The sequence below is a fragment of the Ambystoma mexicanum genome, chromosome 4q (genome assembly GCF_040938575.1).
Source record: "Ambystoma mexicanum isolate Mex_15411 chromosome 4q, UKY_AmexF1_1, whole genome shotgun sequence".
NCBI classification, from domain to species: domain Eukaryota; kingdom Metazoa; phylum Chordata; class Amphibia; order Caudata; family Ambystomatidae; genus Ambystoma; species Ambystoma mexicanum.
Genome location: NC_090928.1, coordinates 844437598 through 845591030, shown reverse-complemented (window position 1 = coordinate 845591030; position 1153433 = coordinate 844437598). Strand labels below are relative to the sequence as shown.

Below are 1153433 nucleotides of genomic sequence, written 5' to 3'. Positions count from 1 at the left end.
AATAACGGGTTCCAAGAGGTAGAACAATATGGCCATCCCCACCCGGGAAGCCCATATGGCCTCCCAATGGGACAACAACAACTAAGAAACCCAGGCCAAGGTAATGTCGGCCAGCAACAGGGACCTCAGTATAGAACACAGAACCACCCACAAAACAGCGACAGTATGCAATATACGCCAGGTAACCCTTTCGCGACAACAGCAAACGGGGCTCCCGCACCAGCACCTTACAACGGCATGTCAGTGGTCTCAGGAAACGTATTTAATGAGGGGGGGGGGCGATGAGACACCCCGCATAGGACAGCCCACAGAGAACACTTGCGTGTCCAGTTCTATCTACCACCTACAGTGCAGCAGAGGAACCATTGGTAGGGGCGCAGATAGGAGACAAGCAGTTTATATTCATGGTTGATTCGGGAGCGGAGAAATCATGTGTCAGAGAGGGCCGGTTCCCGTTATCTAACAGGAAGTTAGAGACGCAGGGGTTCTCTGGGGCTTTAATTGAAGTTCCTTACACAGAAGTTTTGGATGTAACAGTGGGGGGAAAGACTGTAAAGGCACCCTTACTGTATTACGAACAGTCCCCGATAAATTTGTTGGGGAGGGATCTTATGAGTAAACTTAACATGACCATATCATTTACTGAAGGAGGAATAGTGTGTTCTACACCCGGGATATGCCCCTTGCGTGCAATGTTGGTAGTACAAGCCTACACAACCACACAGGAAATACGAGGGCTGCCACAAAATGAGGAAATGTTTATTGAAGGGCTAAAGACTTTGGCCCTCATAATTCCAGAGCTAAGAAGCATGGATTGGAGGATTCCAGCAGAGTTCCTCTTCCGCCCCATAGTGTGTCCAAACAAAGCACCAGGATCAGTGGTATCGTTGGATTTGCACGCTGTGCAGGTATCAACGAAAAGGATCGCTGTGATTGGAGTGGACAGGGAAGGATGTGAGTGGCGCACAGTGCTGTGTACAAACGCCAACCTCGCCCTACGCGAGGTAACAGATGAGGATCTCTTTTCAGACACAGAAGCAGATGGTGAGATAGTAATGGAAATAGCGATGCCCTGTGACATTTTGATCCAAGCCAGGGAAATCCCCGTCCAATTGATGGCAGTGGTAGGAACACCACCGTCATTTTTTGATGACGACATGAGGCTCGTACCAAACAATTTATGGACAACAGGCCCCCATGATGTAGGGCTGTTGCACGGAGTACAACCTGTGATAATAAAACTAAAACAAGGAGCTATCTTACCCAGAGTCAAACAGTATCCATTGTCCCGTGAAGCTGAAGAAGGGATAAAAGAAACAATAAATGCACTACTAGCACAAGGGATAATAGTGCCTTCAAACTCCCCATGTAACACATGTATTTATCCAATCAAAAAAGCGAAAGGGGGATCTTGGAGGATGATACAGGACTTACGCCCCCTCAATGACGTAATTCAGAAAGAGTTCCCTCTAGTCCCGAACCCTGCATCAATACTATGCAGCATCCCAAAAGCGGCATCACATTTCACAGTAGTGGACTTGAAAAATGCATTTTTTTCAATACCCCTGGCTGAAGAAAGTAGATACCTTACAGCGTTTACACTGGGGGGTAAGAGATATGAACACTGCAGACTACCACAGGGATACTGTGAGAGCCCGAGCATATTCAAACCGCATATTGCATGAAGACTTGGGAAACCTATCAGTTGAGAGTACGATTATTCAGTACGTAGATGATTTATTAGTGTGTGCACAAGACGAAGCAACATGTAGAAAAGATTCAACAACGCTCCTGACTTTACTAGCCAACAAAGGATACAAGGTAGACAAGGAGAAGCTACAGTACTGCCTGACTGAGGTCCTATACCTGGGACAGCTCATATCAAAAGATGGAAAAAGAATAATTCCCGACAGGGTAGAGGCAATAAGATCAGTAGGAGAACCCACAACAGTGAAAGATATGCAGAAATTTTTGGGGATGTGCAACTATTGCCGAGCATGGATACTAGACTATGCAGCATACACGAGACCCCTACTACAAGCACTCAAAGAAGCACAACAGGAGAATGAAAAAATAAAATGGTCAGAAGAAATGAGCATATCATTTCAATCACTGAAAGAGCTAATTTCAAGCGCTCCAGTACTAGCAAACCCTGATTATGGACGTGAATTTTACCTATTTTCACATTGCAAAGGAACACTTATGACAGCGGTACTGACACAAAAAACATCCTTAGGACACAAGCCATTGGCTTACTATAGTGGTACTTTGGATGCCGTGATGCAGGGTCATTTCGCGTGCGAACAATCACTCGCAGCAGCCGCATTCGCGATTGAGAAAAGTGCCACAATAGTAATGGGTTGCCCTGTGACATTGTTTGTGGAACACTCATTATTTGCAATACTTGAGAGATCAAAAAGCACACTGACCACACAGCGGGCAACAGCCTACGAGATTATATTGTCCAGCGCCAACATCCATATAGTGAGATGTAAAACAGTGAACCCCGCCACATTCATTACAGAAGCATGCACATTAGAGGATATGCAGAACCACGATTGCGCAACCTACACAGGAGAAGGAGGGGAGGACACAGTGGTGTGTGAGAACGCTCTAAGCGAGGGGGAAGTGTACTTTGTGGATGGGTCTGCATCAATTAATGTGGACACGGGAGAAAAACACGTTGGCATGGCAGTAGTGAGACTAGAAGACGGTGAGTATGAAACACTAGTACAGTACCGCCTCCCGTCACATTACTCTGCACAGGCAGCAGAACTGATTGCGCTCATAGAAGCACTACATGCAGCAAAGGGTTGTGCAGTGACAATATACACAGACTCAGCTTACATGACGACGACAGTACACGGAGGTCTAGCAAGATGGGGGCGTAGGGGATTCAGACGGGCAGACGGAACACCAGTACAGCATGCAGAATTGTTAAAAGAGTTAATTGAGGCCCTACAAAACCCTACTGCAGTAGCAATAGTGAAGTGCCAGGCCCATACATCCAACACAGACGTTGTGTCTTTAGGGAACGCGGCAGCGGACGCTGCCGCCAAGGAGGCTTCCTATTTTCAGAAATACGACACAGGTGAGTTCATGATTAAGAACAAAACCACCGAAGAACTCCCAGAAGGGTACAACATGATGTCCGTATCACAAATACTAGAATTGCAGGAAGGAGCTAGTGCAGAAGAAAAATTGACGTGGACAAAACGGGGATGCAGTCAATCAGGAACAGACCTACTATGGCGGCAAAATAACTCAGGGAAAGTGGTAATGCCACTACAGTTACTAGAAGTTGCATTTCAACAGCTACACTTCCCTGCACATAATACTAAACAGCACATCGCAGCAGAAATACAGGAAGAATGGTTCATGCCCTGTCTCCAGGAGCATGTGTCTCGATTAGCAATGGAATGTACAACATGCCAAATATACAACTCAGGAATGACATTACGCACACTCCGGGGAACAATTCCCAAACCCATTGGCCCATTCAGAGAACTACATATAGATTACGCAGACATGGGGGAAAGGTGCAATGGCGCACGGAACATGATCGTGGTTGTGTGCCCATTTTCAAGGTGGGTGGAAGCAGGACCCTGTGCGCGACCTGATGCCAAAAGCGTCGCCAAGTTCCTAGTAAGGGAACTGTTCCCACGCTGGGGAATTTGTGACGTGATTCGCTCAGACAACGAGTCTCACTTTGTGAATGAACTTTTCAAGGAAGTTACCACATTATTGGTTATAAAACATAAATTGTGTTCGATTTATCATCCCCAAAGTAATGGCGTAGTGGAAAAGATGAACGGACTGTTAAAGGGCAGGTTGTCAAAATTATGCTTCTCATTAAAGAAAAATTGGATTTACTGTCTACCCCTGGCGCTATTTGAATTGAGAAATCAGCCAAGCAAAGACCACCATTTGTCCCCGCACGAAATAGTGACCGGGAGACGAATGAATACAGCACACTCTCCACTGCGCGAACACTCAGATGCTCACAGAAGTGCCGCAATATTGGGAGATGAGTTTACAGACTATTTACGAAAATTGACAAGAGCAGCGCGCGCCATTTCAAATCAACTCTCCCCACCCTTCACTAGAGAAGAGGGAAACGTAACAGGATCTGTCACGGAGCCAGAGCAACAGCTACAGCTGATGCCAGGCGACTTAATTTATGTCAGAAGCTTTGTGCGTCGGTGGAATGCACCACGATTCCATGGCCCATACGAGGTAATATTTTGCACGCCAACAGCAGTGAAGGTGAAGGGCTTGAGGTACTGGGTGCACTTGACCGACGTACGGAAAGCATACAGCAATGTACAAGAGGAGATAGATGAGGAGGCTCAGACAACAGCAAACGATGCAAATGAGTAGGATGTCTAAATATGAACTTGTGTGTGTGTGTGTGTCAGCACTGGACTAGAGTGGGATAATGACTGATAAGGATATTTAAAAAAAAAAAAAAATGTCTTTTCTTTTTATCTTGAGTGGTATGTAATTAATGAAATAACCAAATTATAGCCTGTATACACCCTTGTCTGTGAATACCCCTCCCCGCATCCCCACCCGCTTCCATTCCCCGTCAAATATATATTGGCACCGATGGTGCTAGCAAAATGTTTACATCCATGCACTTAATGCACTTTTATATCTCAAACAGGAGCTTCCATGGCATCTAACGGGCAGCCTGCAACGGATAGAATTAGTAGAATGAGAGATATAGTAGAATGAGAGATATAGTACATGAGAGATGCAGATATTCGTATGAGTGTGGATTATCTGTATGCATCACATTGTTTTTTATGCTAATGTTTGGCCTGGTTACATATTGGTTTATAGCGTTCATCTCTATCGAGATGAACGAGGGGGGAGGGAGTAACAGCACTACTGGGCGGATTAACAGCACTACCGGGCCCAATGCAACTACAGGTGTCAATACCAGGGAAGGTGATTTTTTGATATGGGACGGAAATAAACTTGTATGGGGGTATCATACCACACCGTCCAGTGTTGTCACCTTACAAAGAAAAAAGCAACAAGGTGAAATGCAGAACACCACAGTGTCCCCACCAGGGGTATCTAATTACAATGCCCACAGTCTAAATGACCGAAATCCGTCTGCCATATCATGGTTGTAGAACACCCTCACCAGCCAGCCTGCCCCCATACTAAAAAACAACCTGCCTGCTAACGTCAGGAAAGAAGACGAAAAGCTACTAGAAATGCACAAAATATTATATGATGAATGGGCTAAGGGGGGCGGGAATGAGAAAGGGGGGGTCCAGCTTATCCATTGCCCAGGGAGTTGGGAAGTACATGAGGAACAAAAACAACAGACGGAAGAGGGAAGCAGGGAGGAGGAAGTATGATGAGTACTATGGGTTAGGTCTAGATAAGATGGAAGACCCACGACACCCCCATCAAACAAATAAGTGGTATGCAGACATGAGCGCCACAGCTAAACAGACAACAAACGAGAGCTGCTATGTCTGTTCCCTCATCCCTCACGCATCAGGTACACCCAAAGTATTATTACCCAAAGAGTTGCCAATTATAGCTGCCCAGTGTCTCCTTCATCTCACGTTATGCAGGATTAAGAACACCTTCCAGGCACACGAAGTGACTTTTCAAATGCTGCAGAACGAGAAAACGTGTTACCCAAAAACGGCAGGGGTGGTATGTTTGAAAGAACCATTTTTTGTAATAGAAGGGACACTTTTTTCTGACAACAAGCGGAAGGATGAAGAAGTACTGTGCAAAGCAGAAGCACTAAGAGGTGTGGCACCGGATAAATTGCAGTGGATAGAAGAAACATGTACACCAGTATGGAGAGAACACATTTCAAAACTAACTTGGGTAACTGCCATTGAAAAACCGTTCAAACTACAGAGTGAAATGGACTATGGACTGTGTTTTAAAGGAGAAGGGAGAACCCCCATGGGAACAAACAAGAACTGTAACAAGACCCTCACCATCCCAGATCTGAGAAAAGGGACAGCGGCCCTGATGGACACGTACTGGGTATGCAGCAACCAGGCATACCTACACCTCCCCCAGTCATGGAGTGGCAGCTGCTCAATGGCCACTCTGCACTCAGCCCTAATGGTGATACCAGAAAGCCACATCGATGGGAACAAAAGGACACAGGAACGCGTGCAACAGAGTGTGGCTCAACCAACTGCAGAGTCACAAATATATGTCCTGTCTTCCGGAAGCAAGGGAGAAGTGCTGACCCGCAACAGACGAGCATCAAATTACATATCAAAGGCATCATCAGAACTATTGGCTCAGATCCCAGACAAATATCGATTATTCAGCTCAGCAGAAACATTTTTTGCCTCGCTCGTCTCAAGTGTCCAAGTAAGGGCAAACGCAAAATGGCTCCAGATAACCCGCTGGGAATTGATTCAGCTGGCAAACGACACTGAAGAAGGATTCAATATAATAAAGGTGGAACTAAGAGCTTTACGACTAATGACCATGCAAAACAGGTATGTCCTGGACCTGTTGACGGCGATGGACGGCGGTGTTTGCCGAAAGATAGGAAGTGCCTGCTGCACTTTCGTACCTTCTGAAGACGCAGAGAACGGCTCCCTGTCCCATGTGATCGAAGCAGTCCACAACCTAGGAGAAAAAATGAAAATGGAAGGTGGAGCAGAAGACAGTACATGGTTCGACAACATCTTCTCCTGGGTTCCCTCATGGCTTGGAATGACTGTGAAATTTTTGATACCAGCTGTTGTGTTCCTCCTTTTACTTTTTTGCCTGTGCCAGGTGGGTCTTCGAGTTTGTGCTAACGCAGTACCAAATGGTGCAATGATGATGGTGACAATGGGCAACTCGCACGGTACAATAAAAACGATGCAAGAAGCACAAGTGCAAACAGGAATAGACAACACACCCAGGTACCAACTGGTGCCTATGTACCACGATAAGGATATTGTAGATAAGTTATGGCACACCACCATCAAAGAGCCCCGTATACTAGAATGGTATGAGGAAGTCTGGGTAGATTTGGAAGGAGATGGTGGATGTATATATCTAATGTGTACCCCAGATGAATACGCCCGGAGAGGTGAAAGCTTAAGGGGGGTGTGCAGAGCATGGATGCCCATTAAAGGAACTCCTGCATGGGATGAGGCGGTGATGGACGAGGCAGAATGTAGGAGGATAGAAGATTTAAAGAATTTGTTACTTTAGTAACGAAAGGGGGGAAATGTAGGGGAGGACTGGTCTAGGAGACCCCCTTCGCCTGCGCTTTCTCCCCAGGTGAGGGCTATGGCTCTTTTGGGCGTCCCCTCATGCCACCCGGGCCCAGGTGGTGGAGGGTTCACCCACTGGAGACATTGCCCGCACGTATTAATTGCCCACCTGTAGTAAATTTAGCTAGGCCCAGAAACCATTTTGTCTGGTAAAAATGGTGTGAGCTCAGCGCACTGTAGCGCGGCCCCCACCCTTGGAGGGTTTCAGTCATCCTTGTTGCCGCAGCACCCTGGCAGATCCGCTGCGAGCACGTTCCCACGAACAAGACGGACATGAGCTAGCGTAATACACTAACATTGTAACAGTTCACCTCCCGCAGTGTATCACCGCTCCCAGCATGACCCGGCCAGCAGGCCTGGGCAATGAAAAGAACAGTAAAATGATCATCAGATGGCAGACAGTCTTTATATGCTAATGTCAAGACTACTCGCAAAGTATGCTTTCTTCCACCAAATCCCTTACATTACAAAAACCTGTAAAATGTATAAATTTAAGAAAGCATGCTTCCTTGATATAAGCAATGGCGAGCCCACACCATTGCAGTTGGGTGCTAATAATAAAGGAACGCACCAGGAATCTATTTGTTACGTGTATCACTGGGAAACTTACACCCCATGGGCTCACGCCTTAACTGAACTAATGCTGCTAGAGGACACAAGAAAGACGAATGTAACCATACAGAGGGCCCATGTGAAGGATGCACGAGAAGGCGCATGTCATATGTGCATGTCTAGGCCCCATATGTGCCACCACCGCCACGAATAGTGGCGGGTTACTTTCTATGTTCTCCACCAATCCTAATTCTACCTCACTTATTGCAAATATATATATATATATGCATATAACTAAAATACTGTACTTGCTAAAACATAATGTATGAATAAGGTGCTCAGACTAGGTATAATCGAGACACATCCAGCAAAGCTTAAATGCATGTTTTGTATTGCTTACAATAAGTATTATAGAGTGTTCAAATGGTTGTGATGTTTTTACCTAAATCGGCAACACACGAGGGAGATACCTTTGTGAAATATGTGCAAGGCCATTCCCCCTCCCACCATGCGAAGGCTGCCAAGGCATGAGAGCAGAGGCCGCGCCGCGCTGCTTTACCTCCCCCAACCAGACTGGAGCCGCTTCAAAGACTTGTAACCCCCTCTGTAGCACCCAAGGTCGCCACCCGCCACCTGCATTATTTACAGCACAGCAGTAAACCTCTGCCTGAACACACGCGCCCCCTCGTAAACCTCGCAACCCACCGGACCATCTCAGACTTATGGCCCTGTACAATCAGGACACCCAACACTTTGACAACACACAGCGGAACATCCATAACAACTTCTTACAAAGCAGACAGACCTGTACCACCCTTCCCAGGCCCTGAAGCTTAGCCCTTCGACCTATGGCCCCGGTCAACAGGACACTGGTAACCATGTCCTGACGTATTACCTCCAGACCCCTCACAAGGTGCATTCCTCCTGTGTTGCATTAACCTGTGGTATAACCTATTGAAAGATTTACTAAAGAAGATAATATCGAAATGCCTGAATGACTGCGGTGTGCATGGCCTAGGGCTAATAAGTCAGGAAAAGACATTCATCTCTGCCACTGGCCGCGATGGCACCACAACACCGCCCGGATGAACTCTGCCACCCTGCCAGGCCCAGCCCAACCCACGAGGCTGACCAGTGACGTCTTCCAGCCAAAGCCAACCGCATCGCAGCAGCACCTATAGTTAGTCGTCGATACCCAATCCCATTGAACTTGTGCCCCCTATAGTGTGTAGGTTCTTATGACGTTTTTTGTAAATATATACGCCTGTCTTTGCTATTGTCAGACAGAGCGCTCTCGGAGTTTGCAGAGTTCTTTGCATGCCCTATTCTGATTGATAAACTCCCATTTACGCTCACCCGCACTCTGTCTTGGCCTTATTCCCATTTTGGGAGAGTCCTTCATTGTGTCTCATTGCGGGGAGGATCGTGCTGTTTGGGGACGCTTGCTTTCAGTATAAGTCCCAAAACACTTAACTATTATTATTGGCTAGATGGAGAGATGAGTTAGGAGGGGTTACTTCTGTAGCTAGATTTGTTGGGCTGGAATGTTGTTCTAGAGGTAGATTACCTTCTTTATCGCAGGGACCCAGTAAGGGCTACATTGATCGGTCTAGTTGCATTTACATGCCGCCCTCTACGATTGTGAGGATTCTCAGAAATGTCTCAATCTTTACCCACTACTGTAAGGTTTGCATGCATGCATGCTGCGGTGCGACTTCTCACATTCCGAGTTTGTGTTTTACATTTCCAACTAATATATAAGAAATATGGTCTGGGAATCTGCAGTTTAATGCAGTGATGGGGCATGAAAAAATGATTTTGTCAATTAAATATAAAGATCAGATTTGGCTGGGTGCTTGCACTACTCAACCAGCATTTTATTCAACAAACAGATGCCCCACAGTGAGTGTGTATTGCTTGGCCTCCTTCAATTCCGTTAGGAGCAGTAACCTTGCTTTTTTTCGTTTGGGTTGTTTCCAGGGTTTGGGTTGTGTCTAGGGGACGAGGAATATGAAGCTTCCAATGACAAATGCAAAAGGCACAGTTTTACTATTTCCCATTACTATTTTTCATCACAACATAAGGGCCCACGGAAGTCTATGTCTAGAACTCTTTTGACCTATAATTCTTCATTCAAGGTATCATTACTAAAGATTCAAGGTCCAAACCACACTCAAACACATGTCTGCTTTGCCTAGAGAGAGCAGCAAATTCAAGTGACTTGTATTAATGGGACACATGAGAGGGGACACCTAGGAACTAGCCTCAAGACATTTTCTGCAATATTTTTCTCTTAAAAGAAAGAATGGGGAGTTGGAATTTTACTGGCTGGCAACTTTTCATGCGCTCTCAAGAGTGCCACTAGCAGATAAAGAGGAGTGGTAAGCGATACCGAGGTGGGGCGTTGGAAGGGGAGGACTTTGGCCAGAAGTCTGTGGGCCGAATTAGGGTCAGAATGTCCTTTTTGGGAGCTTCCTGCTCAGCTGCCAAGCCACTTCCTCTGGCCATTTGATTGTAGCAGATTTCAATACGGTACTGGACAACAAACTTGATAAATCATCTAATCATAGATGGGGTGCAATGAAGCAGCACAGGTGTTATTCAAGTGCTTGGAGATATGGACCTTTGAAGTTTGTTGGCATATTGAAAATAAACAGCCAAAGTATTTTTTTTTATCCTCAACTTATTCCCACATAGATGTTATAATGGTTGATGGAGGCTGTACAGGGAAGTAGTTCAATGGGGCCTATATCAGATCATGCCCCGGTCTACTGTGAAATTAGTAAGTGTGGACTGGGGAACGACGGCCAAGGACGTGGAAGAGGAATTCTTCACTAAAATGACCCGATATTACTTAACCATAGTTCCTTCCAGAAGAATACCACCTCTGGTAAAAAAACAGAGGAAGTTCGTTTGAAGGCTTAAAAAAAAAAAAAAAAAAAAAAACAACACGGGACGGGGAGAGGGAACATACATATTTGACCTCGAGTTTGGAAAAAACAGGAAAATAAAGTAGAGCATTCTTTTAGATTCTATCAAAATTCTTGAACAAGAGCATAGGCTAGAGGGCTCCAATAAAGTTTACAGACAGCTTCAGCTGGCCAGAAACAAATGATCAGCTCTTCAGAAGAAAACAACTGAATACTTACACCATACAACAAATCAGAGCTCACAAGTACGGCAATAAGCCTTCTAGAACTTTAGCACACCAACTTAAAGTGATAATTAAAGCCAATAGAGTTCTTGCAGTGCTCTAGGGTATCTTGAATTAGTCAGGGTCTCTTATGAGAAAATGTACTTTTCAGACCAGTGCCATTGCCGAATCGTCCACATTTTTGGAAAGGGTCACACTGCCCAGGCTTTCTGAGAAGTGAGTGTTGAGATTCCACATAAATCCCAAAGAGATAATTAAGGCAGTTTCATCACTAAAAACGAACATGGATGTGTTATACAGTTCTATTGGAAACAGTTGCAACCCCTACACAGAATATTCACTCCCCTCTTTAATTTTGCAAAGCAACAGGGCATGGTGTCACTCATTGGGGGAGGCCCAGATTTCAGCGTCAGAGACACACATATCCCTATTGAACTTAAATGTCAAAACCCATGCCAAGGTACATGCAAACAGTTTGGAACAACTTCTGCCAAGGCTAATCAGGAAAGAACATGTGAGTTTACCATGGACAACAGCTTGTAGATAACGTTAATAAAGTGATCAATCTATTTAGCGCCTAAAACTATGTCAATGTCCCCTCCAATTTAATCACATGCCGAGAAGGCTTTAAATAAGGAGGAGTGGAACTTTCAACCAAAATCGCAACTGACCAAGGTAGGTTCTGTTTAGGGCTTTTATTGATACAGTTATGGCAATTCAGGCTAAACATAGATTGAGGGAGAATTAATATGAACCGATTTGTCTTTGATCGTCCAACTGTGAGAGCTATTAGCCATTTCCTTTGCCCCACCATTTGCCCTTGAGGTGGAACCCTTGGCAGGTACCATCAGAGGAGACTGTGGTATATATGGTATTGATCATCATGGAGATAAATGTCTCCATGTTTGCGGATGATATGATGTTGACTTTGTCGAAGCATGACTTTTCCATACCCGCAGCACAGTCGCTTCCCGAGGGAAAAGTGGAATACATCAGGCTTCATGATAATTGTTAATAAATCAGAAATGCTAAATGTTATGTGAGGAGCCAGGAATGAGACGCGGCCACAGAGGACTTATGGTTTTTGGTTATGAACTTTTAACCAAATCAAGAAGGGTTTGGAAAATGCCCCACTATCCCCAACCTCGGAGGTATTTCCCTACCTAAACCAAAATTAAGGGTTCTGTCCTTTTCCAAGATGTCCAAAGCAAAGTATGCCCCATGTCCGTAATCCTATTCTGGCCCTCACACTCTAAACTAAGTCCAAGTTAGAAAGTGTTATAAATATTGTACAACATTTCTTATTGCTTTGTGGATGGAACCCTGCCAGCAGCCAGTGAGATCTTAGTATGTCATCGCAGTGGAATGTTATAATACAAGCTGGGGCAGTTCGAGGCTGGCAAAGGATGGAGGAAGACTGCATCCATTTATGCTTGTAACCAAATAATGTACTCACATGCAGCTTGTAGTGACATCATTATAATGGCGACGAGGTACGAACAATAGCATATGCCTCCAAGTCCCTTAAGTATAAAGCTGCTACTCGGTTATAGAGCAAGAAGCCATGGAGGTTTTGTGGCCAAGAATTAAATTCAAGGTGCTTTGTAAGGAAGAACGTTTGTTGTGTGGACTGACCACAAACCATTAGTGGCAATTTTCAATAGAAACAGGTAAGATGGAACATAAAGGAGAATTTTAAGAGGATTACAAGGTGTAGAATTTGTGGTGGAACATATCCATGGTAAGGATAACGTGGTAGCTGATGCACTTTGCAGAGGACCACTGGTGGAGGATGAGGAAACGGACACATTTACAGATGGAGTGAAAGATATATTTTTGGTTGAGGAATGTCTCCAGGAGGGTGAGTGGCTAGCGACCCGTCAGGATGATGATGGGTATCAGCAGGTAAAAGGACTGGTGCAAAGGAGATGGATGGGTAATAATGATCACATGTTAGGTGAACGACTCAGAGTACAAGGAAGATCAAGGAGGAAATGAGTGTGGTAGATCTTGGTGCGCAGGGGACAGAGGTTAGTGGCTCCTTTAGGCATGTGAGAGGCTGTGGTAGAACTAGGACACACAAGGCACACATGGGTATTTGCAGGACCATCCGGATGGATTTTTGGTGGCCACGAATGGATGAGTTTATTGAGATGAGAATCAAGGAGTGTGTAGAGTGCAAAAATAGTAAAGTGCTGGAGTTTGGAGCTGAGGATGCCGCCCATGGTAGTACCACATGCTCCCACGGGACCTTGGGAGACTATTGCCGTAGATTTGTTAGGTACGTTGAACTTTCGAGGTGCTAGAGAGTCATGCCATTGTGGTCATGGACCTACTTAATAAGTGGCCGAAGGTTGGTGAGATCAAAGATCCAACAGCCAGAAATGTTATCAAGTTTCTTGGAGGTATAATTTGGAGGGAAGGTTGGCCTTCGATACTGGTCAGTGACAATGGCCCGCAGTTTGTCTCAAGGGAACTTCAATCTTGGATGGTGGAGAATGGAATTAAACACAAGAGAACATCTCTATCATCCCCAGAGAAACGTATGTGTGGAGCGGTTCAATAGAATGGTCAGGGATGGCATTTGCTCGTCAATAAATAGTGGGGTTAATGGCAGAGGGATTTGATGTGGAGAGTTTTCCAATATAGGAGCATACCTCATCCTGTCAATGGAGTCTGGCTTTCAAGCTTATGAGAAGACGCAAACCTAATACATTGTTAACTCCAGGATAAATGGGTCACTCCAAGCTGGTGGGGTGAGATGTCAAAGCAGTTTGGGAGAGGATGAGGGTTAGTCGAGAAGTATCCACGAGGTGGCACGATAATAAACATGGGTCTAAGCTACAAGAGATGGTGAGAGGTGATGTGAAGGTCAAACTTCCCAGATGGAGCATGAAAGTGTATTCTAAATATACAGAATTAAAGTCTGTGGTGGAGGACCATGGTAATGCAGTGCGTGTGAATGGAGGAGAAGTGTGAAACAAGGAGCATGCTGCCAAAATCAATTGAGGTCGACCCATTGTTATAAATCTTTGTTTCTTGCTCCGGTTATGATCTAATATTCATTGCACACCCTCAACCCCACCTCCCTTCCTTTTTGATGTTGTTTGGTTTAAAGGGAAGGAGGTGCATTATATATATTGTACATAGTTTCTCATTGCTTTGTGGATGCAACCATGCCAGCAGCCACCGAGCTCTTAGAATGTTATGACAGTGGAATATTATGATACGAGCTGGGGGCAGGTAGAGGCTGGCAAAGGATGGCGGAAGACTGCAGGCCTTTATGCTTGCAACAAAATAAAACTCTTCACTCACATGCAGCTTGCAGTGACTTCATTATACAAAATGATATGGTCTCCGATTATCAAAAGTATTAAAAAGTTAAAATCTAACAAAGTAATAATTCAAACCAAAAGGTTCCAAATGGACATGGTTTACAGCTCCCTGGAATGGCTCCTTTCGCCAAGATGTCTTTCTAGCAATATGCAAAAAGTTCAAACAAACAAAAAACAACCAAGTTCCTTGTAATTTAAGAGGACAACTCCCTTCTTTTGGTATATCCATGTTATGGTGTTGCTTGCTGGATGGAATGCAATAATGGGCTAGGAGTGTGTGTGATGCATAAGAATCTTCGGTGAGCGTTCATGTTCTGAGAATGTTATTCTACGTTTACTTTTGTTGGGGTTCTATGGTGCAGCAGTTGGAGAGCAGCAGCCTGAGCTTTGGCTGTGCTTGGGGTCCTTTTGGTATAAAGCTAGTCAATAAAGCTTTCACAGAAGTTACAGCGTGTCCTGCTTTATGTGACTTAACATTGGCGACGAGGATATTTAGTTTGGACCCCCAGTGTCTATGCAGACAAGAATGTTCCTTGGAACCAAAGAAGGTAAACTTCCTCCTCTCGGTGTGCTCAGTTTCAGGGAATGTCTCCCCTCCCCAGATTCCTCCTTATATTCAAAACAACTCAAAATCCCAAAGGAATGAAACCCGCATGGGTTTCTCTTCCCAATCTTTGCAATTTGGGTGTGGGTCCCAAACATGCAGGTCACCTGGTATACTTCCCCTTGAAAACAACTCACAAATTTCAAGGGCATGTGTATTCCTTGAGATTCTTGCACTGTAGTGTATACACCTTTTTAACTTTTTGCCCACAAAGCGATGTTTGCCCACTGTTGGCTTATCACCTGTGGTTTCACAAAGTTTGTTTCAACATTAATACTTGTATTTACACATTTTCAGGTGTGGGTGCAGCGACCCATTCGTGGTGTGTCTGGTATGGTTTAAGACCACGCTAAACCCTCCACATGTTCCAGTCAGCGTTTCTCTCGTACCATTCATGCAGAGGCATGTATTCCTAGGCACCCCAGTAACTCGTCCATCTTCCCTGGGCTTACAGGGCGCTTTGAATGATTCTCGCGCCTGTGTTTCCGTGCAGCTTGTTGGTTCAGCGTGCGTCTATCAGGCGATGTAGCTCCGCCGCATTCGGTTACCCTCTGCGCGGCTCTGACACAGGCTGAGCCGTCATCATTAGGTTTCCTCAAGTTGTTGGGGGTAGGCCTCGGCTCTGCTTCCCACGGCATGCTTTCCCATAGCGTGTTGCCAAGTCTCTGCGCCGCATGCAGCATTTCCTAGCTTCTGTACTTGTTCCTCACAGTGTCTGTCAGCTGCCCTGAATAGAAAGTTCCCAGCAGAATGGAGCAACGTTTTAAGACTAGACCGCTGAGTTTGTTCATCGGTCCCAGTCATCTTTATTATTCTGTTCCTTTCTCATCTCAGTTGCTGTCACAGTGCCTTTAGTAAAGTGTTGAGGAAGCCGACAATGGATCTCACTGGGAGTAACCTCTACTGCTCCCTGCAGTTATTAACATATCACTCCCTGTCTGATGTTGGGCACTGTATGAAGTAGACCTGGCAAGAGTTTGAGGGAGAGGGTAGCAATATGCCATTAAGGCATGAGGAAGAGGAGGAACATCCCTAAAAGGGAAGGAGGTATGTATCTTTAACAATGTCTCAGCCCCCTCAGGGTAGGGTCGCCTCCCCCCACCCCTAATCTTGTCCTCCCTCATATAGGCCCCCTCCCAACATGGTCACAATCAGATAGCGGCAGCCCTGCTCTGGCCACGAGAAGAAGCTACCCCTGGGGAAAGAGTGATGACAGTCAGATTCATCACCCTTCCCCTAAAGCTTTGGCTTCCTGGTTGCTCCTTCAAAAGTAGATTCCCAGTCCCAGATAGGGCTCTCACCCTGTACCTGGAAGGTTAGTGGGGTCTCATGATACACTTATTTATTTGTTGTTTGTATTCATCACTGTGTACACAGGTTATCTTCACCTGGTTTCCTTTTCCTAACTCCCCACTCAAAATCAAATCAGCTCTTAGTGCTGTTTGAGTATTGCCGGAATCAATGCCTTGACTGATACGCCACTTACACTTGCATCTCATAAGTTGTGTGACTCCACAGTGATAGTTTCTTCAACCTTAAGCAATTTTTCTTCAGAGAAATGTACTTCCTCCCATTCTATGACGGTCATATAGCCAATTACCCATGGGCTCTTCCTTTTTATTTAATGGACATTGTCTCGCCAAATGATCAAACTGTCCACAGGAAAAGCACACGGTTGGGGCTGGTCTAAAGAATCGCCCTTCTTCTGATTTTCTCTCTCCCCTTTCTTTGCCAATTACACATTTTTATCTCCCTTCCCAGAGTCTAATCACTGGCTTGGAAAAGATATCCCGACTTCTCTCTTGGTGATTTTCTTTTTCGTATAGGGCATGGGAGAAACGTTTTTGGGACTCTGTCTCTTCACACGGCGGATCAATCTTAATTGTCTATTGGCCTCAGCAGAATTTTGCCTGTTCACACAGATAGCGCCAAACTGTGTTTACTTAATTGAAGAATGGCTGGCTTTCTTTCGGGAAGGTGGTAAGGAATTAATATATTGTTCCAATGTCAAAGCTTCTATTATTTCCGGTCGAGTTTTCTTCCCGAGCCATAGTGAGATGGTATTTTGCACTCGGGCGCTCAATTCTATAGGGGTGTCCCCGGGATTTAACTTGATTGCCTGTAACTTTTGCTTGTAAACGTTATCTGTTTGACCAACCCTTTCTAACAACCCTTGTTTGATTTCATTACATGTTGCGGTCCCCAGGGGATTTAGGAGTTTGAATGAATTTTGCAATTCTCCTCTTAATAGGTTTTTAAGTCACCCCAGCAGAACTGCTCTGCCAACCTTTCAAAATTTCGAAAGAAATTTCCTAAATCCTCCCCAACTCTAAGGCTGTAGCACTCAGTGGGGCAGAATAACTAGATTACTCACCGTAGTGACTACCTTACTCCGAGTCCATAATCCCCTTTCCTCCATACTCTTGGGATATACCGTCCTTCGGGACGGGCCGGACCCCTTTGAAGCATCAAAAAATTAAATTTTGTCCATTTATTTTTACAGGGGGCAACCACACGTGGCCATAACCCCGCCTTCCTGAGCACTGCTCCGCGCATCGCCCTTCAGTCCTTTCATATCTCCAAAGTCGAAGGACCATTAGCAAAATAGACAAAACATTTTAGAGGGGACAGCAGGCGGGCGTATGGAGGAAGGGGGACTATGAAATAGGAGTAAGGTAGTCACTACGGTAACTGTTATACTCCTACGTCCCATCCCCTTTCCTCCATACTTTTGGGAGATTCCCAAGCACTGACCAAAGAAATGGGAGGATGGCCATTTCCCATACTGGAACATGTATTTAATAACTGCCTGGCCAAACTGGGCATCAGACCAGGAGCTGAGGTCAAGACAATAGTGTCTACAAAAAAAGCCGAGGTAGCCGCCTTGGCTATGGACTCCCAAGGGACATACTTCTGGAAGGCAACAGCAGCCGCTTTGCCTTGGACCAAATGTGCATGAAAGCCCTTTGGGTCCTGAAGGCCTTGTACTGTATAAGCCTCTGAGATATAGGAAGCAATCCATCGCAAAATGAAAGCTTTTGAGGCCAGTTTCCCATTTGGGTCCCCGAAAGTAAACTAGTTGTGGGGAGCTTCTGAAATGGCTTGTTCTTTGAAGATAAGCTCTTCTGACATTTAGGTTATGGAGCACCCTCTCAGCATCCGAGACCAGGCCCGAAAAGAACACTGGGTGGGAGATTGACTGGTTTATGTGGAATTCCGCAACACTTTTTGTAAAGAAAGTGGGATGAGTGTGAAAAACAACCTTATCCTTGTGAAAGGTCAAGAAAGGATGTTCGACAGAGAGCTTGAAGCGCACTTATTCTTCTTGCAGATCTAACTGCAATTAAGAAGGCTACTTTCCAGGAAAGAAACCAAGTTCTGCAGTGGCGAGTGGTTCGACTGGCTTGCGACACAGAGCGGTAAGGACCACATTTAGATCCCATTTTGGGTGAAGAAGCCTGACTGGTGGAAAGAGGTTGATGAGACCTGCAAAATGCCGCCTGATGACTGTTTGTTAGAGAAAAAGAGCAACTATCTGTAGAAAGATAAGCTGCAATGGCTGACACATGTTCTGCATTCCACGTCTTTTCGTGCAGAGGTGCAAGGTATGATACAAAGGACAAGACACAGTCAATAGTAGCATATCGAGGATCAAGCTGTTCAGCAAGACACCAATGACAAAAACAAAGCCATTTACTTTTGTACTGCGCTCTTGTAGAATGCTTATGTGCCGCCTGGATTGTGCACATATTTTCCTCCGAACGTTTAAACTGCACTAAAGCCCTGAACTCAGGCCCCAGACTGTCAAGTTGAAGGAATATGGGGAGGGGTGCCACCACACCTGGCAATTGCTCTGGTGCAGGAGACTGGGGGATCTGAAGTAACCCAATTGGGTCGCATATTGATAGGAGCTGAAGTTCTGAGAACCAGAACCTGGCTGGCCACCAAGGAGATATGAATAGGAGAGTGCAGTTGGAGGCACTCCTGAGCTTCCAGAGCGAACACTGAATCAACCGCACAAGGGGGAGGGGTGAGGCATAAGCCTTCATGTTGTCCCACGGAATCTCGAGCACATCCCCCAAGTAAGATGCTCCGAGGCAGTCACTGGAGGCATAGAGCGGCAGTTTCCTGTTGGTTGCAGTCACAAAGAGGTCCACCGTTTGAGAACCCCATTGCTGGAAAGGTTTGGCAAGAACATTGCTGTTCATTTCCCCACACGTAATTCACTATAGACTGGCGGCTCAGGAAATCCGCCGCAATATTGATCCGTCCCAGAATGTGCACAGCCTGTGGCCAGACATCGAGTTGGACTGCCCAATTCCAAATCTGGACGGCTAGATCCACCAGAGGAGCTGTTCTGGTGTCCCCCACCAACCCCAGTTTGTTGACACAGAACATAACCACAGAATTGTCTGTGCAAATTCGTACTACCCAAAAGGTTGGAAAGCTTTCAATGCCAGGAAAACCACCAAGAGTTCAAAGCAGTTGATATGAGACATCCTATTTTGAGATTACCCAACGTAGCTCCCCGCCCCAGAAGGGAGGTGTCCGTTGTAACCGTGACCAGTGGTAAAGGCTCCTGGAAGGAGGTTCCCACTGAGAGGTTGTCGACCATTGAAGATTCGACTTAATGAAAGATGGGATTGGTGTAATTTGGAGTCTGGGTCCTAAGGATGGATCCAGCAGCTACGCAGCGCTAGCCGTGTCCGCCTCATTTTCAGTCACATGCAGCCATCAGGCCAAGGAATCTCTGCAACCACCAGTCTGACCTGTGGGAGGAGTTCAGAAAAAGATGGCATGTGGTTGACAAATCCACATTTCTGTCCTCCATTAGGGAAACTCTGGCAGTGACAGTATCCCAATGGAAACCTAGACATAGCCACCTTCAAAGATGATTTCTGCCAGTTCAGCGACAGCCCTCAGGAGCTGGAGGAGGGACTGAAGATTGGCTACTGCAGCCTGGGGGCAAAGACTCTGCAGAAGCCACTCATCTAAATATGGATAGACATGAACTCCCTGCAGTCTGAGGAACGCTGCGATGATCACCATCATCTTCGTAAAGACATGCAGTGTCGTGGCGAGACCAAACTGCATCATCGATATTGGAAATGTTCAGTTCCCAAAGAAAACCAAAGGTATTTCCGAAGTGGGGGCCAAATCAGGATGTGTATATAAGCGTCCTGTAGATCTACCACACTGAGCCAATCTCCCTTCCGGAGAGAAGACCGTATATGGCTGGGCGTGATCATCTTAAATTTCTCTTGGGGAAGGAGAAAGTTGTAGCTGAAGAGGTCGAGGATAGTGTGCAGGCCAGCCTGGTTGAGTTTGGGAACTGTAAACAGGCAGGAGTAATAGCCCTTAACTTGCTCCCACAAGCGAATAGGCTCCACTACTCTGAGGGAGGGAGACCCAGTTTACTGTAGAGGAGGATGAGAAGGAGTGGAAGGCGGAAGCCCGCTCGCGCGAAAGACCAAACCCATTGATCTTCCGTTTAATCTTCCACTCAAATTAAAATCTAATCCTTTGAACGACAGGCTCACATAACGACATTGATGTTGATAATGAAAATAAAAAAAGGATTCAGGAAGTTAAACAAAGAATTTGCTGCATAGTCAAAACAACCAAAATAAACTTAAAATCTTTAAAAAAATAAACATTCTAAGTTGGACAGTGCATTATAGTATAAAAACCCAAGTCATATAAAACTAGTATCAGTGAATAAAATACCAGTGAATGACAAATGAGGATTTAAAAACCACCTACATGTAAGCAAAGTTATAATACTTGCAATCTCCTTTCTCTTTTCTTAGAGGAGGTTGAACATAAGATAGGTCTGTGTACATTGTATTCGACACATCAAGAATCACAGATAGAAAAATGTGAACTCCAGTTCTATTGACTAGTACCATTATTTGCTAGAATGGTTTTGCATACATCAGATATTGTTAAGCCAGTGTTTACCTCTTGAGAGTATACAGCTCCTCATGTGATCAACTGCACAAATCACATAGGAAACCAATCGCATCGATTCTTACTGGAGGTTGATTTTGCAATGAAAATGGTTTGCCATATCAGATCCGAGGATATTTCTCGTGATTGTGAATGTTTTTCTCGAAATGCATTGATTGCTTGTGTTTCAGCACTGGGCATTCTGGCAACACATGGTATAAGGTCACTTTTTGTGAAGATGAGTTTTTCCTTTTAATTATTTATTTATTTTTGTTACACACACACACACACACACACACACAGATTAGGCCACATCTTGCCTAAATACATTGTTGGCCGCAAATTTTATCTCAGATGCAAAAAGGCTGCTCTACGCGCAGCAGAAGGGCATTTAACCAAGTAGGGATCCGCAGGAATATTTCTGAAATCTTGATATGTTTGGCACTTGACTCGTGTGCGCATCCAGTCATATTGGAACAGTTTTATTTTTGCTCCAACAGGATTCTATTAACAGAGATATTGAGATGTCAGCTTCTGCAAGAATATTTATCACTGTGGTCTTCCACTGGTTTACAAAATCGGTGTTCAGAGGAGAATATTTATTTAGATAAAATGCCCAATAGCATATTAGACCATGGTGACGACAGACATTTTCTAAATAATGCAATGAAATTCCATTGATATCTTTCATGGAGTGAGATTACACCCAACTCATACCCGATTAAGGCCATAGGAACACATCAGCAATTTTAGACTAATTCGCCAAAATTTCCCCTCAAGTTTGGTGCAGAGGCTCTCAGACAAAATCTGTGGCGTCTCTGCAGCATACAGCAATATGGGCGTTGTTTTTTGTTGATAATAGCCAAGAGCAGATCAAATGGAAAATGTACCATATTTTGCTAGCACCCATCTTTGGTCAGCTGGATTATTTTTACATTTTTGCTCGGGCAAGCATTGCAAGTTTCAATCTCCCACCATCATGGTATTTGTGATATGGGGATTCTAGTAACTGTGCCCAGCAATCTCTCTAGATCTTCAAAGAATTTGGTTTCTGTAATAGCCAATGGATTTCTGTATACATTAATGAAAGCAACTACTCCCTTGGGATGTGTTATTTTCACTAATTGTAAAAATTGATTCGGCGTTGCCCACAGACTTAACGCGAGACTAGAATTACATTTAACTGCAACCATTAGACCTGAGGTGGGACAGCTTTTTAATGGGACTTTAGCTGGGTGTAAAGCAATGCAGTGGCCATTCCAAACTGGGGTTTGTGTACGCCAAATCTCTTGAAAAGAAATGAAATCGCAAGTATTAAATTATTGATGAACTAATGTTTAAAATATGAGTATGGCCACGCCGTGTTCCAGTTAAGTAAAGAAAGTGTCTTTTGCTGTTAATCGTAGGATTGTTTTAAAGTGATTCTTTGGACGTTTCTTTGGACGCTTCGATAGTTTGTACAATTAGTACTGGTAGCTGGCAGGTTTTGTGATCCAAGATTATCATGTGTATTGGATGAAGTAATAGTTATCCGTCTATTTAAGTCAGTGTTTACTGCTCGGTTATTTAGGTGATTAAGCACTGTAAGAACTTGAGCGATGGAAAAGCCTAATGCGAAGAGTTCCATTTTTGCTCGCCATATGAAGTTTAATATGACGCCAGACAGGATCCAGAGTCTCACAATTGAGAGGTCTGAATCATTCAGAAATTCAACCTGATCAGTGTCAGTTGTTATATCTTCCAAAGAGGGTACGTCTCCAAAGATTTCAAAAACACTCTACAGAGATCATATGAAAGAAATTGTGCAGGACGGCACTACATGATCAACCGATGACGACATTTCACTGGCTTCTTCGGTATTCATATCCAATAGTGTTTTTCTCCCCTCACATAGGGTACAGCATAAAGACAATGAGATTTTTTAATCCAGAAGCATTCGCCAGTTCAATAGGGGGTGGGGGGAGGGACGAATCTCAGGGCCGGTAAAAAACTCCTCAATCTTTCGATTGTATATGTGTGCTTAAGAGCGGGTTACCCCCGAGAGATTTTATAAGTAGGTAAAGTATCTGTTGAGGACACACCAGGCAGTTTTTCCAAGGTAGTTACAACTCGTGCAGTAGCTGACAGTAGTACTGAAAGAAATTAGTCAGTATATGTACTGACTTTACCAATTTTTGGGCTTCACTACAATTATGGCAGCTGAACGTGCAAAGAGTTACAACAAATATGTTTTAGAACTTCTGGCACAGACCACCCTCTTCTCAGATGAGGGGGGGGAAGGTTCGCTGGTAACCAATCTGAGTAACTGGGATGAGTTATTGCAACTTTAAAAAAGGTTGATACGCATGGAACTGCATGGCTCGATTATGGAGTATTTACGATCAGGCACCCATCAGGCATCAGGTCTAGTGGTCCGCAACGAGCCACGCTTGTTCCTGGATAATAAACAATTATCCAGTGGAGTTACATCGCTAACAAGTGCGGCCATGATTGGACGATCCTTATCATAGATACAGCTCGCGGAATGACAATCAAGATATCCGGTGACCTAGATAAGATGGAGGAAGAGATTAAAAAATTGGTACCACTAGAAACATAAGAAACGTCTGGAAGAGATTGTTAAAGAGATCACAGAGTTTAAGGGCTTTTGTACCCAAGACCGGATAGGAAGAATGAAGGAAGATTTACTTCAATTTTCGCATGAAAATGCTTTCCGGTATACAAAAGAAGGTTATAACCCGCTTGCAGGCCGTCAACAAGGAGGTCAAAATCAAGCCAGACAAGTGAGCTTTGGGAATACCTCGTTCAGTTCAGGGAGTTCAAATAGTGGTAATTCTTCAAACCAGAGAGGCTACAGAGGTTCTCGCCATCGGGGGTAGGAATCAATGCCGTGCAGGGAGGAGGACATGCAATAAGAGGAATTTTCATGCTGGAAATCAGGGCAATATGAGTGGTGGTCCGCAAAGGCAACCACAATCTTTTTTAGACCAATGCCAGATTCCTGACAATTGGGACGAACCAAGACTGCTACGCAGCAGCAGACTTTACTAGTCAATCTTTCGTTATACCTTCCTAGTGTAGAAGAAGAGGTGTTGATCAATAGGGAGTTTGGTTTTGTACCTACTGTCAGTTATGACAAATTTTGAACTCCTGTTGAAATTGAACAATTATTGCGCAAAATCCAACTACGTCAGTTCTTTTCCCATCAGACCTATGATGTTGAGAAAAATGAAAGCGGGTTTAAATCTTCCTTTAATCCTCCAGTTGGAAGTTCTACTCCAGAAGCAGTGGTTTTCACCAAGAGAGTTTGGCATGATATACACCGGCTAGAAACCCAAGGACTGAAACATCCCTTTCAAAATATTTCTAGATCTGAGAAAGCAGCCTTAGAAAGTTTGGCCACTAATCCAGAAATGATCTTGCGAAAAGCAGATAAGGGTGGCGCCATCGTCGTTGTTAACCGCAAGGCGGATATAGCAGAATGCCACCGCCAATTGGAAGACAGACAGTTTTATCAACCCATTAAGGAAGACCCCACCGTAAGACTTGCAATATTGATCAACCATAAAGTTGAAAAAGCCTGTGCTAGGGGTTAGATTTGCCACAAGAAAGCGAGTACCTAGTAGTCAAGAATCCCACAATACCAACATTTTATATTCTTCCTAAAATTCATAAAACATTGGTGAACCCCCCGGGACGCCAGATTGTCTCAGGAACTGGTGCTTTACTCGAACCATTGTCTAAATTTGCAGATCGGTATCCCAAACCTTTTGTCCATACTATGTACTCTTTTGTACAGGATACCACCGAAATTATCAACATAGTGGAAGAGATGCAATTTGATCCAACTGAACAATTGCTCGTAAGCTTCGATATAGTGTCACTCTATACCTGTATCCCACAACAGGAAACTTTACAAGTGTTGGAGGAGATACTCCTCACTAAAAGAACGGATGGTAACACACCAAATAGTTTTATTCTTTGGTGTGCAGAAATGGCGCTTACGGAGAATTATTTTGACTTTAATGGACAGCAATACCACCAGACCCAAGGGACAGCAATGGGCTCTTCAGTAGCCCTTTCGCCAGCTAATTTATTTGTCGAACGTTTCGAACGCTAGATCATCTATAGCCCCACTAACACTTACTTTTCTAAGTTGGGTTTGTGGTGCCGCTACACATAAGACATGTTGATTGTGTGGGATGGTTCTGTTGAGCTGTTCAAAGAATTCATGACATGGATTAATTGTCAAAGTCTGTATTTGAAGTTTACTTCCACACAAACCAAGTTAGAAATCAATTTCCTGGACATTACAATCTGGGTCTGTGTCAGTCGTAACATTCTCCAGGTTAAACCATGCCATAAACCAACTGACCGTAATTCCCTTTTAGAGTTTGATGGTTGCCACCCATGCCACACAAGGGAGAATCTCTCGTTTGGCCAGTTCTTGCGTCTCAAACGTAATGGCTCTACAAAATAATTTTTTTTGACAGAAGCTAACACCTTGAGTTCTAAATTGGTCGCAAGAAAGTATCCAACTAAAGATCAAAGAATAACAATCGAGAGGGACTGTTAGAATATAATGACAGAACAAAAGACATAGAAGGTATAGTATTTGTGAATACGTACACCCCCCAAACGAATCAAGTTATTAAGATCATTAAGAAAAACTGGCATGTTCGGATGGGTGGTGAATGTCCCCTTGATATCCTGTTATGTGCTTTCAAGAGAGGTCCAAACCTAAAAGATCTGCTCACTGGAAATGATATCGCTAAAGGGACCAACAAACAGAGTAGTGTTACAAAAATATGGGGACTACCAAAAGCAGCAGGACATGCCCCTTGCGGACACTGTGTCAATTGTCACTTAACTAGCCGGACTTCACAAGTTGACCTCGGTTTAGTTAAACCTTGGTCACAAGTGACTCATGAATTGTAACACCAGTAATGTTATTTACGCTATATGGTGCCCGGGTAGGAAACTCTATATAAGTATGACTAAACGGAAAATTAAGAGTTAGAATTACTGAACACAGGAGCTGTATTAAGAACAAGGTCTCCACAGCCCCGATGGTCAATCATTTTTTAATGATGGACCATGGGATGGATGATCGGAAATAGACGGTACTACTACATATTTCACCCAGAAACGGTGCAGAAACAACCAAAATGCTACAGGCGAAAGAGTAATGGCTGATTTTTTTATGTAAATCAGCGGTAATTAGGCTTAATGAGGCTGTTGATTGGAATTGCTTGGGATAAAGGGAATCCATTGTCATGGTGGCTTCCTTCAAAACAAGATGTAGTAGCAGTTAATAAATCATACCCCCCCTTTTTTTGAAAGGCGCTGATGTTACAGTGCATGTCCTTCCACAGTCATATTTTTTCACTTTCCATACACGTAGAGGTAGACTATGTATAGGTGCGTACTTAACTGGTAGCAGAGGTAAGAACTACGAGTCATTATTACACTGTTTGTGTGGTGTAATTTGAGTCATCCACCTTAAATGCAGCGGACAAAAGTATACTGATAATAGGGGATTCTGAGTACGCACATGTGTGTCACCTTCACCACACACAACACCGAACGTTTGTATTCGGTTGTTATCCCTTCGGAACCAATCAGGGTAACCCACTGCAGCTGCGTCATTCCATTACCTTTAAAAGGAGAGTATGGAGACGTAACTGGTAGAATCAGGTGACCGACGGTACGTGCATATGCCGATGGCGGAAGGGACGCCAGACGCAGCACTCGTTTGAAGTGGTTTAGGTGACTTAGAACTTCCTCCAGACCTACCAGAATAGCCAACGCAAACTGCCTCCAAGTTCTGCATTTCAAACTTGCCACTATAGGAGGAAATAGCTTCCCGGTCAAGGCTGCGCAGTTATGGAACTCCCTCCCCCATGACGTCAGAGAACCTCAGCCTTTCGCAAAATTTAGACAAAACCTCACTAGGTGGCTGAGAGCCAATGACAGCTAACTACTCCACTTGCCACATTGTACATATCTGTATAACGGTCCATAACTGTATATAATTTACTGTAATATTGCTGATGTCTATGTCTACACTTCCTGCCTTTTCCTTGCACTTGCAATTAGCCGAGCATATCTGTAACCAAGCTCAGCGTATCTCTGTACCTTCATCTGATTTTATGTACCTGTAACTAAGTTGAGCATATCCTTGTCTGCTTGCGCCCTGATACTCCAGGGTATGGCGCACCATACAAATAATAAACTAAACTAAACTTATGGGAGAAATGACAGGGACACTAGCCGCTCGTACACATTTCTTTGGGGCGAATTAGAAAGTACCGTCTGAGAAGGTAGAGAGGGGACTGCAGTTTGCGTTTTCACTCCCCACTTAATACGTTCCTACAAAGACTTTTCCCCCTCTTTTTGAAATCCAAAGATAGGGTTCAGCTGCTTATGGTTAAAGAAGAAATCTAGCAACTGGGAGTAACGTGCGTTTCGACTGAAGCCAGTAAAACGGTCACGAACGGGTCAGCATTATGGATACAAGTGCGTAGCCACTGTATTCAAGTACTTCAATGTTGGTAAAAGTTGTGCACTAAAGGTGCGCTGTGTGTGTGTATATGTGTATTTTTTGTGCATTGCACTAGTAATTAGAAGGTTAGCATCTGAAGGAGTTATACATCTTTATAAAATTAGGAGGGGTGCTGTTGAAAACTATGGATATTTATTCATTTATATATCCACACACGCTTTCTCCAAATGTCAGGAATTGCTCTAGTCACATATGGACTCTAGTGCAGCGTGACAGTCAGCTACGCTTGTGCGTGGGACTTGTTTAACATAGAGAGACCATAAAATCAGAGTAGCGATTTAATGGGTAATCTAGTGCATATGTTTACTGGTACACATACATATATAAAGTAATTTGTTCTTGCAGAGTTGTAACTTGTTGGTCGAAAATTGTAAGGGTGTTCACTACAACAGAGGGCTGTTTATTTGGAAGACGCGCCTAGTACGCTGTGGACAGCATTATTTATTAAAGCTACCATGGTAAGCTTACCACAGGAGACTATTTGCTCCACTGTTGGTTAGATGTCTAATTCAGTAACAGCAATACTTATGGCTGTATTTTATGCTTTTCCCTATAGGGTCACAGATGAACATTATCACACGGAGTGTGAAAGAGAAAGAAAACCTGCATGTCGAATTTCCCCTGAAGAATTTCTATCATTGTTCTAACATAATGTTGTAAAGAGAACGAAACATGTTGGGCGTGGTTGATGTTGCATTCTTAGGCAACATTTATTAAGCAATTATTAAGTTAACTAGAACCTTGTCTAGCAAGGATTCGCCTAATCAGGACACTAAGGGTCTGGAGGGAGCAACTCGCAGTTTGAGAGCTTTCTGTTTTTTGTATTTGACATTAGTATGGGTAACTGTGTGTGGTGAACAGAGTGTGAGTCAGTTAGTGAATCCATGGTTTAGTGTTTGAAAGGAGGCACTATTGCACTGTGTGTGTTTAAAGAACAGAAGTATGAATTATAGGAAGCATTCAGTCTGCATAGAAACCTTTTATCGATGACTGTTTAATACATTTTTTAACTTTGTCTTAATAAAATAATGTTTGTATTATAAAATCTTTCTAGTGGTTGAGTGAAATTTTAGAAATGGTTGTGGGAATACATATCAGATAGTGTTTTTCTCCCCTCACATAGGGGACAGCATAAAGGCGAGTTTTTAGTCCAGAAGCATTCGCCAGTTCAATAGGGGAGACGAATCTCGGGGCCGGTAAAAAACTCCCCTCAACCTTTCGATTGTATATGTGTTCTTGGTTATATAATCATGGCTCTGTCTCAGATGAATCTCGCCATGTGTGCTTGACGGTATAGGGACGGGGTCCTGCTGTTTTGCTAAACAAGTAGCATGCAAAGATTGTTGGAAGAGTCCAACTTGTTTTCTATGACTAATGCCATGTGGTCTCAATTCTGATTGCATCTCATTTAGCGAGTTTCCTCGTGTAAAGTAAATCTGTTCTAAAAAGGTAGCATGCAGCGATTCTTGGCACTGTCCAATTTGTTGTCTAGGAGTACTCTCCTGCTCTCTCAATCCTAATTGCAACTAATTTTGCACGAATCCTTGTGCAAAATTTGATTGTTGGGATGCTAAAAGGTAATTCTATTGATTTCTGTATTTCGGCCCAGATCTGTGCCAAAATTAATTCGCCCTGTATCGGTGGGTCCTTTGTTTTAGATTCAACACTTGCGTCACGACAATGGGAGCAGTGGGGCTGCTCAGATTAACAGGTTTAGGCGCAACCTGCAAGTTTGCAGATTGGCATTAATGGCTGTAATCAGTTCATCTAAGGGAGGATGCACCCGAGAAGGAATGATTTTTTATTGGATAGTTCTCCATTGGTGCATGCCAGTTCTTTATATTTGTTGGTGACAGACGTACTGGATTTTAGATTTTGTTTTTTTGGGATTTTAATAGCATGTATAAATTGCCTAATACCAGATTTATGAGATGTCCGCGTATTTTTTGTTCTTGTTTTATTTTTTTGCATTGCAAGTGTTTTTATAGCGGTGTTTGCGGTTGCGTTTTTATTTTTCGCAAACATATTGTTCATTGGATGAGTCGCTTCATTGTGCGCCATTAAAGGGTCATTGGTGTTCACAGCGCCTTGAGGAATCTCTGTCTGAGAGAGCACAGGCAGAGGACGGACAGTAACTGCTTCTGCAACAGCGTGCTCAATAGGAAAAATTATCTGTTTAAAGGTGGATAGCGCTGTGCGCTCCAACAACCGATTACTAGATTAGCCTAGAGAAGCATTGTTGGACCTTCTCATCGTGTAGTGCAGTCAGGGCTTTTGATGTAAAATGATCTTTACTAAGCATTGACTGCTTGTGAAAGTGAGACATCCATTTCAATAGTTCATTCATTTGTACCGATTGTGTGGGGATCTTAGCAGCAAGCGACTCAAACAGTTTTGAGAGAGAAGATTGCCATGTTCATTGCAGCAAGGGTAATTTCTAATAAAGGGGAAGAGTCAGAGGATGTGTGTCATGGTTTGGGAGGTAAAAAAGTTGTTACTGATAGCCCTTTGTCCTGAGCTGTATTTGGGCTTTCCCTCCCGTACACTATGGTTTGGGAGGTGACATGGTAGGTTGAGAAAGCGGGTGAACCGGGGCTAACTTGCGAGGAGTCGGCCGGCAAAGGATAAGGACGGGACTGGAGCACTTTAAGGCATCAGAAAATTAACTTTTTTGACCTTTTATTTTTACGCAGAGCCACTGCACGTGACTGTAGCCCCGCCTTCCTGAGCCCCGCCCCGCGCATCGCCCTTTAGTCCTTTTCATTTGCCAAGTCCAGGACAATTTAGCAATAATAGAGGATACTTATTAGAGGAGACGGTGGGCATATGGAGGAAAGGAGACTATGCACTAGAAGTAAGGTAGTCACTACAGTGAGTAACTTTACCATACTCCTACGTCCCGTCCCCTTTCCTCCATACTTGTGGGAGATTCCCAAGCACTGACCATAGGTATTACGGGTGGATGGAAATTTCCCTTATTCGAACAAATTCTTAAGAACTTCCTGGCCAAATTGGCCATCAGCCTGGGAGCTCAGGTCAAGACAGTAATGTTTGCAAAAGGCCGATGGGGAGGCCCATGTATGCGCCTTGGCAAATGACTCCCAAGGGACATTTTTGGAAGGCAACAGTAGCGCTTTGCCACAGACCAGATGTGCATGAATGCTCTTTGGTGGTTGAAGGCCTTGAATCTTATAGGCCTCGGAAATACATGAAGCTATCCAACGGGAGATGGATGCTTTTGAGGCTGGTTCCCGAGCTTCGGAGTTCGCTTGTTCTGTCGAGGTAAAACTTCAGAGCTCGCCCGACGTCTAGGTAGTATGGCTCTTTGCTGAGCGGCAACAATATGATCCAGTCCAGCTGAAAACCTCAACTCGGCTTGGATCTGGTTGGCCGTCAATTGAGTGAATAGATTTTTTTATAGTGGCCATTTGGGGGTCCAAGGAAGGCTCAGTCAAATAGTTCTAAGTTATTGTTGGGGGTCTTAGAATACTCTGTGTTGCAGAAATCAATCTCTTTGTCAAAGGCAAGATGCTCAGGGTTTGCAATGGGATCTTTTGTCTGAACAAGTAAGGAAAAAAAAGAAATCCTGGTTCCCGAATGATCTCTATTCCTGCCTGGGCTACCTGTTCATGTGTAATACTTGGTTTTAGGAGCTCTTCAAAAAGGTTTTCTTTTCCTATATGAGTTTTAAGAGATTTTCAAAGGCTTGGTTTAATCCCCAAAGAAGTTACTGGTGGAAGGTCTACACTAATCTTGCCAACCATTTATTTTGCTATTGGTTTTTTATGTTGTAATCGGATAACCTCAAAAGCATCTGACATGAGGCGTCCTTGGAAAAGAAGCCGGTGACACCCAATAGGGAGCTGAAAATTATTTACTATTTGTTTGATTCTAGAGCTGGTCTTGTCAGCGGCTGCTTCAACTAAAAAGTCTTCTCCTTTCAAATGCTTAATGATTAGGATCATAGAAGATACCAGTTGGGAAAGCGAATATGGGATTCTAATGGGTTCCCAGTTTGTCTCAGCTGAGGCAGGATTCCATCACCCACACATATATATGAGGAGCCAGGAGTGAGACGCAGGGACAGCTAACTCATGGTTTTTTGTTATAAGCTTTTATTCAAATCAAGAAGGGGTTAGAAAATGCCTCACTATCCCTAACTTGGGAGGTATTTCTCTATCTCAACCAAAACTAAGGGGGCCTGTCCTTTGTCAAGATCCCCAAAGTAAAGTAAAAGGCGTCCAAAGCTAGGGGCATACTGAATAGTAGATTTAAGTATTCAGCTAAATACCGAATAGTTAAAACAAGTATTTGGCCAGAGCGGAATAGTAGCCTTATTAATAAATAAATTATGTAGACAAGAATAACACTTTGTGAACTAAAAAAACACTTTAAAATATGTATATGCATTCTTTATTTAATTTCTTGGTTGTCAACTAAATATGTTTGTGTAAACCAAGCAAGGAATACATTTTCTGAAAATAAACTGTTCAATAACAGCACAATTTGTATTTTTGTGCATTCATAGGTGTCGCTTGCTGGGTAGGGCCCAAGTAACTAACACTATCCCTAAAGTATAGTGTGCATTTACGCAATCACTGTGAGGGGAGACTGGGATGGGTCTACTCCCGCTTTCAAATGTTCCTTTTGGACCTACCAATCTTTAGCCATCTGGTTCCAGCTTTGCAGTGAAACACAAAAAGAGTGATTACATTCATTAGCGCCCTGCTGACTGCTGAAGGGCTACCAAATACAAGTCTTTGGCATGCTAAAGCCATGCTTTCTACCATTGGTACTGAGTGGGGATGAGGCATTTTAAACATATCTTTGCATTAATAAATAGTATTTCTTTTGGGTGGGGTATGTTGTGGTGTTTTCGGACATGGCAAAAGAAACTAGACAAATATATAAGGAATGCAGAGTCCTCCACGGCCGATTTTCAGATCATTAACCCTTGGGTTTTTCCCCCCAGTGCCAAGGCCTTTTTGGTGATGTCGGCATGTCGTCATTCAATGCCTTGTAACTTTGTTACATAAGATATCTCGGCCAAATTTGGCCCCTTTATTCCCCCCACATGAAGGCGGTCTTAACGCCATCCAGGAATCCTAGGTTGCTGTAGGGGGATGAGAGAAAATAACCAAAAAGGGGGAAACTTTGGGGGTTTTTCCAAAAAAATGGCAATAAAATGATCTACAAAGAAGCCTGTGTTTTTTTCCTTGTAGGAGCTAGGAACAAATGGTTTGCTGTGCTGAATTCCCCAATTTCCTGGCTTTCAAGAACAGATTGAGTGGAAACGAAAAAACAATTAGATGTGGTTATCAACCGTTTTGTGAGAGGTAGGCGATTTTGGCCAGAAGTAGTCACAAAGGCAACAAGAGGAGGTAATCATTCTAAAAAACTTGATCAACATGAACTATACTGGATTGACAAACTGGACAGTATGACTCCTTATGGAACGAATGAAGAGTTTCAGTTGGGTGCCTTTCTATAAACCAGCCACATGGACACAACATATACACACAAAGCGGTTGAATCATCAGGATATTAGTGAGCTAGTTTAAAGATCTTAGATGACATCATCCCATTGGCCAAGTATTGTTGAGCAGAATTTGCAGAGAATAACATACATTACCAACTTGTAGGTATACCCATATATGCACCAAATCAGCATGAGTTATTGTCGTAAAAAAGGATTGATGTTAAAATGACTACTGCACAAACTTGCTGCCATTAGATTGTGAGCAGAGGTGCTCCACGGTTGACCTCGGTCTCTAAACACATGTCAATCCCTGTACAATCTAGCTACTCCCTAGATTTAGACATCCTCCACCTATCTGATGTTCACCCTGTCTAGTCATGCCCTAGGGATATTGTACCCTGCTGGCATTTATGAGCTTGATTTGTTGAGCTTCACTATTTTTTCCTTTGAACATAACATGCTAATTATTCTAATTTCTTATAATCTTAGGAATTACCTTCTTCAATTTTTATCCCTCCTTAGAGGCCAGCTTGGACGGCATTCCCAACATATCCACAGGCTCTCTTAATTCAACTCTAGTTAATGTGTCCCTACTGGAACACACGCACAAGCACTTTTTTACCTACTCGCATTGTGACTATTACTTACTGCAATGTGATTCGTGCTCGCGCCACGATACGTGATGAGGTCACGCGCTTACGCGTAACGTCATCACGCTCGTGACGCGCATGACGCGAACATTGCAGGAAGCCATTTCCTGCTTGCTAAATAAACAAGCCAGTCTCGTTCCCTAACACACTGTGAATGGCAGTCAGTTTTCGTTGGGCAGATGAGCAGGATCCTCACTTTCAGCACGCCAGAGAACAACAATAGGTAAGCCATCTGAGTGAGACCATAGATTGGGCCTCATTACAACTCAGGCGTTAAGGGTTAACGCCGTTGTTAACCCTTAACGCCCGATTCCGATTTTAACGGCTGCTTTTAGCAGCCGTTAAAATCCATGGCGCTAAACCGCCTTGGTGCCAATTACGCCACCGTAATTTACGGTGGCGTAATTAGCGCCTTCCCCACTCCCATTATGCCCTATGGGGCAAAAATGGGAATGGGGAAGGGTGAAATGGGGATTTACCGCCCCACTCACCTTGGAATGGGGCGGTAAATCCGCCATGGTGTAAACGTAGTTTACACCATGGTGGTAAAGTTGGCGTACTTACCGCCTGGGTCGTAATGACCCCCATTGTGTGGATTCGCCCACTTTCTACTTCCCACCTAATACCTAAATATATTATTCTTGATGTCCAACTAAGCCCTGATATTGATTTAATTTTTGTCTTTCCTCATTAGGATTTTGGACCCACAGTGGGGTATCCAAAGGGAGGACTCAATACACTACTCCCTCTTTCTTTGAAACTTCAGCCACTCCTAATAAGGCAGGGCTCGGACCAGAGATTTTGAACTACAGGCAATTAAAAGAATGTAGCGAGGAAATCCCAAGCTCCATGCATTTTCATACACAAGGTACATCTCCTTTTTATTCTCTTGTAATCTCTTTTATGAACAATTACTGTGATTCAGTCTAGTCACGTTTTGGATTCTTTACTTATTAGACCTACCCTTGTCTGTAGGCTACATACTTACCAGTGTTGACATATGAAGACTGATAGAAGTTAATCTCAACCACTTAGACCCAGGGACTCAACCTCGGGGCACCAATGTGAGGTAGGAAGCACTGTGTTAGTCTGCTTATAATAATCAGTAAGAAAGTCCTGATTTTGATTGAGTAAAAATTCCCCAACTAAGAATAATGTTTTCTCTTGTAGATATCCAGACACAACGTCTCGGAAGTTTAGAATATTGAGGATTAATCATTGGACAGAAATTTATCTTGATAATCTTTAACATCCACTTCAGAAGAAGGGACATTTCCCGAAACGCGTAGAGTTTTTATGTTTGAATTTTGATGCCTTATCACGTGTGAAGAAATTACAGAGACTTCAAAAAGTTCCACACAATTCTATTGTTTGTAAACTATATGTATGGTAATGAGAGAAGTCCACTAATAATATCTGTGAATAAATCTTCTTGGTAATCCCGATTATTGAATTATATATAAAGTTTTCTACACAGCGGTAGATTTATACGATGGTTAACATATATCTAGAGAATTACATATATTGACTGTCTAGTGACAGTACTCAGAGTGTGCCAGGGGACGGGAGGGGCCCACACTTTGTGGTTACCCTCCCTCTTCCGGTTTTTCCAAACCCACAACCTCGTGTCAAGGTTATGTTACACTCCTCAGCGCCTCACAACCAATCTTTAAACCAACAAATAGGTTTCTCGAGGACAATATTAGGAGTGCATACGTGTTCATTTTTTCTCATTTTTGCCAATTGGACATGGGTGGACGGAATGGAAGAAAAGGGTAGGAAAGCCGAATTTGAGGACAGAAAGGCATACATTTCTGAAAACTAGACAAAATTCCAAGTTTAGGAAAGGGTGATTCACGCAGATCCGGCAACAACTAAGTAGGGGAAAATTCCATAGTTTGGGCAATAAGCGGGAAAATTACTGAAAAAAGGGTATGTGGGCTTGGTACGGCAATGGCTTCTATGAATTTTGAGAAAAACAATGCTCCTCTACATTCCCTAGACTCTTGCACCAGGAAATCACACATTTTTTGTAGTGTTTCACAAAACAAGCAATACCACAAGCCAAACACTGAGCCATGGAACACAGGAGTTTTATGCTTACGGCCTGAACGGATGTACTTAGCATGTGTAAATCAGGAAAACCAATGTGGTGAGGAACGGCAAGCATCAATTTTTTGAAAGAGCACAGGCAGACCTTTTCAAGGGTAGGTGACTTGTGCGGGTTACAAAAGTGTATGGTGCCTAAAGCAGCGACTAAATTTAGGGCACATTTGGGAAATTAAAGGGTTGTGTGATAAAGGGCACCAGCAAATGGGTCGAAACGTTATGAAAACTACACAAACATAACAAATGTCATATCTTCCCACGTTCCCACACGTGTCCCGATGAGAATGGTACCTCACATGTGTGGGTGCACCAACCTGGGTGCCAAGCGGAAAGCCTAAAACACGGCTAACCCCAAGTCTTTTACGACAGCTGAATTTCATGATTTTTTCAGAAAGGCACATCATACAAATATGGGCCCAGGGTGTCCATGCCACCAAGGAAAACAGGGAACCCCATGCATTTACGAAAAGAGGCCACCCGTGGGAATCCGCAGAGGTCCGACTTGCGCAAATTGGGCAAGAATTTATTTCCCAGAGACCCCGACAAAGTGAACATTGTGTTTCCCTTCCCCCCACCAAATATCACACTGTCAGGATGTGGGTAATAGATTCTGGGCCGCTTTGCACAAGTCAGACCTCTGTGCATTCCCACGGGGGTCCTCTGTTCAGAAATGAATGGTGTTCCCAGTTTCCCTTGGTGGTGAACACCCTAGGCCCAAATCTGTATGGTGTGCACACGAGGCAAAATCCTGCAATCCTGCTGTGTGGAAAGAGTTGGGGTTACCCGTGTTTTTGGCTTTGCCCTTTGCGTCCTGGAAGGTGCACCCACACACGTGCGGTACCTTTTTCGTAGGAGATCTGTGGGAACGTGGGAAAATATGACATCTGTTGTTGGCGATGTGTTTTGGTGAGTGGACGGAGGGAAATGTCACTGAAATTGGCTGTAAATAAAGACAATTCTCAGACATTTAGCTCTGGCCACCCACCTAAACACACCGCTAACAAAACATGGGGTTGGCTGCATGAGGTGCACCCTCCACACTCCATTTGGGGTGGGGAGAGAAGCCCACCCCAAAACGTCAGACAGGCCCCCCAATGAATGGGGCAGTAGGGATTGGGCACCCTGGGGACAGATTGGCACACCAATGTGCCCATCTGCGCAAGGCAAGTTTGGTAAACAAAGAAAGACATTGAAAATGGCAGGCTGCACTTAAGGGGGGGGCTGAGGGGCTCCCTAAATCGCAGGGGAATTTTGTAATGTGAAGGGGGGGGTGCACCTCTCCCAAATGGAGGGGCAGCGCATCTCATGTAGCCCTCCATGGTGGCTGATAAGGGTGGGGGGGGCTGTCATGCACTCCTCCCTGGGATCGTGTCCCTTCCTAGGAGCAGATATCTGCCCCCAGGGAGGGCTGCATAACATGGCCCCCACTCCATTGTAGGTGGTTGGGGAGGGGGCCACCACCAATTCACATTAGAAAATTCCCCCCTAAAATGCCGTCTACCATTTTCACTTTTTTCCTTTTGGTTACCCAACTCCCCTTGGGGCAGATGGGCCCAATAGTGTGCCATTCTGCCTCCAGGGTGCCCAAAACCTACTGCCCCACCCATTGGGGGGCCTGTCCGCCATTTTGTGGTGGCCCTCTCCCCCCTCACCCCAAATGGGTTGCGGGGGCACCTCATGCAGGCCTCCATGGGCCTCCTACAAACAGCTGCCTGAGGTACACCCCGCCCCTCCATTTGGGGGGGCACCAAAAATGTGGGACAGGCACCCCAGTGGGTGGGGCAGTAGGGTTTGGGCACCCTGGGGCCAGACTGGCACACCAATGTGCCCCTCTGCACTAAGGCAAGTGTGGTAAACAAAAACAAAAAAATGAAAATGGCAGGCTGCACTTAAGGGGGGGCTGAGGGGCACCCTACACCACCGGGGAATTCTGTAATGTGAAGGGGGCGCACCTCTCCACCCCCACCCCAATTGGAGGGGTGGCGCATCTCATGTAGCCCTCCCAGGGGGCAGATATGGTGGGGGGGCTGTCCTGCACTCCTCCCTGGGGTCAGGTGTCCCTTCCTAGGAGCAGATATCTTCCCCCAGGTAGGGCTGCATGACATGGCCCCCACTCCATTGAGGGGGAGGGGGGGGGGTTCCACCACCCCTTCCCATTAGAAAATTTGCCGTTGGTTTGGGGTGCCCCACAGCCGCCCCCCCTAAAATGCTGTCTACCATTTTCACTTTTTTCCTTTGGTTACCCAACTCCCCCTGGCACAGATGGGCTCAATAGTGTGCCATTCTGCCCCCAGGGTGCTCATCTGCGCCAAGGAAAGTTTGGTAAACAAAGAAAAAAAATGAAAATGGTACACTACACTTGAGGGCGGGCTGAGGGGCACCCTAAACCTTCAGGAATTTTCCAATGTAAAGGGGGGTGGCCCTCTCCCCCCACACCAAATGAAAGAGGGGGCCATCTCAATCAGCCCTCCCTGGGGGCGGATAAGAGGGGGACATCTCATGCAGCCCTCCCTGAGGTCAGATGCCCCTTCCTAGGAACAGATATCCGCCCCCAGGGAGGGGTGCAAGGGGTGCCCCCATTTCCCCTTGCGGTGAAGAGGGGTTGGGGGGAGAGGGCCACCCCCCTTTTCTGTAAAATAAATCCCTGGTGGCTAGCGGCCAACCCACTCAAATCGCCCTTTTTTCATTTTGCCCCCTTCCCTGGGGGCAGATGATCAGCCATCTGCCCCCAGGTGGAGCCTAACCTGCAGGCCCCATCCTTTGGGGGGGCTGCACAATTATTCCTGGTGCCCCCCCTCCAAATAGATGGTGAGGCCACCTCATGTACTCCTGCCTGGGGGCAGATCCAAGGGGTGCCCCCCCCCTTTTCCACTTGGTGTGGTTAGGGGGAGGGCCACCACCCTTTTGTGTGCCAGAAATATCCCTGGTGCCTAGTGCCCACCCCAAAGATCCCCGTTGCATTTTTTTTATTTTACTTGCCCCACCTTCCCTGGGGACAAATCAGCCATCTGCCCCCAGGGTTACCCATATGTGCCCCCATGCTTTGGGGGCAGGGGGGGGGGGGTTGAAAGCCCCCGCATTCAAAAGACATCCCTGGTGTCTAGTGGCATTGCTAGCCACGGACCGAGTGCTCTGCTCCCGATCCGTGACCAGCAATGCTGTCACACAAGGTGTCATTGGAAAGGGGAGATTCTCTCCTTTCCAACGACACCTCCCTCGATCGCCGGCTTGAAATACAGCCGCAGATCGAGGGAGAGGGAGAAGGGAGCTTACCTTTTCTTTTCACTGCGGCAGCCCGAAATGGCTGCCAGGGTAAAATTATTTTCACTTTCAGCCCCCTCACATAGCATGGGGGGTTGGATTACAGTTTTGAGTGATCCCTGCTTTGGGCAATCTCGTCCTTGGCACCCTGGAGGTAATACCAAGGACGAGAGGGTTAATTGGCATGTGTATGTTTATTTGACTTGTTTCACTTGTACATCCATTTGGTGCAATAGTTCTAAATTCTAAACGTGTATCTCCTTGTCTTTTTTTGTTTAATAAAGACAGGTTCCAGATAGCGTTTTTGCTCCAAAATTCAAGCAACAGAAGGGGAGCCAGAGCTGCGCGCATGGAGAGAACGGCAGAATGCAGGTTGACCCAGGAATGGAGAAAATGTTCTTGACAATCTCCTGCCGATCCCGCGCCCGAGGACACCCAAAATGGCCACCATGGGACCAGCCGTTACGGGGCCTGTGCCCCGCTACAGGATTCATGCCGGAGTAAAGGGAACGGCATTGAGCACAGTGCCGAAAGCGGAACTCTGGGTGATTGAGGCCAGAGCCTCGAAAGAGGAATTTGGGGGACATGGAGCCCCTGTCATAGCCACTGAAACCAAGACCCGAAGTGTGTGCCGGATCCACGGGGCTGGGGAACGAGCACCCTCACACGGAAGGACCACAGTGGAGCTGCCCTGCAAGAGCGGGCAGCGCAGCGACACCGGGGAGAGGGCGACGGAGACTCGTCCCTCAGAGGAGAAGCAGCGGGAGACTTGGTGCCCCGGCGGCGTTGGAGCGCGGGCCCGGTGACTCCCAGTAAGCCCCTTCCTACCAAACTAGCAGCATGCATGCGGAGGCTCGGAGCCCCAGGGCCCTACCAAGAGCTCCCTCACTAGTTGGGGTGCCCTCAGGAGAGGGTGGGGGGGTGGAGGGGGAACAGCGCTCCTCGGGGAGCCAACTACTTCAGAGATTCCACCCATTCAGCCAGGCAAAAGAGATCACAGTGTGACACCGAGGTACCCCACCAAGCACAGACACCCCCTGCCACCTACAACCCTCACTCCTGCCCCGCAAGGTGAGCTGCCGTCTATCTCGGCCCGAGAGTGGTGGGGGGAGAGGGGGTGGTGGAGTGGTGGTTGGTGCTACCAAGAGACAGCCTTGCGCCAGGGGAAAGTGGCAGCCAGGAGGGGGAAAACTACTCTTCTGAGCCTCCAGCCTCACCTCCCACAACAGTAACATTGCCTGGGATCCAGTCCGACCACGCTTGCAGCAGGGCTGCTCCATCAGCACTGGTTGCCCTGTGGGGGGGCCTCAGACTCATTTCCACTGATGGCTAAATCCCAAAAAGCCCATAAAAAAAACAGACATTGTAGCTTTTCTCCAGCCTCCTGATAAAGATGGAGAGCCCCCCCCCCAGCCCCCGTGCAGGAACCCACTATGGGGCAATTAGCCACAAAAGGGGATCTACAGGCTTTTATGACTGAAATTAAAGCAGAATTCAGACATTTTGTTGCGAGGATCTCGGCAAGGGTGGACCATCTCGGCCAACAGGTACTAGAAGCAGAACAAAGACTCAGAGGTAGGACCATGTAACGGACCAATCTGTGGTAGTAGCGGCTCTCCAGATAGAAATCCAGGCACTAGAGGGGAAGAGTGACGAATTGGCAGGGAAACAGGAGGACCTGGAAAACAGGACCCGTAGGAACAACCTCTGGATCAAAAGGAGTGCCCACCTCAATCTCAGACCAGGCCCTTCCAACCTACATTGGGGAGCTCTTTCCAACCCTCCTCCCACATTTGGACAAATCGATGTTACTCCTGGGCCGCACCAATAGGATACGCACCCGAGGAGCACGACCACAAGGCAGGCCCCCAGAGATTACCCGGGTCCACTTCTTTACTACAAAGCAAGAGATCCTTGCAGCCGGCCGGACACAGGGAGACCTCACATTCCAAGGAACGTTACTCCAAATCTTCTAAGACCTCGGAGTGGCAACCATGCAACAAATGGCGATGCTGGCCTTAGAAGCGTGCAAAGCCATTGATAAAGTGGATTGGTCCTTCCTACAGCTCACTCTAGAGGCCTTTGAGTTCGGCCCAAGCTTTCGTAAAATGGTCCTGGCCAACGACTGTTACCCGAAAACCTCCCTCCGAGTCAACCAAAACCTAACAGCACCTACACCCCTAACTTGTGGAACTAGGCACGGGTGCCCGATATCTCCTCTCCTGTTCGCCCCGATAATGGAGCCATTAGCTCAGTGGGTTCGCATGGACCCCAATATCAAAGGAATGCCAAGTGCCACCTCTCACCATAAGACTGCGCTTTACGCCGACAATGTAATGCTGTCCATAACAGCCATACAACCCTCACTAACTTACTCCCTCCAAGAACTACACAAATTTGGAGAAGTCGCGGGGTTCGCTTTCAATTATGAGAAATCCTCAGCCCTGGGGGTGGGTCTGACATCCTAAGAGTTGGAGGCCCTCAAACCACTTTGCCCCATCTAATGGAATGGGAATATCAAACTATCTGGGGGTCCAGATCCCGGCCCGCCTGAGAGACTTGTACGATTTTCCACAATCCAGCCAATCCAGCCTTCACCTCCAGAACCCACCCCACAAACTAAGAACTGGGCAAAAGGAGGGCTAGAATCCCTGGCGCAGCTATTTGAGAACAGCCAGCCCTGTACATTTGAAAACTGTAAACCAACCTTCCAGTTAGCCGAAACAGATATACTCCGCCATTGGTGCACTCACCCGCTGGTCTGACATGAGGCCACCCGAAATCTTAGCCCCATTGAACTTACCTTGCACAATGGGAAATGGACCTGGGACACCTGATTGAGGAGCATACCTCGGTGGATATATGGCTAAGACGACATTCTTCCGGTTTGTGATGTAGAACGAGTAAGTGCGCCCTTAAACTGCTCTTCCGCTGGTACTACCCCCAGTACGCCTTGACCAGTTCCAGAAATCCCTTGACCCACACTGCTGGCATAAACGCGGACAGCTCGCTTGTGCTTACATATGTGGTGGGATTGCCCCGGCGCCCAATCCTTCTGGGACCAGTGCATCTCTGCCAGTGCATCCATCACTCAGGTTGCGGTTCCCAAAGACCCGGAGGTGGTCTTTTTGGTGCCCCAGCGCCAGGATCATAACCAAGAACAGGGAGGTTAGGCAAACTCACACAATTACTATCGATGACCTGGTGAAGCAAAATCTGGGACATCTTGGTGGCAGAGAAGGTCACAACAGCCAAAGCAGGCCTACTACATAGGTTCACAGACATGTGGGCCCAGATACTAGAGTATGACTGAATCTTTCCAGCACAAACCCCACCCCGTACAGCTGGCCCTGCAGGGCAATGCCTAACTGTAGACTCTCAACATCTCGTCACCAGGTCAGAGAGAAACTTTAACCTATGGGAAGGGAGAGTACCGGGGGTGGGGAGGTAAGACCAACAGTGGCTGAACTCGCCAAAAGCATTTACTGTAACCCATATGAAATTGTATTGTTTTCCATATGTGTAACCAACCAGAATGAAACAATTATAATATATATACATTACTGCCCGTAAGCGCATTTCTGATGCTTGCATCTGCTTAGATTCACATACTATGTATAGGCCAACATCTAGTGGAAGCTGCAGAGTATTACAGTTTGTTTTCGAAAATCGAAAAGGGACGCAGTATTCTAGAATGTCATTCAAAACAGATTCTCACATTATCTCAGGTGAGTGGATCTGCCTTGTGAAGCCCCCATTTTGCGACTAAACTAGCGCTTTCAAAAAGTTGTTTTAGTGCTCCTGCACATCATTCGTGCTTTCCTGATCCCTGCAATCCCACTTCCCTGCCCCTCACACCTGCTAGCCCGCCCCCTCACCCCTCCCGATTGGTCACAGAAGCCCTATTAACACACACTCCCAAGGACTGCCTCCTGCCTGGGCAGGTCTGCAGCGAAAGGACCCTGGGGCAAAGGGCAGCTCCTGCAGAAGCAGCTCCAGACTGCAATGGCCTGTGGAGCCTGCCGCTGTCAACCAGCAGCTACTTAAGTGCGGTACGGGCAAGGGGTGCATACGTTACTGCTCCCCTCTACCAACCCAAACCCATCTTATTCTATATTAGCTGGTTGTCTGATGCGTCTAGCCCACATTTTATATAGTAATATTATCTCGCATTTAGCATGACTGCGTCAGCCAGATCAACCATTACTGTACTCCATTAACTAACCCACCTGTCTCATTACCCAATACGCTGCTTGTTCCTCATTGGCCATAGTCAGCATTTACCCCACTTGTAGAAGGTAGCCTTTTTGATACTAGCCTCAACGTGTAAGGTTACCATGTGTTGCATCAAGCCAATTAGGTTAGTTAGCCACAGTTTACATTTTGGGCAGTCATGGATGGGGTATAATTGTGAAGATTAGCTTTGCGCCACATCTAGACAGAATTGTGAATATTAGCTTGCGTCCCATCTAGATATCCATGCCACTAACCAAACCTACTAAAAAAAAAAATGTTAAGAAAAAATAAATTAAAACCCCACCTGCTACTTACACCTCTCACAATCTGAGCTAAACACAACCATACCTCTAAAGCACAACAAATCGCATGCACTTCACTACAACAACAAAAACAAACACATAGCCTCGCACAATAGCACATGAAGGCTCCCAACCGAAAAACACACCTAAACTCAGCGAATGCTGTAACCCGAACAGAAGCTGCCAACAGCACCTCACAGCTCTCTTGCTCCTTCTCCCGCTCAGTTCTACTAACTTACCCTACCCTCTTGCTTTTCAGATGCGCCATGGTGCCACTCCGGTGGCGACAGTGCGCGATATAAATACCCTTAATATAACACAGCTTCATGTCCTGAATTCCCTTGGTGCTTGCTTTGGTACCATACAGTTGTTTCCACCATCCATTGCCCGTTTCCCCAAATCTTCTAGGCAGTTATCTATACTTTGGCCTTCTTTCCCCCCCCCCCTTGCTCTTCTGCGTTTATCCAACACTCGGTCCCAATCCATAAATGACATCACATTTTTTTTCCTTCCCAACGTATAAACCCAACAAGCATGTTTCAGGCTTCATACTATAAGTAGATATCCCATCATTCAGTGTAAATAAGACAGATCCCCAGACTATTTGGCAATTCCAGGAGACATGTGACAGAACCACTTCACTTTGAGTGCATTTATAACAGAGTTTTTTAAAAGAAAATCACGGAAATCCGAAATGATGTTCAGTAAGTTCTGTTTACTAAATTAAAATTGTATTAGTCAACACTGCAGGTTACTCTCTGTGGATAGATTAACGTCAGCTATCACACTATATTGTAATTTCCATAGCCCAGGTCCCGTTGTTTGTTTGTTTGTTTGTTTGTTTGTTTATTTGTTATAGCGCGGAACCAAACCCGCAAGGGTAGCTGGGCGCAAAGCAGTACAAGGTTACTTGAGGACTTAGTTACAGGAAGCATATAATTTATACAGTACACAATTAGAGCAAAGGTAAGTATACAAAGAGCAGAAAAAAAATGCATAGTCAGATATAACCTTCAGCTTGGTCGGGTGTTCCAACGTAAGCAGTGTGCAATATATTGGTGACAGTAATCTTGGTGCTTCAGCTATTTCATGCAATTTAATCAATAGTGTATCGCTTTAAAGGTTCCCTCAGAAGGGAAGGCCAAATTGTCCTTGCCTTGTACCCATTAGGGTGTCAAATGGTAAGGAACTGTCCCACCAAAAGTTCATATCGATTTATTATTTCAGCAAATGGCAATAGAACACTTGATCGAAAATATCTCCCCAAACTGATCGCCTTTGGGTTCCCACTGTTCACACTTGATTTTTGTACCAAATATTGCTTAAGTAAATTCAGGACCAGCGGTACATTGAGAGAGTTTGAATGGTCCAAGAATAGTTTATTCAGCGACCTTATGCAATAACATTGGGCTTCCTGAACTTCTATCTGGCCACAATATTGCCTTCAAATCATATTGAGAAATGATCCGTACTAATATTTGGGTGCAAGTTCGCCTCTGTGAGAACAGCAACCACAAACTGCAATTGCGCTGTTAAGCAGTATAGTTCAGATTCCAGAACTTGTAACCCTCCTTTTTCATATGGTCTGTAATTTCTCTCAAGCGCAACTTTCCTTCTGCTGGCCACCGATAAGAACTCTCTCTGATCTAGATATTCAATTCCCTAAAATACTTGAAAGTGTAAATTAGTTAAGAAGTTGAGCAGTCTGCAGAGTATTACCCTCTGAGTCCAGGTCATCCTTCCCAACAGTGAAAGCGGCAGTTTTTCTGCATGCTTGTAAAAATACTGCAGGCAGTCTGTCACTGCCTGGGGCCTTCTGTCAAGAAGTTGAGATATTATCATAGATGTCTCCTGCTCGTTAATTGGGGTCTCAATGTCTCATCTTCTCAGTGGTTAGTTTAGACAGATCTATGTTTTGAAGCACATGGTCAACATCACCAGTCTTAGTTAATCATTCTTTACCAAACAAGGCCTCAGAGTTACTGGCAAACATAATTTAGCACTTAACTGGCTCTCCAGGTCTCCCCACACTCCTCCGTTATGAACAGGTTAACAGTTCTACACAGGTTTCCTTTTAAGTAGGAACACGAGCAACCCTGGCTCACCCCCCACGCTCATGCAATTTCTCTGTATACTTAGTAAAAACTATACCTGCCCAGTCTATAAAAGGCTTCGATACATCACTAAATTAGTTTGTGTATCTTTACAACTAGTGGAGGGGTTTCTGCCTTTTCTACATCCATAGTTCTTAGCGACTTTATCAAGGAACTCTTAACTTGCACCATACTCATTGTGCATTCCACTCTTAATAACCACTTAAACATTTCATATATTACTCTACTTTCCCTGGCTCTGAGGCTCGGACATATGTTCGTCGACATCTTTGTTCCATTAATATTCCTCCATTTGTTTCCTCTTGCATGTCAAATCGCTCTATGCATCCTTTGTTTGCTGTCCTCTCAGCTGATGATTCGGCTACTACATGGTCTTCTCTTTCTTCTTCCCTGGACTCTTTACCTCACTACTTCCATTTACCCTTCTCTGAAACCATCTCAACCATGGCTTACACCCCGCCCCCATCTTCGCTCTATGCAACGAGTACTTTGTCACCTCAAGCAAGGCTGGCGTAGCTTCTTTTCAAAGTCAGATCAGTTGTCTTTCTCTTCCTATCACACACTATAGGAGGACGTCCTTCTTTTAGCTAAACGCTCATACTAATCTGAAATTCTGCAATACTCATCCTGGGTGCCTGTTTCAATCGGTGTGTCTTCTTTCTCTCCCGATTATTCACTTAACTCAGTTCTAACTGCCTCTGATTTTTATTCCTATTTGGCTTCAATAGTGGCCACTCTTCGAACAGCCATTGTCTCTTCCTCCACGGTCTGCTTTTCTTCCACAATCTCCTCGTCCACCTCAGCTATCTCATCTTTCTCCCAGATCTGCAATTCTGAGACTTCTTCCTTACTTGCTCACCCTACTTCCTCTCCCTCTGATCCGATTCCTCTCTTTATTGTACTACTCTTCTTCACTTAGAAGGACAACCATGAATACCTTTTTGTAGTTTTTAACCCTGCATTTGATTGTACTGTTAAGGGTCTCTGTTCAGCGCAAAGCGCTATATAAATCAACAACAATTGTTGACACTGAATAGGTTGTCTTCCAAAGAATTTAGTAATAATTCCTCTCTGTGTGGTCTCTGAATGCTAAATTGGTCAAAGTCGCTGGCCAAAGACATCAAGTTGATATAAGGGGGCCTTACCACAGAGCACAATATTGTCATTAATGGCCAAGTAACATCTATGTAATTTTGAATATGCTTTTTCCCAGTAAACAAAGTCAATTCACATATGTAGATCATGTGGTGGAGAATAGAATGAGAACACTCGTGCATCTAGGTTATTATGTTCCGATCTCTTTCAGATGTAAGATTTTGATAACTGATCAATGCCTGTGAAGCTGAAAATGGTTTCAAGTCAAGTCGTTTAAGTCAGATCTGTCCCGGCTTGGCTCCATCGTATAGTTAAATTCCATTCCTTCGCAAAGACACCTCAAACAAATTTACAGCAATTGGGTTACGGCTCATAAAGCCATGATATTTCAGAAGGAAGCAGAAAACACCTTACGCAGTTTAGGTGTCAACTGTGATCATAGTTTATGGCCCTCAATTATTAATGTAGACTCCTTACAAGCCATTACACAAACCAACCCCATTTCGAAAGCATTGCATTAAAAATATTAAAGGAATAGTGTGCTCAAAAATGTTACTGTCCCGATCGATCGGGCAAGTCATTATAAGCATACGTTGATCAACTGTAAAACAAATTCCTATGCACGTTACCTTACTTTTCCTCACTTTCACACATGCAAAATCAGGCCGCGGGGAGCGGCCATTTTGTGCTAATCTTATCCGTTGCCGCAACGCCCTAAGGTGACCTGCCCTCGCGGCACTAAATCATATCCCCCCCCCCCAACCCCTGAAGCAGACATCACTAGATGCGTACGGCCATTTCACAATGTGAATGCACGCCTCGTGTCAACATTCTCTGTGCGCCAGCTAATGACGCGTCTCCATGGAAATGGCAGGACGCCTCATTCCACAATAAGTATAAACAGACCGCTTCTCATCAGTCACATCAGAGCTGCTTTTTCAATCGTTTCACTGTCTTTGTGTGTCCTGTGACTCGTTTCTGCTCTCTTCAGCTATCTTCGTTGCTCGTAGCCCATGCGAACAGATAGATACTAGCATTACTATCCATTTACATTTTGTCGTATAATGCCAACAATATAGCCCTACCAGTACGAGCCGGAGTATTCCGAGGCAGAATTAGTTGAAAGAGAAAGATGCGTAAACGATGGGGCATCGGACAACAGTTGGGAGGACTAATCACCGGATCATGAGCCTGAGCCTAGTCGCATGGAAGACGTTTTCGCCTGGTGCACCTGCAAATCGGTGCAAGGTCATGCCAACCGAGGAGGAGAACTACTGCTGCAGAGAAAACTCTGGATGCTTGTCCTACATAATGGAAGAAGAGACACTGCCGGTATGAGTTACCGGGCTGCATGACTTCAGGGCAGCCTGCCTCACAAGGTCCGCCTTGAGGATTATGATGGTGCTTATGCACGAACTTCGCACAAAAGTTTGCCCTCGCAATCCGAGTAAGTGTACTCTAAATGTAATGTAATGTAGGCCACTAACATTTCATGTTTGTCTCCTATATTGTCGTAACTTTGATCCATGAATGTATCTAAATGAATGTAGTCTGGCAATTCAATACATCTCTGGCGATTTGGGGAAATCTCAGTGGTAATCTTATGTGTCTTTCACATACAACCAAGAAACAATATTTCTCTGTGCCCCAAACGTTCTGGATTGCATGGGTGTTCACTTTTGTAATGTGAACACACTTTAAAGCCCATGTTGATTGATCCATGAAGTAACATTTGTACTGGAAAATATGCCATATGATACAAGATTGCATTTTCAACTAAGGTTTGTACACTGATCATGTTAATTTAAATACAGTTTGTATGTTTCTCTTCCACAGGTGGTACAAGCTGGTGCCCCATCGTGTGTTTACATGGTGGCTTCATGGGAGGCTTGGATACCACGTTCGACGAGTAATACCTGCATGGGTCGTTGGTGCCATTTGAGCCAAATTCCCCAGTGACAGCGGTTAGTACAGGGGATTTTCCCACACTTTGCTGCAACCCGAAGTATAAAATGTGTAGTACATGTGTGCCATCAACATTAGCAACAAAATACAAAACTTTTATGAATAGTTGTTTCAACATTTACAGTGAATCAAGGACATGCTCAATTGTTCTGGCAGGGTGGGAACGGCCAAGGTGCCAAACACCATCTACACTTAATAATAATAATAATTTGGCATTTATATAGCACTACGACCTCTCAGGTATCTGAGCGCTGCTTATTACCCACGGGGTGTGGTGCTCATTTAATTGACCTCGGAAGGATGAAAGGCTGAGTTTGGCCCTGCCAGGATTCGAACCTGCATTAGCAGGCTCTGCATGGATGTCAAAGCGAGCGCTCTACTCGTTGTGCCACTTGACCAATTTCAAAGGCATTTTACATGCAGGGGCCATTGTTCACATGGCCTCCCCAGACCCTGTGTCTCCTGGTTCCCTTGATTCAGACCGCGCCCCTGCAATCCACATAAGTGTCTCCATTCAGCAGTGTTCCAGGCCTTTTCTGCACACCACTTGCCCATCCACCCCCCCCTACAGTATCAATGGCAGTTAATACCTGTGGCCGTGCGCTCCCAAGGGGGATGGCAGGGTGGAGCGGCCAAGGTGTCAAACACCATGTACACTTCAAAGGGTATCTTCCACACAGGGGCGTGGCCCATTGTTCACATGGCCTATCCAGACCCAGTGTCTCCAGGCAGGCTCGCCTGAAGAAGACCAGGCGAAAAACATGTCACTCATTCACATACACACCCACTTTTCTAATTCTTTATAAAAGGCATTTATATTTATCCTGAGAACATCTGTGAGCACTGGAAGTCAACTCTTGATCTTGCTACCTGTACTCCTGCTACTAACTACCCTGCTTGCTGAATCTAATTGGTTGTTAATCAAGGTAAGGGCAGGTCACCTAATCATCTCTTTCTGATGTCAAGATGTCTATCTATTTCGAACGAATGTACCCAGTAGTGTAATGTTCATTCATCTCATTGACTTTACCATTGTCTACTGTTCAAAGTGTTCTGATGTCAATATGTAGCAAATTTCAGCAGTGTCAATTGTGATAGAATTGCATCTTTCTCGGACCGTGTCTATAAGCACGTTTCCTTTTGATGCATGAAAGTACATTCAACGGACGTGTAACACGTTACGATTTCCGCCTCATCAATCAATTCTGATTTCCGCCTCATCAATCAATTCTGTATGAAAGTTATCCCAGCGGATATTCGACTACACTACACAGGTTTTGCTTCTTTTACCAAAACAAACATTGCATACAAAACCTTTGATATATATATATATATATATATATATATTTTTATTTAAAGCATTCAACGTACAAAAAATAACCTTTTATATAATTCCATCAATCTCATGCATTCAGTAGAATTTTTTTGTAATTATGTGAAGTTTTTTTTATACCGATTTTTCAAGAATGCCTGCTTGTATGGTTTTCGGTTGCCGTTCTAAGAGCCATGACAAAAATAAGGGCAAAATAATGCATACATTCCTGAGGAACATTGATTTAATAAGAGAATGGGTTCGACAACAAGCTTGAAAGTAGAGCCCGGGTTGTCTTGGGAGTCTTGAGGGCCAATCTATTCCACACCTGCAGACTGCACTTTACCCCGGATATGTATGACCAATCGCAGTACACAAAAAAGCATCGACTCAGAACGTCGCGGAAATTGCTTCCAAATGCAATTCCAACTCTATTCATGCACACGCTGCCTCAGGCGAGTCCCGGATGATGAATTAGCTGTAGGCGGTGGGGTACCGAACAGGTAACTACATGAACGGATTGGTGTAAATGTGTCTTACTACAGTTTGCACGTTTACCAGATTGTATTACTTTTTAACTATACCACAATTTACTACACATCTGTCCCTGGTTTATGGAGCACCATTGAAAACAATGCCATAGTGCCCTTCAAAACTCGCAAACTTTTTGTAATAGGATGCTTGACATGTCAGTTTTTTTTTTTTTAAAAGAGTATACCGACGGAAGCACAGACCCTCGCAGTTGACACCACTGACACAGCCAGTATACCAATAGGGAGCCCTACAGACTTGCAGAAGTTCATATTATCGAGAGTTGAGTCTTCCCACATATCTAATGCAAATTTAAATTTTCCCCTTTTAACACTTCGTGACAATGCACTGAAAATGATGGCGCAAGATTCTGCATCCATTTCTTTTCCTGAGTCAACAACAACTTTGAGCGCTGATCAGGTAATTTTATTTCACTTTTCAATTACGAAAATGTATTATGCTTGGAATTTAAAATAATATGAAATTGTTTATGTATCCTGTCGGTTGTTTACACTAAGTCATTCATGTCTGCATCCTATTGTCTCTGTTCCATTTTGCTGTTTTCATCCATACTAAAACAAGTACTGTGTTACAGGGGGATGCTGGTACTTCGACTACAATTACATCATCCTTTGGAGCTGGTCCAGAGTATGAAGTATGCGTACTGACAATTCCCTTGAATGAAAGAAAGTAAATCCTACATAGGATACTATTAGACAGTGGCATTCATATAAACGTGGCATTCATATAAACGTGTAGTGTTTCAAACTTTTATCACTCAGTTCTAACGTTACTATTTCTACTCTAATGCAGAATACATTGCAAAATGTTTGAGCGCAACATTACAATCAGTATATTTTGCATGGTGATCTCTGATAGAGTACACTTGCCATCAATCAGGTGAAATTCGAAATGTATATTTTGACTAAATGACACACTTTTTACGAGGGTATGTATGTAAGTGATGTGTGCGATGCAAGATTTTGATCTTCAAATACATTTGACTTGTCTTGAATTACTATTCGAGTCAAAGAATGTATACAAGGTCAGGAATTAGAAGAGGAAGCACATGGATCAGAGGTGGTGGACAAACTTGCTGGTGCGGTCGTTATAGAGAAGACAGCGGTTTCACAGAAAATCAAGAAAACAAGGTTAACAAACAATTTCATTTACTAAAAGTGTTTTGGGCTGGTGTTTTCTTCATAATATGTTTTTTTTATCTAACATGCTATCTAATGTATTTTTGATTTACATTGAACATGTTTTTACAACCCATCTCCTAGAGGCCCAGAAGGAAAAGAAGTATAAAGACACAGACAACAAATGAAACCAAAGATGCTACTTGTCAAACAGATTTCACCATGGAGCAACTATTTGAGGTGCAGCGCAGTCAATAAGCAAACTCGAGATGCTTATGCCCAATTGCCAGAAAATGAATTGAATGTGACCGGTGAAGCAAGCATAATTTTGGTGGACCATTGCTACAATGCGAGAACTCAGCAAGATGAAACTGAATATAATGAAGGTACTTTTGAATTACTCGCTGACCACTTGACACAATCTACACCCGCAAAAAAGGTCTACCCAGTAAACAATCGACTTAGGTTTCTACAATTCGTGTGCAAATAACACAAGTTGAACTAACAGAGACTGAAGCCTCAACGCAATTGACCAAGGAACTTGCCAAAGATCTCGACTACAGTTCTAGCGATTTGTCCACCACAGTTCAGTCACAAACCACAATCATGCAGGACGATCGGCTAATAAAGGAGCACAAATACATTGTATTCGACAGCTGCCTCGAAGAGATTATACTGCTGCTGAAATGTGCCCATCCAGTGAGAGGGGAAAACATGCAGGGAGCCATTGGTGAATGCGACTCGTGTATTACAAGGCACTAACCTGAAAATCAAAGCCACTTGTGTCCACCTCCACGATACATTTTCATGGTCTGCTCAACCGATGCTGGGCAAAGTGCCAGCTGGAAATCTACTGTGTTCAGCAGCTTTACTTTTCAGTGGTTCGACTTTTAGTAAGTTGTCCAGTTTCTGTCAATTTGTTCGACTTCAGTTCCCTGCTAAAACGCACTATTATAAATATCAAAGAAAATTGTTATTCCCCGCTATTAGTCAAGCCTGGGAAATTTAACAAAATGTCAATTGAAAGGACATTCTCTGGCAAAAAGGTTAAGGGTAGCTGGCGATGGACAGTGTGACAGCCCAGGATTTTCAGCTAAGTACTGCACATACTACTTTCCGGACAAGGAAACTAAAAAAAAATGTTTGTTCGGAGGTCGGGCTGGTCTCCCAATGTAAATCCTCAGTGGCCATGAAGAAACTTGGTTTCATAAAAATCCCTCCAAGATCTTCAATCGAGGGGAATGCAAATAGATTTCATAGACACTGACAGACATTTTTCAATAGCCAAGGCCATGAGAGAGCAGTTTTCAAACATTCCCCATCAATTTGATGTATGGCACGTTGCCAAAATCAATAGAAAACAAAATCACAGCTGCTGGTAAAAAGATGTATTAAAAAATAAATAAGGGTTCTGAAGATATTTTACAGTGGTCCCAGTCTTTCAGCAACCATCTTTGGTGGCGCTCCAAAACTTGATGGGTCTGTGGAAATTCTACTCGAAAAATGGCACTCATTGATGCACCACTGGTCCAACATCCACTCATGGACAGAAAACCATCATTTTCACCAATGTGCACATGGCCCTTTACCGGAGGAAAAGGAACGCAAGATTAAGTGGTTGATTCCATCTCCACCTCCACACAAAGCTCTTGAGAAGATTGTGTTTGATAAAACTCTTTCAAGAGACCTGAAGGGACTCTTTCAAGAGACCTGAAGGGACTCACAGAGTTCTATCATACTAGAGATTTGGAGGTGTTCCACAATATGTGCCTAAAGTACAGGCCCAAGAGGTTGAATTTCGGCATAGACGGTATGCAATATCGAACATTACTAGCCGTATTAGCACATAACGAGAATCTAGGCAGAGAACAATTGAGAACTGCAGGAAACTTTGGAATGCTTCTTTACACAATGGCCTTTTCCAAACTAAGCAAAAAATGGGTTGCCAAGCCGATATACCAGGAAATGGAATTCGATTTTGTGAAAGATCTCACTTTGACTGATGCACATGCATACTCATGGAATCGATCCCGAATTTGTTCCTAGGACACATACATTGCCACAAAAAAATTGCAAACGAACCCTGTCCACCAAAAGCGGAACTCGAACAGTTGACTTCCCGGTATAAAGGATTACCAGCCCTGTGTACGTTTCACAATGTTTGTACATGACCAATGGAAATCTATTTAACTTGAATTTCAAAGCTATTAAAAGTATTAAGAAGTATTAAGCGTCCAAATAGTCTTTTCAACTGTATCTTCTATTAAAAAAACAATTTAAAAAAAAATTATAATAATAATTGCCAAGAAGTGCCTGTTGGAGGATGCCATACAGTGCAAGTCTGCGTTTTCCCCCTTCCAGCCAGCTCTTGAGAGTCCTTCACTGATCAGGGAACGGGAGGGTAAGAACGATATCGGCATGAAAGCAACTGCCGGGTCTGCAGTTGCCTTAGCATGCACGTGTCCAAATAGACAGAATAAATACACGTCCCACTAGAAATGAGACCTAGGCTAAATAACCAACTTGGCATGCAAGAACTAATGACTGCAAGCAAAACATGGCATGAAAGGGGGCTGTTGGTGTGATTTTGTCAGGGCCTGATACTCGCAAAAATGACTAGCTGCATTTCCGTGAGAACAGGAGATGTGCTGAGATGACAGAGGTGGTGGGGGCTGGCTGTGCGCAGCGCTGGGAGAGTGAACATTTCCCAAGATGGGCAGAGGGCCTAGAAAAACATGGTGTTTGGAAAGACACAAAATGGAGTTCAAAGTATACACAATAGCACAGCATTAATGCACTTATATGAAACATGGGTACAGGAGGGGTGCAGATGTCTCCCACCTTAGCTTATGCGTCATTTGCCCGGTACCAGAATGCTGCAGGGGGGCGGGATATACCGCCTCTCCCCCAACATTTGTTAGTGCACGGGAAGTTCAGTGGAGATGGAAAGGCACTCGGACTGGTCAGTGTCGAACGTTATCCGTAGAGCACATTCCTCCACGAAAACAGTGCATGCAGACGAGACAGTGGGGAGGACTCTAACTGGAACTGTTGTCCTAAAATAACTAAATCACTATCAATATGAAAGAGCAAAAAAGTATTCACGATAGCGCGGGATTGGTGGATGCCAGCAAACAATTCATTTATTTTTCAAACATATTTTGAATGCCACGTGTGACGGCTGGGCTAATCGCTCCCATGTAGTGAAGGTGACGCACTGCGTTTGACGTTGCTTGTGGGCTGTTCACACCAAGGCTTCCTGTACAGTAGGTTTTTGATTTGTGGCCTTCATTCACCAAAACGAAACTTAGCATACGCGCTCCTAAGAAGGCTCAATTGTTGTACGTCCTTGGAAGAAAGGGAGGATTCGCTATGGATTGAGGGACAGGAGGTGTGTAACACCCGCAAACATGATAAGGTTCACCATTTTAAAACCGAACAAAGGAACACGTAATTTCATTTCATGAAAAACGTTGAACTGGGCGGACACTGCATTACGCCAGGAGAATGGAAATACCAAATATAATTACGTGTTACTGAAGTTGGGGCATATTGGTTGGGGCATATTGCGACGACACACTATGTATTTGTCTTTGTCCCGGGCACATGGGCAGTCCAGCACCGAAATGCATAGTCCACGTATGGGTTCCACCAACAACAACTTAATTCCTAATATTCCGTTATAATGCCATCTATGTGTTGTTTGAATTCTTCCATCAGCTTCCACACCCGCATCACATTGCGAGCGAAACATACTCCACAGCACTAACCTCCCAAGCACATCGTAGACTACAACTTTCCACAAGGTTTTCTGTCACTATTAGGTTTCACCCGGTGAAGAATTAAAGGGTAAATGGATACATTTGAATAAAGAACAGCTACTGAAATATATTTCTGTTATGTTTTCTACACAGCTACATCTTCCTTTTCTGCGAATGTCATTGTTTCCAGATACCCAGTGACGAGTTCTTCAACAAGTAGTGGCAGATAACCAAAACGGCTGGTTTATAATTACACAGATGTGGGATAATAGCCCCGGACCAATATGCCCTTTTTGTTATTACCAGCCACAAGGAGCAACCTGACATCGTTTACGGTGGTCTAGCAAGAAGCTGATGCAGAAGCCTTGCGATTCAAGGGGAGTCCAATGCGCTTCTTCTACCGAAAGGAACACTGTATGCCTCATGACAAAGATTTGATGTTCGAACAGAACGAAATTAAAAATTTGGTTGAAAATTGAAATTGGCGGATGTTCTCGGAGCGTTTAATGTGAAATAAAAGCACATTATAAAATTTCACAGTGTTGGCGTTTCCTTTAAAAATTGTGTTTTCTGTTCCGATTTGGGACGCACTGTGCTGTGAGAGGATGTGTGTGTTGATATTCCAGGTTCTGCATCAACTAACATAAAGACAAAGGTGATGACTGGGCACATTTGGCTACGCTACACACCAACGTCATGAAAATAGGTGGAGACTATCGCTAGGAATAGTGATGTCAGCTTCAGGGGATACAATTTAGTGCCGCGAGGGGAGTTCACCTTAGGGCGATGCAGCAACGGATAAGATTAGCACAAGATGGCTGCGCCCGCTGCCTTATTTCGCATGTGTGAAAGTGAGGAAAACTAAGGTAACGTGTTTTTTTTTGTTTGTTAAAAACAAAACAAAAAACAGTCGATCAACATATGCTTATAACGACTTGCCCGACTGATCGTGACAATAACATTTTTTTTCATCGCACTATTCCTTTAAGTTATATGCTTCTCCACATGTTTCCACTCCCTCCGATTTAACTACCAGAGAACCTGCGTGGCATGTAGAATTAGAGCACAACGACATATTTCACTTCATTATTAAAGGGAAGCCATCTAGAGCGCCCGCACAGAATGGCTTACTACTGTTAAAGTAGTATTAGATAATGTTTTAAAGTTATCAACCCAGTCTTCCCAGAGTATTTGAGAAACTCTCCTATATAGTCCTTTCAAGAAGGGTGAATGGATGAACCATTTAAAGACCTCTTGGATACTACTTAAGAGCTTCACTGCTTTCATTTTTATATAATTGAAAAAGTGGTCTTTGGGCAAGGTTAAGGCCCTTTAAACATGTTCGTACTATCCCTTTTTCAACAACAAGCTCATTTGCATCACCACTTCCTGTATATAGTTTTTGTGGATCTCTCCCAAGCCTTTAATAAGAGAATCATGCCATGCTATGGGCTAAACTTCACAATGGAAGCTGTCCCAGTTCCTGCATTAATTTACTTAGGCACATTCATTCCCAGATTTCGGCTCGTATTCACTTGGCAGCGAGGGGCATCTCGAAGTTACTTGGGTCTGCGTCAGGGCATAGTTTTGGGCCAGCCCTTTTAAAAATAATATTTATTAGAAGATGGTATGGATGGAGTGTACGGATGGAGTGGATGGTATTTATCCGTATGTCAATATGTATGTCCCACCGTCCTGTCCACGTGCCTTGTATCAGGCGCCTCTACAGATAACCACCATATCACACCACTAGGCCTACTCTCTTAGTTTACATCCATCATTAAACTAGAACACAGCTATACCCCTGATAATTCGGCCTGGCTGTTCACTTATGAATACGACTCCATGAACACCTCATCACCCTAATAAAATGCAGCTAGCTGAGCACATTCCAGCCTAGTTGTTCGCCTAGGCATTGATCCCAGTCTCAGTGTCCACTTACCAGACTGCACACATCCAAATGACTTCCTCAGCACCACACCCATCGCTAGAAAGCAGCGCTCATCCTACAAATACGCCAGCTGCATACATAGCCGATGCACCCACGCACCATACAACACTATCTCTACTGACTTGAACTACGGTTCCTGAGGGCGTTCAACCTGCCAGCGCTTTGAGGTCATACCAATGATATATAAGGCGCTATATAAATGCTAAGTGACATATAGGGGGTATATAGTTGATTTTGGGATTAGGCTTGCTCAATACAACACATTTCCCCCTTGATTGGGCTCCACTACCATTCGCCATCTTGCCCATGCCGACATTGTCCTTTTGGATCGCACTTGAATCGGGCTCCAACGTCTTTTAAATACTTTGTCAAACTTTTAAAAGGGAATTAGACTGGGATGATAACTAACAAATGAAAGGTATTTGTAGTATTCGAATTATGGCTTTATCTCGTGAAGGCTCGCGGCTCCCTTAGCTCGCGGCTTCCACCCAGTGTGTGTGAGAGAATGCGTAGAGGGGTGGCGTGAGAGGAGACGGTTGAGAAGGGATGTCGAGTGAGGGTGGAGGCTGCATTCATGAAGATATCGTATGCGAATAATAAAGAGCAAGTTATAATTGTTACCGTGTAGTCGCATACTTCAAATGGCGACGAGGATGCCGGCGCCTTGAGAACCCACGGGCCGACTTGGGTGAAAGCAGCAACAGCAGCTGACTGTATCTGAGATGTGACGTTGCCGGCACACTTGGGGAAACAACGGAGAGCGGATGCTCCGAGCCGCTGCACCACGCCGTGCAGGCTTGTGCTGTAAAGGAGAGCAGACGCTCCGAACTAACGCGTTGGCAGTGCGTTGCTTTGTGCAGACAGTCGGATCCTAGTTGTGTGAGCTGTGCCCCGCCCCCGTGTGACAGATTGTGTGTCATTACAGAGAGTTTGACACAGTAGAGGAAAGGACCCGTAATGATACAGGTCACAGGATCTGCCTGACATCTAGGCAGAATGAGGAGTACACGGTGATCCACTCCTCCTCATCACAGTACTTGGAGGAAAATGTTGTATACAATTGACAAATAAACCGATATTAGCAATTCCAAGAGTGTACACAAGAAACATTTGCATAACAAGAAGATACAAGAGTTTAATACTGCAGGATGCTGCAAGGCATCAGCATACAACCGCCGGCAAGTTTTCTTCCAACTCCTGGTCAACCAGTGGTCCTGTGGTCAGAATGGAAAGAGTTCTGGTTAAATTATATTCAAGCTGTAGAACAGGAGGAACTCGCATCCCGGAAAAAGAAGTTACTACTGCTACACGCATTGGGGTTGGAAGGACAAAGGAAGTTCAGAGAATTGCCAGAATTAACAGTAGATGAAGCTGGTGACGCGGATGAACATGATAGAGCTATTAGGCAATTGGACAAGTATTATGCTCCAGAAACCAATGTAGCTATAAACAGGTACAAATTCTATAGTAGAGTGCAGAAAGAACATGAGAGCATTGAAGAATATGTTTCTGCATTGAGAGTACTGTCACGGACGTGCCAATTTGGCAATGGCATCACCGTAGATGAGTTGATCAGAGATCAAATTATTATCCACTCGAAAGATAACATTATTCAGGACAGAATATGGATGGTGGGCAACCCATCCCTACCGGAAACCATAGCCATAGCAAAGTGAGTGGAACACGCTCAATGTGTTCGAAGGAGATGAGAAGCAAGAAAGAAGAAGCTGTACAAAGTATGCAAAAACATAGCCAGAGCAGCAAGGAGATGCAAGAGAAGGAAACAGAAGAGCAAGCTCAGGTGAATGTAATTCGACCTAAAGACAGAGATGGGTCGAATCTTAAAAACAAAGAGAAAGGTGAAATCCGTGCAGGGCGAAATAACAGAATGAAGAATTGAGCAAAAAGGGAACTCATATAGAGGAAAGAATTGGGTGAAGAATGAACCCAGGGCTCAAAATGATCAAAGAGTTCAGTATAACCAACAGAGGGAAGGAGACAGATGTTATAATTGTGGCAGAACTGGCCATTATGCTTATGCTAGACAATGTCCCGCATTAGGACAAAAATGTGGAAATTGTGGTATAAGAGGCCATTTTGCTGTTACGTGTAGAAGGAGGAAGAAAGTCTCTGCCATTATGGAAGAAGAAGAGGAACCGGATGAAGAAAGAGTGTTCCTGATACGAGAACCACCGAATGGAGAATTTAAATGTCCGAGTTGTGATGTATTCCTGGACAATTGGAAACTCAAGGTGAAAGTGGATAGTTGTTCGCCATGGACAATTATCACAAAGAAAACATGGAAAAATTTAGCAAAACGTGGCCTCAAAACTAAGATGGAAGTATCAGACATATTAAATCCTGGTGGGTTTGAGGGATCCAAAATCAAGATGATTGGTTGGTTCTCGAGTATTATTCAATTCAAAGACAGACGGTCTCAAGTAAAAGTATACGTAGCTGAAAAGGGAGTAGACGTTTTAGGGTGGAGAGATCAAGCTGGACTGAGAATCAGGTTGGATCCATGTAATGAAGAGCAGGTCTTGGTTGTCAATAAGAGTCAAGCACGGGAAAGTAAGGAAGTCAAGGAAAAACAGCAAGGCAAAGCTGTAAAATTGGGGTTGTTAAAAAAAAAAATGTTCACACAGAATCCGCCTCAAGAAGGGAGCGATACCTGTTAGGCACACGAAATCCAGGCCCATTCCGTTTGCTATTGCTGAAAAGGTGGAGCAGGAATTGATTTTATTAGAAACTGAAGGAGTTATAGAGACAATCGAGTCATCCGAGTGGGTGAGCCCTATTGTAGTTGCATTGAAGAAAAATGGCAAACCGTGGATTTGAGAGATGTCAATAAGAACATTATAACAGATGTTTTTCCACTTCCTATCATATCTAAGATGTTGAATCGTATTGATAATGCTGATGTATTTTCTACTTTGGACCTATCGAGCGCATATCATCAGATATCCTTAACAGAAGATTGTAGAGACATTACAGCATTTGTTACACCTCATGGGCTGTATCGATACAAACGTATGCCATTTGGACTAGCGTCTGCAGCAGCAGTATTTCAAAGAATTATGACGCGTGTGTTGAAGGGTCTGAGTGGAGTGCTTGTATATCAAGATGATATAATAGTATTTGGCAAGGGATCTGTGGAGCATGATGGGAGATTGAAGGAAGTGTTGAAGAGGTTGGAAGAAGTTGGTTTCAAAATTGAGATTAGCAAATGTAAATTTGGAGTAGAAGAGGTAGAATATTTAGGGCATGCAGTGAATGGTAAGGGTTATAAACCCAAAAGAGATGCCTTGGAAGCTATCAAGAAGTCACCAGAACCTAAAAACAAGGACAAATTAAGGTCGTTTTTGGGGTTGTGTGAATATTACAACAGATTTGTAAAGAATTTTGCTAGTACAACAGAACCGTTGAGAAAATTGTTAAAAAAGGATGCAAAATTTGCTTGGAGTGATGAATGTAGTGAGGCAGTTAGAAGTATAAAAGGAGCAATTTGCAATTCTGTAGAATTGGGAGGATTTGTTTATGGGAGGCTGACCAAGATCACAGTGGATGCTAGTGGAAACGGTTTAGGAGCAGTGTTAACACAGATAGATGAGGATGCTAATGAGAAAACCATCAGTCATGCTTCAAGGGCCATTTCAGAAACAGAAGGCAGATATTCTGTAATCGAAAAGGAATTGTTGGCATGTTCATGGGCAGTGAACTATTTCAAAAAATATTTGTGGGGAAACAAATTTATAATTCAAACTGACCATAAACCTTTAATAGAAGTTCTCACGGTGAGAGGGATGTGTAAAGCCTCACCGAGATTAGCTAGACTCAGTTTAAAATTACAAGATTACAATTTTTCTGTGAGATATGTGCCGGGGAAGAGGAATATCATTGCCGATTATTTATCTAGATTGCCATTGAGGAGTGATGAAGCAAGTGCAGATCCAGATGAGGAAATAGTAGCAGTTATTTTTGAGGTCACGTCCAAGGAGATGTGGATGGAAGAATTGGCTAAAGATGATGAGTTGCAAGAGATAAGAAGGTACACAGAGTTTAGTTGGCCTGAAAGAAAAGGTTATCAGCAAAGGTTGTAGGAGATATTGGGAGATTAAGGATGAATTGTCCATGGAAGATGGATTTCTAGTAAGAGGAGATAAGTTAATTCTTCCACACAAGTTCTGGAGTGAGCTTATTGAGAAGGCGCACCAAGGCCAGCCTGGCATCACAGGCACTAAGAATAATGTGCGGTTGAAATACTGGTGGCCAGGCATGGATATTATGTTTGAGAGGTTTATCAGAAATTGTTGGCCATGTCAGAACAGTGATAAGAGTTGTAGGATTGTCAAGTCCAGACCAATTAACATTGACAAAGGTAATGCACCATGGGAGATGCTTGGAATTGGCATCATCGGACCATATTTGAAGTTGTTTGGAGAGAAAAAGTTCCCGATTGTGTTAGTGGATTATTACTCAGGTTGGGTAGAAGTTAAAGCAGTCAAGAAAATTGATACAGATGAGATAATAAAGTTCTTAATGCAGATATTATTTTAGGAAATCCTTCCCTTCTGCATAAGTGATAATGGAGTTCAGTTCTGAAGTAGTGAAATGAAAGAATTTGCCAAGAAAACGGGAATTGAATGGAGGTTTTCATCATTATACCACCCACAAACCAATGGGTTGGTGGAGAGATACAACCGTGTAATTGTAGAAGCAGTGGAATTGGCGTTGAGTAACAATATACCGGTTGATGAAGTTCTTAAGGAGAGGATATGGAGTACTAGGATGTCAGTTAAAAGAGGAATGGAGGTTTCACCTTTTGAATTAATGAGGGGGAGAGCTCCCAATACGTTACTGAATCCGGAATGGGTTAATCGGAGAAAGGGTTTGAGTACAGGGTCACAAGGTCATGACAAACAGCAAGAAACACATAATTTACATAATATACCTGTTGAAAAGTTTAAGTTGAGGATACTGCCGGGAGACTTTGTATGAATCAAGTTTGGAAGGAATGTTAAGAAGGGAAACTCTAAATACAGCAGGCCTGTCAAGGTGATACAAGTGCTCAGGAGAGTGGTTAGAGTTGCATGAGGATCTGTATGGAATATGGATAGTTAGTAAATAGATGTGGGAAGGTGATAAGAGAGGACGCATGCAAGTCAAAGTGGAGAGACGAGGGAGTGATTTATTTGGTGATGAATATATTCTAAATAGAAATGATATTGTGGATGGTGGTTTGGGAAATCAGGCTGGTGAAGATATGGTTCAGCGACAACAAGGAGAGGAGGTGATTGGAAGAAGGAGTGTGCGTAATTCAAGAGAGAGGAGATTGCCGTTTTGGTCTAGGGATTATGACATGTAACATTTTATAATTGCATTTAGCCATGTTATTCCGTTGGTTCCCATACAGCTTTACAAATACGCATTCATTCATAAAGTAATATTATTCATTAGGTTTTCCACATATGTTGTAACCTTTTAGTTGTTAATTTAGGTTGGGTTTATCGTAAGTTCTTAACTTCTTTTAAAATGTTTAGGGGGGGATGATGTAGTATTCGAATGATGGCTTTATCTCGTGAAGGCTCGCGGCTCCCCTAGCTCGCGGCTTCCACCCAGTGTGTGTGTGAGAATGCGTAGAGGGTTGACGTGAGAGGAGACGGTTGAGAAGGGATGTCGAGTGAGGGTGGAGGCTGCTGTGCGGGGCGCCGGCTACATTCATGATATCGTATGCGAATAATAAAGAGCAAGTTATAATTGTTACCGTGTAGTCGCATACTTCAGTGTTGATGTTTAATCTTTCAAAATGTAAACAGGTGAAATTTTGACAGTTCATTGATAACACCCAATTAGAAATCGATGACAGCTGGAAATATGTGGGTCCTATTATCAAACAAAAATCTAATCCTTCTAAAGAGCCGAGTGACCTGCATTCAACTGCTGTGGCATATGCAATTAATTGGCCATAAATATGGTAATTTTTCTATCCCCCCCCCATGATCAAATTTTATAGAGGAAAAATAGCTCCTAGTTTGGTGGATGGAGCCGAGACCAATCGTGTCTTCATCGACTGGTCCAAAATCGAAGGTAAACAGTTAAACGCAGACTTACTCTTCCAAACCTGGATCAATAATTTGTTACGAACTGGGGCTTCGTTCTCTTCAAGCTCTTGTAGATTGTTGAGCGTTGCTACTAGCAAAACCTCATGCTTTTTCTATTTTTCCCTGCTTTACAAGTTAATGGTAGATCAATCTTGTTTAGTCCTCTGCAATTGGGTAGTACAATGCCGGAATATCCTAAAAAGACCACATTATAACATTTACAATCTTGTCACCAACCCGATGAAGGTAAAAAGAAATGGTGGAAATCTGATTGGATTACTACTACTAAAAACCATGTACTAAACTATACATTATTCACCATTTTGTCTTTTATTGAAGAACTTCTTATCCAAATTCTCAAATATTTGGCGAAATCCCAAAACAGAAAAAGGTAAAGTATTTATTTTTTTTCCGACAGACTTCATTTGTACCCCACGTTTTGGATGCACGGTCAAATATCCCTACGAATTTACAACTATGTAGATTTTGTCAAGCTCCCTTCTATTGAAACAGTACAACACATTTTTACTGAAGGTACTAGAGGTTTATATTTTGCTCGATATGAATATACGTTTTCTATGTATTAAATAAAATCTTGGAAGTGCATCTTAAATGCCAACTATACTTCCTTATCTATTGCTGCACTTAAGAACTTAACTGAAACTTAGACAAATTGGATTCATAGAAGTTTTATTAACTGACGACTTTGTGTTGTACTGTATTGTGGGATTCATAGAAGTTTTATTAACTGACGACTTTGCGTTGTACCGTATTGTGTTTTATATAGTTACTTATGTATTTTATCATGATTCTGAAAGGTATTATTATTAAACTAAATCACAATTTTAAAAATTCACAGCATAGTGCACTAAACCACGGTTAGGTAGTACAGAATGTGGAGAAAGTCTAAAAAAAAAATAATACGTGCATACTAGAATTATCTTTACACATGCACAGGAATCGAAATAAGATGTTAATGGCAAAAGGGGGCTTCTATGTATCCTGCATCACACAGTGATCAGAAGCTACCCCTCGGTGAGTTTCGGGACGTGTCTTGATACAGCTTCCAAAACACAGAGATAATGTTGCATTGGTTTGTTGGTATGGCACCAGTTGACAAGGGAGTCAAAAGTAGCTCCTGTTAATCTAAGAAAGCACTTCTAGCCAACAAGTAGGAGCTAAATAGCTCCGAGTGATGGCGATCTTGGCACACAGTTATGAATAACCATTCTCTCACTCTCTAAAAGAAACATGTTTGCATCCGTCAACTATTTGCATTACACAAAAATGGAATAGTTATCACAGTATAAAGCTGTACATCTCAGACTATAGAACAAATGGCATGGTCTTCAAAACGGGCCACAGAAGCTATGTTAAACAATCTGGCCAAATGTAATGGCTCAAACACACTCCAGACACGCAAGTCCGCAACATTTAAGAAAAAACGTTTCTTACGATCGTGAGAGAGAAAGCGAGTTTTAGTTTATGTCCCAAAAACTTCTGTGTAATCATCCAACTTGTAAATACATATGTGGTCACCAAATCACTAGCCGGAAACCTGAACAACGTCTTCAGCTAAATGCGCTGAAAGAATTCGACAAACTCAGGATGCCAGCACGTGACCGTGGTGCTACATATCCAGTCCAACATTTAACTTCAATGTAAAATAGTAGATCTGATCAAAAAATGTAGAATAGTTTGTTAGCCATTCAATAGGCCTTGCCGATGTATCTATTTACAAGGTAAAACAAAAAGGTTAAGAGTGACAACAGAACTCTGTTCCTAAATAAGCCAAAAAGATCGACTGCCAAGTATGTGTTTTCATCTGCAAATATCAAATAAAGCAGAAAAAAATGATAACCTATAACTGCATACTTTAAGACGCCTCCAGGCTTCAATTTTTAACAGAATACTACCCTAATAAAACCGCCCCAACCACAACAGATATGAGAAGCCACCACGGCCTAGGTATAGTTGGAATTCATTACTAAAAGTAATTCGTTAATTATGTTCTGGAGCCCAGTGGGCATTATTTGTTGTTCTTTCAAAAGCAAAGCAAATCGTACATGAAAACTGTTGTCATGCAGTGAGGTGTCCAAACCATGTTTCAAACTCTTGTCCTGATCAGTAGCTCTCAAGTTCAGGCAACATGTTTTCATAAAGCAATTCATGATAAAAAAAAAACAAAGACAAGTAAAACATCTTAGTGTGTGCATCACAACATATGATAGACACAAACTTTTACCTGAGCCTAGATTTAAAGGGCCTGATTCATGGAAGTGTTTTATAATGGTGCAATCCCATAGGAAAACGTTCCATGAATCAGGCTCAAAGTCTGGTCATTAGCCATTTTTTTGCAATTCTGCGATTGTTGACAAGAAAGAAGAAGGCCATCATTTTAAACGACACATTGGGTGCAGGGGCCTAATTGACAGTCAAAACAGCACTGCACGCAATCAATAATATACCCAGGCCGACAGGAAAATCACAACAAACGAGTTCTCGTAGCAAAGAAATATTTCTCTGCCACTAAAGTTTCGCTTAGATAAAATGAATGGGGCACATGTCATTTGACAGCGTAACGTCACAGACAACAAAAGCACGCATGGCAATATAGTCACGCGGACAACCGTATTACATACATGCAAAATGACTTGCACTTCTCCAGCTGGGAGACAACAACAAAAAAACCTAAAGAATGGGTCCCAGCCTCCATTACAGAAGTAACATCCAGACAATGGAGGGTTGGTGGGGCCGAGCACAGGAACATGAGGCACATAACTGAGATCAGATTGGGACGGTACACATCAGCGGGGTGTCATCCGTCTAGAAAGGTTGTGGGGCATGCCAGCAGTGTCCTCGGTTCCCCTCCAGGCATTACTAAACGCGTCTATGAGGCTCAGCGAAGCTACAGCTGGACAACAGAAGTATCTTGGTAGCCGGGGATGGCGAGCAGAAGGAAAGGCCAGTTATACAGTATTGCAGCAAGCGACCACAACTGTGCGACATGCTAAAATAACATTAATAAAGGCTGTGTGGTATGGGACGGGAGTAGGCTGCTGGCATGTTGTCTAAAGCTTTAGGCAGCGCTGATCTGGGGACAGTTACCAGGCAGCAGGGGCCCAGAGTGCGTAGCAAACATGACCAGAGACACTGACAGAAGCCCAACCGGGAATGGTTAGTAGGACTAGGCACAGCACAGGTCAAACTTGAGAGAAGAGTGTGGTATCGTGAGACCCACAGATCTCACCCAAAAGAGAAAGGCTGTCACAGCTCCCATTCCAAGGGAGAAGAGACGAGGGTCGCAGCTCGTTTCCATAGATGAAAGGGAGCTCACTGCAAGAGAGAGGGTGCGCACACCTCAGCCCAAAGCAAGGGGGTGGTACAGTTCTCATCGTAATGAAGGATGAAGTATCTCACACACACACAGATGGGGAACAGCTACCCACAATCGGTGCAGGGGCAGCTGGGTCCGGTGGGTGAACAAGTCTCCCCAAGGTGGCTAAGGGAATCCCAATGAAGATAGGGCACAATTCACCCCAAGAGAGCACAATTCACCCCAAGAGAGCAAAGGTAACCCTGGCAAACACACAATATAGTCTCACTGGAGACCAAACTACATACTCCGTTCAAAGGGGTTTCCTAGACCGCCTGCGGGGGAGGGAAGCCTGGGACAGAGCTAGGCCTGGGCACCCTCGAACGGGGCACAGCAGACAAAGCGCTGCGCTCACCGTAGGCCGGGCATCGGGTTCAGTGAACGTGAGCTCTTACCCCTCTCCCCGCCGTTGTTCCTCTCCTGCTGCACCGGGCGCGGCCTCGACACTCGCCTGGGTCTCCTGTTGGCGGCTCTGACGGAGTTCATTTGCCGGGCTGGCTAGGCGGCCGCGGGCGCGGGGAGGGAGCGCCGCGGAGGCCGCTGGGCATGGGGAGGCGGGTGCTCCAAAACCCTGGGGCGTTGCGGTGCTGACCCGGCGTCGCTGGGCCCTGCCTGTTGTGGTCTCGGTAACAGCTCGGCGAGATACCCGCTCTCAGCCCCGACTCTCCGTAGCAGGAGGAGCCATTGACACTGCGAGAGCCAGAACGGGGAGAAGCAGGGGGGCGCGAGCTACAGCAGTGAACCAATCATTGGACCTGGCACAGATACCCTGCTTCACAAGCAGCCAATCAGACGAGCTCTCTCACGAAGTGACCGGGCCCTGGCTGGAGGGGTACGGAGCTCGCGGGGTGGGGTCGGACTCACCGGCGTCGGTTCTGCAGACTCCGGACCTTAACACCAGAGACGAGGCGCTGCTACGGCCGCGAGCAGGTCTCACTGGAAGCTAGAACGCGTTCGCCCGTAGATGCGTCGCTAGCGCGCTGTCAGATCTGAGCTTGGTGCCGAAAGGGTATGACGTCATAACAGTGATGGTCTCGGTGGCTGGAAACAAAGTTGCGAGAGAACAAACTGCGCAGCTAGAAATACTAGCCGCGTGCCTCCCCCCAACTTCACATTAATTTGCGAAGTGCCTGCAAAGCGACGTTGTCGGTCCCTGCTGTATAGCCCCTCCTCCCCCCGGCCATGGAACCGACCGCTGAGCCCGAAGACCAGATGTCTTTTCGCTGCCCAGAAGAGTATACACTCCTATCCAGAGGCACCACTACGCAAGGCACTTATTTGCCTGCAATCTTCAGCTTCCAATCGTAGTATCGGACCAACGTCCCTGCCTAATTTAAGGAATCCAGGGCCAAGACGTCTGATAGTCCTTAGGTGCGTTCCACTCGGTACCAGCGGAGGATCTTCGATCACATGTATCCACTCCAGGGAATCTCCACCTCCGAGTTGACCTTGGAGCTGGTATGCTGCCTCAAGTACCCTCTGACACTCTTCATTTAGGAAGTCTTTGTACAGTATAGCTCCGACCAGATCCATGATGGGAACGAGCCGGGGTTTCTTTTGGTCTCTTTCTTGACTGGCAATGATTGTCAATTTAAGAAATATAATTGGAACTCTGCTTTTCTCAAGAGTTTAAGCTGGCGTGATATCCAGATGACACAGACGCCACTGCCAGGATGAGTACACACACTGCTTTGTGAAGACCCAGTTGTGATGTCTAGGAGCTCCTCAACCAGGAACCAGAAGCATCCCAGGCAATTGCACCAGGAGCCCTGCCCAATACCCTTTGATTAGTCCATAAGCACTTGCCCCACATTCCTCTGTTACCTATCTTGCGTGACCCAGAATTACTAACACTGTTATAAACTGTAAAACTCCTGGCAAAACTTGTGTGCCTGGAAATACCTGACATTCTCTTTGCACATTTATGACCACTAGCAGATTTACACACAGGTACGCAGATACTCAGTATGGTGCTGAAATTCGTGCAGGTTTGCACTGCGTACATGCAGTAAATCCGTATGCAAGAGGAAATGCAACAACCAGCATGCAGAAAATAGCCCTCTGCACTTCCTGAGGAAAACGCTTCCACAATGGCACACTTTGCAACCAGATGGAAATCACCTTGCTTCCAGTAAAAGAAAAAGGTGAAAATGGCCACTAAATCATCTCATGGTGCACCATGGAGACAGCAAACCAATGTCCATTTTGATTGCAGTCAGACGAGGAACTGGACGCCCAGAGGTTAATACAGCTGTGAACAATGGCACCAATCGTCTCCAGGCCGAAGTTGGCACCCAGTTGTCTTACCAGCATAATCTAACCAACTTCATGCTTCACATTCATGTCACTTACACCAACATGTGTGACATCCCAGATCACCTACAGCACAACAGTATCATCCATACCACTATCCTGCCCAGTAAGAATTATTATTTATTTGTTTATTTCTAACCCACCGTAGCCTGCGGGCATCAGGGCATGGAGAAGAGATAAAGAAAAACATGCAACAGTGTAATAAGAAAGGAGAATCATTGGGATGCGTCAGGCTTAAGAGAATAAGACAGTTTTCAAAGCTTTTTTTAAAAGCCGGTAGACTTCTTTCACAACGCATATTCATCAGCAACTTATTCCATGCAATAGCCACTTTTGCTGGGTATGACCTTTCTTTTCCCCTAGCTCTGCGGGATCTCGGGCATCTCAGTCGCATGGAATCTTTCGATCTGGTGTCACTAGCTGAAGTTTGGACAGTGCTGCATGTTTTGAGATATCTGGAGGCATCACCAAACAAGCATTTATGAGTCAAGATATACATTTTGAACTTTATTCTTGCTTCTACAGTAAGCCAGTGTAGATCTCCTCTATGCTGTGAAATATGCTTGTGTTTTGACACACTTTTAACAATTCTCACAACTTCATTTTGCAGGATCTGTAGTCCTTTGGTACAGCGTTTACTTGCTCCACCTAGAATTGCATTACAATAGTCTAATCTCAACAGGACTAGAGCTCTTACTAACGTGGCCCAGTTAGTTACTGAGACAAAAGGTTTTATCAGACGTAGTAGCCTGAGCTAGTATTGTATATTTATTTTTGGTCACACTTGCAATTTGGGCATCTGCTTTAAGTGATGCCTCAATGTTAACCCCAAGAGTTTTTACTTTATTGACTGTGTATATTAAGTGTTGGTCAATATGTAGTTTATCATCTGCCACTCCTAGTTTTTCTCTTGCTCTGTCTGAGCTGAAAATAAGAAGCTCAGTCTTCTGACCATTAAGGCAAAGGCCGTTTTCCATCATCCAAGTTCGAATTTTTTCATATACAGACGTAATCCGTTCTGTATCTTTTTCATATTCTCCATTTATGCTGATCATACTCCGCTTCTTCTTAGACTAATTTGGTGAAATATAATCCCATACACTTCAATAGGTCACACAGAGAAAGACAAAAAACTTTCAATAGAGCAGGGGACAAACGGGCTCCTTGCGGCACTCTGCATGTAATCGGCTCTGAGTTAGAATAAGCTTTTCCCCAAGTAATCTTAGACTTTCTGTTACTTAAAAATGACCAGAGCCATTCAACTGAATTAAAAGAACAGTTTCCACTTTCATAACTGCATATTAAAAGTTTAGAATGATCTTCAAGATTGAACGCTGCTGAAAGATCTAAAAGCATCAACAGACCGGCTTCGCATTCATCCGCAATGTCTAGCATTTCCATTTGTAAGTCTAGCATAGCAGTTTCAGTCCAATGTGCGGTCCTAAAGCCGGACTGCCGCTGAGATATTTGATTTCTCAAAATGCTGTTGGAGCTAAATAGCTGCCACCTTGTCAACTATCTTCAGTAAGAATTGCACATTAATGATTGGTCTATAGTTAGAAAATATTGTTGGGTCCAGGTTAGATTTTTTTAAGTAGCAGGATAACTGACACTTTTCAAAAGGTCTGGCACTTCATTGTCTCAAAAGCAAGCATTTATAAAACTAGTTAAAAAAGGTGCAACAATGTGTAAATGTTGTAAAACAATTTTTGAAGGTAAAATAGCCATCTAGCAGAAGGTAGGGTTCATTTTCTCTAGAATTTTGACATAAGAATCCACTGTAATAGGCTCAAACGAGAAGGGGGGATTAACATGAGAGTTAGATTGACGGATAGAACTCTGGGCCTCACAGTCACCATTTATTTTTCTTGCATTTGCAATAGAGCATTGTGCTTTATGTACTTTATCTGAAAATGCTTTTTGTACTGCTTCACAATCCGCATTATTCAGATTAAAGTGTTGTATTTGAGCTTTAGGTGTTTCCAACGATTTAACAGTCTCTCAAACTCTTTCTTATTGTCATTAACTGAGTTGGGAATTTCAGCATCAAAAAAACCCTTCTTAGCCTGCAGGGTTGGTATCCGGTAGATTTTTTCTAAGACGTTCGATTTCTCTTTATTCGCTAAGGATTGAGTTTTCATCCACAGTCGTTCCGCTTTTCTCTTCTCTTGTTTCAAAGAGATAAATTGCAGTGTATACAGTTTTTGGTTATTTTCTCTTATTCTAATTTTGTTCCCTTTCAAAGGTGGCACTTAGTCAATTAATTCACGTATGCTTTCAGTGTACTTGGATACCAGTAAATTAGGTGTATCCTGATCTGATGTGGAAACCATTAGCTCACTGATTTATGTCTGTAATTTATCAGATTACAGTTCATTAAACATCATACTCATGACTGTTTGCAGTTTGTTGGGTTTATAGGGTTCCTTTGTGGGAAAGAGTAATTAAAAAGTTACAGTGTGATGTTCTGACCAAACAAAAGGTTTAATACCAAGTAATTATACTTAGATTTCTAGCTGCAATCCAATCGAGGGCATTGCCAGGATTATGTGTAGACTCTACTCAATTTGGAAAAGTCATAGTTACACAATAGCTACTCTAATTCCATGGCTTCCAAATCTTTCGGATTGCCCAACCATTTGTTAAAATCTCCCAGTATGACTGAGTGACTATTGGGGGTATTTAAATCAGACAGATGCCCGATATTTCGTTCAGAAACAAAGGCAACTCAGACGGAGTACGATAAACCAAAATAAGGTTTATGCAATCATTTGGGGAGCTTCTGACTTTGAGTATAATTTCGCACCCAGTACATGAAATAGGTGTATGGAAGAAATTGATTTCTTGTTTGGCAATAACCGCCACTCCCCCTCCCCGGCCCTTTGCTCTGTGTTGAACATAGAAACCATAGCCTTCTGGGGTGGCAAGATCTATGTTGGGGCCACTAGAGTCCCTTACTGATGTCTCGGTGACACACATTACATCAATGTGTTCATCCCGGATATGGTCTGCCACACTAATGGCGTGTTTATCAAGCGATCTGGTATTTAGCAGACACATTTTGAGAGTATGCCTATCCTTAATTACTATTTGGCATTATTGACAACATCGGCCATATTAAGAAGTCAAAGAAGACCATCAATCAGTAGGTTTTCTAAATACAACTACTAAGAAGGCCGAGGTTGGTATAAAAATGATCCACTAATCTTAATTAGTGTCTCTTACACAGGAGCACTCGCCCTTAAAACTGAAAACAACAGGCTAGTGGGGTGCCAAAATCGCATATGCTGAACCGACAAAAACCTAGCGCATAATGTGTTTCGCGCAGACTGGCACCTCCCAGATTCGCCAGCGTTGACGTGCCTGCTGGGCATTGAAGTAGGATTTAAAAAAAACTACAAAACCGCTGGGATTTGTAGTTTTATATCAAATAACAGCACAAGAATGTTTTGGGGGAAACAAAGCAGCGTTACAAGTTAAGAACTGCAGAGAACAAAACCTACAAAATTACCACACTATCAAGCCTATCCGGTACTTCAAATCAATTTAACAATATGCCTTCACAATAAGAGTTTCTTATCTAAAAACAGTAAATATTTCTAAAAGCAAATGCACGCTAAAATCAATAAAATTGTGTCACAAAGTTGCTTTTCTGTTCTAATCTCGGAATTCTGTTCAGAATATTGGGATGATGCAAGGTAAATTGCAAATATTCATCTGTTTGTCTTGCCAAATAACAAGCTTTGTACACAACGCAAATGGCTAAGCGTGGAGCCAAGAAGGAAGTATATACTACCTTGTTCTCGATATTCGGCTGAAACGCTTTTAAGGGCAAGAAAATTGCTGACAACTCTAGTAGGTTTATGTGTTCCCTCCTCTCTGTGGGGGACCAAATGTCGAACACTTCAGGTGGTTTATTGGCACTCCCCAGTCCAGAGAGGAGTCGTCACTGGTGATGGTCTCTGGCGGGACTGGCTCAGAGAAAGGTGTCCTTTCCATCAGATTGTTCTGCTAGGACCACCACATGAGATTGTCACTCATTTCCGAGGTCACCGTGACAGAGTACAACTGGGGGATCCCTAGCCCAAGTCAAATTGTGTCTGTCTTATTTTGAGCCTGGGTAGTGGGACCGCCAGTACACAGGAAGCCATTTTGCCCCACAACCTCTGGAACCACCATACTGTCATATGGGTTGTCTTTAGGAAAAGAGTACATGTTTGAAGAAGGTCTTTCATTCTGTCTTCTTTAAAAAGGGCCCTTGCTACAGTCCACCAAAGCCATTTGAAATTCAAGTCTTGAGAGACAATCCTAGAGGCTTTCCTCCAGTTCACCGACAGGCCATGGTAGGGTTCGAAATTGAGAGTAGCTGGGAGCTATTTAGCTCCTGCTTGTGATCTAGAAGAGCCTGGTCTACTTGACCCAACAGCTACCAGGAGCTACTTTTGGCTACCTAAGTCAACTGATGCCTGAACAAACTCACCCATGTGGATTTAACTTGTACGTTTAGGACAATCTATAAATAAGCATTAGGCAACATCTATACTTCATTTAAAATATAAGGAGTTATTAATGGACAAAGTGATGTGTTTGTATCTTATGTGCAAGTTAGATTTTCAGAACACGGTTCAGCTTCTGGTTACTGTTTAATGCTGGATACCCAAGAGCTGCTTTTAGCTCCTGCTTATCAAAACTTAATTTTGATCCATGCAAGGCGGTACAGAAAATGAAGTAGGGCCCAGAGCTGAAGATTCACCCTCTGTAGACAATGATGTCTGATATCTGAGGAGCCAATCATCCAGGTATCGATATAGGTGGATTTCTTTTTTTTTTAACATTTGATAAAAATATTGAGTTTATAACATGAACATATAAAGAGAGAGGAAGAACGGAAAGGAAAACACAAAAGAAGAACACCCCCCCACCAACTCCCTCTCCCCTGGGCAATTTTCCCCTTCTCTCCAGGATCGCTCCCCCTTGGGTGAGGTCGTTAAGCTTGCTGCAGGTCTCGAATCTTGAGGCGTTTGAGATTACTCTATAATCGTCTCTCAGGAAGGCCAGCGTCTCTCCCCAATCCCCAGCAAATTTTGATAACTCCCCGTTCGTGGCATAAGTCGCCCACTCCAGAACGATATGTCCCACAGCTTCCGCAACCAGTCATGAAAAGCCAGGACATTTATCACTCCTCCATCTCTGAGCAATTAGTCCCATAGCTGCAAGTGTCAAAATCACTCTAACTCTTTCCCTGTTGGAGGGTTCTACCATTGTCCCACCGACCTGCAGGCCCAATAGCACCTGTTCTGGGGGCCTGCTCCCTCCTGCACCAAATGCCTGTTCTTGGCCCTTTTGTATTTCCTCCCAGAATGGGGCGATTTTCGGGCATCTCCACCAGATGTGCTCAGCTGTTCCCTCGTGCCCACACTCTCTCCAGCACTCCCCTGATACCTTTGGGTACATCTTGTGCAGAATTGCCGGCGTGTAATGTCACCCATATAATATTTAGTACCAGGCTTCTTGTGTTTGCGATGCCCTAGCAAGCTTGGGGATTTTTTTTCCATAGCCTGGACCATTCCTCCATTTCCAGCCCCCTCCCTATTACCCGCTCCCAATTAGTCATAAAGGGCCATCGTTTCCTGGGGGCAGTTTCCTCCAAAATCTTACAGCGGTTACCAATAAGACCCTTAGTCCCGTCACAGTAAACATTTCTCAAAGGTGGTGACCTCTCTAGTAGCCGCTCGTTTATTTGGCGGGTGTAGCAGCCAGTGGTGTAACCGGGCATACCTGAGCCGTTCCCCCTTCTCTGATTCTGAAGGTTTCTTTGCATTCTCTAAATGACAGGATTTTGCCTTTTTGAAACATGTCTCGAAATCTTCTGCAGCCCCCCCTCCCATTTCGTGAATGCTCCCTTTTCGGTCCCTGGGGTAAAATCGGCGTTATTAAAGATCAGTGTAAAGGGGGACGGGAAGGATGTAATTCCATTCTCCTTAGTCAGCCTATCCCAGTTATTTGCCATTAGGCCTGTAGTGGAGCTTTCATACATATGTGGAGGCTTAAGATCCTTCCTCATCCATAATACCTTCCCTAGCTTGTGTTTTGTCACCGCCCTATCCATCCCAACCCATAGTTGCCCCGCTCCCTCTCATAACCACTCCCTAATAATCCGCAGCTGTGTTGCTTCATAATATTGTCTAAAATTTGGAAGGCCTGGTCCCCCCTCCCTCTTGGAGGCCTCTAACAGGCGCCTACTAAGTCTGGCTCGTTTGCCTTCCCATATGAACTCCCTCATTAGAGATTGAATCTCCTTGAAAAATTTCTCCGGGATCGCCTGCGGGATGGCTTGAAAAAGGTAAAGCATACGTGGCAGCGTGACCATTTTGATTGCTGCTATTCGCCTCAACCAAGATATGGGAAGAGACCGCCATTTGCGAAGATCCTTTTTAATCCCCTCCAAAAGAGGGAGATAGTTTGCCGCGTACGAACCCCTGAGCGTGGGGGTGATCCGAACCGCTAGATATGTAATTCCTCCCAGGGACCAAACAAATGGAGTCTCAGATTTTAGCCTTTTACTCGTCTCCTTATCCAAGGATAGGCCCAATAGCTTGATTTCCCATATTAATTCGTAGGCCCGAGGATGCGCCAAATTCCTCAAGGACCTTCCTGCAGGTGCCGATAGATTCTATTGGGTCGATTACCGAGAGCAACATCAGCAAAGGCTGTGATCTTATGCAGCTTACCCCCAAATGGAATGCCCTGCACCCCATCCTCATCCCGAATCCGCTGTATGAGTGGCTCTAAGTATATAGCGTAGAGCAACTGGGAAAGGGGGCAGCCCTGTTTTGTGCCCCTGTACAGTCTAAAGGAGGGTGAAAGAGACCCATTCACCAAGATCCGAGTTTTCAGGCCCTGATAATTAGCCTTCACCATTTATAAAAAATTACCTCCCAACCCCATCGCCTCCATGGTACGAAACAGATACGACCACTCCACACGGTCAAAAGCCTTTTCGGCGTCCAAAGAAAGCAACCCCACGGGAGTGTTGGTTTTCTGCGGGTTTTTTTTCCACCAAATGCGCTACTTGCCTTAAGTTTAGATTAGTCCCGGTGAATTAAATCAAGTAGCAATCCCTGTAATCTGTTAGCCAAAATCCTTGTATAGATTTTCGCATCGATTTTGATCAATGCGGTCAGCCTATAGGATGACCGTTCCAGTGGATCCTTGTTGGGTTTTAATATCGGGGTAATTTTGGCCTCCTCCATGGAAGGGGTTATACGTCCAGTGGTTATGAACATATTAAATAAATGAGTCAAATGGGGTACAAGACACACAGCAAATGTTTTGTAAAAACGTCGCTGTATACCCGTCTGGGCCCAGGGCTTTTCTCGGAGGGAGGTTGGCTATCACCTGCCGCACTTCATTCTCTGAGATCTCTCGACCTAAAACCTCTTGGGACTCCTCGCTGTATCTACACAGATTTACTTTTTTCAGAAGCCCCTCCTGGGATTGAGCGGTAGGCCCTGTGATGTATAGAGTTTCTCATAAAAAGCTACGAGGTGTTCCTGGATCTCCTCATTACGCGTCAACCTGTCTCCCGCCTCCAATCTAAGTGCCCCTATTACATTTTTCGCTGCCTCCCCTCTCAGAAGACAGGCCAGAAGGGTGTCCGTCTTGTTCGCCTTTGCATAGAACTTTTGCCGTATTGATAGCAAAGCCCCTTCCGCTTTTTTAGTACGGAGGATTCAGAGCTGCCCCTCTGCTCTCCTGTACTCTCTCAGAGACAATCTATTTGGTGTTACTTCTGCTTTTTGCCGGGCGGATTCTACTTCACCCTCCAGTTTTCTCAAGCTCTCTCATTTGCCTATCCCGGTTGGCCTTGGCCGCTATGAGCTCGCCTCTAATTGTGGCTTTAAATGCATCCCATCTTATATCCTCAGGTGTGTCGTCCCTCTTATTTTCTTCCATGAATTTCCTAATTTTCCCTTCTAGTTCCTCCCTTAGTACTGGGTCTCTCATGAGATCTGCTGGGTATTTTTCATCCCCATATTCCCCTCCTCCTCTCCCCTAGGTCTAAATGCATGGAAATAATTTTATGATCTGCTATGCCTAGTGGCCCCACTTGTATTTCCTTTACTTGTCCCAGAAGGGACGCTGATACGCAGATATAATCTATCCTAGATTGAGGGCATGTACACTCGAGAGGAATGTGTATCCCGCCTCCTCCCCCTTCATTTCACGCCATGCGTCCCTCAGGCCCAGCCCCGCCATTCTCGAATCCCGTCCCAGGCCACGTTAAAGTCTCCCTTTAAGACCACCGGTCCCCTTGCCGTTTCGCCTAAGGTTTCCAGAAATTGACTCAGAAATTTTTCCTGCCCTGTGTTTGGGGCATATATGACCGCAATAGTATATACAATATCTAAACGCGAGCCTCGTACAATGATATATCTACCCCCCCTTGTCCAGGACTGTACACTCTTCCCTAAAATGCACCGAGTTATCAAATGCCACACCCGCTGTTTATGTAGGAGATGTGTTTCCTCCAAGCCCAATATATCTGGCCCCACTGACCTTTTAAACCTCTCTAGTTTTTTCCTACTCGGGGGGGGGGGGGGAGAATTGAGCCCCCTCACGCTATGGGTTACCCACTTGAATCATTCAGTTTATTCCTAAGCTCAGCATTATCGCCTGCTCGTAGGGCCACTTTTCTTGGAGCCTGCCTTTCTTTACACCACTAGCCCCCTCACCCGTTTAAAAGTCTCTCGCCCTTCCCCTTTTTTTGATCTCGGTTGCCCCCCTTCCTGCACCCTGGAAAGTATCGCCCTTGGCCCCAACTCCCCCCACACTCCCTTCTCCCAATTGAGGTTCCCCCCTCCCCTTTTCCCTTCCCGAGTTACCCCTTCTCTTACCAACCTCAAGATGTTTGCTCCTTGTTGCTCGCTACCCTGAAGATTGCTACTGGGCCCACCACTCCTTTAAGATAGCACTTTATTGTCAGGGATTCAACCTGCCAACGGCATCTCCCGCCCTGTTCTGCTTTCCTCCTCTTCCCCCCACCCGAGGGCCCCTCGGAGCAGATTTCTTCCTCTTTTTCTCCCCTGCCGTAGACCATTCCCAAACCCTGCGACTCTGGCCATGATCTGCTCGTGTCGATCTCCCCGACCTCTCCCCCGGGTCATCCTGGTCCAAGTCCAGTTGCAGAAGTTTTGTCCCCTCTTGCACTGACGTTATCCTCTTTTGTACTCCCTGCCAGTCAAAGAGGAGGCCAAAGGGGAAGGTCCATTTATACTTAATCCCCTTGTCCCTGAGGAATGCCAGAATGGGATTCATTTGTCGCCTCTTCACCAATGTAATGTAGGCCAAATCCTGATATAGCTCTATTCTATGGCCGTCATGAGTTAGGGGTTCTTTCTGTCTGGATGCTCTCAGAACTGCCTCCTTCTGTGCATACCTAGAGAAGGCCGCTAATACGTCCCTTCGTCTTTGTGGACCCTGTCCAATTCGACTGATTCTGGGGAGGACTCTCCCAGCAGTTCCGCAAAAATGCCTTGCAGCACACCCTTCAGGCCTTTGTCCTGGGTTGTTTCCGGTAACCATTTCAGCCGAATGTTAACTCTCCTGGACCTATTCTCCAAATCTTCCATCCTCAGTTTCAAATTCCTTGTTGCTATGTCCAGTCTTTCAATCGCCTCACTATTCTCTGTGGCTTCTTTGCTCACTTCCTGCAGGCCCTTTTCAAGGATGTCTGTTCTCTCTCCTAACTGCCCCACCTCCTGCTTCATCTCCGCCAGAGCCTGGGTAATGTCCGACCGGAGCAGCTGAATTTGATCTTGAAAGGTTTCAGCCAATTTGTTTTGCAGTGTCAGCATCTCTCCGTGAAGATCTTGACGCGACATCGGAGTCGGTAAACTATCTGCTACCTGTAGGCCCGGACTCTGACTTTTCTCCTGGGCGGCTGACTGATCATCAACCCCCTCCCTGTGCTGCCACAAGATTGGTAGGGTACCTGGGGCCCCTGCTTGTGACAGGCCACCCTTGACTTGTCTATCTTTGTTCTTTGAGGAAATTCCCGGATTGGGGGCGAGGGACTAGTGCTCCCCTCGCTCTGTAGAGGCAGCCAACCACGTAACACTGCAGTGCCCCTTGGATCGTAGCTCCCGCTCCCAGATCCGTTCCTCCCCAGATCTTCGCGCCTTACGTCCAAAGGACTCTCGTTGTGTGGGGGGAACACTCTCCCTCGTGGCTGTAGCTCCTGCCTTACTCCAGGCACCAGCCATACCGCTAGGTCCCGTTGCTTCCTCCCCTAATGTCTTATCTCCCACTCACCAGGGCCTCTCCATCGACACTTTCCTTAAATGTTATGGAAAGGCCATTCCTTTGATAACTACAAGTGTCTAGCACAGCACCCCCTTGCACTATTCGAGCAGACAGCCCACTCCGTCGCTTATAAGCAAGATGCTAGCTATCCTCAACGTGAGGCGCCTAGTTCGTGACCATGCTGCTTTGCTCCTTCCCAGCCTTGAACCGAAATTGGAAGGGGGGCCACCCTCCCAGTATATTCTAGTGACAGTCCCAAAGTATAATCCTTGTGGCCCAGTTCAGTCTCTCAGGGACCCACTTCCCTGGTCTCCTCCACCTACTTTCACTGCCCCCCAACACCCCACTCCGATCTTGCACCTCTCGTGCCTTATCCCACTCTGCTCGGGCTCCGTTCTTCCTAGAGACGTGGTTGGTCCCCGGTGCCTTTGTCTCTCCTCTCCGTGGAGCTTTAACTTTCTCCTCTGGTGACTGGTAATCGTGACCTGCACCAACCGCCTCCTCCGCCGAGCCCTCTTAGATGATCACGGCGTCTTCAATAGCCGTATACCCTCACCTGCTCGCAAGCTCCCCTCGGTGCGGCCACACTTTTCTTGTTCAAGCCCCGGGGGCCAGTCCTCCACTGCGGGTCCGCACGTTCTTTGGGCCAGACCCCCCCCCATCCAGACACCGCTGGCAGCCGCTGATCCTCCCGCCTAGGCAGCTCTCGCCTCTCGCCACCTACTGCCCAGGCGTATACTGCAATCTTCCGTACCTTATGTCCCGCCGCTCCGGCTCCACTCTTCCGTGTAGCCGGAATCCGGCGGCCTTGTCAAGTCTCCCAGTGGTGTCCTGGCTGCTTCCTCCCTCTGCCTCGGCCGCGTGGTGAGCGCGGCCCGCTCTGGTCGCCCGTTGTGCCCAGCCCTCTCCGCTAAGCGCAGCGTCTTCCCTGGAAGTTGCCGCCACGACATGCTCTCGTCCGGACCTGCAGAACACCCCCCCCCCCTCTGGGGAGCGTGCGCTGTCATTGCCCTGCACCCAGGGATGAATCCTCCTCAGTGGGGCTGCCGCTCTCTGGATCAGCCCTGCCCACGGCCCGGGCGCTGTCAGCCGCCACTGCTCCTCCCACACTGTCGGCCTTCTTCAAATGGCGTACTCTGCCTGGGCGTCTCTCTAGACACGGAGGGTGCGGCACTGCTCCCGATCACTCCCGACTCCCGCCCGGTTGTCTCCTTCACCCGGGGCGAGTAGTTCACCAACACGGTTGATGAAACGGGGTTCGTGCGACCACTTAATTCCGCTGGTGGGCTCCGGAGAGCCGTCGACACGTCTCTCGTGTCAGCGGCCATCTTGAAGAGAGAATATGTGGATTTCTTGCAGCCTGAGGAAGGCCCTTATTGCTGACATCATCTTTGTGAAGACTCTCTGAGCCAAATTCAGACTGAAAGGCAGAACATGGTACTGGAAGTAAACGTTGCCTTTCGAGAAACAGACATTTCTGGTGTTGAGGGCATATCAGGACAGGAGGTACTCATCCTTTAAATCAATTATACAGAGCTAGTTTCACAGCTGAAGAGTAGATCCGACCGGTGTAGTATTGTGCGCAGGCTAACCTGGTTGGGTTGGGCACTGTGAAAAGACACAAATAAACGCCTTTGACTTTCTGTATTGTTTTCATAGAGAGACGTTTTTGAATCTCCACTAAGAGAAATGGGTAACCCTTTTTGTGCAAGAGGGGAACTTGAAGGATGGACTGGGGAAGCAGGGGGCCAAAGCGCCTGTGTTAGGTAGGACTTTAGAAGACTTGCACTTGGGACACAGGGCTCCAACTCTTAGTATAGTCCTGAACTACACAAGTATGTTGGTAGCAATGGCTGAGCAGCCGTGCTTATTTTAGGAGGGAGGAAAGGGCTTTATGTGGCACAAAGAACATAGAGTATACACATAGGTCCAAAGAAACACTGTCACACTAAAAGTATATACAAATAACGGTTTATTTTATATATACACACTAAGGTAAGGTAAAAAAGTAAGTACTCAATAAGCACATAGAAAAACCAAGGCAATAATCACAGTAAGTAACACGCTTTTGCATACTTTGAGAATGAGACTGGCAGTATGCAATTCAGAAGGTAAGTAAAATACTTTTGTAATAACTGTTTCAGGTAAAATAAATGAAACAAAACCAACACAAGGTAAGTAATTACTTTGCAATATTTTCACAGAGGCCTAACACTTTAGAAGTCAATCTCTTTCTAGTTATGAGAGTCTCAGAGGGCAAAACGGGTAGGCACAAGCTGTAGAAAAGTCACGAGTTCCAGCAGATTCTTCTGTAACAAGTAAGCACGAACTCTTTGTAGGTAAAAATGGCGCAGGGACTTCGTAGAAGGCTCCCTGAATGCGCACCACCGTTAGGCCTGGGCGAACACCCAAATGTGCGAATCACCAAAGTTGCGACACAGGAGCGGCAGAATGACTCTGGATAAGTATTACCTCGAGTCTCACAGTACCTCAGTAGTGAAGAAGATGATGCAAGCGGATGCCCTCATGCTGCAGCAGCATCAGAACCCGATCAACGAATTCTTGGTCTTCTGCTGAATGAAAGGACACTGGAAGAGATTTTGCAGCAGCAGTCGAGTGGAAAGGCTCCCAGAAAGGATTCTTCATGGCTTTTTCACGGCTCTGTGGTTTTGGTGCCCTTTTCAGGATACCAGATGAAGAATGGTTGTCACATGGTCGATTTGTCTTGCTTTCTCAGTCCAGCACTCTGGTGAGGGGATTTCAAGGAGTGAAGATTTGTCTCTGGAGGTCCAGAAAGAGTCCACCAACGTCTCGGGAGGATTCGATCTTCAGAAGATGATGCACTGCACGATGGTCACAAGTTCCAGTGTATTTGCGGTTTGCAGCCCAGGAAAAGGTCATAGCTCGTCATGGGATGGATCAAAATACAGGTAATCTTAAGACTCATTGGTCCCACCAGTCTAAGGGAGAGAGTCATCTTCTTCAGAGTTCTCCTGACGCTTGAAAGGAGGGGTCACTCAGCAGCAGTTATACCAAAGGCATCTTCGGTTGTCTGGAATTGGCTGCAGGTGTCTCTCCTCTTCTTCATAGTTTCTTCAGTTCCAGTGGTCAGCTTGTCCTCAGGATTCAAATCTTTTATCCAGGAACCCAGCCAATCAGCACCAATGCACCATTCAAACTCTAGTTTGGAACAGGTTTCAGTCAGGCACACCAGAAGAGAAAGAACAGCAGAGTTGCATACTCCTCCCCCATTTCCTGTCCTCACAGACATGCTGGAGCCTTGACAGGCTTCACAAAGGATTCCTGCCAAAGACAAAAGTTAAACCAGGACCTCCCCTACCCAGCACGGCAAACCAAGCAAAAGAGAAATGGCGAAAAATACATCCACCATTTTGGGTCAATGGTGACCCTTCTGTGCACTACCACAGCTGTGAGTACAGCCTGGAATAAAAATAATGCACACAAGTGTGTAGGATAAAAACACTGCCACCAGCCATTCAGATTTGCCTGTCACTATAACCAAAATGTTACAGGAGCAGTGAGAAAGGGGATACAGTGTAACCCCTCAGCACTCCAAACGTGGTGGGGGTGTGCTGATCTCTCAATATAAAAGTTAGGAAGGATACTAAATATCCCACTGCCCTTTGGGAGCCTAGTTTCTCACAAGAAAAATAGTAGAAAATAAAAAGGGAAGCCCAAGGGTCTCCGAGCCACACTGCACAGCGGGTGCTGTGTGTAGCAAAAGTCAAAAGACATGGCATCAAACTTGAAGGAAAGTATTTATTTCCCCAAGAAAGAGTTACAAAAAGAAATACAAAGTATCCCAAATGAATTGGGCAAAGAATGAGAGAGTGTGGAAAAAGGTTCGCACTCACTGAAAGGAACAGTCCGACAATCCAAAAGTCCAGCAAAAAGTGCTGGGAGCTCACATGTGGAGGAGACAATGTATAAACATGAACATCTACCCTAACACTGTGCAAGCCACTGAGTGGACATATGTGTCCAATGTTATGGTCCGTCATGCTTCCAGATGGAGAGAAATACACCCCTCCCCCACTGGAGTTCCATGGGACCATTCCTGACAATCACATAGGGACTTAATCAGTGATGGTGGAAGATGCTCCTGTGGAAGATGAGGCAGAGTGGGAGAAGAAAACTTGACCTACTGCTTTCAATATTCAATCTGGTGGGTGCTCTACCAGTGTAGGAAGCGGTGGCAGGGGAGGAAGTGTTTCCAATGGTTTTGGCACCCCCTGGGGCTGTGAAAAAATGGCGCCAAAGTGATTCTTAAAATAGTTCTTCATGGGGTCTGAGCCCATCAAATTTTGAAATCTATTGAAAAAGGCCTCTCCCAAGCAGTGTCTTGGCTAAGGGGTTGGTACTGGTCTGCCCTATGGATTTTGCCTCCACGATTCCGTTGACACTGGCTACCATGATGGGCCCCCCGCTGTGGAAATGGCAGTCGCCACGTGTGGACGCCTGACAACATTTACCTGTGTTGTATTGCATGACTTCTTTCATTTTCTGAAATGTATTTTTCATCTTGCACTGTATTTGACTGTATATTTTGGGGGTTGTGGAACTCCAGCCATGCTCCTGCCCAGACAAAGGGACTCCATTCTCTCCCTAGCCCAGCCAACCCTCCTGAAAACGAAACCTGTTCCCAGCCCAGGCAACAGATGCTAGCTTTTACAGCCAGTGTAAACCGCAACTTGGGGCTGGCTCTTTCATAACTTCCTCCCAGTAACTGCTTCTGTTGTCCCAGGCTATGTTTACCCACTTGCCCTACACCAAGCCTCCTTGGACCCTGGCAACATCTGTGTTCATCATGGGGGTTTGCGGGCTCTGGGGAGGAGCGACAGCTGTGAAGAGAGGATTTGTCACTCCTATGTTTGCCCACCTGGGCTACTCCCTGAATTTTCCCGCCCCATCCCTCTCACAAAGCCTCCTTGAGCCCTGGGAACAGCCAGAAACCAGTTCCACCTCTTGTGTTCATCATGGGGTTGGGTGTGGGCAGGCTCTGGAGGGGAGAGCGATAGCCTTAAAAGCGCGTGGCCAGAGGACCTGGCTCTCGTTGCTGGGTTGCCTGTAGTGGTGTGCTGAATGTGTGGGTGGGGGCAGAGGAGGCCCTTTTGGAGATACCCTTTTCTCCTGTCTGCCCTTAACCCTCTCCCTCTTTCCCTCCTCTTGTTCTCCTTTCTCCCCCAACCTGCTCTATGTTCCACTGGTCAGCCTCCTGTCTCTGCACCTGCAGTTCTTTCTTTCTTTCTTTTTCTCTCTCTTTCTCTCTCTCTCTCTCTCTCTCTCTCTCTCTCTCTCTTTGTCCCTTTCTTTCTATTTGTCTTTCTCCCTCTTTCTTTCTCTCTTCCCCCTTCTCTCAGCCCTCACCCTCTGTACCAGCACTTGCTCTCCCCACTACCTCCCCAATAACAATTTCCAGCTTCCTATTCCTTCTCTCTTTCCAATCTCTCTCTTGCCCTCTCTCCTCCTTCGCAGCAGCCTCCCCACTTGGCTTTTTCTTCTCCAACCCTTCCTTTGGTGTCCCACCCCACCCCGAATCCAAGGGTACTCCACAGGCCCTGGGTCCCATGAACGTGGGCGTGCCTTGCCTGTGTGCCTGCCATTGACGCTCCACCTCGTGCCTGCAGCAGTGTGTCTAACATATTCTGCCGGCAATAATTTTGCTTCTCTGCCAGTAATACATCTGTTCCTAATTTCTGACCTGGACAAAGACTTTGGTGCAGTAATATGGTGTTCACACTCCTCGGTGTAGCCTGCCTGTTATTGCCAGAGGAGGAACCCAGTCCGCCTGCATACACCACACACCCTCACTGGGTCTATTAATCCCTGGCCCTACTTGGGCGCTCCCACATGGCCTTCCCCATTTTCACCTGCTTCCCAAGTCCACTCCCCCACCCCACGTATCAACTTAATGTAACCAAGATGCGGTGGGAGGAAGAGACACTGTTGAAGGCAAGGACATTCTGGAGTGTCTGTGGTAATGTTCATTATAGGCTTTTCTGAAGCAACATGTTTTGGCCATTATTCTAGAGGCCTTTGCCTGGCTTTTTGAAGATTCTTTAGGACTATTTGAGGGATGTTCGGCTTCTTTGCCGGATTCGTCGATCTCTGGGTGAGCCTTCGACCTTGCGTGATCCTCTGCTTGATCAGAGTTTTATTTGTCTCTTTTTGGGGATCCTTGAATTTTACACCTGTATTCTTAGCCCCAGGAAGAGGAATCTCGGCCTTGCCGGTAAAAATGTTAGCCCATATTTGGGGAACCTCAGGGATGTTCACGGTAGTCTTGGGTGCAGAGAGGGGAGCCTCACAGGAATGTCTGGTGTCCAGTTTAGTACTCTTAGGGGGTACCTGAGGGTGGGCCCCCGGTGGTTTTAGACTCAACACGAACCCTCTTGGATCTAGATACCCTGGCAAGAGGTCCACTAGTAGGGGTGCCATAAAAAGAAAGTTACTCAACTGTCTCTGGCATTTCTCTTCAATAAATATCCTCAGATAGTTTGGAGGAATCTGATGGAAAACTTCCTCCCACTTGAGCATTCTTCTCTCTCGATTGCCCGGACCGACAGCGAGTCGCAGTACAAACAGGAACTCTGCCGGTGTTTGGGTCCTAAGCAATTGAGGCAAAGGTTGTGAGGATCCACTGCCACATATTGACACCCACAAGACACAAATCCTTTAAGCTCCAGCATAGGCAGAGGAAGAAGACTGTTTGCAGGAACCGGGCAGGAAGTCAATTTGTGATTGGGGAGATGCTGGAAATGCATCAGAAAGACAGGGCCCCTGAATCCTTGTCCTGTATTGCTTTATCATTTGTTGTGTCTTGGTTTCCGCACAGGAGTTCATGTGGGACTCGTGGCAGTGCCTCACTTCCTGTATTTGGTTTGGTGAACAGACCCTTGGGATACCCTTATGGCAGCAATGGGTGGGCTTACGACCCTGTACTACTAGTGTATGTTTTTGGGCACCTGTGTGTGGCACACAGAGCAGGGTACGGGCTGGTGGCAGCTCCGTGCTCAATTGACAGGTGCCCTGCGCATTCTCCATTTTGGGATGCCCAAACCCTGTCATTGGAATCAGTGGATTCCTGATGGGGAAACAAGATGGCCCCTGTGGCCTCTTGCTTTTTTTCGCCTGTTACCGTACTTTTCCTGACGTCCCGGGAAGCCCTGACTCTATCCCTTCCCCCTGACTGGCTGTTGGGTGGAAGTTCCATATATGGTGTTGTGGGGAAGTCCAGGCCAGACTGGCTGCAGCCTACCCAATGACTGTATGTTGTGAGTATGCCCGTGGGGTGGGACCTGGGTCAATGGAATGTGTGGCGAATACGCATTCTGGTGTTTGGGCCTCATTACGTGTCCGGCGGTAGCCGTGCCGGAAAAACCGGCAGGCTGCCGCCGGACCTTTAATACCATTCTGCCTGCGTGATTGCCGGAATCACCAGGGCAATACAACCCCGGTGACCTGGTAATTCTGGAGGCGGAATTCTGTAAATCCCCATTCCCATGGAATCCCATAGGACTCCATGGGGATGGAGAATATGGAAACACTGGTTCCGTCTGATAGAGCCGGTGTTTCCATGTCAGCCTGCAGTAAGGTGGTGTTACTCCCACCAGGTCAGACCTGGCGGGAGTGGCACCTCCCGCCTGCAGGACTCGGTATCAGCCAGTCCGCCGCCACCGCTGTTTCCGGATTTACCACCACCGTTGTTTCCGGACCGGCTGACTTGTAATGAGGCCCTTTGACACAATGACTGAGACAGCAATGCAATGTGTAGTGCTGAATGGCAAAGTGCTTGTCTGAATCCACATTCTGTGTTGTGAGTGTCTGGTTGGAGAAGAATGGCCTGAATGCAACGTGCGCCTGATTGGCTGCCTGAATGCCCTTCTGAGTGATTGGTTGCCTGAATGTGACCCAGCAGAGTGAATGGGAGATCAACAGTATATCTGGGGGCCTCTCACTGCTAGAAACCGTTCAGAAGCTGACATTTAAACTGGTGCTTAACTTTGAAGCCCACTGAAAGAGGAACTGCTGCTGCTGTCCTTCGCTAATCTGAAAGCTGCTGTGCCTTCAAGGAATTGATCCAAGGGAGGACCTGGCTAGGAGACCTCTTCCCGAGCTACGATGGACCATTGTGCACCAGCTGATCTTTGCCAAAGCTCCCTGGTAGACAGACCTACGAAAGGCTGCTGACCGGAGAAGTGGACCGCTGAGGAGAATGGAGAGAAGCACCGGACAGCCATCCACCGCCATCCACAGTCGATGAACGGAGCGGCCGTGCTCCCTTTGCCTAATACCATTTTGTTCATCATCGTTAACCGCTTTCGTCCTGCTGGAGAAAGGACGACAGGAGAATCCGCCGGTGGGTTTCCTGCCACCCGAAGACGGCAGAGACGCCGGACGACACAACGCCCTTGCTGGGCCAAAGTTCTTCAGTAACTCTTCACAGCAATGAACACTCATCGTCGAGGTGCACCACACGCCTCAGCTTGCCGGACATTTTCGACCGATCGTCAACGAGCACCGCAAGAACTGATGCTGCTGCCGCAACGACTGTGTTCGCCCTTTTTCCTTGTGGGATCTTGACGATCCGTGGCTCCTGCTTTAATGGAGCCGCTCAAGAAGGATCAGTCGACGACCCAACGTCAAACTCTGCTATTCCGGGTACATTGGGGTGGTAGAACTGTTTAGAAGGAAATAAGACTCTTGTGAACACTATATGGACTGGGCTTGTACGATATATCTTTATTTACAGGTTGCCCAGGTGGTGGGATCCTCATACAGAACTGTGACTTAGTAGCTAAAGTACTGTCCTACCTAACTGTTCTAACCAACTTTTTTCCTCCTAAGTCTATCGTTGGTTCACTGGATTTATTGATTTGTGTGGCATTAAACTATGTCTAGTTAATGCACTTTAAAGGAATCAAAGTAATTGTGGTACCACGTAGAACTGTGTATATATTTGCCATTATAGATTAACTGAGCACAAAGTGAGTTATTGTGATTCTATATATATCCCTGAACCTTAATCATATAAAGACTGTGTTTTAACTAACACAGTGTGTCAACATTCCTATGTAGATGCTTGGGGACTACACTGTACTTAAGAACCAGGCTGCATCACCTCCTGACAGCTAGGCCTTGATTGCTTGGCCACGTTTTACCAAATAGAGAATCTTGGCTGGAGTCCTCTGTTCCTCTCCTCTGCCATACAGAGAGCAGGAGTACAGACACCCCCCTCTGGTCTTTACATTGGGACGAAAAGAAGCGGGAACAAATTTGCATGCAGGTGCTACAGCGTGCTCGGTCCCGACCTCTGAGAAAAGCACTGAAGGAGAAGGCGGGGCACAGGAAGACTAGACTAAAGCCGCACTTGCGCTGGCCCTGGCGTAAAAATAAAAAAGGGCATTTTGGTGCTACAAAAAGTGGTCCTGTCTTGATGGAATGAATATCCCACATGTATGGAGCAAAGGGGACAGGACGTATGAGTACTGTTTAAAAAAATGAACAAGGGGCTATATGCCCACAGTGTCTTTCCGTCCAACACCCTGACTGGAAAGGCTGCCATATCAAGTATGGAGTCTGATGGAGTGTTAAAAACGGACAAAGTTGTGGAGGGTTGTACTGCAATTACCCCATCGGCTAAGGACCTGTTACTGAAGCGCAGGACATTTAATTTGACATGCACTAAGAACTTGATAAAGTTCCTTACTTAGTGCACTACCGCAGAACTTGGGTGTTACTGTCATTTCTTTTAAGCATTTTACTTCAATATGTATTTTATCTCATTCTATGTTTTGTGGTAGTTGCAAAGCGTGTTTTGGTTTTAATAATCCACATTTCCGCTCTGAATACAGTGTAGGAGATGATCTCACAAATCAGGGAATCGAAATATGGCTAGGTGTTGAGGCAAACGATGCCACCTTCCTGACTCATGGTTTGATTTAATTAACCCTATTCTGAGGTTAATTTAGGGAGGTATAATGCCAGCTGAAGAAATATTTTGATTACAGCCAGTAGCTAATCTCCACTCAACAATTATTGATTTGTGAAAACATGAGCTAGAGTATTTTCTACAGCAGTTTATGAAAACTGCCACAGTGAAGTTATCAAGACGAGCTATGGATGCGGTTTATGGGTACATGAATTTGATTCCACCACTACATCTCTAATCTTAAATAATGTTCCTTCAATATTGGACAACAATGGCCCTGCTAACAGATACCTTAACTTTATTTCCTAGAATATAGCCACAGTCAAGAATACATTGTTGGTTGCAGATTGTATTTCATATATCATAAATATTGACATCATCTGTCTGCAAGAAACCTGGACAGAGGAAGACTTTGTTTTCGTGATTATTTTAGTTTTTCTGTTGGGATGAAGAGATGTTCCAGGTGCTGCACAAAGTGGGGTATTGTAATATTTCTTGGACAGGCCTTGTTACCTTAGATTGAAAGTATCTTAATTAAGTCCGAACAGATGGTTGTGCTATTGCTCTCTATCCGTAACTGCTCAAAAACCTCTTCATATTCATATCTATATCCCACCTCTAAAACAAATAGCCCTCCCAATCTTAGTCTGAAAAAGGCCTTTGGTAACGTATTGAAAAATGACTCGCTGTATAGCATCATAAATAATTATGGATGATTTTGAGACCCCATTACGGCCTGCTTATGCACAATATAGTGAAAAAAGACTTCAGGAGGAATCTAGTGGGACTCGAGCTAGTAACAGCTTAAGGGCGAGCGTTGGGCCTTTTTTGTGGGAACCAGCTTTTGTTGGAACTCCCCTGGGACGTACTTCTTTGAAATGGGGAAAGAGCTCATCAGTTATTTTGGTTCACAAAAGCTGTTTATTTCTTTGTTCCTGAAAATATGGGAAACGACTGCAATCCTCTCATGCTTATTTTTCAATGGTCTTAGATAACCAGGACCAGGGGTCAAGTCCTAAACATTTTTTTGGGGGTGGACTCATTAACATACCAATTGAATTTGGTGTCACCAGAAATAAGCATGCAGTAGAAACATACATGCATCCATTAGTCATGAAGTACAAATGCATTAACCATGAAGTCACACAGACATTAGGTTAAATGTGCATTTATACACGAAGAACATCTGTTCAACCACACACGTAGAAGAAACATTTCATAAGTGATGCCCACACTAAAGCTACACGTCACTTATGATGTCATAACCCTTTATCGGGTATTGTTAAGCTTGGAGCTGATGAGAGACACAGAGATTTGACTAATGTTTGTGCTGTGCCTGTTTTATGTGTGTGGTGTTAAATAAAACGTCACATTTCTGGTCTCTTCTGTTTTTTGTGTGTGGTATTTCCCCTGGCCTGCCCCCTTGCTTAATCCACAGGGATCTTCCTCCCCATCATTTCATGTGGTAGTAGAGGAGAGTTAGCCAACGGCCTCTGTGCTTTACTGCATTTCCCACCATGATCATGAAGGATTCGATGAGCTTGTTGCCCGCTCCCCTCAGGCTGGAAGGCGGAGTGGTAGATTGTGGGAGGAACGGTTCCGAAGGTGTCGGCTGACCCATGGATGTAAGTTTGAGGGCATTAATCTGACATGCAAAGGTGGATGGAAGGCTGTTGTGTGTTATGTTCTACTGTGTTATTTATGATGGATTCCTTGTAGCTAAGGTTACGGAAGGGGGCGCATGAGACTCAGAGAGTAGTGTTGAGTTTGCGATAAGAAAATACAAAAGGCATAATAAAACCAAGAAATAAGTGGTTATCCTATGTGTGAGGCATAGAAGAAGGCGTCTCGCTCTGAGGGGCAGTCGTTTAAAAGACATATCCCTTGTCTAAGAGAGACAGGAAGGTGGCCGTGGGGTAGGTTGGGTTATTGTGGGTATTTGAGAGTGCACTCATGTTTTATATGCCTCTAGGCTACTGGCACCAGTAAAAGGTTGGTGAGGTTAACTGGCGTAAGGGGGGTGTGAGGAACCCAAGGGTGTCCTCACTTCTTTTCTCCCCCTCTTGGGTGGGGAAAAGGCCATCGCTCTTGGATCCTGACCTTGGGGGTGTATATGCTAGGGAGGATCACCTGGGTGAAGAAGACTTGGGAGGGGAAGAGGACATCCGTAGGTGAGACATGGAATCCCCCATTTCCTTTTCATAAGGAACACTCTATCCCTCAAGCCTTTGTAGGCTTCTGTCAGCCCTTTCCCTGTTCTTCCCTTAAAACATTCCCCAAGAAACACCTGTTCGACACTGGGATGAGGAAGAGACCAACTAAAGAGACACATCCTCATTTTATTAATACAGACACATATCCTCAACTATGTACTGGGGCGAGGAGGAGGACAGCACTAGTAAGGCAGAACTATTGTTCTAATGGTGAGTGGTCTAGTCTTTCCTGACCTCATCATGGTGACAGGACCTCCTTTTGTAACTGGAGTCAGCTGTGGAGGCAGATTGTGCTGTGGAGGCAGAGGCAGCAGCTGGGAAGGCAACTCAAGATCAGCACTGTGGCAAGCAGGCGCTCGTGACCCAGCTATAGATGCAGCGTTTATACAGCAGGAAGCAAAGCTAAGGAAGGCTGCAGACTGGTAAATCCGCAGGAAGGAGGCTGGCGTGACCAAGCGAAGCGGTCACAATAATCCTGATTTGCAGGTGGAGCATCGGTGGGGAGTCACGCCACTGGGAGAGGCAGGCGAGGTAGCACAAGGGAAGATTATCACCTATGGCGGCATAGGTGATAATCTTGCGGCATAGATGTTGCAGCGCCGTAAACTCTGACCGGTGAGTGTGGGAAGCACCGGGTTGGCAGGCGTACATGCAATAAACATTATTTTGAATACCGTACTAAATGAAACCTTTACAAGTACTTTTTGAATACCGAACAAAGCAAGTAGAAGTACTTTTGAATAACAAACTGAAAGTCATTCTAAATACTTTTGAATGCCGAACAGAGTAAAAGCAAGTTTTGAGCACTTGTGAGTGGAGTGAAAGAAAGGTGGTGAAAGTAGCTTATACCACAAACTGTATTTTCTGAAACACAGGTATTGTCAAACTCAAGAAAATACCTAGATGGGTGTGGTATGAGAAACTTAGTATTGGCCAAAACTCAAAGAGTTCAAGGAACTATGTGCTATGAGGAAACCTGCATGGGCAAAAGCCAGGAGAATACAAGAAGGTGTAATAAGTGCATGGTGGCCAACCAAGCCACGGTACAGTGTCAGAAGTGTATGACACCAGTATATGGAAGCAGTGGCATATTGTTGATGGAAAGCAGCCAAGAGAGGGGTATCGGTTGTGTGACCTATAACGGGTGGACCGTGTGGTCCGACAACTGCACGTACACCGAGTGCCCCTGTATGGGGAAGCCAATGAAAGTATCCATAAAGAAGCTTGTGTTTTTATGCTTTTTTTTGTTTTTGTTTTTTTAAGGGAAAACATTGAACTGCCTATGTGAAATAGTGAAAAGAATCCATACCAAAAGAAACAGCTGGGAAGTGTCCCAGGGAACTGTTTTGTTTTTGAAAAGCTGGAATATTTGACCTCTTGGGGAAGGGAACCCCCAATGTCTTGTGAACTGCTTTGAACTTGGGGAAGGGGAAGCTGAATATGAGCAAAGAGCTGGAAGAAGCTTGGAACTTTATTTTGAACACTATTCATGTTGATGCTGACATCCCTACATATTGTATACAGTTAGGTGTGAGGGCAAGTATAGGTTTTGGACACAAACAGTTCATTTGAACTTCCTGACACAGACTATCCTTAGGTTTCTTAAGGTATGGAAATCCCACCTTGGAATAGGGCAAGTTAGGCCTTAGTCCATCCTGATTCTTAAGTTAATAAAGCTTTTGAAAACCAAACTTGGATCTGTTGTATGTGTCTACTTCATGATGCCTTCACAGGAGTCTGCTACTAGGAAGCTGTGAATAGGATTTGGAAGAGTGACGAGAAGAGGGTTTATTTTATAGAGGTGTGAGGTAAAATCTGAGGGTAAGGAGTTGGCCAAATGTGGGGATAAAAGTGGTGTATTGATTGTGGTTAATTTTTTGTTGTGTTCAGGGTGCACCCATATGTGTAGAGACTGTTGGTATTCGGTTGTGCTGGAATGTGTGTTATGAAGGGGTTGTTTGTATGTTGTTTGGCTAGACCATATGGCTTGTGTGATTGGAGAGGTGTGTGTGTTGAGTATTACATATTTTTAATGTCTTTAGGAGGTTAATTTGTATACTTGTATTCAATGTGATGCATGGCTAATCTTTGAAATTTTATCTAATTAATGTGCATGTTTTGTGTTGTATCGTCCTTTTTACCTGAGAACTCGGAGGTTAGCCGTTCTGAAAAGGGATCGGAAGATATGCAGCTTTTGTGAGTGGCTGGCAGAGAGCCACATTCCTGAGGAAAGAAGGCATTGTTGCATTCCCAGAAGCTCTGGAGAGGCAGGGGGGGTCAGCAGGACGGGTACGAGGAGGAGATAGTGCCATAGGTAAAAGCACCAGCAGTTAGACTTTCCACATTTTTTGGAGTAACATGTATCTTGAAGTAGGATTACAATACGTAGTAAGGGGCACTATCAGTTGAACATTTGAAAAAGTGGATGTGTATGTTTTGTGTGGGAGGCAGAGAAAGTCGTTGACAAGTTCTGGGAAGGTTTTAGTTGGGACATTTGGAGGGCAGAAGAGTGCTGTAAAGAGAGATTGTCTTAGAAAGGATAGTAGGTTTGGGGTAATGTCAGCTGAATATTTGTGGAAGGCGTTGTAACAAATAATGCAGAAGGCTGTTAGTAGGGAGAGTTATTTGTAGAAATGTGATGTTTGTTTTATTTTGATTTGCTTTTATGTTTCTGTAATAACACATAATAAGAAGCTGGTAAGCATTTAGACATAGTCGTCAGTGTTTTAAGTGTCCAGCAAGGCTATTTGAGAAGCCATACAGACACATGTCGACACAGGAAGAGAAGAACTTCTTTTTTGTGAGTGCCAATTTCGATTGGGTAACAATAACAATGTATGTAAATATGTGCTGTGTAAAGCGCCTTGGACTAAAGCGCTATATTGGGTAATGTTGAAATATAATGTGAAGGAGATTAATTTTGTTTTGGGTGGCAGGTATTGGTTGGTGACTGTAGGGAAGGCATGGTATCAACCAGTGAAGACAGACTCAAGTGCTCTCAGTTCAAGGATGTTTATTGAACTTCAGTGGGTTGGTTGATGGCCTATCTAACCTAAATTTAATGATGGGAGCAAGCTGCGACCATCGGATAATAATAGCGCAGTCCTAGTCGAGTCTCTGTCTTAATTAAAGGGCGTATACTAATAAACCTATTGCCAATCCTTCTAAATACAAAAGGGTGTGGGACAGTAATATATACAACGAAGAAAAGTGTTTAAGAAATAATTTGTCAGGACGGTTCACCAGTTGGCTTCCCTTCCCCACGTTTTCTGCATGGGGCACGGCAGCACGTTCGAGCTTCGCACACACTCTGGCTTCTCTGCCATGAGGACACAGTTCAAAGCATAGATATAAGGGTCTTCTGACAAAGTCTCTTTTCCAATAACAGTCTCTTACTGCATAGGGCCTGTCGTAACAAACAAATATTAAAGTTCATTTTCTATTAGGATATTCACATGCACAAGTTCTCGCTTCCAGTATTTATCATGGGTCTCCCTCCTTCAGGCTCGGACCCCTTTGTACTACAATGTTTACTCTTGGTTTCCCTCGTTTTGGGCTCAGACCATGGATCTCCCTTGATCGGGCTCTGATCCTCTAAATATCAGAATCTAAAACCTTGCAGGACCACTTCACTTCACTTCACAGAATATTTTCATCAATCTTTTGACTTTCGTTTCTCTCGGTGGGATACGTTAGAGACCTTCGATTGAGCCTTACGGTGCCAGACCACTCTGTTAACGGTATCGTATCTTTCCTCTCCTTTAGCACTGGCACACCCTTCACTGCCTCTGCCCTTCAAGGTCATCCAACCTATGAAAAAAGTGTCAGTGGCTGCCTTTGTCTCCACCTACTCACCTCCTACTCTTGCGGCTGATTCCGACCTTGATGCAGTCCTCTCTAACTTTCACCTTTCCATCTCCAATACCCTTGACATCTTTGCCCCTGCCATGAGGGTCCAACTGAAGCCTGCCAAAAAAGTGCAACCCTTGCTATTACTCTGACCTGGCTGACCTTAAACACAAGTGTAGGGCAGCGGAACAGAAATGGAGATCTTCAGGTGCACCCTCTAACAAGCTGGCCTGCCATCTTCTGCAAAAGCACTATAGACTCTGCATCCGGTCCAAGAAGAGTCCATATTCAAGACCGCATATCTGTGGCTTCCAACAACAAGGCTGAACTTTTCAAAGTCTGTAAGGAACTGGCCAATCCTACTGCAGCCTCTTCCTCTACCACATCCACACAGCCCTTTTGCTCTGCTATGGCAGCACACTTCACCACCAAAACACAGGACATCTTGTCTTCTCTCTCCTCTGCGCCCACTTGTGCACCACCATCTCCTGGGCCCCCCTCAGCCACTCTGACCACTCCCCCTTCTTCTCTCCTCCCTCTCCCCTGTCACACCTGAGGAGGTCTCTAGACAAGTCCGGTCTATGAAAGCTTCTTCCAAACAGGTGGACCTCAGCCCCTCCAAAACCATCAATGACAACATTGACTCGCTAACTCTGACCTTGGCAGACCTCTGTAACCTCCCCTTCACCACTGGAGTCTTCCTCACTTCTCTCAAGCATTCTCTTGTGCACCCTCTGCCCAAAAAACCCTCTGCCAACCCTACTATTCCGGATAACTATCGCCTGATCTCCATCACTCCTTTCCTGGGAAAACTCCTGGAGGAGTTGGCTATCTACCAGCTTACCCTCCACACTAAATCTGTTGGTTGTCTCCATGACCATTGGTCTGGCTTTAGAGCATCCAGAGGCACAGAAACTGCTCTTCTGAACACCTGTGAAGAACTGCTCTCAAACCTTAACTCTAACTCTCCCGCTGTCCTCATTCTTCGTGATCTCCTGTCTCTGTGAGACCCTGGGCATCAATGATCAAGCCCTGGCATAATCAAGCATGGCTAGCATCCTTTCTCTCTGGCCGTCCTTCCCAGGTAGAACTCGGTTCCTTTCTCTCCGCTATTACTCTCTCTACTTGTGTTGTCCCCCAGGGATCAAATCTATCCCTTTGGTTTTTCAATGTCTACATGGCCCCTTTGGCCCACAAGATCTCTGCCTTCACCTCCAACTTTCAGTGTTATGCGGATGACGCAGCTCTCTTTCAGGCTACCCTCGGCCTCTTCCTCCTCCTCGCTCATCCCAGTCTGTCTGTCCGCAATTCAGTCCTGGTGTGCTGCCACTGATTTCTGCCTTAATGCCAGTAAGACAGGGATTGTCCTTATAGAGACCCCTGTTCCTGTTTTCCGACTTTCATTCTGGCCGACCACACTTGATCTCGCACCCTCATGCACTAGTGATGCAAAAAATCTGGGGGTCATCTTTGACTCTACTCTCTCCTCCTATTCTCACATCTCGCACATGTCCAAAAAGTCCTACTACCAGCTGCACCTCCTCAGAAGTATTCTACCTTTTCTCACCTTCCCTCAGAGGCTCACTGTCTCCAGAGCCCTGGTTCTCTCCAGACTAGACTAGTGCAACAGTCTCTTATTCAATCTTCCCACCTCTACTCTTCAACCTCTTCAATTTATCTAGAACAGAACTGCAAGACTTATGCTTGGCCTCAAGCCCAGGGACCGCATCTTTCCGGCCCTGAAATCTCTCCACTGGCTCTCCGTGGCTGCAAGGATCAAGTTCAAATCCCTCTGCATAGTCCACAAGACTTTCTGGGGCTGGGGCCCCTACTATCTACAACACTCTCTTCCTAAATACTCTCCTTCCAGAGCCCTACGCTCGGCCTCCTCCAACTCTCTGCGGATGAGCCGCTTTTCCAAACAGAGATTTGGGAGTAGATCCTTATCCTCTGCAGGATCCTTGCCCTCTGGAACAGTCTACCTGCCTATCTCCGTCTTGAGCCAGACCGCCTTAAATTCTGGAATCTCCTCAAGACATTCCTCTTCTCTTCCTCTTTCTCTCTCCTTCTCCATTGCTAACCTCCTTTCTCATCTTTCCTGCTTCCCTCCTTGGTTCTCATCCCCAAGCTGCTCAGTCAGCTCACTGGTCGACTGGTGCACCTCCAGAGCCTCACAGGTACCAGGCTCCCCCGCCAGCCCTGCACTTGCCTCCGGGCCTCTGCACTCTGCCTTGCATTACTACACTCGGAATATGTTCCATGAGAGTGGCACCCACTCTGCACTTAACCCTGGCCCCAGCTGGACCGGGTGCACGTGTCCCCCTCCCTCGCGCAGACAGATGTGCACTTGCACAACCTTGAATGTACTATCTCCCCTCCATAGCTTGCCGTTCCTGCATGCATAGGCGCATTGATGACCAACAATTTTTTGTTTTATATGTTCCACTTCCCCCCCACTTATCCCCCAGCTCTTTGTCACACACTTATACTAGTAGAAATGTTCTGGCCTAGTATGCTCATTATTGCTGTTAGATCATTCGGAATCTTCATGGACTAAGAATGGCGACGATATCCCCTTGTTCCCTTCCTGCCTTGCAGCGCTTTGAAGCACTTCACTTGTGTATAAGCGCTTTACAAATAAACAATTCCAATTTCCTTCTCAAGTACATACATTCATCAGCAGTTTAGCTTTACTCGTGTCTTTCATCACACGCGTTTACCAAATGTTCATTCTAGCGCTCGTTATACAAAGTTGCCGCTTGCAACCTTGACTTCAACACAGACCGGTCTTGCATCAGTCTCCCCAACTCACGAATGTGTTGATCTCTCTGATGCTTGTTTGTTCTTGGAGCCAAGGACGATAGCCCAGCGGCTGCTGCTCCTCCCCACCCTGGTTTGTTACGCGGAAGGGCCTTCGGTATCTCTGACACAGAAATCAGGATTCTCCATTCTGGTTTCCTGGCCTTTTGCTTTCTGCTTTGAAGGTTTCTTGAAAGTAACAGTTTCTTGCCGAAAAGGTCAAGGGTATTTTCTTCCTTGCAAACTCTTCTTAGTTTCCCGTCTTTCTCCCCTTGTTCAGCTGCCGACTCAAAACTGTTGTTCCTTTGTGTGCTTTGCCTTGCTCAGAGTGTGCTCTCGTGCTCCGCCTTTTATCCTTGTGGAGAAGTTTAATGGAAGTCAGGTGTGAGCGATTGTCAATAATTGTCTGACTTCACCTGACCATAGTAGCGGGACATGTCGGGTACACTGCTCGGTGTGAGCCTGTTTCCTCCCAGAGGGGGCTGTCCGTGTGGAAGTGTTTGTGAAGGGAAAGGGGCTGGGAGGCAAAGTTACCACGTATCGTACCTGGAGAATGGGGCAAAGGTGTTACAGGGGGAGAGGACCACGTCTCGCCATCCAGTGTCTCACTCCCTGAAGACCCCTCACCCAGGTGATCCTCCCGCACTGCTCCACCCCCAGGAACTGGATCCAAAAGCGATGGCCATGTCCTGACCATCTGGAATACAGATCCCCGGGGACTAGCGGGTGAGACACCTTCTGGTTTCTCAAATGACCTAGATGCAGAGAAAGGGGAAGGATGGACAGAATGGATCCAGGGGCGATGGAGTATTTATTTTCTTCGCTATTTGGTGTGATCCTAAGCACAACCAATTTGTCCATTAAGAAAGGAGTCACCCCTGGGATTGCACAAGGGTAGGTTAAAGCACATATGGGATGGGCTGTAAGTTGTGAAGTAGGATGGCAAGTTTGGATGAGTAGTTTGGACAGGACAGTGATGCAGGGGTAAGGTGTAGTAATGGGGTGGATTCTGTAATGGACTTGTAACAAGATGGAGATAAGCTGTCATAGGTATATGTGTGTATATTTTGGATGTAGAAGAAAAAAAAGACTTTAGAATGGTTGTGATGACATGTATTGAAAATGTTACCACTAACACAGGGCTTCAAGAGGGTTTTCTGTCGGTGGATGTCACCTTTTGGTGATGGTTGGACTCACAACATCAGTTAAAGGAATTTGGGATTTGGTTGAATCAAGAAAGGGCAATGAACAGAGAATATATTATTTGATTTTTGCCACACATTGTATAATTAAGGTGTTTTCCTTGGGGCGCCTTTAATTGGTATCCAGGAATAATGGATTTGCATTTAAGAAGAATTATGGGATTGTATGGGGTATGGACCCCTGTTGATTTGATGATTGTCTTATATCTGTATGTTCATTATGGTGAAAAATGTATGCATACATCAACCATTTTTGAACACAAGATTTGCAACACAGGATCCAAGAAGGGGATGGCATATCCCTTACAACATAGTGCAGAGCCACCTGAATATTATGCCCAAAACCATGCACAATATTGGACCTATGCACCACAAATACAAGCAAAACAGACACCAATGCAAATGAGGTAAATCCATATGCAGACATAGCAACGCACAGATGCAACTACAAGCACCTGTACAACAGAATACAATGGCACCATGGAACACTACCATATGGTCACAGAGACGCACACACACAGGATTGGGGGTGTGACAGTAATGGGGTGGGGGCCTTTTAGGAGAGCATGACCTTTCTATATCATTCATGTCAGTATTCTATAGTTAGGAAGAAATTAAAGGGGGTGTGCCATTAGACTTGGAAGTATTCCCTTATGAAATATACATGCTGTTAGCATGGCATGCACAAATAAAGGGCAGACTATTAAGATTACCCACAGAGTTTTTATTCCGATAATAAGTATGCATAGATCAGGAAGAAGGACAAGTGAACTAAAAGCTGCAACAGTGAGGGAAGACAGAGTGATCTTATATGGGGATAATGATGAGGGAGTGAGGTGGAGAACAGTGATAGCTCTAGATGAGGGACACAGACTGGCTCTACTGATAGATGAAGACGTGTTTATGACAGATACATTTGGGTTTAATATAAGCTTTATTTTGTTAGCTAAATTGAAAACAGAGACAAGGAGGATATGGCCCAAGTACAGAGAACATTGTGGATCAGTAGCCAGTATGATGAACGCTTATCGAAGAAAGCAGGGACAGTTGCTAACAGTGTAAGCAAGATTACCAGCAGATAGAACAACTGGGATATAAGTGAAGAAGAGGACTATGGGCCTCATTACGAGTTGGGCGGTAAGTGGTAAAACTGGTGGTAACTGTGGCAAGAATTGGCGGAATCAGAGCCAGAGGTAACCCATTTCTGTCATATTAGAAGTATAAAAACAGCAAATTACCTCCAGAAATCGGGGGTAATTCCTCAACAAGCATACAGGTGTCCCAAATCAAGGCCCAGGTTCACCAGATCCACTCAGGTGGAGTATAAAAGGACCACACCCACCCCACATCCAAGCAACATGCAGCCACAAGCAGAGGTAGATTATGGTCTCCAAACCCTGCTACTCTACAATGTGCTACAGCAGCATGCTGGACCACAGCAGGGAATGAGACAGGCGCAACCAAGGCATAGGAGACACATGCAGCAGAGCGCACTGATACCCCATGTCCGACCATCCCCATGGACACTCAAGGACAGGCAATTAGTCCCTTATACAGACTGGACCGTCCAACCATTTCCGACCTGCTCCGCCCCGACACAGGCACAGCTGCAGAGTGCCATTTCCATCCAAACAGCCACCCCCCCCCGCTGAAGCTTGTCCGTCCTACATTTCCGTGGCACGGGTGCCTTTCAGCACACAGTAGGGGCACTGCATGGCATGTCTGAGCCCACATTTTCCAAAGTGCTGGATAAAGTCCTGGATGCCCTAATGATGCACGCATACCTGCACATCCCCATTACCCAGACACAGGTGCATGCAGCAAAGGCAAGGTTCTACAGCATAGCACATTTGCTCAACACAATTGCAGCATTGGACTGCATCCATGTTATGTTAGGTTATGTTCCTGGAATTTCTTAATCGCATGGCCACCCAGAGGTATCTTGCCACTAGAGAGTTGGGCAAACATCCATAATGGTGAGCAATAGCAAAGGAATAGAGCTTTCTAGAAGAGAAGTGGCTAAATTGCTTTCCTAAAATTCAAATGACAGGAAAGTTTCTTTATCGGAGGGGGTAGCTTGTTCCATAGTCTGGCAGCAGCTATGGAGAAAGCCCTACCTCCAATCCTCGTGTGACGATAAGAAGGTACGATAAGCAGATCAGCAGAAGCTGAGCGCAATTGGCGATTAGGGTAGTAGCATGTAAATTTGGCTCGCAGGAACTCGGCACCCTGATCATGTATGGCACGATGGACTATACCTAGAGCCTTGAATCTAATGCTCTGGTTAACAGGTAGCCAGTGCAAAGATTGTAGGGCCGGGCATATATGGGCTCTGAAAGGGGTGCCAGTTGCCACCCGAGCCTCCAAGTTCTGAAGGCATTGTAATCGCTGAATGAGACCCTTTGGCTGGGCAAGATACAGTGAGTTGCAATAGTCCAACCGAGATAGTATCAAAGCTGCTACCACTGGTGGACGAAGGGGAGCAGGGATCAAAGGGAGTACCTTCTTCAAAACTCTCAACTGAAAGTGTCCCGCTTGGCAAACGGCTGCAACCTGGTTGGCCATAGACAAAGAAGCCGAAAGAATTACACCCACATTTTTCACCTTACCCACCGGGGAGGGAAGGACACCAAGGGAAGTAGGCCAAAAGGCGGAAACCCAGAGTGAAGGATCAGGGGGACACCGTACCACCAAAACCTCCAACTTGTCTCCGTTCAATTTGAGCCAATTGAGGTGCATCCATTCCCCCACGGCAGCCAGGCATCCTCGCAGGCACGACGACATCTCAGCCCGATGAAGATCTAAACGGATCAGGAGCTGAGTGTCGTCGACACAAGAGTAACACCTGACACAGTAGGAGCGGATAAGACACACAAGTGCCCAAATGCAGATGTAAAATAGAATCGGAGAAAGAGACGAACCTGCAGAACTCCACAGCTAAGATGACGGGGAGCAGATAGAAAAGGTGGCATGGAGAGAGTATGGGTACGATCCGCCAGGAACGAGGTAAACCAGGCTAGTACCTGGCCAGATATACATATCTGGGCCACCCGGGACAACAGGATGGGGTGGTCGACCATGTCGAATGCTGCTGACAGATCTAACAGAATCAGAGCACCAACCCCACCTGAGTCCACCAGCCTGGCCATATCGTCCGGGACAGAGACAGTACACTCTCCGTGCCTCTGCCAGGCCTAAAGCCGTGTGGCGTTGGTACCACCCCAGGCAACTGAACAAGCATACCGCAACCCCAAATAATATCACTCCAAGAAAGTGCAGATGACCTGTGATGCCAATCTCACCATCAGTCACTGCTGTGCCCGATATCCTGGTGCGACACACGATGTGCTGATTCAGCGCAACAGCACCCTGCCTGCGTAAATGGAGAGGTACAGAGGACAGCATGCCTGGATCGTAGGTAAGTAGCACTCAGACCTGACTGCCAAAAGCACTCACATGCACATGGGGCACGTCAGTAGTTGTGAAGGGAATGAACCACAAGTACCATGAGGCAATAACAATGACACCCGGAATAGGCCAAGCACCCTGACTGACCCACCCATGATACAGGCTTGACACATGTGATGAATCAGGGCATCCATCCATGCAAGGCAGTACCACGCAATCAGGTCAATGTACAACCCATGTAAGCATATCCATGTACCCCACATGGCGTAGTGCCACACCATAGCTGACCCATGCATTGCCATTGTCACGTCATGGACAGGCTACACATGACTGCCGACTCCCACAATGCATATGACTGCAAGGTAGCCATGTTGACCATATCCTACCAACCCTGATGCACACAAGGTGCCCTGTGCCCATCCATGAAGACATGCACATAGGAGTATGCCTGTCAGGACCATGCACTTGTACCATGGAAAACACACCACCATGTCTCACACAGTCCATTCATGTCTTGCAGTTGCCATGGATAATGACCCCTGTGCGAAACCCTGCTACATCACAGGAGATGGCCTATAATGATGCACAGAGGAGAACAAGATCTTGCATTGAGAGGACAACTGGCCTTCTGAAATCCCGGTTCAGGTGCCTACATCACACAGGGGGTGCACTGATGTACAACCCCGAAAAAGTAGGGAAAATACAGTGGTCTGCGCCATGCTGCACATGTGCATACACAGGAATGTAGCAATGCCTGCAGATTAGGACAATGACCCCCGTAGCTCTGATGAGGAAGAGGCTGGAGGAGTGGACTGAGCAAGACAGACCCTATGTGGGGAAGCAAGGGAAGGTCGGATGGTCCCCCAGAAGCTCATACAAAATTATTTTTGACTCCAGAGACACCCATACATGCAATGAATGCATCTGTCTAAATTGAATTAAATTGATACTACCAATATGAAGAAGATTCAAGTGTGTTTAATACTAGCAATAAGGCAACAACATAGCCTACAACAACAACCCTCTGACCCCCATTCCCAACAACAACCACCTCCCCCACCCCATTCCCAACAACTGCCACCCCCTACGCCCAACAACAACTCACATTAGCGCTTGCACTTATCCCCCCTTTCTGATGGTCTGTCAACATCTGCAGCACACCATTTTGAGCACCTTGGTGGGTGCTCTGCATTGACCCGTCAGTAGGGAGCAGACTGTGAGCTCTCTTGCATGCTCCCTGGTAGATGTTCCAGTCTCTGATGTATGGCTCTGGCCATGGTTTCATGTGACAAGGACATTTGGTCAGGCTGCTCCCGGACTCTGACTGGTGAGACACAGGCTTGCATGTGACTGTGCTCCTGCATAGATGATCGATCGTCCGCGACAACCACCTCAAGGACCCCTGGATGCAGTCACGCATGGCCTCAGCATGTCCCAAGTGTTCCTTTGCAATGGTGCACATTTCCGGCTGCCTCTGTTCCATCCAATCCAGACGGTCCCAGATGGCCTGTAGGGTGGGAGCAGGAACTGGTGGTGGTGATAGCATTTGGATATTGTCCTCATGCTGGGCATGACGCTGAGCATCCCTGGCCCGATCGTCTGATGAGTCCTCAGGCAACATTATGCTGGGATGGTGGCGTGTGCAGTGGTGAGAGGCTGCGCAGAGGGGGAGGACTCAGGCAAAAAACTGCAGACGGGGGAAATGGAGGTGGCTGGATGCAGGGGAGGCACCCTCATACTGGTCTACATCCATGCCTGCAGTGGCCTGAACTGATTGCTGACTGTCATCCTACCCCCTGACCCACCTGTGCATCCGGACCGATGTGGCACTGTCCTGGCATCTTCTTGGTGGCACAGATTGCACACCTGGGGTCTGTGTTTGTCACACTTAGCCTTGAATCTCACCTGTTTATCTTATGAATTCTTGGTCTGGGGTTTTTCTTTCTTCCAAACGACTCGGGTCTTGTAAAAACAGGGGCGAGTATCCTCTGTCGCTAGTGTGCAGGTAGGAATCCGTCCGTAGATAAGCAGGCGTTCAGAACTCTAGGAAGGATCAGGTAAGAAGTCCAGGGAAGAAGGAAACCAGGAAGGAACTGGAAACCGTACCGTTAACAGGTAAGGAACGAGTGCACAATGGCCCGGGAAGGGCCCCTGGGAGGATGTGGACCAGAGAATTACAAGCGGGAGGCGTGGATGGAACTTGTAATTTACCTGGAAGGATAGTATGCGCTAACATGGCGATAGCACAGAAAAAGGGGAAAGTACAACACACACTTGCCGATAGTTCAGAAAGGTAGCGTTGAGACACGCAGATCCACGTCTATTTTCAAGGAGATGGCAAATCCTTGGAAACACTAGAGCGGTACCTCTGCACTGGCGTCAGCCATGTTGGAATTACTCTTGAAGGAACGTTGCAGTGTCTTATGGACCACGTAGTCCAGAAAGGGCTGAAACAGCGAATCATGACAGTGTTGGCCCTGTGGCCTTGTCCGTCTGGATGGCAGGAGTGTTGGTCGGGGGCCTGGTGGACTTGTGCCTCTTCTTGGGTGGTACACTCCCAACCCCTGAACTGCCTCACCCTGTCTGCTTGTTACCAGTGGTTGTTGCTTGTGTTGTGGACAGTCCAGCCTCCTGGGACATTTCCTGGATGTCTTGAGTTCCTGTTGGGACAAATTGACAAGTGCGTTATCACATTGTGCTTTGGAAAACAACATTCACTGTCACTTGTGCTTTGTCATCACTGCTTGTTGGGCCTCTTGGTGGGGAGTGGGGGCTGGCATCATCTGTCGGCCACTGTACATGCCATACATTACGTATGGACGTCCATGTTTGGGTTGGCCTGCTAGATTTGGAGGTGCATGAAAGGGATTTGTTGGGCCATGGGCTATCCTGTGCAGTGGTGCGTCTGGACTGTTGGTGGCAGGTATCTGGTGGTGCAGTCAGTGGGTGGAGTACGTTTGGTTGTATGTGGGTCAGGTGGGCATGTTGTCAGATGTGTACTCCTCAATGTGTATGTACATGGGCCATGGTAGCCGAGGGGCTTGTGGCTGCGACACAACTATCAACTGTTGTGCATCCATGGGCAGGGACAAGTTGCATGGTTGCATGGTGGTTATGTTGGTTGTGCATGGGTATCATGTGAGGGTGGGTTCTGGTGGTCACTGGTTGCTGTCAATGGGGCCTGGAGCCTCACATGGGTGGTGATAACTTTCTGCCTGCAGGGTTGTGCAGTGATCGTTGCATGTGTCACTGTGGTACTCGCCAGATTCAGCTTGGCTGCTGGCTCTTAGCTGTGCTGTGCCCATGCCCTCGATCCCGACAATGTGCAGTATCCCACTGACCATCTTATCCCACTGTGTCAGTAGCAGGGGGTTCTGTGCCACTGCCAGCGACAGCAGTCTCCCGGCGGTGATTGGAGATGAGGGTCCTGACCCTGGCCTTGAGGTCCTTCCACCTCTTCTTCATGTCCTCTACATCAAGTTGGACGTGCCCTAGGGCCACCACCTTGTCCCTGATTTCAGCCCATTATGTGGTTTTTGCACTGTTGACTGGTCTTCCTGTGAGATGCCCCATATAGCTCATCTGAGTTGGCAACCACTTGCTCTGCCAACACTGTGATATCCTGCTCGCTGAATTTGGGCTTCGCTGCCTCATATCGGGCACCCTGCCCTTTCCTGTGGACATGTTTGGCCTTAGCTGGGTGTCTGGGTGGCACTCCTCTCTCGAGATATTGGATGGATTGTGTCTTTCAAAATGGCCACCGTGGTGCTTCCTTTTATAGCGATGATGAATTTCTGCACGCGTAATTACCGCAGGCGGAATTTCAACCGTTCTGCCATGATGGTAACGATAATTCTGCCATTTATTGACAGAATTATATCGTACCCCAGTTTTAGGCCGTAACTCTGCTTGGCAGAATTATTGTTACTGCCACTGGTGTGGGCGTGTGCCCGCCAGGTTGTAATTCGGCAGTGAATCTGTGGCGATGCATGGGGGTAACAGGGAATCCGCCACGCCAAATTACTGCCTCACTCGTAATGAGGCCCAATAGGTATTATCCCAAATATAAAGGGAGCAATAAAAAGGAGGTAGGGGAGATGAATTTAGGTGGGTGTATATATATGAAGAAAGAGTGAAGAGAAGCAAACTCGGAGTAAGTGGGGTAAGTAATAGGAACCATATGCCTTGCTGGCACAACACAAAGGCACGTGCAGTGGGTATGCATGCCACCTATACAGCATATTTGAATGATTTTGAGATTACAGAGTGGTTACAAGAAACAAAATGGCACACAGTATGATACACAATTGTCAGGGCGGGCTGTGAGGAAAATCACAGTATACAGGATGGCGACACATCTACCAGTACAAGGAAACAATGTATAAGAGTAAGTAATACAATATTTTGTATACATTAACAGACACTGTTTTGTGTCATGGGTTAAAGGGTACTATTTTCTTACATGGCCTTATTAGAGTATAGCATATTCATGTAGTTTAAAGGAGCATCATAGGAGGAGGTAAGTACTTGTAGATATGAAGGGGAAACAAATAGAGACAAAAGGTAGGTATGCATGGAAGTACAGGGAGTGTGTGAGTTTCTATATTGATCCTCATTGAAGGAAAAGGAGACACAGGTGAGTAAAAGTAGAAGGTACACATGGAGTATAGTGGTTTTAAATAACTAGTATTGTTCGTATATTGCAACAGTCACAGGTAAAGTATGTTATTTAGAAGGTGGCCATCCAACATTATAGAGGAATTCTTTCTATTAGATGCAGAAAATGAAAAAGACATTTGGACAAAAAGGTGTAGTAATATGAGTTGGTATGTTATGAGATGTTTTTGTTAGATCTTTAAAAACATGTGTATGCTCAATGAGGGGAACATGTATTGGTTGTGTCAAAGAAAAAAGGGACAAACGTATATATCATAGAAATGATAGGCAAACTTGTATATATATATATGTCATACCTGCATGCACACATACATGACATGTATGAGTATACATAGATACATATCATACGTTTCAGCATCAGGGGTAGGTTTGTCAGATGTGAAAGGTAGGGAAATAACAGAAATTGTTAGTTATGTTTTGCCGGGACGAACACAGCTGGAAACAGCAACGGTCACGACCCGAGGCAACATAAATAAGGGGACAAGAGGAAAACGCAAAGAAAACCGCCCATGCAGGCCTGCCAACACATCAACAGAGAAAGAAAATTGGACTTCACATTCAAGCAACCACTTCCAACAAATGGACACGAGCACAGATGTTGCCAGCCCTGTCACATCGAAAAAATACACAGTGGCAAGGCCAACACCCTATGTGCAGAAGAGGAAAAGATAGCTCATTAAAAAGCTGTATCATTCAACCTGTCATTTTACAATGATGCTTTGTCCCTGTTTGGCCTCTGCAGGAACCAACCAACATATCCTCATGAATGTACCAGGAAGAAAAAAAACTTGCGCAGGGGGAAAAAATGAGACATTTTGTTTTATTGTTTTGCTTTATTTGTTTCTCCTTTCATGTGTTCATCTGCAATAGGATTCATTTTATTTTTGTTATGCTCACTGTGAAGAAAACCACCGGTGGGGGGCGTCTGTACTTCTGCTCTCTATATGGTAGAGGAGAGGCACAGAGGACCCCAGCCAAGATTCTCTATTATTGGTATGTGGTCGAGCAATCAAGGCCTAGCTTCTCAGGAGGTCATGCAGGCTGGTTCTTAAGTACAGTGTAGTCCCCAAGCACCCACAAAGGAATGTCCACACACTGTATCGGTTACAACACAGTCTTTATATAATTAATATTCAAAGGTATATACAATATCACAATAACTCACTTTGTACTCTGAAAATCAACAATGGTAAATGTATACAGTTCTAAAGTGGTACCACTAACGTTATCAGATCTCATTAAAGTGCAAACGGTCAGAATGATACACAGATCAAAATAAAGAGGAAACCAGCAGTAGGGAGAGGAAGGAAAGCAAGATGGTTGAACAATTGGCAGAAAACTGGCCCCACACCACGAGTCACAGTTCTGTGTGGAGATCACCCCACCTGGGCAACCTGTAGAAGAAAGATACAAGCCCAGTCCATATATTGTTCACACTAGACTACCCAATAGTTCTGCAACCCCAAAGTACCTTGGTGTTGTAGCGTTCCTCGTCGGGGAATCGACGGCCCTTCTTGAGTGCCCTCCCTTTAGGCAGGAGTCACGGGTCGTCGAACGTCCGACAGAGAACAGGTCGAGCTACAACATTGAAGTGGACGCGTCGTTCCTAGCGGTGCTCGTTGACGGGGAAGCGTAAACGTCCTGCAAGGAAGAGGTGTGCGGGGCACTTCAGTGTCGATAGTTCTGGACCGCAAAGAGTTGAAGAACTGTGTATCAAGGATGGCACTCTGTCAAGAATGGCACAGGGCCCCCAGGTAGGGTTTGGGTGGCTGTGCTGATGTAAGGTGACAGATAAGTACACGCACAGCAGGAAACTCAACAACAAAGAAAAGTAGGCAACTGTAGTTGTGAACAGAAAGGGGCAGGAAATACAAAGATACAAACAAACTGGATTCCCTCTTGGGGTGTATGCAGAAAAGGAAAAGAGTGTTCCACGGACCTTTGGAAACTCCAGACTTCTGCACAGATTACTATTACAGGGGCCCACTCTGTCTGCTCCTGGCTGGGAACAACAGCTGTGGGTGTCTGTAACACTGAAAATGCGACAAGGGAAGGGGCAGAGGTTGCCTGCCGGAAACCAACAGTCAAGCTCTGTACAAAGGATCAACATAAGACACAAGAGAGACAAGAATAGAAATAACCAGGGAAAAGGAAGTCTAAGAGAAATCTAGCAGAAGGGAATGAAGGAAAAACAGTACAATAGAAATGGGTAAACGAAAGGGGAGAACAGAGGACTCAAGGAAGAGAAGGCCAGGGATCAAGAACAAGGGGTTGCAAACAAGGAAGAGAGCAAGGGAGCAGCAGCCAGGAAATAGGGGGGCTGCAAACAAGGAAGCAGGGCTGCAGTAACGGATGGCACAAGGTGCAGAAAGAATTTAGGGGATTGCAGAGGACTGTAGTAGGCTGCAAGGCAGAGAGTCCAGAGGAGCAGGATTGAGAGCTGTAGTAGGTGGCAGACAGAGAGCCCAGAGGAGTAGGGCCGCAAGGAGCGAACCCAAACGAACAGGGCGTCGAGGCAGGGAGACCAGAGGACCCGGGCTGTAGGCAGTGGAGGATTGCAGGCTGCAAGGCAGGGAGCCCAGACGAGCAGGGCAGCGAGGCAGGGAGCCCGGAAGGCTATGGCTGTAGGCAGCGGAGTGTAACAGGCTGCAAGGCAGGGAGCCCAGAGGACCAGGGCTGTGAGGCAGGGAGCCCAGAAGGACCAGGGCTGTAGGCAGCGGAGGGTTGCAGGCTCCAAGGCAGGGAGCCCAGAGGAGCAGGGCTGTAGGGAGCGGAGGGTTGCAGGCTGCAAGGCAGGGAGCCCAGAGGAGCAGGGCTGTGAGGCAGGGAGCCCAGAAGGCTAGGGTTGTAGGCAGCAGAGAGTAGCAGGCTGCAAGGCAGGCAGCCCCGAAAGAGCACTGGATCAAAGCAGGAAAATTCAGCAACAGGAACAGCATACAAATTCGAGTCACAAGGCAGAAAGCGGCTGGGAGGACTCTTGATGCAAGAGACTGAGCTCCTGCAGGCAGCTGCTTAAATACAGCCCTGCCCTGTACTGAGGCAGGCTAATTGGCAGCACCTGGAGCAGCACACCTGAAGATAATCTGCCTCCTCCCTCTCTGGTCCTGAGATGGTGGAAGCAGCACTGATCGCTAGGGCTTCTGGGGATTGTGGTTCCAATACTAACGAATGGGAATGGCCAGGAATTGATAGCTGTAGCAAGGTGCATTATGGTACATGTAGTTAACTAATTTAAATAGGAAGGTACCAATGTCATACAAATGGAAATTAAGGACCAAAATGTGAATAGGGGTTGTTTAAAGAGTGTTATGAAGATAATCGAGTACCATATCGTCCATGATGGTTGCCAACGCGTGCGCCACTGGCACAGGCGTGACACTGTGGCCCAGCAAGGCCGTCAAGTTGTCAGCATCTCTGTGGTCTTTGGGTGGTGGGAAACCCACCGGTGGATACTGCTCGGCGCGTCAACGGTCAGGCCTTCTCCGGCAGGATACAGCGGTGATGAAGCGGACGAGAGCGTCCTTGGATCAATGAAGTTCTTAGGCAAACATGAGCACGGCGGCTCCAGTCGGCGATGGCGGTCGTCGACAGTGGCAGACAACAGTCCTGGCGCTTCTCCTTGGATCAAGGTAACAGGCGATGTAAGGCAAGAGGCCATGGGGGCCATTTTGTCTCCATCAGGAATCTACAGATTCCAATGACAGGGCCTGGGCATACCAAAAAGGAGGACGATCAGGGCACCAGTCAATTCAGCACGGAGCTGCCACCAGCCCGTACCCTGCTCTGTGGGTCACACACAGATGCCCAAAAACATACACTAGGGTCACAGGGTTGCACCCCTACCCATGGGTGCCATAAGGGTATCCCATGGGTCTGTTCACCAAACCAAAAGAGAGAGAGCTGCACCACCAGGAGTCCCACATGAACTCCGGCGCGGAAAACACGACAGAACACACGATAAAAAGCAGTAAAGGACAAGGATACGGAGGCCCTGTCCCTCCGATGCATTTCCAGCATCACACTCACAAAAGTGAACTTTCACAAAATACAAATCATAATCAGCAATACAATAGGTAAGAATGCATTAACAAGTTGTCACAAAATGATAATATCATATTAAATCTATTAGCAAAAACATTTACCATTTTTCACCTTACTTAACAAGACTCAGTTCATCAAGCATTTGGATAATTTCTATGCTTAAATAAAAATCATTACCAGCCCAGATCCGATTACACATGTCATTTGGTCAAACAACCTCACTTATTGTAAAAAGAAAAGACTACGAAAACGTGTCGTAATGTCTTTCAACTTAGGACAGTCTATGATCAAGTGTCTTAGAGTTTGTATCACACCTGGATCCTTGCAATGTCCACACATAGAAGTACTAGGATCACCGTCTTTGTCCCGAATGTGCAAGATTTTGTCAGTGGGCAAAAGGTTCAAATGGAAGCGCAGGAAATTTTTTGTCGTTTTTGGACAGGGGAAATGGGCTAGATACTTTGGAAGAGATCCACAAGGTTTGTCTATAATTGAGAATGTCAAAAATACTTTGTAGCGTCTTATAATTATAGTTTTTATCCAATCAATTTTTCATAGTCTTTTTTTGAACATCCAGAGGATTGGAAATCACATTGTATTCCACATTCGGCCAGCATATTGTCCGTATAGATCTTGAGATCTCTTAATACATTAGACAGATTAGTGTTCATATCAATGGAAAGATCGTCATACAAAGTGTTGGCTAATGGATGGACTAAGTTACTCATCCGTGTCATTACTTTCCTTTGATACCACACTTGAAGAGACAGAAGCCCCATCTCTTAACGTATTGACGATATTGGCACTGACATGGGAAGAATAAAAACCTTCTTCCAGCTAGGGACCTCAAGGTAGTGACATTGAGAGTGGGTCAATTTCTATTCCATACAAAATCTTCGGAATGACTTTATCAACATAAAATTTCAATAATGGATTAACAGGAAATATACAATACTTCTTATCGATTTTGTTAATTTGTAAAACCAATTTTGCTTTCTTAATGCTTGACTATAACATCCCTTTTAGTAACCACTGAGAAATGAAACCCCAAGTATATTGTATCTTGGAATTTCTCAATCTCGAACCCCGCAATTGTCCATTTAAAGGTATTTTTGTTAGTTTTGTGTTTAACAAATTGTATTATTTGACATTTCCTTTGGTTTATAATTAACTTATTTTGCTGTGCATAATCAGTCCATGTTGAGAGCAATCTTTGTAAACCAATTGGAGTGGCATGCATGAGGGCCACATCATCAGCATAAGCTAACCAATTGACAGGCTGACCGCCTACTTTAGGGCTGCATAGTCTAACCCCCCCTCAGTTTATCTTTTAAATCTGCCAAATACAAATTGAACAGTCAAGGTGCAAGAATGCAACCCTGACTCAAACCTTGCCTTGTTAACTACAAAACAATCTGATAAACTTCGAATTGTATACAGTCTGATTCTTATGGAATTTTTTATCATGGATATGCTCCAAAATAGCCAAAAGAGACAGAGGGATGTTCCAATCTTTCAATTTCTGCTAGAGTGTAGCACAGTCAACCAGGTCAACCATGTCAAAGACTTTAGAAAAACAATTAGTGCTAAGTATAAAGAAGCGAACGCTGAGGTTTCACTCATGGTTACCTTATCTTTTAGAACCATAATCACCAGGCCATTCAATGTTGCACACATTTTCTTTCTAACGCCCATCTGAAACCTTTTGGTTGCCCATTGTTCCAGGTGCTCTAAGACTATGGCTGCAAAGATTTTACTGGCTGGGTCCAAAAGTGCTATGGGCCTATAGTTCTTGGGGTCTGCATGATCCCCCTTTTTATAAATGGGAATAATGATTGACTGTTTCCACGATAAAGGTAATGCTTCAGAATGTCATTAAAGAAGTATAATAGAGTAGACCATACTGGTTTATTTGATTTTAGTGTAACACTAGTTAAACTGTTGGTACAGGAGCACTAGGTGGTGAGGCTTTGAACAATAACCAATCTATATCTTCTCCTTCAAAGGACAGTTCCCAAGCACATGTCTCTAAGCGGTGGCTATCCTCTTGGTTCTGTTCTATCACATCCTCATTGTTTACCCAGTATGCACGCCAGGAAGCTTCACTTACACAAGTACTTTGGAGTTTGGTTTGAAGATTGTCTGCACTGTTAATTAATGACCAAAGATGTCTAGTGTTTTTTTCTAATGGTATTGTTAGCATGGATTTGCTATCCCTCTGTATCTTCGCATTCCCATACATACAAATCCAATTTTTGTAAACCAATGTAAAAGTTTTTTTTTCTTTATAAGAACTACTACAGGAGAAATTCAGCCTTAATAAACGTAGCTGTTGTCACAGCAATATCTTCTTTAGCCACACTTCTTTGTCAAATGAATGAGTATGAGCTACCTTTTCTAACCTTGTATGATTGGGCTTTTCTAGTCCCCATATGACATTTTTAAAATCTTTACTTGTACATAGGGGTTCCAATTCCATTAGGCTGGTAGTAGTAGCACGTTTCTGTATTTGCTCAGCCAAATCGATGCCTCCACTTCTACATTTTCAGATTCGATAGCCAGCAAAATTGACTGCTAGGTCAGTATGCTGTACTGATGAACGAATAACTGTATTGAATCTAAATGCAGTGGTTAGCATGTTATGATCATTAAAAGGTGTATTTTTTATTTGAAAATTGCTACTCACATGCACCATTGGTTTCGATAGTATGATATAATCTATAATGGAAAATTTGGTTTCCCTTTTCCAAGCAATGGAATTATGTGCATCGCTATTCACAGAGTTTGCATTAAACACATCCCATGTCTGAAATAACAAACGCCATTTACTTCTGTTTCCCTTTAACCCCTTAAGTGCCAAGGGCGAGGTATCTCGTCCTTGGCACTTACGGGGTTAATGAAACAGAAAACATTAGAAGGCATTGAATGGCGAAATACCAAGATCACCAAAAAAGGCCTTGGCACTGGGGGAGGGGGGACCCATAATGGGTTCACTCTAATGAAATTGTCCAAACAGTATGAATTCAGATCACCTGCTGGTATTATATATAGTACATCCATTAACAGCCACACGCCTAGTAGCTCTGAGATATGGTCTGAGAATTTATCTAGATCCATAGTTACTTGGTCTCAGTATAATTTAATCACCAAAATTTGCCTAAACTCCCTCTCACTAAGTATTTTAATTGCAACAGCCAGGAATTACAGAAGTCTTCCAAAGATTTCACTTTAGAATTTCTTGTAGCGATCAACAGACCGCCAGATGGTCTTCCACCATTTGGTCTACTTGCCAATTGGTGGATTAAAGTAAACACATCAAACCACCAGATTTTCGTTGGCAACCATGTTTCCTGAAAAAGAATGTCATAAAGGTTGAAAATCTGTTTAGTCCCCTCATTCTGCAAAAAACGATTGAATCCCTGTCTGCGCCAATCTAACATATGTACATTATTGGTTATCAGAGGTCCTTGGGAATATTCATTGGCCCCAGACAGTTCCTTTTTATTAAAACTCCATAGCCTAGACAGTAAGCCATGATCCTCCATGTTACTAAATGCATTAATTTGGTCGATGATAGGACCCACCATAGTGTCAGAATTGTCACCACCCTAAAATGCCCCCTCAGATTTTCTAATTGGTCACTTAGACTTTTCTCATTTGTTTAAATCAGTGTTTTAACTTCCTGTCTCTGCATGTAGTCTATGTTTTAGAAGCTCATTCCTTTTATCTAAGATGGTCTTTTTAACAAACGATGATCTCAGTTGAACTTCAGCAAGGTCTGTACGGGCTTCAAAAGGAAAACTCATGTACTCAATGTCACGTGAGGATACATTTCCTAAAACTGGCATCTGCCGCAAAAGCTTCAATATGTTGGCACGATTTAGGGTGACTTCAAAGTCAATGTGGGGACAGATTTCAAAGCACAATTTGGTTCAGAGGCAAATGTTTGCTTTATAGCAAACAAGTTGGCCGGGCGGACACTGTCCCCTAATCCACCAGCCAAGTCTGACCTTAGTAGAGGCTTGATGCTTGGCCAAGCATGTGCCTTGGACTGTGTGATTGGCGGTTGTACTCTGACTTCATGGTGGGTGGCAATCTTTTCCATCAAAGAAGTAATAGTCTAGGAAGGTGGTTTCTGCAGTGGACGGGGTTGACCACTAAAAATTGTTATTTTACTGATGTTAATGGTGTTTTCAGTGTGTAACTAGTTGGTATTTTTGACAGTAAATTACTTTTCATGTTTAAATTTGAAGGGTCCGCTACGGGACTATTGAACTGTGGCTGAATGATCTGTTTGTTCATCAGCAGTTAACAGATCTCTAACTGTGGGATCAGTATTATAAACCACTCGATTTACGGTTTGAGTAGAAACTGATTGACCACTGTTCACTTCTACGAGAAGAGGGGACGAAGTATGAGCCATGGCCTGAGTGGTCACATCTACAGCAACTGTACCTCAATGTGATACCAACTTCAAATCTTTAGTTTTGGAGAATGGTCGAAAAGGTGATTGTTCTGTAACATTATTGGTCAAATAATTCAATGCTGCCTGTTAAGCATCCCTTTATATTTCTTTGGCTAGTGACATCAGTTTCACTTGATCAAGGTGTTTATTTTGTGTTTTTTTCTAAACATATCTTTATTGGCATTTGTCAGACAACTCCCCCCCTCCTACATCTACCCCAACTCTTCCCCCTCCGCCCCTTCATGGGACTACATTGTCTAGCTGTGGAGTATAGAGTCCAAATAGTTCCTTAACTGTTTAGGGGTTCCATCTGGTTCATTTGCTAGTCGCTGGATGTCCAGCACACATATATTTTGTGGACACCATTGTTGCACAAAGTCGCTTTTCAAGAAGGCAATAACTTCTCCCCAGTCATTCTGGAATTTCTCCAACTCCCCTTGGATCTTGTAGGTAATCCATTCCATTGCTACTATATCCCACAGCTTGCGAAGCCAGTCTGTCGCTGTGGGTGGACCTTTGAGCTTTCCGTTTTTTGCAATAACGATCCAAGCCGATATTAATAAAGTTACTAGTACTCTTTTCTGTGGCTTTGAAATTATATGTTGCTCTGGGTCTAATAGTCCACAAAGGTTCTCGCCTAATGAGAAAGGTTGAGCTTCTGGTACTATTCTGCAAATAGCCTGTAACTTCTTCCCAGAAACCCTTGATCTAAGGGCACCCCCACCATATATGTCTCCAATCCCTGATGCCGTTGCAACTCCTCCAGCATTCCTGCGATGTCGAGTCGTATATTTATTGTAGTCGGCTGGGGGTATAATGCCATTGTAGCATCATTTTATATCATTCCTCTCGTATCTTTAGGGACCTGGTCAATTTAGGAATATTCCTCCATAGCCCTTCCCAATGGCCCACTGGGATCGGTTCACCCAACGTCCCCTCCCAGGCTATCTGATATGGCCAGATCTTTTGGTGTGAACTCTCTTGGAGAAATATATATATATATATATATATATATATATATATATATATATATATTGGATACTAAATTTGTATCCCCCGTATGGTTGGTAGCGTATATCTCACATTTTGTCAGCTTCCTAGTTGCTGCCTGGTGGATCTCTCTCTGTCGTAACCAATGCCTCATCTGTATGTATTCATATCTATCCCCCTCTGTTAGTCCTACATGTGTATTACAGTCCTCAAATTACACTATTTCCCCTTCCCATACCATACCTCTAATCTTCACGCATCTACTTGCCTTCCAATTGCTAAATGTGCCCTTAACTGTACCCGGAGTGAAATTAGGGTTTTCAAACATAGGGGTAAATGGGGATGGAATTGTCAACAAACGTCCCCTTTTGATCCATCTATCCCATATACTGCAAGTCACGCGGAGGACCCTGCTACTCCTAGCACTCAGGGCCTATCTCTCCCGTGAAGCCACAGTAAACCTGCCAATGAGCAGCCCGCCACTGCTATGTCCATCCAAGCCCAGACTTTGTTCCTACACTCAGAGAACCATTTGCGCACCACTCTCAATTGGGCAGCCTCACTCCCCTCGCAGTCTAGGGGCCATCAGAAGGTCTATGGGGGTATAATGCCAGTGTAGCATTATTTTATACCATGCCTCTCATATCTGTAGGGACTTGGTCAATTTATGATTGTTCCTCCATAGCCCTTCCCAATGGCCCACTGGGATCGCTTCACCCAATGTCCCCTCACAGGATATCTGATATGGCCAGATCTTTTGGTCTGAGCTCTCTTGGAGAATCATATATACATTGTATACTAAATGTTTATGCGCCATATGGGTGGTTGCGTATGCGTATGCGCAGAACCATTTGCACACCACTCTCAATTGGGCAGCCTCACTCCCCCCTCTCTGTCTAGGGGCCATCAGAAGGTCTAAAGTGACTCTTGGGTGTTTGCTTTGCCAGACAAATTTAGAGATCAGTGTGTTTATTGATTAAAGAAATGCCATGGGGCCCACTATAGGAAGTGTTTGGAATTTATATAATTACCTGGGAGGGTCACCATCTTTACTATATTTATGCATCATAAGCAGGAGATCCGCATCGAGGTCCACCTGGCGAAATCTGCTTGTTTCATTTTAATTAGATCCGGATAGTTATCTTTATACAGCGCAGAACCTCTACTGGTTAATTTTATCCCTAGTTATGTTATGCTTCCACTGGCAGAATGGAAGGGGGAGCAGCTCTGCAGGGCGGTGATCGTCTCTTTAGGTAGGCCCACCTCCAACATTTCTGATTTACCCATATTTATCTTTAGCCCAGAGAGTCCTTCTTGTTCCCTTAATATTCCCCCAGTGCTGGGATGGACAAGGCCGGTTCTATCAATGTTAATAACATGCTGTCCGCATAGGCAGCAGTTATATAGGTTTCCCTTCCGAATGGGACCCCCTTGATTTCTTGCTTTTGTCTGATTAAGTCCAGTAGAGGTTCCAAGTATACAAAAATAGATGGGGGGGATAAGGGGCACCCCTGCCTAGTCCCTCTCTCAATACCAATGGCGTCCGAGATACGCGTATTACTGCCAGCCTAATTGATGAGTTTCTGTAGTCCGCCTCCACCATATGGATATACTTCGGCCCAAACCCTATTTGTTCCATCAACTGAATTAAGTACAGCCATTCCCCCGTCAAAAGCTTTTTCAGCATCAAGGGAGATGAGGGTGGGCAGGATCTGTTTGACTTCCAATTTCTCTAATAAATGGATTACCCTTCTGGTATTGTCCCAAGTTTGTCTCCCCGCAATAAAGCCAGATTGGTCCTGCCCGATGACCTCTGGCAGTACTCCCTTTACTCTTTCCCTCTTTCCGCAAGAATCCCTGTATATATTTTTATGTCCATGTTTAGCAGCGCAATGGGCCTATACGAATCTGCAGCTTGTAGGATCTTTAATTGATTTGAACAAAACCACCTTTGCTTCTGTCATCGAGCGAGTCACTCCTTCCCCATTCCGAAAGGTGTTATATAATTTAGTGAGGAAGCATTTTAGCTCATTGCAATATGTTTTATAGAAGATCCCTGAGTAGCCATCCCGGTCAGGTGCCTTATTATTAAGGAGGCCCTTTATCATCCTCTCCACCTCTTCCTCTGTTATTTCCCTTTCTAGGGTTTCCCTGTCTTCTCCTGTTACCTTGGTCAAAGTCAACCTTTCTAAAAATGCTGTTACCCTATGAGCATCTGGACGTTCCAAAGAGTAGAGTTGCTTATAGTATGTTACGAAGGCCAATATTATTCCATCGCACTGCTTGAGACTTAGGAGAGCGCTCTCAGTCCTGGTGGACCTAAGTAACTTCAGTTGTCTTTGATCTTCTTTCAAACTATTATAGTTCTCCCTATTCTTAAGCTCTGCCAGCTCTTTTTTGTGCCTTTCCCAATTTGGTCTCCAAATCTTTTTCTAATGTGTCATACTCTTTCCGTTTTAGGGCTTTTAGGAAGATTTACTCTCCCCTCAGAACCGCCTTAAAGGCGTTCCAAACAGTGCCTATGGGGACCCCTTGTATATCATTCAGTGCAAAATAGTCCTTAATTTTCCCACTCACCACCTCTCGTATCACATCATCCCTAAGGAGTTCTCCAGGCATTCTCCAGGACCATAGCGGGGTACTCGGGTTTAGCCACCTGACATGGAACTTTATCGGTGCATGATCTGAAATGGATATTGGATCTACCTCTATAACTGTTAGCGTCCCTAATATGCCTGGGGTACCCCAGACATAATCTATTCTTGAGAACATCTGGAGAACCTGGGAGAAGCAAATATACCCCTTTTCTTGCCCTTTTTTGCGCCCCAGAAGTCTCTCATTGTTAAGCTCACCTGGTCTCTGCGGGGACATTGGGGCACGGTTGGAGCCCTCCCTGGGTTTGGCTCCCCGGGATTGGTTCTCACCCCCAGCTGCTGCCAAGTACACTGTTCTGCATGCTGGAACTGCCCCTGCGGGAACACAAGAGGCAATGAGAAGGGTGTGGAGGTATTGTGACTCCCCTCTGACCTTTCGTGCCAAAATGAGGTAAGTAAGCATTTACCTACATAGGCTCACCTGTTATATAGTTAGGGCGAGCTCTCTGTCCTGCTTCTCATCAGCAGGGGCGCTTCAAGATGATCCAGTTGCTTCAATGGTCCATAGATGTGGTGACCCAGGCCGGCTGTGACCAAACCACTTTGAAGGTAGGAGTTTTTGTGATGATTATTGTTCATATAAGTATTAATGTCTTGTCACATGATTTAAGTTCGTACTCTTAATAATGTCTCTTTCTCCCTTATAGGTGATGGCGGCCCAGCAGAGCTGTTGTGCCGGTGGAGGACTTCGAAGTGTTCCCAAGAAGATGACTAGTTGGAATCCAAAGGTAAGCGCTAGATGCGATGGCGCGAGACCATAGCAAATGTCTCTATTAGGTTTCTAACCTTATTTGTTCTTTCCTCCTGCAGGTATAATCTGGCAGCGCCTGGAGAAGAGTTGCGGTGCGCGGGCCTGGCGGCGGTGAAGGATGCCTGCGACCGCAATGAAGCTGACTGTGTAGAACTTCTGAGTTGGTGTCCGAGCTGAAGGTCAGGTAAGGCACGCAGTCGGTGGTTGTATTCCACGAGCCAGCTAAGTGCGCTCTGGTCGATCGCGGATGGAGTCACTGCGAGCAGGTAAGAGACGCTTCAGCGATGATTCAGCTGGAGAAAACAGGTAAGTTGCACCTCCGCAATGGTTTGGCTGGCAATGCAGGTAAGATGCTTCTTCGCAATGGTTTCGCTGGACGACAGGTAAGAAGCTTCTCTGGGATAGTTTCACTGGATGACAGGTAAGATGCTTCTCCAAGATGGTTTGCTGAGAGACAGGTAAGAGGCTTCTCCGAGATGGTTGCACTGGAAAACAGATAAGATGCTTCTCAGGCGGCGGTGAGCGTTACGCTGCTTACGCAGAATAACGTGAAGCCTAGGCCTGTGGGCGGGGCAGGCTTAAATAGCCTGATCCTGGCCACGCCCCCTTGCTCTGCTAGATGGTTCAACCCTGCCACTCCCAAATGATGCTGCACATGCAGCTTCATTGATTCCTATGGCCACGCCCGGCCCAGATACACGTGATTGACTGATATGAGATGGAATGACACGTGCCCAAGGGAAAAAGTGTGCAGAGCACACTTTCTTATGAGCCTGGCGCCAAAGGCGCCAAGACTGGGTCCAACTGGACCCTTTAGGGGATGTGAACTGGGGTTCCTATCCAGTGGCCATGATGCTCATTGCCATTCCAGCCAGTCTGTCCAGTACTGCCTTTGATGGATGTTGGCCCTTAATGATATCCTGGCCGCTCCTGTCTCTCTCTGGGTCCCAAACTATGTTAAAAATCCCTCTGAGGAGAATCACCCCTTCAGCGAAGCCTTCTAATTTCCTCAGCGTCTGATATAAAAATGTCTCCTGTCCGGTGTTGGGAGTGTATATAGTGCCTATTGTCATCACCCTTTTTTCCAACTGTACAAGCAGAAAAATGAACCTCTCATTGGGCCTGCTAATGTTTGTTCTATTCTGGGCATTGGCCTGATAAAGTTGTGAAAACTGATGTATGCGTAACTTATGGCCATCTCCCTTTTTGATGTGTGTTTCCTGAAGTAATATCAGGTCTGCCCCGCCCCCCTCTTTTTATCTGTGCTCTTAACTTCTTCCTTTTTACCGGGGTATTCAGGCCCTGGACGTTATGTGAAAGAATTTACAACAGCCTCATCTTTACTTTATCCTATTCCCCCCTCCCAACCCACACCCCTGACTCCTATTATATCCCTATGGACTGTGTACTCTTTCATATTCCCAAAAATCTTCCATGCGGTCCCACATACCTTCCCCTGTGCCCCCCCAGCTTTTGCAACCCCCCCACCTATATCCGGTCTAGGCTCAGTATCCTAGGATGCTTCCCAACGAATTTAGGAACTGGCCCAAGTTTCCACCCAGACCCCAAGGTTGCACTAACCTTCTAAGATTCCAAGCGGCGCCCCACACCCTTTCCGTACAGGCCCACTCGTTCCTGTTGGATAGCATTCACTATTTTCTTACTGTCTGTCTGATCACCCCAATTATCTTTGCTTTCTTCCAGGCGCCTCAGGCAAATTATTTGTAACTGTCTGTAGATCGAATCAGTTTTAATTTTCCTACCCTCTTCGTCTGCCATGGGGACCTTTCACTTTATCTGTTCTCTTTCCTGTGCAGTAGACCACTCCCATGGCTTGTATCTCTTTTGTTGAGTCCCATGTCATTGATCCCGGGGGCTCTGCCTCTCTGTCCTCCATCCCCAGGATAGCCAAACCTTCAGCACTCTGCTGTCTGCCGTCCCATGGGAATAACAAGCCAAAACGGAAGGTCCATTTATAGGGGATTTTTGTTCTCCACCAATGTTGTTGTCACTGGCCCCCTTGCTCTTCTTTTCTGAAGTGTGGTAGCAGCCAAGTCTTGCAACAGGCTCACCTGTGAATTGTTGACTGAGATTGTAGTCTGGCCCCTAGCTGCCCTTAGGATTTTCTATTTCTCTTCGTAAGAGGCCAGCGCTGCCAGCACATGCCTCGGTCTGTTTCCCTCACCACTCCTATTGGGACTCACCCTATGTATCCGGTCCATCTGGATCTCTGCTGGGTTGGTGTCCATCAACAGAGTTGCAAAACATTGCTGCATCATTGATTTCAGATCTGCCTCCGAATGAGACTCTGGCAGGCCCTTGATTCTTATGTTACACCGTCTTGAACGGTTCTCCAGGTCCTCAACCTGAATTTCCAGGTTTTACGTAGCTGAGGCAATTTGCTCTAGTAGCTCTGAGATCTGGCGCACCTCCTTGTCGACTTCAGATAAGCCATGTTCTGCCAAGTCCACCCTATTTCTGTGGGAGTTGATTTCTTCCCTGATTTCCTTCAAGTAACTCTTCAGATATTCCTTCAGGTTAGCCATTTGTTCCTGGCGGGATACAGTCAACTTTTCCTCCATACTCTTTAAACATGCTTGCAAATGTTCTTTACTTAGGGCCATTTTGTCGGTTGTTGGGGAGTCTGACCGCCCTTCTGTTGTTGTCCCAACTCGCCTGGGGCAGCCTCTGCTGTGGACCGTTTCCTGCACCTTCCTAATTGGCCCCTCCTCGCACTTTTCTTGTTCGTCTGTGACACTGGAGTCTGCTTCCCTTTTATTCCAGGCATCTGAGTGTGTGTGCTCTAGTCGTTTTGTTTTGCTTTTTCGGTGTTAGTTTCGGCCCCTGCTGTGCTTACAGCCTTCCTTTTGATATCCCTCAGCTGCTGCAGCTCTGTCACCACCACCTCTTTTCATCCCCCAAATCCATACCACCACCGACTCTCCGTTCTGATGCTGAGGGCCCCAGCTTCACCCCTGGTCACCCTGTCAAATGTGTCTGTTTTTTTTAAATGGCAGGTGCAGGAATATAGGGGCTACACGGCCCTCTTCTAGGGCCCTGTTGATACTGCCTTTTTCTTTGCTTATCTCCTGGGTGGACGGGGCGCATAGTATTTAACCCTCTGATTGGGGGAGGGGCACCCTCGTATTTGTGCTAATGTGTTCTGTGCGGAGGCCCTTAGCAGGACCACACCGACTCTCCGATCGGATATTGCGCTCTGTGCGGGCTGCGTTGCCAATACTTCCCCGCTGAGTGGTGCATCGCCTGGGGCCTTCCTCCCGCTCACCTGTTTCCCTGTGTTGCGCTGGCTAGATGCCTGAGGTCCGCCTCTCCTGTGGGCTCTCTAGAATCGGATCACCTTTCTCGTGCCGGTTCTCTGCTGCAACCTCGTCTCTCACCGCCAAGGGGGACTGCCTCCTAACACCTTCAGTCCTGCCAGGATCACTCTTTGCCTGCACCCACGTCTCTTCTCCTCCGGCAGGGTGCTCTGGACTCACACGGCGTCCCCGCCCCGTCCCTCCCTATGTCGGGGAAGCCGACCAGCTGCTTCACTCTATGCCGCTTCGTAGGCTGTGATCCGTCTACCTCAATGTCTCCACTCCTTTTCTCTCAGGGGCTACATGTGTAATTTCCCCTTCTTGCTTCTATCGTTCACCCGCTTTATTTCTCCTATTGTGTGTCTGGTCATGAGCTCGTGGGAGTGCGACCTCTCTCTCCGGCGGCTATCTCGGAATAGGAAAGATCAGATTTTGATCAAATCGTTTAGTTATTTTGTGTTTTATCCAATTTCTTTTGAGATTCCACTATACTGCTCTCTTCAACCTCATCTACCATGTGCAGAATGAGAAATGTCCTAGAATTCTACCATGTGCAGATTATTGAGATATTTCCTAGAATTATTTTTCAATTGGTTGCGTCTGCCATTTTTTCACTTTTTCAATGCTTTCATAGAGCTTTTTCCTATGTGTACATTCTTCATTTGGGTGCTGTCTTTATTCTCCAGACTCAATACAGACTCACTTTTGTCTGGCCCTTCCCACTTATCAACTTTGTTTTGGGTGCAAGATTATTTGCCAATGACCGACTACTCAAGATATCTATTTTAACATTTGTTTCTGCTAACAGCAAAGTGTGTGCCGTAACCTCGTCCCTAATGTCATCATATAATTCTATAGAGGCACCAAGGCTCGCGTTCAAGACAGAAATACATGGGGACGTTAGTTTTATTAAGTCACCCGCTTCCCTCAATGTGCGGTGTAGGGCTTTTGGTTCTTTACAATTAGAATATTGTGCACCCGTGCTGATGGAAAGAAGCTCTAATAATTGTGAGAGGGACCCCGAGAGGATTACATCAATAGGAGGAATGGAGGCATGTTCAAAGTGGTGGACATTATTTACGTGATCTTCATTACTTTCAGACATTGAATCAATTTAATTATGACAATAAACATCCGCAACACCGCCCATGTTGCCTACAGTCTCCAAAAAACGAATGTCACTCAGAGTTCCCAACTCTTTTAGTCATACTCTCCAGGATATTACGGCATGAAATGGCAAATTTTGTGGCATGAAATGGCAAATTTTGCGTCACAAAACATCATTTATTGCAGCATTTTTGCAGCACATTTTCTATTGACTGGAGGGTGTGAGATTGGCACATTGCAAGAAAGAGGTAGTGTCCAAGACTACAAGAGAGCCAGGGTGTCATTATGGTCACCTTTTGTATCAATTTAAAAGGAAGAGTGCCAGATATTTCTGATTTGGCAGAACATTGTTTGTTTTGGCTATGTTTTTTGGTTTAATGTGCATGCTTGTTTAATATTATTGACAGTATTGATTATCAGTTGTCATTCTGAAAATATCCCCCTTCTATGTTCTCCAAACCCCAACCACAAACCTCTCACCAACACACCTCACACATCTCAGCAATTCCCCATCACAACTTGCGTTCTCGAAACTCTCACTCTGTCATACACATACTCATGTGCTCTGTCACACTGCCAAGTTACAATATGCACTCCACAGTCGATGCCACACTCCAAACCATACTGACAACTCACACCTTGTGCACCCCAATTCCTCCCGCAGTATACAATGCTTCATTCCTTCATGCTACGTTTGATTGTAGCATTCTTTGTCCCATTCTATTACACTCTTCCCTCATCCTTTCTCCCAATCTGCAGCTCACTGTCTCTTTCCAGTGAACCATCCCTCTCTAATCTTTGGCCCACTGCTCCCCCTGAGCAGACGCTCACCACTAGTTTATGTACCTCCACTCCCTCTCTGATTTCTGGCCAGCTTCTCCCTCTCTAATGGCTGGTCCACTGCCCCATTGCTTCCTCTCTGCTCTCTTGTCCACTGCTTCCCCCCTCTGACCCACTGCTCTCCCTCTGCCTTCTTGCCTACCACTCCACATCTCACCCATCAACCCCCCTCTCCCTCCTGTCCCTCTCATATTATGACAATTTGTACATTTAAGAAAATGTAGATGTAGGCCCAGGTACTAAAGAAATGGGGCATCTAAAGACAGAGCAAATGATATGCTATGTTTAGATAACCCATCTCAAAGGTGACCTGCACATTTCCACAGGGCTGAGCTGTGGCACAAATGATGTGCTGGTTGTTAACCAGCAGCCTTCTGTGTCAGAAGCGCTCTCCCGACAAGGTCCTACAGGCTCCCAGCGCATTTCTCTGTGATGGGCCTTTAAGGGTCTGTCACAGGCTATCGGTAGAAAGCCTGTGCCTTTTAGAACAGACCCACGTGTGCATGGACACGTGGGTCTGGAGGTGCGTATTTAAAAGAGATAGGTTTCTAAATAAAGTTTCCTTGGTGAAGGAAGCTGCGGTTCCTTGCTTCCCGTGTGTGCCTTTATTTCATACATTCTTGGAGGTAACAACTGGCGATGAAGTGTTTGCTGACTGGCATGTGTTTGACTTGCACGTGGCTGTGTCCCCTGCTGGGGGGGGAGGTCCAGTGCCCCACAGCCTCGCTGCAGTGACAGGAGAGGTGCTGGGCTGCCATGCAAGGTGGAGATTTCGGCGCCTAGTCAGCTGTGGAACAGCAAAGCGGCAAGCAGATTGGGGCACGACAGGCTACGGAGGAGATTTCGGTGCCTAGTCAGCTGTGGAGCAGCGAAGCGGCAAGCAGATTGGGGCACGACAGGCTATGGTGGATTTTGTTTGTAAACCACTTCCATTTTCACTGATTCCCCAGAATGACAAGGGCCCAGATTGCTGGCATGGGTGGAGGATTTTCAGGGATTTATCAGAGCTGCAGGTGAAGAGGCATCACAGTCCTTACTTGACATTTTTGTTAATCTTGCTCGGACCGAGATTAATGATTTGTGTAAGACTATCCCTTTGGGTGAAAGGGACACGTATGTGACCCTGATTGATGCATTGAGTAAGAAACTTGTGATCCAGCCCAATAGGGATTATGAAAGATATGTGTTTAATCAGCGTACCCAGCAAGGATAAGAAACTATTTGTGAGTTTGTCACCAGGCTTCGGCATAAACTGATACACTGCCAGTTTTCCCAGTTTTCTGATGACAAAGCTATAAAGTTACGTGTCATCGAAGGGTGTGTTTCATCGGCTTTTAGGAAGCAATTGTTTAAAAAGCCAATTTCCATTGATGAAGCTATTAATATGGCGGGCATTTATGAGAGAGTGGATGTCAAGGCGGCGGCTATGGAGGGCACTGCCGGGAGGCAGGGTGATCGTGTTGTGATGGCTGCGGTACAGACCCGTGATGAGAGGGGTCGGATTGGAGCTGTGAATCGGTCTGCATATCGGCAGTCGAATGCCCAAAGATTATGTTATCAGTGTGGGTTGTCTTTTCCATATGCTGGGGTGTGCCCGACTATTGCACAACTGTGTTCTAATTGTGTTTCAGGCTGTTTGTCAGGCTGGAAGGTATGGTTCTATTTCTTGTCTAGGGCCATGTCTGCTGATAATTGGAGACAAAGATATCAGGTGTTAGGGCGTCCACCCTCTGCCTCTCAAAGTTCATATTCTTCGTTTCAAGGCATGAGGCGGATGGAACAGGCGGATGCTTTTGGTCCTCGGAACTATGTCAGGGCTGTTGATGAAGTATCGGAGGGATATGATTATGGCCTAGTTCATGATCCGGAATAAAGTCACAGGTTGGATCCACAGGGATTTCCTGGGATGTATGACAATGCCCAGTTTTATGAGTTTAAATCTACTGGGGAGCAGGATTATTCCAATGAGTACGTGAACTTGGTACAAGATGGTTGGGAGGTGGAAGAGGCCCCAAGGGTGTTGATTGAACTGGGGGAGTTTACCCATGTGTCCTTGATAGATACTGGGGCAACTGTTAATGTTCTGGGAGAACAGGCCTTTATGTTGATGAATATGGATCTAAAATTGACCTCGTCTATGGCTAAGATATTTCAGTGGGGGGCTGTACAACCTTTGTAGTCTTTGGGCCAATTTCAAAGGGGGTTGGTGTATGAAAACAAATCAACGGATGCCATTTTTCATGTTATTAGGAGTCCTACTAAGGGGAGATGTCTCCTTAGTTATGCTACAGCTAACCAATTGGGACTGTTTGACATTCATTATGAGGTGAGTGATGTGCTACACTCAATGGAAAGACCAATGGAGAAAGTTAAGTCCCTTTGGATGATGGCTACAAGGACACCTGCTAAGCCCTTGTCTAAAGAGTCGGTTGAAGCTAGGTTTCCAACGTTGTTTGAGGGGTTGGGCAGACTCAAGGGGATGGTGGTCAAATTGCATATTGATGAGTCGGTCCGCCCCTTTCCTCAACATCCTCAGAGAGTGGGGTTTCATTTGCAAGCAGCTGTAATGAAGGAATTGGAGCAGCTCCTCTGTCATAACATCATTGAGCGGGCTACCGGACCTACTCTGTGAATATCCCCGTTGGTGGTAGTCCCAAAGGATTGTGGGAAGATTTGGCTATGTATTGATATGCGGATTGCAAATACCGCTATCCAAAGAGAGCGACATCCTGGGCCTAGCATTGAGGATATGATTGTGCAACTCATTCGTGCTACTCTGTTTTCAAAACTTGATTTGAATCAGGGTTATCACCAGTTGGAGTTACATCCGAATTCTCGGGCCATTACAACATTTTCAACGTATGATGGCCTGTTTCGGTATCGGAGATTGAATTTTGGCATTTCTTCATCCGCCAAGGTTTTCCAGAAAGCCATTTGCCAAGTAATTCTGCCTATAAAATGTACTTTGAATTATAGCAATGATATCTTGGCATATGGGTCATCTCAGGAAGAACATGACCAAGCCTTGGTGGCTACATGTGAGGTGTTGCAAAAAGCCGGGTTGACTCTTAATGCTGGTAAGTGTAACATCAAGAGGAAACTGAGGTTTTTTGGCCATATATTCTCTGATGCTGGTATGTCTGCTGACCCTGAGAAGTTTAGCACTATTGTGGAGTTGGCACCTCCCCTGCAAGTGGCTGAGGCACAATCTTTTTTGGGTATAGCTGGCTATTGTGCTAGGTATTTGCCGCATTATACCTCTGGAAATGCATTGGAGGGACAGGGCTTCCAAATCCTTGTCCTTTATTGATTTATCATGTATGTTCTGTCTTGTTTTCCGCACAGGAGGTAATGTGGGACTCCTGGTGGTGCGGCTCTTCTTCTTTTTGGTTTGGTGAAGAGACCCTTGGGATACCCTTATGGCACCCATGGGTGGGAGTACAGCCCTGTACTCCTAGTGTATGCTGAATTTGACAGATGCTCTGAGTGTCCACGATTTTGGGATACCCAGGCCCTGCCATTGTGATCAGTTGATTCCTGATAGGAAACAAGATGGCCACTGTAGCCTCTTGCTTTCTATCGCCTGTTACCTTACTTTTCCAGAAGTCCCGGGAAGCTCTGTCTCTGTCCTTCCCCCTGACTGTATGTTGGTTGGAAGTTCCATGTCAGACTGGCTGGAGCCTTCCCAGTGACTGTATGTTGTGGGTACGCCCGTGGGGTGGGACCTGGGTGAATGGAGTGTGTGACGAATACGCACTCCGTGTTGTGAGTGTCTAGTATCTGGTGGTTGACACAATGACTGAGACAGCCCTGCCCGAAACTGATATGAATGCCGTGTGTAGTGCTGAATGGCTGGGTACTTGTCCGAATCCACATCCCGTGTTGTGAGTGTCTGGATGGAGAAGAATGGCCTGAATGAGTCTGATTGGCTGCCTGACTGCCGTAATGTCCCTCTGAATGATTGGTTGCCTGAGTGTGACCCAGCTGAGTGAATGGGAGATCAACAGTATATCTGGGGGCCTCTCACTGCTAGAAATCATTCAGAAGCTGAAGTTGAAACTGATGCTTAACTTTGAAGCCCACTGGAAGAAGAAGAACTGCTGCTGCTGACCTTCGCTAATCTGAAAGCTCCTGTGCCTTCAAGGAACTGATCCAAGAGAGGACCTGGCTAGGAAACCTCTTCCCGAGCTACGAGGGACCATCGTGCACCAGCTGATCTTTGCCAAAGCTCCCCGGACGTCAGACCCTTGAAAGGGTGCCGACCGGAGATGGGGACCGCCGTGGAATCACGAAGAGAAGCGCCTGGACATTGAAGTCCATCACCGTCGACGACCGCCGTCGCTGACCGGAGCCGATGTGCTCCTTTGCCTAAGAACATTGAAACAAGGACTCCCTTGCTTATCCACGTCAACTGATTTTGTCCTGCGGGAGAAAGTCAAGGACGCTGACAACCGAGGAGAATCTGCCAGTGAGTTTCCCGCCACCCAAGGACCGCAGAGACGCCGGACGACTCGACGCCCTTGCTGGGCCAAAGCTCTTCATTAACTCTTTGCGGCAACAAACACTCGTCGTCGAGGTGCACCACACGCCTCAGTCTGCAGGACGTGTCCGACCGATCGTCAACGAGCACCGCAAGAACCGAAGCTGCTGCCGCAACAACAGTGTTCACCCTTTCCTCATGGGATCTCGACGATCTGTTGCTCCTGCCTTAAAGGGAGCCACTTAAGAAGGATCCGTTGACGACCCAACGCCAAACTCTGCTATTCCAGGTACATTGGGGTTGTAGAACTATTTAGAAGGAAATAAGACTCTTGTGAACAATATATGGACTGGGCTTGTACGATATATCTTTATTTACAGGTTGCCCAGGTGGGGGCTCCTCATACAGAACTGTGCATGGTGGTAGGTGCTCTGTATTCTGCCAATTGTTCTAACCAACTGCTTTCCTCCTATGTCTATTGTTGGTTCCCTTTATTAATTGATTTGTGTGACACTCTAAGTACATTTCATGCACTTAAATGAAATCCAATAGTAATTGTGTAATCGCATAGAACTGTGAATATATTTGCCATTGTAGATTAACTGAGCACAAAGTGAGTTATTGTGATTGTGTATATAACCTTGAACCTTAATTATATAAAGACTGTGTTTTCTCTAATACAGTGTGTGGACATTCCTTTGTCGGTGCTTGGGGACTACACTGTAGAACCAGCATGCATCACCTCCTGAGAGATAGGCCTTGATTGCTTGCCCACGTTTCACCAAACATAGAATTGTGTCTGGGGTATCTGTGCCTCTCCTCTACCACATAGAGAGCAGGAGTACCGACAATTTCTACCAGGATAATCTGGACCAAGAAGAAAGAATGGCCTTGAGAACTTTATGAATGGATAAATCAATCACGATAAAACCAGCTGACAAAGGCGGCAGCATAGTCGTTATGGATGCCGTCGACTATGATACCGAATGCTTACGGCTTTTGGGTGACCAAACAGCCTACAGACCTCTGAATCACGATCCTACCACAGATTTACAAGACAAAATCAAAAGCCTAACACAACATGCTTTGGAAGAAGGCTGGATCTACGAGGATGAACAGCAGTTCCTGAATAAAATACATCCACGGACACCAGCTTTCTACTTCCTACCTAAAATAAGGATGCCAAAAAACCCCCAGGGAGACCTATCGTGTCCGCATGTGACTCACTACTCAAACCTCTGTCTCTGTACACCGATTGTTTCTTAAAACCTTTTGTGGTCCAGATGCCCTCCAATCTAAAAGATACCACCAGCACCATCATCTTACGCAATCACGTCCACCTAAGACAGGATAGCCTACTCACGACTATGGACATCGAGGCACTCTACACTTCAATCCCACAAGCAGAAGGCCTAGAAGCCATTCGAGAGGTCCTCAATCAGAGAGGCAACAGCACTTCGACCCCCAGAGAGTTCATTCTGGAATGTACCAGACTGGCTGTGTCTGAAAACATTTTCTTATTTAACATTCTTTAAACAAATCAAAGCGGTCAGCAGGGGGGCCACCTTCGCCCCTGACATTGCCAACTTGTTTATGGCACAATACAAAAAGATGAACATTTTCTCGGACGAGAATCCATTTCTACCACATATCGGTCTGTGGAAGCGGTACATAGACGATGTTATACTGATCTGGAACAGATCATTGAGTGAACTACGGGGCTTCCACGAGTGGATTAACCAATGCAGCCCTCACATCAAGTTCACCATGCTATGGGATTACCACCAAATCGATTTTCTTGATCTTCATATATACAAGACATGAGAACACTTGAAGACTGAACTATATTGCAAACCGACGGACCGTAACAGTAGATTACATTTCCAGAGTTATCATCCACATGGCCTCAAATACAATCTCCACTATGGCCATTTTCTACGGATCCCGAGAAATTGCACCGAAGTTGAGAGATTCAAGAAACACGTAGAAGACCTACTTACTGAAAGAGGATACCCCGAAAGGCGATCAGAGAGGCCAGAAAAACAGCTACACATACCCCCAGGGATATCTGCCTAGAAGCCAAACCCAAAAAAGAACTTGACAGACTTGTCTGTGTCACAACATTTTGTCCATTGAGCGATATACAGAAGACCATTAAAAGAAACTGGCATTTGGTGAAACAAACATGGACACTGAGCAAAGACCCCTGTTTTGCTTTCAAGAAGAATTAGAATCTGAAAGACTCTCTAGTTAAAACTTTCCTGGAACCAGCCCTACGCATCAACAACACACTGTGGAACCTTCCAACTTTGTAGGACATTACAAATGTGGGAAATGCGTAGCATTTGCCCTCACCTTACAGATAAAAGTCTTTGAACGTAAGAATTTAAGTGGACACACCAACTGCAATACCAACGGTGTTATCTACATCATCGAATGCCCCTGTGGCCTTCTTTATGCAGGCAAAACCATTCGTCCGATCAAGATGCGTATATCAGAGCATCGATCTTGCATCAGAAATAATATCCCAGACAAACCTATGGTGGACCATTTCAGCCAGAAGAACTATAAGGCCACAGACCTAAAATGGTTTGTCATTCAAAAACTGGCACCAACCATGAGAGGAGGGGATCTCAACAAGACCTTGACCAAACTAGAACAGAGATGGGTCCATAAATTAGACACTGTACAATTGGACCTTAACATATCTGTCAAGTGGAAATCCTTTTTATGATCCCTTACAGAAAAATCTTCAAGATCACACCGAACAAATTTTTTTTTGTCCGTAGACCTGTGAGGTTTTACATACATGTTGCAAGATCTGTAGGAGAATTTAACATCATATAGTAATTTGTGTTTGTGTCATAATACATGTGACCTTTTACTGAGACCCTGCATGGCGTTAAGATCTGTACTGTCGGGGGGAAATTCTGCCGGGGTCGGCCGGGCCGTCCGCAGACCTCCGGGCAGGGAGGCCCCAACTCCTCCCGTATATCCCAAAAGAGATAGAGTATGAGACACACGCAAGAAGCAAGGTGACTCTGCTGTTTATTAAACAAAAACGGCAGGGATGGGTCAAGGAGCGTACGCGTCCGTCCTGACACACACACAATCGTGGGGCTCGCAGGCCCTTTTTACCTTAGTATGACGCGCTACTTGCGTCACCTTAGTAAGTTAGCAAAAAACCTATTGCCACTCTTAATTGGTTGCTCGAGTGGTAGGGTTAGTATAGCATACGTATAGAGAACAATATTAGTGGACGAGGGTTAGTCAGGTGATATATCTGGGTTGTCCCTACAATTAGATACATGAGGATTGTTACATGAAGACTACTGATGATTGGTCAATGTTAATAGCGTCAGTGATAAGAGCCCCATGTTCTGATTGGTGCGCCCGTGAGCTTCCCAGCTTGGGACCATCGCTGTTCCCAGCTCTCGGTGTACCTGTCATTTGCAACAATGTTTCACTATTAGTACGTGCAGACAATGTGAGGACTTATTCATGAGCTGGAAGGCCGACTACTCCCACTGTCGCAGATGTCCATTGAGCCTTTTAAGTGTGTCTGCCTGTGTCTTGTACCAAGGGATCCAGACGCCTTCTTTCTCCTGGACTTGGCATCCTGTCAGGTTCGGCTTGGTCACGTGAAGTGGGACCGTGTTTGAGGCAGAATTCTGCACAATTAATATTGTTTTTCTACTGTGTGCCTGGTTTAATTTGCAGGTGTGATTTTAACGTTGGTGCGCGGCGTGCGAGGTTGCAACATCGTGCCCTTGATGGTCTGCTTTCGGAATGTGGGTTTGCAACATTGCGACCTTGGCTGTCTGCTCTCGCCGGGCTCATTCTGCAGGATCAGCAACCTGACTCTTGTTCTTTTAACGTCCATGGGAGCTCTTGCTTGCGGCCTACTTAGGCCTGGTGTATAGGTGAAACCGTTTGGTGCACAGGCGCTTTAGGTTATAGTATCATATTGTCTTATGACCAGTATCGTGTCTTCGTTATATTTCTCATCATGGTACTTGGGTTTAGGAGAAGCGTAAGCAAGCTCTTTAGATGAGTTCATGATGCGTCTTGCGTTTCTGCATTTTGAGAGCCTATGTGGAAAATAATAAAGATGCACGTCCGTGAGTATGTCTGTCGCCTACGTCATAGCACTGAGTATATTCTTCGTGTGGATTGGTGCGGGAGTGTCCAGTGTGTATATTTACACAGGTGTGCTGACCGTTGGCTAGGTCATCATGGCATCTCTAACGACGTGTTGGTTTTAGTCTAGTTGATCCGTGCCGCAGGTGTCAGCATGGGCAGGGCGTGCTGCTGGGCAGGCAGATGGACACATCCGTATGTTCCTGTACCAGGGTATTTGGTCGTCTGGTAGATGAGCAAATTCTTCTCGTGGCGGGTGCCTGGGCCGTGATCCTTTAGGCCAGGCGCGAGAGGGGAAGGACGGGAGCCTGTTTTTCAATTCTCCCACTTCAGTCCCCCCTCTGGTCGACTTGTCGACCACAAACATATCCTTTTCGTGATCTCCTCTTACTCTCCATATTTTGGTTATTCCACCTAAATGTCCATAGTGGTTAACATGATCTTCAAATGACCAGTACATGTATTCACAGGTTCCTCCAGGAGTACAGTATACCCATTTCCCTATGTAACTCCTGGGGTTTCTTGGGTTCTCGATCTTCACTGAGGGTGGGTCCAGATGGTTGGTGATGATCTGGTTTCGCAGCTTCTCCCTCTCTTGTATTATTATGCCTGCGTGTTAGCCGTCATCTGCTGGCATCAAGGGGTGCATACCGACCATTTCAAGCAACTCGTCGGTGGTGCGTGCCTTCCGGGCCTTCCAAAATCTTATTATGATCAGTGTAGCTCCAGCCAAAATAGTACAAACAACTATAATTTTTAGTCCATCTGACAGCCAAGTTGGCATCCATGACCATAATAGCGAAAACCAGCTCTCATCCTTTTTCACACCTTTACTTTCATCCATCATTTTGGAGTGCATCTGGGCCAATTGTGAAACTGCTTCTGTCAGTGTACCGTTGTCAGCATCGTTGGCGGGAATGAACGTGCAGCATGATTGTCCTATCTTTGCGCATACTCCTCCTTCCATGGCTGTGAGGAGGTCCAATACATATCTGTTCTGGAGCGCTACCATCCTTACAGCTCGCAACTCCTCTTTTATTGCGTTGAATCCATTTACTGTAGAATTGATGGTCATCATTAGTTCCCATCTAGTTATCTGGAGCCATTTTGCGTTTGCGTAAGCCTGCAGTCCCGGATGGATTATTGAGGAGAAGAACATTGCTGCTCTGCTGAATAGTCTGTGTTCTGGCGGAATTGAAGTGAGGGCCGTTTCCGACCTTCCCCATAGGTAATTTCCAGTCAGAGGTTCTCCTTGTCTTTTCCTTCTATTTAGGACGGTATTATTGCCGTTGGTCCTGTTCCCTTGCTCCTCCTGAGGTGGTCCAGATCTCTTCTTTCTCTTGTCCCCTTCATCCATTTTGGGAAAGTTCGCCACATTCACATGCTTCTTGGGTACCACTAGTGATGGTACATTGACATGCACCATCGTGCATACACCATTCCACAGAGGGGGCAGTGTGTGGTATGCCTTTTCTCCACAGGCCCAGTAATGGTCCATTATTACTGCTGTTCCTGCTCCCCCCTCAGGTAACTCCATCACGCTGGCACAATTGGTGTTGTATCCTACGTCCACTTCTCCTTTATGTTGGTAGCATACCTTAGGCGCAGTCAGCGGCAGTATTGTTATTGGGTCTTCATCCGTCTCTATCCATGTGAGCATTGGTACGTACTTGATCCAAGTCGTCCAACATCTGTGGTTGTGTGCCTCGATAGTTGAGATAGTTTCCTTTGTTACCATGTTGCTTCCAATCACTCCTATCTCCCAATTGTTGTCCAAGTACACCTTCCCCGTTATCGTCACCAGTGGCCTCTCCCAGCATCCTAGTTTACCAGGAACTTCAGTGGCATACCAATCACATGGTAAATACTGCAGTGTTACTTTCTTTGTTTCCCCTTTTGCAGGACCACTTGTTATGTATCTGAATGCTTCAGCATGTAAACTGCTCTTGTGGTAACTCAAATAAGTCTTGAGGAAGTTGTTTTCGTATGGGTATGAATCTCGTGTTTTCCACACCATATGCACCACTGTCCCTTGAAATCTTCCTTTCGTTTGGAACAGTGCCAAGTATATTATGCATCGTGCTGTCTTTTCATCTATTTCTGTGGCAGCAAATGTTCGGGAAGCGCTCATGGCGTATGGTATTAATGAGCAAACGTAGCAGCTGTCTTCTGTTGTCTGCTTACCAATGCGGGTCATGTGTTGGTACCATATGTTGTTTGAGACGTGTGCTGAATCTTGTATATAATTATCAATAGCTTTATTATCTGAATATGTGCTGCGTTGAACTCTATTTTGCTTGTGTATCATTTTACTAGTATCACCTGACGTAACACCTGTTGCAGCTGGGGATGGGGGTGCATTAGGTTTGGGTACAGCAATAATATTGATAGCACAGCTGTACTGCCATACAGAGGCAGCCAAGAACCCGGTGATCATCAAAATCCCTATTATTTTTATTACGTATGCTAATTTCACCGGCATTTTTGCTCTTACCTTGCTGCGGTCCGGCAGCGTATTCTTGCGACGTTAAAGTTGCCCGCCTGAAAATTCTCAATATGCTGGTTATTAAATGTTAGTTGTTGTTGTTTAAGCTCTCCCTATCAGGTAGTCATTCAGTGCCCAGGGGAAGAGCTGTTCCCACGCCAATCTAAGCGATCTATCTCTTAGGGCAGGCAAGTATGGGTGGAGGTGGGGCATTGAGTATTCTATGGCCAAGAGGAATGCTGTGTAGTACACACGTACCCTTCTCTTTTTCAGGTACGTTGGCCTTTTTATTTCATATACAAATTGGTGTGACAATTCTTTTGGGTAGTCATCGTCTGAGGGTACCATCTACTCCTGGGCAGTGAATTTGTTAGTTATATATTTCTGAGCAGTACACTAATACGCAGTTCCTGCATGTGCAAGAGAAAAGAAAAGAAAGCATTCACGTGTTTACATGTGTACTTGTGCAATACAATGTCCTTTAGTTCATTTATTACTCGTAGTGAGGGTAGGGGTCCATGGGCAGGGGGTTTGGGCTCAACTGGCGGAAGTATTTTTACTCTTTGAGCGTGTGACCATGGGGTGGGCAGTATGGGGATCACCCTTTTCTTCTTTAGTTATTGTCTCTGGGGAATCTGGGGAGTGACAGGGTAAGGGAACACTTGGGTCGTTGACTGTGATAGAACTCTCTTCCTCCGTCGGTGATGTTGTTGTTGTTCTTCCAATGGACCTGTCGGTGGTGCTGGGGTGGGTCTGGAGTTTGTAGATCTTTACATCGTGTAGGTGGTTCCAGGTACGCTTATCCTGTAGCTTTACTGCTCTCGTTGATACCTCCTCTACCAGATGGGGGCCAGTAAATCGTGGACTGTTCCACTTCCTATTGAAATTGCGAAGTAGTACGTGGTCACCTTTAGCAATTTTACACAGTCTTTCTTTTTCCATTTCTTTATCCGCGTCTTCTTGTTGATTGCTGTTAGACCCGCCCCGTGTGCGCTCGAGCTGTTGAGACACAAACACTACACTAGTAATCAAAGAAGACACATATTGGTACATTTCATCACCAAGAACACACGCTGTGCTTTCGTGGTCGGTAAATGCTCTTGATGTTGGCGTTAGGGGAAGTCGCATTTGACGTCCGGTAACCACCTCGTGTGGGGTGAGGTGGTGGTGGGACCCTGGTCTATTCCTTAGCTCGAATAGGGCTAATGGAAGGCAATATAACCAACTGTTCTTTGTTGTTTGCTGTATCTTTGCAATTGCCTCCTTTAATAGGCCATTCAGGCGTTCACATACACCGTTGGCCTGTGGGTGGTATGCACATGCAAATGTATGCTTTATGTTCAGCAAGGATGTGATGTGCTGGAACATTTCGTTTGCGAAATGTGGGCCATTGTCTGACCTTAACACCTCGCACACTCCCCACCTTGGGAAGACCTCCCTCACTAGGAATTTAGCTGCTCTAAATGCATCTGGGTGCGAACAGGGTCCTGCTTCAATCCACCTAGAGAATGGGCATACTACTACGATCATATACCTATTTCCTTGACATATGTTGATCATATCAACATAGTCAATATGGAGATGCCGGAAAGGTCCCTCTGGCCGGGGTATAGTACCTCTTACCACCTTTAGAGTATGGCCGGCCGTAAACTGTTGACATGTGAGACAATTACTGATAAAGTTTGACACATGAGAATTTAGCTCGGGGCAGAACCAGTCTTCCCTAATTCATGCTGCAATTACTTCCTTGCCTGTGTGGGCTGGATGATGTAGTTGGCTCAGGGCAGTGTCCAAAAGTGCCAATGGCATTACAATTTTTCCAGTGCCACCCTGGCGCCATAGTGTGTCAGTTGGTGACATTGTGCATCCTCTTTTTACCCATATTTCTTTTTCGGCCATTGGTGCAGCCGCTTGTAGCTCCATAATCTGCGTGGCCGGGAGATGGGTGTACCCTTCTCTTATCAACATCTCCTTAGCCATTCCCCTCCCTCTCCCTCTCTGTGACTCTGGGGGGGTCCATATCTCACCAAAGTATGCAGCATACTTCGCATGTGCGTCTGCTGCTGCATTCCCCTTCGAGACGTGGTCTTCACCATTGGTGTGTGCGGTGCATTTTACTAAAGCTAATTCTTGGGGGTCATTTATTACTTCAATTAGTTCAGCCAATAAGAGAGCATGTTGCACTGGAGTGCCATCAGCTCTCCTAAACCCCCTTCTTCTCCATTTCGACAGCCCTGAGTGGACAGTGGATGTAACATATGCGCTGTCGGAGTATATGGTCACTCGTTTGTCAAAGCTTTCCTTCAATGCCAAGATCAGTGCAACTAGCTCCGCTGCTTGAGCGGAGAAATGCTGTGGTAATTGTACACATTTTATTGCCACATACACCGGTACCTCCATCATTTTTACCACTGCTGCCCCAGTTCTCCTTATACCATCCCCTTGATCGATAGTTGATGACCCATCAATAAATAAGAGCTCACCACCCTCCAGTGCGTTTTCTTCAACCTTTCTAGTACATGAGTACATTTCAGTTATTTCCGTACAGTCATGGGCATAATCTCCCTCCTCAATTACTTCTGCTAGGAATCTTGCAGGGTTGACCGTGCTACATCTAACAATTGATAGTTCAGCTCTTGATAAAATGATCTCATAACCTGATGCTCTTTGCGTGGTTAGAGTGGACTTAGGTTTATTCAATATCGCAAATAGTGCATGTTCCACAAACAGTGTAGTTGGGCACCCCATAGTGATTGCTGATGCCTTTTCCACTGCAAAAGCAGCTGCCGTGAGACCTTGTTCGCAAGGGAAGTGGCCTAACATCACAGGATCTAAGTGGCCGCTGTAAAATGCTACTGGTTTGTAGCCTATGCTTATTTTCTGAGCCAACACTGCTTTCATTACTGCTGAATCGCAATGTGAGAATATGAAAAATTGTCGCTCATAGTCTGGGGATGCCAGTACTGGAGCAGTTGATATTGCATCTTTCAATTCATCAAAAGCCTCTTTCATTTCCATCGTCCACCCCAGCTTTTTCTCCCCTTTATTAGCTTCCCTTAACGCCTCAAGCACGGGTCCTATGTACGAGCTGTAATCAAACACCCACGCTCTACAGTAGTTGCACAGCCCCAGGAACTGCTGCAGTTCCCTCACAGTTTGTGGCATTGGAGTGTTTGAAATTGCCTGTGCTCTTTGTGGTGCAATCTTTCTTCCATGTTGGGATATAAGTTGACCAATGTAAAGTACCTGTTCTTGACAGTATTGTATCTTTTCCATGTCTACCTTGTAACCTTTTTCAGCCAATATTGTCAACATCTTTAAGGAGTCCTCTCTGCATGTTCTTTCGTTTGTACTGCAAATTATTATGTCATCCACATACTGCAACACTGTGCTTTCCACTTCAATGTTACCCAAATCCATCTGTATCACTCTATTGAAAATTGAGGGTGATTCGCAATACCCTTGTGGCAATCTAGTGTGTTTCCACTTTGTGTTTCTGTAAGTGAAGCTCGTCAGATCTTGTGAGTCTGGGTGTAATGGTATTGAGAAAAAAGCATTTTTAAGGTCGATCACTGTAAATCGTGATGCCTCTGCTGGGATGCCACACAATATCGTGGCCGGGTTTGCTGCTACGGGATATTCCGCTTCTACTATGTTGTTCAAGGGCCTGAGGTCCTGTATGAAGCGCCAAGACCCCCCCTTAGCCTTGCGCACTGGGTACACAGCCGTGTTACAAGGTGATTCCGAGGGGACCAATATGCCATTATTTATAAGGGCCGTTATGGTTTCATATATACCCTCATCTGCCTCTTTTGATAGTGGGTACTGTTTTACTCTGGGGAGTATTGCACCTTTTTTCAATTTTATCCTTACTCCCCCTATACTTTTTATGCACCCCACGTCATAGGGGCCAGTAGTCCACAATGACTTGGGTACCTTTGACATATCTTCCTTAAAGAAGGGGACTGGGGTGCATGCGGGTGCCTCGAGCGCCATTGCAATTTTCTGTGCTACTTGTTTGTAAGCCACTCTTAGCCATATTTCCACACTCATCATGAACACTATTTCACCTAATTCCTTTTCATCTGAGAACAGCTCCTCATCTGACACCTGGGTGAGCCTACATCCTTCTGCTAATGCTATCACGGCCCTCCATGCTCTTCCTTCTCTGTCTTGGGCATGTACAGCAATGTAATCAGCTGTTGCAATAATGCTCTCAATGTCCATTACGATCACCTTTCCTTCTAGTTCATTAACAGGTGCTTCTGGTCTGAACAGGTAGGCTGCTGGCCTCCTCCATATTTTCCCTTCTATCCCTGGCATCCATGCAATTGCCATATCTGTTCCATACTGGAATAGTTTGCCATCTACTGGCTCCGCCTTAATCGCTGTCTGTCCGCAGTATGCTTGCATAATCTGTCGTGCTGCGAGCATGTTAATCCCTGGAGTAGAGCAAATTATGCCGTCCTCAGTAAAGGAGATCATCATATTCAACCTGTTCATTATGTCTCTCCCCAGTATATTTACTGGTGAGGCACTATAATATAGAAGTGGAACTGACGGATCATAATCTCCAATAGATAAGGGAATGTTATCAGTAAAGGGAACCAACCCTCTAGCCCCAGAGAATCCTTGGGTGTTCATGGCTTCGCCTGACATCTTAAATTTACCTTCCCTTATGCAAGACCGGGTTGCCCCGGTGTCAACAAGGAATGACAATTTTTTGTCACCTATCGTTACCTCTATGCGTGGCTCCTCCGCACTATTAGGTGTTAATGACAGGATGGGACACACCAAGGCCGTCTGTGGGCTGTCCTATTGAGGGTACAATGATTGGCCATTTCCTGTGTAAGGGTTGTGTCCCAAGACCGTCACCCTACCCAGTTGTGTTTGTTGTGCTTGGGGTGGCTGTGTCATCTCTACCTGTTGTTGTGGCAGTGAATACGTCTGTGGCTGCTGTTGTGTTAATTGTTGTTGTTGTTCATTTCCCTTTTGCAAAGTCTGCTGTTGCTGTAGGCCCTGCTGTTCTTGTGAGGGCCTTGGTTGTCCCTGTTCACTCCATGATGGTGTACCTGGTCTAATTCTACACGTGCGTGACATGTGCCCTAATAGTCCACAACTCCAACACACCGGCGGTTCCCTACTTTGCCATGGAAAGCTCTCTGTGTTGTCCTGGTATACTGGTTGCCCTGTGGGGTAGGGATTTCTAAGTCCTCCCACCTGTTGTTGGGTGTTATATCCGTATCCTCTCCCTCTCATAAATACTCCTCTCCCCCTGTTATAATTATAATACCCAGCTCCTGCCATTGTATGTCCTCCTCCCATGTTGGTCATGTATGGTTGTATTGGCGGCGCCTGTTGTGTTACAGTCTGTGGAGGTGGTATTTGGGCAGAATCTTGTGCAGCCACTACTTGTGTGGGGCTTTGGGTCATTGTTGTGGGCGTAGTTATTAGTGCCCCTTCCATTGTGTATTTAGTAAGTTTTTTCTGTACTAGTTTAGCCTCTTCCGTTTTCCTGATCTCTTCCTTTTGTTTCATTTTCCCTTGCCATGTCCTGCAATGATGCACTATAGTAAGTTGTATTTCTGGCCATGGTTTTGCTTCCATTCCCACTACTTTCTTTAGTTGTTTCTGAACTCCTTCTGGGAGCCCTTGTACTAGTATATGATAGAATATTGCTGGTGTTTTATCCCATTGCTCTCTCGTTTCCATGCGCCACTTCTCTTGGATCTCCTGGATATAATCAACAGGATCTTCATTCTCACGCATCTTGCGAGAGGTAATTGCTCCTATGTCTGATGTGTCTGGGTACTGTACCCTCAGTGCCTGCCATAGTGCATGTCTGCAGTTTGCGAATGGTGCCCCATCGTGCGAGGTGTTTGTTATTGTTACCCCATGGAATCCCGCTCTCTTCCAAATGTCATCCGCTCTATCCCCTAATATTGATATTAACAGGCCCTTTACATCTCCTACTGCCAGTTTCTGTCCTGCGGTGTGTTTTTCCATTTCATATATCCACTTACCCGCACCTCCACTTAATGATGGGAGCCTGCATTTTATATTTTCTTTATCGGTATGCTTCCAAGGGACATACTGCGGTCTAACCCCTCCTCTCTCTAAAAGTGGCATCAAGTTGTGTCTCGTTTCACCCTTTGTGTTCCATAATACCGAGTCCTCACACCCTTCCTCCTCTTCCCTTTCTTCTACATCTTCAATTTCGTCCGTATTTCCCCTGCTCGTAACTCTTTCTTCTCCATCTTTTCCTGTGTTTAATGTGGGCATGTGTATTCGTCTTTCCTGCCTGCGACTAGGGAGGTTTCTAAGCCGATATACATAGGGTGTCAGTTCATCTGTGAAGGGCGCAAGTTTTATTTTGCGTAACGAGCGTGAGGTGGTTGAACATGTAGGGTGCGATGGGGGGGCGTGATGGTGATGGGGATGGTGCGGCCTCATGTGTCTGTCTTTCCACTATTCCTCGCTCTCCCTCCTCACTTCTCTCCAGTTCACCCTTTCTCCTACTGATCCATGGTGAGTCTGTGTTGGTCCGGGTGATGTATAGTTTGTCTAAACTTTCCCTTTCACTGTTTCTTCCTTCCTTCTCCACTCCTTCTTCTTCCTCACTGCAAAAGTCAGTCATAAACGGCAACCCCCACTCGGTCTTTTTCCCCTTGATGGTTACTGTTTGTAAGTCTATTAGGTCCAGTTCTCCTGTTTCTCCTTTATCAACCACTCCCCTTTGTGCTGATGTTGTTGCTACTTCTGTGTTTCTATATACATCCCCCCATTCTCCACTCACCCTACTCCTATCTTCTCTTTCTCCTTCATTTCTCTCCTCCATCTCCCTACTATTTTCTTCCCTTTTCCTTTTTAATTCCTCCATCACTTCACTTCTCATCTGTTCTAGTATTCTTTCATCCTCCTTCTTCCTTTCCCATTTCACCCTTTCTCTTTCTACTATACTCTCTATCACCTTCCCTTCTTCATATTTCTTAGTTGTTTCTGATAGTAACCTCCTCTTCCACATTGCCATTTCTTTTTCTTTTTCTTCTTCTTCCCTTTTCTTTTCTCGCAGTACTACTCTTGATACCCTTTCTGCTGCTGCGTTTACCCTTTCAGCTTCTCTCCTTTGCTCCTCCGTTCGTTCCCGTATTTTTTCCAATTCGTTCTTACCTTCTTTCCTTTTCCTTGCTCTCTCTTTCTCCTCCCTTTCAAGCTGCTTGATCAATTAATTCTGCTCATCCCTTAATTTTGCTAGTCGTTCCTCCAAAATCTCTCTCTCTTAAGAGTCTCTCCTCCCTCCTTAATCTCTTTTTCTTCCGGTATTTCCCCCATAGTGAACATTCCATTTGGTCCTGGTCGGGACCCTTGGAACATCCTCCATAAGTTAAACACCTCCACATGGTTTGCCAACGTCTTCCCTTTATATGTATTGTGCAGATGGTTTAATAATGAATGTTGGACATATGGATCGAAGCTACCATTAGGCGGCCACGGTGTTAGCATTTTGTTATCCGTCCCCTGGGTCCATTCTATGCTATATTTAATCAGTTTCTCCCTATGGGGTGGCAGTGTTGTGCAGATGTGTTGTAGTGGGGTAGTGAGGGTGTTCCCCCACCCTCCCGATCCTGTCCCGTATGACATAGTAGCGCTCCACTTGTTACCCTTCCCCTATCTAGTAGCAGTTTATCTCACCAGCAGTTTACAAGATACAGCCTTATATTGTTTACCTGGCCCCGTAAGTTTGGGGACTTACGATAGTCCGCTAAGAACAATTATAAAAAATATAGTATGTTATATTTGTATATTTCCTTCTGTCTTTCTTTCTTCATACAACACCCTTACGGCCCCCTGCGGCCGAGGCGCACGTAGCCCCCTGCGGCTGCGTACCCCTTATGACGTTCTTATACAGTCGTCCTATTTCCACGTGCTCCTTCCTCCCCCTTCTACACTTGCCGTGGCCGGCGTTCTCCGTACGACTCCCAGAAAGAAAGATGCCTTGTGCTCGGGATATCCTATGAAAGCCCTACTGGTGACGTCACCGATCTCTTCGAGCCACTGATAAGTTCTTCATATATTCTTTAAGTTCAAAATGCACTTTCAATCTACCCCCGTTAACCCTACAGCTGTCTTCCTGTCTTCCTGTCACTCCTGGAACAAGGTAATCAAATCAATAATATAACCAGACTGCGCACGCTGCGTCGCCTCGCGTGTGATACGCCCCTCGACAGGAGGGCTTAACCAGCCAATTATCTTCCGTATTAGGCAACTAACTAGCTACCGCCTACAGGGAAACGTCATCTACCTATCGAGTTTCTTGCTCGAACAATAGGGATCCTCATCTACTCATTGATCAATAAATGCCAAATCGTAGGAAACCACACACACCCACCCTTGCACGGTCGCTACCTAGGCCAATCAGTTTCTACGAGCGGTCGCACGTGATGTTTTCGTGCTCCGCCCCCATCTCTCGCGTAACGTAGCCAACTGCTCTCGCACTTGTTCGACTACCATTCATTTTATTTCCAACACTAAGTTGTCGAACCTTCGCCGCGCACCTGTGCAACACCTCCCGCCTCCCGTATTTAATTCCTCCCCCCTCCCTCACAATTTCACATTGCTTGTTGTGCGTGACATGCTCACCAAGTTCTCTTGATGCGGGGCCGCTCGACTGCGTGCACCCCTCCAAGCGGCTCGTCACCTCCCCTCGTCAACCGCGGGCGGGATACTTCTCAACCGGCTCCCGAGGGCCAATATCCGGATTGCGCTGTCCGGTCTTCTCGCAGCTCTGCGATGGTCCTGTAGTCCTCAGAAGGGGGCGACGGCAGAGGGGGCCGCGCCGCCGGGCCTCCTCGCAACCGGAGTGCCTGGAAAAAGTAAAAAATAAAAAAGGCGGATCTTAAACAGATCTCAGCGGTGCCTCCAACTTGTCGGGGGGAAATTCTGCCGGGGTCGGCCGGGCCGTCCGCAGACCTCCGGGCAGGGAGGCCCCAACTCCTCCTGTATATCCCAAAAGAGATAGAGTATGAGACACACGCAAGAAGCAAGGTGACTCTGCTGTTTATTAAACAAAAACGGCAGGGATGGGTCAAGGAGCGTATGCGTCCGTCCTGACACACACACAATCGTGGGGCTCGCAGGCCCTTTTTACCTTAGTATGATGCGCTACTTGCGTCACCTTAGTAAGTTAGCAAAAAACCTATTGCCACTCTTAATTGGTTGCTCGAGTGGTAGGGGTAGTATAGCATTCGTATAGAGAACAATATTAGTGGACGAGGGTTAGTCAGGTGATATATCTGGGTTGTCCCTACAATTAGATACATGAGGATTGTTACATGAAGACTACTGATGATTGGTCAATGTTAATAGCGTCAGTGATAAGAGCCCCATGTTCTTATTGGTGCGCCCGTGAGCTTCCCAGCTTGGGACCATCGCTGTTCCCAGCTCTCGGTGTACCTGTCATTTGCAACAATGTTTCACTATGAGTACGTGCAGACAATGTGAGGACTTAATCATGAGCTGGAAGGCCGACTACTCCCACTGTCGCAGATGTCCATTGAGCCTTTTAAGTGTGTCTGCCTGTGTCTTGTACCAAGGGATCCAGACGCCTTCTTTCACCTGGACTTGGCATCCTGTCAGGTTCGGCTTGGTCACGTGAAGTGGACCGTGTTTGAGGCAGAATTCTGCACAATTAATATTGTTTTTCCACTGTGTGCCTGGTTTAATTTGCAGGTGTGATTTTAACGTTGGTGCGCGGCGTGCGAGGTTGCAACCTCGTGCCCTTGATGGTCTGCTTTCGGAATGTGGGTTTGCAACATTGCGACCTTGGCTGTCTACTCTCACCGGGCTCATTCTGCAGGATCAGCAACCTGACTCTTGTTCTTTTAACGTCCATGGGAGCTCTTGCTTGCGGCCTACTTAGGCCTGGTGTATAGGTGAAACCGTTTGGTGCACAGGCGCTTTAGGTTATAGTATCATATTGTCTTATGACCAGTATCGTGTCTTCGTTATATTTCTCATCATGGTACTTGGGTTTAGGAGAAGCGTAAACAAGCTCTTTAGATGAGTTCATGATGCGTCTTGCGTTTCTGCATTTTGAGAGCCTATGTGGAAAATAATAAAGATGCACGTCCGTGAGTATGTCTGTCGCCTACGTCATAGCACTGGGTATATTCTTCGTGTGGATTGGTGCGGGAGTGTCCAGTGTGTATATTTACACAGGTGTGCTGACCGTTGGCTAGGTCGTCATGGCATCTCTAACGACGTGTTGGTTTTAGTCTAGTTGATCCGTGCCGCAGGTGTCAGCATGGGCAGGGCGTGCTGCTGGGCAGGCAGATGGACACATCCGTATGTTCCTGTACCAGGGTATTTGGTCGTCTGGTAGATGAGCAAATTTTTCTCGTGGCGGGTGCCTGGGCCGTGATCCTTTAGGCCAGGCGCGAGAGGGGAAGGACGGGAGCCTGTTTTTCCATTCTCCCACTTCAGTACTACTGTTGGATCTTCATGTGGTATGTTCAGCTCTTGTAGATGTAGAGAGCCCATACTCGGAATGTGCAACTAATTGTTTAGCGTCTCACATACATCACTTTGGAGCCATTAGATCTAGGGCTCCACACAGTGAATTTGCCACCTCCCCCACCCCCTGTTTTTCAGCAATTTAGAACAATTCCATGCCCTGAGCTATTCCCATGGGACACGCGCTCGCATTGGCTGCATTCGAGCTATGCCAAGACACGAGGCTCCGTGTACATCACCATGGCCAAAGCTGGTCCTTCCCCTCTCTGCTATCAGATAAAATGAGCACACGTTCAGGTCACTATCACTGCACTGTGATTTTTAAAGACGACATCCCATTGTTTTAGATGTGACAATTCTACCATGTCGTGGGGTGTACGCCGCCCTGTTACCATGGCAACGGTCGCACACACCTGTCCTAATTCCACTATATTTACACAATCGACTGCAGTATCTACAACAATTAATTCACTTGTGCATTTTCGCACTCAATATGCATATACATCTTGTACAGCTTAGCGAGCCGCATACACTATTCCAAGATGGACACTGCTATATAAAGCTGTGTGACCTAGCAACTGCGTCCGCATCGGAGGATTGCCGTGCATGCAACTGGAGCTTTTGGTATAACGCTCCGCTTGTCCTGATACTTTACAAGATCCGTGGGTAAGGCTTCAATTTGCCTATGCTCCCAACACTGCCACACAGACGAGTGCCTCAATAGTTATTTTCTTTGTCTCACCACATTGGGACCAACAAATTCCATACACGAGCTGATGCTTTCAATAATAGCAGCCTGCTGACTGATTCAGTGCCCTCTCTTTAGGGCACGCTTTTGAATCCAGCCGAATTATACAATTGAGATGATTGAAACCTCACGGCTACCTATGTTTAGGTAAGCCTCCCTTTTTGTTGTTTTTTATACTGTAAATTGCACAACTAAATAGTTCTTTTTAGAACAGAATAGGACAAAACACTAAGCTCTCCTATCTCCTTTAAATAGATGTCCACTGTGTCTATGATCCATGGGACATTGCAGGTCCCTGGACTCTTTCCTTTTTTACACCTTGGTCTTACTTATGTCCCACAGGTAAGCTGTGTCCACCTGTTCCACGGGAGACACAGTGATTTCATCACGAGTTTTTACATTTTATTTTTCATAACAACATTTTATTAGGTTGTACAAATCAGCAATACATCAACAACAGTATTGTGATCAATAGTCTCAACGTTCAGCAATATACATTCGTATGGAAGGCGAGTTATTAGTCGGCGTTAGGCCGAACTCCATTGTCTGATACTATATTTGAACTTGGTGGATATATCAGCAGTTATAGGTTAGGTGACTCTAATTGAAGATTATGGGCTGGTCAGTAGAGGGGGCTGCTTTGTAGCCATCTGGTGAGTGGTGGCCTTCTGGACAGAGCCAGGAATCTAGTTGCATAGTCCATGAAAGGATCCCAGATGTTCATGGATTTGGTGAAGGAATTATTTCGGATCACGGTTACCTTTTCCGCCACCGCAATGTCCCAACATTTGGACCACCATAATGCTATTGAGGGTCCTTCCTCATGTTTCCACAGGTGGGCCATGGCAATTTTTGCTGCGAGGAGTAGATCCGTACACAACTGAGGTATGTGACCTGAGATTGGTAATGTCCCGTCCCCTGTTTCCCCTAGGAGAATGATCCCCGGATCCCAAGGAATAGTGAGTCCAGTGATGTCTTTGATGTGTTTGATCACCTCCCTCCAGTATGCCTCCGCCTTTGGGCAGGCCCTTACCATGTGAAAAAATGAACTGGGGATGTTGCATCTCCGCCAGCATTGGTCAGAGAGATTTGGATTAGCTCTGTTGATTTGGACAGGGGTTACATAATATCTGTAACAGAGTTTGTAGCCACCCTCCCTGTTAGTAATACATTGTGAGCTTTTATGCAACCTGGTCCAGATTTTTGCCCATTCTTCAACCTCTATTTCTCGTCCTAGGTCCCTCTCCCACTCAATCATGTATCTTTCTCTTTTCGTGGGGTGAACCCTGTCCAGGAGACGGTATAGTGCAGAGATTTTGCCTCTTTTTATTGGGGTTGTGAGGGTGCTTTCTAGAGCCATCAGCTCTCTAGCGCATTTCTCTCGAACCAAGATAACCAGTGCCTTAATTGAGTATAATGAAATCTTTCTCTCTTCCCTATCCCAAATTTCTCTTTACATCTTTCAAATGAAATGGGTGCGCCCTCCTCTAGGAAGTCACTTGTTTTGTGCAGTCCACCCTCCCTCCAGGATTGAAAACTATTTGGGCTGCAGCCTGGTGAAAACTCTGGGTTGTTCCAGATAGGTGATAGCGGGCCCAGTATGCCCCTAATACCCCATTTCCGAGCTGCTGCTTTACAACATCGGGCAGTTGCGATTGTAGCAGACAGAGGGCCTTTATTCGCTTGCACTTTTCTTTCTGGCAGGTGTGGGAGGTCCGCGGGGCTGCCAGGGCACCAGGTCTCCTCTATCTGTGTCCATTTTGGGGCATCCTCTTCTTGTACCCAGGAGAAGGCATGTGATAGCTGAGCTGCTGGGGTATATCTGGCTATGTCTGGCACCCCCAGCCCACCCTGATTCTTGTCCCACATCATTATTTGTTTACCAATGCGCGGCTTTTTCCCTCCCCAGACAAATCCCTGCATTTTCTTTTGCATATCCACAAGTACTGGGGCCGGAATGCGGGTCGGTATTGCTGTGCAGGTGTATAGCCACCTGGGGACAATGTTCATTTTTATGGCCGCAATCCGCCCGAACCAGGAGATTTCCCTGGAGGACCAGGTCTTTAGGTCATTCTTGAGATTAGTAATAAGTTGTGGGAAATTTTCAGCATATAGTTGGGCCGGGTCCTTAGTGATTCGTACCCCTAGGTATTCTATCACACCTTTTACCCATGGAATAGGCATTAGCGGGCGGAGGGCGGCTCTTTCGAGACCATGGATGTTGATCGCTAGGGCCGATGATTTGTCTAAGTTAATTTTAAACCCTGACAATGCTCCGAAATCGTCAATTTCTTTCCATAGGGAATCTAGGGATGATGGCAGGTTTGTGGCTGTGATTAAAATATCATCCGCATATAGAGCGATTTTATATTACAGGCCACCTATTTTGACCCCCCCTATCCTGGCATTCTGCCTAATCCTGGCTGCAAAGGGCTCCATAGATAACGCAAAAATCAGAGGTGATAGTGGGCACCCCTGTCGGGTGCCCCTTGATATCTGTATTGCTTCAGATCTCCTGCCATTAACCCGTAATTGTGTTGTGGGAATTTGATAATTGGCCATAACCATTTGGTGAAATTTGGGCCGAAACCAAAATGTTCCAAGATTGCCCGCAGGTACCCCCAGTCCATCATATCAAAAGTTTTGTGAGCATCTATTGATATAACTGCCATTCTGTCCCCAGCCCTGTGGGCATGTTCAATAATGTCTATTGTTCTCCGGATATTGTCATGAGTCCCTCTTCCAGGTATAAACCCTGTCTGATCACTGTCAATTAGGCCCGGCAGGACTGCACCCAGTCTGCCCGCCAACACTTTAGCGAAAATCTTACCGTCATTGTTCATGAGCGTAATCGGGCGGTAGGAGCTGGGCAGTTCAGGAGCCCTCCTGGGTTTATGTAGCAGGACTGTCAGCGACTCCGCCATCGACCTAGTGACAGAGCCGGATGCAAGGAAAGAGTTGAATAATTCCACCAGCTGAGGGACCAGGAGCCTGGCGTGCTTTTTGTAAAAGGATGCGGATAGGCCATCAGGGCCACGAGCTGTGGATTTCAGCGATTTGATGGCTTCGATTATTTCCTCTGCCGACACAGGCATCTCGAGGTGCTCCAGCTGGGTTGTGTTCTGCTTGGGTATTGATTGTAAATACTTTGGTCGGTTGTCTAGTGCTGTCGATGACCCACTCATGATTTCTGAGTGGTATCTTGATAGTTCCGCAATTGTATCAGCGTCACTGTATAGAGCTTTGCCATCGCTCCAGCTATTGTAAGGATGTTGTTTCTGCTTCGAGTTTTTTCCAGTTTTTGCACTAGTACTCTGTTCGCTTTATTCCCCTTCATGTAATAAAACTGTCTTATAAAGGCTAAGGACTTAGTGGTGCGGTCGGCGCAGTGCATTTCTAAGGCTGTTTTGGCCTTTCTTAGCTCTCTCTCGGCTTTTCTGGAGTATCGCCTTTTCAAATCTGTCTCCAGTTGGTTCACCTTCTCCTTCAGCTTGGATGCGGCTATGTTAGAGACCCTTCGTTGTTCCGCTCCTGCGCTGATTAGCGAGCCTCCGACAACTGCCTTCATTGCGTCCCAGATGATATTGATAGGAGAGGTCTCTGTGGTATTTTCTCTAAAGTAGTTGACTATTGTGTTCTCGACTTCCATCTTGATGCATTCATCCAGTAGCAGAGTGTCGTTCAGTTTCCAGTGTCTTTGTGCAGGGAGCTTTTGCCCCGATATAGCTAGGTTCGCCGTCACTGGAGCGTGATCCGAGATCATACAGGTGTGTGTTGCAGTTGCCTCCAAGCATGGGTAAATGACTCCTGAGATTAAAATGAGGTTGATTCTTGAGAAGCCTTTATGCACCTGGGAATAGTGGGAGTAGTCTCTCGAGGTCCCGTTAAAGAGCCTCCAGGCGTCGACGGTTTCCATTTCCCTTAGTAGCTTGGCTAGTGAGAGTGCTTGTGCATAGTCGGATTTAGTGGGCGTAAGGGTCTTATCCATCTGGGGATTCGGCATTGAGTTGAAGTCCCCACCCATGATTAGATGCCCTTCTTGGAATGCCAAAATGGTTGGGATTAGATTTGTGATGAAGTTAGCTTGAGCAGAGTTGGGCCCATAAATTGTAGCAATGGTGATCGGGAACTCCTCGAACATCCCTTTGAGTAGGAGATATCGCCCGTTTGGATCTCTTTTTATAGTCATTTTTGTTAGGGGGACCCTATCACTAAGGAGTATTGCCACTCACCTTTTCTTCTGGCCCGAGGTAGCAAAGTATGCTTTTCGGTACCTGGTAAATTTTACTCTGTGTTCGTCTTCCTGTAGTAACTGGGTTTCTTGAAGCAACACAATGTCCCCCGCTAATTGCCCCAGCCTGTGTTCTACAGATTTTCATTTCCGTGGCGAGTTTAGCCCTTGCACATTCCATGATAAGATTGTTATTGCGCTCGTATCAGCCATGTTTTCCTGTTCCTTTCTTATCCGAGATTGAGTTCATATCCGCTTGCTGAGAGTGATCTTCCATTCCTGAAGTTACTTCAATGGTTCTGTGGTGCTTTGTTGCTGTTTTCGTTGACCTGTTGTGATGTGATTTGAGTTCTGGGCCGAGCCACAAGGGCTTCCTGACCCGGAGTGTTTGTATGTGTTTCGAGAATCCCTTCTCTCTCCCCCACCTCCCTTCGAACAAACATGTAGGAAGAACAACGTCCTACTGCCACTGGAAAACTGGTGGCATCGATGCGCTTATCTTGGCCAACTGGGCGCCGAATTAACTGTTAAACTAGAGATAATGCTGTGCATCCACCCTGCATGGTGTATCGATTTCTGTCTCGAGATGTGTATAAGCTTCAACGTGAGCTTCCCCTCTTCTGTTGGACCCGTAGATCCGTCCATCTTGTTTATCTTCGGATAGCTTGTTCCCCTGTAAAGGTACCCTGATCCACAGACTTAGGTGGATGTAAATGTCTAGATCATCCAGGGTTGGAGAATTTTGTGGGTGGCCCTCGGGGTCTGCGTCATCGGGTAGGTTTCGAACATTGACCGTCTGAAGGTTTCTTGTGCTGGGATTGGGATGGTTCCTCGAAGTCCGACCCGCCTCCTGATTCTCCGATGCCCATGAATTTGTCGGCCTCTTTCGGTGAGCGGATTTGTCTCTGAGTCCCCTCCCAAGTAAACCCAGCTGAAGTTGGGAACCCCCAATGATAGGCAATTATTTTCCCCCTCAGCCATTCCGTGAATGACCTCATGGCTCTGCGCTTCTGGAGTGTGGAGTTTGCTAGGTCCTGATATAGTGATATTTTAGATCCTTGAAATGTTATTTGGCCCATTTGTCGTGCTTCATTCATGATTTCCTCCTTGAGTTGGTAGAAATGCACCCTTACTAGGACGTCTCGGGGGAAGTTGGATGCCGATCTCGGAACCGCCCTGTGTACTCGGTCCAGCTCTAGAGTTGCTTCATCCGGCAGGGTTATGATGAATCTAAGCAGCTGAGAGACGTAACTTCTTAGCTCTGTGTCTGGGATAGCTGCTGCTATCCCCCGGAGGCGAATGTTATTTCTCCGCGACCGATTTTCTGCATCTTCTTGTTTGGTTTCTAAGAGTTCACATCTTTCTTCCAGAGCTCTGATTTCATCTCTGTCGATTTCGCCTTCAAACCGCTGGTCACAGACTTCTGACTCAAGCTCCGCCGTTCTTTTCTCCACTTCGATCACTCTTTTGTCCAGAGAGTTTATTTTTTTAGTTACTTCTTCTGTGCTTTTGTGAATTTCCTTCGTCAGTGCCGTAAGTAATTTCTGCAGGTTATTCTTGGTCACTATTTGTGCTGTATTATTCACCGTTGCTGCGCCGGCGTGGCCTTCTTCACCGGGAATAGACTCTCGCATCTCCCCCTTCTTCGAGCGCTCGGTCGAAGCGCCGGCCATTAGTGTCACAATGTCCGCCTGCTTCGACTTTTTCCCGCTTCTGGACATCTTAGTTCCCGACTGCCCACTATCCACTCCATCACCCCCTTGATGTTCTGTCCGCTTGGCTACCTTGAGGCAGGGCGGAAGGGATAAGTATAAGTTGAGGGGGGGGTTAGGGGGGGCCCAGGTTAGCAAATTCTTCAGAGATTTATGCTGGCTGCAAGGTTATGGCAGAATTTATGAGAGCGGCTGCTCCGAACGATGTGTGGGACGTTTGCTTCCCCGCATCAGCCTTCCTCCCCACTTTTCCAGCCTTGTTATGGGTGTATGCTGGGAGGGGTCTGCGGCGGTCGGTGCCCCGCTCCTCACCTTCTATTAGTAAGCCTGCTGTGCTTGACGCCGGGCTGGATCTTCCTCCCGTCTCCAGGGCTGAGCAGGCAACGGTGTGAACAGTCTTTCATGCGCCCGAAGCGCAGCGTGATGGCTCTGTAGTCACTCCAATGCACTTAGGCCTCCTTCGTCTGTCTCGAGGCGAGCAGAGCACCCTATGTGGATAGTGCTCGCTTGATCTTAGCTGACTCACTTGATCATGTGTTTTCAAACCATGTCCTTAGCACTCCCCTTCCTGTACCTCATTCATTCTTTCAGCACCATCTGAACATCCTGACAACATAGTCTGCCCTGTCCTGACGAAGGCCCTAAGAAGAAAATGGCTCATATAACCTCTACATAGGGCCGAAACACCTTGGTGTAGACAAACATTTTTCCAACCACAGTGTCATAAATATTTTTCACTGTCTCGTACTAATGTACATATTGTATACTTGTTCCATTTGTTCATGTGGTATGACCCCTGTCGTTCTCTTTATACATCGACAGTAGAAACTGTATTATGTTTACTGTATAGACGTATGTGTAAGAAATTCAACTTGCCCCTGTTTTATTGTGCAAATCTACATTGCTTTACCTTGTAATCAATGATGTTCAGCACTATACCTAAACCATCAAGCAAGTAAATGCTAAAAACTATCAAAATAAGTATTGTTAAAACTTAGGTGTGGTACTTGAATCTCTGTGTGAATTTTGAATGAACAGTAAGGGGGCATGCTTCTCGCATTGACCCGTTCACTTGTATTTTGTAACGATTGAGCCCTCCTGGGCAGAATAGTTTTTTTTTCTCCAGGAGCCCTTGTTCATAATCGTACAGACACCCCCTCCATTATTTACACTGGTGGTAGCGGTGGGATGCTTATGTGCCGTAAGTAATTTCTGCAGGTTATTCTTGGTCACTATTTGTGCTGTATTATTCACCGTTGCTGCGCCGGCGTGGCCTTCTTCACCGGGAATAGACTCTCGCATCTCCCCCTTCTTCGAGCGCTCGGTCGAGGCGCCGGCCATTAGTGTCACAATGTCCGCCTGCTTCGACTTTTTCCCGCTTCTGGACATCTTAGTTCCCGACTGCCCACTATCCACTCCATCACCCCCTTGATGTTCTGTCCGCTTGGCTACCTTGAGGCAGGGCGGAAGGGATAAGTATAAGTTGAGGGGGGGGTTAGGGGGGGCCCAGGTTAGCAAATTCTTCAGAGATTTATGCTGGCTGCAAGGTTATGGCAGAATTTATGAGAGCGGCTGCTCCGAACGATGTGTGGTAGCGGTGGGATGCTTATGGTTTTAAGAATCAGTGTGTAACCTTGCCACTTAGAAAATATCCACACTTTGTTAAATTGCCGTTTAATTGTGTACAAGATAACTACATTGCAAGCAATGGAGTCTATTGCAAATGGTAAATTGACTAGGATGAGCTTAGAGGCTCTCCAGAGTGCTTGTGAAGCCAGGGAGGTAGACTTTGAGGATAGGTCTAGGGCTGAGCTGATAGCTGCCCTGGTGGACTACCAGACTGATTGCAAACTCTTTAAGGGGGGAATGCAACCAATGAGGACTCTGCCCCTGGCGTTCCTACTGAATCTGATATGAATTCTGGGAATGCCTCCACTCCTGCTGCCTCTGTTCCAACCGCCAGCAATGCTTCTTCAGGGAATTCCTTGGAACTTGAATTATTAAGGATGAAATTGGCCTTTGAATATAGAAAGTTGGAAACTGAATCTGCGCTTAGGAAAGAGGAGCTGGCACAGCAAGTGATACTCAAAGATAAGGATCTTGAACTTAAAAACAAGGACACTGAATGTCAGAAAATCCAGCTAGAGAAAGCTAGAGTGGAAACTTCAGAGAAACCAGTTGAGAGTGTCGGGTCCCCAGCCACCAAGTTTACAAAATATTTGATTGGTGTATATGTGGAGGGTTCTGATATCCTCCAATGGATTGAAGAGTTTGCGATGGTTTGTGCAATTAATGATGTTGATAAAAGAGATTGGGCTAAGCGTTTGTTAAGCTGAGTGCTTTAGACTGGATATGACTGTATTCTGAAACTGAGTGTGGAAGAAAGAGGTCAGTATGAGTGCATGAAGTCTGCTATGATTGCCAAGTTTGGCAAGATACCTACCCAATACCTTTAAAAGGTTCAGGGTTTGTAAGAAAAGAGAGAATGTGTCTTGGATTGACTGGGTGAGTGCTGCCCATATGAATATGATGGGGTATGATTGATGGCTACAAAGTGAAAACGTTTGTTGAATTGTCCCACCTTTAGTTTTTTGAGCATTTTTCTCAAGCCTGTTCACCAGAGCTGCGTCAGTATGTTGCTGATCAGAACATTTTGGATCCCTTTAAGCTGGCCAGGCTGACTGACAAGTGGGTCTCCCACCGGTTGTCCCCTAAGGACTCCAGTGGAAAGGACAAGGACAAAGAAAAGGGGACCTCTAAGAAAGCTGAGGAGTCCCAGAATCAATCACAGTCGAATAAACCAAAACCTTCCTCTCTCAGACCCAAAAATAGAGTGGGGATAAGTCCTATGTGGGTGGGAGTAAGAATAGTGGTCCCAGTGGTTCCAGTACCGTACCCCACATTCCTGGCACTTGTTGGGACTGTGGTGCTCTGGATCACAAAAAGGGTGACCCCAAGTGTAAAGGTAAGGCACTTGGAGTCCAGGCTATCAGCCCGACCTACCCTTACCCCATGTCTGGGGAGGAGGCCACTGTCCTCCCCATCTCTACAGGAATCACCTTTGGTGCTCTGGTAGAGATTTCCCCAGTGTCCCCTGGGGCCTGGGACTAGTACGCAGAAGTACTGGCGACAATCCCACAGAACACCCGTCAGTTTTTGAGAAGTGTCCTCTTGAATGGCCAGCCTTCTACTGGCTTGAGAGACACTGGGGCGAGCATGACAGTGGTGGACAGGACCCTGCTCAAGCCAGAGGACAATGTTTGTGCTCCTCTGAGAACCACCAGCTTAGCTGGTGGGCATCCCAAATTATCTCCTGTAGCCTTAGTCACACTCATGATTGGAGACAAGACAGCAAAGCCTCCTGTCCTGGTTCAGAACAATGTCCCTGCTAACATTGTGTTAGGCAATGATCTAGTAGAGTTGGAGTTGATCTCTTATGGTCTCCCCATGACTGCTGCTGCAGTCACTAGGTCACAGGTGACACCGGGTCTGACTGAGAGTCAGGTACCCAAGCCAAAGGCAAGGCCTAAGGCAAGAAGGAGGAACAAGAAGGCCACCTCTGTTCAAGGGGCTCCTTCTCCTCCTCCTGCTGCTCCTGCAGCACCCATTGGGATCCATGCTCCGGATGGGCTGGGTCCAGTGGAAAACCCAAACTCAACTCCTGAGGGAGATGTAACAGAAGACTCTCCTGTGGGAGAGGTGCTCAACCTGGAGGACCACACTGACCTTCAATGCCTGTTGGCTGAAGGGAGGCCCTCTGGGGGTGCATTCTGTAAGGGTCAGACAGAGTGCCACTCTCTAGAGGGTCTGAGGAAACAGGCCCTGTCCGAGGCACAGGGAGAAGTGCCTAGGACATTCCAGATCTATCGGGAGGGTGAGCTCCTTGTTAGTGAGCCCACTAAGCGTGAACTTGGTGCCCTCAAGAGGTGGGTGGTACTTCAGGTTTACAGGCCCCTCCTACTGCAGTTGGTGCATGAGGTGCCCTTAGCTGGTCATCTTGGTACCAAGATGACAAAGCAAAGGCTCTCTGCCCATTTCTACTGGCTACGGATGGGAGTAGAAGTGGATTCCCACTGCGGGACCTGCCCTACATGTCAGTTTTCTGGCAAGACTGGAGGCAGTGTCATTGCCCCACTGCAGCCATTGGCAGTGGTTGGCACACCATTTGAGATGGGTGGGCATCAACATTGTCGGTCCCCTTGACCCTCCCACTTCAGTTGGACATCGGTTCATCCTGGTCTTGGTTGATCATGCCACCAGGTACCCTGAGGCTATACTCCTTCAGACTGTTACTGCCAAGGTGGTTGCCAGGGCTCTCCTGGGCATTTTCACCTGTGTTGGATTCCCTAAGGATGTTGTCTCTGACAGAGGATCCAACTTCATGTCGAGTTACATGAAAACCATGTGGAAAGAGTATGGAGTTGCCTAGAACTTCTCTACCTCTTACCACCGCCAGATTAATGGTCTGGTCAAGAGATTTAATACATTTCTCAAGGGCATGCTAGGCGCTTTGGAAGAGCCCCTAAGGAGGAGATGGGATCTCCTCCTGCCATACCTGCTGTTCGCTTACAGAGAGGTACCTGAAGAGGGTGTTGGTTTCAGCCCCTTTGAGTTACTCTTTGGACATCCCGTGAGGGGGCTCCTTGCCTTGATCAGAGAAGGTTTGGAAGCCACCCGTCCAGGTCCTGCCAAGGAAGTGGGGGACTATGTGTTAGGCCTCAGACGGAGGATGACCCAGATGATGGGTCAGGCGACAGCGAATCTCAAGGCCAGCCAGGAATTGAACAAGTACTGGCATGACCTCAAAGCCTCGCAACTGGATTGGACTCCGGGACAGGAGATCCTTGTGATGGAGCCTACCAAGCCAAAAGCTTTAGCAGATATGTGGACTGCACCCTTCAGGACATTTCTCCAAGATGGGCGAAGTCAATTATCTGGTTGATATGAGAGTCCCACGGGTAGTCCCTCAGGTATTCCATGTTAACAGGCTCAAGCCTTTCCATAGATGAGTCTCATGTCTCTTGCTGGCTTCAGAGCCCCTTCCTGATTTGCTGCATAGCAACCCTCAGGATGGCTCAGTGGAGGGAGTGCATCTCTCTCCAGATCTGACTCCAGAGCAGCAGAGGGCCTGCAGGGCTTCGCTCCAGCAGTATGCGCCTCTGTTCTCGCTGACACCAGGCCTCACTCTATGGTGCAGGCACGAAATTGACACTGGTGACAGCGTACCTGTCAAAAGCAGATGCTGCAGGATGTCAGAGACTGTGAAGAACCACATCCAGGCTGAGGTCGCCAAGATGTTGGATCTGGTTGTTATTGAACCCTCAACCAGTCCCTGGTCCAGTCCAGTGGTCCTTGGCCCCAAAGTAAGTTCCCAGGCAGGTACCAAGGATTGCAGGTTCTGTGTGGACTACAGAGGGGTCAGTGCCATCACCAAGACTGACATTCACCCATTGCCCAGGGCTGATGAGCTCGTGGACACCATAGGTGCTGCCAAATTTGTGAGCACCTTTGACTTTACTTCAGGCTATTGGCAAATAGCTCTGATGGACCATGCCAAGGAAAAGACTGCATTCTCAACACCTGAGGGGCTCTACCAGTTTAGAGTCATGCCTTTTTGGTTGAAAATTGCACCTACTACTTTCCAACGTTTAGTCAATCATGTATTCAGTGGACTGGAGGCCTTTTGTTTGGCCTACTTAGACGCTATCGCCTTCTACAGTTCCACTTGGGAGGAGCATTTGACTCACTTGGATAAAGTGTTGCAGGCCTGGAAAAGGGCTAATCTCACTATCAAGGCCACCAAGTGCCAGATAGCTTAGGGGAAAGTCACATATCTTGGTCATGAGGTATGAGGGGTCAAATCCAACCTCTCCCCAGTAAAGTACAGGGTGTACATGACTGGAAGACTCCAACTACTCAAACCCAGGTGAGAGCCTTTTTGGGCCTCACTTGGTATTATTGCAACTTCATGGTGGACTATGGAACCATAGCTGCACCTCTAACAGCTCTGACCTTGCCTAAACAACCCAGGAAGGTTAATTGGACAAAAGACTGTCAGAGGGCCTGTGTTGGCTTGAAAGAAAGTCTGTGTAGGGCACCTGTGTTGTGTGCGCCTGATTACAGCAAGCTCTTTATCATCCAGACGGATGCCTGCGACACCGGAATTGGAGCTGCCTTGTCCCAGTTAGATGACAAAGGCAGGGAACTTCCGATCATATTCATCAGTAGACAACTCAAGGGTATAGAACTTAGGTGTACAAATGGAGTCTTGGGATATCAACATTGAGTGCCCTGCGCCTATCTAGTTGTCGTCTGCCATGTGAAGGTATGGAGGCTACCCCTTGTTCCGTTTAAAAGTTCAATTGAAAGAAAGGCAAAGCCTACTTCTGTCATGATGCATGCTCCAAAACCCCTGGAACTGATGGGCCCACCCCAGTCACAAGCACCTAGAAGGGCTTATCAAGCCCCTAAGAAGTGCCCGAGGACCCCCCTGGACTCAGTCCTGGCTCCGTTGGTGCCAGGCTCATAATAAGTGTTGAAGTGCATGGAGCTATTTACTCAGCCTAGTCAGGCTAAGCCTTTCTATATATCCAGGGGTGTGGCTGAGGGACTACTTTATCCGAAAGGCAGGGTGTGGTTTAGGGACTACTTTACCTGGAACTACTTACAAGGCTATTTAAGCCATACCCTGCAGGCAGAACACGCTTTGCGTTATTCTGCCCTCCTGCAGTGCAACGCTCACCGTGTCTGTCCTGTCCTTGAACTGCTACAGCCACGCCCGTCCAGAAAATTCATCCATCGGTACCTGAGAGAAGAAAGAAAAGAGAACAGGAGTCAGTACAGCAGCGAAGGCCTTACCTGCAGCATTCCATCTCTCAGTTGCGCTTTCAGCCGTTCTCCGGACCACCGCACCTGCAGAGGAAAAGGTACCCGCTCAGGCATTCAATACTCACCCGGGATCAGCATTCATCCGGAGCACGTCAGAGCGGTTCTTCCATTCATCATTCCGGAGCCGCGCCGCATCTGCAGAGAAGGAAAAGAAAACAGCAGGTTAGTCACGCACGGAAGGGAAAACAGTTATTCAGACATTCAGCACCACTCTCTCGCGCAACTACTCACCTGAAGGGAAGCTGCTCAGCATTTTAGGAAGAGTCGATCCTCCATTCAATAATCCGCTCGAGACCGCGCCTGACAGAAAAGACAAATACAGGTCAAAAACTTGGGGAAAATAAAGACTTCAAGCACCTATACCAAGCAACCATTGGCATAGAGACTTACTTGTTTGAACCAGCTCTCCAAGACTCTGCAATCGCCCACAGGATCAGTGAAGTAACTAGATCCAGGTAAGACTGTGCTTATTGCGCCCCTGCTGGAGACCGCAGGACGGAGACCCTACCTCCTTAAACTCTAAGGTAAGATCGAAGAGGAGCAGGGCAATAGGTGGTTAAGGAGGTGGATTCAATCCAGCCCCACTCAGTAGCTAATATCTTATTTCGATCTTGCAGACAAACGCCTCTTGGGGTGTTAACAAGAGAGAAGTCACGGCAAGCATCACCACCTGCGGAGTGCCACGCCAGTGCAGACATCATTCGTGCAGCCACGTGCTACGCCCCTGTGGAGACCAGGGGAGCGTGACGACTTCACATAGTTGGCAGCGCCAATAAAATGCTTCAAAACAAATTGTATTTGAAGAAAGTGTGTTTTATATGCCCTTTTGTGAGACACATGTTTCAGCAACTTCTTTTCCTTTTTCAATCAGGGCTTAAATAAATAAACAAAGTGGTAAGGTAACAACATGAATAGTCATGTACACAACATTTGCAAATTAAGTAGTGTGTCGAATCACATCACAGTAAAATAATAATAATAGAGAAATATAAACAATATAATATTAATAGCAACATTCGTGCATTTTTTAGGAACGTAAATAATAGTAGCACAGAAAATAAGGGAGGAGGTATAGGGTTGGATATTATAAGGATTCAGAGAGATAGGGGAAATATGGATAGAGAAACAAAAAAGAACATTAATTAGACTTAAACAAATTTAAGTCATAGCCAGCAAGGTGTTCAGTTATATCTTTGTATATATATGTAATCGAATTTGAATATGGAATTCTTACCTAATAGGTATGTCTTTGATGTTGAGTTTAGAAGTCAAATGGTTGCACAATTCCTGGGTTAAATCCCACCTACAGAAAATATGTTTAAATATTGGCCATTTAGACGTTTTGCTGAATGTTCAATCAGAAGTTTCTGTTAGATACTGCTAATTCTTTATAAAAAAAAACCCTGTTTAGATGTTGTCTTAATACCGTCTTCTCTGCATATTGGCCAATTATTGATAATACCCCAGCTAATCTTGGATTTCCCACTGGTTCTCAACACTTAGCATTATTGGAGCTGTCGCTAAGCACAAAAATAATTCTTTATGTATGTATATATTGTCAAACAACCTGTGTCGTGACTGTTTTATTTAAACCAGCAACAAGAAAACTGTTTCCTACTTTCGAGGGTGAGCAGGGACATTGTATTTACAGGATGCGCTTCGGTGCACGTTACTGCTAAGTTTCAAATAGGTAGCGTTATACTGATTAAGCAGATAGCGGTTGACTGTGATCACATTAGGGCTTTCCTTGAAAGTGTCAGTGTTTGCTTCTAGCGTCGGCAACGTGGGGTTGCGGACACGCTGTGTTTTTCTATTGTTCTAGGGTTGCCCTGGCAACAGGATTCCCTTGTTGCTGTTGCTGGTCATCAGAAAAAGACAGGCGCCATATTTTGGGAAACAAATCTGTGGGGACGTCACGTGATCGCGGGAGCGTGGTCTCGTGAGATCTGGGCACAACGAGATCTCGCGAGCCCGCGCTCCGAGAGACAACGGTTCCCACCAGTGTTGGCGAAGCGCCAGTGTTGGCGAAGCACCAGACCAAGCAGGTCGAACGAGAGCGCTGCTCCTGTTAAGGAGCCATTGAAACTGAGGCACTGAAGAGCCTAATGTCTCCAGTTTCCAGGGCATACGTCCAAAGCCATAGGAGGCCACATGGGGGCCCTGGAAGCTTGCAGCGTCCCATACTTGTGCACACCTTGCCCCCAGTGATGTAACTGGGAGGGCCCTGAACTGAACTGTGAGTAGTTCCCCTGTTGCACTCAGCCAAGGTTATGCCCACCTGTTTGTCTTGCAATAAAGACAGTTAGAACCCTCTGCAGCATCCTGTCATCCTTTAAGGCCACAACAAAATCCCATATTAAAGGTTACCAGATGCCCGTACTTACTGTAAAAATATCTATTTGTGTGGAGGCAAGTTCTACGAGGTAATTTTAAATGAAGCAGGCCAGAATAAAATAGATGAATTAGCGAATCGTGGACTAATAAATACTTACAGTTTGCAAACCGCACATAAGTTTGAAGAAAACTAGAGATTCTGTATTTGTCGCTAGTATGATACAAAATTCTTTTGTTGTCTCTTGTAATAGAATATACATATATAAAAGTGCAAGTATATGTTTGGGTTAGTTTTTTTACATTTTGAAGCACTCAAACTTTACTAGACCATAGTATGTATGGACCGAGGGTCTGTTGTTTGTTTCTATGCTGTTGTACTGATGGGTCCTAAGTGTTGGGGCTATTTTTAGTCAGACTGCCTGGATAATTGGTTGCATCACTCTTCTGGATAATTTTGAAATGTGCAAAGTAAATAAACTATTGCCATTTGTTCATTAGAATGTCACATGTATAGGGTATGCAATTCCCTCATGATTAATCACAAAGTTCCTGCTAGTTATTTCCTTTTTAGTAGTTGGGCTAATTAAGTCAATCTGCCTCGGTAATTGGTTATAACACTATTATAAATACTGTAGAGATGTATAAGGTGAATCAAATAATGCCGGCGTTCATTAAAATATCACATATTAAGGGTGTGCAATTCAATCAAGATTCATGACAAAGTCCTGTCTAGTTTAGGCAGTTTCTATTTTAGGATGTGGATTTCTCCTTACAAGAAGTCCCCCATCTCGTTATCAGAGTTCAGGCCGACAGCTGTGGATCTGAAACTGCAAATGAATCTTGCTTCTTGCTGCCTCAAACATAGTTCTCTGTTGCCACCACGTCTGCCAAGATTAACCTTTCTTAGTCCAATGAATTGTATGTCCCGTTTGTCATCCATTTGGTGGCATAAATGCCAATGTACTGCTAGTGGCAGTGTTGCGTCTTGGCTGCCGACTAGGGACAAATGTTTGCGAATCCTAATCCTCAATTCGCGGATCGTATTTCCAATATATATTTTACGACAAATGCAAATAAAACCATAAACCACCTATTTGGATTTGTAATTGATGTTGTCTTGGATAGTTGTCGTTGTTCCATACATGTCCTTAAATTTGTTTGTTGGTGCGTGTGCGTGCTTGCACATTGTGCACATGCCACACTTCCTGAATCCAGGTCCTATTGACTGTAGCCATGTATTTGCTGAGGGTTTATCTTCTTCTGACAGCCTGGAAGGGCTTACGTTCATTTTTAGGGTATGAGCTTGTCGATAAATAACAGTCGAGTGATCATCAATATATTTAATGATGTGTTCATGCAGTTTTAAAAGGTGCCAATTTTTTCATAATATCCGTCGAAGTATTACATGGTTACTACAATACGTGCGGATGACGTGAACTTTGTCTTGTTCTCTTTTGGGTGGTTTTATTTTCTGAATCAGTGTTGATTCTATAGTTGTCATGTTAGCTTTTTTGCAAGCAGCTTGTACACATTTGGCTTTGTACCCTCTTTCTCTGAATCTTTTGTATAATAGCTTGCATTCTTGTTTAAAGATATCTTGATTTGCACAGTTTCTACGTGCTCTAATGTACTCCCCTTTCGGGATGTTTCATTTTACTGAGTCAAAGTGGCAGCTCGTTACAAAGAGAGTTGAGTTGACTTCTGTGTGCTTAGGAAATGTTCTTGTCATTAACAAAATACAATTTGTTTTGAAGCATTTTTTTGGCGCTGCCAACTATGTGAAGTAGGCTTTGCCTTGCTTTCAATAGAACGTAGGTGGGCTACTGTTGAAAAGGAATGTTCCAGTATAGTTTGGAGCCTTAGGCGTTTTAGGCCCTACCTAACAGGGTCTACCTTCAAAGTCCAAACAGACCATAAGCCCATGAAGTGGCTTATGCAGATGAAGGATGAAAACCCGAAGTTGCTCAGGTGGTCCATTAGACTGCGAGGGCTAGACTTCACCATAGAGCATAGACCAGGGAAGAGTCTCGATAATGCAGGTGGCCTTTCAAGAAGGTATGTTGACGGTCTGGGTGAGAGTGTCAATCTTGTGGGAGATTAGACGCCCTAACCTCAGTCTGGGGGGGGTGCGACTGTGATGCTGGAAATGCATTGGAGGGACAGGGCTTCCAAATCCTTCTCCATTATTGCTGTATCATGTATGTTCTGTCTTGTTTTCCGCGCAGGAGTTCATGTGGGACTCCTGTCAGTGCGGCTCTTCCTCGTTTTGGTTTGGTGAACATACCCTTGGGATACCCTTAGGGCCCCCTGGGTGGGAGTACAACCCTGTACTCCTAGTGTATGTTTTTGGGCACCTGTGTGTGGCCCACAGAGCAGGGTATGGGCTGGTGGCAGCTCCATGCTGAATTTGACAGGTGCTCTGAGTGTCCTCCATTTTGGGATACGCAGGCCCTGCCATTGGGATCAGTTGATTCCTGATATGAAACCAGATGGCTTCTGTGGCCTCTTGCTTTCTATTGCCTGTTTCCTTACATTTGCCGAAGTCCTGGGAAGCCCTGACTCTGTCCCTTTCCCCTGACTGGCTGTTGGGTGGAAGTTGCATGTATAGTAGTGTGGGGAAGTCCAGGCCAGACTGGCTGGAGCCTTCCCAGTGACTGTATGTTGTGGGTATGCCCGTGGGGTGGGACCTGGGTGAATGGAGTGTGTGACGAATACCATTCCGTGTTGTGGGTGTCTAGTATCTGGTGGTTGACACAATGACTGAGACAGCCCTGCCCGAAACTGGTATGAATGCAGTGTGTAGTGCTGAATGGCTGGGTACTTGTCCGAATCCACATCCCGTGTTGTGAGTATCTGGATGGAGAAGAATGGCCTGAATGCACTGTAAGTCTGATTAGCTGCCTGACTGCTGTAATGCCCTTCTGAATGATTGGTTGCCTGAGTGTGACCCAGCAGAGTGAATGGGAGATCAACAGTATATCTGGGGGCCTCTTATTGCTAGAAATGATTCCGAAGCTGAAGTTGAAACTGATGCTTAACTTTGAAGCCCACTGGAAGATGAAGAACCGCTGCTGCTGTCCTTCGCTAATCTGAAAGCTGCTGTGCCTTCAAGGAACTGATCCAAGAGAGGACCTGGCTAGGAGACCTTTTCACGAGCTACGAGGGACCTTCGTGCACCAGCTGATGTTTTCCAAAGCTCCCTGGACGTCAGACCCCTGAAAGGCTGCCAATCGTAGAAGGGGACTGCTGCGGAATCATGAAGTCAAGCGCCCAGACATTGAAGTCCATCACCGTCGATGACCGCCGTCGATGACCGGAGCCGCAGTGCTCCTTTGCCTAAGAACATTGAAACAATGACTCCCTTGCTCATCCTCTTCGACCACTTTCGTCCTGCCGGAGAAAGTCAAGGCCGCCGACGACCGAGGAGAATCGATGGTTGGTTTCCCACCAACCAAAGACCGCAGAGACGCCCGACTACTCGACGCCCTTGCTGGGCCAAAGTTCTTCATTAACTCTTTGCGGCAACGAACACTTGTCATCGAGGTGCCCTGCACGCCTCAGTCTGCAGGACGTTTTCAACAGATCGTCAACGAGTACCGAGTACCGCAAGAACCAAAGCTTCTGCCGCAACGACAGTGTTCACCCTTTTTCCTCGTGGGATCTCAATGATCCGTGACTCCTGCCTTAAAGGGAGCCACTCAAGAAGGATCCATCGACGACCCGACTTCGAACTCAGCTATTCCAGGTACATTGGAGTTGTAGAACTATTTAGAAGGAAATTTAGAAGGAAATAAGACTCATGTGAACAATATATGGACTGGCCTTGTACGATCTATCTTTATTTACAGGTTGCCCAGGTGGGGGATCCTCATACACAACTGTGTCTGGTGGTTGGGGCTCCGTATTCTGCCAATTGTTCTATCCAACTTATTTCCTCCCATGTCTGTTGTTGGTTCCCTTTATTAATTGATTTGTGTGACACTCTAACTAAGTACAGTTGATGCACTTTAATGAAATCCAATAGTAATTGTGGTACCTCATAGAACTGTGAATATATTTGCCCTTGTAGATTAACTGAGCACAAAGTGAGTTATTGTGATTGTGTATATAACCTTGAACCTTAATTATATAAAGAATGTGTTTTCACTAATATAGTGTGTGGAGATTATTTTGTGGGTGCTTGGGGACTACACTGTACTTAAGAACCAGCATGCATCACCTCCTGAGTGCTAGGCCTTGATTGATCGCCCACGTTTTACCAAATAGAGAATCTTGGCTGGGGTCCTCTGTGCCTCTACTCTGCCCTATAGAGAGCAGGAGTACAGACACCCCCTCCAGTCTTTACAGTTGCAGAAAGACTGGAGGTTTGAATTGATTGAAGAACATCAAGCTGCATTTGAAGGAATAAAGGAGGCACTGGCAGAGGCCAAGACGTTGGTGTATTTCAATCCTGAATGGCATACAGAAATTATCATTGATTCCAGTCCCGTGGGGTTAGGGGCCATCCTGGCTCAGGTGGAAATCCATGTGTATCCTAGGCATATTGTGGCGTGCGCCAGTCGGTCTTTGTCTCGTACTGAGATGGCATATTCCCAGGCTGAAAAGGAGAGTCTTGCTGCAGTATGGGCCTGTGAGCACTTTCACAGTTTTGTTACTGGAAAGTGTTTTACGCTGGTGACAGACCATCAGGTTCTCCTTTCTTTGTTTGGAAATCCTCATACTAAAATGCCACTTAGGATCAAGAGATGGGGGATTCATCTGCAAGAGTATGATTACAATGTCATACATAAGCCTGAAAGTGGCCAAAACCCGGCTGATTACATCTCACGGCATCCCAGAGGGGATCCTGTGACGAGATTGGGTAATCGGGAGTATCTCAGTTATGTTGTGGTAAATGCATTGCCACCTGCTCTTACTCTGGAGAGGGTGGCATGTGAGTCTAGGAAGGACCCCTCAATGGTTTTGGCTGTTCAGCTTACGAATCAGAGTCAGTGGAAAGATTACCAGAGACATAGTGTAAATCAGCCCGGAGTCTGTATGGAGGAGATGGAGCAAAGGTGTACATGCAGTTAGCAATGATGTACAATATGGCTCTACTGAGGGGGTGCCGCCTTGTGATTCCTTCCACTCTCAGGCAAAAGATTATTCAGATGGCGCACGAAGGTCATAGGGGTGCTGAAAAGACAAAAAAGCAGTTAAGGAGACATGTGTGGTTTCCTCGTATGGACCAGATGGTGGAAGAGCTAGTGAGCAAATGTTTACCTTACCAGTGCATGTCTAGGGTGGATCCTCCACTACCATTGCAACCTACTCAGATTCCGGAAAGACCTTGGGATCGAGTGGCAATGGATTTTTATGGTCCTCTAAGCACTGGAGGGTACTTGTTTTTATTGATGAGTTTTCACAATTTCCTTTAGTGAAAAAGGTGGTGACAACGGCTTTCCCCCATGTTGCAGCTGTGTTTGATGAGGTGCTTAGTGAATGGGGCATACCCAGTATTATTAAATCAAACAATGGGCATCCTTATAATGGACAAGATTTTGCAACATTCGCTAGGCACATGGGCTTCAAATATCAGAAGGTGACTCTGAGGTGTCCTCAGGCAAAGTAGATGGTTGAGCGATTTATGACCTCTATTAAAAGCCATTCAGAGATCATCGATTGAGGGTTGTTCTTATCATCAAGCCCTTTGTATTATGTTGCGGGATTACTGATATACTCCTCATGAGGCCACTGGGAAAACTACTGCTGAAATCTTGATGGCTTATCAAGTTAACTCTCGCCTGATTACGCTGCCTGATGATCGGGGGGTGTGTGATGATAAGATCAAGAAAAGAGATGCTGAGCAGAAGTGTCGGAGTAAGGAAATAAGTGATCACAGACGAGGAGCATGGTCTAAAGATCTGGATGTGGCAGATGAGGTGTTGGTGAAGCAACAAGGTCACAGGAAGAATGATTTGCCATATGCCCCTCGCCCTCTCAGCATCATATCAGTAAAGGGGTCTATGATAACAGCCGAAAATGACTTTCAGGAGGTCACTTGGAATGCGCCTTACTTTAAATCTCTGGGTAGAAGTGACAGAGATTGAACCAGGGATGGATCAGGAAGGGGGACAAGAAATACCCCAGGTGGGGGAAGTGATGACCGGAGGAGCTTCAGGAAGAATTTTACAGAGACAAGTGCTGATGCCAGAAAGAAGTGAGGGTGGTGGCCGACCCCAGGGGACTGTTAAACGACCACAGCGATTAATAGAAGAATGTTGAGTCGCCCTTAGAGTTTTGTGAGGGGGTGATGTCACGGGCTAGCGGTAGGAAGCCTGTTCCTTTTAGAACAGACCCACGTGGGTCTGGAGGTGCGTATTTAAAAGAGATACGTTTCTAAATAATGTTTCCTTGGTGAAAGAGGCTACAGTTCCTTGCGTCCTGTGTGTGCATTTATTCCATACATTCTTGGAGGTAACAGGGTCCTGCCCCTGTAAAATGCGACCCAAAAAACACATTTCTATCTCATTTGAGGAACAGAAATGCAAGTGAAATAATAGCGGTTACTAACTCTGCTGTCACAAAAAATAAACAAAAGGTTTGACAGGGTCAGGAAGACCCTATCATGCAGTGGCACCCACCGTGTGCCTATTCGAAGCAGGCACATAGTGTTCTCTCCAATTTCTGCATATTTAAAAGCGTATCTTGTTTGTAAATTTGGGATACGCCTTTAAATGTGCAGAAACAGACCCTGATTTGCGCAAAGGGGTGAAATAGGCCATCTGAATGGGTGCATATAAGATGCCTTTTTCATAGTGTCATAGTGGACTGGGCTGCTCTTCTTTTGGCGCAAGTGAGTGATGAGATGTGCATGTGCATTCCATTTCTTGCGTCAAATTCTTTTTTGAGAACCTTGCCCCGTGTGTCTTTTTAATGGTCGTTTTTGGAGGTGGGAAGGGGTTATGCAAAAACAGCCATGTTTGCGCCTTTAAAAAAAATGCAATTTTTGCGGCATTTTGCGGGATCGCAAAATAGCTATGAGCTGCTGGAGGGTCTGTTTAGTGGGCAAGCAGATTGGATTTTTGAATTGCGATTCTCTGTGCTTGTCCCTACATGAGGATATACATTAGTAATCTTGTGAGTCGATTTTAGAGTTTTAGCTTGGGCCAAAATGTGCCTTTTGGTGTAATTGCTTTGGGTCGCATCTTTCTGCTCCATCACAGTTTCGATCAAAACAGCTTCTTTTACATTTGGAGCAGGGTGCTTAGGGCCCTGTAGGCCTAGATCCGAGCTGATAGTATCCAAAGGTTGTTCCTCCGACTGGGTGCACACTTGAGTAGCGGGCTTCGCCCGGTCTTTGGCGTTCAGTACAAATAGGTCTTTAGTGCCAATATATGCTCTTCTAATTTGTGGTGACTTTCACTGATATTTACCTTAGCTTGCAGAGCGGATAATCTGTTTCTCGTTATAGCCAGAGACATTATGAGGACTCTGATCGAGTGGTTGAAGGAACAGCTGCTGCTTATCAAGGCAAAAAAATATGGATAACTTGTTTTCTCCATTAAAACTAAACATAAGTGTTGTGTCCTCTTTCTATGGACATGTTTGTTTATTCATTTGTTGTTGTCCATGTCCGTTCTCCCTGTTAGTGAAAGGGTTGTGGCGGTGGCCACGAGTAGGGAAGAGGCGGGGCTACCGCCTCCGACGCCAGTTTGGCGCCGAGAATAAAGATGAGCGGTTCCTCCTAGACCCGGCTCCCGCGTATCATTGCTTAACATTGATTTATTTAAACTCCTTACACTACACGCAGTGCTGACCACTGCTGAGACTCATTTGCTCGAGTTCCGATTTTCCGGAACTCAACATTGGCGACGAGGACGACCCACCCGCTGGCAGCCCCAGCGTCGCGTGCGGGTTGCGGAGGAAAGCCGCAGCTGCTAGCACGGCTGCACATCATTTGTTTCAACGGCGCCGCGTCCAGCATCAGAGACGGTGGAAGGAAAGCTCCCGTTTCATCACACGCTGCAGGAGGAAGCTATGCAGCACAACAGCTAAGGGCCACCTGCCGTCCATGAAGCTCCATGCAGGCCAGGTCACCGTTAGCCCCTACATTCAGCCGGCGAGGCCGCATTGGTGAAGGAAGTGGAGGTGGACCCTCAGCACACGACACTCCAGTGAGTAGAGGGCCACAGCAGCGCAGCGCCTCCGCACACACTCACGAGCAGCGCAGCCCAGCCATACCAACCAGCATGTCGGCAGACAATACTGACAGCGGCCTACAGAGCCCCCAAGCCAGCTCCACCCCTAGAGCAGCCAACAATGCAGAGGACAACTCCTCTGAATCTCTGCAGCTACAAGCAGTCCCGCACTTTGACATGACTGATACCAACAGTCTGGCACCCAGATGGGCTCGCTGGCTAAAAGAACTCCACATCTACATTGATGCTTCTGGCGTGAGAGAGGAACGCCGTTTGAGAGGCATCCTGCTTCACTCCCTGGGTCCCACGGTGCGGGACATCGTGTTCGAAATGCCTGAGGCCAACACTAACTCATTTCAAGGCATAATTGACTCATTGAATGCGTACTTCGCACCCGTACGGAATGTCGACTATGAGAGACATGTCTTCCACACAACCACACAAGACAAAGACGAAAGCATGGATAATTTTATCATGAGGCTAAGGAAAAGAGCCAAATATTGCGACTTTGGCAAATACTCCACTGAAGAGGCACTAAAATCGCAAGCCATTGCTGGGTGCGGTTCCCCGGATTTTCGCAGAAAATTGCTACAAAAGAGCAGGACGTTGGAAGAGATCCTTCAAATTGCAAGAGCAGACGCTGCACTAACCCTACAAACTGAGTCTCTAGGCAATATTTCCATCACGCAAAATGCCAAGTCAGTGTCTCTCTGCCCCATCCGCACGCCTGCTGGCCCGTCTGAACAAAAGAAATGCTACCGATGTGGGTTTCGTTTTCCCCATGTAGGCCCATGCCCTGCGATCGGACATCAGTGTGACAAATGCGGGGGGGAAAACCACTTCCAGTGTGTCTGCAAGAACATCAAATTCCTCCAAGGCTCAGGAAGCACAAGAGAAGCCGGGAGACAAGAAGGTGGACGCTCCAGGCGGGAAAGCCCGCGCAAATATTCACATCGAGGCTCCACGCATGAGAGGAGGCGCTCTCACAGCTCAGCCAAGGAATACGCGCCATCCTCGAGGAGGCGAGAAGAAAGGAGAGAGAGAGAAACGTCTAACCACCGAGAGAGCAGGCGTCACTCCCCGCACCGCAGAACAAGACACAGGATCAGATATGTGGATGATTCGCCTCAAGACAGACAGACAACCAGGTCATCGTCATCCAGTGGAGACAGAAAACGGGCATACGTACATGCCATTGGGAATGCCACAGCGGCTGAATACAGTCCGACCCTGCTACTACAACTAAATGGCCAGAATCTAGAATTTCTGATCGACACAGGTGCCACTGTGAATGTCATCAATGACATCATATACAAATCGCTGGAAGTCAAGAAAGACTTAAAGAAAGCTGACACACTAATATACCCTTATGGGTCCAACAGACCACTAGACTGTATAGGAATGTCCAACGCTCACTGTCAATACAAGGAGAAGAGCCAGAAAGTAAAGATATATGTAATCAAAGGGGAAGTTCCAGGAGGGAGCATCCTAAGTTTCCACACTGCGATACAAATGGGTATCATTAGCATCATGTATCAGATCATGTCTGCATACACCTCCAGCGCCAAAGACATGATACAAAAGATATTCCCTTCACTCTTCAAAGGATTGGGGTGCCTAAAGGGCAAGCAAATCAAATTACACATCAACCAACAGGTAAAACCTATCGCCCAACATTACCGGGGCATTCCCCTCAATATACAACGGCAAGTAGAAGATGAGATTCACTCACTACTCCAACAAGGCATAATCGAACCAGCGTCAGGCCCGACTCCATGGGTTTCACCAATAGTCCCGGTACCCAAGAAGGATGGCACCTCCAAGATACGCATCTGCGTAGACATGCGTGCTCCGAACGTAGCAATTGAAAGGGAGCGACATCTAGCTCCACGCATGACGGACATGATACACCTTCTGCATGGGGCCACCATCTTCTCGAAACTTGACCTGAATAAAGGCTACCATCAACTCGAACTTCACCCGTCATCACGATATATAACCACATTCTCAACCCACCTAGGACTCTTCAGATACAAGAGACTAAGTTTCGGAGTGTCATCGGCGGCAGAGATCTTTCAGAATGAAATACATCAAATAATCAAACACATTCCACACTGCTTAAATTACAGTGATGATATTCTCATTTTCGGCACATCCCAAGAAAGCCACGATGACACATTAAGAAGGGTCGGCATGGCGCTAGAAAATGCAAATCTCACGCTCAATCCGGAAAAATGTGAGATTAACAAGTCCACACTCAAGTTCTTTGGACACATATTCTCCAACAAGGGCATGCGTCCAGACCCAGAGAAGGTACAAGCCCTGGTGGATGCCCCCACTCCCACTTCATCATCGGGCATACGATCATTTCTGGGCATGGCGAGTTATTGCACGAGATATATTCAAGACTTCGCGTCAGTGAGCACACCGTTAAGAGTCCTCACCGGCAAAAACCAAGAATTTGAATGGACAGCAGAATGCGAAAAAGCATTCCAGGAAATTAAAAGACGCATATCATCAGCTTCATGCATGGCATACTACGACCCCGACTACGACACGGAACTCACAGTAGACGCCAGTCCCGTAGGCCTGGGTGCCATGTTAGCTCAATCCAGACCGGGAGCACCACCCAACTCACCCAAGCGTATTGTAGCATATGCCAGTCAGAGTCTATCAAAGGCCGAATGCGCGTATTCGCAACCTGAAAAGGAAAGTCTTGCAGTTGTATGGGCGTGTGAGCACTACCACCTCTTCTTATATGGCCGCCCATTCACAGTCGTGACTGATCACCAAGCGCTGACCACAATATACGGCAAACCCACTGCCAAAATGCCACCCCGAATCGCCAGATGGGGTCTGCGTCTGCAAGAATATTCTTTTGAGATCATACATCGCCCAGGAAAAGAAAACAACCCTGCTGATTTTCTCTCCAGATATCCACTACCAGCTCAAGTAGAAAGACAGTCCATAAAAGCAAACCAATACGTTAACTTCTTAGTCAACAATGCACTTCCAAAGCATGTCTCCCTTGCTCAACTTGTGGAAGCCACAGCTGCGGACAAGCTGATACCCATAGTAACGGAGTGCCTGCGAACGGGCCGGTGGCATGCCAAAGAACTAACAGAAGCAGAAAAGGCTCAATTTCGCATTTTCAAATTAATACGTCACTCCTTATCCGTATCCCCGGAAGGTTTGCTCCTCAAAGAGAACCGAATTGTAATCCCCACCAGCCTGCAAAAACAAATACTGGACATAGCCCACGCGGGACACCGTGGAATAGTGTCCACCAAGAGACAGCTGAGAACAAAAGTCTGGTTCCCCAGACTGGATGAACAAGTGGAACAGATCCTACGCAAATGCCTCACCTGCCAAGCGGTGGGGCCCCGGACATTCCCAGCACCCCTCCAACCATCGGAGATGCCTCCGCAAGTGTGGGATCGAGTGGCCGTGGATATGTTTGGACCCCTTGCAAACGGGAAATACGTACTGGTAATTGTGGACGAAATGTCACGGTTCCCGGAGGTACATCTCATTCACTCAACAAGTGCCCAAGCTGTTATACCTGCTTTGGACAAGACCTTCTCTGATTATGGCATACCTTCAATAGTAAAGTCAGACAATGGCCCACCATTCAGTGGTCATGACTTCGCAATGTTCGCGGAACACCTGGGCTTCCAGCATAGAACAATCACGCCACTGTGGCCCCAAGCAAACAGAATGGCCGAGAAGTTCATGAGCTCCCTCAAGAGAACGCTCCAAGTATGTGCCATCACAAATCGTTCATTCATGCAGGCCATCTGCACCCTCCTACGCGAATACCGGAACACTCCACACAGCACCACAGGGGTGTGTCCGTCCACACTAATGTTCGGGCGCGTCATACGAACGCAACTGCCCCACAATCCCCATGTCCAACCATCGTCAACCGCCGTTGGTGATGCCATCAAAAGAGACAAGCGGAGCAAAGAAATGACTAAAGCATACACAGATCAAAAGAGACAGGCCAAGCCGTGTCACATTCAAGTGGGCGATGTGGTGTTAGTAAGGCAAGAACAAACCACCAAGGACACCCCGGCGTTCAGACCTGAACCCTTAGAGGTGACGCACGTCAACGGCTCCATGATAACAGCAGCCAGTCCCAAAGGGACCATCACAAGAAACTCGTCATTCTTCAAGAACTTTGAAGGACACTCCGAACAGATCACCGATCGTTCGAGGACTGACCATGAATGATCAGATGTGGAGTCTGAGTACCAGGTGGAAGCACGAGATGCGGACGACAGCGACAGTGACACCCCCGTGCACTGGGAAAAGACACCACGGAGGAGCCTTTCCAAAAGGACCATTCGCCGACCCACTCGGTGGATAGAAGAAATGAAGTAACGTGCACTCCTCATTTAAGTGGGGGGGAGATGTTGTGTCCTCTTTCTATGGACATGTTTGTTTATTCGTTTGTTGTTGTCCATGTCCGTTCTCCCTGTTAGTGAAAGGGTTGTGGCGGTGGCCACGAGTAGGGAAGAGGCGGGGCTACCGCCTCCGACGCCAGTTTGGCGCCGAGAATAAAGATGAGCGGTTCCTCCTAGACCCGGCTCCCGCGTATCATTGCTTAACATTGATTTATTTAAACTCCTTACACTACACGCAGTGCTGACCACTGCTGAGACTCATTTGCTCGAGTTCCGATTTTCCGGAACTCAACAATAAGCAGAGGCGGCACTGTGGCGAATGGCCTCCAAATTTGGCCAGGTAATCGAGAGCTCAAAGGCCACTGTGCCTGCAGTCGCTCTCGAGGCCGACCCTTTTGCATAAATATAGTCACATATACAGTTGAACACAATATTTTTCTCCAATGCAAGTATAGTTCGGAGAGCTCAAAGACCAAGAGACCTGCAGTCACACTCGGAACAGGTCTGTGCCAAAGTACAATTGCAAGTGAGCCAGAACAATAATTGAGCGAAAGGTACTTCAATTAATAGTGGGGATTTGAGATCTCAAAAGTTAGCATGCTCACAGTTGCTCTCAGAATCTGGCTGTCTCAGAGTAGATTATTAAATGATGTATGGGCAGAGGAAAAGTACCTTCAACAACGCGATGGATATGCGCAGGTACAGCGCTCGGCAGCCGTCAGCCGAACACTGCCTCACTCCGCCACGCTCTGCTGTGGTTCCAGGTAAGTTGAATAAGATGATACCTTTCATCAGCAATTAATTAACGTTTGACAGGTGGACATGCTCCGTGACCCCAGAAGTCCTGCCCTAGTGGAGGTCCCAGTCCGGAAGTGACATCATGCGATTGACCCGGAAATCCCACCCTAGCGGACAGCCTATCCCGGAAGTGATGTAGTGATGTTTAACCGGAACGTAGGCACTAGCGACTGTGTTACCCCGGATGTGACATCATAGGTGCTAGCTGGGAGGTCCCCCAAAAAGCCTGTAGTCCCTAGGGCCCCCACCGGGTTCCCCTGGAAGTCCACACATGATGGGTGACCTATTCCGGAACAGGCCTAGTGTGCTTCGCCTGAAAGACTCATCTCTTTGACGTTATGGGCATGTGGTTGACCATGCAACCCTGGATGTCCCCCCCAAAGACCCGGAAGTGTGTCACAGTTTTTGCACTGGAGGCGCTTGGAGATGATGTCTGCGCTGGGCCATCTTTAGGCGTGTGGCGTGAAGGGTGTATATATACAGCGGGTATTTTGGAGGGAGGTACACGCCGCTCCTGAAGCCCTGGGAAAACCTGCTTGCGCAGAGCCCGCAATACCCGGATTTATGAAGCACTACAGCTACTCCTATAAGAATAATACAGGGGCCAGTGATTTGAACACCATTCAAAATTACTACAACCTTGAAAGTCCGCCAGCAACAACGCCAACTGCTGATGGGGAGCCTGATTATGGCACGGCTGTGGATGAGCTGTGTGAACGCCTTGATGTGATGACATTTGATGACATGTCACAGGCTGTTCCCCCTATCACAGCTTCTGATGAATGCGGGGATGGTGCAGAAGCTGCTATAGTGGATGCCGACTACACAAATGCAGACTATATAGCTATGTATGAGTCTATTAAGTCTCTTTAAAGAGCCCCTGTATGAGGACCTCAGTGTTCTAGAGGAGCTGTTTCCAGAGGCAGCCATGACACCTGAGTTAGAACCATCTTCCGATGAAGACAAGTTGTTTATGGACGACGCTAGCGCCTATGAGATGGAAGATGCTGGTTCTGAAATGTGCATTATGGTATGTAATAAAGTATATCCGGGTGTGTGGGAAAAAAAACCTGTAAAAACACATGTTCAAGAGTTAAACCTCTTTCTTTTTTGAATTGCAGAAAACGCCAGATAAACTTGACGGAAATGAGAGTCAGAGCTCTTCATTCAATACCGTCAATTTTTACTGTGCGTGCTGTTCAAAAATGATCGAAAGTACAGCAACTCAAGATCGTAATACGTGTAAGAAATGTGACGGTTTAAAACGCTTTAAAAGTTCTGATGAAGAAGAAGAAGATGAAACTATGACCCTTTCTGTTCTTTAACGGTTCAGGCTTTTGTGGCGTGTGTTGTGAAAATATGTTTGAAGCGTTGACTATTACCGGTGGCGCTACAGGAATAAATGCGAAGACCTGCAGCAGGATGGATATGATTGTTTACTCCCACATTATCATGCTAGAGCAATACAGCGGATATGTTTTATGTTGAATTCATATAAAGTTTTTCAGATGCTTAAAGGTGTTTATAAAGACATGGGGATGTGTGTACATGCTAGTGTGGAGGGTCTACTATCAAAAACATTCCTAGAAATATACACATGTCGCAATCCGGAGAAAAAAATTAGATCTTTACAGCTGGCCGGGCCTGTTGTTTTTAGAAACCGAGTAGCCCGTTTATTGCACAAAGACTTTTCTAACCTATACAGTGTTGGGAAGAGCTATGAGGAGTGTCCGGTACGCCAAAAGCTTTTTTAAAGATAAAAATACAATAAACCTGCTCCTTATATATGTACCTTTGTTTCTAGTGTAGAGTTTCTGGGGGACAAGCCATGCTGTGGAGCATGACCTGAAGCCTGGACGTATGTGTGTGGAAAAACTGTTATACGCTATGCTGAAAGAGAGAATAGCTATAAACGCCACACACACGTTGAAATATCTTCTGATACCTACACTCCGACATGAGAGGATTTGTAAAAGTGCAATCTGTATAGGGGACATCTGTACCATCATCAAGATGCGTGCTGGGGATGAATACGGTTATGTATTCCAATACAATGTGGGATCTATATACCTGTGCTCTAGAACAGTATTGCAGCAACACGTGGATGAGTGGTATGCAGGATACGTCTGCATTAAAGGTTATGTTTTACATGCCCCTGAACTTTTAAATGCTATGAGTATCTGGTGTCTACAGAGTTATAGACGTGGCGCCCGGGAGGACGTGTATAGCGTGATTTATAAGGCGGCCTAGAAAATATCAGAGCTAGTAACACTTCATCATGCCCTACATGTATAATACCCATTATAGAAAATAAAACGTCTTACAGTAGTCTGATCTCTGTTTATTTTTTTGTAGTGCTTCAATAGATAACAACACACGTTCACGATTGCATAAAAGCTAATATGATAAAAGCAGTGTTATGGGGTGTTGATGCTATTTATCTAAAATTACAACGTGATAAATGCCCCGTCACACGTGTAGCTGTTAAGGCCTGGCTATCTGGTCAGGAGACATATACCCTTCATAAAAATGCTAGAAAACGTTTTAAAAGAAGAATGACAGTGGTATCTGTCAGAGAACAGCAGTGGCAGTCTGATTTAGTGGATGTATGTCCTTTTGAAAAGCAGAACAATGGTTCACATTGATAGATGGTCTATGAAAATACGCTTTTGCCGAGGTCTTGAGGGATAAGGCTGGTTCAAGAGTGACAGCGGCTTTCAAACATATCTTCAGCAAGGGACGAGTACCTGTAAAATTACAAACTGCTGCCATTAAGGAGTTTTTAAATAGACCCCACCAAAACCTTCTAAAGAAACACGGAATGCATCATTTTATAACACACACCGAGGTTAAAGCAGTGGTTGTTGAATTTTTTAATAGAACCTTGAAATCTAAACTATGGAGATATTTCACAGCCTATAATACACAATGCTACATGGATATATTACAGTATTTTATAGATGTGTATAATGATAGCTATCACCGGTCTATTAAAATGACTCCAAAGTCTGTAACATCTAAAAACTCATCGCCACTTCATCGCCGCTCTCTGTCCCAACTTTCAGTGCTATGGGGATGATACCCAGCTCATTTTCAGGCTACCCTAGGCCTCCTCCTCTCCTTCCCTCATCTCTGACTGTCTGTCTGCCATCCAGGAATGGTGTGCTGCCAACGACCTCTGCCTTAATGCCAGTAAGACTGAGATTCTACTCATCGGCACACCCACTCCCTCCTTCCCTGCAGCTCTCTGGCCGGCCTCTCTTGGCCCTCTTCCTACTCCCACCTGCAAGGCTAAAAACCTCGGGGTCATCTTTGACTCTGTTCTCTCCTTCTCCCCTCACATCTCTGACGTCTCTAAGAAGTCACACTACCATCTGCACCTCCTTAGAGGTATTCTTCCTTTCCTCTCCTTCCCCAGAAACTCACTGTCTCCAGAGCCCTGGCCCTCTCTAGGCTGGACTATTGTAACAGCCTCTATCTAAATCTGCCTGCCTCTACTCTCCGCCCTCTGCAATTTATCCAGAACAGGACTGCGAGACTTGTCCATGGCCTCAAGCCCTGGGATCGTATCTCTCCAGGACTGAAATCCCTGCACTGGCTCCCAGGAGTTGCGAGGATTAAGTTCAAAACCCTATGCATTGTACACAAGGCCTTCTGGGATCTGGGGCCGCAATGCCTTCAACTCTCTCTACCTAAATATCTTCCTTCTCAAGCTCTTCGCTCATCTGCCTCCAACTCCCTCAGTGTCAGTTGCTTCTCCAAGCAACGAGTTGGTGGCAGATTACTCTCTTCGGATGGGGCCTCTCTCTGGAACAGCCTTCCTGCCTCCCTGAAACTCGAGGAGAACCATCTCCGGTTCCGGAAGCACCTCAAAACCTTCCTCTTTGCCTCTGCTTTCTCTCCCCCTCTCCCCTGCTGATTTCCTGACTGAAACTGCTCGGGTTACCTGGCCACCCTTTCTGATCTCTGGCCCAGGCCCCGTCAATTGCCCACTTGCACTGCCTCCCTGGCAACCCCTGCACCTGGGGACCGTTGTTCTGTATCCCTACAGTCCACCTACCAGCACTTTTGTCTGCTCTTCCTTGCACTTGCCACCAGCTGGCCGTTTTATTGTCTTATTTATTCCACTTTTCCCATGTACTGCACTTTCCCCTCTCCCTTCCCCCGCGCACTTTTCCTTTTTCTCCCCTTCCCATGCACTTGCGCGATCTGAATGACACTTGGCCTAGTAGGATCGTTGTCTGTCCTCCCTTTTGTTTCCCCCCCTTGCCTCGTCGCGCCTTGAAACACTTGTGTATAGGCGCATTATAAATGCCATATCATATCATATCATTAGCAGCGTGGAGAAACCTGTATGCTGAAAGGATATCGGAGAAGATCAAGAAAACAAGCTTACGCGTTGGGGACCACGTCAGAGTATCCAAGGTTACCATCAATCCTTTACCGGTGGTGAAATTTTCATAGTGGCAAAAGCATCAGTGAAAGGTGGTTATAGATTTACCAGTTGACTGATTATGCCTGGCAAGTTGTAAGTGGTCATTTCTATCCCGAGGAGTTACAAAAGGTGGTCGACGATCCCCAGCGTCTTTATAGGGTTGAGAAAATTATTTGGAGTAAGGATAAGGGGCCTAAGAAACAGCATCTGGTCAATGGATGGGCTGGCCTGAGAAATGTAACAGTTGGGTCAACCATGCATTTCTAGAGGATCTGAAAAGCAGAGGAGCTCCCTGAGAAGAAGATGGAAAACATAGGATTTTATATCACTTTGCCCCGTAACGTCTCTTTAGGTACATTCCCCAACAACAGAATATCAATTTATTCTGTTAAATTGGCTAAGCCCCTTAATTTACAAGGATTGTGGGAAGCGGGTCTGATGGAGATTCAGTACCCCCATACATGGGATACCGTGGACAATTGGAAGCCTGGTATACCATCAAGCGTTGAGAACCTGCTGCACTGTTACACATAGGTTTCCCTCATGGCTTTTACCCCACCATACAAATGCTGCTAGATACTATCAACAAATCGATCGCAAGCATCGAGCGCTATTCAGATATACAGCTGTTTCTAGATAACGCTCAGAGGGAAGTATTTCTAAGATCGGTTGATCTTAACACAGAGTTTCTGTGTAGCAGGAAACCTTTCAGGATGCTGGGAAGCGTTCAACATGTAAAAAGTATTAAAACTCTAGACAGAACACAGGCTGATATAGATGGTGGATTTTACAGTCTCATGATCTACAGCGATACAGTAGAATACCAAAGGGTTGATGACTCATATGCACCCCTGATGAGAACCGCCCAGGTCAAGGGTGAAAATAACGGCATTGTTAATATACAATGGCCCTCATTACAACCCTGGCGTTGGACCATGGTGCTAATATCACCATGGTCCATGCCGGTAACTTACGGACTCCGCCATGGCGGAATGGGGAATTACCGCCCCATTCTGAGGTTGGCGGGGCGGTAATTCCCCATGCCGCCATTGCCCTTCCCCATTCCCATTTTTGCCCCATAGGGCTCAATGGAAATGGGGAAGGCGCTAAGTACGGTGCCGCAAATTGTGGCACCGTACTTAGCACCAAGGTCCTTTTGCGGGTTGGATTTTAACGCCTGCAAAAAGCAGGCGTTAAAATCGCCAACCCGCAAAGGGACCTCGTAATCAGGCGTTAAGGGGTTAATGGCGCCGCCACCTTTTGCGGCACCGTTAACCCCTTAACGCCAGGGTTGTAATGAGGGCCAATATATTAATCCTGATTATATCCCTGTTTCTAAGTGTCATTTTGACACCATCAACATACAGATAAGGGACGATCAGGGTGAACTGATCTCATTTAAATACAGGAAGGTCCTAGTGAAACTACACGTGCGCCCTGGACTGGAGAAAGACATCTAGAACATGTAATCATGAAGGATTACGGGGAGCTGCACGCTTATAGGGATTATTACCGCAGACAGGCCGGTTATGGAGATCAACCCTACTTCCAAGGAGCGCCTGTTATGTATGGTGAGGGTCTAGGGGTATTTTCAGAAGTCTTTTTCAGAGAGCCATGCCCTTCCTGTGGAAAGGGTTTGAATTAGCCAAGCCGCATATGAAAATCGCTGCTACAAATATTGCTAAGGATGTGGTGTCTACTGCAACAGCATCCATCGCAAATCGTTTCAACCAACCAACACAAGAGGGTTCTGGCTTGGTTTACGTGGGTAAAAGCCCGGCAAAAAGAAAAAGGAGAGCTATGCATAGAAGGGGACCTCCGAAGCTGCATAAAAAAAGAAGATCAACAACTAGAGCCGCTCAGAAGAACAGAGAAAGCAAAATAAAAACAGACCCAGCACCAATATTTTCTGAAAGATGGCTTTTATCCACTTTTCCTCGGGGGAACGTGTGAAATCGGAACTAGACCTGTTTGTCGTACCCCCAACACAGACGAGCATCGAAAACTGTTTTTTCATGGAAGTTGCGCCCTTAGCTGCGTTATCTCCTTTAACACCCATAGAGTTTTACATATTGGGCTCAACAGAGACGTACCTGGATCTGAATGACACTTTACTTTACCTATCCTTTAAAATAACAAAAGTTGATGGGACAACTATTACAGCCACTGCTAAGGTCGCCACGGTTGCCTATCCTGTGGCCACCCATTTCAACCAAGTGGACATTACTCTAGGTGACCGTCTGATTACACAGAGCGACAATATGTACGCCTATAGAGCGTACATAGAAAGCATTCTGAACTACAGCAATGATGCTTTGGACACTCAACTCACTGCAGGGCTTTTTTATAAGGACACGGCAGAGCATATGGATGATTATGCTCTAGATGGCGCCAACACAGGCTTTATAAAGAGAGCGTTGTATGCGACAGGTAGCAGTAACATTGATTTACTAGGGCGTCTACACACAGATCTATTTTGCCAGGAGAAACCTATGGTGAATGGGGTTGATCTGAAAATTAAACTCTCTCGAAATAAAGACGCCTTCTGCCTTAACAGTGATGATGCAGAAGCCTACAGGCTGGTAATAGCATCAGCAAGTTTATTTATTAAAAGAGTCAATGTGTCACCTACAGTCAGGCTCGCTCATGCTGACGCTCTACAAGTATCTAACTTAAAATACCCCATGGAGAGGACATCCTTGAAAATCTTCAGTGGACCAGCGGGCAGTCATGTCGCCAGTAAGGATAACTTATTCTTGGGACAACTACCTAAAATAATCATTATTGGTTTTGTGAATAACACTTAACACATTTTTCAGAGAATAACACCAGCAATCCTTTTCATTTTAAACATTACAACATTAACTACGCTGATCCTCTTTTTAAGGAGGGGGTCATCATACCTGCCAAAGCCTACAGTCCCAGTTTTCAACCCCAAAAATACAATTAGGGAGTATCTGATCTATTCTCCATCAGTGGCAAGCATATGCGTGATAAAGGCTTTGTGATACCTTGTGACGACTACGACAGAGGTTACACCTTGTTGGCTTTTGATTTGAGACCCGATAATGCATCATCAGGCCATTATAATCTGATTAGGAATGGTAATTTACGCATCAAGTTCCAGTTTGCTGCAAATTTACCAAACACTGTGAATCTTATTGTTATGGCCCTATTTGACTCGGTCATAGAACTCAACAATCAGCGTCTGGTGTTGTACGATATGTAATGGATACCTACCAGATCATGTGTTTCCTGCGTAAAGACAAACATGCGTGTATTCGTGTGATAACCTTCCATGGGATATACCTGGTGGGCTGCCCGTCAGCCTTGTGGTGAACACAGACCCCCAGCATCAAGAAGGCACACATTGGATAGCTATGTTTATAGACAATGGTGTAATAACTGTCTTTGGTAGACTGGGGTACTTCCCAAGCCACCCTATATTCGGAGGCGGTCTATTGGACTATGTTAAACATATAGCACCCGTATTACATTATAATAGAGCCCAGGTGCAGCATTCTGAAGCCGTGACATGTGGGCAACACGCTTGTTACTTTGTATCTAAAATGTCTGAGAAACAGTAATTGTGGGGCATTATGCAAACCTATTCTCTTGATCGCAGACAAAATGATCGGATGGTGGAGGATTTTGTGAACAAGAGCAAATATCGCAGACCCCCTGTAAATGTATTTAGCTTTTGTCAGAAATGCACTCTTTTTTTTTTAAACAGTTTTTATTAATTTTCAAAACAAACAAACAATACAAACCAAACTGGCAGCGCTTTTTGCAACGATCACATGAACATCAATTAGTCAAGACCACTGCTCCCCCAATCCCTCCCCCCTCAAGAGCTTGTTTGTCTTTCACTTTCCGTATCTGCTGCGTGTGGCAGGGTATCACCTCCTACTGAGTCTGCAGAATTCGTTATTGTTCCAAACAGTCCTGCTATTAATACTCTGCATGCCATCAGGGTACCCACTTCTTCTTCCCCACTCATGCTACATGCCTCCTGCCATACCACCATTTCAGCCTCCGCCCATTTCTGCAATTCCCGCCACCATACCTCCACCTGTGGCTTATGACACTGCTTCCATCCCATGGCAATCCTCCGTTTTGCGAGCACATATGCCAAGTCCTTCAATTTCCCAACATTTTTAAGTTTCCGTGGTCTGGGAAACCCTCCCAACAGGCAGGCCCAGGCCGTATCTATAATGAGCGTGACCCCTTTGCCCGCTAGTTTTTGCACCACTTCTCCCCAGAAACTCTCAATCACTGGGCAGGACCAAAACATGTGTGTCATATCAGCATTTTCCTTGTCGCATTTTGGGCACGCTTGTCGTCCCGCATTTCCGAACTTAGATATTCTCATCGGGGTCATATAAGCTCTGTGCGTTATATACAATTGTATTTGTTGTAATCTAGCATTTCTTCACACCTTCTTGTGGTATTCCATAGCACGCTCCCACATACCATCCTCCATCTGTGCTCCCACCTCTGTTTCCCAGTCCAACCTCAAATGCGTCAACTCCTTCCCAACCCGGGTCATCACCATCTCATACAATCTAGAGATCTCATGCCCCCCTTCTGATATGTCATATATTGTCCCCATAGTGGCGTCTAGGTCCTCTGCCAATACAGTCTCAGGCCAGATTTTACGAATATTCTGCACCAGCCTTAGGTACGTGACATACTGGCCCCTATGCAAGCCCGTCTCTTCCCTTAGTCCTTCAAAATCCCTAATGGTCCCCTCTTGCCAAACATCCCCCAATGTAACCAGCCCGACCGACTCCCAGTAGGTCCTGATTATCATCCTTAGCTGCTTGTCTTCCCCTGCCAAAGCAACCAACGGCACCTGCGGGGAACACGGGTACGGGTCCTCCATCATTCGACATACTCTACACTACATCTTCCACCCCAGCAACATCATTCCCGGGCGCTCCCTCATTTCTGAACTAGGCAACCAAATAATTTCCTTCAGGTAAAACAGAGTGCAGTCCTGTCCAAACAGCCTAAATTCGGGAGTTGCCTCATCAGAGAGCCATTTGACCACATATTGCAACTGACCAGCTACATAATAGGCCTCAAAATTAGGCAGCTTAATACCCCCCCTCTCATGGAAATTCTGCAACTTCCATAGCGCCACACTATTCCGGGTGCCATGCCATAGGAAGTCTCTGCACATACTATTCAGCTTGGCAAAAAACTTCTTAGGTATCCTATACGGATATTGCTTAAAAAATGTAAGCGCCTAGGCGGGACCACCATTTTAAGCATCGCCCCCCGTCCCATCATTGCCAATGGCAGCTTCTCCCAAAACTTCATGCTTATACGGATTTTTCCCACAGCCACCTCGGTGTTATGCAAATGTTCCTCCTCTACCGTATGATACACATCTATCCCGAGGTAGCGGAAGGAACCAACCGCCCATGGTATCGGCAACACTGGCAACCGCTCCGGGAGGGTTCCTCTGTAGCTACCCAATGGGAATATGCTCGATTTTTGGGGGTTCACCGCTATGCCAGACAGTTCCGCATACTTTTCCATTACCTCCAGAATATACTGAAGATTTTCCTCCGGATATTTCAAATATAATAGCAAATCGTCAGCATACAGGGATATTAGGTGTTTATCACCCCCTACCTCGATGCCTATCATGTCATATTGTTGCCGAAGGTACACTGCCAGGGGCTCCAGGGCAAAAATATATAACATCGGGGACCAGGGGCACCCTTGTCTGGTGCCTCTGCTAAGTTGCCACCTCTCGGATATCACCGCTCCTGTACGAACCCTAGCTAGCGGCCCACTGTACAGCAACTTCGCCCACCTAATGTAGCCCGGCCCCATCCCGTATTCCCTCAGGGCCTCCAGCAACCACGACCACCGGACTGAATCGAAAGCTTCGACTGCATCTAAGGACACAACTGCCATTTCTCCCTCACTCTTGCTCCCCCATTCGACCACCCGGTGGAGTCGCCTATGGTTGTGGGTTATATTCCTGTTGGGGACATAACCTGTTTGGTCCGGATGTATCAATTTACTAATAACTCTCCGCAATCTATTAGCCAGGACTGCCGTCAATATCTTGCCGTCCTGATTCAGCATTGACAAGGGCCTGTAGGAGCCACAGCTATGCCCTGGTTTGTTGGGCTTAGGGAGCGGTATTATGATCGCTTCTCTAAGCGATTCCGGCAGCCGGCCCACCTCAAACGATTCATTAAGCATTGCTAGCATGGGGGGGGGGGGAGTACCTCCTCTCTATATGCTTTATAAAATTTGCTAGGAAGTCCGTCCGCTCACGGGGTCTTACTGGTGGGCAACTGCCTCACCACCTCATCCAATTCCTCCAAGGTAATCGGTGAATCCAGCTCTTCTCTTTCTTCGGCACTAATCTTAGGTAATCCAATATCTCTTAGAGTTTCCCTTATCTCCTCTCGGCTGCCCCCCCCTTTGTCCTCATATAGTGTCCTGTAATAGTCCAAGAATGCCTCATTGACTCCTTCTTGGGTGTCCGCTACCTCTCCATCCTCTCTGGTTATCGTCCTAATCGGGGGCCTAGGGGTTTCACTCTTGTATAGCCACGCTAAGAGGCGGCCCGTTTTATCCCCACCTGCATGCTGCCTCTCAACATACTTCTTATAAGGTTGCAGAGCCTTTCCCAAAGTTCCGCACACCGCTGCTGTAGTTTAAGTACAAGCTCTGCATCCCCCCCTCCACTATTGAGTTCCCTTTCCAGTTCATCCTCAGCTCCCACTAACTCCGTCAGGACCCCACCCTGCAGACCTCTTGATTTAACGATGGCAGCACCCCGCAACACCACCTTAAAGGCTTCCCAGAGTGTGCCCGCCGAGTCCACACTGCCAGTGTTCTCTTTGAAATAATGTATAATCTCGTCTCTGATATCCTCTCTGAAGACCGGATCCTTGAGTGCCTCAGCCCGGAGGCGCCACATCGGTATCCGCGCCCTGGGGCGGCAGTACTGCCACCCCAGGACCAGAAGCGAGTGGTCCGACAGGACCCTCGGTTTGTATTCTATTTGGGTGGTCTCTACCACCACATCTGGCGTGGCAAAAAAGTAATCAAGTCTCGTATGCAGTTGTTGCGGGGCTAAGTAATGCGAATACTGCTCCCCATTAGGATGTTTCAGTCTCCAAACATCTGCCAGCCCGAAGTCGTCGAGCAGCGTCTGCAAGGCCCTGGCCGCTGGGGTGAGCCTATCAATCTTATCATCAGATCTGTCTACCCTGGGGTTCAGCACACAATTAAAATCCCCTCCCCAAATAACCGCCCCACCCACACACGTGCCCAGGTTGGTACACAGAGTGTTAAGAAAGGAAGAAGGCAATGAATATGGCAAGGGAAATGTGCACGGAATCGCACAGTGAACAACTTTGAATCTAACAACGTGCAAACAATACCCAAGACCCGTGTATACTAAAACCCAGGAGTGCAAATAGAGTGAAACAATAATACCAATATATGAAAAGGGATGTGGGGTAAGCACTTAGAGCCTCCTTATGACTGAAAGGAAAGTCGGCAAACTCCTTACCCACTATGCTATTACAGATACTGACAGCGCCAAGCCCACGTAGAGGGCAAGCAAGGACAGGATCTGTGAGCTGACACTCTGGATGATACTGAATAAGGAACTTAGAAACAGTACTCACGAGGACCAGAAAGACCACTTGAATGTTAGTAAACCCACGAACCCAGTTGATCAAACAGGGACCCAGAAGGCTATAACAGCAATGGGTGGAGGATAACTAAATACATAAGACCCAAGTCAAGGGGCAAGTAGGAATTGTGATTATAGAATAGTGAGGAAAACAAAAGGCATTCACACAGGGACTAGTTACAACAGCACCCCACACCTAATAATCAATGGGAAATAAATGCAGAAGTGTAATGGAAAACATGGAATGGATCCCAATAGAAAGTAAGGATCAGGAGCAGGGAAAATGATATCACAAAAGGAAACCTTTCCCACCCATCCAAGGAGAAAAGGCAGGAAGCTAAATCAATAAAGGGAAAGACTAATGCATCAAGTTTTTCAGTAGCAAAGGACAGCATCAAAGAAACAGAGAACACAGGCAAATTGGGCTGCATCAAAGGGTAAAGCACAGAGAAAGGCTGCCTGCAGACAGAGGAAGACAGAAAGGGAAATCCAGAAAGCAGAAATCAATTAAGCACATAAATCCAAAATCCAGGGCAGAGGAACAAGAAACAGGAACTAGGAACTAGGCACAAAAGCTAGGAACAAGGGACCAGTCACAACAGGAACACTGCAACAATGACCAGCGCTGGACTGAAGCAAACTGAGGCTTTTAAAGCTGCTTAACGAGCACACCCCTCAGGTGTGCCGCCTGCTGCACCTGCATCCACAGGTGTTGCCTATCCTCCATCCAACCTTGTCCTGCAAGGGGGAGGTGAAGCAGTGAGCCAGGCATTCTGGGAAGCATAGTCATTAGATTAAAGTAGCATGCTGGCTGCCAAAAACCTGGAATGGATCCGGAAGGGAAGTAACTTGGAAAATAAGGTTTTAGCGCTCCCAATTCATCACAGCACTGTAGCATAAGGTTCGGAGGAAATGTCCAGTAGGGAATAAACCCCAAAACATGCCCCCAAGTGGCAGGAACGGGAGTGAAGGGAGCGAGCCGTGACAGTATACCCCCTCCCATGGCCGACTCCAGGCGACCGTCACCCGCACAAAACGTCTTCCTTCCATGACAGGAGCGCTTTGTCTTCGGAGGTGGCACTGACGGAAACGATGACCCGCGGGCAAAAGCAGAAGGACTGGAATGAATAGAATCAGGCCGCAGTATAGAAGAGCCATAGGCAGGTTTTCGGTGAGGAAGAGACTCATGGGTCGAAGAAAGGCATGAAGGACTTGCAGGACCCGAAGCAGAGTTGGAAGGTCCAGGAAGCTCAGACACTGGGAGCGAACACTCATACATCATTGAGGAGGGAGGCAGGCTGGTGCAACATTCTTTAGACAATGGTAGATGCTCTGGTAGCCTCCCTGCCGAGAGCGGACACACAGGAGGTGAGAAAATAGCAGGTTTCAGGAGATGTTCATGTTCAGAAAAAGAAGGTGGCGGCCGAGGTAGAGGTTCGGATCTTCTCCGTCATCCATCTGGGTAAAGGCCTGTGGTTGAGGGTGACCAAGTTTTGACTGCATCTGTTCCACACCTTGGGGGCCAGGAAGTCCAATGGGTTGTACGAGGCTGGCACTCCTGGTGTCAGTCATGTAGCCACCTTGTTGCACGTGGGATACAACCGCAAGGACGTTTGGCATACCGATAGGAGTGATAGATGCAGTACTTGGTACATCAGGCACACTCGCAGCAGGAGCAATAACAGGCACATCTTGAACTGCAGCAGTCATACCCTTTGGCTACTTGCACCCGACTGGTGCTGCAGCTGGGGGGCCGTGCCCGTCCCCTCCCTCAGGCTCATGTGGGATCCGGCAACAAGAAAGCTGTCAAGCGGCTGATCCAAACCGGCCCCCAAATGCGAACCGTCCAGCCCGCTATCCTGGTCGGCTACTTGTTCGGTGACTGGGCATGGCGGATGGTATCCGTCTCCCTCTCGTAACACTCCAGGCAAGTCCAACGGCCTCGCATGTAAGGCCCTCCCGAGTCATGATCCAGCTTGATGTTTCTGAAGAGAGAGCTGGCAGAAGTCTCAGACTCAGATGTTGCATATTCGGGAGGCGCTGATGCTACAGTCAAGCAGTTGGGAGAATCAACTTGTGTAAAAGGCAGGCATTCTGGTGATCCCCCTGAAGCATAAGAAGGGCGGGCTGGACGTTCATCCGTAATAAATGGTTGGAATTCAGGAGGTAACTCTGAAGTAGAAGAATATGCAACATGATCAGACATAGTAGACAGGTGCACCTCCGATATTGGCAGCGAGGCTGAGCAGGATACAGGTCTCTCATGAACTGAAGCCAAACTAGCAGTAGGCTCTGGGACTGAAGACATGCACATAGGATGTGCTACCGGAAGCTCCATGGCTGAAGGATAATCCGCTGGATGAGTCACTGTAGCCGAAAACAGGCATGCCAGAGGAAATTCTGAGGCTGAGGGCATGCAAGCTGGAGCCGTCTCGTTAGCTGAAGACAAACTTGTCAAGGTCTTTGGCTCTGACCACGTACATGGTGAAGGCTCTTGAGTGACTGGCAGACATAGCAATTGTTCATTGATTGAAGGTGTGTCAACGATGACTGCAGAGCCGTGGACTGGATAATCGAAGAGTCAATGGTTGTAGGAGGACAGACTGAAGTCCCAGAAGTCGACAGACACATTTGTGGCTCAGGAATGGAAAGCACCTTTAGGGCGGTTGACTCCTTGGGACCAGTAACCAAAGACTGAGCTGTACCCATGCCGTCCCTCTCCTTAGTGGATGACACAGAGTCTCTTCCTTTGTAGAAGTCAAAATCAACCAGAGGAATCACCATAGTAAAGTCTCTGTTAATCAGGATTTCGTCAAATGTCCATTACTCTGTTTTAGCTTCTAAAAGTGGCATATTAACAATCAACAGTTCAGGAATCGCCTGCCGGGTCTTTGGTTCAGTATACTGTATAATGAGTCCATCAAAACAAGAATTCTGTACTGTCTTTGACTGTTCGTTGTGACAAAAATTGGCAGAAGGAGGAGTGAACACAGAGGTAGCATCATTTTCCACATCAGCTTGAATGTCTACTTCAGTCTCAGCAGCTAGATCAAGGGCAGACCTAAGCCTACAGTAGTGACTGATTCTGTGTATGCCACCACTGTGGATTGTGTTTGGAAATCAGAGGCATGTATGTGTTCAAGCTCAGAATTATGACAAACTGCTACACAGGAAATCTTAGGTAAAGGAGTGGCTTGTAAATCTTCAGCTAACAGCAATTCCTGACAAACGGTAGAACAATTGTCAGAACCTGTGCCCTGAATAAGTGCTGTGCTAGAAAAAAGACTTTCACTCCCAATAGATTTTACATATTGACAAGTATCATGACCTACAAAAATCTCCGCACTCAGGGACTGAACAGTATTCACTTCATCAACGGATAAAGTTTGAGGTGGATTCAGAAAAGACTGTAAGGTTTTATTCTCCTCTTGTAAAGTAATGTATTCTTGTTTTAACTCCAAGTTCAGCTTTTAGCATGCCCCGCCTTAACTGTACATCCCTATCAGTAGGCACAGGGGAAGCCATGGTGGCATCAGGGCTGGATTCCACCCTAGCCATCCGGATGTGCACTGATTGTACATTGTCATTTACTGCTTGCAGGTTTTGTGATCTATACTCTCTCTTACCGACTTGGTCTGTGTTTCCCTTAAGCAGACTATTGACATCAGACCTCTTGGCATTAGGGACTACAGTAAGTACTTGTGCAGAGGAGTAAGCTGTAGACTGAGGGCTGAAAACAGAAGATATGCAAGGAACCCCTCCATTGTTTAAGTTTGAATCATGAAACTGTTCAATCTGAGATAAAGCACAACCGGAATCATGGGGTTCAACAACAGAGGTACTCGTGTGTAATAAATCTAGCAGTGTGTTGTTTTCCGCTGCTAAGGCTTGTGCGGACATAGAATCTGGATCAAAATTAAAGACAGAAGTAGGATCAGGCAATGTACGATGGGCCATCCTGTGGGAAAAATACTTTGCACGTAAATACCCATTCGTGACAAGGAGTTCATTTAAGTCAGGATCAGTGATTTGATTGTCACAGGTAAACGTAAGGGAAGCTTTCTGTACAAACTTGTTAGTGGCCTTGCTGCCTTTCTTTCTTAAACTGGCCATATTCAAACGGGAATAACAGCTGGTCATTCTGTTAAGAAAGGAAGAAGGCAATGAATATGGCAAGGGAAATGTGCACGGAATCGCACAGTGAACAACTTTGAATCTAACAACGTGCAAACAATACCCAAGACTGGTGTATACTAAAACCCAGGAGTGCAAATCGAGTGAAACAATAATACCAATATATGAAAAGGGATGTGGGGTAAGCACTTAGAACCTCCTTATGACTGAAAGGAAAGTCGGCAAACTCCTTACCCACTATGCTATTACAGATACTGACAGCGCCAAGCCCACGTAGAGGGCAAGCAAGGACAGGATCTGCGAGCTGACACTCTGGATGATACTGAATAAGGAACTTAGAAACAGTACTCACGAGGACCGGAAATACCACTTGAATGTCAGTAAATCCACGAACCCAGTTGATCAAACAGGGACCCAGAAGGCTATAACAGCAATGGATGGAGGATAACTAAATACATAAGACCCAAGTCAAGGGGCAAGTAGGAATTGTGATTATAGAATAGTGAGGAAAACAAAAGGCATTCACACAGGGACTAGTTACAACAGCACCCCACACCTAATAATCAATGGGAAATAAATGTAGAAGTGCAATGGAAAACATGGAATGGATCCCAATAGAAAGTAAGGATCAGGAGCAGGGAAAATGATATCACAAAGGAAACCTTTCCCACCCATCCAAGGAGAAAAGGCAGGAAGCTAAATCAATAAAGGGAAAGACTAATGCGTCAAGTTTTTCCATAGCAAAGGACAGCATCAAAGAAACACAGAACACAGGCAAATTGGGCTGCATCAAAGGGTAAAGCACAGAGAAAGGCTGCCTGCAGACAGAGGAAGACAGAAAGGGAAATCCAGAAAGCAGAAATCAATTAAGCACATAAATCCGAAATCCAGGGCAGAGGAACAAGAAACAGGAACTAGGAACTAGGCACAAAAGCTAGGAACAAGGAACAAGGGACTAGTCACAACAGGAACACTGCAACAATGACCAGCGCTGGACTGAAGCAAACTGAGGCTTTTAAAGCTGCTTAACGAGCACACCCCTCAGGTGTGCCGCCTGCTGCACCTGCAGCCACAGGTGTTGCCTATCCTCCACCCAACCTTGTCCTGCAAGGGAGGAGGTGAAGCAGTGAGCCAGGCATTCTGGGAAGAATCGTCATTAGATTAAAGTAGCGTGCTGGCTGCCAAAAACCTGAAATGGATCCGGAAGGGAAGTAACTTGGAAAATAAGGTTTTAACGCTCCCAATTCATCACAGCACTGTAGCATAAGGTTCGGAGGAAATGTCCAGTAGGGAATAAACCCCAAAACATGTCCCCAAGTGGCGGGAACGGGAGCGAAGGGAGCGAGCCGTGACACAGAGTCCTAAAATATGCAGCCGTGTTTTGATTGGGGGCATACGTATTTACAATGCACACCTCTTTATTCTCCACCAGCGCCTTCAATATAACCATCCTCCCCTCTGTATCCACCACCTCCCATGTAAGTTGGAGCGGAACGTGCAGTGCCACCCAGACCAACACTCCCCTAGCGTAGGCAGAATACGGAGAACCCACTACAATACCTCTCCACTTCTTCCCCACCAGCTCCAACTTTTCCCGCATCAGATGCATCTCCTGCAACAGTGCAATATCAATCTTCTGTCTTTTCAAATACATCATGACCTTGTTCCTCTTTAAGTAACTATTGAGTCCCCTGACATTCCACTTTACGATCTTAAGATTCCCCATAGCTCATAATTATCCTCCCCCCTTCCGTGTAACCAATCCCACCTGCCCATTCAATAAAGATACAACCCTCTAGCTCTTTCTTGTAGCCTCATGTACAAACTCGAACTCCCCATAACTATGTACACTCCAAACTCCCCACTTCCCTCCCCACCCTCCACCCATCCCTTCCCCAACACCACACTCCCCAACTGCTTCCCAGCTCCATCCATGGAACTCAGGCACCCCCACATCTAGCCCTGCAAGCACCAACCAATGCCCAGAGCTCAGTAGGGTGAAGTCGCCCTAATGGCCACTTAACTAAGGTTACTAAGTGGGGTAAAGAGATCCGCTCTGCAAGGCTCCCCTAAAAACAGCAATAGTCACAGTGCTCATAACAAGTTGTTTAGCGGTCTGGCCGTCTCTGCCTAAGGCTGCTCAAATGAGTATAATCAAGTCCCAGAGTCCTATTCCGCGCCATCTTGTAGCGCCCTCCTCGTGCACTACTTATCTCCTCCATCTCCTCTTCCCGTCCGAACGTCAGGCTCCTGGGGGCATCCCTGCGCGTCAAGCCATCCCATGGTGTCTTCCGGAGTCTCAAAAAACAAAGTCCTGTGTTTATGAAAAACCTTTAATTTCGCCGGATACAGCAACATGTATTTATGGCCCGCCTCCCTCAATCTCCGCTTTACCGTTCCAAAGTTCATACGGCTACGCTGCACAATCAGGGTATAGTCCGGGTAGTCCGTTATGTTTGCCGCCCCTCGTTTAATCGTTCCACCCTTGCGGAAGTGTTATAGTATCCTCTCCCGATCCTGGTAATTAAGGATTTTGGCAATTACTGGCCTAGGTGGGTTTCCCGGCGGCGGCTTCGTTGTCAGAGCTCTATGCGCACGTTCCACTGCGAATCCCTGAGATAAAGCTCCTCCGGGTATCTCCTGCAACAGCATAGATCCGATGAACTCCATGGGATCGTGGCCCTCTGATCCTTCTGGCAGGCCCACGATGCGAATGTTATTCCGTCGGGCGCGTCCTTACGCCTCCTCCGCCCTGTTCTCCAAGTTGCCCACTCTCTGCACCAGGGCATGCAATTCGGCCTTATGGGAGGCACAATCCACGGTGTTCGGGCTAACCTCTTTCTCGAGGGTCTCAGTACGCTCTGCCAGAGACCTGACATCCTGTTGAAGTAAATTCACCTCTTCCTGCATCTCTCCGACCTTAAGGTCCAATGCCGTTTTCAGCTCAGTAACGGCCAGTTCGAGTTTAGCCTCCTAGGCCGCCTTCAGGTCCGCAATCGCAGCCAGGACCTCCTGGTTAGTGCCCGTCACAGGCTTGCCGCCTGCAGGCAACTTATCCTTGCTCTTGGAACTTTCCGGGCCATGGGACGTCCTGGCGAAGTCGTCCAACGTGGGCTGCTTTGCTTTCGGTCTCATGGTTCTATTAGACATGATTCTGCAGCCGCTGGGCCCGTTCCAGGGGGCCACTCTCGAGCCACCCCCAGGCGAGACCTGTCCGCTACCATGGGTCGTGCTTTCCCATGTAGCCGCATAAGCCCCACTCCGGCAGCTCCACAGATTGGGGGGGGCACACACAGTCCACAAACTCTGTGAGCTTCGCACGCCGAGTTTTCCATACACAGTGTCTCGCTACTTCGATGCATCGTAGTGCGGCCTCAGCCTACTATCACATGCCCAAAGGCCTACGCCAGTAGTAGAACACTCTAGAAATACAGGCTGATTCGCGTTAGTGTCCCAACATAGGGGACCTGCGTTCCGCACAAATTACAAATACGCACACAGTCCGCTCCTGTCGCCTGACCACCGTGCGGCCTGCTCCTTCCTTTGTTCCAGTCATTGATCGGCCATTTTGTTTCGTCTTCCGTCTCCGGCGCTTCTTATCTTTTTCACACAAAACTCCACCACCATTCCTCCCACACATTCCAAAAGTTCACCAAGCGCAGTCAGTCCGTTCACACACCGACATGTGTGTTTTCAGCAATCATAGGCACGTTGTTATGCACTATTTCGCCAGGATCATTTCAGGATCTCGGGAGCTCCTCTAGATCGCGTCCTCCTACATGGCCCTCGTAGCCACGTCCCCCCAGAAATGCACTCTTGTTGCTAAACAATAGAGATAGGTACATATCTAAACAAAAAACATCTTGTGATTTTAAACAACTGCATCTTTTTCTTGCTTGTGTACTTTTTAATTAATATTTTAAAAAACAAATGCCCTGCTAGACATGATGGAAAGGATTAGACGCAAAACGTTTGGTTGCTATAAATAATCAGTATATTTTATTACAAAGAGAGCCTTTGTTATACAGACTGGAGGGTTATACTTATAAAAACATTAACATGAACATATATATATATATATATATATATATATATATATATATATATATACATATTACAACTGTTAAACATGGTTCTTCAAATGAAAAAAACACACACAGTTACACACTAAACCAGTCCGAGGGTTTGGATTTCTTTTTCTTTTTTCTTTTCTTAAAGGCAATACCTAGAGAATCAACATCGTCTGACGGCGTTTTAACACCAGAGTCTTTTAAATTCTCGAGCAGTTCACGAAGACCCATATTTTTCACAAAAGTAGCGGGGGTGTTTAAATCGGCAGCGGATTGCATGAACAGATCCCATCCTCTAGACTTTGTGTGTCTTCCAAAGGCCTGAGTATTGGGTATGCTGTGAACTAAATCATGGACGTTTGAACCTTTGACAATCACCCCTTTATATACAAACTCCCCCTTTTTGTTCCAGGTACCATCCCCTTGTCACTCGTCATCTTGTTCAACAAAAGTTCAGCATTTTTACAATAGCAGGGATTAATGGTGTTCAGGACTACCACTACCAGGGGAGCTGAAACGGGGGGTCCGGGTTGTGGAGTCGAGACTTGTGGGCTCTTGAGGGGGCATGTACAAGGTTAGTTCATTCTTCTCATTTTCAGTTTGGTTAAGGCTCCTCACTGGTGGCTCGATAGTGGAACATTCCCCTTTATGGTGTTGAAGGCAATCTCGGCTATAGCCGATACTAAATCGTCAGAAGCTGAGCACAGAATGGCCTTGCATTGCTGTGATGGTACTGTTACTAGCATTTTAGGAAGAGCATACTTCCTACGTATATGTGCCGCCATGATGGACTGTACCGGGTACTAATGAGAGAAGTTTTTCTTTTCATCAAGGTTTTCTAGAGGCCTTTTGTATGTAAACAGCCGGTAAATCAGAATAGAAAAGACCCGTGCGCAATCTGTAGTCCTCTAAGGTGTTTGTTTTTAAATCCACCAAAAAGTAACCATAAGGATTCCGGGTAGTATCTTCAAAGGCCATCATGAAAACCCGGCTGTTACCTGGATACATTTGTCTTGCTAGAACAGAGAGTTGTTGTTTATCTCTGGGGTTCTTAAACAGAACCATATAGCTGGTGTTTAATGTTATTGAATGGTTGCCCTTGCATTAAAGAATAAATTCTGAACAATGTAGCAGATACTAAGGTTACGATGTTGCGAATAATTTATGAATGCCTTTTCCAGTTCAGAGCTATGCCCACCCTCCATCATAAGATCATCTACGATGATCATATTAACAAGGTTTGGCGGTAGCAAGCGGTTGTCATTCTGAGAATCTGGTAAACCCGCCACAAACTTCAGGTGTGGTACTTTAGAGGTCAGTTCATTATACAAGGGTTGCCAGCAAGAGTAAAACCTAATGACATTGGCCCTCATTACGACCCTTGCGGAATTCGGAAAACGATGGCGGAAATGCAATACCGCCATCGAATAGTGCTCGGTGCGACTATGACCCGTCACCGCAAAGTACGAAGCCATTAGCGACACCGTAGTGAACGCCAACGCTAACTGCACCAAGCACGCGCGCGCGCGCCATGCCAAACCGCAAACACCACCATGGCGCAAGGGTACGCCAATTCCGACCCTAGCGGACATGTACCTAACGCCATCAAGCATGGCGGAATGTACCATTCCGCCATGGTGAGAAGTACGGCATCGCGAATCAACCGTAAACGGCCCCACTGAGTGCCTGTACACCGCTCCCTGGCCACAAAGTACAACTCCCCGTAGGTGCAATGAAGTCACAATGCAACCATTGAAATGTACAAGTCACCCATGCATGCCAACGAACAAAAGAAACACAACAGGGGCCAATGGGAGCTGCAGGGCACAGATGGCACGAATACAGAAGCCATCCCAATGGACATGACCACAGTCCCCCACCAAGAAACGCACGCAAACACAGGCACCTGTGACCAGCAATATTCCGAGAATCACATCATTCCACCAGTCCACCTGGCTGACCGGCATCTGTTACACAAAACCCAATCCCCCGCCCCTGAGCATGACAACATTCAAACTGTCATATTGGCAGCCCCCATCCCTGACCTCACGGGCTTCGTAGGCAAACGCGCCCAGTACAGTACCACGCAACTAAACTCCGAAGCTGGAACCCAATGCAGATCTCCTCACAATACATCGCCCCCCAAATAGGCATATGCCACATCACTTGCAAAGAAGAACGCTACACGGGCCAAATCAGAATAGAAATTTAATGCACATCAAAATCACCAAGCCCATACAGCCATCAGGCCATGAACTCCAAAACACTTTTCACCATTGTGGGCTGCATCCGCAAGAAATGACCAGCCACTACTTGTGTGACGCCCTGTTCCCTCATGGTACACAGAGCCACATTCACGTACGAAAAGGCAACATGGAAGCGCACAGAACCGCAGGGCCGTCCCAATGGGGAGGCACTAGTCCAGCTGAAAGGCCGATATGTTGCTCCGAGCGACCAGTACTGCGTAAGGGCATGTGGGCCATTGGCGATCGTCCCATAAGATCGTAATGCTGCTCCACTGATTAACACGAAGCAGCAGGTGTCGGGAGTAAAACCCATCTGCAGGAGTGGCATACAGATGGCAGTGGCAAAAGGGGAGGAGATACCTGTCAACCAAAAGAAAAGAAAAAGAACAGAATGGCCATCAGAACTACATTCGAACAACTCACTTCAATGATCACACTAAATCCACAGCCATATGCATGCTAGCCCACTCCAAAGGATCATCACCACCCCAAAACCACTAGCGACTCATAACCATCTATATCGAGGTGCAAACACCATCACAAACGAGTGTACCTGTGCATGCGTCTGTCAAAACAGAATCCATCAGATGGGAATGTTAACGTGCATGGACACAAGTGTCTGAGGGCGCGTCGAGACAGGGAGGGCTCAACAAGGCCAGATAGACGATGGTCCCACTATGGCAGCCCTGCATCACATAGCGTAGGGGAGGCGGATAGATCCCAAGAAGCCCTGTACATGGCAAACTCTGTATCAAATCACCTGCCCATGCATCCATTCATCATTCCCTCATCCCGGGATTAAAACGCCTGAATATTTACTCACATAACATTAGAAATATCCATTGAGCCTGTGCGTTATGCAGCCTGCAAAATCCACATTGCCCCAGCCCGTAATTCCAGTGTAGTGAAGTAACATGTATTTGGGAACGTCCGGCCTCATCGCCCACGTCGCTATTGCGCATCCCAAACTATTCATATCAATCATTGCATCCTCGCCATGGCCCCTGTCTCAAGGACATTGAACAATAGTACGTTATATTTGCAGTCAGACCTGTGGGCATTTCCTCGCCGCTAGCTGAAAACCGAAAGCGCCGCCCTTCGAATTCCTCATTTGCAACATCACGTCGAAGAGGCATCTGTGGCCGTTTGAAATCACTAATTATTCCATCGAGTGCGGCTGTGTGTGAAAATGGCAACTGCCTTCACCCACAAATGGGACGCCCCGCCCGTCGTTGCAACTCGGTACAGTGATGCATGAGGGCCCACCGTTACTCGAGTACTACGTTCCACTGACCCTTCACAAGTCTGTTCGCGACTGCACAGATAGTATGTGAAACAATGGGACCACAGCAGAATGAACATATCAACCAATCTTACACGGCCATCGGGTACAAATACATGATTGCAATAGCAAGATGCCATTCCCCGAATTGCAGCGTTGTGCGCGGGACGTGCTCGGCCAAAGGGGAGAGCAGTTTGCACAGGTGGAATTAATCACCACAGGTGGAGGCCATACAGCCTGAAAACACATAAATTGCACAGCCAGTCTCCTCCCACAACCACACCGAAATGCTACCGGCAGGACTCGCGATGTTGGCCCTGGGGGACCTGATAGCACTGCAAGTACTCCAACTCCAAGAAGAAGACGAACACCAACTACAACCGGCCGCACGGAGGAGACGCAGGAGGAGGAGGAGGCCAAGGCAGGGCCAGCAAGGGCCGCCAGCACAGCCACTACCACCACGCAGGCAGCCCGCAATCCCACGCCTCCGAGCACATCCGTTCAACCTCACTGATGAGCAGATCCACACCCTCTACCGTCTGGACCGGGACACCATAGCCGCCATTGTGGACATGACACAGGCTGACCTTGTCAGCATGATAGATAGCCCAACCGCCATCCCACCCCTACTGAAGGTGGTGTCTGTACTCCACTTCCTGGCCACAGGCACCTACCAGCACACAGTCGGACAGTTGCATGGCATTTCTCAGCCACTGTTCTCACGGACACTATTGCAAGTGCTCGATGCCCTCCTGCAGCACGCAGACGACTACATCTCTCTACCACGCTCGGAGCAGGAAATTACCAACACAAAAGTGGGATTCCATGCACTTGCCGGCATACCGGGTTGCATTGGTGCCATCGACTGCACCCATGTGGAATTGGTCGTCCCACATGCCATGGAGGCCCAGTACCGCAACCGAAAACAATTTCATTCTCTGAATGTACAAATGGTGTGTGACTCCAACAGGATCATTACACATTGTTGTGCCCGATTCCCTGGATCAACCCATGATTCTATGGTCTTGAGGAACTCTACAATACCACGCTACATGGAGCAACACGCAGGGAACAGATCCTGGCTACTCGGTGAGTCTCATTACATGCATGATAATGTGGGGTATGTGATTCGGCAATGACCTGGCAGGAAGGGGGGGGGGGTGTGCGTACGTAGCAATGGCATTCCACATCATACGTTTCTCGTCCACATACAGGTGATGCTGGATATCCACTGAAGAGATGGCTCCTCACACCAGTCCGGAACCCACGGGACCAGCATGAGGAGGACTACAACCATGCCCACTCACGTACCCGTGTAGTCATTGAACAGGCATTCGGCCTGCTTAAGGGTCGTTTCCGCTGCCTCAGCAGGTCTGGCGGGGCACTCCTGTACCGCCATGAGAAGGTTGCAAAGATGGTGATGGCATGTGTCATGCTCCACAACATGTGCGTACGTAGAAATGTGCCCATGCCCCCTGACGCAGAACTGCAAGCACCTGATGATGGTCATGATGAGGGTGGGGATGTGGCAGCACCTCATGGAGTCTGCGAGGCACCGGAGGGCTGTGACATTCGTCAGCATCTCATTGATGTATGCTTCTAGCACTCACGCCTGGTGGCTGATACATGGACACGGGACTCGTGGCACTGTGTGTGTCTGGGACATGCACAATATGGACTGTACGCCTATGATGGCCTAGTACACAAAGATCAATGTCCACACATCTCATTGGTTGATCGTGCACTGTTTATGGCATATGTGATATCATGTTGTACACCCTATCGACCCGCCACCCAAGTGAGCCCAACACACCCCCTCCACCCTCCTACCTCCCCCCCGAACACCAGTGTCCAAAGATGCTCATTGTCAGTGGGCAGTCGCTATTGCAAGCCCCCTCTGCGGGTATCAGGGGCACCCCTGCCTGTGGAGCGCAGGTTCCTCCCAGATCTACGTTGGGGGCTGCCCTGGACGGAACTTGCAACAGATGATGTCTCTGCCTGCTAACGTCCATGCATGTCCCTAAGGGTTTGCGAGAGCTCGGTGAGCACACGGCGCACTGCGGCAAGTTCGGCACATACGTCCTTGGACGTCGCATGCAGTTCCCCCCTCAGGCTCTCGGTGCATCTCTCCATTTGGACTCCCAGGCTCTCGGTGCTACTCTCCATTTGTGCCCTTAGTGTCTCTGTACCTCTCTCCATTTCTGCCCTAAGTGTCTCAGTTGATGTTTCTATGTCTGCCTTAGTGCCCCCACATTCATCGGCATGGTCCTTGAGGAGCGTGGCCAGTTGCTGCTGTTGCACGATTAACTGGTCGAGGGACTGTTGCCTCTGCTGGGCCATGGCCATTTGCGGGGGTGTCACAGAGGGGCTGTTGTCCTCATGTTGCCTTGCCACAGGGCTTGTGGGGGATGGCCAGTCGTCGTCTTGTGGGTGCCCCTGCGTGGTATCCTCATGTTGTACGGGATGGGACAGACAGGGGGATTGGGACAGGTCATGGATGGATCTGACTTCGACATCCCCGTCTTCTGTGTCGGAGCATGCTGCCATCAATGGGGTGTCACCTATGGTGCTGCTGCCACCAGAGGCAGTGCCTTCTGTGGCATCCGTTGGGGGGACCTGTGGTGGTGGTGTTGTGGGCATGCTGGCTGCTGGGGTGCCTGTTGATGTTCCCTCCTCTGTGCTGCCACCTGATTTGTGCTGCTGCCGTGTCTTGATGCGTGCAGCTGAGGTGGAGGGTCTTTGGCCGTTGGTCTTGGCCCTCTTTGCAGGTGTGCTGGTAGGGGTGTCCTGAAGCTCGTCGTTTGGATCGGACCCTGTGGTGGAGTAAAGGAGGGCGAGGGTTATTGATGGGTCTGTGGGAATTGGAATGGCATTGTATCACATGCATTGGGGTGGTACCTGAGGGTGATTTGGGTCGGGGCCTTGGAGGTGCTTTCATTTGTGTGTGGAGTGAGGGTGCAGTTGTTTGGCAGCCTGCAGTTAGGGTGTGCCTGCTGCACGTGTAGTGCGTGTTTTAGGGGTTTTTAATTATTTATGTATTTATTGTGGGTTTTAACGTGCGCTATCAGGCCGATGTGTGTGGACGTTCTCCTGGACATGTGTTTCTGTTGCACTATGTGGACGCATGGTACTTCACATGGATGGACTTTGTGGATTTGGCATTGTTTTATTTGGCCCACCTACCTGAATCTTCGGATGTCTGCACTCCTTTCTCCATCCCTCCGACTCCCTCTATGCTCTCCATTCCGATGGTGGAGGCACAGATTTCTTCCCAGGGGGTCAACTTGATGGGTGATTCAGGACCTCCCCCGGTGGCTGTGGCAATGTTGCGGTTGGCAGAGAGTATGCTGCGGACGCGTATCCGCAGGTCGTCCCATCGCTTGCGGCATTGCTGTGGGGTGCGGGGTGCGGTCCCCACCGCACTTACCCGCTGTGCCACCAGAGCCCATATGGCCTTCTTGTTTGCAAGTGCCGTCCTGGTCATTTGCGTGCAGAAGACGACGGCAGCATTCTCCTGGAGGGTCTCTGTTAGCACGGTGAGTTCCTCACGGGAGAAGTGGACCTGCCGCTTGCGGTCGCACGCTTTCTTCGCTACTTTTCCCATTTTTCTTGGTTTCGCTAGGGTGGATGACGGGTTGGGGTGTGTTTCAGGGTAGTGATTTTAGTGGTTGTGTGGTTTTAGTGGTTTTATAGGTGTACGGCGGGATGTTTCCCGTTCCGGGCCCATGTTTTAACTTCCGTTTCCGTATATTTCCGGTCACCGTACTTTCCGGTAGGCGCACACTGCGGTGTCCGCTGTGATGGGTGGCGGTATTGCACCTAGGGCGCCGTACGGCGGCGGTGTGGGCCGTTTTGGGGTCATTTCCGCCATCGCGGACTTTGCACTTCCGCCATGCCGTGGTGCTCGTGCCCGATGGGTCGTAATGGGCCGCACTTTGCTCCTTCGTGCAATGGCGGAAACGCTATTTACGCTGTGGCGGTCCGGTCAGTCACTTTCCGCCAGGGTCGTAATGAGGGCCATTATCTGGTACGGTCGACATTACTGTGGGGGCCTTTCATAGTATTATTTTTTTTAAACTTTCTTTATTGTTTTACCATTAACAGGTGGTTAACATAACCCACACTGTCCAACCTAGTCCCTCCTCCCCCCTTGCTCCCCTTTTGACTCTCACAAAGTTACAGCAAGGAGACAACAACAAGTGCATATTTCTTTTGGATTTGTAGATAACACATGGGAAGAACTCAGGGGTGTCAGCTACGGCGCCCCACTGTGTCTGTCACTTCGGGTACAGGATGCTATGTATTAGCCAGTGACCTGGGGTGGATTCTGGGGATCGTGTACTTTGAGCTATGTCCAATTGATATTGTCTGAAAGGAGGCCAATAGTCAAAAGGGCGGCTGGAGGCTGGGAGTGTTGCAGCATACCTGGTCTCCCTCTGTTTGCAAAGCCTCATGCTTTGCAACCACCTCGGAAATGTGGGGGGGTTAGGTCTACACCATGTTCTTGCCACTAAATACCTGGCTACTACAGCGGCCATGCCCAACAGTTTTTTCTTGGTGCAAGTTCCTCCTTCGATTAGGTCCAGCAGCCAGAGTTCCGGCGAGTAATCCCTCGCTGGTGGTATCATTACAGACATTGCCTCTTCTATGGTGATCCAGAAAGTTCTAATGTGGGGGCAGTTCCACGCAACATGGAGAAAGTCAGCTGGTTCCGCTCTGCATCTCTTACAGGTGGGGGTTCTCTCCGGGAAGAACCTACTCAGGTTATGCGGGGAGTAATAAACCTGATGGAAGAATTCGTAATGGATCAATTTGTACAAACAATTTATGGATATATAACAGGTTTGCATACAGATAAGTTTCCATTGGTCCTCACTTAGTGGTTTAGCCAGTGATGCCTCCCAAGTGATTTTGTATGAGTGTTTCTTTGCCCCTTTCCCAGTTCTAACCAGCTTGTAATGGTAGACACCAATTTCCCAGATGAAACAGGGTTGGTCACATAGCATTGTGTGGGGGGTAGGGGCTTGCAGAAAGTTAGGCCATATGTTCCTTAGGATGCAACGTAGTCTGTGGTAGTGGAGCAATGTAACAGTGTTATGTGCACCCCTAGATCAGAGCTCCTCCCATGGTATTGTCATGGCCACTTGCCCGGGATCACAGGAGCTGCACCATCAGGTTGTGAGAGCAAGGGGTACCATGGTTCACGCACGCCCCTTTGGGACGTTTATACACAGGGGGCCCGGTTGGACTCAGTCCTTGCGCCTTTGGCGCCAGACTCATGGAGAAACATAAGCAAGACTCTTTATTATGGGCAGGAGTGCTTTTCAGGAACTTTCCACGTGTGTGCAGTCAGTCCGGGTGTGGATTTCCATCTTTAGCTGCACGTGCAACTTCAAGGAGTGGCAGGGTGTGGCAAACAGAACAGAACTAGCGGGTGTGGCCTTACGAGCTCAGCTATAAAAGGCAACCCAACCCCAAAGCAGACGCTTCGCGTTAATCTGCATTCACATGCAGCGCACTGCTCACCGCTGTCTGGGATAAAGCAGCACTTACCTTTGGGAATCCAGTCTCCTGCCCATACATTTACCTCCTGGATTCAACATTCACCTGCATTCTTCACTGCTGAGCCTGGCGTCCATTCTTCATCCTCCGGAACGCAGGACTTCAACTCTGGGCACCGCAGCATGACATCTTCTTCAGCCTCCGGCACGCAGGACTTCAGCTCTGGGCACCACAGCACGACATCTTCTTCATCCACAAAGGCGGATCCTGTAAAAGGACAAAAGGCAAGGTTAGACATTACAAACTTTCAGTTTGAGGTGGCGCTTGCAAAATTATTCACGCTTATCCTTAAAAGCTCACTTACCTGCTGCCGGACCGCCACGGAATTCTCCGCTCCTCATCTGGAGCCACCTCGTACTCTGTAGCTCTGCTGGGCCGCAATCACACCTATTTGGGAGAAAGATAGACATTATTACAGAGCTGACAACTGGCTGTGAGAAAGACAATACAAATATTTCAAGACAAAGAGAAAACTGAAAGACACTTACCAGAAAGGTGTGGAATAGTCGCAGCTGGACTGGACACCACGTGCGAAGGACCAGTTAAGATGAGGACCGGTCCTCATCCTAAATGCGCCCCTGCCAGAAGTAGAAGGACAGAGAGCTCACCATTAATAATCTAACGGTGAGCCTTAATGGGTCGATGCATTCTCACAGAAACTACGCTATGGGAAGAAGGGTTTGAGAGGGAATTCACTCACAGGCCAGCAAACTTACATCCTCTCATATCTATGCAGGAGCAGTGTTCCAATTCATCGCAGCAGCCCACAGCCTATTTGCAGTGGGAAAAAGCAGACTGGGGTGGTTCTACTTCCTGGGAGGGCTACAACCATGCCCCAACATCCCCACAGAGACCAGGTCTCTGGGGTTATGGATATCTCAGAGACTGACCAATTGGCCCAACTTTTCGGTGAATTACGGGCTGAAGTTCATGCTTCTAGACAGGAAACCAATGCCTCAAGAAGGGACCTTATTGTGAACCGACAGTGTACTGATGGTTTGGAAAGACATTTACTCTAGGCACAAGCTGGCCAGGTCCCATTGCCAGGGCCTACTCCCACACCACACCAGTCACCACCAGTTCAGGTGGTTCTTCCAGGAGCAGTTCCTCTGGCCCCGCTCGGACCTTTCACAGGCGACCCTAACAAGTCCGCCATATTTATGAATCAATACAGCTTACATTTTATGTGCAGACCTGGGGCTTTTCCCAAAGATCAAGCCAGAGTGGCGGTCATACTCTCGTATTTGGGAGGCAGTGCAGCGGACTGGTCAATACCTTTGGTAAATCAAGATGATCCTTTGCTTCGGGACCTTAGGGGTTTTCAGCACGAAATGGAGAAATTGTTTGCACGACACACTCAAGGACAGGCCCTGGACAACGAATTACTGTCACTCAGACAGGTAAATCAGGATTTGTTAACCTACATCGCATCCTTCAATCGTCTTATAGCTCAAACAAATTGACCAGAAGGAAAAAGGACTATGCCCTTTTATCGTGGATTGCGTGGAGAACTCAAGGACGTTTTAACTCAAGTGGTAAATTCCCCAGAGGGCTGTGCTGAATACATCAACCTAACTGTGCAGCTCGACCACAGGCTGCAGGATCGAAAAATGGATCGAACAAGGGTTGAAGGGCGACCGGTCTATGTGCGGCCTTGTGATAATCCACCCAAGTCACACGAACAGACCGAACCCATGCAAATTGGGGGACTACCGAGTCCACTCACCAAGGCAGGACAAGAAAAAAGGAGACAACAACTCTGCTTTTACTGTGGAAAAGCAGGTCACTTTCTTCGAGAATGCCTGGTGAAGCCACCCAGGAAAATAGTCGAAGCAACCGACAAAGACGAAGGAGAACAAGACTCGGAAAACTCCAACGCCTGGCAAGCGTAGGGGTCCACTTGTCGAGCGGTAAAAAGGAACCTGTACAGACCTCACATCTAGTCATCCCGGTGCTCTTGGTAGACCACAAACAATCGTCAAAAATACATGCTTTGGAAGCATACATTGACAGCAGAGCTGTGGGAAACTATATTGACGAAGATCTGGCTATCTGAATAGGCCTTCCTCTCCAACAAAAGCCGAAATCGGAAAATGTCACAGCGGTAGATGGATCTCAACTTTCATCCGGCCCAGTAACACATCATACCGAAAACGTCAAGCTGCTGTGTCAGGACGGCCACCAAGACAACATTACCTTCGATCTCATTGGTGCTTCTCAGTTCCAGATGATATTAGGAATGCCTTGGTTGGAGACCCACAACCCTAACATTGACTGGCGAAAATGAGTTCTGACCTTTCCCCAAGACTGATTTAACACCTGTTACACTCAAAGGCCCACCAACCCGAAGACTAAGAAAGGAATCGTACTGGCTCTCATTGGCCCCTTGCCACTTGAATACCTAGATTACCAAGATGTCTTTCAAAAGGAACAAGCAAACGTCCTTCCTCTGCACAGGTCTTACGACTGCCAAATTGATCTCGTATCCAGAGCCCAGATACCCTGCAGTCGGATTTATGCTCTAACTGAGCAGGAAAACCAACACCTAAACACCTAGACCAGTACCTAGCCAATGGCTTCATGCGTCCATCGAAACCCCTGCCTCCTCGGCGCACTTTTTCGTGCCTAAAAAGGAGGGCGACTTAAGAACTTGCATTGATTATAGAGCACTAAACCAGATCACGGTGAAGAATAAATACCTGCTACCACTTATCCCAGAACTCTTGGATCAAGTAAAAAACACTCAAATTTACACCAAACTAGACCTACGAGGGGCCTACCACCTTGTAAGGGTCAAAGAAGGAGACGAGTGGAAGACTGCATTCCGTAATAAATATGGCCTCTATGAATACCAGGTGATGCCTTTTGGGCTATGTAATGCCCCAGCGGCATTCCAGTTTTTTTATGAACAACGTGCTCCGTGAATTACTGGACGTTTGCGCACTTGTCTATATTGATGACATTCTCATTTATTCAACTTCCAAAGAAGAGCATATTGGTAATGTCCAGGCAGTTCTAGAAAAGCTTCGGCAACATCAACTGTTTGCCAAGTTGGAGAAGTGTTTTTTCCATGTAACAGAGGTCGAATTTCTTGGATTTATTCTCACACTGCGAGGCGTTCGCACGGATACATGCAAAGTGGACGCTATCCTTCAATGGCCCTCATCGACATATACAAAAGGAGTACAAAGTGTGCTCGGATTCGCCAACTTCTATTGTCGCGTCATACCCGGTTTCTCTCAGATCGTCCATCCTATTACCTCTCTGCTGTGAAAAAACAAACCATTCTGCTGGTCCCCAGAGGCTGAGGAAGCCTTTCAGAAACAAAAACAAGCGTTTACCACAGCACCAGTTCTATGACACCCGCAACCAGACTTGCCGTATGTGGTTGAAACTGATGCCTCCAACATAGCAATGGGGGCTGTATTGTCACAACGCAACCGTGAAACTGGACAGTTACACCCTGTGGCATTCTGGTCCCGTAAGTTTTATGCTCCCGAACTGAACTATGCAATCACTGACAAAGAATTGCTAGCAATCAAGGCAGAGTTTAAAGCATGGAGAGATTACCTTCTCGGAGCCAGGCAAACAGTCACTGTCATCACGGATCACTGCAACCTACAATACTTAAAGTCTGCTAAGGCGCAATATTCGCGCCAACTTCGTTGGGCCCTCTTCTTTGCGGGATATGACTTTATCATTACCTATAGACCAGGAGTTCGTAACGGGAAAGCGGTCGCCCTCGCCCGCATGAGCGAGGAAAAGGAAGCTTTCACTACACCGGATCCTGTGGCTATCATTCCCGAAGAGCGGATCCAAATTGTGATTGTCGCGGCGACCTGCCTGGACAATCTACATTCTGACTTGCGATGCCAGATGAGTCAATCTGCCCAACAGGAATGGCTTCAAAAAGGAGACCGATACACCATTAAAGATGATTTACCCTACTTCCAAGGGCGACTGTACATTCCGGATAAGAAACTGCAAAACCAAATCATCGCCAATTATTATGATTCCTTGGTGGAAGGACATCGAGGAATAGTAAAGAAACACTATTGGTGGCCCACTTGGAGAAAGGATATTACCCACTTCATTGCAACATGTGGTGTCTGCACTCAACACAAATCCCAAAAGCAAAATCTACTACGTCCATTGATGGTATCGCCAGCGCCTTGGCACACTCTGTCCATTTATTTTATTACAGATCTCCCTTCCTGCAACGGTTACAATACCATCTTGGTTATTGTGGATTTGTTCTCCAAAATGGCCCACTTCATTTCTTTGAAAGGACTCCCCCCCACTTCTGCTCTTGCAACAGTGTTTCTGGAACAGTTTGTGCGACTGCATGGGTTCCCATCAGTATTAATATCTGATTGTGGAACCCAATTCGTTTCAGCATTCTGGCGAAAGTGTTGTAAAATTACCAAAATCGACCTTTGGATGTCCACAAGTCATCATCCTCAAACCGATGGCCAGACCGAACGAACCAACCAGACCCTAGAGCAGTATTTAAGATGCATGTTACAACAATCCGAAGATGCCTGGGAAGACATCCTCTGGTTGGCGGAATACGCATATAACAATTCCATTCACACTGATACAGGGCAAAGTCTGTTTTATACTGTGTACGGACGGCATCCACGAACATCTGTTTTCTATTCACTCGCCACATTAGAAATGCCAGCAATAGCAAACCTGCACAAAACCATCACCCAGGTTTTTAAAGAAGCAGTTGAGCATCTGGTCAGAGCCAAGGAGAGACAGAAAAAGTTTGCAGATCAACATAGAAGAGAAGCTCCCAGTTACCAAATCTTAGACAAGGTCTAGTTGGCATCAAAAAACATCCCTCTGAAAGGACCAAGGGCTTTGCGCCCCAGATACTTGGGATCCTACACAATCAAAGCCATAATTAATCCTGCCGCCATTGAATTGGAGTTGCCATCCAACATGTGGATTCATCCGGTGTTTCATGTTTCACTTCTAAAACCAATGAAACCGGTTACACGTGTCGGCATTCCACCAGATCCTGAGATAATTGAGGGGGAGCCAGAATACAAAGTCAAAACTATCCTAGACTCTAAGGTGGTCTGATCCAAATTATACTACCTCATAGACTGCTAAGGATATGGACCTCAAGACCGAACCTGGGAACCCAGCGAACATGTCCATGCTCCCCGATTGGTTAGGCAGTTCCATCGCGACAACCCACCAAACCATGACCAGGAGGAGGACCACCCTTGAGAGGGGCCTTGAGGGGGAGTACTGTCATGGCCACTTGCCCAGGATCACAGGAGCTGCACCATCAGGTTGTGGGAGCAAGGGGTACCATGGTTCACGCACGTCCCTTTGGGACGTTTATACACAGGGGGCCCGGTTAGACTCAGTCTAACTTTGGCACCAGGCTCATGGAGAAATATAAGCAAGACTCTTTATTATGGGCAGGAGTGCTTTTCAGGAACTTTCCATGTGTGTGCAGTCAGTCCAGGTGTGGCTTTCCATCTTGAACTGTACGTGCAACTTTCCATCTATGTGCAACTTCAAGGAGTGGCAGGATGTGGCAAGCAGAACAGAACTAGTGGGCGTGGCCTTAAGAGCTCAGCTATAAAAGCCAATCCAACCCCAAGGCGCACTCTTCGCGTTAATCTGCATTTGCATGCAGCGTAACGCTCACCGCCACCTGGGATAAAGCAGCCCTTACCTTTGGGAATCCAGTCTCCTGCCCATACGCTTACCTCCTGGAGTCAGCCTTCACCTGCATTCTTCACCGCTGAGCCTGATGTCCATTCTTCATCCTCCAGAACACAGGACTTCAGCTCTGGGCACCGCATTACGACAACTTCTTCAGCCTCCGGCATGCAGGACTTCAGCTCTGGGCACCACAGGACGACATCTTCTTCATCGTCCGGCACGCAGGACTTCAGCTCTGGGTACCGCAGCACGACATCTTCTTCATCCACGAAGGCAGACCCTGTAAAAGGACAAAAGGCAAGGTTAGACATTACGAATTTTCAGTTTGAGGTGGCGCTTGCAAAATTATTCGCGCTTATCCTTAAAAGCTCACTTACCTGCTGCTAGACCGCCGCAGAATCCTCTGCTCCTCATCTGGAGCCACCTCGTGCTCTCTAGCTCTGCTGGGCTGCAATCACACCTATTTGGGAAAAAGATAGACATTATTACAGAGCTGACAACAGGCTGTGAGAAAGACAATACAAATACTTCAAGACAAAGAGAAAACTGAAAGACACTTACCAGAAAGGTGTGGAATAGTGACAGCTAGACTGGACACCACGTACAAAGGACCAGTGAAGGAACTCGGTCCTCATCCTAAATGCACCGCTGCCAGAAGTAGCAGGACAGAGAGCTCACCATTAATAATCTACAGGTGAGCCTTAATGGGTCGATGCATGCTCACGGAAACCACGCTATGGGAAGAAGGGTTTGAGAGGGAATTCACTCACAAGCCAGCCAACTTACATCCTTTCATATCTATGCAGGAGCAGTGTTCCAATTCATCACAGCAGCCTATTTACAGCAGGAGAAAGCAGACAGGGAGGTTCTACTTCCTGGGAGGGCTGCAACTGTGCCCCAACATCCACGCAGAGACTAGGTGAGCGTAACAGGTATAAATCGCCCATCCTGTACTTGGTCCCCTTTGGTTTGAACTCCCAGTGCTTGAAATTGTACTCTGAATGATGTTTCATGTGTGAGTGGGATCCCGACTATATTGTATATTGGTAGATCAGGCAAGTAAAGGGGAGTAGTCCCTAACAGCTGATTCATCCGTTCCCAGGCTTTACATGTTACCGCTATGGGCAGGACCTCCCCTCTCATGACTGTATCTCTATTGCCCCAGAGGGTGCTCATTAGTGCATCGGGATCGGTCACTGCTCTCGCTATCCGGGAATGCGGGGAGTCGGAACTAGGGGAGTTCCAACTGGCTATGTATTGTATCTGGGCTGCCAAAATGTATATGTACATATCCGGATATTCCAGACCACTGAGTTCATAAGGCCGGGCTAGGGTGTCATAGGCAATCCTAGGCTGTTTCACTGCCCATACCAGTCTCGTCATCAGCCTCCATATACGACTCCAGTAGCTGAGAGGTGGCCATACTGTTGCATTGTTAAAGATGTACAGAGGTTTGGGGAGTATAACCATCTTAGCTAGGGCTATGTGGGCTGCCTGTGAAATGGGGAGCAGTATCCATGTCTCAATTTTATGTTCTATTGTCTCTAATGGGGTGATGTAGTTATCTTTTATAAGCCGTCCCGTGTAGTGGAGACTATGGCCCTCATTCCGAGGTTAGCACCAATACCGGTACCGCCACCAACTTGGAGGTATGGGGACTTACCGGTCTATTCCGACCATTGCGGGACCGGTAAGTCCCCATTTGAAAAGCATTCCCCATTCGAGCCCCCATAGGGCTCAATGGGAAGGGGAAAGGCAGCAATAAGGGTACCGTAAATTACGGTGCCGTTATTGACCCCGGTATCCCTTTGCGGGTCCCGTCCTTAACGCCTGCTAAAACCAGGCGGTAAGGAAGGACTCGCAAAGGGACCTCGGAATAGGGTGCAAAGGGATTACCGGCACCGGTGTCATTACCGGTGCCCGGTATCCCTTTACACCAAGCTTGTAATAAGGGCCTATGATGCCAAGGTATGGTATCCCTTGAGGACACCACCGAAACTTGTCGCCCACATCTGTCTGCTGCACCTCCAGGGTAAGGGGTAGAACTTCAGACTTGTCCCAATTAATCCTGAGCCCCGGGAGTTCTCCAAATCTGACCACTTCCTGTGTCATTAGGATTAAGTTTTGTCAGGGATGCTTGACATAGAGAAGGATGTAATCAGCATATAAAGATACAGTGTATAGATGTGTTTGGATACAAATCCTGTGATGTGCATGAAGCTCTCGAATATGGCAGGCCAAGGGTTCCATCGCAAGAGCAAATAGGACTGGGGAGAAGGGGCAGCCCTGGCGAGTGCCGCGTGTGGGGTAGATGTGTGTCTAGATCGTACCATTTGTGTATATTGCTGCTCGTTGGGCCGTGTATAGCAGTTTAACCCAGCTGATGAAGGTGAGCCCAAATCCATAACGGCGTAGTACCTCAAAGAGAAAAGGCCATTCGATGGAGTCGAAGGCTTTTTTGGCATCTAGGGCGCAATCGCCATTGGTACCTCAGGGTTAACATTGTGCATAAGGATGAACAGACGCCTTAGATTATTTTGAGTGGACCTACCGGGGATGAAACCAGTTTGGTAGGGGAGGACCAAACCTGGCATTTGAGGGAGTATGCAATCTGTGAGTATCTTTGCTAGTATTTTGTTGTCCGTGTTGATTAGTGATAAGGACCTGTATGATGATAATAATCAAGGATTGTTTCTAGGTTTTAGAAGCATGGTCACCAGGGCGGATCTGGTGGACTCCGGTAGAGTACCGCTAGACACTGTGCTATGGTACATACTCATCAGGTGAGGAATAACCAACTCAGCGTATGCCTTATAAAATTCTGTTGTTATGCCATCCAGTCCAGGGGCTTTCCCGCTAGGTAAAGATTTGATTGCATTGCGTACCTCTTCTTCTCTTGAAAATGCTTCTCTCCCAGAGTCTTCTAGGTCTTCCAGTCCTAAGAGACCCTGTATGCCTAAAGAAATTGTGGGTATGTATGGGGTTAAGCTTGATATTTTGGATTGGTTGGCAATGTTTGAATATAACCATGGTATTCAAGGTCTTACAGGGAATCAATTGCTTCCCTGGCTCTTCTCTAGGCTACCCGCTGTTTCATCTGATGTTGTAATGGAGTTGGGGGAGGTGAATAGGATGGATTATGAATGTGTGAAGCTAGCTTTAATTGCTAGATTTAGGAAGACCCCTTCCCAGTACCTTAAGAGGTTAAGACCCTCAAAAAGCATGACAGTACCCTTTGGGCTACCTGGGTATGTGAATGTTTGAAAAACTTCGATGGTTGGATTAAGGGTTACAGAGTAAACACTTATGAAGGAATGAGAAATCTTGTTATGTTGGAGTCTATTTTTGATGTCTGCTCTCCTGAGCCCAGACAGCACTTGGCTAATTCTAAGGAGATAGATCCAGAGAAGCTAGTTAAGGCTGATGACTTGTGGGTTGCCAACAGGGCCACTCACAAGGATTCTGGGGCTACTCAGAAAAAGGATGAGGGGAAACAGCCAAGGAAAGATAACAAAAATAATTCTAATGCCTCCAATCCAAAAGAGGCCCACAAACAACAACATAAGGGTAAACAGCAAGGGAAACCAAATCAGGCTAGTGCACCATCTGGACCCAAACTAGATGGAGGTCAGAACAAACCCCCATTCATCAAAACATTTGGGAAATGTTATGTTTGTGGGTCAACTGACCATGTGAAAGGGGATCCCAGATGCAAGGGTAAACCTTCATGGTCCCACACTGTCTCCTTAGACTGTTCCCCAGAGGAAGAAGTACCTATGGCAAGTGGAAACTTTCTCCTACTGGCTGATGAACCCATGAGAGTCTCAGCTAGTGTTTCTTTAGTGTCTCTGGGCTTGTGGGAACAACAACATTTAGATGTCTATAATTCCATCCCAGATAATACTAAAGAGTATTATAAAGATAGTGTTCTTGTGAATGGTCAGGAAACCCCTGCCACCAGAGACACTGGAGCCAGCATAACTGTGGTGGATGAATCCTTTTTCAAGGTGGGGGATGTTGCTAAGGCACCCAAACGCCTCACCAAGTTAGCCGGAGGCCCTGTGCAAATGCTTCCCCAGTTACCAGCTCTCATGCAGTGTAATGATATGACTGTCAAGATACCTGTTAGTGTGCAGAGTGAAGTGCATGGTAGAAACCTGTTGGGTAATGACCTGAAAACTCTTGGAGTTGTGTCAAGCACCCCAAGGCCTCCCAGTAAGAGGAAACAGGAGCTCACTAGGTCTGCAAGGGAGAGGACCTTGAGAGGCTCTCCAAAGGAGTTAATAGAGGAAACTATCATTCCCACTCCACAGGAGTTGCTCACTGCTATGTCTAAGAAAAAACCGAGACAAAGGGGAAACCGAAGACCTCCAGGAAAAAGTCAGAAAGCACCCCTGTGCTACCAACCAGGACATCCCCAAGATTGTCCAGAGTCACACCTGTGACTCCTACACCTGCTGAGGCAGAGTGTGAGGTGCAACGTTGTGTGGTTGAGCCAGTATCTGAAGAATCAGATCTGGAGGAAGACACTGTATTACTTGGAGATCATGACCCTGTTGACCATCCTGAGCTGCAGTCTTTACTGGCAGAAGGTGGACCCAACAGGGCAGACTTTAGCAAAGGACAGAGAGAGTGTCCTACTCTCGAAGGTCTTCGACAACAGGCTGCTAACCAACTTGATGGGCAAGAAGTTGAGAAGCACAGGTTAGCTGGGAAGGTGACCACTTCTACAGTGAACCGACTGAGTCTATCCCTGGGAACTGCAAAAGGATTGTAGTGCCCCTTGCCAACAGACTCCAGTTCCTACAGTTAGCCCATGAGATACCTTTGGCTGGTCACCTAAGTTTCAAGAAGACCAAGGAAAGGCTCTCTCTCTACTTCTACTGGCCTAAGATGGGTTCAGAAGTTGACAAATTCTGTAGGAGCTGTCACACTTGCCAAACCTCTGGCAAGAGCGGAGCCAAGAATGTGGCACCATTGGTGCCTCTCCCCGTGGTGGGAGTTCCTTTTGAGAGGGTGGGCATTGACATTGTCGGTCCCCTTGACCCTCCCACATCTTCAGTGAACAGGTTTATCCTGGTTGTAGTAGACCATGCTACAAGATACCCAGAAGCCATACCCATGAGAACTGTTACGGATCAGGCTGTGGCTAAGGCTCTACTTGGCATTTTTACCAGAGTAGGGTTTCCTAAGGAAGTGATTTCCGACAGGGGATCCAATTTTATGTCCCACTACATGCAGGCCATGTGGAAAAACTGTGGTGACACTTACAAGTTCTCTACTGCCTATCATCCACAGACAAATGGACTGGTAGAAAGGTTTAATTGTACTATGAAGAGCATGATAGGTGCTTTAGAAGAACCCCTTAAGAAAAAGAGGGACCTTCTACTGCCATGCCTTCTCTTTGCATATAGAGAAGTCCCTCAGGAGGGAGTTTGTTACAGTCCCTTTGAAATTCTCTATGGCCATCCAGTCAGAGGCCCATTGGCCCTGATCAAGGAGGGGTTGGAGAGTGCTCCTTCCCCGAAGCTAGTCAGAGTAACTGACTATGTTATAGGTCTCCGGAGGAGAATGTCACACATGATGGCAGAAGCAAGTGATAACTTGAAAGCAGGTCAGGCTCTGGTCAAACATTGGCACAACCAGAAGGCCAGCATGGTTGAGTTTACTCAAGACCAGCTTGTACTAGTTATGGTGCCAACAAGGCAGAGGGCCTTGCAGGACAAATGGATAGGACCCTTCAAGGTTGTGGGCAAACTTGGAGAGGTGAACTATTTGGTGGACTTAGGCAGACCTAAGGAGGCTCCCAGAGTCTTCCACACCAACCGTTTAAAGGCTTATGTCTTGAGACCAGAAATAGGAGTTTTGCTTCAAGCTTCAGCTCAAGAGGAAGAAGAGAGTGAACCTCTACCTGACCTCCTCAGAGGCCAACCTTTAGACGAAAAAATAGATGAAGTTAATCTCTCTTCTCAGCTGACTTCTGAACAACAGGAGGAGTGCAAAGTTCTGTTGAATCAGTTTGCCTCCCTGTTTTCACTATCACCAGGCTTGACCCCTTGGAGCCAGCATGATATTCTCACTGGTGACTGTTTACCTGTAAAAAGCAGAGGTTACAGAATGTCAGAACTTGTGAGATCCTACATCAAAGGAGAGGTCAACAAGATGCTTGATTTCAGGGTTATAGAGCCATCTACAAGTCCATGGTCTGGTCCAGTTGTTATAGTACCAAAGGCAGGATCCAAGGAGTTGAGACTCTATGTGGACTATGGAGCTCTAAATGCAGTCACTAAGACTGATGCCCATCCTTTCCCAAAGACAGATGAACTGGTGGATAGACTTGGTTCAGCCAAGTACCTCAGTACATTTGATCTAACCTCAGGCTATTGGCAAATAGCACTGACAGACCATGCCAAGGAGAAAACTGCATTCTCCATCCCAGCAGGCCTCTACCAGTTTAAGATTATGCCTTTTGGATAAAGAATGCACCTGCTACATTTCAAAGAATGGTTAATCAAGTTGGGGTGGGAATGGGATGGAAGACATCTGCATGGCATACTTGGATGACTTGGATGACATTGCAGTGTTCAGCTCTACATGGAAAGAACATATTGATCACCTGGGATATGTTTTGCAGGCTCTTGAGCAGGCCCATCTGAACATAAAGGCAAGAAAATGTCAAATTGGTCAGAGCAAAGTGGTCTACCCTGGTCATGAGGTAGGAGGAGGTGAAATAAGGCCATTGCCCAACAAAGTACACACTGTGCAAACTGGGCCACTCCTACTACTAAAACCCAAGTGAGAGCTTTCCTAGGTCTCACTGGGTCCTACAGGAATTTCATAGAGAACTATGGGTCCATAGCTTCTCCCTTGAATGTGATCTCCTCTCCAAAATTCCTTAAAAAGGTTAGATGGAATGAGGAGTGCACTCAAGCCTTTGAAAACCTGAAGAAAGCCCTTTGTCAAGCTCCAATCCTAAGAGCTCCTGATTACCACCATCCCTTCATTGTGCAGACAAATGCATTTAATTTAGGTAAAGGTGCCGTCCTTAGTCAACTGGATGAGAAAGGTAGGGAGCACCTCATTTGCTTCATCAATAGGAAACTGAAGGAACCAGAAACAAGGTGGGCAACCATAGAGCGTCAATGTTTTACCATTGTGTGGGCTCTGAAGAGGTTTAGACCATACTTGTACAGATCTACCTTTGTGATTCAGACAAACCACCAACCCTTGAGATGGTTAATGCAAATGAAAGGGGAGAACCCAAAACTTCTAAGATGGTCAATCTGCCTGCAAGGGTTTGATTTTACCATTGAGCACAGAGCAGGATGTCACTGCCAAAATGCTGATGCCTCTCTAGGATGTTTTTAACCGACTAGAGGTAGAGATTCATCCAGGAGTGGATTAAATCCTCCTGTCCCTTAGTCTGGGGGGGAGTGTTAGGGAGTATTCTCTTAAATGGCTGATTTCCCTTACCTAATGAGTCCCTCAGCAGCTTTGCTGGATTTCTAGGGTTTATTTTTTTCACCTGGTAAGAGTGTGAGCCTTTTTCTCACTCTTGCATGTGTTTTGCTGTGTGTGTTTTCACTTTTTGTGTGATCTTGAGCATTGGAACCTCACCTACTCCATGGCCTCATGTTTTTCATGTGTGTTACACGCACCTTCAACGCAGTGACACAGGGTTGTCTTTGAGACTTCCCCCTGACTCCATTTTCTAGGGCTGACTACTGTCCCCCAGAAAAGGTAAAGTTGCTATTAACTTTACTTTAGTCACTTTAACCCACAGACCCAATACACCCCATCTTACATGGAGTATTGGAAAGGGTTAATTCTTATCCCTTTTTGTCTCTGTCTCTTGGAGCCTTGTTTCGCACCCTTTACACTAAGACTTGGCTAGTGGCAGTGGTAAATACCCTATTTTTTATATCGCGGTTATCTTAAATAACCATGGTATTGTTTTAGGCTACTATATTAGCCTCAAACATAAACCCGCTTGACCATATATATTTTATTACGGTTCCGGCTGGGTTTATTCGGCATATCTTTTTGTAAATGTCTTTCTCGTGTTTTACTCTGCGCACCAAACCAAGTTTGCTCCCTTTGTTCTGCGTCTTTCCGCGGGCTTCTGCACAGAAGCCCTCCTTAAGGCGCCTGAAAGTCTGGTAGGCAAGATGTGAGGGAGGGGTCTTAGGACCCCTGCCATGGGTTCCCTTGATAACCCAAGTTGCACTCCTGTTTGATTGGCTGGGTGACTGTCCTTGCAAGGACAGCCACCCTGCTGTGTGATTGACAGCCAGGGTGAATGAATGGGGGAACACTGCATAAAAAGCAGGACTCTGGGACTGGAAAGGCAGAGTCGCCACTGGAACAAAATAACCAATGAGGAGCTGATAGAAGAGGACCCCTACAATGACTGAACCGCCCAGTGAAGCCCTGCTGCAGGTCCATATCTTCAGAATCCGACGACAGAGAAGATCCTCCAGGAAACATCTTCCCTTGAGCTGGTGGGATCAACCAGTTTGCCCAAACTGCAAGCCAGGGCCCCTCCTCTGGTCGAATTTGCTGTACAGAGCTACAGTGGGCCGGATAGCCAGGAAGGTCGGACCCTGCTTGGGTTTTAAGGAGCGCACCTTTTACTTGTTGCTTTGCTCTGCTGCTGGTTTCTTCCGTGGGTATTGCAGGACCCTCAAGTCTTCCTACTTCTTGTCAGTCCGACAGTCGCTTCAGGAACCGTGAGCCTGCAGGAACTACCAGGAACGTCCGCCTCAGCTACAGCTTCCTCTCCGTTTTAAGGTACTGTGCAAATCGGTTGTTCGTTTCTTTCAGCCGCGGCGAAAGTGTTTGACATCTTTCTCCAAACCGAGGGCTTGTCTTCTCTTCTATTTGAACCAACTTTTCTGCCAACCAACCTCGTCTGGAATCCGTGGCATGAACTTTACCGCAAACTACCCTGAACTGTGTGATCTTGAGCAAAATACTTTTTTTTAAAAAAAACTTTTATTTCATGAATTTAGTTGAATTTAATCAACTTTTTTCAATTTAAGACAACAATTTATCAAAAGGTTTACATATAAAACACATTAAATTATAAAATTATATAATTAAAAATACTTTTTACCCATTGACTTTGGCCCTAAGCCTTTTCTACCTGAGTCTATCACTGTAGTTCCTATTGCTCAATTGCCCTGAGTGCGTACCTGTTGGTGTGGTTCCATTTCTATTAACTTAGTTTTTCCCTCCCTTTTAAATTGCTAGAATGCCATTTTGCCCCCACTTTACTTTGTGAGCTTAACTTGTCTGGAACTTATTGGGAGTGGTGTGGTGTATTAAGAGTGTGATTTTTAAACTGGTTATAATAGTGTAATGTTATACAACTGAAGAGTGAAATAAATGTATATTCTTTTACTTAAAAACCTTGAGTCAGTGTTTGACTGAATCATAGTAATTGCTGTCCTTTGTGTAACTATTTGATACTGCTCACTTGTAGTCTTAATTGTGTGTGGTGTTTCTAAAGGGTACTGCATATAATTCTGCCTAACAACTACCATGTACGCCAGAGAAAAATGTGTATTCTTTGATGTCTGGGTGTTTGCTCCGCCACTCATCAAGAAGATCTTGATATTGGGAAATGGAGGACCATGCCTTAACTGCCTGTGGAAGGGTCAGTTGTGTTGTTGCAGATCTATCAAGGTCTAGTGTAAGGACAAGGTTAAAGTCGCCTGCCTATAAGATCTTGTACCCTGGGAACTTGTGAATGTGCCTGGCACAGTGGTGGAAGAACTCAGGAGAGTCGGTGTTCGGCGCATAGACATTTATCAGGAGGAGTTTAGTGCCAAGTATTTCTCCCGCGAGCATTATGAATCGTCCCTCCTCATCTTTAATCTGCTCGTCCAGTCTATATGGTAGTGTGCCGTGTATATAAATGGCTACGCCTCTGGAGTGTGAGGTATAGGAAGAATTGTATCTATGGATGCCCCATTCCGGTAGCCTGGGGAGGGGAGTGCCTCGGGTCAGGTATGCCTCTTGTAGGCATAGTATGTTTGTCCCGTTGTTTCTGCTATAGCTCGCAATTCATCACGATTTCTTCTGATTGGTGAGCCACCTTACATTCCAGGAGAGCATTGACAGTATTGTCCCAGGCCGTCCTCCAGTTACCGCCCTATTGTGTCACCGCTGGGCCATGCTCAAGGGCTCTGGAGCCTTAATTTAACTATTGATAAAAGAACATAGTAGGGCTCATCTTGGTGTTATGGTCGCTCAGGGATGATGCAGAGAGCGATTTGGGGATCCTCCAGGATCAGGTAAGTTCGATGCTAAGCGCTCTGCTGCTTCAGGCGAGGTAAAGAAGACTGTGGATCCATTATGCTGTACCCCAAGTTTGGCGGGGAACAGCATTGTGTATTTAATTCCCTTTTTGCAAAGAGTAGTTTTAGCTGCTTGGAACGTTTTTCGCTGGTCCTGTACCCCTGGGCTGAAGTCAGGGAACAACCGAATTGTGAAGGAGCCCCAGCACAGCTCACCCTCTTCCCTGGCGGTGCAGAGAATAATATCTCAGTACCTGTAGCTAAAGATTTTGACTATAATTGGGCATTCTGGGGTGCCTGGGCGGGGGGGCTGAGCGGCCAGTGATCAGTGGGCCCTCTCAACCATGAACATCGCGTTAGTGGGGGGTTGCCCAGGACTTCCACCAGCAGTGTTTCTACGAATTTCTCCATATTGTCAATAGCTGTCGACTCTGGTATGCCAAGTATCTCAACATTATTTAGTCTAGATCGTCCTTCCAAATCCTCATTTTTGGCCATCACCTTCTTCACCGTCTTTTGCATTTATGCCATTTCGCACTGGAGGGTGGCTACTTTATTTTCACCATCTCCTATCCGCTGTTCAGCTTCAGTCATTCGACTGCATAGTTTATCTGTTTGTATAGTGGAGATGTCTACTTTGCATGTTAGAGTGTCTATTTTTGCTCCCAGGTTGTCCATACTGCTCTTTAGGGCCAACAGTGTTTGGTTCAGGGCGGCCACATCTAGCTGGGACGAAGGTTGGCTTGGGGAGGTTTTTGGTGGTGATCAGGCTGGTCAGGGCGAGCAAACTGATTCATCCTGGCCTGCCTCTTGGGGTTTACCATAGTAGTGCTGACCACCAGGTGTTTCGTCCCAGTGATGGCACCGTTTGGGTCCTGAGGAGGATCGGGGCAGCTACTGCTGAGGGAAGGAGTGCCATGTGTTATGGAATATGTAGAGTCCTGAGTGGTTCCCCCCTGATCGGTGCCGGAGGACTGGTGGTCACAGGGGACTATATGGATGTCATTGGCTTTACAATGTCCAAGTAGTGAGCCTTGAAGGTGCCTGTCTCCAGTTGCAGGCTTGCTAATTACAGGTCGATATCTTCCAGGAATAGTGAGGTTATTGTCTTATCAATGGGGTTCGGGAAGATCTGCGGCAGATAATGTCGAGCTATGAACCATGCAACTGCTGCTGCGCTAGTCTCCTCCACAGCTGTTGCGAGGTGTTGCACGTTAGTATGCTCAGGGAGAGCTGTGCCTGCTGGTTAAGCTTCCGGAAAACAGTGTCTGGCTGGGATATTGCAGTTCAGCATAGTTGCTGTTAGTGCACGTGGCCCTCTAATGGCGTTCAGTTCTGAAGCAGCGCGGGCGGACCTTCAAGAAGGCCCAAAGTGGTCCGACCCACCCGGCAGCCATTTGATAAACAGTTGCCATGTTTCACTCCCCTATTGCTGTACTGAATGGCGATCTCAGACCTCAGGTGATAGCAGGGAGGGTGTCGTTGGTGGGGGGGATCTAGGGGTAGGTGACAGATCACCGGTGGTGGAAGTGGGGGACTTGTTGGTGTCCTCTGTTGGGTTATGTCCCCGGAATTGCCTTCCTGCAACTAGAGAGGGCGATGGTAGACAACATGGATTCCGGGCTCAAGTGGTTGCCCCGCCGCATGGTGTGTATTGGGTTCCTCTCACGCGTATTGGGAGATAAGGGGGCTGTGGTCTGAGCAATTTGTCATGGCGAAGGAAGACTCCTGCCTGTGGCGTGTGACTGTGCAGGGGCTCGATCCAGTATTTCCGTTGCCGTCACAGTATCCAGCTGCCCAGGTGGCACTTAAAGCATGCGGTGTAGTGTGTATGCCTCCCATGCAGTTCAGGGATTTAGGCTGCACAGTGTGTTGGGGTGCGAGTTCAACTCAGCACTGCAGGGACGCAAGTCCATATGCGACTGGGCGCTGGGCGCATTGTACAGGCCCAAAAGTCAGGGTTTCAGGTGAGGGGAGAGATTCGCAGCAGCAAGATTTCAGGATATGTCAGTCCCAGTCTGCACTTTAGTTTCTGGCTGATGTCGGGAATCATCCTCAGGTGGTTACTGGTGTTGTTCTGGGCGGATGGAACGTAGCGTGAGCCTAGTTCGTAGTGATTGCTGCCAGAGATTACTCCACCAGAGTTAAAGCTGAAACGCTGATTACGCTTTCCTTATCCCCCACCTTCGCTGTAGTTAGAAATTATGCCTGATGATCGATGGAGGTGGAGGCTTCACGAAACAATGTCCAATGACCGAATTAAGAGGTCTCCGCTTCAGAGAGCCTTTCGGTACCAGTTCCTCCTAGCATAGGACCGCTCAGGTGTGGGGGCGGATATTGGCGCCTTCCCAGTGGTCCGGTCCGGGTCCGATCCCTCGGGCACCAGTGAATCGGGAGTTGTAGGGAGTCCCCTGTCACGGCCTCCCGCGTTGAAGACGTGCCACCTCCATGGTGCCACCTCAGGGATATGAGGCAATGCAGGAGGCCACCAGGCACCAAGGTCCAGCAATGGGGCACAGCGCTCAGTCACGGTCCGTGTGGCAGTCTCTGTGGGATCGGGAGGAGGCAGGACTGCAATCTTGAGGTGTCAATTGAGGAGGAACCTGGATCCCTGAGGTGTCAGGGTATCAGGTCAATTGTATGCCTTATGTAGAGACTCTTCTTGGTGCTCAGTGCGGACCACGTGTGTACCGCCAGCCGGCAGCGCCTCAGGCCAGAGCAGGGGAGGCTTCAGTTGCTTACAGGCGGCCAGTGTCCTTGTTCAGGAGCTGGTGCGGGAGCGATACGATAGGCAGTGTGGGCTCAGGCCAGCCCCTCGCTCACCCCAGGGCCAGGCGGACCCATCACTGTGATCTCGGTTGGACGTTGATGTGGGGCTCAGCCTAAGAACTCAACTCGCTTCCGGCTACAGCCAAGCCGCCCATCCCCCTCCTCGTCCTCCAATAGTTCCAACGGGGCTGCGGCCAGCCAGCATTTCGCTCTGCTCTTTTCAGTGTGCGAGTGCTGTCAAATTTTGGCTTAAACGATGCCCTTGATATTCATGAGTGTGAGTGTGGGCTCCGGAGGGTGAGCTGGATCCCAGGGTGGAGGATTTTATGCAGGATACTGGTTCTGTTGCCGGACTCTCTCAGACAGCGCCCATTTTACAAGCCGCAACAGCACCCCCTCAGGGCCTTTTCTAGTAGTTGTTTAATAAAATAGCTTTTACCGCAGGGGGAAGGACCGGCTAACACGCATGAAAAAGAGTGTTGAAATCGTTTGTCCATTTTACACGATGCGTCCGTTTCAATAGCCGTAGGGTAATGTCTTGCAGTCATTTGTGAGCACACGTTTATCAAATACTACCCTCAAAGTCTTCTGCAACGTCTGGATACTAATTTTCCAGCACTGTGGATGGTTGCTGCACCACAATAGTCTTGGTAGTGTTTTTTAAAGTCTACTCCCGCACTAACTCTTTGAGACTGTCAAAATTGATTTTCATGCTGTTGCTGACTTTCAAAGTGAGGCCGTTTACTTTCATGCAGACCGCCCCGTGGATGTCCGATACAAATAGGTTTTGGGCCCTGCAGAAACAAATTCTATAGTGTGCTCACCCGGAGCTAATTCGCTTGTTAAATTACCCAGATAATAACCTAGTGGGGGGTTCTCCTGCCTGGGTGCACTAACAAAAATGACTGAATCAGTGTCGTGGTACAAACACTGCTTTTGGAGAGCGTCCATTACTGTATACAGTTCCAAACGGGCATGAGCGGTTGTGAAACAAGCAATAAATATGTTTATATTGTTGGAACACGTTGGGTACTCCTGAGCGTACTTCCAGCAGAGGCACGCCGTTTCCTCGTCTATAAACTGCAGGCTTGAAATGTCATAACCAGCGTCAAGAAGATAGGCTGTCAGCTTCTCATGGTTGGTTGTAATGGCTGTGTTCGGTTAATTGGTTCTCTGAACAAACTTACCCCATAAGGAATTTAAAAATAGCTTTGCTAATTGACGCTTGGAGGGGTTATTCTCAATGAATTCTGATCTTAAACGGATACCCTGATGCTTGCAATACTCATCTATGTACTTCTGGCAGGAGGCGGGGTCCTCGCAACCCTGAGGGTATCCTGATGCTTCCTGTTTAATTAGAAGGAACAGACAAATGTACTCACAGAAGAGCTCTACTGTAATGTTATCAAAGTGGCATATTTCATGAATCTTTCCCAGACGATACCCTTTCTGCAATGCCACTTCTAACTCGACGGTACACCAGATACCCATGATCGAGCGTTCCTCATCACTGTGTGTGCATTTTGCATTCTGTATTGACTCTGCACATGTCATACATTAAGGGAACATTAACTTTCCAGAAACCCTCTGGGGGAGCACCGGGAAATAAAGCTTCTTAGGCGGGTACACCTGCTATTTGATCAGACCAAAATACTGCTTAATATCCCCAAAATCTTTGTAGATGATACGGGGATGCCATAATGGGTAGGGTTTTGAATTGTTGACATAGGGTTAGAGGCTGGTAAAGTCATAGTAGTGTATCTTCTCACCTCGGCCTGTTTCGTGATAGAGCTTGACAGCATTGGCCCTGCCTCCAAAAAGAGTGTCACGCGGTTCTAGCGGTTCTGATAAATTCTTCTGTTTAAGAAAAATCTTTAATTTGACATCGTTTTCAACATTTCTGACCATTCATACTCCCAAAGCGTAATAACGCGCAGCCCCGGGTCTCAAGAAAATAATTTTTTTAAATATATAGATAGGGAGTCCCGCAGAGACCTTGGCGTCCTCGTTGTACTGCTGTGCTTTTTGCCGTGTCCTGAAGGGGTTAACGAATCCAGGAAGTGCCTGAGAAGGAGGAGGCGCCCAAGGCTCATAAGAACTCTGAAACGCGGAGCACGCCGATTCCTGCAGAGTCCTTGGCGTCCTCGTTGTGCTGCTGTGCTTTTTGCCGTGTCCTGAAGAGGTTAACAAATCCAGGAAGTGCCTGAGAAGGAGGAGGCGCCCAAGGCTCATAAGGACTCTGAAACGCGGAGCACGCGGAGTCCCGCAGAGTCCTTGGCGCCCTTCGCGCTTCGGAAGCGTAGAGTAAGCGCCCTGCTGGCTGCAACTTTTGTGTCTCCTTCGTGAATGATGCTTTCTCTCCGGGTGGAAAGCCCAGCAACCTGAGCAACCGAGCCGCGATCTGCTCCGGAAGGAAGGAAGGTGGAATCCAGTCTATCTGGTGAGGTGCCCGTGCCGGCAGTTGATCCTCTTCCACATTCTTCCAGTTATTATTCCAACCGGGGGCGGGAGGGGGAGTAGGACTTTGGCAGCTCCTCAAGCTGCCGGGCGTTCCCCGCCCTATGACTTTGACTTGGTATCTTCCTTTTACTACTGTGGCGCTTTTACTGACTGCTAACGGAGCATTGTTAAAGGAGCTCTGCTGACTCTGTTGTTTATACCCTAATTTCTCGTACTCAACACAGCCATATTACTAACAAAGGGGGCTGCAAAGTCGTTCTTCTCCAACTCTTTGCACAAATTTAGTGATCCGGGGTTGCAAGTTAAATCTCCCCCCCATCTAGTTATTTGATTCTTTGACTATATCACTCAGCTATTTTTAATATTTTTATGGTCAGTCATTTATCCTTAACAAGTGTTTTTGTTATTGTTGTTATACTTTTGTGTGGGGCTTTTAGGTGTTTTTTACTATGTTTTTTTACTATGGGTGTGGTAAGAGAGCCGAAGCACTGAAGGCTGGGGCCACTTACTGTTTACTGATTGATTTAAACTATATTTTATTATACTGTTTTATTCTACTGCCATTGGCTATTGTCATCGGTTTTAAAAGTGTGGCCCTCCAATATCCACGCTTATCCACATAGACCCCTTTTAGGCGTAACTACGCAAATAGACATTAAGGCCTAAACAAACCTACATCATGGGCAAAAGAAAATCCGGGGATGAGGGGAGTTCGGGGGGAGCGGGCTGCCCTGGGAAGGGGGTGAAAAAGCCCAAAAATGTTAAAACTACCAAACCTACCAAAATTGAAAAAACGTCTCTAAATCCAGTGCCCAATACCTCCCAAAGATCTCTAGATTCCTATATGGATGTCATGGCTAATAAAATTGTAAATTGCATGAATGCAGCGGAAGCTGCCTCTAGAGAGGCGGTCCTTTTGATGGAGGGCCTTAGTAAAGGAACCACGGGAGTGGTTGGTTCAGGCTCTTTGCCTCTTGAGGTGAGGTCTGAGGTTCTGGATGGGGATGGGGACATGGAGGGTGGGAGCTTGGCTCGTGAACGGCCATTCCTAGGGTAAGCGACATGACCCATGAGGATCAAGACAGCCTGACTTTGGACTCCTCGCTTGCTAGCGAGGGGGACAAAGAATGGCTGGAATCCCTACTTGATGAAAAGTTAAAACCCCTCCAGCTGTTGTTAAAATCCCTGTGGGGGTTGAAGGAGGGGGTACTTAATACCCTAGCAATTATGGATGACTCCATTAAAGCAATCTTGTTAAAATTGTGTGATCTGATAAAAAGGGGGGAGGAGGGGGAGGTGGCTGCTGGGTCCTGTGCATTATATGTGTCATTAAAGGGTGGTCACTCTAGTTGTTGTGATATGGTTGCGGAAGCACATTGTAGGCAGAGTGGGTTTACGCAGCCTAAAGTGATTGAGGACACCGAGGAAATAGCTCCCGTACAAGTGCTAGGGAATCAGACAATTTTGAACCTACTGCCTGAAGCGGTCCCGTATGTGGGGGTTATCACGGGTCTCCCAGGGTTCCCTAAGGGCAGTTTTGAATCAACACTTTCTTTAATCAACAAGGTGTCGCACTGGATCAATTCTAACCTGATGGGGCCCAAGATCGACCCTACAATCATCCGCATGGCAAGAAGAGTGGGTTGGGTTGGAACTAGGCCTAAAAATCTGGCAGGGGACTGTGTTGTGGTGACATTCTCAGACGCATTAATAGCAGACTGCCTTTTGAATACTAATTTAGCTCGGGGCCTTAAGCCAAATGGAAACAGACTCACAAGTAAGCTGCTCCCTCTGGTCTACTTTTATGTGAGAGCGGGGGGGGCAGATGCAGTGTGGCCAGCCGCCCGCCAGAAGGGTAGGAGGGGGCACTGTGGTGAAAGGTACCATTCCAGTCCAACCCACACTGAATGACGACCTGGGGGATGGCTGCAGCAGGATGCCAATGAAGAGGGGGCCCAACACTGCGAGAGAAAAGGCCTCATTAAGCTCTATAACCCTAGTCAATCAATATGAGATCTTAACCTCATGTGAGGATGTAGATTGACTACAGGTTGCACCAGGGGGCAGTGAGCCCCTGGTGATTAGCTTGGGAGAGGAGCTGTTGGTTCCCTTTCCAACTCGCAGTGCTTCAGTGAGCATGACTACTGAATTCCATCTGCTTTCATGGAACATTGCTGGTTCAACTAACAAGATGAATCTTGGGCCTGCTTTTGCAAGCTAACGCAGTGGTCCTACTTCAGGAAACGTGGGCCTTGGAACCCCCGCAACTAGACGGCTTCACGTCATATGGCATCCCGGCTAAGAAAAAATCGAGAGGGAGATGCTTTGGGGGTCTGTGTACTCTGATTAAATCCTTACTTGAATGTAGGACTAAGGTGATTTTACAGGCATGGATTTTTTACAGGTGGTTTTTTTGTCCTGAGCAAAGGGAGCGTCAATTTGCATTATTAATTTCTATAACAGTCCGCATATCTCGGAGATAGACAGATTATGAAGAGTCAAAGGGTTCATTGAGGACCTATTGTCTAAAGGAAGGAACACAAATGTATCATACATATGGGGGGGCGATTTCAATGTTAAAATGGGAATGGGAGCCTCAAGGGATGCATTGGATCCGTTGGAGGACTTGTTAGTGAACATCCCGGCGCCCTGTATGAGGGATGTGAGAGTGTGTCCGAAGGGCCTGCAAATGAGCTTGTGGCTGAATGAATGGGGTCTATGTACTGTTAATGGTCGCCTAGCTCCGGATATACCGGGTGAGGTGACCTTTAACAACCACTTGGGTTCCTCCACAATTGACTATTTCTGCATTTCTGTAGGCCTATGGGAGCGCACTGTGAGTTTTAAGGTGATCGCCAACGTATATCGTGATCACCAACCTATCTGTTTATCGTTAAAGGGTTTGTTGGGGGTGGGGGTCTCTAAGGTTATTGCCCCCTGTCCAATGTTGGGTGTGCCCACTGGCTCCCGCAGAATCAAATGGGGGACCATTCTAGAGGAGGAATTGCATGTTAATGCAATTAGGGAGAATGAACCCCTCTTGGTGGATCTATTGGGGAACAGTCTACCACCAAGGGTGGTTGTTGACAAATTTGTAGAACTGGTGGCTGCTCTTACATTGAAATGTATTACTACTTTTAAGGTTACGGGGGGATCACCGCAGAGGGGGTGGTTCAATTTGGCCTGTAAAGAGGCTAAACAAGCCCTATTGTCAATACTCAAGGACCCAACATCCAGCAGAAGAGCGATAGCTCAAGCCAGAACTGCTTACAAGTGAGAGATAAAAAGAAGAAAACAGGCAATCGAAGGAGTGGCCTGGGAGGGTTTCCTAAATGCCGCTAATAGAAGAGATCAGAAGGCATTCTGGGAATTTGTAAAGGGTGGTTCGGAAGGGTGTAGGACCAATATGGGCAGCGGGACACACGTGGAGGAAGGGGCCTGGTTAAATCATTTTGGGAGTCTGTTTGGGGTGGAGAATACTGAAGTTTGTGTAGCATTTGCTGTGTCTGGTCTAAAATTTGAGGTGGAGGAGGTCAGAAAGGCCATTAACCTCCAGGCACATAATCGGGCTCCGGGACCGGATATGATCCCCTCTGATTTGTTTCAAGACCCACTGGACATGTGGGCACCACTACTAACGGTGGTATGCAATGCCTGCATGCAATCAGGGAATTATCCCCCTTTGTGGAAAAGGGCTATTATTTTCCCAATCTTTAAAAAAGGAGATATGGCCAGTCCTAGTGCATATAGACCGATTTCTCTGCTAGACTCCTCCTTTAAAATCTTTGGGAGAATTTTATTGGCTCGCATTGAATCTTGGCTGGGGGAAGAATCGATCCTTTCGGATATTCAGTTTGGATTCCGTCCAGGGGTTGGCACAATGGAACAGAGCCTTAACCTCTATCTCCTGGTGGCCAACTCGGTTTACTGTAGGGGAGAGGCAGTATATTTGGCATTCATGGACCTAAGCACGGCCTTTGATAAGGTGGACAGGGCAAAGCTCTGGGCCGTGCTTGGGTCCTTGGGGGGCTCGGGGGATATCCTGAGGGTACTTGTTGATTTACACACAGATATTGAGGCGTGTGTGCATAGTGGTCCAGGGGGACACTGCACGGCCTGCTTTAGGGTGGGGTGCGGTGTACTGCAGGGCTGTGTGTTAGCCCCTATCTGCTTCTGCCTTTACATCAATGGCCTTTCATTTGATCTTATTAATATCTTGGCAGATTTCTTAGTCCTGGGGGGACAGTGTTTCCCAGTTTTAGCATATGCTGATGACACAGTTTTGTTAGCAAGACCCCCTAGAGCATTACAGGTCCTGATTAATGCATACACAACCTTCATGTGAGACATAGGTTTAAAAATCAATACTAAAAAATCAGCAGTGATGGCATGTGGGGGCAGAAAATGGCCAGTGGCTATGAAACCGATGCTCTGTGCCGGAGAAATTATACCCAAGTCAAGGCTTTTGACTACTTGGGCATCAGTTTCTCGGAAGCCTTGACTGGTAGGGCTCATGTGGCTAAATAATCGGCCAAAATGAGCCAGCAAATTGGGGGTATTTTTCGATTTAACATTGGCCGTCACTCTGTATGGTGCCTCTTTATGGGGTTTTCAAAGGGCTGCGGAAATCCAAATAAAAGAGAACACATTTTTTAGACAATTGTTGGGGCTCCCGAACTCAGCAGCCTGCATATCAATACACAAAGAACTGGGAATGGAGTTCTGGAAGGACCAGTGGGCGTTGGCTCTGATTTTATTTTGGATCCTGCTGTGGGTCAACGAATTTGCATCTGTGTGCCATTTTATTATCCGGTCTGTGTTGGGCAGAGAGGGGTGGCAAAACATTCCTTGGCTTGCCTACATCTCTAAAGCCCTTGGGGAGATCAACCTCAGTGTTCTTTTCCTGCCAGCCTCACTTATAACCAAGACTGAGGGGTCTAGCCACAAAATTGTGGCAGGTGAGGCTATAGTGAGGAAAAGAATACTTCTGGAATATGGTAATAAACATGATGAATTCCACTCTATGATCAGTAGGCCCTCTGGGATCCAACCTTATCTAACTTGGAGCCCCTACAAAAAAGATAGGTGGCTAATTACAAGGGCACGGTTTGATTCCCTCCTCTTGCAAGCGAACACAGCAAGTTGGAAAGGATTCCCAGATGCGGCTGGTTGTCCGGTATGCGGCCATCAGTTGGAAGATTTGGCTCATTTATTGTTTTTTTGTCCGGGTTATGTAGGTATTCGCAGAGTAACTCTGTTACTGTTACCCGGGACTCAAGGGGTTAACGCTAGTGAGCCCCCTCCGTTGGAAAGGCGGAGTTTGACTTGGGCAAGGGGGTTATGGGGCACGTGCGCTGCGAATGTCAGTTCCTGTTTGGTTGTGAAAGAATAAAGAAGTTCCTCCTATCTCTCCGTGTGTGCGTCTTTCATTTGGGCCTAGATCCCTAGGCAACATTTGGCGACGAGGATCTCTCCCGCGCACCGGAGTCCTCCTCCTACGGCAGTCCGCCTGTGGTGGCCGATCCAGCGAGCCTCCTCCTCCTGCTCCACCTCCGCGCAACACGGCACTCCGCCGAATCCGCCTTGCCGGACCTCCTCCGTCGAACCTCCGCGGAAGCGACCCCGCCCGCGCACGCGCGGGCCTTCTCTCCCAGGCGCCATGAGCACCTCCAACCCTGGGTCCAACCCGGGGTCCAGCCAGGGCTCGCCTCAACTGCCGCGGGTGGCGAAGTCGATTCAACTACGACTGCCCCCGCCGTTCACTATGACTCCTCAGGCCACCAAAGGCCCCAGATGGACCGACTGGATGGACGATTTTCGACACTTCGTGAGAGGTTCCGGCGACGGGGACTCCCCCAATATGAGAGACATTTTCCTTAACCTGGTAGGGGGAGAGATCAAAACGGTCGTCAAGGCCATTCCGCCCGCAGACCAGGACACTTTTCCCAAGCTGATCGGCGCTTTGGACAAACTGCTTATCATCGAAGTCAATCGGGACTATGAAAGATACCTGTTCAATCAATGCACCCAACTCCCGCAAGAGACCGTCGACGAATTCATCACACGTCTACGGGTGAAAGGGGCGAACTGCCAATTTGATGCGTTCTCGTTAGAGGAAGCTATCCGGCTGAGGGTGATCGAGGGATGCCTCTCCCCCGCACTCAAGAAACAGCTCCTCAAGAAACCGCTCACCATGCCCGAGGTCAGTGAACTCGCCCGCATCCACGAGAGGGTGGATGCGCAGGCCTCAGCCATGGGCCACTCCAACAACGCGAAAGTGGACTCAGGGGAATTCGTGGCCGCCATACTGCCCCCCCGTCAAGGCGACAGGGGCCCTCAGCCATATAGACCACCGATTGCCCCGTCGATGTCAACCCCGCGTCTGCAAAGACAGTGCTACCGCTGCGGGATGTCCTTCCCCCACTCAGGGTCCTGCCCAGCCCTGTCCCAGCGATGTACCAACTGCGGGAGAGAAGGACACTTTCACTCCGTCTGCAGGGAGGGCGTACCATTTCCACCGATGCGGCCCCAGGCGGCCCCCAGAATGCCGTTCCGCCCGCAACCCCTGCAATACAGCCAGCCGAGACCATATCAACAGGGCCTCGGCCAGAGGCGTTACGTTCGTGCGATGGACGAATACCTAGCGGCAGGATATGCCCCTCCGTATGACCAGGACGAACAGCCCAGACATTTCACAGACGAATACGACAACCCGCCTGCAGAATACAGGCCGGAAACCCTCTGCCAAGACGACCAGGCGGCGGCCTACTACGCGCCGCAGGACCACTACGACCAGGATGAGTTCGTGAACCTCATCCTCGACAACAAAGAGGCCAGGGAGGCCCCGCAGATCCCGCTCAAGATGGCGAATTGCCAATTTCAATTTATGATCGACTCTGGGGCCACAGTGAACATCATGGGCGAACAAGACTACGTCAGGATACCATGCCCGCCACAACTCAGTCCGTCTCGCTCCAGAATCTTCCAGTGGGGTGCCGCCACCCCGCTCCAAACGGTGGGTCAATTCACCCAGTGCCTTCTCCTGAATGGGCGGCAAGTCGATGCGACCATTCACGTGATACGGTCCCTCGCCAAGAGCCGATGCCTCCTTAGCTACCACACGGCGTCGCACCTGGGACTGATCGAAATTCACGTGAATGCGGGAGACGTGATCACTGCCGCAGCGGCCAAACCCGGCCAGGGGAACATGGTAGATGCGATTGCCTATCATCAAACTCAATCGCTCGTCTCACAAGAAGACATCGCGGAGGCCTTCCCCAAGCTCTGCGTGGGGCTAGGAAAACTACGGGGACCCCCCATCCGGCTCCACATTGACCCCAACGTGCGTCCAGTGCCGCAACATCCCAGAAGGGTCGGATTCCACCTTCAGGAGACAGTTTCGGAGGCGCTCCAGCAACTGCTCCGCGACGACATTATTGAACCGGCGACGGGGCCGACGCCGTGGGTGTCCCCCCTTGTGGTGGTACCCAAGGAAGGGGGTAAGATCCGCTTGTGTGTGGACATGCGGGTGGCCAACACGGCGATTCAACGGGAGCGACACCCGGGACCATGTATTGAGGACATGATTGTGCTGCTGAACAGTGCCCAAATGTTCTCCAAACTGGACTTAAATCAGGGATACCATCAGCTGGAGCTCCACCCTGATTCCCGGCCCATAACCACGTTTGCGACACACGATGGGCTCTTTAGATACCGGAGGCTGAACTTTGGAATCTCATCTGCCGCTGAGATCTTCCAGGAAGCTATACGCCAGATCATCCGACCTATCAAGGGGGCTCTCAATTACAGCGACGACATTCTCGTCTTTGGATCGTCCAAGGAATCCCATGACAGGGCTCTACACGACACATGCGAAGCCCTTCAGAGTGCCGGCCTCACGCTCAACATATCAAATGCCGGTTCAGCAAGACAAAACTCAAGTTCTTTGGACATATCTTCTCCAAGGACGGCATGCTGCCTGACCCCGAGAAGGTCGAGACGATCACCAACCTCGCCGAGCCCCGACAAGTGGCGGACGTCCGCTCGTTCCTTGGCATGGCAGGATACTGTGCGAGGTACATCCCCCACTATGCCTCCATCACAGACCCGCTGAGGAAACTGCTACAGAAGGAGTCGCCGTTTGAATGGACACAGGCCTGCCAACAGGCTTTTGCGGACATCAAGCAAGCCCTCGCCGAGGCCCATCGCCTCGCATATTTCAACCCACAGTGGCACACCGAGGTGGTAGTCGATGCCAGCCCCGTAGGCCTCGGCGCCATTCTGGCCCAAACCAGTGGCGCGGATGTTAACCCCAGACACGTGATTGCATACGCGAGCCGAGCGCTATCAACACCTGAACTAGCCTACTCCCAAGCCGAGAAGGAGAGCTTGGCAGCGGTCTGGGCGTGTGAGCATTTTCATAACTTTATAATCGGTAAGAAGTTTACGCTGATCACCGATCATCAGGCACTCCTCTCATTGTTTGAGAACCCGCATACCAAGATGCCACCGAGGATTGAGAGGTGGGGCATCCGCCTCCAGGAATACGATTACGATATCGTACACCGCCCGGGGGGCGACCTTAACCCCGCTGACTACCTCTCCCGACACCCAGTAGGGGCCCCGCTGGCACGGAAGGGTGACGTTGCGTATGTGCAATATGTGGCGGCTCAGGCGCTGCCCCCGGCACTATCACTTGAAAGGGTAGCGGCCGCATCGGCAGCCGATCCGACGACAGCCCTGGCGATCAGCCTCACGACGGCCAACAAGTGGAAAGATCACCACAGAGCCACTCTAGCTCACCCGGGCGTGAACAAGCAAGAAATCGAACGGCTAGCCAGGGTCCATGGTGAACTGGCGGTAAAGGACGATAACATTCTGCTCAGAGGGTGCAGGATCGTCATCCCTGCCACACTCAGGAGCGAGGTGGTCAGCATAGCTCACGAGGGTCACAGGGGAGCCGAGAACACAAAGAAGCAGCTCAGATGCCATGTGTGGTTCCCCTTCCTGGACGCAGCTGTGGACGAGTGGGTGAAGAACTGCCACGCCTGTCAGTGCACAGCCCCTGCAGAACGTCCGCCCCCGCTCCAACACACTCAAATACCTGAGCACCCATGGGAACGAGTAGCCATGGATTTTTACGGGCCCACTGAAGCGGGCGACTACATTCTGCTCTTCGTGGATGAACACTCAAGATTCCCGATTGCCAAGAGAGTCAGTTCCACAGCGTTCTCTCAAGTTGCGGCAACGATAGAAGAGGTTTTTAGTGAGTGGGGGATCCCCAAGTGGGTCAAATCCGACAACGGACCACCGTTCTGTGGACACGAATTTGGGACATTGGCAGAGCACCTGGGGTTCAGGCACATGAAGATCACACCACGCCACCCCCAGGCTAATGGAATGGCGGAGCGATTTATGGCATCGATTAAGAAGGCCATTCAGAGGGCACGGCTGGACGCCGTTGATACACACCAAGCGCTATGCCGCCTGTTAAGAGACTACAGGAACACTCCTCATGAGGTCACAAATAAGACGCCTGCAGAGCTCATGTTCAGATATGAGGTGCGAACTCGCATCCCGAGGAGTACGGTGCAGGCTGAGCCGGCCGACCAAGATCTGCTCCAGAGAGATGCGGTGGCAAAAGAGATTGCGAGGCGTCGCACAGATGCACGAAGAGGAGCGGTGCTGCCGGAGCTTCAGGTGGGAGACGAAGTCCTGGTACAGCAGCCGGCAAGCAGGAAGACAGACCCGCGGTTTGCTCCAAGCCCCATGAGGATTGTTGCCATGAAAGGCACGATGGTGACGGCGGAAGATGAGAACAGGACCATCACCAGAAACTGTCAGCAGTTCAGGCCATATGCAAGGAGAGAGCCCACGGAAGGAACCCAAAGGGCACTTTCACCGGAACCACGGATGCAGAGGGATGATGAGTGGTTTCCCCCGGAAGGGGACCCCCGGGACATGGCCCAGAGTGAAGTGATTGAAGAGGAGCCCGATCTGGGGACTCGAGGTGAGAGGCCGAGACGGCTCATAAAGAAGCCGATGAGACTTGTTGAGGAGTGTTGAGTTATTTGTTGAGACACAGCGTGTCAAGTTGATGTTTGGACATATTGTCCGGGGGTAGTGTTACCCGGGACTCAAGGGGTTAACGCTAGTGAGCCCCCTCCGTTGGAAAGGCGGAGTTTGACTTGGGCAAGGGGGTTATGGGGCACGTGCGCTGCGAATGTCAGTTCCTGTTTGGTTGTGAAAGAATAAAGAAGTTCCTCCTATCTCTCCGTGTGTGCGTCTTTCATTTGGGCCTAGATCCCTAGGCAACAGTTACCAGCCTTAAAGAAGTCTGAGATACGCCACTATAAAGCTGCACTCGCTTTTCTTTTGAGTCCAGACAATGTCTTCACGGCCTGGGCTTTGCTCACATTTTTAAAAAGAGCAATGTATTTTAGAAAAAGTTTGATGAGGATTCAGGGAGATGGAAGCCAATTATGAAAAGTATAACATTGGAGGAATTATTCTGCACAATGATTTAATTGTGTTCCTGTAAAAACTGTACTCCATGGATCAGTGACCATGAATTAACTATTGTTTTTATCTTATTGTGCCCCGTTTTTAGTATGTTTTTTCTTTAACTGTTGTTTGCACAGGATTTTTAGAAACTATTTATGAATTGTGTAACTTTTTGGCTGTTTGTATATATTTTATGTGGTTTGATGGATCTTTTAAATCCGAATAAACTTGTTTGACTGACTATATAGATGATCATAAGTAAACCCTATCAAGGTTTTATAGTCATCTTTCTTATAGCACCAGGGGCACCCGTGAAAAAAACACCCATTAAACTCATAGGTCTGTTGTTAAAGAAGAATAACCATCTAGAAAATAGGGGCCAATCTTTTTCTCACCTCCCTGCAGGACATGCTTTATAGGTATCTTGACCTGCTCCGACACATACATTAACCACTGGATGGAGGGTGTGGAGAAGCATTTTTGTTTACTGTGGTACATGTCTGGGGGTACGAGGTCTATTGTTTCAGACTTTCATACACATGCTAGCCAGTGTGATATATGTAAAGGGATCTACGTAGGTAACCCATTCTATCCTCTCAGGGGTGTCAGGGTGCAGAACGTGCACCTTTCGGGTCAGTTCGATGATACCGTCTCGAAAAATGTTACAGGCTGTTCTCAAAATATTTACATCTTTACTACAATAGGCTTTTAGCTCTCTCTTAATATCAAAAACATGCATGCTGGCCTCGGTATACCATTTAAGAAATGCCTCCTTATCGGCAGGCATCATGAATTCTGAACCAAAACACTCAACACAGGGGATGGGTCCCACATAATTCTGATTCTGTTCAGTGTTAAAGAAATGTGGGAAATAAAGTTTGGACCCCGGGAAACCAAAACCCTTAGGCAGTTTGCTTAACTTCATGGGTAGAAAATTCAAGCTGTCGATAAAGCGAATTTGAAGGTCTGGTACCTCGAGCAGCTTCAGCTTTGCACCCTGAATTATCAGCTTGACGGCGACTCTCTCTCTTTAATCAACTGCTGTATTAAGAAGAAGCCATCATATCCCTAACTGTTGTGAGCCAAAAAGCTATACCCCCGGAATTTCTTAGTCACAAAAGTTGTGATTAATTGGCTGATGCAGTCAGGGCCATCAAATTCCCAATAGTTTTCCCTAGTCAGATGTTTGGCATAAATATAGTTTGGGATGTGTATCCCTATCTCTTGCATGTACTCCATGTCAAAGACTGTGGGCCTCATTACGAGTCACCCGGTATGGAAATAACGGTGGCGGTAAACCCGCTGCCACCATTGTTTCCATACCGGGGGATCTCGAGTCCTGCAGACAGAGGTGTCATTCCTGCCAGGTCTGACCTGGCGGGTTTAACACCACCCGCCTGCAGGCGGAAGTGGAAACACCGGCACCATCACGAGATGGTGCCAGTGTTTCCACTTCCCCATTCCCATTCAGTCCTAGGCGACTGAATGGGAATGGGGATTTACCAAATTCCGCCTCCAGAATTCCCTGGTCACCGGGGTCGTAATGCCCCGGTAATTCCGGGAATCATGGAGGCGGAATGGTAATACGAGTCTGGTGGTAACCTGCTAGTTTTTCCGGCTCAGTTACCGCCGGGCTCGTAATGAGGCCCTATGTATTTCTCTGTCTTGGGTACATCTTTTCGGGGTGTCATATAACACATGTGTTTATCCATCGAGACAACTTCCACCTCACAGCGGGGACAGACCCTACCCTTACAATTATGGTTGACCTTTATAAAACGGCTGCAGGACCCACAGTCTGTTTTAAGATGACATTCTGCTGAACCTTGAGATGCTTTCTCAATGTGCTTTTGAAGACATTCTTCGGACCTGGCAAATGTTTTACACTTGGGACCTTTAAAGCCGGATTCACTGATCATGACGCACCCGTCTCTCTGACACATGTTGCAGTGGAAGTGGCACTGGTGAGCCACCTTATTGCTATATATGTGACAACAATGAGGGCATAAATTCTGAGCCCTGAAGATTCCATAATAGTGCTGTTCGTGTAAAATATATACAGTGTTCTTATTAACGGTGTCACCTGCCGGGATGTATTTCCAAAGCCTGTCCTCATTATACAGAATTTTGATTGGTACTCTGAAGTAGTCTTCAAATAAATGTAATTCGTTAAAAACAACCATGATATCAGGGGGTATACCGAGAACTTTGTGAACCTCCAAAGCCTTTGTATGTATTTAGCCATCAGTAATAGTTCTAGCCTCCAGCAGCCCTATAATGCTCGCAGCCATACATATTTTCAAGGACCCATAGTTAAAATCCAAGAGTCAAAGTTTCTTCTTGGCCACAACCATACTGTAAAGTATTTTCTTCAGGGGTCTGTACACGCCTTTCTCTCTAAATCGGACAACCACAGGCACTAGTCTCAACGGTTCTGTTACAGCTAGCTCCGCCTTACTTTGTAACAATTTTCCTATGGTTTCTAGAAACTCCAGAACATCAAAGGTCTGACGAAACAAGCACCTGGTGAAAAGAGGATGGTTTAAAACCGTACTGTCTAAACGGATCTGGACAAAATCATTAAGCCTGACCTTTTCAAGGATTTGTGAGACAGACCTTTCAACTGCCTCTGTTGTCATTAATAAACCTTGTCCGGTAGATCATAATTGATCTAAATTTACAAAGCGGAAAACTTCATAGTATTCAAGACTTCTAAACTTTGGTAGATCCCTCTGGTATGTTCCCATTTTCAAACGTTTCTAAAATATTTTCTGCTGCCTGCGGTTTCGAAACCATTTTAAACGCCAAGTCGGTAAATCTTTTACAGGTAAGTGCCGCTTTTCAACAGGGTTTGATGGTGTGATTGTAGCCTTCAACACTAGCATCGGTGTCTTAGGCTTTGCTCTTAAGTCTGCAACATTGTACACAGGCAGGAGTGGACCGAGGATGTTAAAGACGTTGTGGGGCCTGCAAAATCAGACCTGGTCTGTATAAGATTTTTTAACAACCGTTTCTTTTTTTTAGTGTGTTTTTAAGCATTGGGTTTTTTTATTTTTCATTATTTTTTTAGGTGGGGTATTCGCCCTGTTTTTAGATTCCTTAGTGAAAAGTACATGTTTGGCCTTAGAAACACGCTTACGCATAGCTGATAAAGATTTTTTAACAAGGCAGTGCTTCAATCTACAGGCCTGGCATCACAATCTAATGTTGTTACGCGGCTCTAATAAATGTTTTCCTTTTTGACTTTTTAAAGCTGCTAACCAAAATAATTGTTTAACAACACTACCCCTTTTAGAGTCTCGAGTATTTACACAGGCGTTTGGTGTATTAAGATGTTTAGACTTTGGGGAATTTAAGGTCTGTTTATTATGGTCTGTGCAATAAATGACAGTTGTACGGCGCTGCTTGTTTACACCATTGGGCCCTCTGTAAGAAAGATCAAGGGGTTTCGGGACATAACCTGATCCTCCGATAACAGAGGCGTATTCAAAATCTTGAGGCTCTATTTTTAAGGGGGAGTCTGAAATAACTATGACTGGCTCTTTTAGGGGTGAATCAGTAATTATTATAACAGGCTCAGAATATAGGGCGGCACTGGTGCTCTGGTCAACACAAAGGCATTCTAGATCTTCAGAATTAGTAACACACAGCTCACTGTTGGGGTTCGTTGGTGAGAACACATGCGGTGGGGTGATCTCCCCAGGGTTTTAGAGCTTACAATTGGTAACACGGGGCTCTGTATAATGTCACCCCCGATCTGTGCCTCCGGGGTAGAGCTAACATTCAAAGGGTCTAGAACAGTAGTGCTGTGCGAAGGCATACAAGATTCAATACGCTGAGGTATGGGTGTGCTGTGAGCTTTAACACTTTGTTGATTAGAGGTCATTAGAAAATGTTCACCCCTTTGAGTCCCCCGCCCCTTGTTAAGAGACACCCTTCCTTTTTTTAAAAGATATAAACCTCCGGCTTCCCCATAACCATAGCTGTTTGTGGTGTACAAGGGTTGTGTATGCGTCTAACCTGCAGTCTTCTGAATGTCTGACGGTAGGACCACAGAGGTTGCTTGCACTAGAACTTATTCCTCCTGCGCAACACAAGACCCTACAATTAAGCAAAATAAAAAACAGCTTTAACGAGGTATTACAGAAAAAAAGTAGACCAAACAATACTCTACAATGAAATGACAGGAGATGTCTATGGCGTCGCAACACCATATTCAAATATTAACAGGTGTAACTGAGAAAATAATTAGCTGAGCAATGCTCTAGAATGAAATAAGAGGGTCTGCCTAGGGCATTACAAAAACCACATTGAAATATTAACAGACGTAGCTGTGGAAAAAGGCTATGGTCGTTAGTAGGCATACAAAATGTACAATGTGTATCCCCCACAGGTTGTTTCCGCTTTAGTGATGAGGCCAACGGCGATGATCCTTCAGAGTGTGAATCTGAAAAAAAAGAACGGTTTACTCCTTCAGCTTCCAACCATGCATCCATGCTACTTCCTTTCTGCTTTTTACACAGACAACCAAAGTTTGGAAAAACCAGCCTACAGGAAAAAAACATTCATGTTTTTTACACTGTTGACCTTTAACTAGCATATCCCTAGTGACAAACATCATTACCTATTACGATGACCGGTGCCTCTCTCAAAACCTTCGAAAGCCCTGCATCCGGACACCTTCCTTTGAGGTAGGCGTAATTGTGATCACCCGGCTCTGGCTCTGAAATAAAAAACATACATCACATAAAGATAAAACAATTCATTAAAACTCACTGGTTATCTAACTAAACAATATTTAACTGTGTAAGAATATCTAACTACTTAACTAGTTAATGAAAACATCACCAGAAAAAAATAAAACCTTAATCTACACCCATAACCTTGTATAAACTGGGCTATTTTCACACAACACACAGAATTATTAAAATACTCACTGTAAGTCTGTATGTTCTGAACCCCATTTCCGTCCAGTATTTCAACCAGTAATTCCGACCCTCTGTAGCAGTCACTGAAGCCTGCATCCAAAGCCGCGTAGACATCGCCTATGATATGTAAAAACATAAGATAAACACATCATAAACCACAACACATACCCAGGCCAAACACATTTTATAGCACCTGTTTTTGTATAAGGATTTGCCAAATAAATTAACAAACTGTTTTGAATTTATAACATCTCAGCTGCGTGCTCCCAACTTGCTGAGCTACCCCTGCTGGTTTCTGCTGTAGAGCATGTTTATGGAGCCCTTAATGTACTATCAATGCCATGCATTACCAAAAGTATTTTGTTTGCACCCCTACCACCTGTGTGATCTTCTGATTTACACCGCTGAGCCTGTAATACACACACTTTGTCCCTGAATATCAGCCTATAAACCACAAGATAACTATAGGCCATACATATTTTATAGCCCCTGTTTTTGTATAAGGATTTGCCCAAAACAAAATAACAAACTGTTTTAAATATACACCATCACAGCTGTGGGCGTACAACCTTTTGTGCTACCCCTGCTGGTTTCTGCTGTAGAGCGTGTGTATGGAGGCCTTGATGTACTATAAATGCCATGAAATACCAAAAGTATTTTGTGTGCACCCCTCCCACGTGCGTGATCTTCCGATTTACACCCCTCAGCCTGTAATACACACACTTCGTCCCAGAATATAAGCCTATAAACCACACATAACCCTAGGCCATACACATTTTATAGCTCCTGTTTTTGTTTTAAGGATTTGCCACAAAATAAATTAACAAACTGTTTTAAATATACACCATCACAGCCGCGGGTGCACAACCTGCTGAGCTACCATTGCCGGTGTCTGCTGTAGATCGTGTGTATGGAGCCTCTTGAAAACACAAGAGCGCAACCTCCTGAGGACTGTAAATGTGGTGGCCTTGGATGATTCATTCATTTTCAGCCCTCAGGAAGTTGTGCGCGTGTGTTTTCAAGACTGCAAGCATAAACACAATGCTTAAAACAGATGAAAGTTTTCCAGGGTTGGATTTGTATGAAACACTGAGTCCCAATCCAACCGAGACTCATGTATTTTTAAGGGATACAAAAAGGCTGTGGGGTTTTACAGAAGCCTTTTCAAGACTCTTCAAACCTAACATAAAACACAAAGTCGAATGCATCCAATAAAATGACATTTTCACAGAGATTGGCCTGTGGTAATTCAGTATACATTTTGTGCACAGAGTTTGAAAAGGCTTCACAGTTTATATGTATCCAGACCTGGAGGCATGGGGAGCCATTATCAGCTTATTTGGGAATCTGCAGAATTGCATACGGATGCCCCAGCTCTCTCTACTTATAAGCTGATAATTGCTCTCCATGCCTCCAGGGTCCGGCAATCCAATCTTCCCTCTGCCCAGCCAGCAGATCACAGATATACATGTTGAATTAGTATCTGGCTTTCCTTTAAAAAATACATTTTCAAAGAGCAGTGCGGCTGCGGGTTGGGGTAAGGGAGTCCACTTTATAGTCTGCTACATGCGCTGGTTAGTATTTACACTGGCTATCAATGGTGCATGTAAACAATTCCTGTGACAGGGATCAACGCTCTGAGCACAAAATGACGGTTTGTTACATTCAGATAAAAGCATATACTTCTGGTGATATGTTGTTGAGGCCAGCATACCGTAATCCCCTCTAAACAACATAGGTGCATGTGCTTTAAACATAAACATAGACAACTCTCAAATGCAGTTAAAAAAGGCATACCTGGGATGGTTAGAGGATTGAAATCTATGTTGTCATAAAAAGATGGTGCTGGATAAGCCTATCAAATGAAATAAAAAAATACATCACTCAAGCTTTAAATATGTTAGCTATCTGTTACTCTTTTCAAAAAGGCTGTCATGGCCACAGGCCCCAGAACACAAAAACCACACCATCTAGTGATGGGGGCAATGAGTAATTTGACTCACTTATGTCCCTTTCGGACCCATAAACACAGGGGCCCTGGCTTTATTCAGTCCTGGCGCCTTGGTGCCAGGCTCATATAGAGATGTGAGCAGGAACACTTTATTTCAGTGCAGGAGTGCTTTTATTTTACAAGAACTTTCCTGGAGCTTAAAGCCTTTATTCCAGAGAACATCCTCATATGCTGACTCATCGGGTGTGGCTCCCTAGACCTGGTCTGTATGTGCTGACTCATAGGGTAGAGCAGGGTGTGGCAGGCAGGCTGAACCTGGTGGGCGTGGCTTCAGAAGCTCAGCTATATAAGCTGCTCTATCCTTAAGGCCGGTGCTTCGTGTTACTGTGCACTCACGTGAAACGTGACACTCACTGCTGCTTGGACCAGTTTACTTACCTTTGAAACCAGGTGTTCTCCTGCTTACTCATCTCCAGGAAACTGGTGCTTCATCACTTCATCTTCAGACTCATCTCCTGACATCCAGTGATCTTCATCCCAACGCCGCAGCACTGCACTCAGCATCCACAAACTCGGACTCGGTGAAGAAGAAGAAAGCCAAGGTTAGAACATCCGTCCTAGGGCCGCGCCGCATTTGAACCCTGCGCGCCCCCTAGTTAACAATTTACCAGCTAATGTACCGCTGCAGCTTTGTTCATCGTTCCCTCCGGCTGCCGCCTCGAGCTCCGCAGCTTCTGCCGGGCTGGCAACATCACCTGCAAGGGAAGAAAGCAAAAGAGCAAACATCAAAAGCGGAACGGACAGCAATACAAGACAACAAACTTTACAATACAACAAAAACAGATGAGCAAAGACAAAGGCAAACAGGAACACTTACCTGAAGTATAGTGGCTTAGTCGCAGCAGGACTGAACAAGGGACCAGTGAAGGAACACGGTCCAGATCATATAAGTGCCCCTGCCAGAAGCAGCAGGATGGAGTGCTCGCCAAAACTAATCAACAGGTGAGCTTTCCAGGGACAGCGCACCCCACGAGTACCACGGTTTGGGAGAAGGGGTCTGGCAAGGGATCAGGCGCACAAGCTGGCATACTCACGCCCCCTATTCTCCACACAGGAGCAGTCCCGAGCAGCATCACCTATTACCACCAGTCACCACATAAGCACAGAGGGCGAAGTTGGACCCGAGCGATCTCACCCCCGGGAGGGCTGCAACCATGCCCCAACGCCTCTGCAGAGACCTGGTGAGAGTAACAAAGGGTCTGCAAACACTTACTTCATGATTTGGAGTATCCTGCATTCTATCTTTCACCCCAGGTGCTCACAAGCAGCTGCAAAAATTTAAAATGTCCGAAAGACCAGACAGTGCTCCAAACTCCTATATATAGTTTTTGGGAACTGGCGGGATTTCTAGACCACGGACTTGAGGATCACTTGACACCAAGCCATCTGCTACCTTTTGAGAAATTACCCAACAGGCCCTGGGCCTTAATACGTAGATCCTGTGCGATGTGGGCCAAGATGTGTTTCACTTTCGAATGCTGTGGAATGTAGACACATATATATCAAGGGACGCATTTGTTGGTCACAGTTGTTTTTTAAAACTGAAACCACCCTGTAACCTCAAGACATTACATCATGGGTTTGTTTCACAGCCCGGACAAGCATCGCCTATAAATAGAACCAGCCCGTGGCTCAGACAGCTTGTGCAGGCTTGCAGTCCGGAGCCATGCTGGCCCCTCAGGACACAGATCCTTTTCAAAGAAGACACGCAATGATTCACAAAATCCTGTGTGCTCAGAACTAGCACATCCCTTTACCCCATTATTATTTTGAATGAATGATCTGGTTAATGATATATAAATATTTTAAGAAATATGATTTAATCATTCTCAGAATATTTCATATCCTATATAAATATTAATATCCATTTTTATTGTATTAAATATGCTTTTTTTCCACGGTTGTTACCAAAGAGAAACACACACCTCTGCTAAATGCTAAACACCTCCTCTTTAGCAAATTGACCATAACCTCAAAGAGGTGAGTCTTTCAGGCGAAGCACACTAGCCCACTTCTGGAATAGGTCACCCCTCATGTTTAGACTTCCGGGGGAACTCAGTGGGGGCCCTAGGGACTATAGGCTTTGGGGGGGCCTCCCAGCTAGCACCTATGATGTCACATCCAGGGTAACACAGCCTCTGGGGCCTACGTTTTGGTTAAACATCACTACATCACTTCCGGGATAGGCTTTATGCTAGGGTGGGATTTCCGGGTCACCCGCATGATGTCACTTCCGAACCGGGACTTCCGCTTGGGCGGGACTTCCGGGATCACAGGTCGTTCCCACCTGTCAAGCGTTAATTGCTGATGAAAGGTATCATCTTATTCTACTCAGGTAAAGTAGGCAGACCAATGTACACCGCAATGGATGAAAGACTCTCCCAAAGCACTGCTGCCACAAAGTCTCTCTCCACAATTCACTGTGTTTTCTGCAAAAACTCTGCCTCACTCCGCCATGGTTCCAGGTGAAGTAGGTGTACCGATGTATGCCACAGTGGATGAAAGATTCTCTCAAAGCACTGCTGCCCCAAAATCTCTCTCTACAATTGAGTGTTTTCCGAACACACTGCCTCACTCTGCCATTGTTCCAGGTAAAGTAGGCGGACCGATATCGCATCAATCGATGAAAAACTCTCCCAAAGTGCTACTGCCCAGGGTCAGACTTGGACAAGAAATGGGTGGTCTTCAACCCCTCATCTGTGAATCAAGTCAATTCACAACTTTACAGAAAATGCTACTTATGGAGGCTTAATGGTGTTTGTTGCATGTAATGTTTTGTGTAAACACTTGAGAAAATGAGTGATAACATTCCTTTTCCATGGCCCCGGCATTTGATAATGATTTGTTATTTAAATAGCGCGTTAACTAAAGCACATATTTACATAGAATCATTACCAACCAAAGTAGTTCATACTCATTTATCAACATCTGATTAATGAAAGGCTGAGTTCGCCTTGCCAGGATTTGAACTTGCTACCTGCCGATCATGAATAGATCGCAGCAGCGCCAGTCAGCGCTCAACCTGCTGGTCTACATTACTGGAATAAGCTAGGAAGAGCAAGACGTTCCCTCCCTTCCTTCCTCTTGATTTGCTTCTTTCTTTTTTCTTTTGTTCCTTCCTGTCTTTCTTCCCCTTCTATTCTCTCCCCTTTCTTTCATGGGCACCTTTCCTCTCCTCCTTTCCTTCCGCTCTCACATTGTTTCCTTCCTGTCTCCCTAACATCTTTCCTCTTAACTTTCCACCCCATCCTTCCACCCTCCTTGTTTTTGTCTCTTCTGCCATTCCTCCTTATTTCTTTCCTTCCTCACTCTCTGTAATTCCTACCCCATTGATATGTTGGAAAATAGCAGTTAAAGATAAATTATTGTGCATGGGTCAACAGGTTAGGGTGCACTTGAGTCGATTGCAATGATGGGCTCTACAGCATTCTTGAATCACAGCTGATACCAAAGGACAGCTGCATCAGCATTCCCATAGGTAAGACAGCATGAGAGTGTGATAAATCCATGTTCAGACAGAAGCATTTAATCTAAGCATGAATAAACCCCACATCTGGACCTGTCTAGGTATCCATATCTCACGTGTTTTGGGGCCAGGATTTACAATGCTTGTATGTGTTGTCTAGTGTTGCGGGTAAGGTGCCAGGAAAGGGTGATGTTCGCAAGCATGCAGTTTCAGCTACGACTTAACAATGCCACAATTCACCACAACCATGGTGCCACCACACAACTCATACAACAAGAAAATATAGTGACCCCACAGGGTGTAAAATACAGGTGATGTGGTATACTAATTACCGATACTCACCTCACTTTTTCAAACCTCAAAAAACAAACAACTAATGTACGACACTGTAGCATACAAGAAAAATGCCACAGACTAGTCAACAGATCTAGCACAAGGTTTCCCTTGGAGGATCACTTTCACTTAGGTCTACTATTTTCTGATTCCAAGGAGTGTCCTAATTAGCTCTGGCTCTATATGTTCTACCCCTGGTTAGCAAGTGGTCATATCATCATTGCTATACATTTAACACTTGAATATTAACCAGAGTCTTGGCTATAATTCTCATTATTTTAATAGAAAGCATAAAACAACTTTTGGTGCACAAACTTCAGTGACTTTTTACACAAAAATTATTATTTCTCAAAAGATACATTAATTCGAATATAATCTTTCGATCAGAATGTCAACATTTGAATTAATCATGCACCATAGAGAACAATAAAAAGTTAAGTACAAGTAAAACAAAAAGACCGTACAAGTATTTTTGACAAAAAGACCCAATGAGACAAAGTTTTCATTTGGACAAAATCTATGAATAACACAAGAAGTAAATTCTATTCCTATGGCAGAGGGATATTATAACATTACTTAGTTTTCACCCTATTTTGGTTTTACATTGCTTAGTTTTCAACCTACTTAGGTTCTGAAAATCCACATGTGTGTTCGCCAAAAGGCCCCAAATAGAGAAAAACAAAAACCAATTATTGTTCCTTTATGGGGTTTAGGAATAGATAACTAGAGTCAACTAAACTTATATATTCACACTAAACTACTGTTTCTTACAGTACTGCTCAGGTCACCACACAACTCATGCCACTCAGACAATCCCCAATCTAAAGCAATACCACACTACGGTTACCACCTCCCCAATTCCACCCAATTCTACAGTGTGAGAACCATCCCTCGTTAAATCAGGGTAATGCACCTAACCTACAGAGGTGCGATTGCTGGCTGGAAAATTAGGAAAACCTGTCCTCAGCACTCCATGTGATGCTCATAACACTATGACACAATGTGGTGCAGAACTTGCACTAGCGATAAGCTGACTTTAGATCGCTGTATTTAGACTTTAGTGAAGTGAGAAGCTCTCACTTTCCACAACTTCCTGTTTTCTGTTCAAAACGATGAGAAAACATGCAATAAACTTTATGTCCCTCAGGCTCCCTCCAAGGCACACAAATGGCCCAAGAAAACAGCCCTTGATGCAACTTCAGAAAGGGTCCTCAATGTAGCCACTGAATCTAAACCATACACAGCCTCTGTGAGGTCCCTTACTGAGGGGCCTGTAACAAAACTCTCAATGCACAGGGAAGCACGAAGAAAACATTGTTTCACATAATTTTGTGTATTGGGGTTCAGCTGTGCAAGTGCCCAGGCACAACAAAAGTTAGGATCTGTACATGCATCCATATACCCAATATATGCTAAAGCAGGCTGTTTGGAATAAGGGCCAGCGTTTAGATGCCAGAGACCGTGACTAACGCTGGAATAAACAAAACAGAGCTTTTAAGAGAGAATAATGATCGTACGCCTCAGGTATCAGCAAATGCAACCGTCTGCAAGCACAAATGTTCTTTTTATTTCACCCACCCTTGACCTGCAAACGTAAGGAAGAAGCAGTGTGCAAGGCATTCTGGCAAATCGTTTTTAAAAATTAAATTAGTTTTGCTGACTGCCTTAATCCCCATATTCTGGATATATAGTACATTCTGAAATACAATCCTATGGCTTACAGAACGCGACAGCTGTATGCTGCAAAGTTTGGAAGCAAGGTTGAACACTAGGATCCAAAGCCAACATTTTGGACTCAGAGTAAAAGGACCACATTATGACAAATTATAGTGCATACTTGTGCTTGCCACACTTTATACCTAATGCAGAAGTACAATTGAATGTCTGTGTCCTATAATTGTACCATGGAACTTAAGAAAACTGCAAGAAGCACTGTGAATTGGACACTCCTAGTCAACGGGCATGCACAAAATACACATATATACGGAAATATTTATTACAGTTTAAGGGAAATTTCAATTTCTGTATACTAAAATTATGAAGCTTCATCCTGGCCTGTAGCGGTTTGTCCATGTCCAATTTCAGACATTTTTAGAAGATAAGAGTTTTCGCTCATGGGTAAAAGAGAGACATGTGGCGTGGATGCAGTTTGTTTTCAGTCTTAGAGAGCTTTCAGAGAGGCTCGATTATGTCCTGATAAGTGTGACATACATACATACATACATACAATCTCACTGCATGAAGAAGCCAGCAGGTATAGACCCAGGGATGCTCTGGTCGAAATATAGAGCTTCCTGCACATATTTATTGTGACACTGGAGCCACCTAAATGCTGTACCGTCACCACTCCCTCCCATGCCCACCCAATTTAAACCTTTACAATTAACCACCTTCGCCTTGCTTTTTTAACACTGACACACTGAGTAGCATCAAATGCCTTTACCACTGGGCAGCACTGAGTGTTGTCACCACAGAACACCATCACATTCACATGCCTTTAACACAAAGCAGCACTGACAGGAGCCTAGCACCTATAATAGCATTGTAAACATCTCTTTCACTGGGTAGCATCACAGAGCAGAATTAATGTTTTATACATTAGGCTGCACATTTAGTAACTCTGTCCTGACTTTGCCGCAGCAGATAAACACTTCAGAACCAGTCCCGCCTGATTTGCCTGAACTGAAGTCGGACCTCCTCCATTTGTGGAGCCCTCCCACCGAGTAGCACCCCAGGCTATATTAAAATGCAAATAACAAGTGCAGACTGTCTCGGACTTGCGACCAGAAACCCAGTGCCCACTAGTGAGCATCAGTGGGGCTGCCTCCAACAAACCAACTGAGCTGCACCATAAACGCCTTATGCAAAGACGAGCCCCTAACAACCCCTGTGCCCACATTATGAGAAATCAGATTCAATTGAATACTTGGGGCCCGGCTTGATAGAATATGGAGGGTGGAGACAGGAAGATAAAGGTAAAAGGGGAATGGGAATTTGGAGCCGGTCGATGCTTCAATTAGTAGAATGAAAGATGCACAATGATACTATTTCCGAAAACTTCAAATTAACCAGGATACCTAGGCCCTGCATGCGCCACCAGGACAGGACCTTTCACCTTTCCCTGCACCCGGTCTGTCCAGGGAAGCTCTTGCATGTGGGCCAAGTCCACACTACTTTAAGTGTGTTGTTCTGGCATTCATTCAAGTTGGCAATCCTGCATGTGCACATTTATGTACACACAAACGGGTCGTTTTGGGATTCAGTGTTCCCCTCTGCCATGGTGCACTTTTGTAAGGACTAGGACTACTACAAAGGTCGACCCTCCACTGCTGTCTAGCCCACACTCTTATTTTATGTTAGGTGAATTCTTTACGCGCACGTTCGCCCAGAGCCATCTTGGCGCGTGGAGGGAAACATCAGGACCGCAGCCCATAAACAGTTTAACAAAAGAGAGTGATTTTAAGTAAGTGACGGAAATCCAGATGGTTTTCAGTCAGTTTAAGTCTAAGTGGAAGACTGTTCCAAAATTTGCCAGCCGCTACCGAGAAGGCCCGGCCACCAACTCTCTGAAGGCGGAATTTGGGAACTAAGACCAAGCTGTCACCACCATAGAGATAGTAACAATTAATTACAAACACTTCACTTAACTGTTCTCGTTCAGAGTGACTGCCTCTTCTCTGACTCCCGACCCCCGCTAGCCCATTCAATTGTATGTTTGAATTACTTACTGTGTGTAACCAACGTGCACAAATTCTGGCTACAGAGACTCTCCATTGCAGTTTACAGCTGGGCCAGCGAGTTCAAATAGGCCCCTCGTCATTGTCGGGTGTGCTTTGCTTGAGGCCTGCTCCCTCCTCTGTCATCAACACTTCCTTTCGAATATCTGCGCATTGTGCTGTGTGTGGCACCCAGCAACACACCAATGCGCATGACGGCCCACGCGTCTTGAGCATGATTGGCTGCCACTGCCAGCCTGCTACATATCAACAGGCCCTGAGAGGGCGAGGCTCAAGAGTCATCCCCGGGTCAGCCCCGCCCTGCCCCCCACCCAAGGCAGGCAAAAGCAAACTTGATGTAGAGTACACCCCCACGACAGGAATTGTTAGTGTTCGCAAAGAGAACGTGAAGCTGCCTGCCTGGCGCCAAGCCAGTGGATGGCTGGGGCACTGGCAGCCCCACGACTCATGCTATTGGTGCATCATCAAAGCAATGTTAACTCTTACTAAGTGTTAACCTTTCTTTGATGATGTTCTCAGACTGACACTGTGTGCATTCTAATCATAAACACATCCATTTGCCGCTGTGCAGCGAGCTGGCGGCATGCTGTGTGAGGCAACGTAACAAGTACAACTTCAGTTACAAAAATCCAGCCCAGCTCAATGGATATTAATGTGGCTCCAAAAACCGGCCCCAGAGTCGCTTATAAAAGTGCATTTTGATTCGGCCGGTGGCAGAATGGGAGATAGGGCAGTCCGCTCCTGCGCACAATCCCCGTCAAAATCCGAAATTGTGTGAAAAAACCACTATTTTCAGACATTTACCCCTGCAAATCCACCTAAACATGCCACCAACAACACACGTTCTACCTTCCCGCGTTCCCACAGGTGTTCCAAAGAAAACGGTACCTCACATGTGTGGGTGCACCTACCTGGGTACAAAGGGAAAAGAATAAACCACTGCAATCCCCCAAAGTGTTTGGGGAGACGACCTACAGATTTGGGCCTGTGGTGTCGCAGTCACCAAGGAAAACAGTGAACCCCATGCATTTCCCAAAAGAAGAAACTCGTGGGAATCTACAGAGGTCTGACTTGCGCAAATCGCCCCAAAATGTATTACCCATAAGCCTCTGCAAAGTTTGAAATTTGGGGCACAAAAACCTAAATTTTCAGACATTTCCCACTCCCAACCCACTGAAACACGCTGCCAACAACACATGTCCTACCTTCCCGTGTTCCCACAGGTGTCCCGAGGTGTCCCGACAAAAACAGTCCCTCATATGTGTGGGTGCACCTACCTGGGCACAAAGGGAAAACGCTAAACCACTGGTAACCCCAAGTGTTCGGTAGAGCAGATTTTATGGGATTTCGCTCTTGTGGACAACCTACAGATTTGGGCCTAGGGGGTCGCAGCCACCAAGGAAAACAGGGAACCCCATGCATTTCTGAAAAGAAGACACCCGTGGGAATCCACAGAGGTCTGACGTGGGCGAATCACCTTAGAATTTATTACCCACAAGTCCTGGCAAATTCCTAAATTTAGGAAAAAAAACAAAATTTTCAGACATTTCCCACCTGCAAACTACTGAAACACGCCGCCAACAACACATGTCCTACCTTCCAACAGTCATACAGGTGTCCGGATGCAAATGGTACCTCACATGTGTGGGTGCACCTATCTGGGTGGAAAAGAAAAGTGTCGACCATCCACAAGTCCAACGGAAGACCCGGGAGCCCCGGCAGGGTCCCCGTCCATTCTCCGAGGGAACTTCTGTAATGCTGCCTAGTCAGAGCTCCAGGCTGGTCGGGGATGATGTCCCTGGCCTTAGGTGGCTGTCCCTCATGTGGGTTCTCCGTCCACAAGTTCAGTGGCAGTTTCAGGAAGTCTCAGCAGGCTCCCCATCCTTTCCCAGAGGGAGAAGGTTTTCTGTGTTGTTTTCTGCACAAGAGTCCATGTGGGACTCCTGGCAGTGCTGCTCTTCCTCTTTTTGGTCATGGTTAACAGACCCTTGGTATACCCTTATGGCACCCATGGGTGGGGGTAAAACCCTATACCCCTAATGTATGTTTTTGGGCACCTGTCCGTGCCCCACAGAGCAGGGTATGGGCTGGTGGCAGCTCCATGCTGAATGTGACAGGTGCTCTGAGTATCCTTCATTTTGGGATACCCAGGCCCTGCCATTGGAATCAGTTGATTCCTGATGGGAGACAAGATGGCCCCTGTGGCCTCTTGCTTTCTATTACCTGTTACCTTGTTTTCCCAAAGTCCTGGGAAGCCCTGACCCTGTCCTTTCCCCTGACTGGCTGTTGGGTGAACGTTACATATATGGTATTGTGGGAAGTCCAATCCAGACTGGCTGGAGCCTTCCCAGTGACTGTATGTTGTGGGTACACCCATAGGGAGGAACCTGGGATAATAGAGTGTGTGACCAATATGTTATTGGTGTCTGGTTTCTAGTATGTGACACAATGAATGAGACAGCCCTGCCTGAAATTGGTTTGAATGCAGTGTGGAGTGGTGAATGGCTGGGTGCTTGTCCCAATCCACATCCCTTGTTGTGAGTGTCTGGATGAAGAAGAATGGCCTGAATGCACTGTGAGCCTGATTGTCTGCCTGCCTACATGAATGCCCTTCTGAATGATTGGCTGCTGAGCCTGGCCCAGCAGTGTGAATGAGAGACAGAACAGTATATCTGGGGACCTGTCATTTACTGGAATTGTTCAGAATATGAAGTCAAAACTTGATGCTTGATCTCAAAGCCGAGCCGGAAGAAGAAGGTTTAACTGCTGTTTCCCTTTGACGCAATCTGAAAGCTGCCGTGCCTTCAAGAAACTGATCCAAGAGAGGACCTGGCTACGAGGGCAGAGGACCATCGTGCACCAGCTAACCTTCACCAAGGCTCCCTGGAAGACAGGCCTAGAAAGGCTGCCGACCGGAGACAGGGACTGCTGAGAAATCTGAAGCGAAGCACCCAGACATTGAAGTCCATCACCGTCGAAGACCATCATCGTCTACCGGAGCCGCAACGCTCCATTGCCTAAGACACTTTGAATCAAGGACTCCCTTGCTCATCACTGTCGACCGCTTTGTCCCGCCGGAGAAAGTCAAGGTCGCCACCGAAGTGAGGATAATCCGCCAGTGGGTTTGCCACCACCCAAAGTCCTCAAAGGCGCCGACGAAGATCCGAAAGCCAGCTGTGGTCGAGTCCTGATAGCCAACGCCAGACAACGAAGACCTGATACCCTTGCTGGGCCAACGTTCTTTAGTGACTCTTTGCGGCAACGAACTATCGTCGTCGAGGTGCACTGCACGCCTCATCTTTGCAGGATGTCCACGACCTATCCTCAAGGAGCACCACCAGGACCGAAGCTACTGCATCGACACCATTGTTCATTCTTTTCTTTGAGGGATTCCAACGATCCGAGGCTCCTTCCTTAAAGAGAGTTCACTCAAGAAGTATCCGTCGACGAACCAGAGTTGAACTCTGCTAAATCAGGTACATTGGGGTAGTAGAACATTTGTAGAAGAAAATAAGACTCTGCTAAACAATTTATTCTCCAGGTGTTGTCAATATACTTTATTTACAGGATGCCCAGGTGGGGGAATCCTCACACAGAACTGTGTTTAGTGGTAGGGGCCCAGTATTCTGTCAATTGTTTAACCAACTTGTTTTCCTCCCAGGTCTATGGTTGATACTTTATATTATTGTATGCTATTTGAAATTGTCAGCAGTTGCTGCATTTTAATGGAGTCAAAGAGTAATTGTTGTGCCACATAAAAATTGAACATTTATCATTATACTATTGCCTGAGCACAAAGTGTGTTATTGTGTGTGTATATAACTTGAACCTTATTTAGAACTGTGTTATCACTAACATAGTGTGTGGACACTGCTTTGTGGGGGCTTGGGGACTACACTAAGAAACAGCCTGCATCACCTCCTGAGAGCTTAAGCCTTGATTGCTCGCCCATAGCTACCGAATGGAGAATCTTGACTGGGGTGCTCTGACCTTCTACTCTGCCATATAGAGGGAAGGAGTACAGACAACCCCCCTCCAATCTTTACAGTCAGACCTCTTTGGACACCCACGGGTGTCTTCTTGTCAGAAACGCATGGGCTTCCCTGTTTTCCTTAGTGGCTGTGATACCTCAGGGCCAAATCTGTTGGTTGTCCACGAGACCAAAAACCATAAAAATGTCTTCTTCCCAGACCCTTTGGTATACCAGTGGTTTACCCTTTTCCCTTTACGCCCAGGTCAGTGCACCCACACATGTGAGGTACCATTTTCGTCGGGACAACTTTGGGAGCGTGGGAAGGTAGGGCATGTGTTGGTGCCGGTGTGATTCGGTGGTTTCCTGGTGGCAAATGTCTGAAAATAGTGTTTTTCCCCAGAATGTTGAACTTTGCCGGGCTTTGTGGGTAATAAATTCTAGGGCGATTTGCGCAAGTCAGTCATCTTGGATTCCCACAGGTGTCTTCTTTTTGGAAATGCATGGGGTACCCTGGTTTCCTCAGTGGCTGCGACACCTCAGGGCCAAATCTGTGGGTTGTCCACAAGACCAAAAACCGTAATAATTTCGTCTTCTCATGCCCTTTGGTATACCAGTGGTTTACCCTTTTCCCTTTACGCCCATGTCAGTGCACCAACACATGTGAGGTACCGTTTTTGTTGGGACACCTTTGGGAACATGGTAAGGTAGGACATGTGTTGTTGCTGGTGTGTTTCGGTGGATTCCTGGTGGTAAATGTCTGAAAATAGTGTTTTTTTCTGCAGAATGTTGGACTTTGTCAGGCCTTGTGTGTAATACATTCTAGGGCGATTTGCGCAAGTCAGTCCTCTTGGATTCCCAAAGGTGTCTTCTTTTCAGAAATTCATGGTGTTCCCTGGTTTCCTTGGTGACTGTAACACTCCAAGCCCAAATCTGTGGGTTGTCCACAATGCCAAATCCTGTCTGCCCTAGGGCGTTTTATCTACCAGTGGTTTAACCTTTTCTTTTTTTGCCCAGGGAGGTGAACCAAATACATGTGAGGTACCGTTTTCATCGGGAAACCTGTGGGAATGTGGTAAGGTAGGACATCTGTTGTTTCCGGCATGTTTCAGTGGTTTCCTGGTGTCAAATGTCTGAATATTGTGTTTTTTTCCCTACATTTTGAACTTTGCCGGCCTTGTGGGTAATACATTATAGGGCTATTCACTCAAGTCAGACCTCTTTGGATTCCCACGTGTGTCTTCTTTTCAGAACTGGATGGGCTTCCCCATTTTCCTTGGTAGCTGCAACACCCCATGCCCAAATCTGTGGGTTGTCCACAAAAGCCAAATCCAGTCTTCCTAGGGCGTTCGATATACCTGTAATTTTGCCTTTCCCCTTTGCGCCCAGGTAGGTGTACCCACACATGTGAGGCACCTTTATCATTGCGCCACCTTTGAAATTGTGGAAAGGTAGGACATGTGTTGTTGCCTGTGTGTTTCAGGGGTTTCCTGGTGGCAAATGTCTGAAAATTGTGTTTTTTCACCAGAATGTTGAGATTGCCGGGCTTTGTGGGTAAGAAATTCTAGGGCAATTTGCGCAAGTCAGACCTCTTTAGATTCCCACAGGTGTCATCATTTTAGAAATGCATGGGGTTCCCCGGTTTCCTCAGTGGCTGTGACACCCCAGGCCCAAATCTGTGGGTTGTCCACAATGCCAAATCCAGTTTTCCACAGGGCGTGTCATGTACCAGTGGTGTAGCCTTTTCCTGTTGCGCCCAGGTAGGAGCACCCACACATGTGAGGTACTGTTTTCGCCAGGACACCTGTGGGAATGTTGTAGGGTAGGACATGTGTTGTTACCAGCATGTTTTGGTTGGTTCCTGGTGTCAAATGTCTGAACATTTAGTTTTTTTACCTAGATTTTGGACTTTGCCGGGCCTTGTGGATAATACATTCTATGAAGATTCACGCAATTCAGACCTCTTTGGATTCCAACACGTGTCTTATTTTTAGAAATGCATGGAGTTCCCCGTTTTCCTCGGTGGCTGCGACACCCCAGGCCCAAATCTGTGGGTTGTCTCCAATGCCATATCCAGTCTTCCCAGGGCGTTTGATGTACTAGTGGTTTAACCTTTTCCCTTTGCGCCCAGGTATGTGCACCCACCAATATGAGGTACTGTTTTTGTCAGGACACCTGTGGGAATGTGGTAAGGTAGGACATGTGTTTTTGCCGGCATGTTTTGGTGGTTACCTGGTGGCAAATGTCTGAAAAGTGTGTTTTTTTCCATTTACGAAAGTCAGACCTCTTTAGATTCCCACTGCTGTCTTCTTCTCAGAAATGCATGGGGTTCCCTGTTTTCCTTAGTGGCTGCGACACCCCAGGGCCAAATCTGTGGGTTGTCCACAAGACCAAAAACCATTAAAATGTCATCTTCCCAGGCACTTTGGTAAACAAGCGGCTTAGCCTTTCCCCTTTGTGCCCAGGTCAGTGCACCCACACGTGAGGTACCATTTTCGCCAGGACACCTTTGGGAACAGGGGAAGGTAGAACATGTGTTGTTGCCAGTGTGTTTTGGTTGTTTCCTGGTGGCAAATGCCTGAAAATTGTGTTTTCTTTCCTACATTTTGGACTTTGCCAGGCCTCGTGGGTAATAAATTCTTGGGCGATTTGTGCAAATCAGAACTTTTTGGATTCCCAAGGGTGTCTTATTTTCAGGAATGTATGTGTTTCCCCGATTTCCTTGGTGGCTGCGACACCCAAGCCCAATTCTGTGGTTTGTCCATAATGCCAAATCCAGTCTTCCCCAGGGCGTTTCATGTACCAGTGGTTTAGCTTTTTCCCTTTGCGCCCATGTAGGTGCCCCCAATCATATGAGGGACGGTTTTCATCAGGACACCTGTGGCAATGTTGTAAGGTAGGACATGTGTTGTTGCCGGTATGTTTTAGTGGTTTCCGTGTGTCAAATGTCTGAACATTTTGGTTTTTTACCTACATTTTGGACTTTGCTGGCCTTGTGGGTAATACATTCTATGAAGATTCACGCAAGTCAGACCTCTTTGGATTCCCACACAAAGCTTCTTTTTAGAAATGCATGGGGTTCCCCATTTTCCTCGGTGGCTACAACACCGCAGGCCCAAATCTGTGGGTTGTCTCCAATGCCATTTCCAGTATTCCCAGGGCGTTTGATGTACTAGTGGTTTAACCTTTTCCCTTTGCGCCCAGGTAGGTGCACCCACACATGTGAGTTACTGTTTTTGTCAGGACACATCTGGGAATGTGGTATGGTAGCACATGTGTTGTTGCCGGCATATTTTGGTTGTCTCCTTGTGGCAAATGTCTGAAAAATCTTTTTTTTTCCATTCACGAAAGTCGGACCTCTTTAGATTGCCACGGGTGTCTTCTTTTCAGAAATGTACGGGGTTCCCTTTTTTCCTTAGTGGCTGCGACACCGCAGGGCTTAAAATGTCATCTTCCCAGGCCGTTTAGTATACTAGTGGTTTTAGCCTTTTTCCTTTGTGCCCAGATCAGTGCACCCACACATGTGAGGTACCGTTTTGTTGAGACACCTTTGGGAACCTGGGAAGGTAGGACATGTGTTGTTGTCGGTGTGTTTCGGTGGTTTCCTGGTGGCAAATGTCTGAAAATAGTGTTTTTCCCTCAGAATGTTGAACTTTGCCGGGCTTTGTGGGTAATAAATCCTAGGGCGATTTGCGCAAGTCAGACCTCTTTGGATTCCCACAGGTGTCTTCTTTTTAGAAATGCATGGGGTTCCCTGTTTTCCTCAGTGGCTGCGACACCTCAGGGCCAAATCTGTGGGTTGTCCACAAGACCAAAAACCGTAATAATTTCATCTTCCCATGCCCTTTGGTATACTAGTGGTTTACCCTTTTCCCTTTACGCCCATGTCAGTGCACCCACACATGTGAGGTACAGTTTTTGTTGGGACACCTTTGGGAACATGGTAAGGTAGGACATGTGTTGTTGCTGGTGTGTTTTGGTGGATTCCTGGTGGCAAAAGTCTGAAAATAGTGTTTTTTCTGCAGAATGTTGGACTTTGCCAGGCCTTGTGTGTAATACATTCTAGGGCGATTTGCGCAAGTCAGTCCTCTTGGATTCCCAAAGCTGTCTTCTTTTCAGAAATTCATGGGGTTCCCTGGTTTCCTTGGTGACTGTAACACTCCAAGCCCAAATCTGTGGGTTGTCCACAATGCCAAATCCAGTCTGCCCCAGGGCGTTTTATGTACCAGTGGTTTAGCCTTTTCCTTTTTTGCCCAGGGTGGTGAACCAAACACATGTGAGGTACCGTTTTCATCGGGAAACCTGTGGGAATGTGGTAAGGTAGGACATGTGTTGTTTCTGGCATGTTTCAGTGGTTTCCTGGTGTCAAATGTCTGAACATTGTGTTTTTTTCCCTACATTTTGAACTTTGCCGGCCTTGTGGGTAATACATTATAGGGCTATTCAAGCAAGTCACACCTTTTTGATTCCCACGTGTGTCTTCTTTTCAGAACTGGATGGGCTTCCCCATTTTCCTTGGTAGCTGCAACACCCCATGCCCAAATCTGTGGGTGATCCACAAAAGCCAAATCCAGTCTTCCAAGGGCGTTCGATATACCTGTTTTTTTGCCTTTGCCCTTTGCGCCCAGGTAGGTGTACCCACACATGTGAGGTACCTTTATCATTGGGCCACCTTTGAAATTGTGGAAAGGTAGGACATGTGTTGTTGCCTGTGTGTTTCTGGGGTTTCCTGGCTGAAAATTGTGTTTCTTCAACAGAATGTTGGTACTTGCCGGGCTTTGTGGGTAAGAAATTCTAGGGCAATTCGCGCAAGTCAGACCTCTTTAGATTCCCAGAGGTGCCATCATTTTAGAAATGCATGGGGTTTCTCGGTTTCCTCGGTGGCTGTGACACCCCAGGCCCAAATCTGTGGGTTGTCCACAATGCCAAATCCAGTCTTCCACAGGGCGTGTCATGTACCAGTGGTTTAGCCTTTTCCTGTTGCGCCCAGGTAGGAGCACCCACACATGTGAGGTACTGTTTTCGCCAGGACACCTGTGGGAATGTTGTAGAGTAGGACATGTTTTGTTACCGGCATGTTTTGGTTGGTTCCTGGTGTCAAATGTCTGAACATTTAGCTTTTTTACCTACATTTTGGACTTTGCCGGGCCTTGTGGATAATACATTCTATGAGGATTCCTGCAATTCAGACCTCTTTGGATTCCCACACGTGTCTTATTTTTAGAAATGCATGGGGTTTTCCGTTTTCCTCGGTGGCTGCGACACCCCAGGCCCTAATCTGTGGGTTGTCGGTGGATTATATCCAGATATCCAGTCTTCCCAGGTCGTTTGATGTACTAGTGGTTTAACCTTTTCCCTTTGCGCCCAGGTATGTGCACCCACATATATGAGGTACTGTTTTTGTCAGGACACCTGTGGGAATGTGGTAAGGTAGGACATGTGTTTTTGCCGGCATGTTTTGATGGTTTCCTGGTGGCAAATGTCTGAAAAGTGTTTTTTTCCATTTACGAAAGGCAGACCTCTTTAGATTCACACTGGTGTCTTCTTTTCAGAAATGCATGGGGTTCCCTGTTTTCCTTAGTGGCTGCGTCACCACAGTGGCAAATCTGTGGGTTGTCCACAAGACCACAAACCGTAAAAATGTCATATTTCCAGGCCGTTTGGTATACCAGTGGTTTAGACCTTTCCCTTTGTGCCCAGGTCACTGCACCCACACATATGAGGTATGGTTTTTGTTGAGACACCCTTGGGAACCTGGGAAGGTAGGACATGGGTTGTTGCCGGCGGTTTCCTGGTAGCAAAATGTCTGAACATTTACTTTTTTCCCCGAAATGTTGGACTTTGCTGGGCCTTGTGGGTAATAAATTCTAGGGTGATTCATGCAAGTCAGACCTCTTTTGATTCCCACAAGTGTCTTTTTTTTTAAAATGCATGGGGTTTCCCATTTTCCTTGGTGGCTGCGACACCCCAGGCCCAAATATGTGGGTTGTGCCCAAAAGCCAAATCCAGTCTTCCCAGGGCATTCGATGTACCAGAGGTTTAGCCTTTCCCTTTGCGCCCAGGTAGGTGCACCCACACATGTGAGGTACTGTTCTCATCAGTACATCTCTGGGAATGTTTTAAGGTAGGACATGTGTTGTTGCTGGTGCGTTTCTGTGTTTTCCTGGTGGAAAATGTCTGAAAATATAGTTTTTGTCCCTACATTTGGGACTTTGCCGGGCCTTGTGGGTAAAACATTCTAGGATGATTTGCACACATCAGACCTCTTTGGATTCCTACGCATGTCTTCTTTTCAGAAATGCATGGGGTTTCCCATTTTCCTTGGCGCCTGCGATACACTGGAAGACCAAATCTGTTAAATGTTCACAAAGCCAAATCCAGTCTACCCCCGGGCGTTTGATGTACAAGTGATTTAGCCTTTTCCCTTTGTGCCCAGGTAGGTGCACCTACACATGTGATGTGAAGTACTGTTTTCGTTGGGAAACTTGTGGGAATGTGGGAGGTAGGCATACGTTGTTGCCGGCGTGTTTCGGTGGTTTCCTGGTGGCAAATGTTTGAAAATGTAGTTTTTTTTCCTACATTTGGGATTTTCCGGGCCTTGTGGGTAAAACATTCTAGGGTGATTTGCGCACGTCAGACCTCTTTGGATTCCTATGCATGTCTTCTTTTCCGCAATGCATGGGGTTTCCCGTTTTCCTTGGCGCCTGCGACACCCCATGCCCAAATCTGTAGGTTGTCCACAAAGCCAAATCCAGTCTTCCCCAGGGTGGTTGATGTACCAGTGGTTTAGCCTTTTCCATTTGCGCCCAGGTAGGTGCACCCACACATGTGAGATACCGTTTTCATTTGGACACCTGTGGGAAGGTAGGCATATGTTGTTGCCGGCATGTTTCAGCGGTTTCCTGGTGGCAAATGTCTGACAATTGTGTTTTTTCCCTACATTTTGTAATTTGCCAGGCCTTGTGGCTAATAAATTCTAGGGCGATTCGCGCAAGTCAGACCTCTTTGGACTCCTATGGGTGACTTCTTGACAAAAACGCATGGGGTTCCCCATTTTCTTTGGTGGCTGCAACACCCCAGGCCCAAATGTGTGGGCTGTCCACAAATGCCAAATTTAGTCTTCCCCAGGGTGGTTGATGTATTAGTGGTTTAGCCTTTTCCCTTTGCACCCAGGTAGGTGCACCTACACATGTGATGTGAGGTACTGTTTTCGTTGGGACGCCTGTGGAAATGTGGGGTGGTAGGACATGTGTTGTTGCCGTCGTGTTTCGGTGCTTTCCAAGTGGCAAATGTTTGAAAATTGTGTTTTTCCCTCAACATTGTGAAATTTGCTGGGCCTTGTGGGTAATACATTCTAGGATAATTCACGCAAGTCAGACCTCTTTTGATTCCCACGGGTGTCTTCTTTTAAAAAATGCATGGATTTCCCCGTTTTCCTTGGCAGCTGCGACACCCCAGGCCCAAATCTGTTGGTTGTCCACAAAGCCAAATCAGTCTTCACCAGGGTGTTAGATGTACCAGTGCTTTAGCCTTTTCCCTTTGCGCCCAGTTAGGTGCACCCACACATGTGAGGTACCATTGTCGCAGGGACGCCAGTTGGAATGTGTGACGGTAGGACATGTGTTGTTGCTTGCGTGTTTCAGTGGTTTCCTGGTGGCAAATGTCTGAAAGTTGTGTTTTTTCCCCCTACGTTTTGTACTATACCGTTCTTGTGGTTAATACATTCTAGGACAATTCTTAGAAATGCATGGGGTTCCCTGTTTTCCTTCGTGGCTGCGACACCCCGGGGGCAAATCTATGGGTTGTCCACAAGACCAAAAACCATAAAAATGTCATCTTCCCAGGCACTTTGGCAAACAAGCGGCTTAGCCTTTTCCCTTTGTGCTCAGGTCAGTGCACCAACACGTGAGGTACCATTTTCGCCAGGACACCTGTGGGAACAGGGGAAGGTAGAACGTGTGTTGTTGCCGGTGTGTTTTGGTTGTTTCCTGGTGGCAAATGTCTGAAAATTGTGTTTTCTTTGCTACATTTTGGACTTTGCTAGGCCTCGTGGGTAATAAATTCCAGGGCGATTTGTGCAAATCAGAACTTTTTGGATTCCCAAGGGTGTCTTATTTTCAGAAATGTATGTTTTTCCCCGTTTTCCTTGGTGGCTGCGACACCCCAAGTCCAATTCTGTGGTTTGTCCAAAATGCAAAATCCAGTCCTCCCCAGGGCGTTTCATGTACCAGTGGTTTAGCTTTTTCCCTTTGCGCCCAGGTAGGTGCCCCCACACATCTGAGTGACGGTTTCCATCAGGACACCTGTGGCAATGTTGTAATGTAGGACATGTGTTGTTGCCGGTATGTTTTAGTGGTTTCCGTGTGTCAAATGTGTGAACATTTTGTTTTTTTACCTACATTTTGGACTTTGCTGGCCTTGTGGGTAATACATTCTATGAAGATACACGCAAGTCAGACCTCTTTGGATTCCCACACATATCTTCTTTTTAGAAATGCATGGGGTTCCCCATTTTCCTCAGTGGCTACGACACCCCAGGCCCAAATTTGTGGGTTGTCTCCAATGCCATTTCCAGTCTTCCCAGGGCGTTTGATGTACTAGTGGTTCAACCTTTTCCATTTGTGCCCAGGTAGGTGCACCCACACGTGTGAGGTACTGTTTTTGTCAGGACACCTCTGGGAATGTGGTATGGTAGGACATGTGTTGTTGGCGGCATGTTTTGGTGGTCTCCTTGTGACAAATGTCTGAAAAGTGAGTTTTTTCTATTCACGAAAGTCAGACCTCTTTAGATTCCCATGGGTGTCCGCTTTTCAGAAATGCATGGGGTTCCCTTTTTTCCTTAGTGGCTGCGACACCGCAGGGCTAAAAATGTCATCTTCCCAGGCCATTTGGTATACTAGTGGTTTAGCCTTTTTCCTTTGTGCCCAGATCTGTGCACCCACACGTGTGAGGTACTGTTTTTGTCAGGACACCTCTGGGAATGTGGTATGGTAGGACATGTGTTGTTGCCGTTGTGTTTCGGTGGTTTCCTGGTGGCAAATGTCTGAAAATAGTGTTTTCCCCCAGAATATTGAACTTTGCCGGGCTTTAAGGGTAATATATTCTAGGGCGATTTTCACAAGTCAGATCTCTTTGGATTCCCACAGGTGTCTTCTTTTTAGAAATGCATGGGGTTCACTGTTTTCCTCAGTGGCTGCGACACCTCATGGCCAAATCTGTGGGTTGTCCACAAGACCAAAAACCATGATAATTTTGTCTTCCCATGCCCTTTGGTATACCAGTGGTTTATCCTTTTCCCTTTACGCCCATGTCAGTGCACCCACACATGTGAGGTACCGTTTTTGTTGGGACACCTTTAGGAACATGGTAAGGTAGGACATGTGTTGTTGCTGGTGTGTTTCAGTGGATTCCTGGTGGCAAATGTCTGAAAATAGTGTTTTTTCTGCAGAATGTTGGACTTTGCCGGGCCTTGTGTGTAATACATTCTAGGGCAATTTGCGCAAGTCAGTCCTCTTGGATTCCTACAGGTGTCTTCTTTTCAGAAATTCATGGGGTTCCCTGGTTTCCTTGGTTACTGTAACACTCCAAGCCTAAATCTGTGGGTTGTCCACAATGCCAAATCCAGTGTGCCCCAGGGCGTTTTATGTACAAGTGGTTTAGCCTTTTCCTTTTTTGCCCAGGTAGGTGAACCAAACACATGTGAGGTACCGTTTTCATCGGGAAACCTGTAGGAATGTGGTAAGGTAGGACATGTGTTGTATCCGGCATGTTTCGGTGGTTTCCTGGTGTCAAATGTCTGAAAATTGTGTTTTTTTCCCTACATTTTGAACTTTGCCGGCCTTGCGGGTAATACATTCTAGGGCTTTTCATGCAAGTCAGACCTCTTTGGATTCCCACGTGTGTCTTCTTTTCAGAACTGGATGGACTTCCCCATTTTCCTTGGTAGTTGCAACAACCCATGCCCAAATCTGTGGGTTGTCCACAAAACCCAAATCCAGTCTTCCCAGGGCGTTCGATATACCAGTATTTTTGCCTTTCCCCTTTGGGCCCAGGTAGGTGTACCCACACATGTGAGGTACTTTTATCTTTGGGCCACCTTTGAAATTGTGGGAAGATAGGACATGTGTTGTTACCTGTGTGTTTCAGGGGTTTCCTGGTGGCAAATGTCTGAAAATTGTGTTATTTCACCAGAATGTTGGAGCTTGCCGGGCTTTGTGGGTAAGAAATTCTAGGGCAATTCGCGCAAGTCAGACCTCTTTAGATTCCCGCAGGTGTCATCATTTTAGAAATGCATGGGGTTCCCCGGTTTCCTCGGTGGCGCCCCAGGCCCAAATCTGTGGGTTGACCACAATGCCAAATCCAGTCTTCCACAGGGCGTTTCATGTACCAGTGATTTAGCTTTTTCCCTTTGCGCCCAGGTAGGAGCACCCACACATGTGAGGTACTGTTTTCGCCAGGACACCTGTGGGAATGTTGTAGGGTAGGACATGTGTTGTTACCGGCATGTTTTGATTGGTTCCTGGTGTCAAATGTCTAAACATTTAGCTTTTTTACCTACATTTTGGACTTTGCCGGGCCTTGTGGATAATACATTCTATGAATATACACACAATTCAGACCTCTTTGGATTCCCACACCTGTCTTATTTTTAGAAATGCATGGGGTTCCCCGTTTTCCTCGGTGGCTGCGACACCCCAGGCCCAAATCTGTGGGTTGTCTCCAATGCCATATCCAGTCTTCCCAGGGCGTTTGATGTACTAGTGGTTTAACCTTTTCCCTTTGCTCCCAGGTATGTGCACCCACACATATGAGGTACTATTTTTGTCAGGACACCTGTGGGAATGTGTTAAGGTAGGACATGTGTTTTTGGCGGCATGTTTTGCTGGTTTCCTGTTGGCAAATGTCTGAAAAGTGTGTTTTTTTCCATTTACGAAAGTCAGACCTCTTTAGATTCCCATTGGTGTCTTCTTTTCAGAAATGCATGGGGTTCCCTGTCTTCCTTAGTGGCTGCGACACCACACGGCCAAATCTGTGGGTTGTCCATAAGACCAAAAACCTTAAAAATGTCATATTTCCAGGCCGTTTGGTATACCAGTGGTTTAGACTTTTCCCTTTGTGCCCAGGTCAGTGTACCCACACATGTGAGGTACAGTTTTTGTTGAGACACCCTTGGGAACCTGGGAAGGTAGGACTTGGGTTGTTGCCAGCGTGTTTCGGCGGTTTCCTGGTAGCAAAATGTCTGACAATTGTGTTTTTTCCCTACATTTTCTAATTTGCCAGGCCTTGTGGCTAATAAATTCTAGGGTGATTCGTGCAAGTCAGACCTCTTTGGACTCCCATGGGTGACTTCTTGACATAAACGCATGGGGTTCCCCATTTTCCTTGGTGGTTGCAAAACCCCAGGCCCAAATGTGTGGGCTGTCCACAAATGCAAAATGTAGTCTTCCCCAGGGTGGTTGATGTACTAGTGGTTTAGCCTTTTCCATGTGATGTGAGGTACTGTTTTCGTTGGGACGCTTGTGGAAATGTGGGGTGGTAGGACATGTGTGGTTGCCGGCGTATTTCGGTGCTTTCCAAGTGGCAAATGTCTGAAAATTGTGTTTTTCCCTCAACATTTTGAAATTTGCTGTGCCTTGTGGGTAATACATTCTAGTGTAATTCACGTAAGTCAGACCTATTTTGATTCCCACGGGTGTCTTCTTTTTTAAAAATGCATGGATTTCCCCGTTTTCCTTGACAACACCCCAGGCCCAAATCTGTGGGTTGTCCACAAAGCCAAATCAGTCTTCACCAGGGTGTTAGATGTACCAGTGTTTTAGCCTTTTCCCTTTGCGCTGTCATGACCCACAGAACGCACCCCTTCTGGACTTCCTGGTTCTTGTCACGGCGGGGCTTGCATTCATTGTTTCTCCCAACATGGCCGTATCACGTGACACGCCTCGCACCAGCCTTCACGGCGGACGTAGTACGTTCCATAAATATGCCACGCCCCCGCGGCCCTGCGCATCTCAATGCTATTGCGAAGTAGCGACCAGACGTGTGCTCCGTAGCTCGCGGTATTGTTTCCCTTGCTTCTTCCACTCTAACCCAATTCTAGTCCCTTTCCTTCCTTTTTTGATTCCTGGACTCATGTGCTAGTTGCGCACCATGTTATTTCCTGGATTCCTGGATCCCTGCATCCTGGTACTTGAATGCACGCTGGAGTCGGAAGAGACTCGTGCAGCCTTATTCAAGACTCGATCAGTACGCAAGAAGGCATCGATCAAGAAATCCAGCAAAGATCGAACTCAGGTGAGAAGGGGGGAACTCCTTGACAGTTTGAGACGCCAACCGACCGAACTGGATATAGACATGGAAGTGGTCGTCCAGGACCTGATGCGTGGCATGCAAGAGCTATCAACCGAGGTGCAGAATCTAAAGGCGGAAAACGCCGCTCTCAAACAACTAGTTCTATCCCGTGATTCTGCCACAAAAGAAAGTGTATTGCTGGGCGGTATAGTGGACAAATACGATGGCTCACCCAAAACCCTTCGAGGCTTCCTGGATTCATGTTTGGTTCACTTTACTTTTAAGCCCTACTACTTTTCAACTCCCAGGGCTAAAGTGGGCTTCATAATTTCCCACCTTTCAGGAAACGCCTTAACCTGGGCCACGCCCCTCGTTAATTCCGGCGACGTTCTTCTAGATGACTATGATGGCTTCATACAAGCCCTTAAGACCATGTTTGACCGTCCAGAACAGGTCTATAGTGCCCAGGAACGCCTGTTAGACTTTCAGCAATGATCCCAGGATATGCTCACCTATGTTGCCCGATTCAAGCAGTTAGTCAAGGAAGCTGATTGATCCCGGAGGCGAGTTTTACCCTTTTCAGGAGAGGACTGTATGAGGAGATTAAGGATGAGTTGGCCAGAGTGGTTTGCCCAAACTCATTCCAAGCACTAATGGACCTTGCCATGCAAATAGATTTTTGTATCCAGGAAAGGAAGGCAGAGAAGAAGAAATCCAAAGCTAATCCTCCGAAGCCGTCCTTTGAGAGTACCACCAAGGCGGACACAAACCCAGGCTCAATCTCTGAACCAGAACCCATGCAGATAGGAGCCTTCCGTGGACCTATATCTCCGCAAGAAAGAATGAGAAGGATTCATACGGGGTTGTGCATGTATTGTGCCTCAGACAAACACCTGGTTAGGGAGTGTCCTCTGGCCCCTCCTCTGCGTTCGGGAAACGGCAGCTCCCGATCCTAGATGGAGCAGAGCTTCGGGAGAGAGATGTTTGCTCCACATCAATTCCATCCTTGAACTCTCCTTGACAAAACAATTTGGTGATACTACAAGCCTTCCTGTCGCCCTCCAAGAATAAGACCTATCCCATTCTGGCCTTAGTGGACTGCGGAGCTATGGGAATTTTCATTGATCAAGACTGGGTTGTTAGTCATCATATTCCGTATGAGACACGAAGCACCATGCAGCAGGTGGAAGCAATTGGCGGAAGACCCCTCTCTTCAGGACCCATAAGTGTCATGATGCCTACCCCCGGGCAGCTGGACCAAGCCCATTCGCCCCTAAGGCAGGCATCCGGACATCTATTTAAACCTCAAAAGCCCCGGTTAGGGGCTATCTGGGTTCAGTCCTGCCACTCGGGTGTGGTTCTAGGGACTTCTTACCTGGGACTACTTTGAAAGCTATTTAAACCATGCCCGATCTTCAACACACGCTTTGCGTTATTCTGCATTTAGCAGCGTGACGCTCACCGTGTCAGCAAACCTGCTTCCAGCCTTCTGCCACGCCCGCCTCGAACACGGAGCCCCTAGGAGAGAAAGGAAAATAGAAGAAGAGGTTAGATTACAGACTTTAATCTGATTCCTCACCTGATTTTGGATCCTGCATCACTCCGAGCCTGAAGGGACATTCTTCCGGCACGCGTCGCATCCCAGCTACAGCGCCGCTCCATTTTCATCAGCCCACAGTATCTCCGACTCGGCGCTGCCTCCGTCACTATTTCGGTGATTTTCAACACCTGGGGAAAAGACAAAAAAAGCAAGGTGAGCCTAAAGAGACTAAAAAGACAATCACTTATATTACAAGACTTACCTGATTATCACCGGAGGCTTTATCCTTCAATACGCCGCATCTAGGAAAAAAGGAAAAGACAGTGAGCAATTCTCACGCACCTTTACAGGACAGTTTGGGTAATACAGACTCTTACCTGAACGCCGCCAGCAACCTCCAGACAGAATTTGCCGCCGCAAATCAACAGGGAGTGCAAGAGTGAACTTTGGACATTTTGAACTCTTTAAAAAAAACTTGGCAAACTCAGGACCCAATAATCGTCCAGAACCCAAACACCTAAAACCAGTGAAGTAACTGGTATCTACGCGCCCCTGCATGCCGCGCAGGATGGTGAGCTCACCAATCAAATATATAAGGTGAGAACACTGACCAGGAATATCGGAGGTGGCAAGTGGGGAGAACGGGAGCAGGGAGGGGGGTCTGCATTCACATCCACGGGGCTAAATACCTTTCTCCATCTACAGGAGAATATTTCTACGAGTCAAGCTTACAAGACTGAGGGGGTCCGTCCAGACGGTCATCTTTGCCCTACGCTTCACGCTGGTGGAGGCCGCAGCTGTCCGGGTTCGATCTACGCCCCTGTGGGAACTAGGTGAGCGTATCAGAACGCGAAGCCTACCTAAAAAACCCCACCCGGGCGTTATGGAAACTTCTGAAACCGACCAACTAGCCCAACTGTTAGGGGAACTTAGGGCAGAGGTGCACTCTGCATGTCAAGAGACTAATGCCCTCAGGAGAGAACTTATTTTGTCAAAGGAACGCACTGATGATCTTGCTACACAACTGCTGCAAAGCCAAGCCGGCCAAACACCACTACCTGGACTCGGAGGGAATCCAACTCCTGTCTCTTCGAGCAATCCTGTGCAAGTGGTTCTCCCAGGGAGCATTCCTCTAGCTCCACCCGAACGTTTTGCTGGGGACCCGAAAAGGTTCGCCGTGTTTATGAACCAGTGCCGCTTGCACTTCCTATGCAGACCAGGAGCCTTCCCAAACTACCAAGCCAAAGTAGCCTTTGTACTGTCGTACCTTAGTAGCAGCACAGCAGATTGGTCAATCCCGCTGGTCAACCAGGATGACCCTCTTCTTCAGGATTTTCAAGGTTTTCAATTGAGTATGGAAAAGCTATTTGCCAGGCATTCGCAGGGTCAGGCCCTGGATAACAAACTTTTATCCCTACGACAAGGCACTCAGGATCTGTTAACCTATATTGCAACCTTCAACAGGTTAGTGGTAGAAACCGGTTGGCCAGAGGAGAAAAGAATTACTTTATTTCATCGTGGGCTTCGGGGTGAACTCAAAGATGTTTTGGCCCAAGTGGTGAACCCACCCCAGGATTGCTCTGAATATATAGACTTAGTAGTCCAGTTAGACCACCGACTCCAGAATCGAAAGGCTGATTGAGCTAAATTCGAGAATCGAGTTTTGGTCAAACCACATGTTACCTCCAAAGGAACTGACACATCAGAACCCATGCAGATCGGGGGGGCGTTAACTGACCCTTAACGCAAAAAGAAAGAGAACGAAGACGACAAATGCAATTGTGCCTTTATTGTGGGGCTTCAGGACATTTTCTAAGAGATTGCCCAATTAAACCATCCAAGAAGGTAGCCGGAGCAGCTGTTAGAAATCAAACAGAGCCTGAATCGGGAAACGACCACGCCCGACAAGCGTAGAGGTCCGCTTGCCGACCTTGAAGAAGGACACTCAGACCTTGCATCTAATCATACCAATGGTCTTCATTGATCCTAGACTCCCATCACGTATGCACGCAGCAAGGGCATATATTGATAGCGGGGCCGTAGGAAACTATATGGACCATAAATTGGCTTCTAGGATGAATCTATCTCTCTGCAAAAAGACCGCTCCGGATGTCGTCACCACAGTCGATGAACTGAAATCGCCTCAGGGCCTGTAACTCATTCCACTACAGAGATGACATTGCTGGGTCAGGATGGGCATTGAGAGACTATTGTGTTTGACTTAATCAAAGCCCCACAGTTCCAAATAATACTGGGCATACCTTGGTTAGAAACACATAATCCTTGTTTTGATTGGCGAGAGAAGAGAATAACCTTCTCGGATTGTGCACACACCTGCTACCCGGAAAAACCCTTGAACAAAGGCCTGGCCACAGTCACTACTCCAGTCGTGCAGTTACCTCAGGAATACCAAGAATTCCAGGATGTTTTCCAAAAAGAACAGGCAAATACCTTACCGCCACACAGATCATACGATTTTCAAATCGACCTCATCCCCGGTGCACAACCCCCATGCAGCAGAATCTACGCCCTCACGGAACCTGAAAATCTGCACCTACGACAATATCTAGACCAATACCTTGCTAATGGTTTCATTCGTCCATCCAAGTCCTCTGTTTCCTCAGCTTTGTTCTTCGTACCGAAAAAGAAAGGAGACCTTAGAACATGTATAGACCTCCGCGCATTAAACCAGATTACTGTAAAGAACCGATACCCATTACCTTTGATCCCCGAGTTACTAGACCAGGTAAAGGATGCTTGCATTTACACTAAATTAGATCTCAGAGGGGCATATCATTTGGTACGTGTAAAGAAGGGCGCTGAATGGAAAACTGCCTTCCGCACCAAATACGGATTGTTCGAATATCAGGTGATGCCCTTCGGGTTGTGCAATGCACCAGCAGCCTTCCAGTATTTTATGAACGATGTCCTTCGTGAACTCATCGGCGTTTGTGTTGTCGTTTACATTGACGACATTCTAGTGTACTCTTCCTCAGAATCAGAGCATGTTGAGCATGTTCGAGCAGTCCTTCAGAAATTACGTCAGCACAAGTTATTTGCAAAACTGGAAAAATGCGTTTTTCATACCACGGAAGTAGAGTTCCTGGGATTTATCTTGACTCCAAAAGGAGTCCAAATGGACTCTCGAAAAGTGGATGCAATCCTCAAATGGCCATCACCCAATTCAGTTAAAGGAGTACAAAGCATGCTCGGATTTGCTAATTTCTACCGCAGATTTATTCCAGACTTCTCACAGATTGTACACCCCATCACAGCACTTTTGCTAAAAAACAAACGCTTCTTGTGGACCGAGGAGGCTGAAAGAGCCTTCCAGGAGTTGAAGTCGAAATTCACATCAGCACCTGTCTTGAAGCATCCACGTCCCGAACTTCCATACATAGTCAAAACGGATGCGTCCAGTTTAGCCATGGGGGCTGTCCTGTCCCAGAAGGATCCCGAAACCGGTCAACTTCATCCTATAGCCTTTTGGTCCAGAAAGTTTTCGGCCCCCGAATTAAACTATGCGGTTACCGATAAAGAATTGTTAGCCATCAAATCCGCCTTCAAAGCTTGGAGACATTACCTTCTCGGTGCTAGGCACACCATCACAGTAATCACTGAGCACAGGAACCTGCAGTATTTAAAAACAGCCAAGGCCCAATCATCCCGTCAACTCCGATGGGCACTATTCTTCGCCGAATTCGATTTCGTGATTACTTATTGACCTGGTTGCAAGAATGGTAAGCCAAATGCCTTATCCCGAATAAGAATGGGAGAAGCATTTTTAAACCCAGAACCAGTACCCATAATTCCAGGACAAAGAATCCTCGGCGTAACTACCTTACAGACTTTGGAAGATATTCATTTAAAGATTCAACAACTTTTCGATTCAACAGCCCTGCAGGACTGGAACAAAAGAGGCCCAGATTATTCAGTCATTAATGAGTTACCCTACTATCAAGGGTGTCTGTTTTTACCACACAAGGAACTGCAAGAACTGGTAATCTCCAAGTACCATGATGCTTTGATGGAAGGACACCCAGGTATTGCCAAGACTGAAGCTATAATTAAAAGACAATTCTGGTCGCCCACCTGGCGAAAGGACATAAAGTCATTTGTGTTGTCTTGTGGGATCTGCGCCCAAAACAAAAGCCAAAAGAAGAAACCAGCCGGTCTTTTACAGCCTTTGGATATTCCGCCTACACCTTGGCACACTCTGTCCCTAGACTTTATTACAGATCTACCTCCATGTAATGGGTTTAACACAATCCTAGTAGTTGTTGACCTTTTTTCCAAGATGTCTCACTTTATTCCTTTAAAGGGATTACCATTACCTTCCGCTTCAGTTTTGGCCAAGGAATTCCTTGAAAACATCGTTCGAGTACATGGTTTTCCTTCTGTATTAGTGTCAGATCGAGGTAGTCCATTCATTTCGCAATTCTGGAAGAAATGTTGGCAACTAGCGCAAATCGACGTGAGGTTATCTACTAGTCACCATCCCCAGACCGATGATCAGACGGAAAGGACCAACCAGACTCTGGAACAATACCTACGTTGCATGTTACATCAGACCGAGGGCAATTGGAAGGATATATTATGGATTGCCGAATACGCATACAATAACTCAGTACATTCTGGAACCGGACAAAGCCCCTTTTATACCATTTATGGTCATCATCCTTGAATCTCAGAACTTGATTCACCCCAACACTTGGAAATGCCAGCAGTGACCCATCTGCATTCTACTATTACTCAAGCCTTTAAGGAAGCAACTGAAAATTTGAAAAAAGCAAAGGAGAAATACAAGAAGAATGTCGATCAGCATAGGAGTGACACTCCCCATTATCAGATTGGGGATCAAGTTTGGCTGGCAACCAGACACATACCCCTAAAAGGGACTCGAACCTTTAATCCTAGATATTTGGGGCCTTACACTATTAAAAAAATTATCAACCCGGTAGCAGTTAAATTGGAATTGCCCTCTAGTATGCGGATCCATCCCGTCTTCAATGTTTCACTTCTAAAACCAGTTCAACCCGGAACAAGATTAGCCAAGCCACCTGACCCCATCCTAATAGATGGAGAACCTGAATTCGAGGTAAAAGATATTCTGGACTCTAAGATGGTTAAATCTAAACTTTTTTATTTAATCGATTGGAAAGGTTACAGACCACAGGAAAGGTCATGGGAACCCTGTGACCACGTCCATGCACCTCGATTAGTGAAGAAATTCCATCGGAACTTCCCAGACAAACCAGGGCCCAGAGGAAGAACAACCTTAGAGGGGGCCATGGGGGGGAGTGCTGTCATGATGCCTACCCCCGCTAGACCAAGCCCATTCGCCCCGGAGGCAGGCATCCAGACATCTGTTTAAACCTCAGAAGCCCCGGTTAGGGGCTATCTGGGTTCAGTCCTGGCGCCTTAGGCGCCAGGCTCATAGTAGAAATCAGTCCTGGCGCCTAAGGCGCCAGGCTCATAGTCATCACTTACCTCAGGCAGACCATGCTGCACATGCATCCAGGCCAACGTGAGACCTGGAGGGAATATTTTTCCACAAGGACTACTTTTCACTCGGGTATGGTTCTAGGGACTTCTTACCTGGGACTACTTTGAAAGCTATTTAAACCACGCCCGATCTTCAACACACGTTTCGCGTTATTCTGCATTTAGCAGCGTGACGCTCACCGTGTCAGCAAACCTGCTTCCAGCCTTCTGCCATGCCCGCCTCGAACACGGAGCCCCTAGGAGAGAAAGGAAAATAGAAGAAGAGGTTAGATTACAGACTTTAATCTGATTGCTCACCTGATTTCGGATCCTGCATCACTCCGAGCCTGAAGGGACATTCTTCCGGCACGCGTCGCATCCCAGCTACAGCGCCGCTCCATTTTCATCAGCCCACAGCATCTCCGACTCGGCGCTGCCTCTGTCACTTTTTCGGTGATTTTCAACACCTGGGGAAAAGACAAAAAAGCAAGGTGAGCCTAAAGAGACTAAAAAGACAATGGCCCTCATTACGACCCTGGCGGAAATCGAAAAACGATGGCGGAAATGCAATACCGCCATCGAATAGCGCTCGGTGCGACTATGACCCGTCACCGCAAAGTACGAAGCCATTAGCGACACCGTAGTGAACGCCAACGCTAACTGCACCAAGCACGCGCGCGCGCGCCATGCCAAACCGCAAACACCACCATGGTGCAACGGTACGCCAATTCCGACCCTAGCGGACATGTACCTAACGCCATCAGGCATGGCGGAATGTACCATTCCGCCATGGCGAGAAGTACGGCATCGCGAATCAACCGTAAACGGCCCCACTGAGTGCCTGTACACCGCTCCCTGCCCACAAAGTACAACTCCCCGTAGGTGCAATGAAGCCACAATGCAACCATTGAAATGTACAAGTCACCCATGCATGCCAACGAACAAAAGAAACACAAGAGGGGCCAATGGGAGCTGCAGGGCACAGATGGCACGAATACAGAAGCCATCCCAATGGACATGACCACAGTCCCCCACCAAGAAACGCACGCAAACACAGGCACCTGTGACCAGCAATATTCCGAAAACCACATCATTCAACCAGTCCACCTGGCTGACCGGCATCTGTTACACAAAACCCAATCCCCCGCCCCTGAGCATGACAACATTCAAACTGGCATATTGGCAGCCCCCATCCCTGACCTCACTGGGCTTCGTAGGCAAACGCGCACAGCACAGTACCACGCAACTAAACCCCGAAGCTGGAACCCAATGCAGATCTCCTCACAATACATCGCCCCCCAAATAGGCATATGCCACATCACTTGCAAAGAAAAACGCTACACGGGCCAAATCAGAATAGAAATTTTATGCACATCAAAATCACCAAGCACATACAGCCATCAGGCCATGAACTCCAAAACACTAATCACCATTGTGGGCTGCTTCCGCAAGAAATGACCAGCCACTACCTGTGTGTCGCCCTGTTCCCCCATGGTACACAGAGCCACATTCACGTACGAAAAGGCAACATGGAAGCGCACAGAACCGCAGGGCCGTCCCAATGGGGAGGCACTAGTCCAGCTGAAAGGCCGAAATGTTGCTCCGAGCCACCAGTACTGCGTAAGGGCATGTGGCCCATTGGCGATCGTCCCATAAGATCGTAATGCTGCTCCACTGATTAACACGAAGCAGCAGGTGTCGGGAGTAAAATCCATCTGCAGGAGTGGCATACAGATGGCAGTGGCAAAAGGGGAGGAGATACCTGTCAACCAAAAGAAAAGAAAAAGAACAGAATGGCCATCAGAACTACATACCAACAACTCACTTCAATGATCACACGAAATCCACAGCCATATGCATGCTAGCCCACTCCAAAGGAACATCACCACCCCAAAACCACTTGCGACTCATAACCATCTATATCGAGGTGCAAACACCATCACAAACGAGTGTCTGAGGGCGCCTCGAGACAGGGAGGGCTCAACAAGGCCAGATGGACGATGGTCCCACTATGGCAGCCCTGCATCACATAGCGTAGGGGAGGCGGATAGATCCCAAGAAGCCCTGTACATGGCAAACTCTGTATCAAATCACCTGCCCATGCATCCATCCATCATTCCCTCATCCCGGGATCAAAATGCCTGAATAATTACTCACATAACATTAGAAACATCCATTGAGTCTGTGCGTTATGCAGCCTGCTAAATCCACAGTGCCCCAGCCCGTAATTCCAGTGTTGTGAAGTAACATGTATTTGGGAACGGACGGCCTCATCGCCCACGTAGCTATTGCGCATCCCAAACTATTCATATCAATCATTGCTCCCTCGCCATGGGCCCTGTCTCAAGGACATAGAACAATAGAACGTTACATTTGCAGTCAGACCTGTGGGCATCTCCTCGCCGCTAGCTGGAAACCGAAAGCGCCGCCCTTCGAATTCCTCATTTGCAACATCACGTCGAAAAGGCATCTGTGGCCGTTTGAAATCACTAATTATTCCATCGAGTGCGGCTGTGTGTGAAAATGGCAACTGCCTTCACCCACGAATGGGACGCCCCGCCCGTCGTTGCAACTCGGTACAGTGATGCATGAGGGCCCACCGTTACTCGAGTACTACGTCCCACTGACCCCTCACAAGTCTGTTCGCGACTGCACAGATAGTATGTGAAACAATGGGACCACAGCAGAATGAACATATCAACCAATCTTACACGGCCATCGGGTACAAATACATGATTGCAATAGCAAGATACAATTCCCCGAATTGCAGCGTTGTGCGCGGGACGTGCTCGGCCAAAGGGGAGAGCAGTTTGCACAGGTGGAATCAATCACCACAGGTGGAGGCCATACAGCCTGAAAACACATAAATTGCACAGCCAGTCTCCTCCCACAACCACACCGAAATGCTACCGGCAGGACTCGCGATGTTGGCCCTGGGGGACCTGATAGCACTGCAAGTGCTCCGACTCCAAGAAGTAGACGAACACCAACTACAACCAGCCGCACGGAGGAGACGCAGGAGGAGGAGGAGGCCAAGGCAGGGCCAGCAAGGCCCACCAGCACAGCCACTACCACCACGCAGGCAGCCCGCAATTCAACGCCTCCGAGCACATCCGTTCAACCTCACTGATGAGCAGATCCACACCCTCTACCGTCTGGACCGGGACACCATAGCCGCCATTGTGGACATGACACAGGCTGACCTTGTCAGCATGATAGATAGCCCAACCGCCATCCCACCCCTACTGAAGGTGGTGTCTGTACTCCACTTCCTGGCCACAGGCACCTACCAGCACACAGTCGGACAGTTGCATGGCATTTCTCAGCCACTGTTCTCACGGACACTATTGCAAGTGCTCGATGCCCTCCTGAAGCACGCAGACGACTACATCTCTCTACCACGCTCGGAGCAGGAAATAACCAACACAAAAGTGGGATTCCATGCACTTGCCGGCATACCGGGTTGCATTGGTGCCATCGACTGCACCCATGTTGAATTGGTCGTCCCACATGCCATGGAGGCCCAGTACCGCAACCGAAAACAATTTCATTCCCTGAATGTACAGATGGTGTGTGACTCCAACAGGATCATTACACATTGTTGTGCCCGATTCCCTGGATCAACCCATGATTCTATGGTCTTGAGGAACTCTACAATACCACGCTACATGGAGCGACACGCAGGGAACAGATCCTGGCTACTCGGTGAGTCTCATTACATGCATGATGATGTGGGGTATGTGAATTGTCAATGACCTGCCAGGAAGGGGGGGGGTGTGCGTACGTATCAATGGCATTCCACATCATACGTTTCTCGTCCACATACAGGTGATGCTGGATATCCACTGAAGAGATGGCTCCTCACACCAGTCCGGAACCCACGGGACCAGCATGAGGAGGACTACAACCATGCCCACTCACGTACCCGTGTAGTCATTGAACAGGCATTCGGCCTACTGAAGACCCGTTTCCGCTGCCTCAGCAGGTCTGGCGGGGCACTCCTGTACCGCCATGAGAAGGTTGCAAAGATGGTGATGGCATGTGTCATGCTCCACAACATGTGCGTACGTAGAAATGTGCCCATGCCCCCTGACGCAGAACTGCAAGCACCTGATGATGGTCATGATGAGGGTGGGGATGTGGCAGCACCTCATGGAGTCTGCGAGGCACCGGAGGGCCGTGACATTCGTCAGCATCTCATTGATGTATGCTTCTAGCACTCACGCCTGGTGGCTGATACATGGACACGGGACTCGTGGCACTGCGTGTGTCTGGGACATGCACAATATGGACTGTACGCCTATGATGGCCTAGTACACAAAGATCAATGTCCACACTTCTCATTGGTTGATCGTGCCCTTTTTATGGCATATGTGATATCATGTTGAACACCCTATCGACCCGCCACCCAAGTGAGCCCAACACACCCCCTCCACCCTCCTACCTCCCCCCCGAACACCAGTGTCCAAAGATGCTCATTGTCAGTGGGCTGTCGCTATTGCATGCCCCCTCTGCGGGTATCAGGGGCACCCCTGCCTGTGGAGCGCAGGTTCCTTCCAGATCTACGTTGGGGGCTGCCCTGGACGGAACTTGCAACGGATGATGTGTCTGCCTGCTCACGTCCATGCATGTCCCTAAGGGTTTGCGAGAGCTCAGTGAGCACACGGCGCACTGCGGCAAGTTCGGCACATACGTCTTTGGACGTCGCATGCAGTTCCCCCCTCAGGCTCTCGGTGCTACTCTCCATTTGGACTCTCAGGCTCTCGGTGCTACTCTCAATTTGTGCCCTTAGCGTCTCTGTACCTCTCTCCATTTCTGCCCTAAGTGTCTCTGTTGATGTTTCTATGTCTGCCTTGGTGCCCCCACATTCATCGGCATGGCCCTTGAGGAGTGTGGCCATTTGCTGCTGTTGGACGATTAACTTGTCGAGGGACTGTTGCCTCTGCTGGGCCATGGCCATTTGCGGTGGTGTCACAGAGGGGCTGTTGTCCTCATGTTGCCTTGCCACAGGGCTTGTGGGGGATGGCCAGTCGTCGTCTTGTGGCTGCACCTGCGTGGTATCCTCATGTTGTACGGGATGGGACAGACAGGGGGATTGGGACAGGTCATGGATGGATCTGACCTCGACATCCCCGTCTTCTGTGTCCGAGCATGCTGCCATCAATGGGGTGTCACCTATGGTGCTGCTGCCACCAGAGGCAGTGCCTTCTGTGGCATCCATTGGGGGGACCTGTGGTGGTGGTGTTGTGGCCATGCTGGCTGCTGGGGTGCCTGTTGATGTTCCCTCCTCTGTGCTGCCACCTGATTTGTGCTGCTGCCGTGTCTTGATGCGTGCAGCTGAGGTGGAGGGTCTCTGGCCGTTGGTCTTGGCCCTCTTTGCAGGTGTGCTGGTAGGGGTGTCCTGTAGCTCGTCGTTTGGATCGGACCCTGTGGTGGAGTAAAGGAGGGCGAGGGTTATTGATGGGTCAGTGGGAATTGGAATGGCATTGTATCACATGCATTGGGGTGGTACCTGAGGGTGATTTGGGTCGGGGTCTTGGAGGTGCTTTGATTTGTGTGTGGAGTGAGGGTGCAGTTGTTTGGCAGCCTGCAGTTAGGGTGTGCCTGCTGCACGTGTAGTGCGTGTATTAGGGGTTTTTAATTATTTATGTATTTATTGTGGGTTTTGACGTGCGCTTTCAGGCCGATGTGTGTGGACGTTCTCCTGGACATGTGTTTCTGTTGCACTATGTGGACGCATGGTACTTCACATGGTTGGACTTTGTGGATTTGGCATTGTTTTATCTGGCCCACCTACCTGAATCTTCGGATGTCTGCACTCCTTTCTCCATCCCTCCGACTCCCTCTATGCTCTCCATTCCGATGGTGGAGGCACAGATTTCTTCCCAGGGGGTCAACTTGATGGGTGATTCAGGACCTCCCCCGGTGGCTGTGGCAATGTTGCGGTTGGCAGAGAGTATGCTGCGGACGCGTATCCGCAGGTCGTCCCATCGCTTGCGGCATTGCTGTGGGGTGCGGGGTGCGGTCCCCACCGCACTTACCCGCTGTGCCACCAGAGCCCATATGGCCTTCTTGTTTGCAAGTGCCGTCCTGGTCATTTGCGTGGAGAAGACGACGGCAGCATTCTCCTGGAGGGTCTCTGTTAGCACGGTGAGTTCCTCACGGGAGAAGTGGACCTGCCGCTTGCGGTCGCACGCTTTCTTCGCTACTTTTCCCATTTTTCTTGGTTTCGCTAGGGTGGTTGACGGGTTGGGGTGTGTTTCAGGGTAGTGATTTTAGTGGTTGTGTGGTTTTGGTGTTTTTATAGGTGTACGCCGGGATGTTTCCCGTTCCGGGCCCATGTTTTAACTTCCGTTTCCGTATATTTCCGGGCACCGTACTTTCCGGTAGGCGCACACTGCGGTGACCGCTAAGAGGGGTGGCGGTATTGCACCTAGGGCGCCGTACGGCGGCGGTGTGGGCCGTTTTGGGGTCATTTCCGCCATCGCGGACTTTGCACTTCCGCCGTGGCGTGGTGCTCGTGCCCGATGGGTCGGAATGGGCCGCACTTTGCTCCTTCGTACAATGGCGGAAACGCTATTTACGCTGTGGCGCTCCGGTCAGTCGCTTTCCGCAAGGGTCGTAATGAGGGCCAATCACTTATATTACAAGACTTACCTGATTATCACTGGAGGCTTTATCCTTCAATACGCCGCATCTAGGAAAAAAGGAAAAGACAGTGAGCAATTCTCACGCACCTTTACAGGACAGTTTGGGTAATACAGACTCTTACCTGAACGCCGCCAGCAACCTCCAGACAGAACTTGTCGCCGCAAATCAACAGGGAGTGCAAGAGTGAACTTTGGACATTTTGAACTCTTTTACAAAAACTTGGCAAACTCAGGACTCAATAATTGTCCAGAACCCCAACACCTAAAACCAGTGAAGTAACTGGTATCTACGCGCCCCTGCATGCCACGCAGGATGGAGAGCTCACCAATCAAAAATATAAGGTGAGAACACTGACCAGGAATATCGGAGGTGGCAAGTGGGGAGAACGGGAGCAGGGAGGGGGGTCTGCGTTCACATCCACGGGGCTGACTGAGGGGGTCCGTCCAGACGGTCATCTTTGCCCTACGCTTCACGCTGGTGGAGGCCGCAGCTGTCTGGGGTTGATCTACGCCCCTGTGGGTACCAGGTGAGCGTATCAATAAGCCTGCAGACAAAAGAGATCCAACTTTCCATAAACCATCACCAAGAGCGGATTACATTCGACATCATTAAGTCAGCCCATTACCCCATGGTATTGGGTATGCCCTGGTTACAGAAGCACAATCCGTATATCAATTGGACAGCAGGATCACTAATCCTAGGCTCAGAGTTTTGTATGTCCCACTGTCTAATCCTGGATCCCTCCTCGACACCCCCTAAAGAACCACCAAGAGACCTGAAAACACCACTCATGGTTTCTAATATCATACAAATCCCAGAGGCCTACCAGGGATATGCTGATGTATTTTCAACTGCCATAGTCCAGGCCTTACCCCCTCACAAACCTGAAGACTGTGCCATAGATACAGATCCCTCAGCAGTGATTCCTTTAGGCAGAATGTTCATTCTTTCCGAACCTGAGAAAAAGGCCCTCAGAGAATACCTGGATACCAACCTTGAAAACGGCACCACAAGACCCTCAAAATCTCCAGCGTCATTGTTCTTTGTTCCCAAGAAGGACACCAAGGAACTCAGACCTTGCCTCGACTATCGTGGCTTAAATCAATGCACCCTCAAAGATCGGTACCCACTACCCCTGATCTCGGATATCCTGGAAGCGGTGAGAGGCGCCGTAGTATTCACGAAGTTGGATCTCCGGGGTGCCTATCATTTGATCCGTGTCCGGGAAGGAGACGAATGGAAAACAGCCTTTAGAACACCCTTTGGTCACTATGAATATCTAGTTATGCCCTTTGGACTAGCTAATGCCACCGCAGTTTTTCAACGTTTCATGGATAGGGTGTTTTCTGACATGTTATTCCTTTTTGTCAGTCTATCTGGATGACATATTGATCTTTTCCAAGGATCCTCTAAAGCATGAAGAGCATGTAAAGGCAGTATTGCAACGACTCCGTGAACACAAACTTTTAGCCAAACCCGAAAAATGCTTGTTTCTCGTTACTTCTGTTCACTACCTGGGATTCATCCTTAGCCCAGAAGGAATTGGTATGGACCCTTCAAAGGTAAAGGCCATACTGGCATGGCCTGCTCCCACATCCGTGAAACAAGTTCAATCCTTCCTGGGGCTTGCCAACTTCTACCGGAAGTTAATTTCTACCTTTTCCGAGATCGTCCAGCCGATCGTTGCTCTCTTGAAGAAGGACACTCCCTTTATCTGCTCTACACCGCAAGACAAAGCATTCCAACGATTGAAGACAGAGTTCATGCAAGCCCCCATCCTGGCCCAACCAGACATAAATCGCCCATTCCTAGTGGAAACGGATGCCTCTAACTACGCCACAGGAGCGGTCTTGAAACAGGAACTTGAGGATAACCTGGAACACCCCATTGCTTACCTCTCACGAACCCTGACGCCCAGTGAGACACACTATTCCGTCCTGGAAAAGGAACTGTTAGCCATCCGCCAGGCCTTCACTGAATGGCGACATCTACTGCTGGGTGCTAGATATCCAGTTCAGGTCCGCACGGACCATCTGAATCTTCAAATTCTACAATCATTGGAGTGCAGGAACAGTCGTCAGGCGCATTGGACCTACTTCTTTGCCCCGTACCAATTCCAAATCACTCATGTTCCCGGATCACAAAACATGATTGCCGATGCCTTATCTCGACGTCCTGACTATGTAACTACTGAAGACAAGGCCTATCCTAAGATGTTTCCCCACACGATCTTTGTAGCTCAAGCAGTCAACCTCCTGGAAGAAATTTGAGTGCAAACCCAATACTCTGACCTCTGGAAGGCTATTTCAAGGAAGAATCCAGGGAACCTAAGACTTAAGGAAGGATACTTATTCAAGGACAATGCACTGGTCATTCCTACACAGAAATTACAACAAAGAATGATAAACCTCTGTCATGATAACCTTCACTCCGGACATCATGGCATAACCAACACCCTCCGTTTTATACAAAGACAGTTTTGGTGGCCTGGAATGAAGATCGACGTACAGCAGTACATCAAAGCTTGTGCTGTCTGCAGTAAGAACAAACATGATAACAAGAGACCGGCGGGTCTTCTAATGCAACCATCGCTCCCAACAAGGCCATGGGAATTCATTGATACAGACTTCATTGTGGAATTACCACCTTCCCGAGGGTACACGACCAGCATGGTTACCATAGATTTGTAAGTTGCCATCCTCGTCCGAACTTGCTGGAATATTCCTGGAACACATATTTCGTTTACATGGACTTCCTTCCAAGATCATATCTGATCGAGGACCTCAGTACGTCTCTCAATTCTGGAAACATCTCTGTCGCATTTTGGGAATCCAACGCGCCCTCTCATCTGGTTATCATCCCCAGACCAACGGGGCCACAGAACGTGCTAATCAGAACCTGGAACAGTATCTTCGATGTTTTGCCACCAAGGTTCAGGATGACTGGTCGCTCCTGATACCCGTGGCTGAATTCGCCTACAAAAATTCTGACCATTCAGTAATTAAGACCAGCCCCTTTTATTGTAGCCAAGGTTTCCATCCATCAGTTCTACCCTCTGTTCTCCCTCATCCTACACCAGTACCCACTGTCGACTCCTGGATTGAAACCCTCATCAACGTACACCAAAAGGCCAAAGAAAATTTAGAGAAGGCCAGAACACAGACTAAGAGGTATGCAGATTTAAAAAGGAGACCAGGTCCTTCTTATGCAATCGGTGATCAAGTCTGGTTGTCCTCGAAATTACTACCCCGGCATCTAGGGCCCCTCGGTACTATGGTCCATTTCCCATCAAGGAAATTATCAATCCAGTTTCATACAGGATTAGTCTACCAGACTCTTGGAAGAAAATTCACCCAGTATTCCACACATCCTTATTAAAACCTTACCACCAATCCTCCCGGAAATCCTACCGACCTCCTCCTCTGCTGGTCGACAACCAATTGGAATATGAAGTATCTCGAATATGTAACTCCAGGTATAAACGGGGTCAGCTTCAATACCTGGTTGAATGGAAAGGATATCCTCCTAGTGAAAGAACCTGGGAACCACTTTCTAATATCAAGGCCCCTCGACTACTCAGAGGATTTCACCTTATACACCCGGGCAAACCTGGTGGAACAGGTTTTCGGAGGAGGCATGCTGTCATGACCCACAGAACGTGCCCCTTCTGGACTTCCTGGTCCTTGTCACGGCGGGGCTTGCATTCATTGTTTCTCCCAGCATGGCCGTATCACGTGACACGCCTCGCACCAGCCTTCATGGCGGACGTAGTACATTCCATAAATGTGCCACGCCCCCGTGGCCCCGCGAATCTCAATGCTATTGCGAAGTAGCGACCAGAGGTGTGCTCCGTAGCTCGCGATATTGTTTCCCTTGCTTCTTCCGCTCTAACCCAATTCTAGTCCCTTTCCTTCCTTTCTTGATTCCTGGACTCGTGTGCTAGTTGCGCACCCTGTTATTTCCTGGATTCCTGGATCCCTGCATCCTGGTACTTGAACGCACGCTGGAGTCGGAAGAGACTCGTGCAGCCTTATTCAAGACTCGATCAGTACGCAAGAAGGCATCAATCAAGAAATCCAGCAAAGATCGAACTCAGGTGAGAAGGGGGGAACTCCTTGACATGCGCACAGTTAGGTGCACCCACACATGTGAGGTACCATTGTCGCTGGGACGACTGTTGGAATGTGTGACGGTAGGACATGTGTTGTTGCCCGCGTGTTTCAGTGGTTTCCTGGTGGCAAATGTCTGAATGTCTGAAAGTTGTGTTTTTTCCCTCTACATTTTGTACTATGCCGGCCTTGGTGGTAATACATTCTAGGACGATTCGCAGAAATGCATGGGGTTCCCTGTTTTCCTTAGTGGCTGCGATACCCCAGGGTCAAATCTGTGGGTTGTCCCCAAGACCAAAAACCATAAAAATGTCTTCTTCCCAGGCACTTTGGTAAACAAGCGGCTTAGCCTTTTCCCTTTGTGCCCAGGTCAGTGCACCCACACGTGAGGTACCATTTTCGCCAGGACCCCTGTGAGAACAGGGGAAGGTAGAACATGTATTGTTGCCGGTGTGTTTTGGTTGTTTCTTGGTGGCAAATGTTTGAAAATTGTGTTTTCTTTCCTACATTTTGGACTTTGCCAGGCCTCGTGGGTAATACATTCTAGGGCGATTTGTGCAAATCAGAACTTTTTGGATTCCCAATGGTGTCTTATTTTCAGAAATGTATGTGTTTCCCTGTTTTCCTTGGTGGCTGCGACACCCCAAGCCTAATCCTGTGGTTTGTCCATAATGCCAAATCCAATCTTCCCCAGGGCGTTTCATGTACCAGTGGTTTAGCTTTTTCCCTTTGTGCCCATGTAGGTGCCCCCACACATATGGAATCAGTAGATTCCTGATGGAGACAAGATGGCCCCCGTGGCCTCTTGCCTTCCATCGCCTGTTACCTTCATCTTCCCAAAGTCCCGGGAAGCCCTGACTCTGTCCCTTCCCCCTGACTGGCTGTTGGGTAGAAGTTCCATATATGGTAGTGTAGGGAAGTGCTGACCAGACTGGCTGGACCCTTCTCAATGACCGTATGTTGTGGGTACGCCTGTGGATGGGACCTGGGTGAATGGAGTGTGTGACGAATACGCATTCTATGTTGTGGGTGTCTAGTATCTGGTGGTTGACACAATGCCTGAGAAAGCCCTGCCCGAAACCCGGTATGAATGCAGTGTGGAGTGTTGAATCGCTGGGTACTTGTCCCAATACACACAACTTGTTGTGAGTGTCTGGAGAGAAGTGAATGGCCTGAATGCACTGTGTGCCTGATTGGCTGCCTGCCTGCATGAATGCCCTTCGCCGTGCGTGGATGCTTGAGTATGACCCAGCAAAATGAATGGGAGATCAATGGTATATCTGGGGACCTCTCACTGCTAGGAATCGTGTTCAGAAGCTGAAGTCCACTATGACGAGTAACTGGAGTAACCGAAGCTTAACCTTGAAGCCTTGCTGGACGAGAAGAATTGCTGTTGCTCTCCTTCACAATCTGAAAGCTGCTGTGCCTCCAAGGACTGACCCAGAGAGGACCTGGTAAGGCGCCCTCTTCCCGAGCTAGGAGGGACCAACGTGCACTAGCTGATCTTTGCCAAAGCTCCCTGGTAGACAGACCTTCGACAGGCTGCCGACCCGATACAGGGACTGTTGCGGAATCACAAGGAGAAGCGCCCGGACCGTTGTCCACCACTGTGGACGACCACCGTCGCCGACTGGAGCCGCCGTGCTCCCGTTTACCTAAAAACTTGATTTGATCCAAGGATGCTCTCGTCCGCATCGTCGCCGCTGTATCCCACTGGAGAAGGCCTGACCGTCGACGCACCAAGGAGCATCCACCGGTGGGTTTCCCGCCACCCAAAGACCACAGAGACACCGACGACTCGACGCCCTTGCTGGGCCACAGTTCTTCATCATCTCTTTGCGGTCCAGAACTATCATCACTGAGGTGCCCCGCACGCCTCTTCCTTGCAGGACACCAACGCTCTGTCGTTGACGAGCAACGCTAGGAACCAAGCTGTGTAACGCTCACCTGGTATCCACGGTTACGTCACTCAGCCTGTTCTGACCTCTTACGACCTCGAACCCTTCCCTGGAGTCTACTCGACTGGAGACTGGGCCTGAAACACAGGATTGGTAGAGTTTAACTCCCTATTGTCACTGTGTTCTTGAACCCCGTCTTCCCCGTGGTCCAACCCTTCCCTTTGATCCAAGCTCACCTTGTTTTCTTGGAAAGTGTGCTCTCCGTCCTGCGTTCAGCGCAGGGGCGCGTTGATTAATGCAGGCTCGTTGCTGCCTAGTTACTTCACTGGCAAGAGTCCGACAGGTAAGTATAAGAGTCTTTTGAACAGTTCTCTAACTTCGTTCCTTTCCTTCCTTAGATGATGGCCGGCGTCCGGGGATGGTGACGTGCTGCTGAGAAGTGTAGCGCTGAAGGTGAGTGAGAGTGCGATGCGCGATGCGACCCTTTCATATTTGTATTGAACTGAGTTCTTTGTCTGTGTCTTTTAGGTGCCGCAACGTTTTCAGCGTGGATGCCGGTTATAAAGAAGAAATGCAGTGAGTAAGCGCAGTATGCAGCGCCTCTAGATGTTTCCACGCTAACCTGGAGTGTCTTTTCCCTCTTGCAGATGGATGAGAAGTTCTGGAGACAGAGTTCCCCCAGAGCGGCTGGGATTCAGGTAAGCGTTTGAAGCTCGAACAGTCTTTAAAATTAAGTGAAGATTTGCTGAATGCTTACTAATGCCTTTTTTCTGTTCTTTTCCCTTTTCCTTAGGAGGTGGCGTGCCTGGATGGGAATGACAATGCCGAAGATGCCCGCAGAACAGAAGGAGCGATGAATGATGGGCAGAAGCGCCGCAAGGTAAGGCTGTTCCTAACAGTGTTCTTGTTCTTGCAGGTGCTGAGCACAGAAGAAAGATGCAGGCCTACTGGAGACCGATCCAAACACAGTGAGTGTCTCTGGGCTGACCACACCCAAAAGACTAGACTGCACATGCAGTTCTGGGAACCAAAATATGTGGGGGCATCCATCTTGTCCCCATCAATGCACTACAAGTCCAATCCCCAATGTTATCCTATGGGGGTGAGTGAATTCTGGTGCCACAAGCGCCAAGTCTGACTCCAAGTGGGTCTTTGGAGGGATGGAGAGGCCCTTGAGGGCCATGTAGGTGATCGTGGCCTGGCTCCAGCCTGACATCTTGGAGGGCTGGGGACATGAGGGGCAGGAATCATGACAGTACTCCCCCCCAAGGCCCCTCTCAGTGAGCAATTCTCACGCACCTTTACAGGACAGTTTGGGTAATACAGACTCTTACCTGAACGCCGCCAGCAACCTCCAGACAGAATTTGCCGCCGCAAATCAACAGGGAGTGCAAGAGTGAACTTTGGACATTTTGAACTCTTTAAAAAAAACTTGGCAAACTCAGGACTCAATAATCGTTGTGCACCCCAACACCTAAAACCAGTGAAGTAACTGGTATCTACGCGCCCCTGCATGCCACGCAGGATGGAGAGCTCACCAATCAAAAATATAAGGTGAGAACACTGACCAGGAATATCGGAGGTGGCAAGTGGGGAGAACGGGAGCAGGGAGGGGGGTCTGCATTCACATCCACAGGGCTAAATACCTTTCTCCATCTACAGGAGAATATTTCTACGAGTCAAGCTTACAAGACTGAGGGGGTCCGTCCAGACGGTCATCTTTGCCTTACGCTTCACGCTGGTGGAGGCCGCAGCTGTCCAGGTTCGATCTACGCCCCTGTGGGAACCAGGTGAGCGTATCAATAAGCCTGCAGACAAAAGAGATCCAACTTTCCATAAACCATCACCAAGAGCGGATTACATTCGACTTCATTAAGTCAGCCCATTACCCCATGGTATTGGGTATGCACTGGTTACAGAAGCACAATCCGTATATCAATTGGACAGCAGGATCACTATTCCTAGGCTCAGAGTTTTGTATGTCCCACTGTCTAATCCTGGATCCCTCCTCGACACCCCCTAAAGAACCACCAAGAGACCTGAAAACACCACTCATGGTTTCTAATATCATACAAGTCCCAGAAGCCTACCCGGGATATGCTGATGTATTTTCAACTGCCATAGTCCAGGCCTTACCCCCTCACAGACCTGAAGACTGTGCCATAGATACAGATACCTCAGCAGTGATTCCTTTTGGCAGAATGTTCATTCTTTCCGAACCTGAGAAAAAGGCCCTCAGCGAATACCTGGATACCAACCTTGAAAACGGCACCACAAGACCCTCAAAATCTCCAGCGTCATTGTTCTTTGTTCCCAAGAAGGACACCAAGGAACTCAGACCTTGCCTCGACTATCGTGGCTTAAATCAATGCACCCTCAAAGATCGGTAACCACTACCCCTGATCTCGGATATCCTGGAAGCTGTGAGAGGCGCCGTAGTATTCACGAAGTTGGATCTCCGGGGTGCCTATCATTTGATCCGTGTCCGGGAAGGAGACGAATGGAAAACAGCCTTTAGAACACCCTTTGGTCACTATGAATATCTAGTCATGCCCTTTGGACTAGCTTATGCCACCGCAGTTTTTCAACGTTTTATGGATAGGGTGTTTTCTGACATGTTATTCCTTTTTGTCAGTCTATCTGGATGACATATTGATCTTTTCCAAGGATCCTCTAAAGCATGAAGAGCATGTAAAGGCAGTATTGCAACGACTCCGTGAACACAAACTTTTAGCCAAACCCGAAAAATGCTTGTTTCACGTTACTTCTGTTCACTACCTGGGATTCATCCTTAGCCCAGAAGGAATTGGTATGGACCCTTCAAAGGTAAAGGCCATACTGGCATGGCCTGCTCCCACGTCCGTGAAACAAGTTCAATCCTTCCTGGGGCTTGCCAACTTCTACCGGAAGTTAATTTCTACCTTTTCCGAGATCGTCCAGCCGATCGTTGCTCTCTTGAAGAAAGACACTCCCTTTATCTGCTCTATACCGCAAGACAAAGCTTTCCAACGATTGAAGACAGAGTTCATGCAAGCCCCCATCCTGGCCCAACCAGACATAAATCGCCCATTCCTAGTGGAAACGGATGCCTCTAACTACGCCACAGGAGCGGTCTTGAAACAGGAACTTGAGGATAAACTGGAACACCCCATTGCTTACCTCTCACGAACCCTGACGCCCAGTGAGACACACTATTCCGTCCTGGAAAAGGTACTGTTAGCCATCCGCCAGGCCTTCACTGAATGGCGACATCTACTGCTGGGTGCTAAATATCCAGTTCAGGTCCGCACGGACCATTTGAATCTTCAAATTCTACAATCATTGGAGTGCAGGAACAGTCGTCAGGTGCATTTGGCCTACTTCTTTGCCCCGTACCAATTCCAAATCACTCATGTTCCCGGATCACAAAACATGATTGCCGATGCCTTATCTCGACGTCCTGACTATGTAACTACTGAAGACAAGGCCTATCCTAAGATGTTTCCCCACACGATCTTTGTAGCTCAAGCAGTCAACCTCCTGGAAGAAATTCAAGTGCAAACCCAATACTCTGTCCTCTGGAAGGGTATTTCAAGGAAGAATCCATGGAACCTAAGACTTAAGGAAGGATACTTATTCAAGGACAATGCACTGGTCATTCCTACACAGAAATTACAACAAAGAATGATAAACCTCTGTCATGATACCCTTCACTCCGGACATCATGGCATAACCAACACCCTCCGTTTTATACAAAGACAGTTTTGGTGGCCTGGAATGAAGATCGACGTACAGCAGTACATCAAAGCTTGTGCTGTCTGCAGTAAGAACAAACATGATAACAAGAGACCGGTGGGTCTTCTAATGCAACCATCGCTGCCAACAAGGCCATGGGAATTCATTGATACAGACTTCATTGTGGAATTACCACCTTCCCGAGGGAACACGACCATCATGGTTACAATAGATTTGTTCACTCATGTGGCTCATTTTACACCCCTGTGTAAGTTACCATCCTCGTCCGAACTTGCTGGAATATTCCTGGAACACATATTTCGTTTACATGGACTTCCTTCCAAGATCATATCTGATCGAGGACCTCAGTACGTCTCTCAATTCTGGAAACATCTCTGTCGCATTTTGGGAATCCAACGCGCCCTCTCATCTGGTTATCATCCCCAGACCAACGGGGCCACAGAACGTGCTTATCAGAACCTGGAACAGTATCTTTGATGTTTTGCCACCAAGGTTCAGGATAACTGGTCGCTCCTGATACCCGTGGCTGAATTCGCCTACAACAATTCTGACCATTCAGTAATTAAAACCAGCCCCTTTTATTGTAGCCAAGGTTTCCATCCATCAGTTCTACCCTCTGTTCTCCCTCATCCTACACCAGTACCTACTGTCGACTCCTGGATTGAAACCCTCATCAACGTACACCAAAAGGCCAAAGAAAATTTAGAGAAGGCCAGAACACAGACTAAGAGGTATGCGGATTTAAAAAGGAGACCAGGTCCTTCTTATGCAATCGGTGATCAAGTCTGGTTGTCCTCGAAATTACTACCCCGGCATCTACGGCCCCTCGGTACTATGGTCCATTTCCCATCAAGGAAATTATCAATCCAGTTTCATACCGGATTAGTCTACCAGACTCTTGGAAGAAAATTCACCCAGTATTCCACATATCCTTATTAAAACCTTACCACCAATCCTCCCGGAAATCCTACCGACCTCCTCCTCTACTGGTCGACAACCAATTGGATTATTAAGTATCTCGAATATGTAACTCCAGGTATAAACGGGGTCAGCTTCAATACCTGGTTGAATGGAAAGGATATCCTCCTAGTGAAAGAACCTGGGAACCACTTTCTAATCTCAAGGCCCCTCGACTACTCAGAAGATTTCACCTTATACACCCGGGCAAACCTGGTGGAACGGGTTTTTCGGAGGAGGCATGCTGTCATGACCCACAGAACGCGCCCCTTCTGGACTTCCTAGTCCTTGTCACGGCGGGGGCTTGCATTCATTGTTTCTCCCAGCATGGCCGTATCAAGTGACACGCCTCGCACCAGCCTTCATGGCAGACGTAGTACATTCCATAAATATGCCACGCCCCCGTGGCCCCGCGCGTCTCAATGCTATTGCGAAGTAGCGACCAGATGTGCGCTCCGTAGCTCGCGATATTGTTTCCCTTGCTTCTTCCGCTCTAACCCAATTCTAGTCCCTTTCCTTCCTTTCTTGATTCCTGGACTCGTGTGCTAGTTGCGCACCCTGTTATTTCCTGGATTCCTGGATCCCTGCATCCCGGTACTTGAACGCACGCTGGAGTCGGAAGAAACTCGTGTAGCCTTATTCAAGACTCGATCAATACGCAAGAAGGCATCAATCAAGAAATCCAGCAAAGATCGAACTCAGGTGAGAAGGGGGGAACTCCTTGACATGCGCACAGTTAGGTGCACCCACACATGTGAGGTACCATTGTCGCTGGGACGACTGTTGGAATGTGTGACGGTAGGACATGTGTTGTTGCCCGCGTGTTTCAGTGGTTTCCTGGTGGCAAATGTCTGAATGTCTGAAAGTTGTGTTTTTTCCCTCTACATTTTGTACTATGCCGGCCTTGTGGGTAATACATTCTAGGACGATTCGCAGAAATGCATGGAGTTCCCTGTTTTCCTTAGTGGCTGCGATACCCCAGGGTCAAATCTGTGGGTTGTCCAAAAGACCAAAAACCATAAAAATGTCTTCTTCCCAGGCACTTTGGTAAACAAGCGGCTTAGCCTTTTCCCTTTGTGCCCAGGTCAGTGCACCCACATGTGAGGTACCATTTTCGCCAGGACCCCTGTGAGAACAGGGGAAGGTAGAACATGTATTGTTGCCGGTGTGTTTTGGTTGTTTCTTGGTGGCAAATGTCTGAAAATTGTGTTTTCTTTCCTACATTTTGGACTTTGCTAGGCCTCGTGGGTAATACATTCTAGGGCGATTTGTGCAAATCAGAACTTTTTGGATTCCCAATGGTGTCTTATTTTCAGAAATGTATGTGTTTCCCTGTTTTCCTTGGTGGCTGCGACACCCCATGCATAATCCTGTGGTTTGTCCATAATGCCAAATCCAATCTTCCCCAGGGCGTTTCATGTACCAGTGGTTTAGATTTTTCCCTTTGTGCCCATGTAGGTGCCCCCACACATATGGAATCGGTAGATTCCTGATGGAGACAAGATGGCCCCCGTGGCCTCTTGCCTTCCATCGCCTGTTACCTTCATCTTCCCGAAGTCCCGGGAAGCCCTGACTCTGTCCCTTCCCCCTGACTGGCTGTTGGGTAGAAGTTCCATATATGGTAGTGTAGGGAAGTGCTGACCAGACTGGCTGGAGCCTTCTCAATGATCGTATGTTGTGGGTACGCCTGTGGATGGGACCTGGGTGAATGCAGTGTGTGACGAATACGCATTCTATGTTGTGGGTGTCTAGTATCTGGTGGTTGACACAATGCCTGAGACAGCCCTGCCCGAAACCCGGTATGAATGCAGTGTGGAGTGTTGAATCGCTGGGTACTTGTCCCAATACACACAACTTGTTGTGAGTGCCTGGAGAGAAGTGAATGGCCTGAATGTACTGTGTGCCTGATTGGCTGCCTGCCTGCATGAATGCCCTTCGCCGTGCTTGGATGCTTGAGTATGACCCAGCGAAATGAATGGGAGATCAACGGTATATCTGGCGACCTCTCACTGCTAGGAATCGTGTTCAGAAGCTGAAGTCCACTACGACGAGTAACTGGAGTAACCGAAGCTTAACCTTGAAGCCTTGCTGGACGAGAAGAATTGCTGTTGCTCTCCTTCACAATCTGAAAGCTGCTGTGCCTCCAAGGACTGACCCAGAGAGGACCTGGTAAGGCGCCCTCTTCCCGAGCTACGAGGGACCAACGTGCACTAGCTGATCTTTGCCAAAGCTCCCTGGTAGACAGACCTTCGACAGGCTGCCGACCCGATACAGGGACTGTTGCGGAATCACAAGGAGAAGCGCCCGGACCGTTGTCCGCCACTGTCGACGACCACCGTCGCCGACTGGAGCCGCCGTGCTCCCGTTTACCTAAAAACTTCATTTGATCCAAGAACGCTCTCGTCCGCATCGTCGCCGCTGTATCCCACTGGAGAAGGCCTGACCGTCGACGCACCAAGGAGCATCCACCGGTGGGTTTCCCGCCACCCAAAGACCACAGAGACACCGACGACTCGACGCCCTTGCTGGGCCACAGTTCTTCATCATCTCTTTGCGGTCCAGAACTATCATCACTGAGGTGCCCCGCACGCCTCTTCCTTGCAGGACGCCAACGCTCTGTCGTTGACGAGCAACGCTAGGAACCAAGCTGTGTAACGCTCACCTGGTATCCACGGCGACGTCACTCAGCCTGTTCTGACCTCCTACGACCTCAAACCCTTCCCTGGAGTCTACTCGACTGGAGACTGGGCCTGAAACACAGGATTGGTAGAGTTTAACTCCCTATTGTCACTGTGTGCTTGAACCCCGTCTTCCCCGTGGTCCAACCCTTCCCTTTGATCCACAGCTCACCTTGTTTTCTTGGAAAGTGTGCTCTCCGTCCTGCTTTCAGCGCAGGGGCGCGTTGATTGATGCAGGCTCGTTGCTGCCTAGTTACTTCACTGGCAAGAGTCCGACAGGTAAGTATAAGAGTCTTTTGAACAGTTCTCTAACTTTGTTCCTTTCCTTCCTTAGATGATGGCCGGCGTCCGGGGATGGTGACGTGCTGCTGAGAAGAGTAGCGCTGAAGGTGAGTGAGAGCGCGATGCGCGATGCGACCCTTTCATATTTGTATTGAACTGAGTTCTTTTTCTGTGTCTTTTAGGTGCCGCAACGTTTTCAGCGTGGATGCCGGTTATAAAGAAGAAATGCAGTGAGTAAGCGCAGTATGCGGCGCCTCTAGATGTTTCCACGCTAACCTGGAGTGTCTTTTCCCTCTTGCAGATGGATGAGAAGTTCAGGAGACAGAGTTCCCCCAGAGCGGCTGGGATTCAGGTAAGCGTTTGAAGCTCGAACAGTCTTTAAAAATAAGTGAAGATTTGCTGAATGCTTACTAATGCCTTTTTTCTGTTCTTTTCCTTTTTCCTTAGGAGGTGGCGTGCCGGGATGGGAATGACAACGCCGAAGATGCCCGCAGAACAGAAGGAGCGATGAATGATGGGCAGAAGCGCCGCAAGGTACGGCTGTTCCTAACGGTGTTCTTGTTCTTGCAGGTGCTGAGCACAGAAGAAAGATGCAGGCCTACTGGAGACCGATCCGAACAAAGTGAGTGTCACACTGCAGGTGCAGAAAACACAAGCATGTTTCTCAGCTTGGGCGTGGCTTAAATAGTCTCTGGGTATCCCAGGTGTCTCTGGGCTGACCACACCCAAAAGACTAGACTGCACATGCAGTTCTGGGAACCAAAATATGTGGGGGCATCCATCTTGTCCCCATCAATGCACTACAAGTCCAATCCCCAATGTTATCCTATGGGAGTGAGTGAGTCTGGTCCCACAAGCGCCAAGTCTGACTCCAAGTGGGTCTTTGGAGGGATGTAGAGGCCCATGAGGGCCATGTAGGTGATTGTGGCCTGGCTCCAGCCTGACATCTTGGAGGGCTGGGGACATGAGGGGCAGGAATCATGACAGCACTCCCCCCCCAAGACCCCTCTCAAGGTGGCTCTTCTGTCTGGTCCTGGTTTGTTTGGATGGTTTTGATGAAATCGTCTAAGCAAGCAAGGTGCATGGATGTACTCACAAGGCTCCCATGTCCTGACTTGTGGACCATACCCCTTCCAGTCTACTAAGTAGTATAATTTTGATCTGACGTACTTTGAATCCAGGATGTCCTTGACTTTGAATGCTGGCTCCCCGGCGACTACTACTGGCTGCAGTGGCGTTGCTACCCGGGTCCCAGGTTGAACAGGTTTAAGGAGAGACACGTGGAACACAGGACGATTCTGCATGTTTGATGGCAAAGCTAGTCTGACCGCCACAGGATTTATCACAGAGGTGACAGGGAACGGACCCAGGTATCTTGGACAGAAAGTTCGGGTTCCTTTAATGGACACGTGTTTAGACGCTAGCCAGACTTTGTCTCCAACTTTGTAGTTGGGGGCCTTTGCTCGGTGTTGATCAGCAAACTTCTTTTGGCGATTCTTAGCTTGAAGTAGGTGTTCAGCTGCCCTTTTAAAGGTTTGAGAAATGGTTGTGTGCAAGGTTTTGACTGCTGGCATTTCAGGGTTTGTAGGAATGTCCAACTCAGAAGTACGTGGGTGTCTGCCATACATGGTATAAAAGGGTGTCTGCCCAGTGCTGGTGTGTAGAGAATTATTATAAACATATTCAGCTATCCATAATAGGTCGAACCAGCTTCCTTGAGCTTGGTGTAACATGCAACGCAGATACTGCTTGAGCGTCTGATTTGTCCTCTCAGATTGACCATCCATTTGGGGATGGTGACTGGTGGATAGCCGGATGTCGACCTGGGCCATAGAGCAGCATTTTCTCCAGAAGTTAGATACAAATTGAGTTCCTCGGTCTGAGACCAAAACTGAAGGAAACCCATGGAGCCGTACGATGCCTTCAAGAAATACCTTTGCCAGAGTGGAAGCATTAGTGAGCCCCTTAAGTGGAATGAATTGTGCTATTTTTGAAAATAGGTCCACGACCACAAGAATAGTGTTAAACCCTTGACTGGGTGGTAAATCAGTAATAAAATCGAGGGACAACGTGTGCCAGGGTGCTGGTGGGATTTCCAATGGTTGTAATAGCCCAGCCGGTTCTGCTTGGATGATTTGTTTTGAGCACACACTCCACAAGATAGGATGAATTGGATAATATCTTTACGCCACGTGGGCCACCAATGATTTTGTTTTACCTTGGCTAGAGTTTTAGCGATTCCGGGGTGGCCCTCGATCAAGGAATCATGATAACCGGACATGACGTGTTCTCGTAGTTCTTGGTTTGGTAAGAATAAACGATTCCTGAAGTAGGGCATCTGATCTTTTATCATGTAATGTTCTCCTTGTGCACCCCAAGCTTGTAATTGCTCCGGACTCATCAGGTTTTGGATTTCTTCATGTAATTCTTTCTGAGTTATGGTTGCTGTGATTCTTAGGAGCTTGTCACTCAGGATGATTGCTATTGGATTAGGGGTCTGATACCCTTGCTCTTCCACCCCCATACGGGAAAGGGTATCGGCCTTCCCGTTTTTCACCCCTGGTCGAAATGTAATCATGTAGTCATATTCAGCAAAAAAAAGAGCCCAACGTAGTTGTCGTGAGGATTGGGCCTTTGCCGTTTTTAGGTACTGGAGGTTCCGGTGGTCAGTTATTAAGGTGATTGTGTGTCTGGCGCCCAAGAGGTAGTGCCGCCATGCCTTAAAGGCTGACTTAATGGCTAGGAGTTCTTTGTCTGTGATAGCGTAATTGAGTTCAGGGGGTGTGAATTTACGCGACCAGAATGCAACAGGGTGTAACTGGCCCGTTTCGGGGTCCTTTTGTGAGAGGACGGCTCCCATAGCCATGCTTGAGGCATCCGTTTCCACCAGGTATGAGAGATCAGGGCGAGGGTGGCGTAAGATTGGGGCAGATGTGAATCTTGCTTTGAGTTCCTGGAAAGCTTCCTCGGCTTATGTTGCCCACTGGAACTTTTTGTTGCTTTTCCTTACCAATGACGTGATGGGATGCACGATTTGCGAAAATCCTGGGATGAACCGGCAGTAGAAGTTTGCAAAACCCAGCATACTTTGAACCCCCTTGAATGAATTTGGGGATGGCCAGTTCAGGATAGCATCTACCTTGTGTACATCCATTCGGATTCCATTCGGGCTGAGAATAAAGCCCAGGAATTCCACCTCAGAGACGTGGAATGAGCACTTTTCGAGCTTGGCGTAGAGCTGGTGTTGACAGAGTTTCTCCAATACGGATCGGACGTGTTTAACGCGGTCTTGCTTTGATGCAGAATATACTAGAATATCTGCGATGTACACTAGAGCACAGACATCAATCAATTCCCGTAGGACATAGTTCATGAAATATTGAAATGCTGCAGGTGCGTTGCAAAGGCCAAAGGGCATTACTTGATATTCGTATAAGCCATATTTGGTGCAAAAATCGGTTTTCCATTCGTCCCCCTGTTTTACGCGAACTAGGTGATATGCCCCCCTCAGGTATAGTTTTGTGTAGATTTGGGCATCTTTGACTTGATCAAGCAATTCAGGAATCAGTGGCAGGAGGTAGCGGTTTTTTACGGTAATCTGGTTCAGTGCGTGATACTCGATGCACGTTCTCAAGTCCCCCTCCTTTTTCGGTATGAAGAATAGAGGACTGGCTGCTGGAGACTTCGAGGGACGGATGAACCCGTTGGCCAGGTATTGGTCAAGATAGGCCTTCAGGTGCTGGTTTTCTGGTTCCGTGAGTGCGTAAATTCGCCCACAAGGGATTTGTGCGCCGGGTATCAGGTTGATTTGGCAATCGTAAGGTCCATGCGGTGGCAGGGTATTATCCTGTTCTTTCTGAAAGACATCTTGAAAGTCCTGGTATTCACTTGGTAGGGTGCCGATTGCCACAGTCGCAAGCGTGGAGTTTCTGGTGTCTATTGTTTGTTTCTCTTGGCGATAACATGTGTGGGCGCAAGTCTCGGGAAAGGCCAATTGTTTTGCTCGCCAATCGATTCGAGGATTGTGAGCTACCAACCATGGCATTCCCAAAATCAACCGGAACTGTGGTGCCTTAATGAGGTCGAAAACGATAGATTCTCGGTGTCCATCCTGGCACAGAAGGGTTAAAGCTGCAGTGCATTGGGATACTGGACCAGAAGCTATTTCTGTGCCGTCGACAGTGGTAACAGTGTCGGTGGTTGATTTAGGGCGTAACGGAAGCCCCATCTTTGCCGCAAGATCCTGGTCGATGTAATTCCCAACGGCTCCACTGTCAATGTACGCTCTTACTGCGTGCATCCGAGATGGTTGTTGGTGACTGATCAAGACCACAGTGCAAAATGGGAGGTCTGTAGTTCACTTTCTTCGCTCGATAAGTGGACCCCTACACTTGCCGGGCTGGGGAGTTTTCCGATTCCTTGATGGTATCTTCCTTGTCCGTGCCCCCTACTGTCCTCCTCGGTGGCTTCACAGGGCACTCTTTAAGGAAATGACCTGACCTTCCACAGTACAGACATAACTGCTGCTGTCTCCTTTTATCCCTTTCCGCTTTAGTCAAGGGGGATCTGACCCCCCCGATTTGCATTGGTTCTCCTGAACCTTCCGTTGTGCGGGCAATATTGTCCTTTGAACACACATACATAGGGCGAGGGTCCGGTCTGGTTCGATCTGCTCTTCGGTCCTGCAACCTATGATCCAGTTGAACAACAAGGTCAATGAATTCTGAGCAGTCTTTCGGGGGGTTCACTACTTGTGCGAGAACATCCTTGAGCTCCCCCCGCAACCCCCAATGAAATAACATGGTTCTCTTCTCCACTGGCCATTCTGCTTCAACTACGAGTCTATTGAACGTGGCTATGTATGTTAATAGGTCTTGATTCCCTTGGCGTAGAGACAGAAGTTCCTTGTCTAATGCCTGCCCATGAGAACGACGGGCGAACAGCTTTTCCATCTCCTGCTGGAAGCCCCTGAAGTCATGCAGCAAAGGATCGTCTTGGGCCACAAAGGGTACAGACGAGTCCGCGGCGCTACCACTCAGGTAGGATAGCACAAAAGCGACCCGTGATTGGTCATTCAGAAAGGCCCCTGGTCTACAAAGGAAGTGCAGACGGCACTGGTTCATGAACATTGCAAACCTCTTGGGATCCCCCATAAATCTGTTGGGCGGGGCCAAGGGAACTGCGCCAGGAAGGGTTATCTGAACGGGATTGGCTGATGGTCCTGGCATCGAGGGCACGCTTCCCGGCAATGGTGCATGCCCTGCTTGTGACTGGAGAAGTTGCCGGCTTAAATCATCAGTGCGTTCTTTGGTTACTATCAGCTCTCTCCTCAGGGTGTTGGTCTCCTGCCTGGCTGCATGTACTTCGGAACGTAGCTGCCCCAACATGTGGGCTAACTGGTCGGTTTCTGACGTTTCCATGACGCCCAGGTGGATTTTGATGTGAGGCTTTGTGTTCTGTAACGCTCACCTGGTATCCACGGGGACGTCACTCAGCCTGTTCTGACCTCTTACGACCTCGAACCCTTCCCTGGAGTCTACTCGACTGGAGACTGGTCCTGAAACACAGGATTGGTAGAGTTTAACTCCCTATTGTCTCTGTGTGCTTCAACCACTTCTTCCCCGGGGTCCAACCCTTCCCTTTGATCCACAGTTCACCTTGTTTTCTTGGAAAGTGTGCTCTCTGTCCTGCTTTCAGTGCAGGGGGGCGTTGATTGATGCAGGCTCGTTGCTGCCTAGTTACTTCACTGGCAAGAGTCCGACAGGTAAGTATAATGAGTCTTTTGAACAGTTCTCTAACTTCCTTCCTTTCCTCCTTAGATGATGGCCGGCGTCCGGGGATGGCGACGTGCTGCTGAGAAGAGTAGCGCTGAAGGTGAGTGAGAGCGCGATACAACCCTTTCGTGTTTGTATTGAACTGAGTCTTTTTCTGTGTCTTTTAGGTGCCGCAACGTTTTCAGCGTGGATGCCGGTTATGAAGAAGAAATGCAGTGAGTAAGCGCGGTATGCAGCGCCTCTAGATGTTTCCACGCTAACCTGGAGTGTCTTTTCCCTCTTGCAGATGGATGAGAAGTTCCGGAGACAGAGTTCCCCCAGAGCGGCTGGGATTCAGGTAAGCGTTTGAAGCTCGTACAGTCTTTAAAAATAAGCAAAGATTTGCTGAATGCTTACTAATGCCTTTTTTTCTGTTCTTTTCCCTTTTCCTTAGGAGGTGGCGTGCCGGGATGGGAATGACACCGCCGAAGATGCCCGCAGAACAGGAGGAGCGATGAACGATGGGCAGAAGCGCCGCAAGGTAAGGCTGTTCCTAACAGTGTTCTTGTTCCTGCAGGAGCTGAGCGCAGAAGAAAGATGCAGGCCTACTGGAGACCGATCCGAACACTGTGAGTGTCACGCTGCAGGTGCAGAAAACACAAAGCATGTTTCTCAGCTTGGGCGTGGCTTAAATAGTCTCTGGGTATCCCAGGTGTCTCTGGGCTGAACCACACCCAAAGGACTAGACTGCACATGCAGTTCTGGGAACCAAAATATGTGGGGGCATCCATCTTGTCCCCATCAATGCAATACAAGTCCAATCCCCAATGTTATCCTATGGGAGTGAGTGAGTCTGGTGCCACAAGTGCCAAGTGTGACTCCAAGTGGGTCTTTGGAGGGATGGAGAGGCCCTTGAGAGCCGTGTAGGTGATCGTGGCCTGGCTCCAGCCTGACATCTTGGAGGACTGGGGACATGAAGGGCAGGAATCATGACAAGCTGCCACTTCACCGCCGTAGTTCACCCTGTTCTCCGTCAGACGTTCGACGACCCGTGACTGCTGCCTTAAAGGGAGGGCACTCAGGAAGGGCCATCGATTCCCCGACGACGAACGCTACACTTCCAGGTACATTGGGGCTGCAGAGGGAAATAAGACTCATAGAACAATATATGGACTGGGCTTGTGATACATCTTTGCTTTACAGGTTGCCCAGGTGGGGGGATCTCCACACAGAGCTGTATTTAACGGTAGCGACCAGTATTCTGCCAATTGTTCAACCATCTTGCTTTCCCTCCTCTCTCTACTGCTGGTTTCCTCTTTATTGATCTGTGTGACATTTTGACAGTATAGTTGATGCACTTTAATGAGATCTAATAATCGTTGTGGTACCACTTTAGAACCGTATATATTTACCATTGTTGATTTTTGAGCACAAAGTGAGTTATTGTGATAGTGTACATAACCTTGAATATTAATGATAACCAATACAGTGTGTGGACATTCCTTTGTGGGGGCTTGGGGACTACATTGTACTTAAGAACCAGCCTGCATCACCTCCTGAGAAACTAGGCCTTGATTGCTTGACCACGTACCAATAATAGAGAATCTTGGCTGGGGTCCTCTGTGCTCTCCTCTACCATATAGAGAGCAGATGTACAGACCACCCCCCTCCAGTCTTTACAATCACTAAAACCTGGTTCTCTGATGACTTTCTCCCCTCTGCCCAGGAGGCATTACCCCTGATACAAAGTAATCCTCTGCCTTAGTTCAAACATTTGCATGTCGGGTTTCCTCTCTCATAGAAACTTACCAGTTGCTTCTCTAGGCAATCTGGCAGCGCAGATCTCTCGGCCTCCTACTCTTTGTCTCCAGGCTCCACCTCCTGCCCCTCAGGCACTCCTGGGCTGGCTTCTGGCCCAGGGAAAATTAGCACTGCGAATGCCGGGAAAAGGGGCAGCCTCTCAGTATGGCTCCTTTTTCAGTATTTGTTTGGTTCCACGGAGCCCCAGATCCTCGGCTGCACTCCTCTGAACCGTCGGTGTGCTGCACACGTACAGCTCCACGCCGCTTCACTAAGCCTCTCTGCTGCTGCTCCGGCATCACCGCTACTGCTTCCCTCTCTGTTTCTCTCTAGTTGGGCTTTGTATACACCTGCAGCCTTTTAACAGGCTGCAGGTGGGAATATGCAATTGGCCCTACCTGACTATCATTAAGGGGGACATGCCTGACCTCTGCAACTCTCAACAGGCCTCTTCCTCGTCCCAGTACCAGAGTTGCAAAGTCACCTAGTCTTCATTATTCCCAGTTGCCTCTTTGTCGTCGTCCCAGTACTGTTAGTGATTATATATGAGGAAGTCATGTGAGTTCATTTATAATACCCCATGAAGGTGGAGGAAGGGTTGTGTTGGTTGTCAGTAGGAAAAGGGGGATACTCTCCCAAATGTATCCCACTCCCCAAAGACCCTCCACCCCTATTTTATTTAACCCTTTTTACTTTCTTCCTGGCACGTCAGGATTGACAGTATCTCCTATCCTTTCTCTGGTCAATGGGACATGAATAACAGTATCCCATAACTGTCCTTGGAAGGGAAGAGGGGAATACCGCGTCTCGCCTGAAGGCACCCATCCTCCAAACCCCAAGGACCCTCCACCCAGATGATCCTCCCTCGCTTGTCCACCCTCACCAAGAGCGATGGCCTTTCCCTGGCCACCTGCCCAGAAGATCCCAGGGAAGTGTAAGTGAGAATATCAACAGGTTTCTCACACCCCACCCACGTTTTAGGACACACATTAGATGTAGTGTTTAGCTCATCCAAACTGCTCTCCTCTGCCCTCACCCGCTCCCTCATCTGGACTGATAACTCTTCTATCTTATTTTCAGCCCTGACTTCCACAACCTTTTGCTCTCCCCGCCTCCCGACCCCCTCTGCCGCCCCCAGGATCCCACTCTGGCACAAGGTGACCATCTGCCCTGATCTTTCCTCTGCCCTACTCTCCTCTCTGCCCAATCTCCGCCTCCAGAGAGGTACCCCGCCAGACCTTTTCAACCAATGGCTCTCTGGTGCTCTGTCCTCACCTAACCCCGACAAAACTTCTGTCCAGCTGCACAGGTCCTTCCCCCAGGTTGTTCAACCCTTGCCTCAAATTCCTCAAAACACTCAACCATCCCCTGGAACGACACTGGCGAAGTAACCCTTCCGCCCAAAACAAAACCACTCTGGCTAGGCAGATGAGAGCCAACAGACTCGAAATCAGGAAAGCCAAAGATGCCTTCTACACCTCCCGCATGCCCAACGCAAACAGCCCATGCAACAAACTCCACAAGATCATCTCTGAGTTCAAGACCCCTCCCTGCTCTTCCTCTCTGCCCATCATCTCCCAGGCATTGGTTTACACCCTCTCTGACCATTATATCAACACAGCCATTGATAGGAACCTTTCCATCCATGCTAAACTAGCAACCATGTCCCCCTTCTACCGACATCCCCCCTACATCTCCCCTTCCGCTGCCCCCAACTCTGACCCGTTTCAGCACTTTCTCTGCAATCTCCCTTCCCAAGTTCTCAAAGCTTCTCTCCAGTAGCCACCCCTCAGGTTCCCTGGAAGACCTGTGCCCACCAGCCCTCCTCAAAACATCTTTGCCTCCACCTGTGCAGGAACCCTTGCAAGATCCATAATCAACCTCTCTCTAACAACAGGTATCTTCCCTCCATACAATACAGAGCCTCTCGTGTCAAGCCACTCCTAAAACAGCCCTCTCTTGACCACCTCCTCCCATCCAACTACCACCCCATCTCCAACAACCGCTTCTTAGCCAAATTACTAGACTGCACGGCCTACTCCCAACTCAGCCTCTTCACCGAGGTCCACAGGTTCTTGACCCTGCCCAGTCTGGCTTCAGACTCCTCCATGGAAATGAATCCTCCCTGGTCTTTATTTCGGACAACCTGAAAACAACAGCAGAATCTGAGGGCTGCACTTCAACACGATTAAGTACTCCATCCTCACGTACAGACTCTCTGACCTTGGCATAAGGGGCTCCTCTTTCCTCTCTGACTGCTCCCAAATCATCTGTCTCGATCCTTTCTCCTCCGGCCCGCCCAGTCCTGCCCAGAGTGCACCAGGGAGCCTCCCTCTCCCCCCTCCCTTTCAACCTCTACCTTTCGCCCCTCCGCACGCTCATCCTTTCGCACAATCTCACCTGTACAACTATGCAGACGACTTTCAGATCATCCTTAAGATTCCCAACTCCCCCTCCAGACCCCACCCAGTCCCGGCATCCTGCCTCCCAGACATTGACCTCTGGATGATGAACAGCCACCTGCTCCTCATCCCCAGAAAAAACAAAATCCTAATCTGCGGCAAAACAGATCTCCTTCCACAACCTATCCCTTGATCACATTCATTAGGACTGCCCCCCCCTGCATCCCTCTCAGTCAAAAACCTAGGATGCGCCTTTAGCACAAACCTGACCCTTGCCGGACACATCAATGCAGTCTCCAGCTCAGGCATTTGCCACCTCTGCATTGGCAAGAAGATTTTTTCCTATCTCTGGGACCCCCATAGAGCATCTGCAATCATTACCTTCATCCCCTCATACCTACACTACGCTAACTTCCTCTACCTAGGCATGCCCACCTACCAACTGAGAAAGCTCCAACGGGTTCAGAACTCCTCTGGCTGCCCATCAGTCGACGGGCCTCCTTCACGGCCATGTGCATTGCCAGTTTGGTACGATCGGACTGAAAAAAAAGGTCTGACTGAACAAAACGACCGAAAAATGCTACCACCAAAGGTTCGAACATCAAAAGTTCGAACCTTTGGTGGTAGCAGTGCAGGTAAGTAAAACCCAAAGCACACCCACAAAAAAAACGGCGGGCTGCAGGGTTGTCCCCCGCAGCTCCCCTCTCGCTATACTTTACAGTGTGGTGGGCGGTGGTTGCGGGGGAAAACCCTGCAGCCCCCATAGTCTGTAAGTGTGTTCGCATTAGAAAGGTGTGAACTTTTGGTAGTTCGCACCTTTCTCATGCGAACATTCCGGCTGCTGCAAAATCAGCCGCGGCCGGATCACTTAGAATCGCATTGCCCACTGTGCCATCCATAATAATGGACCTGCATTCCTCCAAAAAACTCTCATGCTACTGCCCCACGCAAATCGTCAGAGCAGGCTTTGCACACCTCCTGGTAGTCCCTCCTTTCAAGTTCTCCATACTAGGAGGCGCCTGCGTCTCTGTGCTCACACCCACTTTCTGGAACTCCCCTCATAGAGGAACACTTGGCCTTCAGGAAAGCCCTTACAACCTGGCTGTTCCCTCGTACCCCATGATCCCTCCACCTCCCCTGTGCCTACTCCCCACCAATCTCACACCCACTTCAGCCAGCAGTCCACCCGCCCGCTCCCCCTACCCCACATGCCCATCTCAGCCAGCATCCATGGCATAGCTCTCAACCGTTTGGGTTGCAAAGGCGGGTGAAAACATCCGATTTTATTTTTGGCGGGTGAGAGGCCCATTGAAACGAATGGGCTTGCAGGAGGCTTGGCGGGTGAGTCAGCTGTTTACAAGGCGGGTGACACCCGCCAAAAGCGTGTGAGTTGAAATGTATGATCCATGGCTGGCATGGCCTGTAACTCTAAAGCACAGGATGGTAGGCCATGCCACCACACCTAATCATGAAACAGGGCCTTTGTTTTCGCACTAGAAAGAACTAGAGAAGGCAATCTCTCTCTTTAAGAACCTCCCAGAGGGTGAGTATTATGCACTCATCAAGCACTTTAACCCCTTGGGTGCCAAGGTCGAGGTATCTCATCCTTGGGATTACCTCCCTGTTGCCAAGGACGGGATACCTCGTCCTTGGCACTTAAGGGGTTAATGAAAGAGGAAACGTTAGAAAGCATTGAATGGCGAAATACCGAAATCACCATGGGGGATCCCATGGCAGTTAAATTAATCGTCTGGGAAACGCAGCAATTCTCCTTGCACATAGACAGGACCCAGGAATTAGTAATTGTTGTTTGTACAGCTAATCCATTTCCCCCTGCAAGGCCGCACCTTCGCAACTTAGTTGAAGGCACAGCTTCACTTCATACACCCTGCACTCACATACAACACAAGCACTCTTTGACATCAACAATGCCATAACAATAAAGTTACTTTTAATGACAAAAATTCGAACTGTAGCTTCCCAGATAATTCTCTTTTGCCCTTAAGCACAATGCCTCTGCCCTTAGTCCATAGCATTCCTCTGCTGCGCCCATACACACTTCATTTTGACATGGGTGACTAGTAGGGTCTTGGCCAACCTTGCATGATGTTAATGGCTGAAATGCACACAAACATAATAGCACCTCCCAATGTTTCCCAAACGTTTGGACTCCGGTCCGTCCGAGGGCCTTCAACCAAAAGCACGTTGGGATCCTAATCGTGGTGAAAGCCGCTATAACAAATGGCAAAATGAATTAATAGAACAATGCTTCCCATGCTTCCACATGCAGGTCGCTAGTTTTTGTTTACTCTGTAGAACGCGCATCCTGGACGTCTTGCAGTAACTTTACTTACTTTTATAGCAGCCACAGATGACGTTTACGGGTGGCCACAACCTCTATGGGTGGACAGAGGAGCTACCTTTTTTTATATCATTCGGCAATTTGGACATTTGCACCGTAAATGGGTATTCATTTAGATCTTGATTGTTCGAGATCTGACCGGATAAACCAGGACAAATGAAAAGCACCCCTGACCTTAGTGAAGCTTTACCATATGCCAATACCCTCAAAAGGATTGGCTACACATCCCAAACCCCCAAATCAGGACATTATATACTATGTAAAGCCCCCTGGTACTGTCTGTGGGTTGGAGTCTGACTCATTCGGGTCATGATTTCAGGTCACAGTATGCTTTCATGAATGCGGTCCATGCAGGTGTGGCATAATCCAGGTGGAGCTGGAAGCTGAGGTGGAAGCAGTCTGCTGCAGTCCCCCTGTGAACCTCTGAATTTTGGTAGTCTTTCTGCTACCTCTACTACTGCCTGTGGGAGGAGTGAATCCTTCAAAATACACCTCACACCGCAGAGCATCTGTGGAGCTGGAAGTTGAGGTGGAAGCAGTCTGCTGCAGTCCCCCTGTGAACCTGTGAATTTTGGTAGTCATTCTGCTACCTCTACTACTGCCTGTGGGAGGAGTGAATCCTTCAAAATACTCACACACCTCGGAGCGGCCGCGGAGCTGGAAGCTGGGGTGGAAGCAGTCTGCTGCAGTCCCCCTGTGAACCTGTGAATTTTGGTAGTCTTTCTGCTACCTCTACTACTGCCTGTGGGAGGAGTGAATCCTTCAAAATACACCTCACACCGCAGAGCGGCCCCAGAGCTGGAAGCTGAGGTCGAAGCAGTCTGCTGCAGTCCCCCTGTGAACCTGTGAATTTTGGTAGTCTTTCTGCTACCTCTACTACTGCCTGTGGGAGGAGTGAATTCTTCAAAATACACCTCACACCGCAGAGCGGCCGCGGAGCTGGAAGCTGAGGTGGAAGCAACCGGCTGCAGTCCGCGGCCGTCCGGGCCGTGGTGCAAAACATCAAGAATGGAAGACGTGGGCAGACGCCTTCGGAGCCAGCGCCCGAGTAGAGAGGAAACGGGCATGGACCCGAGGAGCCCCTTGAAAAACCCACACGACAACAGCGACTGGTCTCTGCCTCTACGCACTCGGCCTTTTGACATCAAAAGCAGGTATGGACCAACATGCATTTGAACATTTAGCTACGTCTCGGACAGTGATCTTAACAAACACTTCCCGCCTGAAAGGCCCCCTACATGCTTGGAGACAGAACTCGAGCGACCGGCAACTATTGTTATGGGTGCCGGCGCAATTGTCAATACTCAAGTTCCCCTATTGACCCCCGCCTTTCACTCACCTATTGAGAGAGAAGTTGAAATAAGCAGCTAGGGGAGCGGGCGTGGGTGTCGGGCGACCACCGAAGGTGAGGGTGATAAGGAAAGCGAGGGCACGGGCAGAGCTGGCTGGATCTCTGCGAACCCTTGTGGGCGGAAAGTCTGAGAATGACACGACAGAGAGCCCGGCAGAGATCTTTGTGGGGGAAGGTGGCGAGCCGGGGAGTGGGACAGGACAGCGCACCCACCCAATGGAGGACATAGAATGTGCAGACAGTCGGGCCCATTTCGGGATCCGAGATGGGCAACGACGAGGAGACTGGCGATCAAGGCGCAGTAACTCCTTCCCCTCGGATACACGTGATTGCAAACACCGACATGTATTTGGTGGATTCTCAGGCATTGGGCCATAACATTTCCAGAGTCGAGGATGAGGAGGAGGGTGTGGAACTGGGGCCCCCACCACATCCCCCCTCCTCAACCTATGAAGACAGTACAACACTGACAGCGGTGCCTACTGCAGACACTTATAAACCTCTAAGTCTGGTAATAGAGATCCAGCCGACGATGAGGGGGCCGGACTTGAAGAGCCCTCATAACTTGGATTCCTCTAGCAAGATACCAACTCAGGACAGCCCCGAACACCCGGAGCAAAACAACATGGAAGAAGTCAATGTAGAAATTGAAAATTATGTTTATGTAAGTGACTCCCCAAACGACTGTGTCGCCCCAGTCTGCAAAGACTCAGCCTTGGGCCGGGCAGAGACAATCAATACAAGTAGCCCAGCAAAAGACAGTCAAAAAAACATTGTAAGAAAATTCAGGGGCAGAAAAAACCCCGGAATAACTGCATATTCACCGGGAAAAACAAATCAGAAAGATCCTTCTTGGAAAACGTACAAACTCCTCATCCTTAAATTGTGTGGCTCGGTTCTTTCAGAAACCAGCGGCAAAGGAGCTGCTGTTAACGGAGGAACTGTCTGATGCAGAATTATTAGAAGGAGCTGTTTGGCCTATAAATCAGAGCCCACAAGCATGTCCGAGATTTTTGTGGTCTGGTATGAGTGGAGATACACCCCGCATAACATTAAAAACTGGAATCCGGTACTTTAAAGAGCTGGAACCACGTGCCTTGCTGGAAAACCAGATTCTAAGTGCACCTAGCACTCAAGCACCAGAGAAATCAGAAAAATTAAGGGAGACTTCACCCCGGACCCAGGATCCCACTGCAAGCGGGCCTACATTCTGCCCATTGCTGTCTATTGAGGACAACAGAGACAAGGATTATGATCCCTCCAAAGACTTCACCACTCCTCCTTTCTCTCAGGAAAACTTCAGGCCAAGCATACATGAAAGTAACTTGCCTCATAATGGAACCAACTCAAAAGGCACCATACATGAGGGTCCCACCTTGGACATCGAACCAAAAATCACCCCAACAAAAGAGATACTCGAAAGGGAAAACCATGCTGAAAAACCAGCAAAGAGTAATGAGACCGGAACAAGTCCCACGACTTGCCCTCCGTTGAGGTCTCCACCACGAAATAGAAGATCCTCAACCCTGTTTTCCAACAATGAGAAAGAGACACCATAAAGAAAATGATATTTTCACCATAATGTCAGACGTAACAATTGCTTTGGCCCCATTCAGTAAACTATATGAATCGATCAATGACACCTTGAAGGACCACACAACTTTGGCAGCCATGCTGCATACAAAAATGATTTATGTAGAAGGCTACATTACGGCTTTGGAAGCAAGGAGAGGAGGAGTATCTTCAATCAAAACCACACTTCAGCAAATCGACGGGGAATCAAGACAACAACACGAGCTCATCACAGAGAAGTCCAAATTGTTAAAAATTTCGGTTGCATCACAAACCGAGGAGTCCAAATAAAACAACCTTACACTTTCCTGTAATAGAGGAAGGGCAAAAGTTAAGTGAATCACGATTGAACTCAGATACATCAAGTACTAGACTCCAGGAAACCAGACCTTTCAAGAAGCCCCCTTATCAAATCCTTTAAAACAACAGGGAGCCCTTACTCAGACTTCAGCAAAAAAGTATCCAGCAAATGGATGCGTGGTTATGACCCTGGAAAAAGACACTATAAGCCCCATCCTTGCAGTGGGAAGGTCGGAAGAAAAACACAAAGAGAGTGCCCAAGTACCAAAATGAAAGGGATCCCAGTACATAAAAAGACTGACTTGCAAAGTAAGGAATCTTCAGCGTTCCCACTCTTTGCAAATGGCAAGAGGCCTACCAAAAAAGAAGGGAATAGAGTGGTAACAATTGAAGACCGGCAAACTCTCCCAGAAACAACAAGGAACTCAAAAGACAGCAAAAGCAAAGAGGCTAGAGAAAAAGAACATCAAAGAACCCGAATTGTCACATTTCAAGACTCAGAATCGATACTCTCACAAAAAGTAGGTCTCGGTGACACCTCAAACAAACAGCAAAAAGCGACTGAGGATCCTGAAAAAAGTATAGACCTTATGGATCTTTCGGTGTACTCAGTGGAATACTCAGATTCGGAATTTCCACAAACTCCACACCAAAAAGAAAGCCCAGAAAAGGACGCACCACCAGAAAATCGAGAAAAGGAGGAGGTACATCAAAAAAGCCCTTACTTGACTCTAAAAGAAAGGAGGGATAAATTATTAAGGTCCTCACCACCAAAAAAATCGAATAGTACATCCTCACCGGGAAAAGAGAAGGTGGGGAAGGAACCTAGGGGGAAATTATCAGCCCCTAACGCCTCAAATCATATGGGCAGATCCCCATACCAGAGAAGAGACACCACCCCCTCAAAACGGGAGGGAAGACAAAAAGCAACTCATCATGGCAAGGAACAAAGGATGAAATCCCTGGCCGAATTAATCACAAGGCGAAACTCAAAGAAGAGAAGTAGCAATAATCGTGACAAGGAAATGGACAACTATATTCCGTATAGCAAAAAGCTAGGTAGTGAAAGGTCCTTCAAACTGGAACGTGTGGGTGAAATACGAGATAAGTTGACCCTGAATAGGAAAAACATACTGGCTTTAATCCATTGTATCCCAAGCTTAAGGCAGATCAACTCTGAAGACAACAACATTGTGGAATTTAGTTCTACTGGAAAAAGGGACTGTGTCTTTCTACACATCCCATCTCCAGTAACTAGATCAATGCTAATGGAAGAACAGGAAAGCTTCCAAATGATGGGATACGACCTGTTCGACTGCCGTTTGGGAAGAGCTGAGGGACATCGAGAAATGACCATGAAAAACGTATACATGAAATCAAGCTCAAAGAGTTGACAGGAAAACGGGAAGACTCCAAATGCTAAGCAAGTGAGCACATCGGTTGGGAGTACGTGTAACGGTTGGGAGTGTGTGTAACGGTTTGGAGTGCGAGTAACGTATGGGAGTACGTGGAACGGTTGGGAGTGCGTGGAACGGTTGGGAGTGCGTGTAACGGTTGGGAGTGCGTGTAACAGTTGGGAGTGCGTGTAATGGTTGGGAGTGCGTGTAATGGTTGGGAGTGCGTGTAAAGGTTGGGAGTGCATGGAGCGGACTGGAATGCACGGAGCGAACTGGAATGCACGGAGTGGACTGGAGCACACGGAGTGGACTGGAGTGCATGGAAGTGCGCGACATACATGAATGGTTTGGAATGCATCTAACGTTTGAAAGAACATGTAAACCATCTTATCACATCACCATGCTTACTCTACTCCTTACACCACCACTCATCTAGAACACAGAGATACTATGACACCATTCGGTATAGCTGTTCTCATACCGACATCTCCCTCATACTCCACATCACCCTAACTAATCACTGCTGGTTCACACCCCCCACCCAGGTGTTCTCCTCAGGCCTAACGCAGCCAGAACCGGTCTGGATAAAACCTGCCAGAAAGAACACATACCCCTGATCTCTCAACCACCACACCTACCGCTATGAAGCAGCTATTACACAAATGTCACACCAGCTGCACACATATCTGGTGCTCACAAGCACCTTTGACTCTCTCTACTCTCTACTGACTTGAACTTCGGTTCCCGAGGGTGTTCAACCTACCAGCGCCTTCAGACCATACCAACGGTACATAAGGCGCTATATAAATGCAAAGTAACATAACGTAACATAACATATGAGGGATGGTTTTCATCAGTACACCTGTGGCAATGTTGTAAGGTAGGACATGTGTTGTTGCCGGCATGTTTAGTGGTTTCCGTGTGTAAAATGTCTGAAAATTGTGTTTTTTTACCTACATTTTGGACTTTGCCGGGCTTTGTGGTTAATAAATTCTAGGCGATTCACGCAAGTCAGGCCACTTTGGATTCCTACGTGTGTCTTCTTTTCAGAACTGGAAGGGCTTCCCCATTTTCCTTGGTGGCTGCAACACCCCTGGCCCACATATGTGGGTTGTCCACAAAAGCCAAATCCAGTCTTCCCAGGGCTTTTGATGTACCAGTAGTTCAGCCTTTTCCCTTTGCTCCCAGGTAGGTGCACCCACGCATGTGAGGTACCTTTATCATCGGGACACCTTTGGAACTGTGGGAATGTAGGACATGTGTTGTTGCCGGTGTGTTTCGGTGGTTTCCTAGTGGCAAATGTCTGAGAAAAAACAAATCGCCCGCATTTTGGACTTTGCTGGGCCTTATGGGTAATAAATTCTAGGGCGATGCGCGCAAGTCAGCCATCTTTGGATTCCTCAGGCTGTCTTATTTTCAGAAATGTATGTGATTTCCTGTTTTCCTTGGTGGCTGCGATACACCCCAAGACCAAATCTGTGGGTTGTCCACAAAGCCTAATCCAGTCTTCACCAGGGCGTTTGATGTACAAGTGTTTTAGCCTTTTACCTTTGTACCTACACATGTGATGTGAGGTACCGTTTTCGTTGGGACACCTGTGGGAGGGTAGTACATATGTTGTTGCCGGTGGGTTTCCGTGGTTTCCTGGTGGTAAATGTCTGAAAATTGTGTTTTTCCCCAACATTTTGGACTTTGCCAGGCCTTGTGGGTAATACATTCTATGGCAATTTGCGCAAGTCAGACCTCTTTTGATTCCCACGGGTGTCTTCTTTTTAAAAATGCTACGACACCCCAGGCCCAAATATGTGGGTTGTCCCCAAAAGCCAAATCCAGTCTTCCCAGGGCGTCCGATGTACCAGTAGTTTATCCTTTCCCTTTGCGCCCAGGTAGGTGCACCCACACATGTGAGGTACTGTTCTCATCAGTACATCTGTGGGAATGTTTTAAGGTAGGACATATGTTGTTGCTGGTGTGTTTCTGTGCTTTCCTGGTGGAAAATGTCTGAAAATGTAGTTTTTTTCCCTACATTTGGGACTTTGCCAGGCCTTGTGGGTAAAACATTCTAGGGAGATTTGCGCACGTCAGATCTCTTTGGATTCGTACGCATGTCTTTTTTTCAGAAATGCATGGGGTTTCCCATTTTCCTTGGCGCCTGCGATACACTGCAAGACCAAATCTGTGGATTGTTCACAAAGCCAAATCCAGTCTACCACAGGGCGTTTGATGTACAAGTGGTTTAGCCTTTTCCCTTTGTGCGTCAGGTAGGTGCACCTACACATGTGATGTGAGGTACTGTTTTCGTTGGGACACTTGTGGGAATGTGGGAAGGTAGGCATATGTTTTTGCCGGCGTGCTTTGGTGGTTTCCTGGTGGCAAATGTTTGAGAATGTCGTTTTTTTCCCTACATTTGGGACTTTGCCGGGCCTTGTGGGTAAAACATTCTAGGGCGATTTGTGCACGTCAGACCTCTTTGGATTCCTACGCAAGTCTTCTTTTTAGCAATGCATGGGGTTTCCCGTTTCCCTTGGCTCCTGCGACACCCCAGGCCCAAATCTGTAGGTTGTCCACAAAGCCAAATCCAGTCTTCCCCAGGGTGGTTGATGTACCAGTGGTTTAGCCTTTTCCATTTGCACCCAGGTAGGTGCACCCACACATGTGAGATACCGTTTTCATTGGGAAACCTGTGGGAAGGTAGGCATATGTTGTTGGCGGCATGTTTCAGTGGTTTCCTGGTGGCAAATGTCTGACAATTGGTTTTTTTCCCTACATTTTGTAATTTGCCAGGCCTTGTGTCTAATAAATTCTAGGGCGATTCGCGCAAGTCAGACCTCTTTGGACTCCCATGGGTGACTTCTTGACATAAACGCATGGGGTTCCCCATATTCCTTGGTGGCTGCAACACCCCAGGCCCAAATGTGTGGGCTGTCCACAAATGCCAAATTTAGTCTTCCCCATGGTGGTTGATGTACTAGTGGTTAAGCCTTGTCCCTTTGCGCCCAGGTAGATGCACCTACACATGTGATGTGAGGTACTGTTTTCGTTGGGATGATTGTGGAAATGTGAGGTGGAAGGACATGTGTTGTTGCCGGCGTGTTTCGGTGCTTTCCAAGTGGCAAAAGTCTGAAAATTGAGTTTTTCCCTCAACATTTTGAAATTTGCCGGGCCTTGTGGGTAATACATTCTAGGGTAATTCAAGCAAGTCAGACCTCTTTTGATTCCCACGGGTGTCTTCTTTTAAAAAATGCATGGATTTCCCCGTTTTCCTTGGCGGCTGCGACACCCCAGGCCCAAATCTGTGGGTTGTCCACAAAGCCAAATCAGTCTTCACCAGGGTGTTAAAAGTACCAGTGCTTTAGATTTTTCCCTTTGCGCCCAGTTAGGTGTACCCACACATGTGAGGTACCATTGTCGCTGGGACGCCTGTTGGAATGTGTGACAGTAGGACATGTGTTGTTGCCCGCGTGTTTCAGTGGTTGTTGGTGTGTTTCCGTGTTTTCCTGGTGGAAAATGTCTGAAAATGTAGTTTTTTCCCTACATTTGGGACTTTGCCGGGCCTTGTGGGTAAAACATTCTAGGGCGGTTTGCGCACGTCAGACTTCTTTGGATTCCTACGCATGTCTTTTCAGAAATGCATGGAGTTTCCCGTTTTCCATGGTGCCTGCGACACCCCAGGCCCAAATCTGTAGGTTGTCCACAAAGCCAAATCCAATCTTCCCCAGGGTGGTTGATGTACCAGTGGTTTAGCCTTTTCCATTTGCGCCCAGGTAGGTGCACCCACACATGTGAGATACCGTTTTCATTGGGACACCTGTGGGAAGGTAGGCATATGTTGTTGCCAGTATGTTTCAGTGGTTTCCTGGTGGCAAATGTCTGACAATTGTGTTTTTTCCCTACATTTTGTAATTTGCCAGGCCTTGTGGCTAATTCATTCTAGGGCGATTCGCGCAACTAAGACCTCTTTGGACTCGCATGGGTGACTTCTTGACATAAACGCATGGGGTGCCCCATTTTCCTTGGTGGCTGCAACACCCCAGGCCCAAATGTGTGGGCTGTCCACAAATGCCAAATTTAGTCTTCTCCAGGGTGGTTGATGTACCAGAGGTTTAGCCTTTTCCCTTTGCGCTCAGTTAGGTGCACCTACACATGTGATGTGAAGTACTGTTTTCGTTGGGACGCTTGTGGAAATGTGGGGTGGTAGAACATGTGTTGTTGCCGGCGTGTTTCGGTGCTTTCAAAGTGGCAAATGTCTGAAAATTGTGTTTTTCCCTCAACATTTTGAAATTTGCTTGGCCTTGTGGGTAATACATTCTCGGGTAATTCACGCAAGTCAGACCTCTTTTGATTCCCACGGGTGTCTTCTTTTAAAAAATGCATGGATTTCCCCATTTGCATGGATTTCCCCATTTCCTTGGCGGCTGCGACACCCCAGGCCCAAATCTGTGGGTTGTCCACAAAGCCAAATCAGTCTTCACCAGGGTATTAGATGTACCAGTGCTTTAGGTGCACCCACACATGTGAGGTACCATTGTTGCCGGGACGCCTGTTGGAATGTGTGACGGTAGGACATGTGTTGTTGCCTGCGTGTTTCAGTGGTTTTCTGGTGGCAAATGTCTGAAAGTTGTGTTTTTTCCCCCTATATTTTGTACTATGCCGGTCTTGTGGGTAATACATTCTAGGACGATTCGCAGAAATGCATGGGGTTCCCTGTTTTCCTTAGTGGCTGCGACACCCCAGGTCCAAAACTGTGGGTTGTCCCCAAGACCAAAAACCATAAAAATGTCGTCTTCCCAGGCACTTTGGTAAACAAGCGGCTTAGCCTTTTCCCTTTGTGCCCAGGTCAGTGCACCCACACATGAGGTACCATTTTCAACAGGACACCTGTGGGAACAGGGGAAGGTAGAAGATGTGTTGTTGCTGGTGTGTTTTGGTTGTTTCCTGGTGGCAAATGTCTGAAAATTGTGTTTTCTTTCCTACATTTTGGACTTGCCAGGCCTCATGGGTAATAAATTCTAGGGCGATTTGTGCAAATCAGAACTTTTTGGATTCCCAAGGGTGTCTTATTTTCAGAAATGTATGTTTTTTCCCGTTTTACTTGGCGGCTGCGACACCCCAAGCCAAATTTTGTGGTTTGTCCATAATGCCAAATCCAGTCTTCTCCAGGGCGTTTCATGTACCAGTGGTTTAGCTTTTTCCCTTTGCGCCCAGGTAGGTGCCCCCACACATATGAGGGATGGTATTCATCAGGACACCTGTGGCAATGTTGTAAGGTAGGACATGTGTTGTTGCCGGTATGTTTTAGTGGTTTCCGTGTGTCAAATGTCTGAACATTTTGTTTTTTTACCTACATTTTGGACTTTGCTGGCCTTGTGGGTAATACATGAGGGTCTTTCTATGAGGGTAAGCGGGTAATACATTCTATGAAGATTCACACGTCTTCTTTTTAGAAATGCATGGGGTTCCCCATTTTCCTCGGTGGCTACGACACCCCAGGCCTAAATCTGTGGGTTGTCTCCAATGCCATATCCAGTCTTCCCAGGGCGTTTGATGTACTAGTGGTTTAACCTTTTCCCTTTGCGCCTAGGTTGGTGCACCCACACATGTGAGGTACTGTTTTTGTCAGGACAATTCTGGGAATATGGTATGGTAGGAAATGTGTTGTTGCCGGCATGTGTTGGTGGTCGCCTTGTGGCAAATGTCTGAAAAGTGTGTTTTTTTCCATTCACGAAAGTTGCACCTCTTTAGATTCCCACGGTGTCTTCTTTTCAGAAATGCATGGGGTTCCTGTTTTTCCTTAGTGGCTGCGACACCGCAGGGCTAAAAATGTCATCTTCCCAGGCCGTTTGGTATACTAGTGGTTTAGCCTTTTTCCTTTGTGCCCAGATCAGTGCACCCACACATGTGAGGTACCGTTTTTGTTGAGACACCTTTGGGAACCTGGGAAGGTAGGACATGTGTTATTGCCGGTGTGTTTCAGTGGTTTCCTGGTGGCAAATGTCTGAAAATGTATTTTTTCCCCCAAATTTTGGACTCCTGGGACTTGTGTGTAATAAATTCTAGGGCGAATTGAGCAAGTCAGACCTCCTTGGATTCCCACGTTTGTCTTCCTTTCAGAAATGCATGTGGTTACCCGTTTTCCTCGGTGGCTGTGACACCTCAAGTCCAAATCTGTGGTTTAGCCTTTTCCCTTTGTGCCCAGGTAGGTGCACCCACACATGTGAGATACCTTTTTCATTGGGACACCTGTGGGAATGTGGTACGGTAGGATATGTGTTGTTGCCGGCATGTTTCGGTGGTTTCATGGTGTAAAATGTCTGAAAATTGTGTTTTTTTACCTACATTTTGGTCTTTGCTGGGCTTTGTGGTTAATACATTGTAGGGGATTCACGCAAGTCAGGCCACTTTGGATTCCTACGTGTGTCTTCTTTTCAAGACTGGATGGGTTTCCCCATTTTCCTCAGTGGCTGCGACACCCCTGACCCACATATGTGGGTTGTCCACAAAAGCCAAATCCAGTCTTCCTAGAGCTTTTGATGTACCAGTAGTTCAGCCTTTTCCCTTTGCTCCCAAAAAGGTGCACCCACGCATTTGAGGTACGTTTATCATCGGGACACCTTTGGAACTGTGGGAATGTAGGACATGTGTTGTTGCCAGTGTGTTTCGGTAGTTTCCTGGTGGCAAATGTCTGGAAAAAAAAATTGCCTGCATTTTGGACTTTACTGGGCCTTGTGGGTAATAAATTCTAGGGCGATGCGCGCAAGTCAGACATCTTTGGATTCCTCAGGCTGTGTTATTTTCAGAAATGTATGTGGTTTTCCGTTTTCCTTGGCGGCTGCGATACACCCCAAGACCAAATCTGTGGGTTGTCCACAAAGCCAAATCAGTCTTCACCAGGGTGTTAGATGTACCAGTGCTTTAGGTGCACCCACACATGTGAGGTACCATTGTTGCCGGGACGCCTGTTGGAATGTGTGACGGTAGGACATGTGTTGTTGCCTGCGTGTTTCAGTGGTTTTCTGGTGGCAAATGTCTGAAAGTTGTGTTTTTCCCCCTACATTTTGTACTATGCCGGTCTTGTGGGTAATACATTCTAGGACGATTCGCAGAAATGCATGGGGTTCCCTGTTTTCCTTAGTGGCTGCGACACCCCAGGGCCAAATCTGTGGGTTGTCCCCAAGACCAAAAACCATAAAAATGTCGTCTTCCCAGGCACTTTGGTAAACAAGCGGCTTAGCCTTTTCCCTTTGTGCCCAGGTCAGTGCACCCACACGTGAGGTACCATTTTCACCAGGACACCTGTGGGAACAGGGGAAGGTAGAAGATGTGTTGTTGCTGGTGTGTTTTGGTTGTTTCCTGGTGGCAAATGTCTGAAAATTGTGTTTTCTTTCCTACATTTTGGACTTGCCAGGCCTCATGGGTAATAAATTCTAGGGCGATTTGTGCAAGTCAGAACTTTTTGGATTCCCAAGGGTGTCTTATTTTCAGAAATGTATGTTTTTTCCCGTTTTACTTGGCGGCTGCGACACCCCAAGCCAAATTTTGTGGTTTGTCCATAATGCCAAATCCAGTCTTCTCCAGGGCGTTTCATGTACCAGTGGTTTAGCTTTTTCCCTTTGCGCCCAGGTAGGTGCCCCCACACATATGAGGGACGGTATTCATCAGGACACCTGTGGCAATGTTGTAAGGTAGGACATGTGTTGTTGCCGGTATGTTTTAGTGGTTTCTGTGTGTCAAATGTCTGAACATTTTGTTTTTTTACCTACATTTTGGACTTTGCTGGCCTTGTGGGTAATACATGAGGCTCTTTTTGTGAGGGTAAGTGGGTAATACATTCCATGAAGATTCACGCAAGTCAGACCTCTTTGGATTCCCACACATGTCTTCTTTTTGGGAATGCATGGGGTTCCCCATTTTTCCTCGGTGGCTACGACACCCCAGGCCTAAATCTGTGGGTTGTCTCCAATGCCATATCTCCATAAACTCCTCATCCTTAAATTGTGTGGCTCGGTTCTTTCAGAAACCAGCGGCAAAGGAGCTGCTGTAAACGGAGGAACTGTCTGATGCAGAATTATCAGAAGGAGCTGTTGGGCCTATAAATCAGAGCCCACAAGCATGTCCGAGATTTGTGTGGTCTGGTCTGAGTGGAGATACACCCTGCATAACATTAAAAACTGGAATCTGATACTTTAAAGACCTGGAACCACATGCCTTGCTGGAAAACCAGATTCTAAGTGCACCTAGCACTCAAGCACCAGAGAAATCAGAAAAATTAAGGGAGACTTCACCCCGGAGCCAGGATCCCACTGCAAGCGGGCCTACATTCTGCCCATTGCTGTCTATTGAGGACAACAGAGACAAGGATTATGATCCCTCCAAAGACTTCACCACTCCTCCTTTCTCTCAGGAAAACTTCAGGCCAAGCATACATGAAAGTAACTTGCCTCATAATGGAACCAACTCAAAAGGCACCATACATGAGGGTCCCACCTTGGACATCGAACCAAAAATCACCCCAACAAAAGAGATACTCGAAAGGGAAAACCATGTTGAAAAACCAGCAAAGAGTAATGAGACCGGAACAAGTCTCATGACTTGCCCTCCGTTGAGGTCTCCACCACGAAATAGAAGATCCTCAACCCTGTTTTCCAACAATGAGAAAGAGACACCATACAAAAATGATATTTTCACCATAATGTCAGCCGTAACAATTGCTTTGGCCCCATTCAGTAAACTATATGAATCGATCAATGACACCTTGAAGGACCATACAACTTTGGCAGCCATGCTGCATACAAAAATGATTTATGTAGAAGGCTACATTACGGCTTTGGAAGCAAGGAGAGGAGGAGTATCTTCAATCAAAACCACACTTCTGCAAATCAACGGGGAATCAAGACAACAACACGAGCTCATCACAAAGAAGTCCAAATTGTTAAAAATTTCGGTTGCATCACAAACCGAGGAGTCCAAATAAAACAACCTTACACTTTCCTGTAATAGAGGAAGTGCAAAAGTTAAGTGAATCATGATTGAACTCAGATACATCAAGTACTAGACTCCAGGAAACCAGACCTTTCAAGAAGCCCCCTTATCAAATCCTTTAAAACAACAGGGAGCCCTTACTCAGACTTCAGCAAAAAAGTATCCAGCAAATGGATGCGTGTTTATGACCCTGGAAAAAGACACTATAAGCCCCATCCTTGCAGTGGGAAGGTCAAAAGAAAAACACAAAGAGAGTGCCCAAGTACCAAAATGAAAGGGATCCCAGTACATAAAAAGACTGACTTGCAAAGTAAGGAATCTTCAGCGTTCCCACTCTTTGCAAATGGCAAGAGGCCTACCAAAAAAGAAGGGAATAGAGTGGTAACAATTGAAGACCGGCAAACTCTCCCAGAAACAAGAAGGAACTCAAAAGACAGCAAAAGCAAAGAGGCTAGAGAAAAAGAACATCAAAGAACCCGAATTGTCACATTTCAAGTCTCAGAATCGATACTCTCACAAAAAGTAGGTCTTGGTGACACCTCAAACAAACAGCAAAAAGCGACTGAGGATCCTGAAAAAAGTATAGACCTTATGGATCTTTCGGTGTACTCAGTGGAAAACTCAGATTCGGAATTTCCACAAACTCCACACCAAAAAGAGAGCCCAGAAAAGGACGCACCACCAGAAAATCGAGAAAAGGAGGAGGTACATCGAGAAAGCCCTTACTTGACTCTAAAAGAAAGGAGGGATAAATTATTAAGGTCCTCACCACCAAAAGAATCGAATAGTACATCCTCACCGGGAAAAGAGAAGGTGGGGAAGGAACCTAGGGGGAAATTATCAGCCCCTAACGCCTCAAATCATATGGGCAGATCCCCATACCAGAGAAGAGACACCACCCCCTCAAAACGGGAGGGAAGACAAAAAGCAACTCATCATGGCAAGGAACAAAGGATGAAATCCCTGGCCGAATTAATCACAAGGCGAAACTCAAAGAAGAGAAGTAGCAATAATCGTGACAAGGAAATGGACAACTATATTCCGTATAGCAAAAAGCTAGGCAGTGAAAGGTCCTTCAAACTGGAACGTGTGGGTGAAATACGAGATAAGTTGATCCTGAATAGGAAAAACATACTGGCTTTAATCCATTGTATCCCAAACTTAAGGCAGATCAACTCTGAAGAAAACAACATTGTGGAATTTAGTTCTACTGGAAAAGGGGACTGCGTCTTTCTACACATCCCATCTCCAGTAACTAGATCAATGCTAATGGAAGAACAGGAAAGCTTCCAAATGATGGGATACGACCTGTTCGACTGCCGTTTGGGAAGAGCTGAGGGACATCGAGAAATGACCATGAAAAACGTATACATGAAATCAAGCTCAAAGAGTTGACAGGAAAACGGGAAGACTCCAAATGCTAAGCAAGTGAGCACATCGGTTGGGAGTACGTGTAACGGTTGGGAGTGTGTGTAACGGTTTGGAGTGCGAGTAACGCATGGGAGTACGTGGAACGGTTGGGAGGGCGTGGAACGGTTGGGAGTACGTGTAACAGTTGGGAGTGCGTGTAACGGTTGGGAGTGCGTGTAATGGTTGGGAGTGCGTGTAAAGGTTGGGAGTGCATGGAGCGGACTGGAATGCACGGAGCAAACTGGAATGCACGGAGCGGACTGGAGCGCACGGAGTGGACTGGAGTGCATGGAAGTGCGCAACATACATGAATGGTTTGGAATGCATCTAACGTTTGAAAGAACATGTAAACCATCTTATCACATCACCATGCTTACTCTACTCCTTACACCACCACTCATCTAGAACACAGAGATACTATGACATCATTCGGTATAGCTGTTCTCATACCGACATCTCCCTCATACTCCACATCACCCTAACTAATCACTGCTGGTTCAGACCCCCCAGCCAGGCGTTCTCCTCAGGCCTACCGCAGCCAGAACCGGTCTGGATAAAACCTGCCAGAAAGAACACATACCCCTGATCTCTCAACCACCACACCTACCGCTATGAAGCAGCTATTACACGAATGCCACACCAGCTGCACACATATCCGGTGCTCACAAGCACCTTTGACTCTCTCTATTCTCTACTGACTTGAACTTCGGTTCCCGAGGGTGTTCAACCTACGAGCGCCTTCAGACCATACCAATGGTACATAAGGCGCTATATAAATGCAAAGTAACATAACGTAACATAACATATGAGGGACGGTTTTCATCAGTACACCTGTGGCAATGTTGTAAGGTAGGACATGTGTTGTTGCCGAAATGTTTTAGTGGTTTCCGTGTGTAAAATGTCTGAAAATTGTGTTTTTTTACCTACATTTTGGACTTTGCCGGGCTTTGTGGTTAATAAATTCTAGGCGATTCACGCAAGTCAGGCCACTTTGGATTCCTACGTGTGTCTTCTTTTCAGAACTGGATGGGCTTCCCCATTTTCCTTGGTGGCTGCAACACCCCTGGCCCACATATGTGGGTTGTCCACAAAAGCCAAATCCAGTCTTCCCAGGGCTTTTGATGTACCAGTAGTTCAGCCTTTTCCCTTTGCTCCCAGGTAGGTGCACCCACGCATGTCCTCCCAAATGTGTGGGCTGTCCACAAATGCCAAATTTAGTCTTCCTCATGGTGGTTGATGTACTAGTGGTTAAGCCTTGTCCCTTTGCGCCCAGGTAGATGCACCTACACATGTGATGTGAGGTACTGTTTTCGTTGGGATGATTGTGGAAATGTGAGGTGGTAGGACATGTGTTGTTGCCGGCGTGTTTCGGTGCTTTCCAAGTGGCAAAAGTCTGAAAATTGAGTTTTTCCCTCAACATTTTGAAATTTGCCGGGCCTTGTGGGTAATACATTCTAGGGTAATTCAAGCAAGTCAGACCTCTTTTGATTCCCACGGGTGTCTTCTTTTAAAAAATGCATGGATTTCCCCATTTTCCTTGGCGGCTGCAACACCCCAGGCCCAAATCTATGGGTTGTCCACAAAGCCAAATCAGTCTTCACCAGGGTGTTAGAAGTACCAGTGCTTTAGCCTTTTCCCTTTGCGCCCAGTTAGGTGTACCCACACATGTGAGGTACCATTGTCGCTGGGACGCCTGTTGGAATGTGTGACAGTAGGACATGTGTTGTTGCCCGCGTGTTTCAGTGGTTGTTGGTGTGTTTCCGTGTTTTCCTGGTGGAAAATGTCTGAAAATGTAGTTTTTTCCCTACATTTGGGACTTTGCCGGGCATTGTGGGTAAAACATTCTAGGGCGATTTGCGCACGTCAGACTTCTTTGGATTCCTACGCATGTCTTTTCAGAAATGCATGGGGTTTCCCGTTTTCGATGGTGCCTGCGACACCCCAGGCCCAAATCTGTAGGTTGTCCACAAAGCCAAATCCAATCTTCCCCAGGGTGGTTGATGTACCAGTGGTTTAGCCTTTTCCATTTGCGCCCAGGTAGGTGCACCCACACATGTGAGATACCGTTTTCATTGGGACACCTGTGGGAGGGTAGGCATATGTTGTTGCCGGTATGTTTCAGTGGTTTCTTGGTGGCAAATGTCTGACAATTGTGTTTTTTCCCTACATTTTGTAATTTGCCAGGCCTTTTGGCTAATTCATTCTAGGGCGATTCGCGCAACTAAGACCTCTTTGGACTCGCATGGGTGACTTCTTGACATAAACGCATGGGGTGCCCCATTTTCCTTGGTGGCTGCAACACCCCAGGCCCAAATGTGTGGGCTGTCCACAAATGCCAAATTTAGTCTTCCCCAGGGTGGTTGATGTACCAGTGGTTTAGCCTTTTCCCTTTGCGCTCAGTTAGGTGCACCTACACATGTGATGTGAGGTACTGTTTTCGTTGGGACGCTTGTGGAAATGTGGGGTGGTAGGACATTTGTTGTTGCCGGCGTGTTTCGGTGCTTTCAAAGTGGCAAATGTCTGAAAATTGTGTTTTTCCCTCAACATTTTGAAATTTGCTTGGCCTTGTGGTTAATACATTCTCGGGTAATTCACGCAAGTCAGACCTCTTTTGATTCCCACGGGTGTCTTCTTTTAAAAAATGCATGGATTTCCCCATTTGCATGGATTTCCCCATTTCCTTGGCGGCTGCGACACCCCAGGCCCAAATCTGTGGGTTGTCCACAAAGCCAAATCAGTCTTCACCAGGGTGTTAGATGTACCAGTGCTTTAGGTGCACCCACACTTGTGAGGTACCATTGTTGCCGGGACGCCTGTTGGAATGTGTGACGGTAGGACATGTGTTGTTGCCTGCGTGTTTCAGTGGTTTTTTGGTGGCAAATGTCTGAAAGTTGTGTTTTTTCCCCCTACATTTTGTACTATGCCGGTCTTGTGGGTAATACATTCTAGGACGATTCGCAGAAATGCATGGGGTTCCCTGTTTTCCTTAGTGGCTGCGACACCCCAGGGCCAAATCTGTGGGTTGTCCCCAAGACCAAAAACCATAAAAATGTCGTCTTCCCAGGCACTTTGGTAAACAAGCGGCTTAGCCTTTTCCCTTTGTGCCCAGGTCAGTGCACCCACACGTGAGGTACCATTTTCACCAGGACACCAGTGGGAACAGGGGAAGGTAGAAGATGTGTTGTTGCTGGTGTGTTTTGGTTGTTTCCTGGTGGCAAATGTCTGAAAATTGTGTTTTCTTAACTACATTTTGGACTTGCCAGGCCTCCTGGGTAATAAATTCTAGGGCGATTTGTGCAAATCAGAACTTTTTGGATTCCCAAGGGTGTCTTATTTTCAGAAATGTATGTTTTTTCCCGTTTTACTTGGCGGCTGCGACACCCCAAGCCAAATTTTGTGGTTTGTCCATAATGCCAAATCTAGTCTTCTCCAGGGCGTTTCATGTACCAGTGGTTTAGCTTTTTCCCTTTGCGCCCAGGTAGGTGCCCCCACACATATGAGGGACGGTATTCATCAGGACACCTGTGGCAATGTTGTAAGGTAGGACATGTGTTGTTGCCGGTATGTTTTAGTGGTTTCCGTGTGTCAAATGTCTGATCATTTTGTTTTTTTACCTACATTTTGGACTTTGCTGGCCTTGTGGGTAATACATGAGGGTCTTTCTATGAGGGTAAGTGGGTAATACATTCTATGAAGATTCACACGTCTTCTTTTTAGAAATGCATGGGGTTCCCCATTTTCCTCGATGGCTACGACACCCCAGGCCTAAATCTGTGGGTTGTCTCCAATGCCATATCCAGTCTTCCCAGGGCGTTTGATGTACTAGTGGTTTAACCTTTTCCCTTTGCGCCCAGGTCGGTGCACCCACACATGTGAGGTACTGTTTTTGTCAGGACAATTCTGGGAATATGGTATGGTAGGAAATGTGTTGTTGCCGGCATGTGTTGGTTTGGTGGTCGCCTTGTGGCAAATGTCTGAAAAGTGTGTTTTTTTCCATTCACGAAAGTTGCACCTCTTTAGATTCCCACGGGTGTCTTCTTTTCAGAAATGCATGGGGTTCCCGTTTTTCCTTAGTGGCTGCGACACCGCAGGGCTAAAAATGTCATCTTCCCAGGCCGTTTGGTATACTAGTGGTTTAGCCTTTTTCCTTTGTGCCCAGATCAGTGCACCCACACATGTGAGGTACCGTTTTTGTTGAGACACCTTTGGGAACCTGGGAAGGTAGGACATGTGTTATTGCCGGTGTGTTTCAGTGGTTTCCTGGTGGCAAATGTCTGAAAATGTATTTTTTCCCCCAAATTTTGGACTGCTGGGAATTGTGTGTAAGAAATTCTAGGGCGAATTGAGCAAGTCAGAACTCTTTGGATTCCCACATGTGTCTTCCTTTCAGAAATGCATGGGGTTACCCGTTTTCCTCGGTGGCTGTGACACCTCAAGTCCAAATCTGTGTTTTAGCCTTTTCCCTTTGTGCCCAGGTAGGTGCACCCACACATGTGAGATACCGTTTTCATTGGGACACCTGTGGGAATGTGGTACGGTAGGACATGTGTTGTTCCCGGCATGTTTCGGTGGATTCCTGGTGTAAAATGTCTGAAAATTGTGTTTTTTTACCTACATTTTGGAATTTGCCGGGCTTTGCGGTTAATAAATTCTAGGCGATTCACGCAAGTCAGGCCACTTTGAATTCCCACGTGTGTCTTCTTTTCAGAACTGGATGGGCTTCCCCATTTTCCTCAGTGGCTGCGACACCCCTGACCCACATATGTGGGTTGTCCCCAAAAGCCAAATCCAGTCTTCCCAGGGCGTTCGATGTACCAGTAGTTTAGCCTTTCCGTTTGTGCCCAGGTAGGTGCACCCACACATGTGTGGTACTGTTCTCATCAGTACATCTGTGGGAATGTTGTAAGGTAGGACATGTGTTGTTGCTGGTGTGTTTCCGTGTTTTGCTGGTGAAAAATGTCTGAAAATGTAGGTTTTTCCCCTACATGTGGGACTTTGCCGGGCCTTGTGGGTAAAACATTCTAGGGCGATTTGCGCACATCAGACCTCTTTGGATTCCTACGCATGTCTTCTTTTTAGAAATGCATGGGGTTTCCCATTTTCCTTGGTGCCTGTGATACACTGCAAGACCAAATCTGTGGATTGTTCACAAAGCCAAATCCAGTCTACCCCAGGGCGTTTGATGTAGAAGTGGTTTAGCCTTTTCCCTTTGTGCCCAGATAGGTGCACCTACAAATGTGATGTGAGGTACTGTTTTCGTTGGGACACTTGTGGGAATGTGGGAAGGTAGGCATATGTTGTTGCCGGCGTGTTTCTGTGGTTTCCTGGTGGCAAATGTTTGAAAATGTCGTTTTCTTTCCCTACATTTGGGACTTTGCCGGGCCTTGTGGGTAAAACATTCGACAGCGATTTGCGCACGTCAGACCTCTTTGGATTCCTACGCATGTCTTTGTAAAGACCAGTAGGGGGTGTCTGTACTTCCGCTCTCTATATGGTAGAGGAGAGGCACAGCGGACCCCAGCCAAGATTCTCTATAAGGTAGCAATGGACGAGCAATCAAGGCCTAGCTTCTCAGGAGGTGATGCGGGCTGGTTCTTAAGTACAGTGTAGTCCTCGAACCCCCACAAAGGAATGTCCACACACTGTATTACTGAAAACACAGTCTTTATTGTGTTCGTATGTACACGATCACAATAACGCACTGTGTACTTGGAAGTCAATAATGATAAATATATACACGTCTAGAGTGGTACCACTAATGTTATCAAATCTCATTAAAGTGCATCAACTGTATGGTTAAAATGTCACACAGATCAATAACAAGTAAACCAGCAATATAGATAGGAAGGAATGCAAGATGGTTGACACAATAGGCAGAGTACTGACCCCTACCGCTCGGCGCAGTTCTGAGTGGAGATCCCCCCACCTGGGCAACCTGTAAATAAAGATATATAGCACAAGCCCAGTCCAAATGTTCAATAGTCTTACTTCTTCCTGTTAAGGTTTTACCCCCCCAATGTACCTGGTGGAGTAGAGTTTCTCCGACGATGCACCGACCGATCCTTCTTGAGTGCCTCCCTTTCAGGCGGGAGCCACGGATCGTCGAGAGGTGTCGGGGGACTTGGCGTTCGGTGTCGGGGAATCGACGGCCCTTTTTGAGTGCCCTCCCTTTAAAGCAGGAGTCACGGGTCGTCGAACTTCCAACGGTGAACAGGGGGAACTATGGCCGGGAAGTGGCAGCTTCGTTCCTAGCGGTGCTTGTCGACGACAGAGCGTTGGCGTCCTGCGAGGAAGAGGCGTGCGGGGCACCTCGGTGACAATAGTTCTGGACCGCAAAGAGATGATGAAGAACTGTGGCCCAGCAAGGGCGTCGAGTCGTCGGTGTCTCTGCGGTCTGTAGGTGGCAGGAAACCCACCGGTGGATACTCCTCGGCGCGTCGACGGTCGGGCCTTCTCCAGCGGGAGACAAGCGGATGGCGATGCAGACGAGAGCGTCCGATGATCAATGAAAGTTCTTAGGCAAACGGAAGCACGGCGGCTCCGGTTGGCGACGGCGGTCGTCGACAGTGGCGGACAACAGTCCGGGTGCTTCTCCTTGGAGTTCCGCAGCAGTCCCCGTATCGGGTCGGCAGCCTGTTGTAGGTCTGTCTACCAGGGAGCGTTGGCAAAGATCAGCTGTGCACGATGGTCCCTTACCAGGTCCTCTCTGGGTCAGTGCTTGGAGGCACAGCAGCTTTCAGATTGTGAAGGAGAGCAACAGCAAATCTTCTCGTCCAGGAGGGCTTCAAGGTCAAGCGTCAGTTAATCCAGTTACTCTTTGTAGTGGACTTCAGCTTCTGAACACGATTCCTAGCAGTGAGAGGTCCCCAGATATACTGTTGATCTCCCATTCATTCCGCTGGGTCACACTCAAGCATCCAATCACGACTACGGGCATTCATGCAGGCAGGCAGCCAATCAGGCACACTGGGTATTCAGGCCATTCACTTCTCTCCAGACACTCACAACAAGTTATGTGTATTGGGACAAGTACCGAGCCATTCAACACTCCAAGCTGCATTCATACCGGTTTCGGGCAGGGTTGTCTCAGTCATTGTGTCAGCCATCAGATACTAGACACGCACAACACAGAATGCATATTCGTCACACACTCTATTCACCCAGGTCCCACCCACAGGAGGTACCCACAACATACATCACCGGGAAGGCCCCAGCTAGTCTGACTGGGCCTTCACAACAACACCATATATGGCACTTCCATCCAACAGCCAGTCAGGGGGAAGGGACAGAGTCAGGGCTTCCCAGGACTTTGGGAAAATAAGGTAATGGGAAATAGAAAGCAAGAGGCCACCGGGGCCATCTTGTTTTCCATCAGGGATCAACTGATCCCAATGGCAGGGTCGGGGTATCCCAAAATGGAGGATACTCCGCGCACCTGTCAAATTCAGCATGGGGCTGCCACCAGCCCATACCCTGCTCTGTGGGCCACCCACAGGTGCCCAAAAACATACACTAGGGGCACATGGTTGTACCCCCACCCATGGGTGCCAGAAGGGTATCCCACGGGTCCTTTCACCAAACCAAAAGAAAGAGAGCTGCACCGCCAGGAGTCCCACATGAACTCCTGCGCGGAAAACACGACAGAACACACGATAAAAAGCAGTAAAGGACAAGGATACGGAGGCCCTGTCCCTCCAATGCATTTCCAGCATCACAGTCGCCCCCCCCAGACTGAGGTGGAGGGTGCCTAATCTCCCACGGGATAGACACCCTCATCCAGACGGTCAACATACCTTCTGGAAAGGCCATCTGCATTATCGTGACTCTTCCCTGGTCTGTGCTCTATGGTGAAGTCTAGCCCTTGCAGGCTAATGGACCACCTGAGCAGTTTTGGGTTTTCACCCTTCATCTGCATAAGCCACTTTAGGGGCTTATGATCTGTTTGGACCTTGAAGGTAGACCCCGTAAGGTAGGGCCTAAAACGCCTAAGGCTCCAAACTATACTAAAACATTCCTTTTCAACAGTAGCCCACCCAAGTTCTCTACCCTTGAGTTGTCTACTGATGAATATGATAGGATGTTCTCTCCCTTTGTCATCTAACTGGGACAAGACAGCTCCAATTCCGGTGTGTCGCAGGCATCCGTCTGGACGATAAAGGGTCGGCTGTAGTCAGGTGCACACAACACGGGTGCCCGACACAGACTTTCTTTCAAGCCTTTAAAGGCCCTCTGACAGTCTTCAGTCCAATTGACCTTCCTAGGCTGCTTGGGTGAAGTCAGAGCTGTCAGTGGTGCAGCTATGGTTCCCTAGTCCGCCATGAAATTGCGATAGTACCCACTGAGACCCAAAAAGGCTCTCACCTGGGTTTGAGTAGTGGGAGTCTCCCAGTCCTGTACATCCTGTACCTTACTGGGGAGAGGTTGGATTTGACCCCCTCCTACCTCATGACCAAGATACGTGACTTTCCCCTGAGCTATCTGGCACTTGGTGGCCTTGATAGTGAGGTTAGCCCTCTTTAAGGCCTGCAACACTCTACCCAGATGTGTCAAGTGCTCTTCCCAAGTGGAACTGTAGACGACAATGTCGTCTAAATAAGCCCCACAATAGGCTTCCAGCCCATTGGGAGCATGATTGACCAATCTCTGGAAGGTGGCAGGGGCATTCTTCAACCCAAAAGGCATGGCCCTAAACTGGTAGAGTCCCTCTGGTGTTGAGAACGCCGTCTTTTCCTTGGCATGGTCCGTCAGAGCTATTTGCCAATAGCCTGAGGTGAGGTCAAAGGTGCTCACAAATTTGGCAGCACCTATGGTGTCCACGAGCTCATCAGCCCGGGGCAGTGGGTGCGCGTCAGTTTTGGTGACGGCATTGACTCCTCGGTAGTCCACACAGAACATCCAATCCTTGGTACCGGCCTGGGAACTCGCCTTGGGGACAAGGACCACTGGACTGGACCAGGGACTGGTTGAGGGTTCAATAAAACCCAGATCCAACATCTTGGCGACCTCTGCCTGGATGTGGTTCTTAACCGTATCTGACATTCGGTAGCTCCTGCTCTTGACAGGCACGCTGTCACCAGTGTCAATCTCCTGCTTACACCACGGTGTAAGGCCTGGCGTCAGCGAAAACAGTGAGGCATACTGCTGGAGCAAAGTCCTGCAGGGCCTCTGCTGCTCGGTTGTCAAATCTGTAGAGAGCTGTACTCCCTCCACTGAGCCATCCTGTGGGTTGCTATGCAGCAAATCAGGAAGGGGCTCACTCTCATCCTCTTCTTGCTCTGAAGCCAGCAAGAGACATGAGACTTCTGCTCGCCTGTGGAAAGGCTTGAGCCTATTAACATGGAATACCTGCGGGGCTACCCCTGGGATTCCCATGTTAACCAGATAATTGACCTCGCCCATCTTGGAGACTATCCGGAAGGGTCCAGTCCATTTATCTGCCAATGCCCGAGGCTTGGTAGGCTCCATCACAAGGACCTCCTGTCCCGGAGTCCAATCCACTTGCGATGCTTTCAGGTCATGCCAGTATTTGTTAAATTCCTGGCTGGCCTTGAGATTCGCCGTTGTTTGTCCCATCATCTGTGTCATCCTCCATCTGAGGCCTAACACATAGTCCCCCACTTGCTTGGCGGGACCGGGAGGGGCGGCTTCCAAACCTTCTCTGATCAAGGCGAGGGGCCCCCTCACAGGATGTCCAAACAGCAACTCAAAGGGGCTGAAACCAACACCCTCTTGAGGTACCTCTCGGTAAGCAAACAGTAGGCATGGCAGGAGGAGATCCCATTTCCTCCTTAGGGGCTCTTCCAAAGCACCTAGCATGCCCTTGAGAGTTTTATTAAACCTCTCAACCAGACCATTGGTCTGGGGGTGGTAAGAGGTGGAGAACATGTAGGTTACCCCACACTCTTTCCACATGGTTTTCATGTAACTAGACATGAAGTTGGATCCTCTGTCAGAGACAACCTCCTTGGGGAATCCAACTCGGGTGAAAATGCCCAGGAGGGCCCGGGCAACCACCTTGGCAGTAACAGTCCGAAGGGGTATAGCCTCAGGGTACCTGGTGGCATGATCTACCAAAACCAGGATGAACCGATGTCCACCTGACGTGGGAGGGTCAAGGGGACCGACGATGTTGATGCCCACCCTCTCAAACGGTGTGCCAACCACTGGCAATGGCTGCAGTGGGGCAATGACACTGCCTCCAGTCTTGCCAGACAACTGACAAGTTGGGCAGGTCCTGCAGTGGGGCTCCACTTCTACTCCCATCCGAGGCCAGTAGAAATGGGCAGAGAGCCTCTGCTTAGTCTTCTTGGAACCAAGATGACCAGCCAAGGGCACCTCATGCGCCAACTGCAGTAGGAAGGGCCTGTAAACCTGGGGTACCACCAACCTCTTGAGGGCACCAGGTTCAGGCTTAGTGGGCTCACTAACAAGGAGCTCACCCTCCCAATAAATCTGGAAAGTCCTAAGCACTTCGCCTTGTGCCTTGGACAGGGCCTGTTTCCTCAGACCCTCGAGAGAGATACACTCTCTCTGTCCTTTACAGAAGTCTGCCCGGGAGGGTCCCCCTTCAGCTAACAAGCATTGAAGATCGGGATGATCCTCCGGGTTGAGAACCTCTCCCACAGGAGAGTCTTCTGGCTCTTCTCCCACAGGAGTTGAGACAGGGTTTACCACTGGACCCAGCCCGTCCGGAGCATGGATCCCAATGGGTGCTGTAGGAACAGCAGGAAGAGAAGGGGCTCCCTCCACAGAGGTGGCCTTCTTGCTCTTCCTTCGTCGTGCCTTAGGCCGCGCCTTCGGCTCGGGTGCCTGACTCACAGCCAGACCCGGTGTCACCTGGGACCTAGTGACCGCAGCCGCAGTCATGGGAAGACCATCTGCGATCAATCCCAACTCGACTAGATCGGTACCTAACAGAATGTTAGCAGGGACGTTGTCCTGAACCAGGACAGGAAGCTTTGCTGTCTTGTCTCCAATTACGAGTGTGACTCAGGCTACAGGCGATAATTTGGGAGGCCCACCAGCTAACCTGGTGGTTCTCAGAGGAACATCTACAAAGTCCTCTGGCTTGAGCAGGGTCCTGTTCACCACTGTCATGCTTGCCCCAGTGTCTCTCAAACCAGTAGAAGGCTGGCCATTCAGGAGGACACTTCTCAAAAATCTACGGGTGTTCTGTGGGATAGTCGCCAGTACTTCCGCGTACTGGTCCCAGGCCCCAAGGGACACTAAGGAAATCTCTACGGGGGCACCAAAAGTGATCCCGGTAGAGGAGGGGAGGGCCGTGGCCTCCACCTAAGACATGGGGTAAGGGTAGGTCAGGCTGATAGCCTGTACTCCGAGTGCCTTACCTTTACACTTGGAGTCACCCCTTTTGTGATCCAGAGCCCCACAGTCCCAACAAGTGCCGGGAGTGCGGGGTACGGTACTGGAACCACCGGGACCCTGCTTTGCAGCAGGTGGACCACTACTCTTATTCCCACCTACAGATGACTTATCCCCACTAGATTTTTGGGTCTTAGGAGAGGAGGGTTTAGGTTTATTCGACTGTGACTGCTTTTGGGACTCCTCAGCTTTCTGAGAGGCCCCCTTTTCTTTGTCCTTGTCCTTCCCACTGGAGTCCTTAGGAGACACCCGGTGGGAGACCCACTTGTCAGCCAACCTAGCCAGCTTAAAGGGATCCAAAATGTTCTGGTCAGCAACATACTGACGCAGCTCCGGTGAACAGGCTTCAGAAAAATGTTCAAAAAACAATAGGTCGGACAATTCAACAAAAGTTTTCACCTTGTAACCATCAATCCACCCCATCATATTCATGTGCGCAGCACTCACCCAGTCAACCCAAGACACATTCTCTCTTTTCTTAAAATCCCTGAACCTTTTAAGGTATTGGGTAGGTGTCTTGCCAAACTTGGCAATCAAAGCAGATTTCATACACTCATAGTGACCCCTTTCTTCCACACTCAGCTCCAGAATACAGTCATATCCAGTTTGAGGCACTCTGCTTAGCAAACACTTAGCCCAATCTCTTTTGTCAACATCATGAATTGCACAAGCCATTTCAAACGCTTCAATCCATTGGAGGATATCAGAACCCTCCGAAAACACACCAACCAAATCCTTCATCAATTTAGTGGCTGGGGACCTGACACTCTCACTGGGTTTCGCTGAAGTCTCCACTCGAGCTTTCTCTACCTGGATTCTCTGACATTCAGTGTCCTTGAGTTCAAGATCCCTATTCTTGAGTTCCACTTGTTGCGCCAGCTCCTCTTTCTTAAGCTCAGCATCTATCTCCAACTTGCGATATTCAAAGGCCAATTTTATCCTTAATAACTCAAGCTCCAAGGTATTGCTGGGGTTCGGAACAGAGGCAGCAGGAATGGCGGCATTCCCAGAAACAGATTCAGTAGAAACCCCAGGGGCAGAGTCCTCATTGGTTGCATTCCCCCCCTCATCAAGAGTTTCACCATCGGTCTGGTAGTCCACCAGGGCAGCTATCAGCTCAGCCCTAGACAAAGTCTAACTCCCTGGCTTCACAAGCACTCTGGAGAGCCTCTCAGCTCATCCGAGTCAATTTACCATTCGCAATAGACTCCATTGCTTGTAATGCAGTTATTTTGTACACACCCAAACCTTAATCGAATAAAGTACGGATATTTTGTAAGTGGCACGGTTATACACTGAGTCTTAAAACCATAAGCATCCCACCGCTGCCACCAGTGTAAAGACCAGTAGGGGGTGTCTGTACTTCCGCTCTCTATATGGTAGAGGAGAGGCACAGCGGACCCCAGCCAAGATTCTCTATAAGGTAGCAATGGACGAGCAATCAAGGCCTATCTTCTCAGGAGGTGATGCAGGCTAGTTCTTAAGTACAGTGTAGTCCCCGAACCCCACAAAGGAATGTCCACACACTGTATTACTGAAAACACAGTCTTTATATAATTAATATTCAAAGGTATGTACACGATCACAATAACGCACTTTGTACTTGGAAGTCAATAATGATAAATATATACACGTCTAGAGTGGTACCACTAATGTTATCAAATCTCATTAAAGTGCATCAACTGTACGGTTAACATGTCACACAGATCAATAACGAGTAAACCAGCAATAGAGATAGGAAGGAACGCAAGATGGTTGAAACAATAGGCCGAATACTGACCCCTACCGCTAGGCGCAGTTCTGAGTGGAGATCCCCCCACCTGGGCAACCTGCAAATAAAGATATATAGCACAAGCCCAGTCCAAATGTTCAATAGTCTTACTTCTTACTGTTAAGGTTTTACCCCCCCAATGTACCTGGTGGAGTAGAGTTTCTCCGACGATGCACCGACCGATCCTTCTTGAGTGCCTCCCTTTCAGGCGGGAGCCACGGATCGTCGAGAGGTGTCGGGGAACTTGGCGTTCGGTGTCGGGGAATCGACGGCCCTTCTTGAGTGCCCTCTCTTTAAGGCAGCAGTCACGGGTCGTCGAACGTCCGACAGTGAACAGGGGGAACTATGGCTGGGAAGTGGCAGCTTCGTTCCTAACGGTGCTCGTCGACGACAGAGCGTTGGCGTCCTGCGAGGAAGAGGCGTGCGGGGCACCTCGGTGACAATAGTTCTGGTCCGCAAAGAGATGATGAAGAACTGTGACCCAGCAAGGACGTCGAGTCGTCGCCGTCTCTGCGGTCTGTAGGTGGCGGGAAACCCACCGGTGGATACTCCTCGGCGCGTCGACGGTCAGGCCTTCTCCAGCGGGAGACAAGCGGATGGCGATGCACGAGCGTCCGATGATCATGAAAGTTCTTAGGCAAACGGGAGCACGGCGGCTCCGGTCGGCGACGGCGGTCGTCGACAGTGGCGGACAACAGTCCGGGTGCTTCTCCTTGGAGTTCCGCAGCAGTCCCCGTATCGGGTCGGCAGCCTGTCGTAGGTCTGTCTACCAGGGAGCGTTGGCAAAGATCAGCTGTGCACGATGGTCCCTCGTAGCTCGGGAAGAGGGCGCCTTACCAGGTCCTCTCTGGGTCAGTCCTTGGAGGCACAGCAGCTTTCAGATTGTGAAGGAGAGCAACAGCAATTCTTCTCGTCCAGCAGGGCTTCAAGGTCAAGCGTCAGTTAATCCAGTTACTCGTCGTAGTGGACTTCAGCTTCTGAACACGATTCCTAGCAGTGAGAGGTCCCCAGATATACTGTTGATCTCCCATTCATTCCGCTGGGTCACACTCAAGCATCCAATCACGACTACGGGCATTCATGCAGGCAGGCAGCCAATCAGGCACACGGGGTATTCAGGCCATTCACTTCTCTCCAGACACTCACAACAAGTTATGTGTATTGGGACAAGTACCGAGCCATTCAACACTCCAAGCTGCATTCATACCGGTTTCGGGCAGGGTTGTCTCAGTCATTGTGTCAGCCACCAGATACTAGACACCCACAACACAGAATGCATATTCGTCACACACTCTATTCACCCAGGTCCCACCCACAGGAGGTACCCACAACATACATCACCAGGAAGGCTCCAGCTAGTCTGACTGGGCCTTCACAACAACACCATATATGGCACTTCCATCCAACAGCCAGTCAGGGGGAAGGGACAGAGTCAGGGCTTCCCAGGACTTTGGGAAAACAAGGTAATGGGAAATAGAAAGCAAGAGGCCACCGGGGCCATCTTGTTTTCCATCAGGGATCAACTGATCCCAATGGCAGGGCCGGGGTATCCCAAAATGGAGGATACTCCGCGCACCTGTCAAATTCAGCATGGGACTGCCACCAGCCCATACCCTGCTCTGTGGGCCACCCACAGGTGCCCAAAAACATACACTAGGGGCACAGGGTTGAACCCCCACCCATGGGTGCCATAAAGGTATCCCACGGGTCCGTTCACCAAATCAAAAGAAAGAGAGCTGCACCGCCAGGAGTCCCACATGAACTCCTGCGCGGACAACACGACAGAACACACGATAAAAAGCAGAAAAGGACAAGGATACGGAGGCCCTGTCCCTCCGATGCATTTCCAGCATCACAGTCTTTTTTTCAGCAATGCATGGGGTTTCTCGTTTTCCTTGGCGCCTGCGACACCCCAGGCCCAAATCTGTACGTTGTCCACAAAGCCAAATCCAGTCTTCCCCAGGGTGGTTGATGTACCAGTGGTTTAGCCTTTTCCATTTGCGCCCAGGTAGGTGCACCCACACATGTGAGACACCGTTTTCATTGGGACACCTGTGGGAAGGTAGGCATATGTTGTTGCCGGCATGTTTCAGTGGTTTCCTGGTGGCAAATGTCTAACAATTGTGTTTTTTCCCTACATTTTGTAATTTGCCAGGCCTTGTGGCTAATAAATTCTAGGGCGATTCGCGCAAGTCAGACCTCTTTGGACTCCCATGTGCGACTTCTTGACATAAAGGGATGGGGTTCCCCATTTTCCTTGGTGGCTGCAACACCCCAGACCCAAATGTTTGGGATGTCCACAAATGCCAAATTAAGTCTTCCCCTGGGTGGTTGATGTACTAGTGGTTTAGCCTTTTCCCTTTGCGCCCAGGTAGGTGCACCTACACATGTGATGTGAGGTACTGTTTTCGTTGGGACGCTTGTGGAAATGTGGGGTGGTAGGACATGTGTTGTTTCCGGCGTGTTTCGGTGCTTTCCAAGTGGCAAATGTCTGAAAATTGTGTTTTCCCTCAACATTTTGAAATTTGCTGGGCCTTATGGGTAATACATTATAGGGTACTTCACACAAGTCAGACCTCTTTTGATTCCCATGGGTGTCTTCTTTTAAAAAATGCATGGATTTTCCAGTTTTCCTTGGTGGCTGCGACACCCCAGGCCCAAATCTGTGGGTTGTCCACAAAGCCAAATCAGTCTTCACCAGGGTGTTAGATGTACCAGTGCTTTAGCCTTTTCCCTTTGCGCCCAGTTAGGTGCACCCACACATGTGAGGTACCATTGTCGCTCAGACGCCTGTTGGAATGTGTGACGGTAGGACATGTGTTGTTGCTCGCGTGTCTCAGTGGTTTCCTGGTGGCAAATGTCTGAAAGTTGTGTTTTTTCCCCCCTACATTTTGTACTATGCCGGCCTTGTGGGTAATACATTCTAGGACGATTCGCAGAAATGCATGGGGTTCCCTGTTTTCCTTAGTGGCTGCGACACCCCAGGGGCAAATCTGTGGGTTGTCCACAAGACCAAAAACCATAAAAATGTCGTCTTACCAGGCACTTTGGTAAACAAGCGGCTTAGCCTTTTCCCTTTGTGCCCAGGTCAGTGCACCCACATGTGAGGTACCATTTTCACCAGGACACCTGTGGGAACAGGGGAAGGTAGAACATGTGTTGTTGCCGGTGTGTTTTGGTTGTTTCCTGGTGGCAAATGTCTGAAAATTGTTTTTTCTTTCCTACATTTTGGACTTTGCCAGGCTTTGTGGGTAATACAGGGCGATTTGTGCAAATCAGAACTTTTTGGATTCCCAAGGGTTTTTATTTTCAGAAATGTGTGTGTTTCCCCATTTTCCTTGGTGGCTGCGACACCCCAAGCCCAATTCTGTGGTTTGTCCATGATGCCAAATTCAATCTTCCCCAGGGCGTTTCATGTACCAGTGGTTTAGCTTTTTCCCTTTGCGCCCAGGTAGGTGCCCCCACACATATGAGGGACGGTTTTCATCAGGGCACCTGTTGCAATGTTGTAAGGTAGGACATGTGTTGTTGCCGGCATGTTTTAGTGGTTTCCGTGTGTCAAATGTCTGAACATTTTGTTTTGTTACCTACATTTTGGACTTTGCTGGCCTTGTGGGTAATACATTCTATGAAGATTCACGCAAGGCAGACCTCTTTGGATTCCCACACGTCTTCTTTTTAGAAATGTATCGGGTTCCCCATTTTCCTCGGTGGCTACGACACCCCAGGCCCAAATCTGTGGGTTGTCTCCAATGCCATATCCAATCTTCCCAGGGTGTTTGATCTACTAGTGGTTTAACCTTTTCCCATTGAACCCAGGTAGGTGCACCCACACGTGTGAGGTACTGTTTTTGTCAGGACACTTCTGGGAATGTGGTATGGTAGGACATGTGTTGTTGCCGGCATGTTTTGGTGGTCTCCTTGTGGCAATGTCTGAAAAGTGTGTTTTTTTCCATTCACGAAATCGGACCTCTTTAGATTCCCACGGGGGTCTTCTTTTCAGAAATGCATGGGGTTCCCTTTTTTCCTTAGTGGCTGCGACACTGCAGGGCTAAAAATGTCATCTTCCCAGGCCGTTTGGTATACTAGTGGTTTAGCTTTTTCCTTTGTGCCCAGATCAGTGCACCCACATATGTGAGGTACCGTTTTTGTTGAGACACCTTTGGGAACCTGGGAAGGTAGGACATGTGTTATTGCCGGTGTGTTTCAGTGGTTTCCTGGTGGAAAATGTCTGAAAATGTATTTTTTACCCCAAGTTTTGGACTGATGGGTCTTTTGTGTAATAAATTCTAGGGCGATTTGAGAAAGTTAGACCTCTTTGGATTCCCACATGTGTCTTCCTTTCAGAAATGCACGGGGTTACCCGTTTTCCTCGTGGCTCTGACACCTCAAGTCCAAATCTGTGATTAAGCCTTTTCCCTTTGTGCCCAGGTAGGTGCACACACACACATGTGAGATACCGTTTTCATTGGGACACCTGTGGGAATGTGGTACGATAGGACATGTGTTGTTCCCGGCATGTTTCGGTGGATTCCTGGTGTAAAATGTCTGAAAATTGTGTTTTTTTACCTACATTTTGGAATTTGCCGGGCTTTGTGGTTAATAAATTCTAGGCGATTCACGCAAGTCAGGCCACTTTGGATTCCCACGTGTGTCTTCTTTTCAGAACTGGATGGGCTTCCCCATTTTCCTCAGTGGCTGCGACACCCCTGACCCACATATGTGGGTTGTCCACAAAAGCCAAATCCAGTATTCCCAGGGCTTTTGATGTACCAGTAGTTCAGCCTTTTCCCTTTGCTCCCAGGTAGGTGCGCCGACGTATGTGAGGTACCTTTATCATCGGGACACCTTTGGAACTGTGGGAATGTAGGACATGTGTTGTTGCCGGTGTGTTTTAGTGGTTTCCTGGTGGCAAAAGTCTGAAAAAAAAAATGTGCCCGTATTTTGTACTTTGCTGGGCCTTGTGGGTAATAAATTCTAGGGTGATGCGCGCAAGTCAGACATCTTTGGATTCCTCAGGCTGTCTTATTTTCAGAAATGTATGTGGTTTCCCGTTTTCCTTGGTGGCTGCGATACACCCCAAGACCAAATCTGTGGGTTGTCCACAAAGCCAAATCCAGTCTTCACCAGGGCGTTTGATGTACAAGTGGTTTAGCCTTTTTCCTCTGTGCCCAGGTGTCAAGGGTTTTGACCCATGTTCAATCAATAGACTGGGTAGATGTGGGGATGAGTTGTTGCCGCCCATTATTCTATCCCAGAACAAACTAAATCAATAGACTGGGTGGATGTGGGGATGAGCTGTCGCCGCCCACATTCACGCCAGAATCCAGGAGAACTGCGCAGTTGGCACAAGTCCACTCCAAAGATACAACCTTCTTGTGGGGGGTTCCACATCACCACTCTACGGTAAAAATGCCATCAAAACAATGTTAAGCAAGGGTCCTATACTATCAAGCAAAAGACCACTCTATTGAAATGCAGTAATTCAAGACAGATCCCAAAAATGGATGCAATACCGGTACTCACCACTATCAGAAAGCCAACGTTTTAAAACCACCAGACTTTTGTGTAAAACTGAACAGAGGAACCCAAACCAGGCCAAGGAAAGACTTGCTAAGAGGTGGATACAATGTAAAACTATATTATGAAATGACTTGAAGGAAGTAATTATTTAATGTATATGTAAAAATTGTAAGTTTTGATTTAAACTGGGAACTAAAGTGACATTTAGTTGAATTCTGCCTGACAACAACCCCCGACAGGAGTTGAAACTTGATCAAACTGCATTCCCAGGCCTGGCTGCCTCCTGCTTCCCCACCAAAAGGAGATGACACCTCTCTGATTAGATTAGGGGAGGGGCACCTGCAGGAGGTTGAACAAAGCCTTGTCCTGGACTCAGGCAAATGTTATATTGGGGGGGCCGTAAAGTGGCTTCCTCTTGGGAGAAGTGGGAGGAGAAGTGCCTCTGGGAGCCACCCGAGCTGGAGGCGGGGACAGACAGAAGCTTCCTCCATGTGCTTTGGAACCTAAACCACACCCATCTGGGCCAGAGCATAATTTTAACAAAAAATGAGAATTCATAGTACGGACTTGTCAGAATTATATAAGTAATATCATTATTCTGGTGATTTTTCTGTGCACGTTTTAAGAGGTGTTAGGACCCTGTGGTGTTTTCTGGGGGGTTGCTAGCGGAAAATAGGGTCTTACTCCAAATGTCTGCATGTTAAAAATCTGACACTTCATCAATTAATGTCCATACTCCTTGCGCACATGTGTGTAATTTTTGGTAAATGTCCGATATTGGTAAACCAGTCAAAAAGCGCAAAATGTTGTCATTTTTGAATGCAAGCCCCCAGGAAGATCAGAGGCGGACAAGCATGGACCATAAGGAATATATAATGTGTACATGTAATTTCAACAAATTGTGTATCTGGGAAATATGTATTTGAATCAAATATAGATTTGTGGGCAAATTGAACAGGGGAGGATCCTCTGACCCATAAACAGACCTCATCATGATGACAATCCATTTCCTTCACCCAATCATGGGAGAGGGGAGAATTGGGCCAATGACAAGTAGAGAGGGGCAGGTTTAGTTATGACCAACGCACACACCCACTTTCTAAAGACATAAAAAGAGCTACTGGAAGCCAGACAGGACATTCATTTTCCATTTCTGCGGAGCATTTTGACAGCCGACATCCCATCCAGACAAAGACCAGAACCAGAGACCCATAGACTACAGAACTTTGAACCTAGAAGGCCCACTGCAAGCAAAAGTATTCTCAGCAGGCCTTCAGAATCCAGCAAACCTAACCAAACTATTCAACAGCCGGGCGAGCTGTTTGAATTCTTTGCCAAGAACTTTTGCCAGAACCGCAGACCAGACCCAGACTGCTGTGAGCAGAACCAGAGATCTGTATCGCTGTGAGCAGAACCGGTGCCTGATTGACCCGCCGAGCAGAGAGAACCGCCGCTGGACGTGGTGACCAGATCCGTGACGAGGCCTATTTCAAATTTATATTGTGAGTACCTAGCAGAACTGTGCAGAACCAATCTCTTAGTTAAAATAATCTAATTCTAACTATTTTAGCCTATTAGAACTGCCTCCTAGAATCGTGTCATTCTGTCATCTTTAAAACTGAAAACTGTCATCTGTCATTTGAACTATTAAATTTAAAATCCGAAAAACTACCTTCACGAAATCGGCCGTATCTCCGGAACCGTTTGTGCTAGGAGAAATTTAACTGTTATCTTAAAGCTAAGATCCTAAGCTTTCCAACGAGCATAGAGCCGACTTCCTACACCTTATAGGGCCTCCGTAATCGCGCTCGATGCACGGGACTAAATTTGCCGCGATTTGACATTTTGCACAATTTCAGCCACGTGTAAAAATCAGCAGCTTCTTGCTTTCCTTTGCTAAAATTCGTTTCAACCTGCTGGTTACACATAGAGCATTGCTAAAGTGAGACTGAACTAATATAAACTAGATATCACCCACCCTGCACCTCTAGAGGGAATTAAAAGCATTTTTAGCACATTTCTCACTTCATTGTCATCACATTCAAAGCATTTTGGGCCTGTGTTTCAAACTTCTACCTGTTTCCTCTAAGCTTGCTGGGGGGGAACTGAATTTCGTATTGTATTTGATTGCATTCCTGAGAACTGGGTGCTCCTCTTTCCATCTCCTTCCATTTCTTAAATTGCATAGGGGGGGGTGAATTGCCAGAGAAAAAGCGATTATCTTATCTTTTGCCAAAATCATATCAAGTTATTTCTGTACTGCATTTTATTCCTCATTGCTTTTCCCTTGAAACCATAACAGTATTTTTGCTACCCTATCCGTCCTATACTAACTCCTCATTGATTGTAAAGAAGTGTGCTAGGGCCAGATGCTATTGTTGATCAACATTATATCCAAGGGTTGTCATCCAGAGTACTGAACTGGACATAAAAATACATCAATAAGGGTTTTCCTCAGCATCCCAGACTAGGCATTGACTTAGCTGTAGTGTTGATTGAATATCGCTTACACAGGTAGGTGCACCTATACATGTGATGTGAGGTACCATGTTCGTTGGGACACCTGTGGGAAGGTAGTACATATGTTGTTGCTGGTGTGTTTCCGTGGTTTCCTGGTTGTAAATGTCTGAAAATTGTGTTTTTCCCCTACACTTTGGACTTTGCCGGGCCTTGTGGGTAATACATTCTATGGCAATTTGCGCAAGTCAGACCTCTTTTGATTCCCACGGGTGTCTTCTTTTCAAAAATGCATGGGATTTCCGATTTTCCTTGGTGGCTGCGACACCCCAGGCCCAAATCTGTGGGTTGTCCACAAAGCCAAATACAATCTTCCCCAGGGCGTTAGATGAACCTGTGGTTTATCCTTTTCTCTTTGTGCTCAGGTTGGTGCACCAACACATGTGAGGTACGGTTTTTGTTGAGACACCCTTGGGAACCTGGGAAGGTAGGACATGGATTGTTGCCGGCGTGTTTTGGCGGTTTCCTGGTAGCAAAATGTCTGAACATTTAGTTTTTTCCCCGAAATGTTGGACTTTGCCGGGCCTTGTGGTTAATAAATTCTAGGGTGATTCACGCAAGTCAGACCTCTTTTGATTCCCACAGGTGTCTTCTTTTTAAAAATGCATGGGGTTTCCCATTTTCCTTGGTGGCTGAGACACCCCAGGCCCAAATCTGTGAGTTGTCCACAAAGCCAAATCAGTCTTCACCAGGGTGTTAGATGTACCAGTGCTTTAGCCTTTTCCCTTTGCGCCCAGTTAGGTGCACCCACACATGTGAGGTACCATTGTCGCTGGGACGCCTGTTGGAATGTGTGACAGTAGGACTTGTGTTGTTTCCCGCGTGTTTCAGTGGTTTCCTGGTGGCAAATGTCTGAAAGATGTGTTTTTTCCCCCTACATTTTGTACTATGCCGGCCTTTTAGGTAGTACATTCTAAGATGATTCGCAGAAATGCATGGGATGTGGTTCCCTGTTTTCCTTAGTGGGTGTGACACCCCAGGGCCAAATCTGTGGGTTGTCCACACGACCAAAAACCATAGAAATGTCGTCTTCCCAGGCACTTTGGTAAACAAGCGGCTTAGCCTTTTCCCTTTGTGCCCAGGTCAGTGCACCCACACGTGAGGTACCTTTTTCGCCAGGACACCTGTGGGAATAGGAGAAGGTAGAACATGTGTTGTTGCCGGTGTGTTTTGGTTATTTCCTGGTGGCAAATGTCTGAAAATTGTGTTTTCTTTCCTACATTTCGGACTTTGCCAGCCTCGTGGATAATAAATTCTAGGGCGATTTGTGCAAATCAGAACTTTTTGGATTCCCAAGGGTGTCTTATTTTCAGAAATGCAAGCCCAAATCTGTGGGTTGTCCACAATGGCAAATCTAGTCTTCCCCAAGGCGTTTCATGTAGCAGTGGTTTAGCTTTTTCCCGTTGCACCCAGGAAGTTGCACCCACACATGTGAGGTACTGTTTTCATCAGGACATCTGTGGGAATGTTGTAAGCTAGGACATGTGTTGTTACCGGCATGTTTCGGTTGTTTCCTGGTTTAAAATGTCTGAAATTTGTTTTTTTTTTACCTACATTTTGGACTTTGCTGGCCTTGTGGGTAATACATTCTATGAAGATTCACGCAAGTCAGACCTCTTTGGATTACCACATGTGTCTTCTTTTTAGAAATGGATGGGTTTCCCCGTTTTCCTCGGTGGCTGCGACAACGCAGGGCCAAATCTGTGGGTTGTCCACAAGACCAAAAACCGTAAAAATTTCATCTTTCCAGGCTGTTTGGTATCCCAGTGCTTTAGCCTTTTACCTTTGTGCCCAAGTCAGTTTACACACACATGTGAGGCACCGTTTTTGTTGAGACACCTCTGGGAACCTGGGAAGGTAGCACATGTGTTGTTGCGGGCGTGTTTCCACGGTTTCCTGGTGGCAAACGTCTGAACATTTAGCTTTTTCCCCGAAATGTTGGACTTTGCCGTGCCTTGTGGGTAATACATTCTAGGGCGATTCACGCAAGTCAGACCTCTTTGGATTCCCACGTGTATCTTCTTTTCAGAACGGTATGGGCTCCCCCATTTTCCTTGGTCGTTGTGACACCCCAGGCCCAAATATGTGGGTTGTCCCCAAAAGCCAAATCCAGTCTTCCTAGGGCGTTCGATGTACCATTAGTTTAGCCTTGTCCCTGTGCGCCCAGGTAGGCGCACCCGCACATGAAAGGTCCATTTATCGTAGGGACACCTTTGGAATTGTGGGAAGGTAGGAAATGTGTTGTTGCTGGTGTGTTTCGGTGGTTTCCTGGGAAATGTCTGAACATTGTGTGTTTTTCCCTACATGTTGGACTTTGCCGGGTCTTGTGGGTAATACATTCTAGGGCAATTCGCGAAAGTCAGATGTATTTAGATTCCCACTGATGTTTTCTTTTCAGAAATGCATAGGTTTCCCTGTTTTCCTTAGTGGCTGCGACACCTCCGGGCTAAATCTGTGGGTTGTTCACAATTCCAAAAACCGTAAATTCGTTGTCTTCCCAGGTACTTTGGTATACCAATGGTTTACCCTTTCCCCTTTACGCTCAGGTCAGTGCACCCACACATGTGAGGTACCGTTTTCATTGGGACACCATTGGGAACATGGGAAGGTAGGACATGCGTTCTTGCCGGTGTGTTTCGAGGGTTTCCTGGTGGCAAATGTCTGAAATTGTGTTTTTTCGCCAGAATGTTTGAATTTGCCGGGGCTTGTGAGCAATACATTCTAGGGCGATTCGCGCAAGTCAGACCTCTTTAGATTCCCCACACATGTCTTTTTTATTATAAATGCATGGGGTTCCGCGTTTTCCTCGGTGGCTGCGACAACGCAGGGCCAAATCTGTGGGTTGTACACAATGCCAAATTCAGTCTTCCCCAGGGCGTTTCAAGTACCAGTGGTTTAGCCTTTTCCTTTTGCGCTCAGGTAGGTGCACCCACACATGTGAGGTACTGTTTTCATCAGGACACCTGTGGGAATCTTTTAAGGTAGGACATGTGTTTTTGCTGGCGTGTTTCGGTGTTTTCCTGGCGGCAAATGTCTGAAAATTGTGTTTTTTTTCCATACATTTTGGACTTTGCCAGGCCTCGTGGGTAATAAATTCTAGGGCGATTTGTGCAAATTAGAACTCTTTGGATTCCCAAGGGTGTCTTAATTTTAGAAATGCATGGGTTTCCCTGTTTTCCTTGGTGGCTGCGACACCCCAAGCTCAAATGTGTGGTTTGTCCACATTGCCAAATCCAGTCTTCTCCCGGCGTTTCATGTACTAGTGGTTTAGCCTTTTCCCTTTGTGCCCAGGTAGGTGCACGCACACATGTGAGGTACCGTTTTCATCGGCACACCTGTGGGAATGTGGTAAGGTAGCACATGTGTTGTTGCTGGTGTGTTTCGGTGGTTTCCTGGTGGCAAATACCTGAATATTGTGTTTTTTCCCCTACATTTTGGACTTTGCCAGGCTTGTGGGTAATAAATTCTAGGGCGATTCGTGAAAGTCAGCTGTCTTTAGATTCCCACTGCTGTCTTTTTTTCAGAAATGCCTGCGGTTCCCTGTTTTACTTAGTGGCTGCGACACCTCAGGGACAAATCTGTGGGTTGTCCACCAGACCAAAAACCTGTAAAAGTTTCGTCTTCCAAGGTTTACCCTTATCCCTTTACGCCAAGGTCAGTGCAGCCACACATGTGAGGTACTTTTTTCGTTGGGACACCTTTGGGAACGTGGGAAGGTAGTATATGTGTTGGTGCTGTTGTGTTTCAGTGGTTTTCTGGTGGCAAATGTCTGAAAATTGTGTTTTTTCCTCAGACTGTTGAATTTGCCGGGCTTTATAGATAATAAATTCTTGGGCGATTCGCGCAAGTGAGACCTCTTTGGATTCCCACAGGTATTTTCTTTTTAGAAATGATTGGGGTTCACCGGTGTCCTCGGTGGCTGCAACACCGCAAGCCCAAATCTGTGGTTTGTCCACAATGAAAAATCCAGTCTTCCCCAGGGCGTTTCATGTACCAGTGGTTTAGCATTTTCCCTTTGCGCACAGGTAGGTGCCCCCACACATGTGAGGTACTGTTTTTGTCAGAACACCTGTGGCAACATTGTAAGGTAGGATATGTGTTGTTGCCGGCATGTTTCGTTGGTTTCCGTGTGTCAAATGTCTGAAAATTGTGTTTTTTTACCTACATTTTGGACTTTGCTGGGCCTTGTGGGTAATAAATTCTATGGCGATATCCGCAAGTCAGACCTCTTTGGATTCCCACACGTGTCTTCTTTTTAGAAGTGCGTGGGCTTTCCCGTTCTCCTCGGTTGCTGCAACACCCCAGGCCCAAATCTGTGGGTTGTCCACAAAAGCCAAATGCAGTCTTCCCAAAGGCGTTTGATGTTCCAGTGGTTTAGCCTTTTCCCTTGCACCCAGGTAGGTGCATCCACACATATGAGATACCGTTTTCATTGGGACGCCTGTGGGAATGTTGGATGGTATGATATGTGTTGTTGCCTGCGTGCTTCGGTGTTTTCCTGGTGGCAAATGCCTGAACATTTTGTTTTTTTCCCCTACATTTTGGACTTTGCCAGGCCTTGGGAGTAATACATTCTAGGGCGATTAGCGCAAGTCAGACCTCTTTCAATTTCAGAACTGCCTGGGGTTCCCCGTTTTCCTTGGAGGCTGCGATACCCCAGGCCCAAATCTGTGGGTTGTCCACAAAGCCAAATCCAGTCTTCCCCAAGGGGTTTCATGTACCAGTGTTTAGCCTTTTCCCGTTGTGCCCTGGTAGGTGCACCCACGCATGTGAGGTACAGTTTTTATCAGAACACCTGTCAAAACATGGTAAGGTAGGACATTTGTTGTTGCCGGCATGTTTCGGTGGTTTCCTGGTGGCAACTGTCTGAAAATTGTGTTTTATTCCCTACATTTTAGAATTTGCCGGGCCTTGCTGGTAATACATTCTAGGGGGATTCGCACAAGTCAGACCTCTTTGAATTCCCATGGTGTCCTCTTTTTAGAAATGCATGGGTTTCCCTGTTTTTCTTGGTGGCTGTGACACCCAAGCCCTAATCTGTGGGTTGTCACTGGCAGAAATATCATCAGCAAGAGTACAAAAGGAATCTGAGATTTGTAGGACTGCATGCGGTCACATGTGGAATCAGAGGAGGAGATAGGGAGTTGAAACTTCAGCAGTTGGAGACCACATATATTTGTAAATTCCAAACTGTATTTGATGGCCTCAGTACCGACCATGAATTGAATGCCTTTCTGTGAATCCAGTTCCTAATATATTTATAACGATCCAGCATATTGTGACCAATGGAATCGGTAAAATACATCAGTCTTTCTGTGTCATTAAGTAGTCGAGATTGCGTTATTATGGTTGTATGATGTTACTTATAGACATGATTGTTTTATTAGATGGTACACAGCAGGGGTATGAAATTTGAGATAAAATGCATGAATCACGCAATCCTACATCCCATATTGGAACAAACTGACACATGGTATCAATACCCATTCAAGGAATTTATGAGATTATAAATGTTAAAAATTGATTTGGTTCGTACCAGAGGGTATCAGGATTCCATTTTCGGTACGCTCCTTACCTAATAGACGTTCCACCAGGTTGCAAATTCGGCCTCGTCAAGACACAGCTACGCAAGGTATCAGACACCAGGTCCCCAATCATTGTGGCCCACTGGCAATAAACTCTCTCACATTGTTCCCAGGTTTACAGTGCCACGTTCGTAGTAGGTCGACTCCTCCCCCTTGCTCTCGCTATACTCCTGAAACTACCTGGAGGTTACCATGGCGAATCTGGAATCCAATACGTTCCAACGTACACCTTGGGGGGGTGGGGCCTTTGTCTCCCGGCAATGAGTATTTAGCTTCTGGGTTTCTGAGAACCGGCGCGTCTGATTTTGTGTTAATCAGGCGCTGTCCTTGTCACGTTCTGTTTTTTCCTGAGATCTTGTTGTCCTGCTTATCCTCGTTTCCTTGCCTTCTCCATCTGATCTTGATCCTATGCTGACTCCTGCTGACAACGAACTCGGACTGCTTACAACCTGCCTCTGCCTGCTGATTTGGATCTACTTGCTACCTGCACTAACTTGTAACCCGGACCGCTAACGACCTGCCCCTGCCTGCCGATTTGGATCTACTTGCTACCCGCAAAAACTACGAACCCGGACCACTAATGACTTGCCTCTACCTGCTGATTTGGATTTACTTTGTTGTATGCACCAATGCTAACGAGGATTGGTAAACTAAGTAACCCATTTCCCTGTTACCCCAACTACCAATACCTGGGGTCGGACCTGAACGTTCAATTCCACCTGATATCACGGCACTTCAGTATTGCCCTATGTTTGCGCAGGAACTGCTGGACTTCCATCCTTGGCGCTTAGAGTAGTTAGGTGTCTGTGTGCCGTCGGTATAGGTGACCCTGGGGACTTGAGACTATTGGTCACTGTCGCTAGCCCTTGTTTCGTCGGATACTGACTCTTAGGGCAATACGCTGTCGTTGTGGTGTCAAAGATTCCTCACTGGATGACCGGTAAGTGGTTGCTTTGTTCCCTGCTTTCTTTTCTTTACTCTCACGGAGTTACTGGTTCTTTAAGTTACTGGTTCTTTAAGTCTTGTTCTCTTGTTTTCATAAGGTGGACGTCTATTCAAGTCTATACAAATCTTCTGTTTCTACTCCGATATCCATGCCGGAAAGGTGTCTTGTACTCTAGTCAGCCTCACTTACTGGCTCTATTGTCCTGCTCAGTTATCATATTTATACTTTGCATCTAAAACGGTCTTGTTTATGTTACAGACTTCCGGTTCCGCTACTACCAACCTCTTGTGTCAGACGACTCCCGATTCCAGCTGGTGCCCATTTCTCCCAATCAATTGATCCCTTTGTATGTTTACTTCATCAGAGGGTTACATTGGCAGGGATAATTCTTTGCCTACACGACGTGGGCACGTACTCTCATCCATCACCTGCCCTACGAGGTACTCTGATATATTGGCAATTCTGACAGAGGGACAATACATGTGAAGCTAGTGGCAGGGAAGAACTCCTATGCCTTCAAAAGCAACCAACTGTGAGGGACTCTCTCAGCTGCGATTGCCTATTCTAGATATGGATTTGAGACACGTTCTTTGACCCAGTAGTATATTTACTGGATACACTTTTAAAGTTGAGAGGCAACTTGCCTATTTCTGCTGTTTGAATAATACAAACCAGAAAGGGGCTAGGATTCGATTACGGCCATTCTTTAATACCAAATATACTTACATGCATAATGATCACGCAACTGTATCTACGTTGTTACGAAATGGAAACAAATCTGTATGCGCTACGTACTAGAAACAATACAATAACGTCATGCGCTACACGCATGATATCACTACGCCAATAGAAACATCAAACAAACATGGTGTCGGCGAACTTGCACGTGAACGCCGGTTCGAGCCCACAACGGCATAGGCAAATACGTTCTCCTATTCACTCTGGATACGTTTTCAAATAAGATAGGATGCACAGTAACCTTAACTTAGTCAGTTACTAACCTCTTAAGGTTTCAATCTGAAACCCGTACTGTCAATGTTTCTTTGCAAGATAAGATTATTGGACCTTTTGAACTATTGAAATACATCCACGAGATATCACAATGGGCGCACAGAATCATAAACCTTGAGTGATCACTTCACTTTATAACATGGTAAGGGACAGCTCTTGCCAGTTTTATTTAACGTTTGTACTTTTTGACGTAACTTAAATGTCACCTCATTGGACAATTCTCACCCCTTGGCCTTCAATTTAAATGTAACCTTGAAGCTTGAAAACATTGCAATCACACTGCCTTATTCTATATTCCAAGAAGCGTTTAGTGCTATTCAAGAGGTAATGAAACACTTTTTAGCTGCACAATAGAATATGACCAATGAATAATTCGAATTGTGTGTTCTATTTTAACATTTGTTATGTTATGTTATGTTAAGGCATTTGCAGAGCACAGCATTCACCAAGGAGGGCATCAAAGCGCTAGGCAAAGAGAGTTCTAGGTCAGTCAAGAAAAAAGTGTAGAAGAAAAGCACAGAATTTTATCAGAAGGGAAAAGTAAGGTCTTACATTGGTGACGAAAGGAAAGATGGTCCTGAACCTGACGCAAGGAAAGGGGAAGCAGGTTCCATAGCTGTGCAGTACAGACTGAGAAGGATCAACCTCTGAAACGGGCACGCCAAATACGGGGGATGGAATACAGCAAGGAGAAGCCGAACGGAGAGAGTGAGAGGGGACATAACGAGTGAATTTTGCCTGAAGATAGACAGGTCCATTCTTGTAGAAAGCGCGATGGACAAAGTACAGGGATTTAAAATTTACTCTGCTAGCAATTGCTAACCAATGCAGAGCCTTAAGGGAAACAGAGGCTGAGGAGAACCGGGGAGTCCACCAAGCCAAACATGCCACAGAATTCTGAAGTACCTGAAGACGATGGAGCAAATATTTAGGTTGAGCCAAATATAGAGAGTTGCAGTGGTCAAGAGAGCCTGAGATAAGAGAAGAAACAACCGTATGGTGGAGAGAGACAGGGAGGAAGGGGAGAACAGAGAGTTTAAAGTGTACAGCCTGGAATACTGCACTAACCTGAGGAAGAAGTGAGAGAGAAGAGGAGAGCTTAACCCCCCCATTTTTTTGACGATGCAGGAGGGGGTGGGTAGAGGACCCAGCTCCGGAGGCCAGAAGGCCGTGGACCATAGAGAGCCATCCGGCTGGGGGCCGACCAGGAGTACCTCTGTTCTGTCCCCATTGAGACAAAGCCAATTACAAACCATGCAGGTAATTGCTGACAAGCAGGACCGACAACGGAGAGCGGTGTCAGACGAGGCCAGATCCAGCTGCATCAGGATCTGGGTATCGTCAATATAAGAATTGCAGCGAAAGTCGAAAGACTGAATTAGCAGATTGAGTGGCCGAATATAGACATTAAATAGTAAAGGAGAAAGTGCAGAGCCTTGAAGGACTCTGCAAAGAAGGGAGAGAGCAGAAGAGGTGAAAGGAGCAGGGATTGAGAGAGATCCATAAGAAAGGAAACAAATGCCAGGATCCACAGCAGGTGTTCCCTCTTCTTGGACTCCTCCCTCCCCCTCCTCCTCACCTGATGTTTCAGTGTCCGACGTTTGGATACGTCTCTTCTGCCTTTTTTTTTGTAAGAGGATAAGGTCTACCTCGGAAGGAAGCCACCCTGACCGAAGACCGAGAGGACAAGTAGGGGGCCCCTCTTCCGAAGCAAACGGAAAGGGGAAAAAGCCTGTCGGCACAAAAAAACCCTCTCTGGGCTATGTAGGTGTGGTGTCGAGAGGCTGACCAGAAATCCATGCAGTGTGGGACTCAGATGGCTCAGAAGTATAGGTGTGGTGTCCAGAGGCTGACCAGAAATCCAAGCAGAGGGGTACTCAGATGGCTCAGAAGTATAGTCACTGAACAAGATAAGGCACACTACCTTGTAACGGCAGATGGAAAAGGTGTGCAAAACAGAATAGTACACAAACGTAAAGAAAACAAATACTACAGTAGTGGGAAGGAAAGGAAGTATCCAGAGGAATGAAAATGGAATTGGCACGGAGAAAACAAAAGGAAAGGTAGACAGACTGGAGTATACAAGAAACGGAAAACCACAGGGAGGAAGGGAAAGGAACGAAGCGAAGGCAAAGCGAAGCGAGGAAAACTCCAGCAGCGTCTGACCCGAAGCCTGACGCAAAAGGGTTGCAACGCGCAGGCTTCCGGGTTCGACGTGCAGAAAAAGGCTTCTCACGGCCATACGGCCGTGAGAACTAGACTGTCACTGAAAGCTGCACTGGGAGCGTGACGGAACAATCAATGGCTGCTCAAGCGCCACCTGTTCCAAACACGCCAGAAGTTGCCGCGTGTGACAACAAACCACTGCAAGACTGTGCCAGAGATAACTTGTTGAGAAAGCCTCTGGATAAGAATGGCGTGGTCAATGGGATTGAATGCAGCAGAAAGGTCCAGGAGGAGGAGGGCACCCACCCCCACCCTTGTCAGAAATCTGGGAAAGATCGTCCACCACCGATGCTAAGACATATTCAGTGCCTTGTCCAGGCCTGAAACCCGAGTGAAACGGGTTGAGGTAGCCAGAGTTTTCCAAAAAAAGAGAAGAACAGAGGCATAATAAGTGATTCAAGCAGTTTCATAGGGTAGGACAGAAGAGAAATAGGACAGAAATTAGACGGAAGAGAAGGGTTCAGGTTCCACTTCTTGAGAAAAGGAATAACCAGCGCATGTTTAAGAGAAGCAGGAACAACACCCGAGGATAGAGAAAGAGGCACAGAAGAAGATACTAGTCCGGCAACCAGGGTTGGGAGGGTTGACCACGAGGCTTACAAGGGCAAAGAGGTACCAGATGATTGGCCATGGCAGTAAATGCTGAGGTCAGAGAGGAGAGATTGAACGGGACAGATGCAGGGAGATGATCAGTGATATTGCGAATAATGGCAGGCCGGCAGACAGTATTTCAGCGACGAGCAGGGGGACAAGGTAGGGGGGCACAGGAGGGGCCAGGAGGGCCTTGATAGAAAAAGGAATGACTATGTAATGGGAGCAGGCAATGGGGTAACCCGAGTGGGCAGTTACCAGGTCTGAAGAAGCAGAAATTAGGTCAAGAGTATATTACCTGAATGAGTAGGACCGACAACAAGCTGACAAAGGCCAAAATCAGCAAGCGCAGTCACAAAGCGCAGGTCTTGGAGATCAGAAGTGTCATTAGGGTGAAAATGAAAATAAATCTCCAAGAACAATGAGAGAGTCATAGTGAAGCCTCAACTCAGATAGGATATTAAGGGAGCCAGGAATAAAAGCAGCATTGCGAGAAGGGGGGCGGTAGACCAACCGGAAGTGAATGGTGCAAGTAGGGGAAATAACAGCACGAAAAAGGCCCGCTTCCATAAGCAGCGCATGGGAGAACGATAAAATGGAACACTTAAAAACAGAATTAAAATCAGAGCAATTCCACCACTGTGACGGCCGGAGGAGCGATTCATGTCTAAGAATGGCATAGTTGGGAGGTAATGCCTGGCCAATAACTGGGTCTGAGGAGTCCTTGAACCAGGTCCCTGTGGAAAAGGCAAAATCAGGCAGAGTGTCTTGAAGTAAATCAAGACAGTCGGAGGCATGTGCCACAAGAGAGCGTGCATTCAATTTAAATGCACGCAGGCCCGTCGAGATGGCAGTGAGTGGGAACTTAGGCGAGAAGCTACGGTTCCAATTAGCAGGAAGAGTAGTATCAGTGCGTGTGAGGGACAGCAACTTGGCATGCTAGTACACATGAGCCTTGGGCTGAGGTGAGGGTGCCCAGAGGCCGGCTGAGGCACGGATGGGTGCAGATGGGCAGGGCTTATGTGGGACTTCGGCGGAGATGAAGCACTCACCCTGCGCGCGACTGCTACACGCTCACGATATGAGGCCAGTAGAAATACGCATGTTCTGGCAGGAGCCAATCAGCTGCAGGTCCCAATGAAATGCGAGGGCAGACTCGCCGGGTGCTTGCAGGCAGGAAAGAAAAGACAGGCGAGCAACGGGACGAGCCCCGATGCCGCAAGTGAGTACAGGCAGACTCAGACCGCTGTAGCGGTTACAAGGAACCCAAAGAAAATAAATAAAATGTTGAAGGAACAAGGGAAAGAGTTCAAATGGAAAAACAGTAAGCTGTGTGCATAAAATAAAATTGAAAAAGTAGGGCACCAGTAATACGCTTCAGGGAGAACCTGTAAATGGGAATAAATAAAAATTGCAATAACGTGAAAGTAAAACAGACCAACAATCAAAACTGGTATGCAGGGTGTAAAGACAACCTGTAGCACTGTCAAAGTCCATTTACTATTACAGAATAGGTTTACAGAAAGAAGCCACTATTCCAGGACTATAACACTGAGTCATTTCCACAGAATTATACAATTGAAACAGAAGAAGCACAACACATTTCCTTGTTAGGTAGGAGAGATGTAAGAGTTGCTTATGATGATTTTCAAGTTTGTTGGTGTAAGCAATCTCATGGAAATGCCAGCACCAATTGATACGTTTGTGTTTCTTTCTTTTTTTCTTCTTCCTTCAAAATATTTGATACCCCTATCCAATTTGGAAAATGGGATCACTTGTTGTTTTAGCAATTATCTATAATATCATACAACACTATATTGGTATGAATGCAACATGTAATTTACTATGTTTGTTTGCTCTCAAAAACCTTTTGTTCTTATATTAATATGATTGGTTACCGAATATTATCAGCCTTGAGTCAGACACTAGAGGTCAAAACACTCATTGGCTGGGATGTCTTGGAACTAACCTTTATTCTAATTAGGAACAACGGATTCTTGTACTATTGACTGGCTTGACATTTTGGTTATAATAAAACATTACACTATCCAAGGCTGGGATAACCTTGCACTAATTTTTGTTCTAGTTAGGAACTACTGGTTGTTTTACTATTGACTGGCTTGGCAATGTGGTTGTAATAACATACTACACCATCTAAAATTGATATAATTAATGTGATATTGTAATTAAGCCCCTAATTCCTGTTAATTCAGAAGGTCCTTTTGTAGAATTTGTGGTCGAGGGATGGTCTGCACATTGTGTATGATGCATGTTCAGATCACAGCACCTCCTAGATGATTTAGATTGTGAAAAATATACTGATATGTGGAGAATAAGTACAGGACAGTGTAGGGAAAGAGAGGTGCTTTATGGATGGGAATAATTGGTGGGAGTGGGAAATCACATAGGAGAAACTAATTAGTAGCTTTGCAATAGAAGCACGTAGGATATTACACAGCCATGGTAGTGGCTGTGTAGTTATGGTTAAGTTGCTAATCCCATAGGAAGAGCACTTTTTGGGTGGCTTATAACTTCGCTCTCCCTGGACAAATCCTCACCAAACTTTGCAAAAAATGTATATGACCCACTCTGATTTGTTTTGCAAAGTTTGGTGAGGTTTGGTCCAGGGGGGGCAAAGTTATAGGGGGGTCCCAAAATGTCTTTTTTTCCCATAGAGTGAATGAGGAAAAAACTTTGCGCACGCCTACAGCCCAAACCGCTGGGCGGATTTTCACAAAATTTGCAGCAGGAGCAGCGGCTTGGTCCCGAATTTGGCGAAAATCCGTCCAGTAGTTTTTTTTAAAACGATCAAAAAGTAGGTCTAAAACAATTAGCGATATCTATGTCCGCTCCGTGGACAGGACACCGATTGGCTAATTGGCTCGCGTCATGTCCGCGGACATGTGGCGTGTTCGCTGATTGGATGGTGAAGAGCGTGAAGTGAGTCAGATTCTTTCGATGCGCCCGCCATCTTGGATCGTGTTTGGTGTCCGCGGTAAAAACATATTAAAAAACACAACATTGCACTTGTCAAACTTATCAAACTTATCAAATAATCTCTGGGGAGGAGAGGGGTGATGAGGATGGGATGGGATATGGCTGCAAGAAGCAAAAAACTGGTGTTTTTCTGTCGCAAAAGTCACACGGTACATTTGGAGGTATTCCACAATATGTGCCTAAAGTACAGGTGAAAGAGATTGCATTTTGGCATTCAAGGGATGGAGATGTATAATCAGGGAATTGTGGACTTGTAAACATAGATTGTTGCTTCTGCAGTCTGCAACCCCAACCTTACCTTGTGGTATTACAGAGTAATACTACATTCCGAATGCCCGTTCTTCTATATTGTTTATATTGGTTGCCCAATATTTATTAATATTAAATAGAAGTAATCTCAGGTTATTTCACACTCTCAATTAAAACGGTTGATGTTTATAAATTGATGCGCTGGTGCTACACCCAGAGCGCGGCAAATAAAGGGCTAATGTGTCTGTGTTAAAATGTAATTAAACTAATAATGGAGTCAGACTGGCGCCCCCTGGAGCCTGGCACCTCAGGCAGCCACCTGCAGTGCCTGATGGACGTGGATCAGAATAACAGTTCTCATGGATGCGGTGAGGCAAGTTGTTGCAAAGTAAGAATGTATTTTGATTGTGAGTGAAGGTCACCAGCTTTGAATTTTTGCTTGCGAGCTAAGGAAGCCCAGGCATCGGACACACAGTATAAGGTTCAATTGTTTTTTGACCTTGAGAGAAAGAGACCCTTCTGAAAGGAATTGAATGAAAGGAGGTTTGTAATAATGAAGATATGATAAGGTTATGCATTCCAAAAGTCGGTAAGGAACATGTAAATTCAGTTTATGAAGAATCATTGGTGCAAACGCAGTGAGCGTTAAGGTCTGAGTTACGCCAAGAGAATGGAAATGGTGAATATAATGTAAGTTTGATTTTTGACGATTGTATACCGGAACGAGCATTAAGTTATTATTATCTGAACATTATTTCTGGGTTACATTCTATTTGTTTGTTCTGTGTGGCTTATTGCAATGAAACACAAGTACAACCTTTGTGTGTAGTGGTCTTTTGAACATGCTTATGGGGAGTCCAGCATCGAGGTGCATGTAGACCACCACTCGGTTTCCCCAGGTTCAACGCTAATATTTCATTGAAATGTCATGCATGACCATCTCGAATTGTATACCACTTTCCACATTGTTTTCTCTCTGTTGAGATTGTTTTATGTCTGTGCTAATCGTTAGTTTAAACTCTCTGCCAAATTAATAAGTCAATAGATAAATTGTAATAAAGATCGGGTAGTGAGACACATTTCTATTATGTTTTTTGAAACAGATACATTCTGCCATTCTGCGATTGTCATAGATTCCAGATGCCAACTGACGGGTTTTTCAACGGGCAGCTGAACATAGTTGTGAACAACTGGATCACAGTGACTCTTTTTTGGGACGATCACCAAGGGCCCATATGCCCTTATGCTGTACTAGCGATTAGGAGCAACATAACATCCTTTACGGTGGTCTAGCCCCAAGTTGATGCAGAAGACCTGGAATTCACTGTGCGACCCAAGCGCTTCTGTTACTGAAAAAAACAGTGTTGTTGTTTTCTTTTAAAGTACGGTTTAATATTCCGAATTGTGACGTGCTGTGTTGTGAGTCGATGTGTGTTGATTTTCGGGTTCTGCGTCATGTAGGTGATTATGGGCGCGTTTGAATACGAAACTTGCATAACGTGCATTGGCAAGGATCTACAAGCATGGTTTTGCAAATGTGGCAGTGTTTTCTTATTTGACAAGTGCCATAATGTAAAAAGGATTGCTGTCTTTTAAGCCTATTTCTTCCCCTATGTATATGTTTCATATGATGTGACTGGACTCTAAGGGAATTACTGTAAGAACATACTTGAAGGATAAGTCTACAAATATAGTACGTTTTCAATTTTTAGTTCCTGACTGTTACTGAAGAAAACCATGTGGCCTAGATATGTCAGTAAAGGAAAAAGGGGGAGCCAGACATGTGATCTCATCAGTGATGTCATCAATGACATTTGTGATGTCATCTTTGATGTCCTGGGTGTTAGTCTTAGCAGTGTACGGTGGTGGCGCGAGTTATGGCTGCTTAGCTTACCATAACTGGCGAATTTCAGAGGTTTTTCAGTTTTACTTGGAACCATAACGTCCCTTTAACAATGTTTTTTCACTGAATTTTATAGGTTTTTAGTAGCGCAACTTAACCATAACGTCCCTTTAATAAAGTTTTTTAATTGAATATTATATATACATAATAGTTATGACATAAAGTAGTTTTGCGTTTAAGAATAGGCCTGAATCCTCGCAGGCTGTGTTTGGAGACACAGAACAACAAGGTCTCATGAACTGCTTGACCATCACATTCCGATTCCCAGGTGCCGCAAGGAACATGCACGTACACCCACATCAGTTAGACCTTGAACTCACGTCTGCTCATTATCAGAATCTCCCCTATCCCACACGAAATGGCAGAAGTGAAGAGGAACGTCTTGAGGTGCTTCCGGAACCGGATATGGTTCTCCTCAAGGGGTAAGGGATCAGAGGGAGATGATATGAAACCACAAAAAAACTTGGTAGACACATTAGGGAAGGTGGAGGGTGAACTGGCGCAATTAAAAATAGAAAGGAGGGATGTACAGCAGACGTCAGTAGGGATGTATGAATGGAAGGTAGGATATATTCTTTTTTGGATAGATAGCACAGCTATTAAAGATGTGCATATAGAGAAAGAAAGAGTGAGAATAGGAGGAGGCGAGAGGGGAGTATGGATTATGGTGTGGCAAGGTGGGAGGAAGAATATGATTATACACCCATAGGAGAAGAGGAGTGGTACACAGTAGATTAGTTGGAAGGGGAGAGCAGCCAGCTGCGATTTCTCCATGAGTTGAGGGGACCTAGGTTACGGAATTGGTTCAGACAGATGGCAGTGGCTAAGAGATCAGTGACGGGAAAGAAGAAAGTTGTGGAGATGGTAGGAGCACAGATTCCATTGTTACATAACTGACCGGGGAAAGCAGAGTACATACCATGGGCACATATGGACAAAAATAATCTTATAAAGGAACTCCCTTCCCTTACAGCAGGAGCAAGTGGATATATGCATTTGAAAAGAACACAGCTGGCACCACCTTCGCTGTAGGGGATTTGAAAAGTTTGTTTGTGTCAATAATGGGAAATCAGGCTGATGACATATAGGCTAAAGCGTGGTATCTGGGTGTGAAGTTGGGTGACGATAGCCATGACGGAGCACATTTTAATTACATCATGCCCCAAGTTTGGGAGGCACTACAGCATGCATACCCGGATACGCCTGACCTCGAGTCGAGTATGCAAAGGACAATGCGTGATGATGAGGATCCTGCCCAATACCTATTGCACATACAAGAGATGTGGCGGGCAGAAATGGGAAATTTGTTGTGTCTGGCTTAGCTTGGTAGTGGGGATGCAGAAGGAATGTTGTGATGTCATGTGGAGTGTTTGTGTCTGAGTGTCGGAATGCTTGAGGGAAGGTTCTATGTTGGGCAGGTAGTCAGTCTAAAGCCTGGGTGATGGGCTGCCAGTGTTTCTGTCCTATTAATGTAACTTACTTAAGGACTATGTAACTGCTTGTGAAGGTGTCCTGAGAAGCTGTAATACATTTAGCATGTCAACCTAAGAAGGATCAGAGATAAAAATTCCTTTTTTATATTTTGTGGTCAAAAGAGGCCTTCTGAATGATGAACAGAAGGCGCTTGACAAGGTAATGGGAATTGATGCAAAGGGCTGGGCAGAAATTCTGTTTATTATTATTCACCACTGTAAATGGTTAAAAGAAAAGGAGAGGGAAACTGCACAGCGAGCACAAGCAGAGAAAGCGAAACTGGTACAAAAAAAGTTAGCAAATGTCATATTGGCAGGCAGAAGGGTCGGCTGACTTTGGGGTTATTCAGGTTGATGTTCGTGCATCAACTGTGTGGGGAGGAGAAAATGATTGGTTAGGTGGGTATCAGCCTCAATATCAAGGAGGGTTTCCATGGGGGTTTCAGCATGGAAGAGGAGGAAGTTCAGGTGTTGGGGGAGGGTGAGGTGGTTTCGGAGAGATGGGACAACGGGGAGCAGAAGGTCAGTGTTGGGCGTGTGGGCGAATGGGACCTTTTTTTGAGAGAATGCAGGAGTAGACAAATGTACACTTATCCACAAAACAGATGTATCACTACCCTCAGAGAGGTCCGGTCTCATACCCTCAGCCCTATGGACAGTTACCCCAGAAGCCCCTTACGGTGTGCAAATGCCAGCAGCCCCGCCTGCTCCCCCACAAGCTTTTCCACAGTTACCAGCCCCTAGTTCCAGTAATGTGCCGCCATATGCTGTACAACAACAGGGCCCCCACATTCCAAACAATAATACAATAATACTGTTCCGGATGGTACAGTGACACATTATCAGGGGTCCACTGTGTTTGGAGGGAATCCATTCATTTTTCCCGGGACGAACAAATATCCAGACTAGGACAACCCACAGAGAGCCTTAGCGTGCCCAGTCTTATTGGTCCCCGCCGACCCAGAAGAGGATCCCTTGGTGGGCGTGAAGATAGGAAATAAACCATTAATTTTCATATTAGATGCAGATGCGACTAAATCATATATTAGTAAGGGAGGATTCCCTCTATCCAGCGAGGTCATGGAAATTCAGGGCTTCTCTGTGGCAGTTCAATCAGTTCCTTTTATGAAGAAATTACCCATTAAGATCGAGGGCAGAGAGGTGTGCGCACCCTTGTTGTATTCAACTGCGACTCCAACAAATCTGCTGGGAAGGGATAGCTTGAGTAAGCTTAACATTACCATCTCGTTCACGATAGAAGTGTGGTTTATTCCACACCTGATATATGTGCCATGAGAGTAATGTTGACTTTACATGCATTAGGCATTGAATCTGTAGCAAGAGGAATACCTGTGGCACCTGATTTTTTTCCTGTACAGCATCACAATATTACTCAGTGCAGTGTCACAGGTGGCAACAAATATTCGCAAATACCTTCTGAGTTTTGGTTCAGACCTGCCCAGCCTCAGGAGATAGTTGCAGGCACCATCATTGAACTTGACATAGAAGGAGTTTTAGTGGCAGAAGACAGGATTGTGTTGATAGCAGTTGATTCGAACAATGGGGAGTGGTGCACAGTTCTGTGTATTGATCCCACGATACCAATGAAAAATGGCTCGGATGAGGATTTCTTTGAGAACAGAGAAAATGAGGGAGAAATAATATTGGAAGTGTGTGTCCCTTGTGAAATTAGGATACAGTACAGACATGTAACTTGTCCTATGTTACTGGAAGGGAATGCTTCATCCTTTGCATTTGCAGATTTGGCTCAGGTACCTGACAAGTGGTGGACGAATAATCTGCATGATGTGGGAGTGGAGTGAAGCAATATCCCCTATCAAAGGCAGCAGAGGAGGGGATCTATGACACTATAATGGCTCTTCTGCATCAGGGCATCATAGTACCATCTAATGTTCCCTGTAACACAGATATTTATCCGGCAAAGGAATCAAAACGAGCTAGTTGGTGGATGATTCAGGACCAACGCCCCCTCAATTATATTGTACAGGAATTTCCAGTATTTCGGAATTCCACCACCATATTGTGCAATATACCTGTTGATGCCACCCATTTTATTGTGGTGGATTTGAAGAATGCCTTTTTAGTCAATACCCTTGCATCCTGATTCACAGTATCTCACAGCGTTCACGTTTGCCGGGAGCTGATTTCCAGACACCAGGCTTTCTCAAGGGTACTGTGAGTCGCCAAGAATTTTTAATAGAGGGTTTCATGAGGATTTAGGCAACATTGTTGTTCTTAGTACCATAATCCAATATGTGGATGATATGTTGGTATGTAGCACTACAGAGCATCAGTGCAGGGAGGACTCTATAGTTTTGTTACAATTGTTGGCTGACAAAGGGTATAAGGTGGACAGAACAAAATACTGCCAGCAAGAGGTGTTGTATTTGCGGGAGTTGATTTCATTTTAGTGAATGGTAAAGGGTAACCCCAGAGTGACAAAAAACACTATTATTTGGACTGATGAAATGGTTACTAAATTTAAGGAACTCAAAGATGTCATTTCTTCTGCTCCTGTATGGGCTATGGGAGGAAGGATAGCTCAGGGGCAACACGTTTGTTTTGGAAGCAAGGCAGCGCGGTGCAACACAGGTTCGAATCCCGATCCGGCGATTAGAAACCACCAGCTGGTATTTAGCGCGTTATAAATGAACAATAAAATAAATAAATACTCCAGCCCACACGTTGCTTCCAGGAGTCCCACATGGATGGCAGATACACTTCTCTCTAGGTTGCCCACTAAGGTTGAATATTTTGCAGTGCCAGTGATCACTGGGTATTTTTTTTATGAGCTTGCATGTGAGATAGCTTATTTGTTTCATAAAAAGAACAAGATATTATTTACCTTAAGAAAATCCACAAACTGTTGTGAAAACATAGACTGTAGGTATAATTATGTAACACAAAAGTAGGAAAAGCATACAAATGTCCGTTGAGTGCATTCTGTAGTAATATATGGCGCTTTATAGTATTTGTAACGCCTTGGAGTGTGTAGCGCTTCAATGAATGTGATGGCATTTTGTTGCCAGCAATAATGTGGCACACACATATAGCCAGTTGTATGTTGCCAGGGTAACATGTGAATATATGGCTGGAGGCATGCAAGGTACAGGATTTATAATGCAAAAAAAAAGCTCAATGTAAAGTTGCAAAGGGTAAAAGTGCACCAAAATGTATTTTTCTCTTCTTTGGAATACCTTGTGCATAGGAGACTACATTATTTATATAACTGACTGATTTAATTAACAATTACTAATCACTAGTGCTAACTCATTAACAGTATAATGTAGTCCAATGTACAAAATGAGGTGAAAATCCATATTCTGAAATTCGTTTTTCAAACGTGCACTGGAATTTATTTTTTCTCTTCTTTCTCTTTCTGTGTTTGCAGCAAGCAGAAAAGATGCGTGAAAGGAAATGGAATTTGAAACAGTTGCTCCCTGAGCAAAGATCCTATTGTACAAAAGTGAAGGGTGATGCTGCCTTTCAACCTTATTGGAGCAGAGTGTCTGCAGATAGATTACGTAGGCAAAGTGGGTAGGTACAGAGCCCTGCTGAGGGGAACAGTGTCAGAAAGAAGTTAGGTCGGGATGACTGGGCTCTGAGACAGATGTGCCTGGTCTCACTCAGCGCGTGCTGGAGAACCCTCTGTTCTCGCTGTGCATTCCAAACATCCAAGATTAACAGAAGCAGTTTGTTGACTGGGGCTGCTCTTCTGAGGCGAGTGAAAGAAGGTTGTGTGGGGGAGAGAGCTACAAATCTTTCTGGTAAGCACACACACAGTTGAAGTGAGGTTACAGTGTGCCATTGTTTGACGAAGGGCTGATCTAAAAATATCATTTCGGGAGAGTTGCCAAAAGAAATCCCCTGCATTTAATTCATCATGTTTAATGTTACAAAGTGAATTGTGCCCTGTATATGTATTTTTCTCTTCTTTTGTTTTAGATAATGATGCATGTACATGGTAAGATTTCATTGTGAATGGTATTTGTCTGCAATACAAATGATATATAAAAACAGATGGTGTATAGTTTTTTTTATTGCATTTGGGAATGTAATTTTGACACAGGGGAGATTTATTCTCTTTGGTAATGCATTTGTCATTTTGCCCATGCAGATAGAATAATAAATAAGAATAAGCAGTGATAAACAGGTGTGTGTGTATGTGTTCTCCTTGCATGTTGTTGGAGAGCACCTACTATGATATAGATTGCTGGAGGTCTATGAGCCAGCAATGCCTATGGGCATAGATCACTGGTGTAGATAAACCTGTGATACCGGTCACAGGCTGTAGGTGGCACTCTATGTAAAAGTATTGGGTGTCCCTGGATGTAGGTCCAAGACTCTCTATAGATCACTAGGAGTATTATAATAGTAAGGAAGGTTTTGTGTATTATGGGGTTGTAATGTAAGGAAGGAAAATTATGCTCATCACTAAGTAACCTACTACCACAAAATACCGCCAGTAGTACATATTACTAGATTCTCCAATATAATGTAACAAAGTATGGTCACTAGAATGATGTGAGGCCAAACCCAATCTAAACACGAGGATCGGTATTACCAAGGTACCGCTCATTTTTTGGCGGTAAGGAAATACCGCCAAACCCCAAATGTACACAAAATATCCTAAAATTCCAGAATGAGTGCAAAATAACGTCCACTTTACAGTGTCGAGTAAGAATTCAAACAACAACAATGCCATAAGGGAGATTGTTTTTGGGAATTGACACCTGGAGGCTCTTCTTTAATATTTCTCCTGGATTGCAGGAATTCTATTCTGATCCAACCCATCGAGAATAGGCATAAACATTTGATCAAAGAAGACTGATTGTTTGTTCTTTGGTTAGATACCATCAAGCGGCAACCAAAGAGTCACACCAGAGGCTCCAACAAACCGACTGACTTACTAACCCACTTCCTCTTGCTCCTCCTTCAGCATAACCCAACGCCACAGACCTTGGGCTAGCCACACTACACATAAACACACCAAGAATCAATTCTGTGATCACACCCACCATTTCTCAGATGCTGGAAGCACACCCAGAGTGAACCACCCCGCATAGTCCATAAAACCGTCAACAATGCAAGTACACACCAAGTCTCCAGATAGTCTTATAGCTACACCACCTGCGACTCTGGATCCCTTATGGACACTATCTCACCAGTGCGCACAACCACAACCCACCCCAACATCACATAATACACATAACACACTAACACCAACACAAACGCTAGCACACGGCCAAGGCACTTAGTCTTACCCATACGGTTACATCCTCACTCTCACCACTTCACATTGCAGTTAGGTGCCTGTTTTTGGATTTCAAATAATATTTTAATCTATTTCAACACTATTTTCTTATTTTTATCCCCCTCATATATAAGAAAACATATAGAACTCTTGTGCAGTTCACAGTGATAAAAAAACGTATCCACCATAAAACAGAAGACAATGTGTAAAAATGTAGTATGAATCAACCCAAAATCAACATTTTCTTTTGCAACTAATGCTTGCACAGTGGGGTTAGTACTACAGTGCCATATTTTCACTCAACCAATATATCAATTTTTAGGCAAAGTATTTGCACTTCTGGGACACACTATACTGGTCTGAATTGTTCTCTCCTTTAGTTGTTGTTTCAAAGGTGGTCATTTTTATCTAAAATACACTTTTAACAGATTGTACTTGACCACACCTTTTACAATCAAACAACCAGACTGGGACCTTGTACAACCCAGTCTAGGCTTCTCATTTCTCAGACCATCTTTAATCTATGATATACTGTTTTTCCACCAAATAACATGTCAACACTTCTGTGTTTTAGCCTTTCCAAAGAAGATCCACTCATACTCTGCCGAGCACTCCTCATTCTTTCCTTTGGGTCTTCATCAGGACAGATATTAATGCAAAGCCCCAAACCAACAAGGTCACGTGACACCAGGGAGTTCTGGAGTTGCAGTGTCCCCAATGCTGAAGGTCTCTCAAGGGCAACAGGAACCTCCAGCTCAATGGTAGAAACCCGCGCCGAACTCTGGACATACAGGGTCAATGACGCATACATGGGAAAGGTGAGGTTTGTCTCTGCTGTGAACTAGAAATGGTATACACAAAGATTTTCCTCTGTGGAGCAACAACATTGTCAACAGTGTGTGGTGTGGCAAAAGCACAACATTGTTAAGACTATCAAAACAGGGACAGGGCCAGCCCACCGACGTGGGGATCCTTTGTAAATTACAGGGCAATTTCATTCAGATTTTGAAATGCCAGAGGTATAGATTTGCCCTACTGCTGGTGGACATGTTTTCACTTTAGTTGGAAGCTTATCTCGGCATGAAGGCTGAAAACCAGGGTCATGATGTTTATTGGAGGTCTTACCTCATAATTAGAATTACCTGCAATGTTGAACAGTGATAGGGGCTCATACATTAATGGGCAGAGTGTGGCAGACCGTTGCTCCACCCTACAAATTCAGCAAATTTCTAACTGCCTCTATCATCCACAATAAGCATGACCAGTTAAAAGGCAAAACAGCGTGTTGAAAATAAAATTGCAAAAATCTATGATAAAACAAATCTAAAATGGCCAATGTTTTGCCTCTATCTCTGATGAGAAGTATTTGCAATTAGATAACTGGGTGGAGCGCACATGAAATTCCATGGGTTAGCCATTGAACCTGCCTGAGTCACTGAGTTTACAATACTGAAAAACACTTATCAAAAACATAAGACTCATCCATTCTCAGGTCAAAGAAGGGTTCTCAAAATAGTCATACCAATTGGGCCATCAGATTGAACCTGGGGATTTCGGTGTGCCAAGGTATATCAACGCAAGAACTCCCTGCCACCCCAAGTGGAAGGAGCCATTCCAGGTTAACAATGAATATGACCATCTGGGTTAATGTTTACCACTGCAAATGGGAAGAGGCACCCAAGTATGCTGCTGCTACTTCTACTGGTTAGTGGATTGGCTGTATTAATGGCTGTTCCAGTACTAAGGAAGATAATTCTAATGTACAAAACTGTTATATTTATAACATAGACTATAAAGAACAGAAAGCCCAGAAGACTTGAAAATATTAAAATGTTTACTACAGATGCCATGGTGGAGACACTGCTCTGTTATGATTTGGGAAGGAGGCAGCTGTGAACCAGTCACCACAGAGTTTAGAAATGAGTGTTATTTAAATTTCCTCCGTAGAGCGAGCAGCCCCTTTAACATATAGAAACGTGCCCTCTCAATGTTTTGCCCTCAAAAGCTGGTTCCAGAAAATTCAGCATCAGGAATATTTTTCTAAAGCAATGCTAAAAGCAACTTGCTGAGTTTTATCTACAGCGCTTCCTCTTACCCCTGCATTTGTAATCCTCCATATAGAAGGAAGGGAATGGTCTTGGCCCTTATTCATGACTAACCTGACAGCATACTGTTCTAATAACCTTTATTTTGTCATATAAAAGGAACAAATATCAGACGTTAAATAAGCTATCTGTAATTGATAAACTACAAACAGATGTTTTTGATATTCCCTCTAATGCCACCACTTAGATGAGTAATTTTTCACTTTCGTCTTTATTAAGGATGTAGATATGGATGTGCACCTGGATACTGCGGGATAGAAGATGATTGTGGAACTAACTGTTTAATTGTTACCCATATAGTCCTTAATGATAATCCTGTTGAAAGACTGTGCACTGAAACTCTACAAATTTCATGTCTCGAGAGTTTATCAATATTCTATGTTTCATGAAATTGTTTCAACATGCACTTTATCATAGCCCAAGCACTGCGCACTTTAAGAACCTCAATACGTTAAGAGAACAATTAATGTACATATCACCAACCATAGAAATGAAATCACTGGACAGATGGATACTCTTGGATGCTTCTTTAGGAATTATAACATTTTTCCTTCCCTTGCCAAGCATTCGAATATCATTTAATTTCCCAAACTGCACAATGGAGTCTGCTTTGCATCAGCGCCATAATATCCAACAGGCAAAGAAGAGATTTTAAAGGATTTATATGAGCTGGTGCTAATACAGCAGTTTCAGCCTGGAATGTCTATAAACGACAAGTGTATGATGAGAAGCTGGGTAAGCTAGAGAAAGTCATAGGCCTGATAACAGGGGCAACTGATTAATGTAGATACAAGCTAGGATGAGCTAGAGATAATACTTTTTAAAAATATTTTTCTTTGTATCTGGTTAACAAAAACCTTTTACAAAAAAAGAACATACAATATATGAAATGAAGAAAAAAAACAAAAGAAAAACACAGTTTATTCTAAATTTGATGAACAACACTCATAATACCAGACATAATCAAACAGAATAAAGAGCTAACATACAAAACAGAGAACAAAAACACCAACAGATAAAAGGACGGGAGTAGAGTCCCACTCTATGCATATGCAATATTACATGACAATAGAGAGGAAAAACCCAACTTCCTGGCCAATAAAACATTAATTTGAATAGTAATAGGTATCACAGTGGGCTACACACACATTCGCTTCAAATTACCCTGTTGATAATAACAGAGGAGGTAGCCGGTTTATCACTAATGTGCCATCTCAATTGACACCCCTAACCTTCATCCAATTCCTACACCTATTCTCAGCTGTTACATTTGAACCAGTTTCAGGCTATGATGTTACATCTTTCTAACACCTGTACTACAGCGATTGTCAACATTGTATCGTACCCAGATATCACTCTATCCCAAAATATTTCTGATATAATCATCTCTTCGTGGTCTACAAATCTCAAAAGGAGGGAAGCTCTGGCAGACCAAGTGCCCTCACAGGCCATCAACAGGTGTTTAAGTGATTGATTTTCTGGATTTTTGCATATGTTACACAATATGGTGGTCAGCTCTCCCTGTCCCCTTTTTGCTAAGACTTCTCCTGCATGCAACACATTTAGACACGTTCTCAGAAATGCATTCCTGATTTTTCAATCTGGGAACTTAATGAGGTATCTTGGAAGAGTCCCCACTTTCTTTTCTACTTTCAGGAATGAATTTACAGGTGTTATGGACTGCGTATGATCATTCGTTATGATCCAGGGCATCACCTCCAATAATTATTTAGCCTTCAATGGGTTGCATATAAGAGTCTTTACATCGGTATCTGCTTTAACGAGTGACTCCCTTACTTTCAGCTCCAGATTAGACAGCATATTGGGTTTCGATTGTCTTAGCTGTGCGCCAATATCTGCATACAGCGTATCTTCATGCGCTGTTATAATTGACCGATATAGGGAAGCCAGTCTTCATTCTGCTGCCACCCTTAATGATCGTAGGTCCAGCTAAAATCTCAAGCTGGACATGGATAGGTTCATTGGAAGTCCTAAGACTTTCTTCCACACTGAGCCTTCTAGTCTTTTCCAATTTGAGTTCCAGAGCAGGGGTTTCGCTTCCAACCCATATAGTATGACTGGGATGACTTTGGCCGTGTAATATTTAATCAAAGGAAGAAGGGAGAGTTTACAATATTTGGCCAACACCTTCATTTGTGGGACCAGCTGTAGGATTTTTCCCTGTACATCCGCCTCCCTCTTGGACACTGATGGAGATGCGTATACTGCATAGCCCAGATACAAGAATTCTTCCACTCTGGGGATCACCTGACCCTCAAGGGTCCACTGTGAAAACTCTACTCTTTTATGTTGATGTCTTAGAGCAACTATCTTAGATTTTGTCGGGTTGATAGAAGGGCCATTTTCCTTGGCGTACTCTCCCAGCTCATTGAGTAGGTGTTGCAGCCCAACCGCTGTCTTATCTAGCAGCACAATATTGTCGGCGTAGGCCATCCAGCATATCTTCGACCCATTGATTGCCGGACTGGCCAACGCCGATGGTTCCAGATACATCCCCATGTCTGGCAGATATAAATTGAAGTATAGGGGAGCCCCCATACAGCCCTGTCTGACTCCCCTCTCCACCTCAATTGGGTCAGACAGATTTCCTTCCTCGTCGGGCCTCACTCTAAGTGTGTTATTTCTATGCAGCTCAATTTACATTGCGATGAGCCCCTCAGGGATTTCTCTAACTGATGAATTTCTAAGGGCTATCAATAGGCGACCCGCTGGCCTACCCCTTGCTTTTTGAATGGCGTGAAGGGTGAAGATTGTGAAGCCCTCTATTGCTATATCATTGACAATGATCCACATTGTGGGAATAGAGCTATTGACATCAAAATATAGTCTAAGGTTGATGAGGACTTCCCTCTGCACCACGTTGGGGCCGGTGGAATATCCCCCACTGTGGACCCATTACACATCTTCGATCCCCAGGCAGCCATGAAATCGGTATAGGACGATTTTACCGAAAACAAATGATCGCAATGACCAAAAGTTCTAAAAAATGCTACCACCAAAGGTTCGAACACCAAAAGTTCGAACCTTTGGTGGTAGCATTGTAAAAAAAGAAACAGGGGCTGAGGGGGTGTCCTCCGCATCACCCCGCTCACTATACTTTATAGTATAGTGAGCGGGCTGTGGGGGACACCCCCACAGGCTTCCGTTAAAAAAAAAAAAGAAAAGAAAAGGACCCTGTGGCGCCGGTCCCCAATCACAGAAGTGAAAGGGAATTGGCGCTGCAGGAACCCAGCGTGAAGATGAAGGTAAGTGGGGGTTGTTTATGTTGGGGGTGTGGGTGTGGGTGGGCTGAGGGTGTGGGTGGGGGGATGAGTATGTATGTGTGTTTGCATGAGAAAGGTGCAAACCTTTGGCAGTTCGCACCTGTCTCATGCGAACGTTTCACCCACGGTAGGTTCAGCCGTGGGCAAATCACTTAGATTCATGCAATCTACCCAGTTTCTTCCATTTACAATAATCATTTGGAAATCTGGCTTGTGACCTCGTATGTTCACTTTACAGGCTTGAATGCCTATTTTATTATTGAAAATGAGGGAGATTTCTCTAACTGATGAATTTCTAAGGGCTATCAATAGGCGACCCGCCGGCCTACCCCTTGCTTTTTGAATGGCTGGAAGGGTGAAGATTGTGAAGCCCTCTATTGCTATAATCATTGACAAGCCAGGTTTCCTGTAGGACTATTATGTCAGAATTCCCAAATAATAGCTCTCTCAATTTTTTTGATGTGAAGGTTTTGGGGCCTTGTGTATTCCAGCTAATTATACACATTTCGTTCTTCCTAAAGAGGATGCTTCCCCAGCCCGAGGACTTGGGTAATAATTTCTGGGAGGAGAGCAAGCGCATTGCTCTGTGGATTTCCACCAGAGTCCTTGCGCCTTTCACTGGGGCATTCTCCTTCCAGTGGCTCCTCTACACCTGGATTCAGCTTATATGAGTGACCATTAGCTGATTGCCACCCTCTGTTTATTTTTAACAGTGGCCTTTGGGTAACCCAGAGATCAAATTTCTCTAGATCTCTCGATGCACCAAGGATCGCTTCTTGAGCTTTCCTTGAGGTTAGCCCAATTTCTACCCTGTAGCTGTCATGTATATCGAGAAACCGTACATATTAGATATCCCTTGAGGCAAACAGATACAGATTAGGCACTTTGTTGAAGAAAGACAAAATAACATTTCTACATAGAGATTTACATTTGGTCTGGAACCTTGTCTTGATGTTTTAGGAAGATGGGGGCTAATTTCAAGGATAATCCCTGCGATCCAGCATTAGTCAGTCAGGAGGTAATTCTATCAGTGGGTGCAGATTTTTTGTTCTTAATAAATATAGGGGCCCATGGCGGCCCTGCCGCACCAAGTACTTGCTGACTTACTGGTTCATTGTTTTTTGCAAGTATGCCACTGAAGCTACTAACACCTTTCTTGATGTTGTTACTCGTGGGCTCTGCGTTATTATCTGGATCACCCCCTATGGGATCTGTTTGTAGCCCGATGCTCAGATTTATGACCTCCATCTCTTTTTGTGCAGTTTCTCGATGATCAGATCTCTTAAATGTTTTACTTTTTCTCATTTCCCCTTTTCTTCCTTGCAGGCACAGTTAAGTTGGTAAATTCCATTCCCCCTGCTGGGTCTTCTCGTGCTGGTCTCGATAAGGATTTTATAAAGGCGTTTGCTTCTGCCTTTTTGAGTTTTGCCTTAGCCAGCTTCTTGATTTTTTATCCTCATTTTTGTTTGTGTCAAGGGTAACTTTCAGTTTTCACTGCTTACTTTCCTTTTTTTTTGCTCTCGTTCTCCCTCTCGATTACCGATGGCCTGCTTTAGTCCAGTTTGATGTTTCTTCTTCAAGATCCTGGCTATTACCCTCTGGAAGGGTCTGTGGGGGGGCTGGATCCTCATCTTCCACCCCATCTACCACATTGGCCAGTCGCCTGAATTCCGCCAGGACTGACTCAGAAAGGGGAGTACCGTCGAAGGTTTGATGTGTTTCATCCTCCCCCCTCCCCTTCTTTTAGCAGCAAGCCAGATGGAGCTTTCAGTTGGGACAGCAGGTCCTGTTCCTGCCGGGAGAGATCTTCTTCCTCCTTCTTTGTGCACAGCGCTTGTTGTATTGCTGAAAGTTCTAGCCCTTGCTTGGTCATTTCCAACTGAGCTTCTTGTAATGATGGGATCAACACTGTATTGATCGTATTAGGTGTCCGGTCAAATGGTCAAAAATAAAAGATTGAATGACCATTTGATCGAAAGTCAAATGGTTGGAAAAAAAATTGGTCGAATTTTTTTATTTATTTATTTATATATTTGTTTAGTTTTGTTTGGTAAAAAAAAAAATAATATAGAAAAAGGGGGGTTGGGGGGAGAACCCCCCCATAAAAAAAAATAATAATAAAAAAAGAAAATTCGACCATTTTTTCGACCATTTGACTCTCGATCAAATGGCATTCGATCATTTGGTTTTCGACCAAATGACTGGTAACCATCGTATTACTTATCCCAACCAAAGAGGATTCACAGCTCAAGGTTTCTTCGGTTAGTTCAAGCAAGCAGTATCCCTGCATGCACTTGTACCTCTGTTTTCAAAAGTTCAAAAACTGAGACCAGGGAATTTAGAACAAAGCTCAGGGTCGCAAGAGTGGTTTCATTTGTATGTGGACTCCCCGAGGTCTCTCCAGACCCAGGCGGCGTGCCCCCTTCTTCAGGTTGCACCCTTCTCCATTCCTCTTCTACCATAGCCCTTTGGGGGTAAGGACTTGGCTCCAGGTCTGTATCCTGGATATTCCTTGCATTACCACAGTTGGTTGTTCCACTCTGACTATCTCCACCGCGGGGGTCTGGGCTCCCTGTCATTGAGTCATCAGGGCCTCTACTGTCGAGATAACCACACCCTGCTCGATCGTTCATGCTCTTGCTTCTTTTCCTGGTAAAATGTTCGTCTATCCCCCTGCGATCGAGCATCAGTCAGTCAGGAGGTAATTCTATCAGTGGGTGCAGATTTTTTGTTCTTCATAAATATAGGGGCCCATGGCGGCCCAACCGCACCAAGTACTTGCCGACTAACTGGTTCATTGTTTTTTGCAAGTATGCCACTCAAGCTACTAACACCTTTCTTGATGTTGCTACTCGTGGGCTCTGCGTTATTATCCGGATCACCCCCTATGGGATCTGTTTGTAGCCCGGCGCTCAGATTTATGACCTCCATCTGTTTTTGTGCAGTTTCTCGGTGATCAGATCTCTTAAATGTTTAACTTTTTCTTATTTCCCCTTTTCTTCCCTGCAGGCACAGTTAAGTTGGTAAATTCCATTCCCCCTGCTGGGTCTTCTCGTGCTGGTCTCAATAAGGATCTTATAAAGGCGTTTGCTTCTGCCTTTTTGAGTTTTGCCTTAGCCAGCTTCTTGATTTTTTTACCCTCATTTTTGTTTGTGTCAAGGGTAACTTTCAGTTTTCACTGCTTAATTTCCTTTTTTTTGCTCTCCTTCTCCCTCTCGATTACTGATGGCCTGCTTTAGTCCACTTTGATGTTTCTTCTTCAAGATCCTGGTATTACCCTCTGGAAGGGTCTGTGGGGGGCTGGATCCTCATCTTCCACCCCATCTACCACATTGGCCAGTCTCCTGAATTCCGCCAGGACTGACTCAGAAAGGGGAGTACCGTCGAAGGTTTGATGTGTTTCATCCTCCCCCGTCCCCTTCTTTTAGCAGCAAGCCAGATGGAGCTTTCAGTTGGGACAGCAGGTCCTGTACCTGCCGGGAGAGATCTTCTTCCTCCTTCTTTGTGCACAGCGCTTGTTGTATTGCTGAAAGTTCTAGCCCTTGCTTGGTCATTTCCAACCGAACTTCTTGTAATGATGGCATCAACACTGTATTGATCGTATTACTTATCCCAACCAAAGAGGATTCACAGCTCAAGGTTTGTTTGGTTAGTTCAAGCAGTATCCCTGCATGCACTTGTACCTCTGTTTTCAAAAGTTCAAAAACTGAGACCAGGGAATTTAGAACAAAGCTCAGGGTCGTAAGAGTTGTTTCATTTGTATGTGGACTCCCAGAGGTCTCTCCAGACCCAGGCGGCGTGCCCCCTTCTTCAGGTTGCACCCTTCTATGTTCCTCTTCTACCATAGCCCTTTTGGGGTAAGGACTTGGCTCCAGGTCTGTATCCTGGATATTCCTTGCATTACCACAGTTGGTTGTTCCACTCTGACTATGTCCACCGCGGGGGTCTGGGCTCCCTGACATTTGAGTCATCAGGGCATCTACTGTCGAGATAACCAGAACCCGCTCGATCGTTCAGGCTCTTGCTTCTTTTCCTGGTAAAATGTTCGTCTATCCTCCTCTGGATTTTCTTGGTGGTGACTGTGTATTCCAAGCCACGTTTCCATACTTGACTTATGGAGGGGTTTCCTCTTGGTCAACTTCCTCCGGACTAGACAATAGGTGGGGATGCTTTGCATGGACTTGCGCTTGTGTCACATGGGACACAACTCCAGGTGTACAATCTGGTGCAGTTCTTGGTGCACTTACTGATGCCCCAGTCACTGGAATGCCCGATGTTTCCATAAAGGAGCCATCCCATTCTTGGGCTCTAGCATCGTCCATGAGCATAGTGCTCTGGAGCTTCATTTCAGCTGAAACCTACGAACTACTCCTGTGCCCTGCTCTTCCCGCTTGTTCAAAAGATTAGTCTGTACCAGTGGTTCCCTTTTACAAGCTTCCACTCCACCTTTTCTATGCTTCCACTCACTTCCACTCATAGTTGCTGTCTGCTACAGGTGAGGGCCTGTAGCAGGCAGCACCTATGTTCAGTAGGGTAATGCTGGTTGCCAGAGCTCTCTCTTATGGGCAGCCTGCTTCCAGTAGAATTATGTGTTCTGTGCGTTAATCTTTCAAAACTTCAAAAGCGCCTCTGAGCGCTCCAGTCCCTGTTACAAGCAGGGCTCTCGTATCATAGAACAATCCTGTGCTAAACTGTGTAGCTGCCACGCTTCTAATGGCCACAACTGCTGCGGGATGTACAGGCTTGCAGTAGTACCACTTCGCGCCAGGAGTCTTACACAGTCCTACACAGATTCAGTCAACACACAGATCCATTTCAGGGGGTCCTCACCCCAAAGTTCATTCATACTGTCCTCGTGCTACCATGTATGCTCTGTGTGCTCTGAAGTCTAACTCCTTGCTACTGACAGTGTTGTAAAAACTGATGCTGATGGTGGAAAGAATGTCCAACAAAACACCAACAGAATGCTGTGCCGCGAGTCCGCAGGGCCCGAAGACCAGAAGACTCTGCTGCCTGACTCCACGGCCGCTCTGCGGCATTCTGCAGTCTTTAACGAGGCAACAAGCAGGAAAGCAAAAGAGGACTGACAGCCTCAGTGGATCAGCAGCATGCAGGGAGTTCCGACCAGAAGACTCTGCTGCCTGACTATGCGGCAGCTCCACAGCGTTCTGCAGTCTTAGCGCCGACACCCTCAGTAGGGTGGCACGGTGACAGCCCTTGTTGCTCCCAAAGCCCCCCCCAGCTTTCATTCCACATTCCGTCTCTCACTCCTGCCCAGCTACCCTCATCCCAAAGCAGCCCAACCCCCCTCCACCCAAAGGATAGGCAGAGACCAGTAGGATGAGTGGGAGAAAAAATTGCCACAGCAAACTTTATTACACATAAAGTCAGGAGTTATCTTACAGGTGTTCCGTTCACGCTCAGGATTTTCTGCGCTGAGAGCAAGCAACTTCCCCCCCCCCATCCCTCCGGGTCCTTGGGGGACCCGACGCAGGCGCCCAGTCCCTTCCTCAGCAGTCCCTCTCTACCCTTTGGCCATTTCTTTATTTTGCAATTTTAATTTTCATTTTCTTTCCCCAACGCTATTTAAGTGCAATTGTATTCCGTGCTTTACTTTCTTTCCATTCTCCATTTCCGCTTAGGCTCCTTCTAAAGGATGCGTTCCGGTCTCCTTTCCCCTTTTTTGCTCCCTTTCCCCTGGATTCCCTCTTCCCGCTTCCCCAGGTTGGCTTATTGATCCTAGTTAACTTTCCCTCCCCAAACAGGTCTTCCTCCAGCCCATCATGCCAGGGAGCCCCTCTCCCCCCTTCGGTCAAGACCCCGATCAGCCCTAGCTCTCCCTGCCGCCTAAGCTGTCCCATCCCCTCCGGCCCCCATCGCGCCCTCCTGTTCTAGAGAACCCCATCCATCAAGCTCTTCCTATCCCGCAGAGCCCAGCATCCTTCTTATCCTCATCCTCTTCCCCTGCCTTTCGCTAAGGAGGGGTCCACCCCAACTAACCCCCCTGCTCCTGCTTGCCCCTACCCCCCGCACTCCAAGGCCCCCCCCTCCCCCAGTTTCTTTAGATCTCTTTAAGCTGCCAATCACAAAGGGCCCCCCTTCTCTTGAGCCCCCCCCTATCATCCCCCAATCTCCCAGGGGCCCCCCCTTCCCCTCAGTTACCAACGTACTTGCCGGAGCCCTGTTTACAGTGCAAACTTTTCAATTCACCCCCCCCCCCTTGCTGACTTCATTGTTACTTTCCAATTTTCAGTTTCCAATGATGCACTTCCCATTTCCCCCACCCACTTTTGGAGTTAGAAAGGTCTTCCAAGCCCCCTAACCCTCCCCATTAACGTGGGCCTTCCCTGAGTCTAATACTCCTGGGCGCCGTTCTTGATAAACTGATGGCTGTGCAGTTCCCCTTGTGGTCTCCGCCAGTACTTTCTAACGGGAACACCAGGTAACATCCGCTGGGCTTGTCCGCCAAAGACCAGTCGCTGCGACCGGTGTCACCGCCATGACTCACAGCGGGCCACCGGCCGTAGTGAGTTCCCCCTCATGCACCTGGTTGCCTTAGCTCAGGAATCCCCAGTTAAACTATCAATGCGCCTTTCACCCCTTTCACTCCGTCCGCAACAGGCACGCAGGCCCTCCGGCTGACAACCGGTGGCGTGATGACTTGTGTTGCAGCCTTCCCCGCTGGAGCTCCTCCTGACTGTTTGCAGCTTACATGGGCTCCCCTGCAGGAGGGCCAACTGACCTGGCAGCGGCGTGCCGAAAGAGGTCTTCCCTTGACCGTTCCGTTCCATAACTGGAGACCCCCCCTCCCAGATTTAGATTGGAGGGAGCGTTTCGGGCCCCTAAAGGCTTCCTTCATTTGCAAAACCCAAATCGACACTCACCCCTGCCCCCCCCACCGCTGTTCAATTGCAGCCCATCCCTTGCAGAGCATCCTTTAGGTTGTACACCATCAACCTTACCCCCACTTCGGATAAGTGAACTTTGTCCTCCCCGAAGCAACCCGCAGTTTTCGAACTAATCAGGCATGCTTGACCCATCCAGAGCCCCTGCTGATTAGGAATTTCCCCAGTTTGACGAACCATGCCAACTACGATAAGTAATGCACTTTTGGAAAATCTTTTTATTTTTTGACCATTATTATTGTCTACATTCCCATCTGGTAATGATTGCTAATAAAATTGAGTTCCGGCTGAGCCCTTGTGCCCCTTAAAAGAGAATTGTCCTGTAGGCCCCATACTTTCGATTGTTCGTGCCTTGACCTCCCTTGCGGCTGCCCCTTCTATTGTCAGTCCGGGTTGACCCCCCTTCTCCTAGCCACTAATCCCCCACCTGCTTGTGCTCCCATCGCAAGCCGTGGTCGCTCTCCATGCTTTTCCTAAACCTTAGGTCGTTCCTCAGCCAAAACGTGCCCCCCCACTTTCTGTGTTCCTCCACCACGCATTCTCTGTAGTGTTGAAGGGCTGGCCCCTGGTCGTGATCCTTCTCCATTATTGTCTGGTCCATGAATCTGAATGCCGCCAACCAGTTCTGCAGGTGTTCATCAGGCCTCACACTTTTTCCGGCCTGCCCTCTGCTCCCACTTGACTGCAGGGTGTCTTGCCCTCGGAACACGTCCTCCGGTAGCCCGCCGCCCCCTGGCGTTGTGCCCCAAACCGTTCGCTCGACCTTGCGTGTCCACGCTCCTCGTATTTGTTGGCTGTAAAACTCGCCTGGTTAACCCTGTTCCCTGTAGGAAATGACGAGCCCGAGTAGGAGGAGGCGGCTGCAGCCCGGGAGCTGATTGCTTCGCCGTCTGGCTGTGGGCCCCCCATCCTGGCCACCGCAGTTTCCCATCCTTCGGTCTTGGCCAACACTGCAAATCTTTCCCAGGCCTCTGCGTTCATTATCTCAAGCGGATGCGGCAAATGACCGATCTCGACCCTTGCTTCTACTGCTGACTGCTCGTCTCCCATCTTCTCCTGGTCCATCCTTAGAAGATGAAGCGTGGCGACCCTGTCTTCCTAAGCCAAACTAGGGGGCTCGCCGCTGCCGCCACCTGGTGCGCAAAATACGCCGGCTCCTCTCCCTGCGTGGTACGTGAGCTGTCTGGTGGACCCTGAAGGATGAAAGAAACACGGTGAGCGAGTCGACAAACTGTTGTTGCCCCCCCCCAAAACACCATGCTCCAGGGCTATGTATTGTCCTTTCAGTGTGCTGAAAGACCTGCCAATTCTTCCATCCCCCCCTCCCGTGTACCCTCTACCATCGCCCACTCCCCCTTCCTAGCAACCCCCTGTAAAATGTGCGCGTACTCTGCCCCACCTAGCGACCCCCTCCCTTTGCCCCCCTTCCCTCGCCCGCCCGAGCACCCCTCTCCTACCAGAGAGAGAGGGGGATCAGGCTTGCGTGCCCTACCCTCACCATAGCTTAACCCGCGTCATTGCCCACCCACATCTAAGCCTGTGGCGGAGATTTCACCCGTGCCGATCCAGCGCTTCCCCTTCCAGAGCGGGCGTGTTTACCCATGCACCCTGCCCAAAATGCTCTGTCTAATCATTGCTGATCATGCACGACCTTAGCTTGAATTCCCAAAATGGATGCGGCGTCGCCAGTGTCGCCATGCTGCCCGGCAACCAACTGTGTCCACCAGAGGGCCCTGCCTAATACCCAGAGCATCCCCCAAACGGTGACGACAACAAGCATTTCGCACCTGGCACGATCTGGTCACTAGCACTGCCCCATCCTGTGGTTGCAACGCGTCCCCCGCTGCCCTGCCTTGTAAGCAAGAAATTAACCCCCTTCAGACCTCCACCCATGCACCCTTCGTTGCGCACGAACGATCCTCCCTTTAATCTGAAAACCCAACATGCAGTAGTTAAGGCCGACCACAAACGCCCATTCAGAGCCAAACCGGCAGTCAGGCGACTGCCTCCTAGTAACCGCCAACCTGGCCACAGTTCTATACTAATAACGTTGTACACCCCCCTCACCCGGCAAGAGCCAATTGTACGTCCACGCCTGATGCCCAAAGAAACCTCCTGAACGCCATCTGCATGCCATCTGGATGTTACCCAACACCCTTCCTTCTTTGGCCCCTCTGCTGGGATTTACCTGTTTTGCCTTCCGCGCCCCCCACCCTCACAACCCTGCCTTCAAACGTAACTCAGCATACAGTACCTGATGTGGCACCCTGCATGAACCCCATTGAACATGCATTAACTCGAGACGCACTACCCCCAAACCTCTGCCTTGCCACGTGGCTAAATCACTATTATTGCACCGCACACCACCCGGTAATCGGGACCCCTAGCCATCCTATTTTGCTACCGACCCCATCTAGGGTATATTATTGTAATGAAACCCATCCCTATTGCCCACCGCGGTTTAAACCCCCCATGGCTCAGAATGCTAACCTCCTCCTGTGATGGCCAGATGGCATGAATGATTAAACCCCTGTGTGGTACTCCAACCCTTCCAGACCCCTTTTGCGCCTTGAAACACTTGTGTATATGCGTGTTCTAAATTCCCCACCGTATCAAAACGTGCGGTGTTCCTAGCACCCATTGCTTCCTCCTGCCACAACTGGCACCTGCGAACCCCATAGCAGCCTCACATGTATTTAATTCCATGCCTGTTTCCCAACCCAACCGCCGCTACCATTTTCCGGCTGCCAGCTCCACCTCTCCATGGTAAGTGCAACTGTCATGCTGCGTTAAGACTAGGCTCCTGTTAAGTGCCTGGTACCTTTTTTTTTGGCCCCCCACCACCGCAAACCGAGCGCCCCCGCCATCCCGTCTTACCGGGCCTGCCGTGAAAATTGTCTAACCAAGCTGACTGCCCCAATCTAGCAGCAGCAGGTAGCCACCCTCGAATTTAAGCCCGCTTAGGCCGTTCCTTACCAGCCTAGCATTGAACCAGTTGCATTCTGGGACATGTGGTCCCAGAGGTACGCAGGTTCACCCATCGGAAAACATTCCTGAAGTTGCTCTAACGGTTAAAACAAAGCATACCGAAAGCCTCACTGGTGCCGTCGGCCACCTCTCACCTACTCCTGGAGGCATTGGTTCAAATCCTTCCTTGAAGGGCAGGCTGCCTTAACATTGATGCCCAGCCGACCCATCTGGAAAAACTTCAACCAACTCGTGAGCGGTAAGTTGCCCCTTTTCTAATTCCGGCTCTACCGACCCAAGGCAGCCATCCCATAGCCATGCTTTCTAGCACCCCACCTCGGACTTCCCCAACCCGACACAAACAAAGCATTACCTTGTACCCCCACTTCCACCGTCACCCTGCTTGCACCATCTATTTGGACCTAAACAACTGCCCTATTATCTCCGCACATTTGTTTACCACCTGTAACAGCAAAACCAATGCCTTTTATGGCACCCACCAGGAAAGAAAAGCTCCCAGTCACCAGTGCCGCCGTGCCCGAGCCAGGCTCTTGTAGATCAAGGCTGCCCCTGCCCTCTCAAGACCACTCTCAGGGACGAGTCCCAGGGAGACATCAGAGGCTCAGCCATCGGCTGCGGCCGCTGCTGACACGGAAGAAAGTGCTTCTGTGTGAGCTGGAGGATATTTCACACGGCTACTAAAGGGGGCTCTGGACACAAAGCTTTATCTGCACACAGCAGTAAATGAAGGCACTGCTTCAAAGGCAGGGTGAGAGGCAGTGCCTTTGTCTCTGTGTGTTATCATCATATCCTGTGCGCCCCGTAAATTGCTAGCGTTCTGATGTTCATCCCCTCCACCTCAACTTTACTCCTACCCCCTGTGGTATCCCCAGGCCTGGGTAAGGGAGCGAGCGCAAGTCGCGGCAATAACAGGCCGACACAGAGCGGTGCTGCAAACTTCTTTCTTTATTCGTGCTCCGACATCAACTAACTAGCCCCACCCCTCCCGCGTCACTTCCCCTCTCTTCCCGCCCGGGTCCCTCCCGCCCCCGTTGTCCAGGATACGTCAACATGACATCTCCCCCCTTTTTGAACTGTTACCACACTCTTCGCAACAGGCGATGATCTGGCGAGTCTCTAGTCCATCTCCTCGATCCACCGGCGAGGTCGGGTCCGGACTCGCTGTGGTCGTGTCATCTCAGCCCTTGGCGACGGTCTGCTCACGGCCGTCTCGGCTTCTGGATCTTGATCAGATTCGTCGGCGTCCCACGGATCCTCTCCGTGTTGATCACTGTATTCTTCCTCTGGTGGGGCCTGTACCCTGCCGCTCAAGCGTCTTGTTCCGGGCGGTGGGAGTTCCTTGAAGTGGAACGAGTTCCGGGTTATCGCTCCTGTGGAGCCTTGTGCAGTGATCATCGACCCCTTCCTCTGGGTAACGAGAAGGGGCTCTTCCCGGAAGGCAGGCGTATGCTTATGGGTCGAAGGTTGTCGGACGGCCACCACATCTCCTATGGTTATTTGGGATGTCTGGGCTTTTCTGCGGGCGTCGGTGTATTCTTTCATTTTATTCTTTGTGGCTTCATCCCGCTCTCGGACCTCTGCATCCATCGCCGGGCGTGGTGCACTTGCCTCTGCTTGGGGAATTCGGGTTTGGGGGTTGCGCCCAAACATGAGTTCGGCAGGGGTCTTCCCTGTTGTGCTATGGGGCGTTCCCCGGTAGTCCCGCAGTAGTTGGTTGAGTACCTGTTCGTATGGTTGTTCCATGAGGCGAGCAATCTGCAAGGTTCGCTTGAGATTGGCCATGAACCGTTCGATCATCCCGTTGGCTTGCGGCCACAGCGGGGTCACCTTCCGATGTCTGAACCCCAAGTATTCCGCAAACCGGGCAAACTGATGTCCACAGAACGGGGCCCCATTATCGGTCTTGAGTACTTTGGGAACTCCATAGGCAGAGAAAATGTGGTCCAGTGCTGGGACGACGTGATGCGCGGCCGTGGACGAGATCATCTGTACTTCTGGATATCGGGAGTACTCGTCCATTACTGCAAGGACATATCTTCCCCCCTCGATGGGTCCAAAGAAATCGGCGGCCACCGCTTCCCATATGTCCTGCGGAAGTTCAGACATTTGTAGTGGCTCCGGATTTCGGTTTGGTGTGATGATGCAACAGGTGGGGCATGTTCTCAGGGCGGCCTCCACTCGGGCATCCATTCGTGGAAACCACACCTTTTGGCGCAGCATGCGCTGTGTCGAGACAATGCCTCGGTGGGTCTTGTGTGCCAGGTTGATGACTTTCTCCCGCATGGTTGCTGGGATCACTAGCTTGCAGTCCTTGAGTAGGAGATGGTCTTCTGATACGGCTAGCTCTTCTTTCACAAGGAGAAGTCGTTCCACGTCTTCCCATGTTTGGCCTCCTGCCGCTTTTGCTCTCTCCTTAGCCCTCCTCCATTGTCCAGATGTGAGACCTTCACATATGATGCGGCATGCCGGGTCGTTTTCAGTTTCTCTTGCCAGTTCCTCTGTGTTAACCCCTTCTGGCGTGGTTTGGTGAACCAGGTATCTGAGGTAGCGGTCTGCCACCGACGGTTCCGGTCTGCTCTCGTCCCTCGGTCTCCTGGACAGGAAGTCAGCAGGGTTTTCACCCTTCCCTGGTCTGTGAATGATGTTGAAAGCGTAGTCTTGCAGACGTAATCCCCACCGGGCGATCCTAGGGGGCATCTTAGCTTGGGGATTTCCATAGAGAAACAGTAGCGCCTGGTGATCGGTGACAACCTGAAACGGCTTTCCATACAGGAATAAGTGGAAGTGTTCGCATGCCCACACCACCGCTAGTCCTTCCTTTTCAGCCTGGGAGTAGGCTTGTTCAGTGGCGGATAAGCTGCGGCTGGCATAGGCTACCACGTGTCTCTGTTGTGGGTCTTTGGGATCAAACTGAGCCAGGATGGCCCCTAATCCCACTGGGCTGGCGTCCACTGTTAGTTCTGTTCTCCGGTTGGAGTCGTAGTAGGCCATATTTTCCGCTTTCGCAACCCTCTCCCTGATGGTTTCGAAAGCTTCTTGACATGCACCAGTCCACTCGAATTTCTCGTTCTGGTGCGTTAGTTTCCGCAAAGGTTCACTGACCGAGGCGAAGTCCTTGATGTACCTGCTGCAGTAGCTGGCTAGGCCTAGAAACGAGCGAAGTTCTGACACATTGAGTGGCGCTGCTGTGTCATTCAGGGCTGAGACTTTGTCCGGATCTGGGGTCATCCCCACCTCTGAGAACACGTGGCCAAAGAATTTTAGCGTGCTCTTCCGGAACTCGCACTTGTCCTTGTTGAGTGTGAGGTTTGCATCGTGTAGAGCTTTACACACCCTCATGAGGGTTTCGTCATGGCTCTTTACGTCAGTCCCAAACACCAGAATGTCATCCGAGTAGTTGAGGCAGTTGGGAATGTGCTTTATGATGTTATGGACCTCGGCTTGAAAGATCTCTGCGGCTGACGACACCCCAAAACTCAGTCTTTTATATCTGAACAACCCAACGTGGGTGACAAATGTGGTTATGTTGCGACTTTCGGGGTGTAAGACCAGCTGATGGTATCCCTTCTGGAGGTCTAGTTTTGAGAAAACCTTGGCTCCGTTTAGCAGATGTATCATGTCCGTTATACGTGGCGCAGGGTATCTTTCCCTGCGGATTGCTTGGTTGGGACGTCTCATGTCGACGCACAGCCTGATGGTTTCAGATCCCTTCTTCGGGACGGGGACGATGGGGGAAACCCAAGTGGTTGCTCCCGAGGCCTTTTCAATGATGTCCTGTTCCAGCAATTTCTTTAACTCATCCTCCACCTTTTGTTGGATGTTGACAGGGATCCCTCGGTATGGCTGAGCCACTGGGCAGATGGAGTCGTCTATATGCAATTTCACTTGTCGGTTCTTGAGTTTCCCAATCCCTCTGAATATTTTTGGATACAAGTTGTTGATCATGTCAATCGGGTCGATGTGCTTGTGAACCATGATGTTATATAAGATGTGTATCAGGCCCATGTCTGCGGCGGCCTTGATACTCAGGACACATCCGCTGTCTGTTTCGGTGGCCAGGACGTGGATTGGGACCTTCATCTCTTGCCCCTTGTATCGGCATAGCCCACTGAATCTTCCTACGCACTTGAGGGGAGTTTTCGCACCATATGCGTAGATATCAACGGTGGCTGGCTGGAGCTTTGGTTTCGGGGTTAGTTCGGCATACACTTGTTCACTCACCACGTTGACGGTGGCGCCAGTATCGATGAGGAATTCCGTTGGTCTTTCCTGCAGCTTGATGATGAGGGTGGGGCTATGAGCGGTGGCTGTGGGATTTCCTAAAGCGTAAACGTATGCCTTCTTTTTGTGATCACTCCCGGAGGAACTGGGGTCTGATTCTGTGGGGGATTGTTCGACCAGATAGCGGACGTGGCGTCTTGATCTTCTTTCGGGTTTGACCCTTGTCACGAATCGTCTCCTTTCTCTCCGCTTTTGGCGGTCGTCGCCGGAGTCCTTGTCTCTCTGGTCACTTCCGTGTTGACTTAGAGGGTTGGAGGTGTTACTTGGGGTTGAGTGCGTGCTCGGTGTTCCCCCATATCGATTCCTCGAGCGGGTGGCGCTGTCTCGGGGCCTCTCTCTCCCTCGATCCCTGAACAATTTGCATACTGCTTTGAAATGGCCTTCTTCACCGCACGAGGTGCAGCGTTGTCCTACGGCCGGGCATGTCCCTTCATGGGGCTATTCGAATCCACACTTGTAGCAGAATAGTTCTTCTGTCCTTTTCTCTAGGTGTAATTTGTTCAAATTTTCGCCCACCGGTGTGCTCCCGAAACTTTCCACCTGACAGTCAATGGCTCTTTCGACCCTGGCCAGTGCCAGTATTTCCTCTAGCGTGCGGGACTTCTGGAGCAATTTCCTGAGGAATGTTTGGGACTCGCAACCTGATATTATTTGCGACCTGAGGGCTTCAGTGTTCGAATAATTTGCAAAGTCACAGTGTTTGAGCTTTGTGCGAAGTCGCATTACATACGCGTCCATGGTCTCCCCCTTTGCCTGCTTTGTGGTGTGGAACAGGTGCCTTTCGTAATCGACGTTGGTGTGAGGCGCGAAGTATGCTGCCAGGGCATCTTTTAGTTTCTGTATGGAGTCTATGGAGTCTTGGGGCATTTCGTCTATGATGTCTCGGGTGGCGGAGCCGACCGATAGCTTTAGTAGACACACTTGCCTTGCATCCGCCACTGGCCCCGTGACCCCCATGTACAGGTCAAAGTCCCGAATCCATTTGGTCCACCTGGGGCCCATGTTGCTCGTGTCAGTCACGTCAAAGGCTCCAGGCATCTGGGCAGCCAGTGTGTCCGGCAGTTGGTCGGGCACGTGATCATGCATTTGATCTAGGGGTGCTGGGGGCCCATTTCCTGCAGCTCCCGCACCTTGGTTTGCATCCTGATCAGACATGGTGCTGGGAGCGTGGCTTCCCTACGCGGGATTCCGCTGTCGTGGTGTGATGGCCGCCTTAGAAGGCACGAGCACCATCGAGGAGCACCACGCCTGTTGAAGCGCTCTGGCGTGGGCCTGGCCTGGTCCTAGGCCCTGGGTTGTGGCTGCGCGAGGGCCTTCTCCCTCTCTTGGCGTGGGTCAGGGCTTGATCGTGGCTAAGCACTTGGCCACTTGTGTTTGGGCCCGCCCCGTATCCTGCCGCGTATCACTGCGTGCACGTGCGCTCACCTGCTTCTCCGTGCTCACCGTCGCGGCCTGGATCTTCCCTCCGTGGCTCGATCTTGAGCGGAGAGCAGCTTAGACGGGCTCGTTCTCTGCCCGTCCTGTCTGCCAGGTTCCGCGACGCCCCGGTGCTGCGGCGACACCCCGCGCTTCTGGGCTGCTGTGGGCGTCGGTCAGCAAGCGTTCTCGCCGCTGTTGTGTGCAGATGCACGGCGCTCGTCTCTCTCGCTTTCCGGGGACTCTGCCTCTCAGGATCCCACCTTCGTCGCCATTGTGGTATCCCCAGGCCGGGGTAAGGGAGCGAGCGCAAGTCGCGGCAATAACAGGCCGACACAGAGCGGTGCTGCAAACTTCTTTCTTTATTCGTGCTCCGACATCAACTAACTAGCCCCGCCCCTCCCGCGTCACTTCCTCTCTCTTCCCGCCCGGGTCCCTCCCGCCCCTGTTGTCCAGGATACGTCAACATGACACCCCCCCTTTTGGGATGTCCATGCTGTCTCTTTTACCTCTTCACATATTGTATGGTATTCTGTTGAAGTGCGCTTAATTCTCATCCTCCCTAGTTCGGAGCTGTGCCCTTATAATTGCCCAATCCATTAAATACTTGTATGCGCGTTACAACCCCTCTTCATTGCAATTACCAAAACATTCCTCTAAAGCAAACAGTACATCACTGCCTTCCTAAACTCTCCACAAAGACACGGAAAACAAACCGTGCCCGCGCACTCGCGGTGAAACTGACATTTTTACCAATTGCCGAGTGCACAGTGCCTTTTCAATAAACCCTCTGCATCTGCGCCCACCCCCGTACGCACTTGTGTATAGGTGCGTTATAAATTCCTCCTCTCTTCTGCCAATGAAACTGACCCCATGTTTCTTGTATCGTGCCCGACTGTGTAATGGGCCATCTGTTTTGCAGGGGCAGCCTGCTTACCATAACTCGCCGAATCTCCGCCCAGCGCATTTGCAATTGCCATTACAATTTGCTTGCATACTATTATACACAACTTCCTGCATTGCCGCCACCTGAAAGAAGGGGGGGCCCGGGAGGGTACCGAAACCCTCAATCTCGCTTGTCCTGCGACATGTCCCCCCTCCTGCGTAGGGGCCGCAAACCTGGTGCATTGCTCCCCCTCCCAAAAACTCACCTACTTACCTCGTGCCCTTAAAAATGCTCATCCCCGGCCCTCGCGGGCAGCCAGCCCAAAACAATACAATTGTGTCAAACAAAGGAAACCATTTAAAAGACACCGGCCGACAGACATTGAACATTCCCCCACACCGACCCCACCCTTGCCCTTTGTCCACGGGCATGTAAGTCATAGGCGCTTCCCCCCACAAGGGTGAATCCTGGCCGCGGGGCTCGGAGGCCCGGATATCGGCCGCGAATCAAGACATCGTGGCAGGATGGGGCATTCCTTTTTAAAATATGCGCAAGTGTGGTGAGATGGACCGCAGCAAGGACAAGCGCAACTGCGCTGCCCATCTACTCCACTCTGTCCCCATGCCTCCAAGGCACTAATTGGAGGAAAGCACTAAGTGGAGGAAATGCCGCTGTCTAAAATCCCGCACCCAAGCCAACCGTCCCACAACAATGACCCCTCTCGACCCGATCCCCAAGATCTCCACCCATCGCGATGCCCTCTGCCTTTCCCACATGGCCCAATGCAAAACTTACCGTAAAAGCATTTACCTTCCCCTTCTTCCCGGAACTCGTCAACTCCTTCACTGGAACCGCAGGAACAACCCGACCTGGACCGCTTCCCTATTCGCACTGGAACACGAACACAACAGCAACGTAGGCGAGAGCCGGCAAAGAGAGACCCTGCAGCACTTTCCAGGTGTATTTAAGCGCCAATGAGCGCGCGGGATGATGACGTCACCCGCCCCCCCTTCCGGGTGGAGTGGTGCCTGTCTCACCCCCCCTCCCCCCACGACTCCTCGTGCCCCCGTGCCTCGTGAGGCAGTCGGCATTAAGGGGGGCCCCCGCCGAGGGGCCCTCCTTTGTAGGGCGCGGGAGCCCGTCGTTAACAAGCCAACAAGCAGGAAAGAAAAAGATGACTGACAGCCTCAGTGGATCAGCATCATACAGCGAGTCACGACCAGAAGATTCTGCTGCCTGACTGAGCTACAGATAATACGTGATTTGGGTTCTGTAAAACAAAACTTGCAAACACGTCTAATTTCTAACATTACTTCTGCAGGGAAGAATGTGGAATGGGACTTTGTCTGTACAGAAGTACAGGATTTCTTGAATGCTCGGTTTAGAACTATCTGTGTTGACATCTATCGCACATTAGTCCTGGCCAGGAGCACCTCTGGTGTAGCATCTGTCCCCTAGTAATAGCAAACATATTTGGGAGTTCTGGAATTGGAAGTGTACGTCATTTTATCACCAGCACTCCCAGGGTCTCCCATGATGTCTCCATAGAAATCGGAACTGAACAGATATTCTGCCCTGTGAAAGTTTCAATGTGTGGAGAATCACAACCAGGTCAAGTATTGAGTATTGGGGGAAAAGATCTATTGGGAAGGAATAGCTGCCACATTTTCCCTGGACGTAATTTAACTCTTTGAAGCTAGTGATAGGTGTAACTGGCCAATTAACCCACAATGGAATATACTTCATACACACTATTGTGAAGGCATCATGAAGCAAGACAAAGACAACAGATTCAGAACTAAAATAAAACACTTTATTAACTTATATGTCAGGATGGAAAAAGGTCTAGGCAACCAAACGAAAATAGTGTTTAACACACATTTCTGAGATTCTTTGAGCTAGCAGCTTCCTTTCAGCTCCCTTCCCCAAGTGTAAAACAGTTCCACGAAAAAGTCTCAAAATTACCTTTCTTGAACTTAAGATGAAGTAGTCTTCATCAAGATTCGGAGTTCCCTTCCCCAAGTTATAAACAACACAGCTCAAACAACTTAATTCTCACTTCAGCAAATGTCTAAAATCTCAAGGGTTCCCTTCCCCATGTTTTAGCTGAGCAACACAGTTTAAAAGAAAAGTATCCTTGTCATCTTAATATTTTAATTTCCAAAGTTCCGTTATTTTTGTTTTCAAATATTCGCTCCTATAGTTTGTAGCTTTCTCACAAGTTGATATTCATACTTCTTTAACATTTCAAGTTCCAGTGTAAATCAACCTTCACTATCTTTTGTCTGCATCTTCTTTAAAGTAACCTTTATTTTAGAATTCAGACTACTGTGATTTGCTTATTCTTTAAAGTTATTTTCATTTCAGAGCTTCAACATACAATGTTTTGCTTGGATTTGAGATTCCGTTCCCTTTCTGGATTCCAAATATCTTAATACTGTTTGTTAACAAAGTTTTGATTCAGTTCGGTATTCAATATTTATGGGTTTTGCTTATGGCTAATTTTCGCTTTAGCTGTTCTTCAAAATTCGTTTGGTTTGCTTTAATTGAATTGCCCAGTGTTTGGAGACCTTCAAAAATGTGTTTCTTCACATACGCAACCGCTCCGATACAAAGTATTCCCAACAATTTCGTAGTTGACAATGAAAGGATCAGATACTTTTGAAAACGTGCTCACTTAGGCACGCGACCACTCTGATTCAAAGTATTCCTGAATGATAAAGTTCACACACTCGCGCACCCAGGTTTCTCATTCATAAGAAAGTTACCGGTCGCTTTCACAGTTCTTGCTGCTTCTCCTGTTGCTCCCTTCCCCACTGGGCTGGTCTCCTTTTATACACCTGCAGCCCCTTGGCAGGCTCTAGGTGTGAATGTCCAATTAGCCCTGCCTGACCACAATCAAAGGGACATGCCTTACCTTCACAGCTCTTAGCAGGCATCTTCCTCGTCCTACCAGAGTGGTAGAAGAGCATATTATTCATTGCTTTTAGTGGCCTCTTCTTGTCCCAGTACTGTTGTGGGGAAATGAGGGAAACTGGCTTATAACAGCCCATGAAGGTTGGGGAAAGGTTGGGTTGGTTGTCAATAGGGAAAGGGGGATACCTTGTGTTGCACAAGGGCACCCCACTTCCAGTCCCCAAGGATCCTCCCTCACTTCTCCGCTCCCTTGGTTGGGATCCAATAGCGGTGGCCTTTCCCTGGCCACTTGCGCAGAGAATCCAAGGGGGTTAGGAGTGAGAATACCCTTAGGCTTCTCACACTACCTAAAGAGGATGCACCATATTTTGGTCTTCTGGATAAGAAGTTCAAGTAACCAGAAGGTTTCACATCCCTTTCAATTGGACTTCCTTAGTTCCCCAACAGTTTCACAAACTGTTAGAACTGTAGCAATACAGAAAATGTCACACATAATCAAGCAGAGTCACATTTTGAAAATTATTTACAGCAAAGAGAAACATGCTTTCGAAACCGCCTATAGAACAGCCACTATGTGCACCGTTAGAGATGTTTTCAGTTATGTCACCAAAACAGTTCTTAACTCCCAAATCCCTGTGTGAGATATTCATATTGCCGTTATACTGGTAACCATTGTTTTAATGTTTCTGTTGCTGGCATTGTTGTAGGAATAATTCCAGAGCATCACTGCACATCAATAATGGTAAAATGCATCCAGTCCTGATTCCTACATTTCAAGCACTACTATACCTGAAAATAAAGGGAATCCCCTGGTGATGAAACTGATATCTTCGCTCTTATGGGGATAGAGTAATTTTAGATCACTAGTGTTACTGTTGTTGTCAAGAGGGGATGGGAACCCCTCTCAGCCAAGTGTGGGAGGACTAGCAGAGAGAAATCCAGAGCCAGTCCTTCCACAGAGGAGGATGTGGCATTAGTGAGGGCACCAGTTCCTATACCAACCTTCTTCCAGTATGTTCTTGTGCAGTACAAGCTCGTCTCATGACATACCTTGCAAACAAAATGCTCGCCAGAGTCTATCTATCTCTCATAGGAACAATGTACTAGGCAAAGGAAATGGAATGAACCCTGAGAGAGAGAAAGAAAGAGAAGGAGAGAGAGTGAGAGAAGTCACCTGGTGCCACAAACTATTTGCACAAGGCAACCCGAAACCGAAACCCGAAAACCCTGCCAAGCACAGAAAATGCTTGGGCGGCTCACACAGTCTGTCATCCCGCAGCCAATTCAGAGTAACAGGTGGGAGCAAGAAGCTACAGGAAAAGAGCTGCTCGCGGTGATAAGAGAGTCCATGCTGCTTTCCACTGCAGCAACTACAAATAACTTTGGGCTGTGGACAACACTCTAGACCACCAAGGACTAAATAATAGGCCACAAACCCCCACACAGATTTTCCTTGCCCTAGGGGTACTTGGGTTTAGACCCCCAACACGAACATGGACAATGCACTATCAAGTCCAATAATGGTAGTCTGTGGCTGGCTCAAGCAGAGCCCATCATTTAACATCTTTGCTGTAACTAACCCAGGTGGGGAAGATGGAGCCAGATTGGCCAGGGGAAGTGGATGAATGAAAACAAGAGGGGGAGCATAAAAAAGGACAGGCTGCATGAAGATGTGGGTTGTTCGGGTGATGTCAGAGGAGGTGGCAGTCCAAGAGACTAACAGGCGGGAGGAAGGAGCAGCAGAATGTGGAGGTGATTTGTTGAGCAAGTGAGGTATTGGTTAGTGTGAGCTAGTGTTACTGTGTTGTAAGTGTGCATGGCGGTGTGGTGCCTGTAGTGAGGTGAAGTAGTGTAAGGAGTTAATGGAAGTGTTTGGGACTGAGTGAATGGAGGGTGTCTGAGTAGAAGGTGGGTGGAGTTCTAGTAGCGGATTGGAGGAGGGAGTAGTAGTGTGAAGAAAGAAGTAGTGGAATAGAGGAGGGAGTAGTAGTGTGGAGAAGAGAGTAGTAGAATGAAGAAGGGAGTACTAGTGTGGATAATATAGTAGTGGAGTGGAGGAGGAAGATGTAGTGAAGAAGGGAGTAGTATAGAGGAGGGGGTAGTAGAGTGACAGAGGGTGCAGTAATATAAAGGAGGGAGGAGGTTGAAGTATTGAAGTGGATAATGGAGTAGAGGTGTAGAGAAGGGAGTAGTGGAGTGAGGGCGGAAGGAGGCGTGGAGAGGAGGAAGTAGTAGCACAGAGGAGGGAAGATTAACACTGAAAAGAGGAGGCAAGGCCTAGAAGGAATGAGAGACACCAGAGGGACAGAGGAGGAGAGGGAATGGAGTTGTGGTGGGTGAAGTTGGAAGACGAGAGCAGTGAGAGGTAAGGAGGGAGGGAGAAAAACATGAGCTTAGTAGAAGGAAGACCGAGTCAAGAAGGATGTGTACAAGGCACTATCCCATACCATTTTAGAACAGTAACTGCTGGATAGAGTAGGAACAGTGTTAGGCAGTCCCTGAGGGAGTTTAGATATAGCAGCAATCTCGCTTTTAGGGCCTCATATGCAGTAGAAGATAGAACATACAATTAACAAAACATTGTCTGGGTTAACCTTGTAGTAGTAGAGTAATGGAGTAGAGAAGGGAGTAGTAGTGTAGAGAAGGGAGGAGTAACGTCAAAGGGTTGAAGCAAGGCATAGAAGAACATGAGCCCTCGGAGGGACAGAGAAGAAGAGAGTAGAGAGTGAAGGCGGCTGGGGTTGGACAATGAGAGTATTACGAGGGAAGGGGTGTCTGGGGGGAACGCGAAGCGTTTTTGGCACTGCACACGGCCAGCGAGTGGCCGTGGGGGGCAGAGCGCCTCCTCAGGGTATTTAAGGGTCCAGGGAAGGTTCGGGAGGCTTGGTGATTGATCAGTCCTGTCGCCTGCTCCCGAGCCTTCCCTGAAGTAGCTGGGTCTCGTGTGTGCGAGGTTAGAGCAGGTGAGGTAGGGTTTGTGTTAGTGAGTCGGGGTTTAGGCAGTTGGTTAGGTAATTTAAATTTATAATTTTGTGAAACTGCATATATTTAGGGGTGCCGTAGATAAGACACCCCTCTCTGCTTACCAGAGGTTCAGGCGGGTCGCGTAGGGAGCAGCTGTTGTTTTCGGTCTGGAGCGGGCATCTCAGCTCGTTTGTTGTTGTTGTGAGGGAGAGTAAAGTGCTATTGATCAGCCATCGGTCATCCGGTGCCAGTGTAGTGGAGTTTTTGTCTCATTTGACGAGGATTTGTGAGGCAGGGATCTTCGGGCCCCTCGTGTGTGGCTGTACTTAATTCAGCCTGTCATCTTTTTACGCAGCGTTTGATGGTTTGATGCGAGGTAGCACTCGCTGGTGTTAGGGGGCACTGCACTGCAGTTCCCTTAAAGGGACAGCTCTATTTTCTGTGCTAGTGCGGTGCAGCCTGCAGGCCACTAGGGGGCAGTTTGCTAATCTCGTTTTTGGGCCCCAGTTGATCCTGGGTTTCCGGTTTTGGGCGTTTTCTTCTCTGGGGCAGGTTAGGAGCCAGGGGGGGGGGGGGGGGGGTTTAGGGCAGGGGTATTATTTAAAATAAAAAATTAAAAAATTAAAAATTAAAAAAAAGAAAAAATATATTCCTGTAGGTTCATAATTATTTATATAGGTTGTATCTTCGAATTAAAGAAGTTAATTGACCTTTATTAAGGGATATTAGCTTTTAGAGCACAGTTATCTGTTCTGGGTTTCACATCCCTAGGGGGGTTTGTCCAAGGGTAGGTGCTGGCTCGGGGCTTTAGCTTAGCTAGTTGAGCTGCAAGGGGCATATTGATAGTGCACATTAAGAGTATTAGTGCACAATGGTGGGACAGGGAGCCAGTAAGAAGGGTCTGGTGGATGCTAGGGCTCTGAGGGAGGCCCTGGAAATCATTAGCAGGGCATCTAAGGCCCGATTGGAAGGGGCGGTAGGGGAAGTAACGGGAGAAGAGGAGGTAGGTGGAGGCAGGTCACAGCGTAGAGCTGCGGCTGACGGGGCTCTCGCGGCAGTGGTGGCTTGCACCCCCGCGGCGGGGAGAGGGGAGGTTTGGGAATCCAGGGGCAGGAAGATGAGGAGGGAGTTAGACAGGAGGGCGTCCGGGGGAGAAATGATGTCGGGTGGGGAGCCAGTGAGGGAGGGAGTGAGTGAGAGCCCTAAGGAAGCTAGGAATGCTCAAAAAGAGGTGGGGCAAGGGAACCACGGTGGGGGCGGTGATGGGGCGCAGAAGGGGTTGACAGGGCAGAGGGGAAGAGGGGGTAAATACCTGCAGAAGAGTACAGGTGGGAGAAGGAGGGAGAGGTCCCCATCAATTGAGGAGGGTAGAGTGGGGCGTGGAACGGCCCCCCCTGGGTAGGAGGAGTGAGGGCGGAGGGGGCTGCGCAGCCCCCACTGTTCAGGTGGAGGTAGAGGGTTTTAGAACGGCCCCTCCTCGGTTGGCGCAAGGAGAGCCTAGAGGGTGCAGCATGGCCCCTAGCGATGAGGATTCCAGGGTGGAGGACGGCACGCCTCGCCCAAGAGAAGAGGACCAGGCAGGGCTTTCTGCGGCCTTTGCGAGAAGACGTCAAAGGAGTGGCGGGGCGGACGCCCCGGGCTCGGAGGAAGAAGATCAACTCAACTCGGGCATGAGCTCACATCTACAATGGTATTTAAGGGGTGATGAAGTTGGATTGGAGGATTATGTGGGGCAGTGGGAGGTAGAAGGTTATAGGGCTGTAAGGGAAAGGGGGGAGGAGAGAAGAAGTTTGAGGTGGGATCTGGAAAGGCAGGTGCAGGGTGGTCGGGGGGCAAGAGGTCAGGGGAAACATTGGCTGGGTGAGTCTGCTGACATGTTTTGTCCCTGCAGTAGGAGCCCTCTAAGAAAAGAGATGAGGAGCATCGGTGGGGACGCCAGACCGCAGGCGGCCGGCATGGAAAGAGGTGAGCGGGAAAGGGAATGGTCATCTGCATGGCAGAGAGGGGACACGAGAAGGAGGACGGGAAATGAAAGGTCTGGACGGCAAGGGGTAAGGAAAGAAGTTGGTGCACAGGCCATTGGAGCCTTGGGGGATGAGAAGAGCATTTGCTCAGTGGAGGTCCAAACGGACAAGGTGGTGGAGCCATTGGTGCTCGAGGTGCAAGTTGAAAAAGAAAAGGAGGTTGAAGTGAAAGGCAAGGAGAAAAAACTGCCATACATGGGTATAACAAAACCGTTGGGGGCACACTTGATGGCAGCGACCAGGGAGAAAATTCAGGCGGGGGAATTTGTAGATGTTTTTAAGTTGCTCCATAGGGAAGTGAGAGCAAAGGAGGGGTCTAAAGAAGAAGAGAGGGAACTGGCTTCGCTCCCAAGGGTCCCGGTGACTATTGAGAATTGGACGTCGGCATTTATCATTTATGCCAGTGTTTATTGCGAAAAAATCCCGGAGCGTTGCGTGGCCTTGCTTAAATATATGGACGTAATTAGGAAGGCTTTCACGAGTTTTGGGGGTTTTGCCTGGGTACGCTATGATGAGGAATTCAGAGCAAGAATGGCGGAGGACAGTCAGGCGGTCTGGGGGGAGATAGACATGGATCTTTGGCTGCAATGGATGGCTCCAACGAGGCCTGCCCCGACATTGCACACAGCAAGTGGGCTGCCTGTGCCTTACCGGCCCTTTCTTGGTCGCCCCGCCCATGAGGGGGTGGGGGGAGGAGGCAGAGGACAGCCCTCAACAGCATGTTGGGCGTTTAATAAAGAAGGCTGTACGAGGTGGATGTGCAAATTTAAACACGAGTGCATTAGGTGTGCGGGTAGGCATCTGGTTACAGATTGTTTTCAGGCGGGGGACAGTGGGTCAGGGCGAGGAGCGGGGCAAGGAGGTGGGGGGGAAGGACCGCATGCCAGGTAAGTTGGGGTGTGCTGGTAGGTCGAGCTCAGTTTATCGTAAAAGGAGGGGGGGGCACAAGGTTTGATGAGAGGTTTTGGGGGCAATCCAAAGGGGGTAGGAGAGGGGTGAGGAGGAAGACGTGTAGGTAGGGCAGGGGAGGGCCGCAGGGGGGATGTAACTGTGGAAATTGTTAAGGGGTGGTGGCCGTCGTTTGGAGGGCATGGACGACGGTGGCGAAGCCCTCACGCTTGCCGCACGACAAGGTGGGTAAGCTTCAGGCTGCATGGATGGGGGTGCGGGAGTGCCTCTGGTGCAGCAGGGGGAAGTGATGAGATGGGTCTGCATGGACGGGGGTGCACTAGTGCCCCTGGTGCAGCTGGGGGAAGTGGAGCAACGAAGCAAGGTGCTGGAAGAGGAATTTATATGGAATGGACTGCATGGACGGGGGCCCAGGTTTGGCCCCAGGTGCAGTGGTGGAGAGGAGTAAGGCAGAAAAGGGGCCTGCATGGACGGGGGTGCACTAGGACCCCTGGTGCAGTTGGGAAACAGGGGTAATGGACGCAAGGAGCTTGAAGATTAGTTATATGGAATGGACCACATGGACGGGGGTGCAGGTTTGCCCCCTGGTGCAGTGGCAAAGAGGAGTAATAAAGAAAAGGGCATGCATGGACGGGTGTGCACGTGGGCCCCCGGTGCAGGGGGGGCAACGCAGGGCCATATTAATAAGGTGATGGAAGGTGGGGGGCAAAGGTGAGCAGGAGGGGAATAGTTTAGAAGAAAAAGGGGGGCTAAGTGGGTTTAGGTGTATTGTTTAAAGGTTAGGTGAAAGGTGCGAAATATAGGGGGACAGGTAGGAGAGGACCGGGGGTGTTTTCGCAGAGGGTTAAGGAGATGGCCAGGAAGGATAGGGTACTGAGTAAGGTGTTACTAGTGGTGTGGGAAAGGTTAGGAGGTTGGAACTCATTAATTTAGGAGGGGTGCAGCATCTGTAGGTAGCAGGCTGGGCTATTCAGAGGAGTAGGTGAAAAGGTTGGGACGCTGGAAGTAAGGGAGATACAAAGGGTATGTCAGGGACCGGGGCAAACGGGATGTCTTTATAGAATTTTTCAGTAGGTAGCAGGAGTGTTGCATTTATTAGGTTGTTGTTGATTTGTAAGTGATTTTGTAATTTCTTTTTCAGATGCTGCTAGGAGGTCGGGTCAGCTGGCAAAAATCTGGTTTGTGGGACATTCCAGGTTTAAGTGGGCGGGGAAAGAAGCTGAGAAAAGGGTTGTTGGCAGGCAACTGGGTTGCAACTATAAAGATGTTGTGGTAAGATGGCACAGGTTAGGGGGTCTGCGCGGGGATCAGTTGCTTCCTATGTTGGCTGGGTTGAGGGAACGCTATGGGGCTCCGAGGCATTGATTATTCATGCTGGGGAGAATGACCTGGTAAGGGATACGGGGGTGGCTCTTCTGAGGAAAATGAAAAGGGATTTAGTCTGGGTTCGTGAAATGTGGCCTCAAGCAGCTGTAGTGTGGTCTAAATTGTTGCCGCGGACAGTTTGGAGGGGAGCGAGAAGTGAGGGAGCGATAGAGCGGGCTAGGTAGGGGATAAACAGAGAGATGGTTAAGGTTTGTGCCTCGGTGGCGGTACAGGTTATGGACCATAAGGAAATAGTCTATGAGGGTTTCATGATCTTTAGAGAGGATGGTGTACACTTGTCGTTTTATGGGAATAATCATTATCTGGCAGACTTGGGCTCTTGGCTGGGAGATTGGTTAAGGAGTTGGAGGTAAAGAAAACTAGTGGGGGGTGGGGCAGAAAGAACACCTTGGTGGAGGGTTTTTCTGGTGCCGGGGGCATGGCCCCTTTAGATGTGGGGGGAGGGAAGCACAATGGGGGAATGGCACGGGAAAGGATGGGGTGGTGCTGTTTGCACAAGCGGGCCACCCCGGGGGAACAGGTATTGAGCCTGGAGGGGCATGGCCCCGGGGAGAAAGCGGGACGCCTGGAAAAGGGGTAAGGAGACGGTAGGGTCCAAGGGATAGTTAGGGAGGAAGTTGCTTTATTTAATTATTTAATTGTTGGGGGAAAATGAAAATGTTTAATTATTTAATTGGTTGTTTCAAATATTTCTTCAGTCTGTAAGGCCATGGAGCCAGGTAAGCGTTTAATTGTAAGCTTTGGCTTGTCACATTAAAGCGACCTTTTCCACTTTTAAATGAGTCTGGGTTTTTGTGCAGTAAGCCAAAAGGGGGGCCCGGGGGGAACGCAAAGCGTTTCCCCCCAGGGAGGTTTTTGGCGCTGCACACGGCCAGCGAGTGGCCGTGGGGGGCAGAGCGCCTCCTCAGGGTATTTAAGGGTCCAGGGAAGGTTCGGGAGGCAGGCGACGGTTGGGCTTGGTGATTGTACCGCCCTCCCACCCCTTTCTTTTGGGTTAGGTCTGGTATCTGGTTTTATTAAATGGGGGGGGGTTCATTGTACTTGGGTTCTGCAGGTTTTTTTACTTCCCATGTCAAGTTTTTACAGGGTTTTTTGGTGTCTGTTAAGGAGCTAGTGTCTGGTAGTTTTGTGTGACAGGTCGGGGCATTAGTGAAGTTGTAATGTAAAATTTCTGTTGCTGATGTGGCAGGTCAGACTGGCTGCAGGTCATAGGAAGGGGGAGATTGGTGTAGAGGGAAGTCTGAGGGGTATTGAAGTGGTTCTGGGCTCCGGGGGCATGGCCCCTTTAGATGTGGGGGGAGGGAAGCACAATGGGGGAATGGCACGGGAAAGGATGGGGTGGTGCTGTTTGCACAAGCGGGCCACCCCGGGGGAACAGGTATTGAGCCTGGAGGGGCATGGCCCCGGGGAGAAAGCGGGACGCCTGGAAAAGGGGTAAGGAGACGGTAGGGTCCAAAGGATAGTTAGGGAGGAAGTGGCTTTATTTAATTATTTAATTGTTGGGGGAAAATGAAAATGTTTAATTATTTAATTGGTTGTTTAAAATATTTCTTCAGTCTTTAAGGCCATGGAGCCAGGTAAGCGTTTAATTGTAAGCTTTGGCCTGTCACATTAAAGCGACCCTTTCCACTTTTAAATGAGTCTTGGTTTTTGTGCAGTAAGCCAAAAGGAGAGAGAAACGAATGTGAGTATGGTAGAAGGAGGACTGAGTCAAGCAGTTTGTGTAAGGCACTATCTCATACCCCTTTAGAACACTAATAAATGGACAGTTTTAGGAAGTCCAGGAGGGAGTTTAGTTAGAGAAGGCAATCCGCCTTTAGTTTGTTATATCCCCTACAAGACAGACCTTAGACAGTAGGGGTCAATATTCACTGTTCACTAACCTGTGTCAGAGATGCTTGGGTTGCTTCTATGTCATTTCATCAATGGGTGAAATTTCAATGGGATTTTTTCTAGTTATTATTTACCGAAAAAACTCATCAAAATAGTTTTTTTGTTAATTTTTGGGGGGGGGTTCCCCCCCAAGCTGCCCATCGCTTATTGTTTTTTTTTACTTATTCCCGACCACACCCACCCCTTATGTATACTTTTCTAACCCCCCCTATATATTTCGATGAGTTTTTTCAGTAAAATGTACTCGGAAAAAAACCCATCAAAAATGCAACTGAAAAGAATAAATACTGAAGTAATGTTGATGTGCAGAAACAGATTTTAATAAGCCCCCGTTGTCTAAATGAAATATCATAATTAGTATTAGGAATGAAAATCAGTAACCATGTTTGAATTGAACATAATAAGCAGCAGTGCTGCAAAAACCTATGATTCGTTAGCCCTCAGAAGAAGTACAAGCCCATAAGATTGTGCAATTACAAAGTGGTAGGCCTCTAGAATGAGGCTCTGTTTTAGAAAGCACGGGATAGGTAGAGCATGTGATTTAACGGTATACAAGGACCATGTGATCCAATGAAGCAGGGATATAAGGCGATGGAAAACGAGTAATTTGACTGGGCTATATAGAAAGGTGTGTGCGAGAGATTGGATGCTTCTAAGATAGCAACATCTTCAAGGACAGAATGTTGTGATAATCATGCTAGAATGTGTTGTTATGTTTAATACCCCCAAATGTTTCGTTTTACGTATTTTACAGGTAGATAGCCTGGAAATCAACTAAAGTATGTTGAATCTTGGTCAGAGCAGCCTTTTCTAACAGAAGGGGGTTACCATGTCCAATTTGGTTCTTGAATTGCAATGAAATAAATCAGACTCTGTTACCTGTTGATACCTAAATTCAAGTGCTGAAGAGTTTTTCTTCAACACAAGTGAGCAGGGCAGAGCAAGATTATATTAGACCTAACTTATATACCTCAGTTTCCCTCCTTCTAATTAACTCCCTACTTCGTCTTACCTTATGGTGTCTTGCAGAAGTGCTGTGAGAGGGAGTGGCTGCCTTGGTTGCTGCCTGTGGTCAGCGGCAGCAGTCACAGTTCGTGTTCAGGGCTACTGGGTGTGGCAAGGACAGAAAGCAGAGATACAAGTTGCATATTCCAGGACAAAACAGCTGCATATTCACTCTTCGGGTGGATTCTTTCCTGTGAGATGTACCATTCCAATGGAGTCTTGCTAGAGTCCTGCTTGCCAATTGAAACCAGGTCTGGGGAAAAGCAAAGTGTGGGACCAGCTCTGGTTGGATAGTGGACCGTTGCTACTGCATTAGTATGCAGTCAAAGAGGTTCAGACTCAAATCTGTATCCCCACCTGTGTCATTGAAAGTCCCCAAATAAGTACCATCCAGATTGAGATTTCAGGTGGGAGGGAGGTGATTTCATTTAAAGATTGGATGGGCTCAAAGACAAAATCAGCCTCCTCAAATGCTTGTTGCTGAGGGAACACAAATGGCCAGTTCACTCGTCTTCTTTCAGATGTACCCACCCATCTTTGAAAAAGTTGCCCGATATGCTACCATCTCCAAGGGAATTGGCGTCATTGAATTTTGGATGGGCACCAACATTCTGAAGCGTTATGGGGCTAAGACAAACGCTCTGATACGAGGTGCAAACATTCTCACTCTCTGTCCAGCACCAACCTTCTCATGGGGGGGCGAATGTCCATCTAGACCAAAGTAAGGAACCTTGGATTATGGCGGGACCCTACACAAACCACAATACTCAAATCTGTACTACAGGTATACAAATCCTTCTTTCCCATTAAGACGCTAAAAGGGTAGTCTTCTGAACCCCTTAGAAAGCCCATTTAGGGTGATCAAACCCCTAATTAGCTCAAAACAAAACGATTACAATGCTCCCAGTGGTGAATATTACTCATAATTCTGAATACACAGCTCCAGAAGGTCCAGAATGATGCTATGCATGATGTTTGCACTATTAAATTACTCTTGGTCTCCACCCAACTGAACAGGATACCAGTTGGGGCCAGAAACAAAATACTATGTGAACCAGTCAAACACATAAATATCATGGATCCACGATACTGCAACTCAGAAATGTTCAATGCAGGCGCACAGGGACCCTCTGCTTCACTGAGGACAGGCTCCTGACTGTTCCACCCTCCTGATGCAAGAGTAGATAAGACAGACAGTCCTGTGTATTTGTTACATGTCTATGGAACTCCTTGCCCACTCACATAAGATGAATGCTCTTTTGCAGTTCAAACCCTCCTATTCTGAACAGATCTCGACATGCATTACCACTTTAACCCTCTTCCTTTTTATATTCCTAACATTATGAATGTGACTGTCCCTTGGAGTCCAATAATATTTAACCCCTCAAAAAGCCTAAGGAAATATTAAACATCCCCATCATAGGCAAATCCGGTTTTGTCTCCCTGTAGAGGTAGGCCCTGCACACTAAGCCCGAATGGAATCTACAGCACCCTGTGCACCATTGGTAAAGCTTCTCTATAGATATATTTCTAATGTTGTCTATTTTTGCCTTCATCGTTTAGGTTTTTCTCACTTCCTGGAAAAAGATTTGATCCAGTCAAGAGGTAGTCAGACAAATTAAGTGGCTGCTTGCTGAAGGAGTGTCCCAGGATTAATGAAGTCCTCTGGAGCGAATGAGTAACGGGGTTCTATGCCAACTCAACTCCAGTCACCCCTCACCCTTAGGCATAAAGAATATTTTCAAGGCCACTGACTGTGCTGATGTTGTGCCTTGATCTAGGAGGATGAGTAGTTTTAGGTAAGAAGCCATGGATTGACAGTGACTCTAATCTGGAAGTGCATGTTGAAGAGGAAATAAATGCCAGCAAGCCCTGGGTCAGATGATACTCTTCATTAGTAATGGTGGGGAGAAAAAGCAGCAGGGGTTAGTTTAAAAGCTGGTATGTGCCTACCTCTACTTATTAGATTTACTTAAATGTGTTAATTCTCAAACATGTGAGAGAAAAAGCATTTAGTAAATGTCATCATGTGTCATCAAAAAGGGAGAATGAAAGTGGTCACCACATTGTGGACACTGGACCACAGGCTTTTATCTCAGGCTATTCCTCAACCTGTTGACCTGGATTTCCTTATCCCTGCTCCTCCTACAGCTCATTTCTGGGCAGTTAAGGCATAGTAGTTACAATAGATGATTGAAGACCCTATTAACAATGCTATTGAAATATGTTTTGCAGAGGGTTCAACTCCTAGGCTTTGTCAGCCTAATACTGAATAGTTGGGCACCAGCATATCTGCCCTAGATGGCAGAGATCAGCAAATGAGGTGGAGTCTGATGCTTGAGCATCTGGGAAGTACCTTATGTTATTTCATTCATTTCATTTCATTCATTTCCATATGTTATTATTATTATTTTATTGTTTAAAGCGTGCATTTAGCTCGAGAACAGTGGGACACTGTACAGGGTGTGGGTAGACAGTGTTTTGGCTGTAAACAATTAACAGCAGCGCAGTGCTGTGAGTGGTGGTCTGTGCATTCATTGGGATTAGTTCTTGTCCAGGTGTTGTTGAAAAAGCCACGTTTTGAGAGATTTACAAAACTGGAGATTTGTGGGGGCATTCCGAGTCGATAGCGGGATTGAGTTCCAGAGGGTGGGTATCTGACAAGAGGATTGTTTGTGGGTCCTATCTTTGAGGACTAGGTGTGATTCGAGCTGGTTGTTTGATTTGCTGTGCGAGGAGCGTGTGCCACCAGATATGTGGAGCTTAGCCTCCAGGTCCGCTGGTGTGATACTCATGATTTAGGTGGAAAAGGTGGCTGCACGCTTTATGCATAACTTAATCTTTTCACTTCACTGGCCCTGCCTCAGCCAAGAGGCTTTTAGTAGGTAACAACCTTCTCAGACAACTGGTCTTCCCAGATAGAAACTTAATCTATGAGTTGGTAAGCTTCTGCAAGTATATTGAAAAGGAACTATTAATGTTCGATAGGGTACATGCAGGATCTGTTAAGGCTGTTTGATTCGTTCTCATTTAATTTTTCTTTATTCTGTCACACTGTATAAATTTTATTTGAAAGAGGTGTTTTACTTGTTAAAAGCATTTATACATGGTGTAGTGTTGTAAATTGTAAGGAACTCAAATATGAACTTCTTTGTTTGTCCTCTGTTTTATAATATTTTAATTATTTTATATGAACTAGTGGAAGAATATTTGATGAAAAAAAATTAGGGGATCTGTAAATAGGATACTTTGTAAAATGACAACATGTGACTGAAAGCGAAATATGTATATGATTACTTCTATATTTTTATATTTTGTAAAGGTCTTACAATATTTTTTGTAATTTAACCAAGAACAAATAAAAAAAGAAATCTTAATTAGATGCTAAGGGTGTGTATGTTTGTCCTGAATTCCAATAAGGAATCATTGTAGGCTCCACCCACTCTCACACTTGACTGGTTTTAAAGGAATGGTAGAATCTGGGCATGCTACCACCATCAGCTAATGGCCCAGCTAAATGGATTTAGGGAGGAATTCCCTGTTACCTTGAAGGTGGAATCGCTATTTCCAGTTTTTCTGCGCACACATGAGTAGCATCTGAAGACACTTCCATCGCGGAAACCAACCAAAAAATGGTAGAATTTATCTTCCTTGAGAGGGCTTATGTTGCAGCTTTCTTTGTGGTGAGGGCTGAGATCTAAGCGCAATATACTGCTCAGTCACTCCTTGAGGATTTTCAATCCCTAATGTCCACAATGAATGAAGGTTCTGACTGCAGTCATCTATTTGATATTATAGAAAAACATTGATGCTACCGTAGAATATTCCTGATGTGCTGATGGCAAAAGGTATGTCTACTCTATCATCTACGGAATGCAGATTGCACTATTAGCAAGTTTGCAAGGGTTAGGCCTCTCAGAAGGCCAATCTTCTGAACTCCTCTTCCTTGGTAACAAGTTGTTTGGGGGCAGTTAGGGAACTGGTGAAGCATGCTGCCATACATTCCAAGTTGCATGTTGCCCTAGTCTAGGTTCAATTTCTTTTCATCTGCTAGTTCTGACCTTTGCGAGAAGCCCTACAAGGGGTAGAGATCATGGTTGTGGATGCATTGCTCACCCCAGAAGCCGTCCTGCCCATTTTGCCATCCTCAGTATTGAGGGTCATGTGCTTCCAGTCCTTGGGGTAGCAGAGTCCAATTGTTTGCCAACAGGTTGAGGGGGTCTGTTTCAGATGCTTGGATAGTGTACCTTTTCAAAGGAGGATATTCCTTATAATATGACACTGTTGCCCAAGAGTCAGATGTCCTACTAACTAAATAACTCAAACACCTGTTGCGAGCACAAGCCCTTCTCAGGTAGAAGGTGGTGGTCCCAGCGGTGGTTACAATATTATTCCTTGTTCTGAAATCATGAAGGCATTTCAGATCCATTATCAGCCTGAAGCAGGTAATTTCCTCTGTTAGGTTTGCCCTCATTCAGGAGGAAACCCTTAGATGGTATAATCCCTATGATCAGACCAGGGGAATTCTTAGTATCAGTGGACCTGGAAGATTCTTACTCTCATATGTGCATCTTGCCAGGCCATCATCAGAATCTTTGGTTTGACACACAGGAAGGTCAATTCCAGTTTAGAGCCTGCTGTTTAACGGTGCTGCTTGTTCTCTGGAGACCTTTCTCGTCTGGTGCCCATGAATCTCTCTTAGAGAAAAAGAAAAATGAATGGATGGGGGAATCACATATTTCCAGGTAAATCAACCTGGATTCCTTAGAGCCTGTTGCCTGATGATGGATACCAGTTTACTGGGACAAGACTCCACCATGAGGTACTTCACTGGCCAGAGCTGCAGTTTCCCTCTCAAGATAGCCAATTCCTTGAATTGAAAGGAGTGGGCAGCAATTATCAAAGACAATGAGTAGATAACATGATCATTGTCATACCGACAATTGATATATCATACTTCTACTTTGCACTGTCCAAAGATACATCTGTAGCTGAAATGTGTATCTGACACATTTCAGACATACAAGTTACACGTCACTTCAAATGTGCACATGCAAACACTGTTTAGCAATTACTCATGTTCTCTGTCTTTAAAATCATTTGGCATGAGGGAGATAGAATAATATCACACATATGTTTATTGGCACCTCCAACCCTGTGCCTATTAAAAGATAGAGACATATTCACCTCACCCACAAGTAGGAAGGCTAATATTTAAAGGGCCTGTTGGCCTAGTGGCAGTTCTTGATTGCATCCAAATGGTAGTAAATCAACACATATTTCACAGTACAAAAACTGTTGTTTAATGTCCATATGACACAATGTATACAACAAAAGCCGACACGTGTTTCGACCAAAGGTCCTCCTCAGGTTTTAATACGTGATTAATAAACAAAGCCCAAATCAAGTATACATCACATCAATGTGGATAATATTCAAATTGAAAAATGAAAATAAACAAAACACACAATTAATTTGAAATAATAAATATATCCAATTGCAAATCAATAAATGCATGTACGTTGATTGAAACCCTACGTCATTAGGTGGTAAATATGGTGGGTAGGAGAGGGAAAGGGAAAGGGATTGGAGAAAAAAAGATGCAAGAATAATATAATTAGCCTCATTAATGTACTGCTCAAAGGTATTCTGTTAATTCTTCAACTTAATTTGTGACATGATTGATGATCATGCATCCTCTGAACATCCAGCAGGGCCTGGATGTTCAGAGGCTGCTTGATGGCAAAGGAGTTAATTCTACGTGCTTGGAAATTAGCTAATAGAATTGACATTGAGGAATGTATCCATGAGATGCTAACTCTCTCTACCTTTGAAAGGACAATTTACAAATGCAAAGAAGACCTTGATTCATTTATGACTATCTTTTTTTTTTTTTTACAGTTGGGACATGCTTTATTATATGCACTTCTCCCTCTCTCTCTTATACTGAATACTACCATTACACTGTTGTACATCACTTTAGGCCGCCTATTTTTGTATTCAAGGCTTGCGCAGAAAGATATACATACAGACACTTTGGGCACTTGTGTGAATCTCTCTGTATAACCATGAATACTTTACAATGCATAGTACAACATTTTGCCTGAGTTAATTGATTATTGTCATCCGGGTGGGTATACTTGCCTTGTGTTTTTATTTTTACGATTGCAGGATTTAAGGAGAATTGTTTAATGAAATATTTGCTTGATTTAGTTCTTAGAATAATTACTTATCGAACCAGATTTCAAATTGACTGCACAACAGAGGTGTACTTAGTGTCTAACCTTTAATAAAACTAAAATGTAAAAGGAGAAGAGGAACACATACATAAAAACAACAAACCAGAATGTGTACAAGAGCATTCCCACTCAACCCCACATCCTTCCCTCCCACCACCATAATTGCCTACTTAACAGATATTGTGAGCCTTACACCCTCAGTCTAGTGGGACACATTCAAGAAAGGCAGTCCTCAGTTGCTTGAATTAGGAATGGCGCCAAATCTTTTAGAACAGTGATGGCCTATGATGTGCGATAAAGGTCTGGCAGTCTAATGCAACAATGTCCCACACTCTAGTTAGCCACATCCCCTTTGTTGTGGGGTCCAAATTACCCCACAACTGGGGAATACCACACTTTTAGGACTATTCCACTGAAAGTGTTTATCGTTAAAAGCGACAGGGAGGAGGAATTGGAAGACACAGGCCTTGGACCCAAGTCCTCCTTCTTGTTGCCAACGAGATAAAGGGAAAACAGCCCTCTTCCTACTGCTTGGCCTCTCAGCTGCATTCGACCTTGTCAACCACAAGGTCCTCTGCAGCCACCTAGACTCAGCAGCACACTTTTCCGAAGAGGCTATAACCTGGATTGAGTCTTTCCTTAGCGACAGGACCATGAGGGTGTTCTCCCCTTCAGCAGCGGCAGACCCGATCCCTATTACCTGCGGCGTACCCCAGGGTTCTTGTGTCTCTCCCACCCTATACAATATATTTACTAAGACTCTTTTTGATGATCTGGACCTTCTTGGTATCACCTACACTAATTATGCAGATGATACTCAGATTCTCCTCCCACTTTCCGGGAATTACAACAAGGATTTGGCCTACTAGAGTGTATCTCATCATCCAGGCATGGATGGCAGCCCACGGTCTATGTCTGAATGATGATAAAGCTGAGCTAATCATCCTAGGTACCCACCCTAACCTCAAGAAACTAGGCCAGGCCTACTCCTCATTTGAAATTGATGGCAACATCATCAAGGTGGCCAAGGAGGTAAAGACACTTGGCTTTTGCCTTGACTCCACCCTCTCCTTTTCCAAACAGGTGAAGTCCTTGGCCGCAGCCACAGTCTACACCTGTAAGCTCATCAGATCAGGCAAACACTTTCTCTCCGACGAGAATTGCATCATCTTAGCCAGAGCCCTCATTCTATCTAGGCTTGATTATTGTAATGCTTTATACATCAGTGCTAACAAATCTACCATCCATAGGATTCGAATCCTACAAAACAATGCCTTGAGAGCGGCTCTCGGAGTGTCTAAAAGATCTCATATATCCATGATAAGGCGCCAAAATAACTGGCTTGCCACACAAATTAAAATTCACTTAAAAGTTGCATCCCTTACTCACAAAGCCTTGAACAATGCAGCACCTAGTTATCTCACGGACAGATTCCTAAAGAGAAGCTCTACCAGACCGTCAAGAACAATCAATACCAACAGCCTCATCATATCGAGATTTAAGCTGGCTAAGGCCGGAGGAGGTAGCTTCCCAGTCCGAGCGGCACAATTATGGAACTCCCTGCCACATCTTTTAAGAGAAGAGCAGCCCTATCTCAAATTTAGATCCAGTTATATCAATCTACTGAAGTCTTCTTAGTTCCACACTAGTGTACACATGACTCCCGCTCACACTTTGTTTGTATATACTCTTGTATCTATTTGGCCATTATGTACACTTTCCTATATGTATCTATTTATGTGACCTATTACTGCCTTGCTTATACTCCGTTTCGCTCATACTCTGTAACCATGTAACTTGAGCCTTGAATATTCTGTACTGTTGCGCCCGGATACCTTCAGGTCTGGTGTGCATTATAAATGAATAAAACAAACAAACAAACAAACAAACAAACAAACAACTTCATAGTCAAATGCCCATTGAGAGATGTATTATGGAAGGATTACAGCAACTCCGTGAAGGGAATGGGAATGTCAGCCACAATTAGACTAGCCAGCAAATAATAGACCTAAAGTCCGTAAAGGAATAGTGTGCTCAAAAATTGTACTGTCCCGAGCGTTCAGTTATGTTATTTTAAGCAAACTGTGAACGATCGTAAAAACATTTCCTAGGCACCTTACCACAGTTTCCTACACTTTTACACATGCGAAAGCAGGCCGCGGGGCGCGGCCATCTTGTGCTAATCTTATCCGTTTATCCATTGCCCTAAGTTCAACTGTCCCTGCGGCACTAAATCATATCCCCACCCCTGAAGCTGTCATCACTAGACGTGTACAACACATTTCACAATGCGAAGGCACGTCTCGTGTCAACGTTCTCTGTGCGCCAGCTAATGACGCGTCTCCATGGAAATGGCAGGATGCCTCTTTCATGATAAGTATAAACAGACCGCTTCTCACCAGACAACATCCGAGCTGCTTTTTCTATCGTTTCACTGTCTTTTTTTGTATATCCTGTGACTCGTTTCTGCTCTGTTCAGCTATCTTCGTTGCTCGTACCCTGTGCGAACCGATACTAGTACTAGCATTACTATCGATTTTAATTTTGTCATACAATGGCAACAATACAGCCCTACATGTACGAGCCAGAGTATTCAGAGGCGGAATTAGTTGAAAGAGAAAGATGCGGAAACGATAGGGCATCAGACGACAGTTGGGAGGACGAATCACTGGATCATGAGCCTGAGCCTAGTCGCATGGACAATGTTTCCACCTGGTGTACCTGCAATCGGTGAGAGGTCATGCCAACCGAGGAGGAGAACTGCTGCTGCAAAGAAAACTCTGGATGCTTGGCCTACATATCAGAAGAAGACACACCACCGCTATACGTTAACGAGCTGCTTGACTTCAGGGCAGCCTGCCTCACAAGGTCCGTGTTGCGGATTATGATGGTGCTTATGCACGAACTTCGCGCAACAGTTTGCCCTCGCAATCCAAGTAACGAGTAAGTGTACACTAGATCTGATGTAACTTAGGAAACCTAACATTTTAGGTTTGTCTCCTATATTATCGTAACTTTGATCTATCACTGCCAAATAAATGTAGTCTGGCAATTCAATACATCTCTCGCAATTTGGGGAAATCATAGTGGTCATTTTATGTGTCTTTCACGTACAACCATGAAACAGTATTTCTCTGTCCCCCAAATGTTATGGATTGCATGGGTGTTCACTGTTGTAATGTGTCTACACTTTAAAGCCCAAGTCGATTGATCCATGAAGTCACATTTGTACTGGCAATACAAGGATACAAGATTGCATTTTCAACTAAGGTTTGTACACTTATCATGTTCATTTAAATACAGTTTGTATGTTTCTCTTACGCAGGTGGTACAGGCTGGTGGGCTATCGTGCGTTTACATGGTGGCTTCATCGGAGGCTTGGATACTGCGTTCGACGAGTAATACCCGCCTGTGTCGTTGGTGTCATTCGTGCCAAATTCCCCAGTGACAGCGGTCAGTACAGGGGATTTTCCCATTCTGTGCTGCAACCCGAAGTATACAATTTGTAGTACATTTGTGCCATTAACATCAGCAACAAAATAAAATAAAAATCATGTTTTACGAAAAGTTGTTTACATTTTTCATTGAATCAAGGACACGCTCACTTGTCCTGGCAGGGCTGGCAGGGTGGGAACGGCCAACGTGCCAAACACCAAGTACACTTCAAAGGTATCTTCCACACAGGGGCTATTGTACACACGGCCTATCCAGACCCAGTGTATCCAGGCTGGCTCCCATGAAGCAGGCCGCACCCCTGCAATCCACATAAGTGTGTCTCCATTCAGCAGTGTTCCGGCCCTTTTCTGCATGCCTCATGCCCTTCTATCCCCCCTCCACTATCAATGGCTGTTCGCACCTGTGGCTGTGCCCTCCCAAGTGGGTTGGCAGGGTGGCAATGGCCAAGGTGCCAAACACCATGTACACTTCAAAGGTATCTTCCGCACAGGGGCTATTACTCACATGGCCTCCCCAGAGCCAGTGTCTCCAGGCTCCCCTGAAGCAGGCCACGCCCCGCAATCCACATAAGTGTGTCTCCCTTCAGCAGTGTTCCGGACCTTGTCTGCACGCCTCTTGCCCATCCATCCCCCTCCACTATCAATGGCAATTCGCACATGTGGCCCTACCCTCCCGAGGGGGCTGGCAGGGTGGGAACGGCCAAGGTGCCAAACACCATGTACACTTCAAAGTTATCTTCTGCAGAGGTGCCATTGTACCCATGGCCTCCCCAGACCCAGTGTCTCCAGGCAGGCACACCTGAAGCAGACCGCGCCCCTGCAATCCACATAAGTGTGTCATCTCCATTCAGCAGTGTTCCGGGCCCTTTTCTGCATGCCTCTTGGCCATTGATCCCCCCTCCACTATTAATAGCAGTTTGCAGCTGTGGCCCTGCCCTCCCGCGGGGCTGGTAGGTTGGGAACGGCCAAGGTGCCAAACACCATGTACATTTCAAAGGTATCTTCCGCACAGGGGATACTATTAGACAGTGACATTCATATAAACGTGCAGTGTTTCAAACTTTTATCATTTCAGTTATAACGTTACAATGTCTACCCTAATGCAGAATACATTGCAAATTGTTTGAGTGCAACATTACAATCAGTAGGTTTTGCACAGTGATCTCTGATCGAGTACACTAGCCATCAATCAGGTGAAATCTGAAATATCTATTTTGTCTAAATGACGTACACTGTTTACGAGGGTATGTATGTAAGCGATGTGTGCGATGAAAGACTTTGATTTCAAATATGATTCACTTATTTTTTTAATGAATATTCTATTCAAGGAATGTATACAAGGTTCGGAATAAGAAGAGGAGGCACATGGATCAGAAGTGGTGGACCGGATTGCTGGTGCGGTCATTACAGAGAGGACCACGGTTTCAAAGAAAATCAAGAAAACAAGGGTAAATAAAACACTTTCCTTTTCGTTTTGTCGAAGTGTTTTGGGCTGATGTTTTCTCCATAACATGTTTTTTTATTTAAAGTGCTATCTACTGTATGTGTGATTTACATTGAACATGTTTTTAAAACCCATCTCCTAGAGGCCCAGAAGGAAAAGAAGCATAAAGACACAGACAGCATATGAAACCAAAGATGCTGCTTGCCAAACAGTTTTCACCATGGAGCAACTACTATTTGCGGCGCAGCATGGTCCAGTCAATAAGCAGACTCGATATGCTTATGTCCAATGGCCAGAAAATTAATGAATTTGACTGGCGAAGCCAGCAAAGTGTTGTTGGACCATTGCTACAATGTGAGAGCTCTACATGATGAAGATGAAACTAAATATAATGAAGATTCATTGCAATTCCTGGAGGACCACTTGACACAATCTACAGCAGCAAAAAAAGGTCCACCCAATAAACATTTGTTGTTGACGGTTTCTCCAATTCGTGTGCAAATAACACCAGCTGAACTAACAGAGACTGAAGCTTCAGCGCAATTGTCCGAGGAATTGCCAAAGATCTCGACTTCAGTTTGCCTAGTTTGGGCGAAATGTCCACCACAGTTGAGTCACAATCCACAATCATGCAGGACGATTCATTAATAAAGGAGCATAAATACATTGTATTCGACAACTGCCTGATGGAGATTATACTGATGCTGAAATGTGTCCATGCAGCAAGGGGGAAAATATGCGGGGAGCCATTGGCAATTGTGACTTGTGTGGTACAAGGCATTAACCTGAAAATCCAAGCACCTGTGCCCACCTCATCATACATTTTAATGGTCTGCTCCACCGATGCTGGGCTAAGTGCCAGCTGGAAATCTACTTTGTTCAGCAGCTCTACGTTTCAGTGTCTCTACTTTTAGTACGTTGTCCAGTTTCTGTAAATTCGTGGGACTTCAGTTCCTTGCTAAAACGCAGTACTACAAATATCAAAGAGAATTTTTATATCCTGCTATTAGTCAAGCCTGGAAAATTGAACAAATGTCAATCGAAAGGACATTCTCTGGGAAGCGGTTCAGGCTAGCTGGCGATGGACAGTGTGACATCCCTGGATTTTCAGCAAAGTACTGCACATGCCACTTTCAGGACATGGAAACTAAAAAAATTGTTAGTTCTGAGGTCGTGCAGGTGTCCGAATGTAAATCCTCAGTGGCCATGGAGAAACATGGTTTCATAAAATCTGTCGAACATTTTCAATCGAGGGGAATGCAAATAGACCTCATAGCCGTGGACAGCCATGTTTCGATAGCCAAGGCCATACGAGAGCAGTTTCCAAACATTCACCATCAATTTGATGTATGGCACGTTGCCAAATCAATCAATAAAAAAATCACAGCTGCATGTAAAAAAAAGGGTTCTGAAAATCTTTTACAGTGGTCCCAGTCTTTCGGCAACCATCTTTGGTGGAGCTCCAAAACTTGTGATGGGTCTGTGGAAATTCTGCTCGAAAAATGGCGCTCATTGATGCACCACTGTTCCAACGTTCATTCGTGGACAGAAAACAAACATTTTCACCAATGTGCACATGGTCATTTATCACAAGAACTGGAACGCAAGAACAAGTGGTTGGTTCCATCTTCACCTCACACAAAGCTCTTGAGAAGATCGTGCTTGATACAAGTCTTTCAAGAGACCTGAAGGGACTCACAGAATTGTCACACCGGATTTTTGGAGGTGTTCCACAATATGTGCCTAAAGTACAGGCCCAAGAGGTTGCATTTCAGCATAGATGGTATGCAATATCGAACATTACTAGCGATATTAGCGCATAACGAGAACATAGGTAGACAACAATTGAGAACTGCAGGAAACTTTGGGATGCTTCGTTACACAATGGCCTTTGCAAAAAGAAGCAAAAAATGGGTGGTCAAGCCAATATACCAGGAAATGGAATTCCATTTTGTGAAAGATCTCACTTTGACTGTGTTGGACATGCATACTCATGGAATCGATCAGAATTTAATTCCTTCCTAGGACTCATACATTGCCACAAAACATTGCAAGCGTGCCCTGTCCACCAAAAGCGGACCTTGTTGAACAGTTGACTTCCCGTTTTAAATGATTACCAACAATGTGTATCTTCCACAATGTTTGTACAATGTACATGACCAATTGAAATCTATTTAACTTGAATTTCAAAGCTATTAAAAAGTCCAAATTGCCTTCTTAAATGTATGCTCCTTGTCCATTTTTTGTTTTTTCATGAAGTGCCTGTTGAGGGATGCCATACAGTGTAACTCTGTGTATACCCGCTTCCCGCTTTCGGCCCGCTCTTGTGGGTCCTTCACTGATCAGGGCATGGGAGGGTCAGATGGATATCAGCATGAAAGCAACAGCGGGGTCTGCAGTTGCCTTAGCATGCACATGTCCAAATAGATAGAGCAAATACGACTCCTACTAAGGAATGAGACCTATGTAAAATAACAAACTTGGCATGCAAGAACTAATGACTGTAAGCAAAACACTGCATGAAAGGGTGCTATTGGTGTGAAATAGGTGCATTCTGACCTATATTTTTATGGGGGCATATGTTAGGGGTTGTTGCTTTCGGATGCCTTATCAGAAGGGCTGATCTTTGATTTGCGGCCTTTGGAGTCTTACCTTTTCAAACATAGTGAGGACAGGTGGTAGTGTTACCAAAATATATGACCACTCTTGATTAGGTATATGGTAGGTGAATTTGAGGTGGTGCGGGGGTAGGGTCTGGTGTCCAGATGCGTTCAAAGGAAATAGGGGTCATGGGTTCAGGGGACCGCGGCATGGCAGGGGGGGGTTGGAGAGGGGATGAGTAAGTCAGCAGAGATGGATGGGGTACTAAGGTTGAAGCAGGTCTTGGTGTCACATTCTTGGATGAGCACAGTTTGTCAGGGCACGATACTCGCTACTTACAAAAATGAATAGCTGCATTTCCGTGAGAACAGGACACGCACTGAGCTGCGTGGTGGAGGCTGGCTGTGCGCTGTGCTGGGAGAGGGAGAGTTCGCCAGAGGGGCAGAGGAAAAAGAAGGCGTTAGGAAAGACACAAATGGAGTTCAAAGTATATACATTAGCACAGCGTTAATACACTTATATGAAACATGAGTGTTGCAAATAGGTGTTTGAGGGGTGGAGATGTCTCCCACCTTAGCTTATACACCATTTGCTAGGTACGAGAACGGTGCAGGGGGGCAGGATATACTGCCTCTCCTCCAGCATTTGTTAGTGCAGGGGAAGTTCAGTGGAGATGGAAGGGCACTTGGATTTATGACTTGTCAGTGGCTCACTTTATCCACAGAGAACATTCCCCCACGAAAACAGGGCGAACGCAGATGTGACAATGGGGAGGAATATAACTGGAACTGTTGTCAGAAAATAACTAAATCACTATCAATGTAGAAGAGTAAAATAGTATTCACGGTAGCGCGGCATTGGTGGATGCCAGCAAACAATTTGTTTGTTTTTCGAAAATATTTCAAATTCCACATTAGTCGGCAGGGCTAATCGCTCCCATCGGAGTGAAGGTCACTGTGTTTGATGTTGCTTGTGGCCTGTTCACACCGACGCATCATGTACAGTATGTTTTTGATCGGTGGATTTCCATTACCAAAAGGAAAGTTAGCATGGGTGCTCCTATGAAGGTTCAATTGTTGTTCATCCTTGGAAGAAAGGGAGTATTCGCTTTGGAATGAGTGACGGAAGGTTTATAATACCCGCAACAATGATAACGTTTACCATTTCAAAACTGGAGAAAGGATCATGTAATTTCATTTTATGAAAACAGTTGATCTGAGCGGACACTCTGCGTTACGCCAAGATTATGGAAATACCAAATATAATGTAAGTTTTACTGTAGGTGAGTTCATAGAGGAACGAGTCAAGGTTTTATTTTCTGACAGTTATTGCTGGATTACATTGTAATGGGTTGTTGGTTGGGGCAGATTGTGACGACACACAAACACAACCTGTATGTATTTGTCTTTGTCTGGGCCACATGGGCAGTCCAGCACAGAAATGCATGGAGTCCATGTCTGGGTTCTCCCACGTTGCACCAACGCCAAGTTCGTTGCTAATATTCCATTAAAATGCCATATATGTGTTGTTCTAATTCTTCTGTCACCTTCCACATCCCCATCCCATTGCGAGCTAAACATACGCCACAGCACTAACCTCTCAAGCACATTGTGTACTCCAACTTTCCAGTTTTCTCTGTGTTTCCATTGTTTCTGGTATGTGCTCATCATTAGTTTTCACACGATGCAGAATTAATAGTTAAATGGATAAATTAGAAAAAAGAACAGTTATTGAGACACATTTCTGTTATATTTTTTACACAGCTACATCCTACCATTCTGCGAATGTCATCGTTTCAAGATATCAATTGATGGCTTCTTCAGCAGGCAGTGGCAGATAGACCTAAATGGCTGGCTTACTATCACGCTGTTGTGGGACGATCACCCCGGTCCGATATGCCCTTTCGCGGTACCAGCGACCAGGAGCAACCTGACATCATTTACGGTGGTCTAGCAAGAACCGATACTGAAGCCTTGCAATTCATGGTGCGTCCAATGCGCTTCATCTACCGAAATGAACACTGTGTGCCTCATGATAAAGAATTGATGTTCGAAAACAAAGACATTAAACATGTGGTTGAATATGGAAATTGGCTGATGTTCTCAGAGCGTTTATTGGGAAATAAAAGCACATTATAGATTGCAGAGTATTAGTGTTACCTTTAAAAATAGTGTTTTCTATTCCGATTTGGGACGCGCTGTGCTGTGAGAGGATGTGTGTGTTGATATTCTGGGTTCTGCATCAACTAACGTTAAGATGTAGGTGATGACTGGGCGCGTTTGGTTACGAAAATGGGTGGAGAATATCGCTGGGAATAGTGATGTCAGCTTCAGGGGCAGGGGATATGATTTAGTGCCACGAGGGCGATGCTGCAACGGATATAATAAGCACAAGATGGCCATGCCCTGCTGCTTGATTTCACATGTGTTAAAGTGAAGAAAACTAAGGTAAGGTGCATAGGAAATGTTTTTATGATCGATCACAGTTTGCTTAAAACCATTTGCCCGATCGCTCAGGACAATAACATTTTTGAGCGCACTATTCCTTTAAGGAGCTGATTATCAAGCCCACCGATAAAGGTTTGGGTAAAGTATCAAAACCAGTACCAGAGGATGGTTATGGCTCTTTTGGATAATGCAGAGCATTACATTAAGCTAGAGCGTGACCCTACAGAGGTGATTAAACAGAAGATTCTGGAAACTACAACATGCAGCCTCCAGAGGGGGTGGATGCCAGAAAAGGAATTTGATTTTCTCAATGAATAGAAGGGGAGAGTACCTACTTTTTACACACTCTCGAAGATTCATATGGATGCTACCACACCCCCTGGTCAACCAATTGTGTCGGATGTGGGTCAGTGCTGGAGCCCATTTGTAAATTCAGGGAACCAATTTTTGAAACCAGTGAGTATCCTATGTGACTCCTACTTATGGGATATGATAGCCACCAGTCAATATTATGAAGGGGAAATATTTGATTTCAGTGAAGAAGTTCCTGTTACTATGGATATCAAGACATTATATACTAACATTTCTAACTACATGCATTGAATGTGCGAGGGAAGCCTTGACACGGCACAAGCTCCAGTAGAGGGTTCCGGTGGAGTTTATTCTGGACTTGATGGTAATCACACCCACTCATGACTACTTTAGATTTGATAAAGTGTTTTATCAACAAGTGAGTGGGACAGCCATGGGCTGGGCCTTTGCGCTAGCCTAGCCATTGTTTAAATGGCCTGGTTTGAGGAGCTTCATATATTCAACCCTAATTCACATTTTTAGTAATTTGCAAAAATGGCACAGGTATATAGATGCTGCTATCTTCATCTGGAAGGGAAACACTGAGGGAATTTCTGTCCTGGATCAATGGGTGGAATAGCCATATACAGTTCACCCTGGTATCTCTATTAGACATGAATCAGGCAAATTGAGCTGTAGTCTGTTTAAGAAAGATACAGACAGGAACACGTTATTACATTTTGATAAGTATCACCCGCTGTCTTTGAAGCAAAACCGTCTGTATGGCAAGTACCTACGAGTGAGACACAATTGCATGACTGTTGACGATTTCTAAAAGCATGCATGGGGTTTGTTTACCTGGCTCAAAGCAATGGGTTACCCAAGAAAATTGTTGACAAGTCCAAGAAAAGGGACAGATTTACTGTGTGGGATGTGCTCCTCCACTCAAGGAACGTCAAAAGGAGGAGGAGCATATTACCTGTGTTACTACCTATTTTCAGAGTATTTCCAGAGTAAAAAGCATCATCAAAATATTCTGCCCACTGGTGAGGTTAGTCCTCCACCAGGAACCCATTCTCTGCATGGACTATAAGAGATTTAAAAGTCTCAGAGAATACTTTGTGCATTCTCGATTCTGCAAGACACTAGTGAGGAACACTTTGTGGAATCTCAGATCATTGCAAGGACATTTCCCATGTGGGAACTGCACAGTGTGCTGCTTTACTGAGGTTCAAAATCATGGAACTAGCAGGAAGATCCTTGGAACTGAACTGTTAAACCCTGAATGCAATATATTGCATTGAGTGCCCTTTTGGCAAAAGGTATGTAGGGCAGACCAAGAGACCTGTCCACAAGAGGATCGTGGAGCATAGGTCAAGCATAAGGTGTAAGAAACAGGATGCCCCTGTAGTGGCCCACTACATAGAATAACAACACACAGCAGATGATATATCCTGGTGGGTCCTAGACACAGCAGGTGGAGCCGCAAATCCATCCAGCACTCTGAATCAATAAGAACGCTGGTGGATACACAAACTGCAGACCCACAGTGTGGGGCTTAATGAAATTCAAACCTTTGAATAAACCCTTGCGGTCACTCCAGGATTCTCCTGGAATAGCCCAGGCAGAGTGAGCTGGAAGGCTCAGACATGATTCCCCCATGAGAAGGGCATGAGAAGGGCAGGTGTACCCCTAGCTCTTGATATATGGGTGATATTAGAACTCTGACCCAGTTAACAGGGCAGGATCCCTACGTGTTGTCTGCCCATTGAGAAGAGAGAGACATGTACGGAGACTGATGCAAAATATACACCTAACTAATGCTGCTTGCACACCTGATGGCTGGGGGTCGCTAGTAACTGCGAGACACAGAGACTCCTCACACTCCCCACTTTGAGATATCACCAGGTCCAGGAATCAGAAGCCTTTGTAGCAGTAAAGCGGGCGGGTGCATAATATTAGTTGATGCATCCCCGAGACCCCGGATGTAGCAGTGTGAGCTCTATGGTTATATATATATATTGTATTGTTGGCATGTTACTGTTGTTGGTTTGCTTTCCCCAGTATTGCGAGTTGTTATGGTTTTTGTAACCTCTGTCATGCAGGTTCACAGTTTTCATGATTATGTGTTGAACCCCTATTGTGATCGTTTTATAGCATTATGGTTTTACCGTTAGGGAGTTGGTAATCACACAAAATCTTAACTGTGCATTAATTTTAGCCCATTGATATTTGCATTCAGTGTTGCACTTGCACTTTAGATTCTGGCAGCTATGTATACTTGTGTGAAATTATGATTTTATTTTCAAATTTCTTTATTGGCATTTATATAAGAGACAGTTGCATCGTAGCATTGTGCGATCACAGTGGTATAAGTCAGGATTAAACAAAATAGGCCAAATAGAAATTAACAATTAAACAGAAACAACAAAACATAAACAACATTAACAAGTCTCCGTATGGTCAGTAGTGTAAGCAACGTGGGGAGGTCAGGCAACAAATAAGTTCAGGTTAGGGACTGCGCAAGTATTCCGTGTCAGATAGCATGTATCAATAGGGGCAAGTTACTCAAGGGGGTTTATCGTCGTTGCGGGGGTTAAGTAAGGCCCAGGTGAGAGTTTTCCAGGCAGAAAGTGCCAAGCTCGTGTCTTCGGGGGATGTGGTAACACCATCCTCCCAAGCAGAGGTTTCTGCCCCTATCCAGCGCTCCAGTTCGTTACGCCATACCTGGTATCGTGGGCCTCCTGGTCGCTTCCAGGCCATATCAATGGTCCTTTTGACCAGAATGCATACTAGGTCCATGAGCTTAACTGAGTGTTTGAACTTGGCCAGTCTGGGATACGTTCCAAGAAGGCACTCTTTTGGGGTCCACTCATATCTGGTCATACCTGCCTCGCTACAGAGGAGTTCCACTCTCGCCCAGAGTTGCCGGACCTGGACGCATCCCCAGAACATGTGTAAAAGATTTGCTTCATCTCTGACGCACCAAGGGCAGTTATGTTGGGGTAGCTCATATATTTTGGCTATTCTAAGTGGTGTCAGGTACGAGCGGTATAACATATTGAGCTGAATCAATTTAAATCTAGAGTTTCTAGATACCACGTTGGGAAACGCTAGTGCTCTACCCCATTCAGCTTCAGACAATTCATGTCCCAAGTCCCATTCCCATTTGAGTTTGAGATCCCGACTGCGGGGATTGGGCCTATCGATTAGGTGGCTGTATATACGGGACACAGGCCTCCATCCATCTCCCAAACTATATAGGTGTGTTATGAAGGGGTCAGTTTCAGGTTCTTCTGGCCACGCGTCCCATTTGGTCCGAGCAAATTTACGTATCTTTAAGTACCAAAGGAATTGGCCAGCCGGGACGCCATCGACAGACTGCAAGGAGGAGAAATCCCGGAAGGAGCCCTCGTTATATAGATCCCCCCAAGTGTACACTCCCAGCCTTTCCCAGTATCTAATGGAAGCAAGGTCTACAGAGTTCTGACACAGGTCGGCAAGGAGCGGTGTGTCCGGAGTATATCTATGTTTCAAGTGGAGAAGAATTTTAACCCTTTGCCATATCTGACGACCCAGGGTAGCTAAATATGGAATCCCATTCACAAGACATTGAGGGGCCCAGATGAGTTCGTTTAGCCGGATCGGAGCAATTGAGCGTTGTAAAAGCATTGTTTCGGGGGTGTCATCATCGGCTAGCCATTTAGCCACGAAGCTTAGTTGGGCAGCCAGGTAGTATCGTTCCAGATCAGGGAGCCGAATGCCTCCCTGCTCATAGGGTAGGGTCAGCGTGGATAATGCAAATTTGTGCCTACTAATTCCCCACAGGAAGTCTTTAAGTATCTTCCCCAAAAGGCGAAAGAAGGGTGTCCTAATATAATAAAAAATGTTTTGGAAACCATAAAGAAATCTGGGGAGAACAATCATCTTGATGATGGAAGCCCTACCCATCATGGATAGGGGGAGGCGAGCCCAAAACCTAATCGACTTGCGCAAGGGAGGCAGCGCCGCTGCCGTGTTATTGACGTGCATAAGTTCGGGCGTGTGATAGATATTAATGCCCAGATAGCGGAACGTGATGGGGCGCCAACTTATACCCAGCAAGGGGAGGTCATCGACGTGTGTGTTTTGGAGGGCACCCAACGGAAACAGACAAGACTTATGTCTGCTGAAGTGTATGCCTGATACCTTGGCAAAGTTGCCGAGGACCTCCAGCATGGTTGGGACATTCAACTGCGGGTCCCTCACATAAAGGAGGACATCATCTGCATACAGGGAAATTATGTGGTCCACCCCGTCTAGCCTTATACCAGCATCGAAGAACTGTTTCCTAAAAAAAATGGCGATGGGTTCGAGCCCAAGTATATATAGCATAGGGGAGAGCGGGCAGCCCTGCCTTGTGCCCCTTTGTATGTCCCATGCCGTGGAGATGAGCCGGCCCGATTTTACTCGTGCTCGTGGTTTAGCGTAGAGAACTGTGATCCATCTAACGAATCGTTCTCCAAAGCCAAACTCCCGAAGCACCGCAATCAGCCATTCCCAGAAAATAGAATCGAACGCTTTGATGGCGTCCAAAGAGAGCAAAGCATAAGATTCCCTTACATGAGTGGAATGTGATAATACATGTTGTAGCCTACGAAGATTGGCAGTGGTGTTGCGACCCGGCACAAAGCCGCTCTGGTCGGGGTGCACCACTCCTCCGATCACCCGGGACAGCCGCTTAGCCAGAATGGTTGTAAGGATTTTAACATCATAATTGAGCATGGCAAGAGGGCGATAGGAGTCACAGTCATCTGCAGGTTTACCTGGCTTGAGGAGCGGAACCACCAAAGTCTCACGCATACTCCCAGGCAGGATACCCGACTCATAGGCTTCTAGGAACACCTCGTGCAGCAGCGGAGTCAATTCCGGCTCGTAGGTTTTGTAAAATTCGGCAGGTAGCCCATCACTGCCCGGGGCCTTACAAGTGGCCAGAGACTTGATGGCATCGGTTATATCATCTATGGTGATATCAGCATCCAAAGCCTCCTTATGTGGCAGCGGGAGTAGGGGCAGGCCAATTTCATCCAAGGTGTTTGAAATTTCCTCAGGGGGCACCATGTCATTATGGGAGTATAGTTGGGCATAAAACTGCCCGAAAGTGTCATTAATCCCATGTTGGGTCCGATGTAGCGTGCCATCAGCATCTCTTAAGGCTGTAGTCGAATGTTTAGGGTGTTCTTTCCTACACAGCCAGGCGAGCAGTCTACCAGGTTTATCAGCGTGGGCGTGTGCTTTATTGGTTCTGGTGATGTAATCAAATTTGGCCAGTCTGTCCCAAGCTTCCTTGCAGGTGGCCCTAATACTGGCAAGCCTGTCTTCCTGCGGTTGGGGGTCCAGGGTGTTGGATTCTAGCTGTTCTATTTCAGTTTCTAGTAATTCAAGTTCAGTTCTTAGGCGTTTCCTCATTCCTCCAGCCTTTGCTATGACCTCTCCCCTTACAACCGCTTTGAGAGCATCCCAGACTGTGCTTAGGTGGTCAACACTGTCTTTATTCTCACGAATGTAGTTCTCTAGGGATTCCCTGAGATCTTCCCTGAACTCCGAATCTTTAAGTGCCTCGGTGGGCATCCTCCATGTAGGTATAGGAGGTCTGGGGCCAGTGATGTTCCATTCAATTACCAGGGGAGAGTGATCAGAGATGGTGCGGCCCAAATAATTGGAAGAAACAATCTGGGGAAAGCTTTCTCTGCCGGTAAAGAGGTAGTCAATTCTGGTGTGAAGATTATGTGGCGAGGAGTAGAAGGAATAGCCTCGATCCCCTGGGTGTTGCTCCCGCCAGATGTCTACCAGGTCTAGGCGGTTCAGCATGACATTCATAGCGGTGGTAGCGGTCGACGGGCCCCCCAAGGGAGGAGCAGATCTGTCAAGCACTGAGTCACTGACGCAATTAAAATCGCCTCCCCAGATAAAGAATGTATCTCTATACAGTGTAATCTTTGTGTACAACATAGCGAGGTGCGCAGGGATATTGTTGTTGGGGAGGTATGAATTGACAATGCATATCTCTGTTTGTTCGATGTGGCCCCAGAGTATCACGTACCTTCCTTCCGGGTCCTGTTCAGCTTTTTTAAGCTGGAAGGGGATGTGAGGGCTGATCCAAGTGAACACCCCTCTTGCGAATTTAGAGTAGGCGGACCCGAACCCCTGTCCACCCCAGTATGATTGGAGCGTCGCGGTGGATTCCTTGGTTAAGTGGGTTTCTTGTAATAGGGCCAGCCCTATCTTCTTCCTGTGTAGATAGGATTTAACTCTGTTGCGGCGTAGGTAGGTACCCAAACCCCTCACATTCCAAGTGGCGATCTTAAGGCGTGTAGACATGATGGTGGCAGAGGAGTTGGAGCGCTGAACTCATGGCAGTCTCGTCCGTCTTCAAGCCGGCTTCGTGTGCTGAGCAATTGCCCCCTGGGTCGGCCGTCAGCAGTGCGCGTTGTAATCTTCCTGTTGACCATGATTGTTGTGTTGATGTATTAAACGGAGACTTATGAACAAATTTAACTTCCACTCGAACAGGTGGATCGAATATGAAAGATAACTGTGTGTTGCCCCCAGCAGCCGTTCTGGGAGGACAACGCTCGGGGGCTTCCGCTTCCCATTGGCCGTTCCGGGTCGTGAGGTGCGGATGTGGTGTTGGCCGTAGGCCAGCCATGCTTGGGGTGGGGTGGGTTGTGACAATGTCCGTGGGTAGTCCATATAGCTCCCGTCCTTGAAAGAACTAATTGATCATTACAGCAAAGAGATCTGTTTGTGATCAGCCGTTGGGCGTCAGGGCGTGATCTTCTCCCTCAGCCAAATTATTGTGCTCCATCCACATAGTGGCTGCTGCCGGAGTCTCCATGAAGACAGCTTTGCCTTTGTATAGTATATTAAGGCGCGAGGGGTACAGGAGCATGTATTTAAGATCAAGCTTCCGCAGTTGGGCTTTGACAGGTATAAATGAGTTCCTGGCGCGCTGCACTTGCGGGGTATAATCTGGGTAGATAACGATCTTGGAGCCATTGCGTCTGATCTCGCCTCCGTCCCTCGAGAATTTGAGGATCGTCTCTCTATCGCGAAAGTTTAAGATCTTGGCTATCATCGGGCGTGGGTGTGATCCCGGTGGGGGTCATTTCTGTAGGGAGCGGTGGGCTCTCTCGACGGAGAATCCCTGTGTAAGCTTGCCAGCTCCAACCTCTTGCGTTAATAGGGACTCAATAAATTCCGTGGGGTCAGTACCTTCCATCCCTTCCGGAACGCCAAGGACTCGGATGTTACTGCGGCGGGCCCTTCCCTCTGCTTCCTCAGACCTCGCCTCGAGATGAGCCACTTGTTTCTCAAGTGCGATAACTTTATGCTTTAAGTCCTTGGCAGTGTCTGTGGTGTCCTGCAGATTTATTTCCACCGTGTTTATTCTTTCCGCTAGGTTGCGGGCATCTTGGCGGATGAGCTGCATGTCCACCTTGAGTTCATCTATCCTGGTCTCCATGCACGTTTGGAGTGTAGCAATGGCCTGCAGCACTTGGGCGTTGCTGGGGTCATCAATTGTTGCAGGGGGTTCCGTCTGTGTGGGGATCTCATATTGGCTGGGCTGTTTAGGTTTAGCCCCTGAGAACGAGTCCATGATTGTTGCACCCCTGTTTTTGTTTCGTGAAGTAGACATTAGTCCCTCCTAGTGTTGTGACGGCAGGTATGAGCCCCTAGACAGTGTGTGACAAGGTGAGCCTCACAGGTCAGCGTTATGCAGTGATGCTCAGTGATAGTCAGTGATGGCACCGGAGAACACAGGGGGGTGCAATTAAGTATATGCTCCTGCGCAGGGTATTCTCCCAGTTGGGCAATGGAGTGCTCTGCGATCTCTCAGCACGCTGGGCCACTGTCCTGTAACCCTGCTGGGCCCTGCTGTCTGCGGCACGGGCGAGTTCCTGCTCCCCGGTGTTGGGTTAGGGTCTACAAGTCTTCCGGCTCGTCCGAGCGTGGACTGTTCCCTTTTCAACCGCTCGGTTGCCTATTCAGGGAGGGAGGAGGGCCCCGTGCAGTTCGCTGTAACGACAGCGGCAAGGGTCCGCTAACGCTGCTGCCGCTCTGGCTCACGGAGCACCCCCGCACTCGCGGCTGGCAGTTCACCGACGGGTCTCCCTCGAAATGGCAGCGGTCTTCTCACCCCCTGTGTCTCCTCTGCAGCGGTCCCAGGGCCTCGGATGTAGTTCCGTTCGCTCCCCTGGGTAATGCGGAGGCTCTCCTGTGCGCTCGGGGGTTTCTGGGGGGGAGGGAGATCCAAGGGTGGCCGGTCCTGCGCTTGGTTTCCACTGGGGTCTTTCCGCTCTACTCACAGGGACTCCTTCGACGCGACGAAGGAGGCAGCGCCCGTTGGACCGTCTCCCCGCTGCCTCGCTGCTGGCTTAAACTGCTCTTCCTTCAGGCCTCGACGCCGTCCGCCATCTTGTTTCTCCCGGGGGTACCAGTTCAGATGCTGCGTTTTCAGGGACGCCGGCTCCGTTTCTCTTCGTTCCTGCCCCGAGCAGGGCCAGAATCGCTTCCCCCACCGGAGTATGGGTTTGGATCTTGTTCAGGTCAAAAATATCGATCGAATTAAGGATCTAGGCCAGGATCGAGACGGGAGCTCCTCACAGACACGTCTTTACGCCATCAGCGCTGGCCACGCCCCCCGTGTGAAATTATGATATGTGATTTTAATAATTTGTGCACTTGCACTTTATTATGATGTGTGCAGCCATAACATTATTGCATCATTTTTTCACTTGCACTTCATTTTATAATCATCCTTATTTTCAGATACAGAGTCATGTTCTGCTTATTATAGCGTGTGATATTTGGAAGGTTTATGCACTCGCACTTTAACCTCATACTGCTCTATGCATTAGCACTTTTTTCTGCCATTTTGGCAGTAACTTGCTGCTTGCACTTGCACTTTATCAAGTCTGTCCATGCATTTGTCATTCACTTTTGTAGCATTCCTTTTTTGCATCAATTATATACACATTTGGCAGTGACCTGCTCCGACATGCATTTGTCTGCATTTAAACTCAATCATTTTGATGCACTGCCATGTCAATTTATGCTCTTACTCCGTTCTAACATGTCAGCCTGCTTTTCACATTTTGGCTGTCTCACTCGCCTTGGTTGCCAACACAGAAAAAGGACTTTGTACTAAATAACACTGCTATTGTTACCCTTTAACCCGTGTGTGATCAAGTGCTCTGCACGCACGAAACGCGTCACCCAGAAATGTGTCCCCTTGTATCCAGTTTTTGCTGTGTTTTTCCAGATGAAAGTTTCCAGGCATTTTTTACTCTGGATTTTGTGTTTATTTTTTTGGCTCTGACCCTGGAGTGCTATGTGTGTATATATATATATATATATTAATATTAACTTTGTTAAAAAGACATTATGGTTAAGTTGTGCTAATAAAAACCTATCAAATTCAGTGCAAAAACATTTTTAAAGGAACATTACAGTGACTTTGCACTAATAAAACCTATACATATTATGGTTACAAGTAAAATCGAAAAAAAAAACAGAAATTCGCCATTATGGTAAGTTAAGCAACCATAACTTGCGCCACCACCATGCACTGCTAAGACTAACACTGATGACATCAAAGATGACATCACAAATGTCATTGATTTACACAGAAATGGGTGGCTTGACGAGCATTTCCCTCTTGATGAAATGAGTGAAGATAGTAACTCCAATGGTACACAGTGCAGTTTGAAAAGTGAGAGAATCAATACACATTGCTTCACATGTAACTGAAACATGTTTTTTGGTTTAACAGTACAAACGGGAAATGAAGGAAATGGCCCAGACGCACAGCTACTACCCAAGTGCATGAGCACATAGAAACCCTAACTGACAATGTGGCCACTGAACTAGTGAGCCTGGGGGCAAAAATTGACCAATTGAATGACAGTTTTGCAGATTTAAAGCTACTTGTTCAAAGGATTATAATGGAAAATATAAAGTACCACTGCCCCACTTGCACCTGTACCCCTTCCCCCCTGTCCCAGCCTACCATCCCCACAAATCCCCTGTAAGCAAACACGTTATGATGAGACCTCAATCTCTTCCTCCTCCGATGACCAGCCTATACAAAACCCCAATTCCCCTGTATATGTTTCCATTTTCGCTACTCCTTCCCTTTCCTAATTGTGTGTATTTGTGTGTGTAAATAAAGTTCTATGTGTATACTGTTCCTGTGTGTGTGCTTTTTCTTTTTTAAAAGCCCCGCTATGAGTCCGCGGACAGCACAACTGTCTGAATAAAAATGAAGGTGTCCGTAGGACTCCATGCCGGTCTGGCATGTCTGCAAAGGTGTGACGTACCTTTCATTAGTTTGGGGATCCCACCCCTGTCCTGCCGACACCTGGGCACACGTGCATCACCTTCCCTGTGTCCTACGGACAACTTGCCTGTCCGGCATGTCCGCAAAGTTATGGCGTACTTGTAATTAGTTCGGGGAGCCCAGCCCTGTCCCGTGGACACCTGGGCGCATGCATATCTCATCCCCCGGGTCCTACGAACAACGGTCTTTGTGGCATGTCTGCAAATCAGTGACTTACTTTAATTGGTTCGGGGAGCCCACCCATGTCTGGCAGACACCTGGGCACATACACATCTCTTCCCCCGGGTCCTGTGAGCACCGCCCCTGTTCGGAACTGTCTGCCGCACGAGTTGCACTTTTTTTTTTTTTTATAAATCTTTTTTTTTTTATTGATTTGTTAAACAGAGAACAAAAGAAGAAAAAGAAGGGTAGCACGTTCAGCCAGCGCACACAAAAGACATTAGGAGACCTATCATCGAGAACACAATAGATAGCAGTGCTTAACATATTCCTTGACAGTTGTATAGTTCTGCAGGGGGTGGGAGGGGATTGGGGTTCATAAATCCGCACCCCCCACCCGGCAGCTGCGTAGGGCGTCGCCGCTGTCCCTTGTTTTGGTCTTAGCATTTATAGTTCCCATTTTCCCCATATTTTCTGGAACTTACGGGGGGAACCCCTTGCATTATAAATTCGCCTCTCCAGGGAGGCGCATCTGTCCATTTCATTGGACCATCTGTCAATGGTTATCCTGTCCCCCGAGCCCTATGTGGCTGCCGTGAGTCTTTTCCCTGCACCAAGTGCTACTCCTAGAAACAATCTTTCATACTTGTTAAGATCAGTTTCGCCTCCTATACCCAGCAGGATAAGCTTAGGGTCTCTCGGGATTGTGGAGCCAAGTATTCTGGAGAGGCGGAGTAAACACGCAGTCCAAAACTCCTGCAGCACCCCACATTCCCACAACAAATGGTAGAAGGTGCCCTCCGCCCTTTTGCATCGACTGCATTCTGCGTTTCCATCCCCACTCCAACTGGCCATTTGCGTTCTGGAGTAGTAGGACCTGTGCAGGATTCGGAGCTGAATCAGCCGGAGTTTGGCATCTATCCCTATTTCCCTCGGGGACATCAGGGCTTCCACCCACTCCTCCGCCTCTAGTGGCCCCAGGTCCTGTTCCCATTTAGCCCTGAGGTTATCAAGCTCCCTGGATCCAAAGGAGTTAATTGCCTGATAGAGGGTGGAGGTTACCTTGTGGGGGATGGGGTGTGGAAGTATGTTTGATTCCAGGGGAGAGCAGGCGGGTATATCGGCCAGGTTCGGGAGTTGGGTATTAATGGCGTGTGTGAGCTGGAGGTATCTGAAGCGGTCCATGGGTGACAGCCCGTGTCTCGTTCGCAGGATTTCAAAGTCCATTATTCGCCCCTCCTGGACAATGTCCGCCAGAGTGGATATCCCTTTCCTCTCCCAGGTTTCGAAGTGGCCCATTTTTTGTATTTCGGGAAGGTGTGCATTACGCCAGAGGGGTTGGATCAGGGTTGGTCTGTCTGCCCAGCCTAAGTATCTGTGTATCTCCCTCCAAACTCGCTGTATATGACGGGACCCGGTCGGCGCTGCTCTTAGGTTCCTTGGGCTATCATATAGTACGTGCAGGGGGGATGGCAAGCTAGTGTCCCCTGTCTCCACACGGATGTAAGGTAGCAGCGGGTCTCCGTGTAGCCATTCATTTGCCACTCCCGCTTGTGCCGCCCAATAATATGTGCGAATGTTGGGCAGTCCTATACCCCCATCCCACACAGAACGATAGAGCGTTTTTAGGGCAATGCGCGGCTGTTTTCCTCCCCAGAGAAGTGTGCGGAGAGTCCGGTTTATATCTGCGAATATTGTGGCCGGGATGGGGAGCGGGGCATTTTGGAGGACGTACAGAAATCTCGGGAGTGCCAGCATCTTAAACAGTGCCGCCCTCCCGAGTAATGAAAGTGGGAGGGAGTGCCAGTGGGCGACATCGTTCTCCAGTTTTTGCATTATCGGGTGTAGGTTCAGTTTGGGGAAGTCCTGTGTCTTGTTAATTCGTATGCCTAGGTAGGTGAAGCCCAGAATTGAAACGGAGTATGGACAGGGATCTGGGATTGCTTCCTCCCCTCCCTGTACCGGGAAGTAAATTGTTTTCTGTGTGTTGACCCGTAGTCCCATGAAGTGTTGGTATTCCTCCAGGGTTCTGGTCACAATCGGACAGGAGATTATTGGGCTGCTCAAATATATCAAAAGGTCATCCGCGTACAGCGAGACCCGTTCCTCCCCGCCCCGTGGCCAGGCGAATCCTGTCCATCGTGTGTCAGTTCTCAACCGGATTGCCAAAGGTTCAATGGCGAGGAGAAACAGCAGGGGAGAGAAGGGGCATCCCTGCCTGGTCCCCCTACTCAGGTGGAATGCGGCGGATGATTTCCCATTGACTCTTACAGAGGCCTCGGGGAGGGAGTAAAGGAGTTTAACCCATGACATGAAGTATTGTCCAAAGCCCATGCGTTCCATTATGTCCCACAGGGCTTCCCATCCCACCGTATCGAAAGCCTTCTCGAAGTCCACCGCCAGGAGGGCCAGTGGAGACTGAATCTCGTCAGCTCGGTCGAGGGCAGTCTGGACCCTGCGGAGATTCATTCGAGTGGACTTGCCGGGCATAAATCCACACTGATCTGGGTGAGTTAGAGATCCAATCACCCCCAGCAGTCTATTGGCGAGGACTCTGGCTAGCGTTTTTGCCTCCCCATTTATTAAAGAAATGGGCCTGTAAGAGGCGCAGTGCTCCGGGGGTTTCCCTGCTTTGGGGATCACTACTATTGTCGTTTTCCGGAGGTCTGGGGGGAGGGTGCCCTGTTCTCTGCTACGGAGGAACATGTCATGCATGTGTTTCGTTGTCGTTGCGCTCAGTTTTTTCCACAATTCTACCGGGAACCCGTTGGGGCCAGGGGTCTTCCCCGTCTGTAGTTGTGAAAGGGCTTCTCCTACCTCATCTTCAGTGATGGCAGTGTCTAACTGTTCTGTCTGAAGTTCAGAAAGGCGGGGGATCGTGATCTTGTCCAGGAAGTTTGGGACGTTTATTGTGGGGTCTCATATTTGTGGGGAGTATAGTTCTCTGTAGTAGTTTGCGAATTCCCCTGCGATCTCAGCGTCCCCCGTTAGTAAGTTCCCGCCTGGGTTTGGATGGCCCGTACTTGTCCTTTGCTCTGCTCCCTACGTTCCAGCCAGGCTAGTGTTTTGGTGGCTTTGTCTCCTCTCTCGTATATCTGGCTCCGGGCCAGCCAGTGGGCGGTTCGGGCATTATCTAAGGCCCTATCTCTCAGGATTGTTTGGGCTGTTACCAAGGCCTCATGTGCCTCCTGGGTTCCCTCTTCGAGGAATTGCTCCTCCCGCCTAGTTACCTGGGCTTCTGCTTCGGAGATTGCCTCGCTATGTTGTTTGCGGTGAGCTGCCACCAAGGATATTGCTTCCCCAAGTATGACGGTCTTGTATGCCTCCCACCTTGTTATTGGGCAGTCTACTGCCTCCACATTTAAGTCGAAGTATTCCGATGTCTTATTTGCAAGCCCTTCCAGTATTTCGGGTATCCCTAAGTAATAGATGTTTAGGCGCCAGGTGGGTTCTTGTTTTGCTGATAGGCCCTTGAGTTTTACCAATAGGGGGGAGTGGTCAGAGATCCCTCTCGCCAGGAATTCTGCGGACAATAGTCGATGGCCCATATTCATTGGGGTGAGGATATAATCAAGTCTGGATAGGGACCGGTGTGCGTTGGAGAGTAGAACGAGTAGCCCCGATCTATTGGGTGGGCTGCCCTCCATGTGTCAGATAGCCCCATAGCTTCTGCAAAGGTGTGGAGTTTGGTCGGGATGTCTACCGCTCTGCTGCCCACACGTGTTCTGTCCCGAGCTGTCTCCATGACCTCATTGAAATCCCCCCCTATCGCCCATGAGTCCGCCCGTTCTTCCAGTATTATATCCTGGAGCTCGGCCAGGAGTTCCGCTGTGAGCGTGGGAGGTGCATACACTGCCACGAGGCCCCAAGTCTCCCCCCTCAGTTCACCCAGTACCATCACAAACCTGCCCCGAGGGTCTGCTTTAACTTTCCTTGTAGTAAACGGAAATCTCTTATGTAAGAGGATCATTACTCCCCTAGAGCCTCTGGAGAACCCAGCAAGGTATGTGTGCGGGTAATTTGATTTCCTAAAGAGCCCACAGTTGGTACCGATCAGGTGGGTTTCTGTTATGAATGCAATGTCTGGGGAATGGCGGTTAAGGTATTGGAGTACCAGTTTACGCTTTATGCCCGACCCCAGGCCGTTCACGTTCCAGGTCAACAGGGATATTTGTTTCTTTTGTGTTATATCAGCGTGGGATTTGGTTTGGGGTCATATGTAAGGATGCGGAGTGGTTCCCTTTTTCCTATCTTGCCTGCCGTTCTAGGGTGTAGCTGACGCCTAAGCCCTTCTGCCGTGCTTATTTGATGATCTATTTTGTGTGCTTCATGTGCAAACTCTAGAACCCCAACCTGTGAACCGTAGGCCACGTCCGTGCAGGTGGATATGTGCTGGCCAGTGGGGGGGACGTGTCGGTCCCTCTCATATCTCGTATAAGGGTTTCTGTGAACTTCTGTTTTGCTGCCCACTATTGCTGGTGGTTGTGACATGAGGCCTGTCTCTTCCTTCTCCAAAAACCCCAAACTCCCCCCACCCTGCACTTCCCCCCAACCTGAAGTACCTGTTCCCCTAACCATTTAAACTACTAAAGAGGCGAAGGCCCCAACTCGAAGGCGGGGGGGGTCAGGAGGACCCTACCCCGCAACTCGTGTGGTTCAAGATAACCACTGAACTTAGAGTAAAGCTAACAGTGAGGAGTCCCCCTCCGGGGGCGCAGAGGTGGTAGCCGGCCAGGGCCGCCGGTCGCAAGGATCGCATACTGTTTCCTTATTCCTGTCCCTCAGCAACTGCTCATTTTCAGGTGTGACCTGTGTCGATCGGGGGGCCGAGCTCTCCCGCTTCCCCACGTGGTGGGATGTCCTGTCCAGTAGGGCGGTTGTTGTCTCCATCGTTCCTGCGGGGTGTGTTTCCATCCGGTCTATTCGGGCGTGGAGTAGAGAGGACCTGTGTTTCCAACCAGTCCCAGGCCTCGCGGGGAGTGTAGAACACTTGGACCTTGCCGTTGTGGTACACTTTGAATGTTGCCGGAAAGAAGAGTGCATATTTGATGCCCAGGGGTGACAGTTTCTTTTTGATGGAGTCGTAGGACTGACGCGACTTCTGGACCTCCCTCGTGTAGTCGGGGAAGAGCCCGATTCGGTGACCATTGTAAGTGATGGGGCCGGTCGCCCTTGCCATGTGCAGTAGTGTGTCCCGGTCCCTGTAGTTCATGAGTTTTGCGATCACCGTTCGTGGGGGGGCCCCCGGAACTGGTCTGCCCGTCGGAACTCTGTGTGCTCTTTCTATTGAGAAGAATTTAGAGAGCTGCTTGGGAGCCATCAAGTCTGCTAGCCAGTGTTCCAGAAAGAGCTCCATAGAGGGCCCCTCCTCTTTCTCGGGAAGGCCGAGTATGCGGAGGTTGTTCCGACGGGACCTCCCCTCACTATCTTCGGCTCTGTTTTCCAGTGTGGTGATTTTCCCGTTCCATTTGCTCAAGGCGGCCTCCCAGGTTTTTAACCGTGTCCTCTGTGTCTGATATTCGTTGTTCTGCTTCTCCGACCCTGGTAGTGAGGTTCCTTAAGTCTTGCCTCACAAAGGACACCTCGGAGGCCAACCCGTCTATTTTGGTCTTTACCGAGGTTCTGGAGTCGTTGATTGCTGCTATGATGTCGGTGAGGGACAGCGTTTGGGCCGCACCCCCCTTCATAGCCTCATTGTCCACCCCACTAATTGGGTCCGGGAGAGCCGCCGGGGTGCTCATCGTGTATTTGTCTATTTTGTTTTGGGTCGTTCCCCTGCGGGGCTGATCCTTGCCCATCCTGACCCTGTGGGGCGGCTCTGGATGCGGGTATGTCTCCTTGGGCGGAGGTTCCTTCCTGGGTGGTCCTCCGCCTTTCGCTCCGTTCCTGTGGTCTCCTGTGGGCTGCCGACTGGTGGCCTTATCACTGTTTGCGTCGCGCTGCTTAGACCCTCGTCGGGCCCTGGCCTGCGCGGTTTGGTACTATGTCCCGTATAGTCCAGCTCTGGGCCTGCTTTGTCGTGTGGTTCCGGGGGCGCGGGAGGGGGGTGATTATGCAGGCAGAGGGTGGTGTTGGTCTGTGCCTGGGGGGGTGTATCCCTAGTTTCTTTCCCGGTGCGTGGCGGGTGCTTTTTGGGTTGCTCGACCGTTGGCAGGGGACCTCAGTTTTGTGGCACCTGGGGCAGACCCCCAGCAGGTCCGCTTCGATCCACTGGTAATTGTCCCTGTTGCCGGACGCCCCCAAGATTTCACCTCCCCCCTCCAGCCGCCGCGTGTGCCTCCCCCGCACTCGATGTTCCCCCTCGACCCAGGCGGCCCGCGCACAGCGGGTGCCGGGGAGGGAGAGCCCGCACGGGAGTCGTACCGGGGGAGGGGGGGGAGGAGGCAGCCTCAGGTCTGGCGGGCGGCCCACGGGACCGGCCGATCCGGTGGTCACGGCCCGCAGCGGCTGCAACGGAGGCCCAGGGGGGGGCGGGGGGGAGGTCCTCACCTCTCGCCTCGGCGGGCGACGACTCCGGTCCGGCAGTAGCAGTCCCGCGGGCCCTGGGGGGGGGGGGGAGCCCACAGCGATCGCCGATGCGTCCTCTTCGGGGCTGCGTCGGTCACAGCTGGTGTTCACGCCGGCTCGCTTATGCGGCTTGCCTCGCGGCCCTGCGGCCCCAGCCGGGGCTTCACACGGTGCGGGAGGCTCAGGCAGGTCCGATTTTCCTCTGGATTTTTCGGAGGGGATGCTGGTGCATTCCCCTACCGTGGTGCGTGGTGCAGGTCAGCAAAAGGTTTGGAGAAACGGCAGGATTATGGAGGATTTAGGCGGCCCTGGCAGAGCGACGTGAAGCTAGGTCTTCATTCGACGCCCCCTGGTGGCGAGCCCCCACGAGTTGCACTTTTAATTATTTCGGGGAGCCCAACCCTGTCCGTAGGACACTTAGGCGCATGAGCACAATGGATCCCATGCAATAGGTGTCCTACGGATAGCCGTTCCATTCACCATGTAACCGCACCCACGCTGAGCGTTGGACCTTATTCATGAACAGGGTCCAGGTCCCTGAACACCCAAAAAGTGCTTTCTGGTTCCATTCAGGTGTTTTACTGTGAAACACCACCCTTGCAGAGGTCCTAGACAATGCCCCTGCCAATCTAGAGACTTTCTGGAACTTTTTCAGCCCAGCTTGGGGATCGAAGATTCCACGAAGCGCGCAACTGTCTGCGAAGCGCTCCCCAGTACCCCTATAAAAGGCCACACCACAGTGCTGCTCCTCATTCTGTTTCTGGATTTCCTGAACATAGCACTCTGCCAGATTGCTGGATTGTTGCCTTACTGCTCCACATTGCTGGATTGCTGCAGTATAGCTCCACATTGCTGATTGCTGCATTGCTGAGCTGCTGAGTTGCTTCCTGAATAATGGCATCCACTGCTGTCACATCTGCTGCCTCTGCCTCAGCACCACTACCACCACCATTACCACCACCACCAACTTCCCAAGGGCCTGGAGAGGGGAACAGGCGTGATGATGCAGAGGGGGAACAAGAGGAAGAAGAGGATGAGGTAGTGGAAGTCCCCACTACCAGCTGCCGATGTGAGTCTTGGGTGTGGAGTCTTTTTACCACCTTTGGGGGGGTAGACAAGGCTCAAGCAGCCAAGGTTCACTGCAATGAGTGGCGCATGGTACTCAGTCGTGGCAAACCTGGGCTATGATGGGTTATGGTACCACCTCCATGTGGCGACACCTGAGATCCAACCACAAAGCAGCAGTAGTAGGTTGAGTTCCACTCAGCATCCTCTACATCTGCTCCTGTCACCACATTGTACACTCCTGTGACACAGAAGATCTCTGATTCAGCCTTGCAGGCCATACACACCACAGTAGATCCTTACCTTTCAAAGGTCACTGTTTTGTGTATGTACTGCAGCATGGTACTCTGCAGGGGTGAGCAGTTCTGGAATGGTTTCGAGGCTGCGGTCATGGACCACGAAGGAAAGTGCCCCCTACCGCGATGAGGCCCACCCAGCATCTTCCACTCTCCATCTGCCCTTTCTTATCCCTGTGGTTGATGCCCCTTCCCTAACCTCCCTTGCCTTCCCTCCCTTGTGTGTCATGTTTAAAAAATCAGAAAGAATCAGAAAAACAAAAAAAACAGCTCTTTTCAGAGCCACCTTTCACAGTTTAAAAATAGAAGTGCCAATGAAATGGTGCAGGCCCCTGCGCAGTCTGAAAAGTCCATGGACAGTATGGTAGTACGCGGACTTCCAAAGCATGCAGGGGGTGGCAGCATGTAAACCATTCCATTCTTTTCTGGGAGAAAGTGGTGGCTCTGAAAAGAGCCTTTTTTGTTCTTTTTTTTGTTCTTGGAGGTTTTGAAGTGGCCAACACCTACTACACAAATGCTTGCTATGCTCGCAAGAACAGCTGCAAAGCATTTTGCATATTGCGCAAAAAAAGGTGATTGCCAGCATCAGTAAAATGGATGCCATCTCTGCGGAAAATGTTGGTGCTACGAAATGTAGGGGGTAATTCATGGATTATTTGCGCCGAAAAAAACCAGGATTTGTGCGCCATTCTGCCCGCAAATCCCCATTTGTTAAACAGGGATTTGCAGGCAGAATGGCGCACAAAACCCATTTTTTTCCGTGCAAATAATCCATGAATCAGGGCCGTAATGTTTTCATTGTGGAAGGAAGACATACCAACATCTCGCAAAAATGCACAAAGAGCCTTGTTGACATTGCGCCTGGCTTTCTCCATTTGCAGACCAAATGGTGAAGAGCGCAGCCACATCTGTCTCTGGGCAATGCGCGAAAAACTTACTCGAGAGTTTGGAAACATGTCCATGACTTTCCCAAGTGCCTCCTTCATCGCAAACTGCAGAGAGATTCAAGTAATGTGGCCTAAACTGTTCCCTCCACAATGAACAATAATAATGGCTGGATGATGCTGCATCACCAGAGTGGCACAAAGGGGAAGCAAATCCAGCCACTTCATTCCACGCACTCCATACCAGTTCACATCCACATGAGGGAATCTGAGATGTGCAGCCACTCCATAGTGGTCTGCATACACCTGCAACCAATGTATCCTAGAGTCCCCCAAAATCCAGACACTCTGACTCCTGAAACACACAGCCATATCCACATCCATCTGCATTCCTCTCAGCAAACAGATCCTCTCCCACACTCTCTCCTTGTACACCACACCCAAGGAACCTTATTGACCAATCCCCTGGCCTCCACAGTCCCATTTCCATGCCTGCTATCCTTAAAAGTCCCAGATGCGGCACATTCGATCTGCGAACTACTGCAGATTTCGCAGATAGCGTAGGAGATTTCCTCTATTGTGGTGGCTCTGAAAAGAGCCTTTTTTTTTTAAAGGTGCTACTGAACAAACGCCTTTTGTTTTCTGTTTTTGTGGGGATTTTCATCTCTTCTTTTCCTCCTTACTGCCTTACATCAACCTCTGCAAAGCATCCCTTAGATTGCAAAAAGAAAAGAGCATTTCCAAGAATGGACAACAAACCGCTATCTGCAGTAAAATAGTGCACACTAAGGGAGTCAATGTTGTCATTGGAGAAAACAGACATCACAGCATGTCGCAAAACTATACGCATGCTTCTATTAACAAGGCACCTTCCAACATTTTTCTGGGGATTAAAGACATTGGGGTTGTTCCATTGTGCTCTACGTGGTATTTCAGAAAAAAACACCTTTGCAGAAGCGAAAAGCAGCATTAGTTCTTCCACCAGCAACTTCAGTACAGGAACCAAACTTGGAGCACTGATGTAGCCCAAATGCTCTCCTCCACAGTGCACCACCAAAACATCAGGACTACCAAAAGTAGCCATGTTTCTGCAAAGAGCAAGCATTGCCTGCAAATTGCAGCCACGCACACTGTACCATAAAGCCTGCAGGCCTGGAAAACCAAGATCAGCAGAAAAACCTCTTGCCTTTGCATACCTCTCCAGATTACATACAAAGGAATCTCTCACTATCTATACAGTAACTACAACCATCTTCACTACACAACCAACATAGCAATGAAAAAAAGTATTACACTCCCTTACTGTAAAGCGCACCCTGAACATCTAACTCTATCAACTCAGTACAACACTGCAGATGTACTGTTCAACACTCAGAGCACAGGTCTCCTATGATTCCCAAGCACCTGCATCCAAAAGTACTGTAAAACTCTCCAAGATTTCTACTTTCAGATTCATCCACATCTACATCCATTAACTAACTACAGGTATGCATATATTTTGTAATGCACACAGAAAATTAAAACTGCATGTATGTTACCAAAGCATAGCAAGTACATAGATTGCATGCATGTGAACAGGGTGACTGCCACTTGCCCTGCATAACTTACTCAATAATCATACTCTCATTTGTCCCATCTCCTCACACCAACTGACAGTTACTTACAATGCTATTTGCTTTCAAAGTTTTCTTGTACTGCTGACTTGCATAACAGCTGCAAACCACATATTTGAATTTCAGCACCACTGTCTGTGATTTCTTTTAATAGAAAAACACATTGGGAACATTTGCACAGCAAATCAAGTACCAGATCCTATGTGAAATGCCCAGAATGCACACAAAAAAGGGAAACTGCATGTGTGTTAGGAAAGCATGGCAAGTACATACATTGCACAATTGACAAAATGCACCATTGGGAGGAAAGCAAAAGAAATGCATGTGAACATTGGAAACAGTGCTATCTGTAAATTTGTATAAATAAATAAAACAACAGGAAAGGATTTATGCACTCATGTAGCAAGCATCTATGTGTGAAAGAGTTAACACAATTCCACACACGGTAACATTCTCCTTTTCAATCTGTACATCTTTCTGCCCTTTTTCTCACCCTACTATGACTTGCACTAATCCATTCCCAAAGCAAGTAGTGCAACAACATCTCATACACTTCAAAAGTAGAGCCCCATGGGGCACAGCTATCACTGCAGCACTGGCCGCCATACAAGCAATGCTGATACACCCAGGTCCCCACTCATATGCAGTGCTGTACAATTGGGCACAGACACTAACTCTTCCTGCCAACAAATCCTCCTACAATCTAAAATAATGTGTTCTGCTCATGCTATTACTTTAACATTAACACACAAACGCACTAACTTCCTTCTTTTACAATTGCAGTGAAGAATCACCTTAAAAGCCAGTGACGTCTCAGCTGGAAGATAAAGCCGAGAAGAAACCTACTCTTCACGTCCAACAAAGTAAGTGCAGTACTGTAGTAGTGTTCTGCCTGTTACTCAGACAGTGCAGTGTTTTTGTATTGTAGCCTAGACAATTCTATCCAACCCCACAGCACTCACTTCACCCTTACACATTGCACCTTGGCAGGTCCACTCTTTGTATTGCCATCAGAACACCAGTATGGTAATACCCACTAGTTTTATAAAAACTTTGTAATGTCCTTACTTCTTCAAGCACACTATACTGTCACACACACTGGAGCAAACCTTTCCCACAGGAACACACATACATACCAGTGCAATCTTCTGAGCCAAAAGTAACAGCCCTTTGCACAATCACAGTCCTCTATGTATGCCTACCCTCATATTCAGACACTCATGCACAGTGCACAACAATACATTGCACAACTTCCAATCCCACACTTTCCTTTTTTCTCCAACAGACACAAGAGAATGCCTACCAAAAAGCAACTCTGTAGAAAACAACGCAGAAATAGAGCAGATAAAACTCAAACAATGCAAAATAGCCATCCACCTCTAGCAGACTTTGTACAAAAAGTTCAAACAAAACAGCTAATACAGGCACTGAGCGAAACGAAAGCAGGTAGCAGGAAAAAGATGTGACTTCTCTTCCAAATTGTAAAACTAAAAGTAAATGTATTAAGAAGAATGCAACTACCAGTAGTGATAACACTACATCTACCAATGTTAACATAGCCACAAGTAAGCATTCCAAAAAATTAATTTTATAAATAAAATTTTCCACCATAGAATCCTTCAGAACCTTATAAAAACAGGGGAGACATCACGCTCAACCCTTAAAACTTACAGCAGAAAATGGATCCTGGAAGCTCTCATAGACAGTGCAATTCTCCTCAAAAGAAAATTGTTTATATTAATTTTAAACAGAATGAAACCACTAACAAAATTAATTAGTAAACAACAAAAAGTACTTCGCAACATATGCAATATCAACATAGATACCTTTGCAAGCTTCTGTGCAGGTGAGTGGATTCACACAACCAGCATAAAGCCATATTTCAATAAAGAGGCATACAAACAAGAGCAAACAAACCCAATTGCCATAGTTAGCAGTGGCTGAGGGTATGAAAAGGTAGACAGTACCATTATGGCAGAAGAAATGCTGATTGCAAGAATATCCCCAACAAACTTACAATCAACTCTCCATTCTACAGTACCAATCCGTCCCATCTATAAATGGCCATGCACCTCAATGTGTAACGTACGAAAACAATCCTTGAAATCTTTGCGGCAGTTCCTCAATCAGTATGTGAAAGCCAACGAAAAATTAAAAATTAAAATACTCCTGCCCAGTGCGCAAATACACAGAACTTCGAGGACATTCATTAGCCTGCATTTCCAGGCCTGCTTGCAAAAGCACCTTCCACCACATCAAAATGTTATCAACACACCATTCTACTATAGGAAATCTCGCTCAGAGATTGTACTTTGCAAAAAGTCCTGCTTTAGCACTGGAGCATCTAAATCACATTCTCCTACATGGCACAGCCAAAGAACTCCTGGGAGAAATAGATCACATCCAAAGCAAATATTTTGGAAGTGAAGAGCACTTACAAAATCCATAAATGTCTGGTCCATTAAACTTTTTCAACACAACTGGTGTAAATAGCTATGCAAATGTAGCAATCAATGTTCGATTCCAATTGCCACCAATTGTTGAAAACATTTACTTAAATGGCGCAGACAAGTTGTGTTTGCAAATGCTACTCCTTCATTGAAATGCAACAACCAATCCTGAAAACACTTACAGTGTCTCAGGAATAAGGCAGGAATTGGACTACTGTGCGGGAATGGTGAGATTCATTATAAACATACAAGAAGATCCACAAGAATTTCTAATGTATTTACTGCAAGTACTGGAAAGCAAAAACATACTTATAAATGAAATCTTCCAGATTTCATACATCTGGAAACATACATGCACTCCCTGCAGCCATGTGGCACAGGAACAAGTCCCTAATGATCGCTTTGTGTACTACCGCTATCCCTGATGGGCAGGGCAGCAATAGCCAAAATGATAGTCCTTCGAAGACTCTTATATTTCTTCCACAACATTCATTACCTCATCCCTGTCTCTTTTTTCCGAATATTAGAAAAACTACTAAGGGAACTACTGTGGAATAACACCAGACACAAAGTATCCCTAGACATATTGACATTATCATACACAGCAGGGGGAATCCAACTCCCAGACTAAAGTAACTACTACTTGGCAGCACAACTAAGCCACGTGGCCAAGTGGTTAGCTGACGAATACACCTCGGAAAGCAGGCTACTCAGGCAACACGTAACCCCAGCAAACTTGAAAGAAATATTATGGGTCCCAATGCAGTGTCTGGGAGAAATTCCGATGCTAGTGGAGCTGGGTAAGAAGGTTTGGTACAGAGCTCAGAAATACACAAAAGAGACATGCCCCTATTCCGCAGACAAACCAATCGCAGCAGGAGTATGCAAGGAAAAGGCGGATATAACCCGAGCGAGACAATGGGAGAGGTACGGCATCTATACCTGGGGTGACACGTACGCAGAGGGAACTTTCAGAGACTTTGAGACTATGATGGCCAATGAAGGCCTACCCAGTGGCCAATTTCTGTGGTACAGGAGAGTCAGGGAAGGGGCCAAGTCACAATGGAAGGAGTTGCCGGGCGAGCCAGAACCCGACCCACTGGTCACACTACTATACAACCTGGGGGACGGTTGGAAACCAACATCCAGGCTCTATGCCCGCCTGGCAGACAGACCCAACCCCAAAAGTGCAACCTTGAAATCGAGATGGGAGGTGGACCTGGGAGAAGGAATTACTGAAAAAGAATGGGAAAGAATCCTGGAGCACCCTAGAGAAGTGTCGAGAAACGCCCGGTTCAGGCTGATCCAATTACAGGTCCTATACAGAACCTACATGATGCCGGGAAGGATAGCCAAGATCAACAAGACCAATACTCCGCTATGCCCCCGATGCAACTCAGAGGAGGCAGGAATGATGCACATGTTTTGGAGATGCCCAAAAATTCAAAACGTTTGGTCCAGAATAGAGCAATCCTGCAGAAGAGCTGGAGTAACAAGATACACATGGTCCCCAAAAGAATGCCTACTCGGCGCATACCCAAGAATAAGCAAACTACGCCACGTAGTGAAATTTATGGACATGGTATGTGTGCTGGCTAAAAGAGCCATTGCCATGGCTTGGAAATCTCCCAAGAGCCCGCACTTTGAGAAATGGTGTAGAGACCTGGAACACTGGTCAGGGGCCGAAACAAAAGTATGGGGGGAGGGAATAGACAGAGCAGGTGGAGAGGCAAGCCCAACATATGGAGACTGGAAAGCACTAATACAAGATATGTTTCACCCGTCGGATGACAAACCCCCCCTGAACCACCCTCTGGCCTACGAGACAGTATTGAATTGAACCTACAACCAAACACCCAACAATGATACTGACTAAACTATTAGACCTGGTACTCCTCCGCTGGGCCGTCACCTAGAAACTTTTATTTCCGTGGCAAGAAGACTAGTTGTTTAATCAGTTTGTTTATTGTTCGAATTTGTTTTCTCTCTCCCCCCTTTTCCCTTATTGAAACTGAGTATGCCAATTGATTACTGCACAAATGTAAATAAAGTAAATGCCAATAAAATACTTTAAAAATAAAATGATATCTTTGTGTATGTACCTATACCTAACTGTGAATCCATTCAATTTCAGCAGCTGGTACAAAATGCAAATCATGGCAAATTATGCACTACTTGCAATTCAGATAATCGTTCCACCTTGCAGATACAGTCACATAGCCAATATGTAATAGTAATACTTTTATGATACAATGCAGATAGTACCAAAAACAACTGCAAGCTTACTAGCTTCACACACAGGCAAGTATCACTTGGCAAGAAAACATTCACAACAGTAGAGTAAAGACTGGTAGGGGGTGTCTGTACTTCCGCTCTCTATATGGTAGAGGAGAGGCACAGAGGACCCCAGCCAAGATTCTCTATTATTGGTACGTGGTCGAGCAATCAAGGCCTAGCTTCTCAGGAGGTGATGCAGGCTGGTTCTTAAGAACAGTGTAGTCCCCGAACCCCCACAAAGGAATGTCCTCACACTGTATTACTGAAAACACAGTCTTTATATAATTAATATTCAAAGGTATGTACACGATCACAATAACGCACTTTGTACTCGGAAGTCAATAATGATAAATATATACAATTCTAAAGTGGTACCACCAATGTTATCGAATCTCATTAAAGTGCATGAACTGTACGGTTAAAATGTCACACAGATCAATAATGAGGAAACCAGCAATAGAGATAGGAAGGAACGCAAGATGGTTGATACAGTAGGCAGAATGCTGACCCCTACCACTAGGCACAGTTCTGTGTGGGGATCCCCCCACCTGGGCAACCTGTAAATAAAGATATATAGCACAAGCCCAGTCCATATAATGTTCAATAGTCTTACTTCCTCCTATTAAGGTTTTACCCCCCCCAATGTACCCGGTAGAGTAGAGTTCTCCGACGATGCGTCGACCGATCCTTCTTGAGTGACTCCCTTCAAGGCAGGAGCCACGGATCGTCGAGAGGTGTCGAGGAACTCGGCGTTCGGTGTCGGGGAATCGACGGCCCTTCTTGAGTGCCCTCCCTTTAAAGCAGGAGTCACGGGTCGTCGAACGTCCGACGGTGAACAGGTTGAACTAAGGCAGTGAAGTGGCAGCTTCGTTCCTAGCGGTGCTCATCGACGACAGAGCGTTGGCGTCCTGCAAGGAAGAGGCGTGCGGGGCACCTCGGTGACGATAGTTCTGGACCGCAAAGAGATGATGAAAAACTGTGGCCCAGCAAGGGCATCGAGTCGTCAGCGTGTCTGTGGTCTTTAGGTGGCAGGAAACCCACCGGTGGAGGCTCCTCGGCGCGTCGATGGTCGGGCCTTCTCCAGCGGGAGACAAGCGGGTGACGCTGCAGACGAGAGCGTCCGATGATTAATTGAAGTTCTTAGGCAAACGGGAGCGCGGCGGCTCCGGTCGGCGATGGCGGTCGTCGACAGTGGCGGACAACAGTCCGGGCGCTTCTCCTTGGAGTTCCGCAGCAGTCCCCGTATCGGGTCGGCAGCCTGTCGAAGGTCTGTCTACCAGGGAGCATTGGCAAAGATCAGCTGTGCACGATGGTCCCTCGTAGCTCGGGAAGAGGGCGCCTTACCAGGTCCTCTCCGGGTCCTCTCTGGGTCAGTCCTTGGAGGCACAGCAGCTTACATAGCAACAGCAATTCTTCTCGTCCAGCAGGGCTTCAAGGTCAAGCTTCAGTTACTCCAGTTACTCGTCGTAGTGGACTTCAGCTTCTGAACACGATTCCTAGCAGTGAGAGGTCCCCAGATATACTGTTGATCTCCCATTAATTCAGCTGGGTCACACTCAAGCATCCAATCACGACTAAGGGCATTCATGCAGGCAGGCAGCCAATCAGACACACAAGGTATTCAGGCCATTCACTTCTCTCCAGACACTCACAACAAGTTATGTGTATTAGGACAAGTACCGAGCCATTCAACACTCCAAGCTGCATTCATACCGGTTTCGGGCACGGCTGTCTCAGTCATTGTGTCAACCACCAGATACTAGACATCCACAACACAGAATGCATATTCGTCACACACTCTATTCACCCAGGTCCCACCCACAGGAGGTACCCACAACATACATCACCGAGAAGGCTCCAGCTAGTCTGGCCGGGCCTTCACAACAACACCATATATGGCATTTCCACCCAACAGCCAGTCAGGGGGAAGGGACAGAGTCAGGGCTTCCCAGGACTTTGGGAAAACAAGGTAATGGGTAATAGAAAGCAAGAGGCCACAGGGGCCATCTTGTTTTCCATCAGGAATCAACTGATCCCAATGGCAGGGCCAGGGTATCCCAAAATGGAGGATACTCCGTGCACCTGTCAACTTCAGCATGGAGCTGCCACCAGCCCATACCCAGCTCTGTGGGCCACCCACAGGTGCCCAAAAACATATACTAGGGGCACAGGGTTTTACCCCCACCCATGGGTGCCATAAGGGTATCCCACGGGTCCATTCACCAAACCAAAAGAGAGAGAGCTGCACCGCCAGGAGTCTCACATAAACTCCTGCGTGGAAAACACGACAGAACACACGATAAAAAGCAGTAAAGGACAAGGATACGGAGGCCCTGTCCCTCCGATGCATTTCCAGCATCACAGTCGCCCCCCCCAGACTGAGGTGGAGGGTGCCTAATCTCCCAAGGGATAGACACCCTCATCCAGACGGTCAACATACCTTCTGGAAAGGCCATCTGCATTATCGTGACTCTTCCCTGGTCTGTGCTCTATGGTGAAGTCTAGCCCTTGTGGACTAATGGACCACCTGAGCAGTTTCGGGTTCTCACCCTTCATCTGCAAAAGCCACTTCAGGGGCTTATGATCTGTTTGGACCTTGAAGGTAGACCCCGTAAGGTAGGGCCTAAAACGCCTAAGGCTCCAAACTTTACTAAAACATTCCTTTTCAACAGTAGCCCACCTAAGTTCTCTACACTTGAGTTGTCTACTGATGAGTATGATAGGATGTTCTCTCCCTTTGTCATCTAACTGGGACAAGACAGCTCCAATTCCAGTGTCGCAGGCATCCGTCTGGACGATAAAGGGTCGGCTGTAGTCAGGCGCACACAACACGGGTGCCCTACACAGTTTTTCTTTCAAGCCATCAAAGGCCCTCTGACAGTCTTCAGTCCAATTAACCTTCTTAGGTTGTTTGGGTGAAGTCAGAGCTGTCAGTGGTGCAGCTATGGTTCCATAGTCCGCCATGAAATTGCGATAATACCCGGTGAGGCCCAAAAAGGTTCTCACCTGGGTTTGAGTAGTGGGAGTCTCCCAGTCATGTACATCCTGTACCTTACTGGGGAGAGATTGGATTTGACCCCCTCCTACCTCACGACCAAGATACGTGACTTTCCCCTGAGCTATCTGGCACTTGGTGGCCTTGATAGTGAGGTGAGCCCTTTTTAAGGCCTGCAACACTCTACTCAGATGTGTCAAGTGCTCTTCCCAAGTGGAACTGTAGACGGCAATGTCGTCTAAATAAGCCACACAAAAGGCTTCCAGCCCACTGAGAGCATGATTGACCAATCTCTGGAAGGTGGCAGGGGCATTCTTCAACCCAAAGGGCATGACCCTAAACTGGTAGAGTCCCTGTGGTGTTGAGAACGCCGTCTTTTCCTTGGCATGGTCCGTCAGAGCTATTTGCCAATAGCCTGAGGTGAGGTCAAAGGTGCTCACAAATTTGGCAGCACCTATGGTGTCCACGAGCTCATCAGCCCTGGGCAATGGGTGCGCGTCAGTTTTGGTGACGGCATTGACTCCTCGTTAGTCCACACAGAACCTCCAATCCTTGGTACCTGCCTGGGAACTTGCCTTGGGGACAAGGACCACGGGACTGGACCAGGGACTGGTTGAGGGTTCAATAACACCCAGATCCAACATCTTGGCGACCTCAGCCTGGATGTGGTTCTTAACCATATCTGACATTCGGTAGCTCCTGCTCTTGACAGGCACGCTGTCACCAGTGTCAATTTCGTGCTTACACCATGGTGTAAGGCCTGGCGTCAGCGAAAACTGAGAGGCATACTGCTGGAGCAAAGTCCTGCAGGCCCTCTGCTGCTCGGTTGTCAAATCTGGAGAGAGCTGCACTCCCTCCACTAAGCCATCCTGAGGGTTGCTATGTAGCAAATCAGGAAGGGGCTCACTCTCATCCTCTTCTTGCTCTGAAGCCAGCAAGAGACATGCGACTTTGGCTCGACTGTGGAAAGGCTTAAGCCTATTGACATGGAATACCTGAGGGGCTACCCCTGGGATTCCCATGTCAACCAGATAGTTGACTTCGCCCTTCTTGGAGATTATCCGGAAGGGTCCAGTCCATTTATCTGCCAATGCTCGAGGCTTGGTAGGCTCCATCACAAGGACCTCCTGTCCCGGAGTCCAATCCACTTGCGATGCTTTAAGGTCATGCCAGTATTTGTTCAATTCCTGGCTGGCCTTGAGATTCGCTGTTGCTTGACCCATCATTTGTGTCATCCTCCGTCTGAGGCCTAACACATAGTCCCCCACTTCCTTGGCGGGACCTGGAGGGGTGACTTCCAAACCTTCTCTGATCAAGGCAAGGGGCCCCCTCACGGGATGTCCAATGAGTAACTCAAAGGGGCTGAAACCAACACCCTCTTGAGGTAGCTCTCTGTAAGCAAACAGCAGGCATGGCAGGAGGAGATCCCATTTCCTCCTTAGGGGCTCTTCCAAAGCACCTAGAATGCCCTTGAGAGTTTTATTAAATCTCTCAACCAGACCATTGGTTTGGGGTGGTAAGAGGTGGAGAACTTGTAGGTTACCCCGCATTCTTTCCACATGGTTTTCATGTAACTAGACATGAAGTTGGATCCTCTGTCAGAGACAACCTCCTTGGGGAATCCAACATGGGTGAAAATGTCCAGGAGAGCCCTGGCAACCACCTTGGCAGTAACAGTCTGAAGGGGTATAGCCTCAGGGTACCTGGTGGCATGATCTACCAAAACCAGGATGAACCGATGTCCACCTGACGTGGGAGGGTCAAGGGGACCGACAATGTCGATGCCCACCCTCTGAAACGGTGTGCCAACCACTGGCAATGGCTGCAGTGGGGCAATGACACTGCCTCCAGTCTTGCCAGACAACTGACAAGTTGGGCAGGTCCTGCAGTGGGACTCCACTTCTACTCCCATCCGAGGCCAGTAGAAATGGGCAGAGAGCCTCTGCTTAGTCTTCTTGGTACCAAGATGACCAGCCAAGGGCACCTCATGCGCCAACTGCAGTAGGAAGGGCCTGTAAACCTGGGGTACCACACAACCTCTTGAGGGCACCAGGTTCAGGCTTAGTGGGCTCACTAACAAGGAGTTCACCCTCCCAATAAATCCGGAATGTCCTAGGCACTTCTCCTTGTGCCTGGGACAGGGCCTGTTTCCTCAGACCCTCGAGAGAGAGTGCACTCTCTCTGTCCTTTACAGAAGTCTGCCCGGGAGGGTCCCTCTTCAGCTAACAAGCATTGAAGATCGGGATGATCCTCCGGGTTGAGAACCTCTCCCACAGGAGAGTCTTCTGGCTCTTCTCCCACAGAAGTTGAGACGGGGTTTACCACTGGACCCAGCCCGTCCGGAGCATGGATCCCAATGGGTGCTGTAGGAACAGCAGGAAGAGAAGGAGCTCCCTCCACAGAGGTTGCCTTCTTGCTCTTCCTTCGTCTTGCCTTAGGCCGCGCCTTCGGCTCGGGTACCTGACTCACAGCCAGACCCGGTGTCATCTGTGATCTAGTGACCGCAGCAGCAGTCATGGGAAGACCATCCGCAATCAATCCCAACTCTACTAGATCGTTACCTAACATAATGTTGGCGGGGACTTTGTCCAGAACCAGGACAGGAAGCTTTGCTGTCTTGTCTCCAATTACAAGTGTGACTCGGGCTACAGGCAATAATTTGGGAGGCCCACCAGCTAACCTGGTGGTTCTCAGAGGAGCATCTACATAGTCCTTTGGCTTGAGCAGGGTCCTGTCCACCACTGTCATGCTTGCCCCAGTGTCTCGCAAACCAGTGGAAGGCTGGCCATTCAGGAGGACACTTCTCAAAAATCTACGGGTGTTCTGTGGGATAGTCACCAGTACTTCCGCGTACTGGTCCCAGGCCCCAAGGGACACCAAGGAAATCTCTACGGGGGCACGAAATGTGATCCCTGTAGAGGAGGGGAGGACAGTGGCCTCCACCTCAGACATGGGGTAAGGGTAGGTCAGGCTGACAGCCTGTACTCCGAGTGCCTTACCTTTACACTTGGAGTCACCCCTTTTGTGATCCAGAGCCCCACAGTCCCAACAAGTGCCGGGAGTGCGGGGTACGGTACTGGAACCACCGGGAGCCTGCTTTGCAGCAGGTGGACCACTACTCTTATTCCCACCCACAGATGACTTATCCCCACTAGGTTTTTGGGTCTTAGGAGAGGAGGGTTTAGGTTTATTTGACTGTGACTGCTTTTGGGACTCCTCAGCCTTCTGAGAGGCCCCCTTTTCTTTTTCCTTGTCCTTCCCACTGGAGTCCTTAGGGGACACCCGGTGGGAGACCCACTTGTCAGCCAACCTAGCCAGCTTAAAGGGATCCAAAATGTTCTGGTCAGCAACATACTGACGCAGCTCCGGTGAACAGCCTTCAGAAAAATGCTCAAAAAACAACAGGTGGGACAATTCAACAAATGTTTTCACCTTGTAACCATCAATCCACCCCATCATATTCATGTGCGCAGCACTCACCCAGTCAACCCAAGACACATTCTCTCTTTTCTTAAAATCCCTGAACCTTTTAAGGTATTGGGTAGGTGTCTTGACAAACTTGGCAATCAAAGCAGATTTCATACACTCATACTGACCCCTTTCTTCCACACTCAGCTTCAGAATACAGTCATATCCAGTTTGAGGCACTCTGCTTAGCAAACACTTAGCCCAATCTCTTTTGTCAACATCATGAATTGCACAAACCATTTCAAACGCTTCAATCCATTGGGGGATATCAGAACCCTCCACAAACACACCAACCAAATCCTTCATAAATTTAGTTGCTGGGGACCTGACACTCTCACTGGGTTTCGCTGAAGTCTCCACTCGAGCTTTCTCTAGCTGGATTCTTTGACATTCAGTGTCCTTGTCTTTGAGTTCAAGATCCCTATTCTTGAGTTCAACTTGTTGAGCCAGCTCCTCCTTCTTAAGCTCAGAATCTATTTCCAACTTGCGATATTCAAAGGCCAATTTCATCTTTCATAACTCAAGCTCCAAGGAATTGCTGGGGTTCAGAAAAGAGGCAGCAGGAATGGCGGCATTCCCAGAAACAGATTCAGTAGAAACCCCAGGGGCAGAGTCCTCATTGGTTGCATTCCCCCCTTCATCAAGAGTTTCACCATCGGTCTGGTAGTCCACCAGGGCAGCTATCAGCTCAGCCCTAGACATATCCACAAAGTCTAACTCCCTGGCTTCACAAGCACTCTGGAGAGCCTCTAAGCTCATCCGAGTCAATTTACCATTCGCAATAGACTCCATTGCTTGTAATGCAATTATTTTGTACACACCCAAACCTTAATCTAATAAAGTGCAGATATTTTGTAAGTGGCGCGGTTATACACTGATTCTTAAAACCATAAGCATCCCACCGCTGCCAACAGTGTAAAGACTGGTAGGGGGTGTCTGTACTTCCGCTCACTATATGGTAGAGGAGAGGCACAGAGGACCCCAGCCAAGATTCTCTATTATTGGTACGTGGTCGAGCAATCAAGGCCTAGCTTCTCAGGAGGTGATGCAGGCTGGTTCTTAAGTACAGTGTAGTCCCCGAACCCCCACAAAGGAATGTCCACACACTGTATTACTGAAAACACAGTCTTTATATAATTAATATTCAAAGGTATGTACACGATCACAATAACGCACTTTGTACTCGGAAGACAATAATGATAAATATATACAATTCTAAAGTGGTACCACCAATGTTATAGAATCTCATTAAAGTGCATCAACTGTACGGTTAAAATGTCACACAGATCAATAACGAGGAAACCAGCAATAGAGATAGGAAGGAACGCAAGATGGTTGAAACAGTAGGCAGAATGCTGACCCCTACCACTAGGCACAGTTCTGTGTGGGGATCCCCCCACCTGGGCAACCTGTAAATAAAGATATATAGCACAAGCCCAGTCCATATAATGTTCAATAGTCTTACTTCCTCCTATTAAGGTTTTACCCCCCCAATGTACCTGGTGGAGTAGAGTTCTCCGACGATGCGTCGACCGATCCTTCTTGAGTGACTCCCTTTAAGGCAGGAGCCACGGATCGTCGAGAGGTGTCAAGGAACTCGGCGTTTGGTGTCGGGGAATCGATGGCCCTTCTTGAGTGCCCTCCCTTTAAAGCAGGAGTCACGGGTCATCGAACGTCTGATGGTGAACAGGTTGAACTACGGCAGTGAAGTGGCAGCTTTGTTCCTAGCGGTGCTCGTCGATGACAGAGCGTTGGCGTCCTGCAAGGAAGAGGCGTGCGGGGCACCTCGGTGATGATAGTTCTGGACCGCAAAGAGATGATGAAGAACTGTGGCCCAGCAAGGGCGTCGAGTCGTCGGCGTCTCTGTGGTCTTTAGGTGGCGGGAACCCCACCGGTGGATGCTTCTCGGCGCGTCGATGGTCGGGCCTTCTCCAGCGGGAGACAAGCGGGTGACGATGCAGACGAGAGCGTCCAATGATCAATTGAAGTTCTTAGGCAAACGGGAGCACGGCGGCTCCGGTCGGCGACCGTTGACAGTGGCGGACAATAGTCCGGGCGCTTCTCCTTGGAGTTCCGCAGCAGTCCCCGTATCGGGTCGGCAGCCTGTCGAAGGTCTGTCTACCAGGGAGCGTTGGCAAAGATCAGCTGTGCACGATGGTCCCTCGTAGCTCGGGACGAGGGCGCCTTACCAGGTCCTCTCTGGGTCAGTCCTTGGAGGCACAGCAGCTTTCAGATTGTGAAGGAGAGCAACAGCAATTCTTCTCGTCCAGCAGGGCTTCAAGGTCAAGCTTCAGTTACTCCAGTTACTCGTCGTAGTGGACTTCAGCTTCTGAACACGATTCCTAGCAGTGAGTGGTCCCCAGATATACTGTTGATCTCCCATTCATTCCTCTGGGTCACACTCAAGCATCCAATCATGTCTAAGGGTATTCATGCAGGCAGGCAGCCAATTAGGCACACGAGGTATTCAGGCCATTCACTTCTCTCCAGACACTCACAAGTTATGTGTATTGGGACAAGTACCGAGCCATTCAACACTCCAAGCTGCATTCATACCGGTTTCGGGCAGGTCTGTCTCAGTCATTGTGTCAACCACCAGATACTAGACATCCACAACACATAATGCATATTTGTCACACACTCTATTCACCCAGGTCCCACCCACAGGAGGTACCCACAACATACATCACCGGGAAGGCTCCAGCTAGTCTGGCCGGGCCTTCACAACAACACCATATATGGCATTTCCACCCAACAGCCAGTCAGGGGGAAGGGACAGAGTCAGGGCTTCCCAGGACTTTGGGAAAAAAAGGTAATGGGTATTAGAAAGCAAGAGGCCACAGGGGCCATCTTGTTTTCCATCAGGAATCAACTGATCCCAATGGCAGGGCCGGAGTATCCCAAAATGGAGGATGCTCCGCGCACCTGTCAACTTCAGCAAGGAGCTGCCACCAGCCCATACCCTGCTCTGTGGGCCACCCACAGGTGCCCAAAAACATACACTAGGGGCACAGGGTTGTACCCCCACCCATGGGTGCCATAAGGGTATCCCACAGGTCCGTTCACCAAACCAAAAGAGAGAGAGCTGCACCGCCAGGAGTCTCACATAAACTCCTGCGTGGAAAAACACGACAGAACACACGATAAAAAGCAGTAAAGGACAAGGATACAGAGGCCCTGTCCCTCCGATGCATTTCCAGCATCACAAGATGGCATAATCTGCCATGCGGGTGCCACAACCACGGCAGGTCACTATACTGCATACATTAAAAAGAAATTTGGGTGGTTTGAATGCAATGGGCCTCATTACACAGTAGGGGGAATTACACAATGGGCCTTACTACGAGGTCCCTTTGCGGGTTGGGGAATTTAACGCCTGCTTTTTGCAGGCGTTAAAAATCCAACCCGCAAAGGGACCTTGGTGCTAATTACGGTACCGCAATTTGCGGTACCGTAATTAGCGCCTTCCCCATTCCCATTTTGCCCTATGGGGCAAAAATGGGAATGGGGAAGGGCAATGGAGGAAGGAGGAATTACCGCCTTTCCAACCTTGGAATAGGGCGGTAATTCCCCTTTCCTCTTAGGCGGTACCGAAAAATTACTGGCATGAACCATGGCGCTAATAGCGCCATTGTTTACCGCCTACCGTGTAATGAAGCCCAATGATACTTCCATTACTCTGAAGCAGAGATTATCAGCAAATCTTGCAAATGCCTACTTAATATTCTTGAAACCAAAATGTACTCACTGATCTACAAAAGTATCATAGCCTACTGCCCAATGCCCACCAACAGATATGTAACTGCAAACGAAAAATAACCTTCTGCCCTGGGAAACTGGAACAAGTTAGCATACATCAACTGGCCCATGAGGACATGAGTTGCGCTGCTATACCTTTTTTCCCCCAATGACCCAATGATTATAGTCAGAGAAACAACAATTGTGGAAAGGACACACTAATATTGCTTCACCCATAAAAAGAAAAGTACTGAGTATGAGGGTGTACAAACTGTCCTCAATGACCTGGGAAACAACCAACTGTTAGAATAAAGCAACAGCTGTCTAACAATGCACATGCCACATGCCACTGCAATAAATATGCAACTGCATATAACTACACCCATAATACTGCAAAAACACTTCACAATAATGGAAAATGGAAATCCCCCAAAAAGAATGAAGGTGCTTGAAGACATACCCTGAAAAACTGTGAAACTGTATACAGGTAGAATACGCCAACTGGTATCTAACTGCAACCATAATAATGCAATATTACTTTCCATTACTACACAATTTAAAACCCACCTGCAAAAATGAAAGTTCTTTGGAGGAAACCCTTCAAGACTTCTTAAGTATAAACAACCAGAATACACCAACTTGTATCTTACTACACCCACTGTACTACAATGTTACTTGCAGGGGTCAAAATGCCAAAATCAACCTTCAGCATTCAAAGTGCTACAAACATACCCTTACCAACTTTCAAACTACCAACAGTTAGAATACGCCAACAGGTATCTAACTGCCACCACAATCCTGCAATATTCATTCGCAATAGTACAGATAACATCAACAGCAATCAAACAGCATAAACTGATATTGTTAAAAACAGGATACAGATAAACAGTTAGAATATGCCAACTGGTTTCTAACTGCAACTATAGTACCACCACTTCCAAAAAGCAAAACACATACACCATTTCAATTCCTCCTACTGCAACTGTGCTCATAACAGGAAGACCACATAGATGTGCACCTTAAACATTCCTGTAAGGACTGCACACGTCAATGAAACAGAGTGTGCCACATAACATAAAATGAATGTAGACTTTTTTTTTTAGTCATGCATGGATTATTTTTCCCACAGACCCAATGATGATGCAAACAAACACAGGAACTGAGCACGTTGCACAGCACACTTGTTTGAAGCATAATACTTGTAATGTACCAATTATGAGGGTCCACAAAGTACATACATGTCTGAAATTGAATACAATACGATATTATGAAGTACCTTCCCTAACAAGTTATGTTTTTTTATCACAGTCAATGAAGCAAAGGTTTCTCCTGCATTTCCACATGCAACAAAGACAATGGGCCTCATTACGAGAATCTCGCTAAAAACGAGCCCATTACCGGCATGGAGGAAGTAGCGGGTACGTGCTCATTTGTCGCCGCTAATAGCGGCTGATTACAAGTGTGCGAGCACGCGCGAACCCCCATGCCGGTAATGGCCATACCACCATGCCGCTAAAGGCCCTCCAACCCCCCGACAGCGGCATCACGGGACCCACAGATACCACCTCCGCCTAGGAGGCACCCCTTAATACCGATCTGCTAATAACACCAATACCATGCTCGTAATACAGGACCCGGAAGTAACGTCATTGCGTCGGAACAGAAATGCGCCGGCGGCCATCTTTAAAAACACAATCCATTACAATACTCCAAATCCACCAGTGCTGTATAGAAGAGACCAGGGCCATTGAATAGAACATGTCTAAGGCTACCCGAAAAATCAACCCCCGCCTGCGCAAGAAGCGTTTTTCAGATGAGGATTTGAACATGTTGGCAGATACCCTTGCTGCCCATGACGATGAGGTCTTCACCCATAACCTCAAAAGGGAGGTGCAGCAGAGGAAGAAGGAGATATGGGAGGAGGTAGCATGCAAGGTGTCTGCAGTTGGCACCACCCCACGCACACAGTCAAAGACTGCAAGAAAAGTGGGACAAACTCTGCCTCAGGGTCCGCAACATCCTGGCCAGCAATTGTCAGGAGGCCATGGTCACAGGTGGGGGTGCCCACTCCCCGGTCAAACTCATGCGTTGGGAGGAGACATGCAGCACAACCATCCAGATGCAGTCGATCGAGGGCTTCGGGGAGATGGAGACGGGTGCCGCAACATCTGGAGATATGATATGATATGATATGATATGGTATTTGTAACGCGCCTATACACAGGTGTTTCAAGATGGAGATGGAGGTGAGTGACCCTGCAAACCCCAGTAGGGCAAACCATGACGTAGCACAAGTGATGTGGAATAGAGCGTAGGCAAGGCAATGCATGGCCCATCACACACACATTAACATATCCATGTCCAGATAGAGGCCCAAACCCTGCCACACTGAAATGCATGCTGAGTGCCAATCCCATTACCAACATACAGCCAATACACAGGGACCATTCCCATGTCCTACATCACACAAACCCCAATACAACGGCATACCACCTGGCATGCATCATTGCCGAATTGAGACGTCACGGCTAATGCCAAAATGCCCCCCCCCTTCAAACTACCCTGTGTGACACACCTGTAAGATATCAATGCATGAGAAATGAAAAACTCCACAGCACCATCTCATGCATCTTGCATGTAACACCATCACTGATGCCCTGCATCTTTTCTTCCCCCAGGCACCGATGGAAAATATGGCAGTCAAGACCCAGCCACAAGGCCATCCACGTCCCAGGCCAACCACCTGGCACTGGCAAAACCACCTCCGGGGCAGCATTGCGGCCCACAGTACAACCCAGGGCGAGTGCACAGGCCATGCCGGCACATGAGGGCCCCAGAGCAGCGGATGAGACTACAACCACAGAGTTGCCAGCAACAGTGGAAGGGGAGGCCAGTGGCACCCATTCTGCTGCAACAAGTTCAGTGGGCGAGGCAGCGGCCACAGCCCCACTCAGTGACGTTGACATAGGAGCAGAGGAGTGCGTGGACCAAGAAGGTGCAATCCATGTGGCATGTCCACACACCTCAAGCCCCCCGTTTACCCCCTAACACGCCACTCAGGCCTCACTCTCCAGCCCCAGGCTAGATTCTGCAGTTCTGCTGCACAGCCCCGAACTCAGTACCACCCCAGAGGCCAGCCCTGCAATGGCACGCCCTGTCGCAACACCATCAACCTCTGCTACTCCCACTGACTTGGAGGCACGGCTGTCAAGGGTGGAGGCAAGGCAGGACACCATGATTGACATTGTGCGCCAATATGTGGCTGACGGGGAGGAGACAAGGCGGGAGATCAGTCAGGCCATAGCGGGGAACACTGCCGCAATCAATGCATGTGCTGTAATGATCCGTGACAGTTTGGGGGCAGTCACGCAGGTCCTGACCGGCATACTGCAACACATGCAGCAACAACAACTTGCGCCAGCCATGCCAATCCCTACGGCATCTACCCCATCCTCCACACCCGTATCCTCCGCACCCTCCAGCCTTGTGCGACTGACAAGGCGGAGTGCGAGGCAGTCCGAAATGCTGCCCCCGGACACAAAGAAAGCACGCAAATAGTGTGGGACAACAATGGGAGTAGGGGGAGGTGGTGTTGGTGGTGTATAGGGGATTAAGGGGGTGTTCATTGGGGGTATAGGGAGTTCATTGGGGTATGGGGAGTTAATTGGGGGAATCGGGAGTTCATTGGGGGTATGGGGAGTTCATTGGGGGTATGGGGAGTTTGGGTGTGTTGGGGGAGGGGAAGGGGTGAGGGTGTGTGAGTGGTGGAGGGGTGAGGCACTTTTCTGTAGTTTTCTTTAATACACCCGTTGTGTAAAAAATAATTTAATGACTGGACATTGTTCATTTCGTGTGCATTCATTTTATTCATGACAGTGCACAGTGCCCAACTCCCCACATACCCTGTGTGCATGTTCACATGGACCCAGTGCTCAGTGTAGCACTGACACATATCCATCAACGTCTTTGTGGTTCAGAAGAATTTGTCAATCAGTGATTGGTGTACAGCACGGCCATCTTGTGCATCACGTAGTGGCAGGGGTGCTGCTTCTCCTCCATCATCATCCTCATCATCCTCACCCAGTGCATGCATGTCAATGTCAGGTGGCAGTGGTACATTTCTCCGGATGCACATGTTGAGCAGCATGACACATGCCATGGTGATCTTTGCCACCTTCTCAGGCCCATAAAGGAGTGCTCCACCAGACCTGCTTAGACAGCGGAACCACGCCTTCAACAGGCCAAAGGTCTGCTCAATCACAACATGGGTACGGGTATGAACCCGATTGTACTCCTTTTCCTGCCTGTTCCGCGGGTTCCGCACATGGGTAAGTAGCCACGGCTTCAAGGGATAGCCTCCATCACCTGCATGGGAGTACAAAGAAGTCTGTGTGAGTCATTCTGAGCTGCCACCTTCAGGATTCACAGCCATGGCCGCAGCTATTTGGTGTTGACATGCACATGTCCCTGTACGTATGCACAAAGATTATTTGGATGCATTGTGTACTGCAATATGGTCTGCTAGTCTAGATGGCATTGTACAGATGATGCAGGGTGTTCACTTGCATGCTGATGCGGATGTACTGTGGATGTGGAACGATGTCTTGCCTCCCATAATTGCAGTGTATGCTACTCTGTGCCTAATCACACTAGCGACATTGGCACAGTTTTAATCATGTTTAGTAATGCATCGCTTGCCATACCCATGGTGGCCTGGTTGTGCGTCTTGCATGTTGTCATTGATGTACAGCATTGGTCTAATGTGTGGCAGCGATGTGTCATGTTTGGGTTGGGAGGTTCAGGTCAGAAGTGTTAAGCTCATGAGTGCATTGTCCACTCACCACCCATTCCTACCCAGGTAGAGTATGCATCCCCCCCACATTCCCATCCAGGTGGAGTATCCATACCCCCCACTTCCCCACCCAGGTGGAGTATGCATCCCCCCACATTCCCACCCAGGTGGAGTATGCATCACCCCCCACATTCCCACCCAGGTGGAGTATGCATCCCCCCACATTCCCACCCAGGTGGAGTATGCATCCCCCACATCACAACCCCGATGCACTGCCATGGGCCAGTCAGGCAACTCACCAAGCAGCTAGGCACGTCGTCCAGCGTGTCACTCCATGTGGTGGGGGAGCGTGGAGTTACGCAGCACCATGGCATCATGTGTCGATCCGGGATATCGGGCACAACAATGTGTGATGATCTTGCTGGAGACACATACCATCTGCACATTGATGGAGTGGTATTGCTTACGATTGCGGTACACCGCCTCTATGGCATGAGTGACTACCAATTCGACATGAGTGCAGTCAAGGGCACCGACGCAATTGGGCATGCCTGCCAGTGCATGGAAGCCTACTTTAGTGTCGGCAAGCTCCTGGACAGTCCGTGGTAGCGATATGAGGGTGCTAGCGTGCTTCAAGAGGGCTTCCAACACTTGGGTCAGCATGCGTGAAAAGAGTGGTTGTGATATACCATGCAGCTGGCCCACTGTGTGCTGGTAGGTGCCTGTGGGCAGGAAGTGGAGCACAGACACCACCTTTAGTAGCGGGGGGGATGGCAGTGCGTATTTCAATGAGGCTGACGATGTCGTCATGTATCATGTCCACAATGGTGGTGATGGTGTCCCGGTCCAACCGGTACAGGGTGTGGATCTGCTCAGGGGTTAGATTGAATAGACTGGGTCTGATGTGAGGGATTGGTGGCTGCCTACGAGGTACTACTGGCTGCACTAGTGGTAATTGCTGGGCCTGTCTCACCCTCCTTCTCCTCCTGCGTCTCCTCTGTGCTGCCTGTTGTTGTGGCTGTAGTTGTTGTAGTTGCTGTTGTTGCTGTAGTTGTAGCAGTACAGGCATGTCCTCCAGCCCCATGATTGCAACAGCTAGTGGTATCATTTTGGTGTGGGAAGGGGTGTGGTGTGTGGGTGTGCTCCTTATATACTGGGATAGGCTCCATTGACTCCACCTGTGGTGATTGTGTGCACCTGTGGCAGTTGCCTTCACTGCAGGTTGCTATTTACGGGTGGTCCGCGATGCCTATATGGCCGCCGTCGTTCAGGCCCTAATTACCGCCTTCGGGATGCCGGTAAGTGCATGCCCGCATAACTTGTGATGTCCTCCTATTACCGGCATCCCGTTATTTCCTCCGCGAAGGGGTGCTTGTATGCGCGCATGCCGGTATGAAGGGGCACGGTACAGGCAGTGGCGGTATTGGTGGGTTGTTGGGTCGTAATGGCCCGGACCCGTTAACGATGCCGTTAATACCATTCCGCCTTCCTATTTTCATTACCTCCATGCTCGTAATGAGGCCCAATATGAGCCCACAGTGCCACAATATTCAAATCTGCTATTCCTACTTCAATGGTATTCTATCACTGAGTTCTAAAAAGGTGTATAGTGCCTCAACAATATATATAGTGAGTATACAATTATTGGTGTCATGCTTTGTAATCAGCAAATTGCTTCTCTATACACATGTTTGCGCAATCGTTATGTCAGTGTCACATTCTTGAGTGCATGGCCGTATTATGCTGTGGTGGTTGTGGCCAGGCCCTAGACTCTTGGGTGTATGGCCTACCGCCTACAACCTCCAGCTATGCACCCAAGAGTCTAGGGCCTGGCCACAACCACTGCAGCATAATATGGCCATGCACCCAAAAATCTGCCCAGTGGCCACAACCCACACACATAAGGTAGCCACCTCAGGTCCTGTCCACTTCATTTCACATACTATTACACTACCTGCACCCACTGCACAGACTCTCATACACCCAAGAATCTTGGGGCAGTCCAATAAGCCAGCTGTCACACGCCCTGTGCACTCTACACATGCTATTACAGTACTTCAACCAGTGGGCAGACTCTTGGGTGCATGGCCTCCAGCCATGCATCCAAGAGTCCAGGAGCTTGCCTCAACCACCACAGCATAATACAGCCTATACAAACATCCTCATATCATCTACATCCCACTTCCCTACCCTAATCTGCCTGAGGCCATGTGCACTTCTCTACACATACTATTACAGTACTTCCACCAGTGCCATAATACAGCCATTCACCCACCAATCTGCACACTGGCCACAACCCACACACATAAGCCAGCCACCGGAGGCCCTGTCCACTTCTGTACACATACTATTGCACTACTTGCAACCAGTGGGCAGACTTTTGGGTGCATGGCCTTGTGCCATGCACCCAAGAGTTCAGGAGCTTCCCACAACCACCACAGCATAATACATCCTATACAAACATCCTCATATCATCTACATTCCTCTCACCTACCCTAATGAAGCCTGCCTGCAGTCACCAGATGAGCTGCTCGCCTGAGGACCTACCCGTTCACATACTATTACACTACTTGCACCCACTGCACAGACTCTCATACACTCAAGAATCTCGGGGCAGTCCATTAAGCTATCTGCCACACCCCCTATCCACTTCTGTACACATACTATTACACTACTTGCAGCCAGTGGGCAGACACTTGGGTGCATGGCCTTTGGCCATGCACCCAAGACTCTAGTAGCTGACCACAATTACCACAGCATAATACAGCCATGCACCCAACAATCTGCACACTGGCCGCAACCCACACACATAAACCAGCCGCATGAGGCCCTGTCCACTTCTGTACACATACTATTGCAGTACTTGCAACCAGTGGGCAGACTCTTGGGTGCAATCAGCCAGCTGCCTGAGTCCCTGTGCACTTCTCTACACATGCTATTACAGTACTTTAACCAGTGGGCAGACTCTTGGGTGCATGGATTCCGGCCATGCACCCAAGAGTTCAGGAGCTTGCCACAACCGCCACAGCATAATACAGCCTATCCAAACATCCTCATATCATCTACATTCCACTCCCCTACCCTAATGAAGCCTGCCTGCAGTCACCACATAAGCTGCTCACCTGAGGACCTACCCACGAACTGCTGCGGTGTCCGTGGACACCGCTGACACAACACAGTCTTCTTCTACCTAAACAAATACATCATATGAACCATCTTTCACTCCCCAACCCTTTCTTTTTTATTGTTTATGGTTAAAATAAACCTTTAAAAAAAAAAAACACTTATCTTATATGCATATTCTTTACAATCAACAAATATAAAACATTAAAAGTTTAGAACACATTTTCATAAAGTACATACATTAATATTCCATTCACAGTTGGGAAATACATTAGCAGTTTATCTCCATTAGCAAATAAATGCATCATTATTGATACCTTCCTGTATGCCCTACTTCGTTAGCTTAATCAGCAACTTATTACCAGGCTGCATCAATAGGTAAATTCATGGTTTCCAGAGTATAACGTTGCTTAATGTCAAATGGAACATGATAAAGCATACAAAGATTGGGACATCACAATTAAAAGTGGGATTAGTAGACACTTTCTAATCATACAAGATATACACTTCAATAAACAATTAATTGGTAGTCTCAATGGCCCCATAATATTCCATGTGCAACTTCACCACGGTTTATAAAGTACTTGCTAAATTCTCTTTGATAATTTTTAATAGCTGTACCAAGGCGAAGATTAGCGGATTGTGATTCCCTATCATCCTCCTGTCCCATAATTCCAAACAGCCTTCATAATCCCTGTTAATACATTTTAACAGTAAGTTTGTACTAGGAACTCTAAATTGGGGACATTTCAACACTAGATGCTTAAGTGTTTCTAGTGGTTCTATACAAGTAGGGAATCTACACTGCACATTTTCATTAGCGTGGTCCCAGTGCCTACATCGCTCCCACATATAAAATGGATTACATTCAAAAGGAATATAATACATCCTAGTGTACATAAAAGGAAAAATACTTATGTAAGTATAGCATGGCATTCTTTTATGAATGTATTTCACATATTCGGTGTACGTGCTATAATTTTTAAGCTGATTCAAAGTGCAATTCCAATCTCTCTCAAATACTTTTGTCTTCACTAGGGCTGGTCTTATACATAGGTCCCTCCTAGTTACTCCTCGACCCTTTCCAGCCCCTCTTCCCACAACCAAATGCCCCAAACATGTTTCCCAGCCCTGTTCGCCTCTGCGCTATCTGAAGATATCCGCGGATACAACATGGCCAGCGTTTCAGGGAAATGTGATGCACATCACGCTTCCGTCCAGCCAATCAGCGGGCGCGTTGGATGTCCGCAGACATGACGCGGTCCTCTGGACCAATCAGAGTCCTGTCCGCGGAGCCAAATGCTACCTACAGTTTGCCTGTTTTTAAAAAAACTACTGGACGGATCTTCACCAAATTTACAAAAGCACACTTTCCGGACAAAGCCACTGCTCCTGCCGCAAATTTGGTGAAAATCCATCCAGCGGTTTGGGCTGTAGGCGTTCCATTCAGACTATCGTAAAAAAAATGTTGGGACCCCCCCTATAACTTTGCCCCACCTTGGTGAAAACCTCACCAAACTTGCCAACAAAATAAAGAGTGGGCTTAATACTTTTTTTGCAAAGTTTGGTGAGGATTCGTCCAGGTGGAACGAAGTTATAAGCTGCCCAAAAAGTGTTCTTCCCATGGGTTTAGCAACTTAACAATAACTACACGGCCGCTACCGCAGGCCGTGTTATGTATATATATTACAGGGCCTGCAGTAGCGACCTTGTAGTTATGGTTAAGTTGCTCAGCCCATAGGAAGAGCAATTTGTTTCAGTTTATAATTTCGCCCTCACCAGACGAATCCGCATGAAAACTTGCAAAAAAACTATATGGCCCCGTCAGATCAATCCTGCGTAGTTCAGCAAGGTTTCGTCAAATGGGGGTCCCAACATGTGTGGTTTCTCCCATAGACGCGATGGAAAAAAAATGTGTTTACGTCTACAGCCCAAACTGCTGGACAGATTTTCACCAAATTTGTGGCACGAGCAGCGGCTTGGTCCCAAAAGCGTGCTTTCGTAAATTTGGTGTAAATCCGTCCAGTATTTCTTTTTAAAATTACCAAAAAGTAGGCAAATCGTGAGATCTGAGTTATGACTTCCCTCTTCGGTCCGGGCACAGGCCCCCGATTGGCCAAGGGGCAGGTGTGTTGTCCGCAGACATTGGACACAGTCGCTGATTGGATGGTGAAGAGCGTGAGGCGTGTCAGATTTTTGGAGATGCCCGCCATGTTGAATTTGCAGCACATCGCCGGTGTCCACGGCCATTGCGGTACAAACATATTAAGAAACACAACATTGCACTTGTCAAACTAATGAAACAATATCTGGGAGGTGAGGGGTGATGGGGATGGGATGGGATTTGGCCTTAAAAAGTAAAAAAACGGGCATGTTTTTACCCCAATGTCCACAAACATCTTGCGGTTAACATTTTGCTTGCAGGGGGGTAGGGTGAGTTTCATTAGTTCGCTGTGTATGATACATACTTGGTATGCAGTTAATTGTGCTGTGGTCAGTGGCTAGATTCTGGTGGGCATGTCCACAGGCCATACCCCCTAAAATATGTGCACTGGGCACAATGACTACAGTAGTAGTATGTGTATTGTAATTATAGGTAATGTAGTAGGAATAAGGCCAGAATGATCATAGTAGCAATATGTGTAAAGTAATTGTACGTAATGTAGTGGGATTATAAGGTGTTCGTAATATGAGGTATTATGAAAATGAAAGAAAGTGGAAAGCTCATATATCATGAGTCCTCCCGTCCCCTGCACACCTATTAGTACTGGCAAATATAACCAGTCAATATTAATTTGACATTTGAATACATTCAAGATTAGATTTTTTAATATATATCATTTCAAGAAAATAACTCATCAATGTGTTTCATGTTAAATGTATTAGTCTCATACATCTATTATTAGTGCAAGGAGATTAACAATTCAATCTTGTTAAATGCCTAATTTCAAAAGTAAAAATTCACCTGACTTTAAAGACACTCCTAAGTGCAGATAATGAATAAGCAATAAAGAATAAGTAAAAGCTCAACACGTTTCGAGAGACTATCAGGCCGATTCATGGAATTAATGTGCGCCGAAAATTCCGGCGCAGAGGTGCCAAAACGTGCGAATCGCAGTCCAAGTGCGAAAATCGCAGGGAAACCAGCGCACATCGATTCATGGAAGTCCGTGCGCGAGAAAAATATTGGATGTGCGCTGAAAAAGTGCGCGGCGCACGCCGGCGCACAGGTCATCCAACGGCGTGCGCCACGGCCACAGCGAAATCGCACATAGCGCGGCGCACATAACAAAAGTAGGCGGAACACGGGGCGTAACACTCGGAATGGGGAACAACGCGTGAAAATATGGGCATCACGGGGGAAGTACAGGAGGCAAGTGCGCAGAACGCCCACACGCTTGCCTACAACTCGTATTCATGGAATCGAATAGGGCAAACCAGCGCACGGGCAAAGACGCGCACAGGGCCAAACAAGTCCGCCACAAGAAAGCAGGCGGTAGCGTCCCTGCGCATGAAATAAATGTGCGCCAAAATGTGCGCTAACAAAAAGCACCTATATACAGCTATGATGAATGATCCATACTGTGGCCCTCTAGGACAAATGAGGTGCAAAGGGGTACCGACAAACACGGACACCCGCTGCGTGAAAAATAGCGTGTGCGTGTATTTCGGGGTGCGCGGGAAGTTCCACACGCGTTTGGCCTGGGTACGTGTATTTCGGGGTGCGCGGGAAGTTCCACACGCGATTGTCCTTGGTACGTGTATTTCGGGGTGCGCGTGAAGTTTCACACGTGATTTCAGCAGGGTACGTGTATTCCAAGGTGTGCGGGAAGTTTCACACGCAAATTTGCAGGGTACGTGTATTTCGGGGTGCGCGTGAAGTTCCACACGCGATTTCAGCAGGATACGTGTATCCGGGTGCGCGGGAAGTTCCACACGCGAATCCAGCAGCCTACATGTATTTCGGGGGTGCCGGGGAGTACTACCCGTGAATTGGCCGTGTGGGTCCTCCCAGGTGTTCCCTCTACACCCTCCACGGCCCCTGCAGGCGGCCCACACCACAGGGGACTACCCTGCACCCCTGCACATGTCCCGCAGACAGCACATCCATCATGGCCATGCCCCCCAGCAAACCCACATGTCACCTTGCACTACTGCCCACCAACGCATGTCTCCCAGCACCCCCACCCCCCAGCATCCAGGGGCACCCTTCACCAGGCCCCCACTCATGTCTCCCACCCCCCCGACCCCCCAGCATCCAGGGGCACCCTCCACCAGGCCCCCACTCATGTCTCCCAGCACCCCCACCCCACAGCACTGTGGGGCACCCTCCACCAGGCCCCCACTCATGTCTCCCACCCCCCCGCCCCCCAGCAGTCAGGGGCACCCTCCACCAGGCCCCCACTCATGTCCCCCCCCCCAGCAGTCAGGGGCACCCTCCACCAGGCCCCCACTCATGTCTCCTCCCCACCCCCCAGCAGTCAGGGGCACCCTCCACCAGGCCCCCACTCATGTCTCCCCCCCACCCCCCAGCAGTCAGGGGCACCCTCCACCAGGCCCCCAATCATGTCTCCCAGCACCCCCACCCCCCAGCATCCAGGGGCAGCCTCCACCAGGCCCCCACTCATGCCTCCCAACCCCCTACCCCCCAGCAGTCAGGGGCACCCTCCACCAGGCCGCCACTCATGTCTCCCAGCACCCCCACCCCCCAGCATCCAGGGGCACCCTCCACCAGGCCCCCACTCATGTCTCCCACCCCCCCACCCCCCAGCACTGTGGGGCACTCTCCACCAGGCCCCCACTCATGTATCCCACCCCCCCACCCCCCAGCATCCAGGGGCACCCTCCACCAGGCCCCCACTCATGCCTCCCACCTCCCCCACCCCCCAGCAGTCAGGGGCACCCTCCACCAGGCCCTCACTCATGTCTCCCAGCACCCCCACCCCCCAGCATCCAGGGGCGCCCTCCACCAGGCCCCCACTCATGTCTCCCACCCCCTCCCACCCCCCAGCAGTCAGGGGCACCCTCCACCAGGCCCCCACTCATGTCTCCCAGCACCCCCGCCCCCCAGCATCCAGGGGCACCCTCCACCAGGCCCCCACTCATGTCTCCCACCCCCCCACCCCCCAGCAGTCAGGGGCACCCTCCACCAGGCCCCCACTCATGTCTCCCACTCACCCACCCCCCAGCACTGTGGGGCACCCTCCACCAGGCCCCCACTCATGTCTCCCACCCCCCCCACCCCCCAGCAGTCAGGGGCACCCTCCACCAGGCCCCTACTCATGTCTCCCACCCCCCACCCCCCAGCAGTCAGGGGCACCCTCCACAAGGCCCCCACTCATGTCTCCCAGCACCCCCACCCCCCAGCATCCAGGGGCACCCTCCACCAGGCCCCCACTCATGTCTCCCACCCCCCCCAGCAGTGCGATTTGCCTGGGTACGTGTATATCAGGGGTGCGCAGGTAGTCTTACACGTGATTTCATCAGGGTACGTGTATTATGGCTCCGCGTGAACTTCCACACGCAATATCAGCAGGGTACGTGTATTACGGGTTCGCGTGAACTTCCACACGCGACTGGGCCTGGGAGAGCGTGTTACGTGTATTCCTGGGGTGTGCGGGAATATTCACTCGCGACTGGGCCTGGGAGAGCATGTTACGTGTATTTCTGGGGTGGGCGGGAAGATTTACACGGTCGCCTACAATGCGCCCAAGAAAAAGGTCCAATCCGGAAACACGTACGCCAGCATGAAGCTGGCGCACGTCCCGCGCAGCATAAAAGTGTGCACAAACAACAAACAAGCTCAGACGCCAGGATGAATATACCGTTCCTAGCAGCAGTGGCCGTGGGATACCGCAGGAGGAGGAGGAGGATAGTCAGGGCCAGAATCTTCATACCCAGAATGAGCCTTTTTGGTATGCCTGATGACCAGGTGTATGGGAGGTACAGGTTTCCACCTCACATAATACTCGACCTGGTCAGTGAGTGGGAGGATGACCTCACATCACCCACCCTCTGCTCCCAAGCACTGAGCCCCCTGGAGAAGGTCTTCAATGTACTGCACTTCTTGGCTACCGGAACATTTCAGCGGACAAGTGCCATAGTGGGGGGGGTGTCACAGGCCACGCAGTCACGGTGCCTACACCAGGTGTTGGCCATCATCAATGCACGCCCATCAGTCCGCAGGCACATATACCTGCCCAGAACACCTGCAGAAAGGCAGGCTGTCAGCCAGGATTTCTACAGGGTGGCACAATTCCCCAAAGTGCTAGGTGCCATTGATTGCACCCATGTGGCTCTACGTCCCCCAGGGCATCTGAGCACATCTATAGAAACCGCAAGCACTGGCATTCAATCAACGTCCAGGTAGTATGTGATGCCAAGGGAATCATCACCTCAGTATATGCCAACTATCCAGGGTCTACCCACGACAGCTTCATTTACAGGATGTCAACCCTAAACCGGGACATGGAAGCTGGCCGGCATGGCGATGCATGGCTGCTTGGTGAGTACAAATGCCACAGCACATGCATGCATGACAGATACAGAGTAATGTCACTACCCCACTAATGATCCCCATCACCACCTCCCCAGGGGACAGTGCCTACCCTCTGAGCACCCACATGATGACGCCAATTCAGAACCCCATCACGCCTCCCGAGGTAAGATACAACACAGCCCATATTGCAACCCGGGGCATAGTGGAGCGCACATTCGGAGTGCTCAAGTCACGCTTGCGCTCCCTTGACCGTTCTGGCGGGCAGCTGTTAAACGCTCCCCCAGTAGTGTGCAGGATCATAGTGGCAGCATGTGTCCTGCACAATGTTGCAACACGCCGGGGCCTGGCTGTGGACATGGTGGTGCCCCCACATCCCCAACCACATGCATGCCCGCTGCGCATGGGAGGGGAAAGGGCACGGGGTGAGGCAGCACGTACGCAGCTGGTGGCTAATTACTTCACATAGAAATCACACCCCTGTGGAGTGCACACAGCCCTGGCACATACCATCTGACAATCAATGATGACTCAATCTGACAATTCTGATGAATTAAGGGACAGTCAACTGTCAGAACCATAGCAGCCTGAGATTTTCCACCTGGAAGTGTCACAATGTGTGCATCCCTACCTACACAAACACCACCAATGCAGTGTCATCAGAAAACACACTTCTATGCAGCAACAATGAATACCCACTTGCCAAATACAACATGAGAACAGTGCCATGTCACCCAACCCCTCCCCGGCACCGCCACACAACACACCATGGCATGTCATGCTATGTGAGAGCAAACAAATTAATCCCCACAACATGACACAAGTGTCACAAACTACAGTGTCCCTAATGGAAACTGGCCACACATGAAATGCTCACAGTAATGCAGGACCAACAACACACATTACCAAATAATTACCAATAATACTAATCACCTACACAACCTCCAACCTACCATAAACATGACAGTACGGATTCAAAAAATTGGTAGTCTCACTACCTGATAATGCCAGCACTTCGAACACTTCCAACTGTACAGTGTTAGCGCCATGCAAAAGTGTAGGTGCACTGCTTACAACATGGACTCCATTTCCAAAGTAGACCGCCTTGTGAAGACATGAGAAATGGACCTGCAAATTAGGAGGATGAGATGGATGCAGAAGCACATATCAATACACCATGCAGTGTACAATACAACAACAATATGCACTAGGAATGTATACACAGTATTGACTACAGACTGCCCACACATCAAATGGGAGTCCAACGTCACTGTGTAAGTCAATGTCACTTGGGCACACCCTTTACAAGCCCATGGAAACGGGAAGCAGGAGGGGTGTGTGTCACACAAACCTAAGCATCTAACCCAAATTCTGGACAAGCCTGCATTTGCCCAGCCACAATACAGCGTATGCCCACTGGAGCCACACAAGGCAACACACTGTCAAAAAAATCAAAAATCAAAAATGGCCATGAATGGGCCGGGGGGGGGGGTGGTGGAGGCCACCCAGGAGGTCCGAGGACAGGGTGCACACCAAATCCCACCTGTGTGGATCTTGGGAAAAAAAAACACCTCCATGGGCTCATGGCCTGCACGGCTACCCTATTGTGAGAGATTCGCTGCTGTCGCTCTCCTCACCCTCTGCAGCTGCATCAGGAGGTGGTGGCACTATGGGAGGCAGCCCACGCAAAGCCCTAGTCTGGTCCTCCATGGCAGCAAGCATGCGGGTGTGTAAGGTCTGGTTCTGGAGGATAATCGTGCGGAGGTCCCCATGCAACAACTCACGGGATGCCCGGACCTCCTCCCTAGTTGCCTGCATCTCAGCTGAGAGCGTACGTGTGAGCCGCTCCAGCTGCTGTTCTGTCCTTGTGTCAGTTGAAGCCTCAAGCTCAATAAGAGTCACCCTGAGCTGACGGAGTTCTACCCTCAGGGCTTCCCTGTGGCCCTGGGACTCAATAGAAATGGCTTCCCGCAGAGTCTCCAGTGCCGCCCGTCTGTCTCTGTTGAACGCCAACATGACCTCCCTGTGTGACTGGCAAATGGAGTCTGTTGCCTGCTGTAGTTGTTCCATCAGCCTTTCTTGGGGGACAATGGAAGTGGCCACCCTATCCATGGCCTGAGCCATCATCTCAGATGATGCTGCCTGTTGGTTTGCCATACCGTATATGGATTGCTCCCATGCGGTATTGCCAGGTGGCGTACGGCCACCGCGTCGGCGGGCACCACACCTGTCTGGGGCAAGGCGAACTGCGCCTTGCTGTGCCGGCACTGCCTGAGGCTGCAGGACTGCATTCCCCCTCTGATCTGCTGGCCCAGGAACAGGATCAGATGTTGCGGAGTGTGACCCTGCATCCGTAACCACCAAAGGCGGACCTACCAACACTGACATCCCCATTGAGGGTTCTACCCCTGGTGCAGGTGGGTTGGACAGTACAGAATCCCTCCCAGAAACACTTACCTGCGACGGCACATAGGTCTCATCATCCGAATCGACACCTGAATAGAGCTCGGGGGAGGTGCACCCAGAGACACCCCTTGAGATAATGGTCTGCAGCAATTGTGGGTTCTCACCCACCACCACACCATGTCCCTCACTGGTGCCCGGTCGGGCCTGAGACCCCTCCTGGGTCTGCACCATCTCCACAACCCCAGCAGTATCAAGTGCATCATCGCCTGCAAAGACACGAAAGAAAAGAAATGGGAACAGGCATTAGCACCATGGCACACAATTAGGGCTGCGAAGCAACAGAAACAGTACTCCATTGACACATGTCCCACATGACCATAACCCTCCCATGCATGCACCGTCACTGCGTATGAAGGGGAGGCAAATGGCACACATTGATGACACCAAGATGGAAGACCAACACATTTTCTGCATGCTAGCTAGCTGTGCCATCACACATTGGCGTGTGATTGGCATGTCCAATACACATACATGACACATGCCATCACACAGATGGCATGTACCATAGCCATGTCACACATGTGACAATAGGACTGAGAAATGCCTAGTGAAAGTGGTGGAATGCAAACAATCAGCCTGAATGAACACAGAATAATACGCAACTATGTTGTGGCAAGATGACACTTCAAGGGCAACTGGCGTGAGGTTGGGCTGAATGTCTACTGTTACCAGCAGGGATACTGCAATACCCAAATCCTGGTGCGCAGAATGTATTGGATGAAGCACATGGGTAACCCAAACCACTCAGGCACACACACCCTCACCTGGCACTCAATCAGAAGCCCTCACACACACACCATGCACATGGATGACACACACATGCATGTACACTCACCGCACAATGCCTCGTAATCTGGCAGGTCTCCCACGCCTTGGATCTGTTCCTCCGTGACGTAGGTCCCAGCAACATACTCATGTGGAGTGAGTTCAACGTCCTCTGCTGGAGACCCACCTCCAGGCACTAGAGTTGCGGCATGACTTGAGGCCAGCTTTTTCTTTGCCCTGCGCTTCAGGTCATTCCAGCGCTTATAGCAATCATTAGCTGTGCTCCTCACGAATCCAAGGGCACTTATGATGTTCGCGATGGTCTGCCAGTGTGCCTGACGTTGTGCAGGTGTGGTCTTGCATCCTGCAGTAATCACCATTTCGCTGTCATGTGCGGACACATACTCCACAAGTGCATCAAGTTCGGCATGATTGAAGCTGGGCTTCCTTGGTGGGCCGGACTGTGTAGCCGTGTCTGGGGCATCAGCCTGTACTGGACGAGCACTCTTCCTCTTCCGCTTGGATGGTGGTGGGGATCCTGAGTGTCCTACGCCGCTCTGGACACTAGGGGCAGGGGCCCCGGTGGACTGTGGACTAGGAGTGTGGGAATGAACACTCACCATGGGACTTGGTGCAGGCATTAGCTGAAGTGTGATGTAGTCAGGGGGAACGTCAGCAGGATGGACTGGGACCGACACTGTCCTGGCTGGGAGACTCAGAGCTGGGGTGGATGGAGCCGCAGCTGCCCCTGCAGCCTCCCCACCCTGCCTACTCGGTGCAGCAGATGACATAGCTGCCCCTAATCCACGTGGCCTGGTGACACCAACGTGCACCGCCACACGTGGCCTAGACCTGCTGACCTGGAAGTCAGCCATGGAGTCACCCTGTGCCAGGTCTGGTGCCACAATGGGCTGGTCCAACAAGGGCTGAGCAGGGATGGTGTCAGCCACGTTACCCTCAACCAGGGGGGGCATGGGTGTCCCTGACTGGTCACCCACACATGGGGGGCTAGGGGCACCCTGCAAGTCCCGGCCACTTCCCCTACCGTATCCACCACAGTCACCTCTTGAGGCTCGTCCACTTTTGCCACCCTTACTGCGTGCTCGCCTCCCAACCATGGCACTGATGTTGTTGTGCGTATGGGAGTTGCAGTAAACTATGGTCCTGGGCAATTGGGGGTCAAAGGGGTAGGGTACTAGATGGAATTCGTACCCTGGTGCTCTAGCAAGGCTGTATGTGACCCCTGGGGAAAGATGACAGGTCACGCAACACACAGGCACCCCAAAAAAGGGAGAAAGAACCCCTCCTAGACCACGTGCGTGGAAAAATAAACCTGCACTACGCTGTGGCACCCAGAAACACAAAAATGAACGTATGCGTGTCACACACAGCCTAGACTGACCTCTGAAGGGGTACGCAACACACGGAGCAAGCACAGATGTTAAATACGTGCGCGACTCACCGTCTGCCAGGAAAAAACGCGTGAAAAATACGCACGTGTGCGCGTTGGCAACACCCCCGCCAAAAGAAGAATTGTACGCTGTCTGAGGAGACAGGACAACAGAAGAAGTGAACGCTGTTTGAGGAAACAGGCCCAGGAAAAAGACAAAAAGAGAAAAAGCTGTCAGAGGTAACAGGGAGTACGAACTTGGAACGCCGTGAAGTAAATCGCGTGTGAACCGACAAGAAGTACAGATTTCACCCACTCGCTCTACACGAAAAGCACGTACAAGGAAATGGCGTTCTACACGTACCTTTTAAACATGCACACACGTCCAGCGTCACTTCCGCGTGTACGCGCTAAGGCCCTATCCTCCAATTACACGAGCTGACACTCTGACGTGCAGTCATTGGACGTGTGACATGCACCCGTGTACAGGGAAACGCCCGCGCACGCACGTCACAGACGCGCATACGCGCTGAGGCCCTTTCCACCAATTGCACGCTATGACACTCTGACGTGCTTATTTTTTCTACGCGCCATGGAAAACGCACGTGCGCGTAACGTCATCGACGCACCTACACGCTGGGGGCCTTTGGGCCAATGAATTTGCGTATGTGTGCTGACGCGCTTACGCGCTAAGGCCCTTTCCTCGAATTACACGCAGACGTGCTGGATTTTCACGTGCCAAATCACTCCGTATCAAGCTGGCCACGCGTAAGCACACGGAAGACCACGCTCCTGCCCAGAAGGCCAAATTACTGCCCCCCAGAGCCCTGAGCACGCTCCCACCTGCCATCTTCTGCTGCCTGATTGCCTACTGCCCACGTGCCCTGCCATTTGCTGCCTGCACATCAGCCAGGGGTGCTGTTGCTGTGACCACCCCTGCTGGAACCGAAGACTCCCGACTGGGATTCCATCGCTCCACAGACCAGCCCCAGGACCCAGTGCCCACCCACTCCTGCCTCTGGGGTTGTCATGTCGGGCACTGCAACATCTGGCACCACTGGCAACCCCCGGCCAGAGAGGCAGAGGGGCACCAGCTTCACTGCCACTGAAGTTGGTGTCCTGGTGGAGCAAGTCCTGAGGCAGTATGATGCCCTCTTCGGAAGTTTGCACGCCAACAAGGAAGGACGGACTCGGATCTGGACGGACATCGTGACTGCCATAAACGCGGAGGGGGTGGCAGTCCGACTATTCCATCATGTCAACAAGCGCTGGGAGGACTTCAGGTCCAGGACCCTCAACAAGGCCCGGCGCCTCTTGAAGGCAGCGGATGCTAAGGGGCGCTGGGGCCACTTGTCGGACGATCAGATGAGGGTCCTGGAACGCATATCCCCAGCGCTCCACGTCCAGGTCCTTGAGAGGCAGACCCGTCTGGAGTCGAGCGGTAAGTGTACATGCATCATGAATGTAAGCTGTGCGTGTGGTGGTGTGCCAGTAGTGTGCAGGTTGCACATGTGTTTTTATGGGGCCAAGTATGGGGGGGTGTACAGGGCCGTGAGGCTAACACATGCGAGGGCTCTCATGTGTGAGACATGGATGGTGCTTGTGTGTGTAGGCTTGCATGCCAAATGCAGATGTGTGGGCACACATGTTTAGATGAATGTGTATGTAAGTAGGCATGTTCGTGATGTCACACATGGATGTTGGTTTCAGCTGTATGTATCAGCACTGTGTACATGTGCATGTGTGTGTATTTGACAAGGGTGCAACAGTGATGCAACATGGATGCATGTGACAGCGGGATGTGGAAGCCTGATTGGCAGATGTGACATGGATGCCAATCTGAACACTGCGACAGTTGGCAGAGGTGTACACATGCATGCAAGTGTGGTGGTGTGTGTGCATGTGTAGTGCACTCACTGTGTTGCATGGGATGTCTAGCTCACCTTTGCCTGCTCATGCTGTTGTATGTGTATGGATGGTGCTGGCTGTTGCAATATGGCTGTGTATGGCTCATGTGTGCGAGTTGAAATGACATGTGTGTTGGCGATTGTGATGCCATGTCTGAGGTTTCAAAATGCCACTCATGTACAACTGTCATGTGTGTATGTGTCCATTGTACAGTGCCCTGATGCCTGTGTTTTATTTCTCCCTGCCTGCAGCGTCAACTGATGAAGAGGGCGGAGAAGGTGCTGTGGAGCACAGCGGCAGGGATTGCACCGCCAGCCGGAGACGCAAGGCCCGGCTCCCCTCCCAGGTTGTCATCTCGTCGGGGAGTGAGGAGTCCGGTGCCACGTCCCAGGCCGCAGCTGCCGGAGGGAGGTCCAAGAGGCGGAGGTCGGAGTTGGACTCCTCGGCAGCAGAAGGGGCAGCTGGGACCACACAGGGCCCAACGGGGGAAGATGGCACGGAGTCATCCAGGTTGGTGGGGGGTTTGGTGGAGGAGGAGGCCGTGCAAGCGACAGAGACGGGGTCTGGAGGTGGGGATTCCACTGGTGCTAGTGGTGCAGTTCCGGACCAGGGACAGGAGGCAGCACAGGCCACCGCAGAGGTGCCTGTGTGCAATCCTGTCCCTGATCCTGTCACTGCATCATCTTGCACCAGCAGGGATGCCTACGTCCAGACCCGTTTTCAGGCAGGGGATGAGCTTACAACAACTGGCCTTCCTCTGCCTGCGGACGTGGCTATCCAGGTACGGGTTGAGCCTGTCCTGACTGGTGTGGCGTTGCGTAGACGGGCTATGCGAGCTGACCTGCAGTCTTTTCATAAGGAGACTGCACGTCATCTCGAATGGCTCGTTGACCGCGTCGGCCTACTGGGACAGGTCACCCAGGCCGGATTCCTCCGTTTGCTGGAGCTTGTTCCGACCCCCTCCTCAACTGAACACCCTATGCGCCAGTCGTCCTCCGTGCCATCTTTCCACCCATTTGTCACCTGGGTGCCCTGTGGAGCTGCCTCTGACGGTGCGGCCAGGCTGGTGGAGGACACATCCCTGCCACAGTCGGCAGTCGGACGACCAGCAGGGGTGGCCACATCAACGACTGCACCCCGGCCGGTGGAGGATGTGCAGGCAGCAGGAGCCAGGGCACGGGCACAGGCACAGCAGCAGCAGCAACGAGGTGGGAGCCATGATGGCTCGGGGCCTTCGACATCGGAGGGGCAGGCATCGGCCGGAGGGCAGGAGGACCCAGGACGGAAAGTGTCTTCCGTGTGGCAGCGGTTGGGCCACGCCATAGATGCGGAGTGGCAGCGGGCGGAAGAGGCACAGCTCCCGATGGTCAGGGCGGAGAACTCCATGCGGAGGGCCGTGAGGCGGGCCAAGTGCCTCGAGGCAATCCGCAGGGTGTTTGAGGAGGACATGTCGTCGGCCCTGCGGACCCTCGGGGCCATGGAGGAGGACCGCCGCAGGGACATTGAGCAGGAGTTCGATGATGCCCTGGCCCGGAACATCCAGAAGTGAGCCGTCGGACTAGCCCGCTGCCCTTGTAAATAGTTCTTTAGTGTTAAGTTTCCTTTCGGTTTTGTTTTGTTTTGGGGCGCTTGGACAATGCCCCAACTTCTTGTATATAGTTCTTCATTAGGTAGTATTTTATTTTATAGGTTTCATTTAAAGGATTGGGCACATGGACCCTGGATTTTCACCTTGTACATAGTTTGACAATGGATTTGGGTTTTTGGATTTTTTTTTCACATGGATCAATGGTTTTTTCTTATTTTGGAACCTTGGATTTATTTTCTCAGACTGACACTTTGGAGACTTGCTTTTGGATTGCCTTTCATTTGGATTTCATGCATCTTTTTCATTTATTGGACATGCTGGATTTCATTTATTATTTCCATTTTCTTCTGTTCCATTTCATTGCCTTGCTTTTCTGTTTAATACATTATAATTTGGTACTTCAATGTGTGGTATTCTCTCTTTGGTTTCATGCATGTCACAATGTGTGTTCTATCATTCACATGCTGTCATTGTGTGGCTTTGACGGATATGTGTGGATGTGCAGACTAGCCATTTGGGATGCATCATGTGCTGGTGATTTCTTTGTCGGGTGGATGTCATATCTGGTGGTGTGTTCGGACTGGGGTGGCGTAGGCAGTGTATTGAGTGGGCATGGGGGCCATGATTATGGATCGTCATGAGGTGTTGGGGGGACATGTATGAGGGACTGCTGGCAGGTGCCCTGCACTGCTGGGGGGTGGGGGTGCAGGGGGACATGAGTTGGACATGAGTGGGGGCCTGGTGGAGGGTGCCCCTGACTGCTGGGGGTGGGGGTGCAGGGGGACATGAGTGGGGGCCTGGTGGAGGGTGCCCCTGGGGGGTGGGGGTGCAGGGGGACATGAGTTGGACATGAGTGGGGGCCTGGTGGAGGGTGCCCCTGGATGCTGGGGGGTGGGGGTGCAGGGGGACATGAGTTGGACATGAGTGGGGGCATGGTGGAGGGTGCCCTGCACTGCTGGGGGGTGGGGGTGCAGGGGGACATGAGTGTGGGCCTGGTGGAGGGTGCCCCTGGATGCTGGGGGGTGGGGGTGCAGGGGGACATGAGTTGGACATGAGTGGGGGCCTGGTGGAGGGTGCCCCTGACTGCTGGGGGGTTGGGTTGCAGGGGGACATGAGTGGGGGCCTGGTGGGGGTGCCCCTGGATGCTGGGGGTGGGGGTGCAGGGGGACATGAGTTGGACATGAGTGGGGGCCTGGTGGAGGGTGCCCCTGGATGCTGGGGGGTGGGGGTGCTGGGAGACATGTGTGGGGGCATGGTGGAGGGTGCCCTGCACTGCTGGGGGGTGGGGGTGCAGGGGGACATGAGTGGGGGCCTGGTGGAGGGTGCCCCTGGATGCTGGGGGGTGGGGGTGCAGGGGGACATGAGTTGGACATGCGTGGGGGCCTGGTGGAGGGTGCCCCTGGATGCTGGGGGGTGGGGGTGCTGGGAGACATGTGTGGGGGCATGGTGGAGGGTGCCCTGCACTGCTGGGGGGTGGGGGTGCAGGGGGACATGAGTGGGGGCCTGGTGGAGGGTGCCCCTGGATGCTGGGGGGTGGGGGTTCAGGGGGACATGAGTTGGACATGAGTGGGGGCCTGGTGGAGGGTGCCCCTGACTGCTGGGGGGTGGGGGTGCAGGGGGACATGAGTGGGGGCCTGGTGGGGGTGCCCCTGGATGCTGGGGGTGGGGGTGCAGGGGGACATGAGTTGGACATGAGTGGGGGCCTGGTGGAGGGTGCCCCTGGATGCTGGGGGGTGGGGGTGCTGGGAGACATGTGTGGGGGCATGGTGGAGGGTGCCCTGCACTGCTGGGGGGTGGGGGTTCAGGGGGACATGAGTGGGGGCCTGGTGGAGGGTGCCCCTGGATGCTGGGGGGTGGGGGTGCAGGGGGACATGAGTTGGACATGCGTGGGGGCCTGGTGGAGGGTGCCCCTGGATGCTGGGGGGTGGGGGTGCTGGGAGACATGTGTGGGGGCATGGTGGAGGGTGCCCTGCACTGCTGGGGGGTGGGGGTGCAGGGGGACATGAGTGGGGGCCTGGTGGAGGGTGCCCCTGGATGCTGGGGGGTGGGGGTGCTGGGAGACATGTGTGGGGTCATGGTGGAGGGTGCCCTGCACTGCTGGGGGTTGGGGGTGCAGGGAGACATGTGTGGGGGCCTGGTTGAGTGTGCCCCTGAATGCTGGGGGGTGGGGGTGCAGGGGGACATGAGTTGGACATGAGTGGGGGCCTGCTGGCAGGTGCCCCACAGTGCTGGGGGGTGGGGGTGCTGGGAGACATGCGTTGTTGATCAGTAGTGCAAGGTGACATGTGGCTTGGCTGGGGGGCATGCCCATGGTGGATGGGCTGCCTGCGGGACATGAGCAGGGGTGAGGGTAGTCCCCTGTGGTGTGGGCTGCCTGCAGGGGCCGTGAAGGGTGTAGAGGTAACACCTGGGAGGACCCACACGGCCAAATCACGTGTAGTACTCCCCGCGCACCCCTGGAACACACGTATACAGGACAATCGCGTGTGAAACTTCCCGCGCACCCCTGAAATACACGTGCCCTGATGGAATCGCGTGTGAAACTTCACGCCCACCCCTGAAATACACGTGCCCTGATGGAATCGCGTGTGAAACTTCACGCGCACCCCTGAAAGACACGTACCCTGCTGAATTGGCGTGTGATACTTGCCGCGCACCCCTGGAATATACGTACCCAGGACAATCGCGTGTGGAACTTCCGGCGCACCCCTGAAATACACGTACCCTGCTGAATTCGCGTGTGAAACTTCCCGCGCACCCCTGAAATACACGTGCCCTGATGGAATCGCGTGTGAAACTTCACGCCCACCCCTGAAATACACGTACCCAGGACAATCGCGTGTGAAACTTCCCGCAAACCCCTGAAATACACGTTCCCTGCTTGGCGTTTGCTGTTTGGCAGCCCTGTGAACTGGTCCAGGGTTAGCCAGACATTTTCGATGATTTGGGGATTTTGATGGCTTTTCCTTGCGCAAGGGCGTGCTTGGGGGCGTAACTGGCACTGCTGCAGGGTCGCTGCGCCACTCTGCGCCACGGCTGGTTTTGGAGGCTCAAATCCATGAATACGCTGTGCGATGAAATTGATTTTATCGCACGCGGCTGGCGCAGTGTATCGCACGGGGACACTGGGCGCCAGCCGCGTGCGCCACTTTTGAGCGAAATTCTAAGAATTACCTTGTATATCTCTCTTCTTCAGGAGCAATGTGCTTTGGAATTGTTCACTGGGTGCAATTAAATTTAGTTCAAACAATCAAGTGATCTGAGTTCATCTGTGTACTTGTCTTAAGAGCATATCAGATGTCTATATCATTTCTTCATCATTTGGAATGATGGATGTTCAAGTGGAGTGATAATTACTCCAATTTCATCAATGGTAACCTGGAATTAGTGTAAATAACATAATGTTGTTTAGTTGAATCTGGTCAACTAGAATGTTCGCAGTATCTTGGCATGGGTAATCATTTCTATTAATTTACCTTGTGCATTCTGGCTTAATGGTCGGGATGCTGGTTCTAGATCTGTCAGATGCTGTTAGCTCTGAGATGTCGACCTTGGACACGTTGCATTTTAGAGTGCATACTGTTTAGTTGCGAGCGTGGAAATAGTTCCATTAGTTTTCGCATCTCTTGTTTCATTATTAAAGTAAGGGTCACCCCTCGTACATTCCCCAAATCATTGCCTCCACAATGAATTAGTATGACGTCTGGGTGCCCTGTACTTCTCAGACTTAACAATTTTGGAAACACCTGGAACAAACACATTCCCTGCAATCCAAACCCTTTCATTATAACAATCTCTCAAACCTAGGTCCATGTTAATATTTAGTTTCTCACAAAAAGCCAGCAACTAAAACAGCCAAATGTCTCCTATAAGCCACACAGTTTTCAAACCAGCCATGATAACTGCAGTATTTCTCTGTTTTCAGGAAAATGATTCCTAGTTAGAATTTCTAGTAGTTTGTATGATGTATGTGTGTTGTACTTTCTAATTGGTCGATGGTGCTACACCGCCCCTATTGTAGCCGCAGCTATATTAGAGCAAGCGACACGTCATGTGTTTGCGGACGTGTGGTAGCTGCGACTACCCGGAATTTTGAATGGGGTGACATCTGATATGCAATGAGTGTTTTGAGGGATTATAAGAGATGAGGGGGGTCAACGATGACTATGAGAGGTGCAGGGGGCTGGTAGGCATGTTGGGGACAGTTTTTGGAGTTTGGTGCAGTGGAAATGCAATTTTGAATTCAAAGTTTTTGCAAATAGCCGCAGCTACCAGCAGACGTCTAGGAGGGGCTCTTGTATAGCCACGTCTATAAAAAGCATGTGTGTACGCGTGTCAATACTATCCTGTGATTCATTCGTTATGGATGGAGCCGCAGGTATATTTACAGCCACGTCAATAAATATACATTTTCTGTGCAATAAACACATGTTCATGTGCATGATACAGTACAAAATTTAACTTGTATGTGTTATTTTAAGTCAGTTATTTTAACTCAAAGTAGTGAAAAAGTTTTTTCAGTTCAGGTGAACAGGGACCGACACCACTCCAAAAGCACAAGTCCTTCCCAAAAAACATTTTCCCTACAGCTACCAGAATCCTTTGAGTCTAATCAGTAACACCTGTTAAAGAAACACAGCCTCCCTGATGATTATTTGAGATAAGAAAGCGCTTGGAGGAGAACAACTACAGACAACAGAACTGCAGCTGATGGGATCTAACCCTGTTAATACTGAGCAACTGAATTGTAGCAGAAGGGATCTAACCCTGTTAATACTTGTTCATCTTTGGGATTTGCAGCAGATGGGATTTAACCCTGGTGAATACTTGTCCATTTTGGGATTTAACCCAAATATATATTTTTTGCAACAGGTTTAATTGACCAGAACCTGGAGTGCGAGCCTCGCCCTCCTTCATTTTTTCACTTAATGCTATGGGAGTCCAGGGCTCCAGAGGCAGCGGCACCGGGGTTACTGTGACCCACTTTAGAGAATCATAAAGATGGTTCTCTCCCCTCCACCAAACTTGGGAAGGACTTGTGCTTTTGGAGGGGTGTCGGTCCCTGGTCACCTGAACTGAAAAAAACTTTTTCACTACAGCTACCAGAATCCTTTGAGTCTAATCAGTAACACCTGTTAAAGAAACACAGCCTCCCTGATGATTATTTGAGATAAGAAAGTGCTTGGAGGAGAACAACTACAGACAACAGAACTGCAGCTGATGGGATCTAACCCTGTTAATACTGAGCAACTGAATTGCAGCAGAAGGGATCTAACCCTGTTAATACTTGTTCATCTTTGGGATTTGCAGCAGATGGGATTTAACCCTGGTGAATACTTGTCCATTTTGGAATTTAACCCAGATATATATTTTTTGCAACAGGTTTAATTGACCAGGACCTGGAGTGCGCGCCTCGCCCTCCTTCATTTTTTCACTATATTCAAAAGAAAGTGGTACTGCCTGAGATGGAAAGTAGCAGATGGATGGAAAGCTTTCTTAGTTGTCTTTCTAGCCTTTCTAATGATTTTATATTGTTTACATTTGATTTGCATCATGGAAAGATCAGGAGTCGGTAAAAGATGAGTCTGTGCATTTGATATCGCTGTTGACATTGTTGCATTAGTGGATGGAGGTGCTGCAGGTGGTGCTGATCTCAGTCTATTTAAGGAATGGGACCATGCATTTTTCTTTTATGATGGATTAATCATTATTGATGTTCCTAGACTTTGCGATGGAACATTAGAAGGTCCACGGCGTAGAGTTTTATTGTAGAAGGTCAAGAGTACCTCCTCTGCCTATTTTTCTGCCCAGTGTCCCTTCCCTTTGAGGAAGCACCAACTGCCTGCTGTTTTTTTCATTCATGTGGATTGTTGGTCTAAATGATGATGTTGTCACTACTTGTGCTCTCATGTTCAGACTGGGTGGAATCTCTTAGTAGTAAGCAACGTATAAAATAATAAAAATGACAACATGAAAAAGACTGCTTCAAAAAATAAAAGTTAATAAAAGTAGTTTGATAAATAAACTATATTTGTTTGATGACTTGTTCTCCAAGTTTATTTATCCTACCCTATTTTTTCTTGTTCTCCAAGTTTTCTTAACCATCTCATAATTTGTTCTGCATGCTACCAGTATAATGTTCTTTGTTTACTTTCACCCAGTTTATATATCCCTGTTTGTTTTTTGCAGTGGTGTTTTCTTATAGTTTTTTATATTGTGTTTTTCTTTTTAAATCCAGGTTGGATTTTTTTCCCAATGACCCAATAATTAGCATGTGCAAGGAGAACAACAATGTACTGTGCACTAATGTTGTATCTGTTATGTAGAGCTTGTGAGGCACTGCATATAAAATATGAGGCTCATAAAAATGTTTTGTATTAGATTGTGTTTATTGAAGCGTGTGTGTCATTGAACTGATTTTGTTTCCTTTTTTTCAGATAGAAGGGTATCATATATTTTTTTAAACATAGTTGTATGGCCGCGGCTCCGATTCAACTCAATGAGCCAGTGGCATTTGGAGACACGGGTAACCGCTACAAGGACCGGAAGGTGTCTTAGTTGCGATTTTGATGGTGCAGCGTGATTGGATATTTTGGTAGCCGCGGCTAAAGATATTTAACTTATTTTTTTATTTGGACAACTTTTTAAATATGCATTGAGTGTAGTGCTTGTAAACAGTTAATGTAACATTTGAAACACTTTAAAATCAATAATAATGCATTTAGGTGTACATACTTGAAAGGAGTAAATAAATAATCAAACAGTTTGTTGAAAACAAGTTTATTTGGTAGAGGATGTGGTTGTGGGGTTTCTTTCAGTTTTAGTTATAATACATGATATAGCTTGTTCTGTAGCCACATTTTCTGCATTTTTACTCTGCATGTTGAGTTTTAAATGGTCAATGCACTTTTTCATTGCTTGCATGTCTTTTTGTATATTCATCATTATTTCTTTAAATTCTATCAAGCAATCCATAATCAGGTTGGTGGGTACTTGTTGTGGTGCTTCCTTTGTGAATCTTCTAGACTCTTGAATCACTTCTCCATCTGTTTCTTTGTTTATTGTTTATTAGCACTTATACACAGGTGTCAGAACTCACTCCCTTCGCTCCCGTTCCCACCACTTGGGGGCATGATTTGGGGTTTATTCCCTACTGGACTTTTCCTCTGAACCTCATGCTACAGTGCTGTGATGAATTGGGAGCGCTAAAACCTTATATTCCAATCTACTTCCCTTCCGGATCCATTCCAGGTTTTTGGAATGACTATGCTTCCCAGAATGCCTGGCCCACTGCTTCATCTCCACCCTTGCAGGACAAGGTTGGGTGGAGGATAGGCAACACCTGTGGCTGCTGGTGCAGCAAGCAGCACACCTGAGGCGTGTGCTTGTTAAGCAGCTTTAAAAGCCTCAGTTTGCTTCAGTCCAGCGCTGGTCATTGATGCAGTGTTCCTGTTTGGGACTGGTTCCTGGTTCTTAGCTTTGTGCCTAGTTCCAAGTTTCTATTCCTTGTCCCTTATCCCTGGATTTCGAATGTATGTGCCTAATTGATTTCTGCTTCCAAGATTCCCTTTCTGTATTCCTCTGTTTACAGGCAGCTTTTTTCAGTGCTTTCCTTTTTGGTGCAGCCCAGTTTTCCTGTGTTCTATTTTTCTTTTACTTTGTCCTTTGCTGCTGTAAACCTTGATGCTTTAGTCTTTCCTCTTTATAGATTTAGCTCCCTGACTTTTTCCTTGGATGGGTGGGGGAAGTTTGCCTTTGTAATTTAGTTTTCCCTGCTCCTGCTCCTTTACTTTCTCTTGGAATCCAATCCATGTTTTCTCTTGCACTTCTGCATTTATTTCCCATTGATTATTAGGTGTGGTGTGCTGTTGTAGCTAGCTAGTTATCCTCCCATTGCTGTTATAGCCTTTCTGGGTCCCTGTTTGATCAACAGAGTTTGTGGGCTTGCTGACATTCAAGTGGTATTTCTCATCCTCGTGAGTACTGTTTTTAAGTTCTCTTATTCAATACCACCAAGAGTGTTATCTCACAGATCCTGTCGTTGCTTGCCCTCTATGTGGGCTTAGCGCTGTCAGTACCTGTAACAGCAATTGTGGGTAAGGAGCTTGCCGACTTTCCTTGCAGTCATAAGGAGTTTCTAAGTTCTTACCCCACATCCCTTTTCATAAATGTATATTGTTGTCACACTCTACTTGCACTCCTGGGTTTTTAGTATACATGAGTCTTGGTTCCTGTGTGCACGTTTAATTCAAAGCTATTCACTGTGTGATTTTGTGCACATTTCCCTTCCCATATTCACTGCCTTTGTCCTCACCTGACAACAGGTGAAGTGCTTCAAAGCGCTTCAAGGTGGGATGGTAACAAGGGAATACATTAATCATTTTTAGGCCTTGAAGATTCCGAATTATCTAGACAGAAAAACTAGCATACTTGGCCTGATGACATTTCTCCTAGTGCAAGTGTATGAAGTGGTACAGTTGAGACCAAGCTCGGGAGGGGGGGACGGAAAAGGGTGGGGGACTTACAGGAACAGACAAACTAACTGGTACTAGTACATTTAGGTCATGCATGCGTACAGACGGAGGTGCAGAGACGGGGGAGGGTGGCAGGGAACAAAGAGTCCAGACCAGCAGGGCCATGGTTTAAGTGCAGAGAGGTGCCCCGCTCCAGGAGCGTAAACTGAAGTGCAATAATGTTGAACAAAGTGCAGCGGCTGGGAGGCAAGTGAAAAAGACTGGCAGGGGGGCCTGGGACCTGTAGGGTGGAGAGAAAAGAAAGGAGGTTAGCAGGGGAGCGGGAGAGAGAAGGAATACGAGAAAAGGAAGATCTTACAGAACTTAAGGTGCCCCGGCTCAAAATAGAGAGAGGGAGGGAGGCTGTTCCAGAGGGAAGCACCTGCAGAGGATAAAGATCTACCCCCAATCTCTGCTTGTGAAAGTGGCTCATCCACTGAGGGTTGGAGGAGGATGAGCAGAGGACTCTAGAGAGAGAGTATGTAGGAAGAGAGCATTGTAGATAGTGGGGGCCCCAGCCCCAGAAAGCCTTGTGGATTATGCAGAGGGTCTTGAACTTGATCCTTGCAGCCACATTTTTAAACAATTGAAGATATAATACTCTTTCAAAATATGTGCGTTGGTTGTATACACATTTGATAGTTTGATAATAGGTAGATAAATCATATCTACACCCCCAGCCCCTTGTGTTGTTGCAAATGCTTGGTTTTAACTTTGTGGACTCTTTTGACCCTTGTATCATGCTGTGCCATTTTCATCCTGAATCCTGTCTTGAATTTGCTGTTCCCTGCAACATTATGTGTTATCACCGACTCAGCAACTGCATTAGTCTCTCCCCACTTGCCTCTCCGCTATTTCTCACTGCTCACTCTGTTCTCCCCTCTTCTCCCCTTCTTCCTTTTCCCTCTCTCCTCTACCCCTTTACCTTCCTTACTTTATGCATTTACTCTATCAGAATTGTCCTCGGGCATAGTATGATTGCTGCATTGTTTGTCTCCCACCCCCGTCTCATTTCTCTTCCTCCCCCTTCCTCTCCAGCACTATCTGAAATGTCATCAGGCCTAGTACGGTAGTCGCTTGTTTTGTTCCTCTCCTTCCTTCTCCTTCCCCTCACCCACTCCTCTTGTAATCCTCTGGCTCTATCAGAAATGTCATCGGGCCTAGTGAGTTAGATGCCTGTCTGTTCCCTTTCCCTTCCCACCCACCTCCTCCCTCCCTTATCTTGTGTCTTAGTGCTTGCTCTGAAATGTCGCCAGGCCGAGTACGATAGTAAATTTCACATTTTTATTGTTCAAGGCCTTGTAAGAATGGGTTGGGGTCCGTGACGGAAGACTACAGCAATCAGCAAGCGGATGAACAGCAACGCAAGCAGATACACGAAACCAGAAAGCACAACGTAAGCCCAGGCTACACGCCCTACTAAATCTCAAACAATATTACGGATCACAGCTTAAGACCACAAGCCTCCTTCTAATCTCTCTTACTGAGAAACCCCAACCCAGCCTTGATAAAGACCTGTTTATGGTGAAAACATGTGTTGGCACTCTCTGAAGATTAACACAATTTCAATAAATCACCAACAAAACTTAAAGCAAAAATGTGTGGACTATATCTACTACGCCACAGTGAATGAACTGAATATATATAATCAAATGCACTAGCGCTACATAAAGTAGAAACACCAACCAAACTAAGGTAGAATGTTTGTGTTTGCTTTGCGATTGGTTGTTCATTGTTTGTGGAGGGTGGGTGCCAATAGGATTTGAAGTACCTCAGATGCTGTTGAATTGAATAGAGCCTTTGAGAGAATTTATTTTTGTGAGTGATGTTTATATATGCCAATAAAATGGGTGAGATGCACCCTTAGGAAATAGTGCTGTTTTGGGGGTATTTGTATTGTTGTATTTGATATTAGGAATCTTTTTGTTCAGAAGATTGTGGAAATATTTTTGAGAATGGTGTTAATAGTGAAGTTGAGGACATAGGCGATGAGTTCTCAAAGCATTGGCTTACAAGCTTTCTTTGGTTTTATAATATTATAATAGATGGAGTGTTTGAAATGAGAGGCATATGCTGCGATTGTGGAGAAATATTTTTGACAGGGAGCACAGGTTTTTTCTCTTTGGAAAAAGAAAATTAATTAAACATCTAAAGTTTTCAAAACATTTTGCATCATCATAGAGGTGTATAGTATTTCTCTGATTGAAAATGTTGGTGAAATATTTTAGGGAGAATTCTCCAGAATGGCTAATTTCCCTTACCTGTTCAGTCCCTCGGCAGCTTTGCTTGATTTCTAGGATTTTTTTTTCACCTGGTAAGAGTGTGTGGTTTTTTTCCCACTCTTACATGTGTTTAGCTGTGTGTTGTACATTTTCTGCTCATGGACTATGGAGCCTCACTTACTCCATAGCCATCATCTTTTTACTATGTGTCACACAGCACCTTTAGTGCAGTGACACAGGGTTGTCTTTTTATACTTCCCTCTTTAAACTCCATTTTCAGGGACTGACTACTGTCTCCCAGAACATGTAAAGTTGCCATTGACTTTACTAGTCTTTTAAATTTACAGACCCAGTACAACTTTTCTTCCCATAGAGTACTAGAAGGGTTAATAGTTATCCCTTTTTGTCTGATTCTCATGGTACATTATTTCGTTCCCCTTTCTCTAAGATTTGGCTGGTGGCAGTGGTATCTACCATTTTTATTCTACCGCGAGCTATGAAAATAGCCTCGGTATTGTTAGAGGCTATGGGGGTAGCCTCAAACTCTAACCCGCTGGACCCCATTTATTTTTATTTGGTTCCGGTCGGGTTTATTCACCATTTCTTTTTGTAAAGGTCTTTCTCGTGTTTTACTCTGTGCGCCAAACCAGGTTTGGTTCCTTTGTTCACTGTCCTTTGGCAGACTTCTGCACAGAAGCCCTCCTTAGGCGCCTGAGTGTCTGGGTGGACAGGATGTGAAGGAGGGTTTGAGGCCCCTGCACAGGGTCTCCTTGGAGACCCAAGTCGCACTCCAGTTTGATTGGCTAGGTGGCTGTCCTGCCAGGACAGTCACCCTGCTGTGTGATTGACAGCCAGGCTGTGTGAATGGGGCAAAACTGCTTAAAAGCAGGTCTCTGGGACTTGGAAGGCAGAGTCACCACTGGAACGAGAGAACCAATGAGGAGCTGAAGGAAGACGACTGCTGCAACTACTGGAAATCCCGGTGAAGCCCTGCTGCATGTCTGAATCGCCCGAAACTCTGACGACAGAGAAGATCTGCAAGGAATCTTCTTCCCTTGAGCTTGGTGGGACCAACCAGCTCGCCAAACACCAAATGCTGGCCTTCCACTCCTGGTCAAATTTGCTGTGCATCGCTGCAGTGAACCGGATAGCCAGGAGGAACGGAACCTGTTTGGGTTTTAAGGAGCGCACCTTTTATTCGATGCTTTGCTCTGCTGCTGGCTTCTTCCCTGGGCAGTGCAGGACCCTCCAGTCTTCCTCCTTCTTGTAACCATGACAGCCGGTTCAGGAACCATGAGCCTGCAGGAACTGCCAGGAACCACCGCCTCAGCTACCGCATTCTTCTTCATTTAGGTACTGTGCAAATCTGGTTGTTCGTTCCGTCCGACTGCGGTTAAAGTGTTTGAAATCTTTCGCCTCTTGGAGGGCTTGTCATTCTCTTCTCCTTTGAATAACTTTTCTTCCGACAAACTTCGTTTTGAACTCTTGGCAAAGGCTTAACTGCGAACTACTCTGAACTGTGTGTTCTCTGCAAAGACTCTGAACCATTAACATTAGCACAGGCCTATTGATTTGAATCCTAGTTGTAGTAAACCTTTTATAGATTGCCCTGCCTATCACTTGTTGGTGCTGTTGATTGTGGATAACCTTGTCTTTTCCTCCCTTTAAATTGCTGGAGTGCCATTTTGCTCATACTTCATTTTGAGCCTAACTTTTCCAGAATTGATTGGGGGTCATTGTAGTGTATTAAGACTGTGATTTTCTGCTGCTTTATGTTAATGAACTGTTTTATAACTGATGGTGTAAATAAATGTATATTCTTTTACTCAGAAACCTTGAATCAGTGTGTGTTTGAACCATGGTAATTACTGTCCTTTGTGTAACTTCTGATACTGCTCACTTTACTCTTCAGATACGTCTGGCTGCTCAGCCATCGCTACCACTTTACTGTGTAGTACAGGCTTGTACCAAAGGTGAATTTGTACTTGCACTTGTAGTCTCAATTGTGTGTGGTGTTCCCAAAGTGTACTGCATATGATTCTGCCTAACAATATTTTGGTAGAAGAACGCAAAGGCTCTTTTAAGAGACACCCAGAGAACCTTTAAAGTATATTGGAAAAGGGAAAAACTTTTGTTGTCCTTTTTTAAAATAGCTGCGGCTATGGTAGGAGCCAATAAAACGGCGTGCCCCGTCAGGTGTATTGTAGCCACGGGTACCGACCACGGGACAGACTACAGCCGTGGGTAGGGCCAGGCAAATGGCATGTTTTGTGTTTTTGGTAGGTGCAGCCGAGGCTATAACTGTCGCGCCCTAGCCGCAGGTACGAACACATCAATCGTATGTTGCAGTCTTTGATAGCCGTGGGTACCAGCCACAGGATAGCCATGGGTACGGCCAAGCAAATGGCACGTTATATATTATTTGCAGGTGCAGCCGATGCTATAACTGTTGCGCCCTAGCCGCGGTTATGAAGGCATCAATCGCATGTTGTGGTCTTTGATAGTCATGGGTACGAGCAGGCAAATGGCATGTCGTGTATTTTTGGCGGGTGCAGCCGAGGCTATAACTGTTGCATCTTAGCCGTGGGTATGAACGTACCAACCACACGATAGCCGTGGGTACGGCCAGGTAAATGGCACGTTGTGTATTTTTTGCCGGTGCAGCTGCAACTATCATTATTGCGCCACCATACACGCGACTACAGCCAGTTGTATTTTGGTACAGTGATCATATTATATTATGGATGTTTTAGCTCAGATTTGTTCGTGTTTCTATTTGGATGTTGTCACCTAAAGGCTAATGTGAATTGATTTTGACATTTTTGTGATATGTGTTTTTGAGCACATTAGAAACATGTTCATGTAACCCCGACTATAGGTGGGTTGTCGTTGTGTAACCGGGGTTATAGCCGCGTGTATGTTATTGGGAAAATATAGGAAGAAAATAAATGTTTTTTGTTGTTGGTGCAAATATTGTATAAAGTATTCTTTGAAGGATTGTGTTGGGGTTTATTGATTGATATAGCTTGTAATAAAAATGTGTTTGTCATTTTACTTCTTTGCTTTCTACAGTCCTCTTTTTGTGCTATTAAACTGTGAAAACGATGAAAGTGACATTTGTGTGACCTTTTGACAGTATGATTTGAGAACTCAGAGTGTGAACATGTTCTGTGTTTGGCTCTGGTGAAGATCTATTCATTAGGTGGAGCAGCTGAAGGTGAATTATATTGTGTTTTTATATACTTTATGTACAGTTTGAATTATTGTATTTGTAAGATAATTGAAGTATGTTTAGGTGTCTCATATGGTCAAGTTTATAAGTATTGTTTGCAAAGTAGGGTTTTCTATATTTTACTTCAGTGCTTTTAGGAGAGTGATGAAGCAGTATGACATGGCATGCTATGCTTATGTTTGCGTGAATTTATATTTGCAAATAAAGGTTGTTGCTTAGTGACATTGGACGATGTGATTTGATTGAGGGTGCTCAAGAAATCCCAATGTTAACCAAGCAGTGTAACTCTAACTTTGACAACTATTGTGGCTGTGTGTGTGCTTTGTAGTTGGATATTAAGCTGTTTTTTGTGACCCTATGTTGGTTATTTTCTACTGTTTTAGAATTGTTTAAGTGTGAAATTACAAAGTGAAGAAGGTGAAGTTATAGCGGCAAAGCGGGTAGGCTTTCATAGCATATGGAACATTTTTTATACTGCAGGATCTTCACTATCATGTAATTGTTGGTAGTAATTTAGAAGTAATAATGAACAATCATATTTGGCATTTTTTCCAATTTGCGTGCAAACGGTGTGCTTTCGAAGTACAGGAATCTTTTCGGGTTCCATGCTATGTAATGCAATATGTTGTTATGCTATGCACTGACATAGAGAGGTGCAAAATAATGGGGGGTGCACAGTGGGCTGGGGTAAACAGTAGACTGGATGAGGTTTGCTAACATGGTTTTCTGGGTCTGCTTAGGTGACATGGCCATTGGAGTTAAGTGCAGTGGGGATGGGCAGTGATGGGAGGACATACATGTTGATATGTTTTGTTGATTAGTAGTAGTAGTAGTGATTAGTTTGTAGGTGAAATGTAGGAAAATGGGTCTGGCTATTGGCCCAATGATAGTTGAATAGATAGAAACAGGTGAGGCATTTGACGTTACATGCTATTGGATGAGTATGACTAAAAAAGACTGATTAAATGAGTGTTAGGAGGATGAAGGTTGTGATACACACAGTTATGTGAGTAGCAGTAGAGTGAATGTTGTCTATCTGGAGTTGATCTACAGTCCTTAAGCAGAGGGCTGTTAGGTATGGAAAATGGCGCTGGTTGGAGTAACTCAGTGCTCATGCATTATTTTGCAGCCTTTGTCTCTTGATAGCTTTGTCATGAATGGTTTATGTATATATTGTTTTTATTATGTGTATGCTTTATTTAGAATTCTTACGTTATGTAAGAAATGGGTAGTGTGGTGTATAAGATTAGCTCACTTTTCATTTAGGTTTATCATTGAAATATGTATGTTTTCAAGCGCAGATTTATTAGAAGTTGGCAAAGTTAATGCCCAGTTGCACCTCCTGTTTCCTTTCATAGCATTTGACAGTCCTCCTTAGTGGTGTAGGTTATTTTGGTGGTTTAGTGTTTTATATTTGGCATTGCAGGTAGACCAAATGGCTGATTTTACAGCATCTGTTGTGTCAGGTTAACTACATCATGTTTCTTCTAAATCCTGTTTTCTCTGTTATGGCATGTATTGAGTTTTGACATATCACACTGTTTCTTTCTTGATGTGATGTGGATGTTGAATTGTTATGGTACGTAAGTAATGGGTAATTTGGTTTATAAGATGCCAAATTAGGGGGCGTGGCCTGGAGCTCATGGTGATAGGAGGCTGAGGCGCCGAGCTCCGGCCGAGACGCCGCGTTACGATCCTTGTCGGACCGCTTGCAGCCTATCTCCGAGCCACAAACTCGGACAACACACGACGGAATCTGCCGCCGAGCAGCGACAGCAACCCTGAGAAAAATCGGAGCCGGGAGTCCCGAGTTTTGCCCTCCGCGCACCTTCCCCCCTCCGCCCGAGCCTACATCCAAGATGGCGGCCCCCGCGCTGCCCTAACGCTGTTGAACGGGCCGCGGCCGGGAACTCCAGCTTACGGAGGCGCGACTCGCCTGCAGACGAGACCCTGAGGAACACACTCCCACATAGACCCGACTCTGGCACCCGCGGCCCCTCCGCCACAAGAGAAGCCGTAGGCCGTGGACGAACGCCGCTAGACCTGCTCCTGCTCCCCGGGCGGAAACATCCTGATCGCCGCCGAGACCGCCATCGACACGTCTGCGGAAGAGACTGCTGCTCAGGAGGTGAGGAGTCGGGGGGCCCCGCTTGACTTCGCCGAAGCTTCAACACCCGCCGCTCCGAGCCCAGAGCTCGGAGCCCAACAGCGCCCAAATCCCCCCCTCATCCTCCCAACGCTAGCTCCATCATCCCACCCAGCACCTCCCGCCTGGCGGACTTATACACCCCCCGCAAGACCCGAGAGCAGCGCGCCGGCAAGGCACCACCAAGGCAGCGTCGCCCGGCCCCCAGGCCCGCCATGTCTGCCAGAGGCAAATCGAAACCTCCTACGATGGACAGCTACGTCTCCACAAAAGCCAAAACCCCGGCCGACCCACGCCCCTCCAGCCCCGAGGCCCCAAAATCGAAGAATGCAGATCCCACCGAGAATCAAGCACAAGTCCTGGAGGCCATAGCATCCCTGCGCACCTTCATTGACACCAAAATCGACGAATTCAGGTCAGACATTCAGCTTGTGAGACAGGATGCCAGGAATCTAACAGATAGGGTCGCCACTTCTGAGACGACCATTAAAGAAACCACTGAAACCACTATGGAACTCAGGTCCAAGGTGTCGGACCTTGAAAAGAAGGTGGCCTTTCTCGAGGCGAGGGCTGAGGAGGCCGAGGGACGTGCCAGAAGGGGCAATATCAGAATACTCGGAGTTCCTGAGGGCGATGAGGGCCCGAACCCAACCGAGTACATAGAGACCCTACTACAACAAGAGGTGGGCGCAGGCAAACTCACGCAAGCCTTCGCTGTTGAGAGGGCGCACAGGTCCCTCCAAAGGAAACCCCCCCCGGGCTCCCACCCTCGCCCAATAATTGCCAAAATACTTAACTTTCAGGACCGAGAAGTCATCCTCAGACACTCCAGGGAAACCGGCCCAATCACACGCGGCAACGCAAGAATATCTGTCTATCCAGATTATACCCCAAAAGTGCAAAGAGAGAGAAACTCATTCGTACCAATTAAAGCCAGGCTACGACACCTGAACTTAAAATACATGCTGCTGTACCCCTCTAGACTTAAAGTCATCCACAAGGGCCGCTCGATTTTCCTGGAAACCCCAGAAGCAGCCAACATGTGGTTGGAAGACAACAACCTAGCTCAAGGCGCTGACACTGGCCCCAAAGACTAATGTTTGCGATCAAGCACCTGAAAGCACGCACAATCGACGACGCAAGACCCAGCAAAAAACACACGCACTCTGCGGTGCGGAAGCAATCAACACTACAGTTCGCCAAACTAACGCGGCTCTCGCTTGGCCCCACACCGGATCCAGGACTTCGCCCCCGCGAACAGACCAGGACAGGCCAGTTGCCTGACCGACCCCACTCGAACCCGACGCCCGGATGGGTCCCGACGGTGCGAGAGCGCCTGAGCGCAGCGAAAAGAACGCAGTCGCTAGGCGCACAAGTTTCAGTTACGTTATTTGTTATGTTATAAGCACAGTCACTATGTCTTCACGCCTGAATAGACATCAGGACACTCCGACACAGCACTCCATCTTAGGCGAGCACGAGGGCCGAATGCTTAGTCGCCCTAACAGGAACCTGAACCCTCTGGACAGACCCCCTGAAGAGGAGACGAAGAAGAGCACCCACTCTCCCAAATGACATCACAACTGAAGATACTAACGTGGAATGTTCGCGGGATGAACTCCTACCTGAGAAGAAATCGAATTCATTCCTATCTCCGCAGGCAGAAGGTCTCTATAGCCATGCTCCAGGAAACCCACCTGACGGCGGAATCCTCCTCCAAACTAGCAGAGAGATGGGGTGGTACTGGAAAGGGAGCATCGTACTCCAAGTACGCACGGGGAGTCTTCACGTGGGTGAACCCAAGTGTTCCGTTTCGCTTACTAGGGTCGGAAGCAGACAAAGATGGCAGATATCTGATACTCTGGGGGACCATTGAAAATACTGCAATCTGCCTGGTCAACTCCTACTTCCCGCAACACGGGATACCATCGCACATCACAATGCTCTGCCCCAAATTAGCTCACCACAGAGAGGGCACCTTCATTTGGGGAGGCGACTTCAACTGCATCAGCAATGGTGAGATGGACAGATCGGTGCCTCCATTACAACCACGTAATGCCGCCACCACAGCCCTCAACAACGCTCTGGAACACTTAGACCTAGTGGACATATGGAGAGCGCGACACCCAAAAGAAAGGTCCTACTCGCACTATTCTGCCCCCCATAAGGTTCACACAAGGATCGACTACCTCTTCACCGACAAGGAACAAGTCGCCCTGGTAAAGGACGTCACATACCTTGGCAGATCGATATCTGACCATTCCCCGCTGGTCATGCAATGGGGATCGACTGGTCCCAGGCCTCCGATACCGACATGGAGACTGTCCCCTGCGGCACTCACTGATCAAGAATTCAAAGAAGACCTTTGCACTAAACTCGAAGACTACATAGATAACAACAAAGGCTCTGTGTCAAGCTGGAGCATGCTATGGGAGGCGATGAAAGTGGTAACACGGGGCGAGGCCATCTCTGGAGCAGGAGGTATCCGGAGACGTCTGAAAGAGACACTGGAAGAACATGAAGCGGATATAGCACGCCTCGAGTCCCAACTAAGCACCACCACTGAAGGGGAAGAGACCCTGCGGGGACTCCGAGACGATTGCCGAACGGCATGGGACAGACTGGCGAAATTCGACTTTGCAACTAACACCACCAAGATACACAAAGAAGCCGACAAACCAGGCAGACTTCTTGCTTGGTTATGCAAACGAGAAAACCCGAGGCATTACATCACCGAGATCCAAGATGAACGCGGAGTCCCACACAAATCACAACCTGACATCAACATCGCTTTTGCAAAATTCTACTCTGAGCTTTACTCCCACGACAACCAAATACCCAGAGAAGACATCAGAGCCACCCTGGAAGAGATCGAACTCCCTAAAATAGCCGAAGAACAGCGAGCGGCACTCGATGCAGAGATCACCGCCGATGACATCAAGGACGCGATCAGATCTCTAGCCACCAGCAAATCTCCGGGAAGCGACGGACTCCCCCCAGAGTTCTACAAAACCTATGAAGACATCATCACCCCAATATTACTAGGAGTCTACACGGAAGCATACGAAGAAGGAATTCTTCCTAGCACCATGAGGGAAACCATAATAATCCCTATGCTCAAACCAAATAAGCTACCCGAATGCTGCGATTCCTATCGCCCACTAGCGATGCTGAATTATGACGCCAAGATCTTAACCACCATTCTGGCTAAGAGGCTCGCGAGGGTGATTGGGTCTATTGTACACGAAGACCAGAACGGGTTCATCCCGGGACGTAACACCTCGGCCAATCTGAGGAGACTGCAACACGTCATAGCCGAAACCCATGAAAGCCCTGAAGACCTGGCGGTCCTCTCACTCGACGCCGTCAAAGCCTTCGACTCCATCTTCTGGGAATGGCTGATCGAGGTGCTGATTGAATTCGGGTTTGGAGAAGGCTTTGTAAGATGGGTCAGGGTCCTTTATAGTTCACCCACCGCCAGAGTGAAGACCGGACGAATAATATCGGAAGCCTGGCCGATACAAAGAGGCACCAGGCAGGGCTGTCCGCTATCACCCATGTTGTACGTTCTGGGACTGGAGCCGCTCGTCATCTACTGCAGAAGACAGCTCTTCGATGCAGGCATAAAACTGGGCAACAGACACTTCATAACTTCCCTATATGCGGATGACGTACTCTTGTACGTAAAGGACCCACAGGTGAATGCACAAGTCCTACTCGACGTTCTGGACAACTACGCCCATTATTCAGGAATCAAATTCAGCAGGTCTAAATCTTGCGCATTCCCACTAGCTAGACTCATCAAGACCAATATGGAGGAACTGCCGGAGGTGGGGATAAAATGGCAACCAATGATGTTTCGCTACCTGGGAATCAACATAACACATACCCCAGAACTCACCCACGAACACAACACTGAAAGAGCAACAAAGGCGCTCCGTAACTCCATGAAGTTCTGGTCTAAGCTACCGCTTGCCATGATGGGCAGGGCAGCAATTGTGAAAATGATCATCCTACCCAGATTCCTCTACTACTTCACAAACGTCTGCCACTACATCCCTACACCCTTCTTCAAAAAACTGGAATCCCTCATTAGGGACTTCCTGTGGGGCCCAGCCAGGCACAAGCTACCTCTGAAGATCCTCACGCTGCGACACAAGGAGGGAGGGATACAACTCCCAGACCTACACAGATATTACCTGGCAGCCCAACTCAGCCACGTCACAAGGTGGCTCCATGACGACCCAAACCCTGAATCAGGTCTCCTAAGTCTGACACCTTCCAACCTGTTTCCCAAGGAACTACTTTGGAACCCACTTAAACAAACACTGGGGGCTCCTATGATTGTGCAACTGGGCAGACAAATCTGGACTAGAACCTGCTCCACCCAACAAATCACACACCCATACTCTCCCGACACCCCCATCCTCGTGGACGCATGCCAATCCTTATCGGACCTCAAAGTGGCGAGGAAATGGGAGAGCGTTGGGATCTACACCTGGGGCGACATATACGAAGATGCCAAATTCAAAGACTTCGAGGCGATCCTAGAATCAGAGGACCTAAGCAGAGGCCAATTCCTGTGGTACCATCGCCTCAGACAGATAGCGAAAACGAAATGGCCTGAATGGCCAGAAGAACCCATCCCCAACCCCCTACTTAATGAGATGCACGAACTTTCAGACGGCTGGAAACCGGTAACCCGCCTCTACGGCCGACTGATAGACATACCCAACCCTAAAAGCGCTACACTAAAAGAGAGATGGGAACTCGACCTCCGGGCCACGCTATCGGACACTGAATGGGAGAGAGCGCTACAATACCCCAGCGAGGTCTCCAGGAACATCAGATTCCGACAAATTCAACTCAATGTTCTCTACAGAACATATATGACCCCGAAGAGAGTCTCCAGCTTTAACAACAAGGCAATACCAAACTGTCCTTGGTGCGGCACCACCCCAGCAGACCTACTGCACATGTTCTGGTCTTGTAACAGGGTGTCGCAATTCTGGTCCAGAATAAAACAAACCTGCACGGAAGCTGGCATCACCAGATACAACTGGGACCCCCAGGAATGCCTCCTCGGAACTTACCCTAGACTGAGCAAGATCAAGCACGTGGTCAAGCTAATGGACATCTCCTGCATCCTAGCTAAAAGAACCATAGCTATGGCTGGGAAATCCAAGCCGGGCCCGAGATACCAACACTGGCTTGCAGAGCTAGAGCGTTGGACCACAGCCGAGACCAGGGCCTGGCAAGATGGAGCCACTACTGGGACCGCCGACGTGAACAACACCCTCGAAGCTTGGAGGGCTCTCCTCCGCGACGTACCCTTCTCTGCTGACCACAAGCCCCCCTGAGATGCCTGTCCATCCCAATTCCTAAATAACCACGGATCCACCCAACATCTGAACCTTGAACAATCGCTAGCCCCGTGCCTTCATACTCCTTTCCTCCAGGATACCTGATGAACGAAGACATCCTCATAAAGAGACTGTGCTTGTTTGTTGTTACTTTTTGTTGTTACCTGTTTCTTTCACACCTTATTCGGCTATGAGTACCTCCATTAAATGCAACCTTGAAATGTAACCTTTAAGAAAATGCCAATAAAAAGTGTTTTAAAAAAAATAAGATGCCAAATTAATGGGGTTGCATAGTGGGTGGGTGGAAACAGTATTATTGATGAGGTTTGTTAAGAACGTTTTCTGGGGCTGGTTAGGGCGCATGGCCATTGAAGCTTTAGCACAGTGGGGATGGTCAGTGAAGGGAGGACCTACATGCTGATATATTTTTGTTGATTAGTAGTAGCAGTTATTAGTTTGTAGGGGAAAGGCAGAATAGTGCATTAGGCTACTGTGTGATGGTTCCATGTGATAATATCCCCGCATAAATGTCGCCATACAAGAAAGGCGTGTTTTTTTGCTGCAATATTACCATATGCAACCTGCGGGGGGACCCCTGCAGCCCCCATATTTTTTTAAAGGGAGTGGGGGCCCCCCCTGCTCCCATTTACCCCATAAATTATCCCCATAAATAATGTTGGCTATGCCGTTTCCCGGTGACTATAGGTATGGCGACATTATTTATGGGGATAATATTACCTGATGCATGTGTGATTATGCTGGTTTGTGCCTTGAAACACTTGTGTATAGGCGTGTTATAAATGCCATATCATATCATATCAGAAGGCTGGAATCAGGTGAGCTAGTTAATTGTGTATGCTTTTTGTTGAGGATGGATAAGGAGGTGTAATTAAATGGGTGCTGGGAGAAGCAAGAGTGTGGTAGGGCCTAATATATTGAACAAACAAAATCTTCTTTATACTGTATTTGTTAATGTGGAACATGGGTGTGTACGATGGGCATAGAGGTTTTAACTGGGGGCGTGGCCTGAGCCCATGTGGTGAAGCAGTGAAACTGCGGAGCTACCATCACAATGTTGAATTGATGGTGCGTTTGGTGGCTGTGGTCAACTCTAACTGCATGCAAACACAGCAAATTGTAAGGGAAACTAATGCCCTGCTGTGAGTAATCGTTTTGGCCCAAATTGGACGGCTGCAATGGAGTGAGGGCTTGTGTGAAAGAAGATGGTGGCCAGAGCCGCATCGCAGTGTAGAGGTGAAGGAGGGGTGGAGACGCGACCATGCTGCACTAACACTATTTGTCTTGTTCGCTATTGGGAACTGCCTGGGCCACCAGCCTGCTAGCCAACGAAGATTGCAAGTCGGCTGCAGCACGCAACGAGCCCTTATCTAAGCGCTGATCAGACTCTGTTCAGGAGGACTGGTGGGATCGAGGACCAGACCTGAGGGGCAGTGAGTGGACTGAAGCAGCGCGGCTGACTGCGTGCTTGCTTACGCATGTGGAAGAGTGAAGGAATCAGGAGCGGATCCGGGGCAAGTAAGCTAACTGCCCGGTGAGTGAGGAGCGATGAGGACTAGGAGCGGAAGAAGGGCGACCCGCACTGTCTGCAGGACCTGCTGCCCGGGAGCAGGCTTGGTTGAGGGCCAGGTAGACACTGCAACGCTGTGTACCCAAGGGAAGAAGAATTTGGTCCACGCCTGGAGCATTCCCACTCCCATTCACCCTGAGCTGCCCCGCGGGGTCTGGGTTGGTGGTTGCCCAGCAGCTGCTCCGTTGTGGCCTATACTATGGTTCCATGTCTTAATATCCCCGCAAAAATATCGCCATACAAAAATATCAATGCAACCCCCATCATTTTTTAAAATTGAGTGGGGGACACCCCCCAATCCTCCGGTCCTAATAACGCCATATATATTCCCACTAATAATATCGCCTATGGCTTTACCCCACAACCATATATATGGTGATATTATTGGTGGGGATAATATTACCTGATACCCTATACTACATACGGGAGTATTGTTCCTGGTTGTGGCGCCCTGACACCTGGCAGTGAGGCAGGCGTACAGCTCCCTCACGGTGATATTGACGGGGCGTGAGAGTGGCTTTGGGTGGTGGCTGAGACCGCACTGTGCTGTTGGTGGAAGGTGTTGTTCCTGGGCACTCATGCTGTATAAATACCACAAAAGGTAGGAGTGAGGCCTGGGTGTACTGTTTTCCTTTATTACTAAGACTGGGCCCTCCGGAGGCTTATTAACGGAGCGTGTGAGGCGCAAAGAGCAAGGTCTCTGCAGGACTTGGTGTCTTGACAAGTGTACGCCTGTGGGCAGTGGCTGAGGGGACGTGAAAGTAGCTGCATGCACTGATGCTGGAACTCACGAGCGCAGGGTAGGGTTTCCACATGGAGGAAGCAGCTTGCATATCACTGCCAACACTTGGTACTGAAGACACAGAAAGTATGGCTGGCTGGGAGAACGACTATGCTATTGAGGGGCTGAAAGTTGCTGGAACCTTGGGCTCCTAGGATTAGGGCACTCAATGCTGACAGCACCCCAGATACTGGGTGGGGTGGACTCACTGTTGCTTATCCCTAGCGGCATATTTGACGATAAGCATTGAACATTTGAATTCTCCCCCGCTGAAGCTTTCTTGTTTTGCACCTGGAGAAGGGAGAAGGTGGTGCTGCAATGAGTAGAATCTGACACCCAATGGTACGCTGCTGAGTAGTCCCAAACCCGCTTTTGTGTCTCCTACACTTGAGGGGGAGGTCTGCTCTCTGTGCTGGCTAAGGTGCACTAGTTCAGTGGGGTTTGTCTCCCCTGCCTGAGGTACTTGCTCTGGTGATTCTGGGGGTGCACCTGACAGCTCCTGCAGGAACTGGGGAATGCGCTATGGGCTGCCTCTGCCTGCTTGCAACAGTTTTCTGGGTGTAGGTTGTGGAAAGCTGAATAAGCACACCGAAATGCTTCTGGGACTTTGGCCACTGGTTGCTTCGCCCTCATATGAATATGTCCCCCACCAAAGGCAAGGGAAAATCCACAATTATGGATTTGTTTAACAATGCAGGTAGGCCCCGGGGCATCACAGACACAGCCATGTGTTCCTGGCACCCAGGAAGATTTGGTGCTGGCCGCAATAGCTGCACTAAGATCCTCGTTGGAGACAAGAATAGATGAGGTTATGGTATATGTCCAGGTGCTGCAACAGGATGTCTGTAATTTGGCTGAAAGAGTTAAGTCAGCTGAGATGGAGCTGAAGGAAAAGTGGTAGTCTAATAAGGATCTGGAAACCCGGGTCAAGTATCTGCTTTGGAACTGAGGTCTGAGGATGCTGAGGGGAGGGCCTGATGAAACAATGTCAGGTTGCTTTGTCGCCCAGAGGGCCTCGAGGGCTCGAACACCACTCAGTATGTGGAGAACTTATTATTGCAAGAAATAGGCCCTGCGAACATATCACAAGGATTTTCGTTGAGCGTGCTCACTGCTCGCTGCAGAAGAGGCCCCCACCGGGGTCACACCACAGACCTGTTATCGCAAAGATTTTCAACTTTCAAGATAGGAAGGTGATTCTGAAACACTCCAGAGAATGTTGCGAGATCCAGTGGAACAACACCAAAATTGCCATTTTACCGGATTACACAACAGCGGTCCAGAGGGCCAGGAACTCCTTTGTACCGATCAAGGTGAGACTCAGGCACCTAAATGTCAAATATATGCTTATGTATCCTGCCAGGCTCAAAATTATGTACAAGGAAGAGCACGCTTACTTGAAACCCCAGCGGTGGCTAAAATGTGGTTGGAGCACAACAGTCTGGATAGTGGGGAGGAACCTAACACATTATGCAGTGAACGTTAACATTGAGGCGGCTTGGCTTCACTGAAGGGATGGTGCACTTGGGCTCCTGGTGGTGGGCCTTCTGTCAAGTTGCATGTGCCATGTGAGGTCTACTTCCGTCAGAACAAATTGCTTTTGCAAATGATGGGGGCAACAATTGATCACCTACCACTGGTCTTACTGGTCTGTCCCGCGCATGGGCTGGTGTTGGCCTGTTACTGACGCCCTCTACTCAACATAACTGAGCAGACAGGGTTGCTCAGAGGTCAATTCCTGCGATATTTGAGAATAGTGGGGGTGGCTAAATGGAAATGGTCTGGGTAGCCTGAAGAGCCAGAGGAGACTCCGCTATTGACTTTGATGTACTCCCTGGAAGATGGCTGGCAACCGGTATCCAGACTGTATCGCGGTTTAGCCAATGGACCTAACTCCCAGAGCTCCAGGTTAAAATCATGCTGACAGGCTGACCTTGGGGAGCGGCAGTGGGAACGCATACTTGGTTTCCCCCAGGAGATGTCCAAGAACCCCCATTTCAAATTGATTCAAATGAATGTCCTGCACTGCACTTATATGACACCTAACAGGGTGGCTAAGTTTAACAGTGGCAAGCAACCGACATGTCCCTGGTGTGGTGGTATATGTGCTGATTTGGTTCATGGCCTGGATAGGCCCTGGTGGTACGGGTATGGGTACGTCCGAGCACTGTACACACTATGCAGTTGCTGCCCGAATGTATATTGTTTGGTTTAATATGCTGTTGGTTTTATGTTCTCCATGCATTTGGGTACACATGTCATGCATGAGGATTCTCTGGCTGGGATGGAGGAGGGTGACTTGGCGGCGAAGGGTGATGCATGATTTGGGGTCAGCCATGGAAAGATGGTGGCAGTTGGCTAACTTGGTGCACAGATTAGGTTGTAGACATCTGCAATATGACCTTGAACGTGTGGGGGCTGGGCACGTATTTGCGTAGGAATCGGGTGAAATCTTTCCTAAATCGAAAGACAGTATCCATTGCCCTGCTACAGGAGACCTATCTGAACTGGAGGGGGTCCGGGAATGTTGAGGGTGGCAGGGGTACAGGATGGCATACTCTAAATATGCTAGAGGGGTGTTTACATGGATAAATGACTGTGCCGTTCCAGCTGCTGGAGGTTGATGCGGATAGGGTTGGGAGATACCTCATTCTGAGGGGTTACAAAGATCATATTGAGGTGTGCATAGTTAACTCTTATTTCCTGAATCATGGCATTCCATCACATGTTCGCACACTGTGTGCTCGAGTCGTGCCTTACCGGGAGTGCTTTTTCATATAGGGAGGGGATTTTAATTGTACTATAGATCATTTGTTGGACAGATCCTCTCCCCCTCAGGGGGGTCTATCGCTGTGTCTGTAGCTCTCAATACGGTGCTGATCAACCTTGACTTTGTGGATGTCTGGAGGGAATTGAATCCTGAGAGCAGGGGTTTTTACTCTTCGCCCCACGCCCTCTTCACCAGGATGAATTACATCTTTGTCCGGCGGACTCAAATGGCAGATATTGGTGATGCAGAGTACCTGGGTCAAATAATATATGACCACTCCCCACTAATGATGAAGTGGAACATAAGAAACCCCAGGCCCCCCATCCCAATGTGGCGAATGCCAGCGGACGCCTTGACAGACCAAATCTTTAGGGATGAGCTGCAGAAGACATTGGAGGAATTTTTAGAGCATAATGTGGGCAGTGTAAAGGAGTGGGGCACTGTGTGGGAAACCCTGAAAGTGGTGGTTAGGGGAGATGTTATAGCCAGTGCTAGGGGTATCCGCAGAACGCTGAGGGCTGACCTGGAAAAGTTAGAAGATGAAATCTGGGACATGGAGGCCCAGTAGGCAGGTCAGCAGACAAGTGAAGAGATGTTGGCCGAAACTTGGTACCGTTGCCTTGAGCTGTGGGGAAGGTTATCCAAATTCGCAGAGGTGCAGAGGGAGATAGACCGGGTAGGCTTTTATTGTGGCTATGTAGGAGAGAACACCCCAGACACTTGACCACTGAGCTAAGAGACGGGAATGGGTGCATTTGTAGGACACAGCTTGAAATTAATATCTTTGCCAAGTATTACTCCCAATTGTACAGCCACAAGGAGCAGGTCCCTCAAGGGGAAGTGACTGATGCTCTCTCATCAATGGGGCTCCCCAGACTGGAGGTTGCACAATCAGCCAAATTGGACAAGCCCATCACGGTCGAAGAAGTGTGCAATGCAATTGCTTCACTCGCTACTAGTAAAACACAGGGTAGCGATGGACTCCCGCCTGAATTTTATAAAACATATATGTCGGTTGTGGCCCCGGTGTTGCTCAGGGTTTTTGAGAAAGCCTACTCAAAAGGCATACTCCCGGCAAATATGCGGGAAACCCTGGTGGTCCCGATTCCTAAGCCAGGGAAACCCATTGATAAATGTGAATCCTATCAGCCCCTGGTCATGTTAAATTAAGATATGAAAATTTTGACCACAATACGGGCGGGGTGGCTTCGTAAAGTGATTGCGGGTCTGATACAAAGTGATCAGATTGGTTTTATCTCCGGCCGGAGCACCACCATCAACCTGCGCCAACTGCAACACATTATTGCACAGACCAATGGGTGCCCTGAACAATGTGCAGTGGTATCGTTGGACGCGATTAAAGCTTTTGATTTGCTTTATTGGGAATGGATGTTTGCAGTATTTCAGGAATTTGGGTTTGGCGAGCTGGTCATATGTTGGGTAAAGATCCTATGCTCATCCCCGACTGCAAGAGTTAAATCTGGGAGATAGGTGTCAGTGGCGTGGGACATACAGAGGGGAAGGCGCCAGGGGTGTCCGTTATCGCCCATGTTGTACGTATTGGCACTGTAGCCTTTAGCGGTCTATCTACGCAAAGAATTCCTAGAGGCAGGTATCTGGGTTGGTGGCACTAGCCATTTAATATCATTGTATGCTGATGACGTTCTGCTCTATGTTGCGGAGCCGCAATATAATCTGTCAATGGTTATGGAGGAATTGGACAACTTTGCTAAATTGTCTGGAATATTTTTCAACAGGGAGAAGTCTTGCCTGTTTCCATTGGCGGGGCTTTGTGGGGTTGAGGCTGATGCTCTACCGGAATTGGGGCTCTCGTGGAATGTGGGATCCTTTAAATACTTAGGAGTACATATCATGCATACGCCTGAATGCATGAACACGCGAAACACAGTTGGGGTGGTGAAAGGCCTGAGGGGGTCAATGACATTCTGGTCTAGGCTTCCATTGTTGCTTATGGGTAGGGTTGTGATTACAAAAACGATTGTCTTGCCTAGATTTCTGTACTTCTTTACTAACATTCATCATTACATTAATGTCTCCTTCTTCCGTTTGTTAGACTCATTGATCAGGGGATTCATATGGGGCTCGTTTTAAACAAGATTGCCCTTGCAACACTGTGCCTACCTTCCAAAGAGGGAGGTGTGCAACCTCCGAATCTGGAATGGTATTACCTGGCGGCCCGACCCTGGCGGCCCGACTTAGTTTTATTGCAAAGTGGCTGTCAGACGATGTTACATCTGAGTCGCTATTACTACAGCAGCTGGTGGCCCCTGCCCACCTTAAATATGTGCTATAGTTACTGCTGTGCTGCCTGGACGCACACCTCTATTAATTAACTTGGGCAGGAAGGTATGCTTAGAATGCTGAAACTACTGAAGATCGACTGCCCTTACTCGCCTGAGGTTCTGATAGTCGCAGATGTATGCAGGAATAGGGAAGACCTTGTGGCGGCATGACGCTGGGAGGGCTGGGGTGTATACTTGCAGCGACATGTACAAAAATTGTAAATTTAAAGAACTGGATGCCATAACTGAGCAGACGGGGTTTCCCAGCGGTCAATTCCTGCAAAAGTTGAGAAGAGTGGGGGTGGCTAAATGGAAATATTCTGGGTGGTCTGAAGAGCCAGAGGCAACTCCGCTACTGACTTTGATGTACTCCTTGGAAGAAGGCTGGTGACCAGTATCTAGAATGTATAGCGGTTTAACCAATAGACCTAACCCTCAGAGCTCCAGGTTAAAATCATGCTGGCAGGCCGACCTTGTAGTGAACATTGGTGAGCGGGAGTGGGAACGCATTCTTGGTTTCCCCCGGGAGATGTCTAGGAACCCCCATTTCAAATTGATTCAAATGAATGTCCTGCACTGCATTTATATGACACCTAGCAGGGTGGCTAAGTTTAACAGTGGCAAGCAACCGACATGTCCCTGGTGTGGCGGTATATGTGCTGATTTGGTCCATTTGTTTTGAGGTTGTACAAAGGTACAGGGTTTCTGGGCCCACATTGAGCAAGCGTGTAGAAAGGCCGGGGTTACAAGGTTGTGGAATGTATTGACATACTCCGCTATGCTATGTGGCATCACCCTGCCAGTTATGGGGATAGTAACAGCAACAATGGCGGCAAAACCATTGTGTGCGCCAAAAACCTACAAAAACCGTGTGCCTCAGCACCGAAAAAGAGGGATGCACAACCTGCCACCGATGGTGCATGTGCAGTGGAATAGAGCACATCCTGCAGAAATGTGCCAGTGGGTCCCATGACCAGCAAACAGAGTGCACAGGGAAAAGCAGCACTTTGCAAATGAAACCCAAAAATGTGCTTACAAATGACATTTGTTTTGTTCCCAAAAACTCCAAAATGCCTATAACACCACACTTTCAACATTCACAATCTTGCCTGGTGCTAAAAGCATTGTAAACAAACAAAGTCCTGATATGAAGAGCAAAACATTCATCAGAAAACTGGATTGTCTGAAAACTGACAGCCATGCCAAAATCTGGGTGCAGTACCCTGGGCCACCTGAATGACAGCTGTCAGAGGAGAACTGAGGAATCTTCAATTTGACCTAAAAGTCTGCTGAATTAGCAACACAAACAGGATTGTTGCCAAAAAGGAAAAGATTTTAGTTGTGTTTTGATTCCACAGATTTTAAGGCCAAGAAAGAAATGTATCTGTATGTGATGCAACAAATGTGGGTTTTGTTAGGTTTAAAAAGTTAATTAGCTTGGCTGAAGTTGCCATAACTTGAAAAGCAGATTTTTCTCCCAGAAGGAAGGCCTTCTCTCAGCAGGAACTCACGGGGAGGTGTTAATTGCGGGGTTTGAACAGAATCTGATCCAAAGGGCAAAGGAACAATGACCATCCTCCAACCCAGGACATTGAGGGTGTGAAAGGTCGTAAAACTGCTGCAGCACAGGAAACTCATGGCTGACAGAAGTAAATTCCAAAGGAGGGGGCCACCACATGTGTCAAGGAGTGACAAAGACTGACCATTTGGTGTTAACAGGATATGTAATGGACATTTTTAGAAGGTGTATAACTTATTATCAAAAGGGGTGCAAAATCTGTAAATGGCAGATTAATTAAACTCATTTTTAGGACTACCTTTGAAAACTTAGTACAACCGTGTAGATTATTCTGAACAGGAATGGCAATGAATGTGGGTTCATGGGGTCTGTATTTCCGCTAGAATTGTCAAACTTTATACACTCATTCCCATGTTAAACACGCATATTTGTGGAAACTTGCATAAAAATTGAAAAGTGTGTTCATAGCGAAAAGGGCAAAATCCTGTAAAAAGGGGAAACAAGATCCCACGGCTACAGGGTTTTGAGGAATAGCTGCTATGTAAAATATGCAATCTGTATATGTGATTTTTATAGAGGTTGCACATGTGTAAATATGTATTTTGCCAAAATTAGACTTTGTGTTCCAGTGGGTAGGGGTGGATTCTCAGCATCATAAAATTACACCATAAAGATGACACTCTGTTTCTCTCCTCCTATCAAGGCAGAGAGTAGACTCTGACCCAATCACCTTGCACAGGGGCAAGCCTAGCTAAGCCGGCCCATACACCCCCATTGTGATGTCATTTTTAAGGCATAAATAGAGACAGCAGAGGGCAGATAGGGACTCAATGATCCAGCCACCTTCCTGATTCCGGCAAAGCACTCTGATCCAGCTTTCTACATCCAGCTTTAAATATTCTTCCAGGTTCACATGCCAAATCTCTTGCCAGCAGTAGGGACTATTGATTTCCAGCAAGGCCCCAATCCTCAAATGTATTCTCTCCACTCAGTAAGCGCTGTGTGGTGTGAGAAGGCCATTTTGAACCAGTATCCAGAAATTCTCTGACTTGCCACCACTAGGCTTGCCTGAGGAACTCGCCATCCAGCTGATCCAAATACCCACAGACTAGGAGAGCAGATCCTGTGCCAATCCGGTGACCAGCCTAGAGGATCCGGTCCTGTGCCTGATGTGCTGTTTTTCCTAGACCAGATCCAATCCATGACCACAGCTGACGGTCCCATTTAAAAACGTATCCAGTGAGTATAAATAGGAATAACTGTGTCCCATGGTATACTTGCATTGTCTTGTCCTTATCCAACCCATCCTATCTTTCAGTCAGAACCAGTATTGTTAGGAGTATCGTTGCCTTGTCTGATTGTAACGCTCACCTGATTCCCACGGAGGCGCAGGTCTGGCTTCGAGTGCTGATGCTTCTTCAATGGTGAAGCGCAGGACTCTGAAGATGGACAGGAAGGGCCCTCTACTCTGGCTTCTCCGGCTCGCAGGAATATTCCCCTGTGCGTGAAAAGGGAGTATTACCTACTGACTGAGTTATGCTCAAGCCTCCCACTTTCTTCCAACCCTCCACGATACCCTTCCATGATTCCCCGTGAAGTCTCACCTTAGGGTCTGAAAGGACGAGCTCTCCATCCTGCTTCTGACGCAGGGGCGCGTTGAACCCAGTTACTTCACTGGATTGAGGTTGGATGGGAGTTCAGGTAAGCTTGATTATACTGGTAAGGCGCTGTAAAAGTTCTGTTGCAAGTTCAAAAGTTCAAGCTTTAAATAATAATGTTCATTGTCTTTTTTCAGGTGATGAATGAAGATTCCTTTGGAGACTTCTTGCAACAAAGCGCTGATGTTGATGTCTTTTCCCCATAGGGGCCGGGGTTCGGAATGCCAGAAATATGGCGCCGACCCGAAGTGAAACGTGCAGTTCCAGTAAAGATCTGGTAAGTCCTAGATGAGCGCTCAGGTGATGTTTTTGCATTCGCTCATCTAATGTCTTTGTCTTTTTTCCCCATAGGGCCCGGGGTCCTGCTTGGAAGCAGCAAGACCCGAAATGAAATGGGAATGACCCAACAGGTAAGTCTTAGAAGGAAACTGGGCTTTTCCTATTCCCTTCCTTCTCTCACCTCTTATTCTTGTCTTTCTCTCTAGGCTCTGGGAAGTGGCTGTGTATCCGGATGATCGCTGCTGAAGATGGAGGAACCCAGGAAAGGTGAGTGAAATGCAGCGCTGCAGCGATCGTAACGAAATGCTTTTAAAAATGATGTCTTCCCTTTCAGGATCGTCGGTGATGTCTCCGTGGTGCAGATTAGCTGGTAGGTCTCTTGTCTCCCTTTGCAGGTGACCCAGGATGCTGACAGGCGTGGCTGAAGTCCAGATGCAGGAGCTGACACGGTGAGCGTCCAGCTGCGAGGAGCAGAACAACGCGAAGCGTGAGTTGCTGATCGGGTGTGGTTTAAATAGCTTTGGAAGAAGTTCCAAGTGTGCATCCTTCCTTCCGATCAGGTATGTATCCTTCCCCGACCACACCCGGGTGGAAAGTAGTCCCACAGGTAAAGTAGTTCCTATTCAGGCCTCAAGAGGGCCTGGATGTGGCAGCATGGTCTGCATCAGGTAAGTGCACATTAAAACACTTGAACACATGTCTAGCTTTATGAGCCTGGCGCCTAAGGCGCCAGGACAGAGGTCCAACATGAGCCTGGCGCCTAAGGGGCCAGGACTGCGTCCAAAGGGCCCCAGCTTGGGCCCGCTGGCACTCCCCTGGGGGAAATGATGCCTGCCTCTGGGGTTGCTGGGTCGGACCTGGCTCCTTGGAGGTAGGCATCATGACAGTACCCCCCCTCAAGGCCCCTCCCAAGGTTCTTCCCTCCGGGGGTTTGGGCTTGTTCGGAAATCTCCGGTGAAATCTTTGTACTAATCGAGGTGCGTGGACATGGTTACTAGGCTCCCACGATCTCTCCTGAGGTCCATATCCCTTCCAGCCAACAAGATAGAAGAGTTTCGACTTTACCACCTTGGAGTCTAAAATGTCTTTAACTTCGAATTCTAATTCCCCTTCAATTTGAACTGGATCTCGAGGTTTGGACAATCGGGTTCCTGGTTGTACTGGCTTCAAAAGTGATGCATGAAAAACTGGATGAATACGCATGTTGGACGGTAGATCCAGTTTAAAGGCCACTGGGTTGTTTATAGCTTTGATGGGATAAGGTCCTATGAATCTGGGATTGAAGGTTCGCGGGCCCTTGAGGGGTAAATGTTTAGTTGCTAGCCATACCTGGTCTCCTACTTGGTAAGGAGGAGTTTTACTTCGGTGCAAATCAGCGTTTTCTTTATACTTTTTCTTGGCTTGCTGTAAATGAGTTGCAGCTTCTTTGAAGGCTCGGGTTATTGTGGAATGCAGATGATTTACTGCGGGCATTTCCAGGGTCAGAGGTGGATCTAGATCAGAGGTCCGAGGATGGTGACCATACAAAGTATAAAAGGGGGTTTGTCCGGTTCCAGAATGCACTGAATTGTTGTATGCATATTCTGCGATCCAAAGGATGTCTTTCCAATTTAACTCGGATTGGTGTAACATGCACCGAAGATATTGCTCGAGAGTCTGATTGGTTCTCTCGGTTTGTCCGTCGGTCTGGGGGTGGTGGCTGGTGGATAACCGCACATCTATTTGTGCTAGTTGGCAACACTTCTTCCAAAAATGTGAGATAAATTGACTTCCACGATCCGAGACTAAAATGGAAGGGAAACCATGTATGCGAACTATATTCTCCAGGAATTCCTTGGCCAAGGTGGAAGCTGAAGGCAAACCCTTTAAAGGGATAAAGTGGGCCATTTTGGAGAATAGGTCCACAATTACAAAAATTGTGTTGTAACCAGCACAAGGAGGCAGATCTGTTATAAAGTCCATTGACAGGGTGTGCCATGGTGCCGGTGGAATATCCAAGGGTTGAAGTAGGCCGGCTGGCCTTTTCTTTTGAGCCTTGTTTTGGGCGCAAATTCCACAAGACAGTACAAAAGACTTTATGTCTTTTCTCCAAGAAGGCCACCAGAAGTGGCGTTTGATTTTTTCCTCCGTTTTAGCGATACCAGGGTGTCCTTCCATTAAAGATTCATGATGATGGGCAATAACAAGTTCTTGCAATTCTTTACTTGGCAGAAACAACCGCTCCTGGAAGTAGGGTATGTCATCCTTAACGGTGTAATGAGGACCCTTTTGACTCCATTCCAGTAAGGTTGAAGAGTCTAGAAGTTGTTTTACTTGCGTTTGGATATCCTCAATAGATTGCAATGAAGTTAAGCCTAAGATTCTTTGCTCAGGTATGATGGGCACAGGTTCTAAGCTCGAATTAGGTTCTTCCATGCCAATCCGGGATAAGGCGTCTGCTTTTCCATTCTTGCAGCCAGGGCGATAGGTAATTACAAAATCAAATTCCGCAAAGAATAGAGCCCATCGGAGTTGTCGTGAAGATTGAGCTTTGGCCGTCTTTAAATACTGTAAGTTTCTGTGATCCGTAATTACGGTGATGGTGTGTCTTGCCCCGAGAAGGTAGTGACGCCAAGCCTTGAAAGCAGATTTGATGGCCAGTAACTCTTTATTGGAATTGCGTAGTTGATTTCAGGAGGAGAACATTTTCTGGTCCAAAAGGCCACTGGGTGTAGTTGGTTAGTTTTTGGGTCTCTTTGCGATAGGACAGCTCCCATGGCCGAACTGGAAGCATCGGTTTCCACTATGTACGGGAGATCTGGGTGCGGGTGCATCAATACAGGTGCAGAGGTGAATTTGGTTTTCAGGTCCTGGAAGGCTTGTTCGGCCTCAAGAGTCCATTCGAAGCGTTTGTTTTTCTTTAGAAGAGCGGTGATGGGTTGGACTGTTCGGGAAAATTCCGGGATGAATCTTCGATAGAAATTGGCAAAGCCGAGCATGCTCTGAACTCCCTTCACCGAGCTTGGAGATGGCCATTTGAGGATGGCGTCCACCTTTCGCGTGTCCATTCGGACTCCTTGAGGTGTCAGGATGAATCCGAGAAACTCAACTTCTGTGGTATGAAAAACGCATTTTTCGAGTTTTGCAAATAGTCTGTGGTGGCGCAGTTTCTCAAGAACTGCCCTAACATGTTTTCTGTGATCAGATTCTGAAGAAGAGTACACCAGGATGTCGTCAATGTAAACAATGACGCAGACATCGATAAGTTCCCGAAGAACATCATTCATAAAGTACTGAAAGGCGGCAGGTGCATTGCACAAACCGAAGGGCATCACCTGATATTCAAAGAGCCCAAATTTGGTGCGGAATGCAGTCTTCCATTCGTCGCCTTCTTTTATGCGCACCAGGTGATAAGCTCCTCAGAGATCTAACTTGGTGTACACACAAGCGTCTTTCACCTGGTCGATAAGATCAGGGATCAAGGGCAGAGGATAACGATTCTTAATCGTTATTTGATTTAGGGCGCAATAGTCTATACACGTTCTAAGGTCGCCTTCTTTTTTTGGCACGAAGAACAGAGCTGAAGAGACAGGAGACTTGGAAGGGCGAATAAAACTATTGGCTAGGTACTGATCTAAATACTGACGCAAATGCAGGTTCTCAGGTTCCGTAAGAGCATAAATCCTACTGCAAGGTAGTTGAGCATTGGGTACCAGATCGATCTGGCAATCATAAGACCGATGGGGAGGTAACGTGTTAGCCTGTTCTTTCTGAAAAACGTCTTGGAATTCTTGGTATTCTGATGGTAGCTGTACAGGGGTGGAAGTTGCTGTGGCTAGACCCATAGCTGGATTTCTTGGATAACAAGTTGGTTCACAATCAGGAATCTTATCTTTTTTGCTCGCCAGTCAATTCTGGGATTATGTGTTTCTAACCAAGGAATTCCAAGAATTACTTGAAATTGTGGGGCCTTGATCACATCAAACACGATTGCTTCCCGATGTCCATCCTGACCCACCAGTGTCACTTCAACAGTGGAATGCGTTACAGGCCCTGAGGCTATTTCGGTTCCATCTACTGTAGTAATGACATCTTGGGTTACTTTCGGGCGGAGAGGAAGCTTAATCCTGGAAGCCAATTCACGGTCTATGTAATTTCCAATAGCTCCACTGTCGATGTATGCTTTTATGGCATGCAACAGCTGAGGCTGTTTTGGGTCCACGAGCACCATTGGCATGACGAAATGCGAGGTCAAAGAGTTAGTTTTCAAGCTCGGCAAGCGGACCCCTACGCTTGCCTGGCTAGGTCGTTTCCCGAATCAGGTGTCACTAATTCGTTATCAGTAGCTCCAACCACCTTCTTAAGTGGTTTAACTGGACAATTTCGAAGAAAGTGACCGGAAGTCCCGCAATACAGACAAAGTTGCATTTGATGCCTTCTCTCTCGTTCTTTCTGCGTTAATGGTCCTTTAACACCACTGATTTGCATAGGTTCAGATACGTCGGTACTCTTGGAGGTAGCGTGGGTTTTGATCGGTGCTCGGTTTGCATACTTGAACCGATCTGATTTTCTATTTTGAAGTCTGTGATCAAGTTGAACCACCAAGTCAATGTAGTCTGCGCAGACCTGGGGTGGGTTTACTATCTGAGCTAGAACATCCTTAAGCTCTCCGCCAGGCCTCGATGAAACAATGTGATCCTTTTGCTTTCTGGCCATCCAGTTTCCACAACCAGTCTGTTAAAGGTGGCTATGTAGGATAGAAGATCCTGATTACCTTGTCGTAAGGATAGCAGTTCGTTATCAAGGGCCTGTCCTTGAGAGTGTCGAGCGAACAATCTTTCCATGCTGGCCTGGAAGCCCTGAAAATTCTGGAGAATGGGATCATCCTGATTTACCAATGGAATAGACCAATCGGCAGCACTGCCACTGAGGTAAGATAGTATAAAGGCTACCTTGGTCTGGTCGTTAGGGAAGGCTCCGGGTCTGCATAGAAAGTGTAAACGACATTGGTTCATAAAGACGGCATATTTCTTGGGATCCCCCGCAAAACGTTCAGGCGGGGCCAAAGGCATGTGTCCAGGTAGATTAATTTGTACCGGGTTACTCAAACCCATTGATGTGGAAATGTCTCCGGAATTAGGTAAAGGAGTGTGCCCTGCCTGGGCCTGTAATAACCTTTTGGCTAGGTCATCAGTTCTTTCCTTAGATAAGATCAGTTCTCTTTTGAGAGCGTTAGTCTCCTGGCGGGCTGAGTGCACCTCTGCCCGTAATTCCCCCAAAAGCTGGGCCAGCTGGTCAGTCTCGGAAGTCTCCATAGCGCCCGGGTGGGAAATTGTGGGTAGGCTTCGCGTTCGGTAACGCTCACCTGATTCCCACGGAGGCGCAGGTCTGGCTTCGAGTGCTGATGCTTCTTCAATGGTGAAGCGCAGGACTCTGAAGATGGACAGGAAGGGCCCTCTACTCTGGCTTCTCCGGCTCGCAGGAATATTCCCCTGTGCGTGAAAAGGGAGTATTGCCTACTGACTGAGTTATGCTCAAGCCTCCCACTTTCTTCCAACCCTCCACGATACCCTTCCACGATTCCCCGTGAAGTCTCACCTTAGGGTCTGAAAGGACGAGCTCTCCATCCTGCTTCTGACGCAGGGGCGCGTTGAACCCAGTTACTTCACTGGATTGAGGTTGGATGGGAGTTCAGGTAAGCTTGATTATACTGGTAAGGCGCTGTAAAAGTTCTGTTGCAAGTTCAAAAGTTCAAGCTTTAAATAATAATGTTCATTGTCTTTTTTCAGGTGATGAATGAAGATTCCTTTGGAGACTTCTTGCAACAAAGCGCTGATGTTGATGTCTTTTCCCCATAGGGGCCAGGGTTCGGAATGCCAGAAATATGGTGCCGACCCGAAGTGAAACGTGCAGTTCCAGTAAAGATCTGGTAAGTCCTAGATGAGCGCTCAGGTGATGTTTTTGCATTTGCTCATCTAATGTCTTTGTCTTTTTTCCCCATAGGGGCCGGGGTCCTGCTTGGAAGCAGCAAGACCCGAAATGAAATGGGAATGACCCAACAGGTAAGTCTTAGAAGGAAACTGGGCTTTTCCTATTCCCTTCCTTATCTCACCTCTTATTCTTGTCTTTCTCTCTAGGCTCTGGGAAGTGGCTGTGTATCCGGATGATCGCTGCTGAAGATGGAGGAACCCAGGAAAGGTGAGTGAAATGCAGCGCTGCAGCGATCGTAACGAAATGCTTTTAAAAATGATGTCTTCCCTTTCAGGATCGTCGGTGATGTCTCCGTGGTGCAGATTAGCTGGTAGGTCTCTTGTCTCCCTTTGCAGGTGACCCAGGATGCTGACAGGCGTGGCTGAAGTCCAGATGCAGGAGCTGACACGGTGAGCGTCCAGCTGCGAGGAGCAGAACAACGCGAAGCGTGAGTTGCTGATCGGGTGTGGTTTAAATAGCTTTGGAAGAAGTTCCAAGTGTGCATCCTTCCTCCGATCAGGTATGTATCCTTCCCCGACCACACCCGGGTGGAAAGTAGTCCCACAGGTAAAGTAGTTCCTATTCAGGCCTCAAGAGGGCCTGGATGTGGCAGCATGGTCTGCATCAGGTAAGTGCACATTAAAACACTTGAACACATGTCTAGCTTTATGAGCCTGGCGCCTAAGGCGCCAGGAGAGAGGTCCAACATGAGCCTGGCGCCTAAGGCGCCAGGACTGCGTCCAAAGGGCCCCAGCTTGGGCCCGCTGGCACTCCTCTGGGGGAAATGATGCCTGCCTCTGGGGTTGCTGGATCGGACCTGGCTCCTTGGAGGTAGGCATCATGACACTGATCCCTACCAAACCCAAACTATCTTTCCTTCAGAACCAGTATTGTTAGAACTATCCTTGCGCTGCCCCTTTTCTCATCTGAAGAAGTCGGGTTTCCTTATCAGGTGGTCACCCTGATCCAGTGACTGTAAGCCCTGTGTGGTATTCTCTTCTTCTTCATAGTCATCCCCTAGTGTAAGCAAAGTCATTCGTCATTTTTAAAAGTGCATTTCTGTTTTCAATTCTTGCGCCTATTTAACAAAAAACGGCCTTTACTAAAAACTCCGTAACTCCCTCTGTTTTTGTGATAGAAAAGAACTCCTACTTGTAGCCAACATCCATATCTAACCATAGCACACAAAACTGCATTGCAAATCTATGCGATTCTCCCGTTATCGCGAATATCGCACACGGAAAAGTTTGCCGCGAATTTTACAAATCTGAAAGTTTTACACGTGTAGAATAGCTTTTAACTGCTTCCGAACTGGACCTTAAGATTTCAATTGTTTTCTGCTGACCAAATCATTGTTTGTGCTTGTGTGCAACTATCCAAAGCGTCTCCCATAAGAATTTATAACACTTTCAGCAATTTTGACCATATTTGGTGTTTTTGCCTAGTCCATTCTAAAGATTTTGAAAGCCAGCCTGACAGCTGAAAAGTCAATTCTGTTTTTCTCTTGTGTTTGAAAGTGGGAAAGTGGGACTGATATTCTGTTTGATTTGTGCCATTCCTGAATACCTGCTCTCTCCTCCTATCTCTTTACATTGCCTATTGGGGGGTTGAGGGGTGTTGCAGGGGGAACTGCTAACCACAGTGCTATCTGATCTGAACCAACACAAGCGTATTATTTTCTGTGCTGCATTTGTTTTGCTCATTACTTACTCCTCGTGTATTAAAGATAGTATTCAGTGTTCTGTCACCCCATTGGTGATTGTTGTGTACCTATTAAAACATATTGTGATTAAATCTTAAATACATAAATAAATATTTACCTTTGCAAACCAGCCTGATTCCTGGTTCAGTGTGACCGGGCGGGTACCCCTTGTCCTGATGGCCATCAGATCTACCCCTTCTTCTGCAACAAAATGTCTCCATTTGAGCTGATGACTGGATGAAGGATGGTGCTACCCCAGCATCTGTTCTACAGAACTCAAGAGCAAACCTTGATAAATGCCTCCACAACTCATGAGTATGTTGAGAATCTGAGAAAACACCTTCAACATGCTTGTGCCTATGCTCAGTGGAATCTAGAGAGATCTGCAGACAGTATGAAGACCCACTATGATCTTAAGACAACTAAAAAAGAATACCAAGTAGGAGACCGGGTCTACTTGTACAATTTCCAAAAGAACCAAGCCAAACAGTGCAATTTCCTCCCAACTTGGCGGGGTCCTTTTGAAATTGTAGACAGAATCTCACCAGTCACCTACAGAATCCGCATCCCCAAGGGCAGTTTGGCAGAAGTGGAAGATAAGTGGGCCCACATAAAGCATCGGAACCGTTGCCATCCCAGGCATACTCTGCAGCAAATAGAGGAACCAACCGGAAACCCAGAGGGGGAAAATCCAGAAACCTAGAAGAATCCACCTGTTAAAACCATTAGTAAACCTAGATGGGGAGTATTGTAAATTGTATTCAATGCATGCATCTGCCCCACTACACCCTCGGGCAGTAGTAGTGGGGAAATTTCCATAACCATGCTTTGTTCTGTTTTCTAGCATTGGAAGTAAGAATTTTCTTATCACCAAGGAGAATCAGTCGGTGACCGGGAGGAAAGACCCAAGGAGCCTGGAGTGCTGCTCCATACTCCCAACCAGAACCAGCAAGACTCCTGACCAGAACCGGCGAGGAGAGTGTGTGCCTCCTACTGTAATAAAATATATTAATATTGGCCTACGTCAAGCTGCACGAACTTCACTTGCGAGATCTGTGTTACAAGGTCCTGACCTTTAATCCATGTGGGCCGCCATTTCAGGTCAAACCGCCATTTTAGGATTTATGTGGAAAAGTCACCCTGTGAGCTAAAATGGAGGACGATGTCATTGCAAAATACAATATGGCCGTCTTGACCTTTGTACATCCCTAATGTGTAATCTGCCTACAGGCTACTTGTTGAGGTCATGAAAACTGAGACCTTGTCCTACGTTGACCCATGTGTAAAAGGATTACTCGCGCAATGAAACCAATCCACGAGTATATATTATGATAATGTATTTTGTATTGAACAAAGAACATCTGTTTTACTATATTGTATTAATGTTTAAAAAGACCTGCAATACGAAACTTAGAATACACAGTTAATGCATACACTTATTGTTACATGTAATAAAGAACAAACCATTTAGATGCGGTTATTTGAGACTCGGCAACGAACCCTAGAATTGGTGATGTATAAAGTAGAATATTAACCCGAAGAGGGGTTGGCCATAGTGCTCACAAAAGGTATAAAACACGAATGCATTCTAATGTACAGTCTCTCACTGAACAGACTGAACCACGCTGGAGTTCGTTGTGTTGTACTGAGGGCCGATAGCTATCTGACTTTGCACTGTTCTGTAACTGAATTTGATAGAGAATAAAGTACTTTGTATGTTCCTTTGTAACCTGTGTGTGGTGTATTTCCTTTTGGGGTACTCAGCCTCAATATTTTGTTTCTGTTTTCACAGTTGGCGCCCGAATAGGGACCCTCAAGATTGATGCCGGATTGTTGAAGGTTGACACTTGCTATCGGACCAGGATCGGACGGTTTAAAAAAGTAAGGGGCCCCTGGATGAGACGTGACAACTCAGCAGCGCTGCACGATCCGATCCCTGGACGACTAGCCTGTGGTCTGAGACAGCATCTTGACGAGGGTCCACTTATCGAGGCGGGCAGATTTGCCAAAATCACCATACACGAGGTAAGATTAGTTAGGTAAGATTCTTAGAAGTACCGATCGGTCCTCCTTAGGTTTGGCCAGGTGAGTCGTGACCCGATTCTTAATTTAACCCTGGCAATTTGAATTTTGGCGCATTGTATCTGCAGACACAATTATTGACCAGGTAACACCAAGAATTTGAGATATGCCTGGGAAATTGTCTACCTGCTTTAGGGCATTATTCCGCAGTGATAGACAATCTTTGGAATGTAGCCGTCCTGCACCACAGGAGGGGTCGCCGGCATGTACTATGTACTGTAAGCATGGCATTGGAAGTATAGTATTTAATGATATTTGGCACAGACAAACCAGACATGCCTCCGAACTTCAGTGGCCAATCAATGGTAGTTTCGAGATCCCTCGCATTGAATATTTGGAGTCAGTATTGTTAAAGAAAAAGGCTAGACCTGCAGCATTTGATGTTTTACAGAATTGGAAAAAGGAAGCGTTACAACAGCTTAAGAGTAGAGAGAAACATGCGCACCGTCAAAAGACGGTTGCTGAAAAAGTGCTATTATATGATCAGGATAAACAGGCTGAGTCGGCTAAAAATATGGAAAGGGCTTTTTAACTTGGTATTCAGAAAATCTATCCTTCCAAAGATCTTCATGATTCTGATGGGTTTTTTGAGAAAATATTAAATGAACAAAGGCCTGGTGCCTCTGCGCCACCTCCGTATGTTCCTCTTCCCGCTGCTGTACCTTTTCCTACTGTTATTCCTACTCTTCCTGCTCCACCTGTTGTTCCTATTCCTCCGACTGTTGTTCCTCCACCTGCTCCTCTGCCTCTTCCTGTCGCACCAGTTATAGCTCCTCCATCGAATTTGCCTATACCCTCTCTTCCAAGTGGTCTTGGGCCACTTGTAATCGATCATGGTGCAGGCTCGAAGGTTGTCACTCGCAGTACTGTACCACCGGAGAAGAAACGTGAGTTAATTGCATGGGCTAAACATTGTATGGAGAAGGATGATCAGGCTAGTGTTTTTTCCACACTTTTTAATACGGATAATTTTCCTGAGAAAAATGTTTTTATTGAAGGTTTGGGGATTCAGTTATGTATAATGTGGGGAAGATTAAATAATGCGGATGTTCCGCAAGAGTTAAGGGATCTAAATACTTTAGCACTTTCCAGAGATACTGTGGAGAAGGTAAATGAGCATGTCGAGAGGTTATTTGAGTATAGAAAGGAGTTAGAAAGGATACGGAATGAGAATGATGAAGAGGAAAGTATGTATGTACAGAAACGGTACCTTCCGTGTCGTAAACCGATATCGGAAGAAACGCGAATTTGTAAGAAAGATGCGATTAGATGGATTTCAGACATATCGATAACTCCAGTTGAGGTATATGACACATATAGTCAATATACATTGGAAATGCAGAGAAAAGTGATACAGGTAATGATAAGAGTACCTGCAAGATGAATGTGTAAAGAGGAAGATTAGTTGTCCCACAGAGTTATTGAATATTTATAAGAGAGCTTTTTCGTTTGACACTTCTTCGACTGCTTTAGCGCTGAATTTAGCTCAGTTGCTTAGTAAGCATTCGGAGTTGCCTACATCTCAGTTGCCTATCAGAGAGGTTCCTCCGACATTTGTCCCGAAGGTTGAGGTTGCGGCCAATGCTGCACGAGGTATAGTCGCTGTGGACATTCCTGCACATTATGTATCACAGTTTGTTCACGTCCCGTTTTCACGACAGGAAGTGAACACCTTTAGACAGTCTATTCCTGATATTAGTTAAAATGCGACAGGGTTCTATAAAGAGATGGAATCTGTTTTGCAATCCTCAGTGTTCACCTTAGGTGACATTGATTTGTTGTTTCCAGTACTCCTGCCCGTAGATCTATGGAAACAAGTTAGAACTATTGACGATGTATCCGGGTTGGGAGATACATGGGCGAATTTAACTAGACTTGATGGGGAAAGGCCAGCTGGCGAAAGACCACAACAGGTGATATTAACCTTGCCTGATAGAATCATTGCTAAATAAAAAAACATAATTCCCGAAAAAATAATTATTTGGGACAAGCTTATGGCCTGTGTCCAAGGAAAGTCTGAGGGTGCTACCGAGTTCTTTAATCAGTTCGAACAGGTATTTTCAGATTTCAGTGGACAAGACTTAGGCACAGAGTCTGGGAAAAGGTTATTTGTGGACAAATTCGTACGTGGATTACTGCCTGACATCCAGTCACAGATTATGTCCTCTGAGAGCGCTTGGCGGGCGAAATCGCAATCAGAAGTACTGCATATGGCTCAGTACTATGAGAATCGTTTCAACAATGAAAAATATAGGATTGAAAAACGGAAGGGTGATTTAAAAACAAAGGTGCTATTGCAGCAAATTGTTAGAAGCCCCAGAGGGGGTAACTCTCAGGTTAGAGGTCAGTATGTCGCACAGGGGAATGTGCCCTTGGGTCCTGTGAACATTAATCAATGTGCTTATTGTCGCCGAGAGGGTCATTGGCGAGCACAATGCCCGTCCTTCAACAGAGGTCGAATAATAACATGGGTAGGCGATCTAGAGGTCGCCCGGGCATAGGGGGCCCTGGTAGAGGTCAGTTCACACAGGACCCTCAACAACCTTTTTCGCAGGACAATCAGACTCCGAGTGTGGATACTAGGAACATATTCAATCATCCTTCCACTGCATATTTGTCTGAAGAGCTTCCTTTTGACAATATTCTGTTTCGTTAGGATTGCTCGAAGCAGGTTTTGGAACCTACACCTATTCCTGTCAATCAGAAAGGTCCCTACGTTGAAATGATAGTGGGAAATAGGAAACATCAGTTTTTGATAGATACTGGAGCGCAGAAGTGTTCCATTGATCGTTCACGGGTTCCAAACGTTCCACTGTCAGGGCAAACCAATGTTTCTTTAGGGTTTTTCGGGTGCTCCAGTTATTTGTCCGGTCTCGATACCAGTACCTATTTCTTTGGGTCCCTTTACGGACCAGTGTCCTTTTCTATTGACCTCGGATTGCGGGGAATACTTGCTGGGATTGAACTTGTTAAAAGAGTTCAATGCAGTGATTTATTGTTCTCCTGATGGAGTACGCTTGACAATTTCACCACAGCAATCTTCCGCCTCGCAATTTCTGACTAGACCTTTGCCTCCAGAATTCATTGATGTACCAGAGACCTTATGGGCTGTTGACGACAATGATGTTGGTGTTTTGCAGATTGAACCTGTTAAGATAGTTTTGAAACATGGAATTGAGCTGCCACGCATTCCCCAGTATAAGCTTTCAGTTGAGGGCGAGCGAGCTTTGAAATGTATTGTTTCTGATTTTGTGCACCGTGGTGTGATTGAAGAAATTTCAGGAAGTTTGTGTAATAGTCCGATTTTACCTGTGTACAAGAAAGGCGATAATGTAATTCCGTTTCATTTTATAATTGATTTACGCGCCATTAATAAAGTTGTGGCACCGCAATTTCCAATTGTGCCTGACGTGACAACGATCTTAACCATGATTCCAGCTACAGCTACTTACTTTAGTGTTGTGGACCTAAAGAATGCGTTCTTTAGTATTCCTATACACAAGGATAATAGATATTTGTTCGCTTTCACCTTAGGGGGACGCTCGTTTACATTTAATCGTGCACCTCAAGGGCACATAGAGAGTCCTAGTATTTATAGTAGGGCTTTGAAAGAACAACTTGATGCCCTTGAATTACCCTCTACTTGTACTTTGCTTCAGTACGTTGACGATTTGCTTCTGGCTGCAGACTCTGAGAGTGCCTGTAAGGAGGGCACCGTGTTACTACTTATTCATCTAGCTAAGCATGGTCACGAAGCTTCGCTTAAGAAATGTCAATATTGTTGTCAGGAGGTCGCCTATTTAGGCTATCTTCTGTCAAAGGAGGGAAGAAGATTGACACCTGAAAGAATAAAACACATTTCTGGTATGTCTGTCCCAAATACGCAGAAGGAAGTTAGGGCCTTGATAGGTATGGTTTCTTACTGTAGGTTGTGGATCCCAAATTTTTCACTAGTGATAAAACCGATGTTGGCCTTGACGAAGAAGGGCATTTCTTCGCCGTTGCCATGGACTTCGGAACACCAGCAATCGTTTGACTTGCTTAGGACTGCATTATACTCTGCACCAGTTTTGGGCACACCAAACTATGAAAAGGCCTTCGTATTGTTTGTGCATGAATGTCATAGATGTGCTTTGGCTGTATTAACGCAGGAGCATGGAGGGAAGAATAGGCTGTGCGGTTACTATTCCTCCGCCCTTGATCCTGTAGCATGCGCTTTGCCAAGATGTTTGCGCGCTGTCGCTGCTGCTGCTGCGTCTGTAAAGCAGAGTGAGGGAATGGTCCTAGGCCATGATTTGACCCTGATGGTGCCTCACTCTATAGATGTTCTGTTGGACCGAACTCAAACACAACACCTCACTTCCGCACGGTTAACGAGATACGAATTGATCTTGTTTGCCCTTCACATTCAAATTAAGAGGTGTTGTGTTTTTAATCCGGCTGAACTCCTACCTTTCCCGCAAGATATTCCTTGCGGCGTTGAAGATTCACATGATTGTTTGTATACGACCGAGCAAGAAACAAAGGGCAGGATTGATTTGAAATATACCCCTTTGGATAATCCACAAGGAGAGCTGTTTTGTGACGGCTCTTGCTTTAAACTTCCGGATGGTACATCCACAGCCGCTTATGCAATCACTACCTTGAGCACGGTTGTAGAAACTAAAAGAATTACGCATAATTCTGCGCAGGCCGCAGAGATTATAGCATTAACCCGAGCTTGTGAACTTTCCGAAGGGCTTGCAGTAAATATATATACTGATAGTCAGTATGTCTTTGTGGTGGTTCACAACTTTGGGAGACTTTGGTCGGAGAGAGGATTCCTAACCTCGCATGGTACCAAGATCCAACATGGCACCCTAATAGTACAACTACTCTCAGTACTTGCGCTCCCTACCCAGTTAGCAGTTGTAAAATGTGCAGCACATCGCAAGATTGTAGATAACATTGGAAAAGGGAATGCTTTCGCTGATCAAATAACTAGACAAACTGCCACTGATCTCTTTACGGAGATATATGTTTCTAGGGAGACTGAAAATGCTAATGTGATGGATAAGGGAGTGGGGTCTGTACGGGATATCCAAGCCGATACCACAGTAGAAGAAGCCAAGAGGTGGGCTGAGGGCTTGGGAGAACTTGATGACGATGGGTGTTGGGTGGACACGGTGGATGGGAAATGGTTACTCCCCGATGCGTATGTGATAATGATGGTTGTAATGGCACACGGTCCTACGCATGTGTGTGCTCAACAGATGACGAAAATGTTACTAAGAGTGTGGGTAAACGACAAAATTTCAAAAATTGCTCAGCACTATGTCCAGAATTGTATGATTTGCCTACAACATAATATGGGAAAGGGGACAGAAACCCCGAAGGGAAGTTTTTGGCCACCCTCTGTCCCATTTGAAGTAATTCACTTTGATTTCATTGAAATGGAGCGATGCAATAATTTAAAATATGTATTGGTAGTCATTTGTGCCTTTAGTAAGTGGGTTGAGGCTTTCCCTGTTAAAGATGCCACAGCTATGACCACTGCGAAAACTATGTTAAAAGAGTACTTTCCCCGGTTCGGTTTTCCGAGAGTTATCTGGTCGGACAATGGTCCACACTTTGTCACCTCTGTAATCCGACAGATATGTACAGCGTTACAAATTGACAAACGGTTCCATTCGGCCAGACATTCTCAGAGCGCCGGACTAGTAGAAAGACACAACGGCATCATCAAGAACAAACTCGCTAAGACATGTGCCGGCACCAAACTAAAATGGCCGGACGCCTTACCGATTGTGTTATTAGCGATGCGTACAACCCCTCAAACTAAGACTGGGCTCTCTCCATTTGAGGTGGTAATGGGGAGACCTGCCAATATCTAGAATTTGCCAAAATGTCGAAAGTTGAGAGATATCGAAAATGTATTACTTTCAGATTATTGTAGCCAATTGACTAAAAATCTGTATTTGATTTACCACCAGGTACGAGAGGCCTTACCTGTGCGGTATGAAGGCCCGGGCCACGGCATACAACCTGGGAGCTGGGTGCTCACTAAGTCATTTGAGCGCACCTCCTGCCTCGCGCCTTGCTGGCGTGGGCCATTCCAGGTCTTGTTGATCACCCAAACAGCGGTGTGGGTAGCTGGCCGAAAGAATTGGATCCACGCGTCACACATCAAGAAACTTCCTCACCCTGTGCCACATGTTACAGAAGAAGCAGAATCCCTTGCTGACACTGCAACCAATGATCCCAAAGCAGTAAACAGCACCGAGAGTGTGTCGGAGAATATCTCTAAGCCCGAGAGGCTTGGGGAAGCTGCCATTTTGTTTCCACACTCTCCACCGATTTTGCACCCGGGAGCGGCTGTTTCAAACGCAGCCCCTTCGTTTGTCCCGGATATGTTGCTTCCAACGGGAAGTGACGACACATTGCTTCCGGATCAATCAGTGCCAGGAACAGCCAGTTCGACTGTGCATTCAAGGAAGGAAAAGAATCATCGAGGGCTTACTTTTGCTCAAATTTGAGAAAGGGGATTCTATTGGCTAGGGTTTTGGAAGGACACAGAAATCGCGCGACCGGGGGGTCGCCAGCAACGAACATTGGGGTTTCCGTCTGAAGACTGCAATGCCTGCTACCGCCGCCACTCGTATTGGACTTGTAAATAAGGGGGTGACCAACCGGGACAATGGACAAAATGCATGGGCCCCGAAAACGTACTGCTGTGTTTTTGTAATAATATTTGGTTTTATAATAGGCACTGTTGTAGGCCTTTGGTATTTAGAAGAAGCTTATCCTTTAGAGTTTTCGCTACCGACTGGAAATGTACCCACTGTTCAAACACCTTTTGTGCATTCACATACTTTGTCCCCTAGAGATTCCCAGCACAGACAAAAGTATCATATTAATACTTTGTTACTTATTATGAACGCTACGGATGCCATTTTTAATAGGTCCAATTGCTGGGTCTGTTCACATTTACCGCAACATGGGGACAAGGGGCTAGGGTGGTATATTCATCCTTTGCCGTTGACAACTGCTTGCTATGCTTCTCTAAGAGCATTGTTCTTTGGCCGATGGAATGATAGCGTCTCAGGGAACTTTGATGGCACCAATTTGAATAGTTTTGAGAAACGTGTTTTGACTCCCCTGGGATGCTCTCTTTTTTCAAATAGGAGTACACCGAATGTTGCTTCTATTAGGCCTTCTGATAGACTGTCTCGTCCCTTTCAATCTTTGATTTCCTTTAAAATGGCTCCGATAGGCAATAAGGATGCCATGCCTCCTTCTTACACTGTTAACCATAGCCCCGATTTAGTTTCTTTCTGCATACAGAGGAATGGCACTCGGTCAATGGGAGATTTTAAAGGTTGTGCCAACGTTTCAAATTTGACTGGGGAAGACAGACCTTTGTATGTAGGCGAACCTGTCTATTTTGTTTGCGGTAATATAGCGTTTCCATGGTTGCCCAGGGATTGGCAAGGAACCTGTTATTTAGGGATCCTGTTACCTGGGGTGTTCATAGCGAGTACTAAAGAAGTTTCGAAGGCTCGTCCACGACGGGATGAGAATGGTGATACCCCGGCACAATTATTGGGAGATATAGCAAAATCAGTTGTGCCGTTTTGGGGGCAGATAGCGAATTCAGAAGATATTAGAAAACTAGCGAGAGTACTGGAGAGAACCATCAACCGGACCACAGATATACTCTACAATATGACATTAGAGCAGAATGCAATAAGATTAGTTGCACTCCAGAATCGAATGGCATTAGATGTCATTCTAGCTGAGCGTGGTGGAGTATGCAAATTAGTGGGGTCCGCTTGCTGTGTTTTCATACCAGATTCCTCCCCAACTATCTTCAAGGCAATACAAAATCTACATGTCTTTGGTTCTGAAGTGCATGTTCCCGAGGGAAACTGAGACCTAAGCGATTGGTTCTGGGACTTCTTGCGATCTTGTTCCTTTGTTGCTGTATTCAGTGTCTGCCTGGTATGTGTTCGATGCTAGGGGGATGTTGTGCACAAGCGATAAATTTGATAGGACATGAGGTGTATGCCTCAGATAAAACTTCCAAAGAATATGTGTTAAAAGATATATTGGTAAAAGACCTAATGGCAATAGATATTTCAGATAGTGATTCAGTGTACATGGATACTGATGCATGGAGTTATTCATAAGGAGATGCAAAATAGTTTTTAGCACTTGGCATAGGCCAAAAGGAGGGTTTGTCGGAATAAAATGTATATCGTGCCTCCTACTGTAATGAAATATAACAATATTGGCCTACGCCAAGCTGCTCGAAAGTCACTTGCGAGATCTGTGTTACAAGGTCCTGACCTTTAATCCATGTAGGCCGCCATTTCAGGTCAAACCGCCATTTTAGGATTTATGTGGAAAAGTCACCCTGTGAGCTAAAATGGAGGACGATGTCATTGCAAAATACAATATGGCCATCTTGACCTCTGTACATCGCTAATGTGTAATCTGCCTACAGGCTACTTGTTGAGGTCATGAACTGAGACCTCGTCCTACGTTGACCCATGTGTAAAAGGATTACTCGCGCAATGAAACCAATCCACAAGTATATATTATGATAATGTATTTTGTATTGCACAAAGAACATCTGTTTTACTATATTGTATTAATGTTTAAAAAGACCTGCAATACGAAACTTAGAATACACAGTTAATGCATACACTTATTGTTACATGTAATAAAGAACAAACCAGTTAGATGCGGTTATTTGAGATTCGGCAACGAACCCTAGAATTGGTGATGTATAAAATAAGAATATTAACCCGAAGAGGGGTTGGCCATAGTGCTCACAAAAGGTATAAAAAACGAATGCATTCTAATGTACAGTCTCTCACTGAACACACTGAACCACGCTGGAGTTCTTTGTGTTGTACTGAGGGCCGATAGCTATCTGACTTTGCACTGTTCTGTAACTGAATTTGATAGAGAATAAAGTACTTTGTATGTTCCTTTGTAACCTGTGTGTGGTGTATTTCCTTTTGGGGTACTCAGCCCCGATATTTTGTTTCTGTTTTCACAGGATGTATTGACCCACTCCACTATGCTATGTGGCATCACCCTGCCAGTTATGGAGATAGAAACAGCAACAATGGCAGCAAAACCCTTGTGTGCACCAAAAACCTACAAAAACCTACAAAAACCGTGTGCCTCAGGACCCCAAAAGAGGGATGCACAACCTGCCACCCATGGTGCATGTGCAGTGGAATAGAGCACATCCAGAAGACATGTGTCAGTGGGTCCCATGACCAGAAAACAGAGTGCACAGAGAAAAGCAGCACTTTGCAAATGAAACCCAAAAATGTGCCTACAAATGACATGTGTTTTGTTCCCAAAAACTCCAAAATGCCTATAACACCACACTTTCAACATTCACAATCTTGCCTGGTGCTAAAAGTCATGTATCTGATGAAGCATTGTAAACATACAAAGTCCTGATATGAAGAGCAAAACATTCATCAGAAAACTGGATTGTCTGAAAACTGACAGCCATGCCAAAATCTGGGTGCAGTACCCTGGGCCGCCTGAATGACAATTTGACCTAAAACTAAATGTCTGCTGAATTAGCAACACAAACAGGATTGTTGACAAAAAGGAATAGATTTTAGTTGTGTTTTGATTCCACGGATTTTAAGGCCAAGAAAGAAATGTATTTGTATGTGATGCAACAAATGTGGGTTTTGGTAGGTTTAAAAAGTTAATTAGCTTGGCTGAAGTTGCCATAACTTGAAAAGCAGGTTTTTCTCCCAGAAGGAAGGCCTTCTCTCAGCAGGAACTCACGGGGAGGTGTTAATTGCGGGGTTTGAACAGAATCTGATCCAAAGGGAAAAGGAACAATGACCATCCTCCAACCCAGGACATTGAAGGTGTGAAAAGCCGTAAAACTGCTACAGCACAGGAAACTCCTGGCTGACAGAAGCAAATTCCAAAAGAGGGGGCCACCACATGCTTCAAGAAGTGACAAAGAATTACCATTTGGTGTTAACAGAATATGTAAGCGTGGTTTAGAAGGTTTATAACTCATTAACAAATGGGTTGCAAAATCTGAAAATGGCAGATCAATTAACCTAATTTTTAGCACTACCTTTGAAAATTTAGTACAACCGTGTAGCCTTTCTGAACAGGAATGGCAATAAATGTGGGTTCATGGGGTCTGTATTTCCGCTAGAATTGTGAAACTTTATACACTCATTTCCTTGTTAAACACGCACATTTGTGGAAACTTGCGTACAAATTGAAAAGTGTGTTCATAGCGAAAAGGGCAAAATGCTGTAGAAAGGGGAGACAAGATGCCACAGCTACGGGGTTTTGAGGAATAGCTGCTATGTAAAATATGCAATCTGTATATGTGATTTTTATAGAGGTTGCACATGTGTAAATATGTATTTTGCCAAAATTAGACTTTGTGTTCCAGTGGCTAGGGGGGGATTCTCAGCATCATAAAATTACACCATAAAGATGACACTATGTTTCTCTCCTCCTATCAAGGCAGAGAGTAGACTCTGACCCAATCACCTTGCACAGGGGCAAGCTTAGCTAAGCCGGCCCATACACCCCCTTTGTGATGTCATTTTTAAGACATAAATAGAGACAGCAGAGGGCAGATAGGGACTCACTGATCCAGCCACCTTCCTGATTCCGGAGAAGCCCTCTGATCCAGCTTTCTACATCTAGCTTTAAATATTCTTCCAGATCCAGATGCCAAATCTCTTGCCAGCAATAGAGACTATTGATTTCCAGCAAGGCCCCAATCCTCAAATTTATTCTCTCCACTCAGTAAGCACTGTGTGGTGTGAGAAGGCCATTTTGAACCAGTATCCAGAAATTCTCTGGTTTGCCACCACTAGGCTTGCCTGAGGAACTCGCTATCCAGCTGATCCAAATACCCACAGACTAGGAGAGCAGATCCTGTGCCAATCCGGCCACCGGCCTAAAGGATCCAGTCCCGTGCCTGATGTGCTGTTTTTCCTAGACCAGATCCAATCCATAACCAGAGCTGACGGTCCCATTTAAAAACGTATCCAGTGAGTATAAATATCTTTCAGTCAGAACCAGTATTGTTAGGAGTATCTTTGCCTTGTCTTATCCCTACCAAACCCGTCCTATCTTTCCTTCAGAACCAGTATTGTTAGAACTATCCTTGCGCTGCCCCTTTTCTCATCTGAAGAAGTCGGATTTCCTTATCAGGTGGTCACCCTGATCCAGTGACTGTAATCCCTGTGTGGTATTCGCTTCTTCATAGTCATCCCCTAGTGTAAGCAAACCCATTTGTCATTTTTAAAAGTGCATTTCTGTTTTCAATTCTCGCACCTATTTTACAAAAACGACCTTTACTAAAAACTCTGTAACTCGCTCGGTTTTTGAGATAGAAATGATATTTCAACTCCTACTTGTAGCCAACATCCATATCTATCCATAGCACCCACAGCAAATCAATGCGATTCTCCCGTTATCACGAATATTACGCATGGAAAAGATTGCCGCAGATATTACAAATCTGAACATTTTATACATGTAGACTAGCTTTTAACTGCTTTCGACCTGGACCTTAAGATTTCAATTGTTTTCTGCTGACCAAATCATGGCTTGTGCTTGTGTGCAACTATCCAAAGCGGCTCCCATAAGAATTTATATCAATTTCAGCAATTTTGACCATATTTGGTGTTTTTGCCTAGTCCATTCTAAAGATTTTGAAAGCCAACCTCACAGCTGAAAAGTCAATTCTGTTTTTCTCTTGTGTTTGAAAGGGGAAAAGTGGGTTTGATATTCTGTTTGGTTTGTGCCATTCCTGAATACCTGCTCTCTCCTCCTATCTCTTTACATTGCCAATTGGGGGGGGGGTTTGAGGGGTGTTGCAGTGGGAACTGCTAACCACCCTGCTATCTGATCTGAACCAACACAAACATATTATTTTCTGTGCTGTATTTGTTTTGCTCATTACTTACTCCTCATGTCTTAAATATAGCATTCAGTGTTCCGTCACCCCATTGGTGATTGCTGTTACCCATAAAAACATATGCCTCATTACGACCCAGGCGGTAAGGGGTTAACAGCGCCGTAAAAGGTGGCGGGGCCGTTAACCCCTTACTGCCTAATTACGAGGTCCCTTTGCGGGTCCCCACCTTAACAGCTGGTTTTACCAGCCGTTAAGGAAAGAACCCGCAAAGGGACTTTCGAGGTAGTCGAAACTTGCAATTTGCTCTCTCCTGAGAGTGAAGTGGCTGGAATTATGCCTAGTTATATCGTGCATGGGAGTTTCCAATTTAACCTTGGGTAAACCCTTTTCTTTCAGCCTGGTGAGCTAGGAAGTCACATGTGGGTGCCCATGGAAGCAATAACTTGTGGATGTTTATTTACATCCTATATGGAGATTGTAAGTGTAGTGCATGCCGATCTTATATACACAGGTGATGGCGCTCACCATGGGTGTGCCTGGAGGTGGTAAATCTAGCCACTAGTGTTTCCCTGGGGATTAGCATAGTCTGCTTTACATACATCAAGCATTGGTGTCTATAAAACTCTGGGAGAGAGAAGGATACACGCGGGTGTCTATAAAAACCACAAGATCTGGCAACTTCCCCTCATTCAGTGTGTACATCTCCAGGAGAGCACATGCACTTGTTGTGAACAGACCCCCAGGTACGCCAGACGGACACTGGAAGTCTGCAGACTTGGAGAGCCCAACTCCCTCCTTCCCAAGATACACAGAAGACTCAGTCGATGGCAAGTTCAAACTGTGGTTTATTACAGGCAAAACCAATAGGGATTGGCAAGGGAACAGGGAATATCCATGCACATCTCGCTCTTCCTCGGCTCGCAGTACGGTTTTACACCCTGATTACATCAGAGAGATGTCACAACCTGGACCCTTCTCCAGTAAACCTATCGGGCCACACAATTGGGTATTGAGTATTATACCAGCTATAGCGGACTATATAGATGTTATTCTACTGGCTCTCGCATGTCAGGTGGATGGCCTGGTCCATCCCCAAGTTACTATCTATCACAATGTTGCAGCGTGGTGGGCTTACCATTGGTTCTTGCCTGCCCGTTGCTACCCAGCCCTAGGTTACTTCACTGTGATTGGCTAGATCTGATGTCCCCAGACCTAGAGTTCTCAGCTCTCTGTGTACCTCTTCAAGGTAACAAGAATGACTATGTGTCTGCATTGTAACTTGTGTACACCACCTTACCTAATGAGAGTACTCTCCTGATCAGCGCAACTCTTGTAACACATTGTTGCAGACTTGCCGCTGTCTGTGTCTAGCAGCCTGGGACCAGTGCTCCTTTCCCACTGCTGATCGCTGTCCATTGTCTGCTTCGGCCACGTCATGTGTTCAGAGACCACGAATTTGAGCTGTGCAGCTCTGAATTATGATGATTTAATAGCTGTTTCTGGTCCCCTTGTCGTCTGTGGATTGGAATGTCATCCGTATCTCTTGGCCTTGGCTGCGGGTCCTGTGTCACATGTCTTGCTCTTTGTGCAGACTGAATTTCAGCTCAGCTCGTCTTTTGCTGAAGGGCCTGTGGCCTGCTGTACCGTTCCTAGACTTTACAATGCGGTTTCTACTGTAACGCTCACCTGATTCCCGTAGAGGCGCCGGTCTTGACTGGGCGTATACTGTATCTTCAAAGGTGATGTGTAACACACGGCTGGCTCTTTGGGCTGGACCTCTGTGCACTGTATGTCTGACTCGAAGGGTAAGATGTCTGCAGATAGAAAATATGGGATTAAGGAACTGGGTTATTGAATGTCTCTCTCTTCTTCCCTTTCTCTTCTCCTGTAGAACCCCAAAGGTTAACGCTCTCACCTTAGGTAAGTGAACGCTGTGCTCTCCATCTGCCTTGGGGCAGGGTGCTGTAACCAGTTTCTTCACTGGATAAGGGGAGCAGGCCTCTTGACTTCAGAGGACTGCTGTCCGTCGTTTACTGCACGAACGGTAAGTTTCGAGTAATTCTAATGTCTTTAAAGTCTTTAATAATGATGTCTCTTGTTTTGCAGGGTTCCGGCGATGGCGGATGACGGGCTGAAGTGAGTTGAAGATGGAGCCCGTGTGATGAATAGAAGCGCCTGGAAGCACGTAAGTAAGCGCTTGTTGCCTGCTTCACGATGCGCTCTAACTGTCTTTTTATTTTGCAGGTACAAGTTCGGAGCGGCCGCAGGGTGCCGGAATACCCACTGGGTTAGATGTGGAAAGGAGTAATGGCACGTGAGTATTAAAGTTCCCCAATGTCTTTAAACGCACCTTGTTTTGTCTTTCAGATGCGGGATGCAGCGCCGAAGGCCTCCGGAGCGTGCGAAGAGTTGGTAAGCTTTTGTCTTTCAGATGCCGGAATGCAGTGTGAAGACCTCCGGAGCGCACGAAGAGTAGGTAAGCCTTTGTCTTTCAGATGCCGGAATGCAGCGTGAGGCGTTGGTGACAGCCGATGGACCAGGTAAGTGAAGAGCTGTCACTGAAGACCGTAATGCTAACCTGTTCTTTCTTGTCTTTATAGGTGTTGCTGAAGACTGGATTCAGGATGGTAAGCCTTTTTCCTTAGGCCCAGGATCAGATGCAGAAGACACGATGAGCGTTCTGCTGCAGAGGATGCAGAATAACGCAAAGCAAGATTCATCCATCGGGTGTGGTTTAAATAGCCTCCTGTAGTGCTTAGGTGTCTCCTTCCACAGCCACGCCTAGGTAAGAAAAGAGTTCCTGCTTTCCAGAAGAGTTCCAGTGTTCTGAATCTAGGGAGTGGCTCCTGCCCCACCCAACAGGAAAAGTAGTTCCAAACAGAAGAGGATCAGAGGCTCAACTGGCAGGCAAGTAAGCAGCATGGTCTGCTGCAGGTAAGTCCACCCAAGCATTATGAGCCCGGCGCTTCCAGCGCTGGGACTGGGCATATTTATGAGCCTGGTGCCACTGGCGCCAGGACTGGGTCCAAAAGGTCCCAATTGGGACTGGTTGGCACTCGGAACCTGGGTTATGGATCTGCTTCCAAGGGAGTTGGGAAAACCCTGACCTTTTGGAAGCAGAGATCATGACAGTACCCCCCCTCAAGGCCCCTCCCAAACCGGGCTTCTCCGGGGGTTTTGGCTTGTCAGGAAATGTTCGGTGAAATCTTTTGATTAGGTGAGGAGCGTGGACATATTCAGCAGGTTCCCAGGATCTCTCTTGGGGGCCGTAGCCTTTCCAGTCAATTAGGTAAAATAGTTTAGATTTGGAGATCTTGGAGTCCAGAATGCTTTTGACTTCAAACTCGAGTTCTCCATCAACTAGGATAGGTTTTGGAGATTTAGTTAGTCGGGTTTGAGGTTGCACGGGTTTTAATAGAGAGACGTGGAAGACCGGATGTATCTTCATGTGCGGGGGCAAGTCCAACTTGACCGCTACTGGGTTTACTATGGTAGTGATGGAATAGGGACCAAGGTATCTTGGGTTGAATGTGCGTGGCCCTTTTAGAGGTAGATATTTGGTGGATAACCAGACTTGATCCCCTACTTGATATTGAGGGGCTTCCTTCCGATGTTGATCTGCTCCTTTCTTGTATTGTTCTTTAGCCCTTTGAAGGTGAGAAACAGCTTCCTTAAAGGCTTGGGTGATTGTAAAATGCAGGTAGTCTACTGCTGGTGTTTCAAGATCTTGGAGGGGATCCAACTCCGAGGTTCGAGGGTGACTGCCGTACAAAAGAAAAAACGGGGTTTTCCCAGTTCCCGAATGGACAGAGTTATTGTAGGCATATTCGGCTATCCAAAGGATGTCTTTCCAAGTTTTTTCAGTTTGTTGCAGCATGCAGCGTAAATACTGTTCCAGAGTTTGATTGGTCCTCTCGGTTTGTCCGTCGGTCTGAGGGTGGTGACTGGTCGATAGTCTCACATCAATTTGAGCCGACCGACAGCAACTTCGCCAAAAATGAGAAATAAATTGACTACCTCGATCCGAAATTAGAACCGAAGGAAAACCGTGCAGTCGGACGATGTTTTCGAGAAATTCTCGGGCCAGAGTTGCTGCTGTTGGCAAGCCTTTGAGCGGCATGAAATGCGCCATCTTGGAGAATAAGTCCACGATTACTAGAATCGTATTGTATCTGGAGCATGGAGGTAGATCGGTGATGAAGTCCATAGAAAGCGTATGCCAAGGGCGAGGTGGGATGTCAATAGGGCGTAAGAGGCCTGCTGGTCTTTCCTTTTGACTCTTGTTTTGGGCGCATACTCCACAGGACATTATAAAGTCTCTGATATCTTTTTTCCAAGACGGCCACCAGAAGTAGCGCTTGATCTTTTCTGAGGTCTTGGCCATACCGGGATGTCCTTCCATTAAAGAATCGTGATAACAAGAGATTACTTTTTTCTGTAAATCTGTGCTGGGTAGGTATAATCGTTCTTGGAAATACAATAAGTTGTCCTTTACTGCAAAGTCCTTTCCCTGCAGATGCCAATTCTGTATGTCTGCTGGAGTTACAAGTTGCCTGGCTTTATCCTTAACTTCCTCTATGGATTCTGTGGCGATTACACCCAGAATTCTTTGTTCGGGAATGATTGGTACAGGTTTAGGGTTGATCAAGTGTTCTTCCACTCCCATCCGAGAAAGGGCATCAGCTTTACCGTTCTTTGTACCAGGTCGATAGGTAATTATGAAGTCAAACTCGGCAAAGAATAATGCCCAACGGAGTTGTCTAGAGGATTGGGCTTTTGCGGTTTTCAAATATTGCAGGTTTCGGTGATCCGTAATCACAGTAACGGTGTGTCGGGCCCCCAGCAGATAATGCCGCCAAGCCTTAAAGGCAGACTTGATAGCCAGAAGTTCCTTGTCAGTAATCGTGTAATTGATTTCAGGAGGCGAGAATTTGCGGGACCAAAATGCCACGGGATGCAACTGATTGGTTAGCGGGTCCTTTTGTGATAGAGCTGCCCCCATGGCAAGGCTTGAAGCATCAGTTTCCACAATGTAGGGGAGTTCGGGGCGAGGGTGTTTTAAGATTGGTGCAGAGATAAATTTAGTCTTCAAATCCTGGAAAGCTTGTTCCGCCTCGGTAGACCATTCAAAACGTTTGTTTTTCTTTAACAAGGCAGTGATGGGCTGGACTATTCGAGAGAATTCGGGGATAAACCTGCGGTAAAAGTTAGCGAAGCCTAACATGCTTTGCACACCTTTTACGGAGGATGGTGATGGCCATTTGAAAACTGCATCGACCTTCTTTGAATCCATACGCACTCCGCCAGGTGATAATATGAATCCCAAGAATTCAACTTCAGTCACGTTGAAAACACATTTTTCCAACTTAGCGAAAAGTTTGTGTTGACGCAATCTTTCGAGGACCATTTTCACGTGTTTCCGATGTTCAGATTCCGATGAAGAATAAACGAGGATGTCGTCAATGTAAACAACAACACACACGTCTATGAGCTCTCTGAGGACATCGTTCATAAAATATTGAAAGGCGGCCGGGGCATTGCAAAGTCCGAAGGGCATGACCTGATATTCAAATAGCCCATACTTGGTGCGGAAGGCCGTCTTCCATTCATCGCCCTCTTTTACTCGTACCAAGTGGTAAGCTCCTCTAAGATCCAGCTTTGTATATATGCATGCTTTTCTGACTTGGTCCAGGAGTTCAGGGATCAAAGGTAACGGATATCTATTCTTAACGGTGATCTGGTTCAGGGAGCGATAATCTATACAAGTTCTAAGGTCTCCTTCCTTTTTTGGAACGAAGAACAAAGCTGAAGAAGCAGGGGACTTGGAAGGACGAATAAACCCATTTGCCAGGTATTGATCCAGGTATTGTCGAAGGTGAAGGTTCTCAGGTTCGGTGAGGGCATAAATTCTACTACAAGGAGGAGTAGATCCAGGTATCAGGTCTATCTGGCAGTCATAAAACCTATGAGGAGGTAGAGAGTTAGCCTGATCCTTCCGGAAAACATCTTGGTATTCTAGGTATTCGGGAGGTAACTGGGGAGTCTCTGAAGAAATTGCTGCCAGTGCAACACCAGGTGGAGGGTGACAAGTAGAGACACATTCTGGAAACTGGACCGTTCTTGCTCGCCAATCGATCAGAGGATTGTGTTTCTCTAACCAAGGTATTCCTAGAATAATCTGAAACTGAGGGGCCTTGATCACATCGAACACGATCTTCTCATGGTGTCCATCTTGACTTACTAGCGTCACCTCTTGAGTGGTATGCGTTACTGGCCCGGAGGCTATCTCCGTACCATCCACCGTAGTAATGACGTCCTTTACAGCCTTGGGACAAAGAGTTAGATTCATCCTCAAAACCATTTCATGATCCACATAATTGCCGATGGCACCGCTGTCGACGTAAGCTTCAATTGCATGTAATCGATCCGGATTATCAGGGCTAATGAGGACCATAGGTATCACGAAATGCGAGGTCACGGAACTGGTTTTCACGCTCGGCAAGAGGACCTCTATTCTTGTCGGGCGAGGTCGTTTCCCTGCTCAGAGTTTGTAACTTTGGTAACTGCAGCTCCACTGCCTTCTTGGCAGGTTTCACCGGACAGTCTCGAAGAAAGTGCCCTGAGTTTCCGCAATAGAGGCATAATTGCAACTGTTTTCTCCTTTCCCGCTCCTTTTGTGTTAGAGGACCTTTCAGACCCCCTATTTGCATGGGTTCCCCGGAGTCTACTCCTTTGGAAGGAGTTGGCGGTTTGGAAAATACTCGAGCATCAAACTTGGAACGATCGGCCTTCCTGTTCTGCAGTCTGTGATCTATTTGAACGACTAAGTCTATATAGTCCGAACAATCTTGTGGGGGATTCACTACTTGGGCTAACACATCTTTGAGCTCTCCACGTAGACCTCTATAAAACAGCGTAATCCTTTTGTCCTCAGGCCATTGAGTTTCCACTATCAGTCTGTTGAAAGACGCAATATAAGCCAAAAGGTCTTGATTACCTTGTCGCAACGAAAGAAGCTCATTGTCCAAGGCCTGCCCCTGTGAATGTCTTGCGAACAGTTTTTCCATACTGAGCTGAAAAGCTTGAAAATCATGGAGGACCAGATCATCTTGATTTACTAGAGGGATCGACCAGTCTGCCGCATTGCCACTAAGGTACGAAAGAACGAAAGCTACTTTAGCTTGATCAGTTGGAAAGGCTGCTGGCCGGCATAAGAAATGCAACCGGCACTGATTGATAAATACTGCAAACCTCTTTGGGTCACCAGAAAATCGTTCGGGCGGAGCCAGAGGTACATTCCCAGGTAGGTTGATCTGCACTGGATTCATAGAGGATGTAGAAGGAAGATTTCCCCCAGATGCGGGTAACGGGGTCTGTCCGGCTTGTGACTGTAGCAATTGTCTAGCGAGATCATCTGTTCGCTCCTTGGAAATAATCAGTTCCCTTCTTAGAGCGTTCGTTTCCTGACGGGCTGCATGCACTTCTGCCCTTAGTTCCCCAAGTAACTGGGCTAGCTGGTCGGTATCCGAGGTTTCCATAGCACCTGGACGGGAGTTTTGTGGTAGGCTTTGCGTTCTGTAACGCTCACCTGATTCCCGTAGAGGCGCCGGTCTTGACTGGGCGTATACTGTATCTTCAAAGGTGATGTGTAACACACGCTGGCTCTTTGGGCTGGACCTCTGTGCACTGTATGTCTGACTCAAAGGGTAAGATGTCTGCAGATAGAAAATATGGGATTAAGGAACTGGGTTATTGAATGTCTCTCTCTTCTTCCCTTTCTCTTCTCCTGTAGAACCCCAAAGGTTAACGCTCTCACCTTAGGTAAGTGAACGCTGTGCTCTCCATCTGCCTCGGGGCAGGGTGCTGTAACCAGTTTCTTCACTGGATAAGGGGAGCAGGCCTCTTGACTTCAGAGGACTGCTGTCCGTCGTTTACTGCAGGAACGGTAAGTTTCGAGTAATTCTAATGTCTTTAAAGTCTTTAGTAATGATGTCTCTTGTTTTGCAGGGTTCCGGCGATGGCGGATGACGGGCTGAAGTGAGTTGAAGATGGAGCCCGTGTGATGAATAGAAGCGCCTGGAAGCACGTAAGTAAGCGCTTGTTGCCTGCTTCACGATGCGCTCTAACTGTCTTTTTTATTTTGCAGGTACAAGTTCGGAGCGGCCGCAGGGTGCCGGAATACCCACTGGGTTAGATGTGGAAAGGAGTAATGGCACGTGAGTATTAAAGTTCCCCAATGTCTTTAAACGCACCTTGTTTTGTCTTTCAGATGCGGGATGCAGCGCCGAAGGCCTCCGGAGCGTGCGAAGAGTTGGTAAGCTTTTGTCTTTCAGATGCCGGAATGCAGTGTGAAGACCTCCGGAGCGCACGAAGAATAGGTAAGCCTTTGTCTTTCAGATGCCGGAATGCAGCGCGAGGCGTTGGTGACAGCCGATGGACCAGGTAAGTGAAGAGCTGTCACTGAAGACCGTAATGCTAACCTGTTCTTTCTTGTCTTTATAGGTGTTGCTGAAGACTGGATTCAGGATGGTAAGCCTTTTTCCTTAGGCCCAGGATCAGATGCAGAAGACACGATGAGCGTTCTGCTGCAGAGTATGCAGAATAACGCAAAGCAAGATTCATCCATCGGGTGTGGTTTAAATAGCCTCCTGTAGTGCTTAGGTGTCTCCTTCCACAGCCACGCCTAGGTAAGAAAAGAGTTCCTGCTTTCCAGAAGAGTTCCAGTGTTCTGAATCTAGGGAGTGGCTCCTGCCCCACCCAACAGGAAAAGTAGTTCCAAACAGAAGAGGATCAGAGGCTCAACTGGCAGGCAAGTAAGCAGCATGGTCTGCTGCAGGTAAGTCCACCCAAGCATTATGAGCCCGGCGCTTCCAGCGCTGGGACTGGGCATATTTATGAGCCTGGTGCCACTGGCGCCAGGACTGGGTCCAAAAGGTCCCAATTGGGACTGGTTGGCACTCGGAACCTGGAGTATGGATCTGCTTCCAAGGGAGTTGGGAAAACCCTGACCTTTTGGAAGCAGAGATCATGACATCTACAGTGTCCATACTATACTACTTTTCCATGGGTTAGTCACTCTTGGTTCTGTCAGGTCCCATGGGTGCTCCTTCAGTTCCATAGGGTTAATTGCATGTAAGCATCTGCAAGCTGTTTTCAGGATCTCTTGCAAAAATAATAAAAGCAATGACAGTCGCATATCCTGTACTGCTACACCCTCTTACCCTCGGGTCTGGTGCGCATTATAAGTGAATAAAACAAACAAACAAACGAACAAACAGTATGTATATGTATCTGTCCTCTAACTATAGAACTGTACACTCGTGTTCTTCATTTATTTGAGTGTGTGTTTGTGTCCCGAATTGCAGATGGCACGTGTGTTTCATGTCAAACGCTGCTATGTCGTGGTGTCTCTAACGACGTCAACAACATGGCTTCTTGCTGCTTAGTCCAGGCTGTCAATAGAGGTGTCTTTGATCACAGCCTGTGGCTCTTCATCCATGATGGGGTAAATCCGCACTGCACCTGGTCTGTAGGGTTGGTTGAGGGGGTATGGTTGGCTGAGGGGGTACCTCTCGAAATACTTGTCAATCATAGGACCACTGGGGAGCGGTCCGAAATAGAATGGGTGCTTGCATTTTTTCTGGGCCTTCTTCCATGTCATGAATATTGTAGGAGGGGGTGGCAGGCTTCCCCATCCCTCTTCAGTCCCCTCACTGGTTGACCTGTCGACCACATCCTTATATGACAGCCCTTTTGCTCTTGGCTCCCATATCTTCATTAATCCTCTGAGGTGCCCATAGTAGTTTGTGTGGTTATCGAAGTACTAGTGCATGTAACAGCACACTCCTTCGGGGTTGCAACAGATCCACTTCCCTTCATAGTACTTTGGATCAGATGGGTTATCCAGATTCATGGATTCGGTTGGGAATAGTTGGTATTGTGCAATTCCTTCTCTGAGCTTGTCCCTTTCTGCAAAAATCTCAATATTTCCTTCTCCTATGTTTCCATCCATCAGGATCTGCATTCTAATAGCCTCTTCTGCTGTTTTCTTGCATTTGGCCATGTAGATTTTGATCCCACACATTGATGTTGCTGCCAACATAAGGGCTCCCAATATCACCTTTAGTCCATCTGACAGCCATAATGCCATCCATGACCATATGTACGCTCTCCAGCGTTGGCCCTTTCCTGTCCCCCTTGCTTCATCTTCCATTTTAGCATGCATCTGTGCCAGTTGTGCCACTGCATCTGATAGAGTCCCATTATCTTCGTCATTGGCAGGTATGAATGTGCAACAGGAACTCCCTATCTTTGCGCAAAACTCCTTCCATAGCCGTGAGGAGATCCAGGACATACCTATTCTGGAGCGCCATCAACCTTGTTGCTCTCAGCTCTTGCTTTATTGCATTGAACTCATTCACAGTAGAATTAATAGTTACCGTCAGCTCCCAGCAAGTGATCTGTAACCACTTTGCATTTGTGTACGTCTGCACCAAGGGTATTATTGTTGCAAAGAACATTTGTGTCCTGCTGAACAGCTTGTGTTTAGCTGGAACCTCACCCAGTGCCGCTATGGATGCTCCTGAGAAGTCATTTCCTCATCTCTTTACTCTGCTCAATCCCGCTTGCTTCTCCACTTTCTCCGTTTTGGTAGTTGGTACCACTTCAATCAATCTCTTCCTTCATATGTTGTTGTCCATCTTCGGGAACTTGTTGAGCTTCACATCCTTTCTGGGCACGACCAACAAAGACATATTGATGTGTACCAATGAGCAAACTCTTCCCCAGTCAGGTGCCAGTTTCTCGTATGCCTTGATCCATAAGCCCAATAGTGATTCATCAGCCTTGCTGTTACTGCCTTCTTAGCTGCGAGTTGTTCAATCTTTTTGCACCCAACATTCTTGCCAACTTCAACTTCACTGTTGTTCTGATAGCACAGTGCTGGTGTCTTTATTATCGGCATCGGACAAACTTCATTCTCCACCCATATCAGTAGCTTTGCACTTGCTTCCCATTCTTTTAGGAATTTGTCATTTTCTTCCTGCACTTTGTTCACTGACGACTGGGCTAGTGTCAGTGCTTTGCTTCCCACTACTCCATCTTGCCATCCATCGTTTGTGTATACATGGCCATACACTAGTATCTATGGTCTTTCTCAACAACGAGGCTCTCACCTTGTCTCCCTTACTCTTGTCCAGGGACATGGCAGTTCTTTCAAGGAGATAATCTCTGTTTCTCCCTTCTCAGGTCCATCAGTTATGTACTGTAAACCTTCATCTAGCTGCCAATAGTTGTTCATCATGTCCAATGTCTTTATGTAATTATCTTCATACAGGAATGTTCCCTTGGACATCCATCTCAGCATGGCTGTCTTCCCTTGAAATCTTCCTTGAGTTTACACCATCGAGAGATACATCAGGCAATGTGCTCTTGCTGTGGGCATTTCAGTTGCTAACATTTTCTGAAGGCACTCATTGCATAGGTGATTAAAGAGCACACATAACAGCTCTCTCCGGTGGTTTCCTTACCTACTTTTTTCATGTGTTCGTACCACATGTTATTCGACACTCGAGCAGTGTCGGTGAGATACATATCAACCCCTTTCATCTCTCTGTCAACACTGCACATACCTCTCCTTACCTTATCAGCAGTGTTCTCTCGTCCACCTGACATGGTCGCTCCACCGGCTTGGGTTGGGGGATGTTAGTAGAGGGTACAGCGGTAGCAGTAACAACAATATATAATTGCCAGCATACAAATCCCTCCAACCCACTTGGAAATAATAGAAACAAGATAATAATAATGTTCTTCATTGTTTCCCTCATTTTCACTTACGCTGCTTGATCCTTGCAGCCTGAAGATATAGTTGCCCGCTGGAAATGCGCAAAGAAATGTGTTACTTTGTTAGTATTGTAAAACACTCTTAAGCCCTGCAGACCAGATAATCACTGATGGCAAAGGCAAACACTTCTTCCTACAGCTTTCTTACTGATGGGTCTCTTAAAGTGACAAGTACTGGGGGATCACTGTGCTCAAGCTGGGGGTACGTTTGGGCCAGATACTCCATAAAGGCAAGATAGTATATTCCGGGGGATTGGGCTCGGAATCTGCTGGGTCTCCTAACAGCGTGGACAATTTGGTTGGAGAAAGTATCTAGGTGACGGGTAGAGGGCAACATGAATATACACAATAGTAACAGTGGTATCTGCTTGCAAGTAGGCTCTGTGTGTGTGGAAAAGGAAAATAACAAACAGACAGTGTGCCCTGATCTATATCCACAAGTGTTCCAGTCTCTACTTCTGCTGCTCGGGAGCGAGTGACTATGGGATGTCCCGGTCCCCCTAGTCGTGTGAGTTCATAACACACTTGTAGCTCTCCTTGGTGGTAAATGTTGGCCCTGTCGGTCAAGGTGACTTTGTTGCCAGGTGAGATCACTACTTTGTAGGACTTGATGTCTGTCAAATGGTTTCAGACCGTTTTACCCTCTAGTTTGACAGCCGGTCCACCACCTTTTTCAAAATGTGTGGGCCGGTGAACCAAGGTGCAGAAGCACAATGCCACCCACGCTGCCAGGATATTTGAGTCCAGAGTCTTGTGGTGCGCTGCCTTTGTTGCTCTGCTCGCCCTCTTCTGGGCCTCCCTGGTGATGTTGTATCTGGTTAGAGATAAAAGAAGTGCTAGCCACCAGAGAAGTAATGTATTGGTCAATTTCCTGACCTAACACATCTGCACTATTATCACAATCTTTCAGTGCTCTTGTGGGAGGAGTCAGGGTAAGATGCATTCACCATCCCGTCACCACCTTATGGGGCGTTAAATGGCAGTCAGACCCAGGCTTGTTGCGCAATGCAAACATGGTAAGAGGTAAACAGTGCAGCCAATTTTTCTTAGTACTCTGCTGTGTCTTGGCTATGCCCTCTTTCAAAAGGCCATTCAGGCACTCACATATTCCATTTGCTTGTGGGTGGTACACACAGGCAAACTTGTGTTGAATGCTCAACAATGTTGTGATATAATGAAACACTTAATTGGCAAAGTGAGGCCCATTGTCTGACCGCATGACCTCTCACACACCCCATTTTGGAAATAAACTCTCTAAAAAGGAATTTGGTGGCCTTAAGGGCATCAGCATGGGAGCAGGGCCCAGCCTCAATCCACCTGGAGAATGCACATACAACCACTATCATGTAGCGTTACCCTTTGCAGACTTGGATCATGTCTACATAATCCACGTATAAATGCTGAAAGGGACCTACTGGTCTTAGTATGGCTCCTTCCACTACTCTCAAGGTATGCCCTGCAGTAAACTGTTGGTAGGTGAAGCAGTTGCTCACAAATTCAGCCACATGCATGTTTATATTGGGACAAAACCATGTTTCTCCAATGCGTGTAACAATGACCCCCTTTCCTGTGTGTGTTGGGTAGTGCAGTTGTGTCCATGCTGTGTTCAATAATGCTTGTGGTATCACCACTTTACCTGTTTTATCTTGTCTTCATACTGCATCTGTGGGAGACATTGAACACCCTCTCCTTACCCATAGCTCCTTCTCTTTCTTGGGTGCAGCTCCCTGCAACTCCACAATCTGTGCTTCTGGCAGCATGTTGTACCCTTCTTTGAGTGCCATGTTCCTAGTGCACTCTTTCGCATTTGAGGTCCCTCCTACCTCCTACTGTTCTTCAAAATATGCTGCGCACTTGGTCTCAAAATCTGCTGCTTCGTTTCCTCTTGAGATGGGATCTATCCCTTTCATGTGTGCTTGGCACTTCACTATTGCTACCTGTGTTGGATAAGCAATTATTTTGATCAGTCTGCCCAATAAACGTGCATGCTGCACTGGGGTCCTGTCTGCTCTCCTGAAACCTCTGCTGAGCCATAGTGCCGGTCCTGAATGTACTGTTGATGTCACGTAGGCGTAGTCAGAATAGATCATCACTTCCTTCTCTATGCTGTTTTCCAGTACTAGTATTGAGGCCACTAGTTCTGCTGCTTGTGCTGAATAATGGGATGGTAGGCATGCACTTGCTACCACTTCACTTGTCCCATCCTCCTTCAGTCTTACCACTGCAGTCCCAGTATGTCTGACCCCATCTGTCTGGTCAATTGTCGAAGAACCGTCAATTTAGAGCATGTCTCCCACTGCAAGTGCATCCTCCTCTACCTTCCGAGTGCCACTGAACATCTCTATGCTTGCTGTGCAGTCCTGTGCATGGTCCCCTACTTGTAGAACGTCTGCTAGGATTGTGGCTGGGTTGACAACCCTACATTTCACTATTTTCAAACCTACATTAGATAGTATCACCTCATATCCTTATGCTCTCTGTGTGGTCAAGGTGTTCTTTAGCTTCTGCATTATGGCAAAGAGGGTGTGCTCCACAAAAAGAGTGGTGGTGTACCCCATGGTTATCGCTGCTGACTTTCCCACTGCGAATGTGGCGACTGCCAAAGCTTTTTCGCACTGATAGTGCCCTCTCATTACTGGGTCAAGTTGCCCGCTGTAAAGGTCTATTGATTTATGGCCCATATTTGTCTTTTGTGTCAGTACTGCCTTCATCACTGTACCATCAGTGTGTGAGAACAGGAAAAATTCCTTTTTATAGTCAGGGATCCCTAGTGCTTGGGCACTGCTTATTGCTTCCTTTAGTTCCTCGAAGGCCTCAGTCATCTCTGTGGTCAATGTCAGTGTCTTTGTTCCTTTCTGTGCTTCTTTCAGGGAACCTAGTAGCGGCCTTGTGTATGTGCTGTAGTCAAAGACCCATGCTCTGCAGTAGTTGCATAACCCTAAGAACTGTTGCATTTTTCTCACTGTTGTGGGCTTAGGTGTCTTGCGTACTGTCTCTGCTCTCTCTGGGGTGATTTGTCGGCCATTTTGGGATATCGTCTGTCCTTTGTATAGCACCTCCTTCTGACAGTACTGTAACTTGGTCTTGTCCACATTGTACCCTTTGTCAGCTAACATAGTCAGGATGTGTACTGAGTCCTTTCTACACGGGTCCTCTGTCATGCTGCAGATCAAAATGTCATCTACATATTGCGAAACTGTGCTCTCCATTTGTATGTTGCTCAAGTCCATCTGTATCACTCTGTTGAAAATGGATGTTGACTCGCAGTACCCTTGTGGTAAACAAGCATATTTACAGTTCTGATTTCTATAATGTTAATGTTAATGTTAAAGGATATTTGTACCGCACACTACTACCGGAGTGGTCCCCTGGCGCTCTTACATGAAGCTGGTCCAGTCTTGTCAGTCTGGGTGTAGAGGCACTGAGAATAATACATTCTTCAAATCAATGACCGTGAAGCAGGCAGCTTCTGCCGGAATGCTGCACAAAATGGTGGCTGGATTTGCAAATAAAGGATACTCTGCTTCTACAATGTGGTTAAGAGGCCTTAAATCAAGTATGAAATGCCATGTCCCTCCCTTCGCCTTGCGCACTAGGTATACCACAGTGTTACATGGAGATTCTGATGGTACAAGAATGCCCCTCTCAATCAGTGATGTGATTCTTTCATAAATGCCCTCATCTGCCTCTTTGGTTAGGGGATACTGTTTTACTCTTGGTAGAATGGCTCCAGGCTTTAGCCTGATCTTCACCCCACCCCAATGCTCTTTAAACAACCCAAATCATAGGGAATTGTAGTCCATAGTGTGCTGGGTACCTTGACCATGTCCTCCTCCCAAATTGCTGGTGGCGCCTCCAGTGCCAGTGCCATTCGTTGTGGCACTTCTCTGTAATGGATTTGTACCCAGTGAGTTACACTAATTTCAAACTCCATCTCTATTTCTAGCTGCTCTTCCCTGGAACAGTTCTTTGTCTGTCACTGTTGTCAACCTGCATCTCTCCGCCACTGCGATCACTGCTCTCCATGCTCCTACTGTGTTATCCATCCTATGCACTGTAATCCTATCCTCTCTTGCAGCCACTGCCTCTATTTCTATTGGCACTATGGTTCCCTCTGTCTCGTCCATTGGTATTTCTGGCCTGAATAGATACTCATTTGGAACTGGTCACATCTTCACTGCAATGCCTGGAAGCCATGCACTGGCAATGTCAGTTCCATACTGGAACATCTCTGGGTCCACTGGCACCCCCATCTGTACCTTGCGTCCACAATAAGCTTGGACAATCTGTCTTACATTGAGCATGTGTATTCCTGGTGTGGAGCACACTATCCCCTTGTCTGTGAATGGGATGGTCATGTTTAGTCTGCTCATAATGTCTCGTCCGAGTATGTTTACAGGTGTCTTTCGAAAGTAAAGTAAAGGTAGTGACAGATTGTGATCTATAGAAAGTGAGATATTGTTTGTGAAAGGAACCACCTCCTGATCCTCAGAGAATACTTATGGCATCACCTGACAATGTAAATGCTCCTTCCCTAATGCAGGACCTAGTTGCCCCTGTGTCAACGAGAAAGGAAAAAGTCTTGTCACCTATAGCCACCCCTCCCAGACCATTTGCACGGCCCTTGCTTCTCATTTCATCTAAAAAATCCAGGGCATCCTGTCCACCCTCTCGCCCCTCCCCCTCTTCTCCATTCTCCTGCTGCAAACTCTGGCTCTCCGGCAGCCCCCACACCCTCTTTCTCTTCCTTTCCTCGTTTCTCCCCTGCCGAGGTTTCCAGACAAGTCCGATCTATGAAATTCTCGTCAAAACAGGTTCTTCCCTGTTCCTCCAAAACCATCAAGGACCACATTGACACTCTTGCCCCCGCCCTTGCCAATTTCTGTAACCTCTCCTTTGCTTCGGGAGTCTTCCCCTCCCCTCTGACGCACTCTCTTCTGCACCCTCTTCTCAAGAAACCCACAGCTGACCCTTCTTGCCTGCCAAACTATCACCCGACATCCATCACATCTTTTCTGGGCAAACTCTTGAAAAAGCTGGCCACCTCACAGCTGAACTTCCTCTGTTGATTGTCTCCATGACTATCAATCTGGCTTTAGAGCTGCCAGAAGCACAGAAACTGCTCTCCTGAACATCCGCATAGGCCTACTCTCCAACCTTGACTCTAACATCCCTTCTGTCCTCATCCTACTCGATCTCTCTTCTGCCTTCGACACGGTCAACCATGCCATCCTGCTCAACTGTCTCTGTGACCACCTGGGTATCACTGATCAGGCCCTGGCCTGGCTGACTTCTTTCCTCTCTGATTGGCCCTCCCAGGTCCAACTTGCGTCCTTCCTTTTCTCTATCTTCCTCTCTACCTGCGGTTTTAACACAGGGGTCTAAACTCTCTCCCTGCCTTTTCAATCAATACCTGGCAACTCTCGCCCATCGCATTGCCTCTTTATGCTCCAATTTTCAGTGCTATGAGGATGACACTCAACTCGTTTTCAGGCCTCCGTTGGCCACCTCTTCTACTTCTCTCATCTCTGACTGCTTGCCTGCTATTCAGGAGTGTTGTGTGCCGCCAACAACCTCTGCCTTAATGCCAGTAAGACAGAGATCCTCCTCATCGGCACACCTTTACCCTCCTTTCCTGTCACTCTCTGGCTGGCCTCCCTTTACCCACTTCCTACCCCCACCTGCGAGGCAAAGAACCTCGGGGTCATCTTCGACTCTACGCTTTCCTTCTCTGCCCACATCTCTGATGTCTCTAAAGAGTCAAGCTTCCAACTTTACCTCCTCAGAGATATTTTGCCTTTATTTATTTATTTATTAACATTTATAAAGCGCACAACAGCCCAAGGGCATCGTGGCGCTGTTACAAGACAACATGCTTAGTTACAAAATACATTCTTAGTTACAAACAGAATACAAGCGATGGGAGGCAAAGGGAGGGAGGCGGTGGAGGGAATAGGGCTGTGTTAGTTAAAGAGTCTGGTTTTTAACACTTTCCTGAAGGCTGAGAGGGATGTCTACACTCTGAGTGAGTTGGGTAGGGCATTCCATAGTTTAGGAGCTATATGGGGGAATCCAATCCCACCTGCCTTAGCCCTTTTGACAGAAGGGATGTACAGTTCGTTGGTGTGGCAGGTTCTTTTTGGTCATGAGGAGGTAGCTCTGACGATAGTCTCTGATAGCTAAGGCAGAGCTGTGAGAGTTAAGCACTTATGCTTTAGGGTGAGGGTCTTGAAGGCTATTCGTTCCTTAACGGGGATCCAGTGAGCAGCTCTTCTGGCCTACGTGATACGGTCTCTTGTGGGGATGTTTAGGGCTGCCCTGAGAGCATTATTTTGTATGACTTGGAGTCTATTTAAGTTTTTTGTTGAGGTGCCTGCTAAGAGGACATTACAGTAATCTAGTCTTGCCCCTATGGTAGCTCTAGCTATTGATAGGCAGTTCTGCTTGGATAGGAAGGGCTTTGCTGCATTTATTAGCTTAGTGGTGTGAGCGGAGGCAGATGCAATGGTGCTAACCTGGCGCGTCATCGAAGGTGTGGAGTCTAAGTACACCCCTAGGGCCGCATTACGACCCTGGCACTCCCGGATTGAAGGGGGCTGGTACAGCACTGGCCCCCTTCATTCCGGGAGCGCCGATTACAAGCTTCCCATCGCGGGACCCAGATCGCACGCCTGGCAAAACCAGGCGTGCTTTACGGGTCCCGCGAGGGGAAGAGGGAGGCAATAATGGGCCAGATGTAATCTGCCTGTTATTACCTCTCCTACCCATTCCCATTGAGCCATATGGGGGCTCAAATGGGAATGGGGAAGGGTTCCTGCATGGAGGACTTACCGGGTCCTCCTATCTCGGAGTAACCCGGTAAGTCCCCATTGCAGGAATCCGGTAATGGAGCCCGGAACGGTGGCAGCCATGAGGCTAATAGCTCCATGGCTACCGCTGTTCTCGTAATGAGGCCCCTAGTGTCTTTACTGATAAGGAGACAGGGATGATGGAGTTCTCGATGGTGAAGTTACGATATTGTTTACCAAGTTTGGATAGTGTTTCTTTAGGACCAATAAGGATAATCTCGGTCTTATCTCTATTGAGACAGAGCCCAGTTGCCGCCATCCAAGCTTGGATGGTGGTGTATATCGAATGGAGGGCTGCAGCGTCCTCGTCATAAGAGCCAGAGAGTGGCAGGAGAACCTTCGTATTGTCAGCATAGTTTGTGTAAGCTATGCCGAAGGTGTCCAATTTGTGGAAGAGCGGCTTTGTGAACAAATTTGAAAGGGTGGGAGCTGTCCATGAGACCTGGGGAACTCTGCAATGGATAGGGGTAGGTGCTGCACGTGCCTGGTGAGAGAAGACCTTCATGGCTCTACCTTCTTGGAAAGAGGTGATCTACAACGAGGCTTCTTTGGAGAAGTGGGCAGCGTGAGTGAGATGTGAGGTGAGAATCTTGTGATCCACATGATCAAAGGCAGCTGAGAGATCCTATAGTAGCAGAAGAGCTGGCTTACCTCTATCCATAATTTTTGTTATTTGAATTTTAAGGTCTAAGAGGGCGGTTTCAGTGCTGTGGCCTTTGTGAAATCCTGATTGTCTTTTCCCTAGGATGGAGTTAGTTTCGAGGAAATGTTGAATCTGGTTATGGGCCACTTTATCCTGGATTTTTAAGAGAAACAGGACCGTTGTGATGGGTTGGTAGTTATTGGGGGATGTGGGGTCTAGTGATGTTTTTTTAAAAGTGGGTGCACCCACGCTTCTTTGAGGCTGGAGGGGACAGTACCTGTTTTGAATGAAACATTGATGAATTCCGTTAGGAGAGGGGCCAGGGAGTCAGCGCATTCTTTAATGATGCTGGGAGGGCAGATGTCTCCTTTACACATAGATGGTTTTAGATGTTGGAGGAGGTCGAGGACTTCTGATTCTGAGATGTCGCGGAAGGAGAAAAGTACGTTGTTGGGGTTACAGGAGGGGAAGCTGGGCGGAAGAGGCTGGTCTTGGTTAGGTAAGGTTTTGAGTTGCACCTGAATTTTTTCTTGGAGAAGTTCTATTTTGCTGAGCATGGCAGCTTGTATGCTCGAGCACCATGCTTGATCTTTAGTGATTTCGTCAGGGCAGGTAGAGGGAGTGATTAGGTCTTTGAAGATGGCGAACATTTCCTTTGATTGAGAATTGGCCTTAGATATCCGTGAGTTAAAGGAGTTGGATTTGGCTTTGATGATCGCTTCTTTATATTGAGTGGATCGTCTTTTGAATTCTTCCTTAGTGGAATCACTAGGCTTGGATTGCCAGTTGGTTAGTGCATCACGTTTGCTAGTACGGAGGGCCTGTAGTTCATCTGTGAACCATGAGTTAACATGCATAGATTTTTTCTCTTTTTTGCATTCGATTGGGGCTATGGCGTCAATTACTCTAGTGAGGGTGTCAGCGTAGATATCTGCTAATGCGCTGGGATCACTAGGGAATGGGGGCCTAAATTCTGGGATTTCCTGGAACGGAACTAGGTTGTCCTTATTTATTTATTTGGAGTTTGTGACCTTCGCTGGTGGAGTGTAAGTGAGAGCTTTAGTAGTCGGGGCTGTAGGAATGGTAAATTGGATACAGTTATGGTCCGTCCACGGGTAGGCAGAGTTGGAGCTAACCGTAGTGGAGTAGTTGTGGTCTGCAACCTAGTCAAGGGTGCAGCCTTTGCTGTGAGTCGGGCTGGTGAATTTTTGTATGAACCCAGGTCTTTAAGTTCCTTTGCTAGGGTTGAGGCTGCTTTATCTTTAAGGTCATTAAGGCCCAAATTGAGGTCGCTGAGTACAATGGTTTTGGTAGTACTTTTAAGGTTATCACCTAATAAGTGGAGGAGCTATCCTTGGAAGTTGAGGGTAGGGCCAGGAGTCCGGTAAATGAGGTTTATGTTTATGGTGCATTTGGGGGACATGGGAGATTGCGTAGTCTAATGGAGAGGGTGTAATTATTTTGATATGAGTGCCACTCCTCCTCCTGTCAGTAGTTGTCTGTCTTGTCGGAGGATGGAATATCCAGGTGGGAGGGCTAGTGAGATGGCAGGGCCAGATGCCTTATAGGGCCAAGGTTCTGTGAGAGTAAGTAAGTCTAGATCATGAATAGTTAGGAGGTTGTTGATCTCTAACGCGTGGGTGGGAAGGGAATGTGCATTTATGAGAGCACATTTGAGGGGGGAGGAGGTGTGCTCATTTTGGTAGGCTGAGGGGTGGGTGCGGCTATAGGGTGAGCGTGGGCAGTGGCACGTGGGGAGGGTGAGTTTACTAACTTGGTGGTGTGAGTTTTGAGCTTGAGGAAGGAGTTATTGGTGCTGGTAGGGGTTCGCTGAGAGAGGGATATATCTGGCCAGTTGTGCGAGTGCTTGGTTCTAGTGCACTTAATAGCATTGGCGCAGTGTGAGCGAGTGCCAAGCCTGAGATTCCTCTAGGCTGTGGGCCAGGGGCGACTGAGGTGTTGTGGAGGTTTGGGGCATGCCCTGAGGCTAGAGAGCCTGGATGCTAAGTGGGCCGTGAGGCCGGTAGCGGCAGTGGGGCACCTAAGGGAGGCACAGTTAACAGGGATGTCATGCTGTGGGTCGGTATGGGTAGTGATACCCTGTTCCCGTGGGCGAAAGTGTGAGGGGTAGGTCATGTTGGAATTCAGCAGGGTTGGTGAGGCAGTGTTACAGTGGGTGATGAGGATGGACAGTAGGGCTAGGCTCAGGTCCAGGTTAATGTGGCGAGCTGAGGGTTCTGCAGCGTGTGCATGTGGGACGCCAGTGGCTTGGTGTTGGAATACATTGGTGAAAGGAGGAGGTGAAATGGGCTAATGGACAGATAATGGGTGTTGTGCAGCAGGCAAGGGTAATTTTAGCTGTGGACCTTAATACAAGGGGAGAGGCAGGAAATGCAGCTGTCTTGCAATGTGGGTGAGATCAGTGGCAGTGTTGGTGGTTTAGCCTAAACAAAAAATGTAGGTCTTGCTTGTTTAGCCGTAGCAAAAAACATAGGCCTGGCTTGTAGACACTACTTTGCCAAGGGAAGGTATTTGGGGGAGGTGGAGGTCGCTAGTGACCGTCGCTTATACTTTCAATGTGTCCTTGGGCGGGTCAAAGACATAAGCTAATCAGCGCAGCAGTATCAGGCACAAATACAAAGTATCATTACGCAGGGCATACATAGGCTAGTCAGTGAGGCATATACACTTAGAGTAGCATTAAGCAGGGCGTACATAGGCTAGTCAGTGAGGCATATATACTTAGAAAAGCATTGGGCAGGGCATACATAGGCTAGCCAGTGAGGCATATATACTTAGAATAGCATTAGGCAGGGTGTACATAGGCTGGTCAGTGAGGCATATACACTTAGAGTAACATTAGACAGGGCGTACATAGGCTAGTCAGTGCGGCATATATACTTAGAATAGCATTAGGCAGGGCGTACATAGGCTAGTCAGTGAGGCATATATACTTAGAATAGCAGCCGGTCAAGTGGCACAGCGAGTAGAGCGCTCGCTTTGGCATTCGTGCAGATCCTGCTAACACAGGTTCGAATCCTGGCAGGGCCAAACTCAGCCTTTCATCCTTCCGAGGTCGATAAATGAGCACCACACACCATGGGTAATAAAAAGCAGCGCTCAGATACCTGAGGGTTCGTAGCTCTATATAAATGCCAAATTATTATTATTATTATTATTATTAGGCAGGGCGTACATAGGCTGGTCAGTGAGGCATATACATTTAGAGTAGCATTAGGCAGGGCGTGAACATAGGCTGATCGGCGTAGCCGTATGTCAGCACATATACAAAATATCGATACGCTGGGCGTACATAAGCCAGTCAGTGAGGCGATGGGTCGTGGCAGGCGTACGTGTATTTCAAAGATTATTCGGGAGGCCGGCAGTCATGCGGTCAGAGGCATGTTAAGAGTGGGAGGGCACAGGCCTAGACGGAGCGGCTGGGGTAGCCTAAGGCGTCTCTGAGTACATAAGGTTGGGTAGGTAGCTGCGATGTCATGGAAGTGTACGGCTGCAGAGGAGCAGTCACATACGTGGTGTTGGATCAGCTGATTTAGGCTTACCCGGTGGAGTGGCAAGGCGGCATTGGGCGTGGCAGATGGCTGGGCACAGTATCAAGCCCCGTGGTCCTCGATTGGCCCCGACAGGCACAGACAGGCGATTTCCTCTCCTTCCCCAGAAGCTCAATGTATCTCGAGCCCTGGTTCTCTCTAGGCTGGATTATTGCAACAGCCTCTTTCTAAATCTACCTGCTACTACTTCTCCTAGCCCTTTGCAACTCATCCAGATGTCATGGCCACAGGCCCCAGACCACAAAGACCGCACCATCTAGTGATGGGGGCAATGGGTCACTTGACTCACCTATGTCCCTTTGGGACCCATAAACACAGGGGCCATGGCTGGACTGAGATATTGAGATGTGAGTAGGAACACTTTATTTCAGTGCAGGAGTGCTTTTACTTTACAAGAACTTTCCAGGAGCTGAAAGCCTTTATTCCAGAGACCATCTTCATGTGCTGACTCGTCGGGTGTGGCTCCCTAGGCCTGGTCTTCATGTGCTGACTCATCGGGTGTGGCAGGGTGTGGCAGGCAGGCTGAACCTGGTGGGCGTGGCTTCAGAAGCTCTGTGTATAAGCTGCTCCATCCTTAAGGCCGGTGCTTCGCGTTACTGTGAACTCTCGTGCATGTGACGCTCAGCGCCGCTTGGACCAGTTTACTTACCTTTGAAACCAGATGTTCTCCTGCATACTCACCTCCAGGAAACCTATGCTTCATCGCTTCATCTGCAGACTCATCTCCTGACATCCAGTGATCTTGATCCCGATGCCGCAGTACCGCGCTCCGCATCCACGAACTTGGACCCTGTGAAGAAGAAGAAAGACAAGGTTAGAACAGGTTGATCCCGTGCCACATTTGAACCCAGCGCGCCCCCTAGTTAACAACTTACCAGCTACTGTACTGCTGTATCTTCGTTCCTCGTTCCCTCCGGCTGCCGCCTCAAGCTCTGCAGCTTTTGCCGGGCCGGCAACACCACCTGAAAGGGAAGAAAGAAAAAGAGCAAACATCAAAAGTGGAATGGACAGCAATACAAGACAACAAACTTTACAATATAACAAAAACAGACGAGGAAAGACAAAGGCAAACAGGAACACTTACCTGAAGTATAGTGGCTTAGTCGCAGCAGGACTGGACTACCACATGCAAGGGACCAGTGAAGGAACTTGGTCCAGATCATACAAGCACCCCTGCCAGAAGCAGCAGGACAGAGTGCTCGCCAAAACTAATCAACAGGTGAGCTTCCAGAGACAGCGCATCCCACAGGTACCACGGTTTGGGAGAAGGGGACTGGAAGGGGGTCAGGCACACAAGCTGGCATACTCACGCCCCCTGTTCTCCACGCAGGAGCAGGCCCTAGCAGCATCACCTATTGCCACCAGTCACCACATAAGCGCAGAGGGCGAAATCGGACCCGAGCGACCTTACCCCCGGGAGGGCTGCAACCGTGCCCCAACGCCTCCGCAGAGACCAGATGAGCGTAACAGAATGCAAAGCCCCTTCGAATCTCTGCCTAGGCGTTATGGAATCTTCTGAAACGGACCAGTTGGCCCAATTACTGGTAGAGTTACGGGCTGAAGTTCATGCCTCAAGACAGGAAACCAATGCCCTAAGGAGGGATCTAATTGTGAACCGGGAGCGGACAGATGAACTAGCAAGGCAAATGCTTCAGGCACAGGCAGGCCAGGTCCCACTGCCGGGGCATGCCCCTCCTGCTGCACCTCCACAGCCCACGCCAGTACAGGTGGTTCTTCCAGGGGGGGTTCCACTGGCCCCGCCAGAATGCTTCACAGGCAATCCGAATAAGTATGCCATCTTTATGACTCAATGTCACCTACATTTCTTGTGCAGACCTGGGGCATTCCCCATCGTTCAAGCAAGAGTAGCATTTGTACTCTCTGTCACACTCACCTGTGTCTCTGCAGGAGCGACCCCTGTTTCACCCGGAGGAACACCTGTCACATATAAGATGCACACTCAGACCTGGGTTCACCAGATTCCCCTGGGCCCCTTCCCTTCTCTCTACTATGTGCTGTGATGTTCCCTAAGGGCTTACCTTGTTTTTTAGTGGGGTGTGTACTCCATCCTGCATTCGCAGGGGTGCGATTCTATGGGAGATTCACAGCCCTACACTCGTAGGGATGATGCCAATGTCTGTTTGCCGAGTTCTGATGCCACACGCTGTTATATGCCTTCACAGCAGGCAGAGTGTTCAATGTGCTAGTTTCTTGACTAGCAAGACGGTCCTTTCCACAAGGTGAATGTTGCGCAGTGGATTTTGAGAGTCCTGTATTGTCCGAATTGTCTTTATTGTCCAAAGGTATCTTGGATGAGTAGCGCTGCATGTAGAACTCAGAATCACCGGTAGGTATGCGTGGTGTTATTGGTTCGAGCGCACCTATTAATGTCTCTCCTTTTCCTTGCAGGTGTGGATTATGGGGTGCTTGCGCCACGAGTCTGGGTTCAGCGCTACTGAAGAGCCTCGGAGGTCAGGTAAGTATGCACAGAGGCTTCGGTAAGTATGCACAGCGTTACTGGAGCGGACGCAGTAAGTAATGTCTCTCCTTTCTTTTGCAGGAATGTGGGTGCTCGGACTACGAACCTGGATTCCAGCGTAGCAGGAAGATTCGGTGAGTATGCGCAGCGTTACTGGAGCGAGCGCACTAACGAAAGTTCTTTTTTGTGCTTGCAGGTGCCGGTGTAGGTTTCACCTCGTGTCCGGGGAAAGCTGCGGCATGGAGAAAGCACTAAGGTTGATCCGGAGCAGGTAAGCAGAAGCAGGATGATCCGGAGCAGGTAAGCAGAAGCAGGATGATCCGGAGTAGGTAAGCAGAAGCAGGAAGATCCAGAGCAGGTAAGCAGGAGCACGGTGAGTGTGTTGCTGATGCAGTTTACAGAAAGCAACACGAAGCATTGGAAGAATCTTGGGTGTGGCTTATATAGCCAGCCACACCCGAACACTAGAGAGCTCATGGACTTTCATGCACTTCCTGTTTGGCAACAGGAAGTGATAACCAGGAAGTTACTACAAACACCAGGAAGGAATTAAAAGAAGGTATCTGCTATGGGTTTTTTTGTGTGCCTATGCCAGGCCTGCCAAGCCTCCACTCAGCTTGCCCGAACACATGCCTGGTACGTATGACACGCTCATATTTGGGAGGTAGTGCAGCAGACTGGTCAATACCATTGGTAAACCAGGATGATCCTTTGCTTCGAGACTTTGGAGGTTTCCAGCATGAAATGGAGAAACTATTTGCATGGCATACTCAAGGGCAGGCTCTGGACAATGAACTGTTATCACTACGGCAGGGTAATCAAGACCTACTATCATATATTGCTTCCTTCAATCGTCTGATAGCACAAACTAACTGGCCAGTGGAGAAAAGAACTAAGCTCTTTTACCGAGGCTTGCGAGGGGAACATAAGGACATATTAGCCCAAGTAGTAAATGCCCCGGAAAGATGTGCTGAATACATCGACCTGACAGTGCAGCTCGATCACAGATTGCAGGATCGGAAGATGGATCGGGCCAAGGCCGAGGGGCGGTTGGTCTATGCGCGACCCCGTGAGAATCAAACCAAATCCCACGATCTGTCGAGCCAATGCAAATCGGAGGCTTGCGGAGCCCACTCACCAAGGCAGAAAGGGAGAAAAGAAGACAGCAGCAGCTTTGTTTGTGCTGTGGTAAGGCAGGTCACTATCTCTAAGAATGCCCTTTGAAACCACCCAGGAAAGCAGTTGGAGCAACTGACAAGGGTGAAGAAGAAGAACAGGACTCGGGAAACTCCAACGCCCAGCAAGCGTAGGGGTCCACTTGTCGAGCGGTGAAAAGGAACCTATACAGACCTCACATCTAGTCATCTCTGTGCTCCTGGTAAACAACAAGCAACCGTCAAAAATACATGCCTTGGAAGCATACATTGACAGTGGGGCTGTGGGAAATTACATGAACCAAGATCTGGCTACCCGGATAGGCCTTCCTCTCCGACAGAAGCAGGTTTCAGAAAATGTCACAGCAGTTGATGGATCTCAGCTATCATCGGCCTAGTGACACATTACACCGCGAAGGTCATGCTTCTGTGTCAGGACGGTCACCAAGAAAACATCACCTTCGATCTCATCGGCGCTCCTCAGTTCCAGATGATATTGGGAATGCCCTGGCTGGAGACCCACAATCCCAGGATTGACTGGCGTAAACGAGTTCTGACCTTTCCCCAAGACTGTGCCAACACCTGTCATAGCAAGGGATTCTCATTAAAAGGTCTTACCAACCGAGGTTCGTCGAAGAAAGAAACTATACTGGGTCTCACCAGTTCACTACCGCCTGAATACCTGGATGACCAAGATGTCTTTCAAAAAGAGCAAGCGAACACCCTACCTCCGCACAGACCGTATGACTGCCAAGACTGCCAAATTGATCTGGTACCTGGAGCTCAAGTTCCCTTCAGCCAGATTTACGCCCTAACAGAACAGGAAAACCAGCATCTAAAAACCTACCTCAATCAGTATCTGGCAAATAGCTTCATTTGTCCATCCAAGTCCCCAGCATCCTCGCAAAAAGGGAGGGAGACCTGAGAACTTGCACTAGCTACAGAACACTTAAACCGATCACTGTAAAAAACCAGTACCCGTTACCGCTTATCCCCGAGCTCTTGGATCAAGTCAAAAACGCTAAGATATGTACAAAACTAGACTTACGAGGGGCCTACCATCTAGTAAGAGTCAAAAAAGGAGACGAGTGAAAGACAGCCTTTCACACGAAATATGGCCTGTATGAATATCAGGTTATGCCCTTTGGACTATGTAATGCCCCGGCGGCATTCCAATTTTTCATGAATGACGTGCTCCGTGAACTGTTGGACGTCTGCGCTCTTGTCTATATTGATGACATTCTTATCTATTCGACCACCAAGGAGGACCACGTCAACCATGTCCAGGCAGTTTTGAGAAACTGCGGCAACACCGGCTATATGCCAAACTGGAGAAAGGCTTCTTTCATGTGACAGAGGTAGAATTCCTCGGCTTTATTCTCACACCACGGGGCGTACACATGGAAACGCGCAAGGTAGACGCTATCCTTAACTAGCCCTCACCGACATCCAAAAAGGGAGTACAGAGTGTACTCGGGTTTGCCAACTTTTATCGCCGGTTCATTCCCGGGTTCTCCCAGATCGTCCACCCAATCACCTCTTTACTACGGAAAAATAAACAATTTAATTGGTCAACAGAGGCAGAGAAAGCCTTCCAGGAGCTAAAACAAGCATTTACCACAGCACCAATTCTACGGCATCCTCGACCAGAACTACCATACGTGGTCGAAACTGATGCTTCCAACATAGCAATAGGAGCAGTCCTGTCACAACGAGACCCCGAAACAGGTCAGTTGCATCCTGTGGCATTCTGGTCTCACAAGTTTTCAGCCCCTGAATTGCATTATGCAATCACTGATAAAGAACTGCTAGCAATTAAGGCAGCGTTCAAAACCTGTAGACATTGGGCCTCATTAGGAGTCCGGCGGTATTAAGGGCACGGCTGCTGCCGGTAATGATTTTTTACTGGGCCCATGGAATGGGCAATTATCGGGCCCGGTAATAATGTATCCCCATTCCCATTCGAGCCCCATAGGGCTCAATGGGAATGGGGAGGGAGATAACAACGGCCCTCTGGCGCCAGGCTAATATTGAGATGTGAGCAGGAACACTTTATTTCAGTGCAGGAGTGCTTTTACTTTACAAGAACTTTCCAGGAACTGAAAGCCAAAATTCCAGAGAACATCCTCATGTGCTGACTCATCATCAGGTGTGGCAGTGTGTGGCAGGCAGGCTGAACCTGGTGGGCTTGGCTTCAGAAGCTCTGCTATATATGTTGTTCCATCCTTAAGGCCGGTGCTTCACTTTACTGTGCACTCGCGTACAATGTGACGCTCACCGCCGCTTGGACCAGTTTACTTTTCTTTGAAACCAGGCTTTCTGATGCATACTCACCTCCAGGAAACTGGTGCTTCATCTCTTCATCTGCAGACTCATCTCCTGACATCCAGTGATCTTGAACCCGATGCCGCAGCACCGCGCACCGCATCCAAAACGTGGACCCTGTGAAGAAGAACAAAGACAAGGCTAGAACATCCACCCTAGGGCCGCGCTGCATTTGAACCCTGCGCGCCCCCTAGTTAACAATTTACCAGCTACTGTACTGCTGCAGCTTCGTTCCTCGTTCCCTCCGGGTGCCGCCTCAAGCTCTGCAACTTCTGCCGGGCCGACAACATCACCTGCAAGGGAAGAAAGCAAAAGAGCAAACATTAAAAGTGGAACGGACCGCAATACAAGACAACACACTTTACAATACAACAAAAACAGATGAGGAAAGCCACAGGCAAACAGGAACACTTACCTGAAGTATAGTGGCTTAGTCACAGCAGGACTGGACTACCACATGCAAGGGACCATTAAAGGAACTCGGTCTAGACCATACAAGGGCCCCTGCCAGAAGCAGCAGGACGGAGTACTTGCCAAAACTAATCAACAGGTGAGTTTCCCAGGGACAGCGCATCCCACGGGTACCACGGTTTAGGAGAAGGGGTCTGGGAGGGGATCAGGCGCACAAGCTGGCATACTCATGCCCCCTATTCTCCATGCATGAGCAGCCCCGAGCAGCATTACCTATTACCACCAGTCACCACATAAGCGCAGAGGGCGAAGTCGGACCCGAGCGACCTCACCCCTGGGAGGGATGCAACCATGCCCCAATGCCTACGTAGAGACCAGGTGAGCGTAACACCAGAACATGACTGCAAGACTTGTCCTGGGCCCCAAGCCCTGGGATCGTATCTCTCCAGCCCTGAAATCTCTTCACTGGCTCCCAGTGGCAGCAAGGATAACATTCAAGACCCTTTACTTTGTCCACAACACATTCTGAGGCCTGGGACCAAAATATCTTCAACACTCCCTCTGTAAATACCTTCCCACTTGAGCTCTTCACTCCTCTGCCTCCAACTCCTTCAGGTTCAGTTGTTTCTCAAAGAAACATGCTTGGGGTAGATCTCTGTCTTTGGTTGGGGCCTCAGTCTGGAATAGCCTCCCTGCCACTCTGAAACTTGAGGAGAACCAGCTCCGGCTCAAGACCTTTCTCTTTGCTTCTGCCTTCTCTCCTCCCCTCCCCTGTTGGTCTGTTCTGCTTAGGCATCATGTACCTGGTTACCCTCTGATTTCAGGCCCACCTACTTGCCCACCCTGCCACACACCCGCAATGCCTCCTGGCCACCCTTGCACTTTGGGTCTATATCTGTAACCCTACAGTCCCTCCCTTTCCCTGCACTTATCAGACACCCCCGGTCTGTACTTTTTACCTAGCACTTGCTGGCTGCACTACCATTTGTTGTTGTTTTTCACTCATATGCTCAGCACTTTCCAATTTCCCCCCTCTGCACTTTCCCCTTTCCCTCTGCCCTGCACTTGCGCATTCTCAATGTCTCTGGGCCTAGTAAGATCATTGTTTTTGTTCTTCCTTGTTCCCATCCCTTGCCTCATCACGTTCTGAAACACATGTGTATGAGCGCAATACAAATAAACTATCACTATTACTATCACTATGCTAGGTTCCTCCGCAGCGTTGGGTGTGATCGACAGGATGAGACACATCAAGTTTGTCTGTGGGCTGTCCTATTGAGGGTACAGAGACATCCCATTCCCTGTAAAGGGGTTGTTCTCTACCAGGGTCACTCCCCCAGTTGTCTGACGGGGACTGTCACCACTTTGTCCACGTGTGCTGGTGTGTCATCGTTCTGTATCTGTGCAGATTGCTGTATGTTCCCTCAAATCTGTGGTGCTTGTAGATACTGTGGTACTGGTGCTGGCATCTGTGGTACCTGCATCTGTGCTGGTGGTGCTTGTGGCATTTGTTGATATGTGCACTGCATCTGTCCTTGTTGTTGCTGATCCTGTGCATAATAATCGTCCTGATCGCCTTGGTAGGGCTGCTGGCCCTGGCCTCCCTAGTTCTGCTGCATCCCCTTATACATGCATACCCTTGAAAAGTGCCCTGTCTACCTACAAGTCCAACATTGTGACGGCTCCCTCCCTTGCCCCTGGAAATCCCCCGAGAAATCCCTTGGGTTCTGCTGCATCTGTTGCCCATATCCTCGAAACCCCGCTGGGAAACACCCTTGGTTGTGATACATCTGTGGCCTGAAGCCATGCCCTCTCTGTTGGCCTCCCCTTCCTCGGAACCCTTGCTGTGGACAACCCCGCCCTATCTACCCTCCTCCCTCCCATTGGCTGTGCAAACTGCTGTGGTTGTGGCTATTGCTGCAGCTGCTGTGGCTGTTGGGTGGGGCTGGTCATGACCACCCCCTCCATCACATACTTCGACAGTTTCTTCTCAGGGACGTCATTTCACCAAAATGCCTAGGGCAGCGGAAGTGACATCCCACGGCCCTTGACCCCTGATGACATTTGACCCAACCCCGAAGTGACATCACGGGAAGTGAAGGAACACAACCTTTCACCCCTTGACAAAACAGGAAGGGGCATCACATAGCATTGTTCCTAAGTACACAATGAAAAATATGGTTACGATATCACTATAATGTGATATACATTTCATACAAGAATGGATCACCATGTGTATCGTTAATATGGACCCTATTACCAAATTACTGTGAAGGCAAGCAGACATCCAAGGCCAAATGATAATGATGTATTATTATAAAGCACTTACGCTTAAGCACTTTATATAGAACAAATATACATACAATATCACCCAACCTGTGTTGGTACTCATTTATTGACCTCAGAAGGAACAAAGACTGAGCTGAGGTGTTTAACAACAGACTAAATCAGGGATTCACCCGCTGAAGTGTGCCTGAAATAAACCTTTAATGAGTCTAGCAATTATTTTATAAAATTCCAGAAAGACAAATTATTTGTTAGTCCTATTCTTTTTTATTTAGGGCCACTGTTACAGTATTGCAACCCCCTGTCTTTTTTTTTATTTTAAGAGGCCTGAACAACAAAGCCAGCTACTCCAGAAACAAAGAGGCAAATGGCACTGACCACAGCAAGCCCAGGAGCTTACATTAAAGACATTTTTTTAGGGGTGTAAAGGGAGACCTCAGGGGTCACAGGTGCCACCCCTGGTGACCCCCAAATGACGTCACTGTTTCTTCTGTACTAGTTTTGCTTCATCTACCTTCCTCTGTCTTTTTTCTTAACCTTCTCCTGCCACAGTCTACAATGATGAACTATTGTGAGCTGTATTTCTGGTTATCCTTTCGCCTCCATCCCTACCAACTTCCCCTGCACTGGTATGCAGTAGAATATTGCTACTGTTTTGGCCCAAGGCTCTCGAATTTCAAGGTGCCAAAGCTCTTTGATCTCCTGAATGTACCGCATGGGGTCTTCATCTTCCCTCATTTTGTGTGGTGTAATCGCCCCAATGTCTGGCCTGTCTGGGTACTGTGTCCTCACCATACTGCTGCCCTACAGTTTGCAAATGACGATCCTTCAGCTGCTGTGTTTTGTGTTGTCACCCCCAGCAATCCCACCCTTTTCCATACGTCATCAGCTGCATCTCCTAGGATCGATACGAATATTCCCTTTACATTTCTCACTGCTAGCCTATGGCCAGCTGTCATTTTATCCATCTCATAAATCCACTTCCCAGCCCCTGCACTCAAAGATGGTAACCTACAGTTCACATTCTTCTTGTCTGTGTGTTTCCATGGCACATACTGAGGTCGCAACCCTCCACTCTCTAATAAGGGCATCTGTGTGTATGCTGCCTCTCTGTCATGTGTCCTCCTACTCAGTCTGACCTGTCGACCCCCTCACACGATGCCTGCGCATACATCTATTGGCTCCATTATGGGTGTTCTCCTCCTATCATCATACCTTCTCGTCATTCTTACCCGCGAACAAGCCATTACTGTCTCTCCCTTCCTTTGTCCTGGGAGGTCTCTAAGTCTATTGATATATGGTGGTGGTGTCCTGTTGAGTGTTGAAGTCGGTCATCACTTGTGTGTGCTCATTCGAGCTACCCCCTCCTTCTAACCCTGTATGTATCCTAAACTCCCATGCCACTCACTTATTTGTTCCTATCCCCGTTGACTGAGATTGGAACTGCTCCCTCCTCTCATCCCCACTGTACTTGTCCTCATTGTCAGACCCTGTGTCCATATAACTACAGAAATCGTTGGCAAAACTCAGCCTCCTCAATGTGAAGTCTGTGTTAGGCTTCCTACTTAGGTTAATGTCCCTCAGGTCGTACCTGCTTCCGCTTGCCCACGTCCCAAGGCCTGCTCCCTCCCTGTCTATCGTGCTCCTGTCTTGTGAGCTGGTGCTGTCTGGTTCTGTCCATCTGCCCTCTTTGCGTCTGACACTTTCCCTGTCTGGGGCTACTTGTGTCTTTACCGCCCTTATTGCTCACTCGTCCTCTTCCCTGCACGCTCTTTCCCTTGCTAGTCTATCCAGCTGCAACTTCTTCTTCTCCCATTCTGATAACCTGCGTTTTTCTTGCTCTGCTGCCTCTCTTCGTCTTTTGATCTTTTCCAGCTCCCTTTTCCTTTTCTCCCTCATTTATCTTTCTGCTCTCTTCTTTTTCATAAGATCTCTCTTGATCCTTTCTTCCTGCTCTCTCTCCATGTGCTCCTTCTCCTCCTCCTCTTCCTTCCTTCATTCCCTATCCTCCCTTTCTAATTTCTCTTCTCTCCTTCTTTCTCTATCCTCCCATGCCAATCTCTCTTCCCTGTCCTTCTCCCTCCTGTCATCTTTGTCCATCACTTCTGCCCAGTCTATTGCTTCGCTGCTTCTCTTCAACCCCTCCATTGCCTTAGTCGCTCCATCTGCCCCCCATTTGTCTTCCCTTGCAATTCAGGACTATCTGTCCTCCTATCCATTTGTTCGTGGCTATGCCCTCAAGCTCCTTCTTCGCACCATGCTGCACTTCACTGCTCGTCTCTGGGTCAGTGGCTGGCTGCTCTGCACCTTTTGGCTTCTCCTCTTTAGTATATGGTGGTGACTTATATGTCGGATTTAAGTACCCTTCTGCTGCTCTTAATTCTCGCATCGGGTACATTCCCTGCTCGTCATCTGTGTCAGCGGATGCTACGCTTGGAGGAACATGGGGAGGTGCGGAGGGATGAGTACCTGGATCCTTCATCTCCTGCTGGCTCAGCATCCACTGACGCCTTGCAGCAACCCCCTCGCCCTCCTGAAACTTGCACCACAGCTCGAATATAGCCATGCGCTTGGTCCGTTTCTTCCCCTTATAGGCGCCCTGTTTGTGTGTCAGTAGTGATTGCTGTACATCTTTGGAGAAACTTCCACAAGGTGGCCATTGTTTGGTTAACTTCCCCTCTGTATTTTTGGACCATTCTATGCTATAGCTTCAATTTTTCTCTCGATCAGACAGTAATGTCTTACACAAGTGCTGAAGGGGTGTGCCCACCCGCATTTTCCCTGATACATTATTCAGTACATTTACCTGACCTCGAGGATTTCGATAGTCTGCTGTTAAGGGAGAAAGGCACAATATAGTAACAATACTTTTCAGTTTCTATGAGCCTCTCGAGCTCCACGACTTAACAGGGGTGCTCCGAGCAACGCCCCTCCTTCACACTCATTGCCTCCTCAGGCACACCCACAATCTTGCGCATGTGCCTTCTGTGCATCACCACTGGTTCACCTTGTCTGCCAATCCCAAGTTTCCAATACTAGCTCCTCACCATCTAGAGTTCTCTGTGTCCTAAGTGCAAACCTAAGGGTGACGTTGTAGAGGAGCAGCCGAATGCCTCTACAGGAAGTCCCGCTGCTATTTTGCCTACATGTTGGAAACCGTAAATTGCGACATTTGCAACGTCAGTAATGATACCTATACCACGAAGAGTCTTTGAGACAATGGGCCTCATTACACGGTATGCGGTAACCATGGCGCTATTAGCGCCATGGTTGCCGCCGGTATTTTACCGTGTCTGCCTTGGTGGATGGCGGAATTACCGGCCTACTCCAAGGTGAGCGGGCCGGTAATTCCCCATTCACCAAGGCACTTCCCCATTTCCATTTTTGCCCCCATAGGGCTCAATGGGAATGGGGAAGGAGGAAAATACGGTACCGCAAATTGCGGAACCGTAATTAGCACCAAGGCCCCTTTGCGGGCCCGTTCCTTAACGGCTGGTAAAACCAGCCATTGAGGTCGGGTCCGGCAAAGGGACCTCGTAGTAAGGCGGTAAGGGTTTACCGGTACCGTGTAATGAGGCCCAATGTATCCGCTGAGAAGACCCTAAGTGAAGTATCTCCGAAAGACTAGTGGTCTCCTGAGGGAAGCGCCTGAAGAAGTGTGAAAATGTGAAAAGGGACAGCTGGTGACGTCACCAAAGATGAGAGTGACGCTCTGGCAATGAGAACCAGAGAAGAGAATGCATAGGCTATTTAGAATCTGATGGCGACGTAACGAATCAAGAAGACTTTCATGTGCAGAATGAAGATGCATGTGTGAACAACACTGCAAAAAACACAAGTCGTTTTACAATTGTACAAATGCTGTAACGCAAGTAGACTAAGTATTCATAAGGCTGGCTATACGTAGTATATAGACTGCAAGCGGTGCCACCAACATATGTATATAGAATTCTGGACATTTCGATGATACAATTTTAGTAAGCGAGTCTCCATGAAGGAAGACGGATTGAGAGCTATGCTTGTGTCGCAGTAAAGAATAGGTTCAAATTCGAAGCAAGACCAAAGAGGCTGTCTGGATTGATGTCAAAGACTGGAAGCAGCCAAGAACTGGTCATCAGCCTGCGAAAAACAGTATACATGCCAGTATAAGGCATATCTTGTTAAGTTGCAAAGAGAGAACACCATGAGTGCCAAGTTTCTTCATTAAAGACTATTAAATGATGTAATACGATCAAATTCACGGTCTTTGATCACGTGAACTGAGAAAGAAAATAGATGAAGAGCATGGTGCACCAGATTGAAGATAGCGAGTGTCTGCACTCCCTTATATTCCCAGAAACGAGAAGCTAGTACAAGGCCAAGTTCAACGACAATGTGAATGGCAGACAGCATGAGTGATGAGAGATGTTGGGCTAATTGGGTGGGGAGACAAGGTCAGGTTCACCCACCAGCACCTGGAGTACCTGTTTACGTGCTGCTAGAGAGTCGAATGTTCCAGAAGGGTACAAGAGTGGCAACCAATTGCAGAAGGCCGTATATCAAAGAGCCTTATAGTTTGAGAGCCAATGAAGTGTTGTGTTTCTAATTACTGTCGAATATGACTTGCACTAAGGGAGGGCATGAGTGCCCACCTGACCATAGAGACCCAATCACAATCCTATCCCATATAGAAAGTATACTTAGATAGTATCCTTAGTCCAACCACAATCTCCCGTAGGTTTTCTTAATTTGTCATGTAGCATGATGTCACACATGACAAATATTTAGTAAATAAATGTGATTTTTTATGAAATGTTTTAAGATTATGCCGTGCAACGTCTGCTGATGTCCGTTCTACTCCCTATTTTAGACAAATTCAAATAAAACAGGGTTATTTGCCAACTTCCCAAATTGGTCTTACTGCTTTGTGTAAGAAGTTATTCTTTATCCCATCTTTAGTATGATGTGTTACCTTGATTAAAAGGGCTTCTAGGGTTCATGTGGTAGCATGTTGGATGGTTCACGTAAAGACCCATCGACCTATAGACTCCAGTGCTTTGGACAATCGAGTGCCCTTCGCAATCTAGCTGGAAGATCGCAAGGTTTCTTGTGTAGAGCAGCCAATATAGAATTCTTGCAAGAAAATCGATACTGGTGGGATGTATCCCTCTTTGACGAAATCCCTCCTGTTTTCCACAGGCACTTTGCAGACGGAAGGCAAACGTGGTATATTGGAGAGGAGAGTCGATACCGAAGGCCTCGAGCTGAAAGAGCAAATGGTGTGTAGATTAAGTGGAGTGGCAATTTGAGGGGATGGGATTGTGGTAGTTTAAAAAGTAATGGGGGACCTAGAAAATAGTGTAGAAAAGTAATGAGTGGTGTTTTTTGTGTATACGGATAAGAGATAAGGAGATAAAAGGCCTGAGAAGTCACAGTGCAAAGGGATTTCAGAAGAAGTTATCATACACTTCAATCGAAGTAACTTAGGCTACTCAGAGGACAGGTCCCTGTAAGATGATGACTTAAAATCTGTTATTCAGGGTATATTTAGGGACAGAGATAAAGAATAAAGCGCTGAGGATTACTGTGAAGAGTCGACCAGTCTGTCTGTTTGTGTATTTTTTATATATTAAGGTGTTGAAGAGCGACAATTGTGTAAAGAAAATTAAGAGAAGGTTGAGAAGACATAGCATCTGTCTACAGAAGTTGTCGGTACCGACTTAAAAACTAGACTGAGAATATTGGAAAATAGAGGTTTTGAGCGGCGATTTTTGGAGAACGCTCATATTCATTGTTTTCATAAACGTGTTCTTGTACAGCACGAATAATTATTGACAGTCAATTGAGACTTGTCACAATGGAAGATGTTACTCCTTTGATGCATTTGTGTAAAACCTTGCCAAAACACATAACCAAGCTCAAACAGTATAGTGCAGAATGGGTGAAAGGCACAGCAGATAAGATGTTCATGCCATGGCCACAAGGGGGGTGATTGTCAACAGCAGTATTGTAACACATGACCACATACCTGCACGCTGCATACACAGGAAAAAAATTGGAAAATAGGTTAGCTATTTTAGAGCTTTGGAAGATGTACCAGGAAGAGAGAGAAGATATGCCACCTGAGGATTGGATGCTTAACCAGTGTAAAGAGGAAGGTGTTGAGACTCCTGCTCCCCTTGCCTCTCTTGAAGTGAAAATTGTTAATACAGAAAGCACAGGATTGTATCCATTTTCAAAAACTCAGGACATTCTGTACTCACTCTCCTCCTATTACCTCCCTCCCTCTATTCCCTGCTCTCCCTCTGGCCCTTCTGCAGCCGCTCCACCTCCCTCCTTCTCTGTCTTTCCCCTTTTCTCTGCTGACGAGGTTTCCAGACAAGTCTGATCTATGAAAGTCTTGTCGAAACAGGTTCACTCTGTTCCTCCAAAACTATCAAGGACCACATCGACTCCCTGGCTCCTGCCCTGGCTGACTTCTGCAATCACTCCTTCACCACTGGAGTCTTCCCTTCCCCCCTTAAGCACTCCCTTGTGCACCCTCTTCTTAAGAAACCCTCTTCCGACCCCTCTTGCCCGGCTAACTATCGCCCAATCTCCATCACTCCCTTCCTGGGGAAGCTCCTGGAGAAACTGGCCATCTCCCAGCTTAATCTCCATGCTGAACCTGTGGGTTGTCTTCATGACCATCAGTCTGGCTTCAGAGCTGCCAGAAGCACGGAAACTGCTCTCCTGAACATCCATGAAGACCTGCTCTCCAACCTTGACTCTAACATTCCATGTGTTCTCATCTTGCTTGATCTCTCTGCTGCCTTTGATACTGTCAACCATGCCATCCTGCTCAACCGTCTCCGTGACAACCTGGGTATCACTGGTCAGGCTCTGGCGTAGCTGACTTCTTTCCTCTCCAATCGACCCTCCCAGGTCCAACTTGGGTCCTTCCTCTCTGACAGCTTTTTCTCTACCTGTGGTGTCCCCCAGGGATCTACCCTCTCTCCCTGGCTGTTCAACCAATATCTGGCACTCCTTGCCCACTGCATCGCCGCTCTCTGCCCCAACTTTCAGTGCTATGTGGATGATACCCAGCTCATTTTCAGGCTACCCTCGGCCGCCTCCTCTCCCTCCCTCATCTCTGACTGTCTGTCTGCTATCCAGGAGTGGTGTGCCGCCAATGACCTCTGCCTTAATCCCAGCAAGACCGAGATTCTACTCATCGGCACACCCACTCCCTCCTTCCCTGCAGCTCTCTGCCGGCCTCTCTTGGCCCTCTTCCTGCTCCTACCTGCAAGGCAAAAAACCTCAGGGTCCTTTTCGACTCCACACTCTCCTCACATTTTTGACGTCTCAAAGAAGTCACACTACCAGCTGCACCTCCTTAGAGGTATTCTTCCTTTCTTCTCCTTCCCCCAGAAGCTCACTGTCTCCAGAGCCCTGGTTCTTGCTACGCTGGACTACTGTAACAGCCTCTATCTAAATCTGCCTGCCTCTACTCTCCGCCCTCTGCAACTCATCCAGAATAGGACTGCGAGACTTGTCCTTGGCCTCAAGCCCAGGGACCGTATCTCTCCAGGACTGAAATCTCTGCACTGGCTCCCAGTGACTGCGAGGATTAAGTTCAAAACCCTATGCATTGTCCACAAGGCCTTCTGAGGCCTGGGGCCAAAATACCTTCAACTCTCTCTTTCTAAATATCTTCCTTCTCGAGCTCTTCGCTCATCTGCCTCCAACTCCCTCAGGGTCAGCCGCTTCTCCAAGCAACGAGTTGGGGGTAGATCTCTCTCCTCGGCGCGGGCCTCCCTCTGGAACAGCCTTCCTGCCTCCCTGAAACTTGAGGAGAACCATCTCCGGTTCCGGAAGCACCTCAAAACCTTCCTCTTTGCTTCGGCTTTCTCTCCCCCTCGCCCCTGCTAAATTCCTGATTGAAACTGCATTGAATCTGCACTGGGCCACTCTCACTGTCTCGGTCCCTGGCCCAGCCACTTGCCCCCTGATCTGCCTCCTTGGCAACCCCTGCACTGCGGGACTGTCTCTGTATCCCTACAGCCCCCCTCCCAGCACTTGTCTGCACTTACCTTGCACTTGCCACCAGCTGGGCTGGCCCTTATTATTTATCTTGTTATGCTACTACCCCTGTACTGCACTTTCCCCTCTCCCTTTCCCCTTGCACTTTCCCTTCCCCTCTTCCCATGCACTTGCGTGATCTGAATGACACATGGCCTAGTAAGATTGTTGTCTGTCTTCCCTTTGTCCCCCCTCCCTGCCTCGTCGCGCCTTGAAACACCTGTGTATAGGCGCGTTATAAATGCCATATCACATCATTGAAAGAACTGAAAGCGGCAACGGGGTATAGTAATCCAATGTATGAACCGCCTGCTTATAGCAGTGATGATAGTCCAGAAGAGACTAAGAGAAAAGAGGAGACCTTTAAGGTCTTATAAAAGAGGGAAGAGAAAAGTGAGCAACCAAATGTATCGAAAGACATAGAAAGGATAAAAGGATAAAGCTGACGAGGTAACGCTTGTACAGAATGAATGAATGGGAGGACAGATATTGCTTAAACTAGATGAAAAAAGCATTGTGGAAGCTAGGCAAAGGGAAGATCAAGATGAGCAAGATAGGAAAGACAGGGAACGAGAAAAGAGATTAAAAGAGGATGAGCAGAAAAGGAAGAGCTGACAGCACCGAGAACACTTGTATCAGGAGGAGCAACAAAAGAAAGAAGAAAGGGCAGAGAAACAAAGGATGTTAGACCAAAGGCAAAAAGCAATGGAAGAGCGGGATAGACAAGACAGAAAGAGAGAAGGGGAAGCACAGAAATTAAGGGATAAGAGGATACAGAGACGAAAGGAAAAGGAAGAGAGAAGAGCACGGTAAAGGAGAGAAGAAATGAGAAATGAACAAGAAATTCTTTGATGGGAATCAAGAAAGCAAAGAGAAGTAGATGAAGAATTAGAATGACAAAGGAGACAGCAGGAACACGAGATTGATTGCATTCAGAATTAATTAATGGAGCCAAGTCCAGTGATACGATGGAGCGACATAGAAGAGTTCCTCCCGTTACATGGAGCAACGTCAGGGCCATCTAAGGTTATACTAGATGAGGATTTTCGATATAGGGAGCGTCAGAGATAGGATCGATAAAGGCTATCAGGATTTAAGAGAAAGAGGCGAATCGGGAAGCCAAGGAAAGGGCGACCGATTTATAATCTCCCAAACACGAGGTGAAGAGGGAAGCCCACTTGGTCCTGAGCATAGAGCCTTGTCCTTAAGTAGGTTAACCTTAGACAAGGATGAACGAGAGGAGGGCCATACTAGTTGGGGACTAGACATGTCAGACAAAGATAGAGAATCCTTCAGTGGGCAGGGAAGGTGTGCCCACTGAGGGAGGCTTACAGGCAGCAGATAAGGAAGTAAGATTGTCTGATTTAGAACAACCTAAGGATAGGACACCAGATCCTATAGCATGTCCTGAGCACCCTAAACTACGATCGTATAGCGAGAGGGGAGAATCGCTGCCATATGTAAACCGGTTAAGGTCCCTACCAGGAAGAAGGCGATCAGGAACTATTGTTCATACTATGGATAGGCAGACGATGGGAGCGTATTGCGGAATAGGATTTACGCAGTTTCCCCTTTGGAGACGGGAGGGGCGAGACCACAGTATATTCCATGGCCACAGATGGAAAATTGGAGGTGTAAACTCCCCAGCTTAATGGCAGGTTCGGGAAAATGGATTTATAAGTTAGAGAAAATGACCGAAGGAAATACCTTAGCAATAGGGGATATTAAGCGTCTCCTAGCAGCTATTCTTGGGGAAAGAGAAGATGCCATTTGGACGAGAGCAGCTTATTCGAGTGTCAGGGCACAAAACACGGTGCACAATGGAGCGCCATTTAATAACTGTAGTGCAGACGTTTGGAGAGCCCTTAGAGTACAACATCCCGACATGCCAGATATGGGTGCGATTATGACACGAAAGATGAAAGAAGATGAGGATCCACTTGCTTACATTCAAGACATTCAACAGCACTGGTCTCTTGAAATGTGTGAACCGTGGGGAAAAACAGTGGCAGTATTTTACCACATTTTGTGTCAGGGACTGCCTGAGTCGGTACAACGACAGCTTAAGTTAGTGGGAATGGAAGCAAAACCATGGCCGGAGATACAGTTGATTACAGTGCATCACTGTCGGCTGTTACAGGAGAAGAATAAAAAGAAAGACGATGCTAGAAAAATCAAGAAATCCAAACTAGTCCACAAAAAACTGTCAAAATACGCCATAGAAAGGGCGGAGTTGACAAGCAGAGAAGGGCTAGGGGTACATGAAGCAGTGGATACATCACAGTGGAATAATCAGCGCCTGATGAATCAAGGAGGAAGTGGGTTTATACAACGGGGTAGAGGCATGGGCTACAGAGGAATGGATGGATTTCAAAACACTCAAAGTGGGTTTCATAATGGGCAGAATGAGAATCACAATGGGCAAGGAGGATTTAACCAAGGAGGGCCAATCAGGCAAAGCCCTCCTATATGTTGGACATGTGGAATGACAGGGCACATTGCGCGCACATGTGGGAGCCAAGGGTATATACAACATGGTCAATACTCAAGAGGTGGGACAGCTTATTCTCCAGCATATACCTCACAAGCTAGGGAAGGATTTGCCCAGGATCAGACAGTGTATCAGGCACAAGTACCACAAGTGCAACAGGTACAGCAATTGCAGCAGCCACAGCAGTCACAGTAAGCACCATTGAATCTACCGCAAGGGCAGACGCAGCATGCCCCCATGCAGATACATCAGAATGCAAACACAAGATAGTTACTGACACCTAGAATAGGGGGTGTCACAGTGGTAGGAGGGAATCCTTTCACAGGTATATGGGTATGTATGTAGTTTAAGAAAAGGGCTCCTGGAGGATCAACCCTGTTCTAACCAGGAGGGTATTAGATTATAAAACACAAGTGAAAGGGTCGTGAGACAACAATTAGATGAGGAGCTTCACCCCTGCTGCTCATTCTAAGCATTTGCACATCAAAAATGCAGAAAAACGGAAAACAAACACCTCGATGTCAAAAGCAAAAATCATTTTATATATAGTTTTTGATGTCTTTCTGTAGTTTAGATGTGGTACTGAACACCATTCATTACAAAAAACATAAGCAACAAATGTTTGCATCATAAAACAAAACAACGACAAGTTGATTCTCTTGTACAACATTCTATACGGTGGACATAATACAAAAGCTACTGTCGCTCTCCCATAGGGGGGACGACAGGGGTCAAAATCAGATGAACAAGTGAAAAACAAGTCTCTAGTACAGGGATCCCCAACGTGTAGCTCGGGAGCAACATGTTGCTCGTGGCACCCTAAATTGTTGCTCGGCAGTTTCTCTTGGCCATGATGTGGAGGCCTAGAAGGAGGTGCTGAATGGATGAGACCTCAGTAGCACTGTAGTCAGGACAGAGTCCTGGACTGTGAAAGAATTTTGGCCAATGAGCCGCTGTGTTTCCAGCTGGCTTATTTTTATACATGCAAGATTTGTGTTTGGTGCCACCATGCACATAATTTTTCAGTAAATGCCCTTATTTGTTATGGTAGTGACATTGCTAAAACCCTGTTATCTCCAGTTACTTTGCCCAACTGACAAATGTATTAATGAGTACAATATTTGAACCATGTTTGTGTCATGGAGAAAATTGGCATATTCTGTTCCTTGGTACAGGTAGTATGAGCACAATGGACAAGGAGGTGGTATACTTTCCTTTATTAAATAATGTGCATGCACACTTTCTATACAAGTGAGATTTGTGTCTGTTGCCACCATGTATATTTATCGACAATATTCATTTTGGTGCCACCTCTATTTATTATTACATAGTGTCCTAGCAGAAAAATGGTCATCGATTGATACTCTGCCCATCTAGCACATGGTTAATGGGCAGAAACGGTAAATGCATGTCACATTTTTCATAATTAATTTGCCCTATATTCCAATCCAATTAAGTTATTGTTAATAGGTTTAAACTAACAAGCCAATTAATTGATTCAAATACTTTGTTAACACCACCACACCCCTCTATGAAGTGGTCATCAAATGCTCAAAGGTCTGACCAATGTTTGACCAATGTTTGCCACTAAGTCTTGTGTGAAATCTCTTTTGGGCAGAGAAAATCGGTTCCAAATAATTAAGAAAGTTATTATTTTTATTCCTAATCATTTTTCACCAATGCAACAGCCTTCTGGAGCTTTAAAACACATTTGCCATAACATTCCCATATCATTCTCAGGAGGTAACCTCCAAAGGCCCAATGAGGTGAGCTTTAAAGCCTACCATGTAATGACCTGAAGTACTAATTAATATTTAATCATATTTCTCCATTAAGTCAGCAACATTTTAAAACGTGTTTCATATTTTTCATACAATTCACACAGAACAAGCCCGAAATAGAAAAGCAACTTTAACATATTCAAACCTGCTATATATAAAAGCCTGATCATTACAATTAATTGTATATAACATAGCTCAGATGTAGTCCACGCTTATGCAAAACAGAGAAACAACGGCAAATTAACAGAAAATGAACCAAATCTTTGACTCCTATTTTGAAAGCGCACTTTGTGCTTCCTCCTGCACACTTTCTTAATTTATTGAGGAGTGGGTACATTTTAACGTACCATTACCACCAGCCTCCTGCATTCTGGGTATCTTATTTCACAGATTTCTCCTTGCCATTTTATAGGTGTATGTAAGTCTGTATATAATGCTAAAGTGGGCAGCCTATGTATATTTTGGAGATCTGACTCTTTTTCCATCGGACAAGCTCTTGCTTTTGGAGCTATTTTGAGGTGACTTAATGCGCCAAATACAGTTATATCCCATCCCTATCCAAATGGACAGTGCCTTACAACCACCCATAACCACAGTATTTTTCTTCACCAGGGGAGGCTACAATCACACATGCACTGAAATTCACTTTATGATTAGCAGAAAATCCCAGATTTGCTTTTAAAAAATAAGGAACATTCTTAACTGGCTTGGCACTTTCAAATTGAACACCCCCAATTCAGCTCACAAGACACCAGCAGGTGTATCTGCGGGGAGACCTGCTATTTGGCACAGGAATTTATTTCGCAACCCGTCCAGGAAATGACAGTTCTAACCACCCTAGACTTTGCAGCCTTAAAATCATGGATCAGACATTTGTCTTATATACCTCCAGTCACTTCTCCAATCAGAATGCCGCAAACTTGAAATTACAATGTAAAAAGCCATTTAATCACTAATGATGCCTTTTCAGCTATCTTCTTTAAATGACTGACGCAAGCACAGCTCTTTCAGAAGAGTAGGCTCAAATAAAAGAGACTGCCCCCTCATCTCTACATTCATTTAAAAACTAGTTACAAGGTTTCATCCTTTGCCTGAATACCATAATTTTTGTGTTTATTATATTTCTTTTCAAACTGTAATTCTCAAAACAGTAACTTGTGTTTAGCAGGCCCTGTTGGAGACCTGCAGGGAGCAAGTCCAAAATAGCTGTGTCTTCTGCATAAGGAAGCATGCTTCAAAATGAACCCTTCAGGCCGAGGGTGGATTAACTTTCGTAAGAGAAGTACTAGAATCGACATCCAAAAGGAATACATTGGGACCAACTGACATCCCTGCTTGTCACATTTATTGGTGTTGGAAAACAATGTATAATTCGTAATCTAGTATATTGGACTGATACTGAGGTGTCTGCATATCACGTTGGAAAAGACTTAAAAAAAAAAAAATAGTGACCTGTAGGAATGTAGGAGTAGGACTCAGACACAGTGGGCTCATGTTGATTGACATATGCTTTTATTGAAAGTAAAATGGTGGACTGGGGAAAGGCCTCCATTTCCCTAAAGCTAAGAGGGTTTCCCTTCCTCAACAAAAACTAAGGAAACTGTCAGGATGTCTTGTCTAAAGTAAATAGTCCACTGTCACAAGTCTGAAGCCTATTTCCATCTCTCACACTATTGACTAACCTATAAAAAACTAAAGGTCTTCTTAATTCAGAAGAATAGGTTGTAGATCCAATCAAAGAGTTCCAAGTAACAAAGGTTCCAAACCCAAATTTCTTAAATGTAAAATAAAGTTCCACACAGTTCTTAGATATTTCTCCATTACACAAACTTCACAACAACCAGGGGCAATGACTCCCTTGTCCTGGTTCCTTCTCTTGGAAACTCTCTATTTATTGGACCACAACCAGGGGCAATGACTCCTTTGCCCTGGTTCCTTCTCCTGTAGGTCCCAGATCTCTGCTTCTCTCTCTTTCCGCTTGGGCCAACTTAGTTCACTTCCCTGCCTAGTATGGTCCTTAGTAAATTACTCTGTGGTTTCCCTTCTTCTCATGGGATTGCCCCCCAGACCCCTCTTTATGTTCGGGAACTGAGAGCCCTCTTCTCCCAAGTACCACCACGAGGAAGAGGACTTGTGGGTTTCTCGTGTAGTGGGTCCCAAACCTCCCTTCTTTGCGTGAGGGCATTGGAGCTCTCTTATCCCATGTACCACCACGAGGAAGATGACTTGTGTGGTTCTCGTGTAGTGGGTCCCAGACACCTCTTCTTTGTGTTTGGGTGCTTGCAGCCCTTTCCTCACAAGTACCGCCACAAGGAAGAGGACTCGTGTTGCTTTCTTTTGGTGGGTACCAGACCCTTAAGTTTCTCTTGTTGGGGGACAGACATGGCTCATATGCCTGCCAGGTACTGTGACTATTAAAATGCTGACTACACCGTCTTAGTTTCCCACCAGACAGTCTTAGTGCTCCCCTTTTGCGCTTCCCTGTCTGCAGGAACATCGGGAGCTTCTCTCTTCCAGCTCACCTTCTGGTCCTTCCTCTGTTGGCTGGCTCTTGTCCTTCCAGCTCCCCTCTTGGCATCCTGGTGTGCTTATTTGAACCTTCCTGCACCATGCTGGCTCCTGCAGCTCCTTCATGGAGGATTAGACAACTTCTTCTTCATTTTCTACTCTGCATTGGCCAATGAGCAGCCAGCAACAACTAGACTGCTCATTGTGGTTCTTAGGAAAACTCTTCATGCCTCCTCTCCTCCTTTTCATCCCAATACTTATTCCAAGTAGTCTAGAATGCTCATGTTGGTAAGACTTCGTACTTTGCACAAATTTAACCACAATGGTTACGACTAAGCTTATTAGTTCACTTAGTCCCCTCTCCATTTTCTTTGTCTAACTAGGCGCCCACTGTGACCCCTACCCATTGGCACTTTTGGCCTCGGGACCACGGCGCAACGGTTTAATCTATACATCCGTAGGTAAGTGATGTCCATTTACCATGTGAAGACATCTAGTGATTCATTCACATTTTCACTCGCTATCATGCCTGGAACTTCCCCTCATTATCCCTCTTTCACCTTGCAGCACATCTGAACATCCAGACTATACAGTCTTCTCCCGTCCCGACGAAGGCTCCAACAATAAACAGGCTCAACAGAGCCCCAACACGGGGCCGAAAAACCAGGTGTAGACACTTTGTTCTTCCAAACACAGTGTTACCATTGTTGACTGTTTAACGCTAACGCATGTACTACAGAATTGTTTCTCACTTGTTCATCTGATTTTGACCCCTGTCGTCCCCCTCTGGGATAGCGACAGTAGCTTTTGTGTTATGTTGTACAAGAGAATCCACTTGTCGTTGTTTTGTTTTATGATGCAAACTTTTGTTGCTTATGTTTTTTGTAATGAATGATGATCAGTACCATATCTAAGCTACAGAAAGACATCAAAAACTATACATAAAATGATTTTTGTGTTTGACATTGAGGTGTTTGTTTTTCGTTTTTCTGCATTTTTGATGTGCAAATGCTTTAAATGAGCAGCAGGGGTGACGCTCCTTATCTAATTGTTGTCTCCCGACCCTTTTACTTGTGTTTCATAAAAGGGTTATGTATGTATCCACAATAGGACAGCTCACAGGGCGATTTGATGTGTTCAGTACTATCCGTGACACCAGACCCCCAAGAGGAATCAAGCGTCAATGTGATGATAGGAGGCAAATCTTTTCCATTTTTATTAGACAGTGGCACTATTTGTTCATGTATACGAGAGGGTAAATACCCAATATCGGGAAATGCCATGAATGCTCAAGGATTCTCTGGAGCTACAAGTCAAGTTCCTTTTACTGACGAATTATCAGTCTCTATAGGAGAATGTGACATGTCTGTTCCATTGTTGTATTCACGGCAGACGCCAGTTAATATTCTGGTAAGAGACTTAATGACAAAACTTAACATGACAATTTCTTTTACTGATGAAGGTATGTTGTGCTCCACTCCTGGGATACACTATATGAATGTGGGTGAATTTATATTGGCATTTACAGGGCAAATGGCTCTGCGAGGTGTGCCGATGGAGCCAGAAGTGTTCCTTTATGGGGTGAGCATTCTGTTAACATGGCTACCTGGCTTAGTGGTAGGGACTATGAGGATACCTGATGAATTTCTGTTTATACCACAGGTACCTATGGGCGAAGATGGGTGACAGACTATCCCCCTAGAATTAGATGCAGCCATAGTACAAGGGGAAATAGCAATGCTTGAAGGCACAGATGATGAGGGTAGGCCATGGAGAACAGTAATTGCCATTGGGGAAGGGTGCAGAATGACTGACATCACTGATGATGACATTTTCAGAGATGATCCATTAGATGATGAAGTGGTGTTCTTTATGACCATTACGTATTGAATTAGAATACAGAAAAGAGAGATCGCATAGCGCATGGCAATAATGCGACAGTGTCCAGCATTTTTTGACGAAGACTTGCAGAAAGTGCAGAGTGTTTTATGGACTACAGGCCCTCATGATGTAGGCCTATTAAAAGGAGTTGGTGAGGTTAACATAAAGCTGAAATCAGGAGAAATTTTACCTCGAGTGAGATAACACCAAATATCTCTATAGGCAGATGAGGGCATTTCTGAGACTGTGGGCATCATTATAAGTTTGGCAGTAGTCTTGCTGGTAAATCCGGCAGGCTGCCGCCAAACTTGCGAAAATTTCCGGCACCCGCGAATGGGCAATTACCGGGTCATTACAGCCCCGCTGGACCCGGTAATTGTCCATTCACGGGTGCCGGAATGAAATGCTCTCCAATCCCATTTGAGCCCATGGGGCTCAATGGGAATGGGGAGGTCGGATGCACTGGCACCATTCGTGAATGGTGCCATTGCATGCGACATGCTCTGGTCATGGGTGCTGTTCCGCCTGCCAGGTCCGACCTGGCGGGTGAAGAGGCACCCACGAGTAGAACTCATAGTTTGCTGGTCCGGTAACTACGGTACCATCAAGCTTACCGGTACCGTAGTTACCAGACCGGCAAACTTGTAATGAGGCCCTATCTCAGCATTGATGAAGCAAGGTATTCTGGTACTGTCAGATCATTGTGTAATACCACGGTGTACCCTGTGAAGAAATCAAAAGGGAGGGTCGTGGAGATTTATACAAGATATGAGACCGATTAACCAGATAGTAGAGGGTGAGTTTCTTTTAGTTCCTAATCCAGCGATGATACTATCTAGTATACCAGTAGAAGCGGATTATATTTTATGGTGATTGATTTGAAAAATGCATTTCTCTCAATTCCGTTGCACAAAGACTCACAAGATTTAACTTCCTTTACTTTTCACCAAATTCGACTGAAACAAACTCGCTTACCACAAGGGTACTGTGAGTCTCCATTGATCTTTAATAGAGTCCTTCAGATGGACATTGGCAATATTGATTTGAAAAGTACTGTGATACAGTACGTAGATGACATTCTGATTTGTAGCATAACAGAAGATGAGTGTAGATAAGACTCGATTCAATTAACGACTATCCTTGCAGACAAGGGATACAAGGTAGACAAAGAGAAGTTACAGTATTGTCAAGAAGAAGTGTTGTATATAGGCCAGTTGATCTCACATGAGGGAAAGAAGGTGACACCTGAAAGAGCTGAAGCAAATATGAAAACTGCAAAACCGCAAACGGTAAAGCAGATGCAGAGATTCTTGGAATTATGTAATTATGTAAGAGCATGGGTGTTTGACTATAGCTCATACACAAGACCCCTTTTGCAGACCTTGACGAAAGCACAGGTAAATAAGGAAAAAATAGAATGGACTGGGGAAAGAGAGGAAGGATTTGAAGAGCTGAAGAAAGCAATTTGCACGGCTCCAGCTTTAGGGATTCCCAATTATGCTGAAGAGTTTTTGTTATTTTCACAAACTAATGGGACAGTAATGACAGCAGTGCTAACACAGATAACTACTTTAGGGTAGAAACCTCTGGCATATTACAGTGGGATGTTAGACCCAGTCAGGAAAGGGCATTTTCCGTGCAAACAGTCATTGGCAGGTGCTGCGTTTGTGATTGAGAATTCAACAGGCATTGTAATGGGGTGTCCTATGACACTTTTTGTAGAGCATACTTTATTTGCCATTTGGAGAAACCTAAGGGTACATTGACATCTCAGAGGGCTTCTGTGTACGAAGTTATTATATCAAATCCAGCGATTAAAATTGTCAACAGATGAACCCTGCCACATTTGTAGCTGAGCCAGTGGCAGAGGGCGAGCATGTCTATGATTGTGCGAATTATGAGAGTTTTACGATGACACACCACATGTTAAAGAAAATGCACTGACAAGAGGGGATGCTCTTTATTGATGGTTCTTTGCCGCTTGTTAGGGACAATTCTCATTTATGGCTAATTTCCCTCACCTTGTGAGTCCCTCAGCAGCATTGCTGGATTTCTGGGGTTTCTTTTTTCCACTTGGTAAGAGTGTGAGCATTTTTTCACACCCTTACATGTGTTTTGCCATGTGTATTTCTACTTTTTGTGTGATCCTGGGCTCTGGAGCCACACCACTTCATGAGCCCCACTTTTTGTGTGTGTTACACAGCACCTTCAGTGCAGTGACACAGGGTTGTCTTTTGAGGCTTCCCGCTGACTCCATTTTTCTAGGGCTGTCTACTGTCCCCCAGAAACAGGTAAAGTTGCCATTAACTTTATGTAGTCTCTTTAAAATGCAGACCCAGTACACCCCATTTTACAAGGAGTATTGGAAAGGGTTAATTCCTACCCCTTTTTGTCTGTGCCTCTTAAAGCCTTGTTTCACTCCCTTAACATTAAGACTTGGCTGGTGGCAGTGGTATCTACCCTAACTTTTCTACCGCGATTATAGTATATAAACGTGGTACTGTTTTAGGCTATTGTATTAGCCTCAAACATAAACCCGCTTGACCAAATACGTTTTCTTTTGGCTCTGGTCGGGTTTAGTCACCATTTCTTTTTTTTAAATTCCTTCTTGTGTTTTATTTTTCGCGCCAAACCAGACTTGCCTTCTTTGTTCGCTGTCCTTTGGCGGGCTTCTGCCCAGAAGCCCTCCTTTGGTGTCTGGGTGTCTAGGTGGGCTGAATGTGAGGGAGGGGTTTAGTAACCCCTGCACAGGGTCTCCTTGGAGACCCAGGTCGCACTTTGTGTTGATTGGCTGAGGTGGTTGTCCAGGCCAGACAACCCCCTGCTGGGTGATTGACAGCCAGGCTGTGTGAATGGGGGATTTTGGCATAAAAGGCAGGACTCTTGCGCTGGAAGTCAGAGTCGTCACTGGAACTGCAAGAAATGAAGAGAAGCGGAGAAGAAGACGGCTGCTGCAACTCCCAATTCCCAGCTGCAATCCTGAGCTATCTACCCGTCAACGACAGAGAAGATCCAGTCCAGAGTCTTCTTCCCTTGAGCCTGGTGGGATCAAACAGCTCACCTTCAACAGCCAGAGAATCCTCTTGTTGGTCGAAATCACTGCACACAGCTGTAGTGGTCCGGAATAGCCATCTGAAGAGCCCTCTCATGTTTTAAAGGAGCACACCTTTTATTCACCATTGCTTCGCTGCTGCTGGCTTCATCCCTGGGTAGTGCAGAACGCTCCAGATGTCCTCCTTCTTGTCCCCATGACTGAAGCTCCAGGAACCGTGAGTCTGCAGAAACTACCAGGAACTGTCATGATGCCTACCCCCAGGCATCCGGACCAAGCCCATCAGCCCCGGGAGCAGGCATCTAGACATTTAGTAAAACCTCAGCAGCCCCGGCTAGGGGCTATCTGGGTTCAGTCCTGGCGCCTTAGGTGCCAGGTTCATAGTAGAAATCAGTCCTGGCGCCTAAGGCGCCAGGCTCATAGTCATTACTTACCTCAGGCAGACCATGCTGCAAATGACTCCAATCCAACATGAAGCCTGAAAGGGACTATTTTTCTACAGGGACTATTTTTTACTCAGGTGTGGTTCTAGGGACTTCTTACCTGGGACTACTTTCGAGGCTATTTAAACCACGCCCGACCAGCAACACACGCTTCGCGTTATTCTGCATCCAGCAGTGTAACGCTCACCGTGCCTGCAGCCTGCATCCAGTCTTCTGCCACGCCCGCCTCGAATCCGGAGCTCCTAAAACAAAGAGGAAAGAAAGGGACAAGGTTAGAAAACAAACTTATTTCTATTCCACACCTGATTCTGGATCCATCTCGTCTCCGGACCTGTAAAGAACATCATTTCTGCACGCGCCACACCTCCAGCTGCAGCGCCGCGCCATACTCACCAGTCTTCACAGCATCCTTCGGGTCGGCGCTGCCTCCATCATTTCTTCGCCGAACTTCGGCACCTAGGAGACAAAAGAAAACCACAAGGTGAGCCGAGGGAACCAACAAATATAATTCTTACCACCATAGACTTACCTGATTTACCACTGGAGGCCTCCTTTTGTGACTCTCCATATTTTCACGTGCCGCATCTGTAAAGAGAGACAAAACAACACGTTTTCCACGTGCAACATTTACCGGACAGCGCCGGGTAATACAGACTCTTACCTGAGCGCCACCAGCTGCCACAAGAGCATCTTTTCACGAGCCAGCTGCAAGACAAGAAAGGAAGGGGGGAACAAGAGTGAACATCGGACATATTGAACTCTATGAACTTAATACTTACTGGTCCTCACCAGGAACCTCAGAGTCAATACTCTCCGGAATTCTCCCGAGCCTTCAAACCAGTGAAGTAACTGGAATCGACGCGCCCCTGCAAATCCACGCAGGATGGAGAGCTCATCTTTCAAGAATATAAGGTGAGATTGCTGTGAGGGCATTTCGGAGGTGATTAGTTGGGGAGGACTGTGGGGTTGCCATCACTTGAATCCACAAGTGGCTAAATCCATCTCTCCACTTGCAGGAGAATATTTCTACGGGTTAAGCAGACAAGATTAGGAGGGCAGATCTAGTCAGTCATCGCTGCACAACGCATCACGTGGGTGGAGACCGCAGCTGTCCGGGTCCGACCGACGCCCCTGTGGGAGCCAGGTGAGCGTAACAGGAACAACTGCCGTAGCACCAGCTTTTTTCAAATGAATAAGGTACTGTGTCCGAACTTGAGGAATTGGGTTGGACCCTTTTTCCTCGACAAAGGCTTGTCCTTTTCTTCCTTCCCTCTTATAACTTTTGCTTCCCTTTGACAATATCTAAGTACTCCTGGCAATCTCGAATCATGAACTATTCTAACCTTGTGATCCTCGACATCAGGATTCCTGTCCCATTTTGACACTGGGGCGGGCCTATTGACTTTTAACTACTTTTTAGAAAGTGTCCTCTGATTCTATTTGCCTTGACAAAAGTATTGCCTATGATTTTTGTTCCCTGTTCCTTGTTTTCATTCTTTGTGCTAAGTGTGTTTAACTTTGGGTGTAGTACTTTTCGCGGGTACGCTTATTTTTCATAAGACCGAACTGTCATTACTGTCAAAAAGTGACAGCGTTTTAACCCCCGGTAACGTCTTTCTTTCGAAACACCGGTCTATCAGAGTGTAATGTACTTACCTTGAAATGACCTGAACAAGAGGAATTGGTTGTGTGTACTATATTTTTAGTGTGGTTTTATTTAATAGAAGTGAAGTGTTTTGTGAACACATTCTTTAAAAATAAATGTACTTACATATTTTTTTTAACCAGAAACCTTGAGTCAGTGTTTGTTTGAGTCACAGTAATTGAAGTCCTTGGTGTAATCTCTACTACTGCTCATTTGCTCTTGTGATAAGTCTGGCTGCTCAGCCATTGCTACCACTTTACTGTGTAATACAGGCTTGTACCAAAGGTGAAATTCTATTACCACTTGTAGTCTTAATTGTGTGCAGTGGTCCCTAAGGGCACTGCATATGATTCTGCCTAACACTGGTGTACAGCGGTGGGATTTTTAAGCATAGTGATTACACTAAGAGTGCTGTGTTGTAATCTGGTTTAGAGCTGTGTGTGTGTGATGTCATGAGCTGGTGGAATGTTAGTGTTGGAGGTTCTACTGGGGACCGTTGGAGACAGAGTGTGAGAGTGAGCTGAGAAGTATGGGTGTGGGGGTGAGCCCAGTGTTTACCTAATAATGTCGTGTCATCTATGTCCCCTACCATCCCAGTGTTACTGATGGAGTACAGGACAAGGACAATAAAGCTCCATGAACTTACCTTTGGTATCCGTACTTCCACTTTGTTACACTGGCGATGAGGATGGGATGGTAGGTGGATTGCTTTCCATCGGCGCTGCTGAGGGGGGGTGCAGCACTTGTGGAACACTGCCCCCGTGAGGTTCCCCCACACCCAGGAGGGCCTGTATCCAGTTGGCCCGTCGTACCGAGTTTGTTGCCCCCAGCGAGGCCGTGCCAAGAACACCTCGTTTGTCAGAGGGGCAGCGTTGGCTCTGCTGCCATTCTGCGTTGGGCAGGCCAGTTGTATTGGCGGTGGCGGTGTTGAGGAGCCGACGGATTGCTGGCGCCCGTCTCACCATGAAGAGTGAGCGGTTCTTGGGTGCGGAAGGTGTCGGGCGCGTGGTGCTGTCCTGGACTATGGACTATGGGTTCTGTTGTCATTTGGAGTAAATTAAGCCAATTTGTCCTGATGGTGGCAGTGTTGTGGAGCCGACTGTCTATGAGGAGGGAGCAGCTTCTGGGTGTGCTATGTGTCAGGCGCGGTGCCGCTCAGGAGTATGAGTCCTGCTGTTGCTGTCTCCTACAGACTATCAATGCGGCGTCGTGCGGCAGCGTGGAGCGGGCTGCCATTATCATTCAGGTGGTTGGAGTCAGGTTTGGTCCAGTAGGGCTGCGCAGTGAAGTTTGCTCCTCGTAGCTGGCCCCTCCTTTCCTTGTAATTGTGCGAAGCGGGCTCTTATTCCATAGCTTCGGCTGCTTAAAGGTGCCGGAGATTGCTTTCCGCAGCATTTCGCCTGTCGTCTGCGGTGCTCCGGAAGAGGCCCACTTAAATACTTCAGACAATTATGATGTGCGCCTGTCTGTTGGACGGAGTTAGTAGCAGCTCCGGAGATGTAGCGGTGACAGCGACTCCATGCCTGTAACGCTCACCTGATATCCACAGGGACGCCACTCAGCCGGTCCGGATTTCCGACCACTTCGAACCCTTCCCTGGACTTTGCTCAACCAAGCACTGGGCCTGAAACACAGTATTACCAGAGGTCAATTCCCTATTGGTCTTGCTTGTCTGGCCCCCCCTTTTCTTCCGTGGGTCCCAACCTTCCCCCGGACCTCTTCTCACCTTGTTTTTTGATGTGGGGCGCTCTCCGTCCTGCCTTCGGTGCAGAGGTGCGTTGGGTGATGCGGGCTGGAGGGTGCCTAGTTGCTTCACTGGCACGGGCCCGGCGGACGGGGCTTGCTGCGACTTCAGCCCGGTCGGTAAGCGTAATGAGTCTTACAAAAGTTCTGATGGCTCTAGTCCCTCTAATACTGTGTCTTTCTTTCATTAGGTGATGAAGGTCTTGAGGACAGTGACGCGCTGCTGAGGTAAGTAGGAATGCAGAGCGTGATGCTTATTGGCTTCCTTAGCACTAACCAATGTTCATCTTTTCCGTGTCCTTTTAGGTGCTGCAGTAACCCAGCATGGAAGCGAGCTGAGAAGATGAGCGGCGGTGAGAAAGCGCGATGTGCGGCGCCTCTTAAATGTTTTGCACTAACCTGATGTGTCTTTCCCCGTTTTCAGATCGGCGGGATGCTCCGGAGCAGAGGTTGTCCGATCGACGGGAGTTCAGGTAAGGATTAAACTCTATTTGCAAATTCAAGAGGGCTAAGTGTTGCTGAATGCTTACTAACGTCTTTTCTTCTATTCTTCTCCCCTTTTGTAGGGCGTGGTGTGCCGAGATGGAGATGACTCTGCTGTAGGAATCCGCAAGACTGGGAAGAGCCGGACAGAAGTTGGATGCTCTTCGAGGTGAGTATTGGCAACAATGTTCTTGCTCTTGCTGGTGCGCTGGCGCTGAAGAAAGAAGTGGGCCTCTTTAGGAGATCCGAGCATGGTGAGTGTCACGCTGCAGGTGCAGAGAAACGCAAAGCATGTTTCTCAGGCTGGGCGTGGTTTAAATAGTCTGTAGGTATCCCAGGTATCCCTGGGCTGAGCCACACCCGAAAGACTAGACTGCTCATCCATTTCAAGGAACTGAATTACATGGGGGCATCCATTGCCCCATAATACATTGCAAGTCCAATGCTAAGTGGATCTCAGGACTGTGTGTGAGCTTGGTGCCAAAGGCGCCAAGTCTGAGTCCAAGTAGGTGTCTGGGGAAATGGGGAGGCCCTTAGGTGCGGAATCTTGTTATGTTGGAGTCAATTTTTTATGTCTGCTCTCCTGAGCTTATACAGCACTTGGCTGATTCAAAGGAGATAGATCCTAAGAGGTTAGCTAAGGCTGCTGACTTGTGGGTTGCCAAAAGGCCTACTCACAAGGATTCTGGGGCAACTCAGAAGAAGGATGAGGGAAAGCAGCCAAAGAAAGATAACAAGGAGAATTCCAATAACTCCCATCCAAAAGAGGGCCCCAAACATAACCAGGGTTAGCCACAAAGGAAACCGAATCAGGCTAGTGTACCATCTGGACCCAAACCAGATGGAGGTCAGAACAAACCCCTATTCATCAAAACATTTGGGAAATGTTATGCTTGTGGGTCAACTGACCATGTGAAAGGAATTCCCAGATGTAAGGGTAAACCTTCAGGGGTCCACACTGTCTCCTTAGCCTTCTCCCAGGTGGAAGAAGTACCTATAGCCAGTAGAAATTTTCAGTTACTAGCTGATGAACCCATGAGCGTCTCAGCTAGTGTTTCTTTAGTGTCCTTGGTTCTTTGGGAACAACAGAACTTAGATGTCTATAACTCAATCCCAGATGATACTAAAGAGTATTATAAATATAGTATTCTTGTGAATGGTCAGAAGACACCTGCCATCAGAGACACTGGAGCCAGCATAACTGTGGTTGATGAATGTTTTTTCAAGGTAGAGGATGTCGCTAAGGCACCCAAACACCTAACCAAGTTAGCTGGAGGCCCTGTGCAAATGGTTCCCCAGTTACCAGCTCTCATCCAGTGCAATGACATGACTGTCAGAATACCTGTCAGTGTGCTGTAAGTGATTTCAATCCGGCACTCACCTAAGTCAACACCTAGCGTGTAATGCACAACTGAAATCCTTATTTATTTGTGTCTAAAAGTTATTTTATTCTGAACGATGTACCACTCATAACACGCCCCTCTCCTGGAACCCCCCTGGTCACACTGAACCAGGAATCAGGCTGGTTCGCAAAGTTAAAATATTTATTTATGTAGTTACAATTCAATCACACTATGTTTTAATGGGTACACAATAATCACCAAAGGGGGATGTAACAATGTATAATTTCTTTAATACCCAAGGAGTAATAAGGAGCAAAACAATTCAGCACAGAAATAATACTTTTGTGTGTGTGTTCAGATCAAATAGCAGTGTGGTTACTATTTCCCCCTGAACACCCCTCAACCCCCCAATAGGCAATTGTTACCAAATTCTGTTAGGGATAGACCACACTTTAGACTTGTAAACTCAGAATTTACTTTATTATAGTCAAATAAGTATCTTCATCAGTACAAACATAAATAACAGTTAAAGAAAAAAGGAGGTTGCTGAGGGGCTCCTTGGGTCTGTTCCTCCAACTACTGTTTTACTATTTTCTGTATAAGACGTGGAAGATCAGGTACGTCAGAGCCAATTAACAGGGGTTCAGGTAACGCTGGCATTATTGCTGCTCTTATTTTCATTTGTTCCCCAGCTAACTTTATCTGGATATGCTTGACTGGATAGACTTTGACGTCGCCATGCACACAACGAATGGGTACACTTTCATTCACATTTTTCACATCACCTACCAGGTCAGGGTTGACAGCTGTCTGTAAACTCCCAGAGTCTAACATTGCCCTGGTAGCCCGTCCTTCTACCTCAGCTTCACAGACATAGGGGTATGAAGGCTTATGGTTTTGTGAAGAACTACACTGATTGACCTCTTTGGCTGCTTCAAGAGTCCCTGAGTTGCTGAGGGGCTCCTTGGGTTTGTTGTTGTTTGGGTCTCTTTCTTCACCAGAGTTGCACTCTTAAAAGGAATGTGGTAGCGTACTGACAAGTGGAGGGGAATCTTAGGAAAGTTCTGGGTTGATCTTCAGGAGAGATGAGGACTTGGGTTTAAGATTTCCACTTGCTCCATTTTATCTCCTTATTAATAATACAGTTCAGGTATAACACCTTTCACAAAGTCTTTGATCACATTCATACTGCTTGGGGGACTGTGTATCTGTTTATGTCCAATGATATTCCCCACTTGCTGAAACACACCACTCTGTTACTGTGTCTCAATGGAAACTAAACGTTCCCCAGGATACCTTTATCTTCAGCGTGCTTCTGAATGATTTTAGCCTTGCTCACCTTCTTTCATTCCCTCGTTGTTTCAGCTCTGCTCGCCACAGCACATCTCGTAACAGCTCTGGCCCCTCTGACATACACATGTCAATCCGGATCAGCTGTGCTCGTCCAGGCGGCCTCGTTGTACTGGATAGGCCGTGCCGGTTGGGCCCTCTTCCTCAACGCTGGAGTTCAGGGACATGCTTCGGTGCGACTCCTCCCCCGTGAAGGTGGGGGCTAGGAGCAGCATCGCGGACACGGCCGCAGATGACCCAGGTGGCTGGTAAGGAGAATTTCTTCTGTGTGTGATTGTCGCATGGAACTTCAACTTCAAACTAAATAATGCATCAACTTGGCCGCACACTCGACCACCAGAAACCTCCTTATTACGCACAACGGGTGCGTTTTGGCTTCAGTTTCACGACCTTGAACTCATTAATAGGCCCATTCATATACACCTTCCTCCTCAGGACCACAGGTCTCCGGCCCCTTATCAAAAAAAAAAAACACACAAAGTCCAGTATTAGAAAAGTGCACCTCACACGGGACAGCATTATCTCTCATTGGCTCATCATAGTGTCTTTCATGATACTGTAGACCCTCCCTTTATGACATTCTTCCTTAACTCTCCCTGCTTTGCTGTTCCACTAAAAGAGACTTGTTTTGGCTCTGATTTCCCTTCTCTTCCTCCGCCTTACCACAGATCACCCCCCTTAAGCCCTTACGTTCGGGAAGGGCATGCATTCTAGACAAGAAATCAGCTTGTGCCCTTTTTTGACCGGGTTGATGAGTGGTTTGGAACGAATATGGTTGTAATGATAGGAACCACCTCAGAACTCGAGAATTTGTTTCCTTTTTCCTGGATAACCACACCAGTGGGGCATGGTCCGTAACTAATGTGAATTTTCTGCCTACCAAATAATATCTCAGTTCCCATTTCACTGCCAAACACTCCTTTTCAATCGTCGCATATCCAATCTCGTGAGGTAATAACTTCCTGCTAATGAACAGGACGGGTCTCTCTTCCTCTCCTTTATTTTGGAAGAGTACAGCCCCCAGGCCCATTCCTGAAGCATCGGTGTGTAGATAAAAAGGCATTTGAAAGTCAGGACACTGTAGGACAGCTTTGTCCGAGAGAGCATTTTTTAGGGCAATAAACGCTTTTTCAGTTTCCGTGTTCCTCCACTCCTTCTTACTTGGCGCAGTTGATTTTGAAAGATCTGTTAAGGGTGCAGCAATTGTCGAGAAATGTGGAATAAATCGGCGGTAATACCCCACAAAGCCAAGGAATGCTCTGACTTGCCTGCTAGTCATGGGAAACTTTAGGCGGTGAATGGCCTCCAACTTTTCTTGTTGAGGTCTGATGGTCCCCTGCCCAACGTAATACCCAAGATATTTGGTATAAGAGTTAGCTAAGTGCGTTTTTTGGGCTTTATGTGCAACCCTGCTTTCTCCAGCGTTTGCAGTATTGCCGCTAGATGTTTTAAATGCTCAGTCCAACTTTGGCTGAATACCACAATGTCGTCCAAATAAGCACCCACATAGCTTTCATGCCCCTTTATTAGGAAGTTCATCAATCTCTGGAAAGTGGCCAGTGCTCCATGAAGCCCAAACGGCAAAACTGTAAACTGGTATAATCCTGTAGGAGAAGCAAAAGTGTTTTTTTCTCTGTCCGGGGGAAACAGAGGAATCTGCCAATAACCCTTTGTCAAATCAATTGTAGTTAGGAATTTTGCCTTCCCAAGCTTCTCCAACAGATCCTCAATTCTGGGCATGGGATAAGCATCGAATTTAGAGACCTTGTTGAGCTTTCTAAAGTCCATGCAAAAACGGGTACTCCCATCTGAGTTAGGAACCAACACTAGAGGTGAACACCAGTCACTATGCAATGGCTCAATCACCCCTAAACAAAGCATTTCTTGTATTTCGTGGTTTACAGCTGGTAGTTTTGCTTCCATAATCCGGCATGGTTGTATTCTTACTTTCATTCCTGGGATGGTCTGTACGTGATGGTAGGTCAACAATGTCCTCCCTGGTACAGAAGAAAAGACCTCTGTATATTGATCCACTAACTTAGAAATTTCTATCTTCTGAAGAGGATCCAATTCTGGATTAATGTTCAGAGCTTCCTTTCCTATCGGAACCTCCGACGTTGGTAGATATTCCGTTGCCACTTCCTCCATATTGATCATGGCTACCGTGGCGATGGGATCCGTCCATTTTTTAAGAAGATTGATATGATAAGTCTGAAGGGGATATTTACTCCCAGGCTGACGAACCTGATAGGTTACAGGTCCCACGACTTCCTCTATGGTACACAGACCTCTCCATGAGGCCAACATTTTATTCTCAGTAGTGGGAAAAAGTACAAGGACCTAGTCTCCTACTTGGAAGCTCCGCATTCTCATTTTCTGGTTGTAATACTGTTCCTGTTTATTCTGAGCTTGTTGGAGATGGGTCTGTGCTACTGACTGTAGCTTCTCCACCCTTGCTGTTAGTTGTGACGCATATTCAGTTAATGTAATTTCAGGATTCGCTTGTTCCTCCCAACTCTCTTTTAGAATGTCCAAAAGTGTCCTTATCGGCCTTCCAAACAACAATTCAAACAGGGCAAACCCTGTGGAGGATTGAGGAGTGTTCCTTAATGTCATTAGAATCCACGGTATTATCCTATCCCAATTCCTCTCTCCTGGTATGACGGTCTTCCTCAACATCTGCTTGAAAGTTTGGTTGAATCTCTAAACCAATCCATCCGTTTGAGGATGATACACAGCAGTTTTGATTTGGGTAATATGTAGTGTGTCACACACCTGTTTTAAGACAGCAGACATAAAATTAGTACCCCTATCAGTGATTATTTCTATGGGAATGCCCACTCTTGAGATGAAAGGAACCAAAACATCAGAAATCTCTTGGGCATTTGTGGGTTGTAAGGGAAAAGCTTCAGGGTATCTGGTTGCGTAGTCCACAATCACAAACAGAAACTTATGTCCTCTACTTGAAGGATCCATTGGCCCAACTATATCCATCCCAATGTGTTGAAACGGTTCAAGTAATAATGGCATGGACTGGAGGGGCGCCTTTGGAACATTAGGCCTGTTCTTCTTTTGGCACTCTGCACACTGCTGACAAAATCGGGCTACCTGGCCGTACACTCCAGGCCAATAGAATCTTGTGAGAATCTTTTGCGTGGTTTTTTCCACCCCGAGGTGACCCTCCCCCACTGGCAGATGGGCAACTTCTAGTACTGTGCGGTAATATTTGCTAGGAAGTAATATCTGGCGAACGTTTTTTTTGTCCTGTCCGTCAGCAATGCGATAATACAAACCGTTGTCTTTAATAAAATGGGGTGTCTTTACCCCTGACTTATCTACGACAGATGTTCTTGCATGTCTCAGGAGAGGGTCAAGTTCTTGTGCCATGTGAAAACTATCCCCTTGTTCATCTATCTTCCATTCTACCGCTATGGGGCACATGTTTTGATTTACCCAAGTTTGTTTTTCTAGTCTCCTAGTAGCTTTGCTCTTCTTCACTTTACAGCTTTCCACCGTAACTTCTTGATCATAATAAGGAGCTTCCTCCAACTACTGTTTTTCTATTTTCTGTATAAGACGTGGAAGATCAGGTACGTCAGAGCCAATTAACAGGGGTTCAGGTAACGCCAGCATTATTGCTGCTCTTATTTTCATTTGTTCCCCAGCTAACTTTATTTGGATATGCTTTACTGGATAGACTTTGACGTCGCCATGCACACAACGAATGGGTATACTTTCATTCACATTTTTCACATCACCTACCAGGTCAGGGTTGACAGCTGTCTGTAAACTCCCAGAGTCTAACATTGCCCTGGTAGCCCGTCCTTCTACCTCAGCTTCACAGACATAGGGGTATGAAAGCTTATGGTTTGGTGAAGAACTACACTGATTGACTTCTTTGGCTGCTTCGAGAGTCCCTGAGTTGCTGAGGGACTCCTTGGGTTTGTTGTTGTTTGGTTCTCTTTCTTCACCAGAGTTGCACTCTTAAAAGGAATGTGGTAGCGTACTGACAAGCGGAGGGGAATCTTAGGAAAGTTCTGGGTTGATCTTCAGGAGAGATGAGGACTTGGGTTTAAGATTTCCACTCACTCCATTTTATCTCCTTATTAATAAGACAGTTCAGGTATAATGCCTTTCCCAAAGTCTTTGATCACATTCATACTGCTTGGGGGTCTGTGTATCTGTTTATGTCCAATGATATTCCCCACTTGCTGAAACACACCACTCTGTTACTGTGTCTCAATGGAAACTAAACGTTCCCCAGGATACCTTTATCTTCAGCGTGCTTCTGAATGATTTTAGCGTTGCTCACCTTCTTTCATTTCCTCGTTGTTTCAGCTCTGATCCCCTCGGCACATCTCGTAACAGCTCTGGCCCCTCTGACGTACACGCGTCAATCCAGATCAGCTGTGCTCGTCCAGGCGGCCTCCTCGTACTGAATAGGCTGTGCCGGTCAGGCCCTCTTCCTCAACGCTGGAGTTCAGGGACGTGCTTCGCCGCGACTCCTCCCCTGTGAAGGTGGGGGCTAGGAGCGGCGTCGAGGACACGGCTGCAGATGACCCAGGTGGCAGGTAAGGAGAATTTCTTCTGCGTGCGATTGTCGCACGGAACTTCAACTTTAAACAAAATAACGCATCAACCGGGCCGCACGCTCGACCACCAGGAACCTTCTTATTACGCACAACGGGTGTGTTTTGGCTTCCGTTTCACGGCCTTGAACTGATTAATAGGCCCATTCATATACACCTTCCTCCTCAGGACCACCGGTCTCCGGCCCCTTATCAAAAATAAAACACACAAATTCCAGTATTAGAGAAGAGCACCTCACAAGGGACAGCATTATCTCTCATTGGCTCATCCTAGTGTCTTTCATGATACTGTAGACCCTCCCTTTATGACATTCTTCCTTAACTCTCCCTGCTTTGCTGTTCCACTAAAAGAGACTTGTTTTGGCTCTGATTTCCCTTCTCTTCCTCCGCCTTACCACAGCAATGTAAAGAGATAGGAGGAGAGAGCAGGTATTCAGGAATGGCAGAATTCAAACAAAATATCAATCCCAAGTTCCCTCCAGCAACACAGGAGAAAAACAGAATTGATTGGCAAGCGGTCAGAATGGTTTTAAAGTTATCTTAAGAATGGACTGGGCAAAAACACTAAATATGGTTTAAATTGCTGAAATTGTTTAAATTCTTATGGGAGCCGCTTTGGATAGTTACAGACAAACAATATCAATGATATGATACTAAGAAACAATGTGAAATCTTAAAATTAAGGTCGGAAGCAATCAAAAGCTGTTTTACACGGGAATTTCCCTAAAAAGAAATTTGCGGCAAACTTTTCATACGGGAGAACCATATGGATTTGGATGCGGGTTTAGATGTGAATTAAAGCTGTGGGTGTTAGCTACAAGTAGAAGTTGAAATTATGTTTCTAGCACAAAAACTGAGGGAGTAATGGACATTTTAGTGGAGGTCGTTTTTCGAGTTAGGTGCAAGAATGGAAAACAGGAATGCACTTTTAAAATAAAAAGGATTTCTTACACTATGTTAAAGACTAGCAAACTGCCACACAGGAAGGTCATTCACGGCCGATCATAACAGTTCAGGTGTGATACTCTACTTTCTGTTTGGTTTGGGAATTACTTTCTTAATCAATCAATAGGAAATTAGGGTTTAGAAACACATATGAGAGAAGAGTCCACGCAAAAATAGTTCTAACAAAACTGGCTCGGAAAGAAAGAGAGGATGGATTTAAGACAGGGATTGCTATGGACAGTACATATGCTAGTGACACAGTTCTATCTATAGATACTCACTATATGTGTTTCAAACGGAACCGTCAGGGATTCTGGTCAGGGATTCAGGTCAGGACAGACTGCTGGGCACATCGGATTGGCAGCGTCAAGGCGCTCGGGACAACGCATGGCACAACTGGACTGGATCTGATCTGCAATGGCTCTGGTCACAGCACGGCACAACTGGATTGGATCTTTTGGTTCTGGTAATAATTCTTATAGCAGGCAAGCAGTACAGCACAGCCCAGCTGTATATATTTTGATGCTCCCCTTAGGTTTCTGGGGTTGGTTCTGGTTCTGGAAATTTAAGGCCTAGCTGAAAATGGTTCAGCTATATAATGGGCCTTTCTGCTTTGCCAAGTTTCTGGAGCAAGTAAGATGGATAATTCTGCTGCAGGGTGCTCCGCCAGCATCAGGATAGTGGGTGAATCTGTCTGTCCCCCTGAGTCCTGAGCTGTCTCTATTTATGCTTATGATAAAGGGGTGTGTGTGCTGGTTTATCCTAAAATCGCCCCTTGGACAGGGATTGGTCAAGGTCTGCTCTCTGCCTTGATAGGAGGAGAAAAACAGGGTGTCACCTTAATGGTGAGGGTTTATGAGGCCTAGAGTCCACCCCTAGCCTCTTGAACACAAAATCTACTTTTGGTACAATACATATTTACACATATGCAACCTCTATAACAACTACATATACAGATTACATATTTTGTGTAGCAGAGACTCCTCCAAGCCCCGTCGCTGTAGGATCTTGTCTCTGCTTTCCACCGAATTTCGCCCTTTTTATCCGGAACACAATGTCCAGTTTATCAGCAAATTTGTACAAGTGTGCGTGTATACCATGGGCATAAGTGTATAATGTTTCATACTTCTAGCCGGAATACATTTGGTGTAATATCACATTTTCCGCTGTTTCTTCCCAGAACATGCCACAGAGTGTCACATTCACCTGTGTCTCTGCGGGAGCGATGGACGAGCCTCCCTGGACCCCGAGTCTTCACTTCCCCTGTTTCACCCGGAGGAATACCTGTCAAATACAAGGTGTACACTCAGACCTGAATTCACCCGATTCCCCTGGGCCCTTCCCTTCTCTTTTCTTTGTGCTGTGATGTCCCCCTATGGGCTTACCTTGATCTTTAGTAGGGTGTGCGCTCCATCCTTCATTTTCAGGGGTGCAATTCACTCATGTGATTGGTGCCAATGTCTGTAGGCTGAGTTCAGATGCTAAACGTGTTTTAGGCCTTCACAGCGAGGCCGAGAGTTCAAGGCGTGAGTTTCTTCACTGGCTAGAAAGTCCTTCCCACAAGTGAACGTTGCGCGGAGAATGTTGAGTGTCCAAAATTGTCCTTATTGTCTATGTTTGGCGGTATTTTTGTGGGTGAGTAGCGCTGTGTGTAGAAGCTAGCTGCTGGTAGGTTTACTCAGCGCCTTCAATTTGAGCATGCCTGGTAATGTCTCTCCCTTTCCCTTGCAGGAGAAAGTATGTGGTATTAGCGCCTCGAGTCCGGGTTCAGCGCTACTGGAGACTTGGTGGTTTTGCACCACGTAGAGAGAGAGCACAGTGAAATAAGTGTCCACGTTATTGGAGCGAGCGAAATGAATAATGTCTCTTCTTTCTTACAGGGGTTTGTGCGCTCATGCAACTAACCTGGATTCCAGCGTTGCAGGAAGATTCGGTGAGTATGCTCAGTGTTACTGATGTGCGCATGTTAACGCTGTTTTTCTTTGTTCTTACAGGTGCCGGTGTAGAAGTCCCCTCTTGACTGGAGATAGCTGCGACGTGGAGTAAGAACCAGGTAAGCTGAAGCTGAATGATCCGGAGCGGGTAAGCAGAAGTAGGATGATCCGGAGCAGGTGAGCAGAAACAGGCTGATCTGGAGCAGGTAAGCAGAAACAGGATGAACTGGAGCAGGTAAGGAGATGCTGGCTGATCCAGAGCACGGCAAGTGTGTTGCTGAAACAGCTCACAGTAAGCAACACGAAGCACTGGAAGAATCTTGGGTGTGGCTTATGTAGCCAGCCACACCCAAACACTAGAGAGCTCATGAATCATCATGCACTTACTGTTTGGCAACAGGAAGTGGTAACCAGGAAGTTGCTACAAACACTAGGAAGGGATTAAAGGAGGGATTTGCTATGGGTTCTTTGTGTGCCTATGCCAGGCCTGCCAAGCCTCCACCCAGCTTGCCCCAACTACCTGCCTGATATCCATGACAGTCGCCCCCCTCAACACTCCCCCTAATGGTGTGTATGAGGGCTTTGGTTTCTCAGGATGGTCCAGATGGAATGTCCGCACCAATCGGGGGGGCATGCACGTGTGTGCTGGGTTCCCATGATCTTTCCTGGGGTACGTACCCCTTCCAGTCAATCAAATAATACAGGGTCTTTTGTACTTGTTTGGAATCTAATATGTTCTTGACCTCATATTCTGGTGCTTCTTCACCCACTTGTATGGGTGCGGGAGGCGTGGAAGTTCGGGTTCCTGGGTGTGCTGGCTTTAATAGTGACACGTGAAATACGGGATTTATACGCATATGTTGAGGTAACGCCAGTCTCATGGCTGCTGGATTAATTACTTTTTCAATTGTATACGGGCCGATGTGTCTAGGCTGACATTTTTTGGGACCCTTTAAAGCAATGTGTCTAGTTGCCAGCCAGACCGAGTCTCCTACTTGATAATCTGGGGCTTTTCCTCGATGGCGATCAGCGTTTCTTTTCTGTGTTTCTTTGGCTTGCTGTAGGTTCCTGCTGGCTTCTCTGGCTGCTTTCATGATGCTGGCATGTAGATTCTTTACTGCAGGCATTTCAATGTTTTCTGGCGGATCGTAGACCGACGTTCTGGGGTTTCGACCATATATAGTAAAAAAGGGTGTTGCTTGGGTTGATGAATGTGTTGAGTTGTTGTAGGCATACTCTGCCATCCATAGAATTTCTGTCCAGATTTGGCTTGTTTGGTGTAATAGACAGCGCAAATACTGTTCCATGGTCTGGTTCGTGCGCTCGGTTTGGCCGTCTGTTTGAGGGTGGTGACTAGAAGATAGACGGACTTCTACTCTTGCCAGGGCACAACATTTTTTCCAAAAATGAGATACAAATTGGCTGCCTCTGTCAGAAACGATTACGGTAGGGAATCCATGTAACTTCACGATTCAGTCTAGAAAACCTGAGCCAGGGTCTGAGCTGAGGGAATACCTTTTAGAGCTATGAAATGGCTCATTTTGGAGAAGAGGTCCACTACTACGAGGATCGTATTATAACCTGAGTCAGGAGGTAGGTCAGTGACGAAGTCCATTGATACTGCATGCCAGGGCGCTGGTGGAATGGTGATTGGCTGAAGGAGGCCGGCTGGTTTTTGTTTGGATGTTTTGTATTGTGCACATACCTCACAGGTGCCTATGTAGGTGGCAATATCCTCTCGCCAAGTCGGCCACCAATAAGATTTGCTTACTTTCTTCATGATTTTGGCTATACCCGGATGGGCTTCTAACAGCGAGTCGTGGTAGTCTGATATGATTGCTTGTTGCAGATCCTTAGTTGGAACGTTGAGGCGTTTTTGGTAGTATGGTAGTTTGTCTTGAATGGTGAACTGATCTCCCTTCGTGTCCCAAGCCAGTAGGTCTTCTTCAGACATATTTTCTTTTATTGCTTCCTGCAGTGTATTTAACAGAGATGGGCTGATGCAGAGGCCGAGAATTTTATGGCTGGGTATGATCTCCACCGGGTTAGGGGCATTGTAGACTTCCTCTCCTGTGCCAATGCGGGATAACGCATCCGCTTTCCCGTTCTTAACTCTGGGGCGTTAGGTGATTACAAAGTTGTATTCCATTAAGGATAGGGCCCAAAAGAGCTGCCTAGAAGACTGAGCTTTTGCTGAGCGTAAGTATTGCAAGTTCCAATGATCTGTTATTATTGTGATGGTGTGTTTTGCTCCTAGTAAGTAATGTCGCCATTCACACAGTGCGCTTTTGATTGCTAGGAGTTCTTTCTCAGAAATCGCATAGTTTAAATCTGCTGGGGAAAATGTCTTTGACCAAAAGGCAATGGGGTGATTTTGTTGAGACAATACGGCCCCCATGGCAATGCTTGAAGCGTTCGTCTCCACGATGTACGGTAAATTGGGCTGTGGGTGTTGCAGTATCGGGGCTGAGGTGAATTTTTCCTTGAGAGCTTGGAAAGCTTCTTCCGCCGCTGGTGTCCATTCGAACTTTCGCTGTTTGCGCAGCAAGGACGTTATTGGATGTAGAATATGTGAGAATCCCAGTATGAAGCGTTGATAAAAGTTTGCAAACCCTAGGAAACTCTGTACTCCCTTTACAGACGTGGGTGAGGACCAAGTGAGGACTGCCTCCACTTTTCTATTGTCCATCTTGATCCCCTGCGGTGTTAGTACATATCCCAGAAACTCCACCTCGGTGACGTGGAAGGAGCCTTTTTCTAGCTTTGCGTACAGTTAGTTTTCACGCAGTTTGCGGAGTACAGCTCGCACGTGGGTTAGGTGTTCTTGGAGATTGGTGGAGTAGATCAGAATGTCATCGATGTAGACGACTGCGCAGACATCGAGGAGTTCCCCTAACACATCATTCATAAAATGCTGGAACGCAGCCGGGGCATTGCAAAGCCCAAAGGGCATGACCTGGTACTCATACAAGCCATAGCGGGTACGGAACGCAGTCTTCCACTCATCCCCTTTCTTCATGCGTACCAGGTGATATGCGCCGCGTAAGTCTAGTTTGGTGAAAATCTTCGCTTGTCTCACCTGGTCTATGAGTACTGGTATCAGAGGTAACGGGTACTTATTTTTTATGGTGACTTGATTTAGGGCCCGGTAATCAATACACATTCTTAAGTCCCCCTCTTTCTTCGGTACGAAAAAGAGTGGGGAGGCGGCTGGTGACTAAGATTGTCTAATGATGCCATTGGCCAGGTATTGATCCAAGTAGGTCCGTAGATGAGCGTTTTCTTCCTCGGTTAATGCATAAATGTGGCTGCACGGTACTTGTGCCCCTGGTTGCAGGTCAATTTGACAGTCGTAAACTCGATGTGGTGGTAGTGTATTAGCTTGCTCCTTCGCGAACACATTCTGGAACTCCTGGTATACCTCTGGTAAAGTGCCCACCAAGCCTAAACCTGCTATCTTTTCCTGTGAAGCTAACAATGGGCTTCCTTGGATCCCTTTGTTGCTGTAACAAGAGGTGCATTCCGTGGAAAAGAGTAAGGTTCGAGCTCGCCAATCTATCTTTGGGTGGTGCGTCTCTAGCCACGGTATCCCAAGAATCAGCTGGAATTGGGGTTCAGCGATAAGGTCGAATCTAATACTTTCCCTGTGGCCATCTTGGCAGATTAAGGTGATGGTGGAAGTACACTGTGTTACTGGTCCCAAAAAAAGTTGTGTGCCATCCACAGCTGTCACGCTTTTTACGGTGTCCTTACGGTGGAATGCCAATCCCAAAGTCTTTGCAGTGTTTATGTCCAGGTAGTTCCCAATAGCCCCACTGTCTATGAAAGCCTTGAGGGCATGCATTCGGGTGGGCTGTAAAGGGTCTACCAAAACCACAGGAATACTGAAATGTGAGATCTGAGTGCTCCGTTCCTGGCTCGACAGACCAACTTCTACATCTGCCGGGCATTGGAGTTTTCCGCTACCGAACCTGTGTCTTCCCCTGTGTTCTCTAGTACCCCCATTGTCTTGTGTGGGGGTTTAACCGTGCAGTTTGGGAGGAAGTGACCAGATTGGCTGCAATATAAGCCTGCGTTCTCTCTCTGCCTTGTTGAGTGGTCCCCTGAGAATACCCAATTGCATGGGCTCTGAGTGGGTTTCAGAAGCCTGTCGATGGGACGCTTCCTTTGGTCGGACATACACTGGTCTATGCTCTGATCTGGTTCGGTCAGCCTTGCGATCCTGTAACCGGTGGTCTAGTTGCATAGTTAGGTCGATGTATTCACTGCAATCTTCGGGAGGATTAACTACTTGCGCCATGACCACTTTTAATTCTCCTCTCTGTCCTCGATAAAATAACGTTATTCATTTCTCCTCTGGCCAACCTGATTTGGCTATTAAGCGATTGAATGTGGCTACATATCAAATGAGATCCTGACCACCCTGTCGTAGAGAGAGTAGCTCATCATCCAGGGACTGACCTCGAGTCCTATGGGCAAATAGTTGTTCCAGTTCACACTGAAAACCTGGGTAATTTCTCAGTAAAGGGTTGTCCCTAAGCACTAACGGGACAGACCAGTCCACCGCGTGCCCTCCTAAATAGGAGAGGATGAAAGCTACTTTAGCTTGGTCGTTCAGAAAAGTGTCTGGTTTGCATATGAAGTGTAGCCGGCATTGATTCATGAACGCTCCAAATTTCTTGGGAACCCCAGAGAAGCGTTACGGGGGTGCTAAAGGGATGTTGCCTGGAAGCAATACCTGAACGGGTGTGGCTACAGGTGCCATGGTAGGCGGCCCCTCAGGAACTCCAACTGGTAGGGGTGCTAGACCAGCTTGGGTCTGTAAGAGCTGTCTTGCCAAGTCATCTGTTTTGTCCCTGTTGACTACCAGTTCGCGCCGTAAGGCATTTGTCTCAGAGCGGGCTGCGTTCATCTCGGCCCGCAGTTCACCTAACAATAGGGAAAGCTGGTCTACCTCGTAGGTTTCCATCGCTCGGGCAGAGGTATTGAGGAAGGCTTCATGTTCTGTCCCACTCACCTGTGTCTCTGCAGGAGCGATGGATGAGCCTCCCTTGACCCCGAGTCTTCAAATCCCCTGTTTGACCCGGAGGAATACCTGTCAAATACAAGGTGTACACTCAGACCTGAATTCACCCGATTCCCCTGGGCCCTTCCCTTCTCTTTTCTGTGTGCTGTGATGTCCCCCTATGGGTTTACCTTGATCTTTAGTAGGGTGTGCACCCCATCCTGCATTTGCAGGGGCGTGATTCACTCATGTGATTGGTGCCAATGTCTGTAGGCTGAGTTCAGAAGCCAAACACTGTTTCATGCCTTCACAGCGAGGCTGAGAGTTCAAGGCGCCAGTTTCTTCACTGGCTAGAAAGTCCTTCCCACAAGTTAACGTTGAGCGGAGAATGTTGAGTGTCCAACATTGTCCGTATTGTCTTTGTTTGCCGGTATTTTTGTGGGTGAGTAGCGCTGTGTATAGAAGCTAGCTGCTGGTAGGTTTGTGCAGTGCCTTCAATTCGAGCGTGCCTGGTAATGTCTCTCCCTTTCCCTTGCAGGAGAAATGATGTGGTATTAGCGCAGAAACAGGATGATCTGGAGCGGGTAAGCAGATGCTGGCTGATCCAGAGCACGGCAAGTGTGTTGCTGAAACAGCTCACAGTAAGCAATACGAAGCACTGGAAGAATCTTGGGTGTGGCTTATATAGCCAGCCACACCCAAACATTAGAGAGCTCATGAATCATCATGCACTTCCTGTTTGGCAACAAGAAGTGGTTACCAGGAAGTTGCTACAAACACTAGGAACGGATTAAAGGAGGGATTTGCTATGGGTTCTTTGTGTGCCTATGCCAGGCCTGCCAAGCCTCCACCCAGCTTTCCCCAACAACCTGCGTGATACCCATGACACCGAGTTTTGGTGCCTTTTCACCCGTGCATCCAGAAATTACATTAACAATGCTGTTATTTCTATAATTTTCACAATTTTACATAGTAAGTTATGTGTATTTAAACAAAATGTTATTTGTGAATGTTCAGCCACAGATGGCTGTTTGTCTCCGCCTCCTTCTGTCTCCCTGCAGTTCAGAAGCAGTCTCCTCCCTGTTTCTCCTGGGCAGAGGACATTTTACGACCCTTCACACTTAGCCTTTCCTTTAGCTGGAGGAAGTCCATTGTCTTCTTCCCCACTGCAGACCAAATTCTTTCCCCACCCTATAATTATCACTTAGGTGTGATTTCCTGGTGGAGAGAGCTGGAAGGAGAGCTGTTATTCCAGTTTGGGTGGCTTTTAGCCAGGCTTAAATTTAATGTTAATTCTGTTGCATGTTTCCATGGCTTAAAAACAAACTTGTGATTTCAAACTAGCAGCTTCAACACTTATTTCAGATTCTAAACCATGGGATTAACAATTACAACATAGGTTACTCTCAGGAACAGGCCACTTAGATGTTCAAACATTTGATTTCAGTTGATACAGGTTTTAAAGTTTATCATGCAGGCTTATGACAGCTGTCATTCAGGCGGCCGAGGGTACTGCGCCCAGATTTTGACAGATTTCCCAGGCAGGCAACTTTTGCTGTGGATATTTCTTTGATACTTTCAGCTTTTCAGGACATTGTATGTTCACAATGATTTCTTGAACTAAGTGAATTGTAGCACCCAGCAAGCATTCTGGATGTTTGAGGGTGTTTTGTACCGACATTCTGCAGTTTCAGCAACAAAGAAAAAGGGTTTAAAGCAAGATTTTGGATTTCTTTTAGCAAAGCACTGCTTTCCCTCTGTACTCCATTTTCACATGTTGTGGAGCCCAGTGACATGTTTCAGGAGTGAGATCTCCGTTCCACCACTGACAACATGCATGGCAGTTTGGGCATCCATCTTTTGGTGTTTTGCAAAGTGCACATTTTCAGAGGTTTTGGCACACACAAGTATTTTGCAGCCATTTTGATGTTTCTGGCACCATCAGAACACAGTGATGCCGCATGGCAGAGCAAAAGTGGGTTGAATCATCCCACAGTGCAGAGTGACTGTTACGCTCATCTGGTTCCACGGGGCACCACCCAGCAGTTGGGATTCAGATGTCCCTCCTTGCGATGCCCACATGCGACCAGTGGAAGAGTTTTGCCTGGAATACAGGTAAGCTATGTTCAGGACTGGGCAACCGGGGTAAACAGCCTCCCACCTCCCTTTAGGTCTGCGACCCTTCTGGACTTCTCCTCACCTTGTTTTAGATGTTGGCGGGTTCTCCGTCCTGCTGTCTTGGCAGGGGCGCGTTGAGCTTCGTGGGCAATGGCGATCGAGTTGCTTCACTGATGCCAGCCCGTCTTGAGTCTTTCAGGTAGGTCTTATTGCTGTGAATATTGCTGTTCTTGCATGCCTTTTAAACAATGTATTTTTCTTCCTAGGTACGCGGAAGTCCAATATGTGGCAAGGCGGAATCTGTGTTTCGCCGGTAAGTATGGGCGTTTTTTGGAGCGCCTTGATGCGGTGAGTAGGCGCTATGCGCTGCGCTTAAAATGCCTTGCCTTTGCTAACCTGTTATCTTTTCCTCTCGACAGGTCGCGGTACTCGGCCGGAGTATTGATATTTCCGTCATGATGCTGATTGAGGAGCGGCCGGCGAGGTAAGCCTTTCGGCTCAATTTGTAATTGTACAATGTCTAATGCCTTGTTTCGTCTCTTTTACAGGTCCATCGATCCGGGGGAGCGCTGGTTCCAGGATGATGGTCGGAAGAGCTGCAGACCGCTGGCGATGAAGTTCAGGTAAGCTGCTGCCTTTTTCTCACGATGTCTTCTCCTTTCCTTTGCAGGTGCTGTCCTTACGAGGTTCGTGGCTGAAGCAGAACACAGTGAGCGTTACGTTGCAGTAATGCAAACTAACGCGAAGCGTGTCAGTCTATTCGGGTGTGGTTTAAATAGCTTCAAGAAAGAAGTCCAGGTAAAATATTCCCCATTATACCACACCCAAAAACACTACACTGCAAGCCTGGTTTCAATGAGCCAGGTTATGAGGATGCCTCCACATGACTGGCATTAATGAAAAGTAGTTCCCAAGCACAAGTCCATATTCAAACATGAGCCTGGCGCCAAAGGCGCCAGGACTGGCCCAAAGAAGGCCTATGCTGCAATTTCTTGGGTTTAGTGGGGGCAGGAATCAAGACTCTCCCTGGCCCATAGGTTGGCCAGGGGGTCTTCAGAGTGTGGGTCGTGACAGTGACGTACCTGGGAGAGTTCTGTTGGGTAATGACCTGAAAACTCTTGGAGTTGTGTCTAGTACCCCCAGACCTCCCAGTAAAAGGAAGCAGGAGCTCCTAAGGTCTGCTAGGGAGAGAACCTTGAGAGGCTCTCCTGGGGACTTGACAGAAGAAGCTATCACCCCAAATCAACATGACTTACCTACTGCTATTGCAAGTAAAAAAGAGACAAAGGGGAAACCCAAGTCTACCAGCAAGAAAACAGCAAGCACTCCTGTGCCTGCAAGGACAGCCCCGAAACTGTCCAAAATCACACCTGTGACTCCTCCACCAGCTTAGGCTGAGTGTGAGGTTCCACCAGATACTGAGGACTCAGATCTAGAAGAAGATCTTACTCTAGTTGGAGATCTAGACCCTGTTGAACATCCTGAGCTGCAGTCTTTACTGGGAGAAGGTGGACCGAACAGGGCAGACTTCAGCAGAGGACAAAGAGACTGTTCTACTCTTGAAGGTCTTCGCCTACAGGCAGCTTCTCAGCTCGATGGGGAAGAGCCTGGGAAGTATAGGTTGCACTGGGAAGATGGCCTCTTCTACAGTGAACCGACTGAGTCAACCCCTGGAGACTGCAAAAGACTTGTAGTACCTCTAGTGAACCGACTCCAGTTCCTACAGTTAGCCTACAAGATACCTTTGGCTGGTCACTAAAGTTTTAAGAAGACCAAGGAAAGGCTCTCACTCTACTTCTACTGGCCTAAAATGGGTTCAAAAGTAGATAAATTCTGCAGAAGCTGTCACACTTGCCAAATCTCTGGCAGGCAAGAATGGAGCCAAGAATGTGGCGCCCTTGGTGCCTCTCCCACTGGTGGGAGTTCCCTTTGAGAGGGTAGGGATTGACATTGTTGGTCCTCTTGATCCTCCCACATCTTCAGGTAACAGGTTTATCCTGGTTGTAGTAGACCATGCTACTAGGTATCCTGAAGCCATACCTATGAGAACTGGTACGGCTCAGGCTGTGGCTAAGGCCCTACTTGGTATTTTTACCAGAGTAGGTTTTCCTAAGGAAGTGATATCTGACAGGTGATCACATTTGATGTCCCACTACATGCAAGCCATGTGGAAAACCTCTGGAGTCACTTACAAGTTCTCTTCTGCCTACCATCCACAAACAAATGGATTGGTGGAGAGGTTTAATAGAACTATGAAGAGCATGATAGGTGCTTTAGAAGAACCCCTTAAAAGAAAGTGGGACCTTTTACTGCCATGCCTTCTCTTTGCATATAGAGAAGTCCCTCAGGAGGGAGTAGGTTACAGTCCCTTTGAACTTCTCTATGGCCATCCAGTCAGAGGTCCATTGGCCCTGATTAAGGAGGGCTTGGAGAGTGCTCCTTCCCCCAATCCAGTCAGAGTGACTCACTATGTGATAGGTCTCCGGAGGAGAATGTCACACATGATGTCAGAGGCAAGTGATAACTTGAGGGCTGGTCAAGCACTGGTCAAACATTGGCACGAGCAGGAGGCTAACATGGTTGAGTTTACTCAAGACCAGCTTGCTCTTGTTATGGTGCCCACAAGGCAGAGGGCCTTGCAGGACAAATTTATAGGACCCTTCAAAGTTGTGGGTAAACTTGGAGAGGTGAACTATCTGGTGGATTTAGGCAATCCTAAGGAGGCTCCCAGAGTATCTCACACCAACCGTTTGAAGGCTTATGTCTCTAGACCTGAAATGGGAGCTTTGCTTCTAGCTTCAGCTCAGGAGGAGGAGGAGAGCGAACCTCTACCTGATCTCCTCAGAGGCTTACCTTTAGATGAAAAAGTGGAAGGAGTTAATCTCACTTCCAGTCTAACATCTGACCAGCAGGATGAGTGCAAATTACTGTTAAATCAGTTTGCCTCCCTGTTCTCACTTTCACCAGGCTTGACCCCTTGGGGCCAGCATGATATCCTCACTGGTGACTGTTTGCCTGTGAAAATCAGGGGGTACAGAATGTCAGACAATATCAGGACCCATATGAGGACTGAGGTCAACAAGATGCTTGATCCCGGGGTTATAGAGCCCTCTACTCGACCAGGTGTCCAGACAAAGGGTCGAATTCAAAAGGGTTGAATACAATACGTTCGACTCAAAAGGATCGAAATAAAAAAGATTGAATGCCTTTTTTTAAATGTATTTTTTTTGGGCCTTGGTATAGGTTAAATTTGTGGTTTTTGGCCTAAAAAAGTGCATTCGATTTTTTTTTTCCGGTCCTTTTGATTCGAAACAATTGTATTTCGAATCTTTGTATTCAACCTTTTCACCTACAACCCTAGCCCATGGTCTAGCCCAGTTGTGCTTGTACCAAAGGCAGGATCCAAAGAGATGAGATTCTGTGTGGACCATAGAGCTCTAAATGCAGTCACAAAGACTGATGCCCATCCTTTACCTAGGACAGATGAGCTGGTGGACAAACTTGGTGCAGCCAAGTACCCCAGCACATATGACCTAACATCAGGCTATTGGCAAATAGCTCTGACAGACCATGCCAAGGAGAAGACTGCATTCTCCACCCCAGCAGGCCTCTACCAGTTTAAGGTAATGCCTTTTGGACTAAAGAATGCACCTGCTACATTTCAGAGGATGGTCAATCAAGTTCTGAATGGGATGGAGGACTTCTGCATGGCATAGTTAGATGACATTGCAGTGTTCAGCCCTACATGGAAAGAACATCTTGATCACCTAGGATATGTTTTGCAGGCTCTTGAACAGGCCCATCTGACCATAAAGGCAAGACTGGTCAGAGCAAAGTGGTCTACCTTGGACATGAGGTAGGAGGGAGTGAAATAAGGCCATTGCCTAGTAAAGTACAGGCTATACAAAACTGGGCCCCCCCTACTACTCAATCCCAAGTGAGGGCCTTCCTAGGTCTCACTGGGTACTACAGGAACTTCATAGAGAACTATGGGACCATAGCTTCTCCCCTGAATGTTATCTCTGAATGTTATCTCCTCTCCCAAATTTCCTAAAAAGGTCAGATGGAATAAGGAGTGCACTCAAGCCTTTGAAGGCCTGAAGAAAGCCCTTTGTCAAACTCCAGTCCTAAGAGCTCCTGACTACCGCCAACCCTTCATTGTACAAACTGATGCTTCAAATGCAGGCATAGGTGCAGTCCTTAGTCAACTGGATGAGAAAGGTAGGGCACATCCCATTTGTTTCATCAGCAGGAAGTTAAAGGATCCTGAGACAAGGTGGGCAACAATAGAACATGAATGTTTTGCTATTGTGTGGGCACTGAAAAAGTTTAGGCCATACTTGTATGGATCCACTTTCGTTATTCAGACTGACCACCAACCCTTGAGATGGATGATGCAAATGAAAGGGGAAAACCCTAAACTACTAAAATGGTCAATCTGCCTGCAAGGGTTTGATTTTACCATAGAGCACAGAGCAGGAAGTCACCGCCAAAATGCTGATGGTCTCTCTAGGATGTTTATAACCGCCTAGAGGTATGAGATCCATCCAGGAGTGGATTTGATTCTCCTGTCCCTTAGTCTGGGGGCAGGGGAGTGGGCGAGTGTTAGGGAGAATTCTCATTTATGGCTAATTTCCCTCACCTAGTGAGTCCCTCAGCAGCTTTGCTGGATTTCTGGGGTTTATTTTTTCCACCTGGTATGAGTGTGGGCCTTTTTTCACACCCTTACATGTGTTTTGCTATGTGTATTTCTACTTTTTGTGTGATCTTGGGCTCTGGAGCCACACCACTCCATGAGCCCCACTTTGTTTGTGTGTTACACAGCACCTTCGGTGCAGTGACACAGGGTTGTCTTTTGAGACTTCCCCCTGACTCCATTTTTCTGGGGCTGACTTCTGTCCCCCAGAAATAGGTAAAGTTGCCATTAACTTTATATAGTCTCTTTAAACTGCAGACCCAGTTCACCCCATCTTACATGGAGTATTGGAAAGGGTTAATTCCTACCCCTTTTCGTCTGTGCCTCTTGGAGCCTTGTTTCGCTCCCTTAACATTAAGACTTGGCTGGTGGCAGTGGTATCTACCCTAACTTTTCTACCGCGATTATACTATATAAACGTGGTACTGTTTTAGGCTATTGTATTAGCCTCGAACATAAACCCGCTTGACCAAAATATTTTCTTTTGGCTCCGGTCTGGTTTAGTCACCATTTCTCTTTGTTAAAGTCCTTCTTGTGTTTTACTTTTGCACCAAACCAGTTTTGGCTTCTTTGTTCGCCGTCATTTGGCTGGCTTCTGCCCAGAAGCCCTCCTTTGGCGTCTGGGTGTCTAGGTGGGCTGAAAGTGAGGGAGGAGTTTAGTAACCCCCTGCACAGGGTCTCCTTGGAGACCCAGGTTACACTTTGTGTCGATTGGCTGAGGTGGTTGTCCGGGCCGGACAACCCACCTGCTGGGTGATTGACAGCCAGGCTGTGTGAATGGGGGATTTTGGCATAAAAGGCAGAACTCATGGGCTGGAAGTCAGTGTTGCCACTGGAACTGCAAGAACCGAAGAGAAGCGGAGAAGAAGACGGCTGCTGCAACTTACGAGTCCCGGTGAAGCCCTGCTGCAGTCCTGAGCTATCTATCCTTCAACGACAGAGAAGATCCAGTCCGAAGTCTCCTTCCCTTGAGCCTAGTGGGATCAACCAGCTCACCTTCAACAGCCAGAGAATCCTCTTCTTGGTCGAAATCGCTGCACACAGCTGTAGCGGTCCGGATAGCCATCTGACAAGCCCTCTCCATTTTTAAAGGAGCGCACCTTTTATTCACCGTTGCTTCGCTTCTTTTGGCTTCATCCCTGGGTAGTGCAGATCGCTCAAGACGTCCTCCTTCTTGTCCCCACGACTGAAGCTCCAGGAACCGTGAGTCTGCAGAAACTACCAGGAACAACTGCCGTAGCACCAGCTTTCTTCAAACGAATAAGGTACTGTGTCCGACCTTGAGGAATTGGGCTGAACCCTTTTTCCTCGCCAAAGGCTTGTCCTTTTCTTCCTTCCCTCTTATGACTTTTGCTTCCCTTTGACAATATCCAAGTACTCCTGGCAATCTCGAATCGTGAACTGTTCTAACCTTGTGATCCTCGGCAACAGGATTCCTGTCCCATTTTGACACTGGCGCAGGCCTATTGACTTTTATCTACTTTTTCGAAAGTGTCCTCTGATTCTATTTGCCTTGACAAAAGTATTGCCTATGATTTTTGTTCCATATTCCCTTGTTTTCATTCTTTGTGCTAAGTGTGTTTAACTTTGGGTGTAGTACTTTCCGCGGGTACGCTTTATTTTTCGTAAGACCTAACTGTCATTACTGTCAAAAAGTAATAGCGTTTTAACTCCCGGTAACGTCTTTGTTTCGAAACACCAGTCTATCAGAGTGTAATGTACTTACCTTGAATTGACCTGAACAAGAGGAATTGGTTGTGTGTAGTATATTTTTAGTGTGGTTGTATTTAATAGAAGTGAAGTGAAGTGTTTTGTGAACAGATGGTTTAAAAATAAATGTACTTATATTTTTTTTAACCAGAAACCTTGAGTCAGTGTTTGTTTGAGTCACAGTAATTGTAGTCCTTGGTGTAATCTCTACTACTGCTCATTTGCTCTTGAGATAAGTCTGGCTGCTCAGCCATTGCTACTACTTTACTGTGTAGTACAGGCTTGTACCAATGGTGAAATTGTATTACCACTTGTAGTCTTAATTGTGTGCAGTGGTCATTAAGGGCACTGCATATGATTCTGCCTAACACCGCTGTAGGGAGGCATAGAGCAAATGGTGAATTTGAGGTTGTAGCAAGTGCAAGACTACCATCTCACTTTTCACCACAAGAAGCAAAATTGGTAACACTCATTGCTGCACTTGAAAAACACAAAGGATAGAAAGTGACAATATACAGTGACTCTGCCTATGTGACGTCGACTGTACACGCAGGGCTACCACATTGGAAAAGGAGGGGATACCTCTGAGTGAACGGCACTCCAGTGCAGCACACATTACTATTGGACAGGCTTATTAAGTCACTACAACTCCCAGTAGCCATAGCCATAGTTAAATGCACAGCACATACTAACCAAACAGATTTTATTTCTTGCGAAGCCAAAAGAGTTTCATACACATCAGATATTTCAAGTTTTGATGCTCCAAATGTTAAAGTAAAACTGGTTTAGATTATGGTGGTAAAAGAAGGATTTAACCATTTATCAAGAGCTCAGGTAATGGAAATACAAGGCAGCACGCCACAGGAAGAGCAAGAATTATGGGAACGAAGGGGGTGTTCTTTGTCCCCCACAGAAGCATTGTGGTGGCAGAGCAGTACTGGAAAGCTGATGATGCCAGCAGCATTATTAAAGGTGGCACTTGAACAGCTGCATTACCCTGCGCATGTAACTAGGGAGAGTCTTGCTGCAGCTGTTGCAGAAGAGTGGTTCGTACCGAACCTGTTAGAACACATTGCATTTTATGTAGTAAATTGCATCGTATGTCAAAGGTTTACCACTGGGCATACACTGTGAACAATTAGAGGAGTGATTCCTCCACCAAATGGTTAGTTTCAGCATTTACATATCGATTATGTTGACATGCTTCAAGTATGTAGTGGATATAGGTATCTGATAGTCGTGGTGTGTCCCTTCTCCAAGTGGATCAAAGCAGGTCCTTGTACACACCCTGATGCCACTTGTGCAGCAAGGTTTTTAGTACGTGAAGTCTTTCCAAGATGAGGAGTGTGTGAAGTGCTGAGATCCGATAATGGGCCACATTTTGTTAATGAGGTACTTGAACAAATAGGATTGTTATTGAATATTAAACATACATTTTCTTCTGCTTATCACCCACAAGCAAACAGAATATGTGAGAGACCCAACTGTCTTCTAAAGGAGAAAGTCGCTAAGCTTAAATTGACACTGAAGAAGGGATGGCTATATTGCTTAGTGTTATATGCCCTAAAGAATCAGCCCGGTTCGGACCATAACCTCACACCCCACGAGTTAGTGTCAGGAAGACGAATGAGAATGCCTTTGACTCCTCCATCGAGGAGCAGAAGTGATGCCCAGTGTACTGCAAAACTGTTGGGAAATGAATTAAATGAATACTTAACATGTATGGCCACTAGTATCTCTGTCATTTCAAATCAACTCAAGCGCCAGGGGGGTCGGTCTCAGAACACAGATGAAAACCATTCAGCAGCCAGAGCTTCTAAATTATTATCAGCACCTGGATTGTTTATTGGAGATACAGTGCTGATCCGGAAACCTTACTAGAAAGTGGCACAAACCTAGTTGGACCATTCATCATGGAGGATGTTACTTCCTCTGCAGTAAAAGTACAAGGCAGGAGAGCATGGATCCACCTCAAAGATGTTAAAATCTGCACTGGAGAGGCCAATGCAGCCCTAACAAGCAAGACAAGAAGAAGAATTTCAGCATGTGCAGACTTGATCGATGATGAGGAAGAAGTATGATAAATTAACGGATTAATCAATAAGTGCAGATTTGCATTCGGACTGTGGCTCCCTCGAACACTCCTTCTAGATATTATAGCAGGCGTTCAAATCTATTTCTTGAGCCACATAGTTCTTTGAAAATGAACATTAGAAAGGTGTTGATGCATCGTAAAAATGCCTGAACTAGATTTTGAATTTAATTTCGACAATTGGAAGAAGGAGCAGTATCCCATTTAATTCCTTACTGAGTACTTGTTCAATTGAGTCTATGGTTCTGAAAAATGACAATGCCCATCGGCTCCTACTCGCTGTTTTCATATTTATTCTTTGAGCTTATCCTAATCTTGTTGGGCGTACTGTCAGCATACTTACTTTTCTGCATGATCCTAAAAATGGCCCTGCGTTAAGGAAGCTGCTTGTGGCAATAGTTGAGCATATCCTGCAGTTACCTGATTTACCTGAATTGCCTGATTAAAATATGTTTTCCTTCCTTAAGATTGAGCAAAGAGATCCCAAAATGGCACAAGTGGTGGGGTTTCATATGTTGGATTTTAATATACGTGTTCACAGCCTTCCCGTTTCTTCTGATTTATTATTTTATTGATCCAAAGAAAACAGAGATTCCTTTGATTCTCCCCACTCCAGTAACTCGTGTAGATTAACTATTACTAATGAACCTAGGTCTCACATGTTTTCTGCTCAGAGCAGAGCTGCTTTAGGATTATTTCCATGGGCAGCAAACATTCTGTTGGGAAGACGCAAAAGCAGTACAGAGGAAGAGGATAATATTGACACATATCTAGACAGTACAGCACATTTGGGTAACAACATGTGGTATCAGCACATGAAAACGATGGGTGAGAAAACTTCTAAGGAGAGCTATTATGTTTGTGCTCTCATACCTTATGCTATGGGTACCTCTAAGCTCTTCATAGCTACAGAAGTACCAGTACAGAAAGCTCATTGTCTAACGCATCTTGTACTCTGCCAGACACAAGGTCAGTTCCAGGGTCGAACAGCATCCTTGATATGGGTGACTGAGAAGACAACTATGTACAGGATTTGAACACAAGAGAGAAGCCAGAAACACAAAATTTAGTGATAAAATATGAACAGTCTGGAATAAATGGGGCAGGAATCAGAAGAGAAGAAAACAAAATGCTAAATTGTAAAGGAACAAATCTGGAAGGAAAGAGGCCAATTACAAATTAAAGGAACAGTGCTGACTCCAGAAGGATGGGCAGAAGGCCTGATTGTGTGCAGAGCAGCAGCAGTAACAGGATTTTATGAGCCAGTTATAAATACAGCAGAGAATGAATGCAAGCACCACTGACCGAAGATTTTAAAGCTGTTGACATTGGATAACGATAAATGAGGTTCTTTGCAGATAGTGCCTCTGGCCAGTGCAGCCCTATGTTTCAGAAATAATGGTACAAGGAAGGTTGGAGTAAATCAACAGTGTGGCCAAATCTTTGATGTACCAGGCATGAAGGATTGAAGAGTAGTCCTGATGGATCACTAGTGGGCCTGTGGGTCCACAGCTTACATGAAGCTGCCCAAGGATTGGGGAGGGATGTGTTCCGTAGTGCTTATTCACGTTCCAGCATTAGTGATTCCGAAAAATGACCTAAATATTGATGAATTTCCAAAGGCAGATGCCTATTTGAGGAAAAGAAGATCACTTGAGTTCCTTAATCGAACAAGGCGAGAGAATTACTTTTCAGCTAAATCGATAGAAGCCTTTGATGCCATTCCATATGAGCACAGGTTGTTCAGCCAGATTGCAGTGGTCTTCACAACTATCTTTATGTCACGGATCCAGACGATGTCCAATGCTAAATGGCTACAGATTACCAGATGGGAACTTCTGCAGATGATCAACACTACTATAAAAGGATTGATTGTGATCAAGGAAGAACTGAGAGCCATAAGAGGGATGACTCTCCAGATCACAGCATTGGATGGAGGTGTCAAGATTGGAGAATCATATTGCACGTTCATACCTTCTCATGATGACGAGAATGGCATCTTGACAGAGGACATAACGCTGCTGATGAACCTACATAACAAAATGGAAGACGAGACAGAAGATATTTCAGATGACAGCTGGTGCGCATCCATCTTCTCATGGGTTCCACAATGGATGGCGAATATCTTCAAGCCCTTGGGAGCAATACTAGTGATGGTAATGTTTGGGTTCTGTGTAATAAGGATAATCATTACACAATGCAAGAAGATAGCGAAGAAAGCAGTAGGAATGAAGATCATGATAGATGTCGAATCAGTGTTTGGGCCCAAGGAATTGACAGTTGAAGAAATCAGAGACAAAATAAAGGACAGTATCTTAGCACCATAGGGAATGAAGTTCCTGCATCCAGGAAACCACAGGAAGTACATGGGACAATGGATCTATTGTTATTCGAGTGGCCGATGCAGCCATATGACCTGGAGTGTCGATGAACATGTAAAATCAGCAGGATCCTTGAAAGGAATAATGAAAATTTGGACTCCAAAGAAGAATTTTTTCAAGAAAGAATGTTGAGATGTGGAAACTGGTGAAGGAGTGGTCGATGAATCGACCAGAGGGGGTAATGTAGAGGAGCAGCCGAATGCCTCTACAGGAAGACCTGCCCCTATTTTGCCTATATGTTGGAAACCGGAAATTGCGACATGTGCAATGGCAGTAATACCTACACCACGAAGAGTCTTTGAGACAAGGTATCCGTTGAGAAGACCCTGTGTCAAGTATCCCCGAAAGACTGGTGGTCTCCTGAGAGAAGCACCTGAAGAAGTGTGAAAATGGGAAGGCTGGTGACGTCACAAAAGATGAGAGTGACGCACTGGGAAGGAGGACCAGAGAAGAGAATGCATAGGCGATATAGAATCTGATGGCGACATAAAGAATCAAGAAGACGTTCATGTGCAGAATGAAGATTGCACGTGGGAACAACACTGCAAAAACACAAGTCTTTTTACAATTGTACACATGTTATAACGCAAGTAGACTAAGGGCCTCATCACGAGTTTGGCGGTAACCCTTAAATGAGGCGGTAGTGCTATTACCGCCACATTTAAGGGTCCGCCAGATCATGACCTTGGCGGATTTCCACCCAGCTCTGAGCTGGGGGGAAATCTGCAGCAAATTTGCTGCATTTCAGGGCATTTACCGCCGGCGGGAAATCCGCCAGTGGTAATAGCACACATTTTCCTCATTGGGCCCAATGGGGAATGAGGAATTCCTGAATGGGCCCAATGGGGAAGGGGCAATAACCGTTCAGCCAAACCCGTGATCCGGCGCTAATAGCGCCGGGGGTTTGGCGGTAGGGCTATTAGCGCCAGCACGAATAGCGCCGGCGTTACCGCCCAACTCGAGATGAGGCCCTAAGTATTCATAAGGCAGGCTATATGTAGTATATAAATTTAAAGCAGTGGGATCAATCTACGAACCTATGCGCTGTTAACCACCCTTACAGTATTATTAGTTCCAATATTCATATACGGCAGCAAATACCCGTAACCCACAGATCTCCCACTACGATCTGTCTGGAGAAAACATACACAAGTTTTGGAATATGGATTGGGCAAGTTGCGCTCAGATAAATAAGTCCAAGAATAATGTATAATATGTCAAAGGGCAAAGTTCAATTTTGGAAATCAGTGGTTTAATCCACATATCAGTTGGATTTTATAGCATAGTACAGCCGACACGTGTTTCAACCCTTACAAGGTCGTTATCAAGACTGTGTGAGATAAAAGTAATACAATTCCAGAATACAGTAAAGTAAATACGTAATTGGGTAATCAGCATAGATTGTTTGAGGTTCCATAACATGACATTGAGATCAATATATGTTGACCATTAGCAACCAAATTAATGTTTTGATGATAAGTGTTGAGAAAAAGTAAATGTCACACATACCACATTTCACGTGAGCTGAGGATGAAAATAGATGAAGAGCATGTTGCACCAGATTGAAGATAGCGAGTGCCTGTACTCCCTTATATTCCCAGAGACGAGAAACTACTACAAGGCCAAGTTCTAAGACAATGTGAATGGCAGACAGCATAAGTGATGAGAGATGTTGGGCTAAATGTGTGGGAAAACATGGTCAAGATTAAACATGTCAACCAATTGTAGAAGGACGTATAACAAAGAGCCTTATAGTTTGAAAGTCAATGAAGTGTTGTGTTTCTAATTACTGTCGAAGAGGACATGCACTATGACTTGCACTAAGCGAGGGCATGAGTGCCCACCTGACTATAGAGACCCAATCACAATCCTATCCCATATAGAAAATATATTAGATAGTACCCTTAGTCCAACCACAATCTCCCGTAGGTTTTCTTAATTTGCCACGTAGCATGACGTCACGCATGACAAAGTTTTAGTATATAAATGTGATTTTTCATTAAATACTTTGAGATTATGTTATACGACGTCCGTTGATGTCCGTTGTACTCCCTGTTTTAGACATTTTTGAGTCGGTCTTACTGCTTCGTGTAAGAAGTTATTCTCTGTCCCATCCATAGTATGATGTGTTACCTTACTTAGAAGGGCCTGTAGGGTTCAATGGCACCAGTTCTAGACAAGGCAGTACACAAACAGATGCCGCACGCACACCATAGTAGCCTGTTACTGCCAAACCACACACACCCCACAGCTGTCTTCCCACACTCATGGTGGAGTATACCAATATTCTCTTGTGATCAAACTGCACCCGCTGCATTGCCTAGTGTGCAAAAACGTCTCACTCCAGGTGACTTAACTAGTCAACTCACCTCCCGCAATCTAGGCCAGCTCCCTTGCTAACCCTTACAGGGATACCGTCATCTATGACCCGAGCTAAAACACCCAACCCACAGGAATACCAATATTTACATATCTTCTGTCATCCAAGCCCTCAAGTCAATAGTCTAGGTTAGTCACCAGAACCTTTTACCACTAAGACCGAATGTGCCCTAAACATAGAAAATGGACTTCCACCTCCACTCCTGTCCCTACTGTTTGAAAATGCTAGACAATACTTAGACAGTACTCAACAATACTAAACAAATCTGCACCATACGCAACACCCTACCACACCCACAGTTGCTGTTGGACTGGGTCAATACGTACACTTGGTGGTTTGCTGGTGCCGCTCGGCTGCCGACTCCTCCTCAAGGCGCTCACCTCTCCATTCTGGTCTGCCTGGACAACTCACTGACTTCGACCAGGATAATTTCCAAGGGTCCCCTGATGGCCTTTACACAGGCACACGTTTTCCCATCTTCTTTCAAAATATGCGAGGGTCCGGCAGCCTCTCAGGTTTGGCAGCGAAGGAGGCGACCTGGTACTGGGCTCACGCAGTGGTCCATCACCTCTGCTATCAACTTGTTGGGGACGGATCCCCAGGTATGCCAGAGGGACACTGGAAGTCAGTGGACTTGGAGAGCCCAACTCCCCCCTTCCCAAGATACATGGAAGACTCAGTCAACTGCAAGTTCAAACTGTGGTTTATTACAGGCAATACCAACAGGGATCAGCACAGGAACAGGGAAAATCCATGCACATCTCGCTCTTCCTCAGCTCGCTTACACCCTGATTATGTCAGAGAGACGTCACAACCTGAGCCCTTCACCAGAAAACCTATCGGGCCACACAATTGGGTATTGGGTATTATACCACCTATAGTGGACTATATAGATGTTATTCTACTGGCTCTCACATGTCGGGTGGATGACAAGGTCCATCCCCAAGTTAATATCTATTACAATGTTGCAGTGTGGTGGGCTTACCATTGGTTCTTGACCGTTTCTACCCACCCCTAGGGTACTAAACTGTGATTGGCTACAGCTCATGTCCCCAGGCCGGGGATCTGCAAGAGTTCTCAGCTCTCTGTGTACCTCTTTAAGGTAACAAGAATGACTATGTGTCTGCATTGTAACTTGTATACACCACCTTAGCTCATGAGAGTGCTCTTCTGATTAGCACAACACATTTAACATATTGTTGCAGACTTGTCACTGTCTGTGTCTAGCAGCCTGGGACCAGTGATCCTTTCCCGCTGCTGATCGCTGTCCATTGTCTGCTTTGGCCACGTCACGTGTTCAGACACCACTATTTTAGAGGTGCTGCTCTGAATTATGAGGATTTAATAGCTGTTTCTGCAGATCGTCCCCTTGTCGTCTGTGGATTGAAATGTCATCCGTAACTCTTGGCCTTGGCAACGGGTCCTGTCTCACATGTCTTTCTCTCTCTGCAGCCTGCATTTCAGCTCAGCTCGTCTCTTGCTGAAGAGCCTGTGGCCTGCTGTACCTTTCATAGACCTTATAATGTGGTTTCTATAGTATCCATACTATACTACATTTCCATAGGGTAGTCACTCTTGGTTCTGTCAGGTCCCGTGGGTGCTCCTGCAGTTCCATAGGGTTAATTGCATGTAAGCATCTGCAAACTGCTCAGGATCGCTTGCCTCTTGCGGTTCCTGCATTGCTGCATTTGGCTATTAGCAAAAATAATAAAAGCAATGACAATATGTATATCTGTCTGTCCTCTAACTATAGAACGGTACGATAGTGTTCTTCATGTTTTTGAGTGTGTGTTTGTGTCCCAAAGTTCGGATGGCACATGCGTTTCATGTCTAACGCTGCTATGTCGTGGTGTCTCTAACGACGTCAGCAACATGGCTTCTTGGTGCTTAGTCCAGGCTGTCAATAGAGGTATCTTTGATCACAGCCTGTGGCTCTTCATCCAGGCTGGGGTAAATCCGCACAGCGCCTGGTCTGTAGGGCTGGTTGAGGGGGGTATGGTTGGCTGAGGAGGTACCTCTCGACATACTTGTCAATCATAGGAATACTGGGGAGCAGTCTGAAATAGAATGGGTGCTTGCATTGGTTCTGTGCATTCTTCCTTGTCATGAATTTCGTAGGAGAGGGAGGGGATGGCAGGCTTCCCCATCCCTCTTCACCTTCTACATTAGGGGGCTGGTTATTTCTACAGATGTGCCAGGAGGTGTGGGGCTATAAGCTTGGTAATAATGACTTGTGAGCCACACTTCCTCTTGGACTTTGCAGGGCCTTATCAACTAAGCATGGGTGTTGCACTGTCATGACTACCTTTGGGGGAGCAGGTGGCGCAACCTTGAGCATACTAAAGGATGAGCGATGGTGTGGTGGGTGGACTTGTAGAGGTACGGCTTTTGCACTGAAATTTTAATGGACTCTATGGTTGTTATTTAGGGTTTGGTGAAGGCTTTGGATATGTGTGACGTTGCCCCAACAATTGGGTAACCTGGATCTGCAACGCTTATAAGGTCAGTTGTGGGCTTTGGAGAGCATTTCATACAATTGAAGCAAGAGTGGGGAGGGAATATTCCGTACGTTAGAGGGAATTATTAATCTCTACATATTTGTCTGCAGGGTTTACAATTTGTCCTGCCCAGAAGAAGGCGTTTGGGAATGAGATGTCAGCCAAAACGACAAGATAAAGAGTGTCTCTGCACACCTCTGCCTTGATACTTGCACGAAGGGTAGAGCAGAGCATTAGACTAAGGTTCATGGAACGGTGGCATAGGCAAACTACATTCTGGAGGTAGGCCTTGGTGTTTTAACACAGCCAAAGCAGGATGATTTGTACTGCTTGCTAAGAAGTGGTTTGTGTAGGGTTAGAATTACAGGAGAAATTATTTCTGTGAATACCTTTTCTTTATTATATGTGTAAATCCTGTGCATATGTGTAGTAGTTTTGTTTTTGTGTTGTTTCTAATCAAATGAATTGGAGCACTAGCACTTTTAGCATTTAATGCACTATAGAAATAGGTGTGGAAAGTATGCATCCACCGGATGTTTACATTTTTTGAATTGCACTTTAACTTGGGTAGGTGCATGACATCTGACTTAAGGGCACTTGGGTGGAATGTAATTCAATACATTATGCTGCTAGACTGAGTATATATGTTTTATGTGATGAGTCTATGTCAATGTTTTTAAATGTATATTGCATACAAATAGTTTTAGATTAGGTTTTTACAATAAACTTATGTTTTTATCATCATCTTGCTTCTTGTGCTCTTGAATTCAGGAATTGAGTATGTATATGCCAGGAGCCTCTATGTTATGTTGTTCTCCATGGTGAATAGCCTGGATCTCTGTATTTTTCCATGTGAAAATAAAATATTCTCAGTTTGATTCAAATTTATAGATAGCTAATTTACTGCAGCTTATTTTCACAGTTCACTTGTTAATCTAACCAGACCAGAAAAAGTATGATCTAGTAACAGTAGATCATCAGCATATGCAAGTCATACAGTATTGTATGTACCGATCTTGGGGGGCAGGCTTTGACTGTTTTTAGATACTTAGGCAGGTCATCCAGATAAAGATTAAAAGGTAAGGTGGCCAGGACACAGCCCTGTTTAACCCCTCTCATACTCCTTAGCGGGCGCGTCAGGGTCCCCGTTTCATCCAGCTTCACCTGTACAGTATCATCCCCATGAAATAGCTTCCGAAAATATAGTAAATGGTCTGGGCAGCCGTGGTCTTCAAGTTTTTGCCATAGCCTTTCTCTACTTACTGAATTAAAGGCCGCCCAGAAGGTGACGAAAACTGTAAAGAGCCCACGATTGTTTCGACCCTTTGCACTTGTCGTCAACATGTCCATCAGCCTCACATTATTCACTGTAGAAGATCCCGGCCTAAACCCTGTCTGAAATCTGTCTAGAAGGCCACATCCAAAATATTTCTTTCCAGGGTTACCCCACACTGTGGTGATGATCCCTCCTACCAAGTGAGGATACAATCTTTATGTTCAACCAAAGGAAGGGATACATAAATAACACAACATATAATACCCTATGATATCAGGTGTCTAAACAACCATTTAGCAAAATATAGGCTGCGTATTGTGTAATAGATAACACATGCAATTTTTCCTAAAATATCATTTTTTAATTCATTAACAAATTCAAGCACAAGTATCAGAAAGCACAAAAAAAATACATATACACGACATGGCAATATACAATGATAAAAAAGTTCATATTCCACCTCACACAATCAAGTTGCCAAGTACTTGAAATCCCAAATACAGTAGCAACCCAATTTGTCTTGCTTTCTACTGTATTGACATAGCCCAACTTATATAAGTTTCTGTCCTTATTGCTGTAAATAACGGGGCATTCTTCAGGGGCAGAAATCTGACTTGTGCTGTTGGTAGATCTCTTTTCGTTCCTCTACACATCAGACTCCTATATCTAAGGGTACATACAAAAAAACAAAAACACATACACATTACTAAGTGGGCATCTTGGGTTTGATTAATAAACCTAGCCAAACCCTAATCACCAATAGGGTGGACAAGTATGTAATTAATAATATACCTGAACCGTGAACTTGTAGAGATAAATGTCTTCAAGTTCGTAAACAATTCCAATTCTTGTTCATCACCTTTCTAGTAGAATGGAAAGTACACTCTCATGGACCAGAACCTACAACCAATTGAAGAAACAACTACTCTCAATATTGTGCAATGATAAATATTCACCAGTTTATTAAATCCCGACACCACAACTATCAGTGGATATAGATTTTAACCTCACCCATGACAATGGAGACAGGGCTCTTCGTAATGGAGAAAGGTATTTAATCCTCTCTTGAATCATATAGTGACAAATCTTCAATGGTTCTATTCCATGGATACATGCCAGACATTTGATTTCTACAGCCCCAAGGGTATGATAAAAACAAAAGGCTCAATGAGTACAACTTCTACCAGTACTGATATGCCTACATGTATTTCAGCTCACATCAGCCCCTTACCTTAGTTAATATTGTCTAAATGCTTTCAATCGAAACAATGGCCCGTACTTGTTCAGGTGCCGTATATCTTCAAAAAAAGCCCTTCCGCTTTATTCCAGGCAAAACAAAAACACCAATGCCATTCGAATACCTGTAGTTCAATACAGACTCCACATTTTTTTAACAAATAGCCACGTGACAGGGTTGAATGAAAATATTGAGTGGCACAATATCAAATAAGATCAATATGAGTGGAGCACGGTAATCAAAGTGTTGCACTTCCTGATTGGTCATGTCCTATGTAGTTTTCTATAATTGTTCTGCCTGTAAGAATGTAAAAATGATTATGGGGCAGTTTAATGATTATGAAATATCTGTAACTTACATTATTTATCAAAGTAGGTCGTCTTATTTCTTTCATTATGCTCATACTGTATGTGTACAATAGATATAAGGGGTGTCATTCTGCTTTATGTACATTTACATGAATATATTGTATTTATGATGCATAATTGAAATTGAAAATATGTTGTAAGCTGCTGAAAAGATTACTATACTTCTGGGTTTTACTTTGGCATCCTATTTGGGGTATTCTCTGTGCATTTTTGGTGCTGTGATACTGTTTGCAATTGCGGGCACGATGACGCGTGACGTCATCGAGCTATGTGTAACGCGATGACGTCATCACGTTGCACATACCTGCGCGTTTGTAATATCAAACGGACGCGCTTTCGGATCTGCTATGCTTTTACAGAGGTTTTGGTCAGACGCTGTATTGAATCACTTGGTGTCACCAGTTAGAGGTAAGAGGAAGGCTGGTATGAGTGGGTAAATCCAGCGATGTGTTGACATTTGGGTTACTTTGTCTAGCATGTTTGGGCTAATGTGGAGTCTGTATTGAACTACAGGTATTCGAATGGCATTGGTGTTTTGGTTTTGCCTGGAATAAAGCGGAAGGGCTTTTTTTGTAGATATGAACGCATTTAGACAATATTAACTAAGGTAAGGGGCTGATGTGAGCTGAAATACATGTAGGCATATCAGTACTGGTAGAAGTTGTACTCATTGAGCCTTTTGTTTTTATCATACCCTTGGGGCTGTAGAAATCAAAAGTCTGGCATGTAGCCATGGAATTGAACCAATGAAGATTTGTCGCCATATGATTCAAGAGAGGATTAAATGCCTTTCTCCATTACGAAGAGCCCTGTCTCCATTGTCACGGGTGAGGTTAAAATCTATATCCACTGATAGTTGTGGTGTCGGGATTTAACCAGCTGGTGAACATTTATCATTGCACAATATTGAGAGTAGTTGTTTCTTCAATTGGTTGTAGGTTCTGGTCCATGAGAGTGTACATTCCATTCTACTAGAAAGGTGATGAACAAGAATTGGAATTGTTTACGAACTTGAAGACATTTATCTCTACAAGTTCACGGTTCAGGTATATTATTAATTACATGCTTGTCCACCCTATTGGTGATTAGGGCTTGTTTAGGTTTATTAATCAAGCCCAAGATGCCCATTTAGTAATGTGTATGTGTTTTTGTTTTTTTGTATGTACCCTTAGATATAGGAGTCTGATGTGTAGAGGAACGAAAAGAGATCTACCAACAGCACAAGTCAAATTTCTGCCCCTGAAGAATGTCCTGTTATTTACAGCAATAAGGACAGAAACTTATATAAATTGAGCTATGTCAATACAGTAGAAAGCAAGACAAATTGGGTTGCTACTGTATATGGGATTTCAAGTACTTGTCAACTTGATTGTGTGAGGTGGAATATTAACTTTTTTACATTGTATATTGCCATGTCGTGTATATGTATTTTTTATGTGCTTTTTGATACTTGTGCTTGAATTTGTTAATGAATAAAAAAATGATATTTTAGGAATAATTGCATGTGTTATCTATTACACAATACGCAGCCTATATTTTGCTAAATGGTTGTGTTTAGACAACTGATATCATAGGGTATTATATGTTGTGTTATTGATGTATCCCTTCCTTTGGTTGAACATATAGAAGGCCACATCCTTCAGACCGTTTCTGGAGCTCCTCTAATAAATATGACGCAAACAGTTTGCCGGTTACGTCTAACATAGACAAAAGTCTATCTTACTTGGCACAGTTTGGTCACCTTTCTTGTACACTGGGATTAGGATTGCAGTCTTCCAGTACTGTGGGATTATACCAGGCATTAATATTTTGTTAAACATGATTTCCAGGACTCTAGCTCATATTTCAGGTTCATCCTTTAATACAATACTCGCTAGGTCACTAGGGCCAGGAGACCAAGATGCATTTAATCAACCAATTGTATTTACAATATCTGTTTTGTCGATGTCAATCCAGTTTTTACTAGTGGGAACTTTATAATGTGGACATATATTTGTTGTCCCTGTACTTGTGTTGGACTCAAGATATTCATCCGACTGCTGTTCATTTATTGGGTTTATTATTCTAGTATTTCTATTACCCTTTTCCTCCTCAACAATTTCCAGATGTTTCTCGTATTGCAGGAGTTTAAAACTGCTATCATTTTTTGCCAGCCAGCACATCTGTGAGAAGAGCGCCACCAATGCACCCAGTTTCTGTATTTGTTTTTAATCGCCTTTATATTGGCAAACTATGAAAACTCTGCCCTTATGTCTGGCTGCACGAATTTCCCGTCAAATGCGTCTCTTTTGATCTCTTATAATGTTGTCATATGGGATGATGCCACGTGTAAATTTAGGTGTAGCCACTTCGTTTGAAACTGGTGAAGCCAGTTTTCAATCTCCATCAAGGCGATTTGCGCATACAGATCGGTTCCAATTTCACTAATGCAATAGGTTACCCTTTCCACATTTTGTGCTGACCAAATGATCCAGTTTCCAGCATGATTAACAGCAATTGAACCAATTTTCTGTTGCACACTTTTCAATTTACCAGAGCAAAGAGACGTAGGCCTCATTACGACCCTGGCAGCCGCGGTATGAACGGTGCCGATAAGGTACCGGCACCGTTCATACCGAGCCGCCACATTACGAGTTTGCTCGTGGGTGGCGGTATGCAGGTCGGGTCTGGCCAGATGTGCATACTGGCACCCGCGAGCAGAACAGGATGCTAACAACGGACCCGTCATTAACAGGTCTGTTGTTAGCATCTCCCCAATCCCATTGAGCCAGATAGGGGCTCAAATGGGAATGGGGACGTACCGGGTCCGGGTCCCGAAAATGGGAATTACCGGGCCCGCAAAAGTCAGAATGGCCCAGAAATTCCCTTTTTTCGGGACCCAGACCCAGACACGAGTTTGGAGGTAACCATGACGGCATGGCTATCTCCAAACTCGTAATGAGGCCCATGGTAAGAATAGCATGATCACTGAAATCGTTCCTCCTTACAGTCAGACCTTGAATATAATCTAGGGGTTTTGGGTTCACAAAAAATGTAACCAAGCAGCTTTCTTATCCCCTGGGCCCAGGAGTAGTTCCCTTGGCAGTCACCCTTTGTGCGGCCATTTATCATGTTTAATTCCCAGTCACCTAGGAATCTTACCCATTTCTGCCCTTGCCTATTTGAGAGGGTCTGCTTCATGGTACTTCTACCTTCAACCATATGCCCCCAACAAGGTCTTTAGAGTACACACAACAGTTGTCTAAGTCGCCACCAAGCATAACTCAATCTTCCTTGTCGCCCCTTATCCAATTTTCCTGGAGATCCATTATTGTGTCAAGCAGCAGTTCCGCCAGAGGTGTCATAAACATTAATAACCAACATTCATTTATCCTTGCTTAATTCCAACTAATAGCACTGCATAGCGTCTACCCATTTCTTTCTTTCTAGCCAATGATTGTATTATGCAGTAACCGCCTATATGCACCCTTGACGTCATCCATGTCTCCTGTAATATAAAGATTTGACTTTGCAGTTAGCAACTTTAATGATTTCCCCGTCAGGAGATGCTTAAAACCGGGTGAGTTCTAGGATGATAGCTGAATCTCTCAATTCAGATTTTCTGCGAAAGTGGGCAATGAATCTGCCAACCACTTCAAGACATGTTGGATATCCTCTATCTTTGCCACATCCCCTCCAGTAATCAAAGTATTTCTGGGTGGGAGTGGACTTTGTAATTTGTGGTTAACAACTCTCAGATGGATATTTATATCGGCCTCATCCACATTGACATCCAACTTCATAGCCATACATTTCAGTTGTGTTTTATAATTGCGAATCATTTCTACCGTACCACTCACTTTACAGTCAATACGAGTGACATTGGGCTAAGTGATTTCCAACGGCTCAACAAAATCAAAGTCCTCCATTACTAATACTTGTAACAGGGGAATATGATTCATAATTTGTAAACAGGCTGACCGAATTAGCCAAAAATTTCTTGCTTTCTGATTTAGATATTTCACAGTGAAAGTCTTACGGTCAATATCAAAATTACCACCCCTCTCAAGAGCAGCCTGCGCCTGAGTACTGAGGGCTACAAATTTAGGGCGGACCTGAGTGCGGCTATAATCAATATCAACTCTTCCATCAGTACCCAGATATTCTGGTTCCCACCCTGACACATCGAGAACCTCATCAATGTTAATGCTGATGGCTGTCTTCTCATTGTTCTTTAAACCTTTAGCCGGCTTTGGCGATGTCTGTATTAAAGGATCTTGAGTATTTTTACTATTCGTTCCTCTGTTCCGAAGTGCTAAGCGTCTTTGTTTGCTTGATAGAAATATTTCAGATGTTTTGGAAATGTCCTCCTTGCTAACATTCACGCGTTCAAGTGGCACACCGTCATCAATAAGCTTGTCTTGGGTGCCGTCCTTGTCTTTTTTGCGCTACTGTACAGATGGTAATTCGTTAACAGCAAAAGACTCTTGATTCGTAGCAAAGGTAGGTATAGTTGTTTGCCTGTATGAAGGATTAGACATCAAGTCTTCATGAACTTTGCCGCAAAGCTTTAATAAGGTCTTCATGGCAAATTGCATCGTTACCATACAATAATGAATTTCCGCAATGGGTTCCGCAGCTATACTTTCTTCTTCATTGAGGTTAATGAGTCTGAAAAGGTTTGGCGGCGCTGATAGTCTATTAAGGTCTTTAAATAAAGCACCATCTGTTGCTGGTCTAGTTATATCCTGGGCTGGGCATTCTATGACAAGACAGGAGGCTCGCATTATGCTTTACTTTCTTTAGTACTGCCATATCAAGTTTTCAACATGAACTTTAAAACTGCAACATTTGTGCTTTTTTTCCAAAACTTTAAGAAAAAATCCAAATCTGAGAGGTTTAAAGTTCCAAAATCAGAGTTCAATCTTAGACGCACGACTCCCATGATCGTCTGGTATCTGGTAGTCCTGACCTCTCCTCTTCCACGTATCAGAGTCCAGGCTAGTGCATAAGAACCCCATACAGCAGGTCCCTTCCTCTTTCTCTTTGCTGCCTCATAGAGATAAGTACCCTACATTTTTTATGACACTCAATGCGTATGATGCTTACTAATTCATAAGAGGTGCTAAGAAATAGTCGCGTGAGCAAGTAGTTATAAAATAATTGTCAAATTATATTATAAAGTAATTATAAAGTAATAGTGAAATTACCTGTTTGTGACGGTGTCAGTTGGAACGTGCGGCCGCCAAGGCGCGTTGAGGTACGGCGTGAGCGCCGACATATTTCATGAGGTAGGTAAGAACTTTTGGAAACTTGTTTCATTATTGTGAGGAGCAGGGGCCGGATCCATGAGCGAACGCGCCCGCCCCAGGCAGCATGCAGAATATGGAGGCTTGGAATGGCTGAGCGATATACAGAGATGTCCCAGACTTAGTCATAGAGTCGGATGCAAGCAGGTCAGGCTGGGGAGCCAGGTGCGAGCACATAGAAACAGAAGAGAAATGGTCAGAACAGGAATTGCGACTGCACATAAACTGTCTTGAACTATTGGCAGGTTCTTTCGCAGTGCGCGCCTTCACGAAAGACAGAGTCAAGTGTTGTGTACTGCTCAAAATGGACAACACCTCAGCAGTACGTTATATAAACAAGCTAGGTGGGACGAAGTCCAAAATGCTAGCGAAATTGGCAAAGGATTTCTGGCATTATTGCCTCCAGAACCAGATTGCAGTGACAGCAGAGTACCTACCAAGTACTCTCAACGATGTAGCAGACTGGAACTCACGTTATCTTGTAGATTCCAGCAATTAGAAGCTACACCCCCAGGTGTTCAGGAATTTGCAGGAACAATGGGGTCCTCTAGACATAGATCTGTTTGCATCCAGACTGAACGCTCAGACACAGTGGTACTTCAGTTGGAGAATAGACTTGGGTGCAGCTGGCACGGATGCTTTTCTGCAACTGTGGGACGGAGTGCTTCATTATGCCTTACCACCGTTTATCATGATCACGAGGGCACTAGCGAAAGTGTACAGGGAACGCGCCGAACCCGTGATAGTGCTCTCCCTCTGGAAGTCACAACCCTGGTTTCCAGTAGCGATGGAACTTTCTACGGATTTTCCGAGGACAGTTCCTCATCGGTCGGACCGTCTGCTCGGACCGTCCGGCCAGATGCACCTGCTGATAACAGCAGGCACGCTGCAGTTAATGACCTGCAGAATTTCAGGAGAAGATGGGAGTTGCCAGGAATTTGGCAACTCGCTACAGACTGCATCAAGGACTCCTGGGCACCTTCCACCATTAGGAGCTACAGCATTGCATGGAACGGTTGGGCTCAGGGTGCTCGGAACATGATTTGGATCCCGTTTCAGCCCCTGTAGTGCAGGTCCTTAACTTCTTAGCAGCTAGGTCCCATGAAGTCTGCACTTTTAGAACAATAGGAGTGTACAGATCGGCAAACTCAGCAGGTCACGACAAGGTAGAAAGGAGCACAGTAGGCGAACACCCCGCAGTCCTACATGTACCGAGAGGCATAAAGCTGAGAAGGCCACCGGAACCGAAGTACGCAGTGCTGTTGGATGTCATTAAAGTCTTTGAACTTTTCCTTAGAGGACCTTTCTCGCTCGCAGTTATCAGGCAAGCTAGTGATGTTATTATGCCTTACAGCATGCCGAAGGGTATCCAACGTTAAGGCACTGGAAATTGATAGAAAGATCTTCTACCCAGAGGGAGTAGCCTTTGCCATCGCTATACGAACGAAGACAGATTTACGATTCACAGATTCACAAGTTATTTCGTACTCTTACTTTGCAGAGAATAAGGAAGTTGTGCATTGCGCAGTGGATTAAGGATTACGAGAACACTACTGTGCAGCTTAGACCGCAAGGGGTGATCCAGTTGCTTATAGCACATTGGAAGCCTTACCATGCGGTACCAGCAGCGACGATTTCTAGATGGGTGCGAGAAGTTATGTAGTGGGCAGGGATAGACTTGTCCATTTTTGGTGCACATTCGGCTAGGGGTGCGATGGCTTCTAGGGCCTTCATTGCAGGGGTATCGCTTCAGGACAAAATGAAGTCAGCGGATTGGTCCTCTGAGTCGACCTTTAAGACATTTTATTTCACACCTGTATCTAATATAACAAGTAGGGTGGTGGCAAGATTTGAACAAGCATAATGCGAGCCTCCTATCTTGTCATAGAATAAAGATTGCCCACGCTGACAGCTCAGGAAGTCTTCTATTGAAGACAAGGAGGCAAGCATTATATCCCACTCAGAGAAATGATAAATCTTGAACTTGTGTGTGATGTATTTAATGTTCAGTTTTGTCTAATGTCCGCCCTCATGGATTCTTCTCCATCTCTCGCAGGAGACGACCAGAAAGCAACTTGATCGCATGTTGGAATGAGTGATGCGGAGATGCACTTCCAAGTTGTCCAGTGGGACCCAAGCAGTCACAGTGTACTCAGGAGACCCCCGGCCGGCACATAGAGGCGAGGTTTGCTCCAAAAGTACTTTAAGACGAGATAGCTGCAGCTTGAGAATGATGGGGGTGCAGATTTATTACTCCAACACCAATCTATGAGGACAACTCAATGGTTTGGAAAAGGGAGTCCGTTTAATAACAAGTACAAAAAACGGGGAGTCATGGCAATCAGCAGTGATGCGATAGTCCTTCTCACTTCAAATCCAATGAACTTCATACAAACAGTGACATTTATACTCAAAACTCGTCATACTGACGTGTTACACTTAAAAGTTAACATGCAATTCTATTGGCTAGGAAAAGGTAACTTTAATATAGGTACTATATCTGTATATGGTAACGGAGGGAGGGGATTGGGTATATACTGTCAGGTGGGCATCTAAGCCCTTCCTTCAAAATGACTACTGTAGACGTCACTAAAAGTACAAGGTCCCATTGGTTCTACTAACTACAGGACCCTAGATTATTTGGTCCAATGTGATTGGGTTGGCACCAACCCCATGCATACATTTCCACTTTACTTAGCAGCACACAGAATGGTCAGCCAGGTGTAGGGTTCCCCCTCAGCTACCCGGCCTTCCTCCAATTAAGGTTACAATCAATCATCACTTCAACAACAATGTGTAAATTATGTTACTGTGGTTGGCCTCGAAACTGCATCTTCTGTCTGGGAAATATCTCTTCCTGGGCGGATGCCAAGCGTAGGTGTGAATTCTTGCTTCTCCTCGCTCGGATGGTGACGTGATGGAGACACCGTGAATTTGCCTACTTTTTCTAAATTTGTGCATTTCATTCTTATTCTGCTTGCCACCTGCCTATGCTTCCTTATCTTGACCTTTCAAAGACAGGATATTCTGTTCTTAAGTTTCAATTAGATGTAGCTACTGTTCGTTCCTTCTATTGGTATGACCTTGGCCCTCCTGGCACGTGTTGCATCTGCTGAGTTTCGATTCAGCCGCCTCTTCTCATTTTGCTAGAATATGAATCTTGTCTTGTTTGGCCTCTATTAACCTGAATTGATTGTGCTTTTCGTGCAAAGTGGAATCGCACTTATAATACTGTGCTTCGTTTTGAGGTAGATTATGTATAATGGCGCTTGCCGCGCTATTCCTCTACTTAGCATAGCAAGCTACACTGTTTTCTTAGCTTTCTTGCGGTTTCAAGCATATGCACAGGCGTGAGCTGGTTGAATATCTTTATCCTGCTTACAGATTAACTCTCTTACGCTTTGATCACAATCTCTTTTCTCAGGGCATTTTGCCTTTTTGTATCATTCTTGGTTTGTCATTTGTTCTATCTGTGAGTCTGTCCGGGCTATCGTGACGTCACCATTCGTCTTCCATTAAGACCTTTTTGGTTTCTTCCAGGACGTACTTAGGCAATCTTCATTTCGTCTCATTTGTTGGTAGGGTTTTCTCAATGGATACCTTACTGTCCATGGTTGTCTGGGTATTGGTACTTCAATAGGTGTTGCTCTTCTGATGGGTACTGGGCAGAGCCCTACTGCAGCTCTCTGCTGGTTTATTTGCTCATCATGCGTCACATATTTTGGTGTGAACGTTCCTGGTACTTCAAAATGGGCGATGGGAGTGCAGGCTTTCTTTGGGACCTCCTCTACACTCCCCCCTGTGGGCGATTCATCAACCACTAGCACCTCATTTTTTGGATGCAATTCACTTGATTCTTTTATATCTATCTTCACTCTATCGCCTGGGTTCATTCCTTCTTCATCTTCTGGATCTATACATGATGGTTTTAAGAAGTGTCTCTTCTGAGTCCATATTTTTATTACTCCTTTCAGGCTTCCTGCTGTCCTTACATGTTTGTCTTTATTCCATGTCATTAGTTGACATTGTCCATTTGGGCTACAGTAAACCCATCTTCCCACATAGTTTCTGTGCTTCCTGGGATAGAGAAACTTTGTACCTTCTGGCATATGAATGCTGGCCTTCACAAAGTCTCTTATTTCTTCATCAGTCAGGTCTTTGGGCTCCTATTCTGGCTTGACACCAATCATGATTTTCATCCCTATGGCTTTCTTCGCAGTTTTCTGGCATTGCGAGATTATTATCTTGATAACGCAAAATCCTAGTAATATCATCACTAGCAGGTCTCCTAGAAACGTTAATAAGTCTGCCATCCATTGTGGGGCCCAAGAGAATAGTGATCCAAACCAGCTGTCATCATCAACTTCGTCAGTTTCGTTGATCATATGGTTCTGTAACTTCGTCAGCATACCTGTTGCTTCAGTTAAAGTTCTATTTTCCTCATCATGAGAAGGTATAAATGTGCAACATGATTCTCCTATTTTTGCACAAACTCCTCCATCCATAGCTGTGATCATGTCAAGGACATATCTGTTCTGGAGAGTCATCAGTCGGATGGCTCTTAGCTCTTCCTTGATAGCATTGAATCCTTTCATGGTCGTGTTGATTGTCTGTAGTAACTCCCATCTGGTTATCTGCAACCATTTAGTATTTACTCCAACTTGGATTATTGGCATAAAAATCGTTGTGAACACTGATGAGGTAAGGCTGAACAGCTTGTGTTCATATGGGATTGCATGAAAAGCTTATTCTGATTTGGCAGAGAAGTAATTCTCTTCTTCCGAGTTATCAGTTCCACAGATCGCTTCTTCCTCAGGTGAGCATCTGCTTTTGGGAAACTGTCAATATTCAGGTCACTTTTTGGGATCACCAATGCTGGAACGTGGATATTGACTATTGTGCATATACCTCCCCAGTCTCTTGACAGTCTGATGTATGCTTTGGATCCACATGCCCAATAATGATCCATAATTACTGCAGTTCCATGCACCATTCCTGGAGCGTCAAAAACTCATCCACAGTTCTGATTCTCTCCCATCTTTGTTGTGCCGTTATTTCTGAAACAGAACTTTGGGCTTTCTAGTGGCACTATCTGCAAGGGGCCTCCTCTGTCTTCGACCGATGTAAGTAGTTTTGCGAGTTTTGGCCATAATGACTTGCATCCGTTTTGCACTATGTTGATGGTGGGCTCGTAGTGACCGAAGACCATCCATGCTCGGCATATCACTATTCCTTTCTCCCATCTGTATGGTGAAAGCACTGTTCCCCAAATTTGCATTTGGCCTCGATTCTTCCATCTCCGAGCTTCTTCTGGAGTTTTTCCTTGGACATTTAGCTTCTGGTTTGCTTCTCTTCTGATCTCTGCTCCTTTAACTCCAGGCTTCTCATATCTGATCACAATGTGTTTCGTCTTTCCATTGTTTCTTGTCTTTATGTCCTGGACATAATCGTCTTCATTTGGATCAGTTGCTTCAGTTACCCATTTCAGAGAGGCATCACTACCCATGAACTGGCCTCTGGTCTTGCACATTGCTATGTGCGACAGACAATGTGCTGTCTGGACATCAATTTCTACAGCTACGAAGATCTTGGACTTCCCCATGCTGTATGGTAGGAGTGCTCAAACAAAGCATTCCCTTTCTGAATTTCGTCTTCCAACTTCCTTCATATGCTGGTACCAAATGTTTCCCAGATGTGCTGTGCTGTCCAGGTAGTCGTTTAGTTCATTGTCATCTCCATGCATGCTTCTCTTGATTCTTAATGTTTTCCTGTAGTTGGCTATGACTACATCCCTGAATGCATCTGTATGGCTTTTTCTTGCTGGAGGATTCTCAGGTATCCTGGTCCATGGTGCAGGCCTCCTCATCTGCGCCATTTCAGTAGACAAGAGTCTGGCAGTTATTTCCCTCTTCTCATACATCTTTCTCCTGCTGGTTACAAATGCCCATGCCAACCAGCCTGACACTGGTCCGGTGTATGGTTGTATTGTAGAACTGGTATTTGTCCCTTGCGTTGGAACATATGTGCTTGGTATTATAGCCTCTGTGGTTTTGTTCTTCAGTTCCTTCTGCAGTTTCCTTGCTCTGGCTATGTGCAGAAACTAATGAGTCTACTATCAGTTGTGTTCGTGCAGGGAGTTTCTCAGAGTTGGCTCTTGGTTTCTAAAGAGTTCTGATATAACTGCTTCTCTTGGTTTTTGTTTTAATTCTTGTTTTCTCACAACATCTGCTGTGGAGTTTCTTATGGCAGGCAGTCTCTTCTTCTCTACTGCTTTGGTTTCTGGTTCTGCAGTCATTGACACTAGGCCTGTTTCGTGTGCATTCAGTGTTTGCATGCGTGTAGTTGTCAGTGATATTACTTCATTCATTCCTTGCCGACCCTGTCTCCGGCTTTTCTTTTCATTCTTTACCACAAGTGTGTGTGTATCATTGCTAATCACATCCATTTCAAGTTCATTCACTCCACCATCAGATTTTCTAGGGACTGGAATGACTATGTAAGGTCTGGATGCCTTTGTAGGTGTCATGCGTGCATCATAAGGTGGGTGCCCTGAAATTGGAGCGCTTTGTGCACCAATAAAGAATGCAGTTCTGATCATTAATGACAGTAAAACAATAATGAATATGATACATAGGTACATTATGCCTCTGTAGGTCAGGCAGCAGAATTTTCTTCCAGAGAAACTTGGTCTTCTCTCCTCCTGGGTAGGACCAGATTGCTGCTCTGAACCCCCATCTCGATCATTTATCAAATGTCAATTTTATTGCATTCCTTTAACCAATATCGTCTTTCGAGTTCTGTGTTTTAAAAGGTGTTAGGTGCTTCACAAGTGTCCCCCCTCTCGCGAGTGACAAATTGTCTCTGATGTCAGGATACAGTTCCTTTGCTAGACTATGGGAAAAATCAAAATAAAATAACAATTTAGTGAGTCCCTTTACTGTGCATGTTCAAAATAGGTAAGCTCCAAATCCACTCCTCGGATTTGCTTCAGTCCTGAGGACATAGTGTACGTTGATCAGTGAGGAGGACTAGGAAAAAATAGCAACAAATAGGACACAGGGAGTTCTTGACACTGCTTCCTTGATCTATCCCTCGACGGAAGGCTTTTAGAATCTCCTCAGATAGCTCCACTCATGGTTAGAGAGTTCCACTCGGAGCATGATTCCGTGTAGGAGCATTCCCATCTGTGCAATATTAGCTGGGTCTCTGATGAAAGTGAGGATGTCAATATAGATTGGTCTCCCCACTAGCTGTGGAAAGTCAGTGACTAGGCGAAAGAGGACATTATGGGCCAACCTGGTGTCTTCTGGGGACAGGGACATCCGTCCTGTCTTGCTGAGGTTCGGGATTATATGTTTTCTCCTAAATGTGAACAATGTCTGCACTGTCCGGTCACATGGAGTGCAACCAGAATTATGATTTTATTTAAAAGATGGCTTAAATGTTCTGTATTTGCTGGGTCTCGAAGAAATGTGAGTGTATCTGTTGTTCTCCCGATAAGAGTTGGACAGTCTTCGATTATGCGAAAGAACAGTGTGTTGATGAGCTCATCTATTTCTGCCTGTGTTGGGAACATTGGATTCTTTCTCACTGTACTCAGGGAGTAGGATAAATTGTTCGGCAATGAGAGTGAGGAGTTGTTTTATTGTCTTTTTGTTTTCAGGATCTTGTAGGAAGTCAGTGACACTGGTGAGCCTCCCTACCAATGACGGGTATGATTTTAGCACTAGATAAAAATAGGTGACCACATCCTCTGTGATGTCACTACTGCAGGACACCGTTGTAACGCTCACCTGATTCCCGCAGAGGCGCCGGTCTTGACTGGGCGAATACCGTATCTTCAAAGGTGATGTGTAACACACGGTTGGCTCTTTGGGCTGGACCTCTGTGCACTGTATGTCTGACTCGAAGAGTAAGATGTCTGCGGATAGAAAATATGGGATTAATGAACTGGGGTTATTGGGTGTCTCTCTCTTCTTCCCTTTCTCTTCTCCTGTAGAACCCCAAAGGTTAACGCTCTCACCTTAGGTAAGTGAACGCCGAGCTCTCCATCTGCCTCGGGGCAGGGTGCCGTAACCAGTTTCTTCACTGGATAAGGGTGCAGGCCTCTTGACCTCAGAGGACTGCTGTCCGTCGTTTACTGCACGAACGGTAAGTTCCGAGTATTTCAAATGTCTTTAAAAGTCTTTTGTAATGATGTCTCTTGTTTTGCAGAGTTCCGGCGATGGCGGATGACGGGCTGAAGTGAGTTGAGGATGGAACCCGTGTGAGGAATAGAAGCGCCTGGAAGCACGTAAGTAAGCGCTTGTTGCCTGCTTCACGATGCGCACTAACTGTCCTTTTATCTTGCAGGTACAAGTTCGGAGCTGCTGAAGGGTGCCGGAATACCCACTGCGTTTGGCGTGGGAAGGAGTAATGGCACGTGAGTAATAAAGTTACCCAATGTCTTTAAACGCACCTTCTTTTGTCTTTCAGATGCGGGATGCAGCGCCGAAGGCCTCCGGAGCGTGCGAAGAGTTTGTAAGCTTTTGTCTTTCAGATGCCGGAATGCAGTGCGAAGACCTCCGGAGCACGCGAAAAGTAGGTAAGCCTTTGTCTTTCAGATGCCGGAATGCAGCGCGAGGCGTTGGTGACAGCCGATGGACCAGGTAAGAGAAGCGCTGTCACTGAAGACCGTAGTGCTAACCTGTTCTTTCTTGTCTTTATAGGTGTTGCTGAAGACTGGATTCAGGATGGTAAGCCTTTTTCCCTTAGGCCCAGGATCAGATGCAGAAGACACGATGAGCGTTCTGCTGCAGAGGATGCAGAATAACGCAAAGCAAGATTCATCCATCGGGTGTGGTTTAAATAGCCTCCTGTAGTGCTTAGGTGTCTCCTTCCACAGCCTCGCCTAGGTAAGAAAAGAGTTCCTGCTTTCCAGAAGAGTTCCAGTGTTCTGAACCTAGGGAGTGGCTCCTGCCCCACCCAACAGGAAAAGTAGTCCCAAACAGAAGAGGATTAGAGGCTCAACTGGCAGGTAAGTAAGCAGCATGGTCTGCTGCAGGTAAGTCCACCCAAGCATTATGAGCCCGGCGCTTCCAGCGCTGGGACTGGGCATATTTATGAGCCTGGTGCCACTGGCGCCAGGACAGGGTCCAAAAGGTCCCAATTGGGACTGGTTGGCACTCGGAACCTGGGTTATGGGTCTGCTTCCAAGGGAGTTGGGTAAGTCCTGACCTTTTGGAAGCAGAGATCATGACAGCACCCCCCCTCAAGGCCCCTCCCAAACCGGGCTTCTCCGGGGGTTTGGGCTTGTCAGGGAATGTTCGATGAAATCTTTTGATTAGACGAGGAGCGTGGACATATTCTGCAGGTTCCCAGGATCTTTCTTGGGGGCCGTAGCCTTTCCAGTCAATTAGGTAAAATAGTTTAGATTTGGAGATCTTGGAGTCCAGGATGCTTTTGACTTCAAACTCGAGTTCTCCATCAACTAGGATAGGTTTTGGAGATTTAGTTAGTCGGGTTTGAGGTTGCACGGGTTTTAATAGAGAGACGTGGAAGACCGGATGTATCTTCATGTGAGGGGGCAAGTCCAACTTGACCGCTACTGGGTTTACTATGGTAGTGATGGAATAGGGACCAAGGTATCTTGGGTTGAATGTGCGTGGTCCTTTTAGAGGTAGATATTTGGTGGATAACCAGACTTGATCTCCTACTTGATATTGGGGGGCTTCCTTCCGATGTTGATCTGCTCCTTTCTTGTATTGTTCCTTAGCCCTTTGAATGTGAGAAACGGCTTCCTTAAAGGCATGGGTGATTGTAGAATGCAGGTAGTCTACTGCTGGTGTTCCAAGATCTTGGAGTGGATCCAACTCCGAGGTTTGAGGGTGACTGCCGTATAGAAGAAAAAACGGGGTTTTCCCAGTTCCCGAGTGGACAGAGTTATTGTAGGCATATTCGGCTATCCAAAGGATATCTTTCCAAGTTTTTTCAGTTTGTTGCAGCATGCAGCGTAAATACTGTTCCAGAGTTTGATTGGTCCTCTCGGTTTGTCCGTCGGTTTGAGGGTGGTGACTGGTCAATAGTCTCACATCAATTTGAGCCGACCGACAGCAACTTCGCCAAAAATGAGAAATAAATTGACTACCTCGATCCGAAATTAGAACTGAAGGAAAACCGTGCAGTCGGACGATGTTTTCGAGAAATTCTCGGGCCAGAGTTGTTGCTGTTGGCAAGCCTTTGAGTGGAATGAAATGCGCCATCTTGGAGAATAAGTCCACGATTACTAGGATCGTATTGTATCCGGAGCATGGAGGTAGATCGGTGATGAAGTCCATAGAAAGCGTATGCCAAGGGCGAGGTGGGATGTCAATAGGGCGTAAGAGGCCGGCTGGTTTTTCCTTTTGACTCTTGTTTTGGGCGCATACTCCACAGGACATTATAAAGTCTCTGATATCTTTTTTCCAAGACGGCCACCAGAAGTAGCGCTTGATCTTTTCTGAGGTTTTGGCCATACCGGGATGTCCTTCCATTAAGGAATCGTGATAACAAGAGATTACCTTTTTCTGTAAATCTGTGCTGGGCAGGTATAATCGTTCTTGGAAATACAATAAGTTGTCCTTCACTGCAAAGTCCTTTCCCTGCAGATGCCAATTCTGTATGTCTGCTGGAGTTACAAGTTGCCTGGCTTTATCCTTAACTTCCTCTATGGATTGTGTGGCGATTACACCCAGAATTCTTTGTTCGGGAATGATAGGTACAGGTTTAGGGTTGATCAAGTGTTCTTCCACTCCCATCCGAGAAAGGGCATCAGCTTTACCGTTTTTTGTACCAGGTCGATAGGTAATTATGAAGTCAAACTCGGCAAAGAATAGTGCCCAACGGAGTTGTCTAGAGGATTGGGCTTTTGCGGTTTTCAAATATTGCAGGTTTCGGTGATCCGTAATCACAGTAACGGTGTGTGGGGCCCCCAGAAGATAATGCCGCCAAGCCTTAAAGGCAGACTTGATAGCCAGAAGTTCCTTATCAGTAATAGTGTAATTGATTTCAGGAGGCGAGAATTTGCGGGACCAAAATGCCACGGGATGCAACTGATTGGTTACTGGGTCCTTTTGTGATAGAACTGCCCCCATGGCAAGGCTCGAAGCATCAGTTTCAACGATGTAGGGGAGTTCGGGGTGAGGATGTTTTAAAATTGGTGCAGAGATAAATTTAGTCTTCAATTTCTGGAAAGCTTGCTCCGCCTCGGTAGACCATTCAAAACGTTTGTTTTTCTTTAACAAGGCGGTGATGGGCTGGACTATTCGAGAGAATTCGGGGATAAACCTGCGGTAAAAGTTAGCGAAGCCTAACATGCTTTGAACACCTTTTACGGAGGATGGTGATGGCCATTTGAGAATTGCATCGACCTTCTTTGAATCCATACGCACTCCGCTAGGTGATAATATGAATCCCAAGAACTCAACTTCAGTCACGTTGAAAACACATTTTTCCAACTTGGCGAAAAGTTTGTGTTGCCGCAATCTCTCGAGGACCATTTTCACGTGTTTCCGATGTTCAGATTCCGATGAAGAATAAACGAGGATGTCGTCAATGTAAACAACAACACACACATCTATGAGCTCTCTGAGGACATCGTTCATAAAATATTGAAAGGCGGCCGGGGCATTGCAAAGTCCGAAGGGCATGACCTGATATTCAAATAGCCCATACTTGGTGCGGAAGGCCGTCTTCCATTCATCGCCCTCTTTTACTCGTACCAAGTGGTAGGCTCCTCTAAGATCCAGCTTTGTATATATGCATGCTTTTCTGACTTGGTCCAGGAGTTCAGGGATCAAAGGTAACGGATATCTATTCTTAACGGTGATCTGGTTCAGGGCGCGATAATCTATACAAGTTCTAAGGTCCCCTTCTTTTTTTGGAACAAAGAACAAAGCTGAAGAAGCAGGGGACTTGGAAGGACGAATAAACCCATTCGCTAGGTATTGATCCAGGTATTGTCGGAGGTGAAGGTTCTCAGGCTCGGTGAGGGCATAAATTCTACTACAAAGAGGAGAAGATCCAGGTATCAGGTCTATCTGGCAGTCATAAGACCTATGAGGAGGTAGAGAGTTAGCCTGATCCTTCCGGAAAACATCTTGGAATTCTAGGTATTCGGGAGGTAACTGGGGAGTCTCCGAAGAAATTGCTGCCAGTGCAACACCAGGTGGAGGGTGACAAGTAGAGACACATTCTGGAAACTGAACCGTTCTTGCTCGCCAATCGATCTGAGGATTGTGTTTCTCTAACCAAGGTATTCCTAGAATAATCTGGAACTGAGGGGCCTTGATCACATCGAACACGATCTTCTCATGGTGTCCATCTTGACTTACTAGCGTCACTTCTTGAGTGGTATGCGTTACTGGTCCGGAGGCTATCTCCGTACCATCCACCGTAGTAATGACGTCCTTTACAGCCTTGGGACAAAGAGTTAGATTCATCCTCAAAACCATTTCATGATCCACATAATTGCCGATGGCACCGCTGTCGACATAAGCTTCAATCGCATGTAATCGATCCGGATGATCAGGGCTAATGAGGACCATAGGTATCACGAAATGCGAGGTCACGGAACTGGTTTTAACGCTCGGCAAGAGGACCTCTATTCTTGTCGGGCGAGGTCGTTTCCCTGCTCAGAGTTTGTGACCTTGGTAACTGCAGCTCCTACTGCCTTCTTGGCTGGTTTCACCGGACAGTCTCGAAGAAAGTGCCCTGAGTTTCCGCAATAGAGGCATAATTGCAACTGTTTTCTCCTTTCCCGCTCCTTTTGTGTTAGTGGTCCTTTCAGGCCCCCTATTTGCATGGGTTCCCCGGAGTCTACTCCTTTGGAAGGAGTTGGTGGTTTGGAAAATACTTGAGCATCAAACTTGGAACGATCGGCCTTCCTGTTCTGCAGTCTGTGATCTATTTGAACGACTAAGTCTATATAGTCCGAACAGTCTTGTGGGGGATTCACTACTTGGGCTAACACATCTTTGAGCTCTCCACGTAGACCTCTATAAAACAGCGTAATCCTTTTGTCCCCAGGCCATTGAGTTTCTACTATCAGTCTGTTGAAAGACGCAATATAAGCCAAAAGGTCTTGATTACCCTGTCGCAACGAAAGAAGCTCATTGTCCAAGGCCTGCCCCTGTGAATGTCTTGCGAACAGTTTTTCCATACTGAGCTGAAAAGCTTGAAAATCATGGAGAACCGGATCATCTTGATTAACTAGAGGGATCGACCAGTCTGCCGCATTGCCACTAAGGTACGAAAGCACGAAAGCTACTTTAGCTTGATCAGTTGGAAAGGCTGCTGGCCGGCATAAGAAATGCAACCGGCACTGATTAATAAATACTGCAAACCTCTTTGGGTCACCAGAAAATCGTTCGGGCGGAGCCAGAGGTACATTCCCAGGTAGGTTGATTTGCACTGGATTCATAGAGGATGTTGAAGGAAGATTTGCCCCTGATGCGGGTAATGGGGTCTGTCCGGCTTGTGACTGTAGCAATTGTCTAGCGAGATCGTCTGTTCGCTCCTTGGAAATAATCAGTTCCCTTCTTAGAGCGTTTGTTTCCTGACGGGCTGCATGCACTTCTGCTCTTAGTTCCCCAAGTAACTGGGCTAGCTGGTCGGTATCCGAGGTTTCCATAGCGCCTGGGTGGGAGTTTTGCGGTAGGCTTTGCGTTCTGTAACGCTCACCTGATTCCCGCAGAGGCGCCGGTCTTGACTGGGCGAATACCGTATCTTCAAAGGTGATGTGTAACACACGGTTGGCTCTTTGGGCTGGACCTCTGTGCACTGTATGTCTGACTCGAAGAGTAAGATGTCTGCGGATAGAAAATATGGGATTAATGAACTGGGGTTATTGGGTGTCTCTCTCTTCTTCCCTTTCTCTTCTCCTGTAGAACCCCAAAGGTTAACGCTCTCACCTTAGGTAAGTGAACGCCGAGCTCTCCATCTGCCTCGGGGCAGGGTGCCGTAACCAGTTTCTTCACTGGATAAGGGTGCAGGCCTCTTGACCTCAGAGGACTGCTGTCCGTCGTTTACTGCACGAACGGTAAGTTCCGAGTATTTCAAATGTCTTTAAAAGTCTTTTGTAATGATGTCTCTTGTTTTGCAGAGTTCCGGCGATGGCGGATGACGGGCTGAAGTGAGTTGAGGATGGAACCCGTGTGAGGAATAGAAGCGCCTGGAAGCACGTAAGTAAGCGCTTGTTGCCTGCTTCACGATGCGCACTAACTGTCCTTTTATCTTGCAGGTACAAGTTCGGAGCTGCTGAAGGGTGCCGGAATACCCACTGCGTTCGGCGTGGGAAGGAGTAATGGCACTTGAGTAATAAAGTTACCCAATGTCTTTAAACGCACCTTCTTTTGTCTTTCAGATGCGGGTTGCAGCGCCGAAGGCCTCCGGAGCGTGCGAAGAGTTTGTAAGCTTTTGTCTTTCAGATGCCGGAATGCAGCGCGAGGCGTTGGTGACAGCCGATGGACCAGGTAAGAGAAGCGCTGTCACTGAAGACCGTAGTGCTAACCTGTTCTTTCTTGTCTTTATAAGTGTTGCTGAAGACTGGATTCAGGATGGTAAGCCTTTTTCCCTTAGGCCCAGGATCAGATGCAGAAGACACGATGAGCGTTCTGCTGCAGAGGATGCAGAATAACGCAAAGCAAGATTCATCCATCGGGTGTGGTTTAAATAGCCTCCTGTAGTGCTTAGGTGTCTCCTTCCACAGCCTCGCCTAGGTAAGAAAAGAATTCCTGCTTTCCAGAAGAGTTCCAGTGTTCTGAACCTAGGGAGTGGCTCCTGCCCCACCCAACAGGAAAAGTAGTCCCAAACAGAAGAGGATTAGAGGCTCAACTGGCAGGTAAGTAAGCAGCATGGTCTGCTGCAGGTAAGTCCACCCAAGCATTATGAGCCCGGCGCTTCCAGCGCTGGGACTGGGCATATTTATCAGCCTGGTGCCACTGGCGCCAGGACAGGGTCCAAAAGGTCCCAATTGGGACTGGTTGGCACTCGGAACCTGGGTTATGGGTCTGCTTCCAAGGGAGTTGGGTAAGTCCTGACCTTTTGGAAGCAGAGATCATGACAACCGTAACTGATTCCGAATAGGGTCCCGGTGTGGAACGAGTCGGGATACTGTGTTTGCTGCTTCCAATGTAAGTGTCCTCGGTCAAAATTTGGCATATTCTTTTCTCAAAGCTTTAGTGTGTCTCAGTCCAAAGTTCAATAGTCAATAGCCCGTGTTGTGGCTTACACATGCAATTTTTCTTCTTCACCCTGCAACTAGGATGCACAGAGTGTCTGTTTTTATGTCCTTCTCCCCTTTTTTGCTTAGAGGAAGTATCCAATTTAAGCCACAATTTGTAAAAAGTTCTTTGTCTTTGGCTGGCTGGTCATGCGTCCTTCTTCCATGTCATGGATCTTGTCTGCACATGCTGTGGTTCTTCTCCATCGCTTGTTGATTCCTCTCATTGGGGTGCAGGCAGGGGACTCCTCTGATGTAGGGTTTTATATCACCGAGAAAAATCCAAGCTCTCCTGCCTTGTAGTTTCACTGCGGACGGAGTGCAGTCCTCCACTGTAAAAGGACCGTTGAATCTTGGCTCGTCCCACTTTTTCCTTGTATGATTCTTCACAAGGATGGTGTCTCCAGGGAAGACGGGTGGCACATGTAAACCTTGAACTTGGTCTGTTGTTGTATCTGCTTTTGTGTTCTGTGCTGCTCTGCACCCTTTTCGTCGTCACTGCAGCTGGTCTGAATTCAAAGTAAGGCAAGATGTCATGCAGTTCAGATAGTTTTGCATTTCAGTCCGTAAAACCTCTCCTGTTGACTGGGCATCACATGTAGCTCTATCTCGAGGTGTCAGAGGAGTTCTCATTCTTCTTCCTGTGGCTATCTAGTGTGGCGTAAGATGATGGTCGGACCCGGGTTGGTTCCGAAGTGCGTACAGTGCCAGTGGAAGGCAGCGCAACCATCCCTTCTTTACAGTAAGCTTCAACTTGGCTATCTTTTCCTTTAACAAGCCATTGCGCTTCTCACAGATCCCATTACCTTGTGGATGATACGCCGACGAGAAGTTGTGCTTTATACCAAGCAGCAAGCTAATCTGCTCGAACACTGCATTCACAAAATGAGGGCCATTATCTGACCTCATGACTGGCACATCCCCCACCTGGGGAACACTTCTCTCACTAAAAATGTGGCCGCACAGGTAGAGTCTGTGTGTGTACATGGACCTGCCTCAATCCATCTAGAGAATGGACACAGCACAACAATTAAGTATCTGTACCCATTACATACTTGAATCATGTCGACGTAATCGACATGCAAGTGTTGAAAAAGCCCATTTGGCCTTGGGATGACTCCTCTCATTACTTTTAATGTGTGCCTAGCCATGAATTGCTGACAAATTATACAGTTTACCATAAAGAATGCAACGTGCTCTGCTAAATTCAGTATGAGCCAGTCTTCTGCGAATGTTGCTGCTAGGTTCTCTTTTGTCATGTGCGCCGGGTAATGTAACTGCTCCAGTGCTATTTTTAATAGGGCTACAGGCATTACTGGCTTACCAGTGCTGTCTTGCCACCTCAATGTTTCCACAGGTTCTTCTCTTCCTGTGGCGCCTCCCCTTGGAGTTCCATTAGCTGTGTTTGCCCCAAATTACTGTAACTTTCAGGTGCGGATCATCTAACCATCATTCGCTCCTTGGCATAGATAACGTTCACTTCCATGGTTGTTTCGCTTTTGGATGCCATACGCTTGGCTTCCGGGTCTGCTGCTTGATTCCCATGTGAGATAAAGTCTGTGCCCTTCGTGTGGGCAGCGCATTTCATGACCACTATGCCCACTAGGAGCTGTAGTGCCTTGATCAGCCTGTCCAATAAGGCTGTGTGTTGCACTGGTGTGCAGTCTGCTCGGACGTCACATAGGCAGAGTCACTGTGCACCGTTACTTCCTGGTCTGCGTGATTCTCAATGGCGAGTATTAACACCAATAATTCTGCAGCCCGTGCTGAATAATGAGATGGTATTCGTGCACTAAGAAGCACTTGAAACTCTCCATTCGTTGTGTGTTTCATCACAGCAACGCCTGTGTATCTTTGCCCATCATTTTGGTCCGTCCTTGAAGTCCCATCAATAAAGACAATCTCTCCTTCTGCCAAGGCATTTTCTTTCACTCCGGGGATTTCATCATAGGATTCTTCATAATTTGCACAGTCATGTATGGGCTCTCCTTCAGTGACTGGCTCGGCTATGAACATAGCTGGGTTCACTATCTTGCATCAGACTATTTTAATCAATGGATTTGATATGATCACTTCATAAGCAGAAGCTCTCTGCATGTCAATGTGCCCTTTGGTTTCTCTAGAATGGCAAATAGTGAGTGTTCGACGTACATTGTCATTGAGCAACCCATCACAATGGTTGTAGGCTTCTCTATGGTGAACGCTGTGGCAGCTAAACTCTGTTCGCACGGGAAATTACCTCTCATTACTGGGTCCAAATTCCCACTGTAGTATGCCAGGGGCTTGTACCCCAACGCGGTTCTCTGTGTGAGTACTGCGGTCATAACGCTGCCATTTGTGTGTGAAAACAGGTAAAATCACTATGCATAATTGGGGATCCCTAGAACTGGTGCTGTGCAGATGGCTCTTTTGGGTTCAGCAAATCCTTTCTCCATGGTCTCAGAACATTCGATCTTTTCTTTCATCACTTGGGCCTTCTTTAGGGCCTGAAATAAAGGCTTGGTGTAAGAGCTGTAGTCGAAACCCATGCTCTGATATAGTTGCATAGGCCTAAAAAGCTCTGCATCTGCTTTATCGTGTGTGGCTTAGCTGTGTTAAATATGGCTTCAGCCTTTTCTGGGGTTACTTTCTTTCCCTCATGTGAGATCAGCTGGCCTATGTACAGCACTTCTTGTTGACAATATTGTAACTTTTTTTTGTCAACCTTATATCCTTTCTCAGCCAGTATAGTCAATAGCTGAACAGAATTGTGTCTGCATTGTTCTTCTGTTGTGCTACAAATTAAGATGTTATCCACGTATTGCAGGATGACACTTTCTAGTGCAATATTGTTCAAATCCATCTGCAGGACTCTGTTAAAAATAGAAGGAGACTTACAGTACCCCTGTGGCAGCCTCATGCTTTTCAGACTCATTTGTCTGAACGTAAATGACGTCAGATCTTGTGAATCACGGTGCAACGGGATTGAGAAAAATGAATTTTTCAGGTCAATCACCGTGAAATATTTTGCCTCAATGGGTATATTACATAGAATGGCAGCCGGGTTAAGGACTAAAGGGAACTCGGCCTGAACAATATCGTTTATTGGCCTCAGATCTTGAATTAGCCTCCATGACCCCCCTTTACTTTGTTTCACAGGGTAAACTGACGTATTACATGATGACTCTGACGCCACTAAGATGCCTTGCTCTATCATAGCAGAAATTGTCTTAAAAATCCCCTCATCTGCCTCTCTGGACATGGGATATTGTCAGGCTTTTGGTAGAATTGCTCCTGGTTTCAGTTTAATCTCTACTTCTCCAACCCCCTTCGAGAGGCCTACGTCATTGGGGCCTGTAGTCCATACTGAGATAGGCACCTTGGCTATGTCGTCATCAAAATATTCAGGACTATTTAGTGCCATCATCATTCTCTGAAGTAGTTCTCTTTTAATCCTTTTTACCCAAAAGGTGAGACTCACTTCCACCATTGTCTCTCCCATATCCGTTTGCTCTTCAAACAGATCGTCATCAGTGACGTCGGTCACTCGATATCCCTCTTCAATGGCGATTACTGTGCACCATTGTCGGCCCTCGTCGTCATAACCATCAATCAAGGCCACTCTCCCTCGCACTGCATCTGTGTGTACTATCAAGGGAAATACTTGTCCCTTCTCCTCATGCATCAGTATTCTGGGTCTGAATAAGAACTCATCAGGGGTGCTCATGATTTTGTCTGCAAGGCCTGGCAATCCTGCCATAAGCACACGCATACCATATGCAAACATTTCTGGCTCTAATGGTATGGCCCTCATGGCTATGTGTCCTGAGTATGCTCTAAACATTTCGCATACATTTGAGTAGTGCATTCCTGGAGTGGAACATACTATGCCCTCCTTCGTGAAAGAGATAGTCATGTTTAACTTTGTCATTAAATCTCAACCCAAAATGTTTACTGGGGTCTGCCGAGAATATAATAAAGGTACATTCATTTCACATACTCCTATGGAGACTGGAAGTGCATTTGTGAAGGAAACATGACTAGTAGCGCCTGTAAAACTCTATAGTAAACTCTATAAACTCTATAGTATCTATGGCCTCGCTGGACAAGGAAAACATGGCTGCACGTATGCACGAGTGTGTTGCACCCGTGTCATTTAAGAAGGAATATTCTTTATCCCCTATAACGACATTCACCCTAGGTTCCCTGTGAGGGTCTGGTGTCACTAATAAGATAGAACACATCAGGGTTCCCAGTGAGCTGTCCTAGTTTATATAAAAATTTGGCCCACTGTGTGCTGGTGAATTTCCCTATTCCCATTGTTACTCCCCATTCCAGGGTTCATGGTCTGCGATAGTTGCAGCGGTGCCTGTTGGGATTGTCCTTGTGGAAAATTCCCCATGCTTTGCGGTTGCACCCCTTGTTGCGCTCATGGCGCTTGTTGTTGCACCGTGTGATTCTGTGCAACACTCTGCTGTAAAACTGCAGGTGGATTTGCCATGCCTGCTCCTGTTCCTTGGCCGTTCTGCATCAGGCCTTGATTTCTGCATGTGCGTGCCAAATGCCCTGTCATTCCACACAGCCAACATACTGGTGGTGGTCGGATCATTTGTCCGTTTGACATATCTTGATTACCATTTTGCATATTGTGAAAACCTCCTTGGTTATTTTGGAAACCTCCCTGATTACTCTGCCATTCTCTTCCCTAATCCTCTTTCCCTGGGGTAAAACCCCATATTGCTCTGACTGCTCTGCTGTTGATTAGTCACCTACGGCATGCCCGATTCAGCTGCACTAGCTATCATGGCTCCCTCAAGAGCATACTTTGACAATTTCTTTTGCACCAATTTCGCTTCCTCACCTTTTCGTATTGTTTCCTTTTTGCGATTCTTTTCGTGCAGCAGTCTACAATAATATGCGATGGTCAACTGTATTTCAGCCCAAGGCTTGGCTTCAATTCCCACCAATTTCTTGAGTTGTTTCTGTACCGGCTCTGGCAGCCCTTGGCACAATATATAGTAAAACACAGGTATAGATTTCGTCCAAGATTCATGAGTCTCCAGTACCCATGCGTCTTGAAAATTCTGTATGTAAATTAACGGATCTTCTGACTCCTTCATTTTTTGCGTCATTATAGCTCCCATATCTGAAGTATCTGGGTATAGTGCTCCATACTGAAGCTCTACGCGGTATTAATTGTGGTTACACCAGGGTAGCCTGCTCATGCCCACACATCGTCTGCTCTCTCACCAAGTATAGCGATTAGGAGACTCTTAATGTCCCCTATAGCAAATGTGTTTCCTCCTGTCATTGTTTCTAACTCATGTATCCATTTTCTGGCTCCCGATGTCAGCATTGGCAGCTTGTTTTTCAAATTTTCTCAATCCACATGTGGCCATGGAATATATTGCAGTCTTACTCCCCCTTCTCGAGCAACAGAAATTGGAATGTGTAGCCCTCTCTCTATTCTCTCATTGTTCTCCTTTTTATTGCAGGGGTAATATTCCCGCATCGCCGTCTACCTGGCAATGCCCTTAGCCTGTCCACATAGGGCGGCGAAGACACCCCCCTCTGACCGTGAGTTACTTCTTCATGTCGGTCAGGCTGCGTGGCTGACTCTGATGCTTTCGGTGCAGATTCGCTATTGTCTGACCACATTAATCCTTTTTCCCTTGGGAGTCGTCTTTCGCTCCGTCCCTCTTCCTCATTTTCCTCACGCTCCTCCCTTTCGGAGTCGGACATACCTCTCCTTGTGTCCTCCTTACTCCTACTTATTTCTAATCTATCCAGGGATAGGTCTCTATTCCCACTACTTCTGGTGACATCCTCGGTATCATACAGCTGAGTGCTTTCCAGGCACTCGTCTTCCCCATCCCCTTGGGGTATTTGTTCTAGCCCCATTGTTATGCTTGATTTATGCTTGATTCAAAATGGCGCGCAATGCATTCTGGGAGCGCTCAGAGCCATGTTGGATATTTACTTCACACCGCAGTGAAAGGCTGCACACATTTTGCTGAAGTGTTAGATTCACAGTGCTGAGACAAACATGCTTTTCCAAACCTGGTATGCGGTCAAGGCCATTTCTGCTGGGAAAGCTAACGTTGTTATGGCTTGCTACTATTCTCCGTTGAGTGTGTTTTTAGAGCAGGGATGCCCTGCGTTCCTCGAGGGGAGCTCTCCCTTGACCCAGCTGGCAACCGACGGCTGTTCCTCAACTGCGCAGGTGCAATTTCCAGAATGTTCGAGAATTAACTCCCCATTGTGGAGTGTGTATATATGCAGAAACCCGGAGGGGGTCAGGTGAGACTTCAGCCAGAGAAAGACGCTTACGTCTGGCCTTCCTGTGAGCTGTGGTACTCTCGGCCTGGCTGTTCCCGGGGTCTTCCAGCCGCTTCTGGACGAGATGAGGAATTCTGTTACGCTCACAGTGATGTATTTCTTTTTGACTTCTTTACTTCTTCTGTGATCTATGTCCATATTTGTTTTATGAGTTATTTCGATGTACCTGTAAGCTTTGAATAAATAGCCGTAAAGAGCTGATTTACCTTCTAAGAGTGCATGGTTGTGAGTTATTGCGTCTGTCTGTTTATGGTTCAAAGTACTTGCTCTATAATTGCATTGATGATTTATGGTTGTTTCGTGCACTTTTCGGGGGAGAGCAGTACATTTTTGGCGTCACGAATAGGATGTACGTGATGAGTTGTTCCGTGCATCCAAGAATCTGTTGAAACGTAGATAAGATTTGGTTGTCGTGTAAGTGAAGTTTTTTGAAAATTGAAGTTTTATTGTTGTCTTTTTGGTAACTGTTTGAGTGCTTGTGGGAGTGATTGCAGTGTGGAGAAGAAAATATATAGGTTCAACAAGGTTTCGCTTTGTTTGCGATAATGAGTAGTTTGTTCAAGAAGAAGAACGTTATCGCTGGCGGTGACTGTTCTGATGTTGTTATTCTAGGTTGGACTAAGAGTCCATATGATAAATTGGCTCAAGCGTGGGCATGTGGTGCCGGTTTAAGTGAAACTTGGGATCAAGGATTGGGAGATGTCGATCCGACTGATGTAATTGCATGCTTGCAACAAGTTCCAGTAGAACGTTGTAAAGAATGTGCGGCATTAGGTAGGCGAGGTAGGGTTCTTTTGCATGCTTATAGGAAAATACATCAGAGGCAAGTGGACATGAAAAATGAGGTTTTGCGATTAGAGAGAGAACTAGCTGCAGAACGGCAGACTGCGTTAATTCAGCAGATTCAAATGAAATTGTTTAAAGATAAGGCCGACACATATCAGGCGGTGGCCGAGAGGGCAGCAGTCAGAGTAGCGTGATATAAGTATAGGAAAAGGCGGGGAGGGGTCAACAAAAGAAAGGTGGCAACTGTAATCACTACCGCTGGTGTAGACTGGGATCCAGACAAATGGGATGGTGATATTTTTGATTCAACCAGTCTAGAAAGTAGTTCCGCAGAGGAGTCTGAGTCCAAACCGGAGGTGAAACAGAAAACAGTGTCGGTGAAGCCTGTTAGAAGGCGGCGAGCTGGACCACACCCGCAGAATCCTGGTGGTGGTATGGTGGATTTAAGCACTTTTGAAGATTACACACAACAGGAGGTTGGTGAAATTATTACCCATTTGAGGCAATAATCAGGGGAAGCTTTATTGACATGGATGGTGAGATTGCTAGACGGGGGTGCTGCAGGGTTGTTGGTAGATTCTACTGATTCACCGCGTTTTTTACCCCTGTAAATTGACACCAATGTACAGGAGGTCTTAAGAGCAGGACCGCCCACTGACGCAAATGGTCAAGATACGCAGGTGTCTTTGTTGCACCTGATAGCCCAAGCATGTAACCGTAAATACCCTATTACCACAGACTGGCCTAGTGAAGAAACAAAGTGGTATACGTTGAGAGAAGCAATTCAAAAAGTCAGAGAGCATGCTATGAAAGAGGCGATTCACATAGATGCTCCTGATCACATGGGAGCCGTGCCGCTCTCAGTTTCAACTCGAAACATGGTGATTAGAAATGCGCCACCCGCATACAAAAGTATCATTATGACTCTGCTCGTAGGCATGACGGGCAAGGCTACTGATGAGGTAGCAGATGCCATTCGTCAACTTGCAGATTTGGGAGAGTGGGATAAGAGCGATAACAAGCCACGGGAGAGAGAGGGGCGTAGTGAGAGAAGAACTGAAGGCAGGCGGCAAGATAGCCGAGACTCCCGAGTGTCCCGAAAAGACATGTTCTTGGCTTTATTAAAAGATGGGGTGCCACATGAAGAAATTGATGGTATTGAAACCAGAGTAATGTATGAATTATACAAAAAACGAGGACTTGCAGCAAAAGAGCGCTATAAACAGGTCGAGAAGCAAGTAGTCACCACGCCGCAGGGGGATACCTCACCTTCTGCTCCCCCTGCGGAAGAACAAGATGAAGGGTCTATGGGGACACCTTCCCCGTACCAGCCGACATATGCTGATTTGAGAAAAGTGGTGATTGCAATGCTAGAGGCGGAGACGAATCACACTCATTCGAAGTTTGACTAGGGCTTCGGCCAAGCTCCGGCAGCGTCTGCCCGCATAAAAGAAGATAGGCGGCCTCATGTTGATGTTAATATTTTTTGGGGGCCAGGAAACACACAAGGGGTGCGAGCATTGATAGACACCGGGGCGGAGGTCTCTTTGATTCAGGGTAATCCGACACGATTTAAAGGCAAACAGTTTACAATCACAGGTTTAGGGGGAAAGGAGACCCCCGCAGTGCAAACGCGAGTGGAGATGAAAATAGGCAATTTAAAGAGGCAGAAATACCAAGTGTTGATTGTCCCGATACCTGAGTATATAATTGACTTTGACATTTTGGAAGGGCTAACCTTGGGACTTGGCGGTAAAACGTACCAGTTTGGGGTGAGTGCATTGATTTGTACACGCATTACTGTAGGCAAATTGAAGATGCCCCCAGTGCAAGTGCCAGTTGCAACCAAGCGAGTAGCCATGAAACAATACCACATTTCTGGGGGGCACAAGGAGATTTCAGACACCATCAAAGAGTACGTGGAGGCGGGTGTATTACGCCCTATTACCACCTCATGGAACAATCCGCTCTGACCTATTAAAAAGGGAGATGGGTCGTGGAGGATGACGGTGGATTACAGGGAGTTAAATAAACACACTCCTCCCTTAGTGCCCGCAGTCCCAGATGCTATTACTTTGATTGAAAATGTCCAAAAGTTTGAGGGGACTTCGTATGCAGTAATCGATTTAGCTAATGCATTTTTCTCCGTGCCAATTGCTGATGAGTGTCAAGAACAGTTTGTATTTTCGTGGGGTGGACGTCAGTACACTTTCATGAGACTACCCATGGGGTACTTGCACAGTCCGACTATCTGTCACCGGCTGGTGGCAGAGCATTTAGACAAGATAACGTGTAAACCTGACATACAAATCTCTCATTACATTGATGATATTTTGATCCAGGGCAAGGATGAGCACAGCGTGCAAAGTCAGCTAGATGTCATTATAGAAGTATTGAAAAAGGAAGGGTGGGAGATTAATCCGAGTAAAATTCAAGGTCCAGCTGAAACAGTGATATTCTTAGGGATTCAGTGGCATCATGGGCATCGAGAAATGGTGCCAAAAGCTCGACAGAAAATACTTGAATTCACCACTCCAACGAGCAAGAAGCAAGCTCAGCAGTTTATAGGACTGTTTGGCTTTTGGAGACAGCACATTCTGCATTTTAGATATTGGCCCCCCTCTACAAAGAGACACGAAAGAAATATGAGTTTCAGTGGGGGGAAGAGCAGCAGAGAGCCTTTGAGATGGCGAAAGACACTGTGCAGCAGGTGCTTGATTTATGGCCCTTGAAGGAAGGCGAAGTGGAATTAAATGTGTCTGTGCAAGACAATTATGCTAACTGGAGTGTGTGGCAGAAACAAGACAGGGAACGTGTACCATTAGGGTTTTGGAGTCGTAAATTGCCCGATGCCGGTAACTCATATACTCCGTTTGAGAAGCAATTGCTGGCATGTTATTGGGCTCTTGTTGATACCGAGCAGATGACATTGGGTCATAATGTATTTTATGCGACCTGAAATACCAATCATGCAGTGGGTGCTGAGCTCTCCTAAAACGCATCGTATAGGACATGCTCAAGAAGCCAGCATAATTAAGTGGAAATGGTACATTTTCCTTATCAAGGAGGAATGTGAGTGGAGCAGCAGCGCGCGATCCCTTTTTTTTTTTAAAGAAAACACTGTAAAAGTGTTTAGATTCCCCGTGTGCCTCTCGTGGCCCAGCCACCATTTCCTGGTCTCTTCTTCTTCTTCTTAATTATCGAAAGCGTGGGCGGACACACGCAGGCACTTCCCCATCCTATAGGATGATGTGCACCGTACCCACTAATTATTATTTGGCTCCATTTAAGCTCACAACTCCTCCCACCTCCCCGTCTGCCTCACAAAATCCAACATCACACTATTCCTTCTCCCGCCTCCCTTCCCATCACCTCCCAGTAAAATCCTCTCATTCAGCTCAGCCACACCTAACGCAGTCAACCGAACCCTCATCAATTCTCTCTCCGTAACATGTCTTTCACATCTAATCAAAAAATGTCCCACCGTTTCAGGCACCCCACACACCATACAGTCCCTTGATTCACGCTTCCCTATTCGAAATAGACAGTCATTCAGCCCCACATGACCTATCCTCAGCCGATTCAGCATCACCTCCTCCCCCCTCCTCCATTCTGAACTCCCTGCATCCACCTTCACCGACACTTTCCCACGAACACCGAACATCCACCTGCCCTTCACTCCATTCACCCACCTCTCCTGCCACTTATCCAGAACCCGTCTCACCATCACAGCCTTCACCTCATCCACACTCAAAGGCAACCTCACATCAATCGCTCCCCTCCTCATGCCCTCACCCGCCGCCAGATCCACCAACTCATTTCCCAAAATGCCACTGTGACTGGGAACCCACGCCAACTCCAGATCCATACCCTCGCGCACACACCGATCAATCTTCATCCTAATGTCCAAAATCACATCCTTCCTATCACCATCCCCTGCCACAATCGCCTGTAACCCACTCAATGAATCTGAGAACACCACCACTTTCTCATACCTCAGCTCATACACCCTGTCAATCACCATAGCAATCACCACCAACTCAGCCGTACAAATAGACACATCATTCGTCAGTCGTCCTATTTTATATTCCCCAATGCTTTCCAGAAAATACGCCATTCCCACTCTCCCAGATATAGGATCCTTTGAACCATCCGTAAACACCTTGTATCCTTTCTTTCCTGCCACATACTCCTGACCCAAAGCTTTGATCTCACCCCGCATACCTCTCTTCTTTGATACCACATTCGCCAACTCCAAACACACCTTTGGAGATCTCATCATCCACCTCGGCCTTCTTTCCAAATCTGTATCTACCACAATCATCAAATCACCCACACCCCACTGCACTCCCTTCTCCCACATGTGAAACCCAAAAGTGCCCCCCTTCCTCCTCCACCGATCCCTGTAATAGTCAAACCTCCAATTATACTTCAAACATTCACGCACCGGATGAGCCACACTCTTCGCACTACACTTCACCCACCATCTCATATTTAACGCATCCCTTCTCAACCCCAATGGCATCTCTCCCACAAGCACCTGAACCGCATTCACTGGGGAGGACCTCATCACACCCGAACACACTCTCAATGCCCTCGCTTGTACTCTATCTAACCGCAACTTCTGACCCGACGTATAACCCACTGACACCTGACACCCAAAATCCATCACACTCAAAATTTCCTGGTCTCTCCCCTTCCTCCCGCCTCCCATCCCGCCCACTAGCAAGTGATTGGCTGCACAGCTAGCATCTCCTGGTCCTAGCGTTTCGAGCGCTGCAGCCCACTTCATTTCCTTATCAAGAAGGAAGGTGAGTGGAGCAGCAGCGCGCGATCCCTTTTTTTTTCAAGAAAACACTGTAAAAGTGTTTAGATTCCCCGTGTGCCTCTCGTGGCCCTGCCACCATTTCCTGGTCTCTCCCCTTCCTCCCGCCTCCCATCCCGCCCACTAGCAAGTGATTGGCTGCACAGCTAGCAGCTCCTGGGCCTAGCGTTTCGAGTGCTGCAGCCCACTTCATTTCCTTATCAAGAAGGAAGGTGAGTGGAGCAGCAGCGCGCAATCCCTTTTTTTGAAAGAAAACACTGTAAAAGTGTTTAGATTCCCCGTGTGCCTCTCGTGGCCCAGCCACCATTTCCTGGTCTCTCCCCTTCCTCCCGCCTCCCATCCCGCCCACTAGCAAGTGATTGGCTGCACAGCTAGCAGCTCCTGGGCATAGCGTTTCGAGTGCTGCAGCCCACTTCATTTCCTTATCAAGAAGGAAGGTGAGTGGAGCAGCAGCGCGCAATCCCTTTTTTTTTAAAGAAAACACTGTAAAAGTGTTTAGATTCCCCGTGTGCCTCTCGTGGCCCAGCCACCATTTCCTGGTCTCTCCCCTTCCTCCCACCTCCCATCCCGCCCACTAGCAAGTGATTGGCTGCACAGCTAGCAGCTCCTGGGCCTAGCGTTTCGAGTGCTGCAGCCCACTTCATTTCCTTATCAAGAAGGAAGGTGAGTGGAGCAGCAGCGCGCGATCCCTTTTTTTCTCAAGAAAACACTGTAAAAGTGTTTAGATTCCCCGTGTGCCTCTCGTGGCCCTGCCACCATTTGCTGGTCTCTCCCCTTCCTCCCGCCTCCCATCCCGCCCCCCGCCCCTGATTGGTTGTTGCGGCGAGGCAGCGTCGGTGTTCCGACCCGCTTCCTGCACCTATTTCCCATCCTAGGAGCAAGTGAGTCAGTCCCCACTTCCCCTCCTCTAAAACCTCTTCCTGATCCCATCCCTCCCGCCCACCCCCCCTCTGATAGGCCCCTTGATCTTTATCACTGGTCCTCCCAGGGCAGCCCTCTGCCCGGCAGCCCCCAGCGGCTAAGGGTCCCAAGGCCAAGGGCGGCTCCAACAGAGGCGGCTCCAAGATGTGTCTGCAGGTGTCCGCAGGGGAAGCCAATAAAGCCAGCAACTAACAGACACCACCAAAAACCGTGAGTGTGGTGTGGGTGTGGGTGGGGAGTAGAGCAATCACTCCACTCCTGAAAGCCATTGCCACTCTGTCTTACATCCAAATAACATAGACTGCCATAATGTTTGCAAGTCCACCCTTAGATGGAATTGTGAATATTAGCAGGCCCACACTTAGCTAGAACTTTGAAAGTTAGCATGTCCACTCTCAGATGGAATTATGAATGTTAGCATGTCCACTCTTAGATGGAATTGTGAATATTAGCATGCCCACACTTAGTTAGAACTGTGAAAATTAGCATGTCCACTCTTAGATGGAATTATGAAAGTTAGCATGTCCACTCTTAGATGGAATTGTGAAAGTTGGCATGTCCACTCTTAGATGGAATTGTGAATATTAGCATGCCCACACTTAGTTAGAACTGTGAAAGTTAGCAAGTTCACTCTTAGATTGAATTGTGAAAGTTAGCATGTCCACTCTTAGATGGAATTGTGAATATTATCATGCCCACACTTAGTTAGAGCTTTGAAAGTTAGCATGTCCACTCTTAGATGGAATTGTGAATATTATCATGCCCACACTTAGTTAGAACTTTGAAAGTTAGCATGTCCACTCTTAGATGGAATTGTGAAAGCTAGCATGTCCACTCCTAGATGGAATTGTGAATGTTAGCATGTCCACTCTTAGATGGAATTGTGAATATTATCATGCCCACTCCTAGATGGAATTGTGAATGTTAGCATGTCCACTCTTAGATGGAATTGTGAATATTATCATGCCCACACTTAGTTAGAACTTTGAAAGTTAGCATGTCCACTCTTAGATGGAATTGTGAAAGTTAGCATGTCCACTCCTAGATGGAATTGTGAATGTTAGCATGTCCACTCTTAGATGGAATTGTGAATATTATCATGCCCACACTTAGCTAGAACTTTGAAAGTTAGCATGTCCACTCTCAGATGAAATTATGAATGTTAGCATGTCCACTCTTAGATGGAATTGTGAATATTAGCATGCCCACACTTAGTTAGAACTGTGAAAGTTAGCAAGTTCACTCTTAGATTGAATTGTGAAAGTTAACATGTCCACTCTTAGATGGAATTGTGAATATTATCATGCCTACACTTAGTTAGAACTTTGAAAGTTAGCATGTCCACTCTTAGATGGAATTGTGAAAGTTAGCATGTCCACTCCTAGATGGAATTGTGAATGTTAGCATGTCCACTCTTAGATGGAATTGTGAATATTATCATGCCCACACTTAGCTAGAACTTTGAAAGTTAGCAAGTCCACTCTCAGATGGAATTATGAATGTTAGCATGTCCACTCTTAGATGGAATTGTGAATATTAGCATGCCCACACTTAGTTAGAACTGTGAAAATTAGCATGTCCACTCTTAGATGGAATTATGAAAGTTAGCATGTCCACTCTTAGATGGAATTGTGAAAGTTAGCATGTCCACTCTTAGATGGAATTGTGAATATTAGCATGCCCACACTTAGTTAGATCTGTGAAAGTTAGCAAGTTCACTCTTAGATTGAATTGTGAAAGTTAGCATGTCCACTCTTAGATGGAATTGTGAATATTATCATGCCCACACTTAGTTAGAACTTTGAAAGTTAGCATGTCCACTCTTAGATGGAATTGTGAAAGTTAGCATGTCCACTCCTAGATGGAATTGTGAATGTTAGCATGTCCACTCTTAGATGGAATTGTGAATATTAGCATGCCCACAATTAGTTAGAACTGTGAAAGTTAGCATGTCCACTCTTTGATGGAATTGTGAATATTAGCATGCCCACAATTAGTTAGAACTGTGAAAGTTAGCATGTCCACTCTTAGATGGAATTGTGAAAGTTAGCATGTCCACCCTTAGATGGAATTGTGAAAGATAGCATGTCCACTCTTAGATGGAGTTGTGAGAGTTAGCATGTCCACTCTTAGATGGAATTATGAATATCAGCATGCCCACACTTAGATAGAACTGTGAATAGTGAACTTAGAAGTATACCCAATTGCCTCTCTGTGAAAAGGGAATTAGAAGTGTACCCAACAGCCTCTCTGTGAAAGTTAAATTTAGAAGTGTACCCACTCTGTGAAAGTTGAATTTAGAATTGCATTTAGAAGTTGCATTTAGAAGTGTGCCCAATAGCCTCTATGTGGAAAGTTGCATTTAGAAGTACATTTAGAAAGTTGAATTGAAAGTGCATTTAGAAGCAGCATTTAGAAGTATACCCAATAGCCTCTCTGTGAAAGTGAATTTAGAAGTGTACCCAATAGCCTCTCTGTGGAAAGTGAATTTAGAAGTGTACCCAATAGCCTCTCTGTGGAAAGTGAATTTAGAAGCATACCGAATAGCCTCTCCGTGAAAGTGAACTTAGAAGTGTACCCAACAGCCTCTCTGTGAAAAGTTGAATTTAGAAGTGTACCCACTCTGTGATAAGTTGAATATAGAATTGCATTTAAAAGTGTGCCCAATAGCCTCTCTGTGGAAAGTTTAATTTAGAAGTATATTTAGAAAGTTGAATTTAGATGTGTGTCCAATAGCCTCTCTGTGATTCTAGAAATGTGCCCAACAGCCCCGCTGAATTTAGAAGTGTGCCCCGTAGCCTCTCTGTGAATTAATAAGTACGCCCAATAGCCTCCCGTGGAAAGTTGAATATAGAAGTGTACCCAATAACCTCTCTGTGAATTTAGAAGTCTCTGAAAGGGCATGTAACCCATCATATCTCACCAACACGCTTACTCTCTCCTTACATCACCACTCAAATAGAACACAGAGATACTATGACACCATTCGGTATAACTGTTCTCATATCAACATTTGCCGCTCACCCCACAACACTCTAAGTAATCACTGCTGGTTACGCACCCCCAGCGAGCGTTCTCCTCAGGCCTAACGCAGCCACATCCGATCTGGATGAATCCTGCCACAACGAACACATACTCCTGACCTCTCAACCACCACACCTACCGCTAGAAAGCAGCTATTACACCGATACCGCACGAGCTGTACACATACCCGGTGCTCACACGCCCCTTTTTGACTCTCTCTACTCTCTCTACTGATATGAACTTCGGTTCCCAAGGGCGTTCAACCTACCAGCGCCTTCAGACCATACCAATGGTATATAAGGCGCTATATAAGTGCAAAATAACATAACATATTCAAGACAGAGCCAAATCAGGAAAGGGTGGAGTGGCAAAACTACATGAGCAAGTAGCCAACATACCGCCCTCAGATTACATATCACCTGAGGTGCCTGAAAAACGTGAGTCTCCCGTGAAATGGGGAGTCCCTTACAGTGATCTGACCGTGGAGCAAACAGAGCATGCTTGGTTCACGGATGGTTCCGCTCGATACGTGGGAACTGAGCAGTACTGGAAAGCAGTGTCGTACAATCCCAAAACAAAAAAGATGTTGACAACGACAGGGAAAGGGAAGAGCAGTCAGTTCGCAGAACTTTACGCAGTTTACCAAGCATTGAAACAAGAGACCCCTGGTCAATGTCATGTGTACACAGATTCATGGTCAGTGGCGAATGGATTGGCAGTGTGGTTGCCGACTTGGCAAAATAATGGATGGAAGATTCATTCAAAAGAGTTGTGGGGAAAGGAACTGTGGCAAGATATTGCAGAGATGTTGTTATAAAGTGAAGTCACTGTATATCATGTGGACGCACATTGTGCCACAGATTCATTAGAACGTTGGTTTAATTCTGTTACAGACGAACACACCAAGATTGCGACAATGGATGCAGAGGCTCGGGAAGACGATATGGAGGGTTTGGCCAAATAGGCCCATCAGAAAAGTGGGCACCTTGGAGAAAAGGCTACTATCAGGTGGACACAAGCTTGAGGCATCAGTCTTCCGTTAGAACTAGTGAAAACAATTATTTTACAGTGTCCCGTGTGCCAACACCAATTGCATAGACCAATACCTCAGATTGTTCGAGGCACATTGAGAAGAGGAAAATTACCAGGTCAAATTTGGCAGATTGATTATATCGGTCCTATGCCAAACAGCAGAGGTTGTCAGTATGCATGCACTATTGTAGAAACATACTCGGGATATTTGATGGTTTTGCCGTGCAAACGTGCAACCCAATTGAACACCATCAGGTTGTTAGATCAGATCATACTACATTATGGAGTGCCTTTGCAGATTCAAAGTGACAATGGGTCACATTTCAAAGGCAAATTGATCCAAGAATTTTGTCAGGAAAAGAGCATTGAGTGGATTTACCACATTCCCTACCATTCAGCTGCAGCAGGGCTAATTGAACAAATTAATGGGTTACTGAAAGAACAGTTGCGCAAATCTGGAGACGGCAGTTTGGCAGGCTGGCGTGATCGTGTGTTTGATGCGGTGCAAGTGTTAAACAATAGGCCTGTGTATGAACATGAAACTCTTTTGATGCGATTAATGACTCCTAATTTACCGGTTCAACTCAATTCAGTCAGAGAAACATTGTTATACTGGGAAATTACGCCAGGTTCTTTAGCTCCCTATCGAGCAACTCCAGAGTCAGCAGGGGTAGACTTGCATTCCAATGAAGAAAGTAGACTAGATCCCAGAGGAATAGTTGTCATTGAAACAGGGATTGGAGTACAGATTCCCCCAGAGCACATGGGATGGATTGCCCCTAGATCTGGTCTAGCATTGAAGGGAGTTCAAGTGTTGGGAGGGGTAATTGATGCTGATTACCAAGGCAAGATTAAAGTCATCCTAATGAATAGTGGGGATCAGTTGTTATCAATCCACAAGGGTGATCGAGTGGCTCAATTGATAGTCATTCTCATTAAATTGTCCATGATTAAGAAAGGGGAGCCTGCTACAGTATTAACTACCCATGGGGATCGTGGTTTTGGCTCTTCAGACAGTATGGTACCGGGTGCAAAGGTGTGGGTGGAAAAGCCAAGTGGCCCACCAGTGCCAGCAGATGTCATTGCATCAGGCAACGATCAAGTGGTTTTAGTAATGGAGCCTGGTAGAAAGAAATGGCAATATGTACCCGCAGACAAATGTTACCTAAGAGAGTGATGTGCAACACTGATATCTCTTTTCTGGGTTTGCTTTGTAGATCCTGGGTCTGGGTGGTGTAACTGTGGCACTAAATGGACTCCATTTGGGCGAATTAGATGATCTTCTGTTACCAGCGACAAATGTCACATATGTGCCAGTGATCAAGGGGATACTGATAGTGATGAATAATGTTGTCCCCAAGCAGGGGTCATGGATCTGTGAAATGCGACAAACACATCAGGAGCAAGTAAAAACGACCTTGATGCCAGCCGTGCAGGAGACCTTTGTAGGAAGGAGGAAGCACTCTCCTATGATCACCCAAGAAGAGAATATGTGGATATATCTGGCACAGCAAGTACTGAATATATCACACTTTTTTGTCTTACTGATGTGCCCAATGCTGAAGCTTTATTGACTACATGTTTAGTAGCGGTGCCAACGCCTGTTCCAGTTTTAAAGCATATCTTCGGCATCACACATAATGATTCTTTAGTTGAAGACTCAGACATTAGACAATCTTTTTCAGTTTATGAATATTGTCGGTTCTGCCAAGAGACCGACAAGAAATGGAGAAATTTGACACGTGTGATTACGTACAACATAACCCAAGGCGATGTGTGTTATATTATGACGTGCAAGGCACAAGAAATTGGTAAATGCAGACAAATAGAGTTGACCAATCAGTACAATCACACTACGCTTGAGAGAAGACTATGTTCACGAATGTCACGCAAATGCACCAGTGTAAATAACACTATGGGCCTCATTACGACCCTGGCGCTAAGTGAAAAACGATGGCGGTAAATGGTTACCGCCATCGTTTTCCGCCAGGTCCGATCATGACCCGTGACCGTTAACTACGATGCCATTAGCGGCATCGTAGTTAACGCTGCTGCTAACTGCGCTAAGGGTGCACGCACGCGACCGCCCACACCGTACTTAGCGCCATGGCGGAAAGGTACGCAAATGCCGACCCAAGCGGACATGCACCTAACGCCATCACCCAGCCCGTTAAGTACCTTACCGCCATGGTGCTAATAACGCCATCGCGAACCAACCGTAAAGGGCCATGTTAAGTGAATGCAGCTGCCACAGGTGCACAGAAACAGCACAGGTGAAGGCAATACAGACTCAGGAAGTACAAAAAGAGCACACCCCACCCCTTCCCACACCCAGTCACACTCCACAATGATACCAATACGACTAGCAATGTTGGGGCTGGAGGACCTGATAGCAATGCATGTGCTACAACAGCAACAACAACAACAGGCAGCACAGAGGAGACGCAGGAGGAGAAGGAGGGCAAGGCAGGCCCAGGAAGCCCCACCAGCACAGCCAGTGCCACCACGCAGGCAGCCCCCAATCCCACGCATCAGAGCCAATCCATTCAACCTCACTGCTGAGCAGATCCACACCCTGTACCGTTTGTACTGGGACACCATCACCGCCATCGTAGACATGACACACAACGACATTGTCAGCATGATAGAAACTCCAACCGCCATCCCCCCCCTACTGAAGGTAGTGTCTGTACTCCACTTCCTGGCCACAGGCACCTACCAGCACACAGTGGGGCACCTGCATGGCATTTCACAACCATTATTCTCACGAACACTCATCCAAGTGCTCGATGCCCTCCTCAAGCACACAGATGACCACATCTCATTACCACGGACTGGCCAGGAGATTGCAAACACCAAAGTGGGTTTCCATGCACTAGCCGGCATACCCGGTTGCATTGGTGCCATCGACTGCACCCATGTGGAATTGGTGGTTCCATGTGCCATGGAGGTACCGTACCGCAACCGGAAACAGTTCCACTCAATCAACGTGCAAATGGTCTGTGACTCCAACAAGATCATCACACATTGTTGTGCCCGATTCCCCGGATCAACCCATGATTCTATGGTCCTGAGGAACTCCACAATACCACGCTACATGGAGCGACATGCAGGGCCAAGATCCTGGCTACTCGGTGAGTCCAATGTCATGGAAGTGGGCAGGTGAATGACGTACCGATGCATACTCCACCTGGCTGAAAGGGGGGGGATGATGCATACTCCACCTGGCTGAAAGGGGGGGGGGGATGATGCATACTCCACCTGGCTGAAAGGGGGGGGGATGATGCATACTCCACCTGGCTGAAAGGGGGGGGTGATGCATACTCCACCTGGCTGAAAGGGGGGGGGATGCATACGCCACCTGGCTGTGAGTAACACAGAGAACGGAGACAGAGGATGGGCACTCACAATGCACACAACCCCTCTGCATACATTGGGTGATGGCATGCAAAACAGGCCATGGGAGCCATGAGCATATACTGGTTGCATTATGTGAATCAATTAGTGCATGTAGAAGTGAGCCAAAGTAACAGTTGGATGCAAGCCATGGTGGAACATCATGTTCTTGATCAGACAACATGACTGACACATACATTCTCGCCTACATACAGGTGATGCAGGCTATCCCCTGAAGAGGTGGCTCCTTACACCAGTCCGGAACCCGCAGAACCAGCACGAGGAGGACTTCAACCGTGCACATACACGTACTCGTGTGGTCATAGAGCAGACATTCGGCCTATTGAAGGCACGGTTCCGAATCCTCAGCAGGTCTGGTGGGGCACTCCTGTATGGCCATGAGAAGGTGGCAAAGATCGTCATGGCATGTGTCATGCTACACAATATGTGCGTCAGACGGAATGTGCCCCTGCCCCCTGACGCAGAACTGCAACCACCTGACGATGAGGAGGAGGAGGGTGCAGATGGGGCGGCACCCCATGGAGGAGGCGATGCACAGGAGGGGCGTGCAATGCGCCAAAGTATCATCGACCACTGCTTCTAGCACACACGGCTGGTGTGTATCACATGGTGACTGCACTTGGGGCACTGTGTGGCTCTGGGACATGCACACTGTGGACTGTACACCAATAAAGCACACATACGCAATGAAAATGTCCACACATTTCTTTTTCAGAAAGAAAAAAGTGTATTCAAACTATGAAACGTCGTGACACACCCCCTCCCACTTCCCCCCTGCACACCCCAACACACCCCCTCCCACCTCCCCCCTGCACACCCCAACACCCCCCCCACCTCCCCCCTGCACACCCCAACACACCCCCCCACTTCCCCCTGCAAACCCCAACACACCCCCCCACCTCCCCCCTGCACACCCCAACACACCCCCCCACCTCCCCCTGCACACCCCAACACACCCCCTCCCACCTCCCCCCTGCACACCCCAACACACCCCCCCCACCTCCTCCCTGCACACCCCAACACACCCCCTCCCACCTCCCCCCTGCACACCCCAACACACCCCATGTAGGTGTCAACAGATGCCTGTGACAGTGGCCACAGGCTGTTACAAGCCCCCTCTCCCGGCCCCCGGGGCACCCCTGGCTGTGGAGCGCAGGTTACGTCCGGAACGTCGCAAGGGGCTGCTCTGTGCAGAACTGGCAGTGGAGGATGTCCCTGCCTGCCCCCGTGCATGCACGTCCTGTAGGGTGTGGGTGAGCTCAGTGAGCGCACGACGCAAGCCGGCAAGTTCAGCACAGATGTCCCTGGACATGGCCTGCATGGCATCCCTCAGGGTGGCAGTGCTCTGCGCTACTTCGGCCCTTAGGGTCTCCGTGGCCTGTTCAATGGTTGCCCTAGCCCCCACACATTCCGCGGCATGCTCAGTCAGCATCGTGGACAGTTGTTGCTGCCGTTCTGTGATGTCCTCGAGGGACTGCTGCCCCTGCTGGCCCATGGCCAGTGCTGGTGGTGTGATGGAGGGGCTGCTCCCTTCCTGTGGAGTGAGGACTGGGCATGGGGTGGAAGGCCACTCCTCTACCTCTGTGTGCCCCTGTGTGTGATCCTCATGGGGGCTGGCGTCTGAGAAACAGGGGGAATGTAGTAGGTCAGTGGGGCTTCTGACCTCGTGCTCCATGTCTGAGTCTGAACATGCAGCTATTGCAGCTGTCTCACCGATGTTGCTGCTGGCCGCTGACCCGGTGCCTTCTGTGGCAGGCAATGTCGGTAGAGGTGGAGCAGCTGCTGCTGGCCTGCTGCCTACAGGGGTGCTTGCCGGTGGGACGTCCGGTATGCTCGCAGTGGGTCCTGCTTGTTGTGGGGTCTGCCTCACTGCAGCTGAGGTTGAGGGTGCGGGGACGGTATTGATGGCCTTCTTGGCTCTCTTCGTTGCAGGGGTGTCCTGGTCCTCGGGGTGTGAATCTGTGCCTGTGGTGGAGCAAAGGAGGGAGGGCGTTATTGATGGGTCTGCGGACTTTGGAATGACAATGATTGACATTATTCTGGTCAGTAGATGAGGCAGATTTCAGGCAGGGCCATGCAGGTTGTCTCCTTTTAGTGTGGAATGTGGATGCAGGTATGCGGGTGCCAGCAGTGTATACAGGGTGGTGCTCGCATGTGGCTATGGGCAGTGTTGAAATGTGTTGCATTTACACTGTAGGGCAACCTTGTGCTACACATGAATGGACTGCAGTGACTATGGCATGTCTTGTTTGAGGCACCTACCTTCATCGCCTGATGTCGGAGCTCCCCTTTCCATCCCTCCGACGCCTTCAATGGATTCCTTGCCAATCGTGGTTGCACAGATCTCCTCCCACGGTTGGAGTTTTAGTGGGGATTCCGACCCTCCACCGGTACCCAGGGCAAGGTTGCGGTTTGTAGAGATGACGGCTCTGACCCGTATGCGTAGGTCATCCCAGCGCTTCCTGCACTGCTGTGGGGTGCGGGGTACGGTCCCCACCGCGCTGACGCGCTCGGCCACCAGGGCCCAGATGGCCTTCTTCTTCGCTATCGCTGTCCTGGTCATTTCCGGGGAGAAAACGACACCTGCGTTGTCTTGCAGGGTCTCCGCAAGCATGCAGAGTTCCTCCCGGCTGAATCTCTCCTGGCGCTGGCGGTCACATGCCTTCTTTACAACTTTAGGCATTTTCGGGTACTTGGTTGGGTGGGTGATTGGTTGGGACAGGTGTCAGGGTTGGATCTGGTGTTGTTCGGTAGGATGGCAATGGATTGTGTTTTTAAAGATGGCCGACGTGCTGTTTCCCGTTCCGGCGCGATGACGCTATTTCCGGTTCTGCTTTTTACGGCCGCCGCAAATTACGGTGGCCGATACTTACGGTGGGCGCTAATTACGTTGGCCGCTACTTACGGTGGCGGAAGTGCACCTTGCTCGCTTTACAATGCCGGTAGGGGCCTTTTCCGCCATGGCGTTAATTGCATTACCGCCATGGCGTAATGCTCGTGCGCGATGGGTCGTAATGTGGCGCTCTTTACGCCATCGGCCCACGGCGTAAACGCTCATTACGCCATGGTGGAAATGAAAGAAGATTACCGCCTGGGTCGTAATGAGGCCCTATGTCTTGTAATCATACAGTGATAACTGCTAGTCATTTGAATCATGTGAAACTTCCAATAGGATGGCTCTTTTCATGTGGTAACATTACATATACTTATATTCCAGCTAACATTTCTGGAGGTCTATGTGCTTTGACTCGATTAGGACTAATGATGTTTCCTTTACACTCAGCGATAACTCGAGGTAAAAGGTCAACCTTTGAATCTTTAGGGCTATCTCCTGACTGTGATTCACATGTACATTTGCTATCAGAAGCTGGGGTTCTAGCATTAACCCTTTCATTAGTAGGTGTTTGGGGTTTAGCTGCTGGAGGTTACAAATCTTTGATGAAATTAGCGTGTTTAGTAGTTAAAAGTCTTAATCATACTTCGCAGGCTTTAGAAGAATTACTCCTTGATAGTCAAGTCATTAGAAAAGCAACTTTGCAGAACAGAGCTGCTGTTGATTACCTATTGCTAAAACATAATTTAGGGTGTAATGCCTTTGAAGGTATGTGTTGTTTCAATTTAAGTGACCACTCCCGATCTATTGAAAGTCATATTCGAGGTTTGAGGGATCTCATTTCTCAAGTGTCTCAAGATCGTAATAGAAATTGGTGGGATTGGTTATTTTCATGGATACCTGATATTGGGGGTACGCTACGTTATATTTTTGCTTGCATTTTTATTATACTGTCTATTATAAGTGCTTGTTGTTGTTGCAATCAATGTATTCACAATATACAGGGTAATTCATAGAATTTCGCACAAAAGTGGCGCACGCGGCTGGCGCACAGTGTGCGCGTGCGAATGTCTGCGCCAGCCGCGTGCGCTAAAATCGATTTCCGCGTACAGCGTATTCATGGATTTTAGCCTCCAAAACCAGCCGTGGCGCACAGTGGCGCAGCGACCCTGCAGCAGCGCCAGTTACGCCCCCAAGAACGCCCTTGCGCAAGGAAAAGCCATCAAAATTCCCAATTCAGTGCAAAGGGTTGCGCTAACCCTGGACCAGTTTACAGGGCTGCCAAACAGCAAACGCCAAGCGGGGAACGTGTATTACTGGGGTTCGCGGGAAGTTTCACACGCAATTTCAGCAGGGTACGTATATTACGGGGTTCGCAGGAACTTTCACACGCGAAAGGGCCTGTGCGAGTGGGGTACGTGTATTACGGGGGTGCGCGGGAAGTTTCACACGCGATTGGGCTTGGTAGTGTATTTCAGGGGTGCGCGGGAAGTTTCACACACGAATGGCCTGGGTACGTGTATTTCAGGGGTGCGCGGGAAGTTTCACACGTGATTGGGCTTGGTACATGTATTTCAGGGGTGCGCGGGAAGTTTCACACGCGATTGGGCCTGGGTATGTGTATTTCAGGTGTGCGCGGGAAGTTTCACACGCGATTGGGCTTGGTATGTGTATTTCAAGGGTGCACGGGAAGTTTCACACGCGATTGGCCTGGGTACGTGTACTTCGGGGGTGCGCGTGAAGTTTCACACGTGATTGGGCTTGGTACATGTATTTCAGGGGTGCGCGGGAAGTTTCACACGCGATTGGGCTGAGTACGTGTATTTCAGGGGTGCGCGGGAAGTTTCACACGCGATTGGCCTGGGTACGTGTATTTCAGGGGTGCGCGGGAAGATTCCCACGCGATTGGCCTGGGTCGTATATTTCAGGGGTGCGCGGGAAGATTCACACGCGATTGACCTGGGTACGTGTATTTCAGGGGTGCGCAGGAAGTTTCACACGCGATTGGAGTAGGGTACGTGTATTACCAGGCTGTGCATGAAGTTTCACACGCGATTTTGCTGTCAGAGTAGGAAACGCGTATTTCGGGAGTGCGTGGGGAGTCCCACACGTGAATTGGCAGTGTGGGTCCTCCCAGGTGTCCCCTCTACCCTCTCCACGGCCCCTGCAGGCAGCCCACACCACAGGGGACTACCCCGCACCCCTGGTCATGTCCCGCAGGCAGCACATCCACCATGGGCATGCCTCCCAGCCAAGCCACATGTCACGTTGCAATATGATCACCAACTCATGTCTCCCAGCACCCCCACCCCCAGCAGTGCAGGGCACCTGCCAGCAGGCCCCCACACATGTCCCCCAGCACCCCCACCCCCCAGCAGTCAGGGGCACCTGCCAGCAGGCCCCCACACATGTCCCCCAGCACCCCCACCCCCCAGCAGTCAGGGGCACCTGCCAGCAGGCCCCCACACATGTCCCACACATGTCCCCCTGTACCCCACCCCCCAGCAGTCAGGGGCACGTACCAGCAGGCCCCCACACATGTCCCCCTGCGCCCCCAGCAGTCAGGGGCACCTGCCAGCAGGACCCCACACATGTCCCCCAGCACCCCCACCCCCCAGCAGTCAGGGGCACCTGCCAGCAGGCCCCCACACATGTCCCACACATGTCCCCCTGCACCCCCACCCCGCAGCAGTCAGGGGCACCTGCCAGCAGGCCCCCACTCATGTCCCCCTGGCCCCAGGTCATGACGATCCTCAATCATGGCCCTTATGGCCAGCCTCCCCAGCCCAAAGACCCAACCAAGTATTGCATCCACCCACATAGAAAAGGCAATTACATGATACAACCCCAATGGCAAGTATGTAAATGAACACATGTCCGTCACACACACACAATGGTTGCAAGTGAATGTGAAAACCCATATCATGACATGCATGAAACCAATGAGATAATACCACACATCGAAGTATGAAGAAAAAAATGTATTAAACGCAAAATGAATGGAATTAAAATCAAACAAACAACAATGGGAATAAAAAAAGAAAAACTGCATGTCCGTAAAATAATGAAAAACAAGAAATCATAATCCAAAGGAAAGGTGTCCAAAGTCACAGTCCAACAAAGCAAATCCAAGGGAAAAACAAAAGTGAAAACCATTGCTCCATGGGGAAATCCCAAAAAAAGAGATGAATCCAATAGTGAACTATATACAGATGAACAATCCAGGGTCCACAATCCCAACTGAAGAAATGAAACCTATCAAAAATACTACCTAATGAAAAACTATATACAGAAACGTGGTGCATTGTCCAAGCGCAACCAAAATAAAGAAAAAACCAAAGGAAACCTAACACTATCTAACTATTTACAAGGGCAGCGGGCTAGTCCGACGGCTCACTTTTAGATGTCCCGGGCCAGGGCATCACCGAACTCCTGCTCAATGTCCCGGAGGCGGTCCTCTTCCATGGCCCCGAGGTTCGCAGGGACGACGACATGTTCTCCTCCAACTCCCTGCGAATTGCCTCGAGGCACTCGGCCTGCCTCAGGGCCCTCCTCATGGAGTTCTCCGCCCTTACCATCGTGAGCCGTGCCTCTTCTGCCTGCTGCCGCTCCGCATCTATGGCATGGCCTAACCGCTGCCACATGCAAGACACTTCCCATCCAGGGTCCTCCTGCCCTCTGGCCGATGCCTGCCCCTCCGATGACGAAGGCCCCGAGCCATCATGGCTCCCACCTTGTTGCTGCTGCTGCTGCGCCTCTGCCCGTGCCCTGGCTCTTGCTGCCTGCACATCCTCCTCCGGCTGGGGTGCAGTTGTTGAGGTGGCCACCCCTGCTGGACGTCCGACTCCCGACTGTGGCAGGGATGTGTCCTCCACCAGCCTGGCCGCAGGGTCAGAGGCAGCTCCACAGGGCACCCAGGTGACACATGGGTGGGAAGATGGCACGGAGTACGACTGGCGCATAGGGGGTTCAGTTGAGGAGGGGGTCGGAACAAGGCCCAGCAAACGGAGGAATCCGGCCCTGGTTACCTGTCCCAGTAGGTCGACGCGGTCAACGAGCCATTCCAGACGACATGCAGTCTCCCCATGAAAAGACTGCATTTCACCTCGCATGGCCCGTTGACGCAACGCCACACCACCCAGGACAGGCTCAACCCGGTCCCGGATAGCCACGTCCGCAGGCAGAGGAAGGCCAGTTGTCGTAAGCTCATCCCCTGCCTGAAAACGGGTCTGGACGTAGGTATCCCTGCTGGTGCAGGATGATGCAGTCACAGGATCGGGGACAGGATTACACACAGGCACCTCCGTGGCGGCCTGTGGTGCCTCCTGTCCCTGCCCCTGCACTGCAACACTAGCACCAGTGGAATCCCCACCTCCAGACCTCGTCTCTGTCCCTTGCACGGCCTCCTCCTCCACCAAACTCCCCACCAACCTGGATGACTCTGTGCCATCTTCCTCCATCGGGCCCTGTGGGGTCTCAGCTGCCCCTTCTGCTGCCGAGGAGTCCAACTCCAACCTCCGCCTCTTGGTCCTCCCCTCGGCAGCTGCGACCTGGGGCGTGGCACGGGACTCCTCACTCCCCGACGAGATGACAACCTGGGAGGGGAGCCGGGCCTTGCGTCTCCGGCTGGCGGTGCGATCCCTGCCGCTGTGCTCCACAGCACCCTCTCCGCCCTCTTCATCAGTCGACGCTGCAGACAGGGAGAGATAGGACACAGGCATCAGGGCACTGTACAATGGACTCATACACACATGACAGTTGCACACGAGTGTCATTGTCAAACTTCAGACATGGCATCACAATCCCCAACACACATGTCATTTCAAATCACACACATGCGCTATTCCACAGCCATATCGCAACAGCCAGCACCATCCATACACATACAACAGCATGAGCAGGCAAAGGTGAGCCAGACATCACATGAGACACAGGGAGTGCACTAGACATGCACACACGCCACCACACTTACATGCATGTGTACACCTCCACCAAGTGTCGCAGTGATGAGATCGGCATCCATGTCACATCTGGCAATCAGTCTTCTACATATCAGTCTCACATGCATCCATGTTGCATGACAGTTGCACACTTGTCAGATACACATACATGCACATGTACACAGTGCAGATACATGCAGCTGGAACCAACATCCATGTGTGACACCACAACCTTGACAACTGACATACACAGTCATTCAAACATGTGTGCTCACACATCTGCATTTGGCCTGCATGCTTACCCACAAATACACCATCCATGTGTCTCACACATGAAAGGACTTGCATGTGTCAGCCTCATGGCCCTGTACATACACATCCATACATGGCTCTACAAAACCACATGTGCAACCTGCACACTACTGGCATACCACCACACGCACAGCTTCCAATCAGTATGCACATACACTTACCGCTCGACTCCAGATGGGTGTGCCTCTCAAGGACCTGGACGTGGAGCGCTGGGCATACGCATTCCAGGACCCTCATTTGGTCTTCCGACAGGTTTGCCTGGCGTACCTTAGCATCCGCTGCCATCAAGAGGTGCCGGGCCTTGTTTTGGGTCCTGGACCTGAAGTTCTCCCAGCGCTACTTGACATGATGGAATTCGCGGACTGACACCCCCTCCGCATTAATGGCAGTCATGATGTCTGTCCAGATCCTGGTCCGTCCTTCCTTGTCGGCGCGCGACCTTCTGAAGAGGGCATCATACTGCCCCAGGACTTGCTCCACCAGGACACCAACTTCGGTGGCAGTGAAGCTGATGGCCCTCTGCCTCTCTGGCTGGGGGTTGCCAGTGCCGCCAGATGGTGTAGTGCTGGACATGGCAACCCCAGAGGCAGGAGTGGGTGGGCAACTGGGTTCTGGGGCTGGGCTGTGGAGCGATGGAATCCCAGTCGGGAGTCTTCAGTTGCAGCAGGGGTGGTCACAGCAACAGCACCCCTGGCTGACGTGCAGGCAGCAAATGGCAGGGCACGTGGGCAGCAGGCAATCAGGCAGCAGCAGATGGCAGGTGGGAACGTGCTCAGGGCTCTGGGGGGCAGTAATTCGGCCTTCTGGGCAGGAGCGTGGTCTTCGGTGTGTGAACGCGTGGCCAGTTTGATACGGAGTGATTTGGCACGTGAAAATCTTGCACATCAGCGTGTAATTCGAGGAAAGGCCCTTAGCGTGTAAGCGCTTCAGCGCACGTACGCGATTTCATTGGACCAAAGGCCCTTAACGCGTAAGCGCGTCTGTGACGTGACGCGCACAGGTGTTTCCCTCATAGCACATGATGACAGAGCACACATGGAAAAGCTGCACGTCCGAGTGTCAGCGTGTGTAATTGGAGGAAAGGGCGCGTACACATGTATGTGACGTGTACGTGTGGGCCGGTTTAAAAGCTACGTGTAGGACGCCATTTCCTTGTACATGCTTTTTGTGGAGAGCGAGTGGGTGGATTCTGTACTTCTTGTCAGTTCACACGCAATTACTTCACAGAGTTTCAAGTTCGTACTCCCTGTTACCTCTGACAGCTTTCATTTTTCTACTTTTTTTGGGCCTGTTTCCTCAAACAGTGTTCACTTCTCCTTTTGTCCTGTCTCCTCAGACAGCATACAATTCTTCTTTTGGCGGCGGTGTTGCCAACGCGCACACGTGTGTATTTTTCACTTTCTTTTTCCAGGCAGACGGTGAGTTCCGCACGTACTTAGCAACTGTGCTTACCCCGTGTGTCGCGTACCCCTTCAGAGGTCATTGTAGACTGTGTGTATCACGCGTACACTTATTTTTGTGTTTCTGGGTGCCACAGCGTAGTGCGGGTTCATTTTTCCACGCACGTGGTCTACAAGGGGTTGTGTGCACGTTTATTTTTGGTTTTGGGCTGCCTGTGCGTTGCGTGACCCGTCATCTTCCCCCAGCCTTTTTAGAATTCCATCTAGTACCCTACACCTTTGACCCCCAATTACCCAGGACAATAGTTTACTGCTCCTCCCATACGCACAACAACATCAGTGCCATGGTTGGGAGGCGAACAAGCAGTAAGGGAGGCAAAGGTGGCCGACCTTCAAAAGGTGGACGTGGTGGGCGCAGTAGGGGACGTGGCCGGGATTTGCAGGGTGCCCCTATGCCCCCATGTGTGGAGGACCAATCAGGGACACCCATGCCCCCCCATGGTTGAGGGAAACGTGGCTGAGACCATCCCAGCTCAGCCCTTGTTGGACCAGCCCATTGTGGCACCTGACCTGGCACAGGATGACTCCCTGGCTGACTTCCAGGTCAGCAAGTCTAAGCCACGTGTGGCGGTGCAAGTTGTCACCAAGCCAAGTGGATCTGGGGCAGCTATGTCATCTGCTGCCCCAAGTATGCAGGGTGGTGAGGCTGCAGGGGCAGCTGCAGCTCCATCCGCCCCAGATCTGACTCTCCCAGCCAGGACAGTGTTGGTCATAGTCCATCATACTGATGTTCCCCCTGCCAACATCACACTTCAGACAATGCCTGCACCAAGTCCTATGGTTAATGTGCATTCGCACACTCCAACAACCCAGTCCACCGGTGATTCTGCCCCTACTGACCAGAGCGGCGTTAGCCACTCTGGCTCTGCTCCACCTCCTAAAAAGAGGAAGAAGGGTGCTCTGGCATGACAGGCTGAGACCCCAGGTACGGCTACACACTCCGGTACCTCAAGGAAGCCTTGCTTCAATGATTCGGAACCTGATGCACTTGTGAGCTATGTGTTGGCACATAGCCACGAAATGGTGGTGACTGCAGGTTCCAAGACCACACCTGGTCAACGTAAGGCACACTGGCAGACCATCGCCAACCACATAAGTGCCCTTGGATTTGTGAGGCGCTCAGCTGATGATTGCTACAAGCGGTGGAACGACCTGAAATGCAGAGCAAGGAACAAGCTGGCCTCATGTCATGCCGCTACTCTGGTGACTGGCCGTGAGTCTCCACAAGAGGACAACAAACTCACTGAACATGAGTCTGTTGCTGGGACCTTCGTCACAGAGGAACAGATCCGAGGTGTGGGAGAACTACCGGATTATGACACATTGTCCGGTGAGTGCCCACGCGTGTGTGTGTAATGCATGTGTATGTTGTTTGGGTGACGGGTTCTGATTGAGTGGCAGGTGAGGGTGTGTGTGACTGAGTAGTATGGGTCACCCATGTGCTTCATCCAAAACATTCTGCGGCCTTGAATTTGGATGTGACACTATCCCTTCTGCCCACAGTAGTAATTTAGTGCAACATTACGGCAGTTGCCCTTGAGGTGGCATCATGCAACAACATTGTTTGTATTTTTCAGTCTTCTTTCAGGCTGATTGTTTCATGTCTCCCACTTTTGCAACACATTTCTCAGCCCTATTGTGACATATGTGACATGCTTCTGTCATTGAAGAACCCCACATTGGCCCACATGTGTCACCTTGGTAGTTGAATGATTTGACCATTCAGGCTGAATGAGTATTGTTCTGATCACATGATGTTTTTGGGCCTGTTTGAATGTGGAACATGCTAGTTGTTTCCTGTCATGTTGAAGTGCACAACCATTGATGTGTACATGGCCCTGCAATCACTGTATCTTTGTACACTGGATGTGTTGCAGTGTGTGGCACATGGTGTATCTTTTCACACTATGTGGCATTTTTCATCTCTTCATGTCCATCTCACATGGATGGGTGACAGTACTCATTCACTGACATATGGCTGTACTTGTGGAATGTACCATGGCTATGGTACATGCCATCTGTGTGATGGCATGTGTCATTTATGTGTATAGGACATGCCACTCACAGGCCAATGTGTGATGGCAGTGCTACCCAGCATGCAGCAAATGTGTTGCTCTTCCATCTTGGTGTCATCAGTGTCTGACTTTTGCCTCCCCTTCCAACTCTGTGACAGTGCATGCATGGGAGGGTTATAGTCATGTGGGACATGTGTAAATCATGTACTGGTTCTGTAGCTTGTCAGGCCTATTTGTGTGCTATGGTGCTAATGCCTGTTTCCATTTTTTGTCTTTCATGTTTTTGCAGGGGATGACGCACTTGATGCTGTTGAGGTTGAGGAGATGGTGCAGACCCAGGAGGAACCTGAGGCACAACCGGCCACCAGTGGGGGACGTGGTGTGGTGGTGGGTGAGAACCCACTCTTGCTGCAGACGGTTCTGTCAAGGGGTGCCTCTGGGTGCACCTCCCCAGACCTCTATTCAGGTGCTGATTCGGATGATGAGACCTATGTGGCGTCGCAGGTAAGTGTTTCTGGAAGGGGTTCTGTTCTGTCCAACCCATCTGCACCAGGGGTAGAACCCTCTATGGGGATGTCAGTGTTGGTTAGTCAGCCTTTGGCGGTTACGGGTGCAGGGTCACACTCCACAACATCTGATCCTGTTCCTGGGCTAGCAGATCAGAGGGGGAATGCAGTCCTGCAGCCTCAGGCAGTGCCGGCACAGCAAGGCGCAGATCGCCTTGCCCCAAACAGGTGTGGTGCCCGCCGACGTGGTGGCCGTACGCCACCAGGCAATACCGCATTGGAACAATCCATGTACGGTATAGCAACCCAACAGGCAGCATCAGTTGAGATGATGGCTCAAGCAATGGAGAGGGTGGCCACTTCCATTGTCCCCCCTGAAAGGCAGATGGAGCAACTACAGCAGGCAACAGACTCCATTTGCCAATCACACAGGGAGGACATGTTGGCGTCCAACAGGGACAGACGGGCGGCACTGGAGACTCTATGCCAATCGATATCAATAGAGTCCCAGGGCCACAGGGAAGCCCTGAGGGTAGAACTCTATCACCTCAGGGAGACTCTTGTTGACCTTGAGACTTCCACTAACTTGAGGACAGAACAGCAGCCGGAGCGGCTCACACGTTCGCTCTCAGCTGAGATGCAGGCAACTCGAGAGGAGATCCGGGCATCACGTCAGGTGCTGCATGGGGATCTCCGCACTATAATCCTCCAGAACGAGACCTTCCACACCCGCATGCTTGCTGCCATGGAGGACCATACCAGGGCTTTGCGTGGGCTGCCTCCCATAGCACCACCACCTCCTGTGGCAGCAGCAGAGAGTGTTCAGAGCGACAGCAGCAGTTCTCCCACATTGGCATAGCCGTTCAGGCCATGAGCCCATGGAGGTGTTTTTTTTTCCCAACATCCATACAGGCGGCTGTTGGTGCGCACCCTGTCCTCGGACCTCCTGGGTGGCCTCCGCCCCCCCGGCCCCCACATGGCCATTTTTTATTTTTTATTTTTGTATTTTTTATTTTTTATTATTTTTTGACAGTGTGTTGCCTTGTGTGGCTCCCATGGGCATCCACTGTATTCCGGCTGGGCACATGCAGGCTTGTCCTGAGTTTGGGTTCGATGCTTGGGTTTGTGAGACACACACCCCTCCTGCTTCCCGTTTCCATGGGCTTGCAAAGGGTGTGACCGGGTGACAGTGATGTACTCAGTGATGTTGGGCTCCCATGAGCTGTGTGGGCAGTCTGTAGTCAATACTGTGTAGACATTCCTTGTGTATATTGTTGTTGTATTGAACACTGCATGTTGTAATTATGTATGCTTCTGCTTCCATGTCTCCCTCTAAATTTGCAGGTTCATTCCTCATGTCTTCACAAGGCCGTCTACTTTGGAGATGGAGTTCATGTTGTATGCAGTACAAAGACAAGTTTTGAAGCCTGCAAGACTACAGTTGGAAGGGGGCGATGTGGTGGCATATTCAGGTTGTAAGACTATGACTACTTTAACTTAGTACTGTCATGTTTTAGTTATGTTTGAGCTTGTGTAGCTGCATTGTATTGTTGGTAAGTATTTGGTCATGTGTGTTGTTAGTTCAACATTACTGGGAGCATATTGTGTGTGGCCAGTTTCCATTAGGAACACTGTACTTTGTGATACTTGTGTCAGGTTTTCGGGATTGCTTTGTTTGCTCTCACATAGCATGACATGCCATGGTGTGTTGGGTGGCAGTGCTGGGGAGGGGTTGGGTGACATGGCACTGTTCTCATGTTGTATTTTGCAAGGGGGTAATGCATTTAGCAGCATATGTGTCTTTTGATGACACAGCATTGGTGGTGTTTCTGTAGGTAGGGATGCACACATTGTGACACTTCCAGGTGACCAATCTCAGGCTGGTATGGTTGTGACAGTTGACTGTCCCTTATGGCATCATCGATTGTCAGCTGGTATGTGGCAGGGCTGTGTGCACTCCACAGGGGTGTGATTCTAAGTGAAGTAATTAGCCACCAGCTGCGTTTGGGCTGCCTCACCCCGTGCCCTTTCCCCTCCCATGCGGAACGGGCGTGCATGTGGTTGGGGATGTGGGGGCACCACCATGTCCACCGGCAGGCCCCGGCATGTTGCAACGTTGTGCAGGACACATGCTGCCACTATGATCCTGCACACTACTGGGGGAGCGTATAACAGCTGCCCGCCAGAACGGTCAAGGGAGCGAAAGTGTGACTTGAGCACTCCGAATGTGCGCTCCACTATGCCCCGGGTTGCAGTATGGACTGTGTTGTATCTTACCTCGGGTGGCGTGGTGGGGTTCCGAATTGGTGTCATCATGTGGGTGCTCAGAGGGTAGGCACTGTCCCCTGGGGTGGTGGTGATGGGTATCATTAGTAGGGTTGTGACATTACTCAGTATCTGGCATACATGCATGTGCTGTGGCATTTATACTCACCAAGCAGCCATGTATCACCATGCCGCCCAGCTTCTAGGTCCCGGTTTAGGGTTGACATTCTGTAAATGAAACTGTCGTGGGTGGACCCTGGATAGTTGGCATATACTGAGGTGATGATTCCCTTGGCATCACATACTACCTGCACGTTGATGGAATGCCAGTGCTTGCGGTTTCTATAGATGTTCTCTGATGCCCTGGGGGGACGTAGAGCCGCATGGGTGCAATCAATGGCACCTAGGACTTTGGGGAATTGTGCCACCCCATAGAAATCCTGGACGGCAGCCTGCCTTTCTGCAGGTGTTCTGGGCAGGTATATGTGCCTGCGGACTGATGGGCGTGCAGTCATGATGGCCAAGACCTGGTGTAGGCAGCGTGACTGCGTGGCCTGTGACACCCCCCCCGCCCCACTATGGCACTTGTCCGCTGAAATGACCCGGTGGCCAAAAAGTGCAGTACATTGAGGACCTTCTCCAGGTGGCTGAGTGCTTGGGAGCAGAGGGTGGGTGATGTGAGGTCATCCTCCCACTCACTGACCAGGTCGAGTATTATGTGAGGTGGAAACCTGTACCTCCCATACACCTGGTCATCAGGCATCCCAAAAAGGCTGGTTCTGGGTGTGAAAATTCTGGGCCTGACTATCCTCCTCCTCCTCCTGCGGTATCCCACGACCACTGCTGCTAGGAACGGTATGTTCATCCTGGCGTCTGAGCTTGCTTGTTGTTTGCGTGCACTTTTATGCTGCGCGGGTCCACGTACGCCTGCTTCCTGCTGGCATACGTGTTTCCGGATTAGCGCGTCTTTCTTGACGCGTGCGTGTGGGCGTTCCACGCATTTGCCTCCTGTACTTCCCCGCCCACCCCAGTAATACACATACCCCGCTCGCCCAGGCCCAATCGCGTGTAAAACTTCCTGCGAGCCCCTGAAATACACGTACCGTGCTCGCCCAGGCCCAATCGCATGTGAAACTTCCCGCGCACCCCCGAAATACATGCTATTTTTGACACAGCGGGTGTCTGTGTTTGTTGCGTACCCCTTTGCACGTCATTTGTCCTAGATGGCCACAGTATGGGACATTCATCAGAGCTTTATATACGTGCTTTTTGTTAGCGCACATTTTTTTAATGCCCAGGGACGCTGCCGCCTGCCTTCGTGTGGCGGACATGTGTTGATGTACATAGTTGACTTTTGGTTTGTGTCATGAGATCGCCATTTCACTGCTGGGGGGTGGGGGTGCAAGGGAACATGGGTGGGACATGAGTGGGGGCCTGCTGGCAGGTGCCCTGCACTGCTGGGGGGTGTGGGTGCAAGGGGACATGAGTGGGGGCCTGCTGCCAGGTGCCCTGCACTGCTGGGGGGTGGGGGTGCTGGGGGACATGAGTGGGGGCCTGCTGGTAGGTGCCCCTGACTGCTGGGGGGTGGGGGTGCTGGGGGACATGAGTGGGGGTCTGCTGGCAGGTGCCCTGCACTGCTGGGGGGTGGGGGTGCTGGGGGACATGAGTGGGGGCCTGCTGGCAGGTGCCCCTGACTGCTTGGGGTGGGGGTGCTGGGGGAAATGAGTGGGGGCCTGCTGGGAGGTGCCCTGCACTGCTGGGGGGTGGGGGTGCTGGAGGACATGAGTGGGGGCCTGCTGGCAGGTGCCCTGCACTGCTGGGGGTGGGGGTGCAAGGGGACATGAGTGGGACATGAGTGGGGGCCTGCTGGCAGGTGCCCTGCACTGCTGGGGGGTGGGGGTGCTGGGGGACATGTGTGGGATATGAGTGGGGGCCTGCTGGCAGGTGCCCTGCACTGCTGGGGGGTGGGGGTGCAAGGGGACATGAGTGGGGGCCTGCTGCCAGGTGCCCTGCACTGCTAGGGGGTGTGGGTGCTGGGGCACATATGTGGGACATGAGTGGGGGCCTGCTGGCAGGTGCCCTGCACTGCTGGGTGTGGGGGTGCTGGTGGCCATGAGTGGGGGCCTGCTGGCAGGTGCCCTGCACTGCAGGGGGTTGGGGGTGCTGGGGGACATGTGTGGGACATGAGTGGGGGCCTGCTGGCAGGTGCCCCTCAGTGCTGGGGGTTGAGGGTGGAGGGGGTCATGCGTTGGTGATCAGTAGTGCAAGCTGACATGTGGCTTGCCTGGGGGGCATGCCCATGGTGGATCGGCTGCCTGCGGGACATGACCAGGGGTGCAGGGTAGTCCCCTGTGGTGTGGGCTGCCTGCAGGGGCCGTGGAGTAAGCTTTGAATAAATAGCCGCAAAGAGCTGATTTACCTTCTAAGAGTGCATGGTTGTGAGTTATTGTGTCTGTCTGTTTATGGTTCAAAGTACTTGCTTTATAATTGCATTGATGATTTATGGTTGTTTCGTGCACTTTTCGGGGGAGAGCAGTACACCCATCTCATCATATATTCTATCGATCGTTTCTCTGATGCTTCTCGTGTCAAAGTCATCGTCAATATTTGCCCTAGATGTGCCTGGTACTGAATCATACTCAGGAAAGAATTCTTCGATGTCTTCCCAGTCTACAACTGGAGTGGGTTTTTTAACCTCTCTCTCCCCAGATATTCAAGATTGCGTGCTCTCTGTCTCCATTTACGTTCTACATCATCATCAAATTCTTTGCGTTTCCTCGCCTCTTCTCTGACCCTATCTTCTTCCTTTCATTTCTACTTTCATCTGCCCTTCAAATGTCCTCATCTCTTCGTCTCTTTATTCTTTTCTCACGTATCATTTGCTCTTCCTCTAACCTCTACTGTTTCTGTCTGTCTTGATCATTGGCTGCTCTTGGGTTGCGATCGAGCTGTCTCTCTTGCTCTTCGCGATATAGCTGTTCTCGCCTTTGTCTGTCTTTCTTTCTTATTGTTTTGTGTCTTAACTCCTTCTATTTTCCCATTCCCTGTACATCCTCTATCCTTTCCCTTGGTTTTGCATCATCAATGCCTTTGCCATCAAGTTTCAATAAAATGTGCCCTCCCATCCATTCGTCTTTTGCGAATGCTATCTCATCAGTTCTATCTTCGTTTCACTTCCATCTCTTCCCTTCTCTCTCTTTGTCGAGAGATGCACTTGTCTGTGCCTGATCTCTTCTTTCGTCATCATACCTCGTTTTGTCCCGTGGGATTGCGGAGGCAATATTCTTATCCTTATCGTTCCCTTGATTTTTGTCACTACTATGTGTAGGTGTCTCATATGCGGGGTTGCTGGACCCCGTGGCTGCTTTGAGTTCTCTCAGTGGGTATAATCCCTCGTCCTTACTTTCTTCAACTTTCGTTTTGGGTGGGGAAGGTGGCGCGGTAGGCGTCCCACCCCCCTCTTTGCATACATTAAGTATCCAATCTGTTGGCAGCTCTTCCTCCTTTCCCTGCTCATACATTTTCCAAAGCTCCAGGGCAGCAAGGCGTTTTTCTAGCTTTTTGCCCGTGTATGTGGTATGAAATATGTCGTCATATGTTGTAAAACGACTTTAGATAAGGACCCATTTTGTGGCCATGGCATAAACATCTTGTGGGCGGTACCTTTAACCCACTCGGTACTGTATTTCTTTAGCTTGGGTGCGTGTTTTGGCAACTGCTTGCATAAGTGTGCCAATGGAGTCATATCTTCCATGCTTAAATCTGTTCCATTTTCCTCTTATATAACACTTGTCAACGCTTTTGTGTGGCTTAAACAACTTCTAAGAATATGAGCGAGCACCAAACACTGCAAGCTCCAATCCACATTTTTTTCCACAAAATGTTATACCTTCTAATTTACTCAAAAAAACATCAATTCATATGTGATTCTATCTCAGCTCTTCAATCACATAAAATGAAAATCAGTTTTCTCAAGATTTTATTTTACATATGACGTCACAACAAAAAACATGTAAGACAGACGCTTGACAGACTAGACGGACACCAGCTGGACACAGATATCTCTGCCTCTAATCATTACCCCTTCATGGAGTGTAAACGTGCCCCTTTCACGATGTCTTTAACCATTGTGGTAGTCTATTTGTTCCCCATTATGTGGGACTCTGGGTATACGTTTCTTCTAGCTGCTATATGTTTGTTTGTTTATTTGTTTGTTTTATTATTTATAATGCGCATCATACCCTAGGGTAACAGGGCGCAACAGTTACAAGTATATGCGAAGCTTAGTTTCACAAAAGTGAATACAGTTTACATACAGGTAGTAATTACAAGGGTGTATATAAAGGGGGTGCTTATTTACATGCAAAGTATGCAGCAGAGGGGTATACAGGCAGTTTCCAGAGGGCAATACATACAGAAGAAAACGGGTGAAGGTAGATAATTACAAGGATACTAGCATAGAAGTGAAGATATCGTCTCATATGGTGGGTACCATGGCGGTGGCCGATCAGTTCTAACTGTATCCTAATCAGGGGTTATTAATGCTGGTTATTAGATTTCAACCATATGATGGTGTTCGATCTAAATTTGTGGTAGGATTGGTCTGTTCTCAAACTGGGAGGCAGAGAATTCCATAGTTTGGCCGCTTTCACCGGGAAGCTGTTACCTCCAATTATGGATTGTTTGAAGCATGGTATGGAGAGTCGATCTCTGTTGGCTAGTCTTACTGGTCTCATGGAGGTCTGTTTGTGGAATCTTTCCACGCGGTAGATAGGTGCGGCATTGTTGAGAGATTTGTGGGTAAGCGACAGAGTTTTTAGGAGGACTTTGTCATAGGATGGGAGCCAGTTGTACTGTCGACAGATCTCTGCAATGCGGTCTCTTCTGGAGATGCCTAAGGCTGCTCTAAGGGCATTATTTTGTAAAGTTTGGATTGTTTTGATGGTGGATTTTGTCGATCCTAGGTAAAGGGCATTGCAGTAGTCCAGGCGCAACAGGATAAGGGCTCTAGCCAGAGTGATGCAGCTGCTATCAGAGAGGAATGGCTTCCCAGTGCGTATTAGTTTACACGTGTAGGCTGTGGAGGAAGCTAGGGAGTTGACCTGTTTGGTGAATGAAAGGTTTGAGTCAAGGTAAAAGCCGAGTGTTTTTACCTCACGTTCTACTTTTATGATGTTGCCATCGATTATGAATGAGGAGTAGTTGGAACCTAGTTTTTTAGGTTGGACGGGGAGCCAGGATGATGAGTTCGGGTCTATCATCATTCAGGCATAGACCATGTGTGGCCATCCATGCCTGGATGATGATGTACACTCTATTCACCAAGTCCAAATCCTTTTCATAATCCCCTCAAAGCGGGAGGAGGATCTGGGTATCATCTGCATAGTTGGTGTAGGTGATACTGGGCCTCATTACGACCCTGGCGGTAAGGGGTTTACGCCAGCGTTAGCTGCGCCGACCCCTTACCGCCAATTACGAGGTCCCTTAGCGCCATGGAGCTTTTAACACCCGCTTTTAGCGGGTGTTAAAATCCATGGCGCTAAGGGACCATGGAGTTAATTACGCCACCGTAATTTACGGTGGCGTAATTAACGCCTTCCCCACTCCCATTATGCCCTATGGGGCAAAAATGGGAATGGGGAAGGGTAAATGGGGATTGGGGACTTACCGCCCCGCCAAGGTCGGAATGGGGCGGTAACTCCGCCAACCACCATGGCGTAAACGTAGTTTACGCCATGGTGGTAAAGTGACGGCCCAGGCGGTAACTTACCGCCTGGGTCGTAATGAGGCCCACTGAGATGATCCTGATCATCTAAGAGGGGCTTAGTGAAAATATTGTAGAGTGTAGGCGAGACGCATGATCCCTGGGGCACACCGCAGGTGATGGGTATGGGGTCTGCAGCTCCTAGCGGCGAGAAGACCCTCATTGTTCTGCCGTTTAAGAAGGATCTGATTCAGGTAACAGCGTCGTCAGAGAAGTGTGCTGCTGTGTTTAGATGGTTACAGAGGATAGTATGGTTGACTAGATCGAAAGCAGCTGAAAGATTTAGGAGGAGGAGTAATGGTGACTTGCCACTATCTTTGAGCTCATCGATTTGGGTCTTAAGGTCGATGAGGGCAGTTTCCGTGCCGTGCTGGGGACGGAAACCTGATTGTCTGGCTCCTAACAATTGGTGTAGTTGCAAGTGCTTTTGTATTTGTGTATACGCTACCTTATCCAAGATATTTGGAAGGAAAGGCACAGTAGTGATAGGTCTGTAGTTAGTCGCTGAGGATGGGTCTAGGGTGTTTTTTTTTAGAAGTGGGATTACCCACGATTGTTTAAGGTTGGTGGGAGTGATACCAGTAGAGAAGGACGCATTAATGAGTTTGGTAATGAAAGGAGATAGGTCTCGGGCAGTGTCTTTGATAAGCTGCGCAGGGCATAGGTCTCCCTGACAATTAGAGGGTTTAAGGGACAGAATAATTCTTTCCACTTCAAGGATGGAAACTTTGGTAAATTTGAATCAGGTGGATTCATCTGTGTTAGCCTTACCAGTTGTTTTAAATGCAGGAGGGTCATTTAGGGCAGTTCTTTTACAAGAGATTTTATTTTGTAAAGTGGCTATTTTATTGGCTAGGGCGTGTTGGATATCTTCACACCATTTTTTTATCTTTCGTGCATGTGTCGGGTAATGCTATTGAAGTCTCTATTTCTAGGAGAATGGTGAAAAGTTCCTTTATGTTGGATTTGGAGTGGGATATACGTGTGTCAAAGGATATTTGTTTTGCTAGGCATATTTCTTTTTTGTTAAGGGTGGACAATTTGGTGAGTTTGAGCTTATTGGCTTCTGACGGATGTTTTTTCCATGTAGCCTCGCAGTTTCTTTTTTGTTGTCTTAGATTTTTTTAAGAAAGGTGTAAACCATTTATTCAGGTGAGTTTTCTGCTTGCTTGGTCTCAGTTTAGCGGGGGCGATCTGGTCCAGGGAAGTGGTCATGATTTTATTATATTCTTCAACCAATCTCTCAGGGTCAGTATTGTCTGTGAGTGACAATATTCCTATTAAAGCGTAGGAATAAGGCGAATCCTCTCACTTCTCGGGTGTCTGCCCCGGTAACCTCTCTCTTCTCGAGTGTCCTACCCAGTAACCTTTATTTATTTAGTTATTCCCAAGTCATTATCCCCTTATATATATATGCAGTCTTCTCTCCTTCTAGCTATATTTAGTTTTTTCCCGCCTCCCTCTGTTACCTTTTCCAGTTACTTGTTCTAAAGCATGCACTTTTGCCAGAACATTAGTCTTTTTCACTCACCATTTGCATGGTTCCTCTCTGGACCCTCTGGATCACCGCCTTTGTTACCGCCTTCTTCGATTTTTCGCCCGTTCAGCTGCCTGTAGGAATGGGAAGGGATGCATGGGGAACATGGGTCCCTTCAGGCCCTGTCTGCAGTCTATTTACACTACCTTTGCCTACGGGGAGCTTCACTGTCTCCTCAGCCGAATGGCAAAGGACCCGTGATATTGCCGAAGACCTAGAGTTTCTTTATGTCGACGGTCAATAGGTGTCTTCTTCAAATCAATAATCGATACCATCAATAATCGAACTATCAAATCTCTGCTACCAAGTGTACTCAGGAAACCCCCGGCCGGCCCATAGAGCAGAGGTTTTCTCCGAAAGTACTTTAAGACAAGATAGCTGCACCTTGAGATGGATAGGGTGCAGATTTATTACTCCAACACCAATCAATAAGGACAACACAATGGTTTGGCAAAGGGAGGGCATTTAATGACAAGTGCAAAAAATGGGGAGTCATGGCAATCAGCAGTGATGCGATGGTCCATCTAGCTTCAACTCCAACGAACTTCATACAAACAGTGACATTTATACTCAAAACTTTTCATACTGACGTGTTACACTTAAAAGTTAACATGCAATTCAATTGGCTAGGAAAAGGTAACTTTAATATAGGTACTATATCTGTATATGGTAACCAAGTGAGGGGATTGGGTAAATACTGTCTGGTGGGCGTCTATAGGACCGTAGATTATTTGGTCCATTGTGATTGGGTTGGAACCAACCCCATGCATACATTTCCACTTTACTTAGCAGCACGAAGAATGGTCAGCCAGGGGCAGGGTGCACCCTCAGCTACTCGGCCTTCCTCCAATTAAGGTTACATTCAATCATCACTTCAACAACAATGTGTCAATTATGTTACTGTGGTTGGCCTCGAAACTGCATCTTCTGTCTGGGAAAGTTCTGATATCTCTTCCTGGATGCCAAGCGTAGGTGTGAACTCGTGCTTCTCCTCGCTCGAATGGTCACGTGATGCAGACACCGTGAATTTGCCTAGTTTATCTCAATTTGTGCATTTAATTCTTATTCGGCTTGCCACCTGCCTACGCTTCCTTATCTTGACCTTTCAAAGACAGGATATTCTGTTCTTAAGTTTCAATTATATGTAGCTACTGTTCGTTCCTTCTATTGGTATGACCTTGGCTCTCCTGGCACAAGTTTCATCTGCTGAGTTTCGATTCAGCCGCCTCTTCTCATTTTGCTAGAATATGAATCTTGTCTTGTTTGGCCTCTAGTAACCTGAGGTGATTCTGCTTTTCGTGCAAAGTGGAATCGCACTTATAATACTGTGCTTTGTTTTGAGGTAGATTATGTATAATGGCGCTTGCCGTGCTATTCTTCTACTTAGCATAGCAAGCCACACTGTTTTCTTAGATTTCTTGTGGTTTCAAACATATGTACAGGCGTTAGCTGGTTGAATATCTTCATCCTGCTTACAGCTTAACTCTCTTACGCTTTGATAGCTTTCTATCACTTTAAGGTCACAATCTCTTTTCTCAGGGCGTTTCGTCTCTTTGTATCATTCTTGGTTCGTCGTTTGTTCTATCTGTGTCATTTGTTCCGTCCGGGCTATCGTGACGTCACCATTTGTCTTCCATTAAGACCTTTTTGGTTTCTTCTGGGATGGTACTTAGGCAATCTTCATTTCGTCTAATTTGTTGGTAGGGTTTTCTCAATGGATACCTTACTGTCCATGGTTGTCTGGGTATTGGTACTTCAATAGGTGTTGCTCTTCTGAAGGGTACTGGGCAGAGCCCTACTGCAGCTCTCTGCTGATTTATTTGCTCATCATACATCACACATTTTGGTGTGAACCTTCCTGGTACTTCAAAATGGGCGATGGAAGTGCAGGTTTTATTTGGGACCTCCTCTACAGCAGTTCGGATGCAGTTTACAGTTCCGTTCATGGTCGTTGTTGATCGACCAGAGTACAGTTAAAGTTTGTTGCAAGGATATGAGAAAAGAAAAAAAAAAGAAAGAGGAAGGGTCCTGGTGTAGGGGGTTCTTATGCACTAGCCTGGACTCTGATAGGTGGAAGAGGAGAGGTCAGGACTACCAGACCCCAGAGGATCATGGGGGTCGTGGCTCTAAGATTGAACTCTGATTTTGGCACTTTAAACCTCTCAGATTTGGATTTTTTCATAAAGTTTTGGAAAGAAAGCACAAATGTTGCAGTTTTAAAGTTCATGTTGAAAAGCTGATATGGCAGTAATAAAGAAAGTAAAGCATAATGCTCGCCTCCTTGTCTTTAATAGAATGAAGACTTCCTGAGCTGTCAGCGTGGGCAATCTTTATTAACCTTCATGCACCTTCTCTGCTACTGCTGCAATATTCATCTGCAGTGAGTAGCAGAGATCCAGTAAAGAATTATTGTCAATATCATTGAGAGTTGCACCAATCTCGTCTTTGCCGCCATCATCTACCGGCTCCTCCCCACTTATTCCTACACTCGCAATTTCAGGTGAGGAAAGTACCTCAACGATAGTTACATGAGTCTCCACTAGGAACAAAACTGCAATTTGTCCCTTCATTGTGGATATTTGTTGAATGTCTGCCTCAGCCATCACCACATGTCTGTTGGTTACAATGGATTGTTCGCTTATGACCATACAAGCCACCTTTCCTTTTCGTAAGTTATTGCCACCCTTTTTGCTTTTGGACTTTGGTGGCATTTCTCAATACTGACTCTCACTTTGAAAAACGATCATGACGTTATGCAATTGTAGGATTGTTCAATTTGTGCAGTCTGAACACAGTAAATAGATTAAAAAGGTTACCGCTGCGCGCCACTCACTTTATTATACAATTCTTTGCTGTGTTTTATTGGTGGGCGAGTGGGACAGCGAGACAGTACTCGTGCAAGCAATCAAGCTAATGCATGTGCACCAATGCTCTCATTTGAAATAGCTTCTGGCTTCTTAGGTGCAGGACTTCGCCTGGCAATCTAATAAAATGAATGAGTCTCCTGCGGCTGGTAGGTGATGTTGCAGTTAACCACAGTAAACTGTAAAGCAGGCAGTGGGGAGCAGCAAGACATCACTCGCTCAAGCCCTCGACCCAGTGCAGGAACATGGTATCCTCCGTTCCACTCAGAGTATGAATATCACTCTAAATTCCCAGACCTATATGGTATATTGTGACATAGATCTGGTCCAACCACTTTACACTGACAATAGGGCTTTTTTAAAGCTGTTGAACCAGAGTCATGCTCTAATGTTTGGAAGGATCCGATAGGTGCCAGGACATTTAAAACCACAGCACTGCGAAGAAGATGCAGCTCCACTTTACCCGACGCTGGTCGGTTGGCGAGAAGAAATCCACCAATAGCAAGTAGCAGAGGAGTTCCTACCGGCACCGACACGAGAAGCAGAAGGGAAGAAGGTACACTGCATGCAGGCCTACAGCAGGAGACGCTGCGAAGAGGAGCCCCAGGCACAGCGAGTACAGGAGTGAAGATGGGATGCCAGCAGAAGAAGAACGTACCCTGCTGGGGAGACCGAAGACAGCAGAGAACACTGAAGCAGCCAGAAGACACCGGTAAGCCCAGAAAGGGGAATTGTGACACTTGGCACTTCGCCACGTAAGCTGCACTCCGAGCAAAGGCAGTGACATTCAAAGGGCGTACAGGAGCAGTGGAGCAGGGGCACAGAATATATTTGAAAACGAGATAAACGAAAAGGAGTCAGAACCCAGTACATGGGTGAAAGGAATTGTTACGTGTGGAGAAAGTCCTGGCAGGAGAGTATACTAGGCAACCTGTTGCGAGTTTGGGACCCACACCCAAGCATAAAGTGAACACTGTGAAAGCCCTGGCAGATGAGTATACCAGGCAACCTCTTGTGAGTCTGGGACCTGCACCCAAAACATAAAGTGAACGTTGTGGAAGTCCTGGCAGAAAAGTACACCAGGCAATGTGATTGCCAGTGTGGGACCAGCACCCAATTACAAGCCATACTCCCTGGATTGGATAAATTGCTCATCCAAAGAAAGAGAGTTGTGGTTGTGATCTGTGAGGATCCTGGGAAACTCAGGGGAAGGGAATTCCCTCTCCTGAGAATTGTGGAACTTTGATAATTTGTTTATTTTCACACCTTTAGGAACTTTGTGTTGGAACATAGGAAAAAGCTGCCGATGGCCAGTTGAAAGACTATATCCCTTTGCACATTATTTGGAGCTTTTTATGTAAGAGTCAGGCTAGGATTTTGGACACAGGACTGAGACCTCTTTATTTTTGGACATTCTGACACTAACATCCTTTAGTTTGATTGAGGCAGGGAATCCCCTTGTAGTGATAGGGTGAGATAGGTCTTTTTCCAATACTCTTTTTACTTTATTAAAAGTCTATAGCAACCATCACAATGTCCCTGTGTCCGAGTCTTACCTCTTAATCATTACACATGATTTCAGTAGTGGGATCCGGCTTAGTTGATATAAACTGGGGAATCCTAAAATTTGAGAAACTTAGTGAAGTGAGAATTCAACCCATCTGTAGCCACTAAAGAATCCATTGGCTTTGATTTGTCCAGCAGCCGTGAAGAGGTGTTGCAACCCGGAGACCGGCTGTTAATCTCTACCGACCTAGACCTAGTGCCCCACCAGGAACATATGTAAGATTGGCTTCTAAATCTGGTTTGGCCTGGCGGTTTGGTCTCGATGTCTAGCCTAATCTAGATACATAACTGTGTTTGTATGTTCAGGTTGGCTACGGCCCCATGACAGTTGCTGGGCTGACATTTCGGGCCACAGTCAGCATACCATGCTGGGGTGTACTGGTGATATTGATATTTAATCAACCCCACCCATTCACCAAGCACAATGGTGGAGCGGGGTCCGGCCCTGTGCTATCAATATTGGCGATTCCGCGAGATTGACGATTTTGCGATCAAGGCTATAGCAGAACCCCACGTGCATGTCATCTACAGACCAGGGCAACACCAGGGGTATGGCTGGTACAGAATAATGGTCAACATCCCTATCACATCCATGTGGCAGATAAAGTGGCACAGGGATTTTAGAGAAGGCCATATTACCCAAGCTGGTAGAAGTCACCAAGACGGACAAGACAGAAAGGTTTGAGAAAGCGTTTGGAGAGGCAGATAAAGATCATACAGTTCTGCCAGAAATCTTACAAGTAAAATCTAGGGACGAGGAGACTGAAATCATCTCAGACTTAGCGTTGGCCCAATGCAATGATCCTCTGTTAGCCGATGTCTTCCTACACATCACCTTAGAGGGAGAGGGGAGAAAGAAGGAGGGTTCTTTCTTCTTTATCAAGCAAGGATTGCTCTACAGAGGAGATAGCATTTCAGAGGGCATGCATAGGTCCAAGATTGTGTTCCCCAAAAGTCACAAAAGAATGGTATTAGAAATCACTTATTCTCATCTAAGAGGTGATCACTTAGGGATGGCAAAAACTCTGGGGCAGGTGATAAACAGATTTAATTGGCCCAGTGTTTATGCTGACGTTAATAATTTTGTTCTCACCTGCATGCTATGTCAAAAGACTAGTATGAAAACACTGTCCCTGGCCCCACTCCAACCTTTACCCATTATTGGTATACACTTCTCATGCATTGGTATGGATAAATGAGGACCTCCTGAGTCATCTTAGTAAGGGAATCAGTACATTTTGCCAATTTTAGATTATGCCACCCGATACCCAGAGGCCTTCCCTCTAACAAACAACACCTCCCAACAGATCCTAAAACATTTGATACCCTTTTTCTCTAGGGTTGGTTTCTCTAAAGAGATCCTCATGGGTCAAGCGACCACCTTTATGAGTACGTTAATGGCGGAGGTGAAACAGCTCATACAAATTAAAAACACTTTGACCCTCAGTATTCCATCAACAGACTGATCGGTTAGTCGAGCGTTTTAACAAAACCCCAAAGAGTGTTCTTAGAAAATTGGCAAAAACGGACGGGAGGAATTGGGATGTTATGATACCTTGGGCTCTTTCTACCATCCGGAAGACCACCCAATCCTCCCTAGGTTTCTCACATTTTTAACTAATATATGGAAGGGGACCACAGGATGTACTAGACATGTTGAGGGAGACGTGGGAGGAATGAGAAGCTTTATTACTCCGTCTCAGACCACCCAACGTTTGAAAGAGCACATGGCAACTGTAAGATTTATGGCCCATTCCCATTTCACCAAAGCCCAAGAGCAACAAAAATCCCTTCATGATAAGAATGCCAGCTTTAGATCTCTTTCTGTGGGACAGAAGGTTCTTGTCTTGTTACGAACTTTTTCAAATAAGATGCTGTCCTGATGACATGGACCCTTTGAGGTCCTCGAGCAAACAGGTCCTTGTAACTACTGGGTCTCTTAGCCGGATCGATCGATTAAGACCCAAATATATCACATTGACCTATTAAAGCAACAGAGGGAGCACCCGGTAGCATCCTCAACTGTGGCAATGGCTTGCCTTTTAACTGAAGAACAAGAAGAAAACAACTTAATTCCCCCAAGTCTTCCCCAGAATCAAAAAAAACAAGAGCTTCAAGACCTACTGGAACAATTTCCAGACGTGTTCAGTCATGAGCCTGGGAGAGTGAAATGGGTTTACCCTCATATTCGAACACACCCGAGAATTCCAGAGACTAGAAAGGAGATAGTCGTACATGACGTGGAGAAGATGTTGGCCTCAGATATTATAGAACCACCCCAAAGTCCCTGGTTCTCTCCAATAGTCCTTGTCGCAAATCCTGACAAATTGTGGAGATTTTGCATCAATTTCCAAAAAGTAAACGCAGTGTCCCAATTCCACAACTATCCTGTGCCAAGGATTGATGACTTGATTGATCAATTGGGTTCCACTGTTTACCTGTCCACGACTGTTTTGACAAAGGGCTATTGGCAGGTACCATTGAATCCAGAGAACGAAGAGAAAATGGCCTTCTCCACCCCTGTAGGAGGTTGCAGTTCAATGTATTAACTTTCAAGCTTCATGGGGCACCCGGCACATTCCAGAGGCTCATGGATCAAGTCTTTCGTCCATATTCAGCATTTTGTGGAGCATATTTGGATGACATAGTCATCCATAGTAAGACCTGGAACTAACACATGCACCATCTTTATCAAGTAACAAGGACCCTGAGAAAGGCAGGATTTACTGCAAACCCTAAAAAGTGCCACATTGCCCAATATGCAGCAAAGTACTTGGGGTTCTTTGTTGGGAATGGTCTTGTGCAGCCGCAAACAGAAAAGGTACAAGCTGTTCAGGAAACCCCAACCCCAATGACAAAATGAGATCTGAGGGCTTTCCTTGGGTTAGAGGGGTATTATAGAAGATTTATTCCCAATTACTCTTCTATTACAGCTTGCCTTACTGACAAACTTAAACATGTTGAACCCCAAAAGCTTATGTGGAATCAGGAAGACCCAGCTTGCTTTAACACCCTCAAGCAGTTTATTTGTAGTGACCCAGTCCTCAAAGTAGCTAGCTTCAATAAGGAGTACATTTTACAGACAGACACATCCTAGGTTGGGTTAGGGGCAGTTCCCTCTCATGAATACAACAGCATTGAACATCCGATTGTTTTTATTAGCCCAAAGCTTTTTCCACGGGAGAGAAACTATGTCACAATTGAACTCAAGGCCCCAGCTATAGTATAGGCTGTGTCTTACTTATGATACTATCTTACAGGGAGGAAATTCCAGTTGATAACCAATCCACTCCACTTTGCCATGGATCAGTCTCCAGAAAGAAACTAATGCCAGAGTCATGCACTGGTTTTTAGATCTACAGCCCAATTGCTTTAGCATAGGACACAGGATGGGAAAAGACCAAGGCAATGTGGATTACCTTTCCCATTTTTCAATAGGAAACCAGCTACCTGAGGGGAGGGATATGTGATGAATCTAGCAATGCCATCACTGCCTCTCCAGGGAAACTCTCTTCCCATATGGTCAGGGAAGGGCAGCCGTACCTGATCCCGACCCTGGGGGGTGGCTGCCTGAGGGATCATATGGGGGGAAAAAACTCTTGTGGGAGGGAAGGAGACTCACTAGCAGGAAGATGTACTTTCCACTCAGGGTACAACATCACTCCAAATTTCCAGACCTATGTGGCATATTTTCTAATCGTTTTTACAACAACACTGGGATGGGGAAGAGCATGAGAGTAATGCAGAGCACTAAATCTGCAGAACTAGAGTCATGCACTAGTGGTTGGAAGGATCTGATAGGTGCTGTGATATTTGAAACCCAGCTACCGCTAAGAAAATGGAGGTCCACTTTACAGGACACTGGTCGGGAAGTGAGGATAAAGCCACTCATAGCAGGGAGCAGAGGAGCTCCTTCCAGAGCCATCACTAGAAGTAGAAGGGAAGAAGGTACGCCACACGCAGGCCTATTGCAGGAGATGCTCTGAAGAGGAGGCCCAGGCATGGCGAGTACTGGCATGCAAACAGGGTGCCAGCACAAGGAGGAGGTGCCCCGCTGGAGAGACCGAAGACTGCAGAGAACGCTGAAGCAGCCAGATGACAACGGTGAGCCCAGGAAGGGAAATTGGGACACTGGGGCACTTTGCTGCATATACTGCACGCAAACAAAAAGTGAACACTGTGAAAGCCCTGCAGGTGAGTATACCAGGCTACCTCTTGTGAGTCTGAGACCTGCACCCAAAACATCAATTGAATGTTGTGAAAGTCCCGGCAGGAGAGTACACCAGGTAATGTGTTTGTGATTCCGGGACCCACACCTAAATACAAATGGACTGTGAAATTTAAGAAGAGGAACGAGAGCCTCTTGAGAGTGTGAACCATAGAGGAAGGGAACCATGCACCCTGGGTTTAAAAGGTGAACAAATTGTGAACATTAAGGAGAAGAAAAAGGAATCCCTTGAGTGTGTGAAATCCAGGGTAAGGGAGCCATACGCTCTGGATTGGATACATTGCTCATACAAAGAAAGAGAGTTGTGATTGTGATCTGTGAGGAACCTGGAAAACTCAGGGGAAAGGGACCCCTCCTCCTGAGAATTGTGGAACTTTGATCATCTGTTTATTGTCACATCTTTAGGAACTTTGTGTTGGACCATTGGAAACATCTGCAGATGGCCAGGTGGAAGACTATATACCGTTGCACATTATTTTGAGTTTAGCATGTAAGGGTCAATTTAGGATTTTGGACACAGGATGGAGAACGCTTTATTTTTTTACATTCTGACACTGATATCCTTTAGATTCTTTGAGGCATTGAAACCCCTTGTAGTGCTAGGGCGAGATAGGTCATTTTCCAACCAGTCCGTAGCAAACATCACAATGCCCCTATGTCCTACTCCTGACTCATTACACAACCAACTTCTGATAGCTAGAGTGGGGCTCAATAGGTTCCTTTCCGACCACTTTTCATTGAATAGGATGACAAAGTAGGACTGCCCACTTTCCCCTGTTTTATTCACCCTGGCTATGGAGCCATTTCCTGCATGCATTTGAGGTAAACAGACCATTTTGGGTGTATACTGAGTTATTATGTTATTTTAATGGTGTCCCAGCTCTCCCTTTCCACCCATGAGATTATAGCTGAAATAGCAGGAAGTAGCAGTCTTTAAAATTAATATATCGAAATCAGAGAGAACTCAGCTGCCTGAATGTGCTTAATTATTTGCATGCCTCTCAGATTAGGATTGCAGGAGAAGGGATAAGGACTGAGTCAGAAAATCTTGACTCTTTATGGAGCAATCTGTAGGAGCCAACAATACTTGAAAGCAGCTATGGCAACCTGGGGAAGTATGCTCCCATTCACTTTATATTAATCTGATCACTGAATTTGCCCTTGGTATCTGGGGTGCGGTGTTCAGGGTGGGAAGTGGAACTTCTTTGCTCTCTCCATTCACTCCCCTCTTTCAGATTCTTTACTTTACAGCGAGCTGGTGCAGTTGCATTTGCAGACTGCAAGAAACGAGGATGCTGTACATTGGGGGATCGTTTTGATAAGCGTTCAATTATGGACTTCTCAGCATGTAAATCAGTCTTTGGCCTCTGAGAGAAAGACTGGTTCCGATATTGGCAGCTCGGACACTGGGTAATGCAGCCTGAATGCAGAGAAGGGGAAGAAGGACACTTAGGGCCTCATCACGAGTCGGGCGGTATCCCAACTGCGATACCACCAAACTTTATTTTTGTTACCGCCCACCTGTCTGGCGGTGTGACTGCCGGATCACGGTTTGGGCGGTAAAGGTTATTCCCAATTCTCCATTGGGTATATTGCACCCAATGTGGAATTTTCAGTGCATTTACCACCAGCGGTATTACTGTGCGGTAATTATGCTGAAAATCATTGTTTTTCTGGCATGTTTACCCCCAGCTCTCAGCTGGGGGTAAACACGCCATACTCATGATTGGGCGGACCCTTAAATGTGGCGGTAACCCATTACCACCACATTTAAGGGCTACCGCCCAACTCGTGATGAGGCCCTTAGACATTGAAAGCAATCCTACAAATGGCTACGCCCATTGATATCAGCCTTGTACAAGGAAATATCCAGGTCCAGGAAATCATATGTATTAGGGAATAAGAGGGGACGCGAAACAGATCTGGGGACACGCCTACATGAAAACATATGGGAACAGCTTTGCTGTACCACAGCCAAAACCTTCCTTAACATTCAAATTTCAGAACTGTAGAATAAATTCATATCACTAGAACTACACCCCCAAAAAATGCCACCTCACATATAGCTAATTTTGCACTCAAACTTCTTTTTTCTTTTTGTGTCCTTCCAAGGGGTGGGAAAGGCACAAAAAACAATTTTCATCTCAGCTGTGCTTTCCTCAAACATCTTGGAAGAGCACAACGTTTTATTACTGCATGGGATTTTCATGTATATGCAAAACAGATTCCTGTGGAATCCACCTCAGATTAGTGGCTGCTACTAGCAGGCCCATTGATAGGAATCCATTGGTAAACAGTTCCTGCGAAGCATACTTTGCATGCAGAGTTTACTTTGTTACAAAGTGGAGGGTGAATCGGAAGATTAAAGGTGGTTTTGCTTGGTTTTACTCTTCAGTTTTGCACGACACCCTGTAAATGTTTAAAATTGCATGCAGGGCGCCAAGCAGCACATACGTTGATGGTCCCCTGCAGGCAATTCGCATTTTATTTAAAATGACTGTCAATGTCTAATTGAAATGGTGATGACCTATGACAAATGCATTAAGCCACTGAATCCAATGTTGTTATTAACTGGGCTGACTAAAGAGGCCAACAATGTCATTCTTTGAAGATAGGGTGTGAGGCCATAGTAGAACACCTTATACTTTATTTAGACTGCTTACTTTCTTAGTTCTGAGAATTTCTCATCTTGTCATTAATGGGGCTGATGCTTCTCAGATGTTTGCAATTCTGGAAGTGCGCAAGAAAGCAGTTAATGAAATAGAACATGAGTCACAAAAACTTGTTGCAGCTTAAACTCGCTGGAAAATAAACGTAGTTAATGTTGTTTAAGAATATATGACTGAATCATTTAGTGTGATAACAAGATTAGAAGAGGCACCACCTAAAAATAATTTGTGCTTCAGTGCTGAGCGGTCTGTTTTAGGCTTCTTGTAAAAGGGAGTACCAAAAAGAATCGCATGTGTGCAGCTTACATTTCACAGGGACAACCAGTGCTCCAGATAAGATGTTGATGTGGGAGTAGCTTACGTCCCATTTTTTAAAGTTGGGAGTAAAATGATTTTTTAGAGTGAAATAGTAAGTCCAATTCCCAATGGGAGTATTTTATAAGTGAGTAAAAAAGGTTTTAACTGGAAAACAGAATGTTTGGTAGTAATCATTATGTATTTGTACCTAGTTATTCATACACATTAAAAGATGCTTTTTTACCTCTGTGTCAGGCAGTGATAATAGTAGTTTCTTTCTGTGGAACTATGTACACTACTGGTCCAAACATATTCATGGAGCTGTGTGGTTGAAAGCAGGGGCACAAGGTCCTAAGTGTCTGTTTCCTATTTTTTGTTGGGGGTATTTATACTCCCTCTTTTAATATTTTGGGAGTATTTGCCTAGTTCTAGTGAGTAAAAGTGTCCAAAACACCCCTTACCTGTAGGGCTGGGGACAACCCAAATAATAACCATATGGGTGACTCTTGTTTAACAGATTGAGCCAATAACATGTCTTGCGTGTTGTCATTCAACAGGGAGAACTGGAAAACTGCTAAGGGTACTGTCTTCACTTATTTAACTGTGGCTGTGAAATAGCAGAAAGAATCAAGACCAGGACAGTAGTAACACAAATGCTAATGGCATCTCATATTATTACAACCAGTCTGCAACACTTACCTGAATCCATCTGTAGGAATACTGTGGAGATCCCCAATTCCCAATTGAGGTTCCTTCCCTCTATGAGACTGAGACACAGAACAGGTGGATCCCAAAAGACGAAATGGTGATTTGGACTGACCCAGCTATATGTGCCAGAGGCGATCAGTGTAGGTAAAATGTGTTGGTCTGCAAAGAGATATGAATACAGTTGTAGGTTCTGTCCCTGTTTATGGTTCCTATCCTTTCATCTCCCCTCTTGAATCTCTTTTGATTCCATATTTCCTGTGTGAGATTCTGTTCAGCTTTGGAGTGAACCAAGTGAAGTGGATCCCCAGCAGTTACTCAACTATATTGTCCATCTAAGCAGGCTTTGGAAATGTCCAAAGTCCCAAACCCTGTGGTTGATATGAGGTAGTAGATATGATTTTCTATTTAAAGTTCCAAATTCTTGAGTTTCTTACAGTCTTCTGGTCGATAGCTAAGCTGGGAAATCCACTTGAGCCAATTGTCCTACCATTCTTCCTTCTCTATATCACTAGTTTTCAGAATCATGTGTGGCAGCCGGCACTCACATTTGTCATAACATTTATCTTACCCATCATTTATTTATTTGTTTGAATTGTTGTTTAGCGCTGGCCCTACCCCGAGGATCTCGGAGAACCTTAAATGGTTCAAATATTGAGTAGAAAAAGAAGTTACAAAATGTTTTCAGGAAAGGATAGGAAGATTAGGATAGTCAAGTGACTGCAGCAGAGGAGGACATGGTTATATGTGTGGGGAAACAGGTATGTTTTGAGCCTCTTTCTGAAAGTGGTGATGGAGGATGCAGTGCGTATGAGGAGAGGTAGGATTTTCCATGCCCTGGGTGCCCAGTGTGTAAATGCTTGTTTTTGTGTGCATGCGAGTTTGCAGAGTGGAATGTGTAGCCGATTTTGGCTGGCTTGTCTCGTGTTTGAGTCAGTGATGGGTTTGATTTTGTCATGAAGGTAAAATGGAGTTTTGAGGTGGATAACTTTGAATTCAATGCAGAGTCTTTTGAAGGCAAATATCTGCCATATAGGTAGCCAATGGAGATGGGCAAGAGCAGGGGTGATGTGTGAATGTTTGGGTAAGTAGAGGACGAGTCTGGCCGCTTCATTTTGTATGGCTTGCAGGAAGGCAAGGGTGTTGTTGGGGAGTCCAGTGAGGAGAGCATTTCCATAGACCAGCTTAGAGGGAACCAGATCTTGGACTGTGGTGCAGAATTAATCAGGAGGAAGACTATGGGGGCCATTCCGAGTATGGCGGTAGCTATGGAACAATTAGCTCCATGGCTGCCTCCCATACCGGTACCGAGTCCGGTGTTGTTCAGTGGGGACTTACCGGTCCATTCTGACCCTGGAGGGACTGGTAAGTCCCCATTGAACAAACCATTCCCCATTCCCATTTGAGCCCCCATAGGGCTCAATGGGAATGGGGAGGGTGCAAATAACGGGCTCGCGAATGGCAAGCCTGTTATTTGTGCCCTGGTCCCCTAACGGGACCCGTAAGGGATGTGTGGTCCGACCACACGTCCCTTGTGGTTACCGTTAGGGGACCTCGGAATCGGGCGGTAGGGGATTACCGGCACTGGTGTCCTTACCTGTGCCCGGTATCCCCTACCGCCCGTCTCGGAATGATCCCCTATGTCTGATTTTGCGTAGCAGGTGTAGTTGTAGATTGCATCTTTTGGTGACAGCGGCTATGTGGTGTGTGAAGGAAAGATGGGGGTCGATGGTGAAGCCAAGGGATTTAACAGGTATGGAGAGGGATATGTGTGGGTTGTCCATGGCAAGTTCTTGGATCCAGGGGGTGGGGCAGTCTCAGGTTTGTGCCATGGGGGGGAGATTAGTAGGTATTCGGAAGTGTTGAGTTTGAGTAAATGAGTGGCCATCCAGTTAGTTATGTTGGAGAGACAGGTTTTGAGGGTTTGGAGTTGTGAAGGGGTTGAAATTTGCAAGTATATTTGTTTGTCATCGTCGTATTGTATGTTGTGTTTGCTAAGGGTTTCTCCAAGGGATCATCATTATTATCAGAGGCATCCATGGATTCTGATGCTAGTGGAGACCAGGAACCTCCCATATCCTGTTCCTCCACATTGTGTTTTGTTTCTAATGGCTCCTCATCAGTAGATAACATCTTCAACTCTTACTTCCCTTCTGCCCCTTTTTTTAACACTGGAGTGATGTGTGGAATACAGTGCTGCCTTTGAGAGCATAATTAAGGCGTTTGATTCACCATTCTCACTTCTTGCAACCACGTTGTATACAACAATGCCCTCTAGCTACATGCATCCCTCTAGCAGGGCAAGTTGCGGTGCTCTATACATAGTAGCAAATAAAATGACTTTCCCTAGCCACAAGAAGATTGCATGTGTTTTATGCCCTTAGTTACAGCCACTGAATGTAATCTCGTGTTTCTAAACAATTCTAAGAAGTTTACATTCAATAAGCATTCTGCCTCATAATAAATCTTTGCAACTAGTATTTGTTATATAGTTGTATTACTTAAGATTATACAGATATGGAAAACGTTATATTGCATTGATGTAGGTACGTCATAGATGTAGTGCACGGTAACTTAGTTAGATGGGGAAGTTATACATGCTGCCTGAAGAAACAACGTTCTTAGGGATTGTGATGTACTTGCTACGTGTACTAAACATTCTGTGTTTGTTCGTTGGTGAAAGGCATTCATACGGTAACACCCTCTAAGCTGGAGGTCCTTGTTTATGCTGTTGTTCTTAATAAAACCTATCATTACGTATCCTGAGCAGTCTGAAGTGTGTGTCTTAACATTGGTGACGAGGATTTACAGCAACTGAGGACCGAGGACCTCCAGCAGCCAGTATCGACTGAGGCAGCCGCTCCGTTCCGTGGAACGTTGTAGCGGCCGGGAAGTAAGTCCTGCGCCCACCCTGTCTTATAAAAACAAAGCGAAACGTTTGCGCCCGCCTTGTTTTATAAAAGCAAAGCGAAACATTTGCGCCCGCCCTGTTTTATAAAAGCAAAGCGAAGCGTTTGTGCCGTACCTTGTTCCGTTTCATAAAGCTGCGCTTGACAGTTTTGGTCGGCGACACGCGCGCGGCTGAAGTCCCCTCCTCCTCCCTGTGTTACCGTCCAGTGAGCCATAGGAAGAGGCACGGAGCAGCGTCCTGCCTCGTGGAACCGCAGACACACTGGTATCAGTGCACATCGAAAGCGGCTCTTTCAAGTGTGGCTGCAGTAGGCACACTAATATACGTGCACGTCAAAAGCAGTTTGGATAACGTGCAGCAGTGACAGTGAGGTTCATAACGGCGGGAGGAGGGGTGAAGTGTTACGGAACAAGTGATTTTGTTTGTGCAAGTACGGCAGCAAGGGAAGCGTTCCGGAGCAGTTGTGGAACTTACAAAGCAACAACTGAAAGGTTCTTAGAGGCAGGAGCGCATGGGCAATAATTCAAAGACAGAGGAAAGGCAGAGGCTGAAGTAAAGAAACCAAAAGGGATTAACCACCGTTGTGCCTTTCAAGAGAGAAATTGAAGGGAGTCACAATCTTTAACGTCAGATCTGGATTGTGCAAGCACAGAACATGGCCATGTCAAATCTCAGTGGGCCACCCATGTTTATGGCGACCCCAGGCCCGGCTAAAATTAAATGGGCACAATGGGAAAAAGGTTTTCTACATTATTTGAAGGCAGTTGGGGGAAATTCATTCTCTGCTGACAGGAAGCTTGCCGTATTGATGCACCACTTGGGTTATGAGGGGCAGAGGATTTTTGAGACTTTGCCGCAGCTGGTTAATGTGGGCGAAGGGGATGAGATGTCTGAATTGGAGAGTGCTTTGGCCAGACTGGACCTGCATTTTAATCCAAAAACCAGTACTGTGCTCGAGAGATATAATTTCTGCATGTGAATTCAGGAACAGGGCGAATCGGTGGAAGAATATATCACGGCCCTTCGACAATTGGCATCTGCGTGCAAATTTCAGGGTTCACATGATGAACACTTACGCGATCAATTTATGACACACTGCAGTGCTGATCGCATACGCGAAGTACTGTGGCTGAAGGATGAGCCTAGTTTGGATGAGGTGTTAGTCATCGCACATAGAGTGGAACATTCTCTGGCATGCATTGCCAAATTGGCTAAAAAGGAGAGTACCGAATCTAAGGCTGATATAGTGAACGTTAATGAGCAAAAGAATAAGAAGAAAAATAAAGAGAAGGAGAAGATGGGTCGTGGTTACAGCAGTGTTAATAAGTAATCGAAACAAAAGAGTGAAGGAAAAGAGAGTGGCGAAAAGGAGGAACGATTATGCTACAGATGTGCTAGCAACTCGCATTTTGCTGCATCGATGGTGTGTCCAGGGAGGAGAGCGACTTGCAACAAATGCAAAAGACGTGGTCATTTTGCGAACTGCTGCAAAAACTATCAGAGTAGTCAAAAGAAAGTCTTATTTGTGAATGAAGATGAAGCAAGAAGATCATCGGATGATGAAAATGAATTCCCTTTAAAGAACATTATTGTGAACACTATAACAAATGTTGTTGGTGATGAAAGTAATGTTGATGATGAGTGTGAACGTCCATATGCTGATATCAGAGTGGATGGGAGGCAAGTGCGCATGATGGCCGATTCGGGGTCAAAAATCACTTTGATGTCTAAAGAGGTATACGAGAATGAGATGAAGGGTAACGTACAGAATCTAAGTAAACCTGACATTAAACCAGGAGGGTACAATCAAGATCCCATTGAGTTGTTAGGTTATAGCACAAATAAGTTTGAATTTAAAAATTGCACGTGTGAAGGAAAAATATATGTGTCTAAGAAGGGTCTCACTCTATTGGGATGGAGGGAGCAAAAGAAGCTTAAAATCAAACTTGACCCAAATGTGAGGGAGCAAGTTCTGCAAGTTGTTGATTCCATTATAAGCAAATACCCCAAAGTTTTCAAGAAAGGGATTGGGAAGATTAAAGGGGTTCAACATCAAATTGTATTAAGAAAGGGAAGGATACCCACAGTGGCAAAGTTAAGGCCGGTACCACTGGCTGTAAGAGATAAGGTTAAAGGGGAGCTGGCAAAATTATTGTCTGATGGTGTGATCGAAAAGGCAGGTGGTGTAGATTGGGTGTCACCGTTAGTCGTGGTGAAAAAGAGTTCTGGGGATTAACGGTTGTGTGTGGATCTAAGACAATTAAATAAATGTGTGATGGTGGATCGTCATCCGTTACCCAACATGGCTGAAATGTTATCAAGGATTGGTCAGGGAAGAATCTTTTCCAAATTAGACATGGCGTCCGCCTATCACCAGGTGGAATTGGAGGAACGATGTCGAAAACTGACTGCTTTAGTTTCACATGAAGGTGTTTTCCAATTCAGGCGCATGCCGTTTGGTCTAGTATCAGCAGCAGCTGTTTTTCAAAAGGTTATGGATAAGATGTTAGGTCATATTAACGGCGTGTACTGTTTCCAGGATGATGTGTTAGTGTGTGCCAAGAGTGTCGAGGAGCATGATTGCATTTTAGACAGAGTACTTAAAATATTTGAAAAGAATGGAATTGTACTTAAGGAAGAGAAATGTAAGTTTGGTGTTGAGAAAGTGGAATACTTGGGACATGAGATAACGGCTGAAGGGGTAAGACCAAAGGAAAGTCTGGTGGATGCCATAAGGAAAATTAAAAGACCAGAAAATAAAGCCCAATTAAGGTCATTTTTGGGAATGACCGAATTCTACCAAAAATTTGTTCGAAACTATTCAGACAAGGTGATTGAATTAGAAAAATTGTTGAAGAAGGCGTGTAATTTTGTGTGGAATTCTGAATGTGAGAGTGAATTCGAGAATCTGAAGAAGGAAATAAACTTAGCTAAACCATTAGGCCATTTTAATACATGTCGCAAGAGTAATCTTACTATGGACGCGTCTGAGATGGGGATTGGAGCAGTATTGTCCCAAGTGGATGATAGTGGGAAAGAACACATTATAACTCATACATCAAGAGGTTTGAGGGGTGCAGAGTACCGCTCTTCTGTATTGGAAAAGGAGGCGTTGGCCTGCCATTGGGCCATAGAAAGATTCAAGAATTTCATTTGCAGTACACATTTTGTGTTGTGCACGGACCACAAACCGTTAAAGGAAATCCTAGAAAATAAAGGATTAGACAAACTATCCAGGAGAGTTGCGGGGTGGATCACTCGAATGCAAGGGCATGAATCTACTGTTAAGGTGATAACTGGGAAAGAAAATGTATTGGCAGATTGTTTATCTAGATTGAAGAGTGAGGAAGGACCTGAAGAGAAGTGTGAAGATATAGAAATGGAAATGGTATTCGTCAACATGTATGGCATAGTTTCCAAAGAGGAATGGCTAGATGAGCTGTGTAAGGATGAGAAATTAACATTGATAAAAGCATATGTTCAGTCAGGTGTGTGGCCCAGAAAATCGGAGTTGAAAAATGGTTTGGAATCATTTTGGGAAGTTAGAAATTAACTAAGCGTGGTGGAGAACATTGTGTTTAGATGGGAACGGGCTGTTGTACCAGAGTCTTTGCGCAACAGGGTGGTTGATTTAGCACACATGGGACATATAGGCATTACCAAAACAAAGGGTATCTTAAGAAATTATTACTGGTGGCCTGGCTTTGATAAAGACATTGAGAGGAGACTATTGGATTGTGCCATGTGCAGGAAAGTAGGAAAAGGTGAGGTTGCTAAACAACAGCTGATGGTGGAAGTTAAGGTTCCTAATGGAGTATGGAAGGATGTGGCCATGGACATACTGGGTCCGGTTGAGTTAGGGTATGGACGTGGAAAATTTGTTGTGGTAATTATAGACCTATTTTCACGTTGGTGCGAATTTGATGTGGTTAGAGATACATCGGGGGAAGCTATGGTGAAAATATTGCAGAAAATATTCTCAAGGGAAGGTATTCCAGAATGTGTGTTGATGGATAATGGACCGCAATTTACGGGTGGTTGTTTCAAGAGATATTTGAGTGAATGTGGAATCAACCACAAGAAAACATCTCTATATCATCCAGAGACAGATGGGTGTGTGGATAGGATGAACAGGTGTATTATGGAAAGCATCAGAATGGCAAATGAGACAGGATGTGATAAGAAGGTTGCCATCCAGGATAGGATATTTGGTCTTTGCATCACACCCCATTCTGTTACAGGCATATCACCTTTCGAACTAATGAGAGGTCGAAAACCCAATACGGTGGTTAGTCCACCATGGCTAGGCAGAAGTAGAGAATGTGACCATGTCACGGAAGATGTAAAAAAAGAAATGAAGGAAAAGAAAGGGAAATGGGTGGAAAGAGTAAATGCGAAGAGTGGAAAGAAACCTTTAAGTATAAAATGTGGAGACCTAGTCAGAATAAAGAAAGGTGTCTTGAAAAAGAAGGGTTAATCTCTCTATTCTGATCCGGTGAAAGTGGTGGCTGTTTTACAGGGTACTATTCGGGTAACGGGAGGCCAAGTATGGAATCTGAACCGTGTGGCCATGGTAAAAGTCGCTATGGTGGAAATGGTTTGAAATGTAAATGAAAAGAAAGGAGGGAGATGTGTGATGATAAAGTTATACCCTTAATGTTATATAGTTATTTCTTAAGTCTATACATACATAGCAAATGTTCATATAATAAAAATGGTTTGAACGGTAAATGGAAAAGAAAAGAGGGAGATGTGTTATATAGTTGTATTACTTAAGATTATACAGATATGGAAAACGTTATATTGCATTGATGTAGGTACGTCATAGATGTAGTGCACAGTTACTTAGTTAGATGGGGAAGTTATACATGCTGCCTGAAGAAACAACGTTCTTAGGGATTGTGATGTACTTGCTACGTGTACTAAACATTCTGTGTTTATTCTGTGTTTATTCGTTGGTGAAAGGCATTCATCCGGTAACACCCTCTAAGATGGAGGTCCTTGTTTATGTTGTTGTTCTTAATAAAACCTATCATTACGTATCCTGAGCAGTCTGAAGTGTGTCTTAACAGTATTCTCTCGCGTCCGTCATTTAGTTACATCCACTGAATGTATATCCTTGCACCAAAAACCCTACAATTTTTGTATTCATTCACAACTAGTATTTTGCTCATCACAAATCTTTGCAAATAGCATTTTTTCTTATCTGTCACAAAACATGGGCACACTACCACTGAATCTAACCTCCTGCTTCTTTGACACTTCTCTAAAAGTCGACGCAACCATTGAAATTCATCTTTTACCCCTCAAAAATTCAGAGACCTTTTCTTTGTAACTAGTAGAGTGATAAAATCTTTATTTGTAAATATAAATTCCCATCAAAGAACAGACAATTAAAATGTTACAACAATAAAAACATTTAAATACAGTCAAAATCATGTAATCCACGAAAGTATACTAGAATCATTTACCAGTACATAAAAACTGCCTACATAACATAAGTGCCCGTTCAGTATACAAATATACTTTATGGGTCATCAGCAAATCCGGGGCTGATAATAAAAATGTAAGTGCTAATAACATGTCTAATGTTGGAGGTTCTTAGTGCTGGGATTATAAAAATCTTTTTTAGATTTGTTAGGGTGGGACAAAAAAATAGAAAATGCAGCAAATAATTTTTGTCACTCTCACAGCTACGACAGTTTCTCCTCACATTTGCGATTTGATAATAAAGAGGGCACCCTTTCTCCATTCAACAAGAGATTTGCTCTGAGGGCCATAATAACTGCTCGTTTCCTTGGGGTGACAAACCATTGGACATATGCTGGCCTTGCCTTTTTAAAGGCAACATTACGATGATAAAATTGGACACTTTGTTTATGCAAGTCATTTTGGTTCCTTATTCTTGCTCTTGGAGGGGAGAAGGCCTCTGTTAGCCCTCCTTTGGTGGGGTTACCTATCCACGACTCACCACTAAACATATAACCAAGGCCAACCTCTTGTAGAGAAGATTTTCTATACTTTAACCAAGAATTTGTGGCCATGTGATCCTTCACTACAACCTTAGTTATTGATAATTGGGGTCTCTCTCACAGACACAGCCAGTAAATCAATGGTTGTATTGCTATAAGGTCTTCTATATAATCCACCTCAAGTGCTTTGTGTAGTAGGTGCCCTGGAAATCCCTGCGGTAAACCTATGATGTTCCTTAGGAATTTGTTTTCAGGTATTTGTTTTTTGTTTGTTTGATAGTAACTCACGCAGCCTCACTATATGTTAACAGCTGTGTTGATCTAGCCGCATAAGTTCGCAGGGTATGATCCATGGGCAATCCCCCCAGTTTTGCCCCAAATCTCAGGATTGAGCCATTTATTTGTGATAACTTTGTAGTTTGCTGCTTTATGTGTGGTGACCAGCCCAAATCACTAGAGACCGTCATCTCAAGATAGCAAAATTACTTGACCGACTCAAGACTTTTCCCTGCTACCAGTATGGTGTTCCACCATGGTTTACTATTGCCAAAACACATAAGCTACGACGTCTCTATGTTAATTGCTAAGCCTCTCTCTCTCATATAATCAGCAAATCCATCTATCAATTTTTGAAGGATGTGTTTTGTTCCTGCCATTAGGACTGCATCATCTGCAAACAAAAATGCACACACCCTTTGTTTAGCTATCCTTGGGACAACACTCACCAAGTCAGCTCGGATATTTAGTAGATAGTTTATATAGAGATTGAAAATTATTGAGGCCAGGACACAACCCTGTAGCACTCCACGGGATATTTTGAATGCTTGCTTTTCTTAGCTCTGATTTCCCAGTCTTACCTTTGACATCAGGTTACTGTGTATATGGACTAAGATATTTAACATCTCGCCCGGCATTCCCCCGGAATGCAATACACTCCAGAGTTTGCTGTGATCAACGCAATCAAAAGCGGTCGAGAGGTCCATGAATGGTAGGTAGATTGTGTCTTTATTGTCACACACATATTTATCCAGAACCAATCCCAGGTTTACAATCTGGTCAACTGCTCCAATGCCCTCTCGGAAGCCATATTGGTATTCCGAGAGGACCCGGTGCTCAGTAACCCAAGCCATGATTTGTTGATGCATCAGACACCCAAACCACTTAGCGGATGTGTCGATAAGTGAGATTGGGTGGTAGCAGACTGCGTCAGTTTTGTCTCCTTTTCTTAAAGATCGGAACAATGACCGCCTCTTTCCATGAATCTGGGAAGATCTTTAACTGGAGCATTTTATTGAATGCTCGGTTGGTGACTGATATCCAGATCGCCTTTTCATGCTTGTAGAACTCTATTGGAATATAATCCTGCCCTGCCACCCTGTCGTTTGCAAATCCAGCGAGGGCTGTCGCTACCTCATTCAATGATACCACCAGATCTGGGCCTGCACTATATCTATTATAGGGAGTAATTGTTGTTTTTATATCATCCAATTTGTTAATGTTGTGAGTTGTATGTAGTGCAGAAAAATGTTTAATCCACTTTGCTTCACCCATCAGGTCAGTACGCCCCTTTGCTAGTGTATTCTTGGGGCGTAGACCATCTGCAATCACTTTTCAATAGTTTATACCAGGCAAGTTCCACTTGTTCTAATGTGCTGGACTTTAGCCTATGTTTGCTTAGTGCCCTTGCTTTGATGATATCTGTGCGGGACCTACCTTGGCACCTTAATGCTTTTAGGAGGGCACTTTTTGCTAGTCCGCATTCATTACTGAGCCATGCCGTCATTTTCCAGCTGTTCTTCCGGGTCACAACAAGAATCCTAAATTCTTGGGATATGCAGGTTATCATGTCTGCCCAGGCTTGGCATATGCTCTCAGTGGGTGCTTCTGGGTTCAGACATTGCGCTAATTTATCTATATATGGATGTATACATGACCTTAGATGTTAAGTAGTGGGGATCTGCCATACTCCACCACAGAGTCTGATAGAGAGTGGCCTTGGACAATACCGTCTTAACGGTTGATCCCTCATAACACCATAATGTCAGAACAAGGGGGTCGTGATGACTTTCGGCCCTAGGGACTACTTGGAAATCTTTGATCCAATGCCAATCTTCTACTCTCAGAATGAATTAATAATTGAGCTGTATTTCTTGTTCACAAAAGTATGTTTGCCTGGAGTGTCAGACTGAGATCTTACATTTACTGCTCTGAATCCCAATCTAATCAACACATCCATGAATTTCCTTCCCAAGGTGTCTGTGGTGGACTCTATCAGAGATGGTGGATTGATGTTAAATGCAATATCCTTGTCTACAATATTATCAATGGTCCCTGTATAATTTCCAATATTTTAATTAAAGTCACCACCTAACAGTAATCTAACATTTGGAGAGCAATCTTTGTAGTTCCTGACATCTTCCAATACCTCTAGTAAGGCTGGGAGGTGTCTTTGAGTGCCGCTATCACCAACTGCGTTGTAGAAGTTGGCTATGCGCCATTTGTTACCATCTGCTAGCATTACATCTTTTATCAGTAGGGTCGGTGAGCTGTGCAGCAATCAATGTTCATTCAATTGAAGTGAGTGCGGCAAGTATATTGCAGGACCTCCACGTCTCCTGCCGCAAGAGGACTCTATTGCCTCGGCTCAGTACACCTCGAAGCCCACCAGATGTATCGTATTCAGAGTCCATGTCTCCTGAAGTAACACGATTTCCATGCCTTATAAGAAGATCATGAAATCAGGATCCCTTAGCTTTGTCTTGAGGACCACTATGTTCCAGGAGACAATGTTCAGGGAACGCATTGGGCGTTTCCCGTTTTTAGGATCCAGACGGAGGCACATGTGACATGCACTCATACACAGTAGATTTTGCCCTGGGTGTTAAAATGGATTGTGGTGAGTTTGCCAATACACTTTCTAGGACAGCCGGGGTCAGTTCCATTACATTTTGTCTGGCTGAGTGCCATTCCTTCTTACCTGATCAGGCTCGTATTTCTGTGTAGATGACTGGGGGGTCGCTGTGATGACACAAAGCGGCATAAACCAGGTGTCATGCAAGTGGCACATGATGTGTTGTATATCCCGGTAGACCTCCACACCTCTAAGTGCTAGTTCATCCGCACAGTTCAATATTGCACTTCGTAGGTGCTGTTTTACCATCCCAAATCTGACATTACAACCGCCACAGAACATGCAGTCCGATAGAATTGCTGTGACTGAGGACATTTTAAGGGTTAAGTCCTTAATGCCCAGGGTCTCTGATATTACTTTTACTAATGCACTCTTATAAGAGATCTTGTTTCCATGGTTCCAGCCCTTAAAGCAGCAGATGATATTTCCTTCTCTCCTGCCAGCCAAGGGGTCATCCCCATCACGTTCACTGGTCTTGATCACAAGGTCTTTGCTTCTGCTCTCAATATTCTCCTTCAAGCCTGTATGAGGCAATTTCCCATGTTCTCTCTGATTTCCAATTTATGGTCTCCTTGCAGTTCTTGTTGCTCAAGGTGGTAATCTGAGATACAACGGGAAGAGGGTAATTTAGACCATGTTTCACTTTTTTGTGGGATGTTAGTTGTTTCCTGGTCTGTTGTGGCTGTAGGGTTGCGTTTGGCCTCCTCACGGGTGGCACATAGGGGGCAGCTCCTAGAGGACCCCCAGAGATCAGATCAATCGGGTGAGTGGGACCATTTCCACGGCACACGATAATAGCTTCCAAACTGCACTCCTGAGAGGGAGTTTGTGCACATGTTTTTACTTTGCACTTTGTCTGTATCCCCATTTCTGCCATTGCAGGTTCACTAATGTCCTTTAGTGCCTGTGGAGTGCCACCCCTCTGGAATTTAAGATTTGATCTTGATGCATTTATCCACACGCTGTTCATCCTTGATGCGTTGGACTTGCATCTTGTGGAGCTCAACATAAGCTCCAATGTTATTGGTCCCCCATCAAAATGCTGGATTTCTTGACCTCCACTGATGTTGTATGAGTTTCATGTGTTAATCTCCCGAAAATCAGGAGATTGGACGGGTTGAGTACAAAGGTTTCCGATTTGTATTCACTTAGCCTTCGCAGTGGGGTCCTGGCAGATTTGGTTCTCATCGAGAGTTGTGTTTGGTCAGAGAGTTTCCTTTTTATGTTCAAATAAGTTTGCAGTCTCTCCTCCTCCACCCCTTTTATATTTCTTCTCGTTTATGATTATCATTAGACCCCCTCTGCATAGTCTGTGCTTGCCATAGTATCAGTGATCAGTTTCCTGAATAAAGGGACCGCCAATTTGTAATTTATGATTTTGCATCCTTCACACCCTCTTTTATTGGTATTCTGGTTTGAGCCTGTGGCTGAAACCGTGCCTAGTAATTTGTAAGTTGCAAATGAAGGACTTCCCAGGGTATTTGTTAAGTCGATAACCGTCCCTTCTCTTTGGTTCTCTTTGCGATCTCTGCATGGTCATGCAGTTTTCTGCATAATATCGGTCTATGATCTCTCTAGTGCTTCCAGGACTAATTTGTCTGAGAGTCCATTTTATCGGTGCAGTCCTTCAGGCCCATGGTCCAGTTCACGAGAGATTGGTGAAGGACTGAGTGCAGTTGATATGAATAGTGGGGAGGAGGCAGGGGCAGCTGAGCCTCTTCCTGTATTTGGAAGCAAGGTTGAGTTCTCGGCTTCATGAGAGGGTAGAGAAAAGATCCCTTGAGGAGTTGAAGTACCAAGGTCTTCTGGTACGTCTCTGGGCTGCCATGAGAATCTGGTAAAGTGTCTATTAACTTGTCTTCCTCTGCGTCTTTAATCTCATTCCTACCATTCCTCTCTGCTCTCAGCCCGGTAAACTCGAATAATCACAGCGGATGGGGGTGAGCAAAAAGTCAAATCAGTGGGGGCATCGGTGGGGGCATCATGGATTTCTGGGCACTTTCTAAAAGCCCATTTTATGTTTGTTTGATAAAGCTTCCACGCTGGTTTTACTAACTGGTGGACAATGCGCATTGATGCAAGTTGACTCGCTGGTTTAGATACCCTCGCTGCTGCCTCTCCCCTCTTGGAACTGGTCTTCACTCCCATGGTGGTGGATGGATAAGTGATAGGTGACAGGTGTGACAGGTGTGCAAATAGGTATAGACGGGAACATGGGAGAGGTCCAATAGGCCTATTGAGCTAAAGGATTGCCAAACAGGGTGATGGTGCTTCAGTACCTGTCAGTAACTTTCAGTGTTCAGATACCTAGCTAATCAGGCCCCCCTCTCCCCCCCCCCCCCCCCCTCCAATGCCCAGGCTCCAGGGCACTCCCTTGCTCTTGGGGCAAACCCTCTGGTCAAGTTTAGTGGCAGCGGTCAAAAGGGCGCATTGTGCACTCACTTCTGTCACCAACAACAAAAACAGACACGTGGGTGGGTTACTCCGAGCGGCCTGGAGTCAGAGGCAGAAAGGAGACGAAATGGGAGCGAATTAGAGGCAAGGGTTTGTTTGTTGTTGTTTTTTTAGGATATTTGTATACCTTATTGTGAAAGTAAATGTTACTTGCCAGGGGGACACTCCCCTTCCCTGGTCTTCACCAATTCTCAGGGCTCTGAAGCTCAATATGCCAGGGAGACACTCCTCTTCCCTGGTCTTTCCCTTGTATTGCAAATATAGACTTCAAGTTCCAGAATGCCTTTCTTTCCTTTTGAATGTGTCACTGGGCCTCATCACGAGTTGGGTGGTATCCTGGCGACATTACTGTCGGGATACCGCCCGCGCTAACAGCGTTGCTGCCACCCGGTCCGGCGCTATTAGCGCCGGATCAAGGGTTGGGCGGTAATCCAATGGGGCATTTTCAGCACAATTAGCATGCCCTCATAGTGGCGCGCTAATTGCACCCGACCCCAGCTTGGAGCTGGGGGTAAATGCTGCCAGACTCGTGATTGGGCGGACCCTTAATTTTGGCAGTAATAGCGTTAGCACTGCATTTAAGGGCTACCGCCCACCTCGTGATGACCCTGACTGTGTCTTTCAATCACTTTGTTTCAGCCCTAAACCTCTTCTGGCTACATTTGTTTCCACACACGATCATTTATTTTTGAACACGGTAATACCTGTCTTGCTTTCCTTAAACACACTGGGTTTGTCATTTTACTTTTCCACTTATGGCACTCGCTCCACAGGGTATCCATTTTGTTCAGCTTTCAATTATGTCAATTTAACTTTTGGAAACACAGAGCTTCATTCACCCTGTGTGTGCTCTGATGCTTTCAATTATGTCAATTACACTTAATTTAACTCCAGGTCAGGATGAAGCTTTTCCAAAAGGTTTTTCTTTAACATGCAATCATGCTGATACAATGTGTTTCTCTTTTTAGAAATTCAACGCTTTAACTAGTACATGCTAACTCATCCCAAAAAGATGGCACACTCAGTTACAGACACTGAATGTATATCCTACTTTTTGTGTGCACAACGTGCTTTTTACTTACTGGAAAGACAAAGCTTTCATCCTGTTGGGACAAGCCTGCACTGCGAGCTGGAATTAGGCTCTTGCAGGGACTCGAGTGCGGCTGTGAGGAGGCGGGGCCTGTGCTCATCACGTGAGTGGTCACGTGACTAATCCATCTACAAAGCACCTTGCCACTCGCACGAGCGGCGCTTTCATTGTGTGCACAACGTGCTTTTTACTTACTGGAAAGACAAAGCTTTCATCCTGTTGGGACAAGCCTGCACTGCGAGCTGGAATTAGGCTCTTGCAGGGACTCGAGTGTGGCTGTGAGGAGGCGGGGCCTGTGCTCATCACGTGAGTGGTCACGTGACTAATCCATCTACAAAGCACCCTGCCACTCGCACGAGCGGCGCTTTCATTGTGTGCACAACGTGCTTTTTACTTACTGGAAAGACAAAGCTTTCATCCTGTTGGGACAAGCCTGCACTGCGAGCTGGAATTAGGCTCTTGCAGGGACTCGAGTGCGGCTGTGAGGAGGTGGGGCCTGTGCTCATCACGTGAGTGGTCACGTGACTAATCCATCTACAAAGCACCCTGCCACTCACCCTTGCGGCGCCTAAGCCCGACGGCGAAAAGCCCACTGGCTGTTGTGCGGCTGTTAGGCGCTGAGGCGGAAGTGTTGGATACGGTAAAAAACGAGTCTTTCTGCAAGGATCTTAATGCCCATAATACAAATGGCGGGCATTCAGTAAGTCTGTTTATGGACCCGTGTAAGTAATGCAATAAGATATTTTAGGATTCTGATTTCAGCGCAAGTGCATTTGTCTCGGACACTATTATTTTGTTGTAGACCTTCTGTATTTATTAGTAATTATAGGTGGTTGCATTATGCAGGCAAGATTTCCTACGCTGACGATGGGGATGCCTCCAGTTATGCATCTTGGCTGTCATAAGGGTCCTCTTAACACCTTGCTATCTAAACCTAAACATCACTTAAATGATAAAATCATTCCTACTCGCTGTTCTACTCCAATCAGTGCGCGCGGTCGGAACAGCATGAAAGCTGGTCCTAGAAGGCCGCCATTACCTGACATCAGGGTTTTCTGTAAAGACAGACAGGCCTTTTCTGTTTCTAGTGATATGAGAGTCTCTGCACAAGTGTGCTCTACTCCTGGTCCAGAGTTTAAGGGTGTGCCTTGCCCGCCTTCTACAAGAGAAGTGATTTCCACAAATGATGCTTATTTAGTACACCCCAGTATCATACCCTGTGACAAGTCTGCATCTCGAGTATCCTTATCAGATAGTATAATACTTCATAATTTGCCACTGACAGCTCCCGTTGGAGCAAAGGCTGACTCGCCAATTTGTGTGATAAATGATGCTGTAATGGTTAATCTAGATTTGGATCCCTCGAGCATCTCTCTACAATTGCTACCTGAGAGAGCCTTGCTGGATTTGTCGCAGTCACCAGTTATGTTCTCTGATCACAATTCCGTGTGTTCGGAAATTGAAGACTCATATCATGCACCGACTCCACGTCGAATTCCTATGCCAGCAGTATCAACTGGTAAAGTGGAGGCGATAGTGGAGTCGGGAAACTTGGTGGCTCTTACTTTATCGGCAATGCATGTGTCCCTACAATCTTTGTCTAGACTCTTTGATTCAGTTATCTCAAAGATGGGTGAGCATTCGTCTAAATTGGATCAAATTCTAACATGGCAAGAGAGTGTTTCTATGATTCTTCAGCCAAAGGAAAACAAAAACTCACCCCTTGTTTCAACTGACTATAATGATAAGCCGGTTGTCACTAAAGTATCTTTGGGTTCTCAAACTTCTTTTGAAGCACCCTTAGGACCTAGGGTAAATAATGTTGCCACGACTGTGGCAATTTCACCTACACTGCCAACAGTGCCCTGTATTGCAGGTATTATTGGGGATTCTATGGCTCAGGTAAATTTGAGTTCAGCTGAGCCAACGATCCCCAGACTTTGCTCCAGTGCTAAAGGTGACCCAAGTGTGCCTTACACCATCTTTACCCCAAAAAGACTTATGACTGGTGCAAAATTGACTGAAAATCCCCAGTGCAAAAAATCCAAAAACTTGCCAGCTGCCAAGAAAAATGGAATAGCTCATACAAAGAGCTTTCTCCGTCGTGTCGCACCACCAAAAAAAAGTGCGCTCATTGCATCATCTGCAGTCGCAAAAAAATACCATCAATTAGCTTTGATACGCACCCCCGTTACCACTCTACAAAGACTAAACACTATGCCTGCGTACGCTCCACTTGATGCTTTAGTGGAATTAGCAGAAGACACGGATCAGCAAGCCGAGATCGCTACTCCCATGCCCACAACCATGGCTAGAGCTGATGATGCTTCAAGCGGTCCAACTGCAAGTCTGCACGCAGATTTCCATCGACAGGAGATTCGCCGTGCTGTGGATGCATATATGTCTGGCCATATTGGTATGGCCCAAAAAATTGCCACTCTACCTGCGGCTCTGCCCTTGAAGATCCCCTTAAGTGCTATCAACCCATCCTTACCGAATACCGGCGTGAGCTCAACAAAAGTAGTTTCCCCCACAATCAGTCCACTGGCACCAGATGCAAAATCAATGCCTCAAACTGAATCACGGGAAATCACGAGTGCTGTTGGACGGTCACTCTTGGCTGGAATTGCCCCCGAAATTCTAGAATTGTTGCAGGCTGCATGGCATAAAGAGCCTAAGCCCAGTGTAATGCCTGCAATGGCTCTAAGAAACAGAGGCACAGAGCCTGTGGTCAATAAATCTGTAATTAAGCCCATAGCTAAGCGCCCTGCTAACTTTAGCCTGGTGCTTAGCTGCAGGCCATACCCGAGCCCTCAATATGTCCTAAATCGCAATTCTATTCTGAGCATTTTTTCTGATGTGCCAACCCTGGAAGATATTAGCTCGTACGACTTGGCTTTGGTTGACTTTTGTAATAATCCAAAAACGAATGTTGTGCGTATTTGGATGGACTCACGTATCGTCCAAAACGCTATATGGGGGGCCCAAAAACAATTGTATGATCTAGGTTTTGAAGTATCATTGGAGGCTACTGACCCAGGGGCCCCACATCAGCAGAACTTAGTACCCCAGGTCCATCACAAAAATCTTGCCTATGAGCGGCAAGATGAAATATTGTGTCAGATCCCTCCAATCCAGTATTAGCTAGAGCAAGCTGTTGAGCCGTGTACTTTGTCGATTATCAGTTGGAATACGAGGGGCCACTCCAAGCTTTTGAATAATGATCTTAGCTCACTGGCAAATTATAAGTTAGTTTTACTTCAGGAAACTTGGCTGACTACTGATCCCATCTGGGATGCTCATGATGTGATCTCTCTAGCGGCCAATAAAGGCCTGAGTGGTAGGCCTTGTGGTGGGCTCCTAACTGCAATACAGGCAGATAACAACGCTAGTATTTATCCATGGGCCTCACCTAATGCTTTCATTCAAATGACAAGACTTAAATTATCCACAACATTATATGCCATCATTAATCTCTATTGGAATCCAGTGGGGATCACGGCTGAATGCTTCTTGAAGGCCTTGAATGATATGTTGACTGTGATCCTATTGGATGGATCAGTTCAAAAACTTTTTATTGCAGGAGACTTTAATTTGGATTGTATTAATTTAACTAAACAAAGCCACTCCATTCGTATAAAACAATGGGAACAATTCAGTAAACATCACAATCTTTTAAGGCTGAACGGAGCTTTTCACTCGGACATCCCCCCATCTTCAACATGGTCAAGGGGCGCATCGGCATCTACTATTGACTATATGTACACGAATGCGTCCCTTTTCCATGATGTTGTGGATTTCAAAATTGTGCACTCTGAACTGAGTGATCATAAACAACTCACAGCGGTCTGGCAGTATAATAGCAGCTGCAATTCGCAAAGAGACAGATTGTTACAAAGCCAATTTTCTGTGAACAATGCTGGTAATAGACTGCAATGGACTGAGAAGTCAGTTGAGGCCTTTCACTCTCATTTGACACAGGCAGTAGCTGCCACATCCCTCATTGCTCATTCCCCAAATATTTGCTACTCTGACATGATACAAGTGTTACGGTCCCAAGTCCCTAGGTGCTCATCTAAACAATTATCGAGACAATCTACTGGTGCACAATTTTCACACGTCTTTGATAAAGAAACAAGAGATTTTAAGCGCCTCTTTAGACAACAGAAGAGAAATGTATTGAATCTCCCAACTAATATTCGTCATAAACATCTTTCAAATATTAAAACCAAGTATAGAAATTGGGTGAAGGCAAGGCGTGCGAAGCTTTACCACACTGATAGCCAGTTACTTTTTGCTGCTGTCCAAGGGAAGAATATTTCTAAAACCTGGTCTTACCTCAATCAAGTGACCTCAGGCTACCAAATAATAATCCAAGCAAATGAAGTACCAGAGCATGCCTGGATTGCCTATTTTGCTAATTTGTATAAATTACCTGATCAGGATATATGTCTAGACAGCCTGCACTCTCTTCCTAGATTTCATATAGATTTTGATCTTGAAGACATTCTTCTTTACATCAAGAAGGCGAGCAATTCAGGCGCATGTGGTCCTGATGGCTTGTCTAACAAGATGCTTAAAGCCCACCCACAAGTGTGGAGTCGCATCCTGTTCACCATCTTTAGTCTCATCTTGAAGTTTCAAAAATTACCGTCGACCTGGACGCATTCTATTATTGTTCCTATTTATAAAAAAGGAGACAGGAAAGAGCCGTGCAGTTATCGACCCATTGCACTTTTAGATGCGCCAGGAAAAAAATTTTCTCGACTGATTTTAAGAGACTTCAAGAGGTGGATTTCGCAGGCTCAACTTAATGATCCATTTCAATCAGGCTTTGTGACTGGCTTAGGCACCATTCCTAACATCATTACACTACAAATGCTCCTTTCTGATCACGCAGCTCAAAAGCAGACCTTGTATTTAGCATTTGTCGATTTTCGGGTGGCGTTTGACTCAATTGATCGATCACTGTTACAGCACAAGTTGATTGGACATAATTGTCCTTCCTCTCTATTGTCCTTAATTAATTTACTACATTCCAATACTACCATGCAGGTTCGACTTAACTTGAATGGTGATCTGACTTCAATATTTCGAACATTTAGAGGGCTTAAACAAGGTTGTATTTTGGCGTCATCCATTTTCAACTTTTTTATTTATGATTTGGGCGTAACTTTGAGTCAAACTGTGAGTGATGCACCTCGATTAGGTCGGCATAATGTTCCCTATTTATTTTATGCCGATGACTTGATTCTCTTCTCAAAAACCCACACAGGTCTGCAGAAACTCCTACATAGCCTTGAAACATATGTAGACACGAACCATTTGACGATTAACACTAATAAAACTCAAGTAATGGTTTGCAAAAGGCATGACAAGTGTAAAGTCAAAACCTTTTGCTGGCGATTACACAATGTTCCATTGGAACAAGTAACCAACTACAAGTACTTGGGCACTTTTGTAGTGAATACTTTATCAAGCATTGACCCTGACATAGAGATCCAGGGCAAACTACGGTCCTTAATTGCGCAAGCAAAGATACTTATGGCCAAGTTTGGCAAATTTACGTGTAAACATATTCTCACCTTCTTCTTACAGAAGGTGATACCAATCTTGACCTATGGGTCTGAGGCTCGCAGTCCTAAACCGGTGGAGTGGTGGGATAGAATTGAATCTTTGTTTTGGAAACAGGTACTACATCTGCCCGTTTGTACACCTTTACCATTGATTCGATTTGAATTGGGATCTCTTTCATTGCATTCATTTGTAATTTGGAAATATTGTGCCTTTTTTCGTAAATGTCTTCTGTCCTTGGAGCGAACAGACATTTTGGGAAAGGTAGCCTGTCACCTTTTAGAACAAAATCAGACCTTTTCCAAACAATGGTGCAATTTTACTATGAATGCAATGTCCGATGCTTCTGTTGACGTGGAGCTACTTTTGAACAATGAAGCTCGTGCCAAAAAGAAAGTTCAGCAATATGATTGGATTCTGACCCAAAACAAATGCCTCAACTACAAGGACTTTGATCGAGCACTATTTGGCCATAAACAATGTAGAACAATGTCTGATTATTTGGCTAAATTTCCTTGCTCAAAGACTCGACAGAAATTTCTCCGTTTTCGATTGAACCTTTGGCCGACACTAGATGTTCAGGCACGAAGGAATCAAATTATGCAATCAGAAAATGTATGTCGCTTTTGCAAGGTTATTGACAAAAGAGAGACGCTGGAGCATTGTCTAGTGTTCTGCACAAATTTGGTCGCTGTTCGACAAAAATGCTTTGGGAATTTTTTTGAAGACCAAAATGCTTATGTTAACAAAAACTTATGGCACTGCATTTTTTCAGCAACCGCCCTAAAAACTAAAATAGCAATTGTGCGATTTTTAGATGAAATATTTTGCACACCCAAGCTAGTGTAATTGAGAAACACTAAATTTGATTATTTACTGTAAATGAATGAACAAATTGTAAAAACAAAAAAAAAAATGTTCCATGAACTTTGGCATTTTTTTTTTTTTTCACTGTGATAACTGATATTTGAAAGGTTGATTTTATGAATGAACAAATTGTAAAAACAAAAAAAATGTTCCATGAATTTTAGTATTTTTGATACTGTGATAACTGATATTTGAAAGGTTGATTTTATTAACCATATAAATAAATTAAAAAAAAAAAAATATCCTACTTCAAAACAATTCTAAGAATTGTTCTTCACATCTAGTATTTTCTCTTGTCACAAATCTTCTCAACTAGTATGCTGTCTGGTCCATCACAAAAAGGTGCCACATTTAGTTATAGCAACTAAGTGCATATCCAGACTCCAAACAATTCTACGTATTTTCCATGGCAACTAGTCTTTTATCACGGAGGCCACAAAAAGTTGGCACATGTAGTTAGAGCTACTGAATGACTATCCTGCCACCAAAATAGTCTAAGGCATTTGTTTTGTAAATATTATTTTTTCTCCTCACAAAATGGTGGCACACTGAGCTACAAATACCAAACATAATCCCCTGGCTTCAAAAAATGCTTTGTATGCAACTTGTTTTATTTAATTATTTTTTATTTATTTATTTGTTTATTTGTATTGCGCCGAACTGCCCGCAGGCATGGGGCGCATACATGGAGGCAAAGACAGACGAAGACTTGCACAGTGTGAACAGGACAGTTACCTAAAACGGGGAGAGTTAAGCAGTTTCAAGGCCGGGGTTCTTACACTAAGGTTTACTTGAAAAGGACAGTTATAAGCTTTTTACGAAAGGAGGAGTGATTGGACTCTAACCTAACTCTAACTTGTATGTTATCTTAAATGCCACCAAATGTTGGTACACACTCATTTATAGACACTTAATCTATATCTTGCGTCCAAACAGTTCTACAAAGTTTTCTTTGCAAATACTATTTTCTTCTTGCAGATTTTGGCAGCTAGTATGTAATCTCATCCATCACAAAATGTTTACACACTCACCTAAAGACAGTGAATGAACTATTTTTCCTCCAAATAATTCTACAACATTTTCTTTGCAGCTGGTACTCTGTCTCATCACTACACTTTGCCACTAATATGTTGTCTAGTCCATCACAAAACATTGCATACTCAGTTAAACCCTGGAATGTAATCTGCTGCCCCAAACCATTCAATAACTTTTTTTTAAACTAGTATTTTATATCATCACAAATCATCAAAAGTAGTGTCTTCTCTTATCGTTCATAAAGAGTTGGCTTACTCATTTGCAAGCACTGAATGCAATCTCCTGCCACCAAACAATTCTAAGAACTGGTCCTTGTAACTAATATTTAGCTTCAATCGTTACAAAGTCCTAGTAATTGTTTCAAAATGTTGCAACACTCATTTACATTCACTGAATGTAGTCTGCTGCCAGAAAACAATTCTATGATTTTCTTTTCATAACTCGGATCTTGTCTTACCATAAAACGATTGCATAATCAGTTATCATCACTGAATATAATCTCCTTCCTGTCTCCAAACAATTCTGGGGTTTCTCCTCAGCCCTAATCACTGACAACTAATACCACATGTGTGTATGTCATGCAAGGTGGCCACTGGGATTCTCTCCTCCCCTAGTAGTCACAATAAAATGCCTATCCAATTTCAGTTTTCTACCTTTCCCTTAAATAAAGCATATTTTAGTGTTCTATCCCTCCCTCAATTGCGTAGCATCCTCCTGCCTCTACCTACAAGAGTGATCCCATATTATAACTGTACGTTGTTTCTATTCATACCATTTTATCCCAAACATATTAGCAGGTTTGCCTGGTAATGTTGGGAGAACCTGGAAATGGTGTGAGGGCCTGGGTGTTTGATGCACATTCTAGCTATATGTCATGAGTAACTGAGCATATCATGGCAATTCCTGTTCAGTTGTTACTCTCTGATAATACAACACCAATAGTTGGCAAATGGTATGAGTGCCTGGGAATATGATTCCAATATCTGACCAATGCTATTCATTAGCCAAAGCTACAGGCTTTGTCAACGACAATTGAGGAGAAAAGAAGCACAATTGGACGACAACATTTAATTGTTCATTGATTGATAGAAACAACATCTGATACCAAAAGGATTCAGGATGTCAAATCCAATGAGTACACATTAAATACTATATACTGAGGAGACATGCATGAAAGAATAAAAAAAATAGGGAATCCTCTCATACACCAACTCTTCTCCGGGAGATATGTTTGGGGGTGTGGTAAGAAAGCAGAGGTAATTCCGTTACTGCCACTTTTTGGTGGTAATGGAATTGCTGCCAATTTTACTGCATGTCAAATTCTGGAAGTGGGTGATTTACCTCCATCACCATGACCTACCTCTTCATTCACTTTAAGGTAACAAATCTGGAGAATTACTATGGGGGAATCCGCCAATTTCCCCATGGAGTCCTGTTGACTCTATAAAGGGGGATTAACACCACTTTTAATCTCATGGTAAATTCATAAAACCAAGTGGCGGTAACGGTAAACAAGTTTGGCAGGCAGATTTACCAACGAATTACCACCAAACTCATAATAAGCCACTTAATTATTCATTAATTGAAGAGAACAGTAAACTGCATGTCTTACAAGGAATGCCACAAGGTACTTTTTGGGGACGGGGAAAGGGTTGCAGTCCACCTGAAACAGTGATCAACATCTCAAACAGAACCAACACTTAGGAACCAATGGTAAACTCAACACCAATTAACTATCAGTTATCGCCCTCCCTAGGCACAAACGTACACATGCTGACCAGTCTGAACTCTCCAAGCAGCTGACATCCTGCAACAGCCAAGAACTAGGCAACATTCAACTTTGCAGTAATATTTAAGGTGACATATGCCACTTAAGTCTTAAAGAGTACTTCCCTGGGCAGACCTATTAATAATTGCTTTCCCTAATTATGATGGCACAACACAACTTAAACTGGACACCTCTATGGCTGTAGTCCACAACTTCAGATCTACATCATCTATCTCAGAAAATGTGTACGATGTGACATGCTCAACAAAAAACAAATAACTAAACAGAACATTACCCAAAGAAAGAGGGGAAATAGTAACAACACTCCAAACAAATACAGAAATCACAATCAAAATAGCTGACAAAGATAGTGCTCTTGTGGGTATAGTGAACTAGAAATATAAAATGGAGGCATAGGCACAACTTCTTCATAACACATATTTCAAGAGACTTAGTGATGACCCCAATTTGGAATACAAAAAACCCCTAGAACAAATCATCAAGTCCATACCAAGCAGTATTAAGGAAGACCTCTAACATCTGATACCAAACAATCAAACTCCTGGGATATTCCAAATGCTCCCACATACCTGCAAAGTAGAAGCTCTGCAGTAAAAGCATCAATCAAAGCCTTCTCTGGCTATATTTCATCTATCCTAAAACCTCTGGTGGTCATGGACACAAAATGTTTTGTAGACAAGGCAAAAACTTCCTCAGGAACATTCAAGAGATATAGGGCCTGATTCATAGAATCCAGTGCAGAAAAGGCACAAGCGCCGCGCTCCGAGCTGGCGCAAAGAAACAATTGCGCAGCACGTGTATTCATAGATTTCCTGAGGCATCACTAGCTGGGGCGCAAGGAACATCAAGCAGCACCAGTAGAGCCCCCAACACGCCCCCACATGCAGTAAAAATCAAGTAAAATGCCTAACACGGCACAAGCCCCTGGGCTATCCCTGGACCAACATACAGCCCCCCCAGCCAAATCACGTGCAAACAAGGTAATCACTGAGTTTCCACGCAATTTGTCTGGTGTGCGGATGGGGTACGTGCTTAGTTTACACACGATTTGTCTGGAGTGCGGAAGGAGCACGCGCTGAGTTTTCACGCGATTTGTCTGGTGTGCAGATGGGGAATGCACTGAGTTGTCACACAATTTGTCTGGGGTGCGGACGGGGTACATGCTGAGTTTTCACACGATTTGGCTGGGGTGCGGACAGGGTAATCACATGAAAACTTGGCACGTACCCCGTCTTCACCCTTTTCGCTCCAAAACAACCTGCGATACCTGCCCAAATCCACAGGACGCAGACCCCTCCTGATGGTACCCCCACACCCTGGCCCCTATCACCCCAGCCTGCAGCCAGTCCACACTACATGGGACCCCCAAGCTCCCCCCATTCAAACCCAGCCTGCAGGCAGCCCACACTACATGGGACCCTCCAGCCCCCATCACCCCAGCCTGCAGGCAGCCCACACAACATGGGACCCCCTAGCCACCATCATCCCAGCCTGCAGGCAGCCCACACTACATGGGACCCCCCAGCCACCATCACCCCAGCCTGCAGGCAGCCCAAACTACATGGGACACCCCCAGCCCCCATCACCCATGACGCCACCCTGCAGGCAGCCCCCACCACATGGGACACCCCCACCCCAGCCCCCATCACCCGTGACGCCACCCTCCAGGCAGACCCCTCCAGACTGGACATCACCTGCATGCTGGATGCTGACATAGTGACACATGTTCATTCCATCGATGGTGTGTTCAGCACCTTGACTGCCATGTAGTGACACAACCCTGAACCTCCTGGTCAAAATATATCCTGCAAACACCAAAAAAGCATACACCTGGACCACCTCCTTGAATAGGCCAGCTGCTCATACAAAATTGCTGTATGCAACCATATCCCAACATACACATCACACAAGTGAATGTTAAAGTGCGGCTCTGCAGCCCATGTGACAAAGTCATGTCAATAATCCCCATGTAGAAATAGTCACACAGTGACAGAATCTTAACCACCCTCAATGCGTGGCACATGAACAGACACTGCCCCGGCCTTTCACGTCCTGAGCCTCAATAAGCCGACATTACCTGAACAGATAACCAAATAAATACATCACTGATCCTCCCATGTGTAATGGAATGACATGTCATTCAGAATGCAAATATACACAAGTGTCCAAATACCCTAAGATTCCGGGGAGGGGGAAGACAGTGAATACAGAGCCAACAAACTTGTTAGAGCAGGTGACATTCAGATGGCGCCAGTGCATGTGAAGTAGGGAATGAGGAAAGGGGGTGGGTGAGAGATCAGTGCAGTACATGTGAAGGACTTCATAACAAATAGACCAAATAATGAAATAAACAAAATGTGTCCAGCTGGTGTCAAGTCCAAGCTTAAGTGCAGTTAGCAAGTGCAAAGTGCCAGTAGGTGTCTGTTGGCATACATAAAAACAGTCCAAGTTTTGGCCATGCCAGGGAGGCGGGTGTGCAAGTGGTGTGCGAGGGGACCTTTGGCCAAGTTCAGAGGGTAGCCAGGTGACCATTGCAGATTCAGACATGACTTCATCTGGGCAGAGGAGCACCAAAAGCACAAGCACAGAGGCATGGCTTAAGTTCTGATTGAGTACATGGCAATCAGACAAGGTTAGGCTAAAAATGCCTGCCAGTGCAAAATGCCCAACAACACCAGAGACAATGATAACAGCACAACGACATGCTGGTGAAGGGCAAAGCATGACATGTGCGTTACACTTCATCGAGCAAATCATGGTCCAAAATTGTGAACATTTTACGCTCCAATCAGTCACCCCACCCATCACCCTCCGAAATACTGTGAGGACCAACACACATTGATGCTGCACATGTGAAAGCAAATGCCACTTCACTGTGCACACCCAAACTCCCCCTTCACACCCATCCACTGGTCATCCACATCTGTACATGCCCCATGCAAATGGATCACAAACATGACACATGCAAGCACACACATGACCAACAATGGTCCTTAGCAGGCACACAAAACAGAGCAACAAAGCAGCAAACTTAGGAAAAACATGCCAGAGAAACCATTACTGTGATTAAGCAAAATAAAATATATTTTCCAGTAGTATTGTCGTCATACATACTGCAAATTAAAAATTAAAATATGTACAAGAATAAAAATAAATAAAATCTGAAAAAGTCCAAAATAAACTCCAGTTTATGCACATGAAAAATGGAAAAGTCACAATGATAGTCCATGTTCCAAAAATAATTTCTCAAAGATGATCAAAATGAGAAAGAAAAACCATTCTTGCATGGTGAACACAAAAGTTGAAGAAACAAGTAAACTATGAACAAATAAAAAAGGAGCAAAGTCCAAAATGCACTCCAAACCATAAAATAAATAAAAGCAAAATCACACACAAACAACTATATACAAAAAACTGGTGTTTAGTCCAAAAACTCCAAATCATAAAAAAAAAGAAAAGGAAACTTATGTCTAAATAACTATTTACAAGGGCAGCGGACTAGTCCTTCTCCTCACCATGCTCCCTCAAAGTCTCAGCCAGGACATCATTGCACACTGCGTCCACTTCCCCTAGGCGGGCCTCTGCTCCACTTTGAGAGCTTGCAGAGACTCCAACATGGTCCTCTCCATCCCCTCCCACGCCCTGCAAGTCTCCTTGAGGGCCTCTGCCCGATGCAGTGTAACCTCTGCCCTGGCTTTGGTGAGTCTTGCATCCCTTGCCCTCTGTCTCTCTGTCCCGATTTACTGCCGCAAACACTTCAAAACAGAAGACATCCTTTGCCGAAGGTCCGCATTGGCATCCTGCCTAACGCCCGATACCTGCATCTCAGAGATGGGATGCTCTGAGTCTTGTAGCCGCCTACTCCGAGCCTGCTGCTGCCTTATTGCCCGGTGCCTGCGTTCCCTGACCAGCATCCGGGCTGATGACATTACTCTGGGGCTTCTGGCATGTGCCCTGCTCCTGAGTGCCTGCTCTACCTCCATTGCCACAGCTCCTGTTTCCTGGATCGGCATGACGACCATCTCGGCTGATCCAACATTGACTCCCGACTCAGGCAGGGATGTGATCTCCACCAGACGGGCCGCCGGGGTTGGACAGGCACACAGTGGGCCCTGGTGGTATCTGGGCCGGAAGGCGCCAGTGAGTATGACTGGCGCACAAAGGAGGAAGACGAGGAGGGTGTTGCATAAATGGGCAGCCAACGCACCCAACTCGAGACCAGGAACTGAGCTAACCAGTTAATGAGATGCAAGACCTCATTGTGATGATGTGCAAGCCCACGATTGGAAGCCTGCACATCATCACAAATGGTGCCTGTACGCTTCATGATACCGGCTAGCACGGGTCCACCCTGTGTGGAATGGCGCGATCCACAGGCATTGGTGTTTCCGTTTGCATGGAAACATCCGCCACCTGCGGATGGGTCTGGCCTGGGGCATGCCTGCAGGTGCATACTGGTGCAGTCGCAGGCCCTGGGGCAGGATTAGGCACAGGACCCTCCATGGCGACCTGCACTGCCTCCTGCCCCTGAGTCTGGACTGCACCAGTCACACCCACCTCATCACCCCTGCCGGGCCCCATGGACTGGGCTGATGCAGCCTCCTCCTCCTCCTCCTCCCCCGCCAACCTGGATGACTCACCAGCGTGCCTGGTGGAGGCATCCCTGCCGCCTTGATCCACAGTACCTTCTCCGCCCTCTTCTTCCAACAACGCTGTGGATAAGGAGACATACAACACAAACATCCGGGTACTGTAACTATGTGTGTTTTGCACAAAACATATGCACATGAAATACATTGCCAAAGGCCACAACCATCATCACCCTCAACAACACACAGGCACACACAATGTACATACACGTCTATCCTTCACAACAGACAATCACATCCTTGGACATGGCAGAGTCAGCAAATACATATTGTGCATGCTCCTGACATGCATCATGGGACATACACATGACATTCACACACATCACCTGACAGCCATGAAGAAGGGCACAGAGCTATCACATCAGAGTGCACTCATTGTCAATTGTGCAGCAAGAGTTGAGCTCACATTCAAATGCTCCAGTAACATCCATCCAGTAGTGTTGGGCAGTCACACACTCACTTCTCAGACACATGCACACGTACACCATGCATGTCCATGATGCTGACGACAGCACCCATGTGTCACACCTCTCACACGGCCATGTCTCAGCCACATGTAAGCAACAACATTCACATCGTTACATGCTGCATCACATCATGGATTGCAACAGTAACACCATTGGTATCACACATGCCTCAATGGACACACATGCAGCACTGTCTGGGACATGCACGCAGACATTCGTACAGGAGACATACCTGCCATAAGTTCAAGGTGCACACCCCAACCACACATCAGCATGCACATGCACTGTTGAGGGCACCAACACATGGACACTTAACAGTCGATGCCAGACAGAGCTGAAAATCCATGACCTGGGCGTGCAGCGCTGTGTAGAACTGCTGCAGTACCCGCATGTTGTTGATGTGCAAGCAGCCCCGGGGCCCACCTTGATTGTCACCAGCCTTGAGGAAGTGCCGGGCCTTGTTGCAGGTCCTTGCTTTGTAGTCCTCCCAGTGCATGTGCAAATGGATGTAGTCCCTGGGTGCCACCCCCTCTGCCTTGATGGCACCCACGATCCCGGCCCAGATCATCTTCCTTCCTTCCTTACCAACTTCGTGGGCCGTGGAAGAGGGCTTCATAATGCCCAGGACTTGCTCCACCAGGATGTCAACTTCTTTGGCACTGAAGCTGACAGCCCTCTGCCTCGCTGCCAGGGGGTTGCCACTTGCCTCAGATGATGTTTGTCCAGACATGGCAAACCCAGAGGCAGGTGTAGGTAGGCAAGGTGGTCTTGGGGCTGGGCTGCGGAGCGGTGGTCTGGCACACTGGGAGTCTTCTGGATCAGCAGAGGTGGTCACAGGTCCGACGACAGGAGCACTGGCAATGGCTGTACAGCAGGCACAAAAATTGCAGGGCACGTGGGCATCAGGCACACACAGTGGGCAGGCAGCAGCAGATGGCTCGTAAGAGGCAGCTGATGGCAGATGGAGACAAGTAAATTGGCTGGTAGGCAGGAGCATGGGTCTTCTGCGTTACTTGCGTGGGCACGTGCGGAAACATCGCGTTAGCGTGAAATCAGAGGAAAGGGCCTAAGCGCGTAAGTTACATGGCACGCACTGGCCGTTGGGCATTGGCGTTCAGAATCGGGATAAAGAAATGCATAGGAGAACATCACACGGCTTGTGTGAGTTGGAGCGGACGGACGTGTGGACTTCGGAGATTTTTGGGGTGCCATGCATTTTGTTCACTACTGTGACAGTGCAAACTACTTATTTTGGTGGGGCATTTGCCTCTGCGCACATGCGCGTGTCTTTTTCTTTTGTTGAAGCTAACGGTGAGTCACGTACACATTATTCATACTCTGGCTATCGCATAGCCCTATTGTTAACATCACAGTGGCTTTCGTCGGCTTTGCATATGCATTTTTTGTGTTGCTGGGTGCCACAGCGTACCACGTAATGGTTTTTCTTTTCACTTGAGCTATCCAGGGGTCACACACACGCTTTTTTGATATTTGGGTTGCCTGTGCGTTACGCGTCCCGTTTATTTTTTCACCATGGGTAAAATTGACCCTTGCTGGACCATACAAGTACGTTTTACATCACATACCCTGCCCCCTCACTGCAATTGCCCAGGGCAATTGGTTGGCGGGCCTCCCATTGTACAAATCCATCTGTACCATGATTGGGAAGGCCCAAGAGTGAAAGGTGTCAGAGGTGGCCAAAGTGACCAGGGTCAAGGCGGTGCAGGGAGAGCTGTGCACCACCCCCAACAGGGTCAGGGAGCTACAGGTGATGCTGCTGTCCCCAGCACCCTGGGTCAGGAAGATGCAGGGTCATGTGCTCTCCGCTCCTCCCAGGTTGAGGCACATACAGGGTCAGCCCCTGTCCCCAACAACCAGGGTCAGGGTGCACCTGCATTATCTGTTGTCGTCCCCCCGAGGGACACGGACACACAGGGGCAGCTGATGCCCATGTGTCCAAGGAGAAGGGATGGCAACGCACAGCACCTGACCTCAGCACACTGGGTCAGGGAGATGCAGGGTCATGTGCTATCCCCTGCTCCCAGGTTGGGGCATGTGCAGGGTCAGCTTCTTGCCCCGAACAACCTGGGTCAGGGAGCACCTGCATTACCTGTTGTTGTCCCCCCCAGGGACACAGACACACAGGGGCAGCTGATGCCCTTGTGTCCAAGGGGAAGGGACTGCAACGCAAAGCACCTGACCTCAGCACCCTGGGTCACGGAGATGCAGGGTCATGTGTTCTCCCCTGCTCCCAGGTTGAGGCACATGCAGGGTCAGCTCCTGTCCCCAACAACCAGGGTCAGGGAGAACCTGCATTACCTGTCGTCGGCCTCTCCCAGGGACACAGACACACAGGGGCAGCTGATGCCCGTGTGTCCAAGGGTAAGGGACGGCAACCTAAAACACCTGACCTAAGCACCCTGGGTCAGGGACCTGCAGGTCCATTGAGTGACCCAACATCAGTGGGTGATGCCATGGCCCAGGCCAATAGTGGTCCAGCCCCTAATGCCTTGAGTTGTCCTACAGTCCATCTGGGGCACGACTCAGTATGACCTGGGTGTCTATACCCATCCATACCGGTATGCTGTCAGAGGTGAGTGCATCAAGTGATGGTGCTGATGTAGCCTGTGCATCTGCAGGGGGCAACGTCCCCTCACAGGGTCAGTCAGTGTTGCCACATGTGTCGGTGATGGTTACGGGTGCAAGGCCACGCTGCGCTGTATTGACTTCCGGTCCTGGGACGGATGACCAAGGGAGGGATACAGTCCTGCAGCCACAGACAGTGGCTTCACATCAAGGGCCATGCTCCCTTGGGTCCAGAAGCCGTAGGGCACGCACACATGGCAGATGTGTCATGGCTGGGGATAATGTGTGGGAGCAGTCAATGTTGCGTGCTAGACAGCAACAGGCTGCTTCCAATGAGGTGTTGGCTCAGGGCATGGATAGGGTGGCCAATTCCATGTTCTCACGAGAAACACAAGAAGCACGCCACCTGCAGGCATTGTAGTCCACATGCCGCTCACACAAGCTGCACATGGTGGCCAGCAACAGGAGCCGACGGGCCGACCTGAGGTTTCTGCGGGCATCCCTGCGTGCAGAGGGTCGGGCCCAAAAGGCAGCCCTGAGGCGAGAGTTACCGGCCCTCAGAGCTTCAATGGAAGTGTGAGAGGCAGCCCGCAGTACAAAGTACCAACAGGAAAGGCAGCTATTGAGGCAGACCATCTCAGAGGAAATCTGTGCATCCCGTGAGGTGTTGCATGAAGACCTCTGAGGCTTCATGCTCCAGATGCATTCATCTGAGTCCCGCCTGGCCACTGCCATGGAGGACCAGGCCAGGGCCTCACGTGGTCAACCTCCTTTACCAGCACCACCTTTGCATTCTACACAGGAAGGTGGCGACAGCGGCGACAGCAGCGACAGCCCTTCCAATCCATGATAGCCATGTAGTCCATGTACCCATGGAGGGAATAATTTTTTCAACTCCCACACATGTGGGTGTTGACGTGTACCCTCCCCACACCCCTACTGGGTAGACCCCGCCCCCCAAGCCCTGGTCCAAGATGGACATTTATTTTCTTTTTTCCACCCCCCCTGACCAGATGCTGGCATGTCATTTTGTTTTGCCCTTTGCCGGTTGTGGTCTTTGTTATTTTTTGCATTCATTGCCCTTGAGGTGTGACATTAAATCCTCAGGGACTATAAATGTGCAATGGTGTACTTGCAGGCATGCCTAGTGAACTAATCTAGTATGTTTGCATGGGGGTGCACCGGGTGGCATGTGCAGGTTACCATAACTTTGTTTATCCATGGCACGTGTGTGCTGTGTCAATTATACTGCACAATGTCTGTTTTGATGTGTTTGCCCATGTTGTTCCAGTAATCTGTGATGTGGCAGTGACCGCTTTCCCGGGTGAGACATCCTGTACCATTCGAAGTCCACACTCCTCATGCCCCCATCAGACAATGTGGTTCCTTTATCAAATTAAGAAACACACTTAATGGTGAAGGTCATGTGGGATTTACAGCATTCAGACGCTGTTATTTGGTAAGCATTTGCACTGTCTTGCATTTTGTCATTGCTTCGTTGTTGGTCATCTTTGATGCATGTGTCGGTTCTCTTATGTGTCCTTTGCATGCTCACATGGGGTTGTGGTAATTTCATTGTTTCTCATGTCACTGTGTTACCTACCTATGTGGAAACGTGAATGGGCACACCAACTGTACTGCACAGCATGTCATTGTACATTGGTGAACCGGGCCATGCACTCCTTGATCTGTCATTTCCTTGTTATTCATTATCTGTGCCACTCTCTCTCTCTCCCTCCCTCCCTCTCTCTCTTGTGTGGTACACTGTACTCCTGTACATATCTATGCCAATGGACATTCACCCTGTGTTGCTCCTGCACTCTGTGTTGTATACATAGTTTCTTTCTGGTATCAACTGTGATAATGTATGCACATGTATTTCATGTTGTTACTCTGCATTTCATTACATGTAGGTGGAGCGTCTCATATTGTTGTGCATCGTATGCAAGGCAGGTGAGTTCCACGGACAGGTGAGTGCATGGTATTTGCTGTCACTTTGGTGGTGTTTGCATGGGAACAGGGCACTGTGTGTATGCCCCTCCTCCCATGGTCGCCTGTGATGTTGTGTATGCCCCCCCCCATGGTCACCTGTGATGTTGTGTATGCCACCCCCACACCTGGTCACCTGGGATGTTGTGTATGCTCCCCCATGTTCATCTGTGATGTTGTGTATGCCACCCCCACACCTGGTCACCTGTGATGTTGTGTATGCCCCCCACCCCCATTGTCACCTGTGATGTTGTGTATGTCCCTCTCATGGTCGCCTGTGATGCTGTCTATGCCCCCCCCCCCATGGTCGCCTGTGATGTTGTATATCCCCCCCTCTCATTGTCCTACACCTCCGCTCTTCCCTCTCCTCCTAGCCATGGACACCTAAATTGACTTTCTGCATTTGTGTGATGCTGCTACCCTGCAACATGGGGCTAGCCAACATGTATGTTTTGACAAGGACTTATGTAACTGAGTGAGCCTTCTGTAACAGCGCTGCAATGGCCAAGGCCTTTTGTGCGCTTTATATTTGCAAATGACATTGAAAATTAATATGGGATGGTTTATGTGCCACACAGGACATTGGATGTCTAGTTTGGCATGGTGGTAGTGGCATAGTCCATCTATGTGTTTCTTGTGGATAGGCAAAAATAAAATTAATTATTTTTAGTTGTAAGGTATGCACAGAATGTAGCACTTCCAGGGACACATTCTCAGGAGGGTTTGGTGCCCACAGATAATTGCCCATTTGTCATTGAATGTCACCTGAAATGTGCCAGGCCTGTGTGCACTCCACAGGGGTTGGATTTTAGGTGACAAATTGTGCCACAAGCTGGGTACGGGCAGCCTTGCCACGTGCCCTTTGCCCTTCCCTGCGCAGCTGCCGTGCATGTGGTTGGGGATGTGGAGGCACCACCATGTCCACCATTACACCGTGCCGTGTTGTAACATTGTGCAGGACACATGCTGCCACAATGATCCTGCACACTAGTGTTGGTGCATATAGCAACTCACCACCAGAGTGGTCAAGGGAGCAGAAACGTGACTTGAGCACTCCAAATGTGTGCTCCACTATGCCCCGAGTTGCAATATGGGCTGTGTTGTATGTTACCTGTGGTGGTGTGGCAGGGTTCCGTATTGGCGTCATCATGTAGGTGCTCAGAGGGTAGGCACTGTCCCCTGCAGAGTAAAAAATGTTTGTCATTGCTGTGTATTTGTCTGTGTGTGACATGCATGCCTGTGCACGGCCCTTTATACTCACCAATGAGCCATGTGTTGCCTTGTCTCCCAGCTTCCAGCGCCTGGTGTAGGGGTGACATTCTGAATATGAAGCTATCATGGGTGGACCCTGGATAGTTTGCATGTACAGAAGTAATGATATCCTTGGCATCACATACAACCTGCATGTTGATGGAATGCCAGTGCTTGCAATTGCGATAGATGTGCTCTGTGGCCCTAGGTGGAGGTAGAGCCACATGGATGCAATCAATCGCACCAAGCACTTCAGGTGTTCTGGGCATGTCGATGTGCCTGCGGACTGAGGGGCGTGCAGTCATGATTGCCAACACCTGGTGTAGGCAGCGTGACTGCGTGGGCTGTGAAATGCCCCCAACTATGGCAGTTTTCCGCTGAAATGACCCAGTGGCCAAAAAAATGCAGAACATTGAGCACCTTATCCAAGGGTCTCAGGGCTTGGGAGCAGTGCTTTAAGTGGGGTAAGAAATTGAGGGGGGGGCCTCGTTTGGAGGCGTGGCCTCCATTGTGGGCGTGGCCTAAACGTGCACAAATCATAGTAAGGTGCGCAAACAAATATATATATGTATTTGAGCATTTATATATTTGTTTGCGTACTACTATGGTTTGTGTATTTTTCAAGCCTTCTTTTATATTCATAGCAATGTTACATATTTCTATGTTTATAAAAGGTGGCTTTAAAGTGCACACACCATAGTAAGTTACGCACACTTGTGTGCTTACCTTACTATGGTTTGTGTACTATTCAAGCTGCCTTTTATAAACATAGACATTTGTAACATATGTCTATGTTTATAAAAGACGTCTTGAAACATAGGCATCTTTTATAAAGCGTTGAGGACGGACAAAACCCAAGGTGGCTTTGTCCGTCGACAAAGCTTTATAAAAGTTGCTTTGAATTGTGTACGATTCAAGCCATCTGTTATAAACATAGAAATATTTCTACGTGTATAAAAGATGGCTTAAACGTACACAGTTGAAGGCATCTTTTATAAAGCCTTGCCAAAGGAGAAAGGCGCCTCGGGCTCAGTGATCTCTGCTCAGAGCACTGACCCCGAGGCGTCTTTCACTCTCTGCGAACCCGCGGGCTCCGTGATCTAATCTACATATTAGATCATGGAGCCCGCGGGTTCGCTGAGGGTCAGTGACCTGGCAAAGGGGAACTAAGGGACTGTAGCTTCCTCTGATGGCCCCTCAGATGAGGGGTCATCAGAGAAAGTTACAGAGACTGACGGAAGTGCCAGCCAGTCACAGCGACGCTGTGGCTGGCTGGCACTTCTGTCAGCTTGCCTGACGTTTAACTGGCGGGCGCATCTCTCGTTGCGGCTGCGGCCGCGGCGGGATAATGCGTCCTGCCATGGCGTGGTGGGGCTGGGGGGCCCTGGCAGGGCCCCGGCTCAGCCTCACTTTTTGGAGACTGCCGGGGCCCGGCCCCGGCAGGCCCCGGCCCACTTAAAGCACTGCTTGGGAGTACACAGTGTGTGATGTAAGGTCATCCTCCCACTCCGTGACCAGGTCTAGTATGATATGACGTGGAAACCTATACCTGCTATAGACCTGGTCATCAGGCATCCCAAATAGGCTGGTCCTGGGTAGAAAAATCCGAGCCCTGGCCATCCTCCTCCTCCTTCGGTGTCCCACGATCCCTGCTGAGACAAATGGTACATTCATTGTAGTTGTATATGCGCGTTTGTTGTTCGCGCACCCTTTTTATGCATTTGTTTTAGTGCATGGTGATGCTTACGCCAGATTTTGCGTGGCGTACATGTTTCCTGATTTGTGCGTCTTTTTCAGAATATAGGTATTTAGCGCTTGTATGGGCGTTGCAAGGATTTTACTTTGGTACATCCCTTGTTACACCCATATTTTCACTTGTTGTTCCCCATTCAATGTGTTCTGCCCCCCTCTTAGGTAACTGTGCAGAACCCAGTGCCCCTTTGCTAGGAGTCTCGCACAAGGCGTTCGTGGTGTCGCACTGACGTGTTGGACTGGCGCGGATTCCTCGCAAGTCCTTGGTAAGCCCCAAGCATTGTGTTCCATGAATACACAAACTGGCGCTTGCGCGCGATTTCGCGTGCATGCCCCCTATTTTCCGCGCTAATCATTTAATGAATCGGGCCCATAATGTTTACTACTAAATACACCATTGGCCACATTGGGGGTCACCTCACTTTATTCCACTGTTCCACCTAAACATAGAATGGCTTCATGACAGAGATTCCTAAGAAAAGCGAGCAGCAGGGTAAACATCCCAATCAAAGCTATCACAGATCTCATGAGATTAATACTCACATATACATACTATTTTGCTTGTGGAAGACACTTTCTCCAAAAGACCAGAACAGTCAGGGTACATAAATGGCACCTCAGTATACTAACCTTTGCCTGGTAGACTTCGAACGAGAGTTCCTACAAGGATAAATCCAGAACCCACTCACATACATACCTGTGATACATTGATGACATTGTTTTGCTTTGGATTAAGGCAATTCAATGAATAACGAAATGGCTTCAGCCACTGCATTAAGTTCACGATGGAAAGCTCCACAAAGAGCCTACACAGCCTGGATACCAATATCTATGTTGAAAGGAGTAGCCACCTAGAAACAGCTCAATACAAGAAACCCACAGACAGGAAGAAATACCTTTCCATGACAAGTTTCCATCCAGGCCATTCAAAACGGCCTACTATCTACAGCCAGGCTATCCATTACCATTTGATATCTTTCAACAGGAAGACAAGGGACAATCAAAACACCAGACTCTATTTATTCATGCAAAATGCACACTCAGACAGAGAAACTGAAAAGAAATGTGATCATGCATTGTGTGGAAATACAGAATGAATATGCATTTTGGTCCAGTATCATCCTCCACTAATGAAACAGGATAGGATTGATAAAGATCTACATTCAATATTCAGAAGGGATTGTGATCAGAGAGATGTTTTCAAGGAATCCCCTCACCCCTCACGTGCAAATGAGAAATCTTGCATGGTCCCTGACCAGTAGTACGTTTCCACTACAACATACAACCTGCACATAATACCTGTGCATTTTTAGGAGATTCAAAACATGTCAACACATCTGTGCTGAAACTGCCATAACAATCGAATTCAACCAAATGATACAAATACAAGAGATATGCAACTGCAATAAGCCCAATGTGGTATGACTCGTCCAATGCATGAAAGGCCACAATATAAGAATATAGGTGAGATTCACCAGGAACTACATGTAAGAATAAACTTATATAGATACACCATAGCCAACCACTAAACAGAAAATTAGTAATCTATTTTCGATGATGCTGAAAGGTATCCTAAAAATATCCCACACAGATGAGCATCAGAGTTCAAGTACTTGAAACAAAACAATTTAAATTATTTGAAAATGTTTGCCACGATAATGGCCTAAAGATAAATGCCACTTAAACCAAGAGCATGGTCTTTACAGCAAAGAGAAAAAAGCTTCCCAAAATGTCCTTATCGTTGGATGGGGTTATATTGGAGCAAGTCAGTTCACTTGACTACTTGGGCATGTGAGTCACCGAAAGAGCCCAAGGGAAGCAACAGGTGGCCAAATCTGGAATGAAGCTCAGCAGATATTGTGGGGTGTGAAGGCATCATGCAGCAAGACACAGACAACAGATTCGAAGATCAAATAAAGTACTTTTATTAACTTAAATGTCAGGATGCTGTAAGGCCTAACCTGCCCTATGATCAGGTGGTATTCCCCTACCTAAAGAAACTAAGGATAGTCTGAGTCAGTAAGTTCAACTTAAAAGTCTGTCTGTGTCCAAAACCTATATTTGCCCTCACAAGTAAAGCTAAACAATGTGTAGGGATGTCAGCAACAAATGAAATAGTGTTCCAAATAAAGTACTGAGCTTCTTCCAGCTCTAAGCTTACTTTCCAGCTCCCCTTCCCCAAGTTCAAGGTAGTTCCACAAAGTCTAGGGGTTGCTTTCCCCAAGCAGACAACACAGTTTCAAAAAGGATCCTGTGGTTCCCTTCCCCAAGAAGAAAACACAGATCTGAAAGAGCTTTAGGGTTCACTTCCCCAAGGGGATGACATAGGTCTAGACGTTCAAAAAGGGGTCTCGGGAACCCTTCCCCAAGGCGACAACATTCTTCTGTAGAGGCCTCAGGATTCCCTTTCCCTCAGGCACCAACACAGCTCACAGGGCCTTAGATTTCCTTTCCCCAAGACATCAGCTTATCCAGCTTGCCAACTCACAATCAGTTACAATAACTTAATATTCAAAACCAGTTCCAAGTCAACTTTACGCTCCTTCTGATTCCTTACCGTCACCTCAGCAATCTCTTTCATACGTGATGATTTGTATGGTTGCCAGTCATTTGGTCGAAAACAATTGGTCGACTGGACAACTGGTCGAATCAATTTGGTCGAAAACCAAATGGTCGAATTTTTATTTTTTTTGATTTTTACCCCTTTTTTTTGGGGGGGGGGGGGTCCCAACCCCCTTTTTTTCTTTCTTTTTTTTTTTCTACACGAAAACCCACAAAACACATATATAAATAAAAAAAATAATCGACCATTTGGTTTTCGACCAAATGACGTCGACCAAATTGCAGTCGACCAGTTTGTAGTCGACCAAATGACTGGACACCGATTTCTATTTCTCCTTGTTTCTCACAGAAAGGGTATCCTCAGTCTAGGCGTAGTTGTCAGACCACATGGTCCACCCATTACAAGTCACACAACTGATAACCCTATGCTTTCTTGCCCACATAGGTTTTTCTGTCACTGTACCGGGGGGTTTGGTTCATATTCACTTTGGTTTCTCCTTGCCAGTCTCTTGGCTTTGCTGCAATGGGTTATTTCATACAATACACTCTGTGGTGCTCACTTCCCTTCAGCACATTACTTTCACCCTCTTTAGTAATGTTTATTACTTGCTTTCACTTTATTCCATAAGATTTGTTCTTGGTTTCTCCATATTTATTACGTGTTTCACACATGCCTGCATTCCATTCATAGTCTGACCAAAGCTTTCTTTTGGTTTGGTATTCAGAATAGCTTAATTCACGTTCTTTCACTTTGGCACGAAGTTCATCCATCGCCTATTTTTATCGTGGCACTTTTTGCTGAAAATGTTTTTCTGAAAAAAACATTGTAAAATATGGGGGGGCAAGGGCATATAAGGGGTAGGGTGGGGTGGTGTATAGGGAATATATAATAGAGAAGGGGCAAATGGGGGACCCCCGAAATAAAAAAATAATTAGTTTATATTTTTCAGCAAAACATTTTCGGCAAAAAAAGTTGTGAAAAAACACTGGGGATAAATGAACATAGAGCCTTCACTTTTAGTTCAACTTGCTTGTATTGTTCAATACAACCTCTCACTTTTAATTGTATCTCATTTCAGGCTCAATCGGCAATAACATTTGCCCCGTAGTAGCCCCAGGAATACTCCGGTGTGAGCGTTCCCTCTGATGCATTCACCAGTCCTTGACGGCTCCTCCGGGCGTCTTCTCTCCTTGCTCGCTGGTCTGCACACACTTCTCTGTAGCATTGCGAACAGTGCTCGCACTTTGGAAATCTCTCAATGTGTTCTGGCAGCTCCGCTCGTAGAAGCTGCTGGTAGCTTGCAGCACTGTGGTTTCTTCCGTGCTCTGCAGCTCTGGCTGCGGGAACTCGAACAAATAGGCTCAGACATCTTTGCCTCTCTTTCGTCCTGCTCGGGCTCCGGTGTAGCAGTCTCTCCTGACTAATTGCTGGCCTCCAGGCTAGACCCTCCTCGACAGCCTCTTTCTTGACTGGATTTCTCTCCTCGCAGGCCTGCACCTCTCGGGCCACCTTCTCTCCTGCTGGTCTCCCCCTCCTGATTGTCGGCTACATCTTTTATGCACCTGTGACCTATTAACAGGTTGCAGGAGCCCTTAAATCCACTTGCCTGACCATATTTACTGGTGTTCTCTGGACATTCCTGAACTTCATAACAGTCTTCAGGCCTCTTCGTTGTCTCAGTACCAGAGTGGTATAATGACATGTTAGTGTGTAACACTCCTAGTCGCCTCTCCCTGGTCCCATTAATAGAGTGGTATGACCGAGGGGAACAATATGCACATCTTGGTGATTTTTGTGTTCTTTTGACCTAATGGTTTCCTGAAACAACATTAGGGGGGTGATATGTGTTGATTGTCCCTGAATAATAACATGTTCTCCTTTTTAGCCTGTTTCTAGTGTAAACACCATGAAGGCATTTTCCTGGGTACTCTTGAAAGGCAGCAAATGGGAACGGATGACAATATCCCATAAAGGTTGCTGGGACTAAAGGTTCATCATGGAATGAACATGGCAATATTGTGTCTCACCCAAAGACATCCCCCTTGCACTCCCTAAGTCTCCTCTACTGAAGTAATCCCCCCTCGCATATCCAGCTCAGGGTGGGGATACAAAAGCAATGTCCCTTCCCTGCCCACCTGAGCAGAGGATATTGGGGAAAAGGAAGTGAGGACACCCTCAGGTTCCTCATAGGGGCAATCAAATGGGAATGGTGCGGCAAGAGTCACTGTAGAGGGGTACATGTGACAGGCAAAACAGGGTTGTTTTATACCACTCAGAATTATGGATACAGCCGATTGTATTTTATTTGTATTTGTATTTTATTGATTTATAAAGATTGTAATACTCTATCAACCATAGAGAATGTTTTTTTAAAGAATCTTGGAAACAATTAACTGTACAGTGAAAACCATGCAGAAAGTGAATGTAATAGATATGTTGTATGTACAATACCTATACTTGCGGGGTAAGAACTCCCTATATGTTGCAAATTCTGTAATTTTGTTGAAGTCTGTAAACGAGGATGTATGTATTGCACTGCACTAACATAAAGTTTTTTTTTAAAAAGAATCTTAAGCCTGCCCCAAAGTGCCCCTAATATCCCATTACACATGTAAATACATATTCAAAGTATCAATCACCTGGTTAAACTAATACCATTAACCTATTGGGAAAGAGTGTGGCATTACCTGCACTTAGGAAAATATAGGGAAGCCTTGAAAGTTTTGGGGTGCACATGCAGCTTCCATGCACGACTAAATGATTCAGACTAAGGAAAATCTATTAGTCCATGAGAAAGAGAAGGTGTGCAGCAGCAGAGGTGCAGGGAGTGCAGTTTGAAGCTGGCCATATAATAAGGTTGCATATAAAACTAAAGATCAAGCAACACATTTGTCTTTAAAGTCGTTTTAGAGACTTAGGTAGGCCCAGGTATAGGGCATGGGTGATATTGTGCAGCAGTAGTGAAATACAATTTGTAATGATGATGGTGCAGGAAATACTGAAGCAACACCATATTGGAAGTGTGGCCTAGCATTTTGTATTCTCTGATTGGAAGTGTAGCAGTGTGGCATAATTAAGAGTTTAAATCCTTTTCCATTTCCCAAGCCCCATTAGTGAAGCTGAGAATAGTGGCATTCATGCCAAATAAATAATGGTCTAATTGTAGTCAGCTGTATGTCTGTGGAGCAAGATTGGAATGTGAATGGCTAGTCGAGGGAATGCTGCAGCCTTCCTGAAGGACACATCCATGGGAGTCATGTTAGAGGTCTCGAGCTGCCAACATGCTCGGTTTAGATTTAGGGCACTAGTGCCCCCCGGAAAATGGCTATCCTATTTGAACTACCAGGCAGCTGGAAAATAGAGTCCATACATTCATAAGAAATAGACTGGTTGATGTGGTCCTAGAAAAAGCAAGACAGTGTGCCGGGAGTGGGCAACTGATAAGGGGAAGCAAGGAGCAGAACATCCCGTGATTTGTGATACAAAGAGAAAGAGGTGATGGCAACAAATCTAGTCCAGAGCTGGGGAGGCATTGTTGGGGCACCTACGTGTCTGGTATCAAGAGGAGCGCACTGTTATTTCAAAGGGCCAATTTGACCCCAGAGTTGTCCACTGACCTCATGCTAAGGACCAGGTACACACCATGTGACTATGTCTATGGGGCAGGTAACATCCCAGGTAACTCACCAATCCAGAAGCTGGGAACCAAAGTGACGGACTAGGGGGACCATGTGTGAGAGGGTAGATTAGGATGTGGCCTATCTGTCAAGGGAATATAGGGGACTGGCAGTATGTATATAGGTGGTAGCCAATGAGGGTAGGGGATAACACTACATATTGTTTACATCATGTGTGACAAGTTCTTTCTGTAAAAGCGATGTACCTGCTTTGAACTTACTGAGAGCCCCGTTCAAGTTTGGTTCTATGGGACCTTCTGATACTTTTTTTCTTTTGTGTTTACAAAATAAATCTTGTTTTCCTTGCAATATGGTGCACAAACCTTTTTCCTTAGAGGAGTGTTTTTATTGTCTGGTTGTCTGGAGGTTTTGCATTACAAATTTGGTGACCCTGACATGATCCCAGACCCTCCGCGGTGACAGAGGATTCCTGCTCGCACATCCCGAGAGGCTGCACCCACCTGCAGGGACCTGTCCCCTGTGAACGAACTGGAGAGGTTTACAGAAGCCATGTAGCTTGAATTCCTGTCTGTTCTTTGGAGCGGGACGCTGCTCCCAGATTGTACAGGTCATTGATGGGAATCCGTGACGGAGGAACTCGGGAGAGCATGTAGATGTAAGTGCACCTTTGCGTGAGAAAACAATAAGGGGTGTGGGAAAATTGAGGAATGAGTGTGTGTGTGTTGATGGTGAAGTGGGTGTGGAGTGGTAAGACCCTGTCGCATTATTTATGTATTTAGTTACATGGATTGATGTCATGGTATATAATATGAGGTAAAAGGATGATAAGAGAGTAATGGGATACTCTCTGAGTCGGGAGAGAAGGCAGCGCTGCAGAAATAAGGCAAAACAGAGGAATAATGGTAGAGGCCCAGTATACAAAGAAGGCTTGGGATCCCTCTGACTGATATAAAGAAGGTATTAGTAGGTTTATTTGGTGCAGGTTTAGTAGATTATTTTGGTGTTTTTATTGTGTTGGTAAGGACCAAGGAGGGGTCCAGCTTTGAGATAAATATATATGAACAAACGGTGCGGGGCTGTTCACCTGAGATGGAAAGTTGAAAACAGTCTGCAGCACCAAAAACTTGACCCGTGCACACGTGGGGTAAGGTTGCAAAACACAGCAAAAAAAGCTGTACATTTATTAAGGCAATAAAATTAGCAGACCCAAAATGTTAGGACTGTTGTTTAAGATCATGGCAAGTACATGATACTACCCAAGAGTAGCAAAAGGATTGCCACGTGTTCCACCTGTGACTCTAGCTTCCTCAGGCTATGTTACAATGTTTATGTTCATTTGCTTGTTTAAATAAAGTTGTGAACATATTGACTTCCTGTTCACCGGGAGGTTACATGGTACTGGTGTATTGGTAGAGTGGCAAAGGTGTTTCAAGTCGGCTATTTTAAGTTAGTGTCATACCATGAGAGGCTATATAATAAAGCCATAAGGTAGATGGACAAAGTACACAGCATGTGCTGAAAAAAAATCTATAAATATATTTATATATATTCATATATATATATATATAAATAAATAAATAATTCGAGCCGTCTCGAACGACCAGTAGTGAACAAGAGGTGAGTGTCCAATATGTGTACATTTCCAAATTTCGCAAATAACGGGCAAGTGCCTCAGTTTACAATAATTAGATATGCAAAGGGCTATTGGATAAACAAAAGTCAGTTCCATAACCCAAAGTAGGAGAACAAAAAGCATGGTGGCATGCAAAGGACAAATTAAGACACCCAAAGTACTAGTGCATGATGATATAGCATACGTGCAGCAGACTTCAATGGCCCTCATTACGACCCTGGCGGAAAGTGACTGACCGGACCGCCACAGCGTAAATAGCGTTTCCGCCATTGTACGAAGGAGCAAAGTGCGGCCCATTCCGACCCATCGGGCAGGAGCACCACGGCATGGCGGAAGTGCAAAGTCCGCGATGGCGGAAAAGACCCCAAAACGGCCCACACCGCCGCCGTACGGCGCCCTAGGTGCAATACCGCCACCCATCACAGCGGACACCGCAGTGTGCGCCTACCGGAAAGTACGGTGACCGGAAATATACGGAAACGGAAGTTAAAACATGGGCCCGGAACAGGAAACATCCCGCGTACACCTATAAAACCACTAAAACCACACAACCACTAAAAACACTACCCTGAGACACACCCCAACCCGTCATCCACCCTAGCGAAACCAAGAAAAATGGGAAAAGTAGCGAAGAAAGCGTGCGACCGCAAGCGGCAGGTCCACTTCTCCCGTGAGGAACTCACCGTGCTAACAGAGACCCTCCAGGAGAATGCTGCCGTCGTCTTCTGCACACAAATGACCAGGACGGCACTTGCAAACAAGAAGGCCATATGCGCTCTGGTGGCACAGCGGGTAAGTGCGGTGGGGATCGCACCCCGCACCCCACAGCAATGCCGAAAGCGATGGGACGACCTGCGGATACGCGTCCGCAGCATACTCTCTGCCAACCGCAACATTGCCACAGCCACCGGGGGAGGTCCTGAATCACCCATCAAGTTGACCCCCTGGGAAGAAATCTGTGCCTCCACCATCGGAATGGAGAGCATAGAGGGAGTCGGAGGGATGGAGAAAGGAGTGCAGACATCCGAAGATTCAGGTAGGTGGGCCAGATAAAACAATGCCAAATCCACAAAGTCCAACCATGTGAAGTACCATGTGTCCACATAGTGCAACAAAAACACATGTCCAGGAGAACGTCCACACACATCGGCCTGATAGCGCACGTTAAAACCCACAATAAATACATAAATAATTAAAAACCCCTAAAACACCCACTACACGTGCAGCAGGCACACCCTAACTGCAGGCTGCCAAACAACTGCACCCTCACTCCACACACAAATGAAAGCACCTCCAAGGCCCCGACCCAAATCACCCTCAGGTACCACCCCAATGCATGTGATACAATGCCATTCCAATTCCCACAGACCCATCAATAACCCTCGCCCTCCTTTACTCCACCACAGGGTCCGATCCAAACGACGAGCTTCAGGACACCCCTACCAGCACACCTGCAAAGAGGGCCAAGACCAACGGCCAAAGACCCTCCACCTCAGCTGCACGCATCAAGACACGGCAGCAGCACAAATCAGGTGGCAGCACAGAGGAGGGAACATCAACAGGCACCCCAGCAGCCAGCATGCCCACAACACCACCACCACAGGTCCCCCCAACGGATGCCACAGAAGGCACTGCCTCTGGTGGCAGCAGCACCATAGGTGACACCCCATTGATGGCAGCATGCTCCGACACAGAAGACGGGGATGTCGAAGTCAGATCCATCCATGACCTGTCCCAATCCCCCTGTCTGTCCCATCCCGTACAACATGAGGATACCACGCAGGGGCACCCGCAAGACGACGACTGGCCATCCCCCACAAGCCCTGTGGCAAGGCAACATGAGGTCAACAGCCCCTCTGTGACACCCCCGCAAATGGCCATGGCCCAGCAGAGGCAACAGTCCCTCGACCAGTTAATCGTGCAACAGCAGGAACTGGCCACGCTCCTCAAGGACCATGCCGATGAATGTGGGGGCACTAAGGCAGACATAGAAACATCAACTGAGACACTTAGGGCAGAAATGGAGAGAGGTACAGAGACACTAAGGGCACAAATGGAGAGTAGCACCGAGAGCCTGGGAGTCCAAATGGAGAGAAGCACCGAGAGCCTGAGGGGGGAACTGCATGCGACGTCCAAGGACGTATGTGCCGAACTTGCCGCAGTGCGCCGTGTGCTCACTGAGCTCTCGCAAACCCTTAGGGACATGCATGGACGTGAGCAGGCAGAGACATCATCCGTTGCAAGTTCCGTCCAGGGCAGCCCCCAACGTAGATCTGGGAGGAACCTGCGCTCCACAGGCAGGGGTGCCCCTGATACCCGCAGAGGGGGCTTGCAATAGCGACTGCCCACTGACAATGAGCATCTTTGGACACTGGTGTGCGGGGGGGAGGTAGGAGGGTGGAGGGGGTGTGTTGGGCTCACTTGGGTGGCGGGTCGATAGGGTGTTCAACATGATATCACATATGCCATAAACAGTGCACGATCAACCAATGAGATGTGTGGACATTGATCTTTGTGTACTAGGCCATCATAGGCGTACAGTCCATATTGTGCATGTCCCAGACACACACAGTGCCACGAGTCCCGTGTCCATGTATCAGCCACCAGGCGTGAGTGCTAGAAGCATACATCAATGAGATGCTGACGAATGTCACGGCCCTCCGGTGCCTCGCAGACTCCTTGAGGTGCTGCCACATCCCCGCCCTCATCATGACCATCATCAGGTGCTTGCAGTTCTGCGTCAGGGGGCATGGGCACATTTCTACGTACGCACATGTTGTGGAGCATGACACATGCCATCACCATCTTTGCAACCTTCTCATGGCGGTACAGGAGTGCCCCGCCAGACCTGCTGAGGCAGCGGAAACGACCCTTCAGTAGGCCGAATGCCTGTTCTATGACTACACGGGTACGTGAGTGGGCATGGTTGTAGTCCTCCTCATGCTGGTCCCGTGGGTTCCGGACTGGTGTGAGGAGCCATCTCTTCAGTGGATATCCAGCATCACCTGTATGTGGACGAGAAACGTATGATGTGGAATGCCATTGCTACGTACGCACACCCCCCCCCTTCCTGCCAGGTCATTGCCGAATCACATACCCCACATTATCATGCATGTAATGAGACTCACCGAGTAGCCAGGATCTGTTCCCTGCGTGTCGCTCCATGTAGCGTGGTATTGTAGAGTTCCTCAAGACCATAGAATCATGGGTTGATCCAGGGAATCGGGCACAACAATGTGTAATGATCCTGTTGGAGTCACACACCATTTGTACATTCAGAGAATGAAATTGTTTTCGGTTGCGGTACTGGGCCTCCATGGCATGTGGGACGACCAATTCCACATGGGTGCAGTCGATGGCACCAATGCAACCCGGTATGCCGGCAAGTGCATGGAATCCCACTTTTGTGTTGGTAATTTCCTGCTCCGAGCGTGGTAGGGAGATGTAGTCGTCTGCGTGCTGCAGGAGGGCATCGAGCACTTGCAATAGTGTCCGTGAGAACAGTGGCTGAGAAATCCCATGCAACTGTCCGACTGTGTGCTGGTAGGTGCCTGTGGCCAGGAAGTGGAGTACAGACACCACCTTCAGTAGGGGTGGGATGGCGGTTGGGCTGTCTATCATGCTGACAAGGTCAGCCTGTGTCATGTCCACAATGGCGGCTATGGTGTCCCGGTCCAGACGGTAGAGGGTGTGGATCTGCTCATCAGTGAGGTTGAACGGATGTGCTCGGAGGCGTGGGATTGCGGGCTGCCTGCGTGGTGGTAGTGGCTGTGCTGGCGGCCCTTGCTGGCCCTGCCTTGCCCTCCTCCTCCTCCTGCGTCTCCTCCGTGCGGCCGGTTGTAGTTGGTGTTCGTCTTCTTCCTGGAGTTGGAGTACTTGCAGTGCTATCAGGTCCCCCAGGGCCAACATCGCGAGTCCTGCCGGTAGCATTTCGGAGTGGTTGTGGGAGGAGACTGGCTGTGCAATTTATGTGTTTTCAGGCTGTATGGCCTCCACCTGTGGTGATTCATTCCACCTGTGCAAACTGCTCTCCCCTTTGGCCGAGCACGTCCCGCACACAACGCTGCAATTCGGGGAATGGCATCTTGCTATTGCAATTATGTATTTGTACCCGATGGCCGTGTAACATTGGTTGATATGTTCATTCTGCTATGGTCCCATTGTTTCACATACTATCTGTGCAGTCGCGAACAGACTTGTGGAGGGTCAGTGGTACGTAGTACTCGAGTAACGGTGGGCCCTCATGCATCACTGTACCGAGTTGCAACGACGGGCGGGGCGTCCCATTTGTGGGTGAAGGCAGTTGCCATTTTCACACACAGCCGCACTAGATGGATTAATTAGTGATTTCAAACGGCCACAGATGCTTCTTCGACGTGATGTTGCAAATGAGGAATTCGAAGGGCGGCGCTTTCGGTTTTCAGCTAGCGGCGGGGAAATGCCCACAGGTCTGACTGCAAATATAACGTACTATTGTTCAATGTCCTTGGGACAGGGGCCATGGCGAGGATGCAATGATTGATATGAATGGTTTGGGATGCGCAATAGCGACGTGGGCGATGAGGCCGGACGTTCCCAAATACATGTTACTTCACAACACTGGCATTACGGGCTGGGGCACTGTGGATTTTGCAGGCTGCATAACGCACAGACTCAATGGATATTTCTAATGTTATGTGAGTAAATATTCAGGCGTTTTAATCCCGGGATGAGGGAATGATGAATGGATGCATGGGCAGGTGATTTGATACAGAGTTTGCCATGTACAGGGCTTCTTGGAATCTATCCGCCTCCCCTACGCTATGTGATGCAGGGCTGCCATAGTGGGACCATCGTCTATCTGGCCTTGTTGAGCCCTCCCTGTCTCGATGCGCCCTCAGACACTTGTGTCCATGCACGTTACCAATCCCATCTGATGGATTCTGTTTTGACAGACGCATGCACTGGTACACTCGTTTGTGATGGTGTTTACACCTCGATATAGATAGTTATGAGTCGCAAGTGGTTTTTGGGTGGTGATGAACCTTTGGAGTGGGCTAGCATGCATATGGCTGTGGATTTAGTGTGATCATTGAAGTGAGTTGTTCGAATGTAGTTCTGATGGCCATTCTGTTCTTTTTCTTTTCTTTTGGTTGACAGGTATCTCCTCCCCTTTTGCCACTGCCATCTGTATGCCACTCCTGCAGATGGGTTTTACTCCCGACACCTGCTGCTTCGTGTTAATCAGTGGAGCAGCATTACGATCTTATGGGACGATCGCCAATGGGCCACATGCCCTTACGCAGTACTGGTGGCTCGGAGCAACATTTCGGCCTTTCAGCTGGACTAGTGCCTCCCCATTGGGACGGCCCTGCGGTTCTGTGCGCTTCCATGTTGCCTTTTCGTACGTGAATGTGGCTCTGTGTACCATGATGGAACAGGGCGTCACACAAGTAGTGGCTGGTCATTTCTTGCGGATGCAGCCCACAATGGTGAAATGTGTTTTGGAGTTCATGGCCTGATGGCTGTATGGGCTTGGTGATTTTGTTGTGCATTAAATTTCTATTCTGATTTGGCCCGTGTAGCGTTCTTCTTTGCAAGTGATGTGGCATATTCCTATTTGGGGAGCGATGTATTGTGAGGAGATCTGCATTGGGTTCCAGCTTCGGAGTTTAGTTGCGTGGTACTGTACTCGACGCGTTTGCCTACGAAGCCCGTGAGGTCAGGGATGGGGGCTGCCAATATGACTGTTTGAATGTTGTCATGCTCAGGGGCGGGGGATTGGGTTTTGTGTAACAGATGCCGGTCAGCCAGGTGGACTGGTGGAATGATGTGATTTTCGGAATATTGCTGGTCACAGGTGCCTGTGTTTGCGTGCGTTTCTTGGTGGGGGACTGTGGTCATGTCCATTGGGATGGCTTCTGTATTCGTGCCATCTGTGCCCTGCAGCTCCCATTGGCCCCTCTTGTGTTTCATTTGCTCGTTGGCATGCATGGGTGACTTGTACATTTCAATGGTTGCATTGTGACTTCATTGCACCTACGGGGAGTTGTACTTTGTGGGCAGGGAGCGGTGTACAGGCACTCAGTGGGGCCGTTTACGGTTGATTCGCGATGCCGTACTTCTCACCATGGCGGAATGGTTCATTCCGCCATGCTTGATGGCGTTAGGTACATGTCCGCTAGGGTCGGAATTAGCGTACCCTTGCGCCATGGTGGTGTTTACGGTTTGGCATGGCGCGCGCGCGCGTGCTTGGTGCAGTTAGCGTTGGCGTTCACTACGGTGTCGCTAATGGCTTCGTACTTTGCGGTGACGGGTCATAGTCGCACCGAGCGCTATTCGATGGCGGTATTGCATTTCCGCCATCGTTTTCCGAATTCCGCCAGGGTCGTAATGAGGGCCAATGTCTTTAAACAAGTAGCCACCAAAAAGTGCTTTGGATGAAAGTGCTATATAAACACAATAAATACAAATTCCAAAATGCACAAGTGCATATAAGTGAAAAAGTCCAAAAATATATTAATACCAACAATGATATAACATTCATATTTTGAAAAATCAAACTCGATCAACATATAACAAGATTCTTCAAAAAATTACATCAATAAATTCATCGAAAATAGATCAGAAGATTCATCATAAGATAGTAATTTAAAAAAGTTTTTTGCAAAATCCATTTACCAGACTGTTAGGCAGAATCCAGTGCAGTTCCCTTAGGGAGCACTACACCAGATTAGGACAACAGGTGAGAGCAATAAATCCCCTTTGGTATCAGTCTGTACCGCAAAGATTTAGTTGGTAGCTGTGGCTGAGCAGTCAGACTTATCTCAAGAGGGAGATGAGCAGTATTCAGGGTTTACACAATAGGTACCACAGTACTAGGGATTAAGGAAACACTGACCAAAGCTCTGTATCAAAAAGAGAATATATTTATCTTATACACATCTAAATCACAGTTGATAAAGTAAGTTCAGTTTAGTCAAGGAAAAGCATATACAACTCCCTATTCAATTGTAGACAAGTTTGCGGTAGAGTGAAAACTGAGCTAAACGGCACAGTGAAAACCAACTACAAATGGCACTCTAACAATTTACCGAAAGGGAGGGAAAGCACAAGTTAACCCGAAATATCTTCAGACACCCCCTAGCAACACTTCCCTGAAGTTTTGTGAACAAGTAATGCACAGTGACGCTTTAGCAGAAAGATAAGTGAATGAAAACTGAGCAGAATGGCACTCCACAAGTTAAAACAGCAGGAAGGAAGAAGGGTTTAGAAGATTTAGGTGCATCAACACATTTCTCATTGAAAACCAATCTAGTGAGAGCAGATCTAACAAATCAACCAGAGTCAATAGGCCTGAGCCAGAGTCAGTGGTACAGGACCAAGGGTTTAGGAGCAAAAATGTTCTTGTAGCTGCAGTCAAGTCTTCAGTAGAAAAATATTGAAGAGGTGGATGTGAAGCGAAAGACAATGTTAAGAGAGAGGGCGGCCAACCCAACAAGTAGATAAAGGATTTAAAACACCTTTAGGGCTACCACGGGAAAAGGGAGGCCTGGCAGAACAATGTACCTTAAACGTGAAGAAGTGGCTCCTGCGGTGGCAGTTGTTTCTGGTAGTTCCTGCAGTTTGAGGGGTCCAGCAGAGGAAGAGAGGCTCTCGTCGTGGAGGAAGGTTCGAGTCACTGCACTACCCAGGGATGAAACCAGCCGCGGTGCTGCCAAACGAAGTTTAAAAGGTACGCTCCTTTTTAATCGCGGCCCGGGTCGATAGCTGCCTGACTATCCGGTCTCCAAGTTCGGCGCACTGTCGATTCGACCAAGGAAGGTCCGGAGAAGCGATGGGTGAACTGGTTGTTCCTATCAGCTCAAGGGAAGAAGGCTCTTTCGATGAAGATCTCCTGTCGTCGTGTGGAAGAAAAGTGGTGAGACGTTCCGCAGGGCTTCACCGGTGGTGTAGATGCTGAAGATGTCTGTGGCTTCTCTCCCCTTCGGTTCCGTAGTTCCAGTGGCAACGTCTTGCTCTTCCAGCCCTCAGGACCCTGCTTTTATGCAGAATGAGACCCATTCATACAGCCTAGCTGTCCCTCACACAGTGGAGTGTCTTCTTGGCAGGAGACCCTCCATTCTATCATGTTAGAGTGTGACCTGAGTTGCTGTGGCAACTCTGGCCAGGGGTTCTACTCCCCATCCCAAACAACAGACCCACCCCAGACTCAGAGGTTCCGAAAGGAGGGCTTCTTGGCAGAAGCCCGCCAAAAGAGCGAACAAAGGATCCCCGACCTGGGTTAGGAGTAGGGAGTAAGACTCGAGAAAGAAGTTATATTAAAGTTCTGGCAAATAAAACCTACCTGAGTAAAGTTAATAATAAAATAAACCAGCGGTATGTTAGAGGCTGTCAGTAAAAGTATTAGCCTCGAACAATGGGAAAATCCCATAGGAAAATATTTGTGGTTGAATATTTTTGGTAGTAACCACTGCCACCAGCCAGAAACTTTACAGAGCGGGACTTTAGGGTACCCCCTCGAAAATGAACCTAAGGCAAAAACTATTAACCCTTTCCAGTACCTCCATAGTAAAATGGGTTGTACTGGCTAAATTCGTAAGATTTGACTAGTAAAGTCAATGGAGTCTTTACATACTCTGGGAGACAGTAGTCAGTCCCAGGGTATGGAGTCTATGTTTGGGGGTTGCTACGACACCCCTGTGTCACTGCACTCGAGGGTGCTGTGTAATACATGTGCATAAAGATGGTTCCTATGGGTGAGAGAAAACCCCATAGGCATTACACACAAGAAAATAGCCTAGAACACACATTGCAAAAATGCCTAAGAGTGGGAAAAAGAGTCTCACTCTTAGCAGGTAAAAAGAAACAAACCCTTCAAATCCAGCAAAGCTGCTGGGGAACTCTATAGGTAAGGGAAATTAGCCATAAAATGAGAATTCTCCCTAACACTCGCCCCACCCCAGACTAAGGGACAGGAGGATCTAATCCACTCCTGGATGAGTCTCATACCTCTAGTCGGTTATAAACATCCTAGAGAGACCATCAGCATTTTGGTGGTGACATCCTCACCTGTGCTCAATGGTAAAATCAAACCCTTCGGGGCAGATTGACCATTTTAGCAGTTTTGGGTTTTCCCCTTTCATTTGCATCAACCATCGCAAGGGTTGGTGGTCTGTTTGAATGATGAAAGTAGATCCATACAAGTATGGTCTAAACTTCTTCAACGCCCACACAATGGCAAAACATTCTCTCTCAATAGTTGCCCACCTTGTCTCAGGATACTTCAGTTTCCTACTGATGAAGCAAATGGGGTGCTCCCTACCTTTCTCATCGAGTTGACTGAGTACTGCACCTATACCTATATTGGAAGCATCTGTCTGTACAATGAAGGGTTGGTGGTAGTCAGGAGCTCCGAGAACTGGAGCTTGACAAAGGGCTTTCTTTAGGATTTCAAAGGCCCGATTGCACTCCTCATTCCATTTGACCTTTTTAGGGAATTTAGGAGAAGAGATTACATTCAGTGGAGAAGCTATGGATCCATAGTTCTCAATGAAATTCCTGTAGTACCCAGTGAGGCCTAGGAAGGCTCTCACTTGGGTTTGAGTAGAAGGGGTTGTCCAATTTTGCACAGCTTCAATTTTGCTGAGCAAAGACCACTTTACTCTGACCAATTTGACATTTACTTGCCTTTATGGTCAGATGGGCCTGTTGCAGAGCCTGCAAAACATATCCTAGGTGGTCAACATGTTCTTTCCAAGTAGGGATGAGCACTGCAATGTCATCCAAGTATGCCATGCAGAAGTCCTCCATCCCATTCAGAACCTGTTTAACCATCCTTTGGAATGTAGCAGGTGCATTCTTTAGTCCAAAAGGCATCACCTTAAATTGGCATAAGCCAACTGGGGTGGAGAATGCAGTTTTCTCCTTGGCATGGTCAGGCAGGGCTATTTGCCAATAACCTGACGTGAGATCAAATGTGCTGAGGAACTTGGCTGAACCAAGTCTATCCACCAGCTCATCTGTCCTTGGCAAAGGATGGGCATCAGTCTTAGTGACTGAATTTAGAGCTCTATAGTCCATACAGAATCTCAACTCCTTGGATCCTGCCTTTGGTACTAACACAACTGGGCTAGACCATGGACTAGTAGAGGGCTCTATTATCCCGAGATCAAGCATCTTGTTGACCTCTCCTTTGATGCGGTCAAGGGGTCAAACCTGGTGCTAGAGAAAACAGGGAGGAAAATTGATTCAACAAAACTTTGCACTCTTCCTGTTGCTCAGGTGTCAGATTAGAAGAGAGATTGACTCCTTCTATTTTCTCATCTAAAGGTTTGCCTCTGAGGAGGTCAGGTAGAGGTTCACTCTCCTCCTCCTCTTGAGCTGAAGCTAGAAGCAAAGCTCCCAGTTCTGGTCTCGAGACATAAGCTTTTAGACGGTTGATGTGAAAGACTCTAGGAGCCTCCTTAGGATTGCCTAAGTCTACCAGATAGTTCACCTGTCCAAGGTTTCCCACAACCTTGAAGGGTCCCATGCATTTGTCCTGCAAGGCCCTCTGCCTTGTTGGTACCATAACAAGAACTAGCTGGTCTTGAGCGAACTCAACCATGTTGGCCTTCTGGTCATGCCAATGCTTGACCAGAGCCTGACCTGCTTTCAAGTTATCACTTGTTTCAGCCATCATGTGTGACATTCTCCTCCGGAGTCCTATCACATAGTCAGTGACTCTGACTGGTGTGGGGGAAGGAGCACTCTCCAACCCCTCCTTGGTCAGGGCCAATGGACCTCTGACCGGATGGCCATAGAAATGTTCAAAGGGACTGTAACCCACTCCCTCCTGAGAGACTTCTCTGTATGCAAAGAGAAGGCATGCAGTAAAAGATCCCACTTTTTCTTAAGAGGGTCCTCTAAAGCTCCTATCATGCTCTTCATGGTTCTGTTAAACCTTTCTACCAAGCCTTTTGTCTGAGGGTGGTATGCTGTTGAGAACAGTTTTTCCACATGGCTTTCATGTAGTGGGACATAAAATGTGACCCCCCTGTCGGATATTACCTCCTTAGGAAACCCAACCCTGGTAAAAATACCAAGGAGGGCCTTAGCTACAGCCGGAGCTGTAACAGTCCTCATAGGAATTGCTTCAGGGAACCTAGTAGCATGGTCTAGTACAACAAGTATAAACCTGTTGCCTGAAGAAGTTGGAGGATCAAGGGGACCAACAATGTCGATTCCTACCCTCTCAAATGGTACTCCCACCACAGGGAGAGGCACTAGAGGTGCCACGTTCTTGGAGCCACTTTTACCAGAGGTTTGGCAAGTGTGGCAACTCTTGCAATACTTATCTACCTCAGCCCCCATTTTAGGCCAATAAATGTAGAGAGAGAGCCTTTCCTTGGTCTTCCTGAAGCTCAAGTGACCAGCCAAAGGTATCTCATTGGCTAGTTGCAAGAATTGGAGTCTGTTTGCTTGGGGTACTACAAGTCTCTTGTAAAATCCACATATAAAACATATTATTTAAAAAGAACCAACATGGTGTTACTGAACTGTTTGTTACAGTCCTGCCGTGTCAAATTGTGTCATGCGTTGCATTCCTCCTTCAGGGACTTCCTCAGACGAAATTAAACATCTCTGTTTGGGGCTGTTTTTTATTTTTTAACTTTGCCAAGTCACCTGATGTACCTGGTCATGTGACTCATTGCTATCTGGCCCAGTTAGTGATGTAAAACCTGGTGACCATTTTTTATCATACCAAAAAAGCACTAACTCGTGTTGTGCTTGTGCCAGTATTGTATAGTGCTATTGAATAAGCCGTCACTGCTATATTAACATTATGACTTAGTAGGGTGTTTATGAAAAATATAAACCGTTGTCTCAGCCCATAACCCAAATGGCTCTTAATCTTCTGTACATTAACCACTGCAGTATTATTCTGTGTTGCACGTACAGGAAAGTAACATTTAGAGAAGCCATGGGGTTGCATCAGCAAACAGCGTGCTTACGTTATCACTGCCCATGTGGGCTATGCTAGATGCAATAAGCTACTTAATGTCATATTGCTATTTGCGATTTACATCGTGCCCCAGTGGTCTACACCCTATAAAGTTCACTGTGCTAAATTCATTTTCTATTGTCCTGAACCAGTGGGCTAAAGTGCAACAATCTCTAAAGTACCAAGTGCTCGATATCACATAAGGAAAACACCACACTCACTGTTAATTATATTACATTTAAACATATGCAAATCATAAAAGTTTATCAAAAAGACCTTTTAAAATGCGTTGAAGAGAAAAAAACATATTAGCCAACTCTTCGTCTGAATTATGCTCAAATAGTTTTTTCATGTTGTATTCTTTGTTTTCTATTGCCTTTCCTCACCAGTTCGGGAACATGTGCTAATGCAAAATACTTCAACTGTGTCGCATCACTGTTGTGTCTATCTGCAAAATGTACAGCCAAAGGATAGTTCTCATCTTTGTGGAGAATAGCTCAATAATGTTGCAAAAGGCAAACTTTTAATTGACAAATGGTCAATCATATATACATTTTCGCACAAGGACATTTGATGGCTTATACGACATACCTAGTTAAGCAATTAATCTTATGCGTAATGTACCATTTCTTCGGTTTCTTATTTCCATATTCTGCCATAGTTTTCTGCTCTGCAAATTTGGACATTTTACATTCCTAACATTTGTGAAAACCTTTTCTCCATGTCAAACCTTGTAGCCAATGTGTTGGTTGATTGACCGGCTTCAACATACTGGGTGATAACAAATCTTTTAGACATTTGGCTTTAGAAAACGTCATTTGGGGAAACTGACCTAATATCGGCTTTCAGAATCGGCCAGTGCTTTTTGGAGTATATCTCTGATCTGTTGTGACGGGAGACTGGAGACTGTGATGAATCGTATACAATTGATATCTTTTATCTTCTTATTTACCTTTGTAAGTTACACTTTATTAAATATTGTGGTCTTATCATAGGCATTGGTAACACTTTTTTTGCACCTTATAAGATCACCTTATAAGATCGAGTGCTCTCGCAATTTTGTGTTCACCCGTTGGTTTCTGTTTAAAAACTTTAAAGCAATACTTAGAAGTGAGCATGTGTGTTTAAGAATTAATTTTGGCCTGTCCTGCGGCCAAGTGAGAGCACCCACTAACAGTTTGTGGAAAATATATATATATATTCACTAACAAAAACATTGTTAAAGGGACGTTATGGTTAAGTTGCACTAGCAAAAACCTATAAAATTCAATGGAAAAAAGTTGTTTCAGGGACGTTATGGTTACAGGTAAAACCGAGAAAAAAAAAACGAAATTTGACAGTTGTGCTAAAATGAGCAACCATAACTCGTGCCACCAGTGTGCACGGCAAGGACGAACACCCTTGACATCAAAGATGCCATCACAAATCTCATTCATGACATCACACAGGGACACCGCACCACAAAGCCTCCACTTCGTCCAAATTCAAATTGCCATTAAGGCCTCTTTCCATGGCATACTGGAGCAGATCTAGCACAAAGCGATCACCCACTATGAAAACTGTCCATCTCGCCATCTCTGCCAGCCTCACTACACACAGTAATGAAACAAAATATGGTTGCCCTTTCCTGTTACGTGCACTCTAACCACATGATTGGACAATTGCAACAATTGCATTTCCATTGGCCAGCATGTTCAAAAGCGCAGAATGTAGCATGTGCGCCTCGCAAAGTATCGTGTGAACCGCTCCCTTGTAAATCATGAACAGTCCTTCTTCCCTTTCCACTATCCTCTTCCCACCACGCCCTTCCAAAACCTCTGCACCAGAAACATTTCCTACAGAATGCCCTATTTCAGCATGTACAATGATCCTTCAGCACATCCAGCACACCTTTCGCCATGCACACAACAGTCCAGCCTTGCCCACACCCAGAACAACACTATGAATCCATGCATGCAACCATGTGGGCAGCTAATATTGTGCACAAACATAACATACATAGCGGCACTTCAACCCAACTCCCTCACACCATAAAGCACGCATTCACGAAAACAGGTTGCAATTAGCAGCATCCACAAACATACCACAGCCTCCATCACTCCTACCCACTGCCATTCACAAAGTATTGTGTCACTAGCAACCTAACCACAACATTTTCACAACATTGGCCCTACTTCAACAAAACTGCACACATCATAGTAAAGAACCAATAGAAGCTGCACTTCAACTATACCCTCTGCCATACTGCCAGTATGCACACACTGCACCCAGTGCCCATGCTGCATGACTTCTCATTGCACCATCTCCAATCACACATCCAAAACTTTACCATGTTCAACCAGTGACCTCACTTGCGAAACCAAACATACACACCTACCAGCTCACTTCTACTGCTCTATGGCGTCTGAAACGTACTCCACAACCATTCTTTACAGGTTAGCACCCTCTACCAGATGCACAGTCAACATTGCATTAGTGGCGTGGGTTTCCTCAAGTCCTAGGCTCTTCAATGCATGGCCTACGGCCTACGACCTTCGGCCATGCACCCAATAGGCTAGGCCTTGAACACAGGCAGAGCAATGTAATGCACCATGCATGTGACCATATCACCAACTACGCCAATCCACATACACACCACTGCCACCAGCACTCCTACCCAACCTGCACATGCATCCACCAATCACATACTGAACCTCTGCATTGCATGCATTCATGGAAACAGGTCGCTATCAGCAGTATCCACAAACATACCAGAGCCTCCGCCGCCGCTACCCACACCCATTCACAAAGTATTCTGTCACTACCAGCCAACCCACAACCTTTTCACAACATTGGCCCTACTTCAACAAATCAGCACACAGCATAGTAACCAAGCACATTTAAGGTGCACTTCTACCATATCCTCTTCCATACTGACAGTATGCAAACCCAGCAACCAGTGCCCACAATGCACGACTTTTAACAGCACCATCACCAAGTACACATCCAAACTTTACCATGTTGTAACAGTGTCCTGACCTGCAAAACCAAACATGCACGCATGGCACCTTACTTCTCTTGCTCCATTACGTCTCAAATTTGCTCCAAACCCATTCTTTACAGGTCACCACCCTCTAACTGCTGCAGAATCCAAAATGCATCACTGCCATGTGTGTCCCAAAGTCCTAGCCTCTTGAGTGCATGGCCTATGGCCTATGGCCTACGGCCTTCGGCCATGCACCCAACAGTCTAGGCCTTTAACACTCTCAGTGCTACATAATGGCACCATCAATTTCACCATATCACCAACTTCGACTATCCACATACACAGCACTTCCACCAGCACTCCTACCTAACCTGCGCACCACCATGGAGCTATGCAGAAATAAATTGCAACCATTACCATAATGTACAAATAAAGCACTGTCTCCTGCACCCCCGTGCACTTTCATTCGCATACTACGGCCGTACTCACTTCCATTCACAAAGTATTGTCTCACTGGAAACCTACCCACATACTGTTCGCAACATTGGCCCTATTCCAACCAATTTGCACACACCACACTATGCAACCACCCCCTCTACTGGATTCAAAGTCAGACATGCATTGCTGCGGTGGGTGAGCTGAAGCCCTAAGCTCTTCAGTGCATGGGCTCCGGCCTACAGTCTTAAGCCATGCACCCAATAGTCTAAGCCTTCAACACACCCACCACAAATAAATCTGCACACAGCACAGTAACCAAGCACATATAAGCTCCACTTCAAGCATACCCTCTTCCATACTCACATTACATAAACACTGCACCCTGAGGGCACACTACACAACTTCTCACTGCAGAATCTCCTGCCGTACACCAAATACTGTAGCATGTTGCAACTATCACCATAACCATGGAATGCACAATACATCCGTAGCAACTCACTTGTGCTGCTGTAGCACATCTACAAAGTGCTCCACACCCATTCTCCAAACATCTCCTCCCCGTGCCTAATGCACTGTGAAACCTTCATTGCTACCGTGGCTGTGCTTTTTGCACACATTCCCGGCACCGTAATGCAACCATTCATGCCAGCATTACACCAAGTACCACTATGCACATACGCACCACTGGCACCAGCACTCCGACCCAACCTCCACACTGCAATGCATATGCACAGTATTAAATGCAACAGTTACCATAATGTACACACATTACACTGTCTCTGGCACCCGCACGCCCTTTCCTTCACAAACTATTGTCTTAATCACCTCCACTCAGAAAGTATTGTGTCACTTCCAACCTAGCCACAAAAGGCTCACAACATTGCCCATCCTACAAGCAATATGCACATAGCACACTATCCAAGCACATATAAGCTGCCCTTCAACCATACCCTCTACCATACTGACAATATGCAAACACTGCACCCAGTGGCTACATTGCATAACTTTTCACTGCAGCATCTCCAACCACACATCAAAAACTTTACCACGTTCTAAGTCACCTGACCTTCAACCCAAACGTACACGCATGGCAGCTCACTTCTGCTGCTCTATTGCGTCTTAAATATGATGCACACCCATTCTGTGCAAGTCACCACCCTCTAACGGATGTACATTCAGCAATGCGTTACTGCTGTGGTTGTGCTGAAACCCCAGGCTCTTGAGAGCATGCCCAATGGCCTACGGCCTTCGGCCATCCACCCAGTAGTCTAGGCCTTGCACACACCCACCACAACGAAACACCACCATACATGTCACCATGTCACCAACTATGATAATCCACGTACACAGCACTGCCACCAGCACGCCTACCCAACCTGCACACCGCCATAGAGCTATACAGGAAAAATTGCTACACTTACCACAATGTAGAAACACAACACTGTCTCCTGCACCCCCATGCCCTTTCATTCACATAGTACGTACCCACTTCCATTCACAAAGTAACGTATCATTGTAAACCTACCCACATACTGTTCGCAACATTGCCCCTATGCCAACCAATCTGCACACACCGCACTATGCAAGCACCCACCTCTACCGGATACAGAGTCACACATGCATTGCTGCGATGGGTGAACTTAAGCCCTAGGCTCTTGAGAGCATGGCCAAAGGCCGTAGCCATCATGTCCCCAACCACTGCTTTCCATCTGCATAGCACAGGCACCCGTGCTCCCACCCACCCTATTCCATGTGCAATTCACTCCCCTTCTGAAATTCACCTGCCAACACTCACCATGGAAAGAGGTCGCCGCAGACAGGTCGCCAATGTAGAAACAAAACACTGGGCCTCATTACGAGGTGGGTGGCAAGGGATACCGGGCACCGGTAAGGAGACCGGTGCCGGTAATCCCTTACCGCCCAATTACGAGGTCCCTTAGCGGGAACTGTAAAGGACGTGTGGTCTGACCACACGTTCTTTACGGGACCTGTTATGGGACCTTGGAGCTAATAACGTGCCCGCAATTAGCGGGCCCGTTATTAGCACCTTCCCCCTCCCCATTGAGCCATATGGGGGCTCAAATGGGAATGGGGAATGGCATTTGGAATGGGGATTTACCGGGTCCGCCTAGGGCGAATGTCCCGGTAAGTCCCCTCTCCACCAGACCGGACCCGGGCACGATTTTGGAGGCAGTCATGGTGCTAATAGCACCATGGCTGCCTCCAAAGTCGTAATGAGGCCCACTGTCTCCTGCACCCCTGTGCACTTTCATTCACATACTATGGACGTACCCACTTCCATTCACAAAGTATTGTATCACTGCCAAACTACCCACATACTGTTCGCAACATTGGCCCTACTGCAACCAATCTGCACACACCACACTATGCAAGCACCCGCCCTCTACCGTATACAGAGCCACGCATGCATAGCTGCGGTGAGTGAGCTGAAGCCCTAGGCTCTTCAGAGCATGGGCTATGGCCTACAGTCTTTGGCCATGCACCCTATAGTCTAAACCTTCAACAGCCCCACCGTAACTTCATGCACCCATGCATGCCACCATGTCCCCAACTACCGCAATCCATCCGCATAGTACAGGCACCCACGCTCCCACCCACCCTATGCCATGTGCAATTCACTCCCCTTCTGAAAATCACCTGCCATCACTCACCACGGAAAGAGGTCACCACAAACCGGTCTCGGCAGAAGCTATCGTGCTGTTACAACAGCTGCCTCAAATCACCACACAAAGTTGTCAGCTGTTTAGATATGTGCGAAATCGAGCAATGCACTCCAATACTGCAGCCACTCCTCCGTCTTCTTCCACCTATTTATGTATGTCACATTAACCACTTCTCACTCCCCCACACTTTCCCTCCCTTGCTGCGGCCAACACATGGCGTACGGTATATTTTTCAGACCCTTCCGCCGGCGCACTGTCCTCCGAGACACCATGGCAGCGTTTCTCAAACATTGTTGATGCACAGCACGCTTCCCTCCAGCCAACCACCGGCTGTGTCCAAAGTTCTCCGACAGCATGCCGTACCACAAGCCAATGACACTTCGGTCTGCTGAGTGAACAGGAAAATGGGTCCACGGAGCGGACTCAGATATCACACATTTTTAGAGACGTACATTTCAGTCATTTCCAACAAAAGTACTGGTCGGTCTCCCACCAAAGACACAAATGCACGCTTTCTGACCCAAGCCCCTGCTCGTCCGCAAATTTAGTGAAAATCTGTCCAGCCATTCGGGCTGTAGCCTTGCGTGAAGTTTTTCCCCATTCAGTCGATGGAAAAAAAAGAATTTTGGGACTCCCCTATAACTTTGCCCCCCCACACGAAACCTCGCACAATGAAAAAATCCAGAGTTGACCATATACTTTTTTGCAAAGTTTGGTGAGGATTTGTCCAGGGGGAGCGAAGTTATAAGCCACTGTAAAAATGGTCTTCCTATGAGTTTAGCAACGTAACCATAGATACACGGCCGCCACCGCGGGCCATGTAATCTATATAGATTAAAAGTGTATGGTCTGCTCTGAATTGTTTCAGCAAGTTTGGTGAGGTTTCGGGAAGGGGGGGCAAAGTTATAGGGGTCCCCAAAAAATGTTTTTCTCCATAGACTGCATGGAGAAAAACTTTGCACACGTGCATGCGTATAGCCCAAACTGCTAGACAGATTGTCACCAAATTTGCAGCAGGAGCAGCGGCTTGGTCCCAAAAGCGTGCTTTTGTAAATTCGGTGAAAATCCATCCAGTCGTTTTTTTTTAAAACAGGCAAAATGTAGGACCCAAAAATGTGTGATATCTGGCTCCCATTTCACTGTTCCCTCCACGGTCAGAACTCTGATTGGCCTGGAGGGCGTTGTGATGTCCACAGACATACGACACACCTGCTGATTGGCTGGCGAGTGTGTGTTGTGCGTCGTCATTTTCAGAAACGCCCGCCATGTTATATCCAAGGATAGTGCAGCGGCGAAAGGGGCTTGAAAACATACTTTGAGGCAACTGGTGGTGGGAAGAGGGGCTAGAAAGGGCCAGGGAGTGAAAAATGGTTCATATGATGTATTTGTTTAGGTGGAAGAAGACAGTGGTGTGTGTGCCATGTCTGCGAATACTACGGCAGTTTGCGGGTAGCTCCTCAGGTGAGTAGCTTCTGTGGTGACTGCAGGCAGTCTTCATTAGGATAATATAGGTCCTAAAGCGAGCAGTTTCTGTGGTGACTGCAGGCAGGCTTAATTAGGGAAGGGGAGTGGATTGCAGATGATATGAGGATGTTTGTATAGGGTGTATTATGTTGTGTTGTGTGTGCTAAGCCCCTAGACTCTTGGGTGCATGGCCTCACCGTTTGCAAGTAGGTTTCAGGTTGTTGGCTTATGTGTGTGGTGTGTGACCAGTGTACAGATTGTTGGGTGCATGGGTGTGTTATCTTGTGTTGATTGTGACCACATACTACAGTGTTGGGTGCATGGGTGGAGGTGATGGAGTCAACAGTCCAGGAGTGTGTCCACTGGGTGAATTGTTGGAATACTATGTGTACAGAAGTGGACAACGGTTTAGGTGGATGGTTTATGTGTTTAGGTTGTGGCCACTGTCCAGATTCTTGGGTAGCTTACTGTATGATGATGTATTGGTTGCGGGCAGTTAATAGAGTCTTGGGTGCAGAGGCCATGTATTGAAGAGTTTGTGGTTTGGTTGGAAGTACTATAATAGTATGTGAACTGAAGTGGGTAGGGCCGCAGGTGGCCGTGTTATGTTTGTGGGTTGTGGTAACTGGACAGATGTTTGCATGAATGGCTGTATTATGTTGCAGTGGTTGTGGCATTCAAACATTGTGATGGTATATGGGTTCGACAACTATGTGTACAGAGTGCAATTTTATTGTACTGATAGTTTGGGTAAGTCGTTGATCGACTGTATACATTTTTCCTATGCATCTTACCTAGGGTGGACTACTTTGAGAATGGTTCAGCAGGACATTTTAGATGTGTTAGCGCTTCAGAAGCAGCCTGCAGTGCGCACATTTCCATATGGTGTAATTTGGGCCCCTTGTTCCCCATTAGGGAGTGAAATAAGACAATTTGAGATTAAATGGTTTGCTCCAGATCACACACTTTGGGAAGGGAGTGAAATAAGGCACTGCGAGATTAAATGATTCGCCCAGGATAACACACTTTGGTTAGGGAGTGAAAATCGGATGTGGGCAATTTAAGAAGTTGACCACATATATTTCAAGGTTTACTTGATATACATATTCATTAAGTCTTCATTTATAGAAATGCCTGGGGAAAAACACATACAACATAAAAAAACGAGAATCTCACAATGAACTAACCTTACACGATATAACTTGTCATAGAAATATGTTGAGCAAAATGAGTATGACTTTAGCTTTAATTCCCCCATCCTGCATGAAAGGTCACAGCAGCAACAGGCATACTAGTGTGAGACAAAACATTCTCACTTGACTTTCAAAATGATAGTCTTATTTCAAACACAGCATGCTGCACTGGCACTTCTAATCACACTGCATTCACATTTCTTAAGGAACAAAAGTCCCTGGTAATATCCCCACTGCCCCCTATCGATGTCTTATTGCTGCCATTGTAATGCTCTGTTCACACAGAGCAACATGTTAAAATGCTGCACACCCTGGGAGAGCTGCAATTCTGCCCTTCTGCCCTGAGCTTCAACTATCACACAAAGGTGTGAGCTCAGGGCAGAAAAGGCTTTAATCAGGCAGGGGTTGAAGGCAAAGTCGGGACTTTTGGCGTCCCGCAGATGGTGCCTGCAACTTGCGGGACAAAACCCATCAATGCAGGTAAATCCCACAAAATACGGGATGGTTGGCCATCCAAATCTTACCTTAGTTTTCCTCACTTTTACAGATGCGAAAAGAATGTGTTAGGCACGGCCATCTTATGCCCTAAATTTAGGTGAGGGCGTGGCAATAAATCAAAACACCCACCCCTGAAGTTGACATTAGTTGTCCCAACGGTTTGCTCCAGCTATTTTGATTACGTTTGTGGCCAGCGGAGCCCAATATGCCATGTCATCACCCACGTCCACGCAATCAGGAAGATAAACACAAGAGAAAACAGACATGTGAATATTTCAGTAACACATCAACAATCATCTGCAATGTTGCAATTGGTTTTATTTTTCAAAGAATGTTCACAAGAAATTGTAAGCTCCATGAAACAAATTATTTTTTTAATTTTTCCGGGTAACGTAGAGCTGAGAATGTTTTTTGTCCTTCTGTGTCCTTGTCTTGCCATATGGCAAATTAGCAAAACAATTGAATGATGGTCCTTGGTGGTTCGTGTGGGAGAACACAAGTCTTTTTTGCATTTGGAAAGGTGAAAGTTCTTGTTTCTGTGGCTTCTTACATCATGACTGCTGACATGTTGCTCCTTATTGCCGGAAACTTAAATGGACATATAGGGCCATATCGATCGTCCCAGATAACGGTGAGCGAAAACACACCGCTTATGGTAATCCTGCAATGTTGGTTCCAGATTCCGTCTGTTGCCACTTGGAAGCTGTGACATGGACAGTATGGTAGAAAGTATCTGCGAACGAAGAATAACAATACATATGAGTTGTCGTGCTTTATTTTAATATAATAAGTTAGCGTATAACTCATAAGTGTTCAAAAAACGAATTATAAACACAAGTCAGCCAATCATTAACACGAATGAAAACAAGGTGTACTGTTTGAGACCACGAGTTGCATACTATTTGAGCGCTGTGAATTAGGTATAGCTCTGAATGGGATGGAGAACGATATTGAGAAAACAAAGAACAATCATAGCAGTCATGCAGCTTGAGCCCCGGAGAGATGTCATTGTAACAAAGCGTGCAAGATTACTGTTAGAAAACCAAGCACAGTGCACACAGACAACGTTTACGCCACCGTCCATTAATAATTATGCATACAGCACTCTATCCTACTCATTTGTAATCCCAATAAAAATGTTATGTAAACTTCAATTTACATAATTTCTGCAAATACCATGGTCAGATTGTTTCAACAGGAAATTGCTCTGTACGACGTATTACACAGTTTCAGACTACCTTGGCGGAAAATGTCAGCTCTGAATATAGTTTGTTGTCTTTTCTTTTTTTCTATTTCGCACAATGTATGTCCTACGAGCAATTCATGCGTAGCGGTCAAGGCTACATTACAGTAAGCATTTGTCCTGTTGAAAGGAAGACACATTAGGTTTCGATTTCTACAAATAATGCAGGGAAAAAAAGCATTGAGGCTGGACACTGTTAGGATTTTACTGTGCATTTCACAATGTCAGTAGTCTAGTTACATGGAACTTAGTATTAGGTACATGGAGAGATGATCCTACCTTACACACAATGCAATGAATAGACGGATGATAAAAAAATCAATTATAGAATTACGGCGCCTATGTAATACTGTTCTGTACAGTGTCTTACGAACAAACGGTGCATGTTTCGCACTGTGTGTGACAGACTGTGTGTGTCAGACAGCTAAGGATACGTGGGTTGCAGGGCCATGTGAAGCACTTTTGGGTCCCTGGGCACAGACATATTTGGGGCCCTCCTCCACCAAACCAAAGGAATTACTTTACAACTTTTAAAAAGATTATAAGTGGGGCATGGTTTTCAAATAGTGTTTCCATTAGATATTAAAAGAGTAAAGCAGAAGTTTAAAATGTTAAAGGGTAGAGCAGACTTTAAAATATGCTTGCCCGAGTCCTACACCATGTGGTCCAGTGCATTGTGTCTTCTACCTGTTCTAGTCAAATGGCCTACATAAGAAGAAAGATCAAGTAATGGGCTAAACAATGCCACTGGCATGCGAGGAGCCAAATCTTACAGAACACAGTACAGTTATGTACGAGATATGGATGCATTCTGTGTTTGGGTTGTGGTCACTGTGCAGATTATTTGGTAGGTTACTGTATTATGATGTATTGGTTGTGGGCAGTTATGAGAGCCTTGGGTGCAGAGGCCATTCATCAAAGAGTTTGTCCATTGGGTGGAAGTACTGCAATACTATGTGAACTGAAGTGGATAGGGGTTAAGTGGCTGTGTTATGTTTCTGGTTTGTGGTAAGTGGGTCAATGTTTGCATGCATGGTGTATTATGCTGTGGTGGTTGTGGCCAGGGTCTAGAGCATTGAGTGCATGGCTGGAGGCCGTAGACTGTAGGGTATGCACTCAAGAGTGTAGGCCGTGGGTGCAAGAAGCACAGTATAATATACCTATGCATTTAACATTGTGATACTGGTATGTTGATTGTAGAAATATGTGTACAGATTGCAATTTGGAGATTCTAAAGCAGAATGGCACCAATAATTTTATACTTACTATTTGTATTGTTGAGGTCCTATGCAGTTTTTGTGCATGGAATGTAGAAATGTAGTAATCGTTTGTAGTAAAAGAAAACATAACACGTTAGGGTAGGTACTTCGTCATTTTGTAGTTCATTGCATTGCAGATAATTCTATACTTAGTAGACCCTCATAATTAGAACTTCATTAGTACCATGCTTTAAACAAGTGTACTGTGCAATGTGTGCAGCTCCTGTGTTTCTTCGCATAATCAATGGTTCCGTGGGGAAAAAGAATCCTGCAAAAAAAACTTTATACATTCATTTGTTGTTATATTGCACAGTCCGTTTTAGTAATGTGTGCACTAGTTACAGCAATGTTTAAGGTGCACTGTTGCAGTAGGAGGAATTGAAATGGTGTATGATTTGTCTTTTTGAAGTGGTGGTAGTACGGTTGCAGTTAGATACCAGTTGGTGTGTTCTAACTGTTTATCTGTTTCCTCTTTTTAGCAGTATTTCTTTATGCGTTTGGTTGTTGCTGATGTTTTGTAAGTATTGTGGCATTTCACTGTGAAATTGCAGAATTGTGGGGGGAGTTAGATACCTGTTAGAGTATTCTAACTGTTGATAGTTTGGATAGTTTGGATAGTTTGGAAGTTGTTTAGGGAATGTTTGTAGCATTGTGGTTGCTGAAGGTTGAGTTTGGCATTTTGAATGCTGCAAGTAATATTAAAGTATTATGGTTGCAGTTAGATACCATTTAGCGTATTGTAACTGTTTACAGTTTCTCATTTTTGCAGGGTATGTTAGAGGCTCGTGCATTCTTGTTGGTACATTACATTTACATTTTTCAATATTCTGAAGTGCTGTTGTACCACTATGGGTGTACTTAATAATATTTGCCTATTTCTTGCATTGGTATGGGCATTGTTAGACAGTTGTTGCCTTATTCTAGTAGTTGGTGGTTTCAGAGGTTACTGAGGACAGTTTCAAACCCTTTTCTTTTTAAAGTACTATGGAGGACACAATATTAGTGTGATTTTTCTACACTTATTGTTTTTGTGACTGTAATCATTGGGTCATTGGGGAAAATATTGTATAGTAGGAAAACTGATGTATTTGTTGGATAGTTGCTGTATGCTAAGTTTTTCCAGCTCCACAGAGTACAAGGTAATTTTTTTGTAGCAATTATATATGTACTGGTGCTTGTTGGGGAGTAGGTTATTCTAATTTTGTAGATCAGTGAGTACATTTTGGTTTCAAGAATATTAAGTAGGCACTTGCAAGATTTTCTGGTAATCTCTGCTTTAGAGTAATAGAAGTATCATTGCATCCAAACCATGCACATTGCTTTTTAATGTATGCAGTATAGTGACCTGCACTGGTTGTGTCACCTGTGTGGTAGATTATGGCTACTGTTGTGAAGATTTTCTTGCCAAGTGATACTTGTCTGCGTGTGAAGCTAGTAAGCTTGCAGTTGCTTTTGGTTCCATCTGCATTCATATTATGTATTGGCTGTATGATTGTGTCTGTAAGGTGGACGGATTATCGGAATTGCAAGTAGTACATAATATGCTTTGGTCTGCATTTTGTACAAGTTGCTGAAATGGAATGGATTCACAGTTAGGTATAGATACAGAGACAAAGCGCTCGTTAGGGACTTGTTCCTGCATCACATGGTTGCAGAGAGTGCATGTATGTTTCCACATGTATGGAATCTAGAAGATTTCACTTATAGGTTTGTTTTTGCTTTCCAGTACTTTTAGTAAGTACATTAGAAATTCCTGTGGATCTTCTTATAGCGAATCTCACCATTCCAGCACAGTAGTCCAATTCCTGCCTTATTCCTGAGACACTGTAAGTGTTTTCAAGATTGTTTGTTGCATTTCTGTGAAGGAGTAGCATTTGTAAACACAACTAGTCTGAGTCGTTTAAATGTTTTCAACAATTGGTGTCAATTGGAATAGAACATTGATTGATACATTTGCATAGCAATTTGCACCAGTTGGAAAATTTGAATGGACCAGATAGTTCGGTGTCTGAGTCATTTGATGGAAAATCATGTGCTTTGTTCGATGAGGTAGTTCTCTTTGTTTGTGCAGTTGGTCATGTATTTTCCTTTTCAGTACATTTTTCAGGGGTTTTGGTAGTTGATGGAATATGAGCTGATTTCAATTTCTTTGGTAGTACTGTTGGGAGTTCATGTATAACTTCTGATTGCTTTGTTTTCTTTTACAACGTTTGTATTTTTGAGGCAAAGGGTACATTTTGAGATGGGGTGTGTAGAGTGTATGTAGACTATCGTACTCTACGATGTAAGGAATGTCAGCGTTGACTTTACTTGCATCAAAATTGACTGGAAATAGTCCTTCAAGTGTACGTAGGCATGACCGTGCTATGTAACTCATGCCTTCTTTAAAGACTGTGCTGCCAATATCAATTAATGCTTGATTTAAGGTTAGACCTTGCGATTTATGAATAGTGACTGCCTATGCTAGCGACAGAGAAAACTGTTCTCTGCGTACATACATGTCTTTGTAAAGAAGGAATCACGCTGTTGAGCATCCTATCCTTTTAACTTCTGAAAGTTTGTCAAAGTGGATGTTGACAAACTGAATGCTGTTGGCATGTGGGTATGTCTGGAAGCCAACAACTGTACCAAGTGCTCCATTAACTAAACCTAGCTCCATGTCAAGGTTGCGCTTTAGCATTACTCTACAGTTTAAACACAATGTTAACATTTTCTGCAAACCAGCTGTGTTAGAAATAGAGTTTTCTAAGGTATTTAGTCGTGCTATGGCTTGATGACACATAGGTATTGTCATACCGTGTATGTTCAGTTTGTCTGTGGAGTAAATTTGCACTAGTGTTTGCATTTCTTTTTTCAGAATAGTTTCATTGAATTGTGCACAGCTTGCTTGAGTTGGCATTAAGGACATACAGTTGACATTTATGTGTGCTAATTGTTCCATGCCATCAGTAGCACATGTGTTATGCCCGTATAGCTCATGGATGCGTCTGGTATTTAGGATAGACTGAGCTTCCTTAGATAGTACACCAATCCGAATGCTTTTTAAAATATTTGTGTAGGTGAGGTCTGCAGACTGACACATGTTTTCAGTTAGTTCTCTGTATTACCAAGTGTTTTATGGCATAGTTTGTGTCCTAAGGTTTTAAAAATAGGTCCACCTTTCACCGGTGTTAATTGAAGGAGATCTCCAAAAACAATAACATGTTTTCCTCCAAAGAGTTCTTCGTAGTCTGTTTTGAGGACCTCTTGCAATCTGAGGTGAATCAAAGCTAACATTAGGTTGGAGCTCATGCTCGCCTCATCTCTTAGGAGCATTTTCATTTGTTTCAAAACTCTGCGTAGCTCCATAGCAGCTTCTGTTGAAAGTTTGTAGTAGTCTAATTTGTTTTGGTGTTCTACTGGAAGGAGTAGCAATTGATGTAAAGTGACACCACCTATGTTGTAGGCAGCTAAACCTGTGGGGGTGCTTACAACAGCTGAAAGCTTGTTGTTTGTTAATTGTTGGAGAAATGTACTGATGATTTTTATTAAGAATGTTTTGCCTGAACCAGCATGACCACCTACATACAGCAATACAGGTTTATGGTGTTGACAGGTACAAGTTTTAGTTTCGTGCTGCATACCATGTTCAATTTCTTGATACGCTGCTCATTGTTTAGTTGTGATTTCAGTAGAGCAAAGTCTTCTGCAGTCTTCTGCAGATTGCTTATACTGATACATGGTGTTCTCTACTTCAGTCATGGCTAATTTTGCCTCATTTGCTATGAGTGGCTGCCCAAGTGGTTCTTCTTCTTGTTGGCGTTCATTGTCCAACATGTCTTTGTACTGCGTAAAGTTTATATCTGTTATGGTGCTTTCACTTTCATTGAAAGCATCTTCATAGGAGGTATGGGTGTCTAATAAATCTTCTTCTTTTCTCCATGGTTTGAAAAGTTGCAGTCAGGCCATGTAGTACAGTTCTTTGTGTTGAGAAGTTTTTAATGACAGCTTCATTTGATTAATCAGGCTGCGTTTGGTAAGTTTCACCAGGTGGCACTCACAACTTTGACTATGTATTTACCTTTTTTCTATTCTGGTTTAATGTTATTTTTGGATGAGAAGTTTTGGACTAGGTGGTATAGGCACATGGTTTCAAAAGCAGTACTCCTGTTTGGGTAGTATGTGTTCAATAAGTTGTTTTTCAAAATGTCCTGGCTGTTGGGATTGATTTTGGCTATTGTTTCTATGTCTTGGTATGATTTGAGAACTCTTTTTCTGGATGCAGCAGGACCGAGGCTTAGCCAGACTATGTTTTCCGATTACCCATATAAGGCGGTGCCGGTTAAACGGTCTGCGGCTTCGTAGCAGCCACATTCTCTATGAGAGAGCATTTTTATGCCAAAGCTGTACAATTTCTGTGACAGTGTTTTGTCTGATGATATGTCATCCCAGCGGTCTTTCAGCTCTTTTCTCTGCTTTTGTTAAGTAGGCTGTGACATATTCTGCAACTGCAGTGGAATTGTCTGCAATGTACTGCACATCTATATTTGCATTCCATAGGAGGGCAATGATTGCATTGTAATCATTGATGTACTTTTATGCTTCGGTTCTTTTTATGCAGTATGTGTTCTTAGGAGATATGCCTTTTACACTGTGTCTAACTCAAGACATGAAGCTGTTTACTTGTCCTGTTGCTGAAACTGGTCTAGGGAAACCAAAGCAGCATTTGGTGTAGTATTTGCCTTTGTTTTTATATATGCACCGGCAATACTTGTGTCTTTGAAACCTCAAAATTTGTGCATGTAGGTCACTATGTGTACTTTCTGAAGGGATTTCGTAAGTGACAGATTTGTGAATGAACTGCAAAACAGTTGCATTACTGTCCTGACCAAATTTAGGAGCATTTTTTATCCACATAAGCACATGGATGTGTGGTGCTCCTCTGGCTTGATATTCTTTTCTCCAAAAGAAATGTTCCACTTCTCCGAGGGGAGGAAGTGTTTTATTACAAATGAAGTGCAGCATGGCAATAAAGCGATGATGGAAGTACCTTGATAAATGTACAGGATCAAGAGAGCAGAGTTCTCCTGTTGTTTTCATGTCTATACCTGTTTTGTGTTTGTTTGCTATGCATAGGAAAGTGTGCAAGTCTTCCCATGCATATTCTGCACAACTTAAAGTGACAAACCATGTGGGCTGTTGGAACCAGTATTCTTTCATACCATGCATGTTTGCCAAGAGATTTGTAATACTTGACTGTAAAATTTTGTCTTTCTCTTGCACCTTTTGAAGTAGCTGTGTAGCAGACATATTTTGAAAATTGGAACCTGTTTTCAATATGTGTGCAACTCCATAACATAAAGTTGCTAGTTCACTTTCAAAGAGGAGGTGGAATATGTATTACACATTTTGTCTGAATCTAGGGTCTTCAGAATACATTAGTACAGAGCAGTATTCTGATGTTGTTATTTGCGTGAATCTTTCATCGTATCTTCTACCTTTTCCAGTAGGAAAAAGTAGAGGAAAGGCTTGTGCTTCTACACTTTTTTCCCATATACTGATTGGTGATTCTTTGGCTTGTCGCATTTGATATGTTTCCAGTGCATCTTCTATGGTGTCTTTGGAGTGCAGTGGGTAAATTGTATAGTGGTCTAAAATATTGGAGGCTGCAGTAAAATCTAGAAGTTCAAATTGGCCAGTTGTTGAGGAGTCCTGAATTATTTAGGTTGTTTCTCTCAGATTTTCTTCAATGTTTATTTCTTTGTAGTATTCATTGTTGTCTTTAAGATATTTCAGGACTTTTCTAACTTTGTTTAAGTCCACTAGTTGCTGCCAAATTTTATTTTCTTTTGTAGGTGCACCATTCACAAGGATAATCAAAGATTGTTCTATTGGCTGTTATACTCCTAGAGTGTCTACATTTTCTTTGAGATCTAATGGCAAATAAACTACTTTGTCACGTATGCCTCTCAGTAATTCAGTTGGAGGCAATTTTGCAGTTTTTGGTTGTAGTCGAATTATTGCTTGAAATGGGTGTACTGTTTGGATAATAATGGTCTCATACAAATTAAGCTGTTGGAGTGCGTTCGGCAGTGGGAATATTTCTAAATTATTACTGATAGCGCATGAAGGCATTTGGTTATTGTCAAGTTTTGCAGTGCAGTATGTGCACAGTATTGAGGGGTTAGTAATTTCATATTTGTTTTCTGCTATAAGGTAGAGAGCTAATTGGAACCATTGAGATTTCTCATTGTCTTCTATTTTGTAGATTATATCTATAGTTTTTGTGCTTTTTGTATTAAAAGTTCTGCGACAAGAGACACATACTTGGTTTGGTACTTCAGCAGATATGCTTTTGAACTTGGCTATTTCTTTTTTGTATGTCTGTAATAGAAAGTTGACATCTGTAAGGTTGTTGCTACTGTTTTCTGAAGTTACTGGATTTTGTAAGTGCTCTTCAGTTCTGAAATATTTGCTTTGGATGTGGTTTATTTGTTCGAGCAATCATTTGGCTGTACAGTGTAGGAGAATGTCATTTAAATGCTGCAGTGCTAAAGCAGGACTTTTTGCATAGTACAGTTTGTGAACGAGATTTCTTACAGTAGAATGGTGTGTTGCTAACATTTTGATATGGTAGAAGGTGCTTTTGCAGGCAGGTCCAGAAATGCAGGCTAACAAATGTCCTCATAGTCATGTGTATTTGCGTACTGGACAGGAGTCCATAGTTTGTAGTATTTTCATTTTTCTTTTGTCGTTGACTTTCACATAGTGATTGAGGAACTGCTGTAAAGATGGGTTTGGCATACGTTACATATTGATGTGCATGGCCATTTGTAGATGGGGCGTATTGGTTTGGTTGAATGGAGAGTTGATTCTAAGTTTGATGGGGATATTTGTGAAAGCAGTGTTTCTTCTTCCATTATGGTATTGTTTACCTTTTCATACCCTCGCCCACTGCAATGTATGGCAATTTAGTTTGTTTGATCTAGTTTGTATGATTCATCATTGAAACATGGCTCTGTGCTGGTGGTGTGACTCCACTTACATGTACAGATGTTGCCAAAGGTATCCATGCTGATATTGCATTTGTTGCAAAGTACTGGTTGTAGTTTACTAATTAATTTTGTTAGTGGTTTCATTCTGTTTAAAATTAATATAAAGAATGTCCTTTTGAGGAGCATTACACTGTCTACAAGAGCTTCCAGGCTCAGTTTTCTGCGGTAAGTTTTAAGGGTTGAGCGTGATTTTTCCTCTGTATTTATTAGGTTCTGAAGAACTCTGTGGTGGAAAATGTTTTGGGAATGCTTACTTGTAGCTATGTTACTATTTGTACATGCTCTGTTAGCAGTAGTAGCAGCTGCAATCTTTTTAGTACATTTCTTTTTATTTTTACATTTTGAAAGTGGAGTTAAAGTTTGTTTCTTGTTAGGTGCTTCCGTTTTTGTTAGTGACTGTATTAGCTGTTTTATTTGAACTTTCTGTACAAATTCTGCTAGTGGTGGATGACTATTTTGTATGCTTTTAGGTTAACCTGCTCTAGTTCTGCGTTGTTTTCTACGGAGTTACTTTTTGGTAGGCATTCTGTAGTATCTGTTGGAGAAAAAAGGAAAGTGTGGATGTGCAGGTTGTGCAATGTATATGTGTGCACTGTGCATGAGTGTTTGAATATGATGGTAGGCATGCACATAGAGGTGTGTGATTGTGTAATGGGTTGTTACTTTAGGTTGGGAAGGCTGTATTGGTATCTGTGTGTTATAATGGCGTGCAGATGACAATAGGAAGTGGGGACTTGTTGAGGTGCAATGAGTAAGAATGAAGCAAATACTGTTAGGTTGATGGAATTGTGTATCCTACAATGCAAGAACACTGCACTGTGTGAGTAAGAGGCAGAACACTACGATAGTATTGCACTTACTGTGTTGGATGTTGAGAGTAGGTTTCTTCTAGGTTGTATTTTCCACCTTTTCCAGAGAGGTGTTCACTGAAACTGCGAAAGAAAGAAGAACATATGTTTGTTAATGGCACAGTGATTGCATTTGGAGAATACATTCTTTAAAATTGTGCGAGGATGTCATGGCCGGAAGAGTTAGTGTGTGTGTGAAATTGGATAGCTTTCTATATGAATGGGGACTTGGGAGCATCAGTATATTTGGTAAGGGGATCAGTGGTTTATTTTAAGTGCGCTGTATGAGGTGCACTTTAGGAAGTTTGTGTGTTAATGTAGGACTATTTAGTTGGGAAATGGATTAGTGCAAGTTGTAGTAGGGTGAGAAAAAGGTTCAGGAAGATGTACAGATTGGAAAGGAGAATGTTTCTGTGTGTGCAATTCCATTAACCTTTCTGCAGCTATATGCTACGTGAGTGGAGCAATCATTTGAGTAATTTTATTTATTTATCAACATGTATAAATGGTACTGTTCTCAATGCACACATACTTTCTTTGCTTTTTAAGTAATGGTGCATTCTGTGAACCGTGCAAGGTAAGTGGCAGGCACCCTGTTGACATGCATGCAATGTATGTACTTGGTATGCTTTGGTAAGATACATTCAGTTTTCTTTTTCTGTGTGCATTTTAGAAATTTATAGGAGGTGTGTTAGTGGGGGAAGAGCTTGTAAACATGATAGAAGGAAAGAAGAGAATAACAGTTTGAACATTACAATGGGTGATATGGGTAAAGGCAAACTTTCAAAGCACATTGTAAGTGCCACTTGATGATAGGTGATGGGACAAATGACAGTATGCATTTTGAGTAGGTTATGGAGGGTAAGTTGCAGGTACCGTGTTGACAGGCACTTATAACAGAGTTGCAAATGTACTGTACAAAACATATTCATACCTGTAGTTTGTGTTAATGGATGGAGATGTGGATGATCTGGAAGCAGATATTTTGGAGTGTTTTACAGTACTTTTTGCTGGAGGTGTTTGCAATCACAGGAGACCTGTACTCTGAGTGTTCAACGGTAAATCTGGAGTGTTGAACAGAGATGATAGAGTTAGATGGAGAGGTCTTGGATGTGATGGGTGGATGGTTATGTGACTGCTTAACAGTAGCCAATGAGTGAGTGGTGCAGAGAGTGAAGTGCAAAGGGAAAAAGGGCTACCCCTGTCTCACAAGATTCGCGGGCAACGCGGTAGTCCAGAGATTGCACGTGCTGCATCCGGGGCTTGTTAGCATGATTGACATCCAATTGGGAGTGTACTATGGGGATTATACAATCAGGTGTTCATGGCGTGCTTAAAAGGAAAGGATGGCAATACTTTGTTTCATTGCTGTGTTGGTTGTGTAGAGAAGATGGCTGGAGTTACCGTGTGGATAGTGGGAGATTCCTTTGTATGTGATCTGGAGAGCTATGCAAAGGCAAGAGGGTTTTCTGCAGATCTTCATTTTCCAGGCATGGAGGCTTTATGGTGCAGTGTGCCTGGCCACAATTTGCAGGCACTGTTTGCTGCTTGAAGAAACATGGCTACTTTTGGTAGTCCTGATGTTTTGGTGGTACACTGTGGAGGAGAGCATTTGGGCTAAATCAGTGCCCCAACTTTGCTTCATGTATTGAAGTTGTTCGTGGAAGACCTAATGGTGCTTTTCCCTAATTGAAAGGTGATTTTTTTCTGGAATATTACCAAGAGCACAATGGAACAATTCGAATTTCTTCAATCCCCAGCAAAACATTGCAAGGTTCCTTGTTAATAGAGGCATGGTTGAGGTTTTGCGATGTGCTGAGATGTCTGTTTCCTTCAATGAGAACATTGATTCCCTTAATGTGCACTACTTTACTGGAAATGGGGTTTCGTTGTCCTTCCTTGGAAATGCTTGTTTTTTTGACAATCTAAGGGATGCTTTGCAGAGGTTGATGTAAGGCAGTAAGGATGGAAAGAAGAGAAGAAACCCCCCCAAAAAATAGAAAGCAAAAGGTGTTTGTTAAATAGCACCTGAAAAAAGGCTCTTTTCAGAGCCAGCACTAAAGTGGAAATCCCCTACCTTGGTTGAAATGTGTTCCCCCACCCCTGCACAAAGCACGATATGTCTGCAGACACCGCAATAGTTTGTGGATCACACGTGCGACATCCAGGGCTTTTGAGGATGGCAGGCATGGAAATGGGACTGTGGAGGCTAGGGTATTGGTCAATAAGGTGCCCTGGGTGTGGTGTGTACGAAGAGACTGTGGCAGAAGGTCTGTTTGCAGAGAGGAGTGCAGATGGCTATGGTTATGGCTGTGTCGTTCAGAAGGCAAACTGTATGGATTTTGGGAGACTCCTGGATACATTGGTTGGAAGTGCACACAGAGCACTGTGGAGTGACTGCACATCTTGGATTCAATCATGTGGATGTCCACTGGTATGGAGTGCGTGAAATGAAGTGGCTGACTTTGGTTCCTCTTTGTACCACTTTGGTGATGCTCGATCATCTGGACATTATTATTATTAATTGTGGAGGGAACAGTTGAGGACATTTACCGGAATTTCTCTGCAGTTTGCGATGAAGTAGGCACTTGGGCAAGTCATGGACATGTTTACAAACTCCCAAGTAATTTCATCTTGCATTGCCCAGAGACAGATGTGGCTGCATTCTTCCTCATTTGGTCCACAAATGGAGAAAGTGGGGCGCAATGTCAACAAGGCTGTTTGCGACTTTTTGAGGGATGTTGGCATGTCCTCTTTCCACAATTAAAATATTATGTTTCGTAGCATGAACATTTTTCTGAGACATGGAGTCAATCTTACTGATGCTGGCATTCAGCTTTTTCTGCAAAATTTCCAAAAGGCATTGTATTCCTTTTTGCAAGTATAGGAAGCATTTTCCAGCACTTGTTGGCTACTGAGTCACCCCTCGCATTATTTTAGATGTCCGCGGACTACCACGCTGACCGCAGACCTTACAGGGACCTGCTTCATTTCATTGGCGATTCTATTTTTGAACTGTGAAAGGTGGCTCCGAAAAGAGCCTTTTTTATTTTTGTTGTTTTGTATTTATTTGTTTTTTTTTTACACACGTCACACAAGGAAAGGAAGGGAAGGAGGGTAGGAATGGGGCACCAACCAAAGGGATAAGAAAGGGCAGTGGAGAGAGGAACATTTTGGGTGGGCCTCACTTAGGTAGGGGGAACTCCTTCTCATGCTCCCGGACTGAAGCCTCGAAAGCACTTAGAAGTGGCTCCCCCTTGCAGACTACCGCATTGCTGTACATGCACAATACAGTGACCTTTGAAAGGTAAGGGTCTGCTGCAGTGCGTATGGGCTGCAAGGCTGGTTCAGGGATCCACTGCCCCACAGGAGTGTCCCTTGTGGTGGCGGGAGCAGATACGGAGGATGCTGCAGAGGAACTCAACCTACTGCCTTGTTCAAAGGGGACGACCCTCCGAAATGACGCCTTGTGGTTCGACCTCAGGTGTCGCCGCATGGAGGTGGTTGCGTAGCTGTACAAGCCTGGTTTGCTGTGACTGAGTACCATGTTGCACTCCGTGCATTTCACCTGGTTAGCACAAGCTTTGGGCATGTTTCCAACAATGGTAAATAGCCTCCACATCCAAGACTCATGTTGGCTGCAGGCAATGGGGAATTCCTCTAATTTATCCTTGAGCTCTTCTTGATTCCTATCTACATCACCATGCCTGTTCCCTTCTCCAGGCCTTGGGAAAGGTGGTGGTGGTGGTGAGGGTGAGGGCGCATGTGCTGCTGTGCTGCTGAGGCATAGGCAGTATCAGCAGCCATGGTTGCCATTAGCTCCAAAAGTAGTACAGCACAGCAGAATTGAGCAGAAAGCAATTGTAGCAAGGAGCAATCTGGAATACTGTTCTGGCACAGCAGCAAAAGTAGCACAGCAGAGCAGATTTCGGCAGAGAGCAATTGCAGTAGGAAGGAGCAATCTGGACCACTGCTGTGTTCTGGATAGCGAAAAACAGAAGGAGGAGCAGCTCTGGGGTGTGGCCTTTTATATGGGTGCTGGGGAGCATTTTCTTTGCGCGTCTGCCATTGTGGAAGAGGTGCTACTCGTGGTGCATTTTCTTCATTTCCAGTATTTACTGTTAAGAAATATCTATCAGGTATATGTGAAGCAATGTGTATTAACTGTCTTACTTTTCAGACTGTGTTGTGTACCAATGGGGTTACTATCTTCATTCAGTCCGTTGTGAGGGAAATTCTCTTCCAGCCATTCTAGGGTGCTTGCCATTTCTGAGTAAAAAAATGATTTTTTTTTTTTACTGTTGTACAATGAACAAACTATGCACTTATAGGAAAAAATTTAGTGTACTTACCACGTAGTAGTGCAGTTCTGCTCTCAGTGCTTTACAGTTCCTCTGCTACCAGTTCCTTCTTTGTTTCTATGTAAAGCAGCACTGAGTTAATATTGTTGGAAGCAGATGTTATTTCTCTTGTTGGTGCATTCCATTATGGTGCATACCCTATGCATTTGTTCTGTTTCTTTCATAAGTACAAAGTTTGTAGACCTACTGTATTTTTCAATGTAATTCACATATGTGGTGTTGTTTGTATATGTTCAGCGCCTTTGGTACATGGTACAACAATGTAAGAGAACCCCTGACCTTTTGATCAGTTTGGATAATACCTGATGTCCACGAACAAACACATAGTTCGGGGACTCAGGGGCTATCAGCATGGGGACAGGGGGTTCTGTATGTTGTATGGTATATCTATACAAATTAAGAGTATTCTGGTAAAAAGCTATGAAATTCAGTGAAAAAACGTTGTTAAAGGGATGTTATGGTTAATGTGCGCTATTAAAAACCTATCAAATGGCACTTCAGATACTTATTAAAGGGGTAAAAAGACAGGGTTATAAGAATAGACAGCCCAAATACATTCATAGGCAGGGCAAAGGGTTTCAGTTAAATACAACCAGCAATTCTTCTCATAGGCCTTGGCCAAAGTCAATGGTTCAGAGACTTTGTTTAGGATAGCACAGTTCTGGTTAAGTCTTTTCCACAGAGTTTAGAAGAATTTGGCTATGTGAAAAGTTTGACGAATGTTTAGGGAAGGACAATCCTTCGAAGTTCAGGGAACTTTCAGGCACTTTCTCGATGGCCGAAAAAAGTTCTGCACCGCGTTTGCACAGTACCTTGTTAATGAAGAAAGCTGTAGCTGATGCAGTTGTTCCTGGCAGTTTGAGCAGATCTCGCTGTTCCTGAGCTTCAGTCGTGTGGACAAGAAGGAGGACGTCGGGAGGTTCGTGCACTGCCCAGGGATGAGGCCAAAAGATTTAGCAAGATGTCAGTTAAAGGTGTGAGTGCCTTAAAGTCCACGAGCTGGTTTCCTTCCCTCTGGCTATCCGGTTTTCAACAGCACTCTGATGAAAATTCGACCAGATAGGGACGGTGTCCAGGTGGCTTGTGAGTTGGTTGTTCCCACCAAACTGAAGCGAAGAGGTTAACCTTGAAGGGCTTCTCTGTCGATTGGAGTTTCAGGCAATTCGGACCTGCAGCAGGGATTCACCGGTCATCTAGGAGTTGCAGCAGTCCTCTTCCTTCAGCTCGTCTTCGGTTCTTTCATTCCAGTGGTCGACTCTGCTTTCCAAGTCCCAGAGACCTGTTTTCCCCCATTCATTCCAGCCTGGCTGTCCCTCACGCAGCAGGCTGGCTGTTCTTGCCGGACAGTCAGCCAGCCAACCATGCCTGAGTGCATTCAGGTCTCCTGGGAGGCTAAGCACAGGGAGTTTCGGGCACCTGCCTCACATCCTGTCCACCCCAGAGACTCAGGCGCCAGAGGAAGGCTTCAGCACTGATGCCTGCCAAAGGCCAATGAACAAAGGGACCAAACCTGGTTTCGTCGCGCAGAGACAAACACAAGAAGGACTTTTCCTAAAAGAAATGGCGAAAAAAGATGACCGCAGACTGTTTTTACAGACAGGTCTGGGGCGCCATATTGGAAAACATGGCTGACCTGATTTTTAGCTACCGTTGTTAGCAGTCGGATTTAATCACAGTAGTTGATCTAAACCACTGCCACCAGCCATTTAAAGTAGGAAAAGGTAACATTTTACTGTTACATGAGTGTTTTGACTCAGGGGAAGCTAAGCAACTCCTCCAGCACTCTATAGGAAGATAGTGTGTGCTGGGTCAGTAAATTTAAAGAGACTTGTAAAGCCAATTTAACTTAACATGCTCTGGGAGATGGTAGTCAGTCCCAGAGAAGGTATTTAAACCTTTGGGAAGTCTGAAAGACATCCCTGTGTCACTGCAATGAAGGTGCTGTGTGATACATAGAAAAAGATGATGCCTTTGGAGTTGTTTTAAAACTCCATAACCAAAGAACACAAAAGTAAAACACACACAAAATACATGGAAGAGTGGGAATGAAAAGGCTCACACTCTTCCCAGGTAAAAAAATCAAATCCTAGAAATCCAGCAAAGTTGCTGGGGGTCTCAAAAGGTAAGGGAAATTAGCACATTTTGAGAAGTCTCCCTAACAATATGATATTTTATTTATAGCACGCCCATACACAAGTGTTTCAAGGCGCAACAAGGCAAGGGAGGGGAACAAGGGTGGACAAGACAACAATCTTACTGGGTGTCCAGTCAACTGGTCGAAAAAAAACTGGTCGACTGCAATTTGGTCGACGCAATTTGGTCGAAAACCAAATGGTCGAATTTTTTTTTTTATTTATATATTTATTTTTCGGGTTTTCGTTTAGTAAAAAAAGGGGTTTTTAGAGAAAAAAAGGGGGTTGGGGGGGAGACCCCCCCCCAAAAAAAAAAAAAAAAAGGGTTAAAATAAAACTTAAAAAAATTCGACCATTTGGTTTTCGACCAAATTGGTTCGACCATTTGTCTGGTCGACCAATTTTTTTCGACCAAATGTCTGGCAACCATCTTGCTAGGCTCAGTGACATTGAGATTGCGCAAGTGCAGGGGAGAGGGAAGGTGGAAGTGCAAGGGGAAGGGGGAGTGGAAAGTGCTGACCATGGGATCAAAATAACAAAATGTAGTGCGGCCAGCAGGTGGCAAGTGCTAGAGTTAAGCGCAGACAACAGGTGTCTAATAAGTGCAGGTAGGGGGACTGTAGGGTTGCGGATACAGACCCGAGTGCAAGAGTTGCCAGAAGGCAGTGCAGGTATGCAGCTGGGTTGGCAGAGACCTGGGCCTGAATTCAGAGGGTAGCCAGGTGCCTAGTGCAGTAACATACAAAGATCAGCAGGGGAGATGAAGAGAGAAGGCAGAAGGAAAGAGGAAGGTCTTGAGGTGTTTCCAGAACCGGAGATGGTTCTCCTCAAGTTTCAGAGAGGCAGGGAGATTGTTCCAGAGGGGGGCCCCAGCCGGAGAAAGAGATCTGCCACCAACTCGTTGCTTGGAGAAGCAACTGACCCTGAGGGAGTTGGGGGTGGAGAAGTGAAGAACTCGAGTAGGAAGGTATTTCCAAAGGGAGAGTTGAAGGTATTGCAGACCCAGGCCCCAGAAGGCCTTTTGGACAATGCAGAGGGTCTTGAACTTAATCCTTGCAGCCACTGGGAGCCAATGAAGAGATTTCAGGACTGGAGAGATACAATCCCTGGGCTTGAGGACAAGGACAAGCCTCGCAGTCCTGTTCTGGATGAGTTGCAGAGCTCAGAGAGTGGAAGCAGGCAGATTTAGAAAGAGGCTGTTGCAGTTGTCCAGCCTAGAGAAAACCAGAGCTCTAGAGACAGTGAGCTTCTGGGGGAAAAGTGAGGAAAGGAAGAATACCTCTGAGGAGGTGCAGTTAATAGTTTGACTTCTAGAGACATCAGAGATGTGAGGAGAAAAGGAGGGACTGAAGTCACAGATACCCCAATGTTCTTAACCTCACAAGTGGGAGCAGGAAAAGGGACAAGGGAGGCCGGCCAGAGAGTGACAGGAAAGGAAGGGGCAGGTGTGCCGATGAGGAGGATCTCTGTCTTACTGGCAGAGGTCATTGGCAGCACACCACTCCTGGATTGCAGACCAACAGTCCGAGATGAGAGAGGGAGAGGAGGTGGCAGAGGGGAGGCTGGAAACAAGCTGAGTGTCATCCGCATAGCACTGAAAGTTGGAGCAAAGAGCAGCAATGCTGTGGGTGAGAGGTGCCAGGTATTGGTTGAAAAGCCAGGGAGAGAGGTTACACCCTTGGGGAACACCAAAGGTAGAGAGTGAGATAGAGGAAAGGAAGGACCCCAGTTGTACCTAGGAGGGTCGGTTGGAGAGGAAAGAGGTCAGCCAGGCCAGGGCCTGATCAGTGATACCCAGGTTATCACAGAGGCGGTTGAGCAGGATGGCATGGTTTACCGCGCCAAAGGCAGGAGAGAGATCTAGTAAGATGAGGACAGAGTGGAGATTAGAATCAAGATTGGAGAGCTGGTCATCATGGATGTTCAGGAGAGGGGGTGTGGCTAACTGCCATGTGAAGAGGATGCATCCCTGATGAGCTCCGTAGATGTGTCCATCATTTGCTGCAAAATATGCATTCTTAAAGCCCAAATATCCCCGAACGATGTTGGAATCTACACTGGGAACATTTAAAGAGCCCACCTAGAGGAGCTATGCGACTCGAAGAGCCCTGCAGAGACCGGGACACCGTGTGGCGCACATCGCCGAGCAGAGCGAAAATGGCGGCGGCCGCCTGGAGATCCACGCCACACGGAGGCTGCCAACGCTGAACCACAGACTGTGCCAACACTAGCAGTGGACATCGAAGGGCAGACTGGAGCCCCCTGCACGTGGCTGGCGGTTTATGCAAAGGAGACACCACTACATTTGGACTACGCAAACGGTTCTCCAGGGGGCACGGACATATAGACCTCAAAGCCCTGAGAACAGAGCTTCCCCTGTGAAGCTGAACAGTGTGCACATCGGCATTGAAGCCGTATCCAGGGTGCCGACTGCTTCGGTAGGCCAGAGGCCCGTATCCAAGGTGAGGACGTGCGAGGTGAGGAGGAGTGCAGCCGGCGCCACTAAAAGTCTGCCCAGTGGCTGCAGACGTTGCAGCCACGTCCAGGCTACACAGAACAAAGGGCAACAGCAGAGGACTCACTCGCCTGCCCGTAAAGTTGCCGCAAGGAGCTGGAGAACAGCGAGAAGGACGGCTCCTGGGCTGAAGAGAGAGGAGCCGGCTGCGATGCGGGAGCAGCCCGAAACAAAGCCGCTGCAGTGAGGGGCTGGGAGACGGCCTGCGGCGCCCGAACTGGAGACACGTGAGAGCGGGGAAGCTGGCCCTGCGGAGGCGAGGGCCCAGAGCCCATGATTGGGGCCGCCCCTCCAGGCAGTCTTACGAGGTGAGGAGTGCAGAGGAGAGACCGACCCGGCCACCGGTATCGCTGCTCCTGTCCCCCCCTCCCTGTACACATAAGCACATGCCCATAGCACTCAGGCCGAACCCCAGACGGGGAGCCACAACATATGAGAGCAGTTGGGTGGCCGGCCTGCCCTGGCCACCGGCAACGCTGAGTGCTTTGCTGGCCTGCTCTAAACTCGGCTGGGGGCAGGTTTCGACCTGCAGGGCAATCAGCTGGCGGTTCCCTAACCGCTCCACTGAGCGCTGCATACAACGACATTTGGACTATTGGGGTGGATTGCGCCCCAATAATAAATCCGCTCCCCCACCCCACAAGCTCTTGAGAACACATACTGAAATGTCGCCATAGACACTAAGTGCCCACCACAAGGTGCTGCCACTACGCCACCCCACAACAGGTCAGCAGCTACTGCGAATACAGGCTACCACCGATTAATTGACGCCCACGGTGGCTCTGGAGAGATGTCCGTGAAAGGAGCAAAAGCCAAACAGCGCCAAACTACAATGGAAACCTACGCCGCTGGAGGGTCCGTGGGACCTGACACTGTAAACAAAAGAGCGACGGAAGTGCCCTTGGATGCCACTGAAGCGACAGCTGTAAACAAAAGAGCGATGGAGGTGCCCTTGGACCCCACTGAAGAGACAGTTGAACCAGCCAATTCCCAGAGCCTTGAAGCTATCATGATGCTCCAAACCAAAATGGAAAATAAAATTGATGCAGTGGCCATAGACTTGGGCCTCCTGCGACAAGACGTCCGCTCCACATCTGGCAAGACCGAGGTACTGGAAACCCAGATCCGAGAAAACACAGAGGCCAAACTATTGCTCCTAAAAGATGTCGACGCACTAAAACAAAGGGTGAAAAACCTGGAAGACAGGGCTGCGGAGGCAGAAGGGCGGGCACGCCAAAATAACATTAGACTCTTAGGCCTGCCAGAAGGCACTGAAGGATCGGACCCCACAAACTTTGTGGAGAACCTCTTGATCCAGGAGATAGGAGCAGAGAAGCTCTCGAAGGGCTTCACAATTGTACGGGCCCATCGATCCCTTACCAAGCGACTGGCACCTAGGGCCCCACCCAGACCAGTGATAGCAAAAGTGCTAAATTACAAGGACAGAGAGACTATTTTGGCTTTCTCTAGGTCGGGCGGCCAAATTTAAAGAGATTCAGCGAAGATAGTCATTTACCCTGATTATACCTTCCAGGTACAAATGAAAAGAGCACAATTAATTTACTCCAAAGCCAGATTGAAAATAGCCGGGCTGCGCTACATGCTCCTATACCCTGCAAGACTAAAAGTAATACATAACAATAGAGCACATCTATTCGACACCCCAGCAGAGGTTCGCAAATGGATGGATCAGGAGCAGATCCCAGATACCGAAGACACGGGGCGTAAGTCACGCCGAGCTGTATCATGAATGACCATGCACCGAATCAGCAACCTACAAACGCATAGAGGCAGTTAGTAGCCAGATGGAAGCGCAGCAGGAAAGATTCTCCTTGAGAGCAACACCAGAGACGGAATGTCTGTCCTTCAACCCCCAGAACAGTTTCCTTTTTGGGTGTATTATACCCGCCCGTAGGGCACCAGGAGACCAATGTGCGGTCGAATGGAGCGGAAACGGGGTAGTCATAACGGGGGAAACCTCGCCGAACTGTTTTTTAGTTAGGACTGTTTCCAGTTACAGGGGGGAGGGAACATGGATGTTGGGGTTAAAGTTAAGGGTAAAGTTGGGAAAGTTATTTTAGGGGACTGAACAAGACCACTTGGGCCGCCAAACAGCACCACAGCCAGAAGAAGGGACACCACAGAAGCCATTACTGCGTTCACCTGGACACTCACAACACATGGCAGACAAGGTTAGAATCATGTCATGGAACGTTAGAGGACTGAACAGCTTTGTTAAACAACGCCGGGTCCATGCCTTAATCAAAAGAAGCAAGGTCGGAATCTCCTTACTACAAGAGACACAATTGGATGCACGCAAGTTTGAAGCATTAGCCAAATCCTGGAGAGGGACTCTGATAGGCTCCACTTACTCCACTTATGCTAGAGGAGTCCTGATCTGGATTGACCCCTCCATCCCCTTTAAGTTAATTAACACAAAAACCGACAACAAAGGCAGAATGGCCCTGGTTCATGGTTTCATTGAAGGTGGGGAGACATGCCTAATCAACACCCATGCACCCAACCACGATGCCATGACCTTCTTCCGCTCACTACACAAGCGACTCAGCCCTTATAGAGATTGCACCCTTATCTGGGGGGGAGACCATAATTGCACCCTGGATCCTCACATGGACAGATCGGATGACAAACACACACGCCCATCCCCACTTGCAAAAATACTACAAACCCTGATGCAACAACTGGGCCTAGCAGACCTTTGGCGTAAACAGAACTTCGAAAAACACGAGTATTCATTCTACTCCGCTTCCCAATCTGTCTATATTAGGTTGGACTACTTATTTGTCAATGAAGAACGGCTAGCGCTGTTCGAAAACGCCTCATACCTAGTCAGAGTTCTATCCAACCATTCCCCTCTGGGGACCAACTGGGTGGTGTTTCTGCCCAGACCCCCAGTGCCCACGTGGAGGTTGAGAAGTGAAGCACTACTTGACCCAACTTTTTGCGAACAAGTTAGGAGCAGCACAATCGTTTTTTGGCAAGTAAACGAAAATAGCGTGCAACACATAGGCACCGTTTGGGAGGCCTACAAGGTTGTCATGAGGGGTGAAATGATAGCAAACATAGACGGGGCCCAGAGATCCATTTTAACTTCTCTGGCAAACACAGAAGAAGAGCTGGCCGAACTAGAAAAAAAGGGGCACCCTGGAGCCAGACCACATACACAAGATGGTTGAGCTCAGGCAGACCTGCTTAACCTTTTGGGACAAGCTGGGTATGCTCAGCTACACAAAATACATTGAAAGAACTCATGCCCTAGGAGACAAACCCGGGAAGTTATTGGCATGGCTTTACAAAAGAGAAACCCCCAGAACACCTATTTACCAAGTCTGCGGGCCCGACGGCACCACAGAACATACGCAGCTGGGCATAAATGCAGTGTTTGCTGGGTTTTATCAAGATTTGTATGCCAGCACCCCATCCCCCTCAGCAATCGCTGCTTGGACGTACATTTAGCCGAGGCCCTGGATGAACCAATTATCCCGGAAGAGGTAATTGCCACCATTAGGTCCAAACCCTCCGGGAAATCCCCAGGTACAGATGGGCTCCAGGGGGAGTTGCATAAAGCACATGAGGACTTACTGGCACCCCTATTAGCCAGAGTCTTTAATGAGGCACATGAAGTAGGCGTCCTCCCACCTGGGTACCTGGGCGATCCATCACTGAAAATTTACGCAGACTACACCACGTTATTTACAGCACCAAGGACAGACCCGAGAAATGCGCAGTGGCATCTTTAGACACCACTAAGGCTTTCGACTCAGTTAAATGGGAATGGCTATACGCAACTATGACAAAAATGGGGATAGGCCCGGCCTTTCTCAAGTGGACCATACTAATATACACAGACCCAACGGCCAGAGTGCGTACTAATAACACATTCTCCGACAAATGGCATCTCCACAGGGGCACGCGGCAGGGCTGCCACTCTCCCCCATGCTCTACATTTTAGCATTTGAACCCGTCTGCGGCATACCTGCGTCAAGAATACGACGATGGAGGGATAGTGATTGACGGGGTGACACATCTGGTATCAATGTATGCTGACGACACACTCCTATACCTAAACGACCCAGTACACATCCTACCATACATCCTGGAAACGCTAGACGGTTTTTCTAGCTTCACGGGGATCCGAATCAATCAGGAAAAATCATGCCTCTTCCCCCTAGCGGCCCTGAGTAAAGACTCCCCTAACACACTCCCCTGGCCTTTCATTGGACACCTACATCCTTCAAATATTTGGGGATCACCATTCACCAATACCCCTACATGGAACACACCTTAAACACGATTAGAGCCAAGGAAAGCTTAGAAAAATCAATGACTTTTTGGGGGAAACTGCCGCTTTCAGTGGCGGGTAGAGCTGGACTCCTAAAAATGGTGGCACTCCCCTGCCTATTACACCACTTTACCAATGTCCCATTCAATAGCCCCCTGCGCTTTTTCGCAGAAGTGAATAAACTCTGCAGAAGATTTCTCTGGCAGGGAGGCAGGAATAGAGTCTCACTAGATGTGCTGCAAAGACCCTACGACAGGAGTGGATTGAAAATTCCCAACTTCGAACTGTACTACTTGGCTGCCCAACTAAAACATGTCATACAATGATGGCTGATGAAATCACGCTGGACACCCGACTCCTGCAACCAGCCGTCCCCCAGCTGCTGCTCAGAGACTTGTTCTGGGTCCCGGCGGAGATGACCCGCGACTGTTCCTACCTGGTGAAACTGGGAATACAGATCTGGAAACGGGCCTGTAGGGCAGCCAAGATGGAAGGTCCATATTCCCCACAGATTCCCATAGCGGCCATCATGGCGGGTGGACCATGGGGACAAAAGGAGGTACGACTAAGATGGGAGCCCCACGGAGTAGCCACCCTAGGCGACCTTGTAGATGACCAGGGGATCCTCACATTCGATGAGCTACAGGCAACCTCGGGGCTGCCGTTGGGACAATTCCTGCTCCACAAAGCAGTGGTGCGTAAGCTCATGGACCGGTGGCCAGATGAAGAGAACTTAGAGAATGGGCACGAAGCAGTTGAAAACATGCTGGCTGCAGCCGAAGGAGGACATGAAACCTCCAGGCTTTATGACACACTACTGAATAGCACAACCAACACAAACCTCAAGAGCAAAGCCAAGTGGGAACGTGAAATGGGACTGCAATTTGGAGTCAAAGAATGGGAACGAATCGCCCACTACCATAAAAAGGTCTCCAGGAAGGCCCGACTGCAGCTCATCCAATTTGATATACTCAATAGGGCGTATCTAACGCCAGAGATGATCTCTAAATTTAACGGCGCAAGTATCATCGAATGCCGTAAATGCCGCAAACCCCGCGTGAGCATGACGCACATGTTTTGAGGATGCCAGGTGATACAATCTTTTTGGGCGCAAATAGTTGCTAAAGTGACGGAAGTAGACATAGTACTCGAGGTGCAAACACCCGCAGCATGCATCCCGGGTAACTACAAAAGAAGCAAAAAAAATAGACCCCTTAACAAACTTAAAGATCTTATGTATATCCTAGCAAAGAGACGCATTGCCTTGGGGTGGAAGAGCACATGGGGTCCCAGCACCGAACTGTGGCGGGTGGGCCTTCATAAATGGGTAACAGCAGAAACTGGTGCGTGGGAAAAGGCACCGCGTGAGCAGAAACATGACGCTAGCGGGGACCTGCACCAATGGGTAGCAATCACGGTGCCACTACTAAACCCCAGGCAAAAGGAGGACGCTTCAAGTGACCGGAGCAGCCCATGATTGCAGTTTGGTGCAAACCTAATTATAGTACAGACAATGGTCTTGGGAGGGAGGGGCGGGAAGGTTGGGCGGGCAGTTATAAATGTTGTTTGTGGGATGCATATTACTGCTGTTTTGTTGTACTAAAACCCAATAAACAGATTTTTTTTAAAATGGATGGTCAGGAGTGAAATTTCCATGCTTCTGGCTGCTTTGAAGCCAGACTGATGGTCATGGAGACAACCTACAGAATCCATGTTGAGGTTAAGCTGGGAGATGGCCAGCTTTTCCAGGAGCTTGCCCAGGAAAGGAGTGATGGAGATCGGGCGATAGTTAGCTGGGAAGGACGGGTCGGCTGAGGGTTTCTTGAGAAGAGGGCTCACAAGAGAGTGCTTGAGGGGGAGGGGAAGGCTCCAGTGGCGAAGGAGTGATTGCAGAAGTTGGCCAGGGCAGGAGCGAGGGTGTCAATATGGTCCTTGGTGGTTTTGGAAGAACAGGGAAGAACCTGTTTTGACCAGACTTTCATAGATCGCACTTGTCTAGAAATCTTGTCAGGGGAGAACATGGGAAAGTGAGAGAAAGTGTGAGGAGAGGCGCTGCAGGGGGGCAAGAGGTAGTGGAGAGGGAAGCGGGAGGAGGAGGAGAGGACAAGAGGGTGGACAGGATGTCCTGGGTTTTAGAGATGAAGTGGGAAGCCAGGGCCGTGCAGAGGAGATAGTAGCAATAGTGAGAGAGTGGCCAGGAGAGAGAGAAAGCCTGCATACAATGCATTCGAAGGAGGAGTAGGCCTGCATAGGAATGACAGAGGCAGGAATCCACTCCAGGAAGATCAAGCCTACAACCCCACTGGGATGGTTGGATCTGGGCACAGAGAGGATCTTGTAGCCGTCAGGGAGGAGCGTGTCAAAGCTTGTGACAGAGCTGCCCGAGAACCATGTCTCAGTAAGACCGAGGACATCGCAGTCGAGTTCTTCCAAGAGGCGGCAGATGTCAGAAGAGTTTTGATGGCCGAGCGGGAGTTGAGAGTGCCAATATGGAGAAGGTTGCCAACTTTTAAAGACTTCCAGGGAGGGGTGCAAATCAGAATTATGCCCTGCAGAGGTGTAGAAGGAGCCCGAGAGGGGGCAGAAGAGGAAGGAGGAGAGGGCAAGGTAGCCAAGGAGGAGGCAGAGGTGGGGGAATGGAAGCCGGGGAAGAGAGAGAAGGCACAACAGGAGAAGGAAGGAAGTTAATGAGGCGCAGGAAGCGTATATCAAAGAGGAGAAGGTTAGCCTGAGGGCCTTGGACCAAGACGGTCCCATTCAGGTAGAGATTAATGATGACTTTAGAGGAGTGGAAGGGGGCCAGGAGGGCCTCCCACCGGGTGCCACCATTAATGGAAGAAGAAGAGAAAGGAGAGAGCAGAGAGGCCACATGAGGAGTCCACAGGTCTGGCACAGGAAAGACAAAGAGGATGTCAGTGAGGGTCTGTCTGGAGGAAGTGCTGGTGTAGATGTCAGTGATAGGGAGACCAGGGTTAGAGACCAGGATATCCTTTTTGAACTTCTTCCTACCAGACTTAGTGAGATGGGTAGGATAGTCAATGGAGAAAAAGTTGGAGAAGATAGGAGAAACTGAGAGCGCCATAGGTGATGTGGAGAAGGGGGAAGAGGAGAGAGGGAGTGGATAGGGAGTAAGAGAAGAGTGGAAGGTGGGTGAGAGCGCTGGGGAGAGTGCAGGGGGTGCAAGCGGAAGAGGCGCAACAAGGCAGGAACAACAGGACAGAGCAGCACAAAGCAGACACTGGGCACAGCCAAAATAAAAATTAGCAAACAAGGTGAAACACAGTGCAGCCACTGGGCATGGCTAGTTTTGAAATTTAGCAAACAGGGTGAAACAGTACAGCCACTGGGCAGAGCTAGATTCGAAATTTAGCAAACAGGGTGAAACACAGTACAGCTACTGTGCACTGCTAGATTCAAAATTTAGTAAACAAGGTGAAACACAGTACAGCTACTGTGCACTGCTAGATTCAAAATTTAGCAAACAGGGTGAAAAATAGTGCAGCCACTGGGCGCAATGGCCAATATGCATGCTGTGAGGCAGGAATAGGGCGCTCAGGCAGCCTTCACTGCCTGGTAAAGGCGGTGGCCATTTTGGAAATTGTGCGAGGACAGCATGTAAGGAGCAGCAAATGGGTCTCCCCCGCACTTGTGACCCCAGATGGATCAATGGGCACGGCATGGAGATGCAAGGCAGCGCGGCAGGCATGCAGAATTAAAGGGAATTTTAAATCAAATAAAAATATTTCATCGAAATTTCCAATAAAACTTTCTTTTTTACTGTGTCTAATGCTGCAGTATTCCTCGCCCCTCCAGGGTGCTTCTACCATTCTGTAGACATTCTTTGTGGTTGGTTCAATGATCATTGACCAGGAGACGGGCAAAAGACTCATGGGTGCAGCAGTGGTCTGCTAGTAGATGGTGAGTACGAGGTATTGGTTTAGAAAAGATTGCCCATGCATTTCTCTGCCCAAGCTGCACAGCTCATTGCCCCAATTGAAGCACTGGAAGCATCCCAAGGGTGCCAGGTGACAATATACTCTGATTTAGCAGATGTCACCACCATTGTGCATTCAGGATTATCCTGATGGAAGAGGAGAGGGTTTCGCAGGACTATGGGGTACCAGTGCAACATGCAACACTATTAGACAGATGCCAGACATTGTGGCATGTCCAAAAGTAGCAAGGTTGCAAGTGCAACTAGAGGTTCCATATACCACTGTACCAGTCTCTCAAATTATCCAACTGTAGGGGCAGGTACCCCAGGAAGAGAAAGAGCTGTGGAAACACAGGGGATGCATGCAATCACCCACCGATCTTATCTGGAGACAGTTCATCACAGGTAGGGTTGTGATGCCCGAGAGTTGGTAATGGTTGCTTTTGAACAGATGCATCACCCGGCGCAGGTGTCTAAGCAGCATATCACTGCAGATATTCAGGAGGACTCGTTCATCCCCAACCTGCAGGAATTGTTGAACGGTTTTGTAACTAACGGTACTACATGCCATTTGTATAATATCGAGCAAACATTGAGGACTCTGTGGGGCACATTGCGCCGCCCAGTGGATCATTCCATGAGCTCCATATAGATTTTGCTGATATGGGGGAAAGATGCAACATCTATAGATACCTTATAATCATTGTGTGTCTGTTCTCCCGATCAGTTGGGGCAGGGCTATGTGCACATCCAGATGCTAAATCAGCTGCCATATTCCTCGTTCGAGAAGTGTTTCATCGCTGGGAAGAGTGCAAAGTAATCGTATCTGATAATAGCACTCACTTCTTCAACAAACTATTTAAAGAGATAGCTGCATTGCTATGATTTGATATACAATGTGCTCCATTTACCATCCTCAAGCCAACGGGATTGTTGAACGGATGAATGAACTTCTTAAGGGGAAGTTTTCAAATTGTGTGCAACCCTCAAAAAGAACTGGGTCCACTGTTTGCCACTGGTTTTGTTCAGTTTGAGAACGCAACCCTGCAAAGACCATCACCTCTCACCTCACGAAATTGTGACAGGGAGGACAATGCACATGCCACTTTCACCTACACACAGTAAATCTGATGCTCACAGGTCTGTGAGTATTTTGGGGAGAGGTTTACAGGGTATTTGCATCAGTTAACCAGATGCATAAAGGTTATCTCTGAACAGATTACACCAACAAGAGATGATTCTGAGGCCGGCACAGTGCCCAACAACATACGTTTACCACCACTGAAGCTCCTGCCTGGAGATACCATCTTTGTGAGGTATTTTATCCATCGTTGGAGTCAACCAAGATTCAACGGACCCTACACTGTTGTCTGTGCAACACCATTACTGTCAAGAAATGCTGTCCGGTCAAATGGTCGAAAATAAAAGATCGAATGACCATTTGATCGAAGTCAAATGGTCGGAAAAAAAAGGTTGAATTTTTTTATTTATTTATTTATATATTTTTTTTAGTTTTGGTTGGTTAAAAAATATTTTTAATAAAGAAAAAGGGGGGTTGGGGCAGGAACCCCCCCCATAAAATAAAAAAAATAAAAAAATAAAAAATCAACCTTTTTTTTCGACCATTTGACTTCGATCAAATGGTCATTCGATCATTTCGTTTTCGACCAGTTGACCTACAACCTCAAGAAATTGTGGTATTGGTTCCACCTTTCTCATATCCAGAAGGCTTCTCAAACAGCTCCCCCTTTGCAAGTTTCACAGCAACTTCCAGAATAAAGACATCATTGTTTAAGTGTGACTGCCATTAATTGATGTTTTGGAGAAAGTAGTTTAAGTATAGTATGTGTTCTTCTTTCAAGGTTCTGTTAATTCAGTTGTATAATACATTAGTTCTAGTAGTGGTAAGGAGCATGAAGAATACTGTGATCACTGCATGATTGCCTCTTTCTTCTCGTCCTCTGCAGGTTTCACACCACAAGCATTGTGATATATAGTCAATATTGTACATATGTTTAGGTTTTGTGGCAGGTTATTGTGTATATTCTTTGGGTCAGTAGATAGGCTGGGACATTTAAAGGGGGTCTGTAGAGGGTGTGGACAAAGTGATATTTTTCAAAATGATGTTGTCAATATGAAAAGAACTACAATAATAGACATCAATACTTGATTTAGAAAACAATGGATTAGGTGGGGTATTGCAGAAGATAGGGAATACAACCAATATAAAGGGGTGGTGTTTGATACAGTGGTAGATGAAGCACCATCCAGAACTTAGTAATCTATGGTACAGTCACATGCACTTAGTGAGGAAAGAGAGGTCACATGGGAGCTTTTATGTTTGCTCCCTCATCCCTCATGCGTCAGGGGCGCCAAAGCTGTTAATACCCCAAGAGATGTCACCACTGGTAGCCCAGTGTTTAGTCCATTTGGCACTGTGTCGGGTACAAAGCATGTTCCCAGGGAATGAAGTAAAACTGGTACTGACGGATAGAGATGATGAAGAAAGTGAACAGAAAGAAAAGGAACCACAGTGCAGGACACGCCGATTGCTAAAGATGGAAGGGGTACTGCCTGTTGCCAACAAATGGGAGGCGGCGTAGTAAGCTGTACATCAGGGGGTTTGGCGATATTCGATGAAGAAGTAATTCTGAACATGAACAAGAATTTTAGTGCCATATGGGGTACATATTTGCCAAAGCTAACGTTGATTGAAGCAAAAGAGACTCCAGTGAACATACAGACTGTAGCAGAATATGCATTTTGCTGCTGAGGAAATGTCACTGTACCTGTGGGAACTAACAGCAAATGCATGTGATGCATCTGAATCCTTGTCCTATATTGCTTTTTATCATGTGTTCTGACTTGTTTTCCGCACAGGAGTTCATGTGGGACTCCTGGCGGTGCAGCTCTTCCTGTATTTGGTTTGGTGAACACACCATTGGGATACCCTTATGGCACCCATGGGTGGGAGTACAAACCTGTACTCCAAGTGTATGTTTTTGGGCACCTGTGTGTGGCCCACAGAGCAGGGTATGGGCTGGTGGCAGCTCTGTGCTGAATTGACAGGTGCCCTGAGCATCCTCCATTTTGGGATGCCCAGGCCCTGTCATTGCAATCAGTGAATTCCTGATGGAGACAAGATGGCTCCCGTGCCATCCATCACCTGTTACCTTGGTTTTCCCGAAGTTCCGGGAAGCCCTGACTCTGTCCCTTCCCCCTGACTGGCTGTTGGGTGGAAGTTCCATATATAGTAGTGTGGGGAAGTGCCAACCAGACTGGTTGAAGCCTTCCCAAAGACTGTATGTTCTGGGTTCACCCGTGAGGTGGGACCTGGGTGAATGGAGTGTGTGACGAATATGCATTCTGTGTTATGGGTGTCTAGTATCTGGTGTTTGACACAATGACTGGGACATCCCTTCCCGAAACTGGTATGAATGCAGTGTGTATTGCTGAATAGCAGAGTACTTGTCCGAATCCTCATTCTGTGTTGTGAGTGTCTGGATGGAGAAAAATGGCCTGAATGCACTGTGCACCTGATTGGCTGCCTGACTGCCGTAATGCCCTTCTGAGTGATTGGCTACCTGAGTGTGACCCAGTGGAGTGAATGGGAGATCAACAGTATATCTGGGGCCTCTCACTGCTAGAACTCATTCAGAAGCTGAAGTTGATACTTGATGCTTACTCTCGAAGCCGAGCCAGAAGAAGAAGGTGAACCGCTGTTCCCTTCCATGTAATCTGAAAGCTGCTGTGCCTTCAAGAACTGATCCAAGAGAGGACCTGGTAAGGAGATCTCTTCCCAAGCTACGAGGGACCATCGTGCACCAGCTGATCTTTGCCAAAGCTCCCTGGTAGACAGACCTACGAAAAGCTGCTGACCGGAGAAGGGGACCGCTGAGGAGAACGAAGAAAAGCAACAGACAGCCGTCCACCGTCAACACCTGCCATTGAGGACCGGAGCCGCTGTGCTCCCATTTGCCTAAGAACATTTCATCCAAGGACTCCCTTGTTAATCATCGTTGACCGCTTTCGTACTACCGGAGAAAGTCAAGGCTGCCGACGACCGAGGAGAATCCGCCGGTGGGTTTCCCACCACCCGAAGACCTCAGAGATGCCAACAACGTTACTGAAGCCAGCCGTGGTCACGTCCGGCTCATCGCTGATGAACCGACGCCCTTGCTGGGCCAAAGTTCTTCACTAACTCTTTGCGGCAACGAACCATCATCTTCGAGGTGCACCACATGCCAACCCTGTTGCAGGACAATTTTTGAACACACGTCTACTAGCACCGCAAAGATCGAAGCTGCTGACGCAACGACAACGTTCACCCTTTCTTCATCTGAGAAGTTCGACGACCCGTGGCTCCCGCTTCAAAGGGAGTGCACTCAAGAAGGGCCCGTCGGTTCCCCAACGAAAAACTCTACAACGCAAGGTACTTTTGGGTTGCAGAACTCTAGAAGAAGATAAGACTCTAGTAGACAATATATGGACTGGGTTTGTAGTGCATCTTCATTTAAAGGTTGCTCAGGTGGGTGGATCCTCATACAGAACTTTGCCTAGTGGTAGGGGCCAGTATTCTGCCAATTGTCTAACCAACTTATCTTCCTCCCAAGTCTATGGTTGATATTGTATTGCTGTGTTGATTTGTATGCTATTTGAACTGAGTACAGTTGATGTATTTTAATAGAATCAGAGTAATTGTGGTGCCACCTAGAACTGTATATATTTACCAGTTTAGAATTGTTGGAGCACAAAGTGTATTATCGTGATAGAGTATATAACATTGACCTTATTTATATAAGGTCTGTGTTTTAACTAATACAGTGTGTGGACATTCTTTTGTGGGTGCTTGGGGACTACACTGTACTCAAGAACCAGCCCGCATCACCTCCTGAGAAGCGAGGCCCTGATTGCTCGACCATGGCTACCTTATAGAGAATTTTAGCCGGGGTCCTCTGTGCCTCTCCTCTGCCATTTAGAGAGCAGGAGTACAGACGCTCCACACCAGTGAGTTTCTTTACAATGCAACAAGATGTTATTCATGTCTGATCTTAACAAAGGAACAGCTGCTCTTATGTACATATTCTGGGTGTGCGGCCAGCAAGCCTACGTGCATCTCCCACCATCATGGAGAGGAACTTGTTTACTAACTACCCTGAATTCAGCTGTCTTAGTGGTTCCTGATGCACAACTGTCTCTAGAAAACATGCCATGACAGGAGCAATTCCAACTCTCGCAAGTGAGGCGCAAGACATGTTCAATTCAGAGATGCCATCAGAAACAATCTAATTACCTATCCAAAGATTCTTCTAAACTTTTAAAGGCCATTCCAGTCAAATATCACCTCTATATCAAGACAGAGACATTCTTTGCTTCCCATTTGGTGCCAGGTATCCAGGCGGCAGCAAACGACAAATGGCTGCAGATAGTGCGGTGGGAAATGATCTACTTGGCGAACGATATAGAGCAGGGTCTGAATTCGATAAAGAGTGAGTTGCGAGCAATATGGCTGATGACCCTCCAGAATCGATAGGTCTTGGACTTGTTGATGGTCATGGAAGGCGGGGTCTGTAAAAAGATCGGGTTGTTCTGCTGCACATATATATACCCCCAAATTATGCCGACAATGGGTCCATGTCCCACATAATGGGGGCCCTACACAAGTTGAAGACAGGAATGGAAACAGAAGCAGGAGTGCAAGCTGATGATTGGTTTGATGCATGTTTTTCTAGGACCCAACCTGGCTAGGCATAGCAGTGATGATACTGTTTCCCATCATAGTGTTCCTGCTCTTAATGTTCTGCACATGCCAGATGGTCCCTCGCTGTTGCACCAAGACTCTTCCGAACACTGCCATGAAGATGGTATCGATAAGGGCAGGTAGAGCTCCTCCCCTCCCAAAACACTGGTATAAGCAAACTGAAAGAGCTAACAGACCACATATGGTGAGAATAGAATGTTCTATAGATCTTCCGGGGACATTAACTTCGCCCCCACCAGATCCGGAAAATATTTGGAGCACTGGGTCGACTTAGCTGGGGATAGCGATTCTCTTTACCTTACCTCAAACCCAGAAAAATATGCCCAAGGCAGGGGAAGTTTATGTCACGTGTACAGGGTAGGGGTGCCCAAAGATAATGAGCATAGAAGAAGGGAAGCTGCTGTGTTGGTTTATGGATGATTAACTAAAGGGGGTAATGCTTGGGATGCACATGCAGCTTCCATGCATGGCTAAACGATTCAGACTTAGGAAAATCTATTTGCGCATGCGAAATTGAAGGTGCTTGGCGGCAGTTAAGGAACTCTTTAAAATTCATAGAGAACAGGAAACTTCTCATGTACAGGATAAGGGCATCCTGCAGAAGGAATTAGCTAACATTAATGAACATCTTAAAACCATAAAATGCAAAGGTGATCCATGTTCAGTTATGATAATAACATCCTGCTCCCCCACTCTTATTGATGACCTCTGTAAATTTGTGAAAGCATCCTTTTCAGAAAACCACGTCCGTATTGGGATAAAAAAGGATTGGATAAGCCCTATTTTGAAGAAACCAGGACTATGTCCTAGAATGCCTTTAACTAAAACCTGATTACGAACACTCCTTTTCTCTTAAAAATCCTGGACCGTGTGGCCTATGTCCAAATTTCGGCCCATATGAATAAATACTTGATCCTTAATAAATACTAGTTCAGATTCAGACAGGGTCATGGGACAGAAACAGCACTTCTGGAACTGAAATCTAGGTTACTTCCTCTATGGACAACAGTCAGGCCTCGCTCCTCATGCTGTTAGATTTGTCTGCGGCTTTCGACCTGGTTGATCATTCCATTCTGATCCCCAGGTTGAGGGATGCAGCGAATTTCTCTGATGCTGCGGCTCTATGGATCTCTTCCTTTCTGAGTGATAGACGGTGCAGAGTTTACAGTGGAGAAGGTTAGGCGATGCCCATAGCCCTTGAATATGGCGTCCCTCAGGATGCGTATCCCCCTCCCTCTGTGATATTTTCACGGTTCCGTTCTTTGATCTCTTGGAACAGAATGTGTCATCCCACTGACAGGATCACATGCATATGATGAAACTTCCATAAACAGGGTAGATGATCTTATTCAAACCTGCATGCTACAGAATGGTTTGGCCCTGAATAAAGAAAAGACAGAACTCATGGTGATTGGCACACAGAATAAGATAAAGAAAGTGGGACCCATGTATGATTGCTTTTCTATTTCTGAGTGTACAAATGTTACAAAAAGAAAGTTAAGACTCTAGGCATTGTACTTGATCAGCATTTAAATATGAGGCGTGTGTTAGCAGTTTGGTCTCGTCTTCAGCCTATTATATAAAACTGTTAGCCCATATTCAGCCTTATATCACTCAGATCAATGCGGAAACCATTGCCAGGGCCATTGTAGGGTCTAAAATGGATTATTGTTGTAGTCTCGTGATCAGCATTTCAATATCTGAATGCAACCACCTACAGGTGATTCAAAATAGTGTGGTTAGGCTGGTTAAAGGACTTAGCTGGAGAGATCACGTCTTGGAGGCCAGGAGGAGCCTGCATTGGCTCCCAGTGGAATCCAGACTATTGTGTCGCTTGCTGCTGATCACTCACAAATGATGTATGGGATTTATGCCAATTTATCTGCAAGTACTGCTTATTGAGAAATCTAATACAAGACTCCTCAGATCTAATAACTCACATTAATTGATGACTCCCAGTTGTAACACCAACAAAGCCATGAAAGGGGCCTTTGCGAAAGCTGCGCCTAGGGCATGGAATGCCCTTCCACCTGACTTAAGAGATTTAAAATCAACAGAAGTCTTTAGGAAAAAAATTAAAGACACTTTTATTCTCCTATACACCTCTGCCCGTTTTCTGCTATTCTCTCCTGAGCCTTCTGTCCTTATAGGCTAATGTCATAACCTCTGTCTTGTATGTTCATCTTTTGCCTTGTTTAATTGTGCGCCCTTAGGCCTACGTATCCCTGTTTGCGTGTTACAAATTAAGTAAAGTAAAGTAAAGTCAGTGGTGCAGGCAGTGCAGTTGGGAACTGGCCATATGATAAGGCTGCATATCAAACTATGGAGTAAGCAACAAATGTATCTTTAAGGTAGTTATAGAGACTTAGGTTGGCCCAGGAATAGGGCACAGGTGATATTGGGCCTCATTACAACTCCGGCAGTTGCTGTGCTGGTAAAACCGGCAGGCTGCCACCAGAGTTGTGATTTTTTCCAGGCATGGCTTGCTGGTAACAGCAGGGGATTCCAACAGCGCCGGTCTGGGTAGTCAGGCGCCAGAACAATGGTATTCCCCATTCCCATTTGAGTCGCATAGGATTAATAACGGTGCCAGTGCTTCGAAAAACCTCTGCAGGCGGCTGACGTCCCACCTGCAGCCTCTTAGTGTGCCGGTCCGGTAACAACGGTGCTGGTAGGCTTACTGGGACCGTTGTTACGAGACCAGCACACTCGTAATGAGGCCCACTGTGTAGCAGTATTGAAATACAATGTGTAACGATAATGGTGCAGATACAGGCCGGGTGGGGAAAATACTGAAGCATCCCCACATTGGAAGTGAGGCCCAGCTTTTTGTATTCTTTGATTGGAAGTGTAGCAGCGTAGAATAATGAAGAGGGCTAATTATTTTCCTTTTCACAAGCCCCAGTAGTGAAGCTGAGAATAGTGGCATTCATTATGAATAGATAATGGTTTAATTGTATCCAGCTGTAGGTCTGTGGAGCAAGATTGGAATGTGAACGGCTAGGCTAGGGTAGGGCTGCAGCCTTCCCGAAGGACAGATCCATGGGAGTTAGGTTAGAGGTCTCGAGCTACCAAAGTGCTCTGTTTATATTTAGGGCACTAGTGCCCCTCATGAAAATGGCCGTCCTATTTGAACTACCAGGCAGCTGGAAAATAAAGATACATACATTCATAAGAAATAGGCTGATTAATGTGGTTCTCGAGAAAGCAAGATGGTGTACCATGGGTAGGCAACTGATAAGGGGAAGCAAGCAGCAGAACAGCCTGTGATTTGTGATACGAAGAGCAAGAGTTGATGCCAGCAAATCTAGTCCAGAGTTAGGGAGGCATTGTTGGGGGGCCTGCATGTCTGGTATCAAGAGGAGCGCACTATTATTTCAAAGGGCCATTTTGACTTGCGAGCTGTCCACTGACCTCATGCTAATGATCAGGCACACATCATGTGACTAAGCCGATGGGGCGGGTAACATCCCAGGAAACTCGCCAATCCAGTAGCTGGGAGCGAAAGTGACGGAATAGGGGGACCACATGGTAGAGGATAAGGTTAGATTAGGATGTGGCTAATCAGTCAAGGGACAATAGGGGACTGGTAGTATGTGTATAGGTGGTAGCCAATGAGGATGGGGGATAACACTGCATATTGTTAATGTCATGAATGACAAGTGCTTTCCATAAAAGTGATTTACCTGCTTTTAACTAATTGAGAGCCCTGTGTCAGGTTGGTTCTACAGGACCTTCTAATGCGTTTTCCTTTTTTGTACACAAAATAAATCTTGCTTTCCTTGCAAAGCAGTGCAACGAGAAATTTTCCTTAGAGGAGTGTTTTTATTGTCTGAAGGTCTTGAGAAATGTCCTATCCCAGTAACGTGGAACTTCTTTTATGTAGTGCAAACACACAAAGGAAATGTTGTTCAAAATTGGCCTAGGTAATTATTGGCAGAATTCGGATCTGATGAATGCATTTTCCAAACTTCATATAAAAAGTAATGATCAATCTAATGAATATGCTATACTTCAATAAATTCAGACCAAAATTCCACTGAAAACTCTACATTAATTTCAGATTAGGAACCCTGCCATTGGCCTCACGCTTACAAAAATGGGACAAACAGTTCACTCATGAATGCGGGCACTGCCTGACAAAAATAGAGAGTGATCTGCACTTTATATTGTTTTTATGTTTATTTTTATTGTGATATTGTGCTGCATCGAATGTTCCACATGCTATATGGACATGGGCCGAAATAAACTTTAATGAACAGTACTTGCAGAGACTCAACCTAAAAAACTGAGGCCTGAACATAGATATAGGAATTATAACACACTATTGCCAACTTTGAGTCCACAACTATCAAGATAATCACGGTTACAGCAGCAGAAGACACTCGGCTACTACCAGCAATCATCAACAGCTGGGGGACACTACTTTTCATAACCCAACAATCTTGGATGTCTAAGCACAAATTGGTTGCACCCATTATCAAGCACGTGGCACATTGAGATAACAGTGGACATTGTACCATTAACAAATGGCTAATATATTTTGCATTTGACCCATTGTATGCAAGTGAGTAAGCCATTATTAGGCTTAGGGCATACTGAGTTGACATGGAATAATACACCACTTAAACCGGAAAATATTTTACAGTAATCAAATAGTATTCAAACCAGTAACCTTATCGAGCTGTACTGACCTTGCTACACAGCCCTGAAATTTCATAGAAAGTGCAGAACACTTTAGACTCTATGTGATGGTGATGTAAACCTGAAACATGCTGTGACAAATTGAAGGAATGTGTCCCTTCTCCACCAGGGGGAGCCACCCCTGTTGATACTAGGGAGGAGAGACTGCTACGCAAAATGCTCCCTAGGGTTCAGGGAAAGGAGGATCTCACTGGGATAAACATGCTCATGCTCCGCCCTCCCTCCCCCCCACCTCGGGGAACGAGGATTACCCAGTACACAAATCTACACCATTTCCATTAGTACCAATGTCCCAAGTGTTTTACCTTACATGGGGGCTAATAATAATGATTAGGTAGTATGACCTTTAACTGTGCTTGGTTATGCTGCTGACCCCTTCCTAAGAGCCTGCCTCTGACAATCAATGGTGTGGTGTCCCTCTTGTTACAGGGAGAAGCCTTAGAAATGCTGAGATCCTTATCTGGAGAGAAGGGGCCGCTGGAGAGCTAAGCCGTGGCTGGGAGTGGGCCAGCCTGAGCAAGCTGCATTCAATCAGAGCCTAGGCTGCAGTGTACAGCCCATAGAGCCTGGTGGCGCGACTACGTCCCATAAGCGGTAACCAGAGAGTCTGAGAACGCAGCTGACCCCAGGAGGGCTTTGAGTCCCAGGTTCTGAGGCCTCTGGTGGAGGGTCGAGCGGAGAAGGAATAGCAACGAACCACCGACATGAGAAGAGTGGTTGTGGCACGATCTGTGCACCGGCAACCGCCTTCCTCGGCAAACACTGCAGAGACACAGGTTCACGCTGAGGAGAGGGAGGAGGGCAGCTGAGCTCTGAAGCATTCCAAAAGGAAATAATACTGACACAAAGTCGAGGAGAGTAACAAAAGGCCTTGGAGGGTATACCAGAGACTTGAAAAAAACAGATAGGCCCAAAGGGGACAAGAGGGAAAAACCCAGCCGAGAGCTAAGAGCCCAATCCAGACTGAGAACCAAAGATACTCATAGAGGCTGGAAAATCTGAGAAAATCAGATCTTCAAGTCACCTGCAAGAAGCTGAGACACCCTGGATGGCTGAACAGGAGATACATGTTAGACTTCTGAGAAACTTACAATTACAAGTAAGAGACTTAAAGAAAGAACTGCTTCGATTCAGAGAGAGAGAGTGAATAATCAGAGCAATGCAGACCATCAACTAAAGTCTGTCGTCCATATGGGACCCCAAAAAGCTTTCCCTTGCAGGATTTGGTGGCACCTTGGAGGGGTGGAGAGTAGACATTATTTGGACTCATGAAAAGCATACAATTTCAAATTGCCGACCTAAGGAGGGTGTTGAACTATTACAGTTAATTCATAGTTCGCAGAGGGGCACAGGAATTTGCCCTTTTTGTTTATATTGAGAACTAAGCAACTTGTTATTTGTGAACTATAACAGCAGGGAAAAGCCTGAGAACTTTGTGAAACCTTTCAAGAAACACTTTGAGGAGGTGGGGGGGGGGGGGGGTCACACGTCAACCAGCACACACCAAAGAAAGGGAGTAAAGAACACTTTTCTGGGTTAGGTTTTGTGTTTTTGTTATTAGTGGTAGGACCAGCTAGTACGATAGCATAGGTCTGGACAGAGGGCCGGTTTTGATTTACATAAAACACCGCAACTAGCACCTTTTGTTGTTGTCTACAATGAGGACCCTTCATCAAAGCAATAGGGCTAGGTGCAGCATTTTCTTTACTTTAATAAAGTGAATCACTTTAAACCTGGTTTAGTTGTCCATCTCTTATGTCTGACCTACCACGCCCCTGCTTTAATATTGTATGCTTTTAAATCTTTCGTTTCAATGTGTTTCTAAAAGAGCATATTTTTATATGCTTATTTTATACTCTATTTTTATAATGCAAACTATTTTTTGACTTACTGGGTCGCATTTTAAGAGTGCGCCTACTTGAGATCATGTTATAATCAACTGTTATCTGTTCATAAAGCATGTCTTCTTAAAATTCATTCCATGTATACATTTCCTTCACCCAAAGACATTTAAACTGAAAATTCTCTTTTTGGTTTTGGCATACCACCTATGTGGCAAAGCATTGCTAACACAAAAGAGAAGCATGGGTGATGAGAAGTGAACACGTGTACCCAACACTAGGCCCTTTAAGATAGGGTAGCAATACTTTGAGATAGATGGGGATGCAGAATATAATCAAACAGCAATAATCAAACTGACTCACGAAGTTGGCAAAGTAATTCTGTTTTAACGTCAATTGTCTAAAACTGGGAGTTCAACGAACATCAACGAACACACTCAATCGTCTCACTCCGCGCATTTCATAAAAAATGCAGCTTATGTACTAAAAACTCGTCATCATTGACATCAATCTACGTGGCAAACTACAAAAACCTATTTGGGAGAGTGATAGGCTTACAGAGAACATCTAGAAATACGTTCCATACTTGTCAGGGAAGGTGATTGGGCCTCTAACATCAGGTGGGCAACTAACCCTCCCCTAGTGCAGGTCACTACCAACGTCATCAAATACAGAACGTCCCATTGGTTATACAAACTATAGGACTCTCTATTACGTGTCCCTCTACAATTGTTTGGCACCCTCATACCCCCCTGTAATATTCCACACACACTAGCAGCATGCAGGCTGGCACCCAGGTGCTGGTCATGACCATAGCTTCCCACCCAATTATCCTACTATCTATTATCACTCTGCAGTCTGCTGGTCAATTAGCCCTTTGAACATTGGCCTTGGAAATGTTCTCTGTGCCTGAGAATAAAAGGGAGCACAGGCATACTTTGTCACTTGGTTTCGATGTAACTCACCCCAGTGTCTATTTTCATCCGACCATGTGACTGGAGACCATGCTTCAGAGCATTTTGCTCTATTAAACTCTATTAAATGAAGAACCTCTGGCGTCTTCAATGTTCTTGCACCTCACCTCAGACAGGAGTTTGTTCTCTTCACATGTTTTGTAGCTTCTGCAAGAACATCCAGGCTTGCAGTGACCTTGACTTCCTGGTGCTGGGCCAGCCAAAACTTTCTTCAATTCACCTCTGTCATTAGCTTAGTTTTACAACTGTGCCACTCTGAAAAAGCCTCTCTGTACACTGGGTCCAGACTATACTAAAGTGCATTGTGAATCCATAGTCCATACATTCCTGTGCATATACATTGATGCATCGCTGCAATCTATTCACTACGTAGCCACCCCCAAGAATACTTTGTCTGCTTGCATTGCTGCATCTGTACAATTGTAAAATGACTTGGTATCTTCTCCATTATTTCTGTAGCATGAGCTTCTTCATCTGGAGCGTGAAATCTTGCTCATCTTTAACACCTCCTCCCTTGCTTCTATAGAATGTCTGTTCTCTTTAACCTCTTCTTCTGGGAGTGTCAGCTCTGCTCTGTATGACGTCACCAGTTTCCTTTCTTGCTTGTTTTTCCCACTTCCTTGGGGATTCTAATCAAATGGCCATCATATTTTCATGATTGCATGTATGGCTGTCATGATCTCTGCTTCCAAAAGATCAGGACTTGCCCGACTCCCTTGGAAGCAGACCCATAACCCCGGTTCCGAGTGCCAGCCAGTCCCAATTGGGACCTTTTGGACCCTGTCCTGGCGCCAGTGGCACCAGGCTCATAAAGATGCCCAGTCCCAGCGCTGGAAGCGCCGGGCTCATAATGCTTGGGTGGACTTACCTGCAGCAGACCATGCTGCTTACTTACCTGCCAGTTGAACCCCTGATCCTCTTCTGTTTGGGACTACTTTTCCTGTTGGTTGGGGCAGGAGCCACTCCCTAGGTTCAGAACACTGGAACTCTTCTGGAAAGGAGGAACTCTTTTCTTAGACGTGGCTGTGGAAGGAGACACCTAAGCACTACAGGAGGCTATTTAAACCACACCCGATGGATGAATCTTGCTTTGCGTTATTCTGCATTCTCTGCAGCAGAACGCTCATCGTGTCTTCTGCTTCTGATCCTGGGCCTAAGGGAACAAAGGCTTACCATCCTGGAATCCAGTCTTCAGCAGCACCTGTAAAGACAAAGAAAGAACAGGTTAGCACTACGGTCTTCAGTGGCAGCGCATCTCTTACCTGGTCCATCGGCTGTCACCAACGCCTTGCGCTGCATTCCGGCATCTGAAAGACAAAGGCTTACCTACTCTTCGCATGCTCCGGAGGTCTTCGCACTGCATTCCGGCATCTGAAAGACAAAAGCTTACCAGCTCTTCGCACGCTCCGGAGGCCTTCGGCGCTGCATCCCGCATCTGAAAGACAAAAGAAGGTGCGTTTAAAGACATTGGGCAACTTTATTACTCACGTGCCATTACTCCTTCCCACGCCGAATCCAGTGGGTATTCCAGCACCCTTCAGCTTCTCTAAAGCTCCGAACTTGTACCTGCAAGATAAAAGGGACAGTTAGTGCGCATCGTGAAGCAGGCTACAAGCGCTTACTTACGTGCTTCCAGGCGCTTCTATTCCTCACGCAGGTTCGATCCTCAACTCTCATCAGCCCGCCATCCGCCATCGCCGGAACCCTGCAAAACAAGAGATATCATTACAAAAGACTTTTAAGACATTTGAAGTGCCCAGAACTTACCGTTCGTGCAGTTAACGACGGACAGCAGTCCTCTGAGGTCAAGAGGCCTGCACCCTTATCCAGTGAAGAAACTGGTTACGACACCCTGCCCCGAGGCAGATGGAGAGCTCGGCGTTCACTTACCTAAGGTGAGGGTGTTAACCTTTGGGGTTCTACAGGAGAAGAGAAAGGGAAGAGGAGAGAGGCACCCAATAACCCCAGTTCATTAATCCCATGTTTTCTATCTGCAGACATCTTACTCTTCGAGTCAGACATACAGTGCACAGCGGTCCAGCCCAAAGAGCCAACCGTGTGTTACACATCACCTTTGAAGATACGGCATTCACCCAGTCAAGACGGGCGCCTCTGCGGGAATCAGGTAAGCGTTACAGAACGCAAAGCCTATCGCAAAACTCCCACCCAGGCGCTATGGAAACCTCGGATACCGACCAGCTAGCCCAGTTACTTGGGGAACTAAGAGCAGAAGTGCATGCAGCCCGTCAGGAAACGAATGCTCTAAGAAGGGAACTGATTATTTCCAAGGAGCGAACAGACGATCTCGCTAGACAATTGCTACAGTCACAAGCCGGACAAACTCTGTTACCCGCATCAGGGGCAAATCTTCCTTCAACATCCTCTACGAACCCAGTGCAGATCAACCTACCTGGGAATGTACCTCTGGCTCCGCCCGAACGATTTTCTGGTGACCCAAAGAGGTTTGCAGTATTTATTAATCAGTGCCGGTTGCACTTCTTATGCCGGCCAGCAGCCTTTCCAACTGATCAAGCTAAGGTAGCTTTCGTGCTTTCGTACCTTAGTGGCGATGCGGCAGACTGGTCGATCCCTCTAGTTAATCAAGATGATCCGGTTCTCCATGATTTTCGAGCTTTTCAGCTCAGTATGGAAAAACTGTTTGCAAGACATTCACAGGGGCAGGCCTTGGACAATGAGCTCCTTTCATTGCGACAGGGTAATCAAGACCTTTTGGCTTATATTGCGTCTTTCAATAGACTGATAGTGGAAACTCGATGGCCTGAGGACAAAAGGATTACGCTGTTTTATAGAGGTCTACGTGGAGAGCTCAAAGATGTGTTAGCCCAAGTAGTGAATCCCCCGCAAGACTGTTCGGACTATATTGACTTAGTCGTTCAAATTGACCACAGACTGCAGAACAGGAAGGCTGATCGTTCCAAGTTTGATGCTCGAGTATTTTCCAAACCACCAACTCCTACCAAAGGAGTAGACTCCGGGGAACCCATGCAAATAGGGGGCCTGAAAGGACCACTTACACAAAAGGAGCGGGAAAGGAGAAAACAGCTGCAATTATGCCTCTATTGCGGAAACTTGGGGCACTTTCTTCGAGACTGTCCGGTGAAACCAGCCAAGAAGGCAGTAGGAGCTGCAGTTACCAGGGTCACAAACTCTGAGCAGGGAAACGACCTCGCTCGACAAGAATAGAGGTCCTCTTGCCGAGCGTTAAAACCAGTTCCGTGACCTCGCATTTCGTGATACCTATGGTCCTCATTAGCCCTGAACATCCGGATCGATTACATGCGATTGAAGCTTACGTCGACAGCGGTGCCATCGGCAATTATGTGGATCATGAAATGGTTTTGAGGATGAATCTGACTCTTTGTCCAAAGGCTGTAAAGGACGTCATTACTACGGTGGATGGTACGGAGATAGCCTCCGGACCAGTAACGCATACCACCCAAGAAGTGACGCTAGTAAGTCAAGATGGACACCATGAGAAGATCGTGTTCGATGTGATCAAGGCCCCCCAGTTCCAGATTATTCTAGGAATTTCTTGGTTAGAGAAGCACAATCCTCAGATCGATTGGCGAGCAAGAACTGTTCAGTTTCCAGAATGTGTCTCCACTTGTCACCCTCGACCTGGTGTTGCACTGGCAGCAATTTCCTCGGAGGCTCCTCAGTTACCTCCTGAATACCTAGAATTCCAAGATGTTTTCCGGAAGGATCAGGCTAACTCTCTACCTCCTCATAGGTCTTATGACTGCCAGATAGACCTGATACCTGGATCTACTCCTCCTTGTAGTAGAATTTATGCCCTCACCGAGCCTGAGAATCTTCACCTCCGACAATACCTGGATCAATACCTAGCGAATGGGTTTATTCGTCCTTCCAAGTCCCCTGCTTCCTCAGCTTTGTTCTTCGTTCCAAAAAAAGAAGGGGACCTTAGAACTTGTATAGATTATCGCGCCCTGAACCAGATCACCGTTAAGAATAGATATCCGTTACCTTTGATCCCTGAACTCCTGGACCAAGTCAGAAAAGCATGCATATATACAAAGCTGGATCTTAGAGGAGCCTACCACTTGGTACGAGTAAAAGAGGGCGATGAATGGAAGACGGCCTTCCGCACCAAGTATGGGCTATTTGAATATCAGGTCATGCCCTTCGGACTTTGCAATGCCCCGGCGCCTTTCAATATTTTATGAACGATGTCCTCAGAGAGCTCATAGATGTGTGTGTTGTTGTTTACATTGACGACATCCTCGTTTATTCTTCATCGGAAACTGAAAATCGGAAACACGTGAAAATGGTCCTCGAGAGATTGCGTCAACACAAACTTTTCGCTAAGTTGGAAAAATGTGTTTTCAACGTGACTGAAGTTGAATTCTTGGGATTCATATTATCACCTAGTGCAGTGCGTATGGATTCAAAGAAGGTCGATGCAATTCTCAAATGGCCATCGCCATCCTCCGTAAAAGGTGTTCAAAGCATGTTAGGCTTCGCTAACTTTTACCGCAGGTTTATCCCCGAATTCTCTCGAATAGTCCAGCCCATCACCGCCTTGTTAAAGAAAAACAAACGTTTTGAATGGTCTACCGAGGCGGAACAAGCTTTCCAGAATTTGAAGACTAGATTTATCTCTGCACCGATCTTAAAACATCCTCGCCCAGAACTCCCCTACATCGTTGAAACTGATGCTTCGAGCTTTGCCATGGGGGCAGTTCTATCACAAAAGGACCCAGTAACCAATCAGTTGCATCCCGTGGCATTTTCGTCCCGCAAATTCTCGCCTCCTGAAATCAATTACACTATTACTGATAAGGAACTTTTAGCTATCAAGTCCGCCTTTAAAGCTTGGCGGCATTATCTTCTGGGGGCCCGACACACCGTTACTGTGATTACAGATCACCGAAACCTGCAATATTTGAAAACCGCAAAAGCTCAATCCTCTAGGCAACTCCGTTGGGCACTATTCTTTGCCGAGTTTGACTTCATAATTACCTATCGACCTGGTACAAAAAACGGTAAAGCTGATGCCCTTTCTCGGATGGGAGTGGAAGAACATTTGATCAATCCTAAACCTGTACCTATCATTCCCGAACAAAGAATTCTAGGTCTAATCGCCACACAATCCATAGAGGAAGTTAAGGATAAAGCCAGGCTACTGGTAACTCCAGCAGACATACAGAATTGGCATCTGCAGGGAAAGGACTTTACGGTGAAGGACAACCTATTATATTTCCAAGAACGGCTATACCTGCCCAGCACAGATTTACAGAAAAAGGTAATCTCTTGTTATCACGATTCTTTAATGGAAGGACATCCCGGTATGACCAAGACCTCGGAAAAGATCAAGCGCTACTTTTGGTGGCCGTCTTGGAAAAAAGATATCAGAGACTTTATAATGTCCTGTGGAGTATGCGCCCAAAACAAGAGTCAAAAGGAAAAACCAGCCGGCCTCTTACGCCCTATTGACATCCCGCCTCGCCCTTGGCATACGCTTTCTATGGACTTCATCACCGATCTACCTCCATGCTCCGGATACAATACGATCCTAGTAATCGTGGACCTATTCTCCAAGATGGCGCATTTCATTCCACTCAAAGGCTTACCAACAGCAGCAACTCTGGCCGGAGAATTTCTCGAAAACATCGTCCGACTGCACGGTTTTCCTTCAGTTCTAATTTCGGATCGAGGTAGTCAATTTATTTCTCATTTTTGGCGAAGTTGCTGTCGGTCCGCTCAAATTGATGTGAGACTTTCGACCAGCCACCACCCTCAAACCGACGGACAAACCGAGAGGACCAATCAAACTCTGGAACAGTATTTGCGCTGCATGCTACAACAAACTGAAAAAACTTGGAAAGATATCCTTTGGATAGCCGAATATGCCTACAATAACTCTGTCCACTCGGGAACTGGGAAGACCCCGTTTTTTCTTTTACACGGTAGTCACCCTCGAACCTCGGAGTTGGATCCACTCCAAGATCTTGGAACACCAGCAGTAGACCACCTGCATTCTACAATCACCCAAGCCTTTAAGGAAGCCGTTTCTCACCTTCAAAGGGCTAAAGAACAATACAAGAAAGGAGCAGACCAACATCGGAAGGAAGCCCCCCAATATCAAGTAGAAGATCAAGTCTGGTTATCCACCAAATATCTACCTCTAAAAGGACCACGCACATTCAACCCAAGATACCTTGGTCCCTATTCCATCACTACCATAGTAAATCCAGTAGCGGTCAAGTTGGACTTGCCCCCTCACATGAAGATACATCCGGTCTTCCACGTCTCTCTATTAAAACCCGTGCAACCTCAAACCCGACTAACTACATCTCCAAAACCTATTCTAGTTGATGGAGAACTCGAGTTTGAAGTCAAAAGCATCCTGGATTCCAAGATCTCCAAATCTAAACTATTTTACCTGGTTGACTGGAAAGGCTACGGTCCCCAAGAAAGATCCTGGGAACCTGCAGAATATGTCCACGCGCCTCGTCTAATCAAAAGATTTCATCGAACATTTCCTAACAAGCCCAAACCCCCGGAGAAGCCCGGTTTGGGAGGGGCCTTGAGGGGGGGTGCTGTCATGATCTCTGCTTCCAAAAGATCAGGACTTGCCCGACTCCCTTGGAAGCAGACCCATAACCCCGGTTCCGAGTGCCAGCCAGTCCCAATTGGGACCTTTTGGACCCTGTCCTGGCGCCAGTGGCACCAGGCTCATAAAGATGCCCAGTCCCAGCGCTGGAAGCGCCGGGCTCATAATGCTTGGGTGGACTTACCTGCAGCAGACCATGCTGCTTACTTACCTGCCAGTTGAACCCCTGATCCTCTTCTGTTTGGGACTACTTTTCCTGTTGGGTGGGGCAGGAGCCACTCCCTAGGTTCAGAACACTGGAACTCTTCTGGAAAGGAGGAACTCTTTTCTTAGGCGTGGCTGTGGAAGGAGACACCTAAGCACTACAGGAGGCTATTTAAACCACACCCGATGGATGAATCTTGCTTTGCGTTATTCTGCATTCTCTGCAGCAGAACGCTCATCGTGTCTTCTGCTTCTGATCCTGGGCCTAAGGGAACAAAGGCTTACCATCCTGGAATCCAGTCTTCAGCAGCACCTGTAAAGACAAAGAAAGAACAGGTTAGCACTACGGTCTTCAGTGGCAGCGCATCTCTTACCTGGTCCATCGGCTGTCACCAACGCCTCGCGCTGCATTCCGGCATCTGAAAGACAAAGGCTTACCTACTCTTCGCATGCTCCGGAGGTCTTCGCACTGCATTCCGGCATCTGAAAGACAAAAGCTTACCAGCTCTTCGCACGCTCCGGAGGCCTTCGGCGCTGCATCCCGCATCTGAAAGACAAAAGAAGGTGCGTTTAAAGACATTGGGCAACTTTATTACTCACGTGCCATTACTCCTTCCCACGCCGAATCCAGTGGGTATTCCAGCACCCTTCAGCTTCTTTAAAGCTCCGAACTTGTACCTGCAAGATAAAAGGGACAGTTAGTGCGCATCGTGAAGCAGGCTACAAGCGCTTACTTACGTGCTTTCAGGCGCTTCTATTCCTCACGCGGGTTCGATCCTCGACTCTCATCAGCCCGCCATCCGCCATCGCCGGAACCCTGCAAAACAAGAGATATCATTACAAAAGACTTTTAAGACATTTGAAGTGCCCAGAACTTACCGTTCGTGCAGTTAACGACGGACAGCAGTCCTCTGAGGTCAAGAGGCCTGCACCCTTATCCAGTGAAGAAACTGGTTACGGCACCCTGCCCCGAGGCAGATGGAGAGCTCGGCGTTCACTTACCTAAGGTGAGGGTGTTAACCTTTGGGGTTCTACAGGAGAAGAGAAAGGGAAGAGGAGAGAGGCACCCAATAACCCCAGTTCATTAATCCCATGTTTTCTATCTGCAGACATCTTACTCTTCGAGTCAGACATACAGTACACAGAGGTCCAGCCCAAAGAGCCAACCGTGTGTTACACATCACCTTTGAAGATACGGCATTCACCCAGTCAAGACCGGCGCCTCTGCGGGAATCAGGTGAGCATTACAATGGCTTCCTCAATGGGAACCTTGCTTCCATGATTCTTTGCGCTATAAGTATTTTCACTGGTACTGCACGTGTCTCCTACTCTGGCTCCCAACATATAGGCAGCATGGGGGAGGACCTTTGGGTGGGGGTACATGGCTCCACCTCTACACTCCCCCCTCTGGCCGATTCATCGACCACTCTCTTATCAACCTTCACATCTAGACATCCTCGTCTGAAGAAATGCTTCTTTGGGACCCATACCTTTATAACTCCTTTCAGGCTTCCTGATGATATCACATGCTCATCCTTACCCGAGGACATAAGCATGCATTCTCCATTAGGACTGCAATAGATCCATTTTCCCACATACTTCTTGTGGTTCTTCGGGTACAAGAACTTTGTTCCCTCAGGTGCATGGATGTAGGCCATCATGTAGTCTCTGATTTCTTCATCTGTCACCTCTTTAGATTTCCATCCTGATTTGACATCAATCATAATCTTCATTCCTACAGCTTTCTTTGCAGTCTTCTTGCACTGTGAGATTATTATACCGATCACACAAAATCCAAATAGAACCATCACTATCAGGGCTTCAAGGAACTTGAAAATGTCCGCTATCCATTGTGGGAACCATGAAAAGATTGATCCTAACCAACTGTCATCAGCAATGTCTTCACCTTTGTTTATCATCTGGACGTGTAGTTTCGTCAGCATCGTTATGGCCACTGTCAAGGTGCCATTCTGGTCATAATGAGAAGGTATGAATGTGCAACATGATTCTAAAATTTCAAGAACCATCGCTATCAGAGCTCCAAGGAACTTGAAAATGTCCGCCATCTATTGTGGGACCCATAAAAAGACTGATCCAAACAAACTGTCATCAACAATGTCTTCCACTTCGTCTATCATCTGGACATGTAGTTTCGTCAGCATCGTTATGGCCTCTGTCAATGTGCCATTCTCGTCATCATGAGAAGGTATGAATGTGCAACACAATTCTCCAATTTGGGCACAAACACCTCCATCCATAGCTGTGATCATGTCCAGGACGTATCTATTCTGAAGAGTCATTAGTCATATGCCTCTCAGCTCTTCCTTGATTGCATTGAATCCCTTTATGGTCGTGTTAATCATCTGCAGAAATTCCCATCTGGTTATTTGTAACCATTTAGTGTTTGCTACAATCTGGATCCTGGGCATGAAGATTATCTTGAATATTGACGAAGTCTGACTGAACAATCTGTGTTCATATGGAATAGAATCAAAAGCTTCTATTGACATGGCTGAGAAATAGTTCTCTCTCTTCATTCAATTCAATATCTCAACTGATCTCTTCTTCCTCAGGTGACCATCTGCCTTTGGAAATTCACCAATGTTCAGGTCACTTTTAGGAATCACCAATTCTGGAACATGGACGTTCACTATAGAACACAGTCCTCCTTAATCTCTGGGCAGCTTCATGTAAGCTCTGGATCCACAAGCCCAGTAGTTATCCATTATCACTGCTGTCCCAATACTCATTCTTGGTACATCGAAGATTCAACCACAATTCTGGTTTTCTCCACATTTTCTTGTGCCATTGTTTCTGAAGCACAGCTTTGCATTGTCCAGAGGTACTATCTGCAAAGGACCTCCTTTGTCTTCCACCCATGTCAGTAGTTTTGCAAGTCTTGGCCATATAGGTTTGCATCCATTTTCCACAATGTGAATAGTTGGCTTGCAGTAACTAATTACTACCCAAGCTCTGCAGATAGCTGCTCCTTCTTCCCATCCATCTGGAGAAAGTACTGATCCCCAAATCTGCATCTGGCCTCTGTCCTTCCATCTTTGAATGTCTTCTTCAGTTTTTCCTGGGCGTTCAAGCCGTCTATTCACTTTGCATCTGATTCCAGCTCCTTTCACTCCAGGCTTTTCATATCTTATCACATGGTTCTTCGTGTGTGCTCTTGCTCTTGTCTTTGTGTCTGGTACATAATTATCTTTAACTGAATCTGTCCATTATGTTGCCCATACCAAAGATGATGTTCGGTCCATGAACTGACCTCTTGCTCGGCAGAGTGCTATGTGAGATAGTCAATGTGCTGTCTGAACAACTGTTTCAATGGCCATGAATATCTTAGACTTCTTGATAGTATAAGGCAGGAGTGCACATACATAGCATTCCTCCTCAGAGGTTTGTTTTCCCACCTCTTTCATGTGCCGATACCAAATATTGTTACCCACGTGTGCTGTACTATCCAGGTAGTCATTTCATTCACAGTCATCCTCCCTTGCACTTCGCTTATTCCTCTTTCTTGCCTCATGAGCTTTTGTAATCATCTCATGAAGTATATCAGCATAGTTCCTTCTCACTGGGGGAATCATAGGTACATTTGTAAATGGAATTGGTGTCCTTACATGTACTACTGGAGTAGGGACAATCACATAAGGTCTTGGCTGTCTTTCAATCGCCATATCTGTACCTTCCTGCTGCATAGGAATGTATACAGGAGCTACTGCTCTTTTTGGAATGACATAATAAACAATGCGTATTGTGAGAGAAAGAAGAATAATAATGAACATGATCCATGAATATATTATATACCAATACGTCCATTGTATACAGTATTAGCTTCTTGCACGTCGCAGTGCTCTCTCTTTGTTTGCCACATTATTATTACTATAAATATTTCCCATTTTGCCTGTGATTACTTTTTAAGGAAGGAAGAAAATAACTTTAATCAGGCAATCTCATGAAATATTCTGGCAACTGGTGAATCTGCTCCACAAGCTCCACAAGCAGCTGGCTGATTTCAGGATGATTAACAGGATTCCGGATGTATACAAAAGTGTTATCCTGGTGCCAGACAAGATGAGGATGAGTTTCAAGTAAATAACAAAAGATCAAAGCCTGTAGATTGTGAATGTCATCACTCGACAGCACCATCCGTACATTCAACGAGATGCTCAGTTAGCAAACTGTGGGATGTATTGACCCACTCAGCTGTGTTATACTATATCACTTTGCTGCAGTGGTGCAAGAAACAGCAAAATGGCTGCGCTGACTCCTGTGCGAGTCAAGATCGCAAAACTGCGTTTTTGCAACAACCAGAAAATGGCTGCACCACCCTGCCACACATATTTCACGTGGGGTGGAACAGAGTACTCACTGCAGGAATGTGCCAGTGTGCTCTGCAACAAATAAACATGGAGTGGAGTGAAAGAGGCAGCATTACTTTGCTGAAAACCCAAAATGCCTCTTTAAAATTACACCTTTTTCAACCTTTAAAAGTGCTGCTTGGCGCTAAACTCATCCAGTCCTTATGAACCACTGTGATTAAAAAGGCCCTGCAATGCCCAGGATCATCCATTGTGTCTCAGCAGAACCAGGCCTAATTCTTGAATGACAGCTCCTTTCAAAAGTATCTTTGAAAAATCAACCAGGGGCTTTGTTTTCATTTTACACAGGAAATGCGTCTATTTGCTTTGCCAAAGTATCTATAAATCAGCTGTTCAGAGAAAGTCTCTAAACAGATACCTGTTTAAATGTATCCATGCTGCAAAACAACTCCAGCACTCAAGAAAAGAACTGTAGCTGCATAAAGTGTGTATTTGCTGGAGATGAAAACCGAATTTAAAGAAATAGTAAAACGTGCTTTTCTGACTGAAGAGAGAAAATCGCCTATTTAAAAGTAAATTGTTTTAGAAGGCCTGCTTACTTAGCAATGTAAAAGGATTTGTTGCTGGTAAAAGTACACCTATAAACTGTTTTGATTCCACAGGTTTAAGTCAAAATGTTAAATGAGAAAATAAAAGCTAAAACTCATAGGCCAAGTTGGCAAGCTATATAAAAAAAACCTGCTCTTCAAGTTACAGCCCTGTAACTTCCTTCAGGAAGAGAGGCACATCATAAACTTCAGGCACAGGAAAGCGCTAATTGCCAGCTTGAAAGACTCTGAATGCACCAGGACAAAGAAACTTCACAAGCTCATCAGACATTCGTCTTTGCTCCAGGCTGGGACAATAGCAGGCTGAGACTCTCACCTGTTAAGTGTGAGGGGCAATAAAACCTTCAATCAAGAGAGAGGCCCCTCATCCTGCTTCAAAGAAACTGACAGTTGGGGTCAACTGGAAAAAAAAGAAATGACAGACAATGACTCTCATTTGTCTTAAGACTAATTTATAAAGAACTTTAAAAAGACATATCTCAGCTGCCAAAATTGGTAAAAATGTGGAATTTTCACAGTGTAAAAGTGGAATTGTGGCATGTATTTTAAAACTTGGTACAATGTCGTGACACACTCTGCACAGAAATGGTGATATATGTTGAATTACCAGAAAAGCATCCATGTTGCAAATGTCAAATTTCGTACATACATTCCTGGCGATAATTTGCATCTGTGTACAAAGTTGGGGAATTTTAGGCCAAATCCTTCATGTTTAAAATTAACAAAATGTGTCCGAAAGGCGAAACCAGGTCCCACAGATTTAGGGTTTGGATTCAAATATGATGCACAAAATATGTAACCTGTGTATCTGATATTCTCAGAGGTTGCAACTACATAAATATTTGTTTGTGGCAAAATGAGATTTTGGTTCCAGTAGCTAGGGGAGGTTTCTAAACACTGTAAACATCACCCCATAAACATGATACCCTTTTTCTGTGATCCAATCAGCTGTGGGCAAGGCAGAAACTATGCTCTTGCCCAATCGTAGTATTAGGGGTGTGGGTAGTAAGCCTGCCCCTGCCATATACTGTAGTGATTTCATCTGGCATGCTAAATAAGGGCCCTTGACAGCACACAGGTCACACACTGATTCCTGACTTTATTCCTGAATTCCTGCGTGGCATCCGTTTCCTGATTTCTTCATCCTGTTTGATCCTGATTCCAGATTTTCATTACAAAGTCAAGGCATATACATTGCTGACCCCATTTTTAGCTAGGCCTCAAATTCTAAAACAAATCCCAAAAACCCAAAGAAAGCATCCTGATCCAGCCTGGTTTGCTGCTACTAGATGCATGCCTGTTGCAAACTTGCCATCCCGCTGATCTGTATTATACAGTAACCACGAGTGCCAGTCCAGTGCAGTCCGGTGACCAGAATGGCCCAGCTGATCCTGTCCCGCCAGATTTGCCCAGCTGTCCTTTGTTAGACCAGATCCGTTTGGTGACCAGAACCCTTGACTGTCCAAAATCCAAATTAAAAGTGGACTGTAAGTATTAATAGGAATCATAGAAAACTATAGCATACCTTGCCTTGCCTTGTCCTATCCCAATCTCTAAACCATCCTATCTTTACCTTAATAACATGTAACATTGTCAGAATCCTTATTGCAATCCTGTCCTTTATTTATCTTGATAAGCGCCATTTCTTTGGTCATTTTTATCTTGTGTAAATCCTAACCTATCAATTCTATTTCGAGTGATCGGACTGGTTCCGCCAGGGAGGCTGCTGGGGATTTGGGGTTGAAGTCATGAATCAACTCTAGAGCTTATTGTGTCCTTCTTTGGTATTCTAGCCTGAATGCTCTAGTATAGAGTAAAACTTAAGAGTAAAACTATTCTTGTCCAAACTGAGTTTCTTTTCTGTTTTCACTACCCGATTTTTCTAAAAACGCATCTTCTTCTACATTGAATATCTCCCTCGCTTTGATAGCTAGAGACCTCATTTCAATTCTTGATTATACCTAAGACCTATAGCTACACCCCAATTCATTAAAAACCGTTAGGTTAATTTCAAGCGAGAATTGCAAAAGTTAGCTAGATTTTACATGTGTTATTTTTGCTATCAATTGTTTTAAACCTTCCATTCAATTTCGAAGTGTATGTTGTTGCTCAAACTATTGCTTATGATTGCTAGTAACTTTCCAGTGTTGCTCCCATAAACATTTGTCCTTATTTAACCCTTTAAGTTCCATGAGTTTTTCCCCCAGTGCCAAGGCCTTTTTTAGTGATTTCGGTATGTGGCCATTCAATGCCTTGTAACTTTTTGTTACATGAGATATCTTGGCCAAATTTGGCCCCTTTTTGCCCCACATATAGGCAGTCGTAACGCCATCAAGGAATCCTAGGTTGCTCTAGGTGGGTGAGATGAAATAACCAAAAAGGGGTAAAATGTTGTGTTTTTTCAGAAAATGCCAATAAAATGATGTAAAAAGAAGCCTCTGGTTTTTTCCTTGTACGAGCTAGGATGAAATGGTTTGCTGTGCTGAATTCCCCGATTTCCCAGCTTTCAAGAACAGGTTGAGCGGAAACAAAAACAATTTATTTTGATGTGGTTATCAACCGTTTTGTGAGAGGTAGTCAATTTTGGCCATTTTTGCCAATTGGACATGCATGGAGGGAATGGAAGAAAAGGGGAGGAAAGCCAAATTGGAGGACAGAAAGGCATACATTTCTGAAAAGTAGAAAACATTCCAAGTTTAGGAAGGGGTGATTTGTGCAGGTCAGGCAACAACTAGGTAGGGGAAAATGCCATAGTTTGGGGAAAAAGCGGGAAAATTAGAGAAAGAAAAGGTATGTTGTGGACATGGTTGGCTTGGTACGGCAATGGCTTCTATGAATTTTGAGAAAAGCAATGCTCCCCTACATTCCCCTGACTCTTGCAGTTAAGAAAGCACACATTTTTTGTAGTGTTTCACAAAACAGGCAATACCAAAAGCCAAACACTGGGCCATGGTACACAGGAGTTTTATGCTTACGGCCTGAACAGACGTACTTAGCATGTGTAAATCAGGAAAACCAATGTGGTGAGAAACGGCAAGAATACATTTTTTGAAAGAGCACAGGCAGACCTTTTCAAGGGTAGGTGATTTATGCAGGTTACAAAAGTGTATGGTGTATTATGCAGCAACTAAATGTAGGGCACATTTGGGAAATGAAAGGTTTGTGTTAGAAAGGGCACCAGCAAATGGGTCAAATGTCATACCTTCCTGCGTTCCCACAGGTGTCCCGATGAAAACGGTACCTCACATGTGTGGTTGCACCTACCTGGGCGCCAAGGGGAAAGCCGAAAATACCCCCAACCCCAAGTCTTTTCAGACAGCTGAATTTCACGATTTTTCCAGACGGGCACACCATACAGATATGGGCCTTGGGTCTCCAAGCCACCAAGGAAAACAGGCAACCCCATGCATTTCCAAAAAGAGGACACCCGTGGGAATCCGCAAAGGTCTGACTTGCGCAAATCGTCCCAGAAAGTATTACCCAGAAACCCCAGCAAAGTCCAAAATATGGCCAAAAAAACAATGTTGTGCACATTTCACTCAGCTCACCCACCGAAACACGCCACCAGCAACACATGGCCTACCGTCCCACCTTCCCACAGGTGTCCCAATGAAAACGGTAGCTCACATGTGTGGGTGCTCCTACCTGGGCCCCAAGAGGCAAGCCTAAAACACTGGTAACCCCAACTCTTTTTGCACAACAGGATTGCAGGATTTTGACTAATGTGCACACCATGCAGATTTGGGCCTATGGTGTCCAAGCCACCAAGGAAAACTCGGAACACCATGCATTTCTGAAAAGAGGACACCCATGGGAATGCAAAGAGGTCTGACTTTCGCGACGCGGGCTAGAATGTATTACCCAGAACCCCAGACAAAGAGAACCTTGTATTTTTTCCCCACCAAATATCACACTTTGTCGGGGCTTGTGGCTAATAAAAACTGGGGAAATTTGCGCTAGGCAGACCTCTTTGGATTCCCACGGGTGTCCTCTTTTGGGAAATGCATGGGGTCCCTGTTTTCCTTGCTGGCTTCGACACCCTAGGCCCAAATCTGTAGGTTGCCCACATGAACAAAATGTGCTGTGCCAAAAGGCTTGGGGTTACCAGTCGGTTACCCTTTTCCTTTTGCGCCCCAGGTAGGTGCACCCACACATGTGCAGTACCCTTTATGTCGGGACACATGTGGGGACGCGGGAAGGTAGGCCAGGTAATTGTCTTTATTTCCAGCCAATTTCAGTGACATTTCCCTCTGTCCACTCACCGAAACACGTGAGCACAGCACATTTTGTTCATGTGGGCAACCTACAGATTTGGGCATAGGGTGTCAAAGCCAGCAAGGAAAACAGGGAACCCCATGCATTTCTGAAAAGAAGACACCCGTGGGAATCCAAAGATGTCTGACTTACGCAAATCGGCCCAGAATTTATTACCCAGAACCCCCAGCAAAGACCCACATGGGATAAGGGTGCCCAAGGCCAGGGATATTACCGCCGACTTTGCTGGAGCTCTGGCTGCCCTGCGTTACAACTTCTCCCCACCAGGGAGTCCCGGCAGCGTGCCAATACCTCCCCAATGAGAAAAGCTGTAATGCAGCCCAGCTGCAATTCCAGGACGATTGGAGGTGATGTCCCTGGCCTTGGACATCCATGTACCACATGGGTGTACCATCCCCTAAGCACAGCGGCAGCTCCAGGGAGCCCCGGCAGGATCCCCATTGCTCCCCGGAGATGACATCTGTAACGTAGCACAGCCAGAGGTGGAGCCTGGGCTTGCAGGGAAACACCAATGTTCTGCTGGCATGGGGGGCAATTTGTGGGCTGCCCCTGCAATTGTGTCCCAGCCCACCAATATATCTGCCCAGATTGCCCATTCCCACCCACACCACCAACAATCCAGCCCCAGTCTCACCCACCCCACTGACAGTGGGCCCTAACCATAGAAAAATAAAAAACAGTACTCACATAACGTTGCAGCTGCTTGCGTAGAAAAAGCTGTAAACAAAACAAAAACATGTGTTATCTACAGTCACACCAGCAAAAACCAATCAATATTTTTCAAGCATGCCCCTGCCCTTGCAAGCCATCCCTGGTGGTCTACTGAACCTCACCCCCCCAGTGAAAGCCCATTTGCCCCTTCCTATGGGCAGATATCTGCCCCCAGGGAGGGCTGCATGAGGTGCCCCGCCACACTCCATTTGGGGTGCGGGGAGAAGCCCACCCCAAAATGCCAAACTTACCCCCCCAATGGATGGGGGAGTAGGGTTTGGGTATCCTGGGGGCAGATTGGCACACCAATGTGCCCATCTGCGCCAAGGGAAGTTTGGCAAACAAAGAAACAAATTGAAAATGGCAGGCTGTACTTTAGAGGGGGGGGGCTGAGGGGCACCATAAACTGCCGAATCTTTTTAAAAATGTAATGGGGGTGCACCTTTCCACCACCACCGCAATTGGAAGGGCAGCACATCTCATGTAGCCCTCCCTGCGGTCAGATAAGGGGGGGGGCTGTCCGGCACTCCCTGGGCTCAGGTGTCCCTTCCTAGGAGCAGATATCTGGGCCCAGGGAGGGCTGCATGACATGGCCCCCACTCCATTGCGGGTGGGGGGAGGGGGTCACCGCCCGTCCGATTAGAAAATTCCCTGTCGCTTTGGGGTGCCTCACAGTGCCCCCTAAAATGCGTTCCACCATTTTCACTTTTTTCCTTTCGTAACCCAACTCCCCTTGGCGCAGAGGGACACATTGGTGTGCCAGTCTGGCCCCAGGGTGCCCAACCCTTACTGCCCCACTCACTGGAGGGCTTTTCCCACAATTTCTGGTGGCCCTCTCCCCCCTCACCCCAAATGGGTGGCGGGGGCACCTCATGCAGGCCTCCCTGGGCCTCCTACAAATGGCTGTGTGAGGTACACACCCCTCCATTTGGGATGGGGGAGAGGGCCACCAAAAATTAATTGTGGGACAGGTCCCCCAGTGGGTGGGACAGTAAGGTTTGGGCACCCTGGGGCCAGATTGGCACATCAATGTGCCCCTCTGTGCCAAGGCTGGTTTGGTAAACAAAGACAAAAATGAAAATGGCAGGCTGCACTTTAGGGGGGCTGAGGGGCACCCTACACCGCAGGGGAATTTTGTAATGTGAAGTGGGGTGCATCTCTCCACCCCCACCCCAATTGGAGGGGCGGCACATCTCATGTAGCCCTCCCTGGGGGCAGACAAGGGGGGGCTGTCCTGCACTCCTCCCTGGGCTCAGGTGTCCCTTCCTAGGAGCAGATATCTGGGCCCAGGGAGGGCTGCATGACATGGCCCCCACTCCATTGCGGGTGGGGTGAGGGGGTCACTGCCCCATCCCATTAGAAAATTCCCTGTCACTTTGGGGTGCCCCACAGCCCCCCTAAAATGAGTTCCACCATTTTCACAATTGAAAATGGCAGGCTGCACTTTAGGGGGGCTGAAGGGCACCCTATACTGCTGGGGAATTTCGTAATGTGAAGGGGGGCGCACCTCTCCACCCCCACCCCAATTGGAGGGGCTGTGCATCTCATGTAGCCCTCCATAGGGGCAGATAAGGGGGTGGGGGTGCCCCCAGGGAGGGCTGCATGACATGGCCCCCACTCCATTGTGGGTGCGAGGGAGGGCGTCACCACCCCTTCCCATTAGAAAATTCCCCATTGGTGTAGGGTACCCCAAAGCCCCCCTAAAATGTGGTCCACCATTTTCACTTTTTTTCTTTGGTAACCCAACTCCCCTTGGCGCAGAGGGGCACATTGACTTTACGCACACCGACGTGAAACTGAAGGTAATCCAGCCTCCTGGCAGTGAGGGGGGACCTCCCCCTCACATAGCCCGGGGGTTGCATTACTGTTTTGAGCTTTGCAGGGATCGCTCAAAACAGAGTGCCAAAAAGAATGAGCTAACTTGTCCTTGACACCCTGGAGGGAATTCCAAGGATGAGATACCTCGTCCTTTGCACTTAAGGGGTTAAGGATTTATTTGCACACATTCATTGTTTTACTCAGCCATTTCCGAATGTAATTTTAACATTCCAAGGGTTTCAAATCCGTTTTTCTCTCATTTGAGGAGGGAAGTGTGGATTTTAATTTTGTTTCTTACTTCTCATCCCTGATTACCTGCTGCTTTCTTATATCTCTTTACAATTGATTATTTGTGGGTTAAGGAATATTGCAGGGGGAAATCCTAACTTAAATGCTATCTTTCCAAACAAGCCAAAAGTGTTCTATTCTCTGGTGTTTTCCATCTGTGTTGCTAAAGGGTTAATTTAAGGGCATTGTTCACATTCCTATCGGTTATTGTCAGCACATTGGTGATTGCTGCTCCCTATTAAAAGGTATATGTTTGATTTGAATTTTAAATAAATAAATAAATATTACTTTTACCAACCAGCCTGATTCCTGGTCCATCGTGACCTGGGGTATTTGAAAAGGGACGTGATATGAGTGGTGTATCTCTCAAATATTGAACCTACATATTTAAGAAAATAAGCATTTCGTTGTGCGCTGGATACTAGGCTGAGACCAGGGTGTATCGCCTGATTGAAATACTTAACAGATTTGGGGGCTTATGTCGTGATTTTGAGTTTGATTACCATCGCGACAGTCTGGCACAGCAGACTAACCTGCAGTGTAGTAACACTTTGCTTGGTGTGTGTACTGTGCTACACTGTACAAGTGCCTCCCAAAACAAATACACCAAGACCAGGCCGGTCTGTAAAAGTAAAAGTAAATTAACTCCGAAATAATTAATAAACAAAGAACATTCTCTAAATTGATATCCCAGTAGAAATCAGTATTTCTAGGTAGCACCTCCTGCACAAGCTTTTTGTCAGGGGTGAGTGGCCAGAACACAATTAACATGTCTGGCTACAGGAAATCACGCAAAACGTCACTGCCATGGACCTGGATACATGGCAGGACAATGGCCCATTACAATAAGCTCTTAGTGAATTGTACATGGCCCCAAAAATTAAAGAGAGCAATTTGCCAGAATTGCGGCCTTCCTATACCTCCACATAGGAGTGAGACGGAAAAAGCACTCTGAAAACATAGTTCTGGCACAGAATCTAATGGAATTATTAGAGAAAATACAGAATGATCTAGATTCAGTAGAACAAAGGCTATGGGAGAGCCAAGAATAGGAGGTAAAATCTAAGGATTCTGTCACAAAATTAAAAGAAGATCTTGCTCTCCTAGAGCAAGAGAATGTACAGCAAGACACCCAATTACAGGCACTAAAGAGGAGTGTTAGGAAAGGGTTAACTCTCTACAAGGGAGTCAGAACAAGCTGGCGCAACAATTACAGTTTAATAGAGCCTGCGCAGAGAAAATGGTTACCGTACAGGACCAGATAGACAAATTAAAAGAGGAAAATAATAAATTAATTGTTAAAGACCTCCACTCTCAAGAGGAATTTGATCAGGAACGCCAGAAATCCAACATTATAAAAAAAACAAAGCTATGACCTGGTGGAGCAGAGGGGCACCCTAATTCAAGAGAAAGACGCCCTAGGCCAGGAAATAAGCGAGTTAATGACCGAGTTACAGGAAAGTAAGTTGGCCCTTCATGAGCTAAAGGAAGTAAGAACAGGGCATGGGAAGCTACTAGAGCACACCAGATGGGTAGAAGGTGCTCTGAAAGAGAACACCCAAGCCAAGGACACATAAACACAGGAGATAAATCACTTGCAACAGAGAATGTCCCAGCAATCCCAAAACATGCAGGAAGCGCAGAGGGACAATGAGGCCCTCTGTGAAAAGATTGATGGACTCCACCAACAAGTAGCAGTGCAAGAGCGAATCATTGAGTCCAGTAAGGCCTTGATAGATGAAAAAAAGGCTCAGATTTTTGCTTATCACCAGGAAATAGGGTCTGAAAAAGAAAAGGTAGCAAGATTAGAGAAAGAGGGTGCTAGACTAAATTCTAATTGGAGGGACCCTGAACAGGTAGAGAAGGACAGGGTAACCCCTGATCATGACATAAGGACCTCTGTACTCAGGGACTCAAACCCATTCAATACCATGAACACTGCCAGCTTCATGTCTACTGGCTCATATGAACCGGGGGCCATGGGGATGGCAGAATTCAATAGGGTTGGTAATATGAGACTGACAGATCAGCGCCCCTCAGAAATTGATGGACGGGCATCCCTGTACAGATCCCCAAATGTTAGGGCTGATATCTCTGACCAGGAAGCCTCCTATGAGGGGAGAGTCAGGGAACTGGATCCACAAAAATACTGCCTTCCAAAAGATCAGTTTGTGAAGTTTGGTGGGAACTCCAGGAAATAAAGCCCAAAAACAGTATCCTGAAGACCTCTACCCAGTTAGGGCAGTGGGGCGGGGGTTACTCCGCCAATCCTTGGAGCAGGGGAGAGTCAGAAGACTCTTCTGAGCACCACCGGAATAGGGAAACTAGGCCCCAACATTCTGCAAGCCCTTCTCAAGCTCACAGAATCAGGGAGTGCCTAGAGGATCAAGAAGCCACCTCCAGTAGCAGCGCCTCTGAGTCTGAGGACGAATGGACTCGGGTGACTAAAACAAAGAAGGCAAACAAACTTAAGAGAGCTATAAAAAAATCCCATTAGGCAGATCAAGGCCATTAGGAGTGTTATAATTCCATACCATAAAAATGCTAAGTATTCTGTCTGGGAACACCTAGAACTATATGAACAAATGATGGACACTTTTCATATGAAGGACAGCCAGAATCGCATAGAGTATGTGAAATGGACATTCTCCCCTGAATACTCCAGTTTCTTTGCAGGACTGGAGGATCAGAACCACTCAAGATGGTCCAACTACAGAGCGGCCATCTTAAAACATTTCTCTGCACACAGAAAACCCCAAGAGGCCCGCAAGGCAGCCTACAATTTGCAGTGCAGGGAAGATCAGGCCCCACAAGAATTTGTGCAGGAGCTCAAACGCGCTTTCGTGCAGACCCACAGGAGGGTGCGCACAGATAGACGGGAGTTCATCACCACCTTCTTTCATGCACTTCCCAAATATATAATGACCCAGCTGGTGAGGGACTTTCATGAGAAGAGATCACTGGACTGCGTCATAGAACAGGCGACCCGCATTTATGAGGTACAAAAACCGGCAGATAACAAAAACACAAACAAAAACCCCAAACCAGCCAACACCCCTGCTGCTGCTAAGGTGGCAGAGGTGATGGTTTCCCCCATTCTAGATCTGGAGAAGGGGGGGGGCTAAAAATATAGCTGCACAAAATACATCCAATGAAAGAACCAGAAGGCCCTCGGGCCAATCCCACACAGGCGGTAGTCAGGGAGGTAATCCCGCAAATGGGACCCCTTACTCCTCTGATTATATCAGCCCACGATACAAGGGTAACACACCCATCCTGGGGTATGTGTGGTCTCCCCCAGCCCAAGGGGGGATCCAACCAGGTAGGTACCACCCCAGGAAACTTCCCTCCTAATATTACCCAGGAGGGCAATAATCACCCAAATGCCGGGTTGAGTTTCTTTCCCCGGTACCCTCAATACCCCAGCCTACAGAACCACCCTCCTTTCTTTCCCCACTTTCAAGAGCCCAGACAGCCAAATCTGGAAGAGGGGAGGCCAAGGATGGAGGGTTACCAACATTCTCCAAACCCAGGGTACTATGGGAGAAGGGATAGTTATCCTTCTCGTGATTCACCTAGGATTGACCAGAGACCCCTGTACCAGCCGGAACGGGTGTCCCAACTGGAGCGCCAGGTCCAGAACCTGTCCCAGGATCTGGGTCGCATGTTGAGGGATCAACAGAACGCTCAGATGAACATGGTGGCTCAGAACCCCACAAACCAAGGGTCTAGTACTCCAGAACAATGACGGGGAGAGCACCCCGACAACTCACCTGTCCCAGAGGAGGAGGCACGGGGGAAGGGAGGTGTAAAGCCTTAGAGGAAGCTTCCTTCCTCACTCGTGAAAAGTCCCTGGAAACCCTGGAACCGGAACAAAAATCTCCTGCCCCCGAATGTCTGCAACCCAGGGAACAGAAGGTGGGTAGGGGAAATAAAGAAACCAAAAAGGCCCATTTTGTGGAGGAGATTAGTGTCCTCCAATTTGAAGGGGAAGGATCCTTAGAGGATTCTGGGAAAAAGATCTTCTCCTTCAGGGACGGGGGAACCCCTGCCAAAGAAAAATGGGTCCCAAGAGATCCTAATGAAGACTGGGAGTATGTGGGGACTGAGTCAGTATCACCCATTATTGAACCCCAGAATGATAATCAAGGAAACCACACTGTCCAAACCTATTCTGGTGACTGCCTCCAAAAAGGGGGGCAGCCCAGAATCAGAAAAATGGGAGCCCAAAACTCCCCAAATATCCAACTGTCACATTTTTCTTGCAGATCCCCAAGCTCCCACACAGAATCATGCCCAAACTACCCCTGTGTCGGAGTCAAGAATCAGAAAATTGACCAACAAACTTGCCCAAAATGCACATTATCCTTACCCGTTTGAGGAGAAACAGGGAAGATTATATGCCCCAGTCCAAGTACAAGGGCCGTGTACAGTGTCGGCACTGGTGGACACTGGATCCCAAGCAACTCTTCTCTCAAACGGCCTTTGATTATCTGAATTCAGGAATGGGAGAGAGATACCAGATCCCTCTCACCCATCTTCCTGGACAACTTCACAACTTCGATGGGAATGAAATTCCTGTTGAGGGGACTATCGATCTGGAAATTAAAATCGGGTGACACAAGGTGAAACACCCGGTCATAGTCATGACTCTGGAGGGCACACCCTGTCTACTGAGGAATGACATCCTGCGAAGGTTGTCCCCCCTAATAAACTGTGTGAACAAGGTCCTCTGGACCCAGACTAACCGGCCAATAAAATTAAAACATAGTGTCAACCATGTTAGTTTAAATGGCACATGCCACATGGTTGAACAAAAGCATGATCATGTTGAGTTCCATTTTCAGACAACCAAATACCTGACGTGACAGTAATTGCTGTAGGACAACAAACTGGAGATGGGGACTCCTCTCCATTTCTGAAAATCAACCTTCCTTCCAGTTTCAAGTGGAATTCCACACTGGAAGGAAACACTTTGAAATACTATACTAATTCACAATCTGAAAATCCCAATTCCATAATCAAGAGTGATGAGAAACCAGCTCAAAGTTTAACTGATGTTCAGAGGATTAGAGAACAGTTATCCATCCCTATTCAGTTAAATGAGTTCATGCCTGTGTGTGCATGAACAACGGTAAGAGCTTCATCAGCGAAGCCATGTTCTGAAAACTCCCAAAAGATCCAGCCATTCCCACATTTAAACTGATTGATAAATGGGAAATGGACCTGGAAACTCCCAACTCCAAACATCTCCTGCCTTGCAGGTGTATGCCCAAAATTTCTATAGGTAACAAAAGCATAGTACATAATTGTTGGGTCATGCAAGATGTCCCTGCTGCATTCTATTTAGGCAGTTACATTCTCAATCGCTTTGCCATTAAGTTGGACCTGATAGACTACAAAACCTGGTCCAGATTAGGGGGTAATCCCATGGACATTGATGATTCAGAAAAAGCATTTCGGTCAGCCCAATTGCTGCCATATGCAGTTGAAGTTCAAATTGGAGAGGAAATCACCATGCCAGGACAGACACGACTATTCCCACTTGAATTAAAAATTAAAAGAGGACAGAAACTGCTAAATCCTGACGCATATGTTCACCTCAACGCCCATCTCCACCAGCAAGGGTTGAGGTTAAACCCAACCCCATTAGTCAATGTAGAACACAACACCATTCCAATATTGATGGATAACAGGGACCTTAGGAGTATCACTGAGCGCAGGCACCATTATTGGAATGGCGGTTGATAACCGACATTTTTCCATAGATCTAGGTAATTTACTGATAGGACCAATCCCCAAGGACTGTTTTGACAATGATAGCGACAATGACATAACACCAGACAGGATCTTCACCTGGCATGGGGGGAATTTCCTGGTGTTCTCTTCCTGCCCTTATGGTGAGGAAGAGGTGACCTGTGACATCAAGAGGGATGAGTTGATCTTCCGGGTACACAAGGACTGCCTCCCCTGCCTGAAACCCTCTATCCAGGTCAATACTTTAACCAGGGACCTCGCCACCGAGCTGGAGGAGGCTGCAGAAATAGCCAAACCAGAAATCTTTCCGGGCTTCAGGCAAATGATTAAAGAGAGAGTCAACCTAGCTGATGCCTGTGAGCCTCTGGAGCAAAAGCAAAAGTTGAAGCAGGTGTTCTTAGATTTTCAAGATCTCTTTGCGGTGGACTCATATGACTGCGGTCGCACCGAAATCCATACAACAACAATTCCCATGGGCCCTGGCATGACTCCAGTGTTTGTGAAGCAATACCGCTTGCCTCTCGCATCCATGGAGTCTGTGACAGAAATGATCAAAAACCTTGAGTCCCATGGGATAATTCGTCCAGTCCACAGCACCTTTAATAATCCGGTGCTAGGGATTTTAAAACCGAATGGCCAGTGGAGACTCTGTGCTGACCTAAGGGAGCTGAACAAATGGGTCCATATGTCCCAATGGCCTCTCCACTACATTGACCAGGGGCTGGCCCAGATCCAGGGGTCAAAGGTATACACTACCATTGACCTGACCGTATCTGTCAGTAAGGAGGACCAATACAAGCTGGCCTTTACCTTCAGGGGGCAGCAGTATACACAACTCTGCGTGAGCTAAGGAGCCTCCTTGGACTGACTAATTACAGTAGTAAGTTCATTGAGGATTATGCAGAGATCACAAGACCCCTGCTCCATCTGTTGAGGGGGGGGTGAATTGGGAATGCGGTCCAGAGCAAGCCAAGGCAGTAAAGCAACTCAAAAGAAGCCTTTCACAAGTGCCTTGTCTAGTTTACTCTGTCAAAAACAAGGGGCCTCATTACGACTTTTGCGTAATGGGTTAACGGGCTCCGCTAATGGAGGTGGACCCCTTAAACCCATTATGCAAAATTACGAGGTCCCCTCGCGGGACCCGTTAAGGACGCCTGGTAAAACCAGGCGTTGTTACCGGGTCCCGCGAGGGGACAAGGGAGCTAACAACGGGCCGGTCGTAATCGGCCCGTTGTTAGCTCCCTCTCCCATTCCCATTGAGCCCTAGGGGGGCTCAGATGGGAATGGGGAAGGACCGGGCCCGGGTTCCCAGAGGGAGGAATTACCGGGCCCTCCAAACTCGGAATGGCCCGGGCATTCCCCATTCTGGGAACCCGGACCGGGTTTTGGTGGCAGCCATGCTGCCAATAGCGGCATTGCTACCACCAAAGCCGTAATGAGGCCCAAGGAGTTCTTCTTGGAGATAGGGTTCTCGAATACATGCTTGACCTCAGTATTATATCAAAAGCATGACAAGGTCAATAAAGTCATCTCCTATGCAAGCAAGACTTTATCCTCTGTGGAGGAAAAATTCAAAGATTGTGAGAAGGCATTCTTGGCATCACTGTGGGGATTGACAAATTACTGCCCGTTCATCCAAGTGGAACACATCATAGTGGAGACTCCACACCAGCCTTTGCAATATCTCCAAAGTGACAGAATCTGGCCCGGAAATGTGAGCCATTCCAGAATTACTTCCTGGATTCTGTCAATGCAAAGCTTTCCTGTGGAGGTCAGATATGACAGAAACAAGAAGAGTCCCCTTGCGCAAGGTCTGGCTGACTTGCATGATTGTGCCAAAGAAAACTGTCTTGAGGACGCAAGTCTTAAAACCCAGGACAACATGGAGGCGTACCTGAAGTCCCCGCACAAAGTCTATGAAGAAGACAAGTGTGAGGGAATGCCCACTGTTTATGTGGATGGGTGCTCCTATCATATTGACAACAACGGGGAAAAGGACTGGTGGCCGGCGTTGGGAATGCCTGGGTGAATGATGCCCCGGAACCCTACGCTGGGCAGAAAATTGGTCTCCGTAGTAGTCAGGTGGCAGAGCCCATGGCAGTTCATTAAGCCATCCTCACTGCCGCCCAACACCAACTCCACAAACCGGTCATAATCACTGATTCAGATTATGTTGGGAACGGGTTTGTGTAACACCTGGTTAATTGGAAAACCAGAGGCATGCTATGTGCTAACACAAACCACTCAAGCATGGCAAGCTAATACAAAATATTAATGATCTGGTCACCTCTAGTGGAGTGAACATCTACTGGAAAAAGATCAAGGGTCATTCCAGAATAGAGGGACCAGGCATAACTGGAAATTACCTAGCTGATCATCTGGCCAAAACCGGAGCCATCCAGGGGGATCGCCTTGCGATCAAGTCCCTGTTGGGGGAAATCCGGGTCACTGCAATAACCAGGTCCCAAACAAATGCTCACAATGAACTCTCAACTGCCCAGTGGAGTAAGGAGACTCCAGATGCTGACTTAATCATGGCACAAAAAGGGGATCCAATCATTGGTAAATTTTATCAACACATTGAGGATCCTGAGAACTTTCCCCTGATGGATACCGATTGCATTGGGAAAGAGGACCTCAGGGTGTTGATGAAATGTCCAAAAATGTTCCGAAACCAAGATGGTTTGTTGGTAAGGAGATTCATATCTCACTGTGACCAGTGGGTGGTCCCTACCTCATTCCAAAGCCTGATGCTAAGCCACGCCCATGATGCGGCCACAGCCGGTCATCGGGGGTTTCATACTACATTAGAAATCTTGCAAGAGGTGGCATACTGGCCACACATGGGGCAGGACTTCGACCAATACTTGAAGGGGTGTCTTGTGTATGGCCAATTTCAGACAACATCACTCACACACCGAGCTCCTCTCCAAAAGAGGGGGATGACACTGCCTTGGTCAAATTTACAAGTAGATTCCATCGGCCCCGTGATTCGCTCCTCTAGGGGGAACAAGTACATGTTAACCGTAACATGCTTGTTTACTAAATGGGTGGAATGTCTCCTGGACCCAAATTGCAAGGCTGAAACCGCAGCTGCCCTGATGATCAATCACATCTTCTCGCGTTTTGGACTACCCCAAAGGAATGAGTCAGACCGAGGTAGTCACTTCACCAGCGAAGTGATGACAAAGATGTGGGAGATACTTGGGGTAAAAAGGAAATTGCACATTGCATACCGCTGTCCTCTAGTGGGGGGGTTGAGAAGTACAATAAAACCATTGTGAGCATACTAAAAAAGTTTGTGGAGATTCTGGGCCAAGTTGGGACATCTGATTACCGCTTGTCCTGATGGCCATCAGTTCTACCCCTTCTTCTGCAACTAAGATGAATCCATTTGAGCTGATGACTGGACGAAGGATGGTGCTACCCCAGCATCTACTCTATAGAACCCAAGAGCAGACATTGATAAATGCCTCCACAACTCATGAGTATGTTGAGAATCTGAGAAAACACCTTCAACATGCTTTTGCGTACGTTCAGCGTTATGTAGAAAGATCTGCTGACTGCATGAAGAAACACTATGATCTAAAGACAACCAAAAAGGAATACTAAGTAGGAGACAGGGGCCTCATTCCAAGATTGGAGGTAGCTATGGTGCTAATAGCACCATGGCTTCCTCCAATAATGGTACTGAGTCTGCCATCATTCAATGGGGATTTACCGGTCTAGTCGGACCTTTGCGGGACCGGTAAGTCCCCATTGAAAATCCCATTCCCCATTCCCATTGAGCCCTTATAGAGCCCTTATAGGGCTCAATGGCAATGGGGAAGGGGCAAATAACGGTACCGCAATTTGCAGTACCTTTATTTGATCCCTGAACCCTTTGCGGCTCCTGCTAAGGCCGCCTGGTAAAACCAGGCGGCCTTAGCGGGACCCGCAAAGGGACCTTGGAATAGGGCACAAAGGGATTACCGGCACCGGTGTCCTTACCAGTGCCGGTAATCCCTTTGCGCCAGCCTCGGAATGAGGCCCAGGGTCTACTTCTACAATTTCCAAAGGAACCAGACCAAAGAGCGCACATTGTTGCTTACCTGGAGGGGACCTTTTGAAATTGTGGACAGAATCTCACCAGTCGCCTACAGAATCCGCATCCCCAAAGGTAACTTGACAGATGAGAAGTGGGACCACATCAATCAGCTAAAGAGTTGCCACCCCAGGCACACTTTGCAGCAAATAGAGGAGTCTACAGAAAACCCAGAGGGGAATACATCTGAAACATAGAAATAGTGTAATTATAAATAAATGCCGGTGTATCCCACTGCTGTCAACCCAATTGGTGGTCAGTTAGTGGGAAAATTGTAGTAGTGTAATTATAAATAAATGCCGGTGTATCCCACTGCTGTCAACCCAATTGGTGGTCAGTTAGTGAGAAAATTGTAGTAACCTGTTGGTACTTCATTTCTAGATTTGCACTGATTGCACCATCATTGCAAAGGAGGACCTCCTCGGGGACCCGGAAGGAGAAACCCAAGGAAATCCGGGGCGTCGCTCCACACCAGAAAAGAAAGACCAGAGAGAAGGCTGGGGGTATCATTCCACATTCCAACCAAAGGCAGCAAGGGGAGCGTGTCGCACCATTGGCTGATGGAAGAAGGACGTATACCCAACTGAACCTGCCTTTTCAAGAAAGAAATCCCACTTGCCCAACTCCCCCACGACTGGAAGTCCCAAAGAAGTTGGGGGGGATCTGTGGGATATATTGACCCACTCAGCTGTGCTATACTACATCAATTTTCTGCAGTGGTGCAAGAAACAGCAAAATGGCCACGCTGACTCCTGTGCACATCAGGATCTCAAAACTGCGTTTTTGCAACAACCAGAAAATGGCTGCACCACCCTGCCACACACATTTCATGTGGGGTGGAACAGAGTACTCACTGCAGGAATGTGACAGTGTGCTCTGCAACATTTAACATGGAATGAAGTGAAAGAGGCAGCATTACTTTGCTGAAAACCCAAAATGCATCTTAAAAATGACACCTTTTTCAACCTTTAAAAGTGCTGCTTGGCACTAAACTCATCCAGTCCTTATGAACCACTGTGATTAAAAATGCCCTGCAATGCCCTAGATCATCCATTGTGTCTCAGCAGAGCCGGGCCTAACTCTTGAATGACAGCTCCTGTCAAACATATCTTTGAAAAATCAATGAGGGGCTTTGTTTTAATTTTACACGGGAAACACGTCTATTTGCTTTGCTAAAGTATATAAAAATCAGCTATTCAGAGAAAGACTCTAAATAGATGCCTGTTTAAATGTATCCATGCTCCAAAACAACTCCAGCACTCAAGAAAAGAACTATAGCTGCATAAAGTGTGTATTTGCTGGAGATGAAACCCGAATTTAAAGGAATAGTAAAATGTGCTTTTCTGACTGAAGAGAGAAAATCACCTATTTAAAAGTAAATTATTGTGTGAAAGCCTGCTTACTTAGCAATGTAAAAGGATTTTTTTGCTGGTAAAAGTACACCTATAAACTGTTTTGATTCCACAGGTTTAAGTCAAAATGTAAAATGAGAAAATAAAAAACTCATAGGCTAAGTTGGCAAGCTATAAAAGTAAACCAGCTCTTCAAGTTACAGCCCTGTAACTTCCTTCAGGAAGAGAGGCACATCATAAACTTCTGGCACAGGAAAACGGTAATTGTCAGCTTGAAAGACTTTGAATGCAGCAGGACAAAGAAACTTCACAAGCTCATCAGACATTCGTCTTTGCTCCAGGCTGGGACAATAGCAGGCTGAGACTCTCACCTGTTAAGTGTGAGGGGCAATACAACCTTCAATCAAGAGAGAGGCCCCTCATCCTGCTTTAAAGAAACTGACAGTTGGTGTCAACTGGAAAAAAAAGAAATGACAGACAATGGGCCTCATTACAGGTCGGGCGGTCGCGAAATAACAGTGGCGGTAAACCCACCGCCACTGTTAATTCCGGACCGCCCAATCCCGAGTCCTGCAGGCGGGAGGTGGCGTTCACGCCAGGTCTGACCTGGCGGGTTTACCACCGCCCGCCTGCAGGCGGACAAGGAAACACCGGCACCATCACGAGATGGTGCCGGTGTTTCCATGATTCCCATTCCCATTGAGTCCTATAAGACTCAATGGGAATGGGGATTTACACCATTCCGCCTCCGGAATTACCGGGACACCGGGGTTGTAATGCCCCGATAATTCCTGGAATCACGGAGGCGGAATGGTAATACGAGTCTGGCGGTAACCGAGGTGGTAAAACCGCCTGGTTACCGCCGGACTCGTAATGAGGCCCAATGACTCTAATTTGTCTTAAGACTATAAAAACCACTTATATCTCAGCTGCCAAAATTGGTAAAAATGTGGAATTTTCACAGCATAAAAGTGGAATTGTGGCCTGTGTTTTAAAACTTGGTACAATGTTGTGACACACTCTGGACAGAAATGGTGATATATGTTGTATTACCAGAAAAGCATCCATGTTCCAAATGTCAAATTTTGTACATACATCCCTGGGGATAATTTGCATCTGTGTACAAAGTTGGGGAATTTAAGGCCAAATCTTTCATGTTTAAAATTACCAAAATGTGTCAGAAAGGCAAAACCAGGTCCCACAGACTCGGGGTTTGGATTGAAATATTACGCACAAAATATGTAACCTGTGTATCTGATTTTCTCAGAGGTTGCAACTGCATAAATATGTGTTTGTGGCAAAATTATATTTTGGTTCCTGTGCCTAGGGGAGGTTTCTAAACACTGTAAAAATCACCCCATAAACATGACATCCTTTTTATGTGATCCAATCAGCTGTGGGCAAGGCAGAAACTATGCTCTTGCCCAATCCTAGTATTAGGGGCGTGGGTAGTAAGCCTGCCCCTGCCATATACTGTAGTGATACCATCTGGCATGATAAATAAAGGCCCCTGACAGCACACAGGACACACACTGATTCCTGACTTTCTTCCTGAATTCCTGCGTGGCGTCCGGTTCCTGATTTCTTCATCCTGTTTAATCCTGATTCCAGATTTTCATTACAAAGCCAAGGCATATACATTGCTGACCCCATTTTCAGCTAGGCCTCAAATTCTAAAACAAATCCCAAAAACCCAAGGGAAGCATCCTGATCCAGCCTGGCTTGCTACTACTAGATGCCTGCCTGTTGCAAACTTGCCATCCCGCTGATCTGTAGTATCTAATAACCAGAAGTGCCAGTCCAGTGCAGTCTGGTGAACAGAATGGACCAGCTGATCCTGTCCCACCAGAATTGCCCAGCTGTCCGTTGTTAGACCAGATCTGTGTGGTGACCAGAACCCTTGACTGTCCAAAATCCAAATTAAAAGTTGACTGTAAGTATTAATAGGAATCATAGAAAACCATAGCATACCTTGCCTTGCTTTGTCCTATCCCAATCTCTAAACCATCCTATCCTTACCTTAATAACTTATAACATTGTCAGAATCCTTATTGCAATCCTGTCCTTGATTTATCTTGCTGAGCGCCATTTCTTTAGTCATTTTTATCTTGTGTAAATCCTAAACTATCAATCCTATTTCGAGTGATCGGACTGGTCCCGCCAGGGCGGGCGCTGGGGATCTGGGGTTGAAGTCATGAATCAACTCTAGAGCTTACTGTGTCCCTCTTTGGTAGTCTAGCCTGAATGCTCTAGTATAGAGTAAAACTTAGAGTAAAACTATTCTTGTACAAACTGAGTCTCTTTTCTGTTTTCACTACCCGATTTTTCTAAAAACATCTCTTATTCATCTGACTATTTTAATCGCTGGATTCGATATAACCACCCAATAAGCAGAAGCTCTATGAGACGTCAGGGTACCTTTGGGTTTCTCCAAAACCGCAAATAATGCTTGCTCAACAAATAACGTCATGGAACATCCCATCACTATGCTGGCAGATTTATCGATAGCGAATGGGGCGGCTGCCAACGATTGTTCACAAGGGAAGTGACCACTCATTACTGGATCCAAAATCCCACTGTAATATGTTAGCGGCTTGTACCCCAACGTAGTTCTCTGTGTGAGTACTGCTGTCATAACTGTTCCATTTGTGTGCGAAAATAAAAATAACTCCTCAGAATAATTAGGAATCCCTAAAACTGGAGCTGTGCAAATTCCCTTTTTCAACTCTTCCTCCCTTTCCTCAGTCCATACAATCTTTTCCTGGTTCAACTGTGATTTTTTCAGAACCTGCAACAAGGATCTTGTGTATGAACTACAATCAAATACCCATGCTCTTACATATGTATAAAAAGCAAGAGAGCGCTTATAAACTCTACTGTTTTGGCTCGGCGACCCTACAATCACAGTATCTTGAATGATCCGGTTGTCGCGTCTTATTGGAGCACGGCAGTAAAAAAGCCAAAAACCGCTTATACTAGTAATTGGCCCTCATTACGAGTTCGGCGGTAACCATGCCGCTATTGGCGGCATGGCTGCCGCCGAAATCGCGTCAGGGTCCGGGTCCTCGGAATGAGGACTTACCAGGCCATTCCGAGTTTGGAAGGCCCGCTAATTCCTCCCTCCAAGGACCCAGCACGGTCCTTCCCCATTCCCATTTCAGCCCCATAGGGCTGAATGGGAATGGGAGAGGGAGAAAACAATGGGCCATTACGAGATGGCCCGTTGTTTACTCCCTCTTCCCCTCGCGGGACCCGGTAAGCATCCCTGGTTTTCCCAGGCGTGCTTACCGTGTCCCGCGAGGGGAACTCGTAATGCGGCAGTACGGGGTGAACGGCGCTGGCACCTTTTACGGCGCTGTTCACTCTGTACCGCCAAGGTCGTAATGAGGCCCCTTGTCACGATACTCCATTAAAGACAAGTGCCAGGTTGTTTTTAATCATCACTATTTATTCTTCATAGTATGGTACCCTTAGGATGACACGTGTTTTCAGCCGCTGGCCTTTCTCAAATCAGGGCATAGTCGTTTAGTCATTTGTATTACTGATAGTTTGCCTTTTTCACATGTACAATTGTTTGGCAATAGTTCATCATCAAATTAAACGTATCGTGCAAAAACCTGTCACAAATGTATTAATGATTGCATTATCATGTAAATTGACGAAATTGCAGTGAGTTGTGTAGAAAGGGGGTACAGGTGGGTTCATAGAGACAAGAGAAAATGAAAAATAAAACAAGAGATACAATATAGTACATTGTTAGTATTTACGTTGTCTTGCCCAGTTACATTCAAAAAATAGAATCACAACCTATATTAAGGTTTACATGTATTCAATTAAGCATATAGTATATTTTCTATATTCAAATATATCTAGTCTTTTATTCTTAGTTTTATTTAAAAACTCTAACCGGTGAGGATGACTTCCTGTACATGTATATTGACATGTAACACGCAGCGTCCGTAACTTCAGATTCGAATATATAAATTAGCATTGGTGAGTTAGAAAATGGCTTACCTTCAGTCCTTTACGGTTCGATTCACTCAGATATGATAATCGGTTAAATCCCTGCAATAAGATGTTATGTATGAGTAATTCACGTCTCTATATTATTGCATTCCCAAAAATAGTAGTGAAACTACATATATCAGTAAAGGTTGGGGTAACCTGAATCCTCTGTGCTTAGCGCTGCATGCTTTTAAATCTCAATGATTCATGTAATAGCTGTTGTTACGTCATATAATTCTGATTCAGATTCGTTGCATCTGACCTTGAAAGATATTGGATATGCACTCACCATTAGGTGTCTACATGAAGTTTCAAATCGATATGTTTTATAATGCATCCATTCACATATATGCAATGCTGCTTCGCGTCCTCGCTTACCTCATGTACCTATTACAAAGCTATAAGCTTATTCTTATATTGTCTGTTAGGGCACAGATTTCAGAGAAACTCCTAGAGAAATCACAGTAAAACTTGCTCGATGATCTCAATGTATTGAAGTATCAGATTGCTACGATTGAGCTTACCAGTTTACTCAGAATGCTCTATCTTCCGTGTTGGCTCTCTTCGGGTTATGAGAGACGCGAGCTCCATTATTCATTTGTTGTGATGCGCTTCCATGGCAACCCCTGGATCACTCACCATCTTCTATTGCTACTACTCCGTCTGGGCACCATGTTTTGGGATCCAAAGCCCATACAAGTATGTAGTTTACGGTATCATATGCAAATGCAATAAACTATATATATATCGGAAGTAGCATTAGAGAAATGAGAACTAGGATCAGGGAGCATTTATCTAAAATTGGCAACCAAGACCCACAATTTCCAATAGCTCGACATTGGCAAAAAGAGCATCAAGTGGACAAGAAAACAGATATCGGATTCATAGGTCTACAGAAGATAACACTCGACAGATAAAAAATCCTAAAACAGGCAGAAGCAACACTGATATGTAAATTCAATACTACTGTAACAAGTCTCAACACAGACAACACAATGGTCTCCTCTTTGTAATGCAATTACTCAGGCATTTGTAAAACTAGAAATGGTTGTGAGATATATATGTGATAAATGAAATGTAATTTTAAAAGACCTAATATGCTGTTACCAGCGTGTGCAATACAGTCCAGGATGAGGTAAACATTGGTATTGTCACCATTAGTGAGTAGTTACTAATAACATTAGACACACATACAAAATCGGTGGTGAGAGGAACTTCTAGGGGAGCAGATACACATCCCAAGGTTGTAGAATACATGGTCAATCGTGCGTATTGCTGTCATTACCACTGGACAAGGGCCCTTGTATCTGCCACCTACAGGGTCCAAATGGACCCAGTCCTGGCGCCTCTGGCACCAAGCTCATGCAAAAGTGTGCTTTGCACACTTTATTCCTAAGGCACATGCATCCAGGCTGGGCGTGGCCATAGGAGAACATTGGGGAGCATGTGCAAGAACCTCTGGGAGTGGCAAGGTGGAGCCACTAGGCATGGCCAGAAGGGAGGGACCGGGGCCAGCCTATTTAAGGCCAACACGCCCGCATCCTGGCGCTTTGCGTTAGTCTGCTTTCTGCAGCGTAAAGTTTATCGCCGCCTGCAGTGTCCTTATCTGTTTTCCAGTTTATCACCTAATAGCACATCATACCCGGCGCCAGCAACACCATCACTGAAAGCCCATTTTACCTGGCTCCAGCTACACCATCGCTGACAACGCTTCTTTCCTGGCTCCAGCTACACCATCGCTGAAAGCGCATCTTAACTGGGTCCGACTACACCACCTCTGAAAGCGCATCTTACCTGGGTCCGGTTACTGTCATGACCACTGTGAGGGGGCACACGCTGTGCCACAAGCAGGCTCCCACCAGAACCCTGAGGGCCTTAAAACCACTGCAAAAGGGCTCTTGGAGCCAGTCCTGGAGCCTTTGGCACCAGACTCATATGTAGGAAGGAAGGGCTGTTCAAACAAGGTCCCTTTTATGTACATGGGCCTTTAAATTCAACATAGAAGCACCCACACAGTCTAGTTCTAAGAACCAAGCCATGCGGCTAGTGTTTTGGGTGTGGCAGGCCTGGAACTACTTTCCCTGGCACTACTTTACCTGGGCTATATAAACCACACCCTGACTGCAGAACACGCTTCGAGTTATTCTGCAACCCGCAGCGTGACGCTCACTGTGTCCAGGTCCTGGTCTTCAGCATCTTCCTGTAATCCTACAAGAACAAGAACAAGATTATTCTGTCTTACCTGAGAAAACACCATCCAGCACACATCATCTCAACTGGGCTGCAATCTGTGGAAACCGAGAGAAGAAGAAACATCACTCACCTGTGAGTACTAACTTAAGGACTTCCGGCGAACCCCTACCACAGCTGCTGTTCGAACATTGCGACCTGCAATAACGAGAAAGGGAAAAACAATATTAGAATGCGCGCTTCCAAAACATTGAATCCATCAGTCTTACCTGAATTCCATCGCACTACGCCACGCTTCCATCCGGAGCACCACAGCAACATCTGCAAAGGAAAAGAGACATATTCAGGTTCGCTTTCAATATTAAACAACCACACAGCGCTGTACTTACCTTAATGGATTCCGAGAGCCTGTTTTTCATCACGCTCTCATCCACTCGAAGCACCGCAGCGGCCTTTGAGGAGAAGAAGAAGAAAACACAGGTTAGCTTTAAAAGACAATAAAGGCGCTGCGCTTCGCGCTTTCTCTTACCTAGCAAACGTACCTCTCCATCCGGCATGCCAGCATCAAGAACTTTGCACCTGAAAAGAAGGAGATAAAGACATTAACGAATTCCCACCATAAACAGAACAAAGAATTACAATTAACAAACTTACCTGCCTACCAGCAGATTCGGGGTCATAGCTGGCCTGGGCCCAAGGAAGGCAAACTGCGCCAGTGAAGCAACTCGGGGATCTCGCCAACAAACATCAAGTGCCCCTGCACAAGAAACGCAGGACGGATAGCTCACCCTACAAATAACTAAGATTCATTATTCAGCACTGGGCAACTCCGCATCCAGGGTTCCAGATCTCAGAGCCTTCCAGACGCCCCCGGGGATATCAGGTAAGCACAACAGAACTCAAAGCCTTTAAATCTTATCCACCTGGGCGTCATGGAGACATCTGAAACTGATCAGTAGCCCAGCATTTGGGAAAATTACGTGCCGAGGTACACGCAGCCCGGCAGGAAACCAATGCCTTAAGACGCGAGTTAATAGTCACAAAAGACTGTACTAATGAACTAAGCAAACAGCTACTACAAACACGGCGCAGCAGGCTCCATTGCCCGGATTCGCCCCATCCGTCACTACACCATCATCAGTCAATCCAGTACAGATAATGTTGCCAGGAGCAGTACCCCTGGCACCACCAGAACGGTTTAATGGATACCCAAGAAGGTATGCAACATTCATGAACCAATGCCGCCTGCATTTTCTTTGTAGGCCTGGGGCTTTCCCAAACGACCAGGCAAGGGTGGCCTTTGTGTTATCATATTTGAGTGTAAGTGTCACGACCCTCACCCACAACCCCCTCTGGCAAACCCATTGGCCAGGTGGAGTCAGGACTCGGGCCTCTAGAGCCTGGCATCCTCTTCAAAAGCCCTCATGGGGCCAGTCCTGGCGCATATGGCGCCAGGCTCATACACCATGAAAAACAATGTGCTTGGGAACTACTTTATTGTATTTTCAGCCAACATGGAGGCATCCACATAGCTTGGTTCCTAAGAAACAAGCTATGCGGTCTAGTGTTTTGGGTGTGGTAGCCTATGGACTACTTTACCTGGACTATTTTGTTGGGGCTATTTAAACCACACCCGAGCAAGACAACACGCTTCGCGTTACTTTGCAGCTTGCAACGTGACGCTCACCGTGTCCAGCTATTCCCTCGAACCTCGGAGAAGCAGAACCTGCAAGGAGACAAAAGGAACATCATTAGCAGCAGCATCTTTCCTGCAGTCTTCATCTTTAAACACTCGCAGCATCTGAGAACAGCTTCCTCGAATCTGCACGCCTCCCGGACAGAACGACCTGAAAGAGGAAGATAGAGGCAACATTAAAGAAAGCAGTAGAGACATTTACAAATTACAAACTGCTCAAAAGGCTTACCTGGCTGGTCGCCTCTCGTCTGGCACCACTCCAGACATTCCACTCGCGCTGAAGAACACCGTGACCTACAAGGAAGGAAAACACAGGTTAGCAAAGGCAAGACTTCGCAGCGCTGCGTATAGCGCTTACTTACCACATCATAGCGCTCTTAATGCGCCATCATTTACCAGCGGGGATCAACCAAGCCAGTTCGCCGCACTGAAGCTCCGCATACCTAAGGGAGAAAAAAGAGACATTTTAAACAAAGAAAGGCATGCAGGATAGCAACAAAACTAAAGAACAGCAATAAGGCCTACCTGAACAATATCAAACGGGCCGGCGTCAGTGAAGTAACCGGACCGCACTCACCCATGAAAGACAGCACGCCCCTGCAAAGAAGGCAGGACGGAGAGCAGGCCTAATTCTACCACAAGGTGAGGAGAGGATGCCAGAGGGACTGAAATCATACGGGGGTGGAGGGAGGATACTTACCCCAGTCGGTCAGTCTTGAACACAGTCCTCCTGTATTTTCAGGCAGAACCTTCCCCGCAGAAAACATCAGGGCAAAGCTGAGAAGCATACCAGCGAGTAACCCGGCTGGGTGGCGTCCCTGTGGATACCAGGTGAGCGTAACAGTAAGTGCCGCAGACTGGTCGGTACCTTTAGTGAGCCGGGATGACCCATTACTGCAGAACGTCATGGGTTTTCAACAGGAGATGGAAAAGTTATTTGGTCAACACTTGCATGGACAAGCTCTTGATAACGAACTCCTGTCCCTCCGCCAAGGGAATCAAGATTTGCTCACTTATATTGCCACCTTTAATAGACTGGTTGTAGAAGCGGGGTGGCCAGAAGATAAAAGAACCACATTGTTTCATCGGGGCCTACGAGGAGGTCTGAAGGATGTCCTTGCTCAAGTGGTAGACCCACCCAAAGACTGTGCAGAGTTTATCAACCTGGTAGTTCAGTTGGATCACAGATTACAGGATCAAAGAACAGACCGAAGTAGACTCGGAAATCAGGCCATGTACGTACGTTCAAAAGATAATGTCAAACATCCATCAGAAGATACCACAGAACCCATGCAGATTGGAGGGGTACGACCCCCTTTAACCAAGGGTGAAAGAGACAAGAGGAGACAGCTACAGTTATGCTTATACTGTGGTAAATCGGGTCACTACCTCAAAGAATGCCCAGTGAAACCTCCAAGGAAGGTGGTGTGCGCTACAGAGAAAGAGGATGATGGAAAAAAATCAGAAAACTACCGGGCCCGCCAAGCGTAGAGGTCCGCTTGTCGAATGAAAAGGATGAGTCACAGACCTCACATTTCGCTCTACCAGTAACCTTGATCAATCACCAACGACCGTCACGGATACATGCCATAGAGGCATATATAGACAGCGGAGCAGTTGGCAATTACATAGATCGAGATCTGGCAACAGAAATGGGACTTCCCTTATGCACAAAACCAACAACTGAAAAGGTAACTACTGTTGACGGTCCAGAAATTGTTTCGGGACCAGTAAGTCAATGCACAACAGAATTAACCCTTATGTGTCAGGATGGACATCAAGAAGCAATCACGCTGGACCTCATCAAAGCTCCTCAGCTCCGATTGATCTTAGGGATGCCATGGTTAGTAACTCACAATCCCCACATAGACTGGCGTGCAAAGAGACTGAACTTTTCCGACGAATGCGCCCACGCTTGCTACCTGAAATCTATATCACAGCCAAACCTGAAATCTGTTCAAGGAATAGCTTTGGGGATCACAGAACCAATGGACACCTTACCAAAAGAATATCAGGATCATCAAGATGTTTTTCAGAAGGAACAGGCTAACACATTACCGCCACATAGGCCCTATGACTGTCAGATCGACCTGATACCTGGTCGAATTTATGCACTTACGGAAACCAAAATCTCCACTTGAAGGCCTATCTGGATCAATACCTGGCTAATGGGTTTATCCGCCCGTCAAAGTCGCCGGCAGCCTCTCCCTTATTCTTCATACCCAAGAAGGAAGGAGATTTGTGAACTTGCATCGATTACCGTGCACTTAATCAAATCACAGTAAATAAATGCTACCCTTTGCCCCTTATCCCGGAACTGTTGGACCAAGTCAAGGATGCCTGAATATACACCAAACTAGACCTCAGAGGAGCATACCACCTTGTACGTGTTAAGAAAGGGGATGAATGGAAAACCACGTTTCGCACCAAGTATGGCCTATAAGAATATCAGGTAATGCCTTTCGGGCTGTGCAACGCTCCTGCAGCGTTCCAATACTTCATGAATGATGTATTACGGGAATGTATCGATATGTGCCCTGGTCTATATTGACGACATCCTGGTGTATTCCCCCTCTGAAAGAGATCATGTGGAACATGCTCGCTCAGTCCTTGCAAACCTTCGCCAGCACAAACTGTACGCTAAACTCAAGAAATGCTCCTTCCATGTCACCGAAGTTGAGTTCCTCGGTTTTGTTCTCTCGCCAAAGGGAGTCAAGATGGATTTACACAAAGTAGATGCCATCCTTTATTGGCCGTCACCTTCTTCACTTAAAGGAACCCAAAGCATGCTCAGCTTTGCAAATTTGTATCAACGATTTATTCCAGATTTCTCACGGATTGTCCGCCCAAACACATTGTTACTGAAAAAAAAACAACAAAAAATTCCAATGGACTGAAGAGGCGGAGCAGACCTTTCAAGAACTCAAGAAAAGATTCACCTCCATGCCAATTTTACGACATCCTCACCCTGATCTCCCCTATGAAGTGGAAACTGATGCTTCCAGCATAGCTATGGGAGCAATTCTCTCTCAAAGAGATCCAGAGACAGGCCAATTACATCTGTGGCCTTTTGGTCACGTAAATTCTCACCACCAGAACTTAACTATGCAATTACAGACGAAGAATTGTTGGCAATAAAATCAGCCTTCAAAGCCTGGCGGCAGTATCTATTAGGTGCCAGACATACCATCACAGTAATCACAGATCACCGAAACCTTCAAAACCTAAAGTCAGCAAAAGCCCAAATGTCACAACAGTTGTGGTGGGCTATATTCTTTGCAGAATACGATTACGTAATAACATACCGAGCAGGAGTTCGGAATGGGAAGGCCGATGCCTTGTCGCGCATGGGTGTTGAAGAGAAAACCAACAGTACCCTGGACCCTGTTGCCATCATCCCAAGTGATAAACTACTGGGACTCACCACCACATTGACTCCGAGTGAACTTCAAGATAAGATTCGAACCTTAATGAACACCAAGATCTTGCAGAAATGGAATTCCCAAAATGTACATCACACGGTTCTGGATGGATTACCCTACTTCAGGGAATGACTATATCTACCAAGGAAAGATCTGCAAGAATTGGTCATGTCTGGTTATCACGATTCCCTGATCGAAGGCCATCCCGGAATTGCTAAGACTCTAGCCAAGGTTAAACAGAATTATTGGTGGCCAACCTGTTGTAAGAACATTGCTCGATTTGTTCTATCCTGTGGGATATGTGCACAGAATTAATCACAAAAACAGAAACCAGCTGGCCTCCTAAAACTACTGGATATTCCACCGGCTCCCTGGCATACTCTTTCTCTTGATTTTATTATGGGCTTACCTCCCTGTCAAGGTTTTAATATCATTCTGGTGGTTGTAGACCTGTTCTCTAAAATGGCACATTTCATTCCATTCAAAGGACTTCCTAACGCTACTGGTCTGGCAAAGCATTTCTTGAACAGATTATAAAACTGCATGGTTTCCCTTCAGTCCTAATCTCAGATCGTGGAAGTCAATTTGTATCCAACTTCTGGAGGAAATGTTGTGCCATGGCACAAATCGATGTCCGATTATCCACTAGCCATCACCCCTAAACGGATGGACAAACAGAAAGAACAAACCAGACATTAGAACAGTATCTACGTTGCATGCTGCATCAAGTGGAAGAGAATTGGAAAGACTTATGGATAGCGGAATACGCATACAATAACTCCATACACGCCAGCACGGGACAAAGCCCGTTATACACAATATACGGAAGACATCCACGTACCTCTGAACTAGACTCCCCCACGACCTTGGAAATGCCAGCGGTAAACACTCTACACAGAAGCATAACCCAAGCCTTCAAAAGGGCAAATGAACATTTACTGCAAGCCAAAGACAGACAAAAATAATTTTTGGAACGCTATCGAAAGAAAGCTCCCGATTACCAAGTTGGAGACAAAGTCTGGTTGGCATCAAAACATGTGCTCATAAAAGGTACCCAGACCTTTCGTCCAAGATATCTAGGACCCTATACCATCGAATTGGTGATAAATCTGGTGGGCGTCAAGTTAGCCTTACCACCAAGCATGCAAATTCATCCGGTGTTCCATGTGTCACTTGTAATACCTGTACAACCAGAAACCCGAGTCTTAACACCACCAAAACCTGTGCTAGTTGATGAGGGGCCTGAATTTGAGGTTAAAAACATCCTGGATTCGAAACGTACCAGATCTAAGCTATACTATTTAGTGGACTGGAAAGGGTATGGGCCTCAAGACAGAACTTGGGAAGCAAGTGAACATATTCATGCACCACGTCTGATTAAGAGGTTTCACCTCGATAACCCCACCAAACCCGGACCGGACAGGAAGGATACCATGAGAGGAGCCTGGGGGGAGTGCTGTCATGACCATTTTGAGGGGGCACACGTTGCGCCACAAGCACGCTCCCACCAGAACCTTGAGGGCCTTACAACCACTGCAAATGGGCTCCTGGAGCCAGTCCTGGAGCCTTTGGAACCAGGCTCATATGTAGGAAGGAAGGGCTGTTCAAACTAGGTCCCATTTATGTTCATGGGCCTTTAAATCCTACATAGAAGCACCCACACAGTCTAGTTCTAAGAACCAAGCCATGCGGTCTAGTGTTTTGGGTGTGGCAGGCCTGGAACTACTTTCCCTGGTACTACTTTACCTGGGCTATATAAACCACAACCTGACTGCATAATACACTTCGAGTTATTCTGCAACCCGCAGCGTGACGCTCACCGTGTCCAGCTCCTGGTCTTCAGCATCTTCCTGTAATCCTGCAAGAACAAGAACAAGATTATTCTGTTTTACATGAGAAAACACCATCCAGCACTCAGCATCTCAAATGGGCTGCAATCTGTGGAAACCGAGAGAAGAAGAAACATCACTCACCTGTGAGTACTAACTTAAGGACTTCCGGTGAACCGCTACCACAGCTGCTGTTCGAACATTGCGACCTGCAATAACGAGACAGGGAAAAACAATATTAGAATGCGCGCTTCCAAAACATCGAATTCCATCAGTCTTACCTGAATTCCATCGCACTATGCCACGCTTCCATCCGGAGCACAACAGCAACATCTGCAAAGGAAAGGAGACATATTCAGGTTAGCTTTCAATATTAAACAACCGTACAGCCCTGTACTTACCTTAACGGAATCCGGGGGCCTGTTTTTCATCATGCTCTCATCCACTCGCAGCACCACAGCGGCCTGTGAGGAGAGGAAGAAGAAAACAAAGGTCAGCTTTAAAAGACAATAAAGGCGCTGCGCTTCGTGCTTTCTCTTACCTAGAAAACGTGCCTCTCCATCCGGCACGCAAGCATCAAGACCTTTGCACCTGAAAAGAAGGAGATAAAGACATTAACAAATTCCCACCATAAACAGAACAAAGACTTACAATTAACAAACCTACCTGCCTACCAGCAGATTTGGGGTCACAGCTGGCCTGGGCCCAAGCAAGGCGAACTGCACCAGTGAAGCAACTCAGGCAGCTCGCCAACAAACGTCAAGCGCCCCTGCACATGAAATGCAGGACAGATAGCTCACCCTACAAATAACTAAGATTCATTATTCAGCAGTGGGAAACTCCCCATCCAGGGTTCCAGACACCCCCGGGGATATCAGGTGAGCGTAACAGTTACACCATCGACAACGACGTTTCTTTCCAGGCTCCAGCTACACCATCAACTGCAGCACAACGCATCTTACCTGGTTCCTTAGTCATCAGAGTTGGAGCGCATCCTTACCTGTTCCGGACCGCCAGCTACGCGGGAGCTTCTTCCATCCATCCTCTTCACAGAGTCTTCCATCCTGCAACCATGGACAGGCCTCTGGAGAGCCGCTTCCCGCTTGACGACGCCAGGCCATCCCTGCAAGAGAAAAGAACACACAAGGTTAGAAATTGCATAAATAATTTACGCTTGGCCGCGCAACAATTGAGCCTCGTGTTCTACCCTGTAAGCCAATTTACCAACTACCTGGGAGCTTCGCCATTCCCTTGAGCTCCATCGGGAATCGCTCTAAACTCTGCGACTCCATGCAGTCATCTCCACGCCTATAAGGGAGTGAAAAGACATTGCAAGAATTTACATACTGTAATCACGACAAAAGACATTGCAATAACTACGAACTATAATCATGGCAAAAATGGCATCGCATGAGAACACAGACAATAATCATTGCTAAAAGACTCTTACCTTCCAAGTGGTCGGTTACAGTCCGTCTGAGCCACCACATGAACGGACCAGTGAAGCAATTAGGTCCATCCACGGTGGCCCTTCTAATGAGGAGCAGGACGGAGAGCTCATCCTTACCAGAAATCAGGTGAGCTTACATGGGCAAACGCTTGCTCATCTCGTTTTGGAACAAAGGATTCGGGGTGGATCGCCATACCATCACACCATTCTCATTGCCTCTCGTATTACCTCAGAGGCAGTACCAGCAACTGGAGTGGTCCATATTGCAGCAGCAGGGGGAGAGAACTGATCCAGGGGAACCAAGTCCAGGGAGGGCTCCAACCGTGCCCCAACGTCCCCGCAGAGACGGGGTGAGGGTATCAATTGCATTATAAAATAGGTACAATAACATTGATTCCCCCAATATTATTTAACAGTACATGTTTTATTCCTTAATTTTCATTCTATATTTTTGTGAAACGACAATGGGAAAGTTTTAATAATCACAAAAAGACATTATGAGTTAAAAGTGTGCAGTTCGATGTATGCGAAATACTGTCAATCAAATTAAGAGTTTGGGCTATACACATGTCTATCCATACAAGTATGGGCTTTGGATCCCAAAACATGGTGCCCAGACGGAGTAGTAGCAATAGAGGACGGCGAGTGATCCAGGGGTTGCCATGGCAGCACATCACAACAAATGAATAACGGTGCAAGCGTTTTGCGTAACCCGAAGAGAGCCGACGTGGAAGACAGACCATTCTGAGTAAACTGGTACGTGCTATCGTAGCAATCAGATACTTCAATAAATTGAGATCATTGAGCAAGATTTACTGTGATTTCTCTAGGAGTTTCTCTGAACTCTGTGACCTAACAGATGATATAAGAATAAGCTTAGAGCTTTGTAATAGGTACACGCGGTAAGCACGGATGCGAAGCAACATTACCTATATGTGAATGGAATGGATGCATTATAAAACATATCGATTTGAAACTTCATGTAGACACCTAATGGTGAGTGTATATCCAATATCTTTCAAGGTCAGATGCAACGAATCTGAATCAGAATTATATGACGTAACAACAGCTATTACATGAATCATTGAGATGAAAAGCATGCAGTGTTAAGCACAGAAGATTCAGGTTACTCCAACCTTTACTTATATATGTAGGTTCACTACTATTTTTGGGAATTCAATTATATAGAGATGTGAATTACTCATACATAACATCTTATTGCAGGGATTTAACCCATTATCATATCTGAGCGAATTGAACCGTAAAGAACTGAAGGTAAGCCATTTTCTAACTCACCAACACTAATTTATATATTCTTCCGCAAATCTGAAGTTACAGACGCTGCGGGTCACATGTCAATATAAATGTACAAGAAGTCGTCCTCACCGGTTAGAGTTTTTAAATAAAACTAACAATAAAGGACTAGATAGATTTGAATATAGCAAATAGACCATATGGTTAATTGAATACATGTAAACCGCAATAATAGGAATTGAGACTAACCAAGGCCATGAATATTGAAAACATACTATATATCATAATCATTTGTGACATAATCAAAGGTGTGATTCCATTTTTTGAATGTAACTGGGCATGACAATGTAAATACTAACAATGTTCTGTATTATATCTCTTGTTTATTTATTTATTTATTTATTTATTTTTTTATTTTTGCTTTCCCTTGTCTCTATGAACCCACCTCTACCCCCTTTCCATGCAACTCACTGCAATTTCGCCAACGTACATGATAATGCAATCATTCATACATTTGTGACATGTTTTTACACAATACATTTAATTTGATGATGAACTATTACCAAACAATTGTCCACGCTCTTACATAATTGCACAGTCCTAGAAACTGCTGCATATGCTTTATCGTGTGTGGTTTTGAGGTTTTCAGAATTGCCTCAGCCCTTTCAGGTGTGACTTTCTTTCCTTCATGCAAAATGAACTGTCCTATAGATAACACCTCTTCCTGACAATACTGTAATTTCTCTTTGTCCTCTTTTCTCTGCTAAAATAATCATCGGCTGAACTGAGTCACATCTGCATTCTTCCTCTGATGTGCTGCAGACCAAAATATCGTCTGGCACTTTCGCCATGTCTTCATCAAAAAATGTGGGACGATGTTGCACTATCATCATTCTCTGCGGAACCTCACGTCTTTCTACCCTAACCCAATATGTAATGCTCATCTTGAACACTACCTCGTCATCTGATGGGTCATCTCTAAATATGTCCTCATCAGTGACGTGAGTCAATATGTAACCCTCTCCAATAGCGATCACTGTACTCCATGATCTTCCGTCATAGGCAAATCCTATGAGCATGGTAAATTCTCCTCGCACTACAGCTGCTTATAACTCTAAGGGAAAAATTAGTCCCCCCTCTCGTCCATGGGAATGTCTGGCCTAAAGAGAAATTCATCAGGTATTCTCATAGTCTTACCCACTAAATCAGGCAGCCATGTTAACAGAATGCGTACCCATAATGAAAAACTTCTGGTTTTAACAGCACCCCTCATATGGCTATTTGCCCTGTATATGCCATAATAAATTCATTTACATTTAAATAATGTATTCCTGGTGTAGAAAACACTATGCCTTCATCAGTGAAAGAAATTGTCATATTTAACTTCGTCATTAAATCTCGGCCTAGTATATTAACTGGTGCCTGTTTTCAATACAACAATGGGACAGGCATATCACATTCTCCTACAGAGACTGGCAATTTCACTGTAAAAAGGAATTCAACTTGTAGCTCCTGAGAAGCCTTGAGCATTCATAGCATTTCCTGACATTACACATTTTCCATCTCGTATACATGAGCAAGTTGCTCCAATGTCTACTAAAAAAGAAAAGGATTTGCCTCCTATCGTGATGTCAACCCTTGGTTCGTCTTGAGTATTAGGCATCATAGACAGTACTGAACACATCAGGTCACCCAGTGAGCTGTTCTATTGTAGGTACATTCTTATCCCTGTGCCCATGAAAGGATTCCCACCCTCGATAGTGACACCCCCTACTCTATGAGTTAATAATTGTTCCGTGTTTGCGCTCTGCTGTATCTGCATGGGAGCATGCTGTGACTGCCCTTTGGGCGGATTCAATGGTGCTTGCTGTGGTTGCAAAGCCTATTGCATTTGTGGTGCTTGTGCTTGATACACTGTTTGATCTTGGGCAAGCCCATCCCTACTTTCTGAGCTATATTCAGGCTGATAAATGGTCCCCCCTCTTTGGGAATTGCCCATTCTGTACATACCCTTGACTCCCACATGTTTGTGCAATATGCCCTGTCATTCCACATGTCCAACATACAGGAGGAAGTCTTCTGATTTGCCCTCCCTGCATGCCTTTATTATCATTCTGCATAGTCTGAAAACTACCTTGGTTATTCTGGAACTTTCCCTGGTTATTCTGGAAACCTCCTCTTCTGCTGATGTTTCCCTTACGTCATGGTATAAATCTGTTCCCTCCTTGATCTAACTGTCATTGGTTATTCACCTGTGACATACCTATTGCTTGCTGTGCTCCTGGCCCTTATCCACTAGTTAGCATTGCCCCTTCTATAGCATACTTCGATAGCTTGTTCTGTACTAACTTAGCCTCCTAAATCTTCCTAGCATTGTCTCTCTTTTGATTTTTCTCCTGCAAAAATCAGCAATGATGCGCAATGGTAAGCTGTACTTCTGGTGTTGGTTTTGGCTCCATACCCACCAGCTTCTTGAGCTGTCTCTGTACCTTGTCTGGTAGCCCCTGAAATAATATATGATATACAGGTATATATTTTCCCATCGGTTCCCGCGTTTCCAAGCTACATTTCTCTTGAAAATTCTGAATGTAATTAAGCAGATCCTCCCCTTCCTGCATTTCTCGTGCCATTATAGCTCCCATATCTGATGTATCAGGATACAGTACTCTAAGCGCTTTCCAAACAGCCGCTCTACAATTATTAAATGGCGTTCCATCATGGGCTGTGTTCTGTGCAGTGACACCTGCGTATCTTGCTCTTGACCAAATGTCATCAGCTCTCTCCCCAAGTATAGCTGCTAGAAGACCCTTAATGTCCCCTATGGCTTGCGTATTTCCTCCTGCCATTTCCTCTAATTCATAAATCTATTTTCCGGCACCCGACGTCAGACTCTGGAGTTTACACCTTAAATTATCCTTATCCATTTGCGGCCATGGTATATACTGTGGTCTGTCGCCTCCTTTCTCTAACAATGGGAACTGCGAGATCCCAAAATCGCACTCATCTGCTATTGTCTGTCTGTCCATTGCAGGGACAATGGTTTCACACCGTCTTCTACCTGGTAATTACCTTAATTTGCTGACATAAGGTGGCGAATCCCACCTCACACTATGGGAATGCCCTTTAGGTCAATCTGGCCGCACCAGGGGCTCTGGCGTCTCTGTTTAGGTAGGCCCAGATCTGACCATCTCACTTCCTTATCTGCCTGAAACACCCCATGGGACCACATGCACTAGTGTCCTCTTTCCCACAGAAGGCTTCTCTTTCTTCGTCTGACATATCTTGTCCCAAACTAGTGTGGCTTCCGTCTTTCTCATTTGTATTTAACGTTAATTTGTCAAAGACAAGGCTCTATGTTCGAGGCTGAACAAACCCCTCTTTGCCTCACGACTGTGCACCTTCAAATCGATCATCTTTTCCTTTATTTTTCCATTCACTTTTGGTCCTCATTTCATGATAAACCATATCAATTTTCTCTCCAATGCTTGTTATATCAAAATGAACCAATAGATCTGCTCTAGAGGGTCCTGGCGTTGGTTCTTGCATCGTGAAGAACTCTTCTATGTCTTCCCATGCCACTACTGGACCAGGTTCCATTAACTCTTTCTCTATGCGATCAATTTTGCGTGCACTTCGCCTTCTCTTGCATTCCATTTCTTCATCAAATTCTTTTAGTTTCTAAGCGTCCTCTAACCCTTTCCTCTTCCTGTCTTTTCACCTCTCTTCTCTTTTCTAGCTCTTTGATTGCTCTCTGTCTATTGTCATATTTTCTTTGCTCTTCTGCTCTCTCTTGCTTTTTCAACTGTTCATCTTGATACAGCTGTTCCCGTCTTTGTCTAATCTTTCTCTGGACCTCATCTTCCTTCAATCGTTTCTCTCATTCCCTGTCTTTTTTATCTTGCTCATCCTGATCTTCCCTTTGCCTTACTTCCTCGATGCTCTTTCCATCAAGTTTGAGCAATATCTGACCGCCCATACATTTATTCTGCATGTCGGTTTTGTCTTTTTCTCCTTTCCATCTCTTTATTTCTCTTTCTATGTCTAAAGACATACCTGGTTGGTTACTTCTCTCCTTGTCCCGTAGGACTTTAGGGATCTCATGTCTTTCCAGAGTCTTTTCTGGACTCTCGTCGCTGCTGTGCGCAGGCGACTTATGTATCGGATTACTATACTCTGTCGCTGACTTAAGCTCTCTTAATGGATATACTCCTTCACCTTTGGAACTATCGCCATTTACTTCAGGCGTGGTAGGGGGAGCAGAAGGCTCAACATCCCCCTCTTTACACTGGTTAAGCATCCAGTCTTCAGGAGGCGGGTCTTTCCTTTTATCCTGATACATCTTCCAAAGCTCTAAGCTAGCTAACTGCTTTTCTAGTTTTTTTCCTATGTATGCTGCATTCAAATATGTCATCATGTGTTGCAAAACTGCTTTAGAATGTGATGTCCCTTGTGGCCATGGCATGAACATTTTGTCTGCTGTACCCTTAACCCATTCTGCACTGTATTGCTTAAGCTTGGGTGCATATTTTGGCAATTGTCTGCAGAAATGTATAAGTGGAGTAATATACTCCATCATGACATAGTCACACTTGACTTGTCAATACTTACCTTGCTTTATACAGATAAATACTTCTCAGAAAAATAATACAATATGAGCGTCCACCACTCGTCACAGCTCCAAACCTCTGTGTTTCACTTTACTTCAATCGACCTATTTAATGACCATCATCAGTCAATTAAATAAATAAATAACCAAATTTTGGCCTTTCACCACAATCTATCACGTTTCGCTCTTCAATATTTCATAATTTCTTTACCACATACAACATATACAGACAGATAGACAAACTGACAGACTGGCCGGCCTACATAGATCTCTGTCAGCGCTCCTTGGGACTACTCTCTCCCCCTAAATGACTCCGATCAGAGCATAAGTTGTTTTCCTTAACGATCCTTGATGGTTTGTAGCCTAGTTATGTCCCCTTGGACTTTAAAACAACTTCTTCTTAAAACGTCACTTTATGAAGGATTCTGGGCTTATCTTTTGTGGATCGCTCTTCGTCCACAACTTAAACTATGATGCTCTTCGTCCCTAAACCATGACGATCTTTGTCCTTAAAATAAAATAAAAATACCCCACAAGCCCTCCGTTACTCTTTTCCTCGTTATCACTCTCCTTATTCAGTGCTTCATTCAATGGTTGCCATCTCACTCAATCTACTCACCATTTGCGTTTTCAACTCTTGACTCTCTGGATCGTCTCCTCCTCAACCGGCCGCTTCAGCCTTCGGTTCGCTCATCTTCCTGTAGAAGACGGGAGGGGATTCTGCTTGAAAACAAGGGACCCGTCCCACCTGTACTTGCAAGTTTTTTAACTAGTGGCCGCTATCCACAGGGAGCTTCACGTTCCTCCAGCTAAATGGCAGAGGACGTCCGATATTTCCAGGACACTAAAGCTTACTATGTCAATGGATTTTTAACCATCATCTCTCTGCTACCACGTGAACCCGTGTACCCAACACTAGGCCCTTTAAGACGGGGTAGCGATACTTTGAGATAGATGGGGATGCAGAATATACTCAAACATCAATAATCAAACTGACTCAGGAAGTTAGCAAAGTAATTCTGTTTTAATATCAATTGTCTAAAACAGGGAGTACAGCGTACATTAATGAACACGCTCCATCTTCTCACTCCACGCATTTCATAAAAATGTAGCTTATATACTAAAAACTCATCATCATTGACGTCCAGCTACATGGCAAACTACAAAAACCTATTTGAGAGAGTGATAGGCTTACAGGGAACATCTAGGCATACGTTCCATACTTGTCTGTGAAGGTGATTGGGTCTCTCAAATCAGGTGGGCAACTAAGCCCTTCGCTGGTGCAGGTCACTACGAACGTCATCAAATACATGATGTCCCACTGGTTATACAAACTATAGGGCTCTCTATTATGTGGCCCTCTACAATTGGTTGGCACCCTCGTATCCCCTGTAATATTCCACACACGCTAGCAGCACGTAGGCTGGCACCCAGGTGCTGGTGGACTGGTCATGACCATAGCTTCCCACCCAATTATCCTGCCATCTATCATCACCCTGCCAGTCAATTAGCCCTTTGAACATTGGCCTTGGAAATGTTCTCTGTGCCTGAGAATAAAAGGGAGTACAGTCATACGTTGTCTCTTGGTTTCTATGTAACTCACCCCAGTGTCTATTTTCTTCTGACCATGTGACTGAAGACCATGTTTCAGAGCATTTTGCTGAATTAAACTCTATTAAATAAAGACCTTCTGACGTCTTCAATGTTCTTGCACCTCACCTCAGACAGGTGTTCATTCTCTTCACACGTATTGTAGCTTCTGCAAGAACATCCAGGCTCGCGGTGGCCTTGACTTCCTGGTGCTGGGCCAGCCAAGCCTGTCTTCGATTCACCTGCATCATTAGCTTAGTTTTACAACTGCGCCACTCTGAAAAAGCCTTTATATCCACTGGGCCCATACTCTGCTAAAGTGCGTTGTGGAATCATCCATAGTCCATGCATTCCTGTGCCTATACATTGGCGTATCGCAGCAATCTATTCACTATATAGCCAGCCTCAAGAATACTTTGTCTGCTTGGATTACTGCATCTGTACAATTGTAAAATGACTTGGTATCTTCTCCATTTTTTCTGTAGCATGAGCATCTTCATCTCGAGCCCGAAGCGTTGCTCATCTTTAACACCTCCTCCTTTGCTTCTCTAGAATGTCTGTACTCGTCAACCTCTTCCTCTATGTGCATCAGCTCTGCTCCGTATGACATCACCAGTCTCCTCTCCTCGTTGGTTTTTCCCACTTCCTCCGGGATTTCATCGATATGGCCATCATATATTCGTGAGTGCATGTATGGCTTCCTCAATGGTAACCTTGCTTCCATGATTCTTTGCGGTATAGGTATTTTCACTAGTACTGCACATGCCTTATACTCTGGCTCCCAAAATATAGGCATCAGGGGGGAGGAGTTTTGGGTGGGGGGTACTTGGCTCTACCTCTACAGAAGCAGAACATCTGCTTGGCATGGTACCTGGCAAGGCTCAGGCATGAAGTCACTACACCACACAACGTTACTGTTCATGTTCCTGAGCATTTTAGACCAATGTGTGGGTGTTTTAAAATGATTCTCCCAATCAGGATTCTTGTTGGAAAACATATGCTTTCATTTTATACTGGCATCGTTATCCTTTCTTTGCCTGCTCATCGTCTCATTGTGGCATTTAAAGCAGATTGCCCCTCCTGCCTGACTTCCACAACCCTGCAGTAGAGTCCTGGAATAATGTTGAGTTTATAACTGTTGATTGCCATGTCCTGGTCCCTGAAGTTATCATTTTTTTGCTCCCAGCAGTGCTTTGTTTCCTTTCTGTCTATCTATCTGAAGCTCTCCTCTGGGTGGAGACAGGACACGTTAACTGTATTGTCTTTGGGACAGGTATCCCCTCCCCTTCCCAAGTGCTTATGCTGAAGCAAGTATGCCCCCACTGATACCATACCTTATCCCAGCACTGCTTGGAACCAGCTTTTAATCATGGTGTTCTCTTCCGAATCAGATCCCTGGGCAAGGATCCATATGTGTTCCCTGCTTTCCTTGCCAGTGGATTCCTGCAGCTTGGCACCTCCTTGGGCCATAGAGAAGGCACAGAATAAACAGCATGTATGCTGTTGTACAGTGAAAGTGAGTGAGCCACCTTAAGTGAGGGACTACCTTAAGGCGAGGAGGAAGGACTCGACACCGGGGACAGGGAAGGAAGAGGAGGGGCAACTAGAGCCTGGGGCAGAAGTATGTAGAGGAAATAAAGAAAGGTCATACATTCAAGTGGCTCTGTCTCCTTTGTTGGGCCCTCTGCCCTAATGCCGTACAGAACATTACTCCGTCCCTCCACGCCCCGCAATCCCAAAAACAAGGATAAAGCAACTGGCGACGAAGCGGAAACGGATCCATGCTAGAGAAAGGAAAGCAAAATATGAAAGACGAACATGACATGCCTGCAGAGACAGGGGTGGTACTTCACCACCCAGCAGATATTTGCGGCCCGCACAAAGAAAGAGGGTGATCTGCTCAAGTATATGGCCGATCCCGGCCGCTGGAAATGGTGAGAGGGCACTCCGCCCAAAGTTAGGGAAGGCAGGCCGGCCGAGAAGAGTAACGGCAATACGCCGCTTTAGCAGCAGCAGGGTACTCCGTGCAACATTAGGAAAAAAGAGGAAGGCAATCGGCCCACACAGACGGCAGTCCGCTGCATGAGTAGCAGCAGGGCAATCCACCTGGGGGAACAGCTGATCCCAGTTTCAAGTAAGGGGGGGCAATCCGGCCGGCCACGCAGCCAGTCCCTGCATCGTGGAAAGGAGGGCAATCTGCCCAGCTAAGAAGAGGACCTCGGATCATAAAAGAAAGGCTATCCGCCTACCTTTAGCAGCTGATCCGGCCTCGGACAAGAAGAAGGGAAATCCGCCTGAGCAGGAAGCCGGTCCTCACTCCACAGTAATGTTGGGAGGGCGAGACGCCCGCCTCAGGTGCCGATGCCTGGCTCTGCAGAATATAATGAGGACGACCTGTCCAAGTGCACAGCCGATACCGGCCTCGGAAGCGGGCCCAAGACGGTAGTCTGCCTCAGTCCACTGTGACAGAAAGCAAAGGTAAGTTCCATCAAAAGAGATGGCAGCCCACCACAATCGCACAACACAGCGAGGAACCTGCAGTAACCTGTAACAAGGTGAGAGTGCGATGCCTGCAGGCAACTGTAACATAGCGAACTAAGGACTGTCCAGGAAGGCGAGAGAGAGAAACAAAAGAAAAGAAGAAAAAGGCTCGGGGGTGCGAGGATGAGTGTGCGCAAACAGAGCACGAAGACCTTACATCTCTCTTAGATAGTTTTGTATGTTGCGGGCTCGGCCGATGGCCGTCACACATGCATGCAACCACACGCACCCATGCATGCAAGGAACACACGCCGGAGACGTGTGATGGCTCCGGTCTCCGGCACGAACTGCCGGGCACCGCCTTTATTTCTCTAAGGTGCATGCGCGAGTTCCCTAGAGTCTCGCGCATGCGTACCTCATGTACGCAGTACACAACATCCCTCCTTTTCCCCGGAAACAAACAATTAACAACTTACTGCAGAAACAACGACAGTTAACAATTCACTGCAAAATACAACCTGGTTCATTCTTCGTACATGCACCGACACATTTACCCGCCTATGGTGCAGGGTCCATAATAAAGTCTCGGAACCTCTGGGGGAGTCGTCTTCTGGCCCTGCTTGGGTATCGTGGTGCAGCGTCACCAGGAGCCTCCAAAGTCTCGTGATCTGCCGTTGGGGTAGCGTCCTCCATCCCTGTCTCTGCCCCTTGTTCCGGGACCTCTTCTGCTGTTGTCTCATCTCCAGCGGCCCTGATGCGCTTGAAAAACGACACATTTCTGGTGACCGTTCCTCTGGCATTTGCCGCGGTGACCATAGTACCTTTCACATGTGTTACCCCCAGTGGTTGGGTCTCGTAGGTTGTCGACAGCTTTCCTTCTGCCCTTCTGTTCCGCACCAACACGGTATCTCCAACTGCAATCTGTTTTTCCGGCAGTCTTCTCCGAGCTGTTTCATTCTCGTTTCTCCATGACCTTTCTAGTAGTACATGGTCATTGTCGATCACTCCTGGTTGTCTCCCCTCTGATTGAGGTATGAGTCCTCTTGGGATCCTCTTGAAGAGTGCCTCCGCAGGGGCTATTCCAGTCGATCAATGAGGTGTTGTGCGATATTCCCGGAGAAAGTCGAACAAGTTCCGTCGAAGATCTTCACCTCCATTTTCGGATATGCGAAACACCTTGTTTAGTGTGCGCATGAACCGCTCTACTTCTTCATTGGCTCTTGGCCATAGTGGGGTGACTTTTCGTTGTTTTATCCCTCTCTCTTCGCAGTATCGAGCAAACGATTGTCCTTGAAAAGGTGATCCATTGTCAGAACATAACTCGATGGGGAAACCGTGGGTAGCAAATATCTTGTCCATGGCCAGGGTGGTGTGGTCGGTGGCTTGGGACTCGACTAGCTCCACCTCTGGATATCGGGACCATTGGTCAGTTACCACTAGGAAATGTAGACCTCTTCCGGTGGAGCCAAAATCAGCATGTACTGTCCCCCAGGGTAACTCACTCCTTGCCATGGTCTGAATCAGTGGTCCCTTCTCCGCCGGGCTCGTGGCTTGGCACGGGATGCATGCCCTCACAAACTCTTCCACTCTCTTCTCCAATTCGGGGAACCAGACTTTGAGTCTGAGACGTGCCTTCATTCTGGTCATCCCCTGGTGTCCGTTGTGTGCCAGCTGAAGGACCTTCGGCACAAGTGACCTGGGGATCACAATTCGGTGCCCTCCCAGAAGGAGACCATCGGCAGACACTGACAGTTCATGTCGTGCACCCCAGAGCAATTGCAAGTCTCTTTGCGTTCCTGCATTTCTCCTGGCATTGTTCAGAAGGAGCTCCCGCCATGCTCCCGAGGCTACCGCACCCTTGACTCTCAGAAATGCCTCATCCGAGTTCGATTCGTTGGCAATTTCTTGCCTTGTCAAAGCAATGGGAAGTGCCGACTCGACGACCATGTGAACGATGTCCACACAATTTGCAACCTCCGTAGTGTCTCTGGGTCGTCCAGCACCGGGGTGACGAGACAAATAGTCTGCAGGGTTGTGCGTACCCGGGCGGTATACCAGCTTCACCCCGTACTCCATGAGGGATAGCACCCACCTCTCTATCCGAGGTGGCGGTTTGGAAGATGCGCCTGCCAGAATGGGAATTAGGGGCTTGTGGTCCGTCACCACTACAACAGGCTTCCCTAGGATGTATAGTCTAAAATGTTTGCAGCCCCATAGGATTGCGAGGGCTTCGCGTTCAATTTGAGAATATCTTCTCTCCGTGTCTGTAAGTGCCTTGCTGGCGTATGCAATTGGTCGCATGGATCCCTGTTGATCCACCTGCACGAGAACCGCCCCGAGTCCCACTGGACTGGCATCCACTATGATTTCAGACTCCCTGGACGGGTTGAAATATGCCATGGTATCTTGTTCAGACAGAGCATCCTTGATGGCCGTGAATGCTCTCTGTTCCTTTCCAGCCCACGTCCATGCTACCTCATTCCTAGTGAGTGCTCTCAGGGGTTCAGAAAGGGACGCCAAATCTCGAATAAACCGTCCACAGTAGTTTACCATCCCTAAAAAACTGCAGACCTCTGCCGGGGACGTGGGAGGGGACGCCTCTCGAATGTCTCTCACCTTCTCAGGATCTGGGGATATGCCTCCCGCATGGAAGACAAATCCAAAAAACTCTAGGCTGTCCTTTAAAAATTTGCACTTTTCCTTGTGCAGCGTCAGGCCGAGGCTGTGGAGTCTGTGAAAAGTGTTTTCCAGCCGCTTGATATGTTCTGCTTCGGATTTGGCAGAGACTAAGATATCGTCGGACATGTTTATCACTCCCTTTAGTTCGGACAGAGCCCCTCTGATCGCATTTTGGAAGATTTCTGCCGCCGAGGATATTCCAAAACTGAGTCTTTTATATCGATACAGTCCTTCGTGTGTTGTAAAAGTCGTAATATATCTAGACTCCGGGTGAAGCTCCAACTGGTGGTAACCCGCTCTCAGGTCTAGTTTCGAAAAGAATTTCGCACCCTGGGGTTCTCCAACAATGTCGTCCAGAGTGGGAGTGAGATGACATTCTCTTTTTATGGCCATATTAGGAAGTCTCATGTCTACGCAAATGCGTACAGCCCCAGACTGTTTGGGCTTTGGGGCCACTACAATTGGGGAGACCCACGGGGTGGGCCCTTCCACCTTTTCAATGATATCTCGTTCCACTAAGTCTTGCAGCTCCTTTTCCACCTGAGCCCTCAGATGAAACGGTATGCGACGATGTTTCAGCGCCGTTGGTCTGACTGACTCATCAATGTGGAGCCTTATTGGCTCAGCCTTCAGTTTCCCTATGCCCGTGAAGAGTCCCTCAAAGCGTGACAGCAGGCTGTCCAGATCCGTATGATATACAGCAAACGTGAAATGGACCAAGTCTAGTGCTTCAGAAGCTGCGCAGCTTAAAAGAGAGTGCGGACTTACACTCGTTACAAAAAACCTCGCTTTGATGCTGTTCTGGCCATGGGTCACTGGGGTCACGAATACCCCTTGGATGGGTAGGGGAGTGTCCTCACCAAAAGCGTATATCTGAGCCTTGGAGGGCGACAGGGTTGGTGGGCCTGTCAGTGCGTTGTAATGTCTGTCCGCCAGTACGCAAACTGAAGCTCCCGTGTCGATGAGGACTGGAGTGGGAATCTCTCCAATGTCTACAGTACATATGGGTCTTCGTCGAGTTCCAGGGCCATTTGCGATGCTGGAAATGAAGAAAATTTCTTCCTCCTCTTCTTCCTCTTCTTCAGCAATGTGTAAGTCGTGCACGTCCTGTTCAAGGGACGATATGCCTCTCACCGTGCGAGTGCCACCTCTACCGGCCCTCTCAGGTCCTCTGCTTGCTGCCACGGGCATGGCGGCCCTACACATCCTGGCATAATTCCCAGGTATCCCACACCTGCCGCATGTTCGTGATTTGGCTGAACATTCACCTCTGTGTGGGAGGTCATATCCACAATAGGAGCACGACTGAGGGGTACCTGATGTCGTGGGCCCTTCTCCCCTCTTCGGTGTCCATCTGGCCTTCCCAGGTGCGAAACGTCCGACTGCAAGTGCCTCCACCTCGTTCTTGGGATGCGTGGCTGCGTCCATTTTCGATCCTCTGGCCTCCGCCAGCTCATACGCTCTTCCCATGTCCAGGATCTGCCGGAGGGTCAGCCCTGGTTCCCTCAGGACTTGCCTCCTAAGTTTTCCTGAGCAGCATCCTTGTAGCAATTGGTTGCGGACCATTTCCTCTTCGTTGACCCACCTGCAGGAGCTCGCTAGGTGTCTCAAATGGGCACAAAACTGGTCCAATGACTCTTCGCTCCGTTGTTTTTCTGCCCCCATGAAAAACTTGTCGAAGTCAACATTCGCTAAGGGTAGGAAGTGATCCCGAAGTGCTTGTTTGACAGCGTCATACGTTGCCACTGGAATGTCGAGGGAGTCGTATATTTTCTGGACTTCAGTGCCTGCGGAGTACATCATGATGGCGATCTTTGCCTCGTCTTCTGTCTCACCAGAGACTCTGAACATCATTTCCAGTCTTTTGACCCATATGAGCCATTTTGGGCCAAGTTTCGATGGAGGCCCCGTGGTGTCAAATTCCGGCATGGGAGCCAGAGTGGTGCGCACTCTGCGTGATATTGGGGCAACGGCACCCTCATCATCTGTTTCTTCACCCATCACGATAGGTACTCACAGTATTGTCTTTGCAGGTTGACTGGTGATCCGACTCCCAACTGTGACAGAGTCTTCCTGTTGGCTCTTCTGTCTTCTGTCACTTCTTGTGTCACAGCCCTGCACCAGCTGGGCTGTGGAGTGTCCAAAAATTGCTGCAACTGCTTGCAATGGGCAGATGGTGCACGAGCACCCGAAGCGGGCCGCAACCACTGCGTATGTCGTGGTGAACGAGCACTCAAAATGGCCACCGGCTGTTAGAGCGGGTCCGCGACTGCAGAGTCGTGTTCCGTTTCGCCGACGTCGTCGGAAAAACGGGAAGAACAGCTCCGATCCCGCCTCGTTGCCAGTTTTGTATGTTGCGGGCTCGGCCGATGGCCGTCACACATGCATGCAACCACACGCACCCATGCATGCAAGGAACACACGCCGGAGACGTGTGATGGCTCCGGTCTCCGGCGCGAACTGCCGGGCACCGCCTTTATTTCTCTAACGCGTATGCGAGAGTTCCCTAGAGGCTCGCGCATGCGTACCTCGTGTACGCAGTACACAACAGATGGCAGAGGCACCCAAAAAGAACACAAGAATATATATTGAAAGGAAATCATACGCAAGGAAAGGAACATCAATGCTACAGGGGAAAAGGTACATTCTTCGTCCAGGACAAACAACATCTGCCCACCAGGCAACAATGGCGCCTCTGACAGCAAGCAATGGAGGAAACTCTGCCACCCTGGTAGCATGGTGCCTTCACCATCCAGGAACAAAGGTGGCCCTGCCGTCCAGACACCACGGTGTGAGGGAAAACACACAGCGGTCCACGGATCTAATGCCTGCAGGTGAAATACGACCAGCCACAGCACCCCACCACCAGCAATCATCCACGTCGAAGAGAGGAGATGCAAAAGAGGAGACTACAGACAGCCGCTGCAAAGGAATGAAAACAAACGACAAGAAGGATAAGAGTCAAAGATAGCAAAGTAAGAGCAGTGGAAGAAATAACCAAAGGTAGACTTACAGAGCCTTCAAAGAAAGTAGCGGAAGGGATAGGTTGCAAAGAAGCAATTGGCAAAGTGAATACGGCAGAAGAAGTGCGTCAAGCGGAAACCGCACCAGGGAGCAAGGGAGAGGATGAGGTTAAGACATCTAGGAAACTGGACTTTACGCCGGAAACAGGAACATCTCATGCCCAGGAAAGAGGAGGAGTCAGGAACAGGGGAGAATAACAGAAGGAGAGAAACAAGAATGTACCAGAGGGTAAGGAGGAAATGACCGGTGCTACCAAAGTGGAAGAGGAACCTAGTGAAATGCCAATAGAGTGGAGAACGCTGCCGAAAGGGAATGTTCCTCAGAGAGGGTCCCCAAGTTTTTACACACACTTTGGGATGGAATGGAAGTTAGGTCGATCAGCAGAAAGCAGCATAAGCCGGTGACCCCACAAAGATGATAAGCAGGGGGCAGATGTTGCAGAGTGAAAACGAGTGAGCCACCTTAAGTGAGGGGCTGCCTTAAGGCGAGGAGGAAGGACTCGGCCCCGGGGACAGGAGAGGAAGAGGAGAGGCTACTAAAGCCCGGGAAAGAAGCATGTAGAGGAAATAAAGAAAGGTCATACGTTCAAGTGACTCCATCTCTTTTGTTGGGCCCTCCGCCCCTATGCCTTTCAGAACATTACTCCATCCCTCCACGCCACGCAATCCCGAAAACAAGGATAAAACACATGCATCCTTGTTTCCGATGTTATTTAATGAGTGCATGTGTATAATGTTTCCGATGTTATTTAAAGAGTGCGTGTGTATAAGTGTCTGTCTTTGCTTCTGCGTGTGTGTGCGCGTTTGTGCGTGCAAGCTTGCGCGCGCGCACATTTGAGGGGCTGAATTCAGGGGAGCAGTGATGAAGACTGATTGGCAGTGGCATTTCATTTATAGAGTGCGAGGCAGGGACTCCGTTTCAAACCAAAAGCCTGTTACTTGTAATGATTGTTTGCGCTAAATCCCCACGTCATCAATCTCTGGAAGACGTCACTCGCCCTCAGCGCAGTGGCACACTTGTTTACTAAAAAAATGAGTTTTTTAATGATCTGCTCTTTGCCAATGGAAAACACTACGGCCCAAAGAAGTGAACACAGCCATACCATTTTCGGACAGTAATTCCACTACACTAGGCTACGTGTGACACAATAAATAGCCTATTTTAATTCATTGCAATTCAGATCTGGAGCCCCTGCTAGAAGTAGAGTATGTACTAAGTGTTACACGCATTGTTACCCTGGGAGCATTAGCAGCTGATGCTTAAATGTAGCCATTCAAGAGAGCTCTCCCCTTTCAGATTCCTTTCATGTGAACTTTTTTCTGACAGTTCGCGCTCACTGAGAAGTAAACGGACATCTCTGAGCCGCGTGCCTTAAGGACAGTTGAGGAAACCGACTTTGAAAGAAATCTACATTAAGCTGCATAAAACATGTTTTTTCCAAAAACTACAGCCAGCGTGTGCCGTGATGGAAATGGAAAACAATTGGTGGGGGGATCCCGCAATGGACGGGGGCGGTGCCCCAGGAGGCAGGGTTAAGAGGGGGGGGGGGGGGGTGGCTCGCAGTTGACCTCTGATCAAAGGAAATGTCCAAAATAATAGTTTAAAACGGCACTATTTCTTTCATGCTGCTTCTTTTGCAAACTATATATCAATTCCACTTTAAACCACCTCCATGGCACGGGAGATGAGCTACTTCACTATGCGGAAAATAGTTTTGACCAGTGTTGCTGAGTAAATATTCGTTAAAATGCACAATTTGCATTCTATTTTATTTAAAAAAAACTTCCCTTGAACCACACCCGGCACAGCTCCTGCAGCTCCCCTCTGAAAGCAGTTGGGTGGCTGTGGGTATTTATTTATGCAATGTTTGTCGGATACCTGTATATGTATTTATTTATGTAATGTTTGTCAGATACAGGTATCCAACAAACATTGCATAAATAAATAAATAATCCGGATCCATGTATCCGACAAACATTGCATACATAAATAAACCTGGTCACGGCTGAGGACTCTAACTTCCTCTTGTGTCCTCTTGCATGGGTTCACCAGAGGAAGGTACAGTTTGCTTGCGTGTGCTTTTTTTTCTTCTCCCAGCGCAGAGCCGGAGTTTAGGGCAGCCCGGGGCGGCTGACTCTGGCCGGATCCCGAGATCTGGCTACACATCTGGTGCCGGATCTCGGATCCGGCGAGAGCCGGCCCAATGACCACCCCTGAGCGTGTGTATTTGTTTTAATTCCATAGCTCACGTTCTCTCTCGCCACATCTTCATGCTCTCTTACTTTTTTCCTCTCCTTGCACTGTCACCCTGTACCTCTGCGTGAACTATCACACACTCCCTCTCCTTGCATTGCCACACTCTCCTTGCACTCTCTCCCTCTCTCTCTTCTTGCACTTTCAATTGGTTTGTCCTTGCACTCTCTCTCCTTGCACTGTCACACCCTCCCACTCTCCCTTCTTGCATTATCACTTTCCCGCTCTCTTCCCGTATCACACTCCCTCCCTCTCTCTCCTTACACTGTCACAGTCTCCCACTCTCCTTTCAGTCTTACACGCCCCTACTCTCTGTCTTCGCACCCTTCCTCCTTGCGTTATTGCTGCTCCTCTCACCGTGCCCCCCCCCTCTTGCACCCTCAGTTTATCTTCTGTAACTCACCTTGCCTCACAGACCTTACTTTTTCTCTCATCCTTCCTCTCGCTCCTTCGATTTATCTCCTGCTCTCCCACTCTAATCTTTTCTCTCTCATATCGCCTCTTGCTCACCATCAATGGTACCCTTTATTAATGGCCGCCTCCCTTGTTCTGATTCTCATTCTTTTGCACACCTGCATCCCTTCTCGTATCCTCACTTGATACTTTGCTCTCTCCTCTAGGGTGGGCAACCGTCCTGCATTTTGTGGGACTGTTCAGTTTTGGAGGACTTTGTCCCAAAGATCCACCCATAACCTGTGCGGGAGGGGGGGAAACCCGGACTTTGTTCATTGAGCAGTCATGGAGTGATGTCCCCACTCAGGCCTCCGGTGCGTGCCTGCAGGTCGAGCACCCGTGTGCTGCTTCCGCGTTTCCGGCCATGCTAACAGTGAATGGACTGTTAACCCTCTCACATTCGGCTTAATTCCAATTCTAATGCTTAGTTCTTGGGTGGTCATGGTCACATTTATAGTTAATCTGGGCCTCTTTGGGGGCTGCTGATAACATCTGAAAACGTAACCATCACCTCCCAGAGGCAAGCCATTGGCACTGGAATTAAGTAGGGTGTTAGAGAGATAACAGTAGTTGGGGGTGGGCCAACGGTGAATGATGTTGCGATGTAATTGCCGTGGATAGCTCAGCAGCAACGTGCTCGCCTGGGAAGCAAGACCACATGGAGCAACACAGCTTCGAACCCCGCGTCCGCGCTTAGAAACCTCTGGGTATTAAGCGCGTTATAAATAACCTATCATATCATATGAAAGTGTCACGCACCTTGCTGCCTATAAATTCAAAGAAACGCAGCAAACGCGAATACTGTTGTTTTTGCGAACGCTTTTTTTCTATGAGAGAAATGTCCAGGATGGCAGGGTTTTGTTGCTCATTTCACTATGTGACCACTATCTCATGAAAAAGGCTATGGGACTTTAAAAGCTAATGCATTGTATCATCATAGCATTCCATTTCCTGTTAGTCCAATAAAAGGTATGAAAACTCACATTTTGCTTGTTTTAATGAAGGTGTTTGACGATGCTTCGGTTTCTCCTTTATGTAATCAAGTGAATATGTATTTTGTTTATCATGCTATCGTTGTATTCCCTATGTATAACAATGTACATTTGCGGTGTGAAATGCAGTAGATCCGTGTTACATTTTTATATTATTCTCTGTTTTGTAAACCAAATATGTCATTAGCATTGTGAACAGCGTTGAGTGAAATGCATAGTAGTCGTTGGGCTTGAGATACAACAGCATTCTGCAATGGGAAAATCCCATTGAAAATCGCGTTGTAAATTAGGACCATCGTGCCGAGTTTTGATTAAAGGCGATTGCGCAGCAGGCGTGGCCTTAAAAGGCCTCTTCCTAGATCATGAGGTTTGGCAGGATACAGACACACGCACTCATTCCCTTATATTAACACGGAGAGTGTATAGGCACCCAAAGGGAAAGAATCTTCCAGACACAACCTATTCACTCATCAGCCAGTAGATGGCAGTATTTTACAAGTTTGCAAATACCACACTTTATTTGGAGATGCTCAATTTAAATAGGTTGAAACTGGCGTAAATGGATTCGTGATCTATGTTGTATATAAAAATTACACGCGACCATGAACAATTACTGACCTGTTTCATAACTACTATCATCATCTATCTACATATGTGTTACAGCTGTTTCAAAATCAGTTTTAATAAACGCCCGAAACTTTCGATGAGCTTATGTTTTTCTGAAATGCTGTATCAGGTGTAAACCTAGAGACTGACTGTGCAGACCATTGTTTGCTAACATTATTTATCCATTCCTTTCCAGAATCCATCAGTTAAGACAGTGTATCCAGGGCTCCACTGTAGGATGTGCTGGGCCCCCGGCGGCAAAAACTTTGAGGCCCACCTAATATGCATATGTGGTGACATCAAAGACAATTGCATCACAGAATTCGTCTTTGATACTGGAGGGGATCATGAAAAGTTGCCATGAGTAAGACAAGCGACACATATATTTTATGTCCAATATTTGTCACTTAATATTATATATGTGCCAAGATCATGAGTGAGACATTTTTGGGGTAGCAATCAGAGAGACCTGAATAAATAATACATACATCTAATGATGTCAGATAAGGCATAGTGAGATAAACTGATTTGCTCAGGAGCACACACTTTGTTTAAGGGCGAAGCCGGGATTTGAGATCACTCTGCACTCAGGCCCTTCTCAGCTGTAGTTGGTATAGGCTGCTGGTCGTTTTGCAACTTTGGTTTGAACACAACATCTGGCTTTGGAAGGAATGTAGTGAAACAATATTGCAAACTTGTTTTGTTCACTGACGTAAACTGATCTTTTTGCATCAGTTTTCTGATTGCTTTCATTTTCATTGTATATATATTTGGCCATATTGTACAAACTAGCAATATTCTTTAATTTCATAAGGTACTGATGAGGATTATTTTTTACTGTAAAAAGTAGCTAAAGTGAGCTACCTACTTAAAGAATATCTTCAGCTGTGTTTGCAGGTTCCTAGGGCATAATGCTAGGGATTGTGTGTGAGGTAGACAGAGCAAAGGGCTCCTACTTTAATATTGCCTTATGGTGGGATTGAAGCAGTGCCCAATGTGATGAATCGAGGGACTTTGTCCCTTCTCCCGCAGTGGGAGCCCCCCGCCTGTGAGGCTAGGGAGGTGAGCCAGCTCCATAACACCCTCCCTAAGAGTCGAGGCAAGTAGGACCTCACTGGGAGAGACTCCCCCTTTGGTGATAAGAACTCCCGTTCCTGTGAGGATCTCCCTAAAGATGTGCACACCGTGGGCTACATGAGATGCTATACAATGCTAGAGACTGTTCAACACCTAGACTGGGACAAAGACAAATTTGATAGACGTCATTAACACATGGAAAAAGAATATGTCCCTTTAAATCCAAATATCCAATCCACTGGGGAGAGTACAATGAACCGCGTGTAGTAAACGAGACATGAAGAGAGAGAGGGGCAATAATTTAAAATCCAAATAAGAGCAAATAGAGGCAATGAATGTCACTGTGTAAAATAGCTAAATGTTCCCCTCTGGATCTTATTCCCGTTTCCTTGTTACCTTTGCGTTTGAAGGAGAGCATCTTTGGGAGTCTGGTACCTGAGGGACCTCATCTCAGGTTTTGCACGGCCATCGGCTGCTCTCTGTCGGCTTTCTCTCCCTTGGATTTCCTTTTCTCCTCGCGCTGTCTCTGTGTTCCGAGCACCAATAGGACACCCTGCTGCGATGCAGCCACAGTGGTATCAGCGATGGTTTGTGGACCGGGCTCCACCACAGATCCTTCGTGGTCTTGCCACAAGCTTTCTTCGGGCTCTTGTCCTTTCGCCTTCTCTCGGTGGAGACTTGCCGTGGCTCATCAGTATCGGGCGAGTTTGAAACTCGCAGGCTTCCTGGCTCACGCCGCCTTCTTCAGGTGTTACGGCTCGTGGCTTCAAGACCGATGTGGGCCCATATTGGAGATAGCTGTGCCAAACAAATATAGTTTTTTTGATAAACAATCGCCTAAACATGAAAGGTGGGGGTGTGGCAGTTATTATGAAAGAAGGACTGCAGTTTTTTGAGGTTCCAATAGCATGCTCATGCTGCGAGATTTTTCACCTCAAGTTGAAACCTGATGCAACTAAATGCATGATTCTAATTTTAGTATATCGACCACCCAAGTACATACCAGATTTCACAGACGAACTAATTCAGTTTTTGCATCCCCTAAACACGTCATGAAGTGCAACTTTGCTTTTGGGGGATTTTAACTGTTGATATCAGGTTAAATCTGATCAGGATGCTACTGTACTCGAACACAATCTTAGAGATACGGAATGTTCCATTCTTAACACCGAGCCCACACATTGTAAAGGCAAAATACTTGATTGTGTTTTGTGCAGAAATTTACAAGTGGATATTCTCTAGACAAAGCCTTGTTTCTGGTCTGACCACTTCATGATTATATTTCAAATCCCACTAAGACAAATACTGAGAAAGAAACATGCACTGGCAAAAGAAGTCAGCAACGAAATTGCAAGGAAATTGCACCATTAGATTTAATAAGTGGATGACACAGATAATGGAAGAAACTACAGATGGAAATAACCCGGAGATTTTAGTAAAAGTTTATGAACTTCGTAAGTAGCTCCTGTTAGAAACACTGTCGCTAAAGAAAAACTCCAACATAATGATTGGTTCACTACGAAATTGAAAGAATTAAAGAAAATTAAAAGACAAACCAAATGCCTTTGGCAAAAAACACATTGTGATGAACATCAATGAGCATGGTGAGAACATAATACAATCTAGAAAAATGCTATTCTCAAAGCTAAGAAAAGCTTCTTTGACCAGCAAATAGCAAACGCAAAACATGGTGTTAAACAACTGTTTAGCATTTTAAAGAAAATTGAAAATCCTCGTAAACAGCCTTGTTCTTTTACTCCTTCCATTGAGGACTGCACTAGAGTCCCAAGGCTTTTGCAGACAACATTTTGACAGCCTGTGATAAGGTTAGTGCTTCACTCAGCACTCAGTCCGCGAATGGTGCACCCATTTGTAATACTCCTGCACTGATTTATAAACAGAAGAAAAGCCTGGAATGATAAAAACAAGCTTTCTCTCTCAGAAATATAAACACAGCAGAACTGATGGCCATAATGAGTGGTATGCGTACCACTGCTTGTCTGCAAGATGGTATCACTTCCAAATGTATTATAACACATAAACATATCTTTGCTCCTTTTCTTGTCCGTTTTATTAATGCCTCCTCTCAGCACAATAATGTGCCTTTGAGCATTAAAAAAGTCACAGTGACCCCTCATTGCAAAAAAAGCTAATAAAATCCTGGAAGACATTTCTAATCTATGCCCAATTCTGAACAAACCATTTCTGCTCAAGATATTGGATAAAATGGCTACCAAACCATTGCAGAATATCTTGGATCAAAATCACATTCTCCACTCAAAACAATCTGGTGTCAGAGCACATCACAGCACAGAAAGTGCGCTAACAGACCTACAGTCGAACATGCTGGATATTGTAGAGTCCAGTGGATGTGGCATTCTGGTCCTTCTAGATTTATCAGCGGCCTTGGACTTATTAGACCATGATATTCGCTTATCCACACTGAAGAGAGTGGGAAATTGTTCACCTATCACAATTAAGTGGATTCACTCTTTTTTAACAGATAAAGTAGCAGAAATTAATTGGGGCGATATGTCATCCAGCTATGCCCCTACAATCTTTATAGTGCCGCAAAAGGCTTGCATATCACCAGCACGTTACAATCTTTGTGTGGACCCACTGTGTGAGATGTTAGAAGAAATAAATGTCTGCTTTATAATCTATGGTGATGATGGAGCTGACAGGAGGCTACCACCAGGACTCACACAATGTAGACCCTCTTTCAGATAGAAAAGCGATGGATTCTGAAGCATTGGATATGCTTAACTGAATCTAAAACAGAGTTACTAGTTCTTGACTCACCCTATGCAAGAAGTAAATTAGACCCAAGGTATGATAGCTTCCTGAGTAATGGTTGTACTATAAAAAAACACAATCAAAAGTCAAAAGACTTTGCATCCATTTAGATTGTTCTGTCAGCTCAGAGGCTCGGGTGAATGGAGTCGTACATGATGCCCAGTATTATCTGAAGCTTCTGTGGAAGATTAGACCACTGATATCAGACACAAATTGGTTAAACTCTGGCTAGAGCCACAATTCTATCTAGAATGAATTATTGTAATGTGTTGCTGGCCGATGCTTTTAAAGAAAGACCTGTACACCCTGCAAGTGGTACAAAAGGACCTATAACTAGCCCACAGTGCCTATCTTAGAAGACATGAATCTTGCCCTAGTCAAAAGTATTATCATCCTAATGATAAATCTCTTAGCTACCACCAACGCTCACCCCACGCCCAAACCACTTGACCGCGCTTCACCACCCTCCAACATTACGGCCATCATTATGGCCTTCACCAACTCAACTCACAAACTGCTATCCATGAAAACACCACTACCACCATCGGACCAGATCAGGCCTACCCACTCCCTACCACCCTTTAATTCAACACAGCAGACAACACACCCAATCAGCAAAGACACCCTGCACATATCAGAGATATTATCAGCAACCCAATGGATCCTCCGTTTGGCAAGCAAGCTTAAGCCCAACCAACCTTGCTCCACCAATTGGAGAAATCATAGGCTAGGCTCCAGACTCACTAACTTAATGGCCTCAAAGCCTAAGCCATGCACCACCAACCACAACTCTAAACCCACTTAGGAACCCACTCATCCATCACCCCCTCAACAAAAAAAACACCAACAAAAAATCTAAGGAAACCCACAAAATTAGCGGCACACTCATCAATGCCAGATCTCTAGTAGCCCACGCCACTGAAATCGCTGACATCATTACAACTAACCAGCTCGATTTCCTTGCCGTCACAGAGACCTGGCTCCATAAAGCAGCTGGCCTCACCCTCTCCCTAGCTATCCCTGACAACTTCACCATTATTAGAAAAGACAGAGAAAACTCTAAAGGAGGAGGCATAGCTTTCATTTGTAAATCCAGCCTCGATATGAGAGAAACAGAATCTACCCCCTCTTATTCCACCGAATTGCTATCAGTCAAACTACGACTATTTGCCTCCCATACTGTCTCCATGCATCTGGTATACTGTCCCCCAGGGTCACTAGGGACTTCCGAAGAAGACATAACGACTCTCCTTGATACCAACACCAAACCTAGCTCCCAAACTATCTCACTCAGAGACTTCAATCTAGGTCTGAATGACCCGAACGACACAAATGCCACCATCATATCCAATGCCATCACAGAAGCAGGCCTCACCCTCAGGAACAACGGACCTACCCATGCAAAAGACTGCACCCTAGATTGGATCGCAGACATCAACTGCTTGTCCTCCATAACAAATTCTGAACCTTGCGTGTGGACAGATCACAACCTGATCTCATTCACCATCCAAGACAGTCCTCAAGCTAAATCGGCTAGACCCATGGCCCCTCCGGCCCTAACTAGAAACAGAAAAAACATCACAGTCCCTGACCTCCAGCCCCTGCTACAACCCATCACTAACCTTATGAACCTACCCTCCGATCCTACAGATCTAGTTGACCTGTACAATAATACTATTAACACAGCTATTGATACAATTGCACCACTTAAACTCAGCAAAGAGAAACTCATAGCTCACCTAAACGCGTGGGTTACTTTCAGCCTAAAAGCCCTACGCATCGAGAAAAGACTTGCTGAGAACAAATGGAAAAACAACCCAACAGCTCAGAATAAGCTCCTTCTCACATCCTTGGTCGTTAAGTGCAAAAAGGAAATCATTCAAACAAAAAAAGACACCTTCAATGATAGAATAGAAAAAGCCAGTTCAAACACCAGAGAAATCTTCAATATCCTAAGGGAATTGAAATGAAATGAAATGAAATTATATTTTATTTATATCGCGCTCGTACACAATTGGAAACCCTACTCACGCCTAGGGATTCCTACATCAAAAATAAATCCTGGTGTACAGGCATCCAAAACGCCCTCCGCAATAAAATAACCCTGCTCCAAGGAAAAATGAATGCCAAAAAAGCCACCCTACATAAGATTGCCTTGGAAACACAAGAAGCCATTCTGCAAGAAACCTCCTCCAAACAAACCAGGACCAGTCACCAATTTAAATTCAACTCTATCTCAACCGCTGAGGCTGAGAAAATAATTTCTTTCCTAAAACCATCTAAATGCCTTGGGGACACATGCCCAGCACCTATTATTAAAGAAGCCACAAAAAACCTGGCTCCGTTCTTCTCCACCTTTAGCAACACCTCTTTCAAATCTTGCTCAGTACCCACTAATCTCAAAGATGCCTGGATACTACCCTTACTAAAAAAGCCTAATCTAGACCCCAATATTCCCACCAATTAAAGTCCAATCACAACCGTACCCTTTCTTCTCAAAATCCTTGACAAAGCTGCCTATCTCCAAATTCAAGCTTATCTGGAGATCAACAACGTACTCGGTACACGCCAATCAGATTTCAAGCCTAGACATGGGACAGAGACAGCCCTCATTGACCTGAAGAATCAATTAGATGACCAGAAAGATAAAGGCAAAGCCTCCATCCTTCTCCTCTTGGACCTGTCCGCCGCGTTTGACCTCGTCAACCATAACGTCCTGTGCAATCACCTTAAAGCAACTGCCCACTTTTATAAGGAAGCCACCACCTGGATAAGCTCATTCCTGGATGGACAACAGGTCCATGCAAATCATCACACCCACCTCCGCAGCAAACCCAGTACCCATTACATGCGGAGTACCACAAGGCTCCTGCGTCTCCCCAACCCTATATAATATTTTTACAAAGCCCCTGTTTGACACACTTGACAATCTGGGTGTCTCATATACCAACTATGCAGACGACACCCAGATTCTCATCCCTATCCTAGGTGACCATGACAAAAACACAATCATGATCAATAAAATGTATCTAATTATACAAACATGGATGGCCACCCACGGCCTTTGCCTCAGCGATGAAAAAACGGAGCTCCTAATCGTTGGGTCCCCAAAAAAACGGTATAAATTATTCACCCTTTATAATGCCGTCCTCATTGATGGAATTAAGATCAAAGTTTCTAAGGAGGTCAAGATGCTAGGTTTCTACCTAGACTCGGGTCTCAACCTAAATAAACAAATCAACGCCACAGCATCTGCCTCCAACTATACATGCAAACTGATTTATGCATGCACACCATTCCTATCCACGGTAAGCTGTATTACAATAGCAAGGGCCTTAATCCTTTCCAAAGTGGACTACTGCAATGTCTTATACTTAGGCACCAGCAAACGCAACACCACTAAATTACAGACAATCCAGAACAATGCCTTAAGAGCGGCTCTAGGCATACCCAAATCCCAACACATTTCTCACGTGAGACGTGATACCAATTGGCTTTCCATAAATGACAGAATCAAGCTCAAATCACTCAACCACACTCATAAATGAATAAACAATTACAATTACAATAGAGAAGTAGATGTTAGCCATTATATGGGTTGTGAACAAGAATGGAGGAAGAAGCAATAAATGAAGATGAAGATGAAGACATGAAAAGGGCTATGAAAAGGGCTATTGAAGAAATGAAGAAATGAAGAACGAAAGGTTAGAGAGAGCATTTCTAAGAGAAAGGGGTATGGAAGCCTAAGGGATTAAAGGAGAATATAATAAACTTGGCCCACAAAGGGCATCATGGCATCACAAAGACAAAGCAATGCATAAGAAACGACTATTGATGGGCAAGCTGCGATGTGCCGATCGAACAAAGTGTCAGAGAATGTATCCTATGTGAATTTCCTGAGATGGTGTGTCTGGGGCACAAGTGTCTGATGACAGTAAGCGATATAGCAAACATTCCCTGGGAGAGAGTCAGACTAGATATACTTGGTCCAGTAAACAGCAGGGTAATGCCATGTATTGCACTGTAATCACAGACTTGCAGACATAATGGGTGGAGGTACGAATAACCACAAATATTGCAGCTAGTGCCATCTATTTCTGGGATGAGACCTTTCAGAGGGAAGGCAACCCAAGGATCTATTGTCAGACAATGGTGTAGAGAGATGGAGCGCTATCTAAGGTGTAATGTCATTAAACACCACACTACTGCAATATACCACCCTGATCTAATGGGTTGGTGGACAGGTTCAATAAAGTTCTAAAGGAAACTATAAGATGGGAGGTAGCTATTCAAAGATATTGGAGGAAAGCAGTAAGTGAAATGATTGTGGCGCATAGGTTCACACCACTTTCAACAACAGCAGTTTGCCGAAAATGGGCTGGAGATTTTGGTGTGACCTTGGCTCAAGTCGAGGGTACACTCGGGTGGACAGCGACTGCCCACTTTATTCCAAGGTCAGATGCTACCCCCCTGTTTATTTTAGAGGCCTTGTGTGAAATTAAAATCATTGGCTGTCTTTTCTAAATTGACGCCGACCTTGTGATTGGAACCGCAGTCAGCAGGTCGGACACTTCACCACTCCACCATGTAACCTGATGAGAAATAGCAGACAAGTAAAGTTGAAATGTCACATTTCAGTATTGCATATTTCAGGGAAAACAGTGGTATTGATTCCTGGAGTTCAAATCATGCACACAGTTTACTGTTTTCAGAACAGTATTAGAAGAAAATATCTTCTCTTGATTTTTTTGCGTGTCTTGATTTTATGAAAGGCAAATGTCATTCGTCCTGTGCAACGTGTATGGTTATGCAAAACCAGTTAAATGTAATGTGCATATTTCACCTTGATATGCTAATTTCCAGTGACGTCACATCCCATTCTGTATGTTGATGAGTCCCCCACTTTTTTTTAGGACTTGACCCCTGGGTGTGACTGGGCGAGAACGCAGAACCATGACCCCCAGAAACGCAGGAGAAGACATGGTCAACTGATACGGCTGAGCAGGAGCAGAAGATTGCAACTGGGTCGGGAAGGCAGAGGGGAAGGCTGAGCTATTTGATGGACTTCATGGAATGAAGAAGTAGCAGGTTGAAGGGCGATGGGGGTTGTATCTGTGACGTGAAGAGAATCCCAGAGGGTTCGAGAAGAGGAGCAGGTGGAACCGGGCTACACACGTGTCTGCCAGAGCTCTAATAGTCCCCTTATCATATAATAAATATGTGTTAATCATAAAGTACTTACTTGTCCGACCACTCATTATAGCTCCCTTTTTAATGTTCTACCCCTCATCTTTCAATTAATCCATAGTCTTGCCCCCACACTTTGCTGACTCTATCTCTCTGTACTCTGCATTCCTCACATCTCATCCCATCTGTTCCCCACCCTCGATGCGCCCACCTGTGTCACTCCTTCTCACTACTTGTTTCCTACACTGGAATGCCCACCCCCTAGCCGCCAACACCATAATACCCCTGGGATTGTTCAAGACCGGACTCAATATCCTCTTACTAGGTGGTGAGGGAGTTTTCCCAAACCCTACGGTACCACCTCTCAAGTGACCCCTTTCTACCACAGCTTGATGTATATACGTAGATCGGACTTATGTATCGTTGGCACCAGATTTTATGTTTCTATGGGGCAGGATCCTCCAAATGAGCCTTGTAAAACCTGGGTCGCCAACGCCAATGAAGAGCATACAGAAGAGGTGACTAGGTAGCCACATTCAGTAGCATGGAACCTTAGTCATATTGCTATAAAATGGCCTGTCCTTAAGCAAGAACACAATTCCATTCATCATGACTGCTTCTGATTCCAACTTGGGTGAAAGGAATAAAGGCAGAACACATGCATACTTTCATTGCTGCAAGTGCAGTATATCAAGCTATGGATTGCGATTGTGATGAGGGGGCGACCAGAGATTGCGGATCCCTTTGTTTCTTTGGTTGGGGCGGACAAAGAGGTCTGTTTCCTGGGCCCCAAAATCCCTTAAAATGGTCAGGTCAATAGGTGAGCACATTTACACATTCTGCTACAGAGATGTATATTACCCACACTTCTTTCACATGTGCACATTTCACGTGCAGGATGCATATGCCTAATGTGACAACACGTTAAAATATTTGATCACGTGATATATGAGTGTGCACTGCAATGGGCGAACTGGGAAGTCACTGGCAGCCCAGCCAGTATGGGACTCCAGCCTATAGCACAACCCTTCCAAATAGTCCCCTACACACACCACTGTGAACGCCTCTATGCACAGAAGGACTGCCACAACAATAACTTGACATCTAAAGCAAACCAGGCTGGGTCACCAGGTAATGAGGTTCTGTTCTCTCTCACTTTGCCCTTCATCAGCATAAAAAGGCAGTGTGCACAATCCAGTGAACAAATAAACAGAACGGTGAATAGTTTGTTTCATATTGTGCTTATTGCCATGCTTCAATAATGCACATTATCATCCTGCATAGAACATCTGATATGTTCTTCCTGGGGTTCAACATGTTGTCTACAGTTTGAGTGTGGGTCTCGCCAGCAAGTACTTAACACAGAGAGCTATCTGTTCAATAGGTGACCATGAGCTATTCAGATGTCCGACTAGTGACCAGCCCCACTGTTCACGCTGATGACCGTAGAAGGGCGGTGCTGTAGAAAGACTTACGGGCCTGTGAGTTGGCTTAAGAGGATAACTGTATAATCGCACGCAAGGAGGCAGCCCCGAAGCCTTTGGTTTGGCTGCACATCCAGCGAATGCTCAACTTGTTTAACTTGCCAGTACGCCGCCCACAGGCATAACAGTCTAAGTAAAAAATGGCGAGCAAGGCTACGTGAAATGTACTCCCAGTCAGCACTTGTCTTGCAGAACTCAACGCCCTCGATAAATCCCACCAGAACGAATTTCCTTTGTTATAAACTCAGTTCATAGTTCGCAATTTGCCCACACGCCTGTAGATGGCAGCAAAAGATCCTGAAAATAGCACTAATGTTCGTCAACAGTAGAAAGGAAACGTTGCTCACGCCCACTCACAAACCTGCATAAGGGTAGACCAGGTCCACAATCTAAGGCTCTGCATTATGCTCTGTAATAATACATAGCTGGAAAGCGCAATACCAAAAATTGCACAGTCCAAAAAGTAAAAACACAAAGTACCCGCTGAATCCCGCGGAAAATGTGAATCTTTCACTCCTAGTCCCTCCCCGCGTGCTTTCTGGGGGAAGGAGTCAAGGGGCGTGGGGCAGGGGTTATGAAGAACGTACCTTTTTGTACGGAGGTTTCTCCATCATTATTTCCAAACAAAATCTGTGGTTCTACTGACGACACTCAAGCCAACGATACTTATGATGTATACATTATAGTGATGTCACCGTAACTTGCAGGCAGGATATTGATTACAGGTGGGCGTTCGTCAGTCGAAACCACCCACTCCCATGTTCACAGGTCAGTGCTCAAGTGGACTCCTGTACAGTGGGAGCAGAGCAGCCAGCCTATATTTGAAAATCAAACACCCTGAGATGTCCGTGGCAGGCGCTGTGCGCACACCTCGCGGCGCTTAAGTACTATACACTCTGCCCTCACCACGCCTCTAGGTTATGAACACACACACGTGCCAAATGAACATTTAGTATTAGGGGGCTGAAAAAGATGGTGCAGCCATTGCAACGTAACACTGGCATCTCTAATTTATTTATTTCTCTCTGGGTAAATGTAAACTTTCCTGCTTTTTCCATAATTAAAAACGATTATCAGAACATTATCTATTCAGGGCAAAAGCAGGGCTAACACATTTTTCTTTTATAGTATGTTGATAAGACACAGTGAGATACAATTATTTGCCCAGGATCACACAAATCAGCCAAGTGCTGACTGCCCATTTTCTCCGAGAAGTGGGTAGGAGAATGTGTTAATGTTTGGCTTTTTGGTATAATCTGTGCTGCAAAAATGACGTTGGAAGTGCTGAAATTCAAATAAAACAGCTTGACAAATCTATAAATCCTCATAGAAATATGTTAAGCAAAAACAGTATAAGTGTACCACCCTCTTGGCCTCCTCCCGTGAATGGATGAATGAAGACACGTTTCAGAATGTAAAGAAATGCAAGCTTAATATATGACCTTTACGGTTTTTCAAATGTGCTCTCAACATTTAACGCTCCCATAACAAAGGATACTGTGATACATTTTCCTGCTTATTTGTTAACCCAGGCATCCCGATTATTTAAATTCAGTATCAAGAAAACATGAAATTAAGTATAAATGCAAAACCTCCTTTGTGCTTGTCAGAATAAGAACACATCATAGAAATTAGACAGTTTAAATGTTTTTGTCTTGAAATGAAGCGCAGACTTGGATATGTATCTGGAGCTTTTTTGGCCTTAATGATGCAAATAGCTAATGCCCTTTTAGTTCTTTTCACTGACCAAAAAGTTAGTAAGAAAGAGATATTAATTATTTAAACGTGCCAGTGGAAGCCCTGTGGACATTGCTGCCTGAGCGACTTTTTTTTATTCTTACAAGCAACCTCTGATCACTGCAAAGGTAGGCCGTGAACGCATTTGCAGTATTGAAAAACCCAGAGCTTTCATCCTCTTACCCGGAGACCAGGAGAAAGGAGCGCCGAGTACGGAGGTGCTCCGGGGCCTGGGCCGCCTCCCCACACCCTCCCTGGGAAACGCTATCCTCAAAGTCCCCATTCTTAGAATGGGATGTTTTTGCTTTTCCTTACCACCTGCCCCCTCCGAGGCTCCGCCCGGGAAAACCAAAAATCGGCACTCCTGCCAGGAGAAGAGCATGAAAACCCAGAGGCTCTGGGACAAACCTGGAGGCTAAACAGGTCTGAGTGGCAGTTGTCAGTGGGGAAAATGGTATTGGTATGGCTACTGGCATGAGTACAATCCATTTTACTGGTGTGCCAGTAGTCCCTCCTAGTGTATGTTTCTGCTATTGTGATTTGCTGACAGGTCAACAGTCAGCATGTACCTTATCTGCAATTGGTTGCCTACACGTGTCTGATGCCCCAGTCTTGAGAGACCGTTTGGTATGGCTCTGCGTCTATTGTTTGAAATGTGTGCCCGTTTTGCGTCAAGTGGGGCAAACGTTATTGTTGTCCTTTACTCATAGCATGAAGTTTACTGGAAAATCATCAAACATGCGGACCTGGGTGCACTGTCCTCTTAAACCGGGATTCAATGCAAACCAAAGAGGAGCATTACATTGTCAGCTTAACTGTTCAACATCCAGCATTCTGTTTGTTGTCTCAGGGTATGTTCAACTACTGTAGTAATTGCAACTTCTTTAATAGATTCAGCACTCATTTCTAACCAGCAGTCATTTTGGTATGCCCCCATCTTAGTGACTCAGCCCTTCCCAGAAACAAGAGAAAGGGGGAATGGAGAGTAGACGACAGGGAGAGGTGAAATAACCATCCCTTAAGTGGGTTACCAGAGCCAGTCCACTATAGATCCCAAACAGAACACAGCTACGCTGCTGCTCTTACTCATGCCCTGTTGGCATGATTCAAGTAAGCACGGATCTTTCTTTATGCCAATGCCATCCAATTGGGGATGAACCTAAGCTTGTAAGATACCAGCCGAAGTGATGCGACTGGTAAGAATTTAGAAATGTTGTGATGCCTTCCTTACTTGTCAGCTAATTAGGGATGTTGAGACCTCATCCTTGTTAAAATTGTGTTATGCTTGCCTAATTACGTCTGGTTTAGAGTGATAGAGTTTCCCAGTTATAAGGATGGTGTTGCCCAGAGACAAGGACAACCTCAATAATATTGCAATTGGCATTTGGTTACTTTGTATAAAGAAAAAATATATATATATTGCAATTGGCATTTGGTTACTTTGTATAAAGAAATACTAATGAACGGATTTATGTTATGTTATGTTATGTTACTTGGCATGTATATAGCACCTTATATATCATTGGTATGACCTCAAAGCGCTGGTAGGTTGAACGCCCTCGGGAACCGTAGTTCAGGTCAGTACAGAGCGTTAGTATTGGATGTTGCATGGGTGCACCGGATATGTGTGCAGCTAGAGACAGATAGTGTTGTATGGTGCGTGGGTGCACCGGATATGTGTGCAGCTAGAGAGAGATAGTGTTGTATGGTGCGTGGGTGCACCGGATATGTGTGCAGCTAGAGAGAGATAGTGTCGTATGGTGCGTGGGTGTACCGGATATGTGTGCAGCTGGTGTAGTTGTCAGATGATAGCTGCTTCCTAGCGATAGGTGTGCTGAAGATATCAGTTGGATGTGAGCAGTCTGGTGGGTGGACACCCAGACTGGGTTCTGGCTGCGTTAGACCTGGGGAACGCCTATCAGCTGGCCGGAATGTGCTCAGCTGGCTGCATTTTATTAGGGTGATGAGGTGTTCATGGGGTCATATTCGTATGTGGACAGCTAGGCCGAATTATCAGGGGTATAGCTGTGTTCTGGTTGAACGATGGTGTATAGTAGAGAGTAAGCGTAGTGGTATGATATTGTGGTTATCTGTAAGGGGTCTTAGACCAGGCACATGAACAGGACGGTGGGACATACATAGCGACATGTGTATATATAGCAACAGGGGTCAGTACAGGTATATATGGGAGTACAGATAAATAAGGAGATACAGATATATAGCATATATAGGGGATACAGATATATGGCGACAACACGAGAGCAGGTGCACAGTGATACAATGCGTGGGGCGTAGTTCAACAGGTTCCACTCAGTCTATTCTGCCCCATTCTTATATTTAATAGCGCTTCATAGAGAACATGGTGGAGCTCATTTTCTATATTGGAGTAACGTGAATCGAAGGTGTAAAAGCCTTGTAAGGCTTTAGTGCCTTCCATTCACGCCGTACCACTTATTCAATCATTTGTGTGGCGGAGAGGAGTGGCGGAATGCCACTTGTGTTTCCGCCGCGTTCCTTCCTATCTGCCATACAAATGCTGCAGCATGGATCTTCATGCCTGTGCAAATGCTAGAGATCCCGAAGGAGTCCGTCTGTTTTATGCACTGCATAAAGCAGGTGGACCCCATAGGGATCCATTCTACTCACTGTCTGCCATTCTTGCATGGCGGACATTGTGTACAATTACAATTAAACAATGCTGACATGCTCGCATGTCAGGTAGCGCTTAATTGTAATTGTGAACACTGCTTACCAGGCACAGAATTTGGGCAGTGTTTAATTGTAATTGTGAGCACCATTTGCCATGCGAAAGGGCAGGGCAAAAGGCAGTGTACACATTTGTATGCCACCTTTTGCCCTGCAATTTTGCACTCCACTGTGTAAATGATGAAAATTTCGCGTCGAGAAGCCGTCTACATCTATGTCAACACATAACGGTTACCCGCCATCAAATTACACATTTGATCAAAATGACTCTGGTGTGTTTAAATCTATGAAGGTTTGCTGTGGTGTTAAATCCCCTGATGAAGATCCCATAATCCCGGGGCCAGCCCCAAGATTTGCAGGGCCATGGGTGGTGTAGTGTAAAATATAGCCCCTGAATGTCAGAAATAAAAAGACCAGGCCAGGCTAGTATTTAAGAGTGAAACTGACTGGTGCTATCCATTGGAAAATGCAGGCGAGTCCCAAAACACTTCTTTTTCTGACTTAAGGCCTAGCACATGAACAGAAATGGGCCTCTCAACTTTACCAAAATGAACAGGCGCTCGATTGAAAATGTGCCTGAAAACTTAAAATTACTAGATGTGTCCAATGCATGGCAAAAGACATGTGAGGCTGAAAATGCTGTTTTCAAAAAATATAAAAAGCTACAATTTTACTTAAAGTGACACATAGCACAGCATGTTACATTGACTTCAACGCAGCACAATACTGTGATCCAGAAATCTAAAGTGAAGCCAAGCACTTTGTAGTCGTCACAAATAAAAACACTTTCTCTAACTCCAGTTCACCCAAAAGACCACCTACGAACTGTTACTAAGTGCATCCACGGGCATTACGGGCCACGAAAGAAGCTCTAATCACCCACCTATTCTTACCACCATGCTCAAGACAGTCACGCCTTCAAAGGCCACGCCGTATGCCAAACCAAACTCTGCCTCCCCCTGCGCCTATACCTCAAAGTTATTGGCTGCTGGTACTGAAGTTCAAAATACCATTTTGCCACACCTACTTGCTGCTAGTTCTGCTGATACTGAATTTTGTACCATTTTAAATGATGCTGAAAATGTAATTCCAAATGTTGTTGATGTAAATATCATGCTGCCACATTTAACTACAGCCAATTCTGCTTGTCGTGAATTGCATACTATTGTAAATGATGCCCATTCTACTGAAAATTACTTTCCCCTTGCCACTGTTGCAAATATCTTGCTGCCACATTTAACTACAGCCAGTTCTGCTGGTAGTGAATTGCATACTATTGTAAATTATGCCCATACTGCTAAAAATGTCATCCCCAATGTGGTTGGTGCTAATACCATCCACCCCACCACCAGAATCTGCCTGCTTTCCAGCATACCTAGGCCACCATTCACATCCACCCCCTCCGCTCAGCAGGAGCCCCACCTCAGCTGTGTGCTGGTCAATGCCTGCTCATCAATGCTCATGCACTAGATATTCACACAACCTCATCACTGCCTATAACCTGGACCTCCTTATGGTAACGGAAACCTGGCTGCATGACGCCTCAAGGCCTGTGCTCTCCCTTGCCCTTCCCCCAGATAACTCCATCACCAGACAGGATTGCCCATCCAAAGTAGGCGGGGTAGCTCTTATTGCTAAATACTCCCTCTCCATCAGGAAGGGTGACAAAGACATGAATAACAACAGGGACTACCTCCAGCTGAAACTTAACCTCTGACATCACTGCACCATTGCCTTACATCTTTTCTACCGTCGACCTGGACCTATAGGTGACTTCCAGGGAGCCCTCACTCATCTCCGCTTAGACAACTTGAAAAACGCCACCAAAGCCATCTTACTGGGTGACCTCAATCTAGGCCTCAATGATGCCAAGGATCCAGCTTCCAAGTCACTTAACTCAGCCCTCGAGACCCTAGGATTCAGCAACACTCTCACGACACTACTCACACACAAGGCCGAATACTGGACTGGATAGCCCAACACAACTGTCCTCTCGTCATCACTGGTAACGCTCCCACCCCGTGGTCAGACCACCACATTATCATGTCCAACATCCCCACTATGAGGGTAAACACCCCCACCCCCTACCCCAGCACTCCCCAGAAGTGCTCACGAGCTTACAAAGGAAAGGATCATACCTTACTTACAGATACCAGCTTTCAGGCCTCCATTCTCCACCGACCCACAGGCCCTCGCGCTATCCTATGACAACGCCATCAAATCAGCAGTCAACTCCATTGCCCCGCTCAAGCCTCGTAAAGCCAAACCACCCAGCCACCCAAAAACGGACAGCATTATCCCATTGGAAAACCACCCACTCTGACACAGATAAACAGGACTTTCAGAACCACTCAAAAGTGTACAAAAAAGCGATCATCCACGCTAAAGCTAACTTCTTCAAAACCAGGATCTCTGAAGCTAAGTTCAACACCAAAGAGATCTTCTCGATCTTCAGGGAAGTAGAGACCCACCCCCAGAACTTCAACAAAGACAAGGCATGGTGCAACGAAATACAAACAGCCATGCGCAACAAGCTGAACACTCTCCAAACAAAAATCCAAATGACCCAACAATCACTAACCAACTGTCAAATCCCCAACACTGTGCCATCCCCCGACACTTCCCCCTTATTCTCATTCAATGCAATTGAGGAACAAGACATGATCAATCTCATGAAAATGATTATGCCATCTAATTGTAAAGGGGACATATGTCCAGCCGCAATCATTAAGGACTGTGCCAGTAGCCTTGCTCCATTTCTGACAGCCTTCGTCAATGCCTCCTTTGCCACAGGGAAGGTTCCTTCCTGTCTCAAGGAAGCCTGGGTCCATCCTCTCTTAAAAAAACACTCTCAATCCTACATCACCGAACAACTATAGGCCCATCACCACCGTCCCATTTCTATTTAAAATTCTGGACAAAGCGGCCTACCTACAGGTGCAACAATTCGTCAAGGAGAACAAACTCCTAGGGCTGCGCCAATCGGATTTCCGTCCTGGGCATGGGACGGAGACCGCCCTACTTGACATTAAATACCAGATGGACGATGCCAGAGACCTAGGTAAACCTGCCCTACTCCTACTAATTGACCTCTCTGCGGCATTTGATCTCGTTGACCATAATGTCCTCTGCCACCACCTTACCTCTATGGCTAAATTCTCTGCAAACACTACTGCCTGGATCACCTCCTTTTTACAAGGAAGGACCAAACAAATATTCCCTGACTTAGCCTCCGCATCACTAACTATCATGCTATGTGGGGTGCCACAAGGCTCCTGCCTCTCGCCCACACTGTACAATATATTTACTCGGCCCCTCTTCCTCATCCTTGATGCCCTAGGTATCTCCTAAACCAACTACGCGGACGATACTCAGATCCTCCTCACACTTACATGCAACTATGACACTGACTCTAAAACCCTCAATAACATTTACACCACCATCCAGACTTGGATGGCAGCCAACAGACTATGCCTAAACTCGGACAAGACTGAACTTCTCCTGGTAGGATCCTCCGACACACTCAGGAATCTCAATACTCAATTCAGCCACTTCACCATTGACTCCATTAGAATCCCAGTATCGGAATCAGTGAAAACACTGGGAGTCTACATCGATTCCAACTTATCCATGACTAGGCAAGTTAACGGGATTGCCTCCTCGGCAGCATACCATGCCAAGCTCCTGAATGCAGCCAGACCATTCCTCTCCAAGGACAAGTGTACCAACATAGCAAGAGCTATAACCGGCTCAAGGCTAGACTACTACAATGTCCTCTTCCTAGGAACATCTGCAAAGAACCTAGAAAAGTTGCAAGTCATCCAGAACAGCGCACTACGTGCAGCAACGGGCATCCATAAAAGGGAACATATCACGACCGCCAGGAAACAAGCCCACTGGCTGAAGGGGCCCCCAGGGGACCCTTGCATTGTGGAAACAAGGCAAATCACCACACACAAACTGATACGCCAGACACGAGGTTGTATTCCCAAAAGCTAGGGTTTATTGCAAAGCAAATAGTCTCAGTTGGCCAACTCGGTCTCACGCCCCGCGACATGTGTCTCCAGACCTCGAGGGATGCAAGTGAGTGAATAACGTACATCAGTTACATATATACAAAATGAACATCTTACAATCAGTCATGACATGTTTAACACCGCCCATTGTATGGTTTCTTTGAACTGGGTTTGATGATTGACAATTTTCGACGAATATGACACCTTTGAATACCTATTTTAGCAACAATATGCAACATTGCGAGTCTAGAGACATACTTCTTTGGTGAACAGAACACAGTGCTTCTGTTCTTGCTAGCAAGCTACATACGGGGGAAGAGTCGCATTGCAGGCCTTGCTATCTCCTAGTTGCTATTCGTGTCCTGGCAGTCAGCCCGCTCTACAGGGCTCAAGAAAGGGGGGCCGTAAGAAAAGCATAATTCAAGCCTTTAACTGTTCCTTTCTAGCATTTCTACCATATAAACGAGACTAGCTGGCATCTGTGAAATTATTAAATGCCGTGTTGCTCTCCTCCAAGGCTGCGTGCGGGAGGGGACTGGGCATTCCTCTCTGTGGCTGCCTACGTTATGTTTCAATGAATATTTCACAGCGTCGCGACCTTGCTCTTTCATGTTGAACAACAATGTAATAGTGGAACAGGATAAGCAGAATGAGCTTTCGGCTAAGCAGTTTGAACAGAAAGCAATGAGCAAACGTTAGAGAACAAAATGGCGATTCTTGTCACATTAAAACGGTCGCACTTTGGTCAAACTTATGAGTCTGTATTCATGACATTTAGTACATGAGACGGTTGGTCTTCAGCCAACATAATACATTGCCATTGATCGTGAGAGGCATTCATTTTTCTGGACTGACAAACCCTCCTTTTGGCCGTATGGCAAACGCCTCATCCATACATTGCATCCTCCTCTGATGATGTGTCTGAAGTATCTGAATTTGAACCTGAATCTTGCATGCTGCTATATGCGTCTTCATTGCCACCAATATTTATGGCAATTAATTCTTTTATTGTTTTCATTTCATGGGTATCTTTATTATCTTGGCCATGGGTTGTTTTTGGGTTACCATATGCATACACTCTTCACTTATTTCAGTGCAAACTAGGGGCAGACAGTGTATGCAACAGCAGCAAGTCAAAAATATTCCAAACACTACTAATAGTATTGCAATTAACTTCCATCCCCATGCGCGTAATAACTCCCAGAACCAAGACCCAGCCTCCCAGTTCCCATCCATGGTATGGAGTTCAGAGCTCAGGACGTATAACTTCCTTATCGCTTCAAAAATCGTAGGGGAGGAGTAATTTATAAATAAACAGCACGCTGATCCCACGATTTTGCAAACTCCCCCACGATCAACCAGGATTACATCAAGAGCCATTCTATTTCGCAGTGTCAACCTAATTCCCTTTTCTTCCAACGTCATGTTATATAGTATATCTGTTGTTATGTTTATTGTACTTTCTAATACTCTGGACAGTTGCCTTATGTTATAGGAGTTTATTGTTTGCGCCAAAACGGGTACGAATGATTTTGCTAAGTCTTCTGTAATCAAAGCGTCTTCTGTACTTCTTTGCAGCCTTCATCTGGATAACCTGGCTATATCTGCTGTTTCTAAGAGGAACACATCCGGGAACAGTAGACCCAAATAACATGTGCCTTCCCAGTTTCTGGGTAACCAGGGATACACTTTTTCTCTGCATATAAAATAAACAGAATCACCTACATACACTGGTTCTACTTCTCTCTTGAGAACCGCTGTATTCATGCATCTAGTAAACATTCCTACTGAATAGGAGCCTTTCTTCTTTAGGCAAAAAGGGACAGTTCGTGGGCTGTAATTCACTATATAGGAAGGGGGCATTGCATCTTTATTTCCTTCATCTCTCACACGAAACGTGATTACTGATGTTTTAGATGGTACAGACAGTCTATCTCGTCGTGCAGGTTTAGGCGTAGGTTTTTGGATTATCATTCGTGCTTTATGAAATATAGAACAACCTTTCCTCAAATTCATTCATGTTTGTTTTATCTAATTGACCCGTATCACTCTTATTCCATTTCCCATAAAATAATGCACTTAGAGATGCACTGCATGCAGAACTTAATGGAAATGGCTGCACGTACCAACCTATTCCCTTTCCAGTATGCTGTGGTAAATGGGCACATACCCAGCAGTTATTTTTCTTCAAAATTGCATGTGTCATGTTCATTATAAGCAGTAATGTATTATTCCCATATCCTTCTCTGTGCCTCTCTTCCATTGGGGACAAGGTGTAAGTAATTACATGAACCGGGCTTTTAGTAGTGGAGATATTAATTGCTGGTACGAACATCTTTAATGGGTGTGTTGCTTACACGTACCATAGTATCAACGCTGTCATTATTGGTGCTAACATACTCATGACACACATAGCTATTGTTAAGATCAGCATACCATTTTTTCGACAATGTGTTTTCTCTAACTTTTCAGTCTTTATACCTAATTTGTTATCAGCAGCGGTGCAGGAGGAGGCTAAAGTTGGTTCTGGCATTCTTTCTCTCACGGTCCTGCTTCTTCCGCAGTGGTCGTCGCGAAAGTCTCTCCTTGTGGCACTCGTCCAAATGTCAATAAGTTCAATGAATGTCAACGGTTTATTCTGCCAGTTCTTAGCAGCCTGGATTGCTTATTTGTTAGGCAAGATCATTATGCATTTGCACATTACTCAAAAGAACTGCAGAGCAGTTATCAATTGCCTTTGTACCATGTGCGCCCCGCTTTTGTCCGCTCGGGTTCAGGACACATGGATTTTATGATCCCACTGAGGAGCCACGAGTCTTGAGTTGCCCGATTTGCACAACTCTCACGCTTCTCTCCTCTAGACCTCCAGTTCCTTCTCCATCCGTGAAGGGAACCAGAGGCAATGATGAAACAGATAAATGAAATGCAGATTCGATCACTCCTTCTTTCGAAGCCGTAGATTGTACCGTTTAGCTCCTGGTACAGTGTGGTCAATGAATAGTGCCGGTGCGCTCCCAGACTCAAACTCTGAGTCCTGCGGCGCAATGACAGATGGCTGTGGGCACCGCAGCGGTGATGCAGATTTCGTTTCAGGCTGTGGCACAATGGCAGTTGCTGGTGGGTGCCAAAGTGGTACACGTTTCGTGTCGGTCAGCAGTGATGCAGATTCTGCTGTCCAACGTTGGGGCACTCTTTGCCCTTCCTCTTTTATGGCAATCTTTCCAGGCTTTGTTTCAAGCTTCACTTCAGGATTAGACAGATCCTGTGGCAAGGGACAGGCAACAGTTTCTTTCGTTTCTGGGGCTGCTGTTTCTCTCTGGTCGTCTCGATCAGGCAAGTCTGTCAGCGGTGGTGGGATCTTTTTGGCATGTGTGGCATGAATCCACGCCTTTCTCCCATCCACACGGAACGCCGTTTGCGTTGCCAGGAGTATTTGATGGGGGCCACGCCATCTGGGTGCTAACGATGACTTCCGTTCAAAATTTTTAAGTAGCACCCAGTCTCCTGGCATCAGCACATGCCCCGGACCAGTGTACCTCACGGGTAAAGCCTCCTGCACCTGCTGATGAATCAAACGCAATTTTTGTATTAAAAGTCCACAATAACTACTAAGCACAGGATGCTCGACTTCGCGAAGTCGCTTCGGTTGTGGGGCACACCAAACATTCGCCGGCCTGCCCATTACTTTTTCATACGGGGAGAGCCCAGTTCTTGCTTGTACAGACGTGCGCATACATAATAGCGCTAATGGTAGTGCATCCACCCAACTCAACTTGCTTCCTGCACATATCTTACTAATCTTAGATTTCAAGATTCCGTTGTGGCGTTCAATAAGACCGGCTGACATCGGATGTCTCGAACAATGGAATCGCTTATCGATCTGGAGACCTGCGCAAATCTGTAATATCACCGCGCCCACAAAATGTGGACCGCTATCTGACCATATGACACGGGGCAAGCCAAACCGGGAAACATATTCTTTCAACATTACTTTTGCCGTGCTCATTGCAGTACAGTCTTTCAATGGATATGCCTCCACCCATTTGCTAAATGCACATATCACCACTAGGACATATTTCAAGTTTTGGCATCTCTCCATCTCTATGAAATCAAAATGGATTACCTCAAAAGGCATAGAGGGAGGGCCAAAACTTCCTGTTGGAGTCACTGTTCCCTTCCCTACAATGTGTTGTAAACACGTGATGCAGTTCTGAACCAACCTTTCTGCATTCTTCTTTATATTCACATTCTCCCATACCATGGCTAGGTGCTGGATTATTTTTTTGGCACAAATATGAGTAGGGCTGTGGGCCATTGTGACCATTGCAATTACATAGGAATTTGGCAACATCCAGTTTTTAGGTCTTTTGTCCACCCAGCAACCATCCAAATCTAATTCAGCAGAGCCCTCAGCCCATCCTTGTATCTCATCAGTAGAAGCTTCGGCCTGCATTTCTTTGACAGTGGAAATCCCATCTTCTATCATGCAGGGCACTTCCTCAGACTGTACTGTCATCATTTTGGTATTTAAATCAATGGCAGTTTGTTTCGCAATCCTGTCTGCAAATGCATTTCCCTCTCCCACTTTATATGTTACTTTCTTATGCGCCTCGCATTTCACTATTGCTAGGTGCTTTGGAAACGTAAGTGCAGACAGCAATCGTACAATCAAAGGGCCATGCTGAATTCTGGCCCCATGCGATGTCAAGAAACCCCTCTCAGCTCAAAGTCGGCCAAAGTTATGAACTACGCCAAAGGCATACTGGCTGTCAGTATATATGTTTACACTTAGATTCTCAGATATCTCACAGGCTCTGGTCAAGGCTATTATTTCTGTGGCTTGTGCCAAGTTGTAGGGGATTATTTTGCTTTCTACAATACTCTCCAGTGTAGTAATAGCATAGCCGGCAGTTGATGTGCCATCAGGTAATTTAAAACAAGAGCCATCACAAAACAACTCTCCATCTGGCTCTTTTAGTGGGCTATCTGTCAAATCAACTCTCCCCTTCGTTTCTTCCTCAGTAACCATTAAGCAATCATGGGGAGGTGATTCATTATCACCAAGTTCTTCCGTGGGCAGTGGCATTAATTCTGCAGGATCCAAAGCACTACACCTCATGATTTGGATGTGGGGTGCGAATATGACAATTTCATATCTAGTCAATCTAGCAGAGGTGAGGTGTTGCGTTTGCATTCTATTTAGTAGAACGTCTTTGGCATGTGGCACCATCAAAATTAAGGTGTGCCCCAATACCATCCCTTCCGTTTGTTTCACTGACGCAGCAGCCGCTGCAACAGCTCGCAAACATCGTGGCAGTGTACGCGCTACAGGGTCCAGCGCGGAAGAAAAATAGCTGCATGGCCTATTTCTTCCACCTTGTTCCCGTGTCAAAACAGCCAATGCACATCCTTCACTTTCACATACAAACAGTCTAAAAATCTTCTCATAATTTGGTGTGCCCAAAACTGGAGCAGAACACAATGCAGTTTTCAATAAATCAAGTGCTCTCTGACATTCTTCATTCCACTGCAAAGGCATCACATCATCCTTTTTCGTCAGTGCCACCATTGGCTTCACAATTAATGCAAAATTTCCAATCCATTGCCGACAATAAGAAGCCATACCTATTATGGCTCTGACTCCTTTCTGTGTTTTTGGAAAAGGCATACAAGAAATACTCTTTATGCGCTCTGGCGTTAATCTTCTCCCTTCTTTCGAAAGTAGGTAGCCCAAATAAGCCACCTCCTTTCGATTATATTGAAACTTCTTCAAACTTGCTTTATGGCCGTGCGCTGCTAGATGTGACAACAATAACACAGTGCTCTTTTTACAAATCTCCTTTTTACAATCTCCTGTATCTGTGGCGATTAATAAATCGTCTATATATTGCAATAGTACACAACCTGCTGGAAACTCTAGCATATCCAACTGTTCCTTCAATGCCCTTCTGTAAATACTCAGACTTTCCGTGTATCCTTGTGGAATGCGCGTAAATGTAAATGATTGTCCTAATGTGAACGCAAACAAATATCTACTGTCCTTGTCCACTGGAATGCTAAAGAAAGCAATCTTTAAGTCAATCACACTAAAGTATTCTGCTGACACAGGTATCATTGTCAAAATCGTGGTGACGTCTGGCACTAAGGGAAATTGAGGGTCAACTACCTTGTTTAATTCGCGTAAATCAATTATGAAACGATAGGGTACCTCATTATCTCCTTTCTTATATACTGGAAGAATGGGGCTGTTACATTTACTGCCTGTAATTTCCTCAATTACTCCCAATTTCACCAAATCTGAAACAATACTTTTCAATCCTTCCTCTCCATCTGCCGAAATTCTATACTGTGGAATATGCGGCAACATGACTCCTTTTTTTCAAAATAATCTTTACTGGTTCTATCTTCAAACATCCCACATCATTATCATTCATCACCCATATACAAGTTGGCACTTTACTCAATTCTCCTGGCAAAGGTTTAGACAAAAATTCAGACACCGGGGCATTCTGTGGCCAAATCGTCAAAAACACCCCATCCGGAGTGCAATGAATAACTGCACCTTTCAATAAATTCAATCCCAAGAGATTTTCCCCACAATTTTCTGTTAAAAGAAATGGACAATGTTCAGTGAAAGGACCTATGGTTACTGGGACTGATTGGGATACTGGTTTAATTACTGGTGAACCAGCGAACCCTACGGAAATATTTCTTTGCCCTGACAGTGGTATCTCTGGAACCAAGTGATGGTCTATTAAACATTTTTGCGCTCCTGTATCTACAAGAAAACTGTGCTCTCTATCCCCAACTCTCATGTCTACATAGGGTCCTTTTTGATTCACAGGAATAGCCACTGGTTCTGACCCCTGTCTTGGGCTGTCCTATTGGGGGAATAACACATCGTCTGATACGTAATCACTGCTATTACTGTAATACGTATTTGGTTGTGTATCAAAAATATTCCCATCCTTTCCTCTAGCCCCCCCATTCTGGCGGTTCCCATACTGTTGGTTATGTTGGCCCTGATTCTGGTTGGTAGTATTCTGATCCTATTCCTCTTCGGTCCATTTGCTCCTGGGTGCCCTCTATGCTGTCTTCTCTGACTACCCCCATTTCTATTTTGCAAATGTGGGCATTGCGCTCTCCAGTGTCCTTCCTCTCTGCAATACGCACACTGACTTTGTCCCAACGGCCCTCCATGCATATTCGAATTACCTCTCCCTTGTGCGTTTCCTCTCCCTCTATTGTGTCCCGCTACTTGCTGAAGTAGCACCCTCGTCTTCAAATTTTCTCTATCCTTTACCTCTTTCTCTTTTTCTGTATTCACTCTGTTCTCATAATATTGGGCCATATGTAATACTTCGCCCAACGTCTTTGCTTGCCATGCACTTTCTGATGTCATTATTAGGTTTTGAATTGCAAGTATTAACCCCCTCACATACTTATCAACAAATAGCCTCTTTCCCGCTTCTGAGCTCAAATCCTGCCCACTGAAGTCTGTAAATACTTCCTCAAACCTATTAAAATAATCTGTAGCTAACTCATCCTTGCCCTGCACACATGCAGTCAATTTATCCCATTGGATTCTTCTTTCTGGAACAATTTCTTTTAATCTCTGTATTATCCGTGCTGGTAATGCTACCATGTTCGCCCCTGGCTTCCCTCCGACCTCTTTATTCATGTCCTCTATTATCAAATCCGCCCATGCGGCGCCATAGGCCGTTATATCATCCACATTTCATATTTTCTTCCATATGTCTGCTGGCAGGATCACTGGGAATATTAGATCTATGCCACCCATGGTAAGCACGGATGATTGCAGACAGGATTCTACTTCTTTGTAAAATCCCACGTGATTCTTTCTTATATCCGGAATTGTCTGTTTTATATTATTCACTTCTTGTCTCGAGAAAGGGACGTGCACATATTGTGCTGTGCAATGTGCTTCCTGCCTGTTGCAGGGATCTCTACTTTGGGCACAAAGGTAGGTGGGACCTCTCTCATAGGAAATACCGCACTCGCTGTCCCTCCCCCTACTCTCATATGCAATAATATCCCCAAGTCAAGGGACAAGGCTGTTTCCCCTGTCCCTCGTTCTGGTAACCTCTTATATACTGCCATTATTTCAGGGGGGCTGGCCTTTTCATCTTTTATATCTTTATCTATTAAATGTTCAGCCATCGCCTGCAGTGCTTTTCTTTTCATGGGCAGGGAATATTCATCGAATATCTTGTGTTTTTCCATTGCGGGAATACTAGAATCCGACATCCATTTCAACGCCTCTCGTATACATACTTTTAGTTTATTGCCTATCTGCCTTGATGGTAAATGTCGCCGCTGTATGTATGGCTCTGCCGCTTCCTCCCTATCTCTCCTGATATCCTTACTCCTATACCCAGGTGTGGTAAACATCTCAGCATAATCATTATCAAGTTAATTTTTAAGCTCAAAAAGTCCATATACATGTTCCCTTATTTCTTCATCCCTTTCTCTACAACATGCTAATGCATTCAAATCCAAAAATCGTTGCGGCGGTCATTTCCTAATTAGCTGTTTCCATCTTCCCACTAAATATTCACCTATGCATTCCAACACTATGGGCCTCATTACACGGATGGCGGTAAGGATTTACCGGTACCGGTAAAATACCGGTACCGGTAAATCCTTACCGCCTTACTACGAGGTCCCTTTGCGGGTTGGGGGATTTAACGCCTGCTTTTTGCAGGCGTTAAAAACCAACCCGCAAAGGGACCCAGGGAGCTAATTACGGTACCGCAGTTTGCGGTACCGTAATTAGCGCCTTCCCCATTCCCATTGAGCCCTATGGGCCAAAAATGGGAATGGGGAAGGGCAATGGTGGAAGGGGGAATTACCGCCCCGCCAACCTTGGAATGGGGCGGTAATTCCCCTTTCCGCCAAGGCGGTGCCAGTATTTTACCGGCATGAACCATGGCGCTAATAGCACCATGGTTCTCCGCCATCCGTGTAATGAGGCCTAAACTGTCTTTTATTCCTTCTTTGGAAATCATACATTGAATCCAATGCTGCCGTCCCATCGTTCCCGTCTATATACATCTCTGCCTGTTGTTGTAACTCCTGTTTCCTTTCCTTGCTGATGGCACTATGAGTCACTCTTGTGCATCCACTTTGTCCAGTCCCGTCTTTCGCCTCCGTAGTTTCAAGTTCTACCACGGGAGGGACGGACGGCACCGAGTCTGTTTCTAGGGCAGGAGGTGCAGATGGGACAACAGGAACGGGAAGTGACTGTTGCGGCCCTGACTGACTAATAGGAGGTGCTAGGTGAGCAGTCTACGGCTGTGCTAGGATTTGAACAGTTGGGAGGGGCTGAGCAACAGGAGGGGGCTGAGCAATAGTTACTGACGCGGTCGTGTTAGTTTCTGGTCTTGGACCCCGTTTCGTATCAGTCAATATTTTTTCTATCAATTCATCTGCTCTATGCAATTCTCGTTGTGGGTATATTTTTTCTATGTTCAACTGGTCGCGTCTACCTGACCTTCTCAGACTCTCAGTCCACTCCTCCTCCTCCTTTTCTTCCGCTATTTCAGTTTTTGATTTATGCCTGCGTGTATGTTTCTCCCTACTTCTCCAATGAAGCATAGCTTCCCTTCTCCAGTCCCTAAGGATATCAAATGCTGCAGGACGTGTTTTCTTTTCTATCAACACCTTCTCCAAGTTATCTATTCTTGCCATCTCAAAAATACCATTAATCGGCCACTGAATATCTTCTTGTTTTCTGGTTTGCCTATGCCAAATCTCACAGAACATTATCGCTCCCACACCATACTTCACATACATCTCATATGCCGGCGTTCCCCCAGGTGGCGCAACTTGGCTAATTTCCAAAGATTGCCTACCGCAGCGGAAAAACCCTGCTAGGGTGGACAATATCCCAGGCATGTTTTAACCTTCCCCTCGGCTAATCAACCTTACACTGGGTGTTTGATTTTGCAAAGTCAACTCTCAACCAATATCAGGGCTATTTTGAATCGGGGTACGACTCACCTGATAAATCAAATTGTCTTCCAAGACACAATTCGTCCGTATGCTGACGCAATCAATGACGTCATGTCTGCGTATCTCAGCTCTGCCTCATTTCGGGACCCTCACCTCCTTGTTCTCTGGCCGGATACATCTATCAGGGATCAGATGTGTGCAGATCTGCAAAGGAGTCTCTCATCACTTAAGCAGGGCGCCCCAACACCTCTTGAGCCCGGCTCGATCGTCCCATCCTTGCCGTTCTCTCTGCCTTCCTTATTTTACTACTTACAAGATGGAACAAATGGGGGAGGGTGCATATTCGGGCACCATCTTGAAGGGGCCCCTAGGGGACCCTTGCATTGTGGAAACCAGGCAAATCACCACACACAAACTGATACGCCAGACACAAGGCTATATTCCCAAAAGGTAGGGTTTATTGCAAAGCAAATAGTCTCAGTTGGCCAACTCGGTCTCACGCCCCGCGACGTGTGTCTCCAGACCTCGAGGGACGCAAGAGAGTGAATAACGTACATCAGTTACATATATACAAAATGAACATCTTACAATCAGTCATGACATGTTTAACACTGCCCATTGTATGGTTTCTTTGAACTGGGTTTGATGATTGACAATTTTGACGAATATGACACCTTTGAATATCTATTTTAGCAACAATATGCAACATTGCGAGTCTAGAGACATGCTTCTTTGTTGAGCAGAACACAGTGCTTCTGTTCTTGTGAGCAAGCTACATACGGGGGAAGAGTCGCATTCCAGACCTTGCTATCTCCAAGTTGCTAATCGTGTCCTGGGAGTCAGCCCGCTCTACAGGGCTCAAGAAAGGGGGGCCATAAGAAAAGCATAATTCAAGCCTTTAACTGTTCCTTTCTAGCATTTCTACCATATAAACGAGACTAGCTGGCATCTGTGAAATGATTAAATGCCGTGTTGCTCTCCTTCAAGGCTGCGTGCGGGAGTGGACTGGGCATTCATCTCTTTGGCTGCCTACGTTATGTTTCAATGAATATTTCACAGCCTTGTGACCTTGCTCTTTCATGTTGAACAACAATGTAATAGTGGAGCAGAATAAGCAGAATAAGCTTTTGGCTAAGTAGTTTGAACAGAAAGCAATGAGCAAACATTAGAGAACAAAATGGCGATTCTTGTCACATTAAAATGGCCGCACTTTGGTCAAACTTATGAGTGTGTATTCCTGACATTTAGTACATGAGACGGTTGGTCTTCGGCCAACATAATACATTACCATTGATCGTGAGAGGTATTCATTTTTCTGGACTGACATGGCTCCCAATCAAAGAACTGATAATATTCAAAACCTTGGCATTGACTCACAAGTGCATCCACCAGGCGGCATCTTCCTACTTATCACAAAGGATACACCTTTCCACATCCATAAGAAAAATCTCCTCACTGTGCCCTTGGTCAAAAGGGTTAGAGCAGGAGGCGCATCAGCTTCCCGCACCTACCCTCCCTACAATGGAATGCCCTACCACCACCACTACGTGCTGAAGAATCACACATGGCTTTCCGAAAAGCCATGAAAACAATGCTCTTCTCCTGAGCTCCCCCGCTACAAATCCCAGATGACTGCATAACTGTATAAATATAGAATCTGTAAATGTTTAGATAACCTGTGTGTAAATTGTATAAATGTATAACCTGTAAATGTATATTCAACTTATACTTTCCCATGTAACTAAGTGCACCTCAAGTAACAGCGCTGTGATGCCCAAAGGCTGCTTGTGTGTTATACAAATGTAAAAAACAAAATAAAAAAAACCCAAGCATTACTTTTCAAAATTAAAATGACATAATTTAGAAGGAGAGGCCTACTTGTGGTAAAAGTAAACACTTGTTTCCTATGTTAACTATGGCCTATGCGTGGACAATACCGAAGGGATACTCATGTAATTTCAACTGTAATATTAAAAAAATACATTACACATGTACAGATTTAAAAACTACAGTAATGCACACGGGGAAGCTGAAAAGGAGAAACAATGCAATTGCAAATCCAGAAATAAAGTGAAGAATAGTTTACATTCCTAAGCATGGAAGAGACCCGGTTTCATCATATATAATGACAACATGGACAAAGAAAAGCCTATTTTGTTGGTGTAGATTTGAATACTGATCGCTAATGTAACCATGGCCTGTCTGTGGGGATGGAGTGATCTCAGTTCTGTTAATATTATATAAAGAAAAGATTGGATGTATGAACATCAGGCCTAAATGTAATCTAAAATGCAACATGTGAAACATACTGTGCCAAGGGGCCATTTATTCCTTTAGGACCACGAAGGTAACTGGCCGCTGTTTGTTTTCCTCCACTAAGCTGCTGGGTATCTGGAATTGTGACCCCGACCTTTGGGAGCTGGGTTCACCAATGCCTCCGGCCTGTACGGTCAGTAAATTAGAAAGAAACACAAAACTAGAGATTGAATGTGGGGGATTTTTGCTAATACAGCCAACAGACACGACCTTTGTTCCCATAAAAAGTGCAATTAGTTCTGAGCAAAGACCCTTTGAAATCTGAACTCCAGACTTTTTGGAGCTGGGCCTACCAAGAAGAATGTCTGATGGTCAATTAGTTGCTGATAACAGGTCCTGCAGAAGTATCCTTGAAGTCAAGCTTTCCATAAAACTGTACATTAAGCAATTATCAAGGCATTTGAAGCAAAGAACGTCATGTTAGGATAAACACAGATACACCAGATGGATGGTCACATGTTTTCAGGGAAATAGAAACCTACCTACTGAGGCCATGTGATGCTTTGCCATTGATTAGACATTGAATACAGTTTTTCCTTAATAAGAGGAGCAGTGTGTGTCCGATAGAGCCCACCCCAGGTTCAAATGAAACAGGAGAAAAAGCCCATTGTAACCCTGTAAAAACGAAATGTTTGTGATGTACATATTTTAATTTATGTGGAAAAGTATGATTTTTGCCATTTACATACACCTGAGCAATGGGAGAGTTGGCATGGGTGTAGATCGTGGAAATAAAGTTTAAATGAGGAACTGTTCCAATTGTATCTATTTTGGCACAGCAGAAAAATGCAAGAAATGGTAACTCCACTCAGGAAGGGGGTGCTGAAGTAAAATTAGTATGGTCGGATTGACCGTAAAATATAGAACTCATATATGTATATGTATAATCATGGGGTTAGTTGAAAGACCAAGGGGGTTATTACAGTATGAGATTTTTCCAGAACAAAAGATGTAGGAATCCTTGTCAATTTGAAATGAGGTATCTATTCTCCTCCCTCAGCCTACATCATATATATCTCTCAACTCCTGGTCCTATCAGCAGGCAGGGGGTATGGTGGGTGGAGGTGAAGGGAACAAGGTAGCCAATCCTGACCGCGGGAATCATTACAAGATTGCGATGTCACTAGCCCTATAAAAGCACCATTTTGCATCAAAACTGGGCTTTTTGTGAATTATTCCGGCAGAGAGCTGCTGCTGGACTCTTGCGAGGAACAACTAGCAGAGAGGCCCAATCTTTGCATTGAAGATATTGACTGGGAAATTGAGAAGCTAGCTGTGACCCAAACTAGAAGAGCAGAAGGACTCTGGGTGCAGGAGGAAATCCTTGACTGAAAGGCCTTGACCAGAACTGTGCTGTCCTCAGAGGAGCCCTGATGTTTTCCTTGATCACAGCCTCCCATGTAAGTAGATATCCCAATGCCATTAATTGTGTGGGGAGTCACCTGCCTTTATCTCTTTCCATTGGTGGGTCAAGGAGGGGGTGAAACTGGGTAGGCCCTTCGCATAATTTATTAAATCCATTCAAAGTAAATTCCCCATAAAAAAACACCTTCTCTGTTGAAATTGGATTGTGTTGGGAGCAGCCACCCTTAAAACTTTCCATTAAAGTGTGGGGAGGAGAGAAGCTGTAAATATCCTTAGCACATTTGATTAAAGTAAATCAATTAATTCCCATATAGAAAATCACAGGATGAGGATTGTTACAGTTCGAAACTAACAATAGCTCATGCCCAGTTTGTTACAGCTGGTGTAGCCCATACATACTTGGTTGAATGTTTCTAAAATCCTTGACTTCCACATAAAAAAGTAGGGGTGTGTCCATAATCCCAAAAGAAACTAATCTAAAACACACCACTTTTCAAGTCAGGGTGGAGGGTGCAAAAACGAAACTCATCATTCATGTTAAATCAGAATTACAACTTATTGTTCTCATCTGTATGTGTGTGAAAAAAACTAAATTCTTCATTCCTGTTAAATGAGAATTTCAAAGTATTGCATCTCATCTGTCTGTGTGTACAAAAACAAAATGTCCCTTTTGGTTGCCAGTTTTTTCTGACCCCAAGTTATCAAGTACTAGCCTTTTATTTTCAAGTGTGTTAGAAAACAATTTTCAATTGAGTTCCTTTTTCCCAACCTTGCCTTTTGAATAACCAGTCCAAAATGATTTTTCTCATTGAATTCCTTTTCGCAAACAGGGCCTTTTTAAATTAGCAGCAAGACAATGTTTCCATATTCTCACACTCCTTGCACCTTGCCTTTCAATCAAAGCGGTCAGATTTAATTGAGGTTGGAGGGTGTGGGCTGCTGGGAGAATAGTATTGTTTCGAATTAAGTTATTACTGTGGATCTTTTATGGCATTGGGAATGTTTTCTATTGGTTACATTGAAATTAAATCTGTGTTGTTTTATATAACCGAGTTATTGTGTGATCACAGCATTGGTGGCTGATGTTAGCATTGTGTCAAATATTAAATAAATAAATAAATATATCTTTTTACTGCACACCGGCCTGGTTCCTAGTCTGTTGGTGACACAGGGTATTTTTTGGGGTTGGGTGCGAGACGGGCTGGAGGCCTCACCATATTGAATTTAAAATAAAAGTGCTTTATTTTGTACCACCTTGCTTTGGGGGAAAGGAACTCCCTGAGTTGAGAGTGACCACATAATAAACCGTGAAAAAAACTGGGGGTTGTGTTGCATTGTGACGGTGCCATTCAGACCTGTACCCTGGGTTCCAGGGCGGTGTATAGATAAAACAGTGTTGATTTGAGTTGTCATTGTGAGTAGAAACTAAGCAGGAACAGAGTTGAGATTTCTGCCCGTTTATAGAGAGCATATTAAGTACAGAACACATTTCAGAATGAGCTCCGTAGAAATCAATATGGCCAGGAAGCCCCTCCTATCCAAATTGTTTATTAAAGATGAATGAGTAGAACAGGAGCATGAAATGTGGCAAGATAGAATGATGCAGGAGATTACCTCTGCAAATGTTGGTATGTGGTAAGATAATGGGCTGTTACATCAGGCCCTGACACACGTTTATATGACACAGACCAGCAGAGATGAGCACATCAAAATAGCGCAGCTCACAGCATATATGCACTTCCATATCATGATCATGGAAGAAAGATACCAGGATAGTGTAGCCTCTGTGCAAAACCAGTTTGAGCTTTTGGATCAAGCAGAGAGAGAGTTGAAACAATTAGAAGAAAAAGTGCAACAGAGCCAAAATTCAGCGTTAAAATTAGAAAATAGTATTCAGCAGCTAAAAGATGAGTTAGTGACACAGCAGCAAGCAAATTTAGAGCGAGAGGCTCCATTTTCTACACTGCAAGGGGAGTATCAAGAATGTGTTGAAAACCTAAGAGCAAGTCAACACAAATAAAGTGAGCAGGTTGTTCACAATAGATCCTGCTTAGAGGATATTTTCCCATTTCAAGCACAGATTAAACAACTGAAAGCTGAAAACAGCCAGTTAGTCATTAGCTATGTCAATTCTCAGGGTGAATTTCAACAGATGCGCCAAGATCTGAACACTTTGAAACAACAGAGAGAGCAGTTGAGGGAAGAAAATAGCAAATTGTATCAGGAGAATAGTACCCTGTTTCAGGAAGTGCATCAATTAAGGACAGACATGGAGGAACGTAAGCTATGTTCTCAGGAACTGACTGACTTGAGGCTAGAACAGAAAAGGTTAAGGGAACATGTGAGGCAAGCAGAGGTTGACATAGAGCGGGCAACACAGGGCGAAAGTGCACGAGGGGAGGAGATTAGTCTCCTGAAAAAGAAGCGGTCTGAATATGCTCAGACAATACAAGCCTCACCGAAGGAAAATGAGTCCCTTTGTGGGGAGAACACAAAGGGACTCAGAGACTGAGTATTGGCACAAAATAAGGTGCTAGAAGCTACTCAAGCACTGGTGTCAGAGTTGTAAACTCAGGCCTCTATATATCACCAAGAAATAGGGGCTGAGAAAAATAAATGTGAGAGGTTGGAAAAGGAAATAGCCAAATACAAATAGGCTTTGAGGCACTCCAACCAGTTAGAGTATGGAAAAGCAACCCCCGATCAGAGAGTGATGACCTCTTTGTGAATTAAAAAAAAATATATGGGTATTTAACCACATTACAAATTCATTTGCTGCCACCAGGGTGCCTTCCAATATGATGAAAATATCATCTATATACCACAGCCATTGTATTGTATGTTTTTTAAAAGGATCCCCGTTGGAGAGTGTCTAGTAAATTTGAAAAACTTTTTTGTGTCCTAAATTATATGGTATTTTGTCAGCTGTGATGGGACCGAGTGAGTGTAACCCTGTGGGGATTCAAATTATGGATTTTCGGTTCTGAAGATATTTTATATAGGTTTTGTCTAAACACACCTGGTTGTTGTGTTCACAGATAAATTGGGGAACAAAACCAAGTGCATCTGCAAGCATTAAAAGCCATGAGAGCTGCCTGTTCTTTCACCTATCCAAGGGTAATTCATAGAAATTCGCACAAAAATGGCGCACGCGGCGGGCGCACAGTGTCCCCGTGCGATACACTGCGCCTTTTCATCGCACAGCGTATTCATGGATTTTAGGCTCCGAAACCAGCCGTGGCGCAGAGTGGCGCAGCGAACCTGCAGCAGCGCCAGTTACGCCCCCAAGAACGCCCTCGCGCAAGGAAAAGCCTTCAAAATCCCCAAATCATCGCAAAGGGCTGCGCTAACCCTGGACCAGTTCACAGGGCTGCCAAACAGCAAACGCCAAGTGGGGAACGTGTATTTCAGTGGTTCGCGGGAAGTTCCACATGCGATTGTCCTGGGTACGTGTACATCAGCGGCGCGTGGGAAGTAACACATGCGATTCGATCAGGGCACGTGTATTCCAGGGGTGCGTGGGAAGTATCACTCGCAAAAACAGCAGGGTACGTGTATTCCAGGGGTGCGTGGGAAGTATCACTCGCAAAAACAGCAGGGTACGTGTATTTCAGTGGTACGCGGGAAGTATCACACGCGATTCCATCAGGGTACTTGTATTCCAGGGGTGCGCGGGAAGTATCACACGCAAAAGCAGCAGGGTACGTGTATTCCAGGGGTGCGCGGGAAGTATCACACGCGATTCCATCAGGGTACGTGTATTCCAGGGGTGCGCGGGGAGCACCAGGCGTGAATTGCACGTGTGGGTCCTCCCAGGTGTTCCCTCTACACCCTCCACGGCCCTGCAGGTGGCCCACACCACAGGGGCCTACCCTGCACATGTCCCGCAGGCACCCCATCCACCATGGCCATGCCCCCCAGCCCAACCCACATGTCACCTTGCACTACTGCCCACCAACGCATGTCCCCCTGCACCCCCAGCCACCAGTGGCAGCCTCCACCAGGCCCTCACTCATGTCTACCATCACCCCCACCCCCCAGCATCCAAGGGCACCCTCCACCAGGCCCCCACTCATGTCTACCATCACCCCCACCCTCCAGCAGTGCAGGGGCATCCTCCAATAGGCCCCCACTCATGTCTACCACCACCCCCACCCCCCAGCCACCAGGGGCACCCCTCCACCAGGCCCCCACTCATGTCTACCAACCCCCCCACCCCCAGCATCCAGGGGCACCCTCCACCAGGCCCCCACTCATGTCTACCACCAACCCCCACTTCCAGCAGTCAGGGGCACCCTCCACCAGGCCCCCACTCATGTCTACCACCACCCCCAGCCACCAGGGGCACCCTCCACCAGGCCCCATTCATGTCTCCCACCACCCCCACCACCCAGCCACCAGGGGCACCCTCCACCAGGCCCCCACTCATGTCTCCCACCACCCCCCCCCCCAGCAGTGCAGGGGCAGCCTCCACCAGGCCCCTACTCATGTCTCCCAGCACCCCCACCCCCCAGCATCCAGGGGCACCCTCCACCAGGCCCCCACACATGTCCTCCTGCACCCCCACGCCCCAGCAGTGCAGGGGCAACCTCCACCAGGGCCCCACTCATGACTACTACCACCCCCATCCTCCAGCAGTGCAGGGGCAGCCTCCACCAGGCCCCCACTCATGTCTACCACCACCCCCACCCCCCAGCAGTGCAGGGGCAGTCTCCTCCAGGCCCCCACTCTTGTCTACCACCACCCCCACCCCCAGCATCCAGGGGCACCCTCCACCAGGCCGCCACGCATGTCTACCACCACCCCAACCCCCCAGCAGTGCAGGGGCAGCCTCCACCAGGCCCCCACTCATGTCTACTACCACCCCCACCCCCCAGCATCCGGGGGCACCCTCCACCAGGCCCCCACTCATGTCTACCACCACCCCCAACCCCCAGCAGTGCAGGGGCAGCCTCCACCAGGCCCCCACTCATGTCTACTACCACCCCCACCCCCCAGTAGTGTAGGGGCAGCCTCCACCAGGCCCCCACTCATGTCCAACTCATGTCCCCCTGCACCCCCACCCCCAGCATCCAGGGGCACCCTCCACCAGGCCCCCACTCATGTCTACCACCACACCCACCCCCCAGCAGTCAGGGGCACCCTCCACCAGGCCCCCACTCATGTCTACCACCACCCCCACCCCCAGCCACCAGGGGCACCCTCCACCAGGCCCCATTCATGTCTCTCACCACCCCCACCCCCCAGCCACCAGGGGCACCCTCCACCAGGCCCCCACTCATGTCTCCCACCACCCCCACCCGCCAGCAGTACAGGGCAGCCTCCACCAGGCCCCCACTCATGTCTCCCACCACCCCCACCCCCCAGCATCCAGGGGCACCCTCCACCAGGCCCCCACACATGTCCTCCTGCACCCCCACCCCCCAGCAGTGCAGGGGCAGCCTCCACCAGGCCTCCACTCATGTCTACCACCACCCCCACCCCCCAGTATCCAGGGGCACCTTCCACCAGGCCCCCACTCATGTCTCCCACCACCCCCACCCCCAGAAGTGCAGGGGCAGCCTCCACCAGGCCCCACTCATGTCTCCCACCACCCCCACCCCCCAGCATCCAGGGGCACCCTCCACCAGGCCCCCACTCATGTCTCCTACCACCCCCACCCCCGCCCCCCAGCAGTGCAGGGGCAGCCTCCACCAGGCCCCCACTCATGTCCCCCTGCACCCCCACCCCCAGCATCCAGGGGCACCCTCCACCAGGCCCCCACTCATTTCTACCATCACCCCCAGCCCCCAGCAGTGCAGGGGCAGCCTCCACCAGGCCCCCACTCATGTCTCCCACCACCCCCACCCCCCAGCATCCAGGGGCAGCCTCCACCAGGCCCCCACTCATGTCTACCACCACCCCCACCCCCAAGAACCAGGGGCACCCTCCACCAGGCCCCCACTCATGTCCTTCCACCACCCCCACCCCCCAGCCACCAGGGGCACCCTCCACCAGGCCCCCACTCATGTCTACAACCCCTCCTCCCCCGAGCAGTGCAGGGGCACCCTCCATCAGGCACCCACTCATGTCCCACACCACCCCCATCCCCCAGCAGTGCAGGGGCAGCCTCCACCAGGCCCCCACTCAGGTCTCACACCACCCCCACCCCCCAGCATCCAGGGGCACCCTCCACCAGGCCCCACTCATGTCTACCATCACCCCCACCCCCAGCAGTGCAGGGGCAGCCTCCACCAGGCCCCCACTCATGTCTACCATCACCCCCACCCCCAGCCACCAGGGGCACCCTCCACCAGGCCCCCACTCATGTCCAACACATGTCTCCCTGCACCCCCACCCCCCAGCAGTGCAGGGGCAGCCTCCACCAGGCCCCCACTCATGTCTCCCAGCACCCCCACCCCGCAGCATCCGGGGGCACCATCCACCAGGCCCCCACTGATGTCTACCACCACCCCCACCCCCAGCATCCAGGGGCACCCTCCACCAGGCCCCCACCCATGTCTACCACCACCCCCACCCCCCAGCATCCAGGGGCACCCTCCACCAGGCCCCCACTCATGTCCCCCTGCACCCCCACCCCCAGCAGTGCAGGGGCAGCCTCCACCAGGCCCCCACTCATGTCTACCACCACCCCCACCCCCCAGCATCCAGGGGCACCCTCCACCAGGCCCCCACTCATGTCTACCATCACCCCCACCCCCCAGCAGTGTAGGGGCAGCCTCTCCCCACTCATGTCTCCCACCACCCCCCACCCCCCCAGAAGTGCAGGGGCAGCCTCCACCAGGCCCCCACTCATGTCTCCCACCACCCCCACCCCCCAGCATCCAGGGGCACCCTCCACCAGGCCCCCACTCATGTCTCCCCACCACCCCCACCCCCGCCCCCCAGCAGTGCAGGGGCAGCCTCCACCAGGCCCCCACTCATGTCCCCCTGCACCCCCACCCCCCAGTATCCAGGGGCACCCTCCACCAGGCCCCCACTCATTTCTACCATCACCCCCAGCCCCCAGCAGTGCAGGGGCAGCCTCCACCAGGCCCCCACTCATGTCTCCCACCACCCCCACCCCCCAGCATCCAGGGGCAGCCTCCACCAGGCCCCCACTCATGTCTACCACCACCCCCACCCCCAGGAACCAGGGGCACCCTCCACCAGGCCCCCACTCATGTCTTCCACCACCCCCACCCCCCAGCCACCAGGGGCACCCTCCACCAGGCCCCCACTCATGTCTACAACCCCTCCTCCCCCGAGCAGTGCAGGGGCACCCTGCATCAGGCCCCCACTCATGTCCCACACCACCCCCATCCCCCAGCAGTGCAGGGGCAGCCTCCACCAGGCCCCCACTCATGTCTCACACCACCCCCACCCCCCAGCATCCAGGGGCACCCTCCACCAGGCCCCCACTCATGTCTACCATCACCCCCACCCCCAGCAGTGCAGGGGCAGCCTCCACCAGGCCCCCACTCATGTCTACCATCACCCCCACCCCCCAGCCACCAGGGGCACCCTCCACCAGGCCCCCACTCATGTCCAACTCATGTCTCCCTGCACCCCCACCCCCCAGCAGTGCAGGGGCAGCCTCCACCAGGCCCCCACTCATGTCTCCCACCACCCCCACCCCCCAGCATCCGGGGGCACCATCCACCAGGCCCCCACTCATGTCTACCACCACCCCCACCCCCAGCATCCAGGGGCACCCTCCACCAGGCCCCCACCCATGTCTACCACCACCCCTACCCCCCAGCATCCAGGGGCACCCTCCACCAGGCCCCCACTCATGTCCCCCTGCACCCCCACCCCCCAGCAGTGCAGGGGCAGCCTCTACCAGGCCCCCACTCATGTCTACCACCACCCCCACCCCCCAGCAGTTAGGGGCACCGTCCACTAGGCCCCCACTCATGTCTACCACCACCCCCACCCCCCAGCCACCAGGGGCACCCTCCACCAGGCCCCCACTCATGTCTCCCACCGCCCGCACCCCCCAGCAGTGCAGGGACAGCCTCCACCAGGCCCCCACTCATGTCTACCACCACCCCCACCCCCCTGCATCCAGGGGCACCCTCCACCAGGCCCCCACACATGTCCCCCTGCACCCCCACCCTCCAGCAGTGCAGGGGCAGCCTCCACCAGGCATCCACTCATGTCTACCACCACCCTCACCCCCCAGCAGTCAGGGGCACCCTCCACTAGGCCCCCACTCATGTCTACCACCACCCCCGCCCCCCAGCCACCAGGGGCACCCTCCACCAGGCCCCCACTCATGTCTCCCATCACCCCCACCCCCCAGTCACCAGGGACACCCTCCACCAGGCCCCCACTCATGTCTCCCACCACCCCCACCCCCCAGCAGTGCAGGGTCAGCCTCCACCAGGCCGCCACTCATGTCTACCACCACCCCCACCCCCCTGCATCCAGGGGCACCCTCCACCAGGCCCCCACACATGTCCCCCACCACCCCCACCCCCCAGCATCCAGGGGCACCCTCCACCAGGCCCCCACTCATGTCTACCACCACCCCCACCCCCCAGCAGTGCAGGGTCAGCCTCCACCAGGCCCCCACTAATGTCTACCACCACCCCCACCCCCATGCATCCAGGGGCACCCTCCACCAGGCCCCCACACCCTCCAGCAGTGCAGGGGCAGCCTCCACCAGGCATCCACTCATGTCTACCACCACCTTCACCCACCAGCAGTCAGGGGCACCCTCCACTTGGCCCCCACTCATGTCTACCACCACCCCACCCCCCAGCCACCAGGGGCACCCTCCACCAGGCCCCCACTCATGTCTCCCACCACCCCCACCCCCCAGTCACCAGGGGCACCCTCCACCAGGCCCCCACTCATGTCTCCCACCACCCCCACCCCCCAGCAGTGCAGGGTCAGCCTCCACCAGGCCCCCACTCATGTCTACCACCACCCCCTGCATCCAGGGGCACCCTCCACCAGGCCCCCACACATGTCCCCCTGCACCCCCACCCTCCAGCAGTGCAGGGGCATCCTCCACCAGGCATCCACTCATGTCTACCACCACCCCCACCCCCCAGCATCCAGGGGCAGCCTCCAACAGGCCCCCACAAATGTCTCCCACCACCCCCACCCCCCAGCAGTGCAGGGGCACCCTCCACCAGGCCCCCACTCATGTCTACCATCACCCCACCCCCCAGCAGTGCAGGGGCAGCCTCCACCAGGCCCCCACTCATGTCTACCACCACCCCCACCTCCCAGCATCCAGGGGCACCCTCCACCAGGCCCCCACTCATGTCTACCACCACCCCCACCCCCAGCATCCAGGGGCACCCTCCACCAGGCCCCACTCATGTCTACCACCCCCACCCCCCAGCAGTGCAGGTGCAGCTTCCACCAGGCCCCCACTCATGTCTCCCACCACCCCCCACCCCCCAGCAGTGCAGGGGCAGCCTCCACCAGGCCCCCACTCATGTCTACCACCCCCCAGCCCCCAGCAGTGCAGGGGCAGCCTCCACCAGGCCCCCACTCATGTCTACCATCACCCCCACCCCCCAGCCACCAGGGGCACCCTCCACCAGGCCCCCACTCATGTCCAACTCATGTCTCCCTGCACCCCCACCCCCCAGCAGTGCAGGGGCAGCCTCCACCAGGCCCCCACTCATGTCTCCCACCACCCGCACCCCCCAGCATCCGGGGGCACCATCCACCAGGCCCCCACTCATGTCTACCACCACCCCCACCCCCAGCATCCAGGGGCACCCTCCACCAGGCCCCCACCCATGTCTACCACCACCCCCACCCCCCAGCATCCAGGGGCACCCTCCACCAGGCCCCCACTCATGTCCCCCTGCACCCCCACCCCCCAGCAGTGCAGGGGCAGCCTCCACCAGGCCCTCACTCATGTCTACCACCACCCCCACCCCCCAGCATCCAGGGGCACCCTCCACCAGGCCCCCACTCATGTATACCATCACCCCCACCCCCCAGCAGTGTAGGGGCAGCCTCTACCAGGCCCCCACTCATGTCTCCCACCACCCCCACCCCCCAGAAGTGCAGGGGCAGCCTCCACCAGGCCCCCACTCATGTCTCCCACCACCCCCACCCCCCAGCATCCAGGTGCACCCTCCACCAGGCCCCCACTCATGTCTCCCACCACCCCCCACCCCCGCCCCCCAGCAGTGCAGGGGCAGCCTCCACCAGGCCCCCACTCTTGTCCCCTGCACCCCCACCCCCCAGCATCCAGGGGCACCCTCCACCAGGCCCCCACTCATTTCTACCATCACCCCAGCCCCCAGCAGTGCAGGGGCAGCCTCCACCAGGCCCCCACTCATGTCTCCCACCACCCCCACCCCCCAGCATCCAGGGGCAGCCTCCACCAGGCCCCCACTCATGTCTACCACCACCCCCACCCCCAGGAACCAGGGGCACCCTCCACCAGGCCCCCACTCATGTATTCCATCACCCCCACCCCCCAGCCACCAGGGGCACCCTCCACCAGGCCCCCACTCATGTCTACAACCCCTCCTCCCCCGAGCAGTGCAGGGGCACCCTCCATCAGGCCCCCACTCATGTCCCACACCACCCCCATCCCCCAGCAGTGCAGGGGCAGCCTCCACCAGGCCCCCACTCATGTCTCACACCACCCCCACCCCCCAGCATCCAGGGGCACCCTCCACCAGGCCCCCACTCATGTCTACCATCACCCCCACCCCCAGCAGTGCAGGGGCAGCCTCCACCAGGCCTCCACTCATGTCTACCATCACCCCCACCCCCCAGCCACCAGGGGCACCCTCCACCAGGCCCCCACTCATGTCCAACTCATGTCTCCCTGCACCCCCACCCCCCAGCAGTGCAGGGGCAGCCTCCACCAGGCCCCCACTCATGTCTCCCACCACCCCCACCCCCCAGCATCCGGGGGCACCATCCACCAGGCCCCCACTCATGTCTACCACCACCCCCACCCCCAGAATCCAGGGGCACCCTCCACCAGGCCCCCACCCATGTCTACCACCACCCCCACCCCCCCAGCATCCAGGGGCACCCTCCACCAGGCCCCCACTCATGTCCCCCTGCACCCCACCCCCCAGCAGTGCAGGGGCAGCCTCCACCAGGCCCCCACTCATGTCTACCACCACCCCCACCCCCCAGCATCCAGGGGCACCCTCCACCAGGCCCCCACTCATGTCTACCATCACCCCCACCCCCCAGCAGTGTAGGGGCAGCCTCTACCAGGCCCCCACTCATGTCTACCACCACCCCACCCCCCAGCAGTTAGGGGAACCCTCCACTAGGCCCCCACTCATGTCTACCACCACCCCCACCCCCAGCCACCAGGGGCACCCTCCACCAGGCCCCCACTCATGTCTCCCACCACCCCCACCCCCCAGTCACCAGGGGCACCCTCCACCAGGCCCCCACTCATGTCTCCCACCACCCCCACCCCCCAGCAGTGCAGGGTCAGCCTCCACCAGGCCCCCACACATGTCCCCCTGCACCCCCACCCTCCAGCAGTGCAGGGGCAGCCTCCACCAGGCCCCCACACATGTCCCCCTGCACCCCCACCCTCCAGCAGTGCAGGGGCAGCCTCCACCAGGCATCCACTCATGTCTACCACCACCCTCACCCCCCAGCAGTCAGGGGCACCCTCCACTAGGCCCCCCACTCATGTCTACCACCACCCCCACCCCCCAGCCACCAGGGGCACCCTCCACCAGGCCCCCACTCATGTCTCCCATCACCCCCACCCCCCAGTCACCAGGGACACCCTCCACCAGGCTCCCACTCATGTCTCCCACCACCCCCACCCCCAAGCAGTGCAGGGTCAGCCTCCAAAAGGCCGCCACTCATGTCTACCACCCCCCCCCCCCCCTGCATCCAGGGGCACCCTCCACCAGGCCCCCACACATGTCCCCCTGCACCCCCACCCTCCAGCAGTGCAGGGGCAGCCTCCACCAGGCATCAACTCATGTCTACCACCACCCCCACCCCCCAGCATCCAGGGGCAGCCTCCACCAGACCCCCACTCATGTCTCCCACCACCCCCACCCCCAGCATCCAGGGGCAGCCCTCCACCAGGCCCCCACTCATGTCTACCACCACCCCCACCCCCAGGAACCAGGGGCACCCTCCACCAGGCCCCCACTCATGTATTCCATCACCCCCACCCCCCAGCCACCAGGGGCACCCTCCACCAGGCCCCACTCATGTCTACAACCCCTCCTCCCCCGAGCAGTGCAGGGGCACCCTCCATCAGGCCCCCACTCATGTCCCACACCACCCCCATCCCCCAGCAGTGCAGGGGCAGCCTCCACCAGGCCCCCACTCATGTCTCACACCACCCCACCCCCCAGCATCCAGGGGCACCCTCCACCAGGCCCCCACTCATGTCTACCATCACCCCCACCCCCAGCAGTGCAGGGGCAGCCTCCACCAGGCCTCCACTCATGTCTACCATCACCCCCACCCCCCAGCCACCAGGGGCACCCTCCACCAGGCCCCCACTCATGTCCAACTCATGTCTCCCTGCACCCCCACCCCCCAGCAGTGCAGGGGCAGCCTCCACCAGGCCCCCACTCATGTCTCCCACCACCCCCACCCCCCAGCATCCGGGGGCACCATCCACCAGGCCCCCACTCATGTCTACCACCACCCCCACCCCAGAATCCAGGGGCACCCTCCACCAGGCCCCCACCCATGTCTACCACCACCCCCACCCCCCCAGCATCCAGGGGCACCCTCCACCAGGCCCCCACTCATGTCCCCCTGCACCCCACCCCCCAGCAGTGCAGGGGCAGCCTCCACCAGGCCCCCACTCATGTCTACCACCACCCCCACCCCCCAGCATCCAGGGGCACCCTCCACCAGGCCCCCACTCATGTCTACCATCACCCCCACCCCCCAGCAGTGTAGGGGCAGCCTCTACCAGGCCCCCACTCATGTCTACCACCACCCCACCCCCCAGCAGTTAGGGGAACCCTCCACTAGGCCCCCACTCATGTCTACCACCACCCCCACCCCCCAGCCACCAGGGGCACCCTCCACCAGGCCCCCACTCATGTCTCCCACCACCCCCACCCCCCAGTCACCAGGGGCACCCTCCACCAGGCCCCCACTCATGTCTCCCACCACCCCCACCCCCCAGCAGTGCAGGGTCAGCCTCCACCAGGCCCCCACACATGTCCCCCTGCACCCCCACCCTCCAGCAGTGCAGGGGCAGCCTCCACCAGGCCCCCACACATGTCCCCCTGCACCCCCACCCTCCAGCAGTGCAGGGGCAGCCTCCACCAGGCATCCACTCATGTCTACCACCACCCTCACCCCCCAGCAGTCAGGGGCACCCTCCACTAGGCCCCCACTCATGTCTACCACCACCCCCACCCCCCAGCCACCAGGGGCACCCTCCACCAGGCCCCACTCATGTCTCCCATCACCCCACCCCCCAGTCACCAGGGACACCCTCCACCAGGCTCCCACTCATGTCTCCCACCACCCCCCACCCCCAAGCAGTGCAGGGTCAGCCTCCAAAAGGCCGCCACTCATGTCTACCACCCCCCCCCCCCCTGCATCCAGGGGCACCCTCCACCAGGCCCCCACACATGTCCCCCTGCACCCCCACCCTCCAGCAGTGCAGGGGCAGCCTCCACCAGGCATCAACTCATGTCTACCACCACCCCCACCCCCCAGCATCCAGGGGCAGCCTCCACCAGACCCCCACTCATGTCTCCCACCACCCCCACCCCCCAGCATCCAGGGGCACCCTCCACCAGGCCCCCACTCATGTCTACCACCACCCCCACCCCCCAGCAGTGCAGGGTCAGCCTCCACCAGGCCCCCACTAATGTCTACCACCACCCCCACCCCCATGAATCCCGGGGCACCCTCCACCAGGCCCCCACACATGTCCCCCTGCACCCCCACCCTCCAGCAGTGCAGGGGCAGCCTCCACCAGGCATCCACTCATGTCTACCACCACCTTCACCCACCAGCAGTCATGGGCACCCTCCACTTGGCCCCCACTCATGTCTACCACCACCCCACCCCCCAGCCACCAGGGGCACCCTCCACCAGGCCCCCACTCATGTCTCCCACCACCCCCACCCCCCAGTCACCAGGGGCACCCTCCACCATGCCCCCACTCATGTCTCCCACCACCCCCACCCCCCAGCAGTGCAGGGTCAGCCTCCACCAGGCCCCCACTCATGTCTACCACCACCCCCTGCATCCAGGGGCACCCTCCACCAGGCCCCCACACATGTCCCCCTGCACCCCCACCCTCCAGCAGTGCAGGGGCATCCTCCACCAGGCATCCACTCATGTCTAACACCACCCCCACCCCCCAGCATCCAGGGGCAGCCTCCAACAGGCCCCCACTCATGTCTCCCACCACCCCCACCCCCCAGCAGTGCAGGGGCACCCTCCACCAGGCCCCCACTCATGTCTACCATCACCCCACCCCCAGCAGTGCAGGGGCAGCCTCCACCAGGCCCCCACTCATGTCTACCACCACCTCCACCTCCCAGCATCCAGGGGCACCCTCCACCAGGCCCCCACTCATGTCTACCACCACCCCCACCCCCCAGCATCCAGGGGCACCCTCCACCAGGCCCCACTCATGTCTACCACCCCCACCCCCCAGCAGTGCAGGTACAGCTTCCACCAGGCCCCCACTCTTGTCTCCCACCACCCCCACCCCCCAGCATCCAGGGGCACCCTCCACCAGGCCCCCACTCATGTCTACCACCACCCCACCCCCCAGCCACCAGGGGCACCCTCCACCAGGCCCCCACTCATGTCTACCACCCCCCAGCCCCCAGCAGTGCAGGGGCAGCCTCCCCCAGGCCCCCACTCATGTCTACCACCCCCCAGCCCCCAGCAGTGCAGGGGCAGCCTCCACCAGGCCCCCACTCATGTCTACTACCACTCCCACCCCCCAGCAGTGCAGGGGCAGCCTCCACCAGGCCCCCACTCATGTCTCCCACCACCCCCACCCCCCAGCATCCAGGGGCACCCTCCACCAGGCCCCCACTCATGTCCCCCTGCACCCCCACCCCCCAGCAGTGCAGGGGCAGCCTCCACCAGGCCCCCACTCATGTCTACCACCACCCCACCCCCCAGCATCCAGGGGTACCCTCCACCAGGCTCCCACTCATGTCTCCCACCACCCCCACCCCCCAGCATCCAGGGGCACCCTCCACCAGGCCCCCACTCATGTCTACCACCACCCCACCCCCCAGCCACCAGGGGCACCCTCCACCAGGCCCCCACTCATGTCTCCCACCAGCCCCACCCCCAGCAGTGCAGGGGCAGCCTCCACCAGGCCCCCACTCATGTCTACTACCACTCCCACCCCCCAGCAGTGCAGGGGCAGCCTCCACCAGGCCCCCACTCATGTCTACCACCACCCCCACCCCCCAGCATCCAGGGGAACCCTCCACCAGGCCCCCACTCATGTCCCCCTTCACCCCCACCCCCCAGCAGTGCAGGGGCAGCCTCCACCAGGCCCCCACTCATGTCTACCACCACCCCCACCCCCCAGCATCCAGGGGTACCCTCCACCAGGCTCCCACTCATGTCTCCCACCACCCCCACCCCCCAGCATCCAGGGGCACCCTCCACCAGGCCCCCACTCATGTCTACCACCACCCCACCCCCCAGCCACCAGGGGCACCCTCCACCAGGCCCCCACTCATGTCTCCCAACACCCCCACCCCCCAGCCACCAGGGGCACCCTACACCATGCCCCACTCATGTCTCCCACCACCCCCACCCCCCAGCAGTGCAGGGGCAGCCTCCACCAGGCCCCCACTCATGTCTCCCACCACCCCCACCCCCCAGCATCCAGGGGCACCCTCCACCAGGCCCCCACACATGTCCCCTGCACCCCCACCCCCCAGCAGTGCAAGGGCAGCCTCCACCAGGCCTCCACTCATGTCTACCACCACCCCCACCCCCCAGCATCCAGGGGCACCCTCCACCAGGCCCCCACTCATGTCTCCCACCACCCCCACCCCCAGCAGTGCAGGGGCAGCCTCCACCAGGCCCCCACTCATGTCCACCTGCACCCCCACCCCCCAGCATCCAGGGGCACCCTCCACCAGGCCCCCACTCATGTTTACCATCACCCCCACCCCCCAGCAGTGCAGGGGCAGCCTCCACCAGGCCCCCACTCATGTCTCCCACCACCCCCACCCCCCAGCATCCAGGGGCACCCTCCACCAGGCCCCCACTCATGTCTACCATCACCCCCACCCCCCAGAAGTGCAGGGGCAGCCTCCACCAGGCCCCCTCTCATGTCTACCACCACCCCCACCCCCCAGCCACCAGGGGCACCCTCCACCAGGCCCCCACTCATGTCTCCCACCACACCCACCCCCCAGCAGTGCAGGGGCAGCCTCCACCAGGCCCCCTCTCATGTCTACCACCACCCCCACCCCCCAGCCACCAGGGGCACCCTCCACCAGGCCCCCACTCATGTCTCCCACCACCCCCCAGCAGTGCAGGGGCAGCCTCCACCAGGCCCTCACTCATGTCTACCACCACCCCCACCCCCAGCATCCAGGGGCACCCTCCAACAGACCCCAACTCATGTCCCCCAGCCAACATGTCACCACAATCTAGATCCCTGGCCCTAATGGTCAGCCTCCAAATGCCAAACACCCACCTGAGTATTGCATCCACCCACTTAGAAATGGCAAAAACTTGATAGAACCCCAATTGCAAGTTTGGAAATGAACACATGTCCCTCACATACACCCAATGGGAGTCAGTGAATGTCAAAACTCATATCATGATATGCTTGAAACCAATGAGATGATACTACACATTGAAGTTTGAAGACAAAATATGTATTAAAAGCAACATAAATTGAATCAAAAATAAACAAACACTAATGGAAATAAAAAGAATTTAAAAAAAGCATGTACGTGAAATAATGCAAAACCACAAATCATAATGCAAAGGAAAGGTGTCCAAAGTCACAGTCCACAAAAGTAAATCCAATGGAAAATTAAAATCGAAAACCATTGCTCCATGGGGAAATCATAAAAAAAAAAATGAAAATCCAAAAGTCAACTATATACAGATAAACAATCCAGGGTCCATGATCCCAACCGAAGAAATGAAACCTATCTAATAACACTACCTAAAAAAAAAAACTATATACAAAAATGTGGCCCATTGTCCAAAAGGTCCAAAAAAAATGCTAAACCAAAGGAAACCTAACACTAACTACAGAACTATTTACAAGGGCAGCGAGCTAGTCCGACGGCTCACTTCGGGATGTTCCGGGCCAGGGCATCATCGAACTCCTGCTCAATGTCCCGGAGGCGGTCCTCCTCCATGGCCCAGAGGGTCCGCAGGGCCGTCCACATGTTCACCCCAAACTCCCTGCGGATTGCCTCGAAGGCACTCGGCCCGCCTCAGGGCCCTCTGCATGGAGTTCTCCGCCCTGACCATCGTGAGCCGTGCCTCTTCCGCCCGCTGCTGCTCCGCATCTATGGCGTTGCCCAACCACTGCCACACGGAAAAACACTTCTCGTCCTGGGTCCTCCTGCCCTCCGGCCGATGCCTGCCCCTCCGATGTCGAAGGCCCCGTGCCATCATGGCTCCCACCACATTGCTGCTGCTGCTGTACCTCTGCCCGTGCACTGCCTCCTGCTGCCTGCACATCCTCCGCTGGCTGGGGTGCAGACGTTGATGTGGCCACCCCTGCTGGACGTCCGACTCCCGACTGTGGCAGGGATGCCTCTTCCACCAGCTTGGCCGCACCGTCAGAGGCAGCTCCACAGGGCACCCAGGTGACTGATGGGTGGGAAGATGGCACGGAGGACGACTGGCGCATAGGGGGTTCAGTTGAGGAGGGGGTCTGAGCAAGCCCCATCAAACGGAGGAATCTGGCCTGGGTGAGCTGTCCCAGTAGGCCGACGCGGTCAACGAGCCATTCGAGATGATGTGTAGTCTCCTCATGAAAATACTGCAGGTCACCTCGCATGGCCCGTTGACGCAACGCCACACCAGTCAGGACAGGCTCAACCCGAACCCGGATAGCCACGTCCGCAGGCAGAGGAAGGCCAGTTGTCGTGAGCTCATCCCCCTGCCTGAAAACGGGTCTGGATGTAGGCATCCCTGCTGGTGCAAGATGATGCAGTGACAGGATCAGGGACAGGATTGCACACAGGCACCTCCGCGGCGCCTGTGCTGCCTCCTGTCCCTGGTCCTGCACTGCACCACTAGCACCAGTGGGATCCCCACCTCCAGACCCCGTCTCTGTTGCTTGCACGGCCTCCTCCTCCACCAAACCCCCCACCAACCTAGATGACTCTGTGCCATCTTCCCCCGTTGGGCCCTGTGGGGTCCCAGCTGCCCCTTCTGCTGCCGAGGAGTCTAACTCCGACCTCCGCCTCTTGGACCTCCCCCCGGCAGCTGCGGCCTGGGACGCGGCACCAGACTCCTCACTCCCCGACAAGATCACAACCTGGGAGGGGAGCCGGGCCTTGCGTCTCCGGCTGGCGGTGCGATCCCCGCCGCTGTGCTCCACAGCACCTTCTCCGCCCTCTTCATCAGTTGACGCTGCAGACAGGGAGAAATAAAACACAGGCATCAGGGCACTGTACAATGGACACATACACACATGACAGTTAAACATGAGTGGCATTGGCAAACCTCAGACATGCCATCACAATTGGCAACACACATGTCATTTCAACTTGCACACATGAGCCATACCACAGCCACATCGCAACTGCCAGCACCATCCATACACATACAACAGCATGAGCAGGCAAAGGTGAGCCAGACATCACATGCAACACAGGGAGTGCACTACACATGCATGCACACCACCACACTGGCACGCATGTGTATACCTCAGCCAACTGTCGCAGTTTTCCGATGGGGCATCCATGTCACATTTGCCAATCAGGCTTCCACATCCCGCTGTCACATGCATCATGTTGCATCACTGTTGCACCCTTGTCAAATACACACACATGCACATGTACACAGTGCTGATACATGCAGCTGAAAACAACATACATGCGTGACATCACGAACATGCCTACTTACATACACATTCATCCAAACATGTGTGCCCACACATCTGCATTTGGCATGCAAGCCGACACACACAAGCACCATCCATGTCTCACACATGACAGCCATCGCATGTGTTAGCCTCATGGTCCTGTACACCCCCACCCATACTCGGCCCCATACAAACAGATGTGCAACCGGCACACTACTGGCACATCACCACACGCACAGTTTACAATCATGATGCATGTACACTTACCGCTCGACTCCAGACGGGTCTGCCTCTCAAGGTCCTGGACGTAGAGCGCTGGGGATATGCGTTCCGGGACCCTCATCTGATCTTCCAACAAGTGGCCTCGGCGCCCCTTAGCATCCGCTGCCTTCAAGCGGCGCCGGGCCTTGTTCAGGGTCCTGGACCTGAAGTCCTCCCAGCGCTTCTTGACATGTTGGAAGTAGCGGACTGCCACCCCCTCCACGTTGATGGCAGTCACGATGTCCGTCCAGATCCGAGTCCGTCCTTCCTTGTCGGCGCACACACTTCCGTAGAGGGCATCATACTGCCCCAGGACTTGCTCCACCAGGACACTAACTTCCCTGGCACTGAAGCCGGTGCCCCTCTGCCTCTCTGGCCGGGGGTTGTCAGTGGTGCCAGATGTTGCAGTGCCCAACATGACAACCCCAGAGGCAGGAGTGGGTGGGCAACGGGGTCCTGGGGCTGGGCTGTGGAGCGATGGAATCCCAGTCGAGAGTCTTCGGTTCCAGCAGGGGTGGTCACAGCAACAGCACCCTTGGCTGATGTGCAGGCAGCAAATGGCAGGGCACATGGGCAGCAGGCAGCCAGACAGCAGCAGATGGCAGGTGGGAGCGTGCTCGGGGCTCTGGGGGGCAGTAAATCGGCTTTCTGGGCAGGAGCGTGGTCTTCCATCCATACACATACAACAGCATGAGCAGGCAAAGGTGAGCCAGACATCACATGCAACACAGGGAGTGCACTACACATGCACGCACACCACCACACTGGCACGCATGTGTATACCTCAGCCAACTGTCGCAGTGTTCCGATGGGCATCCATGTCACATCTGCCAATCAGGCTTCCACATCCCGCTGTCACATGCATCCATGTTGCATCACTGTTGCACCCTTGGCAAATACACACACATGCACATGTACACAGTGCTGATACATGCAGCTGAAAACAACATACATGCGTGACATCACGAACATGCCTACTTACATACACATTCATCCAAACAAGTGTGTGCTTACGTGTGGCCAGCTTGATACGGAGTGATTTGGCACGTGAAAAGTCCTGCAGGTCTGCGTGTAATTCGAGGAAAGGCCCTTAGCGCGTAAGCGCGTCTGCACGCATACGTGATTACATTGGCCCAAAGGCCCCCATGCGCAGCTATGACATCACATGCATGGCCGTAGAGAATGGCGCGTGTAAAAAAATAGATACACGTCCGAGTGTCAAAGCGTGTAATTGGTGGAAATGGCCTCATCGCGTATGCGCGTCTGTGACGTGTGTATGAAAGGTACGTGTAGAATGCCATTTCCTTGTACGTGCTTTTCGTGGAGAGCGAGTGGGTGAAATCTGTACTTCTTGTCGGTTCACAGCGATTTACTTCACGGCATTTCAAGTTCGTACTCCCTGTTACCTCTGACAGCTTTTTCTCTTTTCCTCTTTTTCCTGGGCCTGTTTCCTCAAACATCGTTCCCTTCTACTGCTGTCCTGTCTCCTCAGACAGCGTACAATTCTTCTTTTGGCAGGGGTGTTGCCAAAGCGCACACGCGCATATTTTTCACGCTTTTGTTCCTGGCAGACGGTGAGTCGCGCACGTATTTAACATCTGTGCTTGCCCCATGTGTCGCGTACCCCTTCAGAGGTCATTCTAGGCTGCGAGTGACACGCATAGGTTCATTCTTGTGTTTCTGGGTGCCACAGCATAGTGCAGGTTTATTTTTCCACACACGTGGTCTAGGTGGGGTTGCGTGCACCTTACTTCCCTTTTTTGGGGTGCCTGTGCGTTGTGTGACCCGTCATCTTTCCCCAAGGGTGAAATACAGCCTTGCTAGAGCACTAGGGTACGATTATCATCTGGTACCCAACCCCTTTAACCCCCAATTGCCCAGGACAATAGTTCACATCGACTCCCATACGCACAATAACATCAGTGCCATGGCTGGGAGGGGAACAAGCCGTAAGGTTGGCAAAGGTGGCCGAGCCCCAAGTGGTGGCCGTGGTGGATCCAGTAGGGGACATGGCCGTGACTTGCAGGGTGCCCCTAGCCCCCCATGTGTGGAGGAGCAGTGAGGGACACCCATGCCCCCCCCCTGGTTGAGGTTAACGTGGCTGACACCATCCATGCTCAGCCCTTGTTGGACCAGCCCACTGTGGAACCAGACCTGGCACAGGGTGACTCCATGGCTGACTTCCAGGTCAGCAGGTCTAGGCCATGTGCGCCGGTGCACGGTGGTGTCATCAGGCCACATGGATCAGGGGCAGCTAGGTCATCTGCTGCCCCGCGTAGGCAGGCTGGGGAGGCTGCAGGGGCAGCTGCGGCTCCATCCACCCTACCTCTCACACACCCAGCCAGGACAGTGTCGGTCCAAGTCCATCATGCTGACATTCCCCCTGACACCATCACACTTGAGCTAATGCCTGCACCAACTCCCATGCTGAGTGTGCAATCCCACACTCCTAGTACAGAGTCCACCATGGCTCCTGCCCCTAGTGTCCAGAGCGGCGTAGGACACTCAGGATCTCCACCACCTTCCAAGCGGAAGAGGAAGAGTGCTCGTCCAGTAGAGGGTGATGCCCCAGACACGGCTACACAGTCCGGCCTGTCAAGGAAGCCCAGCTTCAATGAGGCCGAACTGAATGCATTTGTAGAGTATGTGTCCGCACATGACCGTGAAATGGTGATTGTTGCAGGATCCAAGACCACACCTGCACAACATCAGGCACACTGGCAGACCATTGCGGACATCATAAGTGCCCTTGGAATCGTGAAGCGCACAGCTACTGAATTCTACAAGCGCTGGAATGACCTGAAGCGCAGGGCAAAGAATAAGCTGGCTTCAAGTCATGCCGCAAATTTAGTGACTGGAGGTGGGTCTCCAGCAGAGGACGTAGAACTCACTCCACATGAGCAGGTTGCTGGGACCTACGTCACGGAGGAACAGATCCAAGGCGTGGGAGAACTGGCAGATTACGAGGCATTGCCCGGTGAGTGCACATGCATGTGTGTGTCATCCATGTGCATGGTGTGTGTGGGAGGGCTTCTGTTTGGGTGCCAGGTGAGGGTGTGTGTGCCTGAGTGGTTTGGGTCACCCATGTGCCTCATCCAATACATTCTGCGCACCAGCATTTGGGTATAGCAGCATCCCTTCTGCCAACATTAGACATCCAGCCCAACACCACGCCAGTTGCCCTTGAAGTGTCATCTTGCCACACCATTGTTGCTTATTTTCCTCTGTTTATTCAGCCAGATTGTTTGCATACCACCACTTTTACTCGGGATTTCTCAGTCCTATTGTCACATGTCTGACATGGCTATGGTACAGTGGACTGGCTTTGTTTCCTGGACATGATTTGTTTAGACATGTCCCTGTGCTATAGGACCATTTTGGACTGGCAGCTCCAGGTTAAACATTTGAACCATTTCAATGAAAAAATCAATTTCATGAGCAAACTGGACGGAATGAACAATTGGTGCCCTACTCTCCCTCTTCACTTTATGGCTAGGGTACATGCCATCTGTGTGATGGCATGTGTATTTGACCTGCCAATCACTGGCCAATGTGTGATGCCACTGCTAGGCAGCATGCAGCAAATGTGTTCATCTTCCATCTTGGTGTCATCAATGTGTGCCATCTGCCTACCCTTCAAACGCAGTGACGGTGCATGCATGGGAGGGTTTTAGTCATGTGGGACATGTGTCAATCAAGTACTGTTTCTGTAGCCTCTCAGCCCTAATTGTGTGCCATAGTGCTAATGCCTGTTTCCATTTGTTTTCTTTTATGTCTTTGCAGGGGATGACGCACTTGATACTGCTGGGGTTGTGGAGATGGTGCAGACCCAGGAGGGGTCTGAGGGCTGACCGACCACCAGTGAGGGACGTGGTGTGGTGGTGGGTGAGAACCCACAACTGCTGCAGGTCGTGCTCTCAAGGGGTGTCTCTGGCTGCACCTCCCCCGAGCTGTATTCAGGTGTCGATTTGAATGATGAGACCTATGTGCCGTCGCAGGTGAGTGTTCCTGGGAGGGATTCTGTTCTGTCCGACCCACCTGCACCAGGGTTAGAACCCTCAATGGGGATGTCAGTGTTGGCAGGTACGCCTTTGGTGGTTACGGATGCAGGGTCACACTCCGCGACATCTGATCCTGTTCCTGGGCCAGCAGATCAGAGGGGGAATGCAGTCCTGCAGCCTCAGGCAGTGCCGGCACAGCAAGGTGCAGTTTGCCTTGCCCCAGACAGGTGTGGTGCCCGCCGACGTGGTGGCCGTCAGCCACCTGGCAATACCGCATGGGAGCAATCCATATATGGTATGGCAACCCAACAGGCAGCATCATCAGAGATGATGGCTCAGGCCATGGATAGGGTGGCCACTTCCATTGTCCCCCCCGAAAGGCTGATGGAGCGACTACAGCAGGCAACAGACTCCATCTGCCAGTCACACAGGGAGGACATGTTGGCGTCCAACAGGGACAGGCGGGTGGCACTGACGACTCTGCGGGAAGCCATTTCCATAGAGTCCCAGGGCCACAGGGAAGCCCTGAGGATGGAACTCCTTCACCTCAGGACGACTCTTGTTGAGCTTGAGGCTTCAACAAACAGAAGGACAGAACAGCAGCTGGAGCGTCTCACACGTACGCTCTCAGCTGAGATGCAGGCAACTAGGCCGGAGGTCCGGGCATCCCGTAAGTTGTTGCATGGGGACCTCTGCACAATTATCCTCCAGAATGAGACCTACCACACCCGCATGCTTGCTGCATTGGAGGAACAGACTAGGGCTTTGCGTGGGCTGCCTCCCATAGTGCCACCACCTCCTGATGCAGCTGCAGGGGGTGAGGAGAGCGACAGCAGTGCTTCTCCCAAAATAGGGTAGCCGTGTAGGCCATGAGCCCATGTAGGTGTTTTTTTTCGCAAGATCCACACAGGTGGGTTTTGGTGTGCACCCTGTCGTCGGACCTCCTGGGTGGCCTCCCCCACCCCCCCGGGCCCATTAATGGCCATTTATGATTTATTTTTTTTATTTTTTTTGGGACAGTGTGTTGCCTTGTGTGGCTCCCGTGGGTATACGCTGCATTGTGGCTGGGCACATGCAGGCTTGTCATGAATTTAGTTCAGATGCTTGGGTTTTCGTGACACACACCCCTCCTGCTTCCCGTTTCCATGGGCTTGCAAAGGGTGTGCCCACGTGACATTGACGTACATGGTGACATTGGACTCCCATTCGATGTATGGGCAGTCTGTAGTCAATACTGTGTATACATTCATAGTGCATATTGTTGTTGTATTGTACACTGCATGGTGTATTGATATGTGCCTCTGCATCCATCTCATCCTCCTAATTTGCAGGTCCATTTCTCATGTCTTTACAAGGCGGTCCACCTTGGTATTGGAGTCCATGTTGTAAGCAGTGCACCTACACTCTTGCGTGGCGCTAACACTGTATACTTGGAAGTGTTTGAAGTGCTGGAATCATCAGGTAGTGAGGCTAGCAAATTTTTAAGTCTGTAATGTCATGTTTAAGGTAGGTTGGAGGTTGTGTAGGTGATTGGAATTCTTGGTAAGTATTTGGTAATGTGTGTTGTAGGTCCTGCATTACTGTGAGCATTTCATGTGTGGCCATGTTTCCATTAGGGACACTGTAGCTGGTGACACTTGGGGCATGTTGTGGGGATTAATTTGTTTGCTCTCACATTGCATGACATGCCATGGTGTGTTGTGTGGCTGTGCCGGGGAGGGGTTGGGTGACATGGCACTGTTCTCATGTAGTATTTTGCAAGTGGGTATTCATTTCTGCAGCATGGAAGTGTGTCTTTTGATGACACTGCATTGGTGGTGTTTGTGTAGGTAGGGATGCACACATTGTGACACTTCCACATGAACAATCTCAGGCTGCTATGGTTCTGACAGTTGACTGTCCCTTTGTTCGTCACAATTGTCAGGTCGAGTCATCATTGCTTATCAGATGGTATGTGCCAGGGCTGTGTGCACTCCACAGAGGTGTGATTTCTATGTGAAGTAATTAGCCACCAGCTGCGTACGGGCTGCCTCACCCTGTGCCCTTTCCCCTCCCATGCGCAGCGGGCGTGCATGTGGTTGGGGATGTGGGGGCACCACCATGTCCACAGCCAGGCCCCGGCGTGTTGCTACATTGTGCAGGACACATGCTGCCACTATGATCCTGCACACTACTGGGGGCACATATAACAGCTGCCCGCCAGAACGGTCAAGGGAGAGAAAGCGTGACTTGAGCACTCCGAATGTGCGCTCCACTATGCCCCGGGTTGCAATATGGGCTGTGTTGTATCTTACCTCGGGAGGCGTGATGGGGTTCCGAATTGGCATCATCATGTGGGTGCTCAGAGGATAGGCACTGTCCCCTGGTGAGGAGGTGATGGGTATCATTAATGGGGTAGTGACATAACTCTGCATCTGACATGCATGCATGTGCAGTGGCATTCATACTCACCAAGCAGCCATGTATCGCCATGCCACCCAGCTTCTAGGTCCCGGCTTAGGGTAGACATTCGGTAAATGAAGCTGTCGTGGGTGGACCCTGGATAGTTGGCATATACTGAGGTGATGATTCCCTTGGCATTACATAGTACCTGCACGTTGATGGAATGCCAGTGCTTGCGGTTCCTATAGATGTGCTCAGATGCCCTGGGGGGACGTAGTGCCACGTGGGTGCAGTCAATGGCACCTAGCACTTTGAGGAATTGTGCCACACCATAGAAATCGAGTGCAGCAGCCTGCCTTTCTGCAGGTGTCCTGGGCAGGTATATGTGCCTACGGACTGATGGGCGTGCAGTGATGATGTTCAAGACCTGGTGTAGGCAGCGTGACTGCGTGGCTTGTGACACCCCACCCACTATGGCACTTGTCCGCTGAAATGATCCTGTGGCCAAGAAGTGCAGTACATTGAGCACCTTCTCCAGGGGGCTGAGTTCTTGGGAGCACAGGGTGGGTGATGTGAGGTCATCCTCCCACTCACTGACCAGGTCCGGTATTATGTGTGGTGGAAACCTGTACCTCCCATACACCTGGTCATCAGGCATCCCAAAAAGGCTGGTTCTGGGAGTGAAAATTTGGGCCCTCACTATCCTCCTCTTCCTTTGGTAACCCACGGCCACTGCTGCTAGGAACGGTATATTAATCCTGGCGTCTGAGCTTGTTTGTTGTTTGCGCGCACTTTTATGCTGCGCGGGTCGACGTACACCTGCTTCATGCTGGCGTACGTGTTTCAGGATTGGACCATTTATTTTTCGGCGCATTGTAGGCGAACGTGTGAATCTTCCCGCCCACCCCAGGAATACACGTAACACGCTGTTCCAGGCCCAGTCGCGAGCAAATATTCCCGCCCATCCCTGGAATACACGTACACCACTCTCACAGGCCCAGTCGCATGTGGAAGTTCACGCGCACCCTGAAATACACGTACCCAGGGCAATCGCATGTGGAACTTCCCATAAACCCCGTAATACACGTAGCCTACTGGTATCACGTGTGGAAGTTCACGCGGACCCATAATACACGTACCCTGATGGTATCGCATGGGAGACTACCCGTGCACCCCAGGAATAAACGTACCCAGGAAAATCGCACAGCTGGGGGGTGGGGGTGCAGGGGGACATGTGTGGGGGCCTGTTGGAGGCTGCTCCTGCACTGCTGGGGGGTGGGGGTGGTGGTGGACATGAGTGGGGGCCTGGTGGAGGGTGCCCTGCACTGCTGGGGGGTGGGGGTGGTGGGAGACATGAGTGGGGGCCTGGTGGAGGGTGCCCCTGGTTGCTGGGGGGTGGGGGTGCAGGGGGACATGAGTTGGACATGAGTGGGGACCTGGTGGAGGGTGCCCCTGGATGCTGGGGGGTGGGGGTGGTGGGAGACATGAGTGGGGGCCTGGTGGAGGCTGCCCCTGCACTGCTGGGGGGTAGGGGTGCAGCGGGATATGAGTGGGGGCCTGGTGGAGGCTGCCCCTGGATGCTGGGGTTGCGGTGCAGGAAAACATGAATGGGGGCCTGGTGGAGGCTGCCCCTGCACTGCTGGGGGGTGGGGGTGGTAGGAGACATGAGTGGGGGCCTGGTGGAGGCTGCCCCTGGATGCTGGGGGGTGGGGGTGCAGGAAAACATGAGTGGGGGCCTGGTGGAGGGTGCCCCTGCACTGCTGGGGGGTGGGAGTGATGGTAGACATGAGTGGGGGCCTGGTGGAGGGTGCCCCTGGATGCTGGGGGGTGGGGGTGGTGGGAGACATGAGTGGGGGCCTGGTGAAGGGTGCCCCTGCACTGCTGGGGGTGATGATAGACATGAGTGGGGGCCTGTTGGAGGGTGCCCCTGGATGCTGGGGGGTGGGGGTGGTGGGAGACATGAGTGGGGGCCTGGTGGAGGGTGCCCCTGCACTGCTGGGGGGTGGGGTGATGGTAGACATGAGTGGGGGCCTGGTGGAGTGTGCCCCTGGATGCTGGTGGGTGGGGGCACAGGGGGACATGAGTGGGGGCCTGGTGGAGGCTAACCCTGCACTGCTGGAGGGTGGGGGTGATGGTAGACATGAGTGGGGGCCTGGTGGAGGCTGCCCCTGCACTGCTGGGGGTGGGGGTGGTGGGAGACATGAGTGGGGACCTGGTGGAGGCTCCCCTGCACTGCTGGGGGGTGGGGGTGATGGTAGACATGTGTGGGGGCCTGGTGGAGGGTGCCCCTGGATGCTGGGGGATGGGGGTGGTGGGAGACATGAGTGGGGGCCTGCTGGAAGCTGCCCCTGCACTGCTGGGGGGTGGGGGTGGTGGGAGACATGTGTGGGGGACTGGTGGAGGGTGCCCCACACTGCTGGGGGGTGAGGGCGGTGGGAGCCTTGTGTGGGGGCCTGGTGGAGGGTGCCCTGCACTGCTGGGGGGTGGGGGTGGAGGGAGACATGTGTGGGGGCCTGGTGGAGGGTGCCCCTGCACTGCTGGGGGGTGGGGGTGGCGGTAGACATGAGTGGGGGCCTGGTGGAGGGTGCCCTGCACTGCTGGGGGGTGGGGGTGGTGGGAGACATGAGTGGGGGCCTGGTGGAGGGTGCCCCTGGATGCTGAGGGGTGGGGGTGCAGGGGGACATGAGTTGGACATGAGTGGGGGCCTGGTGGAGGGTGCCCCTGGATGCTGGGGGTGGGGGTGGTGGGAGACATGAGTGGGGGCCTGGTGGAGGCTGCCCCTGCACTGCTGGGGGGTGGGGGTGCAGGGGGACATGAGTGGGGGCCTGGTGGAGGCTGCCCCTGGATGCTGGGGGGTGGGGGTGCAGGAAAACATGAGTGGGGGCCTGGTGGAGGCTGCCCCTGCACTGCTGGGGGGTGGGGGTGGTGGGAGACATGAGTGGGGGCCTGGTGGAGGCTGCCCCTGGATGCTGGGGGGTGCGGGTGCAGGAAAACATGAGTGGGGGCCTGGTGGAGGGTGCCCCTGCACTGCTGGGGGGTGGGAGTGATGGTAGACATGAGTGGGGGCCTGGTGGAGGGTGCCCCTGGATGCTGGGTGGTGGGGGTGGTGGGAGACATGAGTGGGGGCCTGGTGGAGGGTGCCCCTGAACTACTGCTAGGGGTTATGGTAGACATGAGTGGGGGCCTGGTGGAGGGTGCCCCTGGATGCTGGGGGGTGGGGGTGCAGGAAAACATGAGTGGGGGCCTGGTGGAGGCTGCCCCTGCACTGCTGGGGGGTGGGGGTGGTGGGAGACATGAGTGGGGGCCTGGTGGAGGCTGCCCCTGGATGCTGGGGGGTGCGGGTGCAGGAAAACATGAGTGGGGGCCTGGTGGAGTGTGCCCCTGGATGCTGGTGGGTGGGGGCACAGGGGGACATGAGTGGGGGCCTGGTGGAGGCTAACCCTGCACTGCTGGAGGGTGGGGGTGATGGTAGACATGAGTGGGGGCCTGGTGGAGGCTGCCCCTGCACTGCTGGGGGTGGGGGTGGTGGGAGACATGAGTTGGGGCCTGGTGGAGGGTGCCCCTGGATGCTGGGGGGTGGGGGTGGTGGGAGACATGAGTGGGGGCCTGGTGGAGGGTGCCGCTGCATTGCTGGGGGGTGGGGGTGATGGTAGACATGAGTGGGGGCCTGGTGGAGGGTGCCCCTGGATGCTGGGGGGTGGGGGCACAGGGGGACATTAATGGGGGCCTGGTGGAGGCTGACCCTGCACTGCTGGGGGTGGGGGTGATGGTAGACATGAGTGGGGGCCTGGTGGAGGCTGCCCCTGCACTGCTGGGGGGTGGGGGTGGTGGGAGACATGAGTGGGGGCCTGGTGGAGGGTGCCCCTGGGGGGTGGGGGTGGTGGGAGACATGAGTGGGGGCCTGGTGGAGGGTGCCCCTGCACTACTGGGGGGTGGGGGTGCAGGGGGACATGAGTGGGGGCCTGGTGGAGGCTGCCCCTGGATGCTGGGGGGTGAGGGTGCAGGAACACATGAGTGGGGGCCTGGTGGAGGGTGCCCCTGGTGGCTGGGGGGTAGGGTGGTCGTAGACATGAGTGGGGGCCTGGTGGAGGGTGCCCCTGGATGCTGGGGGGTGGGGGTACAGGGGGACATGAGTGGGGGCCTGGTGGAGGCTAACCCTGCACTGCTAGGGGTGGGGGTGATGGTAAACATGAGTGGGGGCCTGGTGGAGGCTGCCCCTGCACTACTGGGGGGTGGGGGTGGTGGGAGACATGAGTGGGGGCCTGGTGGAGGGTGCCCCTGGGGGGTGGGGGTGGTGGTAGACATGAGTGGGGACCTGGTGGAGGCTGCCCCTGCACTGCTGGGGGGTGGGGGCGATGGTAGACATGTGTGGGGCCTGGTGGAGGGTGCCCCTGGATGCTGGGGGGTGGGGGTGGTGGGAGACATGAGTGGGGGCCTGGTAGAGGGTGCCCCTGGTGGCTGGGGGGTGGGGGTGGGGGTGGTGGTAGACATGAGTGGGGGCCTGGTCGAGGCTGCCCCTGCACTGCTGGGGGGTGGGGGTGGTGGGAGGCATGAGTGGGGGCCTGGTGGAGGCTGCCCCTGCACTGCTGGGGGGTGGGGGTGATGGTAGACATGAGTGGGGGCCTGGTGGAGGGTGCCCCTGGATGCTGGGGGGTGGGGGTGGTGGGAGACATGAGTGGGGGCCTGGTGGAGGCTGCCCCTGCACTGCTGGGGGGTGGTGGGAGACATGTGTGGGGGCCTGGTGGAGGGTGCCCTACACTGCTGGGGGGTGGGGGTGGTGGGAGACATGTGTGGGGGCCTGGTGGAGGGTGCCTCTGCACTGCTGGGGGGCGGGGGTGGTGGTAGACATGAGTGGGGGCCTGGTGGAGGGCGCCCTGCACTGCTGGGTGGTGGGGGTGGTGGGAGACATGAGTGGGGGCCTGGTGGAGGGTGCCCCTGGTGGCTGGGGGGTGGGGGTGGTGGTAGACATGAGTGGGGGCCTGGTGGAGGCTGCCCCTGCACTGCTGGGGGGGTGGGGGTGATGGTAGACATGTGTGGGGGCCTGGTGGAGGGTGCCCCTGGATGCTGGGGGTGGGGGTGGTGGGAGACATGAGTGGGGTCCTGGTGGGGGGGGCCCTGGTGGCTGGGGGTGGGGGTGGTGGTAGACATGAATGGGGGCCTGGTGGAGGCTGCCCCTGCACTGCTGGAGGGTGGGGGGAGTGGGAGACATGAGTGGGGGCCTGGTGGAGGCTGCCCCTGCACTGCTGGGGGGTGGGGGTGATGGTAGACATGAGTGAGGGCCTGGTGGAGGGTGCCCCTGGATGCTGGGGGGTGGGGGTGGTGGGAGACATGAGTGGGGGCCTGGTGGAGGGTGCCCCTGCACTACTGGGGGGTGGGGGTGTAAGGGGACATGAGTGGGGGCCTGGTGGAGGCTGCCCCTGGATGCAGGGGGGGAGGGTGCAGGAACACATGAGTGGGGGCCTGGTGGAGGCTGCCCCTGCACTGCTGGGGGGCCTTGCACTGGTGGGGTTGGGGGTGGTGGTAGACATGAGTGGGGGCCTGGTGGAGGGTGCCCCTGGATGCTGGGGGTTGGGGGTGCAGGGGGACATGAGTTGGACATGAGTGGGGGCCTGGTGGAGGGTGCCCCTGGATGCTGGGGGGTGTGGGTGGTGGGAGACATGAGTGGGGGCCTGGTGGAGGCTGCCCCTGGATGCTGGGGGGTGGGGGTGCAGGAAAACATGAGTGGGGGCCTGGTGGAGGCTGCCCCTGCACTGCTGGGGGGTGGGGGTATTGGCAGACATGAGTGGGGGCCTGGTGGAGGGTGCCCCTGGATGCTGGTGGGTGGGGGTGGTGGTAGACATGAGTGGGGGCCTGGTGGAGGCTGCCCCTGCACTGCTGGGGGGTGGGGGGGTGGTGGGAGACATGTGTGGGGGCCTGGTGGAGGGTGCCCCTGCACTGCTGGGTGTGGGGGTGGTGGTAGACATTAGTGGGGGCCTGGTGGAGGGTCCCCTGCACTGCTGGGGGGTGGGGGTGGTAGGAGACCTGGTGGAGGGTGCCCCTGGATGCTGGGTGGTGGGGGTGGTGGGAGACATGTGTGGGGGCCTGGTGGAGGGTGCCCCTGCACTGCTGGGGGGTGGGGGTGGCGGTAGACATGTGTGGGGGCCTGGTGGAGGGTGCCCCTGGATGCTGGGGGGTGGGGGTGGTGGGAGACATGAGTGGGGGCCTGGTGGAGGGTGCCCCTGGTGGCTCGGGGTGGGGGTGGTGGCAGACATGAGTGGGGGCCTGGTGGAGGCTGCCCCTGGATGCTGGGGGGTGGGGGTGGTGGGAGACATGAGTGGGGGCCTGGTGGAGGCTGCCCCTGCACTGCTGGGGGGTGGGGGTGATGGTAGACATGAGTGAGGGCCTGGTGGAGGGTGCCCCTGGATGCTGGGGGTGGGGGTGGTGGGAGACATGAGTGGGGGCCTGGTGGAGGGTGCCCCTGCACTACTGGGGGGTGGGGGTGCAGGGGGAAATGAGTGGGGGCCTGGTGGAGGCTGCCCCTGGATGCTGGGGGGTGAGGGTGCAGGAACACATGAGTGGGGGCCTGGTGGAGGCTGCCCCTGCACTGCTGGGGGGTGGGAGTGCAGGGAGACATGAGTTGGACATGAGTGGGGGCCTGGTGGAGGCTAACCTTGCACTGCTGGGGGTTGGGGGTGGTGGTAGACATGAGTGGGGGCCTGGTGGAGGGTGCCCCTGGATGCTGGGGGCTGGGGGTGCAGGGGGACATGAGTTGGACATGAGTGGGGACCTGGTGGAGGGTGCCCCTGGATGCTGGGGGGTGGGGGTGGTGGGAGACATGAGTGGGGGCCTGGCGGAGGCTGCCCCTGCACTGCTGGGGGGTGGGGGTGCAGGGGGACATGAGTGGGGGCCTGGTGGAGGCTGCCCCCGGATGCTGGGGGGTGGGGGTGCAGGAAAACATGAGTGGGGGCCTGGTGGAGGCTGCCCCAGCACTACTGGGGGGTGGGGGTCCAGGGAGACATGAGTTGGACATGAGTGGGGACCTGGTGGAGGCCAACCCTGCACTGCTGGGGGGTGGGGGTGGTGGTAGACATGAGTGGGAGCCTGGTGGAGGGTGCCCCTGGATGCTGGGGGGTGGGGGTGGTGGTAGACATGAGTGGGGGCCTGGTGGAGGCTGCCCCTGCACTGCTGGGGGGTGGGGGTGGTGGGAGACATGTGTGGGGGCCTGGTGGAGGGTGCCCTGCACTGCTGGGGGGCGGGGGTGGTGGGAGACATGTGTGGGGGCCTGGTGGATGGGGCCCCTGCACTGCTGGGGGTGGGGGTGGTGGTAGACATGAGTGGGGGCCGGTGGAGGGTGCCCTGCACTGCTGGGGGGTGGGGGTGGTAGGAGACATGTGTGGGGGCCTGGTGGAGGGTGCCCCTGGATGCTGGGGGGTGGGGGTGGTGGGAGACATGTGTGGGGGCCTGGTGGAGGGTGCCCCTGCACTGCTGGGGGGTGGGGGTGGTGGTAGACATGAGTGGGGGTCTGGTGGAGGGTGCCCTGCACTGCTGGGGGGTGGGGGTGGTGGGAGACATGTGTGGGGGCCTGGTGGAGGGTGCCCTGTACTGCTGGGGGGTGGGGGTGGTGGGAGACATGTGTGGGGGCCTGGTGGAGGGTGCCCCTGGATGCTGGGGGGTGGGGGTGCTGGGAGACATGTGTTGGTGATCAGTAGTGCAAGGTGACATGTGGGTTGGCTGGTGGGCATGGCCATGGTGGATGGGTTGCCTGTGGGACATGAGCAGGGGCGCAGGGTAGTCCCCTGTGGTGTGGGCTGACTGCAGGGGCCGTGGAGGATGTGGAGGGAACACCTGGGAGGACCCACACGGCCAAATCACGTGTAGCATTCCCCGGCACCACCGAAATACACGTACCCTGCTGAAATCGCGTGTGAATCTTCCCACGCACCTCGGAATACACGTACCCAGGCCAATTGCGTGGTGAACTTCCCGCGCACCCGAAGTACACGTACCCAGGACAATCGCGTGTGAACTTCCCGCGCATCCCGAAGTACACATACCCAGGCCAATCGCGTGTGGAAATTCCTGCGCACCCCGAAGTACACGTACCCAGGCCAATCGCGTGTGGAACTTTCCGCGCACCCCAAAACACACGTACCCAGGCTAATCGCGTGTGGAACTTCCCGCGCACCCCGTAGTACACGTACCCAGGTTAATCGCGTGTGGAACATCCCGCGCACCCCGAAGTACACGTAGGCAGACCAATCGCGAGTGGAACTTCCTGCGCACCCAGGAACACACGCACACGCTATTTTTCACACAGCAGGTGTCCGTGTTTGTCGGTACCCCTTTGCACCTCATTTGTCGTAGAGGGCCACTGTATGGACCATTCATCATGGCTGTATATGGGTGCTTTTTATTAGCGCACATTTTGGCGCACATTTTTTTCAGGCGCAGGGGCGCTACCGCCTGCTTTCTTGTGGCGTACTTGTTTGGCCCTGTGCGCGTCTTTGACCGTGCGCTGGTTTGCCCTATTTGATTCCATGAATACGGGTTGTAGGCGAGCGTGTGGGCGTTCCGCGCACTTGCCTCCTGTACTTCCCCTGTGATGCCCATATTTTCATGCGTTGTTCCCCATTCCGAGTGTTACGCCCCGTGTTCCGCCTACTTTTGTGATGTGTGCCGTGCTATGTGCGATTTCGCAGCGGCCGTGGCGCACGCTGTTGGATGACCTGTGCGCCGGCGTGCGCGGCGCACATTTTCAGCACACATCCAATATTTTTCTCGCGCATGGACTTCCATGAATCGGTGTGCGCTGGTTTCCCTGCGGTTTTCGCACTTGCACTGCGATTTTCGCACTTTCACTGCGAATCGCACATTTTGGCACCTCTGCGCGGGAATTTTCGGCGCACATTAATTCCATGAATCGACCGGGTGTGTGGGATTCTGTGTACTAAGGAGCAATATTTTTAGAGACCTGTTTGTGTAAGTGATGCATGAAGTATGGTATACCACAGTGCTTCCCCTTTTTCTGTTTGTTACAGAGGTTGTCTGGTGTGGGCCATCCTACGAGACACTTTTTGTAATTCAAAGTTGCCCTATTACGAGGATCAAGTGTGCATATATGCACATAAAGGAAATACCGAGCAGTGGAAGCAGGTAGTGTGATCAAACTTTGTTGTTTGATGGTGCAGTAATGAGGACTAACCATGATTGGTGTCCATTTTGGATACAATCTAAGTATCATTTTCTTTTGTGATGCAAGATATAAATGTCTTTTTGGTGATTGGTCTGTCCTCTCTTTTTATCATATAGTGTTTGAGACGTGGCACTAAGCTGTGGAGACCCCTGTGCGCATCTGTCAACATACAATCTGTGGGTTTGTGAGCCATTGAAGAAGGTTCCATTAATTAACTCTAGGGACTGAAACATGTTGGGCTGTTCATATTAAAACACAATGGGCCAAATTCTGATTAATTCTGTGCCTTATGTGTTCTGTACGTACCCACAAATATCTTGATGTCAATGGGCCTCTTTACGACCCTGGCGGCCACGGAATGGACGGTGCCTGTAAAGGACCTGCACCGTTCATTCCGGGCCGCCCTATTACGAGGTCTGCAGTGGGTCGCACTAAGGAACGCCTGGTCAGACCAGGCATCCTTAGCGGGACCCGTTAGCAGTCCAGGATGCTAACAAAGGGCCGGTCATTAATGGGCCCATTGTTAGGATCATCCCCATTCCCATTGAGCCCTATGGGGAGGTACCGGGTCCCGTGAAAGGGATTTACCGAGCCCTCCAAGGTCAGAATGGCCCGGTAAGTCCCCTTTTGCGGGACCCGGACCTGGTACCCGGTATGGGTGTAGCCATGCTGCTAAAAGCGGCATGGCTACCTCCATACTCGCAATGAGGCCCAATGTGTGTTAAATGTGGCTGTAGAATTTCCTATGTTTAGTGGATGCTGTATGGATATTTCCATTTTTTACAACTTTATCTTGTCTTTTAGAAATTTGAATGTTATAATAAAAGTATATGTTTTGTAATAACCATGTGTATTGAATACATGTAGTAGTGGGGCACAGCTATCACCAAGAGTACACTGGCTTTTTCTCTTTTGTATATATATAACATTTGGTGACCCAGACAGTAGAGAAAAATATTGTGTGGCCTATGCTACGGGCCTATCTAGGTTTTCTGACCATTGTATAAATCATAGCACTAAGAGTACACACAGACAGGAGTTGTGCACAAACAGGCTGGGTAACTCAGATATTGGGCCTCCTTACAAGTTTGGTGGTGCAGGAAAAAAGTGGCAGTAATTCTGTTATTGGCACTTTTTTAGACTGCCAAACTACAGGCTACAAGCTAAAAGCTGGAGGTAAGTCAGGCACCCCTCTGGCAAAAAACAACCATCAATACCTGAACCGGTCTTACAAGTGCCGGTAATTCCGGCAATCCCCCATGGATTCCTATGGATTCCATGGAATGGGTATTCACATACCTTTGCTGGCACCTGTAAAATGCCAGAAATTCTGGCATATGAGGTGCCGTAATGGTATTACCGTTGGGTGGTATCCCACTGTATTTACTGGCGGGACACCACCAAACATATGTGGGCCATTGCTTTCTAAGAATATACCTACTAATGCGACAAATCCATAAAAGAAAAAAAAACATCAGGAGGGAGAGGAAGGTAATGGATGTGGAAGATTGAATAAATCATAACCACAGGCATTGCTCTGAGTGGTTTCCATAGCTATGACCACAATGTACCTTTTACTGTTGATATTGGTAAATAATCTATAAATTAATCCTGTTGCACTAACCTGCTTCCACACACGTAACACGTCCTTCTGAAATTGTGTCGTGCACATTTGTGTAAGCAGAGTGAAAGGAGGACCTATGGTTATGAACATATGACCATATTTCTACTGTGACGTCTGAAAATTCCAGTATAGATTTATGAGTTGAATGAAACCAAAATTGGAACCTGGCTGCAAAATGGTGGTAATTTGTTAATAATAATGCTGAGCATATGCAGAGAAATATTGTCAATATAATGGGCATGAGCAGCACTGCTGATAATTCCATGCACATGGCAAATGTGAGATGTTGTCTGACAAAATGCTTCCTCATCTCTACGTATACATTAAGCTTGGGGATCATAGTACCTTGAAATGTGGAAACAGTATGATCTATTCCTGTCCCTTTGGAAAAGTCCTAATAGATAATGTTGCTGTTGTCTCTGATTTATGGATGGTATTGAGGACTGCATTGACTTTTAAAGGGTATCCTTTGTACTTGAAGGTACAAAGACTCAGTAAGGTCTGTGTTAGTGACTACTAGTCGCCTGAATCCTTTTCTACAGGGCATCACAGGTTAAGGCAGCTTGCTAAAGTTTTGTTTCTCTCTCAGTCAGATTGTCTGATGTGTATATGTATATTTGTTTACACTTAATTTAATGTATTGAATATTCAGACTGCATAATAATGCAACGCTTCACAATCCGTTGCTAACAAATGAAAGAAAAACACAATACAGTATGCACTGTTTCTATACAAAGGAGATAATGGCAATGTCAAGCCCCACATTAAGAACATCTATACATATTACCTACATCCATTGACTATTATCACTCCCATTAACTGAGTATATGAACATTAGGTTTTCTTTGATGCTCAGCACCCCATCTTTATCCTTTTAGTGACTACCTTTACTGTGTCATAGTGGCAGCTGTCACTTCCTCCCACTAGCCATTCCAACGCATCCCATTCATCACTTCATATATCATGGGACAGTTGTTTAACACATATTTTCCCTTCTCAGTCCCAAATAATGTGCAGGAAACTAAACAATGTGTCATCTAGGCGCTACTTTATTAGTATGACATTGGCCAAATATGTGGCATGGACACATATCTGGCTCCCTGGCCTATGTTTATATCCTGCCAAATTAATTGAGGCTCTCTACTGGCGTAATCATAGTCTTAAAGTTATAGTGCGCTCAAAAATGTTATTGGCTTAAAAGATGGGCAATATAAAACAAAAAAATTAATAAACATCTTTTTAATGAAAGTTCCTATGTAAAATGTTTCACAAATAATGTTTAAACCCCTTTAAAATCCAGCACTAGGAGGCGTCAATTTTGTGAAATGGACGAGCCTCCTGTGCTTGAGTTAATCTCTGCCCTGGCGGCACTATTGACACAAAAGCCACCTGCTGGTAGCTTTTATTACAGCAGCAGCTTTTGCTTCATTAGTGAGACGCATAGAAGTACTTTTATAAATATAATGTTGTTGTATTTACGATTTCCATGGTTAGAAAACCATGGAAATAATAAATACAACAACATTGTATTTATAATTGTAGTGGCTTTCGCTTTGAGTCTCCCGGGCTCCCCGGGCCCGGGGGTCAGGGGCGTGAGACTCCAAGCGAAAGCCAGCGTAATCAATACATAATGTTGTATTTATAATTGCAGTGGCTTTCGTTTTGAGTCTCCTGGGCTCCTCCAGCCTGGGGGGGCCCGGGTGACTCAAAACCAAAGCCACTGCAGTCATAAATACAACGTGATTGTACTTATAATTGCAGTGGTTTTCTTTCTGATTTTCCCGGGCTTCCCTGGGATGGAGGAGCCCGGGAGACTCAAAACGAAAGCCGGTGCAGTCATAAATACAACGCAATTGTATTTATAATCGCAGTGGTTTTCTTTCTGAGTTTCCTGGGCTCCTCTGGCCCGGGGGAACCCAGGAAACTCAGAAAGAAAACCACTGCAATTATGAATACTATCATGTTGTATTTATGATTGCGGTGGTTGGAATATAAAAAGTAAAAGCAATTACCCGGCAGCAGCCTTCCTGCCTGCATTCTCTGCTCTCTGCGTCTCATTAATGAAGCAAAAGCCACCGCTTTAATAAAAGCTACCAGCAGGTGGCTTTTGTTTCATCAGTGATGCGAGGGCAGAGATTAATTCAAGCACAGGAGGCTCGTCCATTTCACAAAATGGACGCCTCTTAGTGCTTCATTTTAAAGGGGTTTAAACATTATTTGTGAAACATTTTACATAGGAACTTTCATTAAAAAGATGTTTATTATTTATTTTTATGTTATTGCCCATCTTTTAAGCCCATAACATTTTTGAGTGCGCTATTCCTTTAAGTGCCTTAATGCCAGAAATAATAATTCAGTTCTGAATTGATAAGTAGGCCACAACCATAGTTTAGGACTGATAGTAACGCTCACGCAAAAACAGTGTTTGAATTCAACCTATATGGCCATTTGTCATGGGTTGATGAGCACACCTATTTTCAGGGCTGGTGCCCCCAGTTTAATCATCCGATCGACCCAATTGGTGGCAGATGATAAGAAGGTTCTTTGCTTCGACAGGGAATTAATAAGGATGTCATATAAGCAACTCTTGCCCCAATAACGTCCTTCCAGGCAGTATCCTTATGCCAAATGTAGGGATTTTACTGAAATAAAAACATCATTCTGATGTATTTCTACATTTTATATCATTGTAAATGCAACCTAAAAAAAAGTTCTATTTGGATTTCAGTGTTTTATCACCAAGGAAGTGATATACAAATTACTTATTCTAAATAACATCCGATCAAAGACTTATAGTTATATGTTTTTAGAGATATACACTTATTACAATGATTTATTGTAGGAGAAAATGGTTTATTTAAAAAAAAAAAGTAAAATGCTAAATATGCTGCTCTTTTAAAATAAGACACGCGAACATGTGGAGCTGCTCTTATTTCTATGAAACTGTAATCAATGGCCCCGGCGCTAAACCATGGTGCTATTATCACCATGGTTGGTGCCGGTGTTGTAACGAGTCCGCCAATGTTCAATGGGGAATTACCACCCCGTTCCAAGTTTGGCAGGGCGGTAATTCCCCATTGAACATTGGCCCTTCCCCATTCCCATGTTTGCCCCATAGGGCTCAATGGGACTGGGGAAGGCGCTAATTACCGCACCGTAAATTACGGTGCCGTAATTAGCTCATTGGTCCCTTTGCGGGTTGGCTTTTTAACGCCTGCTAAAAGCAGGCGTTAAAGTGCAACCTGCAAAGGGACTTCGTAATCAGGCGTTAAGGGTTTAACGGCGGCGACACCTTTTACGGCGTCGTTAACCCCTTAACGCCTGGGTTGTAATGAGGCCCAATGTCCTGCATGTAAATATGAACCCACAGGAATGATCACAAACCTTGTAATACCTTGTACGTTGGGCCTCATTATATGCTTGGGGGCATTTCGGCTGTAAATCCACTGAGATACCACTAAATGGAATTACTGTTACTGCCACTTTGCCACTTGGTCTGGCAGTACTACCTCCGGATTACGAGTGACAGTGGAGGTGTTAGTCCCCATTTAATTGGTGTCCATAGGACTTCAGGGGGGATTTCAGCAGAATTACTGCTGTGGTAATTCCACCAGAATTTGGCAGAAAGAGGGCAGATTTACCTCCAGCTCATAGTTGAGGTAAATTCACCAACTTTACGCCAGACTCTTAGTTGGGCGATGCGGCAATGCAGCAGTATACGGTATTACTAGTGCATTTTACCCACACCACCCAACTCGTAAGGTAGCGGGACACTTACAGTGGGTCTGGAGGGTAAATGGAGCAGTTGTGTTTAATAACATAAGGTGTCTTTAAAAATCTCAATAATATATTGAAATACAAGTTCTGTGGCTTAGAAATCATTCCATTGATGGTCTTTTATTTTTGGGCTAATATCAAGACCACTGTTAGTAAAGATGATATTTGTGCTACTTTCCCTCTGTAAACATCAGTGGGACACCCCACCATTTGCTATTGTCTGTAACCTGTAACCAGTAACCTGTAACCTGGTCTGACTTTTTGAGGCAAGTGAAGCTTTTTCGCTTTGCTTGCCTTAATTGGCTCATCTTTTTGGGGGCACTGATCAATCCCTATAACTATCAGTGCAGGAGAACTCATTATTGCATTTTTCCGCTTAATACTAAAAAGAGTACCTATACTCTAAAATGTATGTGTCACAAGGTTTTTGCCTGTCCATTCGCCATCTTGTTATTTAGCCTTTTTCCGGCCTTCAAAGGGCTGGATTTGCCATATATGGTTAAGCCCTTCCCCAGGGAAACCTCCAGCTTTCTTGGGCAAAGCAGCAGCATGTGACTGGTCCCAGTCTACATTCATGCCAAAGTGTGTCTGTTGCTGGGCAGATGTTGTAGACAGAGGCTGTCCAGGATTAGACAACTCCAGTTAGCTTTAATGGTGCAGATCCTTGCCATTGGTGGGTTCATGTGCGGCTCCGTCTTGAATCCTGAATAAAAGGGGGACTCCTGCAACCATTCAGCAAATCCTCTTGTGAGATAATACCCCTACAAAGAGGACATCATGTTGAAGACCCGGAAATTGTATTACTTTCTTTAATCGTCCCGGCAAAGCCCTGCTGTTTTGCTGTTCTCCTGAAGGCCATCATCACTGCTTAGATCGCTGTACTGGTGGGAAAAAACAGTCACAACCCTTGCTTGAGGACTCTGCCCTTGGTAACCCTCGGAAGCCTCCTGGAAGCATCCTGTGGCCCGACCAGCTTCTTTCTGAGCTACCTTGCTGCTTTGGTCATCTTCTGAGTTGAGTGTTGGGACTCCCCAGATACTCAACTTGCAAAGCAAATAGCATCCCCTGGCAGTTGCTGCTCTCCAAAACAAAGAGGGGCCTCGCAGGACCAAGTTATTTCTTTGCCTTATGAGGGTTGTCTTCTGCTGTTTCATCAGAGTAGCCATCAGTGATCACTGATCGCCGCCTCCTTTATGTGCTGGGATCCTCTGAGGTGGCCCTAGGTGTGGTGGTCATTTCTTCAGCGCAGCGGAGGTGACTAGCTCTCCAGTGTCCAGGACCGATCCATCAGAGCACAGAACCACTGACAAGCTGTACCCAAATCCCAAAGCAGAAAGTAACCTCTTCACCCAAGACCAATGGACTTTCTTCAACAGGACCAAGGCATGAGATAAAGGGGCCCAGCAATTCCAGGAACTTTCAGGAACTTCTATGCTGTTTCTCGAGTGAATCGGAGTACAGTAAAGACGACTGTTCCCCTCCCTAGGGATTAATGGTCATAAAGTCCTTGCCTGACTGTGATCTGTGGAGCTCTGCCCAAGGAGCCTCCCTGTGGCTTCACGTAAGGTGGTTGGATAGGGAGAGGGCCTGCTAAGAACTTTTCTGCAATTGGTTTCTAACATTGAAACCCTTTACAAACTGCCTATCATCATATGTAAGGGAAGCAACAGATCTGCTATACAAAATCAAAGAAATCTCATAAGGGGAAAAATAAATCTAGGAATCATAGATGGTGCCTTTCTATATACCTGTAATGATCACGTTGTGGGAATAAATGCATGCACATTTTTCGTAAAGAGCAAATCTCCGAATTATCTTAGACATGCAGACATGGTGATTCAGATGCTAAAATGTAGTCTTAGGGATAATGGACCTCAATGGAATTGCTGCCATTTTTACCACTCTGCCAAATACCAAGTTTGGCGTTGAAGTGAAGGATTTACCTCAGCATCCTGGAGGTAAAACTTCCACTTTTACACTAACATTCTTTGGAATTACTGCCAAAATCCGCATGCAGTCCTATTTACAAATGTCACATCAACACAAGCTATAGCAAAAGCACACAATGTAAAATTAATAAAACATGTATTGCTATAAATTTAGCAGAAAATGTAACTTAAAATAAAATATTAACTTTGTAATTAACAAAAAAAGTAGGTTACTCAATGGGCCTCATTACGACACAGGCGCTAATGGGTTAACAGCGCTGTAAAAGGCTGCAGCGCCGTTAACCTATTAGCACCTAATTACGAGGTCCCTTTGTGGGACCCGACCTTAACAGCTGGTTTTACCAGCCGTTAAAGTAGGGACCCGCAAAGTGTGGGATGTTTTTACCCATGCATCCAAGCCCTACAATAAAACTGTGCAGTACTGGCATGGAAAACATCATGATGGCCAGAACTCCCCGGAGAGTGCACAGGGAAAACATGAAGAATAGGCTGCCACCCATTTTTGCCTATGTTGTGAGCACAGGAGGGCACTGCCTAAAACCACCATTGGGCTACACACACAGTAGCCTGAAACCATTGGGAATGGCAATGCTGATTGCCAAAAAAGCAACTCAGAACTGTGGGGAATTCATTTTCTTAATCCCAAAAATGGTTGCATTACCAGTACTCACCACTATCAGAAAGCCGGCGTTTTAAAACCACCAGACTTTTGTGTAAAACTGAACAAATGAAACAAAACCAGACCAAGGAAAGACTTGCTAAGAGGTGGATACAATGTAAAACTATATTCTGAAATGACTTGAAGGAAGTAATTATTTAATGTAAATGTAAAAATTGTCAGTTTGATTTGAATGTAGAAAACTGGGAACAAAAAGTGACATTTAGCTGAAACCTGGCTTAATGAAACTGGATTCTGCCTGACAACTACCCCCGACAGGAGTTGAAACCTGCTCAGCCACTCCCCTTGCCAAAAGGAGTTGTCACCTCTCTGATTAGATTAGGGGTGGAGCAGCTGGGGACTACAGGGAGTTGAACAAAGGCCTGTCCCGGACTCAGGCAAATGTTATATTGGGGGGCCGTAAAGTGGCTTCCTCTTAGGGGAAACTGGGAGGGGCAGTGCCTCTTCTAGCAGCTGAGCTTGGGGGAAGTGGATAAACCAGTTATTCCACCCTGTGATGTGGGAAGCCACACCCCTTTTTGACCAGGGCATAATTTTAAAAAGATAGATAACTCATAGTGCGGACTTGTCAGAATTATATAAGTAATATCATTATTTTTGTGATTTTTCTGTGAACATTTTGAGAGGCGTTAGGACCCTGTGGTGTATTCTGGGGGGTTGCTAGCGGAAAATAGGGTCTCACTCCAAATGTCTGCATGTTAAAAATCTGACACTTCATCAATTAATGTCCGTACTCCTTGCGCACATGTGTGTAATTTTGGGTAAATGTCCGATATTGCAAACCAGTTAAAAAGCGCAAAATGTTGTCATTTTGGAATGCAAGCCCCCAGGAAGATCAGAGGCGGACAAGCATGGACCATAAGGAATATATAATGTGCACATGTAATTTCAACAAATTGTATATCTGGGAAAGATGTATTTGAATCAAATATAGATTTGTGGGCAAACTGACCAGGGGAGGATCCTCTGACCCATAAACAGACTTCATCATGCTGACAATCGATTTCCTTCCCCCAATCGTGGGAGAGGGGAGAATTGGGCCAATGACAAGTAGAGAGGGGCAGGCTTAGCTAGGCCCAGGCACACACCCATTTTCAAAACACATAAAAAGAGACTGCTGGGACAGGTAGAGAGATTCAATTCCATTTGCTGCAGAGCATGCTGACCAACGACTTAACATCCAGAGATCCAACACTTAGACTTCCAAGCTAAACAGAGACTACAGAACTTTGAACCAAGAAGGCCCACTGCAAGCAAAAGTATTTGTCGGCAGGCCTCAAAATCATTTGCAAACTCTTCCACAGCCGGGCAAGCTGTCTGAATTCTTTTGCCAAGAACTCTTGCCAGTACCCAGAAAGCAGTGTTACATCCAGAATCCACTTGATCCGGACCGGAAAGCAGAGCAGTATCCAGAACCAGAGGCCGCTGAATCCAGAGAGGCTAGACCAGCAGAGCAGAGCTGACCCAGACCGCTGTGAGCAGAACCAGTGACCCAGATCGCTGTGAAGTGCTGAGACCAGAACCGGAGTCCAGTCCAAACCCTGACCAGATCCGTGGCGAGGCCCATTCCTGCACAAAATATCTTGTGAGTACCTAGCAGAACTGTGCAGAACCAATCTCTTAGTCAAAATAATCTAATCCAAACTATTTTAACCTAAGTAGAACTGCCTCCTAGAAATCGTGTCATCTGTCATTTTCAAAGCTGCACAACTGTCACCTGTCAATTATGCAGCTGCAAGCTGTCACCTGTCATTTTGAGTTTACTTTAAATCCGAAAAACGACCTTTACAAGATCGTTCATATCTCTGGAACCGTTTGTCCTAGGAACTTGGTTTAACTTTCCTCTGAAAGCTTAGAATCTCAGCTTTCCAGCGAACCGACTCCTTCTACTTTTGCTGTAATCACGATTCACGCACTCGCGAATTTTGCCGCGATTTGCGATTTGGCCTGATTTCTTTACCTGTAAAAAGATAGCAGCTTTTTGCTTTCCTCTGCTAAAAATTTGTTTGCCTCTTAATAACCATCCCTGAATCATTGCTAATGTGAGTCTGAGCTCATCCCAAGTATCTCTCACTCACCATGAACCTCCTAAATGGAATTAAAAGCATTTTCAGCATATTTCTCACTTCATTGCCACCACATTCAAAGCACTTGGGCCTGTGTTTTAAAACTCATACCGGTTTTCTCTAAGCTTGCTGGGGTGGGAATTGAATTTCGTATTGTATTTGATTGCATTCCTGAGAACTGTGTGTGTTACTTCCATCTCCTTCCATTTCTTACATTGCATAGTGGAGGGGGCTGAATTGCCAGAGAAAAAGTGATTATCTTATCTTTTGCTAAAATCATGTCAAGTATTTCTGTATTGCATTTTATTCCTCATTGCTTTTCCCTTGAAACCATAAAAGTATTTTTGCTACTTTATCCATCCTATCCTAACTCCTCATTGATTATAAAGAAGTGTGCTAGTGCCAGATTACCCATTGTTGATCAACATCATATGTCTAAGTGTACTATCATATATTAATTTATTATAAAAGTGGGACATAAATATATATTGTTTAATTTTTCAAATAAACCTTTTAATTTGCAAAACAAACCTACTTCTTGGCTCAGTGGGGTCAGGGGGATTCTAAGAGGGGGGTGTTATACAAGGGTTGTCATCCAGAGTACTGAACTGATTATAAAAATACATCAATAAGGGTTTTCCTCAGCATCCCAGACTAGGCATTGACTTAGCTGTAGTGTTGATTGAATATCGCTTACAAAAGGGACTTGGTGCTAAGTACGGTGCCGCAATTTGCGGCATCGTACTTAGCGCCTTCCCCATTCCCATTGAGCCCTATGGGGCAAAAATGGGAATGGGGAAGGGCCATGGCCGCATGGGGAATTACCGCCCCGTCAACCTTGGAATGGGGTGGTAATTCCCCTTTCTGCCATGGCGGACTCCGGCATGGACCATGGTGCTAAAAGCACCATGGTCCTCCGCCTGGGTCGTAATGAGGCCCAATGCGCCTCATCACGAGTTGGGTGGTTGTCCTTAAATGCGGCAGTAACGCTAGTACCGCTGCATTTAAAGGTTCGCCCAATCTCGAGTTGGGTGGAAAGTTGGAGTTTTACCTAAACATCCATTTTCTGCTCATTTTCTGCCGTTTTTGGCACTATTACCGCTGGCGCTATTACCACCAGCAGTAATTGTGCCAAAAATCCCCATAGTACTCTTACAAAAATGGGGAATTACAGCATTAGAACTACTCGTGATTGCAATTTGGGCCGGACCTAGTAGCGGTAATGCCATTTTGCATTGGAGGTTTCCCAGTGGTATTACCACCGGAATACCACCAAGGTCATGATAGAGCCTTGACAGTTTGTAAAAACTATGGGCTCATCACAAGTTGGGCCTTAGCCCTTAAATGTGGTGGTAACACTATTACCACTGCATTTAAGGGCTGGCCCATTCACAAGTTGGGTGGAATGTTTGGAGTTTTACCTCCAGCTTTTTGCTGGAGGTAAACATCTTATCAAACAAGAAGAGTCTACCACTGGAGTAGGTAAAATAGAAACGGACTCTGAGTTTGATCTGTGGTCATTGGGTGTGGGTTACTTAATTTCATCTGCACTTGTGACAACCATGCACTTATTGAGGTAAGAGTTCAGTATGCCTTATGAGAAAAAGCTATGAGGATTAAAGATTGATGGATAGTAAGGTGCTACTCATAAGTATTTTTGGTGCATGAATTCTTGCTTGTGTTGTAAATGTTAACTTTTATATTAAACACTGATGCTGGAGGTAAACAAATCTACATTACGTCCGTTTTGGCACTATTTGCGTGGTTCTAATTGTGCCGGCACTAATAGTGCTGAAAACCCCCAATGGGGAATGGGAACTTACTGCTGCACCGCTGCTCGTGATCTGGCGCTAATAGCGACAGATCGATTAGCGATAACTCTATTTGCATTGGCGGTATCCCAGTGGTACTACTGCCGGAAAAGCGCCACGGCCCTGATCAGGCAAATCCCCAAACCTTTGAGGTTGCTCTGAAGTATCCTGCTGTATTGGAGGCCTCATCCTTAGCACATTGTGAGTTTTGTAAGGCGTATTAATTAGTTTAACAATCTATAGACCATGATTGTGAAAGTGATGTTGGTCAATAGGACACTGACCATCACACTCCAAAACCACCTGTATCTTTACAAACACAGACATTAAACCACAAATATACACCTTCCTACCAACAATCACCACCACAACCTTCACCAACAATATACCTACTTGTTCGGGAGAATTCTCCAGAATGGCTAATTTCCCTTACCTACTGAGTCCCTCAGCAGCTTGCTAGATTTCTAGGATTTTTTTTTCACCTGGTAAGTGTGTGAGCCTTTTTTTCCCCACTCTTACATGTGTTTTGCTATGTGTGTCTAACATTTTTTGTGGTCGTAGAAAGTGGAGCCTCACCTACTCCACAGGCATCATCTTTTTTACGGTGTGTTACACAGCACCTTCAGTGCAGTGACACAGGGTTGTCTTTTAGACTTCCCAACTCAGACTCCATTTTCTGTTGTCTTCCAGAACATGTAAAGTTGCCATTGACTTTATTAGTCTCTTTTAATCCACAGACCCGATGCAAACCATCTTACATAATTACCATGTGCCTATAAGCCCCTGCACGATGAGAGAAACCAACGTCAAATTTGCCCTCATTTCATCTCTGCATTTGAAACAGCATATTTTGGCACACAAGTGCAGGCTGGCACGGCATTATTTACCTATTTACAGCCTTATCAGAGTATTCCCCCATTACAGTCCATGTGGAGCCCACCTGGCTAAAATGGCCGCGATCATAAATCGATTGTCTGCAAAGTCCTCCTTAGCCCTGGACCAGCCCATCTAACTGCCAGCAGCCAGCGGATTGGGCCCCTTCAGCCACATTAGCCAATCGGCTGCACCGGCAGGTGAGCGCTGGCCCAGGCAGTAAGGCACAGGCAAGAAGGCTCCCTGTCCTGAGCCTGTCAGAGCCGGGAGGCCTGGAGGTCTGGCCCACTCCTCCTCATATGTACTGCTGCCCCCATCGGTGCTCTGCACAATTCCGTCCTAGAGTCCACATTGACTTGGAATCCCAACTTGCGGTAAGAGCTAGTGCACACGTATTTTCGTGTCATATTGGCCTCATGTTCTGTTCCACCTTTACCCGGCACAGCGCCGGAAACCCCACGACATAGTTCCTTACCCTAACAGCCCACTGACACTAGGGGTACTCAATTGCCACTCCTTGGCTTGTTCTGGCCACCGTTGTCCTACGGCCCCTCACTACATCTACGACTCAACTACTGTACTATCTCTGCTTGTTACGTCATCTAAGTAATTATTGCAAATATGCGTATAACTCTATGCAAACTTAAGCCATCATCCCCAGCACAATACTATTGATATGCACATATGTCACCTGACTATTGAAGTGCCACGCATTATATATATATGCAGTATATCGCCTATCTGCATAGCATAATATTCCATGTACTATACTGACAAATACTAGCCTACTACGACCACGGCAGGCAATCCTCACCCTGCCTGGTAAGCGAATTTAGGTGTACGTACAGCCAGTGAACGTTGCATAAACTGTGATTCCTGCCACTTTTAGATAATTGAATCTAGGCACTCTAGTGATTGCTTACAGCCAGTGAATGTTGCATAAACTGTGATTCCTGCCACTTTTAGATAATTGAATCTAGGCATTCTAGAGATTGCTCACAGCCAGTGAATGTTGCATAAACTGTGATTCCTGGCACTTTTAGATAATTGAGTCTAGGCACTCTAGTGATTGCTTACAGCCAGTGAATGTTGCATAAACTGTGATTCCTGCCACTTTTAGATAATTGATTCTAGACACTCTAGTGATTGCTTACAGCCAGTGAATGTTGCATACTCTGTGATTTCTGCCACTCTCAGAAAATTGAATCTAGGCACTCTAGTGATTGTTACATAGGCGCATTTGGAATTTCTTACTGTTTCATGGACAGTCGAATTTAGGCGTACTTACAGCCAGTGAATGTTGCATAAACTGTGATTTCTGCCACTGTCAGAAAACTGAATCTAGGCACTATAGTGACTGCTACATAGGCACATCTGTGATCTCTTACTGTTTCATGGACAGTCAAATTTAGGCGTACTTACAGCCAGTGATTGTTGCTTAAACTATGATTCCTGCCACTTTAGAAAATTGAATCTAGGCACTCTAGTGATTGCTACATAGGCACACCTGTGATTTCTTATTGTTCATGGATAGTCGAATTTAGGCGCACTTACAGCCAGCGAATGTTGCATAAACTGTGACGCCTGCTGTATTAAGAAACTTGAGCTAGATGGGCACACAGCCTAAGATTAGACAACAGCTTAAACTATTGTTTTAGCCTAGACCTGTTACATAAGCACCACTCCTATAGCCCGGAGTCAAATAACAGTCTTACCTGAACCTATCGCCATGTACACTAATTGACTAGTCAGTCCAATCACCCAGACCTAGTATACCTCCCACAGCATACAATGTATACAATGTACCTAATACTGTCCAACCTAGCATACCTGGGCACCTTACTCACACTAATGTTATTGCACAATATGGCGTCCCCTACTGGAGTGACAATAGACCCATTCAATAACCTCCTATCGCCTCCTACACTAGCTAGCCATCAGCATAATCCACAACAGCTGACTACTCAATGCAATATAGCCCTGAGAACTGCTGGACTACGCGCACGACTACCTAGAATCTTTGATCCTCTTATCAAATATGAAACCAACACCCGCCAAACTAAAATGGCATTCAAACCTACTCCCAAATCTAACTTTTACAACTGTAAAAGACACAATAACCCTCAAATAAATTGAGACAAAACTACTAGCCCTACAGTGCCAACAAGTATCACCTCACTCCCTCCAACTGAATCTATACCTAAACTCAAAGGAACATTAATAAATGCCAGATCTCTAGTCGCCCATGCTATAGAAATATCTGAAATTATCTCCACTGAAGGCTATTACTTTCTAGCCATTACTGAAACATGGCTCCATGAGGCATCAGGCCCAGCACTGTCCCTAGCAGCTCCAAACAACTACACTATCCTTAGAATGGATAGATGCGAAGCTCGAGGTGGCGGTCTAGCCATCATTGTCAAAACTAAGCTTGGCATGAGACTTTCTCCTTCACCTGCCACTGAATCTTGTGAAATATTGTCTACTAAAATACCCACAGCCAACTCTCAAACACTCAACATCCACTTGATATACAGACCTATTGGTCCCATCAAGACATTCACAGAAGACTTATCTACCATCCTCTCAGAAAACTTAAAAGACACTACCCAAACATTACTACTTGGTGACCTGAATATAGGCTTTAATGACATTAATGATCCACAAGCGACAGCAGCATCTAACATCCTGACAGAACTGGGCTTTTCCCAAAGAGTGAATGAGCCCACTCACACTAAAGGGAGAATCCTAGACTGGGTTGCTGACCACAACTGCAACATCTCTACCCTAACTATCACACCTCAAATATGGACAGATCATCATCTGATATAATTCACATTAGATACTAAAACTCTTAAACCACAACAACTCTGTGCACCACCCGTCAGACAAACTACTCCCTGGTATCTTGCCTACTTTAAATGCTCTACCAGACAACTCAGATCCTAACATCCTAGTTGAAGAATTCAACAAAATCATGAATGAAACCCTTGATAATATCGCCCGCTAAAGCTTAGAAATAGCAAAGCACACAGCCATCTGAACAATTGGTTCACCCCTCTCCTAAAAAGCCTTAGACTAGAAAAAAGAAAATGCGAAAACACTTGGAAACTTCACCCCACTCCGGAAAACAAATTGAAACTAATCAACATTTCATCCCAATATAAAAAAATGGATCCTCTCAGCAAAGCAAGAGACCTACAACAACAGAATTACACAAGCAAATTCAAGCATGAAAGAGTTGTTCTCTATACTTAGAGAACTGAAAAATCCCATAACTCCTCAAGACAACTGTCTTAAAGATATAAAATGGTGCTCTGAAATTCAGTATGCATTATCCAACAAAGTCCTTAATCTCCAATAGAAAATAGAATTAAAGAGAGAGACATTAGCCACTTCCACATTGCCCAATATAATAACACCACCCAAAACTAAACCTTCTACCCAATTCTACTTCACTAAAGTCTTTATAATAGAGGTGGAGAAAGTAATACTTGGACTGAAACCTTCAAACTGCAAAGGAGATCTCTGTCCAGCACAACTGATCAAAGATGCTGCATGAGACCTAGCATCATTTATCACTAAGCTGATTAACGCCTCCTTTATCACTGGCACCATCCCGAGCAATCTCAAGGAATCATGGGTGCTCCCACTCCTCAAAAAGCAAACCTTAGACCCAGCTATACTAACCAATTATAGACCGATCACAACTGTGCCATTCCTCCTGAAGATTCTGGACAAGGTGGCATACACCCAAATCCAGAACTTCCTTGGACGGAACCAGTTACTAGGCTCTCGTCAATCCGGTTTCCGACCACTACACGGCACAGAAACTGCACTCATCGATCTTAAAGCCCAAATTGATAAACTACGAGACATTGGAAAACCAGCACTACTCCTTCTATTAGACCTATCTGCCGCATTCGACTTAGTGGATCACAAGGTGCTCTGTAACCACTTAGACACAGCAGGACACTTCTCTACTGAGGCAATAGTGTGGATCCAATCATTCCTCAGTGACCGCACCATGAGGGTCTTTTCACCAACAGCAGCGGCGGACCCCATCCCTATCACTTGCGGCGAGCCACAGGGCTCATGCGTTTCACCAACACTATATAACATCTTCACTAAGCCCCTGTTTGATGACTTGGACCATCTGGGTATCACCTACACCAATTATGCAGATGATACCCAGATCCTCCTCCCACTCACCGGGGACTCTGATGAGGACCTAGTAATGGTGAACAGAATCTACAGCATCGTTCAGGCATGGATGGCCACCCATGGCCTCTGCCTGAACGATGACAAAACAGAGCTTCTCATCCTGGGCACCACTTCCCTCATCAACAAACTAAGTACTAATTACTCTTCCTTTATAATCGATGAGAATTGCATCCAAGTAGCTAAGGAGGTAAAAATGTTAGGCATATACCTTGACTCTACCCTATCATTTACCAAACAGGTAAATACTCTAGCATCATCAACATCTTACACATGTAAACTAATTAGAGCGGGAAAACAATTTCTATCCCAGAACAGCTGCCTAACTTTAGCCAGAGCTTTAATCATCTCTAAACTAGACTATTGTAATGCCCTGTACATTGGAGCAACTAAATACACCATCAACAAAATTCAGATACAGCAAAATAATGCGCTTCGAGCAGCACTGAACATTCCTAAGAGAGAACATATATCGGAAACAAGAAGGAAATATAAATGGCTTACCACTTATGAGAAAATTAGACTCAAGACTGCGCCCCTCACACACAAATCACTCAACAACAAAGCCCCCCAATACTTAACCGACAGATTCTCCAGAATGAACTCCATTAGACAAACAAGACTAGCTAACCCCAATCGCCTCCAAGTACCCCAATTTAAACTCACTACCATAGGAGGAACTAGCTTCCCAGTCAAAGCTGCTCAATTGTGGAACGAGTTACCCACTACATTGAGAACAGAACAATCCTTTACCAAAGTCAGACAAAATGTGATCAGCTGGTTGATAGCGACAAATGCTAAATGAATGAATGAACCTGCTCCTGCCTGTTTTATCTATATGCCTGCCACAACTGTTATCTCCTGACTGCTGTTTTTCCAAATTATTAACTTGTTAACCCTTCACATGTATGACATTCTGTAACCTGTAACCTTGCACTAAGCTGTACGTTCTCTTACCACCTGTGTCCTTATACCCCAGGGTCCGGTGCACATAATAAATACTAAACAAACAAACAAACAAACATGGAGTACTGAAAAGGGTTAGTACTTATCCCTTTTTGTCTCTTTCTCTTGGGGCACTGTTTCGCTCCCTTTTCATCAAGACTTGGCTGGTTGCAGTGGTAACTACCCTAATTATTCTACTGCGGTTATCTTAACTAACCTTGGTATTGTTTTAGGCTATCTTGGTAGCCTCGAACTTAAACCCGCTAGACCATATACGTTTTTATACGGTTCCAGCTGGGTTTAGTCGCCATTTCTTTTTTGAAAATGTCTTTCTCTTGTTTTTCTCTGCGAGCCAAACCAGGTTTGGTCCCTTTGTTCGCCATCCTTTCGCGGGCTTCTACACAGAAGCCCTCCTTAAGGTGCCTGAAAGTCTGGGTAGGCAGGATGTGAGGGAGGGGTTTTAGGACTCCTGCCATGGGTTCCCTTGTTAACCCAAGTCGCACTCCTGTTTGATTGGCTAGGTGATTGTCACGCCAGGACAGCCACCCTGATGTGTGATTGACAGCCAGGCTCTATGAATGGGGGAAAACTGCATAAAAAGCAGGTCACTGGGACTGGAAAGGCAGAGTCGCCACTGGAACAAAAGAACTGACGAGGAGCTGACAGAAGAGGACTCCTACAATGAACCGCCCAGTGAAGCCCTGCTGCAGGTCCGAATCTTCAGACTCCAACGACAGAGAAGATCCTCCAGGAATCTTCTTCCCCTGAGGTGGTGGGACCAACCAGTTCGCCCAAAATGCAAGCCAAGACTCCCTTCTCTGGTCGAATTCGCTGTACAGAGCTACAGTGGGCCGTATAGCCAGGAAGGTCGGACCCTGCTTGGGCTTTGAGGAGTGTACCTTTTATTCGTTGCTTTGCTCTGCTGCTGGTTTCTTCCCCGGGCAGTGCAGGACCCTCCAGTCTTCCTACTTTGTGTCAGTCCGACAGTCGCTTCAGGAACCGTGAGCCTGCAGGACCTGCCAGGAACGTCTGCCTCAGCTACTGCTTCTTCTCCATTTAAAGGTACTGTGCAAATCTGGTTGTTCGTTTCATTCAGCCGCGGCAAAGGTGTATGAAACCTTTCGCCAATCAGAGGGCTTGTCCTTCTCTTCTCTTGTAACTAACTTTTCTGCCGACCAACTTCGTCTGGAACTCTTGGCAAAGACATAACCGCAAACTACCCTGAACTGTGTGATTTTGAGCCAAAGACTTTTGTCCTATTGACTTTGGCCCTCAGCCTTTTTGTTTTGATTCCACCATTGTAGTTCCTCTTTCTAGATTGCCCTGCTTACTTACCTGTTGGTGCTGCTCAATTTTAGTCTAACTTTGTTTTTCCCTCCCTTTTTAAATTACCGGAGAGCCATTTTACTCACACTTCATTTTGAGTTTAACTTGTCCGGAATCTATTGGGAGAGGTGGGTGTATAAGTAACGTGATTTTTCGACTGCTTTACTTTAGTGAAATGTTTTATAACTGATGTGTAAATAAATGTATATTCTTTTACTCAGAAACCTTGAGTCAGTGTTTGAATCATAGTAATTGCTGTCCTTTGTGTAACTATTGATACTGCTCACTTGCTCTTGAGATAAGTCTGGCTGATCAGCCATCGCTACCACTTTACTGTTTAGTACAGGCTTGTACCAAAGGTGAATTTGTACTGTCACTTGTAGTCTTAAATTGTGTGTGGTGTTCCCAAAGGGTACTGCATATAATTCTGCCTAACACTATTAGTATGCGCAAAAACTCACACTAAAGCAATACCTCAAACTCATGTCAATCGTTAAATCACTGAACAATTCCATGCTCACAAACAGCCCCAAAACACACACCCACACAACTGAAGTAATCACCATCACTGCACCATGTATGCCTGCAAACATCACATTCTCTTCTCTTGTAACTAACTTTTCTGCCGACCAACTTCGTCCGGAACTCTTGGCAAAGACATACCCACGGGGAACTTGCAGTCCAAGTCCCACACCCTGAACATGTAAAAACAGCCATAGCAGTTATTTGCTTCACTTTTCTGACCCATTTATAAAGATCCACTTGCCGTAAGTACAAACTCTGGACATCTCATAAGCACATCCACATGCACCAAAAATAATACAGCATTTACCCTCAGCACTACATACAACTGCAATAACCACGTCATCTACCCACACTACACCGACTATAGTAGGCCCTACAAACATTTAAAACAAAACATTTCATATCACACACCTTCACACACAGCGGCTAAAACATATATGGGGTCTCATTAGGACCCAGGCGTTAAGGGGCTAACGGCGCAGTAAAAGGTGTCAGCGCCGTTAAACCCTTAACGCCTTACTACAAGGTCCCTTTGCGGGACCCGACTTTAAGGCTGGTCTGGACCAGCCGTTAAAGTAGGGGCCCGCAAAGGGACTCTCGAGGTAAGTACGGTACCGCAAATTGCTGTACCGTACTTACCGCCTTCCCCATTCCCATTATGCCCTATGGGGCAAAAATGGGAATGGGGAAGGGCCATGGTTGCATGGGGAATTACTGCCCCGCCAACCTTGGAATGGGGTGTTAATTCCCCATTCCGCCATGGCAGACTCCGGCAACGACCATGGTGCTAATAGCACCATGGTTTTCCGCCGGAGTCCTAATGAGGGCCTAAACTGTTCCACCTTGTATCGGTGCGACATGCCCTCTACAAAGGCCACACATCAAAATCAATAAAGCCTGCTTTGACACAGCACGGATGGTCTAACGTGCATGAATACCAAAGCTGTGGCTGAAGTAAACGTGGCGACCTGATGGCAAATAATGGAACGGCACAAATTGCAACATTATACACAAGGGAATATGATTTAACATAGGCTACTAGACAACACGACAAATGGTTTCTGGTACTTGTTAACAAAATATCCATTAGGAAAAAATACAGTCTTTGATCTTTCTTTGCAACCAATGTACACTTTTTGGTGGCAATGTGAAATCAATATGTCTTCAATATTCAATATTTATATATAATTCAAATATTAAACTTGTGTATTTACTAAAAAACATGCCAACCCAGAAGCAATCATCTCGTTACGTGTGGATACATTTTCCATCCGTCCGTGAATCTACTACAAAACCAGACCTGTACAGAAGCAATCATCGTAATGAGCGAGGAAAGGAGTCTGCATGCACATACAAGGATCTGCAAGCCAACACAAGAACATCTTTCCAATCCAAACCCAGCAAAACAACAACTTTGCATTTAAGGCATACAGCAACCTATGCACACAACTCACTCCGCTGCCCTTTCCGACCTATTCTCTCACCCTCCAACCACTCCCATGATTTAAACGCACAAGTCAGTAATGTTAACACATTGCTTTTTTAGTAACACATGCAAATGTGCAAAAACAATGATACAATCACCCCAAAGCACATAACTACCCTATAGGGCTACACGCGAATGACCTAATGGATTCAATAGCCACATAATACAACACTGAATAAATACACCAAGCCATTACTCATGCAAATGACAACTTGACTGATTTAAATACAGCACTTCGAAAATAGTATTCGACCCACAAAACACTACTCACCTGCTCAAAATACATGTTTCATGTCATAATATTTTCAAATCAACTACAAAACTAGCTTACAACCTTCAAAATACAATTGGACACATTACAAATATTAGATTGCTACATTCACAGACGAAAGTTACAAATACATCATAATAAATAAGCATGTAACTTCAAAGTAGATTGTTAGAACACATCAACCATGTGCTTAAAATACACACACCAACGACCATGTGGGACTTTGTAAAAGTATTAAAAGGGTAATGACATATCAATGAACAAAACACTAGATACTGCAGATCATTAATGAAAACCCTTATATATCACATTACATACATTTCCCTTTCACTGACACAGACCCATCCAGTTATACACATTGGGCCTCATTACACAGAAGGCGGTAAACCATGGTGCTATTAGCACCATGGTTGCCGCCGGTACCATACCGGTACCACCATGGAGAAAAGGGGAATTACCACCCCATTCCAAGGTTGGCGGGCGGTAATTCCCCCTTTCTCCATGGCCCTTCCCCATTCCCATTTTTGCCCCATAGGGCTCAATGGGAATGGGGAAGGAGCTAATTACGGTACCGCAAATTGCGGTACTGTAATTAGCACCAAGGTCCCTTTGCGGGTCCCAACTTTAACGGGTGGTTTACACCAGCCGTTAAGGTTGGGTCCCGCAAAGGGACCTCGTACTAAGGCGGTAAGGGTTTACTGGTACCGGTGCCCTTACCGGTACCGGTAAACCCTTACCGCCTTCCGTGTAATGAGGCCCATTGCTTTATCAAAACAGAGTAGGTAACATGACAATCGTCATTGGTTATAAAATTAACTGATATTATATCAATACATCATCAAATTCCAACATCTTCATATGTTGTATGAACCTTATATATTTGGATCATTCACAAAATGTTACACACACCAACAAAAAAATAAGCAGAAAGTTGATGATTTGCAAAATATGCCATATCCACTAATACGTAGATGTCTATGGGCCTCATTACGAGTTGTGCGCAAAGGGATTAGGACACCGGTGCCGGTAATCCCTTTGCGCCCTATTCCTAGTTCCCATAGCGGGTCCCTTCCTTAACTCCTGGTCTGACCAGGTGTTAAGGACGGGACCCACTAAGGGACTTTAGAGCTAATAACGGTACCGCAAATTGTGGTACCGTTGTTAGCTACTTCCCCATTCCCATTGAGCCCTATGGGGGCGGAAATGGAATGGGGAATGTTTTTTTCAATGGGGATTTACCGGTCCCTGCAAGGTCGGAATGGACCGGTAAGTCCCCATTGAACCAGGTCGGACTCGGTACCGGTATAGGAGGTAGTCACGGCGCAAATAGCGCCATGATTACCTCCACACTCGGAATGAGGCCCGATATATCTGCTAAAATGCCCCGCCTAATGCCAGCATTAAAGTTTCATGTTATGTAGACACTGAACATAATGTCAAAAAGCACCAGCATTAAAACCAGTGAAGCATTTCCTCCCATTATTAGCACGTGGATGCTCTAAATTCTTTTGGAGCGCCTTCATTGAAATGGGGTGTAATTCTGGGGTATGCCACTGAATAATGTCCACATTATTTGTGCACCCCAAACTTTTATGTATGTTGTAACTTAGAGAATTCCAGCTTTAACTCAATCCCATGCTATGCAAAGCACACGTTTATTTGGTGGTAACCTATTGCATACCATTTTAAGCCATCGCCTCAAGGAGGTTGGAGTTGCGGCACAGTCCTTTCTTTGAGTTGGTACCCAAACGCTATCACTTACTCCGTTCAGATCAACCTCTTCTGTCATATCTTGTGGGGTTCCTCAGGGGTCTGCTATGTCACCTCTGCTCTTTAACATTTATGTTTGCCCCTTTGCCAATTTGGTACAGGTGCACGGGGGTGCCAGTTCTATGAATACGTGGATGATACCCATCTTATGCTCAGAGTTGATCATAATCTCAAGTAAAATGCTTCACATCTGTGGGGCTATTTAGCAGATATTGGTGCTTGGATTAATCAAAACTGCCTCAACCTTAATGGAGATAAAACTGAGGACTGCAGATTTTTTTGGCCTCCATCTCTGGGCATACTCCCTACTTCGGTCCATTCTGTTAACAATCTGGGAATCGAAAAATCGGCCATCCTTTCCACAGACCTGCAGTTCAGCGCCAGATGCAACTCTGGCTTTTTTTAAGTTGAGAACCTTAAAAGAAGTGATGCCTTTTTTGCCACCTGACCTGAGAGGTCCTGTGATGACATTGGCCATTGTGTGCATCCTGGACTACTGCAATGCCACCTTATTGGCCCAGCCTAAATTTCATCTAAAAAGATTACAGGTTGTTCAAAACTCAGCGGCACAGTTGGTGTGTGGTCTTCCTAATTTTGCACATGCTTCCCCTTCACTGGCTCCCGGTTGAAGGCAGGGTGAAATGTATGGCCCTCTGTATGATTCATCAGTGCTTCGTGGCTACAGGGCCCTGTACCTCAGTGAGAAGATTGCTCCAAATGTTCCTAATAGAGCTCTTCGCTCGGCTGGCCACCAACTTCTCCTTGTACCACGGGCTAAGAAATCTACCATTGAGGGCCAGACCATCTCTGCTGAAGGTCCTTTAATTTGGAACTCTCTTCCTCTTGCCTTGAGGCTCACAGATGATTATTTTAGGTTCTGCAAGGCTCTAAAGACCTTTCTCTATCCTCAATAGTCATTTCGCCTTGTGGGTATGCACTTAGCAATTTTTAATTTTCTCTCTTTTGTTGCTAGGGAGGGTAATTGATAGAAAATTGCACAAAAGTGGCGCACGCGGCTGGCGCACAGTGTCCCCGTGCGATACACTGCGCCAGCCGCGTGCGATAAAATCCTTTTCATCGCACAGCGTATTCATGGATTTTAGCCTCCGAAACCAGCCGTGGCGAAGAGTGGCGCAGCGACCCTGCAGCAGCGCCAGTTACGCCCCCAAGAACGCCCTCACGCAAGGAAAAGCCTCCAAAATTCCCAAATCATCGCAAAGGGCTGCGCTAACCCTGGACCAGTTCACAGGGCTGCCAAACAGCAAACGCCAAGCGGGGAACGTGTATTTCATTGGTTCGCGGGAAGTTCCACACGCGATTGTCCTGGGTACGTGTACATCAGGGGTGCGTGGGAAGTAACGAACGCGATTCCATCAGGGCACGTGTATTCCAGGGGTGCGCGGGAAGTATCACACGCAAAAACAGCAGGGTACGTGCATTTCAGGGGTGCGCGGGAAGTATCACACGCGATTCCATCAGGGTACGTGTATTCCAGGGGTGCGCGGGAAGTATCACACGCAAAAGCAGCAGGGTACGTGTATTCCAGGGGTGCGCGGGAAGTATCACACGCAAAAGCAGCAGGGTACGTGTATTTCAGGGGTGCGCAGGAAGTATCACACACGATTCCATCAGGGTTCGTGTATTTCAGGGGTGCGCGGGAAGTATCACACGCCAAAGCAGCAGGGTACGTGTATTCCAGGGGTGCGCGGGAAGTATCACACGCAAAAGCAGCAGGGTATGTGTATTTCAGGGGTGCGCAGGAAGTATCACACGCGATTCCATCAGGGTATGTGTATCCCAGTGGTGTGCGGGGAGCACCACACGTGAATTGCACGTGTGGGTCCTCCCAGGTGTTCCCTCTACACCCTCCATGGCCACTGCAGGCGGCCCACACCACAGGGGCCTACCCTGCACATGTCCCGCAGGCAGCCCATCCACCATGCCCATGCCCCCCAGCCAACCCACATGTTACCTTGCACTACTGCCCACCAACGCATGTCCCCCTGCACCCCCATCCCCCAGCATACAGGGGAACCCTCCACCAGGCCCCCACTCATGTCCCTCTGCACCCCCACTCCCCAGCAGTGCAGGGCACCCTCCACCAGGCCCCCACTCATGTCCCCCTGCACCCCCAACCCCCAGCAGTGCAGGGGCAGCCTCCATCAGGCCCCCACTCATGTCTCCCATCACCCCCACCTCCCAGCATCCAGGGGCATCCTTCACCAGGCCCCCACTCATGTCTCCCACCACCCCCACCCCCCGGCAGTGCAGGGGCAGCCTCCACCAGGCCCCCACTCATGTCCCCCTGCACCCCCGCCCCCCAGCAGTGCAGGGCACCCTCCACCAGGCCCCCACTCATGTCCCCCTGCACCCCCACCCCCAGCATCCAGGGGCACCCTCCACCAGGCCCCCACTCATGTCCCCCTGCACCCCCACCCCCAGCATCCAGGGGCACCCTCCACCAGGCCCCCACTCATGTCCCCCTGCACCCCCACCCCCCTGCATCCAGGGGCACCCTCCAGCAGGCCCCCACTCATGTCTACCTGCACCCCCACCCCCAGCAGTGCAGGTCACCCTCCACCAGGCCCCCACTCATGTCCCCCTGCACCCCCAACCCCCAGCAGTGCAGGGGCATCCTCCACCAGGCCCCCACTCATGTCTCCCATCACCTCCACCCCCCCAGCATCCAGGGGCTCCCTCCACCAGGCCCCCACTCATGTCCAACTCATGTCTCCCATCACCCCCACGCCCCAGCAGTGCAGGGGCACCCTCCACCAGGCCCCCATTCATGTCTCCCTGCACCCCCAACCCCCAGCAGTGCAGGGCACCCTCCACCAGGCCCCCACTCATGTCCAACTCATGTCTCCCATCACCCCCACCCCCAGCAGTGCAGGGGCACCCTCCACCAGGCCCCCACTCATGTCCCCCTGGACCCCCACCCCCCAGCATCCAGGGGCACCCTCCACCAGGCCCCCACTCATGTCTCCCATCACCCCCACCCCCCAGCATCCAGGGGCACCCTCCACCAGGCCCCCACTCATGTCTCCCATCACCCCCAACCCCCAGCAGTGCAGGGCACCCTCCACCAGGCCCCCACTCATGTCCAACTCATGTCTCCCATCACCCCCACCCCCCCCAGCAGTGCAGGGGCACCCTCCACCCGGCCCCCACTCATGTCCCCTGGACCCCCACCCCCCAGCATCCAGGGGCACCCTCCAACAGGTCCCCACTCATGTCTCCCATCACCCCCACCCCCCAGCAGTGAAGGGGCACCCTCCACCAGGCCCCCACTCATGTCTCCCTGCACCCCCAACCCCCAGCAGTGCAGGGCACCCTCCACCAGGCCCCCACTCATGTCTCCCATCACCCCCACCCCCCACCAGTGCAGGGGCAGCCTCCACCAGGCCCCCACTCATATCCCCCTGCACCCCCAACCCCCAGCAGTGCAGGGCACCCTCCACCAGGCCCCCACTCATGTCTACCACCACCCCCACCCCCAGCCACCAGGGGCACCCTCCACCAGGACCCCACTCATGTCTCCCACCACCCCCACCCCCCAGCAGTGCAGGGGCACCCTCCACCAGGCCCCCACTCATGTCTCCCATCAACCCCACCCCCCAGCAGTGCAGGGGCAGCCTCCACCAGGCCCCCACTCATGTCTCCCATCACCCCCACCCCCCAGCATCCAGGGGCACCCTCCACCAGGCCCCCACTCATGTCTCCCACCACCCCCACCCCCCAGCAGTGCAGGGCACCCTCCACAAGGCCCCCACTCATGTCCAACTCATGTCTCCCATCACCCCCACCCCCCAGCAGTGCAGGGGCACCCTCCACCAGGCCCCCACTCATGTCTCCCGCCACCACCAACCCCCAGCAGTGCAGGGCACCCTCCACCAGGCCCCCACTCATGTCCAACTCATGTCTCCCATCACCCCCACACCCCAGCAGTGCAGGGGCAGCCTCCACCAGGCCCCCACTCATGTCTCCCTGCACCCGCAAACCACAGCAGTTCAGGGCACCCTTCACCAGGCCCCCACTCATGTCCAACCCATGTCTCCCATCACCCCCACCACCCAGCAGTGCAGGGGCACCCTCCACCAGGCCCCCACTCATGCCTCCCTGCACCGCCAACCCCCAGCAGTGCAGGGGCAGCCTCCACCAGGCTCCCACTCATGTCTCCCTGCACCCCCTCCCCCCAGAAGTGCAGGGCACCCTCCACCAGGCCCCCACTCATGTCTCCCACCACCCCCACCCCCCAGCAGTGCAGGGGCAGCCTCCAGCAGGCCCCCACTCATGTCCCCCTGCACCCCCACCCCCCAGCAGTGCAGGGCACCCTCCACCAGGCCCCCACTCATATACCCTTGGACCCCCAACCCCCAGCGGTGCAGGGGCAGCCTCCACCAGGCCCCCACTCATGTCTCCCATCACCCACACGCCCCAGCGTCCAGGGGCACCCTCCACCAGGCTCCCACTCATGTCCAACTCATGTCTCCCATCACCCCCACCCCCAGCAGTGCAGGGGCACCCTCCACCAGGCCAACACTCATGTCTCCCTGCACCCCCAACCCCCAGCAGTGCAGGGCACCCTCCACCAGGTCCAACTCATGTCTCCTATCACCCCCACCGCCCAGCAGTGCAGGGGCACCCTCCACCAGGCCCCCACTCATGTCTCCCATCACCCCCACCCCCCAGCATCCAGGAGCACCCTCCACCAGGCCCCCACTCATGTCTCCCACCACCCCCACCCCCCAGCAGTGCAGGGCACCCTCCACCAGGCCCCCACTCATGTCCAACTCATGTCTCCCATCACCAGCACCCCCCAGCAGTGCAGGGGCACCCTCCACCAGGCCCCCACTCATGTCTCCCACCACCCCCAACCCCCAGCAGTGCAGGGCACCCTCCACCAGGCCCCCACTCATGTCCAACTCAAGTCTCCCATCACCACCACCCCCCAGCAGTGCAGGGGCACCCTCCACCAGGCCCCCACTCATGTCTCCCACCACCCCCAACCCCCAGCAGTGCAGGGCACCCTCCACCAGGCCCCCACTCATGTCCAACTCATGTCTCCCATCACCCCCACCCCCAGCAGTGCAGGGGCACCCTCTACCAGGCCCCCACTCATGTCTCCCTGCACCCCCAACCCCCAGCAGTGCAGGGCACCCTCCACCAGACCCCCACTCACGTCCAACTCATGTCTCCCATCACCACCCCTGCTGGACGTCCGACTCCCGACTGTGGCAGGGATGCCTCCTCCACCAGCCTGGCCACACCATCAGAGGCAGCTCCACAGGGCACCCAGGTGACTAATGGGTGGGAAGATGGCACGGAGGACGACTGGCGCATAGGGGGTTCAGTTGAGGAGAGGGTCTGAGCAAGCCCCATCAAACGGAGCAATCCGGCCTGGGTGACCTGTCCCAGTAGGCCAACGCGGTCAACGAGCCATTCGAGATGACGTGCAGTCTCCTCATGAAAAGACTGCAGGTCACCTCGCATGGCCCGTTGACGCAACGCCACACCAGTCAGGACAGGCTCAATCCGGACACGGATAGCCACGTCCGCAGGCAGAGGAAGGCCAGTTGTCGTGAGCGCATCCCCTGCCTGAAAACGGGTCTGGACGTAGGCATCCCTGCTGGTGCAATATGATGCAGTGACAGGATCAGGGACAGGATTGCATACAGGCACCTCCGCGGCGACCTGTGCTGCCTCCTGTCCCTGGTCCTGCACTGCACCACTAGCACCAGTGGAATCCCCACCTCCAGACCCCGTCTCTGTTGCTTGCACGGCCTCCTCCTCCACCAAACCCCCCACCAACCTGGATGACTCCATGCCATCTTCCCCCGTTGGGCCCTGTGGGGTCCCAGCTGCCCCTTCTGCTGCAGAGGAGTCCAACTCCGACCTCCGCCTCTTGGACCTCCCCCCGGCAGCTGCGGCCTGGGACACGGCCCCGGACTCCTCACTCCCCGACGAGATCACAACCTGGGAGGGGAGCCGGCCTTGCGTCTCCGGCTGGCGGTGCGATCCCCGCCGCTGTGCTCCACAGCACCTTCTCCGCCCTCTTCATCAGTTGACGCTGCAGGCAGGGAGAAATAAAACACAGGCATCAGGGCACTGTACAATGGACACATACACGCATGACAGTTGCACGTGAGTGGCATTGGCAAACCTCAGACATGCCATCACAATTGGCAACGCACATGTCATTTCAACTTGCGCACATGAGCCATACCACAGCCACATCGCAACTGCCAGCACCATCCATATACATACAACAGCATGAGCAGGCAAAGGTGAGCCAGACATCACATGCAACACAGGGAGTGCACTACACATGCACGCACACCACCACACTTGCATGCATGTGTACACCTCAGCCAACTGTCACAGTGTTCAGATGGGCATCCATGTCACATCTGCCAATCAGGCTTCCACATCCCACTGTCACATGCATCCATGTTGCATCACTGTTGCACCCTTGTCAAATACACACACATGCACATGTACACAGTGCTGATACATGCAGCTGAAAACAACATACATGCGTGACATCACGAACATGCCTACTTACATACACATTCATGCAAACATGTGTGCCCACACAACTGCTTTTGGCATGCAAGCCTACACACACAAGCACCATCCATGTCTCACGCATGACAGCCCTTGCATGTGTTAGCCTCACGGCCCTGTACACCCCCACCCATACTCGGCCCCATACAAACAGATGTGCAACCGGCACACTACTGGCACATCACCACACGCACAGCTTACAATCATGATGCATGTACACTTACCGCTCGACTCCAGACGGGTCTGCCTCTCAAGGACCTTGACGTGGAGCGCTGGGGATATGCGTTCCAGGACCCTCATCTGATCTTCCGACAAGTGGCCCCGGCGCCCCTTAGCATCCGCTGCCTTCAAGAGGCGCCGGGCCTTGTTGAGGGTCCTGGACCTGATGTCCTCCCAGCGCTTCTTGACATGATGGAATAGTCGGACTGCCACCCCCTCCGCGTTGATTGCAGTCACGATGTCCGTCCAGATCCGAGTCCGTCCTTCCTTGTCGGCACGCACACTTCCGAAGAGGGCATCATACTGCCCCAGGACTTGCTCCAGCAAGACACCAACTTCCCTGGCACTGAAGCTGGTGCCCCTCTGCCTCTCTGGCCGGGGGTTGTCAGTGGTGCCAGATGTTGCAGTGCCCGACATGACAACCCCAGAGGCAGGAGTGGGTGGGCAACTGGGTCCTGGGGCTGGGCTGTGGAGCGATGGAATCCCAGTCGGGAGTCTTCGGTTCCAGCAGGGGTGGTCACAGCAACAGCACCCCTGGCTGATGTGCAGGCAGCAAATGGCAGGGCACATGGGCAGCAGGCAGTCAGGCAGCAGCAGATGGCAGGTGGGAGCGTGCTCGGGGCTCTGGGGGGCAGTAAATCGGCTTTCTGGGCAGGAGCGTGGTCTTCCGTGTGCTTACGCGTAGCCAGCTTGATACGGAGTGATTTGGTACGTGAAAATCTGGCACTTCTGCGTGTAATTCGAGGAAAGGCCCTTAGCGCGTAAGCGCGTCTGCACGCATACGCGATTTCATTGGCCCAAAGGCCCCCATGCACAGCTATGACATCACGCGCATGGCCGTAGAGAATGGCGCGTGTAAAAAAAAAATATACACGTTCGAGTGTCAAAGCGTGTGATTGGTGGAAATGGCCTCATCGAGTATGCGCGTCTGTGACGTTTGTATAAATGGTACGTGTAGAACGCCATTTCCTTGTACGTGCTTTTCGTGGAGAGCGAGTGGGTGAAATCTGTACTTCTTGTCGGTTCACACACGATTTACTTCACGGCCTTTCAAGTTCGTACTCCCTGTTACCTCTGACAGCTTTTTCTCTTTTCCTCTTTTTCCTGGGCCTGTTTCCTCAAACAGCGTTCCCTTCTACTGTTGTCCTGTCTCCTCAGACAGCGTACAATTCTTCTTTTGGCGGGGGTGTTGCCAACATGCACACGTGCATATTTTTCACGCTTTTGATCCTAGCAGACGGTGAGTCGCGCACGTATTTGACATCTGTGCTTGCCCCGTGTGTCGCATACCCCTTCAGAGGTCATTCTAGGCTGCGTGTGACACGCATACGTTCATTCTTGTGTTTCTGGGTGCCACGGCGTAGTGCAGGTTTATTTTTCCACACACGTGGTCTAGGAGGGGTTGCGTGCACCTTACTTCCCTTTTTTGGGGTGCCTGTGCGTTGCGTGACCCGTCATCTTTCCCCAGGGGTGACATACAGCCTTGCTAGAGCACTAGGGTACGATTACCATCTGGTACCCAACCCCTTTGACCCCCAATTGCCCAGGACAATAGTTCACATCGACTCCCATACGCACAATAACATCAGTGCCATGGCTGGGAGGCGAACAAGCCGTAAGGGTGGCAAAGGTGGCAGAGCGCCAAGTGGTGGCCGTGGTGGATCCGGTAGGGGACATGGCCGTGACTTGCAGGGTGCCCCTAGCCCCCCATGTGTGGAGGAGCAGTCAGGGACACCCATGCCCGCCCCCTGGTTGAGGGTAACGTGGCTGACACCATCCATGCTCAGCCCTTGTTAGACCAGCCCACTGTGGAACCAGACCTGGCACAGGGTGACTCCATGGCTGACTTCAAGGTCAGCAGGTCTAGGCCACGTGCGCCAGTGCACGTTGGTGTCATCAGGCCACGTGGATCAGGGGTAGCCAGGTCATCTGCTGCCCCGCGTAGGCAGGCTGGGAGGCTGCAGGGGCAGCTGCGGCTCCATACACCCCACCTCTCACACACCCAGCCAGGACAGTGTCGGTCCAAGTCCATCCTGCTGACATTCCCTCTGACACCATCACACTTGAGCTAATGCCTGCACCAACCCCCATGCTGAGTGTGCAATCCCACACTCCTAGTACAGAGTCCACCGGGGCTCCTGCCCCTAGTGTCCAGAGCGGCGTAGGACACTCAGGATCCACACCACCTTCCAAGCGGAAGAGGAAGAGTGCTCGTCCAGTACAGGCTGATGCCCCAGACACGGCTACACAGTCCGGCCCGTCAAGGAAGCCCAGCTTCAATGAGGCCGAACTGAATGCACTTGTAGAGTATGTGTCCGCACATGACCGCAAAATGGTGTTTGTTGCAGGATCCAAGACCACACCTGCACAACGTCAGGCACACTGGCAGACCATCGCGGACATCATAAGTGCCCTTGGAATCGTGAGGCGCACAGCTACTGAATGCTACAAGCGCTGGAATGACCTGAAGCGCAGGGCAAAGAATAAGCTGGCCTCAAGTCATGCCGCTACTCTAGTGACTGGAGGTGGGTCTCCAGCAGAGGACATAGAACTCACTCCACATGAGCAGGTTGCTGGGACCTACGTCACGGAGGAACAGATCCAAGGCGTGGGAGAACTGGCAGATTACGAGGCATTGTCCGGTGAGTGCACATGCATGTGTGGTCATCCATGTGCATGGTGTGTGTGTGAGGGATTCTATTTGGGTGCCAGGTGAGGGTGTGTGTGCCTGAGTGGTTTGGGTCACCCATGTGCCTCATCCAATACATTCTGCGCACCAGCATTTGGGTATAGCAGTATCCCTTCTGCCAACATTAGACATCCAGCCCAACACCACGCCAGTTGCCCTTGAAGTGTCATCTTGCCACAACATTGTTGCTTATTTTCCTCTGTTTATTCAGGCAGATTGTTTGCATAGCACCACTTTTACTAGGCATTTCTCAGTCCTATTGTCACATGTCTGACATGGCTATGGTACAGTGGACTGGCTTTGTTTCCTGGACATGATTTGTTTAGACATGTCCCTGTGCTATAGGACCATTTTGGACTGGCAGCTCCAGGTTAAATATTTGAACCATTTCAATGAAAAAATCAATTTCATGAGCAAACTAGACTGAATAAACAATTGGTGCCCTCCTCTCCCTCTTCACTTTATGGCTAGGGTACATGCCATCTGTGTGATGGCATGTGTATTTGACCTGCCAATCACAGGCCAATGTGTGATGCCACTGCTAGGCAGCATGCAGCAAATGTGTTCATCTTCCATTTTGGTGTCATCAATGTGTGCCATCTGCCTCCCCTTCACACGCAGTGACGGTGCATGCATGGGAGGGTTTTAGTCATGTGGGACATGTGTCAATCAAGTACTGTTTCTGTAGCTTCTCAGCCCTAATTGTGTGCCATAGTGCTAATGCCTGTTTCCATTTGTTTTCTTTTATGTCTTGGCAGGGGATGACGCACTTGATACTGCTGGGGTTGTGGAGATGGTGCAGACCCAGGAGGGGTCTCAGGCCCGACCGACCACCAGTGAGGGACGTGGTGTGGTGGTGGGTGAGAACCCACAACTGCTGCAGGTCATGCTCTCAAGGGGTGTCTCTGACTGCACCTCCCCTGAGTTGTATTCAGGTGTCGATTCGGATGATGAGACCTATGTGCCGTCGCAGGTAAGTGTTCCTGGGAGGGATTCTGTTCTGTCCGACCCACCTGCACCAGGGTTAGAACCCTCAATGGGGATGTCAGTGTTGGCAGGTACGCCTTTGGTGGTTACGGATGCAGGGTCACACTCTGCAACATCTGATCCTGTTCCTAGGCCAGCAGATCAGAGGGGGAATGCAGTCCTGCAGCCTCAGGCAGTGCCAGCACAGCAAGGCGCAGTTCGCCTTGCCCCAGACAGGTGTGGTGCCCACCGACATGGTGGCCGTACACCACCTGGCAATACCGCATGGGAGCAATCCATATACGGTATGGCACCCCAAGAGGCAGCATCATCAGAGATGATGGCTCAAGTCATGGATAGGGTGGCCACTTCCATTGTCCCCCCCGAAGGCTGATGGAGCGACTACAGCAGGCAACAGACTCCATCTGCCAGTCACACAGGGAGGACATGTTGGCGTCTGATAGGGACAGGCGGGCGGTACTGGCGACTCTGCAGGAAGTCATTTCCATAGAGTCCCAGGGCCACAGGGAAGCCCTGAGGGTGGAACTCCTTCACCTCAGGACGACTCTTGTTGAGCTTGAGGCTTCAACAAACAGAAGGACAGAACAGCAGCTGGACGTCTCACACGTACGCTCTCAGCTGAGATGCAGGCAACTAGGGTGGAGGTCCGGGCATCCCATGAGTTGTTGCATCGGGACCTACGCACAATTATCCTCCAGAAAGAGACCTTCCACACCTGCATGCTTGCTGCCATGGAGGAACAGACTAGGGCTTTGCGTGGGCTGTCTCCCATAGTGCTACCACCTCCTGATGCAGCTGCAGAGGGTGAGGAGAGCAACAGCAGTGATTCTCTCACAATAGGGTAGCCGTGCAGGCCATGAGCCCATGGAGGTGTTTTTTTTTCCGCAAGATCCACACAGGTGGGTTTTGGTGTGCACTCTGTCCTCGGACCTCCTGGGTGGCCTCCCCCACCCCCCTGGGCACATTGATGGCCATTTTTTTTTTAATTTATTTATTTTTTTTAATTTTTGTTTTTTGGACAGTGTGTTGCCTTGTGTGGCTCCCGTGGGCATACGCCGTATTGTGGCTGGGCACATGCAGGCTTGTCATGAATTTGGTTCAGAGCTTGGGTTTGTGTGACACACACCCCTCCTGCTTCCCGTTTCCATGGGCTTGCAAAGGGTGTGCCCAAGTGACATTGACGTACATGGTGACGTTGGACTCCCATTTGATGTGTGGGCAGTCTGTAGTCAATACTGTGTATACATTCATAGTGCATATTGTTGTTGTATTGTACACTGCATGGTGTATTGATATGTGCCTCTGCATCCATTTCATCCTCCTAATTTGCAGGTCCATTTCTCATGTCTTCACAAGGCGGTCCACCTTGGAACTGGAGTCCATGTTGTAAGCAGTGCACCTACACTCTTGCGTGGCGCTAACACTGTATACTTGGAAGTGTTCGAAGTGCTGGCATTATCAGGTAGTGAGGTTACCAATTTTTTAAGTCTGTAATGTCATGTTTAAGGTAGGTTGGAGGTTGTGTAGGTGCTTGGTATTCTTGGTAAGTATTTGGTAATGTGTGTTGTAGGTCCTGCATTACTGTGAGCAATTCATGTGTGGCCATGTTTCCATTAGGGACACTGACGTTGGTGACACTTGGGACATGTTGTGGGGACTAATTTGTTTGCTCTCACATTGCATGACATACCATGGTGTGTTGTGTGGCCGTGCCGGGGAGGGGTTGGGTGACATGACACTGTTCTCATGTAGTATTTTGCAAGTGGGTATTCATTTCTGTTATGTTATGTTATGTTATTTTGCACTTATATAGCGCCTTATATACCATTGGTGTGGTCTGAAGGCGCTGGTAGGTTGAACGCCCTTGGGAACCGAAGTACTGGTCAGTAGAGGGAGTGGAGAGAGTCAAAGGTGTGTGTGCGCATCAGGTATGTGTGCAGCTGGTGCGGAATTCCTGTGGCAGCTGCTTCCTAGCGGTAGGTGTGGTGGCTGATAGATCAGGAGTATGTGTTCGATCTGGCCGGAATTATCCAGACCGAGAGTGGCAGCGTTAGGCCTGAGGAGAACGCTTTGCTGGGGGTGTGAGACCAGCAATGTTTGCTTAGAGTGATGGGGAGTGAGCGGCAGATGTTGATATGAGAACAGTTATACCGAATGGTGTCATAGTATATCTGTGCTCTAGTTGAATGGTGGTGTAAGAAGAGAGTAAGCGTGGGGTGTGATAAGAGGTATGCATCCACACTCAGCGCCTCTCCACACTCAGCGCCTCTCCACACTCAGCGTCTCTCCACACTCAGCGCCTCTCCACACTCAGCGCCTCTCCACACTCAACGCCTCTCCACACTCAGAGCCTCTCCACACTCAGAGACTCTCCACACTCAGCCTCTCCACACTCAGCCTCTCTCCACACTCAGCCTCTCTCCACAATCAGCCGCTCTGCTCGTTCTTCCCCTCTGTACTCTCTTCCGCTCTGCAGGCTCCTCCGTTCTCCACTTTCGTACTCTCTTCCGTTCTCTTCACTCATCATTTCCCCACGCCCCTCTGCTCTCCATACTCAGCTGCTCTCCACATTCAACCATTCTCTATACTCGTCTGCCCTCCCCACTCATTCGCTTTCTGCAGCATGGAAGTGTGTCTTTTGATGACACTGCATTGGTGGTATTTGTGTAGGTAGGGATGCACACATTGTGACACTTCCACATGAACAATCTCAAGCTGCTATGGTTCTGACAGTTGACTGTCCCTTTGTTCGTCATAATTGTCAGGTCGAGTCATCATTGCTTATCAGATGGTATGTGCCAGGGCTGTGTGCACTCCACAGGGGTGTGATTTCTATGTGAAGTAATTAGCCACCAGCTGCGTACGGGCTGCCTCACCCCGTGCCTTTTTCCCTCCCATGCGCAGCAGGCGCGCATGTGGTTGGGGATGTGGGGGCACCACCATGTCCACAGCCAGGCCCCGGCGTGTTGCAACATTGTGCAGGACACATGCTGCCACTATGATCCTGCACACTACTGGGGGAGCGTATAACAGCTGCCCGCCAGAACGGTCAAGGGAGCGAAAGCGTGACTTGAGCACTCCGAATGTGCGCTCCACTATTCCCCGGGTTGCAATATGGGCTGTGTTGTATCTTACCTCGGGAGGCGTGATGGGGTTCCGAATTGGCGTCATCATGTGGGTGCTCAGAGGGTAGGCACTGTCCCCTGGTGAGGAGGTGATGGGTATCATTAGTGGGGTAGTGACATAACTCTGCATCTGACATGCATGCATGTGCAGTGGCATTCATACTCACCAAGCAGCCATGTATCGCCATGCCGCCTAGCTTCTAGGTCCCGGCTTAGGGTAGACATTCGGTAAATGAAGCTGTCGTGGGTGGACCCTGGATAGTTGGCATATACTGAGGTGATGATTCCTATAGATGTGCTCAGATGCCCTGGGGGGACGTTGTGCCACATGGGTGCAGTCAATGGCACCTAGCACTTTGGGGAATTGTGCCACACCGTAGAAAGCCTGCCTTTCTGCAGGTGTCCTGGGCAGGTATATGTGCCTGCGGACTAATGGGCATGCAGTGATGATGTTCAAGACCTGGTGTAGGTAGCGTGACTGCATGGCCTGTGACATCCCACCCACTATGGCACTTGTCCGCTGAAATGATCCTGTGGCCAAGAAGTGCAGTACATTAAGGACCTTCTCCAGGGGGCTGAGTGCTTGGGAGCACAGGGTAGGTGATGTGAGGTCATCCTCCCACTCACTGACCAGGTCCAGTATTATGTGTGGTGGAAACCTGTACCTCCCATACACCTGGTCATCAGGCATCCCAAAAAGGCTGGTTCTGGGAGTGAAAGTTCGGGCCCTCACTATCCTCCTCCTCCTCCTTTGGTAACCCACGGCCACTGCTGCTAGGAACGGTATATTCATCCTGGCGTCTGAGCTTGTTTGTTGCTTGCGCGCACTTTTATGCTGCGCGGGTCAATGTACGCCTGCTTCATGCTGGCGTACGTGTTTCAGGATTGGACCATTTATTTTTCGGCGCGTTGTAGGCGACCGTGTGAATCTTCCCGCCCACCCCAGGAATACACGTAACACGCTCTCCCAGGCCCAGTCGCGAGTAAATATTCCTGCCCACCCCTCGAATACACGTACCCCACTCTCACAGGCCCAGTCACGTGTGGAAGTTCGCGCGCACCCCGAAATACACGTACCCTGCAAAATCGCGTGTGAAACTTCACACACACCCCGAAATACACGTACCCAGGGCAATCGCGTGTGGAACTTCCCGCGAACCCCGTAATACACGTACCCAGGGCAATCGCGTGTGGAACTTCCCACGAACCCCTTAATACACGTAGCCTGCTGGTATCGCGTGTGAAAGTTCACGCGGACCCATAATACACGTACCCTGATGGTATCGCATGGGAGACTACCCGCGCACCCCAGGAATACACGTACCCAGGCAAATCGCACGGCTGGGGGGTGGGGGTGCAGGGTGACATGTGTGGGGGCCTGGTGGAGTGTGCCCTGCACTGCTGGGGGGTGGGGGTGGTGGGAGACATGAGTGGGGGCCTGGTGGAGGGTGCCCCTGGATGCTGGGGGGTGGGGGTGGTGGGAGACATGAGTGGGGGGCTGGTGGAGGGTGCCCTGCACTGCTGGGGGGTGGGGGTGCAGGGGGAAATGAGTGGGGGCCTGGTGGAGGGTGCCCTGCACTGCTGGGGGGTGGGGGTGCAGGGGGACATGAGTGGGGGCCTGGTGGAGGGTGCCCTGCACTGCTGGGGGGTGGTGGTGCAGGGGGACATGTGTGGGGGCCTGGTGGAGAGTGCCCCTGGATGCTTGTGGGTGGGGGTGCTGGGAGACATGAGTGGGGGCCTGGTGGAGGGTGCCCTGCACTGCTGGGGGTTGGGGGTGCAGGGGGACATGAGTGGGGGCCTGGTGGGGGGTGCCCCTGGATGCTTGTGGGTGGGGGTGCAGGGGGACATGAGTGGGGGCCTGGTGGAGGGTGCCCTGCACTGCTGGGGGCTGGGGGTGCAGGGGGACATGGGTGGGGGCCTGGTGGAGGGTGCCCCTGCACTGCTGGGGGGTGGGGGTGCTCGGAGACATGAGTGGGGGGCTGGTGGAGGGTGCCCTGCACTGCTGGGGGGTGGGGGTGGTAGGAGACATGAGTGGGGGCCTGGTGGAGGGTGCCCTGCACTGCTGGGGGGTGGGGGTGGTGGGAGACATGAGTGGCGGCCTGGTGGAGGGTGCCCCTGGATGCTGGGGGGTGGGGGTGCAGGGGGACATGAGTTGGACATGAGTAGGGGGCTGGTGGAGGGTGCCCTGCACTGCTGGGGGGTGGGGGTGCTGGGAGACATGTGTGGGGGCCTGGTGGAGGGTGCCCTACACTGCTGGGGGGTGGGGGTGGTAGGAGACATGGGTGGGGGCCTGGTGGGGGATGCCCCTGGATGCTGAGGGGTGGGGGTGGTGGGAGACATGTGTGGGGGCCTGGTGGAGGGTGCCCTGCACTGCTGGGGGGTGGGGGTGCAGGGGGAAATAAGTGGGAGCCTGGTGGAGGGTGCCCCTGGATGCTTGTGGGTGGGGGTGCAGGGGGACATGAGTGGGGGCCTGGTGGAGGGTACCCTGCACTGCTGGGGGGTGGGGGTGCAGGGGGACATGAGTGGGGGCCTGGTGGAAGGTGCCCCTGGATGCTTGTGGGTGGGGGTGCAGGGGGACATGAGTGGGGGCCTGGTGGAGGGTGCCCTGCACTGCTGGGGGGTGGGGGTGCAGGGGGACATGTGTGGGGTTCTGGTGGAGGGTGCCCCTGCACTTCTGGGGGGTGGGGGTGGTGGGAGACATGAGTGGGGGCCTGGTGGAGGGTGCCCTGCACTGCTGGGGGGTGGGGGGCTGGGAGACATGTGTGGGGGCCTGGTGGAGGGTGCCATGCACTGCTGGGGGGTGGGGGTGGTGGGAGACATGAGTGGGGGCCTGGTGGAGGGTGCCCCTGGATGCTGGGGGGTGGGGGTGTTGGGAGACATGAGTGGGGGGCTGGTGGAGGGTGCCCTGCACTGCTGGGGGGTGGGGGACCAGGGGGACATGAGTGGGGGCCTGGTGGAGGGTGCCCCTGGATGCTGGGGGGGTGGGGGTGGTGGGAGACATGAGTGGGGGGCTGGTGGAGGGTGCCCTGCACTGCTGGGGGGTGGGGGTGCTGGGAGACATGTGTGGGGGCCTGGTGGAGGGTGCCCTGCACTGCTGGGGGGTGGGGGTGGTGGGAGACATGAGTGGGGGCCTGGTGGAGGGTGCCCCTGGATGCTGGGGGGTGGGGGTGCTGGGAGACATGAGTGGGGGGCTGGTGGAGGGTGCCCTGCACTGCTGGGGGGTGGGGGTGAAGGGGGACATCAGTGGGGGCCTGGTGGAGGGTGTCCCTGGATGCTGGGGGGTGGGGGTGGTGGGAGACATGAGTGGGGGGGCTGGTGGAGGGTGCCCTGCACTGCTGGGGGGTGGGGGTACTGGGACACATGTGTGGGGGCCTGGTGGAGGGCGCCCTGCACTGCTGGGGGTGGGGGTGGTGGGAGACATGAGTGGGGGCCTGGTGGAGGGTGCCCCTGGATGCTGGGGGGTGGGGGTGGTGGGAGACATGAGTGGGGGGCTGGTGGAGGGTTCCCTGTACTGCTGGGGGTGCAGGGGGACATGTGTGGGGGCCTGGTGTAGGGTGCCCTGCACTGCTGGGGGTGGGGGTGCAGGGGAACATGTGTGGGGGCCTGGTGGAGGGTGCCCCTGACTGGTGTGGGGTGGGGGTGCTGGGAGACATGAGTGGGGGCCTGGTGGAGGGTGCCCTGCACTGCTGGGGGTTGGGGGGTGCAGGGGGACATGAGTGGGGGCCTGGTGGGGGGTGCCCCTGGATGCTTGTGGGTGGGGGTGCAGGGGGACATGAGTGGGGGCCTGGTGGAGGGTGCCCTGCACTGCTGGGGGGTGGGGGTGCAGGGGGACATGTGTGGGGGCCTGGCGGAGGGTGCCCCTGCACTGCTGGGGGGTGGGGTTGGTGGGAGACATGAGTGGGGGGCTGGTGGAGGGTGCCCTGCACTGCTGGGGGGTGGGGGTGGTGGGAGACATGAGTTGGGGCCTGGTGGAGGGTGCCCCTGGATGCTGGTGGGTGGGGGTGGTGGGAGACATGAGTGGGGGGCTGGTGGAGGGTGCCCTGCACTGCTGGGGGTGCAGGGGGACATGTGTGGTGGCCTGGTGGAGGGTGCCCTGCACTGCTGGGGGGTGGTGGTGCAGGGGGACATGTGTGGGGGCCTGGTGGAGGGTGCCCCTGACTGGTTCGGGTGTGGGTGCTGGGAGACATGAGTGGGGGCCTGGTGGAGGTTGCCCTGCACTGCTGGGGGGTGGGGGTGCAGGGGGACATGAGTGGGGGCCTGGTGGAGGGTGCCCCTGGATGCTTGTGGGTAGGGGTGCAGGGGGACATGAGTGGGGGCCTGGTGGAGGGTGCCCTGCACTGCTGGGGGGTGGGGGTGCAGGGGGACATGTGTGGGGGCCTGGTGGCGGGTGCCCCTGCACTGCTGGGGGGTGGGGGTGCTGGGAGACATGAGTGGGGGGCTGGTGGAGGGTGCCCTGCACTGCTGGGGGTGGGGGTGCTGGGAGACATGTGTGGGAGCCTGGTGGAGGGTGCCCTGCACTGCTGGGGGGTGGGGTGGTGGGAGACATGAGTGGGGGCCTGGTGGAGGGTGAACTGCACTGCTGGGGGGTGGGGGTGGTGGGAGACATGAGTGGGGGCCTGGTGGAGGGTGCCCCTGGATGCCGGGGGGTGGGGGTGGTGGAAGACATGAGTGGGGGGCTGGTGGAGGGTGTCCTGCACTGCTGGGGGGTGGGGGTGCAGGGGGACATGTGTGGGGGCCTGGTGGAGGGTGCCCTGCACTGCTGGGGGATGGGGGTGCAGGGGGACATGAGTGGGGGCCTGGTGGAGGGTGCCCCTGGATGCTTGTGGGTGGGGGTGCAGGGGGACATGAGTGGGGGCTGGTGGAGGGTGCCCCTGGAGGCTTTTGGGTGGGGGTGCAGGGGGACATGAGTGGGGGCCTGGTGGAGGGTGACCCTGTATGCTGTGTAGTGGGGGTGATGGGAGACATGTGTTGGTGATCAGTAGTGCAAGGTGACATGTGGGTTGGCTGGGGGGCATGGCCATGGTGGATGGGTTGCCTGTGGGACATGAGCAGGGGTGCAGGGTAGTCCCCTGTGGTGTGGGCTGCCTGCAGGGGCCGTGGAGGGTGTAGAGGGAACACCTGGGAGGACCCACATGGCCAAATCACATGTAGCATTCCCCGGCACCACCGAAATACACGTACCCTGCTGAAATTGCGTGTGAATCTTCCCGCGCACCTTGGAATACACGTACCCAGGCCAATCGCGTGTGGAACTTCCCGCGCACCCGAAGTACATGTACCCAGGCCAATCGCGTGTGGAACTTCCCGCGCACACCGAAACACACATACCCAGGCTAATCTCATGTGGAACTTCCCACACACCCCGAAGTACACGTACCCAGGGTAATCGCGTGTGGAACTTCCCGCGCACCCCGAAGTACACATACCCAGGCCAATCGCGTGTGGAACTTCCCGCGCACCCCGAAACACACGTACCCAGGCTAATCGCGTGTGGAACTTCCCGCGCACCCCGAAGTACACGTACCCAAGCTAATCGCGTGTGGAACTTCCCGCGCACCCAGAAACACACGCACACGCTATTTTTCACACAGCGGGTGTCCGTGTTTGTCGGTACCCCTTTGCACCTCATTTGTCCTAGAGGACCACTGTATGGACCATTCATCATGGCTGTATATGGGTGCTTTTTGTTACCGCACATTTTGGCGCACATTTATTTCAGGCGCTGGGACGCTACCGCCTGCTTTCTTGTGGTGTACTTGTTTGGCCCTGTGCGCGTCTTTCACCGTGCGCTGGTTTGCCCTATTCGATTCCATGAATACGGGTTGTAGGCGAGCGTGTGGGCGTTCCGTGCACTTGCCTCCTGTACTTCCCCCGTGACGCCCATATTTTCACACGTTGTTCCCCATTCCGAGTGTTACACCCCGTGTTCAGCCTACTTTTGTGATGTGCGCCACGCTATGTCCGATTTCGCAGTGGCCGTGGCGCACGCTGTTGGATGACCTGTGCTCCGGCGTGCGCGGCACACTTTTTCAGCGCACATCCAATGTTTTTCACGTGCACAGACTTCCATGAATCGATGTGCGCTGGTTTCCCTGCGATTTTCGCACTTGCACTGCCATTTTCGCACTTTTACTGCAAATAGCACATTTTGGCACCTCTGCGCAGGAATTTTCGGCGCACATTAATTCCATGAATCGACCCTTTAGTGTTTACCTACTGCTTACAGTGCCAAGATACCTCCGGGTGATAGTCGCACCATACCAAGTTCTGTTAAAATAACATAACAACAGGAGAGTGGCTAACAAGGACCAATTGCGTAGACTTACCTGAAACATATGTGAATCCCCCTCTAGCTTTATAGATCCTCAGGAAACCTGTTGAACCAAAATAATAAAAACATATACTACCTGCACCAGCTTTAATAATGGCAGAAAAGAAAGGAATGAGTGAAGCAGATAGATTTCTAGTTTAAGAGTTTAAACTGCATTCAGAAACTGTGTTTACAGAATTTGGGCAACAAAAGTTATTTCAATTCAGAGATAGCTGCACTGATTTAAATTACTGTTAATCCCAAAACCATTTTACATTACTGTGATTAGCTGGATGGATATCTGAAGTGCAATTTGCTTGTCTTGGGAACCAGACAATGCTATATGACATGGGTTCAATACCCCAGCTGATAGACTCAGCCTTTCATCCTTCCTAGGTTGAAAATTAGTACCTTGAGTCAAGTAATAATACTGATGATGATTACTACAGTGTGTAGAAGCTGCATCTATACAGCATGAAGATCTATATTAATCATCAAATTATTATTACCAGTACATAGCATTACAAATGGTATACACTTGGCTGAGACGTAGATGTGTAGCACTGTTCTTAGTAAATCCAGAAATTATCAACAGACAATACTGAGATCTGACAGTTACAACTGGCGTTGTAAGGAACTCATGGTGGCAACATTAAAGACAGACACAAGTGATCACAGTTCAAGGGTGTTTATTAAACCGTATGCAGGTTGGACAAGCGCTTAATCTAAACCTAAATCTAAGAAGGGAGCAAGCGTCGACCATGAAATGAAAATAATGAAGTCCTTGTGGGGTTGTGTCAAATAAAAAGGGCCTGTAATAAGACACCTATTACCAAACCTTACAACTAATACAAAAAGGATGTGGGATGGTTTTCAAGAAAAGAAAGAAGTGTTTACAAACAATATGTCAGTATGCGGTGACTTGGGTCTACCTTTCTCATGGTTTGAGCACAGGGTAAGGTGGGATCTTGGAGCACAGCACACACTTGAGCTTTCCCAGTATGAGGCGACAGTTCCACTTGCAGCTATCAGGGACGTTGATGGCCAAGTCTCGTTTCCCTTGAAAGTCTCTTGCCTTCCAGAATCTCACATATTCAATAACAAAACAAAAGTTGCTTCAACAAAATGAAAGTTTGTCTTCCTGGTTTTACTTAGGGTGCTGACCTTTGCTCCTGGTGGTCTCGGGTGATCGGTTTTCACCCCTCGGATCTCCCTCTTCTGGGTTTAGCTCCTAAAACAGTAACTGTCCTTTTGCGCTCCTTGCTCTCACGCGCCCTGTCTCTCGCGATGATACGGGTGGTCAGTAACTTTCGAGCTTGCATCTATGGAAAAGGCTTTGACGCTCATGCTCAGTCGCCATTCACTTGAACAACAAGCACCCATGCTTTACAGAAAATTCTTTGCAAATTAAACTCTAAAGTCCAGAGAACCACCACTTGCTGCATATGAGTTGGGTACACTGCTATAGAGAGAGATAGAGCAAGAGAGAGAGCGAGAGACGAGATAAAAAAAGAGAGAGGTTTAAACCATGTCCCAGCTTCAATGTATGCATTTCTGAATGACATCATTTTACACATTGCAAAAGCATCTGCATATGAATACATTTTGTATGAACATTTATGCCTTCTGATCCCAAGTGCAGCTGCCTCACATGATGGATTATTAACCTTTTGTGGCACAGATTTCTACTGTGCACACCTCTCTTTAACATGTATATTTCTTTAAGGTCATCACCCTACCACTATTTGCTGGAACAGTTGCACTAGTCACATAACATCTCTCTTCTTTCGCTAGCAATTGGGTTGCCTCCCTCCACCTGGGCACCCTGTTAGAAGTACGTCATCATTTATTATGTAGCTGATCCATGTTTCATTCCATCACTACTGTTTTTCATGAATTTTCATATAAACAAACACCGAAAACTGTACTATAATCCCAACAATCACTATCCCTCCTCATTTTATTTAAATGTCCCTATATGTTGTGAGTAAAGTCTGCACATTTCTGTCTTTTTTACTTTTCCCCACTCTTCCTTTTACCTACTATTCTCTGCCCCCTTTCCAAATCACCCCCAGCCAGAGGGGCTGACGATTCGCCCCTACATGGATGAGGCTCTGCACTTGAAGACCACCATAGTGTGAGGATTCACCAGGTATCATCACTTCTTCCCAGGGTGGAGCCCTTTCCCTTGAGGCTAGGAGATTAGCCGCTACCCACTAGTCTCCCTTTAATGGATTAATATTAGAGGACCTCATGGGGAGGGACTCCCCCCTTGGGGATAAGGGAGACCACCTTGGATGCAACCAGTTGTACAACATTACACCTCCACAATCCTTAGCCCCCCTCCATTTCAAACCGCTATATTTAGAGTAAGCCAATGAATTTCTGTAGTACCTGGGGTACAGCTAAAACAGAAAATACTAGGACAAAGACGAGCACAGAAACCATGAGGAATACTGACTGTGCTAGTACTGTGACGAGGTGGTTGACAGGAGGCTTGAGGAATACCAAGAAGCCATTGTCAACAGGTGTGGAGTAAGTCCTATAAAATGGAAAGAGAAGAAGCACTCAGAGTCTTCCCTCCTCATCAGAGAACTCAGGAGTTTCGAAGTCCACACTCTGCAGAGTGCATCTGAGGAAAATGTTCTCGTACCAGTGTCTGGGATTAGTCCAGTGATTACCAGAGACGGATCTGAGACCCCAACAGAGAAGAGTGTGTCTGAGAAAATCTGCTATATGAATTCCCAGTCTGCCGACTCTATCAGATGACGCACAATTAATAAGCGGTCGAATCTGCGAAGAGACCACCACATGAAAGCACTGTGGCACCTTCAAATGTTACACGAGAATAGATGCCAGAGGATTGAATTAGCTGCACCGATCCTAATTGAGGGTGGAGACTTATCCTATCGGGCAATTGAAGAAGAGCTAATGATTTAACTAAGGCCCCTCCCACAAACCAGGAAGTTCTATAATTGCCCACACGCATCGGCGCGTGCACATCGGGAAGTCCACTTGGAAGTGTACTGTTCGCTGTGCTGAAAGCTGTAACCTGCTGTATAATGTTATAACTTAGCCAAGATTAGGCTGAGGCCCCTCCCACAAACCTGGAAGCTTTATAACTGCCATTGGCCATGCGCATCGGGAAGTGCACTTGGAAGTGTACTGTTCGCTGTGCTGAAAGCTGTAAGCTCCTGGATAATCTTACAATGTTGCCTAGATTTGACTGAGGTCCCGCCATAGCTCTCAACTCACACGCTTTTGGTGGGTGTCACCCGCCTTGTAAACAGCTGACTCACCTGCCAAGCCTCCTGCACGCCCATTTGTTTCAATGGACCTCTCACCCGCCAAAAATAAAATCGGGTGTTTTCACCCGCTTTTGCGACACAAATGGTTGAGAGCTATGGGTCCCGCCCACAAATCAGGAAGCTCTATAATCGCCATTGGCCATGCACATTGGTGTGCGCACATCAAGAAGTGCAATCGGAAGTGTACTGTAAACTGTGTTAAAAGCTGTAAGCTGCTGGATAACGTTACAACATTGCCAAGGTGTACATTTGTTTTTTCAAACTACTGTGGACATTGAATCTTTTAGGATAAAAAAGAGCTGTAACACTGAAACGCATCTTATAGTGCCTAATATAGTGCTTTTATCATTATATTTGTATATTTGAGTGAGGTCCACCCACACACCAGGAAGCTCTCTAATTGCCATTGGCCACGAGCATCGGCGCATACAAATCGGGAAGTGCACCCGGAAGTGCACTGTTCGCTGTTCATTGGTCGAGCAGCCGAGCTGTGCTGCGCCCATCCCCTCAAGTTTCAAGCTGTATCTGGCAGTCTGTAGCCTTTAGGTTGCAAAGGTAACTTACCACCATCTTTCTAATTATGTGTGCTAGTATAGGTCAATGCAAGCTGTGCTGAGCTGAGTTGCGGCAACGGGCAGTGCCATTGTTTGCCCCCCATTCTTCCCCTCCCCACCCTTTCCTCATAGTTTCTTTCCCTGAACCACCCCCTCCTGCGACGTCCCTCTGTGTTCGTCTGCCCTATAGTATTAGTTAGTCTGCCTGGCAATCTGTACTTCTTTACTGGAAATAATGGTAGAACAGAAAGCAAATAGAGATGAACATGCTGACCACAGTGACTGCTGGGAAAATTATGAGCGCGAATGTTATGAGTACTGGAGAGCGTGAGAGTGACAGTGAGAATGAAATAGGAAAATGTACTATTAAGACCAAACTGAAAGAGACAGCGCAAATCGATGGTGGGGCTCCATCATGCGCATATCCAATGCGACATCGCAGGACATGCATTCCTAAGACTATTGTCTCCACGAGAAATGAAACTGACCGTAAGACAACACTAATAATTAAATTATTTCTAAATGTGGAAAGATAAATACCTGTCCAGTAGTGCCACAATACCTAGAATCAAAGAAGTAAGAGGTGGCTTTCCGGGAGATAACATCTGTACTGAATGAATCGCTGCAATGCGTTTGTACTAAACTACTGGAAAAAGTCTTTAGCCCTTCGTGCTGCAGTATCATTGAGACCGGTACAGACCCTGATGTACACCATCAGAGATTGGGCACTGAGTTACTAGATACGGTGCTTAGCTTTCCGGAAGCAGCGCTACAGTAGACACAACTGAACACAGTCTCCCCAATCTGAACTCATGTTGTGAGCCCCTCACTGTCCAGCCTAGTGCTAATAATCTAATTACACATGATGTGATGATTTACAAAAGTATGCTGGAGATTGGTGAGTGTATTCCGCCCCCAACTACCAACATTAGCCCAAAATGTAACCTAAATAACTTAAGTCCAAAGACATCTACAATAGATATAACAGTAGAGAACCCTGTACCACAACATCAAGTGACAACACCCATGTCATTCACCTTCGGTGTTCAAGTGGAACCAAAACTGAATGGAGAAGTTGTGATTGAATCTTATATTGAAGACACTAGCAATGAAGGAGCTGCTTTGACCTGTGATCTACTCACAGTAAACAAAGCAGATATTAGTATGGGAAGTAATGCTAGCTTTATCTCGGCATCCATGTATGTTGTAACTTGAAAATCTGTTAACTATAGCGGTTGAATGCTGTGCCAGATTGGAGACAAAAAATGGATGTACAGTCCTTAATATTGCATAAAAGTATCAATAAGGGTAGAAAAATACTTAGAGACCAGGGAACTGAAACATACATAAATAATGCAGAAATAGATGAGGACCCGCTGGCAACAAATGATCTAGAGATGTGCGCATCTATGGCACCAGCAGGAGATGCTGATAGTAATGCATGTAAGCCTGGCGTTCACTCAGAAAACGTTCATAGCACAAATCCTCTGCCAAGTCAGAAAGGTGGCCTGGAGACAAAGCAGTCAACATGTCTGGAGAAACGAAGCCAGAAGCTAAGAAAGAAAAATAAAACCAAAAAGAAAATGTTTCAAGCCATTATGTATAATAATAAGGCCTCTAGAGCAAAAGTAAACTCATGTGCAGCGAATGAAAGTGAACTAACTGTGACAATGTGTGAATTAGACAATGATACAAGTGATCAAAATGTGACCAGTAGAGAAAAAACATGAACACAAAACATAAGAAATGATTAAAAACAGCAACAGGGACAAAAACTGTATCAAAAAGTATAACAGTCTCAACCGAAACCCAATTAACAAATGACATATGCAATTATATGGTTATAACAACATATGATGCTGAGAAAGTAAGTGAACTTAGTAAACAAAACCAAGTTGTGAAAAATCGAAAGCAGAGGTTCTGTGTTGGCCTAAAGGAAGTTGTATTAGAACATGTAAAGTGTCTGTTTGTAGATACTCCTATCATCAATCAAAATGATCAACATGTGACAAGTATAGAAGAAAACTTGAACACAAAACATAATTAATGCTTCAAAACAGCACCAGGGACAAAAACTGTATCAAAACATATAACAGTCTCAACCAATTAACAAATGGCATATGTAATTATATGGTTATACCAACATAGGATGCTGAATAAGTGAACTTAGTAAACAACCCCAAGTTCTGAAAAATTGAAAGCAGAGGTTGTGTGTTGACCTAAAGGATGTTGTATTAGAAGATGTAAAGTGTCTGTTTGATGATACTCCTAAAACTTCAAGGCCTATGAGTCTAGAGGTTCGAGGTGGTGCAGATGAAGTGCATGTGATTGATAACAGTTGTCCTAGTTGTTCCCCCTGTCAATAGGAGTATTGAGATGCAAGGTGACAGAGTCAAAGTTATAGAACTTCAATATATCATTGAGCAAGAATGGCACCCTGCCCTCAATGGAGTAGCAGTATTGTGAGTATTACATAGTGTTTTTCCACTCAGAAATATTACAACCAATGATATATTAAAAGTAGATCAACTAGTAGAATTTAACAAAACCATAACAAACGCCTGGTTTGCCTCTGATCATGCTCTTGATTATTCTTTAACATATGATGTTGATGGATTTACATGTGGGACTGCACATATGAATACCCTAAAATATAGTGTGGCGACTAAACCGACTTATAACGAGAGCAATTAGTGCCAAATACCATATCAGGGATCAGATAGGACACATTTGCCACGTGCGGACCTTAGCCCCGGCACATCCCCAAAGGAGTTGTGACAAAAACAAACAGATAAGCCAAAATGATGGTGAGAAGTCTGACGGTTATTGGCAATGGCTATCCACGGTTTTTAAAGCCCACTTTGTCCAACCATGTAGGTAACAATAACTTGTTGTGTCCATGGAACACTAGAAGTTCAAACCATCTGTTGGCCCCTGAATGTCTGTTGGAAAATATTCATATTTATGTCCTCATGGGTCTTCAAGAAACGTGGATGAGAGAGTTGTAAGAGTTTGATGACAGAAGCACTGCTCAGGTACTGGCTACAAAAGGTCTGATAGGAAGACCTAAAGGAGGCCTACTAGTAACTGTTCGGCACCCATGGCGTATAATTGAATCTAGTCAGATAACAAATATGCTCCAATTGGTCAAAATATCATGTGATATATCAGATTGTACAGAGATGGTACTAATTATCATCTATGCTCCACCTAATCTAGTGTCAAATAAAACAAATGTTGCGTCAGTAAATCAACTTTTGACTAAATTGGATCATAATATGCCAATATGGGTTGTTGGAGATTTCAATGCAAGGATGGGTGTTTTTCCTGAAGGCCTTCCTGCCACACATAAGTCTGAAGTCCACAATGATACTGAATTTAATAGCCAAGGAGAAAGATGGGCTGTAATGTTATATATATCTAACTTTAAAATGCTTAATGTATACTGTGGAAGAAATGCCCAAAAAGCTTATACTAGTGAACCCTGAGGCCCTTTTACTCAAGGTAACATGTCATACTATGGATGGGACAGAGAATAACTTCTCAAACTACACTAAAAGACTGACTCAGGAAGTTGGCAGATAACACTGTTTTATTAACAATTATCAAAAACAGGGAGTACCATGGACATCAACGGACGTCACAAAGCATAATCTCAACGATTCTTATAAAAAATACATACTATGGGGCAATTTGAGAAAACCTACGTGGGATTGTGGTTGGCTCAAGGGGAACATCTAAGTATACTTCTATAAGGGCAGGGACTGTGATTGGGTCTCTTTAGTCAGGTCAGCCACTCATGCCCTCCCTTCGTGCAAGTCATCTTCAACAGTAATTAAAAACACAACACCTCATAGGCTCTTAAACTATAAGGCTCTTCGTTATATGGCCTTCTACAATTGGTTGACATGCTTGTACCTTTCTAGAACATTCGATGCTCTAGCAGCACGTAAGTTGGTACCCCAGGTGCTGGTGCCAGAGAGCCTCTCTGATCTTGCTCCGAATTCAAGCCTATTCGTTGCAGCAACACACATAGCTTTTAATCTGTCTTCCTTCATGGAGACTCGCTTACTAAAATATGTCATTGAATGTCCAGAACTCTATATACATATATGTTGGTGGCAGTGCCTGCAGTCTATATACTGTGTATAGCCAGCCTTATGAATACTTACAGGCCGATTCATAGAATTAATGTGCGCTGAAAATATTGGCACAAGCGTGCGAAAACGTGCGATTCGCAGTGAAAGAGCGAAAATCACAGTGCAAGTGCGAATATCGCAGGGAAACCAGCGCACATCTATTCATGGAAGTCCGTGCGCGAGTAAAATCTGGGATGTGCGCTGAAAAAGTATGCGGCGCAAGCCGGCGCACAGGTCATCTAACGGCGTGCGCTAAGGCCACATCGAAAGCGCACATAGCGCGGTGCACATTACTAAAGTAGGCGGAACAGGGGGCGTGACACGCGGAATGGGGAACAACTCGTGAAAATGTGGCCGTCACGGGGGAAGTACAGGAGGCAAGTGCGCGGAACGCCCACACGCTCGCCTACAACATGTATTCATGGAATCGAATAGGGCAAAACAGTGCATGGGCAAAGACGCGCACAGGCCTAAACACGTCCGCCACACGAAGGCAGGTGGTCGTGTCCCTGTGCATGAAAAAAATGTGTGCCAAAATGTGAGCCCACAAAACGCAGGTATATACAGCTATGTTGAATGTCCCATACTGTGGGCCTCTAGGACAAATGACGTGCAAAGGGGTATGCGACAAACATGGACACCCGCTGTGTGAAAAATAGCGTGTGCGTGTATTTCGGGGGTGCACGGGAAGTTCTACACGCTATTTGCCCTGGGGGAGTGGGGTACGTGTATTACAGGGGTTCGCGTGAAGTTTCACACGCGATAGGCCTTGGTCGAGCGAGGTACATGTAAATCTGGGGTTCGCGGGAAGTTTCACACGCGATTGGCCTTGGTATGTGTATTTCAGGGGTACGCATGAAGTTTCACACACGATTGGCCTGGGTACGTGTATTTCAGGGGTGCGCGTGAAGTTTCACATGTGATTGGCCTGGGTATGTGTATTTTAGGGGTGCGCGTGAAGTTTCACATGCGATTGGCCTGGGTACGTGTATTTCAGGGGTGCGCGTGAAGTTTCACACGCGATTGGCCTGGGTACGTGTATTTCAGGGGTGCATGTGAAGTTTCACACGCGATTGGGCCTGGGCGAGTGGGGTACCACTCACCATCTGCCTTGCGTGTAGAAGAGCGCGTAACTAACACCCACCCGCTGTGAAGTAATAGCGTGTGAACCCCAACGCCTGGAAAACACACGCACCGCACCCCACGAAAAGCACGTACAGGCCCGTGCGCAATACATCACAGACGCGCTTATGCGCTTAGGGCCTTTGGTCCAATGAAATTGTGTATGTGTGCTGACGCGCTTACGCGTTAAAGGACTTTCCTCGAATTACACGCTGACGTGCAAGAATTTCACGTGCCAAATCACTCCGTAGCAAGCTTGCCACGCGAAAACACGCGGAAGACCAAGCTACTGCCCAAAAGGCCGAATTACTGCCCCCCAGATCCCCGACCAGCCTCCCACAAGCCATCTGCTGCTGCCTGCCTGCCTGCTGCCATCGTGCCCTGCCATTTTGTGCCTGCACATCTGCCATCTTCAGGGGTCCATTTGCTGTGTCTACCCCTGCTGGAACAGAAGACTCCTGACTGGTATACCATCGCTCCACAGCCCAGCCCCAGGACCCAGTTGCCCACCCACACCTGCCTCGGGGGTCGCCATGTCGGGGCAAATACCATCTGAGACCACTGGCGACCCCCAGCCAGAGGGGCAGAGGGCCACCAGCTTCAGTCAGAAGGAAGTTGGTGTCCTGGTGGAGCTTGTCCTGGGGCATTATGATGCCCTCTTCGGATCATCACGCGCCAACAAGGAAGGACGGGACAGGATCTGGGACGACTTTGTGGTTGCCATCAACGCGGAGGGGGTGGCAACCTGCAACATCAAGCAAGTCAAGAAGCGCTGGGAGGACTTGAGGTCCAGGACCCTCATAAAGGCCCGGCGCCTCGTGGAGGGGGGCCGGGGCCGCATGAGTACCATCCAGCTGAGGGTCCTGGAACGCATACGCCAAGCGCTCCACGCCCAGATCCTTGAGAGGCAGACCCGTCTGGAGTTGAGCGGTAAGTGGCCAAGCATTGCTGTGTGAGACAGGGCATGTTGCAGTGTGCTGGTTGTCTGATACTTGCCTGTATGTGTGACATAGGCCATGTACGTATGTGTGTGTGCAGGGACATCATGGTCATGCATGTGAGACCAGTAATGTGTGAACCACATGGTTGGTGCATGTGTTTAAATGTAACATGGGGAGCTCTATGCGGAATGGACACATGAGAGCACGCCAATCTCTGTTCCTGGACATGGGTGGGGGTGAGGGATGGGTGCTGATGCCATGTACATGTATCGTGTCCATGTCTGTGTGTATGACCTGCGTGTCTGTGACTTGTGAATGCCATGGATGCATGACACATGTCTGTGACAATGTTCAGATTCACTGATGCAGCCTAGTCATCCTTGTATCCACTGTGTCTGGGGTGTACGAGGCCAGATGGATGAAACTACAGTGAAGTGTGTGCATGTGATAGGCATGACCCATGATGCATGTGAGTTTCAAACCAACATTGTATGTTTCAAGAGTCCCTTGGACATGTATGCTAATGTCCATAGCATGTGCCATTCCTGTTACTGCATGTGTTTTGCCTGCACTGACCCATGTGTTGTGGAGGGACATGATGGAAGTGATGTTTGACAGTGCCACTCATCTGCTATTGCTTCCTGTCTAGGGGACCATTGTACAGTACCCCGATGCTTGTGTTCTATGTCTCCCTCTACACAGCGGCAAGTGAAGAAGAGGGCGGAGACAGCGCTGAGGAGCAAAGCGGCGGGGATGCCCCCACAGCTGCACCGGAAGGGGTGGGTGAGCCCCCACAGGGGCTTGCAACGGCGGAAGACGGTGTGGAGCCATCCAGGTTGGTGGTTTCCACAGAGGAGGAGGAGGCTGCTACTGAGCTGCACATGGGGCCTGGTGGGGGTGGTACCACTGGTGCAAGTGGTGCAGTCCAGGGGCAGGAGGCAGCACAGGTCGCCGTGGAGGGGCCTGTGCATGTCACTGTCCCTGACATTGTGACTGCACCACCATGCACCAGCAGGGATGCCCCATCCCAGGCCCGTCCGCAGGTAGGGAGGATGTCCATGCCATCTGCCACTCCTCTACCTGCGGACGAGGGGACCCCTGGCCGTATGGAGAAGGTCCTGATTGGTGTCGCGTTGCGCACGAGTGCCATTCGTGATGATGTGCATGCTTTCCGAGGGGAGCACACACGTCATCACGAAGAGCAGCGTGCCAATGTGGCCCAGTTGGGAGGGACCATGGTTGGGGGTTTCGTACATGTGTCGCCACTCTGGTGACCCTCTCCTCCTCTGTGGAGGCTATGTGCCAGTCATTTTCCATGCCGTCTTCTGGCCCAGATGCCACCAGGGCCCACTGTGGACCTGCCCCGACCAACGCAGCCAGCTCGGTGGGGCTCCCATCGCTGCCACAGTCGGGAGTCGGAGGTCCAGCAGGGGTGGACACACCAGCAACTGGACCCCAGCAGATGGAGGATGTACCGGCATCATTGGGCAGGGCACGTGCACGATGGCCTCGGTGGATTCCATCAGCCTGGATGCCGTCGTGCTGGAAGAGGCAGTTGCGTCGGAGGCAGCGGCAGGCTCGATGTGGGAGGCATCATGGCTCGGGGCCATCTACATCAGAGGGGCAGGCATCGGCCGGAGGGCAGGAGGACCCTGGAATGGGAGTGTCTTCCATGTGGCAGCGGTAGGGCCAGCAGATAGGTGCGGAGCGGTGGCGGGCAGAGGAGGAACGGCTCACAATGGTCAGGGCGGAGAACTCCATGCGCAGGGCGCTGAGGCGGGCTGAGTGCCTCGAGGGTATTCGCAGGGAGTTGGAGCTGGACACTGCATTATCCCTGCGAGACCTCGGGGCCAGTGAACATGCCCGCCTCCAAGCAATTGAACAGTAGTTGATGCCCATGACATCAACCAGTGAGCCGTTGGACTTGCCCGCCGCCATTGTATATAGTTCATTAGTGTTAAGTTTCCTTTCTTTTTTCTTTCCTTTAGGGCGCATGGACTATGCCCCACATTTTTGTATATAGTTGTTTATTCTGTAGGCTTTTTTGTAGGTTTCCTTTGGACAGTTGGGCTCATGGACCAGGATTTCATCCTTGTAAATAGCTTGAGTGTGCATTTGTCGGCTTTTTCTTTTTTGATTTTTCCATGGAGCAATGGATTTTACTTTTTCATTTCTGTTTGGATTTGCTTTGTTGGAAGGAGACTTTGGAGACATTTTTGATTTCATATATTTTGGATTCTGATTTCCTTTTTTTAACATTATGTGACATTCTGCATTGTTTTCCTTATGTCCATTGTTTGGTATTTTCTTTCACCACATTTTTTGTTCAATACATTTGTTCCCGTACTTCAATGTGTGGTATTCTCTCATTGGTTTCATGCATGTCACAATGTGGGTGTTCACATTCACTGGCACCCATTGTGTGTGTGATGGATATGTGCTGATGTACATACATGCCATTTGGGTTGTTTCATGTAATGGGCATTTCAATGTGGGGTGTATGTTATGCTTGGTTGGTTATTTCGGCAGGGGTGGCGTGCCATGGGATTTTGGTGGACATGAGGGCCATGATTGTGGGTCATGTTGACATGTTGGGGGGGACATGAGTGGGACATGAGTGGGGGCCTGCTGGCAGGTGCCCCTGACTGCTGGGGGGTGGGGGTGCAGGGGGACATGAGTGGTGGCCTGCTGGCAGGTGCCCCTCACTGCTGGGGGGTGGGTGTTCTGGGAGACATGAGTTGGTTATCATATTGCAACGTGACATGTGGCTTGGCTGGGGGGCATGCCCATGGTGGATGGGCTGCCTGTGGGACATGACCAGGGGTGCAGGGTAGTCCCCTGTGGTGTGGGCTTCCTGCAGGGGAGGTGGAGGGGTTAGAGGGGACACCTGGGAGGACCCACACTGCCAATTCACGTGTAATACTTCCCGCGCACCCCTGTAATACACGTACCCAGCCCATTCGCGTGTGAAACTTCCCGCGCACCCCTGAAATACACGTACCCAGCAATTTGCGTGTGAAACTTCACGCACACCCCTGAAATACACGTACCCAGGGCATTCACGTGTGAAACTTCCTGTGTATCCCGGAAATACACGTACCCAGCCCATTCGCGTGTGAAACTTCATGCGCACCCCTGAAATACACGTACCCAGCACATTCGCGTGTGATACTTCCCGTGCACCCCTGAAATACACGTACCCAGGGCATACGCGTGTGGAACTTCCCGTGCACCCCGGAAATACACGTACCCAGCCCATTCGCGTGTGAAACTTCACGCGCACCCCTGAAATACACGTACCCAGCACATTAGCGTGTGATACTTCCCGTGCACCCCTGAAATACACGTACCCAGCACATTCGCGTATGATACTTCCCGCGCACCCCTGAAATACACGTACCCAGCCCATTCGCATGTGAAACTTCCCGCGCACCCCTGAAATACACGTACCCCACTCGCACAAGGCCTATCGCGTCTGAATCTTCACGCAAACCCCTGAAATACACGTATCCAGGCCAATCGCGAGTAAAACTTCCTGCGCACCCCAGTAATACACGTACACCGCTCCCCCAGGCCCGATCGCGTGTAAAACATCCCACGCACCCCTGAAATAAACGTACCCAGGCCAATCGCATGTGCGCACACCCGTAATACACGTACCCCGCTTGCCGTTTGCTGTTTGCCAGCCCTGTAAACTGGTCCAGGGTTAGCGCAGCCCTTTGCGCTGGATTGGGTATTTTGTGGCTTTTCCTTGCGCAAGTGCGTTCTTGGGGGCGTAACTGGCGCTGCTGCAGGGTCGCTGCACCACTCTGCGCCACGGCTGCTTTTGAAGGCTAAAATCCATGAATACGCTGTGCGCGGAAATCGATTTTAGCACACGCGGCTGGTGCAGACATTTGCACAGGAACACTGTGCGCCAGCCGCGTGCGCCACTTTTGTGCAAATTTCTATGAATTACCCCCTTAGTCTACTTGCGTTACAGTGTCTGTGCAGTTATTGAACGGCTTGCATTTTCTTGAGTGTTCTTCACACTCATGCAGTCTTCGTTCCGCACATGAAAGTCTTCCCAATTCTTTACTTCAACATCAGATTCTATATCACCTATGCATTCTCTTTTCTGTTCATCCTTCTTAGAGCTTAATTCTCAATCTTCATAACGTCAACAGCTTCTCGTTGTCGCATCTTCATACTTCTTCAGGCACTTCTCTCAGAAGATCATCAGCCTTTTGAGGATACTTCACAAAGGGCTTTCTTAATGGAGACCTCATCTCAAAGACTCTTTGCGGTATAGGTATCCTTACTGGCATTGCACATGTCACAATTACTGCTTTTCAACATATAGGCAGAATAGGGGCGGGACTTCCTGTAGAGGCATTCGGCTGCTCCTCTACACTAGGATAAGTGGTAAGTCAGTTTCTGCACTAGACTAGGATATTAGTGGAAGATATGTCTGTACTCATAAAACATGAAAGTCATCTACAGAATTGCTGCAATTACTGGTGTACTGGTGTGGAGCTGCAATATTACCTGTCTTTTCTTGCTGTTAGTAAGCGGGGAGGAGCTACATTACAAAATACCCTGCCAGGCACAGAGCACCACGTAGTCAGCTGCAGAGTTGCTGCAGTTACTGGTGTGCTGGCGTGGAGCGCCGCAGAGTCAGCTGCAGAGTCGCTGCAGTTACTGGTGTGCTGGTGTGGAGCTGCAAGATAGCCCGAATTTTCTTGCTGTTTGTTAGCGAGGAGGAGCTACAGTACAAGATACCTGGCCAGGCAGAGAGCGCCGCTGAGCCAGCTGCAGAGTCGCTGCAGTTACTGGTGTGCTGGTGTGGAGCTGCAAGATTTCCAGTCTTTTCTTGCTGTTTGTTAGCGAGGAGGAGCTACAGTACAAAATACCCTGCCAGGCGCGGAGCGTTGTGGATTCAGCTGCAGAGTCGCTGCAGTTGCTGGCAGTTAGCAGCCAAGAGTGGTGAGGTGCACTCATCTACTACATACCTTATTTTGTATCGGAGATCCAATCGAGTGTGGTGCTACTGATAGGAAGCCATGGAGGTGGAAGCTCTTGCTGCTTGCATGCACCATCAATTAAAGACACTGGGAACAATTTAGGCTTGGGTGGCTCTGCCCCTGGAAACAGAGAACACCTTGTGAACACTTCCTCTCTTCATAAGGTAAGTTCTCCCATTCCCGCCGCTATACTTCCTCCCAAACACTTGTCTCTAATACCCAATGCTGAGATAATAGCTTCCTCCAATGGTGTGGATGTTAACGATGATGTAATGATGGAAGTAGGGGATCAATCCCAGCTCTCAAATCCAGAAATAGGGGGCGGGTCATATGAGGAGAATGCTAATTACATGAACCAACGGGTGCTTTCAACCTCTATACTCCCCCCTCTTCTGAGTGCGGACCAATTGAAACAACCTTTGAACAGTCAAACAGACAGAAGTCAAAGTGAAATACCCATGTCAAATTCACTATTGGCCTAAAGACTTTTACATGACATTGCCTGCATCCAAGCTGCCTTGAATAGCAAAAACAAGAGGAAAGCAACAACTAAGGCAATACCAGACTGTAGTTTACCCATAGAAGTCGAATCAAGTCTAAGGAAGCTGGAGCTGGTAAATTCAACTACATCAACTCCTACAATCCATCCATAGAATAAGATGAGAAAGCAACTGGGAGTATTCGGAAACCAAGGAAAGGAAATTACCCTTCCAGAGGCTGCAGATGTAGCAATCCCCTCTGATGTGAAGAAAACTCTGGCTAACAACAGGGACAGAATGTTTATTCCCCAAAGACACTCCTCTATAACAGTGCCTATTCCATCTAATGTAGCAGTGTCTTCCTCGTCTTCTTCCTCAAGTCTGAATTACTATTTTTCCCCAGACATACCATCCAGCGACCAGACTCCATGGGTAGTGCAAATTCAAAGCATGATAATGTCAGCATTATCAATTTCTCTATCATCCTTCATAAAACTTAATGAATCCATTAATGAAGATTTCAAGGACCAGGGCAACCTCCTAGCAATGGTGTACTCAAAACTGATATACTTGGAAGCCTTTACCTCAACAGTGCAAAACAGGCTCAATTATGAAGCCGAACAATCAAATCTATGGCAAAACCGCTTATGTGATTTAGCTCGGTTAGAGCTAACAGCCAAAACAACATTAATGGAACCTATTTTGGATTCACAAAAATTGATTCGATGATTCCACAAGGAGGGATAAAAAATGAGATCAACTGGCAAAAGACTTGGTGATATGCACATCGACAATAGATATATAGGTCATCTATAACTTTGGTTGAAGCTGAGCCCAAGAGAGATCTGAAATTGGGCTTGGATGCTAACTTTTTGATCTTTGGGATAAAAGTGAGTCAAGTTCGAATTGATGCTGCTCTAAAAGCAAAATAATAACCAAAACATGCCTACGGCAAGAAGAAGTAAATCAAATGTGGCCAGATCCTTTTTGCGGAATCTAAAACACCTTGTTCTCTTTTGAGATCAAAGACCCAATTAACCCTTGGAAATCAGATGGCAATGACACAGCAATGTCCTGGCAAAGAAAGGAAGTTAGACTCCAATACTAGGTCTGAGGAATCTGCAGCGAGAGAAGAAATGCCTTCTAGCAATATAACCATGGAGAATGAAGCAATTTCCCTCTTGGAGTTCTCAATATATTCTATTGAGTGGACAAATGAAGAATTGGAAAGGAATCACGGTCTAAGTGAAGGAGATTATGCGGGAATACAGGAGCAGAATATCCCAGTAATTATTCCAACTAAAAACACCAAGGAGCAGTCACTGGGGGAAAAAACATTCCTAACTAGGGCTCAAAAAATAGAAGCTGTGGGAAATAAAATGCCCCAGAAAGTTTCTCCGACCCCTAATACAAAGCCAGCATTCCCTGAATTTGCCACTAGAGAAATAAAAAGAAAGAAGCATATGGGGAAAGAGCTGATAACTTTATCATTGGAGCGGCGACTGCAAACTAATGATGGTCTGATTATTGAATTGGAAAAATGTCCTGACCCTCCTCCATCACATTCCAATTCTACAATCAATAACCACAGAAGATATTCTAGTGGTGGTGTTTGTGAAAGAGTCAAGGATGGATTGGGTCCGATTACATCTAAAAAACTATCTAATTAAAAATTCTGTGTGGGGGCAGCAGATATGTTTCTACCCTTCAGATTCGAGCCGCCAACAAACTGATGGGGCAGAATTCTTTCAAAGTGGAGTCCTCAAAAAAAAAAGTAAACATCTGGCAGAATGTGGAGGCAAGCCCAATCTGATCAATGAGTCCCTGTCATCATTGGGCCATCTAAAACAAGCACCCTCATGAGAGCCAGATGGGCAACACATTTCTTATAGAAAGATGGGTCCACAGAAAGTTACCTTCTACAGACAGAAAAAAGCCAATAGAATTTGTGGAAAATCAAGGTCTCCGAAAAACACAAGGAGGAAGAATGGTCTTGGATAAAAAAAGCCTTAAGTATTTCTCAAAACGAATAGCGTACTATTTTGGAGGACAAACCTTATATTCAAATTGGCACATGGAACACAAGGGGCTTCTCACACCTTTTCAATTGCAAGTGCTATGACTGGATACCTTTTGATATCCTATGTTTTCAGGAAACTTGGCTGAGAGAAGTGCCGTCATGCATAAAGTTTCTTTCCTATTTAAATCAAGCTATCAAGGGTCAGGCGGGTAGACCCTTTTTTGGCCTCTTGACTAAAATGGGTCAAGGTTTGAAAGTTTTGCAACACCACTATCCGAGTCCTTGGATCCAAATATTGGTGGTGGTAATTGCTAGGAAAAGACCTGCTGATGATTCTATTTTGATTTTGCTAAATCTATATTTGAACCTGGCTAAGGTTGATGTGGAAGAATTTGTTTCAGGCATATTTAAATGGATAGAACAGGCCAAGTCTGATTTTGTTGATCCCTTTGTTATACTCTGTGGGGATCTGAACATCAGATGTATTGAACTTGATGGTTGTTATTTTAAAGCTGCAAATAAGCCTTCCTCTCCTAAGGGGCTGCAAACACGTCATTGGGTCCAGGAGATAGAGGAGAGGGAACTCTGTATGATTAATAATAATATCAAGGGAGATATACCAGCTAAATGTACTTGGAAGGATGGTGACTCCAAGTCTATCTTATACTATTTCTTTGTTTCTGAGAATGTCCATTGTGAGAGGATTTGTCTAGAGGTAATTGAAATTATTGCCAGTGACCATAGACTCTTAAAACTGAATTGGTCAGTGGCCCAAAGGGTAACGAGTGAAATAAAACTCTTGGATATTCAGGTCTCCCAGGGCAGAAAAAGATTATGAATGGAGCCAACAGATGTGGTGGATGTGGGGAGAAAGTTTAGATCACTTGTTGAGCAGAATGATAGGCTTATAGACTACGTGCCTCTTTTGGCCAAATACCATCAGCCTGGTAAAAGCGGAAGTAGGTCAGAATTCTGTCAAAAACATAGAAATTATATTTGGGAAAAGGGGATGATGGATTTTTGGATGTATAGGGGGCGGTGAGTGTAGGCTGAGTTGGGAAAAGCAATGATGGCTATTATAAGGGTGTCGAAGAAGGAAGCTGACACGAGGCACGTTTATTGCTATAGACTTTTATTGATTGTAAAAGAACCCCCACTATCCCTATTTATAAGTGGGGTTTCCCTGCCTCAAACTAGTACGAAAGGATCTGTCAGAATGTCAGTCCAAATGAAAGTCCACCATCCTGTCTCACAACCTACTTTTATCCCTTACACTACAACTAAAGAATAATATAATCCAGCAGAAAGTTCTTTTTCCAGGAGAATGACTCCCTTCTCCTGGTATACGGGTACCGTTCCCAAAAATGTTCTCTTGCAAGAAGGCACTAGGGGGAATCCCTCCCTTCCCCTGCCTTGTAGCAGTCTAACAGAAGGTTTCTTTCCCAGGAGAATGACTCCCTTATCCTGGTATATGGGTTGTGTTGCCAACATTTACTCTCGTAAATGGATGCCAGGGGAATGACTCCATTGCACTGGCTTGTAGTTCCAGCAGTTTGTACAGTCAACTTTCTGAACCAGGAGAATGGCTCATTTCTACTGGTACTGGTCTGCACTTCTCCAATATAGTTCCCAAAATGGGCCAGGAGGAATGACTCCCTTCCCCTTGCATGTCTTCAGTGTACCCAAGACGATTGCGTTTCCTCACCAGGAGAATGAATCCCGTTTCAGGAGCTCTTTTTCAATTTGGGTTTTATCTTGACACTCTTTCACTATCTTGGGGTCCCAGACCCTTCTCTGGTGGTCAGTGAGCTTATTTCTGTCAAAGGTGCGAAGATTTCCTCGGATTCACTCTTCTCTGTTGGGGTCCCAGACCCTTCTCTGGTGGTCAGTGGATTTATCCCTACCTCGGCTCAACTTGCTGCTTGCTCACAACACCTAATCACTACCACCACCTTGTTTAAAATACATGAAGGCATGACAATAGACATGGAAAGGGGATATGGCAATAGACAAGAAGAAAGGACTCATGTGTCCTACAAGGCGGGCGGCTATTTTATAACAGGCTTCATACCTACCATATATTATTATAAAGCTGTCTGTGTATAGTCCCTGATTAAGTAATCATAGTGGACTGTCATCATTTCAAATGTTGTCATACATCAGTTGCTTTAATTATATATATTCGCCGCATACGTGGTCATTTCTTCATTCAATTAATTATTCCTTGTCTCATTTTGGTATATGCAACCAATGTTAGGCAGTGCCACAATCCTTCTGTTTGTTCCCCGGGTACCGTATATATAAAGTGCAACATGCCTTAACTCAATACATAAAGTGCATTGTGCAGTAACATTCATCATTGAACATTTACCATAAAGTGCATAGTGCTTGTAGCTCATGAAGTGCAAAGTGCTAAGGTGCTAACCATCCTCCAGTCTCCCTTAAAGTGCATAGTGCTTGCAACTTCAAATATTTGATACGGAACTGGTCTCTCTGTAGAATACCCTGTCATTTCACATCAGATCACATTCAATATGTCTAACTCATCTTACTAGTCCAATGCCTTCAGAGGTGTCAGTCTAAGGGACCTAAAACTCACCCACACATGTGACACCAAATGTTCACAAACACACCTGTGCATAAAAATGTTTTCAACACTCAATTAAAAACAGGCAACAATTGTAAAGAAAGAATCGTTAAAAAACAATCATTAAAACATATTTTCAGTCATTAATTTGAAGTTGGGATCCTTGTTAAATTCTCTGCTAATATCCTAAAAAGGTATATAGTTCTTTGTCTATATTGTGTCCATTAGGCTGTTTAGTTTCAAAGTCAAGGATGCAGCGAGTCTCTTGTTGTCGAAGCTTCCTCTCTCTATCTCCCCCTCTAGGACCGCTCTCTATGGCGTGGATTCCAAAGAAGGCAAAACTTTTCATGTTGTTTTCATGATACTCAGTAAAATGTTCTGCCATCGGGTAATTTGCATCTTTGTTTAGGATAGCTCTGACATGTTGTTACACCCTTGTTTTTAGTTTGCATTTGGTGTTTCCGATGTACTACTTTTTGCACGCGCATAACAGTATGTATATCACATACTCTGTCTCGCACGTGATTTTTTCATCTATACCCACAGTCACTCTTGTTATTGGGTGCTCAAAAGTGGCACAATTCTTTGCAAACTTACAAACATTAAAATTTGTACACTTATAAAAGCCCTTTCTTCGGCTCATCAACCAGGTATTAGCATCTCCAACTTCTTCTTTTTGCATAAAGCTATGTACCAACATGTCTTTGATAGAGGTATTTCTTCTAAAACTGATATCTGGGTACTTTTTCAATATCCCTCCAATGTCCTTGTCTATAGTTAGTACTTTCCAGTGCCTTTGTAGTACCCGTTTTATCTCTGCCGTCTGACTATCAATGGTTAATATGAGCCGTATTGGTTCATTCTCTGTTTTACTCATAGTTTGTTTTTCCGCCAAGAGAACCTGTCTGTCCTGACTTCTGGCTCTAAGATACACTCTTTCTATAACTTCTTTTGGATAGCATTGTCTTATGAATCCTCTGGCTGTGATTTTACTCTCATCATCATATGTGTGCAGAGTGGAGCTGTTTCGTCTTATCCTTATAAACTCTCCATAAGGTATGCTCCAAATTAAGCTCTTAGGATGTCCGATTTTTGCATGTAATGGCATGTTCAAGCCCGTTGGTTTTCTGTGTAATTCACACGTCAATGATTGATCTACTATTTGTAGATTTACATCCAAAAAAGTTATAAAGGAATAGCTATGGGTTTCAGTGAACCTGAGATTATTCTCCTTTTGATTTAGAGATTCCACAAATTCCACCCAACCTTGTTCAGTTCCTTTCCAAATTATAAATAAATTGTCTATGTATCTGAGCCAGATGGCGACATATAGCAAACATTGTCAAGATACACATTTAGAAACGACTACCGACTATCGTGTAGCAGAAAATCTAATTACATCACAAAATAAAATACACCATATAAACCAGAGGATATTTCAAAATTTCAATTTAGATCTTGGTTAAAACAGGTATCAGAGGTTAAAATATAAGTCTTTATCTAATATTCGTGGAAACTAATTAAAAATTCTGTATGGGGGCAGCAGATATGTTTCTACCCTTCGGATTCGAGCCGCCAACAAACTGATGGGGCAGAATTCTTTCAAAGTGGAGTCCTCAAAAAAAAAAAGTAAACATCTGGCAGAATGTGGAGGCAAGCCCAATCTGATCAATGAGTCCCTGTCATCATTGGGCCATCTAAAACAAGCACCCTCATGAGAGCCAGATGGGCAACACATTTCTTATAGAAAGATGGGTCCACAGAAAGTTACCTTCTACAGACAGAAAAAAGCCAATAGAATTTGTGGAAAATCAAGGTCCCCGAAAAACACAAGGAGGAAGAATGGTCTTGGATAAAAAAAGCCTTAAGTATTTCTCAAAACGAATAGCGTACTATTTTGGAGGACAAACCTTATATTCAAATTGGCACATGGAACACAAGGGGCTTCTCACACCTTTTCAATTGCAAGTGCTATGACTGGATACCTTTTGATATCCTATGTTTTCAGGAAACTTGGCTGAGAGAAGTGCCGTCATGCATAAAGTTTCTTTCCTATTTAAATCAAGCTATCAAGGGTCAGGCTGGTAGACCTTTTTTGGCCTCTTGACTAAAATGGGTCAAGGTTTGAAAGTTTTGCAACACCACTATCCGAGTCCTTGGATCCAAATATTGGTGGTGGTAATTGCTAGGAAAAGACCTGCTGATGATTCTATTTTGATTTTGCTAAATCTATATTTTAACCTGGCTAAGGTTGATGTGGAAGAATTTGTTTAGGTCATATTTAAATGGATAGAACAGGCCAAGTCTGATTTTGTTGATCCCTTTGTTATACTCTGTGGGGATCTGAACATCAGATGTATTGAACTTGATGGTTGTTATTTTAAAGCTGCAAATAAGCCTTCCTCTCCTAAGGGGCTGCAAACACGTCATTGGGTCCAGGAGATAGAGGAGAGGGAACTCTGTATGATTAATAATAATATCAAGAGAGATATACTTTGAAGGATGGTGACTCCAAGTCTATCTTATACTATTTCTTTGTTTCTGAGAATGTCCATTGTGAGAGGATTTGTCTAGAGGTAATTGAAATTATTGCCAGTGACCATAGACTCTTAAAACTGAATTGGTCAGTGGCCCAAAGGGTAAAGAGTGAAATAAAACTCTTGGATATTCAGGTCTCCCAAGGCAGAAAAAGATTATGAATGGAGCCAACAGATGTGGTGGATGTGGGGAGAAAGTTTAGATCACTTGTTGAGCAGAATGATAGGCTTATAGACTACGTGCCTCTTTTGGCCAAATACCATCAGCCTGGTAAAAGCGGAAGTAGGTCAGAATTCTGTCAAAAACATAGAAATTATATTTGGGAAAAGGGGATGATGGATTTTTGGATGGATAGGGGGCGGTGAGTGTAGGCTGAGTTGGGAAAAGCAATGATGGCTATTATAAGGGTGTCGAAGAAGGAAGCTGACACGAGGCATGTTTATTGCTATAGACTTTTATTGATTGTAAAAGAACCCCCACTATCCCTATTTATAAGAGGGGTTTCCCTGCCTCAAACTAGTACAAAAGGATCTGTCAGAATGTCAGTCCAAATGAAAGTCCACCATCCTGTCTCACAACCTACCTGCATTTGGTGTTTCCGATGTACTACTTTTTGCACGCGCATAACAGTATGTATATCACATACTCTGTCTCGCACGTGATTTTTTCATCTATACCCACAGTCACTCTTGTTATTGGGTGCTCAAAAGTGGCACAATTCTTTGCAAACTTACAAACATTAAACTTTGTACACTTATAAAAGCCCTTTCTTCGGCTCATCAACCAGGTATTAGCATCTCCAACTTCTTCTTTTTGCATAAAGCTATGTACCAACATGTCTTTGATAGAGGTATTTCTTCTAAAACTGATATCTGGGTTCTTTTTCAATATCCCTCCAATGTCCTTGTCTATAGTTAGTACTTTCCAGTGCCTTTGTAGTACCCGTTTTATCTCTGCCGTCTGACTATCAATGGTTAATATGAGCTGTATTGGTTCATTCTCTGTTTTACTCATAGTTTGTTTTTCCGCCAAGAGAACTTGTCTGTCCTGACTTCTGGCTCTAAGATACACTCTTTCTATAACTTCTTTTGGATAGCATTGTCTTATGAATCCTCTGGCTGTGATTTTACTCTCATCATTATATGTGTGCAGAGTGGAGCTGTTTCGTCTTATCCTTATAAACTCTCCATAAGGTATGCTCCAAATTAAGCTCTTAGGATGTCCGATTTTTGCATGTAATGGCATGTTCAAGCCCGTTGGTTTTCTGTGTAATTCACACGTCAATGATTGATCTACTATTTGTAGATTTACATCCAAAAAAGTTATAAAGGAATAGCTATGGGTTTCAGTGAACCTGAGATTATTCTCCTTTTGATTTAGTGATTTCACAAATTCCACCCAACCTTGTTCAGTTCCTTTCCAAATTATAAATAAATTGTCTATGTATCTGAGCCAGATGGCGACATATAGCAAACATTGTCAAGATACACATTTAGAAACGACTACCGACTATCGTGTAGCAGAAAATCTAATTACATCACAAAATAAAATACACCATATAAACCAGAGGATATTTCAAAATTTCAATTTAGATCTTGGTTAAAACAGGTATCAGAGGTTAAAAGATAAGTCTTTATCTAATATTCGTGGAAACTATAAGTACAGAACTACAACACTAAAAACAGATACACATAAGTCAGTACAATTCATCTAAGGATTCCAAACATTTTTCATAAAATGTAATCAGATGAAAAACACTGTTCATATCATTGTCTTTCATTAGGATATTCCATAATCGTGCTATGTTCTCAGCATGAAATATGTTGTTGTAAGATTTGATTGCTTTATTTCCTAGAGACCGCATGCTTTCACATTGCAAAATGATGTTTCGAAGATTCTATTTCCATTTTGCCACACAGACGGCACATTCGATTAAGCCGATCTATTCCAATTTGTGCTCCCTTAATTTCAAGTACTCTATATACATTAAATTTAAATAGCAGATATCGCCTTATTAGGTTACTATTTGAGTAGGCATCAATGTAGAAGGGGGCCTGTGTGTGTTCCATCCAATAGAATAGTAAAGGACCACTGTTGGTGTTAGAACCAAGTTGTACCATATCAGACTCTTTGCAATATTCCTCTATGAGGCATCTGATTTGTTTCTTTTGTATCAGAACAGTATACTCATCCCCTCTTCCAATTACCTTCTCTACCCACTTTCTATAGTAAGTCACTAGATTTCCCATTAGCCCCAGTCATCCAATATTTTCAATTTTGGAGGCTGCCGCAAAAAACTCAACCATCAGGGTGTAATTTAGAGATTGCATCCCATACGTCCTGTCTGTCCATTCCCCATTACCATGGGGCAGAGCTAGTCATCTTCTGTACCTCAGATATATTACTTCTAAAAGCAAAAAGGCGCCCAAAATATTCCACCCATTGTTGCTCTTCTACCATAATTGAGTGCAGAGCTTCATGTGGATTACCAACCTTATTGATCCATTCCAACCTAAAACAGGAGTTTTTCTTGCAGATCTAAACATTTTCAACCAGTTTTTGTATTGTTTCTTGCGCTTTCTTTTTTTGGATGCCTGGGTTATCCTGAGGGTAGAGTTAAGAGCTTTCATGTCAGCTCTAAATCGTTTATGTTCTTCCACCATCTTTTGATTACTGGTAGACCAGTACCAGTAGAAGGTAGCCATTCTCCTGGTTCAGAAAGTTGACTGTACAAAGTGCTGGAACTGCCATCAAACTCTCACAAGCCCTTCCTTTCCTTCAAGCCTTCACCTCCGTTTATACACCTACCCCTTTCACCAACTCTTACACCCCTTGTCATCCTCCTTGCAGTGGTGGTATATTAGAATGAAATTGAATGAGTATGTAGGAGAAATACATGTTTTATTCTCATACATTCCAGGGCTGAGGAGAAGAACATATTTGCTCTACAGGCTGTGAGGATTAGGGTGAACAATGTACAAGATCTTGTATAGGGGGAAATGAAGAGACCAGGTCAGGTCTTGAAACATTAGCGAGTCACATTTCTGGAAGGAAAATCAAGTCTGGGGAGGTGACAGCAATTAGGCCTTAGAGTTCCACCACATGTTTAAACATCAAGCAAGCACCGAGGAGAATGCACTTAAAAATACGATGAGACAGAATTGTGGCGCCTAGCTCACAACATTGTCATCCATACTGGGATATCACTGGGGCTGCTGAGGGTGGATCGGTGTCTGAGTGATCTGTGAGGAGCAGAAAATGAAAGATGGTTAGGAACATGTGGGAAAGTAAACCAGGTGCAGTTTTCATCAGCACTGACAGACTTACCTTTAGTACAACCTTGGGGCAAAGCCGGATCCACAAGCTGAGGAGGAGAGTTTCGTAAATGAGTTGTCAAGAAGACCTCTGAAAAGCGCTGATTCATGACGGCAACCAGAAATAAACATACAATCTTCCTCCCTTCCCACAATACTATTGCTTCCTTAACCTGGATTTACAGGACGGGTTCTAGACCTCACACCAATGATCCCCAATAAAAGAAATACTAGAGGAAAATGAACATTATGAATACAAATTTGGTAGAAGCACTATAAAATCACCAAACATCTGTCAAATGGGACTAAGAAAGAAGCTATAAGAATTTAACAAGCAAAGTAACCAGCACACATCATTCCTCAGGGCCTCAAGTATTAACTAATTTGTCCTTAGGCATGGCTAAACCTTTTATTTTGTGAGAATTCATGTAAATAGGAAAAGGCACTACCCTGTAGCTACCCGAGGCTCTTTTCTACTCCCATTTTCCTCCAACTTAGAAAGCCTGAGGGTACATATTATTCATTCTGACAGTGCCTTCATTTATTTCATATTTGGATCTAGAGAGAAACAAAGAACCCACATCAGAGCAATGCATTTATATAGATTTCATTTATAAGTACTCACCAAACATTACTCTGAATGTTAGTGTGGGCCCTCATTATTTTTTTTAACTTTTTGGTTTTTTTACTTGTGTTTATCTAAATAAATAGATTTTACAAGGGTCCTGCTTAGTGACGATTGTCCTCTCAAGAAGATTCTAAGATGTGCTGATCTACAGAGGCCAATAAATTTCTCTGTGAGTGGGATCAATCTTTTATTCGTCCTGTGAGAGCTGATGGCTGACTGTGGAGCTTTCGCCTAGCCATTTGCTGCATTCTGCAAGCGCTGCTTGGAGGATCTTTGCCGTTGCGATTGTCCAGGGTGTTCTGGCCCCACTGATTAAGCGCGGCCACCACTGCTCTTCTTCTGCGTCGGCAAATGGTTCCAGCATCGGTCATAGGTATACTGACCGGATATCGACCATTGTGTGGCAGCTGGTTAGCAAATGTCGCACAGTTTCCGTTTGGTCGGTTTTTTTTGCACAGGCTGCAGGTTTTTGATGCTGATTGTCCTCTGATTTGAAGGATCTCGCTGATGTGAAGTAGGTTCAGACGCGCTCTTAAGAAGAGTTGACAGAGCGGTCTGCTTGGGAATCTCTTTAGAAATTGGGCAATTTCATTCCGTTTCATTGCTTGAGCTGGGAGATGGGCGAGAAGTTTGTTCTCGGTTGCTTTTTCCAGGGTTGAGATCCAGTCTGAGTCAGCCAGTTTCCTTTTAATTTTGCATGGGTTGGAGATTAATTCAGCTTCTGTGCATGCTATTTGGTTGAGCTGTTTCTTTATCTTTGCCGCCCAGTTGGAAAGCATTTTGCAGTTTCCTGAGGTGATTTCTGCATTAATTAGTTGGTATAGTGGGCGGCGTTGTGGGATATCGTTTTTTCTGTACAGGGCGATGCTGTTGAACTTTACTGTCGCCTTGAGAGAGACCAGGCCCAGCTCCCTCCTAATTGCATAAGTTGCAGTGGATTTAGGTAGATTTAGCACTGTATTCCAGAAGTGGCCCTCTATTTTTTGCCAGAAACTGCCTGGAATCGCAGGCATTGCTTCGCCCCCATATGTTAGGGCTCGAACAACTTTTGACTTGTAAAATTTGATCGTTGGAATCAGAGAGAAGCAACCACATTTGTTTTTCCAGAATTTTGGCTTGTGTTGTCAATGCTCTCACTTTCGCCCAAAGGTGGTTTTGCATGCTTGTTTCCATTTGTGAGCTATCAACGATGACATCCAGAAATCTAATCTTGGCTACTGATTCGATCTGGACCTTTTCTAGGTTCCATTTAAAGGTGCATGATCTTTTCGTTGCCTTTTCCAAGATTAGGATTTTGGTTTTGGTCTTGTTTACCTCCAAGTTTGATTGGTTGATGTACTTGGACAAGTTGTTTAGTTGTCGCTGAAGGCCGATCTGTGTTTGATCGATGAGTACGATGTTATCAGCATAAGCTAGATGCGTCATGGGCACTTTCCCTATTTTTGGTGGCAAGGCACTGACCGTGGAGCAGGTACCTTTGAAATCTCCCATGAAGGCCACAAAGAGTGCGGGGGCCAGTGGGCAGCCTTGTTTAACACCTTTGCCCGTTGGAATTTCACCAGACAGAAGACCTTTGTGTTCAGTTTAACTTGCATGGTTGTGCCTGTATGCAGAGCCTTAATGGGGGTCAAGATGTTTTGCGGGCAGTTCCAGGAGCAGAGTTTTGACCATAAAAGGACTCTATTGACGCAGTCAAAGGCTTGGGTCAAGTCTATGAAAGCCATAAAAAGTCTGGTTGAAGCCTCTAAAGTTTTACGCTTCGCTATGCTTAGTAGCATAATACTGACTGTGGTGGATGAATTCTTTTTGAAGCCCGCTTGGAAGGGGTTTTTGCAAGCTGCTTCCATCGCCCAAGTCTGAAACCGCTTTAGAAGGAGCATGCTGAAGATTTTGCCGATTGTGTCAAGGAGAGCTATTGGGCGATAGTTGCGGGGGTCTTATTTCTCTCCTTTTTTGTAAATTGGGACCACATTGGAGGACGTCCAGGATCTCGGAACTGATTGCGTTGTTTAGCACTTGCTGAAAACCATGCTGATGAGGCTTTGAGTTTGCTGATGATTAACTCAGTGTCTTCTTGGTCGGACAAATCTGCCCAGGGGCTGTCATGGCCTCTTTGTTCTGAGGATGCTGGTATTGTTGGCTGCCAAAAATGTGTTTCAAAGTGAAGGTTCCATTTTTGTTCGCTGACCCAATTTGATGGCTCATTCACGTTCCGTTCCGCTTTAGGTTTTAGGAGTGCCCAGAATTCTCTTGTGTTTTGCCAGCTCCCTTTTTTTTAGTATCTCCTCAGAGTCTTTTTGATAGAGAGTGACTCGATGGTGTTTAAGCCAAGCTTTGTACTTCTTGGCTTCTACGGCTACTTGAGCCAGCTGAGCAGTTGAGTCGGATTTTCTGGCTTTGCGCTTTAGTTGTCTTAAGGCTGCTCGTTTGGTGACCACTAATTTGTCATATTGATGGAGTCAAGAATTTCCTAAACGAGTCCCACTGCATGATGGTACTTTGTAGGGGCTCAGCAGCGGTTAATAGTTGATGTCCGCTAGATGATGTTCTGTGGCGAGCAATTTAGATTTGTAGTTCCTCGTCAGTTCTTCCACTCTGGCAGTCCACATTCTTAGGTGATTGCCCTGTGTGTTGCACTCGATTCCTGTCTTCATTGTGGTAATGTTAGTGTGGACCCTCATTATAGATTTTATGGATTTGGTGGTGAAAGTCTGCATACGATAATTACTGTTACTACATTCAGCGATTTAAGTGTCTCCACAGAATGATGGGCTTGCCTATGGTTGTGAGATAACAGTAATTACCTCATGCAGAAAATGTAAACATAGCACCATAATTGAATGGGAAAAGACTGTTACCACATGTGGAAATATCATTATTGAATGTACGACAAAACAGGGAGTTATGGAGCACACATTTTTGGAAACACAGTCAATTTTAAATCCCTTCTTTCCAGAAGCCACCCAGGCAACATGACGAGTCCAAAGGATTCCAGAGGATATGGGGGATGTCCTTTTGGCAAGTTCTGCCACAGAAAAGTGAAATGTTCAGATGAGGAGCCCACAGTTGCTGCTAAGGTTGTGGCTGCATAATCATCCCAGCTGCCGTGTCACCATCTGAGACAAACCCCATCCAGATGCTCACCTGCCCCTGGGAAGCCATTCCCAGAAAACGTCATGGCCATTGTACCATTGAGGATTAGACGAAGCAGAGAAACAACCACAAGCAGCATATGTAGTGCTCCAGATAGTATTTTGAAGTGGGAACATTTGAATACCGATTTGTACCCAGCACCTTTTTGGGAGCACCTTTTTCGGTGGCACCTAGAAGCAAAGATAGAATAGACTGGGGTACAACAAAGAGGCCTGTTTTAGTGTTCAGAGTTAGCACTGATTGAAGGGAGATTACTGTGTGGGCTATGTCTCTGACATCAATGGAGCAGAATCTTGCATACAGTATTTTTTAAAGTGGTTTTAGAAAGAGTTTTTGGACTCTTCCACTCTTGGGGTGTTTGCACTCCTTATGTTAGAGAATCGTTACGTCCTTCCTGCTATCTGCCATGTGTCCTCTGAGTGCAGGCAGCCTGAACCTCACAAAAGGTGCCGGATTTCGCCTGGAAATGTAGTCTCTCTAGGGAGGAATCAAACTGCCTCAGCAGAGTCAATGAAGTGAAGTCGGATGGCCAGTGAATACATGAAAGGGTAACTCTCTGCCTGATGATAGAGAGCTGGAGAGAGACCCAAGCTGTACCCATGACGGCAGAGGTGGGGGGGGGATTGAGTTTGTGGTTGAGCCATGTCTCACTACAACCTGACTCTTCACGTGCTTTGGGTTGGAGGCAGCCTCTCATCTCGTCCATGAACTCTCAGAACGTGTTCCCTCCTTGCTTGGTTCCTAAGAACTGTCCATCTGCCGCTCTCTCTCTAACAACTCTGCCTTAGTCCTTTTAGAACCCTGCTGGTTCTAACCCATATCATATGACAACTGGGATATCCAGATTCTAGCCAGGTGTGAGGTGTGACCTTAAACCTAGAGGTGCAGCACTGTCACCACACTCTTCCCACTTTCACACTGGGTGATGTAACATTCTAGAAAACTATAAAGTGTCCTTGTTGGGGGTCTCTACGTGACCCATACGGTAGTTCCCGTGAGCCCCCAACCCCACAGACTCAGGTACCCACGTCTGTTCAGCTCGGGCTCCCCGGTCGCACTCCCGCGGCCGGGAATGCCCCCTTTATTTATAATGCACACAGCGGCGCACAATGTCACGCCGCCGCGTGCGCGTCCCTCAAGGGGACAGAACCACACTCCTCCTGTTCCATGAGGACAAACAAATGTGTATCAAAAGTTCCAAACAACAACAACAACAAACAGTGCAATTACCAACAATCCCTCACAGCTCCCCTTTATTCACAACCGCCCTGGATCCCCGTGACTATTACACGCGGCCCACGGGCCATTTAGGAAACTAATCCCAAACGTCATCATTGAGGTAAGTGGGTTTCCCTCGCCCAGCCCTCTTGGGGTACCTCCCGCTGACCTCCGGCACGGGCAGTCCATCCGGCGGCAGTCCCCGGGCCAGGGATAAGGGCAGGGGGGCTGTGCCGCCACCCTTGTCAGGTACTTCCATACGGTCTGGTTTGTGAGAGGGTTCAGTTCTTGGGTCCCCTAGTTTCTTAAAGAAGCTAACATTTCGGGTGATGGCTGACCTCCTGTCCGAGGCTGTCACCATGGACCCCTTGACAGCCACCACGTCTAGTGGTTCAGGTTCATATGGGAGAGAGAGCTTCCCGTGGGGGTGTCTGTTCCTTATGAGCACCTCATCTCCAGGTTCTAGGCATTGCAGGCGGAGTCCTCTCCTCGCGTTTTTCTGCTCCGTCCGCAGCCTGCGATCCAGATCCACCTGCTGGTCGTTATCACTCCGGACTCCTTCTCCCCAACATCGGGCAGCAGCCCTCGGGGCCATCGTTTGAACAGGGCCTCGGCCTGGGCACTCCCGTGGATGCGTGGGGGGTGGTGCGGTAGACTCGCAGGAACTGATATAGCGCCCTCTGCAGGCATTGTCCCTGGCCTTGCGCTATCCGGAATGTCTTATTCAGAATTCTCATCAGCCTTTCCACCTCACTATTGGCCCGGGGCCAGAGCGGGGTGATCTTTTGATGTTAAACCCCACACCCCTCCATCAGTTCTGAGAAGTGCTCGCTCTGAAACGGCGCCCCATTGTCCGAGCACAGGGTATGAGGAAAACCATGGGAGGCAAATACTTTCTCGATGGCAACCACCACGTGTGATGAACTCTACCTCCGGGTAGCAGGAATACTCGTCCACCACCACCAGGAAGTGTGTCCCTAGTGTAGTGGACCCAAAGTCCGCATGCACCACCACCCATGGCCGCGTCCCCCGGGGTATCGTTTAAATCGCCGTAATGTTGTAACGGGGATGCCGCCTGGCACCAGACGCATGGGGCTACAAAGTCATCGACCCTCCATTCCAGCTCAGGGAACCACACTTTGAGGCGTAGCTGAGCCTTGGTCTTAGCGGCTTCTTTGTGTCCATGGTGGGCCAGACTTATCACATCTTTGATCTTGGCTTGTGGCACGACTATCCGGTCACCCCTTAACAGGAGACCCGTCGCCGAAAACGATAGTTCCTCCCTCACCTTCCACAGTTGTTCGAGCCCCACCTTGGCTTCTTGCGTGCGTCTGGCCAATGATTCAAGCACGGTCTTCCATGACCCCTGCTGCATTGTGGTCTTCAGGTACTGAAAGCATTCGTCCTGGGCTGCTGCCGCGTCCAGGTCCTCGAGGGGCATGGCGTTCGGGGTGGCCGTCTCTACCACCATCCGATCGTGGTCACCCGTCTCCTCGGCACAAGTGTCCAGTTCCTCCTTGCTGCCATCACTGGGATGCCTGGACAGGTAGTCTGCAGCATTGTTCACGCCAGGCCTGTATACTAGGGTGACGCCATACTCGAGGAGAGCGAGTATCCACCACTCAATCCTCGCTGGTGGTTTGGATGAGGATCCCGCCAGTATGGGCAGCAAGGGCTTGTGGTCCATCACGACCGTCACTGGCTGGCCCAGGATGTAGAGTCTGAAGTGTCTGCACCCCCACAGTACTGCCAGAGCCTCCCATTCGATCTGGCAGTAGCGCTACTCGGTGTCAGACAGTGCCTTACTGGCGTATGCTATGGGGCGGATGCCACCATCCCGGCCAATTTGTGCCAGTACGGCCCCCAGGCCGAACGGGCTGGCGCCAACGATAATCTCAGACGGGAGGGTGGGGTCGAAGAACGCCCTGGTGTTCGAGAGGGTCCAATTGCCATGTTGTTTCTTTTTTTGTGAGGGCCCTCAGGGGCTACGACCTGGACGCTAGGTTCTGGATGAACCGACCGCAGTATGTCACCATACCAAGAAAACTCTGCACATCCGACACAGATGCAGGCGGTCAGGCCTCTTTGATGTCTTGCACTTTCCTCGGGTATGGTAACACACCCCCTTCCTTGAACACAAACAGAAAGAATTTGATGGTAAGTCGCAAGAACTCGCACTTCTCCCTGTGGTGCGTGAGGCCTAGTGACTGCAGCCTCTCGAATGTCCTGGCCAGCTTGCGTAAATGGTCCATCTCAGTCTTGGCGAACACCAGGATGTCATCACTGATGTTTAGGACTCCATCCAGGTCATCAAGGGCACCCCTAATGATGTTTTGAAACACCTACGCTGCCAATGACATGCCAAAATGGAGTCTCTCGTACCTATAGAGGCCACGGTGAGTTGTGAAGGTCGTTATGTACCTTGACTCCGGGTGCAGGATGACCTGGTGGTAGCCGGACCGAAGGTCCAACCTGGAAAAGAAGCGAGCCCACTGTACCTCCGCGATGATGTCGTCGATGGTCGGGGTCAAATGTCTTTCCCTTTTGATGGCCTTGTTGGGTAGCCTCATGTCGATGCATATCCGGACAGAGTCAGGTTGCTTCGGTTTCCTTGCCACTACGATTGGTGACACCCATGGTGTGGGACCCTCGACCTTCTCAATGATGTCTAGATTTACTAGATTGTCTAGTTCCTTGTCTACCTGCTCCCGGAGATGGAAAGGCACCCCCTGATGTTTCAGGGCTATAGGCTGCACGGATTCATCAATGTGCAGCCTCACTGGTTCACCAGCCATCTGACCAATTCCTTGAAATAGGGTGGAGTATTTGTCGAGCAAGTCATGTATGTCCTCAAGATATACAGAGTAGGCAAAACTGACGATGCCTAAGGCCTCCACCACAGCACAACTCAGGAGGGTATTCGTGCTCACTGGTGTGACATAGAATCGGGCTGTGATCTTCGATCCGTCATGCTTCACCTTTGCCACAAAGGCGACGTCCAAGGGAATTGGTTCCAACCCACCGAAAGCTAAGATACAGGCCTTCAAACTAACCAGCTTCGGTGGTGTGTCCATTCCATCGTGGTGTCCACGGGCCATCACGTTGACCAACGCCACCGTCTCTATGATCACCGGGACAGGCGACTTGTTCACTGCTACCACACACCTCGGTTGACGTCTGCTCTTTGATTTTAGAGCCCCTACGCTGGACACGAAGATATAATCTCTTCCTCTTCTTCCTCCTCCTCCTCCGCTGGGGCACCATCTTCTCTTTGAATTACCTCAACCACTTTCGGGGGGCGATTTTGATGCAGGAATCCTGACCGAACTGGGCCCCTGGGCACCATCACAGGCAGGGCCGCCTTGCACACACGGGAATAATAATGCACAAGTCCACACCTCCCGCAAGTTATTCCCGCCGCTGGGCACTCAGCAGGGTGGGGCAGGTCATAGCCACATTTATGGCACAACTCGCCAGCTCTCCCGCCCCTGTCGCGGATGCTGGTACCTGGCCTCCTGATAACTCTGCCACCCCGTCACATGGCACATACCTCTTCCGTCTTCACCGGACGCGTCCCAGCTTCCATCTTGGACACCCGGGCCTCCGACACCTCATGGCAATGCCCGAATTCAAGGATGCGGGCAAGCATAGTGCCTGGTTCTCTCAGCACCTGCCGTCTCAGTTTTCCCGACGAACAGGCCTGTATTAGCATAGTTCTGATCATGTCCTCCGAATCACCCCAGGCACACGTCAAGGAGATGCGTATGAGATGGCCATAAAAAGTGTCCAGCGTCTCGTCATCCTTCTGTCGGGCTGACAGCATGACGAATCTCTCATAATCAGCATTGGCGAGCAGCAAGAAGTGGTTTTGAAGGGCAGTCTTGGCCGCCCCATAAGAGGCATCAGCGGGCTGAAGGGACTCAAAGATTTCCTGCACTGCAGGCCCAGCTGCATACAGAAGGGTCGCCAGCTTACTGTCCTCATTTGTCTCCATGGTGGCCCTGAAGTACATGTCCAAACGGTCCACCCACCGTTTCCACCTGGGCCCCATGCTGGATGGGGGGGCCTGAGACGTCAAATTCTGGAATGGGCTGTAGCACCGACAGGCCCCCATTTGTACCATGACTTGGGGAACCGGCTGCACGACTGGTTGTGCCACAGGCTGGGGCAGGGCCTGAGGCTGTTGTTGGTCCACGGGCTGCCCACCGTCCTGGTTGGCAGGCACACTCATGGGCTAGAGCACACAGGCACCCCCAAAATGAACTGGGGACCGCAACTCACCCAACCAGCATGGGCCCACCAGGGGCCGTGGAGTGCACCAGTCCAGACACACACAGGAGTCACTAGTCCAGACCTGGTGATGATGATGATGATGGTGGGTAGCAGGATGTTGCCAGTCCAAATTGTGCCTTTACACACAGCAGCTGCGCATGATGATGAAGGTGACAATGAAGATGGAGATCCTCAGCTGCAGGATGTCGTGTAGCAGCTGAAATCCATCATGAATGTCCCAAAAATTGAGCCAGGGAGGTATGGGAGTTAAGCAGGCCTTAGCATCTTTCCCCCCTTTCCTTGCCTTCACTCGACATAACTCGCCCAAATATAAAAAAATTAAAGAAATTGGGCATGTGTGGGCACGCCATCAATATATCCAAAAAGTAGGCATGGATGCCCTACAGGGGCCCTACCGGAGACCCGTGAGTATCCCCTGCCAGGAATCCAAAAATGGCCGCTTGCCGCATGGCGTCTGCACAGCATATGGCATGGAGCGAAATCCCAAAGTTATCTGCTCCGTGTCAAAAATTGAAAGAATTCTTCACTGCCGGGCCCCAGCAATGCACCGACCTCGTCACCACTGTTGGGGATCTCTCTGTGACCCATACAGCAGTTCCCGTGAGCCCCCAACCCCAAAGACTCAGGCACACACGTCTGTTCAGCTCGGGCTCCCCGGTTGCACTCCTGTGACCGGGAACGCCCCTTTCATTTATATTGCACGCAGTAGCATGCAACGTCACGCCGCCACGTGCGCATCCCTCAAGGGAGCAGCACCACAGTCCTCAATTGATGGACACACCCGTCCCCTGCACACCCTTTATACTGGTAAAGTTCCCAAGATTTGTGAATTATATATACGAGTTCAATCATCAAAAAGAGGAATATTTTCTGTGAAAAGGTTCACACAATAGATTCCACTAATGTCAAATTTAATTAAACCTTAGTTGCACACAATGAGCCTAATTTGCAGAACAGTTTTCTAATGGTGCAATCCCATAGGAAAACGCTCTGTGAACCAGGCCCAATATGTTTTACACCCATATAATAATTACACAAAATACATAAAAGGAGCTCAACGCGTTTTGGGAGTACTTTTTCCTTCATCAGGAGTAAAAGAATAAGAGTTCGAAAACAAATGTTCAGTCTTCAGAATCCAATCATATCGACAAAGCAAATTGAACACTTGTGTCAGACTATGTTACTTCAATGTATATGTTGCACGTTAATGATGCATCTCAAATACGTTACCAAGTTTAAACCTCCCATACGACTAGATCAAGTAAATGCACAAATCGCAAAATATGTATCACATTGCATGACAAAGTATGGTCAACTAATATTCTAAGAAGTGAGTCCCTAGGACCAAAATGCGATACAGACCGATTAACAGGACTTCACGGTTGTAACCCTGCATAAACATTAGAGCGTAAACAAATGTCCATGGATCCAAGAGGTGATGGAGTGAATAGCACAAAAAGGTACCTACTTCTGCATTCTTAAGCCTACACAGATTGCACAAAGTTAGAAGATAAATTGGTAAAATGGCGCCACTGTAGTGAGCCGTGCTCAAAGGTGCCTCATTACCAATTATATCTTTGTGTCATAAAAGAATATAATTAAAGAAAACAACCCAATCCGGTTTGTGTAGATGCCATTAAAAATGAGAAACAGTCTAATAATGGGTCTATTGGATTGAAAGGGTGGGAGAAACCGAAATGCAGTTACCAACTGTACAAGACTTGTACCCCTGTAGCAATTGAGGTTCACATGTATCTTGCTCAAGCAAAGTCTGAGAAACAGAAAAACGCATGAAGGGCAATGTTTCGCGTCAGCATTCACTATTAATAATAAAGTAAAGAACGAGAAGAGGTCTGTTCTTACCCATTTATGGAACGCATGCGAACCGCATGTGAGAACGGTATTAATTGGCCTGTAGTCTCAAGGTATATACCCTACAAGTTGAAGGAGTGACAATTAGTATGTTCACATTCTTCACAGAGGCTGGGAGTGTTGTGATAAGGAAGCTGTATAGTAGGGTGACTCACAGTCCAGCCGACAGCCTCTGTAGTAGTTCCAGGGTAGTTTTATCCAAATGTCTACATATATACAGCTCCAGTTACTTGCAGTATAGTGCAGGACACAATTCACACAATAGACCCACCTGCCATCCTCACATCACCAGCTCAGGCCCCCAACTGACACTCATGGAACACTCCCACACAACACTCACCCATCATTCTCCTGCGCTGTCTATCATAACATTCACCAACATTCTACCAGCATGCATCCATGGCCAGGGAGACAGAACAAGACCAGACTACATCACAACATCTCCCTTCATCCACAAAGCCATACACAACCAAAAGCAACATGCACACTCAGATGACTATGACACCCTATAACAGCTAGCATTCAACACAGCATACCACCGCTACAACCAAACACATTCCTCCAGGGCTGTCACCCCCAGATACAGGGTATGCCACACCCTGGCACAAAGTATCCTCAAGGGAACACTCAGGAAACAACCTAGACACCCGGAGGTCTGGGGAAACATGACACACAGATTGCCCAACCAACGGCCCAGGGTACATCACAACTCGCGAGTAACACCTGGGCGGACTATCCATGCCGCCAACGTCCGTGCACTGACATTCAGGAAGGTTGGTGCTGTCCATGACCTAGAACAGCAAACACAGAAGGGGTACGTAATCCACCAACTTCCGTCCTCACACGCAAACACTCCAACTACACAATCACCTCCACTCAACACCCAAATCAGCCATTCCCATCCAGCATAGAAACTCACAATTAACTCAACATTACATTCTATCCTCCTCACACTGCACTAACACTGCACTGTGCAACGATCATTCAATACCATACCACTGAATACCACTACGCCCTCACCATACACACAGCACACAGGCCGCAGATTATACAAATTGAACATTTAAGGGTGCTACTGGCAGCACATGTAATTAAATTGTGGTAAGGAACTTCCAAATATCTACACACTAAGCAAGGAACATCTAACAGCAGATCTGCAACAGAACTAAAATACATTTTGCGTAAAGTAAAAATATATATATATATATATATATATATATATATATATATATATATATATATATATATATATATATATATATCCAGGATACAACAAACATCCATTAGTTCTACTCATGCTGCTAACATATACCTCAGGTGAGGCAGTCAGTTTCTATTAGAATTCAGTTTTTTTTCCTTTTTTATGTGCCCAATTTCTTCCTAGAAAGTCAGTCCAAAACATTCCACAGTCCACTGCTGCTGTCCACAATCCTTGTGTGACACAGACTGTTAACTTGACCTCAAATATACTGAACACCTGAAACTTTAACACACAGGTGCGCTTTTTTCCTTTTCCTTTTTTCCGAAAACATCCTCACAAAGACAATTCTTTTAAAATCTGGGATACTCAAAGGCATACGTAGCACTCAACAAAATCATGAAGGGGCTAGTCACAAGATGACGCGATATACAGTCACAAGCTGATAGGCCACTGCATTGAACTCAACTGCGACATGACAATGGCACAGCGAGCACATATAAAACAATTTTATCTCAAATCACTGTTAGAACCGTTCTGCCCATTCCGCACAACCCTCAAGACATAGTAGGCACCAGAACGTTTAGTTCCTCACACTGACCATTATTAATTTTGTATTTTAAAACTTCTCACAATCGCATTTTCTTTTTTTTAACTTCTCACAATGACCATAATTCCCTTTGCCTCTCATAATGGCATTGGCCACTGCACAAAACGATGCATGGATAAACATTGACTTGACCGTGACAATAAACTTTAACCTGGCCATTATGACGGTTGATAAATCAACAAAACACTGCGTTGCACCATAATTACTATTCACTTCTTTTTTTTATAGATTATAATGCAGTCACTCTTATTATCATGCAGTGAATTTAATCATGGCTTGACACTTCCCTGGCTACCATTAGCAGACCAAATCCTGACAGAGGGCCTCATCACAAGCCCGGCGGCAACCGTGCCGGTAAAACCTGCAGGTTGCCAGCAGACTTGCGAATTTTACCGGCACCTGACTTCCCGGTAACACCAGGGTATTCCAACCCCAGCGTTCAGAGAAGTCAAGCGCCAGTAAATGTTAATTCCCATTGAAATGGGAATGGGGATGACGGAACCCCGGCGCCTATAATAACGATACCAGTGCTCCGTGAAAATCTGCGGGCAGGTGACGTTACCGTTGGTGCCTTACCACCATACTTATACTGAGGCCCAATGTGTTGTAAGAGAGTTGAAATGTATTAACTGCAGATATAAGATGTTTGAGGAGGGTAATTTAAACTCTCTGTTGGGTTGTTGAAGGAGGGTACTGGATATTTAAGTTGCTAGTTTGCTTGAGGCTGATAGTGTTGGAGAATGCTGGAGACTTGAGTGTCTGGAGGGTGGCACTGTGTAAACATGAAGGTGTTGGAACAAAGCATTGGAGGTTGAAGGTGTTGGAGGGTGGGAGTGTGCGCCAGACATTTAAAGCTGTTGGCGGAGGGCCCTTAGCCACTCGCAGTGGATGGTGTGGGGCTCGTGGTGAAAATGGCTGGGGGATATTCCGGCTCTGGGTGGTTGGTGGGAGTGGGTTGTTGTGCAATGGTTCAAAGTGCACTATTGACAGAAAACCCCTGCACGTATTGTCCAAAGCATGACGTGGTATAGCCTCTGATTGTCTTCTGGTTCGACTTTTGTTGGCCATTTGCTGTTTCCAGTCTGTAGCCAGAGACTTGGCAGGCACTTTGGTTTAGGCCTCTTCAAGATGCTTAGTCCAGGTTGTTGTGTTGGATGTCTGCTTTCATTCACAGTCATTTGATAATATGGGTCTTTACACACTGATATTAATCCTACATATGGTGATCCATTCGTGTATGAAATGTATATCATACTACAGTGACATCGTAACCATATTTTTCTTAGTGTACTGAGGAACAATGCTATGTGATGCCACTTCCTTTTTTGTCAAGGGGTGAAAGGGCATGTGCCATCACTTCTCGTGAGGTCACTTGGGGGTGGGGTCAAGGTAAAGGGTTGTGTGATGTCCCTGCACTACTGTACATAAACCATAACCCATTTCTCCCTTCACATTTCTAGAGGAGGTGCCAAGCTCCATTCACACTCCAACCCCCCATTTTGAAGTCCCAGGAACGTTCACGCCGAAATATGTGACGTATGATGAACAAATAAACCAGCAGAGAGCCGCAGTGGGGCTCTGTCCAGTACCTATCAGAAGAACAGCACCTGTTGAAGTACCAACACCTAAGAAAACGTGGACAGTAAGGTACCCATTGAGAAAACCATATCGACAAATGAGACAGGATGACGATCCCCAGAATGTAATACCCGACGAAGCTAAGAAGATGCTGAAGGAAGACGAATGATGACGCCATAAGAACCCAGACTGACTCACATATAGAAGATATGACGACCTGTGAATGATGAAAAGAGACGAAACACCATGCTTAAGTGATATCCAGAGCCTAAAGTGAAATAAGTGATGTCAAGGTGTCAGAAAATATGCCCCATGCGCGATGAAGATATTCAGTTAGTTTAAACGTGCACATATGCAAAGTAACCGCAAGAAGCACAGAAATCGTGATGCTTGCTTATGCTTAGTAGTAAGATAGATAGTAAGATAGATTGCGGCAAGCGCCACCTATACATATATCTACCTCAAGGAGCACTTTATATAAGTATACTTCCACTATGTACAAGAGCAGAATGAACCAAAGGTTACTAAATGTCTCAAGGGGAGAGTTTTGCAGCAAGCAAATCGAGAATTAAAGACGGAGGGTAACCATGCCAAGAAGCCAAGGTCGTATCGGTTGAAATAGGCCAACAGTGGATACAATTAATGAGAAGAAGAACAGAGTAACCTGTTCAAAAGGTCAAGATAAGCCACAGATGGCAGACGACTGGCAGAATTAAATCAAATACACTAAATTGCATGAAGAATAAGATGATTTCACGGTATTGGAATCACGTGACCAGACCAGCAAGGAGGGATGAAGCTTTCACACCTACGCATGGACCTTGGCCATGCACAGATGCCTTAGCTTTCCCAGACCAAGAAGCAGACTCGAGGCCAACCACAAAGAAATAATTGACACATGACCACTGAAGTGATGATTGATTGTAGCAATAATTGGAGGGAAGCTGGGGGTGCAGACAAACTCCCTGCACCTGGCTGGCTATTCTGCACGCTGCTAAGCACGTGGAACAGCATTAGTGGGGTTGATGCCAACCCAATCATAGTGGACCATGTAATCTAGGGTCCTATAGTTAGTAGAACCAATGAGACGTTGTACTTTTAGTGATGTTTACAGTAGCCATTTTGAAGGAAGGGCTTAGTTGCCCCACCTGACATTGTTTATCCAATTCCCTCTCCCCATTACCATATACAGATACAGTGCCTTTATTAAAGTTACCTTCCTAGAACCAATCAAGTTGCATGCTACGTTTTGAGAGTTGCACGTCAGTAGTGACGAGTTTTTGGCATAAATACTATGCTTTTTCTGAAATTAATTGGAGTTGAAGCGAGAAGGAAGATCAAGTGATTGCTGATATTCATGAACTCCCTGTTTTTTGTACTTGTCATTAAACGGACTCCCTTTGCCAAACTATTGAGTTGTCATTATTGATTTGATGCGAGAGTATTAATCTGCATCCCCATCCATCTCAAGGGTGCTGCTACTCATCTTAAAGTGCTGTTTGGGAAACCCCCAGTCCTATGGGCCGGCTAGAGTCCCTACTGCGCAATTGGTAGCAGAGATTGATGGTTCGATTAGAATCGATTAGATAAGACACCCATTGGCCGTCGACATAAGTACTCTGGGTCCTCTGCGATATCATGAGTCCTTTGCCATCCGGCTAAGTAGAACGAGAGGCTCCCCATAGATAGTGGACAGTCTAAGTGAAAACCCTGCAGGTTGAGGTCTGAAGGAACCTGTGCTTTCCACCACAAACCCCTTCCCACTTCTACGAGCAGCTAATCAGACGAACGGCAAGAAGAGGCAGTTACGAAGGCAGTGATCCTGAGCATCCAGAGAGGAAAAAAATGCGAACAGTGAGTGAAAAAGACTAAATGCTTTGGCAAAAAGTTGCATGCCTTAGAACAGGCAAGGGAAGGTAACGGAGAGAGGTGGGGCAAAAATAGCAACAGAATAAGAATATAATATATATAAAGAGAAAACATTGACTCGAGGGTGGCCGAGCAATAGAGAGAGATACCGGGAGGATAACCAAGACTAGAGAGAGATACCGGGAGGATAGGATATGATATGATATTATATGGCATTTATAACACACCAATACACAAGCAAGGCGCAACGAGGCAAGGGAGGGGGAACAGAGAGAAGACAGACAACGATCCTACTAGGCCAGGTGTCATTCAGATCGTGCAAGTGCATGGGACGGGGAGGGAGGAGAAGTGCGGGGGGAAGGGGAAGAGGACAGTACAGTACATAGGAAAAGAAATTAATAGTCAATAAGTAAAAGTAAGGCCAACAGGGTAAGTGCAGACATCGGGTATCAAGTGCTGGTAGATGGACTGTAGGGATACGGAAAACAGTCTCCAAGTGCGGTGGTTGCCAGGAAGGCAGTGGAGGAGTGTGACTGGCGGGGGGCGGGGACCTGGGCCCGAGATCAGGGGGTGGCCAGGTAACCAGTGCAGTTTCAGTGTCAGCCAGGAAATCAGCAAGGGAGAGGAGGAGAAAAAGCAGAAGCAAAGAGAAAGGTTTTGTGGTGCTTCCGGAACCGAATATGATTCGACTCAAGTTTCAGGGAGGCAGGGAGGCTGTTCCAGAGGGAGGCCCCAGCCAAAGGAAGAGATCTACCACCAACTCGTTGCTTGGAGAAGCGACTGATCCTGAGCGAGTTTGAGGCAGATGAGCAAAGAGCTCGAGAAGGAAGGTATTTAGGAAGAGAGAGTTAAAGGTATTGAGGCCCCAGGCCCCAGAAGGCCTTGTGGACAATGCAGAGGGTTTTGAACTTATTCTTCGCTGCCACTGGGAGCCAGTGCAGAGATTTCAGTCCTGGAGAGATACTGTCCCTGGGCTTGAGGCCAAGGACAAGTCTGGTAGTCCAGTTTTGGATGAGTTGCAGAGGGCGGAGAGTAGAGGCAGGTAGATTTAGAAAGAGGCTGTTGCAATAGTCAATCCTAGAGAGAACCAGAACTCTGGAGACAGTGAGCTTCTGGGGGAAGGAGAGGAAAGGAAGAATTCCCACGGAGGAGGCGCAGCTGGTAGTGTGACTTCTTAGAGACATCAGAGATGTGAGGAGAGAAGGAGAGCGTAGAGTCGAAGATGACCCCGAGGTTTTTAGTCTTGCAGTTGGGAGCAGGGGGAGGGCCAAGAGAGGCCGGCCAGAGAGCTACAGGAAAGGAGGGAGTGGGTGTGCCGATGAGGAGAATCTCAGTCTTACTGGCATTAGGGCAGAGGTCATTGGCGGCACACCACTCCTGTATAGCAGTGAGACAGGATACCCGAGAGATAAAGAGAAGAGTATACACCCAGATACCTAGGTTAATATAGCACTAGAAGAAACCTGCATTTAAAGTCCTGAAGAAAATAGGACGCCATAGGAGACCATAACAATTAAAGATGTTTTTGAAAGAAATGGGCTTACATTCCATGTCGGAATAATGATAGGGGCATGAGATTTATGTAGCCAGCCGGAGTCTATCTAGTCTTTCGTGTCTGTCTTATGTTTTTTTTTCTTCTCTGACGTCACGAGGTAAGACATTTTTTGGGGAAATAGCATGAAAATTGTGTGATTGCATAGATAAAATGTTGTATGACATGAATTGATGGTTGTTGTTTGAAAAAGCCAAAGTAAAAATGTTTTTGAAAAAACGGGATTGGAGCTTGCGACGATTGGTGCTCGATCATATTGTTGATTTTGTTTGAGAAATGTAAAGCATAGCAAAGTGTTATATGAGGAGAAGATAAACATATTTAAGCATGGAAGATGTTACACCGTAGTACACTTGTGCAAACACTTGCCAAAATATGCACCTAAGCTGAAAAAGTACAGTGCAGAATGGGTTAAAGGAACCGCCCACAAAATGTTTATGCCATGGCCCCAAGGCGGATCGCTATCTAAAACGGTCCTGCAGCACATGACGACATATTTGCACGCCACGTATACTGGCAAAAAGTTAGATAAACGCCTAGCTAGTTTAGAGCTTTGGAAGATGTACCAAGAGGAAAAGGAGGAGGAGCCACCATTAGATTGGATACTTAATATATGCACAGAGGGGGGTGAAACGCCTTCTGAGCCACCTGCTCCGTCTGAAAGAAAAAGCGAAGCTAGTAAAGCCAAAGGATTATACCCGTTGAGGGAGCTTAAAGCAGCCACAGGATATAGTAACCCGACATATGAGTCACCTACGCATAGTAGTGACGAAAGCCCAGAGAAGGACAGAGGAAGGGATATTACCTCCAAAGTCCTGAAGGACAAGGAGAGACACGAAAAACAAAAAGGAGACCAAGCACAAGCACGTACATCTCTAGATACGAGTAGAGAGGGAAAGATATGGAAAGGAGATGAGGATAGAACTGATGAGATGGCATTCACACAGAACGAATGGATGGGAGGTCAGATTTTATTGAAACTTGATGGTAAAGGCATTGAGGATGTGAGACAAATGGAGAGTCAGACGATTCAAAAAGGAAAAAGAAGGAAAAGGAAAAAGGATTGAGAGATGAAAGAATCATAAAAAAAAGATAGACAGAGACGAGAGCAGTTGTATCGCGAAGAGCAAGAAAGGAAATGCGATCATAAGCCAAGAGCAGCTAATGATCAGGACAGAACAAAAGAGAATAGAAGAAGAACAAAAGATACAGGAAAAGAGAATAAAGAGAAGAGGGATGAGGAAATATGAAGGGCAAATGAACGCAGAGATACGAGGACACATGAAGAAGATCTGGTCAGAGAGGAAGCAAGGAAGTACAAAGAATTCTATGACGACATAGAACGTAAGCGAAGACAGAGAGCACAAGATCTCGAATATCTGGAAAGGGAGGTCAAAAAACCTGATCCAGTAGTAGACTGGGAAGATATAGAAGAATTCTTTACTGAGTACGATTCAATACCAGGCACGTCTAGGCCAAATATGGAAGATGACTTCGACACCAGAAGTATCGGAGAGACGATCGATAGAATATATGATTAAATGGAGCTAGAACAGGTACCCCAAGGGAAGGGAGAGGACGAGCATCTGGAGAGCACTCAGTTGTACAAACCTGAGAACGCCTCCCGAAGTAGCAGAAATACAGAACTATCCCTAGATAGGTTGACACTAAACAGGAAAGAGGAAGATGAGAGGAGTTCCACGAGTTGTGCACAGACAATATCAGACGCAGAAAGAGAGGAATATGAGGAAAAAGAAGATGAGAGAAGATGTGAAAAACACTACCCCAAGGAAAGGGAGAGGACGAGCGTCTGGAGAGCACTCATTTGTACGAACCTGAGAACGCCTCCCGAAGTAGCAGAAATAGAGAACTATCCCTAGATAGGTTGACACTAAACAGGAAAGAGGAAGATGAGAGGAGTTCCACGAGTTGTGCACAGACAATATCAGACGCAGAAAGAGAGCAATATGAGGAAAAAGAAGATGAAAGAAGATGTGAAAAACACTTCTCTAGAGGAAAGGGAATAAGATGGTCAGATTCTAGTGAGGCTGCACCTAAGGCATCAGAGTCAGCCACACAATCAGACTGACACAGAGGAGTATCTTACGGTCAGAGGGGGGTGTCTCCACCACCCTATGTGAGCAGACTAAGGACATTGCCAGGTAGACGGCGATGCAGGAATATTACCCCTGCAGTGGATAGGAAAATGATGAGGGACGAAAAGGAGTGCCATGTGTTACAATTCCCGTTACTTGAAAAAGGAGAAACGAGGCCACAATATGTACCCTGGCCACACATGGATCGATACAATCTGAAGAATAAGCTTCCAATGTTGACATTGGGAGCTGGAAAATAGATACATGAGTTAGAAAAAATGACGGGAGGGAACACATTAGCTATAGGGGATGTTAAGGATCTTTTAATTGTCATACTTGGTGATAGCGCTCACGATGTGTGGACACATGCAGGTTACCCTGGCGTAACTACAGTTAATACTGCGCACGATGGAGCTCCGTTGAACAATTGCAGAGCTGCGGTATGGAAAGCATTACGATTGCTTTACCCGGATACCTCTGACATGGGAGCTCTAATGCCACGTAAATTGAAGGAGTCAGAGGATCCTTTGCTTTACATCCAGAATTTCCAAGACGCATGGGTGTTGGAAACACGTGAATCTTGGGGGAAGTCCATACCTGTGTTTTACCATCTATTATGCCAAGAGTTGCCAGATTAAGTACAGAAGCAGCTCAAGAAATTGGTAGCAATTGAAGCTAAACCGTGGTCTGAAATACAGTTGACAATAGTTCACTATTGCAGGCTGCGGCAAGAGAAAAATCGCTAAAAATAGGCTGAACGAAAAGCTGAAGAGGCAACATTAGTGCAGAAGAAATTGTCAAAATATGCCATTGAAGGCGCAATGATAAGTAGCTCAGACGGATTGAACATACAGCAGGTCAATAATCAAAGGCAGGTTGATCAAGGTAATAATGGGTTTTACCCCAGAGGGAGAGGCTGGAGGTAGTCAGGGAGGTTTCCAGAGTAATCAGGGAGGTTTTCAAAACATACAAAACATACAAAATGACAATCATGATATGTCAAATGGGCAAATAATCAGACCACCGCCAATATGTTGGACGTGTGGAATGACAGGGCATCTAGCACGCACATGCAGAAGCCAAGCCATGGTGCAAAATGACCAAGGAACAAGAGTAGGGATGGTGAATCCACCTGTGTTTTTACAGCAGGGTTGAAATGGAGTTGCACAAAATCACACGATGCAACTGCAAGCGCCGGCAGAACAGCAAAGTTTGCAACTGCAGACTATGGTACATTTTCCACAAGGACAGTCAAGGCAACTGTTACAGACAACAAGTACAGGACAGGTACTGAATTCTGGAATGAGAAATAATTATGGTGATGGAGGAATTCCATTCACTCTATATGGGACAAAGTTATATATGGACTAGGACATCTCACTGGGAAACCTGATGTGTTCTATCCTATCAGTGACACCAAACCCTCACGAGGAACCAAGGGAGGATGTCGTTATAGGGGATAAAGAATATTCCTTCTTAGTTGACACAGGTGCAACACGCTCGTGTATACGTGAAAGCAAGTTTTCCTTGTCTGGCGATGCCATAAATACTCAGGGCTTCACAGGAGCAACAAGTCGTGTTCCTTTTACAAAAGAACTTCCAGTTTTCATAGGAGAATGTGACATGAATGTGCCTCTGCTATATTCAAGCCAAAACCCAGTAAATATATTGGGACAAGACCTAGTGACGAAGTTAAACATGACAATCTCATTCACGGAGAAGGGCATAGTACGTTAAACTCCCGTAATGCATTATTTGAACGTATGCGAAATGATTAGAACATACGCAGGACAAACGGCTATGAGAGCTGTTCCATTGGAAACAGAAATATTTGAATATTTGCGTATGGAGTGCGTATATTTATGTCATGGTTACCAGGCATTACAGACAAACCAATGAGAACCCCAGATGAGTTTTTATTAATGCCAAGAATAGCTATGCATGAGGAAAAGGAACAAGTGTTTCCCTTGGCAATACAAACAGCCATAGTGCGAGGAAGGATGGAACTGATCGACGGTTGTGATGACGAAGGCAGACAATACTGCAGAGTAATCGCCATTGAGGAAGGATACAGATTGACTGATGTCACTGATGACGATCTGTTTGGAGAACAAACAGGTGTAGATGAAACAACAGTTGAGGTTAATCTCATTTATTGGGTGAAAATGATCAAAAGAGAAGTGCCCTAGAAAATGATGCTGGCAAAGAAACATCCTGAATATGTTGATGACGACATGGCAAAGGTGCCTGTCTCAGTGTGAACTACAGGCCCTTATGACGTAGGCTTGTTGAAAAGAGTGGGAGAAGTAAAGATTAAATTGAAAACAGGAGCAATTTTACCAAAAGCACAACAATATCCCATGTCTAGGGAAGCAGATGAAGGGATTTTTAAAACAATTTCTGCTATGATGGAGCAGGGCATCTTAGTGACGTCAGAGTCGTCATGCAATACTGCGGTTTATCCGATTAAAGAAATCAAAGGGAGGATCTTGGTGTTTAATCCAGGATTTAAACCAATCAATGACATTGTAGAGACTGAGTTCCCTCCAGTCCCTAATCCGTCCACAATCCTATATAATATACACATTGAGGCAAAATATTTCACAGTGATTGATTTGAAAAACACATTTTTCTCAATCCCATTGCACAAAGTCTCACAAGATTTGACGTCATTCACTTTCAGACAAATGCATCTGAAAAGTGCCAGGTTACATCAGGGGTACTGCGAGTCTCTGTCTATTTTCAACAGAGTCCTGCAGATAGACTTAAGCAATATTGCATTAGAGAGTGTTGTCTTGCAATATGTGGATGACATCTTGATTTGCAGTAAGACAGAGGAGACATGCAGACGTGATTCTGTTCAGCTATTGACTGTATTGGCTAAGAAAGGATATAAAGTTGACAAAGAGAAGTTACAATACTGTCAACAAGAAGTGCTGTACATAGGCCAACTAATCTCACATGAGGGGAAAAGGGTTACCCCTGAAAGGGCTGAAGCCATATTGAACACAGCCAAACCACACACGATAAAACAAATGCAGAGTTTTCTAGGATTATGCAATTATGTCAGGGCATGGGTCTTTGACTACAGCTCTTATACCAAGCCCTTGTTACAAGCCCTAAAGAAAGCACAGGGGACGATTAATATAATTCGATGTAAGATAGTGAACCCAGCTATGTTTATAGCATAGCCAGTTACTGAAGGAGTGCCAATCTATGACTGCGCGAACTATGAAGAATTTTATGATGACATTCCCAGAGTGAAAGAAAATGCATTGGCAAAAGGAGAAATCACCTTCGTTGACGGTTCTTCGAGAATGGCTCAAAATGATGGGCAGAGATATACAGGCACCGCTGTGATGAAGCACACGGCAAATGGAGAATTTCGAGTACTCATTAGTGCTTGATTAGCATCTCATTATTCAGAACAAGCTGCAGAATTATTGGCATTGATACTCGCACTCGAGAATCACGCAGACCAGGAAGTGACCAGGAAGTGACGGTGTACAGTGACTCCGCCTATGTGACATCAACAGTGCACGCAGGCCTAGCGCGCTGGAAAAGGAGGTGCTACCTCCGAGCGGACGGCACACCAGTGCAGCACGCAGCCTTATTGGACAGGCTCATTAAGGCACTACAACTCCCAGTGGGCATAGCGGTTGTGAAATGCGCCGCCCACACGAAAGGGACAGATTTTATCTCACGAAGAAATCAAGCAGCAGACGCGGAAGCCAAACATGTGTCGACCAAAGATGAAATAATAATGAATGTGGAAATAGCTGATGTGCATGAGAGAATGATTGTTGCACGAAGTGAACCTGAAGGTTATAGTCATATGGAGAAAACCCAATTAATGGAGCTCCAAGGGGAGGCACCATAGGAGGAGAAAACCCTTTGTAAGCGGCAAGGGTGTTCTTTAAACCCCTCTGAGAGCTTGTGGCGACAAGACAGCACTGGTAAACCGGTGATGCCTATAGCCCTATTGTATTGTATTGAAAATAGCACTGGAACAGTTACACTATCCAGCACACATGACAAAAGAGAATCTAGCAGCGACAATTCCTGAAGACTGGTTCATACCGAACTTGGCAGAGCACGTTTAATTTTTTATGGTGAACTATATAATCTGCCAACAGTTCACGGCTGGGCATACACTACGTGTAATTAGAGGAGTCATACCAAGGCACAACTGACCTATTCAACACTTGCATGCCGATTGTGTCGATATGATTCAAGTATGTAACGCATACAGGTACCTAATTGTTGTGGTGTGTCCATTCTCTAGATGGATAGAAGTAGGTCCATGTACACACCCAGACTCTAACTGTGTGGCCAAATTTCTGGTGAGGGAGGTATTTCCCAGATGGGGAATATGTGAGGTCATGAGGTCAGACAATGGACCTCACTTTGTTAATGCAGTATTTGAACAGATCAGCTTGTTGCTTGGTATAAAGCACAAGTTTTCTTCGGCGTATCATCCCCATGGAAATGGAATATGCAAGAAGCTCAATGGCTTGTTAAAGGAAAGGATAGCCAAGTCGAAGCTTACTCTAAAGAAGGGATGGCTACACTGCCTTCCACTGGCACTGTATGCGCTTAGAAAGCAGCCTGGTTATGACCATCATCTCACGCTGCATGAAATCTTGACAGGCAGAAGGATGCACACGCCACTAACACCCCGAAGTGTTAGGATCAGAAATGCAAAAGTACTTGAATTGCATGACACCTTGTCTTACTGTAATTTCAGGACAGCTGCAGCGACAACAAAAAGGGTGCAAGGCAGCACAGAACACAGAAGGAGATACTACAACAGACCAAGTTCAGGGTTTACGTGTTCCACAACTGTTCCCTTGGGACACGGTCCTGATGAGAAATCACATGAGAAAAAAGTGGGACGAGCCAAGGTTCAACGGTCCCTTCAGAGTGGAAGACATCACTCCCTCTACAGCCAAATTACAAGGAAGAAGAGCTTGGATCTTCTTGGGTGACATCATGCCATACAACGGAGAAGACCCTCTGCCCTCACCCCAACGTGTAGAGACTACAGACGATGGGGAAGAACCACAGCATGTGCAGATGAGATCTATGACGAGGAAGAAGGACGCATGACCAGCAAAGCAAAGGCAAAGAACCTTTGTGCAAAGTTGTGGCTTAATTTTGGACATTTCCTCTGAGCAGAATAAGCAGATAAGGACATACACGGTACTCTGTGCATCCTAGTTGCAGGGTGAAGAAGAAAATTACACGTATAAGCCACAACATAGTCTGTTGACTTTGAACTTTGGACTGAGGCATACTGAAGCCTTGATAAGAAAAGGATATGCCAAATTTTGATCGAGGATACATAAATTGGAAGATGATACTGTATTGAGACTCTTTCAACACAGAGACTTTATTTGGACTCGCCAATAGTGTCACACAGTAGTGACATTACTAAAGATGTTTTGATCTATTTTGAGTTAGTATTGAGTTTGTACCCATCGTTAGTGGGAAGGCTCACTAACATCACCGAATTTCCTCAAGATCCTGAAAACGAAAACACAATAAGGAGGCTGCTCACTGTGATTGCCGAGCAGTTCCTTTTGCTTCCAGAATACAGGGAGGACAAGACAAATGTCCCTGTCACCAGAAGATAGCAGATTAGCAAGCAACGTCTTCTTTCACCTAATTGAGGACTTTCCAGAGCTTGTGGGGGGACCTGCCAGTGTTGACATTCTCACTTTTATCAGAGACCCAGCAAATTCTACACAGATGAGCATGCTCCTGCATGGTATTGTGATGCAGGTCGAACTTTCTAATCATCATCAGAATTTCTGGAGAAGATTGTAAACTTTCCGACGAGGGACAGATCGAGAAGTGTTGCCAGAGACTTCAGTCTTGTTTATGCTGACAAGGACACGACATGTCTTCTGGGGTGAAACAGATAAGAGGCATTGACTGGGAGCTTGTTTATTTTGAACACGCACATTAAAGACTTGCTGAACTTATTACCTTATTTTACATTTTCGTATACAGAAAAGAGAACTGTTTCGAGAGACAAGAGACCATCTATTATTGAGGCAAAGAAGGACAATCGTTCCAGTATCTGCAACCTACGAGCAGAGACAGCAGAATCCAGAGATAACGATATTACCTAGAATGTATCAGAGTTAATTTTATTTCCTTAGATGATCGAGATGGGCAACCAAAACTGTAATCTTGTCATCCCTCAGGAGAAGGAGGAGAGGCAAACGTATTGTCCCGGAACTAAGTGTTGTACGTTAACCTATAGAGGAATCATGTACCTATGCATTGTATTCATCATTGTTTTACTGTCACTGACAATTCGAACTGCATTTTTTATTGGTGCACAAAGTGTTCCGATCCCAGTGCACCCATCTAATGATGTAAGCATGAAACCCACGAAGGTGCCCAGACCTTATATATTCATTCCAGTCCGTAGAAGGTCTGACAGAGGAATGAGTGAACTTGAGATGGATGTGATTAGCAATGACACACATACTCTTTTGGTAACAGGCAAGTTGAAAATCCGGAGACAGGGTCGGCAGAGCAAGCATGAGAAAAGGTTAATGAAAGACACAAACACACAAACGATGAGTGCACATACACCAGGTCTAGTGTCAATAACTGCAGAACCACAGTCCAAAGAATGGGAGAAGGTTGGACAACCTACAATGAGAAGCTCCACACCAAGAGAAATCAGAAGGCAAATGGAAAAAACTGAACTTCTAAAGAGACAAGAGGAGTTGGAGAATAAACAAACAGACAGCATTGACAAGCCCCCCCAATCCAGCAATGAAAGGGACAAGTGCAAGTCCTACAAAACTGTCACGTGCAGAGATGATAGCAGAATCTATATGGCCATTCATAGCCAGAGCCAGGAAAAGACAAGAGGACAAGGAAAGAATTGCCAGGCTGTCTCCTACTCAAATAGTACAGATGAAGATGCCTGGACCATGGATGGAGATACCTGAGAATCCTCCAGTGAGAAGAAGTTATGTGGATGCTATTAAGGATGTTATGATAGCAAACTACATGAAATCCTTGAGAATCAGGAGAATCACACAAGAAGACAACAACAAGCTAAACGACTACCTGGACAACACAGCAGCACACTTGGGAAATAACATCTGGTACCAACATATGAAAGAAGTTGGACGACGATATTCCAAGGAAGAATGCTTTGTCTGCACACTCCTACCTTACAGCATAGGGAAGTCGAAGATCTTTGTAGCTGTGGAAATTGATGTCCAGACAGCCCACTGTCTGTCACATATAGCAATGTGCGAGACCAGAGGCCAGTTCATGGGAAATGATGCTTCACTCAAATGGGCAACTGAAGCAACTGATCCAAATGAAGATGATTATGTCCAGGACGTAAAGACAAGAAACAATGGAAAAACAAAGAACATTGTGATCAGATATGAGAAGCCTGGAGTTAAAGGAGCAGAGATCAGAAGAGAGGCAAACCAAAAACTCCAGAACAAACTCAGAGTTTGAAGAATCGAGGCCAAATGCAAATTTGGGAACAGTACTTTCACCAGACGGATGGGAGGAAGGAGTAGTGATCTGCAGAGCATGGATGGTCATCGGTCGCTACCAGGGCACCATTGACATATTATAAAATGGATGCAAGCCCTTATAGCCAAGACTTGCTAAACTATTGACATGGGTCGAGGACAGGGAGGACCCTTGCAGATAGTACCATTGGAGATCCCGAAATTCTGCTTCAGAAATAATGGAACAAGAAAAATGGGAGAGAATCAGAATTGTGGCTGAGTCGTTGACGCTCCAGGAATGGTACATGGTACTGCAGTGATCTTGGATCATTATTGGGCATGTGGATCGAAAGCATATATCAGATTGCCGAAAAATTGGGGAGGTATATGCACACTGGTGAATGTCCATGTTCCAGCGCTGGTGATTCCAAAAAGCGATTTGAATATTGACAGTTTCCCGAAAGCAGATGCTCACCTGAGAAAGAAAAGATCTGTGGAACTGATGAGCCGAATGAAGAGAGAGAATTACTTTTCTGCTAAATCAGAAGAAGCCTTTCATGCAATCTCGCATGAACACAGGTTGTTCAGCCTAACCTCATCAGTGTTCACGACAATTCTGATGCCAAGAGTTCAGGTTGGAGCAAATACTAAATGGTTGCAGATAACCAGATGGGAGTTACTGCAGACCATCAACACGACCATAAAAGGATTCAATGCAATCAAGGAAGAGTTAAGGGCGATTCGACTAATGACTCTCCAGAACAGATATGTCCTTGACGTGATCACAACTATGGATGGAGGTGTTTGTGCAAAAATCGGAGAATCATGTTGCACATTTATACCATCTCACGATGACCAAAATTGAACCTTAACAGAAGCCATAGCTATGCTGACGAAGCTACAGAATCAGATGATGGATGAAGCTGACGAAGTTGATGATGACAGTTGGTTTGGATTGCTGTTTTTATGGATTCCGCAATGGATGGCAGATGCATTCAAATTTCTAGGAGCCCTGCTAGTGATGATATTGCTCGGATTCTGTGTTATCAACATAATAATATCTCAGTGCCAGAAAACTGCAATAAAGGCCATTGGGTTGAAGATCATGATTGATGTTGAGTCAGGATCGGAGCCTAAGGACCTGACTAATGAAGAAATATGAGACTTTGTGAATGCCAGCATTTATGCACCAGAAGGAAAAAAGTTTCGATATCCAAGGAAACATAGAAATTATGAGGCAAGATGGATCTATTGTAGTCCAAGTGGACAATGTCAACTAATGACTTGGAACAAAGATGAACATGTAAGAACAACAGGAAGCTTGAAGGGAGTAATAAAGATATGGACCCCAAAGAGATATTTCTTCAGACCTCTATGTGTGTACCCAGAGGATGAAGTAAAAATGTATCCAGAAGACGAAGTAAAGGTGGATACAAAGGAAAATGTGAAAGTGGTCGATCGATCGCCCAGAGGGTGGAGTGTAGAGGAGGTGCTAAGCTCGGTTCGCACTCCAACTGCCATTTTGAAGTCCCAGGAACGTTCACGCTGAAATATGTGACATATGATGAAAATATAAACCAGCAGAGAGCCGCAGTGGGGCTCTGTCCAGTACCTATCAGAAGAACAGGAACTGTTTATGTACCAACACCTGGGAAAACATGGACAGTAAGGTACCCATTGAGAAAACCATATCGACAAATGAGACAGGATGATGATCACCAGAATGTAATACCCAACGAAGCTAAGAAGATGCTGAAGGAAGACGAATGATGATGTCATAAGAACCCAGACTGACTCACATATAGAAGATATGACAACCTGTGAATGATGAAAGGAGACGAAACACCATGGATAAGTGACATCCTGAGCCTAAAGTGAAATAAGTGATGTCAAGATGTCAACAATTACGCCACATGCGCGATGAAGATATTCAGTTAGTTTAAACGTGTACATATGCAAAGTAACCGCAAGAAGCACAGAAATCTTGAGGCTTACTTATGCTTAGTAGTAAGATAGATTGCGGCAAGCGCCACCTATACATATATCTACCTCAAGGAGAACTTCATATAAGTATACTTCCACTATACACAAAAGCCGAATCAACCAAAGGTTACTAAATGCCTCAAGAGGAGAGTTTTGCAGCAAACAAATCGTGAATTAAAGACGGAGAGAAACTCAGACGAGGGTAACCATGCCAAGAAGCCAAGGTCATATTGGCTGAAATAGCCCAACAGTAGATACAGTTGATGAGAAGAAGAACAGAGTATCCTGTTCAGAAAGGTCAAGATAAGCCACAGATGGCAGACGACTGGCAGAATTAAATCAAATACACGAAATTGCATGAAGAATAAGATGATTTCACAGTGTCGGAATCACGTGACCAGACCAGCAAGAAGGGATGAAACTTTCACACCTTTACAGTAGCCATTTTGAAGGAAGGGCTTAGTTGCCCCAGCTGACATTGTTTATCCAATTTCCTCTCCCCGTTACCATATACAGATATAATGCCTATATTAAAGTTACCTTCCAGGAGCTAATCAAGTTGCATGCTAAGTTTTGAGAGTTACACATCTGTAGTGATGGGTTTTTGGAATAAATAGTATTTTTTGACTGAATTTAATTGGAGTTGAAGCGAGATGGAAGTTTGAGCGATAGCTGATATTCATGAACTCCCCATTTTTTGTACTTGTCATTAAACAGACTCCCTTTGCCAAACTATTGAGTTGTCATTATTGATTTGATGCGAGAGTATTAATCTGCATCCCCATCCATCTCAAAGGTGCTGCTACTCATCTTAAAGTGCTGTTTGGGAAACCCCCAGTCCTATGGGCCAGCTGGGGTCCCTACTGCACACATTGATGCTGAAAATAACTAAAAAAAGTTAAAAACACGTTTTACATTTGAAATAGCACTGGAGGTATTTCAGAAATACCAATTCTGCTGGTGGTAAACTTTGAATAGGGCGGATTTTCAGAAATACCACCAGCACAGCTGGTTTCTTTCTTCAGCTGCATTAAAAATACACCCGACTCTGAATGACCCCTTAGTTTTTGGTCTTCTAACAGTTACTACCTCAATATTACATCTTTCTATGGGTGTTTTTCAACTGTGTTCAAAAGTAAGTACCACAAACAGTCCAACAGTCATGTCTATAACGACTATGTAAGACACATCAAAGGGTGCTGTTCAGGGTGCTATTGAACTCTCTTTGTATGAACACACTGGTGATCAAGAAATGTACCAGAACATAAGGGAAGCATTCGAACAGAATTAAACCAAGGATAAACTCTTAGAAGATGTGGAACCTTAGTTTTTTGGCAAGTAGGCAGCGTGATAGGCTGCCTGCTGTGGGTTGTAACAGACCAATGGTGTATGGGGAGCAGTTGTGCCAACATTACCATCCAGGGATACAGAAGCTGTTATTTAAATGCATACATACATTGTCACTTGGCAGTGTGAACATGCTCCTGCAGTCTAGACTCATCTTCCTCTCATTCACTGTGGAGGCCCATGTGTGGGGGCCACCCAGACACATCTACATCATTGATGAAATTAAGGCCAGTCCCTCCTCCCATTGGCACAGCATCTGAGCAGGCTTTGCAGCACTTGGTTCCTTGGTTTACAGGCTAGATCTTGAAGGATTTCGTCTTTTTCAATTATTCTTTTTTTACATGTTGGAGCTCTGGCCCATCGGGCAACAGCCCAGCCAGCATGGGGGGCAATTGCTCATTTTCCCCCCTTGCCAGTCCGCCCCTGGCTGCACCTCAGGGATCTGTGATCTGCCTGCAGTCACCAGTTCGAGTCTTGGCAGGGCAGCGTTAGCCCCTCATCTACCATTATATTGTGGAATAACATTTATTACTTCAGTATGCAAAAGCAACATAAAGTGCCATTTAAAAACATTATATCATAATTAGGATTATAGAACAAAACGGCGAGACAAAGGCTGGTCTTCGGATGTGATTTCTCACTATGGAGCAAGGCAAGCTAGGGGCATTTTACTGGTGAAACACTCTGAGACTTTCAAGTGCTTCCTCTGGTAGCAACACATGCACAGTGGAAAACAATATTTAGAACAAACCCTTTCTAATTTCAGCTGTTTCCAACAATGCCTGCGAGGTTAAATATAAAATATGCCATACATAAATAGTGGAGTGCAGTGTTCTGCATCCTGTTGTCATGGATACGGCCTACTTATAGCACATTAAGCTGATTCATGTCTTTTCTCGCCACACTGTTAATAAATTATAGTGGCTGATGAGAATGAAGGCAGCTGGAATGGCTGGCGTGGAACAGCAAATTGATTTCTGACATGATGCAGGAATCTATTATTTTGCTGTTTTCAATTAACTCATCGCCAAGAATAAGCATGCTGTACTTCCTGAAAAATGTATACTTTTCATGACCGTGTAAATAAAATATGCTTTGACACAATACATTCTTGGGTTATATATATATATGGCGATCTTAAAACGACGAGCAAAAGGCTGGTGATTATATTTCTAAATACTCAAATGCAGTGAAGATATGTAAGGTCGATACTGAATAGATTGCGTTATTCGCAAGTGGTGCAAGGGTTTGCCACACTGCTATTTTTATTGGCTAGGTTAAAGTCAAATGTATGTGCACAGATATGATGTGTTTTGTAGGAGGCCACCAACTATAGACTAAACATGGAACCCTACACATGGAGTGGAGTCTGAGAACTCCTGCAGACATGCAGGGCGCACAATTGTGGTAAAGAAAAGTGTTAGGCGTCCTTCATTCTTTCCGCTTTTCCTTTGGCGCAGTGGCACTATTATTTATTAATACGCCTGCTCTTTCTGTTAGCTAATCTGATGCAATTGTTTTCATTGATCCGCCCGCGCGGCTTGAATGTGAGGCCTTCACTTTACATCACTGCTTAAATGGAGCCACGCAGAGTCCTTTCACCATTCACCTCTGCTGAGATCTTCCGCTCTGACGTCTCCTGTCAGAATTGTCCGGCGATCATTAGCCAGAATGTCAACCGACTCCCCCCCTTTTGGATTTGCAGTGGGCTGGAAGAGAGGATATTGCACCCATCAGCTGCTAGCATGAAATAAACTAATATATGTGTGGCTTTTATCCACACCGAAATATGTGTTTATAACTCTACACCTGTGTAAATGTCCAAGCATCTATGAATTACAGAAGCTATAATCACTCCCTCTGTGAGCTGTGCCGGGTGGCAATGGGCTGGAATTGCCGTTAACGGGCCCAAGAGCAGTTGATGGTACCAACTAGGTGTGAGTGCGGATGTAGACAACAATGGTACTACCTAACACTAGTTAATGTATGGTGCGGGAATGTGTCACTAGGACATATGACACTGGGGGCGATGGCACATGGAACTGGCTTGATACATTTTGGGGGGCATTGTAGTTATGTGCTTCACTGGGGCAATATGACACTGGCATGCTAATGTTGAAAATGGCATGAAAATGTTCTGAACACAATGAACAACTGGCATGACAGTTTTCTGGGACAGAATGGAAACTGGCATGCTAAGATTTGCTTAAGCGGTACAATTGTCTGGAGACAGTGTGAAACTTGCATAGCTATTTTCTGTGGGAAATGTAGAAAATGACATGGCAATGTCTGTTAAACTTTTCCAAGTGTGGAAATTGGTTTGACATTGTGGAAACTGAAGCTGACAAATTAAGCTGTATTTTCTCTCATTCCCAAAGCACTTCGATGAGAATGAGCTGTCAATCTGGAACATTTGTGCATTACTCTCATGTTATCAACAGCATCCTACGAAATATGAGCAACACTCAAACAGATATTGTAATTACTGTGGCATTGTACATCCAGATCCAATTTTCTAAATTGGTGTATTTTTTACGGGCGTGAGATTTATGATTGGCACTTTGCCATTGTGGCATTGCCACTCTGCCTCAGGGACTACTTCTTTGATGTGAAACAAATATGTTTCCACTCTGCATCCAACTCACAATTTTCTGCTAGGCTCATACATGATTTGCTTCTGTTGAGAAATACTCTTGGGTTCTTCACCAGACTTGGCCTCTGAAATATTGGATAAGAAGTGTAAGACTCTTTAATTTTATTTTTTATTTTTTTTTATTGTGTACGGTTTTATTAAACCTTTACAAAAAGGAAGCAATAAAAAGGAATGTACAATATATAAAATACATAGAAGTAATTCATGTGCTGATAGTAAACAAATAATGAAGACCATTAAGAGTAATAATGTCCACTAGCAGTTAATACTAGCAATAAATAGCTTGAGGTAACCTAAAAGATTGTGCATGACAGCAAACAGATTCTCACATACAGTCCAAGTGGAGATTACGGATGAAGCCAGACAGAGCCAGGCCCTCACGCCCTCACACGTGTTCATGTGCTAAGTGGACCATAGATCTATATGAATGGAAAGAGTCTGTGGTTAGACACCAATCATAGTCCCACAGTTTCTTTTTAGTGTTTGCAGGATTAGTTGTTAGCTGGTCTATGTCTGAGCCGATGGTACAGAGCATAGTTTCACACAATTTGGAGAATTTGGTTAGGAAGCCAGATCGGTAGATATTGCTCCCAACAAGTTCATATAAGGTATTGAGTGTAGGTACCTTAAGTTTAGCATAAAGCAAAAGCATCCTCCAATGAACTTGAGATTTTAACGAGATATAGCTTAGTTCACAATGGATCGCGGCCAAAGGGACCGCATTACGGAGAAGTAAGACCCGTCTCCAGATGTCACCCTCACTTGCATCGAGTTTGGAGATAGCTAGCCCCATACATAGCTCCAAACCATATATCAGTTTCGGAGCTATTTGCACTTCAAAGAAGAGAAGAGCAGGTCTAATAGAAAATCAACCATATTGGCGATCTATTTTGAGGATATGCGTAGCAAGTATCTTAGCTTTATTCAGGAGTAAATTTATCTGCCCTTTCGAGCCTCTACTAGCCCTGACATAATAGCCAAGGTAGGTAAAGCAGATGGAACTAGTTACTCTTATTCCCCTAAATTCCAGAAATTGGTTTTCATCCTGCAGGGACCTTTCGATAGAGCAAGGATTTTAGTTTTGACAGGGTTGATGTTCAAGCCATTTAACTTAGCATAGTTGGCAAAGACATCTAGCAGGCGCTGTAGCCCCACCTTAGTTAAGTCAAATAATAAAAAATCATCCGCATAGGCCAGCCAGTTAATCTTCACAGTGCCAATTCTTGGTCCTAAGAGGCCCTCCTTAAGTCGGTGTTCGGCTGCGTCGGAGACATATTGGTTAAACACCCATGGAGTAAGGACGCACCCCTGTCTGACCCCATGGAATGTACGGACCACAGCTGACATGTCCCCCTTTTGATTTGGTCATATTCTAACACCCGAGTTGTTATAAACCCCCTCCAAAAGGCTCAGTAATCCTTTCGGTAGGCCCCAAGATGCAAGTTTGTACCACAGCCTATTTCGGTCAACGCAGTCAAAGGCTGCTGAGAGATCAGTATAGGCCATAAAAGTAGGGCCTCTAACGGAAGTCCAGGCAGCCTCCTGAATGCACTTGACCACAATCCCATTAATATTTGTGGAGTGGAATTTACGAAAGCCCGTTTGAAAAGGGCTCAAGGGATGGCTACTTTTTTCCCAATCCTTTAAATGCGACAGAAGAAAGGCAGAGAAGATCTTACAGTCTGCGTCAATCTACAAAATTGGTCAATAATCTTTTGCATCAGACCTACTGCCACATTTAAAAATTGGAATCACATGTGCAGAGGACCAAGAGGTTGGGCAAACCCCGGATTGGAGTATGTCTCGGAACTCAAGGCACAAGAGATTGGCCCAAAGATTGGGATCAGCTTTAAAGGTGTTGTTAGTTAGCACATTTGGACCAGGGCCTCTAGATCTTTTACACTTTAGGATTAGGTCTCGCACCATATCACTCTTGATAGGAAATTCCTATTTAGGGAAAGGGACAGGAGTATCAACGTTCTCGGAGTTGTTGTTTTCCTCGAGTGAGTTGAGAGCAAATTTATTGGAGTAAAAGTCCAGCCAGTCTTGTTCCGGAATTGGATTTAATAGGGCAATTGCTGGATTACTGTCTTGTCCATTGACAAGGGACCAGAAGGCTCCCACATTCACCTTCATAATGATCTGTAGCATTAGTTCAGAATCCTGTTGCAATAACTGGTGTTTAATTGTTTTGCAAAGATTTGTATAGCTTTGTTTAACCTTTCTGATAAGGCCTAAGCGTATGGTCATATCAAGGTTTGCAGATCAAAGTCTCTTACGGTTTTTATTCTTAATGGATCTTGCTAATGCCAGATCCGAATTATAGCAGTGGGTGTGCCTACTAGCTAGAAGTGAGCAATCAGAACGATTGCCCAAGTTATCTACCGCTGCTTGTACAAGAGAAATAACCGTTGCAGTGTTGAAGGTTGCCATTTTCCAATCGTATGTAGTCTGGTTAAGCCTAGCCCTAAGGTTAAGGTTCAGGATGTCAATGTTCTTAGGTGACCACCGAACCGCAGAATCAGATGAGTTAGGTATAACCCTAAAATGGGTCTGATGGGATTTCTGAAGATGGCAGATCTTGAATTTTGCCGTTAAAATGCCATGGTCACTCCAGCTATTCATATGTATATCAAACTGCGAGCAACTTATACATATGTAATCATCCACAAAGATGTAATCAAGCCTAGAGGAAGAATGGCCACGCCGCCAGGTATGCCCAGTGGGGTTTTCAAGTGGAGATTGTGAACGGCCAACCAGGGGTTGAAGGACGATATTACCCAGCCCAGTATACCAAGTATAGCCATCCTGTTTTTTCCTCGTAGAACACAGATTCGACGTATTCATCACACAGAGTTCCCAAGGTGAATGCTCAAATATACAATCACAGTTTAAATCCCCTGCTAATAGGACATGCCCTGAAACATTAGCAAGCATCCAGTCAAGGATAATCTGAGTGATGGTGGACACAAACAATTCAACTTCTCCCACACCAATATGCCAGTAGGTATTGATGGCTAATAATTTCAATTGGCCATTGCTAGAAATAAGATCAACACCCAAAGCCCCATATTCCAAGAGGGCAATGCCAAGTAAGCCAATGCAGTTATCAACCGTGACAATTAGCCCACCTGATGGTCTACCTCTCAAATTATATCGGGCAAGCTGGTCAAAGATTTGGTAACCATCTAGAAATGGAGTTGAGGTCATCCAAGTCTCCTGGATACATATAATGTTAGCATCTCTCAGCAACTGTAGACATTCCAAGTTTGTAAATAGATGTTGATTGCTTCTTCAGTTCCAAGATTTGAGGCATAGGACCGAAGTAGATTTTAAATCTGTCCTTGAGGTTGGTGGCCTAGGGGACGTGTTTTTGCCACAAGGTGGAGATAATGGTGGCCCAGTCAACATCCTTATCCTGCTGTTTAGGTGGAATTCTTTGGTTGATCATGGGTACAGGGCCGCCTAGATTAGCCACCAATGGTTTAGCTTATGATTGAGTAGTAGAGGGCCCTGGAGACAGAGTTTCCCACGATAGAGCAGATTTATCCTTGAAGCCCAAATCCCACAGAGATTCCGTTTCAGTAAGGATCAGTTTCTTGACCAGTGGAGAGGAAAGTAGAATCAAGCTAGTATCTTGACAGTTTCTATCCAAAAAAGCCACTCTGGCAATGTCCTTAGATGATATTAAGGAAAGTGCTGGAATTTCTGAGAAGATAGTCAGGACATTACATCTGTTCAGACAAATTGGAACTTCCAGCTCCAGCAAACTTTGAATTTTTACCAAATGCAGCGGTTTCGATTTAGAAGCAATAATGCCTTCTTGTCGATGTAAGAAACCCGCAGGTAGACTTTGGAGTTCTTTTGGATTAATGCCTTGCATTTTAACAGAGTCTGAATACTGAGGCCTAGCAGTAGGTTTGTGCAGACGTGCCACCAAATCTCGTATACCTGCCGAGATTGATGGGTGTGTAGACATTGCCGAGATGTTATCCCCCTGAAGCAACCCCCACTCCTCACCCAGGTCCAACGGGGTTACAGGGATCAGGGACTGGTTATTCATGGGGGGCTGAGTATCGGTAGGACCCCAAATGGAAGAAAGTTGATTGATCCCTGCATCCATAAATCCTTGGACCTTTATCGGATTTCTAACTTGGGGCACAGTGGATATCACTGGAGCTTCTTCACAGGTCCTAAACCTGCCAGGGCCGCATCCCTGATGTAACTCAGGTGGAGGACACGGTTTCAGACTGAAAGAGGGTAATAAGGCCTCTGGGCCAACCCTTGTTAAAAGAACTGGAGGCTTCAGTAAAGGACTTCTTTCCAGCGCAATAGGTGCCTTTATGTTAAGAATATTGCAGCTGTCATTTTGAACGGTAGAGTCAGTCAACCAGTTTAACCTTAGCTAGAGTTGAAATATTCAGAGTCTGCTCTTCAGGAATGGGCCCTAACAGCGAATTAGGTAAAGGACGAGCTGAAGCTTTTGCAAATAGCAGGTTAGGTTGTTTTATTGCCATTTTCCGCTTAATAGTGCACGATTTTCGATATAGCTGGGGTCGCAGTAGATAGTAGCAGGCTTGGATTGGAGGTAGAGGTAGAAGTATTCTGAGTGGGGTTGGTTATACAGGGTGAGGGGACAGAAATAATGCCGGGTTCAGCAGATAGTGCTGGCTTAAATTGAACTTGAGATAGGGCATTATTAGAAGCTTCCAGCATAGAAGTATTGTCAGAGATTTCTATAATTTGTGGTGTAACTAGAGGTACTTGCACAGATGCTGGAGCAGTCATTTCACCCTGTTGTAGCAAAATGGGGCCTTGCACAACCAGCTTCTGAGATAGTTCCGTTCCAATCCAATCCACTTTGTTAGTTAAATCTACCAGTATTTCAGTGGCGATGCAATCAATTTTCAGATTAGGTTCCGTCATGGATCTTTGGACAGATTTAAGTTCAGCCCAAACGTTATCGTACAACTCAACAAATGAGCTGAGTACCACGTTTAGGGCTGAAACTGTTGGATGAGTCAGACAGATCCGTTCATCTAGGTCTTTCAAAGTGTGATGTAATTTTGGAGAACTTGCGTGGCTCTAGTTTACCTCCCATGAGCTTGCTTCCTCAGCAAGGTCGCCATTGTTTGAATCAATGCCTTCGATGATGTTAGTTAAGGCAGTTGGGGTATTCTGGGACAAAGCCACTTGAGGTGGTGAGGTAGAGTTTTCAGGAATAGCAACAGCAGAAGGCAAGTTCATAGCTTTGTCCGCGCATTCAATGATGCTAATGTCAGTGATGTTGTTATTACCGCCAAAGAAAGCCTGTGTAGTCATTGCTGAATGATCCAGCATAGTATTGCCTCTAAAAGCTTTAGGTAGTTTAATTTCGGTGCTAGTAGAGGTTGTTTTCAGGATATATTTGTCCATAAATGTTTGACCCGATACAGGCTGAATCAGTTTTAATTGTCTAGTGGTTTTGTGATGTGATTTACTGTTAAGAATAGGCGGAATAATAAAAGCATCTGCAGCCTCGGAGTTGTGAATTAGTGCTTTATGAGTAGATGCAGTAGCAGAAGGCTTCTTGAAATGTGTAGTTATAGGGTTTCCTGTAGAAAGGCTAGTTGACAGGCTGACTTTTGAGGTGGAACTAGATTGCACAGGAAAAGGTACAGCACAGAGTGAAGTTTAGGAGGTTAATTGTCCACTAGTCGATGGCCAGCCCTTAAATGATGTAAAAAGTGGTTGGCTACTACCGACAGGGTCCACTGATATAGCATCTGGTAGCATAGAAGAGCCTTTTTGGCTATGTAAGCCGGATTCCATAGTTGAGAGAAGTATTGAAAGCAAGGCTTAGGCCAAAGGAGGTAAAAACAAAAGAAAGAAGAAGTTCTAACAAACAGATAAACTATGAGCTGTTGCGGATTCAAAGTTATTATGCGGAGTGCAGGAAGCTTTAAGCTGATGGTGCGTGTGTCCAGATCAAAGAGTTTGCAGTAATAGTACTAAGTCTGCAAAGCCCACAGTCTCTGGCAACACACAGTAAGTAGATTAGCAGAGTGGGCAACTTGAGGTAAAAACAGGACAATAATATCCGTAATTCTCATGCAATAGTAAGCTTACTGTAATGACACATCCAGCAGCCGTCCACGCTGAACAGCCAAACAGCACCAACCCTTCTGCCACCAGGGCTTACGCCGCAAGGGTGGCTTCAACGCAGATTTAAAGTTCCTTAGGCAGTCACGTGCCCACGACACGTGATTCTCAGCGGCCCCGCCTCCCGTGGACAGCAAGAGCCCAGTGCTTGCAGTGCTGTGTGGAGGGGGAGCAGGCTGATAAGTTTGCAATTAGGAAAAAGTAAAATACTGTAAAATGCTGCCTCCTGCACCTTCGTAGTGCAACTCCAACAGTGCTTTCGCTCAACTCATTATGAGGTTGCCGGTAGGCTGCCGGTAGCACCGGTGGACTACTGGCAACCTCGGCTTACTGTTTCCGCCACACGATATCCCAGTGATACCGGGATATTACGGGCGGCAATGGAACATTAAGTTCCCATTCCTGTGGAGTCCTATAGGACTCCATGAGAATTGGAACACTAAAGCACCGGCACCATTGTGAACAATGCTGGTGCTTCAGTGATGTATCTGTTGGTAGGAGCCTGAACTACCGGCAGGTCAGGCCTATTGGTAGTTCATAGCCCCTACCGGTAGACTCAGAGTGAGCAGGTCTGAAAAAAGGTGCTGGTAACCTTGTTACCTGCACCTTATTTACGGACAAGCTCACATGTAATGAGGGCTAAAGTTTGTATTGCTGTGCCTATCTAAAAATCTCTCCTGTCAAGTCAATCGGGAGCATCCTCCTGCTACATATCTTGGAGGCACTGCTGAGATCACCTTTTGGTGTGCATATGTCTACCCTACCTTCATCCTTACCTTGTCATTCCTATCCCCTTCCCTTTCCGGCGTTAAAGTGCATATTAGTAGTGTACGTTTCCATTATTAGGTATTTTGTGCAAATCTGTATATATTGTATATACGATTATAACCATTGTATCTACGATTTATACTGGATTGGCCCCCACATGGCCCCCACATCTGACTGACACGCACCATCCTCATGGACTGGCTTCAGGTAGCTTGGCTGAGGGGATTAGGCCTGACCACTACTTTACAAAAGGTGATATGCCATGGAGCACATCTCTCCAACAGCCCCCCCACGAGTGACATCACAGGAAATGATGTCATTTGACCCCGCCCCCCACGTGAGATCACCAGAAGTGGCATCCTAAGGCATTATCCCTCAGTACACTAAGCAAAATATGGTTACAACATCAATGGAATATGACACCCATTTAATACAAGAATGAATCATCATATGTAGCAGTGTGTCAAGGCCCATATTATCACGGAAGTGTATGAAGCCAAATGATAAATCCCCTCTTTATGTGGATCCACCCTGTTATTTCAACATGACTATAGGGGGAAATCACATTCTGGGGGGACAGGGGTGGATAGGCAGATGTAGGGATAAGGGAAAGCCAGGAAAGAAGGGGAGAGAGGGAGAATATTTCACCAGAGAACACGTGTTCTTATACAGTTGCTCTTCCTTCACTGGCACAGCGCCACCTGATATCATGGGGTGCATAAGTCTGGGGTTAAGCGCTTGTGCACTTCACCCCTCCAGTAAATGCTGTGGACCGGAGCTGCTCAGCGTTGGCCCTCTTGACTGCAGCAAAAGAAATTCTGCTACAAGACCAGGGGCTCTGTATGCAACCAACATACTCACACACTTTACTTTTGCTTTCTTTCACCAATAAATCAAGCAAACTTGACTTTTAGCATATCAAGCAATTAGACCGTATGGGTATGAACACTGGGTTATAACAACTAAAAACCACACGCAAGGAAAGGTATACACAGAAATTGTGGTGTATGGTTTATAAAAAGGGGGAATCGTTTGGGTCCTGCGCTTGCTGCTCATGAGACTACAGGTGATCTTTCAGGTGGACTGGCAGGATGCTAGGTGGATGCTGGTTCCCAGTGTTTCTTTCAAATGGGATTTGGGGTGCCCTAACCTTTGCCTTTACTGCCCAAGTATGTTTCCCACACAGTGCACCCCGGGGTATCTTGTGCTCACATAAGTGGGGGGGGCAGGAGACAGGTAAGAGTCAGGTTAGATATTTAAAAGTAAGAAATGGTGTACCACAATGTGTATTGCTGGGCCTACCTACCCCTGTCCCCAGAGATGCCTGAAAACCTTGTGGTATTTTATAAAATGTCTTTAGAAAATAGTGTTGTAAAATTGACTATTAGGCCAATTTCTTTTTTAAAATATTCCTGAAGGGTTATTTCCCCAAACCTCTGGGTGAGGGGATGGGAGTGCTTGCTCGTTTAGCTGATTCCAACATTTTAGGGTGGATATTAATGCCCCATCTGTTTGACAATCCACCAGCTGTGAATGTCATTTGAAACTGCACCTCCCGGCCATCTCTCTGATCAAGCGATTTGTGAATATGCACACATGATAAACCACCCCAGACATAATGTTAAACATGTTTAAATTGTTGAGAGCTGCCATAGATACCATGCAAAATCTGCATATTTACTTTAATACCTACCATTCAGGTATAAATCTGGACAATGATCTGTACATAGGTGAGTCAGATCCCCATAATAACATCGAATAACATCGAAAAAATGAATTGCTAATAACTTTTGACTTATGTGACTTATGTGATGGATATGACAGACAATCAAAAAATGTTAAAAAATAAAAACGTTATTAAGAAAATAAAAAAACTTGCACCCTACTTCCCATTAATTTTCCCATTGAAAAAAAGGTCAATTTTTGCCAGACCGCTCAGCCCAAACCACTGGAAAGATTTGGACCAGGTAAGAATTAACTTGGGCACAAAGTGTTTACTGAATGCCTTTTTTAGTTTGGGGTTATTCCGTGCAGTCGTTTAAAAAAAGAAATTTGCCAGAGAAGGGGTGCTCCTTCCCCAAAATAGATAGCTATATCTTGGGGAATGATATAATATGATCTGATAAGCCATTTATAACACGCCTGTACACAAGTGTTACTAGGCACGACAAGACAAAGAGGGGGGACAGAAGGAGGACAAAACATCGATCTTACTAGGCCTTGTGTCATTCAGATCGCGCAAGGAGGGAGGGGAGAAATGCCGGGGGGAGGGAGAAGTGCAGATAACTCAATAACTGCTGCCAGAGGGTGGCTCATAAGTGCAGAGAGACAAGGGACTGTAGGGTTGCAGAAACAGACCCTTAAGTGCTTGGGGAGCCCGGAGGCAGTGCAAAGGAAACTGGACAATCGGGAGCCTGGGCCCGAGTTTCAGTGAGTGGCTAGGTGACCAGTGTGTGGAGCAGTCAGGGACATCAGCAAGGGAGAGGAAGAGAGAAAGCAGAAATGCAAAGGAAGGTCATGAGTTGCTTCCGGAAACTGAGGTAGTTCTGTTCAAGTGTGAGAGAGGCAGGGAGGCTGTTCCAGAGGGAGGCCCCAGCCGAGGAAAGAGATCTCCCCCTCACTCTCTGCTTGGAGAAGCGTATGACCCTCAGAGAGTTGGAGGTGGATGAGTGGAGGGCTCTATAAGGAAGATGTTTAGGAAGAGAAAGTAGGAGGTAGTGCACTCCCAGGCTCCACAAAGCCTTATGGGCGATGCAAAGGGTCTTGAAATTGATTCTTGCAGCCACAGGGAGCCAGTGGAGAGATTTCAGAGCTGGAGAGATATGATCCCTGGGCTTGCAGCCCTGTTCTGGATATGTTGTATAGGTCAAAGAGTAGAGACAGGGAGATTTAGAAAGAGACTGTTGAATAGTCCATCCTAGAGAGGACCAGGGCTCTGGAGACAGTGAGCTTCTGGAGTAAAATGCCAAAACTGTGGAACTGTGGGGGGGGGGGCAGTCAGCGTTTAGAATTGAAACAGCTGCCATCTTTGTATTTGCTCGATGGGGTTTTGCTGCGTTAAGTTCTCATAGCCATGGACATAGCTGAGGTTATTGGAAAATGAAATGCAGGAGAAAGTCATTTGCAGGTCAAAAAACCTGCAAATGCCAAGGGTCTAGAGGTGAGGGGGAGGTAAGAGGACAACAAGTGAAGGGTAGTGAGTTTGCAACACAAAGGGTTTTTGCATGCCTCGAATATGGACAGAATAGCCGAGAATAGTTGACATTTGAAAACAAACTGCATCAGGGAAACAACGTGTTTTGTGGGGGAATGGGAGAGGGCAGGGGAGGTGAGGAGGCCATCATGGGTGTGTGGGGAGCAGGCACAGAGGAGGGGGACACTTGGTGAAGGCCTGTGGGGGCAGTAAAGCATCTATTTGGCCTGTTTTCTTGATATTCGTGGCTGTAATATGACTATAGATAGCCAAGGGTTTCTGTAGTACTATACCCGCGGCTATAGAAAAAGTATTTTTTTAAACTGTATATTTTTTTACAACTACAGTGATTTCACGGGTGAAAAATTACAATAGCCATCCAGGTCACCCATCCATGCAGTAAACGGACTGGCCCTGCTTAGATTCAAAGTGAGGAAGGGGCTGGCCCCCTCAGGCCATGTTGCCTAATAAATGAGCCCGAGTTACAAGACCACTTAGAGTAACATGCCCTGAGGGGGCAACCCCTTCCTCGCTTTAAAGCTAAGCAGGGTCGGTCCTGGTTACTGCATGGATGGGCAACAATCCACAGTCCCGAATGCCATATGTTTTTTCAGTTTTAAACATCTCATAACGCATGGCACCCACATTATTTTTTATGTCTCATGACTGTAAATCATCATTGGGCATACACTTGTGTGTCAGTATTCATGCTGATTGCATGGGTGTGTGTATGTGTGTGTGACAGTTGCTGGTTTTTCTCGTGCTGAATTAATGGTACTATAAATGCTGCGCATGCCTAACATGCATTATCACTGTTGACTGATGTCTATGCTCTTTGCCCCCTTTTCCACCGTTTTTGCAGCTGGCAAAGAGGACAGGAGCAGTGCTGTGGAGCAAAGAAGCAGGGACAGTGCCTCCAGACCCAGGCACAGACCACAGCCACACACCATTGACACCTCCTCTTTGGAGAGCAATGTGTCTGGGGGAGCGCCAATACCATCAGGCAAGTCTGCTGAGGGTAAGTCCCAGGAGGTGGATGTCATGGGGAACTCCTCAGCAGCGGTGGGGCAGGTTGCTGCCATACAGGAACCAACTATGGTGGAGGTCTCACTGGAGGCTTCTATGGTCATGGAGGAGGAGAAGGAGTCCATTGCAGTCCAGCCCACAGGGTCAGGTGGGGGCATCATTGGCCCAGAGACATAAGGACGTGCAGTCCACCGTGGAGGGTTTTGCATAACCTCCTGTTGCTGGGCTATCTGCTGCATCAGTGACCACCTTCTGTGGTGCCTCCACCCAAACCACTCCCCCACTTGCAGCCAATGAGGCCATCCATGTTGCAGTGCAGCTCCTGCTGGCAGGTATTGCCAGGCAGACGACAGCTATAGTTATGCCGTACAGTTCTCTCGCATGGATCTTGTACAGCATCATGAGCGGATATCCGTCATCTTAGCCCAGTTGGCAACTGCACTTCTCTCAGGTGGTCTCTCTGGGCGCACTGCAATCGCCCTCTCCGCCACTTCCTCCTCTGTGGCCCAGTTGTCCTCCATTGCAGTTTAGTTTATTTATTTATACCACACACCATTGACCCTGAGGCTTAAGGAAGCTCACAAAAGACAAACATTGACATTGATAATAAATGCAAAATGCTGAGCACAGAAACTAAACAACATATAAGATAATATCATAATACAAGACAAAATAAACAGAAACCAAAGTTGATAAGGGAACAGCATGTAACATAACATAATGATACAAGGCAAAATGCACCAGACCCAAACCTGGTACAGGAAAACAGAAAAAGAAACTATCCCCAATCTACAATCAATTTCAGTTCAGAGAACGTATTTATAAAAGGATTGCAACGAGCTAAGAAACTGGGAAGATTGGTTCAACCACATCCTATAATTATACAATCCGTGTAGGCTTGAGTGCACCATCCTTCTATTTCTTTCCTCCACAGGACCCTAAGGTGAGAGTTTCTAACTATACCAGATCCTGTTCTTTGTGGCACCCAAGCCAATACCTTGTTCCTAAGAGCATCCCTAGGTTCAGGCCCTAAGGGTGACATACCAGTGTTAATGACAAAATTTCTTTGGTCGAAAACTAAGTCTCTCACACTCTTATCTGGAATGTATGGCATCTGAAATTTATTAATGCATAGACCCTTGAACGATTTGGATTTAGTTTTCGCAGAAATACTCACAGAGCCTGGTCCCTCTTTAAAGTCAGGTTGTCTTGCAAGAGCTCCTGTAGCGGACAAAACCCTAGGGCTAAGGTCTTCTGGGTTCAGGTGATAACGTTTCGACAGATCCCGCCTATTTGCAGGCAGTCTGGCTAGCTTTCTCTTCTGACCCTAAACTATGCTTTTGCTGGTCAGCCCCTTGAGTTTTAGTCAAGTCTGAGAAACCCATGATCTGTTGGTTGTTTTGGGAACTCATATTCACGGCCTCCGCCTCCAACATTGAGTCTGTTTGACATAGATTGTCTACCATAGTAGGGCGTACCATTGTCACAACTTTATCTGCTAAATCCAGCCATGACAAAATCATGGAAGTTACTGCATCAGAGCAGGTGGTAATAATAGCCTCCTTTACTTGCAACAATTGATTTGAGCTGTACCGCTCCATTGCCAAGGATTGCTCATTATTTGACTCCGGGTCCTCTTCTGACACTGTGAAACCTGTCTCCTCTTTATCAGTACAGGGCTGCGGGGGTAACGTCACCACAGGTGCTGCAAGGGCATAATCAGATATTCGATCTCTTGGCACTTCATGCCCTGATTGTTGAACATCACTTTTAATGGCAGAATCTTCACAAACTATACAACCACTTTCATTTTCAGATGTGTTTAATTTTAATTCTTGGAGGCGTCTTTTCCTCCGGGCGCTGTGCCCAGGAGCCCACACAGGAAAAGGCAGTGGAGGAACAGCAAGCACTTCAGAGCAATACAGGTGCCATACTTTCCCGACAATAACTGTCATCTGGTTAGAGGGAGTCCATTCCTAGGGCATTCTCTCCCAGGCTGCACCAGATGGTGGCTGTGAGGGGACATATCCTACAGGGCATTGCCACCCAGAGGAGGCAAAGCGGCGAACATGTGGCACAACTGAGGCAGGGGATACGTATTCAGCTGTTAATCTGGTGTCAGCCAAGGTGCAGTTTGTGAGGCAGCAGGAGGTAGAGAGGTTGTAGGCAAGGGATTCAGCCATTAGGAGGGCCAGGGCCAAGGCAGATGAGAGAAAGGCAAGGGGGTGGGCTGCCATCCTGCGGGAGTCCTGCAGGGTGGCAGAGTAGGCAGAGGCATATTTCTTGGACACCCTGCAAGCCCTCCAGGATAGTACAGAGGCCTGCCTACAGGGTGGGGAGGTTGTTGGGGAGTCAGTCCTGGTTGAAGCCCTAGCCGACATCCCATTGGTCTAGCCCAATGCCAGTGTACATAGTTTCATAGTGTTAGGTTTCATTTTGGACTTTTATTTATTTTTATCCATGTACAGTTGTCCCTTTCCCTTATTTATTTTAAATAGTTTTATTACACATTTGCATGTTCTTCATACCACATTTGTTGCAATCTCTTTGTCCATATGCACTTTTTCTTTTTCCATGTTCTTCAAGTGCATATGTTGTATGGCAGTCGTTTGGGTCGGCGCCTCGCTGTTTGTCCTGCTGTTACTGTGATGTTTGCTGGGAGAAATGTGTGAATGTTCTTTGTGTGTAATGGATGTTGCATCCATGCTTGATGTACATGGGTGGCATCTTGTCAATGTGGGGAGCTGAGGTGCTTTTGGATTGAAGTTCTTAACTGCTTTGCCATACACAAGTGTTGCTTGCCTACTTGCGTACTTTAAAATACAGACATGTTGCTCAATTGTGTACATTGTGTGGATGCTTGTGTGATAGTTGTATTGCATGGTTGAGTTTGTACTCCATTGGTGAATTTGTTCATGTGTATTTGTTGATGTTGTGTGATGTCGGTGCTTGACATGCTGGCATTCTTTTAATTGACTGGGATATGTGCACATGCGTTTCACAGGTAGGATTGGGGCCATTAGATGGCTTGAGGTGGCAATGGCTGTTTATCTGATTCCATTCCTTGCGCAGGGTCACTGTGTCGAGGAGCAGGTAGACACATATACCCTAACTCCCGCCACCTCATCACCGTCATATTGGAACAGCAGGAGATGAGCTGCATGTGGGACCACTTGTGTTGTCCTTATACTGCATCAAGTGTATGAGAGATGCTATGCACTCAGACAACCATACCAAATGTACCCTCACATTGAGAGAGTGGATGGATGTCTGCATGCATCATTAGACACCATGGAGCGCTGAGTGACATCTGACGAGGGCAGAGTGATATCACGAAGAAGATATACGCGGACATACTGAAACGATATGAAAATACTTAAAAATGACTGTAATTGAAGGGATAAGAGAAACATGTACGAAATGATAAAGTAATCATGTATGCAAAAAGAAGAGAAAGTAACTTGTGGATCAATAAGTGTAAATACGCAGCAACGCAAGGTAGATGAGACATATAGAAGCTTTCTATGGAGGAATATATAATATGGCTAGGATGGCCATATTTGGAAAATGGATGCCAGCTCGTGCAAAGACTTATTCTAACTACTTCAGAAACAGACCAGAGCTGAAGAGTCAGGAAATTCTGGAAAACAGTTTTGTATGCAAATGAAGAGGAGTTTATGTTGGCCGGGGATCAAGGATGCTATTTCAAGAAATGGCTGCAAAGCACAAATGGAGGCAAATGGATACGTCATTAGTGTGAGACATATTTCTCTTCGATTAACGAAGATGAAAACATCTGCAAGAGCCAAGTATTGGACAATTAACAGTGAAGAAGGCTCATAGAAGATGGAGTAAGCAAGTCTATAGAGGCCAAGGGAGCAATAACACCCAGCATAATTGAATCAAAAAGCAGTAAATAGGAGGTCGAAATGGACACATTTGCAGTCTCCTCACACATGATGCAGAAATCGAAAACAAGGACTATTCATTAAACTGCGATTGAAGATAAGTGATGTGCTCATACTCCCTTGAATGTCCTAGAACAGAGAGCAACAGCAAGGTCAACTACAGACAAGAAACTTTGGCTTATGGTCAAGCTGATGAGAGATAATGTACTAATTGGGAAAATGGGGAGTAATCTGACGTGACTCAAGCACCTGGGCTTTGGTTTCCTTAAGTGCTGTAGATGGGGACAAAGGTCTAAGTTTGGGTGGGATTGCGAACCAATCAGTGGGTCTATGGGGCAACCTGCTATACAATGTTGCATAGACCAATCCACTGGCATTTTGTCCACTTTAATCAGTATTATACGTATTTAGAGGCAGTTTGAGGTGTGTCTTACAGATAAGAGACCACAAATGAAGTACTAACTAGTATACTTTCTATAAGTAGATATGTTCCCCTAACCAATCCCTCCCACCAGTAGGTTTTACAGTTTGCCACGTAGCATGACGTCATACATGATGCATTTTGGGGTATAAGCCCTCTGTGTGATCAAGTTTGTTTATGTAACGCTCACCTGATTCTCGCAGAGGCGCCGGTCTTGACTGGGTGACTACCGTATCTTCAAAGGTGATGTGTAGCACCCGGTTGGCTCTTTGGGCTGGACCTCTGTGCACTGTATGCCTGACGTGTAGAGTAAGATGTCTGCAGATAGAAAATATGGGGTTAATGAACTGGGGTTATTGGGGTGTTCCTATCTCTTTCCTCTTCTCCTCTCCTGTAGACCCCCAAAGGTTAACGCTCTCACCTTAGGTAAGTGAATGCCAAGCTCTCCATCTGCCTCGGGGCAGGGTGCTGTAGCCAGTTTCTTCACTGGATAGGTAACACAGGCCTCTTGACTTCAGAGGACTGCTGTCCGTCGTTTACTGCACGAACGGTAAGTTTCGAGTCATTCAAATGTCTTTTTAAAGTCTTTAGTAATGATGTCTCTTGTTTTGCAGGGTTCCGGCGATGGCGGATGACGGGCTGAAGTGAGTTGAAGATGGAGCCCGTGTGATGAATAGAAGCGCCTGGAAGCACGTGAGTAAGCGCTTGTTGCCTGTTTCACGATGCGCTCTAACTGTCTTTTTATTTTGCAGGTACGAGTTCGGAGCGGCTGCAGGGTGCCGGAATACCCACTGGATTAGATGTGGAAAGGAGTAATGGCACGTGAGTATTAAAGTTCCCCAATGTCTTTAAACGCACCTTGTTTTGTCTTTCAGATGCGGATGCAGCGCCGAAGGCCTCCGGAGCGTGCAAAGAGTTGGTAAGCTTTTGTCTTTCAGATGCCGGAATGCAGTATGAAGACCTCCGGAGCGCACGAAGAGTAGGTAAGCCTTTGCCTTTCAGATGCCGGAATGCTAACCTGTTCTTTCTTGTCTTTATAGGTGTTGCTGAAGACTGGATTCAGGATGGTAAGCCTTTTTCCTTAGGCCCAGGACTGGATGCAGAAGACACGATGAGCGTCCTACTGCAGAGGGTGCAGAATAATGCAAAGCAAGATTCATCCACCGGGTGTGGTTTAAATAGCCTCCTGTAGTGCTTAGGTGTCTCCTTCCACAGCCATGCCTAAGTAAGAAAAGAGTTCCTGGTAAGAAAAGAGTTCCTGCCTTCCAGAAGAGTTCCAGTGTTCTAAATCTAGGGAGTGGCTCCAGCCCCACCCAACAGGAAAAGTAGTTCCAAACAGAAGAGGATCAGAGGCTCAACTGGCAGGCAAGTAAGCAGCATGGTCTGCTGCAGGTAAGTCCACCCAAGCATTATGAGCCCGGCGCTTCCAGCGCTGGGACTGGGCATATTTATGAGCCTGGTGCCACTGGCGCCAGGACTGGGTCCAAAAGGTCCCAATTGGGACTGGTTGGCACTCGGAACCTGGGTTATGGATCTGCTTCCAAGAGAGTTGGGAAAACCCTGACCTTTTGGAAGCAGAGATCATGACAGTACCCCCCCTCAAGGCCCCTCCCAAACCGGGCTTCTCTGGGGGTTTTGGCTTGTCAGGAAATGTTCGGTGAAATCTTTTGATTAGGCGAGGAGCGTGGACATATTCAGCAGGTTCCCAGGATCTCTCTTGGGGGCCGTAGCCTTTCCAGTCAATTAGGTAGAATAGTTTAGATTTGGAGATCTTGGAGTCCAGAATGCCTTTGACTTCAAACTCGAGTTCTCCATCCACTAGGATAGGTTTTGGAGATTTGGTTAGTCGGGTTTGAGGTTGCACGGGTTTTAATAGAGAGACGTGGAAGACCGGATGTATCTTCATGTGCGGGGGCAAGTCCAACTTGACCGCTACTGGGTTTACTATGGTAGTGATGGAATAGGGACCAAGGTATCTTGGGTTGAATGTGCGTGGCCCTTTTAGAGATAGATATTTGGTGGATAACCAGACTTGATCCCCTACTTGATAGTGAGGGGCTTCCTTCCGATGTTGATCTGCTCCTTTCTTGTATTGTTCTTTAGCCCTTTGAAGGTGAGAAACAGCTTCCTTAAAGGCTTGGGTGATTGTAGAATGCAGGTAGTCTACTGCTGGTGTTTCAAGATCTTGGAGGGGATCCAACTCCGAGGTTCGAGGGTGACTGCCATACAAAAGAAAAAACGGGGTTTTCCCAGTTCCCGAATGGACAGAGTTATTGTAGGCATACTCGGCTATCCAAAGGATATCTTTCCAAGTTTTTTCAGTTTGTTGCAGCATGCAGCGTAAATACTGTTCCAGAGTTTGATTGGTCCTCTCGGTTTGTCCGTCGGTCTGAGGGTGGTGACTGGTCGATAGTCTCACATCAATTTGAGCCGACCGACAGCAACTTCGCCAAAAATGAGAAATAAATTGACTACCTCGATCCGAAATTAGAACCGAAGGAAAACCGTGCAGTCGGACGATGTTTTCGAGAAATTCTCGGGCCAGAGTTGCTGCTGTTGGCAAGCCTTTGAGCGGAATGAAATGCGCCATCTTGGAGAATAAGTCCACGATTACTAGAATCGTATTGTATCCGGAGCATGGAGGTAGATCGGTGATGAAGTCCATAGAAAGCGTATGCCAAGGGCGAGGTGGGATGTCAATAGGGCGTAAGAGGCCTGCTGGTCTTTCCTTTTGACTCTTGTTTTGGGCGCATACTCCACAGGACATTATAAAGTCTCTGATATCTTTTTTCCAAGACGGCCACCAGAAGTAGCGCTTGATCTTTTCTGAGGTCTTGGCTATACCGGAATGACCTTCCATTAAAGAGTCGTGATAACAAGAGATTACTTTTTTCTGTAAATCTGTGCTGGGTAGGTATAATCGTTCTTGGAAATACAATAAGTTGTCCTTTACTGCAAAGTCCTTTCCCTGCAGATGCCAATTCTGTATATCTGCTGGAGTTACAAGTTGCCTGGCTTTATCCTTAACTTCCTCTATGGATTCTGTGGCGATTACACCCAGAATTCTTTGTTCGGGAATGATTGGTACAGGTTTAGGGTTGATCAAGTGTTCTTCCACTCCCATCCGAGAAAGGGCATCGGCTTTACCGTTCTTTGTACCAGGTCGATAGGTAATTATGAAGTCAAACTCGGCAAAGAATAATGCCCAACGGAGTTGTCTAGAGGATTGGGCTTTTGCGGTTTTCAAATATTGCAGGTTTCGGTGATCCGTAATCACAGTAACGGTGTGTCGGGCCCCCAGCAGATAATGCCGCCAAGCCTTAAAGGCAGACTTGATAGCCAGAAGTTCCTTGTCAGTAATCGTGTAATTGACTTCAGGAGGTGAGAATTTGCAGGACCAAAATGCCACGGGATGCAACTGATTGGTTACCGGGTCCTTTTGTGATAGAACTGCCCCCATGGCAAGGCTTGAAGCATCAGTTTCCACGATGTAGGGGAGTTCGGGGCGAGGGTGTTTTAAGATTGGTGCAGAGATAAATTTAGTCTTCAAATCCTGGAAAGCTTGTTCCGCCTCGGTAGACCATTCAAAACGTTTGTTTTTCTTTAACAAGGCAGTGATGGGCTGGACTATTCGAGAGAACTCGGGGATAAACCTGCGGTAAAAGTTAGCGAAGCCTAACATGCTTTGCACACCTTTTACGGAGGATGGTGATGGCCATTTGAGAACTGCATCAACCTTCTTTGAATCCATACGCACTCCGCCAGGTGATAATATGAATCCCAAGAATTCAACTTCAGTCACGTTGAAAACACATTTTTCCAACTTAGCGAAAAGTTTGTGTTGACGCAATCTTTCGAGGACCATTTTCACGTGTTTCCGATGTTCAGATTCCGATGAAGAATAAACGAGGATGTCGTCAATGTAAACAACAACACATACATCTATGAGCTCTCTGAGGACATCGTTCATAAAATATTGAAAGGCGGCCGGGGCATTGCAAAGTCCGAAGGGCATGACCTGATATTCAAATAGCCCATACTTGGTGCGGAAGGCCGTCTTCCATTCATCGCCCTCTTTTACTCGTACCAAGTGGTAAGCTCCTCTAAGATCTAGCTTTGTACATATGCATGCTTTTCTGACTTGGTCCAGGAGTTCAGGGATCAAAGGTAACGGATATCTGTTCTTAACGGTGATCTGGTTCAGGGAGCGATAATCGATACAAGTTCTAAGGTCTCCTTCCTTTTTTGGAACGAAGAACAAAGCTGAAGAAGCAGGGGACTTGGAAGGACGAATAAACCCATTTGCCAGGTATTGATCCAGGTATTGTCGAAGGTGAAGGTTCTCAGGCTCGGTGAGGGCATAAATTCTACTACAAGGAGGAGTAGATCCAGGTATCAGGTCTATCTGGCAGTCATAAGACCTATGAGGAGGTAGAGAGTTAGCCTGATCCTTCCGGAAAATATCTTGGTATTCTAGGTATTCGGGAGGTAACTGGGGAGTCTCTGAAGAAATTGCGGCCAGTGCAACACCAGGTGGAGGGTGACAAGTAGAGACACATTCTGGAAACTGGACCGTTCTTGCTCGCCAATCGATCAGAGGATTGTGTTTCTCTAACCAAGGTATTCCTAGAATAATCTGAAACTGAGGGGCCTTGATCACATCGAACACGATCTTCTCATGGTGTCCATCTTGACTTACTAGCGTCACTTCTTGAGTGGTATGCGTTACTGGCCCGGAGGCTATCTCCGTACCATCCACCGTAGTAATGACGTCCTTTACAGCCTTGGGACAAAGAGTTAGATTCATCCTCAAAACCATTTCATGATCCACATAATTGCCGATGGCACCGCTGTCGACGTAAGCTTCAATTGCATGTAATCGATCCGGATTATCAGGGCTAATGAGGACCATAGGTATCACGAAATGCGAGGTCACGGAACTGGTTTTTACGCTCGGCAAGAGGACCTCTATTCTTGTCGGGCGAGGTCGTTTCCCTGCTCAGAGTTTGTAACTTTGGTAACTGCAGCTCCTACTGTCTTCTTGGCAGGTTTCACCGGACAGTCTCGAAGAAAGTGCCCTGAGTTTCCGCAATATAGGCATAATTGCAACTGTTTCCTCCTATCCCGCTCCCGTTGTGTTAGAGGACCTTTCAGACCCCCTATTTGCATGGGTTCCCCGGAGTCTACTCCTTTGGAAGGAGTTGGCGGTTTGGAAAATACTCGAGCATCAAACTTGGAACGATCGGCCTTCCTGTTCTGCAGCCTGTGATCTATTTGAACGACCAAGTCTATGTAATCCGAACAGTCTTGTGGGGGATTCACTACTTGGGCTAAAACGTCTTTGAGCTCTCCACGTAGACCTCTATAAAACAGCGTAATCCTTTTGTCCTCAGGCCATTGAGTTTCCACTATTAGTCTATTGAAAGATGCAATATAAGCCAAAAGGTCTTGATTACCCTGTTGCAACGAAAGAAGCTCATTGTCCAAGGCCTGCCCCTGTGAATGTCTTGCAAACAGTTTTTCCATACTAAGCTGAAAGGCTTGAAAATCATGGAGAACCGGATCATCTTGATGAACTAGAGGGATCGACCAGTCTGCCGCATTGCCACTAAGGTACGAAAGTACAAAAGCTACTTTAGCTTGATCAGTTGGAAAGGCTGCTGGCCGGCATAAGAAGTGCAACCGGCACTGATTGATTAATACTGCAAACCTCTTTGGGTCACCAGAAAATCGCTCGGGCAGGGCCAGAGGTACATTCCCAGGTAGGTTGATCTGCACTGGATTCATAGAGGATGTTGAAGGAAGATTTGCCCCTGATGCGGGTAACGGGGTCTGTCCGGCTTGTGACTGTAGCACTTGTCTAGCAAGATTGTCTGTTCTCTCCTTGGAAATCATTAGTTCCCTTCTTAGAGCATTCGTTTCCTGACGAGTTGCATGCACTTCTGCCCTTAGTTCCCCAAGTAACCGGGCAAGGGGGTCAGTATCCGAGGTTTCCATAGCGCCTGGGCGAGAGTTTTGCGGTAGGCTTTGCGTTCTGTAACGCTCACCTGATTCTCGCAGAGGCGCCGGTCTTGACTGGGCGACTACCGTATCTTCAAAGGTGATGTGTAGCACCCGGTTGGCTCTTTGGGCTGGACCTCTGTGCACTGTATGCCTGACCTGTAGAGTAAGATGTCTGCAGATAGAAAATATGGGGTTAATGAACTGGGGTTATTGGGGTGTTCCATTCTCTTTCCTCTTCTCCTCTCCTGTAGACCCCCAAAGGTTAACGCTCTCACCTTAGGTAAGTGAATGCCAAGCTCTCCATCTGCCTCGGGGCAGGGTGCTGTAGCCAGTTTCTTCACTGGATAGGTAGCACAGGCCTCTTGACTTCAGAGGACTGCTGTCCGTCGTTTACTGCACGAACGGTAAGTTTCGAGTCATTCAAATGTCTTTTTAAAGTCTTTAGTAATGATGTCTCTTGTTTTGCAGGGTTCCGGCGATGGCGGATGACGGGCTGAAGTGAGTTGAAGATGGAGCCCGTGTGATGAATAGAAGCGCCTGGAAGCCCGTGAGTAAGCGCTTGTTGCCTGTTTCACGATGCGCTCTAACTGTCTTTTTATTTTGCAGGTACGAGTTCGGAGCGGCTGCAGGGTGCCGGAATACCCATTGGATTAGATGTGGAAAGGAGTAATGGCACGTGAGTATTAAAGTTCCCCAATGTCTTTAAACGCACCTTGTTTTGTCTTTCAGATGCGGATGCAGCGCCGAAGGCCTCTGGAGCGTGCGAAGAGTTGGTAAGCTTTTGTCTTTCAGATGCCGGAATGCAGTATGAAGACCTCCGGAGCGCACGAAGAGTAGGTAAGCCTTTGCCTTTCAGATGCCGGAATGCTAACCTGTTCTTTCTTGTCTTTATAGGTGTTGCTGAAGACTGGATTCAGGATGGTAAGCCTTTTTCCTTAGGCCCAGGACTGGATGCAGAAGACACGATGAGCGTCCTGCTGCAGAGGGTGCAGAATAACGCAAAGCAAGATTCATCCACCGGGTGTGGTTTAAATAGCCTCCTGTAGTGCTTAGGTGTCTCCTTCCACAGCCACGCCTAAGTAAGAAAAGAGTTCCTGGTAAGAAAAGAGTTCCTGCCTTCCAGAAGAGTTCCAGTGTTCTAAATCTAGGGAGTGGCTCCAGCCCCACCCAACAGGAAAAGTAGTTCCAAACAGAAGAGGATCAGAGGCTCAACTGGCAGGCAAGTAAGCAGCATGGTCTGCTGCAGGTAAGTCCACCCAAGCATTATGAGCCCGGCGCTTCCAGCGCTGGGACTGGGCATATTTATGAGCCTGGTGCCACTGGCGCCAGGACTGGGTCCAAAAGGTCCCAATTGGGACTGGTTGGCACTCGGAACCTGGGTTATGGATCTGCTTCCAAGGGAGTTGGGAAAACCCTGACCTTTTGGAAGCAGAGATCATGACAGTTTACGTGTGTGCAAGCATCAGTCCGATGTTCTCCCGTGCACTCCGCTTTATTAAATTGAGACTAAAGTAGTACTTTGCAATATTCTTTGAGTCTATCCTGTTATTCGGTCTGGTATCTTTAATGGTAATTCCATCTAGCACAAAAGACTCTTCAATGTGCTAGAGCCTAACTGTATGTTTAGTGTCGAAGTGCTGGTGTTGTTGGAGTGATTCGTTTGGTGTTAATGTAATGGTGTACATGCAGGGTTGGTTGTGGAGATGTGTGAGATGTGTTATGACGGTGTTTGGGGTCTCTCATTGGAGATGGGTACTCACTTGGTCATGCGTATTGCTACATATTCCACTTGATTAAGTTGTATGTTGTATCTGGTTATAGCTTTTTCACCTCTGCACATTGGATACTAGAGGTTGAGTTTATTGCACGTTGAGTTACTTTCCGGTCCACTGATATTTCGGTGTTCCTTTGGCAATTGCTTGTCAATATGGAAGTGCTAACACTTCATTCACTGTTATGGGTATTTCCATTGTGGGTGTTCACTGTGTATTAGTGGGCTACACTCATCACGTGCGCACTCAATAGTAGATTGCTGTATCCCTCTAAAGGTATGGCCAACCACCCACCCACATCTACAATCAGCCACTACCTGCTCTGAAATCATGCATGACCTCTATACTACAATGCAGCTGGGTCCCATGATTGTTTGTACAGTCTAGCAGGACACATTAACAGTGTCCTTGGGTTGCACATTCTCTGACAGCCTTCACATCCCCCATGCACAGGCCTGTAATGCTTGGGTCACTGGCATTAACTTTGCCACCCCTACCTACCTACCTACCTACCTACCTATCTTTGTACAGGCCGAAATGCATCCAGGCATTCTTGATGACTCAGACCAATCTATGATTCCTCAGACTTGGGTCCTCCAGGGTATTCTGCTACAGTACTTTGAGGCCAGTGTCATGGCAGAACAGCACTATACAAATGCCTCCTAGATTTGCATTGCATTACTATGTCACATGTACATGGAGTGGTGGAAGTGTCGCTGATGCAACAGTATGCTGTCCCGTTTATGTGCAGTTGAGTGTAATGTACCTGGGAGTCTTGTAAGAATCTACAGTCCTGGATTCAACATCAGTGCTACCAGTTAATCATGTTGGTGGAGCATATGTGGCTGGTGTACTTCATGGTGGAGGCAAGCCTGAGAAGTTGCGGTAGGTTGTTGCTCCTTATTTGACTGGTAGGTGTGTGGACGAGCAGGGGCTGCCTGAGGTTGGGTAGGAGGTGAGGGGGTGATGGGCAGACTATCAGGGGGCTGTCTCGGGTTGGGGCCGAGGTGAGTGGGGGTGGTGGGAGGACGGCAGACTAGCAGCGAGCTTGAGGGAGTTGGGACAGAGGTGATTGGGATGGTGGGAGGAGGGCGGACTAGCTGGGGGCTTCCTGGGGTTGGGGCGGAGATGAGTGGGGTGGTGGGTGGTGTCAAAACTTGAGGGGATGCCAGGGGTGATTGGTGGAGGTGAGTGGGGGTAGTGGGAGGAGGATGGGCTAGCAGGGTGCTTGAGTGGTGGGAGGAAGGCAGACTAGCAGGGGCTGCCTGGGATTAGGGTGGAGGTGAGTAGGGGTAGTGGGAGTGGGGTGGACTAGCAGGGCAGCTTGAGGCAGCTGGGGAGGAGGCGAGTGCAGGTGGTGGGAGGGCGTCCATCTGACTAGCAGGGGGCTGTCTGTGGTTGGAGCAGAGGCTATTGGGGGTGGTGGGAGGATGGCAAACTAGCAGGGGGCTTGAAGGGGTTGGGGCAAAGGAGAGGGGGTGGTGGGAGGATGGTGGACTAGCAGGGGCTTGAGAGGGTTGGGGTGGAGGTGAGTGGGGGTAGTGCGAGGTGTCAGGACTAGCAGTGGGCTGCCTGGGGTTGAGATGGAGGTGAGTGGAGATGGTAGGAGGCAGGCAGACTAGCAGGGGTCTGCTGGGGTTGTGGCACTGGTGAGTGCAGGTGGTGGGATGATGGTGGACTAGCAGGGGGCTTGAGGAGGCTGAGGCGCAGGTGAGTGTGGGTGGTGTGAGGACGGCAAACTAGCAGGGTGCTGCCTGGGGTTGGGTCAGAGGTGAGTGGGGGTGGTGGGAGAACAGTGGACTAGCAGGAGCTGCCTGGGGTTGGGGCGGAGATTAATTGGGGGGTGGGAGTACTACAGAGTAGCAGAGGGGTTGAGGGGGTTGGGACAGAGCTGAGTGGGATGGTTGGTGGATGGTGGATTAGCAGGGGCGTGCCTGGAATTGGGACAGAGGTGGGTGGGGATGGTGGGAGTAGGACGGACTAGCAGGGGGCTTGAGGGAGTTAGGATGGAGGTGAGTGGGGGTGGGAGTATGGCAGACTAGCAGGCGGGATAAGGGGGTTGGGACAGTTGTGAGTGGAGGTGGTGGGAGGATGGTGGATTAGCAGGGGGCTGCCTGGGGTTGGGGCAGCGGTGGGTGGGGATAGTGGGAGTAGGGCGGACTAGCAGGGGACTTGAGGAAGTTAGGGCAGAGGTGAGTGGGGGTTGTGGGAGGAAAGTGGACTAGCAGGGGCTGCCAGGGGTTGGGGCAGAGATGAGTGGGGGTGGTGGGAGGACGGTGGACTAGCAAGGGGTTGCCTGGGGTTTGGGCGGAGATGAGTGGGAGCAGTCGAAGGTGTCAGTACTTGAGGGAGCCACCCGGGGTGATGGGTGGAGGTGAGTTGGGGTTTAGGGTGGACTAGCAGAGGCCTTGAGGGGGTTGGGGCAGAGGTGAGTGGGGGTGGCTGGAGGAGGGAAGACTAGCAGGGTACTTGTGGGGGTTGGGGCAGAGGAGAGTGGGGGTGGTGGGAGGAGGGCAAACAAGCAGGGGGCTGCCTGGGTTTGGGACGGAGGGGAGTGGGGGTAATGGGAGTACGACGGACTAGCAGGGGCTTGAGGGGGTTTGGGGCAGAGGTGAGCGGGGGTGATGGAAGGAGGGCAGACTAGCAGGGTGCTGCCTGGGGTTGGGGCAGAGGCAAGTGGGGTGGTGGGAGGACAGCGGACTAGCAGGTGGCTTGAGGTGGTTGGGGCGGAGGTCAGTGGGGGTAGTGGGAGTAGGGTGGACTAGCAGGGTGCTTGAAGGGATTGGGATGGAAGTGAGTGTGGGTGGTGGGATTAGAGAGGACTAGCAGGGTGTTGCCTGGGGTTGGGGCAGAGGTGATTGGGGGTGGTGGGAGGATGGCGGACTAGCAGGAGACTGCCTCGGGTTGGGGCGGAGGTGAGTGGTTGTGGTGGGAGGATGGCAGGCTAGAAGGGGGCTGCCTGGGATTGGGGCAGAGGTGAGTGTGGGTGGTGGGAGTAGGGTGGACTGGTAGGGCCCTTGAGGGGGTTTAGGGCAGAGGTGAGCGGGGGTGATGGAAGTAGGGCAGACTAGCAGGGTGCTGCCTGGGGTTGGGGCAGAGGCAAGTGGGTTGGTGGGAGGACAGCGGACTAGCAGGTGGCTTGAGGTGGTTGGGGCGGAGGTGAGTGGGGGTAGTGGGAGTAGGGTGGACTAGCAAGGTGCTTGAGGGGATTGGGATGTGTAACGCTCACCTGACTCCCACGGAGGCGCTGGCCTGGTTTGGATTGCTGTGGCCTCTTCTAGGGTGATGCGCAGGACTCGGAAGATGGAATGGACCGGACCCCCAAATCTGGCTTGTCTGGCTCGTAGAAATATCCTTCTGTGTGTGAAAAGGGAGTATTAACAATCTGCGGGATAATGCGTAGGCCTCCCACTCCCCTTCTCACCCTCCACGAAACCCTTCTGCGATTCCCTGTGAAGTCTCACCTTAGGGTCTGAAAGGACGAGCTCTCCATCCTGCTTCTGATGCAGGGGCGCGTCGTTATCCAGTTACTTCACTGGATCTCGGATTGGTGAGAGTTCAAGTTCGCTTGACTTTTCCGGTAAGGTATCGTAAGAATTCTGTTGCAAGTTCAAGCTTTAAATAACCATTGTCTGTTTTCTCTATTTCAGGTGCTGATTGAAGATTCCGAGTTAGGGAATGGAACCGTCGAAGGAAACTTCTGGTGAGTTTTTGATGAGTGGTTCCTCTAGTGTTCTTGCATTAATGCACTAATGCTTGTGTCTTTTTCCCCTTACGGGCTGGGGTCTGGAAATGCCGAAGATACGGCGCCGACCCGAAGTGAGAAGAGATGTCCCAGTAAATATCAGGTAAGTCTTTGATGAGCGTTCCGCTAATGTCCTTGCATTCGCCCACTAATGCTAATGTCTTTTTCCCCTTAGGGGGGGGCCGGGGTTCGGAAATGCCGAAGAAACGGCGCCGACCCGAAGTGAAGAGGGATTGACCCAACAGGTAAGTCTTTTGGTGGAAATTAAGCCTTTCTTATTCTCTTCCCTAGCTCACCTTTGTTCTTTTTTTTTCTCCTTTAGGCGCTGAAATGCGGCGGAAGATCCAGATGGTCGCTGATGGGCAAGAACGCACCTAGTAAAGGTGAGTGGAATGCTGCGCTGCAGCGAGCTGTGCGATGTGCTTTTAAAAATGAATGTCTTCCCTTTAGGATCGTCGGCGAGATGACTCTGGAATGCGGATTAAGCAGGTAATGTCTCTTCTTTCTCCTGTTCTCCTCTCTTCTCCCTTTACAGGTGTTCCAGGATGCTGTCGGGCGTGGCTGGAGTCCGGATGCAGGAGCAGACACGGTGAGCGTCCAGCTGCTAGGTGCAGAACAACACGAAGCGTGAGTTGCTGCTTGGGCGTGGCTCAAATAGCCTTCAAAGTAGTTCCAGGTATGTATTCTTCCTCTAAGGTATGTATTCTTCCTCCGGCCACACCCGTGTGGTAAAGTAGTCCCATAGGTATTATAGTCCCATTCAGGTCTCTAGGTGGCCTGGATGTTGCAGCACGGTCTGCATCAGGTAAGTTCACACCAAGCACTTCTTAACACAAAGTCATCCTTTATGAGCCTGGCGCCTATGGCGCCTGGACTGTTGTCCAACATGAGCCTGGCGCCAAAGGCGCCAGGACTGAGTCCAAAGGACCCCTACCTGGGGCCGCTGGGACTTCCCTCGGGAACATGATGTCTGCCTCTGGGGTTGCTGGGCCCGGTCTGGCTCCTTGGGGGTAGGCATCATGACAGTACCCCCTCCCAAGGCCCCTCCCAAGGTTGTTCTCTCCGGAGGTTTCGGCTTGTTTGGGAATTTCCGGTGGAATTTCTGTATTAACCGAGGTGCATGTACCTGGTCGCTTGGTTCCCAAGACCTTTCCTGAGGCCCATATCCTTTCCAATCAATTAAATAGAAGAGTTTTGACTTTGACACCTTGGAATCTAATATGTCTTTAACTTCGAATTCCAGCTCCCCATCTACTTGAATTGGTTCTGGTGGTTTAATTAGTCTGGTTCCAGGTTGTACTGGTTTCAACAGTGATACGTGAAAAACGGGATGGATTCGCATGTTAGCTGGTAGATCGAGTTTGAAGGCCACCGGGTTGATTATAGCTTTGATTGGGTAGGGCCCTACATATCTTGGATTGAAAGTTTGCGGTCCTTTGAGTGGTAAATGTCTAGTCGCTAGCCACACTTGGTCCCCTATTTGGTACGGAGGTGCTTCACTACGATGTAAATCAGCATTTTCTTTGTACTTTTTCTTGGCTTGCTGTAAATGAGTCGTTGCTTCTTTGAAGGCTCGAGTTATCGTGGAATGCAAATGATCTACAGCGGGCATTTCAAGGCTTTGAGGGGAGTCAAGGTCAGAGGTTCGGGGGTGATGGCCATATAAAGTATAAAAAGGGGTTTGTCCCGTTCCAGAATGTACAGAATTGTTATATGCATATTCTGCGATCCAAAGAATGTCTTTCCAATTACATTCAGATTGGTGCAACATACACCGAAGATACTGTTCAAGGGTCTGGTTTGTTCTCTCGGTTTGACCATCGGTCTGGGGGTGGTGACTAGTGGATAGTCGTACATCGATTTGTGCCAGTTGACAACACTTTCTCCAAAAATGGGAAATAAATTGGTTTCCTCGATCAGAGACCAGTATGGATGGAAAACCATGTAAACGAACGACATTCTCAAGAAATTCCTTGGCCAGGATGGAGGCTGAAGGTAGCCCCTTTAATGGGATAAAATGGGCCATTTTGGAGAAGAGGTCCACAATCACCAGGATAGTGTTGTATCCATAGCAAGGAGGCAGGTCTGTAATAAAGTCCAGCGACAAGGTGTGCCAAGGTGCCGGTGGGATGTCCAAGGGTTGTAAAAGGCCGGCTGGTCTTTTCTTTTGACCTTTATGTTGGGCGCAAACTCCGCAGGACATCACAAAGGATTTTATATCCTTTCGCCAGGAGGGCTACCAGATTGCCTTTTGATCTTTTCTTCCGTTTTAGCAATACCAGGATGTCCTTCCATTAATGTATCATGATAATGGGCAATAACGAGTTCTTGCAATTCCTTATGAGGCAGAAATAATCGCCCCTGGAAGTAGGGTACATCATTATTGACGGAAAAGTGTGAACCCTTTTGACTCCATTCTTGCAAGGCTGTAGGGTCTAAAAGTTGTTTAACTCTAGTTTGAATGTCCTCAATAGTTTGTAAAGAGGTCAACCCCAAAATTCTCTTTTCAGGTATAATCGGTACTGGTTCTAAGCTTGAATTTGTTTCTCCCATCCCAATCCGGGATAAAGCATCCGCTTTGCCATTCTTGCAGCCAGGGCGGTATCTGATTACAAAATCAAACTCCGCAAAGAATAAAGCCCATCGGAGTTGACGTGATGATTGAGCTTTGGCCGTTTTTAAATATTGCAAATTTCTGTGATCTGTAATCACTGTGATGGTGTGTCTTACGCCGAGAAGGTAATGACGCCAAGCCTTGAAGGCGGACTTAATAGCTAAAAACTCCTTGTCGGTGATTGCATAATTAACTTCAGGAGCCGAGAATTTTCTGGACCAAAAGGCTACAGGGTGCAATTGGTTAGTTACAGGATCCCTTTGAGACAGGACAGCTCCCATGGCTAAGCTGGATGCGTCGGTTTCAACAATGTAAGGGAGATCAGGGCGCAGATGTTTCAGTACAGGTGCGGAGGTGAATTTAGTTTTTAGTTCTTGAAAGGCCTGTTCTGCCTCATTAGTCCATTCGAATCGTTTATTTTTCCGTAAGAGAGCAGTGATGGGTTGAACCACCCGAGAAAATTCCGGGATAAATCTTCGATAAAAATTGGCAAAACCAAGCATGCTCTGAACATCCTTCACAGAGCTAGGAGATGGCCATTTGAGGATGGCTTCCACTTTTCGTGAGTCCATTCGGACTCCCTTTGGTGTCAGGATGAATCCAAGAAACTCGACTTCTGTGGCATGAAAAACACATTTTTCGAGTTTTGCAAACAGTTTGTGCTGGCGCAATTTCTCAAGAACTGCCTTGACATGTTTTCTGTGATCGGACTCCGAAGAGGAGTACACCAGAATGTCGTCGATATATACGATGATGCAAACATCGATAAGTTCCCGAAGAACATCATTCATAAAGTATTGAAAGGCAGCAGGTGCGTTGCACAATCCGAAAGGCATCACCTGGTATTCGAAGAGTCCATATTTGGTGCGGAAAGCAGTCTTCCATTCGTCGCCTTCTTTTACACGCACCAGGTGATAAGCTCCCTGAAGATCTAACTTGGTGTATATACAAGCATCTTTTACCTGGTAGAGAAGTTCAGGGATCAGGGGCAGAGGATAACGATTCTTAATCGTTATTTGATTTAGGGCGCGGTAGTCAATACAAGTTCTAAGATCGCCTTCTTTTTTCGGCACGAAGAACAAAGCTGAGGAAACAGGAGACTTTTACGGGCAAATAAAACCATTGGCAAGGTACTGATCTAAATACTGTCGCAAATGAAGATTCTCAGGTTCAGTAAGGGCATAGATCCTACTACAAGGCAGTTGAGCATTGGGTACCAGATTGATTTGACAATCGTACGACCGGTGGGGAGGTAACGTGTTGGCCTGTTCTTTTTGGAAAACGTCTTGGAATTCTTGGTACTCAGGCGGTAGTTGTATTGTGGCGGAGGTTACTGTGGCCAGGCCCATGTTTGGATTTCTTAGATAGCAAGTTTGTGTACAATCAGGAAAGGTTATTCTCTTTGCTCGCCAGTCTATTCGAGGATTATGTGTTTCTAACCAAGGAATTCCTAGAATTACTTGAAACTGTGGGGCCTTGATTACGTCAAACACAATAGCTTCCCGATGTCCATCCTGACCCACTAGTGTCATTTCTGTAGTAGAATGTGTTACCGGCCCTTAGGCAATTTCGGTTCCATCAACTGTGGTAATGACATCCTTGTTGGTTTTCGGACGGAGAGAGAGATTAATCCTGGAGGCCAATTCACGATCAACATAGTTTCCGATAGCTCCACTGTCGATGTATGCCTTTATAGCATGCAACCGCCGAGGCTGTCTCGGATCCACGAGGACCATTGACATGATGAAATGCGAGGTCAAAGAGTTTGTTTTCAAGCTCGGCAAGCGGACCTCTACGCTTGTCGGGCTTGGTCGTTTACCGAATCAGGTTCCGTTAGATTGTTGTCAGTGGCTCCAACCACCTTCTTGGGTGGTTTTACCGGACAATCTCGTAAAAAGTGGCCAGGAGCCCCACAATAAAGACATAATTGCTTCTGCCGCCTTCTTTCTCGTTTCTTCTGAGTTAACGGTCCTTTAACTCCACCGATTTGCATAGGTTCTGAAACGTCAGTACCCTTGGGGTTAGCGTGAATTTTGATCGACACTCGGGTTTCAAACTTAGACCGATCTGCTTTTCTATTCTGAAGTCTGTGATCAAGTTGGACCACTAAGTCTATGTATTCCGCGCAGGCTTGGGGCGGATTTACAATTTGAGCTAGAACGTCTTTAAGTTCTCCGCGGAGGCCTCGATGAAATAATGTGATCCTTTTATTTTCTGGCCACCCTGTTTCCACAATCAACCTATTAAAGGTGGCGATGTAGGATAAGAGATCCTGGTTACCTTGTCGTAAGGATAGCAGTTCGTTGTCCAGGGCCTGTCCCTGGGAGTGTCGAGCGAATAATCTTTCCATGCTTGCCTGGAAGCCTTGAAAATCCTGGAGAATTGGGTCATCTTGACTTACCAAAGGAACTGACCAATCGGCAGCACAGCCGCTGAGATAAGATAATACAAAAGCTACCTTGGTTTCGTCATTAGGGAAGGCCCCAGGTCTGCATAGAAAGTGTAAGCGACATTGGTTCATGAAAACGGCATATTTCTTGGGGTCCCCAGCAAAACGTTCAGGCGGGGCCAGTGGCATATTTCCAGGTAGATTGATTTGTACCGGGTTATTCGAAACCACAGGAGTGGGATTACCCCCGGAACCAGGTAACGGAGTTTGTCCTGCCTGACCTTGCAACAGCTGTTTGGCCAGGTCATCAGTTCGTTCCTTGGATAGGATCAGTTCTCTCCTGAGAGCGTTAGTCTCCTGGCGGGCGGAATGTACTTCTGCCCGTAATTCCCCCAAAAGTTGGGCCAGCTGGTCTGTCTCGGAAGTATCCATAGCGCCCGGGTAGGAAATTGTAGGTAGGCTTTGCGTTCTGTAACGCTCACCTGACTCCCACGGAGGCGCTGGCCTGCTTTGGATTGCTGTGGCCTCTTCTAGGGTGATGCCCAGGCCTCGGAAGATGGAATAGACCGGACCCCCAAATCTGGCTTGTCTGGCTCATAGAAATATCCTTCTGTGTGTGAAAAGGGAGTATTAACAATCTGCGGGATAATGCGTAGGCCTCCCACTCCCCTTCTCACCCTCCACGAAACCCTTCTGCGATTCCCCGTGAAGTCTCACCTTAGGGTCTGAAAGGACGAGCTCTCCATCCTGCTTCTGATGCAGGGGCGCGCTGTTATCCAGTTACTTCACTGGATCTCGGATTGGTGAGAGTTCAAGTTCGCTTGACTTTTCCGGTAAGGTATCGTAAGAATTCTGTTGCAAGTTCAAGCTTTAAATAACCATTGTCTGTTTTCTCTATTTCAGGTGCTGATTGAAGATTCCGAGTTAGGGAATGGAACCGTCGAAGGAAACTTCTGGTGAGTTTTTGATGAGTGGTTCCTCTAGTGTTCTTGCATTAATGCACTAATGCTTGTGTCTTTTTCCCCTTAGGGGCCGGGGTCCGGAAATGCCGAAGATACGGTGCCGACCCGAAGTGAGAAGAGATGTCCCAGTAAATATCAGGTAAGTCTTTGATGAGCCTTCCGCTAATGTCCTTGCATTCGCTCACTAATGCTAATGTCTTTTTCCCCTTAGGGGCCGGGGTTCGGAAATTCCGAAGAAACGGCGCCGACCCGAAGTGAAGAGGGATTGACCCAACAGGTAAGTCTTATGGTGGAAATTAAGCCTTTCTTATTCTCTTCCCTAGCTCACCTTTGTTCTTGTCTTTTTCTCCTTTAGGCGCTGAAATGCGGCAGAAGATCCAGATGGTCGCTGATGGGCAAGAAGGCGCCTAGTAAAGGTGAGTGGAATGCTGCGCTGCAGCGAGCTATGCGATGTGCTTTTAAAAATGAATGTCTTCCCTTTAGGATCGTCGGCGAGATGACTCTGGAATGCGGATTAAGCAGGTAATGTCTCTCCTTTCTCCTGTTCTCCTCTCTTCTCCCTTTACAGGTGTTCCAGGATGCTGTCGGGCGTGGCTGGAGTCCAGATGCAGGAGCAGACACGGTGAGCGTCCAGCTGCTAGGTGCAGAACAACGCGAAGCGTGAGTTGCTGCTTGGGCGTGGCTTAAATAGCCTTCAAAGTAGTTCCAGGTATGTATTCTTCCTCTAAAGTATGTATTCTTCCTCCGGCCACACCCGTGTGGTAAAGTAGTCCCATAGGTAAAATAGTCCCATTCAGGCCTCTAGGTGGCCTGGATGTTGCAGCACGGTCTGCATCAGGTAAGTTCACACCAAGCACTTCTTAACACAAAGTCATCCTTTATGAGCCTGGCGCCTATGGCGCCTGGACTGTTGTCCAACATGAGCCTGGCGCCAAAGGCACCAGGACTGAGTCCAAAGGGCCCCTACCTTGGGGCCCCTGGGACTTCCCTCGGGAACATGATGTCTGCCTCTGGGGTTGCTGGGCCCGGTCTGGCTCTTTGGGGGTAGGCATCATGACAGTATGGAAGTGAGTGTGGGTGGTGGGATTAGAGAGGACTAGCAGGGTGTTGCCTGGAGTTGGGGCAGAGGTGATTGGGGGTGGTGGGAGGATGGCATACTAGCAGGAGACTGCCTCGGGTTGGGGCGGAGGTGAGTGGTTGTGGTGGGAGGATGGCAGGCTAGCAGGGGGCTGCCTGGGATTGGGGCAGAGGTGAGTGTGGGTGGTGGCAGTAGGGTGGACTGGTAGGGTCCTTGTGGGAGTTGGGGCAGAGGTGAGTGGGGTTGGTGGGAGGGTGGTGGGCTAGAAGGGAGTTTGAGGGTATTGGCCCAGAGGTGATGTTAGTGGGAGGGCAGTGAACTCTCAGGGGGCTGCCAGGAGTAGTTTGGCAGATATCAGGGGGGTTTGGAGGTGTGAGGACTTTAGGGGGCTGCTATGATTTAGGGGTGACCAGTGCTCCAGATAAGATTTTGAGCTGGGAGTATTTGTATTGTAAATGTGATTTCAAGAGAGCAAAAATGACTTTTCTCCTTTGCGAGAGAGTAAAATGTATGTGACATCCAGCCGACGTGTGCAAACACTGTATGAAAATCATTACTATGCAGCAGCTTCCTGCATTGTGACAGATACACCTTTCATTATTTCTCTAAGATCTGGCCATTTGATCTCTCTTGTATATATTTAAATGTTGAAAACACAACAACCTAGTCAATTACATAGTAAAGCAAACATGAATTGTATTACATGTTTTGAGGTTCGATAGCAGAATTGTCTTTTGGTGTTTATTGAAAGTCCTCATTTCCTGGAGCTATTACTATCTAATTGTATGCCAATGTTACGCTGCAACAGTGCAGAGAGGCAAGGACTCCATGCTAAATTCTATACCTGATCTCATGGTCAAATGGTTAATTATAGAGCTTTTGGCAAAGTGTTGTACATAGAACATATTAATCACCAAACCGAAGTTGGTAATCCTTTATAAACCTCGAAAGGATCAAAGGCTGAGTTGGCTTTGCCGGGATTCGAACATGCAACCTACAGACCGCGCACAGATTGCAGCAACGAGCGCTCAATTGGCTGAGCTATCTTATCGGCTAACATCCTTCTGAGGTCGATAAACTGAGTATCGACTGAGGTGTAATAATCACAGTGCCTAGATGTTGGACGAACCATGTATGAAGCGCTACATAAAGTTAAATACTTATCTGGATTATCACAGGGACAGGCTTTGCTGAGTTTCTATTTCAATTACAAATGTAACTTTCATTGTTTGTTTTTGAACAGCGCTTGTACTTCCTGGAGAATCAGGTTTTGGATCTTTTAATTGTAGTCTTGAAGATTTGAGAGGCTATAACACCTGTGATTGGTATAATGACAATCACCCTTGAGCAAAGACTCTGCTGCCACTGAATATTTATAGTAATGTACCCCATTGACTGCATGATTGAATGGATGTAAGCTAGACCGTGCATACTCATCATTTTACACACTGTTTTCATAATTAAATGACAAGTATATAAATGATCTGTATCTGCATGATTATGCACACAGCAAAGGAACTCTGAAAAATACAATTGTGCAATACTGGTTTGCTTTCCCTGGGGAAAAAAGCATAATTTGTTACAAATGATTAATTCTCAATTGCATATTAGTTTTCCATTTTATTAATTATACAATCCTAAAATGCTAGGAAAATAAATATGCACAGTGCTTCTGTCTGCTTCATGAGCATCTACACACAACACAGCCAAAGCTGAATGGAAATAAACCATTCCTTTTATCACCTTGTAGAGTTTTTTGAAAGGCTTCAGAGAACTAAATTTCAGTTTCAGATTCTTTTCTCCATTGCTTGCCATTACATCCATGTAGATGAAAATCAAAAGAAGCGTTCTGGTTTCTGTCAAGTAACCTGACCTTTGCACTGGCCTCTGCTCTAAACTTGTGCGTAAATGTACACAGGAAAATAATAAAGCTGTCGTATTCAAAAGATTTTCATGCGTAAAAAGGCCTGGTACGAACCTTATCTTTGGGCCATGGGGTGACCATCTGCAGTTTTACCGGGGTGCTGACTAGTTACCACTCAGGCTCTGCAGGTAACCACTCCTTCTTCACAGCCGTCTGGTGATAACACTGATCCCCAAATCTGCATCTAGCCTCTGTTTTTCCAAATCCGAATGTCATCTGCAGATTTTCCTGGATTCTCAAGCCTTTTGTGTACTTTCCATCTGATTTCAGCTCCTTTCACTTCAGGCTTTTCATATCTGATCATGTGATTCTTTGTATGATCTCTATTTCTTGTCTTCGTATCCTGGATGTAATCATCTTCGTCTGGATTTGTCCATTAAGTTGCCCATTTGAGATAGGCCTCTCCACCCATGAACTGGCCTCTTGTACGACAGAATGCTATGTGTGAAAGACAATGTGCTGTTTGGAAGTCTATTTCAATACCTATGAAGATCTTAGACTTCCCCATGCTATAAGGCAGGAGTGCACATACAAAGCATTCCTCCTTTGAGGTCCTTCTTCCTACTCATATGCTGATACCAAATGTTATTCCCCAAGTGTGCTGTACTGTCCAGGTAATCATTTAGCTCCTGATCATCCTCCCTAGCGCTTCTCTTATTCTCTTGTTCTTTTATTCTGAGCCTCTATAGTCATCACATGAAGTATGTGAGCTGTAACGCTCACCTGGGTCTCTGCGGGAGCGATGGAGTCCTCCGGTTCTCGTCCGTGCTACTCCACTACATCTGGCTGGTTTGGCAGCTGATCTGCTGAAAGAAAGGGAAATTATAGTGGCTCTAAGAAAACTGGCCAGCCCTCCCCGCTCCCATAACCCAGATATGATGCCTGTCATTTACTGGGGTTTGGCTCACATCTCGGTTTAGTTTGGTGCGCTCTCCATCCTGCAGTTGCAGGGGTGCTATATTCCGGCTGCTCAGGAGGTCAATTGCTTCACTCGGTCCAGGGACTTGCTCGGTTGCTGGTTGTTTGTTGGTGGAGAGGCTGGATTGGAAAATGGGATGCCACGCATTGCCCTCAAGTTGCAATATGTCAGTCTCTCCTGGATGTGCTGAAATGCCCAGTTACTCCACTGGGAATTTTAGGTTGCTCAGGTAAGTGTACGTTCCAGTGGCTGGTAATGACTGTTGCAGGTAAGTCTATAGGGCTTGAAAACAGCTACAGTGTGGGTGGGTTCTGAAGATCCAGTTACTTCACTGGGTGTAGAAAGTTACGTGCTGTGGAGTTGGAGCGGGTTTTGCCACAGAATGATTTTATCTGGTAATTCTTGGCTCTTAATTGCTGTTCTTTCTTCCCTACAGGAGTCTCAGAATGGCTGTGGAGATGGAGATGTAAACCGGCCCCTGCTCAGTTCACGCGGTATCAGAGGTATGTAAGATGAAGGTTTTGTCGCGCGGGAGACGAGGATTCGGAGCATGAACTTACTGCTGTCTGTATCTTTTCTTCTTTCCTAGGCGTTGGCGTAATGAAGCGAGGAGCCACGGAAGAAACAGGTATTTGCAGCAGGATCCGAACGCTGGAGAAGACGTCAGTGAGCGTGTGCTTTAGGCTACAGAGAGCACGTGAAGCACCAACCGGCCTCTGGGTGTGGCTTAAATAGGCAGCCACACCCAGAGACTATAGCACGCTGCAAGTTACTCATTGACACACAGGAAGTCAGTGACAGGAGGTAGGGAATAAAGGATATAGTTAAACTGAACCATGATTATAACGGCCTAATGCGCCTTTGTTCTGAAGGAGTTTTTTACACGCCAGGCCTCTACCCATATTGCTCCTACCTGCCTTCTCCTCCATACCTCACCACGTGCTATGGGTGAGAGGGGCTTAAATGTGGGCTTGGGGCTAGTACCCATGACAGTCCTCCCCCTCAAGGCCCCACCCAACGGTGTGTTATCTGGCCCGGGTTTGATGGAATGGTCTTGATGAAATGTACGTAATAACTGGGGTGCATGGATGTTCCTGCTTGGTTCCCATGACCTATCCTGCGGCCCAGCCCCCTTCCAGTCCACTAGGTAGTACAATGTTCTCCTCACCATTTTGGAATCTAAGATTCGTTTGATCTCATATTCTGGCTCATCGTCCTTTACTATAACGGGAGCTTGGGGTTGCAATGCTCGAGTTACTGGGTGTACTGGTTTTAGTAATGAAACACGGAATACCAGATGGACGCGCATGTGAGGAGGCAGAGTTAGTTTCATGGCTAGAGGCATAATTACTGCTTCAATCGTGAAAGGGCCTAAGAAGTTAGGTTGGAATTTTTTGGGCCCCTTTAGCGAGATGTATTTAGATGCTAACCATAATGAGTCCCCTGCTTCTTAGTTCAGGGCTTATTTACGGTGACGATCAGCATACTTTTTCTTTGTTTCCTCAGCTGTTCTTAGATGTGCCACCGCACTCTTGGCTGCCTGGGTAATGCGTTCATGTAGGGTTTTGACCACTGGCATTTTGAGTGCTTCTGGAGGGTCATACACCGAGTCTGTGGGTTTGTCCATATAATGTATAAAAGGGGGTCAGCTGTGTGGAAACTTGCGTTGAGTTGTTGTATGCATCTTCCGCCATCCATACAATTTCCAGCCAAGCGTGGTCTGTTTGGTGCAAGAGGCAGCGAAGGTACTGCTCCATGGTTTGGTTTGTGCGTTCCGTCTGCCCATCAGTTTGTGGGTGATGGCTAGTGGACAAACGGATTTCCACTCCTGTCTAGTGGATCAGGGTTGCTGTAGGCTTCTTCTCCCATACCGATGCGAGACAGGGCATCAGCTTTGCCTTCCTTGACTCCGGGTCGGTAAATGATCACAAAATCATATTCAGTCAGGAATAGGGCCCAGCGTAGCTGTCGAGATGACTGAGCTTTGGCTGATCATAAAAAATTGTAAGTTCTGATGATCAGTTATGATTGTGATGGTGTGTTTTGCCCCAAGTAAGTAATGCCTCCATTCCTTAAGGGCGTCTCTGATTGCTAATAGCTCTTCATCCGTGACCACGTAGTTCAGTTCTGCAGGAGAAAACGTTTACGACCAGAATGCCACGGGATGCAAGCATCCAGTTTCATGATTCCGTTGGGATAGGACCGCGCCCATAGCAACGCTTGAGTCATCTGCCTCCACGATATAGGGGAGATCAGGCTGCAGGTGCTGTAGCACAGGGGCTGAGGTGAATTTGCTCTTCACAGCACAGAACGCTTCCTCTGCAGTGGGTGTCCATTCAAACTTTCTATGTTTACGTAGGAGTAAGGTTATTGGATACACCAATTGTGAAAAGCCAGGTACGAAACGTTGATAAAAGTTTGCAAAGCCAAGGAAACTCTGCACTCCTTTTAGAGACGTGGGTGACGGCTAGGTGAGGATGGCTTCTACTTTCCTGTTACCATTCTGATACCTTGTGGGGACAGCACAAACCAGAGAAACTCCACTTCGGTGACGTGAAAAAAACACTTTTCAATATTGGCGTATAGATGGTTTTCACGCAACTTACGGAGCACTGCCCTTCCATGCGACACATGTTCTTGTAGGTTAGCAGAATAGATGAGGATATCATCGATGTACACTACTACACACATCCAGTAGTTCACGTAGCACATCGTTCATAAAGTGTTGAAAGGCTGCCGGGGCATTACAGAGCCCAAACGGCATTACCTGATATTCGTAAAGGCCGTACCTGGTGTGGAACGCAGTCTTCCATTCATCACCTTTCTTTACATGTACCAGGTGGTAAGCTCCTCGGAGGTCGAGTTTTGTGAAGACCTGTGCCTGCCTTACTTGATCAAGTAGTACTGGGATCAACAGTAGAGGGTATCTATTTTTCACGGTTACCTGGTTTAGTGCACGGTAATTGATGCACGTCCTCAGGTCCCCCTCCTTCTTGCATACAAAGAAGAGGGGAGGGGCTGCAGGTGACTTCATAGGACAGATTAAACCTCTTGCCAAGTATTGGTCGAGGTAGCATCTTAGGTGGGCTTTCTTCCCTTCCGTCAATGAGTAGATCCGGCTAGAGGGTACCTGCGCTCCAGGTAGTAGGTTGATCTGGCAGTCGTAGGAATGATGAGGTGGCAACGTGTTAGCCTGGTCCTTAGCGAAACGTCTGGAAAGTCGTGATATTCGGTATGCAGGGCTCCTGTTATTCCTTATACGGATGCTGTCTTCTGGGAGGCTGATAGTGGGTGTACAGCTGCATGGTCCTTGTCATAACAGCGGCTGCATTCACTGGGGAAGGTCAATGTTCTGGCGCACCAATCTAACCACGGGTTATGTGTCTCCAGCCAGGGTATACCAAGGATTGCTTGAAACTGGGGGGCTGCGATGAGATCAAAAGAGATTTCTTCCTTGTGTCTGTCATGGCAGAGTAGTGTGACTTGAGCGGTGCATTGGGTTACTGGGCCTGAAAGCAGTTGTGTGCCATCAACTGCAGTCACGTTGTCCGCAGTTGCCTTTGCATGAATCGGTAAGCCTATCCTTCCTGCAGTCCCTGAGACCATGTAATTTCTGACTGCTCCGCTGTCCACGAACGACTCTAGAGTGTGCATTCTGGAAGAGTGTTGGGGGCTTATGAGGAGTACCGGAATGGTAAAATGTGAGGTCAGGTGGGTCTTATCCGCGCTCGACAAACTGATCTCTAGGTCTGCCGGGTGTTTTCCGCCTCATTTGTGTCTCGAGTACCCCCGTCCATAGCCCCTACCATTTTTCGAGGGGGGCTTGGCTGGGCAACTGTGGAGGAAATTACCTGGCTGGCCACAATATAGGCATAATTGTTCCTGACGTCTCCTGTCTCATTCAGCCTTTGTGAGTGAAGCTCAGACCATGCCCAACTGCATGGGTTCAGGATGTACTTCCACGGAATGAAGGACTGGCGTTTCCTTGGGTCGTACATAGAACGTACAGGAAGACTAACCACGCCCTCTGAACGGGCGTGGTTAGTCTTCCTGTTTTGTAGATGATGATCAAGTTGGATGGCTAAATTGATGTAGTCCGCGCAGCCATCTGGAGGGTTCACTACTTGTGCCAGTACATCTTTTAGTTCTCCTCGTAAACCCCTGTAAAATAGGGTGGTTTGCTTTTCCTCAGACCAGTTTGCCTCGGCCACCAAGTGATTGAACGTGGCCACATAAGCCAGTAGGTCCTTGCTGCCCTGTCAGAGAGATAGTAGTTCATCATCTAAGGCCTGTCCCTGTGTACGACGGGCAAATAGTGTCATGTCCCGGTCCACATCCAGTTCCTGTCCACCTGGTTCCACATACACCACCCGCCGAGTTCCCAGCAATCCCCGTGCCCACTCACGTACCCGACGGCAGCAGCTTGCCCAGAAGTGGAGATTCCTAGCTGGCAATTCAGGATCTTTGTGACCCTTTCTCCATTGGCACCTGCCATGGCGATTTCCCCATGGTTATCGGCACCATACGGGCGTGCAGAGATCCCCGCGTCACGTGGTCAAGAATCAGTAGTCTCCGTTTACATCGCGGGACACATGACTCGGAGCATACGGTCCCGTGACCCACATCATGTGACCAGACTTCACAGTCAAAAGGATCGGGGAAACGTGGAAGAAACGCTTCACAGCTGCTTCTTCGGAGTACTGTTTGGCGTCTGGTTTTTCTTTGGATTTCCTAAGCTATCACGACCACGGAACGTTATACGGACTGCCTTGTTTTTTCCCTTGAGTTCAGTCGCACTATCTTGTCTTTTTGGAATTTCGACCTTTGGCTCTGCCAGCTGGATACAGGAATCGGACTCCCTTGTCTTTGGCATTACTCTTGGCTCTCGACCTCAGATTGTTTACCGGACTGCTTAAGGATCAGCACCCAGTGTTCTGTACTATTGGCTCAGGTGTTATTCCGCCATCCAGAGTGCTACTAAGTCCCTCAGCAGCCTGCTGCTGCCGCCGGCTACCCATAGGCTCCTGCTCCACTTATTCTACTCAGGCTGCCCTTCCACCTTAATTAGGTAATCCCTGATACTCATCCTGGTCATTCTGAATTGATTCCCATTGCCACTGTGATTGACTTAACCATTCCTTGCCTTGCCGTGGTCGGGGGGTTCTTCCGGCGTTCCTGGTTCCAGACTGACGGCACTCTACACCTGTGGCCTCAAAGATTGCACGGGTAGTGGTCTCACTTTCTACCAATGTGGTACTTGGGGACGGAGGTTCCAAATATCTGCACGACCATCAAGACAGAACAGACTGTGAAGCCTTTCTGGTCGTCCAGATCATGGATACCTCCGCCGAGGACCCTGTGGCTGCTCTAATGCAAGCAGTTGCGACCCTTAGGACAGATATGGACGCAGCCACGACTGCAATTCACCACCGCCTCGACAATCTACAGAGCGCCCGCCACCCCTTACTCGCAGACTCCGAGTTTGGGGATGCCACACCCCAAAATCCAGTTCCTTCCATGCCCCCCCCCCTCCGCACCAACTACTCCTGTGGTGCTCCCAACCCAGTTCCCTCTTGCAGCCCCAGAAAGATACCAGGGCGATCCCAGAAAGTATCGTACATTCCTTAATCAATGCAAGCTCCATTTTCTATGCCGACCCCAAGCATTCCCTGACTCCGTCACCAAGGCTGCCTTCCTGCTTTCCCATTTGTCGGGTGTGGCAGCCACATGGGCGAACCCTTTGCTGGAGAGTGACCATCCCGCTCTCTACGATTTCGATCTCTTAGTGAATGAGATGGCCAAGGTATTCGATAATAGGTACAAGGCACAATCCCGAGACTTGGAGTTATTAGATCTCACCCAGGGCAAACAGTCACTCATCGAATATATAACTCGGTTCAACCAACTGTCTGCAGAGACGTCTTGGCCCGAGAATAAAAAGGCTGTTGTGTTTTATAGAGGTTTGTTTGGCGCCATGAAAGACGCCCTGTCGGTTGTACCATCTCTCCCAGCCATTTATTCTGATCTGGTTGATCTGGCTCTGCAGGTGGACGCCCTGAGAACCGAGCGCAGGGCGGAAGCTGGCCTTTCTAGTCATCAGTCTCTCCCTTCGCCAGACGCAACCAGTGAACCCATGCAAATAGGTGGGATTCGCAATCCCATAACCCATGCTGAACGTGAATGTAGAAGAACAGACAATGCCTGTTTTTAATGCGGTCTCAGAAGTCATTATGTCAAGGAGTGTCCCCGCCGCCCAAAAATAGGACTTCGGGTTTTCAGAAGGCTCGCCCTTGAGATCGGGGGTAAGGGCGAGCACTTCTCAGACCCCCTCCGAGGCCACTTTCGGTCCTATTAGACCAGTTGTAGTCCAGGCTTTGTTGAAACCCACCAGGTATTGCATGCATTCAGTACACATAGTAATTGACTCAGGGGCTACCGGTTGCTTCATAGACATTACACTGGCCAAAACACTGAACTTACCTTTGATAATGAAAAAACACCCAGAACCAGTGCAGGCTGTGGATGGGACTTCCCTCGCTTCTGGCCCAATCAAGCAACAAACCGCTCCCTTGGAGGTAGTGATTCAAGGTACCCACAAGGAAACTCTGTCCTTCGATCTCATTGCCACACCACAGTTTGGGATCATCCTGGGCATTCCCTGGCTGAGACAACACAATCCGCTAATAAACTGTGGTAATGGTCAAGTTCTCTTTGAGTCCGAGGTCTGCCAACACTACTGTCTGGTGGAGCCTGAGGTTATATCTAATCCTGCAAGTGCCCTTGGGATGGTGGCCTCATTAACCATCGAAGAGAGTAACCTAACATCTACAACGCCACATACGGTTGGGGCAATCCTAGCTGGAATACCCTCAGCATACCATGATTTCCAGACTGTGTTTGACAAAGTCTCAGCAGAAGGCCTTCCGCCGCACAGGCCTTATGACTGCCCCATCGACTTAATCCCTAATGCCTCAATTCCGAAAGGCCAGATGTATTCACTATCACAATCAGAAGAACAGGCCCTGAAGGAGTACATCCAACAGGCCTTGCGACTGGGCCATGTACGACCCTCATCCTCGCCAGCAGCAAGCCCTATATTCTTTGTCCCGAAGAAGGAGGGGGACATCCGCCCCTGTGTGGACTATAGGCATTTGAATTCTTGTCACCATTAAGAACCGTTACCCCATCCCTCTCATCTCCACGTTATTAGATAAGCTAACGCATGCATCTATCTATACCAAACTGGATCTCCGGGGGGCATACAACTTGATCCGCATGCGCAGTGGGGATGAGTGGAAAACGGCATTCTGCACCCGACAATGATTATTCGAATATACAGTGATGCCTTTCGACCTATGTAACGCCCCGGCTACTTTCCAACGCTTCATAAACGACGTATTCAGTGACATCTTAGACGTTTATGTGGTGATATCCCTGGATGATATTCTGGTGTTTTCCCCTTCCCTGCAAGAACATATCGTTCATGTTAGGGAAGTACTGTCCTGTCTCAAAGAGAACGCATTGTTTGCGAAACCCGAAAAGTGTCTGTTCCATAATAAGGAAGTCGACTTCCTGGGCTTCCACATATCTCCTAGGGGTTTGTCCATGAATCAGTCGAAAATCCGTGCAATCACAGATTGGCCTGCCCCTGTTAACCTGAAACAACTGCAGTCTTTCCTAGGTTTCGCTAACTTTTACAGGCACTTTATCGCTGGTTTCTCTTCTATTGTTGCCCCTCTAACTGCCCTGACCAGTCCCCTAGTCCCCTTCCATTGGTCCAAAGAACATCAGGCAGCCTTCGATTCCCTTAAAACAATGTACACCACTGCCCCAGTCCTCCAGCACCCTGACCCATAGCTCCCTTTTGTCTTAGAGGCGGACGCTTCATCGTTTGCATTTGGTGCAGTGCTTTCCCAACCCTGTCCAACGACCGGCCACCTACACCCGGTAGCATACCATTCACGGAAATTCACGTTAACCGAATCGCATTACACGGTCACAGAGAAAGAGCTCCTGGCCATCAAAGACGCACTGCAAATCTGGCGACACCATCTCCTGGGGGCTAAGCATCAGACTCGTATATTCAGATCATAAAAATTTGCAAGATCTCGCTTCCCTCAAATGTATGAACAGCCGGCAGGTACGTTGTCGCCTGTTTTTTGCTGCGTACGATTTTGTGATCAAGCATAGGCCAGGGGCAGTCCACGGGAAGGCGGATGCCCTGTCTCGATCCCCAGGAGGGGAGTCCCTCCCGTCTTTTCCAGACACATTGTTAGAGAAGCGTCACGTTGTTTGTGCTTGTACCCCGTCACAACCCATGTTATCCGCCATACGCCAGTGGGTCTCGCAGCATCCTCACACATTGGCAGAGTGGGACCCTGTTTTCCAGGATGGGTTGCCTTTCGTACAAGGGAAGCTCTTTATACCCACGAGCGATAAACACAACCAGGCGCTAGATTGGTCTCATGACGCCGCCATCAACGGTCACCCGGTGCAACATCGTACCTTAGATCTGCTTAAACGTTGGTGCTGGTGGCCGTCGATGAAATGTGACGTAGAGAACTATGTAAACACCTGTTAGGTGTGTGCTCAGTGTAAGTCACACAGGGGTCGCCCATTGGGACTTCTCCAACCACTACCAATACCCCCTAGACCCTGGCATACGGTCTCGATGGATCTGATTACTGACCTACCCCGTACGCAGGGTTTTGACACCATCTGGGTAGTGGTGGATTCCTATACTAAGATGGCCCACTTTGTACCATGTACAGGAATACCCTCCGCTCCTACATTGGCCCAGTTGTTCTTTAAGTCAGTCTTTTGTCTTTTTGGGCTACCATAGGTCCTAGTATCGGATCGTGGTACACAGTTTACGTCCCGTTTCTGGCAGGCCCTTACCAAGCTGCTCGGCGTCGATGCTCGGTTCTCCTCCACCTACCATCCGGAGAGTGATGGACAGACGGAAAGGGTGAACCAGGCTTTGGAGCAATTCTTACGCTGTCTGACCCTCCAGTATTAAGGTACTTGGCTCAGTTTGCTACACCTTGCGGAATTTGCTTACAATAATACACTACATTCATCCACTGGTTTTTCCCCATTCTACTCCCTTTATGGTCAGCATCCCGTGCCCTTCCACTCCCGGATTTTACATCTTCCGGTACCCCTGCTGCCAAAGCCTGTGCCCGCGACTTATCACGGTCCATGCCCAGACCCTCCTCCATCTGCGGGAAGCCCAGGCTTCCATGAAGGTTGCTGCTGATAGGAAGCGGGTGGTGGCTCCTGCATATTGAGTGGGGGATCGGGTGTGGTTATCGTCACGTCACTTGCATATCCCTGAGTGCCGCAAACTACTCCCTCAATTTGTTGGTCCCTATCGTGTTACCAAGATCCTGAACCCTGTGGCTCTACGCCTTCCGATTCCCTCTACCTGGCGGATCCATCCGGTGTTTCATACCTCGCTGCTTAAGCCATGCCCGGAACCTACCCATATTAATTCCCCTCCTGCTCCTGTCTCTGTGTCATCCCCGGATGTGTTTGAGGTCAGTGCCATTTTGGGTTCTCGCATCTATAGGGGTTGCTTGCAGTACCTTGTGGACTGGTTGGGCTACGGTCCTGAGGACCGCTCTTGGGTTCCCTCTCGGGATGTTCATGCCCCTCAGTTGGTTGCCCGCTTTCATCGGGATCACCCGGCATGCCCACAGGATCATAGGCCTTTGGGGGGGCTCTGTCATGTCCCGGTCCACATCCAGTTCCTGTCCACCTGGTTCCACATACACCACCCGCCGAGTTCCTGGCAATCCCCGGACCCACTCACGTACCCGACGGCAGCAGCTCGCCCGGAAGTGGAGATTCCTAGCTGGCAATTCAGGATCTTTGCCACCCTTTCTCCATTGGCATCTGCCATGTGGATTTCCCCATGGTTATCGGAACCATACGGGCGCGCAGAGATCCCAGCGTCACGTGGTCAAGAATCAGTAGTCTCCGTTTACATCGCGGGACACGTGACTAGGAGCACACGGTCCCGTGACCCACACCATGTGACGAGATTTCACAGTCAAAAGGATCAGGGAAACGTGGAAGAAACACTTCACAGCTGCTTCTTCAGAGTACTGTTTGGCGTCTGGTTTTTCTTTGGATTTCCTAAGCTATCACGACCACGGACCGTTACACGGACTGCCTTGTTTTTTCCCTTGGGTTCAGTTGCACTATCTTGTCTTTTTGGAATTTCGACCTTTGGCTCTGCTAACTGGATACAGGAATCGGACTCCCTTGTCTTTGGCATTACTCTTGGCTCTCGACCTCGGATTGTTTACCGGACTGCTTAAGGATCAGCACCCAGTGTTCTGTACTATTGGCTCAGGTGTTATTCCGCCATCCAGAGTGCTACTATGTCCCTCAGCAGCCTGCTGCTGCCGCCGGCTACCCATAGGCTCCTGCTCCACTTATTCTACTCAGGCTGCCCTTCCACCTTAATTAGGTAAGCCCCTGATACTCATCCTTGTCATTCTGAATTGATTCCCATTGCCACTGTGTTTGACTTAACCATTCCTTGCCTTGCAGTGATCGGGGGGTTCTTCCGGCGTTCCTGGTTCCAGACTGACGGCACTCTACACCTGTGGCCTCAAAGATTGCACAGGTAGTGGTCTCACTTTCTACCCGTGTGGTACTTGGGGACGGAGGTTCCAAATATCTGCACGACCATCAAGACAGAACAAATAGCTTCTCTAGCTCACTCTGGATGCCAGCGTAATTGCGGAGAAACGGGTCATCTCTATTCACTAATGGGACTGACCAATCTGCTGCATGTCTTCCCAAGTAGGATAATACAAAGGCCACTTTAGATTGGTCTGTTCTGATGGGAACAAACCAGGTTTACACACAAAATGTAGACAATACTGGTTCATGAAGGTTCCAAAACTTTGGGGTCCCCCATGAACCTCTCCGAAATGTTCCCCGGGATAACCACCTGCACATGAGCAATGGGTTTGGGATTGTGGTGTCAGAGCCTATCTGGCCCCACCTGTCATTAGAGATAATCCTGCCTGTGTCTGTAGCAGCTGTCGGGCTATCTCGTTGGTTTTATCCCTATTAACAACCTGCTCACGTCGGAAGGCGTTTGACTCGACGCAGGCCGCATGCACCTCAGCCAACAACTCCCCCAGTAGCTGAGACAGCTGATCCATCTCCAAAGTCTCCATTGCTCAGGCAGAGTAGTTTACGGTGGTTTCCCATTCTGTCACGCTCACCTGGGTCTCTGCGGGAGCAATGGAGTCCTCCGGTTCTCATCCCTGCTACCCCACTACTTCTGGTTAGTTGGGAAGCTGATCTGCCGAAAGAAAGGAAATTAGAGTGGCTCTAAGAAAACTGGCCAACCCTCACTGCTCCCATAACCTAGATATGATGCCTGTATTTTACTGGGGTTTGGCTCAACTCTCAGTTTAGTTTGGTGCACTCTCCATCCTGCAGTTGCAGGGGTGCTATACTCCAGCTGCTCGGGAAGTCAATTGCTTCACTCGGTCGAGGGGCTTGCTCGGTTGCTGGTTGTTTGTTGGTGGAGAGGCTGGATTAGCAAATGGGATGCCATGCATTCCGCTCGAGTTTCAATATGTCAGTCTCTCCTGGATGTGCTGAAATGCCCAGTTACTCCACTAGGATTTTGAGGTTGCTGAGGTAAATGTAAGTTCCTGTGGCTGGTAATCACTGCTGCAGGTAAGTCTAAAGGGCTTGGAAACAGCCACAGCGTGGGTGGGTTCTGAAGATCCAGTTACTTCACTGGGTGTAGAAAGTTACGTGTTGTGGAGTTGGAGTGGGTTTTGCCACGGAATGCTTTTATCTGGTAATTCTTGGCTCCTAACTGCTGTTATTTCTTCCCTACAGGAGTCTCCGAACGGCCGTGGAAATGGAGATGTAAACCGACTCCTGCTCAGTTCACACGGTATCAGAGGTATGTAAGCTAAAGGTTTTGTCACGCGGGAGGTGAGGATTTGGAGTATTAACTTACTGCTGTCTGTGTCTTTTCTTCTTTCGTAGGCATCAGCGTAGCGAAGCGAGGAGCCACGCAAGAAATAGGTAGGTGCGGCAGGATCCGAACGCTGGAGCAGACGTCAGTGAGTGTTTGCTTTAGGCTACAGAGAGCATGCAAAGCATGGACTGGCCTCTGGGCGTGGCTTAAATAGGCAGCCACGCCCAGAGACTAGAGCGCCCTGCAAGTTCCTTATTGGCACACAGGAAGTCAGTGACAGGAAGTAGGGAATAAAGAATATAGTTAAACTGAACCATGATTATAACGGTCTAATGCGCCTTTGTTCTGAAGGAGCTTTTTACACGCAGTCCTCTACCCAAATTGCTCCTACCTGCCTTCTCCTCCATACCTACCCATGTGCTATGGGTGAGAGGGGCTTAAATGTGGGCCTGGGACTAGTACCCTTGACATCAGCATAACTCGTCCTTAGTGGACCAATCATAGAAACATTTGTCAGTGGACTGGGTGTTTTTACATGTACTACCTGTGTAGGAGAAAGTTCTAGAAGCTTCATCTTATCAACATAGTATTTAGGCATAAAAATTTCTTGCATAATCTCCATCCGTGATCTCCCTCTAAAAGGTGACCCAGGTTTATTTATCATATGACCAGGTGCTCTCGTATGTACCTCTAGAGTAGGAACAATCACATATGGTCTCGGCTGCCTAGTACTTGCCACATCTGTACCCTTGTCTTGTACAGGAGGATACACAGGAGTCTTTGCTCCACTTGCATCTATATAATAAGCAGTTTGTACTGTAAATGAGAGAAGTATTACTATGAATGAAATGCAAGTGTAAGTTATACACAGATACGATCATTTACAGCAATAGATTTTTGCACATCGTGGACGTCTCTTGGGATTTGCCATAACACAATTGCTACTGATGCTGCCCATTTTTCTTTTAAGGAAAGAAAAACAATCTTTAATCGGGCAACATAATAAACTACTTCTGGAAGCTGCTGAGTAGGCTCCAAAAGTTCCTCGATCAGCTTCAGCTGGTTATACGATGATGAACAAAAGTTCCCAGTGAATACCACGAATTGGCCTTTTACCAAATGACATAAAAACTCTCCTTCAGCATTAAACAAAGTTCCTTAACCAATAGGCTTTTGGATCTTCTCCCTCGAAAGTCTCATTCAGTTTTCAAGTTCTCTCGGAAAATCCATTCACTTGGATTATGATATCTCTCAATATTTCATTGAGCACTCCATTATTTCTTGGGTCTCTCAGGAAGGTTCCGAAATCCGCTTGTCTCCCAACAAGATGTGGGCATTCCTCAAACAAGTAGTAAAATATTAAGCTGACCAGTCTATGTGCATTCTCCGGTGACAGGGGCATTTGTGTTTTCTCCACTGTACTCAGGAAGCTGAAGGATTTGTTCAAATATAGCTGCAAGCAATCTCCTCACAATTGGGCCATTCTTAGGATCCTGCAGGAACCGATGAACGCTAGCAGTTCTCCCCACAAGCGAAGGGTAAGCTCACAAAATGAACAGGAAAACAGCAAGAATGATCCGTGAAACTTTTTTCATTGGGCACCAACATAGGCACCTCTGAAAACAAAGTCAGTGAGAAAGGAATCAGGGAATTGCTCTCTCTTCCAGTCGTTGAAAAGGAACTCTAAATCTAGCATGCTCTCCTTTATGATCAAGACTTAACTATGTCTCAGTCCAATGTCAACAAATTCCTGTGGCTCAAGACCAAATAGCTTCCCTTAACTCTTTTTTTAGTGACTGAAAAGAGTGTCCAGAAATAAGCCACAGTCCAGTATACACTTTGTCTTTATTAAACAGCTTCTGCGTCCTTCTTCCTCGTCATAGACCTAGTCTGCACATGCTGTGGTTCTTCCCCCGATGCTTGCTTCCGATGGGGGTGACGGTGATGGGGGTTCTCCAGCGTAGATCTTCAAGTCTCTGAGGAATTTCCAAGCATGCCTGTCTTGCACTTTGACTGCAGACGGTGTAATGTCCTCTACTATGAAGGGGCCATTGAAACGCAGTTTGTGCCACCTTCTAGTAAAGTTGTGGATTAGGACCGCATCTCCAGGGAAAAATTTGGGAAGACATAACTTTTCAACTCCGGTTGTTGCAGCATCTCCTTCTTTATTCTGTGCTGCCCCACACCCCTTTTGCTTGAGCTGATCTGAAATGACAGAGATACTTGAAGTCATACACGTGAGGTAATCACGTAGCTCCTTTCCTATCAATTCTGCTGTTGGCTGGGCATCACTTCTAGTTCTAGATGGAGGTATGAGAAGTGTCCTTATTCACCTCCCTGTCACTATCTCGTGGGGGGTAAGATGGTGGTCTGAACCTGGCTGATTTCTCAACACATACAATGCCAGTGGTAGACAATGCAACCATCCTTTCTTCAGGGTCAATTTAAGCAGGCCGTTGAGTCTCTAACAGATCGCATTTGCCTGCATGTGATATGCAGATGAAAACTTGTGCTTTATACTGAACACCAAGCTTATTTGTTCAAAAACTTCATTGACAAAATGAGGGCCATCATCTGATCTCAATACTTCACATATTCCCCATCTAGGAAACACTTCTCGTACTAAGAATTCGGCTGCACAGGTGGCTTATGGCTGTGTACACGGTTCAGCTTCAATCTACCTCAAAAAGGGACATACTACTACAATCATATATCTGTATCCATTACAGACTTGTAGCATGTCGACATAGTCGATATGTAAATGCTGAAAGGGACCATTAGGTCTTGGAATAACTCCTCTAATTGCGGGCAATGTGTGCATAAAATGCAACGTGTTCTATATTCGAAACAAACCAATCCTCCGCAATTGTTGCAGTGAGGCTCTCTCTAGTAACGTGCTGGGTACTGTAGCTGTTCTGACACCACCCTTTATAAGGCTACAGGCATCACCGGTTTACCAGTACTGTCTTGTCACCACATGCTTCAGAGGGTTTTAAAGAACACCCTCTCTGTGTCCACAAGTCTTTTTCATCTTGAGATGCTTCCCCTTGATTCTCTACCAATTGAGGTCTAGACAAATTATTGTAACAGTTAGGCACACTCATCATCACCACCATGCTTTCATTCACATCAGGCGTGTCAAATGACTTCTGTACATGCTACGCGTTTCGCTTCCTCATCTGCTATTTTATTTCCACGTGAGATAAAGTCTGCCCTTTTATTGTGAGCTGTGCACTTAACGACTGCGATGGCTACTGGGAGTTGTAGTGCTGTGATGAGTCTGTCCAATAAGGATGCGTGTTGCACTGGAGTGCCGTCCGCTTGGAGGTAGTCCCTCCCTTTCCAATGTGCTAATCCTGCATGCACTGTTGACGTCACATAGGCAGAGTCACCGTACACTGTTACTTCCTGGTCTGCGTGATTCTCGAGCATGACAATCAGCGCCACTAATTCTGCAGCTTGTGCTGAAAAGTGAGATCGTTTTTATTTTTTATTTTATTTATAGTGCAGTAGCCACATTTTTTTACTTTTAGCCATTCAACAAAGACATACATAACAAAAGGAATAAAATTAGAACAATATACACAATCACATTCACAATAAATCAATCAAAACATTCAAGTTTAAAAAAAAAAACAAAAGATAAAACATGAACCACCAGGTGAAAAAAAGAAGCAAAACACATAGTACATTACTTAATACACAATAGAATGCTTAGAGCTTCTTAAACCTATATCTTTGGCCCTCACCATGAAATTGGCAGTTTACCACCAGTTCTAGATCCTTGTAAATTCCAACCACCTCTACAGACAGAAAACTCTCATTACCTGAAGATAGTCTGCATCAAAACTCCTCGGTGTTTAACCAGCATGCATCATGAACAAACCTACTGAGTCTTTGTGCCCTCAGGTTCCATGTGCCAGGGCAATTTAATAATAGATGTTTAATTGTTTGATATTCTTTGTTGTCATACTTGTCACAGATGGCACTAGTCACCCCTTCCTTGTCTCTAGTGGATAATATCTCTAGAGTCGGGAGTAGGTTTAGACGAAACCTGAGAAAAGACATTCTTATATGTGGATCTGGTGATTTTTTAAAAATAGGCAGGCAAAACCGCCAGTCGTTTTTCCGTCGGTGTGAAGGAAGCTGATCTCTTGGCCTTCCTCATACTGTCTATCGTGCCTATCCAATCACACTGTTTCATCTTTTCTTTGACTTTTAGGGGATTTTGAACAAGGAGATCAGCACAACAATCGGACCTAGTCAGTATCTCACTGCATTTTAACTTAAATTTGACCAAAAACCCATTATTCGCACACTGCATCGCGAGGGCTACATCCTCATACAGTGAGCTCTTTGGAGGATCTAGAATTAATCTATAAAGTGACATCCACTTCCACTCCATCCATGATCTAAGAGATGAGAGACCTAGTTCATATCGGAGGCAGACTATTGGAGCACAATCCGGTAGACCTAATGTTTGTTTCCACATCTTGGCTTCTATTATATCCCATGCTAAATCCAAAGCTGTGGAATTATAATCCAACCCAAACAGAATTATAGGAACTACTTTTCCTATATAGAATCTCAATTTAGATTTAATTCTTTTCATTTGTACTCCCAATTTCACAATTTTTAGGTCAATAGACAGAGAGAGACTACTCTTTGTTGGGAAATATTTAATTGCAGCTCCCAAGTAGGTTAATTCAGACACAATCTCTATCGGTAACTGGTCCAAGTTCCAGGTATAGCTCTTAACTACCTTTCGGGGATGTTTAAATATTAGTATCTTGGACTTTGTGGGGTTTATGGATAGATTGTTATCTCAAGCATAAATCTCCAGTGCGGACAGAAGAGGCTGCAGCCCCACCTGAGCATGGTCTAAGACTACAACGTCATCTGCGTAAGCTAACCAGTTAACTTTTGCATTTCCGATGGATGGTAATATTAGGCCTATCTCCTGCAGCCATCTGGATAAGTCCGCCATGATGAGAATAAATAACAGGGGAGCTATCAGACAACCCTGACATACTCCTCTTTCAATTCTGATAGGGCTTGACAGTAGCCCAGATCTAGCTAACCTCACACGCATGGAATCATCGTGGTGTAACTTTCTCAAGATCGATAATAGGTTTGGTGGGACCCGCCAGGCGTCCAATTTCTTCAACAATAAGTTGCTGTTAATTGTGTTGAACGCCTGGGAAAGGTCGACCCATGCCCCAAAAAGGTGAGGGGCCCCCCCTTTTGGGGAGAGTTTGCACTTAGGCAGCTAAGGACCAGGCCATTAATTGATGTTGATAGACCTTTCCTAAAGCCTGTCTGCTGCCTAGGTATTATTCCCTTGGCTTTGGCCCAAGTCTCCAACTCTCCCAATACGAGACCACCAAAGATTTTGCTGTCGGCGTCTAGGAGGGAGATCGGACGATAATTTGAGGCCAGTAGTCGGTCACCCTTCTTGTAGATCGGTATGACAATGGACTGTTTCCATGTTTCTGGCAGCGTTTCAGGGAAATTATGTTGTCAAATAGTTGTTTTAGTACCCGCACCCAAGTCAGAGGGTCACTTTTAAGGATCGCGTTAATAAGGCCATTCGGGCTCACCGCTCTGGAGGAAGAGGATTGCCTTATTAATAATTCAAGGTCTGAACAAATAAACTCGAGAGACCACTTAGTCATTGTTTTTTCCTCCGAGGTTGATGTTTCCAGGGAACCATAAACCTTTGAGAAGTGATCAATCCAGACCTGTTCTTGTTTAACGCAATCCTGTTTGTGTTCCTGAGTGTCGTTATTCATTCCAATCATTGACCAAAGGTTTCTGGAATTTCTAAGAGAAAGCGCAAAAAGCATTCTTTCTCCATCTTGCTGTAATACAAAATGCCTATGTGCTTGAGACCAATTTCTGTAGTTGTTATTGAGGATTCTGACACCTTTTTTATAAGACTCTGCATCCCAATGAGATATCCTTAACAACGCTTCTGTTTTAGCAATTTCTTTTGTTCTACAATTTTGACATTAAAGGTATGTTTGTGGATCATATGTGGTTTCTGAAGGTGAGCTTCTGATGAGTTCAACTTAGAAAGAAGATGGAAAAAAAACCTGGGGTTACAGTGCTGCGACAGTTGTTGATGGGAGAGTTGATCAACCATTACGTTCAATTAATGATTGATCACTTTCCCCTCTCTCTCAAATTTCCTAATGTGGTTCCCTGCCCAATTGTTAGACAACTTATGATCATAGACAGGTACCATTGAGTCACCTTCATTGCACAGGGTTGCCTTTAACATTGCATGATCATCACTGTTTGCCTCCCCTATTTGAAAACTTAGACAGCTATCAAAGATGTTTCTCGAGGCAAAAAGATAATCAATCATTTAAAACAATGTTCCCCTGTGCCAGGTTGGTGCATTCGGAATGTCCCCCCAGATGTTACCATTGAACAAACAGAGATCCCAGTCCCGCATAAAATCTACCCAGGTTATACCATTACTACTTTTTTGTCGTAGATTTCCTGTAGATGGCTCAAGTGTAGAGATACATTGTGAGTTTAGAACTCCAGCAATAATAATTTCATTTGCTGGATATTGCATGGAGCACTCCACTAGACAGTCTGAGAGAGATTGCAGGACCTCATTTAAAGGGAAAACACTGGGATTCCAATACAAGTTTACAACTATCCAATTTAAGCCCACTTTTGTGCCTCTTTTTGTTACTCTCACCATCAAGATACCCTGTCTTTCATAAAATAGCATACTAGAGGCATTAAAGACATCATTGCTACAAGCCACAAATAAACCCTCTGTTAGTCTACCACCCATCGAGCCTCGTGCTAATTGTTGGAAAGTAGAAAACCCATCAATCCCCACCAAACTGGTTAACCAAGTCTCCTGAAACAAAATTAGATCGAATGTCTTAAATATTTGAGTTTTACTCGGCTCTTGAGAGAAGGAGACATATCCTCTGGTATTCCATGATAGTACATTAATCTGGTTCTTTAAAAGAGCTTCTGCTGAGTCATGCCCATTATCAGGAAGACTTGTGAGATGATCTCAGGTACCATTTCCCATATGTTCAGTGGGCTCGGTGCATTTCCCTCTTTACTTTTCACCACCAATGCTCGTTCTTGATTCTGAGGGTTCAATAATTGTACAGTGCTGGGACCGGGCAGACCTGTGAGATCCTCAGTCCCATTTGGTCCCATGCCTCGGCCTCTCCTAGGATTAAATCCAAGCCGAGTCTTGATTTCAACACCACTTCAGCAGTGTTTGTATTGGAACCAAAAGGGAAACACACAACCTCAATGTCTGCTGTTGTAAAATACTTCAGAGCAGAAATTGTCTTCATTTCTGACAGGATTTTTGATTGATTCAATGGTGTCCCATTTTGCATAGCCAGTAGTTTTCTTGAGATAAAGACTTTAAGACCCACAACTTGTTTGTGCAGACTAGGCTTTTTCTGCGAGTCCATTACCATGTTACTATTACTACTCAAGACTTCTGTTGTATTAATTGAGCCACTCCCATTTACCAATTGAGCGATAGCCTGTTGCACTTGTGGATTACTTACATTCCTTGGGCAGGAAAGACCTTCACACCCACTGTTGTTCACAACCCCTATGTTTGATTGATCTTCTTTATTAATGTCAATAGGGGCCTTCCCCAGGATTTCCGAAGCTCCACTTTTAGATATTTTCAGGAAGATCCGGCCAATTTTTACCAAGTGGTTGTCAAGGTTGCCTTTTCGCTTGGCTAATAGGAAGATTGGAGCAATCTTCTTTGGTGGCTCAATTGATTCTGTTTGACTTCCTACTGTTAGTTTAACTATTTCTTCATTTCCAGTAGGAGTCTGCTCCTTCAGTTCTTTCGATTTAGAGCTCTTCTTCCCCTTTTTGCCTTGACCAATCATGATTTCCTTGTCTTTCTGCATTTTTTCTTCCTTACTCAGACCTTCCTTTAATTAACAACAGAATCGATTGGAATCTGTTGTCTGATGTTTCCTCTTTCGTTTGTCTTGGTTATTATTGGCCAAATTAGGGATTACATTTATGGCTCTCGCTCTTTTTTTCCTTCTCTTTTTAGATTTTCCATTCAGTTTCTTTTTCTTGGGCACTGCCAGATCCGAGTACACAGATGATATATTTATTAGCAAACCCTGCTCCAGATCTTCCTGAGGGGATTCGATGTCTGCCACAAGAGCCAACCGTAGAAACGCCTCCATCACAGAGGCTGATAGGGGAGTATCATTTAGGATTGGATCTAAGGTGGCATTGGAGCAGCTTTCTTTAATTCTTCCCTCTTTCATTTGGTCAGGGAGTTGCGATTTCTCTAACAGAGTCGCCAAGTCCTTTTTTAGCCCCCCACACTGTTCTGTCAAATTATCAATTTTTACTGATTGCTCTTTAGTTTCTTTTCGGAGTTCAATCATGGATTCACCCATTATTTAATTAAAAGCAGATTTTAGGGCCACCACAGTCATTTTGTTTATCTCCAGATCCTTTGAGACCTCCAACAGTATGCCCGTAAACTGTTGAACCTCTGTTTTAAAATGTTCAAAAACCTTGACCCATTCGCTGAATGCTGGTTGCACATCATTTGAGGGTTTGTTGTCGCAACGGGGGGCTTTTGGTAAGGCAGCCCATTTCCCTGTTCCAGATCCTTTTCTCCTGATGTCCTATTTGAGACATGCGATACATTTCCCAGACCGACCATTTCCAACTCAAGCAGATCTTCATCTCTTGGTTAACTGAGATCAAGATTGGATATAACTTGGGGGTCCTCGGGATGGGCGGATACCGCCCCCTGATTGGGAAGATCATCTGTAGTACAGTTCATCACTGATTCAGTCACTGGCACAAGATGATTTGAAAGCACACTCTTCATGGTGGTCGTCCTTAACGTGTAGTTGAGATTTCCTTGAAATAGGGCCCGGATGGGTTGGTTCAGTGGAGTTGATTCACGCAATTCCTGCCTGGCCACTGCCGGCATTTTCCGAATACCGGATCCAGTTGGGGATAAGTTGTCTGATGGATAAACGCTGGGAGGAGGGAGAAAGATACTTCCCCCCGATTTATAGTGTTTGAAGAGACTTGAACTTGTCCCCCTCATCCCTTGGCCCTGAGTCCTTCTGCCAACCTCATTAGTATTAATTAGAATGTCACGGCTGGCTTGGACTCCCTAGGAAGCACTTCTTAGATCGTACATTTTAGAGAATGACGTAGGTCCCCCGATACTTGGGTCAAAGGCCACCGGCCCGCAGTCTCCAAGTTCAGAGTTCTGGAGGTTGGAGGTTAGTCCTGATAGAAGGAGACTTGCTGTATGGCTGCTTTTCTGTCCAGGGTACAGATCTCGGGTCAGAGCCCTCTACCCACAGCTTGAAGCTCTGCTAGTCTGCAAGTCTGCAGATCTGCAAGTTGTCTTGCAGGACTGACACTCGCAAGACGATTGCAGAACGGATGTGCAGTTAGAGAACCCTTGAAAACTCTGGAGGTGTTAGTTCAAAGCTATCAGCAGAAACCGGTATAAGACCGTCACAGCTAAAGCTTTACAGCCACCTCTCCAGATGCATGCGGACCACAGTGACTGCTGTAAACTGTTTCTTGCTTTCTTGCTTGCGTCTTAAAAATGTCTTGTATCTTGTGGGTCTTGCACAGAGATGCCTCTGTAATTTTTATAATGTACAGACCCACTTTCTAATATTGAGTCCCCTTTTGAGTCCCCCTATTGATTCTGCGGGGGCCAGGGGCCAAGGCCTAGGGGCAAGGGGCTCACCCGGAGCTCGCTGCAGAAATGTTGCTCACTGCACCGCTCAGCACTCTCTTACCTGCGATTCCCCAGTCAGCCCGACATGGTTTCTGCAGCCGCCGCAAACGCAAACGCAATTGTGGGGGTGTCAGCCGATATCAGTGTGCATCTGGTGCTGTGTCTGGGGGCTTGGGGTCTCCGGGTCTTCGGCACGAGTCTTCCACGGGTCTTCTACAATCCACAATCGAACGCTCGAACGCCACCAATCTTCTTCACACTTGTCTCCGGTTAGAGGAAAGGACCTAGTCTTTTTCAGGCAGTGTTCTCCACCAACAGGGCCAAACACTTTGGCTCACAATTCACACTGTAAAATGTCACGCACAGGTGAGATAGTAGTAATGCACTTACCAATACTTGAAACTCCAAATTGGCCATGTGCTTTACCACAGCGGCATCTGTATATCTTTATCCATCATTTTGATCGATTCTAGAGGAACTGTCAATAAAAAAGAATCTCCCCGTTGCCAACGCATTTTCCTTCACCCTCAGGAGCTCATCATAGAACTCCTCATAGTTCGAGCAATCATGTGCATGCTCGCCCTCTGCCAGTGGTTCTGTTACAAACATGGCAGGATTCACTATTCTGCATCTGACTATTTTAATCGCCGGATTCGATATGACCACCTCATAGGCAAAAGCCCTTTGAGATGTCAACATGCCTATAGGTTTTTCCGAAATGCAAATAATGCATGCTCAATAAATAACGTCATGGAATACCCCATCACTATGCTAGCAGCCTTCTCAATGGTGCACGCAACGACTGCCAAAGATTGTTCGCAAGGAAAATGACCCCTCATTACTGGGTCCAGAATCCCACTATAATATGAAATAGGCTTGTACCCCAACGTGGTTCTCCATGTGACTACAATTGTCATACCAGTGCCATTTGAGTGCAAAAAATAAGAATTCCTAAGCATACTTGGGAATCCCGAAAAATGGCACGGTGCAAATTGCCTTTTTTCACCTGCAAATGCCATAATAAATTCACTCATGTTTTAAATAATGCATTCCCGGTGTTTGAACTCACTATGCCTTCATTAGTGAACAAAATCTTCATATTCAATTTGGTCATTAGATGTCAACCTTATATATTGACATTGAATATAACAACGGCACAGACATGCCACACTCTCCTATAAAGACTGGCAATGCGTCAGTAAAAAGAATCTCTACTTTTAGCATCTGCGAACTCCTTCGGTATTCATGGTAGTTGCAGACATCAAAAATTTCCCCTCTCGTATACATGAGCGTGTTGTACCCGCATCTACTAAAAACAAAAGGGATTAGCTTCCTATGTTGACGTCAACCCTTGGTTCCTCTTGAGGATTGGGCGTCACCGATAGTATCGAACACATCAAGTCTCCCAATGAGCTGTCCTATTGTGGATACAGTCTCATCCCCGCACCTGTAAAATAATTCCTTCCATCAACAGTAAAGGCCCTTTTCTAGGAGTCATTAGTTGTCCCGTGTTTGTGTTCTGCTGCCTCTACATGGATGATTGCTGTGACTGCCCCTCTAGCAGATTAATTGTTGCCTGCTGTGTTTGAAAGTCTTGCTGCACTCAGCGCTTGTGTCTGTTGCACTGTCTGATTCTGAGCAAACCCATTTCCATTCTGCTGTGAAAACGCAGGTGGGTTTGCAGTCCCCCCTCTTGAGAATTACCCATTCTGCACAACTCCTTGACTTCTACGGTGCAAAGTGCCCCGTCATACCACATGTCCAACAAATAGGCAGAGGTCTTCTCATTTGCCCCTCATGCATACCTTGATTACTGTTCTGCGTGTTTTGGAACCCACTCTGATTATTCTGGAAGTTTCCCTAATTATTCTGGAAGCCCCTACCTTGAAAACCTCCCCTTCCTCGAAGTGCAAATCCACTATTATTTTGATCAAACTGCCTTTGGTTATTCACCTGTGGCATGTTTGCTGCTTGCTGTGAACCCGACCCGTCTCCACTAGTTAACATTGCCCCTTCAATGGCATACTTAGATATTTTATTATGCACTAACTTTGCCTCTTCACCTTTCCTAACATCCTCTTTCTTTCGATTCTTCTCTCGCAATGGTCAGGTGTATTTCTGACCACGGCTTCGCTTCCATGCCCGCCAGTTTCTTGAGCTGCTTCTGCACTGCGCCTGGCAGCCCTTGGAACAATATATGATAAAATAAAGGTATAGATTTTCCCCAAGCCTCCAGTGTCTCCAAAGCCCACTCTTCTTGAAAATGTTGAATGTAAACAAGAGGGTCGACCCCTTCCGGCATATTTTTTGATATTATAGCTCCCATATCTGACTTGTCTAGATACAGTACTCTAAGTGCTTTCCATACTGCTGCTCTACAGTTCTTGAACGGTGCTCCATCGTTAGCCGTGTTTGTCATAGTAACACTAGAATATCCTGCTCTCGACCAAACGTCATCAGCCCTCTCCCCAAGGATAGCAATCAGGAGACCTTTAATGTTCCCTATGGTTAACGTATTTCCTCCTGTAATTTTCACTAATTCATGTATCCATTTCCCAGTGCCAGAAGTTAAACTTGGGAGTTTGCACCTTAAATTGTCCTTATCCATCTGAGGCCAGGGTATATACTGTGACCTTGCGTAACAGAGGAAATTGTGAAATCCTAAACTCACATTCGTCACCCATCGCCTGTTTGTCCATAGACAATGGTTCCGCACCGCCTTCTACCTGGCAGTGACTGCTTACATACGGTGGCGAGTCCCCCCTCTGACCATGGGGTCGCCCTTTAGGTGGATCTAGCCGCGTCAATGTTCCTGACGCTTGAGATTTGGGTAGGTCTAGATCCAACCACCGGACTTCCTTATCCATTGAAAAACACCCTTCAGGGCCGTATGCATTTCCTTCCTCCCCACAGAAGGTCTCTTTATCCTTGTCTGACATATCCTGTCCCCAACTCGTGTGCCCTCTCACCTCTTCTTCATCTTTGTTCAGAGTCAGTCTAAAGAAAGCTCCTTAGGTTCAAAACTACACAAGGCTCCTTCTTTGTCATACAACTGCATACTCTTGAGTCGATCATTTTTACCCTTCCCCTGCAGTACTTCTTTAGTCCTCACATCATGATAGATTTTATCGATTGCGTCCCCAATACTTTTGGAGTCAAACTCATCCGCGAGATTTGCTCTAGATGGACCTGCTATTGGCTCATGTGTTGGGAAGAACTCTTCTAAATCTTCCCATGCCACTACTGGATTAGGATCCATTACTTCCTTTTCCATACAATCGAGGTTGCATGCTCTTTGCCTTCTCTTTTGTTCTAGCTCATCATCACATTCTCTTCGCTTTCTTGCTTCCTCCCTTATCCTGTCTTCCTCTTTTCTCTTCATGTCCCTACTCTCATTTGCCCTTCGTATCTCTTCATCTCTGCGACTTTGCATTCTTTGATCCCTTAATTTATGTTCCTCTTCCTCCATTCTTTTCCTTTCCTCTGCTCTTTCCTGTTTTTTCAATTGCTCATCTTGATACAATTGTTCCCGTCTGTCTATCCTTTCTTTTTGTCCCATCTTCTCTCAATCTTTCTTCTCTTTCTCTATCCTTTTTGTCTTGCTCATCTCGATCTTCACTTTGCCTCACATCCTCGATGCTCTTACCATCGAGTTTGAGCAAAACCTCACCACCCATCCATTCATTCTGTATAAGCGCTAACTCATCAGTTTTATCTTTTTCTCCTTTCCATCTCTTTATTTCTCGTCCTATATCTAGAGATGTACTTGGTCGTTCGCTACTCTCCTTATCACGTCTCTCCTTGTCCCTTGGTACATTAGATATTACCCTTAATGGGTACAGCCCGTCACCTTTCTTACTATCGCCGTCTGCTTCAGGTGCGGCAGGTGGAGCAGAAGGCTCCTCACCCCCCTCTTTGCATACATTAAATATCCAATCTACAGGAAGCTGGTCTTGTCTCTCCTCCTGACACATCTTCCAGAGCTCTAAGCTTGCTAGTCGCTTGTCTAACCTTTTTCCTGAATATGCAGTATGCAAATATGTTGTCATATGATGCAGAACTGCCTTCGATAGTGATCCCCCTTGTGGCCATGGCATGAACATTTTGTCTGCAGTGCCCTTCACTCACTCTGCACTGTAATGTCTAAGCTTGGGTGTGTGCTTGAGTAGCTGCTTGCAGAGATGTGTATGCGGAGTAATATCCTCCATTTTGACACGTCACTCTTTGACTGTCAATATTCACCTTTACACTTTGCAAAAAACAATACGTTTCAGAAAAACAAAACAATATGAGGGTGCACCAATCGTCGCAGACTCTAAACCCTCTATATCACAATTTTTTGTCTTTAATCTATGTTTTCACAAAACACCATTAGTTCAATATCATAAAATAATTAACACTCAAAATCGTGCGTTTTCTTTTCACATCTATCAATTCTTTTTTCTTCAACATATATAGTCACATAAAACAAACAGACAAACGGACATACTCGACCGGCCACATATATCTCTCAGTCTACTATCTGAGAGATATATGTGACTATCCTACACCTCGAAAAATATCCAGATTGGGATGTGAGCTGACGTCATTAAACTGTCTCTAAACAAGTTCGTAGCCTACGTCACCTGTAAATAGGACTCTAGGTGAGGCTCCATTCTTTAAAACGCAGGAAACCTGGGCGTACTCTTTATCGTGGTCTCTCCTCACAATACCTTTTAATTGCTTGGCCTCTCAAGTCAATTACTTAATATTCAATAGTCATCATTTCTCAAGTTACTTTACCCCAGCCTCCTTCCATTACTCATTTTTCCCTTATCACTTTCTTCACCCACTGCCCATTCACACTTTTGCAACCTCACTCACCATTTGTGTTTTCAACTTCCGACTCTCGGGATCATCTGCCTCCTCAGTAGCATCTTCAACTTTCCGTCCTTTCAGCTTCCTGTAGATGCCGGGAGGGGATTCTGCCTGAAAACAAGGGACCCGTCTAACCTGGCTTGCACAAAACTAATACTGCTATCTACAGGGAGCTTCATATCCCTTCAGCTGAATGGCAGAGGTTGTGCGATATTTCCAGGTCCCCAAAGCTTACTCATCTCAATGGATATCTAACCATCCTATCTCTACTACCACGTGAACTGGAGCATCCAGCCCTTTCAGATGAGGTAGCAATACCCTTTGAGATGGATGGGGATGCAGAAATTATTGAAACACCATTAATCATAACGAATCAGGTAGTTGGCAAAAGGTTAGCTGTTTTAATATCAATTATCTAAAACAGGGAGTACAACGGACTTCAACGGACGTCTCAGCGTAAGGTCTCACAATGCATCTTAAAAAAAAAACATGCTTTTATAACAAAAAATCGTCATAGGTGACGTCAACCTACGTATTACTAATGTCATCCTACATCGCAAACTACAAAAACGTTATGAAGAAAGTGATAGGGTCTAAAGAAACATCTATGTTTACGATCCATACTCGTCTAAGGCAGTGGAAGAAAATTATTTGTGTCTTAACATCAGGTGAGACAACTAAGCCCTCCCCAAAAACAAGTTACTATGAATTTCACTAAATACACAACGTACTATTGGTTACACAAACTATAGACCCTTAATCATGAGGTCCTCTATCCTTGGTTGGCTTCTAAGTACTTTTCCACCTACATTTAGCAGCACACAGGCTAAGCTTCCAGGTGCTGGTGAGATAGTCTTAACCAAAGCTTCCCACCAATTAGCATAATCATCCTTCATCACCTCAGTGGTCTGCTGGCAATTAGGACTTTGAACTTGTCCTTGGGAGTGTTCTTTGCTCGGGAGAATTCAGGGGAGTGAAGGCACGCTCTGCCCTCCATGCGTAGGTGTGACCATCATGCTCGTCCAACTTCATCCCTCCACGTGACTGTAGACCACAAAATAGAGCTTCTAGTGTATTAAAATACTATTTTCTACTAGACCTCTGACGTCTTCCTTGTTTTTGTCCAAGCCTCCTGAACCTGAGTTTCGCTTTTTCACACGATTTGTATCCAATGTCTGCTCACTCCAGCCTGATATGGCCTTGGCTTCTTGGCTCACCCAGCCTCGCCTTTCTAAAATTCACTGTTCAATTCCCTTGTTTCCTAACTGCGACACGTTGGAAAAGAGGCCTTCCTTCTTTAGCCCAGCTCTGCTATAGTATGTAGTAGAAACATCCATTATTTACTGACTCCAATATATATGTAATTGTTGGCGCATGTTGCAATCTATTCACTATAAAGCTAACCTCAAGAATACTTAATCTGCTTGCATTTCTTTGCATATGTACACGTGTAAAACAGCTTGATATCTTCATCCGTTTTGTAGCATAAGCTTCTTCATCTTGATCCCAAAATGTCACTTATCTCTGATACTTTCTTGATGCCTTATAGAATATCTGCAATCTCTAGTCTCTGCATCACTTCTATGTACGTCAGCTCTGCTCTGTATGACGTCACCATTCGTCTTGGCCATTCATTTGTCCTGTTTCTTCCGGGATTTCATACAAATGGCCATCATACTTTCTCGTATGCAGGTATATTTTTCTTAATTGGAACCTTCCTTTCAAGATTCTCCTAGGTATCAGTATTATCACTGGTACGGCACGTGTCTCATACTCTGGTTCCCAACATATAGGCAAGATGGGCAAAGTGGTTGAGGTGGGGGTATTTAGCTTCTTCCCTACAAAATCAATCTGGAGATGTAATCTTACTGATACAAATCTTTAGCTTTTAATGCCAACTCATGTTTCGTCTATGCAAGCCTATTTCTTTTCTCTACCCAGCATTCTTCAGGCCATACCATCATTCATCGGAGGGGGTAAGTGAACATTTCCTAAGAACCATCTACAATGCTGTAAGACATGACGATCAAGAAAATAAATTTTCTTTCAAAACTTATATTCTGGCAATGAGGGAAAGATTTTTAAACAAAGATAGAAAGCACACCTGTGAGTTTTGTTGCCTAAGACAATTTCCAATTCAGGTTGTCTGTTTTAGTCAAAGTTGAACCAGTGGGCCACTCCACTGCACTCGCCAACCCGCCTGGCCAGCCGAGTCTGAAAGGAGAAAGTCAGATGATGCTAGTGCTTCTGAATTCCCAGTGATCTTAGGCTCTTTGAAAAAGACTACATATTTAAATCTGTCTCTACCTTCTCGCATGAACATATAATTTCAGCGTCCTTGTTTCTCACCCATGGGGTGTGATGGTAATGTACTCTGTGTGGGGAAACAAAATGAAACTGAGTTACATACATATCATACTTACAGACCCCTGCTGAAGCACTTGTCTGCACCATCCGTATCAATGCTGGAGTGGGGCTATGATCTAGCCCCTGACTGCCTCACCTGGTATTCGTGTGTGAAATAGCACCTTAAAGCGTGTATTATGTGCAGAATGGAATTACCATGCTAAATGACCTCAGACTCAAATAACCGGATGGACCCAAAGAATGTGGCAAAGTACTACTTTATTGTCAGTTCAAAATTAAGTAGGGCAATCTTGCGAACCACAAGCAGTAGTCTGCACACTCACACATGATTTTAACTACACAAAGGCTTTATACCCCAATATGTGTCAGCTATGATACTGTACTGGGGAGTCTCCCGGCTGGGCCCATAGAGTCAGGGTTTGCTCCGAAGTACTTTAAGATGAGATAGCTGCACCTTTGAGATGGATGGGGGTGCAGATGTATTACTCCAACGCCACTCAATAAGGACAACTCAATGGTTTGGCAAAGGGAGTCCGTTTAATGACATGTACAAACAACGGAGAGTCATGCAAATCAGCAGTGATGTGATTGTCTGTCTCGCTCCAACTCCAACGAACTTCATAAAAAAACATAATTTATACTAAAAACTCGTCATAGCTGACGTGTAACACTCCAAAGTTAGTATGCATTTCTATTGGTTTTGAAAAGCTATGTTTAATATAGGTGCTATATCTGTATATGTTAACGGAGTGAGGGGATTGGGTAAACACTGTCAGGTGGGCGTCTAAGCCCTTCCTTAAAAAATGACTACTGTAGACGTCAATAAAAGTATGACGTCCCATTGGTTCTACTAATTATAGAACCCTAGATTATTTGGTCCATTATGATTGGGTTGGCACCAACCCCATGCATACATTTCCACTTTGCTAGCAGCACGCAGAATGGACAGCCAGGTGCAGGGTGCCCCCTCAGCTACCCGGCCTTCCTCCAATTAAGGTTCCAATCAATCATAACTTCAACAACAAAGTGTCAATTATGTTACTGTGGTTGGCCCCGAAACTACATCTTCTAACTGAGAAAGTTCCGCTATCTTTTCCTGGGTGGATGCCATGCGTAGGTGTGAACTCGTGCTTCTCCTCGCTCGGATGGTCACGTGATGCAGACACCGTGAATTTTCCTAGTTTCTCTCGATTTATGTATTTAATTCTTATTCGGCTTGCCACCTGCCTACGCTCCCTTATCTTAACCTTTCAGAGGCAGGATATTCTGTTGTTAAGTTTCAATTAGATGTAGCTACTGTTCATTTCTTCTATTGGCATGACCTTGGCTCCTTTGGCATGAGTTGCATCTGCTGAGTTTCGATTCAGCCGTTTATCCTCGTTTTGCTAGGATATGAAGCTTGTCGTGCTTGGCCTCTAGTAACCTAAGTTGATTCTGCTTTTAATGCAAAGTGGACTTGTACTTATAATACTGTGCCTTGTTTTGAAGTACAGTATGTAAACATGGCGCTTGACGCCCTATTCTTCTACTAAGCATAGCAAGCCGCACTGGTTACTTAGCTTCTTGCGTTTCATGCACATGTACAGGCGTTAGCGGGTTGGATATCTACATACTGCTTACAGCCTAAGCTTCTTTCAATTTGACATCGTCCCTTCATTCTATGTTCACTATATCTTTATTCATAACGTTTCATCTCTCTGCATCATTCTATGGTTGTCATTTCTTCTATCTGCAAGTCAGTGACTCGTGACAGCACAATTCGTCTTCCATGAAGGCCTTTTTGGTTTCTTCTGGGACGGTACTTAAGCAATCTTCATTTCGTCTCTTTTGCTTGTAGGCTTTTCTTAATGGATACCTTACTGTCCATGGTGTTCTTGGTATAGGTACGTCAATAGGTGCTGTTTTTCTAATGGGTACTGGGCAGAGCCCTACTGCGGCTCTCTGCTGGTTTATTTGCTCATCATACGGAACATATCTCAGTGTGAACGTTCCTGGTACCCTTTTGAAGGGAGAGGTTGTTTAAGGGAACATTTGTACCTATAGTATATGTAAGTGTTAATAACTTCATTGGCTGCCACTTATCTAGTAGGCACGCCTTGAAGTACCTCTAAATACTTTTAATACTGATTATAACAGAATACAGTGGCAGATTGGCCTGTGCAACTTTGTATAACAGGATGTAATATACACCCATATTGTCAAACTGGATATTAAATTATGCCTCCTATTGTAAACAATTGTATGTATATTGGCCTACGCCAAGTTGCTTAAAACTGTACGCGAATAACTCTCTACGGCAAGGTCTTGACCGTAGAAATTGATGTAGGCCGCCATCTTGAATCAAGCCGCCATTTTAGGTTCTCTTGCTGTGTAAAAGTCACCCTGTACATCAAAATGGTGGACGATGCCATTCCGAATAGAATCTAGGTCGTCTTGACCTCCGTACCGCTAATGTAAAACTTGCCTACAGGCCACTTGTTAGGGTCGTGAACTGAGACCTTGTCCTTCTGTTGACCTGCGTGTAAATGGATTACCTGTATCAACGGAACTGATCTATGCGCATACTGATGTATATATTAGAAGATTGACCTGGCAGAGACCCTAGACCAGTAATAGATTCATGGAATGGTTAACCTGCGAAGGGGTTGGACAACAGGCTGGAGAAATGTATAAAAGCATGAATGTCCCAATGTACAGTCTGTCACTGAATACATCGAACCCCGTTGAAGTTCGTTGTGTAATACTGAGGGCTGATAGCTATCCGATTTGTCATTGACTTTGTCATTGCTTGACCTTAAAATAAAGAACTTTGTATGTTCCTTTGTAACCAGTGTTTGGTGTGTTTCCTTTGGGTTTCTCGGCCTCATATTATTTTTCTCTTTTCACAGTTGGTGCCCGAATAGGGACCCTCAAGATTGATGCCAGACCATTGAAGGTTGACGCATGCTATCGGACCGGGATCGGACGGTGTGATACTACGGGCCCGACTGAATGAGACGCGACACCTCTACAGCGCTGCACGATCCGATCCTTGGACGATAGCCGTGCGGTCTGAGACGGCATCTTGACGAGGGTCCACTTTTGAGGCGGGCAGATTTGCCGAAATCACCAAAAACAAGGTAAAATTCGTTAGGTAAGTTCTTTGATAAACCGTACGGTCCTCCTTAGGTTTGGTCAGGTGAGTCGTGACCCGACTCTTAATTTAACCCTGACAATTTGAATTTGGCGCATTGTATCTGCAGACACAATTATTGACCAGGTAACACCAAGTTTTTGAGAAATGCCTGGGAAATTGTCTAGCTGCTTTAGGGCATTCTTCCGCAGCGATCGACAATCTTTGGAATTTAGCCGCCCGGCACTACAGGAGGGGTCGCCGGCGTTTACTATGTATTGTGAACATGGCATTGGAAGTGTAGTATTTAATGATATTTGGCACAGACAAACCAGGCATGCCTCCGAACTTCAGTGGCCAATCAATGGTAGTTTTGAGATCCCTTGTATTGAATACTTAGAGTCGGTCTTGTTAAAGAAAAAGGCCAGACCCGCAGCATTTGATGTTCTACAGAATTTGAAAAAAGAAGCGTTGCAGCAGCTTAAGAGTAGGGAAAAACATGCGCGCCATCATAAAACGAACGCTGAAAAGGCGTTGTTATATGATCAGGACAAACAGTCTGAGTCAGTTAGGAATATGGATAGGGCTTTCTCACTTGGTATTCAGAAAATCTATCCTTCTAAAGACCTTCATGTTTCTGACGAGTTTCTCGACAAATTGTTAAACGAGCGAAGGCCCGATGCCTCTACACCACCTCCATATGATCCTCTTCCTGTTGCTTTGTCTCTTCCTGCTGTTATTCCTGCTCTCCCTGCTCAACCTGTTGTTCCTATTCTTCCGGCTGTTGTTCCTCCGCCTGCTCTACTACCTCTTCACATTGCACCAGTAATAACACCTCCATTGAATCTGCCTGCACCTCCACTCCCGAGTGGTTCTGTACCGACTATAGTTGATCGGGGTGCGGGGTCGAAGGTTGTTACTCATAATACTGTCCCTACAGATAAAAAGCGGGATTTGTTTGCATGTGCTAAGCATTGTATGGAGAGAGATGATCGAGCTAATGTTTTTGCCACACTGTGTAATATGGATAATTTTCCTGAGAAAAATGTTTTTATTGAAGGTTTAGGGATTCATTTATGCGTAATGTGGGGTAAATTAAATAATGTGGATCTCCCACAAGGGCTGAGAGATCTGAATACTTTAGCACTATCAAGAGATACTGTGGAGAAAGTACATGAGCATGTCGAGAGGTTGTTTGAGTATAGGAGAGATTTGGAGAAGTTACGGAATGAGGATGACGAAGAAGAGAGTATGTACGTACAGAAACGATTTCTTCCGTATCGTAAATGGGTATCTGAGGAAGCACAAACTTTTTCACTTGACACTTCTTCGACTGCTTTAGCGCTCGATTTAGCTATGTTGCTTAGTAAGCGTTCGGAGTTGCCTATATCTCAGTTGCCTATGAGAGAGGTACCTCCGACATTTGTCCCAAAAGTTGAGATTGCCGCTAATGCTGCAGCAGGTATAGCTGCTGTGGACATTCCTGCACATTATGTATCGCAGTTTGTTCACGTCCCGTTTTCACGACAGGAAGTGAACACTATTAGGCAATCTATTCCCGACATTAGGAAAAATCCGACAGGATTCTATAAAGAGATAGAGTCCGTCTTGCAGTCCTCAGTGTTCACCCTAGGCGATATTGACTTGTTATTCCCTGTACTCCTGCCCGCAGATTTGTGGAAGCAGTTTAGAACAATAGATGATGCACCTGGGTTGGGAGATACGTGGGCTAATATAACTAGGCTTGACGGGGAAAGGCCAGCTGGTGAGAGACCACCTCAGGTGATACTCACTTTGCCTGACAGAATCATTGCGAAATTAAAAACTATAATTCCCGAAAAAAGAATTATTTGGGACAAGCTTACGGTCTGTGTCCAAGGAAAATCTGAGGGTGCCACCGAGTTTTTTAATCGGTTCGAACAAGTATTCTCGGACTTCAGTGGACAGGATTTAGGCACAGAGTCTGGGAAAAGGTTATTTGTGGACAAATTTGTGCGTGGATTGCTGCCTGACATCTAGTCACAGATAATGTCTTCCGAGAGCGCTTGGCAGGCGAAATCCCAATCAGAAGTACTGCACATGGCTCAGTACTACGAGAACCGTGTCAATAATGAAAAAGATAGAGTAGAAAAGAGAAAAGGAGACTTAAAGACTAAAGTATTGTTACAACAAATTGTTAGAGGCCCCAGTAGGGGTAGTTTGCAGATTAGAGGCCAGTATGTTCCACAAGGGAACGTGCCCTTGGGTCCTGTGAACATTAACCAGTGTGCCTATTGTTGCCAGGAGGGTCATTGGCGTGCACAATGCCCCGTCCTTCGACAGAGGTCGAATAACACATTTGGGAGTATGGGTAGACGACCCAGAGGTCGCCCCGGGGTGGGGGGCCCTGGTAGAGGTTAGTTTTCACAGGATCCTCAGCAACCTTTTTCACAGGACAATCAGACTTTGATTGTGGATACTAGAAACATATTCGATCACCCTTCTGTTGCTTACCTCTCTGAGGAGCTTCCTTCTGATGATATTCTGTTTCGTTAGGATTGCCCGAAGAAGGGTTTGAAGCCTACACCTATTCCCGTTAGTCAGAAAGGTCCTTATGTTGAAATGGTAGTGGGAAATAGGAAACATCAGTTCTTGATAGACACTGAAGCACAGAAGTGCTCCATTGATCATTCTCGAGTTCCAAACATTCCACTGTCAGGGCAAACCAATGTCTGCGTAGGGTTTTCTGGCACACCAGTCATTTGTCCGGTTTCTTCACCGGTACCTATTTCTTTGGGTCCCTTTATGGACCACTGTCCATTTCTTTTGACTTCGAATTGTGGAGAGAATTTGTTGGGGTTGAATCTGTAAATGCGGTAATTCATTGTTCATCTGATGGAGTGCGTTTGATGATTTCACCACAGCAGTTTTCTGTTTCACAATTTTTGACTAGACCTTTGCCACCAGAATTCAGTGATGTCCCGGAGTGTTTGTGGGCGGCTGACGACAATGATGTCTGTGTTCTACAGATTGAGCCTGTTAGAATAGTCTTGAAACATGGTATTAAGCTGCCACGTATCCCGCAGTATAAGATCTCGGTTGAAGGTGAGCAAGCTTTGAAGAGCATTGTTTTCGATTTTGTGCATCGTGGGGTGATTGAGGAGATTACAGGAAGATTGGGCAATAGTCCGATCCTACCCGTGTACAAAAAAGGCGATAATGCTATTCCGTTTCGTTTTATAATTGATTTGCGTGCCATCAATAGAGTTGTCGCTCCACAATTTCCAACTATGCCTGATGTGACGACGATATTAACTATGATTCCAGCTACGGCTACTTACTTCAGTGTTGTGGACCTGAAGAATGCTTTCTTCAGTATTCCTATACACAAGGACAGTAGATATTTGTTCGCGTTCACCTTAGGGGGACGCTCGTTCACATTTACTCGTGCACCTCAAGGTTACACCGAGAGTCCTAGCATTTATAGTAGGTCCTTGAAAGAACAGCTTGATACTCTTGAATTACCCCCTGAAGTATGCTGCTTCAGTACGTTGACGACTTGCTTTTAGCAGCAGATTCTGAGAGCTCTTGTAAAGAGGGCACTGTATTGTTGCTCATCCATCTAGCTAAGCATGGTCACAAAGCTTTGCTTAAAAAGTTTCAATATTGTTGCCAGGAGGTCGCCTATTTAGGCTACCTCCTGTCAAAGGAGGGAAGAAGATTGACACCTGAAAGAATAAAACACATTTCTGGCATGTCTGTCCCAAGTACACAGAAGGAAGTCAGAGCCTTAATAGGTATGGCTTCTTACTGTAGGTTATGGATCCCAAACTTTTCCTAGTGATAAAACCGATGTTGGGATTGACAAAGAAGGGCATTTCTTCGCCATTGCCATGGAAATCGGAACATCAACAATCATTTGAGCTTCTCAAGACTGCATTATGCTCTGCACCGGTTTTGGGTACACCAAATTACAACAAGGCCTTTGTGTTGTTTGTGCACGAATGTGATGGATGTGCTTTGGCTGTATTAACGCAGGAACATGGAGGGAAGAATAGGCCATGCGGTTACTACTCTTCCGCCCTTGATCCTGTCGCATGCGCTTTGCCAAGATGTTTGCGAGCTGTCGCTGCTGCTGCCGCGTCTGTAAAACAGAGTGAGGGAATGGTCCTAGGCCATGATCTAACCCTGAAGGTGCCTCACTCTGTAGATGTTCTATTGAACAAAACTCAAACGCAACACCTCACTTCCGCACGATTGACGAGATATGAATTGATTTTGTTTGCTCCCCACATACAAATTAGGAGGTGTTGTGTTCTTAATCTGGCTGAAATCCTACCTTTCCCGCAAAATACTGTTTGCGGTGATGATGAGTCACATGCCTGCCTGTATACTACTGAACAAGAAACGAAGGGCAGAATTGATCTTAAGGTCACTCCTTTGGATAATGCGCAAGGGGAGCTATTTTGTGATGGCTCTGTTTCAAACTTCCGGATGGTACATCCACAGCTGCTTATGCAATCACTACATTAAGCACGGTTGTAGAGACCAAGCGAATTACACATAACTCCGCGCAGGCCGCCGAGATTATAGCATTAACCTGTGCTTGTTAGCTTTCCGAAGGGCTAACGGTGAATATACATACTGACAGTCAGTATGCTTTTGGGGTGGCTCACAACTTTGGGAGACTTTGGTCAGAGAGAGGGTTTCTAATTTCACATGGGACCAAGACTCAGCATGGCCCCCTGATAGTACAATTGCTCTCGGCGCTCGCGCTCCCTAGTCAGTTAGCGATCATGAAATGCACAGCGCATCAAAAGATCACAGACGATGTAGGAAAAGGGAATGCTTTCACTGATCAGATAGCCAGACAAACTGCCACAGATCTTCGCACAGAAATGTATGCTCTAAGAGAAACTAGGGATGTCTATGTAATGGACGAGGATATTGGGTCTGTGCGGGATATCCAAGCTGATGCCACAATGGAAGAATCTAAGAAATGGGCTGAAGGCTTGGGGAAATTAGATGATGATGGGTGTTGGGTGGACACAGTTGAAGGGAAATGGTTACTTCCTAATGCCTAAATAGTCATGATGGTTACTATGGCACACGGTCCCACACATCTGTGTGCTCAACAGATTACGAAAATGTTAGAGAAAGTCTGGGTAAATGATAAGATTTCGAAAATTGCTCAGCATTATATCCAGATTTGCATGATTTGCCTACAGCACAATGTGGGGAAGGGGACGGTATCTCCAAGGGGTAGCTTTGGGCCTCCTTCTGTCCCGTTTGAAGTGATTCATTTTGATTTTATTGAGATGGAGCGGTGCAATAGCTTAAAATATGTCCTTGTGGTCATTTGTGCCTTTAGTAAATGGGTTGAGGCTTTCCCTGTCAAAGATGCTACAGCCATGACCACTGTGAAAATTATGATAAAAGAGTACTTCCCGCGGTTTGGGTTGCCAAGAGTCATTTGGTCGGACAATGGTCCATATTTTGTTGCTGCTGAATTTTACAGATATGTACGCACTACATATTAATAAGCGATTTCATTCGGCTAGACATCCTCAAAGTGCCGGGTTGGTAGAGAGACATAACGGTATTCTAAAGAACAAACTCGCTAAGACGTGTGCCGGTACCAAACTAAAATGGCCGGACGCCTTACCGATCGTGTTACTAGCCATGCACACTACCCCTCAAACCAAGACTGGGCTCTCTCCATTTGAGGTGGTGATGGGGAGTCCTGCCAATATTTGGGGTCTTCCGAAACCTAAAGCACTGAGAAGTGTTGAGAATGTATTGCTTTCAGACTACTGTAACCAGTTGACTAAAAATCTGTATTTCATTTATCATCAGGTACGATCAGCTTTACCTGTACGCTACGAGGGCCCAGGTCACAACATCCGGCCTGGAAGCTGGGTCCTGGTGAGAGCATACGAGCAGTCCTCTTGCCTCGCTGGCGGGGACCATTCCAGGTCCTGTTGGTCACCCAAACGGCAGTGTGGGTGGCTGGAAAGAAGAACTGGATACATGCGACGCATGTCAAGAAACTTCTTCACCCAACGCCGCACGTTACAGAAGAAACAGAACCCCTCACTAACGCTGCAATCGATGATCCTGAAGCAGCAAATAGCACTGTGAGTGAGTCGGAGAATCTCTCTGAGCCCGTGGGGCTTGGGGAACCGTCCATTTTGTCTCCACACTCTTTGGAAAAGTCATTTCCGGAAACCATTGCTCCGAATTCTGCAACTTCCGTTGCCTCTGATACGTTGCTTCCCTCAGGGAGTGACGTTACCTTATTTCCGGATCAAACAGTACCGGGAACCACCAGATATAATCTTCGGCAGAGAAAATAGGCCTACGGCACGGTTCGACTGTGCATTCAAAAGAAGGAAAGGATCATCAAGGGCTTGCTTTTGCCCAAATTTGATAAAGAGGGTTCTGTTGGCTAGGGTTGGGGAAGGACTAAGAAGCCGCGCGACCGGGGGGTCGCCAGCAACGAACATTGGGGTTTCCATCCGAAGACTACGATGCCTGCCACCGCTACTGCCCGTATTGGACTTGTAAATAAGGGGGTGACCAACTTGGACAATGAACAATGTGCCTGGGCCCCGAAAACGTATTGCTGTGTTTTGATGATAATAATTGGGGTTTTTATAGTAACTGCTTTAGGATTCTGGTACGTCGAGGAGATTTATCCTCTAGAGCCTCTTTTGCCAACTGAAATTGTACCTACTGTTTTTACTCCTTTTGTACATTTGCATACTCTGTCACCTAGGGACTCTCAGCATAGACAGAAGTATACAATAATACTATGATGTTGATTATGAATTCGACACATGCCATTTTTAACAAAACCAATTGTTGGGTCTGCTCGCATTTACCGCAACATGGGTATAAGGGGCTAGGTTGGTATATTCATCCCTTACCTTTGACGACTTTTTATGCCTCTCTTAGAGCACTGTTCTTTGGCCGATGGAATGATAGCATCTCGGGGAATTTTGATTGAACTAATTTGAATAATTTTGAAAAACGTGTTCTGACTCCCCTGGGATGCTCGCTTTTCGCAAATAGGAGTAAACTCAACGTTGCTTCAATTAGGCCTTCTGATAGACTATCTCGTCCTTTCCAATCTTTGGTTTCCTTTAAAATGGCTCTGATAGGCAATAAGGATGCCGTGCCTCCTTCTTACTCTGTTAACCATAGCCCCGATTCAGTTTCTTTCTGCATACAGAGGAATGGTACCCAGGCAATGGGAGATTTTAAAGGCTGTGCCAACGTTGCAAATTTGACTGGGGGAAACAGACCTTTGTATGTGGGCGAACCTGTCTATTTCGTTTGCGGTAATGTAGCATTTCCATGGTTGCCCAGGGATTGGCAGGGAACCTGTTATTTAGGGATCCTGTTACCTGGGGTATTCATAGCAAGCACTTTGGAAGTTTCAAAGGCTCGTCCACGGTGGGACGAGAATGGTGATACCCCAGCACAAGTGATGGGAGATATAGCAAAATCAGTTGTGCCATTTTGGGGGCAGATAGCAAATTCCGAGACATCAGGAGACTAGCGAGCATACTGGAGAGAACCATCAACCGGACCACAGATATACTCTATAACATGACATTAGAACAGAAAGCAATGAGATTAGTAGCACTCCAGAACCGGATGGCATTAGATGTCATTCTGGCTGAACGTGGTGGAGTATGTAAATTAGTGGGGTCCGCTTGCTGTGTTTTCGTACCAGACTCCTCCCCAACCATTTTCAAAGCATTTCAGAATCTGCACGTCCTTAGCTCAGAAGTGCATGTTCCCGAGGGGAACTGGAATCTTAGTGCCTGGTTTTGGGATTTCTTGCGATCTTGGGGTTGGAAGGTACTTTCAGTTTTGTTGATCATTTTGGGAGTTTTGCTATTCCTTTGTTGTTGTATCCAATGTCTGCCTAGTATATGTTCGATGCTAGGGGGATGTTGTGCTCAGGCGCTAGGTACGATAGGACATAAAGTATATGCCCCGGATAAAACTTCCAAGGAGTATGTGTTAAAAGAGATCTTAGTGAACGACCTGATGGCCATAGATATCTCTGACAGCGATTCAGGGTGTATGGACGATGACGTATGGAGTTACTTGCAAGGAGATCAGAAATAGTGTTAGCACTTGGCATAGGCCAAAAGGAGGGTTTGTCAAACTGGATATTAAATTATGTCTCCTATTGTAAACGATTGTATGTATATTGGCCTATGCCAAGTTGCTTAAAACTGTACGCGAATAACTCTCTACGGCAAGGTCTTGACCTTAGAAATTGATGTAGGCCGCCATCTTGAATCAAGCTGCCATTTTAGGTTCTCTTGCTGTGTAAAAGTCACCCTGTACATCAAAATGGTGGACGATGCCATTCCGAATACAATCTAGGTCGTCTTGACCTCCGTACCGCTAATGTATAACTTGCCTACAGGCCACTTGTTAGGGTTGTGAACTGAGACCTTGTCCTTCTGTTGACCTGCGTGTAAATGGATTACCTGTATCAACGGATCTGATCTATGCGCATACTGATGTATATATAAGAAGATTGACCTGGCAGAGACCCTAGACCAGTAATACATTCATGGAATGGTTAACCTGCGAAGGGGTTGGACAACAGGCTGGAGAAATGTATAAAAGCCTGAATGTCCCAATGTACAGTCTGTCACTGAATACATTGAACCCCGTTGAAGTTCGTTGTGTAATACTGAGGGCCGATAGCTATCCGATTTGTCATTGACTTTGTCATTGCTTGACCTAAAATAAAGTACTTTGTATGTTCCTTTGTAACCAGTGTTTGGTGTGTTTCCTTTGGGTTTCCCGGCCTCATATTATTTTTATCTTTTCACAATATGATTGGTTAGCATTCTCTCGCAACCTTGGACTCTCGGCTCATTAACAGCACATAAGCGAAATGAAACCCAGGTCCAGAGAACAACATCAGACTACTATCCACTTGATCTAATTAGTCATCATCTCTCATGGGGCAGGCCCTTAGCCAAAGCTTCTCCTTTGTAGTTGATCTTGCTGCCTTTTCTTTGCTCTGGATCTTTGAGGGAGTGTTGGTACACCCTTATCTCCATCCGGAGCTTAATGAATGGCCCTTATTTTCACCCTCTGAGTCACGTGTAAGAAGTCAAGTTTCCATTTCAACCTCTTATATACTGTTATTTGATTTAATTGTACTAGGTGCTAATACTTCCCTCTGCCTTTAGAGACTTGCTCACTCACCTTTGCATAGACTCTTTGCATCTTTAATTGTCCAATACTTGCCCCTCCAAGATTTGTTCTTCTTCATTTAATCTATGAGAAATGTGTCTTACGTGCATGGCTTATCCTTTTGACTCCCCTTGCACCTTGCAATTATTAATTCCTTGAAGTAGCATCCTTGATCCAAACCCAAGAGGCTCCTCTCCATCCTTCACACAAAGCTGTTTTTCCAGTGTCTTCCATCTCTGTATCCTTGGTCTTTTTTGAGGTAGCTTGGTTAGATTCAATACAAGTCTGACGTCCATCCTTCCATCACGGCTGCTTTAATCATACTAAAGGTTATATTACAGAAAGCTTCTAAATGTCTCCTCTACCTTGCATTTCCACATATATACATTTGCTTTGCCTCTTCTCAATTGTTTCTTCGATACTCATGAGTTCTTCAGGCTTGATTACATGTTTCTCTTGTTGCTTCCGTTACATCTTTCATTCTTTTGATTATTCATAGATCGTTTCAGTGCATCCACGTGTCTTTACTTCAAGATGTCACTCTGAAGCTGTTAGATGTTCTTTACAGTTCTTCAATGTTCATTGCAGTATGCCTACATCCGTCTTCTGTCTTGGTACAAGGGTATATTCAATATGGTTGTCTGAGTGCATAACATCTCTCATACACTCGATGCAGCATCGGGACAATGCTTGGTGTCATGTCTCTTTCACTGTTGTTCCAACATGACAGAGGTGAGGGGCAGAGCTTAACAGTGACGTATTTGTCTGCTCCTCTACATTCCCCTCTATGGTCGAGTTCTCGACCACCTCCTCTTCTTCAATCTTCTTCCTCTCTTCTGGCCATTTTGACTTCTTTGAGATGCATACATTATCACCCCCCTCAGGTCACCTGCCTTCTTTATGTGCTCATCCACACTCCAGGTCATGTGACAACATTCACCAGTGGGCTGTCATAATACCCCTTGTCCAATAAAGTTCTTACAATCCTTAGGGTAGTAGTACTTCTTTCCTATGTGTGCCAGCAACCTTTTCTTTATGTTTTCATGGGTGGTGCCTTAGTCTGTGGTGTGTGACCACCGTTCATATCGATAATTATCTTCAACCGATAGACTTCTTTGCGGTTTTCTTGCATTGTCCTATAAATATCCTTATAAGAAAGAATCCTAGGAAAACCAACACTAGTATTGCTTCAAGTAGTTTTAAGGCATTAGCCACCCAGTTCAGAACCCATGAGAACAAAAACGAAAACCAATTATCTTCATTTACCTTGTCAGGTTTTTCTTCCATTTGGGTGTGCAGGATTCTACATAATTATCACCTCCGTCAGGGTTCCATTTTCTCCATCGTGGGCAGGTATGAATGTGCAGCAAGAATGCCAGACTTTTGCGTAAACACCTCCTTTGATTGCTGTAAATATATCTAAAACATCCCTGTTCTGGAGGGCCATCAGCCTGATTGTCCTTAGTTCTTCTCTAATCGCGTTATATCATTTTATTGTCGTATTGATCATTTGTAGCGCTCCCATCTAGTTATCTGTAACCATTTGGGGTTCACTGAAGTCTGTAGTCCTGGCATTAATATAGACGTAAATATCACTGCTGTTTTGCTAAATAATCTGTGCTCTGCAGGAATGTCCTCAAAAGCGTCTTCTGAATTCTCTGAGAAATAGTTCTCTCTCTTCATTATTTGGAGGCTAAGCGCCCTCCTCTTCTTCTGGTGTGCATCCATCTTTGGAAACTCTTCAATATTTAGGTCACTTTGGGGAATCACCAATACAGGAACATGTATGGTCGCAATATAGAGCATATTCCTCCCCAGTTTTTAGGCAGCTGCATATAAGCTCTGGATCCATAGGCCCAATAATGATCCATTAGCACAGCAGTTCCACCATTCATTCCTGGTACTTCGAGCACATACTTGCATCCTTTATTTTCTCCAACTGGAACCAGGCCTTTGTTCCTGAAGCATATTGTTGCATTCTGTATAGATATTATGGACACCGGTCCTGATTCATTGTCAACCCATTTTTAGTAGCGTAAAATACTTGGTCCATGACTTTAGGATTATGTCGTTTACTTTTTGCACTATGCTTACTAATTCCTTCATCAATAAGTGTGCAGTGCATGATGTGCGAAACCAGAAGGTGTGTCACCAGCTAGTCTCCGGGGATCTGTCATCCAGGTGGCCAGGACATGGCCATCACTTTTGGATCGAGTATCTGGTGGTGGAACAGTGTGGGAGGATCACCTGGTTGAGGGGTCTTCGGGGAGTGTCACACTGGTTGGTGAGACATGGTATCCCCTTCCGTGTAACACCTTTACCCTATCCTACCAAGTAGGATACGTAGGAACCCCCCCTTTTACAACACAAACACTTTCTCACAGAGAGCCCACTATGAGTGAAAACGGACTAACACCCGAGCCGGATACCTGACGTGTTCCAATACAAAGGTCAGACAAGGTCATGAAATTACTGATCATCACACGCACCTGACTTCCATTACACTTCTCCAAACCAATAAAAGGCAGAGCATGAGAGCATACTATGACTGAGTCAAAGCACACAAGGAAACAGCAGTTCCAAGATGGCAGTTTAACGAGAGGAGAAAGACAGCAAAACAGAAGGGGGTTGCACGGAGGGAAGTTGCCTTCACCTCATCGACAAGGAACCGTTACTTTCACAAAACCTCAAGAACAAAAAGCGTAAGACCAGGAAACCAGGTTGAAGAATCCTGCATTGGGTGTCGGAGAAACCCAGGGCCCTCCCGTATCAGTAATCAAGGTGGGGAGAATCTCCAGCCACTGTGGTACTGTCCTTGGCTTCAAGAACAAAGCCACTTCAGTAAAAGCAACACAGCCCGTGAGTTGGGGTGACTGATATAAGACGGATCTGTGTTGAAGCGAAAGTTGCAAGCGGCAATATTGTATGGCGAGCGCTGGAATGAACATTGTTAAAACGCGCGTGATGAGAGACGCGAATGAAGTTAAACTGCTGATGAGTGATTGAACTTTAAAGCAAGATACAATCCATTTGACAAAGTGGTCCGGCACCACGTGGGTGCTATGAGAAACCTGAAGGTGTCTGGTCATCTGGGGATCTGTCATCCCGGTGGCCAGTGAACGGCCACAGATATTGGATCCAGTTCCTGGGGGGCGGACCAGTGCGGGAGGATCATCTGGAAGGGGGGTCCTCGGGAGTGGAGGTGGGACACCGATGGGTCAGACACAGTACCCCGTTCCCTATACCAACCTTTTCCCCATCCTACCGTGTAGGATATTCAAAAGTTCTAGCCCCCCTTCTGACACAAACACTTTCTCATACCGTGAAAGACAACGGACTAACACCGGAGCTGTTTACCTGACATGACCCAACACCAGGGTCAGGCAGAGTCAAGCAATTAACAATAACTACGCACACCTGATGGCCCTTTCCCTTCCCCTCAGGGATAAAAAGTGGAGGACAAGAGCACACTGTGAGAAAGGCTGAACACACGAGGAAACAGCCCTTCCTGTCTGATAGTTTAAGCTGAGGAGAAAGGCGGCAAGACCGTGAGGGATGACGAGGAGGTAATTGACCTTGCCTTTTTCAACTCAGACTCGTGAAGCCTCTGAAAGGGAAATCATAAGACCGGGAAGTCCAGCTGGCTTGTGGTGTAACAGGTGTCAATGGCATACGGGGCCCTCCCGTGCTGATAGCCAAAGCAGGGAGAAGCGCTTGCTGCCGTGGTGCTGTCTTTACCTCCTGAGACAAGAAGCTCCAACAGTTCAGCACAGCCAGTGAATCGGAGAAGACTGATACCACAGCGAACTGTGCTGAGCCCAAGGTTGCAGGCAGCAACATTGTTGAACAAAGAACTTGTGTAAATTAAACTTTAAAGAAACCGTAATGAAAGGTCCAGTAGCAGAGTGGGCGCTCATTCAAAGGACTCTGACTGGAGCCTTTTTGTGTTTTGTTGTTTGGTTGAAACTACGAGAACCAAGAGGCCGTAGGAGAGGCCAGCGTGAAGTGTCAAAGTGGTACTACGAGGGTCAAGCAAAACCCCTCGTACATTCAAACATCTTTGATACATTAAGGAAAACTGAGTGAACCGTGAATGAGGCAAATGTGTAACCGATTGAGGGATGCCTACAAATCAGGGTAACCAGTGATGCACCTGAGAACAAGCTATTAATAGAACTGTGTGAAGCCCGGCTGGGGGCTTTAAGGGAAGCCTGACTGGGGGCTTTAAGGAAAGCCTGACTGGGGGCTGAGACCCAAACTTAGGAAAAGGGAAGAACCTGAAGGGTCTTGTGAACTGTGGCAAGTTTGAACCCAGTGGAATGATGCCAGGAGAAAGCTAGGGAAAATGAACCCCGCTTTCTGATGAGATTGTGACCATTGATGTGGGCAAATGTGAACCCGACTGAGAGATGCCTGCCAAGACATTGAGACTTTGTGAATGTTACTTTTTGAGTTAAAGGCCGTAGGGAACCCGACTGAGGGAGGCTAAAGGATCAGAGCCCAGCTGAGGGGGATTCAAGGGTCGAAGAGCAATCATCCAACGTGAAAGATTACCAAAGGAACTTTTGTTTGTTCATGGTCCAGCAGGCCTTCTAAGGCAAGAGACTTTATAGAAAAGAGACTTGGCCCCAGAAGGTCCTGGCATCGTTTAAAGGAACTGTAACCTCATGCTAGCAAGGCCCAGGAGTGTACTGTGCTCAAAGGTCCTGACTTATTATTTGGTGAACACTTCTTTCTTTTCTTGTGAACATTATCCCCCACTATTTTGTAACTTAGTTGTAAGGGTTGGTAATAGTTTTTTTTTGTATAGGCCCTTTTTATTTGACAAGACGCCACTAGCTCTGCCTTGTTATTATTTGATGGTTGTAGCTTGCTCCCATCTTAGATTTAGGTTTAGATTAGGTGTTTTTCCCACCCATTATACAGTTTAATAAATACCCTTGACCTGTGATCACATGTGTCTTTCTTTACTGTTGCCACCATGAGTTCCTTACATGTGGGGTCAGGAGTGGGATGTGATTCAACTGATAAACATTGAAACCAATGCTAATAGTTGTGGTACCACCAGAAGGGGAAAATAAATAGTTGATCTCCTAGACTCTGATTGCGTATCCACGCTGAAGGAGGTGCTGTCCTCTCAACTGCTTGTCCCACCCGGTCAACAGGATCTGTTCTTTGAATCTCAAGTGTTGCTAGACACCCTTCCTCTCTCCCATTACAGCATACAACCTTGGGACTGAATAATCCCAAATGTTTGGCCTGTCTTTTCTTTTATCGGACCTAGTACTCTGAATCCCCCTCCCTCCAAGCTCTTTTTTTTCATGGTACCCAGTCATCATCTGTTGCGTGACCATCAGGGTTAAAGTTTAATTTACCAAAGTCCACTCCTTTAACAAACTCAGAATCAGAAGACACTGAGGATGTTGAAACCTTATCTGAGTGAGTCGAGGGTTGTTTCTTTTCTGATTCGGACACCACAGAAGGAACCCTTACACCCCTGGAAGAAATGGCCGACCTAGCCAATGTCATCGGCCAACTGGCGGCCCATCAGATACAGGCCGAAAACAGACTCAAGAAAATGTAACTAGATTAATTGAATTGCAAGCGAGACCCTTACTACCACAGTATGTACTTCAACCATATCTTGAAGGTGAACATTAACATTTTTCTAAATTTCGAACGCCTAGCCGAACGACTGGGATGGGAAGAGAACCTTAAAAGATGCTTTTTGGATCCCTTGTTAAAAGGCGAACTGCAAACTTCCTATCAACTACTTAACCTTGCACAGGAAGCCACCTTTCTATCCACAAGGAAGTGTTGCTAAAGAGAAATCTAGTCTATACCCACATGGAAAAAGCCCAAGCACAACAAAAGTCCACCTACGACAAAAAGGTAAACTTAAGATCTTTTTCAATAGGACAAAAGGTATTAGTCCTCTTACCTACCTCTGAAAATAAACTTGTCTCAAAGTGGCCTTGGCCATATGAAATATTAGAGTGAACAGGAACCTGTACATATAAAATAGCCCAACCTGACAGGAAGCAAAAGACCCACATCTATCATGTAAATCTTTCAAAAGAATGGAAGTAAAATCTACCCGCAGCCACTGCCACAATACTGTCTTGTTTGGTACTAGAGGAAATAGAGAATTTTGAATTCATTCCCCAAGAACTATCTAGTCAACAACTTGAAGACTTAAACGATTTAGTCAAGACATTCCCTGATGTATTCTGTGAGAAAGCATGGAGAGTATTCAGAATCTCAATTAGTGTTGTCCATCAACAGTTTACAAAACATATTCTGTCAGTTTCGACAATAGTGTAGGTTCACCAAAATAACAATAAAGTAAAAGAACAATTTGTTACTGAATCTTTTTAACATATAAAAATTCAACAAAAACACTTTTTCAAAATAGCTTTTTCAACAAAAAAGTTGTGCAAATGATGGAGCTCGACGTGTTTCGAGAATAAGTTCTTGTCTCGAGGAGCAAGTTATCACATCATCTTCCATTTTCATATTCCAAACACATTGCTACAAAATAAATTTCAAACATTCGGATGTTAGCTTGACCCTTGTTCATCTAATTAATAAAGACGACTAGCTGTTATCACAAAAAATATTATTCTCAATGTGTCTTAGTACTTCACCTAGAGTTGTTTGGCTTAGTGATTGTTGATGAGATTCGGTAATATTTCGGAGGATTTCCTGTGGATAATATGTTAACAGTCTATTAGTGGCGTTGTAGATTCATAATGGGTAAGTTGTGAATAGTCTCGTAAACCTATTACCTTTTGGGGGTCCTCAAACTCCAACAAATGGCTTAAGGTGTCATCCCTTCTTCGGGAGTCAACAGTACTAGTTAGATGTCCAGGCATCTTCGGTTGTGTTACACAGGTGCAACCTCCTATAAATGGATGCTTCATATTAGACTCTCATATTACTTCATTCGTAATCTCTGCATCTCTTTATACTGTCTATATTTAGTACTCACCAATGTGGTGTGGTGAAGATGTTCCTAGTTATTTTAAGCATGGGCATGGAGTCACTCTCTATTTGTTGTAAGAGGGGGGTCCCTATAAAGAGACAAATGCGTCAGGATTAACGGCTTTGTTTGTGTTACCTGCCATGATAGCGAATTGTACAGCTATAATTCATTGCATATCTTTAATCAGTAGATATTCTTCATACTCACCGACGTGAGGATGATAAATCAAAGTTCGGTGAACGGACCCTCTCGTGTAATGAACGTCGCATATCCCTAAGGACAAACAAACGTATCTTAGTAAGCCGTGTTGCCGGCATTCAGTCGTGCATTTATACAGTTATATATATAATTGCTTATGTTGTCGTGCTGGCAGGTGATTCTTACCTAAATGTTGAAGTACTGTTCCAACTAAATCCTGTTGTGCATCGAATCAGAGAAGCACACTGGCCGCAATTCCTCTGTGTGGTGAAAGGTTGCTAAGCAACGGCTCTATTTTCTACTGAACGTTGAAACTTATTACGTTCTCACATTTGATTTGCTCAGTTTACTGGGATTTGGAGTTCACTTGTGTGGGCATACCCTTAATCACATGTGTTCATGTTGGGAATCTTGATCGCTTAACCAACTGCTGCTCTTATATATGTGTTTATGCAGTTGTGTGTATAAACTCACTGGTGTCGTTTATTTAATTTGCTGTTCAAATCTGCTGCTTAGATGATTATATTCGCTGCTTGGATGGTTATATTCATGTGATTGTGTGTGTTAATAAACCTCTTTGACTACATTTGTCTACTTACACTATATCAATGATGCTTCTCATACTATTAACTGCTCATTATATGATGTTACTGCTGTGCACCGAGATCATTGTGTAATTAAATAAAATAAAACAAGTGTGAGGTTTCTTCATTGCTTCCTATTCTGCCGCTCTAGTGATCCTATTATTGTAATTTTGTGTGCATAAACAAACATTTAAAGCTGCATTCAATGAAGGACTTCCACATCTATATGACTTCACATCAGATTTACCACTCATTGTAAACATTCTGCTGTGATCGGTATTACCCAAATTGTTCGAACACAATTGTTCAAATTACCTAATTGACCGAAAGTCAAGGGTCCGAATTGACCTTTGCACAATTGAATTACCGGGTTCCTTGAATGAGGAATTACCGGGCCATTCCGACCTTGGAGGGCCCGGTAATTCCTCATTCATGGAACCCAGACCCGGTACATCCCCATTCCCATTCGAGCCCCCATAGGGCTCAATGGGAATGGGGAGCATGCTAACAACGGGTCCGTTAATAACAGGCCCGTTGTTTGCATGCTGGTCTGCTCGCGGGACCCGCTAAGGACGCCTGGTAAAACCAGGCATCCTTAGTGGGTTCCTGCAAGCAGACCTCGTAATAGGGCGGTAAGGGGTTGACGGCTCTGGCACCTTTACCAGCGCTGTTAACCCCTACCGCCTACCTCGTAATGACCCCCAATGTCTCTTCATTTCGATCGTGAATTGCTGTTTATCTTGTCAATTGGTTATTTCAAGAAACCTTTGATGGTCATGTATTAAACATTCAATGATTCATCAATTAAAATACCTCACAAGATGCTATTATTCTAACGGAAAGATGCTATGGAGAATTCTTCATTCATTCCACGTGGTTCTAGCGAGTCCAATTTATGGACCCAAAACATCTCTCTATGTGTCATGTTGTCCTGCATGTTGCCACCTCTTGGTGGTCTGGAGACTGTTTCCAGAATCACAAATTTTAGTTCGGATATCGAGTGATGTTTGTCCTCAAAGTATCTGTACACTGGCGATTTCTCGTTCTTGGTGCGTACGTTACACTTGTGTTCTGAGAGTCTTTCTTTCCTTTTTCTGGACGTTTGACCTACATAATATTGACCACATGGGCATATTAGTCCATAGATTACGAATTTTCTATCACATGTTGCAAAGTTGTGAAGTTCGATCTTTTGACCTGTATATGTATGTCTTATATTATTACCTTTCTGTACATTGTTGCAATGGCAGCAATGGAGACAGGGTAATGAGCCCTTCTTTGGTTTGTTAATAAAGAGCTGTTGCTTTTCTTGACTCTCTCGGCTTTAACTAGAGAATCTCGAAAGTTTCTTCCTCTTGTGTATGCCATCAGTGGTGGTTTCGGGAAAAATGTACTGAGTTGGGGATCTAGCCTGGTAATTTTCCAAATTTTTCACAACATTCTTGAGATTTGCATACTCTGTTGAGAGTATTTTGTAAGATAAATCAATGGTGGGTCTTGTTTCAATTTCATTGAGGGAATCAGTAAGCTTGTTCTACTCTTAGATTGACTCTTAGTCACTGCTTAAAGTAGAAAAAGTTTGGAAAGGTATATGGATTTGGTCCCAGCCCGACAGAGGCCGATCAATTGAAAGCTTTGTGTTAATGTGGGTCTGAACATAGCAGAGGGGGGCCAGGGTGAATAGAAAATCACCCAAGAAGTTGTACATGATAAACCTGAGGAGAAAGGAACTTTTGAATGTTTGTTTGTTGCATCAGGTCCTCTGAAGTAAGAGACTTTGAATGGCAAAGAGACTTTCACATAGAAGGTCCTGATACTGAGATTGGAACTGCATCCTCGTGCTAGAGAAGCCAGAGACTGTGCTAAACTCAAGTGTGCCACCTTGTCCCATGCTGAAAACGTTAGAAAGGGAGGCCAACGGCTTGAATATCCTGACATATCATTTCTTGAACACTTTTCTTTTGCATAACATTGTTTCCCACACTATTTGTATTTAGAAGTAAGGATTGGCAAAAGGTTTAATAGTATAGGCCCTTTTATTTTGACAAGACACCACTAAGGATGTGTTATTATTATTTGATGGTCGTAGCTTGAGCCCATCTTTAGATTTAGGATTAGATAGGTGTTTTTCAAACCCACTTGAAGTTCAATAAACAACCCTGAGCTGTGATCACCTGTGTCTGTCTTACTGTTTGATACCATGACTTCCTTACAATGATAACGTTCCTTCTTCCCATCCTCTGCTGGTGGCAACTCGCCCGTATACCAATAGCTGAAGCCTCTCCCAGCATCCTGGTAATCCTGGTGTTTCTTGTATATCTGCACATCCCAGCCTCTTCATTTCCACAATGTTTACTCCTGTCAAGGATGAATTATATAAACAGTCTGTTCAACCAGCCTATTTCTTTCTCCATCGTGTGTTTTTTTACAAAAGCATCTTCATATGGAATTGAGTTCTTAGATCGCCATCGTATACTTGCCCATCTTCCTTCAAATTGTTCTCAGGTATTTGCAGGTATTTGTTTTGCAATACATGTTCTGGCTGCATTCATGGCATAAGGGACAAGGAGGCATACGTAGCAGCTTTCATCTGATGTTCTATCCCCACCTCCTTCATGTGCTGATACAACATGTTGTTCTTTAAATGGGCCGAATTATCAAGATACATATATTTTTTTTTCATAATCCTCTCCAACATTTCTTTTGGATCGAGCAATTTGTTCAAATCAACCCGGGAAACTATTAATCGTACATTTGTTAGGGAGAGGAAGGGATGTCTCCTTTTCAGGTGTTTTACTTGATTTATAAAACAATACCTGACAAAATGCGTAATCATAAGAAATAAAGAAACGTCATAAAACAAAGTGCAACTAGAACAATGTCATATTATTCAAATGCCACATAATATCCTGTGGAATCACTGGTCTCCTTGTAAATGTGCGTTTTATAAACTGGAAAATTCCCATTTTTAATTCAGTGTATTCACATTTACTTATTTTTTAAATCCTATATTTGGCATTATCAAATACCTGATTCAAATAGCAACAACAAATCTTTGAACAATAGGACCGTTTTTAGAATCCTCAGAAAATATAACCGCATCCACGTGTTGTCTTACTAAAGCAGGATAAGACTGAAGAATATACGTGTTATATATTGGCTCGAGAAGATAGCTCAGGGGCAATGCACTCGCATTGGAAGCAAGACGATGCAGAGCAACACAGTTTCAAACCCCGGGTCCGCGCTTAAAAACAAATTATAATAAATTACATTCAGAAAGGTGCGTAACATTACAATTCTGGGCTTCATGAAAAGATATATACAGATATAGTATTGCTTTGTTGTTGACTGATTTCTGATATCAATGTAATATCACAAGCTTTGTAAGGTGTGCTCTGTCATTGTTATTTCTCCTGGTTGTCGTATAGACTGTTTTGAGTTTTAATTGACAAAAAGTTTTTGGAACAGCGGCAAGTCCATTCACTTAAATTTTTAGGGTGTACAGAAGGTAGATCCCACCCCCCTCAAACGGAATGTATAGGAGGTACAACCCACCCCCCTCAAGCCGGATGTAGATCATTTATCGGGTTGATCAATAATTTTAGTATTGCGAAAATCAGAATTTAAGTGCTTAAAAGGCCAAAAAAAGCACATTCTAGGGCGACATATATTTTGGGGTCAGAATGCCTTGCTAAGTGAAGGGCATGTTAGGTACCATTCATTTATCATAATTCCCAAAATTCTAAGTTTAAATCTAAACAGGAACTAAGTTATAAGTAAAATAGATTGGTCAGTCATTTTATAATTGGATTGGCCATTTTGGTTAAGACAAAGTCAGGCAAACTCTAAAATGGATGCTGAAAACACAAATTGGTTGAGTTTTGCAAAATAATGCTGAAATAATTATATAATTCCCTCATAGCAGTTCATGGAAAGTCCACTGGTCTACATTAAGCTGAATAAAACAGGTTCAGACTTGTTTTGTGGAACTGATGCATGACTGCCGAGATAACCAACCCTGGAATGCAGAAGGGGTTGTCTTTAGGTTGCCAAAGCCAACCACAATTCTTTGTATGAATTATTAAATTACATCACCTATGAAAATGTATAAAAGACAATGAAGTTAGCAGAGGGTTGGAAGTTGCTGATTATTCTGCTGTATGCTGTTTACTGTGTTCTGAGAAGAATTAAAGAGATGTCTTTGAAATTCAGTCTGAGTCTCTTGGTGTCTTCCTGCTTGGTCTCCAGCATGCCTTCCCTAATCTAGAAGCGCCAGAGGCCCAGAGAGGGCACTGGGCCCATCTTAACAAGGGAGTGTCTATTTTTTCCAGAATGTTTTTTCTTTAATCCGTAAATTCTTTATCCTTTCCCTGGTCAACCAATCTGGTCTGCATGTGTAGAACTTCTTCTCTTGCTTCACAGTCAACGGGTGTCAGAAGGGTCGGGGTCTCTCCTTTGTAGATCTTCACGTCAGTCAGGCGTAGCCAGGCTCTTCTTCCCTTTAGTTTGACGGCAGTGGGTGTGACCCCTATGCTAAGTACGGTCCTTCGAAACAGAGCTTATACAAGGTACGCACAAAGCTTTGTGCTAACAACTGGTCCCCTGGGTACAAACTAGGCTGGTTAAGTAAAGTGTCAATATAGCTGGGTTGGCTATCTTCTTCTATCTTCTTCAACCCTTCCCTCCGGTGTTTGATCTGTTGAGAAATGAAAGAGATACTAGCGATCATATTTGTGAAGTAATCATGCATTTCATCACCTATAGCCTTGGCTACATTGTAGGCATCAGATGCCACTTGAGTGGGAGGAGCAAGGGGTATTCTCATTCGACGTACAGCCACCAACTCATATGAAGTCAGGTGGTGATCTGAACCAGGTTTGTTTCTTCAGGGCAACAAATCAAGGAACAGACAATGCAGCTACCCCTTCTTTAACGTCATTTTAATCTTAGATATCCTCGCCTTAAGAAGTCAGTTTAACCGTTCACAAATTCCATTTGGCTGTGGGTGATGGGCAGAAGAGAACTTGTGCTTTATGCCAAATAGGAGAACTATATGTTCAAACAACTCATTTGCAAAATGCGGTCCATTGACAGAACACAGGACTTCGCACACACCTTTGGAAATACTTCGAAATACTTCACCCACAAGAAATTTGGCAGCATATGCGGTATCGGGGTGTGTGCATGGACCTGCCTCAATACATCTGGAAAAGGGGCATACTACTACCAGCATGTACCTCCAGCCATTGCATACTTGCAACATATCTACATAATCTATATGTAGATGCAGAAAAGGACCATTAGGCCTTGGGATTGCTCCTCTCACTGTTCTTAAAGTGTGCCCTGTCTTGAATTTCTGACACACAGCACAATTTACAATAAGCTGTGCCACCTGTTCTAACACATTTGGCAGCAAGACCCTCTCTTGTGATGTGCACTAGGTAGTGAAGCTGCTCCGATGCCACCTTCAATAATGACATAAATGGCTATCGAGTACTATCTTGTCTCCACAAAGCCTCACTGGGGGATAAAGAACACCCCCGTTTTTCCAAAGATCCTGTTCTTCCTGTGGTGCACAACCTTGTAACTCAATTCATTGTACAATGGATACCATATTAAACCCTTCCTTGATTATCATGCAGCGTCCTGACAATTGTTTCACACTGTATCAAAAGTAGAAATGGTTGGGAATTACATTGCCTTTTTGGATTCTACATCTGAGTCTTTGTTACCGCAAGAAATCATGTCAGCCATTTTAGTATGGACTGCGCACTTCACAACTGTGATAGCCAGTGGAAGCTTTACTACTTTAATAAGCTTATCCAATAGCAGGGCATGTGGCACAGGCGGGCTGTCTGCACAGAGGAAACCCCTCCTTTTCCAACGTGACAATCCTGCGTGTATGGTTGACATCACATAGTTGGAGTCAGAGTACACTGTCACTTCCTCATATCTCTGGAGTGCGGTGATAAGGCCCAATAACTTGAGCCTGGGCTAAACAATGCAAAGGCAATCTCGCACTTGTCACTACTTCAAAGTCACCCTCCAGATTCTATTTCACTACTGCCGTTAAAGTATACCTTTCACCAGTTGTTTGGTACATTTTTGAAGAACCATCAATAAATGGAACTTCCCGCCACAAGAGCATTTTCTCCAACATGGGGAAAATCATTATAGAATTCATTATAAGTTGTACAATCATGCATATAATCCTCTTTCCATACTAATTCTGCTAGAAATGTCGCTGGATGCACTGTTCTGCATCTAACAATTTTAATTGCTGAGTCTCTAAAATAGCAAATAACGTAATTCAGCACCCCATTTTAATACTTGCAGCCTTTTCAAATTCAAATGCGGCAACAGTTTAAGCTTGTTCGCAAAGGTACTGTCCCTGCATTACTGGGTCTTAAATCCCACTGTAATATGCTAGTGGTTTGTGCCCATGTCCTAAAGTTGTTTTCTGTGTCAAAACTGCTGTCATCACTACACCATTGGAGTTTGAAATTAAATAGGACTCTTCGCTGTAATCTGGAATTTCTTGCACAGGGGCTGTGCAAATCACAAGTTTTAATTCTTCAAATCCCTCAGTCATTTCCCACGTCCATAGTATCTTTTTCTTGTCTACCTGTGCTTCCTTAAGTCCCCTTGTGGTTGAATATATGTGCTGTAATAAAAACCCAGGCCCTACAATAATTACATAGGCCTAAAAACTGTTGCATTTCTCTTATGGTCTTCTGAATTGCCTCTGCTCTTTCGGGTGTCATTTTTCTCCCCTCTTGAGAGATCAACTGTCCTATGTATAGGACCTCTCCCTGACAATATTGTAATTTCTCCTTGCCCACTTTATATACTTTCTCTGCTAATATAGTCATGAGCTGAACTGACTGTTTTCTGCATCTTTCTTGTGTCTCACTGCACACTAAAATGTCATCCACATATTTAATTATTGCACTCTCAAGCTGTACATTACCCAGATCCATTTGGAGGACTCTGTTGAAGATCGAGGGGGATCTCACAGTAATCCTGGGGCAAACGAGTATGTTTCAGGTGTATATTTCTAGATGAAAATAAAGTCAGATCATGTGAGTCCTCATGGAGGGGAATGGAGAAGAGCACATTTTTTAAATCTATTACAGTAAAATACTTAGCTGTTGGTGGGATATTACATAATATTGTAGCTGGGTTCAGAACCAGAGGAAACTCTGCTTCAACAATATTATTAAGAGGGTGTAGGGCCTAAATGAATCTACATGATCCCCCTTTCGATTTCTTCACAGGGAACACAGCTGTGTTGCTTGGAGAGTATGACAATACCATATTCCTTGCTTCATTAAAGCAGAAAGGGTTTCAAATATGCCCTCATCAGCTTTTCTGGACATGGTATATGGTTTTGCTTGTGGCAAGATAGCTCCAGGCTTCAGCTTAACTTTGGATGCTCCTACCCCCATCAGTAGACCTATGTCATAAGGACTACTAGTCCACAAATGCTTGGTACCTTTCCTAAATTCTCCTGAAATATGGCTGTTTCTGTATCACCCATGCCACCCCCCATGGAATGTCTCTGTTCTATGCTTTAATCCAATAGGTAAGGCTTATGAAAAATACCAATTTATCTCTGAATAGTTCATCATCTGTCAAATCTGTATCCTTCCCCAAGAGCTATTACTACTCTCCATCCTCTTCCTTCGTCACCTGTCCCATGAACAACCACCCTTTCCTCTCTGACCACTGCTGCTTCTAACTCTAGAAGAATTATCTGCTCATCTTCACTATCCATAGGTATTTCTGGTTTGAACAAAAAGTCATCAGGTATTCTCAATATTTTACCCACTAGTCTGGGGAGCCATGTCAACAGGACAGTTAAAAAAATACTTCTGGATCTAGAGGAACTCCTCTCAATGCTTTATGTTTGGAAATACTTATATTAGTTCTTTTAAATTCATCAAATGTATTCCTGGAGTAGAACACACAATCCCTTATCCATAAAAGATATTGTCATGTTTAATTTCATCATTAAGTCATGCCCTAATATGTTAACTGGTGTTTGTCGGGAGAACAGTGGCATAGATGCATCATGTTCTCCTATAGAAATCGGTACCTCATCAGTGAAAGGAACTAAAGTCGTCACCCCAGAAAATTCCTGCAAATTCATGGCAATGCCAGGCATTGGGTATTTACTCTCTCGAACACAGGAACAAGTCGCTCCAGTGTCAACAAGAAACAAAAATGTCTTAACTCCTTTTGCCTCCTTTTGTTACCCTGGCCCTTGGTTCCTCTTGGGGGTCTGGTGTCACTGATTGGACTGAACACATCAGGACATTCTGTGGACTATTCTATTGTGGGTATAGGTTCATCCCAGTACCCGTGAAAGTATTTGTTTCTACCACATGCACTCTCCCTATCCTGGGTATAGATGCCTGTGGAGCCCCTGCATTTGTGTTCCATTGCTGAGCCGCTGTTTGCTGAGCCTGTGTTTGCTGGGTTTGTTTAGGCACTTGCTACAGATACCCTTGTGGCATCTTCAATTGTGCTGAGCTTAGTTGTACTTTCTGTATTTGTGGCCTATGTGTCTGATTCTGTGTGTAATCGTGGGCATAATATTCTTGCGGTTCTGGATTATACTGTGGAAAGTAGCCCATCCCCCTGATGGAGCACACCAGTTATGTTGTATGCCTTCTCCTCTGCTCCTATACGTTTGGGTTGTTTGCCTCATTCTCCCACAATTCCAACATTGCTGCGGCTGTCCTCCATTAAAGCCTCCTCCTCCTTGGGAGTTCTAAAATCTCCCTCACCCTCCTCTGAATGCATTTCCCCTTCCTGGTGGCCAAAAGTTATATCCACTTTGATCCATAGGATACCCCACATTACTTGCCTATTCTGGATGCCCCCCTTGTGCTACCACATTTTCACCACTTCTCAATACCACTGCTTCTATGGCAACTTCAACAATTATTTCTGGACTAACTTTGCTTCCTCTTGCTTTATACCTTGATCTTGTTCTTGTTCTTTTCTTGCAACAATCGACAATGATGAACAATGGTCAATTGTATTTCTGGCCAAGGCTTTGCCTCCATTCCCACCTGCTTCTTCGTCTGCCTTTGCACTGGCTCAGGCAGTCCCTGACATAAAATGTGGGAATATATTGCCACCATTATGTCCCCCAGTTCACGTGTCTCAAGCCTCCAGCGTTCTTGAATTTCTTGAATAAAGGCAACAGGGTCCTCATCCTTCATCATTTTCCTAATCATAATTGCACCCATGTCTGATGTGTCGGGATACTGTACTCTAAGCGCTGTCGTGTTTTGTGCTATAACACTTGCATACCTTGCTCGCTTCCAAATGTCATCTGCCCTCTCCTCTAGAATGGTTGTTAATGGGCCTTTTATGTCACCCACTGCTAACGTTATTCCTGCAGTCATTCATTCTAACTCGTAAATCCATTTTACTGTGCCTGCTACCAAACTAGGCAATTTACACTTTACATTTTCCTTATTCATCTGTGGCCATGGAATATATTGTGATCGTCTTCCCCCTTTATCTAATAATGGGAATTGTGAAAGCCCTCATCCATGATCACACCCACCAACACTCTTTGTTCTCCAGTTGGGGCAGTGACCTTAATCAGCTCACATATGGTGCGGATGTATCCCCTGCACTGCACAATCATGTTGGTGGTCACAATATGGTGTCGGTTCCTGTGTTTTTTCTTTAGGCTCTTCAAAATCTGGCCATTTTACTCCTATTTCCATGCTTGGGTCTTTTGAAAAACTGCATGCACCTTCCTTTTGTGCCCTGTCATTTTGTTCCCTCTCTTTCTCTGACATCATTATATCCCAACTCGTATGACTATCGTCCCTTTCCTCGTCATCATGATCCAACCCACTTAAGGATAATGCCCTATTTCATCTGCCACTGTGTCACCCAATCTGCTTACTGCTTCTTCCAGCAATGACCCTTCATTATTTCCCTTAGTTTTGTAACCATCCATGTCCCTCATTTGTCTATATAGATCTCCAATCCTTTTCGCTATGTCTTCTGCCCTGTGCTCATCCGACGCTGCTGTGACTGTGTTGTGACATTCTCTCTCTTCTCCCCACCATTCTCATGCTTCAATTGGCACCATAAACTGGTTAACCAAATAGTCTATCTCATTGTCCTTATGCTCCTTACTCCTTCTCATTTCCTCTTCCCTTTTCTTCATTTCCCTATTCTCTTCTCCCTCTCGCCTTCTTTGCAATCTTTGTTCTTTAATTCTTTGAGCTTCTACTTCACTACATTTCTTCTCCTCAATTCCCTCTTACCCTTGCTCCTCATACCTTCGCTGTTCTTCCTTTCATTTCCTCTCTCTCTCTGTCTCCTCTTTGTATGCTCTTTCTTGTTCATTCTTTTTCTCTTCCTGTCCTTCTCTTTCTTCCCTTTCTCTTGCACCGTTGATGGCCTTACCATCTAACTTAAGTAATATCTGTCCTCCCATCCATTCATTTTGCACCACGATCCCTTCCTTGACTCTGTCCTTCCTCTCCTTTTGTCTCTTGGCTTCCTCTTCTATTTCTATTTGTTTACTCCTTCGTTCGTCACACTCCTTATACTCATTGCATGTTGATAGATGCTTTCTCTCCTTAGCCTTACTTTCTTCCATACTGTCTTCACTATTATAAGCAGGAGGTGCATATATTGAATTAACATACCCCGATGCAGCCTTCAGTTCCCATAAGGCATAAATTCCCTGTTTCTCTTCCTTAACGCTATCAGTTTGGGGTGGAATCAGAGGAGCTGAGGGCATTACGTCCTCGGCATTATGCTGATTAAGCATCCATTCCTTGTCCGCCAGGTATTCCTTCTCGTTCTGATACATTTTCCACAATTCTAAAATGGCTAACCTTTTCTGCAACTTTTCCCCCTTGTATGTAGCATGCAAATACGTTGTCATATTTCGCCATACTATTTTTGACAACAAACTTTCTTGAGGCCATGGCACTAGTGCTTTATTCACTGTATCCTTAAGCCACTCCTTGTGATACTGTTTTAGCCGTGTAGCCTGTTAATTTCCTGCATAGGTGTAAGAGATATGTGTCTCCCATAATGACAAGTCGATTTCGACTTTCGATACTTACCAGGTTCTCAAACACTTACAACACAAAAATTAATTTGGGCAGGCAACCTTAATCGCCACCCTTTATCATAAAAGACCAATATTTATAACCAGTTTTAGAACCTCTAGGATATGATTTCTCTTTGTTCTTTGTTTATAATTTTATCGATTCTCGCTAGCATATTGTTTTGTTATTGCCACTTCAAGAACCTTTGATTTTTATCTTTATTATTTATTCTTAGTGTTTATCCTTCTCTGATTGACGTCAATCACTTGATCTTAATGCCTGATAATTAGTTCATTTTATTACTATTGTTTTATGTTTCTTAGTTTATACACAATAAATGTTTTATACTGACATATTTATAACCCCAAAACCTGTGCACTTTTCTTTTCCTGTGATCACCTTCCTGTGCATTCCCTCAGTAGATGTATCTCATCTCATTTTATTTGTCCATTTTGGAGTGTAATAAGTACTCTTCATATCGGCACTAGCCTCAGGAATCCTTAGCATATACTTTATTTAGAGTTTAGTAATTATTCTTTGGTCCCCCTTCGAACCCGTAATCGAGGTATTTATTTCTTTAAATACAAATCCCTTTATTATATATTTACACGTATACTACAGCCCTGCCCTTTGTTTGCCACCTTCAATGCTCTACTTACATCCATGGTTCAGCTCGTGTCCCTCTGCATCGAATCTCCCCCAACTGAACAGTTCACTGTCAGTCCGTGGGGCACCTGCGGGGACCGGGGTAGGGATTTCCTAAAAGGGGCCCCTGCCAACCAATTCATCCACACGTGTGATTATTCGCTGATCTCTACAGGAAGCCCAACGATCATCTGGCTAATGGCAGGAGTCACCAATCATCCAAAAGTCTAGCTCTGGGCCTAGGTCGACTGGATCTTGAACCATCTGCACTGCTACCAAATGTGCAATAGCCCCTTGAAGTGTTTATTATGCACAGAACGGAATTACCCTACTGAATGACCCCAGACTCAAATAACCAGACAGATCCAAAGAATATGGCAAGGTACTCCTTTATTTTCAGTTCAAAATAAAGTAGGGCAATCTGGCGAACCATAAGCAGTAGTCTGCACACTCACACACGGTTTAAATTGCACAAAGGCTTTGCACCTCAATTTTCGTCAGCTATGACGACATTCTATTTGGCAAACTTAAAACCTATTGAAGGGAGGGGTTGGTTAAGGGAACATATGTACCTCTGGTTTATGTAAGTGTTAATAACTTTATTGGCTACCCCTTATCTATTAGGCACGCCTTGAACTACCTACTATCTCTAAGTATTTTTAATATTGATTATAACAGAATACATTAGCGGATTGGCCTGTGCAACTTTGTATAGCAGGTTGCTACACAGACCCATATGATTGGTTGGCATTTTCTCCCAACCTTGGACTTTTGGCTCATTAGTAACACTTCGGCGAAATGAAACTCAGGTGCAGAGAACAATGTCAGACTACCACCCACTTGCTCCAATTAGTCCATCATCTCTCATTGTTGAGGCCCTTAGGCAAAGTTTCTCCTTTGTAGTTGACCTTGCAGCCTGTTCTTTGCTCTCGGATCTTTGAGGGAGTGTGGGTACACCCTTATCTTCATCCGGAGCTTAATGAATGGCTCTTGTTTTTACCAACTGAGTTCCGTGTAAGGAGACCACAAAGTTGTCACTTTTGACCTCTTATTTGCTGTTATTTGATTTAATTGTACTAGGTGCTATTACTTTCCTCAGCCTTTAGAGACTTGCTCACTCCACCTTGCATAGACTTTTTGCATCTTTAATTGTCCAATACTTGGCCCTTGCAGATGTTTTCCTCTTTATTTAATCTTAGAGAAATATGTGTTACGTACATGGCTTATCCTTTTGACTCCCCTTGTGCCTTGCAATTATTCCTTGAAGTAGCATCCTTGATCCCAAGCCAAGTGGCTCCTCTCCATCCTTCACATGAAGCTGTTTTTCCAGCGTCTCCCATCTGTGCAGCCTTGGTCTGTTTTTGTTGTGGCTCGGTTAGATTAAATACAAGTCCAACGTCCATCTTTCCATCATGGCCACTTGAGTCACATTAGGGGTCATATCACAGCAAGCTTCTCTATGTCTCCTCTACCTTGCATTTGCGCATATATACATTTACTTTGCCCCTTCTCACTTGTTTCTTTGATACTCACGAGTTCTTCAGACTTGATTACATGTTTCTTTTGTTGCTTCAGTTACATCTTTTTTTCATTTGAATATTCATAGATCGTTTTATCATGTGTATATTGTGTCATGTAATGCTGTACCAAAGAAGCTGGGCTGGTTTGATTCCGAATTCTAGATCTATGTTCACAAATTGGAGTGACCACTTTCCTGGTTGTAGCCTAAGCAAGGTTGGAGGAAATAGTTGCTGGCAGCAGGGCACTATATCCATAGGAATGACAAGTCAAGAAGTGAATTGGTACTTTTATCCCAGAGACTATGGACTAGATTAGGGAATCTTGAAGGGGCTGGTGGCCACTTAGATTGTTACGTGCATACTTTTTGCATTAAACCCATCCTGACATCCTTAATCATATTATTGTGTTCTTGGGAGATTGTTCCAAAAGTTAAATAATAAGACGGGGTCCCCCTGTCTTACTATTATGTTCTCTCCCCACTGAGTTATCCATCCTCACACTTTTGTATAGTTATCCCTTTTATGATTTAGGTGACTCTTTAGACCATATAGGAGATCACTCCTCCCAAACAGTTGTTTACATATAAAGGTGTTGAATTTAATTTTGTATCATGTGTCCTGTTGATCCTTCCTCATATCATGCAGGTTATTGCCAGCCCCTGAAGAAGGAAGGATGGTGTAATTTGTATTACTCCTAGTAAATTATGAAGTAGAGTTAGAGTTTTAGTAATGGCCCAGAGGTGAGTATTACGCAACATAACTCTTTTCTTTGTTGGCCAACAAGAAAACAGTAAAACAAGTATTTAACATGGACATACATATCCCTGCTTCCACCCATCGTATAGTCAATCCACTAATCATATGCACAATCCGCTTTTCAAAGGGCACTTAAGTGTCATTCTATTTTCCATTGCGACGGCCTGTTCCTCTGGCTACCATCTGCAGGAGAAGAACGAGGAATGGCAGATGTCTTATCAGCCAACGGGTCCACATCATAAAATTATAAGATTCTGCCACCGATTTAGAAGAACTACTGCACAGAGAAGGAACCAGGGGCAACAAAAATGCAAGACCAGGGGGAGGGGGAACAATCTATGGTTATACTCATCTCCTTGCCATCAAGGGAATCCTGACACTGTGTCATAATTTACTAGGAATAATCAAAATTCTATGCCATGGCTCTGAAGCTTCTTATTATGCAAAATTTAAATAATAGAAATAACCAGCATTAACAATAGGTTTACAGTTAAATCTGTGAAAAACGTTATCCTTGGAGCAGACAGCTGCCCTGAGAATGTAGAATAGTCTAGCATAGGCCCAAGAAGGTTACAGGGAGATGTCATACCCTGCTAAGGACATAAGACATCAGGCCTACCATCCTGGAAGGAAAATAGATCCACAAAGTTTCTGAAGGATATGAACGGCTGATAGGAGGACCCTCTCATGGACACTTTTCTGCTCTCATATCCTTAAGCCAATGCATGACACAAAGTTGGGGCATGACTTTAAACATTGATAATTCAATACATAAAGAAACTATTTTAGCCCTCTTTAAACTCTGAAAGAAACCCTGTCTGGAGTAACAGAACGAACCGAAAGAAACACTTCTGACCGACACTTAACACATGAGCATTACCAGTTTCGCGGAAAGATCCTGAAAGGATAGAGAATTGCCAGGCCACCGATGATGGAGAGAGAGATCCATATTGACACCCCTAAAGGGCCAACTAATGGGTTCTACCCCTATTCTGTGAAGATAGACTAATCAAATCCATCTTCTTTGAATATGGTTAGCTGCATCCATGGGCCCACAACTTGCCTGTTCGGCGAATTCCGGAAGTGCCAAGATGAGGTCCATTTCCTATATTCAGTGTTTGCTGTGCAGAGTCAGGAACTGGAGTGTGATGCGGGTACGATAAGGAGCAGCTAAGGAGATTGGGCGAGGAAAGGGTGTTGGGGCATTCTGGGTTTGAGGGCATTTAATGGGTTAGTGGGCCTGGAGGTGGGGTGTGGGAGTGCGGTCAGGGGCCCTTAGGGTGAGTTGCAGGGACTCCCATTGAGTGTGCAGATGGGAGGGACAAGAGGGTATGTGGGCGAATACACCCATTAGCAAGGACAGCAGGGGTGGCGAGGACAGCGGGTTCACAGATAGGGGATTCTACAGGCAGGGGAGCAGGAGAGGGATTTCAAGGGTGCTATTCAGTGAGTCAGTAATGGGCTATATGATTAAACCACTTTGGCTTTGGTCGAATCACATAGAACCAGATAAAGGGGTTGGGGCAGAATATTCCCCTCAGTAGTCTACAGATTATAGGATGGAAACCCAGGGGCCAGCCGATTGCCAAATGCCAAAATGATTAAATGGCTGTTCTGTATACATTGACTGGATGGTAAGAAAATACAGTACAAGGAAGCCAAAATGTCTACCACCTGCACTACAAACAAATGAAAAGAATGAGCATCCCTATGACAAAACTAACATGTCCAAGCCCGGCATGAGTATTCATAGGATCTTGTGGTGTGAGGTGCCCAAGATGTCCTGATAAGTCTTGAAGTCTTTGACAAAAGACAGCTGGAGGAATATCTGCCCTTATTCTCAAGCATGCAAATTAGCGAAAGGATCAACGGAGGGGGGCTGGTGGGTGGGTAACAGAGAAGGTTCCTAAAAGTTAGAAGAAGTACTGGGAAATCCATTGAATTTTCATGACCAGGAGAACTAAGCCTGGGTTTGACAAAGCGATGCTGTGGGAGGCAGAGCACACTGCTGCTTGCTGGCCTGAAGAATTATCCTCTCAACTGTGAAGTAGGTGGGGAGTGTCGTAATGACGGCACTCCACCAATCCTGAAAGAAAACATCTGTGGAATGTGTGAAGGGATCGAGCTCCAACTGAAAATGATTGGCAGTTGCGTATTGACACAGGTGGGAAAGAAGTCCTCCTGGAGAGGACCCACACCTCTACCAAAGATACTGAAAAACAAACCTGTCTAACATACAATCACTGCCATCTTTCCAATGCTGGGTATACCAATATGCTACCAGATTTTGTTTGCCTGTCAAGAAAGCTGTCTGGACCTTGCTTTTTCCCACTGCTGTATGTACTGAACAGCTCATGTCACAGTGTCACTGGTGCTTTGTGTGTTGGGCTGCAGCATTCCCCCTCCCATCTTACTATGTGTAGTAGAGTTCCTATTGTGCCACACACAGGCATCAGTGCACTTAGCTACCCTCACACTCTCTGGAGTCTAGATGTTTTATTGATGAAGGATGGAACATAGGTTCCTCCGTGCAATCTTGAAGGTCATTTTCTGCCACAATACCCTCATCAATGAAGACCTCCTCATTTATGTAATTATGCAGTTTATCTTCATAATCTTCCTCATCCTCATTGGTAAAAATTATTACATGGAACCCTTATTTGTATGCCTTGCAAAGACATGACAGTCTAACATTCTACAACCTCTTGTTCTAGATGCTTCCATTTGGTGCATTCTTTTTTGGGAATCGGAGAGGACACCACAGTGCCGGCACTGACCCAATTCTCTGGGCAACACTAAAAGAGATTAAAGGGACAAGGAGTGCTTAGCCAAAGCCCTGTTTATAAACCCATCTGCACATTTCTCAAATGATGGAGAAAGGAAAGAAAGGGCCTCTCCCATTGACTTATTCACTGAGGTATCAATGAAATTAATGCATTCCCCACTCCAACCATGTTCATAGGTTTGAGGATGTGTTAAAGTCCCTTTCTGCATGTATTAAGGATTACCCTGCTTTTGCATGAGGGAATCAATGGGATCTGTAAAGTAGCCTGACAATACTGAGCTCCCTGGTGCTGAACAGTAATAGCAGCCTTAACATCACATGTGCTTGGCTATATTTGTCTCTTCTGCCAGGGCCTGCATTATGTGCTGGATGTTGCTTTGCGTCGAGAGGTCATAATCATATGACATACATCGACCTTGCAACATAGACAGTGGAAGGAGACCACCCTACAAAAGGAGGCAAACTGCCCAGAAGACCACTGAACCGAGCAGCACGTTGTGCTGAATATGCTCTCCACGCATCCCCTTGTTAGTACCAGCCTGACGTTTCAGCAATGATGAGTACATGCCAACATATAACAATGCATCCTTTTCCATGAAAACTCTTTCTTATTTCTACTCATACCTGGTGGCAGTGTCCTGGCACCCTATGAACTGGGTGTTAGGTACAACTAAAGAGGAACAATTTCTACCAAAGGAGAATGTTGTGGCATGACTGTAAACAAAGTTATAGCCAGAAATGTTTATTTTTTTGCTACATTACTCAGCTTTTATACATCACCCATTCAACAATATAGTAGTTTCAGAGAGCCTTGTCTTGTCCATGGAGTGGCATAATGTGCCCAGTGCCAGTGGTAGAGAGGCCTTAGTCTGATGGTGGAAAGAAAATTAGCAAGAGGAGATAACGGCATGTGAAATTGTGAAATAGTTGTGCAGACAAATAGAGGTAGGGGTGTAGTGGTGGAAGAAAATGTTATGATGTTATGGTTAATGTATTCCTTTAGGTGGACCATAGTTCATCATAATTAAGTGCTGTAACTGTTGTGATAATTGGGTTGTGTTGTTAAGGCAGATGTAATTTTGGATGCAAGGGGTGTGCTCAGGCAATCCTGGAAGTTTGATGGCTTATTTGCTTCGGCATCTCTCAATGTTGCACCGCAGGTCAAACACCAGAATGTCAATTCTAGGACTACCAAGCCTCAGCCAAGTGTGGCCTAGTCAAAAATAGACTGTGTATAAAAGTGAATGTTGCTGGTAACAGAAGGAAATGGAAAGGGGTGTTCATTACTAACGGACAAAAATTGGAAAAGCCTGGCATCTTGATGTTAAAAAAAGTCATTATTAAGATTTTATTTTGCGTTAAGTCATTTCAGACTTAACTTTGGTTCATGGTGAGGCAGGGTGGTGCCCTACTTGGCATTAGGCAAAGTATAATAATACATACCCATTCTATAATGAGAAAATATACCTTGAGCTTCCTATGAAAGCTGTGCTGCAGAGGATAGATGGAGAACAAGGTCAGTTGGCTGCCCTCCTCTATGAAGTGTCAGTCTGGTAGCTGTTTGTGTTAATGATGATGTCAGTATGTCTTTGGCTCAGGGGCAGTCGTGCTTATGAGACTTCCGCAATGCTATGGTGTTATTGTGAGCATGGCTGTCTTGAAATCGTGCACAAGGGAACAGGAGCACACCCACCATTCTGGTTGCCCCCTAGATCATGAATGGTGACAAATGGCCAGGTTCAGTAGAGAGGAAAATTGGCGGCCATGTAAGCCTGCAGCATCGAGGCTGCCAATCTTGGGATGCCTGATCCGTAACACAGAGACGCAATGTAAGAACATTGCGTCACTGTGCTTCTCAGCTGATGTTCCACCCTTTCTGTTGTGTCTGAAGAAATGTACCCGTTTGTATCCTCGTCCCTTGTTTGGTGTCCTGATAGACGTTGACTGTGGATTGGATTTGTCTCTTGGATTACCATAATTTGTATTGGCGCCTTGAGGACTGTTTCTCCATTCTTGACCGTGGACCTCTTTCCTGGGTTGTCTTTTGGATTGTCCTTGTTTGGATTGGCACTTGGGTGACTATTTTTCCATTCTAGAACTTGGACCACTTTCCTGGATTGTCTGTTGGATCGCCCTTGTTTGGGTTGGCGCTTGGGTGAATATTTGTCCATTCTTGGACCTGGACTTTTTTCCTGATGTGTCTTTTGGATTAACCCTCTGGATTTGGTGAACTGGTAACTCTGCTTTTGGTTACATTGAACCCTTGGAAACTGTAATGCGTTTGCTTCCTGTGTGTCATCTGGATTAGGCTCTTCTGTGGTACCCAGGTGGATTGCCTAGGTTTCCTGCCTTAGCATCTCCTACTACCAGCTACCACAGACACTCCATTTAAAAAATATATATATTTTATTGTTTGAAGCACGGACCTAGCTCAAGAGCAAAAGAGCGCTATACAGAATGTGGGTAGCCGGCATTTGGGCTGGTATCTTTTAACACTAGTGAAGTACTGTGAGGTCTGTGCATCGGTATGGGCGTCCAGTGGAATTAGTCCTTGGTCGGGCGTTGTTGAAAGAGCTTTGTTTTGAGTGATTCGCTAAATTGGAGAATTGTCTGAACATTCAGAGCCGACACTGTAATCGAGTTCCAGAGGGTGGATTTGTGACAAGAGAAGGATTGTTTGTGGGTCCTCTCTTTGCGAACGAGTTGTGATTCAAGCCTGTTGGTCGATTTGCTGTGCAAGGAGCATGTGCCACCAGATATGTGGAGTTTAGCCACCAGGTATGCTACTCATGACTGCTTTGTAGATGATACATGCAGTCTTGAACAGTAGTATCCTGGCTTGGATTGGAAGCCAATGCAGTTCGCAAAGGATGGGGGTTATTCGGTCAAATTTCTGTGTACCCGTAAAAAGACATGCTGCTGTGTGGTGGACTGCTTTTAGGTGAATCATGTGAGCCGCTGGGAGCTCTGTCAGGAGAGAATTTCCCCCATTGATGTGCAAGACCACAAGGGCCTGCACTACAGTCCAAAAAAGTCCTGCATCGGGATAAAAGGTTTGATTTTTCAAAGGATAGAAATTCAGAGCCAGGATATTTTGGGCCTTCTTGGCTATGTGTTTCTGGAAGGACAGATGTCTGTCAAAGCCTAAGGATTTTGCTGATTCTGAGCGTTGTGGATCAAATCCTTCTAGGCGCATATCATTGAGCTATTGTTGGACAAGTTGTTTTTTAGCAGGCGGACCAATGAGGACAAATTCAGTCTTGGATGGGCTTAGTTTGAGGTAGGCAGTTGACATCCAGGACTGGATGATAGCTAGGTAAACGTGGAGACAAATGATATCCTGCACGCTATTTACTCTCATTTGCAACTGAGTATCATCTGTGCATTGGTGGATGGCTATTCTGGGATCTTTGAGGAGAGTGCCCAGATGCTCTATGTAAAGGTTAAAAAAGATTGGTGAGAATATGGAGCCTTGGGGTCCTCCGCTGGAGACCTGGAGTCGGTTAGAACACAACGAGTTAATCTGGACAGCCTGGTGTCTGCCTGAGAGGTAGGAGGTAAACTAATTCAGGACAGTGCCAAAGAATCCCATCCTGTCAGCATGGAAAATGTGAATGATGCAGTGGTCGACGGTGATGAATGAAGCCAAAAGGTGAAGGAGGACGAGGAGGCATGAGTCGCCCTTAGCCATGATTTGGAGAGCATCATCCATTACCTGGATGGTGGCTGTCACAATGCTACACTTTGGGTGGAACCCTGACTGATAGTCATTTAGGAGGTGGAGTTGTTCACTTCTGGTGAGTAGTTGTGTAGCAATTACATTTTCCAAGATTTTGCCAATTAACGGTAGGCTGTAAAGGGCCTGTAAGTAGCCAGATTGTCTGGATCTAGGGTTGTTTTTTTCAAAAGAGGTTGTATGAGACCAGTCTTGAGGGTGTCTGGGAATTATACTTTTTTGAGGGAGACATTAGTGATTCTGAGGAGTGCATTGAACGCCGGGCCCGTCTATTGTTTAATGATGGAGGCAGAATTATATTGTCAGAGTAAGAAGTAGGTTTGAGGGAGGCAATCATTTTTAGGAGAACTGGGGGAAAGAGGTGTGAATTCGGTCCAGAGGGGCAGTCTGTGTGCCGGGGTCCAGCAGATGCTAATGCTGTGAGAGGTTGATTAGATGGTCTCTCAGATTTTGTCTATTTTTTCAATCAAAAATGTGTTGATTCTATCAAATTTTTCCTGAGTTACTGGTGCTTCGGCATCGGGTGAGGGTTTGGTGCAATGGTTTACTACTTCAAAGAGAGCTTGCTCCTGTTAAAGGCTGCCGCAATGGTGGTGGAGTAGTAAGCAGCTTTGGCCCGGTAATCAGAATCCTACTGTTTGCACGCATAAATTTGAGGATGGTGGGGTCTCCTGACATGGTTTTTGCCCCACCATTTCTCTAGGGCTCTGATTGAGCGTTTGTTGGAGACTAGCTAGGGGGTTTACCATGGGGCCAATGGTGTGGTCTTAAACTGGCTGGATTTTAGGGGTGCGTGAGTGTCCACCAGTTTCGCAGCAGAAATGCCTGATCAGAGGCATTTCCTGTGGTGGGGAAGTCTGCAAAGTTAGCTTCTAGCTCATTGAACGGGAAGGTTTTGAATGAGTGGCGTTGAGTGAGGGGGTGTTTAGCCTGACTTTTGTGAGCCGTAGTTGAGAGGGTGACTGATAATGGGATGGTGGTGTGGTCAGACCAGTCAAGTGGGATAGGGTCTGCACAGTAGATGCAGGGGGATCATGTGAAGACTACATCTAGGGTGTTTCCTGTGTTGTGCATGTGGAGAGCACTATTTGCTTAAGGTCAATGGAAGCGGTCAGTGCAAAAAGCATGTGGTTGTCAGCCTGTAACTCGGGATGTTAAAATCACTAAGAAAGACATGATTTGAGTGTAGTAATTGGAAGCAGAGCGTAAATTGGAGATGTCTGCAATGAAAGAGTCACTCCTGTGAGATAGACAGCAGATGAGGAGGAAGGTGGAAGGTGATGGATTTGTTGCACGATAGAGGGACCCGGCATGTGAGTGATTCAAATGAGCCTGTTCTGGGAGAGGGAATGATGGAGCATGGCCAATCGCTCCTGTGGATGATTGCCACTCCGCCTCCTGCCCTTCCTGGCCAGTTTGCATGTTGGATGCAGTAGCCTTTGGGTAGGATGACGTCAGAAACATGTGACGAAGATGGGGTAAACCATGTTTCAGTGATGAACAGGGCATTAAGGTTGTTGTACAAGATGAGGTCACCAATCTCTGCAGCATGAGTGACTGCTGAGCAAGCATTGATCACCATGAGAGGGTGTGTGCATGTGGTTCGTGGGTTTTGGATGGGGGTTTCCAGAGCACTTGGCCATTTGAACCCTAGTGAGAGTGGGTTGGGCTGTGGAGGGAGGAGGTGCATGCGATGTCTGTTGGTATCAGTAGTAGCAATCAGTTTGTAGGTGAAATGCAGGATAGCGGGTCAGGCCTTGGCCCTATCAGGCCTGAACAGGCACAAACAGGTGAGGTCCTTGTCTTCGCACGTGTTTGCTGAGGATGCTGGTGATGAGGATGAAACATGGAGAGGTAGGGTGGGCACCACGTGAGTATGTAAGATTTGTTTCTATGATAATGGTACTTGTTGATTAAATGGTGATCGTCACAATACACCGGTATACAAAACCTGAAGCAAAAAAAGTGTCTGGTGAACCTTCACCATACCTAAGGTCGCCAAGAAATGTAGTAAAGACTACTGCATATGTAAATGATATACTCAGTTCTTCCTTAACTAGCTTGATCGTCACAACAAATGATGATGCCATGGGTATGTGAGATAAATAAAGTCTCTTATTTTATGTTTGTGATGAGGACACTTAAGGAGGACTGATTAAATCTGAGTGGCAGGGCATGGCAATGAGACCCGCAGCCTACTCAATGCTGTCTCCCATCATTAAAGTAGGGAGCAGGGTTCTACTCTGGGCTCTGTTGTGCTGATAACCTTTCCACTTTCCTTTCAACTGGGAGACCGCATGGTGGCATTCTTCCTGTCTTTTCAACTAATCCCGCCAGTAGGAGGTTCATTCATTTCCCCTACAGCGAAGTCGGGAATAAAGTCATATCCACTCACACTGCAGACAATTATTGATTTATTTGGGCGTTTTGTGGAGTACCACCTGGCCTCTTATCACTTTCTCAAAGTGCTTGACATTGGACATTAATTTGAAACGATATAATGAAACATGACATAACACGACCTAAGCAGATAATATAACAAAACCGGCATCATGTCCCAAAAATTTAAATCTGGGACTTGAGGGGTAAATAAATAATAAATAAATAACAATGAAAAATCAGCAAATCTTCTTAAGGAATGAAAAAAGAATCTAATTTGATTACAAGGTTGCAGTTGGGAAGGGATAATTAAACAGTGCGAGATTTATATGACATGCGGGAGAAAGTAGATGTCCAAACAGGGATGTGAATGTGTGTGGGGGAACTCACATGCGGGAGAAAGTAGATGTCCAAACAGGGATGTGAATGTGTGTGGGGGAACACACATGCGGGAGAAAGTAGATATCCAAACAGGGATGTGAATGTGTGTGGGGGAACACACATGCGGGAGAAAGTAGATGTCCAAACAGGGATGTGAATGTGTGTGGGGGAACACACATAAAAGCAAAAGGAAGATGTACATGTAAAACGCACCTTTATCCTTTCTAGCAATAATTATTTGCATGCCACAAGAAAAACCTTAATAATTGGAAAGGAAATATCTCAATGTTGCTTGAACAATAACTCAAGGGTAGAGTGTATGACTAATACAGGTCAACAACAATGAAAACGTGTTCCAAAGATGTCACTTTAATGAAAAATACGTGTAAGACAGTTTTTTTTAACAGATACACATAGGTACATATTTCACCAGCCCTGGGTTTCAAACCTGCGTAGAATGAATTAATGGAAAACGAAAAAGTGTACAATTTAATTAGAGTGCCCAGGGGACTGGCCATTGTTTAGGAACTGTGTTCAGTGACTAAGTCCCAGCGCAGCTCGTTGTTACCCCAAGGCCCAGCCTACATTAATTACAGAAGAGGAAGCACATGCTCTGTGATTCACCGCGGCGCACTCGACGTTTCCACAGAAGTGCCATTGTGATGCAATACACGGCAAGAAGTTAGGACATCATGGCGGATTTATGTTTTATTAATTGCCATGCCCAACAGAATAAGGGTGGTCATAATTGAAAATCGGTATACTTTTCAGAAATCCCGAAAAATGTTAAAGTATGAATGAGCGGTTCCTTCTCAGCATGTGCTACACCGATGCTTGGATATATATACATTTTTAATAATGTGTAGTGCATGGGAGCACAGATCGACAAAACATTAAAAAAAGAAAGGCAAATAATAATAATTAGAACGCATCGCCTGATGGCATTCGCCATCACCTTGTGCAATATCCCCGTGTGCAGTTCAGCAGCACTAGCGCTTAATGATTATAATACAATGTAAGTGATTATTGCTCTGGTGGGTTGTCTGCTCGCACACATTCTAAACGCACCCCCCCACACACAGCCTTCCACTGCCCAGGCACGCGACATCCGATACTTTACTACCAGCCGCGTTCACAAATCTTCCTTTCTATGAATCTACTTTCCAGGTAGCCATGGAAACAAGGACGCACGGGCCGTTAATACACAGCTGCGACGTGCCACTCTGCACCCTGCCTGCTCTGCGTGTCAGTAGGGCCCACCCCGACCACAATCACCCCCTCACCAATAAATCTGCGCCTGCCGCCGACTGACACTGGGCTCTGCACCCCCCTCGGCCCCCTCTGCTTGCATATCCCATTCCCCCCCTCCCCGTCACCCGGCCTGCCTCAGCTGTGCGTTCTAACCTTATCCCGCACCTCCCTTCGGCACTCAGCATGATTATAATATCTCAAATTGCGCACAGCACCTTAATGAATGGTTTCCGTGAATTTGAGAAAATACAGTTAACGTGATAACGGAGTCGCAATATGTGAATGTGTGTGCAGATGAAAATGAGGCGGCTACCGGTTTAACCTTTCAATCCGCAACCGTGGTTTACTGATCGGCCATGCGACCTGCTGTTGGATCACATTTCAGAAGTGAACCACACAAGCGGTCTCTGCAAAGGCAAACGCGTTGCTTTGCTCAGTGTGCCAGATTTCCCTGGTATAGTCACTGCAGCCGCAGTACAGATTCCGAATCAACAAAGAAGAACCTTCCAGCGGGTCAGCTCCCACCTAAGTGCGTTCATTGTCATCGCTAGGATGCAAGGTCTGCAGTGGGTATAAAACAGAGGTGACATTATTAGGTAGGAAGAGGGCTAATACCATTCTTTCCACTCTATGCGAGATCATATTTACCCTAATTATGTACAAATCTCCAGGGTGGTGCTAGGCGACGCACTTAAACTGACTGACAGATACACTGTGTGGTAAAAAATGGGTTTTTTTGTGCTACTGTAGCCAGTATACTGCACTCATCCCCACAGAGGTGGGGCGATGTGGCGGTTGACCATGTCTGAGAAGTGGTGTATTGTGACTCTGGCAGGGTGTTATCAATCCTTGGTAAGTGGGTATAAAAGAAGAACGGTTGAGGGTAGAGTAGGTGATAGCAAAGGGGGAGTAGCCTATAGATAAACACTTTGGTGGGGTGGGGGGGCACATGAGGTCATGAAGAGGTATCATGGCTATGATAGCTGGATGCATGTTTCTTAACAAGGATTAGTTATTTTCCATTGTGAGAGAAAGTTTTCAGGAATATACAACCCCTTTTTACAAGCAAAACTTAACTGTGATGGTAATATTTACACAATATCTGGTGCTAAATATGGCAGGCGTGTGGCTCTGTGATGATCTTGGGTTGTGCTTAAGCAGGTCCTAGAATTGTGGAGGCTATCACCAGTTTAGTTTATGTTAATATGCACGCCTAGAAGGATACTCCGGGTTATCTGGAGGGACGATTATCATTCTGTCTTTGATATTGCAATGACCTGCATTGCCTCCCCCCCCCCCGAACCCCCAAACTGTCATTCAAACTGCAAAACATACATCATTCTGCTGTGTGTCTTCTAGTGAGTAGAGAGCATATGAGCACACCTCAATAACCAGGAACAATCTCAGTTGGCCACCAATGGATAATCCCCTTTAGAAGTGTAAGTGGGGGTTGAGATTCTATTGAGACATAGAGGCGAGTAACATGTATTTAAATGTCTTCACTAACAGCAGCAAAAGAACATTTTGCCACCAACATTTCATTTGTAAAGAAAACAGAAACATAACTTTAAACCCAATCCAAGATGGCGGACCAGTTACTTCGCCTAAACAGCCAATCAATACAGAGCCACAGCATTAAACATTCCCGATTTAGTCCTTCATCCGCCATCCTCCATAACCAAGGCTTCAGTGCACTGCAACAAATGCAAAACAAATAAATACATAAATCCTCTTCTATAGCTGTGTAAGATAGTTCTGATAACCAGTAAATCCCCAAACCAGAAAGGCTACCCAACCAATCAGTGAGTCGAAGGAAATCCTGTGGGAATCCTCCTACCATGGTACTGGATCTCAACTGTATTCCCTCTTCATCAGACAACCAATACAAAGAAGAAAACAAGGAGGGTGGGAGGGATAATACTCACTGTGTTCCTCTTAATACAATCTAAACTCCCATTGACGCTAGTGAAGGGGATTATTGTCATGTTCAAATCCTTCTTATTTTGCAAGTTCAAATCCCTTGCAGTACAATACTAGCCTTAATTTGAACATGTTCATGGTAAAAGGTCAAACGTCGACTCCCGTCACCAGTGCGTGGAGAATTTCTTCCAAACTCCCTCACAACAGGACTGATTTGGAGGCCATAGCAGGCTTTAAATTCTTCCTCTCCTTCTGTCCTCATTCTTCTCGACCACTCTTCTGCTTTCGATACGGTAAACCAGAACATCCTGATCTCCCTTCTCCATGATACCCTGGGCATCACAGATCAGGTCCTGGCGTGGCTCGCCTCCTTTCTCTCTGACCGACCTTCCCAAATGGAACTTGGACCCTTTTTCTCCTCTATCACTCTCTCTACTTGTAGTGTCCCCCAGGGATCTAATCTATGCCCCTGGTTCTTTTTTTTTATTTTTATTTCTTTATTGGAATTTTCATAGGAACAACAACAAACCAGACCAAAATACCCCACCCACACCCCGGCCCAAAATATGACACGAGATATTCCACAAACCCAGAGTCGAGCCAAAGTGCATAGGAGTAAACCACATAACGCGACCATACAGAGTTCATATACCCTTCCGCATCAGGTTTCTAAGCGCATGCCTAGCGAGGCCGGGGGCTCAAGACAGCATAATCCCTCACTCCCCCGTAGTAGGCCAGCAGTTCAAAGCCACAATCCTGTCCCGTGTTGCCCATAACAGGCGGCCCACTCAGTGCGGTAACGGTGAAGCCGTGAGTGTCCGTGATGTAGTGGAGTCCAAACGCCCATCACCCCCCTGAAGGAGATATGACGTATATGCATCCCACATCCCAGTGTCTCCCCAAGTGTTCCCCCTCATCACACCCCACCTCAACTCCATATTGTTGCAGTACAAAATGTCCCGAGACCATTGGGCAATCGTCGGAGCCGCAGCACTACCCCAGCCCACATCGACCCTTCGCTTGGCCAGGATCAGCAGAAGAGTAACCAACTTCCTAAGCCCCTTTGGTACTTGGGTAGTGTATTCCAACAAGCCCATCATCGGATCCGGAGGATATCGCTGGCTCGCAACCTGCCATATCACATCAAACACCCCCCCCAGAACTGGCCCAGCGATGCACAGTCCCAGCCACATGGAAAAACCTTGCTGGTTCATACCCGCACCTCCTGCAAGCCGCTGATCTGTGAGGAAAATAACAATGCAAACACCTCAGAGTATTGATGTAAAAATTTGTAATGTACAAGCTTAAAATTGATGTTAACAGCCCCCTTCCTCGTGCCTTCACAGCAGTATAGCCACGCTTCCTCCGAAATATATCTTCCAGCAACCGTTCCCACTCTACTCGTGAAGCTGATACTGACCGCGATCTACCCTCTAACCCGGCCGCATAAAGCCGCCTGACCAACCCTCGATCCAAATCTCCCTTGATCACGCTATCTAGTAACTGCGCCACCGGGGGCTGCCCGGGAAAGGTCGGAAAAATCCGCTTCAACGTCACCCGGAGCCTGTAATATGTGAAAACATCTAGCGCAGACAGAACGCCGCTGGCTCGCAGCTGATCCACGGTGAGGAACGTGCCGCCCGGGGACAAATCTGCAAACCTAACTAGACCGAGCCGTTTAGTCATGGCAACATAACTTGTCTCGCTAGTCACAGGTATACCAGGGATAAATATAACCTGGAGCTCCGGCGAATAAAGTATACCGTTCGCGGGCACACGCTCCAACCAAGACCAGGCCCTACATGTTAACCATGGTGCGCGCCGCCCCGGAACGTCTCGGAGACAGTAGGATAACCGACCGGAGTAAAGCCGGGGAAGCGATGGACCGTTCTAACTCCACGTGTCTATGCTCCTCCGCCAATCCGTACCAATATCGCAAGTAACTTGCCTGAGCCACCCAATAATATAATTCAAATTCGGGCAACTCAAGGCCCCCACGACAGACAGGTGCTATGAGCGTATCCCACGCCACCCGTGCTTGCTTGCCGGCCCAGAGAAAGCGAGTCACTACCGATTTGAGGGCCTGAAAGAAACTCTTGGGCACCGGTATGGGAACATTAAGAAACACATACAAAAACCGGGGCAGATTGGCAGAAACCCTCCCATATAAATTAAGCGGAAGGGAAGCCCACCTCTGCATCGCTTCCTTAGATTGCTGAAGCACCGTCTCATAGTTATTACGGAACACCACCTCCCTGGATCGAGCCAACGTGACACC

The 1153433-nt window shown here is 47.1% G+C and overlaps 1 protein-coding gene across 2 annotated transcripts in view; it reads right to left on the bottom strand.

Annotated features, from left to right (window-relative positions):
- Positions 1-67780, bottom strand: part of FBXO11 (F-box protein 11) — a 911561-nt gene extending 843781 nt beyond the window's left edge. The window contains exon 1 of one of the 2 annotated variants that reach the window (XM_069608416.1): positions 67674-67780. Coding sequence is in view for 1 of the 2 variants with exons in the window: in XM_069608415.1 (XP_069464516.1) it covers positions 67205-67295 (91 nt within the window). In the remaining variant the exon portion in view is untranslated. Of the gene's footprint in view, positions 1-67204; positions 67532-67673 lie in introns of those variants that run through there. The other variant, XM_069608415.1, reaches the window with a different exon arrangement.
- Between the last annotated feature and the right edge of the window lie 1085653 nt (positions 67781-1153433).